Here is a 1,153,433-nt window from a genome sequence, read left to right on the forward strand (position 1 = left end):
CAGAAGAGAAGCAAGCAGGCATAAAATGGGTAGGCAGAGAAACAAGAGGCATTTAGAGTGAAAAAGTAAAGCTTGGGAGGAGCACATAGTTGACTTGTCAAGCAAACAACTATATGGAGACAAAGAGTCTTGTTCCAATTGCCCAAAATCGGATAACCTCATGGTTCAATTACTCCAGTTTTATGCCTGGGGCTGGCTTTGCAAACTGTCTGGAAACCTCCATTGGTCTAAAGCAGATTTTTGTTAGGTGGGTGCTATTTTGTATTATTTATAATTAGATTTTTTTTACTATTTAAACTTTGGGTTGTCTTTGTTTTTTTAATAGGGTATGTAAGTCACCCTGGGAACACAGTCACGAGGGCAGAATACAAACGCAGTATCTCTCTCCATCCATCCAATAATTTGGACTCAAGTGACAATTTCACCCCATTTAACTTAAAGAAAGAATCCAACACACCTAAAAATGCAGTTTTGGACATGCAGATTAAAGCCACCTTTGTCAAAAACAGTGCACAAAGTTACTGAAATATTCAAAAGTGTCAAACCCAAATATATTAATTTCAAGCTTTCGATGCCATCGCTAAAGTTTCACACGCCTGACTTTAGGTATGGCACCAAGTAAAAACTCAAAGTTCTATAAATGGATAGTGTACATAACTGAATGCATTTTGTTTAATGCACTACTGTAGTTTACCCAGTTCTGGCCCGTGTCATTAATCAAACAGATCCTGCAGAGCACATGCATGAATCAAAAGGAAGGAGGAAGGATGCCGGCTGCCAACCTGTTTCTGAAATCAATGAGTCTTTTTCTCCTGTCACAGGTTGTGAGGCTTTTCTAGATCTTGATATATTACTCCTGCCCACACCAAGGACTCAGCTATACAGCTGCAAATAAAATGTTTTAAGTGTGTTTTGAGTGCAATATCCAATGTGACACTCGATGGCGTTGGTGAGCCTTATGGAAAATTCAATGTATTTTTTTTTAAAAAAATTATGCGTGTGTGGATTCCACCCAACATTTCTGCAGCAGTTATTTGACATGGTTATAGGAACAAAGTTACAGTACGATCTTATTTTAGGACCAAGAAATACTTCTGTGGAATTAGAAATTAAGGTTGGTTCCAGATAACCTGCTTTTTGAGCATTCATCCTGATTTGTTTGCACAAAGTTACAAAGTTTGGGAGAGGGTTTGTGGGAAGTAGGAAATTTCTGAAAAAGACAGTTAAGAATGAAAATGGTGGCCTTCTTAGATCACTAGGTAGGGCTTGAACAATGTTCAATATGTTAATTGTCTTCCTGCCTCTACATAGTTCCTTAATTATTATTTTGATTGTTACAGTTGGTCTATGATGACAGAGTGGCATTCCATCATTAGAAGCAGTGGGCAAATCAAATGAATGTATTTCTCCATTTCTGCTCCTCTCGGCTATCAAGCATCTTATTTCTTGGTGCAGAAGGAATTCGTTGCACAGGAAGCATAAACAGACACTCAGAGGAAACTAGGATTAAAGTATTTCCCACACATCAATGAGCTCCACAGAAGAATGATGGCTTGCTTACATTCTTGTGGGAGAAATCTTCCCAGATGGATGGTTAGAGCTATATGACTGTTTCATCACCTTTCCTCCATGAAACATTGCCTGGCAAACATTAGACACCCATAACAGCGAAACTGGACAGGCTGTGAGCAGTTTCTGCTGCAAAGGGTGGGACGGGAGACAACTAGACACAAACATATAGAGCTGTACTATGTTGCACAGAAGTCAACGCACAGCAGAGTTCCTCCCTTTTCAGACCATATTGCAAGCATTTGTTTCTATCTCTTCCTGCAAATATGGAAATGGATCTCCGTGGATCTTCAAAGTTGCTCCAGTAGTTGAGGAGTGTCGTCTTTTGCATCGAGCTCCCATTGTGACCAACTAGTTTGCTGCCTTCTCATTTCCAAGTATGAAGAGGATCAGAGGAGATACAGATCACTGACAGGTACACAAACCTTCTGATGTCAAAAACATTATGTGATTGTGAGGCTGCAGAAAATGCACAAACTCAGCTGAGGTGGAGAAGGAGCCATAAGTAGTATTCCCTCGTGTGAGAGAGTTAAAGAGGGACCTCTTGTTCCAAGTCTGTGCTTGCTACCTGCAGTTACTTTAAATGCTTATTTTTTAAAAAAACAAACTTCTTTTTTAAAAAATAATAATGGGTTGGTTAGTCAGAGTGCACCTTTTTAATCATGTATTATTATTATTTTTTAAAAAAACACCAGCGTCAATGAACTCTGAATACCGAACCCAGGCCTGTAGCCAGAGGGAAGCTGGGGGGGGGGCTGCCCTCCCCATAATCTTTTCTGCTCCCCCCTTTTTTCAAATAATTTTAACATTAGGAAATCCCCTCCCCCTGCCTTTTAAAGGTCCTGGTGGAAAGATAAAAGGAAGGGAAGGGCAGAGAATGGGCAGAACAAGGAAATGAAAGGAGTTAAGGGAAGCTGAGGAAGAGAAAGGGGGGGGGAGGAAGGTAGGAAAGCAACCAGGGGGCAGGTGGGTGGAAGGAGGAGATCAAAGAAGTGAAGAATGGAAGGAAAGGCAGGAGGAGGAGGCTGTACTCTGGCAACCCCAGAAATATTTGCCCTCTTACCTGCAACAAGGCCTGCACAGGTAACAGTAATACAGTCATACCTCGGTTTACAGACGCTTCAGGTTGCGCGTTTTCGGGTTGCGCACCGCCGCAAACCCAGAAGTACCGGAACTAGTTACTTCCAGGTTTCGGCGCTCGCGCATGCACAGAAGCACTAAATTGTGTTTTGCGCATGCGCAGAAGCGCCGGTTCGTGACCTGCACATGCGCAGACGCAGCACTGCAGGTTGCGAATGCTGCAGATTGCAAATGTGCCTCCCGCACGGATCACATTCGCAACCCAAGCGTCCACTGTAATGATAATCATTAACATCATTAATATAGCCTTAATGAATCTTAAGTAATACATTAATGTGTAAACTGCCTCTCTACTGTTTTGGTGTCCACTCTCCCCCATTCCTCAAACTTGGAGGCTGGCTAAAGGCCTGCATAGATCCTATTTATGCAGATGCTCCTATAGTGCACGGGACCCTAAATTTGGAGGTTCATTAAAGATTATGGGTCAACACATACACCCAAACCTCCTTGCTCTTGGGGTTAAGATGTGTGAAGTTCTCTTGAGCAGGGACGGAGGGATCTGCCCGTTTGGGGTTCTTTTTGGTTCTCATTTTTCCAATCTTAAATTCAGTTCTCCATATTTGTGATTAGGGATGGGTGGGGTCCTCATGAAAATTATTTCTCCCAATGTGAATTTCTCCTAATGTTTTTTGTGTGCAGATTTGACAAATATGCACATTCTTACAAGCAGCACAATGGATTTTATACGTTATTTTCACTCTTATATAAACTTACATGCACACTCTAATACAGTGGTGCCTTGGGTTACAAACACCTCAGGTTACAAACACCTCGGGTTACAGACTCCGCTAACCTGGAAGTAGTACCTCGGGTTAAGAACTTTGCCCCAGGATGAAAACAGAAATTGTGCTCAGGTGGCGCAGCAGCAGTGGGAGGTCCCATTAGCTAAAGTGGTACCTCAGGTTAAGAACGGTTTCAGGTTAATAATGGACCTTTGGAATGAATTAAGTTCGTAACCAGAGGTACCATTGTACATGGATTTTACTGCATATTGCTCAGCTGTGTATTGCTTGCATATTGCTTGCACTGCAAAATTCAGAAAGATGCAAATTTCAAAGGTTGGTCATGTTTCAGCTCTTGTATTGTTTTAAAAAAGTGCAAATTTTGCGAGTTCGCTTTTAAGTGAAATATGAATTTAATTTTCCTCCATTACAACTCTTGAGGGAATGGAAGGAAGGAGGAGAATTGAGGAAAAGACAGCCCACCCTCTTCATCCATGTCTGAGCATTTAGGCAGCAGTGGGTGTCCTCTGTCTTTCTCTCTGGATGCATCACATCCTTGGGGAACAAAACCATGAGAACATTTCACAGAGCTCACCACTCTGATTATATTGCACTTAACCGCATCCCCAGAAGTTTTCTTCCTATAGCAAAATAACTTGAGCATGTTGTTTTTCTGAAACTTGTCTAAGCCAAACTGACCCTCTTTTCTCTCTCCCGCCCTCATGAAGTCTCACAATGGTTGCTATGGATGCAACTGCCTTTGAAAATGCAACCAATCAGACCAGTGCGCTGCCAAGCTACGTTGCAGTTGCTGTTGAGAACTGCACTGACAACGTGCACGGACTCAGGAAATCCTACCTGCCCCCCTTGTATGGCATGATCTTCTCAGTGGGATTCCCAGGCAACATCATGGCGATTTGCGTGTACACGTTCAAGATGAGGCCCTGGAAAAGCAGCACCATTATCATGTTCAACTTGGCCTGCACAGACCTCCTGTACTTATCCAGCCTTCCTTTCTTGATTCACTACTACGCCAATGGAGAGGATTGGGTCTTTGGAGACTTTATGTGCAAGTTCATCCGCTTTGGTTTCCACTTCAACTTGTACAGCAGCATCCTCTTCCTGACCTGCTTCAGCATCTTCCGATACATTGCAATTGTCCACCCAATACAGTCTTTTTCCGTTCGGAAAAAGGCATGGGCTGTTGCGGCCTGCGTTGCATCTTGGGTGATTTCACTGCTGGCCATGGGTCCTCTCAACTTTTTGTTTACTTCGACGATAGAGGAGAACAAATCTCTTTGCCTCGACCTTACTAGTTCTGAAAACGTGGATGTTATTCGGTGGTACAACTGGTTTTTAACTGGCCTGGCCTTCTACTTGCCATTAATAACGGTGACTCTTTGCTACACTGTGATCATCTATACCTTGGCTACAGGGCCCCACACTCAAAACCCTTATAAGCAGAAGGCTCGTAGACTTGCATTTTTCCTCCTGGTGGTCTTTTATGTGTGCTTTCTACCTTTCCATATTTTTCGGGTTGTTCGGATTGAACTAAGGCTGTACCGAGTCAGCTGCGATATTGAAAACCATATCCATGCTGCTTACATTCTATCCAGGCCACTGGCTGCCCTGAACACATGTGGAAACTTGTTACTTTACGCCATAATCAGCGATAATTTCCAGCAAGCCGTTCAGTCTCTTTTGAGATGCAAGTTGAGCAACTTAATGCAACAGACAGGGGGCAGCAGTGACTTCAATAGATCTGGAATATTAAAATTGTGAACGGATGCATTTCTCTTCAGAACCTCTGGTACTGGTTGTCTCCTAAAACAAGTTAGAAAAAGGCTGCACACAGCTGCCAAGTCTTAACAGTGGTTTTTATCAGGGGTGTAGAACCTCCAGATGTTGTTGAACTACAACTCCCATCTTCTCCAACCACTGCTCATGCTGGCTGGGGTTGATGAGAATTGGAGTCGAGCAACATCTAGAGGATCACAGGTTCTCCATCTCTGGCTCATGTGAACCCGATGAGTAAAGCAGCCTCATAGGACATAGGTTCTTCCATGTGTCTTTGGAAAGGCCTGGCAAACACAGAGCACTTAATTCAGTTGTATAGAATGGTTGCTTGGGTGGCCCAAGGTTGTCTCTGGGCACATTAAAATTTTGATGTGTGTCTCTTATCACTTGGTAAGCAGCCTAACAGTAGCACATTAAATCAGCAAGAGCTAACTGGGATACTTTTTTCATTTGGGTCTGCTGCTTCTTTTCTTTTTGCAAAAGTACCTTGGGCATCCAGTGGAGATCAGAAACTCTGGATCATATCCCTACTAAGCTGCCCCTGTGTGCTTCCTTCAGCATTGCAGGCAGCATTACTTTTTTTTTTTTTTGCAAGGCATTTATATAGCTAAGACACGTGGTCCAAGAATGTGTGCAGCCCAGGTAGTTCCATAGTTTGCACATACGGATCGGGCAGGCACTGCTCAGACCTTAGAACAAAAAGTGCAGTGACCAAAAGCAATGTAAAAATGCAAAATCAATTAGTGCTGCCAATAGATTGTAATGTACAAGCCCGGGCAGCATGTAGTGACCTGAAGGCACACACTTAAGCAGAGTTGTCTGGGTATCACAGGGTTGCCATATTTCAAAAAGTGAAAATCCGGACCAAAAAAAATGAAGTCCTTTACCTACTTTTTTAGGGAAATTGCCAAAAAAAACCAACACTTCCAATATGGGCTGCCATATGCCTGGGTTTCCCCATACATTTTAGCCACTTTCTGAAATTTCCACCCAGATGCCATTTTGAACGGGCGAATCCTGGCTATGCCCGGGAAATTCCGGACGTATGGCAGCCCTAGGATATCACTCACCAAAGAGCTTGAGGGAGAAAAATTAATAAATGTGTGAAGACAGACCCAGACAGCATGCAGGCATGATATCTCTAGCGTCTCTTAGAAAAGATTTATGGAATTAGTGTACAAAGAATGCAGTTGGGAATATTAGTGTGGGAAAGAAGCGCCTGGTCATGCCATGAAAAACGATGGAGATGACTTGGGATACAGGTAGGCATCATTTTCCATTCCTGCCCTGTTTTTGTCCCATTGTTTCTGTTCTGCTCTTGTTTGTCTTGCGGCCCCCATGATGCCAAAATTACATAACTTGCATAATTGATTGCATAATTTACCAAAGTTGTGTTGTCTTTGCCTCAAAATGAATGAGGTGGAAACATGATGCAAATGGTGTGGAAATATAATCAATTACATATTGATTGTGGCCTGAAAGCAGCAACAGCAGCAAATATTATTTTCTGGACTGATTTCCATTTCTGATGCAAAATAAGCAGGCTTCTGCAATTTTCACTCCTGTTTCTGTTTTCACCAGAATTCTCTGACATAACTAGCAGATAAGTGTGGGTTGTTACCATGCTATCTCAGGACACACATCTCCATACTTGTCTGCAAACTCATTCTCCAAATCCAGGCAAAACTCCCTTCTGGACCATGAGCGACCGGGGATGCAATTTAGTTCAACTATCATGACCATGGCTCTGTTCTGACAGGGGACAGGCTGCTGTTGGATTGGTAGAGCTGGGCAGCAAAAGGTGAGTGAGCCAAAAAGGCAAGGCAAGACTACTTCACACAAAAGGTGGTTGCCTGAACATTGCTAGGAATGCGAAAGTTACATTAAACCCGAAATCTCTCCACTGAGCTGAAAACATTGCCTTTTAATTCAGTGAACAGGAAGTTTACAGTGATTATCACATACAGTGGTGCCTCGACTTATGAAATTAATCCATTCTGAAGGCACCTTCGTAAGTTGAAAAATTTGTAAGTTGAAAAACGCCATTGGAAACGTGATTTCCCATAGGAATGCATTGAAAATGGAAAAATTCGTAAGTAGAAGCAACCCTATCTAAAAATTCGCAAGTCGAAAAATCCCTATCTAAAACCGCTGGTTTTTTTTCGGATGTTGAGACATTTGTAAGCCATTACCCCCATTCGTAAGTCGGAAAATTCGGTTGTCGAGTTGTTCGTAAGTCGAGGTACCACTGTACTGTAAATTCTAGTGTGCACCACTTACTAGGAGGTTAGAATTGGCGCTGTGGTCTAAACCACTGAGCCCCTTGGGCTTGCCGATCAGAAGCTGGCAGTTCGAATACCTGTGATGGGGTGAGCTCCCATTGCTCTGCCTCAGCTCCTGCCAACCTAGCAGTTCCAAAGCACACCAGTGCAGGTAGATAAATAGGTACTGCTGCAGCAGAAAGGTAAACGGTGTTTCCGTGCTCTCTTGTTTCTGTCACGGGGTCCCGTTGCGCCAGAAGCGGTTTAGTCATGCTGGCCACATGACCCGGAAAGCTGTCTGTGGACAAACGCCAGCTCTCTTGGCCTGAAAGTGAGATGAGCACCGCAGCCCCATAGTCACCTTTGACTGGACTTAACCGTCCAGGGGTCCTTTACCTTTACAGTACCTTGTTTTTTACCACTTACTGTACTAAATGTTCCCCACATGCTAGACAAATCAGAGGCACTCCACAAAAAATATGTCATTTCCTTGAGGGTATCTTCCCTCACATTATTTCACCTTCACTCCTTACCTGGCTGCACTAGACACGGCCTGGTCATGGTTACACTGTTCAGAGCTTGCTCACACTTTGCAGTGGAATTTGCTGCCAATGTCTCACCTTATATACAGGTACAGTCCTAATGCAGTGTTCAAATCCCTCATGCATGTGAGAGAGAGTTGCTGTAAGCTGTCAAGAGTGGCTGGAGAAACCTAGCCAGATGGGCGGGATATAAATAACATTATTATTATTATTATTATTATTATTATTATTATTATTATTAGCACATTGGCTCACCAGCCCCATTGCCCTCTGCAAGGTGGAAGACCGAACTTTTGCAGAAGGGTGGCTGCAGCAGGTTTGCCATTTTAGAGGGTTAAACTTATTTTTTGCAAATTTATTTGGGTGTGAGGAATTCAAATTCAGTTAGTTTAGCTTGGTAAGTCTACGTTTGATGAAGAAGCATATAAACATATAAACTGCTTTGTAAAACCAAATAATTTTAATTTTACCTTCTGAAAATTTCAGGTAATGCTAATAATGCTAATAATAATGCTAATAATGCTAATAATGCTAATAATGCTAATAATGCTAATAATAATAATAATAATAATAATAATAATAATAATAAACAAGTGCTTGGCAATCATTTTTAATGATTTCTATGCAATTCTACACACATTCTACTTTCTAAGCATAACTAAATGTTATTAATTTGACCAAAATATATCATGAATTCCCAATACATCTTACGACTTTCTAGTACCCCTCAATTTTGGAACTTGAAAGCTGGAAAATTCAAAGCCCCCCTACTGCTGCATGAGCATGGGTTCCCTGTGTCAGTGGCAGACTTTGGGCTCTCAAATTTCAGTGGCGTCCTGTGTGACACTAAATTTCCGTTCTCCCCCCTGCCCATAACGCCATTCTACAGCATTGTTTTGGCGCCCCCTAAAGGACGGAGGCCAGGGAGCTAAACCAGCTGTGTTACCCTCAAACTGCCTCTGCCTGTATCATTTAGGACCTTAGAAGTTCAGGGCTCTGAACTGCATGGAGAGACACTGTAGCTAGAGAAGTCTCTCCACTCCAGACTTCTGCCTTCCCACTCCATGGAAGGCACTGCGGCTGCCTACAAGGATGGGACATTCCTTGCCTCACCCAATGCAATCATGTGGGAGAGAATCCTTCAACAGGGCCTACACTGTTTAGTCATTCATTTACCCAACTTATATGGCTGCCTCATAAAGCATATACAACTACTAAAATACTATGCAAAGCAATATCAACTATTTTTAAAAAAAAAAAAAAGCAATTAAAACACAGGTATTAGGGTGAAAGACTAGACCGTAAGACAACCAAACATAGCCTCCAAGCCTCTCTAGGTGGCCCTCAGGACTGCTACTGCCTGGCAGGGAAGTCCTTGAAACTGCCTTTTGCTTGCTTAAATGGAAGGCCCGGGGGGGGGGGGGAGAGACTGCAAGTGTGTGTACAAACTAGTCTACTGTACAAAGGTAGCATTTACATCAACTAATGTACACATTTTTTCAAGCAATTTCTCGCACTGCAATGTGCTTCTGTATGTTGTTTTATCCCCTCCTGTCCTTAATGCAGACATTTTTTTAAAAAAAATAATTTTTATTAGTTTTCAATTACAATCCAATAATAGCCTCATTATAACAATACCAATTTATAACACAATTATTAATACCAATTTTTCAAATACCGAATCATATAATTAGATAAAGTGGCCCCTGTGTGCTAGATTTGATGATATTCTTTATTTCTGCGTTCCAAAATCTTATTAATTTCAATTACATCCCGGTCATAATAATGCAGACCTTTTTTTGTAAATGTTCTTGTTGGAGAACTGCATCACAAAGTTCAGATATGCGATCATTTGGGGGGGGGGTTCTCATATGGCTATGGAAAGTAGAAACTTGATACATTTGGCTTTATAGTGGGGTAGGGGGAGCTGAAAATAATGCCAATATATTTCACATCTGGCAACCAATGCATCTCTTTGGTATCAGAGAGTACATGGGTAAAGGTAAAGGGACCCCTGACCATTAGGTCCAGCCGTGACCAACTCTGGGGTTGCGGCGCTCACCTCGCGTTATTGGCTGAGGGAGCTGGTGTACAGCTTCCAGGTCATGTGGTCAGCATGACTAAGCCACTTCTGGCGAACCAGAGCAGTGCACGAAAATGCCGTTTACCTTCCCGTTGTAGCGGTACCTATTTATATACTTGCACTTTGACATGCTTTTGAACTGCTAGGTTGGCAGGAGCTGGGACCAAGCAACGGGAGCTCACCCCATGGCGGGGATTCGAACCACCAACCTTCTGATTGGCAAGCCCTATGTTCTGTGGTTTAACCCACAGCACCACCCGTGTCCCTTAGTACATGGGTAGATGAGTCTAAAAAGCTTGGGACACAAATTTTCACAGCTCTCTAGTGGCGATGGTGGCTCATTTACCATAAATTCTCTTCCGCCCTAGCAGGAGGAGATGTTGTGGGCCCACGAGGCAACCATTCCCCCCCCCCCAGCCCATTGGTCGGCTCCCTGTCGCGGCACGCCCTTGGCTCATCCAATTAGGAGGTTCCAAGGTGGCGTGGCTCGCTGATTTAAGTGAGCGCACGGCAGGGAATTGGCCTCGCTTCTTTCGGACCCCCAGCTGCTTCGTTTTCCCACCCCACCCCTTTAGGCAGGGTTCTACTTTGACATTGCTGCGGACCTCGGTTGGCCGCTGTTGAGGGGCCTGGTAGGAATTTTCCCACTGGGTAAATTGGCTCTGGCCTGGTGGTTTTCGCCTACCTCGTAGCAACTCGCCACAACTTTGGTTTGGCGGTAGGCATTGGATTATCTTTGAAAGGTACAGGTGTGCGGGGGAGGTTGCTGCCCTCACCTCCCCCAAATGCGGAAGGGTACTCCCTTAAGGAGTCCGGGGGTGTTGCCAAGTCCGAAGCTGTGGTAGGTGATGGCCAGAGGGCACACCCCCTAGTGGTGGCCCCAGGATGAGCTCCTAGTTGATGTGCATCGCAGGACTCATCCAACGGTGGTTAACCCTTCACAGACTGCCAGCAGAGCGGGCTGGAGTCGGATATAGTCGGTTAGATCCAATGCCTATGCTAATACCTCTCTACATCCGTAATCAATAATGTTGTGGCCTTCTACGCCCATTAACCTTATGCAATGTGTCCTGTGTCTTATTTCTCCCGGGAGGCACAAGTAGTGTATTTGGTGTTAACTCTGGAAGTGTATACTTGATTCTGACCAAACAAAGCCTCCTAGAGCAAAAGTCTCATGTACTTTCTGAAACGAAAGGAGCTCATTGGTTGCCAGATGTGAACTAAATTGGCATTGTTTTCAGCTCTCCTACCCCACTATGGGGGCAGTTGAAGAAAGGTCTCCAATGATGTTTTTTTTTTTTACCCCACTATTAAATTCCAGATGAATTGAATTTGTCCCACCACCCTTAGCTATTCATGCTTCAGACATGACAGATAGATATGCAAAAGATCTCTATTTGATCTCTCATCCACTATATTTTTCTGAGGTTTTACAATTTGCAGGCGAAATATTCCTGCATTGCAGGAGGTTGAACTAGATGGCGTTCTTTGTTCCATCCAACTCTACAATTCTATTAGTATTCTGTTTCCAGGTAATTAGCATACAAGTAGGAAGGATATCTTCCACAAGAAGTGGGAACCAGCCTGCGAAAGCAGGTTTTAAAAAACACTACAGATGTAAGCCTTTGGATGAGAAATTTGATGAGTTGGAGAGAGAATTGCTTTTCCTTTTCCTCCCCCCCCCCTTAAGAGCATGGCTCCGTGTGACTCATTCCTTTTGTATATTGCAAAGAAAGAAGTTGTCTCTGTGTTCTTTTTTTAGCAACTGTAATTTCCCTTTGAAAACAAAGAGAGAAAGGGTATCAGCTGCAGGAGGGGGGAGGACATATGAAAGGTTATGCTAGACTAGAGGCATATTCTTTTCCCCTGGCCAAAATCATGAGATAATTTTCTCTGGAGTTGACCAATAGATGTCCATCTGTTAAATACATTTTTGTATGTCGAGATGTATACAACTAAATTCAATGCAGTGCATTGTTATTGTTACTTTTAATTATAATCCCTATTATTTTTATTTATTTGGATGGTTTCTAACTTGCCCTTAATCTAAAGCAGTGGTTCCCAACAGGTGGTCCGGGGACCCCCAGGGGTCCGCGAGCTATGCCAGAGGGGTCCGCAAGATACTATTAGAATAAAAAATATATTAAATATATTTCGTATGATAACAGATTTTTTGTTTTGGCCGCTTCCTGCATGAGCAGAGTCTAGCGCAAAACTAGAATTAGATAGAGGCAGTAGTTCTGCTGTATGCCGTTAGGTGGCGCTTTACAAACACTACTGTTTTGCAAAGAGGCAGCGCACGCATTCTACTAACGCTCACCTCCCCAAGATGCTTTGCGCGCGTCGGCTTCATTTGTGCGCTACTGCGCAGGTACCCTGTCTTCTCCATTCCCCTCCCTCCTCCCTGGCGTGCGCTGCCTCTTTGCAAAACAGTAGTGTTTGTAAACACAGCGTTGTTTTTCACGGAAGCTACAGTTCGCGTAGTTAAAAATGGACCGTTGGTTAAAAAGTGGTTCGTTAAAACGACAAAGGCCTACAGATGAAGAGGAAGATAATGCATTTGATGTTCAAGCAAGTAAGTCAGTGACTCTCAAACCTTGCATCAGCACGCAAGGACTACAAGAAACTTGGAGATAAGGCAATGAAAAAGATCCTTCCATTTGCAACCACATATCGGTGTGAGCAAGCATTTTCTTCCATGTGTTTCATGAAAAACAAAAATAGGAATCGGCTCGACATGCAGTCGGATTTCAGAGTGAAAGTTTCAAGTTTGGAACCTAATATTTCAGAAATAATAGACTCAAAGGACAGATTTAACTCATCTCATTAAGAACTGAAAATTAAAACTAACTGTATACTGATGGAGTACTCTGTTGTAACTGTAAAAAACGTATAAATATAAAATATAAAAAGACTCTTAATTTGGCTCTCACTTTTTAATTTTAGGATTAGGAATTAATGGGGGTCCTTGTCACAATAGCGGCTCGATGAGGGGTCCTCGAGAAAATTTTGTTGGGAACCCCTGATCTAAAGAACTCAATGAGTAATAAACTTCCATAAAATCAAAGTATCAGTAAACCACAAAATTATCTAAAAAGAGCTGTGCAAAGCACACTGAATCACAAACTCTCAGCTGCGTATCAATGAAAATTTCTGAAAGTCAATGTAAAAAATTATGTTTTAAGCTAGTATCTAAATACCAATGGCATAAACTCTAGTTGAATTTCAAGGGACACGCCAAAGCTGGGAGCCACCCCAGAGAAGACATGCCCAGACATTCACTGCCTGATGTATAGTTCCCAGACATTAAATTACATGGAGGGCTCAAGGTTGTGCACTGCATAACAAATCAATAAAAACAGCAATAAAGCAACAGTATTAAACAAGAAATACAAACAATTCCAAAGCAATAACTGAAGAGTAAAAAAAAAAAAGCATAAAAATGAAAGCCGACCCAAGGCTACAAAGAAAATGGTATGCAGCAGATCACTTTAAAAAATACAACAAAAAGTCTATTCATCATCCTACCACACACATCTGCAAACTGGCATAATACTATGAATTTTCCTGCGTGAACCAAAATTGCATTCATCCAGATCTGCAGAGCTTTCATTAGCCTGACTAGGAACCAAACTGGGACAACTTTAGTAATAAAAAAATTCAAAACTCCAACCAAACAAAATAAATGTTAATGGTTTCGGCTCCCTGAGAAAGATGATGTGAGAATGCCAAGTACAAGCACATCATGTACTAGTTTGTAGCCCACACTCCTCCTGGAACCTCTAAAGGTGAGATGAAAGACACTTATCTTTTCTGATCTCATTTTGAGACTCTGTGTTTTCACAACAACTACTAATCTCTAATACCAAAAACAGACCCCAAGGAATAGAATCTCTGCAACATGGATCATATCAGCATTCTTAGTTGTTACGCAGTGGGGGTGGGGAGGAATCCTAGTGTCAGGTTTTGGAGAGCAAGAATAAAAAGAATGGCCTATTTTGGAACTTTAGAAAATGCAGCATGCCTGGGTTCAAAGTTGCTCCTTCTGCAATCGAGAAAGGCAGGAAGCAAAGGAGAGCAGAGGTTTCCAGGATTCTGATAAACAGTCCTCTAGTAGCACAAAAAATGTCTTAGGGAGTGTGTTGGGTCCATTGGCCAAAGGCTGATTTTAGCCCACAGTTCTCAAAATGTGAGACCGGGGGGGGGGGGGGGCTTTGTAAGGAAGTTCAGGCAATTGCTGGGGGAAATATGAGCTACTTCCTGAGCCTTCAGGGTACAGTTAGTGAAGCACAAAGCTATGGACGTAGCCAGGGGAGCAGCCTAAACCCAGTGGCTGAGGAAGGGGGGCAGGGGCGGTCCACCCCGGATGTCATCTCTAAGGGGGGTGACAAGAAGGCACCCCACGGGGGGCTTGCCCCACTGCCCCCCGGGCATGGCGGCACAAGCCGCCGCCATCGCACCACTGCAGCCGTGTGTGGAGGATCCTCCGCTCGCGGCTGCAGCGGCGGCAGAGGGATCCCACTGCTGTCTGCATGGTGCTCGGGCGGCTCGTATGGCACTTGTATGGAACCTCCCCCCCCCCCCCGCTGCAACTGCAGCTGTGAGCAGAGGATCCCGCTGCCATCCGTACGGCGCTCGACTGACTTCATCGGCAAACTGCCCCGTAGTGCATGTGCGCCACCGCTACATACTGCGCACGTGCATGAGCACACGCAGTACGTAGTGGTGGCGCTCATGCACCATGCGTACGGCGCACACATATGCACTGCCAGGAAGTTTGCCCCACACCCCGCACCCTGCACCGGTTAGCCTTCCTTCACCCCTGCCTAAGTCAAGTAAATAAATAAAAACACTTAACTAAAAGTAGAAATAATCAGAACATTTGAAATTGAAATGCTCGCTGAGGTCACTTGTCATTCAGGACCTTGCGGAGGGTGAAGACCTGGCTAAGGTCGACAATGACAGGGGAACGTCTCAATGGGCTAAGCTTACTGAGTGTACACCAAAAAACTGTATTGGAAAAAAGGGGGAATTTGAGAAGGAAGTACTGAAAAGGTTTTCAGCAAATCACATACGGAAATAGTTTTCCGTCTTCTCTTGGTATCTCATCCCCAACCACTGTTCTCTTCTGTCTCCTCAACACCTAAGTGTAAATGTAAGTTAAACCCAACAATTTCTGTGGGGAGCAATCCTAAAAAAAGCTTAACAACTTCAATCCTAAAAAAAGCTCAACATTTTTGGCCGGCCCTCACGCACGTTCACTTCAAACCTGGTTTGGACACCACTGAAGTAAGACATATGGTCACCCTAATAATTGGCCAGACCCCAATCAAAAGTAACCCACAGACTGAGTTTTCGCAAGGGAACCTTCACTGAGGCACATAGCTGTCACCCCTCCCTTTTTTTTTTGCAGAAAACTCCCTTACTCCAAGCCACAGCTGTCAACCTTCCCCTTTTTTGCTGGAAATTCCCTTATTCCAGCACCGTTTCCCGCTGCTATCCTGGATTGTTAGATATACTGTAGACTGTCCCCGGAACAGGTGAGACTGCTGATCCCTTATTTTCAAATCTGAAAGTTGACAGCTATGCTGAGGCATAACTTTGCTTCATCACACAGGGTGACTATTTTACTCTCTTCTGTCACACAGGCAGCTCCGCCGCTGTGGAAAAGGATCCCGGAACTGCTTCTGCCATTCTATTTTCTCTTTAACTCCTCACCATCTTCCCTGCCATCTCCTGCAGCAAGACTTTGCTTCCCCCAAAAATGCCTTCCTGCCTTAAACAGTGCATTCTGTCCATTTTCTTGCCCTCTGCCTCTGTTGCCGCCTCTCACTGCAACTATTCCAGATTCCCCGAATCTCCTGCCATCTTTTAATTTAATTTTAATTTTACAGGTCACACATATATATGCATTTTTGTTTTGTTTTAACAAAGGCCACACCACAATGATACCTACTGGGTTGTGTAACTTTTTTTTTTTAAGGAATGTTTTCCAAGGAAAGGAAGTAACATGGACAGGAAGTAACATGAACAGCATTGACTGCCAAGAATCTGATCACTACTCCTGGCTACCTAAAAGCCACTTCTGTCAGCTGCCTCCACTACCTCAATGACAGCATCCGACCTGGAAGTTAGTTCTGCATCTCAAAAATGCATAATAATGTATCCTTGCTTTCTTGTCCTGGACTGGTACAGCTTATCCCTTGGATAAGCATTTTAGAGCACACATCATATCTCTGCTCACCATGGGGTGGCAGCAAAGTAACATAACTGGAAGAACAAAAGAGACCATCAACACATACTTATTTAAATATGGCTATGTATACACTGTAGGGACCCAGGTGGCGCTGTGGTTAAACCACTAAGCCTAGGGCTTGCTGATCAGAAGGTCGGCGGTTCGAATCCCTGTGACGGGGTGAGCTCCTGTTGCTTGGTCCCAGCTCCTGCCAACCTAGCAGTTCGAAAGCACATCAAAAATGCAAGTAGATAAATAGGAACCGCTATAGCAGGAAGGTAAAGGGTGTTTCCATGTGCTGCTCTGGTTTGCCAGAAGTGGCTTTGTCATGCTGGCCACATGACCTGGAAGCTATACGCCGGCTCCTTCAGCCATAATGCGAGATGAGCGTGCAACCCCAGAATCGGTCACAACTGGACCTAATGGTCAGGGGTCCCTTTACCTTTACCTTTACCTTTATGTATACACTGTACCTTTAAAGCACATTCAAAACACATTCTGTCCTCAAAGAATTCTGGGCCCTGTAGTTTATGGTTGCTGGAAAATGCAACTCGGTGAAGGGTAAGCTGCGTTGCCCATAATTCTTTGAGAAAAAGAATATACTTCAGATGTGCTTTAAAGGTACACTGTGCAGGTACACTATTTAAGAGAGGCAGCAGACCCTTGGATGACAAGGAAGTTAAGGGTGTGCTAAAAGAAGGGCTCACCCAGACTTGTGCTGCATTTATAGGCACAGGTCTGAGCTTTAAAGCTCTGTGTCCAAACATCATCATTATTATTTAAATCCCAGTGCTTTCCCCAGGAAAGCCCACGTTTCACTACTGAATTGGAGCAAACAGCAACCAGGTTTTCAGCAGATGACTGGTTGTTCTGATTCGCCAGCAAAATGTGGGTTTTCCCTGGGAAAGCACAAGGACCAAAAACCCACTCCCTACTCGGATACGGAGTTTAAAGCTCTGAACTGGGCCTGGAAGTGCAAAAGGAAATCTGGATGAGCCTGTAAATAAAGAGTACAGAGGAGGTGAAGGAAGCCTTTTGCATCTTTCTTCACAAAAGAAGATAGAAGATCTCTGTGCTTAAACTAATTTTCTCAGGAAAGGAACCAAGGCATAGACTGAAATTCTAGAGCTTACTAACAAGTTTCTTTTTTTAAAAAAGAAAAGAAAATCAAGCCCAGAATGGCATCTAGCTGAGAGTTCTTAAATAAGGCAAATGTGAAATTGTTGATCTTCTAACAAAAAAGAAAAGAAAAAAGGGTAACTTCTCTAAAGTCAGTCTCCATAAATCAGCACTGGAAAGTGGCCCATCTAACACAAATATTTAGAAGAGGTTTGTTGTTCCAGGTTATTAGAGGCTGGTTAATTAACATCTGTTCCAGTGGAGCTGGTAGAAAGCATAATTAAAGACAGAATTCTAAAGCATATAGAAGAACAAATCTTCATTAAAAACAACAACAACATGGCTTCTGCAAGGGTACGTCCTCATTCCCTAACCTTTTACAGTTCTTTAAGTGTGTTAATAAGCATATGGAGAAGAGAGAGCCAGTAGACATTATATACTGAGACTTTCAAAGACTGCTGGGCACTTGCACTGGGCAGCACGATCCCGGTAGGGTGCCATCGCAGCTCCCCCCCCCGCACTGGGTGTGCCCCGCCCCCAGGACGCGCACCAGCCCCACCTCCGCCCGCTCTCCTCTCCCCGGTGCTGGAGCATGAAGCTCCGGCACTGCTGCTGGGTAAGCTTAGCAGTCATGGGATAACAGGACAGGTCTCTTATATATCAGTAAGTGCAGTTAAAAATGATGGCACCAAATTCTTCAGGTTTGTAAGAATAAAACAGGATTAGAAGGAGCTCAAGGAAAATTCTCCAAACTCAGTAAACGGGCATTAAAATGGCAAATGTAATTCAATGTAAGCTAGTACAAAAGTGATGTGTATTGGGTTCAAAACTCCTAAATTCGCTTTCTTAAATTTCCAGATATACTGACTGGCCCCCAAAGGTGGCAATTCCTGGTGTAGACAGCCGTCAGCCAATTGGATCGATGCTCTGACTCTGTCTAAGGAAATCTCTAGAAAAGGGTTCCAGGCCTGAGTAACCTCACTGCTAAATAAACCCCAGTGCAGGGGTCCTTGTAATGCTGGAATGATTTTATGAACCGTTCCTGTGAAAAGGCATTCACTACCATGCTCCCTGTTAAGGGCTCACTCAATATTTGCAGTAGTTCAGAAGAAGACGCCGTTCTCTCATCTGTGCAGTGAAGCATGTACCTTTGCTGTAGGAAAATGCAATGTACTAATTGGTTGGCCAGCTTGCAAGGCATTTCTACACAAGAGAATACCTCAGGGCAAGAGCAAGGCTTGGCACATGAAGAGAACATGTCATTTAAGGTGCCAGAAATGGCCTGAGCCTATGGAGTAAGAGTCAGCACCAACACTTTATGCAGCATTTAATCCTTAAAATACACCCACCAACGCTTATATGGAGGCTTACGCCACTTTTTCTGGAAATGCTTCTCCCTATAAGCATGATGCTTAGGCTGCATACACAAAGCACATCCTGCCACAAGAGCTGTAGTTTACCCCTCACCCTTAACAAAACTACAGTTCCCAGGACTTTGTGGGGGGCACTTTAAATGTGCTTTAAATGTATGGTGAGGTACAACACATTGAATCAATCGCTTGCAATAGGTGTTTTCTGCATGAGACAAACTATCTCCCATCATTTTCAGTAAAACTTGAACTTACCTGCTAAACCCAGTGGCTTCCAGTGCTCTGGAAAATGTTCACACCTAGCCCTTTCCTTTGGGTTATGCTTTCATTCCCTGCCAGACAGAGCTGAGCATGGGAATTGCAGGTGCATTCAATCTACTTGATTGGCCTCCATCTGGGTACCCAAATCTTTGCAGCAAATTACAGGTGTGAGCAATAGAACAGGCAACCAAAACATGCTGGGAAAGATTTTGTGATGTCATCCTGCTCTCATGCCTAAGAGAGCCTTTAGGTCAAGGTTAGACTACAGTGAGAAATTGGACAGGAAAATGGGGCTTTTGTATCCCTAATATCTGTGTGGAAGAAGGGCATTTGATCGGTGCATGACAAGGTTCACATGCCAAAGTTTCCTCTTCCACACAGCCCATCACCAAATACTAATTTGCATGCCTAGGGGTATCGTGATTTGTCTGTCTGGTGATGTTGATTTTCTCCCCCTTCCCTGGACTAATGCAACTGCAAAGATTTCATAAATAGATAAGTCACTCTAAAGCTTTATTTTTCTAGCCCTTTTCATTGCAAAATCATGAATTTTTTTCTTACATGAGGAATCTGCTTCTAAGTAAGCACACCTAGGAATGGGTGATATGCTTTGTTCATCAGCCACTGCCATACAACAACTTATCAAGATGCATGGCATATGAATAAGAAACGGCCCATAACTGAAAGCTATGCATAGCCATAGAGTCACTAATTGCAACACAGAGATTACTGCTCGCTTGCCTCCTGCTCCTGGATTTGAGAGTGAACCCGCGAGAATCATTGCGGTTCAGACCAAGGATCCCGGACCCTTCACACGTCCCTATTTTTCAGGGACACCCCTGGTTTAGTGAAGCCATCCCAGTTTCTGATTTGATCCTGGAATGTCCCACTTTTCCTTAGGATGTCCGTATTTTCATCAGAGAAATGTTGGAGGCTATGGTGTTATCCAGGCACCCCCAAACTTTGGCCCTCCAGATGTTTTGGACTATAATTCCCATCATCCCTGACCACTGGTCCTCTTAGCTAGGGATCATGGGAGTTGTAGGCCAAAGCATCTGGAGGGCTGCAGTTTGGGGATGCCTGGTGTTATCCGACCCCCAAGCCAAGGAGATAAGTAACTATACAACCTTTAAAGGACTCCTGAAGGCAGCCCTGTATATGGAAGATTTTTTAATGCTTAATGTTTTTATTTTTATGTTGGAAGCCACCCAGAGTGGCTGGAGCAATACTAGTCAGATGGGTGGCGTAACAAACAAACAAACAAACAAACAAACAAACAAGACGTCCCTATCTTCATTGGAGAAATGTTGGAGGGTATGGGATCCATTCCAACCAGATGCCTCTTGCATACCCTCCAACATTTCTCCAATGAAAACAGGGACGTCCTATTCCATGATGATGATGATGATGATGATGATATTATTTATACCACACCCATCTGACTGGGTTTCTCCAGCCACACTGAACAGCTTCCAACATAATAAAACATTAAACATTAAAAAACTTCCATAAACAGGGCTGCCTTCATATGACTTCTAAAGGTTGTATAGTTACTTATCTCCTTGGCTTGGGAGTTGCATAACTCCATACCCGCCAACATTTCTCCAATGAAAATAGGGACATTCCAAGGAAAAACAGGACATTCCAGATCAAATCAGAAACCATTTCCCCTGGAAAATAGGGACACTTGGAGGGTCTGCTCTTGAAGCCCACCAGCAGGGTGTGATGGCCACAGCCAGGGCCGTCTTAAGCATATCCGGCACCATGGTGCAAAGCTTCCTCTGGCGCCCCCCCTTCTTTCCCAGAATTTTTTAGGGAGGACAGTGCTGCCGGCGGGGAAGAGATGGAGGCTGGACATGGCACCTCCCGGCTCAGCTGGCCGCTTCGTGCTGCAGTGGCCACGGCAGATGGAGGCTCTGGGCGAGGCGCTGCTTCGGGGCGCCATGGCAGAGGTGGGTGAGGGCAGCGAGCTGATGCCAAGAGGCGCTGTGTCCGGCCTCCGCCTCTTCCCTGACGCCCTGGTGCCCCACGCCACTAGCCTCTATGGGTAAGACGCCCCTGGCCACAGCCCTTTCCCACTGCTGCTCCTTAGCTCCTTAGTCCTCAGTCACACCCCTCCTGCAAACAGTGAGAAAGGTATCAGAGCAGAATGCCAAAGAGGGCAGGTCTACAAACAGAGCACTTTCATGAGCTATCACCTTACATGAATCTGGATTGGTATATTATAATTGTAGCTGGCAGCGAAAGCAGCAGAGGCACCTGGCTTTTGCGTTGCCACCCAGTGATATTATTAGGCTGTATGGATTGCTCACCCTCCAAGGCTTGTCACATTCTGCTCAAAACAATGGAAGGGGAAAGGAAGCTTGTAATGAGTCCCCAGGTAACTGGTATTCCTCTGCTTTCTAACTTTAGATATTTATTGTGTGTAAATAGGATCTGTTTATAGTATTGGAGAGGTGGGATAATTCTGCAACTGGAGGAGGACAACTCTCTTTTTAAAGGTTTCATTTACAGTGTGCTATTTATACTATAGGAGACGAGAAGATGGAAAGACCATTATAGTTTGGTTTTTCACACAAATCTTACTTTGGCTCAAAATAGCCCAGGAATGTTACCTTTTGATAAAGTAATTGTTAAATTATGGAAACCGGGGGAAACTGATGTAAAATACTTTTTTTAAAAAAAAAAAGCATGGGAATCAGCACAAATTGCCTTGATTCTACCTGGTTGATGTCACATTGCAGATTTGACAACCAGATTTTAGGAACATAAAGGTCTATTATCCTTCTAATTGGCCCTTCAAACAATTCCCCTATGCCTCTAGGTAAGTGATAAATCCTTGGAAGCAGTTGGACTGTTATGTTATGGAACATCTATAGCAGATTTGTGGCAAATTATCATCTCTACTCCCTAAATATAACCTAAAAAAGACATTGGGTGGGTGGCAGGAGCAAATTAACCACAAATGTTTCTATATTTGCTCTGAAGGTGAGTAGAATTTCAGTATTCACTGTTGGATATTTCAAGCTGAGGAATGACATGAAAGTTGATTTCAGAATAAACTACCGGTAATTTTGCAGCAAGCTCTTAAGCATTTGCTCTGAAGTCCCATTTCATTTTAGAGGGACTTGTGTGCGTTCCCACCCAGCCCCCCGTGACCCTTGGACAAAGTATGATATAGATATTTAAACAAACAAACAAACAAACTTGCTTGGTTGCTGAGGATTGTAGTCAAAAATACTTCAAAAGAGCTGATCAATGTGAGGCTCGATTTTGCTGTAATCTTTTTATCATCACAAAGTACTTGTAGGATCCTGTTCTTGGCATAGCAGATAGGAAACTGAGACAGAGGGGGGGGGGTGATTTCCTCATATCCTCCAGCTGCCCAGATTTACCAGGCACCAACCAGATTTTCTGCTGCCCATCCTTGGTAAATGACTGTCCCATGGTTTTTGGGTTTGGGTTGGGGGGGAGGGTGCCTTTTGAGGCAAATGTATGGTTTGCACGCGGCCATTAAAAACCTACTGTACTTTCAGTTATCGATACTCCAGTTGAAATTATTGTAATATTTTATATGGGGGGCTGCCCATGCAGCTGTTTTCAGAAAACCCAGACATTTAGCAAAATTTTAAAATCTGCCCAGATGGTGATTTTACCTCTGAAAAAGAGGACATGTCTGGGAATGTCCGGACATTTGGCAACACTAACATTTACCTCAACTAAACATAGGATTGCTGTCTACCAGTCAAGCTGAGTTGGTATTTCTATGGTCCTACTAAGAGGATTTGAGCATAATTTATATTCGTTCTATCATCTAAACCACTTCTTTTTCTTTCCCCCCTCAAAGAATTGAATATGACAACTGTGGGCACCGAACCTGGAGGCATGGCTAATTTCTCCTCTTTGCAGAGTCCATGGACTACCTTCGGAAACTGCACTGATGAAGGCGCTACATTTCAGGACATCTATATCCCTCTAATTTATAGCGTTCTCTTTCTGGTGTGCTTTCCTGGGAACATTATTGTCATTTCTGTGTATGTCTTCAAAATGAGGCCCTGGAAAAGCAGCACTATCATTATGTTAAACTTGGCCATTACAGACCTGCTATACGTGTCTTGCCTTCCATTCCTGATACAATACTACGCCAGTGGAGAAAACTGGATGTTTGGAGAATTCATGTGCAAGCTTATCCGGTTCAACTTTTACTTCAACACGTACAGCAGCATCCTCTTCCTCACCTGCTACAGCCTCTTCCGTTTTATTGTCGTCGTCTATCCAATGAACTGCTTTTCCATTCAGAAACGGAGGTGGGCCATTGCTGCCTGTGCTGTACTTTGGGTTGTTTCCCTGTTGCTGGCCAGCCCAATATTCCGCGTGATTACGGTGCAACAAAGCGCCCACCGATGGATTTGCCAGGATCTTACTAACTCTGCAGATTTGTTCACGGTGAGGTGGTATAACTGGCTCCTAACGACATTTGCTTTCTTCTTGCCTTTGGTAACTGTCACTCTTTGCTATGCTGTGATTATCTACACCTTGGCAAGAGGGCCTCACACTGGCACTGCTTACAAGCAAAAGGCTCGCCTGCTGGCCATGGTCCTCCTGGTTGTCTTCTATGTCTGTTTCTTGCCATTTCACATCTTCAGAGGAGTTCGCATTGAGCTAATGATCCACCCTGCGAACTGCAACACAATGCAGAGAGTCCGGGATATTTTTACTGTGACTCAGTCCTTAGCATCACTGAATACCTTTGGCAACTTAATACTTTATGTTGCATTGGGTGATAACTTCCAGCAGGCCATTCTTTCTATCTGCAAACTGATCATGAAGACAAATAAGAAATAGATAAGGAGGAAAAGCGATGTGACTTGCCCAAGACATGAAAGAATAGGTTGCGTTTGCTGCCCTAAACCTGTGTAATTTCAGCAGAGGCATAAGACTTCTTCATGTGCAAAAACTTCCATGTATTCCTGGAAATAAAATGTATGGATCCACTTTCCTTTGTTTCCCAGAACGTACGGTGTGTATCAGTTGCTTTGGATTCATGGCATTCCTTTTGATCCTCTTCATATTGAAGGAGTTGGGTTAAACAGAGTTGTTTAGGAAGCGATCCTTATAGCAAGTTATGCCAACCTTAAACAGGCTAGGATCCAGTGGATTTGGCTGAGCCAGGCTTAACTCCCGCATCCTCAGCTTAGTCAGAGCTAAGTCAGTGTAAATCGGAGGGGACTTAGGCTAGATCCTAAGCCCATCCAGCTTCATTACATTATGTAGGAACCAAGCCAGCAAAACTAGTGGCGTAACTCAAACACTATTTTAAAAGCTTGTTTCCTCCCTGACAGGCTTAGGCCAGCTCAAGCCAGCAGTAGACTCACTGCTGAGTGGAGTTTGTCTCTGGTGTAACTTTGCACCAGAGGAACTTACACCAGTTTGGTTCACACCAGCTTCTTGTGCATAGAATTGCTCTCTTTGCCACTGAGTCCTGCTGGAATAAAATCAGTTCAGTTTTTGACACCACACATAACTTTACAGTGGATTCTTATGGCCACGTGCCACAAAGTAGTTTTATGGGTCTGTCCTTCCCCCACCACATAAACTCACCTGTGTTTTCTGGGTGCATGCTAAACAAGAACCTGGGGCCCTTCTGGTCAGTAGCCTGGGCCCCTTGAGATCCCAGGGTGGAAGAAGCAGGAGCAATATTGTTTTCTCAGTTCCCAGAATGGCTTCCTGCAGCCTATTAACTCTCTCAGCTGGGCTGTAACACACAAAGCTAAATTTTGAAATAAAGCTCAAGCACATGAGCCTCTTATTGTAGTTGAAGCAGCAGATAACCTTTTAGAGAACATACCTATGTATGCGTTTATATATGTATAAGGCAGAAAAGTGTGATGCACACAAACATTTGAGTGTGATAGAATCAGAATTCTTGTGTTTGTGATGCAGTTCATCAGAAGCACATGTTATTAGATAGTTCACTTCTCAAGATTCATTCAACAAGGACATGCTGATAATTTCTATTTTGGGTTGATAACTGACCAATATCCCGGCACCCATCAAAATTTGCATCAACCAATGGATATTCACAAAACTTCAGAGCAAAAAGTTGCAGTTTCTTCTTGAGGAGACCTCTTGAGGAGACATTGGGTCTGACAATGTCAACACTGCCTTATGCTCAACACTAGAACCCTATTCCCTGCCAGGTGCTTAGAACATTATAGCAAGGTTTTCTTTCTAAGTGTGCTTAAGCTCTAACCCGGGGGCCAGGAAAGTTTTTGTCGCTTTGGTTGCTTCATGGTCCCACAGACACCACGGTGGGCTGGTGTGCGTTTCTGCGCACGCACGCACATGCAAACACTATTTCTGGCATGGAGGAGGCATGCACAGCTTCCCACTAGCTGCAGAAGCTTCCTGCAGCAAATGGGAAGCCGGCCAGCATCGCGGAAGGAGGTCCCCACTCTGCTCCGCGCCGGTTTAGCGCAGTGCACGGGAGCTGACTGAGCGGGTGGTGGGGGTCCCCGAGCGGGAGGCAGGGGTCCATGGGCCAGTTAAATGACCCCCATGGGCCTCGTGTGGCCCATGGGCCTTAGGTTGCCGACCCCTGCTCTAACCTTTAGAGGGCCAGACTTGGAGTGGGAAAACCTGGGTTAAGATCTCCACTCACCCATGAAGGTCACTGGGTGACTGTGAATCAGTTACCGTCTCTCTGCCTAATTTCACTGGGTTGTTGTAAGGGGGGAAATAGGAGCAGGGAGTCATGGATACTACCCTGAGCTCCTTAAAGGAAAGATGGAGCTTAAATGTAATAAATCAGTTTTCTCCAAACATGGGTCTCCAGCTGTTTTTCGACTACAACTCCCACCATCCCTAGCTAGCAGGACCAGTGGTCGAGGTGATGGGAATTGTAGTCCAAAAACAGTTGGAGATCCGAGTTTGGGAAACTCTGTAGTAAATAAATGAATGGAAAGTTCCCCTTTACTTACCCTGACACAACTCCTTAAATCTTAATCTCATGGGCAGCGTCAGAATCTGGAGTGCCACGAAGCCAGGGCTTTCTAAGCATCTAGCTTGTGATAAGAGGACTTCTTCCCATGTACCACCAATATTCTTCCTGCACACTGATTTTACTTTGTCTATGTTGTATTTCATATTCATGGTTTTGTTTGATTAAAAAAGAAGATCTGCAGACCTCCTGGAAGACTTGTTGTTAACGGCCGCTATAAAAACATTGTAAATAAAATAAATAAAATCTGCCCAGACTGTGACTTGTACCAACCCTTCTGCCGCCAAGCAACAGGTCTGAAGTCGTAGGAACATACAGAGATCCCTGCTGAATCACACAGACCACTCTAGTTATAGGGTTGGTTCCAGTTGGGAAGAGCAATCCGAATTATAGGAAGCCAGTCTACTTTACACCGGGGTAAATTATCCCGGTGCAACCCGTCCCATTTCCAAACTCTGTTTGGGAGCAGGTCTACTTGCAGGTTGAGATAGCCCAAGCTTGGAAGAAGGAAAACAAGCTTAAAAGTTTGAATTGCACGACCCATTTTGCCAGGGTAACTTCCGCTGAGTTGCTAGCTCACGTGACTTAGCTGAACAAAGTTTGGAATAGGGGTAAGTCTCTCTCCCCCCCCCTCACTCTCCTGCCCTGTCACCCCCCCCCCACCAGCCCAGAATGCCCTATTTTCATGGCTTGCTGCAGCTTCAGCTCAAACAATGAGCTTCGGCTGAGCCAGGATGGGAGACTTACGTCTGTTCCAGTCTCTACTCATGTCGGCAGATCTTGGGTTTGGATTGCCCCCTTGGGCACAATGATCACAATGTGAGGAATGGACATGAGGGCTTAACTAGATGTGCAACACCAAGAAAGGGAGCAGTGATCTGGATCAGGGACACAAAACAGAAGTGCCCCCTTTCCCACAGCCCTAGTTTAAATCAGGAGACCCACACTACGGCTTTTTAAAAAACAAAAGCATTCCTCTCCCATGTAATGCCTAGTTATCTCCCGAAGTGCAAACGTTTGGCACTAAGAAAGTGGGTTGGTTTCCAGGGAGTGCATGGATCCACAAAGCCTTCTTTGCTTGTTATATTTCATTCGGAACCCAACCACATGGACAGCGCAGATTCTTTTATTGGGCTGACAAAAACTTCCAAAGGCCTGCCAACCATCTCTGTACTATCTAAATCAACCAGGACCACAAATAAATGTAGCAGTGTTTCTGATACACAATATTTGCAAAGGGTTAGTGTCAATCAGCACACAAAAGGGGGAAAAATCCATGCAAATATCTGGATGGTGCATAGCACACCAATTCACTGGCACTGCAAAGCATTACAAACAGAGATCACTGCAGAACTGAGCCCCCTGCCCTGGTTGGTGACAGATTTGCATAAACAAAACCTAAGGAATAGCAGTCAGCATGACTTCATATACAAGAAGGATGGGGCGGGGAGTGAGGGAAAACCCAAGGGCACAGAGAGTCTGGCCACATAGCTTTGTGTCAACTGTAATTTTCCATGAGTATGAGGTGGCGGCCTGCCTCTAGAGTTATTGTAAGGCTACAGGCAATTTCCAGTTAGCAGCAGCTGTCTTGGGGCAACCAGGATTTCTCAGTTGGTGGAGCATGAGGCTCTTAATCTCATGGTCATGAGTTTGAGATTCACGTTGGGCAAAAGATTCCTCCATTGCAGAGGGTTGGATGATGACCCTCGTTTTAGAGGCAAGAAATCAGCTTCCTGTTTGAAGGCTCATACTGTAAATAGTTTGTGGAAGTCTTGTCAGCTTTAAGAAGAACCTATTCCTCACACTGGCCAGCCAGATGCCTATGGAAGTGCACCACTGCAGCAATCCACACTTACTCTTTGCCCTCTAGAAGAAGGCATTCAGTTATGCCTCTGACAACTGGAAGCAGTATGTTGCCATTATGGCTAGTAGTGGTTGATAAAACCCTTTCAAAGCCATCATCACTACCTCTCATGGCAGCAAATTCCATAGTTTAACCATGCACAGTGTGAAAAAGTCTCTCCTCTTTACAGAGGGGAGGGGTTGTGAGTGGAAGGCGCTCCCGCGTAGGCAAGGGGGCATTTCTGCCCCTTGCCTTACATATCCTCGCTGCCACGCCACGCCTCCGGTAGCCAGCCTATAGGGCTGGCTCGGGGGCGGGGTTTAGCTGCACTTATTGCAGCCGTGGCAGATCTAAGCCTCCACTTTGTCGAGACGCGGTATGCGGTGGGAGGAGGTGATGCCTTTTGTAAAGGCAAGAGCCGCTTCATTTGGACCTCCAGACCTTTTGATAATTCAGCTTGGTGAAAATGATCTGACTGTCAGAAAAAGTTTGGACTTGCTGCTACACATAAAAATGGACTTGGATGAACTTGCGCTTCTATTTCCTGACACAACACTGTGTTGGTCCTCCCTGCTGAAGAGAAGGGTCTGGTGGGGCAGTCATTCCCTGGTTGCTGTCGACAAAACCAGGAAACTTCTGAATCGTGTGGTGGCTCGCAAGCTACGTGCCCCAAATGGCCTTGTGATTGAGCACACTGACATCACGATCAGTGTCATTGCTCTGTTTCATAAAGATGGCATCCACTTCTCCGATACTGGCAATGACATTTGGTTAACAGATATTATCAAAAGCCTTAGGGATTGGTTGCAGCTGTGAGGGTATTTGGCGGCAAGCTCTTTGGCTTGGCTGGCGGTTAGGCATTGGTATATCCATGATGTGTCAGAGGGGCCAAGGTTCGGGCCATCGCCTACCCCTCCATCTTTAGGGTATTCCGTTAAAGGAATCCGGAGGTTGTGATTCCCGTCCGATGCCCTGCTGGTGGCTAGGGCCATGGCACGACCCCCGCTGGCATCAGGGGGAGCTTTCAGTTGTATTTGCATCAACAGGCTCCACCTCCTGGTTGCTAACGTTTGATGACTCCACGCCGAGCGGGGGGGAGTCATCTAGTCTGTCCAATCCAATGCCTAAGCCAATACCACTCACATGCTATAACCAATAAAGTTGTGGCCTTTTCCACCCATTAACTATAATACATTGTGTCCTTGTGTCTTTATTTCCCCAAGCGGGTGATGGGTTCTCGACTCACAAAGTGTTTTCTCTGCCTTGAACCTTCTAAAATTCAACTTCACTAGATAGCACCAGCAGGGCTGGCCCAAGACAGTCAGATAACCGGGGTACAGATAATAAAATTTTTATTATCAGTAAAGAGATTCTGGAACTCACCATGAATGCCTCCCTTGTTCGCTTATAATGGCAATGGTGCCCACCCGAGAGGTGAGTTCCAGCTGGGGAAAAGCCATTATTATTATTATTATTATTATTATTATTATTATTATTATTATTATTATTATTGCTGCACCTGAGGCAAACCACAAAATGCCCTCCTTGCCAATAAATAAGGGGCGGGAATGAAGATCTACATCAGGAGCAAGTGAGAAAATAAAATGAACCAATTCCTCACTGTTGAACTGGGATTCATAGGCTGTCATGTGGTGGTGGTGGGGAGGTATCACTCAGAACCATGAAGGGTGGGTGCAGAGCCTTGGAGACCCCAGAAGGCAGAGATCACCATTTCCTCAGAAATAGCGAGCACGAATATGGCAATTTCATTTTTTAGAGTTTGGTGCTGTAGGCCTAGGTTTGGGTTGCAAATCTCACATGATTCGCTAGCTATTCTCTCCACCGATTTTACATTCTTAAATTGGCAGTGCTCTTACAAGTGATAGCTTTGGCTGCCCTACTTTGCTTAGGTATATCAAAACATTGGTTGACCACACCTGTTTAGCAGGGTCATGGTGTCCCATGGAAATGTATTTCATTTGACTATGTGCGTGAATGTTAAAACTGTAGACGAAAAATGGATAAGGCGTGCGTACACAAATGCTTTAATTTATATAAAAATTTGGTTGTGTGATTTTCGTTGAAAATAAATGCCAAGTCAGCATGACTGCTTTGGGCAACTAGCTGATAACTATTGCATTTGATGGCGAAAAAGATTTCGGGCACAAATGTAAGAGAGACGGGACCAAACCTGTAGTTCTCCTGGAGGCCTCAGATTTGCACTACCTCCAAATGAAGTTCTGTGAAATGGGGAAGGTAAACACCTGCCTTCATATTCAATGAAAGATTTATTCATTTAAAGTATTTTTTTACCTTTCTCTTCAGTCAGAAAAGGCTCATATGGTTACTTACAGCAGTCAATAATAGGTAAGTACCTGACCTCAGGTTCAGACCCTCCAAGTGTCCCTATTTTCCTGGGACAGTCCCGGATTTACAGAAGCCATCCCGGTTTCTGATTTGATCTCGGAATGTTCTGCTTTTCCTTAGTTCACCCATAGTTTCACTAGAGAAATGTTACAGCGTATGGAGTTATGTGACCCCCAAGCCAAGGAGATAAGTAACTATACAGCCTTTAGAAGACACCTGAAGGCAGCCCTGGAAAGTTTTAAGAAATGTTTAGCAGTCTTCAAACTTCTCAGATCTGGGACACACCTTCAGTCCAAGCATGGAGATGCATATAGTTGTTACACACACACACACACACACACACACACACACACACACACACCGGCATATATATATATTGGAGGTAGTTTTGCTGCTGCAACCCACCAAAGCTCAGAGAGCCCTACCCACCAGCTGAAGACCAGTCATATGGGCAGATTACATGTTCTGGGACTGGAACAAACAACAACAACAACAACAACAACAACAACAACAACAACAACAACAACAACGGAGGCTGGCATAAATACCTCTCTTCACACTATCTGCTATGTCTTTTAGAGAATACACAAACACACACACAGTGTGACATTTTTATTCAGGTGGCAAAAACAGAACAGTCCACAAGCAGATGTCCTCATAGATCATTGCTCACTCAGTATGTAAAAACTCATTTCAAGAAGGAAGGAGCAAACAGTAAATGCATTGCAGAATAACTGAGCAAAGGGGTTGTTTCATCTCATAGGCAACTGGGCCCAAATATTGTCTCTTGTCAGGTTTTCTTTCCCCACCTCATCTATCAACAGCCGAGCCAGAGATTACTCAATTCTGGGTGGAGGTGAGCTTTGCTAAGCCAAGATGCAGGTGTCACCAAGTTATTCACCTGTGCACAGATCACAAACCAGAGGTTGTCATTCGAACAAACATCTCTGTTTAAATAAAAAAGGGAGACTAACCTCCAGCCAAACCACAGTGGAGGGAAACACAATCTAAACATCAGCCAAGGATTCTACTCGATCCACTGTTTAAAGCCAGTGTTTGCTCATCGTTGCTCATTTACTACTTCATATATTCCAAGGTGACTAGAAGAAGCACAAATTCCTATTCTCACCTCAACACCTTGCATTTGAAAGATTGTGGATCTTGATGGCAGTGGGAGAATTATAATTAGGAGTGGTTGGGGGAAGTCGACTCAGTTTGCATTTCAAGGTACTTCCTGAAACAATATGCGAACTGAAACACACCAATCTTTCGGAGTTCATACACTTCTGAATTTTGCAATGCAGTTCTCCAGTCAAGTAATGTGTGCAAATATGATGATATTGGGGTAAAGTAGGTATAATAATGCAGTTAAAATTACTTGCAAAATATGTTGTATTTTGGGAAACGCCTTTACCAAAAATGATTTTTTTTCCATCAAAACTGCATAAACTATGTGTGCATTAGGAGAAAATTGCAGTAAAATGCTGGTGAATTTTCATGACAACTAAAAATAATAATACACAGTGCTGTGAAAATGTGCCAAACTGAATTTAAGAGAGCAATCTTATAGCAAGATCTTCTGGATGAGCAGATTAGAATCCAATAGATCTTCAGCTGATTTGGGATGTTCCCAGAACAGCCAGGCTACACCAGCCTAAGTCCTTCATCTTTAGCTCAGCAATAGATATTTTAGCTCAGCCAGAGATAAATATGTACCTCTCTCATCCTGGCTCAACCAGGAACCAGCCAAACTTACGGTAGCATATTTTAAGATGGGGTAAATCCTGAACTCAGTACTGCTGAATTGAGTTTGGCTCTGGTGCAGGGCCGGCCCATTCATGAAGCAGCCGTCTCAGGTGGTGGAATCCAGAAGTGCCTTTGTGGATGCCCCATCACCACTACCAGAGAAGCAGCTGTGGTAGATTTCAGATTTTGGTGAGATCTCAACCAAACCCCAGAGCCATAGCTGTGCGACCTTAGAAAACAAGGTTTAGGGAGCACAGTGTATGTCCAGAGCAGCACCTTCCTGTTTTTGTCTCAGGAAGCGAAACAGAGCAAGCCATCCCATTTCTGATGTAACTTTATGCCATCATAACTTACATCAGTTCCTTGTGTACAGAATTGCTCCCCTAGACTGGAAAAAAAAATATAGAAATTGAGAGAAACTGAAACTGACAGATTTGCCCATCCCCAATTAGAAATTATGTTTGGGACAAACAGGTATCATCACTTGAATGGGCAAAATAGGGAGGGAAAATCAAATACTTGGAAAAGGAAGTTGATGGGTTCCATTACAATATTTCCAATTCTGGATTCCAGCTTCCTATACATCTAAGGCTAGCCTTGGATATTAAAAATTGTGCATATAAAAGTAAGATGTTAGAAAAGGCTGCAACACCAATTTTCTGTATACAGAGAGTCTTTTGTACAGGGGAGGAACATTACTGTGTTTTTACTGTATATTCCTTTTGTATTCATGTGCTGTTTGCCGCTTTGGGGGCTTTTGGGCTAAAAAGAGAGAGAAAGATAAATAAACCATAGCACAACATAACATTTAATTATGCAGTAGGAAGTGATATAGTCTAGGAGCTGCTTGACCATACCAGCTGCTGTTTCTTACGGTTTTCAGGAACAACTTTATGTGCAATGCTTGGGTGGGGGGAGTATGTAGGGCCTTAAATGAAACCCACAAGCCCCATTCTCAAATGCCCAGGGTCAGCTTCCGTGCACTGGAATCTTGGGGAGCTGCCTGAGCCTCAGCAGAGCCCATAACTGATTTCTCCTCAGGCGTTCCTTCATCCCGAGCCCATCACTCTGAGCATCCTGAGCACAGCACCGCTAGAACATTACTCTTGTGCATTGTGTAGAATTAAAAGTGCATCTAGATCCAAGCATTCTTCACTAACTGGAACTCTGGTACGGCTGTTGTGGGCTGCTGCTGCTGCCACCATCAGGTAAGCCCACCAGGGCACAGAGACGGAGGAGCCCCCCGCCCTGGGAACCTTGCCCAAGGGAGGCGCAAATCTGGAACTGCCCCTGCTAATTCTGCTTAGTTTTAGCCAAATCACGCCCTCCTAGAGCCTTTTAAAAGGGTAGCCAAGGGATCTGTATCAAAGTGAAGGTCCCCTTTGCCCTTCACCCCGTAATTCAAGCACTGGCGATGTGATCATATTGATGGGAAAGGAAGATGCAATTACCAGAGGCATGCTGAATGTTTATCTTACTGCACTGATGTGTTTTCTTAGGTATGTCTAGTGATAGTCATTCTATTGTAACAGCCTCTGGCTAGATCAAACAATAAGTATTGTGCTGTAATATAATTTTACTTTGAAATGACTCCTCTGCAGGAAAAATGATCTAGACGCAATGCCTTGTTTTTGTATTTTTGGGTTTTTTTGTACATTGGTTAACCACATGAGGGAGCAGGAAAGCTTTGTATTACTTGAGAAGCCTGCAGAAGCATTCCTTCAGGAAGTGGTTTCTACTACAGAAGTCTTAGCTTCTTTTGCTATGTACTGTATTTTTTAAAAATCATGGTCATACCCAAAGGGTTTGAGGCAGCTTCAACTGCCTAAATTTACATCTGGGTCACAACAAAGGGGCAGGCAGCAGTTCAGAACTAAAACTGGGCCTGACTCTGACCAAGAGAGATAAATCTGTGTGTGGTTCCACATAACAATGGTATTGTATAGCAAGACTCCATACCGCTCAACGGTCCTGTTTTGCGCCAGAGCACTGGACCAAAAGGTGCTCAGTTTTTGCTCTCATGCTCTGGCGCAAATCATCTGGCTCACAACAAAGTGATGGACCAAAAGACCAAAAAAAAAGAGCGTCTCGGTTTTGATCTGTGGGATGTTGAAGGGTATGAGACTCCAGATGACTGTGCCGTTTATCTTTATCAAGTAGGACGATGGAATAGATTTCTTTGGGGTGCCCATGAAAATATGCCTCATTTTAGTCAAAGAAAGTTGTGTGTGTGTGTGTGTGTGTGTGTGTGTGTGTGTGTGTTTTAGATTATAGAAATATCTAATAAGTAGGCCTGTTTAAATCAGGGGTGGTAGACCTCCAGATTATAGAAATCTCTAATAAGTAAAAGGTAAAGGGACCCCTGACCATTAGGTCCAGTCGTGACCGACTCTGGGGTTGCGCGCTCATCTCGCATTATTGGCCGAGGGAGCCGGCGTATAGCTTCCAGGTCATGTGGCCAGCATGACAAAGCCACTTCTGGCGAGCCAGAGCAGCACATGGAAACACCGTTTACCTTCCCGCTGTAGTGGTTCCTATTTATCTACTTGCATTTTGACGTGCTTTCGAACTGCTAGGTTGGCAGGAGCTGGGACCAAGCAACGGGAGCTCACCCCGTCACAGGGATTCGAACCGCTGACCTTCTGATCAGCAAGCCCTAGGCTCAGTGGTTTAACCCACAGCGCCACCTGGGTCCCTTCTCTAATAAGTAGGCCCGTTTAAATCAGGGGTGGTAGACCTCCAGATTATAGAAATCTCTAATAAGTAGGCCTGTTTAAATCAGGGGTGGTAGACCTCCTCCAGTTGTGGTAACTCCAGCTCCCATCGGTCCAAGCTAGTGCAGCCAACAGTCAGGGATGGTGGGAGTTCACACTGACTGAGAGAGACCATGTGCATTGCTGTCCAGGTGTCTGAACAACTGAAGGGGCATAGGCAGTAAGGTCTTGCCTGATATTCTTGGCTGATAAACTAAGCTAGGCACAGTGTGCTATTTCATGCCTTAATGCTGTATAGAAGCCAGGTCTAGTAACTGGGCTTCCAACAAGCTAGCATTGTGTAGCATCCCATGAGTTGGGAATGGGCATACAGGTGGGACCAGGGCACTCCATTGGGAGTGCTTAGCTTTACCATTTCTGTTTCTTGCTGCGCTAATCTGTCTGCTTCTCTGCAAATGTTATCCAGACTCAGCTAATCAGCTTTTATGTGCAATTTAGGCTTTCCAAGGCAGGCTAGTCCTGGTTTTTATGACCAGAAGCAGGCTAGCTGTGGGTGTTGCATGCCAATTCTTGCTGTACATAAATTAAGTGCATAGCCTTTCTCCAAAAGTGTGCTTGTTGCCTCAGAATAAGAAAGAACAGGGAGCTTCTGGAAAAACAAAACATAGCCTGCTGGAACAAAATAAAGTGTTCTTTGATGTTTGCCTGCCTGATTCTTCCTCTTTATTTAATCTTGGTTTGATGTAAATTTTACTGTTATTTTTAATGGGTTTTTTTGGGGGGGGAGTATCTTAAAAAACACATATTATGAACCCATCTCCCTTTTCCTCTCATCCAGCCGCTTCACCTAGTGCTGCATTTCACTCTGCGTTCTCAAGCAATACGTCCTTTTCCCAGCAGCAGTCAAATCTTCCCAAAGGACAAATAGATTTTTATTCCTTCCCCCCTTTAAACTAGCTTATTGCCTAGAATAGATATCTGAGAAACACATGCACACGGTTCTCTAATCCTTATAATCTATAATCTATAATCCTTTACCACCCACATGCTCCTGTTTTCAAAAGGCAAGCTGCTAATTAGAATGCAGATTACTATAGTTGGAATTTATAGTAGCAGAATGTCAGTGTAACAGCAACTCTTAGCACAAATGTGAAACCAACCTCTCCTTGAGAACTTCTCTACATGAGATAATTTGCTAATCCTTCCTTAAAGCCTTCCTTTCAATAGCTGGGCCACAATCCAAGAAACACTCAGCTAGGCATGCTTAAAGTCTGCAGAATCAGTTAAGCATGCCTAACTCGGTGTTGGATTGGGGCCCTAGCGTACTTCTCGAATATCCAGGGATTCAAGAGGCTTTCTTATTTTAATGAAAAACACCATCCTTTTGTGTTAGCATTTATTACACAGCACCTTTATGCCGAATTGGGCTTAAACGTGCTTTATGAACCTTTGTGCAGCAAAACGCACAGAAACACTGCTGCACTTGAAGCAGGGCTGCAGTCATTTTTAACGGGAAGAAAAGCATTTTTTTCTTTCTTTCTGCATGGTGGAGAAAGAGAAAACCTTCCAACTGAGAAATAGAGGCAACAAGGCCCAGGATACCCCAAGGCCTCTCAGCTAGAAACGGTTTAACCATTTGTAATTTGTTGTGGGCTGTAGAGTTCTGTTTTAAATTAGCAGAATTTGGGGTGATGGAGTTTATCTATATTTTCGACTTCAGCTGGAGTCCTAAAATAAACTAACTTAAGGAAGTTCATCATGCAGCAGTTTCCTGCCCGTTCAAGAAAGAAAGTGGTATGGAATATAGGTATCGTGGAATAGTCCCGTTTTGTGTTGTTACTTACTTTGCAGCTTCAGTTCAGTTTTTGTACAATGCATTTCTGACATTTTAAATGTGTAAACTGCCCTGTGACCATCTGGCAAACAGCAGCACTGAAACATCTAAATAAACATAAAACATTTGCACAGGGGGAAATCCTATTGCAAGATCAGCCAGGATGAGTAGCTTAGCATGCAACTGATTCTCAGCTCAGCTGGGCTCAGCCAGCATTAAGGCACCAGCCCTGACTCAGCTGAAGATAACTCCAGCATAACTTGCTCATCCTGGCTGAGTTTAGGCCACTATAAATCTCCCAAAAGGGGCATTCTGAGGATGGGTGTGGCAGGCCGGGGGGGGGGGTTTAGGCCCGATCCAAAGCCCATTCACTCAGTCACTTAGCCTGACAACCCAGCAGAAAGCTATTTTTTAAGGCTTGTTTTCCCTCTGCCAGGCTTAGGAAGAGCAGCAGCAGCCCCACTGCTGATTGGCACTTGGATCTGGTCTAACTTTACACCTGTTTAACTTAAACCCACTTCCTTTATGCCAGTATCATGTGCATAGGCTTTCTCCCACAATGAGTGCAACGGTGCTTATTTTTTGGTTGCTGTTTTGTTAATGTTGTTACTGTTGCTTTATAGATTACGAATGCTGCAGTACTTTGTGAATCCTTTCATATGACTTTAGTTGTAACGGTGCTGCTTGGCTTATTTCTTTCGTTGTTTTGTTAATATTGTTTTTATAGATTCCAGTTGTTTTACTGATGATTTGCACATTATTCCTGATGATTTGTGTGTTATATTTGTGATGTTCTATTATCTTATTGTTATTTATTGTTTGTAAGCCGCTTTGCGAGCCGTGTGAATGAAAAGCAGCCTAGAAATATGCAACATATGGGGCAGAGACCAGTGGGGTCAACTTTGTAGGCTGCCGTAAGCATCCCCCAGTTCTTTTAATATTGCATAGAAAACAAGAAATCCTGAACTTTACTGCTGTTTAATGAGTGGCACTTTCTGCATGTGTTTTGACTATGTTCATAGATAGTGTTGGGTCCTCATAATGTGACAGTTAACAATATTCTAATTTGTTGGTTTAATGTGATTTGCTTGCTGTTTCCCCCTTCACTGTTTCATTTCCAAAACATGGTAATGCATTACATGAAAAAGCTTATCCATTAGTAACACTAATACTGCGTATGAATATTTAATACAAAATGCCACCGAATAAAATTGCCATTAAATATTTAAATTAGACTCGCATTTTCATATGTATGCAGATGACTCATTTCCCGTAAAAACACCTCCATACACTAATATATCACTCAGACCTTGTCAGTATAAATCAGATGTTTAGTGCAACTTGCTCTGTCAGTAAATGAATATGAAATGCTTCTTCAAATATTAACACTCTATTTGATGCACATCCCAGCCTAGGCTGAGAACAAAGGAAGGAACATAGTAAGATAAAAAAATGAACAAGCCCAAGGATGGTATCTAAGCTGGCCAGATGTCCTCTTTTTAAGCCTCTTTTGATCTACCTGTCCAGTATCCTTACCTGCCCTCAGTTCTGGTATTTCAAATGCATAGTCAGTGGGGTAAGAGATATTTTGTTACGACTAGGTAACATGTGATCTAGAAATACTGCAAGAACTGTTAGTTACAAACTTGATTGGGGAAGAACTGAAAGCTAAGAGGCATTGATTATGATCTGTCTGTGTGAGATGAAAAGGTATGGTGGCATTCATTTGACACAGGTTTCCTATTGGTAACATCCTCGTGGCAATAATGCTAGGCTCCTTGTTTCTTATGTCCATACCTTTCCAGAACCATTTCTCACTGTGGCTTCAAATATCAGTCCCCAGTCAATTGGACCATGAGCAGAAGGAGCCAGCTTGTTCCACAAAGGCTTGCGCAAGAGTAACTGCAATGCCTTAGAGAAGGCAGCTTCCATAGCAGTTCTCGTCCTTCACTTTACCTGGAACCAGAACCTGGCTACAACACGCTTTCTGACCACGTTTACAGGACACTCAAGCATGGGAACTCCGATTCCTACACTGCTCTAGCACGTGCTTTCTTCACCATCCTTTCAACATACTTTGCTTACGTAGCTGGCTTGCTTTCTGGTCTGGTCTCAGTCATTTCCTACCAGCAGGAGCTTTCAAATAAACTCCCTCCGGAGGGACGGACTTCCTACCGGAGTCAGACCCCTTTAGCTAGGGTGCCTCTCGGCTTCCTATTTCATTATTATTTATTGAATCTATATACTGCCCTATACCTAGGGTTGTGCTACGTAGTAGCATATGTGCACACCCTTGCCCATCCTTAAACTCCCTGAGAAGCCAAGTCTAGCCAAATCACTCAGGGCTTTTCCTCTCATGTGACTAGTCTTACTGAGCACATCTGCTTCTATTGGGATTTTTAATATTCTTCAACTGAGAAAATGAATGCTCAGCTGAGCAATTTGTGACCATTAATGTTAAAAATCTGGCAATGGTAAATTTCTGTGGTGCCCGTCTTCCCCGATGCTGATTTTGCTTAATGATTAATCCAGCCCAGTCTGGCTTCTTCATTCTGGGGCATGGCATTTATTGTGTACAGTATTTACCAAACTTTGCAAACATAGTGGTGTATCATTCTATATTTAGAATCTAATTTTTGCATGAATCAGATCCATCTCTCTCTTTCTCCTTAAGTATCAAATCACCCACAGGACTTTGAAGGCCCATTGCAATATGTTCTCATAAAAGACCTATTCTGAACCTAGGGAATGAATAATCCCAAAGGATACTTTTAGCGCAGCACGTCAGAGAAGCTCATAACGCAGTTCTGTCCAAGGCACAGTCAAGATCTGATCCTGGAGATAGATCAATGACCAACTGCCTGCATATACCACTGTGAAATGAAAGCATTAATAGCCTGTTTCTATGCCTTGGGCACTCTAAAATACCTGCTAGAGAAAAATGCTTTCATCAGACAAAAAGGTACATCAAATGTTAAGCCAGGAAATTTGCTTTTCTCATAACTGGGGGCATTCCTGGAGAGGGCGAACAATCTGTTTTTCATTTTCTGGAAAGTCATCAGTAGAAAATGATATGGCACGAGCACACTATCAATTACTCCACCGGTTTACTTAGCGAGCTTAGTGACCAGGCTAACCATTATGATGCTAAGCGCTGTAGTGTGCAGAAGACACACACTTGTGTACCCTAGGCAGCAAATGTTCACCTCTGTCACGTGCAAACTGAGTGCCGGACCACTTTGAAATTAGCTGCTAGGCATCATGTTAGTTTGTTATTTTGATAATGGTGACAGAAGAAAACAGATTTAGAATCAAAGTGTTTCTGCTTTTCGTTCTGAGAGATTTTAAAACCAATTACCCCCTCTGAAAATAGGGGTGGGCCAAAGGTTGCTTGGGATCCAGTGGTAGATCTCTGAGCAATGTGCAGGAATAGATATTTGTGTGGCAGGGCTAAGAGCTCAGTTCTGGCCCTGAAAACCAATTTTGCACTTGGCTCCAGCCAGGGGATATCAAGATTCTAGTACAAAAACAAGGCAGATCCTGCAAGCCTGATTTTATTTATTTCACGTCATTACATTTCTGGTTTCGAAAAGTGGAGAGAGTAGTTAAACAAAACAAAACCAAAGTAGCCCCCAAGCTACAGCTATCTGGACAGCTGGTCCAGATGTTCCCTATCAAAACTATTTGGTGTCCAACTTACTGTATCCCAACCTTAATTAAAATCCTACTAAAAATCTGTACTGGAGGCACTAAATAGCCTGAAAACTTGTTGAACTGATAAAAACTATTAGCTTTGGTCTGGCCGGCCATGCAGTTACTTTGTAGTAAGAGGCATCATTCTTCAGTCTCCAAGATGGCAAAATTGTGTGATTGTCATCTGTGACAAATACTTTTTATTGTGGGATTTTGTCTTCTGGCAAATGAATCTCAACCTGGAGGGATGGCACTTTGATAGAGATGTACAAAACTCCTAGGAGCTGACTTACCATTTGTCCAAGATACGAAAGGCAAGCCTTCGGATTCTTAATAATCAGTTATGGTTTCCCTCAGGTGACCACATTTATCCAAAGGGTTTGTACATCTTAAACCTCAAAGCTCTAGGAATTAGTCCTACTAGTCCATGGGATCATTGCACATTAATAACAGCAGCTGAGGCTTTCGTTCTTTAATAATTTCCCACAATATTTTATAGCTACAAGGTGCAGGCCTGGTAGATTACAAAAGTTCTGAAGCAGATTTACTGTATAGAGTATAGCTGGAATCAAGTTTGATTTACCTTGCTGGGTAATGGAGGTGGGATCTACTTTCCAGTTTTATGTAAATGTGAAATTCTACTCTGCTACATTTTAGCAGCTATTGGGGTGATGTGACATTTTACACAATATAATGTTGTTTTTAAGTGGGAACAGACACGTTTTTGCAGTTTTATTTCCCTATTAAAACAAAAGCAGCAAGTGCTCCAGACTGGGTTTGGAATTTTAAAACAATGTTTTATACATTCAGACAAAACATGCTCCTTTCTGAGGGCCTTTCATATGGGAACATAGGAATAATATTTTAAATGGGATTTGTTGGTTCTATGGTTTTTTTGTTTGGATACAATCATATCTAAGGCCAACGAATGTACCCACTAAACCTGCTTTGAAAACCAAATTGTGGATATGTTGAACTGTGATTAATAATACTGCTGAGGAAGATTTGTATTGAAATATGTCCAGCATGGTGGGGTGGTTTTTTTTTTTTAATTATTTGAAGCTGTATTGAATGAATTCATCAATATCATCTACAGCAGTTACGGTAATTTAATTATTGGAGGCTTAATAAATTATGTGCTATAATTAGACGTGGATCTAAGCATCGTAAATTGTTCTCAACGCTCTCCAGCACTATATAAATAATAAACAGTAGTTTACTAAGTGGCAAGTTGCCCTGGTTTACATTAAGCATGTGGCAAGCCAGCAATCTATATTGTTCTGCAAAGTGGAGAGGAGTACTATCACACTTCTGGGCCTACCCAGGGAATCAACTGAGTGGCAAGAGCAATAGGAAAAGTCCTTCTGGATCAGACCATAGGTCTATATAGGCCAGCATTGTATTCCCACATTGGCCAAGCAGATAACCTTGGGAACAGGAAACCTACAAGCAAGGTATAGACTCTTCCATTTGTGGCTCCCAACAACTGGTACTCAGAGGAATGCTGCCTTTCATCCTGGAAACATCCCCTGATAGCCTTATGAATTTATTTAATCCTCTATTCAAGCTGCCCAGGTTGGAGGCCATCCCAGCTGGTTACAACATGGTGCTGATAATGGCAAGGTTGCAGGTTCGATCCTCGTATGGGACAGCTGCATATTCCTGTATTGCAGGGGGTTGGACTAGATGATTAACGGGGTACCTTCCAACTTTCCGATTCTATCATGACGTCGTGGTAATCAATTACATAGTTTCACATTCTGTGCAAAGAAGTCTATCCTCGGTCTTCAAACACGCAGCTTCATTTTATGGGCTCCTATTCTAGTATTCTGGGGACCCAGGTGGCGCTGTGGGTTAAACCACAGTCTAGGGCTTGCTGATCAGAAGGTCGGCGGTTCGAATCCCCGCAACGAGGTGAGCTCCCGTTGCTCGGTCCCAGCTCCTGCCCACCTAGCAGTTCGAAAGCACATCAAAGTGCAAGTAGATAAATAGGGACCGCTCCGGCGGGAAGGTAAACGGCGTTTCCGTGCACTGCTCTGGTTTGCCAGAAGCAGCTTTGTCATGCTGGCCACATGATCCGGAAGCTGTCTGCGGACAAACGCCGGCTCCCTTGGCCTATAGAGCGAGATGAGCGCCGCAACCCCAGAGTCGGACATGACTGGACCTGATGGTCATGGGCCCCTTTACCTTTATTCTAGTATTATGCAAAATGGCAGCGGGGGGATATTCACTTTCTCAACACCACATCTAAATTTATAGACCTGTATCATGTTTCTTCCCCATCCTTGCTTACCTTTTTTTTCCAAATGAAGAAAACCCAGATGTTCCTCCTAGGGGAGCTGCTGCCTTCCTTGTTGTGCTCTTGTCACCTGCGGGCCAGACAAGAAACACAACCAGCTCACTACCAGTAAGTTGCTGAATGTATGTCATGGTAAGCCACCACTTGGAAAAATGGCCATCTAGATTACTAAGTGACCACATACACATCCTGAGAACAAATAATGTACACAGCCTTGCAAATAAATTCATTTAAAAGGAAACCCGGATCACCCTTTCATCTACCTGGCTGCCCACCTGTCTTTCTTTACCTTCATAAACCCAGCTTACTCCCACAGCCTTTCTACCTCTTTTTCTGTAGACCCCACCACTATCAGCCCCATTCATTTGCATATTACCTTGGAATGTTCAAAAGATTTCCCCATATGTTACAACATCCCTGCAGGGTAAGTCAGCATTCTTATCGGCACTATTGATGTGGAATGGCAGGACACAGTCACCACTGGCTGCAAAAGCACTGCCTTCCAAGACAAATCAGGTGCTTTCCCCCTCAAATGGAGAATCAGCATTCAGTTCCACGACAATGGATTGTTTGTGTTGCATTCCTATGAATGTCCACGCAGAAATAAATCCTTTCAAGTTGACTGGTTTACTCCCAGGAAAGTGGGGGGTAGGAGTACAGCCTTCAAGGACTATTTCACAAATGACTAGGAAATGCAGTAGGATTATGACTAGAGCCCTCCAAGCTTGAAGCATGGGAAGTCCCGAAAAAATTATAATTTGGCAGAATATTTGGATTATTTGATATGTGTATGTATAATTTGGAATATTTGATGTGATTTGATTGGACTGTTAAAGTGGAAAATTTAATAAAAATGATTTACGAAAAAAAGAACTATTCCTCAGGATCTGAAATATTCAAGGTATATTCAGTTCAATGCAGACTGTCTACCCCTAGTGTGCCCGTTAATTCTCCCATGTCCAGGAGACTTTCACCATATACAGCTGCTGTCCTGAATGTTTTTCTCAGTAAATTTGGAGTTACCTGGAGCTGGGAATATTGAAAAAGAAATTTGATAACACTAGTAAAACTGCTTTTCGTTATCATGGGTTCTCCCCTGCCAGGTAAATCTTGTAGTAAGGTTAAAGCTTAATGGGAAATGATATATAATGAATTGAAAAAGATGTTTAAAATAACGTTTGTAACAAACCCCAGAAGCTTTCCTTTTGGGAATTATAGGGACAGAACTACCCAAACTGTATAGGAACTAATTCATGTATGCGACTACAGCGGCAAGAATGTTACTTGCCCCAAAATGGAAAGAAGAAGTCCCAGCAAAAGAAGAATGGATACAAAAACTTATGGAATATGCAGAAATGGCGAAGCTTATTGGAAAAAATAAGAAATCAAGATAACAAACTTTTTAAATAAAAGAATGAAAATGGTTTATTGAATATTTACAAACAAACTGTAAACAGATAAGAACATTGGCAGAATTATTGTAATAACCTGCAGTTTTATAAGAGTATATATTTGAAGAAGATGATTAATGAGCAAATTAATTTGAATGTGCAGAAAATATTGAAAATAAATTTAAGGAACCGCAGAAAGAGGGGGAAGGAAGTCAAGTTTTGAAATGTTAAAATGATTGTAAAATTATTGAAATGTATAAAATTAAAAATCATAAATAAAAATAAAATAAACTGCTTTTCAATCTATGGTTTTTCAGATATGGGCAGTTCCCATCATTCCCTACCCTTTCTTTCCATGCCTCCAGCTAGCTCCTACTTTTTCATTTCAGTTACCGGTTGCAGTCCCTGCCACTTCTGATTTCCCCTTCTTTTATTGTTAATAACCTTATGTGTTTGATGCCGCAGCACAAACACAGCATAGCAAGTGCACCAAGGAGGTAAATTTAAATTGCATCCTGGAGGATGGCTTATACGTGATTATTTGTGGTAGAACAGAGTGCTTCGTATGGAACCTCAATTGAAGCCTCGGTAAACAGGAAACTGAATCCCTATAGAGGCATAGGAATGTGGAGTCTATGATCCAGAGTGACCGCAATGGCGTGTGTCGCAGTAAATGTATGCTTCCTAGATGTAGAAAAATCAGAATGAATCACAGAATTATCAAGTTGGAAGGGACCCTGGGGATCATCTAGTCCAACCCCATGCAGTGCAGAAATATAGAGCTCTCCCATATGGGAATTGAACCTGAAATATTGGCATTATCAGCATCATCCTCTGACCAACTGAGCTATCCAGGGTGAGGCTGTGTTCTCCCTAATATCCCACTTTTATATCTGTAAGATGCTTTTTCATATGGAAGAACATCCATAAATGATACCTCACTTGTAGTCTGAAATGGTCCATCCCATTTTACTACTTTACCATTTTACTACCTCATTTTGGCCACTTTTATGCTCATTTTTTTGGTGGGGTGGAGTGAGTTAGGTTTTCACTTATATGTATATATTACAGATGAGCTTTTTAGGTCCATCTTTTTCCGGTATTTATACTTTGTTCTAATGTTTGCTTCTCCTAAGATGCTTTGGGTTACTTTTAGTGAAAATGAATGACTAATATATGCAATAAATAATGATATAAATGTTTTTCACTGCGTATGTAGGTGTGGCCTTGGAAATCTAAGCAAAAAAAAAAGTATGCTACTTCAAATGCAAAACAACTCAAACATAATTAACTCCAGCTATCAAAATGCAGTCAAAACCAGAATATTAACACTTCTCCTTGGAAAAGCTCAGCCTTATGATAAATCTCTGGACCCCATCTCTCCTTTTCTTTCATGCTGTACACGGACTACTCTAAACCCACCCATCAGAAATATGGATAAGATTAAGAAATAGTTTTTTTTAAAAAAAGAAGTGTCCCTATTCTGTGGCCTACAAAGCAGCTGCATTGTTATGAAATAAACAACTCAGAATTATTTCATGGGAGGGCTGTGGTTGTCTGGAAAAAGGTGGCAGCCTTAACAACAAGGGACACATAGCACATGAAGAAACTGGCTCTATGAGTCAGAGGCAGCCATTTGTCAAAGTGCAATTTCTTGATATTCTTAAATGGTAAACCCATTGACAGCAAAATGATGCTATCCACAGGAAAGGATAGATCTGTTAAATTATTCTTGGGCAAGAAAGATACCCTTAATAAATATAAGGAAATAACAATCTGATATCCCTATTCTTTCACGATGGCAGACTTCATTTTTAGATGAAAAGATTTAAGAGCATATTCTGACTAAATCAATACACACTTGCAGCTGCTTTTTAATATACATGATGAAACCTTGTTCACCCTTGATTGGGTTTACCTTTGCAGATCCATTAGTCATGGGAGGAAAATTATTGTTTTATAGCATGCAGCCTAAAGTAATTCAGATTATCTTTCTAAAGGTGACTTGGCAAAACAATGTTCTCTGAAACACCTACTTCCATCACACCAAGGAATCCAGGTGGCCTAGGTCTTACTCCAGTAGTCCATTTGGGAATGCAGTTGTTCCAATCCCATGTTCCAAAATATATATATATAACTATTTTTTAGGGGAGGAAAGAGATTTATAGGTGAACAGACTGCGTAAAGAGCATGCAGGAACAGTGGGGGCAGATAATAGTCCCTCTTATACTCACAAACTATGTATAGGGTGTTATATGATCACAATGATTCAGATCATTACTGGTAAGTTGTATATTGACTTGGGGGAACTCATCTTGCCTCTGTTTCTCTACCTATTAACTGTTGTACTAACTCAGGTTCCTGGAGTACACATAGCAAGAGAGTAAAAATTAATTAGTTTTCATAAGGTATTGGGATTTTTTTTACGGAGACTCAAAGGCTATTCTCAACAGACCTTCAAAATGTTATTAAACGGGCTCATACAATTGACTGTAGAAAGGCTGCAAAGACTTAAAAGATTAATAACTCCATGCCTTCTCACAGCTCTTACTGAGAGAGCCTTGTATTGTCACCGGAGAGCCCAAAGTTTCCCTCTGTTTATTGAAATTAAATTACACCTTTCCCTAATGATAAATTTAAGCTGCTCAAACCTCCAAGCCAGACTAATTTATTTGTTCAGTCAGTGTGCCATTCATCTCACTATTGAAGCTCTGGAATTAAAACTTGTCAGCTGCCATCAACACCTGACCTCCTCTCCCTGGAAAATACTGGATCTGGTCCACTGGGCCTCTGAAGCAAAACTGCCAAAAGCAACCACTCTCCTCAGAGAGCCAAAACAGAGTTTTCAGCAGGTAAATAATCACTTGGAGGGCACCAAGAAAAAAATACCATAGAGGTTGAGCAAGAAGATGGAATGTCATGTACAGAGGAAATTAAAATGGAACTGTTGGGTTAGTGACACTCCTTTAGGAAAACAAAAGATGGCAGATACCTGCCAGCTTCAATAAAGAAGTCTGAAGTAATTGTGACATGGACTGTTCTTACCGGTACATACCTTGCCAGTGTGCAGCTTCTTGCGTTTAAGAGACAGGTTTCCATGGGGTCACTAAGAGTTGGACACGACTAAATGACTAAACAACAACGTGATCTCTTATAAAGCCCTTGACTTTGGGCCAATACTGGGGATGAATTTCTTTCCCCAGCCTTGGGTTAAGCTGCTCTGATGTAATGGAATGCTCATAAACTTTCTGACTGCCCAACGTGAATTTATATACAGTCGTACCTTGGATCTCGAACGCCTTGGCTCCCGAACAAATTGGCTCCTGAATGATCAAAACCCGGAAGTGAGTGTTCCAGTTTTCGAATGATTTTCGGAACCCAAACATCCGTCATAGCTTCCGCGGCTTCCAATTGGCTGCAGGAGCTTCCTGCAGCCAATCAGAAGCCGTGTTTGGGTTTCCAAATGTTTTGGAGATGTTGAGAGAGCTTGTTACATACCTTGTTTGGAGGAGATGGAAGTTCAATGTGGATATGCAAGAAACATCATAGGATCTGTGAGCTATTGACACAAGAAAAGAATGAGGCAAGGGGGCTGATGGCAGGAAGCTGAGTGAGGAAACAGTCCAACAAAAATGGAAGTTAAGATAGGGAGCATGCAGGCAGAAGAAATACCTGAGAAATTAGATTGTATAATATTGGAGGGAATTAGGACAAAGAGACAGTAGGGCTACATAACAGGGTTCTGCTGTGATCATCGCTTGAAATGAGAGACACGTCCTTACAAGTTAATGAACTAGGGAGATAGTACTCACAACCATAACTGAAAGAAGCTGAACTGACTGCAATGTGAACTCTCTCATGTCCCATAATTATCTAAGTGCAATCCTATACATGCCAATTCAGACATCTCACTGAGTTCAATGGGACTTACACCCAAGTACTGAGTTTTCAATCTAAGTTATCTATTGCTCATTCCTAACTTGTGGTATTTAATGAAGTCAACAATTGCAAAAGGATTGGGAGCTGATAAAGTTCTGAGACCAAAGAGACAGGTGTGTGTGTGTGTGTGTGTGTGTGTGAAATTCACATATTGGTGTGAAACTGCCTGTTAGAACTTTGGCAGTGCATGCCTAGTTATTTCTAAGAAATTATTAGGAGATGCCAGCAAACAATTCATTGAATTTATGTAGTTGCAAAGCAGTGGGCAAAATAGCAAGCTAGTGATCTAAAAAAATGTAAGAATTTATATGCCAGTGACATGTCGAGGAGTACCTGGTTGCCAAGGTAAGCCTGCATTTTTAAGTGGGGCTCATCAACATAAAGTGTTTATTTACAGCCTTGGCATTAAAGTGCATAGCCAGACAACTGTTGGATTATTTATAAGCTAGATAAAACGCCAGCATGTGAAAGCTGGATATAGGAATTTTAGTTCTAAATGTGGGTCATAAATAAGAAACTAGGTCTTATATTTTAAGGAAAGCTGGTACCGTTCTTGTCCTTGAAGAAAGAAACTAAAGAAATTGTACTGTATGATACTATTAAAAGTCTGGATCTAGGTCGTCTCTATCTTTTTATCACTTTCCTACGCTTAGCGGCATAGGATAGCCACCAAACAGTTCAGATTTCCTAGATGATGACATGTCAAAGGGTCAACTTACCTGGCTAGATCTCCGAACTCTTATTTTCTCTCTCTCTAAAACTGTGACCTGTAACGTGCTCCAGAGTGGCTGGGGCAACCCAGTCAGATGGGCTGGGTACAAATAATAAGACAGGGAACAAAAATTTTGTTGCATTGACACCTGCAGTTGTTCTAACCTAATTTAAACGTGCTGATTTCATATCTGAAGTCGGTTTTGTTCTGTAAGCTCTAGGTTTTTTTTGCAATTCATGTTTTTCACTTTTCACCATAATCTTCGTTCTTCGCAATGCAATAATTCAATATTTTATTAAACACATAGCCAAAGTAGTACAATATGAATATAAATGTAAGTGACTTATAAAGCATTGAACATGACATGTATAGCATTGAAAATGACATGCATATCTATGTACAGTTGAAGGTATGCAAAAAAAAAAAAATGTATTCCCTTGGGATACAGTACAAACACCCTATTGAAAAAGAATTCACTCATTTTTCTCAGCCAAATAAATCATATAGTAGAATAGATGGAATATGGATATGTAAAGATTTGATAATTACCGGTAATATGGAAAACCCCGAAATATTAAGCAAAACATTAACAGATCATAATCCAGTTATGCTGGTTCTTAAGGGAAAAGAATAGAAGGGTAATAAAAGATGGAGAACGAATGTTTTTCTATTCAAAAATAAAAATGTACTACAAGGGGCTAGAAATCTAATGAAGGAATACTTTGAAAATAATTGGGGGGAAAGGATGGATGAGAAAACAGTGTGGGATGCAGGAAAGGTGGTGGTAAGAGGGTATTTCATACAGCAAAACTCTATAGCATATAAGAATAAAGGAAAAAAAGAAAAGAGAACTCATGGGAGAAATTAAAGTGGAAGAAACAAAGGGAAATTACCAAAAAAGCTTTCTGGATATAGTAATTTTTTTTGACCTTGTGGATGTGTGGAGGTATCAGAAAGTTTTTACCTTTGCTATTATATTATGTTTTTATATGTGTTGGAAGCCATCCAGCGTGGCTGGGGCAACCTACCAAATGTGTGGGGTATAAACAATACAATTATTGTTGTTATTGTTAATAATGATGATGATGATGATGATGATGATGATGCAGGGCCATGGGCCACTATGCTGAGGTGTCAACAGAGACAGAGGATATGGAAGTTTGCCAGGGTAACTGGATGTGAGGTGACAGGCAAAGAGTGCCTTTAGCAAGGTGTGCTGGGAAGAAGGGAGACCAAAGAGATCCATCTTGGGCAGGCTGGCTTGAAGGCAGGCTGGGACAGATGCCTTGGACTCGAGTGCTGCACGGCTGTGGGAGACAAGACCCTCTTGAAATGACCATGCATGCTGTAAGATCTGGACTCCCTCCAACTAAATTCAAATGTAAATATGTGAATGAATAATATTTCTTAAATCTATGACAACCTCTACTGCGTCTAAGCAGCACATGCGCTGGCTGAGGATTAAGTCCCCTGGAATCCTGTGCACAGCTCAGCAGGAATCAGGGTGGCCTGTAACAATATGTTCCTAGAACACAGAGTATAAATGCAGACCGGGTGATGTTTATAGTTTTCTGGTTCTTGTAGGTCCAGACGCACATCATTCACCATATGTATGCTCTATATGCATGCCCATTTGGGAGAGAAGGTGTCACCAGTCATCACTTAAAGATGACACACAAACAAACTATGGCCTCTACATTAAGCCAAAATATGCTTGATGGCCTTTAACAGCCCTTCAGTTCTTTCAGTAGCATTATTATGGGATAACTGGAGAACTGTGTTAACCAGACTTGATTATCACACTCAATATACCTCATTTTAATTGGCCTCTGACAATTTATCCCGGATCCCGTAATCCCCATGCAACCGCGGATTGCTAATTACCACATATAGTCACATGCTGCATTACTCATTTATTTGAACACCTGTAGCTCTGACATTCCCATTAACGTTGATCATAAATGTCACGACTGTCAGATTTACAGTCTCCAGGCCCAGCAGGCAGCCCAATTCTTCACTCGTTCCTTCAACACTCGTGGCTGTTGTGTCAAGGAGCAGGATGAGTAACCTGCCTATCAGAAATACATAGGCAATTTCTTAGCACTGGAAAACAGCAACAATGCATGTTGAAACCTTTTAAGCTTTCTCATGAGATTACGCTTGACTTGTTTAAAATATTAATACACCAAGAAGGGTTGCATTCTGTAAAAGGATGCAAATCTATCTCTACATAGGACAAAAATACCCAAATGCACCTGTCTCCAATATCTTGCCCAATTCATCCTCGAAAAGCTGCCTTCGACTGCTCTACGCTGCACCCCCTACTCATCAACTCTGAGGGATTGTTCCTTGAATTTCTCTGCTACGTCCATAATGAAGCTTTACTCTGCCCTCAGGAGACCAATTATTTATTTTATTTATGAAATGTCTACATACACTTGCTTTTCCTCAGACAGTGCCCGAGGCAGTTTACGTCAATAAATTAATTATGCAAAATATGATCAAGCGCACATTAAAAACACACATTAATAATATGGTTTTTTCCAAAATGAAAAAACAAAACAAAACCCACAACAAACAGCAGTGTACATGCAAAACCTATTTGAACACCAAGGAGTTTCAAAAGCAAAAGGCCTAATTTAGTTCAGACTGTTTCATACTCAGATCCCACTCATGGTATTTAGCCTGCTGGGATCATAAATTATGCTCCTCAAGTGCAGAGCTGGTAACACCACCCACAAATCTGTTGATTTGCAGTAGATCACTAAGGACAGGGATGAAGACCAAATATGGCCCACACACAAATATGTGTGTTTTATCTGATCTGCAGGGCTCTGCTCAGGCCACCTCACCCCCTCACTGGCTTAGCTCTGCACCTTGCTCAAGAGCTTTCAGAATATGTCCTTGAACTGTGACAATGCCTTTTGCTTGGATGGATGGTGGATGAAGTGTGTATTATTGGAATGTAGAAACTTATGGATCAGTTTCATCTAGATACCAGTAACTGCAGTAGCAGGTGCCAGCACAAGCCCTGTTAGTGCAATGAGACTTTCCAACCTTCTCTTTCCCCTGTGTACCACCCCACACCCCACACCCCACTGGGAGATCAGGATAGCCTCCCGGAACAGGGTGTAAAATAGGAGAGGGGTTATTGTTCTGTCTGGAAAGCAGAAATGTCTGTGCTGGCAGAACTAGTATAATAGTGCAAGGTTCCTCTCTGACTAGAATGTATGCCTATTTTACTAAGTTATGGACTAGGGCTATGCAACCATCCAAATCATGCATATGAAGGCAAGGCAGGTGCATTTATGTCAAAGCAAGGCCCTTGCAAGGCAACCTCCCCCCAGTCACAGAATCACAGAGTGGGAAGGGACCCAAAGGGTCATTTAGTCCAGCCCCAGTTGATCTAGAGACAGGGCTGGCCTAAGACATTTTGACACCTGATGTCGAATCCAAAATGGCACCCATCTCCCAGCCAGGGAAGAAGGCATGAGGGCAGAAGTACACCAGGAGCAAGGAGGGAATAAAGATACACATAGTTCTTCATACCCTGTGGATCCTGCCGCATGAGGCAATCGCCTCAACCTTGTGAAGGGATACTTTGACCAAACAAGGTCCTTCTATATTTGCCTTCAATGTCTACTTCAGGTGAAATTTAGTGACAATCTTAAAGTATCACAAAAGCCTCAGGGGAAATTCTGCAACATATGACAAAATTGTTTTCTGTTTCTGTTGGAATCCCGACAGATGGTTTGTCAAGCGGAACCCTCCTAATTAACCCTGATTCAATTTAATGTAAATCCAGTGACAATGCTCCTTGAGACTCAGTCGTAGTGGGAAGTGAAGCAAAGCCATTTCTTCCCTTGAAAGAGTTGGGCAGACTCTCCTTTTTTATATAGCTCGCTTTCTCTCATGCCACATTCCTGCTGTCCTCCCAGGTCTTTTTCCTTTGTATGTAATATAGATGAATTGACGGGCGCACAACTCAATTTCTGAAACTGAAATTGCATCTCTGGCATCGTGGAAATTCTTCCACTGTTTAAAATTTTTCTTCCTTGACCCTTTAGGCAACATGGCCCAAATGTGTTCAACTGCTGGATTGGAAATAATAAGCTGGACAGACTTCTGCCAGAGCTGAGGATACCTCACTCACCCTTTGCATGTTGACCAGTGGTGTAGCATGGTTTGCTGGTGCTGGGGCGCACATGCACATACACTGGGGTATGGAGCGTGAACAGAGTCTGCTGTGCCAGTCCAGCCCTTGCTGCCTACACTGCCAGAGCAACACCACCACCACCAGAGCCAAGCAGGGCTGCACTGTGCCCGCCTGCCTGTGTGTGGGGAGGGAGCACAGCCAGCTGACGCAGCCCTTGGCGAGTGAATCCCCCAATGCCCACAGGCCACGTGTGGAGGACGCAACAGCCATGCACCCTTTGATCCCACTTATCCCACTGGGATTGAAAGGTGCATTGTTGTTGCATTCTTCTCAAGCCCAGCAAATCATTCAGATCAGATCCCAGCCTCGCAAAGCGGCACAGGACTGGCAGGGTGGCATAAGGAGCCAAATGCACAGTGACCCCTTAAAAAAATGTGTTTTGAGAATATACCGCTTCCAGTTTTTGAAGCTGTTCTTGGTCATTTTCTTTGAGCCAGCCTTTTTGGGTCTGGAGATTTGGCTCATGAACAGATTGGAACAGATGCAGTTATTTCCACCCCAAACCCTCTCTATTTTTTCTGTTTATTCCTTTGTGAGGATCAGACTTCACTATTCTAATTTCCCCTCAATTTTCACCAGAACTTTCTTCCAGTCACCATTCTGGATCCTATCCAAAGGATCCTGTATTCATCTCTCAGCTCTTTTCTTGAACCTGCAGAAAATGGTTCGTTTGAATACTTCCTTGAAAAGGTAGTTATATTTTTAATTTTTAATTTTTCATAATATGTAGAATAAGAGACTTTACAGCTGTAGCACAGCAAAGCTTTTAACTAGTTTGGACTGGTGGAAATTTTGGGAGAATGCAATTTGGGGCTTGGTAATATATATTGTTATGAGTTCGGTGTGTGTGTGTGTGTGTGTGTGTGTGTGTGTGTGTGGAGTAGGTTGTCTGCTGAGACCCTTCTAATGCCACCCCCCCCTTTTCTGATTCTTGGAATAGCCAGGCTAGCTTCCTGGTAAGGTAATGGGTTGTTAAGGGAACAAAGGATGGAGCTCTGCACAAGAAGGCAAGTTGGGGCCCCTCTCTCAACTCGAGGTACTTCAAAGGACAAAGGCAGAGTTTGGAGCAGAGAGTTGTTGGAGTGATGAGAGCAAAAAGAAAAGCAGCAAGCTGGAGAGAGAGACAAAACAAGGTTTGATTTCTGTTTGAATCCAAGGATGCAGCTATGGGGGAAGCAAGGCCCTCTTGGGGTGTTAATGCTGTGAACCCCTCCATCGTAGGCTCAGGTTGTATATATGTGTAAATAAACCATAAAGACACCGCAGTCCCTGCTGTATCTCATTCCAAAGGAAACATAAATCCTGGGTAAGTGCTTGGAACCCCTGGAATCTTGCAGTGCTCAGAGATTGGGGTGGCATGCAACAATATGTTTTACTGGTAACTGTTCAGTTAATTATTTTTATTTGCCAATCAAATATTGCTTTCCATTTATATTGCTTTCATTCTCTTATATTGCATTCATGCATTCTTTTCATTCAGGTATTTCATTCAGGTATTATTGCTGAGTTTGCATATTTGCATCATTTCTGTGCTTTGATTTAAGTAAGTATTTCCAATTGATTTCATTTTTTGTCTGACTCTGATTACTACCACTAGCTTACTGCAGCAAATTTTAAGAACCTATTTTCATCCCCTCTCCTTGATGTATGGCACTGATAAGACAAAGGAAAGATCCATTTGCAGGCAAATCTCATTCTTTTTACAGGTGCCAGCAATCTGGTTGGAGAAATATAGTCATTTCTTCAGAGAGCTGAAAAACGTATGATATAGAAGCATAATTGCCCAGGCTGTGCATGCTCTCCACATCTCTCTTCAGAAATTTTTACTGATTTTTAGAGTGCCACGCTTGTTTGACTTCAGATTGCAGTAAAACGAGGAAGATGCACATCAGAATTGACAACTCTGCTATTCTTGAACCTTAAACTATCTTTAAACCTATTGTCTATCTCCAGTCAGCATGTGTTTTTAATGTGAAAATTGTTGGCAAGTGATCTATTACTTGTATTCTCTGTCTGAACATCTTAAAGCAGGGGTCAGGAAGGTTTATTTTACCTGGGCCGGATCGGTTCCGCAGAGATCAATCAATGGGCTGGATCACACGCGTGCATGAGCGCGCATGTGCATATTTTTCGGCATCTGTGCATGCACAGACACGATTTCGAGTGTCTGCATCTGTGCAGATGTGATTTCCGGCACCGCGGAAGCAAGTCCCCACGCTGCGCCGGTTTAGTGCAGTGCAAAAGTTTAGCGTAGCTCAGTTCGTGGGCGGCTCATGGGCCGGTCAAACGACCTCTGTGGGCCACTTCCGGCCCCATGGACCTTAGGTTGGTGACCCCTGTTTTAAAGCAAGGAAGCATCCACATTCATTGACTGGAGGGGAGACAGAGATACATACAGGTGAAACTTGAAAAATTAGAATATCGTCGAAAAGTGCATTTATTTCAGTAATGCAACTTAAAAGGTGAAACCAATATATGAGACGGATGCATGACATGCAAAGCAAGATATGTCAAGCCTTTATTTGTTGTAATTGTAATTATTTGTCGTTAGGCGGGTCAATTATAAATGGAATGTAATTAATGAAATGTAATGCCGATGTTTATTTTTGTATTATTGTAACTATTCATTTTATTACTGTGGAATTTCCAAAAGAAAGCATTTGTAAAAATAAAAAATAAAAAATAATAAGTTGCATTACTGAAATAAATGCACTTTTCAACTATATTCAAATTTTCCAAGATTCACCTGTATTCTGCCCTGTAGCAAGTCGCAAGGACAACACAAGGGAGTAATCATCTACACAAGAAGCAAGACGTTAAACAAGTTGGTGAAAATTAAGCTGGCATCAGAAGTGGATTTAGGGGTATGTGACCTGTTCAGTTGCATTGGGTGTGGAGCCTTGCGCGGGGTGTGTGTGTGTAGCAACTATTATGTAGAATAGAAAGTGACAGGTGGGGTAGGGGTGTACAATTTTGGCATCACACAGGGCACTGCTGAAATTTGAGACCCCAAGGTCTGCCAATGCTGGCATAAAATTACACATCCAATCTTCATTCAGGTGTGGAGCTGCTGCTGAAATGGTCTAAGCCTGGCTGCTGAAATGGTCTAAGAGTTTGAGTTATGCCACTCTTTTGGCCATCTTACAGGTGAAACTCGGAAAATTAGAATATCATTGAAAAGTGCATTTCTTTCAGTAATGCAACCTATTATTTTTTATTTTTAAAAATGCTTTCTTTTGGAAATTCCACAGTAATAAAATGAATAGTTACAATAATACAAAAATAAACACCGCTATTACATTTCATTAATTGCATTCCATTTATAACTGTCCCGCCTAACGACAAAGAATTACAATTACAACAAATAAAGGCTTGACATATCTTGCTTTGCAGGTCATGTATCTATCTCATATATTGGTTTCACCTTTTAAGTTGTATTACTGAAATAAATGCACTTTTCGATGATATTCTATTTTTTCGAGTTTCACCTGTAGATTATATCATGTTGCCGGGTAACATGAAACTGAATTGGCTTAGGATCTAGCCTAAGTCTCCCTTCTTTGATCCTACCCTCAGCATGCTCGCAGCATGCCCCCTTTTCAAGCCTTACACCAGCTTAAAATCCAAAAGGCTTGACTCAGCCAGCTGGGTCCCGACACAGCTGGAATGGGGGAGATATGCCAGCATATCTGCTGCTAAAATGAGGATGAGGGAGCTAAACTAGTATAGACTGGCAGTACCAGGAGCCTTCCAGCTTAGCTAGAGATCTGCTGGATCCTAACCTGCTCATACCGGTGGATCATGCTATAGGATTGCTCTCCAACATAGGAGAATAAACTATCCACACACATTAACTTGATCCCTCTGAGATTTCATTACAAAACAAAAATTTCCTGCTTTACAAATGCAGTCAATATTTATTTGCTGTTTATATTTAAGTCACACTTCAGTTATATTCAATAAAATGTGTTTCTCCATCCATAATCATTTTTACAGCTTCTTTAGAAGTTTTACTAAACATCGTCTCAATTTTTACTGAAAATCATTGACAATGATGGGGAAAACAATTTATTTTAGACATCACTATAATTTAACATGGAAAATATTCATCATATTGTGCTTTACATCCATGAAAAGTCAGTCCTGCAAACTATCTTCTACACTATTAAAAACAATAGGACATCCACAATACAATCATGTAGTAGTAGTAGAATCCATACATACTATTGCACATAAACAAGGGAAGAGTCCCAAAGGAAGAAGGACCAGTAATTTATTCATTAGCTTAGCCTTTTGCCAACATCATGGCAAGCAACAGAGAATCCCAATTTTTCTTCCCAGTACTTGAATGAGAGAAGAAGATTGGAAATGGAGGGAGAATTAAGAAACCAGGCTGTGAAGGGAAGAAAAAAGTGCAAGCTTATGGGAAGCATTTTCTTAACAGACAGTTGCAGTCTGCTTCTTTCTTGGGAGTATTAAATTTATTAGGAACCCTGAGCACGGTCTAACATATCAGGACCTACTGGTGACCATACTCCTTTCTCCCTGCAGATTCCGATGGGCTCTCTTTTGCTCCCTCAAGCAACCTCTTTACCATGCCCTATCTCTCATTCCTTTAAACCAGTGATGGCCAAACTTGCCCCTCCAGCGGTTTTTGGACTACAACTCCCATCACCCCTAGCTAACAGGACCAGTGGTCAGGGATGATGGGAACTGTAGTCCAAAAACCGCTGGAGGGGCAAGTTTGGCCAACACTGCTTTAAATACACACACACACACATACACACACTGCATGCAGGAACCCATTTTATTGTCTAGCCATTGAATTCTATTATCTTCCAAGTGAGGTCAGCAAACCACCAGTGATTTTCTGACTCCACATATTGGAGAATGTTGCTGGTGTCACTAACAAGCCTACAGGGAAAGACCAATGCATACAGTATATATGCCCGTCTCCTGGTTGCATAGCTTTCACCCATGGAAAACAGTACTTGTGTAACATTGATGTCAGAGAGAGTTATGGCAGTCCCCACAGCCATCTTGTGATTTGTTGACAGGTAGGGAGTTTCCCTGGCAGGAAGTGGAATAGGACAGTTCTGCTCTCATTTGCCAGGGCCAGTGTGTGGCTTTAGCTGTGATAGCCCAAGTCATGTCCCACTGTTACAGCTAGAATGAACAATACGATTAGCCTGTATGCTCACATACTCCATAGCATACTCCAGATGCTTTGGCCTACAACTCCCATGATCCCTAGCTAATAGGACCAGTGGTCGGGGGAGATGGGAATTGTAGTCCAAAACATCTGGAGGGCCAAAGTTTGGGGATGCCTGGCCCATAGTCTCCTGAAGGGTTCAAATTTTAATCGACTCTCTAGAAACACAAAAGGAATTCTGGGAACTTGCTTGGGGGATAGCCCTATTTTCTCCTCCCCTACATGCAAAGGTTCTGCCTGTTGGGCCTGGAAGTTGTAGCACCATACATTACATCTTGTGTTTCATGGGAATGTAGGGACGTTCCACAAGGGTCCATTCTCATAAATCAACAGAAATCAGAGGTAAATTTAGGAATTACTTCACGACACTGGAAAGCCAATGAAGTGGGGAAATAACAAACAGAAGCATCACTTAGTGACAGAGTAATCTGCATTCACAGCTGCGTTCCAACACTAATCAAAATCAAGCCCTGTCTGAGTCAAGGAGTCACTGTTGAGCGAGGGCCAGAACAGGTGCATATAGCAAAACCAATTACCTGAAAGTGCCACTGAAACACAAGCAATTTAAATGCATTTTAGCTGATTACATTGTCACTTTCAACTCTGGACCCCAATCCTTAACCCTAAATCCAACAGATATGCAGTCTGGCAGATGGCATGGCTGTCTATCAAAACAAGTTAGTTTCCCTGGTCAGATTTAGTGGCCGAGCCAAGCTACATCTTACGCCTAAGGCATAGGGTGCCATTACATTTTCATTTTTTATTTAATTAATTGCAAATGCAGAGCCCCCAATAGTTATTGGAACCCAGCATGTGAGGAGGTGTATGCCTCCCTTTCCCAGTCATGATACAGACAAAAATCCCCCTTGCGTGGTGACAAGTCAGCTCCAGCTGCCGCCAAGAATGTGAAATAATGGTGTGAAAACTCTTAATGTAATGGAATTGATTTACTTGGCAAGCAACACTCGAATTGTGTGGAGCTGAAGGACCTCCAGTGTCTTCTACACAACAGCTGAAATATATGAATTGATCCTCAGACATATGTTCATTTATCACGGTATTTTTTGAAAAGTTTAGTGAGAGAAGAATAAAAATATGCTGTGTGCAGATCTGCTTTTAGTAGTCACACAATTATCTTCACATAAAACACACTCCTTATATATCAGTCATATTTTGTTTAGAGAATGAAGTCAGAAACTGTTGGGGTGGGGGTGGGGGAACAGTTCAAGCCAATGTGAAATGCATATGATGAAGATTCCTATAAGGAGAGATTATTATTATTATTATTATTATTATTATTATTATTATTATTATTATTATTGATTTATACCGCGCCCTTCCCGGTTCAGAAACCCGGGCTCAGGGCAGCTATCAACAAATTTAAAACACTTAATTGTAATACAACATAAAAACAGCATGAAATACAGTATAAAAGCATGAATAACAATAAAATTCAAAGTTCAAAAATCAATTTGGGGGAAATCCATCCAATAAACATTAGTCACCAGGGCTAGCTGGCTAAATTAGTCCTACTCGGGCTAGGAGGCCAGGGGAGAATTAGCTGTGGGGTCCCAGAGCAGGTACTCTTCATAAGGGGGGGGGGGAGAAAAGGGAAATAAAAGATCAAGTTGAGTTTGAATTAAAGGCCAGGCAGAATAGCTCTGTCTTACAGGCCCGGCAGAAGGAGGTTAAGTTCTGTAGGGCCCTAGACTGATGGGACAGAGCATTCCACCAGCTCAGAGCAATCACTGAAAAGGCGTTGGCCCTGAAGGAGGATAGTCTGACTTCCTTAGAGCCCGGGACCTCTAAACTATGGTTATTCATGGACCTTAAGGTCCTCTGCGGGGCATACCAGGAGAGGTGGTCCCGTAAATATGAGGGCCCTAAGCCACAAAGGGCTTTAAAGGTCAAAACCAGCACCTTGAACCTGACCCTATACTCCACCAGGAGCCAGTGCAACTGGTAAAGCACTGGGTGAATATGCTCCCATGGCAGGGACCCCGTGAGGAGCCTCACTGCAGCATTCTGCATCCGCTGGAGTTTCTGGGACAGTTTCTAGGGCAGCCCCGCATAGAGCGAATTACAGTAGTCAAGCCTGGAGGTGACCGTCGCATGGATCACTGTGGCCAGATTGGGGCGGGAGAGGTATGGGACCAACTGCTTAATGCGGCGAAGATGGAAAAATGTCACCTCAGCTGTTGCTGTAACCTGCACCTCCATGGAAAGGGAAGCGTCAAGAATTACACCTAAACTCTTAACGGAAGGCACTGGCACTAATTGGGCCCCCGCAAGAGAAGGGAGTTGGTCCCTCATCCCCATGCCATCCGGACCCAGCCAGAGGACCTCTGTCTTCGAAGGATTTAGTTTCAATTGGCTCCCATGAAACCATCTAGCCACAGCCTCCAAGCATCTGGTCAGTGTGTCTGGGGCTGTCGGTGTGGCCATCCATTAGCAGATAGAGCTGGGAGTCATCAGCATATTGGTGACAACCCAGCCCAAAGCTCTGGACAATCTGGGCAAGGGGGCGCATAAAGATGTTAAAAAGCATTAGGGAGAGGATTGCACCCTGTGGCACTCCATACAGCAAGGAAAGGCGCGGCGACATCTCCCTCCCTAGCGCCATCCTCTGTCCCTGACCAGAGATAATAGAGCACAGCCATTGTTGAGCTGTGCTCCGTATCCCCACATCGGCGAGGCAGTGGTCCAGAAGATCATGACCGACCATATCAAAGGCTGCTGACAAATCTAAGAGAATCAGCAGTCCCGACCTGCCTTGATCCAGTTGTCTACGGAGATCATCCATTAGGGTGACCAGAGCTGTCTTGGTCCGGAAACCAGGGTGGAAACTGGACTGAAATGGATCTAAAGCCAATGTTTCCTCCAGAAATGCCATGGAGAACAGGTCAACAAAGAGTCTTGTGTGACACAAGACTCTTTGTTGACTTTGCTGAAAGACTAACATGGGTCTTCCTCTAGGAAGGGAGAACAGAGTAACATCCCAAACACAGAAGTTGGCCAGCCAATAAAATTGTGTTTGTTTTGTTGTTTCCTTGTGTTGCTGCTCCTCCTGTTTTAAATTGCAAACCTCCAGAACAGAAACATACCATTTATATTTCTCTGCTCCAAGACATCCCAAGTCAGTTTAGCCAATGGCCAGAATGATGGGAGTTGCAGTCCAACATCTCAAGACTCAAGGCTGAAGAATACTGCCTACTGTAACCCAATGGGCTGACATGAGTATAAATAAAACAATGACATTGTATTTAGCTCCATAATTTTTGCAGCTGAATAATTTTGCTTCTACCAGCCTTTTCTTTGAAGCATCAGATTGGGCTATCTCAAACAGCCACAAAAAAACAAGACTGTTTTTTAAAGCAGTGGTCTTGTTTCCATAAGATAAATTGTACAATAATATTTGAGACCAATTTTTTACATTCTTATTGCTGCTCAAAGTCCCACGAGGGACGGCAGGCTGCACAACTCTTGGGGCAGAAAAATGTGGGTTTGGTGCAAATACATACATTAGAATAAACTGACAAGTTTAGAGAAAGCCCGGTCTATGAAAGATATTGATTAATTTGTTGCCAAAAATAACTTGGTAAAAATGCTAGGGTAGAGAGCTTTTTGCTCAGTGGGGACCTCCAGCCAATTACTACTGAAAACATTCAGGTGTATTGGGCACACTTAGTAAAAGAACAAGCAGCAGACTCTCTCTACAGAGAAGAGAAAGTTCTTTTGCAGCATCCAAGTAGAAGTATTATGGTCTTGTTTTGACATGAAATAATTTCCTAAGAACCAGAACTTTAATATTATAAAGTGGTAGCTGCAACCATTTGGGTTTCCCCCTTTTCTGTGTGGGGAGAATCCTTGTGAATGGGTGCTGCTGCTTTGGCTACAAAAGGATCTGCGCTTGGAGAATGAACTTGCCAACTTTGCTGCCACATACACCCAGACAACACCATTACTGGCCCCAACAACATCCAACATACCATCTCAGGACTATTTAATTGCTCATCTTCTAACATTGTGTATGCCATCAAATGCCAACAGTGCCCTTCAGCTCTCTATATTGGACAAACAGGCCAAACCCTACGCCAAAGGATAAATGGACATAAATCTGACATCAGGAACCAGAAGACAGAAAAACCAGTAGGAGAACACTTCAATCTCCCAGGACATTCTATACAAGATCTCAAAGTAGCTGTCTTACTACAAAAAAAATTCAGAAATAGACTGGAAAGAGAAGTTGCTGAATTGCAACTTATCACCAAGCTCAAAACCATGGAGGGACCTGGTTTGAACAGAGATATCGGATTCTTATCTCATTATACATGATAAGCGATCTTCAGCCATCTCAACCCTTGCTTTTTCATGCAAAACCATTTGCAGTCGTTTGCGGTCATCAACAGCTATCAGTCAGTCAATCACCCATTTCCACCACCCTTCTGAGTGATCCCCCCTCCCCATCCCTTCTCTACATAAGTGCCTGGAAACTTCCATTTCACTGTATCTGAAGAAGTGTGCATGCACACGAAAGCTCATACCAAAATAAAAACTTATTTGGTCTTTAAGGTGCTACTGAAGGAATTTTTTTTATTTTGCCACATCAGTGTATAGGATGAAAACGTGCAGTGTGAATTGACAATAGCTATTTTCTGACCTCATTTGAAGCTGCATGATAATATCAGCACTGAAACTGGAATGGAAATCTAGAGGAAGCAAGCTGTGAATGTGGCCTTCTGTTTATAGTTAAGCATCTTTTTTGCTGATGCGACAGAGTCTATCAACAAATTATCACAGAGAACATGAAAGGGCTTAGAAACTCTTTTGTAGCTTTTAAAAAGGGGGCTGGTGGATAATAATTAGATTACAAATAGGCTTTTAAAGAGTTCTTGCCAAAGGCTTGTTATGCTAAATTGGTGGAACTGTTTTGTTAATGCAATAAGCAAAATGTTGTTTTATGTTACAAATTAGGCACTGCCTTTTGATAATTTTCAAATTAAACAAATCTTCTGCCTAATTCATGAAACTGGAAACATTACTACTTCAGTCACATAACCTCTGCCTAATTCCTAAGATTAGTGACACCTTTGCCTAATTTGAGATCTAAACAAAGCTTCCGTCAGTTTTGTAAAATTGAACGGAGCAAAACTTCTGCTTGACTTATAAATCTGCCACCTCACTGCATGATTAATTAAATAAACAAAGTTTTAAAGGAAATGGCAATTTCATCAAAACAAAAGTGAAATGATGTGAAAGATCCATGACTATAATTTTCCACTTTTTTTAAAAAGGCACCCACACAGGAAAATGAATTGGATTGGGACTAAAGCATGGGGAGAGATGTTGTTAGCTCTTTCCCACTACAGTGTTTTTCCCAGTTAAAATGCCCTTCCTTGAGCAGTTTCGTTTCCTATGGGGAAAATGCAATTTCAGAGGAGGGTTGTTTTAACTGGGAAAACACAGGGGAAAGGATTAGAATGTCCCTCCCCAGATCCACTGATTCACAATTTTAATTTAAACAACAGAGGATCCTAATTATGGATCTTCAGAATTGTGTCTAGTTTCAGTCAAAACTAGACATTAATTTGACACCAGACTGCAAATTTTATCAGACAGTAATGTATCAATTTCTGAGCGTTTCATAGGCAAGACCTAGGCATTGCTCAATTTATGAATTAGATAAAGATGGCACCTAATTTACAAATTAGGCAGAAGCATGGAAGCATTCTGATTTGATTCTAATTCTGCAAGTCCTCTGCAAGTCCTGGAGTTAAAGCCCCTGAACAAAGGGTTCATGGCAAAACAACCATCAGTAACAGATGAGTGCATAGGAAAGCCTGAGGGAGCAACCAGAAAAGCAGTCTGATAAAAAAATAACAAGCTCCATGATGAACCAGGGCAAAGATCAGAAGTGGCAGAGCAAAACCAGGAAGCAGATACTAAAGAATGGACTATATAGCTCAAGATGGAAAGTACAGGCCAACTCTTGAAAGCCAAAGTCCTCTGCTTCAGGTCACACTGGTTCTGTCTACTTAGTGGCAGGCTGCAGAAGAAAAGGAGGCAGATAGAGGCATTTTTCACAAGCTTTTCTCAATTCATGAAACAACCACATACCTCTAAGCTGCCCCGAGAGCCAGATCATCAGGGCTGTTACCAGCTATCATGCTAAAAATCAGCTTACTTAGAAGAGAAAGGAACCTAAGAATCTCCATGAGTAGAATCTCTTGTCCTGGTGTCTCCTTATTTCTTATACTGATTTCGCTGCCAACTACGTGTTCAATACCCTTCCAGTTTCCTGACCTTCTGCTGCTCTCTTAGTGCACCTGTTTCCTGTTCTAAATTGCACCAAGCCCCAATGAGACAAACAAGAGCAGAGTGGGATCTGGTTTCCCAAATATGTCAGATAACCAGCAATAACACTGTTAGCTGGGAAAGCAGCATGCTCTACATACAACTACCGGTAATAAAGAGTAGGTAGGATTTCATGCAAAGGTATCTAATATTAGCTTGAAAGTGCACCAACACTTCAAAAAGAACAGTTCATCTCAAAACCAACTTCTTTGTGCCATTAAGAGGATCTGCTTATCCTGGTTGCTGTGTTTTCCATCTGAATTTCAGACATATGGAAAACTCAGATATGACAGCTTGAATTCTGAAATACAATGCATGGATCGTTTTTTGAATGCCTTGAAAAGAAGATAGCTTTAAGAACTGTAGTATTAAGACAGAATACATTATTAAAGTAAATGAAAACAAGGGGTGATATCCAAGGGCACAATCTAAATTACTCAACACCATGGGTATGGCTTTGGGGAGCAGCAGAATAATTGCTGCATCTGCAGACCTGATCTTCATGGTGGCTGCAGCTGAAAAGTGGGGAAGCACAATTGGGCTTGGATCATGCCCAGTGCTGTCACACAATGGCAGCAAGGCTGGCCTGGGATTCAGCCTCCTTCCCCTTGAATGCCTTGTTTTGGGGCTTTCTGTTGTATGATGATGCCTTATATACCTGTAGACCTTGTATTCGAGCAAGTCCTGCAGCCAAGCAGGTGCCAAATTTCTCTGCTTTCCTTTGGACCATATCAGCGAAGTCAAGAGGGGGGTCTTGTCTGGGCAACGCATATGCCCATATAACAGGTGGAAGGGGGAGATCAGCACTGATGGAAATGATGATGGCATCAATCTGGTGGCAGCAGCTGGCAGGAGGCTGTCTGAGCCAGGAAAGCAGGGAAGAGGGACAACTCTGCCTAGCCAAGTTGCCTCAGCCAGGCATAAGGGTAGTGGTGGATTGCTTTGTCTATCATACTTAGAGTAAACTCACTGAAATCAATAGGTTTTTGCAATGAGCAGGAATCTTAAAGCAAAGTGATGCAGGTAAGATTTATCAAATATCCGAAATCACTAGATTCAAAAGTGAAACATTCTAAATCCTCTCATATCTAAGCATTAAAGCTGCAGAAACTTTACCCAACTTTTGGTGAAATAATTTGATCCTTGAAATAAATGTTTGTGGAATTTTATCACCCATATTTCTAATTTTGTCATATGAATGAGTAGAACCAAAACTATAGCTTGACTCCTTTGGCAAACATGAAATGCATCTATAAGCCAACCCCGTATTTTCTAACATAAAAAATCGACAAAAGGTTGTAATAAAACGATAAACAGCAAGTATGTTCCTAACTTTGGATAAGACACTGTAACAGAATATTCACAATTAATTTCAAGAGGTCTAAATTTGTTGCTGACTCTGGAACTGGGAGATTTGGTAGTGTCTGGCTCTTCAAGCTTTTGATTTCTGATGAAATTTCTGCAGCATTTAACCCATTCTCATATTTTAAAGCAAAATCCAATAATATCACCTCACATTATCTATCTATATAAATAAATATAAATGCTATTTTTGTAAAATAATATGTATAACATAAATAAGTATTTTGGGGGCCCCTCAATTAAGGCACCTGGGGCAATCCCCTAACCAACTCACCATTCCTTATTCCAGCCCAGCATATGAAAGTCTTGTTAGAATGCAATAAAAATCTTTAGACGTGTAGTTTTTAGTTTCAAATTTTGCTCTGTGCACTAAAGACGTCCCTAAAGATTATGAAAGTTCCAGAACCGGGGATACTGGGGACACATGAATCTGTGCACAAACATAAGTGGCATGGGAGGTGGAGGAGGTGGAGGTGGAGGTGGAGGAGGAGGAGGAGGAAGAGGAAGAGGAAGAGGAAGAAGAAGAAGAAGAAGAGTAGTTTGGATTTGATATCCCGTTTTATCACTACCCGGAGTCTCAAAGTGGCTAACAATCTCCTTTTCCTTCCTCCCCCACAACAAACACTCTGTGAGGTGAGTGGGGCTGTGACTAGCGAAAGGTCACCCAGCAGCTGCATGTGGAGAAGCGGAGACTCGAACCTGGTTCACCAGATTACGAGTCTACCGCTCTTAACCACTACACCACATTGGCCATGGGTCACACTATAAAAGTTATATCCGTGAAAAACCCTAATACATAAATTTGAGGAATATATTCAGGTCAGTACTTTACTACATTATACTCTGACTGGATCCTTTATAACCCCGCCCTGCCCCCAGCCCCGCTCTGGAAAAATACTATCAAGACAACCAAGTCTGTTGCCCTGAATTTTGTGCTCTCAAAATTCTGAAGTAGCCAATACAGTCAAACCTTGGTTTGTGACTGCCTCCGTTTGCAACCGCTTCGGTTTCCGACCACCGCGGACCCAGAAGTGTTTACATCCGGGTTCCGCGGTGCTCGGATGCGCAGAAGCGATCTGCGCAGCGCGTGCCTGCGCAAATGTGCTCTATCGGCGAGCGAGCAATTTGAGCGACCGCCTCCACGTAACGGATTGCGGTTGCAAACCGAGGTACCACTGTACTGCTTCTTTAAAAGTATGCTAGTTACTGTGTCGGCCTGTGTACTTTGGCTACTTAAAAAGCATAAATTGGATTTAGGCTGCCTTCAAGCATTTCTTAACACAATCCAAGGTTTAGGACAAATCATGAAATTAGACATCAGACTTCTTCCCTGAAATAAAAGATTGCCTGTAAATAGTTGAAGGGCAGCAGGTTTTTCTCTGTTATAGTCACCACAAACATACACAGTACAATTTACAATGGACTAGAAGACCAACCATGACAAATCTTTGTATATAAGTGAAACTGATACTGTGGCATGAGCTTTCATTTCCACCCTCCTTTCAAGCTTCCATTGTAAATACTGTCATAAGGAAAAACCTTAAGATCAAGGTAAGGGCAACGCACTGGAAGACACTGGTTGCTATGTGGAAAGGATTCTTCCAGGAGAGGGAGGCAGGCAGGTAGGTAAAGATAACACCGGGAGCCTGTTCCCGTTCCAGCTGAAGCATCTCTTCTCCTTCCACAGGGTCATCGGCCACCAACCACCCCGTGACAAGGAGCCTGATAACTTGTTATATTTTTGATATTGTTTATTCTGATTTTATTAATGTATTTTGATGTTCACTGTAAGCCTACTTGGAAATATATGTGTCAGGAAAGTCAGGATAAACAGTAAGTATAATAAACAAACAATAAATAGTAAGCTATTCAACAGCCAATCAAATAACACTGATTAAGGCGGACTGAAAAGCACAACATACTGTTTTCTTAAATGACAAAATCTAAAAAGCCAAAACATAAAATGCGGAAGGATGGCTGAGAGACTCTTTCTCATTTATCAGAACAATAGGAGTCCCACATATCTATTCACAGTTGAATGATTAAGTTCAATGAAATATCAGTGTCTCTTAGTGTGAGTGTGTATGTATACACACAAGGGAAATTCACCACCGTTCCACCTGACTGTTGTAATCCTCAGTAACAGCTAGTGTTTCTGCTTCCTCTTCTTTTTGCCATTCGTGGACCTTCTGTTCACGCAAAAATTTTCGCTCCTCTCGTCGTTTTTGGCGATTTAGTTCATGTTCTTCTTGCTTAGCATACTGAAAGCGCTGCAGAAATAGGTCTTTAGCGTATTCATACAGCTGCATATCCAGGAAGTTCAGCTCTTCGATACGCTTCCGCACTGACTCACTGATATCCACATTAGAGGCTCGAGTGATATTGTACTGAGTGAACGGAGAGATGAACTCCAGGTTAAATGTCCTCTCAAAGAGATATTGAGTTTTTCTCTGAAATTCTGTAAGCCCAAAGAAGGCCATGTTTTTCAAGTTGTTCTTGGCGCTTTGCAGAAGGATCATGTTTCTTTCACTTTCATTCATAAAGGTCAAATTGTAACATCCAACCAGGCTGAGGTCTGCCAGCATGCGCACCTGCCGACTGTTAGCCAAATTATGGCCACAATTCATGAATTCCTGCAAGCTGACCCCAGACCAGTCATCCCCTCGGTAACACATAGGCAGTTCCTCTGGTGTCGGGCTCCTCCCGTCACACATGTGGAGGGAAGTCTTCCATGTTGCACCCCTTTGAACATGTTTCCATTCACTCAAGTACCGTGACACAGGGTCTCTCAGCATTGTGATGTAATAGAAGTTCCTGAAAGAATTAAGAAAAGAAATTAAGGTTTCAGGGGTGTGTTGCTTCCTTTAATTAGTCAATTATTAATTGAAGAACATCAAAGAAATGTCTGGAATTGGATATGTTTGACACTGGAATATGATATCACTCAGATAATCTCATCTGTATTACTATTTTCTTTCTTTATAAGATTTCTTATCTACCCCACACCTTAAGATTCCAGAGTAGGTAACAACATAGAATTAAAAACAAGTGAAACAGTTTATACAGTCTGTAGAAAAGTAATAGGGCTTTCTGGTGAGAGCTGGATTTCCTCCAGCTTTCTGACACATGTTCTTCCTCTGTAAAAGTCAAATTAAATCCAACAGTGTGAGATCCAGGATTAGATTTCTTACTTTTTTATTTAAAAAACCCGTAGCAGTACCCCACCCCCACCCCTCTGGGTTTAATCAGGACTGCAGTGTTGGAGAAGGGGGCATTAGCCCTTTCTCCCCGTACCGTTTTCCCAATGAAAATTGGTCCCAAAGCAGTAGGGCAAAACACAGAAGTGTTAAACTGGTACTGAAAACTTTTTCTCCATAGGGCAAATAGCAATGAGGGATTTTCATCAAGAAAAGTGTATAGGGGGCAAAGTAAATCCTTTCTCTCCCAGTCACACAATCCTAATCAGATTCCCACCCCGGTGGTTGTTGTTAAACATATGAAAAAACAGTGAAATATGCAATAATTGATTTCCTGTAGTCATGTAAAGTTCAACTCTGAGAAGCAATACAGAAATGAATTTTTATGTGACAAACATTGTAGGGTCTCTCATCTAGCATTTAATCTCCAAGCTACAGCAATGTAATAGTTAAGAATCCTATTTTTTTATATTTATATTTTCACAAGTGCCTGATTTAAGGTTTGGTCTTAAATAAACCTTAGCTTAGAAAATTCTACTTTTTGGCTTGGTTTAATCAATATATCTTGCATCAGGACCGGCCCTGCCTACTAGAAGGAGCATTTCCACCCCCAGCGTTCAGCCCGAACACTGAGGTCTAGCTCCGAAGGCCTTTTGACAGTTCCCTCTTGGTGAGAAGTGAAGTTACAGGGAACCAGGCAGAGGTACTTCTTGGTAGTGGCATCTGCCCTGTGGAATGTCCTCCCATCATATATCAAACAAATAAATAAATAACTAAATGACTTTTAGAAGACACTTGAAGGGAAGTTTTTAATGGTTGGTGTTTTATTGTGTTTTTAGTATTTTGTTGGGAGCCGCCCAGAGTAGCTTGGAAAACCCAGTGAGATGGGCAGCACAACAGCAGCAGCAGCAACAACAACAACAACAACGGGGGAGGAGACCAGCAGTGCCTCCTATTCACCAAGAGGCCACTGTAGAGATGACATGGGGGGGGGAGGCAGCCTCCAATAAGCGTGCTATTTCTGTTGCTGCCACTGTGGCGGCAGCAGGTGATGCATTTCTTGGAGGCTAGATCTGCTGCCACTATGGATCCTGCTGTCTGAAGTAATTGCCTCACCTTGCCTCATAGGTGAGCCGGTCTTGTCTCGCATCATATCATACAAGAGCTTCTGAATAAGCTCGGACAACAAACTGCATCCACTAAAACACATAAGCACACACACTCTCCAGCCATGTGAAAATTTAATATGTTTTATATAAGGCAAAAGAAAAGGAATGTGTACCGTTTGGAAAGTTGTAAGGGCTAAATAAGAAATGCATATTATGCGGTGGATCTCTAAGGAGATTCAGTCATCTGTGGCCTCTGGCCATGCAATAAAGGAAGATGTCACTTTGTCCTTTAGCTTTTCTCCAGCTTTCTGAATAATTATGAAATTATGGAAAATCTGGCATTGTCAGATGCCCAGAGGCTACAGGTAATCACTTCTCCATGCAGCAACATGTGAAGTTGTAAGCAGCCACTGCTAACTTCCCAGTCACCATTTTTGTTCTACACATAGATCTGATCAGAGAGATGTACTGCTCTGAAAGAAAAGGACAAGCTTAAATTGCCTCAAATCCAAATGTTTGGTATAATAGGGCTTTTCACAATTGCATCATCTGTGCCTGAATGCTGCCTAGAAACAGAAACAGCAGCTTGTGAATTATTTCTATCCTTCCTAATCAATCCTAGCTATAATCCCCCCCTTCATCATCTTCACATGATGTAATACTTTCTCAATACACATGCATCCTTCCCACCAGTCTCCTCCAACACATTTAAAATTCCAAATACAAGACAAGCAGGTTGATAGCATTGAGGTAGATTCAATTAAGTAAATATGCTTACATCACGGAATCAGGGACAGCCCAAGATATGTCTGTGGTGAACAATGATATGGCACCCCCTCTATTCCTTGTAGAGAAGCCAATTGGATTGAAAATGGAACCTTAGTTCAACCCTGGCAATAGGAGAGCAGCCTCTACTGGACCAGGCTAGCTTAGAGGGCTCTGTGCTGCCTACATGCCATGTATAATTGCATCCGCCAACCCCCTGCCACCTCCCCACTGTCATCTGCTGCATTATTCTGTTTTATGGTAGGGCTGGTTCTGCAGGAGCCTGGTACAGTATTGTCAACAATATTTCTCCCCAAGCATAGTTCCGCAATGACCTTAGCCATCCAGGATATGACTAGACTCACCATCTTCAATAAAAAACCTCCTCAGTCTCACTCTGCCTTTTGTATGTTAACAACAGAAATGCAATCATTTCTTGACTTCCCTTTCAAAGTCTTATCTAAGCCTACGTTGTTTTATGGTACTATTGTTAATGATTTTACCTCTACAAGCTGCTTTGAACCAAATTGTGAGATACAAATCTAATTAACAAGCATTGCAAATTCTAACTATGAAATAAGTTATATGACAAAGTAATTTCTAAGGGCCATTTTGCACATCTCTCTTATGGGGGCGAAGAAGTCAGCACACACAGCTTGTTAGCAAGTAATAAATACATTTACCATTTTAAGCCAACATGGTGAATCATAAATCTTTTATAAAGTAATCTCTCCTATAAAAGTAATGTACAAAAAGGCCTTAGCAACAGTAAACATAGCAACAATACTTTGGAAGCCTTGAAGCATTTTAAAATATTAGGAGGACAATATAAGACAGAATGACTACTCAGGGGGAAAGGATCATAGAAAGCAGACAGCAAAGGAAAGAAGGCACTTTTTAATTAAGAATAAAATTTCTTATACTAACTATACAATGCTCTGTTAAATCCTCTCCAAGCAGCACTCCTTTAGGAATAATTACTTAAAATAAAAATAAAAAAGACAATACTTGATGTAACCGTTAACATGCTTGCACTACTATCGCCAAAGTAGAAAGGAAGGGGGGGAAACAAATTCTGTCACCATTTTGTAATATGTGCTATTGACAATTCTACTAATTGCCAAAAACCCAGAAATGAAATTTATTTGGGAGAAATGAAATTTATTTGGGAGAATATTTGGGAACACTCTAACCAAAAGCCTTATCCGTGCATAATGCTAAGCCGTGGTTAACATTAATTGGAGTTAATAAAGCAGTTAAAATCTAGGCATCTTCCAGACGATCACTTGTACCTTGGCTTTTTATACCACAGCATAGTTTCTCTCCTCTCCCTGCTGCCCTCCCCACAGCTTCAGACTGCTATCCAAACACCCTTATGCTGCCTATAGACTGGCAATACCTCGCTTTGTCATTAGTGTCACCAGCCTGCTTGCTATTAGGCAACAGGATGGATGGATGGATGGATGGATGGATGGGGCATGGGAAACCTGACATCTGCTATACCAGTTCTGATCCTCATCCCCTACAACAAAAAGGAGAAATAATTAATTCACCCTTTCCATGTCCCATGCTAGGTTGGAAGTTTAACAACAGACGCTGTGAAGAGAGGCATTTGTCCTCTTCCTTCCCTCTTCTTTTCAGTCTTACCCACTTTTCTCAAGCTGTGATCCTTCTATTCCTCCCAGGGTTCAAGTTGCATTTCCTACAAAGTTGCTCAAGATCCTTTTAAATGGATGAAAGGGAGTCTTGATGGCCTGGGAACCTGCAATCATGTCATATCTCCCACCCCACTCCAAAAAAAAAAAAAAAAAGTGCTTGAAGAAAAGGTGGCAATGACTCTTAAGTTGCTCATTTGAATGCACACCCTTTCCGACACATCCCAATGCATCCTTGTGGTGCCTTTAATTTTTTCTCGCCTCACAGCGCAGCAGCAGTGAAAGCTAGAAAGTGCTTTCAGAACATGACGTGGGGAGTGGGACAAGCAGCTGTTGACAGGCACAGTTAAATGCATGAGTGACAGCAACCGAACCTTGGGAATGGTCTGAATTTCTGCAGCTCTTCACTCATGGCTTTGGAGCCTTTGGGTGGTGACAACTTCTTAATCATAGTTAAGAAGGAGCCGGTTTGGGCTCCATACTAAGGTATGGTTAATGTTACTCAAGTTTATAAACCAACAACAACCCTTAATGAACAAGGAAGTTGTAACCATGGCGACAGTTATTTGCAATAGTCAGTTATAGCACCAGGGGGGAAATTAGGGGAAGGGGCAAGAAAGAGTTCAGGGAGGCAAGTGGGGTGAGCTCCTTGTTTGAGCCTAAAGCCATGGTTAACCATCAGGGCTGGGTTTAGATGATCAGCTTTAACTATGGTTAATTTAACCATGATATATAAACCATGACTTAGTAGTACCACAAAAACGGTGTCATCCAAAACTGCATGATCCATATCAAAAGGTCATGGCCAAAAAGGAATCTTTTTGTGATAGGAAAGTGCTATTATAACAAACTTTTTGAAACTCTAAATATTCATCATCTCTATCTGTGTGCTTGCTGACACACTCAAAGAACTCTGAAAGGTGAGTGATACAAGTCTTACGCTTCCAGAAACCATGCTGGTTCTGCTTCAGCAGGATTTGTACATCTTTATATTTGGTAATTCTATCATCCATAATGCTTCCCACCAGTTTTACTGGGACAGATGTTAAAGTCTGTAATTTCCAGGATACTCTCTAGAACCCTTTTTGAAAAATTGGTGTGGATGATAATCTTAGGGATAAGTTGTGTATTTTTGTTAGAGGTTCAACAACTCCACATTCAAGTTGTTTAACAACTATTGGGTGAATGCCATCCAGGACCAGTGTTTTTATCATTTGTAATTTTTTATTAAGGCCAAAAGCTTTGTCTCTTGTCACCACCCTTCCTGAAAAAATTAGCACAGACGTAGGGAGCTGCCCTATATCTTCAAAGTGAAAAAAGATGCAAAGAATCCATTCAGCTTCTATGCAATCTCCTTCTCCCTCCTTTAGTACACCTCTGACACCCTTCTTGCCTCTCTAGCCTTCCTGCTTAGGGATGCTGAAAGAATCCATTGGAAATGGACCATTGGCCCATTCACCTGCCACTGCACCATGGATTCTTGCTCCAGACGGCAGATCTAGAACTAATGGGTGGAAATTGCTAGGTAGCAGAGTTCTGAACTTTTGAACAGTCTAAGCTGTTCAACAAAGGAACAAACTCCTTCAGGAGGTGGTGAGCTCTCCCTTGCTGGAGATATTTAAGCAGAGGCTGGGCTGCCATGTGTCAGGAATGCTGTAGTTACTTCCTGCATTGCAGATCCTGCCTTGAGTAGACAGTTAGACTGGATGACCTCCAAGGCTCTTCTATCGCCAGCCCCTGCAGCTAATTCTCAAGAGTTTTTTTTAATACGCATTGTTGTTAATTGGGCATGAAGCAAAACCGAATGTCCTCAAAACATTCTCTCCTGAGTGCCTCATTACCAAAGAGATTATTCAGCAGGAACTTGCCCTAAATTATAGGGCTAAAACAAAAAACAAAAAAACCCACACACCAAGTTAAGAAAGAACAGCAAAGGAAAAGTTCACGGTTGAAGTTAACACAGAGGAGCCAGTGCAAAAATAGATCTCCACCTGAGTCATCTTTCAGCAGACAATACATTAATAAAGTATGAGACCCTTACATCTGATCCATTGATAATATTCCTTGGATTTCTTCAGACAGCCTTGGCATCCTTCAGCAAGGTTTGCCTGACAGTGGGGAAGCAAAGGCAGTGCTAGGGGGAGGGGAGGGGGGGAGGAGGAATGCTGTGGTGAGAACGGCTAGAAAGAGATCATAAGACACTGTCAAGTGGTGGAACTGTTCTGGGCTAAATTTAGAGCTAATTAGTGTGCCGACACAATCTGATGCCTACTGAGCTGAATGTTGCTCACCAGCCATGTACTTGACAACCCCCATGTTTTTGCAGTCCTGGGCAGTCAGAAAAACCAGGAGCTTCACCAAGCTTCCAGCAGGCATCTACACACAATTGGTGGGCTGCGTTCAGCCAGTCTGTAATTAAAATTGTGCCAATAACCACCACACACCTGTGAATAAGTAGCCATCTCTCTGATCTTATTCTTCCTTAGCCATGATTCATTTGAAGCTATTACTTCAAATATCTAGTAGGTTTCCCCCCACTGTAAATAAATCTCGAGAATAGTTCAGCACATATCTTTCTAAGCACCAAGACACATTTTAATTGGCATCTCTCTTCCTCTCACTGAACATGTATCAGCACTGACATGTTCACCTAACTGTACTCAAGCAGTTACACATTTCAGAATCACCCACACAGCACACAAATCACTAATCGCTCTGCATAATTGTTGCCATCTTTAGTTTGTAATGCATCATTTCTTATTGGTGTTGCTTCAGTCCATTAAGACCAACATAAGGACAGCAGGGCTGGATCAGACCAAAGGCCCATCTAATCCTGCATTCTGTTCTCACAGTGGCCAACCAAATACTAATGGGAAGGCCACAAGCAAGACAGTACTTTATAATGTACTAGCTGACCCGGCCACGCGTTGCTGTGGTTCTTTCCTGTGACCCCCCCACCCTGTCACAATCCATGACGTATCCTGCCCCTCCTCCCTCCACCCCGGCTCATCCCTGTATTTCCGTAGGATACCCTTCCCTCTGTTGTCCCTGGGGAGTGTTGGCCCCTCCCCCCTGTATCTCCATACCTTGGCCCCCAACCTCGAAAAGGAACTGTTAGGTTCTGGGTTCTATTTCCCAGCATGCACTTTTGTCTGAACCCTCTGTTGTTCCTGGAGTGTTGGCCCCTACCCCTGGTATCTTCCCACATTGGCCCCCATCCTTGGAGAAGGAGCTGTCAGTTTCTGGGTTCCATTTCCCAGTATTTACTTTTGTCTGAGCCCTCTGTTGTCCCCTCCCCCTGTATCTCCATACATTGGCCCTTGCACACGCATCGTGAACATTTCTATATGTTTAGATTAAGGATCGGGGATGATGATGTGCCCTGGGACCCAGAGAACTACTTAAAGAATCCCAACCCGGGGAGGGGGGGGTCAAATAGTGAAGCCCCACAGCCCTGTAGCAACAGACAGGCCCAGACAGAAGGAGGGGGATCATATGGGCCACTTGGCTGGGGCCTCCGAATCCAAAGCGGGCCTCGGTCAGCATATTCACAATCAGTAAAATGAAATAAGTAACTAAGGGGTTAAAAACAGGGACACATTATCTTATCTACCTGGGCCGTGCCTCTGTCTGGGCCTGGCAATAGAAGGCCGTTCAGAAGTAACCGAGTTGTTCAGTTCCATAAAAAAACCCAGGAAGTGGCATGGGGAAGGTAGGGAATTGTAAATGGGGTGGGGGTGTGTGCACTGCAAATATCTGAGGACTTAAACTGGGGAGAGAAAGTGAATGGTTGTGGGTTTTTTAAAAGAGACAGAGGCTTACAATCAGTTGTTTCTCCTAAAATAAGACATAACCATAAAATAAATCATATTTATTTTTGTCTTGTGGATTTTTTGGGGGTAGTGGTGCTAAATTGTAAAGTAAAAACCCCTTGCAGTGTAGGGGCCTACATAAATCAAAGGCCGTGCTGCGGCCTGTGGCAAACCCCTCCTCCGGCAGGCCCCGACCTCCACTTGGCAATGTTGGTTCTTTGGTGGGGGTTTTTTTTGGGTGGGGGTAGTGTTGCTAAATGGTAAAGTAAAACCCCTTGCTGTGCAGGGGCCTACATAAATCAAAGGCCGTGCTGCGGTCTGTGGCAACCCCCCCCCCCGCCCAGGCAGGCCCCGACCTCCACTTGGCAATGTTGGTTCTTAGGTGGGGTTTTTTTGGGGGGGGTAGTGGTGCTAAATGGTAAAGTAAAACCCCTTGCCGTGTCCCCAAGTGTGTTGCTGTGGGTTATCCCCCTCCCCGGGCCTAGTGGAGGCCTGTCAGCCTGTCAGGGGCCTAAAACAAAGTCCTAGATAAAATGGCTGCCTTGGTGTGTTTAAGTTGCTTGGTTGATGATGATGTCATTCGGTTTGTGGGTGTGGCTTAGATTTCTCAGGAAGGGAGGGGGTGGAGGAGGGTACTACGCCACTTGAGGGCGCTGTTTGAGTTGGTGGGAAATCATTTCTGTACCTGCGCAGGTGTGTGATTTGAGGGATTTTTGCCCCCAACAACGCTCTAGGAGTGGCCTGGATCGTTGTGTCCAAATTTCAGGACGATCGGTCAAGCGGTTACGGAGAAAAGTGGAACCCCGGATTTCACGATTTTTACATTTTTATATATATATATATAGATAGTATATCAAAACTTTCTTTAGCTTGTTTTTAACTTTTTATGATTTTATCTTTTGGTTTTATCTTTTTATACTGTTGCGAACTGCTGTGGTGATATACGGTATTTTTTATGATACAGTGGTATGTATATAAATATTTTTATAAATAAATAAATGAAAATGAGACATAAAAATCTGGCCTAACGTTCTAACCATGGCCTGCCATTCATTAACAGATAATTCTATACATGACAACTCAGAAGTAAGTCACACTGAGTTCAACAGGGTATATACTCTTGGGTAAAATTGATATAGGGCTGCAAGCCAAGTGCTCTTTTCTGCCCTTCTTAGACTGGTGAGCAAAAAGAATCAAGTCAGTGGAATTGCTACCAGAACAGACTCTGGACTATTGAATTTCTTTGCTCCAATGAAGTTTCAGTAGAAATGGTCCCACCACACAATTTATATGGAGTCACAAGCAGAGCATCAGAAGAGAATGGCACAGCCTAGAGGGAACCTCCAAGATGAATTACGGTTAATGAGTCACACATTCACCTGGAGATATCAAGCACTGCAGTATGAATCTATAATGACACGTTGTCCCTTCATACTGAGCTGATTCTTGCCTCAGGTGCATTATAAATGAAAACAGGAATTCTTGTGCCACAGTACACCCATCCAAAATGCTAGTTGTGATACTTGAGTTACTGACCAAAATAAATGAAAAATCAAAGGTTCTTGTGCCCAAGTAGATTTTCATTGTTTTTATTAGCATTTGGAATGGGAAAATTTTAATTAGCAGAAGTTCACCATCTGGCTTCAACAGAAACTAATCCTTTTATTCCATATATATTCAACTTTACTGCTCTTTGGACAATTCCACGACTCACTCTCTCTCTCTCTCTCTCTCTCTCTCTCTATATATATATTTCAGAAGTAAAATAAAAAAATTCCTTCAGTAGCACCTTAAAGACCAACTAAGTTTTTATTTTGGTATGAGCTTTCGTGTGCATGCACACTTCTTCAGAGACATCCAAACTCTTCTTTCTCCACCTATGTAAAAGCATGGCAGAATATCCGTTTTATTGCTCTTTATTTCTGTTTTACTGGGAGAAACAGTATAGGGAGGGCTAGAACACCATAAAATGTTTGCAGTCCAGAGGTCAGTTGGGAGCTTATTTGCTGAGATGGATGGTCCTTTTGAAGTAAAAGGACAGCAAGACCACAGCAGATGAAACAATGATAAAGACATATGAGGGAGAATGAAAGGACATCCAGGAATGTTTGCAAGAAGTTGCCAACAGGGCAAAGGACTAACTATTGAAATATCTCATGGTTAGTCCCTCCAGCTGGAATAGGAACTGCATAAGAGATAATGAGCTCTATTTCACATGCTGCCACTTAATTTTGGGAGCCAAATTGAAAAAGCACTTTTGCCAATGGAAAAAAAGCACTTGAAAATTAAACCACTGAAGCTTTAATTCATCATGACAGTTATGCAGTGAAATAAACAAATAAACTTAGGGAAATAAACAAAAATTATTACAATTTATGACCCATTTTTCTATATGTAAGTATGTTCATAGCAAAGTACAATGATGCAAGTAAACAATAAGACCATTTAAAATTTGACACAATATATATAAATGATCAACCAATTTAAAGTATACAACAAGAGTGGGTATATTTCTCCCCTTCAGAAACAATAGGAGGAAAGGCGCTGTCCCTTGTACCCATCTTTTGTGACTAGTAATTACAGGACAGACAGCAGGAGCTATATTACTAAGCCCTAATATAGCTCCTGCTGTCTGTCCTATTCACTTGGAAATTGGCTCTCAAAGGTATCCTGATTCGTCATTTGGGCTTTTAAAAATTAAGACTACAACTTTCCATGGCAAAGGAACTATTTGAGGGCTTCCCCACTCATAGTCCACACTCTTTCTAAATAGTACAGATCACCAAACCATGCCCTACTAAATGTGTTGGCAAAATAAAAGGTGAGATAGGCACACAACTGCCATAGAGGTCATGAAATCCTGAGCTGCACCAGACAAGGAGGTCTCAGTGTGCATGCTTAAGTTCTCAAAAACTTAAGAACCAATTCTGAGACCACTTCCATCAGTCCACACAGGTAGGTTGTTAGGTAGTGAGATGGGCATTACACTAACAGAATCCTTATATAGTCTGGAACCCAAGTCAAGGTGCAGGCTCTTGAAATTAAGTGTCTGCTCCCAATAAGGAATCTGGAAAGGCAAATGGAGTCATGGTGGACCACACAGCAACTCCATCTCCCCACCCACTGAGTTGAAGATGATATTGTATTGAGAAATCAGATGGTCATAAATTTGGCCTTGAATGGTAGACACTATTTGACCTTAAAACCTGACTCTATGATCCAGCATATGTGGGGGATGGATGTAATTACTCAGTGTGAATGAAAGGTTCTTTCAATATCTACACAGTATCATTATTCTCCTGAAAAAGGGCATAAGCTTTGCAAAGTTCAGGAGTCAAGCCATGGTTCTAATTAAGTCTGCAGCTTGAGGCCTGTAACCAAACTGCTACTTAGGCTCACACAAAGAGCTCGTGTTAGTTATTAGGCCATATTGCTACTCTGGCTGATTTTAGAATGGCTTTCTGCTGTTGTTTAGAGAGTTTCACGCTTATGGGTAAAAATGTTGCTCATTGTTGAATGTACCTAAGAATATTAGAAAGAAGTAAGATTATGAGTCCAAAGATCTGCACGAAAGGGCAGGACTAATGGAAAAATATCCTAAAGACTATAAAAGCATTAACAGCTGAGAGTATAAGAATATGCTTTATAATTATGTACATGTGCCAAGAAAAATAGGAAGAGACCACAGATGCTCAAGCAAGAACTGAGGAAGTGAAATTGCTATTCTAAGAGGAAGATTGGAATATGTGGGATGTGAGTAAAAGTTTGTAGTCAGCTACACACCTATTTTTTACACACCTATTTTAATGGAAAATCAAGGTAAGTCAGAAAATGAGTTAATATGTCAGGTGGACAAGAAATGAGGAACAACCAGTTTTGACCATCTCAGTAAAAATCAAAGTATTACACCGCTGCCGCCCCCACCCGCAGTGGAGAGGTGATTTAGAGGTCCTAATCACTCAGATAGGGACGCAGGTGGCGCTGTGGGTTAAACCACAGAGCCTAGGGCTTGCCAATCAGAAGGTTGGCGGTTTGAAACCCTGCGACGGGGTGAGCTCCCAGTGCTCGGTCCCAGCTCCTGCCAACCTAGCAGTTCAAAAGCACGTCAAAGTGCAAGTAAATAGGTACCACTACAGCGGAAAGGTAAACGGTGTTTTCTTGTGCTGCTCTGGTTTGCCAGAAGCGGCTTTGTCATACTGGCCACATGACCTGGAAGCTGTATGCCAGCTCCCTCGACCAATGCGAGATGAACGCCGCAACCCCAGAGTCTGTCACGACTGGACCTAATAGTCAGGGGTCCCTTTACCTTTACCTTTAATCAATCAGATACTGATTGTTAACATCCTGATTTGCATAGGCCAAGAAGGAGTTGACAATAATCTTGGAAATAAGGTAGTTAGAAGTGGAACCCTTACCTTGTCTTCAAACCCTTGCTGTGAGTTTTAATTCCCACCTGTCGCTAGAGACATATTGCTGACTAATCGCTTATTCCTTTAACGGTCATAAGTATGTATTGATCTATTGCTGCTTTAACCTTTAGCATCCCTTCTGTATTAGATATAAATCTTTCTCACAGATAAAAATCTATTCTGTTAATCTATTCCTGGCATCATCTTGTCTTTTCTGAATGTTGGCCTGCCCCTATATACTTAGATTGAGGTAGAGGGGGATCACTGGGAGTGAGATCATTAGAATAGGACCATATCTTAAGAGAACTTGGACATCTCTATAGTTATTTTATTTCAAGGGAATAGCCAGTATAGTGACCCTTTGGACTTATGAAAATAGTTTCATTTTTCTTCAGATCCTGTCTGTAGTATAAGAACATTTGACCAACTGTAAATGCCAAATAGGAGTTGTGGATTGTGAAAACAGAAGTTGCACATTTTCAAAAAACTTAAACCAAGTTTTGTGACTGAAACAGAAGATGAGAAAACAGTTTTTCCCTTAGCACACGGATGGGGAGCCTATAGCATTCCAGATATTGCTGGTCTACAACTTTCGTCATACTTTACCATTGGCTATGCTGGCTCAGACTCTTGAAAGTTGTAGACTAACACATCAGAGGGCTGAAAGAGTTGTTTGGAACGCTCTATTAAGACATAGGGAACATAAGAGGATCAAATTTGGTCACAAATTCTTTTTTGTCACAGCTTACAACTCCTGTAATTTCATTTGAGATTTCTAGACAAGCTATATTTTCAAATAACAGAAAAGCTAATGTTATTAACTGCCCTTTCTGTGAAGTCTTCCCAGTCACCTATGGCAATGAAGTGCCTATCTTGTCTGATTATTAAGGAAAGGGACTGCCTTTATTGTAACTGACCTTTCCATCTTCTCGATTGGATCTGCTCTGCTACTTTTCTTAACTAGACAGGACTTCATGCCCTTACTAGGTAAGAGTTTTTTTAAATGGCCTTTCCAACTGGACCAGTCTGCTCTAAGCCTTTTGCTACTTAATTAGCTTTAATTCACAACCTTCAATCATGAGTCTGATTTCTGAAATTTTACACCACTTGTGGCTACCCCAGTTCTGCTAGACAAGCTGCGGAACAAGTAATATAGAATTATGATGGCACAGGAAAAAATGAATAGGGAATTTTCTTCTTGTTGTTATTGTTCAAGCAATACATAGTGTATCTAACCACCATTGAAATTAAAAGTTTAAAACAGAGGGATTATAGATTAATTTAAAAAATAGCAGGGTTAACCTATACAAGTTGTACCAGTACAACTGAGTTTGAAAATATGTCATTACTGCAAACAAATAGAGCCTTCTTTAAAATCTGGATATGAGAAAAGCAGTACTTGGAGTTTCTTTTGTATTTGTTTAAAATTTCACTTAGAACATTTATTTTTTTCCCCTGTTTCCATTTTCTTTTCTTCTTCTTTTTGGCAGCTGTCTTCGGTGTAGTCAGGTAAGTAGGATAAATGACTTATCTGTGAAACAAATGCCAGAACTGCTTGGTAAATAGGACTTCGAAACCAAGTAGCAAGTACACAACGTCCTTCCCTGATCGAATTTTCTTTAATCTCTGATAATTCAGTCACACAAACTTTCTCTTGCTTCTCCAATAATAGTTCAACGGGATTTTGTTCTTGTTGCTGCATGGCAAAGCATTCCAGAAAAACACAATATTGGTTGATTTTCCCACTTCCTCCTATGGCTTTTAACATGCCTCACCTTGCCTTGAGATGCCCCAGCTGGCTTCTCCTGCCTTCTCTGATGAAACCACCACTTCCAGGGCACTCATTGATCATTTCCAGCCCCTGGATATCATTGGAAGCAGAACGTCATGTCTGATGATAACTGAGCAGGTTCAATGGGGCACTTTGAAACAGTGGTTCTGAAAAAAGCACTCCCCTATTGCTGCTGCTCAGCTGTTTCACAATCAGATAGTGATGACAATAGAGTTGTACTTGGCATCCTACACAAACAATTATTTTCCCCGAAACCAGTACAAAAAAACAAGCCGTTATTGTCATGCCTTATGTGTTGGGCTAGATCTAATTTGAAACAGTCCCAAGGTTGCCATGGCAGCCCAGATGTCCTAAACCACTCTGGACAAAGCTGCCTTGAGATAAATGCTGAAGTATCTCAAAGCCTAGATGTTTGCAATGCCACACTCCAAGACTGCCTCCACCAGCTTAAGCAAGGAAATTGGTACACCAACAAAATCCCAATCCTCCCAAACCAAGTACACACACCAAAAAGTGGAAGGGTATCTGACAGGAGAGTGGGATTCCTGTGGACTACAGCTGCTATTACTAACACTCCCCACCCCTCAACCTGGAATTTGTGGGCAGAATAGAGAAAGGCTCATGCCTCCCTTTTCAGCCAGACAGGTCTTGCTTACGCATAATACCGTAAGTCAGCTTGTTCCTCCTACACCAGATCATAAATAACAACCTGAGATTTAATAGCAGCATCTCAAGGCCTTGGGGACTGCAGTAAGCCTATAAAGGCTATCCAGGCTGAGAGAAGGATTTTGAGAATATGTGAAGATGTTAAGATTGCCTTTCCTTCACTGCTGTGCTCACCTCATCAGCCATAACACCCTCTGCCCATTACTACATCTATGATGCCCTCCCATGGCCCACTCTAAACACTACCAGTTTTGCAACCCAAATACTGATTTCTAAGAGGATCTCAACTCTATTAAACACTCATTCAGTCACAAATGAAAGTCTACTATGCACCACTCAAGTCAAGATTCTATATCCACCAGGGACCAATCAATTAATACCTCCTGCCTCTCTGCAAATCAATTCATAATGGACCACATTCCATTAATCCTCTCTTAATTAATATACCATAGTTAGCTAAAGGTTTCCTCTTTGTTGACCTGCACAAAAATAAGCTAAACAGCCAGTAGGCCATCTCTTTGTGTTCCTATCAGCACATCATACTGTATAAGTTTAGAAAAATGTTGCTTCAATGTCCCAAAAAGTATATATATTTTCCGTTGACAAAGCTATCAATAAAAATGCAGCAGAAATTCTATTTCATAAATCAAAAACATGGCACATAATACAAATTAGGGTCAACCTCTGCAAACTTGGGCAAATGCACAGTACTCTATATGTGAATAATGTTCAATACAGAAAACATTTTACAATAAAGTTACTTGTCACACACTTCAGTGCTTTTCTGAAGAACAAAGGAAATCTGAAGAGGGTCTCAGGGAGTTGTTTGTTCATGCATTTAATGTGCATGGAAATTAGGATCAAACTGAGAGCAAGTGTTCAAGCCACCAAGGTAAAGACAAAACACAAACTGCAATATGGTCTAGCTTAGAGTGGCATTCTAAACCACAATTGTATAGGACACAAATCTAATTGACCTCATCATTTACAAACCTGGAGCTTTCAGTGCTATATGATAATGAGCTTACAATATCATTTGTTCTGTATATAGAAGTACAAAATGTGTGTCATGATAAAGTGCACTAAACTGAGTGTGACATTCCCAGAATCCCCTAAAAGGACCCTGGAGATCACAGGGTCAGTCACTCACCTACTCTACTACGTCATTATGTCCCTTAATTCAAACTGTTTTTAAGTGCTTTATATTAATTTGTATTTGTCTGTTTTGGTTTTACAAGGCAGATTAATATTATACAGCCTTTTAAATGTGTTTGTGGGAGGTGGGCATTGTTTTGTTGTTTTTGCTTTAATTATTTACTTCTGTTTTTAGCTTGTATTTTTGTGAACTGCCCTGAGATCTTATGATGAAGGGTGGTATATAATTCCACTAAATCAATAAAAACACTAATGCTCCTCACAATAGCTGTTAGCACCATTTCCTGGGTTAGAGAAAGGAGAATGACTCTCTCTCTCTCTGTATGCCTAAATGAATATATCCACACATGGAACATGGTTTGTGTGAATGAGTAATCCACCTAGAACAGAACACAGGTAGGCAAAACAGTAAACATATTTATTTATAAACAATAATAATACCTTGAACAAGTCATTTTATATGGAATACTGGGGGTGGAGGAAGGGTTGTATTGGGTGGAGATGTCCCTCTTTCCAGCCCTGCCAACCACCTGCGGAGTGACAGTAACATCACTCTGCTAGCACAGAGCTGCCCCATCAACCTGTCGAATATGCAGGAGGAAGTAACTCTTGCAGGCTCTCCAGAAATAGGTCTTGCAAAGGTGGTGATGGTGGGGGGCTGTGCTTGCCCAGCTTATACTGTATCTTGAGCTGGCCTTGCTGTCACCATGCGATGGCACTGGGCCCAATCCAGGCTCAACTGATGTACCAGCTGCAGGTTGGAGCAGCAATCTGCCTTTCTCCCCCCGTCTTTCTGCCCTAGCTCTCACATGTGACAGGAATACAGGTGCTACAAATGGCCCCGTTTCTCCACAGAGCCACAGCCCCTCTGGGCTTTTAACTGGGGAGTTCAGATTGCTCTTTCAGAGTACTAATATCTTAACATGACTGACTCTCCTCCTTAACAAAGATCCACAAATGACGCTGACGCCGAACCCCTACACATATCAAGAAAAACAGAAACATCGACAATCCACCACACCCAATTCCCCATCCCACCCACCTCTTTCCCCCTTCCTCATAATGTCTCAATAAGTAAAATTGATGTGTAAAAATGTTACATGGAAGAAGGAAAAAAATGAGACATTGCACTACCTTTGTAACCCAAGAAAATCCTTAATAATAATAATAATAATAATAATAATAATAATAATAATAATAATATATTTTTTTTAAAAAAACAAAGATCCACAGCTATGCTATTTCCCCTCCGTTTTTTATCTTATTCTTTGGGCACACCAACACCATTCATTTAAAGCACTGTTATACCACTTTAACAGTCATAGAGAATCCTGGTAACTGTAGCTTGTTGGGGGCTGTAGCTCTCTGATCTACCATCAGTTGTTCTGTAGGAAGGATCCCTATAGCATTTTCTATGCTGATGCTGGTGTGGTTTTTAGAAAATGTAGTCTAATGTTTCTTGAAGCTGCATTGGATAGATTTCTATCCTGAAAGGCAGGATATAAATATTTGTAATTAATAATATATAAATATGTTGAACTTCAAGTGCACTAATGACAGTTGTAGAAAATGATAACAGCTCCCACACACTTAATTTAATAAATCAGAAACAGGAAGGCAATGTCCTTTTCAAATTGATGAACTGCGAATAAAACACAGTAAACATTGCAGCCCCCATTGCACTAACTTTGCATCTCAAACAGTGGTCTCTGTGTGTGTGGGGGGACTATATTTTTCATAAATGGCCACTATTTATCTTCTGCATTCCCTTTATCAATACAGTTCACAATCATTTTCAGCAATTTAATATCTCAGCTAATTCAACACTGGACTAATGTTTGCTTGTGGATCTACTGTTTGGTCCCTGTAGTAAAACAGTGAATCCCCAAGAACTAAAAAAAACCCAACAACCCACAACCCGTTATTAATGAAACGACAGAATAGTAACTAACAAAAATCTTCTAGAAAATTACCACTCTCCCCATTGCCTGCATTAGTTTTAGCCGTTATAAGTAGTGATTAACACCCTGCTGCTTGCAGCTGCATTTCTCAATATAGCCTTGAGTAGGAGGGTGTACAAAAGTCACCACATATCTTTAAAGCTGTAACTCAAGGAGTAACACAGAACTTCAAACAAAAATGTACAGCGGCACAAACATTTACATCTTTCGTGTTTTTTCTGGCCAGAAATACTGCTTATTTACACAGGACTACTGGAGGACTACTGGTAAATGTGAAACCTGGATTGCCTGTGAGATGAGGAACTGCAGAGGATAAAGTGTAAGATACTGTACAGAAAGTGAAGCCCAAGCAGTTATTTTATAAAAGGGTATCACTCTGAATAATCCTCAGCTATAGCTAGTTCACTTACTTGGCAGCCCTGCATGGGATTACCTGCATGGGGCTGCTGCTGCAAATTGGTTTCCACCATGGCAGAGATTATAGGGAAGCCGTGACATAGAACAGGCCTCCACATATGCACTGTAATATGGCTAGAACAAATGTAGCAACTTGAAAAAGGGCTGTTGCAATAATGTTTCCCAGCTGCAAAATATAGCATCATTTGTGGAATGGCAAGAAACAGAAAGGTTACATGTGTTCAAACATCATTGTTACAGATACTCCCTTAATCAGGTAATTCAGCCAATATATTCTAAATTTTAGAGATTCCCATATTAGAACTACTTGTATTAAGCAGCATGTGAAGGTCCAAAAGGTGGTTTTGCTAAAAACTCTTCCACTGGACGAGATTCTTCTACCATTCTTATATCCACTTGACCAAATTTAAAGGACCCACCCTGTATCTGTTTCTTATATAATTGTAACCTAATTTGCCATACAGAATCTTCTGCTGCTGCCGCCTCATCATATCAATACTTTTTTTGTACAGCACCTTTTATTCTGATCAGTTTTATCAGATTCTGTTTTGTAGAATTCAATCTATAATTAAGCTCAGTTACTATGGTGCAAGCATTACCTAATGTAGGTAAGAGAGAAAGTGATTTAAAAGTACTATATCACTGAATTCCCATTCTTTATTCCTTCCAGAATTGCCTCTTAATTTTAAGTTGTGCAAAGTATATTATTTGTTAAAGTTTCCAAGGTTTCCTATAGGTGATGATGATGATGATGATTTTGTGAAGACAGGCTCTGGCAGATTGAGCGGACAAGACCAATAGTGGGCCCAACAGTCCAGAAGGTAGTTACTGCTCATGCTGTACAGGGAAGTGAGTGCCAGATGGGGTTTGTCAACTGGGAAGGTAGCCCATCTAGAAGGAAAACTCTGATCCTAAACCACCATTGCCTTGCAGTTATTCTCATCTGTGAGAATGGCTTCTGAAGTAAACTCAGAGGAAAAACCCATGCCCGCTGCCTTGTGGGACAACTTTGGGAGAAGAAGTAGCTAAGGAGTAAACACTACACAAATTTTGAGTAGAGTCCCTAAGACAGTTGGATGGTGTCTTGATTGCCTCCTTCCGGCAAATCCTGCAGCCAAACTGGTGCCAAATGTATTGCTCTGCTTTCAGATGGATGCCAACAAAATTTACTTATAACCTCCCTACTCCCCAGACCAGGATTCAAGGTGGCTCACAGATAAAAATCACAATTTCCCCTTAATATATCTTGCTCTTCTTGTAATCACTTTGAAACTTACCACCCTATAGTTCTACTTTATTTTATATTGATCTCAATTGTTCAGACACTGGGTTGGATTCAGGCTCAGTTAGTTTCACTTAGGTCTCACTGAAATCAATGAATACCGTAACTTTCTGCACTGATTTCAATGGGACGTAAGTGAAACTAATTAGTATGGATTCAACCCCCGATATTTATCTTATCCCCAAGCCTTTTATCTCTCCCCTCCAATTTCACAGCTCTTTCAGCATTTACTGTAGTTTCTTGTGATTCACTTTATTAAACGGTTGATTCCTTCCTTCAAATAGGGCAAGTTCTCCAGTAACAACATATTTAAAATATATAGCATTACATAAAAAGAAGTGCTTGCTTCCTCTTCTTTCTGATCTGGACACCTCCCCCCTTTCCCCTAACTTTTCACAAAAATTTACGGTAGCTACTGTATCCTGGTTGTATTATTATTACTTTCTTAATACAAATCCTTAGGAACAGAAGAGGATATTATATTTATTTGAAGAGAAAGTTTTCAAGGCCCCCATTATATTACAGGGAACTAATTCATTAAACAATTGTATACATACTTGGTTCTTATTTAGAGTTATAAAAGGTTTAGGAGACCATTGTAAACAAATAAAAATGTTAGCTGGATTTTAAAAATAACTTGTAAAGAAACAAAAGACATGGATAATTTAGAGAGATGAAAACTGTGGAGAACGTAATGATATGTAGTCTTAGAAAAAGTATTTTGAGGACCCATGCAGGGGACGGGAGGAAGTCACGAGATTCACAGACTCTCCTATATGGTTACAGGTAAATCATGGCAGATTTAGAACAACGTTTCCTAAACTCCTACCCACTCAAACCTCTCTTGTACCTGCGATACATTGACGATATTTTTATTATCTGGACACATGGACAACAGACCCTGGAAACCTTCCACCAGACATTCAATGACTTTCACCCCACCATCAACCTAACAATGAACCAATCTATGCAAGAAATACATTTTTTGGACACTACTATAAAAATACAGGATGGACGTATAGACACCACCTTATACAGAAAACCAACTGACCGACAAACATATCTACATGCTTCTAGCTACCATCCCAAACATACCAAACAATCCATCGTATACAGCCAGGCCCTACGTTACAACCGCATCTGTTCCAACTCTACAGACAGAGAATCTCACCTAAGAGATCTACAGCAAACCTTTTTAGAACTAAAATATCCACCTGATGAAGTTAAACAACAGATCAACAGAGCCAGACTGATACCTAGAGAGAACCTGCTGCAAGACAGACCCAAAAAAGAAAATAACAGAACACCACTAGTCATCACATACAGCTCCCAAGTTAAAACAGTACAACGCATCATCAGAGATCTACAGCCTCTCCTGGACAATGACAGCTCCCTTTCTCAAGCTCTGGGAGGAAGACCTTTCATTGCCTACAGACAGCCACCCAATCTTAAACAACTCCTCACCCACAATAATACAACCACCAGACTTAACATGGACACTGGTACCAGAGCCTGCAATAAACCCAGATGCCAACTTTGCTGCCACATACACCCGGACAACATCATTACTGGCCCCAACAACATCCAACATACCATCTCAGGACTATTTAATTGCTCATCTTCTAACATTGTGTATGCCATCAAATGCCAACAGTGCCCTTCAGCTCTCTATATTGGACAAACAGGCCAAACCCTACGCCAAAGGATAAATGGACATAAATCTGACATCAGGAACCAGAAGACAGAAAAACCAGTAGGAGAACACTTCAATCTCCCAGGACATTCTATACAAGATCTCAAAGTAGCTGTCTTACTACAAAAGAATTTCAGAAATAGACTGGAAAGAGAAGTTGCTGAATTACAACTTATCACCAAGCTCAAAACCATGGAGGGACCTGGTTTGAACAGAGATATCGGATTCTTATCTCATTATACATGATAAGCGATCTTCAGCCATCTCAACCCTTGCTTTTTCATGCAAAACCATTTGCAGTCGTTTTCGGTCATCAACAGCTATCAGTCAGTCAATCACCCACTTCCACCACCCTTCTGAGTGATCCCCCCTCCCCTCCCCATCCCCACCCCACCCCTTCTCTACATAAGTGCCTGGGGACTTCTATTTCACTGTATCTGAAGAAGTGTGCATGCACACGAAAGCTCATACCAAAATAAAAACTTAGTTGGTCTTTAAGGTGCTACTGAAGGAATTTTTTTATTTTTCTCCTATATGGGTATGTTTACAGTTTTTTCCTTTTAATTTTTTAAATTTTGTTTAAATCTTGTAAAAAACAATAAAAATATATTTTTTAAAAAAATAGAGTTATAAAAGGGGTATACAAACAGTTCAACTATCACAATAAATCAGTTTAGATGTTGTTTTCTCTTAATTAACATGTCAAAAAGGTTTCAAATGATTTCCCAGTAAGTGTTATAGGCCATCTCATGAAGTCTGTCAGTTTGCACAACTGAGATCTGCCTGCATAACAGGGTTCAGTTTTTTGTTTTTTCTTCTCCAGCTCAGTATGTGTCCCAAAATCTGCTCTGGAGGATTCCCCGATCATTCAGAGAAGATTTTGGGGTCATGTATGGCGGAGAAGAGAAAAGAGAAACCTATTTGTTCAAGCAGACACCCAATTGTCATATGCTGAATCTCACACAGAACTGCTACAGCAGACAAAACAATATTCATAAACCCCCATAAAAATAAACAACCAAATGCATTCTTAATATCATAATACAAAACAGAAGATAAATCAGGTACTTTATTAATAAACTATACATCTCATTTCAACATTGATAAAAATTAAATCACATATTAATTAGTTCACTAATGATAGGGAGTATCCTTTATGATTATTATTATTTTGAAAAAAGCAAATCAAATCAAGTAATTGCTTTCATAAAAGAGTGCCTTTTAATACAATCCCTTGTTTGTAGACAACAACCCAAATGTTATTTCTAATGATTAGCAGTGAATTGAATTAAGATAATTAGATATAATTCTATTCCACCACTGTTATATACTGCTGAGTGTAAGTTCCTTTTAATAAAAACAGTTAATTTCAGTGCAACAGAAAACCCCCCACAACTTGTTAGTAATTCAAATCTCAGTTCATTTCACAACAGTCTATTATTATTTCCTCTTTTTACTAGTTAGTGAATCAAACTCAGATTATATTATGATCATTAGTAGAACCCAAAACAGATGGAAAGTTTATTCCGCAAAGTATTAAAAAGTCCTCATTATCTAATCTTGTATTACCGTGAAACATTGAGGATTCACCAAATCCAGAGAGAAACTTATAACTTCTTCTGGAAATTAATAAGGAGAGCCATTGGCAACCTTGCTTATCCAACAGTGAGCTTGACAAATCCATTTAAGCATAGTATTTTTTATATTTGCTAACTTAGGAGTGTAAATAACCTCCCCACCTTACTCATGTGTTGTGGGGTGGAAAATTTTGCATAGAAATATGAGAGTGTATTTGTGGTTTGGATCTGTGGATCAGCATATACTGAAGTCTGAAGCAAATGTAACATTCCTACACAGATTTTCTTTTTTGTATTCTAGTTAAAGGAAAACTGCTTCATAAAATAGATTTGCTGGGTAATTTAAGAAGTCCAAATCCAAACCTGCAATTACTCATTCTGCAACTCATCACCACACTAGTCCCAAATGGTCTACTAGGAAAACTGATAAAGCTTTGCAACTGTGAAAATGAGATTCTATGGTGATGAGTGCCATATGATCGTTAAGGTTCAGCTACATACATAATCACAAATTATAGCTTTAAATAGACTGTACCACCTCAGACTGAAGGTGGGGTTCAATAATTGAATGGATATACAGTCATACATCAGGTTGCCAATGTGATCTGTGTGGGAGGCACGTTCGCAACCCACAGGGCTGTGTCTGCGCACACGCGTGTCGCGATTTGGCGCTTCTGCGCATGGCGTCATTTTGTGCTTTTGCGCATGCGTGAGCACTGAAACCTGGAAGTAACCCATTACAGTACTTCCGGGTTCAGCACGGAGCACAACCTGAAAACACGCAACGCGCAGCGTTCTCAACCCGAGGTATGACTGTACTGAGCTGTTTTCTTTTTTTTACAAAAGTGCAACTCCCTTTTATATAAACCACTAACACATTGGGGATAAAATTAAGCTACAACATCTCTCCCTTACAAGCTTTTAGACATGTGGCCACCTATTTGCAGCTTGAAGTGGCATAGTCCAGCAAAAGCAGTATCATACCATTTTGCTGACTATGTAGTTTAATAATTTCCAACGACTGGCATATAATTCTATTCCAGCAGAAGTGCTCTGAAAATCTTTTGCTGACGTGGCCTTAGCTTGATGCCTGCCAAAAGCAGTTATCGCAGTTAACAACCCACTGAAATAAATGAAGCAGCTCAGAGCTATTGTTTCAGGCTGACTTCCGACAAAGCTAGGCTTCACTGTTTAGACACATTTTCCACTATCAATATTTACTTGTAAAGAATGAGCACTATAACATTTATTTTATTGAACAACTGGGTGAAAAAGGGAACAGGTGTGGCATCTATGCTGAAGAAACTCCAGGCTTCCAGGTGGCTTGGAGAAGAGACACGATTATTTGGATCCATTCGAGTTTTGATTTTGATACTGGCCTGGTTTTGCACTAGAATGAGCTTTGGTCACTCTGGTGAGTAACCTGTCCAGAGAATGGCTAAGAAGCACAATCTTACTGGTTGTACTGGAGTGCTGAGCAGCTTTCGATACCAATGAAATGACTGTTGAGTGTTGAGTGCCTGGCTAGGTTAGGAGCCATAGCAAAATGGTGATTTTGGTCCTTTACAAAATGCAATAGAGAAAATGGGCAGGTATTTATTCACTTGGTGACCAAATATATAAACGGCATCCATGTCCTTTGGGTTTGGGTAATTTTTTCTTTTCCAAAAATTACTGCCCCAGAAAAGAGGCCATAGAATAATCTGGTCACTGGTGTTTCATTCAATAAGTTTCCATTTCCTGCTCTGTTGGTTCCTAGCTTTCATACACGTTATATGGCCTCTTTTCTCACCAAATTTATTTCAGTCTTTAGTGACCTTTTCAATTTTTCCTGTTTCTTTCTATCTTCTCCCTCACTATCAGAAGTTGTACTCTTCTTCTTCTTGATGCATCTCCACTAGAGTTTTTTGTTTGGTCACAAAATCTTCTGCAGGAACTTCACCGAGCAATTTCTCATCAGTGCAATTTCTCTTCCAGCTTCCCCTGTGCAACTTGATAGATGAATAGCAGCATTTATATACCCATTTGCCTTATTTCCAATTGGAACTCCAAATGCATGTGATTATTTATAAGCACATCTTCCTCATATTTAGAACGAGCAACAACTTTATCTGGACCATTAATAACTGTTCCATTTCTAGAATATTCCACATAACCTTCTGTCTGAGGAAGCAACAACTCAAGTGGGTGGGGCATCCAGATGTTCTTGTCTTCCATACTTTTCCAGGATACTTGCATTGTGCTGCTCCTTAAAGTCTTCTTTCTCACTTTGAAGGAATTATACAAGAGTTCAGGTCTTATAGGATCTGCCTGAAGATGAACTTCCAAGCAGTTTTCATAGGCCTCTCAGGCAAACAGCTGAGTTTACGCCATAGAAATGGTAGCTCCTAGGTAATGAACAAAGTTGTGTAACTGACCTCATCTGGATTATTTCCTGCACTGGCATATCGATTCTCTCTCATTGATCTGATATGGTGATTTTGGTCCTTTCTGGAGAGCTCTGTCTTTGAAGGCGGGACAGTGAAATCTGTTCAATTCCATGGCCTTTGGCTTACAGTTCTGGGTTTCCAGCACCGGGCATATGTGCGGTCACACGTGACTTGAACACGTGTAGAGGGCTACCTGTATAACACTATGATTCTCATTACTTATTAGATCTATGAAAGTCAAGTCAAGTCAATTCTGAAGCAGTTAGAAAGATATCTGGACTCATTTAAATATGACATAAGGATATGTTACTCAGTAGTACTGATATATGAAGACTAACCAAGCTGGGGAAATTATGTACTAGATTGGAATATAGTTTATTAGTCACTTGCAATGAAGACAATTTTGGGGACGGTTAATGTAAAATCAAGAATGAAATATAGCCCATCTTGTTCCTTCTCCCTCTTTAGCTAGGATCTGTAGGTTATATTTCCATCAACCCAACCCACATTCACAACAGAACTAGGACCACATGTTACTACAATGTGGGCACAAAAAACACAACTACTGTATAGCCTGTTCGTAGAACACTTGGCACTTAGGTGCTAGCATAGCATGCCTTAGAATCAGACCATTAGCATGAAATTGTCAATGAGTCTGCGTCAATAAACATAATATTAAGGTCCAGGAGGTAAGCACCATTTAATTATAAAAATGGTGAACTTCACTATGGTTGACTGCTCAAAACTAATATGCTTATATAGCACAACAGGACTTTTAATTTATAATTACAGTATTTACTTCCCCCAAGCAGGCTTCAAAGTCATGAAGTCATTGTAAAGATCACTTTATGAGCTTATGCACATGAGCAGTTAATGCCAATGCTAAATAAACAGTGTGGAAAGATGTTATGTTAAATCTTAGCGAGAAGGCAATAATTAAATTACATCTTTTTAGCCAGATGGTCAGCAAATTAGTGAAAGATTTCCTTAACGCCGGACAGAATAATCTAATGTAATAATCCATGACTTTATTAAGTGGGCATAGATAAAGCAACTAAGACGGCTCTCCCAAATTTGGGGCAACTGTGGGAGGGAAATAATCTTATTGATTTTGGCCAGTTTCAAAGAACTTGACACAATCTAACAAATGGGAGCATTCATCTGCCCAACCAACACCCTGTCAAATTTATGACAACAGGGCAGAAGTAAGAGCAGATGAGCACTCTTTCCCTCCTCTGACCTCTTCCATGTCTTTTTCTTTAAATTCCCATTCGGATCCATGCATTCCTTTGATATACTGTACCCTGGAAACTGCCCTTTTTGTCCCTACCAAGTTTGGAGCTTTAGTTTCAATACAGCAAGGGTTATAGATGTAAAGGAAATCTAGCATCAGATCTCCCCCTCCAAGGCAGGGAATTCTCTCTATCCTCAGATCTGATGCTTCCTAAGGCCCTAGGATACTCTCTCAGAATCCACAGAATAGCTAGGTATATTTTATGGGTTCTTTTGAAAATATCTGAGTATTTCAGATGTTTGGGGCTCTGCTAACTCCTCCATTAATTTTATATAGGCCATTTCTTTCAGGACATTTTGATGCTATTTGTCAAACTCCCTGGAATGCATAAAGTTGCCCTGGAAATAACAAAGTCCATCACAAGAGAGTCACTAGGATGAGACTAGTAGTGGGCTAAATGTGTTTAAGTTGTTGTTGTTGTTGTTTAGTCGTTTAGTCGTGTCCGACTCTTCGTGACCCCATGGACCATAGCACGCCAGGCACTCCTGTCTTGCACTGCCTCCTGCAGTTTGGTCAAACTCATTGTGTTTAAGTAGTGACACTTAAACACATTTAAAACCAGTCCCAAGCCTATGACTATGGTGGCTGTGGAGTTGTAGTTCAAAATATGGCTCAGATGCACAGCTTGTACCTACTAGAGACTGTGCATTCAGTGTAGTAGGCCCAAGCCTAAGGAATTTCAAGCGGGACACCTTTTTCACATATCTGAGTTACTCTTGCTCCTTTTCCTCAAAACTGTGCAGGCAGAGGGTGGGTCCATGAGGATGAGAGCTGAGAGTGAGTTATTGTGGGAGTGTTTTTGCACTGGCAGTGGGTGGATTGGTTTTATGATTTGTTTTGTTTTATCATTCCATTTTTTTGTATGGTGTGTTCTTGTGTACACCACTTAGAAATGGCAATGATTAAACAGCATATAAATGTCTTAAATAAGCATCACTTTGGCAAAGTGTGCTATGCAGTCTGCACGGCTCTTTCAACTACCTGTGTGTCCCTCCAATCTAGCTCCCATGGTGAGGCCTACAACAATTTAAAACCATGTCATAAACTACAATGAAAATACACTTGAAATATATAAATAAATTAAAATGTAGTACTTTAAAATATGTTTAAATATATAAAAGGCAGAAAAAGCAAACAGTCAAATTATCTGAACCTCATCAAATTCAGCAAATGCTAGCAACCATTATACACATAGAATGAAATATGTTAAGAAGAAAATGTGTCACAGACTTCTTTGTTCTACTGCAAAATATGACTAAAACACAAATGGTAAAACTCTGTGCTGCAAAGCTCCATGTCCGGAGGAATATAAATTAAACACACTTGAAAGAGATAGAGAATGAGGCATGTAGATCATGAATATATTCAGAGTTTTAATATTTTCCTTCAGGTTTCTACTTTTGTCTTGAAATTTGACCAAGGGATGAGGATGAGTAGAAGTGTGGAGAAAGTATATAAAAAGGATTTAAGGAACATTTGAAATTAGGAAACATACCACTATTATGTGGGGAACCAAAAGGGAACCAAATTTCATAGCCAATAGCCTGAAAACATCAGCAGTCTTCTAAGCAATCTGTAATTCTGAACAGTAAGTAGGTAGTCCATTATTCATAGGTTGAGACTTAATGAGATATTTTCTTTTTTAAAAAAAACTAATACTCAAAAGGAAGATAAGGGCTGGTATAATGTGTTTCCCTTTGTACTCCTGTGATTTTCAAGGGCAACAAAGAAGGCTCCCTGACAGCAAAAAGCAACAAGAAATATTGCCCTGACCTACAGATTTCCTACTTTCCCATCAAAGTAATCCATGTGTAGAGACATTAAGGAACAATTCATCCCAAGTGACAGTTTCCAAATAACTAGATGCTTTTTAATTGCTAATATCATTAACCTTAATGGTGTAATTGTGTAGCTCCCAAAAATAATAATAATTTCCTCTCTATCCCAATTCACTCAACAGAACAGGAAAAATGATGTATAGTCAACACATGGAGGAGTGAAAACAAATTAAAATGGGCGGAAAACAGATAAGAATTGTAACTTTATCAGCTTTATCTGCTTCTGGTGTCAAACATTTGGGAGTAAATATTCAAGACGACTTTCTGGAGAAATAATACATATTAATAGCATACTACCTGGCAGTTTAAAATGACCTTTGAAAACAACAAGCAAACCAGCTATTTTCACCATAGGACAATTATTTTAAATTCAGGAATGGTTTGAGTGATTCATGTTTGTATTTTCCAGACCCATAGAAATGAATCTCTGCAGATCAATCATTAATATCTTTTAACATCATAGTTATTTATTTATGGAAGTAGACTTCTAACCATACAAGACAAAACTAGATTTTGGGGTCACAGGTAAATGAGAACACATTGTTAAGTGTTACCACTTTTAGGGTTTCATTAGCAAAATGAGATATACTGTAATCATAGAGTGTGCCATAGATTGTAAAAAGATTAGAAATCAAGATTTAGTTCAAGATTGAAACATTTATAAGCTAACATTTGCACCATCTTCTAATCTTCCTATGCTGTTTTTTTGATACACATGGTTACACATTCTCTACCACCGCTGGCCAAATGAATCAATGCTCTTGTTTACTTTCTCTGATCTAAGGATTAATTTGAGCATCCTAAGAAGTTAAGCTTGACTAGTCCATTTCAGTTTCCATACTTATTCCCCTGCAATTATATTTCTATACTCTTTTTTATGTGCCAAAAGAATATTCAAAAGAGGTTATAGATGCTCTTCTCTATATTCAGAAATCTGTCTACACATTTTCTTAAAGGTAGTCAGGTGCTTGGTTACATTGGTGAATGAAGACTGAACGCCAGTCAAATCCACAAATGCTGTTGGCAGCATAACAATTCGGGAAAAAGGACCACATAAGCCTGTTCACACACACAAAAACAATGCGTCTATTGACTGTGTGAGCAGAATCTCACCAGTTAGCTACAAACCCCAGTAGCATTGGGTGATAGCGTGTTCAGGGCATATGCACGTACAGAAGTAATGCACAGAGGGCTCCTCCGTGGAAGCAGGAATTCTGACATTTGCAGTGCTTTTTTTCTGGGGGTATGCAGGGGTACGCATACTCCTAAACATTTTGTGAATCTAAGTTTGGCCTCATTGAGGGGCAGTATTTCAATTTGAGTAGGATAATTAGAGTACCCCTAAACGTATTTTTTTAGAAAAAAGGCACCAGACATTGGTATTCAAAAGCAGTTATAATCCCACAACAGCAAATGTGAATGTGGTTTTATTGAATTTTGTGACTTTATGCTTATGAAAAGCCACTCTGTGCTTTACATCAAGTTCTTAACCCGAGGTACTACGGTATTTCTGGGTTAGCGGAGTCTGTAAACTGAAGCGCCTGTAACCTGAAGTGCTTGTAACCTGAGGTACCATTGTAAAGCAAATATAAAGCAATGTAAAAGAATATCCTCACAGAATTAATACTTATGAATTGGTTGTGGGCTTAAAAAAAACCCAAGTACATTGTGAGCAAATACCAGTCCTAATTGGTGAATTGATAACAATCATATTCACTGGTTTGCTTTCTGTTCTGGATCTGGGATAAAAACCTGAACAGCAGTACCGGTAGTTTCTGTTTAGACTCTGACATCCCCAGCTGCAGATAGATGATCCTTGGTAGTTAAGCCTCCTCTTAAAGTCTTTCCAGGAGATTCTATAACACCCCTAAGTAGCTTGCCAATGGCTGTGCAGTTATATTGTTATAAGACAGCCTGGGTCTCTAGAGCTGCCCATTACATTGAAATAAAACTGTATTGCAAGGAGAAATATTTCCAAAAATATTTGAAAACTTGAAAAATCCCAGAGACAATTAGTAGTAATCAGGTAATTGATCATGTCCAAATTTTCCCAAAACCAACCTCTGAAATCTGTTGTTTAATACAGCTTTGCCAGCCTGTTGTACCACAGGGAAATGCTGCTTGTGGATAGAAGACGTTTGCTACTTATATTTCATGTTACGAAAACAATTGGACTAACAAACAAAACATAGTTATTAAGAATACTCAGTGCATTGGGGAACTGCCAAGTTGGGGATTTTCTTCTTGTTAGCCTATTTTCCCTTGGCTTAGAAAAATTCTAAATGATCCTTTCTTATAATAGCATTGGTTTTGCTCCTGAGTCAGAATGATCAAATTTACTTCTGCTGGGATGCTAATGTTGTTATTTTGTGAGACGATTTGGAAGAAGGTGCAGATTGTTTTGTTATGTAAAAGACACACATTTGTCTTGATCGGCTCTATATAGCCTGAGGCTGATCAGCGAATGATCGCAAACAAAATCCATAGGTTGCCTGTTATAATATGCTGACACTGGCACTTCCCAGTGATTTTCTTGTTTTGGTGTGATTTAGGTTTTTTAAGACATGTAAATGCTACTTTTACATTGAGCAACCCAATATTAATTGTGCTTTATTACAAAAGTTGTAGATTTGTTTGTAGGCACCAGATTAGCTGCCTTGCTTTTGAAGACAGCAGCTTGGATGCTACCGTATCTGACCAAAATAATGAGGGAAAATATTTAAAATATCTCTGGCACAAATATACAAACTCTTAAGGAGTCTGTGATACTGATGACATATTTCAGAGTGGATTTGTACATCCTTTTACTGTGATTTTCTTTTGTTAAATATATTTATTTAATTTTAACCATAAAAACAACATAAACATAGACATTAAATCAACATAAATCAACATAATCAACATAACATAAATACTTCCAAAAATCCAAATTATACAAAATTTTATAAAATTAAATCAACTTATAATAGAAACAATAACAGAAATGATAACTAAAAAAGAACAAAAAAATGGAAAAAGGAAAAAGGAAAAATCATGAAAAAGACAAAAAAACAGAAAAAACAAAGAAACAAAAAGGACATAAGATAAAAAAGATACAATAAACTTACCAGCATTTCCATATCAGTTCCCTATTAACATATAAGCTCTACTATGCTTCTCCCTTACAATCTTAACTATTTATTCCTTGTTCCATTTTCTTCTTATATTTTTATTAAATCCGATAAACTTGTGTGAATTTAATAAAAGCATATTACCCATCTACGGTACTATTTATACCCTCCTTACAAAGATAATCCTCCACATACTTCCATTCTTTTATCCATTTTTCTTTAGGGACTTTCCTACCGGTAACTATCGCGGTCAATCTAGCTAAATTCATAAATTCCACTAATTTAATTTGCCAATCTTGGATGGTCGGTAATGTGTCTCCCTTCCAGTTCTTAGCAAGCAGCAGTCTAGCCTCTGCGCATGCATATAATAAAACATTTCTTCTATCTGTAGGCATACCTTTGGGGATTAGACTTAATAATAATATCTCAGGTTTCTTCTCAAATGTCCATTTCAATATTTTTTTTAAATTTTCATAAACTTCGGTCCAAAATTTATTGACTTTTTTGCAGTCCCACCAACAATGGAAATAATCCCCTTTAATCTCATTGCATTTCCAGCATTTATCTATATCATTTTTATATATTTTGGCTACCTCACTCACCTCACAGAGTGTTTGTTGTGGGGGAGGAAGGGAAAGGAGGTTGTTAGCCGCTTTGAGACTCCTTAGGGTAGTGATAAAACGGGATATCAAATCCAAACTTTTATTCTTCTTTCTGTCAGTTTCCCAACCTTCTATAAATCTCACTCCTGAGACTCCTCTTATACCAAACCAGGGGATCACCACATCTCTCTAACTCAGGGGTTCCCAACAAAATTTTCTCGAGGACCCCTCATCGAGCCGCTATTGTGACAAGGACCCCCATTAATTCCTAATCCTAAAATTAAAAAGTGAGAGCCAAATTAAGAGTCTTTTTATATTTTATATTTATACGTTTTTTACAGTTACAACAGAGTACTCCATCAGTATACAGTTAGTTTTAATTTTCAGTTCTTAATGAGATGAGTTAAATCTGTCCTTTGAGTCCATTATTTCTGAAATATTAGGTTCCAAACTTGAAACCAACGGTCCATTTTTAACTACGCGAACTGTAGCTTCCGCGAAAAACAACACTTTGTTTACAAACACTACTGTTTTGCAAAGAGGCAGCGCGCGCCAGGGAGGAGGGAGGGGAATGGAGAAGACAGGGTACCTGCGCAGTAGCGCACAAATGAAGCCGACGCGCGCAAAGCATCTTGGGGAGGTGAGCGTTAGTAGAATGCGTGCGCTGCCTCTTTGCAAAACAGTAGTGTTTGTAAAGCGCCACCTAATGGCATACAGCAGAACTACTGCCTCTATCTAATTCTAGTTTTGCGCTAGACTCTGCTCATGCAGGAAGCGGCCAAAACAAAAAATCTGTTATCATACGAAATTTATTCTAATAGCATCTTGCGGACCCCTCTGGCATAGCTCGCGGACCCCTGGGGGTCCGCGGACCACCTGTTGGGAACCACTGCTCTAACTGATTTGGGATTCTTCTATTCTTCTTCTCTCTCCAGAAGATCTTCCCTTTTCTTGCTGAATTGAGGCCCTGCTTGTTCTGGCCAAAGGTCCATGTGGTTCAGCACTGCCAACCATATGCCCATGGGAAGCCCATAAAGGGGAGCTGAAATGCAACAGCACTTTTCTCACCTGCAATTCTCAGCAACTGACATCCAAAGGTATACTGCCACTGCAGATAGAACATAGCCATCATCGCTAGTGGCCTTGATAGCCTTATCCTTTATGAATTTGTCTAATCCTTTTTAAAAGCCACCCACATTGGTGGCCCTCACTACAGCATGTGGGAGCAAATTTCATAGTTTAACTGCACAGTATGGTGAAGAAGTACCGTACTGTATTTTATCTGTCCCGAATCTTCCAACATTCAACTTCATTGGATGTTCCTGAGAATTTAGTGAGGTACTTTTTCAAAAGCTTGTTGAAAGTCTAATGCATAATAAGGTTGGCAACTAAAAGGCCAGGCACCACCCCTTCTGGGAACTGGATTCGACCCAGGGAAGTACCATTAGCCAAACCACAATTGGACATATCCAGTTTTGCACTAGAATATCTCTAATCTTTTGTTGGTTATTAGCATCTTCTGTTCTTCACATTTGTTGCTATTATTGTATCTAATGTTCTTTCCACAATGGGTCAACACACCACAGAAAATCAATGTAATCTTTCAACTAATGATGAACTGTCACAAGTTCAAGGGTGATGTCTTTTAAACATGCTCAAAATGCATCCCAGTGAGGATCAACTTATAATTAAACTGCCAAAAAGCAGACATTACCAAACCATTAGCTTCTGAATTTTTATAGACTACCGGTATTAGCATTATTTGGGAAATCATAAGGGCTGAATTTAGAGAAAATTATGGCACAGGTCCACTACTCTCAACTTCTCGTTTCTAATCTCATTTTTACTTGTGGACATCTCTAACAACCCCAAAAGGGCACCTCCTTCCTAGCCAGCCTGTACCATGGCTACATATATAAGGCATAAGCAGGCATTCAAATGGATATACTGTTGTCAATCTCCTAATATGACCCAAACTAAATTACTGTATAATGTGCAGCCTAATACAGCATTTACCCAGTTTTTATTATTATGATAAAGATTGAACTGGGGTAAGTGCTCACTGGAAGGACAGATCCTGAAGCTGAGGCTCTAATACTTTGGCCACCTCATGAGAAGAGAAGACTCCCTGGAAAAGACCCTGATGTTGGGAAAGATTGAGGGCACAAGGAGAAGGGGACGACAATGTTCTCAAAGCTACCAATATGAGTCTGACCAAACTGCAGGAGGCAGTGGAAGACAGGAGTGTCTGGCGTGCTATGGTCCGTGGGGTCACAAAGAGTCGGACATGGCTAAACGACTAAACAACAAAGTACTTTAATACGTACACTACTCATGCTTAAAGGGGCTGGTAAGAATAAGTATAGCTACAATCCAAATGTCATTGCTGCCCATGCTTTACAATTTCTGGTTTTGTTCATCCTCACAGCAAAATGGTAGGCCAGTGTTATAGCCATTGCTGGTATATCACAAAAATGTAAGTATTACAGGTTTAGGTGACTTGTTTCACACATAACACTAAGTCATATTTTGTTTAACAAACCACAAATCTGTCCCACAGATGATCAAGCAAACCACAGCTTGCTTCTCCAAAGTTTGATTTATTTTCCAGCTGCTTTTGCTTCACGCCTTTGTGCCATAGTGAGCATCTGGGTAGGGGTGGTCAAACAAACCATGTAACAAGCCTTAGTAACCAACAAACCATGTAACAAGCCTTAGTAACCAACAAACCATGGCTTCAGTTAGATAGCTAATCTGCTGGGCATGGCTCACACATAATGCTAAGCCATGGTTTAATGCAAACCAGGCCATTAGCTCTTATGTTGGAGGCAGATAATATTTTTTAAAAGAGCTGAAAGTAGAATAAGAGAAGTATCAGTTATCACAATACATTATTTGCTCCCACTCTTGCCTCTGGCAAAACAAGTTTTTGAAACAGCAAAACAAAAACTGTCAAAGTTCTATAGCAGAGACAAAAGTAAGAGTTACAAAGTGCAGTCCTCTTTCAACTCTGTAGAGAGAGAGAAATCTTTGTCCACACTTGAGAAAAAAATCAAAAAGCTACATTAGATCACACACATACACCCCCGGGTGCTGACAGTCAAATTAAGCAAGATTATTTGTGGTACTTTGCGTGAAGGAGTTCTAAATGATAAAATGTATCGGGCAGCCATCTTCTGCACACTTAAACAGAAACTTAAAGGTTGTGATGATACATTCATGCACCCTTAGGTCTTAGAAGGCAATACATTGACAAACAAAGAGCTTGTAAGAAAGAAATCCCCAGAAGGAACATCTGCACTGTTTGGAAAATGAAGTAAAAATAAGAAAACCTTTGAAACCTCAGAGCAGCTTTGCTGAATCAGAACAAATACATGTTTTTCACAGTGACCAGCCAGATGCCTATGGGAAGCCCACAAGCAGGACATGAATGTAATACACCTCTCTTGCACTTCTTCCCCAGTGACTGGTATTCAGAGGCATGCTGCCTCTGAACATGGAGGGACATAGCAGCCATTAGGACTAATAGTCACTTATAGCCTTATGTTCCATGAATTTGTCATGGGCAGTTTTCATGTCCTTGGATTGGGAAAGAGGGCAACTGGCAGATAATCATGACATTTAACTGTCACAATCCACACAAGCCAATAATTAATGTACTCTTGGAAAGTCTACTACTAGATATGGTAATGATGGGAGACATGCAAGTATTCACACAACACTTTCATTCATGTTAAAGTCAACATGAGCTGACTTTTTTAGTGGCAGTGAACACTGAGCTGGCATTGTATGTGTTGGAGTCTTTCAACATGGTGGTTCAATGCCCCTTTCATATATTTTCAAGATGTGCTGGACATGCTGCTGAAACATCCAAAAGGATCATTCAACATCAAAATCCATATTAAGGTTAAGCCTTCATTTAGTACTGTCCTAATTTGAATTTTAGATTATTTTTAATGGATCAACACAGTTACTTCTACTGTTTCAACAAAAATATCCATTTGTGATTATTTCAGCATGCATCAATACACAAAATGATTGCTTGTCTTGGATCCAAGATTGATTCAAGTGCAAAAGAAAGCCAGGGAATAAACTCTCAATAAGTCCTAATAAGTACGGAAGCAGCAGCATTCATGAGATACTAGAAAGAACCATCAGCAGGAGTCTGAGAAAGCAGGTAAGCTAGATAATAATGAAATAATCAGGGAACAGAGGCAGCCTCAGTAGACATGAAAACTAAAGAAACAGCATTTATTTAGATTTCCTTCCATGACAACCAGTAATATATTACTGTTTAGATTTCCTTTTATGACAACCAGTAATATATTATCTACTGTTTATAACAAAACTGTGAAGTGGGTTAAGTGGCTCAAGGACTGGCAAAGAACTTCATGCTGGGCTGGAGATTGAACCAGAGTTCTCTACATCAAAACCCAATACTTTCTGTTGTACATTACTGGCCCTCAGAAAGCAATGTTTAAGATAAAGATTGATCCCACATTCTCAGTATTGTTTCACCAATATTGTTACTGCTTTAGAAATCTACTTAATTTGCAATCCCTACCAAATGTTCATCTCAAATAAATTTGGTCATTTGGGGGGCGGATACTTAAAAAAAAAATCCAGAACAAAGGAACCTCCTTGCTTGGATAGATTTATATTGTTTCAAGAGAAACATTTGTAACCTTACAATGTTATTATCGTGTTTGCTCAAAAGCCTCCTAAGGGTTTAGATGTACCCTTTTATAGTAGCCCTTTGGCAGTTGTCTAGCAGTTGTTTGATCAAATACCATTTATGCTGTGGCCTTTCTGCCATCTAACCTACTTAGTGCACAGCTATCCATCTGCTGGCCTCAATCTGCCCTTCCATCCTATCCTCAAAGGATCGGATGAAACCTTGTTATACCTCACTAAGTCATAAACCCTTCATTTATTTCAAGAGCCCTTTGAGACCTGGAGTTACTTCCTATTGTACACTCTTGAAGTGTGAAAAGCTTCAATTGGGAAACAACAGACACCTGAAAATGAAAAGGTATTCTTCTCAACATCACCCAAGGCAAGGTTTCATGCTCCAATGCAACACAATGATGAAATAGCTCTTTGTATTCTCTTTCTCAAACGTTTAAGAACTTCTGACAAACACTAGTGCTCTATTGTTATGGCTGCCTGCATTTCAGTATGAGGATATGCTGGGTGACAATCTAGTTTGGGCAGCTGGGAATACTTCAATACAGTTTCTACATAGAGCAGTAACAGGATTAAGTAGGAAAGCCACAAAAGCAAACCTCAGTGTAAACCACACATGTAAACTACATCCAAGTATCAACATTTTAAAATACTAGATGCTTTAATAATAACAAAGAAGAGCAGGAGGAGATGCTCATGCATGAAGATCAAGACAGAATGGCTGTTATTAACCTAAAGCTTTTTGAGACAGATTACTTGGATCAAACAAAGACTGAGAGCTACAACTAGTTATTTTTTTTGGGGGGGGGGGAATACAACGGATAGTGATAATTTAATTCAGGGCCCCTGTAAATGGCAATGAAGATTACAAGAAGAGTAAGTATTCAAGCACCCCAAACACTACCCATATGATTTCCCCCCCAAAAAAACCCAACCCTTTCTTGTTTTCTTTCTAGATTATTATTGACATTGTTGTCCATTTGCAGATGGTGCAAATTTGTATGGTGTGACCTTGCACACAAACTCTTGACATCAGGACTGCTAAAAAGGCTCTGGGAGCCCTTTGGAATACTGTTGCTGTTTTGTGAGTGTGGAGGAGACCGCTCCCTGCTGAAAGGCCCTTCTCCTGAGAGGCAGCAGCAAGAAGGATGTTTTTAATGTTTTAAATATTTGGCGTTTCAAATGCTGGTGTGTTTTTTAATGTTGAGGGTGGGACAAATGTTTAGTTGGGGTGGGAATTAGTTTAATTTTAGGGTTTTTGTTTTGTTTTTGTTTCTTGTTTAGCTTCTATTTTATTGGTGTATTGTTTAGTTTGTATTTTGGTTTTAAGGGGAAAGGGTCAGGGGTGCCTGGGAGTGGGCCCTAGCCAACAGAATGGCTGGGGCAGGTTCCACGGGGGGGGGGGGGGCGGCGGTGCACACAGGTAGGAGGATGAGTTATGTTAAGGCCAGACCATGTCATTACATGGGAGGCAGGTTTAGTAGTTGTTTGACGACTATCCCTGCCTCCAGTCTGGTCTTGACTGGAAGGATATTGGAATCAGCAAGGGAGACCCACATGACATGAAGGTGCTGCTGTGCAATACCAGGTCAATGATGAATAAGACCACTGCCATCCATGACTTATCATGGATGGCGGACTTGACCTGGCATGTGTGGCAGAGACTTGTTTGGACGAAACAGATGGGCCTGTGCTTGTTGCTGCTTGTCCACTAGGTTTCTCTTACGCACAGGAAACCAGATCATATGGGGAGGGGGGGGTTGCAGTGATTTTTAGGAAGTCATTGGCTTCCACCAGGCATCTATTGGGAAGACCCAGATTTCTAATTGCATGTTCTGGAAGCTGGGCAATAGGGGCAGTACTGGATTCCTTTTGGTGTACCGACCTCCCCGCTGCACCAAGGATTCCCTAGCCGAGCTGCTTCAAGTCGTCGCGGATATGCTCCTGGAGACACCTAGTTTGGTTGTCCTAGGGGATTTTAACATCCATGTTGACACAACCTTACAACGGGCCACTCAGGACTTTGTGGAAAGCATGGCCTCCATGGGGCTGTCCCTGAATAAGTTTGGCCCAACTCATAGTTGTGGACATGCCTTAGTAGGGGATGTTTCATCCCACATTGACAGCCTTTCAACTGATTCCCTGGTGGCCCACTGGAATGCAGAGTTAACCAGGGCTATTGACTGTCTGGCTCCAAAGCACCCTCTCTGATTGCATGGAACCCAAACAGCCCCGTGGTTTCCCCCAGAGCTGAGGGCAATGAAACAATCCTTGAGATGGCTAGAGTGCTAGTGGTGGAAAACTCATGGTGAAATGGACCGGACACAGGTTAGAGCTCAACGTCAAGCCTACCAAGTGGCGATAGCAATGGCGAAGAGGACCTTTTTCACTGCCTCTATTGCATCTACAGAAAACAGCAGCAGGAGACTCTTTCAGGTGGTTCATATTTTAATGGAACCACCTGCGCCATAGGGGCCTGATAAGGCCTCCAAGATCTTCTGCAATGATTTTGCAAAGTTTTTTGCAGATCAAGTTGCTCAGATTTGAAAAGAGGTAGACTCCACTGTGGGAGCAGGGCCAGGGGAGGAGAGTACTAGAGTCCTGTCTTGTCAAGTTGCATGGGAACAATTCCAATCTGTTACCTCTGAGGATGTGGACAGGCTGCTTGGATGAGTGAAACTGACCACCTGTCTCCTTGATCTTTGCCCATCCTGGCTAATAAAAGCGAGCCAGGAAGGGCTGGGTGATGGGCTCTGCAGGGTGGTGAATGCTCTGTGAGGGGGTCTTCCCAGCCCCGCTGAAAGAGGCAGTCATTAAACCGCTTCTTTTTAAAAAAAAAATCTTTGGACCCGGCCGATATGATATATCGCCCAGTCTCAAATCTTCCATTCTTGGGCAATGTGATTGAGCGGGTAGTTGCTGAACAACTCCAGGCACGCCTGGAGGATGCAGATCATTTGGATCCCTTCCAATTGGGATTCAGGCCTCACCATGGGACTGAAATTGCCTTGGTCGTGCTGGTCAATGATCTCCGGCGGGCTAGGGACAAAGGTGAAAGCTGTTTCCTAGTTCTGCTGGATCTCTCAGCAGCCTTTGATACCAACAATCATAAAACCCTTCTGGACCTTCTAGAAGAGCAGGGAGCTGGGGGCACTGTTATACAGTGGTTCCGCTCCTTCCTCCTGGGCCGTGTCCAGAAAGTGGTGTTGGAGGATGAGTGTTCAGACCCTTGGGTTTTCACTTGTGGGGTGCCTCAGGGTTCCGTCCTCTCCCCCATGCTTTTTAATATCTATATGAAGCCGCTGGGAGAGATAATCAGGGGTTTGGGCTGGGTGCTCATCAATATGCAGATGATACCCAGCTCTACCTCTTTCAAATCAGAACCAGTGAGGGTGGTGAAGTGTGAGTGCCTGGAGGTGGTTGGAGGATGGATTGTAGCTAACAGATTGAGGTAGAATCCTGACAAGACAGAAGTACTGTTTTTTGGGGGAGAGGGTGTGGGTGTGGGGGACTCCTTGGTCCTGAATGGGGAAAATGTGGCCCTGAAGGAGCAGGTATGCAGCCTGGGAGTCATTTTGGACTCACAGCTGTCCATGGAGCTGCAGGTCAATTCTGTGTCCAGGGCAGTTGTCTACCAGCTCCATCTGGTATGCAGACTGAGACCCTACCTGCCCGTGGACTATCTCACTGGAGTGATGCATGCCCTGGTTATCTCCTGCTTGGACTACTGCAATGCATTCTACATGGGGCTACCTTTGAAGGTGACCCGGAAACTGCAACTAATCCAGAATGCAGCAGCTAGACTGGTGTCTGGGAGTGGCCGCCAAGACCATATAACACCGGTCCTAAAAGATCATTGGCTCCCAGTACGTTTCTGTGCACAAATCAAAGTGTTAGTGCTGACCTTCAAAGCCCTAAACAGCCTCGGCCCAATATACCTGGGGTTACAGGGAACCAGGAAGAGGGCCTTCTCAGTAGTGGTGCCCACTATGTGGAACGCCCTCCCATTAGCTGTCAAGGAAATAAACAATTATCCGACTTTTAGAAGACATCTGAAGGCAGCCCTGTTTAGGGAAGTTTTTACTGTTTGAAGTTTTATTCTGTTTTTAATGTTCTGTTCAAAGCCACCCAGAGTGGCTGGGGAAACCCAGTCAGATGGTTGGGGTAGAAATAATAAATTATTATTATAAAATTATTTTTGTTATTGAATTAGGTGCCATTATCATCCCATTTGCTATATAGCAATTAAAGCTCAAAGAAATCGCATTAGGACTTGTCATATATTGGGGGTTTTCTCTGTGGGAACCCCCCCCCCTCACCCCGCTCACAAAATGCTTGCTGTAGAACCAAACATCAATTTTCTGGGGGAAAATAGCTACTGATTAGATGATTTTTTTTTTACTCCTATGAAAGAACAGTTCTCTAAATCTGATTTCACCCTAGCAAATACTGTACCTGTTTGTGTGGACAAAAACATGACTTTCAGAAGCAGAGAGGGAGGAAGATCAATAAGTGTCTAAAACCAGACCCAAACTCCATCTGTTTTATTTCACAAGTCAGCCACACTTTTCTACCTTAGTCTTCAATTCTGCAAGCATATAGAACAGCACAGCACAGCGCATAATGCATTAAGTCCACAGGAGGTTTTCACCCTGAGGAAAAGAGGAAGCAGTGAAAAAGCTGCACATAGCAGATGTGGGCTTAATGTATACCTGGAAGGCATTCTGATGGCTTTATGACAATAAGTACACGCAGCATTTCAAAGTTAAAAGGAGGAAATTCTTTGTGTATGTACATTCCCTTTGCCCTTATCCTGACAATTATGCAAATATTTGATTTTAACCAAGGATAGATCAGTTTTATTAACTCCTCAAATTTCTGTCATAAATTTTTCATTCTTCTTTTGCTTTCCATTACCTCCTTTTCATATCAGTTTGCAGATTCCCCCTTCCCACCAGTAATTTCTTTTGTTATTTGCCCCAAAAGATTTCTCGTTCCACAACTTTGTCACTCAGTTGCTTGCCACTAGACTAGACCTTAGGCTTCATTCTGTTGTGGATGGAAAATATAGATTTTTGTCTTAGGCCAGCCCCTCACCATCTGTGAAAATGACTATGTGCTCCATTTGGTAACTACATAAAGAAAAATATTTCCATGTAATGTATTTTGATTTGGTGCCCTATCTGCTTCCAAAACCCCTGGAAGTACTGGAGTTAAGTAATGCTCTTGGAAACTTATCTCTGCCAAATTTTATATGTGTTATATATTCACCAGACTGATTCATTAAGCACCACCTATCCATTATCTTAAAACACTGCTATCTTATGTTATTACAAATAGGTGTTGCATAAAGAGATGCCCATGTTCTGATCCAACTCTCTTCTTTTGTTTCCTTTCCCAGGTCTGACTCTCAAGTGGCCATAGTCTCTTCTTCCACATTGTGTGTCCAGTAGCAGAGTGATTCATAATAAAGCTTTAACTGTAATTCCCTAGCAAAACCTGCATTGCTCAAAACCTCTTGGATAACTTATTGTCTTGGGTGGATAGTTATACTTTTCATAAATGCTGTAAATGAAATCATTGCTTCCATTCCAGCTTACATCCTAAAATACAATGGCATTACTTTGCACTAACTTTATATTCGTCTTTTTTTAGAACTGCTTTATAGCTGCACTATAGGTATACAGAGATGACCCAAGACATCTTGCTGTCTGAGATGGAGCAGCAAATTTATTTTTTATTTATTTCAACAATTTATGTATCACTTAACACTGTAGGTCATATTCACACCCTGCATTTAATGCACTCCTATACTATTTTAATAGTTGTGGCTTCTCTCAATGAATCAGTGGCCAGTGCAGCTGGCTATTTACCAGAAAGCTGGTTCAAGTCTACTCAGGGACGACTGTGGGCAGGATTTCTGCATTGCAGGGGGGTGGACTAGAGTACCCTCAGGGTCCCTTCCAACTCTACAATTTTGTGATTCTAATCCTGGCAAGTGCAATTTGTTATGGGTGTTGCAACATGTGAGGGGTTTCCTAATAACTCTTGCCACCCTTCACAAACAATTAACAGGACATTTATTTTTGGGGGGGGGCTGGCGTCATGGGTGTTTAAGTGGTACAAGAGTGTTTTAAATGGATGGTGTGGGTGTGGCAGTAGTCTCTTGTTTTTTTTAATTTTTTGTCAATATTTATATATTGTGCCTTGCACCATAAATGATTTCAAAGCAGTTTACAAAGCAATCTACATTCCCCACCCCACCCAGGAGTCAATACATCCCCGAATCAAGGTGCATAGTCAAGTCCCAAGGACAATCACATTATTTGGCACCTGAAGCAGAAAATACCAACAACACTTCTACTACTCCTGAGCAGTAAAATACATTAACAATAAATTAAATATCAAACCATTTCCTGCACTTTCACGACACTCAAAATGCCTGCCCGAGGCAGCTGTTTCCCAATGGGACTAAATGTGTGTGGGTATGTTGGCATTAAAAGCTTGCAACCAGAAACACTACATGACCATTAACTGAAGTTCTCTGCAGTTATATCCATTCCATGTCAACAATCAATGTCTTTTTAGTAGTAAACAGAGTGTGTATGCAGAGGTCAGGGTGGGTGCAGTGGAAGTAACCCACTTCTTCCACCAACATATTCATTAAGTTCAAATATGATATCTAAACAGGGTTGTTTTTCTTCTTCAAATAATAATAAACTTCTGGTCTACTAATGCCTCACATACAAATCTCATCCTCTAGTGATCAAGGACTAACCCCCCCCCCCCAAAAAAAACGCTCCAGAATCTGGCATTTAAAATTATTTGTACCAACTGAGTATTCTATGCAGCTGTAACTAGTAGATGCAAAATTCTCATTTCTTGAACACTTGAAGATTGGGTTTGTGATTGGAAATCTGACCTCCTCGAGACAAAATACCTGGGAGAACTAATCTTGCTCATATAGGCAAAATGTGCTTTATTTTCATTTGCTAAATAATGCACACATGAAATAATCTCATGCTGTGTGACCAAAATGGATTTTCCAGATGTAAACATCAGGTACAGAGCATATATTTCATCTTGTTTTCAAGTTCTATTCTTGTTTGCAAGTAATGCTATGTTGTTCCTGCAGTGTAAATAAAATGATTGTACATTCTTATTCCCCTTGTATCCCTTGCAAAAGTTAGAAACTGTAAGGAAACATTGAGAGGAAATGTTTTTTTCCCTCTAAGAAATGTTAGAGAAATTTTCTCTAAGAAACGTTCTTTTTCTCTAAAAGCAGGTATATATTTGTGGAATTAAATAATATGACTTTAGAATGGGGGAGGGTGGGAGCTTCTAAACTTCAATTACAAAATTAGCATTGCATGACCGCACTGGGTGCAATGCAATATAGTCAAACTTCAGTAAAACAGTTGGCAGCCTACTTCCCTTGATCTTCAAAAATTACTTCACCTCAGGATTCGCTAGGATGCCAGTGCTTTGGATTGCAATATGCCTGGCGAGAGGCACTAGCTAAGAAATCTGGCAGCTGATAATGATGGAAGAGGAGAGGAGAAATATCTACTTTGGACTGTTGCACTTTTCACTGATAGAAAGAAACTGATAGAAGATATACTTTGAGAAGCAAACGTAGGTTGGATGCTGGATACTCCAGTGGGTTGAAGAAGCTAGAAAATTGAATGATGCAAATGGAAAACCTAGCTATCTATGAATGTATCTCATCGTGTATTTAGTGGAGAACAAGACTAGCAAAACCTGATCCTGCACATTTATGCTGTGAGGCCTATGTACTGGCTGTTATGGTGCCTTCCAACACCTCCATGACAGGAGATTGAAGAGAGTCAAGTCCCACCAGATTACTGTGCTTCAAAATATGTGTGCACCTTAACAGTTTCCTTTCATAGGCTTAGAAAGGTCCAAAAAGACCATCCAATCCAGGCTCCTGCTGCAACACAGAGCCATCCAGCCCATACAACTCATAATACAGTATGCTGTTAGTGCATCTGTGAAATGTGTCTTCTGCAGGGAAAGTAAGCTATACAATATGCTAAAGGAGAAGAAAAGAAAGCAAACACCAGGAGGAGGGGGGATCCAGTCCAAGATAGCTAGTGCTCTCCACCCCAAGCTGCCCTCCCTTGTTTAAAAGCTAACAATTGCAGCAGGAGAAGGGTGTTATACCAGGTGCATCCTATTCAGCTACATGTTCATCAACTGTACCATGGCAAAAAGTACAGTAAAAGATGTTTATAGTAGACCGACATGATGCATGGATGCTCAATTAAAATACTATATATATATATATATATATATATATATATATATATATATATATGAATATATATATATATATATATATATATATATATATATATATATGTATATATATGAAAAAGGAAGGAAAGAAAGGCTAACTGTGTGAATAGTGTAATCTAACCCCTTCTGAAATGTTTTTTGGGGGGAGGGTTATTGGGTTGTTGTTATTACTTTGATTATGCATTATATGGTTTTGTATTTTGATTTTATTCTGTGAACCACTGAGGTCTCTGGGTATAAAACTGTATATATATTCAATTCATCATTATCATCATCATCATCATCATTGGAACCAGACCCCTGAATTCACAAAGATCACCTAACTTCCCCATACAGTAACACATAGAAATACACACTTATGTTATTTTAATATGAGAACACTAGAAGGAGCCCAGGATATTGCTGTGGCCAGGAAGAGATGGTCTTTTGTGGTTTTTAAAGTGGCCAGCAACTGGACAGTAATCATCACTGAGGTCCTTAGACTACCAAATTATAACAGCAGCAGCTATAATAAAGCTTAGTTTACTTTGCTAACATTCATTTTTAGATTCTTATTATTGGTATCTTTTCCTTCTGCCATTTCTATTTACCTCCAGCAAATTAAATCCAATACTGTTTATAAAATGGAGCAAAATCCCATTAGCAGCGGTGGCTGTACATATGTTTTATATTAATAGAATCAATTGCCCCCAAGGAATTATGCATTTATATTCATGAACTCGGTGAAGAAGAATCCAAAAGAGCTGCCAATGGCAGAAGAGCTGAAGGAGCAAGGTGAGTTAATGTGCTGGCAAAGAAACTATATCATTGTGGCTGGAACACATCTTCTGAAACAGACAGGAAAAGGATGAGGGGAAAGGTGCTAATATTTCAGCCCCCTTTTCTTTGCAACAGATACTTTAACTACTAGCAGAAGGCCAGGAATGGGTTTCACTGATTCACAGGAAAATCTGAAGGGGATTTAGCTTGAAATATCATCTGACGTGCTATGGTCCATGGGGTCACGAAGAGTCGGACACGACTAAACGACTAAACAACAACAACAACAACTCATCTGACACCGAGGGGGGGGGGAATCAAAGTTACTTTGACACTGATTCTTTGTACATGAAACTCACCTGAAGCCGCAGGTTGGTCATTCTCCAGGGGAGAATCAATTTTTTTTCTAAGAGACAGCCTGAGCTGTAATTCAAACTTCCCTTCCTGTGTGTGTGTGTGTGTTTCCCTTTAGAACTCAGTGGGAACTAGCTGGAACCTTAAGTCTTGCCTTGCCTGTGTAGCAAGCCCTAGCTGCTATGCTGAGCTGTTGACATATTGCTTACGCATAAATAAAACAGTTGAAGTTACCAGTATCTTGACTCCTGCTGTTTTTTGGTCTTAGGGCTGGCTGACCCATTGCAAGGTTTCCTCACACAATGAGTATCTTTCAAAAACCCATGGGATACTGTTTGTGCTAACCAAGAGGGCAAAACTGTTGAGTCTGGCTGTAGGTGCAACAATAAATATGTATGTAAAGTGAAAAGCAATCATCATAAATATAAAAAGGATTGCCCAGTTTACTTAAAAGGCCCAACCTCTATTTCCCAGGGGCTGCAAAATCTGTCCATCCTCCTATCCAGTATATCAGTAGCTATTCTGAACATTAGTCTAAGCTGAAATCCCATATTATCAAATAACTTCAGTGGCAATGCCTCATTTTAAAACCTAAGCAAGTGATATTCAGTCAACCATTTATCACAAAGAACACTTTTTGTGTGTGTAGTTACAATAAAATAGCACTTTAAGGCTTGCAATCAATCACTGTACAGGTCTGAAATTAGAACTTTGATGACATTATTTCCACATGGTAAAATCCTTAGAAAAACAATTCTCTTTAGATGCACTCATAAAGTTAAAAAAGCAGCGTTTGGTTTCCATTGCCATGATCATCCACCATAGAACCATTTTGCACCAACAATTTCTGCATAGTTCAATGCCATCAATCTTGTTAGGACTGTTATGAATATAATATGGAAAGTGTGTTTATTCAGGGTTTTCTTAAGAAGAAAATTATACTTGACAGTAGCAGCCAATGCAATCTCTTCAATTATTTTGTTCTTTTGAAACTATAGCTTCTCTATTTCAAGTAGTTTCCATCTTTCTATACCAAAAACAGATAAGAACAAAAGCTGGTTATAATCTACCATAGATTACTATTGTGTGATCCTATGAGCTACTAATCTTAAATTGCAGCATATGTGATCTGAGCAAGGCACCTAGCAATGGTTTAAGGGGACAATATTAAAACACAATCCCAGACCCACCACTGCAACAGCCTTGGACATTAAGGTAATATCTGTTTTTTTAGAAAAACTTCCAAACTTCCATACCTACATACCTTCTGTTTCAGTGTATCTGAAGAAGTGTGCATGCACACGAAAGCTCATACCAATGACAAACTTAGTTGGTCTCTAAGGTGCTACTGGAAGGATTTTTTTTATTTTGTTCCATACCTACAGTATTTAGTTACATTGGGTGGTATTCAATTAAGTTTTACTAGGAAAAGACCCACTGAAATTAGTCATGTTCATTAATTTCAGTGGCTCTACTCTGAGTGAAACTATGTATGTAGGCCGGGGGGGGGGGGGTAGGGTAACAACCATTTTCTTAAAGGAGGTTTGCTATGAGGAAAGGGGTAGGAATGCTTATTTTAAGATGGTTCTTGCCATCGGCAGTTTTTAAAAGCATTTGTGTTACAGTACTCTGGAAAAAAATCAGCCCAATTAACTGGGGTATCATTTTAATCTATTACATGTTTTAAACTGAGTACCTCATTAAGCAATTAATCATTCCAACTCAACTAATAAGTTCATTAAAAATACCCCTTGCAAGCCACGAACAAAAGATCTAAAGAAAGAAAATAATTTATCTAGGGCTGTTAAAATCCTTATTTAGTACCAATACTAAAAAAAGGAAAATGTTATATTGGCTTGTTTCTTCCCTTCAAATTAACATTCCCATCTCTGATTTCCCACTCAGCCTTTGTAAATTGGAAAGAACTTTCATGGATAAATTGCATGTACACTCTCTACTTAGTTCCACCCATGCATAGCTTAAAGTTCCCAAAAACTAGTTATCCAATTGCTATTTCTGTGTTTGCAACTCCTACTTGCCCTATCCCATGAAAAGGTAAGAAGCCACCACTTACCTTTAAAACTTACATATTATTCATGTAAATGTTATCCTGACAAAAAAGTCAATCCCACTCCACATCATAAAACCACAGAATTGGGAGATAAGCTTCCTACATGTTGGTAGCAATTATTCTTCAACATCAACTTCGCTGGACTGGTCATGTTGTGCGGATGCCTGATGATCATCTTCCAAAGCAACTACTCTATTCCGAACTTAAAAATGGAAAGCGTAATGCTGGTGGTCGACAAAAGAGGTTTAAAGACTGTCTCAAGGCAAATCTAAAAAAATGTAGTATGAACACTGACAACTGGGAAACTCTGGCCTGCGAGTGCTCCAGTTGGAGAATAGCCTTTACCAAAGGTTTCATGGGCTTTGAAGACACTCGAACTCAGGACGCAAGGGAGAAACGTGCTAAGAGGAAGGCACACTTGGCAAATCCACACCATGATCAACTCCCGCCTGAAAACCAATGTCCCCACTGTGGAAGGATGTGTGGATCCAGAATTGGCCTCCACAGTCACTTATGGACCCATTGTTAAAACCGTGTTTATGGAAGACAATCTTACTCGGCTACGAGTGATCGCCAAAGAAAGAGCCAATCTCTAACCTACTAAGATGCAGGATGGCAGATGATGTTCTAAGCTAAACCAGTAAGCAGCAGCCTCCATACACTACACCTCTCTAATATTGTTCATCATAAGGAAGGGTTGTTTGGGAAGTCTAGCTGGCTGTGACTCACTAAGCATTCGCTTCTATGCAACAAAGTCATTGCATGAACAGTTTCCACTCACGTAATGGAACTTCCCCTCTCTCCACGTCTCCCTCTTCCACAACTGCTCGGGGGGGGGGGTCTCCCCAACCATTGGGAGCAGATTCGACAGGGTGTGGGGAACACATGGCAGGGAGGAAAGGGGAAGTTCCACTGCATATGCAGAAGTCATTCTGCTTGCACAGTGACTTCATTTAGATTGAACCTATTATTGGTTTCTCTTGGCTATTTTTATGAACTATGAAAAACATCAAGTCTTTATTATACCCACAAGTATTATATCTACACACACCCCTGTCTTTATCAATCACACATATCTCAAAAAGTTACTCTTCCGCATTTCACTTGAAACGGCCTGAAAATGGGAGGGGAAATATTGCTAAAATGCCAAGTTAGCAAAAAATAGGAATTCTCCAGTATTGTGGGTAATGATACTGCCCGTGCTATGCATAAACTGATGACACCAGTCACTGCTGATGAACACACAGGTATGTAGTTCACAGACTCACTCAATTTTAGTAGTGATTTGCCATGTGTTAACTGACCTACATAAAATAATGTTTGTAGAACATTGTAAAAAGTATAAACTTGTAGAACCAAAGTACTATACACCATAATGAAAGCAATCCTTGGTGCTCCTACAGTACAGATTTTAGGACTACGGAATTATTTTAGAATTATTAAAAAGACCCTGAAATGTGATAACTCTCTTTCTGGGTGCTTTCTTTACATATTCAATGCAAAGACACCAGAAAATTATTAACCAAGGAACAGTCTCCTTAGACACATTAATGATTAAGCAATATATAAATGCCTTAAATAAATAAATAAAATACACCTGTCTGTTCTTCACAGTGGTATTCTTCAGCAGCCTAGAGCAGGCATCCCCAAACTGCGGCCCTCCAGAGGTTTTGGCCTACAACTCCCATGATCCCTAGCTAACAGGACCAGTGGTCGGGGAAGATGGGAATTGTAGTCCAAAACATCTGGAGGGCCGAAGTTTGGGGATGCCTGGCCTAGAGCAAGGGGAAGAACAGAGTAGAAGAGGACAAGAGAGAGAGAAATCAGCTGTAAAATCTCTGTACAGGGTAGAAACCTGGAACTCTGCATGCTTTGTAAAGTTTCAGTGAAGAGTAAATTACAAATCTCAATCAAATTGATTTACCTTACATTGTGTGTGTGTGTGTGTGTGTGTTGATTCAACATACAACACACACCTACATTCTGGCTGGTAGTCCCACCTATTCAAATAAGAAGGAAGCTGTTGCTGGAGAAAAGCCTGAATCAAGAAATATTCCATCCAATCTAGAGCATTTTCCCCAAATAGTAGCATTTAAGATTGGGAGACGGAGTCTGCTCAAATGCCTCACCAATCTCTAACAAATGGCTGTAAACAGGAATAATGGTTGTTGTTTTGAAGTGAGTATCCTACACTATTTGCTACAGAAATGGTTTATAAAGGGAGCCCAACAGTACAGCATTGCTTCATCCCCCCATCTCCTCTCCTGAACAGGCTGCGAGAAAAACTACCATAGTTTGGGATGTAAGAAGGCATTCTTTTCTGTCCCAAGCTCTATTTGCTATAAGCAGCACTGTTTCTCTTCTGCTGCAGTTTGTATTCTGCCAAAAACTAAGTCATCTCACTTTATGCACATTATGTTGTCATTACGTTATTCCACCACATTCATTTTTTTCTACAAACTTTATTCAAAATTTAAAAAACAATTACCAAACACAAAGTGTTGTCTTCCAGTACAAATACATGTACAGATAGGGACTTCCAGTCTACCACCATTGCTGACCGGTGGGAGAATCTCAAGCTCCGAGATTCTCTAGCGCTGTGAGGGGGGGGAAGCCGCAAGAGCGCCACGGACCCCCGAAAGAGCTCCAGATCGAGCGTTCTGGAGACGTGGGGACTCAGCAGCAACTTTTTCTGTCTCCTCCGCTCCCTGGTAAGCCCTATTAAGGGAGCTGAGAGCGAGTGGAGTGGAGAGATGGTACCTTGAGCTAATCTGCTACCCTCACAACGTGAAGCTCCAAGCCGGCAGCCTGTGGAGCGGTGGATTTTTCCAGATTCAAAGGATTTGAAAACATTGGACACCATGAGTAAAGGAAAAGGCTTTTAAACTTTTTTAATTGAAAAGATTTGGACACGGGGGGAGATTAAAAAAGGAAGTCAATTCCCCCCATTGGGCGAATTGAGACTCAGTTAACTTGCCCGAAGCCGGGAAGCTGATAGGAAGTTTTTAATTACCAAAAATCGGACTTAAAACTTTCCCCCTAAGGCAGGGTAAAGGGGAGAAAGGTTGAACTTCGTAAAATCCCTGCAGAGGTTCTTTAATTTGGTCTGGGGAAAGTCCCCCTGGAAGCTGGAGTCGGGTTCCTGGAGGGATCAGCGAGCTGCCATTATGACATCACAATAGGATGGAATTAGTTTATTTCTTTGAGGCTGAAAACTGTCAACATTGAACAGAGCGTAAAATATAAGGTTGTGAATAAGAAGTTTGACAGCTGCTCTTTTCATAAATGGACATGTGAGTTTTAAGATATGAAGAAGAATTAAAAATGAGAGTTTGTAACCAGATCGGGCATAATTTCTGTTTCTGAAGTTTGGAAATATGAACTGCGCCATTTCCTGCTGTAATCTGTGCTGTTCCCACAAAATTGGAGACGACCAGGATGTCAGTAGACACAACATCATCTGACTTTATTGACTTTCAAAAGGAACTTTTGGAATTGCTTTTGGATTTTAAAAGTGAACTGCATCAGAATGCTATACAGATTGACAAAATAAAACAGAACTGTGCGGAAAGTGAAAAAGGACTAATCCCAACAAAGTATGAAAAGAAGCAAGATGAACAATCATCAGCCATGGACAATGTAATTGGATTTAAAGATGATGAAGAAGCTGCATGGAACATTGTTCCCTCAGTTGGGGGGGGGGACAGGACTCATGCTTGATTCAAAGAGCCTTCAAAGAAGAACCAGCATGGAATAATGCCCTCCCAGTGAGAGAGGGAGGACAGGACCCATGCTGGGGCCAGACCTTAAGGGGAACCAAAATTGAGACAGAGCTGAAAAGTGGAAATGTAGTTGGATGGTATTGTGCATCAGCTAGGAAATTGGGGAGGCAGCAGGGGACGAAGAAGGGAGAGTGGTGGATAGGTGGTGAAAGAGCGGGAGTGGGGTGAGGAGTAATGTAAAATGTTAGAATTGATAAGTTTTCCCTTTTTATGTTTTTATTCTTGTTTTTTTCTGAATTTTTGTAATTTGTAATGTTTGAAAATCAATAATTATTTGGAAAACAAACCAACAAACAAATACATGTACAGATAATGTATTACTGTACCGTAAGTCTGGTATGCAGCCATCCACATTAATTTCATTGTGAATGAACACAATGCTTTTGTGTGTGTGCACAATCAGTTATGGATCGTTCGTGGACTGAAAGCAACAATCATATACCGATCATATTCACTGGATTGATTTGCATTCTGGACAGGGAACAAAAGGTGAATGCTGGCAATTTATGTTCCTGTTTTTATCCATTAGTGAAATTCTCCAACATCTCTACCTGTAGCCCCTCATGCTATATTGCTGCTGGTGCTTCCTACTGGTAGACGGGCAATGCATGGACAAGACTTCACTCATTCCTTCACTCATGCTAACCCCCACTGGGAATCATGATCTCAGGGACCTCAGCTTTGTAAGAGGTATATATTTATTCCTTTGGCTATTTTGTGCCTACTTATTGGGGTGGGGGAGTAATGTATTCTTTGTATTGTCAAAACGGCCATGCCTTATTTTGTACTTGATTAATGGGAAACAGCCATATACAGCCTAAGAGGATCATTCACATTTGCAGTGTGTCCCTGCATCTAATGCTGCATTGTCATTGAGTGAGAGCCTTTGACCTTTCAGCTCAGAATACTGACGCACAGATAGGCAAACAGTTTCTCAATTGCAGCTTCCTTTAGCTCTACCACCTGGAAAATGATTTTTTGCTCCACAGAGTTGTTGAGGAGGATGAACAAAACTATTTTTGGTTGTCGCTTTTTACACAAATCAGCAGAGAACAAGAACAGTGCAGTGATTAAATAGATTGTTTAATGATCACTTTCACTGCTGTGTTTGTATCTGTTCCAATGACAGCACTGTTTAGTTCCTTCAAAACACAAAAATTCAACACTTCCATTTAATGATGCTAGATTTTTTCAAAGAAACCATTTTTAAGGGAGTTGCTATGCTGAAGACAATGAAGGCACTTAAAAAAACCACCCAAATAGTATGAACTATATTTGTCATCTCTCGTAAGTGTGTAACCCAGCTTCTCAAAAGGGCACTCACAGTATGGCTATCCTTTAGGCTTTATCTGGCCTTTTCAGCTCACTGTTGGTCTGTTTAAAAAAAAACACACACACACACAGCAGACAAGCTGTATCATTTGCTTTAAATCAGAACATAACTTGGTCTATGTGATAACAATTTTATCTTCCACAATGTACAGAAAGATGTAAAGTTGAACACATTAGCTACATTATTTTATGTTTCAATGGGGGAAAAGGGCACATGAAATTAAATACTGGCAATTTGCTAACTTTGTATTTTAAGTTTTGAGACAATGCAAGAAAATGACGTTGTCGCAGAATGCACGCAATAAGAAATTAAACAACAACAAAAATGAACATCTGTTCCAGGATGAGAAATGCATATTCACAGAGGTATTTAAATAGTTCCATATGGAACCTTAATATTGTTTAATTGCATTTTTGGACAATGCGGGTAGCATATTAACAATTACTGCTACCAACAGAAAATTATAAATAAGCCTCTAGCTACAAGGAACAGGAGGAATGGAAAATGAGCCTCTGCTTGTCTTTGTTGTACAAAAACAAACAAACCTAAGAGCATTCCACTTACACTAAAGGCTTTCATGCTAACCAAACTTGTTAATTATTACACGGTTGTGAAAATGGGAGGAAAATGTTTCTTAGACTGCTGATTAAAGATTGATTATCAATAACCCCCAGTTTTAAGATGAACATGAATATGTGTTACAGCCTTGAAATCTGCTTGTGTAGGAACCATCACTCATGTTGCTCAGAATTGAGGGTCTCCACACAACTGCATTGTTTAGAGATGTAAAACATGTTCACTTTCAAATTGACCATAGAATTAAGAGTTGTTGATTCTCCCATTTACTGCACACCCTAGAAGATTTTTTTCTATTTATATGCAGATTTCTATCCTGCCCACCTAGAGTCTCATATTGTTATTCATATCACATGCAGATCATGGAAAAATCTGTACTTTTGCCACAGGTGGAGAGTGAAAAGCTTAAAAGCTTCTTACTGTGTATATAGCCTGACATGTTTGAGACTTACAACAACAGATGTCAGGAACATGCAGTACCCACAGGGGGTGGAATGCACCTAGGAGCTCTTAAATGTTAACCTCCTACTGTGCAGTGTCAACATAAGTAAGATATTCTGGCAGCTTGCACATGAAGTAACATTTAAACTGGTCCTTGTAAATAAGATTACTGCAGTGAGTTGGATTTGAATTTACCAAATCAAAGCATTCAAAAAGTTCCGAGTTCAATGCCTGGCATCTACAGGTAGTGCTGGGAATGTCCTCTGCCTGAAACCCTGGAGGGCCGCTACTGTCAGTCAACATGGAGAATACTGAGTGAGATGGACCAATGGTCTAACCTGGAATAAGGCAACTGTCTAGGTCCCTGACTTCACATTATAATCAGTATTTGTGGTCTTTATGGTTCTTAGGCCCTGAAAATTGTCAGTGAAAGTACAATTACTTCTTTTTAAAAGTATGTAATGAAAACAATTTATTGTGGAGAATGGTGGTGAACAAGATTTGATGGAGGATTGAGTTTGACAGTGTGGCAGAGTTTTACCCCTCACCTGGTTAGTTGCATTGCTGGTACTTACCATGAGGTACAGGGGGAGAGGTGTTGCAGAGATTGGCATGGTGCAAATACACTGGCAGGAGCACAGGACTGGCAGTTGCACTGTGCCAACATCACCGTATCCCCCTCTACCTACCTCCCAGTAAGCAGCAACAATGTTACTGACAAGCCACACCACCTCCTACTGCTTGATTGTATAGGCTTGCTGCCTATAAATGCCGATAGGCATTTGTTTTTAACTTTGTGAGCTGAAGCTTGATTTTATTTACTGTTATTTTGGTACACAGTTATGTATGATATTGGAGGAGTGTTTTGCCCCTTTTATGACTATGACCTAATGTTTTGTGCTTCACATATTGCATTTTTATCAAATAGCAAGAAATTGCTATCATGAATCCATACTGAGAAATAATATTGCCCCAAAGTCTGAAGTAATGGATGATAAGCTATGCGACAGAAAAATAATGCCCAATAAAATGTTTATAAAAAAAGGAAAACATCCTATAGGCTAGAAGTGAAATATGCCATTGACCTCTAATCTTAAATGCTGCCAGATGACTTTAGCTGTGCTAGAGCAAGATTCTGCCTGAACTCCCCTCACTCAACTACTGTAGTTTTCTTTAACTTGGCTGTTTGTCAACACTCACATATGAATCTTGACATTTCAACAAGTTTATGTCTATTACACACACACACACACACACACACACACACACACACACACAGCCATTCCTTTTGGTGCTTGCAGGAAAATGCGAACAGGATTGGGTGCTTTTGCCTCATAAGCACCCAGTGCACCACTTGGGAAAGGTATGTAGAGGTGACCTCAGGAGGCACACAGGGCCAGACAGGATTGGGGACATTGTTATATTCGGGTTTGTTTGTTTTTCAATCAGAACTCACAGGAAGTTCCAGCACCTTTCAGCTGGGTTCCAGCACCCCTCAAGTGGGCACCATTGCCATTCTAAGAGAACAAGGGAGGTGTTCGTGGTGAGTTCTGGCACCTCTTTTTCTAGAAAAATATATTTAACAGCTGATCTTGAATGTCACTAAAACCACTGCTAAAATTACATGTATATCATTTACGTCTGTAAGCTGAACAAGTACTGTAATACCAAACAATTTATTTCTTTAAAAAATAGAAATTATGGATGCAGTCCTTGAGAAAACATCATAGGAATAGATTCAAATCGTTACCCATTCATTATGAAAATAGTTAATTTCTACATACAACACTAAATATTTTCACATATTGCATGGTAAAACATAGTTGTATAGTTACAGGCAACAACTGATTTATGTGCATCCAACTAACGTGCGACTGTGCACATGTGCATCATGCAACCCGGAAGTGGCCAGCAAATGGGGTGGAACAGGATGGGCTTATGCAGGTTCTGCTGTCTCGCACAATGACCCAGAATGCAACCCCCACACAAATCGGGGGTTGCTTGTACTTCACTGGAGATGTTTATGTCATGGTTACTTCACTGGAGACGTTTGGGAACTGGAAGAGCTAGTGCTGTACTGTTTTTATTCTAATTATTTTAAAACTTCAAACAGATTTTATATATGTATATAGTTTACTTCTATCAATGTTTAATTGTTTTTAAATGATTGTATCTTCTATTATTTTTAGGGATTCTTGTTTTTATATGAAAGCTGCCTTGAGTCAGCACCAACCGAGCAACTGAAACCACCAAGGCGGCCATTACCAGACAACCCACAGAGTCAGGAATGGAGATACAGGGTGGAGGCCTCGGCTCGCATTTAAATACTAGCCCAAGTCAAGGCCGACAGACTACACCTCGCCTCTACTTTAAAGCCTACAAACTAGGCCTCGGCTCTACTTTACAGCCCACAGACTAGGCCTCAGCTCTAATTTACAGCCTACACACTAGGCCTCGGCTCTACTTTACAGCCCACAGACTAGGCCTTGGCTCTAATTTACAGCCTACAGACTAGGCCTTGACTCTACTTCACAGACTGGGCCTCACCTCTACTTTACAACCGACAGACTAGGCCTCGGTTCCACTTTACAGGCTAGGCCTCAGTTCTACAGCCCTTTAAATACTATCCCGAGTGAAGCCCTGGGTGGGAGGAGGAGGGGCCCAAATAGGTCATGGGCTGACGTAGGGTGGGGGGAGCCACAGGGTGGGGGAGGGGGGACGGGATACCTCATGGGTCACTACAGGATGGGAGTAATCACAGGGATGAGACACAACCACCGGGGGGGGGGGAGGAAACAACACATAGTCCAGGGGGAAACGGACACATCCTCCCCCTTTCCTGGGAAACAAGGACCCTGAGTCAGGCACAGCAATGCGTCATGGATCGTCACAGGGTGGGGGCAGCCACAGGGATAATCCACAGCAACGTGTGGGAGGGTCAATTAGTAAATAATAAATTATTATTATTATTATTATTATTATTATTATTATTATTACAATGTAATCCCATGATATCTGTGGCCCTCCATATGTTGCTGGATTACAACTTCCATCATTCTGACCATCGGCTGGAATTCAACAAGATATGGAGGGCCACAGGTGCTCCATACTTGATTTAGTCAGTCAAAATTGGGGTAGTAAATGAGATACATTTTTAAAAAATTATAATAACATTAATGCAATGTATAGAACTAGTGTGTGTCAACTGCTCCCCTTAAACATAAGTGAGAGTGACCAAAAAGAAGTGCTTTTCCTTTTCCAGGGTCACTAGCAGAGTCATTGGCCACCACTTCTGCAGAGTTATGGGCCCAGGGTTTTGATAACTAGTGTATTGTACCATATCCCAAGATAACAACAATTAGAGTAACGTGTTGAGATGTAAACTTATTACATCTTAGTATTTACACCTTAAGTCTCACTATTTTTCCTGCTCCAAGGTATAAAAGAATCTAAAAACTATTTTCATCCTGAAACTTCACACCTTATATGTTAGCAAGTTTCCATGCCAAGGCTTTACTTTCATTTATGTATAATTTAGCTTTATTTCAGGACCTTTTCTGTGAAATGTAACTGATTTACCAATTACCCACATGGCTCTCAGTGATTTCTACTGCTGGAAATGTGAAATTAATCATTTCTACATTTCTGGAACTTCCGCTGGGATAAATATGTTGTTAAATTGCATTAAAAACAACTAATTTCCTTCATCAAATGGAAGCAAACATAGTAATAAGAAAAGGGGGAGAACAGCATTTCTACTCATATATTTTCCCTCAGGAAGTGCCACAAAAACAAACATTTCATAGGATTTGTGAGGGCATGCAGACGCAGAAACAGAGACATAATTTGTGTAATTCTTTTTGCACTCACAGCAAGACAAATTGCCTTGTTTTGAACACCAAGGCTGATGAAAATTGCACAATAGGGTACAAAATTGCCATTGCGACAGGCTGAGTTTGTATATAGTAAATACGATCTTGATGATCTAAGAGTGATTTTACTGCATTTTGAACAATTACAGGATGTATTTATGTTCTGTCTTCAAAATTACACACATTCATGAACTTTTCATGTACTTTGACTATTTACACTGATCATCTTTACATTTCTTATATTTGAGATGGATGAGAACATGCAAACTTTCTATCTAGAGCATTAGCAAGAATCCAGATTTATAACCCATTGCCATTTTAGCATGAGAAACTGTGGTATCTAGCATGAATGGCACTGGGAAGATGTGGCCTTTACAAAGAATGAACTAATATTTAAATAACTAAGGAAGAAAGTTCTGAAAAACAAATCTAGAAATGATCAAAGGTTGACTTATATACATGATACTGAGGAGGAGGTAAGGTCTGAGCATAAACCACTTTATCTTCTCAAGTAAGGCTGCAGTTATGGCAGAGGCGGAAGATTCTGAGCCGAACTCAACAGTAAGAAAGCACGAGGGTTTGAATGATAAGAGAGGAAGGGGGTAGTTAATGACAACACATAACATTTCTAGAGTAGCTATGGGTTTGCCTATAACTCCATCTGTAGCTAACATTTTTATGGGTGCCTTTGAAAAAAACACATATTTTGAATAATAATCCTTTTGCTAAGTCGTTGTTGTTTTATTGTAGATTCATTGATGACTTGTTTTTCTTGTTTGAGAATTAGAATGAATTTATTCACTTTACTGACTGGTTAAATTCTTCCTTTTCTTTTTTTCTGGACATCATAGCACCGTATCATGTGTGTTTTTGGATGTAGAGGTCTTCAAACATAAAGGGTACTTAGTTGTTAGGCCCCATAAAAAACCTACAGACTTCTCCATTATTCCTCGTTTCACCGCAGACGTCTTAAAGACAACTTACCTTACGGTTTATTTTTACGTCTGAAGAGGAATTCCTCATTCCATGGGGACTTTTGCAAAAATGCTGAGTCATTAGCTGCCTCACTACATGCGAGAGGTTATCCACCTGACATGATTGAGAAAGCCAGAACCAAGTCTGTTGTGAGGGATCGTTCCACTCTTTTACATTGGTCCGACTCACCCAATATACTCGGCAGAATCACAGGCTCGCTGGAGTACTCATCTTACACTGACAGAATTATTAGATTGATACGGAAGCACTGGCACATGCTTTGGAACGTGCAAGGATGCTCGTAATTTCCTTTGCTGGGACTCAAACATACTAATTGCTTTAAGGACCTATTGGTACATACTGATGTTAACATCCAACCGTATTTTTTCTGGTCCTGTGGGACATTTTAGATGTGGCAGGTGTCTCTCTTGCCCACTGGCCTTACAAGCTAAGGTGATTTACAATGAAAATACAAAATTTAAGTTTGTTATCAACCACTTTAGTACATGTCAAACGAAAGAGGTGGTGTATTTAATTAGGTGCCCGTGCAATTTATTTTATATAGGGTCGACCACTCGGTCGGTGGGCACACGTGTAGGTGAACACTGGTCCCGCATTATAAATGCGGTTCTGGGAGCACCCCTTGTTGAACATTTTCTATTTAACAATCACTCAGACTCAGATTTGCTCTTTACAGTTCTGTGGATTAATAGGAGAAATGCAAACACTAGATGTGACTACATAAAACGGTTAAGACAAAAAGAATCACAATTTATTTTCACATTCAAGACGCTCCATCCTGGAGGGTTGAACTCTGAGTTAGATCTGAATTGTTTCATTTAATTGTATAATTCAATTGTACTGTTATGCTTCTTTAATTTTGTCATGTATCAGAGTGGGTCTGCAGCTTTAAATATCTCATGCTTCCGTGATTAACAAGGGAGTCACCTGTCCTGTGGTTGAGTTGTTGTATATTAGATTTTATATTCCCTGCTTGAGGTAGCAGTGGTTACATAAGTATATGACCACAGCTCCGTAGAAGGTGTATGTACATTGAGGTATGCTATCATTATCATTTCTTTCAATGTTAATTTGAATGTTTTGGACTATTTAGACTCTTGTTCATGGTGGTCATTGGCCTTGATATAATTATATTCTTTGTCATTCTATATATCCTTTGTAGTTGTATACTGAAGAAGACTACGTCGAAACAGTGCGATTATCCGGATGACTGTCTCACCGGATGAATTTAGTTACATAGATTGTACAGCTGACTATTGCTCCGCTGCAGTTTATAAAGACATATATTTTGCCCTTTACTCATCAGTCTACGTGTTGCCTCTTTTGGATCAGGTTTGAAGTCTGCAACACAGGGGTTCATTTATCAGAAAAGATCTGGCAGGGGTACAACAGACTGCTGTTTCCAAAATGGGACTATTTGTTTTTAATACAGTGTAATATACAATCATAATTGATATTTGTTCTCTTCCTTAAATGTTAATAGTATACAAATTCATCCTGGGGAGAGATGGTGCTGAAAAGCCAGGTCTTTTATATTATAGCCACATATCAGTGTACAAATCCCCCAATATCCATTAAGTGACAGCCAGCAATTCATAGAGCAAACCCACTGAAATCGGTGAACTTCCTTATTTATGAGATGCTTTTTTCATGAACAGTGACCCAAAGCAACTTAAAAGGCATACAAACATTAAAAATGAGATTTTCACTTATTTCAATGGGTGTACTCTGAATATTACTTAGTTGGCTGTCATCCATGGTCCTTATCAACAATTTAAAAAATAAAAATATAACTACACCCCATTTATTGGTGTAGCAATTAAAAGGAAGAAGAACCTAACAGGTAAGGCACAGTGCTGATGATGTATGGCATAGACTCCTATTAAAAGTTTTAAACTGCATATCATTTTTATTTTTAATGTTTCGCTAAATGAGACTCTTTTTCTGAAAAGTAAATTAAGCTGGGACTCCAGCTTGGTGGGAGCTGAATAGGACGGTAAATTGATTTCTAAGCCTACTGTAAGAAAAGCCACATTGGCAGGAAGAACTAATCACTGAATGTTTAAAATTAAATACAGAATGCTAGCATTCTACAATCAAATTACCAGCTATAATTATAACCCTCCATACACAATAGTGAATATATCACTGAGTATTCCCTGGTTATCAGCAATTCCAACTCCACAATTTATGCTGAGCTCATAAGTTGGTTCTAAACAATAGTGCACTCACTCCATCCCCTAAACCAAAGTCCAATCTAAGACCATCACAAAAAGTTAACTTTTGATATGAACTTTTATTTATTACAATCTTGCAGAGAAGCAAAAATATCATGGTATGTACACTAGCATGATAGTATATAGTGCTCAATACTCACAGGGGAAAGGTTCAGGAGCAATTAAACACAGAGACATTCTTATGAGATTAAGGCCACAATTTTATTATCTCCTGGTTACTGCTATAAATTAGGTCGGCATGGCATAAGGCAAGGATTACATGATTAGACAGCCTCCCACTTGGCTTATACACCCCAACCTGGGGAACCATTAGGGAGCTGAATGCCATCAGGGGCCAACCCCAGTGCAGGGCATTCAAGTGAGATCCACACTTGCCAACCTGAGAGGAAGCAAAGGCCTTAAACCAGGGGTCCCCAAACTAAGGCCCGGGGGCCAGATGCGGCCCAATCGCCTTTTCAATCCGGCCCGCGGATGGTCCATGAATCGGCATGTTTTTACATGAGTAGAATGTGTGCTTTTATTTAAGATGCATCTCTGGGTTATTTGTGGGGCACAGGAATTCGTTCATATTTTTTTTCAAAATATAGTCCGGCCCCCCACAAGGTCTGAGGGACAGTGGACCGGCCCCCTGCTGAAAAAGTTTGGTGACCCCTGCCTTAAACCTTAAACCACCCAAAACCTCTTATAGAGGTCTTCCTTGGCAACCAATAATCCCACTCATAGCCCTTAACCCGCCAACCAAAGTTGTAACAAAGCATAACATAATGTGATACTGGATAAAAGCCGGGGGGGGGATTACTGCTATGAGAAAGATGAAAAACCTCACTACAAAGAAGTCAATTAAGCAGAGAAGAAAATTCTTTCTTAACCCTCTTAACTAGGGTGGGTGGGTGATGAAGATGCTGCAACCACTGCTGCATGTGGGGCATGGTGGTTTGGATCTAAGGCACCAGCTTGGCCCAAAGAAGTAAAGTTTCCTCTCTAGTCCACACTAGACACCTTGACAGTGAGCCAATAGGGAGAGCTTCTCCTTGGACTGGTAGTCCAGATCTGCTCCTACCATACCAGTACAAGATGCACAAGTATGCCGAGAGGCAGCAAGCATGGGTCTATAGAACAGAAATGGATAACTTGTGGCCTTCAGATGTTGTTGGACTAAAGCTCCCACCATCCCTAACCACTGGCCATGCTGGATGGGAATTATGAGACTTGGGATTCAACAACCTGTGCCTCTGGAGGGCAAAAAAGTTACCCACCCTTGCTATAAAGCTAGAAGTGACCTACAGCTGAGCTGATGTGGAGGTGCATTCGCAACTGAAGGCATTCTCCATTTGAAGAGCTCTCCATTTCAAATCCAGTGTAAAACTAAAGAACCAGAAGAAAGCAGAAGAGGAACCTTCAAGTGGCCCATCAACAGTCAGCATCTGAACAAAGGACTGAGCAGGCACACAGGGCACCGGGTCACTGCCTTCCCGATTAGGGTGAGTTGTACTGTATTTATTAGCAAAAATATAGTATTTCCTTCTAATTTATCCATCTATGGCTATACATTATATAAAATTTGCACAAACTAAACTCTACAAAAGCAATACTGAGGGGTTGCTGCCTAACACAAAAACTCCCATCCTCCTATGGTTGCCCTCTGAAATTATTGAAGCATCCAAGGAAGGAACCACAGTGCAGTGTCCTCATGCTGCCAAGGTTATATGCAGGCAAGAATTAATTTGCCTGTACAATCAAGACCTATAAGGTTTGCCACCGTTTGGGTCTTTTTAATGTTAAGATGTTCATGACCAGAGGAATCCAACAGTGATTTTGGTGAGATATTTTTAATGCTGTCTGTGTTAACATTTTTTTAAAGGTGTATTTCTATAAGATTGTCTTAGCCTTTGTTCACAGTGCAGGTGGGGGGGGAGAGAAATCATGTATTTATAAAAAGAATTTTAAGCTCCTTTTTAGAGCAACACCCTCGCAAATCAACCTACAAAAGCAGTGAGAGAGAAAGCACAATGGAAAAATACACAGCAGGGCAGTAGAAAGAAAGAGCTGACAGGCAGTTATAGAGCAACTTGCTTCTGACTGCAGTGTTGCTCCCAAAAGAGGCACATCTTGCAATTACCGAGAATGGCATTCATTTTTTTATATTCAGCAATATTCAACTAATGATTAAATAAAGCCAAATCTAATGTCCAATAATACTATATATGAGTGCAATTTTCAATTGCTGCTCAAAATGATGTGGATTTGAGCTTTGATGCTTTAGGAAAATGAGTAATAAAAGACATTTCACCATTAAGAATGAAGTCCTATTCCATCCCACTGAGGGGGAGGGTTAGGAAGGTGTGGAGTTACCACTCAACCAGCCTCCATCAACAGAAAGAATTTCTGCCATATGGGGGAGTCTACCACAGCAGAAACCTCACCTATGCCCGGTCAGTAGGCAAAAAATAGCACATATTCATATGGGGCACCACAGGAATTGCAATTGTGAATCCCTTAAGGGTCCCAATTTCAATAGTTCTTTTAGTAGCTGTGGGGCTTTACAATTCTTCTAACAATGCTACGAGCAGTTAATAATAATCAATATAATTAATAAATGATAAATATTAATACATTGAAAAGGGTTCCAATCTTTGGGCTCCTAGGTCAAACCAATGTACAGTCATGGTGGCTCTATTGATCTGTTCTGCTGCTTTCCATCCAGGATTACAATTACTGGTACTCTGCCTAATGCAGATCTAAACCTAAAAACAGCACAGCAATTCCCTAGACAAGTTGGTTGCTAGCACTGCTTTGAGAGGTTTTTCAACATCATCCTGTCAAGCTAGGCTTCTTGAAGCATTCAGATTTCTTTTGCACTATTCATTATACTTACAAATATACACACTTCAATTTAACAAATTCAAACTAAACTTTAATTGATGACAATTAATTGTTATTCAGGGCCAACATCTGTATGTTTACCAAGCTATTTGGAAATACTTGATAAAGAATGCCAGCACTGCCATAAGCATTTGTATCAATCTGAGCAAATCCTGTTTGGAGAAATGAAAGACTGATGTGCAGAACCATTATGTAAAATGATAAATTGTTTTCTGAGAACAAAATCATCAGTTAGATTGGAAATGAGAGACTATAGAACTCACCCAAATATGGATTATTATTCACCATGTTGCTTGTGAAGGATAATGCAGGCTGGAATTCTAAACACATGAACCTGAAAGTAAGAATCACTGAATCCTTTGTTCTAAATAGACTGCTAAAGGTAGTCCTGGTTGAAGATTACTGAGGCCTGGTAAGGACCAACTTGCTAGTGGTAGATGACAAGACCATATCACACTCTGACCAGGTAAAGAACCTAGAGCTATCTTGCACCCATGTTTCTGTTTGTAAAGCAGATAACAGCAGTGGACAAGGATACGTTTCATCAATTGCACCTATCATGTAGTGTCCACTTCTTCCTTGGTAAAATAATGCTATACTGATCTACACTTTATGAAAACAAGTAGGACATGAACGTAACACTCCAGTTAAGGTTCCCCCTGCTCTACCCAGTCAGAACGATTAGGTACAAATAATAAAATTATTATTATCATCATTATTACCCACAACTAAGAATAAAACTATTTTCATCATACTCGTGCTCTAGATAGATGACAAGTCTGTGCATAAACAAGCTATACTGTTATAAAGCAGATATTTAAAATTTCAGCCAGAAGACTAATAAATATTTGGTATCCCAACCAAACACTGCTTGGTTACACTAGCACTACTCTCTGTGTTTCATATCTGAGACGAAGATGAAAATATGTTCAAAGATTAAAACAGGTAATACATTTCCAAGATGTGGAGGGCAAGAATCCTATGGGTGTGGGGGTTGATCCAGTCATGCCCATCCATTTACAGAAGAGTTTTGGCTCCAGTGGGTGTCTACACCATTCCACCTTCCCTCTGCGCATACTCACACCCCGATAAACTCCCCAAAACAGCATGAAAAGCAGTTTGTAGGCAATCTGGCCTTACCTCTTTTTCAAATGGAAATCTGGAGCCAGGTCATCCCACTACACGGTAATTTATCCCAGCGTTTCTCAACCACTGTTCCGCGGCACACTAGTGTGCCGCGAGACGCTGGCTGGTGTGCGGCGACGTGCGGCGACGAGAAGGGCGATTTGCATTGTCACGTGACTGGTGGCCGCCAATAGGCAGCGCTGACCCGCCGGAAAGCAATATTTCTCCTCCTCTTTCCCAAAGCTCAGTGCAAACGAGCCTGGCGGCCGCCAATACATAATGCTACCTCGCCGGAAAGCAATATTTGGCAAGTGTTTCTTACAGTCATAATTATAATATAGGGCGGCACAGAGTTAAATTTTTTAACTTTTTTAATGGTGGTGTGCCTTGTGATTTTTTTCACGGAACAAGTGTGCCGTGGCCCAAAAAAGGTTGAGAAACACTGATTTATCCCATTGTAAGATTAGCTTCACAATCAAGAAATTTCTCCTAGTGTTAAATTGAAACCTACTCTCATATAACTTAAGCCTATTTAAATTTTGTCTTGCCCTCAGAGAACAAATATTTTCCCTCTTCTTTGTAATAGCTTTTCAGGTACTGGGAAACCACTGTCTTCTCTCTCTGTCCCCAATCCCTGCCCAGTCTTCTCTTGTTTGATCTAAACATATCCAGTTCCTACAAATGTTTGTTATAGGACTTGTTCTCCATACCTTTGACCATTTCTGTTGCCCTCCTCTGAATCCTTTCCAATTTGCCCTTCATATAAAGTGAAGTGTTCCATGTGAGGGTGGACCAGTGCCAAATAAAGTGGAACTATTATTTATTGAGACTTGAAAACTATAGTTCTATTAATGAAGCCTAAAATCACATCCTGTTCAGTTTGTGGCAGTATGAAACCTTGAGAATGTTTTCACATGTATGCACTGTGCCTGGACAAATAATCCTCATCTAGGTAACCTGTACATCACATCTATTATTTAGAGTGGCAGCCTATATGCAGAACTTTGAATCTGTCTCTGCTGAATTTCATTTTTAGTTTCACCCCTGGTTTCTATTCTGCCAAGGTCATACTGAATTTTTTTTCTGAAGTGTGATCTTTTCCTCCTGATTTTATGACATCTGCATTTGCTAAGAAGTCCCTCCACCTCTTCATCTAAGTCTAGACAATGACAAACATGTCAAAGAGCACCAAACCCTGGACACGGCTCTGCTGCACAGAGGAGCCAATGGAAAAAGTGGTTCAAAGACAGTTACCATCCATACTCATTGATACCTAACTATAGCAGCATCATTCTAAGCTGAACAACATCTAAATGTAAAATATTGTTTTCTGACAGTTATGCTATCTTTAAATACAAAATGCCAGCTTTCAAAAGCAGGCTTTCTCAACTAATCTTCTGACTTCATATTAGGGAAAAGGGGTTTCTGGGTGCATTTATTTAGTATAAAAGCTGGTTACACTCCTGTTTGAGCCTGCAGACCATCTTTGCTATAAAGGGCCTGATCACGTGGCCACAAATATCACATGTTGCTTTCCAAATAACCAAATGATCATGAAAAAATGGCTGGACCTGCCATGAATGACATTTTGGAAGACACTACAGGATTCATTAGACACTGCAATTGTATCATTGTATTTTAAAATTACTCAAAATACACACCTCATGGGGGCAGGGATTGTCTGTTTCTGGTACTAGAAAAATATATCTGAGAATACTTTGTTATATATGTACCACAATATCCCATTTATCTTTCATGATCTCCAGAAGAAGTGTGGGTTGGAAGGCTGGGGAGACCTGGAAGGGATTTGTTAATACAATTAAACTATTCTGATTTCTGTAACAACTCAAATAATTCAAAGAAAAAAAAGAAAAAAACAGGCATTTTAATATAAGTTGACCTCTGCTATCTTTCTTTTTCAATGAGTCATTGTCATTTTCATGGAAGATTAAATTATTTGCTATTTGTCACTGGAGGAGTTGATTATAGACAAAATTTAAAAAACTGACAAGTTATATGATAGAAATGAATGGAATTTATGTTCTTATGAACCTAATGGCAAGCAATTATCTGTGCAGTACAAATGTGCTTTTTCATCATGAACACCAGAAAGACATGTTGGAGAAGTTTCTAGAATACATTATTTATACAGCAAAGGAAAAGAGAAGGAAACAATAAAATACTGTATATGGCCACTTTGTTCAGTGCCTAATACAATTAGACACTAACTTTCTGTAAGGTTTTGCCACAAAGTTGCAAGCTATACACTAAAGTTCATGAAACATTTATCCCAACTTAATTTCCTGAATGTTTCATTATAAAATATATTTACTCGTGTCACAGTCATGGATTTTGTTACATTGTTGTTATTATGTTAATGTGTTTTGTTATACACACACACACACACACACACATTCCAAATTCAGAGCACAGACTCCAACTTTAGTGGAATGTAAATTACTATGTAATATGTGTACTCTATTCTATAAGTATTGTGCAGAAAATCTGTCCACATTTCCAATTTATGTTGATTACAAGTTAAGGTCTGGATAATTGTTTCATGACAAAAAAATCCATCTGTTTTGAACAGTTAAATCTGAAAACATTAAACAATGTTTAGAAGTTGAGTCAACTAAGATTTTCTGTCTTTTTCTGTCTCATCCGTTGAATTGTTCAACAAAGGAAGTTAAGGAAGTGGCCTTCTTAAGCAATGGCTAGATCTCATGAAGAGTCATTGAGTATATCTCCACATTGGACCTTATTCTGTATATGCCAAGAGAACTTTACATACCGAGTCAAATGCTTGTAATCATTTGCAGGTCGCCTCTGACTGGACTTAAGCATCCAGGGGTCATTTACCACTTACCTTTTTTTACTTAATCATTTGCAATATATGGCAAAGTATGGTTCTTTCTAAACCATAAAGCATTTATTTTTAAAACAGTCAGGGAAAAAACATGGTTCAGTCTTCATGAGACTGTGCCTCATCACAATGCAGATGGAGCATCATATATTTGAAAGCTCGTCTGTGTTAAAAATATCTCTGCACTGGAGCACATTATAGAATGTTAACCTAAAACATTTCTTTCTGATAAGCTAGATCTCTATGTGCTGAACAAATTTAATGTTGGGAAACCAGTTTCAAGTACTACAGATAGTCACATGAAAACTGCCATGTGCTTTTTTAAAAACACATTGTATGTAGAATCCATTCTACAGTAACATTCCAAAGGGAATGGGTTGAATCCTGGCTAAATAAGTTCAATTTATTTCTCACTGCAATCAATGAGACTTAAATTAATTTCTTTCTGCCACTGATTCCAATAGGAACTCAGTTCAACTAATTTAATTGTGATCTAATCCAATTAATTCCATTATGACACAGATACATGTCTTACTCATGCAGACCTTCATATTGTTTTGCTTTGAAAAGCATGGTTCATTGTTACAAGTGCAAGACTCTGTATGGGTCTTGGGTTCACATGCTCTCCCTCTATTCTTTTCCTTTACACATTAAAGGAGTTGATTGTAAGCTTCTACTTTGATTAAGCTGAAGTTTCCCATTGCATCTGAACTCAGGAAAGTGTAATTAATTCTACGTAGTTAGCTAACAAATCAAGGCACCAAAACATTATTTTGTTTTGTTTTGTTTTAGCTAACCACAGTTAGACTATACCACAGTTTCTCAGGTCTGTACATTACAGGAAACCGATTTATTCCAAAATGAAAGTAGCAAGTTTTAATCTCCCTTTGCCCATGCAGAGGGGTGTAACGTGTGAGCTTGTGGGTCAAAGTAGCCGAGACATCATTGATGCAATTAGCAGTTAAGTGAGCAGTTTTTAAGAAGTACCTTTTGCTACTAGCAGTAATGGTATTAGCAATAGCAGTAGCAGTAGCAACAACAACAATAATAAAAGCAGCAGCAATAGCCAAATGTGGGGGCTTGAGCGAGTTCAGAACCCTCGTAGGGAGATGGGAAAGTTTAAAACTGTCCCCTGCAGTGATCCTAACCCAGTTCAGTCCCTCTGCACTCAATACAAGCAGCAGAAATGCATAGGATGGATCTGGATTTATCTGGGTGATCTAAATTGAGACCACAGTGGGGACAAAGCTTCCCTGCCTGCCCCCCCCTCGTGTCCTATTCTGGATCTGCCCACCCCCACCTTGTGCCTGCTATTCACTTTGAAAAACTATTCACAAATATCTTAGTTGTGTGAATGGTGTCTTGTCTAATCTGACCAGTGGTCCAGAAGCAACTCCTCCCCATTCGTCTGCTATCCCACATCTGGGTTTTTTGAGGCACATTTTTCCTGTGAGCACAACCTGTCCTCTTCCCCTCACCTTGGCAACTCCTGTCTGCCCAGGCCCAAGGATTCCTCTTTGATGTGGGTCATCAACACCCTTTGTCATATTAACTTGACAAAATTTCTATTCTCTACTTGACTAAGGAAAGGAAGCTTAGCCTGTATTTTTACACTGGTCTGGAATCTTTCCTTCATTACTCCAAATATTAGCTAGATCCTGACATTCATTAATTTCTTGGGTTTTAAGGGGGTCTTTCCCCCCCCCCCAATCTTATACCAGTACCTTAGTTAATAAATCAAGGAAATTTTTGCTATAATTTTATTTCACTAAGTCATAGTTCCACAATATGTTCATATGCAATATTTGTTATTCGTTTTCTTTCATAATTTATTTGTAGCTGTCTGTGAGTGAGCCAAGCCCTTTGACTTTTTTTCTCAATTTTGTTTCATTAAATCACAAACACTCATTTCCCAAAGAATCAATGACCTTATTTAGACGACGCTTTCCTCTCAGCTGACCTTGAGGCAAAAATTACAGCAATCGGCAACTTCACCCACATTCAGCACAGTATGAAAAGGGTAAATGCTCTTCATTTCCCAACTCTAACATTCATCAAAGAGAGGAACATAGAAAAAGGGCAGATTTCAATGACATGCATCCAATAAATTGGAGACTCTTTATTACATCAAACATCAATTCAGCAATTCTTAATCACAGTGCGTATCATTCTATAAGTTGTTCATTTTAATAACACTTGGAAAACCGAACAACAGACACCAATAATTTCCAATGTAATAAAATAAATGCCATTGGAAATCCATTGTACGTTGTCAAATATAGCCTAATTAATGCTTTTTTAAAAAAATTCCAGGGCCAGGTTTTTTTAGCCAGTAGGTACTCTTGGCATGGGGCAAACAATCCTACTCAAGGGTAAGCAAATGCTTATAGAGGACACAGAGCCGTCTTTCCCATAGGGCTTAGTGGTGCATTGTGCCAGAGTGCTGGCCTCTCAGGGGAGCCTCCCAAGCCTCTGCAGCGATCCCTGCAGAGGCTTAACATGGAAGCTGCGCCCCGCCAACTATATGGCTGGCTGACGCGCAGCTTCCTTCCCAAGCCTCCGCAGGAGGAAAGCAATCCCTGCCGAGGCTTAGGATGGAAGCTGCGCCCCGCCAACTATATGGCTGGCAGTGCGCAGCTTCGCACACACACCCCCACTATCTGTGGCAATTTGGGGGCGCTGGGCAGATATTTGCACCCCGGTGCCACATCTGCTAAATACGGCCCTGAAAGGACAATTTACATGCAGTGTAAAAAATGCTGACATGCAGTCTCCCTGGTTATTTTGGAACCCTGCCCTTCCAGATTTCCCAGTTGTGTGGGAAAAGCTACATACACAAAAGATGTCATGCTGGCATTCAAAGAAAATCTTTACTGTTACAATCACTGACCAGCATTCCACACAGACATTCAGCACAGAACCTGCCACCGAAATTATGCTCCTCCCTTCTATATGATGGTGGTCCCCACAGTGCTATGTACATTCACTCAACCTGGATATGCCATAGGAACAGGGCTTAAATAATCTTTTTGGAAGATAATTTTTCTGACATTATATTTTATGTACAGATTAGGTTGATCTTATGTATTGAATGTTTCTTTATTTCACAAATTTCCAAAAAAGAGACATTGCACTGCCTTTGTAACCTAAGAAAATCATTAAAATAAATAATTATTTAAAAAAGAACAGGTAGACAGATATAGGTATATTCTCTCTAGAATGCAATGGATAATATCTTAATAATAAAGTATAGTCAGATTCCCACCACCACTGGATGGAATGAGCTTTACAAGTGCTCTCATTTGCTTTACAAAACAGAGTTCTCTTCTGCCCAATTCATGTCAACTATCCCCACAGGCTGCTGGACACTTGCCATGTGATTATTTTGTTTCAGTGGTTTGCTCTTCTTGCTTATTAGCCTTTCCAGTTTTTAAATCTTTAGAAACAACAGAGGATTACTTAGGGTCTTAATTTCAATTAGCCACTATAGAACGGCATTTCTAAATACAAATAATTCCACAACTGCCATCACAGTGGACAATGGACACCACAAGTTTAGCACTAAGGAAGATGCAAGTGCACTGGGGTAGAAATGAAATTCAGCCCAGAAGCATAATGAAAGTGGTCCTGAAATGGCCATAGAGTTCATTCAGAAAAACTAATGATCTTCAAAATTGGTTAATAAAAGACCAGAGATCCGATGGGCTTATATTTCTGCTAACATGGTTTTCATTAATTAATTCAATCTACTGAGATCACAACCAGTAATATTAATACTATAATGGACAGCTTTCTAATCAGTTCCATTTGCAGTGAAGCATTTTATTCTGCCTGCTTTCCGTTATTATTCATGTCAGGCTTTCCTATTAAGCCACTGGATCTGACATCTGTCACTAAGATAAGTTAGAAGGCTCATCCCCAAAGACAGGCTAGCCTGTAAGGAATTAATTTACACCACACTTCTACAACTTGAACACTTTTCCTAAACAAATTCTAGTCATGGCTCAATCTATTACGAATATTAAGATGCATGTGCAATTTGAATGCATTCCAACTTTGTAACAAATGAAGCAAAATTGTTGGGAGTTTAGGTAATGGAGCACTTGCTTCCAAACTTGTGTAAAGAGTTTAACTAGGTACTTCTAGGATTAACAACAGCAGCAGCAGCAACAAGGCAGACAGATTAAAAAATTAAGTCAAAAAGTCACAATACTACTTTGAAACCGAAATAAATTCAGCTAAATACTCTGGCAAATGTGGAAGTGTGAAGATTCCTGGAGAGGGGATTGTAGCTGCAGTACTTCTCTGTCAATCCTCTGCTGCTGCACTGCTGTAAAATAAGCCATACTTTGGGCTTAATGTGTCATCCAAACCTGGGTTCCTGGTTTGTTTGAAGCAAAACAAAGCATGAGCCCAGGTTCAGATGACATGCAAGCCAAAGCATGGCCTTGTTCATGGCACCACAGCAGCAGAAGAACTATAACAGGAGTAAAGCAGTCACCATTTCCTCTTTGGGAGTTGGGACATCAACTGAATAGTAAATAAACCCCAGAAGAGGATCCTGAAACCCAATACAATATAAGATGTCTAGAAAAGGAAATCAAATTAGAAATTCAGGAAACATATGGTGGTTTAGAACCAGCCCACACTAAAATATGACAGACTTGCCTAGCTAACACCATATGCTCACCATTCTCAGTGCCCCCAGCCGGAGAAAGTTTGATTCTGCAGGTGACCATCAAAATGGCAGGCAACAGTAAACAGCAGTGTAGTAAGAGAAGATACAGAGCAAGGAAACAATGAGCTAGAAGCTGTTTTATACTCCTTTTCCCCCAGAGGCTCCCCAGAGATAGCATCTGACCAATCCCAGGGTGCAGGAGGCTGGAATCATCTAGAACATGATAATGTGATGTTCCTGCGACATTGCGACAAGCCCCAGCTGCAGATTGTAACACTAAAGGGCAGGCATCCCCAAACTTTGGCCCTCCAGATGTTTTGGACTACAATTCCCATCTTCCCTGACCACTGGTCCTGCTAGCTAGGGATCATTGGAGTTGTAGGCCAAAACATCTGGAGGGCCGCAGTTTGGGGATGCCTGCTAAAGGGGTTCAAATGTAGGAGAGGTATCCTTGGGCATCAGGCTCAACAGATAAGAGTTGTAAATTTGCAGGCAGCTAACAATTTACTTATACGAGGACATCACATTGGCTCACTACCTTCTCTCAATAATCCAAATACCCAAACCCCAAATGCATATAACCATCAATTTGCATAGCACAGGGATTCGCAAATTAATTGCAATACACATAATCACTTCTGGGTTCATTAGCATGACATAGGATTTTCCCAGATCCGGACAACACAGCCTAGAATCTATGCCTTAAGTTGAAAACAGTTACAGTTATATGCACCAAACAGGGAAGCTTAAAACTGATTACAGTATATACATTCACTATAAGTTAATAGTTATATGCATCAGAGATTGGAAGATGCTAAGACTGCAATGCTAACTTCTAAAAGCACATTATTTAACACTTCTCTGCAGTTTTCTATTGTAATAAGATCAGTTCACATAGTCATCATGTGTGAACATCCCTCATCTGCACAGCTGAGGGGGGCAATTAAAAGCCTAATTTATTTCATGCTTACAGCTTCAAATCTAATTATCATATGTAATATGACTGAGTAATCTGGCTTGCAGAAAACTGAAATGACAAAAATTGTAAAACCCAGAAAAGCAAAAAGAGGTAAACATTAGCCATTATATACCTGAATGCAGATTCAATGCTACTTACCCCATCCCATCTTGTATACTACACAATTTGTTCACAGATTGCTTGCTTTTTTACTTATTGACAAGTAAAAAGGACCATTACACCTACCTATAGTATATTTTGGATGCAGGTATGGTATATCTGAAAGAATTCAGTTTTTTACCATATAAACAGGGGAAATTGTGTATATGTTTGTATGTCAATCTGGATGTGTGAAAGCAGAAACTGGAAATGAAAGTTTTACAGAATCTGTCTCAACATTTCTCCTTATATACCATGCATTGGTTCTATGATTCTTCAGGTCTATTTGTGGACTAGCAGAAATAAGAATGTCTGCAATATATCTGTTTTGGTTTCTCTCAGGTCACATCCACACCGTACAGTTTAAACACTATACATTTCTTTCCCCCATCCCTAAGCAGGAGTTAAAGTGTGTATTAGCATGGCTGTAGTGGGTGTGCATAAGCAAACACCCCTGCTTGAATCCTTTGCACTGCCTTGATCTTGAACACTACTGTCACTCTTCCTCTTCCAAGTCCTAGAAAATTATACTGAGCAAGTTGCTTAGCCTCCAGCAGAGTAGCACATCCCACTGTAGAATGGGGCTAAAGGTCTTAGAATCCCTGGCAGGAAGCTTACACTGTGTGTCATATCCACAGACAAGAAGTTTATCTAGGGTTCTCAGTGGCTTTAGTGAGAGTGACTCATCTACCCATGTACTATCTGAAACCAAAGGAGTACATTGGTTGCCAGATGTGAAATAAATTGGCATTCTTTTCAGCTCTCCTACCCCACTATGGGGGCAGTTGAAGAAAGGTCTCCGGTGATGATCTTCACAAGTGAGCCGATTTAATCACAAACTATTTTGGTTTAGCATGATTGAGCAAACAGGGAATGAGTGTTAGGCCCACATGCTCCTGCCTCTCTCTTAATGTCCTCCCATTTCCCTTTTTGTCATGCTAATCTTGGTTAGTTTATACTACAGTCCCCCATCACTTCTAAAATGGAGAGCTGTGGTTTAAATGTCAGTTTACTAACTGGGATGAAAACCATGGCTTGAATGTGGTTTCAGATGCTGGTTAGAAAACTCACATAGGCTGCTCTTCCCTTTTTGGACATAACCATGTTTAGAAAGCCAGGAATTTACATCCACATCAGGCCACTGAAAGTCCCCATCACAAGGTATTCAGCATATGCATATCCCCACGCTTAAGCGTCAAAGGCACTTGAGAGAGAACCATGTGGAAATATATAATTTCATTTCCCAGGTGACCCAGGTTTCATTTCCTAGGTAAAAGGCAGTTTCAAAATGTTAAATGGTCTTGCATTTTACTATTTACAATTCCTTTTCTATGAACACGTTCTTCTAATGTCTAATATCACACCCTTACTCATTCTATCCCCCCAAAAGGAGATGTAAGGATTCATGTGCCATTTCTGCAGCAGATGAGACATTAAAATAAAACATATTCCAGCTCTTTGATTTCAACTGATTTTGTGGGTAATACAATAAACAGAATAAGATAGCTGAAACCAATAAAATCTGATTTATAGCATTAAAGGCAATCTTTATAGCACTTATTTATGGTACATTACATCCAAAATCCAATTTCACAGGCTGCCGTTTGAAACTTTCTGCTCAATCATAAATACAGTACATACTGCATACCTCAATGGCATAAAGTTAGATTGCATAAATGGCTGCATTCCCAGAAGGTATGGCAATTCGGATACCATGGTGGTGAATATGTTTAACAGTAATTTCCCTAACCAGCTTTCCAACCAAGAAGTTCCAGTCAGTGCTCTATAAGCACAGAAAATATACTCACTACTTTCGCAATGAGATAACGTATTTATTAATATGCATAAGATACCCTGTGCCTAAATAGGAAATTGGTATCCCACTGAATACTTGCAAAACATCAAGCTCCAGAAATGTATGAGATGCCTAATTCCTTAAAGCAAATAGAGACTTTTTGGTAATAAAAACAAGCTATCTCCCAAGCCTCATGCTAAATACATCAAACAACCCAAGCCCTCTTCAGGCAATCATAACAGGGTTTCAAATAATACATGAGAAGGGGAGAATAAGACCAAGTATGCTAGCTCTACACCTTGCCCCAGTTGCCCTCTGCAAATTCAAGGACAACAGTCTGCAGCAGGGAAACCTCCTCTGCTCTTGGGAGACATTTCTGAGCCTTGATTTGCCAAGATTCTGATACCTGTAGAAGCAGCAGTTGCCCTTGATCATGTGGAAGGTGAAGTGGAGAGGATCTAGCATGCTCATCCACACTCCCCCGCCTCATGACCTCATTATGAATGCCTCAATAGGGCTCTAATAGGATGTACAGCTAAATCTGGCCCAACTTCAAATGTTATTTCATCACTTCGTATTGAGAATTTATCCCAGCCTTCTAAGCGATAGGGAAAATATATGCAGACAGAGATCCCATTCACTGTAAAGGATGCTATGATGCTTACACAGACTCTGCTCATTCTGTTTTGCTTCTGGTCCTGCGGCGCATGCTGCCACTGTGATGGAAAGTGTATTACTTACCACGTAGTAAACAAGGCATCTGTCATCCGTGTGTGTTTAGAAATTAAAGTTCAAAAACCAGAAAGAATAATATTCAATAGCCTGTATGTCATGTGAATATTTTAAAAATATTCTTCATCTGTTTCAATCAAATGTACAAAGCTGCCTTGGTTTTATATTCTAATATACAGCAATTTAGAATTTTCCTTCCAATTTACAGCAAAAAGAAGAAAATCATTTCTTGAATCTTGCCCTTTAAGATAAATTTCCTAGAGTGTCTTTACTCATTTACTTCAAAGGCACAGGACACATTCAGCTTTAGTTTCTACAATCATTGTCATGAAAAGGGCAAGGAATAGTATCTGACTTTTAGAGGAGCATTGTCATTTGAATCAGGGACAAGTTTATCTTCATTTGAAAAGGCTTATTTTAAAAGCGGGGGGGGGAAGGCTTTGCAAACTACATTTGGCAAGTTTTGCACACATTTTAAGTTCAACAAGGTCTTCTGGCAGTAGTGGAAAGGCGGCTTCTATGTTCAATAGGCCGCTTCTCAGTAATGACAATTGAATTCTTGTCTCGTATTGACCTTCTTATCCATTGCAGGGTTATGACTACTTAGAGAACTGCTGTATGTATGGCTTTCTATCACATCAGTTTCAATCATGACTTTTAACCCATTTCTCAAAATAAAATAAAAATAAAATAAAAATTTACCCCTGAGGATATGTTCTTACATAAAACTGTGTTATCATTAAAATACTCTCCTTCTCTGCTGTAAAGCCACATTTCAAGCTGCTTTAAAAAAGAAATTCCCACAGCTGATAGTTTAAATTGATCAGTTGTCTTTCTTGTCATAAGGTACTCACATCAGTAGCTCACAACCAGAAACCAATGAAAGATCAATAGCACAATGAATGTTATAAACACATATCATACAGACTACGGAAAACCAAAAGACAACCACCCCACCCCCCACTTACACAGCAGGGAGTGGGAAAATCCTCAGTACCCAAACACTGTTTTTAACAACAACAACAACAAACAACGAACCTGTCATATGTAACTGCTAGAGTTGGGCACAGACATTGGGCCTCTTTGGGGAGAGGATTCTAGAGCTGGGGTATCACAAGCAAAGTGACCTTACTCCAAACCACAGCCAGGAGCTGGATCTGCCATTAGGCAAACTGAGGCAGATGCCTCATGTGACATAAGCCTCCAAAAATAGATGGCAGTCCTGCGGGTGTACCACCAGCATTGGCTGAAATCACAGCCGACACTGTGGATGTGGCAGAGCAGGTGGAAAAGTGGCAACAGCAAAAGTGGCAGGAGCGGCAGGTGGAAAGGCAGCACTTCCTGTTTTGCCTCAAGCAGTAAAACAGGATGAGCCACCCCTGACCACAGATGAGCTATCTCTTAAAGCTATGGCTCTCCAGGTATTGCTGTGTTACATCTCAGTTACTGCTTACCATTGGTCATGCTAGCTGGGGCTGATGGGAGCTGGAGTCCAGTGATACCCGGAGGGCTGCAGGTTCATCACCTTTGTCTTAAAGCGAGGGGACCTGAGCAAGTTTTTCCCTGGATAACTTGGACAGCAGCAGAATGCTTCACACTCTGAACTTCTTAGCATTGTGAGGAAACACTGCTGTTTATAGAAGAAAAAGACTTGGGGTGCAAGGGCAAGCATGCTTCAATATCAGAGGAGTTTCAGTTACACAGTGGGCATCTTTGAGAAGTTGCTCCCTTTCATTCATTCAGATGAAAAGGAAAGCATGATTTGTAAAAAGGAAATTACAATATAAAATACATATACCCCACATTGGGCAAACGATTTCTGCATTGCAGGAAGTTGGACTAAATGACCCTCGTGGTCCCTTCCAACTCTACAATTCTATGATTATACATTTGCATGTGTGTGTGTAGCCTTTGCTTTACCTTTTACTCCCAATTGAGAATAGGAATTGTGTTTCCCTTCATTCAGATTACAATGCATTCCAAACCTGCAGGATCACTTTAGCCACCACCTGTGAGGAACAGAAAAATGAATGCCTGCACAGTGATAGCGCTAAAAAAACCTGCCCCACCATTTCTCAGTGAGGATGAAGGAAAAATTTGGTTCAGCTCACACTTTAATGCAAATTTACCTAATTTGTAATTCCCCAAACAATATGTGAATCAAAATGCAGCTATGTTTTGAAATTTGCAGTTCCCTGAATTTTGTGATGCGATTTGCCAACCAAACCAAGCATACAAAAAGGCATATATTAGGGGCAAGTGTGCATAAAAATGAATATATTCATGAATGTAACATACAAAAATGAATTATATTAGGAAAAAATATGTACAAAAAGGTGTATATAAAGAGAAATGTGCACTAAAATGCTGGTTTCTATGAGGTCTTTAAAAATAATAATAATCATAAACTCATGAAGAAATGTGGCAAAATGAACTTAAAATTGGAAAAATGACAAATGGAGAGAAATCCAAATTCACAGATTTGTCCACCCCTAGTCTTAAAATGTCCTAATTTCTATTTGTCCAAAGTCTTAGGCTGAAGACTTTTGAAGCAAATGTCACAGAGCCTTTTGCCTCAGTTAGTTCATCTTTGTTTCAGTCTGGAACTGAAGCGCAGAAAACAGATAAGGCATTGTTAGTGAGCAAGCATCACACCTGTACTATTTTGAAGACTGATGCACGCAAGGTAAAATCTTCACACATCAACTGCAATTCATAACCTATATGATGTGTGCAGTCCCATTAAAGCCTATGAAACATGCTAAGTCAGGCATCCCCAAACTTCGACCCTCCAGATGTTTTGGACTACAATTCCCAACTTCCCAGACCACTGGTCCTGTTAGCTAGGGATCATGGGAGTTGTAGGCCAAAACATCTGGAGGGCCGCAGTTTGGGGATGCCTGATGTAAGTGGTTGGAGGAATTATACAATAAAACTAAACATAGCTTTGAACTATGTTTATTTTCAATTATTATTTTTTGAAAATAATCTATTTTTAGCAAACTCCTTTTTGTGTCATAAAGGAACACACACACCTTACTTAAGAGTTCTCCTAAGCAGAATATTGCACATGATCATAGGTCAATATCTAAACCAATTATTATAAGATTAGGATTGCTTTTTAGGGTTGTCCCACTGTATAGTGTGGCACATATGAAGGCAAAATGATTAGATATACCATTCTAATGCACCATATGGGATTTTACACTTTCCTGTGTATGCCTTGGATTGGCTTTGCCTTTAGTCTGTTGAGCAAGGGGCAGTGGCACAAGGAAGAGGAAGGCAGCAGTGTAGACCTGACTTTATGCCATGGTCAGCTCTTCCGGCTCCTATTGAATGTGCCAGGTATCTACTCTGCATGTGCTACCTCTGTTAATCTAAACAGAGAAAATTAAAGGAAGGACTGAGCACATTACTGTCCTGTTACAAGTAAGGATAGATAAATATACTTCTTCCTGTAAGTGTCCATTTCATACATATTCACAGTCTATGCTGTCCTATTTTTGCATTTAACCATAATTTTAAAAGATGTGCTTTAAATTTATATTTTAATATGCATTTTAAAATGTATTTTCACTCAAAATATGGGGTTAAAATAGCACTTGCCTGCTCATTTGTTTAAAGCCAAACTTTTCATTTCATGTATTATGTACACTTTCTCATTGTTCTTTCATTTTTCATTTCCTTAGTACAAATAAGAGGATCATTCCCAAGCTTTAGGCCCATCATGCTGTATGCAAGCTGTAGTGATAGTCAGCAAGCAAGCTAGCAGGATTTGTGTGGCACTGCTCCTTTCCCTAACCTTGTCTTGGGTGGGTGGGTGTTGGTTTCACCAAGTGCCAAAGTTGCAAGCAAAATTATAAATAGCATTCAGATGAAGATGGCAGATTTGTTACTGACTTGTGACCTTGTTCTTGTCTCTTACTCTTCAGCAGGAGAACACTGTAATCTTTCTTGGAAAGTGCTTTTGACATCCCAGAGATGAAGCTCTGTTTCCTTCACTGATAAGCTGTTACTTCCATTTAAGTTCTTATTAGAGTCCCTTTTTACATGACACTTGCAGATCCACACTCACATAACCCCCTCATAATATTGTTTCTGGTGCATTTGAATGTCAGCCAAACAACTGTGATTTAATCTTGCCAATAGAAAGTTCACTATTTGCAGTGGTCAAGAGTAGCTGCATTTTCCAACTTTGGGGTCACCAGGACTCAGGGTAAATGATCTGGATTTACCCATTACATCAGCATCTGAAGCTAAAAAGATGTGTATCTGATCAGGCCCTTGGATGGGAGACCACTGGAAGCTCCATATTAGCAATGAGACATCAATATAATAAACACATTTTTTAGAATGTTGGAGTCACCAAAATGCTTCACTAAAAGGGTATTGTGTTTGCATAATGGGAAATTAATTAGTTTCTTTTAACACAGTTATTTCTGAAACCATAATGAAAGTCAAGGATTCCTAATTTTATTATGTAGTCCATATTGAACTAGTAAGTCCCCTAGATCTAGCAATGCATATTTTTCATTTGCAGCATCATGCATCTGCAACTCCCATGCAGGTATATGTAATGCCCCCTTCATCTTCCCACTAATCCCACCTCCAACCCACCTTTTCTGTGAAGCCTCATCTCATACTTAGGCTTAAAATATCTGAACTGAATGCATTTTTAAAATGTGTTTTCACTTTTTACCTTGTGTCAAATTTTAGATCAGGTGGTGCCTTGGTGTTAATGCTGGATAACAACTTCCACTGTTCCATCAGCTGAGGCTGATGTAAATTATAGTCCACAACATATGCCTAACCCTGTTGGCTACCTCCTTGTTGTCTGTCTCCAGGTACACACTTGGAACACTACCACCAATAAGTGAAGTCTTTCTTGTTCCAACAGGCCTTTGGGAACTGACTGCTTTTAATGAAGGGGCTGGTGCCATGATGCCTTTAGGATTGCCATATTTTGAAGAGCAAAAAGAGGACACATTTGCCGACTTCTACTTTTAACTATGGATCACTAAGACGACTCTACCCATTAAAAAGAGAATGTGTCCTGAAAAGGAGGACATATGGCAACCTTAATAGGTCATAGATAGCTAGATAGATGATAGATAGATGATAGATAAGATACATAGATGAGAGACAGACAGACAGACAGACAGACAGACAGACAGACAGACAGACAGACAGACAGACAGACGGTAGGTAGGTAGGTAGATAAGATATAGTTTTAAATCTATTAATTCTTAACAACAATTTATAAAATCAGGATAGGTCTATCCTTGTCCCCATTCCCGTTGGAAAGGACATACAGTGAGGGGGGAAAGTATTTGATCCCCTGCTAAATTTGCCCATTTGCCCTCTGACGAAGAAATAACCAGTCCATAATTTTAATGGTAGGTTTATTGTAGCTGTGAGAGGGCAAATTTAGCAGGGGATCAAATACTTTCCCCCCTCACTCTAGCTCTGTAGCATTGAAATGATTTCTATGCCAAAGATCCTGGGTTCATTCACTGATATATCCAGTTAAAAAGACTCTCATGTAGCACCTCTATAAAAGACCTGTGCCCGGGTCTTTGAGGATCTCTGCCAGTCTTCAGATTCACATTCTCCCTCAACAACCTTCAGAAAGCCTTGTTTCACACACACGTCAATAGAACACCAGAGGGTTGGGCACACACCTACATTAATGGAGCTTTCTGTAGGCATATTGGGTACCTCCTCCAACACAAGCAGTATTCTGCAGGTGGGACTTCCTCTTTGCTGGTAGAGTGGCATTCACACCATTTCCTCCAGTCCCTGAGTCAGCCAAATGCAAACTGTGGGATTACTGCCTTTGTTATCTACAAAAATGTAGTTTTTCATCATTGCGAATGAATTCCATCTTTATAGCAAACCATCATTAAGTTTAGGCACCACTGTAACATCTCAGAGCCAGCAGCGTTAAAGACGGCTGCAGGAATGCAATGATGCTTAAAAATAATGATATTTGTGCTTAATCAAGTGGAACATTTGCAAAACGCTAGAAAGATAATGACACATATATATACAATAAGGAGCACTGCAATGGGCCTGAATTTCCAAACTAATAGGCCACGATCCAGCAAATACTTAAGTGTTCTTAATTCCACTTAGGCATTCTTAAGTACAATGGAGTGTATAGGTTGTATGGGAAGGGAAAGTAAATAAATAAATAAATAATTTATTTATACCCCGCCCATCTGGCTGGGTTTCCCCAGCCACTCTGGGCGGCTTCCAACAGAAGTATTAAAATACAATAATTTATGGTGGGGGACACATCATGCTCCTTCTTGAAATTCGTCCACCACTGGTTCCCCCCCCCCATGCACTCAGCTCTCATCCATGGCTCCTAGAAGCTGCCAACATGCGACAGTGGCCACACCCCAGGTAGAAAGCTTCAACGGGTCAGCTAAACCAGGTGGGGGTAGCCAATGTGGCTTAAACCTGTTGGGAGGAGTGCAGAAAGATGCTATGCTATGGTGCATCTGCAGCAACACAACTGGACACGTTCATTTGCCCTAGCTGCAAAAAAATGAGGTCATATATGAACATATATGTGGGGCACCATCTAGATTTGGACTTCAAGGGCCAAGGAAAACTGTAGATACATGGAGGCTAAGTTGTAAGCATGCACAGTTTGTGACATTGCAATTGTAGTATGATTAAGCACATCTTTATTCTTGTGTGCATGTTTATGGACCTATTATTTATAAAATGTTTTTTTTAAAAAACCTCATTTAAAAAATAATAATGATATGGAACAATTTAAAACAGCCTCCACATGGTGGGAATTAATGGATGCATTAGACTAGGAGTCATTGGGTATGTGTGATATTCAATAAACTTCTTTATGAACAATTATGAGACCTGCGAGCATAGGGCAGTATATTAAATAAATAAATAAATATGCCAAATAATCATAGAACCATAGAATTGTAGAGCTGGAAGGACCCAAGGGTCATCTAGTCCAGCCCCTGCAATACAGGAATCCTGCCCACAGTTGTCCCTGAGTGGTCTTGAACCACCAACCTTCTGGTTAACAGTCAAGACACACTGACCCATTGTGCCACTGGGGGCTCCTTAATTAGAGTGATTTGCACTGATGCTACAATGAACAAATGTTAGTTTTATGATTAGAGTTTTGGATTTTGACTCGGAAGATCTTAGACAATAATTATTATAGAAAGCAATATAAGTGGTTTTATATATCCACATGTCATGATGTGTTAAAATTCAGTGTTTCTTTCTGTGGTCATTTGTAAAGTACACTAAATCAGGTGCCAAACAGAAGAAGTCTGAACATAACTGATGGAAACCACTGAAATAAAAACTATTCTCTTCTTAGCAGCTCTGGGGATTCTCAGACAAACCAAGTTCACATCAACAAGACCACCCAATGCAGTCCAAGTCTTTTAAATTATGGGTTTTCACATTTTTATTATCTGTTTTTCTTGAGTTCATTCAGATGTCAAGATTAGACAACAAAAATAATATCCATTGACAGGCCTGTCCTCTGTAAATTTGTCTGTCATTTTCAAACATCTAGGCATGCATACTTAATCACATCTTGTGATAGGTGGAATTCATAAACTACATCTTATGAAGAACTACTTTCTTTTTCTGAAACTATCGCCTGTCAACTGAATTGTGCAATGTTTTGTATTAGAAGAAAAAACCATCATTGCCATCCACTCTCTCTGTATCATGCATAGTTTTATAGCTCAGATGGTTAGAGCATGATGCTGATAACACCAAGGTTGCAGGTTCAATCCCCGTATGGGACAGCTGCATATTCCTGCATTGCAGGGGGCTGGACTAGATGATCCTCAGGGTCCCTTCCAGTTCTATGATTCTATTAACTCTGTTATTCCCCTACTTAGTAATATTTCATTCTAAACTAAAAAACCCCAAATGCGTCAGCCTTGAAGGTATGCTGCTCTACCACGCTGATAATTTTTATTGTATTCTATTTTTTTCTCACCTTGTCTAGTTCCACAAAATTGTTTTGAGGTAGACAAGGATTGATTCAATCTCTTTAGGGATTTTTTAATGCATATGTGAATAGTATGGTAGCCTACCTCAAAGGATATAATTTCCCCCCAGGCTGGATACAGTCAATATTCCATTCTACTAAATGTAGATCACAATACTGTACACACATATATGTCTATGCATGTTATTAATGTGATTTAGTCAATATTGTCAAAATGAGTGTTGTGTATAAATTGTGATAAACTGGTAGAGCAAAGTAATTCCACACATGGTCCCTGATAGAACAAGTCCTGAATTACGTGGGTACAACCTATGACAGAAAAGGGTTTCAGGGCAACTGCAAATATTAAGAATGGTTCAAACTGCAAAGAGGGTTCTACAAATGGCTTCTTATGATTTCATTGTACATAAGTGGTTTTATAATGTTTGGGCTATGTCAAAAATGCATTGGTGCAACAGCTGATTGGTTTGCAGAGGAAAAAATTATTAGCACAATTATTTTTAAGTAAAATATCAAACTTTAAAAAAACGCTCAGTATTGCCATTATTCCTGCTCAGGTCCTTTAATTCTGTGAGTATTTGACACAGAGAAAATTGATAGTTGCCTTTAAACAAGCTTGATTAAATCTACTTTCTATGATGCATGTTGTTGTTTTTTTTTGTTGTTTTTGTTGTTGTTACGTTTATGAGTTGCCTATGCATAAAAAGCCTCTAGGTGACATTGTTTAAAACAAACATGTAATATAAGAGAGTAAATCCATAAAGCACCATAATTAAGATACAAGAACCAACACCAAGAGAATCGTTCTATGGGCATACCACACATCTATGCACAGAGCCCCCAGTCATATCAGGCAGCCACCAAAACTAGTATCAAAACACTGGCTGAAAAAAAACTTTAAGAGTTCAAAAACTGCTCAGAATTTAAAAGGTATGGGAGAAATGGAAGTACTTTGCCAGTCACCATACAGGCCATATAAGCAACAGTTGACTTAATGAGTTTATTGTTGTGTTGGGCTCCCCCCCCTTCATTTTATAGCATTTTTGTATGTAGGGTTTTATGCCAGCCTAAGATGAGCGCCGCAACTCCAGAGTCGTTCACGACTGGACTTAACTGTCAGGGGTCCTTTACCTTTACCTTTTAAGGTATGGAATATTTTGAATGGTCTGTATATATTGAAATTATATGATGTCTGATTGCTAAAAATGCAGTAAAATGAGTCTGGATCTTAAGATCATAGAATCATAGAGCTGGAAGGGACCCTAAGGGTCGGCTTGTCTAACCCCCTGCAATGAAGGAATCTCTAGTAAATCATACATAACAGATGGCTATCCAACCTCTGCTTAAAAATCTCCAAGGAAGGAGAGTCCGCCACCTCCTGTAGGAGTCAGTTCCACCGTTGTCAGATAGAGTGGCCAAAATGGAACACAGTTTCAAATATTGCTACACTAGAAGTTTTGACTCTTATATGAAGTGTAGGGCTTATTAAATATGTGCTGATCAGTAGAGGAAGTTGAGCAGGACTGCTGCAAAATAGTTCAGTACCAATTTTTCAGTCTACTTGGAAAACTGGTGTGATGAGGACATTCTCCTCGGGACTATGAGGTTCACTTACTTTTCTAATGCTCTCTGAAGTATTGTCTGTTGAACCAAAATGCAAATCCTCAGTCTGGACTGTACCATTTTGGAGAAGTGCAGTAGAATGAAGTCACACATTTCAACAGATAGCAATGGAAATCCTCAATTGTGTTTTTCCAGTTAGTAAAAGAACACTTTGCTGCTAAATTGCCTTATCATTTTCTTCAAAGTGTCTTCATTGAAGAACATGAATTCTTACCGTACAATTTGGGATCAAGCTGATTACTCTATCAATTTTCTTTATTGGTCTCAAAAGAGTTGTCATTTATACATACGTTTGGCATAAATAAAGCCACAGATGTTGTCTGATCTGATCAGTGTCTAGTGTTCTATTCCCACAAACTCTGAATCAGCAAACATCTGTTTTCCAAACACATATTTTGTAGCCTTGCAAGATGATTTCATATTTCATGTTGAGATGGGTTGTAGCTGGGATATAAAGTCAATTGTTATCCATTCCAATAGGTTCAGAACTGAAGTTCCAGGCAAAATATAGACTAGGAGTAAATATTAGGAAACATTACTAAAATATGCTCTGTGTGCGTTTCCTTCTACTGCCTTTTAAACCACCTAATTAGGTGCATTATACATGCAGTCCAGGCCTACAAGGTTTCATTTCTCATGAAGGTTGTCAATTGTATCTCGGTTGTACTACTGAAGGTGCTTCCTCAGGAAGTGTCTCAGCAAAGTAAACTCAAATCTTTCCCACTGATACCTAGTCTTCTATGTGAAAGTAATTGTTTTAGCACGGAGGAGCTTTGAGGCAAATAAGCTCTTATCTTGGTCTGAAGTGAACAGCACAGGCACAGGTTTATTATTTGAATGAGAACTAGTCCCAAGTCTTCACCTACCAGTGTGTTGAGTCATCCTGGACATATGAGATTGGATTCCAAATAGAGAAGATGGCTTCTACTTAAGAAAGGACAGTTTTACATTCCACACTAGACCGTTGCATGAAAAAGGTGCAACTAAATGGCAAAACCATTTTTTAACTTATGGTCCTACAGTAGAAATCTGAAAGCAGCCAGACACAATATACTACACCTGGGACGTCCATCTCCTTTGGTGGTTTGCCAGTGCCTGGCATTTGCTTTGCTTTGTTTATTTTTTATTTTTCAATTTATATATTTTTAGTCTAGAAGGCCACTACTACTACTACTACTACTGGGGACCCAGGTGGTGCTGTGGGTTAAACCAGAGTCTAGGGCTTGCTGATCAGAAGGTTGGCGGTTCGAATCCCTGCAACAGGGTGAGCTCCCGTTGCTCGGTCCCAGCTCCTGCCCACCTAGCAGTTCGAAAGCACATCAAAGTGCAAGTAGATAAATAGGGACCGCTCCGGCGGGAAGGTAAACGCCGTTTCCGTGCGCTGCTCTGGTTTGCCAGAAGCAGCTTTGTCATGCTGGCCACATGATCCGGAAGCTGTCTGCGGACAAAAGCCGGCTCCCTCGGCCTATAGAGTGAGATGAACGCCACAACCCCAGAGTCGGACACAACTGGACCTGATGGTCAGGGGCACCTTTACCTTTACTACTACTACTACTAATAATAATAATAATATACTATCCTATACCCAGGGTCTCAGGGTGGTTTCACACTGTCCTTGCTTTTAATGTATGAAGAGTTTTGTTGTTACACACACACACACACACACATTTGTAAACTCCTTCAAGTTTATTTTAAAATGAAAATCAGGGGATAAAATACTAGTACTGTAACTGACCCTTGTTTACATCATTTGACATATATTTGCTTTTGAAATATACCGTATTCCTTCATCTTTTAATCTTATTGTAAGGCAGTTCTTCCCCATATCTTTTCACAGTCATCTTTTAGACTTGCATGTTTCAATGCGGTTACAGTCACAACTAATTTTACAGGTATTTCCATTCATGCAGCCAAGTGGATTGCTTAGAATGGTTTGCTGATGCAGCCAACGGAAATGATATTATTCTTTCTCTCTCCCATTCTAATACCATCCTGTTTTTGTCAAGGCAGTGCCTGCCCTCTAAAGGCGCCCCTTGGCACATTTGCTTTGCTAAGCAGAGATGAGATGACCAACCAAAGGGCAGAATAAAACATAATATTTTTGCACAGTATCAGGTATCCTATACCTTTCTGATAACATCTGCAAAATCTTTGTCATTAACTACTTTTTAAAAAAGAAGATGCCTGCAACCCTGTACATAATATCTAGCTGCTTAGCAATTCAGGCAAGCAGCTCTTGGTAAATTTTAATGCTCTCTATTCTTCCCTACCCTGATTTCCCAAATTGTAAATACATTTAAATAGAACAAGACTGATCTTTATAATTAACATCAGAAGACCTAGAACAGGAAGTATTTTTATTTTCCACAAATGCCATTAGGATTAGAGTATAAATTATTCAAAAGATAGACGCTAGTATAATAATAAAATATGGTTTCTCCTTAGGAAAGTTAATGATTAATTTTTGGCAAGAGGTCCTACAGATAATGGCATAAAATGGACCAAGCTGAAGTACAGTGATTAATTCTTAGCCTTTCCTTATTTAAAATATATTATCATTGCATTTTTATTCAGCAGCAGCTCGGGCAGGCAAAATTAGTTTTGTTATTCTCATTACATATTCTATTCAGTTCATGTCTTATGCAATCTCCTTTGGAAACAGTTAGACCATCCGGTTTCCGCCTGCAGGAATGGCGGACCTGTTTTCCATCTCTCTGACCTTCGTAAGGAATTTGGCGGTTGCTAGGGGAGTAAATGGCAACCCCCTACCCTCTCCGGGGGTTACGGAGAGGGGCCGCTGGCCCGCGATGCCCCCAGACCCACTCCGACTGTTTTTGGAGTGGGGGGAGCTTGGGCTGAGCACTTACGAGGGCCAGGACTCCCGGACGCTAATCTGCATGGCGGGGATTTCCATGGTTAAAGAAGATAATTAGGCTTAAATCTATGGACATACTTCAGAAGGAGGGGAAGAAGCGCTGTTTACTGCTGAGAAATTTATGCTGCTGAAAGGAGAGGAGTCAAAGATTGTACTGCATCTGGAAGAAGGATTGATGGGGACGGAGTGATAAGGGAAGCGAGTTTTTATTTTTATTTTCCTTCATATTGTTGCCTCATACCTTCCCGGACGCGATGTCCTGGCTTGTTTGGAGTGAAAGAGAAGCAAAAGACTGTGTGAGTTGAACTTTATAACTGTTGTTACTGAGCATATTTTTTTAAAGATGTGGAGTTGCCGATGAGAAAAGCCTCCCCCTAGTTGGGCGGAAGGAGTTCTGGACGCGCTCGGAGGATTTATGAGTTGTGACACACTTTAAATTGGAGCAGCGACCTGAAGCTAAGTTCAGCTATAGGGCAAGGAGATCCATTAATTTACCAAGAGTTTATGGTTTGATGTTTGGGTCTCCTGCCTGAAAAAGCTGTAAATTCTATAATGATCGTGAATCTTCATGGCTATGAGAGAAAGCGAAAGTGATTTGAGCTTTTTGAGATGGCGCTGCTTCGGGCTGCTTCGACGCAACAAGGAGCTCCATTAAGAAGATTTATGGGGAGGCTGGACTGATTAACTCACACAGGAGAAAGAACATCTGTGAAACGTTGTTTGATATTTATCTCAGCGGCTGGGAAACAATCGGATGAAAGTGGAAAACATCTATGTGACTGTAAGGGGAAGATCTGGATTATTATGAACTTGGAGGACGATTTGAACTTTAGAAAAAAGACGGCAGTGGACAGTTGCGAGGAATTCCCAATTTCTTGAAGCATGGGAACCCAAATAAAAAATTCTTTAGATGATTTGGCATAACATTCGGTTTGATTGATATATATATGTGTATAATTTGAAATATTGAATGTGATATAATTGGTTTTAATTGGAAAATTAATAAAAATATTTAAAAAAAAAAAGGAAACAGTTAGACCAGGGCAGATTATTTCAACATTTTTTTTGATCCAAGAAGTTTGTATAGTGGGTTCCCTTAGTAAATTAGGTAGCCCACTAGAAATTTCAGTCCCGCCCCCACCAGCATGGGGACATGGTCAGAGAACATACAGAAATCACTGTAAAGGGGTTTATCATTGTATTTTCTTTTGAGAATTCAAGTGATCCGACTCGAATGGAACAAAACCAATATCTTCCCAAAATATAAGTATATGACAGGAGCCCTGCTGATCAGGCCAAAGGCCTGTCCAGTTCAACATTCTGTTCTCATAGTGACCAACCAGAAACCCACAAACAAGACTTAAATACAACAGTGTTTTCCCCACTTGTGATTCCCAGAAACTCCTGAGCTATATAGAGGCATACTTCCTACAATACTGAAGGATAGTGCATAGACCATGGGTCCCCAAACTAAGGCCCGGGGGCCAGATGCGGCCCAATCGCCTTCTAAATTCGGCCCGTGGAAGGTCCGGGAATCAGCATATTTTTACATGAGTAGAATGTGTCCTTTTATTTAAAATGCATCTCTGGGTTATTTGTGGGGCCTGCCTGGTGTTTTTACATGAGTAGAATGTGGCCTTTTATTTAAAATTCATCTCTGGGTTATTTGTGGGGCATAGGAATTCGTTCATTATTTTTTTTCAAAATATAGTCCGGCCCGCCACAAGGTCTGAGGGACAGTGGACCGGCCCCCTGCTGAAAAAGTTTGCTGACCCCTGGCATAGACATTGTGGCTAGTAGCCACTGATAGACAAATTACGGTAATGGAGTATAAGGCTAAGCCATACAAGTTAGCGGCCACCACTTACTTTGGTGGAAAGGTGAGGGAAAACGTATGTATGCTTTCTCTATACCATAGAGAATATGTATTGCCAGTAGGTAAGTGCATAATTGGATCTGCATAGCCTGCATAGGCTCTGGTGTTTGTTTCAGTGTGCCCAGTGGCAGGGCTTATGTAGACCAGCTACAATCACTAGCTAACCTAAGCTATGGTTGTTGTTTGCTTGCTAGGAAGCAACAATCACCAATTTGAATAAAATGCAAAGCCAAGGCTTCCAGGTTTGTTTATCCAACTTGTACCAGGGGATGAGAAAAGCAGAAACCATCTGGCAGTGAGCACAATGCTGATTCCTGATAAAGGCAGAAAATCTGTCTTATTGTTACATGTGAATATGGCCTTTGTAATTCAACCTGAAGTGAGTCCACAAGGAACAGATTTTTCCAAACAAATATTCCCAATTGATCTATGTCACAGGTAGAAAAGAAAATGAGCAAGAGTCATCAGTGAATATGCAGAAAGGGATCAGCAAATGATGAAGTTCAGCGCTGCCTCTAAGCACAATCAGAAACAACAGCAACATTGCATACAGTATGTTAAAAACATGTTAACTGTAATTGCTTTTATAACATTCTAACTGTTTTATAATGGCTTTTTTTAAAAATTGTGTATCTGCTTGCCATCATGAGCTCCTTCAGAAGGAAGAGTGGTATATAAATTCATTACAGACGAAAATCATGCATGTTAATCTTCCATGTATACACTGAATGTTGTCAAGGTACCTACAAAGCAGATAGCCCCCAATTACTCAAGCAAATTCACAAAACAGTAAGCAGCTATAGCAGTGAGTCAATGCCAACTGATAAAATTAACCAACTGGCCTCAAATAAAACATGGTTGAGATAGCAGCATTGTGGTGTTACCCTACAACAGGGGTAGGCAACCTAAGGCCCGTGGGCCAGATGCAGCCTAATCGCCTTCTCAATCCAGCCCACGGACGGTCCGGGAATCTGCGTGTTTTTACACGAGTAGAATGTGTCCTTTTATTTAAAATGCATCTCTGGGTTATTTGTGGGGCCTGCCTGGTGTTCTTACATGAGTAGAATGTGTGCTTTTATTTAAAATGCATCTCTGGGTTATTTGTGGGGCATAGGAATTCGTTCATTTCCCCCCCCCCAAAAAAAATATAGTCCGGCCCACCACATGGTATGAGGGACGGTGGACCAGCCCATGGCTGAAAAAGGTTGCTGACCCCTGCCCTACAAAGGAGGATGGAATAAAAATGCTGACTCTTTAGCCAAAAGAAGGCAAACTCGGTGCATGGATTCAGGTGGATAGCCGTGTTGATCTGTCATAGTCATAATAAATAACAAGATGAAAGATTAAAAAATCTTTTTAATAATTCCAGTGGCACCTTTAAGATCAACTAAATATAAGCTTTCAAGGTATGAGCTTTCATGTGTAATACACACGTTGTCAGATACTCTGAAGTCAGATACACTGATACTCGGTGCATGGAAAGAGTTCCTATTCACTGCAGTCTACAGTAAGAATAAATGATCCAGAGGAATTCTCCAAATTCTGTGCCCCAAATACAAAATTAAAGACACTTTTATAACATTCTCTTTGATTAGCTTGTGAACTACCCATTTCAGCAATGATTGGATAACAGAACGCACGGACAGCTTGTGGATCCCTTGTATTCACTTCTAATTGGTTTACAATAAGAGAATGTGAAAAGGTTGATTGAAAGCAGCTTTAAAACATGTAGTGTTACCCTTTTATAAATAAAATAAAATAAAATAAATAAGGTATTTATGATAGACCAAGTAAAAATCCCAACAGCACATACAAAAGAGACACCCCGGGGAGGGCCCTTCAAATTCCCCTTGTAGCAGCTGTCTCTATAGAGACAGCCATCCATGTGCAGTGGCTCGCTCTGCAGCTTGAAGGATTTTCTGAATACTACCTCAAATCTGATAGAAATTGGTTTGCAGTAATATGAAAATCAATAAAATGGTTACAAAAAAATTGGTTAGCAGTGGTGTGAAGAAAAACCCCTAAGCTATGTTGTGAGCTTCTTACATGGAAACAGATTTCATGGGAAGGAATTTAAAGTGACTCCACATGGCAGACTCCATTTAAGAAGCAGGACAGAGGATGTCACCTTGCATCCAATTCTAAAGTCCCAGAGGATCATCATAACAGAGAATTAGTCATCATTTTAGATCAGCTACATCACATCATTTATCAAAAATCTATAGTTAAATTTAATTTGTGCGTGAGTGGGAAACAGGAGTGGCAGCAGCACTCCATGCTGCTGATTTGTACCTGTGGGTGCCTTGAAGTGGAAATGATGGATGCCAGAAGCTCCGGCTGTGATTAAATTTGCTTTGACAAAGCAGCATGAGAATCTGATTTCTAATAAACCCTTGCATTTCCCCTAGTGCTGAGTAAACAAATACACAGCATAATGTTACATGGCTGTCATTAGTTAATTAATTATGCAGCTCTCATCATCCTAACCATTCAACTATTACATGCCAATAATAAGACGTTAGAATCAACTTTGGAAGTCACAATAAAATGCAGAAAAGTCAATCAAAGGAGACTATGTTAGCAGCTTGTTCTGAAGTTGGCCAAAAAGTCATTTTAAAAAAGCCCAATAAATTGTTCTAGTTTGCCTGATCATCTGGTTACAGGCAGCGAGCTTTCCTGGTTCCAATTCTTCCCTTACTCCTTGCAGGATGGCTTGAGATAGTGGGAAGGAAGGGGACAGCTCTGGCAACTCCTTGCAGTTTCTAACATACACACTTTGGCACAAAGTTCCTAAATACTTCTGATTTCAACATCCATCATGTTTCCAAACTAGCAAATAATCAGCAAGCATTATTCACCGAATGCACTCGGGGGCGTGTCTCAGGATTCAGGAAGCAGCCTAATCACAGCATAATAAGCCATTGGAAAGTGTGATAGTACCAACATTAAGTGGCATTACACCCTCTGGCCTTTTGACAGACCCCCACAGAGCAGCAATCAGTTATTTTAAGCATAATTAAATGATGAACAGAAAACTCATTAATAGCCATTAGCAAGGCTGTGAAGTATGTACATATTGCACATCCCTTCCTCAGCCACCCGCACAACCTTCTATGTACAGTTCTGCTTGCAGCATTTCAGCAAGGGTATTGTAGAGCTGCAAAGCATTCAGATACCAAAATGGCCAAGGGACTGGAGCAACTCTCCAATGAGGTAAAGGTACAACATTTGAGGCTTTTCAGTTTAGATAAAAGTTGAGTCAGACGGGACATGATAGAGATGTATGAAATTAACCATAGTGTGGAGAAAGCAGACAGAGGTGTTATTCTTTCAACATCATGATACTAGAACCCAAGACTATCCAATAAAACAGAATGCTGGAAGATTCAGGACAGACAGATAAACAATTTTTTTCTCACAACACATAAAGTTCAACTGTGGTATTCACTCCCACAAGAGGCAGTGATGGGCACCATCTTGGATGGCTTTAGAAGAGGATGAGACTAATTCATGAAGGATAAAGATAAGACTATCAGTGGCTACTTACCCTGATGGCTATGTACTCCCTCCATCACTGTAGACCAGGCATCCCCAAACCTCAGCCCTCCAGATGTTTTGGACTACAATTCCCATCATCCCTGACCACTGGTCCTGTTAGCTAGGGATCATGGGAGTTGTAGGCCAAAACATCTGGAGGGCCGCAGTTTGGGGGTGCCTGCTGTAGGCAATATGCCACTGAATACCAGCTGCTGAGATTTACAAGTGGAGAAGAGTGCAGTTTTATGCATCTGGGGCCTTTCCACTATTACTATTTATAGCAGAATGGTTGTTGGGGTCAGGGGCATGTCACCATATGACATCACCATCATTCAGCTAGTAGTCTGGAATAATGTAATCAAAACCCTACTTTTTCTTATACCACAAAAAAGATATGGAATTGATCCTCAATATTTTCATTTGTAGGGCATATGTTTTTTGTGTGGAAGGGGTGGGGGTTGGTGTGGGTGGATTGGGAGATGTTTGTTTTGTGCTGCTTCCCTCTGAATGGTTCAAGCTGTTGGTTTGCAAGATCAGTTCAACAGAGAGGCATAACTCGTTAACTCCAACATTTAGTGGCTGGAGTTTCAGCGCTTTGTTTACTCTGGAGCTTTTTGCAATTTGGGCACGATTTGGGACAACATAATGGATTGGGAACTTGTGACCCTCCAGATGTTATTGGACCCACCTAGCCTGACTACTGGTCACAGTAGATAGGGCAGATGTGAGTCAGAATCCAGTAACAACTAGAGAAGCACTGACATAAAAAGCTGGAAATTATTGAAGAAATTCATGACGCAGTCCAAATATACCCACATTAACTCTGCTTATAGTCTTTGGAGTTGTTACTGATTCACTTACTAGAGTAATCATAATGATTATTTCACACCACTTATTTCAAGCCCCATGTTGAGCAAAAGATCCCTGCATGGCAGGGAGGTGGACTAGATGATGCTTGTTGTCCAACTCTACAGTTCTATAATTCTATGATTCTGAGAAATGAACTCCTCCCCCACCCCACAGCTATGTTTGCTACTTTTTGGAGGGTGTCAGGGGGCTCCCAAAGTGTCTGCGGGAGGAGGAGGATGCCAGATTGGGTTACAGGGATCCCCAGCCCCTCCACCTTCACCAGGAGGGTTTAGAAAGCGAGACGTTACTTCCGGCGCCCTATTTGTGCAGAGGGGCCAAGCGCAAAGAGAGTAGGCGGGGATTGGGGGTGTCCAAGTTCTTCTGTTGGGCTCGTAACAGGAAGGGGCCACTCCCGGATTCTGCGAGGGACTGAGATGGACGTGTTTTCGTAGCTCTGCACTGTATATAGTCTGCACAATAAAACTGTTTAAAATACAGTTTTGGAGGCTGGCGCCATTACTCGCGAGCAACCACCACACGATCCTGACAGAGGGGAAAACATCAAGTTTCAAAAGGAACATGCAATTAACTCTTTGGGTGATGTGATAGGTGATCTTTAAAATGATACAAAAAGTTTAGCTGGACACACAGATATTGTTGGGGTACTTCTCTGGATAGATACAATTACCTCTCCCATATTAGGGGGGAAACAGTTATATGGCTTAGAACTTTAAATTCTCTTTTACAATTCTGAGTGTTGTTACATAGCAGAATAATAAAAAAGCTTTCTAATTAAATCTTTCAGGAAATTCCAGTGCATCTACCTTTAAACTTCGCAAAAAAAGAAACTGAAGAGATGATCACTATTTATAACCCAAAGAGCTCACTAACAGAATTTTTTTTTTTATGAAAAGGTAAAATTGCTGAGAGATCAAAACACAACTCTATCAGTTCTCCAAATCACATAAGTAGAAAGTCAGATCAAAGAACAACAGCATCTTCTTCCGAAACTCCCCTTTAGTTACCTTTAAATCTGAATTGTTTCCATTCTCATATGTAGACATTTAAAAGGAATTCTAGTTCATAAAACTGGAACCAATGTGGAAAACTATCTAGATAATAATTTTCTACACCGTTGCTTCAGCATCCTGTTTAAACTAGTGTTGACTAGCATAACGTTTTGATTTGTTTTTATATAAATTTTATAATGCTTTTTGAATAAAATTTCACAGCAGTGAACAAAATACAGACCTAGAATATACATTTGCTTAGTTTCTATTCAATTTTTAGTCTAGAAAGCTTTTGCAAAAAACAATAAAATATAATGATTGTAATGTCTATTCAAAATAGCTTACATAAAACAATCAAATACAGTTAAATGAATTCATTTAAAATAACCTTATTAAGACACAATTAAAATCACCAATAAACCACAAAGTTGTTTTAGAAGCACATAGCTATCTGATATCAGCAATTAAATTGGGGGCACCTCCAACTCCCAGTCAGATGGATGGGGTATAAGCAATAAAAATATTATTATTATTATTATTATTATTATTATTATTATTATTAAATTGACTCAAAGAAAGCCCTTTTAGGGCATTCACCAAGGTGATCAGAATCATGCGAGAGGGAGAGTAGGGCTGAGGTCAGTGGCCTCACTCATACACATATATGCTCACTGGTCGCATGCATGTATTGGGAGTGGTCTGATGCATTAAGTCTGCTTAGATATGCAAGATCCTCCCATGACTTATAGCCCTGCACAATCCCTGCCACATTCCTCTCCTCTAGAACACCAACATCAATGGCTAGGAAAATAGTCACGAATCCTCTTAGATGCGATCTGGGAAGAAACATCTCTACCATTTAGTATTATATATTTTGGAAAGTGGTTTGTCTGATCTCCGTTGGTTTAGAAACTTGAGATATCATTACCCAATTTGGCATGGGGGTTTCCGAGGTGGAGGAATTATATTCATCTACGTTTGGGCACTGGGGACCATTTTGAATCAAGATGGCAGACTGAAACGTGACTTTGGTGTGATAGAATCAAACTTCATTGATGTGGACACTTCTGAAGATCTCATCACCCAAGGGAGTGTGGCAGTTCCTGAGATTGTACCTCCCATCAAGTCACTGATATGCATTACATTATGTTTCTTTAAAGTTACATACCAAACAACGAACAGTTGTAGCTTTCAGATATATTGATTTGTCTACCCTGGAAGTCTTTTTCTCACATGTCTATGGACACAGTGGGAGTTGGAGGGTTCACATAAACCGAAAACTGACCCTGGATAAAGTACGTGCTATAAAACTAAAATTGTAATCAAAACATCCTTAAGATATTGGAAGAGTTCAAGATTCAATTCATAGTCCACTAAACCTTTCATGTAAGGCCATTCCTCCCCCTTTCAGCCTTAAAATGTAAAATATATCTGGGAACAATGTTCATTTTAAATACTGCTGTAGTATTATAATATGCTGTCCTATTTTCTTTCTCTGCAACAAATTTCAAAATGGCTAAGAAATAGATCCAAGGGGGATATTGAGGGAAACGGCTGAGCAAGCAAACCATCATAGCAGCACTTAAAACTGAATTGGTTTCCATAGCAACAATGCAAAGCGCTTCTGGCCTTTTGCAAAGTCATCACCTCATGTGTCAGGTGTTAACCGTGTCTTTCCATCATGAGCCAAACATTCAGTGTGTCTTGTAGCTGGGACTTCACTGCCCATGGGTGCATACTTACATGGAGTTAAGTTTCAATCAAAAATAGTATGTTTTGTAAGCCAAAGGGAAAGAATGCATTTCCTAATATATAGCCACAAGGCACATCAGAGTATATATTTGGCAAGACCCTCTGATGGTCTGCACCCATGAAGCACTGACTAGGAGAGAGCAGGGACAATTTTGCTAACCAAAGTCCTCTGTTGCTGCTCCTGTCACCCTCCAGAAATAGATTCCTGGAGAGTGACAGGGACTGAGATTATTTTGTACTACTTCATTTATACTGTACTATAAAGTTCAATTTAGAGTAGAAATAAACAATATGGGATAAGCAAAGCAAGTCCACCAACTGCAGCTTATCATGCACCATCTTATTCACAAAAATAACAAACAAGGCTAGCTCCATAAACTGCATGTAACTTCATTTTGCATTTTATCATATCTTCATAGTAGAACCTAAAGATGATACAGTATAAACTATAAATCATGGAAACACCCTGACAAACCATATTTTTTCACAATTAAAAATCAAAACAGAATTTGTCACCAGCATAAACAACACAAAGACACAATAATTTATCATACCTGTTTATTTGAGGTGATTCCAAGAAACAAACAGGATTTTCAGTATGATTAGCAGAGGAAGCCGGTTTAGGCAGCATCAGTAAAAAAAAAAAGAAATATAAATTACTACAACTGTCCTCATGATACAAAACACCCATGCCCACACAGAAAGTTTGCTGTTGTTTTGAATATATTTATTATGTTGTTAAAAATTAAAGTTAGAAGTTAGAACAGCCATATGTGTATCACCCACAATTTAAATATATCTGCAGAATGTTTCATTTGACTTTCATCTCATATACCATATGTCTTTTCAGAAGTAAGTCTTATCAAGTTCAGCAGGGTTTACTCCAAGTAATGAAATATAGGTTTGTAGTTTTACATTTGATCTGGTACTACTTTTCACTATTCACCTTCCAGCTCTCAATATTACTTCAAAGCTCATACACACACACACACACACACACACACACACACACACACACACACACAATGTATATTCCTCTTCCTCTGCTCTTCACTGAACTTTTATAAATTAAATGGGAGATCTATGACTGGAACTCCTCACATCACTTCCTTCTTCTAAAAGCAGCAGGTGGGGATACTCTGTAACCAGAGACGGAAGAAGCCCATCAGCATATGGTCTCTCCTACCAGCTATATATGGTTAAATAGTAAGTTGATGCTTTTCATCACCAATGCACTTATTTTCTAGTCTCTATTTTACGTTCCTCGATAACATAGGAGCAGTAGTCACTTCTAGAGGGGCTACACAGGCATGCCATATTTTTTGCATCTTTCGTAAGAAGTGAACTCTCCTAAGTCATCATCCTGAGCCTTCTGGTGTCTGGAGCTAACCAAGACTGCTTCTTCAAACTATAACCTCACATGAATAGCCATGCTAAGTGTTACTAAGGAGGTTTAAGGAGGTTATTTAAAGTGAGACAGTATTTTTTTATTTTATTTGTATTTTCTGGAGACTTATTAAGGTAATTTTGAAGAGATGATCTGCTATAAATATTAATTCATGATTATATGCACTCCAGAATGACCTTGCAAACGCACCTGTGTGCCTAATTTGCACAAATGCATGTTCACTAAGAGATACTGTTAGGTTATCATGTAAGACTCCTCTTTTACTAACTGAACATGTCAATGCTCATAAGGAGTTCAGGTTTGCAACAGGGAAATGAATAGCAGTTAGTAATGCCTTTCAAAAATTAATTAGCTGTAGCCTAGGAACAAGGTCTCAGTTTGTCACTTTTACTGCTTTTAGTGAACAGCATTGTTAGCATCATTTATTGTTCCCCCTAATCTCTAACTACAGCTTTCTGTGTTAATTTCTACATATGAGTGAAGCTAATCCCCAAACACTTTCTCTGTGGTTAAAATGCAAGGCAAAACCTCTAAAAGGCATTCAATAGCCAAATAAAAGAATGAACAGGTACAACAAAATAAATTAAGGAGTTGCCATCTTGAAACCAAATTATGGTCTTCTGTCTTAAAGCTGAGGCCCCAGGGATGGAAAATGTTGAAGTATACTGTTCTGCTTTAAGCAATGGTCTTAACACTACAGTATTCAGGAAAAAATTAAATGGTACCATGGACAGCTCCATGATTGGTTTGATCTGAATTGTACAGCATAAGAACAGAGTCTAGACCAGACACCCCCAAACTGCAGCCCTCCAGATGTTTTGGCCTCCATCTTCCATGATCCCTAGCTAACAGGTCCAGTGGTCAGGGATGATGGAAATTGTAGTCCAAAATATCTGGAGGGCTGAAGTTTGGGGATGCCTGGTCTAGACATTGCATCAGCAGCAGTAAATGTCAGACTGAGTCTTAAATTGGAGTGGAATTTCTACAATTGCTAGCTCCACTTTCATAGAGAAAGAGGCCCAGCCTACTGCAGCAACTAATGACTCCAATGGAACAGGTGGGGCTGTGGTTCCACTAGGGCTTGAGAGAGGGGTGAGAATTCTTAGAGGTTAGAATTCTAGAGTTGGAAGTGATCTTGAGGATCTAGTCTAACCACTTCAATGCAGGAATATGCAGCTATCCCATATGGGGATCAAACTTGCAACTTTGGTGTTATCACAACAGAAATAATAAAAATAAAAATATGGGTTGTACAAAAATACATTGTAACTAACTTGCCTAACAAATAATTTAGTCTTAGGCTAATGTGTTTAGACCTGGGTCTGTATTTAATACAAACTTGAGAAGCAAGGAAGAGACTACACTGCATGCTATGTGCATTTACTATAGATAGCTGCTTAAGTCTTCCAAATTTAGAACGTCTGCACATGGACAACAATCCACAGCCTGATTCTAAACATTTTTATTGATGTATGTGCTAGCATTCTCTAAATATTTATGAAATGTCATCTTAAAATTGTTCTGTGATGTTCCACTGACAAAGCAGTTGTCACACCGTTCTTAGAGACTAGTACACAGGCATAGCAAAATGCCAGTAATCAATCTGAAAAAAACATATGGATGCTGTTTCATAAGGCAAAATAAAAGAGATGGACTGTACCTCTACAGAGCATATAGCCTATAACCTGTTCTCATTTCTTATTTTTAGAACCTTGGAAATCATAATAAAGAAGAGAATGTCTATGCAGACTACTGTATCTCCCTCAACTAGTTCCCTCAAATTTGGGGTTAAGGGTACAGGGTTCCAGAACAGCACCTCACATTTTGAAAAATACACCCTGCCTGAATTATTGCCAAACTATCAGGAATAAATCAAGAATAAAGCATGATTTGAGCTACAGTTCTCTACACTAATGTTGAAAATGCCCATTAATGACAACTTTGGTTTAAATAAAAAAACTTTTTATAAAAGCCTCCTCAATATATTATGTCGAATTGTCCCTAAGTGTACATGTTTTAGAATGTTTCTGAGCAGTTTATGTTGGCTCAAATAGTTTATGCTACATTTACACTAACAGATTTTAGAGTATACTCATTATATGAGTGTTAATGCATATTAAAAGCTTATCACAACATTTGAGATGCACACAGACTACCCACTAGATAACTATTACTCTGTAGGACCATATGTTTTTGAAATCAAGTGGATAAATCAAACAGTTGGCTGGCCTCTTCAGCACATCCAGTTAATGACTACTGTGCCAGACAGCAACTACCCAGGGAAATTAATCTGGGCTATTCACACTTTTTATGAGTTGAAAACCTCAAAGGACAGCAGGAGACTAGGGTTTTTCCCATTTCCAGGTCAAATGTGCTTCCAGCACACATCAGAAAGCAGAGACAATTTCAAACACAGAATGAGCTGGAGATGTAGCTCCAAAAAGCAACATGCTATAAGGCCTAGTTGGATCTTTGTCCTAAACATTTAAAATAGAAGTTTTCAACAGAATTTGAATTGACATCTTCAGAACATACATTTTCCTTTATTTTGTTTATGCTCTGTTGCAGAAGGATTTTTTTTTTACTATTCTAGTTGTTCTCACCATTTCTCAGCTAAAGAGGTTGGATGGAAAACATGCAGATTGTGATCCTTACAGCCACTGTTAGAACAACTTTAGCTTATAAAATGAGGAATGCTCTCAGGTGTTTCTATCCCCACCATAATATTCTTTTTTAATATAACTTTTAGTGGCCTAATCCACCCAATACAAAATCTGAAAAAGAAAATAGCATTCAAAACATAAACAAATGAAACATTTTATTTAACCCACAAAATATAAAACACCATATCAAAGATCGATTCACAAATGTAGCCATCATATCCAACTTAGCATGGTCTTTCAGCAGCTCCATGAGATGCTCAGGCTTTGATGCAGGTGTAATTAGCTCACTGATGAACAACTACCATACACACAGAATAAGTCAAACCCACAACATCCATTTCACCTATTTTTCTAAGAAAGAACACAAAGACCTCCTTTGAGCTACCAGAATAGGAGAGAGGATCTTCAGCTAACAGGAGCTCGAATACAGTACACTTAAGAGAGAGAAAATCCCTAGACTCATTAGTGTTTCTATTTGAACAAATGAAAAATGTACCACATAACTTATTTTGAGACAAAACCACTTCTGAACATCAATGAATAAAATAAACCTTTTGTGGTCAAATGACAACTACCTTCCTAACAGGGTCTGAACCTTTCTGCTATGGTGTGTAAGAAGAACCCTGGTGTATAAGAAGAAAAAAACAGGGAATTAATGAGAAGTGAATGACAGGTGAAAAAGGATTGCTTGGTGGGTGAGCACTGGCTGCCTGAAGGAGACAGAAAAGATCAGACAAATCATCCTATTAACAAGAGGGGCCTTTGGGGCTGAAAGCTGATATACAAAGACAGACCTAAAAGTTCCATATTTCCTCAGTGAAGTCAATGAGCAATCTTTCTAGCAGGATGCACTCAACCCAGAAAAGATTGAAATACTGACCTCAAACAGTATAGGGACCTGAACTTCAGTAGAGCTTGTAGCACAGGTATAGGCTGGCCAGCATGAGCATTCTAAAAATGTCAATGAGCTTTCTTTAAACTGCACACTCATGCATCACAGTTCATTTTTATGTGCTGGAAGAAGCCCAAGATAAAAATGCTTTCAGAAGGCTCCATCAAAATGGAAATAATCTGTTTTGCATATTATATTTAAATGCCTGGTCACACCATATGTACATTTGCACATGTTTTGGAGGGATTCTTTCAACCGGAGGGAAATGCAGGTGCTTAACCTTAGAGCCTTACAATATTACATTGTAAATATTGTCAAAGTTACTAACAAATTTAATTATCCATAACCCCTACGCATTCAAACACTTTGGATGGGCAACATACAACTCATGGGCTCTCATGGTTGAAGAATTAGTTTGGAAGACTTAATGGCAAAACAGTAAAAAGATCAAAAGTCAATTATGCTTGTCAACTTCATAGTTGTGAAGAGCATAAAGACCTAAGACATATTTTTCTATACTGGGCAATAACAGTATCAGGGCCAAACTATATTATATGTTAGCTCTGTATCAGTGTCCTTAAGTGCAGGATGTTTGTTTTTAAGTCCAATTACAGTGCAGGAGTACCAATCAGCATTGGGACCATAGCATGGGGAGATGGAGATCCTTAATGCTCTGACCCCTGCTATGTTGTTATTCATACTCCCCCAAACCATCAGCTTAAATGTGGGGAGACTCCCAGTGAACTGAATGGGAGGGCTGGGGGAATCCAAATTAGGTCATGGCAGGAGTAAAGGATTAAAGCCCCATACCCTCACACCAGGGTCTTGATCTGGATCAAGCCCCTGGCACTGGTAATTTGTATCCAAAGATTTGAACTTAAGAACAGTTAGAAAGCTAACATTTATTCTAGTTTGGCTCTCAGGATAAAAATACTGCAAAATAAACAAAACATTTTCCAGTTGTAGTTGGGCACTTAGCAAGCTACATTATTTAGCTCTATTTCAAATAGAGAGATAAAACCTAATTTGATTAATTTGATCCAAATCAGCATTCTCTTTTGCCCTCTTCCTTGGCAATGCATAGGTAGCCTTCTTACCTTCTCATTTAAAGGATGTATATAAAACATTTTTCTCTGCATTATTCCTGATTAATCTACTTTTATTGAGCTGTTAAGATTGTATCTAGCTGAGTGATTCTGTAGATCCAGTGAAATAAAAAGGCTTCAGTTAGTTTACTCTGAATGCAACATTATGAGGTAATTCCTCATTTGTCCTGTTCTTTTTTCCTTGAAGGTTCTGTTGTTTTTTCCTTTGTGACCACAAGACTTTTAGCAAGACAGCAAGACTTTTGAGAACAAGACTTTTTTTTTTGTTTTTCCAACAATCATTTTTCTAAAGTTATTTTAATTATAACATCACTTGCCATTTTTATCCACAATTATTTCCGAGTGCCCTTTTTCGGAGAAAAGAAAAGAAAAAGAAAAACTTATTTTAAAGGCCAGGAGCTTCAAAATGTGTTATTCCTGATCTGGATCACAGACTGTTTGTGTATATATCTATATGCTTCTTTTTAACACAGACATTTAAAAGTTTGCCTCCCACCTTCTAACACATATCGCATAAAGAAAGAAAAAATGCAAGGTGCTGAGGAAGCTCTGAGGGCTAGACTTCAAATCTGACTTGGCAATTATAAGAAGGGCAGTCATGTCATATCGGGAGCCTTGTATTGCTTTGCACTTTTTGAGATTGAAAATTCCCTTTCTAGCCTTCTTCTAGTTAATAAATATGTAAATATGTTCTGATTGCAGAACTGAAGAATTAAGACCTACACTGAGAAGTGGACAGCCTTGCTACACAGTGGCTGGACTACACTAATAACCTCCCCACTCTCCATGGGCAAGGTCTGCTGCAGAGGTATTTTGACAGAAACCTACAAAAATTGGTGCTGCCACAGCTTTATTTTATTTTTTTAATATCCCAGCATAGATCAAGAAGAAGGATTCAGTTAAGCCAGTGACTGAGAAAACTAATTTCATGGTAAAATAATTCTATAATATATTTAAAGTGTACAGGCAAGACTACTCTTAAAAGGAATCTGCATTACAAAACATATGTGAGAGTGGGAATTATATAGAGATGCTCTCCAAATGCTTAATAAACGGTTATTCTTCATCACCACACTATTTAATATAAATCATTTTCTAAGGGCAAGACTATTCTTCTCTTATTCAGTAGGAATTGTACTGCTTTTAAAATGACATAATAAAGGATTTATTGCTTCCTTGACTAGTACAATTTTATTTTGTACAGGGCAAAAATAAAAGCAGAAAATCTGAAACTTGGGTTTGCAACAAAAGCCACATTATTCAAATGCTTCAGGAAACTTTAACTGTTTTTACATAGCTTCGATCTGCATGAAAACTTGCTTACAGATCCACTGTAGCTGATCTAACGAGAAGAGGGCACAGGCTAAGCATGTAAAAAAAAGCTCATTTCAGAAACATCCAATCCACTTTATATTTTCCTGGCACTTGTTTTTAGAATTGATCCAGAAGTATACTCTCTGCTGTTTCACCCAATTAATTTGCAATTAAGAAGCAAATTTTCACTTTTTACACAACTATCAGCTGCTTCAAACACCTTTATCATGACCAACAGTGCAGTCCTGATGGAAGATGAAAATTAGGTGTATCAAATAGGCACACGGGACATTAACTGCTTAACTGTTAATCATTAAGGAGCAAAATGTGTATTACTTTAATTATATAGTAAGGCTCTACCTGCTTTTTTATGTAACTAGCAGATTTACAATATCCAGCCTTGATGAGAAGGGAGAAAGTTTTTATATTTTACCCGCATGCCTGACGCCTGCCTAAGTGGGGGGTTTTCCTTGGGGCTGTGGAACAGGAAGAAAAGGAGTCTCAGAGCCTTTATCCTTCCCCCATTTATTTGAAGGCAACTCTTAGTATAGTATATGCTGTTCATACCCCCAAATTCTTGTTCAGGGCTGCTGTCATGCCACTGCCACGGGGCAACCCAACAGTGGCACTGAGTGGAATTCCCAGCTCATAGTCTTGTATTCACCAAGTGGGCCCAACATGATTAGGAAGGCAGTTTGAGGCAACTGTAAGCTTGTCAGTCACAGAACTCCACTGAACACCCACAAGTTTCAGCAAGTAATAAATTGTAAGAGCTGGTGCTGGCTGCCCAGTCTTCCCAAAACCAGTGTGGCTGTCCACACAAAGCCACAAATTATTAATATCCTTTTAGTCTAAAATCTATGGATTTAAAAATCTCAACTGACACCCAATCAATAAAGGCATATTTTTTGTCCCTCATCCTGTTCACTGTTCATTCTCCATGAATTCCTGATGAGAAAAGGTAACAAAGTCTGAGTTTACATTTCATGCAAAGAGGCTCCAAGAATGAATTGTTCCTCTCAATACTGCCAGATATTATGAATTCCACCCAAATTAACTTTCAATGAGTTTCTGACAGTGATCAGGGTACCAGATACATTAGCATTTAAAATTCATATGGCAGAAATCAAAGTTTATGGGGAAAGAAATTCAATAACCTCTGGTCTCATTATTCCTCATCTAGCAAATAGGAAATACTTTTGAAGCATTTCTGTAGATATAGGAAAAATTAATATGAGCAGGCATTATTAGCTCCCTGCTGCTCCCATTTTCATGGATTTCCCTCATGGTAATGCACCTCTACATTCAATTCTACTTTAAGCTGAGTGTGTGCTCTCATTTCCTATTATCTTTGTCTAAGAAACCTGTTCATTTCATCAGGGCATCCTGCAGTCCCTGATCAAATTAATAATGCACTTACTCCCACAAGGATACATGAGGGAACAGTAACACAATTGGGAAATTTCAGGTCTTTGTTACTCAACATTTCATCCCTTTTCTAACGGTAACAAATGAAAACTTACCAGCTGGGCAAATACTTAAATATATGGTAGATAGAAAATAAAAGTCAAAGCTCATCAAAGTAACCACTGGCTACAAATATATATCAATGGGTCTTTTCTCTTGTCCTTGCAGAACACTCCAAAGGAAAGAAATATAGCACGTACAGTATACATGTAGATTGCAATAGTTTTGTATGCTGGAGAGCAAGGTGGTGAGACCCTGAAAGAACTAGAGATAACAAAGGAAGTGTTGTCCTGGCTAAGCAGGTCTCATTAGGGATATCACAAGCATTCAAACTGAGTCGCTTGCGAAAGAAAGACACAGAAACTAATTTTGAAGCTCAAGGAAGTAGAGGCTGTGGTGCTTCCTAAGGCAGTAATGGAAAGGGTAGGGGGGTGGGGCAGCTCACCTAACCTCCAAACAACTGAGCTACTAATACTTACTGGGAGGAGACAGGGAGAAGTGTGGTGGTAGGAATGCACCAGCAGAAACACCAGATTTGACTCTGCCAGTGTGTTTGCACTGCACTGAACTTGACACCACCATCTTGCCCCTCCCCTCCCTGGTAAGCAGCAGCAACTGAGTTGTCAGGAAGTCAGCTGAGTGCCACTGCATCACCATACCATCTGCTACTACTTCAAGCCCTGGAACAACATATTTTCCCACCAGTGACTGTTACGACTGCTACTACTGCTGCATGCTATCTCTGCTAAGAATCCTGGGATTGGTAATCCTAGTCTAAACTTCTGAAAAGATCCTCCACTATGGCCTGAGGAGTGAGCACCATCTGTCAAATCATATGCATAAACATATGCAACATATTAAGGAATTAAACATTTAAAAGACATTCTATAAAAGATGTTGTCTTTGTCCATGGAGTACACCCAATATGCCAGCAAGTTTGGAAAACTCAGCAATGGCCAGAGGATTGGAGAAGATCAGTCTACATCCCAATTCCAAAGAAGGGGAGTGCCAAAGAATGCTCCAACTACCGCACAATTGCGCTCATTTCACACGCTAGCAAGCTTATGCTTAAAATTCTACAAGGCAGGCTTAGGCAGTATGTGGACCGAGAACTCCCAGAAGTGCAAGCTGGATTTCGAAAGGGCAGAGGAACCAGAGACCAAATAGCAAACATGCGCTGGATTATGGAGAAAGCTAGAGAGTTCCAGAAAAACATCTACTTCTGCTTCATTGACTATGCAAAAGCCTTTGACTGTGTCGACCACAGCAAACTATGGCAAGTTCTTAAAGAAATGGGAGTGCCTGATCACCTCATCTGTCTCCTGAGAAATCTCTATGTGGGACAAGAAGCTACAGTTAGAACTGGATATGGAACAACTGATTGGTTCAAAATTGGGAAAGGAGTACGACAAGGTTGTATATTGTCTCCCTGCTTATTTAACTTATATGCAGAATTCATCATGCGAAAGGCTGGACTAGATGAATCCCTAGCCGGAATTAAGATTGCCGGAAGAAATATCAACAACCTCAGATATGCAGATGACACAACCTTGATGGCAGAAAGCGAGGAGGAATTAAAGAACCTTTTAATGAGGGTGAAAGAGGAGAGCGCAAAATATGGTCTGAAGCTCAACATCAAAAAAACCAAGATCATGGCCACTGGTCCCATCACCTCCTGGCAAATAGAAGGGGAAGAAATGGAGGCAGTGAGAGATTTTACTTTCTTGGGCTCCTTGATCACTGCAGATGGTGACAGCAGTCACGAAATTAAAAGACGCCTGCTTCTTGGGAGAAAAGCAATGACAAACCTAGACAGCATCTTAAAAAGCAGAGACATCACCTTGCCGACAAAGGTCCGTATAGTTAAAGCTATGGTTTTCCCAGTAGTGATGTATGGAAGTGAGAGCTGGACCATAAAGAAGGCTGATCGCCGAAGAATTGGTGCTTTTGAATTATGGTGCTGGAGGAGACTCTTGAGAGTCCCATGGACTGCAAGAAGATCAAACCTATCCATTCTTAAGGAAATCAGCCCTGAGTGCTCCCTGGAAGGACAGATTGTGAAGCTGAGGCTCCAATACTTTGGCCACCTCATGAGAAGAGAAGAATCCTTGGAAAAGACCCTGATGTTGGGAAAGATGGAGGGCACTAGGAGAAGGGGACGACAGAGGACAAGATGGTTGGACAGTGTTCTCGAAGCTACGAACATGAGTTTGACCAAACTGCGGGAGGCAGTGCAAGACAGGAGTGCCTGGCGTGCTATGGTCCATGGGGTCACGAAGAGTCGGACACGACTAAACGACTAAACAACAACAAACAACAACAATAAAAGATGTACCCATTCTAAAAAATGCAGAGAGTTCCTAATCCCAAGGCAATCAATGACTCTACAGCACTCAATACAGATGGGATAATGAACCAGTTTCTCCAGACCAACTGCCAGCCAGCAAGTTTCCACTGGCTAAAAAGTATGCATGCATATGATGGCTACATGCCTGAGGGTGCCATGGTGCTCATGCTGAGGACCCTAAACTTAGATTTTACTAGGCTAATCACTATGCATGTCCATGCATTGGTGGGCATGCATACAGGCCTCCAGGAAGAAACTGATGTGTTGCCACTGCTGTGCCACAGTAAACATTGCTACAGGGGCTTAATGTAGACTGCAGTCATTACTATACCATGCAACAATTCTGCACATACTCTGGAATCTATTCCAATGTGTGTGTTGGAAGTAATAAAATCCATTTACTAGAATATTTTTTTACACACACTTATTCTTAAATATACAAACATTTTGCTGTTATGTTCACTGTTATATATATATACTTTGCTCATGCTTCAGTGATAAGGATAGTTTTGGTTCAGATCTCAGTTATGAATTCTAGAAAGTACAAGTATAAATTTTGTCCTTGAAAAAGTGTATTAAAAATGGGAGTTTATAAAAATGTCCCTCCCCCCACCCAATAAAATAATTTGCTATTTGAAAAGGTTAACTAGGGGTAATTCAAAATGTGCCAACATCTTTTGCATTTATTTAACCAAAAACACACTTAGCATCCTACATCCGCAGCATCTCATCATGATATTTCCAGGGCTAAATTAACACAGCCAATATTCCCTTATGCAAATAGATTCCCATCGATCAAACCAAGCACAGAGGGAGCTAAAGTTATTTTATCTGCCTATCAGTGAATGTTTTGTTATCTCAGGATGTCCCCAAAGAGGAATAGAAGTGCTTGGAATCAATACTGTCCAATCTAATTTTTCTCATAGCTCTCAAGGACAGTTCTGCAATTAATAAGAAATTCTATTAAACTGCCCAAAGTACTGCACAGCAGTCAACTGGGGTTCAGCTAGGTTTCTTGCACAAAAAGAATGTTTGAGCTTCACTGTTATCCTACCACTTACTTCTGCAACAATGACTCTACAAAGATACTTGTATGTAACAAATAAGGCTTTTGTGATGAGAGCTAAACACCAAGGAGTAGGGATGCTTAAGGTATTTGATCCTTATTCAAACATACATTTAAATACATATTTAAAATGCATATGTTTATGTAGGTTTTAAAAATAAATCACAGATAAATGTAAAAGAGGATGAAAAATACTTAAAATATGTGAAAATGACACAGACCAGAAGTAGACTGATCTGTCTCTCTAATTCAGTAGCAGAGAGCGGCAAATCGCGTGTGTCACAAATCCTATAATGAAATGTTGTTAAAAATTGAACCCAAAAGTTTGGCAAGGGAGATCTGTGGGTACACATTACAGTGCTTATCTAGTTCTCAATGAACTGGAACTGAATATATGCTATTGATGGGAATCTGCAGCTCTAACTGGAGACACTTATAGTATACAACAAAGCCTGACTGAAACTGGATCAGCTTCGTTAAACGGAATGAATATAAGAAACTCAGATCAGCCTGTCTTGTTGATGCCTCTATTTCCAGAGATGGCTTACATAATAGTGTTTGTGAATATTTATTTCCAGAAACCATGTTGAAAAGCGAAGTATAATAGGAGTATATTTAGTAATAATGTGCATCATGATCTCATCAAAATTTTGTCATTAGGCCAACATGAGATTAAATTCACGTTTTGAAATATGTCAGTTACTTTTCATATGAGAAAGCCCCAGTACTGAGAGAGAGAGAGAATTCTTTCCATGAACTAAAAGAATTGAGTGGATGGTAAAGCAAAGGCATCCCAGAATTAATGATTAAGTGTAATAGACTAGGAGGCAGAGCACAGCAATTTGCTCCTGTCGCTAATTAAGACCTTTTCACCCTGGAGACCTGCCTTACTCACAAGTGTGAACTCTGAATAATTTGCTGTTCTAGGAGTAATTTGACTGTGAAGGGGCAAGACAGCAATTTCAAATCAAAGTGGCAGAGCAAACTAGCAAAAATTTTAAAGGAAGATTGCTGATGCAATTTAAAATCTAATGGGCAACAGCGTGTTAGAGATACACAAAGCAACACATATTCAGGATGCTATGGACCTCTATCAATAAATGCAAAAATAATAAAAACAGCACAAACTCTAGAACAGTAGTTTAATGTATCATTAAAAAAAAACCATGAATCAATTATTTAAAGGATCAGGGAAATAAATTGGTCTTCACCCAGCACCTAAAAGCAGGGCACCGCCACTAGAACCAAGCCTCTTTCATTCAAAGAACAGGCCTTTCCAAATCTGGAAAGACTGCTTCCTTTCCATTCACAGAAGGGCACCTTTGGATTCAGTTCTCTTTGTCTCAGATTTACTGAATAAGTGTTTTTTTTTTAAAAAAAATACAAATTATTTTCAGGTTCTTTGCTGAGACACAGCAGTTTCATGGTCCAGAAATTGTTAATGAACACATTTGAATAGCCAACCTGTTAGCATGCAGTGCCAAAATGCAACCTTTCTTTTATTATTCAGCAAACTTGTAAGGGTTTCCCCCCCTCCGGCATCATTGAACTGAAGCTGAATTTCATCAGCATCACCTGCACTGATCTAACTGCACTGTCAGTTAATACATGTTGTTGTTGTTGTTTAGTCGTTTAGTCGTGTCCGACTCTTCGTGACCCCATAGACCATAGCACGCCAGGCACTCTTGCACTGCCTCCCACAGATTGGTCAAACTCATGTTCGTAGCTTCGAGAACACTGTCCAACCATCTCGTCCTCTGTCGTCCCCTTCTCCTAATACATAGGCTCCTCAAAAATGCTCACAGTAATCAAGGACACTTTGTGAAACTTCTTATTAAGTGGACTAAGTCACAGGTGTTTGCTTCTTCTTGCTTTGGTGAGTGAATTATTGAGACTTAAAAGTAGCATTATCTTTTGTTTGGCGATGACCTTTAAGTGAGATGCTTCACAACTTATAAAACATATTCTGATCAAGTAGAGAAGATTTGTTACTTAGTACAATGGTATTTTGTATGGTGGTTTTATTTCTGAACAAATAAACACAGATCTGTGTTTATTTTTATTACACAGATCTGTTGCTTAAGTAAACTCAACAATAAAATCATTAGCTAGAACAAACTCAGAAGTATTCTATTTGGCTGAGTATGATGCAGTGCAGTAGACTCTGGGAGTTTTAGTTTGAGCCCTTAAATGAACTTACTTAACCAGGATCTCCTGTGCCCAACATCTTTTACACTCCTTTTTGCCTCTCATTATAGCTGCCCACCACCATGCTGCTACTCTTATGCAGCAGGTATGGAAGAAAAAGGAAGGTAGTGGGGGGTAGCAGAGATCGCTTGGGGTGGTGGGCTTCCTGTTCTGCCCCATTTGGACTCAGGTTCTCCACACGTCCTGGATCCAATCCCAACCCTGGTTCACCATCCATAGCTCTATGTAGAAATTTAGATACGTGAAGCATCCCTCTATACTAAATTAAGGAGGCCATGAAAAGTGGAGGTGGAAATTTGTTAAGCCAAGCTAAAGACACTCCACAGCTTTGATAGAGGCCACAGGAAGGAAGGATATCAGCAGTGGGCGGAGTCCCAAGTCCTGCTGCTACACCTGCAATACCACTGGCACAGCTTTTAAAACATAAAATTTGGAGAGGGTTAAAAGAAAACAAACATCTCACCACTGGCATCAAAAGTTCTTTCACCTGAAATTCTGTACCCCCCAATGGCACTCCCCAATGTGTCACTTGCAAATGAATGAAAAATGCTTTAATTTGGGGTTAGTCATTTCGATGTACCCCTCCACCCTCAAGATCCCCAATTCAACTGCCCTCAAGATCCCAAAGGTCCTAGAAGCCACAGAACACAGGCCCTTGTCTTTACAGAATAATACACCTTTTATTTCTGGGAAGCTTGATTTTAGCCCAAACTGATAGGCATGAGGCCACCCAAGTTCATTATTAGAATGATGATTATAAAATATTAAGATACTAGTTTCTCAAGCAAGATGGATTAACAAATAGATTAAAAAGTCACATTGCCTGATGTATTTCTTATGCAGAATAACTTGACATTCAGAGCATTAGTTATTCTCTGAAGTCCTCCTAACTGCAAATGTACTGTCATTATTCCAAGGTGCATCACTTTATCTCAGGTGATATGAGATAAGGTTTGAACGTGAAATGACCAGAATGTTTTTCTAGCTGTGGTTTCGTTACATTTAGTCAGTCTTTTTCTCAACTTTTCAGGTTGGCGGTAAATGTGGCATGCTTTTTCTCCTTCTAAACATGAGATTGCAATCTTGTCACCATAGTACTTTATATAGCGTGGAAAGGTTAATCTTTCAAACTGACTTCTTCAAAGCCTTGTAGACCTCTAGTAATAAACTTTTGGCTATCTGCTTCCACAGAGGTGGTGAAACTGAACTGTATGCCCACGTTTTAAGCCAAGGTCATTATTTGAAGCTAAAGGCTGTTTTACCCAGTTTAAATCACAATCCTGAAAAGTTACTTGGAAGAAATAGCAGTTTTGTTAGTATATTTTGGCACATTTTTGTGCAGTATCTGCTTAAGGGGGAAATTCTATAGCAAGATCTGCAAAGTTGAGCAAATTAGGATGTAGTAGATCTCTGACTGACCTGGGAGGATTCCTGGCTCAGCTGGGTTACATGGTTAGTTCCTTCATCCTCAACTCAGTCAGAGATACACCACACCAACCTCAGCCAGGATGCAGCTGGATCCCAAGCCTGCTCAGCTTGATTATATGACCCAGTTTAAGTTAAGCTGGCAGAAAGGATGGTGTAATGTAAACACTATTTTAAAGGTTTGTTTTTCCTCTGGCACTGGTCTGTCAGGCTTAGCCCAGCTCAGTCAGCAGTAGCCTCGCTACTGAACAAAGTTAGGTGCAACATTATGCTGGTTTAATTTACACCAGCTTTATGCCAGCTTCTTTTTATATAATTGCTTCCTTCATTTTATTAATTTCAGCCAGTGTACTGTGTGACATATAGGACTGTTTTAAATGTGACATATAGGAGTGATCCAAAATTTCTGAGAAATGAATTTTCTTAAAACTATTGATGTTCCCTGTTTCAAGCTCCTCAGCTATTCCAAGTAATCCTTCCCTCACACTGCTTTGCAGCTAAACAGACCACTGGGTTTTTATCAGTTATGAATAATGTTTAGGTCAGTGGTTAGGAGCCTTTGGTCTGTGAGCATAAATAGACCCAATAGGGGTCTTACTATCACAGCTGAGGCTGTATTCCCCAAGCCACATCCACATCCACATCCACCTACCCCATATGACATCAAGTATCAGAGTGCAAAGGAACAATCAGGACCCTTAAATGTGTTCTCAATTGTTCTTTGGTAACAGAGGTTTATATTTTGCACCTTTTAAATTTAGCACCAAATGCAAGCCCCACTGCAACTGGTTCTACTTTGCATATTATGACTGGAGCTCCTGACTAGAGTTTGCAGGTGCTGATCATTGGCGGCTGCAAGCTCTGCTTCCTTTACCTGTGCAGTTTAAAATAAATCTACACATGTAAATGAAGTATAAAGGGAAACCATGATTTCAAATCACATGGGCAAATGAACATTTTTTCCTTTGCAGATCATGTTGAATTCAAGCCAGTCTACAAAAGAAAACACTTCACCTGCTGTCATAATAATAACAGATGACTAGCAGTTGGGTTGGCCCTGCCAACCTGTCAAAATGGCCCACTGGGGTTGGAGGACTTCAGGATATGGCCCACTGGCCAGATCCAGTTCCCTAGCCCTGGTTTAGTTAGACCCTTAGAACTCAAATCTAAAACAAGTGATCTGGCTTTTATGAAACATATATGATTTGCTCTGTATACAAACAGCATATCTTTTTAAAAAGCATTTATTCCATGATGCCATCAGCAAAACTTTTTGGAAGATTACCAGAAAATTGTCTCCATTTATTTTAAACAAATGCAATAGTCGCTTACTACACTCAAACATAAATGCAGTTTAATCTACTTCATGGCTCAAGTGTCAGCTGCATTATTACTAATTCTATCATAAATTCCATGAAAGAAGCACTGAGGAAGTACCTTGTCAATCTGTGTGCTTCATGATGTGGCTAAATTGCTCCCTATGTATTTTATATTGCCTGAGATAAAGGCAGAAATAGTAAGACATATTGGCATGTGAATGACACATGACCTTAAAACTTTTGCACAGGTCTTTTTGCCTGCCGCACTACAAAAGACAGTTCACATTCCAAAGGTACTGATGCATATCTGGCTGCCACTGCAAGCTGAGGATTAAAGCACATACAGGGGAAGCCTAATGCATATTCATTGCAGTGCTTATAGAAATGATTGCTCTCTAGCCTTTTGTTCAAGAAAGGAGGCCCTATTGACTGTTCCCACACTGTCTGTAGTAAGGGGCGTGGAAACTCAGAACAGGGCCTTTTCAGCTGCAAGTCCAGCTTGTGAAATGCCCCCTGAAAAGAAGTCTGTATGTCTACCTCAAGACTCACCTATCCAGCTGCTGGCTAGTTGGCTGCTTGGGATTTGTGGATCAACAGCCATATCTGCAGCCAAAATCTTGTCAGATCCCATTGCCTGATGGCTGCAAGACTGGTTTGAGATCCAGTAGATCTTGGGCAAGCTCAGCCCTGCCTGCTCTTTGCCCTTAAAATGCTCAGCTGACAGGTCTCTGTTCAGTCCAAACCCTCAAAGCCTGGCTTCGAGGGGGGGAGTTGATTGCTCTTTAAAACTTCATTTTCCACTGCAAATACACACACACACACACGTAATTTATGGCTGGTAGGGAATTGAGCTCAGTTGGTTAGAGTGTAGTGCTGATAGTGCCAAGGTTGCAGGTTCAATCCTCATATGGAACAGCTGCATATTCCTGCATTGCAGGGGGTTGGACTAGATGATCCTTAGGATCCCTTTCAACTCTACAATTCTATGAACTGATGGTCAACAGGAAATGGTTGAATGGCTTTTATTTCTAACAGATGTTAGAAAGCTGAAAGAATTAGATTGTATTTACCGGGGATGGGCACTTAATTCTTGGAGAGTTCACAAATCTGTTCTTGTAAATCCACTACAATTCCAGAGAGTTCTCTTCAGAAACCATATTCAGCATCCCGCTGATTACCCAGACCTCTGCAAAGTGGCAAAATACTGTCTCTTCTCCTTGCTTTGAGCTGTGAGCTGTTGCGCTCTCATGCATAGCATGTTTTATTTGAAATAAATACTATCAAGGGCAGCTTGCTTTGTTTCAATTAAAATTAATTAGCAGACATTTCATGCAAATGCAAAGGCGTTACCGCTTTATATATCAAATCAATGATTAGGATAGGGATTGGGGAAGCCTGTGTCCATCTGGATGCTTCTAGACTCCAATCCCATGAGCCCGAGCCAATATGGCTAATGGTCAGGAGTGGTGGGCATTATAGTCCAATAACAAAGTCTTATGACACATAACAAATTTCTTACCATATCACTAAACATTTTATTTCCTCATGCCTATTGGACTTAATTTTAGCCCTGCTGATTGTTTTGATCTGGTTCTGGAGACCTTGCTTTTTTTTTAGTTGGTTTTAATTGTATTTGCATTGTATTTGCCTTTTTCTTTTATGTAAACCACCCTGGCAACTTCTAATGAGGGATGGTATAGACATTTCTAATAAATAAGTAATAACCCACAGGTAATTGCTGTTTCTGGTGAAAACAAATCAACTAGCTTCCCCATTGTTCTGCTTCCCCTGCCCAATTTAAAACAGCACAGTCAAGAATTTGCTGCAAGGTGTGCCAACTAATGGATTGCCCAACATTTCTATGCTATCTATGTTGCAGACCACAAAATACTTAGAATTTGTAAAATATTTATAGAACTGCTTCTAATTTTAATAGAAATGCTGTGCTACTGGACTGCTTCTTCATACTCCACTGAATATTTATCCAATGGGAGCTCAAAGATTAAAAACAAAACTACAAATACAAAAGACTTGCCACTCCTCAGGCGCTACTGGAAAACACTCACTTTCCGGGTACTGGTTTTTAAAGCTAATACAATATTTTCTTGTCTTCGAACGGAAGCATGGTTGGCTTCCTCTACCCACAATGCATTCTTATTTAAGTGTAATGAGGCACTATGAAATCAAACTGTGAAGACTCTAGAAAAACTGTGGTTTTTTTACTCTTCAATGGTTACATTGTGCAGCTACTGTAGAAATGATGGGTACAGCAAGGAGATAAGAAATGGAGAAAATACAGTGTGTTTATGTGTTTTAAGAAGCACAGACTTTTTCTTTTGTCATCTTCTTACAAATACTTTCATGCCAATAATTTTCAGAAGTCTATCAAGCAGCAGCTAGCAATATCCAAGGTGGCCCAAATATTTGAGAGAGTCAGCTTTCTGTTCATCCCTGCAGGAAATAGGTAGGAAGGAAGGGAAGCTAACATTTTGATTAAGTTGCCACCTTTGTAACCCACTCAGCAAATATAAAATGAGAAAATACGTGCACCCCCTTGATAGAGAGTGTACTTGAAGAGCTATCATTCTTGCATCCCATTTTGTGGAACTGCTCTGGTTTTCACATAAGAGGCATGTTTGATTGCACACCATAAGCACAGCAGGAAATGCTAATACTCTGCAATTATCTTTTATAAAAAATTGTTTAATTTGCTGAAGGGAAGTTTCTGTTTGAACTGCACCTGAGATCAAAAAGTATCATCTAGTTACATTGGAGATGTATGAATACATAACTGTTTCAAATTTGCATTTCCACCTTGGTGAGGAATTTGGATTTTTATTTTTATTTTTTAAAAAGATGTTCCTATGGTCCAGACTTGTTAGTAAGTAATAAATATTAAGCAGCTCACCTGTACACATATTCTCCTTAAGTAGCTTGAACTGTAAATGTGGCAAGTTCAAAGGTGTACCTAGGGGTTGGCAAAACCAGCCCCTGCAGGGGATACAGGACTGTACATGTGTGCATGCACACACAAACATATATATGGCGTTGGAGTCCTCCTGCGACAGCTGGAGTGCCCCCACCCCCACTGGCTCAGCACTCCATCATCTGCTTTGCCCGCAAAAGGAATCCTTGGCATGGCTTCCAGGCGGAGAGCAGCGCATGCAACCCCCAAGAGGCAACCTCATCTGGGTCTCAGATTTTTCAGGTGGGGGGACACCAACACAGCTCCTTGTCAAGGGTGCAAGAGACCCTAGATACACCTCTGGGCAAGTTACAAGGCTCAGCCTGGTCATATAGGTAAGACGTAAGAGGCTGCTACAACTTGAAAACTTCAGACCACATTCACACCATACATTTAAAGCACTATGATACCCTTTCAAACACTAATGGCTTCCCCCAAATAACTGTGGGAGCTAAGGTGCTGAAACTTGTTAAGAAACCTCTATTCCTCTCACAGAGCTACAAACCCCAGTTCCCTGTGAAGAGGCATTGATTGTGAGGGGAATATGGTTTTCCTAACAACTCTAAGCACCCTTAACGCATTACAGCTCCCAGGATTCTTTATGGGAGTGCCGCAACCCCAGAGTCGTCTGCGACTGGACCTAATGGTCAGGGGTCCCTTTACCTTTATGCCTGTTTAAAATTGTATCACAGTTCTTTAAATGTATGGTGTGTGGCTAGAGAAAGATGAGCCATTGGCCAGTTTTTTGTTGTTTTCACAAAAGGTGTAACTTTTTTTTTAAGAACAAAGCTACTTAACAGGGGTGTGCACACGCCACAAGATTCAGTTTGTAACTGTCAATTTGTCAATCAGCTCTATCTGCTCTGCGTTACCTCTAGAACGAATTAAGTTCTTTACCCAAGGTACCACTGTACATAACTTAAGGGTTTTTTTCGTTTGTAGGCAATGAAAAAGATTGGGAGTGCAAAACCAAACAGGAAGTTTGGTGGCAACTTACTTTTGGTTGCACAACAGTAGTGGCTCCTATTTAAATTTTAGTTTGATGCTTTGGCTACAGCCTTTTTTGCAACTTCACTCCTTCTGATCATTGCTGTTTCTTTCTTCCAGAAATGCTGGACACTGCTTGACATAGCACCATCTGGGAGCATGTGGTGTTTGTGTGTGGAAAATTACTGTTTCTGTCTAAAATAGAGAACTACTGCTATTTCACTATAATGGGAAGAAAGGGGGGGGGAATTAAACATTTCCCTCCTCCCCATGGTGTTCCATAAAAGCTGATTAAATAAAGAAAAATTAATCACTAATGCCCAGCTGCTCTGAGCAGAAAAAAAAGCAAGCAGGAAAGGTATCAATAGGAAGCTTTCAATTAACATTAGATAGAAGCTTTTCTGAATAGAACTATCCACGCATACCTGCCTTTCCCCCCAAAAGAATCCCAGGAACTGTAGTTTGTTAAGGGTGCTGGGAAACTGTAGCTCTGTGAGTGGTAAACTACAGTTCCCAGGATTCTTGTACAGAGTGAATGTGACCTAACTTGTGAGTAGATATTACTGAAGGATATTTATTTAATTTCTTTTACGACACCTGATCATTTTATAAGTAAAACAACCTATGGATTGTACTAATGGCATTTGGAAGTGTTTTTTTCCTTCATCTTTACCCTCCAAAGATCATAAACATTATAATTATGCTTAAGTACTTCAGCTATATCCTTCAATATCAATACGATCACACATCACTCTCATTTTTTACTTTATGTACAACTGGTTTGTCTTTTGCCAGCAGTTTGATTAAAGTAATGCAAATCCAAACAAATTATGGGAAAAAATCAGGTTGAAACTATTTTACCATTTCCCTATCAGCTTCTGAGTATAATTAATCAAATCATAGCCCCCATGAGTAGAGCAGTAATTGCAAAAGAGCAAATTACAGCATCTCACTGTACTTGAAACATATTTAATATGAAGCAAAATATTTTATTAAGGCTTATGCCTAGCTCATTTTAATACAGTTAATTATGTCAGTTCAACTCACTTAACAGGTATGATTTGATTTCATAGAATCTGTATCATAAGTATTTCAAGGACTTAATCATTTAAGGAGCTTTACTTCACAACCCAAGCCAGATACATGTTCTTTTGGACTGTCTATTGCTGCAACACAATTTCCAATGCCAAGACTTTACACCACTAATATATTCTGGGCTTTAAACACTCTCCAATTGTTCAGCCACCTGTTTCTTGACCGTCCCATTATGCAAGTACTCTGTTTTTTCTTAGCATTTTACTTTTGTACACCTTGAAACACAATGAAACCTTAATTTAATTTATTTATTTTGAACATTTATATTTACTCTTTACAAAAGACTACTGTTCAAGGCAGTCAAGAATAAAAAAAGAAAACTCATCAAAATGCAAACTAAAATGCATTCAAAATAAAGCTATAAACCAACACACCAAAGATATAAACAGCCCATTTTTTAAAAAAAATACAGTAGTAACTGTATCTACAAGCAGCAGAAATTAAAAACATCAGATCAAAATCCACTGGTCAATGGGCCAATAAACAGCTAAAAAAGAAAGGTTTTGTTCACTGGCAGTTGGGAGGATGAATGGTTCAAGGCCTTGTTATTTACCCCATGTCTTAAGTGCCACACCACTGTAAAGGTAAAGGCAAAGGGACCCCTGACCATTAGGTCCAGTCGTGACCGACTCTGGGGTTGCGGCACTCATCTCGCGTTATTGGCCGAGGGAGCCGGAGTACAGCTTCCGGGTCATGTAGCCAGCATGACAAAGCCGCTTCTAGCGAACCAGAGCAGCGCACAGAAACACCGTTTACCTTCCCGCTGTATCGGTACCTATTTATCTACTTGCACTTTGACGTGCTTTCAAACTGCGAGGTTGGCAGGAGCTGGGACCGAGCAACGGGAGCTCACCCCGTTGCAGGGATTCGAATCGCCGACCTTCTGATCGGCAAGCCCTAGGGCTCTATGGTTTAACCCACAGCGCCACCCGCATCCCATTAAACAAGCATAGCTTCCCATAAAGAATCCTGGGAGCTGTAATGTGTTAAAGGTGCTTAGAGTTGTTAGGAAAACCATATTCCCCTCACAATCAATGCCTCTTCACAGGGTACAAGGTACAAGGAGAGCTAATCAACTTCAAAGCAAATAGAGGGACACAGTTTCTTTCTCAAATGATTTAGCAGCCCTAAACCCATACAGTTTGAGAACCTTTTTAAAAAATTGGTGTTTGCAGTCTATTTAAAAAATAATTATGTTGTTTTCAATGTTCCATATTTGAAATAATTATGAACATATGGTAAAACTGTTTGAAAGCAAATCTGTTCATCTGTCGCTAACCTACATTCCCCCACAAGAGTTTAATCTCTCCTGCATAACGTGGGGTCAGAACACACAAGCTTTAGCACTCGGCATTGGATGGCAGAAACGTATGTGGAATCAGCACCTTTGAATGGGAATGATTCAGCTCCCATGCACAACTGCCCACCTGTCACTCCTCACCTTCCTGCCCAGGCCCCTGACATTCTCTGCTATGCTCATTATTGCACATGGGAGCTGAACCACTTCCATTGCACCAATGCCATACATTGCAAAAATATAGAAACTGCATCTTTATCTGTGTGCATGACTGAACTGCTCATACAAAAAGCAGCTGCAGGTCACATGCCTTCCCATGCCTTCTCCTGGAAACCTGAATCAGTTGCTTGCTGGCACTAATCTCACAGCAGTTCTTCCCTTCATTCCAGCCCTGCTCACCAAGATGCCTTCTGATTGGCAGAGGGGAGCCTCACAAAACCCCTTTACACAGTAAACTCAGTCCTTATGGAAATCTTTCCTCATTGCTGCACCAGCCTGAGGAGCCAAACAGCAGAGTGTGGATTAATAATTTACTCATTTGCAATGTAAACAGGGCAGACCTTGAATACTTTTTTCCTTGAAAATCTTGCCATTTTTTATGCTGCTACATCAGATTTGTGTGAGTGAGATATAATTAGCGAGTAAGTATTGTTGGCTTCTTTTGAAACCAAGTCTGAAGTATGCATCACCATCAAAAACTAAACTAGAAATTAAACACATTTGCTTCAAAGTGTTTTCCCAAAGTGATATCTTCGAAATCAGAAGGAACTGGCAGAGGCATAGGAAGCGGTGGGTGCGGTTCACATGATGGCCATCATAGACTATGCTATGATCCTATGCCCGGTTATGTAAAACTAAGGGGCAAACTATACATTACATTAGCTGCATGTTTAAATAGGCCTGACCATACATTTTTTCAGAACAAAAAGCACCTGGAAAAGGTCCCTATAAGGATGAAGACTGCTGCATAAGGAAGGATTTTTAATTTATTTTTTTCCCTGTGCAATTTTCTGCTCTAAAAATCCAGTCTCCAGAAGGTTGTAATAAAACAGCAAGGGTAGGAAAAGGGTTAAATATGGGGGTAGTCAGGGGCGTAGCCAGGATGAAAATCAGGGGGGCAAGGGGCGGGGAGCAAGGGGCGGGGCCAAGGGGCGGGGGTGGGGCCACATCGGAGCAGCCCTCCGCGATAGGAACGGACGAGGGGGAGCCAGGATCAGCCCGAAATCGGGCTGCTCCGACTCCCTCCTCCCCCTCCGCGATAGGAAGGGACGAGGGGGAGCCAGGATCAGCCTGAAATCGGGCTGCTCCGACTCCCTCCTCCCCCTCCACGATCGGAAGGGACGAGGGGGAGCCAGGATCAGCCCGAAATCGGGCTGCTCCGATCCCCTCCTCCCCCTCTGCAATCGCTGGGGCAGGTGGAGGGAAAGCCCCAGAGCCGCGCAAAGCGGTTGCCTGGCTTCCCCTCTGCCCGCCCCACAGCCAGCCGGCTAGAAGGGACGTCTCCCTTCTCCCTTGCTGGCTGTGGGGCGGAGGGAGGGAAAGCCAGCCAAACGCTTTGCGCGGCTCTGGTGCTTTCCCGCCGCCCGCCCCACAGCCAGCCAGGGAGAAGGGAGATGGCACCGGGCGGGCAGTGGGGCAGGCTGGCCAGTGGCCCTGCTTCTAGGGGGGGCAATTGCCCCCTCCTGCCCCCCCTGCCTACGCCCATGGGGGTAGTGAATCACACTACCTGTGCATGCATTTACTCATAAGTCAATTATGTTCCATTTTAATTAATCTGCAATTTTTGATTCATGATTATAGTCAATAAGCTGAACACCCACCAACAGCACAATTCTATAAACGTCCACACAGATTTAAGTCCATTAAATCCAATAAGGCTTATTCACCCATAGGTAGGCGAGTACAGCTGGCCCATCCATGAGGCAGATTCAACCTCTGAGGGGCTTGCCACTTGCTGCATCCACCTCTTCTGCCACTGCTTTGAATGCAAAACATCCTGAGATGGCCCTGAGTACAGCAGCCAAGCCTAAGGCACTATCAGAGAGTACCTTTCCCCTTATGGAAACTTCCCCTGTATGTTATAAAAACATATTATAGAGCATCAACTAGATAAGCTAGAGAATTCACTATTTACAATGTGAAAGTGAGCTTTCAGAAAATCAATATACCTTAATACACGAAAGACACTTACTATAGTAGCCCATATGTAGGATTTTTGGAACCAATGTAGATATTCCAAAATAAGCTAAATGGATATAATCTTAGTTACATCTAAACTGTAAATACTAGGAATCACAAAATTTCAAGTTCTTCTGCAAAGGACTGATATGAAAAAAATAATTTAAATAAATGAATTAGGATACAAAAATAAATAAATAAATAAATATGATTTGGACTGACTGAACCTGGCTGAAAAGTTTGGTGAATTCACTGTGGCTTTGGGCTGAATCCATTATGCATTTTCATCAGTTTCATTTCTATATCATACTTCTCACTTTCATTTCATATTATCTCATTACAAAAAGAGCATATACAGCAGCTAACTCACTCTGATTGCTTGCAAGCAATTTTCTCTTTCCTTAGTATTTCTGGTTATCAGTGATACTTCCCTCCCTTAATAACCTATGGAACTTTGTTCTCTGTCAGAAAAAAAAAGTTTTTTATGTTTCTGGCTTGCACAGTATGCCTCTTTACCACAATGTGAATAATTTTGCACATCAGAAAGCTTGGCCACAAAGACCAAACTACAGAACCCAAGTCATCATCACAGTTTTCATTTTTCATGTTCATGCAAGGCAATAGGTGTAACTTCCCTTCTCTTCTCTGTCCTAGGTCCAAAAACAAACTTATATTCTTGGGAATACTTCATGTAAAGCAACAAGATCAGGGTAGGAAGATCACAATGTGGCTATGCATAAATTAGGGATGCTGCTATTGGATCATTTGGGGGGGGGGGGCTAAGTTAAAAGAACTGTGAGCAGGCAGCCCGTTGTCAAAAGCAAAAAAGCCATCAGACTTACCTCAAAAGTATAACTAGTCAATCTTGCATCTTAATCCACACAGGCAGATCCAATATTTCAGAACTAGCTCTAATATACCATTTATCCTCCACAGGAGGGTTGGTTGAAGCCTCATTAGCAGACCAGGCTGTCAGGTCCGCTTAAGGGGCATTAAGAATAATAGTTACCCTAGCCACTCTGGTTGGCTTCCAGTAAAATATAAAACACCATGAAACATCAAACATTAAAAACTTCACTATACAGGGCTGCCTTCTGATGCCTTCTGAAGTCAGATAGTTATTTATTTCTTTGACATCTGGTGCAAGGACGTTCCACAGGGCAGGCGCCACTACCGAGAAGGCCTTCTGCCTGGTTCCTTGTAACTGCACTTCTCGCATTGAGGTTAACAACCAAATGGCCCTTGGAGCTAGACCTCTGGGCAGAACAATGGGGGTGGAGATGATCCTTCATGTATTTAGGGCCAAGGCCATGTAGGGCGGGGGTCAGCAAACTTTTTCAGCAGGGGGCCGGTCCACTGTCCCTCAGACCTTGTGGGGGGCCAGACTATATTTTTGGGGGGTGGGAATGAACAAATTCCTATGCCCCACAAATAACCCAGAGATGCATTTTAAATAAAAGGACACATTCTACTCATGTAAAAACACCAGGCAGGCCCCACTAACAACCCAGAGATGCATTTTTAATAAAAGGTCACATTCTACTCATGTAAGGACCATCCACGGGCCGGATTTAGAAGGTGATTTGGCCACATCCGGGCCCCGGGCCTTAGTTTGGGGACCCTGGTGTTGGGCTTTAAAGGTCAGCACCAACACTTTGAATTGTGTGTGCAAACATACTGGGAACCAATTTAGGTATTTTAGGACTGATGTTTTATGGTCAAGGCGGCTGGTCCCAATCACTAATTTAGCAGCCACATTCTGGATTAGTTGTAGTTTCTGAGTCACCTTCAAAGCAGAGCGCATTGTAGTAATCAAAGTGGGACATAACCAGAGCATGCACCACTCTGGCAAGACACTGCGCAGGAAGGTAGGGTTTCAGCCGGCATACCAGATAGAGCTGGCAGAAAGCTGCCCTGGTGGAAAAAGGAATTGGCCCAAAAGGTGGATAAAATTCAGAGTTTTCTGGTAAATGGGTCCAAGGTTAGGGTTCTGTCTGAAAGCCCAGACAGGGACTGATAGGCCATAGAGTATCTGTGAATAGCATCCTGGTGAGATTTTAATGGATTGTATCCATCCACCATGATTGACCCTGATGGAGATTACAGCCAGAAGTCAAGTTGGCTGATTCAAGATACATACACCATGTCTATGCCAAAATCTGACTTACATTTGCAACAAGTAAAGTTGTGGCCATTTTGATCCCAAGCTGATATCACATAGTTCTTATTGCATGTACCAGTGTTTCTCCTACTTGGGTCTCCAGCTGTAGTTGGACTACAACTCCCATCATCCCTAACTAGTAGAACCAGCGGTCAGGGATGATGGGAGTTATAGTCCAAGAACAACTGGGAACTGAACTTGAGAAACACTGGCATATACACTATCAATTCCCTCTCTCTGTAACCACTGGCCAGCGGCGCTGTGACTAGCAATGAAATAAATGCATGTTCAAAACAATCCTTTTTAACCCATCATCCATCATTTGAAAACATAGGCTTTGCTGAAGTACACAGGCACACATTCTGAAAATTTATACCATGGTAATCAATAAGTTTACATTTTTAATATAAAAAATTAATGGTTTCTTTTTCATTTATTTTTTTAGAATAAAAGGAAGAAAATAATAAAGACCAAACAGTATCATTGGAGCCCAAGTGTTTTGGAAACCCACTGAAATTAGGAAGGCAATGAAAATTCATTATCCTTAGAATGTTACAGAAAGAATCAGCCCAAATTATAATATTTGATAAACACAGTATTTAACTAAAACAGCTGCCCAAAGACTAAAGATTTTGTTAACTGCATGTATGTATGGCTTCATAAGTTTAAAGATGTGACAGTTTTTACCCAGTTTTCCCCCTCCTCCCTCTCTCCCCAAATTGCACAAGACCTTTGCTAGGAGCAAAATCCAGTGTGGATGTATACAGTTATATTCCAAACATTTACTGTTTGCTGCTGTTGGGCCCAAATTCCCCAAATAATTATCACAGAAGACCATTGCCATCCTGGTGTATAAACACAACAAGTCCAAGATAACACCCCAAGCTTCAAGAGTAATGACAAAGGTGGAAAAGATAGTCTAGTCAGGCATGAAATTGATTTTAACACAACAAATATATGTTGACTCCAATGGGCTAAGCAAATAATTCTAAAGTAGAGTGGAGATAATAAACACAAAATCATTAACTGCACCTACTAAATCAAATGTGGAGGAAAGAAACCTGTTGTCACATTGACCCTGAAACCTGTTTAATAACTGATTAAAGTAATTACTCCAAACCTGACATAACATTTAATCATGGGTTTAGAGCTGCAGAAGGGACTGCTATTTATTTTTCTTACAGCATTAATCTTCAATATTGAGGACATGATCCACTTGCATTGTAGACATGACATTCATGTGCAGAGGATCTACATGGGTATCAAGCATGTAGTGGGCAGAGGAGAAAAGCAGGGCTTTGTGAAATACTGCCAGGAGCCTTCCTATATGAGTGTTGTGTTTGTGATTCAAAGGATCTTGGCCCAATTTATATTAAATTAACTAAAACCCTTTTGGTTTGATGTATTGCATTGAGGGCTTTTCATGTTTACTCAAGCCATGGAATTTTTTAATTCCAAAATGTCAGGGAGTTACAACTGTTATTTTCATACCCCTTTAGACAATCCTGAATTGCTCAGTTGACTATGGTAATATGAAATTTCTCATGAAGACAGCATGCTTGTCTTTTCTGTTGTGGGTAATTATGACAAAATAAAACTGGGAATCATATTAAAACAAGCTTTCGCTGGAATGAAGATGCAAATGTTTTGTTATAAAATGCATCAAAAAGTGTGTTCAGGCATTTGTCTCAACATTTGAACTTTATTGGGGGGGGGGGTGTCCACACATCTCCTTATGCATTACTCCCCCTTCTCATTGCCAGCCAGCCAGCCAAGATAAAGCAGGGTCCCCAATCACTCAAGGTGTTCTATTGGCACTCAAGTCCCCTATGACCTTAATTGCTAAGCACAGGGAAGGTTATAAACTGGAGCAGGGTAGGCTGTGAGTCATAAACATAATTGAGTCATAAACAGCTCAAATGAGTCCTATACCCGTCACATAGGCAACCTAAGGCCCGGGGGCCGGATGCGGCCCAATCACCCTCTCAATCCGGCCCACGGACGGTCCAGGAATCAGTGTGTTTTTACATCAGTAGAATGTGTGCTTTTATTTAAAATGCATCTCTGGGTTATTTGTGGGGCATAGGAATTTGTTCATTCCCGCCCCGCCCCCAAAAATATAGTCTGGTCCCCCCACATGGCCTGAGGGACAGTGGACCAGCCCATGGCTGAAAAAGGTTGCTGACCCCTGGACTAGAGGCTGCAATCAGATGCTGTCACATGCATTTTGCGGCTCTTTGTGGCTAAGGCTCTTGCAACAGCCTTGCTTGGCTCCCTTCCTTATCTTTATGAAGTCTTTGGTGGGGTAGGTTAACTCTGGGCAGGAGATTCCTCCAGTTGTTGTTCTTTACTTCTGCCCATCTCAGGGATCCCCTGAGAATTAGAGACCTTTTGACTGTATGACCAATGGCTGTACAATCAATGACACTCATGACTGAAGACGGGAAATTTGCTATATCTGTATTACCCAATATATGGCAGTACTATAGGGGTCTCCCAATAGTTTCCCACCAGGGCATTGACTGTGCAAAGATGTTTAACCATTCTGCAGAATCAGGCACCTCCAGAGCACTCACTGGACCTTGCACTTTTAGAAGTCTAGCAGAAGAGGACAGTTAATGTTGATAATACAATAGCTACCAAAGTAGAATCAGCAGATTAAACTGGATATTGAAATGTCAAGCAATCACTTCCAGCCTTTTAAAAATGTGTTAAATGCATTTCGTATTAGTTAATTACTAGTGGCCTATGCCTAAACACTTTCACATTTTTGTGGGAAGAGAAAAGGACATTTCAATCTCCAAAGTCCAGACTCCATTATCTTTGACATTTTATGCAATGTGTCAGCTGCATAGATGAAAGTACTGTAACTTCAACATTTGATAATAATGGCATTTTTAAAGCACACAAAATAAGCAGATTTGGTGAGTGTGTGCATAAAAGCTTCTATGGTTAAACTTAAAAACAGACATTCTTCTTTTAAAGTACAACTGCTAAGCAATACTAGGCCATATACCTGCCAAAGGGAAGTCCTAAATAAGGAAATATGAGCTTCTTAAGTCACTCAAGATGTATTAGGCACACTCCATTTTTAAGAAGTTCTTTGGTCACACATGAATAGTGCCAATTGCAAAAAAACCTCAAAAGTGTGTTAAGATGTTAATAGGAAAAGGGAAGCTCTTTTACAAGAAACTAATAAAACAGGCATGATAGGGTATGCCAGAGGTTTCTGGAACAATTATTGGCAGATTCTGTTATCCAGACACTGTGATTGTGCACAAATCATACATTTAAAGTACATTCCATCACTAAAGAATTCAGGGAATTACAGTTTACCCTACACGTAACTGCATTTCCCAGCACCCTTAAACTACAGCTCCCAGGATTCTTTGCATTTTACGTAAAGCCAACATATAGTGTTAACAATCTAACTATCTCCTCTTATGAAAAGTGAAAGGTCTAACTACACACGACACTAACTGTGTCTAATCCTCCCTTCTTCTCTGGTTGCAATTATGCTTAAAATCAACACACACTCCTCATGCTGCAGTGGCGGGGGGGGGGGGACCAAACTTCTGTGTAGCTTGGAAGAGATTTTTGCTAAAATCATAGTGGTGGGTGGAATGGTTAATAAACTTTCTCTCCCTGCACACTGTGGGCCTGATATCAATCACCCCCACACCTATAATTAAATAAGGGGAAATGGCAATGTGATTGCAAACAACACAATTACCATCACCTGTAGTTTGGCTCTAAGAATTGTAGTAAGGTATGGTAAAGGACCCTAGTAGCCAGTGTGGTGTAGTGGTTAAGAGCGGTAGACTTGTAATCTGGGGAACCGGGTTCGTGTCTCTGCTCCTCCACATGCAGCTGCTGGGTGACCTTGGGCTAGTCACACTTCTTTGAAGTCTCAGCCCCACTCACCTCACAGGGTGTCTGTTGTGTGGAAGGAAGGGAAAGGAGAATGTTAGCCGCTTTGAGACTCCTTTGGGTAGTGATAAAGCGGGATATCAAATCCAAACTCTTCTTCTTCTTTTGTTCACTGGTATATTGCCTAGTTAAAACACTTTTCACGGTGTGATATGGCGATATACTGTGTCATAATTATTGTAAGACTTGCTTAGATAAATATAAATAATTATGAAATGAAGCATTTCCCAGTATAAAATAAGGGAAAAGTTTACACAGGCATTTGATGGAGAAAGGGAATGTCTAGCTAATGATGGCATACGAAGTAAATTTAAAGCTAATGATGGCATAAGAAGCAAATTTAAATGATGGCATATGAAGTAAATTTAAAGTTTAAAACATGGTTTTGTTTAAATAATTATGCTGTTTAAATTCAGGTACACATTAAATTTAATGTAGATGCCTTTTGTGTGTTCTGCAACTGATGCAATAACATTGCAACTGTAAGTACAGCTACTGTACTGGCATCTGTGGTTGAACTGCAAATATTCATTGTAGCAAAAGAACAATGAGAGAAAAAGGCTCAGACTTAAGAGAAGCAGTTAATTAAAATACAGCCAGCTATCCACGCTGATCCTACATGGGCCAGCAAAAATGCCAAGGGAAATTTTATATACCAAATCCCATATAAGGGGTCAGAGTGGGTTTAAGCCGAAGGCCAAGCAGAACAGCTCCATCTTGCAGGCCCTACGGAAAGATGTCAAATCCCGCAGGGCCCTAGTCTCTTGTGACAGAACGTTCCACCACATTGGGGCCAGTGCTGAAAAGGCCCTGGCCCTAGTTGAAACCAATCTAACCTCCTTGTGTTGCTATTTATGGACCTTAAGGTCCTCCGCGGGGCATACCAGGAGAGGCAGTCCCGTAGGTAAGAGGGTCCTAGGCCACATAGGGCTTTAAAGGTCAAAACCAGCACCTTAAACCTGACCCTGTCCACCGGGAGACAGTGCAGCTGGTAAAGCATTGGATGAATGTGATCCCATGGCAAGGACCCTGTAAGGAGCCTCACTGCAGCATTCTGCAACTGCTGGAGTTTCTGGGTCAGCTTCAAGGGCAGCCCTGCATAGAGCAAGTTACAATAATCAAGCCTGCAGGTGACCGTTGCATGGATCACTGTGGCCAGATCAGGGCGAGAAAGGTAAGGGACCAATTGCTTAATATGGCGGAGATGGAAAACTGCCACTTTTGCTGTGGCTGCAACCTGTGCCTCCATAGAAAGGGAGGCGTCAAAGGTTACACCCAAACTCTTGACAGAAGGCGCTGGCACTAATTGAGCCCCCGCAAGAGATGGGAGTTGGCCCCCAACCCCATGTTGTCCTGACCCAGCCAGAGGACCTCTGTTTTCGAAGGATTTAACTTTAACCGGCTCCCACACAGCCATCCAGCCACAGCTTCCAAGCATCTGGTCAGTGTGTTCGGGGCCAAGTCAGGGCAGCCGTCCATCAACAGATAAAAGCAGGGTGTCATCAGCATATTGATGGCAACCCGGTCCAAAGCTCTGCACAATCTGGGCAAGGGGGCGCATAAAGATATTGAAAAGCATTGGGGAAAGGATTGCGTCCTGCCCACTCCACACATCAAGGAGTGCTGCGACAACAACTCCTTCCCTAGCCCCACCCTCTGTCACCAACCTGAGATAAAGGAGCGCAGCCATTGTCAGACTGTGCCCTGAATCTCCACGTTGGCAAGGCGGTGGTCCAAGGCTGTCGAGGGCTGCTGACAAATCTAAAAGAATCAGCCATCCCGACCCGCCTTGATCCCACTGTCTACGGAGATCATCTGTTAGGGCGACCAGAGCTGTCTTGGTCCCATAACCAGGGCGAAAGCCGGACTGAAATGGATCCAGAGCCGATGTTTCATCCAGAAACCTACCAAGCTGTTCAGCAACTGCTCTCTCAATTACCCTACCCAGGTATGGTTTATTCACAGATATACTCCTTCAGTCTGCATGAAGGACAGATCTTACAGCATGGTCATCTCAAGAAGACTTGTTCCCAACAGCAGTGCTGCACTTGAGTCCAAGGCATGTCTCCCAACCTGCCTTCAGCCAGCCTGCCCCAAATGGATCTCCTTTTTTCAGCTATTCCAAGTCTTATGCCAAAGGCCCCAAACTCTTCCTATGATATCATAGGACATAGGAAATGCATCCATGTCATTCACTTTTGTTAGACAACAAATACAAACATCAACTTGGTGGAGTTGTTGGTTTTTTTAAAAGGTTTTAATGTTAATTGTTTATGCCTGTTTTAAACTTATGTATATTTTAAGTATGCTTTAAGACAGCCAAAATAATATCATCCAGCTCATCAGCAACTGGTATGTGAATGCCTCAGTACTATTTTTTCTCTTGTATATCAACAATTCTATTTAATTCCAAGTTTTTTCCGCCTGTACATTGATTCATAGAATTATGGAGCTGGAAGGGACCACTGTGGCCATCTAGTCCAACCCCCTTTCAATGCTGGAATCTTTTGCTCAAATCCACAACCCTGGGATTCAGAGTCTTAGTCTCATGCTCTACCAACTGAGCTATCCAGCCCGGCATGATAAAGTTTATTACCAAATATTAATAATTTTTGAAAACATTAAAAGGTATTGCTTTATTTCCGCATCCTAGGAAGGACTGGAGATTTATTTATTTTTATACTTGTAGGTATTTAATGTATTGCACTAATCTTAACAGACCAAACGAAAACTCCCTGAAACAATCTTCCTCTTTTCCAAAGAGAAATAGTAATTGAGTCTGTGCTTTTCTAGGATGCACCAGAGTGTAAAACTACACTGTTCTACCTGATCCTCCTGAGGGTAATGATGACTCTAGCAAGAATTAAATCAGTTGAGAAAGCTTCAGGCAATGGACTAAAGTGAAGCAGCTCACTAACGTGGTGCATCCAAAAGCAAAGGAATGAAAAATGGCAGAGATTTCATAAACTGCACATCTTAAAGTTGTCCTCCTAGGGTAATGGCAAAGTTAGAATTACTTAAATTCATCCATAACCCTACCTATTACAACATATCTAAACATTAAAGAAAACTGAATATAAGTGCATCCTTGATGGTACATAATCACAAGGGCTTACATACTATAAACAAATGCTTCTTTAAAAAACAATCAGTAAGATACAAATGGCCTTCAAATGTGGGAAGGGAAGAGGCTTGTTTTCTGTACTGTATTTGCCTTCAGCTTCAGCAAAGTGTAGAAATGCCCCAAGGAGATTGATCCTGCAGCACTGCTGCCACCCTCTGGCCTCTTAATGGACCAAACAGATTAAGGGAAAAGAGTATGCCCTCTTTGGTAATTTCTTAACTTCTCTTTCTGATGCAAATCAAAAAGCTATTTCTATTATAGAATTGTTGCGATTGTTTGTACACACTCACAAAACTCTTCATATATTTTTAGTAAGATGCTACTTTTAATCAAAATAGGAAATAACATAACAAGGACTAGCTAAGGTCCCCATCCTTCTCCAAACCCAGTGTACTTCAAGGTTTTTTGTTTTTTTGGGGGGGGGGGAGAGACCCAATACAATAAAGTGAGATAGTTTTTGTTGTAACAACTGTTCAATGTACATGAGACTCTCTGATTATCATACCACAAAACAATAACCAAACCAAATAAAATAAGTCGCATGAAAAACAACAAAGTTTCTCCTTCATTTTCAACTTTAAGTTGTTTAGCAATTTGTTATCAAAAAGGGAATAAATATAAGGTAAAGGTAAAGGTAAAGAGACCCCTGACCATTCGGTCCAGTCGTGACCGACTCTGGGGTTGCGCGCTCATCTCGCATTATTGGCCGAGGGAGCCGGCGTATAGCTTCCAGGTCAGGTGGCCAGCATGACAAAGCCGCTTCTGGCAAACCAGAGCAGCACATGGAAACGCCGTTTACCTTCCCGCTGTAGCGGTTCCTATTTATCTACTTGCATTTTGATGTGCTTTCGAACTGCTAGGTTGGCAGGAGCTGGGACCAAGCAACGGGAGCTCACCCCGTCACAGGGATTCGAACCGCCGACCTTCTGATCAGCAAGCCCTAGGCTCAGTGGTTTAACCCACAGCGCCACCTGGGTCCTTAAAAATAAATAGCTAACCTTAAAAATAAACTAAAATAAATATTAAATATATTGTTTTGTGCTCAATTGTGGCTTAGCTGACAGTGCTTACGGTAGTTTCCTGTTGTTTAGTTGCCCAGCTCAGCATCCTCCAATAGGTAAAACCCATTTGAGGTACTAAAGTTCAACCAACTGAGATATTACTGATACAACAAGTACCTCATAGAAATATTGCTGTGCTTTACACACTAAAAATAAAATATGTGCCCAGACAATCCAAATTATGCTAAGAAAAACATAATTCTGTAAACTTTATGAATTATTTGAACAAGTGTTCCCAATTTATCTTATTTTAGCATCCTGAAAATTCTAACATATTTTATTCTAATTTGGTAGTGAATGCCATTCCAGCAAATGAAAAGCATATTTTTGGATAAAGCTTTTTATTATTATTTCATTTTATAATCTATATAAAACAGAGAGAACAATTCTGACCGATGAAATTGGCATGTAGAAGTTATACATGAGCTAAAATAACAAAGTAAAGTATATCAATGTTATTGAATCATCAAGTATAGTTTCAGATTTGCCAGACTTGTGACAAAAGTTGTCTTGAATCGTAGAATTGTAGATTTGGCAGGGACCATGAGAGTCATCTAGTTCAACCGTCTGCAATGCAGCAATTCTTCACCCAACATGGGGCTCAAACCCATGACCCTGAGAGCAACAGTCTCCTGCTTTACCAATTGAGCTAGAAAATGATGGTTCCACTATATATGTCATAAAGGAATGCCAAATCATATAAATAGGATCTGGATGTTGTAGTCCTTGCCAAAATCTCCATTACAGTCATACCTTGGGTTAAGTACGCTTCAGGTTGAGTACTTTCAGGTTAAGTACTCTGCAGACCAGGAAGTGTTTACTTCCAGGTTCCGCTGCGCACACATGCGCAGAAATGATCTGCGCGCTTCGCGCATGCGCAGAAGCGCTTTATCAGCACTTTGTGCATGCGTGCTATCGCCACTCTGGTTAAGTACTTTTCGGGGTGCGAATGGCACCCCTGAAGCAATTCAGTACTTAACCTGAGGTACCTCTGTAAATGTTAATTTCTTTCATCTACAATACTGTCTTATTTTATAGTACAGTACATTGATTATTGCCTTCATTTTATGGATCAATGGTCTCATTAGACAGTAAAATTTGTGTCAAATTGCTGTTTTAGGGGGTGTTCTTCATCATCTGGAACGGATTAATCCACTTTCCATTACTTTCAATGGGAAAGTTCACATCAGGTTAAGCACACTTCAGGTTAAGTACGGACTTCCGGAACCAATTAAATACTTAACCTGAGGTACTACTGTATAGCTATATTCCAGAGTGAGAGGTACCAAGCGTCCAGTGTAGGATTTGGCCTTGGGGTTTGTTTTTCACAATCAGTTTCATAGTTTCTTCTGGTTAATTTATCTAGTTGATCTTTGATAATGTCAAAATCATTTTGCTATTCTGGAATTAAGGAGGCATGCAGATATTGTACTTTGACATTAATTGCCTCCATCAGTGCTGCTTCAGAAGCAGTATCTCCAGGTTTCCTTCCCTTGGTAGCTATTTTGTGTACTTTGTTGTCACTCTGTTTTTCTTTATAAGATTATAGCAAGCCACAGTTCTGGAGGATGCTGTTTGCCATTTGCAAGATCAAATATATCTTTAGAAAAAATTAAAGTTCTGTTAAATCCATTGAAATCAGTTGTAAAGACTTGGTAGGGTCTGAGTTGTTTCTTCAAGCTGCTGTTTAGGCTCTGTGCACACATGCTCTACCTCCCCATGAAAATCATATTGAGCCAATTATCTGGCTGAGATTTTAGTAGCCTACACATTTTGAATTTGTCCATTTCTGCACTCTAAACGCTTTCTGTGTGTGTTGTGTGGGCATCCGTCTGTCTCAAGAGAGAGCCTTTGGGGGTGAAGTCAAACTGCTGGAGAATCACAGCGCATTCTGTGGCTGCAAAGACTCGTAACTGCTACCTCCCTCGCACGTTGTTTTTTCTGAGTTAGCAGCACAAGCCGGCACAAGCTTGGGCATTGTGAAAGGCAGTCCTGGGATGCTGAGACAAGACCCTCATCTCGGCCTCGCTAATGTGGTCCAAAGGGAAGCAGAATACTACATTTGGTACTATATTTGGCTGCAGGAGTTTATCAAACTTGGGTATCCAGCTGTTGTGTTGTTGGACTACAATTCCCATAATCCCTAGCTAACCTTTTCTTCTAAAGATGTCCTGCAAGCCAATGGGTACAGATTTTTCCTTGGGGTTTACTCCCAAAGCCTCTCATGAATGAGTATAGCCACAAAGTGGTAGAGGCTTAGAATCAGAGTTTTCCTTCCCCTAGATGGACTACCTTCCCAGGTTGATGAGCCCCATCTGTCCCAAAACTTTTTCTGTGCTCATGGTACTGCATCATGCATAAACGAAGCTGCACAAACTAGAATATGTGGCGAAAATGAGCTATTTTCATATCCTTTTATACAAATTCTGTGGAATTAACATCAAGAACCATGAAATAGCTGTAGCTGTTGTTTTCTTTCAGTGTTGTGCTTCAGGTCGGCACAAATTCTTAACAGTCATGTTGAGATGACCTTAACCTCCCAACTATTTGAGTATTTTTTTAAAAAAAAACCTGAGAAAGAAGCAATATTTGACTGCAGATTTAGCAGCTCAATGTAAAAATATTCTTTTGTTAAATTTACTCTCCACAGTGTAAAATACACATCTACAGCAAGTATATTATATTTTCTTGATGGACAGATTCATTTGATGATGTTTGGAGGAAGTGGGGAATTCAATTCTTTTCTCAGCATGAAGGGCATGTTTTGAATACTGAAATGTAAAAAAAAAGTAAAGCTTTATTTTATACCCTGTTTCTCCGAAAATAAGACATAGCCATAAAATAAACTGCAGCAGGATTTTTAAGCATTCAGAGAATATAAGCCATACCCCACATAGTGATAGACGCAGCAGCAATGCCAGTTGCAGCAGGAGGGGGGGAGACATCCCCTGAAAATAAGCCATAGTGTGTGTGTGTGTGTTATTTTTGGAGAAACACGGGATATACTCACAGCAATGCACCACCTGCATTGAAAAATCACAACATGAGTTAGACTTTACTTTCTGCAAAACAACCCAGTCTTTTCCCATACATACACAATGCAACTTCTGTAACCGCTGCACATTGAATGTCTCTATGAGGTTGTATTCCCTGAAGTGTCTTTCATACATTATTAGACCAAAAGCTTTCAGAAGACAATGGGAACTGATGCTGCAATGTATTTATAAATGTATCACTATAGTCCCTTAACATCCAACACCAAGCAGGTTTCTAAACTGCTCATAATCCATTGGTTATAACTAGTTTGGCCAGTGGCCCATCTTATCACTGAGGGGAGGCACAGGGCACACAAAACATGCACAAATACATGAGTGCTACCACCACTGTAGCTAGCATGGAAATCCAACAAACTGCAGAAGGGGGTGGGACCCTGTCTCAGGCCCCTGACATGGGGGTACGGTTACTTTGACCCTGTGGTCCCAGTCAATATGGGGGGGGCGCATATCTGAAATCTGAATTTTTAAAAACCTCTCATTGAGTCTGTTGGGACACTTTTCCCAATGCAAATTGCAGGCATAAGGGATCTGATTTGGGACTGCAATGTAGCTTACTTTTTAAATTACATCCCACCTTTCCTCCAATGAGCTCAAGGTGTAGTACCTAATTCCCTCCCCTTCATTTAATCCCCACAACAACCCTAAGAGGTAGGTAAGGCTGAAAGGCAGTGACAGTAGGGAGTAACAAGTTAAATAACCCTACCCCCCCACACACACGCTGCCATCCTGATCCACTAAAAATGATGCTGAAGATGGGGATGATCGTAACAAATTACTGCAGCAATAAGATCTCCTTCAATATTCAGCCTTTTGCCTCTAGGTGTTAACCAGAGGCAGATCTTCAAGCAGGGTATACTCTAGAAAATCTTCTCTGACTTTGCTTTTACTCCAAGACAGACAAGAAATCAGAGACGTTTGAAGTTCTGCTGTTTGCCTTGGAGGTAAGCATTACCAAGCTCTTGGGGCATGTTTCCAGGCTTAAGCCTTCTGACCTTTGCTGGTATCTCTAAACTTGAGATGCTGCATTAGCAACTACACAGCTTGCCAACTGGCTTCAATAAATCAAACTCCTAACCTTAAAGCTGGTTCAGTCAAAAACATTTCTAAGAACATGGTGCTTAGATTAAAAAGAAAACTGCTGGGCAATCACACAAGCTTTTCCTATTGCTTCTGCCCTGTAATATGAACCAATAGAAGATGCCTGCAGGTTTGCTAAGCACATCTGCCAACATTTCCTTCTCCTCTTCCTTCCTAATTTAAGGCTTGCTAGACTCAGGCAGCTGTAAAGTTAAAATAGCAGCATTTGAGGCCTGGGGAGACACAACTGATAAGAGATCAGCTAGCAACATTCCTGAGGTCAGAGTTAGGGGCAGGCTGCCAGTTGCCAACTACTAGCATATATTTCCATTGCAAACCCAAGGACTAGAAATGTACCAACTATGTGAAATGAAAAATGGGAGATTTAGACAATTTGTACACAGAATTGGAGTTCACAGATCATTCTGATCAATGTTAAGTCTAGGTAGTATATGAATGTTCCAGTGGGACACATTGCAGTGGGACTTCTTCATTAATAATATATTATCAGGTCTTAAGAGAGCCAGGGGGGGTGTAGTGGTTAAGAGTGGTAGACTTGTAATCTGGTGAACTGGGTTCCCGTCTCGCTCCTCCACATGCAACTGCTGGGTGACCTTGGGCTAGTCACACTTCTCTGAAGTCTCTCCGCCCCACTCACCTCACAGAGCGTTTGTTATGTGAGAGGAAGGGAAAGGAGAATGTTAGCCACTTTGAGACACCTTCGGGTAGTGATAAAGCGGGATATCAAATCCAAACTCCTCCTCCTCCTCTTCTTCTTCTTCAAAATTCAAGTGAGTGCATGTAATAGTTGACTATTTGCTAAAGTTTCCCTCAACCCCTATAACTGATAAAAGTGAAACAGATCATCCCAAGAAAAACAAACACAGAAAGAGAATAATAGTTAACTAAGGAAAAAGACAGAAAAACATGAAAGGGGAAAATTCAAATGTATCCATCCACAAGAAGAATGGACACCATTGGTAGAAAAGATTGCCCTCCAGACTATAGCCCCTTTCTCTGATGCACCTTGAGAATCTGCTCTGGAGGGCTGATGGGTAGCAGGAGAAAACGCTAAGTCCAACAAAATAACTGCTTCTGAAGGATCTTTGGTTTGCTTCTAGAGCATATATATTCAGCCACAAATGGCAAAAACTGTATGCACACACTTCTATAGCAACAAAACTTGTTCTTTTTTCAAATGTATATACCACCCACTTTTTTTTCAAAACTCTTGGCAAAGCTGTAGGAATGAACTTAAGGGAAGAAAAACAAAATAAAAAAAGAGTCTCAAAAGTAAGTGAAATGCCAAGTTCCACAGCTATAGAATAATCTTATATATTGTTATGGTTCAGTAGGCAAACACAGAAGAACAGATTTATAAATATTCCTTTAAGACCATTAAGTTTTAAAATACAATTTACAAAGATCTTGCAAATCCCAACAGTAAAGGCTTACACTACTTAGGGCATATTTAATAAACCAAGAAGTATTATTTATAAGTAGTCTGACTTTATGCAACAGTTGGACAGCTGTGCTGTTGGTCTCCAAATCTGTCAGTATTTGCAGATTTAGAATTGTTGCTCAAAAGAATTCCCCATGGGACAAGAAGCTAAACACATTCGTTTGTGAAAGATAGTGTTCAAAGGGATGTATTAGTAATCGAAAAAAAGTATTTTTGTTACTCAAGTGATTTAAAAGTATATAATAAGTTTTGTACAATGTTTATTGTTGTCAATAGCCTTTTATATTAAATGGTTTCATAATCCATTTATTGCAATGCAATAAATGCAATAAATTATAGCTTTGTATGCCTGAAAACATTATAGGAGCAGTCATCACTGAAAAGCACCATACTGATATGACAAACTAAATAACCTCAGGGGGCTCACGGACTAGGGACCTCATTTTATAACTCATTTGTTTAGCAAATGAAACACAAAACACTGCTTTCTTTTCCCCTCTGGAAGCAATACAGTTCTACAAGCCTCACACACATAATGGAAGGAAGTAATGGAGTGAGATAATCCTCACGTTATTTCTGATGGCTGAAATCACTGGAGTTTGCCATGCATTTCAGACAGTAAAAATGAAGACCATTAAATCTATGAAAGCAAACAAACAGCTAAGCTGTTAATGAAGTGTTACAAGAGAGACATACATTATTTCTTGGGAATTATTTTTAAAGTCAGAACCGCCTAGTCAAGCCATTGAAGATATTAGCAAATTAGTGCAACTAAGAATTCACCCTTTTAAGAATTTTAAGAATTCACTTTGCTTTTAAGGAAAGTAAGTAACTCGGTCTGGAAACCAGCCCTTATGAGGAAAGGCTGAAGGAGCTGGATAAGTGTATCCTGGAAAAGAAGAGACTGAAAGGAATCTTCAAATATCTCAAGGACTCTTACATGGAAGATGAAGCAAGTTTGTTTTCTCCTGCTCCAAAGGGTAGGCCCCAAACCAATGGATTCAAATTACAAGGAAGGAGATTCTGATTAAACATCAGGAAGAACTTTCTGACAATGGAATGGTCTCCCTCAGAAGACTGGACTCTCCTTCCTTGGAGGTTTTTAAGCATCTGTCATGGATGCTTTAGCTGAGATTCCTGAATTTTATATCACTTTTACTTACTCAAGGTATATTCAGAGCAGACCAATTGACTTAATTCCATTGATTTCAACTGATGTACTCTAAGTATGACTAACAGACTTCTTTGAGCAACTGGTTGCTATTGAACTATTCAACAAACAATGTCAAATTTTGAACAAATGTTTTAAGTTCTGTTTTTCACTCTTTTATAACTCATTAATTTAGCAATTAATATGTAGTACCGCAAGTTCTCAAACTATTCATTAACCACTAGAGCAATCTTAATTTCAATACATTGCTAAAACTGAATTAACGTAGTTCATTTTAGTGTGGAATGCAATGGTCGAACAGTTTTAAAATTCAAAATGCTAATGCGTCATTGTCCCCAATTGTAAATAATAAAGAAACAAATACCGGTAAGGAAGCATGGAAGCCCTAGTAAATATTGTAACCTATAAATGAAGTTCACAGCATTGGGAACACAGGGTGGAAATATAAGGCTCTGTAAAGATTGAAAAATTATGGGCCTATAAAATGTGGAAAAAATACTACACAAATATTATGAAGCATCCACTTGAATTTGACATCTATTTCCCTTCAAATACTAAAAAGTGCGAAGAAAACATTGGAAGAACTTAACAATAATATTAAAAGGATTATGTGGTTGTGGTTGTTTTTAGAGAAAGATACTTAGAATCTGTTTGGCTGGCACTGGTATTTGTCAAGAGAAAAATTGAATGTGCATAATGCCTTGTGGAATAATATCATCAGAAAATCAATTTACAGAATATGGATAAAATATAGGGGGATATTGGAGCCGAAGACACCACGGTGGATATCACCTAAAGAAATAATATCAGTTAAAAAAACAAATATGGAAAGCAATTGGCCGATATATAATGAATTATTAGAGGAGGTAGACGGATATCTAAAATTAAAGGATTATAATGAAATTAGAAGACATTGTAATGTGTGGCTACAGTATTTTGAAATTAATGAAAGACTTAAAAGAGATAAGACAATTGGTTTCGAAAAAGAAATGTCTAAATTTGGGAAAATAATATTGGAAGGGGGAAATAAATTTATAAAAAATTTGTATGAATTGATCCTGGAATGGGAAACCAAGGACGAATTGACAAAAGATGTAATGGTCAAATGGGCACAGGATGTGAGTAAACCAATAATGTACGAAAGTTGGGAAAAATTATGGTCAAGGGACATTAAAATGATTACAAGTTATGATTTGAAGGAAAACATCTATAAAATGCAATTTAGGTGGTATCTAACCCCGGTGCGTCTGGCAAAGATATACAAGGGAAACAACAATACCTGTTGGAGGTGCAAGGAAGAGATCGGGACTTTTATACACGTCTGGTGGTGGTGTAAAAAAATAAGAAATTTTTGGGATGAGGTATATAAGGAGTTTAAAAAGATAGTTAAAACATCATTCAAGAAAGAACCGGAGATATTTCTTTTGAGCATGTTAAGCGAAGAAATCAAGGCCAAAGACAGATGTATGGTAATGTATAGTACTATAGCCGCCAGAGTTCTAATCGCACAAAACTGGAAAAGTGATAAAATTCCAAATATAAAAGATTGGCTAATGAAATTAGTGGGATATAAAAATTTGGCTATTCAAAATGGGATTTCAAAAGGATTGGGCAGGGAAAAAGCGGGTAAAAATTGGGAATCCTTTGAATTATATATGAAAAATAAGGTAGGATAAGCGAATCTTGTGGCAGAGGTATGAAGGGCAACGAAATTAGAGGGAAGGAGAAAAATTGAATTAAGTATGCATCAGAAGAAAGAAAGATAATCAACATATAGGAATGACTGGAAGTCACCAGGGGCGGAGGGCAAGGGGGAGGGTAATCAAGCTTTTTTTAAACAGAACTAATGGTTAAGATGAACTGGACTAGAACCCGGAAAGAACAGGGGGTTAAGCATGGATGACTATTTGAAGGAAGATATGATTTGTTTATTCTTATTTGTCTTTATTATAAGTTTTTTTATCTTCTGTCTGATGATCAAGATTTTTATGTCAGTTTTGTTACAATTATGATTTGGATATATTACAAATATTGTTTTGTTTACGTTATTGTCTTTGATTATAAGTTTTCTTTTTTCCTTTTTTCTTAGTTCCTTTTCCTTTTATTTTAACGTTATATGTGTATGTGTATGTTTGTGAGTATATTGTCTAAACAATTCTAAATAAAGTTTGTTTTTTTAAAAAAAAAAGAGAAAGATACTTAGAATCTGTTGCATTATTTTTAAAAACATTTCAGCAACATTTCAGAAAACTTCATAATGTCAGGCAGAAGAGTAAGAATAAAAAACAAATAAAACTATGTTCATTGTTTATGAAGTATTAATAATGGGCACAATACAGCCAACATTAAGCATGTTAAAGTTAAACTGGTTTCTGTGGGAGAGAAATGTATGCACATGGTTAATCTGCCCACTGAAATTAATGGGACCTAAAGGTGCTTAGCTCTGCTTATGCCTAATAATGTTTTGGCTGGGATCCAGTAAGCTAGTTTAGGTTTCAATGGCACCCATGTCTTTCATGCAATTTCTTTCCTATGCATGAAAATTTATAATACCTAACAGAAGACAAGCAAGCACCATACCACACACACACAATAAAAAAAAATCATTCCAGTAGCACCTTAGAAACCAACTAAGTTTGTCATTGGTATGAGCTTTCGTGTGCATGCACACTTCTTCAGATACACACACACACACACACACACACACACACACACACACACACAATTCATTTATACCCCACCCAACCTTTTCTCTGATGGGACGCAATTAAGCTTATAGATTTTTAAAAAATGGAAACCTAGAGCTAAACTCAGTCCACAATTCCTCTCAGTTTGGAACATCAGACTCCACTGTTTTGATAATTTCCTGTGGTCATCCTCTGTGTGTCATGTACCGTATATTAAAGAAGCTGCAAATCTGAACTTTCCTTTAATGAGGGTGATATTGAAATGCCACTGTCATTTCACTTGAATGTATTATTAGTGTTATCTGTAGAATTAATTTTTCACTAGAAGGCTTAAAAATTGTTTATTTTTTACTTTTGTCCGAATGGGGCCAATGGTATGATTTTGAGTAGAAAAGCAGCCAGTTGCCCACCACCCAAACTCTGCTTCAACAGACAGACTCTCAAAGGTGATTTTCTTTTGTCTTAATATTCATACATAGCACAGTGCAGCATCTGGTTTTAGACTTATAAGGCTTAAAGGAAAATAGACCTAGCAATGACACCCAGAAGTACGCTCCAGATTTTACAGCAAAAGGATTGTTTGGAGGACAGTATAAATTTGAGCACAGCGTGTATTTTGGCCATTTGTTGTATTGATAGAAGCTAAAAACAAAATTAATTTAAATCATAAAAGAACTATGAACTGGAATTGTTGCCATGTTCATGGTGGCTTTCACAAGATGCTCCATAGCTCATATTATGAGAGATCCAGAGAGCCACAAAACACACACTAGTATCCTGATTCAACAATTAAAGCATCATACATCTAAGCCACTCCTTTCTGACTTAAAATGCATTGCTCCTGCTGATAAGGGCTGTTTGCAGTTATTTTGCAGTTATAGTATCTGATATTCCATCTAGATGTGAATTCAATTATTCTATACCAGGCATGTCCAACAGGTAGATCGTGATCTACCGGCAGATCACTGGATGTCTGTGGTAGATCACTGCTAGATCACTGGCACCCAAAAAAGCTCACCCAAAATTTTCCTCCTCCCTAAAAAAAGCTGAACAACTATGACCTGAATCCCTAAACAAAAATGGGTCTCCCTCCCTCCTAAAAGAAGCTCAACAAGTTTGACCTAAACCCCCCAAAACAGGGCTTCCCTTCCTTAAAAAAAACTCAACAGTTTTGACCTGAACCCCCCAAAAGGGGGTAGATGACTCTGTGAGTAGATCACAGTCTCTTGGGAGTTGGCCACCCCTGTTCTATACTATATACTATCGCGTTGGTGGTATAGTAGTGAGCATAGCTGCCTACCAATACTATATACTATCCAGTTTCTTTTCCCTCTGTTCCCATGCCATTATCACTAACCTCTACAGATCAGAAGTCCTGGATTTATTCTGCATTGTATCCTTTCATCCTGCAAAGCCAGAGTTCAACCTTGATAAGGGAGTCCAAATAAAGACATAGCAAATGGGTACCACCATTTGAAGAGCTGTCCCTGTGGCAGGCACTTGCATTCTTTCTTAGGAAGACAGGAAGCATCCTTACATCTAATCAAACCTAGCTCAGTTTTATCTGCTGTAGGGATCATGGGCATAGCCAGGATTTATGTTGGAAGGGGGGGAGGACACCCACTTGTCATCATCCTCTGTCTGACTAAGTCTAGCTGATTCGGAATGAAATGTTTCAACAACAGTTGTTTTTAATTAAACAGTTTAATTAAACAGTTGTTTTTCACCCCCAAGTGCTAAAAAAAAATCTGTCAAAATCTTGCCATTTGAAAACTAGGAAGTTAAATTAAAAATAAACATCAGGGAGTACCTTTCATGATAATGAGTATATTTTGCAAAAAATGATGCCTTTTTCCATCTTATTTTTAAAAAAATCTAACTAAAACAAGTTTTCTTGTATTTGCTAAAAACCTTTTCAGCACTTCCTTCTCAAATTCCTCCTTTTTTTCCAATACAGTTTTTCGGTGCACACTCAGTAAGCATAGCCCATTGAGATGCTTCCCTGTCATCATCAACCTTAGGCTCCTTAGCCAGATCTTGACTCTCCGCAAGATACTGAATGACCGGTCTACAGTACAAGTGGTGCATGGCTGAGCAAGAGAAATACCCAGTTAGACCCACTGCTGTAGTATCTTAAATTCTGATGTTCCGCAGAGAATAGCTCATACATTTCAATGAAGGATGAAATGATATGCTACCCTGTTTCCCCTATTTTAAGACGTAGTCATAAAATAAGCCATAGCAGGATTTTTAAGCATTCAAGGAATATAAGCCATACACCAAAAATAAGATAGTGATAGGCGCAGCAGCAATGCCGGCCACAGCAGGAGAAGGAGGGGAAAAAATAAGACGGTGTCTTATTTTCGGAGAAACACGGCACTTGCATAAGTGTAACAAAAATCTTAGGAGAATTACATATTGCTACACTATCTCTCTATCCCCAAAATCAATTTACAACTTTACAAGTTCAACTGATGTTCATATTAATAAACTCTCCAATGGTTTTTTTAACTTTGCCAACTTCTTTAAAAGTCTCCAGCTCCCCACCCCACAACACTGCCACCAAGCGGCTAAAACAGACTACAAACACACCAGCAGAACTTGCCTCAGTTTTTTAAAAAATAAATAAAACAGAGGGAAAAACTACTTTTACCTAAAAGGCCACAGGTTCCCCATCCCTATTGAAGGAGTCGTTTGTTTCAATACTAATAATTTTATTATTTATACCCTGCCCATCTAGCTGGGTAGCACCAGCTACTTTTAAATTAAGCCATGATGCCAACAAGTGGTGAGAAAAATGGAACCCAAGCCAATGCATGCTATTTCAGAAAAAAAGTTTACATACAGTTATAACCCTAGTATTCAAAACAATGTTATTTGAAATAACATTGTCAGTATACATGTTAAAAAGATTTTAAGCCAAAATATTCGAGAACCTTTCATCCCAATCTGACACAACAAAGTCAGTCAATTCAGTTTATGAAGCAATACAACTCTGCAGACTTGATCAGCAGAAACACTAACTTTTTAACAAAATAGTCACGTGTGAAGCACCTTTTGTTTTGTAATTTCGCTATGTGCATTGCACATCACTTTTCGGCTCTACAGGAGCATGGTAGTCATGGGCTGAGATGCAAAGTCAAGCGTGGGGAAAACTGCCCCTCCCCTACCAAGCACCTGACTTTTATTCACAACTCAACACACATAACAATGTTCAGGAGTTCATCCCATGTATCAGGCCAAATGCTCACAGCATCACTCCCCTAGCGCTGCATATTCCAGTCAGCTTCTCGCCTGGCATGAAACATGCCGTTCGAAGCCATAAGCAGCGGCAGCGCTGGTTTTCAAATCGCATGGAGTCACGCCTGGGGAAATGCTTGTACCGGGGCGCCAAGAAACCGATGCCAAAAATGAGATCACCAACAGCCGCTAGCCTCCTCGCACCTACGGCAAGATGCAAGACGATTTGACTGGTACACCTGGCTGAGCAAAACCTGAAGCTGGATAGAAAAGCAGCAATGCGTCGCAGAAGACTCCCAAACTACCTGGAGCAAAAGGCTAGTTCTTTCGGATGGGTGCAACTTAAAGCGGATCTTAAGCTCCCGGATCTCTGCAATTCCGTATTATCACTCCCACCCCCCCACACAGCGAAGGGGACTAACCTGCGGGTGCGGTTGGCGGGGCAGCCCCCCCTGCGGTCCATGGCGGCGGGCACGCAGCTGGTGAGCTCGGTCCAGTCGGCGTGCAGCCCGCAACTCCAGCCGGTGGAGAAGCGCGAGAATAGCCACGTGTCGCCCTTGTCCCCCTTGTCGCCTTCCGGCGGCGTGGCAGCAGCGGCGGCCCCCGGCCGGTGGCAAGTGCACTTCTTCTGCCCCGCGCGGCAGTAGCAGGGCTGCTCGAGGCGGATGTTGCGCACCAGGTGCCTCCCGAAGGTGGTGCCGCCGGTCTTCTGGATGTGCAGGAACACCATCACGTCGCGGCCGCGCATGTCGAAGCGCGCGCGGCGGCACAGCTCCGACAGGCCAAAGGCGGACCTGCGCCCGGGGGAGCCCGGCGGGCGGGACGAGAGCCCCGCGGGGTCCCCGGGGAAGCGCTGCCTCCGCCGGGCCGGGTGGCCCCCGGCGCCGCAAGGGGAAACGGCCGGAGGATCGGGCGCAGCGGCGGCGGGCCCGCTAAGACAGCCTCCGCCGGGAGAGGCGTACTGGTAGAGGACGAAGAGGAAGAGCAGCGCCAGGAGCGGCGGCAGCAGCAGCCAGCGGCTCGGTAGCCGCTCTTCCATGGCGCCCGGTGTCGGCGCTCCCTTCACTCTCCGTGTCTTGCTCCCCGGAGCTCCGGGACGCTCCGCTGGGGAGAGCGGGAGACCCGCGGCGGCGGCAGGCGCGGGTTCGGCTGCCTCCGGTGCCCCCGCAGCCTCATAGCGGCGAGAGGGAGCCCCGCGCCCCGTCAGAGATCACAGGCTGCGCTTCATCCCCTCACGGCGGCTTCTTTGTGACGGCAACCACGAAGAGCTTTGTTCCGCGGCAGTTATGACGACGACATTTATTTTAAAATATATAATTTTTTTTAACTCCCTCATATAACCGTCGTCTCAGCCACTGAGGCAAAGCGCGAGGCGTCCGCACCAGGTGCGACCCCGGCGCTTCTTATCACTCGCCGGCGCGCGTCCGTTACTGCCTAGCGCACAACCGTTATCACTCTCTCTTCACAGGAGGAAGGGGGGAGCTTCGCGCGCTTGCGAGCCAATCAACGGAGGGTCTCCTATGTGGCCAATAGCGGAGCTCAGCTCGCCGGCAGCAGTAGCCAATAAGAAACCACGGGGAAAGGAGGCGCGGTGATGGTTCTTGGCTCTCTCCGCCCAGGCCCCGCCCACCACCTATCGACTTGGGCAGCCGACGGGTTTTTGCGTTGCGGAAGCGCAGTAGATAGAGGGTGGGGGAGCGGGAAAGTTAGTGGTGCTAGATGCTGGGTTTTTGCACGTGGCGAGGATGCTTCTTCTTCGCGTCACTTGCTATGGCTGGAGGAGAAGAATAACCAGCGCTTTGGTTGATTTGATTGACATCCTATGCCCTTTTAAAATGTGGCTCTTTTGGGGGGGGGTGTTATTGGGTTGTTGTTATTATTTTGATCATATATATTGTGGTTTTATATGTTGATCTTGTTTTGTGAAACGCCCTGAGACCTCGGGGTATATAGGGTAGTATATAAATTCAATCAATCAATCAATCAATGTGTTTGTAGTGAATTATGACCCTTGTGTGGTCCCTTCCAGCTCTGCAATTTTCTCCAGGCACTGCTAACACAAGCTGTTTGCACTTGAAGTGGTCCCTTTTAAACAATTGGGCACAAAATATACAGGGCAGAAACTGCAGTTGGAAAGCTGATAATGTGTAGTCGGAATTAAGGAAGTGACAAACTAGATACGTTGTGTGTATTTGTTTATTAATCATTTAGTCTGCTCATACAGAGAAGAGGGTTTGTTCACTAGCTGAGTTCAAGGGGACCTGCTCCCAAATAAATGTTTACTGGATTGCAGCCGCTGAGTCTCCTTTTATGGTATGTTCAGCATGGCTAAACCCATTGTTTGCAACAACTAACTGCGTAGAATAAAGCTGTTGGTGTCAATGCATCTCTCAGTCTCATGCTTGGGAGTCCTCACATTAAAACAAAACAAAAACAAAACTGGGGAGTGATCTGGTGGGGAGTGATCTGTATTGGGACCATGGCATGGGGAGTGGAAGATTTAAACCCTTACTGCCAGGCTATATACTTGCTGAAAATTCTGCCCTCTGTTGCTAATAGCAGGTTTGTCAGTGATTTTCAGAGAAGAATGGAAGTGGGGAAGGGCTAAATATCCTATCCTGTTTGACAGCCATAATCTGGATCAGAGTCCACCACTTCCCCCAGCAGCTACATTTAGGCTGAAAAGGCACATTTAAACCAACCTTGTTGGTTGAATGTGGTTTTAGCTGAAGCATGGGTTGCTTGGAAAATAAACCTCTCTTCCATTTTCACTCAGGGCCGAGCTAGAAATGATCTTATTTATGTGATTGCTATTAACATGTCTAGTTTTAATATGTTTAAACAGCAGCTAATGGCAGGTGGCAGGTCTAGGTTTGTGGCATGCAGGGAGGGAGGGGTTAAGCAGTGTCATTGGAATTAGGATTGCCATATTTCACAAACTGAAAATCCGGACACAAAAGTTGTTGAGCTTTGGATATTGAAGCAATTTCCGCCCAGACGTTTTCTCCAACAGTCAAATCCCAGCTACGTCTGGGAAATTCTGGACATATGGCAACCCTAACTGGAATGTTCTTCTCCTGAAGCTGCAATTTGTCCCTGCAGAATGCAATCCTGATCCTGATGTGACCCTCTGTGGCTGCTACTTTAATTTTTCAAACTAGATGCATTCATTGCCATCACACAATGGCCCTCAGCATGCTCAATGCAGGCTTCTGTAGCACAAGAATGGCTATGGTAGAATTAATGGGTGCATATTGAAGAGGATTAAGCAGTTGCTGCTGACATTTTGGTTAAGTTCAGGGGTGCAGAATTCAAATCACTGAAAGGAAAAAGTTTACATTTCTAGTAAATCAAGGAGGGCGGACTTCAGTCTTTTCAGACTGGGGACTAACCTTTAGTTTAAACATGCCACTGGGGGACTTATGTCTTAATTGGTTTGGGTTTGTTTGTTTGTTTGTTTGTTTGCAGTAGTCCTGGTACTGCAATTGGCCTTAGGTTGGCCTGTGATCCAGTAGCAGTGGGTCCCTGCTTACCAGTTGAAAAATCAATGTCCTGTATTATACACACCCATTGTACATACACTCTGTGCTACACAAGCACATATCTTTCCATGCGTGAATTTAACTTAGGAGACCTTTAATGATTTAATAATAAAGGGAAATATGAGGCTGAAGCAATAAATCTATTTCCATTACATATGCAATAGCTTACAGCAGCACTTTCAGACTCTCTCCTTCATGTGTAGCAACTTTGAACATTGATTTTTAAAGCTGTCTTCTCAGTAGATGATAATCAGTGCTGCATGTAAATCATAAAAATGGGAATTTGTACTTATCCAGATTAATTGAAATGGACATAAAATATCAGTCTGCACGATTGTAAAGTAGTATGAATGTCCATCCTAATTATATTTTGTATAAATAATTACAAGGAATATGGATGAATTTACACAGTGCATTTGATATTCTGGAAAATGGCTTGAAATTGCTTCAACAATTTCTAAAAGGAGTATTACAGATTTAAAATAACTGAGAGGCAGCTGTGCTTGTCTGCAGAATAGAACCAAACCTTGTGGCACCTTAAAGATTAATAGTCAGGGGTCGCCAACATTTTCGAAACCATTAGCACATCTGCAAACTAGATAAATATGTCAGCACAACACACATGGCACAACCAAGCAGAAGGCCTCAGGGCAAGTTTAGCAGCAGAGTGAGCTTGACAATAGGGTGAGGAGGCCATGGAAAACTACTCTGCCCCTTCTTTCCTTGACGTAAACAAATTTCAAGCCCCAAAGTAACTTGAAAGATGGAGGGGGGGAGAGAGAATAGTTGTGCAAGTAGAAAGCCAACAGGGCTGTGTAGCTAGGACCAGCCCAAGTTGTTTTGGCTCCTGAGGATGGAAGTGTCCAAGGTGCAATATGCTCCTGGTTCTCAGGGAACAGATTTGTTCCCTTGTTTAGACCAAAGTTGCCGACCTGGAGAAGCTGAGAGAGGCAGAGAGGCTGGTGGGATATCTTCCCCTTCTGTCATCGAGAATGAAGACCTTGGCTTGGGAAAGGAAGGCACCACTCTGGGGAAGAGGGGAACGATTCCTTAGAAGGGACCCATTCCTTGAGGACAAGCAATTATCCTGCCCTGCTGAGAACATTTGTTGGGGTGGGGGAATACTTTTTTTGCAATGGATAATTCAGTCATTAGGAGCATGAATAGGTTTGTGTGATGGGCATACAGACTGCATGGTGAATTGCCTGCCTGGCATGGAGTTTGTGTGTATCTCCCATCGTCTAGTTAGCGAACTGAATGTAAGTGGCTGTAGGGTTTGTTGGCACCAACGACAGGGAAATGTAATCCAGAGGTCCTGGAAGTGAAATGTAGATTGCTAGGTAGGATATTGAAAGCCAGGACCATTGTATTTTTTTCCTGAAATGTTACCAGTTCTGTGTGCAGGGTGGGCCAGACAGGCACAGCTGTGTATTCTCAGTGTGAAAATGAGATGGATAGATTGAAAGGGGGGGGGTTCAATTTTGTTAGGGAACATTTTGGAACAAGCCAAGCCTGTACAAAATGGATCAGGATGCAACCAGACTGTTGGCACTTGAAATAGATATTTAAAAAGTGGCAGAGCAGCTTTCAAACTGATTTGGGGGGGGGGGCGCAAGGCCGCAAGGGTAAGCTGGTAGGAGCTGAGGAACGTCTGGTTCAGAACAAATCTTCCTCATGGGATAAGGAGGAAGGTGGGCCAAACAATAATTTAAATAATGGAGGAGTGGAACTAGGCATTGAGAACGCAGGGACACATGATAGCAATTAAGAGAGGCCGAGAACCAATCAAGGCTAAAACATACATGCCGGAGACACTTGGAATAAGAATCCTTTGGGCACATGTTTACCCTCACAACTTAATCCTGAAATGCACCCCAGTCCAGTGAGTGAGATCTATGTATGGAAGCAGGTTTTAATGCTCACAGCTGATGCTGATTCAAATGTGTATCTAGCTGCACTAAGCTGGATATGCCCATAGCTGCCAAGTTTTCCCTTTTCTCGCGAGGAAGCCTATTCAGCATAAGGGAAAATCCCTTAAAATAAGGGATAACTTGGCAGCTATGGATATGCCTTTCAAGGGAATAGGGATGCATGTCTCCATCTAAAGCCACTGATAGTTGCATGTAACTGCTTGTACACAGAGTTTGGTCACAGTTAATTGATTTTTAATTAGCTGTGTAAAAAGTTTGCAGCTCTGCCCTCTGCATGCAGCAGACCAACAAATAAGCCATTTAAGCTGAGGGTTTTGGATTAACATCCAAATTGCAAGCATATTTCTCTAAAAGTAAGTCCCATTTATATCAATAGACTATTCTTTTAAGCTCCTTGTTTGAAGGCAAATTGCACTGAAATTAATGCTTTTCCTTTGTAAATGTTTATGGATGAGGTGTATATATCTGCTGGCCGTGGTTTTTGTTTTGATAACTGCATAGTGAATAGTGCATTAAAAATCAACTAAGAGCACAACCTTGACCTCTAATGTTGATGGCATGTGGGAAAGAATGATTAAGATAACATGCAGGATCCTCCCTGTAGGTGGAACAGAGCACAGACCTCCAAGTGTCCTTATTTTCCAGGGACAGCCCCGGATTTACAGAAGCAGTCCTGGTTTCTGATTTGATCCCGGAATGTCCCGCTTTTCCTGAGGACGTCACTATTTTCATTGAAGAAATGTTGGAGGGTATGAGACATAGCTGCCAAGTTATCCCTTTTTTTAAGGGAAATTCCCTTATGCTGAATAGGCTTCCTCATGAGAAAAGGGAAAACTTGGCAGCTATGGTATGAGAGCACCATTAGTGATGTGGGACATAATGGGCATAGCCAGGATTTTTGCTGGGGGGGGGGGCAGGCCTTTTGTTAGGGGGGCAGAACCTCAGTTATCTATGTATTTATATTGATTTCTATTGATTGAGGGCAGCTGCCCCTCCGGCTATGCCCATATGGGGTGTACCTCTCATTTAACTCATTAGCACTTAGACTAGCATAGGATTGTGTGCATGCTGCAGTTTATTCCTGTACCTGTCTAATGTGCTTGTATTTGGCTGAAGATCAGGGTTATATTGGTGTCCTCCTCCCCCATATGTTAAAATATGTTTCCACAAATAAAGTTTTCTTTTTACCACACATGCTGATAAAGCTTCAGCTTTATTTCTCTTTAATGCAACCCTTACCATTAAGTATACTGCAGTCACTATGATTTATACTAAGTGGTTGGACCTTATTAAGACTCCTTCATTAATCATGTCTTCTGAACACAGAAATAGCTTTAGCAATAATTTTTTATCCCCATGATTGTCTGTTGTGCAACTGGTTTTAAAACGTTTCTTTAATTGTATTATTCTGCCAAAATATTTTTCAGCTGCAATCCATCAACCAGTTAAGCTAGAGCATTTGGCTATTAGCTTAAATCCACAGTTTCTAGTTTGGGTGAAACAGGAAGCCAAAAAATGGGTCAGATCAGATGACAGAGCACCATTTACTCCCATTTATTATGTGAGTAAGAAAAAGGGCAAGTATTGCACCTGTTTTCCTTTCCCATCCACTATATCTGCCTGCAATGCCACCAACCACATACATGACCCATAGACAAAAACTACAGCATGCATACACTCAGATCACACAGTTGGTTTTTCAGATAAGACTCAGAATCAACCATACAATCTGAGCCTATGTACTTCTGATTTTAAATGTGTAGGTACTGTTCAAATGGTATGTCTCTCTGCAAGTGGGTAGTGGCATCAGAGGTGGAACAGACATCCTAGGTAAGTGGGAAGGCAATGCGAACTCTTGTTCATGCTCCTTCTGTGCCATGTGACTGGCCCTATACCATCCTGTACAGTGGAAACTGTCTTTTAGTTGTACCTTCATTGTTTGCTTGTTTACAAAACTTACTACATACAATTCGTACAACATGCACTCTATGTCTCAAACAGATCAAAAATGCCCAATTTGAACATGTCATTATTTATTAGTAGTAGTAGGACCTTCATCATCATTAAAATTACTTTAACGTATTAGGAAGCAGAAGAAAAATAATAGCTTCCATGAGTTGAGAATATGACACAGTTTACTACCTGAATGATGATACTGACTGGGCGGCAACTATTCAAGGACTATTAGATTCAATTCATATACTGTATAAAGGTAAAGGGACCCCTGACCATTAGGTCCAGTCGTCACCGACTCTGAGGTTGCGCGCTCATCTCGCGTTATTGGCCGAGGGAGCCGGCGTATAGCTTCCAGGTCATGTGGCCAGCATGACAAAGCCGCTTCTGGCAAACCAGAGCAGCACATAGAAACGCCGTTTACCTTCCCGCTGTAGCGGTTCCTATTTATCTACTTGCATTTTTTGACGTGCTTTCGAACTGCTAGGTTGGCAGGAGCTGGGACCGAGCAACAGGAGCTCATCCCGTCACAGGGATTCGAACCGCTGACCTTTTGATCAGCAAGCCCTAGGCTCAGTGGTTTAACCCACAGCGCCACCTGGGTCATATACACTTAATTTTGTTTCTTGGTTTCCTTGCCACTGTTGTACATTATTTGTCTAAATATTACTGATATGCTATACAAAACCTCATAGCTTCACCAGAGCCACTTTCCTACACTCAGAATGTAGACATTTGCTTCAAGCTGCAGTCCTAAACACAGTGACTATGGACACAAAGGGGGAGAATTCTGAGTCAATATACATAGAAATAGGATTGTGCAAACTAGGTGTAAAAGGAATCTAAAATCAGTCACTTTCACTTGGCATATTAGCCTTAATCCATTCCAGAGGTCTGTTCGTAACAGGAAACCGCTCATAACATGAGGCGCGCTTTCAGTAATGGCGCCTCCTGCTGCTGCTGCGCTGCCAGAGCATGACTTCCGCTCGCATCCCGGGACAAAGGTCACAACAAGGGGCATCTACTTATGGGTTAGCAGAACGCGTAACCCACAGCATTCGTAAGGGGGGCGGTAGGTAACACGAGGTACCACTGTACACACACACACACAAATATCTCACACACATGACAAATAAATATAGACACTCAGAATTCACACACATTTTTGCTATTTTACAGCTCCTTCCCAAATGCTCACATACTAATAATTTCATAATTCAGCATCCATTGCTAAAATAAAGCTGAATGCATTTTGTCAAGCACCCAGGCAAAAAGGGAATGCATGCTTCACGTCTAGATTCAAATTCTATAGTATGGTGCCTGGACATTTCCTCCCCACAGCAAACATCAGCTTGGATAGGGAAACATATTCGGAAGCTGGTGCAGAGGAAAGTGTGAATCTTCCCTCTCCCGGTCCATTTTTTTGATCAGGGAAGTGGGAGATCCAGTCAGAGCTCTCCCTCAGGATCCCTTCCAAACCTATGATTCTAGTGATTTGGGGGCCACATACAAAATGGACCACTTATAAACGTCATCTCTAACTCCTTGAAAGATTCCATCAATGGTGTCTCTGAAATTTTTTACACCTCACTTGGGAAGACGCCGGGCCAACTATTTCCAGTGTACAGTAGTACTGGAAAAAGCAAAGATCGCCAGTGTCAAAGCAATGATTCTTCAACATCAACTTCGTTGAACTGGTCATGTTGTGCAGATTTGATTGTTGTCTTCCAAAGCAACTACTCTATCCCGAACTTGAAAATGGAAAGCGTAATGCTGGTAGTCAACAAAAGAGGTTTAAAGACTCTCTCAAGGCAAATCTAAAAAAAAAAGTAGCATAAACACCGACAACTGGGAAACACTGGCCTGCAAGCGCTCCAGTTGGAGAATAGCCTTTCCCAAAGGTGCCATGGACTTCGAAGATGCTCAAACGCAGGATGAAAGGGAGAAACGCGCTAAGAGGAAGGCATGTTTGGCAAACCCTCACCGAGATCAACTCCCGGCCAGAAACTTATGTCCCCACTGTGGAAGGACGTCTGGCCTCCACAGCCACTTACGGACTCACTGTTAAGACCGTGTTAATGGAAAACACTCGGCTACGAGGGATCGCCAAAGATGAAGAATCTCATCACCTCCAGTTGCACTTTACGGGCGCAGCTGAGAGGGGCTTGAAGTACTAAACACGCTTTGCTTTCCGCATTAGGTCCCCGACCTATCACCAATATACTACGGATCCATCGACAAAAATACGTCCCCACTACCAATAACGCGGATTCGCGCCGCGAGGGTTGCGCGGCTTCGCGTTGGGAAAGCTCAGCATCTTATAACGGGTCTCGTTCGGCCAGCCCCGCCCCCTCTATCCAGGCCCGGCCTGCAACTTCGGCGGCTGTTGCGTTCGTCTCCGATTGGAGCCTTCCCGGGGACCAATGGGAAGAGCGGGTCCGCGATCCTACGGGAAAGAAGCGGGCGGGGCCTGGACTTGAGGCGAGCGCAGCGATTGGACGGGGGGCACGGCCGGGGGGCGGAGCCCGCTGTCGGGCCGCCGCCTGTGCGTGGCAGCCGCTCTGAGGGGGATTTTGGCGAGGCGGGCGAAGCGAGCCATGGCGGTGGCCGGGGTGACGGTGTTGGTGGCCGGGGTGCTGGTGTTCGGCTTGTTGTGGCCGCGCGGCGCCGAGAGCTCCCCGCGGAAGGCGGTGGCCGCCCGGCTGGCGGCGAAGTGGCCGGCGACGCCGTTGCTGCTGGAGGCCAGGTGAGGGGACGAGAGAGAGAGAAAGACATAGAGGAGCACCGGGAGGGTTGCTTGAGGGCTCAGCTGAGGGAAAACGAGGGCAGCTGAGGCGGACCTCCAAAAGGAGGTGAGGGATGATCCGCGTTAGGAACAAGGAGACTTAGGGGAAAGGTTGACCTCGGGATCTGCTGCCCTTGTGGACCCTTCACCTTGCCTCATGGGTGGGGAGATCAAGTTGGAATCCTCAGCTCCCATCATCCCTTATTCTAGGAGACCACGAGGGTCATCTAGTCCAACCCCCTCTGCCCTGCAGGAATCTTTTGCCTAACATGGGACTCGAACCCGCAGCCCTCATGCCCTACCTGTTGAGCCAGTGCTCCACAAACTCGGCTTCCCAGGTGTCCGGTACAACTCTTATCATCATCCCTGGCCTTGCGAGCTAAGGATGCTGGGAGTTGTAGTCCGGTGATAGCTGGGGTACCCAAGGTTGAGAAGCGCTGCGCAACCTCCAACCAGATCTCCTGGTGGGAATCCAGAGGGGATTGGGAATCACAGCTCCCACGGCTGGGGCTGGTGGACGCCGAGGGAAAAGGACGTCAGGGCATTCCGATTGGGAGAAGCGGAGACTTCTGGTGCCAGGGAGTGTAGTGTAGTGGTTAGAGCAGCCTTTGTCACCTTGTGCCCTGCCGGTGTTGTTGGGCTGCAGACACCATCAGCTCCAGATAGCGCACCTGGCAGGAGTTGTTGTAGTACCAGCAACATCTTGAGGGTGCCAGGCTGCTGAAGTCTGGAGAGACTCCTTCTGAAATACGGTACTCAGCCTTGATGGTCACACTCTTTCACCTACCTCACAAGGTTGTTGTGAGGAGAAGGGAGGGACAATGAATGCTGCTTTGGAACTAACTTGTAGGAAAGTTGTGATATACATAAACTGAATGCTGTGATGTATGTAACATTAATTGTCCATGGAAGTCCATAATTTCAATTGATTTAGGGCAGTTTCCTTGAAAATCCATTGGAGTTTATGGAATGATTTAAGGGCCTTTCCCAAAGATTTTAATGGCATGTTAGGGAGATTGTTCCAGAGAACAAGACACTTTCTCTGGAACAATCTCCCTAACATGCCATTAAAATCTTTGGGACAGGTCACAAACCAAATAAGTGCCCTTGCATTCCAGCCCTTTTATAGTACTCGTATGAGTTCATTTGCCTTATTGTTATCTCCATTAAGAACATGTAGCCATGTGGTAAGTATCAAAAATAACAAGAAACAAGTATGGGTCTTCTGCATCTGGCATGCCCATGAATCTTGTTCCAATGCCATAACATGCCAAATTGATGAACTGTAAGAATCTTATTTCAAATAATTCTATATGTCACCAGTAACGACTTAATACCTCAAGATGGTTGATCTTTATATTCCAGCAATTTGACCAATGTTGCCACACTGTGTGCACGCTGTATATGACTATGTAAAAAATTTCCCACCTCCTTTTTTATGCTGTCATAAAATAGAAGAAAATGAATTTGTGTGTTTAAATAGCATTATTTTCTGCTATGTTAATCCAGAAATGTTGCTTGCTATTTAAACTTATGACTGGTCCTCAGTTCGGCATCCTACTCCTTTTCTTGCCACGCCCAAAATTGATGCATTTGAATTTGTGTTGTGTCTTAGTAATAAATAATCCAGTGGTTACCCCATGTCTTCTGGGACTGTGCCTTTTTATCACAATTTGAGACAAAATCCTATCCCAAACATGAGTTCAGGTGATTCTAACTAAAATCCTATCCCAAACAAACTTTTCATTGCAGAATTTGCACAGAAGTAGAGGTAGGCATTGCCCTTCTAGGACTTTGTTACCTGCACAGCAGTAAACAATGTCCTCCACTATACCATTTTGTTTCTATAAAAAAAGAAACGTGTCTGGAGTATAAAATATCACAAAGAACAAAGAACAAACCTTGTTTACAACTCATGGTATGTCTGAAGTAAGGCAAACTATAGACCTGGGTTTGGATGACACCTTAAGCCAAATTATAACTCAGCCCTGAGGAGTGTAACAGCGATATCTCCTCTTTGGGAACCTGTGCATTTGCACTAAGTCATGGTTTGCTGTGGCATTACGTGCAAATGAGTCACTCCGTGCAAAAATACACAACTTCTGAGCAATTAGGAAACAGCAGGAATGGTTAGTTCATGTAACACAGTTATTGTCCATAGTGGTATGGATATCACATAATTTAAAAAATAAATAAATAAAATTTATATAGTTAAAACCTACTAGTTTAATCCATGCAACATCAGAACTTAATTCCAATTGTATATGATTCAGAGTTTTCCTCAGCAATGAACATTCAATATACCTCTTGTACAATGCCATAAAATTTTGCACTGTATGTGCTACATGTATGGAGGAATGAGGCAACATAACTTGCATGTCTCATCATACTCAGTTTTCATCCACTCATTTTACAGTACTGTACAGGCCTGCCTGCTGAGCTCATGGGTGACTGAATGTCTTTAAAGTCATTCAGAGTTAATTGTATAAATCCAATTTCACTGGTGTACTTGCTGAGTGTGCTAGGGTGTCATATGTACATAGCAATTCTAAGAGTACGTTTAGTTAGAAATGAGTCCTACTAAATTTAACAGGATTTATTCTGCAATAAGTATGTTTAGGATTGCAGCTTTTACCTCAGTTTCCTGTCTGTAAAGTGAGAATTACATCCTGCAAGCCTAATTTGAGCAAGTGTTATATAACTGAATGAAAACATCTCTGCCTTAGTTGTTCAGTCTACATTGTTTTTAAATCTATCTTTAATTGTTTTTGGACTTAAGAAAAACCTGTCTTTGCTGTTTTTATTATACGGTATCTTTGTAAATTTCCTTAAGGGGCATGTAGAAGGGGATTCATTAATCAATTAATTAATAGGTTGACAGCTTAATACAAAATATACTTCTAGGGATCCAGTGCTCTGGCTATGTAGATTATGTTTTGTTGGTTGGTGACACGGGTTAGTATTCTGCAGAACGTTTGCTATGTAGTGTTGTTCTACTGATCTCAAAGGACTTCTACAATTTTGGAGTGAGAAGTAAATTATGTCTTTAAATCATTTAGGCTTTTTCAATCACTTAGGGAGAATTGGCATAGCAACATCTTCTGGGATGTGTGAGGTTAGGATCCAGCACATCCCTAGCTGTGCTGGGAGGTTCCCCGTGGATCTGGGCTACACCTGCTCAGCTTCTTCATCCTTAGCTCTTCTGGAGATACACTGACATATCACCCCATCTGTCTTAGCTGGATCCCATCTTACTGAGTTGAGCTCAGTGGATCTTAAACTGGTGTAAGCCTTGAAAAATGAGTTTTCTAGAGGCATGGTGGGGTCAGTACTGGAGAGGGAGACTAAAGCTTGATCCTAAGCCCATTCAGCTCAGTTACGTGACCTGGCTGGGATAACTTAAACCAGCAAAAAGAGTGGTGTAATTCAAACACAATTTTAAAGACTTGTTCCCCCTCCCAGGTTTAGGCGGGCTTTGCTAGCAGAAACCCCGTTCCTGAATGGAGTTTGGTTCCGGTGTAATTTTTGCACCAGCTTAACTGGTGCCGGGCCTGCTATATGCCAGCTACTTGTGTATAGGATCGCCCACTTAGGCTTCTTCTCAAAATGTTTGTTTGTGTCTTATGAGCTATACTAATAGATGAATTATTACACACATTTTTAACAGTGAATTCATTGCAGAAGAAGGCAATGAGCAATTCTGGCAGTTTTTGGAAACGGTGAAAGAATTAAAATTATACAGGAAAGGAGGTAAGTTGAGTTTGTTGTGTGTATCTAGACTGGCACACCTTTCTGGAACTTGTACTGTGTAATTATGTTAATAGTGTGCATGCTTTCAACCAAGAGTGGTTAACCTGGGACTCTCCAGTTGTTGTTGGTTTACAACTCTCCCACCATCCTTGACTATTACTGGTGCTGGCTGGAGCTGATGGGAAGTTTTGGGTTTTTAAAAAATGTTGTCTGTATGTTGTGTTTTAGAAATTTTTAATTCTTTTTTATGCAAACCACTAAGAGATTTGATTATATTAAGCAATAAAATATGTTATACATAAATAGTCCAACAACATCTGGAGGGTCGCTTTAAATGCACAGTGTATTCTGCAACCTGTCCTTAGTAGTGCTTCACTTTCTGGTTTCTTCACATTAAAAGAAGAACCTTGAGACAGTCCAAGACATGTTGATGCCTGAAGCAGAAAATCAGAATGATATTCTCCCTTCCCAAAATCCACTCCATAAAGTAGGCCGTCTTGCCCTGGCTGGTGGATAGCATGGACAGGTCCTTTTCAGTGGTGGGTCTGTACATCTGAAACTTATTTCCTCAGCAAATATGTGGGGCGTCCTGTTCTAAGAAGAATAAAAATTCAAAATATTTTTATTTCAGTCTCTCTTATTCATCATGATATTAGAATTGCTGTTGCTCAATTTTTAGGGGTGTTAATGTGGTTTAATCTGTTTATTTTGGCTATTACGTTTTCATGGATTCTGTAGGTGATTATGCCTTACAAAGTGGAATGTAAATGTAGTAAATAAATAAATAAATAAATAAATAAGCAAGCAATGGCTTCTTAAAATATTTGCCCAAACCTTTTTCATGGCCCCCTCATCCTTTTTTATATTCTGCATTATCTTCTTAGTTATCAAAGATCTTTTAAAAAGATTTCTACCCGCCCTGTGGAACGCCTTCCCATCAGAGGTCAGAGAGATAAACAACTACCTGACATTTAGAAAATACATAAAGGCAGCCCTGTTTAGGGAAGTTTTTAATCTGTGATATTTTAATGTATTTTAATGTGTGTTGGAAGCCGCCCAGAGTGGCGGGGGGGGGGACCCGGCCAGATGGGCGGGGTATAAATATATTATTATTATTATTATTATTATTATTATTATTATTATTTCTGATCTAAGCATCCCAACATTTGTTGGTGGGGAGGGGAAGCAGCATGAAGGAGGGTCTTGATTTTGGCTTTATGATGAGCCTTGCAACTTGGCAATTCCATAACGTCATATCCAGGTTCATCCTCTTTTCTGTTCACCACATGAAGTTACTGATAAATGTGTAGGTACAGCATTTTTGTATCTATAATAACCCAGAGCTCTTTTCTGCAGCACATCAAAGGAGGCGACTGGAAGGTTTTGTTTCTGTTTGTAACAAACCATAGTTCCCCATTACCTTCAAACTTGGAGAAAACTGATTTGCTTAAACTTGCTAGTGAGAACAAACAAGAATCAAACAATAGTTTCAGATTCTTATTTACTAATTAGCTAAAACAATGTTCTCCAAGTTTAGATGTAGCAGTGAATCAAACATTGCATGCTAATTTTAATTGTGTCCAGTCCTTTGGGCACATCACATTTTGTTTGTTTTGGGAATTTATATCCCTCCTTTAAATGCTCATGGTGGCTTCCATGAAATATATATTAAAAAATACATTTCCACAGAAGGGGGCGTCTACACCTTCTGATGCTTTGCTTTGGACAGGTTTGTGCATAACTCTAAACTATGGTTAGTGCACATCAAGGTTTATAAACCAGCAGCACACCATGGCTTACAGGTGAGGTTTGTTCATGTTTAATAAACCATGGTTAAGCTGCTCCTATGGCTTCAAATGATCTAATAAGCTACGGTTCATGATATGGTCCTAGAGTTGCATACTGTTCTCATTAGGTCATTGTTCCTCCTTAGTCACTCCCCACCTCCTGGGACTGGAGAGTTTTTCATTGTTCCAAGCTCTAAGAGGAAGGAACAAGGTGCCACAGCTGGTCCTCTTGTCCCCATACTTACGCGTTATGGTGAACTAAAATATTTCCACCCAACCCCAATCAAACTGCCACACAACCAGAATGCTCAGTGCAGGAAAGAGTTGAAGCTGGCAACCATTAAATACAGCATGGTTGTTACAGAATTGTTGTCTTTATAATCTTTAGTCCTTGAGGACTTGCCCAGGTGTTCGGTTAGGATGGCAGCCCTAATTGCTGTTTGTTAAAAGAAAATTATATATGCATAACCACTCAGTGGAATAGCAACCTGTTTTCTGTCTTTTGTTTATCTGTACTAGTACTACTTTATTTTTTCCTTTTCCACAGCACTGTCTGTCTTGTCTTCCTCCATTTTCCTCTTCGCTTATTCAACAACACAGCACCTTTTGCTTGTTAGTTCATTAGGGTTGCCAGACTCAATAGAGGACAGGACTTCTGTGCCTTTAATTGCCCTGCTCTCTTTTGATTCTGGAAACCTTAAAGAGAAACCAGCAGACCCTTTGCTTGGAAATTAAACAAAGGGTCTACTGGTTTCTCTTTAAGGTTTCCAGACTCAAAAGAGAGCAGGGCAATTAAAGGCACAGAAGTCCTGTCCTCTATTGAGCCTGTTCATAGGATTTCAGGCATTTACCTTAACTTGGGCCATTTTATTTGGTAAAATGATTAGTGATTAATACACAGTAATGCTCTCTGATGTACGATTCAACTTCTGTACCACTCTTTTCAGATCGGCAAGAGAAACCAGTTCACAAGTCGATATACCTGCCCTTTGATAGACACTTAATAGCATGTTTTATGTTTAATTTGTAAGCTTCCAACTAGAGAAATTGTACTTTGTATTAATAAACATTTTAGAATTGGACAGGAGTGCCTGGCGTGCTATGGTCCATGGGGTCACGAAGAGTCGGACACGACTAAACGACTAAACAACAAAGAATTGGCCAATCATCTGAAATCTTCCAACTTTCTATATTCCAGATATTTTTATTTGCCAACACATAATTGTAATTTGGTGATATTTGGAACTAGATGTTAACATCTCACTTGTATTTCTTTTCCTTTTTTAATACAGTCTCGGAGCATTCCTATTACAACTTAATCCTGAAGAAAGCCGGACAGTTCCTTTCAAATGTGCAGATTAATCTTTTGAAATTTTCTCTTTCCTTACGAGCACATTCCCCAACCATTCAGATGTTTCAGCAGGTGTGTAAAATTGGCTGGTACAAGCTAGGAATCTGGATATGGCTTTGGTTCACATGCTAAAGAGGGGCTTTCAAAAATGGCTCCTTATTGTGACTGTTGTCATACTGCAAGCCGTTCTCTTGCAGAAGCTTGCAGCAATGGCTAAGAGCGCTTTCTTCATGCTGCTGCAACCCTCCCAAAATGTTTTGTGGTAGTGTGATGGTCTGCTTGCTAACCTGCTGTAGAACTATAGTGCTGCGTGGAAGGGAAAAAAGACCAGAGGGATGGATTTACAGGAGCAGTGGTGGTGGTGGTCTTCAAAGCAGCTCTTAGTCTCTAGTTGTGCTGTTGATATTGGTAGGACTGGTCTGGAGAAAATCACTATTTGCTTTACATCCATATGACCACTTCAGGTGATATCCATCTGCAATATATTGTTCAGTGTGAACTCAGAAGCAAGCCTCAAATCGGTCCCACGCCATAGAGATACTGGCCTGGCTTGCATGTAGTGCTGAGCGAAACCATGGCTCCCAAAGAGGAAATAATGACTGCTTTGCTCCTCCTTGTCTTTATGATGTTGTGCTGTGCTGTGCTGACCTAAGTCTCTTGCAAGACAAACTGCAAGCTGCAAACAAGGACCTAGGAGTTTGTGGTGTGGGTGTGAAAGCTAAACCACAAGCATGGATTTGGATGTCATGCTAAGCCAAAGCACAGCTTAGTACATTGGCAAAACAACTTTGGAGAAGAAAAGCTGCCATGATCTCCTCTCTGGGAGCCTGCCCATTTGCACTAAGCCATGGTTTGGCTTACTGTTATGTGTGTAAGACAACAATGAGTGATCCAGGAAGACTCTATATTATAATAAACACATGATCTCCCAGTTCATTTCTTCATTTCTGCCCACTAATGGGGTGTGTGCAGAGTTCAGCCCCCTAGATTACAGGTTGTCCACATGTGAACTAACAAATTCCCTGTAATGTCTAAATGTGGGGAAACACTCTCCCCACCCCAACTATAGTTAGTTAAAACAAAATATGGTCAAACAACTCACCTGGCTCAACAGAAAATGCTGCAAACTTGCTCTTACTGATGTGAAAAAGAAAGCTGTACATCCTATTGATGTTGACACGAAAGCTGAGTCTGATCTTAAAGTGGGTATTTCTGAGGGCATTTTTAGAACTAGGAGAATAGACATGGTAACTATGAATTCACCTATCAGCTATTTTATAAAATCAGCTTAGACTTTATAAACTAATTTAATAAAGGGTATCCCTGTCATGTGAAGTAGGCACATGTTTCTGCAAAAGTTTGTATAAAAACTGTCCAAAGATTATGTATTTTGACCTCAACTGGAGTTTGGGAATGTGAGAAAAGATGATAGCTTCCCTGTTTACTTCTGTTATTTCAAAAAAAGTGTGTTCTGTTATCTTAATAAAAAAAGAAAATTGATTTCTAAGACATCCAAATAACTGTTAATGGTGGGCATTCTGAGATAGGATATATTGGTGTTACTTGTAGGGCTCAGATCTTTCCATTATTTTCTCCTCACATGCTTGGTACTTAGACGCACAATGTGATAGCAGCTGATGAGCTGTTTTAATCAAAGGAAGGTGCATTTTAGGATGAAATGCAATTACACCAGCTGTGTTGAGTGTAATTGTTGAAATATTAGATTGCAGCTGATGAGCCGCCACCGAAAGGTTGCAGTGCATTTGTGGTTATCCATGGGAAGAGCACCTGTAAGACTAATGAAATTTGGAAGCTTCTGAAGAAAGCTGCTACAAGGTAAATATAATGAGCTATTTTGAACGAACAGTTCTTAAAGCTTTTGTTCCATGGTATCACATTTTTATTTGTTTTGGCAGCACACGTTTACCTTTGTTCTTAGCATATAAACCTGGATATTGGGACTCAATGATACATGTTGGTCAAAGATGCCACTTTGAGTTGCAGCTCTTGCTTCATCTCAGATGCCTGGGAAGAGTGACTGCCTGCAATCCTTTCAATTTCAGGCAGTGCTTGTCAGTTCAGCTCCATCTCTTGGTCTGCTGTCACCTCCATCCTATCAGGTGGCCTCCCCTGACACTCCAAGAGTTCTGATTCTGCAAGAGAGTGTTGAGTTTTGCCCATGGAACTGTGTGGGATTGCCACATAACAGCTATTATTTTCTTTTTTAAAGATTGGTGGAGCTTTTAAAACCATGAGAGAAGTAATATGTTTGTGTGGGATACTACACATTGCACCTTCTGATTTAGAAATATTAGCCAGGCTCTCTAGTGCCTGCTCTCTGCCACTAATGAAATTTGGCAAATTTCAAACTAGCTGACTAACTTTTCTCTGATCCAAGTGGTCACGTGTGTGGTTCTGACACAGATTATATGGATACAGGATTATACCTGTGGGATTACCACACACATTACCACACACATTGAGACAGAATGTGGCTGAAATGACATTAACAAATGTGTTATGTATGGGAAAACCAGGCTAGTTTGAAACCAGCCTCATATAACCAACATGCATAAGTCAAATTAATGCACTTCACCTTATCTTGGGAGGAGATCTTTCTGAGAAGCTCAGTGTTTAAAGAGGTTTGAGCTGGCTGCTCCAGCTCAGCCGCATGGTTCTCACCAGCCACTGCTGAGTTCCTATACAGTAATTTAGGAACTTTCACCACTTTGTAAGCTAACTTTTACTGCCTGTGCAACTTCTGACTCATGTCTGGGAAAGCACATGAACCTAACCTTTGAAGAGTTTGTAAGTAAACCAATTTTTAACTTATAAACGTGTGGTCCATTCCTATGCTGGAATGGAAATTTTGGAACTCACTTTTAAAGGTCTAACAGCCTATATTTCCATGCTTTGCTTTGCTGCATATTTTGTGACATTAAATCTCTGCTGGGGTTCTCTCACCAAAGAGTACTTGACCCAAATTTGGATCTTGGCATCCAGAAATTACCCTTTCTATATATTTTTCCACCAATAATATCCAGCTAAGTCCTACACAGAGTAGACCATTTCAGTCAATGCACCTAACTTAGCCATGTCCATTAATTTCTGTGACTATCCTCTGAATAAAACTAACATTGAATGCAATCCATAGATATACATGATCATTTGCGCATGCGCGCGCACACACAAAATGCCCTTGATATGCACTGGCTTCTGGCTCTACTTGCTTGCAACATTTGAAGGCTACTTTGGCTGCAGGGATTGGGTGCATTATTTCAGCCCTTCTGATCCTTCCCCAGATCTGAAGACAATGGTGTTTGATCCCATTGTCTGCCAGCCTACATATAGCTGATGAGAACTGATACAGACTTCAAAGCATATGCATGCCTAGATTTCTTTGGCTGAGCTTCAGCACGTTCTAAGGAACATTGCCTCTAGTGTCCCTTAAACTTTAGTTTGGTAGGATAGAAGCACTGTGCATGCTATGAAAATGAACCTTGTGGCTTCTTCCCCCCACCTTGCTCTGCTCCCTGTGGATATCCTGCTAGCAGAATTAGCCCATAAATTGTGAGATTAACAAACTGCACATAGTTTAAATTGGCACAGGATTGCAAAGTCATTAAATTCTCATAGTCAACAAATTCTTGTTGTTTACAAGGCACATACATTATGGATAGGCTTGTAGCTTACATAGGAGTAAGTTCCACCAGAATGGCATGAAGCTACATGTATGTTTTGACTTCTGGTCATGGTGAGAGTATTGCTACTTTTTCATGAAACAAAGCATAAATTCAACTAGAGCTTGAACAACCCATGTCATCTTTAGTGATTGCATTGCCTTTGGTCTAATAGCTACCATGAACGGTACTAAATAAAAAGTCTGCATGTACTGGATAATTAAAATAGCATTCAGTGCTTTGTGCTTGCAGTTGTGTAGCTTTTTTTATCTGTGTCTTGATAAAATGGCTGATGCTGAGTTGCATCTTCAGCTGGAAACTAACTTACCTTGCTCTGCAACCAGTTTTAGCCACTGTGATGTCCTTATCTTAGTCTGAAATCCCATATCAGGCACCCCCAAACTCTTACCTCCAGCTGTTTTGGGACTACAGTTCCCATCATCCCTGACCACTGGTCCTGTTAGCTAGGGATGATGGGAGTTGTAGTCCCAAAATAGCTGGAGGGCTGGGTTTGGGGATTCCTGTCGTATATGGTACTTCCTTATCTGAGAGGAAGCACTGTTGGACAAAGTGGGTTTTACTTCTGAGTAAAGATGTGTATGTGTTAGATACTTTTGTCAATTGTTCAGTAACCAGGCAGTGAGGTCTCTCCCGTTCTGATACACTCAAATTAAGTTATTCCTTTTGAGCTGACAAGTTATTTGTTCTTAATCCAAGGCCCAAGCCATATCTGTTCAAAGGAGATCATAAATTCCCTACGCTTAATGAGACCGGCCCAGTAGTGATCCTTTATGCTGAAATGGGTACAAAAGACTTTGCTACATTTCACAAAGTTTTGTCTGAACAAGCACAAAAAGAGGAAATTGTTTACGTTCTTCGACATTTTGTCCAGGTAAGTGTGTGCAGAAGGGATATAGTTAACTGCAATTGAATTAAAGTTTGTTTAAACCTTTCCAAATGTCCATGAAGCCCCACTTTGTTGTCAGTTTCAAAGCCTTTCAGCCACAGTTTGCCACAAAAGGGGAACACTGGGGCTTTTGGTCTTGTGGGTTTCCTATAGGCTTCAAATACTGTATAACACAGTACTTCAAAATTAACAGGAGAATGACTGGCTTCAGATGAGCCTACAGTCAGCCACTGGAGAACTGATATATCTTGTAAGGAAAGTAACAGGTGGCATTTTATTGAAAGTGATTATTTTTCCTTCACCCCTACTTTGTTTTTAGGTTCCCATTGTGGGTTGCCAGATGCAAATGAGGACAGGGTTCCTATGCCTTTCATATTACAAATATTACATCTGCTACAACTCCCACTTCTGCACAGCTATTAACTGTCTTCTTTTGCATCTGTTCGCCCTGTTAGTGAAGCACTTCCGCCCTACTTTCCTCTAGAATGTTCTTTATGTCAGAATTCTTCCCCTGTACAAGCACAGTCTGTAAACCACATGCATATACCGCATCAAGCATCCTCCAAGTTAATATTGCATTAATTGGATCTTGACATTCAGACAGAAGGTTAGGAGGCCTAACTTTGGTGTGAAGTCATTGTGGTGTTTTTTAATTGAAGTCAACTAGGCTGGTGATGAAAATGCTGTGGAGCAGTCCCAAAGAAAGTGTAAATGGATTAGTGTAGTGTCCAAAGTTAAAAAGAAATCTGACCTTAACTAATAATAATAATAATATAATTTTTTATTAATAAATAATTTCCCCCAGCCACTCTGGGTGGCTCCCAACAGAATACTAAAAACATGATAAAACATCAAACATTAGAAACTTCCCTAAACAGGGTTGCCTTCAGATATCTTCTAGAAGTCAGATAGTTGTTTGTTTCTTTGACATCTGATGGTAGGGCATTCCACAGGATGGGCGTCACTACTGAGAAGGCTCTCTGCCAATAGAAGGGATTCTTTCATAATGTAGGCCTCTCTTAGTTTTAGAAACAGAATGATTAGAATCCATAGTTCTTGTCTAATGCCTGCTACAACTCAAAGTACAATGCTATACAGTCATACCTCGGTTTGAGTATGCTTCGGATTGAGTACTTTCAGTTTAAGTACTCCGTGGACCTGGAAGTGTTTACTTCCGATTTCCACAGCACGCGCATGCACAGAAGCGACCTGCATGGTTTGCGCATGCACAGAAGCGATCCGTGCAGTTTGTGAATGCGCAGAAGTGTGCTATCAGCGCTTCACGCATGCACGCTATTGCCGCTCAGATTAAGTACTTTTTGGGGTGTGAAGTACTTAACCCGAGGTACCACTGTACTTTGAAGTAAGTCCCTCTGAATTGTATGGGGATTGCTCTCAGGGAAGAGGGTGTAGGATTGCAGCCTTAACAGGCAATTACAGGCAAGTAAAATCCTGATCTTGTATATGTTTACCCAGGAGTTCAACAGATTTAAATGTGATTTACTCTGAAATAAATCTAAGTTTAGAACTCATTTAGAAATGGCAGTACTTAACATTCCTCCCTTCTGTTCTTTTCAAAATGATGTACTCAAGCAGAAACCTAGCTCCGAGAAGATGTATTTGTCTGGATATGGTGTGGAACTTGCAGTAAAGAGTACAGAATACAAAGCGGTGGATGACTCTCAGACCAAAGGTACATTTTTCTCCAGTGTGTGGTATTAACTAGAGACATTATCATCACAAAATATTTGGCAGTGTCTAGAATTTTGAAGGCAGTAATCTTCTTCATTGCCCCATTGAAGTTAATGGAAAATGTCTTATTGGGTCAGTAATTCATCCAGTATTTGTTTTCCTGACACACACTGTTGGTTGTGATTGCATTTTGTGGGATATGGCAAAAGTTGCCACAGGCGTTGAGAATCAATACAGAAATGTACATCTGTAATTTTTTTGTAGATGGAATGGAAAACTCCTATTTTCTAACTGTATGCCAAACCTGATCTTCCTCCCTTTGTCATCTATTTGAGGACCTGTCTAATTTCTTTCTTCTTCTCATTTTAGGCAGTGAGTCAGTTTCTTTGATAGAAAAACTAGTAATTGTAATCAGTTCTAGAAAGCAAATATATTGTAATATTTTTGTTCATGTGTCTTGTTTAGCTACAAATAATGTAACAGCAGAAGGAGGCAATGAGGAAAGTGAAGTCCAGGGCTTTCTCTTTGACACGTTAAAGTGAGTTTATGTTAATTATAATTCCATACTGGCATGCTTGCTTTTATAAACTTGTGCTTTTAGTGCTTGAATAAGATCCGTTGCAAAAATCATCTTTTGAAATTTTACCTGTTTTATGAAGTTAATTTAAACTGGTAGTTACAAATGTCTTGAAATGTTGAAATGTTACTTTTGACCATATTGCAATTGTTTTAAGATCAGGTTTCTGTTGAAGAATGGATGCACATAGACATTTTCCTGCTGTGCAAATAAATATATTTTATCTTTTTAAAAAGGCATGCTTGGTTACTTATATAAGCACATCTCTTTTATTTTCAGTTAGGATGAAACACCTTTTGTGCTGGTTAATGCTTTATATATCATAAAATATCCCATAGAGAGGAAAGTAACAAACATAAGGAAGAACAAAATTGCACCTTTGCTCAACATGTCCCCATTTCATACAATAGCATATTTTTGAGTGAAACCAAAAGGTTCCACACTTCATCACATCATGTAGACCATTACATCCTAAAAATACTTTGGACCTTGAACCAGGCATTCCGGAAGCAGGACCTGCACACATAACAGCAACAACAATGCTATTTCCATTCCGTTCCATTTCATTTTTATTAGCAATTGTATCATTTATATGCCACCCATCTGACTAGGTTGCCCCAGCTACTCTGGGTGGCTTACGTTTTGCATTAACATAAGGAATCAGCTCCTTATATGATAACAGCTTCCATTTTTGCTAAATGTTGGACATGATACCTAATATGGGGAAATGGATAGTTAAGATGCAGGGTCCAGTGGCCATGGCTCTATCAACATCCTTTATTAAGAACTAAGGAAAATCAACAAAAATAGATATGTTTATAGAAAATTAAAGGTAAAGGGACCCCTGACTGTTAGGTCCAGTTGCGGACGACTCTGGGGTTGTGGCGCTCATCTCACTTTACTGGCCGAGGGAGCCAGCGTACAGCTTTCGGGTCATGTGGCCAGCATGACTAAGCCGCTTCTGGCGAACCAGAGCAGCGTATGGAAACGCCGGGCACCTTCCCGCCGGAGCGGTACCTATTTATCTACTTGCACTTTGACGTGCTTTCAAACTGCTGGGTTGGCAGGAGCAGGGACCGAACAACGGGAGCTCACCCTGTCACAGGGATTTGAACCGCCGACCTTCTGATCGGCAAGCCCTAGGCTCAGTGGTTTAGACCACAGCACCAGCCTATTAATTCCAAGCTCATATTTATCCTTTATGAAGATAAACTGTAATGAAAATAAACCACTAACTAAAAATTTCTTCATATTTTATTACGCAACTATCACTGACGTTTGTTAACTGCCCTAGGAGATTTTTTGGATGTAGAGTGGATTAAAAATACTTTAAATAAATACAAAAATAGAACACATCAAATATAGATGTTGAAATAAATTTCCTCAATGAGTAATAAACGGCTGAGTCACATATTAGAGAAAGCCTGCTTAAACAAAAAAAAGGATTTCAGCAAATGTCTAAAGACCATTCCTGCTGGTGTTTGCCTAATATCTTACTTACTTTGCCAAACCTTTATTAGCTGTTACAAATATAGGCCACCATAAAACATCTATGTATAAAATTTTAAAATATATACAAATAAATAGCCATGTAAAAATATGTAATAATGAGGATTTTCATTGCAGTTTCTTCCCGCTAAATAGTGCCATTTACACTCTGAGATATACTATTGATAAAAACTCAGCAACCCTTGCAGTTACTTGCGGGTTAATATTAAACAGATAGAATCTGATATTTCCATTGTGCCATGATGTTAGACTACCTCCCAAAAAGGGGATAGCATGCATTTGCGTAGCTGGTTGTACAATGGGCAGTAGAAAAGAATATGTTCTACTGTGTCCGGCATGTTCCAAAAACGTCCACAAGGTCTATTGTTTCTGGGGATGTTTGAATATCTGCCCTTGACAAAAGCAGAGAGAAAAACCTTGGACTGCGTTGGACTGGAATTATTAGTTTTGAAATATATGTGACCCTGTTATCTGTTGTATTTTAACCATAAAACCTAGGGGAGCAAATTTGATTTACAGCTGACTCAATGTTTTGTATTTCAGTGTTCCTTAATCTGATTTGAATATTACGATAAATAATTGTATAACTATATAATTATAATTATATAACTTGAATTATGTAAGAGTTCTGCCTAATATCTATAGAAAGGGAGATCTATAGACATGGGAGATCATTCCAAAATTTCCTTTGTACCAGGCTTCGGAGGGTGAGCTAAATTGGGTGAAGGGATCAGCCAAGCTCTCCCAGCTAAATCAGCCTCCTGCCATTGGTGCAGCACTCTTGCACCCACCAGACAGGCAGGTGTTAGTGCCTCTGGAATGCCTGCCACCAGTAGCCAGCACAACACTCTGAAACAGGGTGTTCCAGGAGTGGGGAGGGGCTGAGCTGGCCCATATCTGTCAGATCCTGAGCTGGTTTCACTGTCATTGTGTGACACCATTAAGCCTATGAATACTATGCCAGCTCCAGCCTGGCACAGCAACCTTTCTGCCCTCCACCTTCCACCTTGGCAACCATGTGTGGCAGGGCTGCAAGTGTGCTGGTGGCTTTGCTGCCATACATCTGGAATTTCCAGGGTGGTATTTTCGAGAATTGGTTAAAATGTCCTGGAAAACCTAGGCACATGGCAGCTCATATCGGACTTTCCCCCAAAATAGCTAAAGACGGCATTTACGGTATTTGGAGTTTTTGTCAAAAAAAAGCTCAACAACTTTGGCCTATATGGACGGCATTTATTTGAAGTTGGCTCTTATGGGTGCTATCCATGATTAATGGTAATCAGGGATTGAAACTTTGCTTTGAACCCCCTCTCTTCAAGCTTTGGTTGTGCGGGACAGTAGCATTAACAAGGTCCTCCCTACTGGGTTAGGAGAAACATTAAAACTACAATTTTCAAGCGTTTCTCATTGGTCTTTACACCAACTGAATTCTAAGCTCCTGCAAGTGTTGTGTAGTGTTGACTTGGTTTATGTTTCATAAAATCCAGGCAGAACTATCCTGACCTTAGAGACAATCTTCAAGAGCTGAGGAAATACCTGATTGAAAGTAGTGATGATACAGAGCCTTTGAAGGTTTGGGAATTGTCAGGTAATAACCTTTATACTAGGGGTGTGTGTGTGTGTGTGTGTGTGAGAGAGAGAGAGAGAGAGAGAGAGAGGAACAATGAATGGCAGTGTATTTGCACCAGCTTTCCTGACATCTATGTAATGTTTGCAAACCTTATACAGTACCGGTATGTGCAAAGGTTTTTTGGGGTTTTTTGGGGGGGCTCTTCTGAGAGAGAAATCCTAGAGGCGTACATTGGGAAATAACTGCTATGCACACATAACCTTTATCATCTGGGCTAAAAAAAATAAAATAAAATGTGAATCCCTTGCTCACACAGCCTCCAGATTAGCCATTGTATTCAGAATCGGGATATCCATTATGCTTCTTTTGCTATGTTGCTTAAGGAGTATCTACAAGAACTACATTTTCATGGAATACATTTTCAGAGAGCTGCGTTGATCTCTCAATGATGATGGTAATTTGCTAGTGTTATGAAAGTATCATGCTGAAAACCATTCTAGATGTTATGCCTAGTTCTAAGTGGTGCAGTAGAACAGGAAATGTGGGGGAATTAATCTCTAAGGTATTTTTTTAAAAAACAATGACGTCCTCTGCTGGAGCACCAGATACAACCCCCACCCCCACCCCTGCCTGTGTTCTCATGGCTCTGGCAAGCGAATGAGATGATAACGAGGCTTTCAATTTTCACTGTTGTTTGTAACATATCACCATAGAGGAAATTGGACAATGTGGGCAATAGACAGAAGCTGGCTGCTTTTGTTTCCTTTCTTTGCGGTTCTTGCTTTGTGCCAGCAGTTTAAATGGTAACACCTTTTTTGTCAAATGGTGAGCATGGCTGATCAAAAGCTAAAGGTAGCATTTTATTGGCCTTTTAACAAAAGCTCAGTGTGTTTTAACAAGCTGAACCTATGCCTTTAGAAACAAACTCGGCTGAATTTAGTAGCACTTACTCCCATAAGATTGTAGTCCTGCCAGCCTCATGGCTGATCAGGCAAGTGATTCCAGGTTAAGCGGCCCACCACCTTCTGCCAGCCCAGTATTCTAGGACCGGCATCAGATCCCAATAAGTTGGGTATTATGCTATGTCTACTAATCTTTGAGGTGTACATGTGTCATAGTAGATCAAGACAGCTGCCTGAATTTTTTAACTCAGTGGAGTGTGGCTATGGAATGCTGTCAATATGAGCTTCTGTACTTCAGAATTTATGTTCCAGCATCAATGTGCAATGGGTTTTTCAGGCTCCCTTCATATAACCGACTTTGGTGGGGCTGGAGAACAAGACGCGCAGCGGCTACTTTCAGCAGCCACTGCACATTTTGGTCCTCTGATTGGATCTTTGTAGCTTTTCTTAAGTTTTCAGAAATAAATCAATATATTAATATATGGTCAGGCTCAAAACATTTGTCCTGGCCTTATTGACAGGGTGAAACACCAAGAACCATCTATTGTTCTCTTCTGTGAATCTATTTTTAATTAAACAGTTTTAGATTTTATTGGTAAACTGCTGCATCAGATGAACAAAGTGCACATAAACCTCTTCAGAGAGGAGGAGGGAAGGGAAAGATGTTAAATCTTTCTATCCTGATCACCTACAGGAGGATCTTGTGTGGATGAAATCTTTGCGGTACAATTTATCTTTACTGTTTCTATTAATGCAGCACAGGAGTAGGCCATGAAGTGTTATCATTGCAAAATAAAAGCCATAATACTACTTTAAAAGCTATTTCATCATATCTATGATATGTTGAGGGTGAGGGAAATTGACCATGAAGCTTGTGGAAGATTAGGCTTTTTTTCATAATACTGTAAAAGTAGCACAATAAGATGCTTCCCCCCCCTTTCAGTGTTATTGGTAACAGTTTCTTGTATGCTTTTATGTTACATATAGGATATCCTTTTTGGAAATAAATAAACAAGTTAATGAGAATTAGTTGTAACTAAATTAAGTTCCCCTGCTTTCCCTGGGTCTTATAGCATTATGCATGTCTATTCAGAAGTACGTCCTATTTAGTGCAGATTACACCCAAGTAAGTGGGTATAGGATTGTAGCTCTATTAAAGGCCAACATTGGCTGCATTGCAGAGGATAATAATAATAATAATAATAATAATAATAATAATAATATAATGAATCATGAGTAGCACTGGTTTCCCAGTGCTACTCATGATTCATTAGTTGAATTAGATTTGTTTGTTATAAGCCACTAGGAGTTCAAATAGAATAGATGGAATATAAATTTAATGAAACCTTTTGAAACTGGGCAATATAGCTATTACTGTGTTTCCTCTATAGTTCCTGTTTTCCAGTGTTCCAAATTCTGTGCTAAAATAAGCTGAATTCTGTAACCTGTATAAATAATGCAAGTTGAGCACTTTTTTTTTGCTGCTTTTGAATAATCAATACTATTTTGCCTAATTTATTCTGATTTTTAGTAATCATGGAGAGTGGCAAGAAATTATATTGGAGTCTGAAACTTCTCCCCCAACTGTTGGAAATTTGGTCTAGTGCCTATGTTGCGTTTCAGCAACAGCTGGCCGAACAGTTTCAAGGCTATCATGAAACTTGTTCTGGAAAGTTTAAATTTTCAGAAAGCTTGAATTCTAGGGGTTTTCTGCACTCTGATCAAATCAAATCAAAACATACAAGCAGTCCTTACAGATGCATGCATGCAGATGAGGTTTGAACAATCAGAAATGCGAGTAGAAGTAAAAGCAGTTCAGTGGTAAAATCTATGTATTCTGTATTCTGTATGCAACTGCAACATCAAGAATGTTATTGGCCCCAAAATGGAACAAAGAAGAAGTCCCGATGAAATTGTTTATTGGATATGTTTATTGGAAATTGACAGGATTATGGTAATAACTTGCAGTTTCATAAGAGTAATTAATTAAAGTAGTTGAGTAAAAACAAAGTTAATTCAGTATACACAGGAAATGATAAATATAAATTTAAGGAACCACAGAAAGAGGAAGAAGGAAGTCGAATTTTGAAATGTTAAAATGACTGTAAAACTATTGGAATGTATATAACTGAAAATTACAAATAATTCAGACATTCCTACAAACCATTTGGAGAACTGGAAACAAGACATGTGCCACGTCTGAGTTAGGGCAATGCAGGCAATTGCCCCACACAGGGTGCTGAGCCATGGATGCACAAAATCGATAATATCCATAATTGAGAAGATCCATTTTGGGGCGCCACGTTTTGGGCTCGCTCAGAACGCCATGTTACCAAAGATTGCCGAAGTAAGCACCTGACGTGTGCGTATAGCACACTCTGTAGTTTGCCAGTTCAAATATCGTGGCAAACTGTGGTTAGGTTGGAAAACCAAGTGCTAACCATTGCTGCTCTGAATTGGGGGTCAGCACTAAACAGGAGTCGGAAAGGGAAGCAGCCTATGAAAGTGAGAAGGAATGTGCAAACCTGTAGCTCATTCATAAGCTGGATAATTTTCTGACTAGAGCCTTTGAAACATCAGCAGACAAAACAAGCTTAACCTGCTGCCACATCTTACACCCAAGCAAATTATTTGATTACAGCTGCATCTGTAGTATACTTTAGGCTGTTTACTATCTCTGGTCATGGTGACAATTATAACATGTATTATGGCTGTGTACTATCATAGTAGCCTCTGAGTGCATTTGTGGAAAGTGTGTATGGAAATAGGACTGCTGGTTGTTAAATTGGCTTTAGGGCAGTGGAAGTAACTTACCATTTCAGATGATAAGATGTGCCAAAGAGTACAGTGGTGCCTCGACTTACGAATTTAATCCGTTCCGAAGGCACCTTCGTAGGTCGGAAAATTTGTAAGTTGAAAAACGCCATTGGAAACACAGTTTCCCATAGGAATGCATTGGAAACAGAAAAATTCATAAGTCGAAGCAACCCTATCTAAAAATTCGTAAGTCAAAAAATCCCTATCTAAAACCGCCGTGGTTTCCTTTTGGATGTCGAGACATTCGTAAGCACGCGGCCATTAGCCCCATCGTAAGTCGAAAAATTCGGTTGTCGAGTCGCCCGTAAGTCGAGATACACTGTAGTTGAAATGGTACAGTTTTTAATCATATGTTACGATGGATTAATGTATTTTTTATATATTTACCTTGTTGCTTACCTTGTTGCTTTTATTAACTGTGTGTGCAAATGACCTGATTGGCTAATGATGAATATAATTCTATTTATAGTTGTTACTTATATGCCTATGTCTAGTCAACATATATATGCTCCAGGCATGTGACCATAGTCAAGGAATTGGGAGTTGACCCTAGGATTTCCTCTTCCCTTCTCTTCCTAAATTCTACCTGCCAACATAACTGTAGCTGAGAGTTAGATAAGCATTGACCTTCAAGTTAATTAAAGCGAGACAGGTTTTGCTATTAACAAAAGTTTAAAATCCATACCTAAGGTTCTTCAGTAAATGCTTTGCTTTCTTGTAGACATTAGTTTGCAAGCAGCCTCTCGAATTCTCTCTGTCCCCGCTTATAATGCATTAAAAGTCATGAAGGACATTGCACAGAACTTCCCAGTCAAGGCCAGGTAAGGATAATGCTATTTCCAAAGACAGTGGTACCTCGGTTTACGAACAGTCCGGTTTAAGAATGATTTGGTTTACATACTCTGCAAAACCGGAAATAGTGTCTTGGTTTGAAAACTTCACCCGGTCTAAGAATGGAATCCGAATGGTGGAAGGGCACCGGCAGAAGGAGGCCTCATTAGGGAAAGCGTGCTTCAGTTTAAGAACGGTTTTGGTTTAAGAACGGACTTCTGGAACAGATTATGTATTTTCCTGCATATGACTACTTTTTAACCCAGGAAAATTTCTCAAAAGTTGGGGGTAGTCTTATACGCCGGGTCGTCTTATACACAGCCGCAGAAGCGATTTCTGGTGCTGCGGACATTTTGGAAATGGGCAGCGCAGCGTCGAAATCGCTTCTGCGCATGTCCAGACGCAATTTTCGGCTTCCGGACATGCGCAGAAGCGATTTTTGGCACTGCAGACATTTTGAATATGGGCAGCGCGGGCATGTCTGGCCCACGGACGATCGTAGGAAGAGGGGTAGTCTTATACGGCGAGTATATCCCAAACTCTATATTTTAACTGGAAAAGTTGGGGGTCGTCTTATACGCCCAGTCGTCTTATACGCCGGAAAATACGGTAAGTTCATAAACCGAGGTACCACTATATATTAATGAATGTCTGGATTTTGAGAGTTTCTTTTGAAACTTTATTTACATTTTTATCCCACCCTTCCTCCAAAGTCATTAGGGCAGCGTATGTGACTTTCCCTTATTTTATTCATTCGCCAACCCTAGGAGGTAGAAAGTGACTGGTCTGAGTTGAGCTTTTTGATGAAGTGGAATTTGAGCCTGGTTTCTCCAGTCCAAGTTCTGCACTGTTGTCCACTACAATATGCTAGAGTAGCCTTCCAATAAACTCCACAAAAGTCACTAGCCTGACTGCTCTCATATATCTATGTAAGTTGTCTGTGTCGATAAAGAAAATCAGGAGCTACCCCACATCTTGCCTTGAAGCTGATTCTTATCATGTGGCCGGGAAAGTGGTTTTTAACAAGCCTAAACAACAGTTGATAGAATTCAACAGATGGAAATCCAAATGCTAAGTCTTAAATGGCCCATTGAGTGCAAGTTGTCAAATTAAGAAACATAGCCACGATCATTCATGCCACAATAATAAGCAGCTCTTTGTCATCTTTCTATACCAAGAGATTACTCATAAGAGCAGTGAAGCTAGCTTTCCAGTGTTTATACAACTGGTATCATGTCGAGATTTCCTTCATTAGCAGACATTGTCATGATTGTAAGTGAACTTTTTATAGCGTTTTTCGTGGATAAAAAGCTTTACAGTTCTTATCTCATTTACCCTTACAACAACCCTGTGGGTCTCCCTCTGCAACAAAAAGCCAAATTTCTTTCCCTACTGTTCTATCAAACAATACACTATTGTTACAGTCTGCGATGCCTTTAATCCCCAATACAATCCTGTACTTATTTGACATTGCAAGGCACAGCTGGCTGTAGTTTTTGAACTATTGTGACAACCCTTAGACAGAATAAGGCAGAGATGAGAGTGCATGGTTGATGTTAGACATGAGCAGTAATTTCTGTCATCTGGCAGAAACTTGAATAACTTTTCTTTGTTCCTGTTTGAATACATCTTGCATAAAATTTGTATTTGAGCATATAACAACCATTGAAAATGATGCTTAAGTCAAGTACCACGGTCTATCAAAAGTCTTTTCTAAAAATCCTTAATAGTTATTTTACTTGAGAAGAAAAGTTTACAGGTCTTGCTAGATAGCAAGAAGTTGAGAGTGGACATCTGGTTTGAACATGCCCTCACCTGCCACAGGGGGGAAAGCCTAGTTTAAGAAACTATAGCTCAAGCTAATTGTAGTTTCCAGTTCAGAAGTTACTACCAGGGCAGTCTCGAGCAGGTCGAGCGCCCTTGCGCTGAGGCGCGGAGATCGCTCTGGCGCGCCCCCCCTGCAGCGCGCAGCATGGCTTCCGCGTGGCTTTGCAGTGCCCCGCCTGCCGGCCCCGCGCCCTGGCGCCCCGCGCCACCGGAACTATACCTAGAGCTGGCCCTGGTTACTACAAATTGGTTAGTTTAAACCAGTTGTTTCATTGTGCTTGGGTGTTAGAGGGGATATCATTGCATGCAAAACTTTGCCTATGGAGTACTTTATTCCCTCAGAATAGTTGGTGGAAATGCCGAAACACAGAACAGTTCATGATCTCTGACTTTTTCAGATCCCTGACCAAAGTGTTAGTGAACCTGCAAATGCGGAAAGAAATAAAGGAAAATCAACAGGTTTGTTACTGTTCTTTTTATTATACAAAATGATGCAGTTGATTATACTGCGTCGAGAGATGCAAATATTATACAGTGCTGGGAGATAAACGTATTATGATGTAACTTAAAAATGTAAGCAGCAGAATTTCAAAATGTAGACTTGCTCATCAGCTGCAGTCCTTAGCTGCTCATGACACCTTCTGCTCAAATATTGCATGGCATGGCCTGATTTACTGAGCAGCCCTTCCAGCTACAGTGAACAATGAAACTTAGACCATTAATGTTACCTTCAGGGCTTGAGCTTTAACTCTGAACTAAGGTGCTTTAATTGACCACTGGAGTTGAACATAAATCAGTTCAGTACCCAAATGTCTGCACGCAGGATAATTTGCTCTGTCGATAATGTATTTTAATATATTGCAGAATTATATTTGAGCTTTCGCCCTTAATGCATGGGTCATTTGAGATCTGTGTTCTTCAGTGTATGTTTTAAAATATAAGCCTCCTTCCTCAGCTTCACCCCTATCTTAATAGATCAAGTCAGTAATCTTCAGCTACTGTTGCATTCCAAACAGCTCCATGTTTGTGAAAATTGCTTTGTTCAGGATTCATTTTCTTCTATGTATAGTGGATCAGACACTCATTGACACCTCGTTCTGCTCTTCCCTGATTTATATAAAATATGCTTCATTTGCTACTCACAGAGTTGTAAAGAATTTTATTTATTTATTAAATTCCTTGACCACCCTTTATTTAAGGAACTTAAATAAAGTGCAGTACCAGTGATGCAGGCAGAGTTAGGTTATGGACCAACCCAAGGTCTCGCACACACCTTTTCTCTGTGCATAACATGTAGACAACTTCAGGCTCTCAAAATTATCTACGTGTTTTTGGAGGGTCCCTTATCCATTTTGATAAACTTGTCAGAAAGACCCACCTTTTTTATCCAACACCACCTATCTGCTGCTAGGTCTGCATTTTCTTCCTTCCTACCTCCTCGTGGAAACCATTCCATATCTTGCAAAAAAAACAATCTATGTGTTCTTAAAACAGTAAACATCCCTCCTCATGTTGGATTCCATCAGCCACAGCCAATATGGCCAATGGTCAGGGTTGATGGGAACGGCAGTCGTCCAACAACAGCTGGGAGGGCCCCAGGTTCCCCACCCATTTGCTAAATTATGGTTTCGTGCTGCAAGATTGTGCAGGTATGAGCCTTTGGCTTGCATGCTGTATCCTGATAATAATGTAAAAGCCCAGCTGGGTGTTAGGGACTGGACTGAGGGGGGCAAGACTGAGGAAGAATGGTAGAGGACACCCCTCCCTCCTGAACTCCCCAGAGAAAAGGAAGGTTGTACTGAATGACAGCAGTGGTTGGCGGAAGGTCACAGGTCAGAGACAGGGGAACAGAAGAGTTGGGAGGTGTTGGGAAAAGAGAAAGGGGGAGACAGAGACCGAGCAGCCAGCTGACACGTTATCACTGGAGAGCATTTTTTACTCCCCCTTCTCCCAGAACCTGGCGTGCGCTGAAAGTGGAAGAGCAAAGGACTCAAGTGACAATTAGCCCCTGGCACCCACTGTCAGGGGACTACCAAGGAATGCCCTTGGGTCGGGGGGGGGGGAGGAGAAGAGTCAGGACGGGAACAGTCTGAAAGGTGACAGGCAGGAAATGACAGGAGAGGGGGAGAGAGCCAGGAGGAGTTAGGGCTCTCTGGCGTTGCAGCAGACCCCCAGCACTGCACCAGGAGCTCAGGGACAGATGGGGAGCCTTCAGCCCAGGAAAGGAGAGGGTTAAAAAGGAGGGATCAGAGACGTCCCACGAGGCTTCCTCGGTTCTTATGTTGTAGGAGGAGCCGGAAGAAGCTACTCCCCGAATCTGACTTGGAGGATTCAGACGCATGATTGTAACTGCGCTGCTTGTACATATGTAAAATAAAGAACTGTAAATATTTCTCTGAGTGAGCAGAGGTGATCATTGTGAAGGGGAGCTACCATTCTGACACCCACCGTCAGGGGAAGTACTGTTGCTAGGAAGGGAGGGAGGAGGAGCTCAGTTGGAGCAACTCTGAAGCCTGACACTGAGTAAGGCGAAAGGCCCAGAGCTCCAGAATTCTGTTCTCACGGTGGCCAAGCAGATGCATATGGGAAATGCAGCAATGGGACCTGAGTTCAGCAGCACTCTTCCCACTTTGTGGTATACAGAGATATTCTGCATCTGATCGAGGAGGCAGGGCATAGCATAGCTATCACGTTTGGTAACCTTAACATCCATGAATTTGTCTAATCTTCTTTTAAAGCTGCCCAGGCTTAGCAGCTCTCCCTGTATCTTGGGCGAGTAAAGATGTACCGAACATTAGAAAATTTCAGCCTGGGGTTACTGGGAACCCATAGATTTCCAGATTTGAATGAATTTTGCTAAACTCTGACTGAAAGTTTGCCATCTGCAAAGGGAAGAAGGGACAATACAAGCCCAAGATACCTGCTTACTTCTTTTCTGCATTTAGCTTTTACGTTTGAATGCTCTCAAGGAGGCTTTGACACCTTATAGGCGAACAGATTTATCATGGTGAAAAAATTCATGAGCTAGAACCCACTTCATCGATTCATTATGCCCCAATAAATCTGCTAACCTAGAAACTCTTTGTGTTTGCTGGAAGAAACTAACATGACTACTGCTCGATATTCTGCTGGCAACAATTTTTCTTTTTTGGATTTGGGATTTCTGATCACTCCATTGAGACTGCTTCAGAATGGGTTGTGCTAAGATGTTTCTCTTCTACACTGCTGGCATTACTGGTTTTCAGAATAGTCTTTCAAAAATACCAAAACTAGGCAAAATCCCCTTATAGAAGGGGAATATTTGATCCAGACTTCAGTTCTAAGCTTGGTTATAAGAAGTAAGTCCCATTGAATTCAGTGGGGCTTATTATTTTCTGAGTAAAGATGCTTAGTACCAGGCTATAAATTTCATTTTGTAGATGCTTCAAAGCAGTACTGAACTTCATGCCCATGAAAATCACTATTAAATAGCACAGTGTTTTTCATGCTTTCCTGACACTTTTACGTGGTTGATCTAAAACAAATACTTCTCTTAAAGCCCTGGAGCTATTTTTTTTTTTATTCGAGCCATTTGGTCTTTTTAATAGTGAATTCCTATTTAAGTTTTCCTCTTTCCTCTTCTTTTTCTCTCTCTCTCTTTTTGCCTTACTGCAGATTACTCATTTTTATTAGACTGCAGCAGCTGCACAAACGCAGTGTAAAATGGTATCAAGTACTGGTAGTTAAATAGCTCTTAAAATAGACCTGAATACATTTTGATGCCAGTTGCTCTCTTTTGGAAAATCCTGTTACCTAACAGAAGAACCTTTGAGTCTTTCTATCTCAAGTGTCACATCCAAAGCAATGTTTGAATAGACAGGAGTCTAATATACTTGCAGAAACTGCACTACACAATTGCTAATGGGCTATTGGTGTGTGTGTGTGTGTGTAAGTTGGTTCTCTGTATTTTAAACTTACTACCTCAGGGAATTCAAACATAATTTTGAAGAGAAGTAATACAGTAAAAGAAAATTTCATGAATCAGACAACGTTTTGGCGAAACCATGACCCCTGCAGGTCAGGGCGCCGAGAACTCATTTTTTTGGCCCTGCGAGTCAGGCTGCAAGGGCTTTTTGTGGAGCGCCGTGAAACGTGGGGTTTTCACTGCCAAATGTTGCAGGGGGCCTTTTGCTCGTGTTTGACGGCACTTCTGAGTGTATCGGATGACATCAGGTTTTTGGCGAAACCGTGATCTCGTGGGTTAGTTCTTTGAATATAGATAATGAAATTTGGGATTAATCTGTGTAAATTCAACCTGGCTGCACACATAAGGTTATTATCTCTAAGGACTGCATGAAAAAATGCTTTGGGTGTGCATGAATGCATTGGTGAGAAAGCAATCTCTTTGTCTTTTTTGTCTGTCTATAAATCTGGCAGCTATTCAGACATCAGTAGTAGAGCAGAATAAATTGTCATGCACATTTTTGAGCTACGGGATATTCGTCTAGCAGCAGGAGAGGCATGATTTCAAGCTGTGCAGAACTGAAAGATTCTCCTCTAAGATAATGTAAGTTGAATAGAAAATGCAATATGGGAAAGAGGCTAAAGCCTATTAAGGACTGAAAAGTATATGGTGATTAGATGCAGTCAGAATAGCTTTCAAGGGTAAGTAGCTGTGTTACGGAAGGATGTAGTTGTTGAAGCCTAAATAACACTTCAAGTTACAGACTCACCTACAGACTTGCCTTCCTTTTGTTTTTGCTCAGGATAGCTGTCTAAAAACAAACTTTGTACGGTCCATGTTATAAGTGTACAGCCATTATACCAGGTCCAGTGAAAAAATGTTTCCATTAGACCAGCCCTGTTTGTATGTATATAGAGACAGAGAGTGAGATTGTCCCTGATCTTATTCGCCTTTGGCGCACATTGTAGGGTAGGCTATTTGGTAACTCCCATTTTAGAGATTGCGAAAGGACCAAGAGAGGGGAGTGTTTGCACAGCCATCATTGTGCATACAAAACAGAGCAGGAATGAAGAATTTTTAAATCGGATTCAACACTGGCAATATATTATCTAAACACATTTATATGGAACCAATTAAAACAGTAATATATTAAGTCAATATTATTCAATAAAATTTCAAAAGGAAAACAGAAAAAAACAATCAAAGACATCAAGATTAACACTCAAATAAGCCCATCTAGACTTAGACAAACTAGATCAGCTCAGGGCAATTGCTGAGGCCCTTGCAGTCTAAGAGCCAAGTCAATTAAAGTTAGAACTGTGCAGTATATTTGTGAGGTGCACCCCAGTCTGAGGTGCCCCCCCCCGGATGTTGGACTCCAACTCCCATCAGTCCCAGCCAGCATGGGCAATGGTCAGGGATGATAGGAGCTAAATTCTGACAACATCTGGAGGGCACAATGGCTACCCCTGCTGTAGAAGACAATCTTTTTCATAATCAAATGGTGCATAGTATCCTATTTCTTCTATTTAAAAGCTGCATTAACTGAGACTGCTTACATTTACACATGCAAATGTTCTTTATTGCGGGAAAATAGGGAAATGGCATCTAGCTCTGGTGTGGGCACGGCCTGGCAGTACGTTGAATCCACTGCTGGGTGGCGCTGTGGTCTAAGCCATTGAGTCTCTTGGGTTTGCTGATCAGAAGGTTGGCAGTTTGAATCCATGTGACGGGGTGAGCTCCCGTTGCTCTGTCCCAGCTCCTGCCAACCTAACAGTTTGAAAGTACACCAGTGCTAGTAGACAAATAGGTAGGAAGGTAAACGGCGTTTCCATGCGCTCTGGTTTCTGTCACAGTGTTCTGTTGCGCCAGAAGCAGTTTAGTCATGCTGGCCACATAACCCAGAAAGCTGTCTGTGGACAAACGCCAGCTCCCTCGGCCGGAAAGCCAGATGCGTGCCCCACCCCATAGTCGCCTTTGACTAGACTTAACCGTCCAGCAGTCCTTTACCTTTTTTTTTTACTGCTGGTGTTGGGGATAATCAAACAGAGCCATTCAAACACCAGGGCTATGCCAGCTTGGAACTGCTATCTTGGCTGGTTACTGGGAGATCACAATCTCATCCCAGCACCCTCCGAGTGCTCAGCATGACCAGATATTTGTGTTGTACTATGACAGAAATTGGAGACTGAATGCATTGCAGGGGATTGGAATAGATGATCCCTAAGGTCCCACCGGGATGCAGGTGGCGCTGTGGGTTAAACCACAGAGCCTAGGGCTTGCTGATCAGAAGGTCGGCGGTTCGAATCCCCGCGACGGGGTGAGCTCCCGTTGCTCGGTCCCAGCTCCTGCCAACCTAGCAGTTCGAAAGCACGTCAAAGTGCAAGTAGATAAGTGGGTACCACTCCAAGCGGGAAGGTAAACGGCATTTCCGTGCGCTGCTCTGGTTCACCAGAAGCGGCTTTGTCATGCTGGCCACATGACCTGGAAGCTGTACGCCGGCTCCCTTGGCCAATAACGCGAGATGAGCGTCGCAGCCCCAGAGTCAGTCACGACTGGACCTAATGGTCAGGGGTCCCTTTACTTTTAAGGTCCCTTCCAACTCTATGATTTTATGAATGGTGTAGGAAAACTTTTTGAGTATGTGACCTACAAGGGGATAGGAAACAATTTGCATTTCACCATATATAGAGAGCCAGAGCTGGTTTGCTTCAAAAAACTCTGGTGTGTTCAACAACAAATGTTGAGCCTAATTTCCTGAAATATAGCTTGTCAAACTAAGTTAAATCTTTGTCTTTCAGGTTATTTGGTTTTTCCTTTCCGTGAGCAGTGAATATGTAAGAAAGGATGAATGATGTTCCTGAATAGTTAGCATCAAGCCCACTCTGTAGAAGAGGAGAAATCCCTTATCTACAAGAATAGTGAGAAGATTAAATTTTATCCAGCCAAAATTAATGCCATCTTATTCACATAGATTTGAGATTTGAAACATGAGGATATTCTGAAGATGGTTTTTTAAACTGTCTTGACTAAATTATACTAAGCTTGACTTCTTCTTTTTACTATCTTTCTAGCATCTGAATGAAGCTCTTGAACTTCAGCCTGGTGAAGCACGTTTATTTCTAAATGGTCTTCGTATGGATTTGAATCTTCATGATCCATTTAGGTAAAGTATTAGTTATGCAACTTTTCTATAGTAACTATACTGAAAGGGCCCAGTAACTTGATCCATAGACCAGCTAAGCTGTGGTTAGCTCTATATTGACAGTCCTAAAAAGAATATTAAGTATAGCAATCTGATTGCTTTGTTTAATTTTAATTGAGAGGTAGAACAAAATAGTTGCTTAACTACTAAATCATATATTTGTGTGTTTTTTTAAATAGTCTTTTAGAAACTTTGAAGGTAGAAGAGAAAGCAATGCGTGGACTTCACTCCCTTGGAATTAAAGGAGATGTTCTTAGTAAAATCATGAGATTAGATGCCCATTCTGATGATGACGCTTATGCATTAGACATTCGTCACTCTTCAATAGTAGTAAGTAATCATTTGAATTTATTTATCTAGCTAACAACTTTTAAAGTCCCATGAGACCCTTGGGGTGATACTCATCTAAGTTTTATTCAAGAGTGGACGTATTGAAATGAATAAACCTAGCTTTCTCATGTTCATTTATTTTAGCAGGTCTGCTCTAAGTAAATCTCAGTTGAATTCCACCCTTTGTTGTTTTTTTGCTGCATGGCTGCCTCTCTTGAAAACTGCATTTAAGGCTTTAACACTAAAAAGTCCAGCAGGTATGCTGATCATGAAGTGAACAAAGTATAGTTAAGACTTTTACTGTTTTTCTAACTTAGCTTAAATGCCAGATACGGGATAGGCTGCATTCATTTTCTTAAGTGCTGCTACATTATGCTTTCTGGCTACGTTTGCATGAAACCCTTGAGTCTTCCCTTGAGTTGCTTGTCGAAACCACTCTCAGCAAGCAGTGAAATATGTCTGAGTTTATTGTCTGTCTTTGTATGATGGGTGTGTGTGCCCATTTTATACTGCATAAGTTGTATAAAACTTTTACAGGGCACTACAGGCAGCAGCAGCAGCAGCAGCAGCAGCACTAATGAGCACTTCCAATTGCAGAAGGGCCACTCTTGTTTTAAGGCAGGGGTTCCCAAACTGTAGTCCATGGACCACCAATGATCCGCATTCAAGTGGTACTTTGCATCTCCGCATACTCATGAGGATTTTTAATTGTGTTTTTATTGCTTCTTTTGTATATTGTATTTCCTTGCTTTGCAATTTGAATTCAATGGAATGCAAATTCTAATACAATAAAATACAACATAAGAATTAAAAGAAGCAATAAAAACAGGTTAAAATCATACAGCATATTGTGCAGTGCATTACAAATACTACAAGAGGCAGGAAAATCACTAATTGCTCCGCCAAGATCATCAGAAATTTTCATATACTCCATGGAAATAAAGTTTGGGATCCACTGGTCTAGGCAAATATTGCAAATGATATTCAATAAAAAATGAGTCCAATACCAAGCAATCTTTATTATTATTATTGTTGTTATTAAAATTTGTATACTACCCTATACTGAAATATATACAGTGGTGCCTCGCTAGACGAATTTAATTCGTTCCACGGGTCTTTTCTTATAACGAAAAATTCGTCTAGCGAATCCCATAGGAATGCATTGAATTTTATTTTATTTTGCCCATAGGAACGCATTAATTGAATTTCAATGCATTCCTATGGGAAACCGCAATTTGCTAGACGAATTTTTCATAAAACGAATTTGTCTAGCGAGGCAAACTCTGCTAGAAAAAAGCTTTCGTTAAGCGGAAATTTCCTTAAGCAGGGCATTCGTTAAGCGAGGCACCACTGTACTGTAAATAGATTGCACACACACATCCCTAAGTAAGAAAATTAACTTTGTATATTTTATGAATTTGAAGGAAAGAGATTTATTAATTGCTAAGATTCAGGTTTCTCACAAAGTTCTACGGTGAACTTGATAACCATTGGGTAAGATTCAGGTGCAACTGTAAAAACAAAAAAAACCCTTATTCCTATGTGTAGCTGCCATATTAAATTCTGCATTTATTAACCGTGAGTGTACATCAGTGAAAGAGTCTTCAGTATCAAATGATAAATTTCCTTGTAAGTGAGGAAGAAATTAGAAGGAAGAACCTCAAAGGATGCTAAATTACCCTTTATTGACAAGTATATGAACACAGGTAGTAGCTGAGAAATTTTTAATTACTTGCTTACTGCATTATATATCGTTGAGTTCCCAAGAGGACGAAACCCACTTCTCTTTTATCTGTTTAATGTGTGTTTCCACAAACTAGTTTTTTAAAACTTGCATGCAATTAAATCTATTCAGAGTACAGTAGACCAGTGTTAACTTTCTTGTGAGTGCTCCCTCTCTCTCTCTCCCCCCTAAATGATTGTGATAAGATTTCCAGTGTATACATTTTCTTACTAATAGTTCAACACAGACTGTAGATACCAATTCTCAGTGCTATTTTTCTAGAAAAAGAGGTGCCAGAACTTACCATGAATCCCTCCCTTGTTCTCTTATAACGGCAATGACACCCAACTGAGAGGTGCCGGAACTAAGTTCCGGCAAGTTCCGGCTAGAAAAAAGCCCTGCCAGTTCTTCGTGTGGTTTTCTCTGGCTGGGCATACCTTTAAGTGGATTTCAGTAATGGTTGACAAGCTTCTCTGAAAGGCAGTTTGCTCACCTCTGCTGGTCTCACCCTGCAACAGAGCTGCTTAGATATATTCCAGCCTGGGATAACCAAAGTGGTGCCTTCCAGATATTGCTGGATTGCAACTTTGCAATGAATGGCTGGTTAAAGATATTTTAAATGAATAAAACAAATTCCCATTATCCCTATGCTTTGGCTTTGCTGGCTAGGAATGGTGGGCATTGGAAGTCCAACAGCACCCTTGTACTATAGCCAAAACCCAATAGATGTGGCTGTCATTTAAAACGATGGTCTGTTTAGGTGTTTGACCCCAGACCTTAAACTATTTGAGCAGTGACAGCATTGCTCCACTTCAGGAGGTTGCTGCATCGCAGAGACAAGAGCGATCCTAATGAACTTATAAAGTTGAATCCTGGGCAATGAAGAAGCAAAAGCAGACAAGTATGGAAAAAAAAGTTTGGTCTGGTTGTTATAAGATTGAAAACTTAAATGTGGGTTCTCCCCCCCCCCTTTACAATAATTTTTATTAATTTTCAATTATAATCCAATAATAGCCTCATTATAACAATACCAATTTACAATACACTTATTAATACCAATTGTTCAAATACCAAATTATATAATTTAGATAAAGTAGCCCCATACGTTCTAGAATTGATGGCTTGTTAATTTGCTTAATTTCTACGTTCCAAAATCTTATAATTTCCATTCCATTCCAGTCATAATAATAATCCCTTATACAACAACTGCAATATTAAATGATTTATAAAACTACAAGCAAGGAACTCAAACTATATCCTTGTTCTTTCTGTGTGTGGCAATTATTCTGTCCGTGGTGTTTCTTTCTGTCCTTGTAAGATGTTATGACTCCCCCCCCCCAGTTGTTGCTGTTATCCATCATGTATTTGGCAGTGCTGAGTGGGGTGGTGGTGTTAACCATGGTTAGCACATACCATGGTATGAACCCAGTCTATGCTTTCAGTTCAACAACCCTGGAAAAGTCTGTTGTGAAATGAATGCATACTCTAGAGCAGCCGTCAGAATCTTTTGCAATGTGTTGTGCAGGGCAGGGTTCCAAGGGAAATTTATCAAGTATTCTCTGGCAGACAAGTCAATGAAAGTGTTCCCTGAAGGGAGAAAGACTATAAAGTGCTTCTTAAGCTTTGAAAATCCTTTTTTAGCACCATATTAAGTTAGACAAGAGAAAACTTTAAGCAGTAACACTGTTTGGCATATCAGATAATATACTCTATTGTTTTACTTTTGTCTTACAAAGAAATTACAACCCCTCTTTATACCTTGCCTTTTTGTTGAAATATCTGATACCTAAGCCGAACACATTTATTTTTGAGTGTTAACAGAGTCACACTGAAGTTGTTTTTCAGAAGTAAGTCCCATTGTAGTAAATGATACTTACTTCTCAGGCAAGTGTGTAAAATAGAGGCCAGGAACTTCAGTCTTTCCCACATAGCAGAGGTAACAAAGAAGCACTTAATGTGCTTAAGACGTCAGCCTTACAGCCATGTGAGTATGTTGTCATCATGTAACTGGTTATAATGTTTGGTTTTAATGGTAACTCTGGTAATCACTTCTGTGTTTCAGTGGATCAATGACTTAGAAACAGATCACATCTATGACAAGTGGCCTACAAGTTTCCAGGAACTTCTTAAACCAGCATATGCAGGAATGATGCGGCAGATTCGGCGCAATCTATATAACATGGTATGTATTAGGGGTACTGGCCAAACTTACTTGTTTTTTCGTTCATTTTGAGATTAAGGTCTTCTGCGTGGAGGTCACGGAAAAGCCCTTTGCCCTCCCCACCCTCTGGGCAGCAATCCACATGTCTGTGTATGTCATTTAAGATTGTTTCACTTGGTTGTGTGTAAAATATGCATAGCTGTGCTGGTGTATCTGTGAAGATTCTGAAAAGGCGTAGTTTGCATCTGACTAGAAAATGGATATGATAAGACATCTTTAAATGTTACTCTCCTGGCAGCGCATTCCCAAGTAGCAAAAGCTTGGAACTGCAGGCAGATAAGATCAGGCTGGACTTGGAGGACCTTGGATAGTTCAAAGTACCATACTTTTACATGTACAGTGGTACCTCAGGTTACAGACGCTTCAGGTTACAGACTCCGCTAACCCAGAAATAGTACCTCGGGTTAAGAACTTTGCTTCAGGATGAGAACAGAAATTGCGTGGCAGCAGCGGTGCAACGGCAGTGGGAGGCCCCATTAGCTAAAGTGGTACTTCAGGTTAAGAACAGTTTCAGGTTAAGAACAGACCTCCAGAACGAATTAAGTACTTAACCCGAGGTACTACTGTATAAGACTAGGTTCCCCCCCCCCAAAAAAATGGCGCTTAAAATTGGGGGGGTGTCTTATACACCGGTAGTGCATTGGGGGGGGAGTGTGATTGGCTGCTGCCCAGAAATAAGGGATGTCTTACACATGGGGGCATGTTATACATGGAAAAATATGGTATATACTTTTTTCTGTTATCAGAATGACAGCTTTTACTTCTCTTTTGCCAAACTGCACTTCCTGGGCTCCACCTCCTTTCTCAAAAGTGGAATCTTCTGGCTTGGGAACCTAGCACTCAGTTGCCTCTTGGTCAGCGGCCAGCTTGTGTATTGGCCCGACCTTATGATCAGGCACTAGTCTGAAAGTGGGCAGCAGGAGAATCTATTTAAGGAAATATTGTTTATTGGCGTCTTCATTCAGGAGGCTCTGACCCAAGGGGCTCCTGACTTGACAGGCTCGGGTTGTGCTTTGCTGGTCGTGTTGATCCACCTGGTTTCTCCTCCACTGTGTCAGAAGTTTGGCCTCTGCTGGGGTTTGGGACATGACATAAGTGCTTTGTATAAGCTGCCCTAAACTGAAGTTGCAGTCTGTATGTGTTTTATTCATTCATACCAAGATAAGCAGCCAGAAAATTGGAACCATTGAACTGTAAAATGCACGTACCTCATCAGTTTCATGTTTGTGGGCTGATCTGTCCCGTGCAATTGCAGCATGCGGCCCTCTGATTATTACAGCATCTTCTGTACAGCTCAAGGAATTCCTGATTAAAGAGTTTACCATTGTGGTATGGGATTTGGCTACATGGAAGAGGCATCTCTTGTGCCACAACAGGAACTTAGGAATCAGCCCACTGTGGTCCTGAGTATCTATGGATATTATTGTTCTAATACATAACTGAATTTATACACACACATTTTATCTGAGATTTTGGCAGTGTGTTCAGCATTTGAGAACCTCTTTAGCTTCTTATTTACTACCTGCTGAAATCATAACCATCAGAGTTGATTTCCAAAAATTCTAAGCTTATCCCAGCAACATGTTCAGAAAGTATGATAAAAGTTAGGCTTCTTTTGACTGTGAAAGCTTCCATTGCACTTTTAGAAGCGAAATGTGAATATGAATTTCTGGGATCAGCAAAAGCCCTCAAAATACCTAATTAATACACTATCTCATGATTCAAGTCTAGATGCCATCTTCTGGGATAAACAACCTACATCATTGCCTAACTGCTGCTAACTTAAATAAAGTAGTTGTGTGGAGACACACACACTGAGAGCAACTCTTGCTTGAGCTACAACTGCCATGCTCCATATCCTTTCTGTTAGTGTGTCACAGAAGAAAGCGAAATTAAAATGTGCACCTCTATGGCTGATTGGCTTTTAGACACTAAAACTCAATTTATCCTTCCGTTCTTCCTTGTGATTAGGCTTTTAATATAAGTACACTTTACTGTGAGAGAGCCTACTGTTGTCTGTCTGGAATACTGCATTAAATCCTGATGCAGCTAACACGACACAACTTATTTCTTTTTAGCATGGTAAGTTCATCCTTGGCCAAGCTGATTGATGACTGCCTGCACATATTTGAAAAGGTTGTTGCTGAGAGAACCAAAGCAGTCACTTTGCTAGCCAGATTGTTGTGTGTTGATGTCTGTGGCCAAATGAGTAATATGCCATTGTAAGAATTCACCTCCAAAGGTTGAAACTCTTGGCTCCTTAATTTAGGCTCAGCTTCTTGGCTTTGTAATGCGTAAGATGAAAAGTTGCCATCTAAGATATTCAGGAGGAACAACAAAATGAAAATAAAAAATACAGCAACCTAGAGTAATAACTTTTCCAGGGTGTAAAATATTTGTAGACAAAATGTAGATATACATATTTTAAGTATTCTCACCACCCCCTGCAAAAGTGGCATTCATCAAAGGTTTGCCGCAGGAAGCGGTAAGCATATACATTTTGGGAGGTTGTGAACAAAATTCAAAATGACAAATCTGCTACTGTTTATCACCCAGATTTTGCTACAAATGCATAAATTCTAAAGTTGCATTCAAGTATATAAATAGACTTTTATCTTTCCATTTCCCCTAGCCATTACTAGGGATGTGCTTACTTTTTCCTGATATCTTTGAACTAGTAGCTCTCACTGAAGTGATAAGTCTGTGTACCTTTTCACGGTGCGGATGACAGTACAGTGTAACCTCTGGTTACGTGCCGTCCTCCTTACGCATGCTTCGGGTAACAAGCTCCGCTAACCCAGAAGTAGTTGCTCCTGGTAGCGAACTTTGCCCCGGGATGCGAGCGGATGTTTTATGTTATCAGTGCGCGTGCAGCGGGAGGCCCCATTAGCGAAAACTCACCTCAGGATAAGAACAGTTTAGAGTTAAGAACGGACCTCCGGAACGAATTAAGTTCATAACTGGAGGTACCACTGTACACATTTTGGGAATGTCCCTCATACAAGAAAATTCTCCACATAGCCTACAAGTACGTCAGGTGATTTTGCTGGGCTAAATGTCATCTGTCGGATATCAATATTTTTTGTGGGAGATAATTCAGTTGTGTGAGCCCAAACTTGCGGTCTGGCATCCTACAGTCTAGAACAGATATGCTGCCTCAATGTGTTGCTTTGGGCCTCTTAAGTCTGCAAAGGAAAACTGCAGAGAAAGTACAGGGAATGATATTGGGCCTAAGGATTCTCTTCTCCCGTCAGGTCATCTTTATTGATCCAATGCAAGAAGAAGCAGCTCACTTCATGAAACTTGTCGAAGTATTCTACTTTCAAAAGGTGCCTCTTAGGTAAGTTGAAATATGGGCAGATATGTTTCTTATACATGATGGTGTACACTGGCGTACAGTCTGTGTAAATGTCATGTGTGGTGACCCTTGGGGCCTTGTGTGTTCATGATTATTTGTGCTCATGATAGGGTAAGGGCAGTTAAAATCCTTTGAATCCTTTGTTTAGTATGGCAGCACCTGCACTTTGGATCTCCCCGCCTATTGAGACCAGGCCTTCACTGAACTCTTTTTGGCACCTGTTAAAAACATTATTTCCAAACTGTGTCGCGGCACATTAGTGTGTCGGCCGCAGTGTGTAGGTTTGTCCCCATACATTTCATTATTACAATTTATATACCGTGTTTCCCCCTTTTTAAGACGGAGTCATAATATAAGCCATGGCAGGATTTTAAAGCCTTTGTAAAATATAAGACATACCCCGAAAATAAGCCATGCCTGCAGGGTCGGCTCCCAGCAGCGCTGGGCATGGGAGAGAGGAGACTGAGCAGCCACTGTGGCATTGCGCTGCCAGAGACTCGCAGCCACTGAGGAGCTTGCGGCGCCGGGGCTTGCAGGCGGCTCTCGCCTTGCCGCCCTTTCTCCTGCTCCCGGGGGAGACGTGGCTTCTATTCCCCATTGCCAAGGAAACAGCCCGGGGGAGAGACGCCAGAGCTGAGGCGCCCCCCGCCCGCGGATCCCACGTGCCGCCGAAAACGGCAATGCTTAGGGCCCCCCACTCCTCGCCCGAAGTGGAGTAAGGCCCCCCGAGCGGTCCAGGGCTTGCTTCCGAATGCGCAGGGACAGGACTGCGCTGTTAAACTCTTTGCAAACTCCTTGCCCAAAAGAAAGCTGTCCTGCAGAGTGCCGGATCGAGGAGCCGGTCTGCAGAGTCAGCGCCCAGCAGCGCGGCGCTGGATTGAGGAGGCGGTGCTTCGTGCGGAGCTGCTGGGCGCCGACCCGGCAGGCCGCTTCCTCGATCCGGCGGCCTCCCGGGTGGGCGCCCAGCAGCGCCGCGCGGAGCACCGGATCGAGGAAGCGGCCTGCCGGGTCGGCGCCCAGCAGCTCCGCACGAAGCACCGCCTCCTCAATCCAGCGCCGACCCGGCAGGCCGCTTCCTCGATCCGGTGCTCCGCGCGGCGCTGCTGGGCGCCAACCCGGGAGGCCGCCGGATCGAGGAAGCGGCCTGCCGGGTCGGCGCCCAGCAGCTCCGCACGAAGCACCGCCTCCTCAATCCAGCGCCGCGCTGCTGGGCGCTGACTCTGCAGACCGGCTCCTCGATCCGGCACTCTGCAGGACAGCTTTCTTTTGGGCAAGGAGTTTGCAAAGAGTTTAACAGCGCAGTCCTGTCCCTGCGCATTCGGAAGCAAGCCCTGGACCGCTCGGGGGGCCTTACTCCACTTCGGGCGAGGAGTGGGGGGCCCTAAGCATTGCCGTTTTCGGCGGCACGTGGGATCCGCGGGCGGGGGGCGCCTCAGCTCTGGCGTCTCTCCCCCGGGCTGTTTCCTTGGCAATGGGGAATAGAAGCCACGTCTCCCCCGGGAGCAGGAGAAAGGGCGGAAAGGCGAGAGCCGCCCGCAAGCCCCGGCGCCGCAAGCTCCTCAGTGGCTGCGAGTCTCTGGCAGCGCGATGCCGCAGTGGCTGCTCAGTCTCCTGCTCTCTCCAGTGTCCAGCACCGGCGCAGCTGGGCACCGACCCTGCAGGCTGCCTCCGGAACCCAGCAGCAGCAACGCTGGCTGCCGTAATTACAGTTAAAAAAAAATTAAAAAGACACCCCCCGAAAATAAGCCATAGGCTTATTTTCTTGGGTAAAATAAATATAAGACGGTGTCTTAAAATGTGGGAAACACGGTATGTGTCCGTATCTCTTATAAGGGGTTAGTTTAACCTCCGGTTTGCCAGTAAAGCTGAATTACTTTGTCACAAAATGATGCATGTCTGAGAAGTGTGTCACCAACATGAAAAGTTTGGAAAGCTCTGGTTTGGACAAACCTAACCAGATGCTTTAAAAGTTGAGATAATTTTAATCCATTTTAGTATTTTAACTATGTATGTTTTAAAGAGGGGTTATGGATTTATCTTAATTGTTTTATCATTGATTTATTCATTCATTCATTCATTTTAATATACCGTATATACCATCCTATACCCGCAGGTCTCAGGGTGGTTCACAGGATAAAATGACAATATAAAAACACAGAATATATAATCAAAATAAAACAAGAAACTACCAAATCAATCCCCACCCACCCCAGCACATTTTAAAAGGGCATTGGCTATATAAACCAGTTAAAAACAATTTTAAACATTGTTTTTTAAAGAAATAAACAATTAAAAAGCAGTTTAGAAGAATGTAAACAGCTTTGATGGGTTCCAGGGTTTCTATATAATTTTCTAATTCTGTCCAGATAGCATTTGTAGTAGTTTTTTTTGGGGGGGGCAAGGTGCTATGGAAATGTTAGTCAGCATTAAACAACATTAAAACTTTCCATACTTTAACCAGGACAGCAGTTGCAAACAGATTACATGGGGTTTAGGTGTTGTAGTTGCGTTTAATACTGTAGAGATGAAACAAGCTAGACCCCCCACTGGGCCTTCCACCTTTGAGGTTTTCCACAATCAACCAGTGCATAGATTGTATTAGGGTTAGTGCATATGTATTATTTATGCGAAAAGGAGATGTGCAACCCTTGTCATATAATCTGCTAGAGATCTGATTGCATTGCCAGAAAATTAAATAATGGCCTTGACAATGGAAGGTGCCATTGAGAACTCCATAGATTTGATGGAAGCTTCCAGAAGCACATGTGACCAGAAAGCTAGATTAGATGAAGCCTTGATCTCTTCTCACAGTACTTTGTTTTATCAGTGGGGAATTGTTGATATTACTTTGGATTTGTTCTCAATGGAATCACCATATAAGACTAGTTCCGGGTCCAAGGACCCCTATTCAGTCTGGAAAGCTGTGCTTGATATTCTGATTTAAAATGCTTATTGCTGCTGGCGGATGGCACAAGCAGAATTTCACAGTAAAGATGCTTAGGAACTACCAAGTACAGACTTGCAGAGAAGACTTAGCTAAAGTTAGGAGGGAAAGGATACCAGGAACTTTAGAGTCTAGTTAAAAGGGCAGGAATCTTGGCTACTGGAGAATTACTGTGCTGATATAAAACTGTTGGCATCAAGTGAGATCAATCATAGATGTTCAGGGGGAATAAGGAACGCAGAGTGCCAAGTTAGTTAAAGGCTGAAAATGTGCGGGCATTTTTTTTTTAGCCTTAGAAAAGGTTATTTATGTATGCAACAACTGCGGCCCATGTTTTGTTAGCCTCAAAATGGAAAATGAGGGAGGTCCCAACCAAAGAAGATTGGCAGCTTAAGTTGACAGAATATGCACAACCTGCCGACTTAACGTATAGAATAAGAGAACAAGAAGAAAATACATTTAAAGAAGATTGGAAAATGTTTATTGAATATGTGGAAAATAATTGTGTACAGCTGAAAACGGTGGCAGCATTAAGATAAATTCAACAGTGTAAATAAGTTTTGATGGATGTAATAATGGAAAACTGATTGGTATAGTTTCTGTAAAATATGCAGGGATATAAGATATGCAAAATGAACCATGGAAAGAGAAGAAGGGAAGTCACTGATATATTAAGTATGTAAAATGTTTATCTGAATTTGTAAAACAGAAAATATAATAAAAATCATATTAAAAAAGAAAATGTGCAGACGTGATTTTGATAGTGTGGTTTTGAATAGGACATGGACATCTGTTTTGAGAGGTCAAGGTAGGAGATAAGGTTTCTCAGCAGAAGTAAAGATCACGTTAAGACCTGAACCATCAGCAAAATCAGGGATAAAGGATGACCTCAGGGGGAGGGTCCAGTTATTCCGGTATCTGTGTTTGATGAATTGGAAAGCTAGGAAGTTTACTTCACGAATGACATGGTGAAGGCAATTTGTTGGGACAAATTTTCTCTACTTCAGAACTATCTTCTTCTAGAGTGAAGTCCCATTAATCTGGAAAATGCTCTTTAGCGTGTATGAATATCTATTTATCTCTATCACTTAGAATATTTTCTGTAGTAGGAAACTATGTTTCTTATCCAAAAGATTCTTTTGTATTTTTGATATCTTCTGGTCAGCAGTCTAACTAACAGGCAAAATCCCCCATGAACCTATAGCTACAAGAGAGCTATCTGCAGTCAGATGTCATAATTGGATTGAGCTCACACTCTCAGAGGTAACCCTAAATTAAAACCTTTCTCTAAGCAGGTCTAGGCAATCTAGTCCTCCAGTTTACCTCTTTCACTGCCTGCACAGTCAATGTCACTAATGGTAGATGATTTCATAACAATTAAATTGCTTTTATATGCTGTAAGCCACTGTCACTCACTTTAATATTTTGAATATTGCCAGTTTATTCTTGCTATTTAGATTCACATGCAACGTTTCTAATCTGCTTTTAATGTGCTTTTGTAGAATGCTGCAACTCTTACAGAATTTTCATTTTTTTTCTGAACAGAATTGGGTTTGTTTTTGTCCTAAATACTGATGAAGTCGTTGACGGAAACAAGGATGCGGGTGTAGCTTTATGGAGAGCTTTTAACTTCGTTGCAGATGAAATGGATATCCCTGCAGCTTTTACTGCCATGACGAGAGTTAGTGCTTGTAAACTATTTTTAAAACAATACTTTTTTTTCAAGGTTACCTGTATTTTTCTGCAGATACAAAGTAGCCACGGGGCATACTATTTAAATGCATTTTTTTAAAAAAAAATACTTTTTCATAAAACATTTTGTTCTCATCGTTGCCAAGCTTTCCTGGTGGGGCGGGGGTGGATGCAGATCTGTGAGCCTTTGGGCACAGATCTTAGCCTGAATGGGCCAAAAACATAAAATTCAGCTCCCTGCTTCAAGATAGAGATGCATGCCCCCAACTCAGTGGATGCAGTTGAGACATATAAGCAGGAAGTCTCAGCTAGCTTCAGATGACTCATGCAAACAGAGAAATGCGGCACAGTTGAAAGCAAAGGAAACCTACGGAATCGCTAGGCAAACCAGGGGTGTGTGTGTGTGGAGGCAGATTAGAATTTCCTTACTCTTAACCCAACTATGGTTAAACTGGAAAACATGGTACCGAATTCAGGTGGATAGTAGTAAAAAAAGAAAAGAAAGAGAGATGGTGAATTCAATGTTAGGCATTATTATGAAACATATTTAGCATCCATCCTTGAATGCTTTTGCCAGGCCAGTAGGAGGCTGTGTTTGTTTTTGTCTCCTTGTCTGGCCCTGCCCACTTTTGGGGTGTGGACCACCCATTGCTGAAATGCAACCCACTCACCCCGTCCCGCCAAGAGCTTTCCACACTAGTCATCTGGTCCTCGGACCGAAAGACTTCCTGACCCCCTGGTGTATATGGCTTCTGCCCACCAGTTTGGGATTGTTAAGGATAGAAACGCTAAACAAATGGATTTGAGAGAGTTGGTGCACTCCTGCTTAACAGGAACCCTGGAGGAGGAAGGTAAATTCCAGGTGCTTAAGCGTGGGTTAAAGCTGAAGCTCGCAGAATAAAATCATGAAAAGGTAGCTCTTTAATTTTATCTAACACTCTCATGAAGCCGTCAGGATTCCTTGCTCCCAAAGCTGTTCTAGGGAGGCTGTCCTAGAATTATGTGCCAGTAATAGAAATCTCCCCATTTCTAACCTAACTTTATTAGTGGCTAATTTATAGCTATGAGGTTTTATGCCTCCCTACTTGTCTTCCCTTAAATAGCTCTGATGGCTAAGCTGTGATTTTTCTAACATGACTGCATATTTAGCAGTTTACTCATATTTCTGGGCTTCTGGAAGAGAGTAGGCAACAAGACAGCTTTATTATGTAAATATTTGCTTTGCTTGCTTGACGCATTTCATGGCTGGGTACTGGAAGGATGTGAGATGGATGCATGTAATTGTGCAGAAAATAAAGGGTGGTTTTATTCTCTCTCCTGAATTTCTCCTTTTCCCCTAAGTGCCCAGAAATGCATATGATGGATGAGTTTAAGAGTGAAAGTTCATTGAAGTTTAATTGGTGGAGGCATTAAAGTGTGCCGTCTCTTGGTTACTGCTGAAAAACCCGGTAATAAAATGAGCTAGATGGGCCTGTGATTGGGCAGCAGGAGCCTTTAAAATCCACTTGCAGCTTGGCAATAAAAATTTAATATAATATGAATACATCAGTAGAATGGGTGATCACATTTCTTTATCTATTCCTCTCTCTCTTTTAATTAGATGTACCATGAAGTAGAAGAGGGAGGTGTACTTTCTGTGGGGCACGTGAAGCGTTTTCTTGTCACAGGATTTCCTCATGCTGACTTGCAAGATATCTTGGGTGTCGATTCTGATTATGATGAGAACAGACAGGTAGGAACAGAACAGAGTTGCAAGAGGATGTACAAAAAAAAATCATTTTAAAAAGTATTGGGTGGAAAGCACAAACCTACGGGCATTGAATACTGAGGTTTTGGAATATTAGATGTTTGAGGAGGTACAATATTTCACTTCCCACAATACCTATGCCACAGAGTCTGGAATATCGGCAAAGCGACATTGATGCTGTAATGCAGGAAACGGCCAGGATCAGATCTGTGGATGTATCTTCTAAAATGAGTCATAGGCTCTGTTGTTTGAGGGTCAATAGGGAAACAGAAAACAACACTATCCTAATACATTTTACAGGCAGCAGTTCTGTTCTCGGTCACCTGGGAGGCGTGTCCCATTGAGCTCAGTGGGACTTGCTTTTGAGCCACTATGCGTAGGATTGTAGTGTTAGTCATCCTGAATCCACTTCTGTAAATTCAATTTGATGCTTGGCTTTGTAAGCAAGCAGGGAAGGCAGATAAGGCAGCTATCATTCAAAACAGTGGCGTTACCTTGTTTGACTTGCCTGTCATGAAATCCTTTTTCACCTATGACAGTGCATGTTCAACCAGTTTTCCATATTTTCATCAATGCATTGATTTGAAAGAATAAATAAATGAAGAATTCTAATGTTGTCAACTAATCTGCAGGTCTAAATGAAATCCCCAGAGGGTTGGATTGAGAAGAAGTTAGTTAAACCTAGTTATCATTGAAATTTGTGTTTGTGTTAGTCTTGACTTGTCCCATTGATTCCAGTGGGAAATGAGTTCAACTAACTTAACCTGAATTCAACCCAAAAACTGTTAATGCATTGTTTCAGAAAATCATGTTCTCAGCCGGCGATTGCCAGCCTTTAAAATAACTGTTTGAAAAGTTGTAAAGGAATAATAAATCACTTTGCTCCTCACCTGCCCCAGCAAGCGATGCATAGATGTTTGTGTTCATTTTCTCTTTATATCGAATCACTACTTTTCCACAGTCAGCTCTATATAATTGGGACACCTTTGCTCCATCTAGGCAGGAGCAATGTTTTATAAGAAGACTGGCCTGGGTCCATTGCCTCAAGCTCTCTTTAATGGCGTGCCCTTTAACAGAAAAGAGATGAATCTTGCAGAGCTACAAACCTCTCTGGTGAAGATCATGGATGCCACAGAGTCCTTCCAGCGGGCAGTGTTCTTGGTATGTTTAGCATTTTATTTTATTTTTAAGCAAATGCTCAATGAAATAATGGCTAGTAGATTGCTTAAGTTGTGCTTATGTTCTACATTTTTTATAACGAGGCGGTTTGGAATTAATCTTGTGAAAACCTAAATGGCATCATTATTTTAATTTGCAGTCATGATTTTGAAACCTAATGTATAACTATTATCCATGCTTTTGAATTTAACTTAAGCCCTTGTTAATCCTTGAGATGCTTGGAACCACAGTATGAAGACAAATATTGCTGCAAAAATGTGGACTGGATAAGAAGACACCCCCCCCCATCCTTTTCTTTAAATGATTGAATAATTTGTGTGGGTGTGATGTTGTAACCACCTTCCTGACTTCACCTTTTCCTTCCTCAGCTTTTTCTTCACAGTAACCTCTGTCTTTTGCCCATTCTAGTCATAATAATAATAACAACAACAGTAAAAGCCCCATTTGCCTTATCTGCTTGGCTTTTTCTTGCCTTCCCTTCATTCCTATTCTCCCTGTGGTCGTTTTAGCAGAAGGCAGACGTGGAGTACAATGGATTTTTTTTTTGCCCTTTGCAAAGCTCCTCACAACCCGCTCTGGATCCACAGCACTTGGTTGGAGGTGTGTGTTGTACTGGCACCCCAACACCTGCTTGTTGCATCTCTGGAAAGGGAGAATGACGTCAAATTTGTCCACAATTTCTGCCTCTGACAGCTGCATTGTAGCTTGCAAGGCACTTGAAAAGGGCAAGCACCTGGAGCTAGCGGAGCAGCAGCAGGCCATTGCATTCTTGTGCAAGCCATTAAACCTTCAGAGCAGGAAGCCAGGTGATCCCAATACATTGGGGGGGGGGGGAATGAATCATTAAGAGCCAGGCTTTCTTAGGAGTATCTGCTTGAAGCTTGTTTAAATGCTTGTTTCTTTCTTCATCTGATAAGCAGAGAAGATACCTGGAGAGGCTACACAGAACAGTGTGAGCTCTTAAAAGTGCTTTTTCTGGGAGAAGTTTCCTCTGAACATGGGGACAAACTTTGACTCCTTCCCACCCTCCGTCTCCTTCTGAACGTGATGGTCAACCTAAGGCTGTTTTGCTGTTAACTTCCAAACATAAAACCCTTTGCAAAATTATATAAGCAGGTGTTTTCTAAGACTCTGCTTCATAGATGGCATTCTTCCCTGGAGAGAGAAGAAATTGTTCCACAATCTTCTGATCATTGTGTGCTGATTTCAGACAACCTTATTACCGACACCAGGGGCTGACCCACGTGACTCAATTGTTTGTCCAGAATATGATGATGGAGACTGGGTTAACGGGTCTCAAGTTAAAGATTGAGGGGGTCTCAAGTTTTGCATCACCTCTTTTTATAACTCCCTCTATATGCCACTGCTATTCACAACTCTGGCAGCTCTTCCTCAATAGCCCTTCTGCAGAGCCCACCCCAACGCCACTTAAGGGAGCAGGAGTGCTGGCTGAACCCAAATCCATTCTAGCCTCTGTTCCATTTTTTTAAAAAAATAAAAGGATTCACCTTCACTATAAAAAGGCTGTCTTTGGCTAACGAGTATTATAGTCTCTAGAGCCTGAATTTATGGACTCTTGGAAGCTCCCAGCAGCTGACACCCCAGTCTCTAGTCTCCAAGTTTCTCCCCCACAAAGCTGGGGATGCTCAACTGAAAAACGCCACTGAGGGGGAGGCAGGATTTCACCTTACACAGCATCCCATAGAAGGTCATCAGGACTTCATCAGGATGAAGAGTTTGGACTTGATATCCCGCCTTTCACTCCCCTTAAGGAGTCTCAAAGCAGCTAACAAGCTCCTTTCCCTTCCTCCCCCATAACAAACACTCTATGAGGTGAGTGAGTCTGAAAGACTTCAGAGAAGTGTGACTAGCCCAAAGTCACCCAGCAGCTGCATGTGGAGGAGCGGGGACGCGAACCCAGTTCACCAGATTACGAGTCTACCGTTCTTAACCACTACACCACCCTGGCTAGGTGTCCTACATTTTTCATGCACTGGTAGCTCTTTTATTTAGCTCATTTTTAAAAATCAAGATAGTATGCATTTCCCCCCGCCTTTTTAGTGCTGGTATAAAATTCCAAAGCAGCCTTTTCAATTTTGGTGAATATGCAATCTGGATTATGGGAGCTGCCTACTTCCAGCAAGTTCTCTTCCTGCTTTTGACCACAAGTGGGAGCGGTTTCCCACCCCATTGACCTTTTACAGGCACTGGTACTTTTCAAATACAGTCATACCTCGGTTTAAGTACTTTCAGTTTAAGTACTCCGCGGACCCATCTGGAACGGATTAATCCACTTTCCATTACTTTCAATGGGAAAGTTCGCTTCAGGTTAAGTACGCTTCAGGTTAAGTACAGACTTCCGGAACCAATTGTGTACTTAAACCGAGGTACCACTGTAGGTACCAATAGAAAGATCTAAAGTTATTGAGTGGTGCGGAAACTGAACAAACCTGCTGTTGTTTTCCTTTCAGGGCGTGCTGAATGACCATACAAACGCAGTAGACTTCATCATGGAGCAACAGAATGTAGTTTCACATATACATGACAAGATTCTTGATCCTCAAAGAAGATATTTGAACTTCGCATCCCCATCAGGTAAACCCAAGTACTGCTTCTTTTCTTTTTGTGAGTCCTAAGTTTGATTTCATATTTGATATTAACAAGTCACGTTTTAATTTTTGCAGTGCCTATAGATACAAACGATTTCTCAACTTTTTCCTTCTTGGACTCTCAAGATAAGACTTTTGTTATTTCAGAAAACATGAAGTATGTTACAAGGAAAGGTACATTTTGTTTTTGTTTAACTGTTATGTAGCATTAGCCCTGAATTCATAGAGCAATATCTGATGCAAGCTGAATGGTTTACCAAGATTAGTTATAACATTGTATTGTTGCTTTAAGCTAGGTAAAAAACCCTCAAATATACATTCAATAATCGAAAATCACGCTTTGCACATGCGCAAAATGGCGCTTCGGGTCGCGTTCGGTTTATGAACTTTTCGGGTTACGAACTGCGATCCGGAACTGATCGCGTTCGTAACCCGAGGTATTACTGTATGTAAAATGAACCATGGAAAGAGAAGAAGGGAAGTCACTGATATCTTAAGTATTTAAAGTGTTTATCTGAACTTGTAAAACAGAAAATTTAATAAAAATCATATTAAAAAAGAAAAGAGCAACATGCTTCAGAAAAGTTTTACAGGCAGTAAAACTTAGCTTAGTTACAAAATGGTGAAAGTTCCTAAATTATCGGTATAAGAACTCAAGAGTGGCTTGTGAGAGCCATGTGGTTGGGCTGGAGCAACCACCTCAAACCTCTTCAAGTGCTGAGCTTCTCAAGTAGACTGGGAAGAACAAAGGCTTGATTACCTAGTTCCTAGGTGAGGGGAAGTGAACCTAGGTAAGCCTGGCAGGACAGCTTACTCTATGGTATTAACCCCTTCATGCATTGATTAGACTTAAGCATGTTAGTTCTATGAGACTGGGGCATCTGTTAACGTCGTATCGGCCACATTCTGTTCCAATGTGTGCAATTGATTTTGAACACGAATTTACAACTGGTTCTTAAATTGGCCTGGTCAAGATATAACATTCCCAGTCAGTGACAATTGCTACTTCAGTTGGCGTGCTGTGCACTTAGTGAGGAGATGTCAGCTGCACAATACTTCTGCCTCCTCTTACATGGCATTCCTCCCTTTGTAGAGCTAATCAGTTTGGCATTATATTTGTGCCAGCAATAGCACTTAAGAACATAAGCCTTCTGCAGTCATTTCTCCCTACTGTCGTGCAATGGGGAGAGTGGAGCCATGCTCAATGGCCGTTCTGGTGCATCCACCCCTTGCCAGCTGCACCTTGGGGCTGAAGTTCAGAGCGTGCACCAGCTCCGAAGATGATTTAGAATTGTTGAATCACGCGAGGGGCCTATGCATGTAGACTAGGCTATCTGATTCAGACATTCAGTCCAGTTGGGGCAGCGTCCTGCCATCTCCTTGCTGTTTCAGTCATATGTCACATTCTTGTAAGAACATGGGGTGAGCGGTGCTGCCCCAAATACTTACTAACATATTTTAAAATAGCTCTGTATACAACAATCCATAGTTCTGTTCTGTCAGTGCACTCTTGTTAATGCACTTCCCTTTTTATTTTATTTTTTATTTTTAATGTTGAAAAGTGAAAATGTTCGATCTGGGTTCTTTTCTTTTTTTAGATGAAGATGTAGTATACCCAGGCACCATATGGATCGTTGCTGATTTTGATAACCCAGATGGGAGGCAACTGCTTTCAAATGCGCTGAAATACCTGGTCAGTACCATAAAATTCCTGTGTCCACATAGTATGCATGTAGCGGGGTAATCTCTCTCAGCAAGACTCTGAAGAAGGAGGGTGATGGAAAATATAAATAACGGCAGTAGTATTTCATCACTATGGAATGGGTCACACTAACCTAATGTTTTATCTCCTTTCCATAAAATAAAATAAAAAAGTTTTAAGGAAATGGGCAAGCTTGTGGAAATATTAGCTACTGAATAGTTCTCAAAGCTGGCAAGGACTTGGACTAAAAAAGCCAAAGAGAGTTGGAAGAAATAGGCCAGAAGAAAGATGCTGACTTCTTTTGACATCTCTGTATTACATGTAATGGTACAAGCTCATTATACGCATGCAATTTACTATGTCAGCCCGCAAACCCTTCATTTAGCAAGAGTCTTTCTAATAAGGAAATGTATGAGAATCTCCCTACCGAGGAGTGAATACCCATTTCTGCATTTGGGATGGACCGAATGGTTGCCTAAATAAATAAATTTTAAAGTAACTGACACTTCCAGAGTAAATAGCTGTCCTTTAAATCTGGTTTTACTGTGCCAAACTGATATTTTCCCCCCAGACTTTCATAATGTTCAGGAAAACAGCCATTGCAGCCTCCTGCTCTAAAAGATAAGCTGGCATATTTTAAGTTCGATACAAACTAAGGTAGTCGTGCTTTAGTCACATTTGTCTTTGTTGGCTTGATTGTTCAGAATATACCACCTTTTATATGCTATATAAGAATTGAGGTCAGTGATTAAATTCCATGGGGCTAGTTAATTGTGACCATCATAAGTCCCATTGATTTCAATTGGGCTAATATATAGCTAACTTTGTCTGGACCCAACGCTATATCTTGGCTGCTCCCACTGGAACAGTTCTGAATTCTGCTTTAAATGCATGAACTGTCCATAAGGTTAAGCCTTTTTGATACTTGATACAGGGAGTAACATAAATTCTACTCATTATTGATGCAGAGCAGAACTCCGGCATATAGTTACCGGTAGCAGAGTAAAAACTTAAACACGTTGCAGGATTCCCAAAGAAATAGACCAGAGGCTATTGATATTTCATCCAGCAGAGCTTTACTGCTACTTAAGGCAAATAAGCATAATGACCACAAATCCAATACATTCAGGATTGGCACTGTCCATAAGAAATCCAGTTGCAGCAGACTTATCTTAAACTTACTATAACTTATAATATGACTAAAACCTTAACACTAAGCATACTATATACAGAACACCACACCAGAAGGAAAGAGAGATAGAAAGTGAAACTCAGGCTCCTTCTGGTTTTTCTTTTATAGTCCTTGGCAGAAAGAGAGAACAGAACCAGTTTAAGCCCGCTGTACTCAGTTTCTCTGAAGGAATAACCCAAACATCATGAACCTTCTGCTTGTTTCTAGAAACTTGGGTGTCAGGTAGAAACTTCCAGCTTACACCAGTTTCTTTCACACACAGCAGCTTCCAGAACCCTCTTGAATTAATTAGAATAGGAAAGATCTTTACACATCAGATCAATACTTTCTGTACCAAGAAATGCAAACTGAGAGGGAGGCAGACTATAACAGTTCTGCCCTGCTTGTAAACTTCCTAGAAACTTGTGGCTGGTTGAGATCAGATTGCTAGACTACATGGACCCTTGGTTCAATTCCATAGCCTTATAATGCCATTCTCAGAGTCAATTCACACTTCAGCAGCAAGCCTGTTTATTGTGTGTACACCAATATTTGCAGTGGCAAACACAACAAAGTGTAAAAGGGAGCTTATAAACCCACACTCAGCATATACTGGGGAGCCACAGCCAATTGCTCTCGTGTTTTCAAAGCATCTCCCCATCAACCTTAGCTGCTTTGAAAACATGAGAGTTGATAACAAGGAAAGGAGAGGCAAGGGTACCGAAGGATGAATGTGTTTAGGCTTCACTCCAGTTGCAGATGCAGACTGACAGGCTTATCAAAAGGCTTCATAGGAAAAGTGGGTTATGAGAAGGGATTTGAAGGGAGAGAGAGTGTGAGTTGGTGGTCTGGGAGGGACTTGCAGGCATTAACTGTAATAATAAGTAAACATGTAACGTCTATCTGTGTCTTACAGAAAACTAGCAGTCATGTACAGCTTGGGGTTGTGCATAATCCTGCGTCGAAAATAACTGAAGATAACACTGTCATTGCAAGGGCAATCTTGGCAGCTTTTCTAACTCAGAAAAACGCTAGTCTGAAAAACTTTCTCGGTCGGATCCTAAAAGAGGACACGGCAAGATCTCTTGCTACGGGAACTAAAATCAAGACACTTCTTGTTCCGGTTAGTCGTTTTACTCCCTTTACCCTCTTCACATTTGCAAGACAGCGGAGTAATGTTAAAGGAGGGTCCTCCTCATTTGGTGCCATTGCACCGTGAATTCAAGGAGAAACTGATTTAAGTATTTGGAAGTGCTGTTGCCAGGCTGGATTTGACATCCAGTCTCTCTTTGAGGGAGATGTTTTAGCTTTTCTGACCTGGGAGACATCTTTTACTTTTCTGTTCTAGGGCATGAATAACGATGCGTTTGAGAAGAAGTACAACACGATAGGTGTCGATGTGATTCAGGCTCACCAGATATTTTGTCGGGAGGTTCTTAAGTTGCTTCCTGGGCAAATGGCTGTTGTTAGTAATGGCAGGGTAAGTAAACAAGTAAATTCATTTGTAGGACTAACTTCACTCAGCTTATTGAAAAAGCCCAGCTCTTGCTATTTTTTTTCATCTCACTGGCATCTTCTTATCCACCATTCCAAACCAGCAGTAGTGAACCTCTGGTTGTGGGCCTCATTTGGCACAGAAGGGTCCTAATTTTACCTGCACAGTCCTAAGCTTCCCCAAACCATACCCACATGCCCCACACCTGATGTCACATATAAGGCTTTGAAGGAAGGTATAGATCTGGCTCCTTTCCGTAAACAGACACTGCTAAATGGCATCTGCAAACTTCTGAGCCTTTATTCACAGAGTTTCATTTCACATCACCCAAAGGACAGCATTTCTCTTGATGTCCCAGTTGCATTGTTGAAACGTCCTGCGGGGGTTGAGGGAGGTCAGGATTCAGGCTGCTGGCTGGATCCACTTCCCCACCCAAACACATTATACTTGGGCTTGGGGTCCTATTTTTATTTATTTATTTCTTGAATTTATATACCGCCCTATACCCAGAGGTCTCAGGGTGGTTCACAGAACAAGGTCAATGTAAAAACCACAATATATGTAATCAAAATAGAAACAACAACCCAATAACACCCCCCACCTAAAAAAAGAGTTACAATTTAAAAGGGCATAGGATGTCAATTAGATTAACCAAAGACCTGGTTAAAAAGGAATGTTTTTGCCTGGCACCTAAAGATGAATAATGAAGGCGCCAGGCAAACTTCGCTGGAGAGAGCATTGCACAGACGGGGAGCCACTGCAGAGAAGGCCTGTTCTCATGTTTCCACTCTCTGGACCTCTCAAGGAGGAGGCACACAAAGAAGGGCCTGAATGGGTCTTCGCCACTCCAGCTAAGCCCTTAATCTGAATGAGTCCAGCCGGTCTCAGCACCCAATCTATATGTTTGTTAGTCTCACTTTTCACCGAAACCACTTGACCAATTGCGTTCAAATTAGGACACAACATCACATGCGAATATGCGAGGGTTTGCATACCGTTTGCGTAGATAGATGTCACACCTATGGCAGGTAAAGCAGGTAAAACCCACTGTTCCTGAACACAAAACTCAGACAGCCGGGGATGCTGGGAGCACAGGAGAGGTTGCAGAACAGCGCCCTCTAGCGATGGCTACACTGGTACTGCAACTAGGAAAGCTTCCCTCTCCACAGCATCTTGGCTCGGCTTTGGAGACTGGGCCGAGGGAGCGGGATGAGCCGGGGGTGGGGGGAGGAGGGGGCGGGATAGGTCATGGATCGGGACACAGTTGGGGGAGTCACAGGGATGAGCCGGGGGTGGGGGGGAGGAGGCAGAATAGGTCATGGGTTGGAACAGGGTGGGGGCAGTCACAGCGATGAGCCACAGGAACGCGTGGCCGGGCCAGCTAGTGGTATATAAAAAAGGAAAGCTGCTGACACAGCACCATTTACTTCTGACTTCCTTGCCTCTTCACAGGGAAGTGATACAATTATATACTCACCTAGGATTCAGCAGGTCTAAGAAGGTGGTGACCTTGACAGGTCAGCGGTCTTGTAATAAATGCAGCCACTGTCTACAGTGAGACTGAACCAGTTTGGTTGTCCAGAATGGAAATATTCCCATGCCTGAGTGTGGAGTGGGCTTACACAGAGCATTAGTGAACCGCCTAGCTGCCAAGGCAGCACTGTGTCCTCTTGCCTCTGGATCAGGGGATCCTACCCCATGGCTGATGATGCTCCAGCACATTACACTAAAGGCTCTACAAGGGGGCAAGGGGAAAGAAGCACCAGTGCCATCGTCACACTCGCTTTGTCATCCAGACACAATATGAAAGAGTGCATGCAAAATGCGCAGAATATAACATGCAAGTACTTTGAGCTTCACTGGCAGCTAGGCTCATTCTAGGTACAGATGCTGATTTGAAGCCTTGAAAAGCAAAATGTAGCATTCCTCCCCCATCCCCACCAATGTCTTGATTTGTTTGTAACAGGTAATAGGCCCTCTCCGTGAAAATGAACTGACCGCAGAAGACTTTGACTTGTTGGAGCAAGTAACGCTAAGTAAGGCAACAGCGAAGGTCAAAGCCCTGGTCAAGGAAATGGGTGTTGGCGGTAAACGGTAATATTTCATTTGATTGTTCTTTATATTAAAATATTTTTGTGGGGTTCTCTTGGATTATAGCTAGACCTTTCCTCACTAGCCAAGGCAATGCGACTTTGGACATTCACTCCTTTAGATCCAAATCAATTTGACATTTTGCATTTGAGTCTTAGCATCTTTTGAAAGCCTTCAGAGTGTTATGGTGACACTTCCTTGTATATATTTTAGGGGGTAAATGTAGCTGATAAGATTGTTCGCCTTGAAGAAAAAAACATTTTTTTCCTTTTCTTTAGCGGCAGTAATTTAGCAATGAAAGTGAGTGCGCTTCTTTCTTCCTTGCCTAAAAGTGATGTCCGCCGAGATATTGACTTTCTCAAAGAGAAGCACAGGTAAAAAGCCTCTAAATTGTTCCGTGTTAGTTTTTGCCACAGTGCATTTGTCGTTGTGAAATCTGAGTGATACGTAAGATGTTTCAACACTTCTTGAAACATTTTCTAGCGCTTGATGTGTACAGACAATGAACAATCCACACATATACCCAAGAACAGAACTTGATCTAAAAACTAGCTATCTAAGACCATAGTTGATTTAATTGTTGAGAACTAAAAATAAATGTTCTTGATGCTGCTTTTAGCATTCATCCATCTGTGCTGATTATGGGATGCGGGTGGCGCTGTAGGTTAAACCACAGAGTCTAAGGCTTGCCGATCAGAAGGTCGGCGGTTTGAATCCCCGCGACGGGGTGAGCTCCCGTTACTTGGTCCCAGCTCCTGCCCACCTAGCAGTTCGAAAGCATGTCAAAGTGCAAGTAGATAAATAGGTACCGCTCCGGCGGGAAGGTAAACAGCGTTTCCGTGTGCTGCTCTGGTTCGCCAGAAGCGGCTTAGTCGTGTTGGCCACATGACCACATGTACGCCGGCTCCCTTGGCCTATAGAGCGAGATGAGCGCCGCAACCCCAGAGTCGTCTGCGACTGGACCTAATGGTCAGGGATCCCTTTACCTTTACTATCTGTGTATCTGTGCTGATTAGCCATGTGTGGATAGGCTCAGATAGTCAAAACCACATAGACAGTGCACAGGAATGGGAGGTATCAACAGAGCCCTGAGGTTTGCAGAAGTACATTAAAAACTGGTGGGAAAATAGACCTCAAGCGGGAGACACACACACCCCGCAAAAAAATCATCAGCCTGATGAAAACTGAGCATGTTCAGAATCCATGACTAACTATTGGCGGGGGAATTGGATGGGAGGGGGAATGAAGGACAGGATCACGGACTGTGCAGAACATTAAAACAGGAACACTTCAAGCTGCAACATTTTGTTGTGGATTGTACTTGATGTATTTAAAAAGGTTCTGATAACACATCAGTCAGAACTCCTATGAAGCCTGGCTTTTAGAAATAGATAAACTGCTATATTCTGACATGCCTTAATGACTGGAGTTTGGAGGATTTCTCTGTTGTTGTAATTATTAAGTGTGTGTGTGGCAACCGAGATTAAGTCCCTTTCTTTAGTTTGTCCCAAATTCAGTTCAGAAACCAATTGATCTTGTGGTTCTGTTTCTAAGTCATATCCCATCACTTCAAGAAATGCTTTAAAAGTTTTTTCCCCTGTGCTTTGTAATAGCTGAATGTAAACCTCCACTTGACACAATATTTTTCTCTGGAGGTGGTTCACGCCATCGGCTGTGTATTATGAAGCGATAGGACATCTGTTGAACTAGAGCATGCTTTCTAAAAATGCAAAGGGTTTATATTATAAAATTCCAGTGGATGCCATCCCTACAAATCATACTTGCCCTTTTATATATTTTGCTCAAAATTGAGTATGTTTTCCTCCCCATAGTGTACTAAAGGTAGATCCAGAGCAGAAAAGCGAACCCTTCTTTGACGTTGTTGGCATTGTAGACCCATTGTCGAGAGAAGCACAGAAGCTGTCACATTTACTGATTGTAAGATCATATTGATTTCTTGCACACAATTCCGCCTTTGTTATTTAGTTAAGACCTGTGTAGTGCAGAATGCTGTTGGGGGGATGGAGGGAGGGAACAAACCAGATTCCAATCCTAATTTGACCATGAAATTTACTGGGTGACTTTGGGCCACTTCTCTCTTTTAAGCTAACCTCCTTCATAAGATGGTTACGTATATATGTACGTTTCCAAGCACAATTCAGAGTGTTGGTGCTGACCTTTAAAGTTCTAAACGACCTCGCCCCAGGATACCAGAAGGAGCGTCTCCACTTCATCGTTCAGCCTGGACACTGAGGCCCAGCTCTGAGGGCCTTCTGGTAGTTCCCTCACTGCGAGAAGTGAGGTTACAGGGAACCAGGCAGAGGGCCTTCTCAGTGGTGGCGCCCATCCTGTGGAACGCCCTCCCATCAGATGTCAAGGAAATAAACAGCTTTCTGACTTTTAGAAGACATCTGAAGGCAGCCCTGTTTAGGGAAGTTTTTAATGTTTTATCATGTTTTTAATATTCTGTTGGGATCCGCCCAGAGTGGCTGGGGAAACCCAGCCAGATGGGTGGGGTATAAATGTTATTATTTATTTATTTAGCACAGGGGAATATTCAGTTTGAGGTGGATTTAGGGCAATGCAACCACTTCTGTTGCACTTGGGTATATTGTAAGAAGTTGCAAACAAATAAATTTATATGTACGATGAAAGTGTTGGGAATTACGTTGTTGCCCCATGCAAATTGTTGTGCTTAATTCTGGATAGGGAAAAATCCCACACAAAACAATTTCATTAATACGAGAATTGTTTCTCTTAGTTCCTTGGTCAGGTTGTCAACATGAAACTAAGGCTATTTATGAACTGTAGATTCAAGCTATCAGAGGCACCTTTGAAAAGGTAAGTAGCTCGTGAAAGTTTATTAATGAAATGTGCCCCATAATATGGTTGCCACTTAGAAGTAGTTGCCTTTCCTAATGACTTTACTCAGCTATTCCACAATCTTCTGCTAGTCTCATTTACGTTTTCCCACTCTGCTGCTTCCCGATTGCAACTTTCCTTCTCTCCAAATCTTCCTTTCCTTCTATTTGGAATTACTGTGAGTAATTTTGCAAGTATTGCCACAAATACGTGATCTTCCAGTCCTTTCATGTACCCAGGCATTAGCACCCACTTCCTGCTTCTCTGAATTCTTAAATAAATGTGCACTTTGGTTGACTGCACTCTGTTAGAAACATGCTTAGCATAAATGCAGCAACTCATCGCTTGGTGCTGGTGCTTATAAAACATTAGTGGGTATTAATGCAGAAAAATGGTCCTTTAAGCAAAGTATATCCTCATAGAAAGAGAGCTTATAATTGTAATCACTTTATAATTGGAATCGCTTATCGGAGCTCATCATATTACTATTTATTTATCATTTTTGCTGTATTTGCTTTCTGCCGTGTAACCAACAGCCAGGAAGCCCTTTCCTTTTGCCAAAATAATTAGATCATTTGTTACAATATTATGAGTTTTCTGTGACTTGTATTTGCTTTCTCCCAGGCATAAAATGGGTTCTGGGCAGGAAAATTAATCATTGTGTGCCTCATGTTTTTGAAGGGCTTGTTCACTTGCCCTATATAATAGGGCTGTCGCATTCAGCTGGCTAAGGCTGGCGTCCTGAGTTGCGTGTTCTGTTTTTCAAAGGGCTGGTAACACCGGCCGTGTTCTTGGCATGTGTTGACAGTGAAGTGAATGTGTTTGTTGAGGGCTCGGCTGGTAATTGTGGCACAGGAATCCGACCTGAGCTAGAAGAACTATAAAGCCTGTGGAAATTAAAAATAAAGAAAGGGTGCAAAAGATCTCCTACACAGTCTTGTCGCGTGTGGATTAGCTGCTTCAAAAATAGCAGCATTTGCGCGCTCGGCAATGATGAATGTATAAAATAGGATCAGAGGATTCAAAGGTGTTTAAAAAAAGTTTTAATGCAAACTTTTCAGTTGTGTCTTTGCCCTTCCTTTCCTGCTCTTTTCCCTTTAACACTGACATTTGTATCCTTGCCATAGTTTTTATCGTTTTGTTCTGGAGCCCGAACTTGTTTCAGGGGCCAGTGGTTCCTTTCCTCTTGCGCCGGGAGCAAACTTCTTCGAAATGCCAGAATCCCTTCTCCTGACCCTCAACATGATAACTCCAGAAAGCTGGCTGGTTGAAGCGGTGAACAGTTCTTATGACCTTGATAACATTTATTTGAAAGATGTAAGTACTGTTTTCTAAACATATGCGTAGGAATTGCACAAATGCGTAGTTGACAAATTAATAATTCTTCCTTCCCTTTACAAAAATGTTCAGGATTTGTGTTTTCTTTAGGACTTGCAGGCCAAAAATGCCTCAAGAAAAATAACAAGACTTGATAAATGTTTGCCCTGTTTCAGATACATTTAGTGACAAACAGATAGATAAATCAGGTAGATTTAGTGACAAAAGAAGTTTTTTGAACATGTACTAAGCATGTAACCAAGAAGGCGGAAGCCATAACTTGATGTGTAAGTAGTGAATTGTTCAATTTTCAAACTTCTTTACAGCATACCTAAGGGTTTGCAGTTGCACTGTATGCCTTTACAGTGTAAATTCTGGGCCTGTTTTTCTACAGCTCATCATAGACTGTTTTTGAAACACTTGCCTGACAGTATAACAAGTTTTGTATTGGTGGTAGAATGAGTTGATGGCAATAAACCAGGAGTCCTGCTGAGCTACACACACTTCTGTATTTTGCCTCTCCTTATATTACAAAGAACATTGCTTTGTTTCCATTATTTTGGCGTGGGTTTATTTTTGCCTAAGGATGAGTATTTTTGTATTCAATAAATTTGTAAGAGTACTGTTGCTTCCTGATCCTAACTGTCTAGCCAGCTGCCTGACACTAATGGCTAACAAGGTTAGGTATTTGCAAATACTTGGAGTAGCTTAGGGCCCCACCAAAATGAAATTGTGACAGGGGATTTTGGATTAATCACTTTTTAGGCAGGGTCCATCTAGGTTAAAAACAATAAAGCTAACATTTTCTATCTGGGAACTCTGAAGAACATGGAGTCAGCCCTATTGTGCAATACATTTTTAATATATTTGGACGAAGAGTAGTAAATAAGGAAAGCTACCACTGAAATTTGCTGCGTTGGCATACAGTGCCAAAAAGCAGTAGATGAATGGCCCTTAGCTCAGTAATAGAAGTTCCCCAGCATCTCCAGGTAGCATCTCCTGGTAGAGAACCCTGTCTAGAAGTCCTGGAGAGCTTCTACCAGTCAGTGTACAGAATTCTGAGCTAAATGAACCAATGGTCTGACTCAGTACAGTTGTACCTTGGTTCTCAAACTTAATCCATTTTGGAAGTCCATTCCAAAACCAAAGTGTTCCAAAACCAAAGGCACGCTTTCCCATAGAAAGTAATGCAAAACAGATTAATCCGTTCCAGACTTTTAAAAACAACCCCTAAAATAGCAATTTAACATGAATTTTACTATCTAACAAGACCATTGATCCATAAAATGAGAGCAATAATCAATGTACTGTAATATAAATATAATGTACTGTAATATAAAATAAATAAGGCAGTATTGTATATTACATTTTTTTCTTACCTGCACTGATGATAGTCATTGTTTGGATTGGGGGGGGGGGGCTTTTTATCCATTTCTGCAGTCACACAATCAACCAATCAGTAGCTGAACTGGGTTCCACAGTCACAAAAACAAATTAACCAAAAAAAGGCTCAAAAACAAAACCACAAAATAAATAGCAAAAACAAAAGCACCAAACTTAATCCGTTCCAGAAGTCCGTTTGACTTCCAAAATGTTCAAAAATCAAGGCACAGCTTCTGATTGGTGGAGGCACCTCGGAAACAATAGCCGACAGCCACATTGAATGTTTGGCTTCTGAAAAACATTTGAAAACCATAACACAGTGTTTCTCAACCTTTTTTGGGCCAAGGCACACTTGTTCCATGGAAAAAATCATGCGGCACACCACCATTAAAAGACGGGGCAAATCCTGGGGGTTGGGAATGGGTGGGGGACTGAGGAATAGGGAAGGTGGGGAGACAGGGGGGAAAGGAAGTAGGTCGACCCACTGGCACACACACACACACCCCAAAAAATGAGACTGAGAGAGGTCATTCCCACAACATTTACCTGCTTTGCCAGCCCTGGATGAGGTTGGTGTACTTGCTGAGAGAGCCCTCGAGCACCGCCTCCGTCGTCCTGCCTGCCGCCAGCCCCCCGCTCCCTCCTGGGCTGGCCGCGGCTGAGCTGGGGCTGCTGCTGCTGCCGCCACCGCCGCCTCCCTCCGGCCTCCCCGCTGGTGTAGCCGCCGCCGCTCCTTGGCGGCCCGAGAGCCCTCCCCGGCTGGCGGAGGAGGACGGCGAGGAGCCCGCCGAGGTGGGGCGGCTGCTGCTGCGGCTGCTGCTGTTACTGCCGCCGTTACTGCCGCCGCTGGACGGGGCTGCTGCTGCTCCAGAGTCCCCGCCGCCCTGCGCCGCTGCCTTCTCCATGGAGCGCGCGGGGAGAGCGCGAGGAGGCGGCCTCGGCTGCCGACGGCGGGCTGGGAAATACCTAACTCATACGCAAGGAGGGAGAGAGGAAGGGCCGGAGAGAGAGACCCGAGGGGCAGCCTCCGCCGCCGCCTCCTCCTCCTCCTTCTCCCGGGATTGCGGAAAGCAGCGGCGTCGGCGGCGCTTTGTGTCCGGCGGCAGAGAGATCTGCCCCGTCCCTCGATGTTCCCGCTTCCAAGCCTGGCCCCTCAGCCCAGGCGCGTGGCCATGAAGCACTGCCTCGCTCAGGGAGCGAGCGCGAGGAGATGACGGAGAAACACCCTTCGTGCCCCTGCGCCCTCCAGACTGACCCGGCCGGCTTCCTTTCCGGCGGGTCAGCGCTGCCTATTGGCGGCCGCAAATCACCCTTTTCGTCGCCTCACGTCGCGGCACACCAGCCAGCGTCTCATGGCACAGTAGTGTGCCGCGGAACAGCGGTTGAGAAACGCTGCCATAACACTTCCGGGTTTTCGGCGTTTGGGAACCAAGGCATTTGAGAACCAAGGTGTCACTATATACGGCAGCACCCCATGTTCCTAGCTTCTTCAGAGAAGCAAACTTCCTAAAAGAAGCATGATGAATTTCTGGTTAAAAAACTGAATGTCTCTTGAAATCGTAGCTTCTGCAAAATTAATTAATTCTTAGACAGCTGGAGGAAAGGACCCTTTCCCCATCCTTTTGCCTTATTAGAAAGGACATAGCTTAAATACAGTGGAAGCAAGGTTGAATCAGATCTAATGCCTTCAGTAACACAAAGACTTCTGTGCAGGTCCATAGCCAAAATGTTTGACTATCCGTATATGCTTCCCACCCCCCTAATTTCTGGAATTCTAAACCAATGAAATTGTGCCTTTTCACAGGTTGAGAGTGTTGTTTCAGCAGAGTATGAGCTGGAGTATTTGTTGCTTGAAGGACATTGTTTTGATGTAGCCACTAGACAGCCAACTCACGGACTGCAGTTCACTTTGGGAACTAGGAAAAATCCTGTTAAAGTTGATACCATTGTAATGGCTAATCTGGTAGGTTCTGGCTAAGCCTGGTGATGAAATACTTTATTTGACCAAATGCTTATTATTGCCTACCTAAACCTAAAATTCATTTATTCTTTTGGGCCCAGAAATGATGGTTAATTATAACGGTACATATGGCTGTTTCAGACAAGCTGAAGATTTTGCTTCTGCTTTTGACTTACTACAGCTTTGTGTTGCATCTGAACACGAACAGACTGCTGTTAATCTTAACTATGGTTTATTAAAACAAGGCAACTTCCTAACATGGTTATGTCATGTTTTTGTGAGCTATAGTTACAGTGTGACCACGGATTAGGATATAGATCCTGCATTGCAGTGGATGACCCTTGGAGTCCCATCGAACTCTACAATTCTGTGATCCTATGACCCAACGCTAAACTGTTTAATAAAAAATAGAATGGAAGCTTCTAATCTTCTATTTGTGGTTGCACCAAAAGATTTTATTTTTTAAAGGGGTCAAGAATTTCATGAACTTGAGGTTCCTACAGACTCATTCTACATGCAAATACAGGGGCAATAGCAGAAAAATCTCTGTTTTCAGGTCACTGTCCCATGATATTATGTAGGATGTGGTGCCATGAGTAGAATTTTCCCAGAGGTTCCAAGTCAGGCATGGCCAAACTCGGCCCTCCAGATGTTTTGGAACTACAATTCCCATCATCCCTGACCACTTGTCCTGTTAGCTAGGGATGATGGGAATTGTAGTCCCAAAACATCTGGAGGGCCAAGTTTGGCCATGCCTGTTCTAAGTGATCTTTGCAGTTCTATAAAGGGGTCATGATTAATGTTAACACTGGTTTATTTAAAACAAACCAGCTTGATCAACCATAGTTTGAAGTTGGCTTGTTCCAAAAACTATAACCGCTGGTTGTCAGATTTAGACAAAGTTGGCTGCAGGCCAACTAAAATAGAAGTGAGCTTCCAAACTCTGCTTCCTGGACTACACTCGGGGAGGAAGAACAGGCAAATCTGGGAGCAGGCTAGGCTTTGTAGAACACAGCCACTGTTTACAAAGAAAGTGTTCTCCCCTCCTGCTTTCAAAGCAATATTTTCATTTTGTTTTTTTTTCCTTTGTAGGGTTATTTTCAGTTGAAAGCAAATCCAGGTGCTTGGATTTTGAGACTACGTGAAGGAAGATCTGAAGAAATCTACCAAATATATAGGTAAGTCATAACATGACATTTGCCAATGGTGTGGTGGTCGCTGGAATTGCTGCAGAGAAACATTCAGGCATCAACACAACTCTGTTCATTCTACTGTTTGCAACAGCACAGTCTGACTAGGTGTTTTGACTAACCTTGCTTGCTCCTTGCATCTTCTGAAGAAATTATGTTCACCAAACCATCCTGCTTCAAAGAGAAGCCTTTGGAAGAATTCACATTCTTCTCATTTCACCTGAATTGGGAATTTGGTAGTCTTAACAGTACAGTCCCAGGCTGCAAGACTTAGGAATGTTACATGATTACAGTGTCTTACTGCAAAAGGTTTAAAATCACAGGGGGAAAAATTCCATAATGCGTATAAACATGGAGTTTAACATCCTTAGCATCCTCACTTTTTTAAATAAGGAAAGATAATTTCAGAAATGGGTTAAATTAAAAGAAACAAACATATGCAGATTTGCTTACTCATTTATTTTATGTTGCAGAGTTCAGCTTTTCTTGGTACAGAATTTGGGCTTATTACGGTATTTAAAGCACACGCATAACCTCCATGCAATTTACAAAGAAGTGCACTAAATCCGATAGAATTTGTTGGAATTAAGCATAAAGTAGGCTGGTTTCTGGATGCACTAAACGATCTGATTTTTTTTTAAAAAAATATATTAGTATTCAGGTTACTAACCTCCTCCTTGAAATTATTCTTTTTTTTTTTTTTTTAAAGCTCCTTTGCTATTTAGACATTTACGGTGACACTATTCATCGTTTTGGCGATCATCATTTTGAAGCAGCTGCACCTGTAAACCAGAATTTCTTATGCAGTGTATCTATGGATGATGCCAGATCTAAATTTGGCATCTCTCAAGTGACAAGGTTTTAGTCTAATTATTATGATTCATTTGCAGTTCAATCCAGTCCTTCTCTATTTATAGTGCTGTCAGGCACTGCAGGGCTTGGATCAGGAACCCAGCAGGTCAGAGACAGGTTTGCTACTGCCTGCGCCATTTGGGCTGCTGAACTCTACAAATGCTGGTGGTCTGGGGAAGATTTGACAAATGAAACAGAACTCTTTCAAACAACGGCTTCAGCTGAGAGGGTAGATGGTTATCCCAGAATTCTGTGTTTGAGGACGGATTACAATAACATTTAGAGATTAAATTGCTCCCTCTTTAAACTGATATCCCTACATATGTAAATTTGTTCCTTATTATTGTCCTGGATCTTAGGCAAGTCAATTGGCACTTTTGTAAAAATAAAAATAAAAATCAACAACTTTTGGGGTTTCCTGGTTGATACTTTTTGAAATATGGCAACCCTATGATTGTTGTTTAAATCTTGACCCTGTATTGATAGCTTTTTATTGTTTTGTACATTTGTAGTAGAAGAGTAGGATAAAAATGCTCTAATAATGGAAGAAGGTAAAATATGTGTCTAATCAGAAGTAAGTTCCACTGTGTTCAATGGGTCTTACTTTCAGGTAGTTGTATGAAGAATTGCTGCCTAGGAAAATAAAATAAAGCAATAAACGGGGGTTTCTGGAATCCAGATTCTGAGCAATTTATCTTAAAGCTGGGTAGGTTTCCTGAAATATGTGTTGATGCTACATTTATCAAGAGACGTGGGTGGTGTTGTGTTTCATCTCTCACTTCAGCCCCTAGCTTTTTAATGGATTTTTAAAATAAGTGAACCTGCCATTGTCTAAAAGATGTTTAAAAATAAGTGAAGCCTTTGACAGTGATGCTCTGTAATCAAGCAACGCTCCTCCCCAAAAGTAATGCAGCTCTCTTAAGCTCAGTGTTATAAATGATTGAACGTTTAAAAAGTGGTAAGATTTTAGAAGGAAATGCCATATTGTTGTTCTCAAATAGAAGGCTGTACAAGTAATATGAATTCATGAATTCATGAATTGAATTAATTAGGGGGGGGGGGTATTATTGTCTCCTTTTGTGACCACACCCAGCTGAAACTGGTGCCTTGGGTGTTTACCTTCAGTGCTGTTTGTCAAACTGAGCATTTTGCACTGACATTTGACTACCTAAGGAACAAAATAAAAATGGCTACTTGAACTGAAGGGACACCAGGATCTTAAGTCGTTTGGGCATTTGAGTCCTTTCTATTCTCTCCCATTGCTGTCTGTGAGGCAAGGAGTCATTATGTCTAAAGGTTGTGGGGACTTCCATCTATTAGAGACCCAAGAATACGTCAAATATGTATTACAGGAATACAGTAAACAGATACAATAGAAAGAGCCACCACTTTGGCTTGTGCATTTCCTCCTATCCTTGTCGCAGCCGCAAGGAGGAGTTTCCATTTTTACTTAACCACAACTTGTTGCATTGTCTCAACAAATAAATTATATTATTGATTGGTTGAATTTAAATACCGCCCTATACCTAGAGGTCTCAGGGCAGTTCACAGGATAAAATAAAAAATATAAAACCACAATATATATAATCAAAATAAAAACAACTCAATAACACACCCCAAAGAAATAAAAAACCACGTTCTAAAAGGGCATAGGATGTCAATCGGCTCAACCAAAGGCCTGATTAAAAAGGAACTCTTTTGCCTGGTGCCTAAAGATGTATAATGAAGGCGCCAGGCAAACGTGCCTGGGGAGAGCATTCCACAGACGGGGAGCCACTGCAGAGATGGCCCTTTCTCATGTTGCTACCATCCAGACCTCTGGAAGAGGAGGCACATGAAGAAGGGCTTCAGAAGATGATCTCAGAGTCCAGGTCAGTTCATATGGAAAGAGGCGGTCTTTGAGGTATGGCGGTCCTGAGCCATTTAAGGCTTTATATGTCAAAACCAGCACATTGCATTGGGCCAGGAAACTAATTGGTAGCCAGTGCAGTCGGAATGGGATCTGTGTAATACGGTATGCTCAAACCGGTGAGCAACCTGGCCGCTGAATTCTGCACTAGCTGAAGTTTCCGAACCATTTTCAGAGGCAGCCCTATGTATAAGGTATTGCAGTAATCTAACCTTGAGGTTACCAAAGCATAGACAACAGTAGTTTGGCTATCCCTGTCCAGATAGGGACATAGCTGGGCAAACTGTGGTTAAGATTAACTATGTCTTGTGTGAAACAAGCCAACTACAAACCATTAACACTGACCATAGTTCAGGGTTCAGAGAACACACTAAAATATGGTTAATGAAAATGCCAAGTGAACAGTTATGAATTCTTCATCATAGCTGCACTGAACAAGTATGTGAGCCCAATGGTTTGCTGCAGCAGCTTGTTCCTTCCATGCTGTCGCTAAATGTTTGGTGAACAACTTGTGACGCCCTGCCTAATTTCCTATGGTTGTGCAAATCCTGGAGCCAGAAAAAGGAGTGGGGGAAATGGCAGGGAACAACAAAAAGATGGAGCCATGCAAGGAGTTGGGGGGACCCTCAGCAAGTGATCAGTTCAGACCTCTGACAAGGGCAATTTGTTCCCCGGCCCCCAGCAGCCTGCTGATCAGGGAGGAAAGGGGCCCTGCCCACCAGTAGTGGAACTGCTGCTGGCAGATGACTCCGTTGGGAACACAACCCTCACCAGGAAAAAAAAAAGTTTCCCACTCTTGTTCCAAGCAATGGTTTAGCATTATGTCTTAACACAATCAATGCCTAAGGCGAAACTCCTTTGTTATTTTTGCTATTGGATGCTGCATATGGTTTATGTAATTTTGTTATATTTATAGTATTGAAATGTGGATTTTTTTGACATGTTATTGTATTTTTGTTTTCTGTTGTTGTTGTTGTTGTTTGATTTATATACTGCCCTATACCTGGAGGTCTCAGGGTGGTTCACAGAACAAAATCAAAATATAAAAGCACAAAATATATAATCAAAATTATAGTTTGTTACTATGCTATTGTTTTTGCTATGAAATTGTTTTTGTAGTGTTTGCTTGAAATGCATCCTCTTACTATGTTTTAAGCTACTTTGAACATGTGTGTGTGTGTGTGTGTGTGTGTGTGTGTGTGTGTGTGTGTGGAAAAGCCACATACAAATAAAATGAATGAATTCCAGGAGCAGCGGTTAGGAATGCTTGTCTGTTCCTTTCCCTGCAGAACTATAAATCTTGGTTTGGCAACTAAGCAAACTAGCCATACAGAACTATAAATCTTGGTTTGGCAACTAAGCAAACTAGCCATATTGGAATATCTACAGGTGAAACTCAGAAAATTAAAATATCATCAAAAAGTGCATTTATTTCAGTAATGCAACTTAAAAGGTGAAACCAATATATGAGATAGATGCATGACATGCAAAGCAAGATATGTCAAGCCTTTATTTGTTGTAATTGTAATTATTTGTCATTAGGCGGGTCAATGTAATGTAATTAATGAAATGTAATAACAATGTTTATTTTTGTTTATTTTTGTATTGTAACTATTTGTTTTATTACTATGGAATTTCCAAAAGAAAGCATTTGTAAAAATTAAAATAAAAAACAGTTGCATTACTGAAATAAATGCACTTTTCGACGATATTCTAATTTTCCGAGTTTCACCTGTACATACTGGGGAGCATATAAACAAAATGCTGTCTATTTATGTTTGTCTGGTCTGCAGTTTGTCTTGCTTCCTAAAACAGAGTGATGTTGGATACAATTGCCAATAGATTACAACAACAGGAGAAGTTGCCTTTATTGTAAGAAGTGTTTCTGGCTGTTAGTCAATGTCTTAAAGCTGGTTTTGACATCTTCTTTTGCAGTGTGTCTGTTGGTGATATTCTAGACATGCTTGCCTTAGGAAGAATCATTCTGAAGGCTTGCTGAGAAGGGCCCAGATATTTGCAAGAGATTACCAGATAGTTTTTGGCTTCTTTTCTAAGAATGCCTTAAGCGGGGTGGGGGCTCTAATGAGGCTGAATCAGTAAGTTGTTTTTTTGTGCAAGAAGCCAGTCTTTTGCATGCAGAGATACTTGAGGGGAGAGATTGGTATTGGCAACTAAGCTTCAGAGACTTGGCAACAGGAGTTTTCCAAATAGCTACTTTTTGCTTTTCAGTGTGATTAGGATTATTCATTCAATGAAGGTACAACTGCATATTTTCCATTTAGAATTAGCTTTTAAAGACGCTGAGCCTGTAGCTTGTGGATAACTGATAGCTCAAGTGTGGGTTTTTGTGCCAGGTGGCCTCCAGTAGATAGACTTTAGCTCTGGAACTCAGCTGTTGAGCATAATAGCACCGTATTGATTTATGCTTTGTTGAACCGACTTGCTTGCTAAATTGATATGACCTTCCCCCAAAATTTATCCTTCCGCCAGCAGCCTCTGCTGGAAGCATATAAATGTGGAAAACTTCCTAAATTAGTAAGCTGGTACAAACCATGCTGTGAACAGGCAGTTTTCATTCTCATCTGAGCAAAACATTCTACTTCTTTATGTTGTGATTAAAAATAAGTGGGCTTTTTTCTAATCAGAAGTTAAAATAACTTTCCCCTCTTCCTAGGCATGAAGGAACTGATTCTTCTGAAGTTTCAGAAGAGGTTGTTGTGGTACTAAATAGTTTCAGCGGCAAAATCATCAGGGTCCAGGTATGTGTGCTAATAAAACCTTATGGGAACAATTTTATATTTCATTTCTTTCTTTTCTGTGAGGTTAGTTTGGCATGGAACTTAGTACAGTAATACCTTGGAAGTTGAACGAAATCGGTTCTGGAAGTCCGTTCGACTTCCAAAACTTTGGGAAAGCGTGGCTTCTGATTGGCTGATTAGAAGCTCTTGCAGCCAATCGGAAGCCGCAGAAGCCCCGTCGGACATTCGGGTACCAAATATGTTCGCAAACCGTTTGGGAGCCAAAACATTTGAGAACTAAGCTGTTTGAAAGCAAAAGTACAACCTGGTGGGTGCTGTCTGCTGTCAACTCAATTTGTTCTCATGTGATAGGTGCAGAAAAAACCTGATGAAATTCATGAAAGCCTCTTGAGTGATGGGGCAGCGGAAGAAGAGGAAGATTTCATGATTAGGTAAACTGGCTTGTTTGCATTGGGGCAAACCAGCACATTTGATTTTCTTTTTGGAGAATTGAAGGCTGATTACTTAGAAGAAACTGGGCCTTCCTCAATGAAGATGTTATTTTATGTACAGCAGTGAAATTTACCACGGTGGTCCCTGTAGCCATGTCCACCCCCACCCCACCCCCCAGGAAAAGTCCAGAAATACGGGCAGTTTTGTTGATCATGCGTATCTTCAAAAGCAGCAATGCATAGTACAATACCAATTTTATTATGAACAACTGATGCAGAAAGTTTTTTCACTGTGGACATTATTAAGGGCATTTATAACTCAGGCTCCCAGAACAAGTAGAAAAGATTTTTGAATGGGCAGAATGATAACACAGGGACATTAAAAATGTGAAAATTTAAAAAGAGAGCCAAGGTGCTAGAGGTGGTTAGGGTTGGGGCAGGAGAACCAGGTCCAAATCGCCATTTGGCCATGAACTTCACTGAGTGGCCTTGGGCAGTCACAGCCTCTCAGCCTAACCTACCTCACATGGTTTTTTGTGAGGGTACCTTGGAGGAAAGAAGGGATAAAAACGTATTCAATAAAATTAAAAAAGGCCTGGACAAATAATATATTTCTTCACATGGTACTGAAAATACATTAAATTCAGCAGCCGCCGAGTCCTCCCCTGGTGATATTTATTGCACGGTTTGGGCAACACAACAAAAAAGGGCCATGTTTTGGGGCAATAAAACAGTGTTCTGCAGGCTTCTCTGGGCTCTTGTGCCTTCCTCCTTTTTCTTCTTCTTTTGTCTTGATGTTCGCTTTTAAATACCAGCTGAATAATGCTCTTTTTGAAGTTCTACAGGAGGGACTCAAAAAGCAGAAAACGAAAAGAAAATGGATATGTTAAATATATTCTCTGTTGCTTCCGGCCATTTGTATGAACGGTTTTTAAGGTAACTGATTCGTTTTGTTGTTGTATTTTAGCATAGGGTTGTGTTTTTCTTCTGTATGTTAACTTTGAAAGTGGAGTGAAGTATTTAACATGGAGCTTTTGAGTGCTGGGGGCAGGTTGCATGAGCAGTATAAGCAAGACATGTGTAGTTTAAGAGGCTTGTTACGGGATTTTTTATTTCCAGTTGTAAAGATCTCAGATATAAAGTTACCTTCCGGCATCTCTGTGGCAATGTTTTGCTGTGCATATTCACCGATGAGATTTTTCCCCCCTCTCCAGAATAATGATGCTCTCAGTTCTGCGCCACACCAAGACACCGGTTAAATTTTGGTTTTTGAAAAATTATCTGTCACCAACATTTAAAGTAAGTACACTTATCTCCCTGTTAAGTTAAAAACTTTTGTGAGCCATGAAAATAATAGCAGACTTGTTAGCAGAAAGATGTCAGTATTCCGACATCACAAATCAACACTTATATAGAGTAACATCAACATGCATTTTTCAACTTTTAAATGTTACCTTTGTGTAGATGGGCTTTGAAAGAGACATTCGTCATCATTGTCTGTGCTTTAAATTCTGTCAGGGCAATTTGTAACTTTTAAAACTCTTTCTTGAGTAAAATCCAGTTCTGAGCAGTTTTATTTCACAAAAGGTTTGGTAACTTGAATGCGTCTCATTGCAGCTAATAAGATCTGGTTCTTCTATGCTTTTTAACTATAGAGCAGGAAAGGATGGATTAGGGACACTTATTACATAACAGGCCGATGCCCAAACTGCAGTTGAAGATTGAGCCGTGGGATCACAAATGTTCCCTTCGGTCACAGTTAAGGGGTACATCAGCATCGTAGTTAAGTGCAGTTAACACTAGGCTTTTTTTAAAAAAAGGTTTTATGTATTTTTATTTTGTACTTTTCAAGTTTATACATTTCACTAATTTTATACATTTCAGTAATTTTACAATTATTTTGACATTTCAGAACTTGACTTTCTTCCCCCTCTTTCTGCAGTTCCGTAAATTTGTGTTTAATATCTTCTGCATATCCAAATTAACTTAATTTGCTCATTTATTCATCTCTTTTAAATATATACTCATATGAAACTGCAGGTTATTACAATAATCCTGCCAGTGTTTTTATCTGTTTATAATTTATCTGTAAATATTTAATATACCATTTCCATTATTTTATAAAAAGTTTGTTATCTTGATTTCTTCTTCTTCTGGTAAGTTTTGCTATTTCTGCATATTCTGCATTTTTGTATCCATTCTTACTTTGCTGGGACTTCTGCTTCTTTCCAATTTGGGGCAAGTAACATTCTTTCCGCTGTATTAGCATACATACCAATAAATAATTTTTTATACATTTTCTGTCCCTATAATTCCCAAAAGAAAAGCTTCTGGTGTTTTTTTTACAAAGGTTATTTTAAACATCCTTTTCATTTCATTATATATCATTTCCCAAACACATTTTCCCTCCCCCCACACCCACCCCACCAGACTCCATATGCAGAAGTCAACCAGATAGGCACCTGAATTTTATTTCAACACTGGTGACAGGACCGTGTCTACTGCCACACCTGAGAGCAGCGGGATGCTGGGCAGCCACGCAGCACATCCTCTAACACCTTGGTCCCACCCATCAGCACCTGGACTGTACTAATATTAGGTCGAGCCCTTCGATGATTTAGAAAGAGGAGCAATTCCAGTTGAGAAAAACAGTCTTGAAATCGGAGATTGACAACTGGCTGCCCACAGGCTAATTCTGCCCCACGCCCAATATAGCTTTATCTGACATGCCCAAATTATCATCAAGGTCTGGTTAGAAAAAAAGATGCTTTTCCACTTCTAAATAAAAGAAGTGGTAAGACTTGGTGTGAGCCTTATTATATTGCTTCAGACTGGTTCTTGAAAGGATATTTCAGGAAGCACATGTCTGCTCCGTTAATTTTTTAAAAAATAATTCAAACATTTTTTTACAATAATCTTCATGTCAAACAGTTGCATTGTTTCATAAATTGACTTTCTACCTGCAATTCCACAGTGTTTTTACTCAAATTTCACATCCAGGCAAATCCAAGGACATGTGTGCCATACTTGGGAAGCATGGGACCTTGACAAGTTTCCTTGGCAACAGTGTGTGTGCAACTTTCTGTCTTTTTATCTTGTAGAAAGTTATCCCTCACATGGCAAACAAATACGGATTCCAGTATGAACTTGTGCAGTACAAATGGCCCCACTGGCTTCATCAACAGGCAGAAAAGCAAAGAATCATCTGGGGTTACAAAATTCTTTTTCTGGATGTTCTCTTCCCGTTGGCTGTGGACAAAATAATATTTGTTGATGCTGATCAGGTAAAAAAGTCCAGTTTTTAAGGAAGTACAGTACGCATCTAAGACTGTTCTTGTATGCATTGGTTCAGCATGTCCCTGATATGCCTGAATCTTGTGCTTCAGGCCAGAACTGCAGTTTCGCTTGATTAAAGTTTAACCCTAGATTGTACCATTTTAGTCCATTGAGCGGGCACACTTGAATGCTCCCTTTGATGCACATACAGAACTAGCACATCCCGGAGAGGATTCAGAAACATAATCCTCCTGGATGAGGTTTTGTGGAAGAGCTTTTGAAAGTGAAACCCCCACTTGAGTATTGGAGTTCAAGTAAAATCTTTCCCATGTTACATTGTTGATTGTGGGTTCCCAGTTCTGTACACTTGGCCGGGAAGTCATTGCCATCAAGGATGTAACATTCGTGGCACCATTTCTGATGAAAAGGTCTGCTTGTAACACTTTCACCCCCAGTGGGCCTTGGCATTGCTAGGCTCATGCTAGGCATCCTCTTTCAACTGGGAGCTGGGATGGAACTGCATTCCATAATGGCTTTGATTCCTGTTACCTGTGCCAGAGATGTGTGTTCAACGTATTCTCAGTGATGTTCTGATGAGATGGGTGAAGAAAGCTTTGAAACACTTAAAAAGCCAACTTCTCCTCCTCCCCCCCTTCCCCCTTAGGTCTCTGTTCAGCTTTTCCTCTTTCTCCCCCAGTTATCACCAGCTGGCCTCCTTCCTCGCTTTGCTCGTTCCCAGCATTCTGCTTCCAGCTTTTAATTGGCCATGCATTCCATGATGTCATATAGAGTGTAGGTGTTACACCATCCTCTCTCTTTCTCCTACTGTTTAGATCGTAAGAAGCGACTTGAAAGAACTCCGAGATATAGATTTGAAAGGAGCACCCTATGGCTATACTCCCTTCTGTGATAGCCGTCCAGAAATGGATGGCTACCGTTTCTGGAAGTCAGGCTATTGGGCTTCACATCTTGGAAAAAGGAAGTACCACATTAGGTAGGATAACTAAACAACCCAATCTCTCTTCTCTGCACCCTCTTTTTTATAATATGTAGAAACTAGTTAAAACATTTTTTATGCCAGAGTCCTCTATTGAATATTTCACTAAGCAGGGTATCCTGAAGTACATATAGACAAAGCATGGAACCTCTATGGGCTCTGTTTATGTGTTGAGACCTTATTTTGACGTCATGTTTACCCTTCTTTTGGATACAAAGAAATGTTACCTTAATACATTGCTCTCAAACTTGTCGTTTTTATAGTGCTTTGTATGTTGTGGATCTGAAGAGGTTCCGGAAGATTGCGGCAGGAGACAGGCTTAGAGGTCAATACCAAGCCCTTAGTAAGGATCCAGGCAGTTTATCCAACCTAGATCAGGTATGCTGCAACCAGTGGTGTATGTATGTCACAAAACTATTGTCTTGCTTGCTCTTGCTACAGTGACAGTAGCACAAGTCAAGGAAAGAAAACACACCCCTTTGCTTTCAGCATGGCCTAGTGCTGTTTAGCTATTGTGTGTAACATTTTACTATTCACAATATTCAGCTTGTATCTTGGAACCGCAGCAGCAATGTTAACTGGTGACGTTGTGGTTTTTTCCAGGATCTTCCTAATAACATGATTCATCAGGTGTCCATTAAATCTCTTCCTCAAGAGTGGCTGTGGTGTGAAACTTGGTGCAGCGATGAATCCAAGAAAAAGGCTAAAACCATTGATCTGGTGAGCTACTTTATAATTCCCCTCTCCCCCAATACACATCCACAGTGAACATATTATCCATCCTAAAGGAGAATACTGTTGCATGGTGTCTTGAAAGCAGTCCTGGTGTAAACTGTTGGATAATGAGGCATTTCTTCAATCCACACTGCAATCCACTCTATAGTGACATCAGGCTGAGCACAGGTACTCATTCCATGCCCTTCCTCCATTGGTGCTGTGAGCCTCTTGGGCTTGCCCATCAGAAGGTCGGTGGTTTAAATCCCCGCGATGGAGTGAGCTCCCATTGCTCCGTCCCAGCTCCTGCCAACCTAGCAGTTCAAAAGCAAGCCAGTGCAAGTAGATAAATAGGTACCACTGCAGTGTGAAGGTAAACGGCCTTTCCGTGCACTCTGGCTTCCGTCATGGTGTCCCGTTACACCAGAAGCGGTTTAGTCTTGCTGGCCACATGACCCAGAAAGCTGTCTGTGGACAAACGCCGACTCCCTCAGCCTGAAGCAAGATGAGCACTGCAACCCCATAGCCACCTTTGACTGGACTTAACCATTCAGGGTACCTTTACCTTTTAAAATTGAGCAGCTGAACTTTACATATGTTTAATCTGAAGAATACAACCCATGCTTTCTTTCTTGGGCTTAGAGAGTCAGTCTTCAAATAAATGTGGTGTATCATGGTTCAGTGATTTCTTTCTGTCCCATGGTGCAAGGGGTGCTTGTGTCCTTCTCACCTTAGGTAGGATCCCAGTGCCTGGTTGGTGAACACATCCCATGGAACTGTGGTTCACTGTAACCCTGACCACAAAGACTCTGTCCTATTTGTGCCTGCAAGCAAATGTCTTAAATCACTAAGAAGTAACTTGACTCAGAGTTGGGCCATTGAAATTAATCAACATGAGGTCCATTAATTTCAGTAGATCTAGTATAACTTGGTTGACAACCAAAGTGTCTCAGGAAGGGAAAATTGCATAGCAATTCTTTCTTGGCTCTTCCAGTCGATCACCTTGATACAGGTGTGAATGTCTTTCAAGAAGAGCATTGCTATCCAATTTTATATCTGTTCATCAGATCTCCATCTTTAAGAATCAGATTGTCTTCTGTGGACAGATTCACATCCTTGTGCTTTTGGTGAAGTTGACAGAAGAGCTTGTTTGGAATGAAGCAGTGTTTTGTTTTTTAGAAAGATGAATGGTGGGACTGAGGGCTCCTGGGGGGCTGGTGACAGATGGTTCTGTTTATTAAAAAGAATGCTATCCAGATGTGCAGGCTGCCTAAAGAGCAGTGATTGAAAAGCATGGCATGCTGTTCTCCAGAAATGTATTAATACCTGGATTTTTTTTTGCCAACATAATTTGTATAATGGCTGCTGATATGTCAGCACAGCTACAATTTCTAATTCTGCTATGGAACCAGAATGGTGTGTGTTTTAGGGCTTAATGCGAGTCTCATATGGAAAACAGATACGGGAAGCGGGACAACATTGAAACCTGGGAAACATAGATATGTTTCCCTGCTATGTCGTCTCTGCCCTCATTTGTGACTTATCCCCAGGGTTTCCTCCATTCTAAAGTGTTAGTTGCAGGAGGACTGTGCCATGTGACACTTCTGGATCACAATAACAGACCCATAATCTGTTTGTAATATTTGTATTTCAGTGTAACAATCCAAAAACCAAAGAACCCAAACTAGAGGCTGCTATCAGGATAGTTCCTGAATGGACAGAGTATGATTCTGAAATACAGCAGCTTATAAATCAAATAAAAAAGGAGAAGAAAATGAGTCAGTCTCAGCAAAAAGGTGAGGTATAGAAACATTTGCTCATTAAAGACCTTTGGTGGGGGGACAGGGGGGATAAGCAATAAGTTCCGACATTTAATTGCCTATCAGGACTGGTGAATTTGCAACTCTGGGGTCCTCAGAACCACTGGCGGAGGAAGGGGGTGCGGACCACCCTGGGTGTCATCCCTGATGAGGGATGACATAGCCCCCACCCCCCTGAGACGCTTGCTGTGGGCGGTGCTCCCCGGATGCTAGCCCCGCCCCCAGGTGCACCGCTTCAGGTGCCAGAGCAGCTAGCTCCGCCTCTGTTCAGAACCATGCAAGGATGCCTTTCTTAATACATGTAGGGAGCCCTCATGAGTTCAGAAAGATCATTGTTTCAGAAAATTACCCTCCAACTCATGGATGGCAATCAAAATGGCAACAAGGGTGTGCTGCACCCAGGCCCTATGTGATTGCATATGCAAATAGAGAATGGCAAAGGAGTGTTCTCGCTTTCCTATACAGTAATGTTCCAATACAGTCCAAGGTAGCTGATATTAAAATTTGAGCTGTTTTCTTTTTTCTTTTCTGGAACGAATATTACTGCCTAATAAAATCCAGAGATTGTCCAAGCCCCTGTATAATGATGTGGCCCTTATTGTGAGTTAGTCCCAGAAGTAGAACAGCAAGCTCTGGAGTAACTTCTGGTTGTCTTGTTTCCTATGTGAAGGAACCAGCTTGCAATAGAACCACCAACTTGGACAGAAGATTATGGCTAAGTAAATTAATTGTGATTCTAACGGTGATGAGATAATGGCACGAGGAAAGTCTTGGCTTTATTCAGTTCTTGTGTGATCTTGCAATTATTCTGTGTACTCAAATAATTTTTTGTTTTGTTTTTCATTTATAGATCCCAGCCATGATGAACTTTAGCACTATTTGATGACACAGCTACTGGCCATAGACTGGGGGTTAGTGGTAGTTTTTGTGGATGTATATAAATACTACAGAGATGCTCTATATTTTTAAATAGTCATACCTCATGTTACATTCACTTCATGTTACTTCCGGGTTTCGCCACTTGCGCATGCACAGTAGCGCTAAATCACGCTTAGTGCATGCGCACAAGCGCCAGATCGCACCTGCGCAGATACGGTGCTTCAGGTTGCGGGCTTTTCATGTTGTGAACAGGCCTCCGGAACAGATCCCATTCACAACCAGAGGTACCACTGTAAAAACTTCTGGCATTTTATTTGGACTTTGAACGGAATAACAGAGTGGAAAGGAAACCTAGTAAAGTGTGGGATGTGCAGTTTGTCATTCAGTCCAATTGCATTGCCACTTCTGTCATTTCCAAAGGCATTACAAATTCTGGTGCTACATTCACTAAGTGCACACTGCTTTTGTTTCACATTACACAAATATTTTGTTGGAGATCTCATGTAATAATTTTAAAGTGTCTGTCTGTAGTAAACAAACACCCCCATCTCATGCTTTTCTTTTTAAAGCTCTAGTCCATCTTTCTGCAGAAGCTTCCAAGGAGGCTGATCTGAGACAATACTTGAAATTGCATTGCTTTTTCTGTATGACGTGTCTGCATGCCTCTTTCTCATGTATGATGTCACTTTTACTGAACTTTAGTCTCCTGGTGCAAGAAATCAGTTGGGTTCTATTCCGTGGAAAAAGTGCTGAATTTTGGAGGGTTCAGCTCGCCAGCTCAGCAAGGACTGAACAGTCTTGGCACTTGCTAAACCTCAATATTTCTGTTGGGCTTTGAAAGAGATGCTGCGCCAGGGAAAACAAAACAAAGCAGGAGCCCCGAGTCTCACCAAGAGCAGCCACTTAAGTGGTGTGGGGCAAGCAAACTGCAACTACCTCCGAAGTTACTAAATGAAGAACTTCCTTTGCAGACACAAATCCTCCGACATCCAGTTCCAGCCTGCAAACTTAAAAGTTGATACTCACTCTTTGCAACTTGGCTTAGACCCCAGAGGAACTACTGGAACTACTAGATGCTCGCTCCTGCACCCCCATATACTTTTAACCTTCTTTTCAATCTACCTGCCTAAGTTTCCTTTTTGGTTCTCCCAGATAGTCTAGCTGCCCAGAGTGGCTGGGGAGACCCAGCCAGATGGGTGGGGAATAAATAATAAATTATTATTATGATGTTCTTAACTGCTGCTGGGCCCAAAAATATTAGTCTACCTGTTCTGCCAACCTGGGGCAAACATGGCCACTGTTCTGTTTGCTGCCCTGGGTTCCTTTAGGTCAGGAGGAAGGGTAAGATATAAATTTAATAACAATTTCTCCTGTCTCAGTTTCATCTATAAATCTATTTAAAAGCCAAAATCTTTGTGAGACCCTCATTCAGCTGCACCGGATTCCAGTTGATAAACCTTTTCCTGCTTCCACAAAACCTTTTGTGACTGTTTGAGAGTCTTTGCTGATATGCTCAGATTTCTCCCCCCCTTCCCTAAAATGCCTCTCTTTGTATAGATTAGCAAGGTGTCTCTTTTGCAATCACTCTTTCTTCCTGAGTCTTATGTTGCTTTGTCTTTTACAATATCAGCCTTGTTACCACTGACATCTGAAGGCAGCCCTACTTAGGGAAGTTTAATATTCTGTTGAGAGCTGCCCAGAGTGGCTGGGGTATAAATAAATAAATTATTATTATTAATTGATGGGCATATGGTTTCCCAGATCCTTCTGATCTTCCAATTTTATGAGTTTCTGTGACACAAAGCCAAATTAATCCATGTCCTTTACTTCCTATCTCTCTGGTATAAAACGATGTATCAGGCTGGAACTAGATGTTACATCAAACAATGGACTGCCATCTCCAAATGGTACAGTAAGAATTTAACATAAAATAAAAATCAAGTTATTCCCGCTTTGTGCAGTAAAATTTACTTCTCTCCTGCTGTGCATCATTTTGGTTTCACACCAGTGGCTGCCAATGGCAACACCAGCAGATTTTACTAGATGTTGTGTAGAGGAGAAACTGAGACAGAGCAGGAGCTGTAAGCCCTCCATGAAACAAATGTGAGGGAGATGGAGCTGTTGCTGTAGAGATTTCTTTCACAGGGACCGGGGGTGCTTCTATTATCAGTATTATCCCATACTGTGAGACTGTGGTTAAAAAGCAACATTCTACAGTGTCGTCTGTCGTTATTGTAAAAACTATGGCACAATTATTTACCTTGGTATGGATCTCACTTCATAAAAAGGACGGCAGCTTGAAACAGATATAACTTAGACACAGCTTTAATCAAAATCTTGTCTTGAATAGTTTGCATCTTTATCTTCAAAATACCTTCTTGGCTTTCATAATGTTTTTTTAAAAAATAGAGCTTTATTCCAAGACATTTCCAAAGTGCACCCACACTGCAATGGTATATATATTAACTGATACTGGCTGGTCTTTTTTCACTATAAATCCTGCACTGGGGTACTCTTGTTCAATCTAATTTGCAGGCCCTAATTGCACTTCACCCAAGAGCAATGCTAGTAGCTCTCAAAAAACCCAAGGATAGCCCAAAACAACTGAAATACACACAAATAGAAGCAAGGGCCTCTCAGGAACTCTCCCCCATTTCAAACAATAGGCCTAAAAAGGAATTATTTAAATTACTCTTCAGCATGAATGCATAAGAGCTGCCTTTGGCCACACTTTTGACATACTTCCATTGGATGCAGGAAAAGCATTAGGTTGGCACTGGTTACATTACTTAGGAAGATTACCGAGAGCAAGGTCTGATGTGCAGTTCAGATATATGTGCTCACAGAAACAATTCCAAAAATCCATCCTATGCCAGAAGACGTTATAAATTAAGAAGCCATAGGAGCACTTCAAACATTCAATACTTCTCTGCTGTTTTGGGATGTGCGAGGGAGAATGCGGTAGACCCGAACTGGACATAATTGTACTCCACAATTGACATGGCTTGGTAACAGCAAATCTAGCAAAAGAAAATATATGCAGAACTTACTCCACGCATAGCTCTCCCTTACAAGAACTGTTTAGGAGGTTTGTGGATTATTGAATGACAGTAGTACTGTAGGCTACATTAGCAGAGTTACTCTTGAACTTTTGACTCGAGAGCTGGAGTGAGAAGGTGGTGAAATATTTAACTAGCTGCTCTGAGCCCAAAATGCACTAAAGTCATTTCTTAATGCTCAAAAATTACCTTCTGGAGAGCGGCTAGATTTTTCTGAAAGCTACTTTTGCAGGTCCATCATCTCATTATGAAAGGACTCTAAATTCTGTTTTGAATGCATTTCACAAGTACCAGAGTAATGCTAAATTTAAGGCTATCAGAAGTGTCCCAGTTCCTGCAGCAAAGCTAAAATGGACGTCAGCTTTGGTTTCCTATGACATCAAGTAGCTCAGTGGTTTAACAGAGTGAAACAGTGCTTTCTTCCTATATAACCTTTGTACCCCAAATGCTTCTTGGTTATATGCATTCGGTAAGGCAATGAAGCACTAAAAACTGCCATTTGGAGGGGTCACATTTTCATCAAATTGTAAAACATTGTTGATATCCTCATCCCAACACTCTCATCTTGACAGTTTCCTTACACTACACATCTCTTTCCCTTTTAAGAAAGAAAATCTTCAAGATCAGAACTAGTTCTGCACATTTGGGGCAATGTCTCAGTCGTTCTGCTCAAATGTCAAGCATATGTTGAGTGAAAAGCTCAAAATGGATCTATTTAATTAACACCAACTAAGAATATCATTCTATTTAAGTATCTTTCTGAAGCAACCATAAAAAGAAAAGAGGTTTTAATCCAAACGAGAAAATTGCCCTTGTAAAAATAAGTTAGAAAAAGCCCACAAGCCAGCTGCAGTCCTATATTGGATAAGTAAAGAGTCCTAGTGATGCTTCTGTGGGGAATTATCTTAAGCACTAGAGTGGCTTTTTAGAGGACTTGCATGTTGCATAAAACCCTCCTAAAAAGTAGTATGGGGACAGTTATACCATCTACACTCAGGCCAATCCATATCCTGCTTTGAAGCAGCAGGCTTTGTCATAACCTGAGCCGTGTTTACAGAGTGCCTCAGAGGTGCCACCAGCATGCAGAAGTGATGGAGAAGCTCCTCCAATGTCTCCCAAGAAAACAAACTTTTCCTCTTAACAGAAATGAAAACTAGATTGCTTTTCTCACTGTAGCGATGAGTAAGCATAAAGTATCCCATTGCGTTCCAAAGGTCATGAAGAGTTTAGTAAAAAGAAGAAAAATTAAAGTGCTTTGGGGAAACAATTGCTTCTCTAACACTTGAGTGGAAGGTCTCTACCCACTTCAGAATAAGGGGTCCAAAGACTTCTGCAGCCTTCCACCTCTTTAGAGATCAGAGATCTAACACCAAAAAGTACAAAAATAAGCAGTACTAACATAACTGTTGTTTCCCTCTCCATTGTGGACTTGCTTACTCTTTAGCCTATCACTGAAAAGCTGGCATTTATTTAAAGACCGAAACTCCTAATTGAAATTGTCTAGAAATAAAAATAGAGTCCTAGAAACAAAAAAGGAAGGTGGTGAGGTTGTTTCTAATTGAAGTGGAATTTAAATTTAAAAGGTCCTCCGGAACTGAATGGGTCAAACCCTTGCCACGTATTCCAGCCTCTGTGGAAGTGGTTTCCTCCGCCTTGCTGGCTTTCTGCGTCCAGCGGGTCTTCCCCTGCATCAAACTTGCTCCGCATCTCTGAAAAGACACACACGTGGCAATGAGGTCTGTAGAATTGGACACATCATCCAACCGGGCTCTAGGATATTTCATAAACATGGTAGACCACTAGAATTTCAAGTGGTTGGATAGCCATGGCATGCCTTCCACCCCAATTGGCCCTAAATGTCAGGTAATCAGCGTTTTTCACAAGTGGAGCATGATTAAGAAACCCGAGGTAGCCAGCCTCTTGTCATCCGCATGCCAGCTGCCAGCATCCGTCACCATTGTGCTAGCTGGAGGCCTGGACACGGGTGGCATTGCCTGCGCATCTGCAAAGAAGAGAACTGCTGCTTTTCAAATAGAGATGAAAAGCAAAACAAACTTGTTGGCTGCGTGGGTCTATCGTTTTGAGAACGAACAAGCTACAAGCCCACATACCTGGATCAGTGAGGACTTCTTTGGCAGCTGCAATATCAATAAACTTCTTCTCTGCTTTCTTCTTCTCTTCCTCGTCCTGGAAATTATCTGGGTGCCACTGCATTGCTAGCTTTCGGTATGCTTTGACGATTTCTTGTTTTCTCGCATTCCTGCAGAGAGCGCGGGAAGAATCAGTTCTCCAACTGCCTTCATGTCAAGGTAAGTCTTGAAACACAAGCACACACAGAAACGGAACACCTTTGCCAGCACCTAAAGCCCTCTCCATTCAAAGGGATCACGGGAAAAGCAGTAGGTTCCACCCCCAACATCCCCACAGGAGACATTTCCATGTTGAGTGGGAAGGTTTGAAGGGGCTAAGTGCATTCAGCTAAGCAAAGGATTGGATGCCTCTGTAGGATCAAGCACCTTCTGTTATTATCAGGGTAGCTGATCGTTCAGAGGTATCTTAAATGCATCCATCTGAATGCACTTAGAAGCCCCCTTCAGACCTAGGCAGTGAATGTGCCTCTCATGCCTCTACAATTTCCCACCCCTTTGCATGTTGCTTGAATACTTCAATAGGACTCAAGAATGCCAGTAACCCTAGCCTGAATTCTTTTGGGGTTTTTTTTTTAAAGAGACAGTTTCTCTGGTTATGCACAGTAGAGAAAAAACAAACATGAGACCTGCACTAGACAAAAAGGGATACAAGGGGAGTGGGAAATAAGGGTAACATCCAATTGTGCTAAATCTATATACATAGTCTATTTCAAACAAACCCAAAGTATTTCTTCAGGGCATTTTCATCAGTCAGCATCTGCAGAAAGGGCATCGCAGCCCAAAACTTTCTGATAACTCCTACCAAGTCATTACCTTTCGAATGCTACCAGTGTTCTTTGGATTTGGGGCCACGTGGAACACTTACTTTGAAATTTGAGCAACGTTAATCTAAGTCTGCTTGTTATTTACATAGGTTGCCATAAATGTTAACCAGGCATCCAAGAATGTGTCTGTCCCTTCATGAGGAGGCTGAAATGCAGGAGCAAAAAAGCCAAGGAGCTTCTGTAGTCACTGTAGACACAGAGGGGCAGCCTGACCACATCCTTCACCCTAGATCTGCAGGTGGGGAACCTTTAGCCTACAGACCAAACTTGGCCTGTATGGCTTCCCCCCCCCATCCATGTCCACCTGCCCCACACCTGGAGATGGGCAGGTAGAGATGCAGAGATGTACCATCAGGAGGCTTAAATGGTGCTTCCAACTGTGCAAGGGCAAGCAGACTTTGGCTTTACACCCATCATCGATGATGATGATGATGATTTATTTGTATACTGACCTATACCCACGGGTCTCAGGGTGGTTCAGAACATAAAAATTGCTATATTGAAAGATTTTTGGCAAAAAGTAACTGAAACACTCAACAGAACTGTATGGAACAACCTTACATTTACAGAACAAGATAGCCTTTCGAATTACCGTATATACCCCGCACATGGAACCTTACAAAAGGACAATACAAGTAGACTCTCCGTGCCCTTACCACAGCAAAAAGACTGATACTGATGAATTGGATAAATAAAAATGTGGCTCCCTTCTACGATTGGACTGAAGACTTATACAAACTTACACAACTTGCATATAAACACTGACTTGCCATGGACAAATTCAATGATTTTTGGAATCCATTCTTACAAATACTGTAATAGGTTAAGATCTGGTGAATTACAATAGCAACTTTGTACAGTATACAGTTTGAGGTTTCCCCCCTCCCCCCCCTATTTTCCCTTCTACACGGGTGCTGTTTCTTTTATTTACGTCTCATCATGTTTAGTGCACGTATCATGTACTTTTTGAACTTTCAACAAAGATGTCTGGAAAAACAAAACATAAAATTGCTGATGGGGACTAGAGCTGAAGCCTGTTTGATTGGCTGCACGATCAGATGCCTGGCTGTGCTTTGAAGCCCCAACAACCACCTGTCTTTATGATGTCATGCGACTGACAGTGGGCAGCCCATGAGGCTAGTTCCTGACAAAAATCTGGCCTGCAGAGCCAAAAAGCTTCCCACCTCTGCAGTAGAGCAACAACAATGTAAGAAGCACCTACAGATCCACAGCAACATTTTTTTATTTTTGTTAATGCAACCTTGTTCCCATTCTAAAGGCCAAGCTCCTCCTCTCGTTAAACCTGCTTTCGTAAAAGTGTGCCATAAGCTGGTTACTTTTCATCTGAAGGAAAAGCAGTTGTGCAGAGTGACAACTGCTTCTTGTCAAAAGTCTCTCCATGCTTCCAGCTGCAATTTGCTTCCTCAAGGGGTGCTGTTTGCAGCAAATTGCACAGGGGGGCAAGCATAATTCTGACTGGGGACCCCACACAGCAGCTTTTGCTAAAAGTGAAAAGTGGTCAACTGAGGACAGGCAGAGAGTGAAGAGCAAGACTCTGCACCAAAGCACATCAGGTGAGGTGGGAGAAAGCCTTCCTGCCCAACTCTTGTTGCTATGCTCTTAAATCTGTACCCTTTTAAAGACGTGAGTTTGCACACGGGAGACTGGTATTTCTAGAAGACACTTCTGAGCAATCGCCTTCCTCACTTTCCAGGTTGTTTCAGCCCATGGTCTTTTATGTCATTCTTTTTTCCCCTTCCATGGCTATTTGCTTTTCTGTAACACTGGCTTTGTTCTTTGCTTAATACTTCATCCAGCCTTTAGCTAATGAGGCTTTTTGGTGCTGCCTGTTCAAATGAATTTGCTCTCCGCTCAAAATTAACATTGCTTTAGGACGCAGTGTACCCCTTTGGAGGCCAGAGCTTATCTAATCACGGTTCTCTCCAGTACGTGCGCGTTGTTGGTTCTTTTGGATTATATTTTGTGTTGATATTTTAGTTTTGTTATGGCTTCTGGCCAAACAAATAAAAAATTATGTACTTTCCTTCGGAGGTTGAAGAAGTCTCTAAAGTATTGTTGGGGGAGGGGGGAGAAAAAAAGTTTTATGTGGAATAAAGAAATAACCATTCATTTTAGTCTCCATAAAAGATGGTCTAGCAACAGGGAAAAGTACACAGTTTTAGGATTAAACATTCAGGAGGACTTCCTCATGGGCCGTGACAGTGGAACAGACTCACACAGAATATGGATGAACTGGATGAACACAGGAATAATAAAAAGAAGTTTCTTGTACCCCACTGATCTTACTGGGTTGCCCCAGCCACTCGGGAGGCTTCCAACATATTATACAGAAACACAACACAAAAGAACATCACACATTAAAAGCATCCTGATAAAGGGCTGCCTTCAGATGTCTACAAAAGATCATACAGGGCGAGCATCACACCTGAGAAGGCCCTCTGCCTGGTTCCCTGTAACTTCACATCTCACAGTGAGGGAACCGCCAGAAGGCCCTCGGAGCTGGACCTCGGTGTCCAGGCTGAATGATGGGGGTGGAGATGCTCCTTCAGATATACAGGGCCAAAGCTGTTTAGGGCTTTAAAGCTCAGCACCAGCACTTTGAATTGTGCTTGGAAATGTACTGGGAGCCAGTGTAGATCTCTCAGGACCAGTGTTATGTGGTCCCGGCGGCTACTCCCAGTCACCAGTCTAGCTGCTGCATTCTGGAGTAATTGCAGTGAAGATCCTTTAGGGCCAGTGTTCTATGGTCCCAGGAAGCTGCTTTATACTGAATCAGACTACAGGTCCATCTAGTTTATTGCTGTCAACGCTGACTAGCAGCTGCTCTCCAGGGTTTCAGAGAGAGAGTCTCCCCCAGTCCTATCTGGAGATAAGGACCGTCTTAAGCACCTCTGGCGCCCTGGTGCGACGGATCCCTCCGGCGCCCCCCGCCGCCATGTTTTCCAGCGCGACGGGCGGGCAGCCCGGGCTCAGTGCGCAATGCGGCTGCCGAGGGCGCTGCTGCGCGACGGGCAGGCGGGCTTAGCACGCAGTGCTGCTGTTGAGGACGCTGCTGTGAGGCGGAGCGGCGGGCGGGCGCAGCTGCGAGGCGCCCCCCCAGGTGGGCCGGCGCCGTGGCGCCCTGCGCCACGGAGCCTGGCCATTGGGCTGGCCCTGCTGGAGATGCTGGAGAATGGATCTGGGATGCTCTGCCACGGAGCTACAGCCCTTTACCACCCATCAGGGATGCTGTAGTAGTGGATTTCTTGTACAGTGGTACCTCTACTTACGAATGTTTCTACTTACGAACGGAGCTCCGTCTGCCATCTTGGATGTGGTTTAGATAGGATATTTTCTACTTACGAATTTTTAGATAGGGTTGCTTCGACTTGCAAATTTTTTCTCCCAATGCATTCCTATGGGATTCGACTTACAATTTTTTTCCACTTACGAATGTGCGCTCGGAACGCATTAAATTCGTAAGTAGGGGTACCACTGTTTTTGCAGCGGGCTGGATTACAGGAGCATTGAGGCACCGCCCAAATCTACAGAACAAGAACTAAGTGACAAGAGATGGCAAGTAAATGAAGCCAGCTTTGGGCACCTGAAAGACTTGTAAAAGGGGGGTGTGATGTTGTGAGGACCTGGAGAAAAGGCAAAATACAATTGGCAAGAAGTAATATGTATAGACTATCAAGTACTCACCTTTTTACTCCTAAAATTTTGTAGTAATCTCTCTTCTGAGATTGCTTGAGTAGCCGCTGGGCTTTCTCTAAGCCTTCCAAAATTTGCTGGTCACTGTCACTGTGCTCCTTAGCAGTTTCATAGTCTTGAATAGCTACACATAATAAACAAGACACGCATACACAATGATCTTGCAACGATTAATCTTCAGCAGAGAGGGCTCCATTTCACGTTTTAACTTATTCACCATCTTTGTTTGGAAAATCAAGTCTCAGCTAAGTAAGCCAAAATTACACTCTTCCCTTGCACAAGCAGCAAAAAAGCTAGATAAATCTGTTTGCCCTCAAGCGGGCAGCTTTGTGGGCAGGCCCTGGGCATCCTCTGTGAACCAGCCTATTGCAGGCTGGATTGTCATCTGACTGCCAAATTGGCCAATTGGGGCAGGAATTTAGGGGGTGTTCTCTTGTGCGCGATGCCAGCTGACCAGTAGCGGTGCTTGGCACTGTGCTCAGGGCAAGGATAAATGCCCAGCCTACAGGGCCTTTCACCCTCTCTCTTTCTAACTCACTGCACCAGTTCTCCCATCCATCCTCCCTCAGGTTAGGATTTTTTGCAGATGGCACGACCTTGCTATGGACAATGTCAGTTGTGGGATTTAGGGGCCGGGCAATAATTTTTCCCATCTGGCAAACTGGCTCCGCCATGTGGGTTTTTGCCAACCTCATAGCAATTGTCGCAACTCTGTAAGGCGTATAGTCATTGGGTAAACCTCATCTTGGTTGGAGTGGAGGTTGTAGCCTCCGCCTGCCTTCCATGGGTAAGGGTATCCTGTTAAAAGGATCCAGGAGTGGATCCTGTCCAATGCTCAGACAGGGCCTAGGGCCATACCACTCCTCCACTAGGGGGACACCCCAATTTGATGTAGGTCATAGGGCGCGCCCCCCCATACCCCGCTGGCTTCACTCCCAGATGAGTGGGTGTGACATACGCAGTTGCTTATCTCAATGCCTATGGCCAAACCTTCACATCTGTAACCAATAAAGTTGTAGCCTTATCTGATCCCCAAACCAATATGCCATGTGTTGTCTAGTTATTTGCACCTTAGGGAAAGGAGTGGTCATGGCTCCTCATTATATTTGTGCTAGGAAACCAGCTTTAAACCACAACTTCATATTTTTGTTGTTTGGAAGCCATTAGTCATCGTTTCTCAGTTTGGATGCAATGGGTAGCTATGGATGATGGCAGGTTCCTAGCTTGTTCATCTGTGTGAAAGGCGTGGCAAAGCGGCTGTATCCAGGTGCCTAAACCTCATGCCTATCTCAGATTATTAAACTGAGATTTGATCATCTGGTTGGTACTGTTCTATAGAAGCTGAAAATGCAGTATTAGCAATGCCAATTGAACAGAAATATGATCTTCTCTGCTCCACCTGCTCTGCATTAATTACTTTGTCCTTCTCTTCCAATCCATTCATTCTCTTATAAAAAACCCCAGTCCTTCCTATCAATGGTTCTTCAGAAATCCAAGCGTTGGAACAAGATGGGGAAGTTAAAACCATACTGAATACAGGTATTAGAAACCACCACCACTTTGAGTCAATCACTGGAGCAATTCACACACAAAACCATTGAGCGGACACTACAGAAGGCGTGTTTTTGTAAAAATATGAATGTCATTCCCTACTAAATGGAACGCTTCAGCTTCCATTTTAGTGTCCTTCACAGTTTTGCATTTCCTACATAATGAGCCTTTTCCTTTTCGGTTTCTCCATTTTTAATCTCAGAAAGTCTCATTGTGGATCTCAAGACTTCTAGTTTTTCTAAGTAAGACAAAGCATTTGCATCAGATTATCTTCCAGGAGCTGTTCTCTCTCAGTAGGCATTACATTTATCTTTCTGCCGTTTCTGGGCAAGGCAGCAGGAGACGGTGACCAATTTATATCACTTAAGACACTCAGGGGCTGCACGCAATTCCCTTTCGAAGAAGAACAAAAGCAAAAAAAGTAGTTCTGATGCCCCAGCGATTTAAAACATCCATCCACCAACAAAGCGCAAATCTGATTACTCTTTTTCATTCTCACTAAGCCAGCCTACTGTGATTTGCCACTAGAGTTCTCTGCCTGCCACTGTCATTTCTTAACACTTTGGCCGTTCACTTAGAAAAACAGCAGGAAACTGCTATTCAGGCCTATCGTAAACACTCTACGGCTACGTCAGAGTTGGAAAGTGAAACTCCTGAGATTCCAACCCCCCCCCCAAAAAAAATCTTGCAGCTTATTGCTCGGTAATGTTAAATGGCGGACAACCTCATCCATCCCTTTAAAAAGCACTTATTATAAAATCTCACAATGAATGAAAGAATGCCTGCTGAAAGTTTGCCTTTTCCGTTCATTGCCGCAGGCAACTACAACACACCATGGCTAATGGAGTGAAGATACTTGAATGCAGGCTCCATATTGGCAAAGGGAAAGCCAGTGTCATGTAACAGATAAAAGTGATGGGACTGGGTTCAAATCTTCGTTCTGTAATGAAATTCATCAAGTTATCTTGGGACAGTTACTATCTCTTACCCTGAATCCACCTCAGAGAAACATTGTCAGGATAAAATAGGGGAGAGCACGAAGTGCTGCCAAACCCCACATAAGCAAAATAAAGTGTCCGATTTAGGGTTTATATCGTACCAATCGGGCAGAGCGTGGCTCTCTTAGTAGCTGCGTGTAAGGAAAGATACCACCCAGGGTTAGATTAAGAAACCTTACAGCCCCTATCATGATCTTGATGAGAAAATTCTCAAGTCTCCATGGGTGAAGCATACTTGATGAATACATACTGCTCCCATATACAGTGTGTAGATTTAGCACTTCACCAATGTTCTCAAGTATTCTTAAACAGATAGGACGGCAAGGGCACCCAAACATACTTTAAAACAAGGTTTCCTGGAGTTTTATTTTCTCCTGCAAAAGGGAGCTAACTTCCCCTTCCCCCTCAGTGCTGCATTGGACATACATACCAATCAGCAACTAGAAAAATGGTGGAGTTGATTGCCTTACCTGCCTCTCATCCCCTGCCTCAAATGGGCTACCTTTTTGTTTTTTTAAAACAATTTTTATATATACAGTATTGACACTGTGTGTGCTTTTTTTAAGCAGGAAAAACTAGTTGCCAAGCCACTCGGGGGGCAGAAAGGGGGAGGCAGGATTGGCAACAAGTCTTGCTACCTTGCATACTTTATCAGACAAAGGTAACAGCATCACAAACCCCAGCAAATCCACACCATTCAGAGTTGGCTTCTGCTGCAAAGTTTAGAGAGGAATAATTACACCTGCAAATAATGCACTGAGCACACTAGCACAGTGACTTGACTGTTCAAAATTGAGAATGTGAATAAATGCACACCAGTCATTCTTAATCCGTTTTCCAACGGGGCTGATTTTGCATGGTGGCAAAGGGAACAGCTAGACTGCCCCATGCTGCCGATTTCTGTATAAAACCACCCGCTGTCCTTGAATTTTTACCTTCCTCGTATTGCTCTTCCAGCAAATACGCTTCAGCCCTGTCTTTGAGAGCATTTACATTATCTGGTTCCAGCTGCAAAACTTCTGTGCAGAGCTTGATGGCGTCGACCGACTGTTGGCTCTGAAAAGGGAAGAGGGACCAACCAGGTCAGGGGTTGCATTAATTTCCGACAACAGCAACAACAAAAAGATGAAACTCAACATTTACCTTTGAGAAGCAGTGGCAGATTCTCTCTTTGGCTCGAGTGGTGTAAACAGGAACTTCGGACTCGGTTTTCATCACAGTCTGATATTTATCAATGGCATCTTGGTACCTGTTTACAGCAGACGACAAGCGGTGGTTAGTTTAAACTGGGGACTGGGTGCTTTCAGCCATGGTGGAGTAAAGGGGAGGAAGGAGTGCCCAGGCTCATTTGCGTGGCACTAAACTGGCACTGCAAGCGAACCAGGCCTTGCCTCCCCCAAGGTTTGGCATTCACTTACCTTTGCTACGAGTGGGTTACAGAGCGCTGTGGCATTTGGAGCACATTCTGTGCATAGCACATTTCCTGTCTTCCAAAGCTCTGGTTTGATCTTGTTTTCCCCAAGAGCTAACAATCTGACGAAGATTTATTTATGGGCAGCTGCAGCATTTTAATTGCAAATATGCTGTGATCTCCACATTTAAACGCTGAGACATTAAAATGCCGTTTTAAATAAGAGATGGCATTTAGCGCTAAAACTAACAGCCCTGACACTTTAATTTACTGGGGAGATGAATAACTACGTAAAGCTTTCCACAGAGGCCATGCGGTAAACCTCTCTAATTACTCACAAAGCCAATCGATTCCCCATTTTTTTGTATTTATCAGCAACTGGAGTGATAATGAAGCTTTTGCTTTTTTCCCCCTTTGTCATTTCTGCAGCACTGTGAGTTGCAGGCTTACCCACTTCTTGGCACCAGAAACCGTGTGTGTGTGTGTGTGTTTATGTGGCCACAGAAAACCCACCACACATTCTCTAATCAATATCTGTGAAAATTTTAGTGCTGGCCCTCTAATGAACCCCCTGAAGGGCTGCATGACGACAATCAAACATGCAGAGAGCAATGCTTCAGCCATTGTTCGGGGCTGCGGTGGGGATCCCAGCAATGAGCCTAATCACAACCGGATCAGTGTGATGGGGGGAGCCAACAGCTACAACAGAAACAAAGACCCCTCTGAAATTCAGACAAAGATAACATGGCAGGGAAGGTGGAAACTGGAGCAACAAACCAATGGAAGGTGGGCCTGCTGAATGTTTTGGGGAACCCCAGACGCTGTAGTCTCCCTGAACATACCACAAAGCAGAGCAAGGCAGGCACCTCAGGCAGCAAATTTGGGGTGCCTTTAAGGGTAGCGCTTAATTATTTAATGTATCCTCACTGCATGTTTTTTTCTGCCAGGGAAGGGAAAAGGGGCTTGAGAGATTTTCCACCTCAGGTGCCAATCTGGGCCAGTGTAGGTGAGGTTAGTAATCTGGATGGGAGACTGTTGCGAGTCCAATATACATATAAGAAAATGGAAAAAAAAGAAACCAGAAATTAGAAGGCAGCCCAGAAAAAATCCCCAATAAATACAGCTCATGCCGTTCACATTTGTTGTCTAACAAAAGTGAATGGCCTGGATGCATTGTATTTGGGATTTGGCCTAGTAAGTTTTCCACCCAGATAGAAAAGCAAATATCTCCTAGTACTGACCAACCATTATAAGAATCACAGGCCTGAGTTTCTGTCTTCACTCTGAAAGAGTTGCCCAGAGTAAGCCCATTGCTTTTTCAGCTGGCTACGTGTGGTCCCAGAAGTGGCGCCCGGCCTCACAGAGCACCTAACAATTAGTACCTTACCTGCCGTCTTGGATGAGTTCTTCTGTCGATAAAATCTGCTTATTGAGTTTCTTTACTTTCTTGTAATGAGAAAAGCACTCCTTATGGTCTTGGTCAAGTTTCAGGCATTCACGCACTTCACTTTTTATAGGGGGGGAAAGAGAAAGGAGGCAGTGAGTCAGTTTGAGTCTGTGGACAGCATGCTAGATTTTAAAGACCTGGATTCAAATCTTGATCCTAAACTCATTTTGTGTGTGTCCCTTCACAGGTCACACTTTCTCAGATTCATTTCCTCTCCTGAAAAATTGGGATATTAAGGGTTTTCTCAAAGGCCTATGGTATATGTAAAAAGAGGAGTGGGACACAATCTGTTTCCTCCCACTGGGGATACTAGAGTGTTCTTTTCAAGATAAAAGCTACTCTGGAGCTAATTTAGTCAGTCAGGCAACCCTGGAATTTACATTCTGGGAAGAACTCATTTTAATCATTTTTTTTCTATGCTTTATTTGCACTGGATTCCCATTGCACTGTTCTAAAAGTGGGCTGGGATACAAGGGACCATTTCTGAGGTTCCAAAAAGCCCTTGTGGGTAAAGTGTTTAATTTAGCTTTCTGGCGTGGGACGTGATGCCGGGACATGATGCCTCTGAGAGATCTCCAAAGAGGGTGATATTTTGGTTTTAGAAGGCAACATTTTGATTGCCTAAAAGCATAGGCTCAGGCACCAGCTGAGGACTAGGAATTGCCGAGGGGCATCATAAGGAACAGGTGGGGTTATAAACCCTGTCCTTTCCTCCAAGTTAAATGTGGTGGATTGAGGAAGCACTTTTGGAGGGAAATTGGCAGAAGAGTGGACAAAGGTGCTTTGTTCTTCCTCTTCCGACCTTCTCCCTCGAGATGTGAAGGCCAAAGGGGAAAAGATGCGAGAAAACTCTTCCTGCTGCACCCACACCCAATTTTTCCCAGGCCCCACGTAAGCATTTTGAACCTTTCTTTCTCTACCACCCCAATCCCAAAACCCAAAATAAGATCTGAGGGAGGGTGTTGCTGGGGGATTTTCAATGAGGAAGCCATAGGCTTGGGAGGAATAAATGTTTCTCTGAGCTATTTCTCCCCAACATATGTCTCCCAAGCTCCTACGATACCTTGGCAAGCAGAGATTTTGTTTCTGCCAAGGCAAAGCATATTTCCAACCTATGCAGATTTTTTTTGGGGGGGGGGAGAACCTAACTACAGTGGTACCTTGATTTAAGTACACAATTGGTTCTGGAAGTCTGTACTTAACCTGAAGCATACTTAACTTGAAGCGAACTTTCCCATTGAAAGTAAAGGAAAGTGGATTAATCCGTTCCAGACTGTTCCGCAGAGTAGTTAAACTGAAAGTACTCAAACCGAAGCGTACTTAAACCGAGGTATGACTGTACTTCTGAGGAAGCTTTTTTTTTTATTTTTGCCCTTACAGGTAATAATAGTAACCTTACCTCAAAGACATTTCGTGGTCTCCCAGCTGATAGTATATAGTGCTGATCTTATAAAATGCTTCAGTGTTATCGCTCTTCAATTTGGCAGCAGCTTTTAAATCACTAAGGGCCTTCCCAGGCTCTCCTTCCTTGATGTAACATTCAGCTCGAAGCTCCCGCATCTCTGCAGCCCAAACACAAACCTTGAGAAACCAAAAATGAAAGCGAGACTTTGGTCCAAAACGTTTGTTGTTGCATTTTTTTTACAAAAAGGACAATAAATGTACTTTGATGCCATCTCTATGGTGAGGCAAAGATCCATCTCTACACACGTTATGAGATTATTGGGTTGCCTTTCTTTGTGTTTTTATTATGTATTTTCAGTTTTTTATATTGTGATTTTATGTTGTGAGCTGCCCTGAGATCTACAGGTATAGGGTTCATTTATTTAATAATGAACAACAACAACAGTAGACAGCACACAGAGCAAGACCCATTAAAAACCATGTTTTTTAGGGAAAGGGACCCCTGACGATTAAAGTTCAGTTGCGAACGACTCTGGGGTTGCTGCGCTCATCTCGCTTTACTGGCCAAGGGAGCTGCTGTTTGTCTGCAGACAGCTTCTGGGTCAGAAGCTCAGGACCACAATACCTCAAGGACCTGCTGCCTAGGACCCTCTTACCTACGGGACTGCCTCTCCTGGTATGCGCCGTGGAGGACCTTAAGGTCCATAAATAGCAACACTTTGGAGGTCCCAAGCCTCAAGGAGGTTAGATTGGTTTCAAATGGGGCCCAGGGCCTTTTCAGCACTGGCCCCAATGTGGTGGAACGCTCTGTCACAAAAGACTAGGGCCCTGCGGGATTTGACATCTTTCCGCAGGGCCTGCAAGACGAAGCTATTCTGCTGGCCTTCGGCTTAGACTCACTATGGGATTTGGTATATAAATTTTCCCTTGGCTTTTTGGCTGGCCCATGTTGGACCAGCATGGATATCTGACTCAGGTGAATACCTGATGTTTCCTCCCTTTATGGTCTTGATTTATGGGCTACTGCTAAAATGAGGCTGCATTCTAAGCTGCATTTAAATTAACTGTTTGTTTGTTTGTTGTTTCCTATTACATTTTATTGTAATTCATATTTGGTGTTAGCCGCCCTGAGCCCGGCCCTGGCCGGGGAGGGTGGGATATAAATTAAAATTTATTTATTTGCATTTCCATATGAACCTTCCCAGACCCTGAGATCATCTTCTGAGGCCCTCATTCGTGTTCCTCCTCCCTGAGAGGTCCGGAGGGTGGCAACACGAGAACGGGCCTTCTCTGCAGTGGCTCCCCATCTGTTGAATGTTCTCCCCAGGGAAGTTTGCCTGGTGCCTTCATTATACAACTTCAGGCGTCAGGCAAAAATGTTCCTCTTTAACCAGCCTTTGGTTGAACTGATTGACATTCTATAATCTATGCCTTTTTAAAACGTGGCTCTTTTTTGCGGGGGGTGTTATTGGGTTGTTTGTTTTTATTTTGATTATATATATTGTGGTTTTATGTTGATCTTTTCTGAGACCTATGGGTAAAGGACACTATATAAATTCTAAATAATCATCATCATCATCATCATCATCATCAACCTCATTTATTTGTTGAGGCAGTAATCAGTGGTGAAATTCCAGCCATTCAGGCACTTAGCCGGATGTTCACTATGACCTCAAGCTGAACTGATCTGAAGACCTTTGAGTTATATCAAAGTAGAGTTTGTTAAGAGGAGCTGCTCATCTGCCACGTGCAGAGCCCACAATTATTTCTTGGCAGCCGTTTCCCCTCTGAGACTTACATTCAGAATTTCATCCAAGAGACCGATAACGGTGTAATAATCCCCTGTGAGATATGCTGACTGCGCTTCGGAATGTAGGCGCTGCATCTCATCAGACTTCATCAGCTGGGTGCGAGCTTCTGTGTCTTCCTTATCACTAGGATTGGACTGAAGCTGCAAAAATTAACAAATAAAGACAAAGGACAGTTACACCTGAAACAGAGGAATTCTACAACCCACCACCTGCCATGCACAAAGCAAAATGGTGCCACTGAATTCCTTTGGGGAAATTCTTCGGCCTTGTTAGTCATGACTAGCTGAAAACTTACTGTTTTCAATGGGTCTTTAGTAAACATAACTAAGTCTGGATATTACCCCATACACAAAAAGATGAAGAACCTGCAGCTGTTCAGATGTAGTTGAACTCCAAATTCTATCATTGCTAGCCTTTATTTCTGGAGTTCAATAATCTCCAGAGGCCATCAGTTGTAGGATTTAGATTTTATTGTTTTTTTGTAATATGGGGCCAAGACTTGCTTTGAACGTATAACAACACCCCAATATTTAATGTCCTTGATCCCAAGATTTTACTCACCATCTGAACCAAATTGGTTCGGCCAAAACAACTGATGTGCAAAGTTCAACAAAAGCTTTGTTTAGAAAATACACACTGCCTCGCACAATTATATAAAGAATGTGAAATAAAAGAACACAAGCGTGCAGGGGAAATACAGAATAAAAAGGCTCCTTTCACCTCCAAAGACATGGAAATTTGCTAGTGATAGAGACAACCTAATCCAACCAAATAACCCAACATAGCAAAGCACACATCCCTCCCACAGACTATTTCACTATAATGGCTAAATAAGCTGTTGGGAGAATACTGTCGTGTTAGAAATAAATAATGTGCATAAAACAAGGCAAAAGGCATGTTTTATACAGAAGGTCAGACTACTGAATTTGGGGTTGAGGGAGGGAGAGAGAATAACTCCAGGATATTAGAGTAGAAAATGTTAATTTATTTTAAAAGAAAATGTGTGTAACATATTGAAATTTCAATATGCATTGTCTCATGTTATGAATACAAATATAATTTCTAAACAAACCAAATGTTCCTTAAAGCCGCCGCCTATCGTTGAGGAGGTCTGATCTTTTGATGAAACATCATGAAGCATTCCCTTTGGACAGCAGATTCCAGAGGGGAAACAATTTTCATTTCTCCAGCCTCCTTCTCTGTGCATCATTTAACAAAAGAAAGGAAAAGGCAGAAAGGAAAGACAGAGAGATTGAGAGAAAGAGAGGGATGATGGGGTGGGAGAAGGTGCCCTTATTTATACTCCAGGTGCAAAAAAGCCCAGGGCTGTCCCTGTCATCCAGAGTTAGCTGATGAACGGAAACAAGCAATCACAAAGCAATTAAAAGGAGGGCTTTAAGCCTTCAGCTACCGTCATTGCTATTTCCTGACATGCAGTTTCAGTTCTTCAGTCATTTAGACTGTGAGCCATTGCACACAAGGCAGGGCCTGTTTACTTTTGTCTCCGAACCGTTCCTGGTGTACCTGACACTTGAACAAATGACAAAATGATGATTAAGTTCCCCCACGTTTGGAACGTGCACTCTTAAAAGGCGCCTTTAGCCTTTTGATTTATGAAAATATATTTATCATGATTACGAAAACACTTGAGCGCTAACAAGAAAGCAAACAAGGCCATACATCCTCCTTACTTCCCATGCGAGTGAAATCAGCAAGTCCGAGAGGAACAAAAAGAGAGAGGTACAACAAAAGTGGCATTGAGGCTGGGAAATAAGAGGAGAAAAGGTCAAATGGTAGCAGGCAAATGTGTCACGTTCCTGAGTTTCATTCCAACAACAGCTGTAACGTCTTCATAGGAAACCTGGTACCCTTCAGATGTGATTGGACTCCAACTCCCATCCGCCACAGTCCACATGCCAAATGGTTAGGGGTTTGGGGAGTTGCCTTTCAACAAGATAAGCTGTGTATTAACCTGTAGATATTGCAGGGGGGAAACGCTGGCTCGTGCTGATGGAACTGGAATCCAACAACATCTGGAAAGACAGAAGTTTCCTACCCCTCTCTGGAAGAGCAGTGTTTCTCAAACTTGGGTTGGACTACAATTCCCATCACCCCTAGCTAGCAGGACCAGCGGTTAGGGTTGATGGGAGTCGTAGTCGAAAAACAGCTGGGGAGCCAAGTTTGAGAAGCATTGCTTATTAGAGGACAAATCACATGCCTAGCTGTTCGAAAAGCAAGGGGAAGTGGGGTAACAAGAATCCAGAAAAACCCTGACATACTGATGGATTAACAAGCCATTATATGGGACAAGAGAACTGGGGGACATCAGCTTTTCAGACCATACCCATTGAAGTTACAGTCCTATGCACATTTACCTGGAAGTAAGCCCCACCGAAGGGATTTACTTCTAATTAGACATAGGATTGTGCTACAAGAGAGTTTGCTCCTACATCCCAGCACATCAGTGACATCCAGTTTGCATCATCCACCACTTGTCTGCATAGTCACTATGCAATATAAATGGTCTAATATTTACATCGCTTATGGGTCTGTAGGCTTTTTAGTGGCTTCCTGTCTCTCTCAGGAAATTTACCCTTTTACAGAAAATGTCATACTAAGAAATCACCACCAGGATAGGGAATATCCATCAAAAGTTTGTCAACTTAAGCTTTCTAGCCATAAAAATAATGATGCCAGCAGAACTTGTGGCTATAAAAAATATACTGCAGTGACCTCCCTATAGCTAGCTAATGTAGGTAATAAAAAAAATCATTTAGTACAGCATAATTAGCAGTTTAACAACAGTATAAAATAGACGAGATGGAAGTGGTCAAACTGCTTTTAAAAATTATTTGCGTGTGCATCTCATTTCTGCTTTATGAATCTATTTGCTTTGTTAAGCCAAAAACACAGCGACATGTGTTGGGTTTAACAATTTGTCATACTGAGCTTCATCAGCTTGCATTTCTAGCCTGCATATTCCTAAGGTCGGTGTCATGTAATTTATCAGTTTTTCATAGCTAACCAATCTTATAACCCACAGTGCAACATTTTTTTTAAAAAAAATCCATAAAACACCAGCAGGCACATTAGAAGTCATTTCATCAATTTCTGAAAGCTGATTTTTAAAAACCTCACACACACAAAGCAAATAATTCAAAAGAAACAACAACAACAAATTCAAAACCTAGGAATCTGTTATGTACTGAGCTGAATCCTAGAACAATAGGATTCAGAATCAGCGGGAGCTACCCAATCCAACTCCAGGTGGAAGTGAATCCGCAACCTGATTGGCCTGCTGGAGCAGCCAATCAGGCGGCTGGCAGAAGTGAATCTGCTACCTGATTGGCCTGTAGGAGCAGCCAATCAGGCTGCAGGCAGAAGTCAATCCACAATATAATTGGCCCACAGGTGTAGCCCTGAAGTAGCCAATCACGCAAGGCCCATTGTGTAAATAATGTATATAAGCAGATGGTTTTGGGAAAAGAGCCATTCGTCTTCTCTTCTTCTCCTTGATGAATATGAGCTGAATAAAGAGCATGAAATTCACTCTCGACTCCGAGTATATTTCAGAATCTCTTTTCTTAAACTGCTTCATATCTACCTAAACCCAAATCCCAAACCCACACCTTAACAAACAATGCCATTCTATGTACATTTACTTCTCTCTCTTTGGCGATCACTCGTAGCCAAGTAAGATTGTCTTCCATAACAATGGGTTTTAACAATGGGTCCGTGAGTGACTGAGGAGGCCAATTCTGGATCCACATGTCCTTCCACAGTGGGGACATTGGTTTCCAGGCAGGAGTTGATCACAGTGTGGATTTGCCAAGTGTACCTTCCTCTTAGCATGTTTCTCCCTTGCGTCTTGAGATCGAGTTTCTTCAAAGCCCACGACACCTTCGGTAAAGGCTGTTCTCCAACTGGAGCACTCACAGGCCAGTGTTTCCCAGTTGTCAGTGTTTATACTACACTTTTTAATATTTGCCTTGAGACAGTCTTTCAACCTCTTTTGTTGACCACCAGCATTACGCTTTCCATTTTAAAGTTCGGAATAGAGTAGTTGCTTTGGAAGACGCTTGGTAACTGACAGCTATTAGCCCTGTTTATGGGTTGCTCGTGTGTTTGGCACTCCAATGTTGTGGTGAAGTGGTTGGAGGGCCAGGCTAGGACCGGGAGACCAGGGTTCAAATCCCTACCCCACCCTCACTGGGTGCCCTTGGGCCAGTCACTGCCTCTCCGTCTAACCTACCTCACATAGTTGTTACGGGGATTAAATGTACACCAAGAAAAAGCTGGGATATAAATGCAATCAAACGAGCAACCCATCAGGAATGGAGCTGCAAAGCTGCCCAACCCCATCATCACATGCCATGGCTGGCACCCAAGCAGTTGTTAAGCAGAGGAGGAGCGAGTGGGCAACTGAGGAGCAGTTCTGCTTGGTTCCCCTCTTGCCTCTCTCCTTCCTAGCACTAATCTGTACTGGATCTACATACAAGGAAAAAAACCGCTATAAATAAGTCAGAAATTGAATCGTTATAACAAAATTTTAAAAATGCTATGTAAAAATCGCATATTTTTTTGCTCTCTGGCGCCATCTGGTGGCACCATCCGGTTTTGAATTAGCAAAACTTTACCGGTAAGTTTGCGCAACTAAAGCAAAGTAAAGGGCTCTTTCACCCTAGTGCAACATACCATAGAATGATAGAGTTGGAAGGGACCCTGAGGATTATTTAGTCCAACCCCTTGCAATGCAGAAATATGCAGCTGTCCCATAGGGGGATCGAGCCTGCAACCTTGGCAGTATCAGCATCACACTCTAACAAACTGAGCTATCCTGCACTATTTTTTCTTTTTTCATGAATTTTTTTTGTGGTTTGGACAGTGACAGGGAAAGGCATCGAGATGTGTAAACACTCCGCAAACACATCAGGATGAATGTTCATTGTTGCATAACTGTCCCGCAAACAAATCAGAACTATTACTAAAATAAATAATAACTGTAAAATAATGATAACTGTAAATATATTATAACTAGGAATCACATTGTCTTGAGAGAAACACTACGGCCTGTTTAAAGCAGAAAGGCTTGTATTCTTGGCTAGGCAGCATTTTACCAAATAGGCAGGATACAAAACTTAACAGGACATTCTGCATTAGAAAAACACACAACTGACCAAAGAAGTTGACAAAAGAAGTGGGTCTTCAATAATAGTCTTTGCTGGCCTCTAGTGGAACAATACAAAATGAGCAGTAAATTTTCCACTTGTGGCTCCAGGAGTGGTTCCCAAGAGAGATGATGCTTGTAGTCTAGTGTCTCCCTTAATTTGCCATACTAGGAATTGTCTGAGCCACCTTCCAGTCACTGTGCTATCAATTTCAATTTTGTATTGCAAAGAGCAGCACACTGCACTGCTATGTCGCCAAGAATTCCCTTGTAATTAAAATTCTTGTTTGTTACACACCCTCTGCCAGGCCTCCTCTTCATTATACGTATTAATGCCATTTTTAAAAGACAGAGAGGGGGCAAACTCACCAGGGCCCAATTCACACACAATCCCCCACTTGGGACTAATCACACATTCACCCAAATTACCACGATGCTAAAATCTTTGTAGTTGCATATATTCCACACAGCATAAGAGACACGTAAAAGATTTCTATTGTGTGACACAAAATATAATCCCTGTGAAATCTACATTTCCTCTGGAAGCCAGTTGACAAGGGGTGGGATTTCCCATGAGCTCATCCATTCCAGAAGCCATCTAGAAAAGCTCTCCTTTACAAATGTAGTCTGCAAAACCATCTCACACCACATAAAAGACAAATTTGTCTTCCACAGAGCCAAACTTTATTGCTTTAGCAGCACAACTGGCTGATGAAGCCACCTGCCCGCTTTTAATTCCTCACATCTGGAGGGCTAAATTTATTCCTCCAAGCAACACACTAATTCTACTTGAAAGACGCCACACCGTAGCTTTACACAACATGCCACTTTAACTTTCTCAAGGAAAGCCTATAATTTATTCTGTTTATAGCCTCCCCTTTCTAAAAAGGTTTGATTTGCAAAAAGGCAAATGGTAGAAAGTGTGATGCTATATTTAATAGGCGTTTACGCAGGCACAGAAAGACCAGAAGCTACCAAAAGTGTTATTCACAATGTGAGAGGAAAAAGGTTTCTGAAACTGGATTATCATAGGAGCGCCGCACCCACCCCACCCTATGATGATAAAGGTTAAGTAAAAGAGATGGACATCTTGCAAAGGAGCTGCTATATAACTCCAACTTAAATATTGCCAATGGTTTGCGTGCAAGGTGCCTTAAAATGGGCCAGCACCCAGGACTATTCAGGGCCAGTGGCACCATATCAGGCAGATGCTGTACCAGCCCCTGGTCTGACAAATGGCTTCCACCTGCACAATGGGGCTTCCTCTCCTGGAGGATTTGGGGAAACAACCCACCCACCCCCAACAAATTGTGGGGCACACGGAGAAGGGAGCCACCGTCCTATTGATTGTGCACACAGAAGTCCTTGCGCGAACAGGACAATTCCGATGGATACAACCCACAGTTTCCCCTTAGAAACAAAGGGTGTGTGCCATTGGAACCTTTAAAAAGGGTTTCAAGAACACAAAACACATTAAGAATGCTACATGCACATGATGGGGGAAATTCCAGAATGGTTTCACCAGCAAACAAAACTATGGTAGAAATAATTTTACATAGTTGCTTGTTTCTTGAGTGATCATGCATATTTGCTCAAGGAAAAAGCAAGCACGTGAAATAAACCCCTAGAACATGGGAAAGAGGTGTGTGCTTGTTTTTCCTATTTTTAATACTTTGGCCTCAAGTCAGTCATGCTAAAATCATGGCTCTCTTGTCTCCAAGGATTTTTAACAGTCTCTGGATAGAGTTCTCAATCTCCAAACCGTATTAGATTTCAAAATCCCATTTTCTTGTTAATATCTTTGATTTACAGTCGTAAGCATCCCAGAAATTTCATAAGAACTTAAATCATTTCGGCTGCTTCCCCTTCATATACATTTGGCTACATAGCAAACAAACATATGGAAATTGTACGTTGTGAAGAAAGGGAGATTTATGAGAGGGAATAGAACTCAGACCTGGAGAGACCACTTGCTCTAGCACTTCTTCACACAATATTTAAGTCATACAATTTACAGCCACAAGATGTCATGATGGCTACTAGCTTAGATGACTTTAAAAAATGACATGCATGGGATATGTGCATTGCACCACCTTTTCAGCACGGGGCGCTGTTCCATATTTCAATAACCCCATTATTAAGGTTTCTTACTTACCACTCTCTTAAAGTCCTCTTCTGCCTCATCAAACTTTCCCTGCTTCAGTAGCAGGTGTCCTCTTTGCAGCCTTGCCTAAAATAAAGGAAACAGTTCCGTAACATAGGAAGACACAGTGTGACATACCTAGTGCAAAACTAAGGGAAGTATGTGCTCCAATCCCCACTCAGTCATGAGAATCCCTGGGTGACCTTTGAGTGGGCCCTATTTCTCATCCCAAGCTACCCTGTGCAGGAGGAGAGAGAACCAATTATGCCACCTTGGAAAGGTGGGATAAAAATTAAAAGAATGAATGTATGTGGTTCTTAAGTGTAGGCACACATACATTCAACACATATTTATTTTCTATTTCAAAGCATGGAGTATTTTGTTGCTGTTCCATGAAGTACCTTTGCCCCTCCCACCAGCAAAGGTAATTATTTGGGAAGCTGCCTAGCTAGAACCAAGTCAAAGGGCATAAGCTAAATGTGCAGATCGCCAAGGAAGAGAGAATCTGTATTATGAGGCACAGGTCAGTTACGAGGAAGGGGAGGGTGCATTTTCCATTGAGAACGCCATAGCTGCCAAGTACCCCGTTTTCACCGGGAAACCCCCGTTTTTACTTACCTTTTCCCGGTGGTCCCCCGTATCACTTCATCTCCCGTTTTTCTCCGTTATTTTCTCCTGCCAGCAGCCATTTTTTTTCTTTCCAATTTGCCCTTCTATGGGCACCAAAAATGGCCGCCACCGGCTTCAAAAGTCGCATCTACGCATCTCTGGAAGTGCATAGACGCGACTTCCGGTGTCGACGGCGGCCATTTTTGGTGCCCATAGAAGGGCAAAGCGACATCGGAAATTACGTTGACGCAACTTCCGGTGTCACACGGCTGCCGGTCCCGGATTCTGCAGTCCGGGACTTGGAAGGTAAGGAGAACGCCCAGTCTTACAAAGCCTTTGGGGAGGCTGTCTATTGCCACTCCTGTTCAATAATTTTCCCACTTTAAATAGCCCCACTGAATTCAACCGAAATTGCCTCTGAAGAGATGCGGGTTGCATCTGCACTACACATTTCAAGCCCTATGATACCACTTTGAACAGTCATGGCTTCTCCCAAAGGATCCTGGGAACTGTAGTTTCTTAAGGATGCTGAGAGCCGTTAGGAGGAGACTCCAGTTCCTCTCAAAGAGCTACAAGACCCAGGGTTCCATGGGAAGATGGTTGTTAAACCTTTGGGAACTGCAGCACGAACGTGCACAATGTTCTACAGAGCAACATAAGCGAAATAGTATGTATCCCTGCCCACAAGGAGTTTGTGATCTAGTGATTTAGAAAAGGGGACAGGAGACCACTGAAGAATCCATCTCGAAAAACTGACTGAGGGCATGTAAGAATCTATGTAGGCTTGATTTCACTATTTTGTACTTCCACAATACAAAGTCATTCCTACTTTGCATCAAAACATCAGCACAATATTGGGTACCTTACAGAAGCTGAATTAACACTTTGAAAAGGTGGCCCTCTCTCCTAAAGCACGTTTTGTATCATGCAGTTGCTGGAATTTCAGTCTACATTTAACCTCACCAAGTTACAGGATAATAAAAAGTTTTCTTCTGTTGGATTATGCCACTTACTGGAGAGGGGGAAAAAGATTCCCATTTAAAAGGCAACATAAAAAACAAAGACAAAAGCCGTTTTCATCCACCCTGGAGGAGTCTTTGGAAAGTATTGCTTACCGATGTGAAATCCTGCTTTAATTCAACCACCTTGCTTAAGTCACGAATGGCAGCTTTAGATTTGCCCATGGCTAAATATACTGTGGCTCTTCTGTAATAGGCAAGGTAGTTATCACGGTCCCCTTCTGCAAGTGAAGAAGCAGCAATCAGAACATAGCCTCAAGCCAGCCAAATCTTTGGATACAACTAAGCATGCAATAAGGGGAAATAACAGTGCCATTACCAGAATTTTTAAACAGCCTGATACCACCATTTAATTAGCGGTGGGAATGTTTCCATAGGACAGCCGTTCGGCACACATTTGCACTATTAACGCTAATGGGGGGGGGGGGAATGAAAATCTCACGCACATAGGAGGATTCAGCTTCCTGGTTCTTTTTTAGGGCTTCAGGAGGTGAGCATCCAAGTGGATTCCAGCTGTGGAATGAAGTCAAGCCCCCTACATGCTAAAGCTTTTTATCTCAAACTGCAGGCTTGCCTTTCGAAGGCCATTTCACATTTTGGTGCAGGCTCCCACGTCTCTCATTTGCGGAAGGCCAAATAACCATCTCACCAGAGATCAGAGGTGGCGCGATCTTCTAAGAATCCCCATTAATTCTGCCGATACAGCAATCAGCAGGGAGAGAACACATGCCAGCCCTAACTTCTTATTCCCATCCCAGACAATGAGGATGCTAGGGGACTGAATGGAAGTATAAAACTTTCCTCCCGCACCAAGAATGTTGCATTCTATAGGCTTTGCTAGGGACGCGGGTGGCGCTGTGGGTCAAACCACAGAGCCTAGGGCTTGCCGATCAGAAGGTCGGTGGTTCGAATCCACGCGACGGGGTGAGCTCCCGTTGCTTGGTCCCTGCTTCTGCCAGCCTAGCAGTTCGAAAGCACGCCAACAAGTAGATAAATAGGAATCGCTACAGCGAGAAGGTAAACGGCGTTTCCGTGTGCTGCTCTGGTTTGCCAGAAGTGGCTTTGTCATGCTGGCCACATGACCTGGAAGCTGTATGGCGGCTCCCTTGGCCAATAATGCAAGATGAGCGCTGCAACCCCAGAGTCAATCATGACTGGACCTAATGGTCAGGGGTCCCTTTATCCTTTACCTTATAGGCTTTGCTAAGGAGGATGAAATATACTCGGAGTCGAGAGTGAATTTCATGCTCTTTATTCAGCTCATAGTCATCAAGGAGAAGAAGAGAAGAAGAATGCCCTTTTCCCAAAACCATCTGCTTATATACATTATTTACACAATGGGCTTTACGTGATTGGCTACTTCAGGGCTACACCTGTGGACCAATCAGTTTGTGGATTGACTTCTGCCAGCAGCCTGATTGGCTGCTCCTGCAGGCCAATCAGGTTGCGGATTCACTTCCACCTGGAGTTGGATTGGGTGGCTCCTGCGGACCAATCAGACTGCTGATTCTGGATCCTATTGTTCTATGATTCAGCTCAGTACATAACAGAGGAGTTTCTCAGTGCTTCAAACCAGATACTTTTCCCCAGAGCTTGAATTGTGGGGAGGAGGCAGGAGGGATAAGGGGAAGCTTCATGAAATCCACAAGTCCCCACTCTGCCCAACTTGAGCCAAATCATGGCCATGCACACCTTTCCAAAAAAGAGAGAGCTAGCCCCCCCCCCTGCAATTAAACTATTATTTCCTTTGTCGACAGAACTGGATGCAGTAGATGGAGAGATCCTTATCTTGCCCCCATGGGCTAAGTTTGATAGGTAGGCTCATTTAGGTAGGACTCATTTTTGGCCCTGTGGTTTGAAATCAAAGGCACAGCCTGCAAAGCACCAATGATCAGCTGATTGCCAGACCTTGCAAAGGTCAGAGGGCAGGTGGGTGTGTCTTGGCAGAAATGGCCTGGGAGGGACCCAGCAGCTCTAGTTACGTTCAAAGGCCAGGGGTTCCCTACTCCTGCTACTGAAGTACTTCTCCTGTCTATCACAATTTGTATTCCCTTAATTTGTGCCATTGGCAACATTTTTAAGCCAATGACCCCATTTCAGCAGCATGGAGATGCAGATAGCCAGAGGAGGGGACACGGATGGAAGCACACAAACACTTATTTTTAAGACTTTCCCATCACAAGATAAACCATAAACCACAAAACACAAATGAAACAACTACCATAAATATATTTTAAAAGCAATCATAAGTATATACCGGTAAAGCTAGGTAGCTAAACACCCTTTGAAGCTCCCTTTTGTCCTGGCACAACAAACCAAGCCAGAAAACCTGTAAAAGTGGTGGCGAAAGGCAGGATTTTCTGGGAAATGCTTCCTGCTGTTCCATTCCCCATGCTCCCAATCCTCCTGATACTAAACTTGCAACAATATGAGCTGTCAGGAATTGGTATTGATGAATGCTGTGCCTTTGGTTGATAACCTTTAAGGTAGATGTCTGTCATCAACAGGTGGTGGAGAAAATTTAAGAACATGTCCTGAGGCCACAATATGTGGAAACCTCATGTTATGCAGCCACATGGCAGCTTTTGTAACAGATCGGGGGAAACCCAAACTGCCTCCTCAGTTCCCCAAATTAATCATTAAGTGCCACCTCCCTTTTAGCAGGAAAAGAAATTAAGGTTCAATGTGCTACAAAAAAATGCCACTTCTAGGCAGAGAACACCTAAAATGGAAGACACCTACAAAGACTCATCTGTTACTCTCTGCCAAAGATCCAGGTTTTGCAATTAGAGGTGCAGGATCATGGCTACCACATACCATCCATCAGCCCCAGCATCTGTATACATCTAAAAAGAACCTGAACATCTTATCGCTTGCATAAAAGCAAGCTCAGCGTTCTGAGCCAGAAGATTTTCCCCGGTGCACGAAATGGGTGGTTGTTGGTGCCTCGACTCAGTAAATTGGGAGCTCAAGTTTAACCACGTTAGTAGCTAAGAACAATTCAGAAAAAAAATCGCTGCAAAGTGCAGCCCAAGCTTCATGGGTTGGAAATGCTTATCAGCAGCATTTCAGGAGCATCCTTGTCAAAGGGGCAAAGCAGGTTAGAGAGAGAGAGAGAGAAGCCCTGAAAGTAGAAAAAGTCAAGAAGAGCCTAAAACATTTGTCAGGGACAGACAGGCAAAGTTTCTCTTTCCTTGCATCAATCTCGTTCACATAGATATACAGTTAAAAGTTATAGGACCAGAGTCTTGAATGGAGACCAAGTGCTGGAGCAACCAAAGGCAGGGAGAAAAGTTGGGGGACAGTTCAGCCTTCCTCTCCCACTTACACCTAATACTCACTCCTCCTGCTTTATATGTGGATGAAGGTCCCATATCGGGTTTGGGCCCATGCCAGCCTATGGGTCAGTGTGTTAACTCCCTGGATTTCCCTAAGCAGGCCTGAATCACACTCTGAACACCCAGCGCCCTCAGACATCCGGGAGATTTGGATAAGTCCTGTACAATTCACAATATAGACTGTCATTATACACTGCATTTTTCTATCTACCATGACTAACTAAGCCCAAAGAATGCACCAAGGACAACTTTACCACCAAGCATGCCCATTTAATTTACAGAAAATTCAAAAGTCACCACTACTAAGGCAAAGGCCTGGTTCAGACCTCATGACCGCAGTCCAATGAACCATTGTTTACCAGCCTAGAAACAAGCCATGTGCCGACATGCACATTCCTCCCCTCACATCCCTAGTTTAACCATGGTTTCCCTGATTTCTGAACCGGTAAGCTTTGGCTTAAGGGCTCCCTCAAACCAGGATACAAAACCAGGTCCTTGAATTAAGGAGGACGAATGCAGGTTCACGGCTCATTCCTGGACTGATAAACCACGGTAGGTCAAACTGGGATTGTTATATCAAATTGGAGCTGCATTTGCAAATTATGACACGTGTACCCTGATCCCAACTACAATCACATGTTGCGAGCAAGTCTTGTTGATTTCAGTGAGGCTTATTGTTACTTGAAACTACCATCAATGCACATGTCCCCCCCCCCAAAAAAAACCCTAGGTCTCTGCCTCATGGAGCTCACAATCACAGTTTTGACAGGGAGAGAGACAAAAGCAGGAGAAGAAAGAAACGGTAAGACTAGGACAGCAAGAGCAACAAGGGAAGGGAATGTGCAAATAAAGATGTGGGTATTGCAGGGCTGCCCAAACCTTTTTCAAAGAGGGCCAGATTTGATGAAGTGAACATGCGTGAAGGCAGACCAAAGTTGTTGACTTTTTTAAGGATTGAAGTTGTTGAGCTTTATTAAGGATTTTACCCCAGGAGATAGACTGCCAAAAGGGCTGGATTAAACCGACCAGCAGGCCGGATTAGGCCCCTGAAACGGAATTTGGACATGCCTGGTATATAGTCTTTGTTTCTGCTGTGGATTGGGGGGGGGGAGACTCCTTACTGCAGACTTAGCTGAATATGCAGCTCACCAGGAATTAAAAGAAGAGCAGGCATAACATACTGGAGAACATCGACCAGTGATCCTGAACAAAGGAACAACACAGGAGGCAGTGTGCTGCTTACTTTTCAAAGTACAGTGCTACCTCTGCTTAAGAACTTAATTTGTTACGGAAGTCCCTTCTTAACCTGAAACTGTTCTTAACCCGAAGCACCACTTTAGCTAATGGGGCCGCCTGCTGACGCCGCTACTGGAACACGATTTCTGTTCTCATCCTGAAGCAAAGTTCTTATCCTGAGGTACTACTTCTGGGTTAGTGGAGTTTGTAACCTGAAGCGTTTGTAACCCGAGGTACCACTAGGTATCAGCAGGAGGGATGATGGTACACCGAGGAAAAGGTTTCTGTAGCTGAACAGTGAACTTGTGGGTAAAAGAGAGGGGAACAAAAATTTGGCAAAAGTTAAACGCTATCCAACAAAATGCAAATGCTTTTTGATACACACCTATGGCAGCATGGAAGTGAGACAAAGCATCTGCCAGCTGCCCAGCTGCCAACAACTTCTTTCCCATTTCAAGTTGTTTCTCGACTTCTGCGTTTATCCCACATTCAGCTCCTGAATGAAGAAAAAAATATGTTTAATATCGTTAAAAAAGAAATTAAATTGTTTTACTATTTTATTTGCTTCCCTCCTCCCTCCAAGCTGACACCACGATGTTATCATACATGAATATGAATAAAACAGGAAAAAAATCTGCATACTCTATCAAGCCATGATGCAATTTCTGTTTCCTTTTCTCAAAGTTAAAACGAGTTCATTCCCTCAGATCATTAAATACGTACCGGTAATAGTCATAAGATTTATAAAGTTAATTCAGTTTGCTGCCCTCAAGCACATTTTGTGCTTTCAATGGGGTCACCAACACAAACAAATACACTTCTGTGTACTTTCTAGCCAGTTGCATTTAGAAAGAAAAGGAAGGAGCTAAGGAATACGGTTGTTGTTTTTTATTCCCCCCCCCCTTTTTTGGTCTTGCACCGATTTCCAAATCAAAGTTGCCATTTTCAAGTACAAATAACTTTTCCCTCTAAATGTTCAACAGACTCACTGAGCTCTGACAGCCAATATGATGATTTTCTTCCCCATTTCACGCATCATCACGGACAATAAAAACTCTGGAGGCCAAATTACATTATATCTGCGCAATCTCTTCTTACCTCATGCATGCCCTCAAAAAATATGAAGCGCAGTTATCTGGGTGTTATTAAGAGAAAAACTGAAAGCAAAGTTACGCGAGTGTCTATGGAGGCAGTACAAGACTCTTATTACTTGAGATGAGCGAGCTATAAAGAGTTCAACTTTATCTTACGAAACCAGAGCCAGTATTTATATAGCTAGAAATCATATATAAATGCATGCAAGTGTGTGCCTCAAAGACAAAGTACAAAACTCCAAGATTGCAGTTTTCCACATACAACCACTAAATGTAAAGTCAATTTATTCATTCAGAATAACCATGTACTGCTGAGACTGTCCCACTTTAGATGCTAAGGGAGCTACAGGCTTACCTGCTACCTAGCCTATAGGTCTCAGAGAAGCTCCCTGTAATTACAAAGCTAAGACAGTTGGGGGGGGGGGTTAACACAATTCTCTCCACGATGTGCAAGTTGTCTAATGCAAGGAGTTGTCTACGCCAAAAAACATTAAAGCAGGAAACTCCTCCCACCTACAGTCTGAAGTGGTACACTCCATCAGGGCTATGCCATGTGATTATTCTAAATGCACAGGGATGGGGCATTATACCTTGAAGCAGATGCACACAATACTTTTAAAGCACATTCAAAGTGCAGGGCGTCCTTCAAAGAAAACTGGGAACTGTAGTTTCCCACAGCCACACAATTCCCACCACCCTGAACAAACTACATTTCCCAGGATTCTCTGAGGGAAGCTATGTGGCTTTAAATATGTGCTGAGTGTGTTTTAAACTTAATTTTTTAAAAAATATATAGTGTTGATCTACCCTTGCTTCTCAACATATCAATTAGGAAGTGTCACACGGAGTTCATCAGAGCTTAATTACAGTTAAATGTGCTTATGGTTGCCGAAAAGCACAGCAATAGCACTAGACACAATTCTATTCCTATCACAAGACAAGTGATCTTCATATGATCTTCCCTGCAAACTCAAAATATTAGGGTTATTTCTTTCCTGACATGGAACCTTTCTGACATGGAACCCAAGGTGGCATGTATGTTGCTCTCAGGAACTAGGCACTGACCAGAACTGGTTCTCAGGTGGCATGGACAAGACCTGTTTAGCTTCAGCAAGGTGGTGACCTCATGTGTCTTCAGGCTATGCCCCACAACCAATTAATAGATTGCATTATAATAGTATCATACATATAATGATACTGTGTTGACCTATGTATGCTGACCACCAAGTGCACAGATCTATAATGCATACTGCCTTGATAGCCATAGACCACAAGTCACAGCCACCCATGTGAGGATGAAGGAAACACAGGAAAGGATGGGCTTAGAAACACTATTGTGGTTGTTGTGATTGTGGAAATTTTTGTTTACACAGTATTTGCAATTGCCCGGTTCACAAATTAAATGCATATGAACCTACCCTGAGCCCGAGATCAACTTCTGAGGCCCTTCTTTATGTGCCTCCTCCATGAGTGGTCCGGAGGGTGGTAACATGAGAATGGGCCTTTTCTGTGGTGGCTCCCCATCTGTGGAATGCTCTCCGCAGGGAGACTTGCCTGGTGCCTTCATTATACACCTTTAGGCACTAGGCGAAAACATTCCTCTTCAACCATCTCTAACTGAATAACATTCTACAACCTTGTACATATGTTTGTGGGAAGAGAGTTACTGGTTTTGCTGTGCTTTTGCTGCTCTCATTTTGTATTTTTATGTTGTGAATCGCCCTGTGACCTTGGATGAAGGGCAGTATACAGATTTAATAAATAATAATAATATCCAAGGAGCTCAGGACAACACACCAACAACAGCTTTTTACTAACAGGAAATGCTGTGTTGCTACAATATTGTCATCAGAATTTATATAAATATTTATATCTTCCTACATGCTCAAAGTGCCTCACACACATTATTACATCATTAGAACAGTTCTATAACTTATGGCAGGATGACAATATTCTCTCCACTTTACAGTTGGAACAGCTGAACCTGAAGGAGGTGTAGCTTGCCCAATGTCACTCACAGTGAGATTTGAGCAATGCCGGAAAATAAGCAAGATTTTAGCTGGACACATCCCAAACCATATTCTTAAACTGAAATCCTAAACAGTTACTAGGGGACAAGGCTCACTGAATATAACTGAAATAAGAAGTTCATCTTTGAATAGACACAGACAGGACTCCCATTGCATCTCTCTTCTCTCCAACAACTGGCAAAGAGTCATGAGTACTACTGGCAAAACTTGAGTCCCTCCCCTTACAGACAACACACAATAGGATCCCTCGCACATATCTGCTATGCTACACCACCCAAGACCCTTCCTGAGCCCTGCTAGGGCCACCATTGGGCACCGGCCAGCAGAAGAGCAGGTCCATATCCCACACATTAACCCACGCTAGACTCTGTAATGGCCCAAAAACCCAGCTCACATTTTGCTGTTGAAGGACAGTTTTGCAGTCATTTTAGGGGGTGAAACTTGATTTTTGCCAATTTCTTCAGTGAGAGGTCTTCAAAACATGTTTTTTTGGGTGTGAGGACTTCAAATCTGCTATTATTTTTGTGACTGGGCAACATTTAGCTTGGTAAGTCTATGTTAAAGCACGTAAACTGCTTTTGGAAAACCAATTAGTTTTAATAATAATAATAATAACAACAGCATACAATACAACTGCAAGTACTTGGTAGTCATGTCTGAGCATACCTGGATAGCTCGACTAGTTGAGCATGGTGCTGATAACCCCAAGTTTGCGAGTTCGATCTTGATATGGGACAGCTACATTTTGCAACAAGTTGGACTAGATGATCATTTGGGTACCTTTCAGCTGTACAATTCTATAGTTTCAGGGCTATTTTACACACTTTCTACTTACCAAGCACAACTGAATCATATTAATTTAACCCGAAAACTTTTTGGATTCCCAAGCGCTGTGACAACCTTTTTAGCACCCGATTTAGAAGTGGAAAAACTGAAGCACCTCATATATTGCCACTGTTTCCCCACCTCTGAAAAATAAAACAACCCACTTAACTTTCCTCCTGGTAATTAATCGCCCTACTTCCCGGTTAAGCAAACGCCCGGGCTTGCCCGCACCCCAGTCCCGCCTGCCCCGCAGCAGCGAGCGCTTCCCCCTCACCCTGGTAGTGCAGGTCCCACAGGACCAGAAGCAAGGGCAGCGCCGAGCCCAGCCTGCTCGAGTAAGCCCGGGGGGACACCATGCCTGCAGAGCCGCTCCGTCCCCACGTGCGCCGCCCGACCCGCCGAGAAGTTCACTTCGGAACTCGGGAACTCTCAACATTCCGAGCCAGGTTCCACGGGGTGGGTCGTGGGAGCCACTGATTGGCCGCGCTGGCGCCTGCCCCGCCCCCTCGCAAAGGGGAACGTGGAGGGCAGGAGAGGCGAACTGTCAAAAGTCCCCGCCCCCGGCTGTCTTGAGCATGCGCGTTAAGGGGAACCGAAGCCCGCTGCCGCCCTCACTTCGTGCCCTCACTTTCAGCGACGAGTTTACCTGTTGCCAGCTTCGCGATCGGTCTTTTTTTAAAAGGCAGAATTGGTTTCCGAAGTTTTGCTGAAGAGGCAAATGTGAGCTTTCGAGTTACAGGGATCTCCCCCCGCCAAGGACACAGAATCCTAGAATTGTAGAATTGGAAGGGACCCCAAGGGTCATCTAGTCCAACCCCCTGCAATACAGGAATCTCCGCTGGACATGGCAGGGGGTCAGCCAACCTTTGCTTAAACGCCTCCAATGAAGGAGAGTCCGTCAGAGACTGCTTTAGGGTAGCATGACCGGTTTGGCTGCACCGGACGCCGGTGTTACAGGGGGAGCCGCAACAATTATTTAGAACCGAGTGCAAGAGGGGGGGGGTGTCACTGAATTTTAGCATCACACAGGGTGCTGCTGAAATTTGAGAGCCCAAATTTCACCTCTGAGTCCCATGACCTCTCATAGGTTCCACTGTCAGAAAGTTCTTCCTGATGTTCATAGGAGCCAACTCCCCCAATAAAATATTTCCCCCCCCCAACCCTGCAAGTTGATGGGCACTGCCATTCAAATAGTGTGTGTGTGCGCCATGTCTTGTGATCGATTATGCGGGGTGGGGTTTTCCTGACCTCCCCTCCCCTTATGTTGATTTGTAATCTCCTTTCTTGCACCTGACAGCCATTGGTTTGGGTCGTAAGATATGACAATGGCTATCATATCTCCTCTCGGTGGCCTCTTTGCCAGATCCCTGGAGGTAAGCACTTAAAAAAGAGAAGTAACTTGGTAGGCTGATAGTGACCTGGCAACATGAGTTTAGGTGCTTTAAATGTAAAAAATATAAAATGCCACAAACACCCACTAGAGGCCACTAAAATTATTCTAATAAATATAGGTATGTGTATTACAGGCATTGGTGTACTTATGAATGGCTGCTTTTGGCTGAACACAGCCTCGTCATTTTATGTGACGTTGCATTTATGTGATGTTGCAATACTACTGTATAGCCAATATTCTCTACTTACCTAAAGAAACAAAATATTTGTATTATTTAGATTAGTTTTGTTTTTAAAAAACAGTAGTACCAAAATAATGTATACAGTAACATGCCATGATGCCACTTAAAAATAATAATAATTCCTGTAGTGTAAGTAGGTAAACTAGCAAAACAAAACAAAACAAAAACAAAACACTACCTGTAGGCTGTCTGTGAGCTTATACAGATAACAAATAAACCTAATTCTTGCCACTACGCATTTTAACTTATCACTAATGTAATGGAGGGACAATCCTGTCCCTTCTCTCTGAGCTTTGAAAAATAATCAGTATAGCAGTCACTGGCATTTAATGGAATGGGCCATTCTATCTGCCCGCAAAGGGTCCCAAATTCAGTCCCAGCATCTTCAGGTACAGTATTGATTCTAAAGATCCCTGTGTGAAACTCTAGAAAGCTGCTCTCAGTAGACTGGGGTGAGCCAGATGGCAGCCTCCTATGACCGTAGATGGTTTTATTCCATGCACACCTGCAACCACAAGCAACTTGGGAACCATCCAAAATTCAGAGTTGTGTTGGGGGATGTTTTTAAACTTCCACAGTTGGCAAACATACCCACCACCCAAGTTTCTCCTTTTGACTGCAATTTTCAGGATAGAGAACCAGCTGCCCTTCTGGACATTTTTGGACTCCAACCTCCATCAGCCCCTGCCAGTGAGGCAAATGCCCAGGGATGATGGGAGCTGTAGTTCAACACTGCCTAGGGAGACCTGTGTTAGGCACACACATATCCCACTGAAGTTAATGGGAAGGAAAGCACTCAGAACTGTGCATAGAATTGCAGCCTTTGGGTCCAGCATTGCTCCAGCTGATACACGTGAAACTCTAGATCAGGGGTTCCCAAACTAAGGCCCGGGGGCCGGATGCGGCCTAATCGCCTTCTAAATTCGGCCCGCGGACGGTCCAGGAATCAGCATGTTTTTACATGAGTAGAATGTGTCCTTTTATTTAAAATGCATCTGGGGCATAGGAATTCATTCATATATTTTTTTCAAAAAATAGTCCGGCCCCCCACAAGGTCTGAGGGACAGTGGACCGGCCCCCTGCTGAAAAAGTTTGCTGACCCCTGCTCTAGATCCTTTTGCCAGCACTCCATGTGAAAAGGATCGCGGAGTCTTAGCAGACCACAAGCTTAATATGAGTCAACAGTGTGATCCAGTAGCAAAAAAAGCTAATGCTATGCTAGGCTGCATCAACAGAACTATAGTGTCCAGATCAAGGGAAGCAATAGACCTGCTCTATTCTGCCTTGGTCCAAGACCACACCTGGAATACTGTGTCCAGCTCTGGGAATCACAATTTAAGAAGGATGTTGACAAGCTGGAATGTGTGCAGAGGAGGGTGACCAAGATGATCTAGGCCTAGGGCGGGCACCCCCAACCTGCGGCCCTCCAGATGTTTCGGCCTACAACTCCCATGATCCTTAGCTAACAGGACTAGTGGTCAGGGATGATGGGAACTGTAGTCCAAAACATCTGCAGGGCCGAAGGTTGGGGATGCCTGATCTAGGGTCTGGAAACCAAGCCTTAAGAGGAACAGTCGAGGGAGTTGGGTATGTATACCCTGGAAAAGAGGAGTCAGCGGAGATGTATATGAAACCTACTTCAAATACATATACAGTATAAAGGGCTTCAAATACATACAGTATACAGTATAAAGGGCTGAGGATGGATCAACCTTGTTTTTTCCTGCTCTGGTGACAATTCTGAGCAACTGTCTCATCTCCATGTTTCTTCTCTCTTGCAGATATTTGGATTGGCCTTGGTGAAGAAAAGAGGCGGAGAAGAGAAATGAGTCCAGAGAAGCAGCCGGTTGGGTTGGGTCGCATACAAAGAAGAGAGGGGGAATCCAAGGGGGGGAAGCAGGGCAAAGGGGGGAAGCAGGGGCTGGAGGCTGTGCAAGCGAGGCTGCAATGCGACCCACCCACCATCTTTTACTGAAGGAGGTGTGATTCAGCAAGCAGAGATTGAAGGACGCTGCCTGGGCACAAGCTAAGAGAATCCCCAGGACAGAGGAGGGGTGTTGTTGTAGCTGGTTAGCAATAGTGCATGCATGTCTCTGGGCTCTTGCTGTGGAGCTGAGTGACTGCTGGGATAGCACCAGTTACTGCTGCCGGAAAAGAGCAGCAGCAGATTTTCAATTTCATTTAAAAAATGTTATTTATGCATGCTACTACTGTGGCCCATGTTTTATTAGCCACAAAATGGAAAAGGAGTGAGGTCCAAACTAAAGAAGATTGACAACTTAAGTTGACAGAATATGCACAACTTGCAGACTTAGCATATAGAATAAGAGAACAAGAAGAACATACGTTTAAAGAAGATTAGAAAACGTTTATTGAATATGTGGCAAATAATTGTGTACATCTGAAAACGCTGGCAGCATTAAGATAAATTCAACAGTGTAAATAAGTTTTGACGGATGCAATAATGGAATACTGTCCTGAATGGTATACGGTAGTTTTTGTCTGGGATTTATGATATGTAAAATGAACCATGGAAAGAGAAGAAAGGAAGTCATTGATAGCTTAAGGATGTAAAATGAGTATTTTAGATTGTATGACAGAAAACTTAATAAAAATATATATATTTCCAATTTCCCCCCACCAACACTGTTATTCTGGGATAGCGCAGTCTGTAGAGCATGAGACTCTTAATCTCCAGGTTGTGGGTCCAAGCCGAACATTGGGCAAAAGATTCCTGCATTGGCAGTGGGTTGGACTAGATGACCCTTGCGGTCCATTCCAACTCTACAATTCTATGGTTCCATGATTCCTCGAGCAACTACACTTCCCAAAGCCTCGTTGCAAAGCTTCTTTCTTTGCAGCAGGGGCAGGCCGAGCAGGTAAAAGGGAGATGGGTCTTCTTCACTTAAGCCCTGGAGGCCTGGCTCTCCCTTCCTCTGCCCTGCTGCTGTCTTCTTTTGAAGGTGGCCAGAAGTTTGTTGCAAAAATTAAAATGCATTTAACACACCCAATTCCAGGAGTGCATTTCTTTTTCGGCCTAGCTAAACATCCCACCTCCCGGTTGCCAGGAACAAAGTTTGCACAGGTGTGCAGTATTTGAATTTTAGCCCACACTAGAAGCAAATCCCAATGTGTCTGATACGAATTCCCAAGCAATTTGTTTAGTTTTGTAACTTTATTTCCAGCACTGGGACCTTAGTAAGCTGTGTAATCGATCTGTGCATCTTAAAAGTTGCATCTGTATTGATTAAGACTGTCAGCTTTAATCGGTATAACTGCTGGCTTACTGTAATTAATTTGCATACAAATCTGCAGATTAAAATCCCTTCTCCATTAATTAGTGAAATTGTAATTGAAGGCAAGTGTAGTGCTGTGCAGGAAACTCACACCTGACTCCTCAGGGTGATAAAATTCATATGGGGGGGGGACTTAACAGTGCAATCCTCTCTATGTCTATTTAGAAGTATAGTGGTACCTCTAGATACGTATCTGATCCGTTCCGGGGTGTGATTCGCACCCCGAAAAGTACGTATCTAGAGCGGCGCTTACGCGCATGTGCGAAGGATGCTTCTGCGCATGCACGTGCATGTTTACGTCCGGGTCCGCTACGTACTTAACTCAAAAGTACGCAACTGAAGCATACATAATAGAGGTATGACTGTAAATCTAATTAAACTCAATAGATTATTATTATTATTATTATTAACTGAATTTATATACCACCCTATATCTGGAGGTCTGGGGGCGGTCCACAGAAAGATCAACATAAAAACCACAATATATAGTGTAATCAAAATAAATAAAAAACAACCCAATAACACCCCACCCCTGCAAAAAGAGCCCCATTTTAAAAGGGCACAGCCATTATGCAGGCTGTGTAGAGCCAGGAGGGAGATAATAATCAATATTAGGTTTGCGAAAATTGGAAAACGTTTATTTAATATATAGGTAATTATTGTGTACAGCTGAAAACGCTGGCAGCATTAAGATAAATTCAAGAGTGTAAATAAGTGGAAAACATTGGTATAGCTTTTGTCATTCTTTTTTCCTGGGGGGAGCAGGGGTACACATGCCCCTAAACATTTTGTGAATCCTTGTACTTTTGTCCATTTACTGTATTTATTTCCCCCGATTTGAACTATAAAATGGTGATTTTCTTGAGTCAAAATGAGAGTACCCCTAAACCTTTATTTAGGCTATTTTTAATAATTATTTATATTAAAAAATAATTTTTATTTTTTGTTATTAAAAAGCACTGTTTTTTGTAAAATATGCAGGGATATAAGATATGTAAAATGAACCATGGAAAGAGAAGGGGAGTCATCTATATTTTAAGGATGTAAAAATGAGTACTTTAAATTGTAAAACAGAAAATTCAATAAAAATTAAATATATACTCACTGTATATAAAAGGAGGGAGAATCCGGCCGGCTAGTTACCTCCTAGCTTGCAGCACGTTTGCAGGGTCCGGTTTCGAATTGGACAAGGGGAGAGAGAACTTGCCTCTGTGTGTGGGGGGGGGGTTGTTTGGGTGTGTGGTGTATAATAATAATATAATAATAATTTATTATTTATACCCCGCCCACCTGGCCGGGTTTCCCCAGCCACTCTGGGCGGCTGTATGGTGTATGGTGTGTGCGGGGACGGGGGTGGACTAGAGGACCCTGGGCACCCCTTCCCCCTCCATCCTCATACGAGGGCTCGCGGACGCCCCCCCCCGCCTCGAAGGAGCCTAGGCGGCCGTGGTCGACCAGGCCCCGTTCCCATAGCAACGCGCGCGACGCGACGCCAGAAGCGCCAGGCGGCCGCTGGGCCTAGATCCGCCGGGACGCGCAGGAGGCTCCTTCCCGCCTTCCCCTCACGCGGGGCCGGCAGGGGGATGCGAGGCGACCCCGGGGGAGGGCGGCCGGGCCCCACTGCCGACTAACGGGCCTCCTCCTTCCCCTTCAGCTATAGCGCGCTGCTGTTCTCGAGGCATGGCTTCCCCGGCCCCTCCGGCCGTGTCCGTACCCGCCTTCCAGTTCCGCCCGCGGCTGGATCCTCCGGACTGGCGCCGCCTGAGCGCCGTGGACGTGGACCAGGTGGCGGCCGAGGTGGACGTGGCGGCGCTCCAGGAGCACCTGGCGCACGTGGCCTTCTGCGACGCCGGCCGGGAGCGCTGCCCGCGATGCCAGGCGCCTGCCAACGCGCTGCTGTTGCGGCTCCTCCGCCTGGCGCAGCTGAGCCTAGAGTACCTGCTGCACTGCCAGGACTACCTGGGCGCCGAACTCCGCGCCACCCAGGAGCTGCTCAGGGCCGCCGACGCCCACCGGGACCTGCTGGCCAAGGACGTGGCCCGGGGAGCCCAGGAGGCCAGGCTGCTCCGGGAGGAGTGCAAGAGGCGGAAGAAGATCATCGGCACCCAGCAGATGATGCTCCAGGCGGGCGCCGCCTGCCACCAGGTGGGTGCAGAGGTGGGTGCGTTGGGTGGGTGTGGGGGACAATGGGGGGTAGGAGAGGAGGGTGCACCAGTTTATCTGCACTTGGCTAATGGCAAGGTGCCCCAGGGCCGGTGTCCAACCCGCCGTGCGCCCTTTTGTTGTTTAGTCAGGTCCGACTCTTCATGACCCCATGGACCAGGACCAGAGCACGCCAGGCACTCCTGTCTTCCACTGCCTCCCGCAGTTTGGTCAAACTCATGTTCATAGCTTCAAGAACACTGTCCAACCATCTTGTTCTCTGTCGTCCCCTTCTCCTTGTGCCCTCCATCTTTCCCAACATCAGGGTCTTTTCCAGGGAGTCTTCTCTTCTCAGGAAGTGGCCAAAGTATTGGAGCCTCAGCTTCAGGATCTGTCCTTCCAGTGAGCACTCGGGGCTGATTTCCTTAGGAATGGACAGGTTTGATCTTCTTGCAGTCCTTGGGACTCTCAAGGATCTCTTCCAGCACCATAATTCAAAAATCTTTTAATTTCATGACTGCTGTCACCATCTGCAGAGAGCCAGTGTGGTGTAGTGGTTAAGAGTGGTAGATTCGTAATCTGGGGAACCGGGTTTGCGTCTCCGCTCCTCCACATGCAGCTGCTGGGTGACCTTGGGCTAGTCACACTTCTTTGAAGTCTCTCAGCCCCACTCACCTCACAGGGTGTTTGTTGTTGGGAAGGAGGGGAAAGGAGATTGTTAGCCGCTTTGAGACTCCTTCGGGTAGTAATAAAGCGGGATATCAAATCCAAACTCTTCATGGAGCCCAACAAAGTAAAATCTCTCACTGCCTCCATTTCTTCCCCTTCTATTTTCCAGGAGGTGATGGGAGGTGAGGGGACCAGTGGCCATGATCTTAGTTTTTTTTTATGTTGAGCTTCAGACCAAATTTTGCGCTCTCCTCTTTCACCCTCATTAAAAGGTTCCTTAATTCCTCCTTACTTTCCGCCATCAAAGTTGTGTCATCTGCATATCTGTGGTTGATGATATTTCTTCCAGCAGTCTTAATTCCAGCAGCTTGGGATTCATCCAGTCCAGCTTTTCGAATGATGAATTCTGCATATAAGTTAAATAAACAGGGAGACAATATACAGCCTTGTCTTATTTGTTTCCCAATTTTGAACCAATCATTTGTTCCATATCCAGTTCTAACTGTAGCTTCTTGTCCCACATAGAGATTTCTCAGGAGACAGATGAGGTGATCAGGCACTCCCATTTCTTTAAGAACTTGCCATAGTTTGCTGTGGTTGACACAGTCAAAGGCTTTTGTGTAGTCAATGAAGCAGAAGTACCAGTAGATGTTTTTTCTGGAACTCTCTAGCTTTCTCCATAATCCAGTGCATGTTTGCAATTTGGTCTCTGGTCCCTCTGCCCCTTAGAAATCCAGCTTGCACTTCTGGGAGTTCTTGGTCCCTAAACTAAACTGCTTACGCACACCCCACCCCAAAATTGCAAACTTAAGTTTTTCCAAAAAAAAAAAAACCAGCTAGGAAAAAATAAAAGGGCAAAACTGCTAGATTTAAAATCAAAATTGCAAACTTAAGTTTTTCAAAGATCAGGTAGGGAAACAAAAAAGTGCAAAACAGCTAGATTCATCTCAGATCGCAAGATCTAGGCTTATCGCAGATCTCAGCAACAAAGCCGTCTTTGATTATCTTCAATTGCAAAATCTAAATTTATCTTAGATCTTGGTAATGTATCCATAATAATAATTATAGTAATTATATTTATACCCCGCCCACCTGTTGGGTTTCCGGTCTTACTCGGCTATGAGTGATCGCTAAAGAAGAAACATTTGCAGCACTGAAGTAACTTCTCAGGGGTACAAGCCTGGGCATTGTATATGAGGGTCCTGGGCTTCCCAGGCAACATGTGGCATCCATATGTCTCAGGAGACAATGGAAGAATGATACAGGAGAGACATGTTTTATTGCAGGTGGGGCACATGAAAGTGTCTGATTTTGTTGCTACAAGTGTCACATTGTGTATCAATCTCTCCATTGTGTATCAGGAGCTCCAACAGTTTAACTTAACCCCCGAAGCCGAAGGTGCACTCTTCCATTGTCTCCTGAGCCAGATGGATGCCAACAATGTTACTCTGAACCCCAACAATTGATTATCGTTACCTTAGATGGGGTACATAGACTCCTGTGTTAAACTAAATACAGAGGGCTAATAGAGTTCTGCTCCCTAGACAATCCTTAGTGAATTAGTGAACAATAATGACTAGTCTAAAAGTGGCATTACTGCTATGTCTTTTTTAGATTTTTAGAACTCAGGATAATCATATTTTAGGACGCTCTAATAGCATAGGTTTGGTATGTTGTGGTACATCTCAGAGCTCAGTTTATAAAGTATCCATAGAAATTGTGAGCATAGAATCAAGAGTTGGAAGAGGTGCCCTGCCTCTTCTTTAAGGCTCCCAAGCAGTCCAGTATTTTTTCAGTTTCACATCATTTTAAGCCATAAACATTAAATGTCACTTTATGGGACGTGTGTTGGTAGTTTTCACCGTATCCATTGAGAACAGGACAAGAAGAGAATGGGACTAATGTTGAAAAGCAGTTGCTTTAAGGAGCCCAACTCCAAACAATATCCCTTGTCACTGTGTCGATGTTTTTTTTTTTTATGAATAAGGTACTTTCAGTAGCTCCATGCAAGACCTATCCCCAATAAGCATAAAACACTAATGTACCATGAGCTAAAGTAATTGAATGAAAGTTAAAGCATGCAACCGCTACATGGAATTGGCAACATTTCAACATGAGCGTTTGTTTGGATAAAGATATTTCACAGCTGATTTAATACATTAAATCCTGATACGTTTCAGCATAAGATATCTGTGGCTTGCTGGCATTTCCCTGGCACTCAGTCCTTGACTATCCAAGCTTTGCATGTTCTTTCATTTATCCAACAAAAATGTAACTTAATTATTTATACCCTTAGTAGCTCTTTCAAGGAATTTATATTTAATCACATAGCAGCTATCAGTTGCAGGATTTTAAATAGTTGATGGGGATTGGGAATTCAGCAACAAGAATCTGATTCTGAATCCGCTGAGCCATTACACACATTTCACATCATACGAGCTGATCCTCCTAAATGTATAGTAGCATGTTGTTGAAGATGTGCAAGTTTGAAGCACATTAAAAGGGCAGCAGGTTTTGAGAGCATGTGTCTACAAATCAGAAGCAAAATAATCTCCCTTTTGCACCAGCAAAATCTGCTCTGGTGTTATGTCCACCTGCCCTAAGTAGCACAAGGAGTTGGCAAATATAGCATTAGCTCCACTAGTGCTTTGAGTAGCTTGTGTTTTTTGGGACCATGTACTTTGTCACCTTTAAAACTATGTATTGAGAAATGAGTAAAATTACAGAGGTATTGGATGATTGATTTATGTGTTTTGTCTGTTACTGCTAAGTCCATTTAAGTGCTTTACATCTTTTCTCAAGAATACAAACCTACGTTGAGAGTGGGCCCCAGACTAGCACTGAAATATACAGACCTAATTTCTTACCATAGTTGTATAGGTGGATTTTTGTTGTTTAAACAAAATTTCATTTATTTTACAGTGTCAATTTTGTGACAAAGCTTTTATGAACTATTCCTTCCTGCACAGTCATTTGCAACGTCGCCACGCAAAGGAACCACGCTCTGGTGAGTTATGAAGCAGGAGAGGAAATCTCAGAATGGGCAGTATAATTCATTTTTCCCCCTGGGTGAAAAAGCAAACAAGGAACAGCAGTGCCACTCAAAGAACAAGAGTGATTTTGAGATATACAGTAGCTCCAATCCAGCTAAATGCAAATCTAGGTGGAAATGTAACAGGTTCATATCTGGATATTTGTACGTTTGACATGCTTTTAAAAAATCCATGTCAAGGAATCCTGACCCAAAACCCAGGTCAGCACTTCCTTATTGGGTCTGGATCTTGCTCAGAACACAGGGTCTCTATCCACTCCACCCGGCCAATGTTTCGGGAATGTTTTGAACAAAACATTTCAGTAGAACTTCAACTCTCAAAGTAGCTCACACAGCTCCTTCTTGTAGCCTTTGGCTGATACTGCTCTGAGGAAGAATACACCTGGCATCACTGTTTGCAGAGTGGAATTTGACAATGCATTCCTGAAGTATCTCTGTAGGAAGATCTGTGTTGCCCAAAATAATAAGAAAAAAAACCCCCATGTTATCACCAAATATGTATTTCTTTTAATAGATCAGAAGCAAAAAGTGCAGACAGATCAATTACAGGAGGAGATCAACAAGCTGAAGGAGCAGTTACAGCTCACCAGGTCTCAGTTAGAAGCTGAGCAACACACTCACATGGTCAAGTTGTCTAAGGTAGGGCATACTCTGCATTAATACTCTAAATGCAGTTGAGTGGTATCCCAAGTAACGCATTATGGATGTGATCCTGAAGAGATATACACATGGTTTAATCCCATTGAGTAACATAGGGATTAAAATAGGACTGTAAATTTCCAAATGGACATATTCCTCTACCACACAACATTCATTGCCAATTCAGTGCATCAGACATGGATAATCTTTACAGGTAGTCTTGAGTCGCTTTGGGAACAGAGAAATGCATGGAGGTCTAGATCAGTGCAAGGGCGTACCCACCACGGGGCAAGTTAGGGCAGCTGCCCTACTCTAGAAGCAGGGCTGGTGGGCAGAGGCGGAGCACAGCCCGGCGTAGCGCGAGTTCGCCATTCCCGCCGCGCCGCACCCTCCCTCCAGCTCCCCGGCGCGCCCTCTGGCAAGGCCAAGCGCGGCGGGGAACCAGAGAGCGCGGCGCGGCGGGCGGGAACGCTGAACTCGCGCTCCGCTGGGCTGGGCTCCGCCTCCGCCCACCAGCCCTGCTTCTAGGGAGGGGCGGAGGCGCGGAGGAGGCAGCCACAAGCTCGCGCTCCCCACGCGCCTCTGGAGCTTCGTGCTGGGCGGGGGAGCCTGGGGCCGCCTCCTTGAAAGAGCTGCGAGGCACGGAGGAGGCAGGCACAAGCTTGCGTTCCCTGTGCACCTCTGGAGCTTCGTGCCGGGCGCGGGAGCCTGGGGCCGCCTCCTTGAAAGAGCTGCGAGGCGTGGAGGCAGGCAGAAGCTCGCGCTCCCCGTGCGCCTCTGGAGCTTCGTGCCGGGCGCGGGAGCCTGGGGCCGCCTCCTTGAAAGCGCTGGGAGGCGCAGAGGAGGCAGGCACAAGCTCACGCTCCCTGCGCCTCTGGAGCTTCGTGCTGGGCGCGGGATCCTGGGGCCGCCTCCTTGAAACAGCTTGGAGGCGCGGAGGAGGCAGCCACAAGCTTGCGCTTCCCGCACGCCTCTGGAGCTTCGTGCCGGGAGCGGGAGCCTGGGGCCGCCTCCTCGGAAGAACTGGGAGGCGCAGGCCACGTAGCCCCGCCCACATTCCCACTGTGGCCCCTCCCCTCCCGCCCCTTGCCCCCCCTAATTTTGATCCTGGGTACGCCCCTGGATCAGTGTTTCCCAAACTTGGTTTTCAAGCTGGTTTTGGACTACAGCTCCCATCATCCGTAGCTAGCAGGACCAGTGGTTGGGGATAATGGTAACTGTAGTCCAAAAACAGCTGGAGATCCAAGTTTGGGAAGCACTGGTCTAGACAAAAGCAGGCAGGCATCTGGGTAAGTAGGGACAGGAAGTCTGAAAGCAGCTCAGTTTGTGTTTGAGCAGCATGTTTTCTCAGACTGAGAATCTAGGTGAAAATCAATTTCATAGGGCTAGGAGGAACCCTGCAGACCTCTTGTGCCACTTGATTTCTATTGAACTGGGAACTGTAGTACCAGAATCAGGTCAGGACACAGTCCTGGCCAGGATGGGCTTCCCTGTTATACCTTCTGGGCTTGATGAGGCATGAGACCCTCACCTGAGCCTACAGCTTGAGGAATCACCAACCTCCTCCCCAAGCTAGCGAGCCCCACCTGGGCTGTGAGTCCTTGCCTGCCTTCCCTCAAAACTAACAGCTGTAAATTCTGGGATCCTGAGGTCAGGGGTGTTACATCCCATTTCGCCACTTGAGGCAAAACACAATCTGGTCGCCTGCATAATTGGGTGGCGCTACAGCCTATCATAGAGCTAATAGAGCTAGCCAACTGCTCCCTGCTGTGTCAAATCTTCACAGTTGGCCAGAAAGTGAGACACTCTGCTAGAATATCTGGTTTGACATCCCTGCCCCTTGCAGGAAGAGCAAGAGCCAAAGTGTGGCAAGTGATAAGCCAGAGGGACGAAGCAGCAAAAGCAGTCAGAGGCCAAGAAATCTCAAAGCTGAGTACAAGCTGAGGCAATACGAATTAATTAGGACTGGGATGAAGGTAAAAGCAAGAGGGTTTGTTAAAACTGGAAGCAGCAGGGCAGAAGACAAATAAATGTCTGGGTCATCCATGATCGGACATGGAGGATGCTTAGGAAGTTTAAATACGTAGAAGCAACAATAACCAATGCCTTGTACTAGCAAGCTGGCCATGTTTTCTAAAAATATCCATTCAGTATTAAGTGAAACTCTTGTGAGTCAGAGATATTTTAGAAGAGAGAGACTGTCAGGAGTCGGTAACCTTTTTAAAGCTGCTGATTCTCACTTGGATTCTCAGACTGAGCAAACAGGGCATATGATTCTGCCACCTTGTTGAAGCTAAGAAGGAACCCCTGTGTACGCTGCCTTGAGTTCCCTGATGGAAGAAAAGCAGGATACAAATGTATAAAGTAAAGCCAACTATAAAAAGTAAAAGAATGAAACTCAAAATTTCTCAGCCTAGGACCTTTGTGTTGCTTGGAACTGTTCAGTTTGTTGTATCCGTGAGAGAATTCTCAGAATAACATTTTAAAGCAATTTCAGGAGTACGACGAACACAGATCCAAGGAGGAAGAGATTCGGCAGTTATTTCACAAATGGAAAGAAGAAGAAAAAGACAAGCTGGCCAGTGAACTAGAGAAGATGAAAGATATGTTTATGAAGGAATTTAAAGAGCTAACTGCGAAGAATACAGAATTAGAAAATGTAAGTAATGGAGAAGGGGTTTCAGTTGGCCTGCGCACACCTTCAAGGGGTCTTGACTTGATCATTTGCTTAAAGTTCAAGACGTGAGCTTCTGGGGAAAGACACTTAGGATTTTCTAAGAGCAGAGCTTTATAAAAACCTTAGAATATTCATAAATCTAATTTCAGTCCTGTAAGGGGGTGGGCTTACAGGGAACAGCCACCCCCCATCAAATCCAGCTCTTCTAATGGCTCAGACAACAGCAGAAGGACAGGAGGCAGGAAGGAGGAAGTGAGCGGAGCGGGCCGGGGCTCAGGCAGCATACAAGAGCCCTACCTGCAGCCTGTGATATCAGCAAGGAAGGAGGGGCCAGCAGAGAGTTCCAACAGGGAAACAGCAGAGGGGCGTCCTTTCAAATTCACCCCGGAACTGAGGCCATCAGCGGCTCGCAAACATTTGGGGTCCCCAAACTACTCTGCTGGGGGAGGAGCTGAAAAGCGCCATTGGGAGAATCTGATAGTACTGAGAAGACATGTTTTCATGAAGCTCTTGCCTTGTAAATAGTTTTCACAGTAAAAGCACTAAAGACAAGATGGTTTGGAGTGTTGTTGTTCGAGGGTAGCCAGCAACCTCCCTGACAAGTCCCAAGGACCAAAATATTGCTACATCATTTAAACACTTGCTGTGATCCAACCAAAGACCATACTTGCATGGAACCAGGTTTTCCATACATATCCTTACCTGCATGAGGCTCTTTCATGCAAACGTGCATGTTTCCTTTGACTCGTGCAGCTTTGCCAGACTGTGAACATAAAACCACCTTAACAGAGCAATGCCACCCATCACAGTTAGGGAGGGAGAGCAAGGGGCTACCTCTATTCTCTACCCTGCCACTACCAAACAGCTCTTTAACATTATTACTGCTTTTCTAAGAGGCCATTGAATTTACAGGGTTGGATTGGGATCAATGTTCAAAAAATGGTAGTAGATGGATTCCTAAATATTCAAGGAAGGAATCATACAAGTTATGTCTTCAGGGGAAAGAAGGCAGAACATGTACACCCAACCTGTGAAATTGCTGATTGGTGTGCCTGTTGTTGTTTGCAAATTTCCATCCTCTAGTACAGCACATATTCGGACTTTAGTCTTTTATCATTTTCTCTCCCCCTCCCTTTGCTCTTAGCATCTATTAGAAGTGCAGAAGTCCAACAATCACCTGAAATCTAATTTAGGCACATTAAAAGATAGCTATGAATTTCCAGAAGAGAAACATCAGAGCGCTATAGATCAGCAGGAAGCAGTGCAGGCTTTTGAAAAACAGGTAATGTAACACAAATTCCATTCCAGTTGCCTTGATTCTAGTTTGTGGGAAAGAGTCTATTACCCTGTACATATTAGATCAGAGCTTTCCAAACTGTGTTGCAACAAGTTAGTGTGTCAGCTGCAGTGTGTGTGTTGCGTGAACACTCCCCATGCTTTTCATAGGGCTGGAAAGGGGTTAGTTTGCTGTTTTTCTGGTGGAGACACACACACACAAGCACACACACATCATATAAACTGAAATACAAGTAAGTTAATACAATTAACTTTATTCTGCCTTACATAGGACGCTGAGTGGAAGGCTAAACTACAAGCTCTTAAAGAAGAACATGGCAGTGAAAAACGCATGGTAAACAAGATTGTTTGTGATTAAAGGGGTGAAGTAATAGACATTGGCTTGGATCCTAAAATAAGTCATCCTAAAGAAGTTAGTAGGGATGCGGGTGGCACTGTGGTCTAAACCACAGAACCTAGGCTTGCTGATCGGAAGTTCGGCAGTTCAAATCCCTGCGACGGGGTGAGCTCCCATTGTTTGGTCCCAGCTCCTGCCCACCTAGCAGTTCAAAAGCACATCAAGTGCAAGTAGATAAATAGGTACCGCTCTGGCAGGAAGGTAAACGGCGTTTCCGTGCCCTGCTCTGGTTCGCCAGGAGCAGCTTGGTCATGCTGGCCACATGACCCGGAAGCTGTCTGCGGACAAACACCAGCTCCCTCGGCTTATAGAGCGAGATGAGCGCCACAACCCCAGAGTCATCCGCGACTGGACCTAACGGTCAGGGGTACCTTTACATTTACCTTTTAAAGAAGTTAGTGGAAAGAATGTTTCTCTATTTCCTTCCCAGTTCTGCCATCTGTGACCTTCAAGAGTCAGGAGGATGAGAGGTCACTCCTGAACAATGTGAGAAAGGGGGCTGCAGGGGGAGAAGGGGGCAAGAAACTTGCCTTAGGAACCAGGCCATTCTGCTCTCACGACATTATGTAAGGACCTGGCAAGCTGTTCAGAATGGGTGTTAAAATCCACTCTTGTTGTGTTGTAAAATTCATGTGAACATTCTCGTTGAAGGCATTTCACATTCAGTCCTTGCATCGAAAACTTCAGTACAGGGGTTGACTCTTTGCAATACAACCAACTAGTTAGGGGGTGGAACCTGGTCTTGTCCTAGCCCTTGAGAAGAGCATAGTTAGAAATAACTTAGGATTCTGTGGTTTGGTATTGGAGGTGTCGGCAGAAGTTATGATATATTCACCCAGGAAGGGAGGTAATCATGTAACCTCTCCCCCCACCCCAAGTCTGTTGCTGGTCTTTTCCCAGCTTTTCCCCTGGACACAGCAAGTTCTTTCTTCTCCTTGTTACCTATGCTTTGCCTCAGGCCTAACCTCTTCCTGATTCTTGAAGCATCTTCTTTCACTCTTCTAAATCCCTGAGTTCCACACATGGCTCAGGCTATATTCTGTCAGACTGTCCCTCCTAGCTTTTGCCCAGCCTTCACCAGATGCTGTAGGAGAAAAGTGACCAGAAGTCCGCTAGCAACAAAACGCTCCTTCTCTTCCTACAACAAGACACCAATCCAGGCCTCAAACCAACTTCTTTGCAGACAGGTGTCAAACCTGTCGTCAGTTCTGCCAAGATCTGGCAACTTGGCTCTAAGGACATAATAATATTCTGACCAGACCTTTATTACATCCATATTATGTCATCTACAGGTTTCAGGAGCTTCTTCTACCCTCTTTGTCCTCCAGCCCATCCCTCTGAGCAGACCTGGTACACACTGAATGTTCACAGCTACTTAAGGCATGTATTAAAGGCACCACTGCCTTCTGACGAAATGAAAATCTGTTGATGTCTTTTCGTTCTGCATCTGTAAGGAGAATTTTTCCCCCAGTGCCATTTCTAGAAATTGAATCAAGACAGTCTGCAAGTGCCCCTGCGCCAGATAGATGCTGGGCTGCCACATAGCCTGCAGCTAACATGTTTTCCAGTCACTACAACATAGACTGCTTTGCCTTAGCAGAAGCTGTCTTTGGGAGGGCAAATGTTCCAGCATGTAGTCCTTACCTCATTCGGAATGCACATCCCATTGTTGGATGCTTCCAGTGTCAGACACAGAATGGAACATCAGTTGCTGCCCATGGAAGTTCCTTTTGTTTTGGCACATACAGACCTCGTGCCTAAGCTGGGCACTCCTTGTAACACTTTCACAAAGCCAGCAATTCCTTCGCCCTTGTTGCTTGGCCTGCTCAGGCTCCTACACTCCTACTCCCCTTCTCTATTTATACTCTTCCAGATACATTTTGTCTCACGTTTGGCTACAGGACAGAATTGAGGGATGACTCCCCTCCAGGACTGGACTTTGTGAAGAAAACAAGGTAACACCAGTCCCTGCATTCCTGAGCAAGTGCAGACATACTAATGCATTGTTGAATAACTCCATACACCAAACCGAACAAACCTTCGTGGTGATTAATCAGCGTCCGATTTCCCATCAGCCATGCCATCGGACTTTCTTCCAATTTCATCCATTCTTAACGGGTATTTTTTGTCCCACGGATCAGCATAATCTTCCTAGCCAAACATTGCATGGAGTCACATGTATAACGCTAAAATCCCACCAGTCAGTTGCTTGAGGAATAGAATGGAAGACTGGATTTGTTCCCTCCCCATGTTCCCCCTTCCCCATCAAACCAATTAGGCAGGGTTTTAACTTTTGAAAAAAGGGCTCTGCCTGTGATGTATTGGATCAGAATCAGTGTTATTTTTACCCACAGGACCGCTCTCTGTCTTCTCTTTATGCCAACTATATGCAAGTGAAATTTGTTCTTTTAAAGACTTCTTCTGCATGGTTTCCCCCCTCTTTATCCAGCCATTATGTCTTCATTTCTGTGTGTGGCTGTTTGCTTATTTACTTACTTAATTTATACCCTATATTGAAATGCACGAGGGCAGCTAACAAAATTTAAATGACAAAAAGCAATTACGTGAGAGCTTTACACGGCTGCGAAGAGCGTAGCCTGCTAGGTCAATGAACTTACCTGTCTGGTCTGTGATGTGCTTTGTCCCCATGTTGATCCCCAAGGAGGATACTGGTATGTCAGAAACAAATCCACATTGGATGTTTCGCCCCATCTCTGGAACCTCCAGCCAACAAAGCCAGGCATGTCTGGAGAGATACTCCCTTTACGCCCCACCCCCCTCCCTCACAGGCATTTTGGATGTCACAATGACTTTCAGATGCAGTCTGCTGGAAAGTTCAGGAGACAGCTGACAAACATGCTAGGTATCAAGGTGGGTTTTCAGTGGATTTATTTCTAGCTCCTCGTATCATTTTCTTTTTGAAATAGCATCATCAAGAGCTGCACACGACTTTTTCTGTCTGTTATAAGAGTCTGTGCACCCTTAGGATATGCCCACCCTTAGGATATCCCTTAGGAAGAGATAAACTTCCCAAACAAGGGCTAAAATAATAAAAACAGCAAGAATTGATAGATAACCTAAGCATCTATTTAAAAACAAAAAAGCCCCTCAGCCATTCAGCCTCATGTGAAGGTTGAGGTTGTCTGTTGTTTTATAAAAAGAGAATGAGCTCCATAGGATTATGGATTTCCATTTGCTATTAGTCCTTTGAGCTGGAACTTTTAAATGAAAGAAAATAGGAACTAATCCAATAAACATTTTTTAAAAAAGTAGTGAAATATTCGAATATTTTAGGTCTCATTTAAGATCAATTATTCCATATTTGACACCTTCAGCTTACGTCCCAAATTGAGAAGTACAAATCACACAGTGAGAACTGCAGTGCAAGCAACATCTTCTATAAGAAGAGGATAGAAGAACTAGGCCAGAAACTGCAGGAGCAGAATGAACTAATCATTACGCAGAAGGAGCAGGTCTGTTCATATAATATTGTTACGTATCGAAAACCCCAAAGCAGAGTGGAAGATTCCTCTTTGAAACAAAACAAAACAAACCCTTGAAAAATACAGATCGATTTTCAGCTACTGTACCATATTTTACCAACCCATACATTTCAAATTGTGTTCTTACAAACCATGACCCTGATTTCTGCAGGGCTTAGGGCTGTTAGAGAATGACTTCCCCCAATTTGCAGCCCCATTCACAGGGGGAAATGGGGGTGGGGAGTGAGGGTTATTTTTCCAATTTGGGAAGGGGGGGGGTTGAAAAATTTCTGAAGGGAAACCCGTGCTGTGTTTTTGTTTTGCAGCAAGCCTCCTTCCTATTGCCCCTCTCTCCCTCCCTTGTCCGGGGAAGTGATATCCTGGTGAGTTTATTCACCACCTTGCTCTAAGGTGACAGAACTGTCATCAGACCAAGCAGCCACCACTCCTGCCTGGCCAGCCAACTAGCTAGTGTGTCACTTCCTGCCCCCAGGACAAGGAGGGGGGAATAGGAAGGAGCTACTTTGTCAAGGTTAAAAAAGAGGATTGGGAGGTGGAATCCCCTCTCTACCATTCAGTAGATCAACTCAGTTGGTCAAACTGGGAAACAGACTGATTCTATAGCATTGGCTGTGACAGACCTTAAACTGGCACAGAAATAGCATCCAGTGGCATTGTATGGATGGGATGATCAGAGCACTTAAAGCAACCTCTCTCCTACGATCAAGCCAGGTTTGATCATGTTAGGGTTCACATTAGGCAGGAACAAAGGTCCCTCTCCCTCTTTCCAGCCCCCGAGCCACTCCAGCAGTCATTACCGGAGCTCTGGCTGGGTCTGGCTTCAGATGTTTGAATCAAGGTGCTGCCTCTTTGTGGGTGGGGAGGGTGCAGCTGGGCTAGTTGCCCAGCCATCAGGGGCTCTTAGGTCAGGGAACAAAACAATCCCACCCTGCCCTATAAGGCCTGCACATGCCCACCTCACCTTGTCAAAACAGCAGGGATTTAGCTGGCACCACCCCACAAATGATAAGAGTCGTCTCCTTTCTAAATCTGCACCTACACTTGACTTTCTCTGCATTTCAGATAGAGAAACTGGCTACAAAAAAATCAGTGGAAAGCGTCAAGTCATCTGATGGTAAGTGGCAACAAGAAGGACTTTAAAATTCCTTTGTTTTTATCTGCTTGTTAATCATTGTTCTCTTAACAAATTGTTCCAAAGTATATAATTCAACAAGACATCTTTTTTTCTAATTGCTTTGAGAAAGTCTGTTGAGAAGTACAAGACTCTCAAGCCTATATTTCTTTTCTTTCCCAGTGAAAACTTCAACACAGAATGTTGTTCAGCCTAAATCAAGTGTATCGTCCATGCGTGGTAAGTTTTTGTAATAGATACACACATTTTTACTGCTCTTCCAGGATGACAGCAAGTAACAGCTAAATTTAATTAACACAGCAAGAATTTTTTTTTAATTGAGAGGTCTTGAAAAGATCACTGTCATGGTTCACAGTGGTAAATATAACACGTAGGCATTTTCTTCCAGTGCAATACTTCTTTCTATTTCTAGACAAAACTGAAGCCTTTTACTTGGAGTGTGAAGTTCCATTGTAGTGGAATTGACTTATTAGTTAACTGTTTTTGTTACCAAATGACCTCTGCATCTAAATTTAAGGCACCTAAGAATAGCTGCCCGAGGCATCAATTTACCTAATAGTTGAGCTGACCTTGAATAAGTCATAATAATTGGATTGTAAAATAGCAAACAACCTCATTACATTTTGTTTTATTTCAAGTGGTCTCTTAATTTTAAAAAAGCAGCAATGTGAGGCTTTCAGTTAAAAAAAAAGGTTGACTGGAAAGCCCGTTCACAATAATTATTTTATGATGACTTTGCACCATGAAAGCTACTCTAGTGTTTTATTCTTTGATGTTTTAATCTATGTTTTAAATTTTGTACATAGCTTTATTTGTTTGTAAGCCACTTTATTTGTTTGTAAGCCACTTTGAGACCCAGATGTAGTGATATGCAGGGTGTAATAATAGTAAAAATATTCATCGTAAAGCAACTGCACTTTTCATTTCACATTTGGGTTGTTTTGAATGGTCACTATTTCTCCAATCTCGCAAGGGCTGTGTTTTATGATCACAAGGGCTGTGTTTGGACATCATACTGGCCAAAAACCCTAGTTAAGCAAAGTAGTCTGTGCACAAGCTGTGTTTCAGCCTGCCCATCTGTCTGGGTTTCCCCAGCCACTCTGGGTGGCTTACAGCATATATAAAAACATAGTAAAACATCAAACATTAAAAACTTTCCAATACAGTGCTACCTTCAGATGTCTTCTAAAAGTTATGTAGTTCTTTATTTCTTTGACATCTGAAGGGAGGGCACTCCAGAGGTTAGGAGGCCACTACAGTACTGGGAAGGCCCTTGGTCTGGTTCCCTGTAACTTCACTTCTCGCAGTGAGGGACCCTTGGAGGAGGACCTCAGTGTCCAGGCTGAATGATGGGGGTGGAGACGCTCCACCAGATATAGCTCATGCACTCCCCACTCTCCTCCTTTCATGAGGTGAGGAAACAAACCAGCATGCCATAGAGTGGCTGGCTTAGCATAGCACCCAAACCAGTGCTCATGAGTACCACAGTTGGGAAGCCAAGAGCAAACTCTGGATTCTAGATCATGGATCTCCAAAACAAACCACAACCACAGTTGTAATACTAAGCTAGACATTCCATGATGGGTTACCCTGGAAGGGAGGGGTTAACTGTGGTTTATGGTCAGCATTATGCCTGAAGACAGGTATAGATTTAATATCTTCCAGTGGCAGCGATCTTAGCACATTATAGCTCCTAGTTCAACTAATTGGGCATGGAAAGGTAAAAAAAATGGAAGGAACATTCTTCACAGTTTTATCAGTCATTGTTTTATCAGGTCCATTTCCTCCACTTTGGACAGGCACCAGGGTGATTGTCTACATTAAATTTAAATCCATACCTGTAATTTCAGATGCTGTCCCGACTATACTAAGAATAATAAGCCTTTTTCGGTTTTTGAAACAACTTGGGTATTCATTTTGGATGATTTTGCTGGTGATTGTCTATTTTATTTATCTCTGCAGGTCTTTTCTGTCTCTCTTTTTATCTCTTCCTACCTTGTTCCACCCCCCTGCCTTTTAAAAATTAATTTCAAAATTATGCCTTAAAGGGGAAACACTACTTTTCCTACTTTCTAGCAAACAAGACCATGATTAGTAGAGCTGCATTGTGTTTTCATTCAAATGAAACAGCTGAAATAGGCAATGTCATCTTCATGAGTGAGTAATTTTAATATAGTATCCCAGTTTTTCTGTCTTTTGCAAAATAGAAGTTTTCATCTGATATTCATTTCTGCTTTTTGGAGAAACAAGCTTAGATTAAAGCATTCATCACTCATCTTTTTTTGTCTTCCGTGGAATCAAATGAAACATCTATTTCAGTACTTAATTTATTTAGATTTCTAGCTTATCTGTCTAGGGCTTAGGGAAGTAGCTGCACTAAAAAGAACTGTGACAAAAGCTGACGAATAAAAATGGTATTTATAAAATGCTACTTCAAATAAAAAATGCCTTAAATCAGCCTAAAGTGAAACAAACACATAATCTTGGATGCATTAAATTAGTCAAAAACTGGATTTTGTCGCTTGCGAGGAGAAGGTTAGTCGTGTCAAAAGTTTAGTTTAAATCAACAGGACTTGAGTTGCAATTCTATATCCACTTACCTGATAAGCACCACTAAATTCAGTGGAACCACTAAATTCAGTAGACATTATTATTAGATTTTACTGTTAGAGCAAATCTCGACATGGCACGAGAACTCTTTGAAGGGACTCCCTATCGCCTCTTCCCCACTCCTGCACAAACAATCTTCAGGGTATGTGACTGCATGTGGGGGAAGGTTGCTCAGTTAACCTTTTCTTTCCAAGCCATTTCCTTAATAGATATTATGTCCTGATGCGTCCGCCAGGAAAATGGCACAGGGTGAAAGAGTTACGCCCACTGCCTGATCCTCTCCCTGCCTGGGTTGAGAATCCTCAAGCTTCTTGGGGATCATTCACAGGTGACTCATGACAACCATGGGGCTACCTACCCCCCATCCTGTGATGGGTCACATGCTTGTCATGGTCAGATCACTTCCTGGTGAATGTGTGCCTCTGCATGTTTCCCCCTCCTTCTCTCCGAAACCTCTGGTTCAGGAGTTGCCTTCCATGCATGGTGAGCAGGGAAGAAGCCCAGGAGCCTAAGGCCTAGCATCTATCTCACTACACATGGAGCTAAGAGAGGAAAGTCCCAGGTACGGTCAGAGGCTTACTTTTGTTCTAATGCTAAAGACCTACAACCACTCCGCTTGCTGAGAAACAACTGCAGCCTAATGTGATGGAAAATATTTCACTTCCTCCATGCAAATTGCTACAGAGAACAGCATTCGCTACCTTAAACACATCCCTACAATTTGAATAAACTTCTATCACGAGTAATAACACTTTTACCGGGCTCTGAAGTTAGTGGATCAGAAGAACAAATAAACATATGTGGCACCTCCATATAATCTTCTGCATAATTTTCACCCTTTGGACCTTTATCTTGACCTGCTTCTGTCTGTCTATCTGTCTGTCTGTCTTTTTGCTATTCCTCTGTTTCCTGATTATTAGAACAGGCCCATTTGGTGCATATCCTGGAGCCCATAGAGGAGCTTCCAGAGGATGGAGAAGGTAATGAAAGGGCCGATCAAAGCATCTGTGGCCTAACGTGGGAAATGTTTACTAGGGATACAATTGTACATGTTTGTATGGTTTCCAGAGTATCATCATGTGGGCATGTTTTTGTACTGCATGGTAAATTGCATTTTCAAGCCCTATGCAGAGCTAGGCATCACAATATTTCTGCCGTCACCTCCCTGAAAGTGGATTTTTTCCTCCCTTCTTTCCACTAATTCCCACCACCCACTTCCCTGAAAAGCCAGTTCCAGTCCTTCCTACGCTTCTGGGCAACTCTGACTGTACCGCTGTTGAAAGAACAAAATGTGAGCCTGCTTGTTACAGCTGTTTCTAAGTGATGGGAGTTTCATTTTAGGCTCTTCCTCTAGTAGAAAATTCATACCCAAACGCAATCGTCATCTTCCTGCACCTCTTCACTTTCTTGCTGGGGTGGCCAATGTGGACCCCAGCTCCCATCATTCCTGACCATTGACCATGATGGCAGGGACTGATGGGAGATTAGCAACATTTGGAGGGCACCATATTGACTGCACCCATTCCTACAGTACTTCCTTGCCTATGTTGGTAATAGTTTAAGGAGGAGTAGGTTTGGCAGGCAGGACTTGTGAGCACAGATCCCTGGAACATAATAAATCACTATTCTTCTCTTGTTGCTGTTACTACAGTAGCTCTTTTCAGCAGATAAAGCGTTTTCTTCTTATCCTTTATCCTTGCACAAACCAGTGAGATGAGAGTGCCCAGTGTTTTTTATGGCCAAGTGAAAATTTGAACTTTGATTTTCAACAGTCAAGCTATAGTAGTAGTAATTATTATTTTTATTATTACCCCACCCCACTCTATCCAATTCTATCCAAATTAAAAAGCTAGGTTAATCGGGCAGCATTAAAAATGGTCTTATGATATGCCTATGCTTATGCATATAATGTATTTCAAGAAGGGTTTTAAGTTTTGTTCTGTGGTGTTGTGTTTTATATGTTTATGTGGTAAACGACTCTGGAATGCTATGGGATAAAGGGTGGTTTAAAAATGAAATAATATGTTTCTAACTTTTTAATGCAGTTTTTTGAAGGTAGTTCTCTTTTGCCTCTTTAATTGTTTTCTGCTTACCATATATTGATACTACAATATTGTTGTAAAGAAAACTATCTGTTCTGTTTCAGAAACAGAAAAACATGAGCCCAAAGTAGTGAGGAATAAACACCATACAGCCCATTCTTTGAAGAGCACTCCTTCAGTACCAAGAGAGCTGAGATCTGTTTTGGAGCAGACCCTAGCAGAGAAATTGGAATCCTTGGGAATTAAATCAGTAAGGCCACTTTATAGTATTTACAGTGAGGGGGGAAAGTATTTGATCCCCTGCTAAATTTGCCCGTTTGCCTTCTGACGAAATAATGCACATCAATCTGACTTTTGTCTTCTGGGTTTCTGGGTGTTTTCCTGTTGTTATTCTGTCTTTCACAGCTACAGTAAACCTACCATTAAAATTATGGACTGGTCATTTCTTCGTCAGAGGGCAAACAGGCAAATTTAGCAGGGGATCAAATACTTTCCCCCCTCACTGTAGGTGATCAGAAGATACTTCTCTCTTTTTTAGTTCCTTAACTTCCTCTTTCAGCTAACCTGGGACAATCAGCAATTCAGAATAACTGAGGGCACGTGTTCCTCTAGTGCTTTTTTTTAGACTTTAGTGTAAGATTGCAACACCTGCAGTAATGTGTTTGTCTCACGTGTGTGCAATCTCACACTACTGTTGGTTATACTTACCCTCAAAGCAAAATTTATGCCTGATCGTGCTGATCAACACACTCCCATATTTTTCATGTTCGTCCACCAAGAGACAGGGAAGGGAGAAAACACGAGCGCAAACGTTTTAAGTTCTACAAGTTTCAACTGAATTGTCACCTGTCACGATAAGCCACAAACCAATAGAGAAAACATATCACGATCCCCAGATTTGCATGCTTTCTGAACCAGGAATCATGGTTTGTTTTTCTCAAGCATGCTGACTTATTGTGGTTTGTTTGGAGTAGACACAATGCATATCCCTGCTTTGGAAGTAATGCTAAGCTGGGGATCATGGTTCGTTTCCCTCCCTGCATGACTTGGGAGGATTGAAGCCAGCACAGTTCCCTCATGCATGGCTAGTCATAGTTTATGGCTTACCACAATGTGTGAACATAGCCAGCAACTCATTAAAGTGATTAACTTGGGTTGAATTATGCATATTAAGTAACATTCAGTTTAAATCTTCAGTAATGAAGTAGTAATTGGAAGGATAAAACCTGTTTAGTTTGTAAAGAGAATTTCACATACTGAGAGGGATAGTTTACTGGGGGAAATCCTCATCATTCCAAAGAAATAAAAAGAGGGAAGTAAGATGACCATTATCATCATCATCATCATTATTATTATTTTAAAAATACTATTTCTTTGTGGTGGAGAAAACATACCAAGTTTAAAATTTTCCAGATAGACTCTGAAGACAAAATTTCCCATAAATCTCATTTGTTTACTGGATTCAAAACAGGGATTTTTATTTCTAGGGAGAAGTGTGATTATAATCTATAGAACCACCATCTCATTTAAACCAAGCTTGTATTTCTTAAAACACAAATACGGAGTCAGAGTTTGAATAATACAGACATTAGGAAGATGACATCATACATTTGGGGAAATAAATGCTTTTTAAATAGTGCCACCAAAAATCACATAGGGTGAAGATGTCAGTGCCATTGAATTAAAAAAAGTTAAAAGCCTACACCAGAAGTAGAGAACCTTCTTTCTGTCAAGGACCACATTACCTTGGGGTTAATCTGTCAGGGGCTGGGATGGGTTGGTCTCTTTGTTAGAAAGGGAGGGATATAAAGTAAATAGTAGACAGGGTCACCCATTCTCTTTTTCTGTCTGTCTCTCTTTGTTACACATTTGCTATAACATCATCTTGTAGGGTCCACACAAAAGCAACATCCTTCCCAAGGATAATTTGTGTGATTTTCAAAACCGCATTTCTGAAAAAGGGAAGCAGTATTGTTTTTTTTTAAAAAAAGCAGAAAGTAATTTGCATTTTGTTTCTTGCATATCAGAATAAAACTTTCCATCTTTCACAGGGAGTTCATGGTATCCCAAGTGATCATTTGAACAGGGTCTTAATGTCTGTGGAATCTGCTAGAGAAGAAAGAAAGAAACAAATCCCCGACATTCAGCTTATCCGGGAGCAGCTCCAGCAGCAAGTCAACTTCAGGGTTATGTCTTGCAGCAGACTTTATTCCAGTTCCTACCTTTCTCCAGAAGGTGTGCTAACTTCCCACTTCTCTCCCTGCCCCAACCACCCCCACTGCTTTCAGATGTCTGGAGGTCAAACCACCATGTTACTTATAACTCAAGACAAATGTGGGCCTGCTTTCATGTGCAGTGTGCTAAAGGTTTTGTTAACAAGTTAATGTTCAAAAGCAGAACAGCTGTTTGTCTTTGGACCCATTAATTAATCGGTGAGCCATTTACATTTTGGTACCAGCGTTGTTTGAGGGCAGTGGATGAGGGCAACATTTGGACGAGAAAACTGGTCCCTAGCTCATGTGGAATCTGATCAAAGAGGAGCAGGTATGCGCTTCCTCAGAATCAGCCTGAGCCCCCTTATTCTCTGATACAAGATGTCTGTGTGAACTGCAATCAATAATCCTTTCATGGATTTATTTAAACTATTGTTAAAAACTCCCAACTTACTTGTTCAAGGACTACATGTTATTTAATTAGCAGTCTACATTCTTGACCAAAGCTACTTTACAATGTATAACTACTTATTCATAAAAAAGTGGAAATCCCACTGCCTGAGGTATTGACCAATTGGATATTACGTTCCCTTAGCACATTTTGCAACATGCTGCTAGGCTTAGGGGCCAGAGGGCACTTTTCTGGCTCAAGCTAGTGCCTCTTTTGTGAAACCTGTGCCCAATATAGAGAAACATTACTTACATTTCTTGTGAGCACAGCTTTCCCCTGCATTCTCTGTTGTCCATTGGAGCATTTTTACCCCATCTTTCCATTGTTGTTGTTGTTGTTGTTGTTGTTGTTGTTGTTGTTGTTGTTGTGTTTAAAAACTGTGCACGCAAGGAGGCTTGCAGTGTAAAAATCGAAAAATCAGGAGCAAAAAACCAAACCTGAAATGCAAAGATTGAAAATAAACAGGGACAGCCAGGTGACTTTCTAAAAATTCAAAGGCACTCAGAGCACAGAAACTGCCAAATGCCTTCTGAAATGAAAATGTATTCCTGAGATGATGAAGAATAATCCAGGAGGAAGCCAGGCAAGCTTTCTTTCTTGGGCAGGTCTATTAGACACAATTCAGCCGGCAAAGTAGAAACTGAAGATGTGTCTGTCTTTCTTGTTTCTGCTGACATTGTTCCGTGGGATATATCTCTGCTATTGTTGTTGTTTATTGAATTTATATACCGCCCCATACCCAGAGGTCTCAGGGCGGTTCACAGAATAAAATCAAAATATAAAACAACAAAATACATAATCAAAATAAAAACAACAACCCAATAACCCCACCCCCCACCCCCCAAAAACACATTTTTTTAAAGGGCATAGGATTCTCACAACATTTAAAGCAAGATAATTAAACCTGGAAAGGAGCCACTCATTGGAAAGACCATGATCTCAGAAATGTCCACCAGAACGTTGCTTTGAGTATTTATAATCTGTGTTTCATTGCAGCTAAGAACAGGGTAGCTCACTTGGGAGGTTCGCTGTCAACTGTGTTACCCAAAGCAGCAAAACGTCCATCTGTTGCCAAACGCCCAACCGTACAAAGACCAGTTGCTGCTGAAAACACCACCCCACCAAAGTAAGAGGAACCATTCAGTAAAGTTTTGTTTCAGTGTATTCGGTTGTTGGTATTATCGGAAGCAGCCTTCTGGGCCTATACAATGGAACACCTGAACATGTCTATTATAACTCTGCTGAGGGAGATGCCCTGACTGCTGATTGGCTGCAGCTCAGTATTGAAAGCCTTGTTACTAACACAGAAAGCCCCAAACAACTTGGGATCAGGTTACCTGAAAGGCCCCTGACCCTGGATAGACATTTAAAATTTCTTAGATCAGGGTTTGCCAAACTTGGGTCTCTAGCTGTTTTTGGACTACATCAGGCATCCCCAAACTGCGGCCCTCCAGATGTTTTGGCCTACAACTCCCATGATCCCTAGCTAACAGGACCAGTGGTCGGGGAAGATGGGAATTGTAGTCCAAAACATCTGGAGGGCCAAAGTTTGGGGATGCCTGGACTACATCATCCCTGACCACTGGTTCTGCTAGCTAGGGATGATAGGAGTTGTAGTCCAAAAACAGCTGGAGACCCCAGTTTGGCAAACCCTGGCTTAGATCACCTGGGGAAATTCTATTCACGGCTCCACGTCCTATAGAATATTACAGAGCATGTCCATTTTTTGCCATTGCCCCTGTTCTGTGGAATGCCCTTCCCTCTGCCATACATGACACATTGTGTATTTGCATCTTTAGAAGATGTATCGTTTTTCCTGGGCTTTCCCAGGCCCCTAAGATTGGATCCTGTTATTTCTGAGTTCTTGTTTTTATAATACTGTTTCTAATATGATGTTGTGTTCTTTTGGATCACATGTTAGGGTTTCCCCAAACTTTTTCAATGTTAAAAGTTTGTAAATGCTTTTAAATAAAAGAGAAAGAAAAAAGACAAGAAACGAAAGAAAGGAAATAGGTGTATTGATTTATTTCCTCTGACCCCTCAAAAGTATCTTTTAACAAGATAGCGAGACCGTCATCCTTCTGCAGGGAGGGGAACGATTAAAAAGTGTTTACTACATAATTCCTGCATTGCAGGGGGTTGGACTAGATGACTCTTGGGGCTCCTTCCAACTTGATGATTCTATGATTTAAATATATCTGTCACATTCACAAACCTCTTCCAAAAGTTGTTGTTGTTTAGTCGTTTAGTCGTGTCCGACTCATCGAGAACACTGTCCAACCATCTCGTCCTCTGTCGTCCCCTTCTCCTAGTGCCCTCAATCTTTCCCAACATCAGGGTCTTTTCCAAGGATTCTTCTCTTCTCATGAGGTGGCCAAAGTATTGGAGCCTCAGCTTCACGATCTGTCCTTCCAGTGAGCACTCAGGGCTGATTTCCTTAAGAATGGATAGGTTTGATCTTCTTGCAGTCCATGGGACTCTCAAGAGTCTCCTCCAGCACTCTTCCAAAAGGCAATTGCCCAAAGCAGCGTACAGAATCTGAGTACAGAGTACAGAATCTGCAATGTATTAGATAACAAAAGTTGTAATTTCTGTTATTGTTCCTTCCAGAACCAAGAAGAGTACTTTGGGAGATGAAATCCCCAAAAAGCTGCATAGTGTTGCGTAAGTCTTCAGTTTGGTTTCTGTGCGCAATATTCTGAACTCGATTTAAACAATGCAAAGAAGAAATGTCAAATTGTATACATGCCATTTTACCTAAGGTTCAGGTTTGCCAGTTGCTTGAAATGGTGAGGTAAAGAATTGGGGGTGGGCAAGTAAGCAAAAGAGGCAGAACAAAAGAACAGGAAGGGGAGAAACAAAGGGGTGTGCATGATACCACCCCTAAATGGAAGTGCTGCTACTACTCCTCTAATCCCTTGGCCTTCATGAGAAACTATTCATAGATTTCTACAACCATGGTGGCTGGAAGTCTTATTTTTTTAAAGACATGGTGAATCAGATTGTGTAGTAAAACCCAAGACAGATGTATATGTTTACTTTGCGCGTGCTTACTATAGGTAAGGTCAGGGGTTCAAATCCGCACAACGGGGCGATCTCCCATTGCTCTGTCCCAACTCCTGCAGTTTGAAAACAACCCAGCGCAAGTAGATAAATAGGTACCACTTCGGCAGGAAGGTAAACAACATTTCCATGAGCTCTGGTTTCCATCACGGTGTTCCGTTGCGCCAGAAGTGGTTTAGTCATGCTGGTCACACGACCCGGAAAGCTGTCTCTGGTCAAACGCCAGCTCCCTCGGCCTGAAAGGGAGATGAGCGCTGCAACCCCAGAGGCGCCTTTGACTGGACTTAATCGTCCAGGAGTCCTTTACCTTTACATTTACTGTAGGCAGATGCTCAGAGAGAGCCTTGGACCACAGGTGTGCTATATCTGCTTTTCAAACTGGATAAAATGGTTTGGTTGCGTAGAATCCACCTTTATCCAAAGGACCTAAAATGGCGTTCCACACGTTCCTTACTGTGTATGGGATGTTTCTAAGCAAGGTCTCCTTTCTTACCATCTTCAAAACATGGGGAAAGTTTAGATTGATGGAAATCAACATTCTGTAACCAGTTTTCTCGATAATGGTGGCATTTTGGATTAACTTATGCTGAAAATGGTGGCCCGCCATTTACCTTGTGGTGTGGACAAGGATCCTAAGATTATCTTAACCAGAGGTTTGTGAATTCCCTACCTTTTTACTGTTGGATGAAAGGATTTGGAGAACCTGGGTAAAGTGTGGCTAAGGCAGTACCATGTTTGGCAACAGTTTGGTTAAATCAAGGTCTTGCCACAGCGATGATGATGATAATGGAAGGTGACTAACTCCACCAATTTCCCTCTCCCTTAGAACCCCACCATTTAGCTCAGAGGAAGAAGTAGAAGAGAATGACATCATGCAGTCCTATATCTCGCCAGAATTGTCTCAGCCTAAGGCATCCAAGAGCAGCGTCAAAGGCAGCTTGTCAAGATTTGCAAGCCAGAGTGATGTGAACTCCATGGAAGACGAGGAAGAGGAGGAGGAGGAGGAAGAAGAATTCAAAACAAGCCTTAAACCTTCGAAAAGTAGGGAAGCTAATTTTGTAGACCACCTTAGGGAGGAGCACTCCTATGAGGAGATGCTCCTCTCATGTTCACACCAGGATCTATGTTCACCCCATGGCCTCCTTTGCTGTGGCTTTCTATCCTGTGCTCAGGATTGTGCTGAACAGCTGATAATCATACTTAATTAAAAAGAAGCACACAGAGCGAACGGTGAAAAGGAAGTCATATTTTGACACACCACTAAATGTTAAAGTCTAAAGGTTGTAGCAGGAGGACTGGGTTCTTGGGCAATTCCCGCTGCACAGCTGCTGCCTAGACTAGTATCATTGATTTAATGATATTAAATCATTCCAAGTGATATTAAAACTTCCAAGATGTAATCAGCACAGTAGCTGAAGACTCACGGGGCAGTCTACCAATCTCATGTGTGTTTCATTGGGAGGTGGGGGTGAGGGATGATGGCATAGCAGCCATCATTAATCTGGGTTTATTTTATTTTTTAAATAAAACTAAAATGTGTTGGAAGATTTGTGCTTCCCTGGACCATTTTGTTGGGAAAAATAGGGGGACGTTTTTATCCCACTATATTAAAATTGGCTAGAACAACAACAGCAGAACACCTCAGTGGCAGAAATCAATCAATTTATTGGGATATTTTTGTCTTGGATTCTTGATTGTTTTCAAAACGAAAACCTACATCGCTGGGTTACTTTTTGCTAGAAGAAATATTTATCCTAACATGTTACACTGGCACCCCAAATGATATAAATAAGCACCCCAAATGTAAAATTCAGTTGGTTTTCTTTGGCTTATTTTTGTACTGTAAATAGCGAGTGACTGAATTTTTTTTATTACTATGTAAGCGAAGGTGTCCTATAATTATTGCATTATAGGTCTACCTCTGTGTTGATTCTGCTAGGAAAAGTGTATACTGGGGGCGTAAGTTTACACCCAAAAGTCTGGGGTACAATTAAGCATTTCAGTTTTAAGTTGCCCATATCCTGTTTTCTTGATTGTGTAGACGCATTTAACCAAAGCGGGACTGTCCAAATCGAAAAGCTTCCTCCGAGCCAAGGGAAGGAAAATGAATCTGCTGGAGTAATTAACGTTGGCCCCGTACCTATTCAAAAGTGTGTCCAAGGTGTAAAGGTATTAGATTTTATTTGAAAATGACCTATATACATCGAGATATCATTATTTCCATTTTCTTACAATTGAGGGGATAATTCACTGTTGTAAGAATTTCCTATGCAAATCACTATCTTGTTTTCAACCACTTTGTAGTTGCTGATAAAGATATTTGTTGTTGGTATTAATTCAGTATGATGATCTTCTGGCTTTTATGTAAATGCAATTCAGGGATTTATTTCTTTTCAGTGTAAGTAAAACTTACGCTGCGAGTACAAGTCATTCCCCGTGGATTTTTAAAACCTGTATCCATGCAAAAAGAAAAAAAAAAGGTTCAGGGAGCTACTGCAGAAGCAGCACTTGGAGCACGACAAGTAAAACAGAGTATTGCAGCTTTGTCCACCTGCCAGGTAAAAGCTATTTGACCCCCTAACTGTACCACTTTCTTCTTTGCTTCCAAGAGGGTTGCAACCTTTGAAAGCCTTCAGTAGTCTAAGCCCAGCATATAATCTGTGAAAGCATTCCTTCCTAAATGGACCTGCTCAGAATTTTGTAAGAAAACCTAGCTCAAGGTGCTATCTATGAATGTAGCTCTATAGGAACTAGAGAGTCGAGGTGCAGGATTTCTTTAAAAGAAGGTTTGAGGCAATCACTCTCTTTCCTCTTGTCACCCACGGCGAGGAAATCTGGAATCTTAAACCTTTGCCATAAAATGCTCTCTCACAGATGGAGGAGAAGAGGCATTTTAGCTAATAGTAATAGTAATAATAATATTTAATAATGATAATAATAATTTTATTATTTATACCCCACCCATGTGGCTGGGTTTCCCCAGCCACTCTGGGCAGCTTATAGCACATTTAAAAAATCGTATATAATATACATTAAAAAATTCCCGATACGGGGTTGCCTTCAGATGTCTTCTAAAAGTCAGAGAGTTGTTTATTTCCTTGACATCTGATGGGAAATCGGCAACAGACGCTTTGTAGGCAGCAGATTCTAGGATCAGTCCCAGAGCTCTCTGGTTCAAAAGGTTAAGTAGCAAGTAATGAGGAAGAGCCCTCTCTGCCTGAGACTTTGGAGAGCTATTAGTAAGAAAGTAGATCACTCTGGGCAAAATAGACAAATAGTTTGTCTTGGCATAAGGCAGCTTCCCGTAGTGTATAAAAAAGTAACAGTAGCTTAAATTAACTTTCAATATTGTTACTAGAGGCAGGTCCGCACTTGCATGTGATCTAGCTGCACACAACTGCACACATGGGCGACACTGGGAGCTCAGATGTGGCAGGTAGCTCATGAAGAGACCCTCCCCAGAGCCTTCAGTCTCCAGGTGAGGTGGCTTTTCTCCTCAGTGGGGCTTTGTTGAGGCTGCTCAGCTGACATGTGGGAAATCGATGGCTGGTGCTGCACTATCCCGCATGCCAGCTGTTAGGTGGGGCATCTGAGCAGCTTCAACAAAGCTCCGCTGCGCCTCCGGTTTGCGAGGAGACCCACTCTGGAGCCCAAACAGATATTGTAAGCGACTCTGAAAATGGCAAATCTTAAAATACTGAGCTGGAATGTTAACAGTTTGAATGACAAAGCTAAACGCAACAGAATTGGGCATGTAATCTCCAAACAAAAATTGGACATACCGTAATTTGTCTTCAAGAAACACATATTGCAAAAAAGCATAAAAGAGTTTTAATTAATAAAAGATTAGGAACGGATTTCACCTCATCAAATAATGCAAAAAAGAGAGGAGTAGTTTTCTATATTAATCCTGCACTGGAACCCAGATTGATTCAAAAAGATGAAAAGGGCAGAATTTTAATAATACAAATTAAAATTCAAGGGGGAAAGGTAATTTTGGTGGGAATATATGCCCCAAATGAGAAAAAAGCAGTTGTTGTTTTTTAAAAAAAACCACCTGGAAACAATTATTGGAATATGCAGACCAAAAAATTATTTTAATGGGAGATTTCAATGGAGTACCATCATTAGAAAAAGATAGACCTGCTAGGAAAAAAGACACAAAAGAAGGCAGATTACCAAAGACTTTTTAAATTTGGTTCAAACTTTAAACTTGATAGATATTTGGAGAGTAAAACATTTGTTTGATAAACAGTTCATTTTTTATTCCCATGTTCATGATAGCAGTTCAAGGATAGATGCTTTATGGATTTCTAAAGAGGTGGAACCCAAAGTAAAAAAAATAAATAAATGAACCCCAGGACACTGTCAGATCACAATTTCATGATAATGGAAATTCAAAAGGAAAGCCAAACAACATTTAGATGGAGATTGAACGAAGATTTATTAGAAGATCAAAATTTCATGGTAAACACAAAGAAGCCCCTGGGGGATTACTGTATTTTGAAATAAACCTCCAGAGTCAGACCAAATTACAAACGGTCTGGGATGCAAGTAAGGCGTTGATGAGGGGACTGTTTATACAACAAAATTCAATTGAAAGGAAATTGAAAGAAAAAAGGGGGAAAGAAATTTTAGATGAAATTATGGGAAAGGAGAAGGATTTGTCAAAAAGAAAGAAAGAACAATGGCAAGAAAAGTTGATGAGTTATGCGGAGATGGCAAAGTTAACATACAGAATACGTGAGAAAGACAACCGTGACTTGAAGGAAGAATGGGATGTTTTCACAAATTGCTTCAAAAGACAACAAAAGGACTTGGACTCCTTGGCAGGTTTTGAATAAACATTCACAAAATTTATTGGTAGAACACATGACAGATAAAGTAATGATATGTACAAATTTATAACATGCAGAAAATAATATGTATTAACAAATCAGAGGGGAGCTGAGGGAAGTCTCGAGGTGGGAGAGGGAGGGAATAAAAAAGGGGGAAATGTAATTGATTATATTAATTGATAACTTGTTTTGCTAAATTTGTATGTGTGTATACACTTGGGTGTTACGGTGCCCTTTTTGTTTTATATGTAGGTCATGTGTGTGTGTGTGTGTGTGTGTGTGTGTGTGTGTTTGTGTGCAGTCTGTACATAATTTGAATGAATTTTGGTATTTTGGCTTCATGATAGTCTCCTATCAGCAGAGGGCACTGCAGTCTTTCTTCAAGCAGTATAATAGCTATTCCTTAAGAGCTCTTTTCGCCTTGCCACAGGGTTTGGCACTAATTCAAATAATGTGAGTATTTTGGTCTGCTCTCTTCTCAACCTATTTAAAAAGCAAAACCCACAAGCACAGAGAGAACAAATCACATCAATTGTTTTTTCTTGTGTTGTGTGTTTCCAGAAATCGTCACTCTTTAGTAGCTGAATGTATTGACGTCCTTTGTCTTAAGCAAGCAGTTCCTCTTACAGGATCTGTGTACAAAAAGACTAGCAGATAACTGTTCCTGGATCAAGTTTTAAGAAATTCCATTTGTTTCTTAATAGTTTACAGGAGTTGAGGAGGACGACGAAGACGACGAAGACTGGGATTTATCATCTCTAGTAGAAGATGAGAAACCATCGCCAGCAAAAGATGAACAACCTTTGTTAGCAAAAGATGGAGAACATTTGCTAGCAAAAGATGAGAAGCGTTTGCCAGCAAGAGATGAAAAAGTTAAGAATGCACCTGCTGTTGAAAAGAAAGATTTGAAAGCGGCACCCACGGTCCATGCATGGGGAACTCCATGCGTAGGAAAACCAACAAAGGAAGAAGGTACATTCATGGATGTAGCTCTGATGTTCTCAGCCATAGCTGTGCCAAGGTCCCTTGGTGCTGACCTTTAAAGCCCTAAATGACCCCAGCCCAGTATACCTGATGTCTCCACCCCCATCGTTCAGCCCTCACACACTGAGGTCCAGCTCCAAGGGCCTTCTGGTGGTTCCCTCACTGCGAAAAGTGAGGTTACAGGTAACCAGGCAGAGGGCCTTCTTGGTAGTGGCGCCCGCCCTGTGGAACACACTCCCATCAGATGTCGAGATAAACAACTATCTGACTTTTAGAAGACATCTGAAGGCAGCCCTATATAGGGAAGTTTTTAGTGTTTGGTGTTTTGTCACATTATTATTATTATTACAGTGGTACCTCGACTTATCCATTCCGCGGCGCTCTTCGGAAGTTGAAAACTTCGGAAGTTGAAGCGTCCATTTTGTGCATGTGCGCGATTTTGCACTTTTGCGCAGACAGCGCGTGCGGCGAAAATACTTCCAGGTTAGCGGACTTCGGAAGTCGAAACCTTCGGAAATCAAGGCATTTGTAAGTCGAGGTACCACTGTATTATTAATCTGTTGGGAGCCACTCAGAGTTTTTTAAAATTAAAATTATAATTATTATTATTCATATTTATACCCTGCCCTTCCCGGTTTAGAAACTGGGCTCAGGGCGGCTAACAACAAATATAAAACATTGATTAAAAACAACTTTAAAAACAGCTTAAAAACAGCATAAAGTACAACATAAATATAGCATCACCAGGGCTAATTGGCCAAGTTAGTCCTGCTAAGGCCAGCAAGGAGACTAGGGAAGAATTTAAATGTGGGGACCCAGTAGGGTTTCTTCATATAAAAGGGAATGGAGGATCAGGCTAAATTGAAGGCCAGGCGGAATAACTGGCAGGGTATAAATAATAAATTTTTATTTTTATTAATTATTATTCTCTGCAAACCCTGCCTGGAGGGAATGGAGATTTGCTACCAAGGTCAGAATCACCGGGGCTATAGGCAAGGTTGATTCAGACCTTTGCAGCTGCAGTACAGAAAAGACTATTTACCTGTGTTGTGTCTATCCTGCTTCTTAATTTTAAGGAAATTTACCACTTATGAAAACAATAAGATAGAATAATAAAAGTGCTAAAATGCAACAAAACACGATTAAAATCCCAATCTTCCCTAAACATGTATCATCTGATGTCTACATCCAATGTTTAAAGCCATTGTTTTTTTCTTTATTTTTATGGGGTCTGTTTTTACTAGGTACAGTGATAAAGTGATTGGGGCCTTTCACTGTTCCCAACAGTGGTGGTTTTTATTACATAGAACAGTCTTTTCTACAGACCACAGTAAAACAGTGCACTGAAAACAACAGGACTGGGCACATTTAACCCTGTGGTTGGATTGTGGTCACCCTGTTCGGAATAACTGAAAGCAGCCAGACTAGGTGTTGGGCATCTTATATTGTGGTGCATTTGACCACAGAAATGAATGCACCTTAACTGCTCTGCTGGAGGGCCTGTATTATTCAAGATGATCTTTGGTTTAGGTGAGATGGGCTGCTCTGCTCCATAGGCTGCTAAGGAGAGTATGGATCTGGTGCAACTTAATGCCCATTTCACCTGCTTGCCTTACACTAACTTCTTCCCTGTTTAGGGAAGTTTTTTAATGACTTTAATGTTTTAATGTATTTTTAATCTCCTGTTGGAAGCTGCCCAGAGTGGCTGGGGAAACCCAGCCAGATGGACAGGGTATAAGTATTATTATTATTTATTATTATTATTTATTATTATTATTATTTATTATTATTATTATTATTTATTATATTCTGCATAGGCTTGCTCCTTAAGGAACTCTGCTGGACGTGTGCAAAGTTTCTGTGTCAGACTTTGTTTAAAGGAGATCAAAATTGTTCTAAATTGTTTTCAGGAAGACCTTCCTACATCTAAGAATGGTAGAGCACCAGAACTTGTTGCAGAGGAATGGTAGCATCTCTATCCTTGCGTATCTTTGAAAGCTAATTTTGCTGTTTCCTTTTTAAACAGGCCTTCAAGATGAAGATATGAGCACAAAAAGCAGCTCACCCACTATCACAGACTGGAGCGACGCTTCGGTTATTTGATTCTTGCAGATAAAACCTCATTCCAAAGACAACAGTCTGATTCCTGTTCGTTTTTTTCTTGTGGGTTAACGTTTTTTTCTTGTGGGGTAACCTTTTGTTTACAAAGCTCTGGTGTCTTTAGTTGATTTAATGCAGGGCCGATTAATACTTCACTAAATCTCCACTTTCAGGTAAGAATTGTTCATCAATAAACAGCATTAACTGATCCAGTATTTTAAGTAATCTTTTTAAAAAAAACGTTTATACATAACTTGATATAAAATGTGAACATTTTAAATAAACTATTTATTTTAACTCAAAGGTTACTTTCTTCCTTCACAAACATGCAGAAAATTACAATGAAATTGGCATCCCACTGGCGGCCAGAGGATCCTGTTGATCTCTAGTGGTTCCCTGAGCAGAAGAGGGGTTGGCTTTGTAGGAGAGTGCCCCTGCGCACCTCACCAACTCACTATATTTGGCCCACCCTGTCCATGTTATTAGGACCTTTTCAAGGCCTTGCAAGCAATACTTAACTGCTGGGACAATGCATAACAGCTGCACCAGTCCAGCCAAGCTTAAACCACAAAAAGTCTTGTAGCACCTTGAGGACTAACAAATTCATTGTGGTGTTAAGCGTTTGTTCCCAGGTAGGCATGGCAGCCTAGATCCTTGCCTAGCGGCAGTGCTTAGACATTTAAATGCTTTGAGACACTGAGACCAAATCCAGCCTCTGCACTTCCTTGCCCTCTTCCACTGCTTAATACTGTATGTACAAGCAGAACTTGTACATTCTGTCTTACAGCAAGAAGAAGAAATTGACCGAGAGGGCTGGTGGACAAATAGTGCCAAGACTCAGCCCCTGCCACCTCAGTGACTTGGAGCATTTGAAAATATAATCAGCTTCTGTAGATGAAAAGATGTCATTATTGACATATTTGCTTGAATCAAAATCTGGAATGAATGCTGTAGGGAGAGGGTAAAACTTGTAAAAATGAGGACATTTATCCAAGGTCAATAGTGTTCCTCCTTAAATAAAAATAGCTTATTGTCTTATAATAATAATAATTTTATTTATACCCCGCCCTTCCCAGTCAAGACCGGGCTCAGGGCGGCTAACAACAAAAATATCAAAACAAGCATAAAAGAAACAATTCAATTAAAATACAGATTAAATACAATGTTAAAATTCAATTTTAAAATGGGAATCTACAAGTGGAACCTCATTTAAATATCTGTAGGATAAAACCTTAGGGGAGGGTAATACTGGGGTCAGACTGAGTCAGTCCAAAGGCCAAGCGGAACATCTCTGTCTTGCAGGCCCTACGAAAAGATGACAACTCCCGCTGGGCCCTAGTCTCCTGAGAGAGAGCGTTCCACCAGGTCGGGGCTAGTACTGAGAAGGCCCTGGTCCTGGTCGAGGCCAGTCTAATCACCTTGTGACTCGGGATCTCCAGTGTGTTATTATTTGTGGACCTTAATACCGGGAGAGGCGGTCCTGCAGGTATGAGGGTCCTAAGCCGCATAAGGCTTTAAAGGTCAAAACCATCACCTTAAACTTGACCCTGTACTCCACTGGGAGCCAGTGCAGCTGGTAAAGCACTGGATGAATGTGATCCCGCGGCGAGGACCCCGTAAGGAGTCTCGCTGCGGCATTCTGCACCCACTGGAGTTTCTGGGTCAGTTTCAAGGGCAGCCCCGCGTAGAGCGAGTTACAATAATCAAGCCTAGAGGTGACCATCGCATGGATCACTGTGGCCAGGTCAGGCTGAGAAAGGTATGATATCCCCAAGAGAGTTTGGCTGGTTTCAGAGATTCTGGAAGGAGAGGGACTGGCCTTGTGTGACAGAATCTCAACACTATCCAGGAAGGATAGGTTTCAGCCCATAAGGTTGAAGTTTTAGGAACCAATGTCTAAAATTAGGATTGTTTTTGCACAGCATAAAGGACTTGGATTGTGTTTCTGTTTACTTGGCTCACACTGCAATCCTGTTGAAACACGTGAGTGTAAGCACCGCTAAACCCATTGGGCCTTCCTTCAGAGTAGGCATAAAATAGATAACACAATCCTATGTAACGTCTTTCAAATTGAGCCCAAGTTCAATGACACATCTAGAAAAACTGGTGCCCATCTAGAAATTAACCTGCGGTGCCTTGATCTACACCAATTAGCCATAACCAATAGGACGTGACCTTATTTGTAAATATGTTCTTTTTTTTTACAGAAAGCAAAAAATGGCAAATGATTTACATATATAATTTATGCATAACATCAGTACAAATCTTAAAATTAGGGAAGAGGAAAATTTACATCAAGTAGGTAAAAGTTCATTTATAAAATATTCTTATTTCTGGTGCTATCAACACCAGAAATCTTCCTTAAAAATCATTCTGTGACTGAACAGCACAAATGTGATTTAAAAAAAAAACACAGGCTGACTCTTGGAGACATCTGGCTACACGTAGGCATTTTTGTCGAAGTGCTTTGGAGGGGCTCTAGGCATTTTTAAGTCTGCTGAGGCATTGCAGCCCTTCGTTCGAATAGACATCGCGGAAGCTGCTCTGTTGTATGTATATCCCATCCTGAAAAATGAGAAAGTTACAGTTTATAGCTCGTTCTGCAAATACTAGCAGATATTTTAAGAGAAAACCCCATTCTTTCGTTAGAAGAAAAAAATGTCTGACATGAGCCTACTCACTGTCTGTGCAAAGTGCGTAGGGACTATTCTGAGAAACTACAGTGTTGAATAAAAATACAGTGGTACCTCGGGTTACAAACACCTCAGGTTACGAACACTTCATGTTACAGACTCCGCTAACCCTGAAGTAGTACCTTGGGTTAAGAACTTAACCTCAGAATGAGAACAGAAATTGTGCACCGGCGGTGCAGCAGCAGCAGGAGGCCCCATTAGCTAATGTGGTACCTCAGGTTAAGAACGGTTTCAGGTTAATAATGGACCTTCGGAATGAATTAAGTTCGTAACCAGAGGTACCACTGTTGGGGAAATTCAGCACAAATTCTTAGTCAGAATCTATATTGCACTTCTCAAGGTTCAAAGCAGTTCACTTACATACTAGTTCTCATGTGATGCTAAGAAAATCTATGGCTGAGTGACTCTATTTAAAAAATAATTATTATTATTAAACAAACATTACAAACATAACTACCGTGTTTCTCCAAAAATAAGCCATACTCCGAAAATAAGCCATACCCTGAAAATAAGACATCCCCTGAAAATAAGCCACCGTGTCTTTTTTTGAGGGAAAATAAATTATAAGACGGTGTCTTATTTTTGGAGAAACACGGCAGACTGCCTCTAGTGCAGGCTTCCTCAAACTTCGCCCTCCATATGTTTTTGGCCTACAGCTCCCATGATCCCTAGCTAGCAGGACCAGTGGTCAGGGATGAGGGGAATTGTAGTCTCAATTGGAGGGCAGAGTTTGAGGAAGCCTGTTCTAGTGCCTTGGTTTAGTGTTCTCATGGTTTGTCTCCCTCTAGACAAAGAGCTATCAAGCCGATCTGAAGTACTGCCTTCTCTAGACAGGCAATCCACAATTTACGCCGGGGTTACGTCTCAAGGTGCCACATGTTTAAGTGAAATCGAGTATATTTGAAACACCATTGAAAAGACTTGGCCCTGGCCCCACCCCTTTTTGTGACGTTTTCAGGTCACTTTCGGGTTTGGTACGATGCACAAGTGCGCTGTCACAAACATCACTGTCTGTATTGGCAAATTGAGGGCTAAGCAACTTGCCTCCAGCCACTTAGTAATTTTTTATAACAGGACGTTTTCCAGTTCATTATCTAACAGTGCACTCCTATACATGTCTACTTTTGAATAAACATGTCAGTTGGGCTACAATCCTCCACCTGCTTACCCGAGAGTAACTTAAAAGTTAAAGGACCCCTGACAGTTAAGTCCAGTCGTGAACAACTCTGGGGTTGTGGCACTCATCTCGCTTTACTGGCCAAGGGAGCCAACGTTTGTCCGCAGACAGTTTTCCCCGGTCATGTGGCCAGCATGACTAAGCCGCTTCTGGTGAAACCAGAGCAGCGCATGGAAATGCCGTTTACTTTCCCGCCGGAGCGGTACCTATTTATCTACTTGCACTTTGACGTGCTTTTGAACTGCTAGGTTGGCAGGAGCTGGGACCGAACAACTGGAGCTCACCCCATTGCGGGGATTCAAACTGCCGACCTTCTGATTGGCAAGCCCTAGGCTCAATGGTTTACACCACAGCACCACCCTTGAGAGTAACTTACTAGGGGTCCCTTGAGAGTAACTTATTAGGGTCCAATTAAAGGAACATATGCACTGGACTGTGTGTGGATGTGAATTTGATGCATGAGATTCAGATGTAACCCCCAGCTTGGGCCACTAGTTAAATACAAACCTTGTGACTCCAGCTGGCTGGGATCACATGTTCAATATATCCTTAAGTTGGCTGACTGGACATTATTACACAACCACAAAGGAAATATATGAAAAGGTCAACTCTGGCAAATTATTTACTCTTATGTGGAGTGCACATTGAAGTGAGGTCTCCTGACACCCATCGCAAATCTTTTTAATTATGAAACGAAGCAGGTTAGGCAAATAGGCTAGTGGGGTTGGTTTGACTCCCTATAGTTTCAAAATTCCACTGGAAAAACGTTTATGTCCCTGTGAAGATGGCAGTATTGAGTCAGTGGCTCATGTGTGATTCAGTGTGAGTCAGTGGCTCAGCATTGCACTCTTTATAAAGATTTGAGGAGTGAGGGTCTTACCCCTCTATTATTGTCCATGCCACTCAACCATTGCTACTGTGTCCTTTTAGCACAGGGGTAGGCAACCTAAGGCCCGTGGGCCGGATGCGGTCCAATTGCCTTCTCAGTCCGGCCCGCGGACGGTCCCGGAATCAGCATGTTTTTACATGAGTAGAATGTGTCCTTTTATTTAAAATGCATCTCTGGGCTATTTGTGGGGCCTGCCTGGTGTTTTTACATGAGTAGAATGCTTTTATTTTAAATGCATCTCTGGATTATTTGTGGGGCATAGGAATTCGTTCACTCCCCCCCCCCAAAAAAAATAGGCTGGCCCACCACATGGTGTGAGGGACAGTGGACTAGCCCACAGCTGAAAAAGGTTGCTGACCCCGGTTTTAGCAGATCAAGAGGATCAGATGACAGCAAAAACTGCAAGGTGTTTAGCGGGGGCAAATAGAGTATGATCTATTATTTGTTTATTGATGTAAACCTCCAAAATGTATCTTGTAGAGTTTAATTTTTACCTCTTATCTTCAGTACATTTTATTTTATCGCTATGGCTAGTGGCTGGTGCAAATAAAGATTCCTCTGTTTCCCTATAGTTTCTTGATGGGATGGTATTGTGGTAGGGTTAAGCTGAAAGATAAGGAGCTGACAGAGTTGGTTAGTATGCCTCTAGCGCTGGAAACTAAAACCAACCAGCCGTTTGGGGCAGCTTCATGTGCAGACCTAAACACCTAGATTCCTCCACCTAGGTTGAATAGCAATGAAGGGAATCCATATGACCAGCAGGGCAGATCTGGATTTGGGTCCTGCTGCAATGTAGCTGTTTAAAACCAGGAATATAGTTATTATTTTGCCAGCCCCGGGGAGAAGTCTCTCTGTGACCAAAAAAGATGGAATCAAAGTCAAAACAAGTTTTTAGGGCAATCTTCCCAGGTTGCAGTGGAATGCTCTCCTGTTGCTAAAAAAGTGAAGCGCCGGAAGAATGCGAGGATGTATCTGCCCGCAAGGCAGTTACAAATATCCCACATTGACTTCTGGATTCTAGACACACGCATATCCATCTTTGTGTCTAGACACCCGGAACCACGATGAGTGTCGTGCAAAGCATTCCCATAGCTTCGCTTCATCGACCGGGAGAGCTCAGGTTGCCCCTTAAGGCCTAAGGTTACCAAAACATGTAGGTCAAACGTTTAGCCCAGCAGGGTCAAAAGCATGGAAAGCCTGGAGTTAATGGCCAAACCAAGGAAAAGAAAGCTGCCTTCTAATGATTACGAGATCTTCATTTCTCAAAGAAGAGCTGAAGCTGTGGAATCCTTCCTAACAAAGGCCAACACTAAGAAATTGAGGCAAGTGACAATATTGCCTGCATTTCGTGCCAGAAATGGGTTCACCTGCTTGGACAAATGGCTGGGGGGGCGGGGCATGAATGTGTGCCTATCAGGGCAAAGGAACGAGTTTGGAAAAGTATGGTACTTTTATCTCAAAGAATTGCAATGCTCCAGTTGTCTTCAGCGGTCACTTCTTTTCACTAGAAGTGTTGGCACTAATCCTATCCTGCTCATATAGCAGAGCAAGACAATAGGGTTATTCTGTTAATCTCAAAATGACAATCATAAACCAACTTCCAATAAGACTTAAAAATTCTTGTTGCCTCCCTACCAAATGACCTAGCCCATCTATCATTCCCATCACCCAGGGATGCAAATGTTCTTTGTCACATTTGTTTGCCATCACTGGCAATGCACAACTTTTGTGTGTGTTGGGGGGGGGGTTCAGGGGAGATTGTGCAATGGAAATCGTCCCCACTTTGCAGCTGGATTGCATGGATCCAGGCCCCTGCCAATTGGGAAATAGAACGTCCTCCTAAAGAGTCACCTAAAGAGTCAATCCTCCACATTGAACCACAATATGGCTTCATTGCTCCTGCTTTCTTGAAGTGAGGAAGAACCACATTCATTTTCCTTTTTTACTTTCAGCAAAGATTTCCAGGTCTCCTTCTCTCCTTCACTCCTTATGCCACCACAGAACTGTGTGAGAAGCATTCTGATTAGACCCAGGGAACATACGGCCATCCAGCTGTAGGATGCTTTGCATCCCGCACCCAGAGAAATGAAAAGATATATGCAGAGTTGTTTTCTTTACTGTAAAAGAATTAAAGCATCTCCTAGATTCAGAGTTATTAGCCCTTGTACCTGAATCATGGAACCTCATTGTCATGAGCCCCATGGAGGTGTCATGGAGGGGAGGGGAGGATCCTCAGAAGAAATGGGAGGAGCTCATGGGGCTGGATAACCATGGGGAGGGTCATAGCATGAAGAGGGAAGTGAAATCAAGAAGTACTTGTGGTTAGCCAGTTGTCTATACAGGCGCCCCCCCCCCCGCACAAGGGGTGAAATCACATAAAATGGGAAGCACCCCCTGAAAAGTCTCTAAATGCTTATTTCCCCCTGCTCTCCTGCTCTCTCTTCAATCCAGACCAAAATATCTGCAGTTGAAGCTCTGGGGCCGTCTGGAGACTGTCAGACGTGTGGGAAAACAGCTGCTGCTGCGCTGCCCCACGTGCCAGCTGTTAGGCGAGGCGACTGAGCAGCCTAAGCAAAGCCCTGTTGCACCTCTGGTCTCTTTGGGGCTTCCTCTGCCCTGTATATACAGGGGAGTGTCTGTATAAGTAGCTTGCGACTTGCACACTTTTATTTGGTGCACATTCAACTTTGCACACTCGGCAAAATAAATTAAAAAGGGGGGCGGACAGGGGTGAGAGTCTGGAGGGGAAAGACTTTGGCAATCTCACCTGCCATTGAACACAGTGTGTTTTGATCGGGCACGATTTTGCCTTTATGCACTATCCCCAGAACGTAACCCCTGTACAATTTAGATACCTCTTGAACCGTGCAATCTGTGCTGATCTGATTCACTCATCAAAGACTTTGGCAGAGACAGGAGTTCAGGTTCTTTGTATGGCAGCAAAGGACAGGACACTATGCTTCTTAAGAGCGATGAAAACACACGAGATACCCCTTTAGAGAGGAAAGATTAAACGCATCTCCATGATGCAAATGAAGCCTTTGGTATCAGCTTCTGCCACACGGCATCTCACGCTGCACTAAAGCCTTATACAGACAAATAATATCAAAGAAGAGTTTTCTTAAAGGTGTTTTATCCCCCCACACACACACTTTCAACCAGTTGTTCCCAAACCCAAAAGTAAGTTTGTTTTTGAAAGATATGCAAACTGAATCTGCATAGCTTCCTTTCTTACACGTTTAATAATTAGAAATATGCTAATGCATTAATTTCAATAAAACTGGTGTGATCTGTACCTTGGAGTTTTATTGTTTTCGGCAATCGAGAAGCAGAATATGCTGCCGCCAATTATGCAAAGTGCCGATCCGGCCCATCCAATGAACAAAGCCGCTCCTAATTCATACCTGCAGGTAAGCGATACATTCTTGCTTCATAAATGGTTTAATCAGAAAATAGGTTTCATTCATTTCGTATTTTTGGTGTGACACAGATAAACAAAGCCATGCAACATATTAACATATATTTTCACTGAACAACTTTGCGGGAGCAGTACACAGTATACTGCAGAACAGAACAAAAAGTCACCAGAACTTCTGCTGTTCTGGATATTTGCCTCTTCCGTTCGCCATGTGTTATAGTTCTAGACTCCAAACACCCTTGGCAAGCAACTGCCATAGGCATGGAAGCATGTCCAATAGATTCACATGGAATTTACTTCCAGTCACAGCCTTAAATGCAGCAAAATAGGTAATCCCTGTCAAGGCTGATAATAGATAAATTAATGTCAGAATTTTGACTAGGTTCCCCCCACCACCAACAACTTCACTTTCCTGGGAGTAAGACCTTTTTTTAAAAAAAAATTAAAATTAATTAATTTTTATTTTTTAAAAAAATATTTTTAATTTTCCAAAAACCAAAAAAATACAGAAGAAACTAAAAGTAAAAAAGAAATAAAAATAAAAATACAGAAATATCAAAAAGAATTCACAGACCAAACTAAACATTCCCCCCTTTCCCACCCACCACCTTGACTTATAACACATTTTAAACTAAAATGTGACTTCCTTCCATCGATGCTTGACCTTATTTTACACTCTTATATTGTTGTGTTGTTGTGTTTTGTTTTGTAAATTTATTATTATTATTATTATTATTATTATTATTATTATTATTATTATTATTATTTTCCTTTTCCCCTTACAAACTTTGTCATTTACATATCATGATTTCTGTACTGGAACAATGTTTCATTGTATATTCCTTCAAACATTCCCAGTTCTTTATCAAACTTACCTGGGAGTAAGACCTATGGAACTCAATAGGACTTACTTCTGAGTAGACGTGGTTAGCAAAGCACTGAGCTTTCAAGATAGATTTACAGAACTCCCTAACAAGCAAATGTTTGTTTCTATCCCATCCTTCCTCCCTAAGGAGCTCAGGGTAGCAAACAACAAGCCTCAAACCAATGGGAGAAAATCCCTCTTTATAACATTTAAAGACCAATTCCGATAAGGATGAAAACTGGGTGAGATCTCAAACAATATCTTGAGGGCTACAGGTTTTTATATTGCATTTTAATTACGTGAACCGCCCTGCAGGTGTAGGGAGGTATACAAATTTAATCAATATTATTAAGGATAAATAATAATCCCTGCTGTAGCAAATTAAAATAATCACTGCTTCCTCCTCATCCCTGTACTTTAGCCTCTGGTAACCATGTTTTGAGCAAGCTGGTTTTCACTCCTTCGAGCCAGATGCATAGAAAAAATATTTTCTGGAAAATGCACCACCTGCTAAATTTATGTGTGAATTGATGCTTTTGAATTATGGTGCCGGAGGAGACTCTTGAGAGTCCCATGGAGATCAAACCCAGCCATTCTGAAGGAAATCAGCCCTGAGTGCTCACTGGAAGGACAGATCGTGAAGCTGAGGCTCCAATACTTTGGCCACCTCATGAGAAGAGAAGAATCCTTGGAAAAGACCCTGATGTTGGGAAAGATTGAGGGCACTAGGAGAAGGGGACGACAGAGGGCGAGATGGTTGGACAGTGTTCTCGAAGCTACGAACATGAGTTTGACCAAACTGCGGGAGGCAGTGCAAGACAGGAGTGCCTGGCGTGCTCTGGTCCATGGGGGTCACAAAGAGTCGGACACGACTAAATGACTAAACAACAACAAGCTGTCTGTTAAAGGTGCAAGGTGCAAGAGTAAGGCCAATAAAAGAACATGTCGTAGAAATGCAAGAAACAATTGCAACCCACCTACATATCTTCGAAAAGTCTCAATGCACACCCCTCCCCCCGACTTACTTTTGGGCAATATATGTGGGATCAAAGAATTCCGCCGTAATTCTATTTGCATACAGGGAGCAACCAGCCATAGCACAGAGCCCTAAAAAAAAGCAGCAGATGGAGAACCAGATGTTTGGTTAGTACCAGATGTTCAGTAACTGGATGATGGTGATGAAAACAGTGGTGTAAAACACAGAGCATTTATAATTTCATATTTACCGCACAGTATGAAAATAAAGCCAGCTAAACAGGCAATTTTAGCTTTCGTCTGGTCCGAGCCTCCAATTTTCGTACACTTCATCCCAACCAGTGCAAAGATGGAGCCAAAGAATCCAAGGCAGACAGCAGCAATCATGAGTCCTCGACAGGCTTGGATGTAACCTGAAAAACACAATGGTAAAAACTGGTATTAGGCAGCAGTTTCAACTTCCATAATTCCAGTGCAAATGAAACACTCCCAATCGTCTGGGGTTCCCGGGCTAGCGGGAAAACAGGGCAGAAACGGGTTTTTAATTGGGACAGTGTGATTTTTGCAGCTGCTGTTAAAGCTGCAAAATAAAGACGCATGGGGCGGAGCAATGGAGAATTTCTGAAACAACAATGGGATACCAGTATTAGCTCTGCCCAAGGCATGGTGGAGAACAGCAACAACCGGGAAAAGATAGACATAACATTTTACAAGGACAGGAAGAAACATCATGGACAAAATAATTGCCACACACAGGAAGAATAAGGATATAGTTTGACTGCCTCACTTGTAGTTTTATAAATCATTTAATTTGTCAGTACAAATGGAAGTTGATAATATTGCAGCTGTTGTATAAAGGATTGTTCTCCTGACTGGAGTGTAATTGAAATTAAGATTTTGGAAAGCAGAAATAAAATCATCAAACCATCAAATCTAGCACGTGGGGGGCCACCTAAATTATATAATTTGGTATCTTAATGATTGCTATTAGTAATTGTATTATAATTTGGTATTGTTATAATGAGCCTATTACTGGACTGTAATTGAAAACTAATAAAAATTATTATCATATATGCTCCATCCCTCCTAATCCCTCACATGCAAATCCCTTCCCCTTCCCTTGTCAGCCTTAACCATGGTTTTCTTTTACAGCTGCACTATATTAACTATGGTCAGCACCTTGATAAGGTTGCCATATGTCCTCTTTTTCCCAGACATGTCCTCTTTTTTCAGGATTAAAATTTCTGTCTGGACAGATTTTTAAAATTTGGCAAAATGTCTGGGGTTCTTGGTTTACAGTAACCCAAGACATTTTTAAAATAAGAACAATTTTAAAAGCCCCACGTGTTGTGCTCCCACCCCTTTCTACTAGCAATATATCACAGCTTCTATAGCCTATGTATAGTAGGAGTATTTAAAAGTATAAGTTGGTCAATGTGTCCTCTTTTTTGCTCTTCCAAATATGGCAGCCTGAGAAGCAAACCACACAGGAGGACTTTGCACAGGGCAGGAGGGGAGGAAGAAGAGGAAGACAGTTTAGAAATACAACAGGGGTTTGAGGGAGGTCACAGCTCAGAGGCAGATGAGGGGGGGAGTTGGGAAATGGGAGAGGAGGAGAAGGAAGCACCGGGGGGGGGGGGCGACAGCTGACGGACACAGTGTCTTTAGAAAGCATTCCAGAACCCACCCCTCTCCCAGAACCTGGCGAGCCTTGAAAGTAGGAGAGCAAAGGGCTCAAAGACAGAGGGCATTTCTCAGCACCTGTAGGAGAGACTATGAGATTGACGAATGATGAAGAGGGAGAGATGGGGGGGTGCAGATTCACTTGGGGAAACACCATTATCCAAGAGGCTGGGTTCTATAGCCCCTCTTTATAAATATTGAATAAAAAGCATACAGTAAGAAACATTTCCTTGTCTTTGTACGTTCCTGGGCAACCGGCCGGAAGTCGCTGGCAGCTCACACCAAATACCTCATGCCAGAAGTAGTAGGGCTGTGGCAACGACTAGTTTCAACAATTCCTACATTTGCTTAGCAGCATGTTGCATGGCTGGATGCCTGCATAAAACCATTTCCCCTTGACTGTTGCCATAACATTTAAAGCAGTGCACAAACCTAATTTTGTATAAATAGTCTTAAATAGCCAAGAGTCTCTCAACGCACTTTCTCCCTATTTTCCTCTGTTTGCTAGCTCTGCCTGTCTTCAGCAGACGTCATAATTGCTGACATCCACAGAAATGACGTGGAGAAACCTTGTCATAACAAAGGGATCATCCACTGTTATGGCGTCCAATCAGCAATTTGCCTTGTATTTTTCAACAAGGAACTTTAACCCTGCATATCATGATGGTAGGGACAATTGGGGGAGGGGATTGCTTCTATAGTACAAGGTCCAGGGGAAACACTTGCTAAATTTAAAAGCAACTGTGACATTGCCTACTATGACAAGGGCTTTCAAACGACGCCTTCTTAGTGCGGAATGGGTGGGTGGTCATAAAGACTTTTTCTAGAAGGAAAAGGAAGACTTTCTTAAATGGTCATAAGATAATCTCTGTAGAGGAGAGAAAGGTGATTTGGGTTTGGAGCAGGAAGCATATGAAACAATAATAAATTGTGATTGCCTTTAAATGTAGGGAGAGTTTTGACCAGACACCCAAAAAGTTTGCTAGGGAAACTTTCCCCAAAGTTTCTAGAACTCTAGAACAGGAAAAGATTCACCTGTTTAATATTTGTACCCTGGATTCAGCCAAAGGCACAGGAGCAGGCTCAATTTAACACAAAAAAATGTAGAGAGAATTAAAGGAGACGGACGACAGATTCCCAATTATATTACCATTGTGGAAAATGGACATTTGAGCAAATCCTTCGTCGCGCTTTAAACATAACGCTATGTGTAATCATTAAGGGTTTCAGAACGACAGCCCAATCCGAGCTTGAAATTGCCTTTAAGCAGACCTCTGACCTCCCATCAACCATAAATACATAGGCATGATTTCCAATTCCAATGCAGGCACGCAGTGCAGCTTGGCAACAGCATACCCTGTGAGAAATCTCACTCTCCCTATTTTTTTCTGCCTATATGAAACTGAAAAGAAAGGAGGGCATTAAACCTGGAGGACCACCAAGTGCTCCTCCTGAGCTGGATTCAGATTCAGCTTGGTGAAAGCCTCACATGGGTGTGAAGAATTACTAAATGTGGGTTTTTATTCCAAAGCTCTTCCTTTTGTACCCTTGCCCAGTTCTCTTCTTCTGTAGACACTTCGTGGGTTACATTCTTCAGCTACACCTGTAGATTCAAACTAGCCAAGGAAGCCATTATTTCCTGACAGGTCCAATTTATTGGCACCGTTAGTAGCTAATTAACACATTAAGGGGTGATGAAGCATGAAGGTATTTACCCAGAGGTCCTCTCCCGTCTAATTTATGGCTAAATCTCCTAGGCAAAGCAATAAACATTCACCCCAACCCAAATAATTAGCGTCTGCTAAAAACAACATGGCTGCCATTTGCTGGTCAAAGGCCAGCGCATGTTTTGTTAGGGAGACGGGTAACGGGGGGAGGGGGGATCAGCTCATTGAACCAACACAAATTCACAGAGTGGCAGGATAATAATGAGCAAAATGGTCACCCAGTCCCAACTCCCCAAGGCAGGATCTGGCAAATGCAATTGTTCCTAAAGGGATTAGTTTCCGGGCATGTCAAAAGGCAAGTGGAAAGTAGAAAGCATATAGGAACATCGCGGCAGAGCAGAGGTACCCTCCAAGGCAGTTTCACAAGAGTATATATTTACAGTACATAATTAAATGAGCAAGTGAAATGAATTTGGACATGCAGAAGATATTAAAAAATAAATAAATTTAAGGAACCGCAGAAAGAGAGGGAAGGATGTCAAATTTTGAAATGTTAAATTGATTGTAAAACTAATGAACTGTATAAACTTGAAAATTATCAATAAAAACTTGTTTAAAAAAGATTTAGATTAATCACAGAAACTTCCTAAAAATGCCTGCTGAAATAGAAAGGTCTTTGTAAAGCATCTGAAGTTCAATTGGGGCAGGGGGGCTGTCCCATCCCAGATAGTGGGGTGGAGTCCACAGAGCTGGGCATCGGAGCAATGGGGATCTCACTGAGGATCCCAATGATCAAACAGGGCTATAAAGGATCACGCAGGACTCAAGGCATCCTGGACCCAAGCTGTTAAGGGACTGGCAAATTAAGAGATGATTCCCGCACTTGGCCTGGTAACATATCGACAGCTGGTGAGAAAATAATAATTTAATACTAATAATTTATTATTTATACCTCGCCTCTTTGGCTGGGTTTCCCCAGCCACTCTGGGCGGCTTCCAACAATATTAAAAACACAATAAAACATCAACCATTAAAAACTTCCCTAAACAGGGCTGCCTTCAGATGCCTTCCAATAGTCTATCTCGGGAGACAACGGAAGACTGTGCCTTCAGAGGTGAAGTCAAACTATTGGAGAGTTAGCAATGGGCTCCTAGTGTTTGAAGAAAAATGATACAACAGTCACTTCTTGTGGGCATGATGCTAAGCCATAGTTTGTCTGTTTCCCAACCTCCCCTAAACCCCCTGGCATGGCTGAGGGCAATAGACTGGAAGTTTCTGGTTCCTTTTAAAACTAATTGTAGTTTGTCAGTTTGTCTGAAGCAGGAACTACAGTAAGCTTTAGCAATGGTTTATCCAAACAAGCCCGGATCATAAACCATGGTTTTTAAGTTCACTTGTTCAAACAAACCACAGTTAAAGCCAAGCACAGCTTGTCCCAGTTCATATATAAGAATAAACTGAAAATGGAAGTCACTGCTTCTGATCAGCTCCTTGTCACAGCAGTGGGGAGGCTAGATTGAAAGCATACCAGGACTCCTGCACCATCAATACTTGTGTAAAAGAGGGAATTTCAGCAAGTGTAGCAGGTGAGAGGAGAGAAACAGGTCCAAGGGTAATTTGTGTAACCCTAAACCATAGTTAACAGGGATGCGGGTGGCGCTGTGGTCTAAACCACAGAGCCTAGGGCTTGCCAATCAGAAGGTCGGCGGTTCAAATCCCCACAACGGGGTGAGCTTCCGTTGTTCGGTCCCTGCTCCTGCCCACCTAGCATTTCGAAAGCACATCAAGTGCAAGTAGATAAACAGGTACCGCTCCGACGGGAAAGTAAAGGGCATTTCCATGTGCTGCTCTGGTTCACCAGAAGTGGCTTAGTCATGCTGGCCACATGACCCGGAATCTGTCTGTGGACAAACACCGGCTCCCTCGGCCTATAGAGAGAGACGAGCACCACAACCCCAGAGTCGTCAGCGACTGGACCTAACAGTCAGGAGTACCTTTACCTTTACCTTTAAACCATAGTTAAGTGTTACATCAGAACCATCCATTGCATATTATTTAATATTAGGGTTGCCATATTTCAAAAAGTAAAATTCCTGACACCCGCAGGAAAGTTGTTGAGCTTTTTTGGACGATGTTAAGCTTTTGCCATACACCTGGGTTGCCATACATTTGGTTTGACATTTTGTCGATTTGGCAAAATTATGCCCCCCCCCATGCCATTTTTACACCCAAAAACCAGGACATGTCAAGAATTTTCCTGATGTATGGCAAGCCGACTTAATATCCTCACTCTGTCACTTTCCCTAACACTCTGAAGCAATCTTGATTCCAAATTCTTAATACAGAATTGGGAAATAAACAGGCTACTTCCATGCTTTCCTACCATAAATGCACAAAAAGTGGTGTGCAATAACAGCAGCTTAAAAAAAAAGCATCACAATATAAAATAAGCAGCAAGAAAGAACCGAAAGCCAGAATATTGTCAGAAAACCACCCGCAGTTGTACAAAATAGCAACATACATATTTGCAAAAGGGAAAAAAATGCAGATGAAGCTAGGACTAGGAGCCAAGAATCAACTTTGACAAGCCACTTGAAAATTTGTGATAGTTATTTTAAAAACGCTATTCACTCATTTGCTATTGGAGTACCACGTGGTTGCAATTGGTTATCACATGCAGTAGATAGTCATTCTGTGAAAATAAAGAGTTGCAGAACTTTTAAAAGACGTTTTCTTCCTATGCCCCTACGTGAAAGGATGACAAACGGATATACGCTTTCTAGAAAGATGTCTAAAGCAGAACTGAGTTCATGGCTGCCGGCAGCCAACCTTGAGACCTCTTTTGTTTAAGAGCCAAAGGGCAAAAAAGCATTCCTCAACAGCCACCCAAAATAATAGCCTGTCTCTGGGTCAAGAGGTGGCAACCCAATTCTGAGCTATGACAGCCACCGAAACAAAAAACCACTGCAGTTCAAAAGGGCAAACAGATTAGAAAGGGAGCTGGGTAGCTTTTCTTTCTATAAAGCAGGTCAACATGGCCTGAGGACCCCAGTATATCCACATTCAATACTGATTTTTAATTGTATTTTTGTTGTGATGCCATCAAACACAACATACAAGATGGAAAAGAAGTAATAAAAGCACAATTGAAAATCCTACAGTTTTTAGAACATCACACCACAATTTCTACAACAGGCAGAAAAATTACTAAGCCATCCCCAAAGACCATCAGGAATTTCAAAATGGTCCATGGGAAAAGAAATTTAAGGAACAGCTGCTCTGAGGATGATCATCAATCGTCACATTGGATAAAACAACTCTTCCTGTAACTTCCAGCATACAAGCATCAATACCGTTACTGATTTTGAGAAAGCCGTTGCATAACAACAAAATACTCAGAGGCACGTGTTTTTACGAAGCACAGGAACAAAACGGTGATTTTATTACATCAGCCCACAACAGTTAAGGAGAGAAACCTATTTTCATTTTTTTAAAAGTGCATTATTCAAACCAACTCGGTAGGTTAAAGACCAATGTGGATTCACTACTCTCTTAATTGACAGGGAATTAATAAACACATCTGAGAGGGAGGCGGCTGCAAGACTAGCTTCCTCAGCCCCACACCTGGTGCCCTTTTTGATGTCATGTATGAAGAAGGAGGACATATGGCTGCCAAGGGCCTTGAAGTGGCTGCTTTCCAAGGGAGGCTTGCTGTCAGTGCCGACCAGCTGATAGGCGGAGACAGGAAGCCTGCAGTGATCAACGGCACTGTAGTTTCTCTTAGGGAACTTCATAGCACAGTTAATTCCAGTGGGCTTCCTGCAGCTACCAGATAGCTCAACTCTGTACTTCACTCTGTCGCAGTTACCGTTATGGGCTTTTTTATCCTGTTTTTATTGATCAGGACAGCTTGTTGACTTTTCACAGCTGTCGAAAAGATAAGCAAACACATGGTTTTTAAATGACACAGCTGACGCATGCATTGCATATATCAATCTTTGCAGTAGCAGATGTGACCAATATCTGCACTGCTAAAGACTTTTTATCATTCTGCACCTAGATATCATTTTTGAAAATAAATGGAAATATACAAAACTACAACACACTGCTGATCGGCATTTACAGGAAGTCCGCTGGGATCATCCAATGCTGCAACGTTCCTGTAATGCAGTCAATGCCTGCCCAAAACTCAGCTGTTCATTACTGGGAAATGATATATAATGAAACGAAAAGGATGTTTAAAATAACATTTGTTTAAAAAAAAACCCAGAATCTTTTCTTTTGGGAATTACAGTATAGGGACAGAACTACCTAAAATGTATAGAAACTAATTCATGTATGTGACCAGTGCTTTATTTTTTTTAAAAAAAAATGTTTAGGAGTACTCTCATTTTCCTACTCATATTGAAATACTGCCCCTCAATGAGGCCAAACTCAGATTCACAAAATGTTTAGGGGTATGCGTACCCCTGCGCCCCCCAGAAAAAGCACTGTATGCGACTACAGCGGCAAGAATGTTACTTGCCCCAAAATGGAAAGAAGCAGAAGTCCCAGCAAAGGAAGAATGGATACAAAAACTCATGGAATATGCGGAAATGGTGAAACTTACCGGAAGAATAAGAAATCAAGATAACAATTTTTTTTAATAAAAGAACAGAAATGGTTTATTGAATATTTACAGATAAATTGTAAACAGATAAGAATATTGGCAGGATTATTGTAATAATCTGCAGTTTCATAAGAGTATATTTTTAAAGAAGATGAATAAATGAGCAAATTAAATTAATTTGGATATGAGGAAGATAATAAAAATAAACTTGCAGAACCACAGAAAGAGGGGGAAGGAAGTCAAGTTTGGAAATGTCAAAATGATTGTAAAATTAGTGAAATGTGTAAAATTAGTGGAATGTATAAACTTGAAAAGTTTAAATAAAATTTTTAAGAAAGAAAATAGAAAGAAAGAAAAAAGAAAAACTCAGCTCTTTGGCGCTTGGAGCAACCACCTGCAAACCACACCCATGGCAGGCCTTGCTGTTTGGACCACCAGATTGAGCTGAAAATGGCAAAGCAAAGACCTTCATCTCTAGGCATGCTTGAGCCACACAAACAAAGGATTTGTGGGCGGCGGCGGGGTGTCATTTAGAGCAAAATATAGATTAGAAGGCTCAGTTTTGGTCAGTATCGATTATACACTTCCAGGTAAAGGTAAGGGTAAAGGTAAAGGGACCCCTGACCATTAGGTCCAGTCGTGACCAACTCTGGGGTTGCGCGCTCATCTCGCATTATTGGCCGAGGGAGCCAGCGTATAGCTTCCAGGTCATGTGGCCAGCATGACAAAGCCGCTTCTGGCAAACCAGAGCAGCACATGGAAACGCCGTTTACCTTCCCGCTGTAGCGGTTCCTATTTATCTACTTGCACTTTGACATGCTTTCAAACTGCTAGGTTGGCAGGAGCTGGGACCGAGCAACGGGAGCTCACCCCGTCACAGGGATTCGAACCGCAGACCTTTTGATCAGCAAGCCCTAGGCTCAGTGGTTTAACCACAGCGCCACCTGGGTCCCCATACACTTCCAGAGTTAACACTAAATACATTACGTCTGTTAATGAGCCACCGTAGCTGCTAGAGAGCTGTGAGAATTTGTGCCCTGGGAGTTTTAGACTCATCTACCCATGTACTACAGTATTTGAAACCCAAGGGGCACACTGGTTGCCAAATGTGAGATGTATTGGCATTATTTTCAGCTCTCCTACCCCACTACTGGGGGCAAGGATAGACTTGCCCTGATTCCAAACTCCATTCAACTCGGTCCTGTGACCTAGCAATCCAGTGGAAGTTACACTGGCAAAAGGGGTGGCGTAAGTCAAACTCTTTTTTTATTGTTTTATTTTCTTTGTCAGGTTTGGGCTGGCTCAGCTGGCAGCAGCCCTGTTCCTGAAGTTTGGAATGGAAATGCTGTAGGTAAGTTACACCGGCATAATCTACCCTGGCGCAATTTACACCAGCTTCTTACAGCTTGAATTGTTCTGCACAGGAGCAGAAGTCAGGAGGGGAAATGGCAACCCTCTCCTCTGCTACACCTGCAGTCATGAACACTTATTCACCAAATGATAAACCCCAAGTTTTCATGCAAGACTGGGGTGGGGGTGGGGGGAACAACCCAACACCTGTCAAAATTCTTCTTTGCAAAACTCTTCAAAGAAGAGGATCTCTCATTTTCTTCACATCTGATCAGCCTAAACCCTAAGATGAAAGAAATTGAGCTTCTTTCAGGCGCTCCTTCCTCACCCTTAAGGCTCAAGTTTAAGGAAAGTTTCTGCTTCACAGGGTATGGCTTCCCTCTGAGTGCATCCTTTTACCCGGAGGGACAAGGTGAAGACATCAATATTTTGCCTTTCAAGCTGAGAAAAGGAGTTGACGAAAGGGACCCCTGGGTCAATCGGTATAAAAATCTGCAATGTAGCATGACTCCTTAGCCTTAATGCATCTCCAGTGCAATAACAGAAGCTTTAAAATATGCCGACACCAGGAAGATTGAGGTCTTTGTTTGCCTCAGGAGCAATATAACTTCATGTGTTGTGACTAGAACAGCCATTATATGGAAAAAGAAGGATAACAATGATGCATGATGTTTCCGACTCTGAGAGCTATACAAGTGACACTGGAATAAGATTATTATATGGATGGCCACATTGTTTGCAAGTAGCAGTTTAAATCACTGACATCTGTAATTTGGAGGGCAGGAGGAGAGGGTCAGGGAGGAGGTGATGGAAAATGACATGCCCTGATACATAATGACAAGCATCTATACGAGATCCAAAATCAGGAGAGAGAGAGAAGAAACAGGAAGATCCCCAAAAGCACATTGGAGAAGATATTGCTCATCACATTTGCTCATCCATGCAATAAACAACAGGATGTGATAACATATTTATTCCCCTTGGCCATGGCAAAGGTAGCATGATACGGACCCCACCTCTCCTCTAACACTCTAACCGCTAGATTATATTGGCTCTATTAATGCAGCGGACTTTTTGAAGAAGAAAATGTTAGCAACAGTCGAGGCCTTAAATCAAAGATGGATATGTATACACCAGTGGATCAAAAATGGATGAAGCATGGGGAACACTCTTAAAACAAACAAAACACAGAGGGCAGGGGCGTAGCAAGGGAGGGGCATAGGGGGCGCTCCGCCCCAGGCAGCGCACGATCCGGAGGGCGCCATGGTGGCTGTCTCCCCACCTGCGCTGGGTGCCCTGCCCCCCCAGAATGCACGCCTCGCCACTATGGGTGGCATGCCATGCCCCCAGAATGCGCGCCGTGCCCCTGCAGGCTGCGCGCCACGCCCCCAGAATGCGTGTTAGCCACGCCCCCGCCTGCTCTCCACCCCCGATGCCAGAGAATGAAGCTATGCCAGTGACAGAGGGTGGCAAGCCAGGTGCTTCTGGGAGCTCAAGCAGAGAATGAAGGCAATAGTTATCTTTAGTTTGTTGGCCCCTGGTACTTACATGTATACTGCCTTTAATGCAGGGACGGGACCCTGTGGCCTTCCGTATGTTGTTGGGCTGCAATTCCCATAAAGCCCAGCTAGCATGGCAAAGGTCAGGGATGATGGCTGCTGTTGTTGGCATCTGTCTGTCTCGAGAGACAATGGAGTGCACCTCCAGGGGTGAAATCATACCGCTGCGTTAGCAGTGTCAAAGTGACCACCCCGGGATGCAGACACAGGCAACATGTCTGAAGGTCCTGGGTTGCCCAGGCAGCAAGACCCCCCTCTTGACCTCACTGATGTGGTCCAAAAGAAAGAAAAAACAATATGGCTACAGGAGTTGCTGGAAGGAGGCATACAAGACCCCCATCCAACCGTCTTAGGGACTCCACTGCAGATTTGTGCAGGGTTTACTCCTTAGCATTTTCTTCTTCTGAAGTTACCCTGCAAGGCAGTGGAGATTGGGCTACCTTCCCAGGTGGACGAGGCCCATCTGCCCCTCCCTTCCCTCTCTAGCACATGCAGAAATCACCTTTTTGACAGTTGGACCCACTATCTAATGGGTCACGCAGGTTCCCCATGCTTACTCTAGTCTAACGGCTCTGTTTAGGTATCATAGTCAATCGCCATTGATATATCTGCCTTCCCCGAATATTTGTGATAGCTGTTTAAAGTCATCTCATGCAATGATCATCACCATGTCTCACGGCAGTGAATTCCATTTTGAAATGGTACTGTGTCAGGAGAACAAGATCACTGAGCAGGCAAATCAGCTCTCAGATTATGAGGGAAAGGACTGCCTTTAATGTTTGCATGCAGCAAGTCCCAGGTTTAATCTCCAGGTAGGGGTTGGAGCGAACCCTATCAGAAATCATAAAGAGCTACTGCCACTCGGCATAGACTTACTACTGAGTTAGATAGACCAATGGTCTGACTCAGTAAAATGAAGTTTCATATGTTACTGATGTTATATATATGGGAGGACCAGAGCTCAGTGATAGAGCACCAGCTTTGTCTGCTGAAAAATCACAAGTTCAGTCTCCGGCATGCCCAATCAAAGAATCTTAGGTTGCAGGGCTAGAAGATGCTTGCAGCCAGAATGTGCAATACTGGGCTGTCATCCAGTGTATACAGGGCAGTCTCGAGCAGGTTGCGCGCCCTGGTGCTGAGGGGCGGAGATCGCTCCAGCGCCCCCGCCCTCGCAGGGCGGAGCATGGTTTCCGCACGGCTTCGACGCGCGGTGCCCTGCCTACCGGCCCGGCGCCCTGACACACCGGGGGTCTACCTAGAGCCGGCCCTGAGTGTATAGATCCTGCCTTATCCTTGCAAGGCTAAGTCATCACACTGGTGTACCCTACTGATACTAGCCCTGATTACAGAAACCAGCTAGGAATCCAGGAAGATTTCATGCTTATGTCAGCATAGGAACTGTAGGGGAAAGATGGCTTCATTTGCAAATATTCTGGGTCAACCAACAGGAATTCAACCAGAACTGAGCCTAAAGAGTTTGGTATATCAACTTTAGGATGGAAGTGTAAGTGTGCATGTGCCATAATTTTATAGGCATTTATATATATTTTTTAAAAAATAGAATAAAACATTAGACATCTCTGGAGTCTTTTGCTAAAGGTAAGGTGGGAAAAAACCAAGAGGGGCAATCAGATTGAGGTTGAATCCTGACAAGACAGAAGTACTGTTTCTGGGGGACAGGAGGGAGGTGGGTGTGGAGGACTCCCTGCCCTTGAAGGACCAGGTGCGCAGCCTGGGAGTCATTTGGTCCATGGAGGCACAGGTCAATTCTGTGTCCAGGGCAGCTGTCTACGAGCTCCATCTGGTATGCAGGCTGAGACCCTTCCTGCCCACAGACTGTCTCGCCAGAGTGGTGCATGCTCTAGCTATCTCCCGCTTGGACTACTGCAATGCGCACTACGTGGGGCTACCTTTGAAGGTGAACCAGAAACTGCAACTAATCCAGAATGTGGCAGCTAGACTGGTGACTGGGAGTGGCCGCCGAGACCATATAACACTGGTCTTGGTACATTGGCTCCCAGTACATTTCTGAGCACAATTTAAAAGTGTTGGAGCTGACCTTTAAAGCCCTAAACGGCCTCATCCCAGTTTACCTAAAGGAGCGTTCCACCTGGGGTCCAGCGCTGAGGGCCTTCTGGTGGTTCCCTCCCTGCGAGAAGTGAGGTTACAAGAAACCAGGCAGAGGGCCTTCTCAGTAGTGGTGCCCACCCTGTGGAATGCCCTCTCATCATATGTCAAGGAAATAAACAACTACTTGACTTTTAGAAGACATCTGAAGGCAGCGCTGTTTAGGGAAGTTTTTAATGTTTGATGCTTTATTGCAGGCACGTCCAACAGGTAGATCGTGATCTACCAGTAGATCACTGGACGTCTGTGGTAGATCACTGGTAAACCACTGGCTCCCCCCAAAGAAGCTCAACAAGTTTAGCTCCCCTAAAAAAATGCTCAAATTTTTTTGCCCTGCACCTCCCCAAAATGGGGCTTTACACTTCCCTAAAATAAGCTCAACAACTTTGACCTGAACCCCTAAAAAACGGGAGTAGATCACTGCCAGTTTTTCCCTCTGTGAGTAGATCGCAGTCTCTTGGGAGTTGGCCACCCCTGCTTTATTGTGTTTTTAATATTCTGTTGGGAGCTGCCCAGAGTAGCTGGGGAACCCTCCTCCTCCTCCTCCTCCTCCTCCTCCTCCTCCTCCTCCTCTTCTTCTTCTTCTTCTTCTTCTTCTTCTTCTTCTTCTTCTTCTTCTTCTTCTTCTTCTTCTTCCCAAAACCAAGCACTTTCAAGTCCCATTGATTTCAACTGCAGAGTTGAAGTCCTTGCTTCAATTTCTCTCACGGTTGTCAAATGAGCAAGAGAGCTGGCTTTGAGTGGACTGTGCCTTAAATGCAATAGCATTCAATTATTTTCCCTTGTCTCTTTCAGCCAACCACTGCCACCCCCGACCCCCGTCAAGATAAACAGAACAGGTACTTGAATATAAAATAATTTTTATATCTAGGGATTTCTAGGAGAGCTTTCTGATTCCAACAGCACTTGTGCTTCAGTATTTAAGTAACCTTTCACTATTTCCCGTGAAGCCACTACAAAAGCTTAGCAACCATTCAATATAATAATAGCCATCCTAGCACTGAGACAATTAACATACCAGCCAGTTTTCTACTCTTGAAGCATTTGTAATGGAAAGAAGAAAAACAACACAACCAAAAAAAAACTAACCCAAAACCCTTACATCAGGACGTAGCAGCAAGTTTTTCTTTTGGTTTAAACAAAGTGTTTAAACAGCTAAATTTTTTACCTTTCAACTAATACCAGCACTGGGTGTGGGGTTTGGGAGAGGACATTGTTAAGCATTCTATACGATTTATGTTGTATATGTGATGTTCCATCATGTTATTTTTATCTTTTGTTTGTAAATCACTTTGGGATTTATTTTAATAAAAAGCAACATAGAAATAGAATCAATCAATCAATCTCTCAGATAGGACACCCTCCATGGCCTCCATGGATTATAGACTCACCCTACCCAGAGTGTTTTTTTGGGGGGGGGAGGTGTCCCTCAGACAGGGCATTGGAAAGGGCCCTTTTCACTTCTCAGGGGTGGAACTTTACCTGCCCCCCTTGCAGTGATGGTAACTGCTTAAGCTCCTCCTACTCATAGGCTGAGCAGTCGAGGAAGGACCAACTGATGCCTCCCCTTGGCCAACCGTCTCCATGATGCCACTGCTACCTCTCATCCCTCACCTGTCCAGCGGCTGTTTCACCAGCCCACTTGCTGTTCCTCCTGCTCATTGGTGAGGGCAGGCAAGCAAGCAAGTGGTTTGGGAGGCAAGGAGCAGCGGCAAAACCAAGGAGAACTGGCTGGCAAGCCACAGACAAGTACGTGGTGCTATCAGGAATGAGTTAATAGCTACATGGCTTGTCAGATTGCACTTCATTCCGTCCACTGCACAACTAGCAAAGCAGCTTAAAAACAGTTTAGAAAGAGGAGCAGGAATACGGAAGTTCTGGATTGCACTATTCTTTCCCACTATCAACTCCAGGCACACCTTTAGAGCAGCAGCAGTTTTAGGGTGCCGAGGGTGCCGAGCCGAGCAGGTGCAACATTGAGAAGACCCAGAACTGAGAAGATCTATTTGGGGGTGCTAAATTTTGGCCTCACGCATGAGGCCACGTTATGAAAGATTACTAAAGTCCATCCCTGATGGAGTGTCCAGATAGGTCTGAGAAATGCAGGACTCAAATCTACCTAGCCCTTGTTCTTGATGAGTCGATGCTTGCAGGACACCATTCAAAGCACTTATAGGGGCAAGTGGCCCAAAGTGGTCCAACATAGAGAGCAGATGGGGGATGGGGAGATGAGGTGCCCGAATGCATGCTGGGCATATCTTTGGCACCTGGAGACGGGTAATGAACAGGGAGCTATTACATGCCCTGGTATAAATAAGTCACTCTTCAACAAATTGAGGTGTTTTTTTGGGGGAGGGGGAGTTGCAGAAGAAGAGAAAGGCACCTGCAAAGGAGGTCTGTTTCAGCTATTGATATCCAACCCCTTGCTGATTCCTCCCAGCCTACCTGCATATTCAGTAAAGAGGAAGAGGTAAGCACAAAGCTACCTGGCAAGGATCATATCCGGGACTGTCTTAGAGCTACCGGCACATATTAGCTTCTGAGGAACTAGTTTATACGCTTGTCTATTGCAAAAGCTGAGAAAGCAATATTTCGAAAAAGCACTACATTCCAGATGTTGCTCGGGAAAGTGGGGATTTCTATTTGTTCTTCCCTTTCATCAGGATAGGATCCAGGGGATCCTTGAAATTTATTATGGGTGAGTTCCTGTTCGGACTACAGGGAAGACTTAAAGGGAAGAAGCTTAAATACAGTAGCGTCAAAAGCTCTCAAAGACCAAAAAGCAGTGAAAACATTTGGTGGTCGCAGACAGTCTCCTATAGAGCAATCAGCAAACCCTTCAGCATTTAGAACAAAACACACAGCAATTCTCCTGGGTAGCAAGTAAAGTCCAAAAACAAAGTATTAGCAGAGAGAGAGAGAGAGAGAGAGAGAGAGAAGAGAGAGAGAGAGAGAGAGAGAGAGAGAGAGAGAGAGAGAGAGAGAGAGAGAGAGAGAGAGAGAGAGAGATGGGGAAAATGATTCACAACTGTTGAGATGTTTCCATCTGTACTTGGGGAAAATATGTTCACACCTGTACATCAAACCCCCTTTTCTTATCATCAGCTGAAATACAGACTTTATATAATTTTAAGATGGAGACAAAAACACACACAAAAATAAAAAAAACAGTGGGAGGAATTCAGAATTCTGAAAAACAGTTTCAGAATTCCTTTTTAAAAAAATTATGTGAAAATGTTTATATTCCCATTCCCACGGATCTTAGAAAATGGATCAGGAGGCAAGCAGGTCTCTAGCCTCCTCGTACATTTCTTTGCAGCCGAATCTTTCTCGAGGCATGTTTACTCGGAAGTAAGTCTCGCTGGATCCAACGGGGCTTACTCCCAAGTAAGAGGCGCAGAGAAGGTCCAGGGGCGCGCAAAGAGCCTCCACCGTGGCCATCGGGAAGCGCGAGGAGCTGTTCCTACAAAAAAAGAACCCTCTCCTTCCCCTCCCTCTCGCCCTCCCCACCATCCCGGATCTCCGAGGAGACCAATCTGCTTCCAAGGAAGGCGGCAGATAGAAAAGAAGAAGAGGGACTTGCGCACCGTCCAGCGCCAGCATGGAAGGGAAATCCTTGCAGTTGGAGACGCCGGTGGAGTCGGTCACGCACGTCTTCCACAGGTTGGCCCAGAAGGTGGCCGTGGTGATGACAGTGCCGTCGATGGTGGACACTTTCCAGTAGTCCGTGGGCAGCGTGGACGACACCAGCACCCAGCCCGAGAGGACCAGCAGGAAAGCGAGGATCTCAGCCGACGAGTTGGCCATGGCGGGGAAGGAGGAGAAGGTGGAGCGCTGGAGCTGCGCTCTCGGAGCGGGTTGCGAGAGCGCACGGCCCTTCCTCGCAGCCTCGACAGAGCGCACGGAGCGACTGAGCGCCCCGGCTGAGCTCCCCACCCGGGCGGCAGCATCCTCCCGCCGGCGAGGGAGGAGTCGGCCGCTCCACGCTCCACCCCGGGCGGCGAGCCCTCGCGGCCGGCCTGGCCAGGCGACGGGGTCCCGGGAGGAAGGCTGAGGCGGGAGGGGGGGGCACGCCTCGCCTCAGCGCCGCTGCCCTCGCTGGGGAGAGGTCTGTAATTCCAGGTAGGGTTGGCCGTCTGTCTATTATGATGATGGTCATAACATGCCCTCGAACATTTCTCTGATGAAAATAGGGAAGTCTTATTCCATAATAATAATTTTACTCTTTATACCTCACCCATCTGACTGGGTTGCTCCAGTCCCTCTCTGGGTGCCGTCCAACATATATAGAACATAATAAACATTAAAAACAAAAACTTCCCTATACAGGGGTGCCGTCAGGTGTCTTCTACAGGTTATGTTTTTACTTATCTCCTTGGCTTGGGGGTTGGATAACTCCAGACTCGCCAACATTTCTCTGATTAAAATAGGGACCTCCTAAGGAAAAGCGGAACATTCCGGGATCAAATTAGAAACCGGGATGGATTCTGTAAATCCAGGACTGATCCCTGACACCAGGATCTATTATTATTATTATTATTATTATTATTATTATTATTATTATCATTAATAATAATAGTAATTCAAATTATAGGTCACCCTTTATCCAAAGATCCTAGGGGCATTGTAAAACATTAGGAACGTAATTACGCAGCATAATAATAGAAACATTTAAGAGGCCATAGATTATTTAATGACCGAAGGCCTGGGTAAAAAGGAATATTTTCCCCTGGTGCCTACAGATATGTAAGGAGGGCACCAGGTGAGCCTAATGGAAGCAAACAAGATTATCCCCCCCCCCCGCCTTAAAAAACACACCACCAGCCTGCCTGAAACCATTGCTGACTCAGCAGAGGGAAAGCAAACCTTTGAAATAGTGTTTGAAGAATGCCACCCATTTTTTGCTGACTTGAATTATACCAGGCTGCAAGGTCATGTGACCAAGCTGAACGGGTTTAGGATCCAAGGTGTATTTAAGCATAAGATCTACTGGGTTTGGCATCTGGGAATATACATCGGTAGATCTCTGGATGAGCCAAGGATGAGGGAGCTGAGCCAGGATCCATCCCAGAGGATCCTGCTCTGTAGGATTGCTCCTTTAGTGACAAAGCATCAAAAACAAAAGTCCAAACTGTCTCCAGATGCTTCCACTTCTTGGCCACAGATCTGGAAATTGGGCCCTAAAAGTCCCAGAGAACATGTGACGCTTTCTAAATTCAGCTAAAAAGAGTAACTTGTTCCACCGTGAAACTGCTTGAACCATACTGAGTTGTGCATTGGGCTGTGGAACCAAGGGTTCTGCAGAAAATGTTTTGTTTGTGAAGACTGTCAGACAATTGATCACTGCAGCCCTTTTTTCCCCTTTCCAAAATAAAACCACAAGCACCCATTTCTAGTTTCATACATTAAATACGGATGACAGCCTTATTTGTTCCTCTGCCAGTATAAACAGATTAGGGTCGTCATGCCTGTTGTTCCAGATTGGTTTTTCTTTTTCACTTACACCAGCTTTCTGTTGGGCCACTTCAAACCCTTCCCTGCCCCTTGAAGTGACATGGTTTCAGGGTGCGTGGGTGCAGCCGGCCAAGGAAAAGACAGCTTGTGAATCTGGGCTCTGTATAACCTCTATGCATATGGCTGAGTTTGTCCGCAGGCCTGAATTGTTAGAGAACCTACCTTTCCTGAATTCTTGCCAAGATATTAAAGACAGGTGAAGCATTGTCCCTGGGCACAGTGGAGGGGACATAGGCAAGTGGGTGATGAATTTGGACAGTGGGATAGATTGGCATCCTCTCAAACTACCCTCCTCTCTGAAACCTCCCTCCCCTGCTGGTGAGTATGGGTACTACATTAAATACTTGGGTTCAAGCTAGTTGTTGGGGCTTTAAACAAATCTTTCCTACCATTACAGTGGTACCTCGGTTTTCGAACATAATCCGTTCCAGAAGTCCGTTCGAGTTCCAAAACATTAAAAAAACTGAGGCGCAAACGGCCGTCTGCAAATTTAATAGAGAAAACTGAGAAAAATACAGTGGAAGCCGTTCGACTTCCGAGGTGTGTTCAAAAACAGAACCATTTACGTACTTCCAGGCTTACGGTGTTCGAAAACCGAAACGTTCGTCAACGGAGGTGTTTGAAAACCGAGGTACCACTGTACCTTAAAAATGTGTCCCCCCTCCCCTTTTGTCTGGGAAGAAGCTATAACACAGAGGGTAGGATTGTGAGGACCATGAATGGGAGGAAACTTTTGCAACATGTTTTTGCCCAATTTTGCCTCCTTCCCCTCTGCCCCCCCCCCAGTTTCCCATGACACCCCATTCTAGTGGGTTTTGGGAGAACACAGGGAGTGGGAAAGAGAAGGCCTTCAACAGACTTCCTTCCATTTGAGGTACTCAGGAGCCAAATCAAGCATTTTGGAAAGCATTTAAATATGTTGAGAACTTGTGATACACACACACACACGGGCATAGCAAACAACATACACAAACTTCACGTGCCTATTGTTGCTAATTTGGCTATGCTTATACAGCTTGTATTTTAAGATGCAATAGGTCAGAACAATTAGCTGAATAAACGGAATGGACCAGGACCAAAAACATTTTCTGCAGAAACTTACATTTTTTTCTGCATTTAAATACAAAGTTATGCATAAAGTAATACCATGAAACACAGAACAGATGGCTTGACTGTGAATATATTAAAATACATTTTCAAGCTGCTTAAGTATATTTAAGGATTTAACAGGCAATTTAAACAGGCAGCAAACGTTTTCAGTGCGCCAGCCATGCTATGCTTTGCTTACAGATATCCCTTGCAGTCAATCAATTACGTTACCGTGAAACTGTTAGTATGCTTTGTATACGGAAGAAACAGAAAGAGACAAGGAGAGAACATTATACTCTTTAATCCTGCAAATTATAGGGTTAGGGAGAAATGGAATATACAAATAGGCCTGGACTGGCCAAACCTGGCATAAATTTAGTTTTCACAGAAGATGAGATTGATGGAGAGCGAGTTACTTGTCTTTTCAACATGAAGTCATCGTGCACCCCAGCTCAACAAACTGGACCACACAAGCTCCCTTCTCTGAACAAAGCTGTTTTGTGATTTTGTTTCAGTCTAGCAACATTAATCGAAAACATGGAATTCTTCCAAGAGTTTTGTGTTGTTTAACTGGATGGTGTGTGCAAAATACACGAATGTGCCAAGACAGGACCCTCCAAAGCCTTTCTTTGACTTTTGAGCTCAATTTCCACTTCCCAGTCAGTCTCAAGCCCCAGTGCCAATGCAAGGAATACATAGACAGCAGTCCTAAACACACCTACAGTGGATTAAGGGCCCATCCACACTTCTGCTAGTCCCATGCCCAGAAACCATGGGGCCAAGTGGTTTTCTGTTTGCTCCTGTAGCTTACCCTGGGAAAACCCACTCTCTAGCAATGATGACATTTGCTGTGATTCAGAAGTAAAGATCAGGTTTCCCCAGGCAAAAGCAGCAGGACAAGCGGAAATCTGAATGAGACCTAAGCTTTGTTGGGCACAATGGTTTTTTTAAAAATCACTAATAAATATGTATAGGACCAAACTGTGACTTAGATTTGGCAGCTCCCTCTCCAGAGACATGCTGGTTAGAGTGCTTCCCCATTTATATAACCCATTTTGTACAGTACAGAGGTACCCGAGCTTTCCCTCCCACGAACCACTTGAAAATAGCTGGGAGTCTTAGTAATTTTTCTGCCCGTTTGCTAGATGCTGCGTGATTTTTAATTGCCATTTTACAGACATGCCATGGACCACCTGAATGAAGTTCACAGGCCATTGGTGGTCCTCAGACCACAGTCTGGGAATTCCTGATCGAGTGGACAACTATAGTTCCATATATCCACCAGACAGGAACAAAAAAGGGCAGCATTGTGTCCAGTGTGTTTTTCCAGAGTAGAAATGGCCAACTTATATGCAGCAGGTAAGGCATGGGAAACAAACATGACTGGACATGCTAGGACACTCTAGGACACTCTAGCCTTTTTTTTGCCACAAAGGATTCCTGGTGGATTATGGTCCAGTAGGAGACAGGGGGAAGGTCAACCCAACCAAAGAGCAGGAGGTACATCTAAGACAGTGCTGGAGAAAATGGTATATTTACTCATAAAAATAGTCCAATATACCCAGTATTATTTCACCTTATAAAACCATCTCCCATACTTCTCTTCTTCCTTTTGAGAGAGCAACCTAGCCCCAGACACCAACCAGAAAAGAAGCAGCTGCCGCCATAATGTTACTTCTTCCTCCCAGAAAGAAATTTCCTTTGGCAGGCTTTTGCTACCTTGTGACTTCCAGATGCTTTGGACTCAAACTCCAATTATCCTTGACCATTGGCCATGCCGGCTGGGGATGATGGGAGTTGGGTGTACAAAATTACCTGTAAGGCTTCAGGTTGGGGAAGGCTGGCCTGGGGCCTATAGAAGTGAGCAGGAAGGTTGTTCTGTCCATTGCCACCGGCCAAATGATTAAGACGGGGTCCCCAAACTAAGGCCCAGGGGCCAGGTGTGGCCCAATTGCCTTCTAAATCCAGCCTGCGGATGGTCCAGGAATCAGCAGGTTTTTATATGAGTAGAATCTGTCCTTTTATTTAAAATGCATCTCTGGGTTATTTGTGGGGCATAGGAATTCGTTCATATTTTTTTCCAAAATATAGTCCGGCCCCCCACAAGGTCTGAGGGACAGTGGACCGGCCCCCTGCTGAAAAAGTTTGCTGACCCCTAGATTAAGAGGTCTGGTATTTTTTCCCCCTTCCTGTATTGTAAGCTGTTTTGTAGATCACTTGATGGAAAGGCATATTGCAAATAATTACAATTTCTAGACTTTCAGGTTAAAAATATGACAGTGGCAACAATGAGAGATTTAAGTTTTTAATAGATCCCCCAAACAAACCCCAAAGGAAAATACAGTGTTATCGCTGAGCTAGAAATCTTGTAATTTCACCAAATCCCTATCCATTAAATCCAGTTCTTTAAAACACATCTTCCCAAACTGTGGAGAGGAGCAGAGTAATCATAGTGGGGAATCAGCAGGAAGAAAAAGGCAGTGCTCAAAACCTCTGCAAAGCCATTATTATTATTATTATTATTATTATTATTATTATTATTACCCGCCTTTCCCCCTCAAGGTGGCTGGCTGGCATAAAAATGTCACAGAGCCAGCCGGTCAGTATATCTTTTTTTTTTTTTATTAAGTTTATTGAAGGTAAATTACAGATATAATGCAAAAGAATACTTCATACAATTAAAACAAAACTACAAAGCAATATCAATAAAAAAATAATCAATTTTACGGTTTCTTGTCTCTTTTTCCTACTACCTTAACTGTGATTCCTAATTTCTAACATAAGGTAAACAAATAGTACATCCTTTTTTTTTTTACTCCCCCCACCAAACCATAATTTCTACAATATAACATATTCAACTTTAAGTCATTAAATCATATTAATACCCCTGACTTCCGGTCGCTTATTGCCGTGCGACTCATTTAGTTGTTCTATGTACCGTCTTTTCTCTTCAGAATTCTGTTAATTCTTTTGTACACACTTATACTGATCATACCCAATTAACTGAATCATTTTTCTATACCAATCAATTCAAGGCAGCCATAAAGATTTCGTCATTGTTATAATATTCTTGTAAATATTTCCTAAATTTTCCCCATTTTTCCAGAAATTTTTGTTTCAAATTTCCCCTTAACTTATCTGTTAATTGAGCCATATCAAGAAATTCTAGTAGCTTCGATCTCCATTCTCCAATGGATGGAATTTTGTCCCCTTTCCAGTTGGCTGCTATCAGCAGTCGCCCTGCCGCAGTGGCATATAGGAAGATCTCTCTACACTTCAGTGGGATGTCTTTCGCTAATATTCCAAGAAGGAATGCTTCGGGTTTTTTAACAAAATTGATTCTCAAATTTTTTTTCATTTCCTCATAAACTTTGTTCCAAAATTCTTTAATCTTAGAGCAACCCCACCACATATGTATCAAGTCTCCTCTTGCATCCCCACATTTCCAACAATTGTCTGATGCCTTTTGATACATTTTAGATAGTTTAGCTGGTGTGAGGTACCACCGGTCAGTATATCACACAGTTCAAAACTGGAGATAACTCTTTATTAGCGGAACAGACTGGACAGAGTTTCAGGCCTAATAAGCACAGCAGCTCAATTCCCTTTAGATCTACTCCATGAAATCAGTTGCCTAGACTAAAAGTCCCCTCCTCCCCACAGCCATCTATGTCTCCTCCTCTCTCAGGATGCGGGTGGTCTAAACCACTGAGCCTCTTGGGCTTGCCAATCAGAAGGTCGGCGGTTCGAATCCCCGCGATGGGGTGAGCTCCCGTTGCTCTGTCCCAGCTCCTGCAAATCTAGCAGTTCTAAAGCACACCAGTGCAAGTAGATAAATATGTACCACTGTGACGGGAAGGTAAACGGCATTTCTGTACGCTCTGGTTTCTGTCACGGTGTCCCATTGCGCCAGAAGTGGCTTAGTCATGCTGGCCACATGACGTGGACAAACGCCGGCTCCCTTGGCCTGAAAGTGAGATCAGCACCACAACCCCATAGTCATCTTTGACTGGATTTAACCATCCAGGGGTCCTTTATCTTTACCTTTTAACCTTACCTCCTCTCTAAGGCTTCTTGCAGGCAATCAGATACTACACCTGTGTGCAGCCTATCTTTGCTCCTCCTGTTTCATGCCTCTCATGGTTTTGGGAGCACCTTAGAGACCAACTAAGTTTTTCATTGGTATGAGCTTTTGTGTGCTTCACACTTCTTCAGATGGTTCTGGGAGTCGAGGGGGAGCTCACTGCAGCAGTGGGTTGGGGGTGCGGAGACACCTGTGACTCTTCACTAGCCTGGCTCATCTTTGCCTCTTGACTTCCCACCTCTCACTCGCCTGATTCAGCCTCTGCCTCTGCTTCCTGACTTCTCTCTTTCACAGACTCTCCCAGCTCACTAAGACACCATCCTCTTCCCAGTCTTCTCCCTCTCTGACCACTCATCATTGTCCCACCGGCACTCCCCAGGCTCTGAGCCGTCTTCCCTTGGGGGTTCCCCAGCGGGTTACTCCTCTGTACCCAACCAGTCTATGACAAAAAATAAGAACAGCTAAAGATACTAAAGAATTGTTAAAAGCAAACAAGGCTCCCCTCCAACACACACACACACACACACACACACACACACACACACACACACACACCATTGGTTTACTTGCATTCTCAGATGGTGAAAGGAAAGATTAGACCTGACCAAAGTTGATGAACATTTTCAGTAAAGAACTAGTGGGACATAGAAGAGCTAAGAAAACTCATATATAACACTATTTTTCTAGAAAGAAGAGTGCTGGAACTCACCTTGAACACCTTCCTCATTTTCTTAGCAATGGCAAGATGGTGCCCACCTGAGAGGTGCCAGAACTGAGTTCCCACAAGTTCTGGCTGAAAAAAAAATCCCTGCTCATATATATGTCTACTCACAAGTAAGTTCCATTGAATTCAATGGGGTGTACTTTCAGATAAGCACATTAGTCAGGGAGTAAGTCCCAACAGATCCAGGGAGACTTCCTTCTGCGAAAACTTGCGCAAGGTCGCCCTGCTTAGATTTTACCTTAAAATAGGTTTTCAGGTACAGTATCAGATGACCAAACCCATAATACTAAGAACATTAACGATTTAAGTACAGTTTGCCCATCGGCTTTGGTTTCAAGTCATTGTGCTATTCAGTGCAAGATATATTAATCATGTGTTACTAAAATCAGCAAATTATCTGGCTCATTGTTTGTTTTCAATGGGCCATTGATGAGGAACTATTTCCTCCTGTCTGACTGAATGAAGCCATTCCCCCCCCTCTCTCTTTCTGTCTATTGACTGCACCCCCCCTGACTCTTTGGTGAAACACACTGTATAGAATGAAAATAAATAGAGTTTCTGCGATCGTAAACATTGCAAGAGAAACCAGAACATGAAACGCTATCCTTAATCATAATCAATATGGATGAGTTCCAAAATGATGTGTAGCCTATGTCACTTCCCGAATCAATGGCGGGAGCACATGGGATACAGGAGGGCAAACAGGAGTGTTTACCCAGCCTTTATCAACATGCTGTTTGTGCTGTTAATCAACACCCATCATTGCTGCCAACAACACGTCTGCATATATGAACCCGTGGACTTGGGCTCTCCGATTAATTTTCTAAGCACTAGTGAGGCAGCATGAATCACAGAATTGTAGCATTGGAAGAGACCACTAGGATCAACTAGTCTAACGCCCTGCAATACAGGAATCTGCATGAGAAAAGACAAAAGTTTATCATTAGGGTTTCGTGTGTTTTAACTGCAAGGATCAGATGCAAAAAGGTGAGGTGTTGGCCAAACGGAAAACAATCAGGAACGCGGTAATTGAGATGGAACATGGTGAATTAATTGGCGTGTCTGGTGAGGGACTGACAGACTCCATTGACAAGGGAGTGGTTGGAATGAGGAAAAAACCGTCTAGGTGCTTTCAGGCAGCCCAACAGTAATTCACTTTATAGAACCAGACCCGGGTCATTCATAATGAAAACCTGGACTTCAGAAATAACAGAATTGCAGCAGTAAAGGTGATTAGGAAGCACAATAACTGCATTTACATCCGCGCGGTGTCCAGCCTTCTCCAGCAGGGCCTACTCATCCATGAAGCCAGGTGAGATGGTCATTTCAGGTGGCAGATCCAGCCGCTGAACACCACGTCACTCACTACCACCTGACCCCCCCTTCATCCTGCTATTATGCCCCTGCAGCCTTCAGCATGTGAGGAGGCTGCGGAAGAGGAGGTGGCAGTGGCAGCATTATCCGTTTGCCCTCAGGTGGCAAAACATCCTGGGCGGGCCCTGCTCTCTCGGGTCCTGTTCTCAAAAACACCATTCTGCAACTTTGCAGCAAAAATAGTCTGCGCCAAGCACTGATTGCCTTGTGCCTGTGATGTCACCACTAAGCCTGCCCTTCTCTAAAACAGTTGTAGCCTGGATAAGAGTAGACCGAGAGGAAAAATGACAGCCGTCTCCCAATATCTAAAGGGGTGCCACATGGAAGATAGAGCGAGCATGTTTTCTCCTGCCCCGGAGGGTAGAACTCGAACCAATAGATTCAAGTTACAAGAAAGGAGATTTCCATTAAACAGGAAGAATTTTCTGAGGGCAAGAGCTGCTGGACAGGGGGGTGGATTCCCTTGGGAGGTTGTGGACTCTCCGTCCTTGAAGGTTTTTAAGCAGAGGTTGGATGGCCAACTGTCATGTATGACCTAGTTGAGATTCCTTCATTGCGGGGGGAGGGGGGAGGTTGGACTAGAGGACTCTCAGGGTCCAGCAACCATTCTATCATTCTGTGTTCTGCTGGAGGAACATTCAGAACACAAACTGAAATTATGTAGTGCTTCTAAGAACCTGTGATGGCTGGCAATAGAGGCAGGAAATGCAGATCAATGAGGGGCTTTCCTCCTTTCCTCCTTTCCCTTTCTCTTGCTTTCACCTATGATTTATCCCTTGAGTGTAGAAACAATTACGACGTGGCGCTGTGGTTAAACCACTGAGCCTAGGGCTTGCTGATCAGAAGGTCGGCGGTTCGAATCCCTGTGACGGGGTGAGCTCCCGTTGCTTGGTCCCAGCTCCTGCCAACCTAGCAGTTCGAAAGCACGTCAAAATGCAAGTAGATAAACGGCGTTTCCATGTGCTGCTCTGGTTTGCCAGAAGCGGCTTTGTCATGCTGGCCACATGACCTGGAAGCTATACGCCGGCTCCCCTCGGCCAATAATGCGAGATGAGCGCGCAACCCCAGAGTCGGTCACGACTGGACCTAATGGTCAGGGGTCCTTTTACCTTTACCTTTTTTACTTCCAAGTAACAGATTGCATAAACCCAGGGCTGGCACCAGAGAGAAGAATGGGATCCCCTTTTGTGTGTCTTCTTCCGTTCTTGCTTTGCTTAGGGCTCAGTTCTCTTGACCCCGTTAAGAAAGGAGTGTGATAGATCATTGCTTGAAGCCTTGCTGTGTATTTCTTGGCTTCTGCCCTACCTGCCACTGATCATGTGAAACCAAGCATATTAAAGGAAAAGACGAACCAGATCCATTTCTTTAGGCTAATTTAACTCAAGTGAAAGCAGGCTGGCCAAGATCAAAAAAAGGTCAGAGTGACAAAGGAAAGATTATTCTGGATTGGGAACAGTGTGAATAAGCAGCCAGGAAGTAAAAGGTAATGAGGACAAGTAGAAAAATGATTTCAACTATGAGCCTTCAGCATGTTCCTTCCAAAAACAGCAGATTAACTGGCACTCCAATCCTAATTGCAAAACGTGGCTTGTGCCATCATAAACCAGAATGGCACTGGATGCAAGATAACCGGAAAAGGTTATTCTACAATCACATCACAACAGTTTTCTATAATCAGAGTTGGGTATACGAAACGTCCTTGAAGAAAAAAAAGGACCTGTTTATGCTGCACTTATATTCGCATAGTTGTGCCTGTTATTCTGCTAGGGAATAACAAACTATCCAGAACACTGAACCTGCACACCCAGCTACTGTTGAAAAAAAAACCCTGCTCAGTGCTCTTTCTAGCTTCTGAAATTTTACTATGCACTTTCAAGCTGGCTCTATTGCACAAAGGACTAAAAACTTACTCATCTTTAAAAAAAAAAGACAGAAAGCTAAGATACTCAGGATGCCAAATTCTCTGTCAAACTGAAGCACTTTGATGTGCTTTCGAACTGCTAGGTTGGCAGGAGCTGGGACCGAGCAACGGGAGCTCACCCTGTCGCAGGGATTCGAACCACCAACCTTCTGATCGGCAAGCTCTAGACTGTGGTTTAACCCACAGCGCCACCTGCGTCCCTCAACTGTTGGTTAATACCTAACACAGATGCCTGCCTCACATTTTGTCCTTCGTCTCACTGAAAGTAACAGAAAGTCAGCTCTGAGTATCTTGAGTGCCACTGCTTTCATTAAGATACCGAGAGCTTCTGCGGAATTAGGTGCCACTGATTTCCCAGGCACTAGGCATTCCGAATTCCCAGTAGAACTGTAAGCAGTTTTTGCATTGCCCTTTTGCAGTGCGTCACAGGAGTGTGCCGGTCAGTAGTTGCACAGTTCAAAGTTGGAGTTAACCCTTTATGAGCGGAAACACAATCTCCGCAGACTTGGCTGAGCTACAGATTCATTCATTGGAATCTGTGCCCCATGATGCCCTTACAAATGTACAGCCACTTCCTTGCATGCAGAATTGGTGGCTGTTACAGGTACAGCAGCGTCAGGGTGGGGTTGATTGGTTCAGGTTCCTAGTGCTATGCCAGAAAGCGACACCTCTAGCAAATCGTTCTGTACACCTGATTACCTAGGGACTCATTCGCCACCACCGAGGCAGCAAGACTATATAAATAAATGTGATTCTTTAATCACGATCCCTTCTTAGTTCTTGCACTAACTGCCTAACTTGCAACAGGAGCGGAATTTACAATAGATACTCAACAGCGATAAAATCTCAAGGGTTGTAATCCGAGAATGAAAAATAAAGGGCCGATAAGATCGGCCAAAGCTTGCTTTCAAAAGAAAAAAAGACTTGGGGACCTGTCGTTTGATTACAAACAGAAGCAGGAAGCCGTGTTTCAGGAGTGCTGTCCGATAGCCGTATGAAGAACGACCCAAAACACAGACGTTATTTAGAAAGTTGCTCATGTTGAGGGATAAAGCTACCTTGCAACCTTCCTTGTTGTCGTGAGATTTTAAACAGTTTTCTTAGGTGTTCAAAACTAGGTGAAGATAATTCCTTTAAGAGCAGACTGCAATTATTTTCTTCTTTGCCAATTAAAAAAAGGAACATGCTCTGATTCTGGGCAGAGTAAAACTGAGAGGTGGTATAACGTAGTGGCTTTAAAATGTGTCAATCAGAAGTCCCTTGTTCAAATCTTTCCACAAGTGTGAGCACATTAGGCAATTGTTCCAATCATTTATACATAGAAATAATAATAATAATAATAATAATAATAATAATAATTTATACCCCACCCATCTGGCTGAGTTTCCCCAGCCACTCTGGGCAGCTCCCAATCGAGTGTTAAAAACAATACAGCATTAAATATTAAAAACTTCCCTAAACAGGGCTGGCTTCAGATGTCTTTTAAAAATAGGATAGCTGCTTATTTCCTCCCATCAGATATCAAGGAAATAAGCAGCTATCCTATTTTTAAAAGACATCTGAAGCCAGCCCTGTTTAGGGAAGTTTTAAATATTTAATGCTGTATTGTTTTTAACACTCGATTGGCCCTCTGCCTGCTTCCCTGTAACCTCACTTCTCGCAATGAGGGAACCCCCAGAAGGCCCCCGACGCTGGACCTCAGTGTTCGGGCTGAACAATGGGGGTGGAGACGCTCCTTCAGGTATACTGGGTCAAGGCCGTTTAGGGCTTTAAAGGTCAGCACCAACACTTTGAATTGTGCTCGGAAACGTACTGGGATCTCTCAGGACTGTTCTTATGTGGTCTTGGTGGCCACTCCCAGTCACCAGTTTAGCTGCCGCATTCTGGATTAATTGCAGTTTCTGGGTCACCTTCAGTCACGTAGAAAGAGGGAACTTCTGACCTTAACAGCAAAATGACTCAGGTGTTGTGCAGAATCTCTATCTTGCCTGAGACACACCATCCCGCAGTCTTTTTCTCCTAGCTAAGGTAACTTCCGCTGTTGGAGTTTTTGGGCACTTCCAGACTGTCACTGTTTGCAGGTAGGACCCGATCACATACCAGCAAATTCAGGTTGCGCAATTTTAGATGATAGGGAGGTCTTATACAACAAGACCTCTTCCTCGGAAAGGCTGGACTTTCCGCAGTGACTGGAAAAGTACAGGATAACACTTGCCTTGATCCAATGTCACCAACCTCTTCACTAATAATTAAAGAGTAAATTCCCATTAAATAGCCAATGCTATTTAATCTCCATGCAAATAAGTTTGGGATGAATGCTCAAATAAACAGATTGTCTGGACACACCCTTGGTTGAAGAGATAGCTTTTAAGACACAAGTCACAGGTGGGGGAAGGTGCTGCGCTCCTCTGTGGGGCTATTTTGGTCTTAAACACCAGCCCCCTCCCCTTCTTCCTATAAGAATGGGGCAGGTACTAAACATGACTTCCATATAGTTGCAGAGAAGGAAAATACAGAGCCCTGCCTCCCCCCCCCCCCCCCGTGCTGCTAACAGAAGATCCAGAGGACATTTAGAATGATACAGCACAGGTTGAAGCGTTAATTGATTGTGATTTGAACTACTGCAATGCGCTCTGCGTGGGGCTACCTTTGAATGTGACCTGGAAACTACAACTAATCCAGAATGCGGCAGCTAGGCTGGTGACTGGGAGTGGTTGCTGAGAGCATATAACACCGGTCTTGGTACATTGGCTCCCAGTACGTTTCTGAGCACAATTCAAAGTGTTGGTGCTGACCTTTAAAGCCCTAAACGGCCTCGACCCAGTATATCTGAAGGAGCATCTCCCATAACAAGGGGGAAAAACTGCCCGTGGTAAGTGGGTTGAGATGCAGAAGAAAAATGGCAGGCAGGCAGGGAAAGTGAAAAATACTCGGTCCTGTAGTGATTCCATGCTCTTTATTGCAGTTTGTAAAACAGTGAATGAAACTTCCTCCAAAATGTCTGCTATATATACATTATTTACACAATGGGACCACGTGATTGGCTGATTCCGGGCTGCTGCTGTAGGCCAATCAGGTTGCGGATTCACTTCTGCCAGAAGCCTGATTGGTTGCTCCTGCAGCCCAATCAGGTTGCTGATTCACTTCATCCAGGAGCTTGATTGGCCGCTTCTGCAGGCCAATCAGGTCGCTGATTCACTTCCACCTGGAGCTGAATTGGGTGGCTCCTGCAGACCAATCAGACTGCTGCATTCTGGATCCTATTGTTCTAGGATTCAGCTCAGTACATAACAGAAAGGTTAGGCAACCCCATATCCTGATGTTGCTTCTTGCGAAAAGAAAGAAAAAGACCCCCAAAGAGGTTTTATTTCCAGCCAACATGACAGCTTCTGAGTTGCGCATGAACTTGTGAACCTTATGCTCTCTTAGGTGAGCAAACTGGGTGGAGTTCTCCTCTAAGGAGTTAGAAAAACCTTTATTACTGTGTTTATTGGGATGGTGATTCATACCAAATTCCAGGAGCTCATACCTTTACCCTTTCATGTGGCATTTGTATAATTGAAAATATTGAACGATGCTTTGTTGTATTGCTGTAAGCCAATTCCATATATCATTGCGGCAAAGATTAGATAGGTGAGCTATCAAACCTATCAAGTGATGTGAAAAAAACAAAAGCACCACTCCTTTCCCTTTGAACTGGAATAGACAATTTTTCACTGGCCTGTCCCCTGAATATCCATGTGTATGAAATATGGTGGGGTGACCCCCATTTTGTAAGGGTCAACCTCCCCCCAAAATTGCATACCTTGGGCCCAAAAATGGTTGATTTCTGGCCTTGATATAAATGTGAAAGCAACAACAGCAACTATGCAAAGGCTGCAATCCTGTCCGCACTTCTCTGAGGAGTCTGAATGAAACTCAATGGGACTTACACCTGAGTAGACCTGCATAGGATTGCATTGTAAAAACCCGGATGTTAGGGGTACACAGGGGTATCCATACCCCTAAATATTTTGTGAATCTAACGGGAGAATAAACTAATTTTTTTAAAGTTTCTTCTATATCACGGTGACATGTCAGTTCCGTTGCTACTCTCGATGGCGGCCTCATTTCCTGTCACGGTGTTTCCTGAGTCTCAGATGGAAGCGAGAGTTTAATGTGCGAAACTGTTTAATGTGGATGTGTGGTGTTTTACTGATGAAAGTCTGGCCTCACTGTGGGGCAGTATTTCAATATTAGTAGAAAAATTACTGTACTATTTTTCATGAGAGAAATCGGGAAGCTGTTATTGCACACAACCTCGTGCCAATGTAGAAGTTACTGTGAGCTGTCAGCTGTGTAAAATGAGTTAATGCATGGGTAGGCAAACTAAGGCCTGGGGGCTGGATCTGGCCCAATCGCCTTCTAAATCTGGCCCGCCGACGGGCCGGGAATCAGCGTGTTCTTACATGAGTAGAATGTATGCTTTTATTTAAAATGCATCTCTGGGTTATTTGTGGGGCATAGGAATTCGTTCAACCCCCCCCCCCCACAAAAATAGTGCGGCTCCCCACAAGGTCTGAGGGACAGTGGACCGGCCCCCTGCTGAAAACATTTGCTGAACCCTGAGTTAATGCATATTCTTTGTACTCTTGTCCATTTACTGTATTTATTTCCCCTGATTTGAACTATGAAATGGTGATCTTCCTGAGTCAAAATGAGAGTACCCCTAAACATTTTTAAAGAAAAAAAAGCACTGATGGCAAAAAAGTTCAACAACTTTGTGGGTTGCAACAACCCTAATTGCAGGGGGTTAGACCAGGGTCCTTTCCCTATGATTCTATCATTGCAAACTTCAGCCCATTTTAGAACAACTGACTTTGGGGGGAAATGGCCTGGTCTGCTCTTCTGCCTTTTACAGCATCCTTGATCTGCAGGAATCAGCAGTTGAAACTTTTACATCATGGAGACCCACGTTTTCACCATCTAATATCTGAAGATGAAAGTGGTCTGAAAGGCAAAGTAAAGGGAAAGGGAAAACAGGCAAGATCCAAGGATCCCCTGGCATGCACCTCTGGAGCAATTTATTTGATATTAATTGTGATTACAGATGTGTCATTAAGTCTTTAACAAGGGCTACTCCCTAATAATGGGACGCGGGTGGCGCTGTGGGTTAAACCACTGAGCGTAGGGCTTGCCGATCAGAAGGTCGGCGGTTCGAATCCCCGCGATGGGATGAGCTCCTGTTGCACGGTCCCAGCTCCTGCCAACCTAGCAGTTTGAAAGCGCTTCAAAGTGCAAGTAGATACTGTAAATAGATACCGCTACAGCAGGAAGGTAAACGGTGTTTCCGTGTGCTGCTCTAGTTCGCCAGAAGCTGCTTAGTCATGCAGGCTACATGACCCGGAAGCTGTCTGCGGACAAACGCGGCTCCCTCGGCCAATAACGCGAGATGAGCGCCGCAACCCCAGAGTCGGTCACGACTGGACCTAATGGTCAGGGGTCCCTTTACCTTACTCCCTAATAATAATAATATCTAATTATTCCAGATATTAAAGTGGATGTTGCTACTTTACTTTCCCCTATTTTCTTATGTTGTGTTTTGGTTTTTAAACTACCCCTTTTCTGTTTTTATTTCAAATTTATTTTAACTTACTTGCAACATTTGTAATGAAAATATTTGAGAAGGAAAGTGTATGTGCACTTGTTTGTGTATATTTGTGCTGTGAGTCAGAAAGAGAGAGAGAGAGAGAGAGAGAGAGAGAGAGAGAGAGAGAGAGAGAGAGAGAGAGAGAGAGAGAAAGTTCCTATACATCCGCTAGAGGGCAGCGAATCCAAAGGATTCAGTGTTTAGAAGCTTAAAAGATTGAATTCCTGGCCATTTGTTCCTTTCAGGAGGCATATTTCTCATTGCTGTACAATGAGAAAAATCTGCAAAGCAAATTAAGCAATGTCATTGTCATTAGTCTTCTTACTGCTCATGTGGAGTGAAAGCATGTTATTTCATCATTTGCCATGATTTCCTTTCCGGAGTTGCCACCTTTGTTCCGGCAAAATACAGGGCAGGGCAGGTTAGTTGGGGGGCTTCAACCAACCGACTTCGACCAAAACATTGCAAGATATTGCAGCCTAACAGGATGGTCCCTCTGAAGCACACACATACGCATGAATTTGTAAATCTGTCTGTTCTTGGCTACCCTGAGCTTAAATACATGACCTTTCAAACACCCTTTCAATCACATGCATTTGAAGAAGGTCCTTAACTTGACAGAGAGAGAGCGAGAGAGTCAGAAGACCTGAAATACAGGCATAGCTGCCAAGTCTCCCGTATTCCCCGGGAAACCCCCATTTTTCCTGCTGTTCCCAGCCGAAAAAACGGATTTTTTTGTTTTTCCCCGGTTTATTCTGGCGCGGCGGCCATTTTGGAACTGGGCGGAGCATGCTCAGAAGCGACTTTTGATGCTGCTCTGCCCAGTTCCAAAATGGCTGCAGCGCGACTTCTGGTGCGGTGGCCATTTTGGAACTGGGCACAGCAGCATCAAAAGTCACTTCTGAGCATGCTCCGCCCAGTTCCAAAATGGCGGCAGGGCTACTTCCGGTCTGCTACTTCCGGTCCGGTCCCTTATTTCTCGGGCTGGAACTTGGCAGGTATGAATACAGGACAAAACCGTATCAATACAGAACATAGCGTTTTACATTGAAATATGGGACAATCTTGTATTATACGAGACGGGTGGCAACTCTACCCTTTACCCTTGTAAATATTGCAAACGTTGGTTGTATTTGTTCAAAACCAAACCAAGTAAAAATTCACATTTTAGGAGGACTAGATAATGTTTATTGAATATTTTAAGAACCAGTATGAACAAATACATAGCCTAGCAGGTCTTGAGTAAATCCAGCAGAGTTAAAATAGATAGAAGAGTTTTTAATAGATAACAAATTGGATGATTGAAAAGATGTGGATTACCTGTAGTAGAAAAGCAAAAGGGTAGAAGTCGTATGGTATATGCAGTGCTTTTTTTTTTTTGCTAAAAATGTTTAGGGGTACTCTCATTTTGATTCAAGAAAATCACCATTTTAGAGTTCAAATCGGGAAATATAAATACAGTGGTGCCTCGCTAGACGAATTTAATTCATTCCACGGGTCTTTTCTTATAACGAAAAATTCGTCTAGCGAATCCCATAGGAATGCATTGAAATTTTTTTGAATTTTTTTTTGCCCATAGGAACGCATTAATTGAATTTCAATGCATTCCTATGGAAAACCGTGATTCGCTAGACGAATTTTTTGTAAAATGAATTCGTCTAGCGAGGCAACCTCCACTAGAAAAAACCTTTTGTTAAGCGAAAATTTCGTTAAGCAGGGCATTCATTAAGCGAGGCACCACTGTACAGTAAATGGACAAAAGTGCAAAGATTCACAAAATGTTTAGGGGTATGCGTACCCCTGCGTACCCCCAGACAAAAAGCACTGGGTACAGTATATGTATACATGCTGTATTTGGTATGAAGTTGTAAGTTGTAAGTTGAATACTCTCCCCAGGGAAGTTCGTCTGGTGTCTTCATTATACACCTTTAGGCACCAAACAAAAACATTCCTTTTTGACCAGGCCTTTGGTTGATCTGATTGACATCCAATACCCTTTTAAAATATGGCTCTTGTGTGTGTGTGTGTGTGTGTGTGTGTGTGTGTGTGTGTTTGGGTTGTTGTCTTCATTTTGATTATATATATTGTGGTTTTTATGTTGATCTTTTCTGTGAACTGCCCTGAGACCTCTGGTTATAGGGCAGTGTATAAATTCTAATAATAATAATAATATGGGGGAGGAGGAGGGGAGGGAGGGGGTTAAGTATGCTCTCTGTTCCTGTTTTTGAAAAAGCAAAAAATTCACATTTTGACAAATGATGATGATGATGATAAATAAAAGCAGCAATTTCTGCAGCTTGTAAGCCACTTATATAATGAATAATGTGGCGGATAATTCTATGGCAAGATACTTTGGGGTGAGCTGCTTAAGATGCAGTGGCTCTCTTGCTCGGCTGGGGTCAGTTGACATTAATTCCCCTGGGCTCATCCCATCTCAGCCAGCAGACCTAAAGATGGCTGGGCCAAAACCAGTGTCAGTCCTCCCAAAGGGGCATTCCATGGGTGTGGCAGGGGTGGGGCCGCAGGTGGGGGGGGGACTCTGCCTGCATCCTGAGCCCATTCAGTTCAGATCAGTCCGATCATGACCTGGAAACCCAGTGCAATACTTCCACCTCCCACCAAATAATTTTTAATTCTAGCAGGCATTTTAATTGAAGTTTGATTTAATAGTTCAGACTATTTTTTTAATTACTTTTTTGCATTGTTTCCTTGTATACTGCTTAGAGATAATAATAAAAATTGTAATTAATTATTTATACCCTGCCCATCTGGCTGAGTTTCCCCAGCCACTCTGGGCGGCTCCCAATCGAGTGTTAAAAACAATACAGCATTAAATATTAAAAACTTCCCAAAACAGGGCTGCCTTCAGATGTCTTTTAAAAATAGGATAGCTGCTTTTTTCCTTGACATCTGATGGGAGGGCGTTCCACAGGGCGGGCGCCACTACCGAGAAGGCCCTCTGTGCTGGACCTCAGTGTCCAGACTGAATGATGGGGGTGGAGATGCTCCTTCAGGTATACTAGGCTGAGGCCGTTTAGGGCTTTAAAGGTCAGCACCAACACTTTGAATTGTGCTCGGAAATTAACTGGGAGCCAATGTAGGTCTTTTACTTAATATGCAATCCAGTTCTTTCCATTTTCTGTGAAATCCTAACATGTCAAGAGGCATAGCTGCCAAGTTCTCCCTTTTTTTAAGGGAAATTCCCTTATGCTGAATAGGCTTCCTCACAAGAAAAGGGAAAACTTGGCAGCTATGTCAAGAGGTACCATCTGAAGAAGTGTGCATGCACAAGAAAGCTCATACCAAAATAAAAACTTAGTTGGTCTTTAAGGTGCTGCTGGAAGCAATTTTTTTATTTTGTTTCTAATAACTGTAGTTATTAATTACTTGAAAAACACAAAAGCAGCAGAGAGCTGCAGCCAACATAAAGTTACTTCCTTTTGGTAAACGTCTTTGTGTGTTTCCTTTTAAGTGGCAAGCAGCTACATTTGTCAGGAAGTGACTCAGCAGTTGAAATTAGTGCTCCATAGCTGGCCCCCAGCATCAGACACAATGCCTGAAAAATGATATAAAATAATACTTATTTAATGGTAGCCAGTAAAGGATCAGTAATGGCAGGACGTGATCATGCCCAGATCAAGGCAAATGATAGTCCCACTCTATTCAGACCACACCTGGAATAATGTGTCCAGTTCTGGGCACCACAATTAATAAAGGATATTGATAAGATGGGATGTGTGCAAAAGAGGACGACCAAGATGGTAAAGGATCTGGAAACCAAGCCTTATGAAGGATGGTTGCAGGAGTTGGGTACGTTTAGCCTGGATAAGAGGAGACTGAGAGCAGATACGATACCAATCTTCAACTTTCTCAAGGGCTGCCACATGGAAGATGAAGCAAGCTGGTTTTCTCCTGCTCTGGAGGTTGGACTCAAACCAACAGATTCAAGTTACAAGAAAGGAGATTTTCATTAAACATCAGGAAGAACTTTCTGAGGGTGAGAGCTGTTTGAATGGATTCCCCCGGGAGGTTGTGGACTCTCCTTCCTTGGAGATTTTTAAGCAGAGGTTGGATGGCTATCTGTGATGTATAACCTAGTTGAGATTCTTCCATTGCAGGGGGTTGGACTTGATGACCCTGGGGGTCCCTTCCAGCTCCACAATTCTATGATTCTAGGCAGGCTGAACAGTATCAATGTAGGATGTCAAACTCCTGTTAAGAAACAGTATGTGGGTTGTGGGTTTTGTTCCTCCTGGTAGGCCACAAGTCGTGCGGGTCTGATAAGCAGGCATATGTCTTTGTTTTTGTTTCAGTTTAAACATGGTTATTTTTCTAAACGGTAACTAAGAAGAAACAAGAGACTCTTGGCACACAAAAGTGTATGAAGAACATTTGCTAGGATTGTTTATATCAGCTTCTTCCTGGAGAATATGTTGGAGCCCAGATTCTAGCTTGGGAAGGAGAGGAGGATAGCAAAGACAAAAGCACCCAGTGTGGATTTTGAGGCAGAAGTAACATCGGGGAAAGCAAGCCCTTTTAAATATCCTTAAAAGGAATGGGGAGTGTGTGTGTTTGTGTGTGTGTGTGTGTGTGAGAGAGAGAGAGAGAGAAGAAAAAAGAAAGAAGAAAGAAAGAAAGAATTATTCACCAAAAAGAAATTACAAGGATGTAGTCCACAGGGATATTTAATGTACAGTATCCTCCCAATTCACCCAGCCAGTATACAGTGGTACCTCTACTTACAAATAACTCTACTTACTAATTTTTCTACTTACAAATGGAGCTCCGTCCGCCATCTTGGATGCGGTTTAGATAGGATTTTTTCTACCCTATTTTTAGATAGGGTTGCTTCGACTTACGATTTTTTTCTCCCAATGCATTCCTATGGGATTCAACTTACAATTTTTTTCGACTTACAAATGTGTGTTCGGAACGCATTAAATTCGTAAGTAGAGGTACCACTGTACTTAAGTCACACAACTCAGCCCATTGGAGTTGGTTCCTATGCTTCCTTGCTATGGTTAGGTCAGGTATATTGCATTTCTGTTTAAATGAATGCAATTATTTCTAAATTTGCGTCTGCACATGTACATCAGCATGTGCAATTTTTAGGCTAATATGTGCTGTATTTTGCCATTTTGGGTGTGTGTGTTGCAATTCTTTTTCCGGTGATGTGTCAGCATAGAGGGCTTCTGTCCCAGCCTGACTTCCTGCTATATTAATTACATTTATTTCAGGGCATTTCTTGCTGGCTAGGGCTGATGGGATTTGTAGTCCAAAACATCAGGAGGGTACCGGGTTGGGGAAGAATGATCTAGAGTACCACATCAGCTGGGTCTGACTCATTACCAAATGTATTATTATTATTATTATTATCATTATTATCAGGGAGTACCCATTGTTGAAGACTTGATGATGCATCGGTCATCACAATTAATATCAAATAAATTGCTCGTGTCAGTAGCAGTAGGTCGCACTTTGTTAGATAATTTAAGCAGCTCCAGCTATTTAAAATATCCAAGTTTGTTTAACATATGCCTAATTAAATTTATAATCTTACTTTAAATGCTTAATTCCAATGCAGGAAGCATTTTGAAAGGAAAATAAAGATCAGTGTGATTAAATATAATTCTCCATGTTGCTAGTTCCAAGTACCCCTTGGCAAGAAGCTGATGAACTTTGATTTATGTGGGTTTTTGTGCCAATGTACCAATGCGGATTCCATCGGAGTTAAATTAGCTTACAGGAGACCACACAATGCATTTATTATCTCCTTTGAAACAATGTTGCCAACAGTTTTTGAAAAGCAGGTTTGGAATGTGTTTTTGCAGGCATTAATTATTTTAATGAGTGATCTAATCATACTGTTTAGCTTGGGTCAGGCTATGTACGACAACAAGTCCCAGCTCGATTACTCGAGGAGCTGGAAGGTTGTGCAGTACAGAGGTTAGAGGGGAGTAGTTTGGGATTAAAAGATATGACGTGGGTCACCCAACATCCTAAGGATGCAATACTCCATCCACGCCAAGAATTCTGTCCTTTCGCTGGCTTTGAACAGAGCAGCTTTCAGAAATATCACAAGAGAGAAGCTGCAGCTGCAGAGGTTCTCCTGTGCGCAACTTGGAATTGGCATCTGAACCCTATTGAATAGCTGAAAAGCCTCTAGGGCAGGCATCCCCAAACTTTGGCCCTCCAGATGTTTTGGACTACAATTCCCATCATCCCTAACCACTGGTCCTGTTAGCTAGGGATCATGGGAGTTGTAGGCCAAAACATCTGGAGGGCCGCAGTTTGGGGGTGCCTGCTCTAGGGTCAGGCACAAACAGGTTCTCTTCTATAACTCAGGGACCACCGCCAAATTTGGCTGGACTCTACACCTTGCCTTTAAATCACTGCTATACTACTTTAACACCCATGGTTCACCCCCCCCCCCAAGAAACTGTAGTTTATTAAAGGTGCTGGAAAATGTAGATCTGTGGCAGGTCTCCTAACAACTTTCGGCACCTTTAAACTACCATTCCCATAATTGTATGGCAGACGGGCTGAGCTCCAGCTTTGAGGGCCTTCTGGCGATTCCCTCACTGCAGGAAGTGAAGTTACAGGGAACCAAGCAGCGGGCTTTCTCGGTAGTGGCGCCCGCCCTGTGGAATACCCTTCCATCAGATGACAAGGAGATAAAGAAATACACAACTTTTTGAAGACATCTGAAGGCAGCCCTGTATTGGGATTTTTTCAATGTTTGATGTTTTATTATGTTTTATATGCATTGGAAGCTGCCCAGAGTGCCTGGGGCAACTCAGCCAGATGGGCGGGGTATAACAACAGCAGCAGCAGCAGCAGCAACAACAACAGTAACAACAACAACAACAGTAACAACAACAACCAAACTATACATTAAATGTATAGTTGCTCCATTGTGTTATTCTTTCAGCATGTGTCTGTAAAGAGGTTTAAAGACTTTCTCAAGGCAAATCTAAAAAAATGTACTGTAGTATAAACACAGACAATTGAGAAACACTGGCCTGCGAGCGCTCCAATTGGAGAACAGCCTTTACCGAAGGTGTCATGGGCTTTGAAGAGGCTCAAACTCAGGACGAAAGGGAGAAGTGTGCTAAGAAATGCAATTTTTTAAAAAATGTCGTAACAATTTAGATAACTATTTTGTTGCATTTAAGATTTGTTAGCTATTTTGCCTTTCTTCTGAAGATGGGAGCAGTTTTTGAAGTTCAAATATATCGTTTTGCTGCGTGCAACATGTGAAGAGCTTTGCTGTGTCATTCTAATTGTTTATATACGCTTTTATGAGCTCTGGAAGACAACATTCAAGGGGTTGTGACTTTTTGGAATTTTTCCATCTAGGAAAGGAAATATAAAACTCCTGAGTCCTCATTTCCTTTGGAAATCTGAATCAGGGCTTGTTTGTAATTTTGAATGAATGGGTGGTTTCAAAATGATATATTCCGGGAACAGTGTGCATCTCATTGCCATCTGAGAAATAATAGACAAAGTCCACCTACCCACCCAGTTTTGTCTATAAAGATAACCTATTAGTTAATATGATTTAACATCTCAAGATTAAGGGGTGCACAAATTAAATGCCCATTTTGTGCTCATGTCCAAAAAAACACTTGGTTGAAAGACTTTGGTGCAGGGTGGCTTTGATTTAAATTGAATCGATTTTAATCACGATTTTAATTTATTATTTTTAAATCATTTATTTTTATCCACCCCGAGGCAAATTAATACTTTTTTAAGAGTGTGGAAGGTTGTATGTAAGAAGCATCATTGCCTGTGACATTGATATGCAAAACTATTCCACTTTGCATTTGGAAAAGGGATTGGGGGCTGTTTTGTGGTGTGCCCACAAGTAGCAAAAGCTGCTCAGGTGTGTTCTTTGTGGATAACAACGCCCCTATCATACCATTTTAAACCCTCTTTAAAACTGTATCCCCTGACATAAATAGCTCTGTAGCCTTTAATGGTGCCATTTGTGCACTTTCTTCTTCTTCTTCTTCTTCTTCTTCTTCTTCTTCTTCTTCTTCTTCTTCTTCTTCTTCTTCTTCTTCTTCTTCTTCTTCTTCTTCATTTTTTATGAGAAATTTCTACAAAAATTGTTTATCTCCACGGTTATCAGTACGCTTAAAAACGAAGTCTTAGGACAAACCTAGATCTGCACCGTGTATCTCTCAATAACCATTGCTTTTTTAGTGGCACAAAAACAGGAAAAAGAGTTAATGGATTAACAATAGATGAAGGGGGGGGGGAATGGTGCAAACGCATTTGATATTGTGCGCCCTCATTTGAAATAGACTGCTGGCTGGGTGTTCTTGAGGAATTCAATCGCTAACTTTAATGAGAATATTAAGTAACAGCACTATGCAAGATGGGTGAACTGAGGTAAAATTAAATTTGACATCGCCAATGGATGTCGTTCAGAGCTGTGCCCGCCTGGACGGGTAGCCTGGTACAATCGAGGTTGGATTGCTGCAATGCGTTCTTTGTGGGGCTGCCTTTGAAGATGGTTCAGAAACTGGTGCAGAATACAGTGGCCAGATTGTTGACCGGGGCAGGAACATATTGAACTTATCTGAACATATTGCCCCAATTCTGGTACAACTCAATGCAAAGTGCTGGTTTTGAGTTGTAAAGGCTTATGCAGCTCAGGACTGACCCCAATAGCTTAAGGGCCATCTCTCCCCATATGAACCAACCCAGAACCTGTAGTCTTCACCTCAAGCTTTTCTCCATGTGCTTCCTTCACAGCAGGTCCAGTGGGTGGGAACACAAGAATGAGTCTTTTCAATAGCAGCTCCCGGCTTGTGGAATGTTTCTCCCGTGGAAATTTGCCTGGTGCTCTTTTAATTTACAGTGGTACCTCTAGTTATGAACTTATTTCATTCCAGAGGTCCATTCTTAACCTGAAACTGGTCTTAACTAGAGGCGTGCTTTCGCTAATGGGGCCTCTTGCTGCCGCTGAGCCGCTGGCACACAATTTCCATTCTCATTCTGGGGCAAAGTTCTCAACTCGACGCAACTCTTCCAGGTTAGCGGAGTTTGTAACCTGAAACATTTGTAACCTGAGGCGTTTGTAACTCAAGGTACCATTATATTTTTCTAATCACTGGGCAAAAAAATATATTCCTTTTTACCTACGTTTCTGGCCTTTAATTTCGAATGGTTTTAAGTCCCCATGGCCTCTTTTGGTGGGACAGGATCTGTAAGACCTGTCTCAACATTTTTATAGATGTGTTTTTGAGGGTTTTTTAAAATTAGTTTTGAGGTTGCACTTGATTTTAGTATTTTGTTAGAAAAGCAACTAATAAGATTGAAGTTTCAGCATGGCAGATTGGATTTAAAGTGCTTCCAAACTGTTGGTTCCTAGCACTACTCAGCCATAGATCTTCTCTTGTAAGCTACATTTAAAACTACAGTTACATGTCTAGACTTTGGGGTGGGTTATAACACTTTTTGTGAGTATGCATCCTTTTTTTGTGAGTATACACCCTAGGCTGATATTTATTGAGATTACCAGCCTTTTTTGCCTAAAATTATTATTGCGCCTTGCCTGGAGTACTACTGATCAAGAGATGAGTAGGGGGGAGGGGGCAGGGTATGTTCAGGCAATGGAGGAGGAGAGCAAGGTGCAGGGAGAAGCCCTTTCGGTGCTTACGGACAGAGGGAGCTACAACTTTGGGGTCCAGATGGTTTTGGTTAGGAGGAGGGTTGCTGGATGCATTAAGGCTATCACTTTTCCTGGACCGCTCTCCAGACATCAGAATTTAGGAGACTGCAGCAATGAATGGTGACCCCGTTGGTTGTTAATCCTTTGTGTTAAATTGCAATTTATTTACTTTGTGCAAAGGAACTCAATGGGCACCAGGGGAAATTAAACCTCATCCTGTCTTCATCGGCCTGCCACCTTCTGCTAGAACGTTACAGAATGGAACGTGCAGTATGTTCCCTCCTAGATTTTCCATCCATCCATCTATCCACCTGCCCTGTAACCCATCCATTTATACACCAAACATAACGTCTTGACTGTTTCTCAACAAACGTTTCCAAAGCAGAGTACAGTAAAGATGACAGAAAACAGAATCCTAGTACCGATATCTATCTATTGCACACATGGCAATTTAAAAACAAGCAGTCAAAAGACCAAATTACACAAATGTGGTAGGCATTATAAAACGGCTACGGGCATGTACACACTGTGGGATAATGTGCATTTGAAACTGGATGCAGGCACCTTTTTGGGGTGGGGTACACATGTCATCCCCATGCCCTCCCTGTCCCACACTGTTTGTCCATATAAAATGTATTCTTGTCAGGAGCATGGGCAGGAGTCAGGCTCTGGGGCCTGTAGTGCTTTGCAGGACTGGGGCCTTCCCCAGCTTGTGCTGTAGAAGCAAGGAGTGGCCACTCAGGTGAGGCCACTTGATAACTCACTGCACCTGGTGGCAAGAGCTGGGAGGGATAAAAGTTCAGCATTTCCCTTCAGCTCTTTGCCACAGCAACGTGATCCCTGCCTTGTTGCATCTGGCCTCCTGTTCCTTGATCCTTTGCCTTGCTCCTCGACCTTTGCCTTGCCAACGCCTTGCTCCTTGACCCTTGGACCTTCGCCTTGCCGACGCCTTGCTCCTCGACCCTTGGACCTTCGCCTTCGTGACTCCTTGCTCCTCGACCTTCAGACCTTCGCCTTTGTTACGACCTGCTTCCCGACCTTCGGATCCTTGACCCTGCGACTGCCTGCTGCTGGACCCTCAGCCCTGCATCTGTTCCTGCTTCTACACCACCATCTTGCCTCTGGTCCTGACGTCCTCAGCCAGGGCTTCAACCGCCCGCCGACCGGACCGTGACAATTCTGCTGGAAGGGTTGCAATGTGTTTTGTGCTGAGATTCCTGCCATTCTCCAGAGGAGGAAGAGACTGTCCTAGACACTGTGCTTCCAAAGCAAGCCTGGGGTGTTCTTAGGTCTGCAACTGCTGTTCCTGAGCTTTCTCCTCTTGTCTTTGGAGCTTATCTGGATATTGTTGGGACAGGTTACAAAGGCAAGAACCTTATGGTTTGAGTACTTCCTAACCCCTTTCTCTCAGCTTCCCTTTTCCCAATATCGTCTCCATGGAAGGTAGCCAGCGGGTTAACAGCATACCGATCCTTGGATCTGAAGGGGTTAGATCAGGAATGGAAAAAGACTTCTCCAAGTCCATCTCCTCCTGTCTCTTTCTCCTCTGGGGTGTGTGTGTGTGGCAGGAATCATTCTGTGCGCTGTGCCTTTCACAGCCACCTTGGTGTCTTCTGAGGTCGGAATTATGCATGCGATATGGGAAGCAGTACAGTAACTTAGCTACTTCTGTATACTGACATGCACCGTTTAGCAGCGTAATAATGCACCGGTTTCCAGCCCTGCTGTGGCACTCTGTTGCAGAAGTGCTAAACAAAAGGGATTCAAATCCCCATGTCTGCACAGTGATTTTGTATTATGAGATTATACAAACCGATAGTTGAAAATGCTTGCTTACTGGTCAGAGCCTTATTTCACTTAGTGTAACACTAGACATTGGAAGGGCTTGCGCAGCGTGTTTAAAATTAGCATCGCTGCTGCTGCCAACTCATTTCAGCAAGCGCTGTTATCAACGAGCTTCTTTCTCTCTGAATAGAAGCTATAAGCTCCTAGAAAGAAGTGGTTCAAGGGCTGGGTAGCTTTTTGTCCCGGGGATTTGTAAATGCTTGGAGCACCGTGATTATTATCATCACTTGGCGTGTTAAAATTAAACTAATCTTAAAAGGCTCACAGTAACAAACAGCAGTATAGGCTTGCTATGGCCACCTGTGTTATCCATACTTACTGAAGGATTCGAAAAGGAATTATCGAGTGGGGTACTCCCTGTTCAGAATCCCAGCCTCTCAATTCCCTTTCTCCCTCCTTCTGTTTTCCATCCACCTTAGCCCAAAACAATGAGTCAGCATTTCATGACCACTGAAGATGCTCATTCCTGACTGGGCTGCTTTAGGGTGTCCCTTTGATACCTCCCACTTGTGTATTGGCTGTGCCATTTTGGCTACAAAAGCAATGGCATTCTTCCCTTGAAGATTAGAAAGAGCATTTACAAGCCTGAAGGGAGCACTGGTCGGAAGCCATAAATTCTGCATTCCAGGTGATAAGCAAGAAGTCTGTGGGACAGGAGGAGAGTGGAGCCTACCAGCTACCGAAAACAGAAATGCAAAAAAAGAGAGAGCTGCATTTCAACTTCAACAGCCTAGCCTAATTTCTCCTTAGCTTAAAAGTGGGTGGCTGCAGTTCATGGTTAAAAAGAGACTTGAACCACGGTCCTAGGTTCAGACAATATGCTAAGCCTAACCTCGCTGAGCTGCCACACTAACCTAAAAAGCTTGGGAGGGAGCAAAACAGATGTGATCTCTTCCTCAGAAGGTAGCATGTATATGCTAAGACCCAGTTTTGTTTTGTGTGGGTGTGGGCAATGACAGCTATTAACCAAGTTGCCCTAGTGCAGGCACCCCCAAACTGCGGCCCTCCAGATGTTTTGGCCTACAACTCCCATGATCCCTAACTAACAGGACCAGTGGTCAGGGATGATGGGAATTGTAGTCCAAAACATCTGGAGGGCCGCGGTTTGGGGATGCCTGCCCTAGTGCATGTGCAACTACTTGGTAAACCGGGGAAATCCATTCCTGACAGAGTGGTTTTTTTTCTTTAAAAATGTTTAGGGGTACTCTCTCATTTTGACTCAAGAAAATCACCATTTTATAGTTCAATCGGGGAAAATAAATACGGCAAATGGACAAAAGTACAAAGATTCACAAAATGTTTAGGGGTATGCGTACCTTTGTGTCCCCCTAGAAAACAAGCACAGATAATGAAGAGAATTTTAATACTCGCTTGCTGTCAAACATATGACTAAAACTCTCCTTATCATTTACCCCTTGTGTGGTAAAGCTCCTCAAAATTAGCATGCTGCTGCTGTCAGAGATAGAAATCTCCTACTTTTCCCCCAGAATGTGAGAGGCCTGCAGTATTACTTGTCTCAAATTTTCCAGGTACAAGAAAATTTAATCTCAAGGAAGCCAGCTCTGTAACAACCCCTTGTTTTGACAAATGAAGAACAAGGGTGGTTCTCCTTAGTTTAAGCCTTTTTATTATACTTTTTCTGTATGAGTAGAATAGATAGAAAGGTAAAAATGGATTAATAGGCACAAGAGAAGGATAATGATTTTTCTTGGCCTCTATTCCACCCTGTACAAGAACCCAACTATTTCGCTTGAGCTCTTTAACCCCAAGGTAGCTTTTGCCGACACTGATGCATCACCTCTCCAAGTGGTAAGGTTCACATCCAGTAAATTTCTAGATTCATGATCTAGATCCGTTACCTGGATCAGCCCTGTCATGGACATAAAGTTCGTCCTCGGTGCGGAAGCATCTAATTGTAGAGATCCCGGATCCATAATTGTTATTTCAAAGGGTTACAAGCAAGTAGCTTTATAACATTTTTATTTATTTAAAAGTATTGCAATTTATCAAAGAGGAAAATTATTATTAGTACAGTAGTATTAGTATTATTCATGTCATTTGTATACCGCTTTATATTTTTTAGGGGGGGGGAATCCCAAAGCAGTTTACAACCTACATGAAAACAGCAGATAAAACAATTCAGAATAAAACATTACTGAAGAAAGTTGAATATAAAGTATACATTTAAATGCAATTAACATTCATTCAAATATAATTAACAGGAAACTAAAATATTATCCTAAATGTTTTTTTTTTTTAAAAAAACACTACAGAGGAGGTCAACTGCAGAATTCACGTTTAGGAGAGCAAAGTTAACAAAAAATCATCTTAAACATTTCAAAAGAAAGCTTTACTAAGTGAAGTCAAATATAAAAGGCACATTTGAAACAGCATAACTAACAAAAGAATAAAATGCACTTGTGAAACACAACCACACACACTCAAAATATTGAAATGGGCTGTGTAAGGTCTTGGATAGGAACTTCTGAAACTTCTTCCCACACAGGATTTGATCCATGGTTGATGTATACCAGGGGTGGCCAACTCCCCCTTTTAGGGGTTCAGGTCAAAGTTGTTGAGCTTTTATTAGGAAGGAGGAAAGCTGGATTCTATTTTACCAACGATAAGGAAAAGGACCCAGACCAAAACCTCCCAGGAATCTACCAGTACATAGCGATCGGTCTGTTGGACATCCCTGATGTATGCTAAGAAGCCATGAAATGTCCTTGTTTATGTTTATTTTAATATTATTTTTTATTAGTTTTCCAAACTATTACAGATCAGACCAAATTACTTCAATACAATACAGGTTCCCTGCTCCTGTTGCAAACATAGATCCATCACTTCCTCCTGAACTGAACTGAACAAAGGAAGATAGGAATTAACTCTCCCAACACACCAGGTCTGAAAACAACGTTGAAATGGATTTTATGTTTGCGATAGATAACAGAGGTGCTGTATCTAAGGAAAGACTAAAGGTCAGCTGTATGGACTACAGTCAAACCTCGGTGGTTGAACGTAATCCGTTCCAGAAGACCGTTTGACTTCCGAAACGTTCGACAATCGAGGCACGGCTTCTGATTGGTTGCAAGTGCTTCTTGCACTCAAGCGGAAGCTGCGTCGGACGTTTGGGTTCCGAAAAATGTTTGAAAACCGGAGCCGTTCAAGAACCTAGGTTCGACCATAACATCAAGAGCAGGATTAAGTGGATATTAACGGAGAGATGAAGTGGAACTGTTTACGTTTGAGTTTGTGAGCATTGAAGACCACAAGCAGTAGAAATGGCAGCGGCAGCAGCAATGAAGGGAGAAAAAAAGCGGCGGCCAAGAAAACAGGGCTCTTGCTAGCCTCCAATCGGTCCCCCATTCCAAATCTCGAATGTCAATGACTCAAACAAGTTTACTAATCTAAGCATGTACCCCCATCTACAAGTATCATGAAGGCCGTATTTGTTCCCCATCTAACAAGATCCACGCATTCGTATAGATATCCACCCTCTGGTTCCCTTTCACTTACTCTCTATTTTGAAGATGGTCAGGTGAGGTCTGCAGTGAAAAGCACCCAGAGCGTTTCCTGCACAGTTCATCCAGAGACCCTGGAAGACCCACGTCGCTGTGATCACAGACGAAGCCCTGCTCGTCACTTTCCATTCGTTTGAGGCCGTGGCTGCAATAATCGCTCCTATTCCACAAAAACAAAGGGCGAATGCTATAATCTGTACTCCGGACATGTTCCCAGGGTGAAATCTCCAGAGGCTTGTTGTGCCACAACGGGAAGAGGAGCACACTTTTCGCTGTCTAGTACAACATTACACAAGGGAACAAGTGTCAATGCAGATGCAAATTTAGTTTTTCTTCATGTCTGGCTAGCATCTGAAATCAGGAGCCTCATGCTTTTGTGTGAAGAAAGGGTGCACCGTATTGGCTTGGCAATATTTAGCAACGGCAACAGATAGCAGTATTGACGTTATTAATTTGCAATTCCAGGAACACTAATTTTTGAATATATATATATATTTCTCTTCTGGCATTCTGTCATATAAGTTAATGCTTAATTTTTAGTTAATCTCAAACGCAAAACAGCTCATTGCTACAGTAAAAAAGTAAAAAGTGCAGAGTCCAAGTTGCACAGTAGCACTTGACAATTATTTTAGCAAAAGGTCATGAAAGAAACTCAGGCGTGCTTCAAGGCTGGCTCCCTTCACCAGAGGCGCCCCCCACCCCGTCTTTAAATAAATTGCAGAATTAAAATGAGTCCCATCTTTAGCATATACACATCACAGTATCTGAAGGTACTCGCCTTGCCTATTGATTTATTTTACAGATGTATTGTGGCATCATCCAGACGTGAGTTACGCCAGAAACTCGTTGAATGACCAGGGCAAAGTAGTAGTTCTCTGCCGGCTTTCCATCTGTAAAATATGAGTATTATGGACCCATCTGACAGACTGCTAGAATTATAAAGCTGAGGTATAAAGCTTCCTCCTCCTTAATCTCAGTGTAAATAGAGATTTGCCCCATGTGATAAGCTTCCCCATTAGCTCCAGTGATGAATAATTTTGCCTAAGTACTGTAGTCCTATAAAGGGACCCAGGTGGCGCTGTGGTTAAACCACTGAGCTTAGGGCTTCCTGATCAGAAGGTCGGCGGTTCGAATCCCTGTGACGGGGTGAGCTCCCGTTGCTTGGTCCCAGCTCCTGCCAACCTAGCAGTTCGAAAGCACGTCAAAATGCAAGTAGATAAATAGGAACCGCTACAGCGGGAAGGTAAACGGCGTTTCCGTGTGCTGCTCTGGTTTGCCAGAAGCGGCTTTGTCATGCTGGCCACATGACCTGGAAGCTATACGCCGTCTCCCTCGGCCAATAATGCGAGATGAGCGCGCAACCCCAGAGTCTGTCACGACTGGACCTAATGGTCAGGGGTCCCTTTACCTTTACTGTAGTCCTATACCAGACTTCAATTCTCTGATACTATAAAGAATGTCTGGGCACATACATACCCTGATAGATGTATATCACTTTTCTTTTGTATCAAGTTCTTTAAAATGGCACAGCACTTGAAAAAGCTCCTCCTTTCTCAGACATCTGCAAAACATATTCTAATATATATATTGGGCAGTTAATTTTTCTGCTTTGGGCCTAGTACGCACTGAGTTCTTTCAAAATCATCCTCAAAGAGACTTGGAAATCTGGGGAGATCTCCTTTGACTATTGCACTAGGAAGTGTCTCATACCAAATCCTTCCTCGTTTTCTCCAGTCTCAGAAAGACGAGTATTTCTATTTTCAATTTCCTCTATCCAGAGTGAGGGCCTTGCGTTGCCAGGGTTGGTGTTATGTGTTCTGACCGTCTTGTCCTTGTGAGCAACCTGGCTGGCCAAATTGTGCACAAGCTGCACTTTCAGAACCATCTTCAAAGGTAGCCTCATGCAAAACATGTTGCAGTAATCTTTACAAGTTACCAGAGCATAGGCAGCAGAAGTTAGGCTCTCCCTTGTCCAGATAGGGGTACAGCTGGGCCACCAGGCGAAGCTGATGAAAGACATTCCATGCCATTGAGGCCACCTGAACCGCAAGCAACAGTGATGGATCCAGAAATACCCCCAAGCTGCATATCTGCTCCTTCAGAGAGAATGTAACCCCATCAAGAGCAGGCAACCTCCCATCCATCTGGTCCAGGAAACCACCCACTAACAGTGCCTTATCTGAATTGAACAGTTTATTGGCTCTCATCCGGTCCACTACCTAGTCAAGTCATCCTTCCAGCACATCCATTGCCACACCTGCAAAGGAGAAGTAGAGCTGGGTGTTACTAGCATATTGCTGACAACATCCTCAGTGTTTTCTTGTAGATGTTATGTGGTCTAAACCACTGAGCATCGTGGGTTCACTGATCAGAAGGTTGGTGGCTCAAATCCCCGAGATGGAGTGAGCTCCCATTGCTCTGTTCCAGCTCCTGCCAACCTAGCAGTTCGAAAGCACACCAGTGCAAGTAGATAAATAGGTACCACTGCTGCTGGAAGGTAAACAGCGTTTCCGTGTGCTCTGGTTTCCGTCATGGTGTTCCGTTGCACCAGAAGCAGTTTAGTCATGCTGGCCACATGACCCGGGAAGCTGTCTGTGGACAAACGCCGGCTCCCTCAGCCTGAAAGCGAGATGAGCGCTGGAACCCCATAGTCACCTTTGACTGGACTTAACTGTCCAGAGGTCCTTGACCTTTTTAAAATATCACATGGACCCTGTAGAACCCCACATTGAAGACTCCATTTCAGAAAGATGCTCTTATGCACATAATGGTCAATTTTCAAAATTCTTTCATTCAGCCTTCATTGGCATAATAAAATTCTAATTGACAGTAGGTATCATTTTTCAGGAAGTTATGGAAGTTTTGTTTGAAATGTCACGATCAATATATGTACCGGTATGTTCTGAACTGCTTAGTATAAATCAAAAGAACATTAAAAAAAACTTTTAAATTGTGGTTACAATGCCACATTGAGCCCTCTTGTTAAGAAAAGCTCTGCGGGACATCATGGGATGTCACTTAGAAAACAGTTGCAGACAATTTTGCAGCGGTACACAAAGTTCTGTTCTCTAGATGCTTCATTTCCAGTAACATGGTGAAATTTCCCATGCCTGCTTCTAACTTTTGGACCATTTCAGTAATTTTAGATTGCACTGGGAGTAAAGCTGTAGATCTATCGGCCATTAGTTTGTACTGCAACTGTTTAATTTGGCCCTGAAAAACTCTCGACATCAGGAAGTCTTCGGCCATTTTGCTGCCCCCCCCACTAGCTCTTTCAGGTGCCCAGGGTCTGGGAGAGCACCCTTCTCCCTCTGGAGACCTCTGGAGTACTAAAAGGCTCCTGTGAAGTAAAACAGGACCTTTGGTTTTATTATTGGTACCAGACTATTCCTTGCTGGACTTCCCTCACTCTGAGCTGTCCATATTTTGACAACTGTCAAAAATAGGCTGCTTTCTTTGGTACCGATTTCCCTGTTGATCAGAGAACTTCACAGATATGCTGCCATTTTTATTTTGGTGACAAGCCTCACCGCCAACCCTAAAGAGTAACTTTAACCGTAAGAGATCTGCTAAGGTGTTGGATCTGCTTGGTTCAATGTAGGCACTCCCTCAGTCTAGCATTTGCTTCAGTCTACACTGTAGCTATTGTGACTTCCATGGTGGCAATAAGGTACTGTACACTTTTCCTTAGCACCTGTCATCATCATCATCATCATCATCATCATCATCATCATCATCATCATCGTATTTCATTGTTAAGTCACCTAAATATGCTAGACTTTGTACAGCAGTACTTTAAAGGCAACCCAAGGCATGTCTGGCTGGCTTAAACCCTGAAAACTATATCCACACAAAGCTTGAGGGCAAAGCTTGAGAATGTTAAAGTTAAGAAGATAGATCCTGATTGAATTGTCTGAATTCTCGACTAAATTGAGGTGGGCCTGATCTATATTCTTAAATTCCTCTTGTTTCCTGCCGTTTAAACTACATGTCATGCTAACATTTCCCCCGGAATTATGGAAGTTTTTGTTGTCGCTGCTTTAAAAAACCCCAAACAGACAGAGAGACTGCAGTATTAACCAAAAGACTAGTGAAGAGAAGGGCTTCCTAATCATTTTTCCTCCTGGGATGTTTTTCCCCACTCATGAAGGCAAAAGATGCAAGTACACATCTCTTTTCCCCTCTTGGGGTAGGGCCTTGGTTGGGTGGGGGAGATGTGATTTGCAGCAAAAGAGATCGAACAGCTGCATAAAGCCGTTTCCACTGCTGTACACATGCTGGGGGGGGGGGGCAGGGTGCATGCAAATCTAGGCCCTGTGAGTTTAGTCCTCATTGATCACAACCCTTACAAGTTTTGAAGTGGGAGGGGGAGGAAGTTAATTAATAATTTTAAGTAATTTATTTCAAAGTTAAAAGCTCATGTGTTAATCTATTTGAACCTTCCTTTTGTAATCATGCAGTACTGTAATGCGTGAATAACAACTTTATCCTTGTAGAGTACAAATGGGCCTTTGGATTGCCAGGAGACTGGCAGGTACAGAGCTTTTGGTAATGATCTCTTTCCTATTACTGCCCAACCCTGTTTAGTTTGCATAAGCTCCATAGAAGAAGCAATAAGATGGACATGTGACGTGGACTTGGGCAGGCCAAGTGAAAGGCATGTGAACACTGCAAGAAATGAAACATAATATTCTTATTGTTCATAATGAGAAAAGAGTATTGGGAAATAATTCATAATGAATTGAAAAATTTGTTTACAAGTAGTTTCCCAAACAAACAAACCAGGGTCCTTTGTGTTGAGGATAATTCAGACGGAAATTCCCAGGTGTCAAAAAAGGTTATTTATGTATGCCACTACTGCGGCCTGTGTTTTGTTAGCCCAAAAATGGAAAATGAGTGAAGTCCCAACTAAAGCAGAATGGCAACTTAAGCTGATGGAATATGCGCAGTTTGCGGACCTAACGTAAAGAATTAGAGAACAAGAAGAACATACATTTAAAGAAGATTGGAAAATGTTTATTGATTATATGGAGGGAAATTGTGTACACTTGAAAACGTCGGCAGCATTAAGATAAATTCAACAGTGTAAATAAGTTTTGATGGCCATAATAATGGAAGACTGAATGGTTTAGTTTATGTAAAATATGCAGGGATTTAGGTTATGCAAAATGAACCATGGAATGAGAAGAAGGGAAGTCACTGATACATTAAGGCTGTTTAAATTTATATTCTAAGAAAATTGCTGCCCACTTTCATACTCTGCTCAGCTTTCATACACTCTGCTACCGGTATTATAGGTGTATGAAAGGTGTGGGAAGAAGCCCACCCCTTTGCCCTCTGGCACCCTGCAACTTCCTATGTATTGTAAGACCCGTAAGAGCCAGTGTGGCGTAATGGTTAGAGTGTTGGACTAGGACCTGGGAGAACAGGGTTCGAATCCCCACTCAGTCATGAAACAACCTAGGTGATCTTAGGCCAGTCGCTATCTCTTAGCCTGACCTACCTCACAGGGTTGTTGTAAGGATAAAATGAGGAAGATAAGAATCATGTGCACCACCTTCAGATCTTTAGAAGATAAAGGTGGTTTTTATAAATGAAATAGATAAATGAAATAGAAAAGGTAGATCAGTGGCAACTAAGGCCACTATCTCACAAAGAAACTTGCCTGACCTTCTCAGTAGTGAAACAGATTTTAATCCTCGCTGGATCCAGGATCCCAGGAATTAAAAGGGACTCAGGCGTTGTACACACTACTAACCCCCTCCTCGCAACTCACAATGATATTGTTTGTCTTTATGCTTGTGTTCAATCTGCTCCGATCTCATCACTTTAGGATCCAACTCCTAGAGGCCAACGTCTCTTTGGCTCATCCCCCCCTTAAATATTTGAGGGGGCTGCTCCCCCAGTTGATGGGCATTGCCATTCAAATGGTGGTGTGCATCTGCCACGTCTTGTGATCTATTATCTATTACTTGCCCCACTTTCCAACATTTTTTTCAGGTTGCCCCCCCTGCTCATTATGATGCAGAAGCAGTTGTGGAAAAGGCCTTGGTCCAGTTTTACAGCATCTGTTTCACATGCAGGTCTCAGGTTTGGGCTGGGAATGTCTGTAGGAAATTCTGGAGAGCTGCTGCCAGTGCAGATAAATGCTCTGCTAAGTTGGATCACCGATATGTTTCACTATAAGTTAAGAGTCTTATGTGCCAAAACCTTATGAGGTTTCAGAGCTGAATTAGTTTTCTCCTCTGTGCCAGGTAGATTTTGGTTCCTTCCCCCATTGTTTTAATGCTTCAATAGTTCTTTATCTTTTAAGTAACAAAAGGTGATTGTACTGGGAACTCCTTTGTCAAAACTCCTTTCTCTCCCTAGGTCAGCAGGGAGCCACTGCCACTTGGCCAGTTTTACAAATTAAAACATTCCTGCATTGGTAACGATGGAAGCATCTGTGAATCTTTGGATCCAATTTTCCAACTGCTCCTTGTGCACGGAGAACCATCTCCCCGTTTTCTTCATGCGCCAGTTGAATTGGAGCTTTCACCTCCTCTGGGAACAAGACCTGTTACGTTTTGGACTCCAGAAGGCCCTCTTGCCTTTTATGTCACACAGTCTAGAAAACCTGAAAGAAATTCACTTTCTTTCATAGCATGCCAAAGTACTCCATCTACCTTAGTGGAAGGAAAAAGCGTGTGAGTAAAAATAGTAATGTATCAGTTGAAGAAATATTGCGGTTCTATCTATTCCTGTGTTCGTGAAACCCAGAGGCGGCCTGTGTGGCACCCTCTCTAGATCAGTGTCTCCCAAACTTGGGTCTCCAGCTGTTTTTGGATTAAAACTCCCATTACCCTAGCTAGCAGGGCCAGTGGTCAGGGATGATGGGAAATGTAGTCCAAAAACAGCTGGAGACCTGTTTGGGAAATACTGCTCTAGATGCTGTTTAATTCTCACCTTCCATCATCCCTATTAGCAATGCTGGCCGGGCTAATAGGATCTGGATAATACCATGTTGGCTTTCCCTGGTCTAACCATTATACTGCCTGTCTTTCTCTAAATATATGGTACCTTAGCTAGGGGCAGCTACCCTGGAATTACATGACAGCAAGAAAGCAGTTTAGTTTATATTCACCCCTGTTAAAAGTCATACTAGAGACTCAGCTACATTAGTTAACCCCCCCCAGCATATCGAATGTGTTATAAGCATGCAACACCAGGAGGCGCTGTGGGCGCTGGTGTTGACCTTTAAAGCCCTAAACGGCCTCGGTCCAGTATACCTGAAGGAGCGTCTCCACCCCCATCGTTCTGCCCGGACACTGAGGTCCAGTGCCGAGGGCCTTCTGGCGGTTCCCTTGCTACGAGAAGCCAAGTTACAGGGAACAAGGCAGAGGGCCTTCTCGGTAGTGGTACCCACCCTGTGGAATGCCCTCCCACTAGAGGTCAAAGAGAACAACAATTACCAGACCTTTAGAAGGCATCTCAAGGCAGCCCTGTTTAGGGAAGCTTTTAATGTTTGATGGATTTCTGTATTTTAGTGTTTTGTTGGAAGCCGCCCAGAGTGGCTGGGGGAACCCGGCCAGATGGGCGGGGTATAAATAATAAATTATTATTATTATTATTACAGCAGAAAACTTTTCTATGAGGTTTTACATAGCATTGTTTTTCCCTTTTTTGTTATAGCGATGTAATATCTAGCTTATTTATAGTGGTTTTTCCCCTATGTGGACTGCCGCTGAATTAGAGTTGTGTTGACCTAGCTAGACCACCCCTTGGCCCATGAGAAGGTTGAGCAATCCTCCTTTTAAAAAAAAGAATCTGATGTTTTAACCTAATGCTCCTAGTAAGGATGTCTGGTGACACATTTGGACATTTTTGTGGTGCAATTGCGTCCTCCCCACGAGGATGAGCTGTAGCACAGACTTTGAGCAGAGCAGTGAAGAACGGAGACAGCCTTGTAAGCACGGACTCTAGCATGCCCAATAATTTTGCATTTTTACAAGTTTTGTGTGTTTGAGAGAGAGCGCAAGTATTAGAACGATTCCTGGATTAGCCAACCTGTAACATACCCTTTCATAGTTAACAACATCTTTCATTTTAATACTGTACTCAAAATAATTAAGAGGTGGCATACGAGAAGATTTAGAGGGTTCTAAGAGATTAAGATCAACAATCTCAAAGAGGTGATTTTAAAAAGATGGCTGAAGTGTAGGCACATTGTGAAGGTATTGTTTTCTGCAGAATAATAATCTCAACGGTCCAGTGACAACTTAATTGCTTTCCTTTGGGTTTTCCTTCCTGAATAATCGCACTTGAACTGTTATTAAACCATCCACTGCATATCAAAAAGATGTATGCTTCTAGGGATTAATATTGGTTACCTTTGGTTCTGCTCAGACCAACCTTTCATTTTGGATTCCTCAGAACTGCGGCAGGCCACACAGTAACAGGAGGTTACACAATTTGATAACTTCACATGAACCATTTACCTGAATGATACAGGGGCACTTCCAGGCTGTCGCTATTTTCGGTTGAGATTCAATCACATCCTGCCAAATTCAGGCTGTGAAATCATAGTAGATTGGGTGGTCTTGCACAGCAAAAATGCTTCCTCAAAAGAGTAGACTCGAGAAACAATGGAGTGCATCTCTGGAGGTGAAGTCAAACAGCTGTGTTAGCAGTGACCTCCCTTGGGCACAAGTCTGGGCATTGTGTACGGAGGTCCTGGGCCGCCCAGACGAGAAGACCACCTTTTGGCCTCATTGATGTGGTCCAAAGGAAAGCAGAGCAACATGTTTGGCACCAGTGCGGAGGGAGTTGCTGGTAGGAGATCTACAAGATGCCACCCAACTGCCTTAGGGACTCCTCTCTGGATTTGTGTAGGGTTTACTCCAGGGGTCCCCAGACTTACCGGGCTTCGGGCCGGTGCCCGCCGCGCCGACCGTGCGGCAGGCCGGAGAGCAGGGGAGTGCGCGCGCAGCGGGCCGGAGGGCGGGGGAGTGCGCGCCCGTGCGCATGCGCACACGCACACGGTCGGGAAAAAATTGCCGAAAATCGCTTGTGCGCATGCGTATGGGCCTCCCCCGACCCGGAAGTGCATTGGAAATGACCTCTTCCGGATCGGGAGAGGCCCATACGCATGCGCACAAAGGATTTACGGCGATTTTTCGCCGATTTTGAAGATCGCCGCTGCGCTGCGCGCCGTAAGAGCGGGCGGCGGCAGCGGGCGGTGGGGGTCGTCGCGGGCCGGATTGGGCGGCTAATTGGGCCGCATCCGGCCCGGGGGCCGTAGTCTGGGGACCCCTGGTTTACTCTTTAGCCTTTTCTTCTCCCAAAGATGTCCCACGAGGCAGCAGAGTTATGGGTCAGAGCTATATGGAACAACTGATTGGTTCAAAATTGGGAAAGGAGTACGACAAGGATGTATATTGTCTCCCTGCTTATTTAACTTATATGCAGAATTCATCATGCGAAAGGCTGGACTGGATGAATCCCAAGCTGGAATTAAGATTCCTGGAAGAAAGATCAACAACCTGAAATAGCAAATGACACAACTTTGATGGCAGAAAGTGAGGAGGAATTAAAGAAGCTCTTAATGAGGGTGAAAGAGGAGAGCGCAAAATATGGGCGGAAGCTCAACATCCAAAAAACTAAGATCATGGCCACTGGTCCCATCACCTCCTGGCAAATAGAAGGGGAAGAAATGGAGCAGTGGGAGATTTTACGTTCTTGGGCTCCACGATCACTGCAGATGGTGACAGCAGTCATGAAATTAAAAGATTCCTGCTTCTTGGGAGAAAAGCAATGACATCACCTTGCCGACAAATGTCCGTATAGTTAAAGCTATGGTTTTCCCAGTAGTGATGTATGGAAGTGAGAGCTGGACCATGAAGAAGGCTGATCGCCGAAGAATTGATGCTTTTGAATTATGGTGCTGGAGGAATCTCTTGAGAGTCCCATGGACTGCAAGAAGATCAAACCTATCCATTCTGAAGGAAATCAGCCCTGAGTGCTCACTGGAAGGACAGATCGTGAAGCTGGCTCCAATACTTTGGCCACTTCATGAGAAGAAAAGACTCCCTGGAAAAGACCCTGATGTTGGGAAAGACTGAAGGCACAAGGAGAAGGGGACAACAGAGGACGAGACGGTTGGACAGTGTTCTCAAAGCTACCAACATGAATCTGACCAAACTGCGGGAGGCAGTGGAAGACAGGAGTGCCTGGCGTGCTTTGGTCCATGGGGTCACGAAGAGTCGGACACGACTAAATGACTAAACAACAACAACAACAAGATGGGATACCTTCCCAGGTTGATGAACCCTCACTTCCCTCTACGGCACGTGCAGAAGCTGCCTTCTTAACCGTTAGCCCCACTATTGGTCTCGCCTGCTCAATCCACCAGAGTCTGTCTTTGCATGCAGGGGAAGTCTCTAACTCACCGAGGGTTTCAGACCCATCAGCTACCCACACCTGGTTTAGTTGGCTAGTCAAAGCCGTTTCCCAGGGTGCGGCCAGTGTCACATGCTGACAGCTTCTAGGACAGGTGAGATCTGAGTGCAGGGTGGGGACCAAAGGTGGACAAACTACCCCAGAAGATGCATGACGTGTTCTCCCACCAGAGATGCTACCATTTCCCTACCATCCCATACACTGTAGGACCAATGATATGTCTGTAGTCAGCAACAGGTCAGCCCCCCCCCCCCAATGATTAAAGCCATGGAAATGTTCATGACACCATGCCCTTCATTGCAAAAAGCAAAGATTTCCATTCCAATTACACCAGCCAAAAATTCGGCACTTTATATCCTAGCAACTAACCGGAAGCCCCAATGGAACTGGAAGCCTCCATAATGTTCTTCAACCTGCTTCTCTTGAGCCTTTAATAGAAGAAGAAGAAGAAGAAGAAGAAGAAGAAGAAGAAGAAGAAGAAGAAGAAGAAGAAGAAGAAGAAGAAGAAGAAGACCACTAGCCATAGCAATAAAATAAGCCACTAGCCATAGCAATAAAATAAAATAAAATATATTGAAGATAGCGGTAAAAACTTAACTACATTTTGGGGGTTTACATCAATAATCAAATAATAGATCATATTTTAATTACCATCCGTAGGCAGTACAGTATATTCAATCTTGTGAAAGTGGGAGCGTGTCTGTATTTTGGAATGGTCAAATTTTGCAAATAGGGTGCCAAAGTGTCAAAATGACTAGCTGGAAAATAATCACACCATGGACAAAAATTCCTTATTGTGGCCAGATTATTCTATCGCTCGATATCACATGGGCGCTGTCTAAGTAAATTATTTGCTTTACTGAAGCCCAGTGTTAGTAACTGTTGTGGTGATAAACCAGAAAAGTAAAGCTTTTGGTTGGCAATTTTAGTCCAAGTGCTCTCATGACAATCTTGGGATACTAGGGGTAGTAGGCCAGTGGGGTTTAAATTTAGGCGAAGCCAATAAATGTCCTACGCCAAATCTGTAATTTGACAGAGGGGAGGTTAGTCTCTAAGCGCAATGAAGTCTTTAATTGGCTGTGACCACCTGTCAACACTTCTTTTATCATTGCTAAATCTGAGCATGGGAGAGAGATTTCCCACGCAATTCGGACACGAAAACAGTCATGCTTGTAGGCACAAGGTGAGAAATGCAGGCAAAAATGTAATCTCTCTTAAGGAACGAGGGTAGCAGTCAAAAGTTCACTTCTGATATTGCTCGGCACACAGTAGGAGAGCATACAGCGTGGGACTCATCAAAATGAACCGAAGCCATCAGACGTCATCTGTGTTGACCCGCCATGACACAGGCAGGCAGCACATGGGCGTAGCCAGGATTTATGTGGGGGGGGGGGCAGGACACCCACCTGTCCTGTTCCAGAACCGAGCCACCTTCCATGCGATAGGTCAGTTTGCAGAAGCCACGCCTATCACTCAGTTGGGTCGCCAGTTGCATCGCCAGAATGCGCCACAACACCATCCAAGTGACCTCAGCAAGCATTTCAATTTCAAATATTCTGATTCTTTCTACTTTTCGTTCAGTATTTTTATTTATTTACTTGTTCCGGGGTGGGGTGGTACACCTGCCCCCTGCCCCTCCTACACCCACAAAGCAGCATAAATGGAAAATCTATCATATTTGGTTTGTAGGCTGTGTTTGATTTGACTGGTCACACCGGCAGTGAAAACTGCATTCACTCACAAGCAAACAGCCCATTCATTGCACAGACGTCTTCGTTTCATGACTGACAGCAACCTGAAATTGCCAAGTGTTAATTATCAATGTTGCTGAGTAAAGAGTTTCACTCAGCCATGGGGACGGCGGAGGATGCATATTTCGCTCTGTTTAGCCTTGCCCTGCCAAGAGTATTCAGACAAAAAGCTATTAAGGACACCGCCTGCATGTTTTGGGTGCGCCTTCCGACAAAGACTGGCCCTTCCTATAAGGAAATATTAAACCCTTAGGATTAACAATGGCCACAAAAGCAGCCTCTTGAAATACTTAAAAGGCTGGATTCCAGAGCCCAATGTTATACACAGCAGAAACTCTGCCAACAGCAAAGGGTATATTGGAGTTTCATAAAAAAAATGTAAGAAACTTTACTTACCAAGGAAACAATTCTGTGCATGAGAAGCTGGCATAGAGGAAGCCACTGTAAGTTACGCCAGTGTAAAGTACACCATGTGCTGCTCTGCCTGGCAGAGGGAAAACAAAATAGTGTTTTACGCTGGGTTGCCAGGTCACATGACCAATCTGAGCAGGCTTATGGAATATGCAGAAATGGCGAAACTTACCTGAAGAATAAGAAATCAAGTAAAGAAGCTTTATTAAAGAATGGAAAAGGTTTATTGAATATTTACAGATAAATTGCAAACAGATAAAAACATTAGCAGGGTTATTGTAATAACCTGGTTTCACAAGAGTATATATTTAAAGTAGATAATTAAATGAGCAAATTAAATGAATTTGGATATGCAGAAGATATTAAAAATAAATTTAAGGAACCGCAGAAAGAGGGGGAAGGAAGTCAAACTTTGAAATGCAAGATTGATTGTAAAACTAATGAAATGTATAAACTTGAAAAGTATAAATAAAAACTTAAAAAATAAATAAATCTGAGCAGGCTTAGGATCCAGTCTAGCCCCCCCCCCCAATCCTCAGCTGGCTAAGCAAGTTACGCTGGCATGTCTTTGGCTGAGCCAGGGTTGGGGACTTAATGCTGACCGAGCCTAAGGTCTCCATCTCCGAGGATCTTGCCATTGGACTGCCCTCTAAGTGGCAAATGATTGTCAGAGGTTGTGTGCGTTTCTTGTTCATAGCCTTCACACTGGCTGCCTGGGGTGGTGGTGGTGGTTTGCAGGTTATTGTGCCCCTGTAATGCCCTTGTGAATGGACTATGATTACCATACATCTCCTGTTTCCTTTACAGATTATGGCAAGCAATAGACTGCATTCTGGAGGAAGAAGGAAAATAGACAGTTGAGGTTGCCAACTGCTGGGTGTCTCCCATGGCTGTTCTTTATTGAGGGCAGCAACTTCCAGTTTTTCCTCTGCCTGAGAAGAGACAGAGGTAAACTAGGATGCACTGTGTGGTCTTCAGTTTGCAGGGGAACAGCTTTGTCCTGCTACATCTAGTATGGCAAAAAAACAAAAACAAAAAAGTCTGACCCAAATGCTGTTTGTATCTGCAGAGGCTTTCAATTACCGCAGAGGTTGTGTACTGTGCAAGTTGCACAAAGAGCTTCCTGCAAGGAAACCAGTGATACAAGACCAACTATACTTCATGGTAGGTCTCTTTCAATTTTGGGCACTGGGTGGTGCTGTTGTGTAAGCTGTTTTTGTAAGCAGCACTACAGCGACACCTACTGATGGAGAACATGCATTACAAAGCAGCTGCCACATACCGATCAGAAGCAGCTCATACCCAATACAGAAAGGATTTGTTTGAAAAAAGTATGTACTCTTTTTTTTGTGTAATATAATCTTTATTGGTTTTCCAAACTTCATACTTCCCATATATATTATATTATATTGTACATTTGTAGCTTGCTCATACGAGCTGACTTCCCTTCTTCCTTCTTCTGACTTTTTTATGTCGCTTTTAAATTATTTACATTGTCTTTGTTCGTTTTGTACACTACTGTTTGTTTACAGACTTATCTATAAATTGTTTGTAAGTAGATAAACACTTCTATATAGAGAGATCTTGTTGTCTATCTTACTATTTGTAGATACATTTAATTATTTTAATTACCTTGTCTGATTTTACTCGACCATCTTATGATTCTGCTGACTCATGTGCCTTATGGTTCTTGTTTTGTTTTTAAAAAATGTTTAATTGTTTGCACCACCCACGTCCCTATGTTTACACACACACACACCCTCTGAAAGTCAAATAAAACCCTCCAATAGTTTCTCGGTAGCAGCCATTCCATCACACACGCAACAAAACAGTGATCAGGCTTTCTTAACATACATCACTGCATTTTCAGCACTGCTTGAAGTCTGTTTGTGCACATCGTTTGCACACTGCCTAATTTTTGTCACAGTGGCTGGATGGAACTGCTGATTTCCCCCCAAAACGGCCTTGAGTTCTCATTTGGAATCTACACACATATTAAAAAAACAGCTCTGAAAATGCTTTTTAAAAAAGTGTTTTTAAAAATACACTGAATTTTCCATAAGGCTCACTATCGCCATCTAGTGTCACATTGCATATTGCACTTAAAACACTCTTGAAATGTTTTCATCCAGCCCTACAAACACTGCCTAAGGAGGCTTAACATTGCAAGTAGGTCGTTTGGATATTGCAAACGGGACCTCGCTAATTACTGTTGCATCCAGGTAACTGAGCACGACTCCCCATTTGCTTGCACTAAGTTTGCAAGGAGCTTAGATGATGCGCGCTACTTAAGCAGCAATCCTTTTCTTTTCTTGATGAGTTGCTTCAAGCATTGCCAAACACTTCCAAGGGCATTTCTCCATTCCAAGTCCCAAATCGTACCGAGTCGCAATTTTGTGTGTGTGTAAAAAGCAGGTTCATTGAACCAGAGCGCCAAATAATCCTGTAAGGGCCTTCTCGGTGGTGGCGCCTGCCCTGTGGAATGCCCTCCCATCAGATGTCAAAAAGGAAAACAGCTACCAGATTTTTAGAAGACATCTGAAGGCAGCCCAATTTAGGGAGGCTTTTAATGTTTAAGAAATTAGTGTATTTTAATGTTTCTGTTGTAAGCCGCCCAGAGTGGCTGGGGAAACCCAGCCAGATGGGCGGGGTATAAATAATAAATTATTATTATTATTATTATTATTATTATTATTATTATTATTATTATTATTATGTAACAAGCACCTTGGGCTGCTTTTTCTGCACCAGAAAGCCCGACTTTGCAACAATCCCTGGCCTGGGGACCGTCGCACCCCAGTTCGATCCATGCTTTCTCGGGAGCAAGCTGCCCTCCATCGCTGTGAATCACGATGTCAACCCAGAGGATATATAGATCTATATTGATTAAAGTCAATAACCTGTTGAGAAGGTAGGAAGAAAACAGAACACATAAAACACGATAGAACACATTGGAAGGGGCAAGAAGAATATAAAATGGAAGAATGGTATAAAGAGGCGTAGGATATAGCTATTAATGATAAATTAACATGTGCCATTAAGGAAATGGGGAATATGCAGGAGAAATGATTTCGAGGAGATTTGGAAGGTGTTTGTAGAATTTGTACTGTTAAAACGTAAAGGGGTCAAACCATCGCAAGAGGTGTTGAAATTTTGGGAGGTTGAATAGTTTACAGTGGAATGGTCTCAGGGGTGGGGCGCACATTTTTATTCTTATTTTTACTTTGTCAAAATAAAATAATAATAAAAAGAAAACAAATACAAAAAAATAAGACATTAAGTATACCATTAAAGGTAGAATTAAAAATAATGTGAAACGCGAAAATTATAAAATGATTATTTTAAAATGGTAAAAACAACAAAGTAAGGTGTTAATAATTTTAAAATTAAGGAAGGATCCTGTGATGACAAGCTATTGCTGCCACACAGAAACCCAGAGAGATTTACCACCACCCTTTTCTTCCCAACCCTATACTGCATATAACACCAAATGTAACTGAAGAACTTGAAGAAAGAGACAAGGCATGTGCTTTTGAAAATGAGGGGAAATTATTTTTTAAAAGAAGAAAAGGCGTGTGTGGCAGCCCCCAGTATTTAAAGAGCCCCCACCCCTATTACATCCTTAGAACCAGAACATAAACCTATGAAACCAGAAAAGAGCAAAAAATATCAATGTTTGGTCCAGATCCTAGGTACTGCACCCTACAGGAGGCTGTATGGACGATTCACTAAATGATTGTTGGACGACGTGTGTACCTGAGCTTAAGGCCTCAAATTCTCTTTATCTTATATTCTCCTTTATTACAAAAATGACGACTAGACTACTGATCCTAAAGTGAATAGTTAGTTGCCCAACCACCCCCTCCAGAACCCACTGCTCTCAACTGACTCTCAACTGCCTCGTATTCAAACTCCCTTTCAAATCCTCATCCAATCATCGCCCACCACCAGAATCCCACAGTCTCTCATTCCCCCCCCCCTTAACATTCCCATACTAATTCTGATACAATTGCCTTAATAACCCTATTGCATTCAATATTTTATACACGCTGCTCCCTGGAACCATACTGTTAGAAGCACTTGAGCTTCCCATTCCTGGTCCCTAGGAAATGGAGGTGAGCAAACTGCAGGTTCTCCATCTCTGTTCTTAAAACCAGATGTCGTCTTCCCCGAAAAATGATCCTGAGAATTGTAGTTTGTTAGGGGTTCTGGGGATTGTAGATCTGTGAGAGGGAAGCCACAATGGCACGAATCATTTCGGGGGGAAGTCATGTACTTTAAAGGCGCATTGGATGCTCTTTAAAACATAGCACCATAGAATTGTGGAGTTGGGACTCCAAGGGTCATCTAGTCCAACCCCCTGCAATGCAGGGATCTCAACTAGATGATCCATGGCTGATGGCCATCCAAGCGCTGCTTAAAAACCTCCAAGGAAGGAGAGTCACTGCTTCAGGCCCTAAGGGCCTCTGGAGCAGGAGAAAACTAGCTTGCTCCATCCTCCATGTGACAGCCCTTTAGACTTTAGTTATTGAAAGGGCTGCATGGTGTGGATCTCATATCAGTGTTAGGAGAGTGAAAGCAACACATTTCTCTCTCCCCTTTCTCCACACCGTGCAGAATTGTGATGGTAACCAGAAGGCTGGAGTTTCGAGCCCAGCCAGGGCTGGCGGTGGGCAGGATCCTTGCATGACTAGATGACCCTTGGGATCCCTTCCAACTCTGCCATGCTACGATTATATCAAGCAGCTAAAGGAACGAAAAGATGCTTCTGAAACGTTTGGGAATCACAGGAACACTCTTCCCACCAGTGGCTTCCAGCAAGAGCTTGCATCTTCCTTAAGAGAGAGGCAGTCCAGAACAAGGAGGGAAAGGCTCAGAGTTCAGGTAGGTGGATATGCCAGTTGAGTGCCCTATATTATAGGAATGCTTCCTTCCTGTGCCCCCCCCCACCCTCATGCGCCAGACTGGTGCTAGCATGGCTGGGAGCCAGGCGCCTGCTGATTACTCCATTTTCATTGCACAGAGGGAGCCTTTCCCTGGAAAGATGTGACGACCCTCAGGTACTGGGAAGGAAGGGGTCCTTGTGAAACACGTTGCGGGAGTCTGTGGCTTCTAGCATGTGCTTTCCAGAAGCATTTCTCCCTCTAACACGGGAGGCTGAGCATAGCCATCACGGCTAGTTGCCTTTGATAGGCCTCTCCTCCATGCAATTGTCTAGCCCTCTTTGAAAGCCATCCCATCCAAGATGTTCTTGTGGTGCATCTGATTCTCCTGTGCTCCCTTGCTCCTGCAAGGAGATGTCTATTGTGAGATCCTTTGGTTAACATCTATCTGGGCTGGAAAATATTAAAGAATCAGAGGACTGGTGAGCTTCCCTTGAAGCACAACTGATCAAAGGCAGGCAGATCTGTTAGCATCTTGACAAAGGATGCTATCATACCCCACAAGGGTCTCATAAAAAGCTCCCAAGCTAATGGAGAAGAGAGCAGTTAAGTGGTCAGTGGGGCTCCAGGTAGCTATTTCTGGATCCCACCACAGTCCTTCCAAGTTCCCCCCAAAATCAATGTCACAACAGCATTTTCCTCGCACCTTCTCCCCATGATCCCTCGCGGGACCTTCTCAGACATATGCTGTGTCTGAAGCAGTAGATCCCACCAAACCAAGTAATCGAGGACCCAGTCAGAAAAGGAGTGTGCACAGTCATACCAGGAATAAGCAAAATAACTAAACAGGTACGAGAAGTCACCCCAGAACTGGCCCTACTGAACACCTTCCAAGATAACAATGCCCACTCACACTAGAAAGAGCTCATAACCCACCGATTCAATATGGCCAGCCAAAGACAATCAACCACACCCTACGCCACCCCAACCTTTCTCACCACCAAGGAAACATAACAAGCGAATAGAAAAAGAATTTTCCCAAGTGTCGCTGACACGAAACCCCCAAGCATACTAAATAAAAGAACTTAAGCTTTGCGACCCCAGTCCCTCTCTCCCGTCTCCCCCGTGCTTTTTTAGTTGAGAGATCCCTGCGATTGCAGGGGTTTTTGGACTTGATGACCCTGGGGGTTCCCTTCCAAAAGATCCATGCAACATGCCCCCACTGATTGCGCCGGACTCCAGAAGCAGGAAACCTCTGATACATCTAAAGATTTAGGAGGAGTGAAGTTATTACCCCTCTATTACTGTCCATGCTGGGTCGTTCAACTATTGCTACCGTGTCCTTTCTTTAAGCAGATCAAGATGATCAGGTGACAGCAAAAACTGCAAGGCTTTTAGCTGGGGTCACTTAAAATAAGATCTATTATTAGGCAACTTACATTGACACAATACAGTATGTACAGCTTGCAGACTTACAGAGTAAGAGAACAAGAAGAACATATGTTTAGAGAAGGTTGGAAAACGTTTATTGACTATATGGAGAATAACTGTGTACAGCTGAAAACGCTGGCACATTAAGATCAATTCAACAGTGTAAATAAGTTTTGATGGATGTAATAATGGAATACTGAATGGTAGTTTTTGTACCCTGATTAAAGTAAAAACATGAATTCAATTTTATTTGAGAAGTGTAGATTTTAAACATCTCAGGTAACCCTTATCCTAGAATACTTCTCACTTGAATAAAAAAATCCAGCTGCTGTTCCTTCAATTTCTGCCAGGGTTAGCTGACGTTTGAGACATGCACAGTGGAGGATCAATAACTTATACTGTATTTTCCCGTAAATATGCTCTATTCTTCTGGATCCTGTTTTTGTTGCTAGGCTCCACTCCATCCTTGTAGAGACATAGAGAATTGGGGTCCTTGGTTCAAATGTTGCCCCTGCTAATAACTCACTAGGTGACCTTAGACAAGCTGCCTTTTCTTTCTCAGCTTCAGTCCACCCCCACCCCACCCCACCCCTCTACAGTATCATGGGGGCAATAACCCTGACCTACCTTACGGTGGGATGCAGGTGGCGCCATGGTCTAAACCACAGAGCCTAGGGCTTGCCGATCAGAAGGTCGGCGGTTCGAATCCCCACGACAGGGAGAGCTCCCGTTGTTCGGTCCCAGCTCCTGCCCACCTAGCAGTTTGAAAGCACGTGTGTAAGTAGATAAAGAGGTACCGCTCCAGCGGAAAGGTAAACGGTGTTTCCGTCCGCTGCTCTGCTTCGCCAGAAGCGGCTTAGTCATGCTGGCCACATGACCTGGAAACTGTCTGTGGACAAATGCCGGCTCCCTCGGCCTATAGAGCGAGATGAGCGCTGTAATTCCAGAGTCGTCTGCAACTGAACCTAACGGTCAGGGGTACCTTTACCTTTACCTTACCTTACGGAGCAAGATTTCAGCCAGGCCAAACTGACTGTGATTAGGATCCCCCGTTGCTAATTCCGGTTTCCGCCTGCAGGAATGGCGGACCTGTTTTCCATCTCTCTGACCTTCGTAAGGAATTTGGCGGTTGCTAGGGGAGTAAATGGCAACCCCCTACCCTCTCCGGGGGTTACGGAGAGGGGCCGCTGGCCCGCGATGCCCCCAGACCCACTCCGACTGTTTTTGGAGTGGGGGGAGCTTGGGCTGAGCACTTACGACGGCCAGGACTCCCGGACGCTAATCTGCATGGCGGGGATTTCCATGGTTAAAGAAGATAATTAGGCTTAAATCTATGGACATACTTCAGAAGGAGGGGAAGAAGCGCTGTTTACTGCTGAGAATTTTATGCTGCTGAGCGAGAGGAGTCAAAGAATGTACGGCATCTGGAAGAAGGATTGATGGGGACGGAGCGATAAGGGAAGCAAGTTTTTATTTTTTCTTCATATTGTTGCCTCGTATCTTCCCGGACGCGATGTCCTGGCTTGTTTGGAGTGAAAGAGAAGCAAAAGACTGTGTGAGTTGAACTTTATAGCTGTTGTTACTGAGCATATTTCTTAAAGATGTGAAGTTGCCGATGAGAAAAGCCCCCCCCTAGTCAGACGGAAGGAGTTCTGGACGCGTTCGGAGGATTTATGAGCTGTGACGCACTTTAAATTGGAGCAGCGACCTGAAGCTAAGTTCAGCTATAGGGCAAGGAGATCCATTAATTTACCAAGAGTTCATGGTTGGATGTTTGGGTCTCCTGCCTGAAAAAGCTGTAAATTCTATAAAGATAAATAAATCGTAAATCTTCATGGCTATGAGAGAAAATGAAAGTGATTTGAGCCTTTTAAGATGGCGCTGCTACTCCGTCGCAACAGGGAGCTCCACTAAGAAGATTTATGGGGAGGCTGGACTGATTAACTCACACAGGAGAAAGAACATCTGTGAAACTTCGTTTGACATTTATCTCAGCAGCTGGAACAATCGGATGAAAGTGGAAAACATCTAGGTGACTGTAAGGGGAAGATTTGGAATATTATGAGCTTGGAGGACGATTTGAACTTTAGAAATAAGACGGCAGTGGACAGTTGCGAGGAATTCCCAATTTCTTGAAGCATGGGAACCCAAAAATAAATTATTTAGATGATTTGGCATAACATTCGGTTTGATTGATATATATATGTGTATAATTTGAAATATTGAATGTGATATAATTGGTTTTAATTGGAAAATTAATAAAAATATTTTTAAAAAAAAAAAAAAAGGAAAGAGAAGAAGGGGAGTCATTGATATCTTAAGGATGTATAAAGGAGTACTTTATATTGCAAAACAGAAAATTTAATAAATATATATTAAATCTATTATTTGATTATTGATGTAAACCCCAAAAGGTATTGTCTACGCCGGTATATACAGTAGTTGAGTTTTTACCTCTACATTCCGTTCCATTCCATTGCTATGGCTAGCGGCTGGTGCAAAGGAAGACTCTTCTCTGATTCCAGAAGCGGGATCCCATGCGAGCGATGAGCGGACCGGAAAGGAAACCGATTAGATCTTGGAGCGCGCGGGCGGGCACGCGCCTGCCTGTCTCCTCCCTTCCCCTCCTTTCGGATCGCTGCGCGGGCGGCTGCAGCTCCCTCTAGGGCCCTCCGGGCGGCTTGCAGGTCGAGGGTGTCGGGTTTCCCGGAAGCGGCGGCTGCCCTGCCCCGCCCGGGGAGGCTCTTTCCCGGCAAAGCCGCGGCTGCCTGGCCACTGGGCTGCCGGGTCCCAGCCGATCGGCGTCGCCTGCAGCTACTGGGGCGCCTTGCGCTCCTTCCCCGGCGCGCGATGGAGGCGCTGCCTTCCCGGGACGAGAAGCGCAACCCTTTGCGCAGTGCCAACTTCTGCTCGCGGCTTTTCTTCTGGTAGGTCGGCGGCAGGATCCCTTTCGCGTTTTGTTTTCTTGTTTCCCCCGCTTTGCTTTCCCTTCTCATTCCAGCAAATTAATCGGTGGGGTTTCTTGCATCCTCCCTCACTTCAGTTGCGGAAGATGAGAACCAACGCCAGTGGTACCCCTGGACATGTGCAGAGTGCCGTAATAAAACCCACGCGCTGTTAAGATGAGGGGTGTTTAGAGCGCCATTCTGCCTGCATACTGTCCTGGGATCTTCGGGCTGAGGGCGGGATATAAGTTAGATACATAGACAAATGGATCTGCCATCGGGCCGCAAATTTTGGGAAAGTTTTTTTCTTGCTTCCCCTTCTCATTCCAGCAAATGATCGAGTTGTTCCTCTCCCTTAATTGTCGATTTTATGTTTTGCATCCAAACCCCCCCCCCCGCGCTTCAGTTGCGGAAGATGAGAACCAGCGCCAAAGGTACCCCAGGGCATGTGCAGAGTGCCGTAATAAAAACCCACGCGCCGTTAAGATGTGGGGTGTTTAGAACGCCATTCCGCCTGTATACCGTCTCGGGATCCTCTGGCGGGATATGAATTAGATAAATAGACAAATGGATCTGCCACGAGGCCGCAAATCTTGGGAATGATTTGAGTTCTAGTGTCTCTTCATCGACATAAAGCAGTGCTTGGGGTCACGAGGTGACACGAGGGGGTTGTGTTCTCGCCATTGACTTAATCTCCACTCCCCCCTCCAAATATGTGTTTATTCTAGAGTACAGTAGTTACAGGTAGGTAGCCGTGATGGTCTGCCTTTGTCGAAACAAAATTAAAAAAATTTCCTTCCAGTAGCACCTTGGAGACCAACGAAGTTTGTCATTGGTATGAGCTTTTGTGTGCATGCACACTTCTTCAGTAGCTTGCATTTCAGTATCATAATTCTGGAGAAAAAGGTACTGTGTGTTTAGTAGTAGTATTTGTTTTTCTACAGTGTTTGAAAACCAGTAAGTAGATTGTAGGATTTGTCAAGCTTCTTGTAGACTGAAAAATGATGTGGACGTTAGAGTTGTTCTCTAAGGCTGCATTCTTAACACCACCTATCTGGAAGTAAAACCCCACTGGCTTAAATTGGACTTACTTCTGAGTAGACATGGTTAGGATTGTGCTGTAATTTATTTGCCCAAGTGAACCAGGGTTTGGAACCGGTAAATAGTGCTTAAATGGAAGAGCTCTTTCTCTCTGTGTAGAAGTCTGTGATATTACACAATTCAGCCAAAGTGAAACAAAATATAAAAGATAGGAAAATGAAATACATCAAATCTAACTGAAAATAATATCCCACAATTATGGCATGTGGGGGATCCCATTCATTTCCATCATACCCTGTATCAAGAAATTTCCTAATCATACAGTTCATTCTTATACATGCCTACTCAGAAAGTAAGTCCCACGTACCCTGTTTCTCATATTTTAAGGCATCCCCATAAAATAAGCCATAGCAGGATTTTTAAGCATTCGAGGAATATAAGCCATACCCCGAAAATAAGACATAGTGATAGGAGCAGCAGCAATGCTGGCCACGGCAGGAGGAGGAGGAAAAAAATAAGACATCCCTTGAAAATAAGCCATAGTGTGTTTTTTTGAGGAAAAAATAAATATAAGACGTGTCTTATAATATGAGAAACACGGTATCTAGGAGCAAACCTTACTGGACTCAACAGGACTTAGTTCTGGGTAGACCTGACTAGGATTGGGCTGTAAGTTTGACTTTCTGCCTAAAAGAAAATGGCTAGGTTTATATTGCCGCACCAGAGTGGATTTATTTAGAATAAGGATGATTTAGGCAAGAATATCACTTTACATGAAGAAAAAGGGCCACAATCCTACATGAAGTTAGGTGCACTGGAATGTGGGCTAAGTGCCCAGAAATTGCCATAAACACAGCTGGTAATTACTGGGCAACAGCAGATGTTTTGTGAGATGGAAAGTAAACCTTTTCTCCTGTTGCAGGAGTCACAAATATCCATCAATTGCAGTTATTTTTGTAAGATGATGTGTCATGTTAAATTAATCATCCTTGTTAAATTTGATCATCCTTGACTTCAGGTCACGTATTTTTTCCTCGCTGTTCCTTACCCATTTATAATATAAATTGAATTCATGCACCTCTTTTAAGTACCCTGATTAAAGTAAAAACATGAATTCAATTTTATTTGAGAAGTGTAGATTTTAAACATCTCAGGTAACCCTTATCCTAGAATACTTCTCACTTGAACAAAAAAATCCAGCTGCTGTTCCTTCAATTTCTGCCAGGGTTAGCTGACGTTTGAGACATGCACAGTGGAGGATCAATAACTTATACTGTATTTTCCCGTAAATATGCTCTATTCTTCTGGATCCTGTTTTTGTTGCTAGGCTCCACTCCATCCTTGTAGAGACATAGAGAATTGGGGTCCTTGGTTCAAATGTTGCCCCTGCTAATAACTCACTAGGTGACCTTAGACAAGCTGCCTTTTCTTTCTCAGCTTCAGTCCACCCCCACCCCACCCCACCCCACCCCTCTACAGTATCATGGGGGCAATAACCCTGACCTACCTTACGGTGGGGTGCAGGTGGCGCCATGGTCTAAACCACAGAGCCTAGGGCTTGCCGATCAGAAGGTCGGCGGTTCGAATCCCCACGACAGGGAGAGCTCCCGTTGTTCGGTCCCAGCTCCTGCCCACCTAGCAGTTTGAAAGCACGTGTGTAAGTAGATAAAGAGGTACCGCTCCAGCGGGAAGGTAAACGGTGTTTCCGTCCGCTGCTCTGCTTCGCCAGAAGCGGCTTAGTCATGCTGGCCACATGACCTGGAAACTGTCTGCGGACAAATGCCGGCTCCCTCGGCCTATAGAGCGAGATGAGCGCTGTAATTCCAGAGGCGTCTGCAACTGAACCTAACGGTCAGGGGTACCTTTACCTTTACCTTACCTTACGGAGCAAGATTTCAGCCAGGCCAAACTGAATGTGATTAGGATCCCCCGTTGCTAATTTTGTACTTAAAATTTCATCTGGCCAGCCACAGTGAGAAGAAGGTTGCAGGCCTACATGGGCCTATGGGATGGTTTGAATGGAAGATTTGGGAAACGGTGCTTTGTGTGAGGGTGTTTAACTGAGGCAAATAATTTTCACCCCCTCCCCGCAAACCCCACGCTATATTCTGCAGGGTGGAAAGACAGGTACATTTATTGTTCCTGTCTTCCTCTCTGCCCAGCACGTAGTAATTAGTTTTTCTGTGTGTGTATGTGTGTGTGTGTGAGAGAGAAATACAGTGTTAGAAACTCGGAGATATAAGCTAGGTGCCAAATGACTCCTTAAACCAGGGTTACAGTCGCAGAAACAGAATGCCTAGTTGCCATTTGGGGGCCAGACGGCTCAAAAGTCATATTTTTCAAGACAACATTTGGGTTCTGATTCATTCTGATTGTGCAGATAAAATATCACAGGCAGAATTCTATAGAGTTCTATAGTTGTTGGTGCGTGAAAACGGTCAAGATCCAAGGTTCCCCAGTCATGCACCTCCAGATAGTGGAGATGTCAGGTACCATCCTGGCACCGAGGCATCATCAATCATCAGTTGATCGCAAGTGGCCGATAGCCAGGTGCAAAATGAGCCTGGTGCCTGGCAAATTTTGAATGCTGGGCGGGGGAGGGGGGAGCCGTTGGAGAGAGCAGCCTTCTGGGGCTGCTAATAACCAAATTGCAGATCTAATTGCAGATCTCCCACCTTGACACTCATACCCATCCCGGGTGGGTATTGCTGTACAACCATATGATAGTCACCCAGGCGCTGGCCAGAGGTGTTTTATGGTCTTTAGGTTCAGAATATGAAGATTGCAAAAGTTTTGACTAAGAATGGAAACATTTACTGTTTCCTGTAAGCTAAGGAGAAGTGTGATTGTTGCTCACTCCCAACCATCCTGGTCCATGTAAATATGCACATAACTATTTCTCTAAACGCTTGCTGATGTCTGTTCCGGCAGGCATGTTATCTGGGGAAAGATTATGCAGGAATAGTTTGTGCGCAAGGTACCGTTGATGTACTAACAGCTTGGGGGAGGTCACAAGTTAACAGCTGAAGGCTGAAACAAATAGTTCCTGTAAATGCATTCATATGAATTTCTTTCTATTGCCTTTTTGTATGTATTGATCCAATCTTGTGTCTGGAAATGGGTATCTTATACACATGTGGTGGTTCTGATGTCTTAGAATCATAGAATTATATAGTTAGCAGGGACCACAAGGGTCATTTAGTTGGACATTGTAGGAATCTTTTGTCCAATGTGGGATTCAAACCCATGACTCTGAGATCTGAGTCTCATGCTCTACCAATTGAGCTTTCCCAGTGTCCTCCTTTTTCAGTTTATTGCACAGTTTGGGACGTTGTCACAGGGATCAGCTTCCCGAAATGTGCACTGGCACATAAAAATACAGTCTTGTGTCTGTTTGCATGTATGAGTAAAGGGACACTGCAGCGAAATTGTTCTGGAAAGTAAGTGGTACCTAAACTTTTTTGCCATGGACCATTTGGAAATTGCTGATGATATTGGTGGACTCCCTTATGATTTGCCTGTTTGATGTAACAATTGTAATGTGTGGTACTAGGTGCTGTATGGTTTTTAACTGTATTTCTATTGCTTCTTTTATTTCTTATATTGTATTTTATAGTGTTAGAATTTGCATTCCATAGAATTATTAGGATATTTGATCCACAAACAAGCCATAAGGAGTTGATATGGAATGTAAGAGTAGCTGCTTGCATGTTGGTTGCACAAAAATGGAAATAAATAAATAACATGACATAAATGTACAGTAGATGAATATAATGATTTTTCTATGTGGTAGAATATTAATACAGTAAGCCCAGAACTTATATACTTGGCAAAAAATTAAAAAACGGAAAGTAGCGGGTGTCTGGGGGGGGGGAAGACTTTGGCAATCCCACCCGCCATTGAACCCAATGTGTTTTGACTATACGTAATTTTGGCTTATATACTATTACTAATAATACAGTTTAAAATTGGTATGAATATCGAATGCAGACATGCCGCGAACCACCTGAATGATTCTTGTGGACCGCTATTGGTCCATGGACCACAATTTGGGACTCCCTGTTCTGCAGGAACTTTTAAGTTCTTGTTTAATGAGAACTTTTAAGTTCTTGTAGCCAGCAGCACAAAACACCAAGGATGCACTGTTAAACCAACCTATAGACAGCAAGCATCATGGAGCATGGCGGGGCTTCTTAGTAAACAGTAAGGGACTGTACTCTAGATATGCTGCATTTTGACTTTTATTTCTCATTAGTGAGAGAGGAAAGCCAAGACCTATGAAAATCCTTTGTAGTTCATGGATAAATGTGATGGATCAGCCAAGTCACCCTGCTTCTGAAATGATGCAATCTGGTTGCAATCTTTGTATTTTTTAAAGTTATTTTACCAGCATAAGTAGCTTAAATACTTTCCAATGGCTTTTCTAGCGCAAGGCCCAGGGCTGATGTATGTTCCGACTGTACCATGAACTCTGAGTGACTAACTGCCTGTAAACATTTTGCATCGTACCGCGTATATTAAACAGGCTCTCTGAGGAATCTGCCAAGGGGGAAGATTCAGGGTTCAGAGTTGTGTATACTTTGAATGGAAGCTACTTCAGAATCCCAGATTCTGCACTTCAAATGAATGTGTGTTTGCTTTCAGAATTTATTCTTCTTTTAAGATTTGCTTCTGCAGAGAGCTTAGAAATGTTTGGCCTGGATTGGAATTCATGCTTAAGATTTAAGATGGTCGTGACCTCGAAGATGAGATGGCAAAAGTTGCTGTATGAGTCATGTACTTCGCACCTGTGTAGCATTTTTGAATGTTCAAACGAGTTTGACACATCTTCTTCAGTTTTTAATTATATTTTGTCTATATAAACATACATTTATAAAATGCAAGAACAGTAAACAATACGTGTAACATTCAGCATATGCTTCTTGCACTCCAGCATTCTGTTTCTAAGCTTAGGTAGACAAGTGTCCCGAAAGCTCACAAGAAGGACCTGGCGATTAATGGTCAATACCTAGGACAGTGGTACCTTGGTTTTTGAACAGCTTAGTTCATGAACAACCTGGAACCCGAATGCTGCAAAACCAAAAGTAGGTGTTCCGGTTTTTTACCTGTTTTTCGGAAGCTGAATGTGCTCCATTTTGCATCCTCCTGTGTTTCCTGTTGCGCTGCTAATTTGTGCCCCCCCCCAAGAAAACCCAGAAGTAACCCGTTCGGCAGGGTGCACAACCCTAAAACGCACAACCCGAAGTGTCTGTAACCTGAGGTATGACTGTATTATATTTTAGGGGTGGAGAACTTAAAGCATGCCACATCTTGTGGAAATGCAAGAAGAGAACAATAGATCTTAGACAACCAGGGGTCCCAGACTGCGGTCCATGGACTGCCAGGGATCCAAAAGATTCATTCAGGTGGTTCCAAGAGGAAGTATACAGAAGTACAAGGAGAAACACTTACTAGAACAACAATGGATAGGGGTATGCCTTGGCTCAAGCTCATGACGTAAATTTATTTACATTCATGCCGATTTAGGCTGGCTTTCAGTGAGAGATAAACTAAACTCTAGCTTTGGTCGTCAAGGCATTTATCTGAGCTACAGGATTTCCTGGGTCCAGTACACTTTTACGTACACTCTGTTCCCCACGTATAATCCATTGGCAAGAACTGTTGCTTATGACAACTGAAAACATATGTTGTCCAATATATCTAACATGACTTCTCTCTTTCGCAAACACATACATGGGTTTCCTTCCCTACCTGATCTATCTGTTGCATGTGCTTTCAAGCCCTCTGTCACCAGTCAGTGCTAATTACAAGATATCCAGAAACCACAGGTCTGCACAATCTGAGCCCCAAGTGGAAAGGTGAAAAATTTCCCATGTGCAGAGCAGCAGATAAGTTAGTCGAGCCCCACAGGATGTGCACTATATTGTCAAGGAATTAAGCAGGAGGAAGACTTTCCAGAAAACACCCTCCCAGTTTAGAAATAAGAATTTTTCATATGTGGCGGACTTGTAAAAGGGTAAAAGAGTATTGGGAAATGATCCGTAATGAATTGAAAAAATGTTCAGAAGTACTTTCCCCCCAAACCCCAAAGTCCTTTCTGTTGGGGATAATTCAGACTGAAATTCCCAGGTGTCAAAAAAGGTTGTATGCTATTACTGTGGCCCGTGTTTAGTTAGCCCCAAAATGGAAAACGAGCGAGGTCCCAACTAAAGAAGAGTGGCAACTTAAGTTTACAGAATATGCGCAGATTGCAGACTTAACATATAGAATAAGAGAACAAGAAGAACATACGTTTAGAGAAGATTGGAAAACATTTATTGAATATATGGGAAATAACTGTGTTCAGCTGAAAAAGCTGGCAACGTTAAGATAAATTCATCAGTGTAAATAAGTTATTGATGGTTGTAATAATGGAATACTAAATGATATCGTTTCTGTAAAATATGCAGGGATTTATGATATGCAAAAGGAACAATGGAAAGAGAAGAAGGGAAGTCATTGATAGCTTAAGGATGTATAAATGAGAAAAATTAATAAAAATTATGTAAAATACCGTAAATAAATAAAATGACCCTTGAGAACAGAGAAACTGGCCACCCACGATGAAGTGAAGTACAAATCGAATGGTACCTAAGTGGGGCAGAAGCAAGAAGACTGCATGTTAGCTAGTCTTTCCTCATTTTGTTTAATAAACCAGACATTTGTATAGAAGTTTGGAAGTGGATGTTACTGTAAAGTCACCATGTTTACAGGCAGAAGTTTGGATAGCAAAACATTGAAACAGCCCTATGTTTCCACAATCTTTCCCTTCACCCTGACCCTGTTGAATTGTTTGTTCTAACTCAAGGGAGTTACAGTGTCTGAAAAACAGTTCTCAAGGCTGAATGAGCCTCTAGGCGCCCAGGCAATCTTAATACCCTTTCCTGACTGTGCAGCTTATTTTGTATTTCCATCATCCAAGAGTCAAATCCCAAATGATGTCTTAAATTCTTTATATGGAGTATTTCTTTACTGCCCTGCTTTGAAAGATTCCTAGGGCAGTGTTCAAAAGCTTGAATGAAATATTGCGCAGAAATTAAAATAAATACAGGCCCCATTTGCACTATACATTTAAAGCAGTATTATTCTGCTTTAAACAGTCATGGCTTCCACCACAGAATCATGGGAACTTCTAGCAACTCTCAGCACCCCTAACTAAAGTTCCCATGCTTCTTTGGGTGGAAAGCTGTGACTGTTTTAAAGCTGTATAACGCTGCTTTAAATGTAATAGGGTAGTGCAGACGGGTCCACAGTTTTAAATCGGCAAGCATTTAAAAAAGGCAACACAGAGACAAAATGCCAGTAAACCAGAGAATAAATAAAAAACCTCAAGAATTATCTACTATCGAAAATCTGTAGGTGAAGGTCTTCACTTGCCGCAGAAAATCTTGCAAAGTTGTTGCCAGATTCACCTTGTTGGGGAGGTGATTCTAGAGTCATGGGGCCACTTTAGAAAGGCCCTGCCCTTTGTGGAAGCGTTCTTGGAGCTGGTCTTCTCCAGAGGAGTTTAAGGCACAGACAAGCTAGTGTGGGAAGAGGTGCTCCTTTAGCCATTTGATTCCTAAGCTGTTTAGGACTTTAAAGGTAAGCCCCAGCACCTTCAATGGGTTAGCTTTGGAGCAAATAGGGAGCTAATGTACTGTAGAGCTTTCAAGATACTTGTGACATGAACTATTTTGTAAGCTGATTTTTATAGAAAAAAATTAACCCCCAAGGATTGATTTGGAAAGTTGGTTGTGATCTGGTGGTGTTTGGGGCAACAGGCGCAAGTTTGTTTTGTTAGCCCTTTATTCGGAGCTAAGGAATGGAGTTGGTTGTTGTTGTTGCTGCTGCTGTAGTTATGTGTTCTGTTGCTTTGTCTATCTGAGGCTGGCACAACTTCTGACCCACCAAGATGAATATGGTCTGCCTGCCAGATGTTTGACAGCACTTGCCTCTTTCCACCCAGCCCTTCAGGACTTGGCATGCGGTAAAAACCAGAGGTTTATTAAACACTCAGTAAATGCTTTTGCATCACTGGTGGACTGTGTTTGGCTCGGTAGATCACACGCTTTGCAGGTCTGGTCTAGAAACTCCTTGCCATTTTTTGAAATCTTGCTGGGCTTACATACTGATCCTAAACATGCTTCCTTCGAAGGAAGTCCCAACGAATGAAGCAGAGCTTTGCTTCTTGATAATATGCTTAGGATTACAGCCACCTTACACCTGTCCTTAAAATTAGTGGCGTTAGCATCCCTTGGTTACACTGAGACAGGCATGGAGTTAGATCTGAAAAGCATTCCTGTGCACCTTGACCAATGTTTTCCTATTGTGCTGAGCCACTTTGATGACTTGCCAAAATCTGGCTCCTTGAAAGAGGCACTGGGCAGACTTTTCTTATTTGAGGGTTGCTCTCAAAGAGTTTTGTTCCCACTTGTGACACAACAGCGCTTAAACATGATTTCCGTCGGTGTTTGGACTTATTCTGGCAGTGTGCAGGTGTCATCCACCTAGATCTTTACCCGGTCTTTGTCAAGGTATTCTGTGAATTTGTCAACTGGGGCAATACATGGAGATAGTGATCTCCTTATCTCCCTGGCCTTCCTGATGTAGCACTCAAAATGACTCGTAAGGTGAGGGGAGGGAAGAAATGAAGGTGGAGCTGTCTTTCTAGACAACCCATTGTGTACGTACAACATCAGTTGATGCCCAGGTGTATTTCCCATCATTTCTGGCCTCTGGCTGTGGCTAAAAGCAGACCACCGGGTCCCCACCACTGGTGTTACTGGCCACCCTGCTGCTTTTGGAAGAGACTTGCGAGGGAAAAGCACAAGTTCTTGGAAATCTCTAGGAGTGACCTGTAGGTTGTGCTGCTAGAGAATTCATTTGAACAAAAAGCAGCATAGAAACACAGTGGTACCTCGGTTTTCGAACGTCTCCATTGATGAGCATTTCAGTTTTCGAACGCCGTAAACCCGGAAGTAAATGCTTAGGTTTTCAAACGCGCCTCGAAAGTCGAACATGCCACACGGCTTTAGCTGAGTACGAGATTCTGGGGCCTAGCTGTCGGCTATGGAGTTTTCAGATTTTGAATGTTTCAGAACTCAAAACAGTCTTCCGGAATGGGTTACGTTCAAACACCGAGGTACCCCTGTATAACGTAATAAATCAATCCAAACCAAACTGTTTGGCCAGCAAGGTTGTTTCAGCCAAGGCACGCACACCTAACATATCCGTGGGGGGCAAGCATGATGTCACGTGTGGAACAGGTAAAGGTGGGGCTTGGACAAATGAAGCTTGGCAGGATTGCCGGTGCTAGTTGGGAACTGCTTCAGGGAAAGTTTCAGTAAGTGCTTGGGAAGCATTGCATACTCTCTTGACCAGGCGGTTTGATTTCAAACCTCATGGGCAAGCCGGGGCACCTGATGTCTTTGTGGCATCGGGTGATTGCCAGGTGGGTGACCCTGACCACCTGTCAAACTTTGAACTGCAAGGGTGCTTGGAGATAAGGATCTGACCTCTCCACCAGATCCAGATTCCCCACCTCTGATTTTTAACGTCACATATAAAATTCTGCTCTTTGGCGTAGTTTCAAGCTGCACAGAGCAATCCTTTGCATGGTTCCTCTGAAATAGTACTTCGTTCTCCAATGCTGTAGATTGGCTACCTAAAAACCTTCATAGCTAAGGTTTAACTAAGCAATAACCTTGTCTTAAACATCTCTCTTTTTGAAAAACGAAATAAAATATTTTTTCCATTCCCCCCCCTCCCATTTGGGGCCCTCACATCTCTTTCTCCGGGTGAATGAGGCTGTAGGAAACCTTCCTTTAGTGTAAATATCAACCTGCTTTGTTTCCTTTAGAGTTTTGTGATAAGCACACAGAGCTCTGTACAAAGAGCTCCACGTGCCCAGTCAGCAGATGTCTGGCTTGGCGAAGTCCCACAAGTTTATGTTTAGCAGGAGGAGCCAAGCTGAAAAAAGCCTGGGGGATCATTTCTGTTTAAGAGCGGACTCGCTGCCCTGCCTATTTCCTTTTTTTTAAAAAATGGTACATGCATATAATGTGGCCAGTCTTGAGGACGGGGAAATCATTGCTGCCCTTGGAAAAAATGACATCCTACTTGAAGGGCTTGGCTACATTGGGGAGCAAGGACTTAAAAATCTCATTTTTCTCAGCCTTGAATAGGAGAAAGCATTAAAGCACCGCTGATTAATGAACGACAAAGGACTTCCGTGGTGGTTAAGTCCTTTGCAAAGCAATTGAAAGTCCAAAGGGCGCTGGGGCAGAGGGGCTTTAGACGACAAAGAGTTTCACAGAACTGGGGGAAAAAACGCTTCCCCTTCACCCTCAGCTTGCCTTGCCCTCAGGGTCAATGCAGGTTGGGAGAACAAGAGCAAAGTTGCCAAGAAATACTATCCTTAAGAAACCTGCTTGTGACATCAAAGCTCTCCCCTTTTTTGCCTTTTGTTTGCTTAATGTGTTAGGCAGTGTAGATACCATACCATTAAAGTGTTGCCCCCACCCCCAATCCTGGGAAATGTAACTTACCCTGCACCCTTAACAAACTACAGTTCCCACAATTGTGGTTTTTTTTGGTGGGGATGTGTTTTAAAGGTATGGAGCTGTGTTCGAAATTAGCCAGGCACCAGGTGCATTTGGCAGCTGGCTTTTGACTACTTTTACAACCAAGTGAAGATGGCTGAGGCTCATGTTAGAAACACAGGAATAATAATAATAATAATAATAATAATAATAATAATAATAATAATAATTTATTATTTATACCCCACCCATCTGGCTGGGTTTTCCCAGCTACTCTGGGTATATAAGCTGGATGTCAAATGGCTCCTTAAAATCAAAGTTACAGTCGCCAAAACAGAATGCCGTTTTGGAACAAGATGGCTCTAAAGCAGGCTTCCCCAAACTACGGCCCGCGGGCCGGATGCAGGCCGCGAGTTTGATTTATGCGGCCTGCAACACTGCCCGCTGCTGCTGCCCGCTCTTACTGGTGCAGCGCAGCTGCCCACTTCCGGGTCGGAAAAGCGCTGGAAATAGCTTGCGTGCATGCGCAAGCATCATTTCCAGCGCACTTCTGGGTCAGAGAAGGCCCGTGTGCATGCGCACAAGCTATTTCCTGCACTTTTCCGACCTGGAAGTGCGCCGGAAATAGCGTGTGCGCATGAGCACGGCGCGTGCCCGCGCACTCCCCCGCCCTCTGGCCCACTGCGTGATCGGCGCTGCGGGCACCGGCCCAAAGCCAGGTAAGTTGGGGGACCCCTGCTCTAAAGTCATGCAGTCAAACCTCGGTGCCCGGATGCCTCTGTTTTGAAACGTTTTGGCTCTTGAACATCGAAAACCCGGAATTAAATGCTCCAGTTTTCGAATGTTTTTTGGAAGCTGAACGTCCGATACGGAATGCAGGAAGCTCCTGCAACCAATCGGAAGCCGTGCCTTGGTTGTCGAAACATTTTCGGAAGCCGAATGGGCTTCCGGAATGGATTGTGTTCAACAACCGAGGTTTGACTGTATTTTTCAAATGATGGGCCGACTGTGATTGATTCTGTGTTAAACATCTGGGTAGTTCAGATGAGCACCTTGAACAAGTTGAAGAACTTTGAGAGCTTAAAGAAGAAAAGTCACTTGATCCAGAATATTTGGAGCAATAATTGCCATGATACTTTGAAAAGCTGGTGTCGCTGGATCAAGTTTGTCAGTTTTGTTGAATTAATTAAGGTAAATGGTTTTAATTGGATTTTGAATAAATCTGCAGTTAATTGTCAAAAGGTTTGGGAGCCACTGATCCATCCATATCATGCTCTGTATACTGAATTCCTGCTTTTATAATCATGTAAGCCTTAGTCCTTTAACAGGTGTGTGTGTCAGAGAGTGAGGGAAATTGACATATAAAGCAATTTTTTAATCATTTAAACAGGTGGCTGAATCCTTTATTTGTTACCGGTCATAAAAGGAAACTAGACGAGGATGATATGTTTCAGGTACTCACCGAAGATTCCTCTAAGGTGCTTGGGGAGGGGTTGCAGTGGTAAGTAGATGACAGAATATCAGTGATTGTATTTGGATTTTTTAAAATTCTTACACAGCATGCATCAATCTGCCTCTTCCCCAGGTCAAGGATTTTTGAAATGTATGAGAGGAGAAACCCTATAGTACCAGCTTTCTGCTCTATCTCTGCTTGGTGTGCTTGTGCAGTGGTACCTCTACTTACGAATAACTCTACTTACGAATGTTTCTACTTACGAACGGAGCTCCGTCCGCCATCTTGGATGCGGTTTAGATAGGATTTTTTCTACTTACGAATTTTTAGATAGGGTTGCTTCGACTTACGAATTTTTTCTCCCAATGCATTCCTATGGGATTCGACTTACAAATGTGCGTTCGGAATGCATTAAATTCGTAAGCAGAGGTACCACTGTATATTGGAGTTCTTATGAGGCAAGACTTGATATCCCAGTTTTTGAGAGGAAGACAGGTTTTTCGATGGCTCAAGTATCAGAATTGCCTTGGATTGCATTTAAACTGATTTCTGGCTTTCTCTGTGTTGCGGAAAGTACTGTAACCATTTTGATAGCTCTCTCAATCAATAAGTTTGTAAGTGCGGGCTTAATCTGACCTGTGCCTGTTTATAGGGTCAACTTGTCCTTGCAGGAAAAGCAAACAACTGGCAAGAGAAGGCCTCTCTTTCCCAGCAACTTATCACAGTTCATCTTGTGTTTCTGTACAGTAGATGCATGAAAGTGATCATTCTGTGGACTGATACTTGTCCCTTCCTTCCTTCCTTCCTTCCTTCCTTCCTTCCTTCCTTCCTTCCTTCCTTCCTTCCTTCCTTCCTTCCTTCCTTCCTTCCTTCCTCTCTCTCTCTCTCTCCGCCCCCCTCCCCTTCAGCATCCTTCACTCATGTTTTATTTTATAGGTACTGGGACAGAGAAGTGCAAAAGGCAAAAAAGGAAGCGAGGGTGCCACATTTAACAAAGGCAATTATACTTTGCTACTGGAAATCTTATCTGCTTCTGGGATTTTTCACGCTGATTGAGGTAATGCAATGAAAGAGATGCGCTATAAGATCATAGGAATCATAGAGTTGGAAGGGACTATGAGGGTCATTTACCGGTAGTGCACCCCCCCCCCTGCAATGCAGGAATAACAGGGATCGAACCTGCGACCTGGGCAGGATCAGCACCACGCTCTGACCAGCTGAGCTGATTTGCAAGGCAGAATTCGGTGTGGTGGTCCTGTTCTCTTCCTCTCCCCTTCCCTCAAGCCTCCACGTGCTGAAATCCCACCTCCCCTTTCCGAACATCGATACCCTTGCAGCTTTCTCTTTAAATGCGGAAGACAACAAATGGGCTAGAGATACTAGCCGCAAGCAGTACTCCTCTGTGTATTTTGGGTTTAGCGGCACAAATTTAAGCTGTTTTCTGCCTTCAGGCAAAGCTGTAGGCTCAACTGACTTCAGTTTGGCTCCTCAGTTTGATTCCTCTCTAGGAAGTGCCACATTCACACAATACCTTTAAAGTGCTACGATCCCAATTTAAACCACGGCTTCTGGTGGCTGCAGTTTGTCAAGGATGCTGAGAGTTGTTAGGAGACACCCCCCCCCATTCCAGAGCAGAGTGGTTTTAGCAACCAGACCCCCTTCATAGGGAACTCTGGGAACTGTAGCTGTGTGAGGGGAATAGGTGTCTCCTAACAATTCTCAGCGCCTGTAATAAACCACAACTCCCAGAATTCTTTTGGGGAGGGGAGCCATAGCTGTTTAAAGTGCTATCATAGTGCTTTAAACCTATAGTGCAGCAGTCATAGTGCTGAGAGTATGCCGATGTTGTCCCACATTTCGCCACAGCACCCAGGTAGGAGTAGTGGGAGATTCATTTCCGATGTGTAATATATTCCCTTTATAGCCTGTACTCTCCAAGAGACAACTGATCATGTCATTTTTGGTAGGCTGTGGACAGATGAGGGCTCCTAGACAGATTGCTTTCAGAAAGCTAGTGTAGCACCACAGCAAACAGATTGCGCTATGAACCTGAAAATTCCAGGTTCAAATCCTGGCATTGCTATGAATTTTCCAGGTAAGCATCTTTTTCCCACAGTCTGACTCGCGCTCTTCAACTACACCATTGTGTCTAAGCACGTAGCAAAGCTTAGATGCAATTGACGGGCGTAGGAAGGTAAAAAATAGTTCCCATAATGTGAAGGAACATGTTCTTCTATCTATGAAACAGTGGACTAAGATGGTTTGATGTTTGCTGGTTAAGGTGATTCTACTTTTGAAGCAAGTTCAATCTTCTAGAGGAAGATTTCGCTACAGTGGTACCTCTGGTTGCGGACACGATCTGTTCCAGGGTGCCATTCACACCCCAAAAAGTCTGCAACCAGAGCGGTGCTTCTGCGCATGGGCAAAGTGTGATAGAGCGCTTCTGCGCATGCGCACGCGCCGAAACCCAGAAGTAAACACTTCCGAGTTTGCCACGTTCGCAAGCTGAAAAGACGTAACCTGAAGTGGACGCAACATGAGGTATGACTGTATTATGATTCTGCTGTGTTTCTTAAAAGCCTCTCCCCCACCCCCGCTTTTCTCCCCACTCTCTAGGAAACACTCAAATTAATCCAGCCAATATTTCTGGGAATGATTATTGCTTATTTTGAAAACAGTGGCTCGGATGTTGCCTTGAAATACGCCTATGGCTCCGCAGCTGCCTTGTCTGTGTGTACGCTGGTTTTGGCCATCTCTCACCACTTGTATTTTTATCACGTACAACGTGCGGGCATGAAGCTTAGAGTGGCCATGTGCCACATGATTTATCGCAAGGTGGGTAATATAATTTCCTTTATCTCAATAAACAGGAAGCTTAAATATGTGGGGTCTTGCCTGACTTTGCATATGCTGAAGCAACTCCCTTTTAAAACATATGCTTGAAGTTGATAGCATTAGGAACAGGGAGGGGAAAAAAATCCATGGATAATATTTGGATTGTGATTAGGTTTTGTTTTGACTTATTCTGCACTGGATCTTTGTTCAGAGATGAGGCTGTGAGGGCTGACTTTTCAAAGCAAAACACTGCAAGCAGGAGAGGCCTTGGCAGCCATTATACGCACTCCTAGACCTTTACAGGAACATACCAAAAGAGGCTAAGAAGAAATATTTAACTGTCGAGGTCCAGGAATGTGGGCTGATGGGAGAATGAAATACAAACCCAGGGTAGTAGTAAATCAGTTTCCAGAGGCTTGTTTGTAACATGGCAGGCCTAAATTTTGTTTTCATTCTTGCCCTTGAACTCAGGAACTGGAGCTTTCACTTCCCACCTCAAATGTCTCTGACAAAAAATATCCTCCTGTCTTTGCAATAGAAGACATGGGTAGGGCTGGGTGATATATCGATATATCGTCCAAAACTGGTTTGAAGTCCATATTGTGATATCGGTTTCATAATTTTTGACCTGGCAATATATCATGAATCATGGTGTGGGTGTGTGTGTGCTATGCAAAAATCAGAATGTGGGAAAATCGGCAAAGCCAGCCAATGCCTCTACATAATTCCATCCTTATTTCAGACATTATGCTATATCAATGTATTGCAGTGTTTAGGTGGTGGTATATTGGTGTTGAAAACCAAATATTGCCCAGCCCACATGCGTGGAATACATTTTCTTTTCCCTGTTAATGGCTGCATTCTCTTGGGGTTTCTCTGTCAGTTAAAACAGCAATGGCCAGGACCAGAAGTGGCTAGGGCAATTCTTTTTCTCTTTCATGCCCCAGGTTGCTGACTGACGGACCGATCGCTCTTGTCTGAACTGATCGCTTGTAGATCTTATAAGGTTGTACCTTATAAGGGACAGAGATATTGCTAAAGATCTAGGACTGAATTAAAATAGCATGCTTTTTTTTTTTGGCAAAGAGATGGAACACACTTGGCAAAGAGATGGAACACACTTATGAATGAAAACATGGGAAATTGGCATGGATTGGAACTGGACCCACCCATTTTCTAGTAGTTTCGCTAACTGGTCTTGAAGGGGGCCAGGACTTTGGTCCTTTTTATGAGCCCTGAAGCAGGGTAAAATTCAGCTGTTTACCTAGGCATTGCTGTGATCTATGGAGGGAGATGCTCTCCCCATGGAACCAGTTTATAATGATTCATCTAAGGTGCAGCTAGCTAGCAACTTAGGCCTCTCTCTCTTCTCTCTCTTCTCTCTCTCTCTCTCTCTCTCTGTGTGTGTGTGTGTGTGTGTGTGTGTGTGTGCACGTGTCTGTCTGTGCTTGCTTGTAACCATAGTGTATGCATATATGTGTGTGAGAGAGCTGTGTCTCTAGTCGTCTTGGTAAAGCTGCATTTGTTTTTAGTGCATTTGCTGATACCTGGGAAATTATCCCTTAGGAGTTATGTTGTAATGGAGTAAGCACATGGCTTTCTTGTACATAAACATATCTCTGAGGTATTAATTTGCCATTCTAGATGAGATAACTCAAGTCTGTTATGGGATTTAATAAAATAGCCTTTACATCGAACACTGCTTGTGGAGAGTAAAAACCAGTTTGGTGAGGAAAAGACAAATTGGCTTGTGTTGTGATCTTATCTCTTTATTTTTAGTAATGCAATTATTTTTTTCTGCTTGATCTCCCAACATTGCAGAAGTCCTGGAACACACTAAGCATTGGTCTTTGTCAAAGTGTGTGTGTGAGTGTGTTTGTGAGGAGTAAAGTGGTTGCAAATTTCTCCACTTCCACCGGCACACTGTGTGCTCACCACTAAACCGTGGTTAATCTTCTTGACCAGGGGGTCAGCAAACTTTTCCAGCAGGGGGCCGGTCCACTGTCCCTCAGACCTTGTGGGGGGCTGGACTATATTTTGAAAAAAAATATATGAATGATTTCCTATGCCCCACAATTAACCCAGAGATGCATTTTAAATAAAAGGACACATTCTACTCATGTAAAAACATGCTGATTCCCAGACCGTCCGCGGGCCAGATTTAGGCGGCGATTGGGCCGCATCCGGCCCCCGGGCATTAGTTTGGGGACCCCTGTTCTTGACCATGGTTTAAAGTAACTTGTGAGAGGCATTGTTATGTGTCGTTTGAGGTTGGAATTGGTTTTAGTTTTGAATTGTGTCATTTGAAATATATAGGTTTGTCCTTGTGAGTCACGTTGTCTCACTTTCAAAATGTTTGTACAAAGTAGTGTTGACAGGATGAGTTGGAGGAATGATGCTGATTTATAAAGCACATCACTGTTTGGTGGTGTTTTGCTTAGAAACCTCTAAAGACCAGGATATGGACACAGTGAATTGTGTACTGTACATAGATTGGCTTCCATGGTTGGCCTGGAAGTCAAGGACTGTTGAGTACAAGGTGTTCCTCAGTAGAAGGTCCTGACAATGCGCTACGGCATAGATATGCACAATAAGAAGCTCTGTACTTAAAATGTTGCCAGTATTGTCATGTGAGAGGTACAGGAAGAGAAGCTGGCTTCATTCCCAGTCCTTTACTTCCTCCTCCTCCTCCTCCTCCTCCTCCTCCTCCTCCTCCTCCTCCTCCTCCCCTCCTCCCCTCCTCCTCCTCCTCCTCCTCCTCCTCCTCCTCCTCCTCCTCCTCCTCCTCCTCCTCCTCCTCCTCCTCCTCCTCCTTCTTCTTCTTCTTCTTCTTCTTCTTCTTCTTCTTCTTCTTCTTCTTCTTCTTCCACAGAAATCCTTTATAAGGACAAAAGAGCTTGCTTGATAAGCCAGAGCCTTATCTAGTTCAGTATTCTCGGGGTTACCCACCAGATATCAGAGGTATATTGCCTCTGACAGTGGGCTATCATGGCTAGTAGCAATTGATAGTGTCAGCTTCCAGGAATTTGGCAAAATGCCCTTGTAAGCCATCCCAAGTTGGTGGTCATCACTATCTCTTGTGGGAGTGAGTTCCGTAGTTCAACTGTGTGAAGAAGTAGTTTCTTTTGACAGTACTGAATCTTCCATCTTTACTGGAGTTCTAGTACTATGGGCTATGTGAGACATTTCTCTGTCCGCTTTCTCCCCACCAGATAGAATTTTTGACACCTCTGCCATATCCCTTCTCCTTCCTCACCTTTTCTCTAAACCAGGGTGGATAAAAATCATTGCTTTTAAAATAAATCAGGTTTTTTTATATATAAAAAAATTAAATCTGGTTTTTAAAATAAAATGCTTTTGGAGTAAAAATCTTTCTAATGATTTAAGATCTAAAGATCTATTTCTAAAGATCTATTTAAGTTACATTATAGTCCAAACGCTATTCATCAGGAAATAAGGCTTTGTTTTAAGTTTTTAATGTGTGCTGAAACTCAGTCTAAGTTTTGTTTTTTAATTGTTTAGCCACATCAGTTAACAAACATGGATACATTTGATTTAATTTGATTTAAATCAAATCCACCCTGCTCTAAACTAAGAAGTCTCAAATGTTGCAACCTTTCCTCACAGGGGACTTGCTTCATCCCCTTGATCATCTTGGTTGCTATTTCTGGACCCTTTCCAACACTACAATTTCCTTTTTTTTGATGAAGTGACCAGAGCTGTACATAGTCTTCCAAGTGTGGTTTACACCATAGATTTGTATAACAGTACCACAATATTAGGGACGTGGGTGGCACTGTGGTCTAAACCATAGAGCCTAGGGCTTGCCGATTGGAAGGTCGGCGGTTCAAATCCCTGCGACGGGGTGAGCTCCCATTGTTCGGTCCCAGCTCCAGCCAACCTAGCAGTTCGAAAGCACGTCAAGTGCAAGTAGATAAATAGGTACCGCTCTGGCAAGAAGGTAAATGGCGTTCCCGTGCGCTGCTCTGGTTTCACCAGAAGCGGCTTAGTCATGCTGGCCACATGACCTGGAAAAACTGTCTGCGGACAAACACTGGCTCCCTCAGCCTGTAAAGCGAGATGAGCGCCGCAACCCCAGAGTCATTCACAACTGGACTTAACTGTCAGGGGTCCTTTACCTTTACCACAATATTGGCAGCTCCCCCCCCCCCGTACTTTTCCTAAGATGGAGCTATGGAAAAGATGGATTCTAAAACATTTGCTTCAAGCTATCTATCCACTATGACCCCCCCGATGATTTTGTTCCTGGTCAGAGCCTATGATGAATTAGTATGACTACGTTACTTAATTAACCATATAGTCGTACCTTGGTTTTCAAATGCCTTGTGACTCGAACGTTTTGGCTCCCGAACGCTGCAAACCCGGAAGTGAGTGTTCCGGTTTGTGAACTTTTTTGGGAAGCCAAACACCTGACGTGGCTTCCGCGGCTTCCAGTTGAGAGCAGGAAGCTCCTGCAGCCAATTGGAAGCAGCACCTTGGTTTTCGAACGTTTTCGGAAGCCGAACGGAATGGATTCCGTTTGAGAACCAAGGTATGACTGTACTAATATACTGCAGTTGCTTAGAATGGGGGGAATAACTGCAGTGGTGATGTTGCGATTTCACATATTATGTCATTACAGTGTTGGGAAGAACTTATGCCAAGAGCTTAAGCAGAACTGAGCCAAAGTTGAAGGCTGAGGCCCAGCCAAATCATTCCCCCCCAACCTGCAGATCGAGAGCCATTGAGATTCAGCTGGTTCGGATCACCCATGTGGCAGATGGAGAAAGCATCGTCTTTCTTCTCCAGCTGTCTTTGTCCTCAGTTATCACGTACCCAAATCCGAATCATGTTTTTGGTCCAAAAACATGATTTGGTGGGATGGGGGATATGAGCCTTTGGTGTAGCCCTGACTTCTTACACGGCCACAGAAGAAGATACTTGATTCATACAGCTCTAAAATTTGCATCAAACATCTTCTTGAATAGTAACCTTACATAGTTAACAAACTGAGTCTGGAAAATATTGTGAACAAAATACCCTACAATGCAACTAGAGAAATTAGACTTCTCTCTCTCTCTCTCTCTCTCTCTCTCTCTCTCTTTCTTTCTTTCTTTAGGCACTTCGTCTGAGCAATACAGCAATGTCAAAGACTACAACGGGCCAGATTGTAAATCTTCTATCAAATGATGTGAATAAATTTGATCAGGTAAGGCCCAGTATAATTCAGATACTGGTTTGCTTCGGGGAAAACAAGCCACAATCAGGTTTACTGATCCAGGGATTGTGGTTTATTCCATACTCTAGGAGGAATGAGTAAATCGGGAGTCATCGACATGTTCATAGTAAGCCACCCATCACGATTTAACCTGAAGCACCCCAGTGTTGAGGTCTAAACAACAGAGCCTAGGGCTTGCTGATCGGAAGGGGGGCAGTTCGAATCCCCGCGATGGGATGAGCTCCCGTTGTTCGGTCCCAGCTCCTGCCCACCTAGCTGTTCAAAAGCACGTCAAGTGCAAGTAGATAAATAGGTACCGCTCCGGCGGCAAGGTAAACAGCGTTTCCATGTGCAGCTCTGGTTTGCCAGAAGCGGCTTAGTCATGCTGGCCACATGACCCGGAAGCTGTCTGCGGACAAATGCCGGCTCCCTCGGCCTATAGAGCCTGATGAGCGCCGCAACCCTAGAGTCGTCCGCAACTGGACCTAATGGTCAGGGGTACCTTTACCTTTACCCAGTACATAGTTGTCAAGTTTTCCCTTTTCTCGCGAGGAAGCCTATTCAGCATAAGGGAATTTCCCTTAAAAAAGGGGAGAACTTGACCCAGTGTCATGACAGCATTGAGCACCCAACTCTAGTGGTGCTGTTAGCACCTTGTTCTTTTATGTGGTGAACTCTCTTCTGAAGAATGGCTCACTGTGAGGGCTTGTCCACACTTCTGTTTGCGCCATGCCTAGAAATCATGGGTCCATATTTAAATATGCTCTCTGTTCCTTTTTTGAAAATGCTTTCTTTTATTTTTATTATTTTTATTTGCATGGGTCCAAAGGCTTTCTCCTTGTCCTGCTTATTACCCATGGTGCTAAATCGGAGCAAACATCAATCTGGAGGAAGCACTTCTCCTTTCTCCTTTCAGTTGTTATTATTATTATTATTTATTATTTATTGAATTTATATACCGCCCTATACCTGGGGGTCTCAGGGCAGTTCACAGAATAAAATCAAGATATAAAACCACAAAATACATAATGAATTTGAATTTATAATGAATTTGAAAGACACAGATATGTTCCTGTCACATCGACATTCTTTTTGAATTGTTTGGGGAAGGTAATGGTTTTTCTCTTCTGATTTAAAATTCTATATACAGAATTCAAAGATGGAAAGATTCTTTGTGGTGTTTTGTAACATTCTGTAATGGAAATTTTATCTGTAAATTGTCAAGGGTAGTACAATAAAGCTGTTGTTGAAGATGATTGAAATACTGTAATTGTTTGCCTGCAGGCTAGTTTGCATACAGACACACACAAACTGCTGCCTCCAGAATTTCTGCTTTGGTTCAGGTGGACCTGCAAATATCCGCATGCGAACTAGAAGTGGCTTTGTTTTCTTTCAGCCCCATCTACATCTTTATTTCTCATTCATGTAGAATTTTCTCCATGAGTCACACAGGCAGTGCTCCCCCCCCCTAAAAAAATGTTTAGGGGTACTCTCCTTTTGACTCAGGAACATCACCATTTTATAGTTCAAATCAGGAAAAATAAATGCAGTAAATGGACAAAATTACAAAGATTCACAAAATGTTTAGGGGTATGCGTACCTCTGCTCGTGCCCCCCCCCAAAAAAACACTGGTCACAGACATCTCTGAACCCATGTATGATTGTGTAAGGGAATTTGCCATTGCTGCTAAAATATGTGAAGTACACCTGCGACTGTCACACTCGGTTCTAATGGCTGCTTTCAGTAAATTTGTGTGTTTCTATTTCTGCAGGTGACTATTTTTTTGCATTTCTTATGGGCCGGACCCCTTCAAGCGATAGCCGTAACGGCTCTTCTTTGGCTTGAGATTGGCCCCTCGTGTCTTGCGGGAATGGCTGTTCTCCTTATTCTGCTTCCTCTGCAAAGCTGCATTGGGAGGCTGTTCTCATCGCTGAGGTAAAAGCATTTGGCGTCTTGTGATGTTTGTTTCAGAATGTTTAAGAGATCCCTAGAAAGAAACCTGCAAACTTCATTTTTGTTTTGGTTTGTATTTTGTTATGTGCACATTTTAACATAAATTATTGAAAAAAAGGAGTGTGTTCATTCAGTGGAAAGAACAGAAAGCACCAGAAGTCCTTGGTTGTATGATAGTTGGTTTTTTAAAAATCTTCATGACATTTTGTTTTTGAACTATTTGCTTGGGCAATCAAGAGTAAGGAATCTTTTGCATTTGGGAAGGTTGAAATTTTCAACTTTCAAATTCCAAAAATGAGGGGTGCTAAAAAGGTTATAACATGACTTGGGAATTCAAAAGATACTTTGGTTAAATTAACATAATTTAGTTTTGATTGGCAAGTAAACTGTTTGTAAAATTGCACAGAAATCAGTGATTGCCCAAGTACTTGCAGTTATATTCTACATTATTTATTTGTTTGCTTGTTTGTTTATTTATCATGACCCAGCATTTTCAGAAGGTAAACTAAGCATTATTTGGTTTGTCCAAGAGCAGTGTATGTGCTTTTTAAATCAAACCTAGATTTACCAAACTAAATACTGTCTGATCACAAAAATAATAGCAGGTTTGAATTCCCTCACACCCTAAACCACGTTTTTAAGACCGCTCACGGAAGAAATTTGCAAACTTGAGCTTTCACCGCCTAAAATGACATGCTCTGCCATTGCATTCTCTTTCGGTTGATGTGTGTGCTTTAAAAGGCAGTAAAGAAAAAATGTAAATTCTCAGTTACTGCATTTGTTGAGGTTTTGAAAAGACAAATTGCTTACTGGTTAGGCCCATAATAGTAATAACAACAACAATAATTTATTATTTATACCCCGTTCATCTGGCTGGGTTTCCCCCATCTGGCTCCCAATAGAATATTATCATTTTATTATTAATTTATTAATTATTATTATTATTAATAATAATAATAATAATTTCTTAATAATTTCTCCTGATATGCAACTTTTTATATTCAGCTTTGAATAATGCACACTCATACCGTGGGTTGCGAGCGTGATCCGCGTGGGAGGCACGTTCGCAACCCGCAGCGTTCACAGCCTGAAGCGCCGTGTCTGCGCACCTGTGTGACACAATTCGTCGCTTCTGCGCATGCGTGTGACATCATTTTGCACTTATGCGCATGTGCGAGTGCAGAAACCCAAAAGTAACCTGGGTACTTCCGGGTTCGGTGCAGTCCGCAACCGGAAAACGCACAACCCGCAGCATTTGTAACCCGTGGTATGACTATATACATTTTTTGTGAGCAATTTCCTCTAATCAAATGGATTTTTAATGTTATTTCACTAATATATTCATCTTTATGCACACTTCCTCCTAATATATGCATTTTTGTAAATGTCTTTGGGTTGGAGGACTGCGTCACACAATTCAGATTTTTTTAAAATTCCAAGGGTATGGTATTATTTGTGCACTTTGCTGTCAATCGTTAAGCTGCTTCAGAAAGGTCGGTGATGGTGCCCACCTGAGAGGTGCCAGAACTGAGTTCTGGCTGAAAAAAAAGCCCTGGATAGCCTAATAAACGTTCCCTTATTCATTCATTCATTCATTCATTCATTCATTCATTCATTCAATTTATATGATTCATATCCCACCTTTCCCTCCATGGAGCTCACAGTGGCCTTTGTGGTTCCCTATGGTGCTATTCTTCTAGAAAAAAAGGTGCCAGAACTTACCATGAACGCCTTCTCTTATCACGGCAGTGGCGCCCACTTGAGACGTGCCAGAACAGAGTTCCTGCAAGTTCAGGCTAAAAAAAAGCCCAGGTTCTTTTCCATCCTAATTTAATTCCCACAACAACCTTGTGATATAGGTTGGTCTGAGTGACTGGCTCAAGGTCACCCATAGGTATATCGAACAGCGTCGAAAGCTTAAATGATTATCTAATCTTAGGTAAACAGTTCACTAAACAGTTATTCATTAGCATTCATACATTCTTTCCGCTTGGAAATAACCTATGGATGTCTTTGGAATAACCTTTAACCATTTTGGGGGCCAAATATATATATCCTAGAGGATTTTTTTAAAGACGAAAACACAAAGCTACAAATGGTTTGATTGCAACTTTAATAGTTTCCTCTTGAAATTGCAGGAGCAGAACAGCAGCCTTCACAGATATAAGGATCAGGACCATGAATGAAGTCATCAGTGGAATGCGGATAATTAAGATGTATGCTTGGGAAAAATCATTCGCTGATCTTGTGAACAATATGAGAAGGTAATGTTGAATGCTCATCCAAAGTTATGGACAGGCAACCTTGCCACCTTCTGGTTTGCTTAGGGTTTTTGTTTGTTTGTTTGATATTTTGTTTAATGATATGTCTTCCATGTCTCAAGAAAAGAGTCCAAGAATTTTTTTTTGAGGGTGTAAAACAATTATCTTGACATGCCTGAATAGCCTGTTTCTTCCTTCCTTATGCAATGGTGACATATATTTCCGTAAGTAGTGGTGATGTAATAATAATTACAGTTGCCGTATGCGGTAACTTAAACATATTGCCGTCTTTAAAACCTGAGAAAAGTATAAAGCGGGACACAGCATATTTTCGATTTGTTATACCCTGAGACCTCAAAAATGTGCTCCAAAAGAGCAATCCTATATATTGTATAAGCTATCAGGTATTTTCATAGAATTGTAGAGATCCTGAGACTCCATTCCCTCTTTTTTAACCTTTGTTGTTTTGTTTTTAAAGTAGATATATATATATATATATATATATATATATATATATATATATATATATATATATCCAACCACAGGAAATGAAATCTTGCTCCTGCTATGATCTTTCTCCTCTGTTTATTACTAAATGCAATTAGAAGAACAAAAAGACTTCTAGGAGTGCACCTCTCTGTAGACTGATTTATCGTGGTGTGTGTTTAAAATACGTACGTTTCAGAAGATCTCCTTGTGCATTGAATGTATTGTTATGTGCCGTGAAAATAAATACTTTTTAATCGACTCTATGTTATTGTTACTACAACTACTACTACTATTATTATTTTCAGGAAGGAGATCTCCAAGATTCTCAAGAGTTCTTACCTTCGGGGAATGAACCTGGCATCTTTCTTCGTTGCCAGCAAAATCACCGTGTTTATGACGTTCATGACTTACGTGTTGCTGGGCAATGAGATCTCTGCAAGTCGGGTGTTTGTTGCGGTGTCTCTCTATAGTGCCGTGAGACTGACAGTTGCTTTCTTCTTCCCAGCGGCTGTTGAGAGAGTATCGGAAGCAATGGTCAGCATCCGACGAATCAAGGTATTGTGTAACAAACAAAAGCGGGTGTTCTCTGGATATGCTTAATTGCAGCATTGCAAATCCACGAAACGGCCAGTTTTTTGTTTGTTTGTTTGGAAGTCTCCCTCCTGTATCCATGTTAGTCCTTTGTGGCCTCTTAGAGAAAGGAACTACTCTATTCCGAACTTTAAAATGGAAAGCGTAATGCCTGGTGTTCAACAAAAGAGGTTCAAAGACTCATTCAAGGCAAATCTAAAAAAAGTAGTATAAACACAGACAACTGGGAAACATTGGTCTGCGATGCTCCAATTGGAGAACAGCCATTACCAAAGGGGTCATGGGCTTTGAAGACGCTCGGCTTTGAAGACGCTTGAACTTAAGACGAAAGGGAGAAATGTGCTAAGAGGAAGGCACGCTTGGCAAACCCTCACCATGATCAACTCCCGTCCAGAAACCTATATCCCCACTGTGGAAGAATGTGTGGATCCAGAACTGGCCTCTACAGTCACATATGGACTCACTGTTAAAACTCTGTTCATGGCAGACAATCTTACTCAGCTACGAGTGATCGCCAGAAAATAAGATGTTAGTCCTTTGTGGCCTCTTAGAGAGAGGAAGCACACAAACATTTTGTCAGCATTTCTTGCCAATTTATTTGTCAGGATCAGTCTACCAAATTTGACAGGGCCACACACCTGCCAAACTCACAACATCACTGTGGCAGCAAACGATTGCTGGGTGCGTTGTGCTGCTTGCCGGTCAAGTACCAGCCGACCTGATGGCTGCCGGGCACTTGGGAGGAAAAACGTGGAGGAAAAGGGAGCTTGCTTTGGCTGTGAGTGTCTGTTTGTTGGTATGTGGCAGCCAAACCAAGCAAGATTTGTTGTTGTTTAGTCGTGTCCGACTCTTCGTGACCCCATGGATCATAGCACGCCAGGCACTCCTGTCTTCCACTGCCTCCTGCAGTTTGGTCAAACTCATGTTGGTAGCTTCAAGAACACTGTCCAACCATCTCGTCCTCTGTCGACCCCTTCTTGTGCCCTCCATCTTTCCCAACATCAGGGTCTTTTCCAAGGATTCTTCTCTTCTCATGAGGTGGCCAAAGTATTGGAGCCTCAGCTTCACGATCTGTCCTTCCAGTGGGCACTCGGGGCTGATTTCCTTCAGAATGGAGAGGTTTGATCTTCTTGCAGTCCATGGGACTCTCAAGAGTCTCCTCCAGCACCATAATTCAAAAGCATCAATTCTTCGGCGATCAGCCTTCTTTATGGCCCAGCTCTCACTTCCATACATGACTACTGGGAAAACCATAGCTTTAACTATACGGAGCTTTGTTGGCAAGGTGATGTCTCTGCTTTTTAAGATGTTGTCTAGGTTTGTCATTGTTTTTTCCCCAAGAAAGCAGGGGTCTTTTAATTTTGTGACTGCTGTCACCATCTGCAGTGATCAAGGAGCCCAAGAAAGTAAAATCTCTCACTGCCTCCATTTCTTCCCCTTCTATTTGCCAGGAGGTGATGGGACCAGTAGCCATGATCTTGGTTTTTTTTTGATGTTGAGCTTCAGACCATATTTTGAGCTTCAGACCATATTTTGCAAGATTTAACCTCTGTTAAATCAGCCATTTAAATCTGACCAAACTGCAGGAGGCAGTGGAAGACAGGAGTGCCTGGCGTGCTCTGGTCCATGGACACGACTAAACAACCACAAAATCAGCCATTGAGCAAGGGTTAAATTCTGTCTTCTGGCTGGGGGTACCTGTTCCTTGCTGGGAGCAGGCATTCACAACCAATGTAGAATTGAACCTGACCTGAAGTTGTTTACCTGTTAGCGCCATTGATAGTTTCTGAATGTGGCTTTGTAACCTTGTGATTCACAAAGAAATTCTGGGTTATTTTCCCTATGCTGTTCTGCTTCGTGCTCAAAGAAGTCTTTGTGCTTTCACCCCTGTTGATACAGAACTTTTTGATCCTTGATGAGATTTCCGAGGTCAGCCCACAACTCAAAACTGGCAGTGAAAATGCACTCCTTCATGTGCAGGATTTGACCTGTTACTGGGACAAGGTAATGTCATTTGAAACAGCAAAATAGGAAGGAGTTCGATTTAATCCCAGAAGTACACTTCTTCCACAGCTGGATGTTGCTGAATTCTCTTTTTATCATTGGTTTAAGCAGTGAGTGGCAATGGGGAGCCAATCTGGCGAGGTTTTTTTGGGGGTGGGGGTGGGGGGAGAGGCAAGAACTTAGGAACCAATCTTCTACATCAGAAGCTGGTGTAAATTAAGATGGCATAAAGTTACAACAAACCCAAACACTGTTCAACAGCAAGGCTACTGCCCGCTGAGACATCTAAAGCCTGGCAGAGGGAAAACAAGCCTTTAAAATAGTGTTTTTTAAAAATTTCACTGCCTTTATTGCTGGCTTAAATGGTTTCCAGATTGCATGATCGAGTTGAACAGACTTAGGTACCAGCCTGTTCCATCCAGCCCATTCCCAAGGCAAAACATTGGTCCAGCAAATCCCCTGTTTGATTGTAACAAAATCTCTAATCTGTTTCAAAGAAATATTAAAGTTATTGGTAAGAACAGTTTAAAGGCACTTAGTTAACACATTGAGTTCTCTCTGAGTTCTTTCTATTCAATAGCTACGTTCTGAAACACAGCGTTATATTTGAATCAGATTTTCTGTTGAATGAAAGTGCAGTACAATGAAGGTGATATCATGGTCACAAAGGTTGTGGCGGGATGGTTTGTGTGTTGTGAATGAGTGTGTGTTAATAGGCTGATGCTGCCACCTTGTGGAGCTTTATAAATAATATTTCAAAAGGCATCTTCCTCCAAAATTCAAACCTCCTGAAGTTCAAAATGAATCATTATTAAAGGTTTTAGAACACAGCCATGTGAGCTGAGGTATGGGTTTTTAGTGGAGACTTGGTTTCCATTTTTTATTGATTATTGATTGCTTATTTTATTTCTATACCGCTTATTTCTTTCCGCCTGTATGACAGAATTGTTCCACCCTTTGGCTTGGAATCAGCCTGATCCCCTCCCCCTCTATCCTTTTCCTTCTGTGATGGAACCTCTATTTGGGGACTTTCCTGGCTTTTTTCTGGCCCACGTAGGACCAGTCTGGATGGTTGGCCTTGGTGAAGATTTGACATTTTCTCCCCCCAAACAGTTTTTGTTCTGGGCTTCCACTGAAATGAGGCTGCATTTTAAGTTGTACTTTAATCCTGTTTTTAAGTTGTATTTATATCAATTGTTTTTATACCTGATGTTAGCCGCCCTGATGTTGGCCAGGGAGGGCAGGGTATAAATAAAGTTTATTATTATTATTTTATTTATGTTATTAAAAATATCTCTAAGAAATTGAAGCTACAACAGCATAAACAAAATATTACAAAAAGACACAGTTACATATAAAGATGTTACATTAATACAAAGTTACTAATATATAATATCAATCAATATATAAAATAATCAAATCTTGAAAACTTATCAAATGATCTCACTGGATAGTATTTATGTATTTCAAGAAACAGATAGAAGGAAAGATGCCGCTGAGCTTTGGTCTAGAAAATATGTGGACAGGTTTCACTCTGAAACAATGCTGAGAGAATATAGATGCAATTCTAAATCTCTTGAAGTTTCCACCTTGATTCTTAATATATTTACTTTGAAACAAATACTACTACTTTCATTGAACACTGTTTCCAGGTATATTTTCTTGGGACTGCAGACTTTTCTGATTCTAATACCTGCCAGAATTTTTTATTAATTGTTCTTTTGTTAATGTATAGGCTCTGGAATTGCCGACACTTCAAAACATTTCAATTACTGTCAGACCAGGAGAATTACTAATTGTGATTGGCCCCGTGGGAGCAGGAAAAGTAAGTCATAACTCAGTTTTTTACAGTGCTAAGAATTACAGTATAGTTAAGTTGTTCACAAACCATCCAGTCTTCTAATTTTGAGGCAGGTGGAAGGTGGTCAAAATAGGTTTTGAAGATTTTGCAAATTGCAAGAGCTATGAATTCCTAAGGCTTCAATCCATGCACACAGGTATTATTTTTGTCTGTTATTATGGTATGTACTTTTGTGTTTTCATATTGTAAACCACCCTTTGAATGAAGGGCGTTATGGAAATTTAATAAAAAATAAAACATGCAGATATCTGTCATAAGTGCTAAAAATGCTTCCAATTTGCTTCTAAACAAAGAATGTGTGCCCAGATTTGGGCATTCATGTCTAGGTTAACTAAGTGGAGATAGGCATCACCTGGGAAGACAGGCAAACTAATGCCAGTGTACTGGAAGAAGCAAAGATCACTAGTGTTGAAGCAATGATTCTTCAATGTCAACTTCATTTGACTGGTCATGTTGTGCGGATGCCCGATTATCGTCTTCCAAAGCAACTACTCTATTCCAAACTTATGCAAAGCATAATGCTGGTGGTCAACAAAAGACGCTTAAAGACTCTCTCAAGGCAAATCTTTAAAAATGTAGTATAAACACCAACAACTGGGAAACACTGGCCTGTGAGTGCTCCAATTGGAGAACATCCTTTACCAAAGGTGTCATGGGCTTTGAAGACGCTTGAACTCGTGATGAAAGGAAGAAACGTACTAAGATGAAGGCATGCTTGGCAAACCCTCACCGTGATCAACTCCTGCCCAGAAACCTATGTCCCCACTGCGGGAGGACATGTGGATCCAGAATTTGCCTCCACAGTCATTTACGGACTCACTGTTAAAACCGTGTTGATGGAATACAATCTTACTTGGCTATGAGTGATCTCCAAAGAAGAACTAAGTTGAGATAAACATGAGCGTTTTGCCCATATGCCTGGCCCCCTCCTTCCTGGTAACTGTGGTTAGTAGGATCTGAAACAATAGTTTGGAAGATTTTTATTTTTGGGGGGGTGTTATTATGGTTTATTCTGACCCTAGTAACCACAGTTTCCCAGTTTAGACTTAACAACAGGCTATGGTTACTTAACCTAGGAAGTCTTCAATCGAAGCATAGAGCACATGGCTATTTCGGCTTACCGGTAATAAGTGTGTGGCTGCGGATCACACCAATGAACTGAAGGATGTGGACCCAAATAAATGAATGAAATACATTAGGTATTCCAAACTCTTGCATTGCGTGACAGCCCAATCTGTGCTGCTGCTGCAGTGTAATGAGAAGTCTGCACCTCTGCAACTAAAGCAGATTATTTTGCAGTCGTAGAATCCCCCCAAAAAGCTTTGGTACAGCAAAACTGTGCCAAGATTTAAGGTTGCTTTGTGTATCTAGCGCTAACTGTGCCTCTTATACTTTGCAAGGTCCCGTTCCACTAATTGCCATGACTCATTACTGGCTTTTTCTTTATTCTTGTTCATTGCTTGTATTCTTAAGGGGAAAATGGAAACCAATAAAAGCGTACATAAGAAAGGTTGATAGAACACTTTGTGGGGGTTTTTAAATAAAAAAATTGTGTGGAAGGATTTTGGGGCAGTTGGTTAGCATAGCCCAGGGGTTGGCAAGGCTTACTGGACATGGGCTGGATCACTCCCACGGAGATACTCCGTGGGCTAGACCGGTGCAGCGTGATGCCGGAAATCGCTTCTGTGCATGTCCAGAAGCGATTTCCGGCATCTGGGCATGCCCAGGAGCGATTTCCGGTGCCATGGACATGCTCAGTCGCTATTTCCAGCATCTGGGCATGTGCAGAAGCAATTTCCGGAGCTGCAGAAGAGAGTCCCCGCGCCACCACGCCGGTTTAGTGCAGCTTGTGGGGACTTGCTGAGTGGGCGACTCAGTTCAGGGGTGGCTCATGGGCCGGTTAAGCGACCCTCATGGGCTGTTTCCGGCCCATGGGCCTTAGGTTGCCGACCTCTGGCATAGCCTGATGTGGGGGGCACAGTGGTTAGGGTTTTTTCATCCGGAACTCACCGGAACCCAGTTCCGGGACCTCTCAGGTGGGCGCCATTGCCATTATAAGAGGCATTCATGGTGAGTTCATGCAGCTCTTTTTCTAGAAAAATAGCACTGGTGTTAGCCATAGTTATGTCTGGTGCTGTTTATTAAGTCTGGTAAAATTAAGTGCAGGAAGATTAGGTGAGGGAGCAATTGAGCTCCTCTCCCAGTTGCTTGACAATAGCTAAAAGCATTATGTCGGCCCATGTAATAAGGGTTGCAGGAGGAGGTTGCAGGAGTGGATTTGCACGTACACATTTTTTTCCTGCACCCATCGAAAACCTTAACTTTAATTATTTTTTCTCCCCAACGCTTTCAGTCTTCACTCTTGAGCGCCATCCTTGGCGAACTGTCTGCAGCCAAAGGTTCCACAGATGTTCAAGGGAGAATAGCGTATGTTTCTCAGCAGCCGTGGGTGTTTTCTGGCACCGTAAGAAGTAACATACTCTTTGGAAAAGAATACCACAAAGAAAAATACGAAAAGGTTCTCCGAGTATGTGCTCTCAAGAAAGTAAGTCCTTGTCATTGAAATTCTACTCAATATTGATCCAGAGCAGAACTCAGACGTGTAGTTAGCAGAGTAAAAATTTAAACACCTTGCAGCATTCCCAAAAAATAGACCGGCGGCAATTAAATATTTCATCCAGCAGAGCTTTACTGCTGCTGAAGGCAAATGAGCATTATGGTCACAAATCCAATACATTCAGGATTGGCACTGTCCATAAGAAATCCAGTTGCAGCAGACTTAATTTTAACTTACAATAACTTCTAATAAGTCTAAACCATAACACTGTAGAGAAAGAGAAAAAGTGAAACCAACAACAACTACAGCATAGGGTTTCCCCAGCCACTCGGGACGGCTTCCAACAGAAGAATAAAATAATCGATTAAAGATTAAAAGCCTCTCTAAACAGGGCTGCCTTCAGATGTCTTCTAAAAATCTAGTTACAGGTAGGTAGCCGTGTGGGTCTGAGTCAAAGCAAAATAAAAAAATTCCTTCAGTAGCACCTTAAAGACCTGATAGCTGTTTTTCTCTTTGACATCTGGTGGGAGGGCGTTCTTCTCCTTCTGGCCCTACTTTTCTAGTAAGCATGACCTTGATAGAAAAGAGATAAGAGAATCAGTTTAAACCAGCTAAACCAGCTATACTCAAGCTTCTCTGAAGGAATAACCCAAACATCATGAACCTTCTGCTTGTTTCTTTCACACAGAGAATCTTCCAGAACCCTCCTGAACTAATCAGAATAGGAAAGTTCTCTACACATCAGATCAATACTTTCTTCACTAAGAAATGCAAACTGACAGTCCTCTCCATGGAAGATTTTTTGAAAAACTTCACTGTGTGCTAGTGACCATTTGAAATGCATTTAGTGAATATTTAGTGAGGGTTGTATCCGGCGAAGTTTTGTTTGTGCCAGAACTTCTGCTCCTGCAGTGGGATTTCCTCTTCCTGTGCTTGCCCTGATCTAAATCTGCTTCAGAGGGTTAAGGGAAGTCCCAGAACATATTGGGGGAGGGGGGGCGCATGGAGGGAAGAGAGCGAGGAGAAACCCAATGGTGCAGTTGCAAACCTTTTGCAGCTCATAGACCTCTTGAAATAGCTAATGTTTTTAAAAACAGCATAAAGGTTAGTTAACATAGCTGAAAAAATACCTACCGATTGAAACTGCCTGCTAGTGAAATAGCATTCCAGATATTATAATAGGAGTTTAGTATGTGGTTTTATCACTTGTTAGATTTTTAAAAACTTTTGGAGGCACATCATACACACTCACCAGTGTTAACAGCCTCGAGATCTTCAAATGGGTTACACGTCTAAGACAAATACATAGCACTGGATTATTACATTAAGAAACTGCAACACTTTAATATCAATAGGTAAAGGTAAAGGGACCCCTGACCATTAGGTCCAGTCGTGACCGACTCTGGGGTTGCGCGCTCATCTCGCATTATTGGCCGAGGGAGCCGGTGTATAGTTTCCAGGTCATGTGCCCAGCATGACAAAGCCGCTCCTGGCAAACCAGAGCAGCACATGGAAACACCGTTTACCTTTCCGCTGTAGCGGTTCCTATTTATCTACTTGCATTTTGACGTGCTTTTGAACTGCTAGGTTGGCAGGAGCTGGGACCAAGCAACGGGAGCTCACCCCGTTACAGGGATTCGAACCGCCGACCTTCTGATCAGCAAGCCCTAGGCTCAGTGGTTTAACCACAGCGCCACCTGGGTCCCTTTAATATCAATACTGTAGTAGTAATAAGAAATACACCGCCTTTCCTCCCAAGGGAACATTTACAAGAAAAATTATCAGTAGCAATTTGCTTGACATTACTGAACCTACTGCGGCAGGAAAAAATAATTTTGGTGGACCACACGTATTGGCACATAAATACCTCGGTGTTTTCAGTAAGTTCTCAATAATGGATGGCTGATAGTACTTTAAGGGACACGGGTGGTGTTGTGGTCAAACCATTGAGCCTCTTGGGCTTGCCGATCAGAAGGTTGGCAGTTTGAATCCCTGTGACGGAGTGAGCTCCCGTTGCTCGGTCCCAGCTCCTGCCAACCTAGCAGTTCGAAAGCAAGCCAGTGCAAGTACATAAATAGGTACCGCTGCAGCGGGAAGGTAAATGGCGTTTCCGTGTGCTCTGGTTTCCGTCACGGTGTCCTGTTGCGCTAGAAGTGGTTTAGTCATGCTGGCCACATAACCCAGAAAGCTGTCTGTGGCTAAACACCAGCTCCCTCGGCCTGAAAAGCGAGACGAACACTGCAACCCCATAGTCGCCTTTGACTGGACGTAACCATCCAGGGGTCCTTTTTTTACCTTTACTTTAATTGATGGCTGATCATACTTTGGCTGATCAAGTTTGGTTACAGTATATATGCTTTTAAAATCATCTCTGTTTGCTATTTAAACAAGAAAACCCCAAAAGAAAATAATGTACGTGAGGAGATCTTTCACATTGTCCTGATTATAGGAGTGAAATTTGGAACTGCAACAGTTATTATTATTATTATTACAGCCGCAAAATAGTGCTGTTGGCTCCTTAGGGTGGCATCTAAAGCGAGAGAATGCTTCAGAGCATTTCAACTCTGACTGAGAAGATCCTTTTCTTTGATTTGGCAGGTGTGATGTAGAAGGGGACACTAAACCAGATTAGCTAAGAGACATGTATTTTGCTTGGCAGCTTGAGAAGTATCATGCAGTGGATCCAATATATGGTGTGTTATGATGCTACTATCAGTGGAAAGATAGGGGGAAAGCAGACAGTTTAAAAGCTTTTGCAAATCACGCTTGTTTTTCTTTTAAACACAGTTGATACCTTTTTCTAATCTTGCATGGCAGTATTAAAACATTCATCACCTTCTAAAATTCAGATTCAAGTTCTGTGGTGTTTATAAAGGATATAAAACACATTTCTTGAAAGGGGAGAAAAATCTCTCACAACATTTGAAGCTTAGTAAACTGTTCCCTTTAGTGTGATGTACAATGGCTTTTATCCAAAGCTCTTTCATGAATGAGCATAGCAATTTTTTAAAATTTTGATGCAAGGCATCGGATGTATTATTTAACCCCACAGCAGTATTTTTTGAGCTGTTTTAATTTGAGTAATAGGATCCTTAATCTACCCATTATGTGGACTGCTATGCTACAATAATTTTGTTTTAATATGTGTTGAAGCATCAAGTAGACTTGCAGTAGAAATTGGAGTTCTTGGTAAAGTCCAGAAATAAACAGTAAATTGCAAGAACTCAGGCCAGAAGATAAATGGATTTCAAATAAATCTTTACAATATTTTATCTGTGTGATGAGGAGTTCAAATAGCAATCAATCCCACTATTGAAGGCAAATAAAGATAAATTCCAGTAAAAATCAGGACAAGGCCCTGTTTCGACAATTCTTCGTCAGCAAAGATTCACAGGTCAGAGTGTACCAAGTCTGTTTGCCAAGGCAAACAGACAGACAAACAGACTTGGTACACACTGACCTGTGAATCTTTGCTGACGAAGAATTGTCGAAACAGGGCCTGGTCCTGATTTTTACTGAAATTTATCTTTATTTAGCATCAAGTAGACTAGCAAGTTTTATTAGACAGCTTTATTTTAAAAAGGTAGCACATAGTTCCATGCCATCTGGTTTTTTTTTTTGGGGGGGGGGTAATAATGTGATTTAAATTTAATAATGGAACAAATAATGAATCCACATAGCATGCCGAGTGTTCAAAGTGTGTTGCGTTAGCTCTGTAATCTTTATGACAACCCGCTGAGTTAGTTTAGTATTACTGCTCCCATATTACAGCTGAGAAGACTGAGGTAGGAGAAAGTAGTGTGGCCTAATGAGTTCCTTCTGGTGAATTTGTGTTGCTCTAAATTTATTGAATTCCCTCTGCCCAGTTCTCAGTTCATTAGCTAGATTCTGCTGCTTTGAGCAATAGCTTGACCATCAATGGTTCTGTTGCTCTTGGCGTTTTCAAGTGACTACACAGTTTGCATAAATTACTGCAGTTCAAGCAGTAACATCTCTTCTATTTTTAACAGGATATGGAGCTGCTGGAAGATGGAGACCTAACAATGATAGGAGATCGAGGAGCTACACTGAGTGGGGGACAAAAAGCCAGAGTTAATCTTGCCAGGTAAAGTGGGACTTTCATTTACTAAATAAAAAAATTCCTTCAGTAGCACCTTAAAGACCAACTAAGTTTTTATTTTGGTATGAGCTTTCGTGATATCTGAAGAAGTGTGCATGCACACGAAAGCTCATACCAAAATAAAAACTTAGTTGGTCTTTAAGGTGCTACTGAAGGAATTTTTTTTTATTTTGCTTCTACTCAGACCAACACTTACTTACCTTTCATTTACTAAGATAGCCTTTGGCCTGCAGGTGCCCTTTTCTGCTTAGAAGTGAGGGATGGTGATAGCAACTACCTAAACAATTATTTGTTATAATTAAAAACTGATACACTGCTAATTCATATATACTTAAGGTGATGTACACAAATTTCAAATGGTACCAGGCAGCATTTGAGAGCAATATAAAACATCAATTTCACAACAGCCCTAGGACAAAGTAGCAGAGCAGAGTATGACAGGCCACAGATTAAAAAACCTTCTCAAAGAGGGAGATTTTAACTATCCTTAAAAGGACACAAGGAAGAAGCTTACATTCCTTTCCTGGAAGAGAGTTCCAAAGTGCCTTCAAAGGAAACCACCTTAGCATTTTTCCTGTATCCGAAATACACATGTTCTTAATGTTTTCAAACATGGCTCAAGGCAGGGATAGGGACCCTGCTGCCATCCAGATGTTGTTAGATTACAAGTCCAGTTATCCCCAACTATTGGCCGTGTGCACTTTCCTTCCTCTCTGGAGTAAATTATGTGTCTTCCCCTTCTCAGAGCTACACTTGCACCGATGCTTACGCTTGCTCCTATGTAAACTAGGATTTGAAAGCATGGTTTGAAATGGGTGCCTGAGGCTGGCATCTTGATCTGAAGCCATGGTTTGAGGAGAGACAGTGTCATGTGTGCTCTGGACTGTGTTTATGAAATAATGGAAGGTGTGTATATACACCTTTATATGAGCAGTTTTTGGTTCAAGGTGAACCAAGTGGGTTGAAGGAGAGGATTTAGATTCGGGTCACTGAGTGTCCATCTCCTGTTCCTTTCTTTAATATTGGAGTGTGGAATTTGTGGCCTTACAAATGTTGGTTAGACTCCTGTCATCCCAAGCCAGCATAGCCAATGGATGATGGGAATTGTCAGGGCCGGCTCTAGGCCCGGGCTGGGTGGCGCAATGCGCCAGGGCGCCTGGCCACCAGGGGCGCCGAACAGCTGGTGTCCAGCTGAACGCGGCAGCCAGGAGCTCCATGCGAGGCGGCAAAAGCTTCCTCTCCTCCTCTTCTTGCAGAACCAGCGAGACTCCTGCCTAGAGTGGCACCACGCGCCTGCTGCCACTCTAGGCAGTAGTCTCGCTGGTTCTGCAAGAAGAGGAGGAGAGGAAGCTTTTGCCGCCTCACATGGCCGCGCGTAGTTAGGCAGCCGCAACAGCGCCCTCCGCCACAGGCTAAATTTTGGGAAAGGGAGGGGGCGCCGGAGGGACCTTTGCGCCACGGCGCTGGATGTGCTTAAGACGGCCCTGGGAATTGTAACTGTTTTGGTAGTGACCCGTCTGTTATTTCCTTACATGTTTTTAGAGCTGTTTATCAAGATGCAGAAATCTACCTCTTGGATGATCCCTTGAGTGCTGTGGATGCAGAAGTTAGCAGGCATTTGTTTGAAAAGTATGTAACTTCCAAGTGTCTTTACATTTCATTTCTGTTAACAGAGTCGTATAGTACGACTTACGCCTAAAGGTTCACTTTCGTGCTGCTCATTTTAAATAAACACAAGGCAGTTGTTTAATGTGGGAGCTTTTGAAAATGCTCAAATTTAGAGTGCCCGCCCCTAAGGCAGCCATTTTGTGACCAGCGCCCATGGCAATCTCTCAAATTTCCAAATGTGTCCACTGGCTCAAAAAGGTTTGCGGCCCCTGTCTTTAGAGTCTTTCTGTCGTGTGTGTATGTGTGTGAGTTCACCTTTGCTTACACACATGCATGGACTGGTGGTGTGTCTTACAAAAGAATGTATCATGTGTGAATCAGGTGGACCCTGTTTTCTGTACAGGGTGCATTTAAAAATAATGTTATCATTTCAGGTCTACCGAAGTCAAACTCTGCTGACTTACTGTTGGATATAAAGCTCGCCCTCTGCTATAGACTAAACTGGTGGTGCTGCTGCTTCACAAACCACAGAATGGCACTAGAGCATAGCGGCAACATTGAGGAAGGACGAGTAAGTGGCTTTTTTATACTGCAGTGGTCTCCCTTTGCAAGCTTTTCAGTTTTGCCTTTGCAATTAGATAATGTAGGGGGTATGTGAAGTGTGTCCAGAATTTGCTTTTAAAAGTTGCACGTAGGGCATCACACTTTTGCACAGGCCATGCCGAAAGAGCAGTGCTGAATATTATCGCCACATTATTTAGTATGAAAAGGCAATTGAAAGGCTTAAGGGCCACCCATGTATATTGCGCATTTTTGCAGCCTGTTAATAGTTGCAAACTGCACTTACGAAAAAGCCACTTACACGCTCCGTTCAAGTTTAGCCATAAACTCTAGTTTTGTCTCCTTTTCTAATCACCAAACTTTATGCTACGGGCCAACCAGGGCTCCTTGCTCCTGTTTGGATCATAATACTCTTTCACAGGGGAGAAGGCGATACTCAGCCTTTCCCCTGTCCGTTAATTCTCTCCTGCCAGAACTCTTCCCCCTTTCCTGTTTCTAATCCAGTTTCTCAGGGCTCTGACACCAGAAATAATCTTGTCTGGGAATGATTTTGAAAAGGTTTCTTTCTTCCCCCACTCTTCCATTTGCATTACTTCAGCAAAGGAGAATTTGAGTACAGTATTGTAGCCTTATCAGCTACTAAGGGTCCTTTAAGTTGCACCCAGGCAGGACAGAGATAGTCAATAATGACACCGGGGGTTGAATTCAGAGAAAGAATTTAATTTCTTATTAATAAGAGACTCAAGGTGATCAGCTCACGACAAGAGTCAAGAAACACAAATTGCAAAGCTTCTTATACACTTCTTCTTGGGCTCTTTCCCCCCTCCTCTGTAAATGTGCACACGCAAGGGGGTCACAAGTACATATAAGGATCTTCCTGTGTCCGGTCCTGTGCATAAACACATGCTGACTCAGCAATGCTACCCCGGTAGCATCTTCCAGCAGCCTTGAGTGCCTGTTCTTTGTGCGTCAGACTGATAGCGTGATAGCGTCAGACAAGACAGTCATCCGGCCTTGATAGCTTAGTAGGGCATTCTGTCTGGCATACCCTTTGGCACACAGAGAGGCAAAGAGAGCAATGGGGGTGGGGGTGGCTAAGCCATGCACTTAGAATTATACTATAGGATCAGATTTAGCTCAATAACACAATTGGCAAACCTCTCCCTTCAGTATATGCGTTTGCTGAGGTAACGTGTAGTTCTGCCCTTTGCACATGCTTGAGAAATGATAAGTTTGTTAACGGATGTTTTTCTACTGTAGCTTTGTTGCACTGGGCTGTAAATTACCATTGTTTGTTGTGGAGGTGCAACAGTCTATGTTGTGAGCTCAAAGCTTGCAGTCATAGGAAGGGCTGTAGCTCTGTGATAGAACCTCTGCTTTGCACATAGCTGCCAAGTTATCCCTTATTTTAAGGGATTTTCCCTTATGCTGAATAAGCTTCCTCGCGAGAAAAGGGAAAACTTGGCAGCTATGGCTTTGCATGTAATAATAATAATAATAATAATAATAATAATAATAATAATAATAATAATAATTGTATATTGCCCTTCACCCTAAGATCCCAGGGTAGTTTACAACAGAAAAATACAAAATGAGAATGCAAAATACACCCTAAAACAAATACAAACCAATAACCCTAGTCACTACCACAAACACCATTTAAAAAGCCGTAATCAGCCCAATGCCGTTTTCACCTGGAACCGAAACATATGTAGCAAAGGCATCTGTTGAGCCACCTGGGGAGAGCATTCCACAAATGGGGAGCCACTGCAGAGAAGGCTCTTTCTCGTGTTGCCACTCTGGACCTCTCGAGATGGAGGCACATGAAGAAGACCTCAGTTGATGATTGCAGGGTTGGGGCCGGTTCATATGGGGAGAGGCAGTCTTTGAGAAACTGTGATCCTTAGTTGTTTAAGGCTTTATAGGTCAAATCCAGTACTGCTTCATTCCCCAATATACCCGTGTTCAGCTGGAAATGTCTCTTGCCCAAGAACCCTGGAGAGATGTTGCAAACTAATGCAGACGGAGGTAGATAAACCCAATGGTCTGACTCCACATAGGGTAGGTACTTATGGTCCCAATAGGTGCAGAGGTGGCATGGAGTTTGTGGTAAGGTACATTGGTTTTCAATTAAGTTTCCCATTTTGTAAATTGTGCACTTTCTGAGCACCAGTGCATACAAATTGTTTGCCGCAGCCAGAGCTAAAATAATGGGTTGCCAGGACACATAGGGTATATAACCTAGAAGCACAACCCAAAACCTCTGGTTGAAAGCCACACTGTGTAATCCAGCCAAAAGCCTTTCTATTATTAAGCATATTTTGAGTTTATAGGAACGTGGGCGCAATTTCACACACATTAGGAGTAGGTGTAGCCCTTTATACTAGAAATATGTTTTATGTTTATTCATTTCATATGTAAGTTAGTGTGTCTGCCATTCCTCCGATCTGCGGAAGATAGGCAATTCCCAAGTTATAGCCATAATTTGGAAGGAGTACTGAACTCCACTCTGATTCTAAAACCATCACAATTTCAACTAATACCAAATAATGCATAGTAACACCCATTCCTTAGATTGTATTTGGAAACGATTCTCTGAGTGTTTGTTGTTGTTTCATTTTTCATTTTTATTTTCTGTAATTGCGTAATAATTGCGTGTTATATGTTATAATAATAATAATAATAATAATAATAATAATAATAATAATAAGGACCCCCCCACCTTTCCCGTTTCCTCCTCTTCCACACACCAATATGACTCCTATGAAATTTAGTAGGGTCAGCACTTCTTGAATCCAGAGACTATTTGAATTGAAGTTTTATATTCAGGTTTTTATTTTGAACATTATGGGATCCTTGCTACTAAAACACAACAATATTTAAACTGCTCCCCTTTCATCCCAAAGGACAGAACCTTTTGCTTCTCAGTTTAAGATTTAAACAACAAACCCGCACAAATGTTTTTAGAAAATCAGAGTTTAGTTCGCATCTCGTTTCTTTTGCAGGTGTATCTGTCAGGCTTTACATAAAAAGGTGACTATTTTAGTGACCCACCAGTTGCAATATCTTCGGTCTGCAAACCAGATCCTAATTTTAAAGGAGGTAGGTAGAGATAAGATTGTTTCTAGCAAACTGACGGTGTGTTTGTTTGTTGGTTTATTTAGTTTGAACAATGTTACAACAATTTATAACACAGCTAAATCTGTTCCTGTTGGAATAGAATAATATAACAGTGTTGGGTGGTTGTTTTTATTTTAAAGATGAAAAGTTTTAAAGGGCAGAAGGAAAATAGTTTGTTCAGCCCTGGAGTGGCTTTGTAAATACAGAGGAAGCTGAAGTATCACAGCTAATTAGCATGTTGGTTTTCATTGCACTTTTAAAAGAAAAATTGAGTGGGGGTTTTCAGTAAACTCAACGAGATATACAAAATAGCGAGAGCACCAGTAAGAAAATTGTTATAAAACAGTGAAAATAATCTGAAGCCTAAAGTACAAATTATGGTTTGGGGTGGGTTTTTTAAAACTATTGTTCTATGACTTGCACCGAATTAAAAGAAATGTGAAAAGCATCAATTGAAGGTGTTTAGCTGCAGTTCTTAAAGCCATTAGTTTCATGTTCTTGGGGTAGTCCCATCGACTTTGTTTTTACCAATTCAGCTGGTTTAAAATTAGAAAGAAGAGGGGAGTAGAACTTGCTGCATTCTTCTGTTCTAAGCAAAATCTGCTCTTATTCCCTTATGGGGTACACAAGAGCCTTATTGGGTTCTCCATCGGTCGGAGAATATATAACAGAGGCCAACCAGAGAAGTTCGAGAAGCAAAGCTTTTATTTGCTGTTGCAACAGGGTCCTTCCCCTCACGCAGGAGAACAAGGAAGGAACCCAGAACAAAAGAGAACCTCCACTTTTATCAATTTCCCCATCACCAAGAAACGCCCCCAATACATCATTCCTACATCACAGCTATGTAATCAATACCTCACAAAAAGGAGGGTTCAAGGTAGAAATCTGAGCACTTTTGACACCTCTCCTAGTCCTCCTATCACCCCTCCCAGGTGTGAATTCCTAAACACAAAGAGAAATTAACATTTTTATAAGAGTTGATCACTGTCTTTTGTTCAGAGGAGTCTTCCATTGTGAATGAGATACCACTGACAGCGAATTATGGCTCCCAAGTTGCTAGTCATGTGGAAATGTGCGCATATGCTGATCCTTAAGCCTTCCTTAAGGCAGGGTTGAGTCCAAGCGGGAGGGGTGCGGGTCTCTGGAGTGGAGCAGAGGCGAAGAAGGTGGTGTTGCGAGGGATTCTGGGTAACTGCAGCTGTCAGGTTCGGTCACCCCTCTCTGCTCATTAGTAATGGTGTCCTGCAACCCCCCCCCCAATATTATTTTATAACAGTTGATTTTATAACACTAAGCACATCTCTAAAAAATCCCACTTGAAATTTAAGAGAATTACAGTAGAAGTTTTGTTAAGGGGTAGAGATTTTCAATCTGATAATCAGTCTGCATGATGAGTACAGAAAATAAGGTGATAACTAATTTAGGTGGCAATCTTACATAGAGTTTTCCAGCTGTAAATTTTTGGATTTGCTTCTCAGTTAAACATGCACAAGATTGTGCTGTTGCTAGACACACTTTCTTAGGAGTAATCTCTGACACGAAGAAAAAAGGAGGGCATTAATCCCAAACTACTGTCTGTAAAAACGATTTCCCTATTCTCCCCCCCCCCCATAAAAATACACCACCTATTTATTATTCCTGGATAGCTGGTTCTCATGCCATGCAAAGCCCTTGTTTGTTTTAAACCACGGTTTTAATTGTGTAAGTGCCCCCCTGTGGCTTTTAATGGGGGGATAAAGTATGGCTTTTAATGGGGAATAAAGTATGGCTTTTCATGGGATATGAACCTGGAACATGGTTTGTTAAACAAACCATAAATGGTAAGCCACAAACCTTGACAAGTCATAGGGAAGGTGTGCGGGAGACATGTTCATGATTAAGCCATAGTTTAAAATAAATGTGACATCTGAGTAGGGCTATTATTTCTCTCCAATTGTTTTTTAAAGGGATGGTGGTAAAGAGATTATCTGGACCAAGGCTTGACAAGAAGGGTAGTGATTTTCTATTATCTTCTGCTGGCTTCAGTGTAGCATTTGAATTTGCCAGTTGGCTTGTATTGCATGTCATCTAAGATTAGAGAGAGACCAGGAAATTATCTGCAGAGTGATAGGGTATCTGTTCTTCCTGCCTTGTTACTATTACCATAGAGAACCAGTGCAGACATCACGATAAGCCATTGTTGTTTATCAGGGTGGGAAGTGGTTTACAGTGAACCCCAGTTGTTTGCATTCCTCGCTCCCAGCTCTCCTCTCTCCAGCGGCCTCGGGGAGAAGAAGGGAAGCATTTTTCTTCAGCTTTTGATTAAGTACAGTTTAGCGTCACATCCAAACAATAGTTAATCTTAACAATGGTTAGTTTAAAAGGAGTCTGTTTTCAGATCCGTGGTTTGAAATTGACTTGGATGTTCCAAACAAAGCATAGTTAAGATTAACCATGCATTTGTTGGCTTAGCTGGCACGACAAGTTGTAGCTAATAATAAAAAAGGAACTCCTTACATTAGCTGGGGAGAGTACATGAGCTCAAGGCTCGCTGTGGCTCGTGCCCATCGTGATAAACCATGGCTTATTTTGTTGTCCTGATTATTTCAAAACTTCAAAAACGGGCAAAGAAATGATGCAATTTTCGTCCTCTTTGAAAATAACTACGGTATATGAAAAGAACTCCTAATACCTTACTTGGGGGGGTGCATGGGGTGTTAGGAGAAGGGTGGCACCTCTGGTGGGGGACGCATTGTGTTCCTTCTGGGGTAGTTTGTCCACCTTTGGTGCCCACCCTGGGTTCAGTTTCACCTGTGGCTCCTAGAAACTATCATCATGTGATAGCAGCCACACCCCAGGAACGGTTTTGACTGGCCAACCCAACCAGCTGAGGGTAGTTGTTGAGTCCCAAGCCCTCGGTGAATAAGGGCTTCCCTTGCATTTGAAGATAGGGTCTGGTGGATTGAATGGACGACACCAATAGTGGGTCCAACAGTCAAGAAGGTGGTTTCTGCATGTGCTGTAGAGGGAAGTGAGGGGCAGGTGAGGCTTGTCAGCCTGGGAAGGTCTCCCATCTAGAAGGAAAACTCTGGTCCAAACCTCCACTGCCTTGTGAGATATCTTCACGAGAAGAAAAGGCTGAGGAGTAAACCCCATACGAATCTGGAGTAGAGTGCCTAAGGCGGTTAGATGGGGTAGGGGCATCTCCTTCCAGCAATTCCTGCAGCCAAGCTCGTGCCAAACGTATTGTTCTGCAAGGCTGAGGGCACCCCAGGACCTCTGTACACACTGCTCAGGCTTCTGCCCCAAGCAGGTCACTTCAGTGCTGCTAATGCAGCAGTTTAACATTATTATTAGTATTAGTATTAGTATTATTAGTATTATTTAGATATATATGCCACCCTTTATCAAAAGACCTCAGGGCAGTTCACAGGATAAAATATAAGGTAAAAAGACAAGTACAGTGGAACCTCGACTTACATCCGTCTCTTCTCGCGGCCGTTCCAAGTTGCGACTGCGGCAAACCCGGAAACACAAGGTTTGCCGCGATTCGCACATGCGCAAAAGCGGCTTCTGCCACCTGCACATGCGCACAAGGGGCAGCGGCCACTTGCGCATGCGCAGAAACGCTCCATCGCCGAATGCGCCCGTGTACAACGACACCTCTACTGGCGTCCGGTTTCGCCCAGCCGACGGGCCTCCAGAACAGATTATGATTGCAAGTAGAGGTTCCACTGTAAATAGTTAGAAGGAAAGCAACAAAACAATAACCCCTCCCTTCCCTCCATCCCTGGAGGACCACTCCATTGTCTCTCAAGACAGACGGGTGCCAACAACCTAACTTAGAGAAAAGAAATGATGATACATGGTTGTTGATTTACAATTTGTTAACTATGCCTTTCATTTTAATGTTTGCAGTAAATACTCGAAGGCGGTTTTCATTAAAAAAATTAAAAATCATGTTCCTGTTACCATAATGCTTTTGGGAGTCAACAATGTATCACGTTAGACTGTAGAATTATCTAAGTTATTTGAGACATAAATTTGTTCACTTTCTGAATATTATTCGCATTATGCGACTCTGTTTTTTTTACTTCTAGGGTAAGGAGGTTGGGAAGGGCACTTACTCAGACTTCCTGAGTTCTGGAATAGATTTTGCTTCTGTTTTGAAAAAATCTGAAGCCGATGACCAGCTACCAGTTCCAGGAACTCCTGGCCACCGGTTATCTAGAATCCGAACATTTTCTCAGTCTTCTGTGTGGTCAATGGAATCTTCAGTGCAGTCACAGAAAGATGGGTCTGCAGAACCTCCCTCTGTGAGTACATTAGATATACTTAAATAGTTATATATATAAAAATGATATCCCATTGTGCTGGGGATGGAAAAGTGACATTTTCAGTTTCTCATTTTCCCAGGCTAATGTTCAGTTCACCCCATTTCTGTCTCGGTTTGATATTTTTAAATAAACCTAGAATAAAAATGGTATTCATTTTCACGCACATTTCTCCTTATCTTGTTCATTTCGATACCTTAAGGACTGCCTCTCCCTATACAACCTGGACCTTGAGCTTGTTATCTGAGGCCCTTCTCTATGTCCCTCTGAGAGTTTGGAGGGTGGCAACATGAGAACGGGCCTTTTCTATGTTGGTTCCTCCTCTGTGGAATGCTCCGCCCCCCATTTTTGCAAGCATTTTTGGGTCGAAGAACAGCAGTACATTTCAGTTCACATATTGGTTTGGGAAGCGCAGGTTCATTTTGCATTGAAACGTGAACCTAACTTCTCTCCATTCCTGTATCATGCGAGCTGTGAAACCAGCCAAGATGCCACAATTAAATGTTGGTTCCCATTACGTGCAGCTGAGAAAACATGGATAATAACTTCTAAATATGCTAGGGTATGAAGCCGTGGCTTTACAAGTTCCATTATCAACTCTTGCTTGTTTGAAAACTCAAGTTTCTGTGGCTGACTATGGGTTCCTGGCTTGTTTAAAAAGGTAAAGGGGCCCCTGACCATCAGGTCCAGTCGTGTCCGACTCTGGGGTTGCGGCGCTCATCTCGCTCTAGAGGCCGAGGGAGCCAGCGTTTGTCCGCAGACAGCTTCTGGGTCATGTGGCCAGCATGACAAAGCTGCTTCTGGCGAACCAGAGCAGCACACGGAAATGCCGTTTACCTTCCCGCTGGAGCGGTCCCTATTTATCTACTTGCACTTTGATGTGCTTTCGAACCGCTAGGTGGGCAGGAGCTGGGACCGAGCAACGGGAGCTCACCCCGTCGCAGGGATTCGAACCGCCGACCTTCTGATCAGCAAGCTCTAGACTCTGTGGTTTAACCCACAGCGCCACCTGGCTTGTTTACCTGCTCACAATAAGGCAGGACTGAAATGACGGAATGCTTGTGCATAGAGTATTTCACTGTGTGAACGTGGTCAATATGTGTCATGCTATGGATTGTGAATGCCATGGAGTTTGTGCATATTTCAGATCAAAATCTTTAATGCCAAATCTGTAATAGCTGCCCTGGACTCCTCTGGGAGGAAGACCAGGACAGAAATTTAATTGGAACATGAAGCAGAACATTTTCATGGCTGCTGTAATGCATGTTCCACTTATACAGTCCTTCTTGTTATTAAGCTGTCCTTATTGAAGTGTATTTTTTAATATGCAGATGTGTCAAATGGTTAAAAGTATTAATCAGCTATTTTTTTTTCAATCTCTTGACAAACACAATATTGCCACGTCAGAAACTGGTTTTCTAAATTTACCTGGATGCTTTGTGCCTCACTCCCTTGAAAGAAGTGGTCTAATTTGTTTATTTCTGATTTTAATCAAAAATAAGGCTTTAAATATTCAACCCTGGCGATCAATGGGGTGACCCATGTCGTAGCCAGATCGCCCTCACATCCAATATTCAGTTTTACTGCATAATATTATAGCAGTTAGGAATTTAATGACTTCTGCCTCTTTGGGTTTTTTTTTTTTTTTAGATTGCATCATTGCTCTTAGACTTATGCCCAGTTCTTTAACAAGCGCAGTTGTAGCTCTGGCATTTTCTTAGGCTTCTCTTCGAATAGCCATTATAACAATATTTCCTTACGCATTCTCTGCCCTGCAGATGGAACCTGCTCTAACAGCCTTGCCAGAGGAAAGCCGCTCGGAAGGGAAAATCAGCTTTAGCATTTATAAGAAGTATTTTGCTGCTGGGACAAATTATTTTGTAATTTTTATTCTTTTGCTCCTCAACATTTTGGCACAGGTACGGTATTTGGCATCGGTGAAAGCATTATGGATGATGTGTGCTTATAGCATTTCGGCATATGTGACTTCCTACTGTGTGTGAAAAATATTTATATTGTTGGCAAGAAATAGCTGAACTCTTTTCAAACATATCAGAGGTTTCCCCTTTGAATTAAACGGGATTGGAAACCAGCTAGAGGCCTATTTAGTTCCATTAACTTCAATGGGATTTAATTCAACCGAAGTTTATAGACTTATTCACTTGCGTCATGTCAGAAGCAGTTCATTCAGTAGTAGCGCTCTTACTCACCCCACCTCAGATTTGTGTGTGTGTGTGTGTATCCTACACAATACTACCAGTCTGTACTGAGCAGGGTTATACCATGCAAACTTCCTTACATCCTACTGCAAGCAACATGTTTGACTTCCAAATATTTTTGGCTATGGCGGCAAGAATATCAATAGGCCGTCCTTTTCCTTCTTAGAGTGCACATTGCTAAGCATAGGTGCTGTCTGGGGGCCCCAAGGGCCCCCCAAATTTTCAAGAAGGGGGCTGTCCCCCAATCCGCAGCAGCCAGCATGCTCACCTTAAGCGCATAGCCCACATGGCATACAAACATCACAAGTGCATGCCCCGTGGCACGTGTGTGATAGGTCAGCACATTGCATGACATGCGCACATGACGTCCGCACATCAAGAGGTGTGCCGATGTCACTCGTGCCCGTCGCGTGGTGCCGGCCCCCTCAGTCGCAGGGGCAAGGTGGCGCACTTGTTGCTAACTAAGGTTTGTGCAGCAAGATCATGTAACAATCTATGGGCCATTTTAGACAAAGCTCTAAGATGTAGCTTCTCCTATAATATGCTGGTAGAGAGGAATCGTGCTTATTCACCACACTGTGGGTTATGAGTATGTTAGCTTGTTGAATTTTCAGAATCTGCTGTACGATTTGGACCTACCTGCGTGCACACACACACACACACACACATTCTGGCCAACGTTCAAATGTTTGGTGGTCCAGGAATGAGACAGTCATCCTTGATAAGTGGCTGTGATCCAGATGTCCAGCTGTACATTTACAGTCTGAGAAGCTCTCTTGCAGCCAGGCCACTAATAGAACTCTGTTCTACAATTACCCAATTCCCTGAATAATACTTGAGGAGATCTAGTTTTCTTGTACTTTTTTGGGGGGGCACATTTTCTAGGATAATACATACTTGGTACTAAAAAGACCCCCCCCCCCAAAATATGGCTTGCAGCAGTTGAAATATCATTGCTATTAAAACTGGAAAGACTTTTTAAAAAACACACCCCCAAATAAAGCAGAAAACACATTGTTTAATTCTGTTTATTTTTTAAATATAATTTTTATTAAATTTTCTGTTTTACAATTTCAGATAAACATTTTACATCCTTAAAATATCAATGGCTTCCCTTCTTCTCTTTCCATGGTTCATTTTGCATACCTTATATCCCTGCATATTTTGCAAAAACTATACCAATCAGTTTTCCATTATTACATCCATCAAAACTTATTTCCACTGTTGAATTTACCTTAATGCTGCCAGCGTTTTCAGCTGTACACAGTTATTTCCCATGTATTCAATAAAGGTTTTCCAGTCTTCTTTAAACGTGTGTTCTTCTGGTTCTCTGATTCTATATGTTAAGTCTGCAAGTTGTGCAAATTCTATCCAATGAAGTTGCCAATCTTCTTTAGTTGGGACCCCGCTCATTTTCCATTTTGGGGCTAATTCTGTTTGTTTCATTCTGTTTGTTCAAGGTTGCCTATGTGCTGCAGGACTGGTGGCTTTCTTATTGGTGAGTTGCTATTCTAAAATCTTTTAGAGCTCAATCCTAAGTAGGGAAGGTTGGAGAGTCGCTCCATTTCCATGGTTGCACTGGCCAGGGTGGGAGTTGGGGGAGCACACCTGCCTTCCTCCCTCTCGCAGTTATCTCCCCCCTTCAATTCTCTCCCACTCCAGGTTCCAATATGGGGGTGGGGTGGGGAATTGTCCCACCAGTTTCAGGCTTGAGGGGGTAGGGGGCTGACCCTGGTGCCTTTCCATCAAAATGAAGGGGCGTTGGATTCCCTTGAATGCCATATTTCAAAGACTACCACCAGCTATCCTGGTGGGAATACAGCAATCGGTAGATCTACCTGATTTTATGGATCCATTTCAATTGGGGTTTAGGCCTGGTTTTGGCACAAAAACTGCTTTGGTTGCCCTGTATGTAGACCGATCCTGGTCCAACTGCACTGGCTACCAATTAGTTTCTGGGCCCAATTCATAGTGCTGGTTTTGACCTATAAAGCCTTAAATGGCGCAGGACCACAATACCTCAAGGACCACCTCTTTCCATATGAACCTACCTGGACCCTGAGATCATCTTCTGAGGCCCTCCTTCGTGTGCCTTCTCCTCGAGAGGTCCCAAGGGTGGCAACACGAGAACAGGCCTTCTCTGTAGTGGCTCCCCGTCTGTGGAATGCTCTCCCCAGGGAAGTTTACCTGATGCCTTCATTACACACCTTTAGGTGCCAGGCAAAAATGTTCCTTTTTAACCAGGCCTTTGGTTGATCTGATTGACATCCTATGCCCTTTATAAATTTTTTTTTGGGGGGGGACTATTGGGCTGTTGGGGCATGTGCAGAGTGCTCATTCAACACACCAGCAGAATGTGCCAATGGAACACAAAAACACCAGACAGTTCTAGGTAGGGTCAGTCCCTTGACTGACAGCATAATACAGTCCCACAGTTTGAAGGTTACCTACAGTTGTGGCGCTGTGGGTTAAACCACAGAGCCTAGGGCTTGCCGATCAGAAGGTCGGCGGTTCGAATCCTGGCAATGGGGTGAGCTCCCGTTGCTCGGTCCCAGCTCCTGCCAACCTAGCAGTTTGAAAGCACATCAAAGTGCAAGTAGATAAATAGGTACCGCTACAGCGGGAAGGTAAACGGCATTTCCGTGTGCTGCTCTGGTTTGCCAGAAGCGGCTTAGTCATGCTGGCCACATGACCTGGAAGCTGTACGCTGGCTCCCTTGCCCAATAAAGCGAGAAGAGCGCTGCAACCCCAGAGTCGGTCACGACTGGACCTGATGGTCAGGGGTCCCTTTACCTTTACTTTTTACAGTTGTAATATACTGTGTGTTCTGCTCAGTCTCGCTTTGCTGGAACGTGTCATTTTGCTCAAATCCTCCCCAAGGACAAGGACAGGCTGCCATTTCCAAGTTTCATCTAGGCAGGCATAGGAAACCTTGTCTCTCCAGATGTTTTGGAACTACAACTCCCATGATCCCTAGCTAACAGGGTCAGTGGTTAGGGGTCACTGCAAGAGCCTATGAGTCTATGGCTCAGTGCTACAGGTTGCGCTGCTTTGAGACCAGAGTCCTAGGTTCATTTTTGCATTGATAAGGATCTTGGGTAAAAGACCTCTGCTTGAGACTTTGGAGAAGCATTGAAAGTTGGAGCATCTGTTATTGGGCTCGATGAATGAATGGCTTGTTGGAGAAAAGTGGTTTTATGCCTTTGTATGCCTCTTCCCTTCCAATCCTTGACTGCACGTACTATTGCATGGCAAAGATCCTTGTTAGATATGCTTAACAAACTTATTTATTTATTTATTTATAAATTAGCGTATACTACTGTATCATTAAAAGTATTGAAGCTGTTTACAGCAATACCTATAATGAAAATGTGTAAAATTTCATAGAACTATAGAATCAAGTACTTACCGCACAATTCTGCAGATCTTAAGGTTTTATTTACATATGAAAAGAGAAGCTTTTGAAGACTTCCTTTAAAACAACCTAAAGATGTGTGGATTTAGTGTATTTCTGAATACCTGATGCTAGGGATTAAGGTTTAACCTAACCTGGGGAGAAAACAGCAAAGATGCGATGAAGAGAGCACAGCAGAGGTTATACTTTCTCTCAAAGGATCTGTTGACAGCATTTTACCATTGTACTGTTAGAGTGTATCAACTTAGGTCTGTGCGTGTGGTTCGGGAGCTGCACAGCCAGGGAAAATACAATGCCGTCCAGGGTTGTAAAGACTGCGGAGGGAATAATTGGGTGCACTCTTCCCACCTTGGATCAAATCTATGCTTCCAGGTGGCATAAGAAATTTGCAGAGAGCGCAGGATATTGCGCACCCCGGAAATGATCTCTTTTAGCTTCTGCCTTCTGGAAGAAGGTACAGGGTTATGAAGACTAGGACTAGCTGTCTGAGGAACAGTTTCTATCCAAATGCGATTATGGTTTTAAATGCAGTGTAAAGTAGTATTTATGGGGGTATGTTGTATTTAATTATGGGGTATCAGAGTCTGGGGGGGAGCTAATCAGGATGGGATAGCAGGCTTGTTGGTTTTGAATGTCTGATGTAGAGTTTTTTCAATTTCGTTGTTTTGTATGGGACAATGACAATAAAGATAATCTATATCTATCTATCTATCTATCTATCTATCTATCTATCTATCTATCTATCTATCTATCTATGTGTCTATCTATGTGTCTATCTAATCTGTTTCCTTCAGGTCTTCAGTAGGCTTTCCAGAAGCTAGATTCAATCCTTCTGTTATGTACTTAAGCACATTTAAATTATTTTCTTTCCACTCCTTTTGATGATTATATAGGGCTAATGAACAAGTAAAGCTGAATGTTACTATGGAGGGGAGCACTGAAAACAATGTGACGAAAACTCTTGACCTTGGCTGGTATTTAGGAATGTACGGAGGTAAAAAAACACACCATTTAAAACCATTATTGTTATGTTTTGCAGCATGATGTCTTAAGTAGCAACAGGCCCCAAACGTCCGTCCCCCCACAGTATTTTAGTTTTGTCATTACAGATTAGCAAGATGGTACATTGTTTTCTGATTAAAATAATTGACTCTAAGTTTTTTTTTAAAAAAAAACATTAGTAGAAAGGAGAGGTTTAATTTGTTTTCTGGATTTTGGAAGGGAAATCAGAAACGGAGTATTCAAAAAGTCATTCACCATAAGCATGTGGCTATTGTCTCCCCAAATGGATTGTCCTAGCTAAATCTTCAGCTCTAATAAGGACGGGCAGAAGGATTAGAGATTGATCCTCATTTTACTGCGCTCAGTTTCAATTTTGTTTTTTATTATAAAAAGATCAGCCTTTAAAAGCAACAACAGCAGCAACATGGATGTATTTTGATCTCAAGTGCTATAGCAAATTAACAAACTGCGAGGCGAAAAGCAGAAAGTGGCCTGCACAGAATATCAAGCTTTAGCATGCAGCTCAAGAGCTGGTGCAATGGATTAGGAGAGCAAACGTGGAAAAATAGGTTGTACTCAAAGCCGGCTGTAGCAGACAGGAGGCATCTGAGCTCTGAAACCATGGTTAAGAGATGAGGAGTGGACCTCAAGGCCTTGCGTTTCCATACCCCAGCCTCCCTTCTTGGATTCAAATTCTCCCTTTCTTCTGCCAGCCTTATCTGTGATAATCAGCACAAATTTTAAAGCAAATCACAGTACAGTTGTACCTTGCAAGTCGAACGGAATCCGTTCTGGTAGTCTGTTCCACTTCCAAAAAGTTTGGAAACCCAAGCGTGGCTTCTGATTGGCTGCAGGAAGCTTCTTTGGAAACCCCATCAGACGTTCGGATTCCAAAGAATGTTTACACACCGGAACACTCACTTCCAGGTTTGTGGCATTTGGGAGCCAAAATGTCCGAGTTCGCTATCCAAGGTACGACTGTAGTAAAATTCTCTTATTTAGTATTCATGTGGATTTGAATGCGAATTGAAGGCCAAGTCAAATGTGATGAAGGTGCACAAAGGCACCCCTCTTTTTATTACTTTTTTGGTAAGGGGGAATGATACACCTCCTCTAGGATCCTGAGTAGACTACAATTCATGATGCTTCATTTATTTACAGGTTTAACTGTGGCTGCAATACTCTTCACCATATTGAGGAGTCTCCTTATGTTCCAAGTTTTGGTTAATGCTGCTCAGACCTTGCACAACAAAATGTTTCAGTCCATTTTGAGAGCTCCAGTACTATTTTTTGATGTGAACCCTATTGGTAAGTTGCAATCCATCATTAAATGATTAAAAAAACCATAGCTTTCTATTCGTATGGCTTTTTAGTTGTTAATAAGTGTTCAGGCAGAATATTTTGGTGCCTGTTCCACGAGGCTAGTTTGTGATTCCTGAAAAATTGTGCACTGTTACTTCACTGGTGGTGTTGATCTCACATCTAGAAGAAACCTGGTAAGTTTCTGTTGCACCTGTTGTGCTAACAATTATCTAGTTGCTTTTACAGGAATCTGAATATTTGTAGACATGACTAGCATGCTAGTTCTTGTCACAAGCTGTGGAATGATAGTGCTTGGTTCAACCTAACTTGAAAAACAATATCCTGAGTATATTGTTACCTGGACATTATATTTTTTGCAGAGCACACTGAAATTGTTTTTCTGAAGGTGCGACTTGTGCTTATATATATATATATATATATATATATATATATATATATATAATTTGCCACCATACATTATTTCTTGGGGTGTGGTCTTGGGGTTCACTATCTATGCACTATAGGTAAAGGTAAAGGACTCCTGGATGGTTAAGTCCAATCAAAGGCGACTATGGAGTTGCTGCGCTCATCTCGCTTTCAGGCCGAGGGAGCCGGCGTTTGTCCGCAGACAGCTTTCCGGATCATATGGCCAGCATGACTAAGCTGCTTCTGGTGCAACGGGACACCGTAACGAAAACCAGAGCGCACAGAAACGGCGCTTACCTTCCTGCCGCAGCTGTACCTATTTATGTACTTGCACTGGCATGCTTTCAAACTACTAGGTTGGAATAAGCTGGGACAGAGCAACGGGAGCTCACCCTGTCGCGGGGATTCAAACCACCTACCTGATCGGCAAGCCGAAGAGGCTCAGTGGTTTAGACCACAGCGCCACCCACATCCCTTCCATACACTATAGGGTAGCAAGCCATGGTTGCATTTCAAACTATCAACGCATGTTATTGACATCTCTGCAGACCATTGGTAACATTCCCATGCTGTTGCTAGTTGGTCCCATTCAGGAATTTGCCACGTTGGTGCAGGTATGGTCATTGGGACAGATGTTTTGTGTGACCTTCCTGTCATCTGCACAGTTGAGTAAATAATGTCTCTGATTTCTTTAGCTTTCTATTTGCCTAGCACAAGAGGGCAGCATGGTCTATTTTATCCTGCTCTAGCTTTGCAATTAATTCCTTGGGGAGAAAAAGGCAAAGGTTTTTTATATGTTGAGGTAGTGAGAATATGTTTTTGTGACATTTATCATGAGCGAGTAAAGTGTTCTTTCGGCATATTCGTTGCCTGAGCTTCCCGCCCACTGAGACGGTTGTGCTAGGCCGTACTGCGTTTTCTGGTTATTACCCAGAGGAGGTAGAAAAGGGGGGGGGGGAATGACTCCCAAGCGCTTTGGGAGTAAATCCCAGTGAACACGGTAGGACTTCTTTTCAAGAGAAAATGCATAAAATCGGGCTGTTGAACACATAGTTGTATTTCTCTTTGAATTGGCTTGAGAATAGAAACTGTGGCTCTGGGGTTGTCCTGTCTACAGAGTCTGGATTTGTGCTATTTTTCCTATATAGTTTATAGACCAGATCCTGGCCAGGGCATGGTTCCGCTGACATCTAATAGCCTACTTAGCGTACTGTGCATTGCTATCTCTGAAGCCAGAAAAGAGAAGCGCAGAAATCTCTGTGCAGTTGTAGCTGTGAATGTGTGTGTGGACATGCAGGAAAGTTGTATCTAGTTACCATCCTGGCTGTCAGAGGACTTGGGATAAGTAGTGAATAAACATGCAAGTGTGCATAGCTCAGGTAGGATGTCTGAGGTTTGACCCACATGGCTTTGAACAGAATGTTCTCTGGTCACAGAACTGTTAGATAATTGGTCTAAGGTAGCGAAGGGGAACCTGGGACCCTCCAAATGTTAGACTACAACTCCCATTGTTCCTGACCATTGGCCATGTGGCTGGGGCAGATGGGATATGGAGTCCAGCAACAAGTTCCCGCCTCGGTCAGGGGGGGCTCGGGGGGGAGGGAGGGGTGGAAGGAAACCTAACTACAAAAATAGACCTCCCTTGGATGGTGGCACCCCATAGGTTCCTCTTGTGGCAGGAGGGGGCCTGTGGGGAGGCGTCACGAAGAAGGAGGGAAATAATGTTGATTTTTAAGAATAAGAATTGGAATCAAGAATAAGAAACCCGCTATAATTATATTAAGAAAGTATGAAAATCAGGAAGAAGGGATCTGAGGAAGTCACAAATACAATGTTTAACAAAGTAAGAAATTGAAATTTAATAGTTTGTTTGTTTGTTTTTGTATTATGTTGAAGAATTATATATAAATGGTTGGGGGTACCCTACCCCAATCTCTCCTTTTGTCTCGGGGCCTCCTGGTGGCAGCGGGAGGTCCAGGGGCTAGGGAGAGGGGGGTGAGGACGAACCCAGCTTTAAAATGGACTACCTTCGACTCTCAACACCCGCAGGATCCACTTGTGGCAGAAGGGGACTTGTGGGGGCAGGGAGGGAAGGTGGACAGAAAGGTTCTTTATGTTTTGTCCTCTATGTGTTATTATATAAAATCAATAAAAAAAAATTTTTTTAAAAAAAAGTTCCCGCCTCGGGGATAAGGCAACTTCATAGGTTTACCCAACACTCACAGGAGAGACAAGAGTATGCACTGAGCTTTGACATATTGAATTAATTGCTGCTAAAATGGTGGTTGAACTAATTTGACAAAACGCGGCTGCTGGATGTATTTATTTGTCTAATTCATCGGGGAATATTCCTGGCAAGCCTCAGCGCAGTGAAATCAGTGTCGGAGAACTTCCCAACGAATAGTGCCAGCAATGTCTCAAAAGTGATGGTATGTAAAAAGAGGGAAAACCTCCGAGGGTGGTTCTCTCAGCACCGTCGCCTGTGCACTGAACGACTGCGGCATTTCAGCATGTTGAAAATTAGTACGGTGATAGTGGGGTTGTATTAAATTACAGTTCTATCAGCTGAATGGCGAGGCTGCTTTTGGTAGCGTTCATAAATCTATGCTTGTTCACACAAGTGATTCTGCTCATCTTGTAGCGTGTTTAAACAAGAAATACCGGTCTGAAGGCTTTGATTTTTATGGCAGGCAGTATTTTTGACAGATCGTACAGGCCATTTACAAGGCAGAGCTTCATGTTAAAATATTTCATTGCTGTTGTCACTCGTCGTCGGTATAAGTACTCCGGCACAATGCCAGAAGATCGCTGTGTTATGTCTGTTCAGGATGGTTTATCAAGTTTGCTTTTTAATTTTTTAAAAAGGAAAAAACCTAGATTAATTTTAGTATTGTAAAACATGCACATGTGCACATTTTCTCGTAAACGAGATGGCTGTAAAGAAGAATGAGTGAACTTGCATGAGAGCGCTCGCTGCGCTCTTTTTCAATTAGTTTTAAGTACTCTCAGCTTGGATTTTGGTTTTCCCGTGTTAACCTGCATTGCTTACTTTTAGGAAGCATATCAATTGCATATTTAATTTACTTGCCCTAAAATAATAGAAACCTGATGCATTTTCTTCTCTGTGCATTTAAACAAAAAGGAACAGCCCGACAAAACAGCGATTGCTTGTGAAGATAGACAACACAATAGGGTTGCAGCAATCATAACGATCCTGAACAACTGTATAACACTCTAAATATTATTTTTGGATGTTTGCATGGAGCAGTTAGTAGGCTGAAATAAGAGGTGTGGTAATTAAACCTGTTTGGCTGCCACATGTTTAAAGGGAAAAGAACACCTTAATTTTTCTTCTTTCATACAACAATGGTTCTGTGTACTTTAAGCCTTATCAGGGTGTGATATTGAATGATTTTTATGGGAGTTGCTCTTTTATGGCTATTAGTATCATAATAGCTTTTGTTACAAGTTTAAATAGCCTTACTTACACATGCACCTATTTGATTATAACTCTTGAGATTCTGTTAGCAACCTTTATAAAGCTGATTGCTGTAGGAGTAGGCTCTGATCAGCAAATATTACTCTAAGGCTTTTTGTGTGCATTTACTATCTATTAGCATAGCCAAATTCATCTTTACTCCAAAGAGCCAAAAAAATACTGCTTATTAAGGGTGGAACTGCATGGTGTGTATACAGCACAGGGTTGCCGCTGAGAATAGCAATCCCATGTCAGGTTAGGGCCTTAGCAGAGGGAGAAAAAATTGACATGAGGTTGCTGGTCCTTTAGCATTAGCCCTGAGTTCTGTGTAATGTGTTGTTTTTCCCTGAAATTCCCCGGAAGAGGCAAGCCTCAAATACCCTTGTTCTTCTGTTAAGCAAACAAGAAACCTTGTCAAACATTCAGGAAGTAGGCTTAGCGTGCATTAATGCTTTTGCTACAGCACACCAGCATTTCCACACATGTTTAAAGCTATCAGAACAGGGAGAAGGCATGGGAATGCTATTCTGCGCAGGCTTTGTTCCTCGCAGGGAGCTTTCGACAGAAATGGGTGTGCTTAGAGGCACAGTTCTCTGCATGCAGAGCCATGTGGCACATAGACTGCACCATGCGTCTTCCTCAATTTGTGAACAGGCTAGATGTTAAAATAGATACGGTTTAAAGGGCTTTAGAAGAAGCCTGTGCAATAGAAGCGACACTTTTTTCTAAGCTAATTTTTCTATGTTCAAGGTGTAGCTGTTTCCTTGTGGTGACATAAGAAAGCTGTCTTCTGTCATGCCAACACTGTCCATTCTAGCAGAGGAAAATTGCATGGTTGCCAGCCAATGCACTTTAAAAATGTGTTGGGGCAGGGGGTTATTGGGTTGTTTATGTTTTTTATTTTGATTGTGTATTCTGTGGTTTTATATTGTGATTTTATCCTGTGAACTGCCCTGAGACCTGCGGGCGTATGACAACTTTAATAAATAATAATAATGTTGATGATGTGTATTGCTTTTGGCCATAAGGCTCCCCTTTTCTAGATACTTCAGTAAGGTAAAGGTAAAGGACCGCTGGACAGTTAAGTCCAGTCAAAGGCGACTATGGGGTTGCGATGCTCATCTCGCTTCAGGCCAAAGGAGCTGGCATTTGTCCACAGACATGTGGTCATGTGGTCATGTGGCCAGCATGACTAAACCCTTCTGGCACAATGGGACACTGTAACAGAAGTCTGAGCACACGGAAACGCCATTTACCTTCCCGCCGCAGCAGTCCCTATTTATCTACTTGCACTGGTGTGTTCTCGAACTGCTAGGTTGGCAGGAGCCGGGACAGAGCAACGGGAGCTCAGCCCGTCACAGGGATTCGAACCTCCAACCTTCTGATCGGCAAGCCCAAGAGGCTCAGTGGTTTAGGCCACATCCCTTTACTTCAGTAAGACAACTTGGAATAAGGCTACTAATCCGATTTCAGACAGCAGGGGTGACAAGAAAGAAGATGCTTCAGCAGACACAGGTGCTTGCATCTAGCCCTTCCATGAATTCTACTGAAAAGCAAAGAATATGCTGTGACAAGTGTTGTGATGTGATTGTAGGCAGATTGAAATCAGAGGGCGCTTCTTTCAGGCTTCAGGCTGAGGAAGGGGCAATGGTATTGCCCATGGCATGCCATTTGTGGCAAAGCTTCAGCGGTTTGTAGGTGTCATTGCTTTAGGAACGTATACAAAGGCTTGTGACTTGTGGATAGCGTGTGTCTGTCCCCCATGCTGCCACGTATGTTTTGGAGTTTTAAAGGTGACCTTCTTTGCAGCCGTGGTTGGGCCACATCTATTCCGTGGAGAAAAGGATAAAAAACACACTGCGAGTTTGGAACCCAGCATGTGCTTCTGTAGTTTGTATTCAGCCATATCTGATGTTCAGATAAGGAAAACAGGGCTTCCTATGGTACTGAAATCATTTTGGTAATCTCACATATGTATCTTGTTCGTGGCCCTTACAATTGATCCAAGAAACCAGGGTTCTGCCATGGAATTTGACTTTTCAGACTCAAGACAACACTTTGCCCCACAGTTCAGTGAGTTCCTATGTTGAAGGGCTGTGGCCATGGAAGCTAGGTATGCATTTCTAAGTTATCTTCCAGCGTTTTGCAACTGGAAATAATTCAAATTCTGAATCAGGGTGTGAGGTTTTCCTTGGATTTGGCGCTTATTTGTAGAATGTGTCATCGCCAAGTCACCAGCAATGTGCAAAACCGTTGAAAAGTATGCCTGGCTCTGTGTTTCTCTGCTCGTCAGAACCTGAGAAGAGTAGAGGGCTGCATTAGAAAAACAACAACATTGTCTTGGATTCTCAAACTTGGGCAGCTGTGAGCTGGAATGCACCAAAGACTCTTACAATTAAAAGTTATTTCATTAATATAGTCGGTGGTAGTTTTTGCAATGCACAGAATACTGTCTCCCAGATGATCCTGAGTAATCTGCACAGCAGCATCTGGATGAATTAATTAGGCTTCTGCCAGATTGCAACCACCTGGCAGATTATGTAACAGTTGTGGAGAGTTTGTGTGCTCAGGAGATTCTGGGATTGATTCCTCTCCCCCCCCCCTTTCTTCCTCAGGCACTTCTCTGCCTTAGAACCCAAGCACATATGGAATAGATGAGGGGAGTGAAGTTGGGAGGGTTGCAGATGTTTTATCAACAGTAAAACTGGAGCGAGAGTAAGACATCGAATCCCATCCAATATTTGCGGCTAGAAAACTGAAAAATGCCGGATAACGTTATGATTTGCCTCTGCTCAACTTGATTGCTGTTTTTACTCAGCTTGGACTGCAGGGGTAGGCAACCTAAGACCCGGGGGCCGGATGCAGCCCAATTGCCTTCTCAATCCAGCCCGCGGGCGGTCCGGGAATCAGCGTGTTTTTACATGAGTAGAATATGTGCTTTTATTTAAAATGCATCTCTGGGTTATTTGTGGGGTATAGGAATTCGTTCACCCCCCCCCCCCCAAATATAGTCTGGCCCCCCACATGGTCTGAGGGATGGTGGACCGGCCCACGGCTGAAAAAGGTTGCTGACCCCTGGCTTGGAGCATATTCTGTGTCTGTGTTAACTGCAAAATGCAAGAACACAATCTCTTTTCTTCATTGCGCCATAAATGAGTGTTCTGAAAGTTTTGGACATTCTTTTTCAAAATTATTCTTCTGTCACTCTTCGGTTTTCCATGGCCATATTTTTCACATAGAGTTGGATCCTAAAGTGTCTTGCGTGATCATACTGCCACTTTGCACATGACAGCCTCTCTGAATTCTTCTCACTTCCCTGACCTTCTGATGTTTCACATGTGTTCATGGTTCTTGCAACTCACAATTACAACAAATAAAGCCTTGACATATCTCACTTTGCCTGTCATGAGTCTATCTCCTATATTGCTTTCACTTTTTAAGTTGCATTACTGAAGTAAATGAACTTTTCGACGATATTCTAATTTTTCGAGTTTCACCTGTAGAATTTCCCCCTGACAATTCAGCAATAAGGAAACCTATTTTATCCCCTCTCAATCGCTGAGTGTTGTTGAGGGTGAAGTTCTGGCGAAGGAGTGTGTCAACAGAATAACTCTTGGTTTCTTGAAAGCCTGTGATCCTCAATTGGTTTCTAAATAATATTGCCATTCACAGAATCTAGATAGATTCTATATGTTATGCTGAAGCAAAGTTTGGGACCACCAAAGGAATTACTGCAGTTGTTTGTTTTCTGTCCTGGAGCGAGATTGGGTGGGAGGCAGAGACTGAAGCAAAAGGCTTAGTCTCAGATCCTTTTAAAGTTGAAGCATCTACCACTAGGAGCAAAACCTTAATTTTCCTCACGCTTTTTTGTAGCGCTACTTCTTGTAGCAGATAATCTTATTTAAACCTCTGAGATGACTCATACTCCCTCAATAGGATTTAAATCCAGTTTAAACTCTCTGATGTCAGATGTCCTTTTGAGTTATTCCTGTATCAGTTTTTGAACATAAAAAGTGGTCTCTTGGTTGTCTCAATTTATGCTGAGCATGGGAGATGAACCGGGAACACATAGCTATTGAATAACCGTATCCGCAACATGTTTTGAAGCAATAAAAACCTATCTTGAATTTGTGCCTGATGTTTATTGGATTTTCAGCATTGGGGGGTCTTCCCCCTTTTTCCCTTTAGCTGCTGCTTAATGGTTGATCGTAATAGCATTCATCTGGGATTAGAATAGCGGTGTGATGTGGGATTCTGGTGACATGTTGATAACTTTAGCAGCGCTGTAGGAAAGGAAACTCGACTTGCAAAGCCCTGCTTTCCCTCTCCCCTGCTTAAGGGCTGCATCCCTTGCCACTTGTTGCAGTGGGAATTCGCAGTTAGGGGACTCAAAGGTAAAGGGACCCCTGACCATTAGGTCCAGTCGTGACCGACTCTGGGGTTGCGCGCTCCTCTCGCATTATTGGCCGAGGGAGCCGGCGTACAGCTTCCAGGTCATGTGGCCAGCATGACAAAGCCACTTCTGGCAAACCAGAGCAGCACACGGAAACGCCGTTTACCTTCCCGCTGTAGCGGTTCCTATTTATCTACTTGCATTTTTGACGTGCTTTCGAACTGCTAGGTTGGCAGGAGCTGGGACCGAGCAATGGGAGCTCACCCCATCACAGGGATTCGAACTGCCAATCTTCTGATCAGCAAGCCCTAGGCTCTGTGGTTTAACCCACAGCGCCACCTGGGTCCCAAGGGGACTCTAGAACACACTAATTTATCAGGTGTTTGGGGTGTTCATCTGGGAGATGTCGGAGGGTTTTGTGACAGAACGATAGTTTGTCCTTGCGAGGAGGAAGATCTGCCTCACCAGTCATGGCTTGAAGTGGCACTGTGAAGGCTTGCAACCCAAGGAGAATGGAGGTGTATGGGTAGGCAGCCATTGTGCTCCTCAGCTGTTGAGCTAGAAATGTGCTTTTGTAATAGTTTTGGTGGGCGCAAATCCTTTTTCTCTCTCACTTCAACTTGCCACATCTTGTGTTAGAACTTGTGTTAAAATTCATCATACTGCTTAAAGGGCTTGCCTTCCTCTCCTGATTTTTCCCAATTTTGATTTAGGCACACATTGAAGACTTCAGCTTTTTCTTAAATTCAGGCTTGTGCACTTCTGCAGGCTTAAAGGAGGACTATATCAGTTTGGCATCACTTTCCACTAATCCTGGCTTGTAGTGTCCTTCGGACCAGGAATATTTTGTTTCCACGTCCATCCATAGAATCATAGCATTGGAAAGGGACCCTGAGGATCATCTAGCCCAACCCCTTGCAATGCAGGAATATCCAGGTGTTCGTTACGGGGATCAAACCTGCAACCTTGGCATTATCAGCATCACTCCCTAACCAACTGAGCTATCAACAGAGAGGGATTGTGCTTTAACCCAAATGGGCCTGTTTTCAAAATGAGCCCGTTCAAAGCATAATTGACAAAACTTTCAATTAACTAACTTGGGTTTGAAACCATATTCTCTGGTTGCTCAGATACAATTGGCTAGGGTTAGTAGAAAAGTGAAACAATGTTGGTGAGGTCCTTCTCCCGATGGTGCAGGAGGAGGGAAAACATGCGCATCTGAGGCCTTGCTAAGGCTCCTTGCTTCTTGTGCATGTAACACTAAACCGTGGTTTTAGCATTGTGTGTGAACCAGGATATTAATTACCGAGCATGATTTGAATGCAGATGGGCATGTGAATTAAGCTTGTTTTGTTGAAGGATTGAAATGTTTGGTTAACTTGCAGTGAGCCATTGCATCTTGCATTGATTTTAGATATTTTGTCTTTGATAAATTTTTACTTCAGGAAAGCAAATTAGCAGACTAGCACTCGATGCATGGACTGGTTCTGTGAATTGTTGGGTAAACAAGCACTGTGGAGGAAAATGAAGTCAATATTGTGATAGTTTGATAGCGAATACAATGTGAGGTTTGAAGACACCGTTGAGAATACAAGAGGGACAAAGTTTAAAATCATTAAAAAGCAAATGGAGAGATGATTAAGCTGCTTTCTTGAAATACAGATAGTTCTCTTTATATGGCTGAAAGTCTTTGTGCTCAGATTAGCAACTAAAGCTTGCTTTTTGAGCCAGAGGCCAATTGGTATTAATTATTCTGATTGTTTGTTGACTGGGGAAGAAAACCAAAATGATTTAGGAAATGATTGGAATATAAATCAAAAGGCAGCAAAATACTTTTATAAAAAGATAGCAGCAACAAAAAAAATCTTGCAGGTAGGTCACTGAAGAATATTAAATCTCTTAATGACAAAACTACAGCAGATTGATGATGAAGCAAAACAGTGTTTCGATGCCCGAGGCTGATTGCTTTGTAAGAGAGAAGTTCTGTTGTACCAGACAGACAGTCTCTCTCTCTCTCTCTCTCTCTCTCTCTCTCTCTCTCTCTCTCTCTCTCTCTCTCTGAAATATGCGTTCTGTATATCCATGAGCTCACAATTTTTCATTCTTGGTGTCTTCTACTTCAGAAAAATTGTTATTTATATATATTCTTTCATAAACGTACACTCTTTTATGTGTATATTTCAACAAATATTCCTTTAATGAAATTGTAACATTTTGGCGAATAGTTGAAGACTAGATAAGCAATGACATTGCACTGTTATAGCATATGTATGTGAAACAGGTTTAAATATGTTTTCTATTGTTTGTTTGCCATCCTGAGGTGGAAGGATTGAAGTGGCTCTTATCACTTCCCCGGGAGCCAGCAGATTCACACTAAGCCATAGTTTGGCCTAGTGTTATGTGTGAACACGGTCACAATCTTGCTTACTTAAACGTTCAGGTGGGCATATTGTAGCAATAATCCTCACCTCTGGATGCTAATATTTTGTGCATACCAGTGGAACAGATTTCCAAAAAAGCCATTATAGTAACATGTTAAAACAGAGAGCCTGGTCAAATGCCACTTTAAGAACTCCACATGACAGAGAATAAGTCTGATAATGTGTGTATGTATGTGTGTGTGTGTGTGTGTGTGTGTGTGTGTGTGTGTGTATGTGTGTGTGTGTGTGTGTGTGTCTGTCTGTCTGTCTGTCTGTCTGTCTGTCTGTCTGTGTGTCTGTGTGTCTGTGTGTCCTCAAGCAATCTCTTCTCCCTGAGGAGCAAGACTTTTCAAGGAAAGTGTTTACTTGTCTATACACAAAGCTTCCCCCCACCTTCCATCCAGAAATTGGTTATTTGGTTAGCAATGTCTCTTCTCAGTTGTTCCCAACTGGAGAGTGTCAAGACTATTTCTTTTCTTAAGGTTTACCCACAGATAGGTGACCTAAAACATGGTACTATTAAATGGCTTTCCATCTCTATTATTCCAATTAATGAGTTAATCCAATATTTCTGCATAATGTTTGATCCCTAGGTCTCCTAGACTGGTGTAATCCGCAAATATCACCGACTAACCTTTACTTTGTTTAGGAGATTACCAATGAAATAATGCCTAAAATAAAGCAAAGGAGAAATTTCCTCTGCTGTTAGTTCACTTTTTCTCTCCCCCCTCCCCTCCCCTTTTAACCAGTGGACTCCCCCCACCCTTTAAACTTTTTGACACGTGTTTATCGTGTGAAATATCAGGGGTATTTCACTCTCCTGTTTGCCTCTAATCTGCTATTTCTCTTTTTGTCTGCAAAATCAGTTACCTTCCCAGAAAAAGGATTCCAGAATAATACTGTGCTTTGATCTGTAGGAATCCATGCTGCCCAACATTCCTTAAATGCAACTAAAATATGAAAAGGGAATGGAAAGATTACTTTAACATAAGGAAGACTGAGTACTGTGGAACCTTGCTTGAATACAAGTAAAACATCTTGCTTGAATACAAGTAAAACATCTTTTTTTGTCAATCAGGTAGTTTCCTTCAAACCCATTCCCCTCATGTTATTTCACTAATTTAAAAAATAGTGTCCAGGTGTTGTTGTTTTTTTACATCATGTGCCAGTTGTTTAAACTTCCAGGGTACAGGCTACCCTACTTTCATGAAGAATGTCATACTCAGCCCAAGACTGAATTATACCTGGCTTTGAAAGATTCCTAATCTCTTAGCTTTTCCTACCTCACTTGCAAGGTTTCTGTGAAGCTACAGGAGGGTTGCCGTATTTAAAATGGTGAAAATCCAGACAGAAAAGTTGTTGGACTTCTTTGTTTCTTTGTTGACGTTTGGCCGATTTTGTTGACATTTGGCCGATTTCCTCCTAGATACTGCTGTGTTATTCCGGATGTATGGCAACCCTAAGCTACGGTCTACTCTGAACTTGTATCTGCTGTTTTGAGATGAACCACCCTTGTCACATATCCTTGAAGTTCATCATTGCTGTATGGGAAAGGAAGGATAGCATTGCAAACTAGTGGTTCAGAAACTGCATCCCCCTCCCCCCCAATTTTATTTGGAAGGGCAGGATACAGGCTATAACAAATACAGCTAATTTGATATTTCTCCTTTCATCCTTCAGAATTTTGAAATATTTTGCTGTCCTCTCCTCCAATGAGGATTTTGACTCAGCGCTGCTGTTATGCCAACAACATTTCCCAAACATGGCTGGGAGACAATATTATCTCTCCCCTTGGCCGACTGATTTCTCTTCTGTGGTTAGTGTTATCTTTCGTGCAGGATTACATCTGCAAAGATGCCAACTGTTGTTGGCTTTTAAACAAAGAAACCAAACTGTTAGACGCTGGTTTTATGAATCCTAGTTAAAGCTATCCCTGCATCAGTGCAGATGTAAAAGTTTTACCACAGATCATGATAGCTAGTGAAGGAGAAATGAATGTGTGTTAGATCTGGTCCTAACCAATAGTGATGACTTGGTTAGTGGGGTAGAAGTGGCAGGATCATTAGGTGGGAGTGACCATGCTCTTCTGGAGTTTATTATCCAGCGGAAAGGAGCAACCAAGCATACTAAGGTCCAAATTCTAGACTTTAAGAAAGCCGACTTCAGAAAACTTAGGGAAACGCTGGGTGAAATCCCATGGACAGTAATACTAAAAGGGAAGGGAGTTCATGATGGTTGGGAGTTTGTTAAAAGGGAGATATTAAAAGCACAACTTCAGGCAATACCAATGAGACGGAAACATGGAAGGTGCCTAAAGAAGCCAGGCTGGCTATCTAAAGAACTTTTGACTGAGTTAAGATTTAAAAGGGATATGTACAAAAAATGGAAAAGGGGGGAAATCTCCAGAGAGGAATTCAAACATATAGCCAGCACGTGTAGAGACAAAGTCAGAAAAGCTAAAGCACAGAATGAACTCAGGCTCGCCAGAGAGGTTAAAAGCAACAAAAGGGGCTTTTATGGGTATGTCCGTAGCAAAAGGAAAAACAAGGAAACAGTGGGGTCACTCAGAGGAGAAGATGGTGAAATGCAAACAGGGGACAGAGAAAGGGCAGAACTCAATGCCTTCTTTGCCTCAGTCTTCTCCAAGAAAGAAAAAAACGCCCGACCTGAAGAATATGGAGCAGATGATTCAGCAGGGGAAACACAGCCCAGAATAAGTAAGGAGGTAGTACAAGAATACTTGGCTAGTTTAGATGTATTCAAGTCTCCAGGGCCAGATGAACTACATCCAAGAGTATTAAAAGAACTGGCAGAGGTGATTTCAGAACCACTGGCAATAATCTTTGAAAATTCCTGGAGAACAGGCGAAGTTCCAGCAGACTGGAGGAGGGCAAATGTTGTCCCTATTTTCAAAAAGGGGAAAAGAGAGGACCCAAACAATTACCGCCCAGTCAGCCTGACATCAATACCAGGAAAGATTCTAGAGCAGATCATTAAGCAAACAGTCTGTGAGCACCTAGAAAGAAACTCTGTGATCACTAAAAGTCAGCATGGGTTCCTGAAAAATAAGTCATGTCAGACTAATCTGATCTCATTTTTTGACAGAATTACAAGCCTGGTAGATGAAGGGAACGCTGTGGATGTAGCCTATCTTGATTTCAGCAAGGCCTTTGACAAAGTGCCCCATGGTATTCTTGTAAAGAAGCTGGTAAAATGTGGGCTAGACAATGCTACCATTCAGTGGATTTGTAGCTGGCTTACTGACCGAACCCAAAGGGTGCTCATCAATGGCTCCTCCTCATCCTGGAGAGTAGTGACTAGTGGGGTGCCACAGGGTTCTGTCTTGGGCCCAGTCTTGTTCAACATCTTTATCAATGACTTGGATGATGGGCTTGAGGGAATCCTGAGCAAGTTTGCAGATGACACCAAATTGGGAGGGGTGGCTAACACCCCAGAGGACAGGATCACACTTCAGAATGACCTTAACAGATTAGACAACTGGGCCAAAGCAAACAAGATGAATTTTAACAAGGAGAAATGTAAAGTACTACACTTGGGCAAAAAAAATGAAAGGCACAAATACAGGATGGGAGACACCTGGCTTGAGAGCAGTACATGTGAAAAGGATCTAGGAGTTTTGGTTGACCACAAACTTGACATGAGTCAGCAGTGTGATGCAGCAGCTAAAAAAGCCAATGCAATTCTGGGCTGCATCAATAGGAGTATAGCATCTAGATCAAGGGAAGTAATAGTACCACTGTATTCTGCTCTGGTCAGACCTCACCTGGAGTATTGTGTCCAGTTCTGGGCACCACAGTTCAAGAAGGATACTGATAAGCTGGAACGTGTCCAGAAGAGGGCAACCAAAATGGTCAAAGGCCTGGAAACGATGCCTTATGAGGAACGGCTTAGGGAGCTGGGTATGTTTAGCCTGGAGAAGAGAAGGTTAAGGGGTGATATGATAACCATGTTCAAATATATAAAAGGATGTCATATAGAGGAGGGAGAACGGTTGTTTTCTGCTGCTCCAGAGAAGCGGACACGGAGCAACGGATTCAAACTACAAGAAAGAAAATTCCACCTAAACATTAGGAAGAACTTCCTGACAGTAAGAGCTGTTCGGCAGTGGAATTTGCTGCCAAGGAGTGTGGTGGAGTCTCCTTCTTTGGAGGTCTTTAAGCAGAGGCTTGACAGCCATCTGTCAGGAATGCTTTGATGGTGTTTCCTGCTTGGCAGGGGGTTGGACTGGATGGCCCTTGTGGTCTCTTCCAACTCTATGATTCTATGATTCTATGATTCTATGATTCTATGTGTCTTTGGAAAGACCCGCTGATGTGAAAAGTTACTCCAGTTTTCTTGGGCTAAATAAATCGCCCCCAGCAAAATGTAAAACCCAAACACTTCCTTCCTCTTCCCCGACTCATTCTCTGGCTGATTGCGAGTCTGAGAGTCTTGTTCAAATAGCAAATTAATTTAGGTTATACAAAACGCCATGCCTTGGTTTCTTGCATGCTGAAACTTTAGAAAAATGCATGTTATCTGAGCACACTTCTGCTCAGCACCATGGTGCCCGTTTGCAGAAGTCGGGGAAAGCGATTATGTTCTTGTCAGTTTCAGTCCTCTGGGGGATATTGACAGGGGAGAGAGAAACTGGGCATATTTTCCCCATTTGTACTTAGAGGACCCCTGTAGCGAAGCCAGTAATAACTTCATAGTAGTATACATGGACAGGCAGCGTTAATGACATATTTTTTAAAAAGATAAGAGGCGTATATAAATATTTCTTTCTAAGAACATGGAAAAGAAGCAAGAAGAGATCAGTAATTGTCAACAATTCAAGATATATACATATATAAATATTTCCCGTTTTCTCTAGAATTTCTTTCTTTCTGAAACATAGTTCCTTTCAGAGCTTGTAACCCAATTTTAATGGTTTTGATGATTTGACGATTGTAGTGCGTTGAACTTCACTGGTATTGCTGCAGGGTGTGTTTTCTGTCAGCATTTGATATGGGCAAATTCACTTATTTGCCACTGCTTTGATAAACTGGAAAATGCTTAAAGTTGCAATAAAAATGTTTTGTTGCAGAGAGATTCCATCCCCCACCCTCCAATCAGTTTCTGACATCCCTTTACATGGGGGGGGGCATTTATCCTCTTAAAGCATTATAAGTCAGGAGGGGACCATCTCTCACACCTGCTTAAGGTGCAATCTGATTCATCTCTACTCAAAGTAAACCCAATGGAGCTTGGAGGGTTAATCATTTAAATGGTGGACTAACACCCAGCAATTTAAGTGTGTTGTTTGCTCCTGCTTTCTGTCTGTCCCACAAAAAGTAACAAGCACGCAGCCCAACTAACCAGCCGCCTAGCCTGCTAACCTCAGAAGGGCACAGTTTTCGAAACTCCCATTGTTCTAGGTGCATTTTGCGAGTCAGAATTTCAATAAGTGCGATCAGTTTCTGAGCTCTGGGCGCAGACGTGCGCCTAAGATTTCGGATTGAAACTGCAGAGTGAAAGGAAAGGAGGACCTTTTTCTGCCTCCCCACTTCCAGCTACTGGAGAAGAGACCCTTTTAAGAATACAGTCGTGCCTTGACTTACGAATTTAATCCGTTCCGAAGGCACCTTCCTAGGTCGACAAATTTGCAAGTCGAAAAGCGCCATTGGAAACGTACTTTCCCATAGGAATGCATTGGGAATGGAAAAATTCGTAAGTCGAAGCAACCCCATCTAAAAATTCGTAAGTCGAAAAAACCCTATCTAAAATCGCCGCGGTTTCCGTTCGGATGTCGAGAAATCCGTAAGCGTGCGGCCATTTGCCCCACTCATAAGTCGAAAAATTTGGCTTTCGAGTCGTTCGTAAGTATTAGGGGCGTGGGCAGGGGAAGGACTAGACTATGTGGAAAATGAACATAATATTTTAGCTGCAGATCATTCATTTTTAGCTTTGTATTCTTGCTATTAAAAAGTGTGCCTAGACACAGGGCCGGCTCTAGGTAGACCCCCGGTGGCGCGGTGCGCCAGGGCGCTGGGCCGGTAGGCAGGGCGCCGTGCGGAAACCATGCTGCGCCCTGCGAGAGCGGGGGCGCCGGAGCAATCTCCGCCCCTCAGCACCAGGGCGCGCGACCTGCTCGAGACTGCCCTGCCTAGACATTCTGTTGTTGCGCCCATAACCTAGGATTAAGGCGCCATTTAGCTCCTAGCTTTCATATCTCAGCTTCTAACACAATGGAGTTACCATTATTACCAAAAAAGGGGTTTCTAACACTGTACTGACATGGTTCCTTGAACCAGGGCTGTGACTGCTGAACTGCACCAGTTTTGAACTTGATCTTACATTGAATAACCCCATTCTTTCAGTTCTTTGGCCTTCAAGATTTAAATGTCGGTGTTTGCTGGATTCTTTCATGCGGAGGTATGAATGAACTTCTCGATACAGGTGAATAGATTGTCAGGTGTTCTCATTATTTGGAAGGGAAGAGTTGAACATCCACTCTGGAGTGTCAGCAAACACCTGCCTGAGCAGAAGTATATATTGAGCCACCTGAGCACATTCTGATTCATGCAATTAAAGCAGTTTACAGAGTTGGTAAGAAAGGAATATCACATATTGAGGTTTGATGTCTCTTTCATGAAGAACAAAGGAGTTTCAATGCTTTCGCTTCAAGTTTGGCCTAACCATTGTGTAATGAGGGAGGTTTAATGAATCATTGTTTAACTTAGATACTGCCAAGTATTTGACTATAACAGAGTCCCAAATAGGTACATAGTACTTTTCTGACAGACCCTTATTTAACTGTGATTAATTGGCATTGGATAGTTATTTAATTACTTTAGAAGAAATCTTAAGTACAGTGTGTGTTCTGATTAAGTTATTTAATGTAATAACATGTATAGAATTGTGGAATGTGTGTGTTTCCCCCAAGGAAGGTAATGCACGTTACATGGGGGAAAGTGAGAGTTTGAAAATACCCTGAAATTTTCTAGGGCATGTGCTATTTTTAGGGTCACCTCTAATGAAATATATCTTGCTACAAATCTAGCCTTTTTATTATTTGGCAGTGAGGGATAGGAGGGATATTCCTCTGTGGTGCAGGAAAGAAACGAGTTGTTGTTGTTGATCCTGTGCATTTGGTTTTCAGGGATCTATAATGTAATGTTCCTAGCAACCACAGCTTCAAGACAAACACCTCTGTCTGTCTTCTCATCACCCATCCTTGTCCCCCTCCTGCCCGGCTAAACACGTTTTAGTAAAAAGAAAAGACATTAGAGGGGTTAGTGCAGGGGTCAGCAAACTTTTTCAGCAGAGGGCCGGTCCACTGTCCCTCAGACCATAGCTGCCAAGTCTCCCATTTTTCGGGGGAAAACCCCTGTATTTAAACCCATTTCCCACTGTTATCCCGAATAGAGAAAAATCCCGTAAATCCCCCGGATTTCCTACCTGCCAGGAGGCTCCTTCTGCGCATGTCTGGACATGCGCAGAACCGATTTCGGGTGCCGCTCTGCCCGATTTCCGGTGCCCAGACATGGGCAGAGCAGCACCGGAAGTTGCTTCTATGCATGCGTAGAAGCAACTTCCGGTGCCGCACCGCTGCTGATCCCAGAATTTTCTTACCGGGAGTTGGAGGGTATGCCTCAGACCTTTGGGGGGGGGGGGTACTGCACTATATTTGTTTGGGGGGGGATGAACAAATTCCTATGCCCCACAAATAACCCAGAGATGCATTTTAAATAAAAGCACACATTCTACTCATGTAAAAACACGCTGATTCCCAGACTGTCCGCGAGCCGGATTTAGAAGGCAATTGGCTGGATCTGTCCCCCGGGCCTTAGTTTGCCTACCCATGGGTTAGTGCTTTGTTACAATAGGATGAGAACGTAAGAAAAGCCTGCAGGATTAGACCAGAATCATCAAAGTCCAGCAGCCTTCTCACAGTGGCCAACCAGATGCCTAAGGGAAGCCCACAAGCATATTTTCTCCTAATGAAAATGAAGGCAGCACCTGAGATACAGTTTTCTCCCCATCCACTTTTGAATCCTTGGGAAGTGCATGTGTCCCTTGTTTATGCCACAGGCTGTGAAATAGGGCTGAGCGATCGGTCGATCTATCGATCTATCGTCCAAAACCGGTTTGAAGTCCATATTGTGATATCGGCTTCATACGTTTTGACCTGGCAATATATCGCAGATCATGATGTGTTTGTGTGTGTGTGCTATGCAAAAATCACAATGTGGGAAAAACTTTGAAGCTAGCCAATGCCCTTACATAGCTCCGTCCTTATTTCAGACATAGCGATATATCTTGGGCACATTTTCCCTAAAGGTCTAGGAAAGTTCTGGTGTTCTTAGCTGTGTTCATGTACCTGCCCTTTCTAATCCATATGATTCTACTTCATTGTTATCCAGAATAAACATGTGAATTCGCTTCTTTCACTTTTAGTTTCTGTTTTGCAAAATTGTATTTAAATTGATTTTTAAAAGCTGATTTTCCTCATCCCAACTTCCTTGTTTTAAAGCAAAACATTTTCCCCCCCCCTCCTTACTAGAAACTCTGGCAAAACAGATTTTTACTAGAAACTCTGGCAAAACAGATTTTTTTAAAAAAAAATTGCGTTACTCAACAGAACCTCACAAGGCAGGTACCAAAGCTACAGTTTGTTGGAGTTGATTAGCAACTTGATTACCCATGAGAACTAGGTAGTTATTTTAAAATGTGAATATTGCATATAAATAATCTTCCTTGTGGAATTATTAGTGTAGCTATTGGCTAGGTTGCTACTAGCTTGGCTCTAAAATGGAATTATATTATTTTGGCACTCGTTAGCAGTTGTCATAGCTGTAGACATTACTTTATGCAACACTTGTGTATGTTTGTTTTGGGTTAGAAAGCCAAGACGGTGCTTTTACTGTGCTTATCTCATAAAAGCTTATTTATTCCAAGCTTTGAATTTTATTTTTTTAAAAAAAAATTAAGAGAAGGGGGAAGATACATGCCTCTCAAGTGTGTTTGAGAAAAATCCCTCTTCAAAAACTCCTCAAGCAGTCTTTTGGAGAATGAGACAGGAATTTGTGAGAAAAACTAGAGACAAAGCCTAAGATGCTCTCCGGATTGAGACTTCAAAGGGCAGAAGTGCTTTGTGACATAGTTTTATTAACATTTCATTACGGAGTTGTGTCTGCCCTCCAGCCCCCTAGGCCCTGAATCTAAATTATAAAGTGAAACCAAATTCCCAAGTAGTTGTGAGTAACCTTGTTGGCTTCTACCATTTAGGTGAGCAAATATGACTCATGGGCAGAATGCGAAGGTTTTCCAGAGTTCATGACATTTCAGCAATTCCTTCTGACATGTATTGTGCTGGACCCTACATTCCCTTAGAGCTGCTGGCCTGGTTCCAGGGAGTGCACTATGAGGCAGTTTGAACTTGTGATTCTCAAACAGCAGCACCATGAAATAAGAGGCAATGTGGGGTTTTTTTTTGGCACAATGGAAAGTTTGAAAAGCAGTTTGTGAGGTGGTTACTTACACCCTGGTTAGATTTACTGCATAGCATTGCATGGGGGTTGTAACCTTGAAGATTACTTGGAAACTTCAGTTGGTGATTGGATGCTGACCAAGCACTTCCTTGTTGGAACACATATTGCAATAACAATAAGAATACAATAGCAACAATAGCAATTTATTATTTATACTCCACCCATCTGGCTGGGTTTCCCCAGCCACTCTGGGCGGCTCCCAACAGAATATTAATAATAACAATGACAAAGCAATAAACTATCCCTAAACAGGACTGCCTTAAGATGTCTTCTAAAAGTCAGATAGTTGTTTATTTCCTTAACATCTGATGGGAGGACGTTCCACAGGGCGGGCGCCACTACCGAAAAGGCCCTCTCCCTGGTTCCCTGTAACCTCACTTCTTGCAGTGAGGGAACCGCCATAAGGTCCTCGGAGCTGGACCTCAGCGTCCAGCCTGAACAATGGTGGTGGAGACACTCCTTCAGGTACATTGGGCCGAGGCCGTTTAGGGGTTTAAAGGTCAGCACCAACACTTTGAATTGTGCTTGGAAACATACTGGGAGCTAATTTAGGTCTTCCAGGACTGGTGTTATATGTTTAAAGAGTATCACTGTCATCCAGTTTGTTCCTGTGCACAATTCAAAGATTTGGATCTGACTTAGGAAACCCTCTTAAGGCTTTGGGACCAGGGTATTCGATGGACCACTGGCTCCATGGAGAACCTGCCCATGACTTGAGATCATATTCACAACAATCCCTGTTTGAGATAACCTCACCTTTAGACTTTAGGCATGTCATAATCAGAAAGACATAATCAGAAAGAATACCCTCCCCAGCGGCGGCGGCTTGGAGCTCATTTGTGTCATTTAGGTGTCCACTCAAGACAACTGTTTCCTCCCATGCTTTTAATGGTTGCTTTTCCTTTCCTGCTTCTGATGATGCTATTGGAAGTATTTTGTCATTACACATTTTATTTAACTGGGTTGGTTTCTCTATCTTGAACACTTTATTAAACCAAAGTGTAAATACTTAACATAAATACAGTGGTACCTCTGGTTACGAACTTAATTCGTTCCGGAGGTCCGTTCTTAACCTGAAACCATTCTTAACCTGAGGTACCACGTTAGCTAATGGGGCCTCCTGCTGCCCCCGCGCCAACAGCGTCCATTTCTGTTCTCCTCCTGAGGTAAAGTTCTTAACTCAAGATACTACTTCTGCATTAGCAAGTGTTTATAAACCGAGGTACCACTGTATGTTGAAATGAGCAAACGGTGGCTTGTTCGCTGTGAGTTAAGCAAAACTACCGTACTTTCTGTGCACTAAGCTGTGATCTAACTGGTATCCCACTGCAGATAGTGAAAGTGGTCTTAAAAAGCTTGAGAGTATTTCAGATTTTATGGCAGAAGTTTGGTGGTGTTGGGGTTGCTTTCAGTTGTAGTTTTGTCACTTTTCATGTTATCTGCTTTTGCCCTTCAGAAATTGGAGGGTAAACTAAGGTAGGTATATTTCACTTTACAGGTGACACATATTTATTTGCTCTATAAGTTAAACTAAACAATATTTTTGGTGTTCAGGGCTGGTTTCTGTGAGTTGCACCACTGCTGTTAGTGGCTTGGTTCGCACAATACAGGAAACCAAACTATGGCTTACTGTTCTCTTCAGCAACTGCAGTGGGTTTCATTTATTTCCTGATGAAGAAAATGCTTGCTTTATTTTACCACTCGGCCATCCCCAGTACTGGAAATGAAGCTGTTAACTAAAGATGGACCAATGCTTCTTTACCCCTTCCCAACTTATCCACCTGAACCTCAAACTAGCAAGGTTTTTACATTATGAAGGTACGTGCTGAATACGGCTGTGCCAAATGGGAAATGGGAAAAAGTAGCCCATAATACTGCAAGAAATTGCATTCGTCTTAATATAGAATCATAGAGCTTTGAAAATTATTCGCTCTCTGGAGATGTCCCTAAAATGAGATTTATATGGACACCAAAAGGCAAAACCTGAATTGTGTTTTGAAAGGAATGGTTCTAAGTCCTCAAGAGGTTTCTCATTTCAGAACTTGTTCTGCCTGCTTTTTGCTTTTTGACACACAGTGACAATCTCACAATAAGTATGTACCTCCCTCTGACTACATATTTGTCTCCAGATATACAAGAGCAGGCACCCCCAAATTTTGGCCCTCCAGATGTTTTGGACTACAATTCCCATCTTCCCCGACCACTGGTCCTGTTAGCTAGGGATCATGGGAGTTGTAGGCCAAAACGTTTGGAGGGGCGCAGTTTGGGGATGCTTGTACAAGAGTATCTGATTGTTGCAGTACACTACTGTAAGTGGGCTTCCATTCCCCCCCCCTTTGAAGTCAGATCACCTGATGTCATGGCGATGTCAGGTGACTGGCTGCTCACCTGTAAAAGTGGCCTGCGAGCAGGTGGGGGGACCTCGGGATCCAGCTGACCAGATGGATTGTGTTCCCTACCCCTACTTGGTACGAGTGGTCCTGTTTATATCTCCTATGGCACCTGCAAAAAGGCTCAGTAAATGCCCTTCCTGTTGAATTCCTGCTTGCACTGGTTCACCCTTTCCTACATTGAACACCATCACCCTTATTTCATTGGATGCCAGAGTGGAATATCCTCCTTCCTCCTGTTTTAGTCAGAGGAGAGGTGGAAAGAACTGTTCTCCCTGAGCATCCTTGAAGGTGCCTGATGTAGTTACCTTTCTCCCCACTGATGCAGGTAGCAGAAAGAGGGGAAAGCTTATGATAATATTTTATTCTCTTGTTAATTATGCTGTTTTAAATGTGCATTTTATATCTGACTTCCTTTAGTGAAGTTTACTTTTGAAATTTTTGATATACTTTTTTTGTATATTGTATACAATAAACAGTGGTACCTCGGTTTTCGAACTTGATCCATTCCAGAAGATCATTCAAGTTCCAAAACTGAAAACTCAATACGGAAGCCTCAAAACTGAAAACTCAATACAGAAAACTTGTGTTCGAAAACAGAAGCATTTACTTCCGTGTTTATGGAGTCCGAGTTCCGAAATGTTTGTCAACGGAGATGTTAAAAAACAGAGGTACCACTGTACTTGAAATGTTTAATACTTGAATACAATATACTTGAAATGTTTAATATACTTTTTTTGTATATTGTATACAGTCGACCTCCTTTGTAATGTTTTGTTTTGTAATCTTTAAGGTAATATTTTAGTTTCCTGTTAATTATGTTGCTTTGAATGTATGCTTTATATTTCACTTTCTGAAGTAATGTTTTCTTCTGTGTTGTTTTATTTGATGTTTTAATGTGTTGTAAACTGTTTAGAGATTTTCCCCCTTTAAAATATAAAGTGGCATTGAGATATGATGATGCTGATGCTTGCAGCAATGTTGTGGTCCTATCTATCTTCCTGTGCTAGTATTTCTGTGTTATACTGCGCACCCCACATCAGCCATTTTGTGACTGGCATCACAATTGTGACCACGGCACTTTTTCTAAATCCCAAATGTGCTCACAGATGTAGTGTCTAGGTTCCTTCATGAAAGATAGCATGGCTAAGCTTGTCCCACAGAGATAGCCAACATAGCCCTATAGAGATAGCCCTATAGACCAGGTTTTCCCAAACTTGGGTCTCCACTTGTTTTTGGACTATAATTCCCATCATCCCTAACTAGCAGGACCAGTGGTCATGGATGATGGCAACTGTAGTCCAAAAATAGGTTGAGACCCAAGTTTGGGAAACCCTGGTCTAGATGTTGCTGGACTGCAGCTCCCTTAATTCCTGACCATTAGCCATGCCTGGCTGGTGCCGGTGGTAGTTCAATGCCATCTACCTGGCGTCATGGCTACCCTTATCTACCCTCTTTATCTAAAAGTGGTTTTGTGTGACCTCACATTCTTCTTTATGTGGACCTTAGTTATAGAAGAATGTTTCCTTGAAGTTATCCTGCCCATAATGAGTTTTAATTAACATGCAGAAGGACACAGGGTTACGAAATTTAATTGGGACCATTGGTCCCAATCACTATTTGAATAGCTGTAGCAATGGAAGGGACGACGGAATCCAAGGAAAGTCATCAAACGGATATTAGGTTGCTTTAAATATACATCTCGACTGGTTTATCATAGCTCCATAGCCTTTTTTAATCTAACCACCTAAGCTCATGCACATTGCATAAGGGCCTCGCTGATACATGATGCTCCTTTTTCTTGCATTAAAGATAAAGGGACCCCTGACCATTAGGTCCAGTCGTGACCGACTCTGGGGTTGCGCACTCATCTCGCATTATTGGCTGAGGGAGCCGGCGTACAGCTTCCAGGTCATGTGGCCAGCATGACAAAGCCGCTTCTGGCGAACCAGAGCAGCACACGGGAACACTGTTTACCTTCCTGCTGTAGTGGTCCCAATTTATCTACTTGCACTTTGATGTGCTTTCGAACTGCTAGGTTGGCAGGAGCTGGGACCGAGCAACGGGAGCTCACCCCGTCGCAGGGATTCAAACCGCCGACCTTCTGATCAGCAAGCCCTAGGCTCTGTGGTTTAACCCACAGCGCCACCTACGTCCCTGCTTTTCTTGCATTACAGACATACATTTGACTCGGGTCCCATAGCTCCATGTATGTTTCAAAAGCACCTTCTGGAAGATATTACAGGAAGCAGCTTGAAACAAAGTAAGATTAGACATAAAGACAACAAGGTTGCCAAATGTGGGAGCAGATAATTACATGGATAAAAGTGGCAGATAACAGTGAGAAGCGGGAGTACACATGAAGTCTTTTATTTCAGTTTATATCTTGCATATCTGTAAAACTTACAACAGGGGTGGCTAACCTGTGGCACTGCAAATGCTGTTGGATTTGGAACGCCCTCCCATCTGATGTCAAGGAAATAAGCAACTATCTGACTTTTAGAAGACTTCTGCCCTGTTTAGGGAAGTTTTTAATGTTTGATCTTTTATCATGTTTTTAATATTCTGTTGGGAGCCGCCCAGAGTGGCTGAGGAAACCCAGCCAGATGGGCGGGGTATTAATAATAATAATAATAATAATAATAATAATAATAATAAAATATATTGCTGTTATTTCTGCTCTCATCAGCCCCAGCAAGCATGGCCATTGGCCAAGAACCAGGGATGGTGTCCAGCAACACCTACCAAACCACAGGTTTAGCTCTTCTGGCTTACTCCAAGGTGGCTCAAAAGAGATGTAAAGATTAGGCTTACTTACTTCGCCAAACCTCTATTAGGCTTTACAAGTACAGGCCATCATAAAACATCCATATATAAAATCCTAAAATGTATACAAATAAACCACCATGTAAAATATATAACGAGGATTTTCATTGGGATTTCTTCCCACTAAATAGTGCCATTCACCAGAGATACTATTGACTCAGCCACCCTTGCAGTTACTTCTGGGTTAATGTCAGACAGATAGAATCTGATATTTTCATTGCGCCATGATGTCAGACTACCCAAAAAGAGGGATAGCATGCATTTGCATGGCTGGTTGTACAATGGACAGTATAAAAGGATATGCTCTACAGATTTAGGTAGGATGGCAAACGTTTAAAAAGTCTCAGATTTTAGAAGTGAAACCTGCATGTTCTCAGGTTTTTTTTCTTTTTGTAATCAAAATATTAGATACTTCTGAGTAAACCTACCGTGTTTCTCATATTATAAGACACGTCTTATATTTATTTTTTCCTTAAAAAAACACACTATGGCTTATTTTCAAGGGATGTCTTATTTTTTTCCTCCTCCTCCTGCCGCGGCCGGCATTGCTGCTGCGCCTATCACTATGCCTTATTTTCGGGGTATGGCTTATATTCCTTGAATGCTTAAAAATCCTGCTATGGCTTATTTTATGGGTATGTCTTAAAATATGAGAAACAGGGTAAGACTGTTTATTAGTTTGTAACCTGCATTGGTGTGTAAGTCTTCTTCTTTGGCGATCACTCATAGCCGAGTAAGATTGTCTTCCCTGAATGCAGTTTTAAGAGTGAGTCCGTAAGTGACTAGAGGCCAATTCTGGATCCACACGTCCTTCCACAGTGGGGGGCATAGGTTTCTGGGCGGGAGTTGATCATGGTGAGGACTTGCCAAGCATGCCTTCCTTTTAGCACATTTCTCCCTTTCGTCCTGAGTTCGAGCGTCTTCAAAGCCCATGACACCTTAGGTAAAGGTTGTTCTCCAATTGGAGCACTCACAGGCCAGTGTTTCCCAGTTGTCGGTGTTTATACTACATTTTTAAAGATTTGCATTTGAGAGAGTCTTTAAACGTCTTGTTGACCACCAGCATTATGCTTTGCATAAGTTTGGAATAGAGTAGTTGCTTTGGAAGACGATAATCAGGCATCCAAACAACATGACCAGTCCAACGAAGTTGATGTTGAAGAATCATTGCTTCAACACTGGTGGTCTTTGCAAACTGGTGATCTTTGCAAATATCCAGCAAGTGAGGGTGTGTAAGTAAGCACATGCTAAGCTGGGAAGCATTTGCATCCTACTGAGGGATGGACGTTTTGTGAGATACCTACACCCAATCATAAATCTCACATAGACAAAGAATGGTGAAATTCTCTTTATCTTGTGGCAGGATATTCCAGTTGACCAGTTTATCTTTCGGTTGCATGAGCACTGTCGTAAGCCACCACCACTTTCCTTGTAAATGAGAGCTGAAGGTGGTTTTAAAGAGCGGCCGTCATATCTTTGCTGTTGATCTGAACATGACTTATGGCATGAAATGCATGCAATTTCGGTTGTTTGATCTGCTCATTCATTTGGAGAAGATGCTTCTCTGTGAGGCATGGAATTAATGAGACCAGCATCTTCCCTGATTTGTGTGTGGGGGAAACCCTGAGCTTTGCAGCATCGCTGGACTTCTGTGATATCTCTGTGGTTGTACTAAAGCTTTCAATAGTTACTTAAATAACAGACAGTGAGACAGATGCAGTGGAACCTCGGTTTACGAACACCTCAGTTTACGAATTTTCGGTTTACGGATGCCGCGGACCCATCTGGAACGGATTAATTCACTTTCCATTACTTTCAATGGGAAAGTTCGCTTCAGTTTATGAACGCTTCAGCTTATGAACAGACTTCCGGAACCAATTACACCCATGCTTCGGGTTAAGTACGCTTCAGGTTGAGTACTCCGCGGACCCATCTGGAACAGATTAATCCACTTTCCATTACTTTTCAATGGGAAAGTTCGCTTCAGTTTATGAACGCTTCAGTTCAGACTTCTGGAACCAATTGTGTTCATAAACCGAGGTACCACTGTAATGGGGTATTGGGCAGAAACTGAACTGCAGGGGAATGGAAACAGCAGTCGCTGCCTTCTTACAAGCCTAGTCTTAATGGTGCAGACTCGTTTCGTAATAATTGTATTGCCATAAGAAAATTTCCCACTTCCCTAAATAAGTGATTAGATTTAATACGCTTATTTAACCTTTAAAATTTCATTTACTAAATATATGTCATACTTTATCAGATAGCCAAAAGTGGTTGAACTAAAAGACTGGATTTCCCCCCTTCAATAAAGTACACAGTGTAGTTCAAATTATTTATTCTGTATTTAGCACTATGAGTCTGCATAGCACTTCAGAACATAGGAGTCAACTCTTAGGGGCCAAGGTCCCTTCACTCCCTCCAATAAAATATTGCAGAGGGCTGCCCCCCCCCAAGTTGATGGGCATTGCCATTCCAGTAGTGTGTGTGTGCCATTTCATGTGATCGATTATACAAGGTTGGGCTTACCTGCCCCCCCAAATATTTTATTCAGGTTGGCACCCCTGCTTCAGAATGTGACAGGTCTCTGTCCTGCAGATTATTCATGGGGAAACAGAGACAATGGAGTCAGGTGTAAGCAATAGAGGCATATACAATTGTTTCAGTTTATATACTTTTAGTTGCAGGCTGAGGCTAGAATACTATACGCAGTTGCTTGGGAATACTGTAAGTCCCATTGAACTCAACTTACTGCTGATTATGGGCGTGTATAAGATTATGAGATCCCACAGTATGGTATGGTAACCACAGGAGTGAGCCAAAAACATCAGGGAAAAGTAGGTTTTGAGAAGAGATTAGAACAGGCATCCCTGAACTTCGGCCCTCCAGATGTTTTGGACTACAATTCCCATCTTCCCCGACCACAGGTCCTGTTAGCTAGGGATCATGGGAGTTGTAGGCCAAAACATCTGGAGGGCCGCACTTTGGGGATGCCTGGATTAGAAGGAAGAGAGGTGATATCACAACAGGTGCTTTAGAAAGCAGTTCCAAGGATAAGGGTCAGCAAGGGAGAAAGGGCAGAGTTTTCTAACAGAGCAGGAGAACTTTCCACAAATTTACTTGGGAATTGTTTTTAATGGGATACTGGTGAACTTTTCAAGGCATGACATCTCAATAGTATACACTTCTTTTACCGTACATAGTTTAGATTTTGGGGTGGGATGGGGGATAAAATTAGAAATTAACATACTGATTTTTAGCATGTCTGAAAAGATGTGTCCAAGAATATATTTGCTTCCCAAAAAGTTGGGAGTGGGGAGTTAATTGCAACTTTAACTTTAGATTTGGCTACTAGTAGATTTAGCCATTCATGTTGTCTGATATGACCTGCGTTGTGTTTGTTCATCAGGCTACTAATTTTAAATGTACTTAATTTAAAAAGATGCTGGGGGTGTGAACTTATGTGAAAAAAATTCCCACCCCTCATCGGTGTAAGAAACCAGCCTTCACTTCAGCCTTAATAGCTAGAAGTGACCTTTCTTTCATTTCTTTTTCTTTTTTGATAATACAGCAATTTGTATTAGTTTTCAATTACCAATCCAATAGAAGTGACATTTCAGGATGGTACTTAATTTTGAAGTTGATGGGTTTTGGTTTTACCTTCCAATCTCATAAAGACATGTTAAAAGTGGGTGTGGCTCATTTTACAGTCAGATGAGTGGGGTACAAATATAATAATAATAATAATAATAATAATAATAATAATAATAATAATAATAATATTTTTGCTCTTCGCTTCATCTTGACGGTAAAGGTATAAATGAAATTCAGGTGCCGAGATCAACAAATCCATCTTTAGCTCGGAGGATCAGTGTTTTATTACAGCAACTGCTTTGAGAGGCAGCTGAGAGAAAATCTAGCTTGCTTTGTCTGGCTTCCCAAAGAATAAAATTCCAAAGCTAAGTGGTGATGCTACCAAAAGCAACTTGTACTATTGTTCCCTAGCAAACACTTACTTCAAATATGATCGGTGTTTAATGGACATAATGTAGAATAATAAATGTTTGGTGTGTGTAAGTAAATCATTTGATACAGTTCAGTGATGAATCCAGACTTTATCCCAAGAGAAGATCCATTGAAATCAATGACACTAAAGATATATTTCAGTGGGTGTGCTCTAAGCTTAACTAAGTTTGGATCCAACTCTCTCTCTCTCTGGTATAATCTATCCTTTAAATTGTATTCTAAAAGCACTATATTACTAAGCAATATAAGAACAGGGGATTTTTATTTTTTATAAATAAAGCAGGAGGAACTTATCAGAAATTTCATTCAAGTGAAAAAAGTGTGAATGCTTAATTGATAACAGATTAACAATGGTTTATTGTACTAAATAAGCAGGAGGTTATTGTTTTTGTTTGTTATTATGGTTTGTGTTTTTGTGTTTTTTATATTGTAAGCCACTCTATGATCTTAGGATGAAGGGCCATATAGAAACCAACTAATTGAATAAGATACAGTGGCACCTCGGAAGTCGAACAGGATCCGTCTGGAAGTCCTTTCGACTTCCAAAACATTCAGAAACCAAGCCTTGTAAGCTGTATGGGATGTTCAGGTTCCAAAGAACATTCGCAAACCGGAACACTCACTTTTGCAGCGTTTGGGAGCCAAAACGTTCAACTTGTAAGGCGTTTGGGATCCAAGGTATGACTGCACTAGAGCTCAGCAGTCTTACATTGCTTTGTTCTAGAGCAGGCATCCCCAAACTGCGGCCCTCCGGATGTTTTGGCCTACAACTCCCATGATCCCTAGCTAACAGGCCCAGTGGTCAGGGATGATGGGAACTGTAGTCCAAAACATCTGGATGGCCAAAGTTTGGGGATGCCTGTTCTAGAGATCCACAAAACTTGAACAAAGTTAGTTAGTTAGTTAGTTAGTTATTGTTACGGTCCTCAACCACACATAAAACAATCCAAAATACAATCTAAAATATAATCAATAAATATAAACTTTAACCATTGTAAAAATTATTAGAGAAAAGAAGGTATCACTACTTGGGAGGGTACAGCAAATGGTAGCAATGGACCATCTTTGGCTCTGTCCTGAAATTTTGGGGCATTACTAACTAGGTCAGCTCGAATTTTTATAGCTCTAGCACAGAACTTGGCTCCCTTTGCTGTCACATTAGAATTAGCATCTGAAAGAAGCCACTCTATATAGAAGTTGTCCGAGCGTCCAGACTCCAGGAAGCTCAGCCAGCGTCATGTGGATGAGTTCGCCTCGCACCTCCTCGTAGTAGCTGCATCGCAGGAGTATGTGGCCAATTGTTTCCACTTCCCCAGATCTACATGGGCAACTTTTCTCACACATTGGGATCCGTTTGTACTTCCCTTGAAGAACTGCTGAGGGCATTATGCGATTTCGGGCTAAAGTGAAAGCTCTTCAATGAGAAGGTATTTCCAGATGGGATAGGTATGTAGCTGGGCGGGATAAGTATCTCCTTTCCTCCTGAATAAGAAAATGAGGTACTTTACTCAGCTTGAACAAATAATTGATTTTGGAAACATTTGTTACTTCTTTGGGATATGCCCAAAATATTTACTTCCTCTCCCAGGTTGAAATATAAAAGTCTCCATAGCTACCAAAGATTATATCCGAACACATGGGCCAAATCTTGATTCCATTTATCGCTGGTGGTGAAGCAGATGTGCCACTTTTGCTCAATGTTTTTATGATCTTGGGCACAGGGAGACTTGTAAGAACCATCATGAAATCTAGCAGAAATAACTTGATATATTCAGTGCTGCTCTTAAACATGCACCTTATTTATCCCATGGAGCAAAGCTATTAAATGTAGGACCAAACAGTTTGCTTGATTTGGAAATGTCCATTTTCTGTTTCTGTATTGGGTTGTCAAATGTCAATAAAACAATGTCTGAGGCTGCAATACTGTGCACAGTTCTTAAGGAGAAAACAACAACAGCAACTGAATATCGTGGGACTTTACTTCCAAGTAAAAATGTTTAGGGTTGTTCCGGCTGCTTCTTCTCCTTTTCAATTAGGAGCGAAACAGCGCTACTTGATAACATGCTTCAATATTTCTCCAATCATATTTTTTTATAGGAAGAATTCTAAATCGTTTCTCCAAAGATATCGGTCACCTGGATGACTTACTTCCATTAACGTTTCTGGACTTCGTGCAGGTAAATTGGTAGAGATCCTTGTAGAATTTGACAAGAACACTCAGGTTTTGGGAATCTAAAGTTCTGATGATTTGCATGTCAATATTTTGTCGGTATTTGAGGTAGGTTAATGAAAGGACTTGTTTAAGAAGGGTGTAGTCAAAAATTGGCGGTGGGGGGTGGTGGAATGAGTAATAAGTAGCAGGCAGGAGTGGCTGCCCGCACCTTGCCATTATGTCAAGGTTTCAGTATGTAGTAGCTACATGCTTGCTAAGTTGCACCTAGTTTGCCTTGCAGCCATTTGGCAAGCCTGCCGCAGTGTTATGAAATATGTCCACAGTAAAGAAACAATCAGCTCACATGAAAAGATATCACTGATTAACCTAATTATGCATGTACTTCCTGAAAGAAGCCAGTGTTTACCGTACTGTTTTGGGATTAAGACAGGTGTGGCTATTTACAAAGAAGAGATTAGCAATAATAGGGCTGGAAACAATAGCTTGTAATGAGAACAAAAGGAAGAAGTGGTTATAAATACCAAAAAGAACAAAAAAGTTGTCTAAGCACAAAAGAGGTTCATGTCAGGGAACTGGTGACGGATTAATTTGTGGCAGTTCGCTGGCTTTTCAATGGCTTGTCGAACAGTACCTTTTTCTGGGAGCTATGAAGGAAGCATGACATGTGAGTCAACCTTCATACACTGTTTGATTGGCTCATTCACCATGCTCCTATTTCTGGAGAAGGCATTCCCTCCCTCCCCCTTCCACACATAGGTGCTGGCATGTATGCAACGGGACGCTGGTTGTATATATGGATATATATATACACATAGACAAAATGTTTTATTAAATTTTCTGTTTTACAATTTAAAATGCACAATTTAACATCCTTAAAATATCAATGACTTCCCTTCTCTTTCTGTGGTTCATTTTGCATATCATAAATCCCTGCATATTTTACAAAAACTAAGCCATTCAGTATTCCATTATTGCATCCACCAAAACTTATTTACACTGTAGAATTTATCTTAAGGCTGCCAACATTTTTAGGTGTACACAATTTTCCTCCCATATGTTCAATAAATGTTTTCCAGTCTTTCTCTAAACGTATGTTCTTCTTGTTCTCTTATTCTATATGCTAAATCTACAATCTGCGCATATTCTGTCAGGTTAAGTTGCCATTCTTCTTTGGTTGGAACCTCACTCATTTTTGGACTAACAAAACATGGGCTGCAGTAGTAGCATACACAAATAACCTTTTTTGACACCTGGGAATTTCAGTCTGGGGCATGGGAGGAATCAAGGGGCACTTGCCATTACCAGATCTCTTCCCCCCTAGTGGAGGCCCCTGCAGCCTGCCGGGCATAATAATAATAATAATAATAATAATAATAATAATAATAATAATAATAATAATACATTTTTATTTATACCCTGCCCTCCCCGGCCAGGGCCGGGCTCAGGGTGGCTAACACCAAATATAAATTACAATAAAATGTAATAGAAAAAAACAACAGTTAATTAAAATACGGCTTTAAAATGCAGCCTCATTTTAGTAGTAGCCCATAAATCGAGACCATAAAGGGAGGAAACATCAGATATTCACCCAAGCCAGCTATTCACACTGGTCCTACATGGGCCAGCAAAAAAGCCAAGGGAAATTTTATATACCAAATCCCATATAAGGGGTCAGAGTGGGTTTAAGCCGAAGGCCAAGCAGAACAGCTCCATCTTGCAGGCCCTGTGGAAAGATGTCAAATCCCGCAGGGCCCTAGTCTCTTGTGACAGAACGTTCCACCACATTGGGGCCAGTGCTGAAAAGGCCCTGGCCCTAGTTGAAACCAATCTAACCTCCTTGTGTTGCTATTTATGGACCTTAAGGTCCTCCGCGGGGCATACCAGGAGAGGCAGTCCCGTAGGTATGAGGGTCCTAGGCCGCATAGGGCTTTAAAGGTCAAAACCAGCACCTTAAACCTGACCCTTTACTCCACCGGGAGCCAGTGCAGATGGTAAAGCACTGGATGAATGTGATCCCGCAGCAAGGACCCCGTAAGGAGCCACGCCGCGGCATTCTGCAACAGCTGGAGTTTCTGGGTCAGCTTCAAGGGCAGCCCCGCATAGAGCGAGTTAACAATAATCAAGCCCGGAGGTGACAGTTGCATGGATCACTGTGGCCAGATCAGGGCGAGAAAGGTAAGGGACCAATTGCTTAATATGGCGGAGATGGAAAAATGCCACCTTTGCTGTGGCTGCAACCTGCGCTTCCATAGAAAGGGGGGCATCAAAGGTTACATCCAAACTCTTGACAGAAGGTGCTGGCACTAATTGAGCCCCCGCAAGAGATGGGAGTTGGCCCCCCAACCCCATGCCATCCCGACCCAGCCAGAGGACCTCTGTTTTTGAAGGATTTAACTTTAAGCGGCTCCCACGCAGCCATCCAGCCACAGCTTCCAAGCATCTGGTCAGTGTGTTTGGGGCCGAGTCTGGGTGGCCGTCAATCAATAGATAAAGCTGGGTGTCATCAGCATATTGATGACAATCCAGCCCAAAACATGTGGAATGCTCTCCCTAGGAAGGCTCGCTTGGCATCCACTATTGTTTTATCATGGGCTGGGTTGTATCCTATGGCGGTTTTAACTTGCAGAAAGAGCTTCTACTTGGGGCAAGTCAGGGCACCTGATTTTTGCCGCCCCTCCCTATATCCTGCAGCCCTCCAGAACGTATCACATTCTGTTCTGGGTGGAGACAACTATAACCTATGGTATCAGAGCAGCTTAGGTGCCTATGGCAGATTGGCAGAAATATGGGTGCACCAAATGCTTTCTGCTAAGGAAAAACCACCCCTTGGGTGCAGTCCTGGGTATTTTACTAGTAGTAGTAGTAGTTGTGTTGTTAACTCTCCCAGCACACAGCTCACCAGCGGCAGCTGCAGCTTCCTCTCATCTCCTCACCCATAACTAGCCTCACCTTCCGCTACACAACTATGAATTTAACAATTTGATGGCATGAGGGGAAAAACTGTTCCTGTGCCTAGCTGTTTTTGTGTATAGAGTCCTGTAGCGACATCCAGATGGAAGTAAATCAAACAGATGATGACCGGGATGCAAGGGATCTGCGACAATTCGCTCTGTTCTCTTCCTAGCTCGGATAGTATAAAGCAGGCATCCCCAAACTGCGGCCCTCCAGATGTTTTGGCCTACAACTCCCATGATCCCTAGCTAACAGGACCAGTGGTCGGGGAAGATGGGGATTGTAGTCCAAAACATCTGGAGGGCCGAAGTTTGGGGATGCCTGGTATAAAGTGTCTCTGTTGAAGGCAAACTAGCACCAATTACCCTTTCTGCAATTCTTACTGCTCGTTGGAGCCCTTTCTTGTCCATCTTGGAGGCTGTGCCATACCAGGCAGTAATAGAATTACAGAGAACAGTTTCAATGATACTTCTATAAAATTGGATCAACATTACCTGGGGCAAATTAAATTTTCTTAGTTGACGCAAGAAATACAACCTCTGGTGGGGCTTTTTAATAATACTATTGATGTTGCTTGACCAATTTAAGTTTTGAGAAATTATAGAGCCCAGGAACTTAAGGACTCTACTACTACAACCATGTTACCATGGATGGAAAGTGGTGGCAAGATGGAAGAGTGCTTTCTGAAATCAATTACAGTAATACCTCGGGTTACGAACGCGATCCGTTCCGGGTCGCAGTTCGTAACCCGAATAGTTCGTAAACCGAACGCGACCCGAAGCGCCATTTTGCGCATGTGCAGACCGCGCGCGCCGCTTCTGCGCACGCGCGCGGGGCGAAAACACTTCCGGGGTTGCGCAGTTCGTAACCCGAACTGTTCGCAAACCGAGGTGTTTGTAACCCGAGGTACGACTGTACCATTTCCAATGTCTTTGGGGCATTTAGCACCAAATTATTCCTGCACCACGAAACAAGATGATCTGTTTCCCGCCTATATGCAGATTCATTGTTCTCCCAGGTAAGCCCAGTAACTGTTGTATCATCTGCATATTTCAAGATCTTAACCGATGGATCAGTTGAGGTGCAGTCATTTGTGTATAGAGAGAAAAGATGGATCAGTTGAGGTGCAGTCATTTGTGTATAGAGAGAAAAGCAGTGGGGAAAGCACACACCCCTGGGGAGCACCTGTACTGATGGTATTGTTGCTCAATATAATTTCCCCCAACTTCATCTGCTGCCTCCTGTCCGTTAAAAAGCTGTATGTCCATTGGCAAACAGGAGCAGGTACATTAAGATGAAGTAATTTAGAAAACAATTTAGATGGAACAATAGTATTAAAAGCAGAGCTAAAGTCTATAAATAAAACTCGCACATAGGCCCGCAGGGAATCCAGATGTTGCAGGATGTAGTGCAATGCCATGTTGACCGTATCATCTACTGACCTATTAGCTTGATAAGCAAATTGCAAAGGATCCAGCAAAGGGTCAATAGCGTCTTTCAAATAGGCCAACACTAGTCTCTCAAAGACTTTCATTACCACAGATGTTAAAGCAACTGGTCTATAATCGTTCATCACACTGATGGAAGATTTCTTAGGTACTTAAATCAATATAACCGGTTTGAAATCCATATGGTGACATTGGTTTCTTAATTTCGGACCTAGCACTATATCATGAATCACGGTATGTGTGTGTGTGTGCTCTGCAAAAACCACAATGTGGGGGAAACTGAAGCCAGGCAATGCCTCTCATAGCCCCAACCTTATTTCAGACATCGCGATATATCAATACTGTATAGCGTGATATATAGCTGGTGGTATATTGTGATGCTGTAGCAAGCAGGCACACTGGGCAGCAGGAAGGACATGGGTTATCCGCAGCTGCCCAACAATGCCAGCCAACGTCTCCAGCCCTGCTGGTGACCCTGGTAACTCTAGCATTAGAAAAGTTGGATCAACCTTGTGTATTCTTCTGTTTCCCCTTAAATATGGAAGGGGAGTTCTTTCAGGCGTTGGCACCTCCTTACAGAGTGTTGCCTGTGTTTCTCGCTCCTTAACTGAGAGCGGCATCTCCAAGAATTGCCCTTCCCCTTGCAGAGCGTACAACCCCACTTTTCCCTCTGAAGGCACAGAAAACCACCTCACTTTCAGGCGCCTCCTCCCCAGAAGGGGCTGGCGTGGGTGGTGTGGTTCTTGCTGTCGCTAAACTGAGCATCCAACCCGGGGCGGCCCAAGTGGAAGAAAGGAGACAGTGACTGTGTTGCACACGCTCTGCCTTGGACCTTGTATCCCAAGGAGCTGCTTTCTCGAGGAGCTGTTTGTTTTGGCTTGCTTTCTGTGGTGCTGCCACCTGACAAGTCACTTTCCGAGGAAAGGAAAGGAAAGGCAGTTGAACTCCGTATTGTTATTGAACCTGCTTCCCCAATTCAAACACAAACGGATAAGAAAGATTAACATTGCCGTCCTAGGAATGCTTGCCCTTAAATAAGTCCTGCGGAGTTCAGCGTGGCATATTCCCAAGAAATAGCGCATAGGATTTCAGCTTCTCTGCAAGCATTTCCAGCTGAACTGACCTCTGAGTACATCCAGTTGCCTAGAGCAGGCATGGCCAACAGGTAGATCGCGATCTACCGGTAGATCCCCAGGACGTTTCTGGTAGATCCCGGGTAGATTGTGGGTTCCTTAGTGATCGCCAGCCTAAAAGAAAAGAAAGAGCTCTCCCCCTAAAAAAACCCTCAAGAACTCTTGTCTCTCCCCCACAAAAAAGCTCAATAACCATGGGCAATTGCAGGGAGAGCTCCTTCCCTCTTTCCGATACAGAGCTTACCAGTATATGTGTGACTGTGTTAGTGCGTTGCACAGAATGGCTGGATTGCTCCCTGTCCCTTTTGCCTGCCTAGAGCTCTCCGGCTCCTCCTCCTGGCTCCTCCTTGCTTTTATGCAACTCTCTCCCAAGAAATCTCTGAAAGTTTCTGTTGTCCCCCGTAAAAAAGTATTTGGGCAGTGCTCCCCCCCAAAAGGTTACCAAATTTGGTCACCCCCTTTCTTTCTCCCTAAAAAAGCTCAACAACTTAGAGCCGAACCCCCCAAAATGGGGGTAGATCACCGCCAGATTTTAATTCTGAAAGTAGATCACATTCTCTTGGAAGTTGGCCACCCCTGGCCTAGAGCAATAATAAACAGCTACCCCTGTAAATGTAAATAAGTCTAGTATGGTTCTCCTCTTTAAAAAGTTGTGAATCTGAATACCAAAGTGTCACAGAGGGGGCATGTGGAGTGATGGAAATTTGACTCACCTCACTCTAGCTTGAAGCTGGGTTTGGAACAGAACTGGCTTGATTACCCTGATGGACGACCTGTATTTTCCATTTCCCCTAAAGTCAAAAAAAGGCATAGGAGTCTGTTGGGACACATCTTTTTATTTTCTTCTAAGCTAATCTTGTCTCTAATAGAGAAGAAGAATAAAAAGCTCCGCAAGTTTCCTGGTGGTTTTTGTCCTGCTTGTCAAGGGGCTCTGCAGCCCAAGAGATTTTAGAAAAGTAGTCATCTTTTTTTTAATCTGCTTTATAAGCTCACTTTCTTTTTGAATGTTCCCTGTATACATTAAGCCTTTAAACATACAGGCATATTGAGGCATACGAGAAAATCTGTGCTGAGCAGAAAACTTTATTCCAGTTTCACAGTGCTGCATGGCAAGATGCCCTTTGTCTGTAGTGCAAATAGGTATCTTTGGACATGTGAATGCTTGTTGGGCATGGTTGGCTGTTTCATTTTTGTATCTGACAAAACATCTCGTGCAAGATTTACAGCCTGGTAAGTTGTTACAACAGCTCTGAAAACAGGTGTGTGAAGCACACAATGCAAACTGCTTGGTTGTTTTTTTGGCTAAGACCAATGGCTCTCTACCATGGGCATATATAATACCTTCCTCTTGACACAACAACAGCTTTTCACAATGCCTTTTAACATCCAAGACAACGTTCAACCCAGACACTGAGGTCTAGCTCTGATGGCCTTATGGCGGTTCCCTCACTGTGAGGAGTGAGGTTACAGGGAGCCAGGCAGAGAGAGGGCCTTCTTGGTAGTGGCACTCTCTCTGTGGAATGCCCACCAATTAGGAGATAAAAAAACTTTTAGAAGGCATCTGACGGCAGCCCTGTATCATTTGACGTTTTATTGTGTTTGTATATGTGCTGGAAGCTGCCCAGAGTGGCTGGGGCAATCCAGCCATATGGGGCATAAATAATAAAATTACCATATTTTCCGGCGAATAAAACAACTGGGTGTATAAGATGACCCCCAACTTTTCCAGTTAAAATGTAGAGTTTGGGATATACTCGCTGTATAAATAAGACGACCCGGCATTTGAGACGACCCCCGACTTTTGAGAAGCTTTTCCTGGGTTAAAAAGTAGCCTTATACGCAGGAAAATACAGTATTATTATCATAACACGCAAAATGCTATAATTTTGTCTTCAGGCCAATGGACTTTTCCTACAACAAGCAGGTTGCTTTGTACTTGACTTATTATTATTATTATTAGAATTTATATACTGCCCTATACCCGTGGGTCTTAGGGCGGTTCACAGAATATAATCAAGATCTAAAACTACAAAATACATATTAAAAATAAAAACAACAATCCAATAGCTCCCCCCCCCCCATTTTTTAAAAATATATAAAAAGGGCATAGGATGTAAATCAGATCAACCAAAGTCCTGGTTAAAAAGGAACATTTTTGCCTGGTGCCTAAAGGTGTATAATGAGGGCGCCAGGCAAACTTCCCTGGGTAGAGCATTCCACAGATGGGGAGCCACTGCAGAGAAGGCCCATTCTCGTTTTGCCACCCTCCAGACCTCTTGAGGAAGAGGCACACGAAGAAGGGCCTCAGATGATGATCTCAGGGTCCGGGTAGGTCCATATGGAAAGAGGCCGTCCTTGAGGTATTGCAGTCCTGCGCCATTTAAGGCTTTATAGGTTAAAACCAGCACTTTGAATTGAGCCTGGAAACTAACTTTTAACCAATATTGCTACCAATTTTGTCCAGGGCACAGACTTCAGACAGCCTGCCAATCACTGTCACCTTTGTTTCAGGCTCCTGTTCCCTTCTGTGCCTCAAGAGGGCTCCAAATGGACACAGCATGCATGGTTTGCTAATCTGAGGTCAAGAAGTTCTCAGTTCGAGGTCCCTGAGCCCTTGGCAGCAAGGGGAAAGTTGCATACTGCCATGCAAACGGCTCATTCAGGCTTGTTTTAATCTTGCCCTTCATATCCACTCCTTCTCAAATATTTTCAAATGCACGAGAGCTGACGCAGCCAGTCTTCCATTTGTTTATCACTCCTCCCCATATTTCCCCCTATTGCTGGCAGCTGATTTTTAGTTGATGTATTTTCAGTCAAATTGTGAAGGGTTTCTGGTTTATTTATGTCTAGAGAAGCCCAGCTTTGTCCGAAGGATAACTCTTATTGAATATGATAAAGATCTTTTGTCACTTGTTTTGTTTGCAGGTGTCTTTTTATAAGACATCCTCTAATCCCTTCAGGAAGAAATATTTTCTCCTTCTTAAAAAAAGAGAGAGAGAAGAGAAGAGAAAGAAATCAGTATTAACTAAGTATAAAAGCTCTGAGCCTCTACCATTGTTGTTGATTCTTTGAGGGACATTTCCCAACAGTCATTGTTCAAATGGTTGTCAGGAGGAATCAAGTGAAACTCAATAAACAATGCCGTAACTGGTTCCTCTCACTTTGTGTGCAGAAGCTTTTCTTGAGAGGATTTGCATTGAAGAAGTGGTCCATTTTCGAGTTATCATAGGGTCATTTAGAAGCATTCCAGCCTCTTCTTTTTTTGCTTTACTAGCAGTTGCATATTTCAGTTCTGCACAAATAAGCTTGACCTATCTAGGCCTTGGAAGACTTTGAGGCGAGCACTGGAGGAAGAAAAACAAACCTGCAAATACCTCAGGGATGCTGTTGCTCTTTCCAGAGTTAGGGTATAGATTTTAAGAGAAAATTTTAAAGCTTCCTGCTTGCATTGTTGTGCTGCATGCATCCATAATAATTGATTTAATAGACTGGATAGCTTTCCTGGAATGCAACCCCCCAAAATTCCCCCATTGAGTTCACTGAGGCTTACTTTTGGTTAGTTGGTACTACATTGCACAAATTATTGTATTCAGTGGGACTTCTAATTGGGCTTCTCTGGAGATTTTTCATAAAGCACTTGCTGCCAAAATGCTAATGTATAGGATTTGTGTCTGTTTCTAAGTATTGTGTGTTTTATATTTGCAAAGACCCTTACTTCAGAACGCCTAGATGTGACCTGCAATTTCGTGTATGTTTTCTTGGAAGGAAATCCCACTATTTTCAGTAAGCATATTTAGGCTTGCAGCCTTAAACTTGAAGAGAACTGTGTAGATGGTCCCTTGACAGCTTTTGACCCTAGCTAGCCACTTTGAAAAATATTGGCTGTTGAATTATGCCAAATATTTTAACTCAAGTTCTTCACAGTTCCTTTAGTTTAGCCTCTCTCTCTCTCTCTCTCTCTCTCTCTCTCTCTCTCTCTCTCTCTCTCTCTCTCTCGGTATTATATATTGATTTTTAAAGAATAATTTTATAGGTTTTTTTATTGTAACAAATTATCCAATCAATAAGATTGCAGGGTATCTTGTCATCCAGCTTCTAGACCAGAGGAATGTAGAAAGTTGAAAATATTTTGTCCATCAACTTTAATTTCTTTTTCCTTTTTCTTCTCCTCAATGTCGAGTTTGGGTTTTTATTTTATTTTAAAGCCCACCTCAAGACTTTGCTTTGTTTCTGGAGAAACATTGTGTGCTCTCTGCAGCTGCCCTTGGAGAGGGGGGGTGGGGGTGGGGAAAGGCCAGTGATTTATTGAAGCAAGCTGAATTGAAAACCCTCTCTTTTTTTCCCTCCCCAAAATCAACAGCTTGACTGAGTTTAAATAACTGACTTTTCATATCCTTTCATCACACACAAAGACCTAATCCTGAGACTACTTGAGCCACCAATGTCGGCTGTGGACAAGACCACCACTGGAAATGTCACTCCCTTCTCACCACACACAAAAACACATTGACTGCAGCTTTATGAAGTGAAAATGCCAAAGAAAAGGAAAATGCGAACGAGGTGGCCACAGTCATTTTTTTCCCCGAAGGGGGGGGGGGAGAGGGAGAAAAACTGCTGCATCTGGATATTAAGGACAAAAAGTGCCTAAGACGACAATAATAGCTTGGGTCACTAGCTTTCATAAGTGCAAATGAGTGGAACTGCCTCTGTTTGTTTCAATACCACTGACCCTTATATTTTATTGTGTGGAAATGTCAGGGAAAGTGTGTTGGAAGGCATTCCGGCCTCTTTTAGCTTAACAATCCCGGTCGTCATTTTGAGATTCCCAAGTGCTTCTCCACCCCAACCGCCTGCCCTCTTTCATGGGCAAAGTAGATTTAGACAATTTTTGCGTCCTTGATTATGATTACATTCACATTCCTCTCTTTTTTTATATAGTTTATAAGCTAAATGCATTACTTGATGCTTGTGTGTGGATTTGCTTAATCCGTAAGGACAGAAGGCCCCTATTGATTTATTGCCTCTCATTGGCCTCCGCCATTATTATTATTTTTTACTGTGAAATGAGCAGGCAGGGAGAAGGAAAAATGCCATTCTTGTTATTTAAACAACTCCTTTTTGGAGTTCAGGGCATTTGGGGACAGACCATGGACACCTCTCATAGCAGTTCTGTGAGATGAGCCGGAGTAGAAATGATCTTCAAATCTGACATTGGGTGGGCTCATATGAAGAAACTTATATAACATAGCACAATACTGACGGAAGGTCCCTTCCATCTTGTCTTGTCTCCTTTGGATTGTGTGTGTAGATCTAACCCAGAGGTCACCAACACAGCGCCCGTGGGTACCAGTGTGCCTGCTGGTATCTCCTGTGGCACCATGAAAGGTCTCACCTTGGAAATCCACAATGCACAAGGGCCTCTTTGCTCTTCCTTCTCAGTTCCTGTTCTGCATCAGACACACACTTCTTAAAACATGCCCCCACATTTCATTGGATGCCAGGATTGAACACTAGCCCCATCCTTGTCAAAATAATGTGTGTGTGTGTTTGTGTACAAAATCTCTACCATCTTTGCACAGTCTCCTGACAGGAAGATTCTGGGGGGAGGAAGAAAAGACCAAGCAAGGTCATTAACATTTCTAACACCTTCTCAGCTACTACAAATCTTTTAATTCTCCTGTCAGTCAGGGAGTGTAACAATCCTGTTCTAAATGGTGATAAGTACAAATCTTCCAGATTGCCTTAAACTATTGATATACTATAGATATGACTTATGTGCTTACAAACAAAGTACTTTTTTCTGTTTGGCAAAAAGAGACGGCAGATTTCACTTCTCGATTCAAAGGAGGGAGGGCGATCTTTAAGCATAATTTGAATTGCTGAGATGTGTTTACCGGTGTGGCGTCTTAACAGCATAAATATGCATAAATAAGCTAAACCAATCTGGGAACAAGACTTTATCTATGGCAAACATTCCCCCCCCCCAAAGTCTTCTAAAATGTGCTCCAAGGTTTATGTGCACATCTTTTATCGGATTTTAGAACTCTTTTTACTTACTTTTCATGAGATTTAAAAGTGATACACTGACTGATAGGCAAACCTTCCAGTAGATTTAAAGGAGTAGCATTGATAACAGCAAATATTTGCCCCCCCTTTTGTCGACCATGAAAATTATGGGTTGGATAGCAGAAGATGAAGAGCACAAGTAAGAGGCTGCTGTTGAAGTCCTGTTATGTTTATCCTCCTGTCTGTTTGGCCGTTGTGAGAATAGGATGGTAGACTAGTAGACCTTTTGGTCTGGTCCAAAAAAGCTTTTCTTAAGTTCTTAAGCACCTTCTTGAGAAGAGCAGAGGGATGCAGATAGTTTTTGTCTGACCTGACCTGCGTGTAAGAGTTGGAAGGGACCCCAAGGGACTCTGCTAAAGCATCCGGGACAGATGGTCACCCAACCTCTGCTTAAAAGGAGTGTCTTCACTCCCATCGTTCAGCCCAGACACTGAGGTCCAGCTCAGAGGGCCTTCTGGCAGTTACCTCGCTGCGAGAAGTGAGGTCACAGGGAACCAGGCAGAGGGCCTTCTTGGTAGTGGCACCTGCCCTGTGGAATGCCCTCCCTTCAGATGTCAAGGAAATAAACAACTATCTGACTTTTAGAAGACATCTGAAGGCAGCCCTGTTTAGGGAAGTTTTTAATGTTTGATGTTTTATTGTGTTTCTGGGAAACCCAGCCAGATGGGCAGGGTATAAATATTATTATTATTATTATTATTATTATTATTATTATTATTATTATTATTTATTACAAACCTCCAAGGAAGCAGAGTCCACCACCTCTTGTGGGAGTCTGTTCCACTGTCGAACAGCTCTTACTGTCAGAAAGTTCTTCCTGATGTTTAGTCAGAATCTCCTTTCTTGTAACTTGAAGTCATTGGTTTGAGTCCTACTCTGCAGAGAAGGAGAAAACAAACTTGCTCCATCTTCTTTTTACACAGAGTTGTTTTGGATTTTCCATTGAAATTTCCAAATTTGTTGTTCCTGAGCAGGACCTTCTAAATTAACCTTGAATTGCACTTCTAGTGCCTACTGGGGCAAGTTAGAGAAAGTAAAGGGGGCCCATTCCTCCTTTTATTTATTTTAATCCTTCTGGACCTTTCACTGCCATGATGCAAGGTGTGCTTCCGAGGATGTTGTTGAATTTGCATAGGTTAAAGAGTTGTTGGGAAATCGGGCAATTAGGTGCCTTGACTACACAAGGCTTGGTCGCCACCTATGCATAGCTATGTCTGCCCTTTTGAGACTACTTCATTAAGAGTTCATTTGTATGCAATTTCGACTTTCCAAAATGCATGCACTACATTACGGCGATACGCCCTGTCATAAATGTGATGATAATAATAAGGTGTCATGGGCTGATCTAAAACACCTTTCAAAGATGGAGTCAGACATCTGTTAGTCATCTTAACAGTTTTCTCCTCCTGTTTTGCTTTGATCCCAGTGAGACTTTAGTTGCATGCACCTCATACTGCATACAGTAGTATTGCTTCCCCTTTGACAGCTCTTTGTTTCTAAATATTGCAGCCTATGATCGCTAGGAGCCCAGCGACTTTGATGGGGAATTGGAAATTTGGTCTGGCTCAATTTTGTTGCCCAATGGGAGCACGTATGTTTGTGGAAGGCACAGTATTGCTCATAATAATAATAATAATAATAATAATAATAATAATAATAATTTATTATTTATACCCCGCCTATCTGGCTGGGTTTCCCCAGCTACTCTGGGCGGCTTACAACAGAAAAATGAAATAAAATAATCTATTAAACATTAAAAGCCTCCCTAAATAGGGCTGCCTTCAGATGTCTTCTAAAAATCTGGTAGCTGTTTTTCTCTTTGACATCTGATGGGAGGGCGTTCCACAGGGCGGGTGCCACCACCGAGAAGGCCCTCTGCCTGGTTCCCCGCAACTTGGCTTCTCGCAATGAGGGAACCGCCAGAAGGCCCTCGGTACTGGACCTCAGTGTCCGGGCAGAACGATGGGGGTGGACACGCTCCTTCAGGTATACCGGACCGAGGCCATTTAGAGCTTTAAAGGTCAGCACCAACACTTTGAACTGTGCTCGGAAACGTACTGGGAGCCAATGTAGATCTTTCAAGACCGGTGTTATGTGGTCTCGGCGGCCGCTCCCAGTCACCAGTCTAGCTGCCGTATTCTGGATTAGTTGTAGTTTCTGGGTCACCTTCAAAGGTAGCCCCACGTAGAGCGCATTGCAGTAGTCCAAGCGAGAGATAACTAGAGCATGCACCACTCTGGCGAGACAGTCTGCAGGCAGGTAGGGTCTCAGCCTGAGTACCAGATAGAGCTGCTAAACAGCTGCCCTGGACACAGAACTGACCTGCACCTCTATGGACAGCTGTGAGTCCAGAATGACTCCCAGGCTGCGCACCTGGTCCTTCAGGGGCACAGTTACCCCATTCAGGACCAGGGAGTCCTCCACACCTGCCCGCCTCCTGTCCCCCACAAATCATAAGTTTCTCAGGATTTATTTTGTTTGTTTGTTTTTTAAAAAACAGAAGTACAGTGTTTTTTATATTATAATGAAAACTTTGGGGTTGAGAAAATAACTGGACTCCTTTTGTGATTTGGTTGTTACAGACTTTGCTTCAGATTTGTGGCGTGGTGGCAGTGGCAATTGGAGTGATTCCCTGGATTCTCGTCCCTTTAATTCCACTCTTCATTCTTTTTATCTTTCTTCGGCGGTATTTCTTGGATACATCGAGAGATATTAAACGTTTGGAATCTACAAGTATGTATTATTGATACGGCTTGTTTTTTAAAAGATTTAGGCATCATTTAAGAGTGCAAGAGGCTTAAAAGTTTTGCCTATAACTCAAGGACAGTATTGGTTTCTCTCCCCCTCCTTTTTTGGGAAAACTGAGGAGTGCCTTGATGATGATTTTCAAATGCTTCTTGTTCACTTGTTTTTGTGTTGTTGCGACAGCTATTAATTAGGTCATGTAACATTCTGCTTCTAGGCCCAGAACAAACACCACCACCACTACTGGGTCTTCTAAGTATGGCTGCATTCACATGACCTCTTATTCCATTTTGATGATGTTTCCCTAACTGTTATATTCAAGCTTTCACGCAAGGTAAAAGCCACTTCTGGAACTGTAGTGGCATAGGTTTGGCACTCATTTTAATATTATTTTCAAGCAGATTTTTTTCCTTCTGGGAACAAAAAACATGGAAATGAGCGCTAAGCTTGCACCATATTTCACTGAAATTTCAGAAGTGGCTTTTATGTTGTGCGAAAGCTCAGATACAATGAGACACTTAACAGTACCTGTGTAAGGTAAAAAGCTGAAGGACCCCTGGACAGTTAAGACCAGTCAAAGTCAACTATGGGGTTGTGATGCTCATCTCGCTTTCAGCCAAGGAAGCCAGCGTTTGTCCACAGACAGCTTTCCGGGTCATGTGGCCAACGTGACTAAACCTCTGGCGCAACGGACCACCATGACGTAAGCCAGAGCTCATGGAAACGCCGTTGATCTTGCCACTGCAACGGTATCTATTTATCTACTTGCACTGGTGTGCTTTCGAACTGTTAGGTTGGCAGAAGCTAGGACAGAGCAACAGGAGCTCACCCCATCGTGCAGATTTGAACCACCAACCTTCTGATCGGCAAGCCCAAGAGGCTCAGTGGTTTAGACCACAGCGCCATTGAAGCACATGTAAAGTTGGGGTGCCATGATGGATGCACTTGGCACAAGCCCTGAAGTTGCCTTGAGCTTGGGTTCAGTTTTCCTCACTGGTCCATTGACATGGTGTCTTCACACTTCATTCTCATCTTTACTGCTAAAGATGCTCTTGGGATGTCCTCCTGATGCTACTTCTGCCTCTATCTTGTAAACTAAGTGGGTACATGCAACTAGTCAGCAGCCCACCCAGGTTTCTCTGACTGGAGGCTGCGTTACCCATGTACCAAAGAGTATAACATTCTCACAGGTAAGATGTAACCCAATAAGTTTCACAATTATGTGACGTGGTATAAATTTAAGTAGTCTGTTCTTGATAATTCTGAATCACAGAATACTTTATCAGTGATAAGCATGGTTAACATAACCTTGGAGGAAAACCCTCTTTCTCTCTCTTTTAGATAACTGAGTAAGAAATAGCACACATTTATTCAGGTAGTACTCTTAGTTGAGAATGATATTTAACCCGTCATCTTGCAGCTCGAAGCCCCGTGTTCTCTCATTTGTCGTCATCGCTCCAGGGACTTTGGACTATTCGTGCTTTTAAAGCAGAGCAAAGATTCCAAGAATTATTTGATGCTCATCAAGATCTCCACACAGGTTTGAAAAAAATAAAATAAAACAAATGTTTTGCAGTTTGGTGGAATTGAGTCGCAAACCTTCTGCTGAGATGTACTACTCAAGATGCAGGTGAAGAGGAAGAACTTTATAGCTACCTAGCTATAAAATTATTACTTTGAGACTGACAACCCTCTAGCACAAGTATGGGGGAACCTGTTTCTCTACAGCTTTTGTTGGACTACAACTCCCATCATCCTTGACCAATCACATGCTGGCTAAGGCTGATGGGAGTTGGAGTCTAACAACTGCCTTTTATCCCTTTCCCGCTCCTAGAATCTCACCCAGCCTCTGATGCTTGAAAATCATTGCAAGGATCCTGTTCCAGATTGGCTGAGGCCCTCAACAGGAGCACTTCTCTTAGGGGTTTGGGATATACTGCAACATTGTGTTGCAGGTAGGGAGGGATTTCTGGATTCCTGGCCCCTGACTCTTCCGAATGTGTTCCTTCGTAAATCTGTTCCATCCCATTTCTCTGTTAGTCTACAAGTAACATCTGCACAAAAACGTACATTTTAATATGTATTAAAATACATCATTTTTAAAAGTATTTATCTAAAAATATGCACTTTAGAATGCATTTTGATAAGTTTTTTTTTTAACCAAGAACTGCACTGTAGAAATTGGAGACGTGTGGAATACAGTGAATCAGGTCAGCTTGTGTCAAAATTCTCGCACTTGCTGATCATCCTTTATTAAGGAAAGTTGCTATTCAGAATTTTATGATTTGCCTGGACAACCAAATTGGAATATTCTGTCTGGTAACAAACAGAGAAATGTATTGTACTGTATACTTGTAGACTCATAACACAAAAGACTTCCTAGCTAAAGATGACCCACCGGTCTCAGTGTGGTCCTGAAGTTTCCCAGGCTTAACTGTTCTTCAGAGTATGACTTGGCCTTTGACATAAACATTCCCCCTTTTTTATTTTCTTCTTTCTTTTTTAGAGGCTTGGTTCTTATTTTTGACAACCTCTCGATGGTTTGCCGTACGCCTGGACGCCATCTGTGCCATCTTTGTGGTTGTGGTTGCCTTTGCTTCTTTGCTCCTTGCTCATAGTGAGTATATTTGCCGAAGTAGCAGCTACTCTTCCAGGACTTGATTTGCGTTATCATTTTCTTCTAATCGTGCTAAAGCCAATAGCTGAGTGAATTATTCTCTGCCTGAAAGTCAGACATCTGTAATGGGGCATCTGTGTTCAAAAATGTTATGGCTTTGTGGTATTACAAGTGAGGACCCCACCAACATGTCCCATGGGATGATAGATTTTTAGTTTCTTTCTTTTTTAATATGATTTTTATAAAATTTTCTGCTTTACAATCTCAGATAAACATTTTACATACAGTACTTAGAATATCAATGACTTTGCTTCTTTTTCCCCCATGATTCATTTTGCATATCTTATATCCCTGCATATTTTACAAAAACTATACCAATCGGTTTTCCATTATTACATCCATCAAAATTTATTTACACTGTTGAATTTACCTGAATGCTGCCAGCGTTTTCAGCTGTACATAATTATTTTCCATAAACGTTTTCCAGTCTTCTTTAAACGCATGTTCTTCTTGTTCTCTTATTCTATATGTTAAGTTTGCAAGTTGTGCATATTAAATTTAAAAGTTTGTATAAAGGTTTTGAAACTTTCCTTCTTTTTTACTCTGTATAGCTCTAGATGCGGGGCAGGTTGGTTTAGCTTTGTCCTACTCGATCACGCTCATGGGAACATTTCAGTGGGGAGTTCGGCAAAGCGCTGAAGTCGAGAACCTGGTAATATCCATTAGTTCCATTTGGAAGCTTTTAAAATACTTTTTGTGTTGCTTGGGCGTTGCAGTTAAATGCCACTGCTTTCCAAAGCACGATGTTATATACACTATAATACATGCTTTTTGAGTTTTGCATAGTAACACAACAATTGCTTGTTTAGTAACAATAATTGCTTGAAGGTATGCAAGCTGGAAAAAATTATGTTAAAATTACTCCTGCAGTTGCTGATGCTGTTAAAGCAGGCTTATAGTTTGAATTCCTAGTTTATAGATTTCAGTAATATAATGCAAAATGGTTAGGCTGCTAAAGAGAGTGACTTATGGCTGTCTAGCCATTGTGATGTGGAGTGGGAATCAGAAAACTGAGCCCTTGGCCCCTTTGGGGAGGAAAGATGGGATATATATTTAATAAACAAACAAACAAACAGAAGACAAATTCAGATCAAGGAGAAATAGGTTAAGGTTCTGATACATCAGAATGTGTCAGGTCTTTGGAATTTACCTGCCCTGCTTCGATATCTGTAAAATGGAACTGAAGGACAGTCCACTGCTCTGAGGCCTGAGGATTTGATAGATGTTAAAAGATAGTGGGTTAATGAAAAGATAATTTCATCATTGTTTCATCCATTTAAGGAATTTGGAAACAGTTGTCAAGAGAAGTGGCAAAAGTCTTTTGGAAACCATATAAACCATCATTTCCTGCCCTTTCTTAGTGGTAGAAACAATGGCACCGGCTGGTACAATCATGGAGGAAGGAGGGGGTGGTGGAAACCAAAGCATTCAGGTTGCAAGAGAAGTTGTGGATTTGTGAATCCAATCCTGGTGACTAGAAAATTAATTGTCGTTGAATCAGCTTCTGTAATTGCAGACAGTGTTGTTGATGTGCATTTGGATTTGTTGCTTTGTTCCAGATGATATCAGTAGAAAGAGTCCTGGAATATACAGAACTTGATAAGGAAGCACCTTGGGAGACAAACAAGCGCCCGCCACCGGATTGGCCAAGCGAAGGTGTTGTTGTGTTTGAAAATGTGAACTTTGCTTACACCATAGATGGTCCTTTGGTACTGAGACATTTGTCTGCTGTAGTGAAGTCAAAAGAAAAGGTACATTTTTTGGTTTTTGGTCACCCAGGTAAAATGGATCTTGAGAGTCATGTAATCTGGGCATTGTGAACCTGTGACCCTACAAATGTTGGGATCCAGCTTCTGTCCTTACACACTGTGGGTGGAACCTATGGGGAAAGCCTCCTAGATAGACATTCATCCCCCCAAGAAATGGGTCCCTTCTAAGTGAAAGTTTCCCTCAATGCGATGCTTTTCTTCCCCAAGACCCTAATTCTCTCCTTATGAGAATGGCTAATTTTACTAGTTGACAACCGACTCTGTGCATCACTGCTGCTCTGGAAGGCCCCTTCCAGAGTCCCCAGGGGACTTTGGGGTCTGCACCCATCCATGGGACTACTCATGGAAAGGAAATCCTGAAAAGACTCTGTGCATCAGTAGAAAAAGCCTCATTTTTTACTGGATACAAATTAAGAGTATTGTAAGCCAAAACAGATCTACCAATTTTCTCTTGTGTGATTATATAAGTTTTTTTGGGTGTGTGTGTGTGTGTGTGGTGGAATGCCAGAACAGAGGACTATCACTTATGCGTCTCTTTTTGCTGGGGACAGACAAGGAGCAGTGGGTTTTAAGTTCAGGAAAGTAGAGCAGTAGAGACTTAAGAGCAGTTCAGTAATTGAATAGGGAGCTTATGAATTCCCATTCATTGGAAATAATTCAAAAACAGTTTGGATAAACATCTCATAGTGGGGATTTTTAGGGGTAAGATAACCTTTTTTTGGATTGTGGATTATATTAGATGCCCCATTGGGCACCTCTGGTGACCACATATTCCTGTATATCTAAAATGCTTTCTCATCACCGTAACTCCCAATTGATTTCCGAAAAAGAATGATTTTCCTTACGAAAAATTTTCCAGCTTGTCTTTTATTTGCAGAGAGATGACTTCATGGGAACAAGCTGGGTGGGAGTTGAAGCTCTTGAGGTTTTTATGCAGTGCGTCTGTTTATCTCTTTCATACTCCTACTTGCCTTTGGGCCCAGCTCACTTGCCGGGGTAATAAGCCATTCTAATAGCGGATAAGAAGATTTGCATTTCACGGGAAGAAACAAACAAAATAAAGGATGAGAAATAAGAGAGAGAATATGTTGCTTAGGCAGTGGCTCAGTGCTGCCTGCATTTCTTGGTCTGCTTGGTTTTCTTTTACGTTTTCATTGCTAAAAGAGGAGGGTTATTGTTTCTTTGCCATCATAAAGTAGAGATGCAGTCTATCATTATCATTATCCTTGCTATTATTATTTTATTATTAACAGAGTATAGCAGGCATGTCAAACCTGCGGCCCTCCAGATGTTTTGGACTACAATTCCCATCTTCCCTAACCACTGGTCCTGCTAGCTAGGGATCATGGGAGTTGTAGGCCAAAACATCTGGAGGGCCGCAGGTTTGACGTGCCTTGAGTATAGCATTAATATTATCAGGAGCTGTCAACCTTTTTTTAAGGCCCAGGGGTGCATTCAGATTTTTGAACAAGTGTTTTTTCTGCACCATCTCTCTCCAACATTCAGCTCCCGTAGAATCAATCTCAGATTAGGAAAATGCATAATGCTAGAAGAGCAAGTGAGACAAAGTTAGCCACCTTCACCAACTCATGGCCCAGGAGGCAGTGGGGCAGGGACTACAGAGGCATTGCTGGCACCAAGAGACAGATCTCAAGGGCACCATTGCAATAGTGGCACCTCTTGCAAACTGTATAGATTGTTTTCCTTTCTCACTTGTACCTTCTCCAAAGCCTTTCCTACGGACTGCCTTATCACGATGGGGAACTGGGAGAGATTCTTGTTGTCAAGCTCATCTCCTATTATTTTCCCTCCCTAATCTAACTTTGGGAGTGATTCAGTGCACAAGACGCTAGTGTAAAGCAAGCCGATGTAAGAGACCTAAATCCCCTGTTGCCATTAGCAGCTCACTTTACCCCAAACGACAAAGCATTTCCCCCCCGACATGGCTCAGTGCGTTCTTTTTCATTGGGTGCTAGCCTGAAAGAGGAATTGTTGACAATGAGCATAGCAGCTGCATTTTTATTTTAAGTACCAATGTTTATAAAATGCTTTCATGCTGCTAATGCACTTCTGCACGTCAGTGACATCAGAGGAAACACTTGAACTCTTTTGTTCTAATACCAAACTCTGCACAGTTTTGTTTCCTTGCTCTTCCTTTTAAAAAATTATTGTCATTCAGCTTTCTTATTTTCATATTTGCTTCTGAAGGAAGTCACGCTCTTTCGGAAGTCATAGCACCTCTGTCTTTCTGCTCCTTGTAAAAATGCACATTTTTAAGTATCTGCTTCGCTTTCCAGCAGCAAAATTGAAAGAGCAGCGAAATAATTATTTTAAAAAGCGCTTTGTCTCACACGGTTGAGAGTACACAGCCAAATACATGCAGTGTCTCCTCCTTTGGGGTGTGTGTGTGAAAGGTGCAGTCGAGAGTGGTTCAGGGTCCGAGATGTGTTTGCATTCTTCCAAGGTTCAATTCCAGGAGGGGAACAAATGACTGGCTTATTGTAGCACACTTTGGCATATACTGTATGTATTTCTGAATACTTCCAACTGGAAGGAAATAAACCCAGAGCAGCCACCCTTCATGCAAACTTTTGATACAGAGAGGAAGGCAGAATTAGTTGCCCCAAGTCAAGGCTGGTCTATGCCATTGGTGCCTTAAGGTAATTTTAGACTCTAGAAGTGGGCTTAATAAAAAAACCCAAACTCTCACACTGGGGGAGAATGGATGGTTGCCTCTTCACCCAGTCTAGAACAGCTCTGCTAGTCTCTGCCCATACACTGATGCCAGCATCACTCCAGTGCTGCTAATCTTCGCATTCTGCCTGCTAAAATGTTTTTGTTGTTATAGATTCTGTCATATCAAAGAGTTAATAAAAATATATACACAGTGTCTTTTCTGATGGCACAATATTAGGCTGCGGTGAACATGTCCTCTCAGATCAGCTGATGTTATAAACAAACCACTCACAGTTCCCTGCTCTTTTCGGTGAATTATTTTCTGTGTCATGGATTTATATATTGTATACAGTGGTACCTCGACTTACGAATTTAATCCGTTCCGAACGGACCTTCGTAAGTCGAAAAAATTGTAAGTAGAAGCCTATGGAGGACGGAATTCGTAAGGCGAAACAACCCCTATTAAAAATTCGTAAGCCGAAAAAATCCTATTCGCGCCGCATCCAAAATGGTGGACGGAGCTCCGTTCGTAACTCGAAACATTCGTACGTCGAGTCATTCAGAAGTCGAAGTACCGCTTTATACAGGTGAAACTCGAAAAATTAGAATATCATTGAAAAGTGCATTTATTTCAGTAATGCAACTTAAAAGGTGAAACCAATATACAGTATGAGATAGATGCATGACATGCAAAGCAAGATATGTCAAGCCTTTATTTGTTGTAATTGTAATTATTTGTCGTTAGGCGGGTCAATTATAAATGGAATGTAATTGTTGTCGTTTAGTCGTTTAGTCGTGTCCGATTCTTCGTGACCCCATGGACCATAGCACACCAGGCACTCCTGTCTTCCACTGCCTCCCACAGTTTGGTCAAACTCACGTTCGTAGCTTCGAGAACATTGTCCAACCATCTCATCCTCTGTCGTCCCCTTCTCCTTGTGCCCTCCATCTTTCCCAACATCAGGGTCTTTTCCAGGGAGTCTTCTCTTCTCATGAGGTGGCCAAAGTATTGGAGCCTCAGCTTCAGGATCTGTCCTTCCAGTGAGCACTCATGTAATTTTCATGCACTTCATGTAATTAATGAAATGTAATAGTGATGTTTATTTTTGTATTAATGTAACTATTTGTTTTATTACTGTGGAATTTCCCAAAGAAAGCATTTGTAAAAATTAAAAGAAAAATAAAATATTATAAGTTGCATTACTGAAATAAATGCACTTTTCGACGATATTCTAATTTTCCGAGTTTCACCTGTATATAATGGTGAGAAGCCTTAAAAGCTGGAAGTGTCCCAGGCTTCTCTGGACCTCTGAGAGAGTCTAGCTGGTGCCGTGGACTTCGTACTTCCAATAGCTGACCTCATATTCTGATCCAGAAGTCTTGGGTTAATATTTTTGTTGTCTCCACCCCCCCCCCCTTTTTAATGGAAAAGCCAGTGACCTACCCATGAGACTTGCTCTGAGGATAGATTAGAGAAAGGATATGTTATTCCTTTATCCCAAAGAAAATGTTAATAATGTTTTATAAGCCACCCCATCCCTGAAGGGTTAGGGCAGGCAACAATAAATTTAGAAACAAATATAAAATTGCATTAAAATTTAAGATCAATTTTAACAGCTGAGACAAGACAGTTATGCCTTAAGGGAAAGGGCGGGAATCTTAATAAATGAAGTAGATGGTAGATATTATTAATGGAAACGCTTTTGTTTTATCCATATTACTTTGGCCCTGCATGACAGTAGCTTTATACCACTCAAGTATGTTCAGGTATTACTGGCACTGTTTAAAAATAATGTTTATTTATAGTGATCTTCTTTTGCTGCCTTGTCTTCTGTTATCTGGCTTGTCGATCTTGCCCACCAAGTACTAAAAATATGCAAGGTAATTGTGAGCAGCACTTTAGAAAAATGCTCTGTTCATGGCTTAGCTCTTTTGCGTGTTTGTTTCTTTTCTTTCAGGTTGGAATTGTGGGAAGAACAGGAGCTGGAAAGAGCTCTTTAATAGCTGCTCTTTTCCGGCTGGCTGAGCCCCAAGGAAGAATATGGATTGATAAGTATTTGACATCAGAACTAGGACTCCATGACTTGAGGAAGAAAATTTCAATCATACCTCAGGTATGGTCTACTTTGTGTATCAGTACATTATAGAGGTCCAGCACTCTCTGGAAAGTCTAGGTTTTTGTAGTATTTTCTTTATCGTTATTCTGCACCCTGTTGGTAGCATTGCAGGAATCTTTTGTAGTGTTCTGGTCCTTTCTCTCTCACCCCCCCCCCACAACACCCCCAGTCATTTTTAATATTATTTTTGCACATGTTAATCCTCTTTTCTCTGAATGTTGACTTGAAAATGAAGTGAAATTATTATGACTATTTCAACTGTTTCATTATCTGTGTTTCTGCCATGCCCAAGTAGCTTGCTTGCAGTCATTAGTTATCATTGCAGATTGAATTTAGTTTGTAGGCAAAGGTGCTGTATTCTGCAGGCGGGGAGACAACACACAAGATACGTTGGAGCAGAAATTATAGCAACATGCAGATATATGAAAAGGCTAAAAATCTGCAGGCCAAGTTGCTGTGATGCATCTTGACCATCCCTACCCACAAACTGAATAAAAGTCTTTCAGTAGCACCTTAAAGACCAACTAAGTTTTTATTTTGGTATGAGCTTTCCTGTGTATCTGAAGAAGTGTGCATGCACACGAAAGCTCATACCAAAATAAAAACTTAGTTGGTCTTTAAGGTGCTACTGAAGGAATTTTTTTCTTTTATTTTTTTCTTTTGTTTCGACTCAGACCAAGCCATGATGTCATTCATCATTCCACAGCTCTTTCAAAATAAGGCAGCCACTTCTTCTTCAGTTGCCAAAAGAGAAAAGAAAAGTGAAGGATCGTAACTCCAGATTGGGGTCATAACATTTCCATGATGAGAAAAACGCTTTTGCCTAGTTTTCTGCATTCTGTGTGGCATTTGACGTGTGAGGTTTGAGTGACTTCCATTTTGTACCTCCCCTCCCCGATCAACTATTTTTTTTTGCAAATTCATTCGCAGAAAAATAGTCTAGCGAATATTAAAGTTTAACACAATATTCTTTCGAATCCTAGGACTTCCCTCCTCCCCTCCGTACATCCCATTTACAGCCCTCTGTTATATCCAAAGTCTGTGTCTCATTGCAAGAGTTATTTAAAGCCTGCCAAAGAGTTCAAGTGTTTACAAAAGGTCTTTCAGATACAATCTATATTTGTCCCATTCTCTGTTGAAGTTTTGATCTTCCTGATTTCTGATTTTCCCAGTTAGTCTTGCCATCTCTGCATAGTCCAATAGTTTCATCTGCCAGTCTGCCCTCGTGGGTATCTTATTGTCTTTCCAACTCTGGATGAGCAACATTCTTGCAGCTGTTGTAGCGTGCATAAATAGCCTTTTCAGTTCTTTGGGAATCTCTGCAGCTACAATTCCTAACAAAAAGGCTTCTGGTTTCTTAAGAAAGGTTATTTTAAACATTTTTTTTTCAACTCATTATATATCACAATATTCCTTTAGCACTTTATAGTTCCACCACATATGGTAAAAGGTGCCTTCCTTCTCTTTGCATTTCCAACAAATATTTGAACTAGTTCTGTACATTTTCGGTATCCCTGATCAACCTTTTTTGACGGGAGGTTACCCGGACCTAAACAGTGAACTCAGAAAGTTCCTGCTGTCTAAACAGAATTCTGAAACCAGGTGTTAAATACCAAAATGAAAATGCTGAATTATGTGCACACATTTCAAGTGCTGCTTTTCTCGGGAAGATACATGAAAACGGGCTTAGCCATACATATCCCAATTACGGCTTCAGAAAGTTTGGAGTAAAAGATGCATGTGTCATTGGAACTGGTGCTTGGATTTCATACTTGGGCATCTGCACCTGAATACAACAAGAAGCATCATTGAGGTCTGGGATTTTAATATCCATGTCCAAGTAGGGTTTTTTTGTTTTGTTTTTGGTCCCAACCACTTTCCTTGGGAAAATCTGCTACTACTGAATCGGTACAAATAGCAATAGGGGTTTCTGTGAATTGCTGTTTGTTCTGATTCAGCGATAAATGGCAGATTTTCCTGAGGAAAGTGGTGGGGACACACTCACACACCGAAACCCACTTGGACATGGACCTAGAAATCCCAGAAAGTGTGGGATAAAAACAAGTGTGGATGAGCCCTCAGTATTGCATCAGATTGTGCAAACTGCCTCTGTTGAAAAGCATTTGCGTTTGAACATGACCCAGGCAGCGTTTTCATACTGGCTCATTTCAGTTTGTGGTGGCAGTTTAGCAACGTGGTTGTGGTCATCAGGGGCAGTATCTATGAACTTGCTCTCAAATCATAGATTTTGGACTGTAGGCGAGAGCTGTGGTGAGGACCAAATGTTTATTTGGTTGGGAGAAAAATCGCACAGGTTCTAGGCAAGACTTCATGTTCCCAGAACCCAGTTTCAGTGTCTTGTAGCTTAAGCCAAGAACTTCTGATACATCTAAAGATTTGAGGAGTGAAGTTATTACCCCTCTATTACTGTCCACGCTGCATCGCTCAACCATTGCTACTGTGCCTTTCTTTTAGCAGACCAAGATGATCAGGTGACGGCAAAAACTGCAAGGTTTTCAGCAGGGCCATTAGAATAAGATCTGTTATTTGATTATTGATGTAAAGCTCTGAAATGTATTAAGTTTTTACCTCATACCTTTGCTACATTTTAATTTATTTTATTATTTTATTGCTTTGACTAGTGGCTGATGCAAATAAAGATTCTTCTGATTCTGATTCTTCTGATATAGCATGAAGGAAGATTGGTCATTTTCCTTCAACACGGAATGACCAAATAAACCTCCAAACATCAAACATCTGGGATGGGTGAAGGCGGGGACTCCCTCCTCAAAGCGTGACTTCATTTTAGAAATCCATTTCCGGACAAGGGAGAGGGACTTGGGAGAGGTGAAGAAATTGGGAGAGATGGGAAGTAGTGACCGGTGAGGTAGCGGGGAAGAAGACCCTCTCTCATAACACACTAGCTGTGTGCTAAGAGCTGTAGGTAAAAGAAGGGCTGGGAAGAGCAGGATTCTGGGGTCAGAACATGCTTTCCCACAAGTAAGGCTCATGACATTTATGATGATTTGGCGTGAGGCATGTATCTGTTTACGAAGCACGGCTACAACAAGCCCAAAGAAAATGACCTAATTTGGGGTGGATTCATAGCTACATTCTCCCTAGTAAAATGGAAAGCTGGGTTGCTCCTTTCCTGCCTCAACACTTTGTTGCTCATGTGTGTTTTTTAAATTCATGACTGTGTCACAAACTCAGTGCTGGGAGCCATGCGCAGTAATTACCTTTTATATAAAGAGGTTTTTTTGTTTTGTTTTTTTAATGCACTATGGTAAAAAATTTAGTGAGCAGAATGGCCCTCTAAAAGCCCCCTTTGGCTTATTCTTCTTTCCCCCTCTGTTCAGAGAATGGAAAGCACAGAAAGAGGCAGGTATGCTATTACTAGCAAATACGTACAATTGGATTGCAGCCTAATGCAGCCTCCCTTTTTTGTTTCTGAACACTGAAGGCTTCATTAATGCACAGTAGCGCTTCTGAGTGAAGTTGGTGACCTTTTTGTATCTAAAAAGGACTTTACATGGACTTAAATTCTTCTGCCTTTGTGCTTGCACAATGTTCTTTTCTCCTGAAAATGGACGGTGATCAGTTCATTCAAAGGCTGCAGGGTTTTGAAAGACCTTTTCCAGGCTATTTCAGGTGGGAGTTGCATTGTAAAATACGGGGGGGGGGGGAAATACATTTAAGAGCTCAGAGATATTCTCCGAAGCTAAGTCTGCTTTCTATCCTTTGAGATACTTGCTGTTATATACATTGTTGACACACGGGCTTCTTGTTATGAGTGTACAATTAGTTTGACAAAATAAGAAGTGTTTTGACTTCTATCTTTCCAGTTGTAAGTAAAGGTTTAGTCTAAAATCCCTGGGGAGATTCAAGTGTCTAAAGGCTGGTGGGTACAATTACTTTGCAGGTGAAAAGAGACTTTTCTCTCCCCCCCCCCTTTTAGGAGTTTATAAAAGGAAGTAACCTTTGCGTGTTGGGATTTGAAAACTGCTGACGAGGCTAAATTGTGCAATCTTTTATTAATTAATACAATATCAGGTGTGTTGGAAGCAACTGCACGAAGTGATTCTTCATCCTCAAACACTCTGTCCATGTTCTCTCTTGATCAAATTCTCCTTGCCTCTTTGCTGTAGAGTTTCTGGTGCAAACTATTCTTTGGTGTGAAACCAGTGGTTGGGGCTGGTTCACAAAACCCTAAGTATTGCTGGAAAGGCAGGGAGGGAGATGTTGCAGAAAGGCCAGGGAAGCAGAGTGTAAGTCAGCATGCGCTCCTGGTCTCTTAATCTTTATTTACATTTTTATATTTAAAGCTTACATCTTGCTCGTTTTATTTTTTAAGAACTCAAGGGAGCTAGCAAGTCAAGACAAGTATTAAAACTATATTTCATATGTAAACGAATTCTTCGGTTAAGTTGAATAATAAAACCCACTAAAACACACAGTAATGATTTCAGCACAGCCAAAGAGCAGACATAAAAATAATCGGCCCTTTTCGAGCAAGCACACATTTGCCCAGCTGCCTAAAACTGTACCAGACAACACTTGGCTTGGCAAGGCATTCCATGGTATGAGTGGCACCGTGAAGAATGCCTTAGCTCTGGCTGCCATCAGCTGGGCCCTGAACTATGGCTGAGCAATGGCGAAACATATCAGCACAGGGGTGTTGTGTCTCTATATTATTATTATTATTATTATTATTATTATTATTATTATTATTCTGCCCTATACCCAGAGGTCTCAGGGTGGTTCACGGAAAAGATTGACATAAAAACAACAATATATATAATCAAAATAAGAACAGCAACCCAATAACACCCCCCCCCAAAGAGCCACATTTTAAAAGGGCATAGAATGTCATCAGATCAACCAAAGGCCTGGTTAAAAAGGAAGGTGCATAATGAAGGCACCAGGCAAACTTCCCAGGGGAGAGCATTCCAGAGACGGGGAGCTACTGCAGAGAAGGCCCTTCTCCTGTGTTGCCACCCTCTGGACTTCTTGAGGAGGAAGCACACAAAGGAGGATTTTTCAAAGTCTCCAGTGAAAATTTGGACTGCCGGTGTTTGCCAAGGGTGCACAGCACCCATGTCTCTTAATCTGGGTGGTGCAGAGCAGGTGTCCAGAGTCAGTAATGGCTTAATGAGGGTGATGAGTAGTTCAGTTGCCCTGTTGAATTCAGTTCTTTCTCTGGATGCCTAAATGACTTCTGTGGTATGCAGTGCCTTTTACCAGCTTAGGCTGGCATGCCAGCTGAGGCCCCTCCTACATAGAAATAGCCCTTTCTTCTGTTAAAATGTGTGTTAGATTACTGTGGTTTACTGTACACGGGGCTGCCTTTGAATATTGTTCCTAAACACTATTGCTTCGAAATGCTAAAGTCAGGATTTAACTGGTGCTTGTGACACATCTTCTGAATAATAATAATAATAATATATTATTTATACCCCGCCCATCTGGCTGGGTTTCCCCAGCCACTCTGGGCGGCTTACAACAGAAAAATGCAATAAAACAATTAAACATTAAAAGCCTCCCTAAACAGGGCTGCCTTCAGATGTCTTCTAAAAATCTGGTAGCTGTTTTTCTCTTTGACATCTGATGGGAGGGCATTCCACAGGACAGGCGCCACCACCGAGAAGGCCTTCTGCCTGATTCCCTGTAACTTGGCTTCTCGCAGCGAGGGAACTGCCAGAAGGCCCTCGGAGCTGGACCTCAGTGTCCGGGCTGAGCGATGGGGGTGGAGACACTCCTTCAGGTATACTGGTCCGAGGCTGTTTAGGGCTTTAAAGGTTGGCACTGGCTCCCAGTTTGTTTCCTGCACTGGTTCCCAGTTTCTTTCCAGGCACAATTCAAATGCTGGCTTTGATCTTTTGTGGTTTGGCTATGTGCCTCCATTTCAGCATGCCCATTTTCAGCCATCGCCATACAAGACAGCTTCTGAAATTAAGCAGGTGGCAACCAGAAAACTGCCCTGCCCCACAAAACTCTCCCATGGCTGCAAAGAGGGATAATGGTAGGCAAGTTTTCTTTCAGGGAAGCATCATTTCAAGGGATCTATCATTTACTTACCATCTTATCAAGAACTTAGTACGTTCCATTGAATATAAGTTTGAAAGCTTGCACGTTCTTGAGTGCAGGTGGCTCAGTTCCAGCATAAACTCCAAATCACGGTTTGGTACATCACCCATATTGGCGAGCTGTGATTAATGCCTTGCCTGAAGATAATGGTTTGCGATTCCACTTCAAACTCTGGTTTCAAATTAGGGCTCGGAGGCAAGGCGCTGATCGCAGCTTGCCAGTTTGGGTATCGCAGCAAACTGTGGTTGGTGAAAACCAGGAATTGGATAAAAGAACCAGCTCATAAGCAGCAAATGGGAGAACTTATGGGGTGCTGCTAATCACCAAACCATGGTTGGTTGTTTTAACTACAGAAATGAATCTCGGACCTGTTGATTTTAACCAAATTCTGTTTACAGGTCGTTTCTGAGATTACCATCTGCCAGAAAAATAATAATGCTGCTTAAGCTTCTAATTGGTTCTTTGGATATGATTTTATGAAACTTGTATTACTCGCCACCAGCCTTTTGATGCAGTATTCTTTCTTTCCCCGACTGTAATTTACAGTTATTTACAGGTTTGGCTTATTAACTTCCTCTCATGAAACAGGCAATTTTAATATAACAATCTGTGTCAGAAATAGTAATTAAAATTATCCTTATCTACTGTTGCAGTACATGTGCGCTGTTATAATTTTATAACAGTTGTGAAGATTTTATGAATTCAGATTTCCCATTTTGCCAACCTATAAAAATAGATTGAAATGGAGAATCATCTGAACAATAATTTCAACTTGCACCCAATAGCATAATATAATAAGTATTGTTTTAATAAAATAGGGGCTTTTTGTAAGAAGACTGTAATATTTCAGTCTTTTTAATGCTTTTGCTGGACGCTTTTGATCAACAGGTTCCGTAATAAAAATGACACTACTGAAAAACCTATTTCATAGTTTTGTATTTGAAAAGAAAACACAGATCTACATTATAATGTACATTTATTCTGTCTGTGTTGATTTTAAGTGTGTTTATAACGTGACAGAAGTAGTTTAGAAATATTGTATGCAAAAAGCTTTGGATGTGCCATGTAACTTGGCTTGGTATACCAGCCGATTAAAATAGGGCTGCCATATATGTGGGATTTCAAAGGCGAAATTGATTTCTGGGGGGTGGGTGGGGTGGGGTTCTGAAAAGTGACACTTTGTTCCGGCGTGTTTTTTTTATGTTGTTTTAAAAACTTTGTGGTGTCCAGGTTCTTACTTTTTGAAATATGGCAACCCTACATTAAAATCAAAATACTGGTAGCTACCTGAATCTTGTTGGCATTTAATCATCAGTTCAGATTCCTGCATTGCAGGGGGCTATACTAGATGACCAGTTCTATGCTTCTATTATTATTTTTCTCTAGGTTATTAAACTTCCAGGGCAAATCATTTTAAAGAGAAAGACTAGGAAATACATATGGATGATTGAACCATACATAGGCTGTATTGAACCATTATGCTAAGGCTGCAGTGGGTGCCTTTGAATGAGTTGCTCATCAGATGCACCCACTGATGGGCCAGATCACATTATATAGGTAAAGGGACCCCTGACCGTTAGGTCCAATCGCGGACAACTCTGGGGTTGCAGCGCTCATTTCGCTTTACTGGCCGAGGGAGCCTGCGTACAGCTTCCGGGTCATGCGGCCAAAATGACTAAGCTGCTTCTGGCGAACCAGAGCAGCACACGGAAACGCCGTTTACCTTCCCACCAGAGCAGTACCTATTTATCTACTTGCACTTTGACGTGCTTTCAAACTGCTAGTTTGGCAGGAGCAGGGACCAAGCAACGGGAGCTCACCCCATCGCGGGGATTCGAACCGCCGACCTTCTGATTGGGAAGCCCTAATCTCTGTGGTTTCGACCACAGCGCCACAAGTGTCCCATATGAAACACATAGCTTGGCCTAATTTTCCTGCCTCAAGTAGCTGGAGTGGGTGGAAGGTGGTGCAGGGAAAAATAGGACTACAGTGAGGGGTTTTCAACCCTCTGTCAATGTACTGTGATCCTGACAATTCTCACCCCACCCCCACCCCCACAAGCTGCTATTTGCAGTGGGAGGTAAGCTCCCATTGGCATGCCATAGTGTGCTTTCACTGTGGTTGGCGCATGACCTTGGCATTTCATTTTGAGAGGGAATTATTATTGTTATTACTATTTAAATTTGTGTGCCACCCTTTACCCACGGGTCTCAGAGTGGTTACAACATAAAATCACAATTAAAAAACACACACAAAATACATAATAAAAACAAAAAGCAACCCAATAATCCCACTCCCTCCCCAACACATTTTAAAAGGGCATTGGATGTCAATCAGCCCAAGGCCTGGTTAAAGAGGAATGTTTTTGCCTGGCGTCTAAATGTGTATATAATGAAGGTGCCTGGGGAGAGCATTCCACAAACGGGGAGCCACTGCAGAAAAGGCCCTTTCTCGTGTTGCCAACTTCTGGATGTCTCATGGAGGAGGCCCATGAAGAAGGGCCTCAGATGATGACCACGGTCTGGTGTGGTTCATATGGGGAGAGGCAGACCTTGAGGGAAGCTGCCACCCAATGCATATAACTGTGGGAAGGGGTGTGTGTGTGTGTGTGTGTGGTTTGTCGTGTTTGATGACGAAGGATAAAAATGCATCCTACCACCATGGTCCAGATCCTGACCTCCCTCCCCCAGGCTGCCATGCAGGATTTAAAAAATAACAATTAAGCATATAAAGCCAGATGTGTCACTGGGCTGCCGTTGCTGTCTAGAGACAGATAGCGATGGCTCGCATTCTGCTAAATTAGATAACACTTGTAGTTTAATGGTGAATTTTGGATATAATGGAGATGGAAAAGATTTGGATAATTATAAAAGATGCAGGATGAAATGATTAATAATAGGACCCACAAAGGGGGAGGTGGGGAGTCCAGGAGAATATTTGGAATCTTGTTTTTATGTTGTATGTTGGATATGTGATTATAAAATTCTAATTTGAAAAACCAAATAAATAAATTTATTAAAATCATCATCATCATCATCCTGCCAAATTAGTTATGACCAAGGCTGTAAGCCTAAGCATGAGACGAGGCCTCATTCTACACAGTGGCAGGGGCGTAGGCACGGGGGGCAGTTGCCCCCCCTAGAACAACAACTAGAGTGTGGGCTGAAGTTAGCCCAGGTCCAGGTCCAGGTTTCTCTCGACGGAGGCAGCTTCCCTGCTGCTGCTTCGTTTTAGTCACTGCTCCCGGTAAAGGAATGGGCGAGGCAGAAGCACAAGCGCGCCACCTCGGCAATGGCTGGAAAACGGCCCCTTTCCCTCTGGGGGGGCGTGGACATTGACCACGCCTCCTGGGGGGATGCTGGCCATGTCATTGCCAGCCAATCGAGGGGTGGGGGCGTGGCTGGCATGCCCCCCCCTAGTTTTGATCCTGGGTACGCCCATGCACAGTGGGACTTTTCCATGTAAACATGACAGCATTGTGCTGGAAATAAAATTGAACCAAGTTAAGTGTATTTTAGAAGCACACAGTTTTAAGCAGGACATAGTCTTGGCTAAAATTATTTATCTGGAGTGGGGCCAGTGATTTCCTTATTTGCCCAATCCTGCCTCAGGCTCCAGTCATTCCACATTTTATCCTGGTTTCACCATGCAGTGAAACCAGACGAGCAATTATCTTCGTCCTTAATGAAGAGTTCGCTAGCACGAGCAGGCAAGGGTTTTTCCCCCCTTCACAAGGAATGATCTAGGTTGATCCAGTTGCTCGGGAAAAGGGACAATGGATTCCTTCCCTTTAAATATAATCATTTAGGCAATTTTTCTTGAGTGCCTCCATAATAAAACAGTAAAAGGCATCAGCATGTGCAAGTGTGCAGCCGCATATCGGCACATTTTCTTAAAATTGTACATATGTAATTCACATATCCTAAACCTGCATTCTTCAGGGCAGAATGAATTTATTAATTTTTTTTATAAATCCCAGTGGCTGCTGTTTCTAGGCAAAGCACAACTTTGAGAGCGGTTTAGCTCTTCCATGCTCACAGTTTTTCCTCCTATGGGATGCCATATGTCCAGGGTGTGGTCTGAAGACACACAACAGCAACACCTTGCTACAGCTAAGCAGACCTTGGGTCACAGGGAGGGAGATTTCTAGAGAAAACGTGATGGTCAGGGAAGGGATGAAGCCCTACTTGCAGACCTCTGTTGCCTGGAAGAAGAAGCGTTTGTTGAACATGTAGTTCTGCCCTCAATGGTTTTTTCATGCATCTGGAAGCATCTTTATCAAAGCTAAGTGTGTACAATGTTTGTATCTTGATGATCAAAGCAGAAACGTTTTGAATGATAACCCACTGTGTTGTAGGAGCCAGTTTTGTTCACTGGGACCATGAGAAAAAACTTGGATCCTTTTGATGAATATAGCGATGAAGAGCTGTGGAATTCTTTGGAAGAGGTAATGTTTTCATAAATGAAATGCCTTTTACCTGCAACATGAATTTAGAATCGAAGGCTTCCTGGGCAGCTAAGTTTTGCTTAGACCTAACTTTGTCAGGCTCAGTAATTTCAATAGGTGTATTCTGAGTAAAACTTATCTGAATGATACCAACATTGTTTCTGGTGCTTGTACATATTAAGTTGGGTAAACAGTTGGCATGCCCCTTCCTAGTCACTTGTGACTATCATTTTCTTTTATAGATAGAAAAGACAAAAGATTATGAGTTTCATTTGAAGTGAAATATGAAGCACAAAATTGATATTACGTTATTTTAGGGACAATCTACTTACAGCATACTTATATATATTTGCAGGTCCAGCTCAAGGAGGCTATAGAAGAGCTACCTGGCAAACTGGAAACACAACTGGCAGAATCTGGATCTAATTTTAGTGTTGGCCAGAGGCAACTGGTGTGCCTTGCCAGGGCTATTCTGAAGAAGAATAAAATATTGATTATTGATGAAGCAACAGCAAATGTGGACCCAAGGTAAGCACAAAATTCTGATAATCCACCTGCAGTGCTGTTACATATCTTCCATCAACTTAGTTACAGAAGACTATTCTTGAATGAAATTAAGTAGATGGCTGGAGTTTGATGTAACACTAAACCAGGGGTAGGCAACCTAAGGCCCGTGGGCTGGATGCGGCCCAATCACCTTCTCAATGCGGCCCGCGGACTGGGAACCGGCGTGTTTTTACATGAGTAGAATGTGTCCTTTTATTTAAAATGCATCTCTGGGTTATTTGTGGGGCCTGCTTGGTGTTTTTACATGAGTAGAATGTGTGCTTTTATTTAAAATGCATCTCTGGGTTATTTGTGGGGCATAGGAATTCGTTCATTCCCCCCTCCTCCCAATATAGTCCGGCCCACCTCATGGTCTGAGGGATGGTGGACTGGTTCACGGCTGAATAAGGTTGCTGACCCCTGCACTAAACCATAGTTTCACCTTGAATTCATAAGTTCCACCCTCCCCTATAACCAGAACTGTGATTAGTCTTCACCATGGTCTAAGGATTATAAACCATGAACTATGATCTGAAGCTGATGTGTCCCAAACTATAGTGAAGTTGAACCATAGCTTGCCCATATTGACAAATCGCAGCAAGATGGAAATGGAAACAGAATCTTCCACTCTTGAGGCTGTGCCAGGGGAATGGGGGAGCACTCAAGTCTGAGGCTCATTCACATACATCTAAATGATGGTTTAGCTGTACAGTCAAACCTCAGTTGTTGAACGCAATCCGTTCCAGAAGCCCGTTCGGCTTCTGAAACGTTTGGCAACTGAGGCGTGGCTCCTGATTGGTTGCAAGAGCTTCTTGCACTCAAGCAGAAGCTGTGTTGGACATTCAGGTTCCGAAAAATGTTTGAAAACTGGAGCATTTACTTCCTGCTTTTTTGGCATTCGGGAGCCAAAACATATGATAATGGGGGCGTCCGGGAACCGAGGTTTGACTGTACGTCTGAATGTAGCCAGTGAGTGAGTTTGAAATTTTCCACACTCTCTGGTGGTAATGTGATATTCATAGGATAGTCAAAAGAACTAGACCTGTGGATTCGAAGTCCAAATCCTTGAACCAGAAAGTAGGCACACTGAGATCACTCCCCAGAACACTGCATTTATCAAACTGCAGCAGCAGCAGCAGCAGCAATAGCAATAATAATGATGATGATGATGGTGTGATGTAGCCTAGGCCACTGTGTATGGATTTTTTCCTGTCATGGTGCATTTTAATAACATCCTTGCAAGAGCATCTGTGTTCCTTGTGAAGGTTCTGACAAAGGACTTTACTGTTTGTGTGGTTTTTCTTTTTAAACTGTCGCAGGAAAATGGCATCCCTTTCATTGGCTAATATTTTGCTTAAAGCAAGAAGGTTTGGTAGCTATAGCTTTTATCAGGCTAATGGAATTATGATGTCTTCTCCAGTTTAACATGTTGGGAGTTTGTTGTTTTGAAATAAACATATTATGCATTCAAGTAATTTTGCCTAACCTAAGTGCTGTAATACATGTTTCAGCAACAGAACTGTTTCCCTGTGTGGAGTACAGGGCATGGTAGTGCGAATCGTAAAAGATGCTGTAGTGGCAACTTGAATTTCTTGTTTTGTTTGCTTCACCTCAGCATCTTTCTATTTGGTCCTCCTTAGCATCATCTTTGCAACCATAATGGCATCTTTTATGAAGGTGCAATTTGAGTAGCTTGAGTGGATCTTGCCTTGCCTCTCCTCCCTGCTGCAGGCTCCCTCCGTGCCCCAAATAATCTGCCCAGCCCCCCCCCCCCCATGTAGGAAGGGGGCTTCAAAAAGACGAAAAGAAGGTTAAGTCCCAGCACACAACCAGAAGTCAATTCCACTTGCACATGGACAACGTAGAATACAACCCTGTATGCTATGGCAAGTTAGTGCAAAATGCCACAGTTGTACACTAGCCACAGAGAGAGCACATTATAATATGTTTGAGAACCCTTAACCATGGTTAAGGTAGTTAACTCCGGTTACAAGATGACGCACAGATATTGTTAGGAGTTAGCCACACTTTTGCCCTGGGCTTTCTAGGTCCACACTTTAAAGCTCCATATCCGACTGCTCTTTTTCCCCTCCGTGGTTCTTTTCTCGTGAGAACTCCACTCTTTAAAGCTGAAGTGCAACAAATGGCAATTGCGGATTGCCGCTTGCTCTGATGCAGCGGCAAAGAGCCGGTTTTCACAGGGAAAGCTCCGGAATGAGAAGCCGAGCACTCGGGAAAGGTAAGTGTGGATAAACCTGTATCTTCCCTGAGATACAGACTTCACTTGGCAAGATTATCCATTATTTCACAGCTCGGTTTGCATCTAATCCTTGATTACCATTTAGGTATTCATACGGAACACTTAGAAGTTTGTAGAATTTGTACTGTTAAAACAGAAAGGGTTCAAACCACTGCAAGAGGTGTTGAAATTTTGGGAGGTTGGATAGTTACAATGGAATGGTCTCAGTGGTGGGGTGGACATTTTTATTCTTATTTATATATGATTATTACTTTGTCAAAATAAAATAATGGAAAAAACAGAAAGAAGAGGAAAATAAAAATAAATAAATAAGGTTTACTTGTGGAACAACAACTCTGTGCATGCAAACATGATGCCCAGCATACAGATGCCATTGAACTGACACACAAACCTAATTTTCCTGCTCTACCACAAACTGAGAAGCCTGTCTGCATAGGGCCAAAGGTTATAAAGCTTTCGTCCATGGTGCCATTGTACTGTAACGTGATATTTCCTCCTCCTACGGTACAAAAATTCTTGGCTTATTTCCGTGGCAGTGAATGCAGAGAGGAGAACTTTTGAGAAGTTAAAATCTGCTTCCTTGCTGCAGCCTCTCTTTTCACACCTGCGCGTGCTGTTTTATTTCAGGACGGACGAGCTGATTCAAAAGACAATCCGTGAAAAGTTTGCCCAGTGCACCGTGTTGACCATTGCCCACAGACTGAACACAATCATCGACAGTGACAGGATTATGGTGAGCAACATCTTAAAAACCCTAAGGCATAAGGAGGAGGGACTGTCTCTGCTTTGGCACACTTTACCTTGGGAAAGGGAAGGATGCAGTTTTGCTGAATACCATTTTTCAGAAACTATGGCTGCGTACAAATGTAAAATTAACACCCGACTGTCAGAGGATAGGGTTAGTCTGCTTTCTTCTAGGGCTACAATATAAATGGCAGGCAGGCAGGCAGATGAAAGCAGAATGCCGTTTTCAGTCTTGCACTATATCAGGCATCCCCAAACTTTGGCCCTCCAGATGTTTTGGACTACAATTCCCATCATTCCCGACCACTGGTCCTGTTAGCTAGGGATCGTGGGAGTTGTAGGCCAAAACATCTGGAGGGCCGCAGTTTGGGGATGCCTGCACTATATGCTTCAAGGCTGGGTGAGCTCCTTTTTTATTGTTTTAATCCTATGTGTATATATTCATTTAAGTATTGATTTTTTTTACCGCCCCCTCCCCCAATCAATCAATTTTTTGAGGGTAATTCCCCCCCCCAAATATAAATTTATAACGAAACCAAATACATTTCCATATACAGAGATTTCTCTGAATCTAATGACTTCCCCCCATCCCCTCAATGGGTCCTAATGTCAACGTTTTCAACTGCATATTGTGTCATAATCTATATTTTATATCTATCCATATTATCCATCGTATTTGCTAGACTACAAGTGTTATAATAATCCTGATAATGTTTTCATCTGCTTACAGTGGTCTCCTAAATTAATTATACATTTTCCCAATTCTTTCTTGAAGTTTTTGTCTTCTTGGTTCCTGAGCTTTCTGGTCAGCTTCGCCATTTTGCCATGCCATCATCCATCAGCTTAGTTTGCCATTCCTCTTTGGTAGGGGCTCTTTCTTCTTTCCATTTCTGGGCTAGCCCAGAGACGGAAAGCGCAATCAATTTAAACAGTTGTAAAAGTGGGTTTGTAATATCAGGTGTCATCCAAATAGCACCATGAAGGGTTGGCCTTCTGCTGCAAAACTCTGTCTCCCCCACCCCTCTGAGTTTGACCCTGCAGAATAAGATAGTTTGAACAGAGTGCGGATCAACCATGGCTGGCCCCACTGCTCAAATTGGCAATAGTAGCTTCTAATTTCGGGGCTCTTTCAGCTGCTCTGAAATCCCCAGTAAGTTGGACCTCAGGTAGCAGGACTCTAAGGCATACCTGCCAAGTCCCGGACTGCAGAATCCGGGACCGGCAGCCACGTGGCCACCGCCGACACCGGAAGTCGCGCCTACGCACTTCCGGACATGCGTAGACGCGACTTTTGAAGCCAGCGCCGGCCATTTTCGGTGCCCATAGATGGGCAAATCAGAAAAAACAGGCCGCCGGCAGGAGAACATAAGGGAGAATAACGGGAGACGAAGTGATACGGGGGACTGCCGGGAAAAGGTAAGAAAAAAACGAGGGTTTCCCGGGGGAAACAGGGTACTTGGCAGCTATGCTCTGAGGATGTTTTTTGCAGAGCGGTCCTTTCCTTTCACTGCATGAGTAGCTTTTGAGGTCTCTGTTGAATATTGTATACTACTTTTAAAAAACTTTTCCCGACTGCAGTAATGTTTTGTTTTCCTCAAAAAGGCTTGAAGAGACTGGTTAGGAAATGGCAGTGACCTACCTAATTTAATTTTAAAAATAAATAAATGTCCAGGTTTTGGCTCATAAAGTGCTATTAACCAGTAAGGTTGAGATTGCTGTTTGAGAAATGGTGTTGTGTCCCCCCCCTCTCTGTTTCATTAAATATGGCATAGTCTTAATAACAGCTAATTGTTGGTTTTTGATTGACTCAGTTGCCGCAAAATAAAAAGGAAGACAAATTAGACATCTCCTTTCTTCTCCAGCTGTTTGTTCTCTGATTACTAAAGACAGTTTCCCTTTGTGCTTGAGGAATTAGCTTGCCATTTGTGAGTCTTCAACCACGGTTAACAGCCCAAAGCTTAAAAGCAGTGCTCCACCACCAGCCCTGTTATTTAGATGGTGCCTGTGCTGGTGGAAGAACATTTTGAGGATTGTAGCCTAGTTTCTGTACAAAGTCATTATGCCCTTGTTATCCCATCAACCTTGTATTACTTTGTGTTTCCCAGCCCCTATTAGCAATTTTTTATTATCCTATGGTTGTTGTTTATCTCGAGATCCTTATTTCTTTACATACATCAGCTGCTTGGAAGTTCTTACTGTAGATTTGAGTGGCAGAGGAGAAGAGCCAAAATACATTAGATAAAGGTTCACAAAACCATTTTCAATAGGCAAAAATCAGTCACTGCACATTGACTGTCGTTCTTCCAAGGTGAAGCTCTCATGTAAATGCACTCCTGTTAAATTATGCTATAGATGGGGACAATGTTAGCATTTCATGACTCCTCAGGATATCGTTGCGTGTGAATTATAAAGGTACATTCTCACAAAGCTCTCCGTAAAACGATTTTTCCTTTTACTCTAAATGTTAGTGTAATCTGATCTTGCATGATACAAATAACATCTATGACGACCTGTTAACATAGCTCTTTGCTTCTGAGGGCTGTGTGTGTGCATGCTTATACCTTCTGATACACACACACACACACACACACACACACACACACACACACATATGTAAAATTGATGCTTTATGCTGTCACATAGTCCATCCACACCTTGACATCTGTGGCTGTCAGGTGTGGGACAAGGGGGTTGGCAAAGGGGTTGGGGTTGGCAAGCACATCAGGCAGGGGGGCCATCTGTTGTCAAACATACCTTTTTCTAGCAGAACTCTGGTTTCACACCTAGCAACGTTCCACTGTCGTCATAATTCATTTTATACATAAATATACGGACACAGTCAATATTATAATATTAGAAAAGGTCCCTATATAAAGTCTTATTTTTAAAAGGAAAGAAATTGTACAGGTGAAACTCGGAAAATTAGAATATTGTCGACAAGTGCATTTATTTCAGTAATGCAACTTATTATTTTTTCTTTTTCTTTTAATTTTTACAAATGCTTTCTTTTGGAAATTCCACAGTAATAAAACATATAGTTACAATAATACAAAAATAAATGCTACTACATTTCATTAATCACATTCAGGGCCGTCTTAAGCATATCTGGTGCCGTGGTGCGAAGATCCCTCCGGCGCGCCCCCCCGGTCCTGTTTCCCAGTGCGCCCCCCCTGGCGGCCCGGCACCCTGGCGCATTGCACCACCCAGCCTTGCCTTAGGGCCGGCCCTGATTACATTCCACTTATAATTGACCCGCCTAATGACAAATAATTACGATTACAACAAATAAAGGCTTGACATATCTTGCTTTGCATGTCATGCATCTATCTCATAGATTGGTTTCACCTTTTAAGTTGCATTACTGAAATAAATGCACTTTTCAACAATATTCTAATTTTCCGAGTTTCACCTGTATATGATCTACATTAAAAAAAAAACCAAACGAACGGGAGGAAATAAAGCCTGGGAAGTCTACAGATATAATAAAATGTTCTTCAAGAAAAGCAGGGTCGCATTAAATTGATGAGAAGGAACAGAAGTCCTTTACGTGCACCTTTTAGTTACGGTAAATAGGTACAGCTGTTAATTTTTTTGCCCTTAGTCTGAGAGGGGCGAAAGAGAAACTGAAAGGTTTGCCCCCCCCCCCTTGAAAAGGCCATCAGCAAATGGCATGAAGTTGATTATAGTATGTTAGTGTGGTGATTAAAGCTTGAATCAGGGTGACAACTCACCTTCATTTTTCATCAGGTTTTATTTTACCTAATGAGAGGAGCCTCCTTAGAGAACAAAAGGAAGAAAAGAATGTGCTTTACACAACTGCAGACAGAATTGGCCTTAGGAGCTGTTTAATTCTAGCTTATTCTCTTCTCCAAAGTCATACTTCTGGTTTCGCAATCCCAGCGACGCCCTGAGGAGAGTATCTCCACAATATCTTTCTTTTAATTATAAATATGCTTATCAAACTTCAAACAGCTCAGAATCATTGAGAGAATCTCTATTGTGTAAGGTGATACTGTCCCAAGATGATCACACCAATGAGTAATAGCTTTTTTTTTTTGCTCTTATATAGTACCTTTCATCTGGGAATCGTAGAGCTTGTTGTAAATCTTAATTAAGCTGCACGACACCCCTGTCAGGTAGGGAAATAATTGTAGACCTAGCACAGGGGTCAGCAAACTTTTTCAGCAGGGGCCCAGTCCAATGTCCTTCACACCTTGTGGGGGGCCAGACTATATTTTGCAAAAAAAATATGAACGAATTCCTATGCCCCAGAAATAACCCAGAGATGCATTTTAAATAAAAGGGCACATTCTACTCATGTAAAAAACACGCTGATTCCTGGACCATCTGCGGGCCGGATTGAGAAGGCGATTGGGCCGCATCTGGCCCCTGGGCCTTAGGTTGCCTACCCATAACCTAGCAAATCCACAGTTAGAAGAGACCTGGTAGGTCTGACCGTCAAGGTATCCCACTGAAACAATGAAAATTGTTCTAATATTCTCTAATATGCTAGTTTAATGCCATAGTTTAGAGTAAAGGTAAAGGGACCCCTGACCGTTCAGTCCAGTCGCAGACGACTCTGGGGTTGCGGCGCTCATCTCGCTTTACTGGCCGAGGGAGCCGGTGTACAGCTTCCGGGTCATGTGGCCAGCATGACTAAGCCGCTTCTGGCGAACCAGAGCAGCGCACAGAAACGCCGTTTACCTTCCCGCTAGAGAGGTACCTATTTATCTACTTGCACTTTGATGTACTTTTGAACTGCTAGGTTGGCAGGAGCAGGGACTGAGCAATGGGAGCTCACCCCGTTACGGGGATTCGAACTGCTGACCTTCCGATCAGCAAGCCCTAGGCTCTGTGGTTTAACCCACAGCGCCACTTTAACAAAAGTTAAAGATAATTAGATGCATATATGGCATATTACTAGTTAGGGGGAAACATAAAACAGCCTGTGTAGGCTTTGAGCTTGACCTAGAACTACAGTGGCAATTTCCGAAGGAGGCACTATCAAGATTTCAGCTGAGCTGGGAAATGTATTAGGATTGATCGTTTGCCTTGCCAAGTCAAAACCACACCTCACAGACAAATTGGCACCACTAAAAGATCTCCTGAAAGAGTCAGGCTCAGAGTTTCAGTGGGATGCCCAGAATGAGTGTCTTCACCAGAACAAGGCACCTAATTGGTAATGCTCACGCCTTCTCCTCATTGTTGGAAATTTAATGTGTGAGATTGCCAGCCAAGTTTTTAATTGATTTAGTCAAAAGAAGCAAAGGAGGACCATTGATCTACACCTGTGCATGCCCCCAGTACCTTTAAAACACATTTGAAACACATTTTCCCTCCCCTCAAAGAATTCTGGGCACTGTAGTTTGTTTGTTAGTTTGTTTTGTTGTTGTTAATACCCCACTGGGTTGCTGGGAATCATAACTGGGAGGAGTAAACTACAGTACCCAGAATTCTTTGAGAGGACAATGTGTTTCAAATGTGCTTTAAAGTGCATGCGTATACCTGAGAGGAGTGAGCCATCAATAGACCACACCGAGCTTTATTAGCAAATCCAGGATCTGCACAGAGGGTCAGGCCTAACAAGCACAGCAAACCACCTCTGGGAGGACTTGCCCCCATGAAGCAGCTGCAGGGACTGAAGGTCCCCGCTTCTCCACAGTTGCCTAAGTCTCCTCCTCTCCAAGGTTTTCCCCAAGCAATCTGAGACGGCACCTGCATGAAACTAACATCCTCTGCTCTCTTCATGCCCCTCCTGTTTCTGGGAGACCAGTGAGGAGGGGAGCTTATAGCGGCAGTATAGGGAGACACCCATGCCTCTTCATCAGCCGGATTCATTTCTGCCTCTTGATTTCTCTCCTCTCCTGCTTCAGCTTCTGCCACTGAGTCTGGACTTCTCTCCCCCCACTCACTAAAGCTCTGTTACCTCTTCTGCTTCTGATACCTTCTCCTCCCAGTCTGCACCCTCTTCTCCCCATCATCGTCCCACCACCAACCCCCAGGCTCTGAGCCTTCTTCCCTTGGGCATTCCCCAGCTGGTGCCTTTCCACCATTCTTCTGCATCTAACCAGTCCATGACAATACCTCAGGTGGGTCATTGCTCCCCCAACTGGAGCCACAATAGCTGTAGACCAGTTTTGTTGGAGATATTTGTGGTATGTGACTTTTTTTAAAAAAGAGGAAAAATAGAGAAAAGGCAAAAGACAGGGGGAGGATACCCTGCACATAGAAACCTGTGAAAACAAATTGTTGTGTAATGGAGAAGGCTTGGTACTTTTATTAAAGGTAAACCAGTAAATGACATATAAGTTAGCTGATAAATATAAGTTAGCTGATAAAAGTTAATTGAGTAGGAAAAATATTAGCTTGATTGAGCCAATGTCCTTATAAATCTTATTCTTTATTACCATAGCAAAAACTCTTGAAGTCTCTTGCTGAAAAAACAACAAACAGTGTTGCAGCATCTTAAAGGTTAGATTTATTATGCGTTTTGGGGACTATAGTCCACTTCATCAGGGAGCCTAAGTTGTCAAGTATATATACTTGGTTGGTTGTTTTTTTTGTGGGGTGCTGGTGATTGTAAGTCAGGTGCAGAGCTAAACGAAATGTAGAAAAGTAAAGCCAGGCATAATTATGTATGTAATAGAGGTAATTCACAAGAACAGTTGTAGGCAGCACATACATTGTGGCATTGGTAAGCCAATTAACACATGTAACGTGCTACAAATCCTGTCATGGTTAAGTCTAGAAGTGCTCTAGCATTCTGTTATTTCACATCACAGTTACTTATGTATTTCACATTGCCAGTCGAGCCTCTGCAACATGGGGAACAACTTCTCTCTCCTTTCAGTTAAAAACATCCTACAAAATATTACACATGTCTCACTAAATCTTCTGTTATATTGACTTCATACTGAGTAGACTACCCTGCCCATCTGCAATTTGAGCTGTTTGCAACATCTCTGTCTTGTCTGGGTTAAGCTTCAGTTTGTGTCTTTTCTCATTTGCTCAAGATTTTTGCCTCTACTCGGGAGTTTAATGAAAACATTTTAAAAGTAGTGTTAAATATTGTCATGACTCCCCACCCCAGAATTTTACACCGCCTCTCTCCCTTGCCATCAAATGGATGCAACATCGAATCATGCAGTATCTCAAAGTTCAAAGCCTATCAGATAGAATTCACTGTCTGGCACTGATGTAGGCAGGAATCAGAAGAATCTTTATTTGCATCAGACACTAGCCATAGCAATAAAATAAAATGTACTGAAGACAGAGGTAAAAACTTAGCTACAGTATGCAGTTTTTGCTGTCACCTGATTATCTTGATCTGCTAGATGGAAGGACACAGTAGCAATGGTTGATTGACCTGATATTAGAGGACCTCACTCCTCAAATCTTTATAAAGAGTGCAAGCTTAGAAGCACATGAGCTACTGATTCAATAATGCCATCTCCACATGGACATAACCATTTTTCCAGCGGGATTTTTTGAAATTGACTCTCAAGTACAGCTGAAGGCAGTATATTTAATCTTGAGTAAGTGAAAGTGCTTCTGTATTTTGGAATTATAAATTTTGCAACGTGTTGAAATGACTAGGTGGAAAATAATCATGGACAAAATTTCCTTATTGTGGCCAAATCAGATTAGATGTAGACAGGAGTGGAACTGTTATGGAACTACTCCCCAGCCTCAACTTTCTCTTATGATCTAGAAAAACCTGATAGTCAATTTTCTTCCCTACCCGTTAAAATGTCTAGAAGTAAAAGTGAGCTTGTATTCCTCTTGTCTAACTGTGGTCCGGTGATGTGGGTTTTCTAGAAAATTTTGAGCTGGGAAGTTTGCATAAGACAATTTGCTTTGGAAAACTTTCAGTTTGCATTAGGAGACTTTCTGATGTTTATTTTGCTTGTATTTAGTGAAGAAAACAAAAAGAAAAACAAAAAACCCTTAGAAACTGCCAGGCTCGTTTAATATTTAACTTGTGGTCAACATTCATTCATTGTCACTAATGTGCTTACTTACAAAACAGAAATATTTCCACCCAAAAATAAAACACTGGAATGTAGGGTGCACATCATAGATCTTTTTCCAGGGCTGCTAAAACGGTCTCTGCCAAAATGTCACCCGAGTCCTAACTGGCGTGGGTTTAGATAATCACCATCTTCTAAGAAGAGTTCCTGGAACTAATTACAGAGATGATCTATATTCTGTCTCACCTCATTAGACAGCGGGTTGTTCACTTCTGAAACTAGTTTACAAAACCAGTAGAGAGGGCAGGTTTTCAGATTAGAATTAGAATGTTAACATTCCACATTGTTTGTGCAAAAGCATGTGAAAAAGCCGCACTCATGTCCGTCTCCACACACACACACACCCGTTTGCTCAAAAAAATAAGAGTTTTGAAAATTTGGTTTTACAGTTGCACCAGTTGTAATCCAGAGATTCAAGTATCGGTTATCTGCAAAAAGGGAACTCTATATCAAATCTCACTATTGGAGTCATCCACTCAAGTTTTCCCAGTCTCTCTCCCCCCCCCCATAATTTTTATTAATTTTTCTGTTTTACATTTTAGAATATTCATTTAAACAACCTTAAAATCTCAATGACTTCTCTTCTTCTTTTTCCATGGTTCATTTTGCATAACATAAATCCCTGCATATTTTATATATACTAAGCCATTCAGTATTCCATTATTACATCCATCAAAACTTATTTAGACTGTTTAATTTATATTAATGCTGCCCACATTTTCAAATGTACACAATTTCCCCCATATATTCAATAAACTTTTTCCAATCTTCTTTAAACATATGTTATTCTTGTTCTCTTTTTCTATATGTTAAGTTCCCAAGCTGCGCATATTCCCTAAGTTGCCATTCTTCTTTAGTTGGGACCTCGCTCGTTTTCCATTTTGGGGCTAACAAAACACAGGTCACAGTAGTGGCATACATAAATAACTTCTTTTGACACCTGGGAATTTCTGTCTGAATTGTCCCCAACAAAATGGACTATATATTTTTTAAAGTACTTTCAAACTCCCCCCCCATTCATTATGAATTATTTCCCGATACAGTGGTACCTCGACTTACGAACGACTCAACAACCGAATTTTTCGACTTACGAACGGGCAAATGGCCGCACGCTTACGAATTTTTCGACATCTGAACAATAACTGCGGCGGTTTTAGATAGGGTTTTTTCAACTTATGAATTTTTAGATGGGGTTGCTTCGACTTACAAGTTTTTCCGTTTCCAATGCATTCCTATGGGAAATCGCATTTCCAATGGCGCTTTTCGACTTACGAATTTTTCAACCTACGAAGGTGCCTTCGGAACGGATTAAATTCATAAGTCGAGGCACCACTCTACTCTTTTGCCCTTTTACAGATCCAAGTTTTCCCAGTCTTATTGCCGCTCCACTGATTGATGCAATTGTACCAGGAACACACAATTCCTTTCCAGGAGATGTGGGTGGAAATCAGCTTGTAAACTGGGATGGTCCCAAGACTTTTCCCGCTGGAGAACAGCCATAGCTCAGTCATGGCACATCTGATTTGCATGCAGAAAGTCCCTCATTCAATCCATGGCGTCTTCAGATAAGGCCGGGAGGTTCCCCTGCCAGAAACCCTGGAGAACTTCTGCCAGTCAGTGCAGACAGTAGTGAGCTTGATGGACCAGTGGTCATGGCAGGTTCCTACATTCCACTGTTGCTGATACATTCCACTACATTCCACTGTTGCTGCTTGGTTCATTTTAATTTGGGGAAGGCGGGATTGCTTGTCCCACTATTCCACTGTCCCTCTATCTAAGTGTATATGATCAGGAGTGGATACTTATTGTTCTTTTTCTGCTACCACTTTTTTTTATTTATACTTTTCAAGTTTATTCATTTCACCAATTTTATACATTTCACTAATTTTACAATCGTTTTGACATTTCAAAACGACTTCCTTCCCCCTCTTTCTGCAGGTCCTTAAATTTGCTTCTAATATCTTTTGCATATCCAAATTAACTTATAGGTAGGTAGCCATATTGGTCTGCCGTAGTCGAAACAAAATAAAAAAATTCCTTCCAGTAGCACCTTAGAGACCAACCAAGTTTGTCATTGGCATGAGCTTTTGTGTGCATGCACACTTCTTCAGATAATTTGTTCATTTTTTCATCTCCTTAAAAATATATTCTTATAAAACTGCAGGTTGTTAAAATAAACCTGCCGATGTTTTTATCTGTTTATAATTTATCCGTAAATATTTAATAAACCATTTCCATTCTTTTATTAGAGATTTGTTATCTTGATTCCTCATTCTTCTGGCAAGTTTCGCCATTTCTGCATGATCCATAAGTTTTTTGTATCCATTCTTCCTTTGCTGGGACTTCTGCTTCTTTCCAATTTGGGGCACGTAACATTCTTGCCGCTGTAGTCGCATATATGAATAAGTTTCTATACAGTTTATGTAGTTCTGTCCCTATAATTCCCAAAAGAAAAGCTTCTGGTTTTTTTATTTTTAACAAAGGTTATTTTAAACATTCTACTGTTGCTGATAAGTTGGCTGCTTGGTTAATTTTAATTTGGGAATTGTATATGATCAGGAGTGGATACGTATTGTTCTAATATGCCAGCTGCACATCTTCCTGGAGACCACGGACCTCGTTGCAGAATGATGCCATTATTGCATTCGAGGCCGGGATTCCCATTGAATAAACAGTTTGGAAGTTAAAGATATTGCAGTTGAATTACTACTGAGAGAAGACCGGAGGGCTGGTTTTACTTTGATTTTGGACCAGTTGCATTGGCCATCTGTCTGATTTCCAGACTCTGTTTTAGGTGCTACCGTAGATTAGTCACTCTCTATAAAGTGATAAAACAGCCTGGGCAATGGCTTTTCTGATCATCAGCTGCTCCATCAGGTGCCCAAGTAAGCCTCTGATTCAATCAAAGGTGTCTTTGTGGAAGTGCCACAGTTTGGGATTACATCTCCCAAAGACACCCACTAGGTAGCATTTCTTTCCAGTTTTAGAAGCCAAGTAAAACCCTATCTTTTCTACCAGGCTTTTGGAATACACTAGTGGAATAATTTAACCCCTGCTGTATGTCTTAGTTTTGTGACCCTATTTAACAATAGGTGCAGTCCCATTGCTGCTGAAATAAAAGTTTCTACTTTTATTGTGATTTTATTGTGGACATTGGAGTTTCACTACATTGTTAAGTCTTGTACATGATAATTAATAATTAGTGTGAGATGCACACCTTAGATGTGCTTTACGTTCCTTAAATACAGTGGTACCTCAGTTTGCGACCACAATCCGTTCCGCAGAGGTGTTCGCTCGCCGAAGGCACGCGTGTGCGTGAAGCGCCGATTGAGCGCTTCTGCACACACACACGCTGCGCAGATCGCTTCTGCGCATTGAACGCCGTGGAACCCGGATGTAAACACTTCCGGGTCCACGGCATACGCTTGCCAAAGCGTTCGTAAACCGAGGTAGTCGTAAACCGAGGTTCCACTGTACTGTTAACTTCTAAATTTTCAGCTTGGGATATTTGCTCTGATACCATCTAGTGGCTAGAAGGAAATAATGTGTGCGGTGAATCTATGTTTGGCTTTGTAGGTCATCTTGCAAGTGCTTTCCCCCCTTCAAACTACATTAATCTTTCCCCAACACTTTACCAGGTAAACAAAATATCCAGGTGTGTAACAGCTTTAGGCATGATTGTGGCTTATTATGATTTGTGTTCTCCTTGGCAATTCCTACTGCTAAACAGCATGTGAGGAGGTTAGTTATGCAAATTTAGTTGAGCGGTGGAATTTTGGAATAGCATAGAGTTATTTCAAGGCAGTGGTTTTTAAACGTTCTACCTTCAGGGAACCCTTTACATACCGACTTTCCTATTGAGCATTGTAAAAAAGAAAAAGAAGGTTAGTATGTACTTTAGTAAGAGTGTTAGCATTAGATCAGCATTGTGTCCTGCACATTATTTGGATTACAACTCTGATCAGCTCCTGTGTGTGTGTGTAATTTTTATTTAATTTTCTGTTTAACAATTTTGAATACTCATTTAAACATCCTTAAAATATAGGTGCATACCATAAATCCCTGCATATTTCACATAAAATAAACCATCCAGTATTCCATTATTACATCCATCAAAACCATCCATCCAACTGTTTTAAGGACTCCACTCCAGATTTGTGTAGGGTTTCCTCCTTAGCTTTCTCTTCTCTCAGAGATGTCCTGCAAGGTAGCAGGTATGGAGTTTACTCGTGAAGACTTTCTGACAAATTAATACAGCTGCAAGGCACTAGAGGTTTAGGATCAGAGTTTCCCTTCTCCTTGATGGGCTCCCCAGGTGGATGAGTCCCATCTGCCTTCCATTTCCCTCTACAACACTTGCAGTGACCACCTTCTTGACCATTTGACCCACCATTGGTCTTGCCTGCTCAATCCACCAGAGTCTGTCTTTGCATGCAGGGGAAGTCCTTAACTCACCAAGGGTTTGAGACCCATCAGCTACCCTCACCTGGTTTAGCCAGCCAGTCAAAGCCGTTTCCCAGGGTGTGGCAACTGTCACATGCTGACAGCTTCTAGGAGCCACGGGTGAGAGCTCATAAAAACAAAGGTGGACAGACTACCCCAGAAGGATCACAACATGTTCTCCACCAGAGGTACCGACTACCCCTCCCCAACACCCATGCACCCCTCAGAGAGGTCACTTTTGTGCTGCTAATGCAGCAAAAACAACACAGGAGAGGGCAGTTACATATGAGTTCTCGATCTCTGCAGCCACAGTGATTCTCTAGCGGTTTGGCTTCACCCCCTGAGGTGCACTCCATTGTCTCTCGAGACGGACAGATGCCAACAACAAGCTCTGAGTAAAACCCAATATCATGACTTTCAAAATGAAGAAAACCCAATTGAGATAGCTCAGTTGGTTAGAGCGTGGTGCTGAAATGCCAAGGTAGCAGGTTCAATCCCCATATGGGACAGCTGTATATTCCTGCATTGCAGGGCGTTGGACTAGATCGGGGGTTGTCAACCTGGTCCCTACCACCCACCAGTGGGCGTTTCAGGATTCTAGGTGGGTGGTAGGGGGTTCTGCGGCACAAGCTGAATCCTCCTCCCATCGAGCACTGGTGGGCGATAGGGAAATTTTACCATCAAGAAAGATGCATTAGTGGGCGGTAGGTATAAAAAGATTGACTACCCCTGGACTAGATAATTGCTAGGGTCCCTTCCAACTCTACAATTCTATGATATCACCAATGTTAATAAAACATTATATTATTATTGGAGAATTTGGTTTTTTTTTGTATGGGGTTTTTGTTTGTTTTGTTTCTGCTTACCGTAATTAAAGAAATGGTTGCATTCTGGAATTCTTTGGATTTTTAAATGGCTAGGAGGAATTGTGCAACCAGGAAAATATAAAAGGGGGCAGTAGCAGGGGGCTAGGACAGCATCCCGAGAGCTGGTTAAACATTCAGAACTCATCTTTTCAGGTTTGGAGCATACCTGAAGCCATGTGAAGAGTGCAATCGATACCTCTGTAGGAATAGCGGGAGCAAAGAAAAGGTCACACCAATTAATTCCCATGAAATCTGGTACTCAAATCATGTTCTCCTGAGCTCAGGTTCTATGCTGGAATATTACTGCCTCCCTCTCCTTTCGGATTATTCCTGTCTTGTCTTGCAATGACGCTGAGTCTGTCTGGGATATGAAGACGAATGTAGCAGTTGCATTCTGTGGCACTGTCTGGAGTAAAAAATTAAGTTGTCATGTTCCGTAGGAAGAGCTCTCTCCTCAATCTGGGTGTAATTTTGATGACAACACTAAAGTACACATAGTTAAGGGTTGGATTCTGCTGCTCTTTTCACTAGCCTTAGAGGTAACCCCCCCCACACACACACACCTTTGTTCCTCTGGGTTCATCTCCTAGAGTTCTCAGCCTGAGCAGGAATGTCAGAAACTTGGCCAAAGTATTAGGTTTTGATTATAATTTATATATGCGTTCGTTGGAATAGAAGCGCCTATCCCTTGCCCTAGGCCCTACTTTGACATCTGCGACTTGACATCAGGTGCTATTCTGAAATATAACATAATCGCACAAGAGGCTGCTCTTTTTGGCTTCCTCACACCCCACACCCCCTTCCCTTTAACCATTTCGTTCCACAAAACTTTGGCAGCCCAGCGGCTGGAACATTTGCAGTCTTCGTGAAATCACACCTGATCTTTTCACCACAGCTTTCCCCTGCTGCTGCAGATGATCAATTGAAACATGGTTGGGAAATTAATTAAATTCCAAGTAGCTGGGGACTCTGAAAAGGGGTGGGGATCGAGCAGGTCGCAGGCCCCTTAGATAAAACAACAACAACCCTGGCAGCTGCCCGGTCCCTTGTCTCGTTTCGGTGCATCTGTGTGCGCGCCTATTGCCAGATTTTGTATCCTGCGTGTTTTTTTGGGTTGGCTGCATAAACATGGGAGCTGCCACAGAATTAAGCACCTTATGTGTCTGATCTTCTGGTTATATTTGAAAGCAAATTTCTAACCCAAGTAGCCAGGGAGAAAACCGAAGGACGTATGGGTGGTGCCATGGGAAATTCAAGAGGGGGCTGATCAGAATTATTCATCTTTGCAGCTCCATCCCAACCCTCCAGTGCTGCTCATTCTGAACCTGCATAACTTGTGATCTGTCAAGCCAAATCAAGCCCACCAGGGAACAAGCCTGCTTGAGTGGGGCTGTGAAATTGGGGGAGGGGGTTGCCAAACATTTGGAGTGGAGAATGAGAAATTGGCAGATCACATTTTCTGAAAAACTAACAGTAGGCGAGTCAGAACACCAGCTATGGTGGATTATTTATTATTATTTATTGAATTTATATATTGCCCTATACCCGGGGGTGTCTTAGGGCAGTTCAACTTGTGGAATCATGGTATTTCAGCCACCAGTCCCCCAGGCTTTGTTTTGGAGTTAGGAGTAGCAGTGATTGTAGTCTTTTGTTTTGGTGACGTGCTGGCACTGTACTTCTGGTGTAATGACGATAGTGAGGCATGTGTGAAACAAATCTTAGAAGCCACTTGATGTCTTTATATATAAATTCTTAAAATATTCAGTATATATTTACACATGAGATGTGTCTGCTGGGCTGCATTTGACTGGGTGGATTACGTGTTATGCAAACCTGTTCTCTTCCCTAGGCTCTGCTTCAACAGGTTTAAATCCTAAATCCTCCTATTCTCCTGGTCTTTGCCAACCCCAACAGGATACCGGTTCTTTTTTGAATCTCCAAATTTGGAAGGCAAAACTAATGAAGCGATATCAGCAAACGTGCTTAATATTCATAACTCTCATTGCGGAGTTTTGTAGCACACGGTTGACTATTTAACATCCTTGTAACTAAGGTGCTATAATAGAGCAATAATAAAAATGGAGGGCAACAAGAAACTGCATTTGTTTTCTGTTCATTTCAAACAAACGACCCATTTTGTCATGGCTTCTGGTTGTGCCTCGTGCCATTTAAATATTCTAATTTGATATATGATTGAGGAATGTTACATATTTCAGAGTGAAAAATGTGTGTTGCTGCACATGTGAACACCAGTCTCCCATCCCTACATGACAACAGATTCGTTTTTTCCTTTTCCGTTTGCAAAATGTTTGGAAACAAGAGGGGATATTCACTTTTTAGCACCATCTGTTCTTACTATGCTCTGGTTCATATGTGTTCATTTTAACAAGGCAACAAAGTGAGGTTAGCGAGAAGAGTCTCCCCAGATCAGTAGCGGTTGTCAGTACCAAAGCAACCTACAGCCATTTTCCTGTGCCATGTTGTAGGTAAAAAAGACCCGCAGCAGCTCAAATTCTTTTTTTTTTGTGGGGGTCATGGGTGGCACTGCATGACCATGAGACAAAAAAGATGGTTAGAAGTTGTTTTTGTCTGGGACGGTGTTCTGTTCTAGGAGCACAGCTTAGAAGGGGCAAGATCAGAAACTGACAGCCGATACAGCCACCTAAAATCTTTTTTCAAACCGTCTTTTTAAAGAAGCAAATATATGGACTGAGGGTGGGACTTTTTATGCTCTGTTTGGGGCCAAGCAAATGTAACTCTTCACAGAAGAGAGTGAAGCCTATATTTATGGACTAGATTTTCCCCTCTTACATTTCAAAGGGAGTGGTTACACAATAAAGAGCTATCCTTCTTTAAAATTACACATTGAAATGCCGAATTATAGGACATCTTAATTGTTGTGCCAATACTGTGTGTACATGAAAGATTCAATTATCCTTAAACTCTGAAGAAAGATTCTCTTAATTATGATTAACTCTAGTAAATAAAAGATTGCAATGAATATGTAACTTTGATAATGTATCATTGTATATCTTAAACAGGAGATAACAGTGGTGAGAAGTTAAAATACAGGTTGAGAATATTTGCAGTGTTGTGTGATATTTATTGAGCTAAATGACACAGATACAGGCTACAGACCAAAGAATATGTAGTGGAGTAAAACCCACCAGTAGCAGGACAGAGTGTTGAAGTGGCATTCACCTGACCTCCCGGCAGCTGAGTCACTGCATACCAGGAGAAAGAACTGACAAGGGAGGTCAGTGCAGTGCAAACCAACCAACAGGAACATCGGTTTGGCTCTGCTGGTGTGTTTGCACCACTGAGCTGAGTCTGGTGGATTTTAAGCTGTCATAAGTGGGGGCAGGACGAGAAAAGCGGAGTTAGGCTGGATCCTAAACTCATTCTGCTCAGCCACATGACCTGACAAACCTGCATAAGCTAAGCTGGCAAGAAGTGTGGTGTAACTCAAACACTGTTTTATAGGCTTGATTTTCCCTTGCCAAGCTTAGGCCTGCTCCCAAACGGAGTTTGGACCTAATGAAACTTTATACTGGCTTAACTTACTGCCGGGCTGCTTTATGCCAGCTTCTTGTGTATAGGATTGCTCCCCAAGCCCACTTAGGAGTAGGCCAGTGATCTACTGCAATGGATTGAGAAAGTCAAAAGATTTCAGGTGCTGGCATTTCTGTTGTGTCAGCCATTGGGTGGCTCTGTGGTTTAGGTGTTTCCATACACTCTGGCTTCCATCACAGTGTCCCGTTGCACCAGAAGTGGTTTAGTCATGCTGGCCACATGACCCAAAAAGCTGTCTGTGGACAAACACCGACTCCTTCAGCCTGAAAGCGAGATGAGTGCCGCAACCCCATAGTCGCCTTTGACTGGACTTAACTGTCCAGGGATCCTTTACCCTTTACTTTTTTTCCCACTAGATGAGTGCCTTAATGACATATTTCTAGTAGTTCTGGCTCATGCAGTATATACTCTATTAAAAAAAATACATGTATGGGGGGAAATGAGTAGCAGCAGGTCATTGCAATTGCATCGTGCTTGTAGCCCCAGTTTCCCACCTCTGGCTATTGTGAGAGCAGGATTCTGGGCTAGAATAGTCCTTCCAAAAAGCCTCCCACTGAAGAATCTTCACATATAATAACTACCGCATTTTTCACTCCATAAGACGCATCTGACCAAAAGATGCACCTAATTTTTAGAGGAGGAAAGGGGGGAAGCCCTGGTTTTTTTGGGATCAGCTCAAAGTTGTGCAGCTTCTTGCAGCTTCTTTTGCAAATGGGAAAAGCCCCGTTTTTGGGTGGATCAGCTCAGTTGTGCAGCTTTTTTGCAAAGGGGAAAAGCTCCATTTTTTTTAGCATAAGCTCAAAGTTGTGCAGCTTCTTTTGCAAATGGGAAAAGCCCTGTTTTGGGGGGGGATCAGCTCACAGTTCTGCAGCTTTTTGCAAAGGGGGAAAGCTCCATTTTTGAGGATCAGCTCAAAGTTGCTGAGCTTACCTTGCAAAGGGAAAAAAATCCTGCTTTTATGGGGTTCAACTCACAGTTCTGCATTTTCTTTAGGAAAGGAAAGGGAGCCATTTCTACAGTTTCCAGACAGATAATCTAATAAACCAGTCACATGTCGCTGCAGCCTCCCTCTGCAGAACATTCAACAATGGAGGCCTGGGCAAGGGGACGGGGCCTGGAAGGGAGCTAGCGTCCCTTATCTCCCTCCCGAATCTCTTGCAATCAGCTGCTGAGCGGGTTCCTTTCAACTCCCTCTTGTTAGCCTTTAGCTCTTCCTTAAAATAAAAAAGCACTATCTGCTTTTCGCCCCTGGGCAATCCAGCTACAGGGACCATGCATTCACTCCATAAGACGCACAGACATTTCCTCTTACTTTTTAGGAGGAAAAAGGTGTGTCTTATGGAGCGAAAAATACAGTAAATGGTGTTAAGTTACAGCATGTTGCTAAACAGTAGTTCACAGCACTAATTTACTTTTCCTGTTGAAAGTGAATCTGGAGCATTCAGCTCTCGGGCCATAAAATTCATCATGCACATGTGAAATCATTGGGCTGTTGTGCCGAGCAAAGTACTTGTTTTTGTTGTTGCCCAACTTCACCTGTTGTTAACTGGCTTGCTTTCTGCTGACTCATCAGGTTTTGGATTCAGGACGTCTGAAAGAATATGATGAGCCGTACATTTTGCTACAAGAAAAGGAGAGCCTGTTTTACAAGATGGTTCAACAAGTGGGAAAGGCTGAAGCTGCATCCATAATGGAAACAGCAAAACAGGTAATGCTGTTCTCCGCCTCTCCCTACCCCTGCTAACATGTTGTAATTAAGTTTGTCTCAACCATTTACTTTTCACAAGTTAGCATATTCAGTATTTCAGAAAACCCCATCCTCCCCACTATAGTTAAAGGTCTCATGGCTTTTCAGTTATAAACTCTTGTTTTTCAGTGCTTTATTACTGGGATTTAGAATAATATATACCCAGAGCTGAAAATGACATGCTGCCATTGCAGACAACAACTATGCTTGGGATTGTTTGTTTTTATATCTGCGGGGAAGATAATATATACTCTGGTCCTAGACACGCTCTGCTTTTCCCTGACCACCGTGTTGCAAATTGAAGCCAGGGTTGCAATGAAGATTCATTATTCTCCTAGAGCCCATGCTTTTTTTGTCCAGCAAATCTGCAGTTTATGCATGTGCTATGCAAGCTACAAGAAAACTCCATATCCAATGTGAATATATAGTATTCTTTAAGGCACTAGCTTTTCCTCTGGTTCTTTGGGCAAAAACAACAGCAACACCACACTGAATCCATTTTCCAATCTCTAATGATATTTTGTTCTTGCTACGTAGCTCATACGCCCAATAAAATCCTTCCTGGCCTGCTTGTGTACTCATACCTTTGTTAGACATTCATATACAATATTTGACCTGGAAACGGCAGCGGGTGGGGGAGGGGAGCTAATAAACTCTTCCAAATATGACAAATGTTTCCCAACCTTGGCACCAGTAAATCACTTTTTTTCACCCAGATAACCAGGTAAATGGCTATTTACAGTAGTCAGGGCTGACCCCACGCAAGAGGGAATGGGGCAATTGTTTTCATGCAACAGGAACAGGAGAGAAGAAAATTTGTGCCCTACCCAGCTCTCCATTTGCCACATTATTGGGTTCAGTGGATGGGTTGCAGGCCAGCTGCTCGCCCACCCATCTCCTCGTCCTGCATGAGCTTTGAGAAAGGGCCAAGGGGGTCCTTTCTCAGAGTGAAGTAGGTTGGAGAGGGGCTGTGCCACTTCTGTGTTTGTCATTTAAGCTGAGAAAGGCTGTTTAAATATAGACGGGGAAGCCTAGGTTTATCTTAGCAGGCCTAATCTTCTTTCAACTGCCGCCGCAAGATACCGTAGCGGCACAGACACCAACCAGGCCACCTCACCAAGAATGCTTCATTATGAGAAAGGACCTCCATGGGTCTTTTTCAGAGCAAGGCTCAGAGTGGGAGGAGGAAGGGGTGGTGGCAGAGAAGCTGCCTGTCCTGCCACCACTCAAACAACAACAAGGCCTGAGGTGGAACGGGGCTACAGCAGCAAAGCATCGGGCACTGCTACTGCTGCTGCAAAGAAGAGAAGTAAGGTAGCAGTGGCAGGAAGAAGATAAGGAGCCCCACGTTTGGCAGCCCTCACTCTTGCACTGATCCCGCATTCTTAGGCAGCGAAAGAATTTAATATGTCAACTTACTGACATTTTAAGGGCCTAAGGCCCTAAGCCCTTAGCTGTAGTTAGCAGGCCCCAGGATTGTGTTCTCCACAAACACACACATATATTTAGATCTGTGCAGTTAATCCTAACCAGGGCTTTCAATGAACCATTTTAAAATGGCTTCAAACTCTTGGTTTAGGCTGGTCGTCCTTGATCCCCATTCTTTAACTATGGCCATCTTTTAAATAAGAGGAAAGAAGAAGGAGGTTTTGATGAACGGAGAGTAGATAGAGTGTCATTAAGCAAACAAACAGCTCTTCTGGAGAAGATCTAAAATTGCTGCAACCAGAGGCTTATTGAAAACGTATAGAAAGGGATTGGGGTTGAATTTTTGGTTCAGTGCTGGAAAGCTGAACCAGGGAAGCCCTGTGGTTCCTCCCAAAGCTTTGATTCTGTGTAGGTATGTTGAGCAAAGATTAAAATTTCAGCTACTGCAAGTAACACCTTTTTAAATTGTTTTTAATGTAGTCATTGTGATCTTTATTTCATAGTATCCTCGTTTCTTTGAGGTGCCAGGGACTTCTCGCTCATATATCTTGCAGTATTAAGACTCGTAACTCAACTAAATGCTTTTTCTTCTCATTCCCCCCCCCCTGAGATGCTTTCAGCAAGGGCTGAAAAGCTGCTTCTGCTGCTTTCATTCGGTCCTAGGGTAATGTGGTAGAGTCTCACTATTAACATTCTTAAAGGAAGCTCACTTTTTCTCCTTGGGTTAAAATACTATCTTAAAATGCATCCTTTCCAGGGGTTATCTCTATGCAGATGCGACAAGAGGCAAATGGGTACCACCTGACCATACCTCTATGCCCTTTCTGCTGTTGCCACGCTATTGCAGCCAGCAGCCAATGATAAAAGAGGGGGAGGAGTTATGTACAGTGTGGTTACAAAGTGGGGAGGGGGCAAAGAGTAAAGGAGTGGTGGGAGCACCATGTTTCTCGTTCGGTCCCAGGTCTTCAGAGCCGACTAAGCAAAAGGTGTGGGAGAGTAACAAGTCAGTTGTTTCCTTCCCCTAAAAACCAACTTCTAGGGTAGGGGGAAATAGCAGCCCTTTAAGGCTCTAGGGCAGGCATCCCCAAACTTCGGCCCTCCAGATGTTTTGGACTACAATTCCCATCTTCCCCAACCACTGGTCCTGTTAGCTAGGGATCATGGGAGTTGTAGGCCAAAACATCTGGAGGGCCACAGTTTGGGGGTGCCTGCTCTAGGGTTTCCTATAGCCTGGTGGCACAAAAAGGTGTTGCAGTAGTCACAGCTCTGGTGTCACATGCCTAAAAAGGTGGGAGCAGCTATGCAGGCTTATCTCTCAGAAATCACTTAGGTTATCTGTAGATTTCACCTCAGAATATTCTTCCTTTATGGGCTAGTGACTTGCTTTAAAATAAAATAAAATGAAAGGTCGGAGTCTGGGCTCTGGGCCTGGTAACTCGTACACCAGTGCTCTCTGATACACCAGTGCTCTTTGTAGACCCTGGCTACTACATGTATCATTTGAGCCTGAAATTATAAAAGCTCTGTGCTAGGCACTGGATTTCATCCCACAGAACCCCAAGGTTGTTTTTTTAAAAAAAAAAACTGAAGTTGCCAACTCTTTTTGTGGAATGGTGTCTCTGCCTAAAAAAGAGACATATGGTATGCAATAATTCAGCAGGAAACAACATCACATTGGGGGAACCTGTGATAAGAAAAGTGTCTTCCGCTGAATTTCTGCACAGTTCTTAAGAACAGGAGCCCTGTCTGATAATAAGTTGGCAGCCAGGGGTGTTCAAAAGCCATTTCTGTTGTAGGTGTGTTGCATCAGGTATGTTGCATCTTAGAACATGAAATTCCCATAGCATGCAAGAGGAGTTCATTGCATATTTGTGCATATATATATATATATATATATATATATATATATATATATATATCCTTCACCAACATGTTGTCGGTTTTTGGGCCGACAGCTCTACTTTGGAGGGTCCAGTTTGGCAAATATTGGCTTACATGTAAGAGCGTTCACTGGATGGTGGCCTTTCTATGTAAATTAAAAGAACGATTTATTAACAGCTTTACTGGAACATACCCAAACAACTCAAATTACTAAAGATTACGGTTTCATGCTCTCATTTCATGGCAGCATGAATATTAGGCCTAACTCATGACACATGTCAGCCGCAGGGAAGATAGTATATTTTGTGTGTGTTTTAAAGGCTCAAACAAAACTTTTCACATTCTTCTTTGGGGGGAAAATACATTTTGAAGTCCTTTTTCACCCAAACACATTTTCCGATAAGAGCACACAAGTCTTGACATTATTTCATTTTGTTACACGCATCTGTCAGGGAGCAGAGATATGATACAGCTACTAAAAACTGATGATTGTGGAACAGTGAAACTTGACAGCATTTCATTTCCTTTATGTTCTGATTATACATTTATCAGGAAACCTGTATCTCTGGCAGTTCAGCTAGAAATTGGTAGAATTCAAGAACTCAAAGGCTCGGCAAAGAACTGTCCTATTATTTGGTATCATCTTACATTTTAGAGAAGTTGCTTGGTGGAGCCTTTGTTAAGGCTCTCCCTTTCCCTTTCATTATTGTGGCACCCTATCCCCAGATCACATTTCTATAAGGCTCTATGACTCCTCCACGGTGCAAATTAAACGCTGGGATCTTTCATACGTACATCCTGAAGTTTCAATGGTTGTCAATCATAGTTTGTAAAATGCAGGGATTACAACCTTGATATTAACATCCAAATCCATTGTGCTTATTTTTATGTGTGAAAATGAAAAGCCCTTGTGCGGACACTAGATTTTGCAGCTGCTTTGTCACCCTGTTTTTAATTTATCTCCATTTCTGAGCCGGTAAAGGGATTTTATTTATCTGTTTAATGTCAAATGATAAAGTTATCAGTTGATCTGAATTATTAGCACTTTGAGTGGGAATAGCAGGCATGTATGTTGGCTGCAAGTTGTTGGAACAGCAGAAGACAGTTTTGCTAATTTTAAAGGAAAATACCGTATATGTATTACAACTGTGTACTTCTCCCATTGATACGCATCCTTGAGTTGCAGTATTTAGAACAAGCTGCTTTATGAAACTAACATAGAACTTTCCCCTCCTCCCTAGGTTTATTTTAAGAAGAATTTCCCTGAAGTTATTCCAAATGGCCAAGCAGCCACCAACTCATCAGCCGATGATTCACAAGGATTAATTATTTTTGAGACTGCACTATGATCCCAAGCAATTAAGGGTGGTGGATTTTGTTTTTTTACCAGAATGTAAATGCTAATACGATGTAAACCAAATATTGCTCTTAATTGAAAAGACTGTTTTTGCACTGAATAGCTACTTGTTATATTTGCGCGGGGGGGGGGGGAGTTTTGCATTACTCCTGCACCTTGCATTTGAATGTAATGCAGTTCAATATTTTTTAAAAGACAGTACATTTTGAATCTCTCTTTGTAACTGCTTGATCCTGTGGAATTAGCAGCAGAAGATTGCCCCAAAATATGTATAGCCATATTCCATGCTGGGCAACCGAGGCCCGGGAAATCCTGATTTTTCTCAACTCCCATAAAAGTGCCTTGACGCCAGGAGTACTGCATGGAAAGATTTCACTCCTGATCATATCTCCTGGATTCATAGGTTGCTACATAAAGATGCTCTTAATACAGTGGTGCTGTGCTGGAAAGAATGGCGCTGTTGTGGCAATGCTTAAGTTTTCTCCTGCTTGAGCATTGCATTCAAGCAGGGTTAGAGCTCTGACCAAAGGCCGCCTGTGGCAGCACTGCACTGGCAGAAGTCCCTTTAAACATGAACCTGTCGTTTCAGAGTGTAGTCAAATGCTGCAAAGAAGGCCTTGCACAATTTGTTGCACATTGAAACAGAACACAGTGGGCCAGCTGTTCATGCCCTCCTTGAGCACCTGGCAGGCCCTCCTAAGAATCTGGTGGGCTGCACTTGGCTCGATGGGTCACAAATCTTACAGGCCTTCTATACGGAAATGAAACACGCGAATACATACACTGTTTGCTTGTTTACTACTGTAGATACGTTTGAACCACCGGTGCAGGACACCTCCTGCTTTGAAATTTCTCAGGTTGGAAATAAAGAATGTATTATTATTTTTTAGCTTTGCATATTGAAGGAAGGCAAATGAAAATGTTCTACTTTGCCTAACAAATGCGTATTTGCAAATCCTTAGCAGCAGCACCCACTTTATACCAGACCAAAGTTATTTCTTTGGAGGCGAGTTCTCCGCTTCCTTGTCTTTTAAACTCATTTTAAGTGTGCAATGATATCCCAAACAGAAATGCAACACAAACAGTTGGCAGTTTTCATTTTCAAGAAGCTTAGGCATACAAGAAACTCCACCAATACCTAGTTTGCCTTTACAGTGGTGCCTCGACTTCCAAAGGTTTCGACTTATGAAGTCGGCAAACCCGGAAGTATTTTCGCCGCGCACGCGTTCTGCGCATGCGCGAAGCGCAAAATCGTGCTTCGCGCATGCGCAAAATGGACGCTTCGACATCCGAAGGTTTCGACTAAGGCTGGGTTAAGGTAAACGGCTGTTTAACAAACCTTACAGTGCTTTTCGTGTGGCTTCCCAGGTTGCACATGTCGTCGTCCTGACCAATTCACAGTTACTGGTCAGGAGTGGGCTTTCTGTACCTTCCTTCCAAACTATCCTTGGTATGGAAGAATATTGTGGGAAGAACCACCCAAGAGTTGGAGTCTGGGCTGAAATGGTGGTTGTTATGTTAGTATGCTTCTTCTGCAAGAATCCTACCTATTGCAGGGGTGGTGTGTTCTGTTTCACCTCATGAGGCGAAATGGAAAGTGCTGCTTTGCTCTGCCACTCCTGCCGCCACCTGCCCTGCCGCCTCCACTGCTGATGCAGATGTGGCGCGGCCATCGGTGCCAATTTGGGGCAAGATCGTGCCGATTTGGGGTGAGATCTCACCCCAAATGGACTCAGTCTTGCCCAAAATCAGTGCAGCTGTGGCACCGACAGGCGTGCTGCCTGGGGGGGCTTCTGACACCGAAGTAGTGGCATTACCCTGTCTAATGATTGGGGTGGCTCTGCACCTATGTGGCTGTGTTGTGGCTACATTCCTAGGTTGGCACGGGGGAAAGACACGGGAAAGGATATCCCGTGCTAAGGAAGAATGGTGGGAATTCAGCCACTGTGATAGCCCGTCAACTACTAGGGATGCTAGCACCTAATTAGAAATATAGGGAAGCACCAGGGGTGTTAAATTCTTACCAGTTGACAGTGGGTTACAGGCTGCTGTCTTACAAAGCAGTTAATGTGTTTTCTGGTGCTGTATTCAACCACGGACTGGAGGCACAGTCCCTTGGTAAGGTTAAGTACCACTGGGGTTGTGATATTTGTGCTAATTGGCAGTGGGTCTTGGTGTGGGTGTGGGTGTTGCAAATATTCTTCATCAGCCACACCTCATGGGAAATACAGTTATTGGCCAAACCTTCCTAGCTCGATGGCGATGCTATTCAAGCATCTGTTGAATGATGAAAGTCTATGCAAAATAATGTTGTAATATTTTGTGTGGCTGTCAGCGCACACATGTTAAAATAACTTCCCTTTCCTCTTTAGTAGGCATTTAATCGAAATGTTTTGCCAACATTGATACATAGAAAATTCTCTCTGGTCAAGTTTATCATTGCATTGTTTGCATTTATTGTGCCTTAATGGATTTCAAGCCAAACCTATTTGAAAATACATTAATTTTAAATCCACATTGTGTTCTTGTTTCTCTTAAAGGTCTTTTACACATAATTGCAATTGTTATTTGTGTCTTAACCGTACCACTATTCTTCCATATTGGGGGGTGGGGTGGGGGAGAACTGAACATAGAAAATTTGATCATATTGAGGAGATGGCTAGGCTAGAAACTGATATCTGCTATTTTATGTGGAGCTATTTTTGGGAAGACAGGCAAACTAATATCAGTGTACTGGAAGAAGCAGAGATCACCAGTGTTGAAGCAATGATTCTTCAACATCAACTTCGTTAGACTGGTGATGTTGTGAGGATGCCTGATGATCGTCTTCCAAAGCAACTACTCTATTCCGAACTTAAAAATGGAAAGCGTAATGCTGGTGGTCAACAAAAGAGGTTTAAAGACTGTCTCAAGGCAAATCTAAAAAGATGTAGTATAAACACTGGCAACTGGGAAACACTGATCTGCAAGTGCTCCAATTGGAAAACAGCCTTTACCAAAGGTGTCATGGGCTTTGAAGATGCTCGAACTCAGGAAGAGATGGAGAAACATGCTAAGAGGCAGGCATGATTGGCAAATCCACACCGTGATTAACTTCCACCTGGAAACCAATGTTTCCACTGTAGAAGGACGTGCGGATCCAGAATTGGCCTCCATAGTCACTTACGGACCCATTGTTAAAACCGTGTTTATGGAAGACAATCTTACTCGGCTACAAGTGATCGCCAAAGAAGAAGACCTGTAGCATGAAGTGGTAATATGTGCCCAATTGTAAACACATGGACCAAAATTGCCATTGTAAACACATGGACACACACCTAAGTGAAAACTAAGGGTGTTTTTATAAATTGTACCTGGCATAGAAACTTCCCCAACTTCCTCTTCTTTGAGCAAGCGAGAAATATCTTCATATCAAGTGTACTGGGAGAGGCATTTATCATAGGTAGGTAGAAGACCCTCCTAAAATAGGAGTGTTGGCCATTCCTTCGCCTTTTGGTTTCATTGCTACTCATTTATGCTCTTCTGGGTTGACATCCTCTGGAACAGTGGGGGAGGCAAGTTTTGATCTGGAACCACCAGAATTATTCATATTATGCACCTCAACACTATTATAGTACTTAAAGGGTCATGGACATCCTGTTGAAACCTAACGTGCTTGCAAGTACTTCGGAGGATTAACATTTTTCCATTTTTGTTTTATCTGTTCCCGACGAGCCCTTTGAGGATCAACTAGGAGAGAAATTAGATTCAGTTGGAATTTAAAGGTGAAACTACCTAATTTGCACTATCTGAAACAATATGCAAATTGCAACACAGCCAGCCTTTGAAAATTGCATTTATCTGAATTTTGAAATGCAGTTCATCAGCTAAGTGATATGTGCAAAAATGCTTAGTGCATAAAAAAAAACCATTGTAAGTGAAAATTGTTGATCGAAAATGTGTATAGATTAGGAAAAATTCACACTAAAATGATGAATTTTCATGAGATTTTTTCTTTCTTTCAAAAAAGTTAGCAAACTGATGTGGAAATGTGGATTAGAAAAATGAGCAAGTGCAAAAAAAATGAAAATTGACAGATTCTACCATCCCTGGAATCAATACCTTAGATTTCGAAAAGGCCCAATGTACTTTGAATTACTCATTGTAAAGGTTTTCAAAGGGCTAAAAAAAATTCCTTGTTAAAAAAAAAAGACAATTTTTTTATTTTTTTTAAAAATAGTTTTACTGCGTCAGACCAACACAGCTACCTACCTGAAAAAAAAGACAAGTTTCTGAATGTAAGTAAAAGTAACTGAAGATTGTAATAATCACCAAAATGTTTGAAATTCATATGCCTTGCTTGGTCTTGTGGAAGATGTATAAATTACAACAAACCTGTGTGAGAAGCCCGGGTTCAAACCGCAACTCATATTACCGCAGTTGATAAAAGGGCTACTCAAGGCTCCCAGATCATGAGACGAAACCAATAAACTTTAATTTTTGTGTCGGTTGCTGGTGGTTTGAAGGCAAGCAAGGGATTGAGCAATCCAGGAGCACCTCAGTTTGCCTGAACAATCAGTTGCATATGAAGGTCCAGAGGCAGGAGCTTTGGACAACGTGATGGAACCTCATTGGGCCCTTGTGCCACTTGCTCCCTGCTAAACTCAAGGTCTGCAGTACCACCCTTTGGCCATCTGCAGTGGTGGCACTGCAGCACAAAGCAAGAGCAGGCATTCCTCTAAAATACTGCCATGGCACTGCAGAATACAAGATCTTGGGCTACAAGCTGTTGATACCTGTTTTGATAGTCTTAGTACCTGGATTTTTGTTTGATGTGTAGAGCGCAGCTGGGGTGGATTTCAAATCTTATTATAATATAGTCATACCTCATGATACGTCCACTTCATGTTGTGTGTTTTCAGGTTACGGACGCGTCGAACCCGGAAGTCCCAGAACGGGTTACTTCCGGGTTCGGCGCGTCCGCAACCTATGCGCAGAAGTGCTAAATCACGCTATGCACAGACGCGCCACATTGGATCATGTTGCGGCAATGTTGCACTTCATTTTGCGGCCTTTTCATGTTGCGAATGGGCCACCGGAACAAATCCCGTTCACAACATGAGGTACCACTGTAATGAGAGCCAGAAAGCCAAATTTGGGTTAGGAATACAGAACATGGTCACCCTGGTGTAAGAAAATTATGCCTTTAAGTAATTGAGTCTCAGAAATGTATAACTGCATTCTCTTACACGTTTTGCTCAGTTTAGTCTCCAGTGCTTTCTGGACTCTGGTATGATGAAACTAAACTATTCTCTTTAAAATGCTCCCACCTATAAAAGGTAAAGGTAAAGGACCCCTGGACAGTTAAGTCCAGTCAAAGGTGACTATGGGTTTGCGGTGCTTATCTCACTTTCAGGCCGAGGGAGCCAGCGTTTGTCCACAGACAGCTTTCTGGGTCATGTGACCAGCATGACTTCTGGCGCAACAGAACACCATGACGGAAACCAGAGCGCACGGAAATGCCGTTTAGCTTCCCACCACAGAGATACCTATTTACCTACTTGCACTGGCGTGCTTTTGACCTGCTCAGTTGGCAGGAGCTGGGACAGAGCAACCTGAGCTCACACCACCACACGGATTCGAACAGCCAACCTTCATATCAGCAAGCCCAAGAGGCTCAGTGGTTTAGACCACAGCACCACCCACGTCCACTTATGAAACACACTAGATAGAAGTTGCATCCATTTACATGTACTAAACCAGGGGTCCCCAGACTTACCGAGCGGCGGGCCGGTGCCCGCCGCGCCGGCCGCGCGGTGGGCCGGACGGCAGGGGAGTGCGCGCGCAGCGGGCCGGAGGGCGGGGGAGGGCGCGCCCGTGCGCATGCGCACACGCACACGGGCGGGAAAAAAATCGCCGAAAATCGCTTGTGCGCATGCGTATGGGCCTCCCCCGACCCGGAAGTGCACCAGAAATGACCTCTTCCGGGTCGGGAGAGGCCCGTACGCATGCGCACAAAGGATTTTCGGCGATTTTTTGCCGATTTTTTAGATCGCCGCTGCGCCGCGCGCCGTGAGAGCGGGCGGCGGGGGTCGTCGCGGGCCGGATTGGAAGGCCGATTGGGCCGCATCCGGCCCGGGGGCCGTAGTTTGGGGTCCCCTGTACTAAACCATGTCACCACAGTGCAAAAACAGAGCTGCAGATTTAAGAAACAGTGAAATTAGGAAGATGTGGATCTCTATAACGGTATCTGTTGCAAAGCCTAGATTTTTAAATACGGTTGGTTGGTTGTTTTTTTTACAAAGAACAAAATGGAAATTCTGTCAGGATAATGTTACTAAGTCTGCTTGTAAGAAAGCAGAAACCTGCAATCCTGCTTATCTAGTTGCAGTCTCTGTGTGCATTTGTTTGCTCCTTTTGTTCTGTGCTTGACAACAAGTCCCATCTCCCAGCAATCTTGGGATGCTTCCTGAGGGACAAGGTGGGCAGGTCTGAGTTTAAAGGTGGGTGGGAAGAGTAACAGGTAAGTAACAGTGGGTAAGTAACAGAGCTATAACCGGGGGAGGGGGGATAAGCCACCACTGTTGTTGGAGGGAGGTAATGGTTGTATCCACTGTGGGCTGGTGACTATGGAGGCTGAAGGGGCGGAATGTTGGGAAGGCAAGGCAACAGTAGGTGAAGTCAAAGACTGCCAACTAGTTCTGGTTTTGTCCCCATCTTCCATGTTGTGTTCTACAAGGGCAGCACAGAGATCAAGAAGGAGGAAGCTAACAGCCACGGCACCCCCTGGGCCTCCTGGTAAGTTGGAAGGCAACCAGGTGAGTGCTAGCTGAGAGCAGGTTGAAGTTGATGGTCCACAGCCCCAATGGACCAGCCTCCACTGGTTGCATCTCACAATGATGGATTGGGCCTTTTCCTCCTACTGTATGACAGAGCCCTTGGTTAGTTACAGTAAACCTAGCGAATAGCTTCTAACGGACTCGTTTTGGCCCAAAATGAGAGGGCCTTCTCGGTAGAGATACCCGCACTGTGAAATGCCCTCCCACCAGTTGTCAAGAAAATAAACAACTATCTGACTTTTAGAAGACATCTGAAGGCACCCCTGTATTGGGAAATTTCAGGTGTCTAATGTTTTACAATTTTTATGTCCAGAGTGGCTGGGGAAACCTAGCCAGATGGGCAGAGTATATTATTATTATTATTATTATTATTATTATTATTATTATTATTATTATTATTCATTTTGAGTGAGGGTTTGTGCAACACAATCATGTCCATATATATGGAGTATGGTGATGAACTTTCATTTTCAATGTTAGCATGGAGTTCAAAGGTCAAAGCTGAACTGCCTTGAGGGGCAAATCACTACAGTCACATTTTGATAATGTAATCCACTGATACATTTCTTGTGATTTAATTTAACATCAGATGTATAGCTGCTTTTACAAATATGTCATTTGCATATTTTAATGCAAAAATGCATCTACTAATAAATAATAATGAACAATCTTTAGACTGGCCCAAAATATTCTTCAGTACTAAGGAGATTTGCATGCATTGGTTCAACAGCGTTAAATATGAAATCATTTCATCATAAATTGATTCCAAGGTGATGTGGCTACTCATGAGAGCAGAAAGCAAGAGACATTTCAGACTTCTTCCTGTAAGGAAAACTCAGACACATCTTGCTATATCAGGTCATAAAAACAACATATTTTGCTTACCTGAATCAATTTGATATTGTCGCTTTTAGAATGCTAACAAAAATGTTAGGTATCTGTGAGGCTGCTGAATGTGCTGTTTTAACGTGTTTTGACAGGATAATCCTGGCTTTATGCAGCTGATTTCAGTGTAATAGATACCAAAATGAAAAACCCTGAGAATTGAATGGAGACTACCAAGAAATGATATATGCGTTGGGAGCATTTCTCAGTGCCGTTAGATGTTAGGTTTCTGTTGCTTAATATTAGCTCCCCCTGACTCTTCTAAGGAATGGGAAAGCTATGGCCTGGATCCAAACTCCTGCTTGAGAATTTGGGCCAGTCAGCAGCGTCTGTCTTCATACCACATTTACCCTGGAGGGCCCTCTAGAGCTTTTGAGACAAGGGCATGAGGTTGCTGCAGCAGGAAGATGATTGGAGATCCGAGGCACAAATGGATGTTTATCCAAGCCAATAAGTTTAATACAATTGCTGTGCTTCAAAAACATTGACAATTGCAATTGTTGCTTACTGTGAGTGATAACTGCTAAAAAAAATTACCGTAACCACTTTTTAATTTTTTTTCCAGATCATTGAAAAGTAGTAGCACTAGCAATTGAATTTTGCACAATTTACAAGGTTGCTACAGACCATCTGGCAGCTGATACAGACATCACTCTTGAATACAGTGGTACCTCTACTTACAAATTTAATGCGTTCCAAATGCACGTTTGTAAGTAGAAAAATTTTGTAAGTCGAATCCCATAGGAATGCATTGGGGGGAGGGGAATCCGTAAGTCGAAGCAACCCTATCTAAAAATTCGTAAGTAGAAAAAATCCTATCTAAACCGCATCCAAGATGGCGGACGGAGCTCCGTTCGTAACTAGAAACATTCGTAAGTAGAGTTATTCGTAAGTAGAGGTACCACTGTATTAGAAAACATGGTCAGGAGCAAGTTACAGGTTTTCTTAAAAAGTGACCTCCGTTGATGAAAGATGGAAAATCCAAGGTCAGTTATTACCAGTCAATTACCAGTCAATGAAAGAACCCTCAGCTTTAATTCTGAGACTGATATACTGTGAAACCATCAAGGAGAGGGAAAAGAGTAATTCAGCCCGACAGAAACATTCTGCAAAATATTATTATTATTATTACACACACACCCTGCCCATTAAACATCAAACATTAAAAACTTCCCTAAACAGGGCTGCCTTCGGACATGTTCTAAAAGTCAGGTAGTTGTTTATTTCCTTGACACCTGATGGGAGGACGTTCCACAGGGTGGGTGACACTACCGAGAAGGCCCTCTGCCTGGTTCCCTGTAGCCTCACTTCTCACAGTGAGGGAACTGCCAGAAGGCCCTTGGAGCTGGACCTCAGTGTCCGGGCTGAACAAAGGGAGTGGAGACGTTCCTTCAGGTATACTTGGCCGAGGCCATTTAGGGCTTTCAAGGTCAGCACCAACACTTTGAATTGTGCTTGGAAACGTACTGGGAGCCAATGTAGGTCTTTCAGGACTGGAGCTATATTGTCTCTGCGGCCACTACTGGTCACTGGATTAGTTGTAGTTTCCAGGTCATCTTCAAAGGTAGCCTCATATAGAGTGTGTTGCAGTAGTCCAAGCAGGAGATAACCAGAGCACGCACCACTCTGGCGAGACAGTCTGTGGGCAGGCAGGGTCTTGGCCTCTAGACCAGATGGAGCTGATAGACAGCTGCTCTGGACACATACAACTCCCATATTTGGACATGACCTGTACTGCCTGTACTCCCTATCACTGATAGAAATTAATGATGATTTCAGAATTGGAGAAAGTTAACACTCTCATACCTGCTGACAACTAAATGGATTGCCCAAGTGTTGTGAAGCATGTCAAGGATTCTTCTCGGTTAGTCATCAATGGGCATCCTTTTGGGTAAGCTGACACAAGCAAACGCCGGTGGGGATTTTGCCAATGCTTTGTTCAACAACTGAAATGCACAAGTGAATATTCAAATGAGTTGCCATTGAGAAAGCAAATCAAGACTTGTAGGCATGAGAAACATATGTAGCTCTCTGCACGGGTGTCAAAAACAGGAATAACTTTCTGGCATTGCCTGAGAATACGAAAGATCTTGCTCCCTTCCTTCTCACCTCTCACATTCATATGAACACCTCTCTTGTCGTTACTGCAGGATTTGAGGATGAAAGGAAGGTGTTTAACAACATCTCTTGATGTAGCACAACTGCAGTTTGGAGGAACCAGTGGTAAGTGATATGGACTTCCACAGCTTGTAGTTAGCAGCTGTGCTGATGTAGTTACAGCTTGACGCAGACATATTCTTCTGCTGCACAATTCCAAAAAGATGAAGTGGACCATGGTGTGGTTGTTGGCTGGCATTGCAGAAGATGGCATGTTCTGGTCCACACGGCCTGCAGCCAGCTGTTAGTAGTTGAAAAGGCCAGTATCACTAGTACTGTATGTTATTGAAAGGCCGGGTGTCCCCTCCTGCAATGTGACTCTAACAAAGCATGCAGTGTAGAAAACATTGAAAGTGCTCAAGAAGGATTTTGTGGAATCAAAACATTTTACAGAACAAGACCATTTTAAAGCATCCATATCTTTTTGAGGGTGTTATGATGGGCAGCAACACTGAGTTTGTGAATTGATATTCACAAATTTTTGGTACATACTCCTGTGGATTTTGGAAAAACCTGAAAGGGCCAATTCACTGATCAATTGTTTCCCTCAAGCTCCTATGCAGGCACAGAAAAGAGAAGCATCAGCTCAAGACTTCTTGGACACAAACTTGGATTTATGGGATTTCAGTTGAGAAATCGGTTTGGGAACAGTGGTTTACATATTCAACTTTTTAGAATTAATCTAGGAAAATGGGTTTCCAAAAATTTTTTCCTCTTGCATTTGGGGAAAAATTAGTCCAGACTACATGGAGACTGTTTCAATATCTACCTGTTGTATGGTAGATAGAAATAACTATAGGTTTGGGGATTTTAAAATATTTTTGTTTTTGCACACAATGTTTTGTAAGGCAGTATTGTCTATGTGAATGTGCTATAATTTGAGTGTCTTTGTTTTTAGAACAGAAGGTGCAATTTTAATAGTTGATTTCAACCAAAAGTCTTGTTACACAACATACTGTACTCTGTGTTATAATAAAGTGATGTGACAAAAGGTTTGTGAGTGTATTGCATAGTTAATTATTCCACCAGCATCTGGGGATTTTGCAAGGAGCAGTCTTGATGTCTCTGCACATGTATGAAATGGTCAGCTCTTTCATCATTCAGAGGATCACGCTGATAATCAGCTTTAACTCCATTGTGTGCATCTTTTCATATTTTCCTCACTTTGCTTATCTGATTCTAGTGGGAGGTATCAAAGGTTTGTGTTTTTGTTTTGTTTTTAAACTAATCATTAGCACCATATCATTAAGTATGGCCCTCTAGCACTTTAGCAAGCCCATTAGTTAGGGTTTTCTTTTCGGGGAGAGAGTGTTTTTGTGCATAATGGAAGCAACTGGGCGTCGTGACTTAATTTGTGTTGAGAAGTGAGAGAGATCGATAATGGTGAAGTTCAGTGTGTAAGTCTCCTTAGCAGAAAGTGGAAATCATTCAAATGGATCATTTGCTTCTTGACCATCACTCTAGAAGCACCTCGAGTATTATTTCAAAAAGCTGAAAGCATTTGACCAAAACTATCTCGGGTTTTCTTTGCAGCAATGTTTTTACCTCCATACTGCAGATGGCGAACACCGATTAACATGTTGGCATCTGTCTGTCTCGGGAGACAACAGAAGAATGCACCTTTGGGAGTGAAGTCAAACTGTTGGAGAGTTACAGCGCCTGCTGTGGCTGTAGAGACCGATATGGGAGAGACATGTTTTGTTGCAGCCAGACCAGATGAAGGCATCCAATTGTGTCGCTGCAGATGCACGATTGTGTTTCTTCTCTCTGCACTTCTCCCAGAGTTCATTCCTCCTCTGGTCCTTGCAGTCCTTTATACACTTGCCTGGGAATAAGCCCCATTGATTCAATGAGACTTGGTTCTGAGCAGATGTCTATGGGATTGCACTATAAGACACTCAGCACTATAAGAGGCTTACGTGGGGTTATGTAATCAGCTATTTGCTGAAATATTTGAAGAAGGAACTGTCTTACAGGTGTGGTTTGTTCATGGTGAATAAACCATAGTTAAGCTGCTGTGAAACTTTTTTCAGAATGCAAGATGGCTTTGCTCGGAGGGAACGCTGGTTGTCTAAAAATCAACTGGGTGCTACACTGATGACATTGGGTGATATACAACTTGAACCAGACAGAGGCCCTCCCGGTAGTGGCGCCCGCCCTGTGGAACGTCCTCCCATCAGATGTCCAGGAAATAAACAACTGTCTGACTTTTAGAAGACATCTGTTTAGGGAAGTTTTTAATGTTTGATGGTTTATCGTGTTTTATAATATTCTGTTGAGAGCCGCTCAGAGTAGCTGAGGAAACCCAGCCAGATGGGCTGGGTATAAATAAATTACTACTACTACTACTACTACTACTACACCTATAGAAATCATTGGGACCTGAGATTTAAGTAGGCCTATTCTGAGAATGACTAAAGTTGGATGATATCTCATGTTTTCACTATTTTCCTGCCTTCCTGCCTTGAAACAGACATTCTAGCAAAAGGGTGAGGAAGTAAAAAAAGACACAGTTTATTCCCACCACTGTATTCCGTAATACCATTTTTCATCTTGTCTACAATACAATATACCTCATGCTTCGCTTTAAATTGGAAAAAGCTCTGAGTTGTATTTATGACCTCTCTTAGGAAATAGGATTTCAAATGTGCTGACTTGTTTGAAGACATGTCTTGTTTGCATGAAGACTGTACGGCAGTTGAAGAATCTGTTTACTTGCAATGCTGCCTTTACATTGGGAAAATATTAATACATTTTATTTTGTGTGTTGCTTTTGACTTGACATTTTGCCTTTTTGATAGGCTTTCCCATGTCCTTACTGCTGTGCAGACCACTATAACTATCCCCTAAAACATCATCAGGATTTCATACAGGCACTTCCCAAACAAAAACCAGGTTGTCACCTTGCATTTTAACTTCTCCAGGGGAAGGCAGATAAGGTTTCCAGCAAGTCCAGTTGTCTGGCAAATTTCCATAGTGCAAGCATATCTTGTAGTAGCACAAATGACTCAAGAAAATGGGGGTGGGGCAGGGGAGAGAAAGGGTAAGAATTATTCTCCTCAAACCATCACACAAAGCAACATGCTTGGTTATTATTTTGAACTTCATTTTAAAACTAGACACAGTGCCCCAGTCCGGGACCAGCCTTCCCTTTCTAGGTAGTGGCAAGGTCAGAGGAGAAACATACAGCAAAGATTTTCAAGCCTTCTTTCTGGCAAATAAATAGAGGGGCCCTTTCAAACAAACAACTCTCCGTGTGAAACCTGGACTGGTACAGCCCAAATGTGAGGCACTGAACTGGCCCTTTAAAACTGGTCTGCAGCCGAATTTTAAGTGGGTTCACCCTACAAGTCTCCATTCCCTCTTCTGGAAGCTACTGTCCTGGGGTGGGTGGGAGGCGGGAATGGCCATTATTCATCTCATGTTGTGCAAGAAACTAGAAAATAGTTGGTTAAAAACCGTTTTTAAAAGTTATTATTTCCATTGGAATAGGAATAGGAATGATTTTTTATTGGCCAAGCACCAACATACTTGGAATTTTGCTTCGGCTACATTGCAATCTAAACGTGCCTTATACAAATACTGTTCCACTCACAATACAATAGCACAGTAAAGGAACCCCACCCATAACGGCCTCCCCTTCCGCTACACAACTACGAATTTAACAATTTGATGGCACAAGGGGGAAAACTGTTCCTGTGACTTGCCGTTTTTGTGTATAGAGTCCTGTAGTGACGTCTAGATGGAAGTAAGTCAAACAGATGATGACCGAGATGTAAGGGATCTGCGACAATTCACTCTGCTCTCTTCCTAGCTTGAATAGCATAAAGTGACTCTATTGAAGGCAAACTAGCCTTCATATTTAAATTTAATTTTGTATGTTCAATGATTGAAAGAACCCACGGAGTCAAGCGAATACAAATACTTATTGGTTGGATCTTCCTGCTGCTTATTGTCGAGTTTCCTTCGCCTCCTTGGGAGGTTGTCCCCCCCCCCTTTTGCCAACAGTGCATCTTTTAAGCAACTGGTTACTTGATGCTGTTGCCATGGATTATCCTGCTTCTTGTTACAGCAATGGAAAGTATCTGTCATCTTCCCCCTAGAGCTATGGCTGAGATAAACGTTTTTTCAGGGTGCATTAATGTCTCGCGTACTTAAAAAATAAATAAATTTGGATTGGATGTTTCACTCTCAAGTAGAGCTGTTTGTTCTTAAATCTGGTTTGCATGACTTTAGGCGACTTGTACAGTTTGTACATGTTTTGTGAAATGGTTCGTCTTACACATGGGGCTTTAAGAAAGGGCATGTCCTAGGCTACTATAAAGGGACAGGGGACTCCAAGATAGTTTGTCCCATATGGGATTTCCATTTTGGAATAGTTATGGGATATTCTGGGGAAAGCTTTCTCCCTTGATCCTTGGTCTTTCTTCTTTACCTTCAGGAAATCAGAACATTGCTGAATTCTTCAGAGGTGCCTCATCAGGGCTCAGTCTACAGACTGTGCCTTCATATAGAAAACCAGTTCAACGGTAGAAGCATGCCATTATTTTGTTGGAGGAAATTGGTAAAGTTATTTTGATCTAGAGGGGCCTTAGGTTACAAGATTCTCACAACTTCTGAAAGGGTTGAGGCGTAAACCAGCTAGTATATCATGCTTTATGACAGAGAAATATTTCTCTAACTTGAACCCAGCTGCGTGGAACATAGTTGTGATTACTCAAGTTGTGGAGTAGTTTTTTAAATGAATAAATATGAGCAAAAGTGGTTTCTTACGATCCATGCTGAAAGAAAAGGAGGGATATAGTTTAGTTTAGTTTATTGTTACGGTTCTCGGCCAGCATAAGGGAGGGATATAAATGGATATAGGTTTCACAAAAAACATAAATGCAAACATTGCATAATAAGTAATACAACAGATGAAAGAACTTCGGTCATTAAATCTTAGTGGTTTAGATAACCTCTTATTGTCAAGTGTTTCATTAATATGTGTGTGGGAAGACGCGGGTAATAGGCTCCTCAAACAAGAGGTGTATGAGGAACAAATATCACAACTGGAGAGAGACCTGTTGGAATGTAATGTAAAAGTGCTGTCTAAAATGTATAAGATATTATTGGAATGGGAGACTAAGGATGAGCAAGTCAAATCCTCAATGACATTGGGCAATAGATATGGAAGCATGGGAATGATTGTGGAATATGGATACAAAATTTACAGCATGTTATGGTTTAAGAGGAAATTATATGAAAATGATATATTGATGGTATCCAACACTGAGTAAATTGGCAAAAATGTATAAATCTAAATCAAATGAGTGTTGGAAATGTAAAGAGAAAGAAGGTTCTTTTTATCATATGTGGTGGTCTTGTAGTAAGGTTAAAGCTTACTGGGAAATGATATATAATGAGTTGAAAAAGAGTATATATTTAAAGTAGATGAATAAATGAAAAAATTAAGTTAATTTGTATATGCAGAAAATATCAAAAATAAATTTAAGGAACCGCAGAAAGAGGGGGAAGGAAGTTAAGTTTTGAAATGTTAAAATGACTGTAAAATTATTGAAATGTATACACCTGAAAATCATAAATAAAATATTAAATAAATAAATAAAGATGTATATGAACTTCTCTGTATTCTCGTTGGCACATGCTTAAAACTTTTGTGTTTAGACTCACAGAAGTTACAAGTGTTTTATCCCTTTTGCTACTGTTGATTTTAGTCATCTTTTCAATGTTTTTAAATACCCGTTCTTAACTATTTTTTAATCAAGGGTTTAAATCTTTTAAGTTTTTGTGAACTGCTTATAGGTTTTCTTCCACTCGTGCGCGATATACATCTTGTTCAACGGATATATAGTGGGCTGACCTTGTTCGGATTTGGTTGGTACCATATAAAGGAGGAGGAGGAGTTGTGAGATAGTAATTTGAAACCACCTCTCCCAAGACTATTTTCTTCTAGGTGAGTTCCAAGGCTGGAAGTAACCCCTACTGGGTGAAAATGCCGGGTGTGTGTGTGTTAGTTTTGGAAAGCAAAGTATGTGTAGAAGGCAAGAGACCCGCTCCCTGCCTCTTACCGGCCTTTACATTCTCCCTGCCATCTCTGTTTCATAGGAATGTGCCGTGACCTCTGTTGGGTTGTACTGCTGCCCCCATTATTCCTGACAGGAATCCAGGGAGCTTCTGTATGAAACGCAGGGACCCTCGCAGGCTTGTGGGACAAAGCAGGCTGTTTGACTGCACAATAGCCACCATTGGAAGGTCAGTAAGGGCCTGCCTGCCTGTCACGCTCCTTCTTTGTAGCAAGTCAATATGGAATTTGTCTCTGCACAGATGCTGATCTCTGCTGCAGCAATAATTTCTGGATATGGTTGTCGTGCAGGTAAAGGTAAAATGTAAAGGACCCCTGGATGGTTAAGTCAAGTCAAAGGTGACTATGGGATTGTGGCGCTCATCTCGCTTTCAGGCTGAGGGAGCCAGCGTTTGTCCACAGACAGCTTTCTGGGTCATGTGGCCAGTAGACTAAACCGCTTCTGGCGCAATGGTTGCTAGGGACAGAGCAGCGGGAGCTCACTCTGTCGCGGGGATTCGAACCACCAACCTTCTGATCGACAAGCACAAGAGGCTCGGTGGTTTAGACCATAGTGCGACTTGTTCCCCTTAGTTGTCGTGCAAACCTCCCCAGTGCAATGGAGAGCTTCCAGGCCAATGGGAAACCAATGATCAGCACCTCTGGGTGTTACAAATGTCCCACATACAATATTCAGATGGTTCTAAGAGATGGTCTAAAAGTGGCATTGGAAGGTGGTGGTAGAGTTCTCAAAGGAATTATCTGCCATTTTAGACTTGGCATGAAAATGGCATAACATGAGGTCTTTCTGCTTAGCTGATGCTCATGTATACATGATTAGTGTATGTAGAAAGGAGGGATTGACTTAAACACAAAGCCTGCTGTGTGGAACACTATACAGGTAAGCCATTTTTGCCTGCCCTGAATCCTGTTTAGATCAGGCCTCAATCAGACATCTATGTTTAATTTCTTTTGCTGTGACCTGGTCAGGAACATGCAGATAGAAGAGAACTGGTGGCACACAAGGGCTTTGCAGGAATGTGTCAAAAACGGGATAATGAGTGCCAACTTTTAGTTCACCAAATGCATTCCATTCAAGAGGCTGTCTGAAGCCCTGATGCAACTTAAAAACACTAACCTCAATTAAGGTCATAAAAGGAGCAGTTCTTGTTGTAAATGAAATTTTCAAATAACCTGCCTGTGCCGCCCTGCCTTCAGGCAGAATGCTGAGAGAAGGGTTTGGCGTCCTGCCAAGGTTGCTGCAGAACAGCAGAATAAGCATCCTTCATGTGGGTCACGGAAACGGCTGCTTGTCTGGATTCGGTTGGTGCAAAAGCGTTTGCGGTGCTCAAGGTATGAATCTTCTTTCTCCCCCTGCTCATCACATCCCTTTGGGAAGTTGACTGGTCAAGTCTCTGCTGCTGAACGAAAATCAAGTCATCTTGACTTTTTCAAAACACAGCAAAAGCAAGAAAGAAGCTATGCTTTTATATACGGTATGTTGGAAGCTGCTCACAGTGGCTGGGGAAACCCAATCAGATGAGTGGGGTATAAATACGGTAATAAAAACTGTTGTTGTTGTTGTTGTTGTTGTTGTTGTTGTTGTTGAATAGGGCACCCCTATTTCCATAGTAGAAATGTTGGAGGGTATGTAAATTAATATATTCCTAAAGCACAAAGATGTTGATTAAGAAACAATAGACCAGACTACCAGAGGGCCCTCTAAGCAAACAGATATACATGGCAATAGGTAAAAAGGTAAAGGAACCCTGGATGGTTAAGTGCAGTCAAAGGCGACTATGGGGTGTGGCGCTCATTTTGCTTTCGGGCCAAGGCAACCGGTGTTTGACAACAGTGAGCCAAAAACAAAACCCCAGGTGTTGCAATAAGAACTAATCACAACAATACAAACACAACACGTAGGCTCATAGTAGAAAACATAGAACAATGATATCATTCAAATTATAGGAGTAACCCAATCAAAATTCATATATACAATATAACAGAGTGGTAGCGAGAACTGTCAAGCCGTGTGTTCAAAACAGAAGTCTAAGGACAGTCTCACAATAGTCTTTCAAAAGTATCAACAGAAGACGTCTCAAAAGTTTCAAAAGTAAAGTCTCTCAATAGTTTTTCAAAAGTTTCAATGGAAGATGTCTCAAAAGCCTCAAAAGGACAGTGTCTCCGGAATGATACTACTGTTTCGTAATAGTCTTCACCAGCTGGAAATAAGATACAAGGCATACAACAACAGCTTTCTGGATCATGTGGCCAACAGGAATAAACTGCTTCTGGCACAACAGGAAACCGTGATGGAAATCAGAGTGCATGGAAATGCTGTTTCCTTCCTGCCACAGCAGTACTACCAGTACTTATCTACTTGCACTGTTGTGCCTTCGAACTGCTAGGTTGGCAGGAGCTGGGACAGAGCAATGGGAGCTCACCCCATCACGGGGATTTGAACCGCCGACCTTCTGATCGGCAAGCTCAAGAGGCTCAGTGGTTTAGACCACAGCGCCACACACTAATATGGTAACAGGACACCAAGAGCCACCATAAAACTCCTTCAAGAAGCCTGACCTTTCACCAAAGACTGAAACAGAGGCCAACTACAAATCTCTGTTGCAAGTTCTCCGAGTGTTTGCAAACAGATGGGTCTTCCCTTCATCCTTTACATCTGCCAAACCATAGCAGATCCTTGAATACATGTGACCGATATGATATCAGCATGAAGTGGGAATCGACACTTGGTAGGGAAAGGGGTCTGGCCAAGGATTAACTCCTCTAACTTACCGCATGGTTGTTAGGAGGCTAAGGCAGGGAATGGTGGGAAACAAAATAACAAATAAGTGCGCTTTTTCATCTTGTTTTAATTATCCGAGGAGAATGGATTTAATCACCATTAAATACACACTTAAATTCTTGAATTTAGCCACTTAGTCTTGCTTACATTTCGCTGGAATATAAATAAAGACTCTCTCTCTCTCTCTCTCTCTCTCTCTCTCTCTCTCTCTGTGTGTGTGTGTGTGTGTGTGTGTGTGTGTGTGTGTGTGTGTGTGTAAAGAGAGAGAGAAAGAATTATAATCCATTGTTATAGCTGTGGGCTCTGGAGGGATAATACCGGTAGTAAGCCCCAAGGGTTTATAAACCAATTAAATTATCCAAAATACACGGGTACACAAATGAGGGTAAAAATAAAGATAAAATGTGTTTTACTTTAAAGAGCATAATTTACAAAGAGACATGTGGCACCTTAAAGACTTAGCACATTTATTCCAGTTTGAACTTTATAGACAAGAACCTTCGTCATCTGATGTTGCTGTTGAGTAAAAGGACTTGAAGGAGGATGTGGAGGGGGGGCATTTCAAATTTGCCAATTACGTGAAGCTGGGAGAGAAAGACATCTCCACACAGCCAGAGATGGACACCAACTCCCATCCGCCTCAGTCATTATAGCCAGGAGTCAGGGGTGATGGGATTGTAGTCAACAACTTCATAGCAGTTATATGGCTGATAATTTACTCTGGGAGAGATTAAGACTTCTATTATATTCTGATTTAATTCCATTCATATGTTGATTAGCACTTGTCCCTCCCTCCCACAAAGAAATACATTTATATTCAAAAGAAATTTGGGAATGATCACCTAGTCTGATGCTACATAGTTAGACATGGGGCCCCATATAATTTTATTTTCATAAAAGTCACTTTTGGTGGTGGTTGTGGGGATTTGCAGTGGTCCCTACATTGCAATTCCGATCCACATTCTTGCCCCAGAGATGCACTTAACTTGGAGAAAAGTTGCTGGTTGAAACATTGAAATCTGCTTGTTTCCCATTTGTGTGGGGATCTGGATTGGGGCCACAGTGTGTGGAAAGGGTTAGACTCCACTTCCCCTGTGCTGAAGCCCTAATCCAAATTTCTCTCCCAGTAGCTACTTTTGCGAGAAGAAAATTACACCCAAACTCCAAATATGGTGGGGCTGGCATGGCTAGCCAGAAAACTAAACAGTGGCATAATTCTGTGTCTCCAGCTGCCCTGGGACAAAATTTAAACAAGGTGGATCCTAGTCACATCTAACAAAAAAAGTTTTATACAGCCTCGGCGAGGTGGTGATCCAAGGATTACAGGGATCAAAAAGCAAATCTGCAAGGTTAGATTTTCAGGAAGAAATAGACGGGGCTCTGTCTGAGACTTCAGAGGAGGTCTTGGGACACCAATATGACAAAAGGGCAAGATGAAGGCCCCCAAAGGCGGGAAAGTAGCTGTCATAATGGAGGAGGACAGAGACTTAGATGAATACATTCATAATATAAAGCAGACACTGGCCTTGGACTGAAGAACACCTCTAGCAAAATTTTTATACACTTTTGAAACAACTACAGTATCAGATATTTCCAAAACAAAACTCCAAATGCAGAGTTCGACCATAAGGTGGTAATGTATCATCTGACCCTAAGTTCACTTATTTCTGTGGGCTTTCATGTGCCATCACGCTGGTTAATAAAACTATCTTGGACCTATTGTTTCTAGCTTTTGCTCGGTCTGCTGTGTGACACACAAATTGCCTCTTTCATGTGGCACACAAAGAGCTGACCGGAAACCTCAATTCAATGGTTTTCCTCTGCCTGTTCACATCGAACAATCTCTAATCCAACTCTATGATCTTCTTATTACCATCATCCTGGTTACGCCAAGCAACTGCCCTGTATGAGCACATATATGGGGTTGGTTGGTTGGTTGCTTGTGTGCGTTTGTGCGCATGAGTCTGATCCGTGCATGCAGCGGCCTGTTTATTCCCCAGAAGTAGGCTGTTGCCTTTGAAGAGTCAAACTACAATCAATCAGTTATTCTCCAAGGCACTGCAGCACTTGCTGCCTTCCTATTAAATGAATGCTCTGGCAAACTAAACAAGTAAAAGCCATGCCAATTAACAGCTGCCCTTTTATGGCCTAACAAATAACATTTCAGCCTCTCTCTGGCCCTCGTTTATGTGCAGAATATATTTACTTTCAGCTCACCCTAGAAAGGAACCATTGACAACATGTGTGAACCTTTTATCAATCCATACTTTTGTCCTAGAGAATTCGAATGACAGAGCCATCTGTGGAGTCTATGGGAACAAAAATCTCACTTCAGAAATGAAGGAGACTTTACTAGGCTGGGCTTCCTTTGAGTTTTTTTCCCTCAGGAGCACATTTCCAGAATCATTCACGAGCCAGCTAAGTTTCCATGTACAATTTGCACCTTAAAAAGGTCTGTGAATCTGTAATTACACACTGTTTACACATGATTTTCCATTTTTGTCCACAAAATTTTCTGTGCAAAGTCCACATTTAGAAACATTTAGAGCTATGATGGGAACACTCTCTCTCTCTCTCTCTCTCTCTCTCTCTCTCTCTCTCTGTGTGTGTGTGTGTGTGTTTCCCCTAAGTTGTTTTTTAAAAAAATCCTTAATTGGAAATTTGGATGGGGTGTGAAATCTCCTTTTAACAAACCTTGAGCAAGCCAGCGCCCTCTGGTAGCTTTAGATACGCTTAGTACTATTTATGGCTGTTGTGCAAGTGCCAGATATAAATATATAAAATCGCACCACGCTTTGACTGCAACAAAGCAAGCGCAGTTTCACAGAAAGGCTTTTCTCTGAGGATCTCGGCTGCTGCTTTCTTCAGATGAGCTTTGAGTCAGAGGGTGAATAGGCAAATACATGCAAAGAGCACAAATCAGATATTATTTTTGGAACGCCAGGAAATGAAGCAGCAGTTTCAGGAGGGCAGGTAAGAATGGAAGGTGATGAAGGAGGCATGAAATCAAAGTGACAAAGAAACAAACACCGCTGGAGGGAAGATCCAATTTTCTTAAGCAGCATTTGCTACACACTCCAAATTCAGGGAGACAATTAGCTTGCAAGAACTGGTCAGCAACATGTTCCCTCCCGCTAGTAAAACGGGTCTCCTTGTGGGCTAGCAAAAGGTGATTAAAGAGCTAACCTTCTCCAAATAAGGCTCCTTTCAATATTATTACGCAGTGCTAAATACACCAAAAGGAAGCATTTCATTTGCCATCCACACAATTTACTTCCTCTGATGCCTCCGTTTGAAAGGTATGCAGTTTATAAATATAGTTTTTATGAATGGGTTACCTATGAAAATTGGTATAGAGGAAACTGCATAATTATTAATGTACATAGCATTTAATCACAAATATAATCACAGATATACACACACACATACATATATAGATGAAATGTTTTGAGCATGTGTCTTTCTTATTATATCTAACACTGAAACTGTATGCAGCCTGGTAAAAAGAGATATGGATATATATTCTAGAAATCTTTCATTCTCTCCTCTGAACCCAGAATTTTATTGATTTCATTGATTACAATTCCAGTGACTTTTCAACATATTGTTTTCTAGCACCAATAATGCAGGTTTCCTTACAAGGTTGCTGATAAAGCAACCTCAAACTTTATCTAGATCCCAAATGCATTGACTTTGGATCCTGTTAAAATTTGCCTCTGAAATCCAGCCTATTCTTAATGTTGAAATACCGAAATGAACTCTTTGTGGCAGTGCAAAAGATAAGAAGTTAACTCTCCGTGAGAAACATCATTTGAGCTATAAGGATCATTGTTGATATGTGCACCTTTATGTGCACAGGATACCTGTATACTTTGAAAGGGTTATTAATAATTATTTGAGCTATACATGGCTTTGGCAGAAGAATGCAAGATACAGAAAATGTTAGAAATCAACCAACCAACTTCTATTTTGCCTTCTCATACCTCTGACATTGCTCCTCCTAAATGAGGCACAGGGGATTTCTTTCTTCACACCCCACACTAATATACTCTCTTTCTAGGGAAAAGGTAGAGAGAGTATTCAAAAAGCAAATGGCTTCCCATAAAGTCGGTGGCTTTAGGGCTCAGTAAACACTTACACACTTGAGCAACTTTTATCTCTTGCATTGTCCTGTTGACTTTAGTCATGTGGTATCTGGAGGGAGGAGAGGCATCTAGATTATTACTATGAAAACTCAGCAGTATAGTCAAAATTAGGTTTTCAGAATGGCATGACTGGTTTTATATTTATAGGGGGGGAGGTATTCTTTTTGGCTTTCAAAATAACAGAAATATATTGGATGATTGGGCTTCAGTGATGTTACTCTCTTGCTTTCAAAACAATATAGCTCTCAACTAGGTTTAGATCGGGTGAGTTCTTTTTCCTTGACCATAGAACCATGAAGGTCTACAAAGAGAAGTCTCGGCTCAGTCGGATTCCCTTGTCTACTCTTTGTGATACTTCCACAATCACATATCTCATGTTTGGATCGTGTCCAGCATTAGTCATACTCAGATAAGACACATTGAAATTTATGGATGTGACTCACCGAGCTCTATTTCTTGCTGTGCATTTGTAAGAAAATCAACGGGAATGAGAAACAATGGATTTGTAGTAAGGATCAACAACCGGTTGTGCTATGGCCAATCGTATCCCCTTAGTTCCTATGCAATCCTTGAGGATGCAGGTGGCGCTGTGGCCTAACCCACTGATCCTCTTGGGCTTGCCGATCGGAAGGTCAGCGGTTCGAATCCCTGCGATGGGGTGAGCTCCCGTTGCTCTGTCTCAGTTCCTGCCAACCTAGCAGTTTGAAAGCATGCCAGTGCAAGTAGATAAATAGGTACAGCTGTGCCAGGAAGGTAAATGGCGTTTCCATGTGCTCTGGTTTCCCTCACGGTGTTCCGTTGCGCCAGAAGCTGTTTAGTCATGCTGGCCACATGACCCAGAAAGCTGTCTGTGGACAAACGCCGGCTCCCTTGGCCTGAAAGCGAGATGAGCGCCGCTACTCCATAGTCACGTTTGATTAGATTAACCGTCCAGGGATCCTTTACCTTTTATCTTTTTATGCAACTCTGAGTTAAGCATATATGTTGGTAAAAAGCAGTGCTTGTGGCTAGCAATCTGCTTTTGAGGGAAGAGAATGTAGAGGCCAGCATCAAGGGGTCCTCTTAGGGAATCGCCTGGGAGGGGGCAAGGGGGACTTTGATAATATGGCTCCCTGAGCAAGGACAAAATCCCCACCACCACAGAACAAATCTTATTTTGGTACAGTTGCCTTTTTGGTACAGTTGCTTTTTTATGGATCTTCTCAGTAGGTACCTGTATAATTATTATTATTATTATTATTATTATTTATTTATACCCCGCCCATCTGGCTGGGTTTCCCCCACCACTCTGGGCGGCTTCCAACAAATAGCAAAATACATTAAAATATCACAGATTAATAACTTCCCTAAACAGGGCTGCCTTTAGGTGTTTTCTAAATGTCAGGTAGTTGTTTATCTCCTTGACCTCCGATGGGAGGGCATTCCACAGGGCGGGTGCTACTACCAAAAAGGCCCTCTGCCTAGTTCCCTGCAACTTGGCATCTCGCAACGAGGGAACCGCCAGAAGGCCCTCGGTGCTGGATCTCAGTGTCAGGGCTAAACGATGGGGGTGGAGACGCTCCTTCAGGTATACAGGACTGAGGCCGTTTAGGGCTTTAAAGGTCAGCACCCACACTTTGAATTGTGCTCGGAAACGTACTGGGAAACAAATATATTGATGATGATGAAGATGATGATGATGCACCTCCTCAGTTCTGCAACCTTTGCAGGGGAATCGTCTACACCAGGCATGTCCAAAGTCCGGCCTGGGGGCCAAATATGGCCTGACGGTGAGTTTAATCCAGCTCCTGCAACAGTTTATTTACTGGGGTAAAATCCTTTAAAAAGTTCAACAAGTTCAATCCTTTAAAAAGCTTAACAACTTTGGGGTGAAATCGTAAAAAGGAGCTCAACAACTTGTCCTCATGCCTGTTCACTTCATCAAATCTGGCCCTCTGAAAAAAGTTTGGACACCCCTGTCCTACACCGTCCTAAATCTGATGCTGGCTGGGATGAGCCCTGAGTCTTTGTGCTGGATCCCAGGTCTTCTGGATCCCAGTTCTTCCCAGCTCACGTTTCGGTTTATGTTCACTTTGCTTACAGATTACATCTGTGCTTACAGCTCTTCAGTAACACTGGGACACCAGCCAACCGCCATCTTAATTTATCCAAAGGCCATTCTGTACATTCCTGCAAATTTGCACTGTTGCCCTCCTGCGTTCTGAGGCCTTTTAAAAAAATAATTCCACCAGCAGCGCTGGTGCTCCAGCAGAATTTGCTGCTGGCTCAGGTCCCCGTAGGTTTGCAATGGATTTGGCCTATCAAAGGGTTCACAGCTTAAAGCTGGACATGTGGCAAGCTGCATACTCAACAGAGCACTGACCACCTGTGCAATAATCTGTGTTGCGATGCTGGGCTGGCATCACTGAACACCCTCTAGATGTTCAAAAGGTCCTTGCGCTCATTGGCTGCCTTGGCTAAGTATTGTTTTGAGGAATAGGGAGGAAGGAGAAGCTCTGTGTGCCCTATTTCCAATTTCACAGTAATTCGCCACTTGGAAGTGCCCCCACCCAGCCATGACATGGCAGTGTGTGTTGCCACGCCGCCTGCTTCTGCTACAGACGTGGAAGTAAAAGCTGCTTGACTGTGGAACAAACTCTCCCGAAAGGTGGTGGACTCTCCTTCCTTGGAGGTTTTTAAGCAGAGGTTGGATGGCCATCTGTCATGGATGCTTTAGCTGAGATTCCCCTGCATTGCAGGGGGTTGGACTAGATGACCCTTGGGTCCCTTCCAACTCCATGATTCTAACTATGCCCCCCCCATCTGCACTATACATTTAAAGCAGTTTCATACCACTTCAAACAGTCAGGGCTTCTGCCAAAAAATCCTGATAACTGCAGTTTGTTAAGAGTGTTGTAGCTCTCACAGCGTTACAATCCCCAGAGTCCCCTGGGTGGAGGGATTGATGGTTAAATCTGCTGGGAATGTACTTTCTGGAGCAGCTTACGGATTTGCTTTTCAAGCATCAGACGTGGCCCAGCCCAACAAATGCCCCATTTGCAACTACAGTGGTACCTCGGGTTACAGACTCTTCAGGTTACAGACACTTCAGGTTACAGACACTTCAGGTTACAGACGCTTCAGGTTACAGACTCCACTAACCCAGAAATAGTACCTCAGGTTAAGAACTTTGCTTTAGGATGAGAACAGAAATCACGCAGTGGCGGTGTGGTGGCAGCAGAAGGCCCCATTAGCTAAAGTGGTACCTCAGGTTAAGAACAGTTTCAGGTTAAGAACGGACCTCCAGAACGTATTAAGTTCATAACACGAGGTACCACTGTACACGCTTAAAGACATAGATGCATGAAGGAGTAAGCACATATTGGTATTAAATTTATGACTCACCCTTCATCAACAGGGGGAGGTTATAACGATATAAAATTCAGAATTAAAAACAGTTGAAACAGAATTACATTCATAAGAATACATACATCAAAGACCACGGGAAAGAGATGCACCTTCAAAATTCACCCAAAGCTGTATAGTGAAAAAGCCACATGCTCCTCTGTGGGAGGCAATGCCACAACTTTGGGGCCACCACAGAGAAGGCCATCTCCAGCCCCTCCTCCAAACTTTTGAGGGAGGTGGAAATACCAAGAGAGTCCCCTCTGCTGGTGTTGACACTCGGGAGGGTTAGGAAGCAGTCTTAGGGATGTAAGCTATTTAGGATTTGAGCACTTAACATGAGCACTTCTGGAAATAAACTGGCAACCAACATAACGCGCTAAGATGAAAAGAAACAAACAAGGGAGGAACTTTCAGGTCCATTGCTCAGAGCATATGCTTTGAATGTAGCAGGCCATGGTTTAATATATGACACACTGCTCAAATTACAGGCAAACAAAGCTAGCCTCTTAACTACTGTTTTCTCAGAAAGCTATGGCCATGGGGCAATATGTTTTGTCTAAAACTGGTGGGGAGTCCTAGTTCTTCCACCCGGCTATGAGCTAGGGGGCCACATGCCCTACTCGACAGAGTACTGAGCTCTGACTGAAGGGCTGGCAGTCCAAGTCCAGTTTAAAGTTAAGAAAGTGTAAGAAAAATGAGAAGCGGGTTTGAGATTGCCCATTAGCAGTTGTTTTGTGCTTGTTGGTGCAGCACTTTGGTTTTTCTGTGGACTGGTAATGTTGTTTGGATACCTGATGATCGTCTTCCAAAGCAACTACTCTATTCTGAACTTTAAAATGGAAAGCGTAGTGCTGGTGGTCAACAAAAGAGGTTCAAAGACTCTCTCAAGGCAAATCTTTAAAAATGTACGGTAGTATAAACACCAACAACTGGAAAACACTGGCCTGCAAGTGCTCCAATTGGAGAACAGCCTTTACCAAAGGTGTCATGGGCTTTGAAGACGCTTGAACTCAGGATGCAAGGGAGAAATGTACTAAGAGGAAGGCATGCTTGGCAAATCCACACCATGATCAACTCCCGCCCGGAAACCTATGTCCCCACTGTGGAAGGACGGGTGGACCCAAAATTGGCCTCCACAGTCACTTACAGACTCACTGTTAAGACCGTGTTTATGGAAGACAATCTTACTTGGCTGTGAGTGATCACCGAAGAAGAAGAAGAAGAAGAAGAAGAAGAAGAAGAAGAAGAAGAAGAAGAAGAAGAAGATTAGCAGTTGACACCTAGACTGAGTATCACAGTCTTCTCTACTCTGAAGAGATATATTGTATTTCTCTTTAAATTTCAGTTATATGTAAAGCACTGTCATTCAAGGATGTCCCAGTCGAATCGGGGTTGTTGGGTGGTATGGTAAAGATGGAAATAATTGCTGTAATTGAAAGAGATGCACAGAACATCTCTCCACCTGTGACCAGGTAGCATGTGTGTTTGGTCTGTCGGCTGTCTAGTTGCAGACTATTGGCATATATAAATTTTATGCAAATCTCTGGCTTCTCTTATGGTGATTGTGTAAGTGGTCATCCTAACTGGAGCACAGTGTTCTGCCAGAGGTTGAGAAAGGGGCCTATATTTGAAAGATGCTGTGATTCAGACTGCACAGTGCTGGCTTCGATGAGCCAATGGTCTTGAGAATTATAGGGACAGAACTACCCAAACTGTACATAAATTTATTCATGTATGCGACTACAGCAGCAAGAATGTTACTTGCCCCAAAATGGAAAGAAGAAGAAGTCCCAGCAAAAGAAGAATGGAACACAAAAACTTATGGAATATGCAGAAATGGCGAATCTTACCGGAAAAATAAGAAGTCTAGATAACAAACTTTTAATAAAAGAATGGAAATGGTTTATTGAATATTTCCAAGCAAATTGTAAACAGATAAGAACATTGGCAGGATTATTGTAATAACCTGCAGTTTCATAAGAATATATATTTAAAGTAGATGAATAACTGAACAAATTACCATATTTTTCCGTGTATAATACTAGGGGTTTTTTTATTTAAAAGTTATGCTAAAATTTGGGCTCGTCTTATAAACGAGGCAATCTCCCCCCATTTTCTCAACTTTTAGTCCCCCCCCCAAAAGGGGGCGTCTTATACACGAAAAAATATGGTTAGTTAATTAGGATATGCAGAAAATATTAAAAATAAATTTAAGGAACTGCAGAAAGAGGGGAAGGAAGATGTGTTTTGAAATGTTAAAATGAAGGTAAAATTATTGAAATGTATAAACCTGAAAATCATAAATAAAAAAATTGATGGGCCAATTGTCTGGCTCAGAATTAGACAGATTCTTATATTTCTGCAGGCTTGAAATGCAATTTCTTATGTACTTGGCGCAATTCTGTCCAACATAATGTTACTGTACAAGGACAGCTCTGCAGTGTGTGAAGAGGAAAGTGGAGGACAGGCTTTGCCCTGGCTATTACAAAGGGGATGCAACTTGCTAGAGAAAGTTTCACCCCATCCCTCCGCCACTAATAAGCACTTTGCCTGCCTCTGCAGGCCAGCGCTGAGCAAGCACCACCGACAGAGGAAACTTGGGTCTTCAGCAAATCTCCCACCTCCTCCGTAGGACGGCGGGGAGAACCTGGCAGTGCCAGCCTTGGTTGGTGGTGTGTTTTCTCCAGGTGCCTATTACAGGATAATTAGAGAGGTCTTGGACTGGTTTAATAACAGGCTTCCACTTCGTTCAGGTTCGCTCATAATAAAAGTTAATGCCTTTGCCAGCCTGATGCAAAAAAATGACTGCGTGTTGAGCAAACGAAGAGGGGGAAAAGGAAGCTTTCTGCGAGGGAAAAAAACAACAAATCAGAAATAGATCTACACGTGAGTAAACAGGCCTCAGGCATGGTTGCTTGCGCTATATAATGAGCTCATGACAGGAAACATCATATAACAACTTAATTGTAAACAACCACCTGAGCATTCCTAAGGCCTGAATCATCTTTGGGTGTTCCAGGTCTCCTGTGAGGTGCAGGAGAATCTCCTCAACTTGGGTTCTTCCCGAATTCTCACTTTTTAAAAACAACAACCAAAACAAAAACAACAACCCATTATTTTGTTAAAGGATGCACACATAGCTTGGAATAATCATTAGTTGGGGGGGAAATGTTGCCAGTCGAAATGGGAAGGTAATTCTAGCTTGACAGTGATGCCACAAATCTTTTAAAATGCTTATTAAAAACAAGACATATATGAAAAGCGGCAGCGTTTGGTCAGCCAGGCTGCTACTTGCATGTGCCAGTAACTTCCTACTCTTTATTTTTAATGTGGGATTTCAAATGCAAAGGGATTCCTCCATGGTAAGTAGGGGCTACTTTATTGCTGTTCACAAATCCACATGCATTTATTCTGCTTAAGATATGATATAGGGCTTTTTTTTGTATTCCCATTTATCGCTTGCCAAGAAATAATTAAGAATAGGAGCTAGAAGATTAATTTTAAATAAAAAAATCTCCTCAAATGAAAATGTCAGGTCATAAAAATTCCTTTTAAATCATAACAGCATATAAATCTTTGAAATTAACCATGTAATTACAATGTCTATCAACTTCTACCTTGAGCTTTGAGCCTCTCTTTTTAATCTTCCATTCTTTTTTTAATGAATAGCTATTTTGAAATTAAAAAGTACTGTTCATTACACATGCCCCACTATAATAGGGTTTTTATCATATTTGCTCTATTTAAAAAATACTTGCTACTTTGTAATTATTCACACGCCGATCCCTTCCTATATCGAGCAGAAAATAAAAAATGAAATAGAAGTCAAAGGTGCTTCAGAGCTGAATGATTTACACAATTCATTAAGGACGGTGATTTTTCAGTTAGCATCAGATTAAATGGTTACTTACTCTCAAATAGCCCTTGGGGAGTTGAATTGCTGGGTAGCAAACAGATTAAAGTTTGCATTGAAAGAAAAATTGAATTCAGAGGTAATCAATAGCATAATAGGGGCAGTGAGTGGTGCCTGCTGCCTGAAATGAAATTACCATATTTTTAATCTTAATTTTCCACTCTGTTTATCTGACAGTGTGGATGTGCAATCCAAACAGATAATGAGAGAGTGGGATATTGACACTGCTGTCCTCTGGAGTGCTTGTTTTCAGTGATTAAATGCTGTGATCTGTGATTACTTTGTGCAGGGATGTCAGAGCTGCTGGCCAGAGCTATGGGAGGGACACTAACTCAGCAGCTGCAGCTTCCCTGTCTCTCAGGCCCTAATGTTTGAAAATTCATTTTCTGCCGGCTATGCGTGGCAGAAAGGGAGTGGGGTGGCAGCAGCTCTGGAAGAGGGAGGGGAATGGGATCGGGGAAGGATGGGGGTGATCTATTTACATATATACCTTTACTCCTACAGAAAATGACAGGAATTAATCCCTGTTTATCCTTTGAAAGAAGCGTTTAATTAGATCAATATGCAGAGCGCCTTTTCTTCAAGCGTGGTATGTTTATGCCTCTTCAAATCCTGAAGGCAAGTGGTACAGGGTGAGAGACAGAGACAAGCGGGATATGTCTAGCAAAACTTAGGAGGTGACGTGAATTATCTTTGCAAACGAAAGTGGATGAATGTTGCGAAGCCAACGTGAGATTCTAAGAGGTCTATCCAAACAAATTGCTGGTGATATACTGTATGTCAAAGCAGAAACTTAAATCCACTCACCGCTCTGGCATAATTCTTTTAAAATGCAGACAAAGCAAAGAGGAAGATTGTCAAGATATCTTTTTTTTTTTTTTGGTAAGTGCAGCAGTTGAACCTGTGGTTCTAGATGCCAGTGCCGTAAAATGCAGGCGAAACTGCAGTGGGTGTGCTCCCACTCTGGTTTTATAGCCTGATATGATATCGGTGCGACTTAAAAGTTTTTTGTAGAATAAATTGCCCTCCTATATAATAAATTGCCCTGCTATAAGAAAGTATTCGGAGCATGGCTCTGAAAAGGGGTGGGGTAAAAAAAAAAGGCCACAGGGGGCACTGTGTCCTGCAGATGCAGTGAAATAGTGGCGACTATTTTTCTTACAAATTGACAACACAGAAGACATGCCTTTTATTCTCTTGCTTCCCAAACAGGGGTGATATGTGACTAAGGAGAAAAATCATGTGTGAAGCAACCTGCTAAAGACAACAAATTATGGGAAAGGAAGCCAACCAAATATGTAGAAATATCAACATGTTGATATATTTTTTCTGGTCTTGAGAGATGTAGTCCTTCCTTCCTTCCTTCCTTCCTTCCTTCCTTCCTTCCTTCCTTCCTTCCTTCCTTCCTTCCTTCCGCATGAGCGGTTTGTTGCATTAACTGAAGCCCCTGGAAGCATGCACTTTTTAAAATGCCACGGAAAGCTGCAGAATCTGGGTCGATTGCAACAACTCTCAAGCATTTTCTTATTTTGCCTCCTTAATATAGAATGAGGCACTGCAACAGTCATATAACAACTATGCAAAAACTTCCAGTGAGTCAGCATGTGAAGAAGAATCTGTGGGTGTAAAGCCGGGGAGGGACAAAATAGAAGTTTCTCTCTGTTTCTCATTTTTCATCACATTCCCACATCAGTTTGGCAGCGTTTTGATCTGCATTGCTACTAAAACAGTATGCACATTTTTGTACGTGATGTTGCTCAATATAAATATTTTTGCAAGCATTTTTTTGCTATCATAATGCATTTTTGTACGTTATTTTCTGTGCTGCAATAATTTTATGCGCACTTTCCCCTAATATACATATTTACATACAAACCATTTGGTCGGAGAACTGCATCAGAAAATTGGAAGAAATGCAAATTGTGAAGCTTAGTTCAGTTTTGGTTTGGGAACGGCAGATTAGATTGGTTCACATCAAAACGTAAACCAAACTGAATTTCTCTCTTACCCTTACAGAGAGCTACTAGGAATTGGTATGGCGGAATGCAGGTTGTGGAAAAACACTGTTCATACATCTTATAAGACAGAATCAGATAAGTGCTAGAGATGCAGTGAGACTGAGCCTATGCTCTATCATATGTGGTGGACCTGTAATAGGGTAAAAGAATATTGGGAAATAATTCATAAACAAATGAAAAAATGTTTTTAAAAATGTTTCCCCCCCCCCAAAAAAACAACAACAACCCAGAGTCCTTTTTGTTGTGGATAATTCAGACGGAAATTCCCTGGTTTCAAAAAAGGTTATTTATGTATGCCACTACTGCGGCCCATGTTTTGTTAGTCCAAAAATGAGCGAGGTCCCAACCAAAGAAGAATGGCAACTTAAGCTGATGGAATATGCACAGCTTGCGGACCTAACATATAGAATAAGAGAACAAGAAGAACATACGTTTAGAGAAGGTTGGAAAATGTTTATTGAATATGTAGGGGGAAATTGTGTACATTTGAAAACGTTGGCAGCATTAATATAAATTCAACAGGGTATATAAGTTTTGATGGATGTAATGATGGAATATTGAATGGTCTAGTTTATATAAAACATGCAGGGCTTTATGTTATGCAAAATGAACTATGATGGCAAGAGAAGAAGGGAAGTCGTTGAGATTTGAAGGTTGTTTAAATGAATATTCTAAAATGTAAAACAGAAAATTTAATAAAAATTGTAGGGGGTGGGGAGAAAAACACTGTTCATGTGGTGGCAACTTCACATGAGAGAGCTTACACCCTTTTCAGGAACAGAGGTTGATGCATGTAACATTCACACGTCACACTAAACCATGGTTTGGCATGATATTCATGAGCAGGAAGGAGGTGTTGCAAGAGAGGAGAGCATTCCAGCTTGTGCACAAACCACAGTTTAGCATGATGAGCACCCACAGTGACGTGTGTGATTGTCAGCTGGGTATGAAGAGATTTTTCTTTAGTGGCTCCAAACACTCTCAGTTCTAAACCAGTAGGTTTTGACACACCCTTATCTTTATAAAAGCAGTTATGCTACCACTGGGGTGGGGAGAGATTTTCTTGAAAGCACATAGAAAAGAGAATGCTTTCCTGACACTTTTCAAAAAGCATGAAGACAGTGGAATTATTGTAGGTAGCTAAAAATTGAGATTTTTAAATATCAGATCCCTTTTTAAAATGCCCAGTAAGGTCACCAAGACTGAGCCCCTAAATAGGACTGAAAAGTTATCGCCCTTTAAAATGAGTTTCAGGCAGTTAATGCAGTGGCTCTTTAACAATGCATGATAAAATTGGGAAGGGTTTTAAGCCCCACAACATTATTCTTTAGCAGCAGCAGCTGCAGCTCTGTCCAGTAAGAGAAAGAATTGAGCCTGTGGAAGACAGAACAGCATCGGGGGCATAATTTGCAGTGTTTTTAAATGGCTTTGGAAAATCTTATCTATGCACCAACTGTGGGAATGTTAAAGGCTTCCCTCTGACAAACCAGTAACTGCTTTTATCTTTGCTACAACTTTTTCTTTTGTATCTTTCTTTCTTTTCTTTTAAAAAAAATGAAAAACAGAAGAATGACAGGGTTAGGATCATGGCCTTTCTTCCACCTCTTTTTATTTTATTTTTTACTGCACAATTTGGGCATGTCGTAGTCACACTGTGTATTGATGGCCTTTTGGTCTTTGTAGATTTATTTGTGCCAGAAGTAGCATTGGAACTAAAAAAACAGGCCTTGGCAAAGCCATGATAATATCTGCATTATTGGTGAAACTTGTCAGGAAGGATAAAATAAGGAGGTAACCCTAAAATGGCAGGCAAATGTTTTCAGCAGTCAGGAAATTATGGATTCAAACTGCCCCCCCCCCCAGTTACATCTATATTTCTAAAGCCTCTCTGATTGTGCTATTGCTAAAAGTTTCCCAGGAATTTTGGTCAAAACTTAATATGCTGATCTTTAAAACCTCAGAAGATTGCTGATAATATTCTGTAATTGAGTAGTCATTGAAATGGAAAGCAGTTTGAAGAATGCTCAGCCTTTTTCCCAGTCTTGTTTTGACTCTCGGGTGCAATGCAAAGTCTGAGTTTAAACAACAAAGGGTCTTGTAGCACCTTAGAAATATTTACCTGCCCTTGTATTTGTGGCCACCGTTTTTAAAGCGTATTAAGCTTTAGAAATGGCACAATGAAAGAGGAGAAAATCCAGACCCAATCTCTTCCCTTTCACTCTGTAGACCCTGATATGCTCCATCACCTTTTCAAAATAGTGCCCTGCCCTCTACTCCCCCAAATGGCAACACTGAAACAAAATCAATAGAGAAACAATGGTGAAAGGGATTATCTGATCTTTAAATGAGGGGCCGTTGATTGGAAGGAACTGAGAGTGTGCGAATTTTCTTGGTGATCTCAGCTACTCCTGGAAACAGAAATTCCTCCAGGAATAGCAGTGTAACCCATAAGCACGGCAGATTTGTTGTTTGAGGAGCTACTGTCTAGAATTTGTTGTTTGAGGAGCATCTGTCTAGAAAGCTTTGCAAACAGAGTAGTCATGTAAAGCAAAGTAAATGACTTCCCCATAAATAACTCTCCCCTTGCAGCAGAGCTAGTGCTGGATGCTCTGAAATAAGGCACTTGCTTCTTCTTCGTGCATTAAGGATTGGAGCTTAAATTCAGTCAGGATTTATCAGAACTCAATCTCAACTTCTTCCCCATGTTAGAGATCAGATCTGGAACGTATGCAAAATGACATTTAGAAGGCAGCCCCCCCCCCCGGACCCCACAACACACACAGCTGCAGCAAAGAGTAAAGTGTAACTTTAGACAGTAAAAGATTTATCACAGCTGCTATGTATCTGTTAGTCTTTGAGGTGCCACAAATGTCTCTGAAGACTTTGCTGCAACAGGTCAACATGGTTGCCCTCTGGAAGAGAGTATGTGCTGCATTATAGCCTAACTGCCACGGTGCTATAAACTACAGTATACAGTGGTGCCTCGCTAGACGAATTTAATTCGTTCCACGGGTCTATTCTTATAACGAAAAATTTGTCTAGTGAATCCCATAGGAATGCATTGAATTTTTTTAAAAAAACATTTTGCCCATAGGAACGCATTAATTGAATTTCAATGCATTCCTATGGGAAACCGCGATTCACTAGACGGATTTTTCATAAAACGAATTCGTCTAGTGAGGCAACCTCCGCTAGAAAAATCCTTTCTTTAAGCGAAAATTTCATCTTACAGGGCGTTTGTTAAGCAAGGCACCACTGTACCTCTCTCAGGAAAGTTAAGTAAAGCATGTTCTTCTTTGGCGATCACTTGTAGCTGAGTAAGATTGTCTTCCATGAACATGGTTTTAACAGTGAGTCTGTAAGTGACTGTGGAGGCCAATTCTGGATCCACACGTCCTTCCACAGTGGGGACATGGGTTTCTGAGTGGGAGTTGATCACAGTGAGGGTTTGCCAAGCATGCCTTCCTCTTAGCGTGTTTCTCCCTTTCGTCCTGAGTTTGAGCGTCTTCAAAGCCCATGTCACCTTTGGTAAAGGCTATTTTCCAATTGGAGCACTCGCAGATCAGTGTTTCCCAGTTGTCGAGGTTTATACTACTTTTTTTTTTTTTAGATTTTCCTTGAGAGAGTCTTAAAAACTCTTTTGTCGACCACCAGCATTACGCTTTCCATTTTTAAGTTCGGAATAGAGAATTTGCTTTGGAGGACGATCATCAGGCATCCGCACAACATGACCAGTCTTCAAGCAGTTGATGTTGAAGAATCATTGCTTCGACACTGGTGATCTTTGCTTCTTCCAGTACACTGGCATTCGTTCGCCTGTCTTCCCAAGTGATGTGTAAAAAATTTCGGAGACACCATTGATGGAATATTTCCAGGAGTTGGAGATGGCGTTTATAAGTATGCACGTTTCACAAGCCTACAGTAAGGTCGGCAGTACAATAGCTTTGTAAGCAAGCATTTTGGTTTCCTTGCGAATGTCCCGGTTCTCAAACACTCTGCACTTCAACAGGAGAAAGCTGCACTTGCAGAGCTCAGGTGATGCTGGATTTCGGCATCCATGTCTGCCCTTGAGGAAAGATAACAGTCCAAGTATGAGAAGTGACCATCGTTTTCCAATGTTACACCATTGAGTTGGATTTGTGGCGCTGCAGAGGGGTTGTTTTGTGCTTGTTGGTGCGGCACTTTGGTTTTTGGGATGTTGAGCAATAAGCCAAGCTTTCTGTAAGCTTCGAAGATTTTTAGGATGGTTTGGAGGTCATCCTCTGAGTGTGCACTCACTACTGTATGTCTGTGCAATATACGTCCATGCGGTGTGCATATTTATTACACAGAGTGGCTTTGTGTGCATTGCCCAAACATTCACAATTAGTATACCAGAGCTCCTAGGTCAATGGGCATGGTTCCTGGTCAACTGTCTCTTTTCATAGGTTGGCATCTCTCTGTTGTATATATAAGCCAAACATTGTGACGACCAGTGCAGTAGGCATCATTCAGAAAAGCACTTGCCAACTTCCTAAGCCAAAATAAGAGAAGGGCAGACTTTTCCTTGGCTGAGATGCTAAATAACTTAGATCCACCTTTACCATAAAGAAGTGTGAGATGGCAGGTGCTGGGGGGCGAGGGGTGGTAGTGTCAATGGTGACAGCCATCCCAATGCCCTTCTGATGCTCTATTGAGGATGGAGATGTTTGTGTCCTGTGGCCCCTAAGCTGGTGGAGGATGCTGCCAGGATGATTCAGCTGCTAAGTCAAATGGCCGTCTGCATGTGGAACGTGGGCACCATCTTGCCCTTCACCTCAGGAAGAAGAACATCTTGAGAACATCTCAAACCATGTGGCCATTATCCAGCATCAAATGAGGCTCTGTTTTCCTTTCCTTAGAGATGTGACTGACTGAGCACTAAGAGCAGGACCTTCTTAGTCCTGGCACCATCACCATGGAATCCCTTTCCCAGAACCCCCTCCTTTTATTCTTCAGAGAGCTGACCCAAACGTTTCTGTTTTATTGAGTTTTGGGGAAAGATGGGCGAGTTCTTTGAACTCTTGCAATTGATTTTGCTGAGAATCATGTTCTTTAATTTGCTTGTTTGAACAGAATTTGGACTTTTAATTTTGGTTTTATGTGTTTTTATAGCATTGTTTAATGGGTTTTGGCTTGTTTTTTATGATATTGTACACCGTCTACGGATCTAAAAATAAAAAAGGTGGTTTGTAAAGCTTTTTTAAATAAAGAAAACATCATTATATTATACAATTTGCTCTATACCTTTCTGTCTGTTCCTTAGCCTGCAATAACTATGTCCACAGAGCTGAGAGTAAACCATTCCCACATCTGCCTTTGTTACCCCTGACTACCAGCAGCTATCCAGATTTTAGACATGAATTTTCTTCTCCCTCCTTCTGTTTCTCCAGGATTGATAAATTTTGATATCCAAAGAGGAATAGTTCTTCTCAGTCTTCCAAATACTTAATGAGAACATCTTCTGACGAGGACAAGCAAAAAAGTTTGGATGCGAGTACAAAGCATAATCTACTAAATAAACCTCTTAAATTTTGGTTGACATTTGTCATTGCAAAGGGCTGTTTGTATCAATTAGGAAAGAATATCCACCAGGCAATTGCAGAATCCTTGCCAATGAAACAAGTAACAGGTTTCCTGTCTCAACATACAAGTCAAGGCAAGGAAGCTTGTTACTCTGAGCAATTTCATTGAAGGGACTGATATCAAACATCCCGAGGAAATGGACTTCTAGCCAATGCATCTAATTTGCAAGTTGGGTAAACTGAAGGAGGGGTTTGCATGATTATATAAAAAGATGCAATCCGAAGAGAAACGAATATTTTACTAATGTTTTTCCATTCAGTTCTGCCAGACCTCATAACAGCTGCTAGCCCTTGAGTTTAATCAACTTGTGGCCAGAATGTGCATATCTTTTTGATTATGCATATGAGATACCATTTTGTATCGCTGCCTTAAAAAAACCCACCACATTAAAATATACATGTATTTCTGAGTTCCTCGTGTTGTGGGGAGACAGGAGGCAATGAAACTTGGGAAGCTATAGAGATGAGTCCAACATCTAGAAGGGCACAAATAACCTTGGTAAAAAAAAGAAAAAAAAAGAAGCTATTCTTTTGGGAATTATAGGGACAGAACTACCTAAAATGTATAGAAACTTATTCATGTATGCTACACAAGCGGCAAGATTACTTGTCCAAAAATGGAAAGAAGAAGAAGTCCCAGTAAAGGAAGAATGGATACAAAAACTTACGGAATATGCAGAAATGGCAAAACTTTACGGAAGAATAAGGAATCAAGATAACAAATCTTTTATAAAAGGATGGCAATATTTTATAAAAGGATGTATATTTATAGATACAAAACATACAAACATACAAAAACATTGGCAGGATTATTGTAACAACCTGAAGTTTTATAAGCGTATATATTTAAAGAAGATGAATAAATGAGTAAATTAAGTTAATTTGGATATGCAGAAGATATTAAAAACAAATTTAAGGAACTGCAGAAAGAGGGGGTGGAAGTCAAGTTTTGAAATGTCAAAAAGAATGTAAAATCAGTGAAATGTATAAAACTAGCGAAATGTATAAACTGGAAAAGTATTGAAAAATGGAAAAATAAATAAATAGACAGGCACCAAGAGTTGGGAAAGGTAACAATGGCAGAACAGAGGTGAATCCTACAGAGTGATTCAAAATAGCCCTCCTGAATAGAGGGGCTCTGTTGCCTGTGATGAACAACAAGATCCCAACACATCACATATGCAACGGGAAATGATCAAAATTAGTACATCCTCCTCTGAAGGCGAAGGAAGCAGGATGCCTTAGCTAGCACAGAGCAAGGGCACACAGCTCAGGCCTTCAACCCTTTGCCACTGCTGCTTCATGCCTCAGCCCCTGCCCTCTGAGGTGACTATCTCAACCTAACCACACATTTATTGCAAAACGCTGGAGGCATAGCTGCCAAGTTTTCCCTTTTCTCGCGAGGAAGCCTATTCAGCATAAGGGAAAATCCCTTTAAAAAAGGGATAACTTGGCAGCTATGGCTGGAGGCGCTGCGGCCTAAACCACTGAGCCTCTTGGGCTTGCCAATCAGAAGGTTGGCTGTTCAAATCACCGCAACAGGGTGAGCTCCCATTGCTCTGTCCCATCTCCTGCCAACCTAGCAGTTTGAAAGCACGCCAGTGCAAGTAGATAAATAGGTACCACTGTGGCGGGAAGGTAAACGGTGCTTCTGTGCGCTCTGGTTTCCGTCAGGGTGTTCCGTTGCTCCCGAAGTGGTTTAGTCATGCTGGCCACATGACCTGGAAAGCTGTCTGTGGACAAACGCCGGCTCCCTTGGTTTGAAAGCGAGATGAGTTCCACAACCCCATATTCGCCTTTGACTGGACTTTACCTTTTACCTTTTCCCCACGAAACTAGCTAAATCGTGGCCTTCAAATCTCTAGGCTCACAGATTTGTTTCTTTGCAGAAAGCGACACCTGGATATACAGTATACGAGAGCCTTCAAAATAAAACGGTCTGGAAAATGTTATTTGTATGGTGGTCTCCCAAAACGATGCTACTTTTTTGCATTTTCTTTTTTCTTTAGAGGCCTTAAACGGGATCCCTGCCATTTCTGAGTTAGGATTCCATGAATGTGGTTAGTTGTGTGAGATGTTAGTTTTCCTGCCTCTGTACTACTGGTGTTGAGACAGGGGCATCGCAATAGGGGCGGGGGGGGCGGGGCGCCCCGGGCTCCACTCTGTGGGGGGCAGCGCAGCGCCCCCTCGCCACCACCACTGACGGCCGCTGCATGCGCCCGACTCTTGCCTCGCCGGAGCAGACAGGGCGGCTTGCTTGGCTCGTGCTCTGATTCTTTTGGCTCGGGCGAGGCGAGGGGCAGGCCGCTGACGCCCTCTCTGGCCCGCCCCTCACCTTACCTGAGCAGAGAGAATCAAAGCGTGAGCCAAGCAAGCTGCGACGGGGCGCGAGTTTTACAGAGCGGCCCTGTAAAACTCACACCGTGCTGCGGCTTGCTTGCAGTTTGGCGGCAGTGGAGCTCCAGCACCACTGCAGCCAAACCTGCTCCGCAGCGCACGAGCGTGCAGCGTCCCTCCATAGTGACGTTGGGATGTGCCCCTGGTACCAGGGGGGCTTGCGATGCTGCTGTGCTGAGATAAAGTTTGTCAGCCGGAATATTGGGTGGAGGGATGTGGGTTGCAGGGAGAGAAAGACAGCTAACACTTTTGAGCATGTGAATTAAAAAAAAACCCTTGGGGTGTTCCCTATTGTTGACTGTCCTTTGCCTCTGTTATTTCCATAATATGCATACAAAGGGATAATCACACACACACACACACACACACACACACACACACACACACACAAGCTACTCATTACGTTATAAAGATCTCCAAGCACAACTTTCCATTTCCCTTTGTTTAATCAAGATCTCTATCAGAACAATGACTTTGTCTACTGGAAGCTGACAATATGGACGGATAATTTGGGAGAAGGGGGAGGGGATGTTTTCCAAGAAAGTGGAATTCAAAGCTCTTCAGGCCATTTCCCACACAATTTCCACCTGGAGTGCTGATTTACCCATGCTGCCCTTGGTGTCCTTTTATTCAGTGACTCGCAGCTGAAAGCAGTGCATTTGATATGAGATCTCTCTATCTGTCAGGTTTGATTCCAAACAGCTGCTTTACAAACCTTAGTTATCGCTAGATGTTGTGATGGGTGCAAGCTGAAGATGCACATGAGAACTCACCTTAAAGCTCTTAATGCTTTTCAGCTCCCAATTTTTCCATTTTAAGATCCTCTTCATGAGCTCCAACAGAAGTGGGAACCAGGTCTCGGGAATCACAAGACAGAGAAACCAGTAGGAGAACACTTCAATCTCCCAGGACATTCTATACAACACGGGTGTCAAACTCAAGGCCCGGGGGCCAAATCCGGCCCGCCAGACCTCGTCATGTGGCCCGCCGAGCACCCCAGCCAGCGGGACCCAGCAGCGGGACCTTGCTGCTGAAGCGCCGCGCCGACAAAGCGCCGACAAACAGCTGGGGCCTGGGGGGGGGTAGAAAGGCGGCCGGAGCAGCGCTGCGTGGAGCGCCCCGAGCCACAGCAGGAGAAGGAGGAGGCAGCTTGCCGGGGCAGCGCCCAGCAGCGCCGCACGGAGAGTCCTGAGCCTCTGCGACGCAGCAGTGCTCTGTAGCACTTTGAATCCTCCTCCTCCTGCCACGGCTCGGCGCCTGGAAATGGCTGCTGCTGCTACTGAAGCACAGACAAAGCACCCAGCAGCGCCGCGTGGAGGAGGAGGAGGATTCAAAGTGCTACAGAGCACTGCTGCGTCCCAGAGGCTCAGGACTCTCTGTACGGTGCTGCCGGACACCGACCCGACAAGCCGCCTCCTCCTCCTCTTGCCTCACCTCCTCCTCCTCCTGCCGCGGCTCAGCCTCATGAACGTGAGCTCAGCAGTGGCTCAGCCTTATGAACGTGCAACTCTGAGGCTTTACGCACGTCTGCTAAAACGGACACCCGCTGCCTCACGCTGCACGGGAAATGCTTTTTGCCCCTGGGTCCCTTTGCGCTCTTTTCTGGCGCTGAATCAAGGCGGCGACCCCCCCCTCTCTTTCTTTCTTCCTCTCTCTCGTTCTTATTCTTTCTTTCCCTCTCCTTCCTTCCTTCTTTATCTCTGTCTTCTCTCCGTCTTTCTTTTTCTTTCCTTCTTTATTCCCTTCCTTCTTTCCTACTCTTCTTTCTCTCCCCTCTTTCCTTCCTCTCTCCCTCCTGCTCCCTCTTTTCTTTCTTTCTTTCTTTCTTTCTTCCGTCCTTCCCATATTTCTTCCTCTCCCTCATTCTTATTCTTTCTTTCCCTCTCTACTTCCTTCCTTCTTTCTCCCTTTCTGTCTTCTCTCCCTCTTTCTTTTTCTTTCCTTCTTTATTCCCTTCCTTATTTCCTACTCTTCTTTCTCTCCCCTCTTTCCTTCCTTCCTCTCTCCCTCCCACTCCCTCTTTTCTTCCTTCCTTCCTCCCTCCCTTCCCCTCCCTCTCCTCAGAAACATAGGATGCTGCTTTATACTTCTGGCCCTTAAACCCTGGAACCAGGACAGCAGCTCCAGTGAGTCAACCTCAGCCAGTCCCTTTGGTGAAGGGTGGTGGCTCACTGGCAGAACATCTGTCCTGCATGCAGAAGGACCCCAGCATCTCCAGGTACTAGTAGCTCTGCAAAGGTCCTGCATTAAACCCTAGCGAGCCTCCACCACCCAGTGCAGTTACCAAAAATCATTTTTCAATAAATTGTACAATAATTGTACATTTGAATATCTACTTGCCATTATTCTGACTATGTTTCTGCTTTCAGAGCTAGTTATTACTTACATTATTACAAAAAAACCAGTAATAATTGAATGCAGTGACAATAATTTATGATAATAAAGAGTGGACACATAGTCCTACAGATACAACCGGCCCTTTGAGGGTGACCAGACTGCTGATGCGGCCCCCGATGAATTTGAGTTTGACACCCCTGCTATACAAGATCTCAAAGTAGCTGTCTTATTACAAAAGAATTTCAGAAATAGACTGGAAAGAGAAGTTTCTGAATTGCAACTTATCACCGAACTTAAAACCATGGAGAGACCTGGTCTGAATAAAGACATTGGAATCTTATCTCATTATACATGATAAAGCTATCTTTAGCCATCTCACCCCTTGCTTTTTCCTGTAAGACCAATTGCAGTTGTTAACAGTCATCAACGGGTTTTCACACCTATCAGTCAATCACCCATTCCCACCACCCTTCTGAGTAATACTTCTTCCCACCCTCTCACTATATATAAGGGTCTGATGACTTCTCTTTCAGTGTATCTGAAGAAGTGTGATTGCACACGAAAGCTCATACCAATGACAAACTTCTCTAAGGTCTCTAAGGTGCTACTGGAAGGAATTTTTTAATTTTGTTTCGACTACGCCAGACCAACACAGCTACCTACCTGTAACTGTAATGTGTGTGTTTATGTTTAGTTTATCTTTTTTTGAAATAGTTTTTATTTGATTTTACAGGTGTCAAGTTATAACAAAAGCAAATACATATCCGTATTTTGAGATTTCTCTGAATAATAATAATAATACCTTTATTGTCAATGTACAACCTGTGTACAATGAAATTAACTGAGCCTCCCTCCCCCACCCCACAAACACTCCAGACTTCCCACCTTTCCCTTTGTCAACATTTTCAACTGCATATTATTTCAAAATCCATATTTTATACCACTCCATTGTCTCCATACTACATTACAAGTGTTATTGCAACCCTGTTAATGTTTTCATCTGCTTACAATGGTCATGAATTATAATTTTTTCCCACTCTTTATTAAAGTTTTGGTCCTCTTGGTTCCTGAGCTTTCCGGTCCGTTTTGCCATTTTGGCATACCGTAATCCAACAGTTTAATTTGCCATTCTTCTCTGGTAGGGACTTTGTCTTCTTTCCATCTCTAGGCTAGTAGCATCCGTGCTGCTGTTGTCACATACATAAAAAGGATTTTCTGCTCCTTTGGTATGTCTGTACCTACAATTCCTATTTAAAAAGCTTCTGGTTTTTTTAAATGTTATTTTAAACTTTTTTTCAGTTCATTATATATCATTTCCCAGAATGCTTTTATTACCTTACACAACCACCACATATGGTAGAAGGTACCTTCTTTTTCTTTACCTTTCCAGAAGGTATTGTGTGTTTGCGGTATATTTCTTATCAGGGAGATGCTTTCCAGCATGTTACTAGAGCGCCCATACAATTAAAACAGTTCAGATCTGATGTTTCAAAGCAGATGGCTGGTGGCCCCTCCACTGAACTGATTGGGCTGGCTGTTCAGTCCCCCTAGGCAGAGCTTTCCTTTTATACATTACTGTAGCCAAATCTGCCGTAAGTTAACACATTACATCAGAGGAATTGACGGAAGACGAGAGTCAGAACCAATTTACTGGCAACTTTTCTATTGAGCAATTCGGCGTACCCAAAGATGTAGGTCTTGCTTTTCATTCATTTAAATTTGTCAATCGTAGTTTCCAGAGAGAAATATCAAGCTATTCTTCAGGCTAGAAAAACAATCCCACCTTTTGCATATAATTTGCATGCAAATCTTAGAATATTTGGCTTTATTTTGAATATACCATGAATAAAAGGTAATGTAAATTTAAAATACGCTATATAAGTGGGAGAGGGATTGAGCATGCCCTAGGATATCTTAAATGTTAAGGTAATGTTAAGGCAATGGAAGGTATTGCCACTTCTCAAGGCATTTACCATTGCATCTGACGGATACCAATCCCCCTACCCCAGAATTTGCACATAAACAACACGACTGCCATGGAAAGTAGAGTGGCATATAATTTAGGCCAGTGTAAAAACCAAATCTCATTAAATTGGACATCTTCGGCCTGCAGTGTTGGTAATAGCAGGTGAGAGCTGGCACATTCCTGGGTCAAAATAACAATGCAATAAATCTGTGTTACCATTTTACCATTTCTTGCACTGCTGAATCTGTCTGCTATTCTCCCCGAGTCTTTGAGTCTTGTCCTTTGTGTTTCCTAACCATATCTTTTTTGGTTGTGGGGTTTTCACTGCCAAATATTTCAGGGGGACTTTTGCTAGTGTTTAGCTCCACTTTAGAGTGAATCAGACAACGTCAGATTTTCATCGTTATGTTGACACCTTGCACTCAGCCTTCTGTAACTTACCCAGCTTGGCTATGCAGTTCTTTTTGAGAGGTTTCCACTTTCTCCTTCCAGCAGACTTCCCTTACCTGCTTCTTTGAGAGAACATCAACTTCTGTACTTCTTTCTGTCACATGCATTCACACAGAACCATTAGCACGCCTCTCCTCTATTGCGTTAAGTGAGAGAGAGTTGTCTAACCCTTTCGCTTCTTCTGTGTTCATGGAGATGCGGCCATTACAGTCAAGTCACTCACACGCAAAGCATAACAGAGAATGTAATAAGATACCTCCCATGTGACCAGAGTTAACCAAACACATGAGAGTTACTGGGGAACATTCCAGGATTAAACACACTGCAATGTACAGTGGTACCTTGGTTCTCAAACGTCTTGGTTCCCAAACACCGAAAACCTGGAAGTAAGTGTTCCGGTTTTCGAACGTTTTTTGGAAGCCGTACGTCTTATGTGTCTGTCGGCTATTATTTCCAGGGTGCCTGCACCAATCAGAAAGCTGTGTCTTGATTTTTGAACATTTCGGAAGTCAAACGGATTAAGTTTGGCGGTTTTTCTGCTATTTATTTTGCGTTTTTGTTTTTGAGGCTTTTCCGGTTAATTTGTTTTCGTTACTGTGTAGACCCCAGTTCAGCTACTGATTGATTGATTGTGTGACTGCGGAAATGGATAAAAGCCCCCCCCCCAATCCAAACAATGTCTATCATCAGTGCAGGTAAGAAAAAAAAATTAATTTTGATTTTTATCAACTACAATACTGTCTTATTTACAAAACATTGATTATTGCTTTCATTTTATGGATCAATGTTCTCGTTAGATAGTAAAATTCATGATAAATTGCTGTTTTAGGGGTTATTTTTAAAAGTCTGGAACGGGTTAATCCGTTTTGCATTACTTTCTATGGGAAAGCGCACCTTGGTTTTGGAACGCTTTGGTTTTGGAATGGACTTCCGGAACGGATTAAGTTTGAGAACCAAGGTACCACAGTATTTAATCATTCCCAATTTCAGTAAATTAAATGAGTGTACTTAACATCTTTCCTGATGAAGAGTTTTTCACAAAGCCCAAGACCAACAAGGAAAGGGAGAGAAAATGATCACATAAACCATTGTAGACCTGTGCCCATTCTACCTGAACACGAGTCGATAATATACATGGTCTCATTGCACACCTGTCTCTTAACAGACATACAAAAAACCTTTTCCAGACTTGGTCAGGAAAGCAGAAGAAATTCAGAAACTCCCCAAAGCAAGCAGAAGGTATAAATTATATACAGGCAATTTAATCTGTTTGATTATTCATCCAATCTATTCACTGTAAGGAAACTGCATGTTACACCTAAGCATCTTGCAAAAGTTAGGTTAGGATATTAGTCTTAAGGGTATTAATAGGGACAGAACTGTAATTGGATTTTAGGAAGCTGAAATCATTTAGGAGGTGGGAACAGGATGCAGTGTTCTTGTTTCATCCATGGAATAATGAATTAAACATTCATTCATGGAAGACATGTGACATTTGTATATTGTTGAAATCTTTTGGGATGGTTTTTAATATTGCTCTTACCCACCGTAGGCTTAATCAAGAACAGGGGTCAGCAACCTTTTTCAACTGTGGGCTGGTCCACCGTCCCTCAGACCATGTGGTGGGCTGGACTATATTTTGGAGGGGGGGGGGATGAATGAATTCCTATGCCCAACAAATAACCCAGAGATGCATTTTAAATAAAAGCACACATTCTACTCATGTAAAAACACCAGGCAGGCCCCACAAATAACCCAGAGATGCATTTTAAATAAAAGGACACATTCTACTCATGTAAAAATACGCTGATTCCCGGACCATCCGTGGACCGGATTGAGAAAGCGATTAGGCCGCATCCAGCCCACGGGCCTTAGGTTGCCTACCCCTGATCAAGAGGAAGAGTGGGGTGTAATCAGTGCTTTTTTTCCTAAAAAAATGTTTAGGGGTACTCTCATTTTCCTACTCGTATTGAAATACTGCCCCTCAATGAGGCCAAACTTAGATTCACCAAATGTTTAGGGGTATGCATACCCCTGTGTACCCTCCGGAAAAAAACACTGGGTGGAACAATAATTAATAAATAAAACAATACTCTCTTTTTCCAAATGCAAAGTCCAAATTTCTCTTGATGCCCAAGAGGTTGACATCAATTCAAGAAAGAACCCTCATTCTGAACCTCATACTGGTTTCATTATTTCTCTTTTGTCCCATGACTAATCCTGTCCTGGTTTTTATCCCTTGTCATTCTCCTCTCTCTTCATATGTGACTTAGAAATCCTGTTTGCATTCCAACTCATCATCAACTTTTGTTGTTTTCAGCCTCTTAACTTTCCTGTGCCCACTCTCTTACCCATAGTCTACAAAACCCTATTGAACTTGGGATACTCTTTGTATCTTGCCATAGAAGTTCCTTTGTACTTCCCTTCCACTTTTTGATTGGAGAATCTTATCGCTTGTCCCCCCCTCCCCCTTCTTAATTCTAATATCTTTAGTTCAGATGAAAAAGGAAGATATCCCTGATCATTAAATTACCTTGCACCAGATATGTTTCTCAGCAACTTCTCATCCATAGAAGTAGGTAACGCGTTGAACACTCAGCTAGAGAGAATTCACAAGTGTGGACATAGTGTAAATGCCCTCTGTTTTATACCAGCAAATGATTTAAGTCTCATGATAATGGAAAATGAGAGACTTTCTTATTGGACTCTGCTCCCATTAATCAAATTGTCTGTTTCTCCTTCCCATCAGTTTGATGGTGATATGATGAGAAATAAGGCACATGGGACAAAGAGCATACAGCAGTAATAATAAAAAAAGAGTGCACTGCGACATCCCAGGATCTCTCATTCTCCAGCTGCAAACCTTTGAAAGAATTGTACATCTCAAAGCAATCTGAAGGCAGTAGTCTGATGCTTTGGTGTAAGATTATATTCACATGCTTTGATTTTGACATTCTAAAACTGAAATATGAATTTTAAACGGTCAGCTTTAAGAATGAGAAGAATTTGAAGGACAGTAGCCAGGCTGAAATAGGTCTCCTTTTTAAAAAATACGCTGTGGGTTAAACCACAGAGCCTAGGGCTTGCCGATCAGAAGGTCGGTGGTTTGAATCCCCACGATGGGGTGAGCTCCCATTGCTCGGTCCTAGCTCCTGCCAAGCTAGCAGTTTGAAAGCACTTCAAAGTGCAAGTAGATAAATAGGTACCGCTACAGCGGGAAGGTAAACGGCATTTCTGTGTGCTGCTCATAGCTGCCAAGTTATCCCTTTTTTAAAGGGATTTTCCCTTATGCTGAATAGGCTTCCTCGCGAGAAAAGGGAAAACTTGGCAGCTATGGTGCTGCTCTGGTTCGCCAGAAGCGGCTTTGTCATGCTGGCCACATGACCCAGAAGCTGTATGCCGGCTCCCTCGGCCAATAACACGAGATGAGCACCGCAACCCCAAAGTCGGTCATGACTGGACCTAATGGTCAGGGGTCCCTTTACCTTTACCTAAAATAATAATAATAATAATAGAAAGAGTTGGTTATTCTGGTATGATCTTAGCAACTACCTTGATAAAAGTATATAATAAAATAAGATTGCTTAAGCCAATGTCTGGAGACCACTGAGGATTTGTGTGGATGAATAAACTGAAAGTGAATCTAAGTAAAACAGAAGGGGTGATGGCTGATAATCATTTTTATCTGAATATGGGCTGCCTGCCCTGGATAGGCTCAAACCATCCTTGGAATAGCAACTTCACAGTGTGGGATCACCCAGGAGGGGATGTGGGTGGCGCTGTGGTCTAAACCACTGAGCCTCTTGGGCTTGCTGATCAGAAGGTCGGCAGTTTGAATTCTCGCGACGGGGTGAGCTCCCATTGCTCTGTCCCAGCTCCTGCTAACCCAGCAGTTTGAAAGCACACCAGTGCAAGTAGATAAGTAGGTACTGCTGCGGCCAGAAGGTAAACGGCATTTTTGTGCACTCTGGTTTCCATCACGGTGTTCCATTGCACCAGAAGTGGTTTGGTCATGCTGGCCACATGACCTGGAAAGCTGTCTGTGGACCATAGCTGTCAAGTTTTCCCTTTTCTCGCGAGGAAGCCTATTCAGCATAAGGGAATTTCCCTTTTAAAAAGGGAGAACTTGACAGCTATGCTGTGGACAAACGCTGGCTTCCTTGGCCTGAAGTGAGATGAGTGCCACAACCCCATAGTTGCCTTTGACTGGACTTACAGTAACTTTCCAGGGGTCCTTTACCTTTTCCTCATCACCCTGGGAACCTGCATTGCAAGAAGTGCTTTTAACTGCTGCATCTGATAAGCCACCTGTGGTCTCTTCCCCCATGATGCCATGGCCCTCCGTACCATGGCAAGAATGGGTCACTGCAGACCCACACACAAGGCTACTTTTGATGACAGAAGCTGAATTTTGATGTCTTCTGCCAGGGACTCGTGGTAGCAAAAGTATGAATCATAGTTTTGCAGAATGGCAGTGGCTCCCTGCTGGCTTCCGAGCCTGGGATACATACATTTGGAAGAACCTTGGTCTATATGAATATCCTAGATATCTGGCATATAGGGAAAAAGCTTTGCTCTCTGCAAACTCTCTGTTCTTGACACCGAAATCTGTCATTTTGCATATTCTGCTGCAGATCTATTCCCATGGGATAGCCTTGCTCAGAAAACTAGAGTTTTCTTTACCAACCTTTGCTTAAATTATTCCTGTTTCATCATAATCTTGTAATTATTATTTTTACTCTCCTTCCAGTCGGGATGCCATAGTTCAAGAAGTTATTGAGTTGCAGGTTTTTTCAAAAGCTCAAAAAAGAAGTTGTTTTTGAGCATTTTTAAAGCTTTTTTAAAGGGTTGCCATATGTCCGGATTTTCCCAGACATTTCAGCGATTTTCCACCTGGACACTGTTTCCGATAACCGAATCCCATGTCTGGGAAATTCCAAACGTATGGCAACCCTACTTCCAGTGATTTTTAGAAGAGTTTTGTTTTGAAAATGGGCCGCTGTTGATACGATTTATGTCTTACCGTGTTGTATGTTGCTTTGATCTTTCAGAGAAAGGGGTGTAACAAAATCTTGGAAATAAAAGGTCCCTCTCCACTATTACCGGTGGTTCTCTCTTTAATTTTGCTTGCGATGAAATGACACCCTCTCCTCCTCCTCCTCCTCCTCCTCCTACTCCTCGTCCTCGTCCTCATCCTCCTCCATTCTTCCTCCACCCCCACCCCCATTTAGCATGCCCAAGGTTTTGGGCTTGTCACTGAGAAAAGGCCGAAAAGGATATGAGTGCTACACCAGATTTTCAAAAGGATTTTAATTAATAACTCTGTCTTGCCAAGCTTCTTTACAATGGAGCTTAGTTAGCTTATGGACTATAATTCTAAAAAGGAACTATTGATATGTTAATTGCATATGATTATGAATGGCTATTTGTGGCATTGGATCTCACTGCTATACCAATTAGGCTCTTTATGTGTGATCTCCATTGTAGTGCAGCTATGGTGCTTTTCAACATTCTTTTCTTTCTCTAGTTTCTCCTCCCTCTCAAGATTGTACTAAGCGCTCCATCCATATGGCAGCAAGCACTGGTCCTTTGGGGGCATTATGGATATCGTAGGGGCTACTAAGCACCTTCTCCCTTCCTTTAAATCCGAGAGCTAGAGCAATTATTACCTAATTGGTTCAGGTTATTCAGTGTTGCATCTGGGCCAAAAAGAGGGGAAGGTGTTGGCATCCAAACCCACAGCCAGAGGCTAGTGGATCCATAGATTTATCAATTGCACATCTGAATCAGAATCAGAAGAATCTTTATTTGCATTAGCCACTAGCCATCGCAATGAAATGAAATGAAATGAAGATGTACTCAACTTAACTACAGAAAATACATTTGGGGGGTTTACATCAATAATCAAATAATAGATCTTATTCTAATTGCCCCACTAAAAAACTAAAAACCTTGCAGTTTTTGCTGTCACCTGATCACCTTGATCTGCTAAAATAAATAAGAGTTGCACATCTTTGTGCCACCAAGTTGTGCCATCTGTGCTGTGCCCTGCCCTTCTGTAAAGAGACCTCTGAACGGCTACCAAAACAGCAGCCAGGCAGTTTAATAGAAAAACTACTTTTCCCATTAAGCCTTTGGGCTGAACTACGTTCCCTCAGCTGAAATGAAGCCTTAACATGCCCTCCAAGCAACTGTCCCTATTTTCCAGGGACAGTCCCGAATTTACAGCAGCTGTCCCGGTTTCTGGTTTGATCCTAGAATGTCCTGCTTTTCCTTAGGATGTCCCTATTTTCATCAGAGAAAGGTTGGAGGGTATGGAGTTATGTGAACCCCCCCAGCCAAGGAGATAAGTAACCTTTAGAAAACATCTGAAGACAGGCCTGTAGAAGAAATTTTCGAAATGTTTTATTATGTTTTTATATATGTTGAAAGCTGCTCAGGGTGGCTGGGGAAACCCAGTCAGATGGGTGGGGTATTACTAAAGGTAGAAAAAAAGTAAAAGTAAAGGACCCCTGGACGGTTAAGTCCAGTCAAAGGCGACTATGGGGTGTGGCGCTCATCTTACTTCAGGCTGAGCTTTCCGGGTCATGTGGCCAGTGCAACAGAACACTGTGATGGAAGCCAGAGCACACGGAAACACCGTTTACCTTCCCACCACAGCAGTACCTATGAGCTCCCGTTGCTCTGTCCCAGCTCCTGCCAACCTAGCCATTTGAAAGCACACTAGTGCAAGTAGATAAATTGGTACTGCTGTGGTGGGAAGGTAAATGGCATTTCCATGTGCTCTGGCTTCCGTCACGGTATTCTGTTGCACCAGAAGCGGTTTCGTCATGCTGGCCACATGACCTGGAAAGCTGTCTGTGGATAAACACTGGCTCCCTCAGCCTGAAAGTGAGATGAACGCCACAACCCCATAGTCGCCTTTGACTGGACTTAACCGTCCAGAGGTCATTTACCTTTTCACAGCATTTAGCACTCCAAGAGGGTCCTGCTCCTCCCATAGTCCCTTACCTGCCCCCCCATATTTTATTAAAGTTGGCACCCCCAATGACTGACATAGCATTCACCAAGGCACAATTTTTAATTCCACGCCTTTTGCGTGTGTGCGCGTGTACACACGCATGTACACATACAATTGGTTAACAGTTATTTTCTGGATCTTTTTGGTAGGGCAATATGATTTTAAGTTCTTTACAGTATCACTTCAATGTAAGGTCAGCCTTTTGACTAAAAGGCATCTGAGGCAAGAATTGACTTCCCTCCCCCCCCCATCTGTTCAACTTTTGAAAAATTTTTATCGCACTTGTACCCCAGTTACACTTGTAGCACAATTTGTATGCATGATTTGACAAATTTGCATGCATGGCTCTGATCACAATGACTTCCCATTTGCTGAACGGGCACTGATGATGTAAGTTTTCTTGCAAATACATTTTTTCAAGCACACACATGCACATAAATACACACAGAGATGCACAGATGTGACACTCATCAGCCTTACCAACCACTTGCCCCTGGCCTAAATCAACCCCAGCTTAAAAAATGAGCTTGCAATGAGTAAGTCACTCTTTTCATTAATTACATGCTTGGAAGTATTCTTCTTTTAAAAATGGCTTTCTTACATCACAAACCATGTGCTATCTGGTTAACAGTCTGAGGATTCATTATGTGGCAAGTCCCAACCAAATTGTAATAGACATTCTCAGTTAGCCCTCCTCCCTTCTTCAATTTTTTAACATTTATTTAAGAAAGGACATCCACTTCCATAACATACAAGGATAAAGAAATAAAGAAAGACAATACAACTGAAAATGAAACATTCAGCACACAAAACAAAACTGGGTCATTACATTCACAAACCCTGAAAAAAATATTGGGCATGCAGGTGGCAACATTTTCCCCAATGTTTTTTTTTTAAAAAACGAGGTCTTCTCATTGCAGTAACTACTTTTATTTGCTAGGATCTAAGTGGCTAGTTCCCAAGGCCAATTCTAAATAATTTGGAATATTTGTTGAAGAAAAATACCTAATGGCATGTTTTTCTGGCGTTATGTCTCGCTGATCTCAGTGGCATTTACTTCTGAGTAGATGCAAGGGAAGCGTGCTAAGCATTTGCTTAATTATCATTGAAATAAAGGGGTATTAAAAGTGCTTAATTCTGGTTGGGCTATACCCCCGTGATCTCTGTCTACAATACATCCACAGAGAGGCACTGTGGTCCAGGACATAGCAAACTGAAGTTTGATTTAGGTTCACATCCCACTATGGCCAAGAGCAAGTCAGTCAGATATAACATGAAACCATTGTTTAGTGTCACAGGAACCAGCCTAAGCAAGCCTCTCCTCCTCCTCTTCCTTCCCACAAATGAGGAGCAGCAAAAAGCTTGTTCTTCCACTTTGGGAACTAAATTTCCCATTGCCACCCAAACTCCGAGAACTGTGGTTTGTTCTAGCTATGTTTAATTAAAACAAACTGGAATTGGAATCAAACCATGGTTTTGTATCTTGCTTTGTTAACTGGCCATAATCAGGACAAATAACAGTTCCGTAAGGGTGGAAGGAAATACAGGATATACAATGTAACACTCAATATATAAAGAGCAGTACTTTCCTAAAAGACTGAAGTTGTTACCAGTTGATGACAGGTTTTTTTAATAAAAAAAGAAGAAGTAAAATTGAGGAATAAAGTGGCTGACGTAGCAGATGCCAGGCCACACTCCTTTGTTTATTGCAGTTTATTCTGGTCCCTGACTGCTGAAAAAATGGGTCCTTCCTTGATGGAGAGAAGCATCTGTAGATGAATTTAGGGTTTGCCTTAAGATCCTTGCTTTATCTAAGCCATCCCTAGAGCCTTTAATCCATCCTTTCTCATACTTGTCACCCTGAGCTCAAGGGATGGTGAGAAGAGGCAGGATTTTAAAATACCAATACGAAACAAAAAAATTATTCTACCTCTCTCTCTTTTTTAAAGTACAAAACCTGACCATAGGGGGAAATTAGATGAATAACTGCTGTAGGGAGTTCGTGCTGAAATCATTTTCTGCATTTTTGTGCTTTAATTGGAAATTCTAAAAATAAAAGTGTTTTTTTTTAAAATATATATATATTGGCTCTCTCTTCTGTTCGCACAAGTACACTCATTTCAATACTGGCAGGCGAAATGGGGGAAGGCTTCGAGGCAGCCCAGCCTGAGATATCTAGAAAAGAAAGGAGGGTTTTAGAAAACAAAAATAAGGGCTGGGGTTTGCCAAGATCAGAATCCCGCATTGTCCATAAAGTGGCCATTATGAGGAACACAACCTTCCCCCCCCCAAAAAAAACCCACCACCACCCCTCTCTCCCCCTCCCTCAAATGTTCCCTTTTCATAATTATCTAAAGCACGGACGAATCTTGAAAAGACAATTGTAAACTTCCTTGTGTTGCTTCATGGGCTTTAAGTACCCACAAAAAAAGGATTCCTTATGCTTTAATTTCTCTTTATTTTTCTGACTGTAAAGACCCATGGGGTAAATGCCAGTCCCACAATCCTGCAGTTATACGGTTACTGTCAGCTTGTTCAAATGATGCTTCCTGTTCATTAGGCGTCCTTTCATCTAACAACAATGTACTAGCTTTGCTGGGATTCTTAGTCAACGCCCATCTCTTCAATAGCCCATGAATAGTATTAAATAGTGTTTATGCTAGCTATTGTTGCCTTTTGTGTGGTTTGTCTAATTCACAGAGAAAAGTCTGCTTTTGTGGCCTAAGACAGGGCTACGTCATGGCACACCATGTGCCTTTCTGATGGGATCCATTCCTGCTGAGTGATAACATTAGAGGCCCGAGCTCTTTTGCAACACAATCCGCCATTCTTAATACAGTCAATGCACTCACAGGCAGACTAGTTTACTCTTTATATTAAGAGGTTTAGGGAGATAAAGGCGGATGTAAATACCTGCTCATGCAACAAATAAGAAAAGGGGAGGGTTTGACTGATTTGCAAAGTGTTTAGGAAAAACTCCCACGCTCTGTATATGAATGGAAGGAGGAAGGGAATCGAGATCCGACATGGAAGAAGAGAGAGGGGAAAATATCCCCACCTCATTGAAAATATATTAGAGAAACCAGTTCAGGTAAATGATAGCAAACACCATTCCACCCCCCCCTTCCCGCTTCCTTTTGTACAAATAAGGTTGCATTATTGTGGCCAGGTATTGTTCAAGATGACACTTAATACCAGAGTCACTGCTACTTCCTTTCTTCGTTGAAAATGCTCACAAAAGAGAGAGGATATTGTGTGGACACTTACATTATCCTCTCGTTCGGGAGCCTTTGGAGGACAGGTAGAATGCCAGTGTTTTTAAAGGCCTTTTGATGTAAGTAGATCATTAAGGGCTCAGTGTGTAACCTGATCTGGAGCTGCCCCTGGCTTTTGTTGTTGGGGATGTTCTTTTACCAACCATGCAGCCTCTGTTCTGCTCTATCCTTGCCTTTCTCACCTTGAAACTCCACCACAAACACAGAGAGAGATCTTTCAGGTCATTTACGGTTTGGATAACGCAGAGGGTTATTCCCAGATACGTATTAAGCATATGTCGCATTAACAAATTGCATGCAACAGTCCAGAATAGCATCGGCAAAGAGAGGGGGGGGGGAGAAAAAAACAATTGTCAATAAAAACACCTTAGCGTTCTCAGCTTCTGAAACCTGTGGCATGGGATTCTAGATAAGGTAGTTTTGCATAACCTTTCGGGCAGGGGGCTGCGTTTGGTGGTCGTACCAACATTTCAATCCAACCAACATGTGAGGCAGCGGTTTGGATCGGAGTTCTTTTATAAATGGAACAATGCAACATACAATGAGCATCTTAACCCTGCCAGTCTTCTACATTCAGCTTTAGGTCATTATTTATTGGTACCTGATCTCTATTGTGTTTCCATTTCAAAACCAATGGATGCAACCACTTTGCTCTCCAAAGCGCATGCACATGTATAAACTACAATCTGCCAGATATCAGATGTTCAGGGCTTTTCCCCCAGCCAAAACTCAGTTCTGGCACCTCCCAGGTGGGTGCCATAATAAGAGAACAAGGAGAGGCATTCATGGTGAGTTCCGGCACCTCTTTTTCAAGAAACATTGCACTGCAGATGCTATTTATTGGAATAAATAGGACAATTTAATCATGAATATATACTGGTGGGCAAGCTATGGGCTATCTAAGAACTCCTGCACTCAAACAAAAGTTTGCAAAAATATACATTGCAGTCAATTCAGGAGTCCAATTGAATTCATCAGGTGTGAATTCACACTTACTTCCAGGTAAGTGTGTTTCGATTGCATCCAGAATGTCCCCAAACTTTCCCCAGCCAAACTTGTTCCCATATAATAGCATCTCCTTGCCTATTTTGCAATTCTTCATGACTAAGATTAGTCTATAATTTTTGAAACGAAACAGAAGCCGTGGTAAACTTGGATGAAGCTGAAAGAAGATAATTTTCAGCTTAACATTTAAAGACTTGCTTAGGAAGGAAAGTGGATGTCCAAACCTTTCAATATGAACCTTTGCTGTTACTTTGCCGGAGATGCTGGAATTGTACTCATTGTCCACAAGCTACTGTACTCTAGCACTGTTCTTCTGACAAAACTGAGGAGTCCAAGACCAGTATGAGCTTTGCAAATAGTTGCCTGCCTGCCTGCCCTGTATCACCTACTGGTATAGGCAGCCAAGCCAAAAATGGGAGAGAAGGTTATTGTTTTATATATATTTTAAGGCCATTGTTATCCCATAAATGACTAATGTGGGTGTGTATGGATTGTAAAATTGATTTTGGGCTAGTAACTTTGAAGCCTGTTTTAAGGGCCAAAACAAGTTGTTATGCTAAACATGCAGCTTAAAAAAACAAAACAGCTCATCTTCTGCAATGTGCAATAGAATTTGGCTATGTTCAGTGATGAGAAAACATAGGACACTGTGATGTCAGGAGGACACGTGGAAGTTCCACTAGACATATTTGTAAAGTGCGCATGTTTCGTGTAATGTCTAACTTAGCCCTAAGGAGGATGGAGAATGAACTAGACTTGTCGAAAGAGTTCATTGATTTATAGGAGCTCGCCAAGCTGTACATTATAGTTTGGAGAAATAGCACTCCCCTTAGAAACTAATTTTTCAAAGTATTGTTCATGTTTTAAGCTTTCCCCACAGGCAATGATTGTTTCAGAAACATTTCCTGTGCTCAGCATTTAGTCTAAAGTGTGATCATTTGATAAGATTTTGCAGATACTTACACTTTTTCCTCCTCCCATTAATACATTTTCCCTTTATGTTTATACTCTTGAATTGATTTCCAATCTCCAACATTTAAACAATAAAGACAACTTCAGTTTCCAGCACTGCAAATAAGGGAGACAATGTATGCAACCTTCTCATTGATTGACTCTTCTGTTTTTATAGATTCATCCTCCTGAAAAAAAATATCATTAAATACGAGACAAACAGATTTGTTGCCATTGATTACATGACATGCTGCTCTGACATACTCAGTTTTTAATATCTGAGTTATTAATTATGTCGTTAATGTAATTTGCAGACTGAAAGATAAATCATTCAGGAGCTGACTAAGGAGTATTAGATACGTTGCATATATAAACATTTCTTTAAGTAGGAAAGGAACCGCTACCAAAGATAATACATGAAAAGGCCACTAAATCAGCTTGTTAAAGAAGCCAAACAGGAAGACATCCTCTGCATGTTTATCACATAATCTTAGGTCTTAATATCTGGATACTTCATACTTATAAGCTTATAATGTTGTCTTATATCAAGTAGACCATTGGTCCATCTTTCCCAGTTGTCCAACTGGCAGCAATTTTCCAGGTCATTCAATTCTGTTTGTTGAGATCCATGTATTTACAGTGGAACCTCGGTTTATGAACACCTCGGTTTACGAATTTTCGGTTTACGAACACCGCGGACCCATCTGGAACGGATTAATTCACTTTCCATTACTTTCAATGGGAAAGTTCACTTCAGTTTATGAACGCTTCAGTTTATGAACAGACTTCCGGAACCAATTGTGTTCATAAACCGAGGTACCACTGTATAGATACCAGGAACCAAGCCTTGACTCTTGTACTCTATGACTGATCTGCAAGTCCTCTTCAAGAGAAGAAAAACCCTGCAAGTCTTAACTTCCATCTTAACTTTCAGGGATTGGGGGCTGAAGAAAAGTAATCTTGCAACAGCCATTCCATCAGGTTGCAGCACGACCATTCCATTGGCGCTGCTGGTAAGTTAGTTCCATCAGGCTCCTCCACTTTCCACTTGTTGCCTGGCAGCAGTACAGTGGTACCCTGCAAGACGAATGCCTCGTGCAACGAAAAACTCGCAAGACGAAAGCGTTTTGCGTTGCGTGAGGCGTCTCGCAAGACGAAGTTTCCTATGGCCGCGCTTCACAAGACGAATAGGAACGCATTAATTAAATGGGTAGACCGGGTAAACTGGGTAAATGGTAAACCATGCTTTGCAAGACGAAATTTGCAAAAGAGAGCACAGTGAAGCAGGCTGCTCTCTATTACCTCTGCTGAAAGACAACAAAAAAATTATAGCAGGCGAGAAAAAGAGGGTGTTTATTGATGCTGCATAAAATGTTCCCATAAATCTGTGAGTAGTTATATGCTTGGCCCTAGCAGAACCAATATTATTGTTCTCTTGGAAGGACACTTGTCAATTATGCATTCTTGCCTGACATTTGACAGGTGACCTTAAAAGGTAAAGTCCCTCCTTTTCAAAGAGGCAAGGCAGTAGAAAGGGTGGAGAGCTGGGCTGCATTTGTGAAGGGAGCGACATACGTTTAAATGTCAAGGTGGTCCTACAAAATAAATAGGCATGGTTCTTGTACAGTGTAGGAGACTAGATGGGAAATGCACATTTGAACTGTTAACTGAGAATTCCTTTAAAGTGGACCTAAGGCTGTAGCATATAGATGATATGCAGAAACTTAATTAAATAGCAAACCTCCTTAGGAAGCTGTTCCCTACAGGAACACACAATAATCCTCTCCTTTTTTCAAGGCTGCATCAAGCATTTCATCACTGAAACGGCCAATTCTGTCCTTTTACTTGTAGGATCATTGCATACTATAGCTAAGATAATGTTTCAACCATGCAACGGGGAAATGTGTTGCACAAGATCTGTGCTGAGAGCCAGTTAAATGGACAGCGGCCCCATGGGCTATATTTGCTGATGAACCCTAACACTTGAGACCGAAGGTAGAAAACTGGATCTTTGAATGATTCTCAGGGTAACATACATTACCGTAGTTTGGGGGGGGGGAGTGACTCTAGCTCAGCCTTCTCATTGACATGCTTGGCTGTGTACGTAGCATACATTTAAAGCACATCCTCAAGGCATATGCTCAAGCAGGTGTACTAACTTGAATAAAATACTGGGGGTCCCAGGTAAGCTCTGTCCCACATAATCGATCACATGACGCAGTACACGGACACCATTTGAATGGGAATGCCCATCAACCCGGGGGGGGGGGGGAAGCCCACTCAAATATTTTATTGGGAGGGTCAAGACCCCCTTCCAGCCCCTAGGAGTTGGCTCCTATGTGCTCAAGACATTTCGTTACATAAGGCAAAGGAGGCAATGGTGTGTGCTCCAGGCCCACTAACAAAACCAACTGGGCCAGCAGCTGAATCTTCATCCCCGGCAGTGGGATAACATTTTCCACCACATCAGAGGGAAGCAGGATAGTTTGGAAGGTACAGACCTTGTAGTTCTTCCCTCCACTAGTGAGAGGTGGCCAAGCATCTGCTGCCTGAGGTGGTCTCACTCTGGTTTTTGGTAGGACCATAAGTCTCTGAGCATTGTTTCAAAGGTAGGGTATTTTAAAATTAGGGATATCTGGTGGTAGTAGTAGTAGTAGTAATTTATTATTTATACCCTGCCCATCTGGAGTAATTCAGCGCGAAAGAAACATTCTGCAACTTATTATTAGTATTATTATTAATATTATTACACACACACACACACACCCTGCCCATCTGGGTGGGTTTCCCCAACCATTCTGGAGAATGCAAGCGAACAACAGAATATTAAAAACATGATAAAACATCAAACATTAAAAACCTCCCTAAACAGGGCTGCCTTCAGATCAGGGCCGTCTTGAGCAGATCGTGCGCCCTTGAGCAGATCGTGCGCCTCCTTGCCAGGCTTACCATCCCAGCTTACCAGCCCCGCACCATGGTGCACTGCTTCAGATGTCCTCTAAAAGTCAGGTAGTTGTTTATTTCCTTGACATCTGATGGGAGGGTGTTCCACAGGGCAGGCACCACTACCAAGAAGGCCCTCTGCCTGGTTCCCTGTGGCCTCATTTCTTGCAGTGAGTGAACCGCCAGAAGGGCCTTAGAGCTGGACCTCAGTGTCCGGGCTGAACGATGGGGGTGGAGACGCTCCTTCAGGTACACTGGGCTGAGGCCATTTAGGGCTTTAAAGATCAGCACCAACTTTGAATTGTGCTTGGAAATGTACTGGGAGCCAATGTAGGTCTTTCAGGACCGGTGTTATATAGTCCCGGCGGCCACTCCCAGTCACCAGCCTAGCTGCGGCATTCTGGATTAGTTGTAGTTTCCAGGTCACCTTCAAAGGTAGCCCCACGTAGAGTGCATTGCAGTAGTCCAAGCGGGAGATAACCAGAGCATGCACCACTCTGGCGTGCTAAGAGAGGATGAAGCCAAAATCCCCACACCTTGCTTTCTCCTTCCACGGTGGTCATCCCCGATTGGAGCCGAGTCAGAGGCCAGAGCAAATGATCACAAATTACAGTGGTACCTCAGGTTACTGACGCTTCAGGTTACAGACTCCGCTAACCCAGAAATAGTACCTCGGGTTAAGATATTTGCTTCAGGATAAGAACAGAAATCGAGTGCCGGTGGTGCAGCGGGAGGCCCCATTAGCTAAAGTGGTACCTCAGGTTAAGAACAGTTCAGGTTAAGAACGGACCTCCAGAACGAATTAAGTTCTTAACCAGAGGTACCACTGTACATTAGTAATAACATCGTTAGCAGCATCATACAAACTGCACAAGTTATCACCCTTTATCCATCGAGTCAATGAATTTTAAACCACCAGGAAGAAAGAAGCCAATTTAAAGCACTGATTTAAATCCAGTTTCCTATTTCTACTCCAGCTATTTCTCATGCAAACGTGCCAGCTAATTGGATGATGTAACAGCATCTGCATGTACAGTCACAGAATTTGATATTACCGATAAGCCAGTCCTACACCATCTTTCCACTGCTTCCAGTATCAATTTAATGAAGAATCAACTCCAAAATTACCACTGGAGCACCAGCTTACTGACATAAAATGTTTTTTTATTGTCTCATACAAGTTTCCCGCCAACAGTCTCTGGAACGCAAACTTCATAGCTCTGTGCTATTCCCTGGACAATGCAAACGAACAACAGAGTAAATTATACTGTCAATAATTATTTTAGACAGATCCTGGTGAAGATGGTCACATCTCTTTCCACCTGCCTCCTGCTGACATTTTGATTCACTTGGGCATGGAAGTATCTACTGTAACTGTGGATCAATGATAGATTTAATTACTGCCACCTCTTAATATAGTAGAAATGTTTCTCAGGAGAGTTGAGTTCAAAGCCAGTTTGCAAGTGAAAAGGGGATGGACCTCTGACTCAGGAACATTTGTCAGTCTGCAAATGATCATCTCCCTTGAAGATCAGGACTAAAATAGCTTCAGAGAACGTCAGGAAGAAAATATCTATTTCCTGAACAGACCAGAAGTCAGGGCTTGATTTTGGACTACTGAATTAGACAGAATTTGCACGAGAAATCTAGTTGGCCAATCATTTAAGATGTCTGGAGGGCACCAGGTTGGGGAAGGCTGCGGTGGTAGGTGGTAGATCCTGGCCCAATTTGAGCCATTTGGTAAATGCAGCTGCTTTTTTCCTTCTAGGTTTCCAGATTACATTTTCATTGCGAATATCATTGTGAAAATAATAATAATAATAATAATAATAATAATAATAATAATAAGCATGAGAGTGGGGAGGGAGAAACTACAATTCTCAGGAGGAGCCACACGGTGGTTTTCGAGAACCAGAGTCCTGGGTGAGGCTTGCTTTTCTTCCCCTTCCTCCTTTGGAAGGGCATATCACTACTCCCAAAAGGCACTTCACCTTCCTGCCCGCTGGGTCACACCAGCGTGGCACCCAAAGACATGCATCCTGATTTTCATCTGAGGAATGTTGGAGCACCAGACTCTCTCCCGAGTGATGTACGTGTTAACATCTCGCAAAATCCCATTGGGGAGATTCAGGACTAACCATCCTTTGGGAAGGAGGATATTTGCTCCTCTTTTTGATGCCACCTTGGGTTTCTAACACCAAACAGCATGTTTGATACTTGAAGAAATGGTTTTCCTTTGGCTTACATGAGATTTCCTAGTTCTCGATTTTGGAAAAAAAGAATTTAACCAACCATCTCAACTGCCAAGTCAACCATCTTGACTTGGCAACCTCAGTATATAAAAATGCAGTGCTTTTTTTCTGGGGGGACGCAGGGGTAGGCACACCCCTAAACATTTTGTGAATCTAAGTTTGGCCTCATTTCAATATGAGTAGGAAAATGAGAGTCCCCCTAAACATTTTTTTAAAAGAAAAAAAAGAGCACTGTATAAATGCAGCTTTTAATTAGAAGGTGTCAGTCTGCATTTATTCAGATTCTCCACCTGTGTTTCAGGGGACACACCATCCTTCCAGAAATTTTAATGTGAGATGGTGTACACATTTGATGAATTGTTTAGACTTTCATTTTTTTGAGATCTGTATTCCAGGATGTATTAAAAGCACAGTAACCCCAATCATACCTTACCAGAAAATAAAGGAAAGTAGCTCCCTGAAACAAGGGGGAAATTGCAGTTGAAAGGATCATTTTAACACCAGTCTTTTACTACTTGTCATTGCACGCTGACTGACTACCATGACTACCTGTTGATTTATTTTTTAAATCCCTGTTTATTCAGTAAGAGCCTCTTTTCTCCTGTTTCATAGTCCTTCTTTTTTTTAAAAAAAAATCACAGAGTGGTTAGCAATAAAGAACTGTTGACGTTGCTAATGTTTATTACGGATAAGAAAAATGTGTCAGTTTCATGCAAATTACATTTAATTACTGTTGTAGGGTAATAATTATTTTTCAATAATAGAGCCCCTAAATCTTTAAAAGGCCTAAATGCTATATATCTCATTATGTTCTAGCGTACGAAAAAAGAGAGAAAGAGAGAGCCTTTCATTAATTCATTAATGATTAGTTGGAAAAGCAATGTGACAGTTTATTATACATGCTACAGAGTACTATTAGCCTACTGATATACACAGTTTAATTTAGAACTTTAATATTAGAGTTTTAGTTCTTCAAGCATGGAAATTGAATAGAAAACAAGTAGGGAGATAATGCTCACTGCATATTCCGCCCCCTTCCACTGCTGCATTTCCACCTAGCAGAGCATCTTCCTGTTGCGTGTCGAGGTTCCCAAGCCACCCTCAAATAAAACACAATTCACACAGAATTTTTGTTTAAGGGTTTTGGCATAATTTTTTGGCCACAACTTTATTGATTACAGAATGTGAGTGGTTGCTTAGGCATTGGTTCGTGACTATCTGTTCCCACCTAGAGGTAGGAACAGAACTGACATCTGCAAGCCTGCGAAAGTCAATAAGGGAAAGCATTTTTGGGGAGAGAATAGAGCTGGGTGCCAGGCCTTCACCTCTCCCCAAATGCTCCCAGGGGCTCTTGTGTGGCCCTAGCCCCTTGACAGGGGTTCAGACAAGAGCATGGTGAGCCCCTGGATTCCTTTAATGGAATACCCTTGGAGGGGCAGTCACAGCCAGCCATACCCACTCCACCAACCAAATTTAACCAATGCCTAACCGTCAATCGAGCACCTGAAGCTTGCCGCCAAACCACTCACATCTGCAAACAATCCCTCAACCTCAGTGACACATCATTCAACCAGGTATCATTACCCACCGAAGAAAGGTGCACCCTGTCATCCCTTAAAAGGGGCAGCAGCAAAATCCAAGTGCCAAAATCAAGGCATCCCCCTCAAGGCTAAAACCTTCTTAGCTACAGCACTATTAGTGTGCTTCCTGGCCTGCATGATATATAACCACACCTCCCAAGGCAAGGACCTTCTTGGCCACTGCGCTATCCACACGCTTTCTGGCCTTCTTGGTGGCAGCTGGGCAGTGGCTACCGCGCCACGCATGTCGCTGAAGCAAATGCGACCAAAATATTTTGAGTCCAGGGAGAGCTCCCATCAACTCATCCAAGTCCTCTTCTTTGCGGGATGTAAACTTATGCCGGGGAAGATGACAAATCATTTTTTGCCCAGCTGCACCACCAGCGCTGCGGGAGGACCTTCACAGGTCACACTCGACCGCACCAAAGGAAGGAACTCCTCCCAAAGCATTCCCCGCCTGGACATCCAGAATACGCTCACATGGGCAGGAAGGCCAAGATGGCGCCCCAGTCCAGACTCGTCAGCGCACTTGCCAGCCCAGTGCACAATGCTGTGGCCGACAATCCAAATGCAGCTGCTCCTATGAAAAAGAAAATAATCCAAATGCAGCTGCTCCTATGAAAAAGAAAATAACAGACAGGCATCAGCACAGGCATCACTGGCGACGCTTCCTGACGTAACCCTTGTCAGCATCAGACTTCCAGTGACCCATATTCATAATCCTATCCACTGACAGACTCCAGTGTGCAGCCTTTGTAGTAGCACCTATTTGGAAGGAATGAGACGTGTTCAGCGGTAGGCAAGCCGCAAGCTGCAATAACTGGTGCATGACACGAGCAAATTGATGCCTGGCTAACGGGAACCCATTTTCGTGCACTAGGAGCAGGCCAGCCCCCAGGGGGACAAAGAGCCAAATATTTCTGGTATCCATAACCGGGTAAGGGCCCGCCTCACCTGTGACCGGAAGCCTGATGATGGCACCCCACCTACCCACTAGGTCTCTCTTAGAGCTCCTGACTCTAATGACAAGCTCCAATCCGATGCATGCAGCGAAAAGAGGCAGCTCGAAGCTGCACGCAGGGAATAAATAGCCCCTTGGCCGTCAATCATAAATTGCAACATCAAATTCTCCCCAATGACCAAGAGGTGCCCAATAAGATTTGTGGCCATCCAAACTAACCTGCCCAGCAACAGAGGGATGTCTTGTTTGCCCCCACCACAACACGTGCTCTCCATGAAGGAGAACACACTTTCCTCCATCCCTGGTCCCCAGTCCAAAGTACATATTTTCTGCACTAAAATTGTAAGCCAGATTTGAAATACCATTGATTTCAAGGCTAGAAACTGAAGCATGTGCATAAGTCTCCTTTGAAATCAGTGGAATTTAAAAGCGCCTTGCTCTGTGGTGGTGTTTTTACTTGAAGGTAGGCCTTTTAAGAAATCTAGGCAACGAATATCATATATTTATGGTCCACCAGCCACAGATGATCTTGGTAATGTTTTAAAACTGTATATATGCAAGCTACTGTTCCAGCAAACTTGGTGGACTGTGACCAATCCTGCCAACTGTGATCAGTTATCTTCCATGCCAAACGTTGCAGAGGAAACATTGATTACCATAGGATGGGGCAGTTTTGGAGAAATCACAGCTGTGTTTGCAATACGACTTACCATTGAAATTCAGATCGGGGAAACCCTTGGGGCATCTGTAAAGCATCTGCATTGTTTATATAAGCAATAATTTAACAACTCAGCCTGTTGACTTTTGTAAAATTATCTACCTCTATGAAACCATGTGATAATGTTAGCTGTTGTAAATTATTGGTCTTACTTGACAATAAAGAGTGCAGATAATGTAACAGTTTAAGTGTGATGGAAGTGGTTTGAACAGGTGTTTTTCCACAGCAGTGAGCATATGCAGAGTCAATTATTTTCTAGAACACATAAAATGTTACATTGGTCTTCATCCTAAAACACAACAAACAACATCAAGCAATACTAAGACACCAGTATTATTAGCTAAGATTAGTTTACCAAATGCTTTAACAGTTATTAAGTGTGGTCATGACTAGCATGGTAATCTGAGGTTCATAGTAATCACCAAATATTATAAGTGGTAAGGAAATTCCATTGATGGTAAAGATTTCAGTAATTTGGAGAGTCTAACTGCTACTGGTGGGGTGCCATTAGTAATGCTTCTTCAACATAAACATCGTTGGACTGGTCATGTTGTTCGGATGCCTGATTATCGTCTTCCAAAGCAACTACTCTATTCCAAATTTAACAAAAGAGGTCTAAAGACTGTCTCAAGGCAAATCTTTAAAAATGTAGTATAAACACCGACAACTGGGAAACACTGGCCTGCGAGTGGTCCAATTGGAGAACAGCATTTACCAACGGTGTCATGGACTTTGAAGACACTCAAACTCAGGACGAAAAAGAGAAACGTGCTAAGAGGAAGGCATGCTTGGCAAACCGTCACCGTGATCAACTCCCACCCCAAAACCTATATCCCCACTGTGGAAGGACGTGTGGATCCAGAATTGGCCTCCACAGTCACTTACGGGCTCACTGTTAAGACCATGTTCATGGAAGACAATCTTACTATGCTACTAAAAGGTAAAGGGACCCCTGACCATTAGGTCCAGTAGTGACTGACTCTGGGGTTGCGGCGCTCATGTCGCGTTATTGGCCGAGGGAGCCGGCATACAGCTTCCAGGTCATGTGGCCAGCATGACAAAGCCGCTTCTGGAGAACCAGAGCAGTGCACGGAAACTCTGTTTACCTTCCCGCTGCAGCGGTCTCTATTTATCTACTTGCACTTTGAGGTGCTTTCGAACTGCTAGGTTGGCAGGAGCTGTGACTGAGCAATGGGAGCTCACCCCGTCACGGGGATTCGAACCATCAACCTTCTGATCGGCAAGCCCTAGGCTCTGCTACTAGTGATCACCAAAGAAGAAAAAAGAAGAAGAAGCTATTAGTGAAACTCCTATTGTAGAAGAGTATTTATTACCGACCTTGTAGAAAAGAATAATTGTTATGAAAATATTTTCTTGGCCAGCAGGAAAAAAAAAGTTTCCTGACAACAACAACAACAACAACAACAACAACATAGTACGGATCAAAGACCAGCTCGCTGACTATTATAGTATTTTCTTGACTCAGATTGAATGTTCTCCCCAATATTTCTGAGTCCCACACCCTGGTGACATGTATATCCCATGTCCACAATCTTGTGGGAGATTGGGCTTGGATACAAAAATGCATGTTTCAATGAAATCCCTTCTATCTCTTACTGTAAGATGGCATCCCACATCCAAGCATGCTTATTATGTTCGCCTTATGACAACCTTTTTCTTTAGTCTGCCTTTGCTCTCAGTTTTCAGCATTGGGGGTGACGTAGTCCCTTTGTAAATATTGCCACTCTAGGGATCCGAGGAATAGCAAAGTGGTCAGAATAAGTGGCCGAAAATTCAGGAGAAAGTTTGGTGCCATTTGAAGTTCCAGAAATGACCCTTAATGCCATCCATAGCATTAAAGAAATAGCTGCAAAAGCCCTCCAACAAACAAACCAATTTCTGTGATCTCTGTTGATTTTTCACTTAGTAGACTAGACTCCTTTATGGGGGTTTTTAAAATAAAAAAATAAAACCTCTGTGCCCCCCCCTTCATTGTGTAAAGCGGCGTTCATTGAAGCTTGGCCAATAGATGATATCATGCTACCCAAAGTCTATGCTATGGGAGGCCTATGGAAGCATATCTGCTCAAGGCATTCATGCAAATTATTACTTACTGCCCTATATGCTCATAAATTAATAGCTTCTCTGTGGATGAAAAACAGAAATTAGACAACCATTAAGGTTGAACAATGTATAAAGAATATTAAATATTAAATATGAACTGCAAACGATATTGCGAGAGATGGGGAGAGATATGCAGGTAGAATCACAAGCCAGAATTGCAACAAATAAATAAATAAAAATAAATAATATAATATAATAACCAAACATGCTTTCCGCTAGATGTTTTGCCTTGGCATTCAGATGAACGCTTGTTTCCACTGCAATGAAAAGAAAGTAGGAATATTTACTACTGTAACTACATTTGCATGGGAGTATATTTATACCAAGAGCAAAAATCTAATTTGATGGAGACTCTCATCTGGTCTGCCTGCCTCTGCATGGAGGTCGGCAGGATTTTGTTGGGTGGTCTAGAAGTTGCATAATTGACTAGTGTTCCGAAGTCTGGGTCCAGGGAGTCTCCGTGACTAACAGACATATTGCTTCCTATTGAGTCTTGCAACTAAGAGGTCTGCAGGTCTCTGCTTTGCTTTTCCTGGGCTTTATGAAGCCACTGCAAAAGTGCAGTGAAACCATTTGAATTCCGCACTGCTGGGCATGGCACATTCTTCAATAAAGTCACAACCGGTGAGGAGGGCACCAAAGCACAATGCTACTGTTCTGTTACTTAGGGTCGTTAAAAACATTGCGGTTGAACTTGGTGTGTGTATTTCATTCATTTAAAAATTATGTTGCACTTCCCTAGTCTTTCGGGTTTCTTTAAGTGTGTTCAAAAATGTACAGTGTGAATGCACTGAACCAGTGTCTGAAAGCTTGTGCATCATACAAATCCAGTTGTCAGATATTTACAGTAGGATGGGTTGAAGCTCTCTTGAGTTTAAGGTAAGGTAAAGGTAAAGGACCCCTGGACAGGAAAGTCCAGTCAAAGACGACTATGGGGTTGCGGCGCTTATCTCGCTTTCAGGATGAGGGACCCAGCGTTTGTCCACAGACAGATTTCTGGATCATGTGACCAGCATGACTAAACCGCTTCTGGCGCAATGGAACACTGTGATGGAAACCAGAGCACACAGAAACGCTGTTTACCTTCCCAGTGCAGCAGTACCTATTTATCTATTTGCACTGGCGTGCTTTCGAACTGCTAAGTTGGCAGAAGCTAGGACAGAGCAACGGCAGCTCACCCAGTCATGTGGATTTGAACTGCTGACCAGTAGCGTAGCAAGGTGGAGGTGGTGCGCCCCGGGCTCCACTCGGGGCACCCCTCCCCGCCCGTGCCGTATGTGGTCCGTGCCGGCTGCCGCACAAGCGGCAGCCCGTTATGGGCCGCCGTGCGCCAGCCTGCCCCCAGTGGGCGCCTCCTGCCGATGCCGCCGACCTTCTCATCAGCAAGCCCAACAGGTTCAGTGATTTAGACCACAGAGTCACCTGTGTCCCATACTCTTGAGTGTAGATCTTTGGAACAGCTCACACCAAACATCTAAAGCACATCCATTGCATATCTAAAGCACATGACTTTCCCCAAAGAATCTTGGGAACTGTAGTTTTCCCCTCACAGAACAAGCATCCACAACAAACTACAGTTCCCAGGATTCTTTAGGGGAAGTTTTGTGTTTTAATTGTGCATCAGTTGTGCTTTAAATGTTTGGTGTGGACTTGCAACTCCAGCTTAGTTGCTTTGTAAGATGGTACATGGGGTCACGAAGAGTCGGACACGACTAAACGACTAAACAACAACAACAACAACAATATGGTGTTAGGTTTTGAGCCCCACAGAAGTATACTACTGACTGAGTCTATGGTTTGTCTCCAGCTCACGCTAAAGAAAAGCTTTACCTGCCACCTTGATCCTGTCTGAGTAAACAGTTTGGTTTTTATATGACAAGTGAAAACACAGTTACAAATTAATGGAAGAAAAGCCCCAATTGTCCATTTGAGTTGCATTGCAAACTGCTGAGTAAAAGCCGCCCAGCGCGGCTTAATCATCCTGTTTCCCTTTCCTTTTTCAGTCATTACATTCATTATTGGTCACAAAAGACTGCTCACAAAACAGCGAGTGGTTTTAATTTAATGCATCCCTTCCAAAACCTGCAGGGAAATTAGAGGCGGGAGCAACCTGGAGAGGGATGGCAGAGTGGTGGGGGAAATAAACAGGCCTTGGCACATCTGAGGCTTTACATGCTAATCAACAAATATTTCCCAAATAGATCAGCACTGACCCCTAAACATGCTGGGAGGGCTTAACTCATTAGTTTGCAAATTGAGTCAAATTGACACAGGGAGTTTCCTTGCAGTTGCCTTGAAATCTCTGATCAAGGCTGGTAAGTGACCTCTCAAGCTGACAGGACAGCAATTGCCAAGTCATCTAACGACTACAGAAGCCAATAAAATAAGGACATTCGGGGTGATCCCTGGAGACAGAAAGAGAGAGTGAGTGGCTGGCTGGCTGGGGTCCTAGATTTGTAAATAAAATAAAATAAATTCCCAGTCTCAACTTAAACCTAGGCACTAGTGGTTTATGCCGGGTAATTAACAAAGAGAAAAGTAATCAAAAATCTAATCAGGACACGCTGTAATATCTGAGGGAGGGGTTGCAGAAATTAGATATGTTCAGGAAGTGTCTAGGCGAGAGTGGGGAAGCATTGTGATAGGCTGTAACTTTGATTAAATGTCACCGACTACCCCGCCTGCCTCCCCAGCACAACAAACCCTGCATTACAGTCAGAACCACATGTGGGCATAGCCTGGTAAAAGGATCTTGCTGATCAGCTGTTTGGCGGGGGAAGAAGGCGGAGCCCTGAATCCAGCTCTCCCCCCCCCCCAAATTACTGATGGGTGGGATTCCAGGTTTGTTTACTCAGTTGTGTGTCTCTACAGCCCCTACTCCTAGATATAGCTGGGATTCAGTTGTGCAGCGCATGCTTGCACATCTAGAATTAGGCACACAGAAGTCATGTGTTTAACCCCAGCTGAATTAGGATGGTTTGGGGTGGACTATGGTGATTTTTCATGCACATCCTCTGTTGTTCGAATGGGTGTTTGGGAACAGCCAGTTCCTAGTCTACAACTTCTAGCATATAACACCAGTCCTGAAAGACCTAGATTGGCTCCCAAGTACATTTCCGAGCACAATTCAAAGTGTTGGTGCTGACCTTTAAAAGCCCTAAACGGCCTCAGACCATCGTTCTGCCCAGACACTGAGGTCCAGCTCCAAGGGCCTTCTGCCGGTTCCCTCACTGCAAGAAGTGAGGTTACAGGGAACCAGGCAGAGGGCCTTCTCGGTAGAAATGTGGAGAACGAGACTTAAGACTGAAAGAAAGAGAAGCTGAGAGAGACCAAAATCGACTGATTCAACCACCTCTAGCTATTTGCAGAGTTAAGGCTGTACTCTTTATTTACAGCAAGCTTTCCCCATGCTTTTTTTAAAACAAATAATAAATTATTACTATTATTATATTGCCCTATTACGACATTTTAAGCTGAATAGTAGATTTCCAGGCTTTGACATTCTTTTTCTAAGCACTGGTCTTCTTGGGCTTGCTGACTTCTTGCAAAGCTTTCCTTTGTTGTACCCTGAAACTTTGGTTTGGTCCAAAAGTTTGGTTCCTGTCCAAGAACCATTTCCCCACCCCGCTGAAACTTCAGTGAAGAAATAAACCCTCTGAATCATTCGCCAAGGAAGCAGAGTGGCATGGAGAATATGCCAGCCCTGATACTAGGATGAAATATATTCGGGGTCCTGTAGTGATTTCATGCTCTTTATCGCAGCTTGTAAAACAGTGAATGAAACTTTCCCCAAAACGTCTGCTATATATACATTATTTACACAATGGGCCTTGCATGATTGGCTAATTCCGGGCTGCTCCTGTAGGCCAATCAGGTTGCAGATTCACTTCCCCCAGAAGCCTGATTGGCTGCTCCTGCAGGCCAATCAGGTTGCTGATTCACTTCTACCTGGAGCTGGATTGGGTGGCTCCTGCAGACCAATCAGACTGCTGCATTCTGGATCCTATTGTTCTAGGATTCAGCTCAGTACAGTCATACCGCAGTTTAAGTATGCCTCAGTTTGAGTATTTTCAGTTTAAGTACTCCGCAGACCTGTCTGGAACGGATTAATCCACTTTCCATTACTTTCAATGGCAAAGTTCACTTCAGGTTAAGTACGCTTCAGGTTAAGTACTCCACGGACCATCTGGAACGGATTAATCCACTTTCCATTAATTTCAATGGGAAAGTTCGCTTCAGGTTAAGTATGCTTCAGGTTAAGTACAGACTTCCGGAACCAATTGTGTTTGTAAACCGAGGTACCACTGTACATAACATAGGAGCTTTCCACTCAAAGGGTCGGAGTTCACACTATGGATAGAATAATTTTAAGCAATTGGAAGGTTGGAGATTCAAGGATCCTGAGAGCGATGAGGCAGCAGCAGCCGCCATGTTGAGGCAAAGAAACGAACTGGTTATCAGGAGAAGACACCTCTGCTGAATGAATACGGACCATACCTTTGCCACTATAAACCACGCCTAGGAGTGCTTTGGTTGCTTATCATTCTGCACACACATTTCCAGGATGTTTTTCTTCTCCAAAGAACTCCCGAGGGCTCCAGATGTACTCACGCAAAATGAAGTGGGGGAAAGAAAGGGAAGCTCAGGGTGGAATAGCAGGATTGCTGCAGAACTACCTTCAGAAAAGCGCTGCAGCACAGCGTCAAGAACGCACATTTGTGTGGCAAGGTCCTGGGCCCGAAAGTTCCCTTAGATAATGAACACACGGACACGAATGCTTAGGTTAATGGGATAAAAATAGGCCACAACTTTATTGCTTACAGATGTGAGCGGTTTGGCTTAGGCATTGGGTGAAACCGGACTATATCCTGCCTGCTAGTTTTCTATGTGCAAGGGTTTGGGGTTTTTTTAATTTAAAAAATCTGGCCTGAAGGAGCATCTCCACCCCCCATCATTCTGCCCAGACACTGAGGTCCAGTGCCGAGGGCTTTCTGGCGGTTCCCTTGCTGCAAGAAGCCAAGTTACAGGGAATCAGGCAGAGGGCCTTCTCGGTAGTGGCACCCGCCCTGTGAAACACCCTTCCACCAGATGTCAAAGAGAAGAACTACCAGACTTTTAGAAGACATGTGAAGGCAGCCCCGTTTAGGGAAGCTTTTAATGTTTAATAGATTGTTGTATTTTAATACTCTGTTGGAAGCTGCCTAGAGTGGCTGGGGAAACCAAGCCAGATGGGCAGGGTAATAATAATAATAATAATAATAATAATAATAATAATAATAATAATAATAATAAGTGAGAGAACATTTGAGAAAGCGACCCTCTCACTGTAGCTAGAAATGGTACCACCCTGATGATTCTGGTGAATATATAAACTGGCCCATGGCCATGCCTCTTGTATGGGGAAAGTGGGGTTAGATCACGGGTTGTTGTTTTTTTGTTGCCTAGCTATTTTTGTAACTTCACCAGTGTGTGAAAACGTCCATCAGGTTCAGCTAAAATATTTTATGCTTCGGGATTGTGTGGTTGGGCCACACAGATATCCCTTATCAGTTTCAAAGACTGTGTCTCATGCAAAGACAAAAGAGAATAAATCGCTGATATGCAATGTGTAGGGAGGCATTTTTCAGTGTTTTTATGTATGGCAACTATTTAAAATTCCACAGAACTTTAAAGAACACCAAATTGTGCCCCCTTTAACATCTTTATCTTTTTTCTAATCCTTTAAATCCCTTAATTAAGTTCAAAATGGTTAAAAAATGTTATCAGCTTCTTTGGGGTCCACATATTTTAATCATAACTCAATGACAAAAATTAGATGATACCATATGTATTCAGCACACAATCAAGAATAATAATAATAATAGATTACCCAAACAGAAGTTTTGTTTTGATTTATGAGGCTAGAGGATTAGAAAAGAGATCCAAATGAGGCCATGGGGCGAAAAACTGAGACTTCAAACATTTCCTTTAATAATAATTTTTAAAAATCAAAGACAAAAAGTCCCCTAGTTTTCACAAATAAGGTTTAAGAAAACAAATTTGTCGACAATTTCTCCTCAAGAGAAATTCCATCATTCCATCAGGCTTATTGATTTCCTTGAGAAGTCTTTGAAGTTTTTGTAACAGAAGCAACAAATCGGCACTGTATATATTAGGGATACAAAGCTTCCCCAACCAGGTGCCCCCCCCCCCCCGTTTTGGATTGCAATTTGGTCGGGGGACACTGATTTTATGGAACAAAATAAACAACATTAAAATCAAATACTGTACAATACACACCTCAAAGGGAACTTTCCTTCCAATCAATTTATTCACTTTCCTGTCTTTTTCTTGGATTTAGGATTGAATATGAGCCCCTAAAAACAGAATAATTCCTGTGATGCAAATTGCTGTAGAATTTGACATCTTTATAATTATTGAATGATTAAATGGCTTCGGACCCTGGTTATCGGATCAGCTTTAGAACTGAGCTACACAATCTGCAGGTTCAAGCTGCATTGCCGATGGTCGGTGGAAGGTCTGAAAGATCACCAAATATAATAAACATCAATGCATCCAGCATAATTTCCACATACAGATCCTGTAGGTATATGCCATTCAAATATCCAAATAGGTATGGGGTTTCTAGAAAGTGCGTCAGTTGCAGCAAGGACATTAAGGTCTGCAAACTGTTATATAATAGATGGCGAGCATATTTTCAGGCTCAAATAATAAGTTTCTTAGTGAACGTAAGGGTGCATAAAACTGCCATCAATGATATTGCTCTTCTGGTGGATTGCACAGATCATGGGAACCGATAAATTTCTGATAAATTTTGGCTCAGATCAAAAATTCACGCTTTTGGAGGGAACACCTGCCGAGCGGAACCTGTCAGCAATTTAACAAATAGCTCCAAATAGCTTCAGAAGTCCCTTCCAGCATACCCTCCAACATTTCTCCAATGAAATTAGGGACGTCCTATTCTATTATTTTATTTATACCCCGCCCACCTGGCTGGGTTGCCCCAGCCACTGTGGGCGGCTTCCAACATATATAAAAACATAATAAAACATTTTTTTAAAACTTCATTTTACAGGGCTGCCTTCAGTTGTCTTCTAAAGGTTGTATAGTTACATATCTCCTTGGTTTGGGGGGGTCGCAAAACTCCATACCCTTCAACAATTCTCTGATGAAAATAGGGACATCCTAAGGAAAAGCGGGACATTCTGGGGTCAAATAAGAAACTGGGACAGTTTCTGTAAATCCAGGACTGTCCCTGGAACATAGGGACACTTGGAGGCTCTGTGGCAGTAGCCAGACTGGCGGAAATCAAGATTTTGGGGCAACATTCAGCAAATACACTTTTCTCTATTTTTGAAGTGCTGTCGGGGGAGGAGCGTTACCTGTGGAACATTTGCTTCTGAATGAGTTACCTGTGGAACATTTGCTTCTGAATGAGTGCATAATGAGACAAAAGCCTTGACTTGTAGGAAGCTTGTACTAAACCCACGGCGCATGGCGATTACATAGACCTTGCAACACAATCCTATGCATGGCTAGTCAGAAGGAAACCCCACAGTTGAACTTGCTCCCAGGTAGATGTGCATCGCTTGCAATCGCTTGGGAGTAAGTTCTATGCCTGGGTATGCACTGTTCAGTCCTGTTGGTTTCGGCATTGTTCTTTAGGGTTGATGAGCGAGCTTGATGAAGAAAAGCCAAACTGTTTCTGCAGACCCTTCTGAGGACGAACCTCTCTCCCCTCCCGCCCATGCCACCGTTTAAGCATTTCTGGTGGCCGTTCATCGAAAGGGAAATGAGCCTTGTGGCACTCACTTCTCAAGTATTAAGGGAGGCAAAAAGTATAAGACCAGCATTTGTGATATGGTGTCAATAGGTTCCCGTTCCCCCCCGCCTCAAACAGCAGCGGGAGGAAGGAGAGGATGCAAATCACATTAAAATGTAATGTTTATCAATGGCCGTGATAAAAAGAGCAAACTTTCCCTGCCCGTTCCCAGGTACCACGCACCGACAATCTGAATACATTGGTAATGTGAGGGTCTGATTAGTCCTGCAAGGCTGCCTACAGGTTAGCAGGCCTCATTTCAAATCTCTGACAGCAATATGTGCCATTCCATGCTTCGCCCAGATTCTCTGTGTTCAACACAAACTAGGGTCATTCTATATATGGAAATGACTGTCTCCAGGGCAAAAAAATTAAAAAAGGTGAGATTGCCGCTTTAACCTCACTGGCCTCGGAAAATATGTTTTAGTCTGATACATTATACTAGTAGGAATTATTTATCAAGAAGATACAAGCTTGATATTTCAGAAATAATGAGATGTTCTGGCTTTGCAGCTGAAATTTTATGGTCGAGAGAGCATGGGCTATGAATCCAGAGGAAGGAAGTAAACTTGCAGCAAAATGATATATATACAGTGGCCAGCCAAAGCAAAATGGCTGTGCCAAAGGCAAGGTGGAAGTTGTAACACATGAGAAAGCTTGGCCAGTGGATCGTGGTGGTTCTGAAGGTCCAGCCAAGCAATAAAGAAGAAGAAGTTTTGCTTTGGAATCTGCTCTAACATCACAGCCATAATGAGAGGGAACCTGGAGGAGGAGGACTTTTGAAATGGCTTTCCCCTGGAATTATGAGAGGGAAAATTCTAAATCCACCAAATTCTTCAACTGGGAGATCTAGGATTTTACGATTGGACTATATCAAGCATTTGCAAATCTTCTGCCACAGATATTGGAATTTTTTTTGGTGTTAAAGCACAAAGGGTTTCAACAACCATTCTCCTACAGTGCTTTAATACCAAAGCAAACTTCATAGCAAGCTGCTATGCTATAAAAAAAGATAAAGGTAAAGGACCTCTGGACGGTTAAGTACAGTCAAAGACGACTACAGTATGGGGTTGCGGCGCTCATCTCGCTTTCAGGCTGAGGGAGCCAGGCTGAGGGAGCTGATGTTTGTCCACAGACTAAACCGCTTCTGGTGCAGTGGGACACTGTGATGGAAACCAGAGTGCACAGAAACACCGTTTACCTTCCCGCTGCAGTGGTACCTATTTATCTACTTGCACTGGCGTGCTTTCAAACTGCTAGGTTGGCAGGAGCTGGGACAGAGCAATGGGAACTCACTCCGTCTCGGGGATTTGAACCGGCAACCTTCCAATCGGCAAGCCCAAGAGGCTCAGTGGTTTAGACCACACTATACTGGACACAGGTCACTTGAGAGTGGAGAGCTGATTAGGGGAGAGGTTTCTGAGGAAACACCATCTCAAAAATGCTTGTGAGCTCCACATAGCTCAACTCTAGTGCCTGTAGGCTGGATCACACAACCGTTTTGCCTGTGCAAGGCTTATTTCTATGTTCATGTAAGCCTTTCCACCATAGGCTCAGATCATGAATTGAGAATTCTTGGAGAACAGGTGAGGTCCCTGCGGACTGGAGGCAGGCAAATGTTGTCCCCATCTTCAAAAAGGGTGGAAAAGACGTCCCAGGTAACTTCCAACTGGTTAGCTTGACTTTGATACCAAGAAAGGTCCTAGAACAGATAATTGAATAGTCAGTTTGTGAGCACTTTAGAAAAGGATGCTGTGATTACTAAGACCCATCATGGGTTTCTCGAAAACAAGTCATTCCAGACAAATCTCATTTCGTTTTTTGACAGTTACAAGCTTGGTGGATCAGGGGAATGCTGCGGGCATAGTTTATCTTGAAGACTTTTTGACAAAGTCCCCCACAATATTCATGCAAGAAAATGGATGACAGAATTGAGGGGATGCTCATCAAATTTGCAGATGACACCACACTGGGAAGGGTAGCTAATGCCACAGAAGACAGAATCGGGATTCAGGGTGACTTTAACAGATGGGAGAACTGGGCCCAAACCAACAAAATGGATGTGTAACAGGGATAAATATCAGTTCCGCAAATAGGCAGGAAGAACCAGCTGCACAAGTATAAGATGGGGAACATCTGGCTTGCCAGCAGTCCATGTGAAAAGGATCTAGGGTCTTAGTAGACCACAAGCTTAACACGAGTCAGCAGCAGCAGCAGCAGCAGCAAATAAATGAATGGTATTTGAAGCTTCATGAACAGAAGTATAGTGTGCCGATTAAGGGAAGGCTGTATTCTGCCTTGATCAGACCACACCTGGAGTATTGTGTCAAATTCTGGGTACCACAGTTCAAGGAGGATATTGACAAGCTGGAACATGTGCAGAGGAGGGAGTTGGGTGTGTTTAGCCTGGAAAAGAAGAGAATGAGAGAAGATAGGATAGTCATCTTCCAATAGCTAAAGAGCCGTCACATGGAGGACGGAGCAAGCTTGTTTCCTCCAGTTCTGGTGGGCAGCATCCGAACCAGTGGCTTCAATTGATGAGAAATAAGATTCTGACTAAGCATTAGGAAGAAGTTTCTCATGGTAAGAGCTGTTCAACAGTGGAATGGACTCCCTCGGGAGATGGTGAACTCTCCTTCTTCAGAGGTTGGATGGCCATCTGTCATGGATGGTTTCATTGAGATTCCTGCATTGCAGAGAGCTGAACTAGATGGCCCTCGTGGTCCCTTCCAGCTGCACAATTCTATGGTGCTATGATTCTATGGCATGGGGAAAGGAGGAGCCATTTGGTTTACCACTTCATACAGAAAAATGTATTGGGCTGGCTCTGAAAGCAGTCCTTGCCAATATTCCTTTACATTTCTCATTCCCGACTTGGTGTTCAGATGAGGCCTCCAAAGGAAATGATATTCACGTTTGACGGGGGGCTGGGTGTCCCTTCATAGCTGTGCCATTACTTACCCTCGATCTGTGTCATGGCAGTATGCAATTTCCACCCCACTGATGCCGCCCTAAACATCCCAGCCATCTTCCTTTCCTTATTAATGTTTTTTGAAGATTAGAGCCTTTGCAATACTTCCTGGGGGGGGGGGAGTGCATTTGCGAGATGCTGATTTGTGTGCAACCAAGTTTCTGGTTTCTGAAATGTGTCCTTCACTCCACAGGCTTTTGAGTTTCCATCAAGCGCTCGTTTTAAGAGAAGATGCTATGAAGGGGTGCGGGGAGGAGGCATGAATGATAATAATATAAAAAACCCTCCCCGCCAAACAAAAACAATATTTTCAGAATCCCACTCTGCTGCTTTCAGACTGTTACCATCAACCCTCTTATTCATTTTGATTTATTTCCATCCAGACTAACGCTTTTCTATGCTTTTATTGTTCTTGGAGAATAGGCCTTCTATTGGCGAAACATAATGTCTCTGCGACCACTACTATGTTCAATGCAGATCTTCATTAATCTGCAACCACAGTACAGGGCTTTTAGCAACAAGCACTTTTGATGGGAATTGAATTTGATACTGCATTATGGTCGTAGGGGCCCCTCACAATAGGCTGTGTTCTTTTCTGTGTCTGTGCACAATCAGAGAGACCCAATTAAATAATTTGGTGCAATAATGGAGAACAAAAGCGGACGAGGGCTTAAAGTGAGGGCTGCAGCATTTGTCGTCTCCTCGTTTTGTATCATGTTAATTAATTTGCCTTCGAAATCACACACACACCAGAAGAAAGAACAAAATGTGAAACTGCCTAGCTCATCTGCAACATGGAGGCACTTTAAATGCAGATACCATACCAAATCAAGCACCGAACAAAAGGACATTCTCAGCATTTCCATTGAATGAAAATAAATTGGGGGTGGGGAGAGAGAAAAGGGCAGGAAAAAAGAGAAAGAAATATAGTTGCCGGTGATGCTAATGTGGTCATTGGGAAACACGGTTGAATGCAAGGGAGTGTGTGATTTGTTGACTGCAGCAGCATCTCAAAAATTAAAGTATATTCCTGCATATAAGACTACTTTTTAACCCAGGAAAATCTTCTCAAAAGTCGGGGGTCATCTTATACGCCGGGTCGTATTTCTTATACAGCAAATATATCCCAAACTCTATATTTTAACTGGAAAAGTTAGGGGTCGTCTTATACGCCGAGTCGTCTTATACGCCAGAATATACGGTAATGTGATGTCGCACCTTAATTGGGGGTACGTTTCAAATCCATACTACACATTCCCCTGCACTCCTCTTCCTCCGCCAGTGCCTACAGACAAAAGAGAATCCTGCAGCATCTTAAAGTTGAACAAATGCATTATGGGATAGCTTTATTGCACTATGATCTGCTTCATTAGATGCATTCACTTCATGCATCCAATGAGCTGGACTGTAGTTTATGTCCTAATACACATAGCTGTCAAGTCTCCCATTTTATCGCAGGAAGCGATTTCTAGTGCCCAGACATGCGGACATGGGCGGCACCGGAAGTCGCTTCTGCGCAGAACCAATTTCCAGTGCCGCTCTGCCCATGTCTGGGCACCGGAAATCGGGCAGAGCTGGCACCGGAAGTCGCTTCTGCGCATGTCTGGACATGCGCAGAAGTGACTTCCAGTGCCGTGCCGCCGCTGATCCCTTATTTCCCCATATTTTCCTATCCGGAAGTTGATGCTTATGCCTAATACAGTTGTTCCTCTTTAAGATGTTTGTGCCTCTCTAGAAGCTGTTTACCCCACAAATGGTGAAGAACGTACCATTCTTCCATATGAGTTTCTGAAGAACAAATTTGGAAACTATCAAATCTGTTTTACTTGCAAAAATAATTCATGGGGTAAAAAACCACCAGGGTTTACCAGGGGCGTACCCAGGATCAAAGCTGGGGGGGCAAGAGAGGAGAAGAGAGAGGGAAGGAAGGAGGGAGGGAAGAGAAAGAAAGAAGGAAAGAAGGAAGGAAGGAAGGAAGGAAGGGGTAGGTGAGAGAGAGAGAGGAAGGAAAAAAAGGAAAGAAGGAAGGGAGGAAGGGAGGAAGGAAGGAAGGAAAGAAGGAAGGAAGGAAGGAAGGAGGGAGGGAGAGAGAGAGAAAAAGGAAGAAAGAAAGAGGGGGGAAGGATGGAAGGAAGGAAGGATGGAGCTCCCGCCCGGCCCCCCAGCTCAGGCTGCTCCTCCCCCCTCCCATGTTCCTATCGCTGGCTGCAGCCCCGGAGGGGGCTGAAACAGCCCGATTTCCATAACCCACAGCGACTTTTCCCCTTCAGTTTTTGGAGGGGAAAAGTGCGGGTTATGATCCGTAAAATACGGTAATATTTTTTGATTCGGGGGGGGGGCAGCTGCCCCCCTTGCCCCTCGCTGGGTACGCCCATGGGGTTTAGTTTGTCCAGGAGGCCCTCAATGAATCTTATCCCCCCAGAACCAATTTTTAATACAATTCCATGCCCAGAATGTGTGGAATAATATTGCATCCGATGAACTGGCCTGTAGCTCACAATTGCTTATACTGTATATATTATTATATAACAATTATATAACAACCTTGCTATATTTCCTATGGAAGTGTAGTTTATCAATAGCCAAATAAATAAAAGCAATACATTCAAATAATGAAGGCTGTTAGGTTTTAAGGTGCAACAAGACCCCATCTTTTGGTTGAGTTTCAACTTCATCAAGCCAGTACAGTAATTAAGTTAAAAAAAACAAAAGCTTACAGACAAAACACTATTTCCATTTTAACTTGAGGGGTGGGGAGGAGGGACCTCTCTTTGGCAATATATCCTATTTAAGAACATGTAATTGTCTGGCATTCCTTGCTATTCATAATCAGCCATTTGTGATGATCTTTTTTCCATTCTGTCATGGTGCTTTATTAATAAGCTGTGAAATAAGATTCATAACCTTTAGGTAAATTGTTCCTCCATAATGCAGCTAAAATAGTACTTTGTGGGTAACAATAACCAGAAACTTACTTATTATCTCTGGTCATTAACACCCATGACCCTATATAGGCAAAAGAATATACCTGGGTTTCATGTTTTTAAAACATGGAAAATGGCAACAGTTTGTATGTGATTCTCTGCAGCAGTGAGACACTTCTCTTAGGTTTTTAGAGTTCTTCCAAGTTTATCTCAAGGACTTGGGGAAGATTCCTTGTGTGGTTCCTTATATCCTTGCCTGCTCACTGAGGTCCCCTATGGCATGGATAGGGACGCGGGTGGGTCTGTGGTCTAAACCACAGAGCCTAGGGCTTGCCGATCAGAAGGTCGGCGGTTCGAATCCCCGCGACGGGGTGAGCTCCCGTTGCTTGGTCCCTGCTCCTGCCAACCTAGCAGTTCAAAAGCATGTCAAAGTGCAAGTAGATAAATAGGTACCGCTCCAGCGAGAAGGTAAACAGTGTTTCCATACACTGCTCTGGTTCACCAGAAGCAGCTTAGTCATGCTGGCCACATGACCCAGAAGCTGTATGCCTGCTTCCTCGGCCAGTAAAGCGAGATGAGCGCCGCAACCCCAGAGTCGTCCGCGACTGGACCTAACGGTCAGGGGGGCCCTTTACCCTTTACCCTATGCTTGGATAAATGGCTCATATCCATCAGAAGCTTTGTGTTCCTCATGTTCATGAATGCTAAAGTCCCCCAGTACCAACAGCCTACACAACTTCAACGCTACCTTCAAGACCACTTCTGTTAGCTCAGAGACACTGCTAGGTAGCAAAGTGGTTGGTAAACCAGCAGAATCCCCAGCCTGCTTCACTTGTCCAACACAAGGCACAAACACTCAAGCAGACAAGAAACCTGGAGAGAGAGACTGACTTCCTAGAGACTACATCTACCCTTCCTCCCTGGCCCACATCAGTTCTGATGCTGTACCGAGTACCCAGGAGGCCATAAACGAGTGAGATGATGCGGATGGCACTGTGATCTAAATCACTGAGCCTCTTGGGCTTGCTGATCAGAAGGTCGGAGGTTCGAATCCCCGCAATGGAGTGAGCTCCCGTTGCTCTGTCCCAGCTCCTGCCAACCAAGCAGTTCAAAAGCACGCCAGTGCAAGTAGATAAATAGGTACCACTGCAGCGGGAAGGTAAATGGCATTTCTGTGCACTCTGGTTTCTGTCATGGTGTCCAGTTGCACCAGAAGCGGTTTAGTCATGCTGGCCACATGACACAGAAAGCTGTCTGTGGACAAACGCTGGCTCCCTTGGCCTGAAAGCGAGATGAGCGCTGCAACCCCATAGTTGCCTTTGACTGGACTTAACCGTCCAGGGGTCCTTTACCTTTACCCTAAATGAGCGAGACCTTGCTCCCACACCCAGATCTCAGTAATACAAGCCAGGTCAGCTTCCTCATCCACAATCAAGTCATGAATGAGTGAGATCTTCCTCAAAACCAACCTGGCATTTTGATGATAAAATGGGCAAAAGATTTTGGGTATAATATTGAATATGATGCGTGGTTGAAATTATGGAATCAAACATTGAAATTTACTGCATGTACTGCCCTGAAAGAGAATGTTTTGAAGATGATGTATAGATGGTATTTAACACCAGTACAATTGGCTAAGATGTATAGGATGAGTAGTAAAACATGCTGGAAATGTAAAGAGAAGGATGGTGAATTTTATCATATGTGGTGGACATGCGGAAAAATTAAAAGATTTTGGGAAATGATATATAACGAACTGAAAAAGATTTTTTAAATACACCTTTCCCAAAAAAATGGAGGCTTTTTTATTAGGACTTATAGGACAGGAGATAGTAAAAGGAGACCAAGTATTATTTATGTATGCGACAACCGCAGCTACGACTTTGTTAGCCCCAAAATGGAAAACTCAGGAGTTACCGACGATTGAAGAGTGGCAGACGAAAATGATGGACTATGCGGAACAAGCAAGACTGACTAGCAGGATCCGAAACCAGGGAGAATCAAGGTTCCAAAAGGACTGGAGTAAATTTGTGGACTATATGGAGAAGAACTGTAGAAGTCTAAAGACACTTGCAGGACTGAAATAAATCCTACGAACTGACTTTAAGTAGAAGGAATACAGGAACTGCGAGATGGGAGTGCACAAGAAAACCGAATGGGGGGAAGGAGGGAAGTCAAAGCTCGGCAGAGCAAAGTAAATTGTAATAATTGATTAGATGTTAAAAAGAGGAAATTTTGTGTTTATTATGTGTTGTGGTGTGTGTGGTTGAATGTTTTGTTTTTGTTTAATGTGTTCAATTGGAAAATTTAATAAATTGTCTTTAAAACAAAAACAAAACCAACCTGGCATTTAATAACAGCATCTAAAGACCTGAGGGTTGGCTAACAGAACAAACACAACACCCTTTTCTTTAATTATGAAAAGATGTGATTCTCCCCCCCCCCCAACAGAAACTTAAAAAAAAACCTTATAGCTGCAACATGGGGTCCTGTTTGGGGAGGGAAGAAACAAACGCCTCACAAGCTGCAATATATTTCAGCATGCTATATATAAAGTGCTTTGTATAGTTTTGGCCTCCATGGCATCTTGCATGGTTCAGAATTTTCCACGTTACCTCAAATGCGCCAGATGCAGAGCTGTCAGGCAAGTGCCATAGGTGATTGACTCATTCAGTTAACTGCCACAACATTAAGAAGGTAAGAATGATTTGGTAGCCAAGTACAACGGACCCTCTGGTATGGCATTCTGAGCCCAACAGCAACCAAAGCCACATCCAGAACGTATGTTTAAAGTACTACGATACCACTTTAAACCACCATGGCTTTCCTCCAAATAATTCTGGGAGCTATAGTTTGGTAAGGCGTCTGTGAGTTCTCAGTAGACTCTCTATTCCCCTCCAGGGGAACTGCTCTCAAAGCGGTTTAGCAATGAACCCTCTTCACAGGCAGCTCTGTGAAAAGGGTTCATCATTGCTAAGCAAGTAACAACTCTCTGCAGCCTTAACAAACTACAGCTCCCAGAATTCTTGGGGGGACGACCCATGGCTGCTTAAAGTGGTATCGTAGTGCCTCAAATGTATGTGGTCCAAACAGATGCCTCTGGATGCTCCAAAGTGGAGCACAAAGGAGATGCCCATCATTTGATGTTTATCAAGTATTCACAGATAGACTACCTCTTTACAAGGACGCTCAATTGAGCTACTGTGGTTGATAGCCTAATCTTCTATGAATTTGCCTATAATCCTCCCTTTTTCCTTTCCCCCTTAAAATAAGCTAGGAGACATCCTCACGTCTTGCCAAATTCCATAAGTAATGATGTGTTAATTATTCCCTCTCATTTATCCTTTGTAGAAAGTGGGGATCTGCTCCCTGCCCCAGGCCTCCATCCTGCCCTCCCTCACCCCCTCTTCCTCCCTCTTAAGGTTTCAACAATGCATTACTGCACTAGTTGTGTTTGGTTAACTTCAATGTGCTCTTTGGCAGCTGCTGCCTTGTCAATTGCCAATAGCAACTCGGATAGCCCACGAAACGGAATGCCATACAGAAATGGCCATGCTCCTGAGCCCAGTTGGCAGCAGGCATGATAAGAGCTGTCAGGATGGTTTGTTGGGTTTTTTCTTTACCGGTTCTCTGCCACCCTCTGGAAATAAACAAGGTGTGGAGTGTTGTCTGTCTTTCCTACTGTGATCGCACAAAGGAACCCCCTCGGACACCCCAACCTTTTCAGCTTGCTGGTATACAATGCTTGTCTGTATTTAAGAATGTGTGTGTGTGTGTGTGTGTGTGTGTGTGTGAGAGAGAGAGAGAGAGAGAGAGGCAGTCTTTGCTTCGCAGCCAGTTAATTCAGCCTCGCACATATTCAGCAGCAGTTAAACTCGGCTGAGATGATGAGAGCATGGCAATTTCCACCTAAACTAGAGGATAATTAGAAATGCCCCGTAGCAGGCAAGTCAGTGCTTCAATTTATTTGCTGTTTATTACCGAGTCCCTGCCCCTTGGGTGTAATGACGATAAACCAGCACCTGCAGCTTTTGCAGCGTTTGATTTAGTGCCGTAAATGGTGCTCAGAGAGTAGATTAAGCTGGAATGTGATCAAACCTTATTTGCAATCCGATTATACAAACTGCTCCTTGCACTGACCAGATTGAAGTAATTTCCCTATAGAAACGTTACACTCACTTTGGTGTAAAAATGATTAACATTTGCTGACTGAGGGTCAGCCTTTCACTTCCAGTGTAATTCTTTATCAGGCAACAAGCCCGCATCCCTCTCCCCCCCCCCAGCTGCTTCTCTCCATCCTGCTCCACTTTCCTCTCTGTCTCTCCTACCCCCCCCCCTGCTCCACTTTTGGGTACACATTTGTGTACAAGGTGGTATTTAAGCAGTGGGTATCATTCTCAGACTCACTTTCCCCCGCTAGGCCTTGCTGGTGATGAATGATTATAAGAAATAAGTACTCCAGCTTAAGAAGATTAAACCACCCTCCCCCTTTCCCCTCTCCTTCCCACCCTGCTTGATTGTTCAGCAGTATTGACATGCTTAATGATCTAAAGGAGACGGACTCGAGAATGATGCAATTTCCATATTTTGCTGAAAAGGGCTATTGACGTCTTCATAAACAAGCAGTCTGTATGCACATGGCGCATTAACTTCAACATTTGTTATGATTTATGGACAAGCGCATCAATCACGAAGCTAACTGCGCAAGGGGTGTGTGGCGCTCCCCCCCCCTTTAAAAGACCTAAACGGCCGGCCACTGCCTCTACAAACTGCTCTTTGCTGTTCAATAATCAGCAGCGCATCGTTGCTTAGGGCCTCGGTCACGGTCTTACATTTTGTACCTCAGCAAATGCAGGTTGAAGAGCACAGTTTCTCAGACAATGAGCCTCCGCTGCAGCCACATATTGTCACACCAGTGAAAGAAAATGCTCCACTCTTTGCCTACTTGTACGTCAATCAAAGAAAACCCTCTCTCTTTTTGCTCGAAGGGCATTTATGAAGCCTGACACAAATTCCAGCAATGACATGTTTTGCTGCATAAGAGTTTGAAGCTGTTCCCACCCACCCACCCACCCTTACAGACATTGGGGCATAAACTTTTGAGAGCAGATAATCTCCAGGTGTGCGGCTGATACAGCAATGCAATGCAAACATGGATGCATGTATTTGCATGAGAGGAGAGATACATGGCTGCAGTTGAAAGCCAGTGCACCAAGGCAGATCCCAAGGCTGACTTCTTGAGGCTGAAACTCAGGATTGTGTTTCTCCGCAATGAATTCTCACTTGGAGGTCGGGGTGGAAGAGCAGTCTTGGCCCATTAAAAAAATAGCATTTGGTTCCAACACTGGTATTTTGACTTCACAATCATTTTTTTGCACCTTGGTGAGGAAACCTCCTGTCAATTTCCAACATGTACATTGCAGTGAATGCCTAAAATGTTGAGGCAATTGAAAGTGTACGGTATGTGGACACCCATTTTGCTTGAGTCAAGTAAAATGTAATAATTTCTAACGTGGCTATTGCGGTAAAGTGGGGTTTTTTTCTTGGTGGGTGAGGAGCAAAGGGTTAAATACCCCTGTTCCTCCACACACAGCAATTTCTAAGAAAAAACCAAAAACCTTCCCATTCACTCAAATAAAAAGCTTAAAAGTGCAAATTGCAGGGAGTGGGGTTTGTGAGAGAGAATACGCATGGATAGACGGATGTGCATGTGAATGATTTTGTATGTATTAGTGAGAAAAATGGAACCCCCCTCCCCCGAGCAAATACGATAAATGCTGTTGTTGTTTTCAGTCCAAAACAATATGCAATTGATTATGTCACACACACACACACACACACACACACACACACACACACACACACTGTATTTCCTCTGCTTTTAAATGAATAAGGTGGAATAATATGGCAACTTAATGTATGTAATTTACTACATAAATTACATTAGTAATGTAATTTTGCCACAGTGGACAGCGAAACATATAGCATAGGTTTTGGTGGAAGAGGAACTGCAGCAGAATGGAAACGGTGCTGCCTGCGACAACTGCAAGGTGGAAGGGAAAACGATGCCTTTTTACATCCCTAGTGGGTACAAAACGTGGCGTTGTTGCGTGATAGGCAAAAAAGAAAAAACCCTTTCAACTATACAGCTCTCAATGCTCTGAATATTCTTGTGTTTTTATATGTACACACCCTGTGTCTCTTACCCTCCTCGGTGCACAAAGATCGCATGCGTTTGCAAACATACCTTCGGCGCTGAAAGAATTGTGGACCAGAGTTTTCCCCCCTGTTCATGAAACACTCAGAGATCATGATTGAGCCTGTTTTTCTCTCTTATCTTAATTTCCCCCTGCTCCTGCCAAAGAAAAATTCATTGCATAACAAGGATAATAATTTTCACCCTTTAAATTATAAAGTAATTAAACTTTTTGAAAAGTGCTACCTTTGTGAGAGGGGGCAATTAGGCTTCTTCTGTTTTACGAGCTACTTCTCTGTACAGTAGGAACTGGAAGTGCTTACATTTGGAGAGTCATGGGATAACTTTTTTTAAAAAAAAATACACAACTTGGCATTTTATCAAGCGGGTAAATAAATAGTCACTTGCTTTGCCACCTGTGGTGAGTAAAATTTGTTTCTAGGCGACCAGGCAGGAAAGGTTTTTGTCAACTGGAAGAAAGTGTTTTCTTTCTTCCTTTTATATCAAAGATTCACCATAAATGACTAGCAGGCAGTTACATATGGGTCTGTAATGTTTCTGGACTTAGTCTTACTTTCTCTGGGCAGCAAAATGTAGGGATAAAATGCTGAGGTGGTAGAATGGACTGCACCACTTCAGAAAATCCTATTTTCTGAATGCTCCCATGAGTTTAAAAATAATTCTCAACAGAAAGCCAGCAGAGCAGGTAAAGCATTAGGCTAGAATCTTTCTCTCTGATATGTTAGCTTTCTGTTTTCAGGGTACTTTCCTACATGGGGCAGCATTCAAAGCTAATATTTCTTTCTTCTAATCTAAAATGGCGTAGTAGTTCATTCCTCACCTCGTTCTGCTGTTCTCATAGACCCAGCAAGACTGATTTCTATAGTAGACTGAAGCTCCACTGAACTGAATGGGACTTATTTCTGAGAAGGTTTGTGTAGAGAGGTAAGAAAGACTTCAGATGGCATTGTCTCAGAAATTTTTATAACAGCCCTATAAGGGAGGCCATTCTTATTATGCCCATTTCACAGATGTAGGGTTGTGGTCTAGTAGCTAGTGATTTTATCTCCATAGGTTGAATTCTGGCATAGGTAGATCATATAAAACACAAACCAAGGCGCTATGAAGAAATAATATGTAAACATAGTTTGTTCTCCATGCTGAATACCAAAACCACAATTAAGGATTAGCCACAATCCAATATGTAAATCATAATTTCTGACGTGTGTTTGTGTTAACCATAGTTAAGTGCCACAGCAAGCCATGGTTGAGAAGATTTTCCCCAACTCTTTAGCTTCTTGACTTGCAAGATGTTAAGCAGATCTGGCTGAGGTCTCCCTGGCCGCATGTCTTCTGTGGGCTGGACTTAGCTTGGGTAGTTAAAACATCACCGCACAGTTTTGATCTTAACCAGGACAAGCAGCCAGTGTCTGAGACAGGCCGGCCCTGCCATTGGGCAAGACGAGGCAGTGCGTTCTGGATGAAGAAGAGCAGCATGAATTATATGTGCTGTGTGGCCTCTCCTGGACCTCCTAAACTAGCCTGCTCCATTGAGCAAACTGGAGAACGCTATCCTGTTCGCAAGATTCATCTGCCAGTCTAGTTGGCTTCTGTATGCGGAAAGGGAGAGAGAATCTGGTCCTCTGCCTCAGGCGGCAAAATGTCTTGGGCTGGCCCACTGTTAGCGCTAAATCTTGCTTCAGCTTAATGCCTGTGCTAGGCCATACAGTTGTGTTTCTATTTAGGATACTGAGTGTGTATGGACAGTAGCCATTTATAGATGATAAGCCTTTTATTCTTCCTTGGGAAACCTTCATTTACAGAGACACAATATCCTCTGTAACCTTCATACACACTGTGCTTACTGAACTAAAGCCTCCTTTTTCCTCTCTGAATAGAACCCATTCCTGCCCATGCCTTGTGCAGCTAGGGATTTGAGTGCACCAGCCAATTTCAAAGGCCGTCCTTTCTCTTTAACAATCGGTGCATTAGGCTAAAATATTCACACAAATGCGCTGGCAATTGAAAGGGGCTTGCAGTGTAGTGACAAGGCCCTTCTTTTTCTACCTGGGTCTGCAGAATGATGAATGAGCATTAGTGGAATATTCTTCTGGCCTTTAGGTTTACCTTGATCTCCTCACAGAATGCAAATTGACATTATACCCACATTTCTATGGGGTTTTATTACCACGGTCATGATGTGAGGGCTTCTTCCCTCCCCCCCTCTTTCTCTCCCCCTCCTCCACCCCCACCAACCCCAATATGAATAGTGTAAAAGGGGAAACATATTATTGCAAAGAAGCATTATTGTGCTGAGAATGTATAAACAGCTGAGAAGAATAGAACGACATGCTCATAATGGAGAGTGAAAGCTCTTCATTTTGTCCTGATTGTCTACTCTTCCTTTTTAAACAACCTTCCTTTTTTTCCAGCTATCAATACAAAGTTCCTCCCCCCCCCCGCTTCTTCTTCTCCTCCTCTCTCCTTTTTTTTTTTGTAAAATGAAGGGCATTCACACCGCCTGAAAGGAGCTTTTAAAGTTGATCCGTGCCCACACAAAAGCTAGGCAGCGCAAGAGCGCACATCAAGTTGGAGAAGCAAAGTTGGTCAATGTTCATTACTCATTGGCTTGACACGGTGAACCCTGCTCTATCATTTTGTGTGTGTGTGCAGATAAACTTTCCCCCCTCCGCGATAAACAACTGAAATATTTTTTCTTAGCTGTCAGCTCCCTTTTCTCCCTTTCCCCAGCTTGTTCTCACACTCTTTCCCAGCTCGTAAAAAAAGGCAACTGAGCGCAGCTCTTTGGCCTGATAAATGGGTTCTTTTCAATTGGTAGCAGGCTGCAGGAAAAAGAGATAATCCTGGATAATGTGGACACAGTTTTCATTTCATGTCACCCAATTAAACTGCAATTATCCATAGTGCAACAGCAGAAAAACCAGGAAGAATGGCCAGAGTACGAGGAGTTCTCTCTCCCTCTCCCTAGGACTCTTTAGATGGCACACATTATATATATATATATAGATAAATAACCTCTTAGTAAAAGGCAGACCTATTGCAACCTGTAGTTCGGAGCAAAGTGCCATCATACGAAGGATGAGGAACAGTGGTTTGTTTCTTGTTAGAGCTGCAGATTTGCAAGACGTTCGGCTTTGACAAATTTTCTGATTTCACTTGGCTGATTTTTGCAGGTGCAGGGGGGTAGCAGTTGAGAAATTTCGCACCCAAATTCAAATACCACTTTCGACCATGAAAGCTTCCACTTAAAATTCAAATGTGTTGGATGGAGGATCTTGTTTTGAGGTGGGTGAGCTTCAAAGAGGGAATCCCATGAACTTCAAACAGGGCGTCTTGTGAACTGTGAAAATCAGTCCATAGAGCACGAGACTCTTAAACTCAGGGTCGTGGTTTGAGCCTCACGTTGAGTGAAAAATGCCTGCATTGCAAGGGGTTGTAGTAGATGGCCCTCAAGGTCCCTTCCAACTGTTCAATTCTACGATTGCTGAGGTTGGATGTTTAAAGGTGGGAAGAGGCTTCCTTCTAACTAGTGGATGGAGTATGCCTGCAAAGGTTATGTCAGGGAGGAATGGTGAAAACTGCCCCCCTCCTCCTGAACCTTCCCAAGAAGAGGAGGACAGTATAGATTTACAACAGTGGTTTGCAGAACGTCATCGTTTAGAGGCTGTAGAGGGGAGAACCTGGGAAATATTGGGATAGCAGAAGGAGGATGAAGCACCAGGGGAGAGACGGCTGACAGACTCAGTATCTTTAGATAGCATTCCTGTCCCCCCCCCCAGGACCCGGTGGGCATTGAGAGTAGGAGAACAGAAAGCTCAGAGGCAGAAAGCACAGATTACCTGACATAGGAATGGTGTATATAATAGGAGAGCTGGAGGGGATGGGACTTGACTCGGAGCAATGCCATTTCTGAAACAGAGGCACCTTTTCTACGTCTGTCACTATGAATATTGAATAAAAGACTTGGTAAGAGCTCTTCTTGCTTCTCTGCTTCTTGGCTGCCACCGTGGGAGGGATCGGATTCCCTGAAGGCTGGCAGGTTTTTGTTTTTCGTTTTTAAGAAAACAAAAACTTTGGATATAAAAATGCTAGAGGCACGCTTTTTCATGGAGATAGCACATCCAAGATAGCACATCTGAAATGTTCCAGAGACTTTTATTTGCCTTATTCCCCACCCAGTGATATTTATATACCACTTAATACTCGGAATTTCTAAGCAGCATCTTGACTGCTGCAATCCACCCCTGATCCAAGAGAGCATGTGAAGTGGGGCATGCCTCTTTCTCCATTGTCTCTAGTTATGGTGCACTGTCAATCATGTGCACAGAGACAGTGGTTGAGCTTGGGTGGCTGGAGGAAGACTCCATGGAGAGAACTATGGCAATCCTGTATAGCTCTGAGCCATCTGACTTGGGGCCATTTGGGGCTGGTTCAACCTGACTCCGCCCAGCCCAGATGCCCTCAGATTTGGTTCAGGCTTTGACCGCATCCAGTGCACAGCTCTAGTAATAGTAGCTCTTTAATCAAGCATCTTGCTGGAGGCCTGGCTGCTTTCAGAACCACTTTCCCATTTCAGAGAGTACATCATTAAGCAGACCTTGTTTCTGATTTAGCCCTTTGGTGGGTTCAAATAAAAAGACTGGATGAGGAGGTTGTGACTGGTCTGTGGCAAAAATGTGAAGAGCTTCATCCAAGCCTATGAAATGCAATCTGTTGCAGAAGGTGGGCACCTGGCCCTTTAAGGGGGGGGGTATATTCTCCTCCCAGCGGTCTCTTCCCCGGAGTGTTTGAGAAGAGAAGTGAAGCAGACTGGCATGTGAGCTCTCCCGGTGGCAGTGGAAAAAAGGGCACTTCCAGGCCATTTTGGGGAAGGGTACAGTCATACAGCAGCAAATTTAGGTTGCCCAGTTAAATTCAGATTGTAAAACAAATCAGAATTCTTGCAACAAGGAATGTGACAGGGAGATGCACTGGAAAATGTGCAAGGAAATCGTAATGAAAACTTAGTAAATAAAGGTAAAGGACCCCTGGACGGTTACGTCCAGTCAAAGGCGACTATGGCGTGTGGTGCTCATTTCACTTTCAGGCCAAGGGAGCAGGCGTTTGTCCACAGACAGCTTTCTGGGTCATGTGGCTAGCATGACTAAACAGCTTCTGGCACAATGGAACACTTTGAAGGAAACAAGAGCGCACAGAAACACTGTTTACCTTCCCGCCACAGGTATCTACTACTTGCACTGGCGTGCTTTCGGACTGCTTAGTTGGCAGGAGCTGGGACAGAGCAACGGGAGCTCACTCCTTCATGAGGATTCAAACTGCTGACCTTCTGATCGGCAAGCCCAAGAGGCTCAGTGGTTTAGACCACAGCACCACCCGCACCCACTCAGTACCACTCAGTAAACAGACAGGGTTATCAGACCGGACACAATCTGCAGGTGTAGTAGCAAAAGAAAAAGCTGATATAAGAAAAGGAATAATATTTTTAATGTGGAATAATAATAATAATTTATTATTTATACCCCGCCCATCTGGCTGGGTTTCCCCAGCCCCTCTGGGGGGCTTCCAACAGAAAAATAAAACAATCTATTAAACATTAAAAGCCTCTGTAAACAGGGCTGCCTTCAGATGTTTTCTAAAAATCTGGTAACTGTTTTCCTCTTTGACATCTGGTGGGAGGGCGTTCCAGAGGGTGGGCACCACCACCGAGAAGGCTCTCTGCCTGGTTCCCTGCAACTTGGCTTCTCACAACGAGGGAACCGCCAGAAGGCCCTCGGTACTGGATCTCAGTGTCCGCGCAGAACGATGGGGGTGGAGACGCTCCTTCAGGTATACTGGACCGAGGCCATTTAGGGCTTTAAAGGTCAGCACCAACACTTTGAATTGTGCTCGGAAACGTACTGGGAGTCAATGTAGATCTTTCAAGACCGGTGTTATGTGGTCTCAGCGGCCGCTCCCAGTCACCAGTCTAGCTGCCGCATTCTGGATTAGTTGTAGTTTCCGGGTCACCTTCAAAGGTAGCCCCACGTAGAGCGCATTGCAGTAGTCCAAGTGGGAGATAACTGGATAGAGTAAGCAGGTGTGTTCTGAAATAAGTCCTTCAGGGGAGTAAATCAGATCCTCCTTCAGTGCTGTGACTTCAGAGGGGATACCTGAATTATTGTGAAAATAAGAAATTTTCTGGGGGTCAGAGGGTTCCACATTTTGTCCTCGCTCAGGCAACCATCTTACCAAAATCCACCGCTGGCAGAAGATGGGAGTGGTATTTGGCACTGAGCCATTTGGGGAAGCTGGGAATGGATGGGGCACTGGCCCACCACCCTCCAATCCCTTTAGAAAGTGGATCCTCGCTGAAAATAGTTGCTAGCTGGGGTATCCATGAAGCTGCCTGTCTAAGAGTGGCAGCTTGGCCTTTCGACCATGGGTGCCCAGGGCTGTGGGTGCCATGCAGCATGCATGGCCTTGGTGCCGAAATTTGTGAGTGCCCAGCCCCTTCGTGGAGAATTTTTGGGGTGCTCGGGCACCCAGGGCCCCAGGGAGCCGGCACATAAGCTTTCTGGGATTGCTTGGCACACAGCGCATGAGCATTAGAACCAGCCCTCAGGTCCAAACTGTGATCAAGCATCAATACAATTGTCGCACTGGCAGATCGCAGAAGCCTTTGTTGCCAGAGTCCAAAGTGATATAAGCAATGTTGCATCCAGTTTGCATTCCCGCCTGGAACTGCTGGTGCCAACTCCATACGCTTTCTGATTTTGTATGCCTTCCTTTTCCTAAACAGAGCCATTGGTTGCTCAGAACCAGCAAGGTGAGTGATAAAATTACTGAATACCAGACTCACATTTGATATTGAAAATAGTATTGTGTGGTATGCAGGCAACACCCTCCTCTTCATAAAGCTGCCTCCAGATATGTTGTCCAACCAGTTACCTCCTAGGTTATCAGCCAAATAAAAGTGTGTGTGTGGGGAGAATACTAAGCTTTTGTCCAAGAAGCAAAAGGTGGTTCTGAAAGGTTTCCAGGTGCTTTTCCCTGCAAGGAAGCAGGCGGCAGAGTCAGTGGGGCAACCTTATTCTGAAGCCCAGACATTTGTGCTCATGTCACCCTGTAGAGCTCAAACCCATGACCCTGAGATGAGGTCTCCTGTTCTATCTAGTCTGGTAACGGTCATGTAATACCATGCTCTTGTTGTTGTTTTTGTGTTGTATATTTTGTGTTTTTAGACCGTAAACCACCTTGTGATTTTTAGAGAAAGGATGGTATATTTATTAATATTAATATTAATATTCAAGCACAGCGTCCATCCATGATGATTTCAGTAGGAACAATTCTGTCGCAACCTTCACACCCTATTGGAACTGGAAAATGGTTAAAGCTACAATCCTATGTGTACTTACCTGGGAGTAAAGGTAAAGGACCCCCGGACGGTTAAGTCCAGTCAAAGGCAACTATGGGATTGTGGCTCTCATCTCACTTTCAGGCCGAGGGAGCTGGCGTTTGTCCACAGACAGCTTTCCGGGTCATGTGGCCAGCATGACTAAACCGCTTCTGGCGCAATGGAACACCATGATGGAAACCAGAGCGCATGGAAATGCTGTTTACCTTCCTGCCACAGCCGTACCAATTTATCTCACTGGCGTGCTTTCGAACTGCTAGGTTGGCAGGAGCTGGGACAGAGCAACGGGAGCTCACCCCGTCACGGGGATTCGAACTGCCGACCTTCTGATCGGCAAACCCAGGAGCCTCAGTGGTTTAGACCACAGCGCCACCTGGGAGTAAATCCAATTGAGCTCAATGGAACTTATTTCTGAATAGACATGTATAAGATTTTGCAGTACATTTGGCCAGCTCAAGACTATTATTGGCAGCAGTAATGGATACTAGCCAATCCTTTCAGTGCCCTAGCCTCTGGTACCAGTTCTTACAGAGTCTTCTGAAACCTAACCTACGGTAACTAGGTTCACTTTCACCTGTTTTGGGAACCCATCCCATCCCTCATGCTTGTGAAACCCTGCCTGTAATTCATTTTCATTCAGATCTTTAGATGCCAATTTCACCTTACTGGCTCCATTCATAAAGTGCAGTATTAGTGTACACTCTGATACCTCAGACAATGTCTCTTCTTTGATTCCTCCTCCCCATTTCCCTGCAAATGAATTTAATTATGCTGTACGTATTTTATCACTTAAGTGCCACCTTGGATCTTGCTCGAAGCCGCCATTATCGAAATGAGAGTGACGCCACTTGCTTTCACATTGGCCTGCCTCTGTCCTTTTCCTGATGCAACACCCCTAAATATCAAAGGAGCCTTGCAATAGTTTGCTCTGCCCTCAATGTGTGTGGGTTGTGCTCTGCAGATGGAGTTTCCCTAGGAGATTGATCGTCTGTTGTTGAACAATGCGTTGTAGTTGATACCTTCCTGAACTCTGACATCTGATACGAGACACCTTTTAAACTGTAAAATCACTTGTTAAGCAAGCAAGCAAGTAAATTCTTTATAGGCACTGAATCCTCTGGAATATCTGAAAACAATGCGGGTCGGTAATAACCCGGTGGGAGATTGCTCTAATTGCCGCTGCATATGCAGGCAGGTAAAATAGCCACAAAACTGGTGGGAAATTTTTCCTGACTTCTCGTAACAGCAGAAGGAAATACGGTAAGAGGGAGAGACACAGCTGGCTGGGAGAGAGAGAGAGAGAGAGAGAGGTGTACAGTGGTACCTCGGTTTAAGAACAGCCCTGTTTACGATCTATTCGGTATGAGAACTCCGCAAAACCGGAAGTAGTGTTCCGGTTAGCGAACTTTACCTTGGTCTACGAACAGAAGCCGAACAGTGGAAGGGCACTGGTGGCGCAAGGCCTCATTAGGAAAAGGGCGCCTTGGTTTAAGAACAGCTTCGGTTAAAGAACGGACCTCCAGATTACGTTTATACAGGGCAGTCTCGAGCAGGTCGCGCGCCCTGGCGCTGAGGGGCGGAGATCGCTCCTCGCAGGGTGCAGCATGGCTTCCCAAGCCACCAGGACTCTACCTAGAGCCGGCCCTGCGTTTGTAAACCGAGATACCACTGTGCTGGCTAACATCATCCCCCTACCTGCCTTGTAAAACCAGCTGCCTCTAAGACACTGTTGTTTCTGGGATCATTTTCACCAGGACTAGGCCCTGCTGAGCCTTAGACCATCGGATCGAGCGGTTTCATCCAGTCCCATAGCTTGGGGGGGGGGCTAGCAGGGTTTTTTTGCCCTGGGTGAAGCCTCCAGAGGGGTGCCATTGAGGCTTCTAGTGTGTGTGCGTGTGTGTACGCAAATGTGTATTGGGTGTGTGTGTGCCAAACTGGGTCTTTGACCCAGGTGAAATAAAGCCTAGTTTCATCCCTGGCAGCCTTCTTTCTCAACAGCTTTGGCCAACCTTCCCCCCCAAAAGCTCAACAACTTTGGTCTACCCTCCCCCCAAAAAAGCTCAACAACTCCTGGCAATGACAATGGGTAGATCACAGCCAGACTTTCTATACTGTGAGTAGATTGCAGTCTCTTGGGAGTTGGACGTTTCTGTATCACATCATCATCATCATCATCAACATCATCGTCATCATCATCATTTATACCCCGACCACTCTGGGCAGCTTCAATGTATATAAAAACATAATAAACATTCAACCTCGATAAACTTCCCTATACAGGGCTGCTTTCAGATGTCTTCTAAAGGTTGCATCTCCTTGGGTCAGGGGTTGCATAACACCATGCCCTCCAACATTTCTCTGATGAAAATAGGGACGTCCTGTGGAAAAGCAGAACATTCCAGGATCAAATCAGAAACCAGGATGGCTTCTCTAAATCCAGGACTGCCCCTGGAGAATATGGACACCTGGAGGGTGCGCCCTGGTGACATCTGTTCAGAGCACTCCCTGAACCAATTTCCGCAGATAGTGCTGCTGCTGGCAACCCAGAAGGTGTGGGAACAAAGGTACCTTTTTGCATGTATGGTGGGAATGTTAACGAGTTTCTAAATTTTGGACTGACCCTTATACTGTACATCACTTGATATGAAGAGATGGAACTTATGGTGAAAGGGGGTGGAACTACTAATGAAAAGAGGGCTGGCACCTGTCGCTTTCAGTTGACAAAGGTATGTGTTCTCTTCTTCTCCTGTGAAAAGTTTCCTTGCCTCTGTTCCGGAGCTTTTATGAGTTCTCCCAAGGCAGAAAGGCCTGAGATGTTCACCCAGATGAAGTGGCATCATGTGCTTTCACTCCCCCCACCCCTGCCCCCCTTGTCAGTCTGTTGCCCTTTCCTGACACTAACCCCATGGCTGAGAAACCAGTAGGCATTGTTAGGGCTACCCCATACAGTAGATTGGCAGCAAGGAGAACAGGAGAGTGACAGGCTAAATAATACCCCCCTCATCTTGGAGACTGAGAGCGTCACCTCTGCCACATCCCCAGCTTTTCATTAGCTCAAATGCAATTGTGCAATGTTTAATTTTTTTGGAGTGTTTGCCATTTTTTCTCCAGCAGCAAGTGGCTGTTTGGACACAGGGTCCCCATTATATCGCTCTAGTCAAAGAGCAGAAAGATAAAGCCAATTGTGCAAAGTTTCGGCAGCTTGGCCAACAAGGATTATACATACTGGAGAACTCTCGCCTCCATTGTCAATTTAATTTTCAATGCAACTGAAACTACCAAAGGCAACAACTTTTATTACAGCTTTGCCAAGTTATTGGTGTGTTTGTGTGCCTGAATGTGTGGTGGACGCATGTAAAACTATTTCATACCAAAAAAAAAAAAAACCCCACCCCTCCTCTCCCTGCTTTTTTTAAAAATGCAAATCCTATAGTTATGGTGAGAGGGGTGGATCAAGCAACCTAATTCTGTCTCATTTCTGTTTTGCTACTGCTCAATTATAGGCCTGTTCCATCATGTTGTGTGCGATTGTGTTTTTTTAAAAAAAGAATATGGAATACGTTCATATTTAAATGTATTTATTCATACCCTCCAGCATTTGCCCGATGAAAATAGGGATACACCATTCCACAATGATAATTTTACTGTTTATACCCCATATGTCTTACTGGGTTGCCCCAGCCACTCTGGGCAGCTTCCAACATATATAAAAACATAATAAAATATTAAACATTAAAAAAACCCTTCCCTATACAGGATTGCCTTCAGAGAATTTGCGGGTTGGATAACTCCCTACCCTCCAACATTTCTCTAATGAAAATAGGGACGCCATAAGGAAAAGCGGGACATTCCAGAATCAAATCAAAAACTGGGACGGCTTCTCTAAATCAGGGATGTCCCTGGAAAATAGGGACACTTGTAGGGTCTGATTTATTTACCTGAGCTAATTTTAGCCCACTCTTCATTAAAATCGAATCCAGAGCCTGTTACAAGAAGTCACCTAAAAACCACCAGGGTCCAGTGTCATTGAAATATCTGAAAGATGAACATTAGAGGGTTCCCCTACCGGGAATGCCCTCATGTGTCACTGAATTATCTACTTTTGGTGAATGCACAGCTGTTAAGAGTGTGTTAATTTTATGTATTTTGTATGCACATGTTTGTGTAAAATGCAGACTTTTGTGCAAAATGCTTTTCGATGTATTTCAGCATAAAATATGTATTTCGCTGTGCACTTTTTTGCAGCAAAACTGCCTCACAATGTCTGGATGAGTTGCATTCAAATGTAGAAGCAAGTTCAGGGGCATTTGATCTCGGCGGTTTGCTGCAAAAAGCAGACTGAACAAATTCGTCCTTCCTTCCCTGTAGGTTGATCAGAGGGATAGAACATTTTAGGCATTCCTAGCAGACTGGGATCTCTTCAAAAGTCACCCACCAACTGTAATGGCATAGCTGGGCTATCTTCTATTTAATACCAGAAAAGATAAGGCTAATCACAGCCAGTGGTGTCATCCAGACTCAACAGACTGAGCAGCCTCTCACCCCTAAATGCAGCAAGGGCTAGCTTTCTGTATTTTGAAGTTATATCTAAGTGGTCTTTGGACCACTTTGACGGGTTGCCAAGGCAACCCACCTGTTGATAATCTGGCATCACCATGATAGGAGATGCTGGGTGGAAATTACCTCGAATGGGACATGTTCTCCTTTCTTTATTTCTTTGACACCTCGCTTTTTCTCTTAAAAGCATACAAGTCCAGTGGATGTTGCAATTAATGATATGCAGAGAATATCCTCTGTCCGGAACACAAGTTCACACATTCTTCTTTCCCATTTTGCTTTGTTTTTGCAAAGGCATTTGATTCCGAGAGTTAAGATGTAGAGAATATTTTTCAAGCGTGGGGTGGGTAGAGATGCAGCTGGGTTGGCTACACAACTAAGTTCCCCATGGGGAACTCAACCGTGCAGATGATTCCTGTAGAAAGCACTTCCCAAGTGCCAAGGATAGGACTGGCAGAACCCCCAGGCCCCTGGCAACCAGCTTTGGAAGCACTGCACAAGGCACCTTGACAGGTGGGCAGGACAACTGACCTGCCAATCAATTGACATGTCTCGACAAATGAAACTGATTTGTAAAAATGCTAAGAGAGACATTGCACATATCTTTGTAATCCAAGAAAACCCTTAATTAAAAAATAAATAAAAATAATAATGATGTTGAATAACAGTAGGTGGGTTATCTCACCCAGCTGTCACATAGTTGCCAAGTACCCCGTTTTCCCCGGGAGACCCCCCGTATTTTCTTAACGTTTCCCGCAGGTGTCCTGAATGGCAAAATACCCCATATTTTACCCAGATTACGGAGCTCATGCCGACGGTCATGTTCTTCTGGTGCTGCGCCGGCACAGGAAGCTGCTTCTACGCACTTCCGGACATAGGTAGAAGCAACTTCCAATGCCACTGTGCCCATTTCCAAAATGTCCGCAGCACCAGAAGTCGCTTCTACGCATGTCTGGAAGTGCATAGAAGCGACTTCCGATGCCGCTGTGCCCATTTCCAAAATGTCCACAGCGCCAGAAGTCGATTAGAAGCGACTTCTGGCGCTGCGGACATTTTGGAAATGGGCAGAGCGGTGCCAGAAGTCGCTTCTATGCACTTCCAGACATGCGTAGAAGCGACTTCTGGTGCTGCGGACATTTTGGAAATGGGCACAGTGGCATTGGAAGTTGCTTCTACCTATGTCCGGAAGTGCGTAGAAGCGACTTACGGTGCCACGGCGCTGCTGATCCTGGATTTTTCAGTCCGGAACTTGGCACCTATGACCTGTCAAAGTTGGCCTGCAGGGGTGGGGACAGATAATAATCTGGCCCACTGGGCTAAAAATGCTCCCCACATCTGCTTTATGTGTCTGGCTATTCCATCCTGCTCTCTGTGTTTCACTGGGTTTCTCTTTCCCCTCCATTTATCTCTGTGGAGCCTTTGGGGTTTTTTTTAATTCCCCATGACTTCCTACCTGCTTGAGGCATGGCAGCTTAGCTCCTTCCCTGCAATCAGGCAGATGACTATGAGGGCCCCATCCTGCTCCTTCTCTGCCCACAGGTGAGACTTCCTGCAGACTCTGTTCCTCTCTTTGGAAGATGGTTGGCATCTGATTGTATGGAATGGGACATGGTTAAAGAGCCAGGTGCCAGAACCAGTGAGTCCCAGCAGCCTATCGAAATAGGTCTAGCAATTGGCTTCTCTCTCTCTCTCTGTCTCTGTCTCTCTTGCTTGATAAAAGTTCTGTGTGAACTGAAAGTTCACATGCTGCAGAACTGCTTTATCTTTTGGAAAAATCAGCCTGTTGTGAACCCACATCAAGATTGGATAGCTCAAACATTCCTTATCAGTATGATATTCAACACCTGTCTGGTGCCAAACACTTCCAAGAATGAGCTTTCTGTGCTGGAAAGGAAGTGCTGCCTGAGCCAGGATTCCTCCCGGAGTTCCCATGGAGTTTTTGCTGAAGCAATATCTTTGACACATTTGAAGAGAAGCCAGGATACTCTCCTCCTTCCCCTCCTCGGCCCCTCTGTCCTGCCTTCATCCCAGCTGATCTGAACTCTTGTTACATCATGAGAATGTTTGTGGTTGCTGTCATTTTCCTATTGAGTTGTGTGTGTTAGCGACTTCATCAATAAACAGGCTTCTTGTTCTGGGTCTATGAAATTGATGCCTTTGCACTACATTAAATAATAAGTTAACAGGAACTCTGAACTTGAATATGTTTGAGAGAAATGGTACCTTCTTCATGATAGCCAAAGCCAATAAACAGCTCTCTCTCTCTCTCTCTCTCTCTCTCTCTCTCTCTCTCTCTCTCTCTCTCATATGTGCACACACACTTCAAGGTAGTACACTGTTGGCAGGCGCCAACCTGGCAGTGTGTGTGGTTGGCATTCCAAGCATTTGGAAGAGCTGGTGGTTAGCTCAATAAGTCATTTGTGGTGATTGTGGGTATCAGGCCATACCAAACTTCCTGAAAGTGCTCCTTTGCACAAGACTTTGTCTCTCACAATGCTGTGTACCACACAAAATCAGATACTAGCAGAACCATTAGGCAGTCTCCCTCAAAGTAATAGAAGGCATCCCCAGTTATATATAATAATGATAATAATAATAATAATAATAATAATAATAATATTTATTCCCCACCCTCCCCAGCCAAGGCTAACACCAAATATAAAACAACTAGTTAAACTACAATTCAACGACAAAACTAAATACATTAAATTAAAAATTAAAAATGCAGCCTCATAAAAAAGGGAAAAAGAAAGGGAAAATGGAAGGGAAAATGGGGGAGGGGATCAGGTTGGCTCCAGGCCAAATGCCAGGTGGAACAACTCTGTCTTACAGAGGTATCATAGGGATACCTCTTAACACATTCTGACTTCCGCGTGAAAGCTTCCCTGTGGTGCTATCTCATAGTGCAGTGATGGTGAACCTATGACACGTGTGTCAGACGTGACACGCAGAGCCCTCACTGCTGGCACGCGCCCCATCGGCCCATTCACGCTGCTGTTGTCCCCCCCCCATTTGTTCTCCCACTCCTCCTACAGCTTGTCTCCGCTAGAGCTTGTCTCCGCTGTTAAAACCCGGATCCTTTTGTTGTTGTTGTTGTTGCTGGTAGCCAGAGATTGGTTTTTTAACCCTTTCTCTGCTGTTTTTTCTGGCGCTTTGGCAGACTATGATTGGGTGTAACAGCGTTTGTTTTTTAATCCGTTCTGTGCTGGGTTTTTCGGCGCTTTGGCAGACTATGTCGGTGCTGCGTGTTAGTTCCAGCGAAGGTATTATTCATTTATTTATGTTCTCTTTCCCCCCAAAAAAGCACAGCAGCTTTGGGGCACCCCCCCAAAAAGCAAAGCAACTTTTGCACCCCCCAAAAAAAACCTCCAAAACTTTGGTCAGCAGCTCCCCCAAAAAAGCTCAACATCTCTGGGCACTTTCTGATAAATAAGGGTTTTTTTGGTTTGGTTTGTTTAAATAATTAGTTTTTGGTTTGTTAAATACAGTTATATATTACAATTATACATTTTTGGTACCGTATTTAAACTATAAATATCGCAAAATTATGGTTTTTGTCTCGAAGTGACACACCACCCGAGTTATGCTCGGTTTTTTGGCGAATTTTTACACACCAAGCTCAAAAGGTTGCCCATCACTGTCATAGTGTCTGCAGGTTGTCTTCCAGCTCTACAACCACAGTGGCAGGTTTGATCTCATGATAACAATTAGATGGGAAATGGGATGGGCCCATCAACCCTTCCCATGTGCTCTGGCCAGCGTCAACAGTCATGCCACACCAGCAGAGGACTGCCATACAGAAAGGTGCGAGAGAAAGAAAGAAGCTACTATAGCGGCAAGAATGTTACTTGCCCCAGAATAGTAGAAAGAAGCAGAAGTCCCAGTAAAGGAAGAATGGATACAAAAACTCGTGCAATATCCAGAACTGGCGAAACTTAACGGAAGAATAAGAAATCAAGATAACAAATTTTTTAAATAAAAGAATGGAAATGGTTTATGGAATATTTACAGATAAATTATAAGCAGATAAAAACATTGACAGTTTTATAAGAGTATATATTTAAAGAAGATGAATAAATGAGTAAATTAAGTTAATTTGGATCTGCAGAAGATATTAAAAGCAAATTTAAGGAACCGCAGAAAGAGGGGGAAGTTAGGTTTTGAAATGTCAAAATGATTGTAACATTAGTGAAATGTATAAAACTAGTGAAATGCATAAACTTGAAAAGTATAAATAACTAAATAAAATGGAAAAAGAAAGAACGAAGCCTTTAAGAAGAAGAGTCTTTCAGACATCAACTGTAATCGCTCCAGTTTCCCTTAGCAAGCGTTCCCTATGAATTGACTAGAGATAGAGATGTTCTTGAGTGGTATGAAGCACAGGACACATCCATATTATACTTTTAATACTTTTAACATATTATACTTTTAAAATCACTGTTAAAACCGTGTTCATGGAAGGCAATCTTACTCGGCTATGAGTGATCACCAAAGAAGAAGACTTTTAATGCACATTTGATGCACATTTATTATTTTATTTTTATTATTTATTTAATTTATACACCACCCTATACCCGGAGGTCTCAGGGTGGTTCACAAACAAAATCATAATATATAAAATCAAATTAAAAATAATAACCCAATACCCCCCACAAAAAAGAGCCACATTCTAAAAGGGTATTGAATGTCAATAAAATCAACCAAAGGCCTGGTTATTGCCTGGTGCCTAAAGGTGTATAATGAAGGCACCAGGCGAACTTCCCTGGGGAGAGCATTCCACAGATGGGGAGCCACTGCAGAGAAGGCCCCGTTCTCGTGTTGCCACCCTCCGGACCTCTCGAGGAGGAGGCACATGAAGAAGGGCGCATTTAATGTGACTTCCCTCCCAAAGAATCATGAGAACTTTAGTTTGTTAAGGTGGCTGGGCATTGAAGCTCAGTGAGGGCTAAACCCCAGGATATTATGGAGAAGCCATGTGTTTTCAGTGTTTGATAAAAGTGCTTTTAAATGAATGAGATGGAGAGTCCTACCTCGTCTTTGTTGTATTATGATGGGAGAAAGGTGATAAGGAACGCTACAATCTCTTGTTTTGAAAGAGAAAGAGATATTTTACCCTGTGTAGAAGTGCCTCATTTCAGTAGAAAGTAGCATATTTATTTATTTATTTATTTATTTATTTTTGTATCTGAATAGTTCTAGGACCACTCGAAGCATTTTTGCCAATATAAACCCTTCAGTCACGCAACTGTCTTCCATTTTGAGCCAATAGTTCGTGACAATGCCAGCTAATTATCTGGCATATATGTTTTTCTAAGTGCGTGGGAACTCTTGAGAAAATCTCCCTGCTGCTCCCGAATTCGTGAAGTTTCCATGCTGCCTGAATATTTCACAGGGGTGTGGTACAATGGTAAATGTATCGTGTTTGGAAGCTTGACTATAAGCCCCAATAAGGTCTTCATGTTCGTTTCTCTGAGTCAAGCTGCTTTGCATAATTTTCAAAGAACATATCGGCTCAGAAGTGCCAGAACCTAATTGAAATGACCGCCATAATTGCAATAACTAAGGCGTGCCATTGTACGACCCTTAATGCATGGATCTTTAATGTAGGATTCCTAAAGCACTGTACAAAGGAGCAGGAAGTATTATTAATCATATGTGCAAATGGGAAAATTAAGATACAGAGAAGTTAACAAAAGTGCTTAAAGAATTCAAACACACCTTTAAGGTAACTAAAAAGCAGTCAGATTGTTAAAAAAATAAAATAAAACAAAATACCGAATGCCTGCAGCTTCCATTAACTTCATGGGGATTAGCATGTATTGAAGAACGAAACTCAAGCTAATTTTATCCTGGCTTTTAAATGCTGAATAAGGTTTTGATATTCATTCAGTCTAGGATAGCAGCCATCATGCCACTAAGCAGGAATTAGGTTTCTAATATGATATCCAGTAACTAGTAAACAATCCTGAAAATATTTATATATTCCTACCTCTTTTCTTTCTTTAAAAGCAAGTTTTTAACCATGGTTCCAGACGTTGGGGCAGGAGGCACTACGGAAGGAAGGGCATGTCCTCGCAAACGAGTGTGCAGAGCTTACTAGCCACCAAGGCTGAATGTACATATATAAAAAATGCTGTGAAAATGCTTTTTTTAAAAAAATGAACATTTAAAAAATATGGAATTTGCCATTAGCTCACCACCGCCATCTAGTGTCCCATTTGTATAATGCACCTGAAACACCCTTAACGCGTTATATTTGCAGCTGTAGAGCTGAGTCCCAAGACTGCTGCTGTCAACACTTTTTCAATTGGATGGTCTGCCCACATATACCCATGTTAGCTCTTCCTGGCAGTTGAGAGAGAGAGAATATCGAGTGTCAGAGGGCACTTCTAGACTGTTGCTATTTTTGAGTGGGGTTCTGTCACATCCTGGCACAATTAGAGCTGATGTGGAGCTCTTGCGCAACAAACCTGTTTCCCCCAAAATCTGGTCTTTTTTGCGATAAGGAGAGTGAGGGGGGAGCATAGTGAAAGTGTGGGGTGACTCTTGCTATGATGTAAAGTTCCCCAGCCTCCCTGCCAATGATTCCGAGGGAAGACTCAATAAATAGCCAACTTTGTCTCATCGCCTGCAACCAAATCCAGGTGATTGACCAATGGAAAGGTTGTTTGGAAAGGCTCAGGCACAGAGGGAAGTCCCACCGAGCTCTGTGGGGCTTACCATCACATTAAGTGTTCATACCACTATGCACTGCTTTTTTCTGGGGGGACGCAGGGGTATGCATACCCCTAAACATTTTGTGAATCTTTTGTCCATATAATGTATTTATTTCCCCTGATTTGAACAATAAAATGATGGTTTTCTTAAGTCAAAATTAGAGTACCTCTAAATATTTTTTTAAGGGAAAAAAAGCACAGCCATTATGGATGCAGTGTTCTGTGTTCACCTGGCTAGGATCCTGAGCCTGGACTAGGATCCTGAGCCCTGTGTTTTGGTTCGATGCATAATATCCATCACGTAATATTGTCAGGGTTTGGCCTATTGGCATTGGCTCTGTGTTGCAATTCATAGCCAATCACATTGAGAGTAAGAGTGGCCCAGGCCTTCAGAAATACATATAAGCAGTTGCTTCGCCCCCGTTTGATGGTTCTGTTCTGTTCGCCATCGGCTCAATAAAGTCGCTTGCTGCAATCACTGCGTCTCATAGAATCCAGGGCGGGAATCGCCTAGGGTGTGTGTTTTTGTGTGGATTATGTCCAATACTGTTACATTTGACAGAATATGAACAGAATCCATTATATTGGATTATTTTACAGTTCTTACTCCTTTTGCAATGAGGAACTATTTACAGAGTAAGGTAAAGGACCCCTGGACAGTTACCGTATGTCCAGACAAAGGCGACTATGGGGTTGCGGTGCTCATCTTGCTATCAGGCCGAGGGAGCAGGCATTTGTCCACAGACAACTTTCCGGGTCATGCGGCCAGGATGACTAAACAGCTTCTGGTGCAACGGGACACCGTGACAGAAACCAGGGCCCACAGAAACGGTGTTTACCTTCCCGCTGCAGCAGTACCTATTTATCTACTTGCACTGGCGTGCTTTCAAGTTGCTAGGTTGGCAGAACTATTTACAACATATCCTCCAAAGTATTGATAGGTGTGACTTTACACTGGTAGGTCTATCAAGTTCCTTCAGTTCTGTATTTGGGTTCAGGTGATTATGTTGTTAGAAGATTATTTCCTTTGGTTTAGAACCACTGGCAATGGATCAGTGAAGGATATCATTCTACTCCCATTTTCACTGCCTTTGGGGAAACCATAATGTGACCAAGTTAATATATTATTTCGCTTTGGCCAAGCTGAATTTGTACGAGCCCTAACACTCATTGCCTATGAAACATGTTGTGTGTTGGGTTTGACAAAGTTGCAGGGAGAGAGGAGAGATGTATACATAAAAAATGTATTTTTCACCTGCCCTTTTAGTTGTACGAAAGGTATGTGCAGGGGTGGGAAGGAAGGAATTATATCCATTAAGAATCTCTCTTTCACCTTGTCCTTGACTTTAATCAAAAATTTGCCTTCATAGAAAAATAAATGACATTTAGGATCTTCTGAGGCACAACTCGACGAGATATAATTAGAAATACTTCGGCTGACCTTTCCTAAACTACGATTCCACCAACAAAATGGTATGGAAACCACATTTCCCCCTTTCTTAAAAAAAAATAAAACAAGGGTCTTGCATCTTTTGTGGGTACAGACAAGATTACAGGGTACTTTTATTTTAGAATAATTACACGGTGACCTTCAGAGATATTTGTAAAGGTCATATTCTCATCACATAGCCGTGATTTCTTTTCTGCTTTTCCTTTTGTCCCACCAGATATAAATTTAGCAAAGGGAAAAGAAAGAGCAAGTACATGGGTTTGTGTTCTCTCTCTCTCTCTTTTTCTTCCTGTGGTTGAAAACTGAAGATAGTTCAAAGTCCCCATAGGCTCCCAGAGGGCTGTGGGCTATGATAGGCTATTTTCTACCATTTAGCTCTCTCCATTATCACTGCTCCTTTTTCTTCATTATTCTCAACTTATCACATGCAGCATCACCACAGAGCCCAAATAGAGAGTTGTAATTACTCAGCTGCCACCTGATAGACCCCCTTCTATCATCTTTATCTCGCTAGGCCTTGCTGTTTCATCACTGGATAAAAAACTCGCCCGTGGCAATGCCTGTGATAGCACATCTCAGAGATACATTTAAAGTTTACTCATTTATCGCGGGGAAAACGCTGAACCCATGCAATTATTAGATACACTTGCCAATTTATTTATACAGGGAGGCTACTTTAACTCTCTTTTCTATCAGCTATTTATTCAGCTCTTCTCGAAGACACCCAGGTCACTTTTGGGCACCAAGATGAAATGTTGACGCAGGGGGTGGGGAGAGAAGAATCTGAAATGACCAGAATGAAAACTGCCAAGAGTCATACTGATAAAACTACAAATGTTAAGTCCCCTAAAAAGCACAACACGAGGGGTGGGTGGTTATTGTTGTTTGCACGTTCCTTTTATAGTGTACTAGGAAACAGACCCTCCAAGTGTACCTATTTTCCAGGGACGTCTGTGATTTAGAGAAACCGTCCCGGTTTCTGATTTGATCCCGGAGTGTTCCGCTTTTCCATTTGAAGAAATGTTGCGGGGTATGGAGTCATTTGACTCCTGAGCTATCTGACGGCAATCCTATATAGGGAAGGGTTTTTTATGTTTAATGTTAAACATAAACCCAGTAAGATGTGTGGGGTATAAATAGTAAGATTATCATTCATCGGAGGAATGTCAGAGGGCATGCAACTTATCAGCTGTAATGTGCCATGCAAGGCAAGATGATGAAGTACCAAAGTGCATGATGCCAAAAGTGCAGAGAAGGAGAAAAAGTATCATCGCCAGCTTTTCCCACCCAGGTGGCATTTCTTCTGAATTCCAAATGTGTTGGTTTTGCCCCTAAGTGTCCCAGCATGGTCCTACCCCTCAAAAATAGATACATTCGTGTTTGTGTGGCTTATGAAGAACCTCTTCTGTCAGGCTGTAATCCTATAAGGTCTGTGCAAGCAGACAAGAGAAACCTAAGATCAAGCAGAAGGTGCTTAAAAGTGTTCGCCATAGCTGTTTACTTGACTTTTCAGACAGCAATGTAGCTCGTCCTCTCAGCCATGTGAGCAGATGCATTAGAGCACACACTGTTATCCCTCGTAAGCATGCATAGCTTTATGGGACTGTACTCTGAGAGAACTGCAGCACTTTAATAATAATCTGCTTATTAAATGTGACATGAATTTGTGTCGGCAAGTTCACCAGGTGCCTTCATCAAATCATCTCTCTCCTAAATCATCCACCTTCTGCCTAACTCTAGCTAACACCCATGAAGTCTTGTTGGTGTTGTTCCCAACGTTGAACCACTAATCCACAGCATTGGTTTACATTTTTATCTTCGTTAACATTTATTTTTGCAGCTCCAGTTTTGCTTTCGTAAAGAACTTCAGTGCTGACAGCAAGAGACTTGTCTGTCCATCTCGAGTCATTTTTATGACTTCTAATCCACACAAACTGGGAATCGTAAAAGTTTCTTACAGACAGCATTCACCAAACCCGCTATCGGGCTTATGTATCTGTAACCGCATATCACTCATAAGGATTTAGCCGATGGAGTTGTTGTAGCTTAACTAAAATAGCTTCAGCAGAGTTGGAGGGTTTTGTCGGCTTTCAAGCAAGATATGAGCTATCTCTTAGATATATGAAGAGTAGCTCTCCTTTTCAAGTCTTGTCCTATCACTGTACGGTGTATTATAACCAGTAACTTTCACTTTGTGCCCATTTTAATTTATCCTATGATTGCTGTGAACAAACATAAATATTGTCTTTGCCTCAAGTTAGTGCAAGGTTACCTAAAAGTAGTGGGGAGAGGGGAGAGAGAGAGAGTGAGAGAGAGAGAGAGATCACTAGAAATAAACATTTTGTTTTTGTGCCTTCATTTACGTGTTAAGGAATATAAGCAGAAAAAGACTAGACTGGTCTCTGCCCCAGGGAGCTTATGATCTTGATTTTGACAAAGGTAGCAGAGGGGAAGGAAAGGCAATGGTAACAGAGATCAGGGAGGAACAGGGGTAACAAAGGAATGGTTGTGGGAAGGTCTCCTTGGAACCTGCATGTATTTTAACAAATAGACAGGAGATAGCACCCACCAACCAATTTACTGCAGAATAAATGCTATAAAAATACAATGTGTACAAGTCCTTAAATAATAAACTACTGTCAAGCATCCTAAAACTGACACTGTGGCATATATCCATAGAACTGTGTGTCATTTCTGTCCAAAATTTCTTAATTTTGATTATCTTAGGTGGAGAACTGCCCAGGAACATACAAAGACAAGGAAATGTTTCTTACCGTCTGTTTTTTATTCAGTATTTACAGAGAGAGGCTATAGAACCCAACCTATTGGATAATGGCGTTTCCCCAAGTGAATCTCCACCCCCCATGTCTCCCACTTTTTGATTCGACATAATCATAATCTCCTCTATAGGTGCTGCTATGTTAATTAATTAATTTGTCCCCGGATTGATTGAAAAAAATCTGGTAACCTTACCATACAGGTAACTCCCACATGAGGGGGTAAAGCTAAAGGGACGTGGGTGGCACTGTGGTCTAAACCACTGAGCCTCTTGGGCTTGCTGATCAGAAGGTCAGCGGTTCAAATCCCTGCGACGGAGTGAGCTCCTGTTGCTCTGTCCCAACTCCTGCCAACCTAGCAGTTTGAAAGCATGCCAGTGCAAGTAGATAAATAGATACCGCTGCGGCAGGAAAGTAAATGGTGTTTCTGTGCGCTCTGGTTTCCATCACAGCGTTCTGTTGTGCCAGAAGCGGTTTAGTCATGCTGGCCACATGACCCGGAAAGCTGTCTGTGGACGAACGCCTGCTCCCTTGGCCTGAAAGTGAGATGAGCGTCGCAACCCCATAGTCACCTTTGACTGGACTTAACCGTCTAGGGGTCCTTTCCTTTTTTTTACCTTTACATGAGGGGGTAGGGGGGGTCACACTTGAAAGTCACACAATTCCTAGGGCTGTGCACTTGGCATCAACGTGCGTGGGAACCCATATGCATGGAAAAACTGCCTCAAAACCTACAAGTCTGCATGTATGGAACCTGTTTCAAACTAATGCTGAATGTGTGGCCATCAGGCATTTACAGCAATGTGAAGGAGTGTGTGGCTTGTGGGTACCACTCTGCTAACCCCCACAGAGGTTCATTGAATATTAGTGGGGGGATGACTTCTGTACAATGTAATGAAATAATGTGCATGCATGTCTGAAGCAACCCTAGTTTGGAAACCAAGCAAATCTTTGGGCTCCTTTTGAGTTATGAGTTGCACGCTCCTGGGGTCTAAAGTGCGGTAAAAGTTCCAATGTGAGAGGTGATTGCAGAATGAAAGAAAAATACCATACACAGCCTCAGTGATCTTTATCTGAAAGAACCCAAAGTTAAGGTGGTAGTGAAAGATGTTGTGTTTATTGTGATGTCTGGCAGAAAAACCAGTAGGATAAAAAAGACTCGTGCAAATGAGACACAAACTAGAAATATTGTTAAATATCCCATGCCTCTAAGTACAGTTTAGACAATGCACTAGGGAGTAGGCATTAGTTAGTTGCAACATACACAAGTTGGTTTGCATTGTTTCCTTCTTGATCTAATAATTGTAAATCAGCATGAATGACACTAAATTATGAGCTGGAATGTGCTGAGACTGGTTTAAAATAGATCAAAGTGTTTACATTTTCAGCCTTCTAAATTATCAGTCTTGTGAAAGTGGGAGTGCATTTCTCAAGGTATGCACATGCAAAATATTCTACCCTTTCTCCAAGTCATGTTTCCTTCATCGAGAGGTGCTGCTGTGAATGCCACAACCTAGTCTGTCTGCACGTTACCAGGCCTGCAAGTCGTCCTGGTCTCATAGCCAAGATGGTCCAGATTCACGTGTCTCCTTTTGCAACAAGGGCTTAGATAAGGGCGCGGGGGTGGGTGGGGATTAATTGGCAAAAAAACCCAACAGGACACAGACAGACTAGATATCAATTGTGGTTCACATCACGCGTATGCCATTTCCCAGACCAGCACTGGATGTGAAGTAAACAAAAGTGTGCACACTTATCTAAGCCCTTGTTGCAAAAGGAGACACGTGAACCTGGACCATCTTGGCTATGAGACCAGGACGACTTGCTCCCTGCCTTACAGGCCTTTTGGGAGGGCAGGGCCCGGACTGACTCCAACTACAAAAGCTGAGGTGGCCAAACAGACTTTGTTTTCGTTTTATTATGTATTTTGGGTTCTTATTTTGTATTTTTATGTTGTGACCACCCTGTGATCTTTAGATGAATGGCAGTATACAAACCAAATCAAATCAATCAGTAATTTGAAGACATTTTTTTTTTAAAGATGGTGATGTGGTCTAAGGACTCCTCCCCCCCCCCTCTTAAAAATGAAGATAGTAAACTAGGGTTGTCATACATCTGGATTTTCCTGGACCGCCCTCTTTTTCAGGGGTAAAATTTCACTCCGGGCGGATTTTTTGAAGTTGCCTAAATGTCCGGGTTTGTGCATGCAAGGATCACCCTTAACCTTTTCTTGGAGTGTTTGGTCGTGGAAGAACATAAATATAGTGGCTGTAACAGAAACCTGGAGAGAACCAGTGAGACATGGTCACCTCAGGATATAAACTCTATAGGAAGAACAAGGAAGAGCTTACTGGAGGCAGTGTTCCTCAAAGAGGACATAAAATCCCGAAAGTAAGCCATATGCAAATTGGTCGCTGCTTGTACATACATATTCCAACCATAATTCCTAGAACAGTTGGTTATGGAACTGACCAGAGTGGTGGCAACTCTTGACTTATATCTTTAGTGGCACCTGAGACCTAGTGGAAGATGTCAGCATTGTTGAAGTGACTGGAAATAGTGACCCTTGTGCTATCAAATCCAGTCTATTTTTTCTGCCTCCGCTGTCAGAAACAGTATGCCTTTAAAGGCCATTTGCTGGGAATCGCAAGTGCTGTTGCACTCATGTCTTGCTCATAGCTGTGAGAACAAGATTCTGGATGAGATGTGTCTTTGGTCGGATCCAGCAAGGTTCTTCTTATCTCCTTGTAGTATGTAGGTTACAGAATAACTGTGGGAGGTTTCAGAACTGTGTTCCAAATATGCAAGGACAAAAAAAGGAGAGCTCAACAAGCTTTAATATCGATATTTGTTCTTAGGATTCTGGTCTTGCTTTCCCCTGTTGTTGATGAGTTTGTTAAACAATTCCTCTTGTCTTTTATATAATTTTTTTATTAATTTTCCTGTTTTACACTTTAGAATACTCATTTAAAGATCCTTAAAATATCAATGACTTCCCTTCTTCTCTTTCCATGGTTCATTTTGCATATCATAAATCCCTGCATATTTTACACAAACTATTCAGTATTCCATTATTACTTCCCCTGAAACTTATTTACGCTGTTGAAATTATCTCAATGCTGCCAACATTTTCAAGTGTATGCAATTCCCCCCCATATATTCAATAAACATTTCCCAAACTTCTCTAAACATATGTTCTTCTTGTTCTCTTATTCTATATGTTAAGTCTGCAAGCTGTGCATATTCCATCAGCCATTCTTCTTTAGTTGGGACCTTGCTTGTTTTCCATTTGGGGGCTAACAAAACACGGGGCCTCAGTATTGGCATATATAAATAACCTTTTTTGACACCTGGGAATTTCCATCTGAATTATCCCCCAACAAAAAGGACTCTGTTTTTTGGGGGTTTTTAAAAGTACTTTTAAACATTTTTTTTCAATTTATTATGGATTATTTCCCACTTTAACCCTTTCACATGTCCACCACACAGGAAAGATTATCTTTCATAACCTTGTCTTTTAAACCATGGTCTTCCAAAGAGAGAGTGGATGTGAGGACATGGCCTACAAAGGCGAAGGCTTCCTCTTCCTGGGACTTTCCTCTCCCAACATCCATTCCTCTTCACATCTGGCAAACACAGCCCTGTAGATCAAAGAACAAAAGGCAAAGAACAATGTCTTGCCACTCTTGTTGAGGCTGCCTTGGGAATAATGCTGTCCATTATAGCTCTTTGGTGCATGCATTGCCATATCAATGTCTTTTAATTATAACGTTGTCTGATAGTGTCTACAGGTTACGCAAAAGTGGAGTTAATGTGCCACACCTAGTTTGGCATAATGAAGTTCCTTGATCCAAATATTTTCTTCTCTCAGGTATCTTTCAGGTAAACAAGTTCAAGCAATTGCTTCAGAAGTCTTTACATTGTCCTTGGTTGCCTTTGAAATGTAAATGATAGGCTTGCCTTGTCTCCACAAATGAAGAAGAACGAATTTGCTCCCCAGTGAGCAGTCTAGAACTGGAGGTCTGAGGACCCAATCCCTGTAGGGTTGCCATATTTTGAAGAGCAAAAAAGTGGACACACTTGCAGACTCCAACTTTCAACTATGGATCTCTATGACGACTTTCACCATGAAATAATAATATTATTATTATTATGGCGGCTACCCCAGGCCTCACCTCCTCCAACAGACCAAGCCACCCTTTAATATTGTTACCTGGCTAGAATGTATCCGTGAACCGTGATGTTGCTTCTTGCTTGCTTGGTGGGATGTATAGTATTTCTATTTAAACTGTCGTCATTACAACTTGCTGCTGGAAATATAAATCAACATATGCAAATCTGTGTCCTTTTTCTTTTTGTGGTGATATGCTTGTGGATTGGTCTGGCATAGGCGTTCCTGACCCCTAGAGACCCTGAGTACAGGCCTTATTATTGGACACTTACAATAGTGCAGCAACAGTTTTGGTCCAATAATAATAATAATAATAATTATTATTATTATTATTATTATTATTATTATTATTATTATTATTATTTGTACCCCGCCCATCCAGCTGAGTTTCCCCAGCCACTTTCCACATAAAGCCTCCTCTCCCTGTAAGATAGCTTCTTCGCCCTCAAACTATCCCTTCAGGCACTGCAAGTGAGGCATGGTGGGATCTCATTCCCTGAGATCCTCCATGTTTTCTAGCAAACTGGACCTGGATGGAAAGAGCCACAGGTTGGCACTTCTCCCATTACTCTGAATAGTTTTAGAGTGCTTACGCCTGTCAAATGTTTAAGCCCCACTCCTTTGTTTCTCATGTGTGTGTGTTTCTCACATGTGTAAATAAAAATGGCCATGTCCCAGTTGATAAGAAAGATAAGAAAACCCAGTTGGTTTTTCTACATTAGCAAATTTAAACGGTGCCTCAGTTTTTATATTGTTGCAACCGGGTGGGTGGGGATTATATCTCAACAAGCCCCACTCCTCATGCTCCTGGTAGATCCAGTGGTCTAGGGACACGGGTGGTGCTGTGGTCTAAACCGCTGAGGCTCTTGGCCTTGCCGATTAGAAGGTCAACGGTTCAAATCCCCACAACGGAGTGAGCTCCAGTTGCTCTGTCCCAGCTCCTGCCAACCTAGCAGTTCGAAAGCACGCCAGTGAGATAAATAGGTACTGCGGCGGCGGGAAGGTAAACGGTGTTCCGTGCGCTCTGGTTTCCGTCACAGTGTTCCGTTGCGCCAGAAGAGGTTTAGTCATGCTGGCCATGCATGACCTGGAAAGCTGTCTGTGGATAAATGCCGGCTCCCTCGGCCTGAAAAGCGAGATGAGCGCCGCAACCCCATAGTCACCTTTGACTGGACTTAACGGTCCAGGGGTCCTTTACCTTTTAAGCAGATAATAAAAGCCAAGCTAGTGTTCTGTGGAGAAACAGCTGTACAGTAAGTCTGCAGCTTACACACATTTAATTTGTCCTCATTCAGCTTTACACACTTGGCAAAAAAAAAGGGGGCAGGTGTCCAAGAAAAAAGACCTTGGCAATCCCATGCGGCACTGAACCTAATGTGTTTTGATGCCATGCTATTTTGGTATTAGGTGCAATCCCCAGAACGTAACCCCTATCCAGGGATTTCTAGATAGAATCATGTAAAAGCCAATACCACCCATTCTTGTATGCAGGTTCGCAAATCTCAGATACAGGAACCCAGCTGTGGAACTTACTGGGCCAACCTATTCATTTTACTAGGTGGTACTTTCTCCTACCCTTGGTTTTTGTATTGAACTGTATTGTATTTTTTATTGAATTGAAAAGGGTGTTTAAAATAACATTTGTAAAAACCCCAGAAGCTCTTCTTTGGGGAATTAGAGGGATAGAACTACCTAAACTGTATAGAAACGTATTTACTGTATATTCCTGTGTATAAGACTACTTTTTAACCCAGGAAAATCTTCTCAAAAGTCGGGGGTCGTCTTATACGCCGGGTCGTATTTCTTATACGGCGAGTATATCCCAAACTCTATAATTTAACTGGAAATGTTGGGGGTCGTCTTATACGCCCAGTCGTCTTATACACTGGAATATACGGTATGTATGCGACAACAGCGGCAAGAATGTTACTTGCCCCAAAATGGAAAGAAGAAGAAGTCCCAGCAAAGGAAGAATGGATACAAAAACTTATGGAATATCCAGAAATGGTGAATCTTACCAGAAGAGTAAGAAATCAAGATAACAAGTCCTGAGAGGCAATCCTATATATATTTGCTCAGAATTAAATGCCTTTGAATTCAATGTGCCTTACTCCCAGAAAAGTGGGTTTGGGATTGCAACCTAAATAAGCACAATGGGAAGCAGAAGTACGACTTTTATATAGGTTAGGCTGAATCTGAATGATCTCATATATCTAAATGTTGAAACGATTATAATTTAATGTTTGTGAGGATAAGGCACTTCTTTATATGCATGACAAGTTGGCTTTGAAATGGATTTGCCCTTTGTATATAATCCAAGTATGCTCTGTTTTCTTGTTCTTTAAGTACCATTCAGAAAAGCCTGAATAGAACGTACCACTTTGTCTATAAAGTCAGGAACTTTAATGACACTCTCATTCAGGCATTTCTTCCACTGGTGAATGAAAAAGTAACTCTTTTCAGTCTTGAGTTTGATCCACCTTTGCTCTCAGTTTTAGTCTGAAAGAGAAGCATGACGGGGAAACAGAGAAGCTGTATAAGAATGAAAATGGAGCAACTGGAACATTCTGAAAAAAGCAATGTCTGAAAACAATCCCTATATACAGTACACACACACACACACACACACACACACACACACACACTTGTCCAGTAGCACCTTAGAGACCAACTAAGTTTCTTCTTTGTATGAGATTTCGTGTGCATGCACACTTCTTCAGATACCGTGTGTGTTTGTGTGTGTGTGTGTGTGTGTGTGTGTGTGTGTGTGTGTTGTCCAGTAGCACCTTAGAGACCAATGAAGTTTGTTCTTGGTATGTGCTTTTGTGTGCATGCACATGAAAGTTCATACCAAGAACAAACTTCATTGGTCTCTAAGGTGCTACTGGATAACACACACACACACACACACACACACACACACACACACACACACACTGTGTCAGACCTACCTGAATCTAGAACAGGCATCCCCAAACTTCGGCCCTCCAGATGTTTTGGACTACAATTCCCATCTTCCCCAACCACTGGTCCTGTTAGCTAGGGATCATGGGAGTTGTAGGCCAAAACATCTGGAGGGCTGCAGTTTGGGGATGCCTGATCTAGAACAATTCAAATGTTATTCTACTCCTGGGGAAAGCGATACACTGATATGGATACACCTGGAGATATTTAAAGGATCATAGAATTGTGGCGTTGGAAGAGGCCCCGAGGGTCATCTAGTCCAACCCCCTGCAATGCAGGAATCTCTACTAAAGCTTCCACGACAGGTGGTCATCTAACCCCCTCCAAAGAAGGAGAGTCTTCGATAGAAACAGGCAAATTGCAAGAAACAGTGGATTGTTTTATAATCCATACACACAAGAGCCAAGGAAGAAGACAAAACCACAAAACCACGAGTGCTAATATTTTATGGATGCAAATATTTTAAAGAGAAGAAGAAAATGCTTCATTTATATTTAAGGAAGCGGCAGCAAAATAAGAACGGAACAATATGACCTTGTTTACCATGAGAAAAGGACCAATATCAAAGATGTGGACAAAAAAAAGGAGAACAGCCTTTGACTAGCTAGCACTCTTGCTCAACGAAAGCAACAAACTGGTAATACGTCTGGGCATGATATGGATCGGTATTTCTCTTGTTCTTATTGTTTAAGCATTTTGGCAGTTCATTTTGCAACCATGAGCAGTGCTAATAAGATGGGGTGATGGCAGGTTGCAGTCTCAGGCATCTCTGTTCTGATGCAAGATGGGGCAGATGGAGAGGCAGCAATATTCCTTCGGCATTTGACACTGCTTTCTGCTCTTTCTTTTGAATAACTGAATTGCTATGCATTTGAAATGTGGACACTGTGCTTACATTAGGGTGTTGTTGTTCCATGTCTTGTTCTCGTCGTTAGGTGCCATCTTGGGGCCTGCTGGGTAGAAAGGTACAACAAATGGGTAAGTGTAAAAAGCAATAATACCCTATTGCTCTGGAAAGATTCTCAGATCAGTGCAAGCATTTTAGAATGGAAATAGTTAATAGTGTATGTCAGGGGTAGGCAACCTCAGGCCCATGGGCCAGATGCGGCCCAATCGCCTTCTCAATCCGGCCCGCGGACAGTCTGGGAATCAGCGTGTTTTTACATGAGCAGAATGTGTCTTTTTATTTAAAATGCATCTCTGGGTTATTTGTGGGGCCTACCTGGTGTTTTTACATGAGCAGAATGTGTGCTTTTATTTAAGATGCATCTCTGGGTTATTCGTGGGGCATAGGAATTCAGTCATTTTTTCCCTTCAAAATATACTCTGGCCCACCGCATGGTCTGAGGGACGGTGGACCAGCCCATGGCTGAAAAAGGTTGCTGACCCCTGGTGTATGCTGTCTCCTGACCCACAAACCTTTTAGCCCTCTTACTTGTTTCAGTTTCTTTCTTTGGTCTCCTCTTAAGACAGTATTACAAACCACCCCGATCTCTAAGCGGTGCAAGATTCCAGGGGTAAGTGTGCTTGTCGGGGTCTGTGCTTCCTTTTGGACCGTGAGACACAGCAGAGACTGTGGTGTCTTTATGATATGTGGTTTATTCACTCATCCACACAACCTGAGTCTAGATGGAGAGAGTGCAGAGCCTTTACATCTCAAGAGGGTTCTGTTCCTGGCGCTGTGGCAGTCTCGGATTCCAAGACACCCCAAACATTGTGTCTGACAGCCTGCCCCCAGATTTAAAAATACAGTGGTACCTCGGGTTAAGAACTTAATTCGTTCTGGAGGTGCGTTCTTAACCTGAAACTGTTCTTAACCCCAGGTACTATTTCTGGGTTAGCGGAGTCTGTAACCTGAAGCGTCTGTAACCTGAGGTACCACTGTAAGTGCAATTTCACTTTGTGTCTCTTTCATTCTACAGGGGAGGACAAGAAAAAAGACCATTTGAAAACCATATGGAAGCACAAAGCACCTTGTCCTCCGCCTTCCTTTCCTGGCTGTTGTAAGGATTCTCAAGCTTCAGGAAAAAACAACAACACATTCAGATACCTTCAAAGAGCCAAGCCCAGTCCTTTCGGCAGCTGATTTGATTGCAGCCCATTATCATATGTCAGTCCAGGAGCGCCTCTTGATTAAATGCCAATATTCCAGATTAAGGAGGAACCAATCACAAATCATGCCGGAGACGGAGAATCGTCCATGGCAGGGACACACTCCCAGGTTGCACCCTTTCTGCCTTTCAGGTTGGCAGACACAGGCTTGTGCGGCACAGCAGGATGCCGTGAGCTCTCCACACTCCACTGGGGAACATTGGCAGTATTTTTGCCTCATAAATCCTGGCTTTCCCCTGCCTGAACCTCCCCGCTGCTTGCAGAGAGCAGTGGGGAGCTACCACTGTTGACTTGTGACGTAGCCAGAAACCACATTTTCACTCTCTGTGTGTGTTTGTGTCTGTGTGTCTGTGTGTGTCTATAACATACTTTCCAATCGACTCCATGGTCTATCTATTTTATATGTACATTAAAAAAACTTTAATATATGAATCACTTCAGAAATTATACATTTATTGGATCGCCGTAGAGTATGGCTGAAAATACCATCTCTCCGGTTCTCACGGGGTAATTTATGAGGCTGTAAATGGGAGTATGCAGCCTCCCGAAGTCTTCTCGAGGGGGTATGGGAAGATGCAGTCTCATCCGCAGATGCCCACCACCAGCTTCGACTTCGGAAAGAAGGAGGGGCTGGGGGCACTGGATGGAAAGCCCCCATGGGAGCCTGGATCTCCAGGGATGCTGATTCTACGAGCGAAAACAGGCTCCATGACAAGAGAAAGATTGGATATAAGTCATGGACATGCTTCAGATAAGGAAAGAAGATTTATTCTGCTAAGCTCAGCCACTGAGAAAACAAAAGATAACAGAGGAATGCACCCAAGAGCAAGAAATGGTATGTGACGGAGCTGAAGGGGGGAGCGAGAACTTTATAACTCTGCTTTACTGTGCCTTACAATTTACTTAACAAAACTCCCTCTTGAAGAACCGTAAACAACATTTATAAAGCAAGCGAGATTGGAAAGTGGGAAATTTATTGAATTTATATGGTTTCTTAAATATATAAACTGTATGAATTGAAAATATAAATAATCAAAGTATGTATTCTTGGATTCGCTTGGAATGTGGTTAAAGATTCCTTAAAACATGGACATCAAAGAGAAGCAATCTCATTAGCGGCTGGAAACTTGTCAAGAAACTTCTGAGTTATGACGCAGTTATAATTTAGATTCCGCCATATAGGAGATAAAGCCGGCTACTATATTAGTCAAAGGGGGAGAGAGCCATAAATAAGACATTAGATGTGTGTTTATAGTTCTGACCTGGCAAAAGCTCCCCTGAAAAGGCTACTGTATATTGAGTAGCGATCTGGAGAAATCATCACAGAGGCTTAAAGATTTGATTTATGGGGACTGCTCGAAGATGGCGGTGGCTGGCTGTGAGAATGATCTTTGGATTTCTGGACGGACTTGGCAAGATACCAGCGTGTGAAGGGACAGTGCTAATTTACAGAGGAATCATAGGCATAAATTCACACAGAAACATATATGGTTTGGTCAAACTTGCTTGCTCGAATAGCTCAGGGGCTTGAAAGAAGATAGAAGGATTTTAATAGATTATTGGATAAGATCTGGACTATATTTATTAGAAATGCAGTGACTATAAGAGGACTAGGCTTTCTGAGTCTGAAGCATGCGAGGTCGTATTTAAATTTGTATAATTTGGCAGAAGATTTGGATTAATTGTTTAATTGATATTTGTATAATTTGAAAATGGATTAGATATTTTATTGGAAAATCTAATAAAAATGTTTATTTTAAAATGATACATTTATTCAAAATAGAAAATGAAAGTAAAATGTTATCAAAAATTTTCAAGATAAAAAAAAAATCTGTAGAAAACTCTGCCCCTCAAAGGTCAGTACTGTACCCCTCTGAGGTCTGTGCCCGAAGCAGTTGCCTAGTTGGCCTGATGAAAGCACCAGCCCTGGTTACATATTGCTGAAGGCACTCCCCTGACGGCTATTTTCATTTACTTTTCATTATCCTGTTCTATATACAGTAGCTCTAAGGTGGATCAGAGTTAGTGGTTTATTGCTCTTGGTTGAAGATTCACTGGGCATAATTCCTGCACAGGGTGTTATCAACAGTTCCAAACAAACCTCACGGGTTGCAGGGTACAAAAAGGATGACTACAAGCTAGATGCTCTTTTTGTTTTCATGCACATGCATTTATAGGCATTTGCATCACCAAAAGGATCTAGAATAGTCCAAGCACCTGCTCAGTGCAGGAAATTCCACTGAAAGCATCCCCAACAGCAGCCCAGCCTCCACTTGAGGTCTTCCACTAAGGGAGATGCCACCACCTTCTTCTTCTTCTTCTTTGCCGATCACTTGTAGCCGAGTAATAAACACAGTTTTAACAGTGAGTCTGTAAGTGACTGTGGAGGCCAATTCTGGATCCACATTTCTTTCCACAGTGGGGACATAGGTTTCCGGGTGGGAGTTGATCAAGGTGAGGGTTTGCCAAGCGTGCCTTCCTCTTAGCACGTTTCTCCCTGTGTTATTGTTATAATTCTGCCTAAATGTAAGGAACAATCACTGTAGGTAATTGGTTCCATTGTGAAACTACTCTGTATCATCAACGGTTTTCTCAAAATGTTCAAGCAAAATCTCAGTCTTCTCTTTTGCTGCCTAAATATACCCAGTGGGTCCGTCCCCCCATACTTCATCACTGGACTTGTTTATTGGCAAGAGAAGTTTAAAAGGTTAAAAACATAGGACCATAACACCATATGGTTATAACCATATAACTCTTTCCCATTAATCTAATTTGAATTTTGTTCTCCACTCATTACTTATAAAGCTTTTATTTATTTAGTTTTTTAGTTGCTTATTTGTTTTCTTTTCCTTCTCTCTTTGGATTTTTGCATCTGAGAGGGGAAGAAGGTGCAAATGGGAAATATGAATAGCAATGCAGAAGTGTCTCTGTGAGTATATACTGCATAGATATAGATACACAAAAAGCAATGGTGAAATACTTTGCCTTTGAAATGTACATGTATGCAGAAAGTGGCAGCTCTAAAAATGGGGGGGGGGCAGTCATGGCTTCCCACAAAGCATCCTGGGAACTGGAGTTTGTTAAGGGTGCTGAGAGTTGTTAGGAAACCCATATTCTTCTCACGGAACAGGGTTGGGTTTTTTTTGCATCCACATCACACTGCTGATTCATGTTCACCTTATAATTAATTACAATCTTGAGCAGGCATCCCCAAACTGCGGCCCTCCAGATGTTTTGGCCTACAACTCCCATGATCCCTAGCTAAGAGGACCAGTGGTCAGGGATGGTGGGAATTGTAGTCCAAAACATCTGGAGGGCCGAAGTTTGGAGATGCCTGATCTTGAGACTCTTTTCACAGGTACGGTATCTGCCTCTCTTCATAGATTTATCTGCTGACAAAGCCAGAGGGAAATTGTTTTAAGAATGGCAACTGTATTTTTACTCTAAATTTTTACCAAGTATCCTAAAAGGCAAGGGAGGGGCGGTGAGTTATCAGGGATGGGTACCACAAAAACAGAATTGCCCCTGTTAAAAAGAGCCCATTGGAGAGTATGTGTTTAAATGTGCAAGTTTAGGTTGGGTGTACAGTATATATTTTATTTAAACCTCTGCAAGAGAGAGTGTGATGAAAGTGTAATCTCAAGTACAAAAAATCTAGGCCAGCTGTGTGCAGTGTGTGGTCTATGGTCTGAGAGTGAATACCGCTGATCTAGGCTGAGTATTAGAGAAAACTTTTTAACTGTAAGAAGATTATGACAATAGAAGAGAAGGCAAAGAAAGGAGTTACCCTAAGCTAGTTACTCATCTTTTAGGGAGGGTTAAGGCTCTTGCAAAAAGTTAATCCTGGGTATTACTTTAGCTGCATTGCACAAGTTATCAAAATCCCTTTTTAAATTATGTACAACAAATGATTATTAAGATGATGCATGTTGTTTATTAAAGGATTGCCAGCCAGCATGTATAGTACTGTGTGATGCAAAAGCCTTAAGTGAGGTCACATATTAATTGCCAAATGAAATTATTTTAAATTACAGGGTCTTTTGCTGTAGAAATAACTACAGAGGTATGTAATCCTTTCATTGTGCTGACATTACTTAAAATGATCCTCCTCAATACAGGAGTGGAATAATGTAAAGTCCAGCACTTTATGTACTGGTGATTTCCATAGAAGTCATCCCATCAAAGAACGACATGCAACATGAAACTGCAATTTGTGTGTGTGTGTGTGTGTGAAATACAATATAATATTATGTGCGCCTGCTCAGATGTAAGTCCTACAGTTCAGCAAGGCTTACTCCCAGGAAAGTATTACTGTATAGGATTGTAGCCCTAAGGTTTCCCCCCTCAAAAGATTAAGTATTCGGTGCAGATGGTCCTCTTATAAGTGTTTTCACATTTAGAACACTGGTGTATAGAAAATCATAACATACCCAGAGCTCTTTTACAGCTGGGACTCACCAGAAGTCAGTTCTGGTACCTCTCCGATGGGCGTCATTGTCATTATAAGAGAACAAGGGAGGAGTTCATGGTGAGTTCCAGCACCTCTTTTTCTAGAAAAAGAGTTCTGCATATAGCATCCCATGTGGCAATGACAGAGGCAAGGAGAGGACTCAGCTACATTAGTCAAAAAAACAGCATTTAAAATGCATTATAAACATGCAACACCAGATGGCGCTGTAGAGCAGAGAACTTTTCTGTGTGGTTTTACATAGAGGTGTTTTTTCTTTTGTTAAAACAATTAAATTTAATATTTATTTATTGCGGGTTTCTTCCCCTGTGTGTAGATCAGGGGTCAGCAAACTTTTTCAGCAGGGGGCCGGTCCACTGTCCCTCAGACCTTGTGGGGGGCCAGACTATGTTTTTTTTAAAAAAAATATGAACAAATTCCTATGTCCCACAAATAACCCAGAGATGCATTTAAAATAAAAGGACACATTCTACTCATGTAAAAACACCAGGCAGGCCCCACAAATAACCCAGAGATGCATTTTAAATAAAAGGACACATTCTACTCATGTAAAAACATGCTGATTCCTGGACCGTCCGTGTGCCGGATTGAGAAGGTGATTGGGCCACATCCAGCCCCCAGGCCTTAGTTTGGGGACCCCTGGTGTAGATCCACCCTATTTCTCGGCCATCACTGCATCCTCAGAGTGCCACCCAGTTGGGAGCCCCAGAGCCCTTTGAAAAATCCACCATGTAAAATCTACAGCATAGTTTGAGGACTAAGTTGCTTGGACCTTGATGCAGTGGTTAAGTCAAAGTCATGACTATGTCCTAGAGCACCATTCTGGTCTGGCTGTGTGGGACCCATTTCGGTTATAGTGACCTGAAGACATGGACAATATACTTCAAGGGGTCTGGCTGACCACATGTCTCTTGACCCCATTGTGGTGACTAAGTTCTTATTGAAGTGGATTAGCTGAGCAGGTCCAGGGGTGGTTAATGCCTAGTTGTGGGAGAGGGTGATACTGCCTGCCTTGAAATAAGCAGTGGTCTGCCTTTTCCTTCAGAGACCCTCCCTGGACCTTGAAGTATTTGACAAATAATGCCCAGTGACTAGCATACAGTCATAGGTACCTCTGGTTACGTTTGCTGCGGGTTGCGTATTTTCAGCTTAAGAACGCGGCAGACCCGGAAGTGTTTACTTCCAGGTTCCACCGTGCGCACATGGATACTGTTAGGCAGTTGAATGCACATGCGTACTCCGCCCATTTCCCTCCCTCCCTCCCTCCCACCCCGTCTGCGTAGCCCCGGGCTCTGGCAACCCAAGCTACGCCACTGCTCCGAGGTCTCTCATCACTTGGAGTGTTGGGAACAGCACATTGCAGGGAGGAAGAGTCGCCCAATTCATAAGTCCCCATTTCAAATCTTGTCTCATCCACTAATTCACCACGGGGATTGAGCTGCAAGTCATGGAGTCTCAGGTTTGAAATTCACTTCCACCATTAACTTGTTATATTTGTGGTAGGGGCTGCTGCAGCTGCTGACCGGACTCTCCCTCTTCCCTGGCTGCTGCTTAGCGGGTGGCATCCCACCCCATAAATCTCTGGTCCGTTTACCTCCCCCCCCCCCGCCAGTCCCACATTAGATTCAATGCCTAGTTTAAAGGATCCAGTTAAAAGTAGTAAGTGATATGACAGACCTTCTTCCTGACACTATGCAGATCTACTCTTACAGTATTGGGCTAAACAAACAAATAGTATAAACTGGTATAAGAGTTTTCTAAGCATGAAGTCATGCCACAGTGGCTCCCATATTGCAAATCTAATGTATGATAGGCTCCATAGTGACTGTAGACAGGTCCCCCCCCTCTCATCTGCAATAATACTGACTCACCTTACAGTCATAAAGTATGTCCGACATGCGTTGAACACTTTAAAGCACTATATAAAAATGCTAATTATGATTGTTCTTATTATCTCGTGTGGTGTAGCAAATTGTGGCCTAGATGAATGTGGTTTAACTTGTGGAAGCTGTTGCTGGTAGCTCTTTTCCATACTTCTCATTGTGCATGACAATTGGGGAGCCATGCCGATTCCCGGACATTGCAACCGTTGCAGGCCAGAAGCATTTCACTCATTCGACTTCACACATGCCTTAGATGAATCGGTGTTTTGAAGGTGCAGTATCAAATAATTTGCCTTGAAGTGTTAAGCAACATAATAAAATAACTCACAATTTGAATGGTTAATAAAACCTGTGAGGTTTTTGATCTATTAACAGGTGTTTGATTAAGGGTGTGTGAAAGAAAATCCAGAAGAATTGTGTAAGAAGTGGGATTCCTTCAAAGGTTTGGAAATCGGTTCAGCAGGAAAGAAGAAAGAGTCCATACCAGAGAGGAATGGCAAGCTAAGATGATGGATTACGCTGAAATGGCAAAGCTGACTGGAAAGCTCAGGAACCAAGAGGACAAAAACTTTGAAAAAAGAATGGGGAAAGTTTATACTTTGTTTAAGAGACCAATGCAAGCAGATGAAAACACTAGCAGGATTTTAATCTCACTTGTAATGTAACAAATACTATGGAAAATATGGATCGATATAAAACATAGATTATGGAATAATATGCAGTTGTAAATGTTGACATTAGGACCCATGGAGGGGATGGGGGAGTCTCGAGATTCAGAGTAATCTCTGTATATGGATATGCATTTGGATTGTTATAAATTTACATTTGTGAAATCAAATAAAAACGATTTCAAAAGAAAAGGAAATCAGTTCAGCCAGTGCTAAAATACATCTCTGTTCTAGAAGGGAGGTGGCAGTTGAGTAATGAATATTATGCCATTGAATAGCGAACACGTGTGGTGGCTGCTGACAGAAATGGACCCCAAATGGGATCGCCCAAAAACAAGAGGGAGAGACCAGCAGGAGGTAAGCCCAAGGTTTGCAGAAGTACATTTAAGAGAGCCGCTCCAGAGGAAGAACCGTGAGGAGAGAGAGACTTTGTGCTGGCCATCAGGCAATGGCTTTTTCCACCTGCCTTGCCTACTCCCTCCAGCCCTAGGAGCCTTTCAAAGACCATGACTTTGAGAAACAGCAGGAGCAGCTGCGAAGGAAGAAGAGGAGCTCAGAGATATTTTCTTTTAAAAGTTTATACGTTGTGTGTCCTTGTTTCTCAATTTGATCCTTTTACGTGGTTTAGTATGTTTCATGGTATTTTATGCGTTGTGACCTGCCATTATTTTTATTGATTGTTGTTTAGTCGTGTCCGACTCTTCGTGACCCCATGGACCATAGCACGCCAGGCACTCCTGTCTTGCACTGCCTCCCGCAGTTTGGTCAAACTCATGTTTGTAGCTTCGAGAACACTGTCCAACCATCTCGCCCTCTGTCGTCCCCTTCTCCCAGTGCTCTCAATCTTTCCCAACATCAGGGTCTTTTCCAGGGAGTCTTCTCTTCTCATGAGGTGGCCAAAGTATTGGAGCCTCAGCTTCACGATCTGTCCTTCCAGTGAGCACTCAGGGATGATTTCTTCAGGGCCCATTTGACTTCACTCTCCAAGATGTCTGGCTCAAGGTCAGCAACCACACTACCTGGGGTGTACGAGACCTCCATATCTTTCTGGTATATTTCTGGTATAATTCCTCTGTGTATTCTTGCCACCTCTTCTTGATGTCTTCTGCTTCTGTTAGGTCCTTACCACTTTTGTCCTTGATTATGGTAATCTTTGTACGAAATGCTCCTTTCATATCTCCAATTTTCTTGAACAGATCTCTGGTTTTCCCCATTCTATTGTTTTCCTCTATTTCTTTGCATTGCTCATTTAAGAAGACCCTCTTATCTCTCCTTGCTGTTTTTTGGAAATCTGCATTCAGTTTCCTGTATCTTTCCCTTTCTCCCTTGCATTTTGCTTGCCTCCTCTCCTCCGCTATTTGTAAGGCCTCATTGGATAGCCATTTTGCTTTCTTGCATTTCCTTTTCCTTGGGATGGTTTTCGTTGCTGCCTCCTGTATAATGTTACGAGCCTCCATCCATAGTTCTTCAGGCACTCTGTCCACCAAATCTAAATCCTTAAGCCTGTTCCTCACTTCCACTGTGTATTCATGAGGGATTTGATTTAGATTGTATCTTACTGGCCCAGTGGTTTTTCCTACTTTCTTCAGTTTAAGCTGGAATTTTGCTATAAGAAGCTGATGATCTGAGTTACAGTCAGCTCCAGGTCTTGTTTTTGCTGACTGTATAGAGCTTCTCCATCTTTGGCTGCAGAGGATATAATCAATCTGATTTCGATGCTGCCCATTTGGTGATATCCATGTGTAGAGTCGTCTCTTGTGTTGTTGGAAAAGAGTGTTTGTGATGACCAGCTTGTTCTCTTGACAGAACTCTTATTAGCCTTTGCCCTGCTTCATTTTGAACTCCAAGGCCAAACTTGCCAGTTGTTCCTTTTATCTCTTGATTCCCTACTTTAGCATTCCAATCCCCTGTAATGAGAAGAACATCCTTCTTTGGTGTCATTTCTAGAAGGTGTTGTAAGTCTTCATAGAATTGGTCGATTTCACTTTCTTCAGCACTGGTAGTTGGTGCATAAACTTGGATTACTGTGATGTTAAAAGGTCTGCCTTGGATTCGTATCGAGAGCATTCTGTCATTTTTGAGATTGCATCCCATTACAGCTTTTGCCACTCTTTTGTTGACTATGAGGGCCACTCCATTTCTTCTACGGGATTCTTGCCCACAGTAGTAGATATGATAGTCATCCGAACTGTTCGGATTTTTATTGATTACAGTTTAGTAATTCCTTACTGTAATTGCTAAGTGTAAACTTTTTAATTATTATTTGCCGATATTTAATTTCACTGTTTACTATTATAGTCTAATGAATTGTTGAATGTTGCTTTCTTTGATATAAGTTGTTTATTTTAAAGTCATGCTTCTATTTCAACTTTTTTTATAGGATCAGATTGTTACTAGGTGTGTGATCTTTGCTGTCTATTTTGTCATTTATTCAGCTTGCAAACCGCCTTGTGTGTAGTAATATAGAGAGGCGGTATACAAATTAGAAATGAAATGAAATGAAAAAGAAATTAGGAAGGTGGGGGCAACCATAAGGGATGCGGGTGGCATCGTGGTCTAAACCACTGAGCCTCTTGGACTTGGCGATCATTTGGCAGTTCAAATCCTTGTAACGGGGTGAGCTCCCATTGCTCCGTCCCAGCTCCTGCCACTCTAGCAGTTTGAAAGCACGCCAGTGCAAGTAGATAAATAGGTACTGCTGTGGTGAGAAGGTAAACAGTGTTTCTGTGTGCTCTAGCTTCTGGCACAGTGTTCCATTGCGCCAGAAGCGGTTTAGTCATGCTGGTCACATGACCAGGAAAGCTGTCTGTGGACAAACGCCGGCTTCCTCAACCTGAAAGCGAGATGAGCGCCGCAACCCAATAGTCACCTTTGACTGGACTTAACCATCCAGGGGTCCTTTACGTTTTTACCTTTTACCTACCACCACCACCAAAAACCAGCCCAACAGCAACAGAACTTTTGCTGTCTTTTGCTGAATCAGAGTGACTTTCTAGGATTTCAGATGGGGATCTTCCCTCGGCCCTAACCTGGAAATGCCAGGGATTGAAATTGGGACCTTGTGGGTGCTAAACAGATTCTTTACCTCTGAACACTGGCCATTCACCTGAGTGCTAGCTGGAAAAGAAAAGCAGAAAGCAAGTGGTTATGGTTGCAATGCACTACTTGGAGGGGACGTCTGGCTGGAGTCTGCAAAAGGAGCCCTTGTATTAGGAGGTGAGAAGGCATTGCAACATTTTATGGTGGGTCCCACTTGCATATGGAGGAAAAGAGGAGCTGTCCGGAGACACAAAGCCATAACCCATCTCTTTGTGAAAAGTGCAGTAAATCTTTTTTAATATCCATGCAGAACAGACAGGTGTTCTTGCTATTAGCGTCTCATCCAAAGAGAAAGAGAAAGAGACGAAGCCCACACATCATTAACATCTTTAACATCTACAAGCTATAATTATCTCTAATAGCAGTACACAGGACTCTGCAGTTTCAAAGTGCTTTACAGACATCAAATAATGAAGTGCTTATGACATCCAGATAAAAAAGATGAGGAAACTGCGAGGGCGAAATAAGCAATTTTCCCGTAACTGCATATGGGAAAGCAGTGTCTGCAGGGATGAGTTGGGGTATTAATCACACGGGTTTGTACAGTCATGTCGTCAGGAAAGAGGCACTAATTCTGGCAGAGAATTCTCAACACCTCACCAACATCACTACCCAAGATCCTTTGAGGGAAGCCATGACAGGTAAAGGAATATGTCGGGCACTTGCACCAATACCTCACACTTAGATCATAGCTTCCAAGTTCTCCCTTTTTTAAAGGGATTTTCCCTTATGCTGAATAGGCTTCCTCGCGAGAAAAGGGAAAACTTGGCAGCTATGACTTAGATCCTTCTCATCGGCCCTCTTTCTGAGAATGATTGATATTCTTTGGTCCACTTTGAAGCTGCATTTTTGTGGCAAGTTGGGTTGGTGGGTGGGTGCAGGATGGTAAGAATGACCTTGCGGGAGTAATAATATTAATAATAATAATAATATCGGCGAGCCCCAACAGAATATTAAAACACAATAAAAGATCAAACATTAAAAACTTTCCTAAACAGGGTTGCCTTCAGATGTCTTCTAAAAGTCAGATGGTTATTTATTTCCTTGACATCTGGTGGGAGGGTGTTCCACAGGGCGGGCGCCACTACCAAGAAGGCCCTCTGCTTGGTTCCCTGTAGCCTCATTTCTTGCAGTGAGGGAACCACCAGAAGGCCCTCGGAGCTGGACCTCAGTGGCCGGGCTGAACGATGGGGGTGGAGACGCTCCTGTTCCTTCAGGTATACTGAGCCAAGGTTGTTGAGGACTTTGAAGGTCAGCACCAGCTGTCTGTCTAGACCCGAGTTCTGCTTGTAACAGTGGTCAGTCAGATGCCTCTGGAGATACACAACCCATCTGTATGATGATGACAACCATTCCCGCTTTATCTCCAGAACATGCTATTCCAAAATGAGGGGATGCTATGCAGGGCAGCCCCAAAGCATTTTGCTGCCTGAAGTGGAACAGCAAATCGAAATAAACACAGGAACAAAATCATGGAGCATCAGGCTAAGATTGGGTTTCTTCAGTTATGTTCGAACCAGGAGGCAACACACAAGCAAGGAGTAGGTCCTTGGTATGAGGAAAGATGGAGAGATGCTATTGGGAGACAGAGAGAAGGCAGAACTACTCAACAGCTACTTTGCCTCGGTCTTCACCTAAAATGAAAGCACTGCCCACCCTGGTGATAACAAAATGAACTAAACAACAACAACAACAACCACAAGAACAACAACAACAATTTATTGTACCACGCCCATCTGACTGGATTGTCCCAGCCACTCTGGATGGCTTCTGAAATATACTCGGAGTCAAGAGTGAATTTCATGCTCTTTATTCAGCTCATAGTCATCAAGGAGGAGAAGAGAAGACGAATGGCTCTTTTCCCAAAACCATCTGCTTATATACATTATTTACACAATGGGCCTTGCGTGATTGGCTACTTCAGGGCTACACCTGTGGGCCAATTATATTGTGGATTGACTTTTGCCTGCAGCCTGATTGGCTGCTCCTACAGGCCAATCAGGTAGCAGATTCACTTCTGCCAGCCGCCTGATTGGCTGCTCCAGCAGGCCAATCAGGTTGCGGATTCACTTCCACCTGGAGTTGGATTGGGTAGCTCCCGCTGAATCTGAATCCTATTGTTCTAGGATTCAGCTCAGTACATAACAGCTTCCAACAAAATATAAAGGGACAAAACAAAACATCTAACATTAAAAGCTTCCCAAAACAGGGCTGCCTTCATAAGGTCATGTGATTGTTTCATGACACCACAAATCAGCCGTCTGAATGCCTGCTTCTGTGTAACTATGTGGACTAATAGTCATTAATTTGTCTAGTCCCTCCAGCCCCAGAATACATTTTTTAAAAAAGCTACCTATATATAAGAAAAAGGGACCCAGGTGGCGCTGTGGGTTAAACCACTGAGCCTAGGGCTTGCTGATCAGAAGGTTGGTGGTTCGAATCCCTGTGACGGGGTGAGCTCCTGTTGCTCTGTCCCAGCTCCTGCCAACCTAGCAGTTCGAAAGCATGTCAAAATGCAAGTAGATAAATAGGAACCGCTACAGCGGGAAGGTAAACGGCGTTTCCAGGTGCTGCTCTGGTTTGCCAGAAGCGGCTTTGTCATGCTGGCCACATGACCTGGAAGCTGTACACCGACTCCCTCGGCCAATAATGCGAGATGAGCGTGCAACCCCAGAGTCGGTCACGACTGGACCCAATGGTCAGGGGTCCCTTTACCTTTTATATATAAGAAAAAGGAGTGAGGGGAGAGAAACTGCTGTAACTTTACCCAAGAGGCTTCTCATCATTATCTTGACAAATCCAAATGTCAAAACATTGAGGGTGGCAATAATATATACTGATGAAAGCAGTGTATTAGTGTATCAATAGAGGACAACTTCAAAATGTCTTTTGAGGTGGGTGGTTTCATCTCCCCCTTCCCCTTTCACGAAAGCAAACCATAAGACAATGTTCTTCCAGGATCGCTGAGCCTGGAGTGGCCTGGAGTAAAATTTCATGGCACGCTGCTATGATAACCTGCTGTAGTTGCCACTTTGTTACTGATATGGGCTGGTGAAACATCACCCCGGACTTGATTTGCTATTTATGTAACTGATCCGTCAAGTGGAAACCTGCAAGTCCTCTATTCAGTTTGGTAAACATGGGCTTGTCTGTCACCTCGCATTGTTCCTCTTCAAAGTACAGTTGCCACCTTATCTGGCAACAGCTTTCTTTAAGAGTGCTGTGCCTGTGAAGTCATCTTTCACCACCGAACCTGGCATCTTGTTGTTGTTTCTCCTTCTCCTTCTTTTCTTCGCAGAAGCAGAGACATTCATCTCTACCTTAATGGTTAATTAATTTTGAAAATGTGTATTTCACAACACAGTCATAATAAAGAATGAATGGAGACTGGGAGATGGACAATGGAGCCCAATGCCCCTTCTTCACATTGCCTCCCTATTTAGTTCTTCCAATGTCATCCAAAACACAGATAACTTTTCTTTCATGAATTGTCCTCTTGAATGATTTATACATGTTGTGTTATCTGAAGCCCTCTCCAGATCCCCTTGTGGGTTCAGCCAGCCATCAGCTGAATAATTGTTAATTTTAACACTATAAAAGGTTCTGATGCCAGAGAGATAAAGTGTTGAAGGGGAGAATTAATTGAAATGTATCTTCTAATCACACTGACTCTCCACTTTTCAGTCGTACAAAAAAATTATACATCGGTTTTGAGGCGGAGATAAATTTACATCTGCGTGGCCCATAAAGCTTCAGGACTAGCAGGAAATAGATAAGTTAATTGTCTCTTGGACCCATAAAGGGTTTGCCCAGAAAATAGACCAGGGCAGGCCTACTGTTCACAGCACACTGAGCGCTCATACATCGGATCCTTCCTAAGCAACAGCAGACAAAATTGGTCGGGAGATCTCTGACAGGCATCTTTGACAAGACAGGAGACGAGGAAAGAGAGAGGGAGGAGCGGGAGGGTGGGGGAACGGTTCAACTCTACCAAAATTTAATCTGGGTATTAAACACTCTATGCTTCTGATATACTTTTGAAAACACGCTCGTGCACACGCACATATATATTTTGAATTAATATGAGGCACCATTTCAGATGTTAGCAGGACAGTGCAGAGAGATTCCAAGGTTCCCCAAGGGCCGAGGGCCTGTTCTTGGATGCATTCAAGGTCAAAGTGCAACAAAAAGCAATGCAATTTCCCTCTACAGTACAATAGAGAATGGGGGGGGGCGTTATCAACCCAGGACCAACTAGCACCTGCTGTCGCTGGGCTTCTTTTAAAACAACAAAGGAGCCTGCGCCTTTGGCATGCTAACCTGCTACATAGATATTGTTTATTGGAATCGTCACTGAGTGTGTGGCACCTGTCAGCTATCCTGAGATCATAGATGCTCCTGAGCATTAGTGGGGTCTGAAATGTGGAGGGCTGGGGACCCCTTTATGGCCTCGCCTGAAGTTAAGCAAACAAATGCCACCCATTTTGGTATTTCTTTATTTTTTTTTTAAAAAAAAATCCAACCAATAATTTATACAACATGGTCCCAGGGGTTATGATCGGAGCGCACTTGTGGTTGTTCAAACAGAGGGGGAAACAAGAGCCTAATCTGGAGGATAGGATGGGAAGGGAGAGCAACAAGACAATACCGAGTTCATGGCAGGAGCGCCATGCCAGACCACTGGTGCCACTGAAACTGACTCTAGAAAATAAATCGGAAGTTTTGTGAGAGTACAATATCAGGTGTGTACTGAACAAAAGCAAAAGGTATTAAAGTACATTAACGTGGCCTTTTCTTTAGAAACTTGAGTTTCCCCTCACAATTACTTTAAGTGAAATGAACTTTGAGCCACCTCTGCTGTCCTTTGCAAATGCTCCCCTCTGCAGGGGGGAAAAAAAACAACAAAAACCTTTTGGACAGTGCTGGAACAACAGGACATTACAAGATTTAGGCTGCAGTCCCATACAGTGTATAAGATTACACACACACACACACACACACACACACACACACACACACACACACAAACTTACCTGAGTAGGCAAGCACAGGATTGCACTGTCAGGTAGTCATAGCTGCCAAGTACCCCGTTTTCTCTGGGAAAACCCCGATTTTACTTACCTTTTCCCGGTGGTCCCCCATATCACTTCGTCTCCCGTTTTTCTCCATTATTTTCTCCTGCCATTTTTTTCTTTCCGATTTGCCCTTCTATGGGCACCAATAATGGCCGCTGCCAGCTTCAAAAGTCGCATCTACCCATGTCCAGAAGTGCATAGACGCGACTTCTGGTGTTGGCGGCAGCCATTTTTGGTGCCCATAGATGGGCGGAGCGACACCGGAAGTTGCATCGACGCACTTCCTGACATGCGTACAAGTGACTTTCGAAGCCGGCGGCGGCCATTTTCGGAGCCCATAGAAGGGCAAAGCGACACCGGAAGCTACGTCGACGCAACTTCCGGTGTCACACGCCTGCCGGTCCCGGATTCTGCAGTCCGGGACTTGGAAGGTAAGCAGGTAGTACCTTAAACACAGTTACAAAGGAGTAAGATCCATAGACCCCAAGGTCCTGAGCAAGCCTGCAATCCTACGTACATGATGTCGTAAGCCCTAATGAGCGCACTGGAGCTTACTTCTAAGCCCTGGGCTTCATAGCAACAAGGTAACACTTGGGATAGGTACTCTGATTGTTACCAAGGAGGGGCCGGTCCATATTTTGGTCAGATTTTGACTGCCTTATGGGCATGTTTTACTTTCATAAATCTAAGCGCTCTTTTGCACGTTACATATTAGGGTACATCCAGGGTTGGTTGGTTTTGTTTTTGTTTTTAGCAGGAACTAAGGGGAACTTAGTTGGTGCTGTGGTCTAAACCACTGAGCCTAAGGCTTGCCGATCAGAAGGTCGGTGGTTCGAATCCCCACAATGGGGTGAGCTCCCGTTGCTCGGTCCCTGCTCCTGCCAACCTAGCAGTTCGAAATCACGTCAAAGGACAAGTAGATAAATAGGTACCACTCTGGTGGGAAGGTAAACGGCGTTTCCGTGCACTGCTCTGGTTCACCAGAAGCGGCTCTTAGTCATGCTGGCCACATGACGTGGAAGCTGTCTGCTGACAAACGCCAGCACCCTCGGCCTATAGAGCGAGATGAGCGCTGCAACCCCAGAGTCGTCCGCAACTGGACCTAACGGTCAGGGGTACCTTTACCTTTACCTAAGGGGAACTGAGTTCCCTTACCTTTCTTAAATAATAAATAATAAATAAAATTAAAATCAATTAAAAATTAAAAATTAATAAAAATTAATTTTAAAAAATTTGTCCAGAGGGCTGGAATGGATATACACCCAATGCCCAAGCCAAAAATCCACCTATATCTGTAATCAATAAAGTTGTGGCCATTTCTAACCCTGATCATTGTCTGTTTGAGTTTATTAATCACATCTTACATTTAGACACTGTCAGGGTGGGGGTGGAGGGGGCAGCGGCACTGCAACTGGGCCCGCAACAAACAAACAAAAAAATAAACAAAACAAAAAAATTTGTGGTATGTTCCCCCACCTTTCCTCCCAGAAAAAAAGCACTGGGTACATCTAAATATGCAAAATGGAATAAACATGTCTGGTACCGGTGACCATGCCCGCCCACCCCCCTTGTAATATGGTGAGATGGACCTAAAAATACAGGGGAAGATCAGTGCATGGCCAAGTGAAATGTGATGGGTTGCTATGGCTGAAACTACCGTACCTCCTTTAGTGGTGGCCCCCTGGTTGTGGAACACCTTCTCCTGACACAGGCTTGAATGTTTTTTTTTCTGGTGCCCCCATCCTTTTAAAACTTGTAAAATAGCTTTTAAATAAGTGCTAGTTGTTATGTTTTGCTCACTGCTCTTCACAGGGCTTGTTTTTTAATCTAACTTTGGAAATAGTTTTCCAATATTGAGGCTGGGAGTGCCATTGATTAAATGTAACCAAAATGGCACCACCTGCATATAAAACGTAGGCATCAGCAGCCTTGGGTAAGTGCCAAAGTTTGCAGGAAAGTATATATATATATATATATATATATATATATATATATATATATATATATATATATATGGGGGTGAGGACTTTAGGGAGATGAACACAGCCCAATGAACACAGAGGAGGCTCAGTAGGAATAGAATGCATTTGACGGGGTAGGAAATGAAATGGACTATCTGAGACAGGAGCTCTGCAGGTTGAAACATTCTTATGCAGACCCTGATTGTTTTATTGTCTTATTCTTCATAATTGCTCTTATTCTATTAGATGCCCTGAAACTTGTTACAGGGCAGCCTATACGTATAGAAAATAATAATAAATGTACTGTATTAACTGTGTGAATAGCTCAGTTGGTTAGAGCGTGGCACTGATAATGCCAAGGTTGTGGGTTCCAGTCCCATGTGGAGCAGCTGCGTGTTCCTGCATTGCAGGGGGTTGGACTAAATGATCATCGGGTCCCTTCCAACTCTACAATTCTATGATTCTATTATCTGCCCTGGGGGGGGGGGCATTGGCATCTTGAAGCTGTGAACTAGATCTGGAGTATAAATAAACTGAATAACTTTTCTTACATAGGAAGGTGCTAAATTCCTGATTTCTGCCTTAGCATTTGGACTTTGAGATACAGGGTGAGGACTTTAGGGAGATGAACACAGCCCAATGAACACAGAGGAGGCTCAGTAGGAATAGAATGCATTTGACAGGGTAGGAAATGAAATGGACTATCTGAGACAGGAGCTCTGCAGGTTGAAACATTCTTATGCAGACCCTGATTGTTTTATTGTCTTATTCTTCATAATTGCTCTTATTCTTTTAGATGCCCTGAAACTTGTTACAGGGCAGCCTATGCGTATAGAAAATAATAATAAATGTACTGTATTAACTGTGTGAATAGCTCAGTTGGTTAGAGCGTGGTGCTGATAATGCCAAGGTTGTGGGTTCCAGTCCCATGTGGAGCAGCTGCGTGTTCCTGCATTGCAGGGGGTTGGACTAAATGATCATCAGGTCCCTTCCAACTCTACAATTCTATGATTCTGTTATCTGCCCTGGGGGGGGGGCAGTGGCATCTTGAAGCTGTGAACTAGATCTGGAGTATAAATAAACTGAATAACTTTTCTTACATAGGAAGGTGCTAAATTCCTGATTTCTGCCTTAGCGTTTGGACTTTGAGATAAGTGCGGAGAGAGAGAGAGAGAGAGAGAGAGAGAGAGAGAGAGAGAGAGAGAGAGAGAGAGAGAGAGAGAAGCTTGCTACTATGTTTCAAGGCACATAGCAAAATGAAGATTAAGCATACTGTATAACTTCAGAACAAAATGCAAAAGCAACCAAGATATTGAATGAACCAGGGACATACTTGGATAAACTGCATTGTATTAAAGTACACAAAAATGCCATCCAAATCTTTCCTCGGCAAAGCTCAAAAATGGTCTACGGGCTCAGAAACGGCTAAATAGCAAAAGTTTACTCATTACTTAGATGAAAAGTAATTCCCATTTCTCAGCAATCCATGTCTTTAATTGCATTTTCTTTATAAGCTGGATGTAGGTAGGCAGAATTGTAGGCAGAATTACAATGGAGCAATTGAGAACCAATGATTTTCTAAGCCGCCGATAGTAGGTATTTAATTTTGCTTTCAAATCCATACTGTGGTGGGCACTTAGGCACACAATAGCCGAGGAGATATGCCCCAGTTTATAAGATAGTATGAAGAAAATGCATAATGGAGCAACCAGATATATAAATAGAATAATACAAAGAAACCTAATCTACTACCAAAGCTATAATTCAATCCTTTTGCAACACAAGTGCAGAGCTAAACTGGCTTATGAATAAGCACTACAATCCATAGATGGGGCTGTATAACCTTGGCTGGGTCTAAAACCTTGAATTATTGTTGAGCATTTTAGAGGGAAGAAATAAAGAAAGCTAATGACTGTGTCAGGAACAGGAAATATTAGTAAATACTAATTTTGGATTAAACGTATGACAAAAGAGCAGGTCCCACACCCCCTTCCGCTCTCCTGTCAATCCCACCATCTTTTCTTACACATGCACACCCAGCTCTCTCTCTCTCTCTCTCTCTCTCTCTCTCTCTCTCTCTCTCTCTCTCTCTCTCTCTCTCTCTCTCTCTCTCCCTCTTTTTGAATGTAGCCCATACAACGGGTGGGGGAGGGAGTCAGACCGCAATTATGCAACTGCAGTTCAGGGAAAGGCTGCCCCTACCTTTATTCTGCACAGCTCTCTTGATATCAGATCAACAGACTATAAGGTAGGGTAAAATTTAATCAGCAGTTATGTGATGAATGTCGTCGATGCCCGGATGCACCAGTCATTATGCATGTGTGTGTATATGTATATAAACATGCAAACATATGAAATACATCTCAGATAGTTTATTTGGTGGATTCATGCTTTCTACCTAGGGAAAGGTCATCGTCGCTCAGGGGTAGAGCTTTGCATGCAGAAGACTCCAAGTTGAATCTCCAACATCCCCCGGTAGACCTGGGTATGTCCTGTCTCTGAAAAAAGTTGCTGCCAGCGAGTACCAACAATACTGAGCTCGGTGCTGTGACTCGGTGTGAGGCAGCTTCCCATGTTCTTCAATCACTCTCCTGTCAGGAAGAAGAAGAAGAAGAAGAAGAAGAAGAAGAAGAAGAAGAAGAAGAAGAAGAAGAAGAAGAAGAAGAAGAAGAAGAAGAAGAAGAAGAAGAAGAAGAAGAAGAATTTATTATGTATATCCCATCCATCTGGCTGGGTTTCCCCAGCCACTCTGGGCAGCTCCCAACAGAATATTATAAACACGATCAAACACTGTGCACTCCACAATAAGCTTCCAAGGAAGCCCAGCCCTATGCAACAACCTGTTGATTGAGCTCGTCCAACAAAACCTACTATGTTCTTTGGTCGTAAATGAATTTTATGAAAACGAATTGTCATGATCCTAGCCATGCCACTGTTGTCCCTCTTGTTGGAGAGGACAAATAGGAAATTGCAGTAGGGTTTGCAGACCAAAATATGCCCAAGAGGAGAACTAGCTGGTCCACCAAATATGTGTAAAACTTCACGCAATTGTACTATCCCTTTTGCATCACATCACAATCATGCACTAATCTGGCCATTTTCCCAAGGTCCCATTTAGAAGGTCCATTTGCAGGGACCTCACCAAAGATGCACAACATTTAAAAGGTCAGGTTATTCCGCCACTGTTGGAATAAAATTGAGGCTACATTTATTATGCTGAGGAAGGATTCATTTTGCACAGTTGCTCACATCTATGTTACATCATGCCAAGATGATAGAAGGTGGTCGTAGTTCAGGGGTGGCGAGGGTTGGGGAATGTGAGGCAGAGATTTGCTGCACTTTTAGTTTTTTAGAGCTCTATTCCAGATTCTCCATCATGTTCAGTCCTGCGTACATGCTTGCCATAATGATTGTTTTTCTCATTTGGCTAGATTACCTCCTATGATTTTTAAGAGCAACATTTGTGTTCAGGTGTAGACAACTCTAAACACTTACATAAGGAATTGAATACAAGCACATTAAAGCCGCCGCTTCCACTCCCCCCCCTCCGCCTCCTCCTTTTTCGGGGGCAATTTAATATTCTGCAAATGTTACAACTTTTCTCCCTCCCCCAAATTAAAAATAAATCAGCTTAAATGCCTAGAGGAAATCTGGCTGTTTTTAATTTATTGTTTTGTCGTAAAACTCTGTGTGCTAAGAGCCAAAATAAAGCAACTCTTGGAACTCAAAAATATAATGTGAATGTTCTGTCTCTCTTCTTTTAAAAAAAGAAGCCCAAGCAAGCAAAAGCTGTTAAAGGGTGAAAGCATTGTGCTTATTATTTATTACAATTCTATACTACCTTTCTTCCAAGAAGATGAAGGTGACATCTCCTCTTCCCTGAGTTTATCCTCACAACAACCCTGTGAAGTAGGTGAGACAGAGTGGTGCCCGAAAGAAAATAAACATTTCAAGTCAGTCCAGAGCAGTCTCGAGCAGGTTGGCTGCCCTGGCACTGAGGGACGGAGATCGCTCCGGCGCCCACGCCCTCACAGGGCGCAGCATGGTTTCTGCGCGGCTTTACCACGCGGCACCCTGCCTACCGGCCCATCGCCCTGGCGCACCGCGCCGCCGGGGGTCTACCTAGAGCCGGCCCTGAGTCAGTCTATCCTAATACAGTTGCTTACAGACATGCCTCTGGTCTCCTTGTGAGTAATGCAGCAACTTGGATGTTCAGGGTTTGATGATGAAGGACAAACAGGGAGGGAAGACCACTGGCAATATTCCACTCTTAAGGGATTTTGACCCAGGTGGGTCAAAGCACAATCCTATACATATCTGCTCAGAATTAATTCTCATCAAGGTTTAGGATTGCAACATAAATTTATAACTAAAATGCATGCATGCCCATGGCTATACAAAAAAATTCCTTCAGTAGCACCTTAAAGACCAACTAAGTTTTTATTTTGGTATGAGCTTTCATGTGCATGCACACGAAAGCTCATACCAAAATAAAAACTTAGTTGGTCTTTAAGGTGCTACTGAAGGAATTTTTTTTATTTTGCTTCGACTCAGACCAACACGGCTACCTACCTGTAACATGGCTATACAGTTTGGCTCCAACAACACTTGCAGTATACCCCCACCCCGAATATTCAGTCCACCTGGTCATTATAGCATCTCAGCAGTGGGGTGGGGGGTGGGGGGGAGATATTGGCATCACTTTGTTTTTCTTCTTTCCACTCTATGCTCTTTTGCTTTTTTGAGAAAAGCATGTCCATTAGATGCTTAGCCTATGGTCTATGTGTTGTCATTGTAGACTTATTTGTGCAGCTCCTGGAAAAATGGTGTGGGCGCGCCTTGTCATGTTATCTCACGCAGGAGCTTCCTGCAGCCAATCAGGAACCGTGTTTTTGTTTCTGAACGTTTTGGAAGTCAAATGGACTTCTGGAATGGATTCCGTTCTCAACTTCCAAGGTATGACTGTGCGGCTTAGGACAGAGGGGTGGGTAGCTGGGAAGACAACGGAGTACTGATCTAGCCCCCAGCACCACAGTTGGGTGAGTGTGCATATCCTAAGGAAAAGCGGGACATTCTGGTATCAAATCAGAAACCGGGACTGCTTCTGTAAAGCCAGGAAAATAGGGACACTTGGAGGGTCTGTGAGGAACACACAGAGAAGCAGACTTTGGTGTAGCCTTTCAGATGTTGTTGGGCTGCATAAGAAGCCCCTGCTGAATCAGGCCCAAGCCGCATCCTGTCTGGCCTCCACTTCTGACAGTGTCCTATGGGAAGCCCACAAGCAAGACTACAACACCCATCATTCCTGACCAGTGACCATACTGGCAGACCCTCCAAGTGTCCCTATTTTCCAGGGACAGTCACAAATTTACAGAAGCCATCCCGGTTTCTGATTTGATTCCAGAATGTCCTGCTTTTCCTTAGGGCATCCCTAAGGAATGTTAGAGGGTATGGTAGGATGTCCCCATTTTCATCGGACAAATGTTGGAGGGTATGGAGTTATGCAAACACCAAGCCAAGGAGATAAGTAACTATACACCCTTTAGAAGACATCTGAAGGCAGCCCTGTATAGGAAAGCTTGAAAATGTTTAATGTTTTGTTATGTTGGGAGCCACCTAGAGTAGCTGGACTAAGCCAGTCACATGGGTGGGGAATGACAAACAAACAAATAAATAAATAAATAAATAAATAAATAAATAAATAAATAGGATGTCCCTATTTTCATTGGAGAAATGTTGGGGGATATGTACTGGCTGATATGAGTTGGAGTCCAACAACATCTTGAGAAGGAAGGCTGTCATGGCTGTTACTTGAGTTCTCCACTGAATAAGTTCCCTTCCAGTTCTGGGATTCTGCTAAATCAGCTCTAAGGCAACTGAAGCACTTATAAACCTTGGCACTCTCTCTCTCTCTCTCTCTCTCTCTCTCTGTGTGTGTGTGTGTGTGTGTGTGATGGCGGGGGCTAAAGAAAGAAAACTATACAAATGAGGAATGTAGTCTTGCAAGTGTGTTTAAGGGCCTGGCAACTTTTGACAACTGAAAGTGATGTGGAATTGGTGGCGGAGACCTGCACAAAGAAAAATGTCAACTTTGAAGGGAGGGTATGGAAAGGCTTTCGTGCACAAACAAAGCAGCAAATACACAAAGTGCCTCTTCAAATAGCGCAGTGATAAGTCTATTGAGCGTGTGAGTCATCTTTTCAGTTAGTGAGAATGATTAGGTGCAGATCGCTATCAGGAAAACCACTATTCTCTTCTAATCCTTTTTTTTTAATCTCTCATGCTTGCCAACTTATTATTACATTCAAATTGCCAAAATTAGATGGGATTGCGGCTTTTTGCTTGCTCAGGAGTGTTGTTGACGGTAATAAAAAAATAATGCAACCAGTCTTTTTAAACTAGGCCCAAGTATGTCAGAGATACACACACACACACACACACACACAGAGAGAGAGAGAGAGAGAGAGAGAGAGAGAGAGAGAGAGAGAGAGAGAGATTGTTGTTGTTTAGTCGTTTAGTCGTGTCCGACTCTTCGTGACCCCATGGACCATAGCACGCCAGGCAATACCACCCTTTCTCAAAGCTCAGAAGTGGAGTAGCCATGTTGTTTGTGGGGGAATGTTTTGAGTCCCTGAGCCAACTGAAACTGCTTCTCATTGCTGTTTCAAAAACTCTCCCTTCTGCTCCTCAGTTTTGTGAAATGATTTATTCAAACAAGGCAACCATTGCCAATATTGTGCTAGCTTCCCTGATATCGTGGACTAAAATTCCCCTCGGCCTTAGCCGGCATGGGAGTTGTAGTCCAAATTCCCCTGAGGGCACCAGGTTGGATGAAGCTGAAATAAACTGTTGCAATTTCCAGAGAGAGTTTATTAAAAAGAAAAGAAAATCAATCTTTGACATGGTAATGGATCTTATTCATTAAGAGACGATAAAAAAAAAAACCCCAAGCAAAATGAAGGGCCTGGGTTTAGGTTGCATCATGTGCTTCAGATGCAAATTGACTCCCTTGCACAAGATGACTTTCTCATTATTCCCCGTAATTATATCGATACCATTGCATCACCGCCAAGAATTAACACATAATAAAGGCCATGTTAACCAAGCATCAAAGCAACTGAATGCATTTCAACCATCCACTCCTAATTAATAATTTTCAAGGGTCTAAAGTAAGAGTGTGATGGATGACAACAGGATTCCGCTTCTGCTGAAGTCAGTGGGAAATATCACAAAGGCTAGAGAAACAAGATTAGTATAATTGTGGTGTCTTGGTGGTAGGAAGTATGAAAGGGGGCAGATGTCTCGGGAGCATTTTCCTTGATAGCAAAACTGTCAGCCCTTTGATAGCAGCGACAGCTTTGTCACTGCATTCAAGGAAAAGGGAAACCAGTGAGGAAGGGATACCATTACTGATATCGGTAGGGGAGATGAAAGGGGCAGAGATTCCATTATGAGGATAAGATTTTCAGCCTACTTTGGGAAATGATGGGGGCTGAATTGCAAAATAAACATAAAGTCCAAAACCACCCAATACATTTTAAGAGTTAATTGTTGTGCGGTGCATAGAGCATAGCTGCCAAGTTCTCCCTTTTTTAAAGGGAAATTCCCTCATGCAGAATAGGCTTCCTCGCAAGAAAAGGGAAAACTTGACAGCTATGGCATGGAGACAGTCGGGTTGTGCATCCACAGCAGTGACCAGAGGAGGGGTGACCGCTGGAAGGAGCATAAAGATAAGAAACGCCATGGTGTATCTGCAGCAGCACAACCAGACACCTTCATCTGCTCCAGCTGCAACAAAACATGTCTCTCCCATATCAGTCTTTACAGCCACAGCAGGCACTGCAACTCTCCAATGATTTGACTTCACCCCTGAAGGTGCACTCCTCCCAAGACATATGCCAATAGATGCCAACAAGTTGCCAATACAACTGTGTTTCTTAAACTTTTTGGACTCACTTCCTTTTTGAAGCTTGTATTGGGGAGAGAAGCTTGTGACCTCCTAAATTGCTAGACTGCAATTCCCATCACCAGTGACTATTGGCCTGTTGTCTGAGATTGATGGGCATCGGAGACCAAAACACCAGGAGAGTCACATGCTCCCTATCCCTGATTTAAACTTTTAAAATAGCTTATTGTGTACACTAGGGATTTACTATATTGGTTTTGCTTCAGTTTAATGGTAATGATTTTCTCCAACAAATTCCTCCATGGGGGTCTGCCCCACAATTTGAGAACCGTGGCAATATATTACATCACAGAGCCATTACTGGGAGCAGGGGTTTGTGCCTTTGACGTTCTGCATTTAATTGTTTCAAATAAGAGTTAGGCCAGATGTAGTTACCGGTAATACAATAGCTAGCCAGAGGTAGAGGTGCTCCTTCTGAGGACTAGCCTCATGACATAGATGGGGGTCAGGAAGAAGGGCACAGCTTTCCCCTGCCCTCTCCAAATGGTGTCCCTGAACATAGTCTTTTCTCTACTGGAGGTCAAGTTTGTTTGCGGTAAAAAGAGCAGAGAGTCTTAAGACACTAACATATTTCTGGCGACATAAACTTCATGGATTAGAGTCCCACCTTCATCAAATGCAGGAAGTGTTCTGTTTGGGGTGGGGCATGTCTGATTTGCGTCTCTCCCCCCAGCTGATTAACTTGGTGGTCAGTCAATGAGAGAATGTTCCTGGTGTGTTTCTCTGAGTATCCTCTTAGTTCTGGGCAACAGAGATGCCCCTTGCTTTCAACCTGGTGTGGGGTGGAAAAAGGAAAGAGGAAGCTGAATTTAAGCAATTATAATGTTTAGGCAAAATGTATGTATATTGCACATTATAGATTCGTTGTATACAGGCAAACTCTCAACTTACGTTCTAGGTATCACGCTTAAAGCCAAAATTGCATATAGTCAAAACGCATTGGGTAAAATGGCGAGGGGGTTGGCAAAGTCTTTTTTCCTGGATGCCTGTCCCCTTTCCACCCCCTTTTCAAGTTAAAGAAATTGCCAAGTGTGTAAAGCACACAACTTAAATGCGGGAAAGTTGCAAGCTACCTGTATTTCACATTATGAGCACATTTTATGTCAAGTACACATTGCAGAGTAAATCTCTATAATCTCTGCAATATGTAGAGCAGGGCTTCCCAGATTGAAGTCTGTGGACCACCAGAAGTCCATCACATGTCTGCATTAAATAGCCATATAGATTTTTAATTGTATTTTATTGCTTCTTTTATTTCTTATACTTTACTCTATTGCATTGCAATTTGAAATCTAAGGAATGCAAATTGTAATACAATAAAATGCAATATAAGAAATAAAAAGCAATAATAATACAGTTTAAAATCACACAGAATTTAGAAAAGCATATTACAATTACTACAACAGGCAGGGGAATCATTAAGTGTGTTGCCAAGACCCTCAACCATTTTCAAGTGGTCTGTGGGATAAAATGTTTGGGAGCCAATATGAATTTCAATATGAATTTCAAGTTTGGAGAAGCCAGAAAAAGGAAAGGAAGAAGTGAAGAAAGAAGTCAGTGTCATAAGGGGTAAGTGAATGTACCATCAAGTCTTTCATGTTAATTGGAACCATGTACAGTATAGGTTTAAAAAACAACCAACTTTTTTACAGGGAGTGGATAAATTCATTGGCTTAGTCCTCTGCATTCTCAATCATTTGGTCATTTAATATGCAGTCCTATATTTACTTGACTGGAAAACAATGGGACTTACTTCTAAGTAAACATATAGAGAAATATAGAGAAGTGTGCTATAAGATCCCCCATCTCAGTGCCTTCCTGAAATATCAAAAAGTTTGGAGGGAATGATTCAGTAGCAGCCTGAAAGGATTAAATTGTTTTGAGCTGTAGAAGATCTCAGTGATCACTGACTTCCATGGTTAATGACTCAGGAACTTGCATTGGTAATATTGAAAATGTGAAATAATAATAATAATAATAAAGGCTGCCTCTGAGTACTGTATATGCAGAGGACTTCCCCCCCCCCACCTACTGAATTACATAGCCATTCTTTATGAAAGGATTAGGATAAAGTATTCCACATCTGAAGCAGTTTTTCATAGCTTTAAGTTGAATATAGAAGAGTAATTAGAAAGCTTTACTCTATATCTAGTAAAGAATATAGAATAGTAATTAGAAGACAGGAGTGCCTGGCGTGCTATGGTCCATGGGGTCACGAAGAGTCGGACATGACTAAACGACTAAACAACCACAATTAGAATAGCATTTCACTTACAAAAACAATCAACCATCTTCTGTCTCTCTCTGCAAAGCATATTTCAAGAAATAATAATGGTGATGATAATAATAATAATATCTCTTATATTATTGGCTTATTCAATGCATAAAAAGAGGAAACATATACATTGCTTAACTGGACTAGTCAGATTCCAAGCAGGTGATGGAAAGCAGCATAGGATTAGGCCTGGAATAAAGTCCTCACTTTCCCATTAAACTCACCAGTTGATATTGGGCCAATCACCAACTCTCGGTCTACTTCACAGGGTTGTCTGAGGTTCAATAGCAGAGAAAAATGTGTGTGGTTTTGAGGTCCTTGGAAGAAAAGCAGGGTATGATGTAATAATTGGCATAAAAGGCATGGTCAATGACTGAGGGTAAATCTGGGCATGTCAGTCCGTGTTTGTGATTCTTCCCCAGAATTTGTGGGGTGCTTAATATTGATTATTCAAAGCATGGTAAGTGTTGTAGCAGTTGTAACGGTGTTGTGTTCAATTATGCCAAAAGGAATTTTTTGTGTTAAAACCACACAACAACAACAACTTCAGCTGCCGTCCTAAACGCACCATGATAAGCCCCACTGAAAGCAGGAGGACTCAAATATGCATTAAACATGTTTTAAGCATTTGTTTAAGGCATTTGACCTTAAAACAACAGCAGCAAACACATTTGCCTCTCCGAAATTCTAATCTGTGTGATAAAATGTAATCTTTCTAAAATCCCCCCTCCCCTTTTCTTAAATCCATGCCCACAGTTTGAAGGTCCAAAGTACAAATGGAGGAAGCTATTTCAGAACTGTGGGGTTTTAGAAAAAGTGGCAAGTCGCACCCCTTCCCTTCCCTTCCCTTCCCGCCCTCCACCCCAGCCTCCACATATCCTCTTTTTTTGCTTCCCGGTTTAACTCTTCTAAACCCAACTGAAGGGAATGACACACAAGCGGAGTCGCTCCTTTGGTGTCCGCATTAATCAATCTGACACGTCCATTCATGCCGTGGCCACGGGAAGGGAGTGTTAATCGTTGGTCTCTTTGACTCTTGAAGGGTATAGCATTCTGCCATATGCTGGTATTTTCCAGATCTGGCTCTCTTGGGGCGAGGGAATTAGTCGACCCTTAGTCTTCTGGGTGTATATGGCTGGCCTGTCTACCCGTTTCGGGAAGGGAGACAGATAGACAAATTAGATGCATGGGAGGAGGGGGAAAGAGGCTGTTAAAGGGGTGTGTGTGTGCTCCCATTCTCTTTATTGTATTAACGAGTTATAAGAAGTTACCAGAAAAGATAGGGGGGGGGATCCCATGCCAGCCGCTTTCCTGCCTGGTAAGTAAATTTCTCAAGAGAATTTCCTAGCCATCCTGAATGGTTCACATGCCACAATATGACGCTATTGGCAAAGAGGTGGATTTTTCTTTACAGTATTTTTTGTGGAGGCCTTGTAAGACCTTGATGCATGTCTACTCAGTTCGAATGGGTTAGTTCGAAGTTAGTTCGAATGGGTTTTACTCCCCCAACCTTACTGATATGCTTCCTCGAAATTCAGCCCCCGCTGAGTACAAGGGGACTTTTTGCTGCTTCTTGCAAAAAAACAACAACAACAAAAACCGAAGCAGATTGTAGAAATGAGGCACGAGTCAGTGAAGCACTTTTAAGTCCCTTTGATTTCGGTTTCCATGCTCAGAACTAAGCCCGCTGTGTTCAGTGGGACATGTTCCCTGGTCAGTGTGTGAGTGGATAGGACTTCAAATAATTACTGTATATTATTATTATTATTATTATTATTATTATTATTATTATTGTTTACATTTGTACACTGCCCTTCATCGGAAACGCCTGAGGCGGTTCACAACAGAAAAATACAAAATGAGAATGCAGAATACATAGTGACACAGAAACAAACCAATAACCCCCACCTCCCACAAACACAGTTTAAAGAGGAACGTTTTTGCCTGGTGCCTAAAGATGTATAATGAAGGCGCCAAAAGACCCTCGCTGGGGATAACATTCCACAAATGGGGAGCCACCGCAGAAAAGTCTCCTCTACTGGAAGAGGAACATGAAGAAGGGAAGAAGGTCCACCAGAAAAGTGCTGATTGCTTTTTTCGAATCTCAGAAATAAGGTCCCGTATATCAGCCCTTGACTCCTCCAAATGAACCCAAGAACCTGAAGAAGCCAGAGTGGAGAATAACTGGAGTTAGATGAAGACATCGTCTGGGAAGATACCGTCTGCCTGCGTTTTTCTCCCTCCCTTGCCCTCTTCCTCCTTTTCCAGATTCCCCTCTCTGATCCCAGTTTTGATTATATCGGTGGGAACATGCAAGAGCGCCTCCTTCCACTCTGGCCTGGCTGGTGTTGTTGGCGTAGCTTCAGTTTTAGCCAGGCACCTGTTACTTTTCTCTCTCCTTCGGTCTAAAGTTGGCGCCCGGCATGCATTTAAACAGGCTGGCAGAAGCAGAGTGAATGAAGTTCGGGGGCTCACGATTGATCTCTGGAAGAAAAGGACTTGAAGAAGGGAATAATACCGCGATGCCCAACCGAAGTCCCAGTTGAGTCGCAGCGCTTGAATTTAAGCCGACTTTGGTGTCGTTGAAAGACACCAGCTGGACAAAACGATCTGAATTTCAGTCCGGAGTGAAACCGATTTAAGTCGTGCTCGCACCAAGGAGACTCTAATCGGTTTAAATCCAGACACTGCGCCCACACAGTGCATTCAAAGCGCATTGTCCCTCTCTGGGAACTCTTGCTTAACTCTCACAGAGCTATAGTTCTCTCAGCACCCATAAAAACCACATTTCCCAAGATTCTTGGGCTGGAGGGAAGAGGAGAAAGAGGAGAGAGGTGTGTGTTTTAGATGTACTTTAAATGTGGATCGGGCTGACAGGTGGCTGCAGCAATTCTTCACCTGCATATTTGGGGGCGGGGAGGGTCACTTAAAGGAAAGGTGGATGAGTTCAGAAGCACAAAAAAGAAAAGAAAAAGGTTTGAGGGTTAGTTGCCAGCATAGCTGCCAAGTTTTCCCTTTTCTCATGAGGAAGCCTATTCAGCATAAGGGAAAATCCCTGTAAAAAAGGGATAACTTGGCAGCTATGGTTGCCAGACGGAATGCAGGGTCGAAGCAGGTAGCGGGACAAAGGAGGAGTAAGTCGCCGGTCTGGTGGGAAGGCGCCCGGCAAAAGCGATCTGATTTCAGAGCTATCCGAAGTGGGATGGGGGAAGCCTTACTCCCCACCCACTTCCTCACTCTTTGATCCGAAGCATCCTTTCATGGAAGTAAAAAAGAAAGTCCCGTTGATTGAAAATGAATTACGCTTCCCCACCCCACCCACCCCAAAAAATCAAAGTAACGCTGCTTAGGGTTCTATCCTCTGCAGAGCATCATTTCACACGCAGTGATAACGTTTCCAAAGACATCAGAGGGGAGATTGGAGGAGGGAGGAACTCCCTACCGAAGTTGATGCTCTGAAGTGACCGAATTTCGGAATGAATCGTTTAAGAGAGGGAAAGGGAAAGTGCGAGGCGTGGTGAGGGGGGTTTCTTGCCTCCCCCTTGCAAACTGCAACGGAAGAAATGCGCTTGTTGAACGTTCCCCCCCTCCATGGGCGTAGCCAAGAGTGGGAAGGGAGGGGCAGCTGACCCCCATCAATAAAAATAAATAAAAATACATAGCAAACTGAAGTTCTGCCCCCCCTTAACAAAAGGCCTGTCCCTCCCTAACAAAAACCCTGGCTATGCCCATGTCCCCCCTCCCAGCCGCTCGTCCTGCCTGAGGGAGCCCGCAGGGGAGGGGGCGACGTGGGCTCGGTGCTTCCCCCGGCTCCTTACCGCCGGCCCTCTCCCCCTCCTCCCACCCCCGCCACTATCCTCCCGCACCATCACCCGCCTTGTGGTATTGATCAGAGCTCTCGGATCAGAGCTCCCGTCCCGTCGATCAGCCTCGCCTTCGCCGGGGAAAGAGTTAATGGTCCCTGCAGCTGCCGAGCCGGGCCGCTTGCTTCCACACACCACGAAGGTAAGTCACAACCAAGCCCGCGCACCGCCTACGTTCAAACCAGGCGAGCGGGTTTTCCCTTGACAAACAGACGGGCAAGTCAATGCGACTGCAGCAGGTGATCTGGTAGCAGGGAAGCAAGGGGCCGGTGAATAGGTTCCCTCCCCACCTTCCGCCGTCCAGGAGACAAATATTGGGGGGGGGGGAACCGGGGTCTCCTCCTTCGCCACCGTTAGCTCCCTAAGGATTTCGAGCCCTCCTTCTTAATTCAGGACACACACCCCGCTCCCAGACAGATAAGTTTGAATTGCCAAAAGATCTGTCCCGGGTCATTTCCCCCCCCCCCCCGGTGTGCACCTCGGAACGAAGCGCCGCCTTCAAGTGGAAGAGCGTTTCCGAGAAAACTTCGTCAGGAAACTGTCGAGAGAGCACTTTTTTCCGGGAGAGACAGAGAGAGATCCGCGCGGACCAACTCTCTCTCTCTCTCTCTCTCCCTCGACGGGCAAGTCGCTCCTTGGAGAGGAAGAGGAGCGAGAGCCAACGAAGCGCGCGTTCGGTTTGGGGGTCCTCGTGAGAGATCGCGGCCGGAGTGCGATTGAAACGGAGGGGACCCCCCTGTCGAGAAAGGGGGAGCCGTGGCGGCCCCGTCCCCCCCCCTCTCCTCTGCTTAGACGACAGGCGAAGCCGGATGGCCGGCTTTTTCGGAAGAGGAGGGCGCAGAGTTTCCAAACGGAAAAGTCGCGGAGAGATGGTTCTGAGTGCGCACGCGCCCCGTTTTTTGCTTGCCCTAGCTGGGGTGGGGGGGGGCGGAGAAGGAAAGGAGAGAGGGAAACACCCCACTCGCCCAGTCCCCGCCCCTCGAAGGCCTGCGGCGGCGTGAATGAGAGACGGAAACGCGCTCTCTTTAATCAATGGAACCCGGGGGAGGGAGGAGGGGGAGGAGCCGAGGGGGGCCGCCCATTCACTCGCCTGACACCCCGCCTCCTCCTCCTCCTCCCCCGCCTCATGCCCTCAGATACACACTCTGCCCATGCACCATATAGGCGAGTCTAATGCCTTCGCCAGCACACAGGGAGCAGAGCCTGCGTCTTGGAGGCAGCAAGAGGGGGCAGCTGGCACCCAGCGCTAGGGCTAGATACGGATATAAATACAGATACGGAGAAGACGCTTCTAATCTAAGGGCTTTGCGCCTGGATCGTCCATCGTCAACACCGGCCGCGTTTTAAGCTTTTGTTTTGTTTTGTTTTCCCTCTCCTCCCTCCTCCCTCAGCCGCCTTCCGGCCCCCACAGGCTCGCTCTAAACTTCAGCGGAGCGGGGCGGGCGGGAGGAGCGAGCGGGCAGAGGTGGAGCCGACGGGAACTTGCGGCAAGTTTGCTGCGAAAGCGGCGCGGCGGGAGAAAGGAGCCGCTCCGGAGAGCGCTTGGCCGCCGCAAGAAGCGCGATCCCTGGCCGGCCGCGTTGACGGCGCCCGTCGTCTTCCTACTGCGCCCTTGACGGCTGCGAGGAGCTGGTCGTGGCGAGCAGAGGAGGGGTGCTAGCAGCTGAGCAGCCCGGAGGGGAAAATCCAGCCCGGGATCCCGAGGGGAGGGTCGTCAACCTGTTCCAGGAAGAGACCGGCGAGCGAGGATGACGGCCGGAGAGGAAGCGCCTCACTCCCCGTCAACATAGAAGGAAAGTTGACGGAGAGAGACCGGCAGGCACAGGACAGCCTGGCTGAGGGTCTCTGCGGGAAGCGGACAGCTCCCGTTCCCCTCTCTCTCTCTGGCAAAGCAAATCGACTTTAGATTGGTGCATTGGACTTCAAAGAATAACACTCGTAACTAAGTTTTTTGGCCTGCTCGCACCGTCGGGTTTAAACTTTTCTCGGCGGCTAGTCATGCCGCCGGTGGCGACAGTCCGGGGCTCCTTTGCTGTCCTCCAGTTGGCTGTCAAATGCCCCCATTCCCGCCAAGAGTAAACGCCAGTCGGACTTGGGTGTTGCAGGGAGCGCTTTGCACCTACTCGAGCTAAGGAGTGGGCCATTGGAGGGCGGGGGGCGTCGGGGAACAGGACCCGAGGAGCAGGAGGAGAACCGACGGCGCACCTATCCACCGCCAGTTATAGGCCGTGGCAGGGAGACTGCGGCGGGATTTTGCCGGAGCACGTTTCGGGGTTCGGAGAGAGGGGGCAGACTCCCCCGAATTTGGGCGTCCGGAGCGCAGAAGCCACCATTGATTTCCTGCGGGTGGCTCGCAGCGACGGGCTGGGCGCTACCGCCGCCGCTGCCGCCGCTGCCGCCGCGGGCATGGCCAAACCGGTGGACCACGTCAAGCGGCCCATGAACGCCTTCATGGTGTGGTCGCGGGCGCAGCGACGCAAGATGGCTCAGGAGAACCCCAAGATGCACAACTCGGAGATCTCCAAGCGCCTGGGCGCCGAATGGAAGCTGCTGAGCGAGGCGGAGAAGCGGCCCTTCATCGACGAGGCCAAGCGCCTGCGGGCCATGCACATGAAGGAGCACCCCGATTACAAATACCGGCCGCGGCGAAAGCCCAAGACGCTGCTCAAGAAGGACAAGTTCGCTTTCCCCGTCGTGCCCTATGGCTTGTCCGACGCCGCCGAGCATCACGCGCACCATCTCGGCCACCACCACCCGGCCCTCAAGGCGGGCACTCTCCACGGCCACGAAGCCCTGCTGGCCAACCCGGAGAAGGCCGCCGCGGCCGCCGCAGCTGCGGCCGCACGCGTCTTCTTCCCCCCGACGGCGGCCGCGGCTGCGGCGGCTGCTGCAGCGGCCGCTGCCGGCAGCCCTTACTCTCTGCTCGACCTGGGCTCGAAGATGGCAGCGGAAATCTCCTCGTCGGCGTCTGGAGGCTCGGGCGGAGGAGGTGCGGCGTCGGGGCTGTCCTACGCCTCATCGCTGGCTTACCCGACGGCTGGCGGCGCTTTCCACGCGGCGGCGGCTGCTGCTGCTGCGGCGGCGGCCAGCGGCGGCCACACTCACTCGCACCCGTCCCCGGGTAACCCGGGCTACATGATCCCCTGCAACTGCAGCGCCTGGCCCAGCCCGGGGCTCCAGCCCCCTCTGGCCTACATCCTCCTGCCGGGCATGGGCAAGCCCCAGCTGGACCCCTACCCCGCGGCCTATGCGGCGGCACTATGACATCCTGCCCCCCACGTTGGACCCCTGTATAGAGGAAGCCCGTGGGGCACCTGGGGGCTGGACTCCGACCCCGGACTCTAGCCGACGGAACCCTCTTCTTCCCAGCCTGCTGCTGCTGTTGCTACCGCCGCCGCGGTACCCTCCGGCCATCTGCTCTACGGGGCCACCGACTGGGGTGTCTGGACGAGAACATTTCGCCTCTCCATCCGTCTTGTCGCCTCCCTCGCCGCCGTCCATTTCTTCAACCAGTTGCCTTCCCTTCCTTCCCCACTCCAGAATCTGCTCGCCCTGCTAATCTCCTCGGGTTTCCTCGACGGATTTGTTGGAGGGTGATGGGTGGAGAGAGAGGAGAGAGGTCGGGCGCCTCCTTGCCGGGCATCCCGGTGGAGACGCTTCGGGTAGTCCGTTGCCTTTTCTCCTCGACGTCTCATGGGATTGCCCTTTTCTTTTCTCTCTCCTTAACCTTTCCTCCCCACAAATCCTACATTCTTTCTTTCTTTCTTTCTTTCTCTCTTTCTTTCTCTCTCTCTCTCTCTTTCTCCACACCCCCGCTAAATCCAGCCCTGTCCATAGTAGGTCCAGAAAAACGGGCCCAAAGCCATCAGCCTTGACTCCATGCTGAACCAAGTGGACGAGGCATGCACAGCTAACCACCCCGCGAAATAATCAGAGTTTGATACCTCGCTTTATGAGGAGGAGATCGGGTCACTAAAAGGAGAATCAGTATGCACTATCGCTGTTGATTCCCTCCTAGCTCCCCTCCCTTCGCCCTTTCCCCTTTTAATGTATACAGCAAAGTTCCCCATGACAACTTTTGTAATTCTGGAGAAGGGACCTGTAAATGTCTACATGAGCGTGGGAACTTTAGGTTAGGTGTAAGACTGCTTCGCTGTATTATCTGAGTCACTTTTTTTAAAAAATGAGATATATATATATATGTTGGCTGTGATCCTAAGCACACAGTACCGTGGTAATGGGTCTCGTTGCAATCAATGGGGCTTGTTTCCAAGCAAAACTGTGCAGGAGCTCGAGTGCCATAAATAGACAGCGCCAACCACAGCAAAACAACACCGAGGCGAATTGCAAGAGACTGCGAAATCCCTTTTCGGGGGGGGTGGGTTCGGAGTTCAAACTAAAAATAAAAATCAGACTTCTTGTCTGAGAGATAATTCTATACTTTCTGTGATGTTGGCGTATCCCAAACTGCTGTGTGTCGAGCGAAGACGTTTGAAATCCCCTCCCTTTCGGACACCTTCTCACGGCAATACCTGGAGTGCTTCCGTGCGATTTGGCCCTCCTGGGGAGGTGGGGGAAGGGAGAAAATATTCTTATTATTCTTTTAAATAAAAGCATACAGGATTCAGTTGCAGGAAATGATTTTGGAGGGCGGGGGAAGTCATTCTGAGCAATCTCTTCCATCATGACCATTTTCGTTTACTTTTGTAATGTGTATATTTGGATTAATGTTTGTGAATCAAGTTGGCTAACCTGTATTTAGTTTCCTTTCCTTTTGTTTTTCGCTTTCTGTAATATAAGGTTTTTGGAGGGGGGGTAAGTTTTTAAGTATTGGTTTTAACATTTGACGTGTATAAATGAGTTTGCTGGTGTGTTCTAATTTAAAATTAGACGTCTAAGCTATATCTGTACATTTAGAATCCGACTTATCACTCTGTTCATTTTGGAACAATGAGTTTAAATAAAAGCCTGAAGCAGGGGAAAGAGAAAATACTCTATTTCTTGTTGAGTTACTTACAAGATTTTAATCTCAATTGCCCTTACCTGCCTAGGCCAGGTGAAGTGTAAGGTATCCTCCAAAGACTTTCTTTGTTTCGCTTTTGAATAGATTGACTAGGAAATCTAAATCAGACCATTGTAAGGTAGAACTAAACCCTGATTTATCACATTTGAAATCGTGAATAGGAAAGTAGGGTTCCCCCCCTTTTTTTAAAAAATCCAAGTAGCTCTATTATGTGGGGGATGGGTGGGTGAAGAAAAAGAAACAGCATTCATTTGTTGGTTGGATAAGATACACAGGGAACCCTGAACCGGTTTCCGTGTAGTGTTTTCAGTGTAGAAAGTTGTTTGCCTGCTCTGTCTTCCCACTACAAAGCGTTTCTCTGCTTCAAATCTCTGCAATTTGCTAAAACTATCCTTGGGATATTTCTTATATTGCACACCTTGAGGTCATCACCTGGCGCTAAGGACATGCCGTCCGGGCCTGTTTGTTTTCAGTCTGAAGCAAATAATTAAAAGCAGAGCAAATGGGGAGCCACCCCGGTTAAATAAGCTCTTTTAAGGACCATTGATTTCAGTGGCCAACGTTTGCATGCAGCCCTGCTAAAAATCAGCGGGCACTTTAACGCTGCACCCCTAAAAACAAAAAACAAAAAAAACCTTTAAAATTTTATCCAGGTAAGCACATATCAGATCGGTGTGCCCAAGCTGCAGTTCTTGGCAACCTGGACTTGGAAGTGTTTCTCGCTCCGGTTACTTTCGAGAATCCATCCTCAGGGCTGGCGTGGCAACTTGGTTTTCATTGAGCTGGTTTCTTAATTTGTCGAGGAGAGAAAGGAGGATGGAGAAAAGCTCATTGTGCAAGCCTAAAAGGGAGGGGGGGCTACTACTTCACCCGACGGAAGGGGAATCGACTAGAAATAAAGCCCCCTTCAATCAATTTCAGCTTCCAAATGTGTTTTATTAGCCTGGAGGAGTTAGCTCCCTGTTCCAAGGCTGGGCCCAACATTTGCTTAGAAAGGGATTTCTCCTTACAACTCCCCTCCTCGCTGGATGAAATTTAGTTTTCTTGTGCAACATCCCCTCCTCGCTGGACGAAATTTCCAGCGCCATTCTTGGCACGGTTGCTTGGAGGCAAGTCCCGTGGAAAAAGCAAGCGGTCTCTTGCTCCCAAGCAAATGTGCACCGGCGTGCACACGTGCGTGCGATTGCTTCCTAAGCGCGTCTTTTACTTGGAAAGAGCTTCAGTGGGACAATCTCAACCGAGTATGCAGAGGACTGGAGCCTTAATTTTCGAAATAAAATGTGTGTTCATTTTGCGGGGTGTTGTTGGTCGGTGGGATTCTGCCTGGAAGATGGGAAACACGTCGGAGCAAGGATGTCTTTCCTGGCCTGGCACTGCTCATTAAAGCGATCTTCCTTTGTCGCCACTCCAGCTGTCCCCCCCCCCAAATATCCTAAGTGAATTCATATGGTTAGGAGCGATTATGCAAAACTAACTCGGACTGTCCAGGGGTAATTAGCCCTGACACGGTTAATTAAATCCCTTTCAGGGCTCGCCATCCTCCACCCCCTCCTTTTGTGGCAGCCCATCATTGCTTCACATGGAACTTCCTGCTGCTCTCTAGAAATCCCAGCCCTAAATCTTCCCTGACCCCCCTCTCTGTTCTGTGGACTCTCCTTGGTCTCGAGCACCCGGGAGGCACCGCTGGCTTCTTCTTAGGCGCCACAGGGCCTTATTTGTTAATTCCTAAGGCCCGTCGAGGGGGTGTTCACCAACCGAGAACTTTAAAGGGTGGCTCCCCCTCCTCTCCAACCCAGAAACCCCTTTGCAATGCACGTCCGCCTTGGACAAGAACGCAGAACAAGGGGGCAGAAATTGCTCCAGATTAATCAACCTGCTCCAAGATTAATCAATCTTGTCCACTTTTACTGAGATGTAAATCGATTGGCAGGACTGACCGAAGCCCTAAAGGATCCACCATCCTCTAGTAATAGTAATAATGCACGTTGTGATCTTGTGATATGCCACCGTGCTAAACTTTCGACCAACTTTGCCACCTGAAGCGTCTTAGAAAGGAATAAACAGAAGGGTGAATCGTTTGTTTTCCCCGATAAACGGGATTGTACGTGGAAATAATAAGTCCCACCAACAAGCTCATTAGTAAGGCAGCCTTACTACTAAGTAAATGGTTTTAGTTTTAAATTCCGACGATTTCTTCGCATTCCGCTGGGACAGGGACCTGGCAGTCAACCGTTTTTGCCCAAGGATCGGTGGCTTTTGCAAGATCAGAATTTCCCCTTGCAAAGTTCAAACGTGCAAAAGAGGAAGCGAACTGGCCCAGGGCTGGCGCAGACAGAGATCAAGCTCTGGTCCTGTTCTTCACCCAAGGGCGGGGGTGATCCCAACCACCACCGCCTAGCAATTAATTTGCAACGACGTTGTCCACGGTCTACAAGTATTTGAATAAATACTTGAAGCAACCATCTCTTAATTGCAGTCTAGGTTAAACAGAGACCGATGAACGTATGGAATGGGTGTGCGTGTGTTTTTATAAAATGGGCAACTTGTTTCCTAATGGCCCCGTCCCTTTCCTTACTCCCATACCTCCCGCCCCACGCCGTGGAAGGGAACCCAGATTTCTCCCTTGCAGGTCACTTCCGAAGGAGGCCGAAGATTCCTGGAAAGAATGTAGAGGAGGCGAAGATTCCACCAGAGAACGGCAAGAGCGCCAACATTCCACCAGAGAACACCGGAGAGCTCAAGATTCCACCAGCGTACCTTCGACGACAGGAGAGACGGAGCGGCGGCGCGACCGTCGGGGAGGACAACACTTCAGACCTGGAGATCTGGAGCCCCCCAGATGGGACGGAGGAGGCAACGGCCTCTTGGAGGGGGACCCGGGACGGCGCGCAGCACTTTTGCCCGGAATTAAGACGACACCGCCAGTCCCTCGAGCACCAATTGCTCCCCCCCCCGGGCCACTCACTGCTTTAGAAAGTTTCCTAATCTTCCCCTCGCCCCTATCCGCCCCCCACCCTCCCCTTCCCTTTCTCTCCTCCCTCCCGGTATCCCTCAAAGGTCACCACTTCCCTTTTCAAAGACTGATATTATTAATTCGCGGACAATTTCCCTCTCCTCCGCAAGATCCTTTTCCTCTTTCCTCCCTCTTATTTCCCCCACCCACCCTCCTCTCTCACACACACAAGGGAAATGGGGGCAGGGAGAGAAAGGACCAAATCGAGAAACGCTCTCTCTCTCCCCCCCTTTCTCCTCTTTTTTTTGTTCTGCAGTGGGAGCGTTTAGACTGTCGAGGGGTTTTTTTGTGCCAGAACAAAACCAGGGGTTGGGAGGTTCTGTGAGGGTGTTGTTTGTTGAAGTGGAGCTAAGAGAAAGCGGCGGCTTTCTCCTCTTTGTGAAGAAACCAATCAGTGGTATTTGGAAAACTGTTAGCATTGTGCATTTCTTCTGTGCCCATTGTGAAGCAGTTCTTTTCACAAGGCTTCTTCTTCTTCTTTTCTTTTCTTTCTTTTTCTTCTTCTCGGGCTTTTCTTCTTCTTCTCTCTCTCTCTTTTTTTAGCCGATCCAGCTGGCCAGACTGAATAGCGGTGCAATTGTGTACACGCTTTGTCCCTCCGGCCCTTCAAGTAGCCCCCTTTGAATAGACTAAGTTGACACTGCATGACAGAGAAACAACATAATAAAAAATACATGAGCCCCTGAATGGGAACAGGCGCATAAATAAATAAAATGGGTGACCAAAACTGGATAAACTGAATGACAAAACGGTGAAAGGGGAACAAAAAGATATTTAACACGCTAGATTAGCATTAGAATGCCATCGACAAGACTGAACAATTGATGAATAGGGTTACCGGCGAAGAAAGAAAGAAACTAAATGCCCTTTGAATAGATTTTTTTTTTTTGCGTGTGTGTGTTTGTGTGTGTCGAGGGCACTGAATAGAATATGCTTCTTGCAAGACTGAATGAGAAAAGGTAAAAATGAAGCTATGCAAATTGGGGGAGAAGATGGGCGTGCGTGTGTATACGCGGTTATACATTTGGTATGCACACGCATATAAGTACATATGCATGTGCGCGCGTATATGTTTGAGAGATGCGCATCTACGCATGCATACGCATATCCATGCACGCGCACACACTGCACTGGCAGATGCTTACAGCAAGCCGAATTGCTGAATATAGATAGCCATATGCGGGGCATAATGCAAACATACATGCTAGCTGGGGATATGTACATATTTATGTGCATATTTATATATCACACGCACTTTATTTTTAATTGAATGGGTTTTTCCAATTTTGTGTGTGTGTGTGTGAGAGAGAGAGAGGACCTTGTAATTTAGGACTTATAAGGTATCGCAGCAATATCCGCGCTTCTTTGCATAGTCTCGGGACGGGAATCAAATAACTGGATTGATCGTATCCATTTCCCGAGGCCTAACTCCTTGACGAAGGAGCGGATCTCCACGTACCCATCACTAATCTTTCCCAGACAGGTTAAGTTCCCGCGAACTGACCTCAAATCCCGCCAGGTCCTGAAATTCAGCGAGCGAACCCTGGAGGTTGCTGCTGCTGCCTGCGCGCAAATCACATCTTAGCTCTCTTGTTATTTATTTCGTTTCTCCGAAGTGTCGCGTTTGTGGGAAGGATGGTCTTCCGGGCATGCCGCCGCTTGGGAATGTGAAGTGGTGAGGGGAAAGTTACAGGAACTTTTTTCGGGAGATGTAGCTACGGAGAATTAGGGCACAACCCCCAAAAGTTTGCAAAGAGTTTTTGCAGTCTTTTTGTGGGGTGCTGAGGAACAAATCAGCCTATGATCCCGGCTAGCTCCCGGCTAGAAACTGCAGACACACATATTGGAGCGGGAAAGCCTTTCCGTCGCCTTCTTTGGTCCATAGAAATGACCAGAAAACGTCCTTCGGGCATCGTTCCTTGCTTGGCTCTCTTTGTGGTCTGAGCAATATACGGCTGACCCGCGTCAGGATGATGCATGTGGAGGGCGTGCTTTCTCGTGTTTGCTGGAAGGGGGTCGGGAACTGGATCTTAGGGCCTTTTCGCTCCCTCCCATGCTGTGATACCTCCCAGTTCTGCTCCCTCCTGAGGAACCAGATACTGTTTGTTTCTTGTTTTGTTTTTAAAAGCAGTTTCCTTCTTTATAGGGCCGGTAAAGCTGAAGTTTACCTAAATGTTTCTCGACATGTCTCTTTGAGAGCCTGCTGTTCACACCCGCTTTCTGACGTTTTGAAAACTCGCCTGGTTTCCAGCATATAAGAGCGCACCTTTTCTAATGCGAACAGGTGCCTGATGCGCGGCTAGCGTGCAGCGAGCGGGAATGACCCGTTTTAAACGGGCGTGAGTCTGTTTCGATTTTGCACCGCTGTTGCAGGCGGGAGCCGCTCCTGCCTTGAACCTGGACGTAAGGAAGCCTCCTCCAAGTATATGCCGCGTTTCTCTGGGGGAGGAGACCCCTCTCTTTGTGGCCTCTAAAAAGGGGGGCGGGGGAGGAAAGTGAAGTATAAACCTAGTCCGATTAAGTCGCACTGAATCACAAATAAACCGAAGTGGAATCGGATTGCAACAGGCATCCATTCCCCAGCCCACCCCCAATAAGTTAATTCGGTGAAAGACGATCTCAAGTCGGAGTACGTTTTCTGCACTTAAATCCACCCCCTGGCTGTATGCTTTAAAACCTTCGTTAAGTATAATGTCATATCATAGACGCACACACGTGGAATTCCATAGGGATTCCTTTTTATTTTTCTTCTCATATGCACATTTCGTCCTTTGAAAGAACACCCCCCCCCATTCATTGAAACTTTCGCATCTACAGACCCAGGGAATTTGCCGGTTCCCTCTGAATACTATTCCCTTCCTCTATCACGCGCGCGCGCACCGAAAGTGACACTTGTTTGAGAAAATTGACGTCGAGGGTGGCACGTACAAACACAGTCGCCCCGCTTTCCCCTCTTGGAGTTTCCTCCTTGCGCCTGGCTCTTTCTTTCTTTCTTTCCATTTGGAAGAGAGGAGAGCCCTGGGTTGTCAGGGAGCCTTTGAAGAATCCTTAACAACAGCCTGAGTTAGCTGTGGGCAGAGCAATGTACATAATTTCTTTCCTCCGCCCCCCCTCCCCGGAAGCCCGGAGGATGCAAGTTGACTTTCGCTGGTTTCAGAAAGAAAAACTGTGCTTCCTGATCTCGATTTGCTTTCCTTCCAACCGCACCCCCTCTCCAGCTCACCTCGCCAGTCCTGAGACTTCTTAGGTGAGTGAAAGGAATGAAGCAGTCATTGTAAACACCTCGTTGCTTTTTCTGAATGTGCTTATTATCATATTAGCAGAGGAGTAAGAGACACATGGCGCATTACTCATCCAGCGCCTCTAGGCAAAGAATTCTCCTATTGAGATCAACCAGTATAACCAGATTTCTTATGGGAAATTACAGAAGGCAGCTTTAAACGCTTCTCCCGGAAAGAGATTGCCAGTCCCCTTTCTCTCTCTCTCTCTCCCCACCATCAGCTACAAGCAAAAAAAAGTAATTAGCTATTTACAGCTCAAGACTTGGAATTCAGCAAAGAGAAGAAGTGGGAGAGAGATGGAAATCACTTGGAGCACTCCAGAGGAGAGGGGCGAGGAGTGGCGGGCAGTGATTGGGATCCTGGCCACACTGAATTGAGAACAAGTTCTGTAGAACTCAGTGGAACTTGCTCTGGTGTAAAGGATCATGCTGTGCATATTGCTATGGATGGCATAACATACAGGATTTTTTTTAAAAAAAATATTGCCATGTCAGGAAAGTGATAGGAATAATGCTGGCCTTTTGAAAAGGTATGATCAAAGGAGCAGGAGGAGATCTCTGTCCTCTTAGCACCTCCCAAATTCCTAAATTCCTTCATGGATCCCCCCCCCCCCCGGTGTGGGCACCAGAGATTCTTACATGTGTAGATCATAGATTACGTCCTGGTTCACACATGCATGCATATTACCTGATTACTCTACAGTTGATTACTGTATAATTTGGGCTGGGTCACACCCACGTTATTTGTCATTTGATGAATGTGAAATTTACAATCTGTCAGTGTGTAATTGGGCCACCACAGATATAATGGTACAGATAGCACCTCACACAACCTCAAATGCAAAAGCCGACTTTCCAAAGGAGTCAGGTCACATGTTTAGCTGCCGGTCATGCATGAGGCAGTCCTTGATGCTGACTGCATCAAAAACACTGGTGTTCCTGCCTTGTTTTATAGGCAATGGGAGACTACATCAAAGTTTTCCATCTCTGTATCTGTAATGGCCCATTCACACATGCAAGTTATCATGATGCTAAGTGACTGGCAGGTATCGTACTGTATATCAAGGAGCCCTGTAAACTGTGTGCATATTGTTTCCCATAAAAATGAATGCCAATTGGTTCTGCAAATGTTGGGAAGCTGCAATGGGTTCTGGCCGCTCAGTTGCACAGAGGTTTCTTACATGCTATACAGCCTCCATGCCATAATCATAAACTTATTGCAATATCTCCATGTAGGAGTTCGGTACCATCAGCTTTCCACATACTGCATTGCCATCTCTTTCTCTCCTTTTAATACTTATCATGAAGGGAGAAGCGTCTCAAAACAATTATAGTACAGTACATCATTATGGTGTCTATATAGTAGAAAAATCATTACAGTAATCCTCCAGAGGAGACCAAACTTAAGATGCACACACACACACACTATACAATTAAAGCACATTCAAAGCACATTTCCCCCTCAAAAATTATGGGAGCTACAATTCCCAGCAACCCTTGACAAACTGTAGCGCACAGAGTTTTTGAAGGGGTGGGGTGGGGTAATGTGTTTCAGATGTTCTTTAAATATATAATGTGTGTGGTGCCTTGGGAATAAAGACGATAATAATCAAATAATGATAATGCAAGAGTGTGTTTTTCAGTGTGTGACCAGAAAGCCATGGTTTACTTTTTCCCAACACTGTGCCCCATTTTCCAGTCCATTTATGCTGTTCCATGGAATTTAATGGGCGCCTGTTTGCAAAAATCAAGCCTGTTCCCAGCTCTGCGTAGTTCCATCCCAAGTTCTGCTTCTTGGTCTTGCTGGACTGTGGTGGAATCTTTATATCCAGGTCTTGTATGTTGAGGTTATCTTAAGACCCATCAGGTTTAGGGGGGGGGAATAAAGCATGCCATCCCTTTTATCTATCCACATTTACCACCCCTAATCAAGACTGTCCCATCCCAAGCCTGAAACACACAGAATTAGAAGCAAACTATCACAGTGCATCTGACTCTGCAGGAGTGATGGCTTAGTGGTGGAACAAAATGTAGGTTAGAATCTGCTGACAGAAGGAATTATGAAAAGAAGATCTCTGGTAGACCTCTGGGTAATTTGCAGCACATCAGCAAGTGCTTCTGTTCCGATTCTCAACTATTTTACAATGCCAATCACATCCGACTTTTTGTATCTACATTCCACTACTGAAAGGTAATGAAAAAAGGTAATGAGGAGTGGATGTGTTTGAAAGGACTGTGAGCTCCATTCAGTTCTGGTACTGAAAAGAATGTCCTAGGCTTAGCATCTGCTCAGAGGCACACTATTTTATAACTCTAATTTTAGATGTGACTCTGTTTGGTAGAAGATCTTGGGGTTCTAGTAATACACCAAGTAGATCTGGCAAGTCTGCCCACCTCTGTGGTACACTGCATGGCTTGGCGGCAGGAGGTCCAGATGGGGATCCATTCATGATATCGCCAGTTTAAAAGGATCTTGGGTAGCATCACTGGGTAAAGACCTCTGCCTGGAGATCCTGGTGAGCAGGTGCTACCCAGAGTGCAAGACAGCTTTGTGTGTTAGAAAGGTTGGAGGACACTTCTATGTTAATAGGATTCTCTATACTAACCAACAATTGCATCCCCCTCTCCAAATGCAGTAAACAACTGAAAGGAGATTATAGCCTCAACACAGCACAGAGTTGGGTGCCCTTAAGCCTATTGAAATCAAAGGATTCTAAGTGGATGTAATTCTGTATTGGATTGTGGCCTGCATATTCTGCACCTCCTTCCAAGAAGTCTCTTGTTATGGTAGCTGGCTGCATGATAAATGTTGCTGAAATGTTTTGTCCCTTCCTGTAAGTTCCTGCCCAATATGTACATTCACCCCAGGAAGCAATCCCCTGTGAGCCAGAGAAGACAATTGAGAAGGAGTAAGAAGAAAAGGAAATGAAGTGGAAGCTTCCAGTGGGAAAAATTGCCCACCTTTCCCTGGTTCCCGCATGCTTTTGGTTGGTACCAAGACTGTGAAGAGTCCCTGGAAGCAAGCCCCCTCATTGCTATTTTCTCTCACGTTTATCAAATGCATAATAGGTAAAGCAAGCTTTATACTGGGCGTGACTCTTTCCCACCCTCTTCAGTGGAGGTTTCCACCTGCTGGGGAGAGCTCTGGGCTCCAGGGAGAACAAGATGAAAGGGACAGAGCTGGCATCTGGCTGCTGATTGGACGACAGGGCACCCTGTTTGTTCTGTATGACCAGACAGCTTTTGGAAAAAGCGAAACAACAGCAGAAGCAGCATTTGAACCCTCTTATCAGTTTTGCACATTTGCAACATCAGAAACAACCGGGAAAGCCCAGCTCTCTGTATCTTTAAGCAACAACAACAACAACAACAACAACAACACAGGGTCAGTAGAAGATTGTAGCGAAGAGGAGGCCACAGACAGAAGTGCTAGCTCCTAAAGGAATTTTCAGGAGTGCCAGTGATTTTTGATCAAGCTATTCCCTTGGAAATGTTCCTACATGCTCTCTTGAATTGAAATTTCCTTCGGCTGCCAGTAATGAAATGTGAGAAATTACTATCAATTACTAGGCAAGGGGAATGTAAGGGAAACTTTGGGAGGGGAGGGAAAAAAAGAAAGGAGAGAGCCAAATAATTGTCAGGTTACATAATCCAGTATTCCTCCATGCTTCTAACAAAGTAAACCCATGAAAATTGTGGCAGTTTTCTCACTGAACCAGGTATATGCAAGATCAGATTTTTAGATTCTATGTTAATTTGTCTAGAACAAATGTTAAACTCCATTCTCTGGTTTGGTCTTGACAACTAATACAATCAATAAGAAATATAGAGAACATTAAACAAACCACCCTGCAATGTGGACTGTGTTGTTGTTTTTTGCACATCACTCACTACAGATTATCTACAGCTTAAAACAGCTTTAATTACCATTTTGTTCAGAGTAGCTAAAGAATTGCAAAAGGCTGGGTATTCCCTGAACTTTCCCAGTGCGTATTTGTGGGACTCTTCTCTTAATCCCCTGTTGAGCTTATTTATTCCAGGAATACTCCTCATAGTCACCATAACTGATTAGAATGACTGGTCTATACGTTAAGACTTAAAATTTAAGTGCTCCTTGGAGGACTGAAAAAGTCATCTTTATTTTATCATTTCTAATTCTCAGGGGGGGAAAAAGAATGTTCAGGGAAAACTACTTCATACAATCACATGAATGTCTACCTGGGAGCATTGTACGCACTACTAGGACTTACTTCTGAGTAACATGCAGAGAACTGGGGCACATGTCCAAGGTGCATAACTAGTGTCTTCTTCTATACAGTGGTACCGGTACCTCTACTTACAAATTTAATGTGTTCCGAACACACATTTGTAAGTCGAAAAAAAATTGTAAGTCGAATCCCATAGGAATGCATTGGGAGAAAAAATTCGTAAGTAGAAGCAGCCCTATCTAAAAATTCGTAAGTAGAAAAAATCCTATCTGAACAGCATCCAAGATGGCGGACGGAGCTCCATTCGTAAGTAGAAACATTCGTAAGTAGAGTTATTCGTAAGTAGAGGTACCACTGTACTTTCCCCAAGTCTAGTGGATGAGAGTTGAACTACGACCAGTCATCACGTCCCTTTCAAGGGCAGAAAGGCAACAAGTAAATTCAAAGATTAGGAACTCCGGTTAGGCATTTGGATGTATACAAACTTTGTCAGATGCCTTTGTCAAGTTTTTTATAGTGGTGTTGGTGTACTAGGTTGTTGTTGTTTTTTTAAAAATAGTGATGGTGGTAATGAAACCACCACAATATGACATTTTTAAAATATATAACGTGGCGACTGGTCTTATGAATGCTACAATACGTACATTTACATACATTGAGGCAGTGATAAATCGCTTGGTTGGAACTTACTCCTAGAACATGATCCCCAGGAAGGTCTACCTGTTATCATTTAGGCATCAGGAAAAGACCATTTTATCTTCTCAAGCTTTTAAATTACTTTTGTCTTTATCTGTGCTGGGTTATTCCTTACGCTGTCTTTAATTGTCCCTTTTTAAATATATGATGTTTTAATTGCTATTTTATTAGGATCAAAATATCTTAAATAATAAATTATGCCAAGGATATAGATTTGGGTGTTCAAAGTTTGTAGGGATTTCCCACAGCCTCAAGCCAATAAGACCCTTGTCTGAGTCCCACCAACTGCAATGTCTGTGGCAACTTGGTTGTCCAACTCCCTTGAAATGAGGCTTCCTTTTATTATCTTTTAGGCACCAGGGTACAGCATTTTTATTCTTCCAGGCATTTGTACTTCAAAACAATGGGATTGGGTTTTTTGTTTTTCTGCTTTAATTTGTGTATTGTGCTGTTAATGTTATTTTAAACAAATATTTCTCAATGGTTGCTTGCACATTCCATTGCTTTGTTTTAAATCACATTGTGAACTGCGCAGGGATAAATATTATGACGGGCAGTATCTAAATACATGGGCTGAGCAATCATGTGGTTGGGAATTCACAAGCCCAAATGTATGCCTTTGTAGCAAAACAATCCCAAACCACCCCCAGCTTGGGAGGGGAGGGGTGAAAACAAGAGAAAGGAAGAGGTGGACTTCCCGTAGCCTGACTAGGAATTGGATCTGCACTTACAGGTGTATACCTGGAGAATGTTATGTATATCTGTATGCACACACACACACACACAATATTCTGTAAGGGTTTTTAATCGGGTCATTTTTATTTTTTACACATGCATGATTGCTCTGTGGAACACCCTAGGAATCTGCATGTATTCCAGGAAGCAATCATGCATATGCTATATATATACAGTATATATATATATATATATATATATATATATATATATATATATACATACACAGTATATATATATATATATATATATATATATACACACACACACACACACACACACACACACACACGTGTGTATATATATATACATATATATATATATATATATAAAGGGAAAAGGTGGGGAGAAGAATGTTGCTTGGGAATTTAGGGGGTGAGACAGTAATTTCTACAGTTATGGCAGAGAGACACTGATAAACTCAACTTTCCACTCTCAAAACAAAAACATCCGGTAGCAAGGTTTTAACTCTGAAGTGGGGTTGGGGTGGGGCAGTGATAACAAAATAAATAAATAAATAAAAAACTTCAAGAAACAGTTTTTGAGAATTGACTCAAATATGTTCCGTAGAAAACAACAGGATGCTTGGTCAGGCTGTGTGTTTCACAACAATCAGCAAGAATAAGGGTTTAGTGTTAATTAACTTCTGTACATGTACTTACAAGGCACCTAGTTTTGAGCAGCAAATCTGCCGAAACATGACTAAGCATGGTCAGAATCTTCTTTAACTGTTCCAAGCCAGATAAGAACTTCTCAAGGAAATCACACTTGATTCAGAGTGGGACCAGTTTGTATTTTGAACCAAGCAATTACAAACTTTGGAACCTCAATCTGCAGAAAACCTTTGCAAAATATTTAAGCCCTCACATTTAGCTTCGTCAACATAAATTGATGTATTCAAGAAAAACATACTGCAGGTTGTACCTAAATATGGATTTCTAGACCAAGATTCCCATAAAATAGATAGCAGGAAACAAGCAAATATTGAGGGCACCTTGTAAAGCTATGTGCACACCCACTCTCTTCCAGTGATGGAGTGTCAGCGAGTACAATCTCCAAGATGCCTCATATACAGTGATATCTCCTATATTTCTGCTTTTCAAGGCAACATGTAGTTATTTAAAAACAGTACTTGGGTTAATTTATTTTACCGACTTCTTTCCATATTTATTTTGTCCTGTAGAATTCATGCAAACTTGAGAGTTTTGAAATAAACTTATCCCTATATTTTAGTATTTTTAAAAGGGAAAGGGGGAATTTTAAAAATCCCCACAGGAGTGGAGTCAATTTTTCTTCCTTTGCTCTCTATTCCTTTTCAAAAATTCCCCTTTCTTAAAGCTCCCTTTAAAATGCAAAGATAAAATATCATATTCACATTTCCTGGATTACTTTGAAGCAATGTGTGTCTTTCTGTGTTTGTTCACACCAAAATTGCACCATCTCTTGAGCTCATCATGAAATATATTGTAATAGTATCCATAATATTAACCAGAAGTAACAATAAGATATCAGCATCCAATACAATTTGGACAATACAAGTCTCTTACCAACACTAGATATCTCAAGAGGTCTATATCACCTCACCCCTCATCAAGTAACATATTCAGTTTCGCAATGATTCTACATACTGTAAATGTATTTAGGTTCTGGTAGCAGGGTTTTGTTCCAAGCAATTTTTTGGTATGAACTATATTATGGATTGCAGCTAGATTTCAGTATGGAACCATGCACCGAAGGCAAGCAAGATGGGATTCAAACACAGGGTCTGAAGATTGCAAACAGATCACTTCATTAGCAGACTGGAGAGAGGAATTTCAATTGGCAATTCCACTCTAAAGTGGGGAATTCTAGTTCCTGAATCCATATCTGGTTGTGTTCAGGTTACAAGGCTCATGGAAACCTCTCAACTGGTTTCTTTGACCACCACATACAAGCAGTAGATGCCACACTTGAGCACTGACTCTTCAGACAATTGTTGACTGGACAGTTGTTGCTTGACCACATTATGTACCTACTTTGCTGTGACTTCTCTAGGACAACATATATATATAATTTCAGAACTGAGGTGGAGGTAGCAGAGGAAGCAGAAAAGAGTTTAAAGCCTTTGTAATTGCAGAGGCAAAAGTTTGTTATGAAAATAAGTGTTCTGTGAATCATCTTAATATAAAGGTAAAGGGACCCCTGACCATTAGGTCCAGTCATGACCGACTCTTTGGTTGCGGCGCTCATCTCGCATTATTGGCCGAGGGAGCTGGCGTACAGCTTCCCGGCCGAGGGAGCCGGCATACATGTGGTCAGCATGACAAAGCCGCTTCTGGTGAACCAGAGCAGCACACGGAAACGCCCTTTACCTTCCCGCTGTAGCGGTACCTATTTATCTACTTGCACTTTGACGTGCTTTCGAACTGCTAGGTTGGCAGGAGCTGGGACCGAGCAACGGGAGCTCACCCCGTCGCAGGGATTCGAACCGCCGACCTTCTGATCGGCAAGCTCTAGGCTCTGTGGTTTAACCCACAGCGCCACCTGCGTCCCCGCTCCTCTTAATATAAGTGGGGCCAAATAGAGACCATGTTCTCAGTGCTTCAGTAAATAATGACTATAGTTACTGTAAAAGTTTGGTTTTCTGGTAATAAAAGCAGAGGCTTTTATCCCTACGGAAAAGGGATGAATTTATTTTAAATAAAGTAGGATTGTCAACACGCCTTTGAAAATTCAGGAGCCAAGACTATTCCTGGCATGCAAGTGATGGGGAATCGCTTTACCTGCGTAATTGCAGTTTTGCCAGGTTGTCGTTAGAGGCATGGTAGCAAGGCCCCAAAAGCAAACATACAAATTGACATCTAATAGAAGACCTGCATGTAAAAGAACCTGATAGAAGGATAACATTTGTTTCACTGCTATGACAAGTTTATTCACAGAATATCAAGGACTGTAGCCATGAGCTGAAATTTAACAGATGTGGTGTTGAGAATCAAGGATGCACCCTATGGGCCAACTAGGTTAACTGCCTTTTCTTAAACATGTAATCCAATGCCCAAAGCTTCTACAGCAGATGTCTGGCAAACATTTTCTTGAAATCTTGTATCAGTCTTCCAAGGTGGTTTATTTCATTGCTAAATTGCTCTTAACCTCTAGGATGTTTTTGTTTGTGGTAATGATGATGATCCATTATTATCCTCATAAATTCTCCTCTTAATCCTTTTCAAGCTGCCATAATATTGAGGACGCTTAGCCAGTACTGGCTATAATAGCTTCTATTTCTTTTTTAACAGTGCAATCCGACACATCTTTACTTAAACGTAAAGACCTAATGTGTCCAGTGGCACTTGGCTTAATCCCATAAAACCATGGTTGGGATTGCAATCTAACAGCACAACACTGTATTTACCTGCAATTAAGTTCTACCATAATCAATGCAGCTAACCTCCAGATAATGTGAACAGGATTGCAACTGGAGTCTCTGAAACGTTTAAAGTAATTGTAAACAGCAGCCTCACAGTATCATATTGTTGACTCTAGTTCCGTTTGTTGAATCTCTGCATTTTACTTGGAAGTGTTGCTTAGTTATCATCTGGTTTATATTGTAAACTGGCATCTTATTTTGTATGATAGGTAAAGGTAAAGGGACCCCTGACCATTAGGTCCAGTCGTGACCAACTCTGGGGTTGCACCGCTCATCTCACATTATTGGCCGAGGGAGCCGGTGTATAGCTTCCAGGTCATGTGGCCAGCATGACAAAGCCGCTTCTGGCAAACCAGAGCAGCACATGGAAACACCGTTTACCTTCCCGCTGTAGCGGTTCCTATTTATCTACTTGCATTTTGACGTGCTTTCGAACTGCTAGGTGGGCAGGAGCTGGGACCAAGCAACGAGAGCTCACCCCATCACAGGGATTCGAACCGCCGACCTTCTGATCAGCAAGCCCTAGTAGGCTCAGTGGTTTAACCACAGCGCCACCTGGGTCCCTATTTGTATCTTATTTACATTTTGTTACATTCTGTTCAATTTTTTCACCCAGGAGGGCAATTTAAACATTTTTATCCTCTAAAGTGATAGGCAGTGACCAACGGGCAGCTTGCAGACTATATCAGACACCTCAACCAGTTTAGTCCTGCGGCACCTGCCAGCAAACAGAGGGCGTTTCTCACACAGCTGCTGTTTTTGTACCACATCCCTGTTAGGTAGGTTCATATTATCTACATATTTCAAGATGAGGGTGCAAGTGGCTTGTTTATTACATAATACTGAGTTTATGGCTGAGGTGAAATTTGAATCTGGGACTTCGTAGCTGGCACTCTTAGGTACCACACAACACAGTTATCATTTCACAATTAAGCAGTTATATTTATAATAAAGAAAGAAGATAGACAATGCTTTTCAAGAGGGATGGGGCGTATTCACCATTTGCTGAAAGGAAAAAGTTAGGCTGAAAGATAAAGGAATAAATCTATTTTCCAAAAAATAAACAGTGTTGTTCACAATTATGGAACATGGTGCCATTTTGTATTATTTATTTATTTATTTATTTATTCCCCACCCATCTGGCTGGGTTTTCCCCGCCACTCTGGACGGCTTCCAACAAATACCAAAATACATTAAAATATCCCAGATTAAAAACTTCCCTAAAAAGGGCTGCCTTTAGGTGTTTTCTAAATGTCAGGTAGTTGTTTATCTCCTTGACCTCCGATGGAAGGGCGTTCCACAGGGCGGGCGCCACTACCGAGAAGGCCCTCTGCCTGGTTCCCTGTAGCTTTGCTTCTTGCAGTGAGGGAACTGCCAGAAGGCCCTCGGCGCTGGATCTCAGTGTCCGGGCTGAACATTGGGGGGTGGAGACGCTCCTTCAGGTATATAGGACCGAGGCCATTTAGGGCTTTAAAGGTCAGCACCAACACTTTGAACTGTGCTTGGAAACGTACTGGGAGCCAATGTAGATCTTTCAAGACCGATGATATGTGGTCTCGGCGGCCGCTCCCAGTCACCAGTCTAGTTGCCGCATTCTGGATTAATTGCAGTTTCCGGGTCACCTTCAAAGGTAGCCCCACGTAGAGCGCATTGCAGTAGTCCAAGCAGGATATAACTAGAGCATGCACCACTCTGGTGAGACAGTCCGCGGGCAGGTAGGGTCTCAGCCTGCGTACCAGATGGAGCTGGTAGACAGCCGCCCTCGACACAGAATTAACCTGCGCCTCCATGGATAGCTGTGAGTCCAAAATAACTCCCAGGCTGTGCACCTGGTCCTTCAAGGGCACAGGTATCCTATTCAGGACCAGGGAGTCCCCCACACCCGCCTGCCCCCTGTCCCCCCAAAACACTACTTCTGTCTTGTCAGGATTCCACCTCAATCTGTTAGCCGCCAACCATCCTCCAACCGCCGCTGAGTGTCTGTGCTAAATCAGCTGATATTCGATTTCAAACTTAATTTAAAATAGTATGTACAAATTGTGAGCTATGCAGTGTACTCCTATGTATGTTTGCTCAGAAATACGTTACAATGTGTTCAATAGGGCTTATATCCTAATTGGTGTATTTAGTATTGCAGCCTGTTGTCTTTGGGCTGCAATACTATATACACCAATTAGGAAATAAGCCCTATTGAACACATTGTAACTTATTTCTGAGCAAACATACAAACTGCGGGAGGCAGTGGAAGACAGGAGTGCCTGGCGTGCTATGGTCCATGGGGTCACAAAGAGTCGGACACGACTAAACGTCTAAACAAGCAGAGGCAAACATACATTATTGCTCTGTTTTAATTCATCAGCATATTAAGTAATGCCCAACCCAAACCTTGTGACAGTAATACAAGCACTAATACAAGCACACTGGGAGCCAGTGTGGCGTAGTGGTTAAGAGCGGTAGACTCGTAATCTGGGGAACCGAGTTTGCGTCTCCGCTCCTTCACATGCAGCTGCTGGGTGACCTTGGGCTCGTCACACTTTCAAATCCAAACTCTTCTCTTCTTCTTCTTCTTCTTCTTCTTCTTCTTCTTCTTCTTCTTCTTCTTCTTCTTCTTCTTCTTCTTCTTCTTCTTCTTCTTCTTCTTCTTCTTCTTCTTCTTCTTCTTTTGGTGTGAATAGGCCATGAGTAAACAGTTCAATGGTGTTAACCCTGAAATTAAGATGAATCCACAGGTTATTGTTTTTTTATTTCAGTGCAAATATTACTAAGAAATACATACTTTCCATTAAGATTGCCATGAAGTATCATCCCTCCCGCCATCAAATAATTCACAATTCAAATAACAGTATAAATGGGAGAGCTATTCACAAAAGGCCAGAATGATGAGGGTCAACTTGGGGGATACACACAAGCAGAGAAATAATCACACACTCACCCCAAAATGTTCTGCACAAAAAAGGGTCAGATGATTGAGGTTTTGTGGTGGAAATCTCCTGTAAATACTTCACAAAAAAGAAATGTGGGGATGAAGTGGATACATTAAGTAGCTATGAACTACAATTTGAAAGGCTTCAGATAATAGAGTTATATAGTTCACCCACATCCCTGCCAATGGTAATTTCACTTTGAGGAGCTTTTCCTCTAACAATCACCCAGTCAGAGGAACACAATGAAGCTGGCTATTTTTAATTGTAAGATCTGGGCAGGAGCCAGCCTTAAGTATTAAACACGAGACACCATCTAATATGGTTTTTAGGTCACTTTTACTACTTCATTCGGTGCCTGATACCACATTTTCCCATGTTGTTATCTCTCCTGGGCCTGACATCATTTCATCGGGGCTGTGCATCTTTAACAGGGAATTCAAACTGGCAGTGTGGAGAATTAAGAGATTATCAGCCATCAGGTGATAGGCAAGTTGGATTTATGTTTAAATATTACAGTATCGCTGGTTTAAGAAATATATCAAAAGGTACATTTCAATGTGGTTTGAAATGTGATTTGAAAAGATGACCCTAATCTTCTGAGAGTCTGCCTGGACACATGTGCATTTCACTAGATTGTACCTTTTCTCTCCCTCTTTCCCCCACCCTGAGGAATTTAAAGAGATATGCTAAACTGTTACCTAATGCAGCTTTTCTGTACGGGAAGTGTTAAACTATAGCTACTGATAAAAGCGGCTGATAAAGCCCATGAAATATATGCCACTGCTTTGCTAGGAAGCTCCATTTTTTACATGTCTAAAACTGAAGTAAAGAGCAGGTTGCCTGGAACCAAAACTTCCTATGCTGAAATTGTAAGGGGAAGAGAGATTTGGGATGTAATGAGTATCCTTATCCGCTCTGGTATCTTTTACAACTGCTTTAGATGACTTCCTAATGGTTGCTTTAATACATTTTAATTAGGATGACACTTCCTCGTTTTCGAGGATGATGTATTAATATTACAGATCATTAACATTGCTAAATGGCTGTAATGGCACAGAAGTCTTTAATTGTCCTAGTTAGACAGAGACCCACTTTTTCATTTCTTTCTTTTTTGCTATTGGTCTTACAGAGAATTCAGGAATGACTCCCAAGTCTTTAAAGCATGTAGCAAGAAGCAGCTACACCCTCCTTATTAAATTATGGATAGAAGAAAGACTCTTGTGTAATGCTATTTCTTCTTGAGACTGCATGACAGCTAATATTGTCTTTCTAATATCCACTTCATCAATATCATAAGTTAGGAAACTTTGGCTTTTGAGCAAAGCTTTTTTTAAAAAACAATTAGAGCAGACTGTATTTAACATCTGCAAAATACTCATGCTTATAAGGAATGAGCTGTTCCATTCTGTTTGCAATGGTTTTAATCTCTTAACTTTAATATATGTCCTCTAGCAGGCTATACTACTTGGATTTCATTTTTAGATCCTTAAGGCTGCATATATCTGTCAAACAGACATAATGAATTTAAAGTGCTAATGCTTAGAAGGCAAGAAAAAAAAAACAACAACATTGAAATATATCCTCGGTTGATTAAATTGCCACCTCCAGCTACTTTACCTCCTTATGTCCAAACTGATTTCCTTTTCTGCTTCCCAGGTACTGGATCTAGAAGATGTGGAAGATGTAATTTAATGGTAAAACATGCACAAGTATTTAGACAAGAACATTTTCTTTAAGCATCTTTTTGACTCTGTTTCTATAAGATAGGGCTTCTAACTGACTAGGGGTACTTTCAATTATCCTTAACCTCCAGGCTGACCTTAGGTTGAAGGAAGACTTTTGTATACTGGCACCGAAAGATGATTAGGGTTAAAAATATCTGGCATCACACTTCAAATTTAAAACAGCCTATCTCCCTCTTTCTCAGTTTAACTGCTCTGCTTATTTTTTTTTTAAAACAAGCAATTGCCTTGCTTTGCATCTTTGGCTGTGCCAGCACCATCATCACGCAGTGGCTTTTCAAATATAATCTATATAATGTCTTGCTCCTGGTGTCATTGTGTAGTGGAGTGCCCCTTTTCACATGGTTCTTCCTTATGGCATGGGAAGTGTCCGTGCTAATCTGGCCCATTCACCCCAAAGTCAAACACAAATGTGAACAAAACACACTCAGTTTGCACCAAACATGAATGCTCTCGGTTCGTGGCCTGGGCTCCTTTGGTAGGAGCAAATGACATAGTAAATGGCAATTTCCCCTATTCAAATGCTCTCATCTTCTTTCATTTTTCTCAGAACCACATCCCCACAAGCATCCTCCCTTGGTATCCACCCTCACAAAATACCCCCATGACCGCAGCTCCCTTGAGATGCACATTTCTAGACTTTCCCCGCATTCGGATTGGAGCGCACTTTATCATCCCAGAACAACCACCATCAGCACCCACCTCACACTTATTTATCATGTTATTTTTATTTTTTACACTCCTTCCCCACCTTTCCTCTAAGGAGCTCAAGGAGCTGAAGGACAGACCCAACATCACCCAGCGAGCTGTACCGCTGAGTGGGGATTCGAACCCTTCTCAGGGAGATGTGCCTAGAAATACCTGCTCGCTCTGTACACAGATGCAAATGCATCCCCACGAGGCCCAATATGTGGCCCACCCAAATATCTTCCACTTCTTCTGTTTCCTCAAGGATGCGCCCCACATTACACTGAAGCACCCTTGCACCCCGTCACACCTCACGCCAATGCCCCCATGCTTTCCCATCTCTCCCTGCACCCACACAACTCCTGAATAGCAGAGCGCGAGACACTTTTAATCTCAGGGACGTGGATTTGAGCCCCATCTCGGGCAAAAGATTCCTGCATTGCAAGGCACTGGACTACAGTGGTACCTCGGTTTATGAACACAATTGGTTCCGGAAGTCTGTTCATAAACTGAAGCGTTCATAAACTGAAGCAAACTTTCCCATTGAAAGTAATGAAAAGTGGATTAATCTGTTCCAGACAGTCCGTGGAGTACTTAAACTGAAGCGTTCATAAACTGAAGCGAACTTTCCCATTGAAAGTAATGGAAAGTGGATTAATCCATTCCAGACGGGCCCGCGGAGTACTTAAACTGAAGCATTCATAAACTGAAACATGGGTGTAATTGGTTCCGGAAGTCTGTTCATAAACTGAAGCGTTCATAAACTGAAGCGAACTTTCCCATTGAAAGTAATGGAAAATGAATTAATCCGTTCCAGATGGGTCCGCGGCGTTCATAAACCGAAAATTCATAAACCGAGGTGTTCATAAACCGAGGTTCCACTGTACATGGACTATGCCCTTTTAAAATGTGGTTCTATTTTTTGGGGGGGTGTTATTGGGTTGCTGTTTTTATTTTGATTATATATATCTTGCGGTTTTATATTTTGATTTTGTTCTGTGAACCACCCTGAGACCTCCAGGTATAGGGCGGTATATAAATAAAATAAAATAAAATAATAAAATAAAATAAAATAAAATACGTCAGGGTTTCCCAATCTCGGGTCTCCAGCTGTTGCCGGACTATGACTCCCATCATCCCTAGCTAGCAGGATCAGTGGACGGGGATGGTGGGAACTGTAGTCCAGAAACCGCTGGAGACCCAAGTTTGGGAAACCCTCGGGGTCCCCTCCAACTCTACAGTTTTGTGAGGCATCCCCTTGGCCCTTCCTCTCAAATGCAAACAGGCTTAAACAACATGTAGTAAATGGCCACTTCTTCAAGTTTCTCTCTCACACACTCACAAGACACACTTTCCCCACACAGCAGTACACACACACACACATGTCGATCGAGCGATTGATCGAAACAGGGTTCTCTTTTTATCCCTCTGGAGTCAATATGGTGGCGCTCCCTTGTGAGGCGAGGGGCCATCTTCCCATGAAAAGCCACCTCGCCTACTCTGGAGAAAAGAGTTTTCCTGCCAAAACTCCACTGCCATGAAGTCCCCTCTCTTTTTTTCCCTTTGGAAAATTTATTTATTTGGTTTTTCAGTTTAAGGTTTTACAATCACATGTCCAACATGTAACATGAAAACAAGATTCCAAAGAATCTCCTGGACTTCCCTCCTCCCCTTTGTGGGTCTTATTATTAATCATTTCCTCCTGCATCTTTTATAATAACCCACATCTATTATTCTTATTCTTCTTATTCTTATTCTTTATATACCGCCCTATACCCGGGGTCTCAGGGCGCTTTTACATCTCCATTATGTCCAAAATTCACCATTAAACTACAAGGGTTGTTCCAGTCCTACTAACGATTTTAGCTGTTGGCAATGGTTTTTTCAGATAAATTTTCCCCATTCCTTATTAAAATTTTGGTCTTCCTGATCAAGAAAATCAGGACGTTTCCTCTCTTTTGCCAGGGGAGGTGTTTACCCCGCCTTTCCCTGCTTGCCCTCAGCCAGGGCTGTAAGGGCCAAGAGGGCTCAGCTTTCCCAAAGGGCTGAGGGGGCTCTCTCTTTCTTTCCCGCCATTTTGTTCCATGCATGCGCCTTCCTCTCCCTCCTCAGCAGCTGAGGGAAAAAGGGGGGGGACACAAATGGGGCCTTTCTTCTTCCTCCAACTGCTGGAGGGTTGGCGGGCCCTCTGAGGCGCCCACAACACGACCAAGGGAAGGGGATGCGCTAGACAGACGTAGATAGGCATTGTTGGATAAGGAGCTTTCCCTCAGTTTTTCATTTATTTTATTATTTTTTTGAAAAGAAAAGCAGGTGCCCCCAACAGATGAGCAAAGTCCCCACAATTTGAAGTGAGTGGGTGGGGGTTAGGGGGCGATGGGTGCGGGGCAGCATGAGGTAAAAAATGAACAGGGGACGGTGAAGTTGGGGGGTGGGTAGGGAGAAGCAAATGGAAATGAGTGAGACAAAAAAAAGGGGGAAAAAGGCAGAGAGAAAAAGAAAAGAGAACAAGAGGGGGGAAAAGAAGTAATATTTTCCTTGATAAAAATGCACAAAAGGGAAGATGAACTTTGTTCTTTTTCTCTTTCTACTCTCCTCTCTCTTTCTGCTTTTCGCCTCGCAGCACGCCAGCCTAAGCTGAGAGCTGTAATGTCATTAAATTGCAAATGCTTTTTCATTTCCGACACACACTGTTTACTTATCTGGCAAAAACATATGTTGGAAGGAATCCGTTAAATTCTGCCCATTGCCTTGGGTAAAAGTGCAATGGAAACGGACCCAGTGAGCGTCTTCTTTCTTCTTCTTTTAGCACTTCCCTTATCTACAAGACTGCTTCGCAGCAAACTGGCTAGTTCAATGAAAAATGAAGATACAGCAGGAGATTAGAGAAGAACAGTGAGCAAAAAATTCCTGGAGAGAGGGTCACTTCATTGCAAATGATTTCACTTCTCTAGATCTGCATAAATTACTATTTTTAAGGCATCTCCAAAGTCTGTATATTTTTCTCACTCTGTCAAACATTTAATTTCACGCCCCGTGTTCTGAATATGCTAAAATGCATATCTCTGATGCACCTTTAAGCCAGAAAAACGAATGCAAAATTGAAGATAAAATGATGTGATTTGCACTACAAGCCTATTACTTGAGGTATTTACATATAGTTTACCTCTGCAGTTCTGAGAATGATTTATTAAAAAAAAATCGGGATTAAGCTCATATAAATATGTATAAATCTTTGTTTAGAAAATAGATTTTGCAGCTGTTGTGTCAAGAAGTTCTTTAAGATTCTGTGAAGAATTTTCCTTTTAGCGTGCCTTTCTATTTTAAAAAACAACAACAAAAAGAAAGAAAAGAATTTGACAACCTTCTTTGGCAGGCAAACATATTTTTCCCTAATGCCTTGGGGTTCCCCCCCAAAGATTCACTTGAAGTTTCTTCCCCCCCTTTTTGCCTCTCCCCACCTATTTTACTAATGCCACTTGGGTCCTTTCTGTCTTATTTGTTTGGACCCTGAAAATAACCGCTATGGTATCTCTCGAATTCAAAGGGAATATTCCGGATTTATAAAAGTAGATCAAACCACTGTGGATTTCTCTTATTCCCACTAAACTATTGTTGTTGCATAGGCCCCAGCTATGGGAAAGAGAGCTCTTCAGATTTAAAAGATTCTTGAAACAGAAGCATCGCTTTTAAAAAGAGACGGGGGGAGGGTTGCCCACATGCTCCCTTTTATTTCGAAACTGATGCTCCTTTAATCGCCTCTGTTTAGGTGAACAATGCCTTCCAGATCTGGCATCCTTTCACCTGGTGAAATAGAAAATAATGACATTACGACGTATTCACCCTCCTTGTAATAAATCCCATCCCCACCTTCTAACAGTAAGAGTCTAACGCTTCTCTCCGGCCTTTGCTTACAGATATCAAAGCGATGGGAGATGCAAAAGCATGGCTGAGCCAACGTTCTGCCAGTCTCCAAACTAAAACCAGGAAGATGCTTCTGGTTTGCTCTGCTCTGGTGCTTGCTAGCTCAGCTAGCTCTGGGGAACAGGTACTGGAGGAAAAGCAGGTACTTCAAAGGTTACGTTAATACAATTAAAAAAGACGAAAGGACTTTGGCCAGAGACAGATTGTATTGGAGAGAGAGCGAGAGTGAGAGAGAGAGTTTGCTGTTTGCTTACAAAAGCTGCGATTGAGAGCTCTTAAGATGCGCTTGCTTGGAGTTGGCTAATGACCGCTGGGAAGAGGGGAGGGGGGGAAACACCCACAAACTTAACAGTTACTTCCAGAAATTCAATTTAATTTTCTCCCACACACAAAATGGTTTAGCAATCCCCCTAGCGGTATTTCTAGTGCTACTGTAAGTACACCAAAAAATGCACATAAACAAATTCCTACTTGCAAGTGATAGCACGGTTAAAAGATGGAGATCGTATAGGAAGGGTGTGTGTGTGTGAGAGAGAGAGAGAGAGAGAGAGATCATGTTGTGAAATAAGCACAGCTTATGTTGTATATAAACTGCATATGCATATGCCTGTGAAGATATATAAAAATGTATTTTAACAAATCTTTTTACCCTGCACATCTCAGATCAAACTCATTGGTTCAAACTAATTTCTCAGCATACTTTATCAAATAGGGCAATAAATTAAGAGTAAGTATCCTTTGGATAATTAAATCGTGTCAATCTCTCAGCTGTTAACCATTTCCTGAAACAGGACTGACTATGACCGCTGCCTGCTCTCCATCTAACCAATCCTGTAACTAATATTCAGAGTATATGAGTATAGTAGGATTGCAGCCTAAATACTATATATCTGTAAAATGAAGATAAAAGCTTTATTGGCTAAAATCCACATTTGATTTTCAAGTTAGCTTTCTTATACTGCATTCAAATATCAGGTTATGTATTTCAGCACTAAGTGTGTGAAACATGTGTGGTCATCATTTGTGAAAATGCAGTAGAAGAACCATTTTACATATTATCAGAAAGAGTTGGTAAGCTGTGGTGGTAGATTACTGGAGCCTACCATTTCAGACTCCAGGTGGAGTTCATATTATTAAATGCGTTCCTTACTTAAACAGCAAGTAATAATATTAGGTACTGCTACCTCCATCTAATGTGCAGAAAGACACTAACATGTTAGCTCACAAAAGCAAGGAAGTATGTAAACAATAACTTTTGATTGTTGCTGTCTATAGCTGTTGTCTGACATACGTAGCTGAAATATTGTAAATGTATTCATATAAAGTTTGTACAACGTAAGTGCCAAAATGCATCCCTGTACTAGCAGTTTATCTGAAACAATTAAAGTTTGTGTGGCCTTCCCATTCCAATGCTATCTTAACCTTACATTTTCCACTCACCAGCAATTTCAAAGGTTAAAGGTGGGTTGCTCCTTTTGCTATAAGATTGCGCCCTGCACCCTGTCACCTGTTTGCAGCTATTATATAAAATTGCATGCTTTATTTTATCTGTTGTTCATTTCCTCTGCTTTAACATACTTAAAAAAAGCAACTTTGTGAGCTATCTTCATCTTAGCCTCAAATGCTTCACAATCATGTTTGGAAAATGTGGCTCTTTCCGATTTACAAAAATACAAAGGTAGTTTTAAATGGTGTTTGTGGTGGTTTAAGCAAGAGCAGAAGGCAGGCACAACTTGCAGAATTACCTGGTTTTCAGACCCCAAAGAAAGAAATTACTCTAGGGTAATGCACATACAGTAGGTGCTGCAATACACTCTTTGTATATTAGGACTGATGCAGGAGTTACACTGGGACAACTTTTGCACTTGTGGAACATCTCCCAACAACCACATTCATGTGACTAATGTAACATATGAAACAGAAGCCTACGACCTTTGCTCTCTAATGCACGTTAGGGATATTGCTGTGGATGAGGTTCACACGGTTTGCTGCTAGGAAGAATGCCATGAGAGCTTGGTGAATGCAAAAATCACCTCCGTGCAATGTTAAAATTGGTCCTTAGATATGCAGGTGAAAATGCCTTTTGCCTGACACAAGCAAAAGATATTCATGATAGCCTTTTGCTCCAGTGGCAAATAATGATGGGCATTTTTTGCTCCTTCTTTTCAGGAGGTCCATTCCACAATATAAGAATCAGGCATTTAGTATCATGGCACCAACCCTTTGGAATTCCCTCTCTTAAAATATTAGACAGGCACCATTACCGTTGTCTTTTGGGTGCCTACTGAAGTCCTTCTTCTTCATAGCTGTCAAGTTTTCCCTTTTCTCGCGAGGAAGCCTATTCAGCATAAGGGAACTTCCCTTTCAAAAAGGGAGAACTTGACAGCTATGTTCTTCTTCAAATAGGCCTTTTAAGTGGAGCTCTTTCCCAGTCCACATCTGTACTGAGATTGTTTTTAGATGTTTTAATTGTTTTCGTAGGATGTCTAGGATATAAATTTGAATAATGATAATGGTAATAATTTTCTTGTCTTACATTTATATCACCCCTTTCTTTCATTGTGAAAGTAGGTCCAAAATAAGTGCACTTCATGGTATAAAAAGTAAACATGCATTTTGTGTATGTTAATGAGACATCATGTGACTCACATAGTAAAAACGCTGTGAAAATGCTTTTTAAAATGTTTTGAAAAATACATTGAATTTGGTATAGCTCACTGTTACCATCTAGTGTTACAAGACATTTAAACTGTTTTATATGCAGCTGTATAGCTGAGTCGCAGGTTGCCATTACTAGCATTTTCACATACACACATCTCTAGTTTTTGGCTATCAGAGCAGCAGCTTTCTTGTTCCAGTGAATGACATATTCAGATGTGATTGATATAAGAACTTTCAAGATTGTTGTTACTTCCATTCATTGTTTTCCTAAATACATAGTCTAAGGTCCACTTTTTTAAGCAAATGTTTCCCATTTCTATCTTGATTCCCATTGCCACACACTATATGGATGTTGTCAAGCACTGTTTTCCTTTCCAGGAAGGAAAACTGTAGTTCTGTAGAGATGATAGAGTTCCGCTCAATTCTACCCACTTTGCTGTTCACTTCTGACAATATTGCATATGGCAACCAGACCAGGAACTGAGCCAGAGGCTTGGACCTGCAGGGGAGCTGTCCAGCAGAATCTAAAGCTGAGTTAGCTAGGCTATGTGGGAACCTTCTTCATTGCTTTGTACTGACAACTAGCAGGCCGATATTTTATAGCAGACTTGGCAGCACCATCTCTTCCTGAAGCTAAGTAGGCCCAAATCCAAAACATGTACTAGTGCTTGCTTCCTCCTCCTAAGTAGGGATGAAGGAAGGGAAGGTTTGGGTTGTGACTGGGCACTATATCTTCAGTGCATCTTATTGTACAGGGCGTTCCTTGCCTTTGTTCCCGTGGTCACTGGAGTGACGGTATTGTTATAAAATAATATTGTTTGGGAACATTGGGTCCTTAGTGCCCACAACCTCTTGGGGCAGTTGCAATCTGAAATCAGGGCATTAACTCCCTATGAGGTGCAGCTCACGGATTATGCCACCGTCGGTGCCCTGCCTGCCCCCGCTAGCAATGGAGAGGCAAGAAGCAGCAGCAGAAGCTTCTTGCAAAACTTCATGGAGCTCTTGTGAGATCTTGCTGGAAGCCACAGTTGCTTCTCCTTGCTTCTCTGCTGCCGCTGTGGACATCCTGCCCGCCTTCTGCTGCCACAACTGGGGAAAATCAAGGCAGCTTGGCAAGATCTGGCAGGACTCTTGCAAGATCTTGCCAGAACGTGGAAGTTGCTTCCACAGCTGCACGGCCCCAACAAGTGAGATTTTGGTGGGGGGCAGGTGGCACCTTCCCATTTTGCCTCAGGCGGCGAAGCAAGATGCACCAGCTCTGGTGAACACACACAGACCAAATGCAAATAAAGTTTATTTGCATCTGGATGTACCTAGAATTCCATTGGAAACTCGTTAGCCCCAAAGTTGCAGCATTTCCTGTTTTCTACCCTGTGGGTAGAAATAACCCACGCAAGACTTTTCGTAGCTGCTCTCAATTCCCTTGCATTTTAGATTAAATCCAGCCTCTCTCATACGCTTATCTTACTGCCATTTTATCTGAATATGTTTATTTAAAAGTCACCCACTGACCTCCACTACTCTTGTGCAGCAAATGCTGCCTATCACTCAAATGCATATTTGAGCTTTGAGTAGCACCTTCAGTGTATGTTCGGCAGAAAGCCCCCTGCGTCTCTGAAAAAGTGCTTGCACTGTGTGTACAGCAGGCACTTTTCAAAGTGAAATATATCTTTTCAATTCCTTTTTTTAAGTTTCAAAATACCCAAAGCAGTAAAATCATGTAATTGACTAATCACTTGCCAATTTTCCTTTTTTTAATCTAATCTGTTTTAATTTTTAACAGTGCCAAAATGCAAATGAAACTGGTATGCTTCCAAGCTACTTTATTTCTTTTACAGCACAATTTAAGGTATTCACAATTTAGAGAAAACATTTTTTTTTGAAATAATAACATTCCCTCTAGTATGCATGAGTGTTGTTTTGCAAGTTTCAGCCTGAAGCAAAGGTTCGTGTTGAGGGAACTGAATAGAGGCCTTTTGTAAATATTGAAACACCTTTGACTGCAATGTATGTTTTCAGCGTATGGATTGAAATTCATAACTCAATTGTCTTAAAGTGAATCACATGCCCAAGAAATGTTTGTTAAATGACTTACTGTCCTGATTGCCCTTTCAGCTCTACCTACCACATCAAACAAGCCAATAGATGGCCTCCTGAGACTGCCTGTTTGCAGAGTTTTCCCTGGTGAGTTTTCTTAGTGTACCGTGAAATACTCATTAACCAGCCTAAACACACTCTTCAGCACTTTATCCTGAAGTGGGAAAACACAATTTAAGTAGGCTGCTTAAGTGAACCTTGCCACCATTTTGTTAGTATTACTTAGTACTCTGTACAATTCAGGCTGGTTAACCTAGTGCTTTAAATCAGCCTAGTTCATGGACTGAATAAAACTATCAATGTATGGATTATGTATCTGTCCGCCCAACAATTCATGCATCTAGAAACACCCACACACCCACACACCACACACACTTACAGAAATCACATATGACAGTGTATTGCAATATTTTAAAATGATGTATGGCAGGGATGTCCAATCTGGATGATCCTGGTAGATTGCAGGATCCTTATCATGTACAAAAAGTTATGAGGAAAAGGCTAAAAAACTCTGTGCAATCCTCCCCCGAAAAGCTCAGCAACTCTGGGCACTTGCCTCCTTAAAAAAGCTCAACAACTCTGGGCAATCCACCCACCCTATGCACATTCCTCCTCCCTCCAATGACAAGATTACTGCCAGGTGGTTTTTTTAAATACTGGGAGTAGATCACAGTCTCTTGGGAGTTGGACATGCCTGATGTATGGCTTCTCTTGCCTTTCTTGCTCCAGAGAATTTTTTAAAAGGGTTTTCACAAGGAGAAAGCAACAGTGACATTCTGGTGTGTAGAGGTGACAACCATCTTGAGAACCAAGACTAGGATAGGGAATATCTTGGAGCTTCTTATTTGCCCAGGTGTTTCTTGATTGCTCATTATGTGTAATTGTTAGACGCAAATTAATTCCAGACTGAGGATGACTCCATTTCCCCACTCTCTTAAGCCTGGGCCTACTGAAGGCTTTGCCAGTGGGCAGAACAGTATGCCGAGTGTTATGCAGTTCAGGCCCGACATGCCAAAGTGATTCGATGATTAAATCAACTCACGTTGGTTGATCTTGTTTCTGTGCAAGCCTTAATGGAGAAAGATAAGCAAGAAGTGGGGGTAGGCATGAACCAACTGAACATTTTCCAAATGAGTAGCTTCCTAGAAGTCACAGAGGATGCATGGGCTAAGCAGGATCTCCCCCCTGTCTCTGGATAAGCACTCTTAAAATGCCCAGATACCATAGCCACCAAACAGTATGTCCAAAATGGGCAGTGTGTCACCATGAAAGCATTGGGGGTTGCCTGATATTATTCACAGCTTTTTCCTGTAAAAAATAGCTACGGTAGTATGGAACTTGACCACAGAATTCACCATTGAAATAAGGGTACTCGTGCAACGCATCAACAACTGCATCCAGGAGCTTAATATCTATCATGTGAGGGCAAAATATAGGCTTTGGCATTGAATGCAACATCATGCACGAGAACAGTGATGCAGACTGTAGACAAGTGGTGTTGCCTTGATAATAGAACTCTGGTGGAGCCCAAGTGCCTCTGAAGAAGGCTGGGGTTCTCCAGTATTTTGTAAAGATTATACCATTTGATAAAAGAGTCATAATAAAATACTGCAAAATGCCACTTGGAGGCCTCCACTTGACTCTGCTTTCAAGTGGACAGTTGGGCTGACAGGGACAACTGCTGCAGAGTCGGTTGGGTAATATATTTAAACTTGTTTAAATGCTATTAACTTACATAGCATTTATTTTAATTTCGAACAACTAGACACTTTTTAAGGCGGGAGATTTTGCTAGGAGGCTTAGCAAATGCAGCTGGCCAGATAAAATGGCCAATTTGCAGCCTTTCAATTTTGTGCCTAGAGTCCTAACACTGTAAATTGGATAGTGCAGGATACGGGAAGAGAGAATTTGAAACAGATTCCGGACAAGTACTAGACCATTTGGAAAGGAGCATCCAGCAGTGAGTAGCAGGAACAGTGAGCAGTGGGAACCAGACATTTTAGCAAGAGTTATCAATTACATTATAAACTAGATTATGTGTACTAATTTACCCTATGCAGATGAGGGTGGTAGGGGCACTTGCTGCAGGAGCAATGCACCTGGAGGTGGTCATTGATGCCAAAATCCAGCATTGCCTGAGCTCTGCGAGTGCGGCTTTCTCCCGATTGAAGTGCAGAGTGTTTGAGGAGCGGGACATTCGCAGGGAAACCAAAATGCTCATTTACAAAGCTATTGTACTACTAACTTTACTATATGCTTGTGAAACATGGACCACTTATAAACACCATCTCCAATTCCTGAAAGATTCCATCAATGGTGTCTCCGAAAATTTTTACACATCACTTGGGAAGACAGGCAAACTAATATCAGTGTACTGGAAGAAGCAAAGATCACCAGTGTTGAAGCAACGATTCTTCAACATCAACTTCGTTGGACTGGTCATGTTGTGCGGATGCCTGATTATCGCCTTCCAAAGCAATTACTCTATTCCGAACTTAAAAATGGAAAGTGTAATGCTGGTGGTCAACAAAAGAGGTTTAAAGACTCTCTCAAGGCAAATCTTAAAAAATGTAGTATAAACACTGACAACTGGGAAACACTGACCTGCGAGTGCTCCAGTTGGAGAACAGCCTTTACCAAAGGTGTCATAGGCTTTGAAGACACTCAAACTCAGGATGCAAGGGAGAAACATGCTAAGAGGAAGGCACACTTGGCAAATACACACCGTGATCAACTCCCGTCCGGAAACCAATGTCCCCACTATGGAAGGACGTGTGGATCCAGAATTGGCCTCCACAATCACTTACGGACTCATTGTTAAAACCGTGTTTATGGAAGACAATCTTACTCAGCTACGAGTGATCGCCAAGGAAGAAGACCCGGAGAAGTCATATAATATATTAAAGAGAAACAAAAACCTTCTTCTACAGTTACAAACACTTCGGGTTACAAACCCCAGTAACCTGGAAGTAGTACCTTGGGTTAAGAACTTTACCTCAGGATGAGAACAGAAATCGCGTGGCGGCGGCGTGGCAGCAGCAGGAGGCCCCATTAGCTAAAGTGGTATCTCAGGTTAAGAATGGTTTCAGGTTAAGAATGGACCTCCACAACTAGTAATTAAGTTCGTAACCCAAGGAACCACTGTATGTGTACTTCATGTCCTCTTCATGTAGCTAATGAACTAAATTTGCTGTCATGAAAGCTGGAGCCACCCAATTGCTTTCTCATATTTTTCTGTCACATTATGTTGTGGGTGTCCAGCCTCCAATCTGTGCTGAGTGCATTGCATTTTGAGAACAAATCCCAAAATATTTGGATTCCCATCACTCCTGGCGCACACTTCTTCTCTGAGCTGGCATGCCTCTGTCTTCCTGAAGAATGTGTTTGATAACTTGTGATCCACAAAACTTCGCCTTTAACAATATTGTTCTTATTTACATTTTAGCTTTTGCTGAGCCAACCGAGAGCTTTACTGAGCACCCACTCTCAAAGTTCTCCTTTTCAACCTCAGCCTTTCCAAAGGGAGCCAGTGTGGTGTAGTGGTTAAGAGCGGTAGACTTGTAATCTGGTGAACTGGGTTCACATCCCCACTCCTCCACATGCAGCTGCTGGGTGACCTTGGGCTAGGCACACTTCTTTGAAGTCTCTCAGCCCCACCCACCTCACAGAGTGTTTGTTGTGGGGGAGGAAGGGAAAAGGAGACTGTTAGCCGCTTTGAGACTCCTTCGGGTAGTGATAAAGTGGGATATCAAATCCAAACTCTTCTTCTTCTTCTGGCAGGTCAGAAACAAATTGTGGCTCAGTTGCAGTTCTGGTACTTGTGATCTGGGTTTAATAGTTCTGTTACACTGTGTTATATTATCCTGGGCAATTGCTGGGTTTGGTATAGTTTTGATAAGAGTTGAAAAGGACATTGGAAAGATTTTTAGTTTTGAAAGGTGATATATAGTGGTACCTCGGTTTAAGCACTCAATTGGTTCCGGATGCGTGTACTTAACCTGAAGCATACTTAACCTGAAGCGAAGTTTCCCATTGAAAGTAATGGAAAGTGGATTAATCTGTTCCAGACGGTCCACGGAGTACTCAAATTGAGGCGTACTTAACCTGAAGCGAACTTTCCCATTGAAAGTAATGGAAGGTGGATTAATCCGTTCTAGACGGGTCCGCAGAATACTCAACCTGAAGCATACTTAACCCAAAGTATGAGTGTAATTGGTTCTGGAAGTCCGTACTTAACCTGAAGCAAACTTTCCCATTGAAAGTAATGGAAAGTGGATTAATCTGTTCCAGACGGGTCCGCAGAGTACTTAAACTGAAAGTACTCAAACCGAGGTGTACTTAAACCGAGGTATGACTGCATGTTTATTAAATGAAATGAAATAAAATCAGTCTGTGCTTTATTTGTTGTACAAATGAAATCAAATTAAGTAAAACAAGCAAACTGGCATGCATTTATTGCCATACACTGTTATTCTTCTCTTTCCCATCACTGGGAGAGCAAACAGCTGTGCAGACTCCATAAGCATGCACACCGCTGCCCCACCTAATTCTGAATATTGCTTCAAATTAGAATATTGCTTCAAATTATCCAGCATCACCCACACATTTACTGCCTTAAGCACTAGAAACTTCTTCCATTTTTTTTAAAGCTAGAATTCTTGCCCCTTCTGGACCTGTGATTCCATGAATAGGGAAAGCATTAAAATCAAGGCAAATGGTAGGGTGTAGTATGCGTGGCTGAGAGTGAATCAGAGCATGGAGAAGGTCAGTCAGGGCATCAGTGATTCAAAATGGGTACTGATAATGGCCATCATCTTTCAAGACCATACCTTTTGGAGAACTGAAAAGAGAACTAAATGGTGCCCTGGTGCCTTAGCCGCTAAATGGTGTCTTACACTCTCAGTTTAAGGGGCGGTGCAACCTAATAATAGAATCTAACAAAATATGAGACAAGGGTCAGAGAAGCTGCCTGCAGTTCTGAGATTACTTTTATTGCCATTAGGGCTGTTCACTTAGAAAATCAGTGTTTCTGTTACATTAGCATCATTTGAAATATTGTGCATATTAGCAGAACAATAGATTGGGAATAGGAAAAAATTAAGCATTCTATTTATAAGACCTTTAAAAAGCCACACACCCAAAGCACACCCTCTCCACTAATGTAAGATATAGCAAGATTTTATTTTTTTACTCTTAAACCAAAAAATGTGATGAACTAGAATCCAACAATGTGATCGGCTAGCTTCTGAGAGAGCATCCTCTCTGTATCCTGAACCTTTTTCTGATTATTAACTATGTTGGCTACGTTTGCACAGGCTTCCACAGTGCCAAATAGCGTCCAATGGGTGCTGCTCAAAGGGCCACAAAGCAGGATTGTGCTGGTTCTCTAGGCTGCCCTCTTGTACCGTTGCTGGAATTCTGATGATGGATGGGCTGCTGAATCAAACTTCAGAGCACGCCCGTTTTAAGGATCAAAGGCCATAGCACTCGCAGGGACTTACTGTTTTTAAGGGCCATACTGCCAAGCAGCAAATTTCTACAGGGTAAAACTAGATAGCTAGTGGAGGAAGAGTGCCACAGCCAAAGATTAGAGTTAATGACTGGCCAGTGTGGAAACAAAACTTCCTTAACTGGCAGTACAGCTGTAGGATCCAGTCTGGAGAAGTTCAAGCAGAATATTTCACAGATGAATACCCCTTTCTGTACAAATCTCTGGTCTTTTATTCCTCTTCCCATAACCCCTCTCCTCATCTCAGTCATGAAGGGCAGTGCTATCTGCCCACACTGAGAAGGAAGCTATCAACATTCTTTTGTTTAACTCAGCAAACCTTCTTTTGTTTAACTCAGCAAACTGAAAAAACAATGGGGAGGAAAAAACAATGCAGCTCACGGCAACCGTTTATCAATTAGTCAATAGAAAAGGTGTATGTGGACAATTAACAATGGTGCTGTATGCTGCTGTATGGCATGTATGGGGTGTTAGGGGAGGGGTAGTACCTCTGGTGGGGGACATGTGGTGCTCCTTCTGGAGTAGTGTGCCCATATTTGGTCCCCACCTTGCACCCAGCTCTTACCTGCGGCTTCTAGAAGCTGTCAGAATTCAACAGTGGCCACAACCTGGCAAACAGCTTCGACTGGCCGGCTAAACCAGGCGAGGGTAGTCAATAAGTCTCAAACCCTTGGTGGATTATCCTTGTGGATATACTCATTTGTGAGAAAGAGGGAAGAAAAGACTAAGGAGTAAGCCCTACACATATCTGGAGTGGAGTCCCTAAGGTAGTTGGATGGCATCTTGTACGCCTCTTTCCGGCAACTCCTGCAGCCAGGCTGGTGCCAAACATATCGCTCTGCTTTCCTTTTGAGCGCATCAGCGAGCCTGAGAGCGGGGTCTTGCTGTCTGCCCTGGCAGTGGCTTTGGTGCTACCAATGCAGCAAAAACAACGTGGGATGCAGCAGTTATGAGTCTTCGCAGCCACAGCAGGCACTGCGATTCTCCAGTGGTTTGACTTCGTACCCAGAGGCGCAGTCCACTGACTTTTGAGACAGATGGATGCTGATAACATGCTAATGGTAGACCATTAATCAGAAGCCCAATCATTACATTCTCCCCTAACTTCAACTTCTGGACTCCACTTTAAGAGTGGTGACCCCCTGCTGAGCAACTCCCTGCTGTTAAAATAATCCAATCTCTAATTTGCCAGCACTTGGGACTACTGAAAGTAGAAATCACATTGCACAATTAATAGGGGAATTGAAGTATCAGCGTTTCATGCATTTTTTTCTAACCAAATGCAACTTTTATCACACAAGATGACAACTGGCACCATTCCTCACTCTTGGTACACGCCCTTGTGTGCATTTTGCATGAGAGGAAACCCAGATGTATGTTCTCTTTTATTATTAAAAGTTTGTGCCAAAACCCACCTTTTCTATTCTGAATATGAGCACAGAGATAAGCAGACAACATTTTGATGTGGCTACCAGAGAAATAAAAATAATAATGTTGCAGTCGTTCTGCTGATGGCATGAAAGTCTACGATTTCAGTCCTTCCAGCCTCAACCTGCCGTTCTTGTCCTGAATTACAAAGAGTGACTAGCGAATCTATTTAATGAACAACTTTGTCATGTTGCCATTTGCCTTAGTCAGAGGCAAATATGTGGCACCTATAAACTTAAATGAAATCCCGAGACTGATTCTCAAAGCAGTTTGTAACTGGAAGCTCTATTACCTTTAGTAAGGCTTGTGCTAAAGCAGTGCTTTTGAAGACTAGACTGTCTGATTTTAAAGACTGCATTCCTAAAATTATGTTCAAGCTTGCACTGTATCAGGATTGCCGCCTCAGGCTCCCCTGACGCTTTCCCCGTACACTCCTGACCACGTTCTTTGAGGATAAGTCTGCCATAGTTGTATTCCCCACTGCTGCTAATCCTGGTGTGAAGGGGGGAAGAGAGTGGGGAAGAGGATAAGTGGGAAGCATTAGTTTTGTACAGCCTTCTCCTCCTTTCTTCTGGCAGTTGGCTCAACACAGTGCGAGTATTGCCTTGGAGCAAGTAGGAAGAGTAAATAAGCATGAATCGATCAGCTTTCATGGCTGGCTTCTGATGATGGTACAAACACAGCCTTGTGTCTGGAACTCAGAAAAAACTGAAGCGTATTATAAAACTAGCTTCACATTTCCTCCGAGACACCAGTTTACAAGCATGAGTTAATAGCACACAACAGCACAGAAATGACTTAACAGGAATGTTTATTTTATATAGCAAAACTCGTTCAAATTACTTCAATCTTGAGCAATAAATAGGCACTTCAATAAGAGTATATCTTTACAATGGCAGTCTGAATGCTAGGAATGATTTAAAAGTGTGCTTCTACTACAATGGGTGGGAGATGGCAACTACTTAGAACCCACTGCCAACATGGATTATAACAAATCCAGTGAGTATTTTGTTTTTCAATTATTCATAGAAAATTTAATCCTGATTAAGTATCCTTGGGCAGGAATTCATGGGTAGTTGATGACTGAAACTAACATTTATTTGAAATGCTTCTGTTAATTTAATCTGTGAATATGGCTTAATTATGATTGAATCCTCAATGTAAGAGTAATGAATTATATCAGGATTAAAATTCTAGTGCTGCATCACATATCCCACCCCCACCCCCATGTTTAGGAGATTCTAGCCTGCTGTTTTTATAACCTTAACGATGCCAGGTTTTTGTTTTTTAAAAAAACAGAACTCAAGTTAGTCCATCACCCTTATGCTCTTGTAACATTTGTCACAAATATGGTGTGTAAAAAGCAATTGGTAATCAAGCTGAAATCTGAACTGCATCCAAATCTCAAGGCAAGGAAGTGTTTTTTCTTTTCATTTTCAAAAACACAAATAATGAGTGCCACAGTTTGCTGTAAACATTTTACACTGGTTTCCTGGACCTATTACAATTTTCAAGTCCTTTTAAACTTCTGCACAATTTGCACTGTTTCAAAGCAACTTTAAACCAATATATTATTTTAATTCCAAAAGTGGTCTATGTGATCCATTTATGGTAGTCATTAAACTTTGGATCTAGTTCCAACCTAAGATGAGGCAGTTTTTGAGTAAAAACACGGAGATTTTCTTTGACTTAATCCAAGATGCTTTGTCACAATTTTTGAGAAAATCTGCCTCATACCTGCACTTGTTCAGCTTCTGCAGCAGTGCAATTCTGTATTTTGATTGTTTCGTTTCTCCCAAAGATCCTCTGTGGTGGATTCACTGCTGAAAATAGCTGCACGTTTTCAAGTCTTTATTGCACATTTATCAACGGAAGTCCCAGATGCATCTCAGAAGTGATGCCGACTTTTATGTCCAGATGCTACAGTAAGTGGCAGTGTTACCGAAGAGAGGGAGGACACCTCCCAATATAGACTATGAGAAACAAAGAGTCGGTACAGGAGGACCATGGAGAACAACTGGCAGAGGATGACACCTACGGTAATGACCTAAAATAGGAAAGGAAAAGAGAACAAAGAAGAGAGCTTTATAGGAAGAATGGAATATTCACCTGAAATTTACTGGACCTACCCAGGAATTCAAGTTTAGAAGTTCACCTTGGGATTGCCAGATCTCTTAAAACACAATTTCATGTAGTCTTTCATGGGATCTCTTAATGTCACGATTCTAAAGCTGCCTGCATACATTACGCACATGAAGGGGCAACACGGGTAGGAAGGGACTTTGCAGTTCCCTCTGGCCCCACCATTCACGTTTTGCAGGCTTTCCTGGAACTTGCACAATTAAGAGTTCCAGGATATGAGGAAGTCTACCTGCACAGATTTCCCTGCCTCAAGCATCCACACTAATACATGACTGGTGGGGCAAGGGGAACTTGATGTGCTGGGGGAAGGGAAGGGGGTCCCACAACTCCCCTCTATACATGTTGCTCCATGTAGAATGAGTGAAAAAATAGATTCAGAAATCCCCATTACTTATCAAAGTTTATAAAACCAAAATCTTGCATACAATTAAGCCTTCGTTCTGTAACTGACTCAAGTTTTATTATGCTGCATCCACCTACCTTCTCTCGCTGATAATCTCTTAACATTAGAGATATGGAAACAAGACTTGGGTGACACAAAAACCACAGAAGACAGCCCTGAAAGAATGAGAAGAAAGACCACTATCAGCTAAGGAGCATCTCCACTCCCATCGTTCAGCTCGGACACTGAGGTCCAGCTCCGAGGGCCTTCTGGCAGTTCCCTCACTGCGAGAAGTGAGGTCACAGGGAACCAGGCAGAGGGAACCTTATTGGTAGTGGCACCCTCCCTGTGGAACACCCTCCCATCAGATGTCAAGGAAATAAACAACTATCAGACTTTTAGAAGACACCTGAAGGCAGCCCTGTTTAGAGAAGTTATCATTATCATAATCATCTGTCAGTACTAAAGGTCACTCTGTCCATTAACGGATCTCTAGTTACATATTTTCATTTTCATTTCACATGTCAAAATACGTTCTGTAACTTACCAAGTTCTCTTCTGCATCAGGCCATAGAACATTATAGTCTTGATGTATAATATCACACCTTGCTCAACCAAACCCTATGTGTGTATGCACTCAGAAGTGAAGTCTCACTGTGTTCCATGGGGTTTACTTCCATGTAAGTCTGCAAAGGATTGTAGCCTCAGACTACAATCCTGTACACAATAACTTGGAAATAAGCTCCATTAAACACAATGAAACATTTGTAAGTACATATGAGATTGCACTGTTTTATTTTTCTCCAAACTAGTCACTGCATTCAATAGCGCTCTCGAAGAATACATGGAGTTTCTATATGATGTACATACTTTTGTGAAAGTGATATAGAATTCTCTTTTCAGTGTACTTCTCTCAATTCGGATGATCTGGTAAAGTCCGCAGCCAAGTGACAGAGCTAGGCAAATTCTCAAGCCAATGAGAAGCCCGCCTGCTAAACTTTGGTGAGAGTGGTAGCTGTGGTGATTTGTATCCTCAAACTGCTCCCAAATTAGCAAAATGCTCTGCAAAAGAACAAGGAACACATTTAGCAGAAAGACACATGTCCAGGTAGATCTTTCTTCATATAACTTTGTACAGTATAAAAACAAATTATGATGGCCCCACATTGTTAGCCTGAGCAGTGGGGAGAGGAGGAAGGAGGAGCAAAAAGAGTACAATTCGCTGAAACCCTCTTCACTAAAATTGAGATTCTAGTTAGCAATTTTTTTAAAAAGACAATCTTTAAAGGAAGTGAGGTGGGCAGGGGTGGACAAAAGTTACTTTCCTCTTCAAGCACTCAGTTGGAGACTGATGTGGATAATTTTGCCTCAATTATAGGGTCCCGATTCAGTGGCAGATTCCATCTGTTGATCCTATGCAGGCTTCTATCAGGTGTGACAGGCACTTGCCAAGAGAACTAAGTGAATGGGCTTTTTAGCCTTGGGAGAGGGAATAAACAAGCAGTGGTTTAGAAATAATTAGAAGTATGGCGGAGAAGAAAACCTTTTACATGTGCCCATTCAGCTTGTTTGTTTAAAAAGTAATATAATCTTTCAATATATGTGTGTGTGTGTGTGTGTGGGGAGAGATATATCACAATAAAAATTAAATTGCCGACAACACTTAACATGGGTGGTGCACATATAATACAGGTACCAGCTCAGGGCCACATGTTGTAAAGGGGTTCTCAAAGGCATATGGCTGAGAGGTGAGAACTGTTTTTCCCTCCCAGCTGAATGCCCATCAGTATATGAAACACAGAGAGCCAATGAATGAATGGATGAATGCTTGGAAACCTGTCTCTCCATTCTCTAGACCAGGGGTGGATAAATCAAGGCCTAATCCTATTGCATCCTGAGTTCATACAGGTAACAAGGGAAAACCAGGGAGTTAAAGGGAGAGAAAGGAGTGGAATCCCATCTATAGGCTCTCATGGAATCTTTGGGAAACTGATCAGTTGGAACATTGCATACCTTCCCCTCACCCCACCCCAAAAGGCATGTAACATTCCCATGTGAAATTTTCCTCATAGCTTTTGAGAACATCAGCCTTTTCCTTACTAGTGATGTGCTGGACAAAATAGTTACCAAATCTTTATCTGAATTTGGTAGAGTTGCTGGGGGGTGGGGGACGGCGGCAGATCAGTTACTTTGACAACCAGTAAGCCATTGCTGGTATGAAGAGAAAAACAGTTTGCCTGTGGCAGTGGCGGCAAACATGGTGCCCTCTAGACACTGGGCTACAAATTCCACCATCTCTGACCATTTGCCATGCGGTCAGGGGCTGATGAGGATTTTAGTCCAACAACATTTCGGTGGGTAAGGGGGCAGGCTGGCTTCCCCTGGCTTAAGACAACAAAGGAAGTTCATGATTAAGAGCAGACTTGAACGAGGGACTTCCCATTTCACACTTTGGGCTGATGCAGTGTATCAGTGTAGCTAAAGGAGAGACTCTGAGTGACCCTGAAAATACTTAGCCATCAGTAAGGATTTAGAAAATGTACAACCAGGTACTCAGGGCTGCTACTTTTTCAGGAGCTAGGTATTACATTAAATCTTCTGCCAGCCTGCAAAGAGCTCTTCTGAAGAGTTTTTTCAATCATCTGTATCACTACCATCGACAGCAGCATTTGCAGTCTTTCGAGTTGGATAGCCTTTCACAACATTCCCAAAGGAACATCAGTATAGACAGCCTCTTCTCTTCTTGCAGGACCATTACCACATCATGTGCTTATTAATGTTTCTTAATTACCCCCAAAAGCACTTCCACAGTAAATAAAACACCCAGCACGAAAACAGACCTGTGTTACCACGACAGCTATTGCAATGGCTGTGGATGTTGGAGTGGAATCCCACTGGAGAGGTTTACTCTGAGATTTCTTCATTCTCCCGATTGTCCATCCCATGCACAAACTGAGCAGTAGATAGAGCATCTGCACCTGAGAGATTATGTCACACACTAAGGGGAAGAACATGAATATAACTGAATTCTCTTAATTACGCCACCAAGAAAAACCACTGTATAAAATGGCCTCTTCTGCAAAACATACATAACAGGCCAATTAACATTGTTGTAAACACTTCAGTAAAACTAGCAGGATGATCTAGCCTAAATAAATAGCATGCATACTGACCAGCACTCTTGCAGTGTACAAATTCATTTAAATTTTGTCCACTGGTGTTCCAATATGAAGCTTCCTGTATATATTGGCTTTCCCCTCAATATTTAGAGCCTCTGCCTCCTCTTGTGGAGGAATGCAATTTTCATAATGTGGACCAGACTTCCCCAACCTCAGGCTCCCGGATCTTCATCACCCCCAGCAACTGGCCATGATGCTAGGGAAGGCTGGTCCAGAGCTTTACTGTGGTTGTCACTGCAACCACATCAGGGTGCAGGGACAGCCTTGCACGGCTTTTAAACATATTTTTGGAGCCCTTAAACTAGAATCAGATATATGGAACGCACAAGGAAGAAGGAAAATCCCATAAAAATATTTCTGAAATGAGAGGGGACAAAATGAAGCAGGGCCATGATTTCATGCTTATGTTCCCCCCTCCCTCTTGAGAGTCTGTACACGTCATCTATCCAGAGCTGTTCTGCACGTGTCCAGAAAAGCATCTTTTTTTAAAAAAAAAGTCTATGAGACATGCAAGCCTATTCCCCTAATGTCACCGGATACAACCAGTATTTGCCACACAACAGCAACAGTCACCTTTTCTACACTGAAGGTCAACAGTTGCAATAGCTAGGGACAGAAATGTGTGCTTTTTCCTGGCACTGGCAGGAGATACGCTGGTTTGCAATTACGGTAAGTAAGTTTTGCCGCAACAAAGGCATTGGCTGCTCCAGTTAACACGGCACAGTCCTCCTGGAAGTACAAGAGCCCCAGGAAACAGCACAGTATTGTAAAAATTCTCCCAACAGATTTTACGCAATATGCTACAAGAAAAATTAAATTAAATTAAATTAAATTAAAATCAGCACAGGTAAGGGTGGAGTCGTGTTGGCATATCTTGAAATAGTAAAGCTGTCAGGTTTCGCTTTTGCTGCAAGAAATTCAGCGAAGGCGTGCATGACTGTATGGGGACTTGAGCCTACAACATCTGGGGAAAATGCACACCTCTTTTGTGAGGAAGCAAGATTTACAGAGAAAGAAACTGGAAGTGAGGAAAGGAGCAGTGGCAGATTACAGAGTGGGGTCTAACCTGTGCCATGTCTTTACAGGAATATTTGCACAAGAAACTGTCTGCCTGGAACACCCTAAGGGGGGAAATGAAATTTGTTTAGCTGAAGCGATTTAACTTGTAGTTAAGCTGCAATCCTATATTGACTTATATGAATGAAGTTTTACTGATTTCATGGGGCTTAGTTTTGAGTGGAATGCTTGAATGGACTCTAACGCTGTTCTAAAAAGCGTAACTATTTTTAATAAATAAGGGTAAAGTTCCCCATTTATTTGCTGCAGGGGCTCCTTCAGTCACAGCCGGGAATTGCAACTCTGTGCAAGGACAGGTTTCTAGGTGTGGCTAAAATTATTTATCTAATATTTTAAACCACTCTGACTTTCCATCAGACTTGGCATTTCATGCTATACAAGATATATTAACATCCAGATAATGTGCTTCCCTAAAACAAATGTCCTCATTTGAGATCAGCTCAAAGAAAGCAAGATGTACTTACACTCTGCAAGGCTTCCCATAAAAGGTGCTCCTACTCCATTTTTAGAGTAACTAAAAAGGAAAACCAGCTTGATAAATAAGCCTATACTAAAGAAATATGCATCATAAAAGCATAAACTGATTGCAAAACATAACCACCACTAATACTATTTTTGGATATAAAAAAATGGAAATAACTTTGTAAAAGCTTTAAAAATACATAACATGAAAATCAGCTGGGTTTGCCTCCAGCATGTAAATGATAAAGGAAATAGGGCAAATCTACTAGCATATAACTATTTTGCATTCTGCACAGAAGCTCCAGAATTCTGCTTTTCTCATATGAATTTCTGTGAAGCAGATTTGACTTCTCAACAGAAGAGGCTACGCTAGCGGTGTGCAGTGACACGCAAATTGGGTTGATCTGGAGGTTTCCTGACACCCAAAATGCACTGCCAATACTTCCCATCATCCTGAGTTGGATTAGCTGCTGCGCACAATGGCCTTTCTCTGCACTGTATTTTCTATATTTCTTTAGGTCCACAAGTTTCGCAACAAGTGGGGCTGTCCAAAATGTTGCCTGCAGAAGACTGAAAAGCTGGTGATTGTTTTTTTCTGGAAGTGCAGCAGAAGAGGGCTTTCAAAAACTTAAAAGCTTTTATTTACATACCTTTTTAAAGTGTTTTTTAATTGGAGGGCAAAAGAGCAATACACACACACACACACACACACACACACACACACACACACATATATAGAGAGAGAGAAAATGCACTTGATTGAATTTTTGTAACACTTTTTACATAAAGGGGAAATACTAAAACAAAAGGTCAATACTATTCTATTCCAGAGTGGTAGGCCTCAATTAAGAAGTTAAAATGCAGAAAATCTAGAGGAACCAACAAGAATGACAACTGATCAGTACATCTGAGTTCAAAGGAAGCTGAAGCATGAATGAACTACAAGAAAATAAAATTAAGGTAGAACAACACCTTAAGAACAGCATATTTAGGTTTTATAGTGGAAAGTGACAACAACTTGTTTCTTCACCTATTTTCAGCACTGAATTGTATTCCCTACTACAAAACCTAAATCAGCTCTGCTAAATGGTTATTTCCTATCTTACTCTTTGGTACAGAGAACAGAGGATGATCATCTATTGGGGATGGTGTAAATATTAGGAGATAGATGTGTTTCCTACACACCCACACACCAGTGTTTCCTGCAGCAAATATGTATTATGTAAAGTGTGGAAAACATTTATGCCTGTGAATGCATATGGAGACTCTGGCGATTCAGGGTTCTAACATACATTTACATGTTTGCATGTCTTCTACGCTGTTCTAGGAAACAGCAGTGTAATACTGTATTGCAGTATATGTAGCAAAAACATTTATTGTGCAAAACAGGGAACTGTCCTAAGATACAAATAGTCTACTTTTGCACAGTTGTCCAGTTGTTGTAATTCTATCAGTGTGCCTGCAAGTTCAAAACCTGCTGTTCCCCTGTGCTGGGGCAGACCAGCACCCTGTATTTTGCTCTACCACCCTTGTGTGGTGATTTGCAGAAAGAACATTTCAGATTCAATCTGAAGGGAACAAAGGAACATGGGTAGGAATGACTTCTGGGTCGACTGCGGGCAACGGAGGATGATGGAGTCCACTCACTCTGAGCAGCCTGATTGCTGTGAGGAAATGGGAAGGGAGCATGGGTAATTTACCCATTGGATAAAGCACCTTCTCAAAAAAAGGGAAAGTTTGAATTCCGAAGAATCCAGTAGAGCTCTCTAGGAGCTCCCAAATCTTCAGAGGGAGCTGTGGGAGCCCCGAGATTGAGCGCAATTGAGACCCACAGCAAACTGCCTTAAGAGCTTCCATTGAAGCAGCGACTTCTCCAAATAAAAGAAATTCGGACCAGTTTGACAATGTAAATTCCTTCTTGAAACCTGGGAAGGTCACTACCAAAGCAAGACCAGGGATGGTGGACCTGTAGCCCTCCAGATGTTGGACTCCACCCCGCATTTGCTCCAGGCAGAATCACCAATGATCAGGGACGATCACAGTCAAACAACATCTGGAGAGCCATAAGTTCCCCATCCCTGGCACTAGACATGGAAGGCCAATGACGTTACTCGGTATGGCAGCTTCATATGCCCAAAGGCGGAAGGTTTAAATTTACCTTGAAAAATGTAGGTAGTTAGCAAAAGCGGAAGCGGCTTGCAAGAGCAGAACAGTCGACAGAACTTTCAACACAGTGTGCATAGGCCCTGCTTTTTTAATCGTCTGCCACAATGTCTGAGCATATATGCAAGCAGCGATGAAGTATGCCAGAACAAGCAGGAAGAAGAACTCATGGAGGCCTGCAAAGAGAAGAAGTACCTTACATAATATTTCTTTACTTAGATATTTAATGTCCAATCCTTAAAAAAATAAAAATTTCCAGAGCTAAAAGTAATAATGACAAAACACAGCAGCAACCCGGTCAGACAAAATTTAAATTAAGAATAGAAATATAAAAGAGAAACTCAAAAGGGTCTCACCCAGTGCTCAAAGGGCAACAAATCAGATGTCAAGTAAACCTCTCTGGGAAGAAGGTTCTGAAGCCAAGCCTGGTGGGGTTAAGGGTACTACAGAAAACGACTCATCTCTGGTGTGCAGAGATGAGCCTATTGAACAAGGGAAAGAAGTGGTACCTAAGGTACATTGTTCTAAAGCAGGGTTATTATTAATATATGCCTATATACTGAGTAATTTCAAGAGAGACAATTGCTAGCTTGGTTTTTTTTTTAAAAAAAAGGCTGGATATTTTTTCTATTAATAAAAAGAAGCAAGAAACTCCAACTACTGCCCCAGCAGACTGTAAATACTGTGCTCATATATATACTCACAATACCAGCATAACAACACTGGAAATGCTGGAATCTTATCATTAATTATATGTGTAACCTGTCTTTCAGGTCCCAGGACAGGCTGCATCTAAAAAGATAATACAATACAATTATGCTGATATGCCCTAACCTATGTTGTTGTGTGCTACCTTTCAAGAGCATTGCAACCAATTTATTTCAAAGAACCAATTAAGATGAGACCAAAGAATATTTTGTTCCTTCACCAAAATAACTTAATAGATTTTAAAATAACTGTTTACTGTACTATAACACCAGTATTTCCAGTGTGATGCTGGTACTATGAATATTGCTTACAAACCGTGGTGACAGATGTTGGATTTTCGTATTTCTGTCTAATAACAGAAATAATTTTCAGCCTATTTTATATTTACTAAGCCGGCAACGGTCTCTGTTGAAATTACTAAGTATATATGCAAACACACGTGCCTTGTCAGAAGTGTCTGAAACTTACTGCGTTTAGTGACAAGAATCTAGCCTTTGGGTAAATGTAGCTCCTCTTTGCAGTCATGGAATAGAGCTGACTTTGCAATACAAACATTATACGTTTGCCTTGAGGATATGGCATTTGTCAACTCAACAAATCTGTTTATACGAAGACTTCTTTGTTACTGTTGTAATGTCTTTTGCTAAAGCAGTTGACAAACACTGAGTGACTGAAATGTTTCAAGCACAGAAGTATAGTAAACGGCAGGATAGTATATGCATGTCAGTCCCAGCTAATGCCACAACCATTGTGAATGAGCATCAAAGCCATGCTTCACACACAAAACATTATTGCTTCCCAAGGGTGTGATTCTGTGAACCCTAGCTTGATAGCATCACTGAATTAATGGGATTTACTTCTGCGTAAACATGTAGAGCTTTGCACCATGAAAAGTGCTCCCCATGTACTCATATCTCTATTTTTCCTCACAATACCAAAACTAGGTGTTTGCTGCAAATATTCATAGTGATCACAGAGATTGAAGAGGACGTTCCCAGGTATCTGTGGGCAGGCATACATTTCTGTTCAAATATAATGCTGGACATGCTGCAAACGCCACTTTTTCATACGGAACAAAGAAGCTTCCACTTTTGCTTTAGACTTGCGGGCACAATTGACTCACTGAGATTTACTATGCCAACATTTGAGAGAACGTGGAACAGATGTGAGAAACATTCATCTTACCACTAGATGTCATTGCTGCAACATTTAAAAGGCATAGCCAGTCCACAATGCACTTAAACACAGGATACAATTTTCAGTTTTGAATAAATGATGTTCATGTGTGTAACATGAAGACGAATTAAAGAAACCTGGTTCCTGAATTTCTCAATCAATATATTTTATTTTCCTTTTATACTTGTCTGGATTTTTTTTATAATTTTTTTTTTTGCTGTGTAAGAAGTTTATCTCTGTTACATTGTAAATTCTTAGCGCATTTTAATGGGTTTTTTTTTTGCCCGTCACTTCCCCAACCAATTTCCTCCAAAGTCAAGAAGAAACATCTTACCTGATTCCCCTGCGCTAAAGTGATCTAAAGGATTCCCTTCCGCATCTGGATTTAGTAAGACCATTTCAAATTGAACTTCCTCGGATTCAGAGTCCTCATAATTCACCGCACAGGTAAACTTGTCGACATAAAACACATACCATGTGTCAGGGTACGGAATCTGGGACACAGTCAAATTTTGTTCTGTGAGGTTCAGATGCACTGCAAAAGGAACCAGACTTGAATAAACTCAGAAAGCTTTGGCTTAAAACAATGCTAGAAAACAAGAAACTATTCAGCTTAGCTATGGCTAAGGAATGCACAAGCATTTTTTTGCCAGATGCACATATCAAGGTGCTTTTTAAAAAACAGATCCATATGATGCATTTTGTGTTACATGTTTAAATGTGCATGTACCCCTTAAAAAACATATGGTGCAATGCATTCACATGTTAAGCAGTTTCAGTTCTCTTTTAATTTCAGTAGGAGGCAGTTAAGCATGTGCATAACTAACTCATTGCAATCAATGGGATATAAAAGTACTAAGCTGTGCTTAGATTGTGATCTTAATGTTTGGCCTAGTTCAAATATTAATTCAGCAGCATGCTTTCAGCACCAAGGAAAAGGGGGGGGATCTGATTATAACAAGACTTGTTCATATAAATGCTCATGTAAATACACTTACATGATACTGCACTACAATAATGTTTTTAGTATCTATTCAATTCAGTTATATAATTATACTGTCCTTCTGATAAATAATTTGCATGTCTTTAATTTGATCAATAAACAAATAAAGAATGATCTTGATTAGCACTTCTTTGATAATAACTGTAAGAGGATCTTCAGTATTTTGTATATTAAGTATTTGTGCTCCACAAGTGTTATATTAGGCTTTAGATTCTGAATTCCTGACTTCATTTTCAATGAGTCTGTAATTGGACCATGGTAGGGTATGGGGAGATAGGATGATACAAATGACTTAATTTCTCCAGAAACTAAATAACATTACAGGCTTTTTCTATGCTAGCGTACTTATGAACTCAAATACCGACATTCAAGATATTCAAAGACAAATCACAATTAAGTGATGAAATTTGTTTTAAACCAAATGTAAAGAGAGCAGAGCAGTTTACAAGCATTTTGAAGAGATAAAATCTCTAAGAGAGATGAGAAGCAAGCAAGCAAACACTTTGTGCAATGCATCTCTATGCGTATCTACTCTGAAGTAATTGCCACTGAGTTTATAGGAACTTGCTCCCAGGTATGTGTATATAGGATTGCAGACTTATCCATGTACCTTAAAAAACTCAGACATTATGCCAGCAATGAGGTACTTGGGGTCCTCCAGATGTTCTTGGACTACAGCTCTCACCATCGCTGACATTTGGTCATGCTAGCTGTGGCTGATGGGAAATAGAGGCCAAAACATCTGGAACACATAGCTGTCAAGTTTTCCCTTTTCTTGCGAGGAAGCCTATTCAGCATAAGGGAATTTCCCTTAAAAAAAGGGAGAACTTGACAGCTATGGGAGCAGGCACCCCAAACTCGGCACTCCAGATGCTTTGGGACTATAACTCCCATCACTCCTAGCTAACAGGACCAGTGGTCAGGGATGATGGGAACTGTAGTCCCAAAACATCTGGAAGGCTGAGTTTGGGGATGCCTGATCTGGAGGAATGCACCTTCCCCATTGCTGCCCTAAAGCTCTTGGCATGAAAGCAGGGATGGGAAACCTGTAGCCCCCCAGATGCTATTGGACCAGCTCCCATCCGCCCCACCCAGCCAGAATGGTCAAAGGTCAGGGATGAAAGAAGTTACATCTGGAGGGCCATAGAGTTCCTGCTCCTGAATGTGATCATTTGCCATTAGTCCATACCTGTATGAGTTTGAAGATCTCTGAGAGGGGAATTAATATCGGCTTGGGTTCTAACTTAAGTTCATGGTAGAAAAAGTTTCTTCCTCCTAGCTGCCCACTAAATCCCAACCAAAATTGTTTAGGAAGGCTCCTGATTTCCTAGAGAGGGTTTTTGGTGGAATAGCAGGGCTGGGAACTTATATTAGGATGCAAGCCATTTTTTTCAATAATTACAAACCTTCCCCTCAATGAATTATCATGCCAATTTTGATACTTCCCAGAATAAAAATGGTGGTCACAGAGTGAGCAGGCTGCTTTCTGGATGGGGAAAGGGCAGCTGACATGCATTTTGCATGTGCTGAGCTGCTTCTTGCGCATTATGTGTTGCCGTGCATATTTTTATGTGATGGGCTATTGCACGTGCCTGCTCATGGCACAGTTCAGCCTGCTGCTGCATGTGTTCGCATGAGACACACTGTTGTACACATTGCTGTGTGGACGTGCAGTGGCATGATACTGCATGTGTGCTCCCCCAATATGAAAACTGGGGCTGTAAAACCATGGGAAAGTGCATGTATGAAGGCTAAGTTGCAATCAGGAACAATATACACTGCTTGCATAGCATGGAAGTTAAGTCTAGGTACCTTAGCTTATAATTCCATGCCTTTTGTTTACATGAGCAAATTTATAAACACCTTAACTCTTCTCTTAAGTTGTTTCTTCATCCTAAACCTATTGTTCAACTGATGCATATAATAAGCTATGAACTGACTCAGTATATTTATGACACCCACTGCGCATTCGAACTCACTTATCAGCTGAGCTTTGGACAATCTCTCTTTACAGCTGTAATCCTGGTAGCTTTCTTGCAGCTTTAGCCATTCTTGAGCTTGAAAGAGGTGAAGCTTGGCTTCTTTTCCAACTGCTGTTGCTACATTGTTGATTCTGACATACAGAAGAGCACAATCACCTTGATATTTAAAAAGAAGTCAAAGTCTATTATACAGATAAGGATGGAAACAAAGGAGAAATATTACCTAGAAATGTTTTAATGCTGGCAGAATTGCCTCTTAATATAAACTGCTGCCAAGTGTCCATTTTCCTACCAATATTTAGTTCAACCAATAGTTGTATAAGATGCCTGCAATTATTTTTCCAGCTTACACCAAGGCACAAAAAAACCTCCAAACTGTGAAAATGCTCTACATTGGGCAGCTATATATTTATTTTAAAAGAGGATTGTAGAACCTAGATTTATTTGGGGAAGGGCACTTTGGACATTCTGACGTGGGTATAAAAAATGTTTTAGATTGTCCCTGCTGCAGAATGTAATTTTTACAGCAAAGTGATTTCAGCTGGCTCAAATCAGACAGCTAAGACCTAGGCTGAGCGACTCAATTACACCCACGTACACACTGGATCTCTATGGAACCAACCCTATACACAAGACACTGGCATAAAGCAAGCTGGTATAACTTAAACTAGGGTAAAATTACAGCAGATCCAGACTCTGTTCAGCAGTGGGGCTGCAGCTGGCTGAGCCTGCCTAAGTCTGGCAGAGAGAAAACAATAATGTTTGAGTTGTTTCACTCTTTTTGCCTTTAACTTTTTCAGGCCTAGGGTCCAGCCTAAGTCTCTGCCCTCTGCCCCTATAGCGCCCTTTATTCAGGGCTTACCTTGGGCCTACGATTACTGGGGCAATCTCATAGCTCCAAACCAGCAGATAGGAGAAGCTATTAGCAAGGCAATGCTTGTCATCTGACAGATGCCTGCGGGATAGATAGCTCAGTCAGTAGAAGAGCATGAGGCACTTTATCTCAGGGTTGTGAGTTCGAGCCCCATGTTGAGCAAATAGATTCCTGCATTGGAGGGGGTTGGGCTAGGAGACCCTCGCAATCCCTTCCAACCTTGCGATTCTATGACCCTCCAAAGGGGAAACAGGAAGCCACTCCACCAGCGCCGTCCTTGCTCGTTGACAGTGAATGCTGTTTGTTAAAATCAATGTATGCAAAATTTAATTGCTTAATTAAGATATATAAAAAGGTAAAGGTAAAGGACTCCTGGATGGTTAAGCCCAGTCAAAGGTGACTATGGGGTGCAGCACTCATCTTGCTATCAGGCCGAGGGAGCCGGCGTTGTCCACTGACCGCTTTCCGGGTCATGTGGCCAGCATGACTAAAACGCTTCTGGCACAATGGTACACCGTGACGGAAACCAAAGCGCATGGAAACAGCATTTACCTTCCCGCTGCAGTGGTACCTATCTACTTGCACTGGCGTGCTTTTGAACTGCTAGGTTGGCAGGAGCTGGTACAGAGCAACGAGAGCTCACTCTGTTGTGTGGATTCGCACTGCCAACCTTCCAATTGGCAAGCCCAAGAAGCTCAGTGGTTTTTAGACCACAGAGCCCCCGTGTCCTGCATATATAGGTGAGCGTAAAGAAAAACACCAGCTCCCTTGGCCCGAAAGCAATATTAACGCCACAACTCCATAGTCCCCTTTTACTGGACTCAACCGTCCAGGGGTCATTTATGTTTACCTTACCTATATAGATGACCGTATATATGGCTGCAAGATCAGCTGAGGTCAAGATAGAGCTACAGGGGGAGCTAAAGGGCGGTGGACCTCAGGGTGAGGCCAGTCTCAGAGCCCCCTGGAGTCCGGGCAAACCCTTGTCAAATCCAGGAAGGGCGCAGAACGCGTGGAAACGGGCGCAAACATGCAGAAAAGGCCCTGGCACAGGATCCCTCGCATCCCTCCTTCTTCTCCCAACCGAAGGCCCTGCTACGCTGCAACAAGGCGCTGGGCGGGATCCTCCTCCAGGCCGGGCAGCCGTCGAGGAGGAGGCGGAGGCACCCCGCTTACCGTGGAACTGGAACTGCGCCGCCGCCTGGCCAGCTCCGGCGGCCGCGCTGGAGAAGCCGCCCCGGACCGTCTTGGCCTGCGCCGCCGAGAGCCACGCGCCGCAGCTCAGGGCGGCCCAGGTGAGCCACGGAAGCCCCATGGTCGTCCCCTCGGCGACGGCAGCGGCCGCCTCGGTCACCGCTTCCTCATCTCCGTACCACGTCTACAACCTCACGGATGGGAGGGCGGAAGCGATACTGACCTCGCAGCGAACCAATAGGGTTCTTCGGAACGACGGGGGGAGGGGCCAGCCGATAGAGACTACTTTACTTCCGGTCCGCCGCCCGTTTGATCTCCCCCTTCGGCGCGCGGCGGCGGTTGCTAGGGAACGAGTTCTCCAACCGCGTGACCCAGCCGTGTTTGACGAGCCTGCTGATTGGTTGCTGGGTGGGTAGGTGGGCTTCCCAAGGACGGTAGAGGGTGAGGGAACGCGGCGTCTGAAGGGGGTCGTGACGTCATAGCCACGGGACACGTCTTATACAGGATTTATGATTTAAAAAATTCCTTCCAGTAGCACCTTAGAGGCCAACTAAGTTTGTCATTGGTATGAGCTTTCTTGTGCATGCACACTTCTTCAGATACTTCATATTTATGATGATTATGTATTGTGATTATGATTATTATTATTTATTGAGACAGAATAAATAGTACTGAAGAGAGAAGTAAAAACTATACAAAATACATTTTGCAGGTTTACATCAATATTCAAATAATAGATCTTATTCTAATTGCCCCCGCTGAAAGCCTTTCAGTTTTTCCTGTCACCTGATCACCTTGATCAGCTAAAAGAAAGTGCTAAAAGCAAGAACACTGTAGCAATGGTTGAGCTACAATAATAGAGGGGTGATAACTTCACTCCTCAAATCTTTATAAAGAGTGCAAGCCGGAAGCACTGTATACCGATGATTAAATGGGAGATCCAAAGACGGTTAACAGAATAAAATACAGGGTAAAACGCAGGTAAATAATTAAAGCAAAACAACAAAACTAAAACTCTCTCCCCCCCTTTCCCACTGATAACATTTAAAAAGGCTGTAGGATATTCAAAAGTCTGGTTGAAGAGGAACGCATGCCGCCTTTGCACAGTGCCAGCTGCGCTCAAGGCGGTGGACGACATGAGAAAAAAACCCATCGCTATCGCTGCCACATTTTTTTAAAAATGAATACTTTGTGGGGGTGGGAAACAACTTAATTTTATCACTTCCAGTTTTGGAAAGAGAGGAGCGCCCGAGTGCGCATGCCCGCGAACCCCCCCTCCTGCGTTACGTTTGCAGAACGCCGAGAGAAGCGCACGTGCAAAGGTCGCTCTGGGTGGCAGTGGCAGGCGGAAGTGACGTATACAGCCGTGGTGGAAGTGACGCGTCGACGGGGAGGAGGAGAGAGAGAGGGTGGAAGAAAAGGCTCTCCAGCTGTTGGGAGAATGTCTGGGGGGTTGTCCGCGTCCGAGGCTTCCCCGGTCCCCCCGGGCTTCGCCAAGAGGATTTTGGTGACCGGCGGCGCGGGCTTCATGTAAATTCCCGCCTGGGTTGGGTTGGGATTTGGGGGGGGGGAGGCTTTCAGGCTTCCTAAAAGCCCTCGCGCAAGGAGCAAAAAGCGCATTGAATATGATGGGGTGGGCTTACTCCTGAGTAAAGATTACTAGGGTTGTGTGTGTGTGTTTAAAAAAACAAAAACTTTTGGCCTGCTTTCTCTGCCAGCGTGCTTTTCAAGAAGAAGCCTTGCGAAATTTAGATTGCATAAATTACCGGAGTACAACTTCCTTTTTTTAAACAAAAAGCTTGCAAAAAAGGAAAGCAATAGGTTTTAGTAGAACTCCTCTACCTGGTGAGCTGCAGGGTAGTTCTTTACCTACTAAGCTTTCCATCTTAGAAAATATGGGCTTGGAAAGAGAGAAAGGAGTCTTATGCTTCTTCTCCATTTAAGTTCTTTACAAAATGAAACGAAACAAACCTTGCTTGCGTTTGCTACTTAAAAAAGAGAGAGAAGAAAGCAATAGATTTTAGTATAATTCCTCTACCTGGTGAGCTGCACAGTCGTTCTTTACCTACCATACGTGATTGTGCTTGTGTCTGCTTACAAGTTTGGGATGGGGTGAATTTGGGGCAAGGGATTAAAGGCCTTAAGCTTTCCTTCTCAGAAAATACGGGTTTGAAAAGAGAGAAAGGTGTCTTATGCTTCTTCTCCATTTACATTCATTCATGAGGCCAACGTCATGTTTTCCCTGGTTGTAAAAATATAGAAATCCTAATATGTGTGACTGGAAAGGGTGTCACTTATTTCTTGAAGCCCCTAATAAAGGGGCAGAAAGTTCAAACTATTTGGAGGTGGGTAGGTAAGCTGCTTATTTGCTAGAAGCTTTTTATGTTTTTGTTTCTTTAAAAAACCACAGTTGCTTCTTAAAGAAAACAATATTTTGGATACGATTTTCCTTACTCTATCTAGAAAAAAGTTTACAAACAAATATCCTAAGAGCTCCGCAATTGAATATATTTTCCACTGAGATTTGCATCTCTGTTCAGGCTGATTACTTGAGAGACAGTTCATGAGACATTACCACAAGGCTCTTTTGTGGTGTGCCAGTCTTAAGTGACAGAAAAAGCAATCTGACCATAGCAGCAGAAACAAGGGAGCAGCATGGGACTGGCGTACGTGTTTTGGAAATGCATCTGAAATCAATGCAGTTTAAATTTGAAATATGTTGATCTTTTGTTTTTTCTTGAAAACCTGCAGTGCATCTCATGTAGTGGTTTCCCTCGTAGAGAAGCATCCAAACTATATGATTATTAATCTTGATAAGGTAAGACTCTTTTGCTTAAATAAACATAAATTAGCAAACCAACATATACTTAACTTGACAGGCAATCGGTGACTGCATGCAAGATTTCAGGTCTTGATTTTAAAGTAAGCCATTACCATGGAACTCATAAGCATGTGCTGCCATGGTGAATTTTGATCCGGAAGGCCAGTGTCTTACAAAATACTCTATTTACTTAGCTCTGGAGATAAACAACAGTAAATGAGATTTGAATGTTTGCAGCTATGCCATTTTAATCCAGATATTCATGCTTTAAGGGAGAAATGCCATGCAGAAGAAGCTGTTGTAAAGTGAGCTAGTGTAAATTAAGGTGGCCTTAGGTTACACCAGATCCAAACCCTGTTCAGCAGTTGCTTTGTTGCTATAATATAATAAAAATATTCATTCAAACCTCCTCAATACACCTCCTTGTTCTTATATAAGTTTAAGGATCACTCAGAGTATAGATTAGAGATACCACTTAAGGTTTCTTCATATGGTACATATTATACCCGGTAACAGATTCTAAAAGATGAAGTTCAGTTCATTGTCATTAATGAAGAAAAAAAACCTTAACCTTCACAGCTTGCTGTTGCTGACTTGCACACTGTTTCTTTTTGTAATCCTGGCTTTTGGTCTTCTCGTTGACCAGTTCTGTGTGTCTTGCACATTTATCCATGTAAATAAAAATTTAAACTCTTCCTTGGAAGTGTTTATAATGAAAATACAGTCTCTATATCTCCTTCAGGTATTAACTCTGCAGACCAAGGAGTTGTCATTAAACACGTATTTGCTTTCATTATACTTTTTCTCTCTCTTAAGAATTCATTTTCTTGACATTATTTTGCTAATTGAAATGTGGATGTGATGATTTTCATTTAGTTCATACTAAGACACACCCGAGTTTAATTAAAAGGGTTGATTTGTATGAGTTCCAAGATACAGAGAAGGTGGGTTGGAAGAGAATGCGATGAGACAAAATGGAGGAGCAGAGGCTTGACTCTAGAAATAAAAATTCTCTGTTGTTTTCTTTTTTTTGCTGTTAAGCTGGACTATTGTGCAAGCTTAAAAAATCTTGAGAGAGTTTCTGAGAGCCAGAACTACAGGTTTATCCAGGTAAACTAGACCTTTTTTTTTTTGGTAATTCATTTTTATTTTAAAAACCACCTACAATATAAAGGCTGCATACCTGTGCAGACTTATATGAGCGTAAGTCTTGTTAACTGACTTGGAACTGGTAGCTTTTTCTTTTCTTTGTTACTGAGTATTTCACTGTGTTCACTGAAGTTAGAACTGACTGAAGCATCCCTCCGCAGAGCTTTGTGAAGCGGAAGTATTAAACTTTCTGCAACAGGTGTAAAATTTGGTGTAGTTGAAGAGTTTTGGGTATACATAACCAAAGCTGATGTTGACTACTAATTTTATACTTTTCATCTTTTATAGGGGGATATCTGTGAACCCAATTTTGTAAAAGAATTATTTGAGGCTGAGAAATTTGATATAGTGCTACATTTTGCAGCTCAAACACATGTAGGTGAGCATTGCATGTCACTACAATAATCTAGTAGTAGTAGTAGCTTCCAGTTTTTGTGTGAGGGGTAGAGGATACTTCTTATGTTGGCACTGCTAAAATAGCTGGACATCTATCCTGCTGTACCTCCTGGTGACAATGCATAAATTGCGACGTTTTACTGTTTTGCCATTGTGCCCCTTGATTCACCATTGATTAAACTTTTGACGTCAGGTGTTAACTATGCTGCTGCTGTAAATAACTGGCACAGAACATATGGCCCATGGACCTGATTAATGTTTTTAATAGGAGCTGCTCAGAGTGGCTGGGGAAACCCAGCCAGATGGGCGGGGTATAAATAAGAAAATTATTATTGTTATTATTATTAGGCCCAGTGGGGATCAGCCTGCAGTAGCTCCAATGCAGAGTGGAGTTTGGGTCTGCTGGAACTTTATCATAACTTAATTTACACTGGCTTGCTTTATACCAGCTTTTTGTGTGTAGGATTGCTCTCTTAAGAGTATTTTGTTGTACTGCATAAGGACACATTTTTTTCTTTTACTTGAGTTTATGTTGTAGGTCTGAAGGTCCCTGAGAGATCATGACCTTCAGGCTTTTTTTTGGTACCAAGCTGGACGTACATTTCTCTTTATTCTTTTGTCTCAAAACTCAGATCTTTCTTTTTGGCGTAAGTTTGAATTCAACTATGTCAACGTTTATGGAACTTGCATTCTGGTTGGTGCTGCTTATGAGGCTAACGTGGAGAAGTTCATATATGTCAGTACTGATGAAGTTTATGGGGGAAGCTGCAACACGGTGAGCTTGAATTAAATGAGTTTCTTACATCTCTTACCTTCATTTTTGTCTCTTGGGTGAGTTAAGCAGGGCATGATCTTGTAACGACCAGTAAGTGGAGACTGTTAGCTTTGTTTAACTAGTACCACTTTACTTCCCATGACCAACCAATAAAAATAGACAAACATTAGGAACTGAGCCTCTCTTGTTTCCAGCTTAGTAAGCATATTGTTTTACATTTACACCAGTATTCGACCACTTGAAAATAACCAAAAGATAAAGATAATCTTACACAGAAGGAATGTGCTGGTACAAATTTGACCTAAAGCATTTTTGATTCTGCTGTCTTTAAAGGAGGCAAGAGTTTTTGTTAGTACTTTGGTATTTTAGGATTGCTGTGCAAGTAAATACTTTTTTTTTAAAGTAATTGTCACAGAGCAAGAGTAAAATGTTAATTCCTGGTAAAGGTAGTCAGAGTTGAATTTAGGAGAACAGTGGGCAGGATGGTTTCCTTATACTATATAGGTAGACAGGATCACTCTCTCTTTTTCCATGATTTCAGCTGCATCTGCTAGGAAAAGGATCCAGGCCCTCTGGGGTATCTTACAACACAATCCTAACCAACATCTACTCGGAAGTAAGTCCTATTGAATTCAGCAGGGCTTACTTCTAGGTAAGTGGGTTAGGATTTTATCCTTATCTGGGGGTATATTTTTCTTGGTACTACTGCTAATTAGAGAGCAGAAGTATTATTTGGGTATAATGTTAGATAACTAGCAATGAGAAAGATTCAGGTAGGTAGCCTTGTTGGTCTGACAGTCAAAATAAATAAAATTAAATAAATTAAAAAATTAATTTATTTTTTTTAAAAATAGTCTAGTAGCACCTTAGAGACCAACTAAGTTTGTTCCAGGTATGAGCTTTCATGTGCATGCACACTTCTTCAGATACTCTTCATGCACATGAAAGCTCATACCTAGAACAAACTTGGTTGGTCTCTAAGGTGCTACTAGACTATTTTTAAAATTTTAAATTTATTAGCAATGAGAAAAACAGCATTTTGTGTTTATTCCAAAGTGGTGTTGGTGTTTTTTTAAATTTATTGCATGTTTTTGGCAAGCTTGCACTGCTTATTTGTGTTAAAACAAAAACAGGAAAGGTGTCTAAAGTAACAATTGGCTTGCAATTCCACAACTATCTTAAACATTACTGTTGGTATATAAACATAGCTGCCAAGTTATCCCTTTTTTAAAGGGATTTTCCCTCATGCTGAATAGGCTTCCTCGCGAGAAAAGGGAAAACTTGGCAGCTATGATATAAATGTACAATTTACTATTGTGCAACCGTTAGCCAAACTGAACAATGTTTCTATGAATTATTGCTACATTAGTAACTTAATGTTTCTAGTTTCAATCTTATCAGTAGTATAGTTTGTAGACTATTTAAGAATATTATAGAATTATTGTTTCCTGACAACACTGGCAAATGACATAACACTGGTTTATTTATTATCAAGAAACCAGAATATAAAGTTGTGATTTGTTGTTGGCTTACGAACCCTGCTTTGTTTTAACCTATGACTTGCTCTTAATGTGTAGATGTTCACTAAGCTACAAAGACACAAGGCAATCAAAAAAATCCCAAACTGTGGAGGAACAAGCTGTTCTTTCCTGCTATATCAGACAGCTCATGCTTAATTTGAGGTTCGTTAAATAAGCCATAGTTTAGCGTTATGTGAGAATCGGGCCATTAACTAGAGTCATTTTAAGCTGGCTTGTAAATCAATATAAATTCTTTTTAAGACTTTGAATGTCTGGCATGTAAAAAAATTGTTCTAGGAATTTGATGAATCCTCATCTAAAAAACCGTCAAATCCTTATGCAGCTTCTAAGGCGGCGGCTGAATGCATTGTCCAGTCCTATTGGGAAAGATACCAGGTAAGCAGAAATGAAACTTGATATTTTAGGTACTGTTATTAATTATTTGGATTTCTGAACTTGGTCAATATGCCCAAAGGTGTTTTGGACACAGAAGAAATGCACAAGAACCTACAGTGAGGTTAAAGAAGTTACCACCACAAATTATATACATTTAGTCATATTAATAATAATAATTTATTATTTATACCCCGCCCATCTGGCTGGGTGTCCCCAGCCACTCTGGGCGGCTTCCAACAGAAAAATAGAACACAGTAATCTATTAAACATTAAAAGCCTCCCTGAACAGAGCTGCCTTCAGATGTCTTCTAAAAGTCTGGTAGTTGTCTACCTTTTTGACATCTGTTGGGAGGGCGTTCCACAGGGCGGGTGCCACCACCGAGAAGGCCCTCTGCCTAGTTCCCTGCAACTAAGTCAGTGGGCTAGCCAGTGTTGTGTCCTCCAGATATGATGGGGCTACAGCTCACATCATTCCTCACCATTGGCCATGCTGGCTAGGGCTGATGGGAGCTATAGGACTGGAGGACACAATATTGGCTTCCCCTGCTATGCTGGTACTAGTGAGTTTTAAAATACGTAGTAGATTTCCAGTATAAAATATGGTAGTAAAATCTTTGCTGTGGGCTTGCTTACAATGAAAAATAAACATTTAAAAACTTGATATGTAACCTGCTAAACTTGCTATGCTAGTTTACGGTTTTCTGTGAAATGCTGCACCACAGGTATCAATTTCCTGATAACGGCTGGCTTTTCCCTCTTTGGAGAACATCTGTTTAGCCTCTGACTCCAAAGCCCAGCCTTTAAGAGAAGTGAAGCACGTCCCAGAGTCCCCTTTTTGCTGCTCCATATTGGAAGCAAGGAATATTTTAAAATAAAACACCACTGATTACTCTTGCTGGGCTTGGTGGCCACGTGGCATGATATATAGGTGATAAGCCCAGGCTTGCCATTGTATAACATGCTTCTTCTGTTTGTGGAAGAATGCATTGGTTTGTATCTTTACAGAAGGCCTTGCTTCATTTGCAGAGGGAGCTGTGAGGCTAGAACATGATTTTTTTCATTTCACTTCACTTCACTTTTAATTTGTATACCGTATTTCTATTTTACAATACCCAAGGTGGTTTACAAGCTGAAGAAACAAAGAATGTACACCTTATAACGATCTACCATAATCCAATTCAAAAATGTGATAATAAAACATAACTTTAAAATAAGCAACTTATATCAAATAAAGAAATATTCAACAATCTATTAGAATAGTATAGAATAATTTTAAATATCAGCATATTAAAAAATAAAACAGAAATCCACTCTTAACAATTATAATAATTTCTAAACTATAATCAATAAAACAATGGCAAATCACAGTGCATAAAATAATACAATACAAATTGAGAAGCAGAGACTGGAGGGTGGGGCAAGGCAAATGGAAGAAGGCCTTGCCTGATGAAGTCTCTCCCCTCACATGATGTTTCTCATGCTGCTTGGAAGGATATACCAATAGCCTAGAGCAGATTTCACAGGGGAAAATCAGCTGGGTGGTGGGAAGAAGGGGAGATGCCCCCCACCAGTGGAACCTTAGTTAGGATCTAAACCAGACATCCCCAAACTTCGGCCCTCCAGATGTTTTGGACTACAATTCCCATCTTCCCCAACCACTGGTCTTGTTAGCTAGGGGTCATGGGAGTTGTAGGCCAAAACATCGGGAGGTCCGCAGTTTGGGGATGCCTGATCTAAGCCACTGCAAGTTTTTTTATGGCTGTTCTCCTTGAATTTGCGCTGGCACACTCATAGTGTATCCTTTAAAGTTTCCAGTGGTTATCACGCGGAGCAGCAATGTTTATGGACCCCATCAGTTTCCAGAAAAAGTAAGTGAGATGAAGGCACTTCTTTTATCAAACAAACCCTTTATGAGCTCTCAATTAACAAGTCACAGTACTTTGCCAAGCATTTATTACGTGGTTGCTGTTCTGTAGAATTACTGCTTATTAACGTGCATGCTGTCAAATATTAAAGAGTTGTCCATTCATCTAGCTAGGGATTCTAGCATGTGAAAATAGGCTTCCATGCAAATAGTAAATCTCAGCTGGGTGAGGAACCATGCACACAGCTGTGTGCTACCCTTTCAGTTAACCTCTCTGATCCAGGAGCCAAAATTGTGTGTGCAGAACCCATAATTGAAATCTTTTTTGGCTTTTAATTGGCTGTTTAGGAGATGGAGCAAGGTGTGGTTTCAGCCCCTTCCCTTTAAAAAAAGAAAAAAGAAGGCACTGCTACAAGTGATTGGTGGTTTTTATTACTGTCCGTTGCTAGAATTAAATATGTTCTCACATAAATATTTCAAAAAAGCTGAAAGGTTTATCATTCTCTTTAAGTAGCCTGGATTAATAATTGCCTATGTTTAAATGTTTCTTAGGTTATTCCAAAGTTCATTTCTCGCTTGCAGCAGAACAGAAAATGGTATGTATCACGTTCATATTCTGTCTCTCTCCCCCACCCCCCTTCTGCTAAAAGTGTATGGGAAGCTAAGTCAGTGACATACCCTTGAAATTGAACACCCCGTGCTAAAAACCAGTCCGGACAGTAAAATGGGTCACATTTTGAGACCGCACTGCCCTGGAACAAAACCTGCATGCACAACTGCTTTCAATCAACAATAGGTATATGGTTTCTTAATACTCTGTCCCACCACAAGAGGTCATAGATGTAGAGCTGGACATATCAGAGTCACTGTTTCATGCTTTTCGCTAATTTAAAAGCTTGGCTGAAGAGAATGTATAATGCTGGGGTAAAGAAGATTTGTTTTCTTGGTCTCTTACTTAGCCTTTCTTATTGACATGGATTTGCACCTAATTATATGTTTTAACAGGGACCCAGGTGGCGCTGTGGGTTAAACCACTGAGCCTAGGGCTTGCTGATGAGAAGGTCGGCGGTTCAAATCCCTGTGACGGGGTGAGCTCCCGTTGCTTGGTCCCAGCTCCTGCCAACCTAGCAGTTCGAAAGCATGTCAAAATCCAAGTAGATAAATAGGAACCGCTACAGCGGGAAGGTAAACGGCGTTCCCGTGTGCTGCTCTGCTTTTCCAGAAGTGGCTTTGTCATGCTGGCCACATGACCTAGAAGCGATATTCGCCGGCTCCCTTGGCCAATAATGCGAGATGAGCGCACAACCCCAGAGTCGGTCACGACTGGACCTAATGGTCAGGGGTCCCTTTACCTTTATATGTTTTAACACTACTAGGACACACTCTGTAGTGCAAAGTCTGACACAGGGTGCAGTGCAACAGCCACTTTACCATAATTCTTTGTAACTTGCTGTGTGTGCCATCAGGTTTATTGCCACTGTGAAGAATTAGCATGAATGGAGGTTGTGTTTTGTTATCACATACTTTGCCCTTTGTAAGCAGTTTTTAATTTTGCACACCTGGCTGGAATATTAGAATAGCGTTTGAAAAGTAATGCTAAATGTATGCACTGTCTTCCTTGCTTGTAGCTGTATTCATGGCTCAGGACTTCAGAGAAGAAATTTTCTTTATGCCAGTGACGTAGCCGAAGCATTTCTTACCGTTATGAAGAAGGGACAACCAGGGGAAATCTACAACATTGGGACCAGCTTTGAGATGTCGATTGCACAACTTGCAAAGGAATTAATCCATCTAGTGAGTAATAAACAGTGTTGGAAATTGGTGGCTAAGTAGCAATAAATGCTGAATAGGACAAATGAACTCAATTGATGCATTTCAGTAAATGATTCTGTAAGAGATGTGTGTGCAGATACATTTGGAAATGGGAGCATGTGCAGAGTTTTATTTTACTAACCAGTGAGGTCTGTTTGCTCTGCCTTTGATCCTGTGTTGACAAATTCATTTCCATCATATTTCAGGCAGGCTCTCTGCCTTTGGTTTTGTTATTTCCTAGCACTCGCATGGCTATACGTTTAAACATTTGACTTAACCTCTGTTTGCCTATAACTGTTGTTGCTGCTGCTGCTGCTGCTGCTGTTATTAAATTTGTATGCTGTCCTTCATCCAAAGATCCCATAGTGTTTCATGACATAAAATACAAAATGAGAACACAAAATACGTAATAAAAACAAAAACAAACCAATAATCCCCTCCCACAACACTTGGAAAACTTCAATGACAAGAAAAGTGGCTTCATTATTGATGCTAGAGAAATCAGTTAGGCTTTCATAGAGGAAGGTCGATAGGGTAGAATTGTAGAATTGTAGAGTTGGGAGGGTTCCTGAGAGTCATCTAAAGCAGCTTCCTGCAATGCAGGAATCTCAACTAAATAATCTGTGGCAGATGGTCATCCAACCTCTGCTTTAAAACCTCCCAGGAAGAAGGATCAACCCCTTTCCATGAGAAGAGCTCTTAACGTCAGTGGAACCCCGTTCCGCTGTCGAAGAGCTCTTAACGTCAGAAAGTTCTTCCTGATGTTTTGCCAGAATCTCCTCGTAACTTGAAGCCATTGGTTCAGGTGTTGCCCTCTAGAGTAGGAGAGAACAAGCTTGCTCCACCTTTCATGTGATAGCCCTCAATCCATTTTCTGCTCAAACCAGTTTCCCCCCCAAGTTCAGTACAGGGAATAATGTGGCTTGCCCAGTTACAGCAGACTTCCTATGGTGGGCTCATCACTGAAATGTTGTGTTTATGGATGTACCCATTAATTCCATTACAGTCTCCCTTCCTGACACTTTCGGGTATCACCAATTATATAAGAACGCGCCAGTTCTTCTCTTTCTTTTCTTTAAGTGATGCAAGGTTGTTCCATACAAACTACTAGGGCAAACCTTCATCACTTATCTGCATGGCTTCACGCTCTTATATTATGGTCAATATTGCATGGCTCAGAATATATTTAGTAACCATGTTGGTCACATACACCAAACGATAAACACCTTTGATTTGGGCCAACTAGCTAGCCCTTAGCATCTTAAATGTAAGATTTATTTACGGCCACCTGAGTGTTTTTCACAACTTACGTCTCTAGTTTTAATGATACAACTAGCAGCACTTGGGAATCATCTACATTTTAAACAAAACAGAGGGTGGATTTTTTTTGGAAATTGTTCATTAGAAGTAGTTGTGCTTACAGTGCAATAGAAATAAAAACATTTGTTAAATGTTAAATCTCTCACTGCTAACATAGGTCTCCCCCCACCCACCCTCCTGGTTTACAGATTAAAAATACCAGTTCAGAAGCAGAGACAGAATATTGGATGGATTTTGTTAAAGACAGGTATGGTATTTATTATTTCGTTTCAAATATTTTGTCCTGTCATGTAAAATAACCCACAGTATTTCATCTTAATTTGTGTAATATTATGTGTCCTCTTATTTAGTGGTACAGAATGTTTTGCTTACGTTATAGCAAAGCCAAATTTTGAGCTCCTCTGCCCCCCGCCCCCACCCTTTGTAGGTTGGGCTGTGGCATGGAGAGGCAAACATGGAGCTTTGCTGTACAATCCTTTCCTGCTCCAGGATAGGAAGATGAGTTCCTGGGTTCCCAAGGTAAAAAAAGTAAAGGTAAAGGACCCCTGGATGGTTAAGTCAGTCAAAGGCGACTATGGGGTTGTGGTTCTCATCTCGTTTTCAGGCCGAGGGAGCCGGTGTTTGTCCACAGACAGCTTTCTAGGTCATGTGGCCAGCATGACTAAACCGCTTCTGGCGCAACGGGACACCGTGATGGAAACCAAAGCACACTGAAACGCTGTTTACCTTCCTGCCACAGCGATACCTATTTATCTACTAGTACTGGTGTGCTTTCGAACTGCTAGGTTGGCAGGAGCTGGGACAGAGCAACGGGAGCTCATCCTGTCGTGGGGATTTGAACCACCGACCTTCTGATCGGCAAGCCCAAGAGGCTCAGTGGTTTAGACCAAGACACACTCCGAAGCCTCAGAGCTTGAAAGGGGGCAGTGATTGTCTTAGCATTATGTCTGAACTCAGGTTCACAGTTTGTCTTGCTTCAGACAAACCATGAGCAGTAAACCCAGAACAGACCTTTGGTGTAGTCCCTTGAAGCAATTCAGTTAAAGATTTCATATAATGAAGCTTCTTGGAAAAACCAGAAACATCACAAGAGATATTCAAATGGGTCTGTGGTCACACGGCAATTTTTTGGTCTTCCTGGCATTTCCTGTTATTTTCTGCATTGTATTTGATCTTTCACATGATGGAAATCTGGTTGAATTTAGCATTAATTGCTTTACAGATAAAATCTGTATCCCAACTCTTAGCTTGGAAAACCACAGGAATCTGGCATTGTAATTTCATGTGACAAATTTTGGGGTGGTATCCCAGCATGCAGTCCTTTCCTGCCATTTAAAATTTAGTGTAACATGGTAGTATATCAATCAATTTAGTGTAACACGGTGGTATATGTTATATGGTATATGTCCCCCATCGTTCTGCCCGGACACTGAGGTCCAGCGCCAAGGGCCTTCTGGCGGTTCCCTTGCTACAAGAAGCCAAGTTACAGGGAACCAGGCAGAGGGCCTTCTGGGTAGTGGCACCCACCCGGTGGAATGTCCTCCCACAACAATTACCAGACCTTTAGAAGGCATCTCAAGGCAGCCCTGTTTAGGGAAGCTTTTAATGTTTGATGGATTTCTGTATTTTAATATTTTGTTGGAAGCCGCCCAGAGTGGCTGGGGGAACCCGGCCAGATGGGCAGGGTATGAATAATAAATTATTATTATTATTATTATTATTATTATATTGATCAAAAAGCCGCCACTCCAGAACGAAACAGGTACTTCAGTGTGAAAGGAACTTTTGAAATCAGGACAGAAATGTTATATATAATAAGAAAAACTAACACAGTAATCCCTATATCCGAATTCGTGCAGAATAATTGCATCAATGGACCTAAGTTAACTGATTTCAGTAGGTCTGCTCTGAGTATGATGAATGTTGTTTATTGCCAGATGCAGCTACTGAAATTGTCCTAAATGTGACTTGTTCTTATCTATCTCATTTTCTTTGCGTGTACCAACAAAATGTTTCATCTGCATCTATGTGATTCGTGGTCTCGCTTAAAGGATTTAGGGTTGTAGAAAGAGTGGTTTTCTTTTATGAGAGATTAGAAGTCGCCAGTATGGTGTAATGGGTAAAATATTAGTCTTGAATCAAGAATACTTGAGGTTGAATCATTTATCAAAAACGAAGCTAACGACTCTGTCAGCCTAAGCCATGGGTAGGCAAACTAAGGGCCGGATCCAACCCAATCGCCTTCTAAATCTGGCCCATGGACGGTCTGGGAATCAACGTGTTTTTACATGAGTAGAATGTGTGCTTTTATTTAAAATGCATCTCTGGGTTATTTGTGGGGCATAGGAATTCGTTCATTATTATTTTTTCAAAATATAGTCTGGCCCCCCACAAGGTCTGAGGGACAGTTGACTGGCCCCCTGCTGAATAAGTTTGCTGACCCCTGGTCTAAGCAACCTCCTAGAGTTGTTAGGATACAATGAGAGCTCCTTGGACAAAGAGTGGGACAGAAATGTAGTGAACTTTGAAATGTAGTTTTGAATATGCAAGGGCTTTCAAAACTCCATTTCAACGTTTTGATTACGTTTCCTGAAAAATGCTGTTGGTGTTAAGGCTTAAGGCTTATCGTAATACTCATTTCTAATTTGTTTTTTTTTTAAATATATATGTATATATATAATTTTATTGGGATCTGATTTGGCATGTTTGTGTTATGTGTTCCACATGGTTTTAATTTTCACATGCCCCATTTAGTGACTGGAATTGTGATGGGTTATATAAATTAAAACTAAACTAAAGGTGTTCATAATCAGAATGTATATGCATATATCTATGCACCTGCTAAGGACAGTCATCTGAAAATGCAATTACAACTGCTCAAATTCATTGGTATTCATCCATAATATTCCAAATAAATTTCCCATGTTTGAGGTTAGTGGTAGTATATTTTTCTGCCCCACGTGACTGATCTTTGCTATGATTACTCACACTCAGTTCTGTGATTGCAGTAATCAAGTCAGAGATAGGAAATTATTTGGGTGCCTTGCATGTGCATAATATTTGTGAATATAGACTATTCTGTGTAAATCATGCGTGTTTAACAGGAGAAGGAAGGGCAGCCTAAAGATTAATCCAAAGGAATAAAGTGCTGAACTTCTAAATGTCCTTTGAAGGTAATTAATACACATGCTATATGAAACTTTGAGCTTTCCATTGGCATAACACTCTTCTCATTTATTTAAAGGCCTACGAATGACTTGGGATATCCAATGAACTCTGGAAAAATGCACAGCTTGGGCTGGAGACCTAAAGTGCCTTGGAATGAAGGAATAAAGAAAACCAGTATGTTGCATTGATACTAAATCTGGAATGAGGGTGAAAGGAAAACAGGGCAGCATTGTTTTCAAAAAGCTGTTTTTTATAGGTTACTTTGGAGAGTAAGCTGTTTACTGAATTAGCTAAAGGTAGAATTTTTAAAGTAAAGGCTTTGAACCTCCCATTGTATTTTTGTTTGTGTATACACTCGTACCTTGGATCCCAAACACCTTGGCACCCGAACAAATTGCCTCTTGAGCGATCGAAACCCAGAAGTGAGTGTTTTTGTTTTTTGAACGCTCTTTTTGGAAGCCAAACGTCAGACGGGGCTTCTGTGGCTTCCGATTGGCTGCAGCAGCTTCCTGCAGCCAATCAAAAGCCGCACTTTGGTTTCAGAACATTTTGGAAGTTGAACGGACTTCCGGAACAGATTCCGTTTGACTTCTGAGGTATGACTGTAATGGTAAGAGAGGAAATAAATTTTGCTTCTGTGAGCTTGAAAGTAAGCACTGTATTGGGTGGGAAGCAGTAAGATATATAAGAATATAAATTATCTACGCCCAGGCATCTGTATTATTTGGTGAATTGTTTCACCAGGTCTCCATTGCACGTTGCATATAGCTTAAGCCAGGGGTCAGCAAACTTTTTCAGCAGGGGGCCGGTCCACTGTCCCTCAGACCTTGTGGGGGGCCGGACTATATTTTGAAAAAATAATAATGAACAAATTCCTTTGCCCCACAAATAACCCAGAGATGCATTTTAAATAAAAGGACACATTCTACTCATGTAAAAACATGCTGATTCCCGGACCGTCTGCGGGCCGAATTTAGAAGGCGATTGGGCCGCATCCGGGCCCCGGGCCTTAGTTTGGGGACCCCTGGACTAGACCACATAAGCACTTTTCACATACATCATTTTCATTTGGACGTGGTATGTGCTTGGTAGAATTTCACTTCTGTAGTTTCCACTAGTGCTTTTTTCCCCTTAAAAAATGTTTAGGGGTACTCTCATTTTCCTACCCGAGAAGGTGCCCAGCTTTCTCGGCGAAGGCAAGCAGGGGACACCAACCTTCCCCGAGAAGGCTTCCCCTTTCGCTAGATGAATGCCCTGATTTTCTGATCGGAGGTTTTTATGGCCACGCTCGCAAGACGAAGCAGTGGACATAGAAAACCTCGTCGTATAGCGAGGCAACCTTCGATCAGAAAATCCTTTCGTTAAGCAAAATTTTCGTCTAGCAGGGCATTCGTCTAGCGAGGCACCACTGTACCTCTCTCTGGTTTCAACCAGAGAAACAAGTCTACATAAGCTGTGAGATGAAATTGACTTCCTTTTGGGGCTATCAAATGCCCTGCTTAATCCTAAATGTCTGGCATTGTTACTCTGCTGTTAAGAACATTTAAATCATCATGAACCAAAACTTTTTATTTGTGCCTTTCGGTTCCTGAATCCTTGAAATGTGCTGCCAAAAAAACCATGGGATAGAAACCTTCTTCAAACTGAAAAATACACTGTCGTGGTTGTAACTAGTAACTAGTACCCTGTAATCTGTCACCCTCTGGCCTTAATGATTTTGTGTGTGTTTGAGCCTGCATGGAATAGCCCTGTAAGATTACTTATTACATATTCATGCTTTGAAATCTTCCTTTTCTCGTGCTAGTTGAATGGTATCGGGAGAACTTCCACAACTGGAAGAATGCGGAGAAAGCTTTGGAGCCTTTTCCTGTTGCTGAAGAATCTGTATGATTTGGTCTGTGGCAAAGTTGTAAAGAAGAAAAATGAAGGAAAATGTTCTACCTCAAGATGAATGGAAAATTGTACTCGAGCAGCAAAATGGGATTGTATTCATGGAATGTCAACTATTAATAATATCATGAAAGACAATGGAGTACAATTTTACAGTATGGGCTGTAAAAGCTAACGCCTTTCAGTCAACATTCCAGTGCAATATTGAAGCTTTAATATTTTCTAAAAATATAATAATTGAATTGGAGTAATTTTTATAAAATAATGCATTTTAATACGTACAGCTGTTTTGCATTTTAATTATTTATTAATGTATTGTATTGACAGGGTTATAGGTTTTTACAACTTAGGCAGCAGATTTTGGTTCAGGAGTATTTTCTGCTTTTTGTAGTTGCATCTTCTTGTCCCAGAAGTCTATGCTTGATCACGTGCTTGTTTTAAAATACTGTCATATCATCTCATCCTCAGTAAGGAGGATGGTAAGGATCTGCTAAGGAAATCTGTCTCCCATTGCTCTACAGAAATAGTGCTTTGTAGACAACCAAAGACTTCCCTGAACTCAAGAATACAGTATAGGAACCTGAGAGTGCCCTCATGCCAAATATTTGCCATTTCTAATAGCTTATTTCAGATTTCTTTTGAAGAATAACAGTGCTCTCAAATTTATTTACTTTGTCTTTCTTGTTGCATAAAAGTATTTTAACTCTTATGAACATGTGAAATTATGTGAACAATATTAAAATGTAAGACTGCGTTAAATGTAGGACACATACCCAGTGGGGCTTTTTCTGAGCTAGACTTGGAGCTGTGTATTCAAAAGTTAGAAAAGTGCAACAGCTGACATCGGTTTTGTCACTTAGCAATCTGGCAGGAAACTCCCATGCTTTACTACTATTCTTCATAATGACGATAATAACAACGATAATTTATTTTTTATATGCCACCCATCTGACTGGGTTGCCCCAACCACTCTGGGCAGCTTTCAGCAAATTAGAACATCAAACACAATAAAACGCCAAACATTAAAAACTCTCCTCTATACAGGGCTGCCTTCAAATAGTTGTTTATTTCCTTGACATCTGACGGGAGGGTGTTCCATGGGGAGGGCGCCACTGCCAAGATGACCCTCTGCCTGGTGCCCTATAACCATGCAGTGAGGGAACCGCCAGAAGGTCCTTGGAGCTGGACCTCAGTGGGCTAAATGATGGGGATGGAGACGCTTCTTTAGGTATACAGGGCCAAAACCATTTAGGGCAGTGATGGCGAACCTTTTAAAGACTGAGTGCCCAAACTGCAACCCCAAACCCACTTATTTATCGCAAAGTGCCACCATGGCAATTTAACCCGAATACTGGGTATCTGAAGAAGTGTGCATGCACACGAAAGCTCATACCTATGACAAATTTAGTTGGTCTCTAAGGTGCTACTGGAAGGAATTTTTTTGTTTTGACTACTGAGGTTTTAGTTTAGAAGGTTGGTGCTTTGTCAAACCCCTTGAACATCGAATCCAAGTCTAAAACATCGTAACCACATTCTGTTGTGCCAAAAGGGTCATGTGAATTTACCATTACTCTCTTCCCAAAGCTTTCAGTATGAGGAAACTATGATCATGGTATTCTGAGGCCAAATTTCATGTCATGCTGGCTGTTGGTGAAGCATTTGCCTATACGACAGAGGGAGCTTGCGTTAGGCCAGCTTGGTCCATTGATTCATCTAGTATTGTTGACCCTGACTTCAATTTCAGGCCGAAGTCTTTCCCAGCCCTGCCAGGGATGGAAGTGGAGACCTTTTTCATGCAAGGCATGCGCTGTACCACCGAACCATGGCTGTCATGTCATTTAAATGGTCTTAACGCTTGTGCTGGCCCATATGCCTGTGGGGTTGGCAGGCCAGCAGCATCCCCGTAGGGCTCGGAATTCACTAGCATGCAAATACCGCATGTGATAAGAGAATTTAAACAAGATGCCAGCTGTGTGGAATGTTTACCTGAGTAAATGGCTTGCCCAAGGTTGCCATAGCCTTGAAAATCTAGTGAAATCGCAATGGAAAATGTTTACCAAAGAGGAATGTATGCATGTCCATATTGTGTAAAAAAAAGAAAAATGCAAAAGAGAACAGACTAATTGAAATGGCATAGGCTACACATTCAATACTATTATAACACAAGAATCGAGCTAAAGGCTTATAAACCCCTAACTCTGTTTAGCTCCTGAAAGGAAAGATGCAAAATAGAGTAGTATTCCTTTGTCCCACTTTTTTTTTTAATGCTAAACCACTGAGGAGTAAATCAGCTGAATCCCTCAAAGGCATGTTTCCTCACTATGTTAGCTTGTATAGATGAATCATTCATTAATTATGGCCCTTAAAAAAAACACAATGCAGAGAACTTTGATGACTACTACTTGAAAGCACTACTTTCCTACTTGAAATGATCTCCACCCTCAGCCAATGTGTTTTGATGATTGCAATGTGCCACCGTTTGAAAGCAACCCAGGACCTTCAGCTGGTTCAGAGGAGGACTTTGCAAATAGGATCACGTCAGCACATTTTTGTTGTCTGCAATGACTTCCAGTCCATTTCTGTGTCCAATTCAAAGTGCTGGCATTAACCTTCAAAGTCCTAAATAATTTTGGGCCAGGTTATCTCAAAGGACTGCCTTCTCCCATAAATACCGCTCAAGCTTGGCCCTTAAGAGCTTGTGATGTTCTGCAGGTTCCCCCACCCAATGAAGTGAGGTGGGTGAGTTACTACAGAGGGTACCTTTTGGGTAACAGCAACCCACTGCAATGCCCTCCTCAAAGATACTTGCATTGTAACCTAAAGGTAAAGGTACCCCTGAACGTTAGGTCCAGTCGTGGACGACTCTGGGGTTGCGGCGCTCATCTTGCTCTAGAGGCCATGGGAGCCGGTGTTTGTCCGCAGACAGCTTCCGGGTGATGTGGCCAGCATGACTAAGCCGCTTCTGGCAAAACCAGAGCAGTGCACGGAAACGCCATTTACCTTCCCGCCGGGGCGGTACCTATTTATCTAGTTGCACTTCGATGTGCTTTTGAACTGCTAGGTGGACAGGAGCTGGGACTGAACAACGGGAGCTCACCCCGTTGCAGGGATTCAAACTGCTGAACTGATTGGCAAGAAGAAGAAGAAGAAGAAGAAGAAGAAGAAGAAGAAGAAGAAGAAGAAGAAGAAGAAGAAGAAGAAGAAGAAGAAGAAGAAGAAGAAGAAGAAGAAGAAGAAGAAGAAGAAGAAGAAGAAGAAGAAGAAGAAGAAGAAGAAGAAGAAGAAGAAGAAGAAGAAGAAGAAGAAGAAGAAGAAGAAGAAGAAGAAGAAGAAGAAGAAGAAGAAGAAGAAGAAGAAGAAGAAGAATGCAAAACCTTGCAGCTGCCTTAGCTGCCATAACTTGGAAGTACAGTAACTCCCGTTGAAGTCAATGGACCTTAACTTGTAAAGCAAACATTGGCAGCGTTGCCACGTGGGCATATTTGATAGCACTAACAAAATAAAAAAAATCCTTCCAGCAGCACCTTAGAGACCAACTAAGTTTGTCATTGGTGTGAGCTTTCGTATGCATGCACACTCCTTCAGATAGTGCTGTTATCGCTGGAGGAAAGGTGACAGATGCTGCCCATCTAGCCTCCAGCAAAAGAGGGAAAAAAATTCCTTCAGTAGCACCTTAAAGACCAAGTAAGTTTTTATTTTGGTATGAGCTTTCGTGTGCATGCACACTTGAGATACACTTAAGTGTATCTGAAGAAGTGTGCAAGCACACGAAAGCTCATACCAAAATAAAAACTTAGTTGGTCTTTAAGGTGCTACTGAAGGAATTTTTTTCTCTTTTGCTCCGACTCAGACCAACACGGCTACCTACCTGCATCTAGCCTCCAGTTTGCAACGTCGGATTGCAAACGTGCCAGCCTGCGATTTCCTCCTTTTCATATATATAAAAATTAAATTTTTATTTTTATATTTAAGTTTATACTGTATCTATAAACATGCATGGGCTTTGCAGAGAGCACCATGTGAGTAAAAGATTTCCTGGGAGTATATAAAATATATAAAAATATAAAAAATAAAACTCACAGGAAAACTTTTAGCTCACGTGGTGCTCTCTGCAAAGCCCATGCCGATACTAAAATTATATATATAAATTTTTATACAGTATATGAAAAGGAGGAAATCACAGGCTGGCACGTTTTTCAGAACGCGTGTAAAAACAAGTCCTAAATCGCCAGCCTTGGGGGGGGGGGAACGGGACCTATCCAGGTGGTAGTGGTGGTTATTATTATTTAAATAGTTTTTTTCTTCCCTTTAAGCAGAGGCGCTGCTCACAGCCACTGCTATGAAATGGAATCTGCAACTAATTCGACAATCAATGGGAAGCTGCCCAAGACAAGACCAGCGCCGAGCGATTGAGAAACAATATACTGTATTTGTATTTTCAAATAAAAAGCACGGAATTAATCAAGAGGGAGAGTCCTTTTTGACAGTCCTTCTTCGAAAGCGGCAGAGCAGCTGCCGAAATAGCTCAGTTGGGAGAGCGTTAGACTGAAGATCTAAAGGTCCCTGGTTCGATCCCGGGTTTCGGCAGGTGGTGTTTCCTTCGCAAGGAAGGATTTTTTTTTCTCCCTCCCCTCCTTGAACTATTTCCTGCACGTTGAAATCTGCTTTTCGGAAGAGGTTAATCGCTGAAGCTTTATAGCTGCTTTGCAGGATCGCACACAGACGGGAGCTGGGGTTTTTTTTTTTTTGCTTTGAAAAAGCAAAGACGGGGAGAGCTCTGTTTGCTGTCTGAAAAACCAGAGTTAAGAGGGTTTAACTCCAGACAGAGGCTTAATGCTGCAAACAGGTCGTTCAGATATCACAAATGGGTTGACAACATGAAAACAAGCACCTCCCCCCCCAACCCCCCCCCCCCCAAAACTTGCTGGGTTTTCTGTAGAAAATGTCAAACTGGATTCAGTGGGGGGGGGGGCTGGCAATTTTTATACAGTTGATATAGAAAAATAGGGGTGGTTGGCTTTTGCTGCCCAACTCCCCAAGGGACTGAGTCCCCTAAGTTCATGATCGGCCAGAGATGAATGGATGGAGGCAGGATGCACTGAAAACAAGGCAGAACTTTATTTTTCTGTTGCAATGGAGTTCCCTCCCCTCCTAGCAAGGGGGCAAGAGACCCAGAACCAAGAAGAAACACTAACACTAACAACAACAACAACAACAACAACAACAACAACAACAACAACAACAACAACAACAACAACAACAACAACATTTATACCCCACCCATCTGGCTGGGTTTCCAACAGAATATTAAAAACACGATAAAACATCAAACATTGAAAACTTTCCTAAACAGGGCCGCCTTCATCTCTTTTAAGGGTTTTCATTTTGGCGTGGAGAAGAAGGACATCCCCTCTACAAACAGTCAGAAATTACATCACACCTAAGGTGGGATTACTGTGGCTCAGGCAGGCCAAGGTATGATATTCCTGAGGATTTAGCAAATTTTACATAGTCCCAGATACAGTTTACGCCAAGCGTCAGCAACATTTTCCGGCTGTGGGCCGGAGCATTCCCATGGACTATCGTCCGTGGGCTGGACATGCACAGAAACGATTTCCGGCGCCGCGCTGCCCATGTTCGGGGCGCCGGAAATCGCTTCTGCACATGTCCGCAGCACCGAAAATTGTTTATACGGCTGCGCAGACGCCGGGAATTGCACCTGCACAGAAGTGATTTCCAGTGTCTGTGCAGCCGCCGGTGCCATTTCTGGCACCGCTCTGCGAGTCCCCGCACTGTGCTGCGCCGGTTTAGCGCAGCGTGCGGGGGACTTGCTGAGCGGACAGCTCGGTGACCGGGCGGCTCATGGGCTGGATAAAGGTCATGGGGCCAGCATGACTAAACCGTTTCTGGCGAAATCACAGCAGCGCACAGAAACGCCGTTTACCTTCCCACCGGAGCGGGATACTATTTATCTACTTGCACTTTGACGTGCTTTCTAACTGCTAGGTTGGCAGGAGTTGGGACAGAGCAACGGGAGCTCACCCTGTCACGGTGATTCGAACCACCGACCTTCTGATCAGCAAACCCTAGGCTCAGTGGTTTTAGACCACAGCGCCACCCGTGTCCTCTTCCCATGCTTTAGACACTGGGAAAAGCTTGGCTGCCTGAGGAGCAGTGATGCCGAAATAAACACTTGTCTAGAAGCCCCCGCCCCTCCTGATCTGCATGGCTTGCGATAGGGTCAGCCTAGCCCACAGATCATTTAGGTGCATTTGCCCTAATTAACATCATGTTGCTTCTAGGTCAAAATCTACGATAAAATAAATTTACGGCTATATTGTTCAGGAAAGCCTTGAGGCTTAAAGAAAGAAGCTTGCTTTGTTTAGCTACTACTGTACTACCGTACTACTACTATTTATTTCAGGCAATCAATGCTTCCATTGTTCCACAAACAGAAATATGTCAATGAATTTGAATGACTTCTGCACAGCAGTGTTGTGTTTCCTTCTGCCAACATCAAGACCTGGGTTTCTGCACTTATAAAAAGCAAAGCAAACAAGCCACTCTCAGGGAGCATGTGATTCACTTCAATGCTTGCTCACATACAGACACATACCCGGGGCAAACAATTGTAGTTGTGTGATTTGGTAATACGGCTTTCCATTTCCGGTGAAGAAACAGTCCTGCCGATGGCTAACATTCCTGTTTCCCAGAAGGACAAGCCAGTCATTAAAGTACCATCACATTGACACAAACCAAAACACAAGCTGTTCCACACACAGAAGACTCATTCATTGAACGTTTGATGAATGTTTGTGTCTGTTGGCTTGTCTGGTACATATACCCTTTGGTGTTGAACTGTTTCCTCAGATCTTGCTTTGAAAAGAACTTTTTGAAGATGAAAAACCAAGTAGGAGAGCCGGTGCCGGGCTTCGCTGGAACTTCAACATGGTGTTGACAGCAAGATGGGCCCCTGCTTAAAACTCAATGCCTGACCCAATGTCGGTCAAGTTTTGAGTTTTGGGGCAATGTGGCCACTGCAGAGCCGAGCCAAGCATGTGTTTGGCTCCTGTTTAAAAGTGAGGTTTGTGTGAAGTGATGGCAGCAAGCGGCAACAGTGCCACAAACACAGCTTTGGTGGTGGTGAACATGGCCAGGGCCACAAAGCACCAGAAGATGGTCCTGATGACAGCCTGGCAGATGTGGGTAGGCGATGGCCCCTTCTGAGTCCCGGGAGGTGCCCATCCATGCTGATCCCTGGTGTTGGGCATGCCAGGAAGCCCTACATTTGACGAGAAACGTCATTTCTGCACCATCCCTTGGAATCCAGCCACCACATACCGGTATGTGATGCCAGAGGAGCAGGAAATGAGGATTCCAGGTAGGAATCGGAGTGATTCTTGAGAGCTCTTGGGAAGTTTGGCTAGAATGCTTGACTATTCTGTCCATGTCCTGGTCATTCTGTGGGATGTGGAGATTACTCAGAAAGGTTGACGTGATTGTTCCTAAGCATCCTGTCCTCCAATGCAGAGCCCATCCAGTACTTTGATTTTCTGGGGATATATGGGCAATGAAACAGGGCAGGGAGATAGCTAGAACTTTGGTGTTGGTGTACATCTAGACTAACACAAGGGTGAACCCGTTATCTAGGCTACAAAGTGGTGGCAAAGAAGCGATACTTTGCTGCCATGGTGTCAATGGGGTGCCACCCAGTGATGCTTTTGTTACTGGTCTGTCTCATGGTGTAATACGAAGGAGCCCTGTTAACAGGTTTGCTATGCACTTTGAGGAGAGGAATTGCGATGTCTCAGGCATCACAGTTTCTGCAGATTAGCCAAGGGGTGTGTCCAGAGCACCATCTAGTCATTTTCTATGGGATGCATAGCTTCAGTGCCTGACGGAGCCCCAGCTTTAAGAAGCACTGGTTCTCAGTGCTTAAGCCTATGGCTGGAGACATAATTCAGATTCAGATTCAAGGTGGAGTGTTTGTCCAAATATCTAAGCCTACTTACATTCAAATATAGATACCTGGTAAAATCAGAATGTGTATTAGTTAAATAATTGTCACACACTAGCTAATGGGGTGCAATAACGTTAAATTTGACAGTGATAGGGGTAGGTTGGAAGATCTTGAGTCATTTAACTTCCAACATAATTTCCGACAGTTCTCAGATGAAAATAGGAGCTTGCTTGTTAATTCTCCAATTCTCGTCCCAAGGATTTCTGCCAGAGCCCCAGCCACCTCCTCCGTGACACATTGCCGAAATCTGCAGCTAGTGTTTCTTTCATGGGCTACACTCATGCTCTCTCTTCCGATGATTAAAAAGCCAAGAAAATTCGGGCAAAAAGGTACTAAGTGCAATAATCCCATGAGGTTGCTCAGGCTGTGATAACCTCACAGCCCAAACGACCTCACGGGATTATTGCAAGCATAGAATGAGATAGAAAGCTTTGAACCTTCAGGGGAAGGGGGAGATGTCACCTGAATGAGTATGTACATGTTTGAGATCATCTTAAAAGTCTGGCCTGGGTAAGTTGGCAGACAACTTGCCTACCGTTTCTTGAGATGGGGTTGCTCAAGGCAAATTTCTGGTGGCTTAATTGCATTTGTAACCTTGTTTCATTACTTTAGGAAATGAATCCTCAGTTTAGGGAGATTGGCAGATGCAAGATGGTACAAGAAAACCAAACCAAACAAGCCTTGTGGGCAGGAATTGGGGCAGGCAATCTTATGGGGTGGGTGTGCTTGGAGGGAGAACATCAACATTTGAGGGTGTACCCCTGTGGAAGTAGGGGGGAAGAAAACCCACAGCAAGGAAGGACTCATTCACGCTTCTGCTTGCCCTGTGCCCAGAAAGTTCCTGCCTCAGGTGGCAAAAGCACTTGTTCCAATCCTGGAACTGGACCTGAGATCTTATGCATGTGCTGAGTTTTGGACCAGCCTCCCCAGAAACAGTTGCACATGTAAAGCTGTCTTGTACCAAGTCAGTCCTGCTTCCAATCGGTTTACTGTATCTGAACTTTATGCACACAAAGCATGTGACTCACTTCCCAGCAGTCTGGCATCCCCTTCTGTTGCTGAGCAAGGACTATGGCAATTGCTGGCTCCTATTTCCTTTCCTTTCCTTTCTCCCTCCTTACTTTCTTGACATTCTTCAGGCCAGAAATATACTTAAAAGAGGGAGAGGGAGAGGGAGAGGGAGAGGGAGAGGGAGAGGGAGAGGGAGGGAGGGAGGGAGGGAGGGAGAGAGGGAGGGAGGGAGGGAGGGAGAGAGAGAGAGAGAGAGAGAGAGAGAGAGAGAAGAAAATGGTTTGGAAGAGGAATGTCACTATTAGTGGCTTGCAAACTCCTATTGGTTTTTCCTCCAGTAAGAATATTCAGCAGATTTCCGATACTGTTTAAAAGACCTGCAAATCCCGTCTTCTCAGAGCTAACGATGGTACAAAAGATGTGTGCATATGCTCCACGATGAGAAGCGAAAACTTCCCTCCAACTGCTCTTGGTTTTCTCATAAACGATTACCTGCTTCCAATTGATTTATACTTAGTTTATTTCTCTCTAGGGAAGTTCTACACCTCAGCCTCCTGGTGCCTGCATGCTACTTTTTGCAGCTATGAACAATTAAAACAAATCTGAAAATACAAGGCAAGTCCGAAAGAACAAAGACAAGACAAAGAAACTCACAATATTATCAAACCAGAGATAGGTGCAGCAGAGCTGATGATTCATTTTAGGCTTTTATAGTAGGTTACTGTTTTAAATTCTCTCTCTCTCTGCATAACATTATATTTATTCTACCTATCTATGCCACAAAGAAACCGGTGTCTCCATACACAGGGCATGAACTGTGATGCTAGCGGTGTGGCAGAATACAAAAGAGAACAAGTGAGAGAGAAGACAAGGAGAAGCAATGAAAGGCATTTTTTCTCCCTGACCCAGAGCCAAAGTCTTTCACATATCCCCCACCTCTCAAAAGGCCTCTTTTTGCCCTTGATGTCATGTGCTAAGCACGAGGGTTGGTAGAAAGCTAATCCTTCTAATTAGGGTTTGCTGCCCCTACACAGAAACCCCCCAGCCATGGCCTCTTGGCAAGCAACAAAGGACCAAACTGTCTTCGTTTCTACCACATTCAATAAAATTAGGCTCCAGGATTAAGCAAACGCCCCAAAGTCTAACCCGGTAGGCTGTGGCGGGTTGGGGGTTGGAGACCTCATTTGGTCACATAAAACCTGGCTTGCTTGTTCAGCCCAGAGGCTGCGAATAAGACCGCCTGCCCTGAATCCCGTGCTGACTTTGCAGGTTGAACAAAGCGAGTCAAGAAGTCCTGGAGTCCGATACTGATGGCCTTCCTGCTGCTTTGCTGTGCTCTCTTGGGATCTCTGAGCCCCTTTTGGCCTCCGGAGGCCACGGCGCAATTCCCACGAGCGTGCATGACTGCGGAGATGCTGCAGTCCAAGCAATGCTGCCCTCCTTTGGGGCCTAATCCTAACAACGTGTGCGGCTCGCAGCAAGGCAGGGGCATCTGTAAGGAGGTGCAAGTGGACACCAGACCTTGGAGCGGCCCCTACACTCTCCGCAATGTGGACGACCGAGAACGATGGCCACTAAAATTCTTCAACAGAAGTTGTCAATGTACAGGTGAGAAAATAATAAATAAATAAATAAATAAATAAATAAAAACCCTGTTTAGGGAAGCTTTTAATGTTTAATAGATTATTGTATTTAATATTCTGTTGGAAGCTGCCCAGAGTGGCTGGGGATAGATAGATATTTATTACAGCTTTAAGCCCATATTAACAAACAAAACAAAACAAAACAAGACCATAACAGAACCAGACAAAACCATTACAAAATCACAAGAGAGTGGCTGGGGAAATCCAGCCAGATGGGTGAGGTATAAACAATTAATTATTATTATTATTATTATTATTATTATTATTATTATTATTATTATTATTTATACCCCACCCAGTCTGGGCAGCTCCAAACAGAATATTAAACACCACGATAAAACATTAAGAACTTCCCTAAATAGGGAACATGTGGGTTGGTTTCAGATGTCTTCTAAAAGTCAGATAGTTGTTTATTTCCTTGACATCTGATGGGAGGGCGTTACACAGGGCGGGTGCCACTACCGAGAAGGCCCTCTGCCTGGTTCCCTGTAACCTCACTTTTTGCAGTGAGGGAACTGCTAGAAGGCCCTCAGAGGTAGACCTCAGTGTATGAGGGCTGAATGATGGGTGTGGAGATGGGTGTGGAGGGAGGTTCCTTACTCTCTGGAGAAAGCCAGGAAGATTCAGAAATATACTAGAAAGTCCTCATGATTCTGCCGGGTTCCATCTACTTTACATGTGCAAAATAGACGCAAAGCTACGTTTTATATTTCTTATTTTCATCCCCAGTACTTGTGATACGTATCGACAGTTTCCAAAGTTACTTTTCCCTATTAACGTTCCAAAAACAACTACTATACAGAAGCAGGAAGAAAATGGCTACAGTTGCACAGCTTTGTAATGTGTTCAGACCCAAATCAGATGTACATCATGATGAAAGGCAGGAGAGCAGAGTTTTGCCACTTTTACCACTTTTAGGCATTTCCCCACATTAAAAAGAGGCCTTTTGATTCATGGAACTTACTAATTGCCTGACAAGAAAGACACTAAAGGCAATGTACTGTTATACGGTCCTCATTTTCCTGAATGGCGAAAATTTACAAGGGAAGAGCCACAAATTTAACTTCCTTTGGTGGAGAGACCACTAGAGATTTATGGTGCCTTTGCAATATATGTTGAAATTGTAAGTATATGATCAGAGTACTGGTATATTGGAAGCAAACAGAAAATCCTACAATAGAAAGCAAATCCCATACAGAGTTTCTGAAAGATCAGCTTTTATACCTCCAGACAATTTTATAGCTCCCAAACTCTCTCTAATGCTCTCTAAATTCAGACTGACATCTGGATCCAACTTTATTTACTCTGCTTCTCACCCAGAGAGCCGTCATCTTCTACAAGCTCTGGATATCACATTGTAGAAGCTGGGGAAGAGATTTCTATTCCAGCTATCTCCTATCATTTGGGAATGTTTTAGTAGTCAACAGACTGATAAATAGATGTTCAGCCAGCATCTGCCACAGTCACTAAACAATAACAAAACAATATTAAAATGAATACGACATTTTCTTCACTTCCTGGTCTTGGGTTTTTGAAATGCGTTAATTTGGAGGCAGATCTGGAGCTAATTACCAGCTTAGTAGCACCAATTAGACAAATAAGAGATCTTTTTGGAAATCTCCAAGATCTCCCAAAGTGTGTTCTCTGGTATATATTTGTTTTTCCAGTGCATTAGTTTAATCTTCTGGTGGCTGCTTTGCTGATAACATCGCTCTGTTATGGTAAAGGCAGCACTGTTCCGTCTTTGCCAAATGTTTTAGCCACCAGAACACAAAGCGCACTTATGAGACCTCATGTAAGAACAGCGCATGAGGCAGCTTGAAGGAAAGTGTTGAGCTGACAGATAAGGTTTCAGATGCATTAGGGGTAGCCAATTTGCCCAGAGGCGAGAAAAGGAAAAAGAAAGAAAAGAGCCAGTAACAGTTGCTGCGGTTGTACCTCTCAAGTCCCTCAATGTCAATTTGATTGCCAGGCTAAAACACAGAGATAATGCTATGTTAATTTATTCATCATATTTACATCCCATTTTTTACTTCAAGGATCTTAAGGCAGGGGAAATGATCCTAGATGGACTAGATGCATCTTTGGTTTGAAGCGGGAGCTCTCTTAAGGTACTCAAATTTGTAGGCGGTCTAGAGAGGGTATTTTGCTCATGAGCTCCCAAAATCTGGAGCTGGCATGGTCTGCAGGTAAGTTCCAAGGCTGGAGCCAGGTGGCAACTAGATACTTCAGACCACAAAGGTTTCGGTTCTGAAAACAAGGCATTTGCACCTCGTCAAACAACACATCTTCTCTCCATCTTCATTTTCTCCCTTGCGGGTGTAATCTTGACTGTATCCTTCCCAGATGCAGTTAAAGAGTTAGGGATGATATTCCCTCGCCTGAACCATCTGAAACAATTGCAGCTTGTCATTGCAGTTATCAGAATAGTTCTTTAGAAGTGTGGCTTAAATGTCCCCGCAGAGCTTAGGCACTTTAAAAATATCATCAGGCATGACACTACTGAATGCAATTGTTTTCAAGCCAGAGCAGGGGAAATAATTCCTGCTTGTCGGAACTGGTTTGTCCCCACGCACTCACGCCCAAATTTAGAATCGGGCCTGCACAACTTGTGCCCCAGCAGTCATGTGGTGGCCCACTAGGACCTTGTTAAATCTTTGCTTGCTTGCTCCGGTCTGGGACCGTAGAGGCTGGGAGATTACGAAGCAAGGTCAGTACACGACTGATGGTCTCTCTTGAGTTAGATGGGTCAATCAACACAGATTGTCAACCTAGCTGGATTTTCCGAGAGACCGAGGCCATGCATGCTATATATGCAAACCCTCCAAGTGTCCCTATTTTCCAGGACAGTCCTGGATTTACAGAAGCTGTCCTGGTTTCTGATTTGATCCCAGAATGTCCCGCTTTTCCTTAGGACGTCCCTAGTTTCATCAGAGAAATGTTGGAGAGTATGGAATAGGATGTTCCTATTTTCATTGGACAGGAGTGCCTGGCGTGCTCTGGTCCATGGGGTCACGAAGAGTCGGACACGACTAAACGACTAAACAACAACAACATTTTCATTGGAGAAATGTTGGAGGGTAAAAGGTAAAGGACCTCTGGACAGTTAAGTCCAGTCAAAGACGACTATGGAGTGTGGCACTCATCTCGCTTTCTGGCCGAGGGAGCCGGTGTTTGTCCACAGACAGATTTCCGGTTCATGCGGCCAGCATGACTAAACTGCTTCTGGCGCTATGGGACACCATGACGGAAGCCAGAGCACATGGATATGCCGTTTACCTTCCCGCCGGAGTGGTACCTATTTATCTACTTGCACTTTGACATGCTTTCGACCTACTAGGTTGGCAGGAGGTGGGACAGAGCAACGGGAGCTTACCCTGTCGTGGGGCTTCGAACTGCCGACCTTCTGATTGGCAAGCCCAAGAGGCTCAGTGGTTGCAGTTAATGACAGTGGCAAACTTTGGGCTTGCAATTTTCAGTGGCGCCTTGCCCGATGCTAAAATTGAGCAACCCCCCACCTATCACACTCTGTTTTGCAGCATCATTTGGCGCCCCATGCAATGCAACCACAGAGTTTGCACTTCTCTAAAACTGCCTCTATTAATGACCTACCAACAGGGCAGTGGATCAGTAGTCTACTGTTATTAGTCTACTGTTATTAGAGCAATACTTTGTTCTGCGGACACTGCTCTTCCTTGTAGCTAGGGTATTATAAATCAGAAATAATTGAATATGAAAGCCTGACCTATTCCAGTTTTCTTCTGCTAATACTCCTTGTAAGGGATTATTGTTTGAATGCGTCGGCTGATTTAGGCCAGAGGTCATGAATGTAATTGCAAGCAATTACCAGCCATTATGGCTCTTAGATGGCTTCTTCCATACTTCATCTTTTATGAATGTGATAGATTTTCCTCGTATGTTGAGACAAGTCGGCAAATCCTTGCTGTCAGTGCTGTCCACACATTCCCCTTTTCTCTGCATCCCATGTGTTCCCCGTACCATTTTAGGAAGTGGTGTTCACAGGGTGTTAGTCCCAATCAGTATCTATACTGTTATTTCTTATCAAGTACAGTGGTACCTTAGTTTATGAACACAATTGGTTCCGGAAGTCTGTTCATAAGTGTTCATAAACTGAAGCGAACTTTCCCATTGAAAGTAATGGAAAGTGGATTAATCTGTTTCAGACGGTCCGCGGAGTAATTAAACTGAAGCGTTCATAAACTGAAGCGAACTTTCCCATTGAAAGTAATGGAAAGTGGATTAATCTGTTCCAGACGGTCCGCGGAGTAATTAAACTGAAGCGTTCATAAACTGAAGCAAACTTTCCCATTGAAAGTAATGGAAAGTGGATTAATCCGTTCCAGACGGGTCCGCGGAGTACTCAACCTGAAGCCTACTTAACCCGAAGCATGGGTGTAATTGGTTCCGGAAGTCTGTTCATAAACTGAAGCGTTCATAAACTGAAGCGAACTTTCCCATTGAAAGTAATGGAAAGTGAATTAATCCATTCCAGATGGGTCTGCGGCGTTCGTAAACTGAAAATTCGTAAACCGAGGTGTTCATAAACTGAGGTTCCACTGTACCGCATTTTGGTGTCTCCCCCCCCCCAAACCAGCTTTAATCTGAATTGAGGCAAAGAATGATCCTGGCCATGTCTACCCAGCCTGTACCCTGTTTCTGGGTTTCCCCCCTCTTCCTACTGAAGCTAAATCCCAGGGGGCAGGGATCTCTCCAAATCTCAGAACTAGGGAAGGGGAATAATACTGTTTAAAAATAAATATATTTTTTTAATCTGTTCTCATAGCTGGCTCCATGTTACCTACTGCATGGTGAGCCTGTCCATGTTTAGTTTAGGCTGCTTTCCCCCCAAATGTCACACCAACTCTGCAGACTTCAGGGAGGATGGCTGGCAAATCTGACCAAGGTAGCAGTCATCATGGTCTCCTTTGTTCACAATGCCTTTAGCGTACACATGGAGGTGGCTTTATGGAAGCAGCCCTCCTGAGATGTTGGAGAGCATGGAGTAGTCAGTTTGGCTGCATACACAACATACATTTAAAGAATCACAAAGAATCATGGGAAATGGAGTTTACCCCTCTCCGAGTTACAATTCCCAGTGTCCTTAACAAATTGTAGTTCTCAGGATTCTTGATGTGCATGTGTGTGTTTGTGTGCACTTTTGTCAGGCTTCAGGGAATCGGCTTCCTCCCTGGTGGCAGTAGATATGCAGAACAAAGGAAAAGGAGTCTTCTTACCAGTTAGAAACTTTAATAATCACAACGAGAGACCAAAGAACACCTCTCCTAGAATGGTGGTCCTCCCAGTTAAGGAATCCACCCCTTTCCGTCCCTATTAATCTATGTCACTCCTACGTCTTGTAATCTGAGCTTGTACCCTCTGTGCTTTCTGTTCTGCCACTTTCTGAGCTCTTCATGACTTTGGAGAAGGGGGGTGAATGCTGTCCAGAGAATGTGAATCTGTTAACCCTCTCTCTTCCAGTGTTTCTTCTCCTAGCTGTTCCCCATCCAGTATTTTCCAGCTTCTGCCTTCTGAACTATGTCCCTCTGCAAACCACTGTTCCAAATCTATACTGTCCTCCTGCTCAGGGAAGATTCAGGATCCAGAGCAGGAGAGGGGTGAGGATCCCAGCATTCCTCCTCAGTGCAGCCCTCCTCAGCACGGTCCCTGACAGCTTTGAAGGTTTAGCGTTTATTCAGCCTTCAACTCCTCCTCATCACAGAGGTTTGGGCAACATCTTCTGCTTCTGTATGCTGAGGTATGACTGATGCTGTGTTTTTTTTTTAATACAGGGAACTTTGCTGGCTACAATTGTGGGGACTGCAAATTTGGTTGGTCAGGGTCCAACTGTGATGAAAAGAAGCCTCTGGTTGTCCGGAAGAATATCCACGCTTTGACGGAGGAAGAGCGAGAGCAATTCCTGGATGCCCTCAACCGTGCAAAGACCACCGTTCACCCCGACTATGTGATTGCTACCCAGCATTGGCTGAGTCTGCTTGGTCCCAGTGGAAATGACCCGCAAGTTGCAAATTGCAGCATTTACAATTACTATGTGTGGCTTCATTATTACTCAGTCAGAGACACTCTTTTAGGTTGGTGATTTCCATTAGCAAGGGATAAGATAGAAAAAGCTGAAACACACACTAAAAGGAATGTCAACAGAGAGTTGTTGTTGTTGTTTTTAAAAACACTTTGAAAAAACACACTGTAGTTAACAGAGGAAATGGAACATTTCCAACACAGTGGATGTGATTTGTCTGAGAAATTCCCCTTTTCTGGGGAAGAGGATTCCCCCCCCCCATATTCTCCCTACTTAGGAGCTTGAAGCTTCTTAGGAGTCTTGTAATTTTTGGAATAGTCTAGTTCAGGGGTCCCCAGACTTACCCGGCTTTGGGCTGGTGCCCGTCGTGCTGATCGTGTGGCGGGCCAGAGGGCAGGGGAGTGCGCGCGCAGCGGGCTGGAGGGCGGGGGAGTGCGCACCCGTGCGCTTGCGCACACACACTTACTGGCGCAGTGGCGCGCCAGTAAGGTCGGAAAAATCGCTGAAAATCGTTTGTGCGCATGCGTATAGGCCTCTCCCCGACCTGGAAGTGCACCGGAAATGACCTCTTCTGGGTCGGGAGAGGCCCATACACATGCACACAAATGATTTTCGGCACTTTTTTCCGATCTGGAAGTGCGCCGCTGCGCTGCGCGCCGTAAGAGCAGGCGGCAGCAGCGGGCGGCTGGGGTTGTCGCGGGCCGGAATGGGAGGCCAATTGGGCCGCATCTGGCCTGCGGGCCGTAGTTTGGGGACCCCTGGTCTATTTAGTAGAAAGGCAGTAGGGTCTGTACAGTACTGAGGTTTGAATTTGCATTACATTTAATTTACACTGGGTTTTTGGGGGTGCGCGCACGCATGTTTCTTTAAAAACACACAAGAAAGCCATTAAAAAAACCAAATAAATCTGAAATAGATGTGGAAAAGTTCTAGCATTACATTCCTTTGTCTGAAACATAAAGTTTAGAGACACGTACGATCACTGTTCTGATAGACAAAAGATAACATTTCATCTGGATTCCTATCTAATGTGATAGAGAAAACGTCCACTTTCTAAGTTTGATTCCATTTTAACCCACAGGACCAGGCCGCCCCTTCACAGCAATAGACTTCTCCCACCAAGGACCTGCCTTTGTAACTTGGCACAGGTATCACTTGCTGTTGCTGGAAAGAGATCTGCAGGTGAGTGGAAACACTAACTGGTGCATGTTTGAAAGATGCAAATAGAGCAGCTCACCCCGTCATGGGGATTCAAACTGCCGACCTTCTGATTGGAAAGCCCAAGAGGCTCAGTTGTTTAGACCACAGTGCCACTTGACTGCATATCGAAGGCCATCCTACTCTAATTAGGCATGTAAGAATGATTGTTTTGCATGCCCAGGCCGTGACCCCCCAACTCCCGAGAGACCACTGCATGCTTTGCTGTCGGCTCCGCCCCCTAATAAACAGCACAAGTGGACCAGAGTGAAGCCTGCTCACTCATGGTCCACTCAGCTGGCCCCACCTCCACCAATGCCACCGACTGGAATATTTGAACCTAGGTTTGGCAGGAAACCCCAACGGCTGCGGCATTAGGAAAGCGGGCCAGCATGGCAAGCTGGTAAGTCCCACGAGGCTTGGGGGTTCTGCATGTGGTCCTGCAAAGGGCGCCCACAGTCCTAGGACTGAGCGTTCCTTCTCTTCCCCCCTGTCTTTTCGCATGCAACACTGTTTCCATTCCACTGCTGTTCATCTTCTGCTAAAACTATGTTTGTCTCGCTGTCTGTTGTCGGCTATCATTACATTGTTCCTCTCTTTTCATTTCGATGCAAAGGCAATCCATTGGATAGCTCAGTTGGTTAGAGCATGGTGCTGATAACACCAAGGTCCCAGGTTCAATCCTCATATGGGACAGCTGCGTATTCCTGCATTGCGAAGGCTTGGTGTCATAGATTTGTTTTGTATGCAACACAAGGCACATGTGTGTTTCTCTCTGTGTGGAGAAGCTTTGTGCTCTGTCAGGCAAATATAGCACACCTACCTGAAGAGATATCCATGTTTTTGTAGGGATTGGGTTGGCCTGGATTTGAAAAAGGAAAGAGATGGTTTGGGCAAATGTTGCAAAGAGGTTATATGGGGTTTGTTGAGATGCGGAAATTATTTTAACAAATGTTTTATGCAAAGAACTGATCTAAAGTGGTTTCATCCCCACCCACCCCTCCATCTCCCCACTCTCGTGTTTAGCGGATGATTGGGAACGAATCCTTTGCACTGCCTTATTGGAATTTTGCTATAGGCAGAAATGAATGTGACGTGTGTACTGATCAGCTTTTGGGAGCACCGAGTCCAGACAACCCAAACCTAATAAGTCGGAATTCAAGGTTTTCACAGTGGCAGATAGTTTGCAACAGGTAACACAATTTTGTTTAGAACTAAGATATTGCAGATACCTATGCATCCAGGTTTTTAACTCCTTCTTTGATGTTGTTGTTGTTTTGAGCTGTCAATAAATTCAAGAATTACCTGCCTTTTCATTGATGACTAAATTCATTCATAGCATTTAAAGGAATGCTGCATCAAAACCTCAATAAAGGTGACATTTTAAAATTTCTGGAGGAAGTGTAAGATAATTTTCGGTTTAATCAGTAATAGCTGCCAGCAAGACTTGGTTCAGATGTAATGCTAAACTATGGTTTGGTGTTACATACAGAGCCTCAGGCTCATGTTCTCCCTCTTCCTTCTGCAGCACAGCTGCAGTTAACTCTGGTTTGCTCTTATGCCTGAAGCCACAACTGTGGTTAGTCTTCACTATGCTTTAGCGAAACAAACCAGGACCACAAGCCACAGTTTGAAGTTGACTTGTTTTCCTGAAGTGTAGATAAGACTACCCACAGTTTGTTTGGGTTCAGACATAACAACAAACCTTAGTTAGTCAAAAATATGTAAGCAAAAGCTTCTGATTTCCTCTCAGTAAACTTGGAGAGGAAGGGGGGAGGGGCTTATGCACAGGTGTCTGAATACAGCCAACTATTTGAATAAAAGTCTATTTTTAATTTGTTGAACTTGATTTATTTCACCTTCCTTGCACATGGCTCCAAGAGGGATTCCTCAATTGAGACCTCTAACTCCCCCAGCCCTGAATCTGCCTGACCATTATCTCCACTGGGGGTGGGGGTATGCTTGTACTTCCAACACAAAGATCCAACACTTTGTACCTCCTATGCTCCCTGGTGTGCAATCACTTCATGTATGGGTGATCAACATTTTCCCCAACTGGAAGATTAACTAAGCACCGGCTAATTAATCTTCCAGTTAAAACCAATTAAAGCTTTCGGCCCGTCTTCCTCCCTACATAAAATCAATAATAATAATAATAATAATAATAATAATAATAATAATAATAATAATAAATTTATACCCCACCCATCTGGCTGGGTTTCTCCAGCCACTCTGGGCAACTTCCAACAGACTATTAAAATACAATAATCTATTAAACATTAAAAGCTTCCCTAAACAGGGCTGCCTTCAGATGTCTTCTAAAAGTCTGGTAGTTGTTTTTCTCTTTGACATCTGGTGGGAGGGCGTTCCACAGGGCGGGTGCCACTACCCAGAAGGCCCTCTGCCTGGTCCCCTGTAACTTGGCTTCTCGCAGCGAGGGAACCACCAGAAGGCCCTCGGCACTGGACCTCAGTGTCTGGGCAGAACGATGGGTGTGGAGACGCTCCTTCTGGTATAATAACAAGAAAGAGCTCAGGACAAAATCAGGTCTGACTGCTTTATGTCTCTCCATTTGTAAACCTAAGTTTGGATGATTATAACCGCCTGGTTACACTTTGTAATGGGACCAATGAAGGACCTCTGCAGAGGAACCCATTCAGCAAAGCAGGGGACCGGCTGCCAACCATGGAAGATGTCCAGAATTGCCTCTCTCTGCAAGACTTTGACAAGCCGCCTTTCTTTCGGAATTCAAGTTTTAGCTTCAGGTTAGTTCTTTGGTTTGCATCATTTGCTTTGCTGAACAATGGAGCTTGTGAGATGGTAATGTGCTGCCTTGCTTGACACAGGAATACTTTGGAAGGCTTCGATGAACCCGACGGAACCCTAGGCCCATCAGCCGTGAGCCTCCATAACTTGGTCCACTCGGTCTTGAACGGAACAAGTGCTTTACCCCATTCTGCAGTGAATGATCCTGTATTTGTGGTATGTCCTTATTTCATTTTGGGTCCCTTGAAGTCCTTGTAATCAAATATTCCTATTGGGGCGTGGGTGGTGCTGTGGTCTAAACCACTGAGCCTCTTGGGCTTGCTGATCGGCAGTTCGAATCCCCACGAGGGAGTCCCATTGCTCTGTCCCAGCTCCTGCCAACCTAGCAGTTTGAAAGCATGCCAGTGCAAGTAGAGAAATAGGTACGGCTGCTATGGGAAGGTAACCAGCGTTTCTGTGCGCTCTGGTTTCCGTCATGGTGTTCCGTTGCGCAAGAAGCGGTTTAGTCATCCTAGCCACATGACCCGGAAAGCTGTCTGTGGTCAAATGCCAGGTCCCTCGGCCTGAAGCGAGACTAGCGCCACAACCCCATAGTTGCATCTGATTGGACTTAACTGTTCAGGGGTCCTTTACCTTTACCTTTACCTATTGGTGAACATTTCCCAGGAGGACCACTTCTACGAATGAGAAGAGAAGCCATGTCTTCTCTTGATTATTTGATGTACCTGCTAATGCTATCCGCCCAATATTGACGTTTTCAATATTCACTAGTCAGACATGTGCAGTTTTTGGAGCTGCGATCTTGAGCAAGACACGTGTCCAGCCACGATAGCACACATTTTTAGCTGCTGTGCTCTTGCATGAGCCCAAAACAAAACATACCCCAAAACAGTATGTCCCAGACCCGTAATGGGGAATGTACCATAAAACCCCTGGGTGGGTTACACAGATTCCCTGGAGTCTGTGAACCACCAGTTGAGAACCACTGGGTTAAAGTGTTGCCACTTCAGATTTAACCAACATATGTCAAAAGTACTCAGGCTGGTGAATTGGTGATCTGACGCCGTATAAACAGACTTTAGTCCACTTTCGAAATCTGGCCTGCATTTCAAATTAATTGTCAGGGGACTACTAGGGGTCAGCAGAGAGTCCAGGAAGTTGCTTCCGGATTCTGAATCGGACTAGGACAGTCATGGATTTTGATGCTCTGTCTTGTACATTTTGTTGTTGTTTAGTCGTTTAGTCGTGTCTGACTCTTTGTGACCCCATGGACCATAGCGCGCCAGGCACTCCTGTCTTGCACTGCCTCCCGCAGTTTGGTCAAACTCATGTTCGTAGCTTCGAGAACACTGTCCAACCATCTTGTCCTCTGTTGTCCCCTTCTCCTAGTGCCCTCAATCTTTCCCAACATCAGGGTCTTTTCCAAGGATTCTTCTCTTCTCATGAGGTGGCCAAAGTATTGGAGCCTCAGCTTCACGATCTGTCCTTCCAGGGAGCACTCAGGGCTGATTTCCTTAAGAATGGATAGGTTTGATCTTCTAGCAGTCCATGGGACTCTCAAGAGTCTTCTCCAGCACCATAATTCAAAAGCATCAATTCTTCGGCGATCAGCCTTCTTGATGGTCCAGCTCTCACTTCCATACATCACTACTGGGAAAACCATAGCTTTAACTATACGGACCTTTGTCGGCAAGGTGATGTCTCTGCTTTTTAAGATGCTGTCTAGGTTTGTCATTGCTTTTCTCCCAAGAAGCAGGCGTCTTTTAATTTCGTGACTGCTGTCACCATCTGCAGTGATCAAGGAGCCCAAGAAAGTAAAATCTCTCACTGTCTTGTACATATGTATATAATAAAACTCTGTAAAAACCAGGCACAGAGTTTGGAGCGTCTTACTCGTGAGAAAGCAACCAGCATCATTACATCAATGGAATGAATTGTGGAGGTCAGATCATTTAGACACAGAAGGGAGGAGGCTGTGGAACACCCTCCCATCAGATGTCAACGAAATAAACAACTATCTGACTTTTAGAAGACATCTGAAATCAACCCTATTTAGGGAAGTTCTTAATGTTTGATGTTTTATCGTGTTTTTAATATTCTGTTGGGGAATATTCTCCAGCCTAGAGTGGCTGGGGAAACCCAGCCAGATGGGTGGGGTATAAATTATTTATTTATTTATTTATTTATTTATTTATTATTATTATTTTATTAAAGAGACAAATCAAAATCTGGTTCATTACTAGTTTTGTTTTGATCAAGTGTTTACAACACTTTTGTGAGGACAAGAGTGTCCTATTTGTGCACCTTACAGAACCCCTATGTGGACAGACAGGGGGGGGGGAAAGCAGGGAAGAAGGAATATTTCATATGCATGAAAGTGCCTCTATTAATTCACAAGGTCTTCCATTGGTGTTCTGGGGGCATAACGGAGTATGTGAGCCCCATCTGGTGGCTAAATTAAAGCTCGAACCCTGCAGCTTTAGTAATGCAAATAGAAGAAGTACATGGGAAAAAACTTGTAGGAAATGTAAGAACTCTTATTGACTGTAGTAGAATTCTGTAACGATGCCAAAGGAAAGAAGCCACAGCTGCATTCCTTCATGGCAGGTTTTTAAAGAATGGTTGATACTCAGAAAAGGAGGTGGATTTTCATTCTCTGTGACCCAGAAAAGGACCTGAAGGCACAAGATTCTGGTCTCAGTAGAGCTGATGCCTTTATAGATCTCACAGAACCCCATGTAAAGTGTCCTGAACTCCATAGGGATCTAAATGTAATAAATAAAATTGATAAAAACGGAGAGGAAATGAAAACCCGCATCCCAGGATCAGCCTATTAGAGAATCTAGATATATTATTAAAATCAACCTTGAAATTCTTATTGTTGGCTTCCATCTGTTTCGAGGGAATATGGAGTGCACCTCCAAATCATTGTGCTAGCAGCACTGAAGTAACCTTTCTTTCTTTCTTTCTTTCTTTCTTTCTTTCTTTCTTTCTTTCTTTCTTTCTTTCTTTCTTTCTTTCTTTCTTTCTTTCTTTCTTTCTTTACTGATCACTCGTATAGCAGAGTCCGTAAGTGACCGTGGAGGCCAATTCTGTATCCACATGTTCTTCCACAGTGGGGACATTGACAATCCAGTCAGGGGGAAAGGGAGGCAGACTATGTTTAGGGCACCTTTCCTAGCTCCTCCCCCTTTTTGGGGTGAGCAGAGTGGATCCCATATAGAGCTGCTCAGTCATGGATACAGCTGCCGAGCTGCTCAACTGCCTCGTTCCTTGAGTCAGAACGACTAAATCTGTATCCACCGCCCATGTGCCAGTTTGTGACTAGGGGCTTCCAGATTTCACGATCCTGCCCCCGTTACCATTTGCCGATCGCCATGGGACTTTTGGGGTTTGGGTTTGGGATGGGTTTTTGGAAGACGCCTGTGGTGCTGGAGGAGACTCTTGAGAGTCCCATGAACTGCAAGAAGATCAAACTTATCAATTCTGAAGGAAATCAGCCCTGAGCGCTCACTGGAAGGACAGATCATGAAGCTGAGGCTCCAATACTTTGGCCACCTCATGAGAAGAGAAGACCCCCTGGAAAAGACCCTGATGTTGGGAAAGATGGAGGGCACTAGGAGAAGGGGACGACAGAGGACGAGATGGTTGGACAGTGTTCTCGAAGCTACGAACATGAGTTTGACCAAACTGCGGGAGGCAGTGGAAGACAGGAGTGCCTGGCGTGCTATGGCCCATGGGGTCACGAAGAGTCGGACACGACTAAACAACAACATGTGTGTAGATCAGTGCACGCTGACCAACGCACAGTCTTCGCAGTAAGGCTCTGTTCCGATGGCATGAGTAATCACGATGACCAGTAGATTCTTTTCTGCTGCAGCCTTCATCCACCTTCACAGCCGTTGTAACATACCGCTTGTTATCATCTCCCTGATGTGGTCCAAAGGAAAGCAGAGCAATATGTTTGACACCAGCTTGGCTGCAGGGAGTTGCTGGAAAGAGGTGTACAAGGTGCCATCCAGCCGTCTTAGGGACTCCACTCCAGATTTGTGTAGGGTTTATTCCTTAGAAATACAACAGCGTAACTGGCCGATATTCTCAGTCACCAGTTTATAGACATATAACACCAAATGACAAAATCATACACACAAGAATATGTAACATTCAAACATGATAGAAAAACGTATGACAAGATTCAGTCCAAATATCAGTCCAACCAACTGTTGACTCCAAGTGTTAATGCAAATATACCTCTTGTTAACCATTACATGGAGGCATCTCACACGGATCGAGATCTTACTTTTTTTGTCATCTGGACCTACTTGGGACCCATAGAGTTAGCCAGGCAGAGGTTAATGCAGAAGGAATCTAGGTTTATTTTTTATTCAACACCCTATGGAATGGTTTAAACACTGATGTTGATTATAATTGTTTCCTGTAATTCTTCTGTATGTATTAAGTTGTTGCTGCATGATTTATTTTCCAGTCTTGATTTTTGTTTATATGGTTATTTTCATATGTTTTTAAGCGTCAATTCAGGAAGTCTCTTTAAGAATTGCCTGTATTAGCTTGATTGGTCACACCTGTAGTTTGTTTGCTTCCAGACCTTTATATATTGAAGTTTAACCTAGTGTTTGCATTAACACTTGGAGTCAACCCTTGGAGTTCCAGTTAGTATCTTATCTATGAATGTGATGTAAGTATGTTTTTGTAAGTGCATTGCTGTCCTTTTTTAATGGTATAAGAACTGATTACATATTCCCTTATAATAGACAGCATTCTGCTCACTGAAGAAGCCAGTTCCGGCGAAACAAGGTATATAACCTGGGTAACCTTGTCTCATCTTTTTTGTCACCATCCATTGTTGCTTCTCATTTTCATTTGGATACTCCATTGCCACCGTCATTTGTTACCACGTTTGGATGCTCTGTTGTTACCTAGATCCTCATTCATCTTCTTGAAAACATCTTGGAAACTTTTCACATGCCGTATAGATGCCCTATATGAGCTGTATTTAAGACTTGATACTTTTTGGACTGATATTTGGACTGAATCTTGTCATACGTTTTTCTATGAATATGTTACATATTCTTGTGTGTATGATTTTGTCATTTGGTGTTATATGTCTATAAATTGGTGACTGAGAATATCGGCTGGTTACGCTGTTGTATTTCTGAATCTGCCATTCGTAACCTGGGTTCTTGTTGTAGGGTTTATTCCTTAGCCTTTTCTTTCCCCAAAGGTATCCTGTGAGATAACAAGTTGGGCTACTTTTAGGGGTTGAAGAGCCCCATCTGCCCCTTACTTCCTTCTACATCACATGCAGAAACCATATTTTTGACCATTGGACCCACTCTTAGTCTCATCTGCTCAATCCACTACAGCCTGTCTTCACATGCAGCAGAAGTCCCTAATTCACCGAGGGTTTGAGGCTCATTTGCTCCCCTTACCTACAGATCGTGGTTTCACTTATCTTAAATTTGGATTATTTAAAATATTGAGTCTTGGTGTCACTTCAAAGCACGCCAGGAAGTAATAGCCAGCACTGCTGATTGCATTATGACAGGACTGGGAAATGTGTGGGCCTTCAAATGTTGATAGACTCCGACTGCCATCAAGAGCAGGCAACCTCCCATCCATCTGGTCTAGGGAACCACCCAGTAACAGTGCATAAGTCTTATCTGCATGGAGCTTCAGTTTATTGGCTCTCAGCCAGTCTATTACAGAGGCATGACATCGGTCCAACACATCCACTGCCTCACCTGCAGATGTAAAGAAGAAATAGAGTTCTGTATCATCAGTGTATTGCTGTCAATGTACAGTGGTACCTCAGTTTACAAACTTAATCCATTCCGGAAGTCTGTTCTTAAACCAAAACCGTTCTTAAACTGAGGTGTGCTTTCCCCAATGAGGCCTCCTGCCACCGGTGCCCTTCCACTGTTTGGCTTCCGTTCTTAGACCAAGGCAAAGTTTGCAAACCGGGACACAGCTTCCAGTTTTGCAGACTTTGGAAACTGAATAGTTCGTAAACAGGGCTGTTCTTAAACTGTGCTCCAAGACTCCTGATGACCCCACTCAGTAGTTTCATATAGATGATAAACAGCACAGGGAATAAAATGAACACGGGCAAATTATTTGTTTTCATCAGGATATCCCTGTGAGCTTAAGATCATGTGTGAATTGACTTTCCAGGTCCTCCATTCCTTTACGGATGCTATTTTTGATGAATGGATGAAACGATTTCGTCCGTCTGGCAGTGCGTGGCCCGAAGAACTGGCTCCTATCGGCCACAACCGGAAGTTCAACATGGTGCCATTCTTCCCTCCTGTGGCCAACGAAGAACTGTTTCTACCTGCAGAACAACTTGGCTACAGCTATGCCATTGACTTGCCTGGTAACATAGATAGTTTTGTGAGTTATATCGTGCAGGTTTAGCTTGCAAGAGCTCAGCACTGCAGCATGTACCAGTTGTCGCAGTGTGGTACCACTCTGGGCTAAGGGCGCAGTGTGGTAGCCTTTGCAAAACTGGTGCCCCTGGTTGTTTTGGCTTACAATCTCCACCGGTTTAATAGCATGGCTATTAAAAACAATGGAAGCATTGTCAATTATGACAGTTGTCCAGGGATTTAGTGTAATGGTTAGAGTGTGGATGTGGCCCCCTAGAAAGGAATGTGGCCCTCTGGTTAATTTAGGCTCCCCATCCCTGCTTTACCACAGTGTTGTAACTGGCTTTGTTCTTTTTACAAAATTTATTCATTTGATTTTTCAAATTAAAAATGTATAGAGTTATATCAGACATAAATCATAAAAGCAAGATTCCAAGGAATCTCCTGGACTTCCATCCCCTATTTTGGTCCTATTATTGCTGTAATCCTTTCTTCCCTCATCTTTTATGATACTCCCAAATCCTTTACCCCTTCCATTATATCTGGAATTTAACCTTAAACTACAAGTGATATTCCAATCCTACTAACAATTTTAACTGTTTACAATGGTCTTTAAGGTAGCTTATAAATTTTCCCCATTCCTTATTAAAATTTTGGTCTTCCTGATTTCTGACTCTTCCAGTCATTTTAGCCATTTCAGCATAGTCCATTAACTTCATCTGCCATTCTTCTCTGGTAGGGTCTTAATCTTCTTTCCATCTCTGGGCCAGTAACATCTATGCAGCCATGGTCACATACATAAATAGTATTTTCTGCTCCTTTGGGATTTTGGCACCTAGAATTCCTAAAAGGAAGGCTTCAGGCTTTTAAACAAAGGTTATTTTAAACATTTTTTCCAACTCATTATATATCATTTTACTACCTTACAATTCCACCACATATGATAAAAGGTGCCTTCTTTTCCCTTACATTTCCAGCATACATTTGAGCACGTTTTATACATTTTTGCTAATTTACTAGGAGTTAAATACCATTGGTACATCGTTTTCATATACAGTGGTACCTCGGGTTACAGACGCTTCAGGTTATCCGTTTTCAGGTTATGGTCTGCGGGAGACCCGGAAGTACCAGAAAGGGTTACTTCCGGGTTTTGCTGCTCGCGCATGCGCAGAAGCACCAAATCGTGTCATGCGCATGCGCAGACACAGCGCTGCAGATTACGAACACTGCGGGTTGTGGACCTGCCTCTGCCACGGATTACGTCCGCAACCCGAAGTTCCACTGTAATTTTCTTTCAGTGTATAACATGCTGTGAACTTTAAGTCCCCAAAAATCACATAGCTATTTATCTGTTTGACATCTGTGGGGGAGGGCGTTCCACAGGGCGGACGCAACTACCCAAAAGGTCCACTGCCTGATTCCGTGTAACCTCACCTCTCACAATGAGGGAACCGCTAGAAGACCCTTGGAGCAACAGCTTCAGACACTCAGCACCACCCAACTCTTGGCAGCAGACCTTCCAACTTTGAGGGCTGACGTATCTCTGGTCCTTTCAGACTTTGTTGGAAAGGGACCGGGACCCCTCAGTATTAGGGGCCCCAGTGTGCGTCGCACAGGCATGACATATAACATGCCGTGAACTTTAAATCCCAATTCCATAGCTTCCCCCAAGCTGTGAGCTGTATATTATACCCAAAGTCTCCCGCCCAGTGTATCATAACGGATTTGACCTGTTCATCTTTTGTAGACCATAATTGGCTTTGCTCTTCTGCCTTCACAGAATCGGCTGAAGAGGCCCGCGCTTGGGCTCTCATGGTTGGATCTACAATTGGAGGAGCTCTGATTGCTTTACTTGTTCTGGTCCTTCTGCTTGTCCTCTTCCAGCACCGGAGACACCGGAAAGGGTTTGAGCCGCTAATGAACGCGAGATTTAATGTGAAGAAATACAGCGATGAAGCCTAAGGGCGGGCTGGGTGGGAAGTGTTTTGCAGTGGACTGCCCTTGAGAAGTCAGTTGGTCAACACATACCATTTATTGCTTTAGCATCTTGACAGAGAACAAAGCCTGGGCAACTTATACTTTTACAACCAGCTCAGCTAAGCCTCCATTCCTTTCTGATTTGAGGTTGTCATCTCGCATGTCAACACCCTTCGAAAGGACAGATGCAGATCTTGATTCCTGTTCCACGGACTGCACCTCATCAGCTCTCACAGGATTTAAAGTCAAAACAAAATAAAAAAATTCCTTCCAGTAGCACCTTAGAGACCAACTAAGTTTGTCATTGGTATGAGCTTTCGTGTGCATGCGCACTTCTTCAGATATCGTATCTGAAGAAGTGTGCATGCGCACGAAAGCTCATACCAATGACAAACTTAGTTGGTCTCTAAGGTGCTACTGGAAGGAATTTTAATTTTTAATTTTTTTTAAAAAATTGTTTTGACTACGGCAGACCAACATGGCTACCACCTGTAACTAGGATTTAAAGTGGGGTGCTCACATGTGCAGGAAGGAATACTCCCCAGGTTGCTGAATCTCTGTGAAAATGATTTGTCTGCCCTTAGCTCAGAGTTATCTTGAGAGATTTCTCTTAGGTGTGTTATAGGTGGCTAGGTTGCACAAATATAGATGAGAAGAACTGATGTGTTGCACACATTCAAAATATAGTGGTACCTTGGTTCTCAAACGCCTTGGTACTCAAACAACTTGGAACCCAAATACTGCAAACCCAGAAGTAAGTGTTTCGGTTTGCAAACTTTTTTTGGAAGCTGAACATGCTCCGTTTTGAGTGTTACGCTTCTGTTTTGAGTGCCACACTTCTGTTTTGAGTGTTACACTGTTTTTGTTATTAATTTTGCGTTTTTGTTTTTGTGGCTTTATTGTTTTGTTTTTGTGAGTGTGTGGAACCCAGTTCTGCTACTGATTGATTGATTGTCTGCAAACAATGCAGTACATTGTTTATTGCTTTCATTTTATGGATCAATGGTCTTGTTAGATAGTAAAATTCATGTTAAATTGCTGTTTTAGGGGTTGTTTTTTAAAAATCTGGAACGGATTAATCCATTTTGCATTACTTTCTATGGGAAAGCACACCTTGGTTTTGGAACACTTTGGTTTTGGAACAGACTTCCGGAACGGATTAAGTTTGAGAACCAAGGTACCACTGTATGCCTTGTTATAGACAGGCAATGCTGATATCCACATATCCACCATAGGGGTAACACCACTTTGGTCTCATAACTACTGGTACTTAACTGTGAATGCTGTTCTAACATTTATTTAGCACAGTGTGCTAAGTGCTGTACAGAGCATGCCCATGGTGCTTAAAGAACACTTGCCAGGGGAGAACTGTTGTCGTTTGCTACCTTCCTATATTTTTAGTTGGCTCTGAGTGCTTATTACATTGTGCTTCGCATGTTTCACTGAAGTGTTCTGTATACACTAAATTCCGCATCTCTTCGTGTGCAGTAACATACTTTGATTCCTACTTGTATGTCTACTCACTGGTGAAAAGGGGTTCACCAGTATCTGCTAGTGCCAATTGCCTGTTGGAGAGCATGAGAGAAAAGTGGATTCAGTGGGCCTCCTCCCTCTATCCTGCTTCCAAAAGTGATTATTATTTGTTTTTATCTCAGTTTTCCTCAAAGGACCTCCAGAATAACACATGGCATTCCCTCTCCACCCATTTTATCTGCACAACAACCCTTGGAGGTAGGTGAGGCTGAGAACCGATGACTGGCCCAAGGTCCCCCAGTAAGCTAAATGGCTGAATAGGGATTTGAACCCAAGTCTCCCTGGTCCTAGCCAGATACTTTAACTGTTGTTGTTTAGTCATTTAGTCGTGTCCGACTCTTCGTGACCCCATGGACCAGAGCACGCCAGGCACTCCTGCCTTCCACTGCCTCCCGCAGTTTGGTCAGACTCATGTTGGTAGCTTCGAGAACACTGTCCAACCATCTCGTCCTCTGTCGTCCCCTTCTCCTTGTGCCCTCCATCTTTCCCAGCATCAGGGTCTTTTCCAGGGAGCCTTCTCTTCTCATGAGGTGGCCAAAGTATTGGAGCCTCAGCTTCAGGATCTGTCCTTCTAGTGAGCACTCTAACTACTGCACCATAAATAGTGGGTGCCCAATAGCTGTTTGGAAACAAATGTATAGACCTGGTTGAGGGCAGCTCCAGGAAATGCAGGACCCAGAAGAACCTAGCTTCCAAGTGCGGATAGTGATAATTCATTTTTTTAAAAATGTTCTGAGGTTTCTGTAGTAAATCCTTGGCTAATACACATTGCAGTAGCACTTTGCATCCCAATGAAATGTGGCTATTTGACTTACATATCATGGAGCCATAAGTCTTACTTTGCCTCCTGTGTTTTGCTTGCTTCATTAAATGAAATGTAACCTTCAAAAAATGCAAGAAGGAGAAAACTTTGTTTTAGAAGCGACGGAAACCTGTTCTGCATGTGGGTTGCCCTCTTGTGGCTTGCTTGAAAACTACAGGGAGACCCTCTTCTACTTGATCAGAATCAAGACAGGACCAAAGCTTCAGGAAAAAGCATGGTTAAACTGGTCACTTTTGTTTTGAAGAAAAAGCAGCTGTGGCATCCTGATCTGAAACACGATCTCAATCCAGATCAAGGGCTCCGTGTTGGAGGGCCTCTTCCAACAGAGGTGCACTCTAAGCTCTGTCCCAGCTCCTGCCAACCTAGCAGTTCGAAAGCACACCAGTGCAAGTAGATAAATAGGTACCACTGTGGTGGAAAGGTAAACGGTGTTTCCATGCACTCTGGTTTCTGTCACTGTGTTCTGTTGCACCAGAAGCGGTTTAGTCATGCTGGTCACATGACTCGGAAAACTGTCTGTGGACAAACACTGGCTCCCTCAGCCTGAAAGTGAGATGAGTGCCGCAACCCCATAGTCCTCTTCGAGGGGACTTAACCGTTCAGAGGTCGGTTTTTTACTCTAAGCTACAAGGGAGTGGTATTGAAAACAACCCTGCCACACAAGCCAGTCCCACGACAAACCTCTGGACGCACCGTGTCATGGCATCATCCCAGAGCCTCCCTTGCATTTAGACTGTCAGGTCACCATGCACATGGAAAAGGAAATTCAAATATCCCTGGGTGAAGTAGAGTGCGAACAGGTGCCCTGCATAGATGGGACTATGACAACGCAAACTCTGCTGGACCCTGGTATGGTGTACTTTGTATGCAAGTGGGATTCCTATAAAGTTCATGCTCAATACTGCTGCTGATCTCAAAGGGAGAGACGCCTGTATTCTCTGCATATGGCATGTGTGAATTTGTTCTGCCCAGCTGTCAGGCTTCGGGGAATCAGATCCCTCCCACGGTGGCAGCCAAGAATCAGAGAAACGATAAAAGTTCTCACCAAGCAATTTATTCAATTCACAGAGAGCGACGAAGGAATGCAGCCTTCCCTAATAATGACGTTGCTCCAAGTAAAGTCCTATGCCCCTATGCCTCCCCATCAGACGTCACTCCTCTGTCGGCTAATCTGAGTTTTCTGCTTCTGAGCTCTCTGTTCTAATACCCTCAATGCCCGCCTGGTTCTGGGAGAGGGGGCAGTCAGGAATGCTTTCCAAGGACACTGAGTCTGTCAGCTGTCTCTCCCCTGGTGGTGCTTCTTCTTCCTGCAGTTCCTCTTCCAATATTTCCCAGCTTCTCCCCTCTGCAGCCTCTGAACTATGCCCTTATGCAAACCACTGTTCTAAATCAATACTGTCCTTCTGTTCTTGGGAAGGTTCAGGAAAAGGGGGTGGGGTGGTCTGTACCATTCCTCCTCAGTCCAGCCCCTGACACCAGCCCTATAGCTGGTAAAATGAGGTTAAGAGTGAGCTGAGGTGCATTCCAAAGTAATGCATGCCCACCAAGACTACAGCTACAACTACAGGCATTTAAAAGGGGAGATGAGCTGTGTAGCAGACACAAGACTGTTTTATTTTTTAAAATAGCATCAGTATAAGCATTTATCGCTTCTAGAAATACTTACGCAAAAACTTCTGTTCCCAGAAGCTTGTATTCGGCAGTTCTGGAGGACGTACACTGCCATTGTGAATGGCAGCCATTGATAGTCCCACCCTCTGTGAATCTGCCTAAATAAGGCTTTAAAGTTATCCATGTTCCATTGTTTAGCTATGTGCTGCCACCGTGTGAATAATCACTTCTTTTTGTTTGTCCAGAGTCTTCCAGCATTCAGCTTCATTCGGAAGTCTCAGGTTCTAGTATTATGAGAGAGGGAGGAAAAAAATTCCTCTCTCTTCTTTATCCACATCACAAGTAATCTTATACACCTCTATTGTATATCCCCTTACTCTCCTTTTCTCTAAACGAAAAAATCCCCAAATGTTGTAACTTCTCCTGACTGGGGAATTGCTCTACCCCCCTGGAACATTTTGGTTGTCATTTTCGGAACCTTTTCCAGCTTTAAGGTGAAATGCCCTTAACACCATGAAGCAAACTGCCCTCATTTCTGTCTAATACTGTACTGTACTGGCACTTGTCAACACCACCCCTGACTCGTGTCTTTTTAGGTTTATTATAGTGTTTGCATTGCAAAATTTTAATAAAATGCACATTACAGTTTGAAAAGGGAGAGGCAAACATGTTATCCCTTTCCCTCCGTGTCAGTTTGTTTTCTCTTTAAAATGAAAGTGTGGAGGTCAGGGAATGAAGAGAGAAGCAATGTCTGGCCTCACTTACAGACATTTCCTGCAGAGTGTTTGGCCCAGCATTTGGAGACACCAGTGAGGAAGGCAGATGAATGCAATACTCCCGCAATACTCTTGTTTTTCTGGTGATGTGGGTGGCGCTGTGGTCTAAGCCACTGAGCCTCTTGAGCTTGCCAATCAGAAGGTCGGTGGTTCGAATCCCCATGATGGGGTAAGCTCCTGTTGCTCTGTCCCAGCTTCTGCCAACTTAGCAGTTTGAAAGCACACCAGTGCAAGTAGATAAATAGGTACTGCTGTGATGGGAAGGTAAACAGCATTTCCGTGTGCTCTGGTTTCTGTCACGGTGTCCCGTTGCACCAGAAGTGGTTTAGTCATGCTGGCCACATGACCCGGAAAGCTATCTGTGGACAAACGCCGGCTCCCTCGGCTGAAGCAAGATGAACGCCACAACCCCATAGTCACCTTTGATTGTACTTAACCGTCCAGGGGTCCTTTACATTTACCTTTTACCTTGTATGCCTCAAGCAGAGATGCTTGCCCATGCTTCCTAATTCAGGGCTAAGCATTGTGTAGTGGTTATAGCGTTGGACTAGGATTGGGAGACCCAGGTTCAAATCTCCACCTACCCATGAATTTCAGGTAGGTAGCCGTGTTGGTCTGATGTAGTAAAAAAAATAATCATTCCAGTAGCACCTTAGAGACCATCTAAGTTTGTCATAGGTATGAGCTTTCGTGTGCATGCACACTTCTTCAGATACTTCAGTGAGGGACTTTAGGCCAGTCAACAAAACTCAGCCCGACCTAACTCACAGAATGGGAACTTGGTTTTGTTCATTTTTGCTCCTGGGGGTGGTGTCTTTCTTGCATGTGCCTGCCAGTTTGGGCCCTGGCAACTCTGCATACGTTGGCCTTTCAAGCAACGCAGGAACCAAATATGCCATTATCTCAGTAAGGACCCCAGAATGCCGCCCAGAAAGTGTGAGTGTGGCCTTTGGCGAGGGGATGGTCTGTATATGGTGTAGGCTCTTTAGAACCCTTTTTGCGTTTGAATGTGGCAGCACACTCTGTACCCTTCAGTAGTTTGGATTTAATTTAATATATTCAGTGATTTGCTACACTTGGTTTAACCTCCCTGTACTCCCCACCAAGAGAGATGCTGCTGCTGCAGGCTGATTAACAAATTAGATTATGAATTCTAAGAGAGCTTGTTGTTAATTTAATTGAAACCTAATTGTGACTTCATTAGCATCTTCTATTCCCCCCCCCCGATACTTAAGGTTATCTGAGGTATTGTGCCTCTCCAAAAACATGTCGTTGAAAGGAAGCCCCATTGATCCCTACATGACTTGCCACTGCCTTAAGTGCTTAGTTGCCCTTCTGGCCTGATATGTGTTAGGGTGCCAGCAAGTAGGTACACTGAAGAGCAGCAGACAGGGTCGGATAAGCCAAGGTCAACAGTCTGGTCAGAGCCAGTTGAAGTCAGACAGTTACGTGGGAGTCAAGAGTAGCCAAGGTCAGTTAAAGCCAGAAGTCCAAAAGCCGGGGTCAGGGAAGCCATAAGTCTTACGTGGAGTCAAGAGTAGCCAAAGTCAGTTCAAGCCATAAGTCCAAAAGCCGGGGTCAGGAAAGCCAGATCAAGATTACAGGAACCAAGGACAAGATGAGTGAGGCAACTAGGCACTTCAGTACAACGTTGCAGATGCTGAGGAGTGGCCAGCCGACCTCTCTCTTAAGTAGCAGGTTCCCCCCCCCTTTTTACGAGCTGCAGCTGTTTCTAATTGCAGCCGGCGTTTTTCAGCTCTGCGTTCCTTTGCAGAGAAGGGAGGGGGGGAAGGGGCTATCTGATAACCTGCCTGCCTGGGGCCTGGTTCTGGATCGACTTGTTGCCGCAGTTCTGATCTTCCCTCCTCCCTGTCAGATTGCTCTTCTTCCGAAGAGTGCCTCCACCAGTCTTCCCCAGGTGTGAATTCCTCAGATTCCTCTGTGGGAGCCTGCCTCTGTGGGGGCTTGTCAGGGGGAGCTAGCCACCACTCCTCCTCGTCTGTCTCAACCCTGACAATATGGAAGGATACAGGATGCAAACAGGCATCGTTTAGGGAAGACGTCATGTGGAAAGCCCTGCTTGTTTGGATCAATGGCCCATCTAGTCCAGCATCCTACTTTCACAGGGGCCAATCAGATGCCTGTGGTAAACCCCAAATGCAGATCCTGAACACAACAGCATCCTCTTCATTTCTGATACCCACCACGATGGAGGCAGCACATAGCCATCATGGCTGGAAGCCACTGATAGTTTTATCCTCCTTGAAATATCCTGTAAAGCCCCTTTAAAGCCACCTTCACTGGTGGCCATTACAATGCCTTGTAGCAGAAAATTCCATAGCTGAACCATGCGCTGCAAGACAAGTGCTTAAGGCAAAGATCTCTTGCTTATTAGATAGATCCTTAAAAAAAACCTTTCTTCCTGAACAACTTCACACTCCCTGCTGGACATTTGGCATGAAGCTCTTGAGCCCAGAACCCTGGCAGCTGCTAAGACAGTTTTGCAAACAAACAAACAAACAAACAAACAAACAAACAAACAAACAAACAAACAAAGCTGCATGAATTATTATAGCTAGGAAGTGTAAGAGGCAAGCAGAATATAAAACGGAAGAATGACATAAAGAGGTGTGGGATATAGCTATTAATGATAAATTAACATGTGCCATTAAGGTGAGATGGGGAATATGCAGGAGAAATGATTTTGAGGAGATATGGAGGGTGTTTGTAGAATTTGTACTGTTAAAACAGAAAGGGGTCAACCCATCGCAAGAGGTCTTGAAATTTTGGGTGACTGGATAGGTAGAATGGAATGGTCTCGGTGGAGGGGTGCACATTTTTATTCTTATTAAAATAGAACAATTTTTTAAAAAAGAGCATTATAATATATCAGAGATATTTTAAAATTATCTGGCTCAAGGCCGATATAAACAACAAAAATGAAACAAACAAACAACACACATTACAAGACTGTCTGCATATATCTGTGTTAGTGAAACAGCAAGGTGGTCTGCAGGGTGGTAGTTGAGGCCAATTCTCTTCCAATGCCTAGTCGCCTGTAGATGATTTTTTTACTTGTGGCAAGCAACCAGGCAAACTGCTCCTCACAAGCCTGTGGCAGGTTGAGAAGATGAGGCAGCCAAGTCTGTCCACTGCCTTGCTTGTGATCAGAAGTCACCATGAAACGTCTACTACCTTCTCAGGCAACAACTGCAACAAGAGGCTATTTTGTGCGGCTAGGAAGACTGCTACTTTGAGTAGCATCCCGTGGAAGTCTTTCTGAGATTTCTTGCTGCTGTACTAAATGCAACAAACTGACTCATGACTTTTGCTTTTCCTCTTGTAAAATATGTCGTCCCCATGGTTATTTTAGCTCTTTGTCTATGCTATTGCTCTTCTAACAAAAGGACCATAATTGCAAATGGTAATGAGATCGCTATAATGAACAAGCGTATCTAAGCAGAATGGAAAAGCTGTTCTATTTGGAGCCTTGCTTTGCTGACTGGCCCTTGTTTGTTATCTGAATGCAGGCACTGAGCGTTGAATGCATGGACAAAATATACTCACATTTAATCCTCACCATCTAAAGAAGTAAAACTGAAGCGCTTCCAGATGCTCTAGACACCAAACTCTGGTCGGATCTGTGTTATCTTACCCTTCAACCACAGAGAACCTGGATTTGCAAATGTCAGAGGCATGGATTACTTTCAAAATATATGGGGTGCTTGCCAGAATTTCTTTTACATGTGCTCTGAAAAAAATGCATTTCCACCCTTTTTCAAGCAGGAAGCTTTCCAAACTTTATTTTCTTCAATGGTGCAATGCTCACGAAGAGAGCAGAGTATGGAATGTGAAAACATTGTTTAAAAAGAGAAAACGGTTGTTATTCGCTCAAACCCTGTGAATTTTCACCATCAGCCACTATTTGTTCCAGGGCCAAATGCAGGTAGCCTTTATGCTGTCAGTTAAATTTGTGTACAGTACAGGTGATTCTGTGGTGTAACAAAAGCATCTTTCCCCTCTCTGCTATTGGGACACTATTCTTGATTTCTCCTTTCTAGCTTTAAAGGTAAAGGTAAAGGGACCCCTGACCATTAGGTCCAGTCGTGACTGACTCTGGGGTTGCGCGCTCATCTCGCATTATTGGCCAAGGGAGCCAGCAGCGTATAGCTTCCAGGTCATGTGGCCAGCATGACAAAGCTGCTTCTGGCAAACCAGAGCAGCACCTGGAAACGCCGTTTACCTTCCCGCTGTAGCGGTTCCTATTTATCTACTTGCATTTTGACGTGCTTTCGAACTGCTAGGTTGGCAGGAGCTGGGACCAAGCAACGGGAGCTCACCCCGTCACAGGGATTCGCTCCACCGACCTTCTGATCAGCAAGCCCTAGGCTCAGTGGTTTAACCACAGCGCCACCTGGGTCCCTTACAACAATACAAATGGAATATGGAGGTTCATTATTCGCTTCTCTTTTCCAATTGTACCAGCTTCCCCTTCCCATATAAGTGAAAGGAATTCTGGAATTGTTTAAGGTAGTTCACAGGCAGTTTCTGGCCTAGTCAATTTCACTCCTAAGGCAAATTAACTTTAAAAACAAACAAAACGAAGTGAATTTATGTCCATTACACCAGTGTTGCTCTTGCTTCTGGTAGCTTGTTTCAGAGACCTTGAAGTGCTACAAAAACCTGGAAAACCTGAATTCATCAGGTATCACAGTGGCACATGAAAAGCAAGAGCTTGTACTACTACAGGCAATGGCTGATCATGAAGATGGATAAGAGGCACTTAAGAGATTGTCTCTTCAGGTCCGATGCAGAAAGGGATTTAACCACCATCGCCTCTACCAAAATTTCACCATGGTTCCTTACCTTCCAAGTTCCGGACTGCAGAATCCGGGACTGGCAGCCATTTGACACCGGAAGTTGCGTCGATGTAACTTCTGGTGTCACTTTGCCCTTCTATGGGCACCAAAAATGGCCGCCGCCGGCTTCGAAAGTCGCTTGTACGCATGTCAGGAAGTGTGCCGACGCAACTTCCGGTGTCGCTCCGCCCATCTATGGGCACCAAAAATGGCCGCCACCAACACCGGAAGTCACGTCTATGCACTTCCGGACATGCGTAGATGCGACTTTTGAAGCTGGCGGTGGCCATTTTTGGTGCCCATAGAAGGGTAAATCGGAAAGAAAAAAAATGGCCGCCGACAGGAGAAAATAACGGAGAAAAACGGGAGACGAAGTGATACGGGGGACCACCGGGAAAAGGTAAGTAAAAAAGGGGTTTTCCCGGGTAAAACGGGAGACTTGGCAGCTATGTGGTTCCCACTTATCAAAATGGAGCACATCCGAGTTAGTTATCTGACAAAGCTTCCACTTACCGTACTAAGAATCGCTTTTACAGAATTACGATTCCAATCGATGCCCTTGGCGGTGGTGGATGGTCGGTATGGCAAAGTACAGTACAACGAGAGACTCTGTGTGGGCAACCTTGTGTAGAGGACCTGTACCACTATTTATTGCAATGCCCGCTATATATAGAACCAAGAGACCGATTTATAAAATCCCTGCTCACAAATGGAACACACTCAAACAGGGTGGAAAGGGTGAAATGGCTGCTGAGTGATACTGATGACTTCGTAACTTATAAAGTAGCACTATATGCGTTGAGCAGCTAAGAAGATCAGGAGAAAAGAACGGTCAATTGCAAAGGTGATTCGGACATTTAAGCTGGCACATTCTACCTGAGAACGCCCTGCTATTCTATCGTATGCAACAAATAATTTCTAGGAGACGTGACTGTGGTTTATTGTATTTGCAGTGCCTGATGTTTTTATGGTTACAGTATTGTTGTTTTTCTTTTTGTTTCCTTTGTGAATGATGCCATGGCCTTTGGCGAGTGCAACAAAGTCTCTGATGATGATACAGGCAATGGCAGCTCCATAATACCGTTTCCAAGTCACAGGAACATTTTCAGTCAAAAGTAGTGACATTTCTCGCTGCTCCTGAGATCAGTGTTCTCGTCACACTCCCATCCTGCCGATCACTGGAAAAAGTAAACCACTGCCTGGAGAAACAGGTCTTCCTGCAATTGCGTAGATCTTCCTGTAGCTGGAGCTTGTGGAATCTAGAAAGGGTCAGGAGCAGGCTGAAAATATGCAGCTGGTTCTGTGGGGGCTGCCGCAGTATTCAGAAGCTGACCACTGTCATTTAAAATCAGCTGAAAAAATATATTCTGAGAACAACACACACCACACTTTGGCTGCCTGGCTTTCCTGATACACAAATCAGGTAGATTTGGCTGCCGTTGGGATGAATGGGACTTACACCCAGTGCTTTTTTTTCTGAGGGTACGCAGGGGTACACATACCCCTAAACATTTTGTGAATCTTTGTACTTTTGTCCATTTCCTGTATTTATTTTCCCCGCTTCAATCTCTAAAATGGTGATTTTCTTGAGTCAAAATGAGAGTACCCTAAACAGTTTTTAAAAGAAAAAAAAAGCACTGCTTACACCATACAGTGGTGCCTCGCTAGACAAATTTAATTCGTTCCATGGGTCTTTTCTTATAACGAAAAATTCGTCTAGCGAATCCTATAGGAATGCATTGAATTTGTTTTGAATTATTTTTGCCCATAGGAACGCATTAATTGAATTTCAATGCATTCCTATGGGAAACCGCGATTCGCTAGACGAATTTTTCATAAAACGAGTTCGTCTAGTGAGGCAACCTCCGCTCGAAAAATCATTTCGTTAAGCGGAAATTTCGTTAAGCAGGGCATTCGTTAAGCGAGGCACCACTGTACATCTAAAGCATATTGCTTCCCCCAAAGAAGGCTGGGAACTGTAGCTTACCCCTAGCAGATTCATAATTCTTCTTCTTGTTGTTATTTTGTCATGTCCGACTCTTCGTGACCCCATGGACCAGAGCATGCCAGACAATTCCCAGGATTCTTTGGGAGAAACCATGTGCACTGAATGCCTGGCATCTACGCTGTCACAGTAATAAACTCTCATTTGGAAACGGCATGAAAAATATTCCCCCTAGGGGGTTGGTTTTTTACAACACCTCTCCCCCCATTTTAAGCACTTTATTGTTCATTTATGATTATTGTTATCATCATTATGTTCTGCCGACCTTTTTGTGTGTGCAAAAGTCAGAGCAACCAGGGCTCTCTCTTCCAGCCATTGATCAGGTCCCATTTATTTACCTTCACCGTTGTATAGGCAGCTCCAGGCCAACCATGGGAGCTTCCCATCGGCACCTGATTAGCCACAGTCATAAAGAGGATGCTGGGCTTGATGGGCTTTTGGTTTGATCCAGTAGGGATCTTATTCTCTTAAAACCTCTAAGTGCTCTGTCAAAGTGAGAACATTAAAAACTAGCATCCTGAGGAGGTTATGGAAAAAGCACCGAGTTGGACCTTACATTGTTAAATGAGACCTGGGGAGGCGGGGAGGGCTCAGAACAGGGCCTGCTGCTCCCTCCCTACACAATTTCACATTACATATGTGCAGTTCCTCATTAAAAGTTATGTTGGTATTTACCAAGGTGGCGGCGGCACCAAAGCCTCGTAGATGGGCCACCTAGTTTGTGGAACTGGAGCAGAAACATCACCTAAGGGGGGAAAGGAGGGGGAAATGATATCTGCATTGCAAGTGGAACTAATGAATAGGGCCACTTCCCTCTTTCATCCCGATGGCGTTCATTTGTCCCCGGTTGGGAATGACACCTGGTTGAGGGATGTTTCGGAGGGTTTAAAAAGATGGTTAGGATTATGAGTGTTGGCGGCAAGCCGAGGCAGCTTGTTTGGCCGTTAGGCTTTGGTTAAAAATTGGTATAGGAGGGGCATGGCATAAAATGCCAACCCCCCTTACTTGCTCCTTATAGAAGTATTCCGTTAAAGGAATCCTGGGGCTCAGGGACTCTAGTCCATTCATCCTGCCATAGGCAAGGATGGTGCGGCCATTACAGAGCCGAGCCTTGGGGAACACTCCTTGGGGGAAGAGAGTGCCTGAGAACAGTACCTCCAATCCCTTGGGGTGTTTACTTGACTTACCTACCATTAGGTAAGTCGGAGCTGGTCCTGACCCAATGGGGTCAGATGGAATTGGTCCTGCCCAACCAGGGCAGATGGAATGGTCCTGACCCAACGGGGGTCAGATGGAAAAGGTCCTGTCCCTTAGAGTGGACAGATGGATTAACCAAAGCCTAAGCCAACACTCAGAATTAAAATGTATTTTGAATAAAGTTGTGGCCAAAATAATGCCTAAAACCCAAACCTAAAATATTGTGTCAGTGTGAGTTATTTGGGATTTCTGGGAGCTTTGTCACGCAACTGCATTGCAAGTGGAACTAATGAATGGGGTTTTTCTCCCAAACAAAATTTAGCAAAATCCTTGGGAAGCGTTCTGTTTCTACTTGGTATGGATGGTTAGGACAACCATAACCATGTAATTTCCACATCCAATTTAATTATGACGCTGCATTAATAAAAAACACTATGATATTCTAAAGGATTTCAAATACGTTGCCCCAGCCTTTGAATGATTATTAATGCGGCCTTGTTGTGAAAACAACTTAAGCTTTGTTTGCTGTATCTCGCCATAAACAGAAGAGAAGCATTTGAATTATGGCACTGAAATAATTCCGCATTTCCTGTAGACAAATAGTTATTATAAGCAAAGAAAGTGTAAAGAGAGGCACTTCAAATGATATAGAAACTTGCATTTAGAAGCACCAGGTTTTTAAATTTTTATTTCCTAACTCCAAAATCCAACACGCTCCGTAGATTTAATAGCTCCTTCACATTCCAAGACAATCTGAGGTGTGGAAAAAAGAGACAATTCAAGCTTTAGGGAATATTGGAGAATTATGTGCACATCTCGCACAAAGCGATCACCATATCTACTGTGGAGAAATAAACAGAGAACTACGACCGGACAAACTCATCCCTGATTTAACTCACATGCTAATCAATGAACTATGAGCAAAATATGATGGATGGAGGCATGTTAACTTATTTCCATGTTACCTGGCATCCTCAGCCAATGCCAGTCTCAGGGTGGGGAAGTAGAACCATTACTATTGCATAGCACCTAGCATCTTCGTGAATGGATGCCATCCTGAATCCAGATAAAAATTGCCCTCTCTTGAGAAACTCACTAGGGCTGCATGCTCCTCGTTTCATCACCATTTGTTCTCTTGCGACGCTGAATATGCAGCTAGGTTACTACCATCTCTATGAATACTCAGACCAAGTCGTATGTTAATGCAGTGCGGTTGTGAGCACCCTTTCAATGCGACTGGATCTCACATGGCTCTGTTAATGTTCGTAGAAAGGAAGCATCTGTGACAGGCCAGTGAAGCGGCACCTTCGTGTATCAGCTGGTAGGGGAAAAGTAACCGCACCAGTCATCTTTGGCCCATGTGGTTCCTTCCTACAAACATCAGTGGAACGATATCGTTCCACACAGCAGAAGTTGCCTTACAGTTCTAGTATCAAGGCAAGACTGTCCGATTGCCCAGAAGTGGGTAGAGTCTGCAGTAAGGGGCAACGGAGTGGAGAGCAGCCCCACAATGCCTTCCCTTAGAAATGTCTGTGAAGAGGAAAGCATTTTAGAAGAAGGCAAATGACAGAGTGGACTATGTGTTTTGTTTTGTTTTTTTTAAAAAACAGGGCTCTACGATTTCTCTTGCCACTTGTCTCAATTGTGTTAAGGAGTTGTAATGTGGAGTAGCAGACGAGGATACATGGGGTTATATTATATTTACCTATAGCATAATTAGATGAAAGTGAAACTGGACTCTGTTTTATCAATATTTCATTACATTGGAAAAGGCCCAAGAAGAATCCTGGCATGCTGGAACATGCTGGATAAGTGTACTGAAGTGTCCAAGGATTTTAAAAAAAGGTAAAGGTAAAGGACCCTTGGATGGTTAAGTCCAGCCAAAGGCAACTATGGGGTTGCTGCGCTCATCTCGCTTTCAGGCCAAGGGAGCTGGTGTTTGTCCACAGACAGCATTCCGGGTCATGTGGCCAGCAGGACTAAACGCTTCTGGCGCAACGGAACTCAGAGCACACAGAAATGCTGTTTGCCTTCCCACCACAGTGGTACCTATTTATCTATGTGCACTGGCGTACTTTTGAACTGCTAAGTTGGCAGGAGCTGGGACAGAGCAACGGGAGCTCACTTCGTCGCAGGGATTTGAACCATCGACCTTCTGATTGGCAAGCCCAAGAGGCTCAGTGGTTTAGACCACAGCGTCACTGGCATCCCCAAGGATAATAAGGCTGAGCTACAAGATAAGATGTTAAACATAAATCAAGATGATAAACATAAATCAAGAAACTTAAAAATAAATGGGATACAATTAGTTGTAGGGTGATTAACTGCTGGCTCTCTCTGTGACAAGGAAGATGGTTTAGCATTAATAGGTAGACGAAGTTACTTGTGGGGAATCAGCCTATGGTGTTTACTGCATCCTTTTTCTTAACACCTTAGGCAGGTGAAGGGAAGGGCCATTCCTCAGTGGGACAGGATAGGTGCATATAAGGCCCTAAGTTCAACCACTCACATGCTCAGTTAAAAACCCCTTAAGAAACGGTCTGCAAGTAGTCTCTACCTGAGACAGAGCTGCAGCCAGCCAGCCAGAGCAGATAGTAAACGGACCATTGGCCGAATCGCATACAACAAGGCAGTCCATTATATCCATATTCTCAACTAGAGATTCTGAATTTGTGTGTAACCTATAAAAATGTTCAATTCAAGAAAGATTCAACAGCTGATGTACAGTCAAAAGGTGCCTTTACTTAAGCAACCACCACTACCACCATGTAACTGCGAATAGGGGTGACAGGGTTGGGGGGGTTATAAAATTTTAAATAATAAAAATAATAATAAACCCAGAATAAACCTCTTTTTGAGAATCAAAACCTCTGCCTTTTGTTTACTTACGGGACATAGCATTTAATTGTTAGCTGCATATATGCTCATTTTAGGGGGAAAGGGGAGTGTTAAAAGTGCTTAAGTATACTTTATACATTTGTGCTGTGTGCCTACTACTTTTATTACTAAATCGATAGCTAATTATAATGAGATGAGGAGACAATTATTTTGAAACATGTACAATTTATACGGTCAAAGCCTTAACAGCAATGTGAGCCGCTTCCTTGAAAGTGTTCCACCAACTTCTCTCTCTCTCTCTCTCTCTCTCTCTCTCTCTCTCTCTCTCTCTCTCTCTCTCTCTCTCTCTCTGCTTGAAGAGCAATCCAAACTGGGCCACCTATTTGTAACAAATCCCTTTTCAATGAGGCTGTAATCCTATACCTATTGACACAGGAGTAAGCCCTTTTGAACTCACTTGGATTTCTGTATAGCCATGTAAGGTAGCAAGGATCCGGTTTGGGCCTGCTCACTCATGTTTATCATTAGGTTGTGATCCAGGGCCCTCTGAACATGGCTAGGACATCTGCATAAATCTCCCCCCTCCCTTGCCATGCTACCTTTACACTATGCCTAGCATGGCAAGGGGGGGGGGTAGAATTTATGCTGATATCCTAGCCCCTGCTGCTTCTATTTGCACCCAGTGCCTCTGAGATCTCACCTTGCAACATGCTAATGCTCCGTCTTAGCCTCGCCATTCCTGGTACACAGGTGTGATACAACACACAGAGGCTTTTCAGACATTATCAATAGGATCACCAATAGCAGTGCAGCAAAGGAGCGTAATATTTATGCGTATGGGAACAGGATCACAGCCCAGGGCTCGAACACTTTCTTTTACGTCAGATCCTGCTACCCAGACACATCCTGGGGCTACTATCATCAAGTAGGCAGTCAAATTGGCTTTTGAAGGAAGCACACAAGAGTACAAATTATCACCACAAAGTCGCACTGCATTTCCACGTCCGCGTTGCACGTGCTCGCGCAAATGCACAGACACAGAAGAGGGAGAGAGACACCCCCTTGCAACTCCGTAAAGAAATGAATCAATGAAAATGCAGGAAAGTTGCCTTTCTGATTCTTGCACTTGCCAGTCATGAAAAGACGACTCTTCCTAAGCAGAACAACAAAAATAAAAGCCGGTTGACAAAACATTTTTTCCCCATACAAAGATGTGTCAACCCTGAGCTTGTAATTAAGAAGTTAAAACCTGTGATTTATATATATATATATAATATTCATATATATAAAAATAGATGATCATACTAAGACTAAAAAAGTGAAAGAAATTTTCCATGTCACTACTATATATATATATATTATACTTGTGTTGACGTTTTAGCAACAGAGTTCCCTTCTGATACAGAAACTAATAGATACGAAGGATGCCGTTTCTATGCAAAACTAACATATTGATCCAATTACTGTTATGAGTTCCTTGGGAAACTGCCATTTGGTTAAGGTAATGAACACAGTTGCAGGAATTTCTGCTTGATGCCAAACCTGCAGCTAAAGAAAAAGGAGAGATTCTATCGCAAGAAATTAGTTTTTTATGTCAAAACCCTCGAGTTAAAACTTTTCAAGCATTGTTAAGACTTTGCTACAAACCAGATGGTGATGGGCCTTTGTCAATTACATACCATGGCTAAGGGGTAAAACCAACTAGGACAAAGCGTGTTAGAATTCAAATAAGAAGTGTGCTAAACAACGTGAATATTCTGAGACAAATGATGTTCCTTGATTCCTGCTTTTGTTTTGGACCTCTTGGCAAGTCTTCTATTTATGGCCAATGGAGTGCAAATAATAAAAAAATTCAAAAGACACTCCCGCAATAGTAAAGATCATTTCGGTGATCTGAAGTGCGATACAGAAGCACTCCTTGTTTTTTTTTTATGTATATGTTTGAAGTCACATTTTGCTATTTTGGGGGACCTTGGACTTAGCTTGATTTTGGTGTGTGTGTGTGTGTGTGACGTTCTTTATTTCATTTCTCTTCTCTTTTTTCATTGTAATGGAAAACCCACACTTTGTACCCTTCACCCTTTCCCGCCTCCCCCCCCCCTTTTTCTTCCTGCAGCATAAAAGCAAATGAAGCTCTGAAAAGTCTCCTGTAATAAAAACGTGAGAAAAACGTGAGATCTCGCCGAGGAGCGGACAGCGTCTTCATCACAGCTATCTGAAGGAAACAGGGAAAGGTCACTCTGGCACCTGGTGCTCTTTGGAAACGCACAAAGGGGAGCAGGTTTGCAGTGCCGCTCTCTTCTAGTAGAAAACTGTAAGTATTTGTGGCATGGTCCGTTGCCCAAGAGCATAAGAAAAAGAGAAAGTTGGCTGTTTTTGTTTTTATTTCCCGAAAGCTAAAAGGCAGTCATCGCTGGCCAGAGCCAGGATTATCTGCACTGTTTTTGCAGTAGGAGGACCAGGCAGATGACAAACCACGTGAGTGCTGACCAACTGGGCTGGCTGGCTGAAGACGAGTCCTCTTCCCTTCTGTCTGAATCGACGAGGGGTGCGTCCGTGGGGATGAATTCAAACTCTGTGGGACAAATGTCATCCGTGCAACCGCTTCCGCTTCCCGAGCCACTGGTCTCTTCACCTGTGGGAGTGGAGGGGAGAGGGAGAATGTCACCATCACCATCACCATCTATTTCTTATACCCCGTGCATCTGACTAGGGCAGGGGTCCCCAGACTTACCGGGCTTTGGGCAGGGGAGTGCACGCGCAGCGGGCCGGAGGGCGGGGAAGTGCGCGACCGTGCGCATGCGCACACGCACACGGTCGGAAAAAAATCGCCGTAAATCGCTTGTGTGCATGCGTATGGGCCTCCCCGACCTGGAAGTGCATCGGAAATGACCTCTTCTGGGTCGGGAGAGGCCCATACGCATGCGCACAAAGGATTTTTGGCGATTTTTTGCCGATTTTGAAGATCGCCGCCGCGCCGCGTGCCGTAAGAGCGGGCGGCGGCAGCGGGCGGCAGGGGTCGTCGCGGGCCGGATTGGGAGGCCAATTGGGCCGCATCCGGCCCGGGGGCCGTAGTTTGGGGACCCCTGGACTAGGGTATCCCAGCCACTCTGGGCAGCTTCCAACAAAATATAAAGGAATACACCAAAACATCAAACCTTAAAAGCTTCCTGAAGCAGGGCTGACCTCAATCATATAATTGTTTATCTCTTTAACATCTTTGACATCCTTCCAGGCACAATTCAAAGTGTTGGTGTTGAGCTTGAAAGCCCTAAATGGCCTCAGCCTTGTACACCCGAAGGAATGTCTCCACCCACATCGTTCAGCCCAGACACTGAGGTCCAACTTCAAGGGACTTCTGGTGGTTCCCTCACTGTGAGAAGCGAGGTTACAGGGAACCAGGCAGAGGGCCTTTTCTGTAGTGGCGCCCGCCCTGTTGAATGCCCTCCCATCATATGTCAAGAAGATGAATGCCAAGGCCCCATGACAAAGGTCCCCTAGTGGATAAATAAAACACATGAACAAGCAGATTTTGGTTTATGGGTTTAAATAGGGGCACAAATAGGAAAATTATTATTATTATTATTATTTATTATTATTAAGGTCAACTGTCAGGGATGATGGAAGTTATGGGCCCACAATATCTTGGAAAGTCACAGGTAGATCTCTGGCTGCCAGGATGAACAGACCTCTCCCCATGAGACCTCAGAGAGCTAGCATGTAAACAGCACTGAGATGGGTCAAGGCAGTTTCCTGGTCCCAAGGAAGTTTTCATCTGAAAATAATGAATAAATGGATCCCAATGGACATTGCAGCATCTCAGCCAGTGGTTTTGACTAAGAACACCCTTGAAGAATCATTTACTATCCCATTAAGCACTGCTGTTGTAAGGGACCCGATAAGAGAAGCTGAATGACGCGGGATCTTACTTGTGTCCTGAAAATTCACATCGTTTCCATTGTACGCGTTCTTGAGTTTGTTCGTCATGACTCTCAGGGCCATGATCTGCTGCCTTATGTAGGTGTCGGGCCTGGTGATGTCGACGTCAACCTCAGGATTGTTGATCTGGTTGGTGAGCCCATCATTCATGATCTCTGGGAGGTATCTGTGCATCAGAATGAAGAACTGCATCAAAATGATATGCCATGGCCAAGAAATTTCACTAGCCGCCGACACAAAAAGCCTGAAAGTTCAATTTGTCAATTCAATGTACATGCAGCATTTGCTGCAAATATGCCTCTCACTCAATCCAGTAAGTCTTTTAAAAGTTTTTCGTTATTAAAGAACAAAGGAACAGGCAACCTATTTTTCAGAATGGTCATTTCAGCTCACCAGTAAACCCACCGTTTGACACTGAATAAGCAGTGAGTCCCAGATGATGATGATGTTGTGTTGGTTTACACATTTAGGAAAGCACTTTGCTTAGTAGCAATTAAGAAACGCAGGGGCTTTTTTTAGGTAGGGAAATGGGAAAGTAAAGGATTTTCAAAAAATATATACAGGTATCTGCATTAAAGAGGGAACTATATTATTTTGACAGGGCTTAATGTGAACTCTGTTAATATGACAGAAATGAATGCCTGCAACTCTAGAAAATGTTATGTGCCTCAGAGGAAATGCTTTTACATAAAGAATAATCTCATTCCCCAACTTCACTGTCAATATTTTGAACTAAAAGCTATGGATTGGATTTAAACTAAGGCTACAATCCTAAATACTGCACACATTATACATTTAAAGCAATTCCCCAAAAGAATTGTAGCCTACCCCTCACAGAACTACAATTCCCTGAACACCCTGAACAAACTACAGTTCCTAGTATTCCTTGAGCAGGGAATGCTAAATGCACACAGCCACAGTCTAGGAAGTAAACTCCACTGAACACAGCAGGACTTAAAATCAGTTAGCCATGACTCAACTCTTGATGACTTCACTGGGAATTAAATGAAACAACAGTGGTACCTCAGTTTACAAACACAATTGGTTCCGGAAGTCTGTACTTAACCTGAAGCGAACTTTCCCATTGAAAGTAATGGAAAGTGGATTAATCTGTTCCAGACAGGTCTGCGGAGTACTTAAACGGAAAATACTCAAACCGAGGTGTACTTAAACCGAGGAATGACAGTAATGGGCAGAGAAATCAAAACTGGCAGTGGCACCAAGTTCCGTGTAACATGGGGTGCTGGTTGTGTGTGCAAGTCCCTCTGCCATCTTGGGGAGGTCTGGTGGGGCCCTCCACCACTGTGAGGAGGCCTCGTGGGGCCCAGTCCCTCAAGACTGGGGGGGGGCTCAGTCCCGTCCCCTTTGTGGGACTCAGTCTCATAGAGTTGGCACGTATACAAAGTGGGGTCTGGCAAGAGTGGAGCAGCCCCTGTTTCAAGGACTTCTGCCTCCTGCCACAGCACAGGCTGCCTGTTGGCTTCGCACAGTGGTGGCCGATGCACTTGTGGGGCTCCTCACTGCCAGCGGAGGCATATAGGATTGCGAACGACTGGTCATGTTGGACTGGTCATGTTGTGCGGATGCCTGATGATCATCTTCCAAAGCAACTACTCTATTCCAAACTTCAAAATGGAAAGCGTAATGCTGGTGGTCAACAAAAGAGGTTCAAAGACTCTCTCAAGGCAAATCTTAAAAAAGTAGTATAAACACTGACAACTGGGAAACACTGGCCTGCGAGCGCTCTAATTGGAGAACAGCCTTTATCAAAGGTGTCATGGGCTTTGAAGACGCTCGAACTCGGTACGAAAGGGAGAAACGTGCTAAGAGGAAGGCACACTTGGCAAACCCTCACTGTGATCAACTCCCGCGCAGAAACCTATGTCCCCACTGTGGAAGGACATGTGGATCCAGGACTCACTGTTAAGACTGTGATTATGGAAGAGAATCTTACTTGGCTATAAGTGATTGCCAAAGAAAGAAGATAGGATTGCGACCTGTATACTGAAAATCTGCATTAAATCTCATCTCCACTGAACTGATGGATAGGTTGGATACCTTCTGTCTACGTATTGATCATGTTAAAGATGGCGCAAGTCTGCATCCTACCTCCAAGGCTGGATGGGTTTCTTACCGCACTCCAACACCCACATTTTAAACATGGGTGTTTCTGGGGGAAGCCTATGTGTGTAGACCTCTATGAGAGCTGGAGCCCTGAGTGATCAAGTTCATGCTCTTATAGAAGTCTACATGCTTAGGCTTTGGCCAGGAAGATGTGCATGTTCAACACATGGTGCTGGAGGAGCAAGGATGTCACCCCACTTCAGACGCATAAATAATAATAAAAAAGGGACTGGGCCCTGCTATCTCTTTATTTATTTTTTTGCTTTTTATTTTTTTGGTATTTTTTTCTTTTATTATCCTTTTATTTTGACAAAGTATAAACATAAATAAATAAAAATAAAAATGTGCACCGCACCACCAAGACCATTCCATTGTAACTATCCAACCTCCCAATATTTCAACACCTCTTGCGATGTTTTGACCCCATTTGTGTTTTAACAGTACAAATTCTACAAACACCTTCCATAGCTCCTCGAAATCATTTCTCCTGCATATTCCCCACCTTGCCTTAATGGCACATGTTAATTTAAAGCTGACCGAAAGTCCAGAGGTAGCATTATTATCAATTTACGATGGGGTGGAAGTTTCGCAGGCTATGAAGGACTTGCTCACAAATTTATTGACAGCTGCACAAATTATGATAGCTAGGAATTGGAAGGGGCAAGCAGGATATAAAATGGAAGAATGGTATATAAGAGGTTTGGGATATAGCTATTAATGATAAATCAACATGTACCTGCTCTCTCTTTCATTGGATAGGTTTCACAAAATCAACACATAATTGACCCAATTATACAGAAATAGGGTCTCACATTTTTTTGTTCATTTCAAAGACTTATAATTTAATTTTCATGAAACATGTTTTGCAAAGTAGCATCAATCTGTGAGAACATGTTTGTGTTCAAAACATCTCTCTCCCTTTTACTTTTTTTACATAGATGTCTTTTGAGGAATGTTGTTTCTGCTCATTTATTTTTCTGAGTACCAATAGTGACAGAAGCCATCCTGTTCTGTATTTCCAAAAAGACCAAAAAGCTCAGAAAAAGCTATGATTGCATTTTCACTTGTTCATTAGTGTTCCATTCACATTATAAGAGCTGTTTCACACTCCTAGCTCCCTGGTCGTATATGGCCTGATAAAATTACATCTCTGATAATGAGGCATTCCTGGCTGCCTTTCAAATAAAGGGCTAGAAAGATCAATCCTTCGCTGTGTTATTTGCTAATTGATGGCCTAGAATTAACTCGGCCTGGCCTCTTCTTAATTAATAGTGGCAGTTGTAGAGAAAGGAGTGATTTTAATAATCACAAGTAATCTTGACATGATGACTTCTTCGCAGTCACATACATAGCTTCCTTTGCCTTAAAACTGAAGTTAGGAAAGGGGTGGAGGTTCCCCCTGCGCAATGATATAAGAGGCCCATTTTAAGGCATGTCTACTATAAATGGAAATTAGTTTGATACCAGTTTGTCATGCCTGTTTAAGAATGAATCCTGGGATTTGTAGCTTGGTAAGTGTACTGAGCGTGCCTAGCCTCTGGTTTCTAGATACAGTGGTACCTCTACTTACGAATTTAATGCGTTCCGAACGCACATTCGTAAGTCAAAAAAAATTGTAAGTCGAATCCCATAGGAATGCATTGGGAGAAAAAAATTGTAAGTCGAAGCAACCCTATCTAAAAATTCGTAAGTAGAAAAAATCATATCTAAACTGCATCCAAGATGGCGGACGGAGCTCCATTCGTAAGTAGAGGTACCACTGTATAGTTCTGAAAACTTCTTTATTCCTTTGCTGCAAATTGAGCCTTACACTGTCTACTCATAAGTATGTCCTACTGTATTCAATGGAGCTTACTCCCAGGTAACTGGGTAAAAACTGCAGCCTTACATGGCAATCCTAAGCATTTTTACTCAGAACTAAGTTCCACTGAGTTCAATTGGATTTACTCTCTGGTATGTGAGTATGCTAATTCTCACAGTTGTTGTTGTTGTTGTTGTTGTTGTTGTTGTTGTTGTTGTTGTTGTTGTTGTTGTTGTTTGTTATATCTTGCCTTTTCCCCTGACAGGGACTCAAGGCAGCTTACAGCTACAATTGTATTCCATTCCATTTATCTGTTGAAGGCGTTGTACATGATCCCTTCCCTCACACATTTCTTCTTTACAACAACCCTGTGAGGTAGGTTCGGCTGAGAGGTTGTAATTGGCTGAAGATGACAGGTGTAGATGTGTGTTTGACATCTATGTGTGCAGGGGATCACACACAGGAGAAGCTCCCTGATGTGGAATAAAGGTAAAGGTAAAGGGGCCCCTGACCATCAGGTCCAGTCGTGTCCGACTCTGGGGTTGCGGCGCTCATCTTGCTCTATAGGCCGAGGGAGCCGGCGTTTGTCCGCAAACAGGTCATGTGGCCAGCATGACAAAGCTGCTTCTGGCAAACCAGAGCAGCGCATGGAAACGCCGTTTAGCTTCCAGCCGGAGCGGTCCCTATTTATCTACTTGCACTTTGATGTGCTTTCGAACTGCTAGGTGGGCAGGAGCTGGGACTGAGCAACGGGAGCTCACCCCGTTGCAGGGATTCGAACCACCAACCTTCTGATCAGCAAGCCCTAGACTCTGTGGTTTAACCCACAGCACCATAGGATGTCCCTATTTCCACTTGAGAAATGTTGGAGGGTATGTTTCTGTGTGTGTGTACCTTCAGCACAGTATTTCAAAACAATGCTTCACAAAGTGAACAATGCATGGTTCCATGGAAGTTTTAGATGCAAATATTAATATATAGTTTTGGTCTCCCCCCCTTACTTAGCTTTGGTGTGCCCATTCCAGCAGTCCTCCTCATTGGACAGGCCTGCTGTCACTCTTTCTTCTTTGCAGATACTGTATGGTAAAGTTGACCAGAACTTTTTGGAAAGCTTCAGTTTTTCTTTAATGTCAATTACCTGATCAAAAGACAAAAGAAGGACATTTGGTTAAAAAGAGATAAGAAAAGATGAATAGTCTCAGATGGTGTGTGCACATGTGCATATTTTTTTCTTTTCAAGAATTACGAAATGGCAAATATTATTCTTGATAGTGGAGAGGAACTCAAGATAGTTTCCAGATAGACTGAAACAAGGTGCAAACCACATGGAACTGCAATCCTATGCCCACTTACCTGGGAGCAGGCTTCACTAAACTCAACAAGATTTATTTATGAGTAGGCATGTAAAGGATTCTGCTCTCAATTTACCTTAAGGCCATTTCTGCATAACATTTAAATTGCCCTCGTGTCTTCCCTAGGCATGCAACTTTGTGATTATTCATCCAAAAGAGAGTGTGGGAGAAAAGCGCTTGTAATTCAAATGGTCAAAGCAGGCTTATATTTGCAGGATAAACTGAAGTAAGAAGAAGACCTAATAAGAAGACGTAGAACAGGCATCCCCAAACTTCGGCCCTCCAGATGTTTTGGACTACAATTCCCATATTCCCCAACCACTAGTCCTGTTAGCTAGGGATCATGGGAGTTGTAGGCCAAAACATCTGGAGGGCCGCAGTTTGGGGATGCCTGACCTAGAAGCTTATCAGGAGTAGCTCAGTTAGATGATCAGCAACAACGGGCAATTTCCTTTGAGGCTCACCCTCTGCTACTGAAATATGCACCTTCAAGTTTGTGTGGTTTTCAAGGGCTTGCTCAGTTCACATGGAGCAACGGTGAGGCCCACCAATTAGAATATGTTCCAGAATCCTAGGAATTCCTGCTCAGTATTTCATGCAGAAAGCACACCTTTCTGGTAGATAGCCAGGCAACTGGGATGGAAGAAATGACTTGCCACATGTCAGAAAAACGGCATTTGAGCTTCAGTAAGAAGACCTAGGCTATTTAATTGATATTTTTTTTATAATACGTAAGCAAACCTGCCAGTCTTCCATTTCATTGTGCTGAGTCTTTGCCGCTGTCTTTAAAGAACAGTCGGCTCACCTCCTTGCTTCATAGACCCAGAACCATAAAGTACACTAGATGGCAGCATTGGCCAATATTCTGCAGAATTAAGCGTTTCCCTGGCTGCACACAAAACATTACACCCCAAATAAAATTGTAGATTGTTCTACCGAATAGAAAACTGACAGGCCTGATATTTTAAAACTTGAAACTGACAGGCTGCTATTTTAATGAGGTCTGCCAGAGCCAAGGTTAACCAAAGCCTTAGTTCCTTACAAAGCATTACTGCCTTGCTTCTCAGCAGGAGGCTGCACAATGCGATGCCTATTGATATCTTTATAGAGTTCTCAAAATTGCATCATGGGTGTGTTTGGTATAACAAAGGGCTTTAATTTTTTTTTAATATGCAATTTTGGACAAATTTTATTTCTTTAAACAGAAATGGCCTTACCTTGTATTTGTAAAGCATAGCAGTATGCCACCTAGAGATCAACGGGCCCTTTTGTAATTTGAAAATAAAGTCGGAGACCTTTCTTGCAAAGAGATACCTCCTTCCTCTCTGATGTTTCAGAAACACAGAAGGAAATTTAAAGGGAGGAAATGTGCGTTTGATATTTGCAAATGGCTTCATGAATTTAGACAAGGAGATAAATGCCAGAGGTGGTCCGACAGCTCACACACATTTCATCTCTCTTCCGCATTGTGTCTTATGCCTGCACCACTTGCATAAATAGCATGCATCAAACTCGAACATGATTTTCCAGCTTCACATGTGACAATGGTCTCTAAAGACAAATTAAAGGTTTGGTTCAGACACTCTCCCCCTCACATCCCTGGACCTTGAGCTGAGGGAGTTTGTGGTGCCACAAGAGTGCTTGTAACCTGGCCAGGATAACATGAAGGTACTGGCAGGGGCGTAGGAAGGGAGGGGCAAAAGGGGCGCTCCGCCGCGGGCAGAGCGACCCCGGGGGCGCCATCGCGGCTGCCACCGCTCGCGCTGGGTGCCCCGCCTCTGCAGACGGCGGTTCCTGCCCCTGGAACGCACGCCGCGCCCCTATGGGCGGCATGCCATGCCCCCAGAACGTGCGCCAGTCCCGCCCCCCCTGCTCCGCAACTGGGTACTGGCAGAAGGAACCAGCCTCTCCAAATTGATTCGATTTAATATTTGTATTCTGCTTTTCCAACGAAGAACAACAGCAAGGTAAATCTTGTGGTCTTCCACACCCCTAGTATATAAATACCCTCCAACATTTCTCCGATGAAAATAGGGACGTCCCTTTCTATAATGATAAATTTACTATTTACACCCCAGACATCTTACTGGGTTGCCGCAGCCACCCTGAGCCGCTTCCAACATATATAAAAACATTAGGATTGCCTTCAGACGGCTTGGGGGGGGGTTGGATAACTCCATACCCTCCAACATTTCTGCACTGAAAATAGGGACATCCTAAGGAAAAGTGGGACATTCCGGGATCAAATCAGAAACTGGGACGCCTTCTCCAAATCAGGGACATCTCTGGAAAACAGGGACACTGCAAAACACCTAGGGTGAGGGATCATGTGTCTCTTCTGAAAGTATTTTATTATCTTGCTTCATGTTCAACACAAATACAGCTACTGAGTCCTCATTCATGTTTGTTTTAGGGGGGGAAACAGCTTTCAGGTTTTCAGTTGGGGAGGAGAGAAGCCACAGGGATCCCCTTAGGCATTTCCTGATTCCATCACCACCCTTGCTGCTTTTTCTCATATGGGACTTTACATGTGTGCTTGCTCTCACATCCTCTCACCTTTAGGAGGTGGAACTAAGAGCTGATGGCTTTAAATATTCAACTAAGAGCCATATGAGCTACAAAATTGCTGCGTTCTTGGATATGGCCCACAATGGAGAGGCAAACACCAAGATTGTTTTCTTTGTTTGTCTGTCTCATTTATATCCCACCGAGGCACTCATGGAAGCATACATGTTTCTCTCCTTCCCCATTTTATCCTCACAACAAGCCCTTGAGGTAGGTTAGGCAGTGAGACTGTGACTGGTCCAAGGTCACCCAGTGAGTTTCATGGCTAGGCAGGGATTTGAACTCTGGTCTCCCAGGTCCTAGTCCAACACTGGAAGCACTAAACCACATTGGATCTCTGGTTCGGTGCGATTTCTAACAGTCAATCTCATGTTAAGATGAGCTCTTGTTAAAGCAGGTTTGTTTATACACTTTCAAATGTCATCATATTTGCATCATCTCTCCCTCTCTGTTTAATCACCTTCTCCAGATCACTGTTTGCCAGTCACCTCCTGGCAAATAGAAGGGGAAGAAATGGAGGCAGTGAGAGATTTTACTTTCTTGGGCTCCATGATCACTACAGATGGTGACAGCAGTCACGAAATTAAAAGACGCCTGCTTCTTGGGAGAAAAGCAATGACAAACCTAGACAGCATCTTAAAAAGCAGAGACAGCACCTTGCCGACAAAGGTCCGTATAGTTAAAGCTATGGTTTCCCCAGTAGTGATGTATGGAAGTGAGAGCTGGACCATAAAGAAGGCTGATCGCCGAAGAATTGATGCTTTTGAATGATGGTGCTGGAGGAGACTCTTGAGAGTCCCATGGACTGCAAGAAGATCAAATCTATCCATTCTGAAGGAAATCAGCCCTGAGTGCTAACTGGAAGGACAGATCGTGAAGCTGAGGCTCCAATACTTTGGCCACCTCATGAAAAGAGAAGAATCCTTGGAAAAGACCCTGATGTTGGGAAAGATTGAGGGCACTAGGAGAAGGGGATGAGGCAGTGGAAGACAGGAGTGCCTGGCGTGCTCTGGTCCATGGGGTCACGAAGAGTCGGACACGACTAAACAACTAAACAACAACAACCAGATGACTGTGAAATAAAACAACCAAGGCAGCCGAAAGTACGGAATCATAATTTAGCATTCAAAATGATTATATGAAAAAAGCACGAACAGGTTTTATATGTCACAGCAGAACCGTACCCACTTTAATATCTCTATCACACCCTACTGTACAATGTAAGCTTCAGAGGTAACTCAAAGTGGTGGGGAGTTAACTTCCTGAAGTGGAAATCTGAATAAGTCTGTTAAAGATTTTCCTTTTCCTAGACAACTTGGAAACAGTGTTAAAAAGCTAAGTCATAAATCTGAGTCAAGAAAATCCAAAGTGTTCTGACGGAGATGCGTTTTATCGCAGATGAGTGTAGCAACAGAATTGCAAGCACACTAGTATCTGAAAGTGCTGGGAGGGGTGTGTGTGTTTTTCTGTGACACATCCATAGCTAAGCGCTGAAATTTCAGGAAGAAACTTTCATCTCTCTGAGAAAGCACAAGCAAAACCGGATTTCAGGCAAGCAGATAATAGTGACAGAATGTCAGGTCCCTGCATCTTTCCCACTGTTTAAGAAAACTTATTTGCTTCCAGAAAAGAAATGGCCCACCCTTTCGACATTTTCAAAGGTTGTGAGAGTGGTTACTTAAATGGTGAAACATGCATCAGTAAATCAGTAAACTGGAGAAGGAATTTGATTGATGTGGATATTCACATTTGAATGGTGACGAAGCCAAGCAGGGGTGAACGGAGCCGCTTGGCCACCCAGGGTAGCAAACCCGAAGGCACCCCCGGGGCGCGGGTGTGTGTGTCCATAGCATGCATGCGTCCTGCGTCGTGACGCAAGATGCATGCGTCATGACACGTGCATCACAACGCACAACAATGCACACTATGGAGCACTACGACGCGGCAAACCCCACAAGCAAGCCGTGGAGTGAGGCTCCGCAGCTTGCTTGCAAACCGCCGAGCAGGTTTGCGGGCAAGCTGCAGAGTGAGGCTGCCTAGCTCTGTGGCTTGCTCTCGGGGATTGTCGCGGCGCTACTTCATAGTGCTCTGTAGCGAGGGGTGTCCATAGCGTGCATGCGTCATGATGCATGCGCGCTACGGAGCAACGCTGACGCCCCTCCCTGGCCCACCCCTTGCCTCCGCTCCAGCCGGAAAAAGGAAAGCGCACGCTGAGCACATTTGTGAGCAAGCCGTCGGCGTGCACTTTTTACCGGGTGGTGGGGCTCAGCTTGGGGGTGGTGCCGAGTGTCACCCCCCAAGTGGAACCTGGGGGACAGCGTTCCCTATGGCCCCTGTTGCTACCCCCCTGAAGCCAAGGCCACTTTTGTGCAAATCCAAAAACTTGAGACATACAATGGAATACCACTTTCTTTCAATGCTGTGCTCTCACGGCCCAGCGGGGTCAGAGGTCAACCTGAATGGTGTTCCAGTCAGGCTGCTGGTCCAGTCTGGAGGAGACACAGATGACTCCAATGGACCAGAGGCTGATGTGGGCACAAACCCACAGCACCATCTCTGAGAATTTTAGACAGGCTCGGTATCAGCACAGGGCATGGTGGGACAAAACGAAGGGAGACTAGGAAGGCCCACCATGGCTGGTGACGGCACCCCCCTTTCTGAACATCACTTTTCTTTTTTAAAGAGCTGGGAGGTAAAAGGAGAAGCTCCAGACCAAGCAGCTGTGGTCACCATCTTCATTATACCCAGTGCCTCTGGGCTCTGCCCCCAAAGCTTTAGCTACGTGGAATCCAGAGCTCAGTGGAAGGAATGAAGATATGATGTAGTAATAAATGTAAAAACAACAACAATAATAAAACACATTTCCAAACGATTTCAAGTCCAATACAGATACAGACTTTGATAAGAAAATCTTTTTAAAAAGGGCTTTCTGGAAAAGGAAGGCCTTCAACTGGTGCCAAAAAGGCATTTGAGAAGGTTTCTGTCTGATGTGCAATAGGAGGTGTCAGAGGGTCGTCGTAGCTACTCTAGAGTAACTAACTCCAGTTTGTCTTTAAAGACGTTTATTGTGCTATTTATTTACAGTGCAGAGACAGCTCAAAACATGACCTCTCATCCCGAATCAGAATCCGGCAATGGGGTACGTCTGTTCCTACGCCAGCAAAGTAGTTTGGGCACCCCAAAACGCTGCCCCCTTGACTTGCGTTGCGGCGCTCTCCTTACTTCTGGCGCTGGAAGGAGTGATGCCCTCTCAGCTTCCTCCCTCAGCAGTCGGTGCCCTGGCTCTGCAGCATCCATAAGCGTCTGCCTGCATCCCTCCGCCTCCGAGCTTTCCCATTGTTCCTCCCTCTGATTTCTCTCCTCTTCTGAGTTTCCCCCTCCCCCTCTGGCTGCTTCAGAACCACTGGTGCTCTCTGTACTTGACGAGGTGGACGTCAGGATGATGGGGGCTGGCTCCCTGTAGGGAGTCACCCTTACATCGGGAATTGTAAAAACTAGGTGCTGCCACCCCAAAGGCCCTATTCCACAGGAGGCCCTTTCCTGCAAAAAGCAGGATTATAAGGGGTGAGACGGCTTTTTCCATTGAAGTTACAATCACCACAGAAAAGAAAATGGCAGGGGTGGCCTTGCTGCAGAAGGATATGCTAGATAGGAAGGGAAAGTACCTTAAAAGAAGTATTTCATGTTCGAACACTGGAGAGCAATAGCACACAAAGGGGGAAGAGAGAGGGCAAACTCATATCACCAGTGGACTCTGAAAATGGTGTGGGCAGGCACTGAGCAACATGAACACCAACAAAGAGGTTCCCATCAACCCACTCAAATTACCCCCTTTCCCATGGTAAGGGCCACAAACAGACACAGTTACTCTTTCGTAGAAACTGGAAGCAGCAGTTTGAGTGCCAATGAGCAACCATTCTACGACATGAGCATTTCCTGGCTGGCTCAGTCACAGCGGCTCATTCCCAGGGGTGAACACACAACATCTGGAAAAGCCCTAAGTAAACACAGGATGCGGTGATAGTCCCTTAGTAGACATATGCCTAGGTGTTTATTTTCAGGGCAGACATCCTGTGTGAAAATGTCCGTTTGTCTTCAGCCTTCATTCTCGTTATCTTCTGTGAACTTAGCTCCCCTGATCACTCATTCATTCTTTTTCTTTCCTTCCCCCACTACCACCCCATTTTACATAGTGCAACTCTGACCCCAAAGTTTCCGTGCTTCACCTAGGGAACATTTAATGATGGGATAGAGTTCTCTGTGTGTGCAAATTTGAGCTATAGAGGTTAAAGCAACAGGCTGGTTCTACTCCACCAGCTGTTGGTAGTGAAATAAATTTTTTCCCAGAAGGATTTTTCAGAGGACTTGAAGCTGACCTGGGGGTAAGTCCCATTGAACTCAGTTGGGCTTAATTCTGATTACCGTATATTCCAGCGTATAAGATGACTGGGTGTATAAGACGACCCCCCAATTTTACCAGTTAAAATATAGAGCAGGGCTCACCAAACTTTTTCAGCAGTCCACTGTCCCTCAGACCTTATGGGGGGCCGGACTATATTTTGAAAAAAATATGACTGAATTCCTATGGCCCACAAATAACCCAGAGATGCATTTTAAATACCATATATTCCGGCGTATAAGACGACTGGGCGTATAAGACCCCCAACTTTTCCAGTTAAAATATAGAGTTTGGGATATACTCGCCATATAAGAAATACGACCCAGCGTATAGGACGACCCCCAACTTTTGAGAAGATTTTCCTGGGTTAAAAAGTAGTCTTATACACAGGAATATACATTCTACTCATGTAAAAACATGCTGATACCTGGACCGTCCGCGGGCCGGATTGAAAAGGCGATTGGGCCGCATCCAGCCGCCGGGCCTTAGTTTGGGGACCCCTGATATAGAGTTGGTATATATTCGCCGTGTAAGACCACCCCTCTTCCACCGCACCGCACACCAAATAAAAATTAAAGAAACATGCACTATGAATGTAGTAAATTCCAGTCAGGCAATCTCACCAAAATGCGAACAGGGGCTGGTTTCTAATATTTAAAGAAACAGCTAGAGAACCTTTTGGTAGCTGAAATTCAGTTTCTTCCTACTTAAAAATTAAAATAATAATAGTCAGGGCTTTTTTCCCAGCTGGAACTTGCTAGAACTGAGTTCAACATGTAAATAATTGTGTTATTTTCCGCAACGTTGGACCCTGTGTGAGAACCCAGAGGCTGAGAGGTAATTTGTTTCAGAAGGAAACTGATTTGATATTGATTTTTATACTAGTAACTTAACAACAACAACAGTACTGAGCCCGACTTGGTGGAACCCGACCAGGGCCCTGCAGGATTTGACATCTTTCCGCCTGGCCTTTGGTTTGGACTCAGTCTGACCCTTATGTTTCCCTCCCCTTATGGTTTTGATTTATGGGCTACTACTAAAATGAGGCTGCATTTTAAATTGTATTTTAACTAACAGTTTTTCCTTTTTCTTTTATGTTTTATTGTAATTTTATTGGTGTTAACCATCCTGAGCCCGGTTCTGGCCGGGGAGGGCGGGGTATACGTAAAATTATTATTATTATTAACAACAACAACAACAAAAATAACAAAAACAACAACAATTTGTTTATACCCCGTCCATCTGGCTGGGTTTCCCCAGCCACTCTGGGTGGCTCCCAACAGAATAATAATAATAACAATAAGTGATAAAACATCAAACATTAAACACTTCCTAAAACAGGGCTGCCTTCAGATGTCTTCTAAAAGTCAGATAGTTGTTTCTTTCCTTGACATCTGATGGGAAGGCATTCCACAGGGTGGGCGCCACTACCGAGAAGGCCCTCTGCCTGTATTAATGTAACATTTCTATATGTAACTGCACTTTTTGCAATACTTTGTTTAAGTTGTCTGTTGTTGCTTCAGTTTTTGGTATACTGCTTAGAGATATTTTTTAATATATCAAGTGGAATAGAAATACAATAATAAAATAATAACATCAAATAGCTGAAACACTTTTCAGTGTATGCTGAAGACACACCTCTTTATGCTGATCAACGGCTGAGCTTCATGCTCCGCCACTGGGGGCGGAGAGCAGGCGACCTGCCCCCAGTGATGTGGCGCGGGTTTTGGGGCGGGGCATGCCGTGCACAGTGACGTGGCATGCATTTTGGGGCGGGGTGCACTGCATTTTAGAGTGGGGCACGCCTTTTGGGGGCAGGCAGCAGCGATTGCACCCCTGGGATCACGTTGCTTGGGGCGATCCGCCCCCCCACTCCTATCTTCCTACGCCCCTGATGCTGATACCCTATTATTGTGATTGTTAATTGTTTTAACTGATTTTTAACATTGCATTTTTACTTTGTCAGTAGCCTACCCATGGACCTTATGATGAAGGGGAAGGAAAGGAATAAGCAGCAGCAGCAACAACTTTGGTCACATTTCTCCTTAGAAATATACTCCAGTGCCAGTTTACACTGTTTTATTCAACAGCTTTTAATCTCTCTTTCCTAAAGGCAGGAAGGATTTAAATACACACAGAGGAGCCTTGAAGGATTGCACTGACGGTTCTTGAGCCATAAGGCATTAGGACCAAACTTTTCTCAAAGAATCCTGCCCTCAGGAGCATTTCTGAGGAGAAGGGAGAATTCAATGAACACCATACACGCCCTTCCTTCAAATATCAGATTTCACACACACAGCGGTCAAATTAAAACAAGGACCAGGTTTTCCAAGGTAACCAATGCAAAGGAAGTTATGCTTGGCTTTTAAGGATGAGTCATGCACAAAATACGTTCCAAATATAATGGGTAGAACAGGAAAAGGCTTTGCTGAAGGAACAACAAGGCCCTGATGGATATATGGTTACATGACCTGCTAGTGAACTCTCCTCGCTGCCCCGCAGCAATGCAAGAACGGGAGCAAGTCCTCCAATTAAACAAATGAATCTCTGAGATTGTCTGTATATAAGATAATAAACAGTAAGCTCATTCCGCCATGGTGAAGCTTTATGTAGCCAAAATGGCACCAATCACGCAAAAGGATGAGCTATCTGAACCGCAAAGTTTTCTCATATATATATGAGAACCTTAGGGGGGATATCAGCTTAATGAGAACTGAGCAAGCTGAGTGCAACGAGCACGGGGTGCTGATGAAGTATTGTGTGTGTGTTTTGGGGGGTTAGATGGAAAACTGATGGGGAAAAATGGAATGGATTATGGAGAAGTATGTTGGAGGCTTGCTGAATTCCTGAATACTCTGCGCTGTAACCTCTTGTTGCACTCCCTGCTGAGTTTGGTTATTATGTTCCAACTCAAGGTGACTTGCAGCAAGCACCTAAAAATGTACATTTTCCTTTGGCTGATTTCCACCAAAGAAATACAAACAAGCGATTCCAATTTGTGCATATTCTTGGATGGGAATTAATAAAAGGAGACTGGCATTTCGTATTTCCCAGTAATGGAAATTTAAGCAGGCAGCAGAAAGAGGAATATAGTCAATGGGAGAAGAGGGCAACATTCTGCGAGTGAATCCAATGCACACTTACCTGGGAGTAAACCCCATTGAACTTAATGGGGATTAGTTCTGGAGAGATGCATAGAATTAGACTGCAAAGGAGTCAAAGGTAAAGACTTTTAATTTCTGCCTTGTTGTGTTTAAACAGTCTAAAATGTGAAGAACATGGGCAGAGAACTGGGAGTTCATCAAGAGAAAAGGTGGATTCAGTTACCTGATGTAGACATCAAAGTGATCAACATCTTTGATTTGCTATATTTCTTATCTTGGATTTTTCTAAGTGAAGCTTAGTTCTCATGTAGCTGTAATTTATCCAGGCTTAAGACATGTCCTGTCAAATCTGTCACAGCCTCTCATATTTCATTTGTCCATCAAAGTCAACGGCATTATAGACGGGAAAATTGAAAATAAAGGGGGAAAACCTGCTTGGCTAAGACAGGTCTTTCAAGCAAATGAGGGAATCTGGGGAAGAGTCTTTAGGGCAATTGATTTACTGTAGGTCTTCATGAATATAGAACTGTAATTTTTAGTCTTTAGGCACCCCACAGGACAGACACAGCAAGGCTCTTAACTGGATCTGATGTGTAAGGAGGAAGCAAAGCAAAATATAGACAGAATGTAAAAGCTCAACCAGAATTTTTGTATGAAATGTGTGTTTGTGTGTGTGTGTGTGTGTGTGTGTGTGATTTGCAATACAAAGCAGAACTAGAACATGATCAGTCATCAAGAAGACATACAGGGCTGCGGACCCATCTGGAATGGATTAATCCACTTTCCATTACTTTCAATGGGAAAGTTCACTTCAGGTTAAGTACGCTTCATGTTAAGTACGGACTTTCAGAACCAAATAAGTACTTAACCTGAGTTACCACTGTAATAATAATAATAATAATAATAATAATAATAATAATAATAATAATTGTCACAGATGGGTGTTGGCTACTCCCGAGTAAGCACTCCACACATCCTCTGGATTTTCAGAGTTTTATTGTGCATGCTATATACAGTGGTGAGATGTCTCAAATCATGTCTGCTCTGCATGGGGCAGAAGCCCACAATGGCGTCTCGTGGGCTCTGACCCCCCTTTTAAGACTGGGCATCCAAACGCCCCTCCTCCTTGCTCTATGGGTCCTCCGTGGTCCCAAAACAGGCTCCTGAGGTGCCCTTCTACTTACTCCCTCCTTTCCAGCCCCTGCTGAAGCTAGCTCCTCCCCTGCTTCCCTGCTACCAACCTGGAGCTGAGCCACCAGGACTCTGCAGAGCCCTGGACCCGTCTTAACCCTTCCTGTTCCTGATTTAAACTCCCAGACTTGCTGCTGCTCTCCCATCTGATGGAAGTAAGCAGAGTGGGCTGCTCTCTGCAAGCCCTCTCTCTAATAATAATAATAATAATAATAATAATAATAATAATAATAATATGGGATGGAAAGCTGATGAGAAGCAGCTGTAATTGCAATGGCATTCAGTCCAGCCCAAGTTTTACACTTGCAAAAAGTCACACGTGAAAAACACAACGTAAGAATGTAAAAGCTATCCACAGCCTGTAAGCAGTTTTTAAAGATATTTCAGATCTACTGTTCTCAGCGTCAGAGCTACTACTTCAAAATCCTTGCCCAACATAACAGGTCCCCCTCCCTCCATTCTGGGCAAACTGGGCAAAGGACAAAACTTCGAGTTTCAAAGAAGAAAACCACTTTGTCTCACAGGCTGCATCTGAATCAGTGACACTGACTGAGTGAGAGAAAGAAAGAAGAGAGGCAGGTTATCAGCGAGGCTGAAAGGTCTGCTATCGAACCTGTAGGATTAAATTGCCCAAAAGCAGCGCACTTCAAGGGCATTTCTTGTAATTGCTTTCCTCATAATTATTATAGGGTTGTTATCAACACATATCAAATAACCACCATCACTTTAAAGGTAAGGGACTAGCACTTACACAGACCCTTTTAAGTGTTGCTAATCATGGTCACTGAGGATCAAATGCTATAGATGATGTATTATTTGCCCTCGGAAATCACTCTCTTTTTGTTATCGTTCTTGAATTTCTTAACATTGAGAATAAATACATATTAAGCAACAACAACAACATGGGAGCTCCATGGCTTTTTTGTTGCTCAGTGACTCTTCAGTGTTATGTATAGCACAAAAAGACAGGTTTACAGACTTCGTTTCTCCACTTGTTTCTGTTGGTGATTCCCACAATTTTGCTATGGGATCCTTAGTGTTCCCTATGATAGCTAGGGCTGAATAAATCTGTCAACTTCAGTTTCCTGTTTTGCAAATCTTAATATCAGTTTGCCTCTTTTGCACAACAAATTGTGACTGCATATTTTACCTAGTATGCAATTCTTGAAGCAATTTTCCTGAACGTAATGTATTTATCTATGCTCTTTCCATTAATATATTGATTTTTTTTGTGTGTGCAGGTATCCTCCTAAATTACACTTTGTTTAGTATGCATTCTCCCCCCCCTTTTTTCGGTTGGAGAACAGTGTCGCAAAGTTCAGAGAAGTGCAAATTTCAAAGGATTATCTGTTTCAGGTCACTTATTTGTTTGGGAAATGTGAATTAGATGACATGAAAATAAGAATGAAACAAATCCATCCCGCCCCCACTAACAATAGCAGATGAACTCAAAGACTCATAAGATTTTTGTTCAAAAGCAGATTCGGGAACTGATGCTGTCACCCCTTATTTTCTTTTTAGAGTGGAGATCTATGGTGACCTTCCTTCTTCTGGATAATTGCTGCATAGCTGCCAAGTTTTCCCTTTTCTCGCGAGGAAGCCTATTCAGCATAATGGAATTTCCCTGAAAAAAAGGGATAACTTGGCAGCTATGAATTGCTGCATAAACATGGAGTCTTCATTCACATTTTTTTGTTTAAAAAAATTGCTGACCTAGCATCGTACAATAAATCAAAAACTTGCAACGATGGATAGATTGCAGTCCAAACCAGCAGACCTCTGCAATGTTTATACCGAGTGGTAATATATTGCCTCTAGGAGAACCAGGGAAGAGTTTGTGAGGAAGGCTGTGTTTGCTTTTATACTACTACTACTACTAATAAATAATAATAATTTATTATTTATACCGCGCCCATCTGGCTGGGTTTCCCCAGGCACTCTGGGCGGCTTCCAACAGAAAAATGAAATAAAATAATCTATTAAACATTAAAAGCCTCCCTAAACAGGGCTGCCTTCAGATGTCTTCTAAAAATCTGGTAGCTGTTTTTCTCTTTGGCATCTGATGGGAGGGCGTTCCACAGGGCAGGTGCCACCACCGAGAAGGCCCTCTGCCTTTTAAAATTATTGCGTGAAATATGGGCAATCTTTAGGACCAATGCTATATAACAGGAGATAAGGAAGACCTGGGTGTTGCCATATTTTCTATATCTTTCATACTGCTTTAAGTTGGCCTTTTATTGCATATAAGAGAAGTTGCTTCACCCCCTGCAAAGACTTTTCCTCTCTCTTTTGCCTATTGGATGTTCGTTGGAAAAATGCTCTCACCTTTTGGGAAATGGTCAAATCTCTTGCAGGTTCACTGGACTTGAATATCACTCCTCCCTATTTCATGATCCTTATTTCATGAAATGCTAACATATCTGTAATATTGTATTTACTTTTGACTACCCCACCACAGCGGCTTCTGCTGCTGAGCTTGTCTTAGTACGAGGGGAAAACCCTCTGCCCTCCGCAACCTCATGCCAATACATGTCTATACTCAGTGAATCAGGCCATAAAACAATATGGGAAGTATTATTGGAGAGCCAGTGTCGTGTAGTGGTTAAGAGCGGTAGACTTGTAATCTGGGGAACCGGGTTCGCGTCTCCGCTCCTCCACATGCAGCTGCTGGGTGACCTTGGGCTAGTCACACTTCTTTGAAGTCTCTCAGCCCCACCCACCTCACAGGGTGTTTGTTGTGGGGGAGTTGGGGAAAGGAGATTGTTAGCCGCTTTGAGACTCCTTCAGGTAGTGATAAAGCGGGATATCAAATCCAAACTCTTCTTCTTCTTATACAAACATCGTTGGACCCTCTATAGAAATGGATGAAATGGCTTGTCAGAGATTTTCATTTTCATATTTTATGAAGCTAGTAACATGGTCACTGCATCAACTGGAGTACAGAATTCAAATTACCATAAAAAGAGGGGAGGGGGAGAAGTTAAATTGCAGATAAAAATAAAGGCTCCAACCTAGATAAACAACTGGCCTGCAGCTGGTGTAATTCTTTATAAAGGTCTTCATAAAAAAATACTCAGTTCCTATCAGAGGATTAATAAAAAACACCTTCCGTGAGTCCAAATGTGCCACAAAGAATTTATATTCTCATGTCTCAATTCCTTATTTTCCCCACAAACCTTGATAACAGCTTGAACGTTTTTTACATAATAACTAACCATTCCTCACTAAGTTCTCTAAAACAGTTGCGTGAGGGAAGGGGCTGTGAACATGGCTGTGATTTGTCAACAAAAAATTGCCGCTGTTTTTTTGTGTTGAATATATGCTATATGGTGATTTATGGACCTAATAAGTATCTAAAGCCATTTGCTGTATGTAGGTTTGATTTTATTTGTTTTTTATGTTATATTTTGGAAATGTACATCCAGTTTTTCTTCCTTTAATTTTTTTGGGGCCCCCAAGAGAGTGGGGCCTTAAGCTTTAGCTTGTTTAGCTTATACATAAATCCAGCACTGGGTGTGGTGTGACACAATAAACACCTTGAACAATGCCGCTGCTCCCCACCCTTTTCGCACATGTGTGCTTCTTCTGTCCTCCATAATTCCTTCATGAAAAGAGCAGTATGCCCCAAATTTTGTTGCTTTACTCCCACAATTTCCCCTGTTAAGGAGGCTGGAAATGACCCTTCCCTCCTGGAATCAAATAACATGGAAATGAATGCTAAACATGCACTACATTTCATTATTTTTCTGGAAGCGGCTTTTCAGTCATGTGGAATCTCAAATGTAATGTGGAAATTAACAGTTAGGGAAACATTGGGGGGGAATGGAATAAACTGCAGTGGTAATGCACCCATACCGGCAAATCCACAGACCCTCCAAGTGTCCCTATTTTCAAGGGACAGTCACGGATTTAGAGAAGACGTCCCGGTTTCTGATTTGATCCCGGAATGTCCCATTTTCCCTTAAGATGCTCTTTTCATCAGAGAAATGTTGGAGGGTATGGAGTTATGCAACCCCCGAGCCAAGGAGATAAGCAACTATACAACCTTCAGAAGACACCTGAAGGCAGCCCTGGAAAGGAAAGTTCTTAAAAAAGTTTAATGTTTTAATATGTTTTTATATACGTTGGAAGCTGCCCTGAGTAGCTGGGGCAACCAAGTCAGTTGGGTGGGGTATAAATAATAACATTATTGTTGTTGTTGTTGTTGTTGTTGTTGTTGTTGTTGAATAAGACATCCCTATTTTCATAGGAGAAATGTTGGAGGGTAGGCTTTAGCTTTGGTATAGGCAGGCTGAAAACCTGGCTGGTTTCGGTGCGTTTTTGGTTACTGTATTTTGTTTTCTTACTTTGCTCGTCAGCCATATACTGATTATTTCATTTCTGCAGCGGCTATGGTGGCTTGGTAAATTTTTAAGTGAGAGTCTAGTCTCAGATGTCTGAGCTGCATAGATGCCAGCCTGTGGCGTTATCAAGACAGCTGAGGTCTCAGAGCCCCTGCTTTTTTTGTCTGTGAGGCTAGTTCAGAGCAGGCTTATGAAGAGAAAGGAGTTTGGTTCAATGAAAAGGTAGATTGATTTCTTACACTGCATGAGATAGCGATTTACCTGAGGTTACAAATTGACTGCAACTGCTAAAAATAACGAACCAGCCTCATTTCTTACTTTTGGGGAATACTGATCTGAGGGATAGGAAACCAACAGTAAAAAAATTAATATTTAGCAGTAATCCTGTTGCTGTGCTTCATTATTTTTGACTAAATTTGTGAGAAAAGGTGGATGTTCCCATTGCATATTTTGCAGATCCTATACTCTCCAGCCCCCCACACAGGTAATTATTATGGAACAACTATCCTCTTTGGTGAAAACTTCATGCTGGGAAGAAGCCAAAGACTTATCTAAAGGGCAGCATTGTGGTTCTAAAGCCAAGTTTAAATGATGTCTAATGTGGGTGGTGCTGTGGGTTAAACCACAAAGCCTAGGGCTTGCCGATCAGAAGGTCGGCGGTTTGAATCCCCGCGATGTCTAGGCCTTTGGGGTTTGGGGTTGTCAGATTTGAAGGCAGGTTGGGGAGCAGGCTGGCGATAGGGGTGCTATGCTACAGAAGTGTTTCGGTGTCACAGCTGCCCAGCCATGTTGCTCTGGCACGCCATGCTCCGCCCCCTCTTGCTCAGAACAGGCCTGCTTTACTGCTCCAAGCCCAATATGGGGATTTACTTCCTTACGGAATGTGAATTCTATGAAACAAAGTTGTCGTTCTGCAGGCACAAGCCTTTTACCTTGCCTATTCCCTACCCACCCAGCCAACGAGGGGTGGGAGAATTAGCCCAAACTCCTTTCTCCTTCACAAACCACAACCCTGCAATAAACTGAATATTGTAGCTGAAAACAAGTGCTGGTTCCTGAACGGGAATCGTTGGTGATTCCAAATGATGATGTATGAAAGAGAGGCAGAGAGATTTGATTTTCTCATACCAGGCTGACCCTATAAAACTGAGTGGAGCAGAAAAATTGGTTTTACTAAGCAAACATGACATGGAAGTCATAAAAGGAGCAACGCTTACAATATGAAGCATCAGAATGCCTCATTGCTATAAATATATTGTCTAAAGCAGAATGACATTTAAATGACAGCAATAAATGCATTTTCTCCATTATCCTTTATATGCTTGCCTTCCTGCCAATTTTATATATGCCAATGGAATCCCAGGGCCTAGAAATTTCGGTGCCACAACTGCCCTAGGTGAAATGCAATTTACTAGCATAAAATGTGCTGACTCTTTCGGAAAATGTTAAATATCTGAGTTTTTTTTAATCAAAAAAAACTTTCAAAAGCGACGTTTCTGTCCACCATGGCTACAGACAATCTAGCCAAAGCCGAAATCAGTGGGTGAGATGCACATCCTGAACTCTCCCATTTTAATCAAGGGAATTTGAAAGGGGGGAGCGTAGCTTTGGCTGTTTTCTATCCCCTTAACGTACAGATAGTGTCTGCTACAGACTCAAACAGAAAACAGAGGTGGGTTTAACGGGATGGATGTCAGTTCCAGATCGCCGTCATACAAATCTGCTCTGAAAATAGCACAAGGCAAGGACCACTCTTTTGCCTTGTCACTTGACTCCAATTAAAACACCACATCCTTATTCCTTGTTGTTGTTGTTTAGTCGTTTAGTCGTGTCCGACTCTTCGTGACCCCATGGACCACAGCACGCCAGGCACTCCTGTCTTGCACTGCCTCCCGCAGTTTGGTCAAACTCATGTTCGTAGCTTTGAGAACACTGTCCAACCATCTTGTCCTCTGACGTCCCCTTCTCCTAGTGCCCTCAATCTTTCCCAACATCAGGGTCTTTTCCAAGGATTCTTCTCTTCTCATGAGGTGGCCAAAGTATTGGAGCCTCAGCTTCACGATCTGTCCTTCCAGGGAGCACTCAGGGCTGATTTCCTTCAGAATGGATAGGTTTGATCTTCTTGCAGTCCATGGGACTCTCAAGAGTCTCCTCCAGCACCATAATTCAAAAGCATAAATTCTTCGGCGATCAGCCTTCTTTATGGTCCAGCTCTCACTTCCATACATCACTACTGGGAAAACCATAGCTTTAACTATACGGACCTTTGTCGGCAAGGTGATGTCTCTGCTTTTTAAGATCCTTATTCCTTAAGCAAGCATATATTGTTGCGCAGGATATACTAACCAGATTTTAATATTATGGATATTTAAGGCTTAAGTCAGACATCATCTATCTTAAATGGGTGGGTTGCCAAATACACTGACATAAAACGGCAATCTGCATACAGGAAATATTACCTATCCATCTTTAATGTTTTATTTATAGAGAGCCGCCAGCTTTCACTCAAGCGAGAGCCTTTGCAGTTGGCGTTTTGCAGTTTTCAAACAAAGGCTGCTAGCTCTTACTCAAGTGAGAAACTTTGCATTTGACTTTCTGCAGTTTTCGACCAAAGGCACTTAGGAATGCAGTCTTGTCATCAGTTTTGCACAGTAAAATTCCACTGTTTCAAATAGGGCTTGTGCAGGAGTAACTGTGCACCAGATTCAGCCCAGGAGCATTCATGTGTGGTGTGCAAAAATCACAGTTCCCAGTACTTCAGTTAACGCCAGAGTTAGTTGAACATCTGGCTGACCCCAAGGCTCCTCTTTTTGCAATCAGTGCCACAAGCTCCAAGCTGGGACATAACCGCATGCATATACATTTCTGTACAATTAAATATAATGCTTCTTCATTCTCAGAATCACATGAAAGACATCACAAGAGGAGAAGATGACCCTGAACCAGGTTGGCTTTATCTCAGTATACATCAAAATGGGTCTAGTTCTTAGTGATGGCTGCAAACGGAGAATCAGTCTACAGATATCTGAGCATGTATAAAATGTCTCTCCCAGTACTGAGATCCTGCTATCACCTCCTGTAAAACATACATGTGGGTTTAAGAAGAAGGGCAATGGAAGAAGCCACACCTTTCCACTACTTTCTGCCAGCAATATGGAAGCAGATGCCACAATGGAAAATACAGTTATTTCTTTAGGCAGCTGGAAGCAGCAGACATTCACTGCCCACATCACTAGGGCTGGGCCATTTCAGAATCAACTGGCTCACCAAATCAATTGCCCTGTAAGCAACCATGGCAGGACCATCTGATCTGCAGGTAGTAGTCTCCCATGATGTCACTGCCACAATTGGAGTGACAAGAAACTGGTATATTCCAGTTAAGCCCCAGAAGGCCAAGGTCTCATCCTCTCAAGTAAACATCTCCTGGCCACATCTGCTTCTGAGAGGTTTGGTCCAGGCTATAGTTCTCAGGGACCACGAGGCCCGCTTTTTCTGAGCTGTGAATAGCACATTTCCACCCAAGCTGATCATTGTAAGAACTTTGTGCCATCCACAATCCCTGAGTTTGCTTATTGCCCCTTCCCTTCCTGCTTTTTCCTTTTGTGAGTCGTCTTGTTAAACTGTAAGCTTGAGGGTAAGGTCTGTGCTATTTTCATTAATTCAGCCACTCTGTAAGCTTTTCTGGCCGAGCGATGGGGTGCAATGTCCTTGAAAGACTGAATGAATGATTGACAGAACAGAGAACACTGCTTTGCTAAGCCCAGGTGAGGACTAAACTTAGATAGGACAGACAGGTGGCTGAGTGGCTGTACCAGCTCCTCCTCCTCCTCCTCCTCCTCCTCCTCCTCCTCCTCCTCCTCCTCCTCCTCCTCCCACTTGTTCACCCCTTTCTGCCACTAACAGTGCTCTTCTTCCTTGTGTTAGATGGCGGTTTTGGCTCTGGGGAGGGGAAAGGAGTAAGTTTCATTCCACCCAGGTGCAATGGGTGCAAGCCACTGTGATGTGAGGACGTGAGGGGAAATACCCAGAGCCAGCTTTGCAAGTGGGGAGAGAAAGGTGTGGTGCGAACAAGGCAACAGCATCTCTATTCAATGTTAGACATCTTCAAATGGTTGGGGAAGGAGAAAACCTCTCTCTCTTTCTGTCTCATTCTCTGGACTCAGCTATACAGCTGCAAATAAAATGTTTTTGTAACGTGTTGTAAAGTGCATTATACAAATGTGACAGTAGAGGGTGATGGCGAGCTATGGCAAATACAATACATTTTTCAAAACATTTTTTTTTAAAAGCATTTCCACAACATTTTAATTTTGTGTGTGTGCATATTCCACTTCACGCTCTCTGGCCATCTTCATGAGTTCAGTACCATTGTTTACCATTTGGGCCTTGCCTGAAAGTTCACGGAGAGAACAAGTCTTGCGGCAAAAGTAAATAAATCCCTTTAGTTTCAGTATCTGACTTTTTTTCTCTAAGCACTAGTAACATCCCTAGAAGTCCATAAAGTGTCAAATGTCCATTACGAGCCAAAGAGAAATGTATTAGGGGCTATATGTTTGGCTTGGGAAATCACTTTTCATTTGCTGTAAACCAACTTCCTGTTATGACTGTGTCTGTCAAAGGCAAAATCTTCCGCAGCGCATTTCTGTTATGACTACTCAAGCAGTGCATCTGTTAAAACCAAAAAGCTGAAAACGGCTTGGGAGAACTAGTATCAAGAGGATAGATAAATCGGGGTTTTCCATTTGCAGCTCTGGCCTTCTTTGTCTGCGATAAATTCAGACTGCAGCAAAGCGATTTAATTTCACTTATCATATTCACCCCGGTTCTCAAGTGACTTCTTCCTGGAATGATTTCGACACAAACGACACCAGCGTTGTCAAATGAGATTTACATTCCCAACCGGGTGTGAGTCACCCGTGTCATTCCCTGCCTTCCCTCCGTCAGAGGGAAGTCACTGCCTCTAGTTTTGCCAATCTAGAATGAGGTTAAATAAAAGCAGAATCCTGAAACATTTGCTATGCTCATACTAAACCAACAATAAGAATTGTGAAGCCAATTCAGACATTAGGAAAAAGAGGTGCTATAGCCCTCCCCGGGGAGGACTTCAGAATGCAGAATGGGGTACTGTATAATCGAAAACTTACTGCACCTCAGGGGAGAGCCCGTTCCCTTGTTACTGTGTTATAGAAAAGGTCAATTGTCACCATAGCTTTTGTTTTCAAAGGCTCAAGTTTCCTCGCTGTTGGGCAGTCTATTCAGTTGTTTCATGTATCCATTCTTCATAATTACTATTACTGAACTGAAAACCTCCCAGAACTGAAGAGAACTAAACCAGGAGTAACAGGTTCCTCTATGGAAGAGATTTAGATAGAAGTTATTTTACGATCAGCAATTTTTTCTTTAGCCAAAGAAGAAGGCTGCGAGGAAACCTAGCTCCAGAGATTCATGGTTGTTATTACAGTAGAATATTGCTAAAAATCGCCAGCTGAACGACCGGTTTCTTTTGGACAGCGATTCTTATGAAACATCAGAATTTAAGTAGCGTCGTGGTGAAGTAGTTCAGCGCCTTCATATGCTAAACAGCAGCAAAGCATCAGAATTAGCATAATGCAAACGTAGTTGGCTGCTTTTTGGAATAATATTGCAGTTTAAAAAGGTGTGCTTGCATGCATGTCTCTGCAGGATTTCGAAAGTCATTGTTATCTAACTCCTTGTCAACTGAATCTAGTAATAAGTTATGAGTGGGAGAAAAAAAACACCCCAGCATCTAATCTAATATTGCTGGGACAACCTTCTCAATTGATATCCAACAGCTAAACTTTCTCTTGTAGGATTCAGCTTGACTTTTAACATTGCTATCTGCAGTTGTCAGAATCTTGGGAAATAAGGCTAATGTTCAGCCTTCATCTGTGAGACGTTCTCTTATGGAGGAACTGAGCATCACATGAACTTCTGTGATTGTTGTTTGTTTCAGAAACTGGACCTGGTGCCACCAAATCTACAATTTGAGATAGATATCAGGCACAAAGGGAAATGGGTTTCTGAACCCCATGCCCTCGTGCTTCAAACCAGGTGTTGTTGTTTTTAACCTGCTGAGGCCATTTGTAGACCACAGTGGTCCAGGTATTGGTGATTTCAAGACTGGATTACTGTAATGAACTCTCCATGGGGCTTCCTTGTCAGTTTGCATGTCTTAGTACAGAAAGTATTGATCTGATGTGTAGAGATCTTTCCTATTCTAATTAATTCAAGAGGGTTCTGGAAGCTTCTGGAAGCTTCTCTGAGAAACAAGCAGATGTTTCATGGTGTTTGGGTTATTCCTTAAGAGAAGCTGAGTACAGCTGGTTTAAATGGTTCTCTTATCTCTTTCTGTCAAGGTCATGCTGACAATAATAATAGGCTAGAAGGAGCCTGGGTTTCACTCATTTTCTCTTTCTATCTCTTTTCCTCCTGGTGTGGCGTTCTGTATGCTTAGTGCTAAGTTTTAGACTTCTTATAAGTTATTGCAAGTTTAAGTTAAGTCTGCTGCAACTGGATTCCTTATGGACAGTGCCAATCCTGAATGTATTGGATTTGTGATCATTATGCTCATTTTGCCTTCAGTAGCACTAAAGCTCTGCTGGATGAAATATTAATTACATCTGGTCTACTTTTTGGGAATCCTGCAACGTGTTTAAGTTTTTACTCTGCTAACGATACATTGGAATCTGCTCTGGATCAATATTGAGTAGAATTCCAATGACATTCCATTGGCCTTGGTCCAGAAACTGCAATCCTCTATAATAATATCCAAGTGTCTCTGCATCCAGTCCCTGTGTCCGTGGGATTGCGCTACTGCGCATGTGCCCCACAGACAGCTGTTGGGACTTGGAGGCTCACGTGCACTGCCGGGACTGTTGGCTCTTGCCGCTTGCTGTGATGGGAGGGATTAACTACGTGAGGTGAAGCAGGGTGGCTCTGGAGGAAGACGCGGAGTCCTTCTGGGAGGAGCTGCCGACACAGCCGCAGTTGCCACCCCCGCCCGCCGGCACCGGCCGGAGCCCTGGCAGTGCCACCCCCGCCAGTTCGCCCTCCTTTGTCTCCTACATCAGTCCGGAGGTAGGTCGGGCACTGAGGGGACCAGGAGAGACGGTTGGTCTGAGAGGAAGGGAATGCGCGCGCGGGGGTGGGGCTGGCTGGCGGCGCGCGGGACAAGGAGGGAATTAGGACTCGGGGGAGAAGGGTTTATTTACACATTCCTGGTAAAATTAAATCGGGAGTCCCTCCAGGGAAATTATGTGTTTCTGTTAATGACCATGATGGTACCAGGGAAGTTCTCAAACAAGACATGATGACAATACACATATTCCATCACCAATTATAGCTCACTGTTCTAGCACCCGTTAATTTAACGGGCTTCATGATACTAGTTAGTGCATAATGCTGCAGTGTGATTTCTGACAAGAGAGTGGCAGCTGTGGCGGAGAGTGTGGGGTGAGGAAAACTGCAGTGTTGGCTCACCACTTCTGACAAAAGTAGACGGTTGATGGAATTCTAGTAGGCCAATCTTGTTCTTCTGTTTGGGAGGCCAGGATTGAAACCCCACATTTGCCCATGGCTCATTTGAATGGGCAAACTGTGTTCTATCAACATCAGTTTTCTCTGGAATAGCACAGTGAGAGACCATGTTGCAGGGAAGAACATGATTAAGATTAGGGATCACTCTTCACATTCAAGATGTGCTACACCCATGATTAAGGATGATTTCTAAAGGCGTCCAACTCCATCATTGTCTCTCACAGAGAGAACAGACAGACAGGCGGAGGTTGCTAAATGGAAACTGTATGCTTTGACTGAGATAAGATCCTCTGTTGTGATCTCATCCATGATATGTTCCATTTTATGCATGAGGATATGGCACCTGTAGCAGCTTAGCAACCCAGCAGTGTGAAAACATTGGCATGTTTACATCATTGGTTTCCTTTCAACCTGTTATTTTCTGACTTGGAGGTGTGACTGAGACCATACGAGGTCTTGCCCCTTTAACATATTCTGTTGTCACATCTAAGTATTCTGTATTCCGTATTCCGTATCCACATCTACATAAACCCATGAAGAAGAATTGCGGAAAAGGCTGTATCCGTCCCGTGATGTTAAAGATACTAGACGTCATTTGCATTCATTAAATATGAATTTATTCTACTTTATATTCTGTGAATGCTTGAGAGACAAATTGTATATTTAGAGTATTAATAGACTTCCTGACTCAGACATACTGTACGTCTGCAGGTTTAAGCAACGATGCTAGAGAAAAACCCTCTCTCTTTTTTTGCTACATTGCAATACACCAGCTAACTGTAAATGAAATCTGGCTACAGGATTATGGTGACTGCAGACTGATTAAATGTATTCTATTGAGACAAGTGTGCTGATGTGCCCCAGGCAGCTGACTCAGATTCATCCCCCCTTCAAACACAATTCACTTCCTCCTGGCTTAGTGATGCAACAGATGGAGAAATGGCCAGCTTAAGTGGATGACATTAAGGAATTCCTCTGTCATAGCTCTTCCTTGACCCACTAAGCAACTGAAAGAAGTTCTGGAGTCTGACATCAACTAAAGCAGTTGTTGAAATTAAGCACTGCCATATTTCCCCCTTGGATGTTCCTGTTATGAAAGTTGACTTCATAAGCCTAACCAGAGGATATACTATGTTTTCCTGGGTGGCGCCCAAACTATGAGATGGATAGATTCTATTCCACAACCCTTGATAAAACAGGAAAAGGTGGCACAGGAGCTGTGAAATCACTTTGCATAAGTACGTGACACATAAATAAATGTGTGAGAATATCTTGCTCTGGCATGCGCTGATTGAGTCTTTATGGAAAGTGATAAATTGCCTGTATTTCAGACTTCATTCTTACCATGACCTATATTTTTTCCTGTCCAGCTCAGAAATAAACACTGGTTATACGAACAGAGAAACGTTTGCTACAAACAATAAATCAAATGAGCTTGTGCACTAGCTATGCAAGTCAAAGGTACAAATTCCATTGTGAAATAAGTACCGTGTTGATTCTATTCCTTTTTACAATAAATTAAATGTAGCTTGGGGGGGGGCATGTACCTTTGAAGTGTACTGAATTTTATATCTCTTCAATTGCACTATCTACCCACTATCCTAAAATATGAAATTTTACTCTGGGGCCTTGCTGAAAGTAAGTTTTACTTCATGCAGTCCTTTCCAGATCATTTAAAGAGTAGAGTCTGCAACAATTAGAATGGATTGAAGCAAAGGCAGATTCATGCAGAGGATGGAGACACCTGAGGGCCAAACGAGATGAGCAATTACACAAATGGCTTTGGAAAAAGGAAATTCCACACAGGGAGATTTGCAACCACTGCAGTGGCCAAAGGGTTAAAGCCCCCCTATTCCCCACACCAGAGTCCCGATCAGATTCTAAGGCTCCTTGTGCACTCCTTTTTTTTTAAAGCCATTAACACAATTGTTTGAATGGCACTGCATTTAGTTTGGTGCTGGAGAGGAGTAATAACACAGTCTAAAGGAAATCTGTACTGCTGTATGACGGCTGTATGTCATTTGAATTTTAAGGCAGAAGTAAAAACAACAACAACACATTATTTCAGTCATTAGAAGTTTGGGAAACACTGCCTTAGATGAAAACGACTCTGGGAAATGAGGGGTGATGAAAAGAACCTGAATCACCTGTTCCAAACACTGAGATTTCTGAAAACTTGAAATGAACTCATTTTGCAGGAAAGCCAAGGGAACGTGACACAGATGATACTAGATGGAGTTTGCACAGCAAAATCAGAAACAGGTGAATGGATATGAAAGTCAAGAATAAGAATACCAGAGCTTACAGCATGTTGCATTGTCCTCCAGATAGTCCTCTGGGAAGCAAAAGAGAGAGAAAAGAAAAGAAAAGAATTCAAGACAAAGTGTTAGGTTATAGAGAGAAGACAGCTGCAAAGAAGATAGTGAATCAGTATTGGCAAACCACTGTGAATGGGACTTATTTAATTATGGCTGACAATATACACATATCCAATTAGCCCCAAACCACCTCTGTATCACATTTAGCTTTTATTTTGTTTTATTTTTAATTTAGTGCATGTTTTAACTTTTCTATAGGGCTAATGCTAAAAACTTCAGAGTACAAACTCTCAGGAATGTAATAACAGAATTCATAATTTTTCTCTCCTGACATTAATCTCTGTGTCCTGCCACTCACCCATCCCCGGTTCCTGCCAAAGTTATCAAAGCCTTTTCTGCTGAACAGAAAGGGGCACATTTCCACAATAATAATACTAGACACTTCCTGCTTAAGACCTTAATGGAAGTAAAATTGGGGCAGCGAATTAATAAATGTATAAGATGATGATAATTATTGTATAAGGAGACTTTTAGAACTCTGACTGCAGTGAAGATACATCAGGGTTTCTGAACTTTTGTGCACCATAAACACAGGTGACCATTTTGCACTCTCTCTTCTCTTTAAAAGGTGACATTCTGACAAAGACTGATGCTTTGATGACGGCAGGGGTGTCTCTCACTTCATTTTAACCACTCCATGCTGCCTGGTACAGTATTGGAGTGTGTTATGATAAATCAATATAAAACAATTTGGCCGTATATTATCAGGGAGGCCTCAAAGGCAGTTTTCTTCCAAAGCCCTTGTGTTTATTTTGGTCCTATTCTGGCTTAGTTGCAATCAATTGTTTTGTTGTTTTGTTCTGCTTCAGGTAACGCTCTGCCTGTCTCTTTCTTTCTCACCAGTTGGAACCAGTTCAGATTGTCCTATGCTGCTACTCAAAGATGAAATCACAATCATTAGTGTGAAATTTATATCCCATCTTTCTTTCACAATGAAGGGCAAAGTGGCAGACTTCTCAAGTGGTCTCCCATTCATTTACGGACCAGTTCGGGACTTGCTTAGGTTCAGCTTTTTGGATTATACTGCGCCCTGGGACCAACTGCATCAAATGTCTAAATATTGGATTTCTGTATTTTACTATTTTGTTGGAAGCCGCCCAGAGTGGCTGGGGGAACCTGGCCAGATGGGCGGGGTATAAATAATAAATTATTATTATTATTATTATTATTATTATTATTATTATTATTATTAATCTGGGAGATTCAGGGTTTGGTCCATTCACTGTGATTTGTGAAAGTTTTGGAAGTGGGTACTACTGGGACTTTGACATTTGAGCTTCTTGATTCTTGAAGTCTTGAAAGCACAGATGACATTGTTTGTGGATTCTAGAAGATTGCTCATTTGATCATGATGGCTAAATAAAACCTGAAATGAAGTTGTTGAGTGAGGTGCCTTAGAAATTTGGAGGGAGGTGTCCTTCGTATCTAGATGACACCCAACCCCATTTCACTTTGTCAGCAAAGTCAGGTGAGGCTATGGAGGTACAGGACTGAATTACTATCTGGACTTGATGAGGACCAATAATTTGAAGCTGAATCTTGAGGAGACAAGCACTGTGGGTCGATAGTTTCCTGGTCTGGAAAGCTGCTGTCTTAACTTTTCTGGATGGGGTTGCCCTCCTGCAAAGGAGCAGATAAATAGCTTGATCCAACATTGTCACTGGAACCCCAAGTGGCTCAGAGCACCTTTGACCAGCTTTGCTTCATTGGTCAGTGGTGACTTTTCCTGGATAAGGATAGCCTGGCTGCAGTAAACAATTCTCTGGTAATCTCCAGGTAGAATTATTATAACGTGCAATATGTGGGGCTGCCATAGAAAAAACAGTTCGAAATCTTCAACTTGTACAGAATTCCAGATGGTTTTTCTTGATGGAGCCAAATCACATCAGTTCTGAGGGAACTATACTTACTTCCTGTTCAATGTCAAGGTGCTGGTTTTGGCCTTAAAGAGCTTGGGCCCCAAATATCTGAAGGAGCACCTCCTCCCATATCAAGCTGGACATACATTAAGATAACCAGAGGAGGCACTTTCCCCTGTTCCAGCTATTGGAGAAGTGTGTTATACATAAGCAGAAAAGAGGGCTTTCTCCATGGTAGCATCCAAGCTTTGGAATGTGTTCCTTTTGGCACCTTTTTATTTGCCTAATTTTAAATGATTATATTTTCAGCTGGTTGACTGGTTTTATTCCTCTCACTTTTATTATATTGATGTTTAATGTTGGCTTTGTATTATTATTATTGTAGATTTTAAATGTCTACTGCTCCGAAATCCACTTTGGGATGAAGGCTCAGTTTACAAGTTCTATAAATAGATAACTAAAATAAATAAAAAAATAAAGATGAATAGCGACACATGGCTTTCCCATTCATATGCTACCCAGGGAGGGTGGGGGGAAGAAATAACCATTAGCTGTAGCATATGGCTAAGCGGGAAGCTTGGTTATTTGCCTGCTGTTTCTGCAGAAATGCAGAAAAGAATCTGGCAGAGTCACACAATGCTAAATTTGTCACTGCAAGTTAATGGGAATGCATAGAGCAGATTGCCTTATTTATGCTGAGATTTGCTTGCCTTTCAGACACCTAGGACCAGCCGCCCAATATAGCTCCTGCAAATCCTTAGGAAAGACAGACATGAGTTGTTCTAAAATGATCCTGGAGTCAAGCTGCTGGTAAGTAGCACAGCTTCAAGCCGTCACTTATCCCCCATTTTGTCAGCCTGTCTTATGAATTTACAGTGGTTAAGCTGACTCCTACCTGGTAAAATACACAAAGAAGATACTGTACAGTATTGCACTTGGTCTATGCAATAGTGTTTTTCACATTTAAAAATACCTATTCCTATTGTAGAATGAAGAATAAACCCATCTTTAAAGGTTTTTCTTTTTCTTTTTTAAAGAAAATGTTCCTGGTGGGGACATGGCAAATCATTTTACAGCTTATTTATGGTTGTAAATGAAAGGGGGCAGGGGATGAATAGAAGAAATTAGCTGTGTAAAATAAAGACTACTGTGCTAGTTGCATTTTCTGCCCTTGATTAAGACTCCAGGAAGTTTTATTTAAAAAACAAAGGGTTGGATCCATGTTTAGTCTGGCTATGAGTAGAACCATTAAACTCAATGGGACTAATTTACACTAAAATCAGTGAGTCTCCTCTAAGTCTATGAGTTGGGGAATTGGTGGCGCTCCAGATGTTTTTGGACGCCGATTCCTACCAGCCCAGCCCCATCCATTGGGGTGATTGAAGTCCCATTAGGGTTGATAGGAGTTGTAGTACAACATCATTTTGCCATGGGTTCCTTATTCTTAATGTATTGAGTACTGATGTAGGCACCTGAAGTCAGCTCCATGGGGTGAAATTAGCACAACGGTATGATTGCAACTGCACATTCAGATGCTCAATTTTTCTAGATTTATCCAATTGAAAAGTCAGACCCTGCGGACCTGGCAGCTTATTCTTCTACCCATTTTCTGCCAAGTTGATTAGAAAGATTAGGCTTCTGTATTAGAGCTGCCAGATGTTCATTATTTCACTGTAGTACCAGTAAAGACACATTCCGGAAGGTTATATATATTTGGGTTTGAAAGCCCAGGATTTCAGATGTATTCAACAGTATTATAACCACATCATCATTATTTTGCCATGGCCCCCCACTCTAAGAATCTTCCTAATCCACACTAAGAATCAAAATTTTGTAACTCTAATTTAATTTATCCACCTCAAATTGAAAATGCAATGTCCTCAATTAGAGGGAGGGAGAAGGGTTCTCAGTGGCCACCTATGTGTTTCTGAGCTTAGAAGTCTGGAAGATTTGTTAATCATGGGCATTATTGCATCGGTTATCGTTGCAAGTCTTGGAAAAGACCAAGAGGTTTCTTGTTTTCACAAATTCAAATTTGAATATGTGTGAGCATGTGTAGACAGATAGGTAATAGATAGATAGATGGGCCTTTTTCACTGATAGCACCAGTGCTGTGGAATCCCTTCCCTGATGAAAAACCGGAAGCCCCAGCAGCATTGGCATTCCGTCGGCTCTTGGAAACATTTCTTGAAAGCATTTCCCCGATTGGCTTGTTTATCCAACATATGTTAATTGTGGATGCTTTAATGTAGCCGTTTTACTATGTATTTTAATTACAGCAGCTGTATTTCTAATTAGTTTTATTATTGTCATTTTACTATTGGTTTTATTTGTTTGTGAATATCACCCTGGTATTTCTTTTTGAAATGAAAGGTGGTATCATAATAATAGCAGTAGTTGTAGTAGTAGTAGCAGCAGCAGCAGCAAAAAATTATCTAGAGATCTTCAACCAGAGGCTGGACAGCCATCTCTTGGGGATTCATTTATTAATTCATTCATTTTATTAAATTCATAACCCACTTTTCCTCTCTCAGAAGAGGCTAGATGCTCTAGCACTGAATTTTCTGCATTACGCAGGGGTTTGGACTTGATGGCCTCAAGACTTCTCCACCTCTGTGATTCTATATTTTTAGTTCTCAAAACCTCTTACGATTGTGTGTGACAACAGATAACCCCAGCAACACGCTTCTTCTGATTTTTTAAAAAAGTGTAAGTTTATACCGATAGCCAAGACATGTAAGTGTTATGAATCCCTTTCATAATTGTACATTTGTAATAAAATGTTATTGCAGGCTTTATCTGTTGAAACTCTTTGAATAGGCTGCAGAGTTAGAAAACAGTAAAAAAAGAGAGGGGGTAAAATATGCAGACTTTCACAATGAAAGTCAAGAGCTGCTTTTATGTACCACACATAACAGCATCACTTTTATATTTTGCATGCAAAGTCATTTTTGAGAAGAAGGGAGTGTCTTTCAGGGTCTGTCAAAAGACTTTCTTTTTTTGTCTGAGGGGACAAAAGAAGAGTTCCCAATGGTTGAAGGCATTGATAACAAGAACACAGTTTCATATGTTTAATGTAGTTGTGAAATAAGTTTTGTTTGAAACGTGAATTCCTAAATTAAAGTTTAGCGAGCGAAGATGCATTATGCATATGGACACTTAACAACAATAAGTGCTTATTTAATTATGAGAGGAGCTGTAAAAGAGTGTATTGTAAAGTTAATTGGGAGCTGAAGTGATTGCACTTTAATTTGACAGGCTCAGGATTACTTGTTTCAGTTTTGGGCGCATTCAATTTTCTCATAGACAGAAACGGATCTCTCCGTTGAAAAGCTGTTCTCGCCATTTCATCTTAGGAGTAATATATCATGACTAGTGAAATGCATGGCAAATTTGTGGGAATGTTTTAAATCTGCAGCATAGATTTGCCATTTGGAGTTCATATCATGGAGACTGGTTTGCTAATAGCAGCAGCCAGTAAATCTAGGGAGGAGGAAACTGTTGTTCTCCAGAGGTTGTTGGCCTGCCTCTCCCATAATCCCTGGCTATTGGTCATGATGGCTGAGGCTGACAGGAGCTGGAGTGCAACACCATCAGGAGGGTCACAGTTTGAGCACCCCTGATCTGCTGGCTTCTGCTAGTGCTATTATAGTCTTTTTTTCCCTGCTGCTTTTCTGTGCGGGGCTGGAATGAACTATCGGGGGGTATTTCTTCCAAGTAAATAAGCATAGATCTCCTAGACCAGGGGTTCCCAAACTAAGGCCCGGGGGCCGGATGCGGCCCAATCGCCTTCTAAATCCGCCCCGCGGACAGTCCAGGAATCGGCATGTTTTTACATGAGTAGAATGTGTTCTTTTATTTAAAACTAGTGTCATTCAGCCCGTTAAGTAAACGGGCGCTAGAAAAGTGTGGGCATTCTGCTCAGAGGCGTTGCTGCCCGACAACCGAGACACTTGCACTTTATTATATAGGATGCATCTCTGGGTTATTTGAGGGGCCTGCCTGGTGTTTTTACATGAGTAGAAGTGTCCTTTTATTTAAAATGCATCTCTGGGTTATTTGTGGGGCATGGGAATTCATTCACATTTTTTTTCTTTCAAAATATAGTCCGCCCCCCCCCCCCCAGGTCTGAGGGACAGTGGACCGGCCCCCTGCTGAAAAAGTTTGCTGACCCCTGCCCTAGACAGAGTCTCTTGGATTCCCATCTCTCAGCTTTCTGACAGAAGAAAAAAGTAAAGATAAAGGACCCCTGGACGGTTAAGTCTAGTCAAAGGTGACTATGGAGTTGCGGAGCTCATCTCGCTTTCAGGCCAAGGGAGCCAGCGTTTGTCCACAGTCAGCTTTCTGGGTCATGTGGCCAGCAGGACTAAACTGCTTCTGGCACAACAGAACACCGTGACAGAAATCAGAGCACACAGAAACGCCGTTAACCTTCCCACCGCAGCGGTACCTATTTATCTACTTGCACTTTGATGTGCTTTCGAACTGCTAGGTTGGCAGGAGAAGGGACCGAGCAATGGGACCTTGCTGCCATCTTGGCCCATCCATCACCATCCAGGTAAGCAACAATGGCACTTGTGTCGGAAGGATGGTTCTCCTCACCCTACATGCGGCTATTGTCTCACTGGAAGCAAGGCTGAGCACCCATACTCCCATGTGCTTCTCCTGTCCACCCCCATAGTCAGAAGTGCAAAGGACAATGTGGGGAAGGATGGAAAATGGCTATAGTGCACTTGTGTTCCTCAAAAGGCCATTCTCTCATTCTGTTAGGCTAGAGCTCAGTAGATTCATCCGGTTATAGGAACAGTGTTGAGTAAGCAAGCAGGCAAGTCTTCAGCATAATTTTGCAACATCCCTAGTTTTTAAGAAAACATTTGTTTTGCAGGGTGATAATTGTTCACATCATACAAACAAGGTTTTGTTGTTACTAGCCAGCTGCTTTGGCCATGTATGGTGAAGCCACATACATAACCAAGATTAAGGGGGGGATGAGAAAAGATTAATGATCTGTTAAATTCTAGCTGACCAAAATTCTTTCCTCCCTATATTTTTTAATGATTTGCAATTTGTAAAAATTAGAAAACGGCTATAGTGCATGAAGACACACAGTTCAGAATTATTTTCTAGGTCCATACTTAGCTTTTTATGTCCTTCATTTAAGATTTAAATGAAGATCTGAGGTAGGTTGTTTTTCTAACATTTTAGGTAGATTCACTGAACCGCAAGAGTAAGCAATATTCAAGTCTCTGGCCTACAAAACTTCCCCAACTAACACAAACTTTTCCTACCATTGAATAAGTCATTCTGAAGGAAAAGGAGAGAAAAGCTTTCCCAAGGGAAATGCTTTGTAGGGTCACACATGACACATAGTTTTGTTGTTCTAGTGGTCTGCAGGAAAGATAATTGTTACTTCCAGTATTGTTAGTTTTTCACTGGCCAAATAATTCAACTATTTTACTATTCTTTCTTTTCAGAGTAAAATAGCTGTTCATTGTACTGTTGCACATTTTTATCTGATGGTGTCATGTAACAGGTATGAGCATCTAAGGGTGTGGAGAAGGTCAACTTTCAAAATAAAATTCCTTCCTTTTCATAACAATTGAGATCACTTTACCATAGTTATTACTTACCAGCCTGTCCAAACTTGTACCAGCAGCTGTTGTTGGTCTTTCCTCAGGATTATAGGGTCGAAAGCGGGTATTAAAGGTATCCGGAACAGAGCGGGAGGATCTTAAAGCTGGAGCTGGTTTAGGCTGTCCACATCCTTGAAAGACCTGGAAGAACCATATTAAGTTACTCCAAAGGTTCGCTCAGAACTGAATCTAGCAGCATCTTATTCCCGAGTCTCAATTTCGCATGGATAAATTTGATGACCTGGTAAAAGTGACTGATCAACAGCATCATCAACAATTGAATAAGCAGATTTTTTTTTGTTACTGACTCGATGTGTTGTACGTCTAAGCACCAAGTTACATGAACTGGATTTCAAGTTGTGTCATCTGTATCAAAACAGATGCCTCACACATGCAATATGAAGGTCTGAGTTCAAAATACTTGAGTGGCTCTATTTTGGTTTTCAGTGAGACTAATCAATACCTTTGTTTTTTGACTATTTTTTTTCCCAACCTGCTACTCAAAAGCATGAACAAAAATTACCAGAGCATGGACCATCTCAAGGATCATACAGTTCTCCCTTTCAAGACCTTCTCTGGGCTCTTTCTTTCTTTCTTTCTTTCTTTCTTTCTTTCTTTCTTTCTTTCGTGGAACTGCACAAATCCTCACAAAGAGTGGGTAGTTTCTTCAAGTGTGTACATTTAAGTCTTAAATTGAAAGTCTTAGAGAGTTCATGACTCTAAGTACATTCCATCGTTATTATCAAACAGCCTTGAAAACATTGCTTTTACTCATTGGCTACCTATTTTTTTGGTGAGCAAAAAACCCAACTTCAACGAAAGCGCAGCATTTGCGGTAAAAATCAAAACCCATGAAATTATGGCTCAAATTGCTCAGGACATTCACTGACTTCCTTAGGCCATTCACTTGATTTTTCTAATACTGTTGCTGTGCTACCTGGCAGTCAAATGTGTGAATGGGCTGCACTGGCAAGTGTTCTGTTTCAGGTGTTATGTTCTTAAAGGAGTGTAACTTGTTTTTGGAATTAAAAGGAATTCTGTTTAAATTCTGTTTATTGGCTGCTCACTCTCCACCTTAGAACAAATCTACACCACCAGGTGCCATAGAAAAGCACTAGACATATCAAGAGATCCAACACACCCTGGTCACCATTTCTTTGAGCTCCTGCCGTTGGGACGGAGATATAGAACAATGCAGGCAAGAACGAGCCGTCTCAGGAACAGTTTCTTCTCTAGAGCGATTTTGGCCTTAAATGGAAAGCCTGGACTTTGAAGTCATCTTATTTTACTTGTTATTTTGTAGTATATTTACTGTTTTTAATTAGGTTTTGTAATTTTGGATTGTGCGGAATGCTTTATCTGAGTGGATGTAGCAACCGAGTAATTTCGTTGTTCCCGCAAGGGGACAATGACAATAAAGATATCTTAAATCTTAAAACTTAGCCACTACCACTCCAGCTCCCATCTGGAGTGGGAGCTGTTTAAGCCTTATTTGTGTTTGATGAAGAGGCATTTGCATCCAGCCTTCCTGGTGTGTTTCCTGAGACCCACCAAACTGAGAAAAGCTATACAGTTGTGCAGTAAGCCACTGCTAGATCAATGGGAGAAGGCTTGTATTTGGATAAGAAGCTCTTGAAATCTCTTGAATTCAACTGTGCACCAAAGAATTATGAGCAACACAATCTACATAAATTGAAGGTGAAAACAATGCAGAAGGAGTGGACATATTGCAAAGGGGATTGTGTGACAGCAGCCTCAATATGGGGGGAGTGGGGGAGACAATCGGGTTAAAAATGAAAAGGAGGAAATTGATCTCATTGATTCTACTTAGTGATGTGTCAGAATAAAGACAGAGCTCTGCCAGAATAAAAGAGCATATTTGGAGGCTGAAGAATATAATGTCATGCTCCTGAAAGGTTTTAAAAATGAGTGCAGCGGATGCTTCGTTTAATCACTTTCCACATGTTATATTTTGAAAGGTAGTCAACATATAAGAAATCTAGATTGGACCTGGAAAAGCCCCATTCAGGTCAGGCTGGAGGCATGCAGATCTAGATAAATAACCATTTGTCATATTCATATGTCATATTAGATGTTAAGGGCCTTTGATTCAGGCTGACGTGAATGACCCCCGTCTGAGTTCTAGCTAGCAACGAGCTTGTCAGAAAAGGTTTTGCCAATGTGGAAAGCTGTAACATGGGAATTTCTGCATTGATAAAACAAAGCTGCATTGTCTGCAGCCGTAGGGCTTTTCTAAGTAGATAGGAGAGCGGAATGGACACATCCTGAGATATGGTGTTGGGGTTTGGGGGAGATCTGTGCACCTTCAGGTGAATGCTGCTGAAGAAAAGCCCAGGAGGGGAACACATGCTATCAGCTCTTAAGGAAACCACAGGCAGGATCCCTGCTTGAGATCCCTGAGATTGCCTGCTCAAGACCTACTGAGAGTTGAAGCCTCTTCATGCCTTCATTCCAGCCCTTGCACAGGACTTCAGAAGCCTGGAAAGCAGATTTCAGGCCAGACCTTTCAGGAAAAATAGCGAAAAATGCTCCAGATGCTTAAAATAACACTTACTCCAAGCCTAACACATTTCAGAACAAATCCTTCCTCGGGGAGGAGGAACACACTATAAATATACCAATAACATACATAAGAAATGGATAGCAAAGCAACTAATGTAATAGATTCTCATAGCCGTGTTTTAATCTATACTTTACCACCCCATTTCATAGAATAAATCATATGGCAAGCATCTGGAGTTTCTCCCCCTTTTTTCCTGCCAGTTATGGTGGTCATCTGGATATTTAAGGAAAGAAAAACCAAATTTCTAAAGAAGCAATGGTAGAGTTGCTATCTAGCTGAGGTATTTAGTAGCAACAATGTGTCTGATACCTTTGCTGTCACGTGTACACTGTTTTCTTGCATGTTCATGATGGCTTCAGAAATCTTGACATCAATAGGATCCATAACAGATTCAATGTTGAATGGTCCCTCTAATCTGTCTGCTACCAAAAGCATAGCATCTGTTGAAAGACAAAGCAGCCAGCCGTCAGATATTAAGTAACTATGGAGCCTCACATGATGTAACACAAAGGGTCTGACAGATGATTCAACTTCAGAAACTTGCCATTGTCTCACAGAGAGACAATGGAAACCAGGTGTGTCTTTCCTATATAAGCACATAAAATATGTCAGTACTCAGCTGGAGAAAAAGTCGAGAGCACCTGAATTGGACACCAGCAGGAGAAAGAAAGAGGAGGAGAGGGAGGGAGGGACACACACACACAGAGAGAAGGAGTACTGCAAATTCAGGCAACAGGTGTACCAAAAAGTGGAGTTGTCTGCCAGTGATGTCACAGACTCACTCACTCACTCACTCACTCACTCACTCACTCACATATATTTTAAAAGGTGTACCTAGAAAGCTTTGTTATGCATTACACAAGTGTGTTTTCAACTTCATGTACCAATTCAACAAAAGCGGCTTGGGTAGCAGTCCTTTATTTTACATTTACATCTGTCAGGGCTGGTTCAGCTGCAGGTCAGCATGGAGACTCAGTGATGAGCAATAAAGTTAATTCTTTTTTCAAGAAAACAGAATATAAACAGAGAAACTTGCAGGTAAGACTGGCCCCGGTAAAGCAGTTGGTAGAACGGACAATCTGTGCCTCCTACTCCCCCCCAAGTCTCCTCCCCATCCAGCTGTTTCCCCAGCCATCTGAAACTCCATCGGGGAGGGGCCCTCTGAGCTCTTTGCTCTGCTACAAGCAAAGCCTTTCATGCCCTTGGAGACAAGGGAGGAGAGGAGCTGAATAGAGTAGGACCGGCAGACTCCTGAGAGTCTGCTGCAGCTTCAGCTCCCACATCTTCAGTGCTTGCCCTGCATTTTCAGTCCTTTCTGCCCTTTCTTCTTCTTCTCTCTCTCTCTCGGCTGTTGCTTGTTCAGCATCCAACCATTCTGCCCCCTTTCATTCTCTGACCTTGCTTAGCGTCCCACCACCACCTCCTTGGCTCTGAGCCTTCCTCTTCTGGGGCTTCCCTAGTGGGTTCTCCAGCTGAATCCTCCCACCACTCCTGATCAGCCAGCCAGTCCCTGACATTTTCCCACTCTCCAAGGAGCTCAGTGTGGAACATGTATCATTGCATTTTATCTTCATGACATCCCTGGGAAGTTGGCTAAGACAGAGGGACTGGTTCAAAGCCACCCAGTGATCTTCATGGCTGATCAGGGTTTTGCTCTTTGGCCTCTCAAGTCCATGTCCAACGCTAGCCTGGCACAGTGACCCCAGCTGTTAGGGAAGAGCCACAGCTCCATGACAGAACAGATGTTTGGCATGAAGAAGGTCCCAGTTTCAACCCCTGTCAGCTTCAGGTAGGGGTGAGAAAGCGAAGAGACCTGCCGTTTCTTCATTGGTGCCATGCAGATTTTGCTTATTTGCCAGCCACAGAAAAGAATGCAGCCACCCCACCTTCCTCTGTCACCCATCTTGGAAATTATTGAGAAGGTAGCACTAGAAGCAAACAATTGAAAGCCCAGATGAAATGCATGATAATAATAATAATAATAATAATAATAATAATAATAATAATAATAATTTATTTATACCCTGCCCATCTGGCTGGGTTTCCCCAGCTACTCTGGGCGGCTTCCAACAGAAAAATGAAATGAAACAATCTATTAAACATTAAAAGCCTCCCTAAACAGGGCTGCCTTCAGGTGTCTTCTAAAAATCTGGTAGCTGTTTTTCTCTTTGACATCTGATGGGAGGGCGTTCCACAGGGCAGGCACCACCACCGAGAAGGCCCTCTGCCTGGTTTCCTGCAACTTGGCTTCTCGCAACGAGGGAACCACCAGAAGGCCCTCGGTACTGGACCTCAGTGTCCGGGCAGAACGATGGGGGGTGGACGTGCTCCTTCAGGTATACTGGACCGAGGCCATTTAGGGCTTTAAAGGTCTGCACCAACACTTTGAACTGTGCTCGGAAACGTACTGGGAGCCAATGTAGATATTTCAAGACCGGTGTTATGTGGTCTCGACGGCCGCTCCCAGTCACCAGTCTAGCTGCCGCATTCTGGATTAGTTGTAGTTTCTGAGTCACCTTCAAGGGTAGCCCCACGTAGAGCGCATTGCAGTAGTCCAAGCGGGAGATAACTAGAGCATGTACCACACTGGTGAGACAGTTTGCAGGCAGGTAGGGTCTCAGCCTGCGTACCAGATGGAACTGATAGACAGTTGCCCTGGACACAGAATTGACCTGCGCCTCCATGGAAAGCTGTGAGTCCAAAATGACTCCCAGGCTGCACACCTGGTCCTTCAGGGGCACAGTTACCCCATTCAGGACCAGGGAGTCCTCCACACCTACCCGCCTCCTGTCCCCCACAAACAGTACTTCTGTCTTGTCAGGATTCAACCCCAATCTGATGATGATGATGATGATGATAATAATAATAATAATAATAATAATAATAATAATAATAATAATAATATATTTATCCCCCACACATCTTGCTGGGTTTCCCCAGCCACTTTGAACTGTGCTCGGAAACGTACTGGGAGCCAATGTAGATATTTCAAGACCGGTGTTATGTGGTCTCGACGGCCGCTCCCAGTCACCAGTCTGGCTGCCGCATTCTGGATTAGTTGTAGTTTCTGAGTCACCTTCAAGGGTAGCCCCACGTAGAGCGCATTGCAGTAGTCCAAGCGGGAGATAACTAGAGCATGCACCACACTGGTGAGACAGTTTGCAGGCAGGTAGGGTCTCAGCCTGCGTACCAGATGGAACTGATAGACAGTTGCCCTGGACACAGAATTGACCTGCGCCTCCATGGAAAGCTGTTAGTCCAAAATGACTCCCAGGCTGCACACCTGGTCCTTCAGGGGCACAGTTACCCCATTCAGGACCAGGGAGTCCTCCACACCTACCCGCCTCCTGTCCCCCACAAACAGTACTTCTGTCTTGTCAGGATTCAACCCCAATCTGATGATGATGATGATGATGATGATGATGATGATGATGATAATAATAATAATAATAATAATAATAATAATAATAATAATATATTTATCCCCCACACATCTTGCTGGGTTTCCCCAGCCACTCTGGGCAGCTTCCAACAGAAAAATAAAATAACCGATTAAACATTAAAAGCCTCCCTCATTATAGTTGGGTGTCTGCAAATATTTAAGCCAGATTTGTATAAATGCTTTGAAGATGGTGTGGCCCACAATACAGAGAGGTGTTCTGAAAAACTAAATATTGCTTCTTAACGGAACTCTAAGCATCACTGTTAGGTGGTGACATAGTCTACTCCATAAATGCATATCCACATGGGTCCATGTGTGTCAGCCTGTTGTTTGTGGTTTCTTGGCATGTATTTGTGAGAGGCAACTAGCACATCCCTCTGGAAGTGGGGGATGATGACTTAAAGGATTCTAAAGGATCTATTCTGGCTCCCAGTACATTTCCGAGCACAATTTAAAGGGTTGGTGCTGACCTTTAAAGCTCTAAATGGCCTTGGAGGACTTTAAGGTCCTCAAACAACAATATTCTGGAGATCCCGAGCCATAAGGTGGCTAGATTGGCCTGTACTAGGGCCAGGACCTTTTCAGTATTGGCCCCAACTTGGTGGAACGCTCTTTCACAGGAGACCAGGGCCCTGCGGGATTTGTCATCTTTCCGCAGGGCCTGCAAGACAGAGTTGTTCCGCCTGGCCTTTGGGTTGGACTTAGCCTGACCCCTGTGTTTTCCTCCCTCATGGCTTGGATTTATGGACTACTTAAAATGAGGCTGCATTTTAAATTTTAATACTGTATTTTAATCTGTATTTTAATTAATTTCTTTTTATGTTTTATTGTAATTTTATTGGTGTGAGCTGCCCTGAGCCCGGTTTATTATTATTATTATTATTATTATTATTATTATTATTATTATTATTATTAGCCCAAGATACCTGGAGTGTCTCCACCCCCATCGTTCAGCCCAGACACTGAGGTCCAGCTCTGAGGGTCTTCTGGCAGTTCCCTCACTGCGAGAAGTGAAGCTACAGGGAACCAGGCAGAGGGCCTTCTCGGTAGTGGCACCCTCCTTGTGAATGCCCTCCCTTCAGATGTCAAGGAAATAAACAACTATCTGACTTTTAGAAGACATCAGGAAGTTATAAATGTTTTTTTTGTTATGTTTTTTATATGTGTTGGAAGCCACCCAGAGTGGCAGGGGCAATCCGTCCAGATGAGCAGGGTATAAATAATAAAATTATTATTATTATGTGTGCAAATATGTTTGACCCATTTTGTGTTTCTCTCCAACATACAGCATACAGCCTGTTTGGCACAAGGTGGTAGCGGTTTGACACGTAACAGGGTGCACCAAGAAAGCACAGAAGGGATTGTTGGGCAAAACTGGACCCCATGGCAATAAGGAAAGCCTATTGATATATATATATATATATATATCAAAGCTTCAGCTTGAAGTAACAAGAAGCAGGTTGAAAACTTTCTTCACAAAAGCCGTCTCTTGTCATACTTTTCAAAGAAGAAAAAAAAGGCAGCAGAGAGTTTAAAAACTGCATTAATAATAGATGCCACATACTATTGCCTCATGCAGCAGAGTTGAAAACGGGCCTTTTATCTTGACACCTGAAACAGATAATTTGCTAGATGATTCGTACATAGACATATCAATCATAAGAATGGAAGCTGATCGAAATGAACCCTTGGGGTATATTCTGGAGCTTTGCACAAGACGAAGAAAACTTTTATGTGATATACTGGGATCTTATAATTAAAGCAGCTGTTCATTCTGACCCCAAGGACCCCATTTCCTTGCAATACAAACAGGGGATAAATATTGGATTCCTGCCATGACGTACAGGTACAAGTCATGTTTTATGCTCTGTGCTTTGTACAAAATGCAGCTGTCTGCTGTCTGCTGCAAGATATATTTTATGGTTCTGCTGGGGTTACACAAACTCATTTGTCTAATTACATGGCGCCGTGCTCAGAGAATTACATAATGTACAATCATAAGAGCATAGTGATGCATATTCTACTGTGTTTACAGTGCACCTTTGACCAAGTTAGACGCTACCAGCTAATCCATCCCCGAGAAGTATGTGCTCCCATGCCTTCTAACCTCAGCCCATGATCAGACAGTGTTTCCTTTCTCAATTGTTTAAAAAGAATACCCTCCCCTCTCCTCCCCAGTGTAGAATTCCCTTTCAGCTCGGCACTAGATAGACTGCAGTATCTGCTCTGCAAGCAGACAAGCATTTACAGAAATGCTGCAAAAGACCTCATGGTTTGACTCAAAATATTGCCATTTCCATCACAGCATGGAGGTGAACTTGCCACACACCCTTCACAGAGCAGCTTTGAGTGGTTTCTTTCAGAGGTGGGGGCAGAGAAAGGCATGCGAGGCTTGATAGCCCAAGATGAAAGGATGGGTGACAGCAGCCACACCTCAGGAACAGCTTCAGTTGGTCAGCTAAACCAGGTTGAGAGTAGCCAGTGGGTCTCAAACTCATGATGAGTTAGGGGCTTTCCCTGCAGGTGTAGACAGGCTCCAGCGGATTGAGCAGACAAGACCAAGAGCGGGTCCAACAGTCAAAAAGGCAGTTTCTGCATGTGAAGGGCAGATGTGGCTCATCACACCTGAGAAGGTAGCTCATCTCGGAAAAGGAAAACTTTGATTCTAAACCTCCGCTGCCTTGCCGGACATTTTCAGGAGAAGGAAAGGCTAAGGAGAAAACCCTACACAAATCCAGAGTGGAGTTCCTAAGATGGTTGGATGGTGCCTTGTACGCCTCTTTCTGGCAACTCCTGCAGCCTAGCTGGTGCTAAACATATTGCTCTGCTTTCTTTTGGACCACACCACCAAGGCCGAGAGTGGTGCCTTGTTGTATGGGCAGCCCAGGACCTCCATACACACTGCCCTGGCTTTCACCCGGGGAATTCACTTTGGTGCTGCCAATGCAGCAGCTTGACATCACCCCCAAAGCCCACTCCATTGTCTCTTGAGACAGATGGATGCCAGCAACACTGCTGGTTCATTCAACTTGGCTGACTGGAGAGGCGGGTATGCTATTAGGTTTGAAGCTGCTTGAACGCAGGACGAAAGGGGGAAATGTGCTAAGAGGAAGGCATGTTAGGCAAACCCTCACCATGATCAACTCCCACCCGGAAACCTATGTCCCCACTGTGGAAGGACATGTGGATCCAGAATTGGCCTCCACAGTCACTTACGGACTCACTGTTAAGAACGTGTTCATGGAAGACAATCTTACTTGGCTATGAGTGATCAGCAAAGAATAAGAATTAGGTTTGCTTAGTTTGTGGTCCAGGCCAGAGGTCACAATGAACTTGAGGTCTTCCACCCCCTTTTATTATTTTATTGGGTATGGGGTTTTTTGTGGGAGTCGTTTGTCGATGAGGAGAGAGGGTGCCCCAAACATAAAGCAGTACAGCTGTACACATCCTACCTAGCCAATGTGTAGATAGACACAGTGCATTTATATCACTTTAATACAAAATATATATATCACAAACCCATTTTTCTATTCTCCCTCAGTTCTTCTGCCCAGTGCCAACTGGTAAATCATGCAATGCACTCCTCCTCTTGAAAGAAAATGGATGAAGTTTCACAACATTGACTTATTATACATGCAAAGGATTAGAGAAGTTTTAATGGGAAAGTATAAAACTAATGCTGAATTATTGGGCATCTATGAGTATGCTGGGACTTAAGCCAACTTCTAGTCTATTGGATTTGGGAAAGAAAAGACTGTGGAAATGAGAGCTTTTGCATCTAGCACATCATTTCTTATCCCCCAAGTGATTTATGTCACTCGGGATTTATACAGTTTTGAACTAGCATGAAGCGGAAGAGAGGAAGCCTTTCTTATTTGTGGACTGGAAACAGGAATATTCAGGGCCAATTTATTTGTATTTTATTTTATTCAATAAATTCCCCGCCCTTCCTCCATGGAGCTATTTTATCCTTACGGCAACCCTCAAGATAGGACATGCTCAAAGGGTATGACTGCCCCAAGATGAAATGGTGAGCTTCATGACTCAGCAGAGATTTGAACCTGGACTTTACTCAACCATTACACCACACCGCTTCTCACATAATGTCAAAGTACTTATGTGGGGTTCCTCATGACCCAGTGTCAGGGATTGGGTAGATGAGGAAGAATGGTGGAGACCACCAACCCAGGTGTCGCTCAATGTCAGGGACTGGTCAGAGGAGGAATGGTGGAGACCGCCTCCCCATCCTGACCCTTCCAGGGAAGAGGAAGAGGAAGACAGTATAGATTTACAACAGCGGTTTGAGGGAGGTAGTGGCTCAGAGGCAGATGAAGAGAAAAGCTTGGAAATCATGGGAGAGCTGGGACAAGACCCAGCTGACATGTCATTAGAAAGCATTCTATACCCTCCATCTCCCATAACCTGGTGAGCTTTGAAAGCAGGAGAGCAAAGAGCTCAAAGGCAGAGGGCACTTTTCAGCACCTGTAGTGATGACTCATGAGGAAGTGGGAGAGACGGAGGGGGTGGAGATTCACTCGGAGCAACGCCATTACTCCGAGAGGCCACATTCCCTGTGAATATCCACATTCTCTGTGAATATTGAATAAAAGCAGATGGTAAGGACTTTTCCTTGTCTCGCCGCCTGACAGGATAGGATCAAATTGCATAGTCAAAGCCCTATGTTTGTTTTTTTCTGGATGGATGGATGGATAGATAGATAGATATAGATAGATAGATAGATAGATGTGTTCAGTTTTAAGAGATGTGGGAAGAGAGAGGAAACACTTTCTCAAGCATACTTTCTGTGCTTGATAATATTTGATCTGCCAGTCCATTTTCTGTGCTTTCAGCACACTGAGACCTTGGCGGAGTGGGCTGAATTAAATTGTGTAGAATTGCTAATGCTGTAATGTATTAAGCATTGAGTGGGTTTTGTTTGGCTTTTTAAAAAAACATATTTATTCCTACAAGCAGAATGTCATTTTCTCAGACATGTAAAGAAATGTGCTGTGCCAATGTCCAATCCACTGCAGAAAGCCCACTGCTCACCCACAGAAACTCATTTCCTTGCTATCAGCTAGTACAAGATGACAAAAGCCTGCCAATATTTTTCACTCTTTATGTCCTATGTGGTAGGAGAATGATTTCTTGAACTGTTCTACGCAGAGGGCGAGAGACAAGCATAAGGGGATTGATGGAAAATCTTTCTTCATTGTAGTTTGAGAGAGCAAGCAAATAAACTCTTTTGTATTGTTCGGCTTTTCCTTTTATTGTTTTTCTCCCCCACGCTTCCCAGCGGTTTATCTGAAAGCATACTTGACAGTTCACCTGCCTATCAACACTTACCTTGAGGTGTGGGAGCGGATTATAGCCTTGGTCCAGCCATTCCAGTGTGGTATGAACGCAAATATTTAAATGGCCATATTAAACGTTCGTGTAAGCAGCAGGTTTTCCATTCACTTAAACAAGTGGAACTTGAAATGAATGGGACTTGCAGGGCTGAGTGCATCGGTTCCTGGTTCCAGCCAACTAAGCTCTCTGTCAGGAAAGTCTATTCCGTTTCTCCTCCCCTTGGACAGCTTTCCATATTTTACTCCCTTAACAATTAGTCAGCATTCAGTGGACACAGAGAATGGAATTGGACTGCTTTCTCCCCCCTCCTTAGAGCTTCTATTCTAGAAAGAGAGAGAAAGAGAGTGGGGGGGGGGGAGAGACTGGGACTGCTCTTTTGTTTTTGTAAGTATCCATGGTTTAGAAAATTGTGTTCTCTGTCTATATTTGTTGTTGTTGTTGTTTAGTCGTTTAGTCGTGTCCGACTCTACGTGACCCCATGGACCATAGCATGCCAGGCACTCCTGTCTTCCACTGCCTCCCACAGTTTGGTCAAACTCAGGTTCGTAGCTTCAAGAACACTGTCCAACCATCTTGTCCTCTGTCGTCTCCTTCTCCTAGTGCCCTCCATCTTTCCCAACATCTGGGTCTTTTCCAGGGAGTCTTCTCTTCTCATGAGGTGGCCAAAGTATTGGAGCCTCTACTTTAGGATCTGTCTTTCCAGTGAGCACTCGGGGCTGATTTCCTTCAGAATGGATAGGTTTGATCACTTGCTCAATGCAAATGTTTAATTCTGGAATGTTAACTGATCACATGGGAGGTATCTTATTACATTCTCTGTTATGTTTTGTGTGTGAGTGACTTGACTGTAATGGCCGCATCTCCATGAACACTGAAGAAGAGAAAGGGTTAGACAACTCTCTCTCACTAAACACAATAGAGGAGAGGTGTGCTAATGGTTCTGTGCGAATGTATGTGACAGAAAGAAGTACAGAAGTTGACGTTCTCTCAAAGAAGCAGGTAAGGGAAGTCTGCTGGAAGGAGAAAGTGGAAACCTCTCAGAAGGAACTGCATAGCCAAGCTGGGTAACTTACAGAAGGCTGAGTGCAAGTACTGGAAAGAGAGAAAGACACAGTTTGTTTGGATGTTTAAGGAAGAAGCTGTAATCTTCAAGTAAGAAAAAACAAGCCCTTGCTTGGATAAGCATGTGGATGTAAATACTTTGCATATATTCTTGGTTAGGTATACGTTCTGAAAGTAAATTATTTTTTGAATATTTCAACAAGTGTTTGATTTCAAGAAACGAGTCAGTATTGCATATGATTTGGCTTCCTAGATGCCATTTGGCTACTCTGCCAGTATGCAGACTCTGCCCATTTTTGTGACTTTTGGGGTCACTTCCGGGTTCCGCACAACGTGTGTATACACAGTCATGCACATATTGAAAGGGCGTAAATGGGGGATTTAGCTACTCCGCCAGCACTTTTGAAATTTGCTTTTGTTCTTGTTTTCTAGTCCGTGAAGCACGTGTTGGGAACCTTTGGCTTTCCAGATGTGGCTGAACTACATCACCCATCAGTCCCAGCAAACATGGCCAATAACCAGAGTTGACAGGAGTGGCAGTTGACAACAGAAGGGCCAAAGACGCCCCATGGATGCCTTAGGCTATATGCAACGTGCGATGGAGACCTGGTGAAACAATTCACCAAATAATACTTTGGAGTGAATCTTGAAACCTGGAGTACTGTGTCCAGTTCTGGGCACCACAGTTCAAGAAGGATACTGACAAGCTGGAACGTGTCCAGAAGAGGGCAACCAAAATGGTCAAAGGCCTGGAAACGATGCCTTATGAGGAACGGCTTAGGGAGCTGGGTATGTTTAGCCTGGAGAAGAGAAGGTTAAGGGGTGATATGATAGCCATGTTCAAATATATAAAAGGATGTCATATAGAGGAGGGTGAAAGGTTGTATTCTGCTGCTCCAGAGAAGCGGACACGGAGCAATGGATTCAAACTACAAGAAAGAAGATTCCACCTAAACATTAGGAAGAACTTCCTGACAGTAAGAGCTGTTCGGCAGTGGAATTTGCTACCAAGGAGTGTGGTGGAGTCTCCTTCTTTGGAGGTCTTTAAGCAGAGGCTAGACAGGCATATGTCAAGAATGCTTTGATGGTGTTTCCTGACCTTGTGGTCTCTTCCAACTCTATGATTCTATGATTGAAACTTCCCCCTTCAGACATAAGATCAGGGACTGCTCATCTCTCTCCCTGCACTTTCAGCCCTCATTTCCCAACTTTATCTTAGTTGTGAGCAGTTTGGTTCAACTTCCCTACACAGAGTCATTCACAATTAAGTCTGCCAAGAGCAGAGGTTTGTAACACAAAATAAAGTGCTGCTCCGAATGGCTTAGGTCTTTTCTAAATGAATTGCAAGGATCTGTGTTGCAACGTGCGCTGCCTTTGCACTTTGCCAAAAACAATTTACAAAGCCTTTTAGTTTCATCTAGCAGGCTCTTCTGAAAACCTAGCTGTGCTTTCGATTAATCTACCTATGAGTCAGGTACATAGGCTCTGCGTATTCTCATAATATTTGCATTCTTGCAGCATTTCATGTTTAATGTCAAACTATCTGTTAGGGATGGGCAAATCTGTCAATCTCCATTTCTCCCAGTTTCTTCCTTTTCCAATTATAACTCTAGTTTTTGTCATCAGTTTGCATTTTTGAAAGGTTCTCATAGCGTTCAAAAGCATCTTAGGGCAAATTTCTCATTAATTTATTTACTTAATTCATCACTTTCTTTTTCCACACACAAAAGTCATTGGCAGTGCAAAATACATGAAATGCTCATCCTCCAACTTATTAATAAGGATCAAGACCTAACCACCCACTAAAGGTATGTAGAAGCAACAACATAATATGCACATATTTATATGCAATTTTGTAAAAACAAAAACAAAACCCAAATCATTTTCTCTTATATCCCGCTGTTTTGATTTACGGTATTTTGTTGTGTTGTGTTTTATGATGGGCGTAAAGCCGAATAAACATCCTGATTTCTCTTATATGGTTCATTTTCTGTACATTATTTTTCACCAATATATGCATTTTATACATATAATATAGTGCATTTTTGTAGACATTTTGTAGCTGGAGAACCGCATTGCAAAATTTGGAGAAGTGCAAATTTTGAAGGGTGGTTGTGTTTAGGTTCATGCAATGTTTGGGAAAGCACAAATTAATTTGGTTCATGCCTATATATGTGAACTGAATTAATTTCCCCCATTCCTGCTATCAGTGGTTTTAATTCCTTTCTTCCCAGCTGCAGTCATTTATAGAAGTGAAAATGAGATGCATGTGTAATGATATCAATGATTTATGTAGCCTTATGACTACAAGATCCATGATGCATTGTGACGGAGACGTAAATATATTTACATAGAAACATCTGGGGCCTTTAACTGAAACACGCAACTGGTAACAATATTGAAGAAACGCCTGTGCAGATTAAACCAGCCAAAATTTAAACAGGTATAGAGATTTCTATACCTGTTGAAGTTTATCTTCAGGGCTGGGAAAATGAAATTGAAGATAGAATTGCACCTTCAGTTTCACACACACACTGATGGAAGATGCAGAAGGAAATGGAGTATCTTTTTGTGAGTGGTCTGTGCAAAATACACAAAAAGGAATTATGCTCACACACTCAAAATTATAGTAATGAGTTGTAATTACTCATTGGGAGTATCCAGTTGTGATAGCATAAAGTATTGATGGCATGGTAATTGAGCCTCCATCCCAATTGGTTTGCACAAAATGTGTAGGAAGATCATGATGTTGGCTGTACACTGAGCGTTCATTCTAACGGTAGCAGCAGCAGCAGCAATAACAGCATCTGTCAAATGATTATTAATTTTTTAATCCTTTTATTAATCTGTAATCCCATTGTCTCTGGGAGGGTGTTCCAGAGGCTGCAGAAAGCACTCGATCTCCATTCCTCTACAAGGGCTGAATAGGACCTCAGTAGGACCCTAATGTTGGGAAAGATGGAGGGCACTAGGAGAAGGGGGCGACAGAGGTCGAGATGGTTGGATAGTGTTCTCGAAGCTACCAACATGAGTTTGACCAAACTGCGGGAGGCAGTGGAAGACAGGAGTGCCTGGCGTGCACTGATCCATGGGGTCACAAAGAGTCGGACACGACTAAGCGACTAAACAACAACAACAAGGGCTGATGGGATCCAAAATATTAATAGTCTTTTCAGTCTTCCCTCCCCACCCCAAAATGAGGGCAAAAACTATACCAGCCCTGGATTTGACATAGCGAGTTTCCCTTCAATTGCTTCCAATGGAAAAAGATGGAAGAGCCCGTGTGGCATACTGGTGTTGGACCTGGGTCTAGGCCTTTAGGGGTTAGGCTTAGGAGAGGAGTTTTGCCACCCAGCTTTGCTACTGGGCGCAAGTATGAGATCAGCCTCCTGGCAGAGTAATGGGGCTCTGTGCCGGCTTCTCCCGAAGAGAGGAGTCAATACAAAGCCTCTCTGGTGAGTGGGCGGATCCGGAAAGGGTCTTCCCCCTGTCTGTTGGGGGAGACTCCTTATGGAGATTGCACCCCCTGCGCTGGGATGGCAGCAGGGTGTTTCATTGCATAATCCTGTCTGGTCTTTGCTATGTCAGGCACCAGAGGATCCAGCCCCCATGGTAGGTTGTCAGGAACGGAAAAGACAAGGAAAGTTCTTACCACCCACTTTTTATTCAGTATTCACAGAGAGAGGCTTAGAAATGCAGCCACTTGGAGTAATGGTGCTGCTCCGAGTGAGTCTCCACCCCCTCCCTCTCTCCCATTTTGCATCATCACTATGGTTGCTGAGATGTGCCCTTTGCCTCTGAGCTCTCCGCTCTCCTACTTTCAAGGCCCACCGGGTTCCGGTAGGGGAGGTCCGGAATGCTTTCTAAAGACATGGTGTCCATCGGCTGTCACCCCTCTGGTGCTTCTTCTTCCTCCTCTCCCACTTTCCTAGCTTTCCCCCTCATCTTCCTCTGAGCTGTGACTCAAACCCCTGTTGCAATTCTGAGCTGTCTCCTTCTTCTCTGGAAAGGTCAGGCTGGGGAGGTGGTCTCCACCATTCCTCTGCCCAGTCCCTGACATGCTATAACCCTGTGTTTAACATTTAATTGCACACCCTCCAACATTCCTCAGATGAAGATAGGGACATTTCTCACTCCCCCCATGACAGACCTCCTTAACACCCCCCCCCCAATTTTTGTCATCCAATACCACTACACCAATGGAACAAAGTACACATGCCCTCCAGCATTCTGAGGAAACCCCTTTGTGGACACACAAAGTGTTTTTTTAAATAACAAAAATCAAGACTCCTTGCACTCCACTCAGCTCCCCTTTTTCTTTCCCTCTAGGGGAGCCCTTCCCTCTGCCTGCCCCCCGAGAGCTGGCGCATTATGCTGGGCTGGGCCTTGGTGGCAGAAGCTTCCTTGCCCACTCTCCAGCGGCCACTACGAGCTGCCCGAGGGGGAAGGCTGGCAGCAGCTGCCATGGAGAGGTAACAGGATGTTCCCTCTGGCAGGAGAAATAGGGACATCCCCGGATCAAATCAGAAGCCAGGATGGCTTTTGTAATTCTGGGGCTGCCCCTGGAAATCCAGGACACTTGGAGGGTATGTTATTGCTGCTTATTTATATGAATATTTATTTTCTGTGTCATCTGCAGCTGGGAGAGTTAGCATAATTCATAGAAACGTACTGGGTCTGGCCCCTTCTTTGATGAGATATGGCTCAAACAGCAAATCACCACATGAAATTTCAAGTCTAATTTACCCTTCCCTTGGAAAGAAAAATCCTCTGAATTTACTGTTCATTTCATCTTCTTCCAATCACAGAAATCAGAGCTGAAAAAAAGGGACGTTTTCAGCCGGCTAGTTCATTCCCTCGCCACTGGAAAATTATTACCTGCTGTATATATTCTGCAGGGCTGCTTCCAGTCCAATTTTAAAATGGCTCAGGTGCTAAGGCTGTCATCATTCCACTTCAGTATCCAATGCACCACAGAGTCAGAATTTTAAGTTCTATTCTTTAGCTTGCAATTTCTTTGCTCCTTTTTGACCAGATAACCTCATTTATACAGATCATATACAATTTTTAAAAAATATATGTTTAGGTTCTTTTTTGATACTTGCCATACGCCTACTAAGTCAATATTTCCCAAAAGTATACATATTTATCTTTTCAAATCCTTTTTCATAAATCGAAGTCTACTTTTCATTTTCACTGCTTCTCAAGTCTTTTCACTGAGCTTCAGCTGAACTCAGAAAGAGTTTTCAGCTTGTCTGGAACAAAAACAAGGTTGTTGTGTTGTGCCTTTTTAAAAACTGGAACATGCCCCCTTCTTGTATGCTTCGCACATAGCTTGCTGTAGGATATTGAATAACGATAACAATACATTCCATTCATTAACTAAAATAGCTATGTGGTATACTGTACATATGTAGTACTGAAACCAGCAAATCCCTCTCTCCTTAGGTGGGTGGCAAGAATGCTAAGACTAGCTCTGTTTTCTCTAGTAGTTCTCATGTGATTGACTGAAGTTATTTAATGAAAGAGAGACTCCATTTTATGTGAAGCAAGATGGCTGTGTTTTAGAATCCACTGTGAACACTGCTAAGTTGAATAGAGCGTTGGACCGCTTGTTCTCTGCTTGAAAGAAAGAGAGCAATGCTGCAGGAGAGGGTAAAAGCGGAAACCTCTTGTAAAAGCTGAAGGGCATGGCCTAATTGAGATACAGAAGGCTGAGTGCTGAGCTCTGGAATGAGAGGAAAATACAGTTTGAAGAAGAGAATGTAGACCCATGCTTTGGAGAAGCATGTGACTGTAAATACGATGTTTTAATTTGTCTGTAAGTTTCTGAAAGTAAAGTTTTTGAATGTTCACGTTTGGACATTGGTTTAACTTCCAAAGAAGAGTGTCAGTCAAATATACAATTTGGGCTTCTTAGCTGCGATTTTGCTACACTGACTTCAAAAACCTATGGTATCGTTGCCAGAGCAACTGCCCTACAGTGGAATTTCCCTGCCTTGATCTATGTTTTGAACCGTGTAAGTGTAACCATACCTAATCCCCATAATTTTGTCCACAACTAATACAAGTAGTATCAGTTCATGCTCATATCCATATATTAATCAGCATCAGAAAATAATAATAATCTTAATTGGATTATGTCTGAATTTGCATCTCCTGAATAACATAAAGGGATATTCCAAGAGGAATGCCATAACTCAAATGGCTGTTAGTTTGGATTTGCCAGACCTCTCTGCCCAGTTGTCTACTGACAGCTCACCAGCTGTATCCGTTGCCATTTAATGTCTCTTCCACCTACTCCTATCCTTAAGGACAGGGATGGAGAAGCTTTTTAGTAACGATAGAGGGGGGAATTAAGCAGCTTTTAATGAGGGTGAAAGAGGAGAGCACAAAATATGGTCTGAAGCTCAACATCAAAAAAACCAAGATCATGGCCACTGGTCCCATCACCTCCTGGCAAATAGAAGGGGAAGAAATGGAGGCAGTGAGAGATTTTACTTTCTTGGGCTCCTTGATCACTGCAGATTGTGGCAGCAGTCACGAAATTAAAAGACACCTGCTTCTTGGGAGAAAAGCAATGACAAACCTAGACAGCATCTTAAAAAGCAGAGACGTCACCTTGCTGACAAAGGTCCATATAGTTAAAGCTATGGTTTTCCCAGTAGTGATGTATGGAAGTGAGAGCTGGACCATAAAGAAGGCTGATCGCCAAAGAATTGATGCTTTTGAATTATGGTGCTGGAGGAGACTCTTGAGAGTCCAATGGACTGCAAGAAGATCAAACCTCTCCATTCTGAAGGAAATCAGCCCTGAGTGCTCACTGGAAGGACAGATCGTGAAGCTGAGGCTCCAGTACTTTGGCTACCTCATGAGAAGAGAAGACTCCCTGGGAAAGACCCTGATGTTGGGAAAGATGGAGGGCACTAGGAGAAGGGGATGACAGAGGATGAGATGGTTGGACAGTGTTCTCGAAGCTACGAACATGAGTTTGACCAAACTGCAGGAGGCAGTGCAAGACAGGAGTGCCTGGCGTGCTATGGTCCATGGGGTCACGAAGAGTCGGACATGACTAAACGACTAAACAACAACAACAGCAACAACAACAGAGGGGGGAATTAAATCCTGCAGCTTTGGCTTGCCTGTGTTGCTTGTGTATGTGTGCAGGGGGGGAGGTTTCAAGAGAGGGGTGGTCTCAAGCTCTACTCCCTACAAATCTCCTCCTGCTCCTCCAGTGGTCCGTATTAAATAGCCGAGAAGCGAGCAAAAGAGGGCTGAGGCTGAAGAAGCAATGAGAGAAGAGATTGCTCACTTTAAAGATGTTGCAGGCAGGATTGCTGGCCAGTTGAAGCAGCAAGCCTGCTGCATGGCCATGTGCCACTTTAATCAGCCTATCAAGGTCGTGTCTGGACATGATTAAACTTTAGACCTTACTCAGCATAACAGAATTGTCTGTTTAGACTTTAGACACACACACACACACACACACACACACACACACACACACACACACACACTTTTTCCTTTCTTTCTGAGCATGCTTAATAGCTAGGTACCAAAGAGAGGCATACGTTATGGGAGTTACCAAATGGCCTAGGGCAAGCAGGCACCATTGTGTACATTCTGAAGAACCATTCATAAGGATGGATTGCCTATTTGTGTGCTCAAATGGCCCCCTTTCACGTACGGAATAGTTACAGCGCGATAAACACCTCTTTATGATAATGCAACTTTGTGGAGTTTGTCTCTATAATTAGAATCAGAAATGGTCTAGTCCCCGAGAGGACAACCTGTTCCATTTGAAATGCGTGCTAAAAGCGCTGGTTCTAAATGAGTGCTAAAAGCATTCTAACTTGTGCAACGCATTCCTCAGGGGGCTTCGCCATTAAGAAGACAGTGCGCACAGTCCTGCAGGAGCAGCAAATTTACTGGGCAATCCAAACCGAAGGAAGCCAGTGTATGTTATAACCGGGTGAGTTATGCCGGTGTACCTTACCCTTATTTCAAACTCCTTTCAGAAACAGAGCTGCTGTCGGCCGAACCAGCCCAAACCCAACAGAGGGGAAACAAGCCATTAAAAAAGAGTTGCTGGGCCACGTACCTGAGTCGAATGAAGTTTGGAATAGGCATAAGTCTCTCCTGGCTCCATCCCATGTCCACAACTCCCCCAGAATGCTTTTCCAAGACTTGCAGCCAAGACTGGAAAGGGCGAAGCATACACGCAATGCCACATCATCGGGAAGAAGCCGAGTGGGAAGCCCGGTGCAGCGCAGCTTCCTCTCCTGAGCTGAGGAGTAGGCAGCCATTGAACTGTGCCACGCTCGGCCTCCTCTACCCCCTTGACATCAAGGGGGCCCAGCCCCCTGCCAGCTAATATTGAGGGGGGCAAAGACCCCTCTGCCCCTAGGAGTTGGTGTAGGGTGCAAAGGGAAAGCAATACTGCAGAAATGTGATTAATATCAATGTATCACACACCTTGCATTAGTGTTTACTGCAATTCACTTTCAGTGGAGGAAAGAGGGACAAAATAATAAAATATACAGGATGGAAAAGCAAAAGGGAAGGGGCATTTTCATGATAACCCCCCCCCCCAATCACCATGTTTCCCTGCTGCATCGATGAGTAAAATAGGACATGGGGGTGGGGATGCTTTCAGAACACCGTTCAGCTCCCACCTCCCTTTTTATGCCAAAAAATGTTCCCTGGAGAGCATTCAGCTGAGCCCTAAAGTCAACACCTCTGGAGAAATGTCAATGTGTTTGGAGAAAATCGGAAAATGAGATCTGAGCTAGTGGAGGGGCTGCAGAGCCTAGCCCATATTGTTCATGCCTTAATACCAGCTTAGCTAGATCCTCCTAATCCATGGAGTATGTAGCAAAATTCCTTTTTGTAACGGTGACATCTGGTATCGAACAGCAGAAATAATAATACGTTCCCTGAGTTCTCTGCCTGAGAGCTTTACTCTACACATCCTCGTCACTGCATATCTCTGCACTGCTGAGCCAATGCCAACTAGCTCTTGCAAAAAGCCACATTTTATGTATTACCGGGACCTGTGTTATTCAGGGCCTGGGGGGCAGGTCTATGCTAACCTTTGGGACAGGGCATTTATTATTATTTTTTAAAAAATGCTAGCAAAAATTATACAGACTATTTAGTAGTCACCATGCCAGCAACTACTTTGCTGTCCTGAACAGCTAATGCTTCTGCCAGCTTTACCAGTATGTAATAAATTCCAATGGCACTGCTGCTAAGCAGGTATCAAACTCAGGGGCACAGGTAATATTGATTCCCCCCCCTGCCTCTAGCTTTTTGATTAATATGGAAACCTACTGCACATTGCTCACAGCAGTCCAGAATCTGCTAGCTGCATTTATTCTCCACAGAGCTCAATACTACAAATAAACATGAGGTTTAGAAAAAAATGAAAAACAAAGTAAAAAGTTTTCCCCCCTTTTCTTTTGGTTAACATCCAGCTAAGTGCTCAACTACTTAAACTGTAACTCCGAAAAGCACATTTGTATTCCCAAATGGCATTGCAAACCAGGACAGCCACAGATCGATACAGCCGATACGATTTATCTGTTATTTTGACATCCCTTCTCGGGGAAGTTAGAAGGGGTGGGGAAACCCTTCAAACGGTAATTTCTTCATACTTGTCTTACTGGGCTAATGACATTATTGGGATGAAAACAGAACTTGATCAGTAACAGAAGTGTAGCATGCTACAAACTTGTGGATGGTTTCAGCAACACCTAAAGAGCACAGAAAGCTTTAGAAAACTATAACGAGAACCACAGGGGGTAAGCAGGAGACTTGTCCCTTTCTCATTCCTTCTGGCAAATACTAAGAATTGCATTATCCATTTCTGATGCTGAGGTTGTGAGTGCCATTGCATATGTTGTCAAAACAGCACCACGCACGAGGGAGGTTTCAGAGGGACAAACACCAAGATATGTGGATGTCTAAAACTTTTTTAGAAAAAGAAAGACTTGAAGGAGGAGTCAAATAGCCCAATTAGGGCTCATAAGTGGAATGCTGATGGACTACTACATGAAACACTGTATGAAACATGCCTAAGGTGTTTCCTTTCCTTTTTAAAATTAGCCAGGATGATCAGATGAATTCTATGTCCTTCTGCTCCTCTCAGATAAAAATAAATAAATCTATGTGCTATGTGCCAGCAAGCAAAAACCGCCAGCAACAGACACCAGACATTTTGAAATCTTCTTCTTTGGATTTCAAGGCATCGTTACATATTTTAGAATGCCAATGCTCATTTCATTTCACTCTACGCTATTTTTATTTATTTTAGTTTAACATTTTTTTTTACCCTGTTATACACATTTGGATAATACGTTTCTTGTTTCCTTAATGCATTGACCCAAACAATAAAGATATGATTTGATATATTCACAGTTGCTGTATTGGCCTGAATATAAGCCTCACTTTCCCCCCAAATTCTAACCGTGAAAAGTTAAAGTGCAGCTTATATTTGCGACCTTACGGTATGCAGCCAGGAGCGCGGAGAAGCGGTTCCCGCTCTGTCCTCTCCCCCAAGTCCAGGAAGGGAGATAGCGAGGAAGGGGAAAGGCCGCTGGCAACCCAGTAGCCAGGAGCAGTGGGGAATGGAGCAGCTTATGTAGGTATTAGGTATTTTTTTCTCTTTTTTCCCCACCTCCAATTTTAAAGATGCAGCTTATATTCGGGCCAATACGGTAGATCCAAACTGAGCTATGTTTATTGTAATCTAGTTGCAAATCTGTGCAACACATGGGAAGGTTAGCAAAGGATGATGAAGTAGGTGTAATGTTTATCTACTAAATACAGAAATATGGCAGCATCAGCAACTTGCCATCAAATCTTTGTATAATATATTCTTTTTTTTAATATGCAATAGGCACAAATTCACTAACGCATGAAAAACCCAGTGGGTCAGATAAAGGTTAAGTTAGCTTAACTTAGTTCTCATCAAAATCAATGAAACTTAATTCATGACAACAACCACTGATTTCAGTGGGAAATAATTTCAAGTAACCTGGAGAGAAGATGCTCCAAGAATGCCTCTTTTGGGGGACTTGCACTGGCCTTTGCTGGCTGAGCAAATTACATCTTTGGATGAGCTGACCCTGGGGACTTGATAGCACTGAGACTGAAATTAGCTGGCTGAGCCAGAGTTTTGCTGCATCCTAAACTACTTATCCTGGCAGATCTTGCCATAGAAATGCCCCCTCCATCTGGATCCAATCCAATGCCTCCCCCCAAAAAATCATAAATAAAACAGCTATGGGAATTTGGAACAGAGAATAAGGGCCTGTGTGCCCTACCCTTTCCCCACCTTAACGTCAATACCTTAAAATTCATTTCAAATCATATAAAAGAACTGCTGGGGAAGAAAGAAGCCCCAAGTTGGGGAAAGGGTTATCTATCCTCATTGATGCTTGCCCACTCCCAGTTCTATTCTGCCAAAGCTGCCTTTCTTGTTGGTCTTTAATAGCACCAGAACTGTTTTTAAATGTGTTAAGTCAGCCCAGAGAAAAAATAGCCAGGTGTGCTACAGAAGGACCCTACAGAGCAAAGAGATTTATGTAACTCAGGAAAATGAGCAAACTCTCTCACTCCCAAGGAAAGTGAGCAACAACAACAACAAAAAAACCTTTCCCCCAAACGACTAGCTAATATGATCTGGGAGAACAATGAAAGTGGGAAAGAGAGCTCATTAAAGAGCATTAGTGCATTTTATCCCTCCAAACCTTTTGTTTATGTTTGCAAACTTTGCGTGTCCTCAAATGATAAATGACAGAGCTTCCATCACAACGGTGCGACGTGGCATCAATATTTCAAGCTTCTGCATGCTACACACAGTGAATGACTTCATATGAAATTAATTACCTTTAAAATGGAAGACGTGCATAAATCAATCTAGCCGAAAAAATAAATGATTTATTTTTCCTCCATCAAACAGGAAGAGATAATGATGCATACTGATCAATGCCTTGCAAAAAGAGAGGGAGGGGGTGCGGAAAGTTATATGGCCTCGCGGGATTGCTCCAGTTCCACAAGTAATTTTATTTGCCTATGTATCTCTTGGAGAGAAGCTTGCACTGATAAAATGACAAACATGATGTAACAAGAGCTTCTTGGTGAATAGTTGGAAACTTCATACAATATGAGGAGGAAACGACAACCTTATCCACAACTGACACAAGAAACGAATCCCCAGGACCGATTAGTCTCAGACAAAGACCCCCTGAAATATCAGCTCATGTGAGATAATTTAGCGAAAGTATTTTGAAATGTGGCACAGCATTTTTGCATTTTTTTAAAAAGCTGTCTTCTTTGAAAGAGATGACTATGATCATCATAACCACATGATGGTGTGCCCTGTTTCTGCTGAGAAATGATCTTTGCCTAGATTTAAAAGACTGCAGGAGAATGTATTAGGTTGTAAGTAGAGGACCCGCCACCCGCTTGAAGAAAGAAAGATGAAAGGACACAATGTATTTAGGTTAATGAGTGGAAAAAGGCCACAACTTTTATTGGTTACAGCATGTGAGTGGTATTGGCTTAGGCATTGGATCTAATAATAATAATAATAATAATAATAATAATAATAATAATAATAATAATAATGGCTATACATGACTCCACCCCGCTCAGTGGAGAGTCATTCAAGGTTTAACAACAAGGAGGTGGAGCTTGTTGATGCAAATACAACTGGAAGCTCCCCCTAATGTCACCGGGGGTCGTGCCATCCCCCTAGCCACCAGCAGGGCGTCGGACAGGATCCACGACCGCCGGATTCCTTTAACGGAATACCCAAAAGTGGAGGGGTAGGCGATGGCCAGAACCTTGCCCTCCAATACACCACACATATTCCAATGCCTAACCGCCACCTGAGCCAAAGGGCTCGCCGCCAAATACCCTCACAACTGCAACCAATCCCTAAGTCTTTTGATGATATCAGCCAACCAAATACCATTTCCAAGATCCGAAAAGTGGACGCCATCCTCTCTCACAACCCCTCCCCTCTGGAAGGAGGAGAGGCTTTGTCAGCAATATTTGCTCAAAGCCATATAATCAGAAAAATAACCCCAAGGTTATTAGTGGTATAAAACGGCAACTATCCCTGGCCACTATGATGACCTGTCCATAATAAGTGAGCATACTGTAGCTCTAAAGCACTACAGCATAGCCAGCTACATATATATACTATTGTTGAGGACCAAGTACTGTGTTGGATTTTCTCTTAGTCTGAATTTTTGTGGGGGGGGGGAAGAAAGCATATTCACGGTGGAGGGTGAGAGTTTCCAGCAAGCTGTCCCAAATTCTCTGCTGCTCCAGAGAAGCGGACACGGAGCAATGGATTCAAACTTCAAGAAAGAAGATTCCACCTAAACATTAGGAAGAACTTCCTGACAGTAAGAGCTGTTCGGCAGTGGAATTTGTTACCAAGGAGTGTGGTGGAGTCTCCTTCTTTGGAGGTCTTTAAGCAGAGGCTTGGCTTTGGTGTTCACCATCATTGTCATCATATCCCGCCCATCTAGCTGGGTTTCTGCAGCCCTGATCATTTGTTGCTTTGAGGCTACAGTCATATCTCGGTTTAAGTACACCTCGGTTTGAGTACTTTCAGTTAAAGTACTCCGCAGACCCGCCTGGAACAGATTAATCCACTTTCCATTACTTTCAATGGGAAAGTTCGCTTCAGGTTAAGTACGGACTTCCAGAACCAATTACACTCATACCTCGGGTTAAGTACACTTCAGGTTGAGTACTCCGTGGACCCGCCTGGAACGGATTAATCCACTTTCCATTACTTTCAATGGGAAAGTTCACTTCAGGTTAAGTACGCTTCAGGTTAAGTACAGACTTCCGGAACCAATTGTGTACTTAAACCGAGGTACCACTGTATTCTGATCAGATTTGGCTCGCTGATGACACCAGCAGGGCAAGCAAAGCTGTTTAATATGATTTTTTCTGCTTTCAATAACATTGTGATGCATTCAAATCTGATGGGCTGTGATACCAATTTCTTGTTTCTAGAGTTATGCAGCAGGTGACCAAGGTTGCAACATTTCTTAACAGGTAGCAGGGAGAAGAGCTGTGTGGCTGTGGCAGAAGGCACTCATTTTGGAGGGGCTGTTTTAGAATAAACATTTTCAGTTCCTTTTGTATGTACACACCCACCCACAAAGTAAAGCAGAGGCATAATTTGCAGGTTTTGCAAAGAAGCCCTTTGCAAAATACACCCCTTCTGTTGGGAGCAAGCCAAAGGTCATATGCTATTTTATCACACACAGAACAATTGTCTAGAATTGGCACTTCTGAAAGTACATCCAAACACAAACATGCCCCCTGTTCTATGCAACTTTTCTCACTTTTTATTGCTGCTTCTTTAGGTGGATTTTCCATTGGTGAAGTGTAAAAATGTCCACATTTCTTCCTATATACATAAGGATGTAAAATGTCACCATGTTCTGATGCTGTGTGGCTGTCAATAGGAGGCCAGCCAGACAATATGAGGAATGCCAAAGTGAGACAAACTGCTTAACCAGGGGTAGGGGGTTGGGCGGGGCACCAAGCGCCTGTTCTGGTTTGTTAAGTGTTTCTGCAGTGAAGTTTAGCAGAGGAATGGAGAGGCGCTTTGCCCAGTAGCTGAGCAGTGGGGTGGAAGGAGCTGTGGGGGTTTGGGGTAAAGTGGAGGGTTGGCAAGTGGGGGTGGGGTTTTGCCAAGGGGATAGATGGGGTTCGAGAACTGAGTGAACAGGGGCAGAGCCCCCAGTATATCACAGAAGTACGAGCTTATGCTTGCTTATACAGTCGTACCTTGCAAGTCAAACGGGATCTGTTCCAGAAGTCCTTTCGACTTCCAAAATGTTCGAAAACCAAAACGCGGCTTCTGATTGGCAGCAGGAAGCACCCGCGGCCAATCAGAAGCTGCGGAAGCCCCGTTGGATATTCAGCTTCCAAAAATCATTTGAAAACTAGAACACTCACTTCCAGGTTTTGATTGTTCAGGAGCCGATTTATTCAGGAGCCAAGGTGTTTGAGATCCAAGGTACAACTGCATCCACTGTGCGTAGTGGCAACATTCTGGAGGTGCAGTGTCAACTATGCCTCGAAAAGCATTATATAAATAAACTTGACAATGATGCTGATGACTTACTAATAAGCATTTTAGTTCATTAATAACTAATTTAAATAATTTCTTTGTTCAGGATGCAGGCAATTAAGAATATTTTCCAGAATTCCCAGGCTTAATTCCATCCATTACATCAATTTCACTTGTGTTGTATTTCTTTAAATCTCAATGAACAAAATGTGTTATGCAGCATCTGGTAAACAAAGCAATTTCTTGATCAGATTGGAAGAATCTGGGCAGGTGGATGAATCAGAAGCAAGGAAAATTATTTCGCTTAGTCCAGATATTTAAAAAGACATGTCAGAATGGGCTTCCAGGTTTATGCTTCTGTTTTGTATCATGTCGAAATGAAGGACAGATGTCCTTCACGCTGGCAGCTTAAAATATAAAGACCTCCATACTAAGGATTCTCCGGCAGCCAGATGGATGACAAATCCTACACCAGGAGAGATAAGTCCATGGAAAATGGTGTCCAAACCATTGAGAGCTACTTAACATGCACCCCAGCAGACAATTCTCTACAAAAGACAACTATTCTACAGTTGTTAAGAGAATGCTGGCACCACAATCAGGCAGAGAAACTAAAAAGAGACAGAATGCTTTAAACTGGGGATCAAAACAGGAACCAGGAATGAAGGAATGTGAACTGAGACTAATATATTGCAGCTGCTGTCTATTTGCAGCAGCTGTTGCAGGATTTTGGAGGTTACCCTAAGTCAGTGACAACCATATGCAATGAAGAAAATCAGCACCATAGCAATGTTGCTAGAGGGTGGTCAAACATGCAATGGCAGTGGTGGTGACCTGGAGAATCAGATGGGGGCTTTCAGATTGACTGTAGCTCCTGTCAGATCCAATAGCTATTACAGGCGTGTGGAAGCTTTTTATCATATGAAAGCTCCTGTGTGAGCCAGGTCTCAGTGTTCCCAGCAGGATGCCAAAAGAATCTTCTCTTTGCTTACAAGTAAAGCAACCCAGGCAGTCTCAGTAGTTTGTATTTCTTCTCTCAGGAGTTACCAGGGTTGACTTCAATGCCATGGCTCACTCAGCTCTGCAAAATGCAAAGCCTTTCCTTAATGCAAATGTGTTGGTGTCTGCCAGTGTGGTGTAGTGGTTAAGAGCGGTAGACTCGTAATCTGGGGAACTGGGTTTGCGTCTCCGCTCCTCCACATGCAGCTGCTGGGTGACCTTGGGCTAGTCACACTTCTCTGAAGTCTCTCAGCTCCACTCACCTCACAGAGTGTTTGTTGTGGGGGAGGAAGGGAAAGGAGAATGTTAGCCGCTTTGAGGTAGTGATAAAGCGGAATATCAAGTCCAAACTCCTCCTCCTCCCTCCTCCTCCTCCTCCTCCTCCTCCTCCTCCTCCTCCTCCTTCTTCTTCTTCTTCTTCTTCTTCTTCTTCTTCTTCTTCTTCTTCTTCTTCTTCTTCCACTGATGGTCTTACAGAAACTGTGAACACCATTCTAAGGCTAAGGTCTTCTATCAGAATACATAATTGTCTCTGAAGAAAAAGTGCATGCCCATTTTCAAGGTGTTAGTGAAGATATTGTCAGGCTTGCTAAGGGGATCTTTCTGCACCAAGGCACAACTATATATGACCAGTGAAGCCATGAAGTGGGGTGGGAATTTCCAGTGCTGAAATGGCAAGCGAGAGGAGGGTACCAGTACTTTTCCTATTTCACCCCTGCAGCCAGGCTCATCTCCACTCCGAGAGCCTGACAAGGAAAAGAAAGTGGCTGGGGTATGTTAAGTATAATTGATTTAATTCACACAAAAATGGAAAATGCATGGGTATTAATGAAGGTTTAAAATGGAAAATGGCTCAATGTGTATTGCTGAAAGGTTACTAACTGCCTATATAAATCCATACACTAGGCAAAATTGTTTACAAAATGTGCATATTGGGATTTATGGGCATGGCATGAAAATGCACACAAATTTTATAGGGACTTTCAAAAAACTACAAATGAATGCAGAATTGGGGTAAACTGAATTTAAGACTGGGAAAATGAGATATGGAGAGGAACTGAGACAGAGTCACTTATCCCTACTCCTGGCTTCAGGACTTGTTAGAATCTAGTCACCTGTAGTGCAACAAATTAAGACCTGCTTGCCCTGCTGTTCAGAGAAACACACACACAACGAGAGAGAGAGAGAGAGAGAGGGAGAGAGAGAGAGAGGGGGGGGGAGAGAGGGAGAGAGAGAGAGAGAAGGAATGTGCATTTCATTTCCTCTCTAGTCATGAGCAGAAGTCCCTAACCTGAAAGTAAAAAAATTCTTCCTGGACACCTGAGTGGATAAGATAGTTAGCAAGAGGCCTGTAATGTGGGCTCTGCTTTGGGGAGTCCAAATAATTTAGAAATCCATTTCATCCAGCACCGAAAAGCTCACAGGCATTTGAGCCAAGGTATGGAAATCATTTTTTGATGAGGACTCTACGTGTGTGCGCTTGCCTGTCTGAAGGTCACTTTGAGCAATGTTTGCAAAGGCATGCATGCTGCACGTATTTTTGGTACTCAGTCCCTTAGACAATTTAGAAACTGAATACTGAAAGCACCTTCTTAGGAATGATAAGAAATGTAGAAACCTCAGGAGTAAACCTGCTGGAATGGGGAAATATTAAGAAGCAGTCTATTAACATTTTCCATTTTATTATGTCAGATATGTCAGGTTATATCGGCTATTAAAAAAGAAACACCAGCGTGCAAATTGCTCTCAGTCCAGAAAACTCCAGCTCCAACCCTTTCCTTCTTAGCTTTACAGACTGTTGCCTTGGTCCTCAGAACTTTCACAGATCTTGCTATTGCAGAGCCGTCAGCCCCTCCCACTTCCTCAGACATATCTGTCTTGAAACTCTCTCAACCTATCTCTTGGGGCACTGGGATTACTCCAGGTCATTTGCATCACTTAACTTTCAAAGATAAAGACAACTTCTGCTTTAAAGGTCCCTATAACCTTCTCTGACCCAGGTGGTGCTGTGGTTAAACCACTGAGCCTAGGGCTTGCTGATCAGAAGGTCGGCGGTTCGAATCCCTGTGATGGGGTGAGCTCCCGTTGCTTGGTCCCAGCTCCTGCCAACCTAGCAGTTCAAAAGCACGTCAAAATGCAAGTAGATAAATAGGAACCGCTACAGCGGGAAGGTAAACGGCGTTTCCGTGTGCTGCTCTGGTTTGCCAGAAGCGGCTTTGTCATGCTGGCCACATGACCTGGAAGCTATACGCCGGCTCCCTCGGCCAATAATGCGAGATGAGCGTGCAACCCCAGAGTCGGTCACGACTGCACCTAATGGTCAGGGGTCCCTTTACCTTATAACCTTCTCTAGCTAATATTGGAAAGGACATTCTTCCGCTTGCCTGCTTTTGCCCAGAAAGTCGTGCTGGTTCACAGTGGCCAGGCAAAAGGATCAAGTCTGTGCTTCAACCAGAGTTACATCCTGTGCTATTTTTCTAGAAAAATAGGTGCCAGAACTCACCATGAACACCTCCCTTGTTCTCTTAGAATGGCAATGGCACTCACCTGAGAGGTGCTGGAACGGAGTTCCGGCAAATTCCGACTGAAAAAAGAGCTCTGGTTACATCTGTTTTAGATGGGCAACAAAAGCATACCTCCAACACCTGTATTGAAAAATCCGGGAGCAGCGGCGGCGCGGCACCAGAAGTTGCTTCTACGCATGTGCGTAGAAGCAACTTCTGGTGCCCAGACATGGGTAAAGCGGCACCGGAAGTCACTTCTATGCATGTCCAGACATGCATAAAAGTGACTTCCGGTGCCGGGCTGCCCGTGCCTGCATGTCTGGGCACCAGAAATCGCTTCTGCGAATGTCCAGACATGTGCAGACAGTCGGGAGCCGGGACATGGCTGCCGGCAGGAGCTTTACGGGATATTTACGGGATATAATCAATTTAGGACAACAGTGGGAAACAGTAACAAAATATGGGGGTTACCCGCGAAAAACGGGAGACTTGGCAGCTTTGAACAAAAGCCCCCACGGAAGACTAAAATGGCCATTTCTGATTAAAATTGGGATCTGCTCAATGTAAAACAAAAAGAATGCCACTTACACATGTCAAAAATAATAACGGAAGGCATGAGAAGTTCAAAGATGCTGCCGATTCCATGTCTGAAAAGACTCTGTGTTTGAGAGTCATGCAGTTTTCAGCCTGGTAAGGTCACTTTCACAGACATGTTTGCCCCCTCCTAAATTCTTTTAATGAAAATAGCTCTGTGTTTTTCACAAGATTGCTTTACTTTTATCTAACAATCCGCAGCAAGCATGTTTCCAACACAACTCGGCTCCTGTCATTTGGAGGTACTGTTCCAAAGGGGTTTGGCTGCTCCTAGGTGAAAGACGAGCAAGACCTTCCTAAGACCCTCATATAAACATTTCAGTGTCTCACATTCCAGACAGCTGAGATGTAGAGTCTTGCAAATAGACCCAGATTCAATATACTTACCCTTCAGCTTCCAAGCAAGGCACTATAAAGCAACTAACTTTTTTGTTTTTAGCACATTCTTTGAAACATGACCAGAATGAATTCATCTGCTATATATTCCGGAAAGTTGTTAGTTCACTCTGCATTTTCACATCTCTCAAGAGATCCTAACCAAATTTCACAGGATGGTTCCTGAGATCAAGGAGATTTCCATCTGTGTTTGGATACCATTTTGAATCAAGGTGAACCTTTCAAAAGTGCAAAGGCATTTTTGTTTCATAGAATTTCTGACACTCCTAGTTGATTATATTTCCCTCACTTTTCTTATCTTTACTTATAACTTATGAGTGGCGTGAAGACTTAAGGAAACAGGAGAAGAGATAAAATTCTCCCTGGAAAGTGTGGTAGCACTAACAACTTTGGAAACCCCTGTCTATTGAAATCAAGAGGACCTCTTCACTGTGCTCTTTTTAGTGTCTGATAAAAACATTCTAAGCTTACCCAGATGCTTAGAAATCCGAGGCAATTTTCATCTGTTTTAGGATTTTAACTTTTGTATGTTTTAATGTATGGTTGTGATTTTTTAAAATTTTATCTTTTTGTAAATCACTTTGAGGTTTTGTTTTGTTTTTACCATCAAGCAGCATATCAATGTTAGGAAGTAAATAAATAACAAAAGCGCTAGTAGCCACAAATCACTGTTCAGGCAGGGCATAGTTCACTGTGATGGGTAGGGTTGCCAGACTCAATAGAGGACAGGACTTCTGTACCTTTAATTGCCCCACTCTCTTTTGAGCCTGGAAACCTTAAAGAGAAACCAGCAGACCCTTTGCTTGGAAATTAAACAAAGGGTCTGCTGGTTTCTCTTTAAGGTTTCCAGACTCAAAAGAGAGCAGGGCAATTAAAGGCACAGAAGTCCTGTCCTCTATTGAGTCTGGCAACCCTAGTGATGGATGGAGTTTGTAGTAAGCAGATCTTCATCTGCTTGAAGTCCCTCATTCTGGCTTCACCAAAGATATGTTGATATGTAAGTCCATCAGTTGGTGGGGAGTGAGAAATGCCCCCATTTTAATTTGAGGATTGTTGGATGGTATGCTACCTTTTTATGACACTTGCAACCAACCTGAATGTTTGAAGGCGGAGGCAGAGGCAAATTTAGGGAAGCATGACTGGTTCAGTCACACTAGGTGCAGAGCCATGCAAGCACCATGGGGAATGCCTCAGCTATGCTTTAGAACGGAGTGCGAGAGATGGGGGACGCTGCTGAAATTTGAGACCCCAAGGTCCACCACTGCAAGGAGTTAGATCACCCCTGCCCTGCCCCGCCCTTCCTCTGCCACACCCCTTTTTGGGATGTATGTTGCTCTCAGCTCATTCCCCTTTGGCTCAGTTGACTAAGCTGTAATTGAGCCAGGATGGAGGACTCATGTGGCTGGACCAGGATGAGGAACTCGGCTCAGCCAGAGAAAAGTCTTTTCCAATCTATGCTCAGGCTATTGGTTCTTGGGCTTGGATTGCTTCCTGAAGCTTGTTTTCAATTGGGAATGGAAATTAAGAGGCCAGGTACCGTAGGTTTTGAGGTGGATCTTTATGGACAAAAGGGAGAACTTTCCCCATCCAGGTGTTTGGGAAGAGAGCTCCATAACTCTGATTCATAGGCAGAAGTGTTTGATTCATAATGGGCTGTGCGGAAATTGGCTCTCCCTTACAAATTCCAGCTTCACAAACAAAGCTATTTGATTGTGCATATAATTCGGTGCTACATTGCCTTGTGTGTGCATTGTCATGGAATGGTGGAATAAAAATGCCAAAAGGGAAAAAACCCCAAAACTTTGCAACTGGGCCAGAAGGTAAGAGAAACCTAACTAGGCCAGGAAAAAAAAACCATTCTTTGGCAATCATACACATTCTGCTCTATAGCATATTGCCAGGGCAAAAGCAATTCCTTGAGGCCACTATATGCAAGTCTTGCAGGAATTGCCTCTAAATATTCAGGTGATACAAATGCACAAGGCAATTACTAATTGCTAATTGTCTTTTTGGTCCTCTGGGAGCACTTTGCTTATCCCATATCACAGATAAAAATGTGAGAAAATTGAGTTTGGTCAAAGCCAAATAATGAACTTATCTGATTAAAGGAGGGTGAGCTAAGTCACCATTGTCCCAAAAGAACAGAACATCTTATACTAAATTGTGGAGTAAAATGCAATGTTTCATTTATCTGCTGAGATTTATTATTATTATTAAACTTTTCATCTAAGAGGAAATATATGGAAGGCTGGACATAAGATGATATACATGTGATATAACTGCATTTTAAGTATATTCATAGCTAATCACAACCATTTTAGGGCATTTTCTTGTGGGAGGATGACATTAAAGACAAAATAAAATAAAATAAAATAAACAGAAGTTTAATTGGAGTTCATAGCAGACTCTAGAAATTAACTCCAGAAAAGTTTGTATAGCTTCTGTACAATTTTGATAATGAAATTAGGAACTTTCTATAGACCTAGGGTCTACCCTAAGATAGAACCCAATAAACTGTCTGAAACAACATTATTTAATGGATATTTTCACACACACACACACACACACACACACACACACACACACACACACATGTTTTAAACCCAGCTTTTTGTAAGCTAGATGATTCATATCATTTTAGACGTCTGGACCTCTCATTTTCCTTCCTAGTTATTGTCATGCAATTGCCAGACAATTTGTGGGCTCTGAACTCTTGCATCTCAATTATCTAAATGTTTATCGCCTTCTTGAAATGCCGTGATGTACATGATGAACATGTACAGGTTGCTCAGGCTACAATCCTATACCCATGTTTCTGGGAGTCAGCTCCATTGAACTCAATCAGATTTATTTCTGAGTAGACATGTACTGTACTGGATTCCACTGTCAGTTACTCATTTCAAAAGCACAGCTGGTTCAAGCGATCTGAGAATGCAAACCAACATCCAGTTCTGAATCTGGTTGAGGCTTTTCTTTTAGGTTCTAAAGTGCAGAATGCCTTCTGGTGGGGGACCATCCTTTTTGGGTGCATCTTTTCCTCAATGGGGAGTCCTGGCAGGCTTACCAGGAAGAAGCTGTAGTGGGCAACAGTAGTGGTCTAATCAGCTTGGGATGGCAACCTGACCATTTTAATTTCCTACAATGCCCAGATCAATGCTTCATCTCAAAGGACAAATAGCATGACAATTCTCAGATGCAGCCACTCAGTGAAATTATAACACACCCTTGTAAATTAGTAATATTTGCCACCCAGTGAAATTTTAACACACCCTTGTAAATTAGTAATATTTGCAGCAGAAGTTCTCTTCTCTAATTTGGCCTCTTGCACATAAAAATAAATTTTCATCACAAGAATTAAGTTTTAAAGCTTTACAGTCATACCTCATGTAATGCGTCCGCTTCAGGTTACGTCTTTTCAAGTTGCGTCCCGGGTCAACCCGGAAGTACCAGAATGGTTACTTCTGGGTTTCGCCGCTCGCACATGCGCAGATGCACTAAATTGCGCCGCATGCGTACGCAGACGCAGCACTTCTGGATGCGAACGCTACGAGTTGAGGACGTGCCTCCGGGACGGATTACGTCCGCAACTCAAGGTTCCATTGTACTTGCAGAAACTTGATTTTAATGTTGCAGAAGCGATAAATGATACATTGTCTCCATTGATACATTGTCTCAGTCATACATTTCTTTTCTTCCATATATTGGCCTCAGTATGGAACATATATTTGCCTGAAACCAGCTTCTTCAGCAAAAAATAATAATCAAAAATCAAAATGAACTCTGTCCCCAGCTTGCTTGTATCTTGGGCAAGACCTAGGGAGAGCTGTGTCTACTTGCAAAGCAACTCTTGTCTCTGAATGGTGATCTCATTTACATAAGTAAACATTCTGAACTTCTAACCAAAGACCCATGACTCAGACATAAAAGCAGCCCACCTTTGCAATGGAGAAATACAAGCCTTTATCATACATTTTTCACAGGAACTTAAAATATGTCAGGACTGGTTCAGCACAGGAACTCAGAGATGAGTAGTAAGATTGATTCTTTATTCAGAGAGACAAAACCCAACAGAGAACTCCACAGGCAGGACTAGCCTGAGGAAGCAATTCCTCCTACGGCTCTTCCCTAGCCAGCTCCCTACCTAACAGGCTCAAGCTCCTCCAAAGAGGGGCTCTCTGTGCCTTCTGCTCTTCTGCTACATGGAACAACTCATTCTTGTGGACAGAGAAGAAGACAGTGGAACTGGCAGGTGGCTGGGGATCTGTCACAGCCTCCGCCTTCTTCTCAGCTGCTTCACTCTCACTTAAACCAATTGCTTGCTCAGCCTCTAACCCATCTGCCCCATTCTTCCTCTGACCTGTCTCCTACAGGTAAAAAAAAGAAAGGTAAAGGACCCCTGGATGGTTAAGTCCAGTCAAAGGCGACTATGAGGTTGTGGCGCTCATTTCGCTTTCAGGCCGAGGGAGCCAGTGTTTGTCCACAGACAGCTTTCCGGGTCATGTGGCCAGCAAGACTAAACCGCTTCTGGTGCAATGGAATACCATTACGGAAATCAGAGCGCATGGAAACATCATTTACCTTCCCACCGCAGCAGTACCTATTTATCTATTTGCACTGGCGTGCTTTCGAACTGCTAGGTTGGCAGGAGCTGGGACAGAGCAATGGGAGCTCACCCCATCACGGGGATTCGAACCGCTGACCTTCCAATCGGCAGGCTCAAGAGGCTCAGTGGTTTAAACCACAGTGCCACCCGCATCCCATCCTGCACCCCACCAGCATTCTCCTGGCTCAGAGCCTTCCCCCTCTGATGCTTCCCTGGCAGGATTTGTGTGTGTGTGTGTGTGTGTGTGTGTGTGTGTGTGTGTGTGTGTGTGTGGTTTCCCCGGCTGTAGCCTCCCACCATTCCTTCTCGTCTAGCCAGTCGCTGACAAAATACAATTACAATTATACACCATGTCATGTAGCGTTAAATAACTTCAACATGCCTCCATTCTGGTAGGCAACAGCATTCTAACCTGAGCAAAGCTAAGTTGTTACCTTTCCACCTGGCCACCAAGCTATTAAAGATGCCAAACTGGGTCAAAACAAGAAGGATCTCAAGGAGCTTATCACAACCAAAGTATAACCATAGCCATCTGATCACATGACTTGATTTTTTAATATGAAATAGAAATGGGGCCACTCATACCTGCTGGCATATTGGCCAAAAGTATGCCGTCACCTTTATGCAAATTGTTTCTGGAGTATTGGGAGTCCCCCTTGGCTCAATGATACCTTAGCCAAGGGACCAATCAGGATCAGTGTTGTTTGCATATATCGCCACCAGACCCCTTTCAGTGGTTGGTTTATTGAGGGCATAGGCAAACTCGGCCCTCCAGATGTTTAGGGACTACAACTTGCATCATCAGGGATGATGGGAATTGTAGTCTCAAAACATCTAGAGGGCCGAGTTTGCCTATGCCTGGTTTACTGTCATTGTTTCTATAGATGCAAACTTATCCTTTTGACTTCTACTAATTCAGCAAACATTGGTTGGGAAAACACAAGAGTGTGCATTATCATAATGCGGGTGTTGCAGTTTAATTACCATGAGCTTTTTAAAATAAAGAAACCTTTTGACTGCAAATATTTAGCAAGGTGTAACAGTAAGCAGTTTCTAATACCGAGAAGATAAGCAAAGCACTAAGATAAATAATGTGTTGGGGTGTTACATTTTAATTGCGTCAAAGTAGTTTAAGCTGGGGTTGCTTGCTCACTTATTGTGGAAGAGTTCATGATAAACCCAAGTAAATCAAATAAACATTTTTTTTAAAAAAGAAAGAAATTGTGATACTGTACCTAATTATAAATAACAGCCTGTGCTAATTTCCAATTGTATGGACAAAAAGATAAGGAAATATTGAAGACAATTGTAATGTACCTTAGCACGGCAAATGAAACACTAGAGTGTAAAATTGCTAAGTATTGCGTGTATTTGTAGGATAATTGGTACTTTTTGTTGTTGTTGTTAAGATAGTACTCAAAATGTGCAACAAAGGGTGCTTTGCAAAAAAAAAAGAGAGAGAGAGTTCATTTTTTAAAAGTGAAAGAAACATAGAATGTGAATCTAATGCTTTGCTTCGGATTTCATTTTGCTTTTCTTTGGATTTAACTTTAACAAAGTTTGTATACTGCTTTATTGTAAATTAAACCTCTGAGTGTTTTAGAAAGAATATGAGATATACATTAAAATTCTAAATAAAAGTCAAGTTTAAACAGTCCAAAATATGAATAAAACCAACTGTGTGTATGTGTATAAAAAAGATTAATAGTTAATGTTCCAAATACAGACACTTCCATTCCAGACAGGAAAGACTCCAGTCTGAAACCCTATAGAGCTCCTGCCACTTCCATGCTGGAAAAACACATCCCAGGAACATAAAATACTTGAACAGTACTGCAGAGAAGAACATTTTTCCAAGAAGGGACATATGAAGTTGAACCAGGCATTCATCTCTTGTTACGTGGGAGAACATTCAAGCATGTGACTCCCTTCCTGCATTCTGAAAATGTACAATCCAAATGAGCACTTTGTTCTGCAGCAAATCCTATTGCTGAACAAGTTGATCAGCTCTGAGTTACTGGCCATCACCTTGCCTGTGGCAATGACCTGTGTAAATTAATTATGGGCTGCATAAAGAAGGGCACGAAGACAGGGAAGGGCCGTGGTTCAATGTCAGAGAATATGCTTTGCATGCTTTGCATGCAAAAGGGCCCTGGTTCAGTCCCTGGCACCTCCATGAAAGTCCTGCCCGAGACCTTGGAGACCTGCTGCCACTTGATGTCAACAAGCTAGATCAACCAAACACCACGCTGCACTCCTAAACAGTTCCCTTTGTTCACCACAAACACACTGGCAACAACATATCCTTGGACCGCTTTGGCTCTCTACATTTTGAGATGGAGGAAGTTTATTTGCTCTTTGCTCCAGTAGCAGATGGGCACTTAGTGGCATCTGAGGTGCTGCTGCTGTTTACCAGGATGGAGAAGGAAAAGAGTGAGGTGGTTGACACAGTGCAGAGAGAGAGAGAGAGAGAGAGAGAGAGAGAGAGAGAGAGAGAGAGAGAGAGCGTGCCACATTTCCATTATTTGTATAATAATATCCACTTCTGCTCTGGCAGTTTTTTTTCTGAAATAATGACACACCTAGTCCTTTGTATCCTCTCTGTCCTCCAAGTAGTTTGGAGTCAGAGCTGTTTTTTTTGCTATCACAATAACCTTGCTAAGGAGGTTAGGCTAAGGTGCATTGACACACCCAAGTCAAATCAGTAAGATTCGTGGCTGAAAGGGGATTTGAACCAGAACTTCCCCACATTACTCTAGTCACTGTACTACAAAGATGCCCTCTTACTTAGTCAGGGACAGTTACAGTAAAAAGGGTGTTCACAAGACCTTCCTTCCACACGGATAACCAGTATGTTATCCCAACACTTGTGTGACCAGTGCTCCCTCTCCCAATTCAGCAGAATGCCAGAAAAAGAGCCTACAACCCACACCCCAACATTTCTCCGATGAAAATAGGGACATCCTTTACCTTTAAGGAAAAGCAGGACATTTTGGGATCAAATCAGAAACCGGGATGGATTCTGTAAATCAGGGACTGTCCTTAGAAAATAGGGACGCTTGGGGGGGGGGGGGGTCTGCTACATGCATAAAGCTGTATGTCACCTTTATGGTGTTTAACACCAGTAAGATTAAATCAAATAAACAAAGAATATTCAGTGTTATGTTGGAAGGGATGCTAGGAAACCGGGACTTATGTTCACGTGTGGTGGGGGTGTTAATATGTACATTGGGGGGGGGGAAGGCAATGGGTGTTTAAGGAGATAACAGAAATCACTGGGATAAAGTCCAGAAGTAGCATTGTTATCAATTTACGATGGGGTGGAAGGTTCGTAGGCTATTTATTGACACCTGCACGAGTTATTATAGCCAGGAAGTGGAAGGGACAAGGTGGATATAAAATGGAAGAATGGTATAAAGAGGTGTGGGATATAGCTATAAATGATAAATTAACATGTGCTATTAAGGCAAGATGGGGAAATATGCAGGAGAAATGATTTTGAGGAGATATGGAAAGTATTTGTAGAATTTGAACAGTCAAAACAGAAAGGGGTCAAACTGTTGCAAGAGGTGTTGAAATTTTGGGAGGTTGCACAGTTACAATAGAATGGTCTTGGTGGTGGGGGTGCACCTTTTTGTTTTCATCTGTTCATTTTTATTACTTTGTCAAAATAAAATTAAAAATAAAAGAAGAAGAAAGGAAGAAGCAGCAGCTCTGCTGAACATGAGGGCAGTGGAGGGTGAGGCCAATGGATACATGGGGACATTGGTGGAGAAGTCTGACTCTGACATGGGGGGAGATCTTGCTCCCTACTCTGTACATATTATATTATATATATGTAGAATCCTGGTGGGTGAAATGACTAGCCCCTGGGTATGTGCCAAAAGTGGCAAAGCAAACGCTGAAGAAAATAATTAATCACAATCCATCTAATACAAGAGAGACAACTGCGAAACTAATAAACAAGTAGCTTGTTAGCGGCTTTTAGGTACGATGGTATCTTTCATAGTTCTCAACTCAGAATTCTGGTTAATATTTTTTGCTTTCACTCTCTGGTTTCCACTTGATTTAAAATACATCTAGTTCATTGACCTTTCTTTTCTCCTTTAGGCCAAGTAGCGGTGGATGAAAAAAAGAAAGATTTAAGGGAAGCTAACAATATGAATAATAAAAAATATATAATGATGAATAAAATATGGTAAGATCTCTGCATTATACCGTGTAGCCTTTCATTGAAACAGTGTTCTGACGGCAGTCATATATCTTCACAATCTTTTTCCTTCCCACCCACTACTGAAACACATTTCCCCGGTGGCATTATAAAAAAAATAAAAATATTGCTCTGTTCCCAAAGGAGCTTTTACAGTTTCTTTTATTACCGTGTGTATATTTTACATGCCTGTAATAAAATAAGCAAACAACTTATGAAGCCCCACTTATTTTCAGCAACAAATTACTAGAATGTATGTGAAGCTCCTTGAGTTTGCAGTCTGTTTGCCCACTTGAATAGTATATGAAGCAGAATAGTAGAATATGCAGGAAACCTTTAAACTGTCTGCTACACACATTTTACTACCACACCCCATAATATCTGAATTAATTTTTTTGGGGGGGGGGCAGAGGGTCCAAAATTGTTCAATATCTGACTAAAAATATTCATCTTTTTTCATGAGACAGCCTTCCATAAACAAAGTCTGTATTTAAAAACACCTTTTAGGACGGTATCGAAGCTCTTTCTCCTTCCACATAAATTACATTGATATCACAGTTCTATGTATGTTCACACAGAAGCAAGACCCACTGAGTTCAACAGAAGTGGAACTCAATCCCAAGGATGTTCAGAGAAAGACAAGTTCATTGGCCTAGTTTGCAGGAAGTCCGCAGGAAGTCCCTCCCACACACAGGTCCTGCTATCCGAATGCTCATTATTCGTTAATTCGCTTATCCAAACCATGAGGAATTGGTACCCAAACCTTGCTTTACAAATTGCAGATTCAGATCTCCAAAGAGCCAGATGTGAATTTACTGTAATGAAATAAGTAACCTTAAGCAAGCTTTACTTTTCATGTTTTGCTGGTCCTTGGCAGCAATTTTGCTAGAAACCAAGGTGGGTTGGAAGGTGGAGCTCAGAAGTGGAGTATCTGAAGAAGTGTGCATGCACACAAAAGCTCATACCAATGACCAACTTAGTTGGTCTCTAAGGTGCTACTGGAAGGAATTTTTTTTGTTTTGTTTCGACTACGGCAGACCAACACGGCTGCCTACCTGTAACTTTCTTTCCTTGTTTGTGTTTTACAAGGTTTCGGAGGGTTTCCTTGGGTTTCTCCAGGTTTCCCCATCGTTATGGGGTTGCGATTCCGCCGCTGGGAACACATTTCACATGCTATACCCAGTATTTTAATGCCAGAGTTCTGTGCATTAAAAACCCTAAGATTTTGAGTTTCCACCTGGAGCCTAGGTATGCCTTGGGGGCACATCTTTCAGAAAGCAGACACCAAGCATTTAAGTCTGAAGAGGAACAGCTTAATATTGTTCTTTGAGAACAAGACTGTAAACATTTCTAAAACTTCTGTGGAAGATATCTGGTGCTTTAGGGGTCTTTGCAAATGTTTGTTACACAACAGACAAAGTTTGAACCCATGCCTTTAGGAGTACCATGCAACCCCACCCCTGCCCTAAAGCCTTCCTTTAGCACTCACTTTCCTCCATAATTTAAGATAGCATCTCCTCTTCTGCAAAATAAATCATTCATGTGCAATATTGAAGGGGGGGGGGGAAGAGAATCTGAGTAAGCTAAATCAATCTGTAGTTAATATTTGATAGCTTCTCTTCATGGCTTGATGATAACATTGTATATTGTTCCATGCAGGACTAAACTGGAGTCTCTCTTCTTTTTCTTTTCATTGTGTGCACAAGATGATTTATACAAATGCATCCTATTCCTATTAAGGGAGGCAACACAGATACCAGCATACAGTTCACACAGAAAGAGAAACAGAAATGATTACATTATGGCATCGCTATGAAACTAGCTTGCATAAGAACCTGAGCATCTGATACAGAAGAATATACAGTGGTACCTCTACTTACGAATAACTCTACTTACGAATGTTTCTATTTACGAATGGAGCTCCGTCTGCCATCTTGGATGCGGTTTAGATAGGATTTTTTCTACTTACGAATTTTTAGATAGGGTTGCTTCTACTTACGATTTTTTTCTCCCAATGCATCTCTATGGGATTCAACTTACAATTTTTTTCTACTTACGAATGTGCGTTCGGAACGCATTAAATTCGTAAGTCGAGGTACCACTGTATATATTTTCCTATAAAATACTGTAAAGACACTGTATCTGATATATCTGATAATACATCTACATTGCTTTACTTCATGCAGTGGTATAAAAGTTCTTCAGGTGGTCACTTATGCATCACCCAAAAAGAGGACAAAAGATAACACAAATTTGCATAGGCTAATTTATGTGTAGATATGCAAATTTAGAAATAATTGCCACTTTTTACAGGAGGAAATTTCCCATCGAAATCACCCCAAATAACTCCTCCTCTTATTTTTCACCCCATTCCAGAGCAACCAAATGTCTCTCTCTGATTAATTTACCCTAGTTAATTCTCCAACTGGATCCTGTTTCAAATCAATTCACCTTCATCATTTAATCACGCAAATCCCTCATCACTTAACCCCTGGTAAATAAAATTCAAAACAAATGGGGTACAGAAATGTTTGGGTGAATCGCTTGAATTGGAGCTGGACTTTGGAAGAAGAGAGATAAGGTGGGAGTTAGGTCCTTCCCACTCAGCCAGTAGCAGTGAAGCTGCCCTCCCGATGTCTGTATGGGGCCAGGGGAGGGTAGTGTACACCCAACAGCTCTGACATTTCTGCCGTCCTCCCTCATCCTCTTCCAGGTAAGCAGCAATGATACCTGTGTCAGGAGAGTGGCTCTACGGATCTGCTAGACTGCACCAGCCTCTACTAGTAGGTGTCAGGTTGTTGTTGTTGTTGTTACCAGATAAGTGCTTTAATAATCACAGCGAGAGACAAAGGAAGGCACAGCAAGCTAAAAAAATGGCATAGTATTATATAGACATTCAACCCATCTTATATAAGTTTCCTGGACGTTCAGAACAACAAAACATCTCCCTATTACTACAGGACGAGAGCCCAGAAGTCACCAGATTTTGCACTGCCATGATAGATATTCGATGAAGAATGGTCTTTGCTACAATTCAATCCTAAACTGAAGGCCCATATTGTTAGATCTGCACTTCTGAAGCCCACCCCCATATAGCTGTGGTAACCAATCTTTTAATTTTTCTTATAATTTTTTTACTCACCCATTATCTATGCTTAATTAGGTATTCTATGTATATGTGTAAATCTACATTTGGTTCTTCCTCCTATTTATTTAATAATTATTCACATAGATACATACAGTTATGCTATTTATTTAGATGTTTTGCTTATGCTGGTCTATGACCGCAATAAAGTACTTGACTTGAAAAATGGTGTTGCTCCCAGTAAAGGTTTACCCCTTCAATTCCCATTAATCTACGTCACTCCTATGCTGGGTAATCTGAGCTTGTTGCCGTTGCACTTTCTGTTCCATCACTTTCCAAGCCCATCTAGTCTTAGGGGAAGGGGGGGGGTGGTGGCTTCAAGTATGCTGTCCAAGGACACTGAATCAGTCAGCTGTCTCTCTCCTAGTGTTTCCTCTTCTAGCTGCTCCTCACCCAGTATTTCCCAGCTTTCCCCCTCTGGACTATGCCCTTCTGCAAACCACTGTTCTAAATCAATACTGTCCTCCGGCCCTTTGGGAGGTTCAGAAAGTGGGGGGGGGCTCCCACCATTCCTCCTCAGTCCAGTCCCTGACAGTACAGCCCACTTACATAATCCATCCATGGCATAAAGGGTGGTGTGAAAGAACTACCAGTCTTGTTGTCTTAAGTGGGATCTATTGCCTGGTATAAACTAGTTTTCAGATTGCAGCCTTAGTCTTGGGGGCGGGGGGGGGGGAGAAAGTGGTATGTGGTAACTCTAACCAATCCTCTTTCCCCCCAGCTACTCCTTTCACTTGCCTAGCTGGGTACATGAAGGACAGTGAACAGAAAGAAGTTTATTTTTGCATATTTAAAACACATGATTACCCATGCTAGCCATTGGGATTCTCAGGAATTAGGGTCTCTCTTTTATTAGGTCCCCTCCGGTTTTTATTGCAGGTGTATTGATTGCTTGCATCCCAAGCTGTTAACGTAGTGGTTTGACTTCACCCCTTACACTCCATTGTCACTTTAATAATAGTGTTTTAAAGGTAAAGGTAAAGGGACCCTTTATTATGCCTTAGTAATGCTTCCACATTGTTGCTGTCTGGAGGGGCTGTTTAGTGCAACAAAAGTGCAACAAAAATAAACCAGAACATTTGTGGCATAAAAAGTTTTGGGATTTCAACAGCAAGTAATGGGATATTCACTGTCTGGAAATGAAGCAGTGCGGATATCCCCCAATCCTTTGTGGGCACAAACAGTAATTGAAAGTGGGAACATGTGTGAGCACAAGTAATCTTGGACACACAATAAAAAGGATGTCGGGGGTGTGTGTCTCTTAATAAAGCTGACTGTGTGTTGTGTGTATGTGTTTGCATCCTTTAAAACTGCAATGTTTTAATTGCAATCTTATTTTGCAATGTTATTTTGTGGGATAGCACAGAAACAACATGGTATTGAAGCATTTCAGTTTGCCTATTGGGATCTCAAAAATATTGTCTTCACATCCTGTATTCGATATTCCTGCATGATGAGCCGACAGTATAACTAATGGGGCTGCAGGATACCTTATAACCCTCCTGTCAGAGCAGCTTTTTGGATTGATGAAGTGCTGGCACACCTACACGGAGAAAGATGTATGGATCCATGCTGGGTTGCAACTAGCACATAAATCCTCATTTGTTATTGTCTCCTTTGTCACTCTTCTTTATTTTTCTTCTTCTTAAAAATCAAGTATTGGGAGACTTTAGAAAAGTTGGAAAATGCCTTGTGTTCTTATTATCTGTATTGGATAATCCAGGCTGGATTATAAAGAATGAAAAACCCAGATATTGTGGCCATGAAATAGGATAGCCTGGGATCTCAAGACCATCCTTCAGCCACAGTTTAAGTATTCTCTAGGCTTCTACAAAGAAATTGCTGCTGCCTTCTGGAAGGGAATAATTTGCAGTTGGCCCAATATTTGGATGGCCCTCCATACATTACAACAATTATTAACTAGGTGCTGTACAGCGAATTAAAAGTGAACCAATCTTGGCTTTATGCTTAGAATCTAGAAAGGCAAGGTTGTAAGAGATGGGGAAAGGATCAGGGCCGGCTCTAGGTGTAGGCTGGGTGGCGCAGGGCGCCAGGGCGCCGACCCAGCAGGGGGGTGCCATGCTGTGCCCTGCGCCTGCCCACCAGCTGCACCAAGAAACGGGGCGCAGTGGGGGCGCCGGAGCAATCTCCGCACCACGGCGCTAGGGCGCCAGACACGCTTGAGACGGCCCTGGAAAGGATATCAGAACATCAACGGTATCTGGATGTTACCCCTTAAACAAAGATAAAAGGTCCTAGCAGAGAGCAAGCTAATTTCAACTTAAATTAGTTTTTGCTTGCTTTAGATGAGGGCATGTAACAGTTACGAAGTACATGCAATACATGGGTGTTTGTGAAGTAGGGGACTTACAAGTCAGTCAACTGCAGAGAGGCAACTGAATCAAATTAATGCACAGAACATAAGAGTTGCTTTGCCAATTTATTCCCAGAATAAGTTAAACCTGACAAAAGGGAAAAAAGAAATGGGGAAATGCAAGCTGCAGTCTTAATCCTTTGTAGCTATTGGCTCTGGGAACACAGCCATTGGGCCAGTTTGGCAGTACACGAAACATAGGGCTTAATGTGATGGGTTTGTATACTATCAATAAAAAGTGGTTCAGGGGAGAGAGAAGCAGGGCCATTGAAGTATTAGTCAATATATGTTAGGCCGTGTTAGCAACTATTGTGCTTGTATAACAATATACAGACCATGTGGATGGTATGTTTATTATTATTTATTTATTTATTATTTATACCTCGCCCATCTGGCTGGGTTTTCCCCGCCACTCTGGACGGCTTTCAACAAATACCAATACACATTAAAATATCACAGATTAAAAACTTCCCTAAACAGGGCTGCCTTTAGGTGTTTTCTAAATGTCAGGTAGTTGTTTATCTCTCTGACCTCTGATGGAAGGGTGTTCCACAGGGCAGGCGCCACGACCGAGAAGGCCCTCTGCCTGGTTCCCTGTAGCTTTGCTCCTCGCAGTGAGGGAACCACCAGAAGGCCCTTGGTGTTGGATCTCAGTGTCCGGGCTGAACAATGGGGGTGGAGACGCTCCTTCAGGTATACAGGACCGAGGGCATTTAGGTAGTATCTGTATACTGGTATTTCATGCGGGCAGTGTGAATAAGCATATATGCCTATATGTGAATGTTGGAGAAATTCAAGGAGCGATGGATTGGTACAGATAAAAAAACTGGGCACGTGAAACACACCAACACGGAGCTCCTTTAGAGGCTTTCCTAGGCAGGCCTTCCTTCTCTATCCCATTCATATCTGAAATGCTTCCATGGTTTGGAAGGCAGAAGAGTATGTTAAACGCAATCATTTTGTCTCATCATCCACTTTCCATAAGCGGCGCCTTATAGACCAAATAATATATCATTGCCCAAGTGTTTCAAGGAGTTTAATTAAATGTATCACTTCCAATAAATTCCTTGGGCAAACACACCACCATAGGGACACATAAAGAATGTGAACATTAATTGCGTTTGAGATTAGCCTTGCTGAATTGAATTCTCACACACTGATACCCTTTGTTCTTAAGCCATAAATATCAGGCCTTTATACATCCAACTATTGGCAGCTTCACTGTAACTTAGAATTCCCATCAGGGTAGTCTGGGACAGGGGGAAAGGGGCTCAGGAAAGGACCAAATTCGATGGGGGACAAAGCCTCACTGTTAATTCTATTTTAAAAATGATTTTTGTTGTTGTTGAAAAAACCTGAAATGTATGATGTCCTTTTAGTTTTCTAACTGGTGTGATATTAGCTGCATTCATTTGGTCTGCATCTTGATACAGCATTCTCCTGGCTTGGGTTTAAATAAAAGCCTTGTTTTGTGGTGACTTGTAAAGAAATAAATTAAACTGACCTGGAAAAAGCAACCCTCATTCAAACAAACAAAACAACACATTTTAATACAACTCGCACAGAGTAGGAAAAAAAAATCTATTTAAAAAAAGCGGGGGGGGGGAAGGGAGGGGGAAGCAAGGACACCTAATGAAATTCCAATTTGCTGAAAGATTAATTAAATTCCCTACCCACCCAACCCTGACTGAATCTGTCCCACATGTGAGAGCCTGAAACATGCATTTACTAATTAATGTTAATGCAGAGAATAGAACAATTAGTGGAGCAGACACACAACAAAATGAACATTCTCTTTAACACAGTTAATGCAAGCAGCATGAGTTAGTAAATTGTGGTGCTTGCAAGATCTATTGAGAACCAATTGGCCAAAACTAACTATAGCACCTTGGGCAACAAAGCTGTAACTCCTATAGCACAAAACAGGTAACTTGCTTCATATTTGGAGGTATTCTTTATTGGAAAGGATACTTCAGAAACCTACAAGTTTTGTAGGTGTGCTATCTATGTCCTGCTTCCAATAAAGGGAGGAGTTCGGTCTTCTTGCTGCCATGTTCTAGTGAATAGCATGTTCCTGTCTACCTCCTCACGAGAGTGCTTAAAAAAACACAAAACCTTTATAACATTTATTGCAAATAGAAGAACAAAGAACACAAAACTCTCTCACTCTCTCAATGCACATTTCTAAGTTAATTAACGCTGTCACCACCAGAGTCATTAGATAGGAGGAGCCAATGAAAGAGAATATGAATATTATGAAGAGCCAGTGTGGTGTAGTGGTTAAGAGCGGTAGACTCGTAATCTGGGGGACCGGGTTCGCGTCTCTGCTCCTCCACATGCAGCTGCTGGGTGACCTTGGGCTAGTCACACTTCTCTGAAGTCTCTCAGCCCCACTCACCTCACAGAGTGTTTGTTGAGGTGGAGGAAGGGAAAGGAGAACGTTAGCCGCTTTGAGACTCCTTCAGGTAGTGATGAAGCGGGATATCAAATCCAAACTCTTCTTCTTCTTATGAAGCAAAAAGTATTGTACCAAAATGATACTACAAATCACCAACTGAACACACACAACCTGTTGTGAAAGGCCACATCTAGGTAGTTTCTAGAAGTGGCTAATGAATATCATTTTCTTAAACTTGGCTTTTGGTGGATGCAGATAGGAAGGAAATGAGCTCTAACCCTTGCAAGTGGGCATTTTGTGTTAAACAAGCAGTTCCCATTCCCGAATCCTTTTGAAAGGTCAGGGTATAAACTCAACTCTAACTGTTGAAATAAATAGCAATGGATTGCACTGAATTTGGTCCAACCGGGAGAAGAAAGGGCAGACAATGTCCCTCCCAGTCCTTTAAAAATGACTTAAAATAAGACAAGGAACACAAAAGGTACAAAAAGGGCCTCGCTTTCCTGACCTTGGCGGACAAAAAAAAAATAACCACAATGATGTAAGGATTAACAGCATTTCCTTGGTCACGACCTGTCTTCACCTTGTCTCAATAAGTCTGCTTTTAAAGATCCATTCTTGGCTACATTGTATTTTCAGCTTGGAGTACAATATCTTTTATTGCCAATTAAAGGAAATTAATCAGAGGAGTCATTTCTAAATGAAAGCAAACACACAGAGAAAGACAGCTTTATTAGCTTGAGAGGTTTCCTCAAAGCACTTGTATAAACCACATGGAAAGTTCATTGCATACAATTGTTTATGATACATTTCATTATTAGCATCCTAATGCCTTTCAATTGCTGATCAATGTTACATTAAATATAGATTTGCTTACAGGGTAGACTTTAAGGAGCCTGCATGGGCCACTGAGTAAACGTCTGTTTTAACAAGTCCATAATTATGTATTTACAATATGAGATTCTCTGTAATAGCTCCTTTGGAGCCATTGCAAACTATTAACTCAATAATGCACATTTCTAAGTTAATTATGTCTGAATGCTGTCACTATCAGAGTCATCAGGAGGAGACAATGAAACAGGGGAGGAACTAGTTTCAGAATCTGAAGCAAAATAGCATTATAGCAAAACAATACTACAAATCACCAATTACACTGAGTGACATCTGACACAGCTCTGTGTGGCTACTCTTGGACCCATTATCATTGCTATGTGCATTATGAAATGTAGCTAAACTAATCCCTTGCCCATTTTTGTTTCAGGCAAGTCAGAGGTTGCTGAGCATAGCTGTCAAGTTCTCCCTTTTTTAAAGGAGAATTCCCTTATGCTGATTAGGCTTCCTCGCGAGAAAAGAGAAAACTTGACAGCTATGTTGCTGAGAGCACTCCAAAACAATGGCTTCAGTCAGATATTGTCGCACCCCTCTGGGGGAGGAAAAATCTTAAACATGATGCAGAGTTCCGAAAAAATAGAGCAGAGGCGATTATATTTCATCCAGCAGAGCTTTACTGCTACTGAAGGCAAATGAGCATAATGGTCACAAATCCAATACATTCAGGACTGGCACAGTCCATTTAAAAATCCAGTTGCAACTAGGGTTGCCAGACTCAATAGAGGAGTGGACTTCTGTGCCTTTAATTGCCCTGCTCTCTTTTGAGTCTGGAAACGTTAAAAGAGAAACCAGCAGACCCTTTGCTTGGAAATTAAACAAAGGGTCTGCTGGTTTCTCTTTAAGGTTTCCAGACTCAAAAGAGAGCAGGGCAATTAAAGGCACAGAAGTCCACTCCTCTATTGAGTCTGGCAACCCTAGTTGCAACACTTACAAAAACTTATAAACTTATAACAATACTAAACCTTAACACTAAGCATACTATGTACAGAACACCACACCAGAACAAAGAGATAGAAACAGGGCTGGCCCTACGGCCAGGCTGGGTGGCACAGGGCACCATGGCCGCACTAAGCCCACCCACCCGCCATGCAGCAGTGCCCTCAGCAGCCGCGCTGTGCGCTGAGCCCGCCCACCGCGCTGAAAAACGGGGCGGCGGGGGGCACCGGAGGGATCCGTCGCACCACGGCGCCAGGGCACCAGAGGTGCTTAAGACGGCCCTGGATAGAAAGAGAAAGTGAGTGAAACCCAGGCTCCTTCTGGCCTATTATAGTCAGCATGACCTTGATAGAAAGATAATAGAACCAGTTTAAACCAGCTGTACTCAGCTTCCAAGAAGAAATAAACCAAACAAGAATCTTCTGCCTGTTTTTTTCACATAGGAAGAAAACTTTCCAGAACAATCTATAAATGGAAAGTGAATGAAATTAGGAACGGTGACCTCTATCTACAAGGCAACAATATCCTCAAATGATTATGTTGCAGGTCTACGTCTGTGTAGATATTGCAGTTAAAGGTGCCCCCCTTGGATTTTACCCCAAGTCTTTAGAAGAAGGTGCTAGCACAATGGGCCTTCATCAAAACATGCTTTGTATCACTGAACTATAATAATCTCTCAATGACTTGAAGATGGTTGGAAGGAACTTCCGCTTCTTTGCAGACCTGACTTCTGTGGCAGTTTCTTCCCTCCCCTCCCTGCAGTAACACACTGCTTCAGGGCAGCATCCTGAAGTCGTTTGCCACAAGGAGAGAAGGCATGATTATATTTATTTTGCTGTGGATCTTTTTTTCTTCTTTTTTTTACAGGAGTTCTTCACAGTGCTAAAGCTGTCACACCTGGATGCTTTCAAGTTTAAGCAATGTATTTGCCTCCCTGTTGCGCTGAATAAATAGGCCAGTATGAAATGCCAGATATATTACTTCTTAGTGGCTCTGCTGATTCTCGGGAGGTTTAGGCAAACCAAGCATTTGTTTCTGATTTAAATTCAGCAGCCTTTCCCATTTCCTTCCCCAGCCTCAGCCCTTTTTTTGAATTTCTAAAATCTGGATTTCTTTACTTGTTTCTGCTTACCTGTATGCATTAAGTTTGCTGGAGTTATTAGGCTGCTTTAAGGGAAATGGAAGTTGACTGGCATGTACTGATTCCTTCAGGTGTAGCCTTGACAGTTTATGGGGCTGGTGCACCAGATATATGGCCTGCCATTAGGACAAAAAAAAAAATGCTCGAATGGAACTAGGAAAAGTGGAACAAGGCATCACAGATAGCAGCTCCAAGGCCAGTAGGGAATTAAACCTAGACTTCCACATATCCACAAATATACATTGAGATCCAAAACTTCCTATGTCAAGAGTGCAAGCTTAGAAAGTTGAATATTGCAGATTGTACAGTCGTACCCCCAAACCCAAGAAAGTAAGGAAGCTGGCTGTTCAAATAAGTGAACGTATCATATAGCAAGGATTGGGCATAATTCTTCAAGTGAGGATAAGTGAATTTTGGGATAAAAATCACGTAGATACTAGAAACTTGCATGTATATTCTTTCATTTTTTTCCAGTTTCCAATAGTTTCCATTGGAAAACAGAAATGCTACATTTTTCACCTTTGACTTTAACAAAATGGCTACCAGTTCCTTGCTGTCAAGGAGTAACACTTGTGAGAAAACCATGGGTGCCTGCCATGAAATCACCATATTTTCGTTATTTCTTTAAATCGAGATGAACATATTTACATCCACAATGGCTACAACTCCTCTAAGGCCACAAATATATCCCCCATCATAAAATCAGTTTTCTGTTCAAGCTCATTTTTATTGTTGATTTAAAGATGCTCTTAACTGCTGGCATGGATGTGCTTCAACATCCAATGGGGTTACATTTTTGCTCTTATCCAGATATGCACATTTTGTGGAGAGAGAGTTGCTAATTGTATTATTGAGCTGGATCTGATCTGATCTGATCCTATAGTTTGCATTGCTTGCATTGTATGAAGTCTGATTGTATGGCTTAGCCCCCCCCCCCCCATCCCTGGGGTGTCTTGCTTAAAATGCTTTTTTCTTTGCCTCTCTCTGTGTGCTAAAGGGTAATGTAAGCCAGACAGAATGCCCTGCTAAGCTATCAAGGCCGGATGACTGTCCTGTCTGACGCTATCAGTCTGACGCACAGAACAGGCACTCAAGGCTGCTGGAGGATGCTACCGGGGTAGCATTGCTGAGTCAACATGTGTTTATGACGTGTTTATGACAGGATACGGATCTTCCTTATATGTACTTGTGACCCCCTTGCGTGTGCACATTTACAGAGGAGGGGGAAAGGAGCCCAAGAAGTGTATAAGAAGCTTTGCAAATTTGTGTTTACTCTTGTCGTGAATCTTGATCACCTAGAGTCTCTTAAATTTAAGAATTAAATTCTTTCTGTGGATTCAACCCCCGGTGTCATTATTGGCTGTCTTTGTCCCTGCCTGGGCGCAACTTAAAGGACCCTTGGAAACTAATAAGGCTACAACTTGAGTACCACTATTCCTAGCAGTGGCCATAGGAGTGGAAGAAAAGACTTTCAGAAACACACCGTGCACGAAGCTGACTCTGCATTTCCATTTTTACAAGCTCCAAAGTTTGCCACTTCTTTGCCACTCAACTATTTATGGAACCTTCTCCAAAGATAAACTAACTCCCTCATCCCCACACACTTTGTGGTCAAGCCTGCCAGCTATTTTGCGTAGCTGAAAGTAGAGCTGTTTTTGAGAGCCAGTACTGACATCATTACTTATGCTGAAATTCTATACGTACTTCTATGAGAGTATGTCTCATTGAACTTAGTGGGGCTTACTTCTGAGAAGGCTTCTTGTTCTTCTTTGGCGATCACTCATAGCCGAGAAAGATTGTCTTCCAAAAACACGGTCTTAACAGTGAGTCCGTAAGTGACTGTGGAGGCCAATTCTGGATCCACACGTCCTTCCACAGTGGGGACATTGGTTTCCGGGCGGGAGTTGAGCACGGTGAGGGTTTGCCTAACATGCCTTCCTCTTAGCACATTTCTCTCTTTTGCCCTGAGTTTGAGCATCTTCAAAGCTCTTTTGTTGACCACCAGCATTGCACTTTCCTTTTTTTTTAATGTTCTGAGAAGGCATGCATAGACTTGCCCTGTTAATCTTCTTGAAAGAACATTAATGAATAACATTATGCTGGAATGCAGAAACTAGAGACAATGCTGTTTTAATATATGGAGCCTTCAAATATTGATTGGCTGAGTTTACCTAAAGCTTCTGCACAGAAGGCATGATGAGCTCATGTTTTGTCAACCCAAGGGTGATCATCTGAAGTCACCTATATGTTGCAGATATTAATATTGCGCAGTTTGAAGTGACTGGAAGCATAATAACTAAGTACAAATGAATAATTGTCCAGGCCCATAAAAATATTATTCAAACTTTTACTGGCAGAACTCTTCAAAACAAAACATAAGCATCAACGATAGAACCAAAATATTCATACAATATAGAATCGTAGAATGATTTGTTGTTGTTTAGTCGTGTCCGACTCTTCATGACCCCATGGACAAGAGCACGCCAGGCACTCCTGTCTTCCACTGCCTCCCGCAGTTTGGTCAAACTCATGTTGGCGGCTTCAAGAACACTGTCCAACCATCTCATCCTCTGTCGTCCCCTTCTCCTAGTGCCCTCAATCTTTCCCAACATCAGGGTCTTTTCCAGGGAGTCTTCTCTTCTCATGAGGTGGCCAAAGTATTGGAGCCTCAGCTTCAGGACCTGTCCTTCCGGTGAGCACTCAGGGCTGATTTCCTTCAGAATGGATAGGTTTGATCTTCTTGCAGTCCATGGGACTCTCCAGAGTCTCCTCCAGCACCATAATTCAAAAGCATCAATTCTTCGGCGATCAGCCTTCTTTATGGTCCAGCTCTCACTTCCATACATCACTACTGGGCAAACATAGAATGATAGAATCATAGAATAATAGAGTTGGAAGAGACCACAAGGGCCATCCAGTCCAACCCCCTACCAAGCAGGAAACACCATCAAAGTATTCCTGACAGATGGCTGTCAAGCCTATGCTTAAAGACCTCCAAAGAAGGAGACTCCACCACACTCCTTGGCAGCAAATCCCACTGTCAAACAGCTCTTACTGTCAGGAAGTTCTTCCTAATGTTTAGGTGGAATCTTCTTTCTTGTAGTTTGAATCCATTGCTCCGTGTCCGCTTCTCTGGAGCAGCAGAAAACAACCTTTCTCCCTCCTCTATATGGCATCCTTTAATATATTTGAACACAAGGCAACTCCCTTGAAAATTTGTCTAATCCTCTTTTAAAACTATAGAAGTTGGTGGCTATCACTATATCTTGTGGGAATGAATTCCATAGTTATAGGGTTATCATATATCATATATTATTATATATTATATATGGTATTATATTATATGATGATTAGGTGTTGGCTCAGAATTTTATAGCACTAAGTGTATAAAGTTATAAAAATAAAATTAACTATTAAAATGGTGTTACAAGGATTTTACAATGCCTGAATTATGCATTACTTATTTTAGACTAGGTACTGTAAAATCTTTGCAATACCATTTTTAATAGAGACTTTCATTCTTTATATTATTTTATATGATTTTTTTAAAAATTATAATTAAATATAATATAATTTTTTAAATGGTGTGATGAATCTAAAACACCACCTTGAAAGCAGAGCTATTTGGTTTAGTGCATCTCTTTCGCAATAATTTTCTCTAACCACCAGAGTACCCTTCATTTTCTAAGCAAAGCCACTTTCTTGGGCTAACATATTAAATATGTTGGGGAAAAAATACACTGTCCTGGTATGTGGGACATGGCATAACACAAAATTAGAGAGACAGTCCCCCCGGAAACCTTATCCACGAGAAGTCAGCTAAGTCCTGATTGTGGAGATTACACAATATTGACCCCCTTGCACATACAATGATGCTCTTGGTCTCTCATAGCAACAGAGAGCACTCTTCAATACCGTGAAAACTATACAAAATAGCCACACCATTCTCTCTCATTCCGCATTGCACATTTTGCCCCATGACATTCTTTGGAGAAGGGGGTAGAGACTTACTTTTTGGTTTTAATGCAAACTCATGCATGTTCTGGCGCCCACAGGTGCTGGGTTGGTGACCCCATTTTAAATTAATAAGACCCATTTTTGCCAAATCTCAAGCTAAATGGAAAGATTTTTTGTTTTTTCAGCATTCGGTAAGGGCTTCATGCAGAATGAGTGAATGAGACTTGCTGAATGCCCAAAGGGTGGCAGGGCGGAGAGAAGGAAATATTTTGTATTACATTATTTGAACACCTGCTCCTTTCTAGAGGGAATTGACTCCGTATAATAGCTGTGATTCTCAAGGAAGGCTCCCCACTTCCTCCAGTCAAATGGGAGCGGCTCCCACATGCCTTTCCACTTTCATTCTGCTCCATTCCAAACTTCATTTGCTGACTGTAGGCTCTGAACTCACTTTCCCAATGGATTCCTTTTTGTGTGTGTGTGGCACAAATCATTAGCAAAAGAGACAGAGAAAAGGCAAGGACACAAGCGGTCAAATCATAACTGGAAACACAGACGCCACCCTCCATTGTTCATCACAATATGTTGCAAACATTTAAGCAACGTGTAACCTTCTTCGGAGTGGTAGTGAAGGAGGACAGGCAGAAAGCCTAAGTCACCTCCCGTCTTTCTCCCTTTGATTTGTTTCAACTATTTTAATTTAGTTCCTAACTGTTTCTAACCAAAGATAAATAAGAATTGCTGATGAGCCACATTATATTCTCACTGAATGAGCTGGAGCAAAGCACAAGAAGTGTAATTAATGCATAGCAGTAGCTGTGCGGTTTATAGGGTTTAAATGAATAGGCATGTTTAAATATGCCTGCATGAACTCTTGCACTCCAATTTTAACAGGGTGAAATTCCATTAACTTCTTTTGATATTAAGCAAGTCAGGAAGATTAGGCTCTAAGCGTCCCTTATGTTCCGTAGGAGCAGTTTTTGGCAACGAGAAATCCTTAAATGCACTGACCTTCCATGGGAGCCTACTTATCAATAATAGTAGTCCTGGATGCATATGGAGACAAGCTGTTTACTGTTTCTGTTGTTCTAAAGAAAAGCACAAGAACTCAGCAGGTAAGAGTGAAGAATTCAGTCAGGTAACAATGTCAGCTATATATGTAATGGACTCCAGAGCATTCGTGAAGAATGCTAATCTTCTAAGGTTGCGTTTCACCCAGCAGGGAAGACATCATAGGTATGCATATTTGCATGCCAGTGAAGCAAGGCTCACTTACAGAATTTGTCTGCTGCATGGAAAGGAATGGATGGAGGGTATAGGGGGCCCCACTTGAGACCTTGTGCACAAATGCATGTACTTGGCCTCAGTTCATATTCAATGCACGGAAGAGACCAAACTATACAGGCTTTTAAAGTAGGCACCACAAGTTTGTTAAGAATAGTAATTTGATTCACTGACATTGTAAATGCTTGTATGCATTACTATGTGTTTAAATTTGATTGGTTGGTAACTGAATTCTAGAGAGTTCTCTAGTAGTTCTCGTGTGATTGGCCAATGTTGGTCACAAGGAAGGTATCTAGTGAAGATGAGACTCCATTTTATGTGAAGCAAGATGGCCGTGTTTTAGAATCCACTGTGAACACTGCTAAGTGCTTCTTCTTTGCTTGAAAGAAGGAGAGCAAAGCTGCAGGAAGAGGTAGTAGTGGAAATCTCTCAGAGGAGCTGCAAGGCATGGTCTAGCTGAGAGACAGAAGGCTGAATGCTGAGCTCTTGAAAGGGAGGAAAATACAGTTGTTTGGAAGTTAGAAGAAGAGACTGTAGGCCCATGTTTGGATAAGCATGTGATTGTAAATATGATGTTTTAATTTGTCTATCACTATAAGTTTCTGCAAGTAACTGTCCAACCATCTCGTCCTCTGTTGGAAGGCAGCAGGGGGGTGGGGAAGGAACGATCCCCCAGGCATAACCAGGAATGTTTCCAGCCTGGCTCCCCGACATCTTCATGACCCGTGCATTGCAGACACCGGGCACATATTCAGATATCTCACAGAGTTTAACACAGACAGACTGAGGCAGAGGTCCGTGTGCCTGCCTGCAGCAATTCGTGCCTCCCCCCTTTTCTTTACTGGGGTTGGCCAGTCCAAAAGCCTACCTTCCAGCCACAGAGTACAAATATTTTAAACCTCATTGGAAGGCTGAATAAACACATTGACACCTGCACACCTGCAGTCCACCAAACAGCCCTATCTCCCTGGGCTAGAGCTCAGCATCAGACTGTGGAGGCTCCCATAGCTCCCATGCCTGAGAAAACCCTTAGGCTACAACACCACATGCCTTCACACTTCAACCCCAATGCAATGCGCTCTAAATGGGGATCTAGGCGTATGATAGCACATTGCGTTGCCCTGGTTTTTCTTCCAGTTAAACCTCCAGACTACAGCTAAGTGCTTTAACGTGTGACATTTTTAAAAGGCTTTTATTTATTTATTTACTTTAGGTCTGGCCTCTTTGTCATTGCGAGTTCCTCGTCAAACAGACAGCCTGTCAACAGTCCCTTTGTGTGAACTGGCTCTTCCCTTTATCTCCTGCTCACATCGCTCATTCTTCTCTCTTACGCTTCCTTGTCCTACTGTGTCTCTTACTTGAGATCCTGCTGCTCTCGCTCTGCTCCCTTCCCATTCCCCTCCCCCCCCGCTCCAAATGCCTTTTCTTCAAGGCAGTGTGCACAGCATAGTAAGATCATGGATGCTACTGTGCTTAATCAATAGGGACAAAAAGGAATACGCCCTGTTCCCACTCCCTGCATTGCCTGCATCTGCCAACTCAAACAGATGCTTTATCACTACCCAAAGGAATCTCAAAGCGGCTAATATTCTCCTTTCCCTTCCTCCCCCACAACAAACACTCTGTGAGGTGAGTAGGGCTGAGAGACTTCAAAGAAGTGTGACTAGCCCAAGGTCACCCAGCAGCTGCATGTGGAGGAGCGGAGACGTGAACCCGGTCCCCCAGATTACGAGTCTACCGCTCTTAACCACTACACCACACTGGCTCTCTTAGGGCTGCTACTAGAGAAGGAGGACAAGACGGTGATCCCCATTCCCCGTAACAAAGCAGAGTCAAATGAAAGTCTTATTTGGCCACAGCTGAAGGGGCAGCATTTTCCACCAAGCAAAGCTTAGGGGTTGTAGGTCCAGCCAGAAAGCACATATACATATATTCATATACAGTCCTTCATCTGAGGATCACAAGGTGATTTACAGCATAAAAACACAAAAATACATAACATATAGCAAACAAAACAATAACACCCCTGCCCCAGTTTAAAAGGCCATAGATTGTTTAGTTAGCCAAAGGTTGGAAGGGAAGAGGATGTTTTCACCTGGTGCCTGAAGGTATGTAATGACACCATCCCTGGGGATAGCATTCCACAAAAAGGGAGCATATATCCCCCAACTGTACCAATTTGACTGCGACATCCCGGAATTGCATGAGCCATCCCGGCTTCTGATTGGATCCTGTCTTTTGGTCTCGTGCAAGAGCGCAGGACCCAAAGACAATTGTTTTTGGGTGCCATGCAAGTCAACTGGGGTGCTCTAAAAATGTGACAGAAATGTGCATGGCCCCATCTTAGTGGGAGGCTGGAGCTGCTCTCTGTGTGCCTTCTGCCCCCTGTGTCCTGCCCAAGCATGGCTGAATGAGTCCACTTCTTCCTTGCCTTCTCCAAGGCAGCAGCAAGGACCCTGATGATGGTGGTGACTGCAGACTCTGCACACAGACTGGTGCTGCTGCTCTTGGGGCCACCCCAAGGGGACCTCGGTGAGGCCCACTCACCACCGACTGTCTCGCTGGATGCTGAGTTCACCTTCCCACAATGGCTCCATGAGGCTCGATGTAAGGGGAAGAGAGTATAGAGAACCTCCCCCTCTCATCAGGAGCAGCTGCTCCCCAAGCAGCGATGGCAGCGAGGACGCTGAGGAGACCAGTCAGGAAGTGGGGAGAGAGGGCCAGGGCTCTGGCAGCACAGGAGAGCCCCGGCTACACAGGAGGGAGGAGGAGAGAGGGGGGAAACGGGGGAGAAGGAAAACATGGAGCGTAGACCCTTTCCTCCGGTTCCGGAATTAAGCAGGAGAAGGAGGGGAAGGAGGTTTGCTGTCCCAAGACTCTTATGTTGGAGGAAGTCAAGGGGCGGTTCAGTGCCGGATTCTGCATCGGAATGAGCAGACATGCTTTTACACACCTGTCTCACTGTAAATAGACTGCACTAATAAAAACTGTTTAAAAACCGGCATGCGGAACGTCGTTACTCTAGAGTAGTTGCAAGAACCATTGACACTCGAGTACCAGGTTAGGGTGGGCCAGTGGGGTTCCAGAATCCAGATCCCAATTGTGTGCATTGGGATTGAGGTGTGTGGGCAACCAACGCTCTTATTTGTGCTCAGTTCTTGGTTGTGGTGGTGGGTAGGCTGCCCCAATGGTGGAGTTTCCACTTGATTGCCATGACCGAGGCTGTGTGTATATGCATGGCAGGGGGGAAAGGACACCCCAAGTTTCATCACCGGGATGTTGGAGGGCATGGGAGCCACCACAGAAAAGGCCCGTTCTCGTGTTGCCACCCTGCAGACCTCCCACATGAAGAGAGGTCTCCTGACATCTGCTCACTGCCAACTCAAACAGATGCTGCAATGCAACCTTGCGATCATCACGTGAGCAGAGCAACATCATCCCAAATATCTGCTGGAGTGTGTGGCCTGTGGTGGCTCTCTCTCTGCTGGCTTACCTTTCCTAGTGATGGGGAGGAGGTAACTAGGGAAGACAGTCAGCCTGCCCAGACCAATAACTATCAAACATTACCTCTGCTAGGGCACCAGCTCAGGAGGAAGAGCTGGAGAGGCCCGCCACCTGCTCACCCTGGCACCCACCACCTGAGGAAACCATCTAACCCTACCACATACCAGGGGCCATCCACATAGGCCACAAGTAACCATCAGATTTCTCCTTTTAGATTTTAGACAGCACCAAATCCAAACAGAAGAGGATATAACAAGGCTGAGCAAAGACTCAGCCTTTAATACTCATTTAACCCCAGCCTTTCAGACCTTTTCATCCAACAAATCATGCTAATTCCCATGGGGGTAAATACACTTTACCCAAATAAATCTGCTTCATTATAACACCAAAGGGTTTTGCGCAAGGAAAATAAGACCTGCTTTATATGCCATTTCTGAACTTTCAAAGTGCCAATTTAAGCTGAAAGGTTAGGGAAGGGAAAAAAAGACAGTACAGTTCAACAGGGAGCCTGCAACACCCCCCACCCTCATTTCTAACCCCCCACGCCAGCATCAGCTGCAACCCTGTTAAATTCAATAATATGACGTTCACCAGAGACTTCTTACAATTTACCCACAAAAATCCAATTTCCTAGAAACTATCAGGAGTTTAAACCCCCACCTGTCTAGAGTTTTTAGAAGCAAAGGTAACATAGATGCCACAAGTTTTATGATCTCTCTGTAAATATGTAGGGGCAGCAGTGGGGGAGAGAGCCCAAGTGGATAGAATTAATAAGCATTAAAGGTACATTTCCCCAGATGCCACCAGCAACAGTCTTCCGTTCTGCTGTCCTCTCAGTACTTCCTGTTGATATTCCAAAAGAGATCTTTAAAGGCTTTTCTTGCACACCCTCCAGTGTCAATGTCATTTAGAAGCTTGTTTCGGGGACTTGCATTTGGCACTAGCCACGGGGAGCCTTGGCATATTGGGAAGGTATCTCTAGCAACTCAGCGGGCTCCTTTCACCTTGCTCAAGTCATCATCCTGAGCCGCTCTGTAAACCTGTCGCAAGTAAATGCCTTTGGAAAGAGACCTGGTGGTTCGCTTGCATATGTAATCTCTCGCGGGCAGTTAAAAGACTAGATCAAAAAAAGCCACGAGAATCCTTCCCTTCATGCACATTGGTAGCAAACGAGAGGTACAGAGTTGCTAGGATAAGGAAAGTTGAGATACGAGCAGCTCTATGGAATGCAAAGGAATCCTTTCTCTGCAATGCTTTCCACGAGTATTTCTCTCAGTGGAAGCTGCCAGAGTTCAGTCCTACTTTGACCTAGAACCTGAGGTCTCCTGAGAAGAGAAGTGGGAGGTGGCAAGCAAGACCTCCCTTGTTACTGATTTCTCTACATTACCATTGACCTGAAAAGCCATTTGAGCCAAAGATCTCTGCTCCAAGACTGGAGTTCACGTCACATAGATCATTGCGGGTGGCACTCAATTAAGGCTTATTCAGTGTAGACCCATGGAAATTAATAGCCCTAATTCAGCTACGTCCATGAATTTAAATGGGCCTGTTATTAGAGAGTGTGTTTTCCTTTCCATGCTAATAGCAGGTTCGGTCCAAATGGAGAAAAATCCCGTGGCTGTAGTCATGTTGCTTATGTCCCCTTGTGTTTCTCCAGCTAGTAAATGTTGGGATTAAGAGCACATGGGGATAGCCCTTTCACAGGTTCTCCCCCCCCTCCAAGGTATTTAATGTCTACTATGCCAAAATGGGGTCACGGAGAGTTGCATGACTAAACAACAAATGCCAAAATTATAATCTTATGGGAGTTTAGAAGAGGAACTGTGTGTCTGCCTGAGCTATGCCAGACCTGGTTGTTGCGACGAAATTTTGTCTGCAGCTAATGATTGCTGTCACAGGCAGTACTTTGACTCAGTGCCATTGTCTCTATCTGCTAGATCCCTCTGCAGAACCAAGCTTGCGAGCTGACAGCTCAAACCAGTCAGAGGGAAATGGCATACAACAGACCTTTCCCAAATCACCTCCACCAACCTCTGCTCTCTCTATACGAAAAGCAGGACGATGCTTTTCCTACATGAAAGAGAGAGGACCTATTCCACAAAAGTTGGATTTTTAGTGGTAGAAGGAAAACTGGTTTAGCTTTCGTTTTGGACTTCCTTCCAGAACACCTGATGAATAATTACAATGACGTGTGGCAGCATGCCATTTTTTCCCCTTTCAGAAACAGGAACTATACTACTAGTATAGTAGCGTGTATAGAGAGTATAGAGAGCCAGTGTGGTGTAGTGGTTAAGAGCAGTAGACTCGTAATCTGGGGAACCGGATTCACGTCTCCGCTCCTCCACATGCAGCTGCTGACCTTGGGCTAGTCACACTTCTCTGAAGTCTCTCAGCCCCACTCACCTCACAGAGTGTTTGTTGTGGGGGAGGAAGGGAAAGGAGAGTGTTAGCCGCTTTGAGACTCCTTTGGGTAGTGATAAAGCGGGATATCAAATCCAAACTCTACTTTTAGTACAGTTATACCTCGGTTTAAGTACGCTTCGGTTTGAGTACTTTCAGTTTAAGTACTCCGCGGACCCGTCTGGAATGGATTAATCCACTTTCCATTACTTTCAATGGGAAAGTTCGCTTCAGGTTAAGAACGCTTTAGGTTAAGTACGGACTTCCAGAACCAATTACACTCATACTTCGGGTTAAGTACGTTTCAGGTTGAGTACTCCACGGACTCGTCTGGAACGCATTAATCCACTTTCCATTACTTTCAATGGGAAAGTTCGCTTCAGGTTAAATACGCTTCAGTTTAAGTACAGACTTCTGGAACCAATTGTGTACTTAAACTGAGGTACCACTGCAATGGTAAATGCAGAAATCCTTGTAGCTGAACACCAGCCTGAGTTCTTAGTTGGCTCTCGTACTTCCCCTGCCCTTTTCCAAGGCAGAGGAGCACAGAAGATAGTGAACCAGGCAGGAATTTCAGACTAGCAGCCTGTGAGGCTACTTGAAAGGATGGGGAAGCCATGACTTGGTCATAGCCTGGCAGAGAGGTAGAAAAGGATGGAGTTTCCAATTCCCATAAAAGCTCCCCATCTGCTCTGCTTCGTTGTTGAAACAACAGCCACTAGCTTCCATCTTTCTGAATCTTGAGCAACATGCAGGTCGCTTGCCTTAAGATTATTGTAGAGTTGATTCATGCTTTGTCACAAACATTTTCAGCAGTGTCAAACCCCCCTTTTAGTGATGTTTCCGTGCTCCTTCACCTTGCTTTTACTCACACTTGCAACATGTGTTGCCATAAAGATGCTAATTCTAGTTGGCTGTATAGCACTGTCATTAGAGATGGGGGAGGAATTTGGTTCAGTTTGCATTTAAAGGCAAACACACGTTATTTTCACTTTCAGAAACAATACATGAAACGAAACACAGCCAACGTTGAAAATTTGCATAGCTTTGAATTTTGCAATGCAGTTCTCCATACAAGTAATATGTAGAAAAATGCACGTACCAGGTTAAGTTGTGCATAAAAGTGCATATAATCACGAAAACTACATGCAAAAATGCATTATATTACAGGAGAGTGCTTTACAAAATGTGTACACCAGGCAAAATTGATTATTAGAAGAAATTCACTTAGAAATGCTGGTGAATTTTTATGATGACTTAAAACTCTTTGGGGACAGGGGGAAACTGATGTGGAAATTTAGAGAACTGAATTTATGTTTGGTGAAAGGAGAAATTGAGAGAAATTGAAATCAACAAATTCACCTACCCCTAGATGTTATCAATTGCATGATCCTAGATTGGGTGGCCTCACCCAACTGTCTGCCATATAAACGGAGATAAAAGAATGTGCCAAATTGAATCAAAAGAAGGACAATGATGAACGGGAACATTTGTGGTATAAAAAAGCTACAGGCTTTCAGAAGGAAGTTATGGGACAGGTAGTGGCTGGAAACAAAGTAGTATAACTTCCCTGAAATTTCTGCAGATATAAAGAATATTGAAAGCAGGATCACAAATATCCACCCCAATAGCACCAGGGGCACAAGTAATCATGAATGCACCATGAAAAGAAAGTCTGGAGGGAAGCAAAGCCTTGAGCAAGCCCGTTGCTTTGCTCATAATCCTGTCAGGCAGGTGATTGGGAATCTTCCCATCTTTGAATTTTGAGAAGAGGAGGAGGCTCCCACCCGCTAATACTGTATAGCTACTGGAGAGGATTTTGAAAATGGTGAAACGCTGGCAACGGCTCTTTCCTCCTTCTGTTTCTCCTCCTTGCCTCCCTGCTTCATCCCTCACAGACAAAGAGCACAAAGGACAGGGAATGGTTGCTGCTGCCCAGCTCATCCTCCACAGCAGTGACAACTATCTTTCAAAGTTTAGACATGTACAGTGGCCAAGTTACTGCGTAACTCTCCCTTTCAATAAATAGCTTTATTTGTGTGTGGGAAGGGTGGGCTTCTGTGAGGCAGTACCTGCCATGATAGCCCTATCTCCTCTCCAAGAGCAGGAGATGAAGGAAGAGAGTTTCCAAAGCTTCCCCTGCAACTGAATGAGGACCATGAATGATGGCGGAAGGGACTTCCTTTCCCTCTTCAGAATGCTGTCAAGCAGGTATGCTGTGGAAGGGAATGAATGACCCAATTCATAGCCTCACAATGACATTTCCCCTGATAGTAAAGCTGAGAAGAAGAGAGATGATGATGATGACTTATTGAATTTATATACCGCCCTATACCCGGAGGTCTCAGGTCTGTTCACATAAAAAGATCACAGTATATAAAATAAAAACAAAAGCAATAACCCAATCATAAAGGTAAAGGTAAAGGGACCCCTGACCATTAGGTCCAGTCGTGACCGACTCTGGGGTTGCGTGCTCATCTCGCATTATTGGCTGAGGGAGCCGGCGTATAGCTTCCAGGTCATGTGGCCAGCATGACAAAGCCGCTTCTGGCAAACCAGAGCAGCACATGGAAACGCCGTTTACCTTCCCGCTGTAGCGGTTCCTATTTATCTACTTGCATTTTGACGTGCTTTCGAACTGCTAGGTTGGCAGGAGCTGGGACCAAGCAACAGGAGCTCACCCCGTCACAGGGATTCGAACCGCCGACCTTCTGATCAGCAAGCCCTAGGCTCATCATACGCCCTCCCAAAAGAGCCACATTTTAAAAGGGTACGGGCTGTTGATCAGGTCAACCAAAGGCCTGGTTAAAAAGGAACGTTCTTGCCTGGCGCCTAAAGGTGTATAATGAAGGCGCCAGACGAACTTCCCTGAGGAGAGTATTCCACAGATGGGGAGCCACCACAGAGAAGGTCCGTTCTCGTGTTGCCACCCTCCTGACCTCTCGAGCAGGAGGCACATGAAGGAGGGCCTCAGAAGATTATCTCAGGGTCCGGGTAGGTCCATATGGAAAGTAGCAGTCCTTGAGGTATTGTGGTCCTGAGTCATTTAAGGCTTTATAGGTCAAAACCAGCACTTTGAATTGGGTGTAATATGGCCGCTGAATTCTGCACTAGCTGAAGTTTCCGAACGGTCTTCAGAGGCAGTCCTACGCGTATAACACATTGCAGTAATCTAACCCTGAAGTTACCAGAGCATAGGGATAGATTTGCTTCACACAAGTGTGTAGTGTGAGTAAACTCATAGTGAAGACAATAAATCACCCTGCAAGATTAAAAAGTGGTATGAACAATATTTGAATAAGGTTTGCCCAGCACATGGAGCTTAGATTCTATATATATAAACACCATTGTGGCTTTTCAGTTATGGCTAGAATATTTTCCGGAACGGCAAATTATGCCTCAGGACTAGGATCCTAGTAAGACGTTCAAGCTGCTACACAGCTGGTCTTCTAACACCTATAACGTGCATTTAGGCAGTATGTCATGCCTCCGTTGTTAAATGTATTCTCTTATTACTATGTTTAATAAAGCCATATATCAAAATACTGGCATTGAAATAAGGTGCCAGGAGCTACAGCCGTCTCCTTCGTTACATGTCCCTCCCACTGCTGCAAAATAAAGGAGAAACAACTGGTTTGATTGACACCTTTTCTTCCTTCTTAAGTCTCTCCCCTGCTTTTCATTTAGTAACCTGTCAAATAAAGTCCTTGGCAGCAAAACACTAGCGATACTTTTAGAGGGGGAAGAAAAAGCCTCTGATTCAAAATGCTGGTGAGAACTGAAATAACACTCACATTCCAAATTCAAAACATCGCAAAAAAAGGGTAACCTCCGTTGAGAGTCACATTCAAATGTCTTACCTAAAGTAAAGGATAAAACTTTGCTTAAACTTATAACTGATCGCCAGGCACTGAGGCTTAATCCTCAGCCTTCTTCCCCCTCAGGGTAGGTCTTGCTACACTTCAAATCCAAGTTGCAGTCATGGCTTGGAGGTCTTCAGTGAGCCACATGCTTTCTGTTTGAGATTCTCTCTATAAAATGGGGATCAAAACACCTCCGTGATTTTCAAACAGTGCTGATACCAAGCTGCCAATGCTGAGGTTTCTGGGAAGCTTAACAAAGGCTAGGTGTGTATGGGGTATTAGGGGAGGGGTAGTACCTCTGGTGGGGGACACACTGTGCTCCTTCTGGGGTAGTTTGTCCACCTTTGGTCTCCACCCTGCACTCAACTCTCACCTGTGGCATGCGACCATAGCCAAACCCCAGAAAATGGCTTTGATTGGTTGGCTAAACCAGGTGAGGGTGGCCACTGGGCCTCAAATCCTCAGTGAGTTAGGCACTTGCCCTGTATGTGAAGACAGTCTCTGGCAGATTGAGTGGATGTGACCAATAGTAGATCCAATGGTCAAGAAGTCAGTTTCCGCACATGCTGCAGAGTGAAGTGAGGGACAGATGGGGCTCGTCCACCTGGGAAGGTAGCCCGTCTAGGAGAAGGATGCTAAACCTCCACTGCCTTGTGAGATATCTTCGGGAGAAGAAAAAGGGGGTTTGATTATGCAATTTGATCCTATCCTACTGTTAGGCGGCAGAGGAACCAACTCCCATGGCAGGTTGCCGGGAACGGACAAGACAAGGAAAAGTCCTTACCATCTGCTTTTATTCAATATTCACAGAGAGAGGCTTGGGAATATGGCCTCTCGGAGTAATGGCGTTGCTCTGAGTGACTCTCCACCCTCTCCATCTCTCCCACTTTCTCATGAGACATCACTAAAGGTGCTGCTATGTGCCCTCTGCCTTTGAGCTCTTTGCTCTCCTACTTTCAAGGCTTGCCAGGTTCTGGGAGAGGGGGGGGTCTGGAAGGCTTTCTAAAGACACTGAGTCTGTCAGCTGTTGCCCCCTGATGCTTCCTCTTCTTCTTCCTCCTCTCCCATTATTTCCCAGCATTTCCCCTCATCTGCCTCTGAGCTGTGATCTCCCTCAAACCCCTGTTGTAATTCTGAACTTTCTTCTTCTTCTCTGGAAGGGTCAGGCTGGGGAGGCAGTCTCTACCATTCCTCCTATGCCCAGTCCCTGACAACCTGAGGGCCTTCATTCTCTTCTAGCAACCTTCAGGTGTGTGCATCACCTGCCAGTGGTGTGGGACCAGGGACAGAAGAGCAATGAATGTGATTTTTTTTTTGTAGGTTAGTGTACACCTACACCCCTTTTTGTCCTCTATTCAGGCAAGCAAAAGCCATTATCAGAGTTCAAAGACATATTCCAGCCAAGCCAAAAATATCCTAATGGTGGTACAAAATGGGGCCAGTGAGGCTTGTGGCTTGTGGAGAGAGGAGAGTGCTACAGAGAGAGGCCTGGAAGTTCGCATTTGACCCCTACACCGGAGGTTTCTTACCCCTGCGCTAAGGCAAGCCATAACACTTTCAAGGCAAGGCCAGGTCTAAGTAAAGGCATGCTGACAAGCGCTTGGGACACATGGGGTAGGAATGTGGCAGTGTGCACTGACAAATATGTTGTATATTTACAGATACATACTGAAATATGCATCTAGAATCTAATGCAGGGGTCAGCAACCCTTTTCAGCCATGCGGTCCACTGTCCCTCAGACAATGGGGGGGGGAGAGACTATATTTTTTTGGGGGGGGGAATGAACAAATTCCTATGCCCCACAAATAACCCAGAGATGCATTTTAAAGAAAAGCACACATTCTACTCCTGTAAAAACACACTGATTCCTGGACCGTCCACAGGCCGGATTGAGAAGGCAAATGGGCAGCATCCGGCCCCCGGGCCTTAGGTTGCCTACCCCTGATCTAATGTGCCAACTGCCCCTTCCGTTTTGCTGACATCTCCTGGTGATCCAGTTTTAGTTTTGCAGAATGAGCACCATGAAACATTGTTCAATATCTGTACAATTGATGCTTTGTCTTCTGGGATTTCCTTCCCACCAAGTGGGATAAAATACTATGGAGAATGTTGTAAAATGCTGGCCTTAAAAGACCATTATTTTGTTCTTTTTTTTCTCTTGCCGCCTAAGATTACTTAAATTGCATTGCTCAAAAGATTTCCTCCCCCCCCCTTTCTGCTATCTTTAGGGCCTTAATGCATTTTAGAGCAATACAGCCTCATTATCAAGTGTAAAATCACAAAAGATCAGTGCGGAAATGTATATAACTATGTGCGATTCCATTAATCAGTGCCACAATTCGCAGGGAAACCAAAGCAGCAGGCGGCCTGTCACGCCTGCATAAATTGCTTGTATCTGTTCCAAATACCCGAGAGCCAACCAGAAGATGAAATTTGTACACTGCCGCCTCCAAGACCCACAACTCAGGTGGTAGATGAACTCTATAAAATATGTATTTGCGTAATCACCGGGGGGTGAGGTCTGATTACCTCAATACATTATATTGCTTGGGGGTAATAGTGCGAATAAAATGATGACCGTATCAACCAGAGAGGTTATCATTAGCTTTCTTCATACTGTTCCATTGGTATTATTCAACTCTCATCCATATTTTACTCGAGGCAGCGGCGATAAAAATGATAAAGTCAGTGATGCGTGGCTGCTTTTAATTTAGATCCATTTCCAGCACAAAGTGCAACACAGAGTTATATGGATGGGTGGTTAAAGGTGAACAGCTGTATTGTTTTTTAAAAAGTATTCTAATCCTGCAATACATTGCCGTTCTATTTCATCTAAGGTTCTAGAAATGCTTTACTTGTAACAGCTTGGGAAGCTGGTGATAATGTGTCCTTAGCATTTATTTCCTTGTTTCACAAATATCTCATTTACACGGAGAACAATTTAGGACATAGGCCCTGAAACCAGATTTCAACAGGCTAGCTATTCTCAGAGGCAGACTGGCAGTCAAGCATGGCTGAATCCCAATCCTGGCCAAATTATCCTCAAACTCAAGATCCAGGGTGTTTCCAGATTGTGGCTATTTTTTAGGTGCGACTCAGTCACATACAAAATAGACCAGGCTTCCTCAACCTCGGTCCTCCAGATGTTTTTGGCCTACAACTCCCATGATCCCTAGCTAGCAGGACCAGTGGTCAGGGATGAGTGCAATTGTAGCCTCAAAACTTGTGGAGGCAGGGCCGGCCCTATGGCCAGGCTGGGTGGCGCAGGCTGCTGGGCCGCCAGGGGGGTGCCGTGCTGCGGCGGCTGCCAGACAGCCGCACTGAGAAACGGGGCCGGGGGGCGCCAAAGGGATCGTCGCACCACGGCGCCAGGGCGCCAGATGTGCTTAAGACGGCCCTGTGTGGATGGCCGAGTTTGAGGAAGCCTGAAATAGACACTTATGGCAAAGACCTATTTATGCAGCTGGGAAAGCCTGTCTATTAATAAACCCGAAATGAAAAAGAGTTAAAATTCTCTCCTGAAAGTAATTAATGCACCTACTATCTTAGACCCTCCAACATGCCACAGAGGGAAATCAGGAGATGTGTCTTTTGGGGCTATTCTCTTACGGGAACCAGAACAGGACATTCCAGGAGCCAATCAGAAGCTGGGATGGCTTCTGTAATTCTGGGATAGTTGACTGGTATACAATCTTACTTCCCATAGACCGCAGTTTTATGCACACTTAGTACTGGTTTGAGACTCAACAGAGAGAACAAGTCTATGATAGCAGAGGTGGGAGATTCAGTAATGCTGTTACAGTATTGTCACTTCCTCTGAAAGTCTAGTTTTTAATTCTAAGTATTTTGTTAATGTTCTGTTATGTTCGGAAATGTATGCAGCAATCTGCCTCCTTTGTGTGTGCTTTTCAAGTTTATGAAATTATCCTGGCATATATCTCTGCATAGATTTCTCATTCCCTTGTCTTTCAAAATATGTAAGGTTACGCTCATGTTTTTCCTCAGCCTGCGTTAACAGTTCTAAGGCATTTCTAGCATCAGAGAAACCAATAGCGACTGATTTCATTTCAAATATATTTTGCTATGTTGGACTTAAAGGAACCATGCAAATGGCAATTTCACGTGTGGTAGCCTGGGTACTGAATGTGATTTGGGAAGCCAGCGCACCCTCAATTTGAATTGGAAGAGGGAGGGGAGGTGGCAGGTGATCCAGAAAACAGGTGGCTGGGTGGAGGGAAAGAGATTGTTCAGCCCGGACACTGAGGTCCAGCTCCGAGGGCCTTCTGGCGGTTCCCTCACTGTGGAAAGTGAGGTTACAGGGAACCAGGGAGAGGGTCTTCTCGGTAGTGGCACCCGCCCTGTGGAACACCCTCCCATCAGATGTCAAATAAATAAACAACTGACTTTTAGAAGACATCTGAAGGCAGCCCTGTTTAGTGACGTTTTTAATGTTTGATGTTTTATTGTGTTTTAATATTCTGTTGGGAGCCACCCAGAGTGGCTGGGGAAACCTAGTCAGATGGGCTGTTGTTGTTGTTGTTGTTGTTGTTGTTGTTGTTGTTGTTGTTGTGCATGGGACCTGCCAGTGTTAAAGTTATCCCGAAACACACAGCCTGAGTGTCTTGTCTCAGTGTGCCTCCTTAATGAACTAGCCACGGAAGGAGAATCACAGCCATGTTGCCTTCTGCTGCTCTCAAGCATCCCTTCATAGACAAAGGTTTATGGAGGCTACATGTTTGAGAGCCTTTTGGTGCAGGAAGTTCAGACACATTCCTCATCGAGACAGGGATAACATTCAAAAGCTTATTACCTTGTGATGGGCGACCAAGAAAAATTAGAAATAAATTAGGATTATATTGAGCAAGCTACACCGACTTTGTATGTTCATTTCACAGTCAGTTAAGTTTTACATTTGTTTTTTTGAAATGTTTTTTTAAAGAAAATAATTTGCCATCATTTGTTTTATTACTTCATGGTTTGTTTTACCTAAAGCCCTTTATTGCACTTTGATACATAACAGCTTAATAATATGGATTGATTGCACTATAAGTCTTGGCGCAGCCTGGCCTACAGCTCTTTTTTTTTACTCTGCCAGTGCTTGATGGTGATGAATCACAAAACTCTAATTCAGAGATCATCAGCGCATGGATGTGAACATCAGGAACGGAAATAGTTCTAAAAGGTTTTTAATTTTGTTTTAATTGTTCCTCTTAGTTCTGAATTAGTTGAATTGGGGGAGGGTGGTGAACTGAACTAAAACATAGTGTGTTGTCAGAGACCTGCTTTTTTTGGGGGGGGGGAGAGATGAACTGTGGTAAGAAAATATTAATGACTAGAAAGAAATTATTAGTTATAATATAATCTTCCCCATTTCCATCAAACCATTCAAACTTGATACTTAGACTGTAAGTCTTTTGAAGACAGAGGCTGACATTGACAAATTTGCTGAATGTCTCCCAGAGTCCACAGGCAAAGTAGGATCAATCAATCAATCAATCAATATGACTACCATGGCTCACAAAGTGACCTTTTCAACCACACTGAAAATACACAGAGTGTACCTTGGGCCCCACTTGCATTTTAGGATCAGTATTCCACATTGGTTCTGTGTACACAAAGTGCTGCAATTTCCATGCTAGTTGCAGTGCTTTCTGAAATGACCATGTTCCACATGTGGAAAGTGTTTTCTGCTCATGGGAGTGCTGTTTTAAAACATCTTATCGACAGCATTACATGAGAAAAACAAAAGTAAAAACAAGTGTTAATCTGCTTGCATGGGAACTTGCACAACTTGTTCCAGAAGCAGAAGCTGAAAACTGCTTTAGGACCTAACTCTTATGCCACTGTCACAAACTCTCCTATATGAAATTGTGCAAATGTTGGTGGAATAATGCTAGTGGCCAATTTTCCTTCCACTTGTGGGTCATTGTTTGAATCTAGCTCATTGGCATATTATAATACTGTGTTGACACTTGTAACCAAAGATCAGAAAGCTTCATGACTGGGCAAGATTTCACTGTGTATTTAGATGGATTTAACACTTGGGAATCACTCAACTGCAACCTGGTCTAGGTAAAGGTAAAGGTAAAGGTCAAGGGACCCCTGACCATTAGGTTCAGTCATGACTGACTCTGGGGTTGCGCGCTCATCTCGCATTATTGGTCGAGGGAGCCGGCGTATAGCTTCCAGGTCATGTGGCCAGCATGACAAAGCCGCTTCTGGCAAACCAGAGCAGCACATGGGAACTCCGTTTACCTTCCCGCTGTAGCGGTTCCTATTTATCTACTTGCATTTTGACGTGCTTTCAAACTGCTAGGTTGGCAGGAGCTGGGACCAAGCAACGGGAGCTCACCCTGTCACAGGGATTCAAACTGCCGACCTTCTGATCAGCAAGCCCTAGGCTCAGTGGTTTAACCCACAGTGCCACCTGGGTCCCTGCAACCTGGTCCAACGTCCAAAATTAATGTGACAATAAATTGATGGGTCGCTGAAGCAAGCAAGCTGGACTTCTGGATTGCCATGCCAAAAAGTTTGAGAATCACTGATCTAAGACTACCATTTTGCCATTGTTTGATTTGTGTAATTACCACCAGAACATCACCCATGATTATGGCGGTTATGCTTCTAAAGAAATAACTATTTCTTGGTAAATATCAGTCAGCGCTTCATTGTCACGAATGATTTCCATAAAATATATTTCTTGCTATGGAGAGAAGACCACTCCTCTGAAGAAAATGTGGAAGCACGAAAGCACAAGGTGTCTGGATTTGTAGGCATAACGACTGAAAGAAATCTCAGTTTTATCATTTTTACTGTGCAGTTCACTCTAAGGTTGTTTCAGGAAGGTGCGAAAGTCAAGAGAACATTTTAACATTAAATGTGCAAAGTTTTTCACACATAGGCATCGACATAAGGAAAACATTATTATCCTTCATTGATTTTGACTGTGTCCTTTGTAAGTGAAAAGGCAAAACAATTTAATTTAGGTCATTCATAATTTCAGATTTCAAAATTTTAATCCATAATGCGAAGACTAGCCATTTTAAGCAATTTCACAGTTGCGGTCCACTCATACTAAGGGACGAGTGGGAAACCTGTGGTGGTCCAAATGCTCTTAGACTACAGTTCCCATCATTCCTGACCATTGGCCATGCTGGGTGAGACTGATGGGACGTTGAGTTCAACAACATCTGGAGGGCCACAGATCCCTCACCCTTGTACTAGGTACTGCTTTATACATAAAGTCTCCCCACAAAGACAAGTATACTCACATAATGAGAAAGGCACATATCTGTACTATGGGACCACCACAAGAGGCTTGGGCTACACAGTGTATTTATGTATGACTGCCCTGTCAGATGTTGGGTGTATAAAGAAGCAGCAAGAAACAGTATTGATGGACAATAAGGGAATTGGAAGTACAAAGAGGCTGTAGAAGCAATTAGATATACCAAGGAGGAGTTAAGATTAAATGTAAATTAATTATTATGATCTCTTGATCCAATGATAGGTTGAAATAGTGGAAATTTGTGGTTAAAAAGGGCCAAAAATAATATTTATAATGAGAGTTTTAGAAGAAGAAATGATTTAAGAAGTAGAGAGTGCTATATTAGTTATAAATGGAAACGTGGAGGGGGGAAGGAGGAAGTCGATAGAGTAAGAAAATTTATTGGAATATTATACTGTATTGTTAAAGAAATGTTTTCTCTTTTGTATTTTTTATGTTTTTTCTTCGTTTTTCTTTTTTTCTTTCATCTATTTTTGTCTGTATTTGTTATAAAATCAATAACAATATTTTTTTTTTACAAAAAGAAACAGTATTGAAAGTGGCTCTAATTTACTGAAATGAACTCATAATTTTAGATATTTGAAATACACCACACAAACAAATGCCACCTAGGTCCTAGGGCTACACCCTTCAAAGACACTCTCCCCTTTTCTCTGAGCAGACATTGATCAGGATGACACATTGGCATGGATCACAACATCTACATGCTAGCCTACATGCGTGACCACTATGGATGTAGTGTGCATTGGGGTGTACAGTATAGCTGCTATGGAGACATTCAAGCCAATATGAGCAAGTTGGCTTTATGGGTGACGTCAGATAGACAAGGTTCCGATATCACCTTGATGTGTACACCTCACCTTGACCAAGCATTAGGGCTCATGTCTCATTTTGTGGCTTTTAAAACTATTTAAAAGTCTGTAAACATCTGTGTTCTGAGACACCTTGGCCAATTACAGCTCTGGGTAGTCAGTTTACTTCAGGTTTTCAAACATTACAGATGCTCTTTGAACACTACAAAAAGTTATCCAGGATTGAAATTCAGGACTCTTTCTTCTTCTTGGCTGTAAAATATGAAGCTTCACTTGAGCTTTGATAGTAAACTGAAACCTTTTACATCATTACAAGAAACTCGTATCCATTTTTGGTCCCAACTGAAAAGAACTAATTTTTAAATACCACACAATGGTCACATAGGGTCCTGCTTTGAAGTGGCCTGTAAATGCATGCAATCAGATCTCTAATGATCGTGTTCTTCCAGTACCTAAAACATAAATTTGTAGCTTTCATTCCAGAAGAGAGTCACTGTATGGTGACCTGGCTCCGATCGCAATGTTTCAGAATTGTGAAATTATGCACCAAGAGATGAATTTTGAACTTCAGAAGTTTGAGAAAGATTTAGAAATCAGAAGGGAAGGAGAATCTGTGGGTTGGTTTTTTGTTTTTTGTTTTGTTTTTTTAGTTTGCTAATGCAAATGGATCTACAACATGCTGAGAAACACGGATCTTACTGGAAGATAGAATCATAGAAATGTAGAGTTGGAAAAGGGACCACAAGGCCCATCGAGTCCAGCCCCCTCCAATGCAGGAATCTTTTGTACAATGTGGAGCTCGAATCTTCAGTTGCAACTGAGAGCAGAAGGTCTCCAGGCAGGCTGGGTCAGCTGTTGGTCAAATCTGTTATTGCATGGTTTTGGAGTTCCATAAAAAGCAATAGTAACTATCCAGAAACAACCTGTGTGATATTTTAGGGATGTAACAAGTGTGTGCAGGAACATAGGAAGCTGCCTTTACCAACTCAGAGCATTGGTCCATCTCACTCAGAACTGCCTACTGCAATGAAGGGGATATTCCCAGCCTTACCTAGAGAAACCAGATATGACCCTGAGACATTTGGCAGGGAAAGCATATATTCTATCACTAAACTACTGCCTGTCAAAAGTATAATTACACAGAATAGGGTAGTTACTATTATTTATACACCCAGCTGTTATTTGGCTTTAGGAGCTGCCGTATTTCACTCACTATACTGCGGACATTCTCCCAGTCAGTTCAGACTTTGGAGTATTATCATTGCCATAAATATATATCTTGGACAGGGCTTTGCTTCAGCCAGAACTCACCGGAACTGTTCCAGCACCTCTCAGGTGGGTGCCATTGCCATTACAGTGGAACCTCGGTTTATGAACACCTCGGTTTATGAATTTTCGGTTTACGAACGCCGCGGACCCATCTGGAATGGATTAATTCACTTTCCATTACTTTCAATGGGAAAGTTCGCTTCAGTTTATGAACGCCTCAGTTTATGAACAGACTTCCGGAACCAATTACACCCATGCTTCGGGTTAAGTATGCTTCAGGTTGAGTACTCCGTGGACCCGTGTGGAACGGATTAATCCACTTTCCATTACTTTCAATGGGAAAGTTCGCTTCAGTTTATGAACGCTTCAGTTTATAAACAGACTTCCGGAACCAATTGTGTTCATAAACTGAGGTACCACTGTATAAGAGAACAAGGGAGGTGTTCATGGTGAGTTCTGGCACCTCTTTTTCTAGAAAAAGAGCAGTGATTTTCTATTTCACTTTAAAACATTGTAGCACCTGTTTCGAGCCTCCTCTAGTTCCTATTCATGCTCAGTGGGGTGTATGGGGTGCTAGGGGAGGGGTAGTACCCTGCTGGGGAACAGTTGCTCCTTCTGGGATAATTTGTTGACCTCACCTGTGGCTCTGAGAAGCTGTCAACATACAACAGTGGCCACACCCCATGAAATGGCTTTGACTAGCCAGCTAAACCAGGTGAGGTACACTCCATTGTCTCTCAAGACAGACAGATGCCCACAACTCTCAGGGTACCATTTCCACTTCTACCTTCAAGAACCCCTTGAAATTTTGCCACTAGACCTCTGAACAGAGCAGAGGATTCTGGGTAGTTTCCTGTGATATATGCTAAATTCATGTGGGATGCTTGACAAGTCTTGGACTTTACTCTTAGACCTCATTGTTGAGCCACATGGACTGAGAGTGTCCTTACCCCAAACTCATATGACTTCCCATTGGAGAGGAAAACAATGTGGGCAAGTTGTCTCTCAAAGAAGCATGTCCAATGATTATTTTTTAAAGAACTCAATCAGTTTTCAAGGAACCCGAGTGTTCTCTGGGACACAGTTTGAAAACTATTGACAGAATCCATAGAAAATGACTTTGGACTGTGTAGACAGTACATACATTTACTGAGAAATATAGAAATGTGCACTAGATTAAATGTAACTTCTTACCATTCCTGAGCCACACTTCAGTTGAGCTCTGGATATAGACAACACATTTTTACTAAACAATTTTCAGAGCTACAGTATTTGCATTATGCAATAAAGTCTAAATTTGCAGCAATATTTAGTGCAGATTGTAGTCATCCCCCTATTTGTACCATACCATTTTACAGTTTATTGGCTTTATGAACTGAATTGGTGTTTTCTGTTTTGTTCTGTAATTTAAGTGAAACATGTTTCTCCTGCTTCCTCTCATCTGTAAGCCACCTTTCTAAATGAGGTGTTTCTTATATTTTTTTCTGTTTCTAGTGAAGATAATTTAATATACAAATAGCCCCAATTCATGATAATATATGTTGACAGCCTGATAGCCAGTTGTGAATTATAAATCCCACACAGCCAAAATGGAGCCTGCTTTCTTATCAGGTCAATAAACACCATTGCCATGGGAAAGTCTGATTCCATGCATATATAATTTGGAAATCCAGCAACAATTTTTGGGGCACCGGTTCTCAGATTAAACTGGATATATGTCTAGTTCATGCTGCAATACATAAATTATGCTCACTGAGTCACCAACATAGTACAACACAGAGGTACACCATGGTTGCAGTTCAGATCATTTCTAGAAAAATACATGTTGGGGAGCTGATGGGACATGGTCACTTACAATATGCTTTTTTTAAAAAAATTCCTTCAGTAGCACCTTAAAGACCAACTAAGTTTTGATTTTGGTATGAGCTTTCGTGTGCATGCACACTTCTTCAGATACACTGGAAACAGAAGTGTCAGACCCTTATATATATATATATACAGAGGGTGGTGGGGGTGGGTGGGAATGGGTGATGGGCTGATGGGAGTGGTAAACCTGTGGATGGCTGTTAACGGCTGCTGATGACTGCAATTAGTCCGGGGGGGGGGGAAGCAAGGGCTGAGGCGCTAAAGAAAGCTTGATCATGCATAATGAGATAAGAATCCGATGTCTCTATTCATCCCAGGTGGCTCCATGGTTTTAAGCTTGGTAATGAGTTCCAATTCAGCAACTTCTCTTTCCAGTCTGTTCCTGAAATTTCTCTGTAATAAAACAGCTGCTTTGAGATCTTGTATAGAATGTCCTGGGAGATTGAAGTGTTCTCCTACTGGTTTCTCTGTCTTATGGTTCCTGATGTCAGATTTTTGTCCATTTATCCTGAAGAAGTATCTTGTATCTGAAGAAGTGTGCATGCACACGAAAGCTCATACCAAAATAAAAACTTAGTTGGTCTTTAAGGTGCTACTGAAGGATTTTTTTTATTTTGCTTCGACTCAGACCAACACGGCTACCTACCTGTAACTAAAACATGCTTTTTGTGTACCTGAGTATAAACAGGTGGCAGTTAAGAATGGAATAAATGTTGCTTTTTCATTGCAGAAATATTAAAAAATGGTGCTTATGAAAGAATCGGGTTGCCACAAGCTTCTGTGTGTTTTGACAGTAAAGTGGCAATTTAAATGTGTGTGTATGCCAGTTGCAGCTGCCACAAAGGGAGTGGAACAATAGGAAGATGAAACATCTAAGTGTTGTGATCCGTGCTGACGTCTCGTCCTGATCAATGCCTGTGTGGAAAAGATTGTATTGGCAGAAATTTATATATAGGCCAAAGAAAGCCACACACTTTGGTAAACATAATGGCACATAATACTTGTGGTGTTATGAAATGTTGCCTTCAGGGCTTCTCATACTGACTAGCCCTTTCCTGCCGACAGCTGATAGGAGCCAGAATAGTGGCTTCTTCCTTTTAGCAAAGATGATTGCCTAAGTCTCTTCTCGCTGCATTCGTAAAGCAGGTTGACAGCTCCATTAAACAAAGGATGCAGCATTCCTCCCATCCCTATACATTTTTAATGCTAATGCATACAGATTTTCCTTCAGGAAATGTTTCTTTTTTATGATCAGTGCCCAGATTAAAATTTTAACAACTTTCTTTTAAACTTTAGAAGAGAGGTGTTCTTAACACATTTGCAGCCAGGGTTAAGAGGAGAAATTTGTCATTCACTGGTATCGCTTCAAAGAAAGTCATCCTCTAGACTGAATCCTCCTACTTTGTCTTCACTCCCCGGGACTGAAGCAAAGTATCGGAATGTCCCTAAGGGCACATTGTACATCCTGTTTCACAAATGAAAACAGGGACTCTCTTGTGTGCTTGTTAACACCCCTGTTCTCATATCCAAGATCACAGTCTGAATCCCAGTTCTCACAAGTAATTACATATTACTGAAGGTTCATCTCTTCCTGATTTAAGCTACATTCATTTCTCCTGAAATATTATTCACCTTAAGGTCCCAGGATGGGAGATAACCTGTCCTGCACTCATGTCTGAAGCATGTGCATTAAAATTGATTAAAAATACCAACAGTTTTCTTAAAAACAACCCTCCAGATGCTTTTTTACTGCAGCTCTCCCACTAGCCTTAGCCAGTATGACCAATGGTCAGGTGTGGGGCACCTGTAGTTCATCAACATCTGAAGTGCTCCATGTTCCATCTCCACCCCAGTTTTAAAGATATATATTGCAACAAAGTCTGCTGCATCTGAATCATTTTCAGCGGCATTTGCTATCTGGATAGGCAGATAATGGAATACTTGAACCACTGCAATGCACTCTACATGGGGCTACCTTGAAGGTGACTCGGAAACTACAACTAATCCAGAATGCGGCAGCTAGACTGATGACTGGGAATGGACACCGGGACTATATAACACCAGTCCTAAAGGATATTCACTGGCTCCCAGTATGTTTCTGAGCACAATTCAAAGTGTCGGTGCTGACCTTTAAAGCCCTAAACAGCCTTGGTCCAGTATACCTGAAGGAGTGTCTCCACCCTCCATCATTCAGCCCAGACAATGAGGTCCTCCTCTGAGGGTCTTCTGCTAGTTCCCTCACTGCGAGAAGCGAAGTTACAGACAACCGGGCAAAGGGCCTTCTCGATAGTGGTGCCCACCCTGTGGAACGTCCTCCCTTCAGATGTCAAGGAGAGAAAGAACTACACAACTTTTAGAAGACATCTGTATTGGGAAGTTTTTAATGTTTGATGTTTGATTATGTTTCTGTATATGCTGGAAGCCACCCGGTGTGGCTGGGGCAACCCAGTTGGATGGGCGGGGTACAAATAATGAAATTATTATTATTGGGTGACCATGGACTTGTCACCTTCTCTCAGCCTAGTCTACCTCATATGGTTGTTTTGAGGATCAAATAGGTAGAGGGAGAACTATGTAAACCACCTTGAGCTCCTTGGAGAAAAGATGGGTTAGAAACGCAATCAAAAATAAATAACAAGATGCACGTGCACACAGGCATAGTGAAGTCACTTCGTCTCTCCAACCTTACCGTAGCTATACTGCGCACATGTTTTTTTCCCTGGGGTGGGGAGAGGGGGTGCAGGATCTAGCAGAACCAAGTAGTCTCAGCTATGGCTAGGCAAATAACCCCCTTCCAAACCTGCAGGTGGCAACATTTGGGGGCAACTTTTCTTATAGGAGGAGGTTGTAGAATGTTTTTAGGAGCAGAGAGTTTACCAGTGAAAGCACAATGAGCAACATCTTCCCTCACCCCTTCCAACTTTTTTTTTCATGCTAAAGAATGACATCACTCTAGTTGTGAATTGAATATACTGGGAACAGTTTAAGGAGTTCAGAGAATCAAGATTCATGTGTGTGTGTGTGTTTTTAACCAAAAATTTCCTCTATTCATGCAAAACTTACTAAAAGAGATACAAGGCAAGTAAATTGAAGAATGAAGAGTGGAAAGTACTAAGCATCAGAAAAGCCCAAGGACAAATTATAAGGATATGATGCCCCAGGGCAATAGAGGGCTTCTAACATCACTGTATAATATCTGATGTTTGATGGAGCACTATTAAATATAATGGGAGACTAGGGCTCTCATCAACACATCTGTTAACATGGCCCTTGAGGTATTGAGGGTGCAATGCAGGTAACTCCTTGAGAGTTTTTAACCTCATTGTGAACAGTTATATAGTGCCAAAACTAGGTGTCCGGGTTTTCTGAGGATGCCCAATATCACACAATAAAGTTAAAATAGAGACTCAGGAGAGACATTTTCTGCTTGATGCCGAAAAGAATTTCAACAGTGTTAGCAAAAACGATAAGAGCAATTACTCCTTCTATGGGCTGAGGTTGGCTTTTTATTTCATTCACTAGCAAAGATGGAGCAATTAACTTGTGGGTTACAAAGGTCTCTGCAGGAAAAAGTAAGCTCCATATAAGGGTGACAGGAAAATCTGTCTATAAAAGGAATGGCCTGTCTCTTTTTTCTCCCCCCTAGAGCTGTAGGAATATATACTGCAGCTATATTGAAACTGCACCCACATTTGACAAAACTTCGAACTTCCCATTTTGACTTTGATCAAGACGTTCTAAATATACCGACATCTAGTCTTAAGAAATAATGACTACTCTTTGCTTTTTTTAATGAGATGATACATCAAACTTGCATAAGTATTGGTGGTCAAATCCATGCATAACACAATTGTGTTTCAAATACAGATTTTGTATGTCCAGCTACTCAGTAACATAGTGGTAGAGTACATTGCACGTAGATATAAGGTCCCTGGTTCATTCCCTGGTATCTCTAGAGAGGTCTGGAATAATGCCTCACCCACCTTGAAACTCTGGAGAGCCACTTCTAGTCAGTGTAGACAATACTGAGATAAATGGCGATTTTACTCCGCTAAGCCAGCTTCCTATATTTCTAACAATAATAAGCCTTACATGTGTATATATTTTTCAATATATGGTTCAATGTGGTCCAATTCTAAATGTTTAAACCTCTAAACTGGAATTTGCCATGTTGGTTTCTTATCCAGGTGGATGGAGATACCATTGTTTTGGAGACCATACTCTTTTGATATGATAAAAAAAGGGAAGTAGAATATGGACTATGCTTATAAAATGAAATCACCATTTAATTGGGGGTTACTTTCAAAGAATGACTATGTTTTGGGCAGCTCAAATTGGGTGGATTCACCTTTAAATTTGAACTCAGTTGAATTTCTCCTGCATCCCAGGTATACAAAATATGGAACATTGTGCTATATCTATATATTGTTGCAGCACATTCCTCTTAACCCACTGGGCCAGTTTGGGGCTCTCTTAGCATGGGTGGCGCATGGAAGAGCTGGTTGACCACCACATTACAAGTGTGGAAGAAGGCAGCTTGTCTGACCTGTCCAACATCCATGCGTTGGAGATAGTGGTACTTGTTTAGATGCCCCCTGCCCCTCCCGAACCGAAACCCTGCCAACTTTTTGTTTTGCCACTCCTGCTCCATGTGACACTGATGCATATCAGCACATGTCAGCGAGAAATGAAATGAGAAAAGAAAAGAGGGGTGGGGGTGGGGAGAAGGATCACGTTGTTTGACTTGAAGATGTAAATGCAAAACCACATCTGATGCCTGGATTCAATTTTCAGAGCGACTTTCTCATTATAAAAATGCTAAGAAAGAACCCGCCGTTATCATATCAGTCTATTGACTGGGGAGAATAGGCCCCCAACTGTCAAGAAAAGATAGCCAGTGCTGAAAGATTCACATAGTAAGATAGGCTAGCCTTGCATCAAGGGAACTATTTTCTATGTGCTAGACAAAGGGTTGTGTTTGGGATTTATTCCCACATAACCTCACTGTAACTTCTGCTGCACTTTATATATGCTGTTCACAGAAACTTATCTTGTTAAAAAAGTCTTCTTGCTTGATAAACTTGGTTTGTGCCTTGGATTTAACTTCAGGTCAATGGGAGCTCAGTGGATTGAGCTTGCTGCATTTACAAAAGAGGTATCGGGCTGCAGCACATGGAATATGCAGTATGTTTGGGATCGCAACAATTCTCTGGGGCTGCCAGCCGCTCCAAAGGAAACTGGTCTCACTGTGTGACATAGTCTAAGGAGGATTATGCTCCATATCCTTTCTTTGGAAAAAGGCAAGAAAATTATAACCTTATATTGAACATTTCTATAAAGGGTTCTGTTTTGGTATTCTTCTTCCACTCAAGAAATAATGGTCTTGAGATATGGTTCCATTCATTTACAGCTGCCTTTTGACTTACATGCAGCTGGCATTATTATAAACACCAAACAGTAGGTTACAAAAACCTGCAGCAACTGTGTTTTTTTATAAAATTTATATACAGAAATACATACCCATTTCAAAGTATCTTTTTATAATATACTGTGATAAAACAGCTACTTGATCTAAAAAAAAGAGCAAAGTCAGAAGGAAGAAAATAGAAGTAAAGGAGAAATCTAAAGAAGGAGAAAGCAAAAGAAAAGGAAAAGAAAGAAAAAAGCTACAGAAAGAATAAAATCAAAGAAATTCCGCCTCTCTGCAACTACATATGATATTCATTCTTTAACATGCAACCATTCTATCTTCTACAAACCAGTATGCTTTCAATCTTCAGATACAGTGGACCCCCTGGATATGAACTTAATTCGTTCCGGGGGTCCGTCCGTACCCCAAAAAGTCTTCAAGTCAAGGCACCGCTTCTGCGCATGTGCGTGGCGTGATAGAGCACTTCTGCGCATGCACATGCGGTGAAACCCGGAAGTATACACTTCCGGGTTTGCCGTGTTCACAACCCGAAAGTTATGTTACCCGAAGGTAACGTAACCCGAGGTACCACTGTACAGATATAACGAATTCATTTTCTTTTTCATGCAAAAGGTCCATAAGAAATTTCCAATCCTTATGTTAGTCATGATTTTTCTCTAATTAAACATGGGGACCTGCAACAAATGTTGATGCGTATTCCAGACCCGTAATAGAAGTGTTACTGTTCGTGGCTACAGCCAGCCTGGAACAGGAACCTTGTAGCACTTTTATCCTTTCCTTGTCACCATCTAGCAACCTTCCCTGACTGTGCTCCATAGCGCTAAAGGTAATATTCTCCTGGTGGGTCCTATCTTGAATGAAGTGCATAGAACAGGGGCTCATGGTAGAACCTTTTCAGTGCTGGGAAAGACGGTGGAAAGATCTCATTGAGGTGCATCTTGCTCCTGCTTTATAGTCATTTTGACGCCAAGTAAAAGCTCACCTTTTCTGGTCATGTTTTTAGAAGCAGAAGGGTGAAGTCATTTAGGAGGTTTGGCGCCCTATATTCTCTTCCCAGAGCTACAGTTCCCAGACTGGTTTCGCAAGCAATCCCTCTTCACAGAAAACACTGGGAATTGTAGCTTTGAGAAGGGAATAGGGTCTCCTGGTGACTGAGCACCCTTCACAAACTTCAGGTAACAAAATTCTTTGGAAGAAGCCAAACATGCTTTAAACATGTGTCTATGATGAATTATGCCAGGGAACAGAGGGCAACAAGTGCAGCTGCTGCCACCTTCTAAATCACTGGAAGTTTCCAAAAAAAATTCTAAAGGAGTTGCAGGTATAGAACATTTCAGTAACCCAACTTGGATATAACCAAGGCATGTACAAACCTGGCTAGGTCTAAAATTCTCAGGAATGGGTCTCGCTTGAGTACCAGCCTAAGCTGGGCAAAGTCACCCCAACTGCTATTTCCTATTTAGTGGAAAAAAACTTATCAATAAGCATAAGTATTCTTGCAGGGAGCAATGTTATACAGTGGAACCTCAGTTTTTGAATGTATTCCGTTCCGGAAGACGGTTCAACTTCTGAAATATTAAAAAACCAGAGATCAAAGTATGGTTGGCAAAATCCATTGAAAAAATGGACAGACGCGACTCAGAAGTCGTTTGACTTCTGAGGCACGTTCGAAAATGGAAGCATTCACTTCCAGGTTGTCAGTATTTGGGTTCCAAATTGTTCATCAACAGAGACGTTCGAGAACTGAGGTTTGACTGTATCGTATTTTTTAATACATTCATACCTCTGGTTACGTTCGCTGCGGGTTGCGTACATCACAGGTGACGAACATGCCGAACCAGGAAGTGCTGGAACGGGTTACTTCCGGGTTCGGCGATTCGTGCATGCGCAGATGCACCAAATGATGTCACACGCATGTGCAGATTCGGCGCTTCAGGTTGCGAACGGGGCTCAGGAACGGATCCCGTTCGCATCCAGAGGTACCACTGTAATTGACTAAAGTGTGTGGGCAAAGACTGGCTAACCTGGTATAGTTACAGGTAACCTGGTATAGTGAAGAAACACATTGACTTAGCAACATTGACCTCTTCCACACACCCTGTGGAATAGTCCTGTATAACTTGAAAACTTTAAATGCTAATTGGTTCACATAAAAATGATATCAAAAAGGAGTCTCAGCACTCTCTACTACTTTGTACACAGCATTTCATTAATGCAGTTAAGCGTTTATTAAATTTGTTGTTGCTAGTTACCAGCCCTCTGGTTTTTAAGGATATGAAGATTACAGCTTACTGCTACTTGAATTAAACCTTCTAGTTTTTATTTGGATTTTTAAAGCCTTCCTATAAATTGCTAGAACCAAAATACATACCAACGCCATGAGAATAAAACAGAAAATCTTTAAAGAGCTGCAATCCAGAAAATGTGTATGTCTATCACGGATCATAAATATAGCCACAGATAATTGTAAACATATGGTAAGTTACTCCTAAATAGTTATATTCTGGGAACATAATTGTGCTATATAGTTTGTCGAAATCACTGAATACTCGTAACTTGGAAATCTGTGAAAATATCCTCAATGCCTCTCCAGCAAGCACATATACACAAACAAACAAACAAAGGAGAGAATATGGGTGGTGGTGTATGGGTCTCTGAGAGGGAAGCTTCAATATAAATCCAAATGGCTGATTGCATTCTCCCCACAAATTCGAATTTAAATGTACCTTGCACAACCCCCCCCCCTGAAATTATTTGTCTAAGCTTTGCTAGGTTTTTTACCTGCAGGCACCTCTCTTATGACTGCTGTTTTCATAACCCTCAAAACACTTTTGGAGATTAAGGGAAGAACCCCATGCACAAGATGAAGCTGGCATAAAGCTACCCGCTGTAATTTAAGCAAGCATAACATTACATCAGATCCAAAATCTGCACAGCAGTAGAGCTGTTGCTTCTTCTCTGCCTAAGCCTGGCAGAGGGAAAAGAAGGCTGCCAGTCCATGTGAACAGGCTGAACAGGCTTAGGATTTGGCCTAAGTCCCACCGGCTCTGGTTCTGCTCCACCCCCACCTCCGAATGCTCCTTTTTGGGGACAGGCACCAGCCTTGGCTCAGATGTATGAATGTTACAGCAGCATAACTTCATGTGAGTTGGATACTTAATACTGGCTGAGCCAGGAATCAGCTGGCTGTGCCACAGATCTATTGCATCTGCTCATCCCAGTGGATCTTGACATAGCATAGCCCTCTTAGTGAATCCTTCCATAAGCACCCTTAAAACAGGAAAGGCTGCCCTTTCAGGACAACCACTGCATCTATACCCTTGATATTTGCCAGGATTCATCACCTCAGAAAGCACTACCATGCCTACAAATTCCATTCCATTCTGCCAAGTTATAGATGGTTCAGAAATGGCACAGAATCCAGCATAAAAATACCCTGGATTTGTATGCCTATAATATGGCTCACTTTATCCACCCTAGAGGGGCTCTAATGCCTGAAAATATCATTAACTTCTGCCAAAAAGGAAAACATTGGTTTCCCCATAATAATGAATCAGAATTTTGTTTTTTCTTCTTTTCTGAATCATGATTGGATTCATATCAATGCACCAAATTAGATATCTGTTGAAGCACTTAGGGCTAAAGTAAGTAGTTTTATGAAGTGTAAAATCAGCCCCCAAAAGCAATATTATGGTCTCAGTGGATATCCAATATTCCTTTCATACCAATATTCCTCAAGTATCTCTTGATACTGTCAAACAACAACAACAGCAGTGGTTTGGTATTGAAATAATTATGAAATGTATTATGTCTCAAAAGATGGGATGGATCTACACTCATGGTTTATAACGTTAAGGAAGGATTAATGAATAATTTACATAATGTAATAGGCACATTACGTTTTGCTTGTAACGTTAATAATGCATTATTAAAATGTGACAAGAGAGGGCGCTGTAGAGCAACCCAGAACCAGCAGTAAGGAAAACTGCACTGTTATGGAGGAAACAAGGTAAGGGACATTTCAAATTCATCAGTATACCCTGGGAGATTTTAGAACAATTGATCTAATATCGTTCTAATAACGTTTAAAAAGGTCAGTGTAGATCCAGCCACGGTCTGAAGGAACACATTGCAGCAATCTTGTGCCTGGATGGAGACCATCCCGAGTTGCATGTTGGAAAAGAGAAAATTTAAATAGGAAAATAGGATATTATTAAAATCAAAGTGTATGCAGTTGTTTGTGTGAGAGTGATGTCGTGTAGCAAGAAACAAACAGAACTATACCAAAGTGTGCTTGATACTACAGGAGTAAGTCCAGCTGAATACTTAAACAGGAATTAGAATAACCCACCTGAATGATCATTCTTGCACTTGTCAGAAGCGCTCTAAAATGACTGTCGTCTTATGGGTAATTCAATGAGGACGGCATCTCCCTTCCGTTCAATGCCTGACAGTAGCTAAATCCTAGCTTAAAGGGGAGTGTATGATATATTACATTTTGCTGCTATTGTTTCCTGCAGCAGCCAGACTCTCTCTCCCTCACCTCACTCTCCTGCTTCCGCCTTGGTACTGATTATACCCAAACCTGCTCATTTTAAAAGATCAGATGAAATCACAGTCTGAAGTGGTATGGCTGCAGGGTAGCTTGAAGGGACTAGACCAGAACACGTTAGGCAAACGGCTTACTTTTCACAGTGGCTCGAGGAGCTGGGAGGGGGAAACAAGGCGTCACCATGGAGAAAAACCTTTAGATATTCAAAACCAATCTTATACTATAAAAGAGAGGGGGTGAAAATCCTCCGAAAGCTATGGCAGCATCTGCTCGGGATATTGTGCTTAGAAAGGCAAATGAAATGGGTGGAACAATTTAAATATTTTCAAGGAAAGATTATTCTGCCCTTAAGGTATCACACACACAGCAGTTCGATTTCCAAATATTCAGAAATAAGAAATGTTGCAGTTTCTCTTGGGCAACAGGTGTGTGGTTTACAGAGCACAGGTGAAAGAACTCCTGCATCAGCTTCTAGCTAGGATGTTAGCAGTAACTGGGGTGGCCCAAATGAGAAGCATTTGGAATCAGGTCCAGGAGCACATAAACATATATGCATAAGGCAGACAGGGAGACAAGGTAGGGAACAGGAGTTCAGAACAGATGGTAGGCTAAAGGGACAGATTTATAAAAACTGCAAGGCATATGGAAACGAAGGTCGAAAATGAGTAGGCTTGGACAGCTGAAGAAATCCCAAACAAATCCCACAGGCAAAAACTGGTCCTGCACCCGCTGCTCCGTTTGGTCCTGTTTTAATGAACTCAAGAGATGGCAAACACAGGTGTTTGATGGCTATAGGGATCAATTCCTGCGGTGTATGCTTATTCCTTTGTGTCCAGCTCTTGCCTCTGGTCACGTGAGTTTTGCCAGTTCACAAGGCCACCTGAATCCAGCATGCTGCACTGGGGACCCTGTGTCCCTCTGGAAATTGTGGGACTACAACTTCCATCACCATGGGAGCTGGAGTCCAACAACATCTAGAGATATTCCCAGCCTGGCAGTAGGCGGTAAAGGCTTCTGCCTGGGGCAAGCTGAGCTCCAGGGAGTCATAATGGTCAACCAGGGTCCTGATATCAGCAGGGTGGGCCCTTTGCCTGTAGGTGTGGGGCAACAAACAACACTTTCTGTAGTGGCTCATTGGCTGTGGAATTCCCTCTTCCCAGAGAAGCAGATGACCACCACATTACTGGGCTTCAAGTATCAGGTTAAGGCACTTGTTCATCCAGACCCCTTTGGTTGAAATTTTATTAGATTGTCCAATTGTCCTAGAGTCATTGAAAATTACTGCTGTACTCACTGTCTGTAACGCCTTTTGCACAATTGATTGTTTTGTTGTAGGTTTGCCATTAAAATTGTGTTTCATTAGCTTCTCTCTTCCCGAGTTTAGCCTTGCCTTTTGGAAGGAGCTTGTTTATAATGATTACATGCAGTTGTGCTGGTGTACATATAATCTGCTTTTGTATAGAATATAACCTGGCAAGGTGAGGATGCTCTCTGAAGTGGCAGTTTATAGATTTGCTCTTGATCGAGGGGAAAATAATCATCACAGTGTCTATGTTGCCTCTATGAATAGCAGCATTTGCATATTTGTTATTATGCAGGCCCGATTTCAAAGCATTTTAAACTATTTTTCATACAGTTTAAAATATGGGTTCTAGTCTAAGGTGCAATGGTATGGCAAGACCCTCTGGTATGAGCAACTTAGGATACAGTGGATCTCCAGTTTAGACAGCCTATCCCTGCCTTAGCCAGGCTCAGTCCCCAATTTCAGCTCAGCTGAAGACAGAGGCACCAATTTCTAATAACAATAACAATTATTTATTACTTATACCCCACCCATCTGGCTGGGTTTCCCCAGCCACTCTAGGCGGCTCCCAACAGAATATTAAAAACACGATAAAGCATCAAACAGTAAGAACTTCTCTAAACAGGGCTGGCTTCAGATGTTTCCTAAAAGTCAGGTTGTTGTTTATTTCCTTGACAACTGGTGGGAGGGCGTTCCACAGGGCAGGTGCCACTACCGAGAAGGCCCTGTCTGGTTCCCTGTAACCTCACTTCTCGCAGTGAGGGAACTGTCAGGTCCTCAGAGCTGGACCTCAGTGTCCGGGTTGAACGATGGGGGTGGAGACGCTCCTTCAGGTATACTGATTGCGGGGGCCTGACGTGATGTCCTGAGATCGCAAGGAGAACATAGTGGCAGCACAGTCCCAGCAGCCAGCATCCCCCGTCCTCTCTCTGCCACAGAAGAGAAGGACATGGGAAGCCACCCCTGACCAGTAGCGGCAGCAACAGCAACAAGAGCTACTGGCCACCAAAGCCATGCTGCCTTGAGACCTGTGGATGTAGGGTGGTATACAAATTTGATGAATACTGCAACTACTACTAGGGACCCAGGTGTCGCTGTGGTTAAACCACTGAGCCTAGGGCTTGCTGATCAGAAGGTCGGCGGTTCGAATCCCTGTGGCAGGGTGAGCTCCCGTTGCTTGGTCCCAGCTCCTGCCAACCTAGCAGTTCGAAAGCACGTCAAAATGCAAGTGGATAAATAGGAACCGCTACAGCGGGAAGGTAAACAGTGTTTCCATGTGCTACTCTGGTTTGCCAGAAGCGGCTTTGTCATGCTGGCCACATGACCTGGAAGCTATATGCCGGCTCCCTCAGCCAATAATGCGAGATGAGCGCGCAACCCCAGAGTCAGTCACGACTGGACCTAATGGTCAGGGGTCCCTTTACCCCTTTACCTTACCACTACTACTACTACTACTACTACTACTACTAAAAGAATCATGAGAATTAAAATGCTAAAGTCAGAATCTGGAAACCATTGCTAAATAGGCAAACTTTACAGTCCTGGCTTGAAGCGTTCCAGGCCCCACTGGCACAGAGGGAGGGAGCTGTGTGTGTGTTTTTCTAATCAAGGAAGGTCTGAAGGGGCCAGCTCAATGCAGAATCCATTACTAACCTGGTTTCGAAATGATAGACTACGATTGAGGAGTTCCCAAAGCAACGTCTTTAGGAGTCCCCAATGATCCCAGTCATTTCACAACAAAGCAATATAGCTTTTTATTTCTCAGAGAGGACAGAACGGAACTACAGCAGTGAGCCAGAAATATTTCGGAAGTGAACAGTTAAAAGAAGGCTGAACTGTAACTCTGTGCAAGAACGCACATTACAAGACAGGCTGGGTCCAATTGTGCAGCCATTTCACAAACAAAGAGTTCCGTGGGCATCTATGAAAGGGCAATCTGCCCAGATAAGGACCTCTAATGAGGCCCTTTAGGATCCTAATCTAACAGCAAACGAAGGTATGTGACAATTATTTTGCAAGTATTTCCCCAAGTCTAGTATTAAGATTCGGGATAAAGCCTAATTACTAATCTTAACCATTCTCAAGACTATTTTAGAGTCCTTTGGAGAGGATTTCAGAATCAATTTGAAAGATAAACACTGGTAGAACTGCAGGAATTGTCCATCGAGGATTACTGTTTAGTCTTGTTCTGTCTCGCATCTCTGGGAAAAAAGCATTCTGTTTAACTTGTAAAATGATAGAGTTGCACGGGACCTCATAAGAAAGTAAGAATTTTGCTGAATCAGACCGAAACCCGACCAGATGTCCCTGGGAAGCTCAGAAAAAGGGCATGGTGGAGGTAGATATTCCTTTCCTTTGCAATAGGCGATCATAGGCATGAAGACCGCCAACCCAGAGGTTCTGTGTTGAACTGTTATACTTAATAGCCATTGAGTTTTGGTCCCAACACTGGATGCTTAAACACAGCTGCAGGACCCCAGTAGTGATTCCTGAACCCCTTCAGGCATGTTTCTGTAACATGTGCAGTGTCCCATAGTCAGTAATTCAATGAAGCAAATCTGATTTTTAAACAGAGTTTTCTTCATAACAGTATGGAGAACCATTACTGAGTCCATATTATTAAATGCACTGCAAGGGATACACACTGACTTCTAGTAACTGAAAAGTGCCCTTTTGGATACCCTACACCCCTACACCCCCAAACCCCAAATTTTCAGATACCCTACACCCCAAACCCCATACCCTACATGTCCAAATCCATTATAAATAATTTTAGAAACTGGTACAGTCGTACCTCGGAAGTCAAATGGAATCCGTTCCGGAAGTCCATTCGACTTCCAAAACGTTCAGTAAACAAGGGACAGCTTCTGATTGGTTGCAGGAAGCTCCTTCAGCCAATTAGAAGCCATGGAATGCTGCACATTCGGGTTCCAAAGAATGTTCACAAACCAGAACACTCACTTCCAGGTTTGTGGCGTTTGGGAGCCAAAACGTACAAGTGCCAAGGCGTTCGGCTTCCAAAGTACGACTGTATTACCGTTTCAAAACAAAACAAAGCTTAATGTTGTGAATGTCTGTAATACCCAGTGCTTTTTTTCAGCTGGAACTCGTCAGAGCTCAGTTCCGGCACCTCTGAGGTAGGCACCATTGCCATTCTAAGAGAGAGGTGTTCATGGTGAGTTCCGACACCTCTTTTTCTAGAAAAATAGCACTGGTAATACCTGCTGTACCAGTATCAATGTATATTGTCCAAAGGTGGGTGATATATTCAGCAGCCTTTGCCATTTTCTCCTTTGTGGACATTGCCGGCATCAGTCCAATGTAGAAGCCATTTACCATAAGCGTTTACAGTGTGATTGGAATGTGCTGTGCTTGTGATAATTTTAGCAAGGACATACTACTAGTTACTTGTATTGCAGCAAGGCATGTTGCTTTTAGTGAGGTAGAGCTACTTTGGGGTAATAATCAATATAGATGGCTGGAGACAGCCCTGCAATGGCTTATAATTCATACAGATTCAATTATTTCAGCAAATGCAAGCACACGAGGAATAAATATGCTAAACAATTCCAAGCTCCTTGATCCTAAAGTTAATTTCTCTACAACAATGTGCAGTCTTTTATAAAATTATGTGTTATGAAAATCAGACAACGGTTGGTTGGAAGTATCCGGTGTCTGAAATATTTGTTAAACATTACCTCAAGAGGCTGCCTGGATTGTTGCGGTGATGAATGTGAATTATAGAGTGCATTAACAATGTTGACACTTATATGACAATTTATCAATTTTTTTAAAAAAGCACAACAAAATCTTGTCCGTACCCCCACCTCGCCTCTTTTATCCAGGAAGCATCAGCAGCAAATGGGTGAAATCAACTTAAAGAGTCAGCAGAGAGTTCTTCTGCTCTCCCCTGAGGCAGAAATGAAAAACCAGTGGGTTTTCTCTCCCCCCCACTCCGTCAGCAAAACCAAGAAAAACTTTGGTCTCCCTTCAAGGGAAACTTCAATCACAAGGAGTGGCCTGTTTGCCCCCTTTCAAAGCAGGAACACTACGTTAGACACACAAATGAATAAATCAGGTCCTCCCTAACAAGGCAGTGGGACCTGGCAACCAGACCCTGTGCTGTGGATGGGAACTTTTGGATGGCCACAACATCGATCGAGGGATCTCTACTTAAGCCCATGCACATGTCCCTGAGCTTCCTCTTTTGGGCTCAGTGCATTGAAATACCCGCCCACCTCTCCCTATATTTATGCCGTTGTGTGTCGCCTGTCATTGGGACAGGGGCACGGCAGGAATTTTCCCCACTTGGCTGATTGGCTGGTGCCATTGGGGTTTCTCCTGCTGTGTAGCAAATCGTCACAACTTGTAAGGTTGCGGATAGGTGGCAGGACACCCTAGCCATCCCTATGCGTTGGGTATTCCGCTAAAGGAATCCACGGACTCATGGTTGGTCTTCCCTGTGAGGGGTTGTGCCCGGAGCCTGAGTCCAGGGGACATCTGGGTGGAGGACTAGCAGGGCTCCTGCCTGCCTCTGTCCCAGGTGTTCACCCGAGGCTGACTTATGGTTGGTGCCCAGGGTCAGCGTTACCTGCAAAGCTGCAGGTAGCTTGTCGAACCAGAGCCTATGCAACCACTCACTTGATCTGCAGTCAATCAAGTTGTGGCCTAAATTCTGCCAAAAACCAAAACAAAAATTTGAGTCTTGTCTGAGTTTATTTTTTTGGGGGGGTGGGGGTGGTGGTGGTTAAAAAGTCTACACACGCAAATGCTGTTGTGATTTTCACACATTTAATGCTCACATGAGAAGATTGCTCACTTAAGAAAAAGACCATAGGCTCAGTGGTAGAGCATCTGTTTGCATGCAGGTTCAAGCAAGGGTATCTCACAGGGCTGGGAAAGACCACAGTTTGAAACTGTTGAGAGCTGCCAGTCAGTGCTGAAAATACAGGCAACCCCCCATTTACATGGGGGCTATGTTCCAAGGCACTGTGTGTACCAGTGAAACTGCATATATTTGAAACACCATTGAAAAAGCCTGCAAACACCCCAGTCTGCCTCTGCCCTGTTAAGTATAGTGATTTAATTTACTGAAACTGGGAATGCTTAAATGCATTACTGTGTGTTTAACTCTGGAATGCTTCCCCGGTAACTCTCGTGTGATTTGTTAACTCTGGTCACATGGGAGGTATCTTATTACAGTCTCTATTTTTGATGTTCTCCCAAATAAGCAGGAAGGAGAAGTGTGCTGGAAGGAGAAAGTGGAAACGTTTCAGAAGGAACTGTATGGCGAAGCTGGGGAAGGTACAGAAGGTTGAGTGCAAGAGCTGGAAAGAGAGAAAGACACAGTTTGTTTGAATATTTAAGGAAGAAGCTGTAATCTCTACCTAAGAAGAACTAAGCCCTAGCTCGGATAAGCATGTGAATGTAAATACTTTGCATATATTTTTGTTTACCTATAGCTTTTTGTATATTTTAACAAGTGTTTAATTTCAAGAGAAGAGTCGGTATTGCACATGATTTGGCTTCCTAGCTGCAGTTCAGCTACTCTGCCAACATGCCCTGCCCCGTTTTGCACTTTTTTAGGTCACTTTCAGGCTCGGCACAATGTGTAAATGGGAGGTTGCCTCTACTGAGGTAGGTGGGCCAATGGTTTTATTCAATATCATGCCATTTTCTATGTTCCTACGTTTTCCATGAGCTTTGAAATATGTGCATGAGTCAGAACACATTTGTGAAACGCAACCGGAATTTGTACATTCAGTAGGTGGAGTAGGTGGAGAGATAAATGCTCTTTCCTCAGTCCAAATTACTTTAAAGTCTTTAAAAGGTTGTGTTTTTTCCATTAAAAAAATGCCAGCAAAAGTAAAAATGCCGTCACTCTGGAAGAGAAATCATATGAACCCTGAATATCATCTGTACATAAGACAAATCAGAACTCATAAATCGTGGTGGCAATATACTAATAGTGTATTTCATGGATCATAATGACTTTATCTTGATCTAAATCATCCAAAAGTACACCTATGAATTATTGATGCCTTTAGCACTCTGGAATAATCAATCCTCTTCTCAACTGTGATATAAATTTCACTAGAGTCTTCATGCACGCACAGACTAGGCTTACACACTCAAAGTGTCAGGTTAAATTGGTACTTGTCCCTCTGCTTGCATTGAGCAGGGAAGCAGCAATGACCCATAAGATTGGGTTTCTGGTGACACCACCTGATGGTACCAAGATGAATGTGCTCCTTGGACCCTATGGCCTCTGTGATATCATGCACAACTGTGTATGCAGTTGATTTAATGGAAGAGGAATCGAAGGGGAAGGGAGTGGTAGACATGAAGTGCTTTATTCAGCCTGCAGTCCTGTCAAGGGACCGGGCCATCGCTCACTCCAGCAAGCAGAGACAGGGCAATTCTGCTATGGTCAGAGGAAGCAATCTGATGTAGTTGGCTGCTTGCTTGTCTGCTGCCATGGTATTCATGCCCGTACCTCCTAGTAGCCATAGAAAGGTAAAGGTAAAGGACCGCTGGACGGTTAAGTCTAGTCAAAGGCTACTATGGGATTGCAGCGCTCATCTGGCTTTCAGGCCAAGGGAGCCGGCATTTGTTTGCAGACAGCTTTCCGGGTCATGTGGCGAGCATGACTAAACCGCATCTGGTGCAATGGGACACCATGATGGAAACCAGAGTGCACGGAAACGCCGTTTACCTTCCCACCAGAGTGGTACCTATATCAGCGGTGGAGCTTCATGCGCCGCCACCGGGGGTGGAGAGCAGGCACGCTGCCCCCCCAGGGACATGGCACGCGTTCTGGGGGCAGGGCGACACACACGTTTTGGGGGCGGGGCACGCCATGCGCAGTGATGTGGCGTGTGTTTTGGGGCAGGGTGCGCTGTGTGCAGCGATGTGGCATGCGTTTTGGGGTGGGGTACGCCGTGCACAGTGACATGATGCGTGTTTTAGGGCGGGGTGTGCATTTTGGGGGCAGGGCGGGCAGCGGCGATGGCGCCCCTGGGATTGTGTCGCTCGGAGCGCACCGCCCCCACCGCCCCTATCTTCCTAAGCCCCTGACCTACTTACACCGGCATGCTTTTGAGCTGCTAGGTTGGCAGGAGCTGGGACAGAGCAACGGGAGCTCACATCCGTTGCGGGGATTTGAACCGCCCGACCTTCTGATCAGCAAGCCTGAGAGGTTCAGTGGTTTAGACCACAGTGCCGCCCATGTCACTAGAGTGGGTGCACAAGAGGGTTACTGCTCTGATACAAAACCAGTTTTAGAGCATCCATATTCAGGCTTTGCTAAGTGATTGCTCCAACTCCTTTTGGGTGCAGCTGCTCATTTTAGCTGTGAGTAGTCCTCACTGCGTTATCATCCTTAATCTTTTATGGCTCACTGTCGGTGCTCCCCGCTGTCAAACACTTGCCAACCAAGCTAAGGTTGTTAACAAACAACCTTATTTTCAGAGAAAATACTCTGGGAAACCAGAGCTGGCTGGCAGTCCAACTCCTAATGGGTGCCTTGCTTCATTGTTAATCTAGGAAGTAAGAGCTGTCCCAGATCTGTGAAGGTGGCATCTAGATGATTCCCTTCTGCTGGACTGCAACCATTTCTCTGTGAAGGTGACATGTAAGGCAGACCACACTGATGGAAATGTCAGCCCAGTTTTATGGAGACACCATGCAACACATTAAAAACAACTGCATATGTTTTCTACTATTAAATTACACTGATACTTTGTTCTGCCCCAAGCGCTTAGGAAGAACTTGATATTTAGCAGATACTAATTCTAGCTGACATTAAGGGAGAAAAGGCAATCAAAAAGAAGTGTTCACAGCAGTGATTATGTCTTCATATTTGTGGAAAGTTTTAACTGCAGAAAGGTTCATTAAGGGATATATGGTTGTGGATTTGGAAGACCTGGCTTCAGATTTCAGGCAAATTATAAATTTGAGTAGACTACATTCTCATGCTGGGCGCTTCTATCACGTAAATTAAGAAAATAGGGTGTATTCAGATGTGGGGAATATTGTGTTAGCTTTCCAACTTCCATGCTAGCACTTCTGTCCTTTTCCCCCCACACTGTAATACTTGTAGTGTTAAGCGATTGTGATTTTTTGATCAATATAGTGGCATGCAGCCCTGAACTTTCATTCACACCAATTGGTGTGCTGCAACACAACAGCAAACATTACTACTCCCCCACCCTTTCTGCACATCCATGCTTCTGTTCCCCCATGAAAATGGCAGGAAAGAGCTGTATGCAGCGAAGCCTTTGCTCCCTCCCCAGTCTACCTGAGAAGCTCAGTGTGTGAAGATGTTCTGAGCTGGTTGTTCCAGCTCAGACAGCATGGCTCTCACAAGCCATTCTTGAGTGCCTGTACCAATAATCTAGGTTACCACTTTGCACCTAAGCAAAGCTTTACTGCATGTGCAACTTTTCTGACTGATGTATGGAAAGACACATGAATCTGACCTTTAAAGAGTTTGTAAGTAAACCAATTTTTAACTTACAAAATATGTGGTCTTTTCCGATGTAAGGGAAAGAGGGGAACATTGGAAGGAACTTGTAAGGGCATATTTTAAAAGTCTTACAGCCTATATTTGTATGTTTTACTTTGCTGCATATTTTGTGCTTTAAAATCTCAGCTGGGATTCTTTCACCAAACAGTATTTGCTCCAAACTTGGATCTTCACATAAAGGAATTCATTCATATATTCCTGAACCAGTAATAGGAACAACTGTTTAGAAACTGGCGCATGAATTTTGATTTCCCTGCCCGCTCCTCTCTGTTCCCCTACCAATCCAGAAACATGGGTGGATTGGCTGTGCGTCACTCCAAGAGAGAAGAAAAAGTATGTGTTTAGTATATGCTTTAAATGCTGCTTAAACATTTCTGCGCACATCAGCAGTGTCATTGAAATATGGATTCACAACGAAGTCTAGGCTGTAATTATGTCTTGTTTATGCCTACTAATTTCATGCTTACACCTGGTTTGCCTGGTTTGCCTGTTCATTTCCTGCAAATAATTCATCCTCCTGTAACTTATCTCCGGAGGAAGGGTGAGCATAGACAGGTCTCTAGCTCTTTTCCTATCTTAAAGCAGATGAAATGGTCCTTGTAGCTCATGGTTGCTGTGCCATCTCAGTTAGGCTACTGATGCCTAGCTCTTTTGTTGTAGAATAGGGGGTCAAGAAACTTTTTTTGCCTGAGGGCCAAATTTTCTTCCAGCAACTCTCCAGAGGCCAAATGCCAGTGGTGGGTGTGGTTATTGGCAGAAGTGGGTGGAGCAATGAATTTTAATCATGCTTTCCTAGGCTGACCTTGTGTCATCTGTTGACATCCTTCCCCTTTCTCTGTTCCTTTTTCTGCCTTAAGCTTTTTTCTGCCCTTTTCTGTTCTTTCCTCATTTTGGGAGCTTCCTCACTGTTTCTGCCCCTCTCCAGGAAAACACCAGACATTCTCATCATCCTTGTTGTCCGCTGTTAACTCCCCCTGGCATTTTTACTAGTGAGGAGTAGGAGCACGGTGCAGAAGGAATTCAGTTCAATTCAGCTCACATTTAAGGCAGGAAAGTTTGCACTTTCTGAAACAATCTGCAAACTGAGAAACAGCTGCCCTTCGGAAATTACACTTTTCTGAATTTTGCAATGCAATGCAAAGATGCATATACTGAGCTAAAGTGTGCACAAAAATGTGTATCTTCATGAAAACCAACGTACAAAAATTCATTATATAACAGAAAACGTTTTTTGTAAAAATGTGTCTATTAGGTAAAATTAGATGCAAAAATAAGTGTATCAGTATAAATGTGCACTACAACACTGATGGCTTTTCAATTGAACTTTACATGTCAAAATATGGATAATGAAATTTAAGATGGGAGAAAATGAGAAATGGGGGGGAGATTGAAATTGAAAGAACCAACAGCCCATCCCTGTATATTGCCCCCAAAGTGGAAATACATCACAAATACCCAAAACGTATATGATGTGTAGAGGCACATCAGAAATAATTACCGTATATTCCGGCGTACAAGACGACTGGGCGTATAAGACGACCCCCAATTTTTCCAGTTAAAATATAGAATTTGGGATATACTCGTCGTATAAGAAATACGACCCAGCGTATAGGACGACCCCCGACTTTTGAGAAGATTTTCCTGGGTTAAAGTAGTCTTATACGAAGGAATATACAGTACTACAATTCCAGTATATCTCACCACAGTGGAAAACACTGTGACCTGATGACCTGTGTGCCTGCTCAGTCTGGTGTCTCGGTGCTAACTGTTGGTGTGCAATTTCAATGCCACACTCTCCTTTTCCAAGGTCCTTGATCTTTACACCAGGGGTGTCTGTTTGGAGCAGCAATTCATTGGAAGGTTGGGAAGCCAAATATTCGCTCTTCAGTTAAGGGAAGAGAGGGCTGAGTGGCACTATAATCAGGTTAGCCTAAATGGCTTTTTTGCTGCCCAAAAGGTGTACAAAGTTTTAAAGGAGCAGGCAGTTGCCTCAGCCACTGAGATCTTGCATTCAGTTTTGTGTGTTATTAGCATCCCTGCATCCCCATTGTTCGGCCCGGACACTGAGGTCCAGCGCCAAGGGCTTTCTGGCAGTTCTCTCGATGCGAGAAGCCAAGATACAGGGAACCAGGCAAAGGGCCTTCTCGGTAGTGGCACCCGGCCTGTGGAACGCCCTCCCACCAGATGTCAAAGAGAAAAAACAACTACCAGACTTTCAGAAGACATCTGAAGGCAGCCCTGTTTAGGGAAGCTTTTAATGTTTAGCAGACTATTGTATTTTAATATTTTGTTGGAAGCCGCCCAGAGTGGCTGGGGAAACCCAGCCAGATGGGTGGGGCATAAATAATAAATTATTATTATTATATATCAACAAAGACAAAATCTGGTTGAAGCCATTGCATCTCGGTGGGGTCATGAGGGCCGAGCACCGCAATTTTCAATATTCTGCTGCCCAAGTGGAGGGAGAAGGCCCGCTGGGGCACGTTGTGCCCTCTGAAAGACCCGGCAGGGCCTGCCACAAATGCAACAGTCTCCATTGGGCTCTTCTGCTGCAGCAGCGGGCTTCATGAGGCTTCTTCCCACCATGTGACATAACACACATGCGCCGTGCACCCACAATGTTGTCCGGAACTCGGCGCGTCTGTGCAGCAGCATGTCATGGGATAGCGTTTAAGCCAGTGAGTGCAGGAATTGCTGAGTTTTGAATTTCTCTGCTATGGAGATTTCAAATAGCCCTAGTCTTAAGCCATTCATTTTATGGGTTTCTTTTCTGGTGTTGAATATATTTGAACAGACAGCACAGGATTTTAGCCCACAGTTTAGACCCGTCTCTCTGCCAAGTGCATATATACAGTGTGTGTGTGTGTGCTTCCCCCTTTCATTTATACATTCAATTTTTAATCCAGACATAAATGGTTAGAAAGAAGATTAGAAAGGGACATGGCCCTTTAGTATTTTGGCTGCCCTCCAGCCATCCGCAAGGGAGAACACAAAGCAATGCTTTTCTTCTGATTCTAATCTGGGCTTTGTGTAGTTTAATTGCTCACGACAGCTTCAAAATATAAGGATGAAATTTAAATGATAGCCTAATGAAAACGAGGTCATGGATCAGCAACTCCATGGTCACAGGCAAAATCATTAACTACCTGACTTTTCTAATCTTTGCCTGTGGTTAAATAAGGGAAAGCAAATATGCCTAAGAATGGGTTTATTGAAAAGCAACACACACTCTCTTTTGACAGGCTCAGACATACTGTCTTTCTTGCCTAGGAGTTTTAAAGTTGTGCAAATGAGGCTCTACATTAGTACAGGCGGCCATTGTGAAAACTGACAGTCTCTCTAAAATCCCACTATTCTTTTGGCCAACAAAGGTTTGGCTACCAAGCATTTTTGCTATCCCTTCTATGAATTCATTTATTCCATTATTTAGATTCTTACTTCATCTAATCCTGATGTTCTGGAAGAGTAATTTTTTCACTATTAGTACCTAATATTTCTAAACATCATTTGGACAATTTATTTATTACACAAACACCTAAATATGTACCTAAAAGTGCACAGTCAATATTCTTCAGGTTTCACTTGTTGTTGTTTAGTCGTTTAGTCGTGTCCGACTCTTCGTGACCCCATGGACCATAGCACGCCAGGCACTCCTGTCTTGCACTGCCTCCCGCAGTTTGGTCAAACTCATGTTCGTAGCTTCGAGAACACTGTCCAACCATCTCCTCCTCTGTCGTCCCCTTCTCCTAGTGCCCTCAATCTTTCCCAACATCAGGGTCTTTTCCAGGGAGTCTTCTCTTCTCATGAGGTGGCCAAAGTATTGGAGCCTCAGCTTCACGATCTCTCCTTCCAGTGAGCAGCCAGGGCTGATTTCCTGAAGAATGGATAGGTTTGATCTTCTTGCAGTCCATGGGACTCTCAAGGTTTCACTTATAATCCTTTAATTCAATTTAACCGCTCTGACTAAAGGCAGAAAAATGTGTCTTTTCTCTGTCAATCTGCTGCATGCTATTGTACAAAGTGTGTGGGGTAGGGTAGGGTCCAGATCAAGTTAGTCATGTTTTTGCCTAGGTGGGGGGAGTGGACCAATGGTCAGAGGTGAGGAAGCTGCAATCCAGCAACATCTAGAGCAGCATTTCCCAAACTTGGGTCTCCAGCTGTTTTTGGACTACAACTCCCATCATCCCTAGCTAGCAGGAGCAGTGGTCAGGGATGATGGGAGCTGTACTCCAAAAACAGCTAGAGACTGAAGTTTGGAAAACCCTAATCCAAAGGGTGCACAGCTCCCCCGATTTAATCTTACTAAAATCAATGGGACTTAAGTGAGTCATAACTAGCTTGTCGCACTAATTTCAGTGGGACTGACCCCATGACTGTTACGGGAATGTAGAAACCATTACATGGCAAATGTGTCTCTCTGTGTGTACATGCACACAAACACTAAAGCCACCCCAAGCATGGCCTCTGATGCTACTGAGTTTTGTCCCACACAATTCTGCCATTCCCACATCACTGGAGTATCCTGGATGAAACCACAAGGACGTGGTAACCATTTTGCTTTCATGTCATGAGAATCAGCTCGCAATAACAGTGACAGCAGAACCAGGGAGGGAACAGTTCTTCCAGGATTAGTTAACAAAAAACGAGACGTGGTGATCTTACGCAAGGAACAAATAAATTTAGTGGATGGGGAAACATCACTTGAAAAGGACAGTGAGCAACTTCACAAGGGGGTGTTTCTAGGACTAAGGTGAGACCATGAAGCTCCCTTGTTATTTTTGCCATTGGATACTGCATGTTGTTTAAGCAATACTGTATATTGTTAAATATCTTGTTTATAGCATTGAAATGTGCTTTTTTGTACTTTATTATATATTTGTTTTGCTGGGTTATCATGCCATTGTTTGGGTGGTGTTTGTTTGAAATGCATCCTCATTTCTTTGTTGTAAGTGACTTTGAGCATGATCTTTTTCTATGTGGAAGAGTGGTATACAAATAAAATAAATAAATGAATGAATGAAAACCACAGCAATGAAACAAAGGGTTCTGGATGCATTGCAAGCCTAATTCAAACGGAAATTCAAAAGTAGGGTAGATTTCGGAATGTTTGCCAGAATTGTCAGATCACAAACTCTCGGGATCTGGAAGCAATAGAACCATAGTTTGTAACTCAATTTTTCTTTGAAGTGAATGTAGGTTGTTACATGATATAACTTGTAAAAATTGTGTTTCGTTATGAAAAATAATAATGGTCGACTGAATCCACTCTTTGAATCATGGTGTTTGCTAGGAAACTGTAAATCTAATAGACCTCCCAGACATGGGACACTAAAATTATAAATGCTAAACAAAGAAATGCGTAAAACCTGTGTGCTTTGCTGCTGTTGAGTTGCCATTATTTTGTTTAATTCCAATCATCCAATTTTATTCACGCTTGGGCTGTAAAATCTGGCAGTTTCATGTTGTCTTTATCAATATGGACAGCATCTGCTTCTCTCGATTACAGATTTGTTCCTTCTAGGTGAAAGTGAATAATAAAACAAAATGCTCTTTCTTTCGTGGAGTATTTACTTTGTCTTAGTGGGTGTATGCGTTGAGGGAGCAAAGCACAAGGAATCGTGTGCAAAAACAGTTAACAATGCTCTCCTGCCCTGGCTTTGAAAATGAATGTGTTAATCCATGCTAATCTAGTAGAATACTTTGAAAACAATTACGTTTAGTTAACAACCCACCTGCCAGCCTGAGTAGCATTATAAATATGCTTCAATGCATACATATTTTCACTCTATTGCACCTGTAGGCAGAATTAAAGAAAAGGATAATAACTCTGAAACTGATTATGGTGGCTCAGTGGTGTATATGTACAATTCAGTTTAGCGTTTCACATTCTTTGATCATTGACATGAGGAGTGGACGGTGCAGGTGAAGAGACATTCGGTATAGTGTTATCTACAATAACTGGAAACAGTGCTCTGGTAAAGTTGTTAAGAGTAAAGATGGTAAAAAGTAAAGGCAAGGGATCCCTGGCCAGTCAAAGGCGACTATGGGGGTGTGGCACTCATTTTGCTTTCAGGCCACGGGAGCTGGCGTTTGTCCACAGACAGCTTTCCGGGTCTTGTTGAAGGGAGTGGTAGACATGAAGTGCTTTATTCAGCCTGCAGTCCTGTCAAGGGACCGGGCCATCGCTCACTCCAGCAAGCAGAGACAGGGCAGTTCTGCTATGGTCATTACATCACAGAGAAAGCAATCTGAAAGGTGTGGGGAAACCCTGATGTAGTTGGCTGCTGGCTTGTCTGCTGCCACGGTATTCAGGCCCGTACCTCCCAGTAGCCATAGAAAGGTTAAGGTAAAGGTAAAGGACCCCTGAACAGTTAAGTCTAGTCAAAGGCTACTATGGGATTGTGGCGCTCATCTGGCTTTCAGGCCAAGGGAGCCGGCATTTGTTTGCAGACAGCTTTCTGGATCATGTGGCCAGCATGACTAAACTGCTTCTGGCGTAACGGGACACCGTGATGGAAACCAGAGAACACAGAAATGCTGTTTACCTTCCCACCACATCTTCCCATACCTGTTCATCTACTTGCACTAGTATGCTTTTGAACTGCTAGGTTGGCAGGAGCTGGGGCAGAGCAACAGGGGCTCACCCCATTGCATGAATTTGTATCACTGACCTTCCGACGGGCAAGCCCAAGAAACTCGGTGGTTTAGACCACAGCGCCACCTGCATCCAAATGGACGTCAGCAGCATAGTTCACAACAATAGCCTAGCACATTGTATAGCGCAAACAAGTTTTGCTGTGTTACCAGACCCAAGGGATTCTGCACCGGCACTCTCCTCCCTATTTCATTCCTACTCTTCCTTTCGTTGTGTCCTTTTGAGATATTATGACAAATCTCAAAAAAACTCTACTCCCTCCACAGCAAAAACCGATTCAGAGATTGCAACAGTTCACAGCTCTCTAACAGTGCTGGGATGGACCATTCGTTGGATGGATGGGGTAGATGGGACACTCAAGAGGGCTCACAGCAAGTTCCGCCTCTAAGTAGCCAGCCAAGGGGACTGTGGATCTAAGTGAAGGGACTCCAAGAAAGCACTCTATGGTTGCGCAGCAGCTGCAATGTTTTTTCTCATTCACCATGAATAGAAATGGCAGACACCCCAGTCACTTGAAACAATTGTCTCAATCTGCCTAATGATAGCCTGTGCTCAGCCCAATTTAAGGTATGGAAGTAAGCTCCCAGAGTTCAGTTGGGTGACATTTGATGAAGTTAATGGACATGTTTAATTTAGATTCATCAGTTTCGGTGGGACTACTCTGAGTCCTCTTCTTTGGCGATCACTTGTAGCTGAGTAAGATTCCATAAACACGGTTTTAACAGTGAGTCTGTAAGTGACTGTAGAGGCCAATTCTGGATCCACACGTCCTTCCACAGCGGGGACATAGGTTTCCGGGCGGGAGTTGATCATGGTGAGGGTTTGCCAAGTGTGCCTTCCTCTTAGTGCGTTCTCCCTTTCGTCCTGAGTTTGAGCTTCTTCAAAACCCATGACACCTTTGGTAAAGGCTGTTCTCCAATTGGAGCACTCGCAGGCCAGTGTTTCACTAGTCTGAGTAGGACCTAGTTGACTACAACCCTTAGGATTGCAGTGTTGGTATATAAGTTTTCGTGTGAATTCAAAGCATCCCTTCACGTACATTCTTTTGGTAATCCCTCACAACAACCTTATCAAGTAGTTCTACATTATTATTTCCATGTTACAGATGAATTGGATGCTGAAGCTAATAAGTAGCAGCTTGCATAATGTCACCTTGGAAGTTTATGGCTTAGCTGAGTTTTGAAACGGGAGGCTACCAGCTCTTAGCTTTTGCACTAAAGAGATATTCTCTTTCAGCTCTGTTCTGTAAATATTGTCGTGATAAAAATGGGCATGCATATGGCAGAGACGCCCTTATGGAAATACCAAGATAGGTCTAATGCAGCTGTGAGTCTTGCAAGTTCTCAAAAACAGTGTCCTATAGTTACACCTGACCTTAGCCTGAAATTGAAAATGGAAACAGGTCCCCATCATCTCAGGAGGAGGAAGAAAAGGAATATTAAGGCACGATAACAAGTCCCTTGCAGACCCATAATGAAAAGGAAATTTGAAAGAATTCATTGTGCAGTTCTCTTGAAATATCATGACTTTTCAAGCCAACCTTATGTTTCTTGGGGATCTTCATCACAATTCTTGAAAGCCTGCTGTTGGCATCTGTAGCTGCAGTAAATGGCACTTCGGCTAAATGCTATTGCATAACAAAGGTACTCCTGGCAAGGTCACTGGAAAGGTCTGGACGTTATTGCTTTAAGGAATAGTAACTGCTTTGAAGCACATTGCATCTATGGTCCCATGCCACCTACATTAGGGACACTGACCTTCAAAATAATTTATAACATAAAGCATTCAGCCAGTATCCTTTAGCTGTATTCTCCAACCCACTCTTCTTTCTGCTAGGCAGCCACAAATTTCAGTATCAAAAGATGAGTCTGAGCCCAAATTTAAGTTAAATTCCATTCTGCCACCCATAAATGCTTGGTCAGGAGGAAATCGGCGTTTGGCTGATCAGAGGTCCTTGGGAACTGCTTTTAGTTCCTGTAAGTGGTATTTATATAATACAGAAATTAAATGTCGTGTGTTTTTTGAACTCTGTATATGACACTACACACAGCTGTTGTGCTTACACAAGTGTATAATTATTACCCACTCACTTTCCTTTCTGTCCTTTAGGGAGCTGTAGTCACAAATTGTGCTGAAACAAGGAGGGTGGGGGAATAAACAAAGAAGGCTTTTGGGAATACAAAATTGATTACACAGCATCTCCTGATATCTATATCTCTGATCTGGAGCTACGTACAATTTCTTTCACATAAAGATTTTCTATCTAGCTCACTGGGGTGTGAACGTTTGGACATATGTATGGAGCAAGCCCCTGTTCATTAAGGGAACTTCTTGCCTACCCATCAAAACCTTTACATTCACAAGAAGCATTCGGAATGGAACACATGCCTTATTTCAGGGATGAAGAAGTCAGAAATGTTTGCCAGTTCTGGGACACAGAGTTTTACTAAAATGGTCATCCTGCAAAGTCAGGACTGCCTGTTTCTGTAGTCTTGGGGAACACTTCTGTTCTCAAGATCCTAACTTCTTTATGGAATGTTAGGTTCTATAATAAAATTGACATTTATTATTAGCAATGAGGGCTGTGTGCGTATTGCAGTACATGTGTTCGGAGGGTTTCATTCCATCAACTGGGCGGGTGGGTGTGGAAGGAAACTTTCTGAAAGGTTCTTTCAAAAGGTAGATTGGCAGTAAAATACAGTGCAGACTCTTCTTTTCCTTAAAAGTGAGGTTGCAGGTGACATTTTTTTACCTGGATTAAAAATTAGTAAAACTAGTGAAAGGGGTAGTAAAGTTTCTTCAGGGGAGGGGGGGTTATCTAGCTTGGGAGCTGCCATTTGTTTATTCCTCTTCTGAGATATTTTTTTCTTTTTACAGTGGTACCTCAGGTTAAGAACTGAATTTGTTCTGGAGGTCCGTTCTTAACCTGAAACTGTTCTTAACCTGAGGTACCACTTTAGCCTCCTGCTGCCGCTGCCGACACACTTTCTGTTCTCATCCTGAAGCAAAGTTCTTAACCCAAGGTACTACTTCAGTGTTAGCGGAGTCTGTAACCTGAAGCGTCTGTAACCCGTCTGTATTAGAAAGACAAATTTATGAAATCAGAAATCCTTATTTTTATTTCACTGGGCAATTATCTGGGTATATTTGCTGCCTGCAATATGAAATAGAAATGGCACTTTGTGGGGTGGAAAGGTTGATAGGAAATGTGGAGCCAATCAAATACTTTCATCAGCTATCAATCCCCTCTGCACCTGTTTGCCATGAGATTTATTATGGCCTGATTCAGACTGCTACATCACAGATTCCAAATTGTGTTCTGGAAACTTTCTTTTATGTTCCCATTGTTAAGGTAAATGGATGGTCATCTCAAAAAAGAAAAAAAGAAATGTTGGCATGCCGGGGCACACTTTGGTTCTTTATAGCACAAGTCAGTATAGCTATCCAGTAATACTGTATACTATGTAATAGTTTGTATTGATATAAAGGTTTTATTGACGCTTTGCTACCTGTGAGTTATGCAGGTCATCTCAAAGAAGTAGCAAAATGACTTTTATAGTGCACTGTGCCACCGTATATTCCACACACGCCATGCAAAATACATCGCTAAACTGATAGCGAGGAAAAGAAACACAGCAAAGCGTTTTAAAGCTGTTGTTATTGATGCTTCTTTTATATGATGGTTCCCCAGTAACGTGTGCAGACTTGGAGACCCATAAATTCTTGGGGTTTAGTTGGTTCCTTGGGCTCAGCGCAACTATTGTGCCGCTTCAGCCTTGCAGAGCGCAAGAGCTTAACTAGGGCTGGATATAGATGACAGGGCAGGTGTGGTGCCGTATCCAAAACAACAGCCCTGTCTCATTCCAGTGAACCAAAACTGGCAACATAATGGCATGCTACATGTCCCTCTAGCAGAACCAGCCAATAAAGTTCAGTGTAGGCGAGGAAATACTTGGTCCCTGATACCAGCGCACACTGTTTTGTGTCAGTAGATATGTCCAGGGAGAAAGAAGGAGATGTAGGTTTGCTGCATTTAACAGCAGCTCCATGTTGCCTGAAATCATAGAATCATAGAGTTGGAAGAGACCACAAGGGCCATCCAGTCCAACCCCCTGCCAAGCAGGATACACCATCAAAGCATTCTTGACATATGCCTGTCAAGCCTCTGCTTAAAGACCTCCAAAGAAGGAAACTCCACCACACTCCTTGGTAGCAAATTCCACTGCTGAACAGCTCTTACTGTCAGGAAGTTCTTCCTAATGTTTAGGTGGAATCTTCTTTCTTGAAGTTTGAATCCATTGCTCCGTGTCCACTTCTCTGGAGCAGCAGAAAACAATCTTTCTCCCTCCTCCATATGACATCCTTTCATATATTTGAACATGGCTATCATATCACCCCTTAACTTCTCTTCTCCAGGCTAAACATACCCAGCTCCCTAAGCCGTTCCTCATAAGGCATCGTTTCCAGGCCTTTGACCATTTTGGTTGCCCTCTTCTGGACATGTTCCAGAGCCTGTCAGTTCCAGCCTGAAATGCTGGTGTAGTAGAATGGCCAAGAGACTGAGCTGTGAATCAGGAAGTCCCTGGTTTGAATCTTGCCTCAGCCATGAACTGGAACACCCTCCAGCCTCAGCCCTCTCCTCCCTCTGCAAAATGGAGGCTACGGATACTGACCTAGCTTACAGCAGCCTCTCCCAACCTGGTGCCCTCCAAGATGTTGCTAGACTATAACTTGTATCATTCCCGACGACTGGCAGTGGTGGCTGGGGTCGAGGAAAGTGGTAACCCAAAATATTTGGGGAAGGCTGAGGTTACAACTAGATAGCACATGCGAAGCGCTTTCAACACTCGAAAGCACCAGTTTTTTCACTAGCTGCAGCTTTTTAATAATGAAAGCGTAATGCTGGTGGTCACCCACCAAAAGAGGTTTAAAGACTCTCTCAAGGCAAATCTAAGAAAAGGTAGTATAAACACCAACAACTGGGAAACACTGGCCTGTGAGTGCTCCAGTTGGAGAACAGCCTTTACCAAAGGTGTCGTGGGCTTTGAAGACACTTGAACTCAGGGCGAAAGGAAGAAACATGCTAAGTGGAAGGCATGCTTGGCAAACCCTCACCGTTTCCTACCCAGAAACCTATGTCCCCACTGTGGAAGGACATGTGGATCCAGAATTGGCCTCCACAGTCACTTACAGACCCACTGTTAAGACCGTGTTCATTGTAGACAATCTTACTCGGCTGTGAATAATCACCAAAGAATAATAATAATGCAATGAAGCACTCTTTCACTCACAATGTCCTTTCCTACCACATCCAACCCCCTTCATGGATCAATGCCTTGTCGTGGCGAAGGGGCTTGAATAACTCAGAGAAGCTATGAGCTATGCCATGCAGGGCCACCCAAGATGGACAGGTCATAGTGGAGAGTTTTGACTAAACGTGATCCACCTGGAGAAGGAACTGGCAAGCCACTCCAGTATCCCTGCCAAGAAAACTCCATGGACAAAGACAACAGGCATATAAAAGTTATGACGCTGGAAGATGAGCCCCTCAGGTCGGAAGGCATCCAACATGCTACTGAGGAAGAGTGGAGGACAAGTACAAGTAGATTCAGAGCTGATGAAGCGGCTGGGCCAAAGCCGAAAGGACGCTCAGTTGCGGATATGCCTGGAAGCGAAAGGAAAGTCCGATGCTGTAAAGAAAAATATTGCATAGGAACCTGGAATGTAAGAACCATGAATGGAGGTAAGCTGGATGTGGTCAAAAATGAGATGGCAAGAATAAATATCGACATCCTGGGCATCAGTGAACTAAAATGGAAGGGAATGGGCGAATTCAGTTCGGGTGACTATCATATCTACTACTGTGGGCAAGAATCCTGTAGTAGAAATGGAGTGGCCCTCATAGTCAACAAAAGAGTGGCAAAAGCTGTAAAGGGATGCAATCTCAAAAATGACAGAATGATCTCGATACGAATCCAAGGCAGACCTTTTAACATCACAGTAATCCAAGTTTATGCACCAACTACCGGAGCTGAAGAAAGTGAAATTGACCAATTCTATGAAGACCTACAACACCTTCTAGAAATGACACCAAAGAAGGATGTTCTTCTCATTACAGGGGATTGGAATGCTAAAGTAGGGAATCAAGAGATAAAAGAAACAACTGGCAAGTTTGGCCTTGGAGTTCAAAATGAAGCAGGGCAAAGGCTAATAGAGTTCTGTCAAGAGAACAAGCTGGTCATCACAAACACTCTCTTCCAACAACACAAGAGACGACTCTACACATGGATATCACCAAATGGGCAGCATCGAAATCAGATTGATTATATTCTCTGCAGCCAAAGATGGAGAAGCTCTATACAATCAGCAAAAACAAGACCTGGAGCTGACTGTAACTCAGATCATCAGCTTCTTATAGCAAAATTCCAGCTTAAACTGAAGAAAGTAGGAAAAACCACTGGGCCAGTAAGATACAATCTGAATCAAATCCCTTATGAATACACAGTGGAAGTGAGGAACAGGTTTAAGGATTTAGATTTGGTGGACAGAGTGCCTGAAGAACTATGGATGGAGGCTCGTAACATTATACAGGAGGCAGCAACGAAAACCATCCCAAGGAAAAGGAAATGCAAGAAAGCAAAATGGCTGTCCAACGAGGCCTTACAAATAGCGGAGGAGAGGAGGCAAGCAAAATGCAAGGGAGATAGGGAAAGATACAGGAAACTGAATGCAGATTTCCAAAAAACAGCAAGGAGAGACAAGAGGGTCTTTTTAAATGAGCAATGCAAAGAAATAGAGGAAAACAATAGAATGGGGAAAACCAGAGATCTGTTCAAGAAAATTGGAGATATGAAAGGAACATTTCATACAAAGATTACCATAATCAAGGACAAAAGTGGTAAGGACCTAACAGAAGCAGAAGACATCAAGAAGAGGTGGCAAGAATACACAGAGGAATTATACCAGAAAGACATGGAGGTTTCGTACACCCCAGGTAGTGTGGTTGCTGACCTTGAGCCAGACATCTTGGAGAGTGAAGTCAAATGGGCCTTAGAAAGCACTGCTAATAACAAGGCCAGTGGAAGTGATGATATTCCAGCTGAACTATTTAAAATTTTAAAAGATGATGCTGTTAAGGTGCTACACCCAATATGCCAGCAAGTTTGGAAAACTCAGCAATGGCCAGAGGATTGGAGAAGATCAGTCTACATCCCAATTCCAAAGAAGGGCAGTGCCAAAGAATGCTCCAACTACCGCACAATTGCGCTCATTTCACACGCTAGCAAGGTTATGCTTAAAATTCTACAAGGCAGGCTTAGGCAGTATGTGGACCGAGAACTCCCAGAAGTGCAAGCTGGATTTCGAAAGGGCAGAGGAACCAGAGACCAAATAGCAAACATGCGCTGGATTATGGAGAAAGCTAGAGAGTTCCAGAAAAACGTCTACTTCTGCTTCATTGACTATGCAAAAGCCTTTGACTGTGTCGACCACAGCAAACTATGGCAAGTTCTTAAAGAAATGGGAGTGCCTGATCACCTCATCTGTCTCCTGAGAAATCTCTATGTGGGACAAGAAGCTACAGTTAGAACTGGATATGGAACAACTGAGTGGTTCAAAATTGGGAAAGGAGTACGACAAGGTTGTATATTGTCTCCCTGCTTATTTAACTTATATGCAGAATTCATCATGCGAAAGGCTGGACTAGATGAATCCCAAACCGGAATTAAGATTGCCGGAAGAAATATCAACAACCTCAGATATGCAGATGACACAACCTTGATGGCAGAAAGCGAAGAGGAATTAAAGAACCTTTTAATGAGGGTGAAAGAGGAGAGCGCAAAATATGGTCTGAAGCTCAACATCAAAAAAACCAAGATCATGGCCACTGGTCCCATCACCTCCTGGCAAATAGAAGGGGAAGAAATGGAGGCAGTGAGAGATTTTACCTTCTTGGGCTCCTTGATCACTGCAGATGGTGACAGCAGTCACGAAATTAAAAGACGCCTGCTTCTTGGGAGGAAAGCAATGACAAACCTAGACAGCATCTTAAAAAGCAGAGACATCACCTTGCCGACAAAGGTCCGTATAGTTAAAGCTATGGTTTTCCCAGTAGTGATGTATGGAAGTGAGAGCTGGACCATAAAGAAGGCTGATCGCCGAAGAATTGATGCTTTTGAATTATGGTGCTGGAGGAGACTCTTGAGAGTCCCATGGACTGCAAGAAGATCAAACCTATCCATTCTTAAGGAAATCAGCCCTGAGTGCTCCCTGGAAGGACAGATCGTGAAGCTGAGGCTCCAATACTTTGGCCACCTCATGAGAAGAGAAGAATCCTTGGAAAAGACCCTGATGTTGGGAAAGATTGAGGGCACTAGGAGAAGGGGACGTCAGAGGACAAGATGGTTGGACAGTGTTCTCGAAGCTACGAACATGAGTTTGACCAAACTGCGGGAGGCAGTGCAAGACAGGAGTGCCTGGCGTGCTATGGTCCATGGGGTCACGAAGAGTCGGACACGACTAAACGACTAAACAACAACAACAACCACATCCAGCTGGGCTGGCAAATGAGCAATGCTACATAGGAAGATGATGAACAATGCTGTCTTCTTAACCACTTTATGAACTTAGTTACTGGGCCTACCACAAACTGTTCTCCACATTTGAGCTACATTCCTACTATGCTTTGTAGTACAGGGATGGGCAAACTTCATGCTTGTGGAATCTCCTTCCCTGCTCCCCTACTAGCACCCCAAGATCTACCAACTTGAGCCAGGTGTAAAATACAGGTGTAAAATATAGAACAGTTTGGACTCTAAGCACATTCTGGGCCTAAGAATTTGTTTTCAATACTAGAGCAGAATTGAGTTCACAAGCTTTCTTCGTCTCAGCAGCCCAATTTAGAAGGAACAAAAAGTCATTTTGTTGTTGCTATTATCGGTATGCACCGTCCGTGAGATTCAGTTTGGGCTTCAATTTGGCAATTTGGAAAACAGTTCACCTGGGTCCAAAGTGCTTTTTAGTCTGTCTGATTTGGCTCAAGGCCCATCTGAACCTAGTGGAACAATTGGGAAGCAGACACCCTTACCAATCTCCTGAAAATCACCCCGACTTCTACCAGTAGATCCGAATTTACTTTCTATCAATCCCTAATGGATAAAACTGCAAGGGAAAGCAAAACAGCACACACATCTGATTTATATTTGAGTTTCCAACTAGTCTGCTGTTTTGGCAGTTTAAAACGGACTGGTCTGCCCTATCATGTGAGAAGCTACTGTCGGAATGGTGAAAACACCTCCCACTGTGTGCGTTTTTCTCCCTTGACTGTGCATAGAGGGTCTTGGCGGGAGCCATGCACCCTGACCCTAAGAATGTTTAGCCAAAAGTAAGCCCCACTGAATTTAAAGGAACTTGAATATATAGAGTATTAACATCCTAACCCCAACCTGACCCTAAGAATGTTTAGCTGAAAGTAAGCCCCACTGAGTTCAAAGGAACTTGAATATATAGAGTATTAAGATCCATACAACAATATCTGCCCACACAGCAGATTCAAATCTAAAAGATCATCGTAAATTAATTTCCTACAATAAGCCTTTCCTATAAGGGGGCTTCAAGGTTTTCAAAGCTCAGGGCAGCTTCTGAAGTTGCATAACTCTACTCTCAACTTGAAAAGGTATGCAAACACATTTTTTATTACTGTAAGCAAAGGTAGCTTTAAGTATTTATTTATGGTTATTTATTCATATTACCCATCATTCAAATTGCTCAGATGCCATCTTACACGCAAACCCAGGTATTTGAGGTCTGATGATAGGGTTTTTGGTTTCTGTTTGGAAAAATTATTTTGAAAGTGTAGAAAGGCTCTACCCTTACTCTGGTTACAAGTTCTTTACCCTTTCTGCTGTTGAAGTGGCTTTCCTTCCCGTGGGCATCAGGGGGTGAATACGTGTTTTAACTTTTGTACAGTGACTAGAAATCTATCCAGTGCTACACATGACAACTCAGAAGTAAGGCATGTTGAGCTCAATGGGACCTACTCCTAGATATGTGTGTATAGGGCTAGAGCCCTTGACATGGTTATAAAAAAATAAACACTTACTCAGGCAAATTTACCAGTTGGCAGCAATTATTATACAACACTGGAGAATGCTCTCCAAGACAGTTCTGGGAATAAAACTATGCACAGAGGGGCCACCGAAGTGATGTATAAGTATTCGCTTGAAGAACCTGCAGGGCGTTTTCAAAACACTGTCAACGTGCTAGGCTCACTGTAAATTGTCAGCACAGTAATGAATATATTATTTGTTCCTAATAGTTTTAAGAATTTAGAAGGTTCTGATGCAGCTAATGTATTTAGATTGCCATCAGGATATTAAATAAATCTTTCCACTGAAGGCAAGCTGGAATCAAGTCTTCCCAAACCATTCATAAGCATGACGAGGTTTGCTCAATGCCTTGTTCTCTGATTTATCTTCAAATGGGAGCAACGCAACAGCAAATATATGGGTTGTTGGCAGAATGATTTCTGCAAAGCCGCGTCAATTAGAATTCACAGAACATTTGATCCAGAGTGCCTTTGACCTTCATAAAGCTGCATTAGAAAACCCTTTCCTTCCCCCTCCTGACTGAAACTAACAGTAGAGAGGCAGAAGGGTAAGTATGATCTGGAATATAGTTTCTGGATTGTAAATGAAAGCTGGGCTAATTGGTGTGAATTGGCTTCTTGTATTTAATCATACAAAGGTCAAAATCAAAATCCTTTTCATCTTTTAAAGATGACTAGTTTTTTTCACGTCCGACTACAAATATAATCCAGTTAAAACAAAACGCCAGTCATGGCAAATCCTTCATTAATAGAGGGAAAATAGTAATTTGCAGGTAGATTTTCCATCACGCTATTTCCGCAAGGCCAATTTATCCATTTATTTTTGTCTGTATGTATTCATACATAACAAAGATAGCCAATCTAAGTGGTGCCTAAGCACTAGAAGGATGGGATAGCTAACAACAATTAAAATAAAGAATGAAATGCAAAAAGGCTTTCCTAGAGCTGAGCCAAAATATCTCAGAATACTTTTTCTTAAGAACAATTCTGATTCCACCCTCTCAAAATAGACTTCTCCCCCCCCCAAGAATTCTCCATCACTGTTACCTCCAGAAGTGACTCAACAGGTGGGGCAGAGCTGCTATGTTAGCTTTCCAGAAGACAGATTGCTGTTGATTACTGAGAGGGAGAGAGGTGAGATGGTGGCAAAGTCAGCACGGTGCAAATGCCCTGGTGGCGGCAACCTGGCACTCATGCCAGTGTATCTGCACCACCCTGACCAACCTGCTGTCTCTCCCTCATGATGAGCAACACCACCCCTTCTACTGGGAAGCTAGTGTGGTAGCTACAAGCACAGCAACAGTAACCAATGAGGTGCTGGGAGAGCAGTGTTGAAGTAAGAGTAGCCAAAGCGCAGCAAAGAAGCTCAAATCATATTTATGACGGGCACTCTTCTTTGGAAATTAAACCAATGTCCAGACATGAACATTCAAAAACTTTCTTTGCAGAAACTTATAGTTATAGATGAATTAAAATATTTACAATCACATGCTTAGCATGGCCCTACAGTCTCTTCTTATAACTTCCAAACAACTGTATTTTCCTCTCTTTCCAGAGCTCAGCATTCAGCCTTCTGTATCTCAATCAGGCCATGCCTTGCAGCTCCTATGAGAGATTTCCACTACTACCTCCTCCTGCAGCTTTGCTCTTCTTCTTTCAAGCAAAGAAGAAGCACTCCAGCACTCTATTCAACTTAGCAGTGTTCACAGTGGATTCTAAAATACAGTCATCTTGCTTCACATAAAATGGAGTCTCTTCTGAAGGAAATCAGCCCCGAGTGCTCACTGGAAGGACAGATCGTGAAGCTGAGGCTCCAATACTTTGCCCACCTCATGAGAAGAGAAGAATCCTTGGAAAAGACCCTGATGTTGGGAAAGATGGAGGGCACTAGGAGAAGGGGACGACAGAGGACGAGATGGTTGGACAGTGTTTTCAAAGCTATGAACATGAGTCTGACCAAACTGTGGGAGGCAGTGCAAGACAGGAGTGCCTGGCGTGCTCTGGTCCATGGGGTCACGAAGAGTTGGACACGACTAAATGACTAAACAACAACAACTTCTTCACTAGATACCTCCCATGTGACCGTGAGTCAATCACATGGGAACTACTAGAGAACTCTCTAGAATTCAGTTACCCACTACTCAGATTTAAATGCATAGTAATGCATACAATTTCAGTGGATTAAATGACTATACTTAACAAGCGGGATAGAGCAGGAAGCAGCGGTGAGGTTGGTGCAGTACAAACACACAGGCAGAGCCAATCTGGTCTCCCCCTGGTGTGTTTACACCACACAAACCTCCCCTCTATCTCCCAGTAAGCAGGAGCAATGCAACCAACCAGAGGTCAGGTGAGTGCCGCCACCCCATCACACCAAACAGAAGGATAATGATTCTGCTTGCTAACTGCGAGTTGCACTCAAAACTAAAATTGCACTCAGACACTGTCCACTCCTTCTCCTTCTCTGTGTTCAAGAGACTCACAGTGACAAATGCAAGTGGAAGAAACTGCCCCACACGGCACCGGCCCACACAGCACCTGCAAATGAGTTTCTCTTTCCCTCTTTTTTGGCAATGCTTTATAGGAATAGCCATCTCAGTTTCCTTGATCACAAATAGGGTGGGGGACATTTACAGAAGACATTTCTGCATAGCTATATGGTGAAACACCAGGAAGGAGTCAGCCAACAGAGGCTCATGGGTACAAAGAAATTCATAATTTAGTTTTCCCCAAGTCACAGTAATACTATGTATACAACACACTAAGATTATTTAAGGCTACCTGCTCTGATAAAACCAATGGGAATTCTGCCATTGGTGATAGGATTGCATCCACAGATGGCTCCACAGGTAATTCAGATACCTCTGAATGTGGTTTTTAAAAGCCAACCTTGTGATTTTTAAAAAAGTAATCATCAAGCAGGAAAACATAATATTTGGGATGTGGATTACACGCAGTAAGCTGTGATTGTCAAACCACCTCCGATACCGTGGAAATTCGGTATAATGCAAAACGTAGTATAATTTCAATAAACTGCTCTTCCTTAAAAAGACTCTTGCAAGCTTCAGCATTCAAACTGAAACATCACTAGGAAAATGAATGGACTACTTGGCAATATCCCTTGGAAAATAGCTGGGTGGAAAAAGTGGTAATGGTACTTCATCAAAAGACTCTATGTTACGAATAAAGGTATTTGCAAACTGTTTAGAAACTAGTGAAAATTTCAGGTCACCCTGAAAGGCATCAGAATTGCAGTCAGCCAATTTTTGGTGCATTTGTTTACATAGCAAAATCACACACATGGCGTTTTCACCTCCAAGTAAAATATTACACTACCTGAATTAAATGCTAACGGGCTGGAAAGCTATCTACTCCCAATGGAGTTTTTTAAAAATAGTTCTAAAAGCTCCTTACATATATAGTTTCCATTGGGCAAAAACGGTTGTTTTGCTCCAACTATTATAACTGGACCCGAAAGAGTTGTTTTACATATGCATGGTGAAGTAAATCATATGCATGGTGAAGTAGTAGTATAAACGATACATTCATCTTCTATAGCATCTGCTTCTGAAGCAAGAATCCAACTGCCTCCAAAATGTCAAAGAATATCTACCTCCCTTTCTTCCTACCTTTCCAGCACAAACCTAGGCAGGTCTACTCAGAAATAAGTACTGTTGAGTTCAATTGGGCTCACTCCCAGATGAATTGGCATAAGACAGGACTGCAGCCATAATGTTCTTATTAGATTGAAGGAATGTATGATGTGACTAGGAGTGCCTGGCGTGCTATGGTCCATGGGGTCACGAAGAGTCGGACACGACTAAACAACAACATGATGTGACTTATGTTACTAGTCATTTTAGAGGACACAGCAGGACATTTGCTCCGAGGGGCCTGTTTCCTCAGTTCTGGTTGGTATTGGGCTGGTATATTGCTTTCAGCATTCTCTAATGATGGGTTATGGTTGTGACATATAGCTGCACATTTAAACAGAAAATTGTTTTACAGACTGCAACCCTGGGCAATTCTCTTGGCTCTGAATGGCACAATATCCCATGTCTCCAAAGAAGCAAGAATGTTATACAAAATCCAGCCTTTCATTACCAGGGTGGAAAAATATCTCCCCTTCCATATTACTGAAGAGTAGGTTAAAATTTGGCCAACTGACATTTCCAAGTAAATGGCTTGGGCCAAACATGCCCCAATATGACTATTTGTCTGCACACAGATCAAGCCAGTCAATTTTTTCCAGAATGTTGAAGGACTATTTGAAATCACAGTAAGCGAAGCTCGGGGAGAATCTATGCCACAGATCTGCTTGATCTGAATTTGGAGATGCAGCTAAGGTGCTAGACAGATGTTTGAATGCATTGATGGGCCAACAAACAAAGTGAATCCTGAAAAGGCAGAGATGTTTAGTGTTCCAAGGCAGACTGTTCTGGGCAGGATTGCAATTCCCTAGAAGGAGCAAGCTTGTAGCCTGGGGGGTACACCTAGATTCAACATTGACACTTGAGGCCTAAGTAGCCTCAGGATCTAGGAGTGCCCATTTTCAGCTCCAGTTGCTTCACCAGCTGCAGCCCCTGTTGGGCAGAGATGACTAGGGCACAGTGCTCCAAGCTCAGGTTGGATTACGGCAATGTATTCTACATGGGGCTGCCCTTGAAGACACCTTGGAAACTTGAACTGGCCCAAACTCTGACATTTCAGTGCTTCAGGCTGCAGTTTTTACTGGGAGTAGGGATAGAAGAGACGTTTGATTCAGTTACCTAATTGACATTTTCTGAAACAATACAAGAACCAAAACTCAGCTGCCCTTTGAAATTAGCACTTCTCTGAATTTTGCAATGCAGTTCTCCAGCCAAGTAATGTGCACAAATGTGCACTTACCAGGATAAAGCGTGCATAAAAATGCATATATAAGTGAACATATATTAGTGCAGGAAATCCACAACAGTAGCCTCCCCAATAGGTGAACAACATCCATTTTACCCTCAAAGGGCCTGCAAATATTTATGTATTGTGTATATCACATATCCAATCTTCTCATTATCACTGAAACTTCCTACTTGTCAGAGGCAAGGCCAGGATGCCGATACCCATTTTCAGCCATTAATACTCAGCAAAGTAGCAGACTAAAAAAAACAAAGAGAAAGTAAACGCTAAGCCACTTTAGTTTGTAGATGTTGCTTCAAGCACTATCCTTGAAATGCAAGGCAATTTAGGGATAATTCATAATTGCAAAATGTCAGCATTTTGATTTGTAAGCAAATGAAAAAAAGAAGTGTTTCCAAAACATAATCATCCATTTTAAAATAAATTACTTGAAACTCTTGGGAATGAGACTGATGAGCTAGAGCATTCTCATCTTTTCCCACTGAGCTGTTGATACCCCTCCCCCTTTCCTACAGACTGCTTCAAGGAAGGATAAAACAAATGAGAAAAATAATTGTAACAGAAAATAATTAACCAATGAATCAAAATGTAGCTACAGCCTCCTGCTACATATGAACACTTATGCTATTGAAAGCAAATTTTCTATTGACAGTTACACAATGGACTCATTATCGGAACCAAATACTGGCACCTCTGTGAATTGTATACACAAAGTATCAAATGTGGTAACAATAATAATAATTCAACAAAACAAAACAACAACACCACAAACTGGCTAGTCAATATGAAACCAAATTTACTGGAATAATAGCTAGAGTAGAGATAGGCTAGTAACCATTCAAACAACAAACATACTAAGGTGCCATGTGGCAAGTCAAGACCTGGAAATACTGAGAACATGGAATGGATCAAAGCAAAACTATATCTAAACAAATTACATGCACAGTAAATGTTATAGAGACTGGATTAATGAACCGTTCAACAAGTAGCGTGAGTCCAAACACGGAACGGCAACCCCATGCCACCACAACGGAGAGGGTAGCACAAAGGAGAAAATGAAAAATGTTCAAAGCCGCTTATCAAAGATGAACTGGATGGAATGTTCTTCAAAGGGTCTTGAGTTGGAAACCCAAAGCTGTGTGCATGGATCAATCAGGAGAAGACGAATCAAAGCCACCACCCTGATGGGAATAACACAGGTGGGTGAAAGAAGACCTGTCTTCCGGATATATTACAGGTTTCGCTACACGCTTCATCAGTCCAAAGAGCCAATCATACAAAACAGTTTACTCAGGATAAAGAAGATATAGATGTAGGTGACATTTTGCAGTGGGGTGAGATCTCAGAGGCTTCCTGACATGGCAATGAGAAAACAAAATATAGTTCAGCTATTACCTGACATTACTGGCATAGCCTGCCTCTCTTTGTGGTGGTGCAGATTCTGCCCACTACTCCTGGGTGATATAATGTTGCTGCCACCCACAAAAATCTGATGGTTGGAAAAGAAGAAATGTTTCTCCTCTCCCTTCTGAAGTTGCCTCCAGATTGTAGAGATGGAGTAGAATGTTTAACAGCCCCCCCAGGGGCTGATGGGAGTTGTAGTCCAACTGGAGGGGAGGAAGGGTGGGAGGAGCTGGAAGAGTCTAATGATTCTGGGGAGGTTTCCAGTGGGTTCCGATGGGCCTCATCTGCTCTCTGCAGGGGACACAGAGTTGACCAAAGAGAAGGCTGTAAATGCAGAGTCAGATTCTGGACAGAGACCAAGCAGGGTGATCTCATACAAAAGTTGCAGGGACCAGAAATTGACCAATTAGCCTGCTCCTGAAGTCTGACATGGAACTACGAAGAACCCACCAGTTCAGAATAACTGTAAAATGGATTGTTTTGGGCTCTTCATTTCAGGCAATTTCTTGTAGCAACTAGGAGATTTGGGGGGGGGGACTGGATCATGTACAAAACCCGAGTAACAAGTGCACATTTCTTGTTCGATAAAAATCATCTGAAAAGGCCCCAGATTTACCTCACTGTGACTGACAATGCAACACGGCAAATGTGACATATGAAATCATCTTGGGAGAGCCCTTCAGAGCCAAAATGACTGACATGCTTTGAAAGACATCTCTCATGCTTTGAAATTCTTTTCGGGGAAATGATTTCATAATTGTTTCTTGGAGGCCATGTCTGTGTTTATCGTTGCTCTTTCTTTCTCAAACACTCAGCACACTGCAGAGTTAGGCTGCTAATTTATGAACACTGACCTGGAAGTGAGCTCCATTGAACTCAATGAGGCTTACTTCTCAGTAGCCATACACAGAATTGTGCTGTTAAACTGGTTTAATAGCTATTATCTCTCACCAGAGAACCGTGGCAACTGTAGAGGAACAGGTGAGATGGCTGGAAGTTTCTAACAAGGAATGTCAGTACCTTTCCCTGCGGGGGACACAAGGTCTCTAGTATGCTAAAGGTGCTGGGAATTGTAGCTCTGTGAGGATTAAGGTACAGTTCCCAAGATTCACTGGGGGTGCATATGCTTTGAATGCATTTTAATTACATGGTGTGTACTCAGCCTTTGTGTTTCCTATAAAACCAAAATATCCATACCTGCCAAGTTGCTGTCGGAGAAATAAGGGACCGGGCCGGAAGTAGCAGACCAGAAGTAGCGCTGCCGCCATTTTGGAACTGGGCGGAGCATGCTCAGAAGTGACTTTTGATGCTGCTTTGCCCAGTTCCAAAATGGTCGCCGCGCCAGAAGTCGCACTGCAGCCATTTTGGAACTGGGCAGAGCAGCATCAAAAGTCACTTCTGAGCATGCTCCGCCCAGTTCCAAAATGGCCGCCGCGCCAGAATAAACCGGGGAAAAACAAAAAAATCCATTTTTTCAGTTAAGAACAGCTGGAAAAACGGGGATTTCCCGGAGAATGCGGGAGACTTGGCAGCTATGAAATATCTGCCTCTTAGCAGAATGTAGCATAGCAGAGCATCTAAGAAAGCTCGAATTCAGAGGCAATTTAATGTAATAGATACACTGCTATTAATAGGAAATTAAACCACATGGAGTTGGACCCAGACATTTACAGAAGGGAATCTAACAAGTGTTCTTGTCAGAAGAAATGGGAAGGATGATTTTCACTGATTTCCCCATTCCCCAGGGCCAGTCTCCCATTCTCTTCCAGAGGTCCCCTAACCATCGGAAGTAGCTTTTCAATGAGGCATAGGAAGCTACAGAGAGAAGGAAGAACAAGGAAAAAATGGTTTCCTCCAATGAATAGGGTTCCTCTCACTTCAGTTCCAGAATTCAAGTATAAATGAAAACACATTGTTGCTGAAACACTCTTTATCCCATACATACTTGCTTGAGTGGCAGGTTTTAAAGTCTACCACTAAAGGGCAAAGAAGGAGAGATAAACTCCTCCTGTCCTTCAAGAGATATAGAAGCAGGAACCTCCCATTCCATCAGATTCTTCAGAAGCAGCTCAGAGTGATTCTGAATTTCTTGGGAAACATGTTGGGAGTGAAAGACCTTCAGGATTGCGAATGGCTGGCCACCCACTTCTTGTGATGTGGACCAATCAACATATTGGAGATAAGAGAGGGAGAACTTGTGAAAAGCATATTAGCAAGGCTTATTCTGAGATGAGGCATCCATTCTCAAGCTAAGAAAGGTCATTCTGAATCAAGCACTCTAAGCATTGAGACTGGAAGGATAGGATATCTTGCTTTTAAGTCCCTGGGGTTGTTTTGGTGACAAAGTTATACGCTAAATTTGAAGGAAGGAAGGCTAGTATTGCTGGAGCTGAAAATGCATTCTGAGCAGGATTAAATTGCAGCAGTAATGTCAAACATTCTCAAAGTACGATTTTCGGGATTCTTTGTAGCCTGCAAACAATGGCTGGCAGTCATGGCAGTTAAGAGTGGCCTAAGGCAGATACAAATTATCCAGAAGGTTTATATACACTTCTGCTTGTATCCAGTTAAGTCATACTTAGAGTAAACCCACTGAAATCAATAGGATTTCGATAACATGTCAGTTTTGAAATCCTGGGCGCACGGATCACCTCCATGGGCCCAGCGTGCACGGCTCTTGCTGCTGCTGCTGCTTTCTCCTCCATCCAGCCATGCTCCACCTTGCCAAGCTTATCTCCTCCCCAACCCCGCCGCGGCTCCACACGCCCGAGGCATTCAGGAACAGAAACCGCCACACACACACGCTCTCCCCCGGGGCGGTGCCCACGATGAAACTTCTTCCCGGAGTCAGTTTCACCTGGGCTCCATAGCCCCGCCCACGTTCCCACTTTGTGTCCCCTCCCCTCCCGTGCCTTGGCCCCGCCCCTGAATGACCATGGCTCCCCCCCCCCCAGTTTTGATCCTGGGTATGCTCCTGTATGAGGACAAAAAAATCTATAAGAAAGGAGAACTGGGAAGCTTGCCAGTCTGTATAGCAGAAGCTTTCCCAATAATTGGAAGTAAAACCATCCGAAAAAATGCTGGATAGCTCCCTCCCCCACTTATTTGCAACTTAGGTTTTGGTACTTACAAAGAAAAAGTAGAATGAAAGGGGGGGGGATAAAACATTCAGTCACATTTACCCAAGCAAAGACTACTAATGCACAACATTATATATTATTTTCTTCACGCATGGTTCTCGACACAAGCTCCAGAGGTAAAATTGCTCATGCAGCCTATCCAATCTTTCATAGCTCAGCGGTGCTGCATACTTCTGCTTCTTCATTTTAATTTGGCTAGTAAAAGTTATGTAGTGTTTTGTATGAAGGGAATTGCATATGGTGTTTGTTATTAGAAGAGGCTTGACAGCTGTCTGACAGAAGTAGCCTGCCTGCAGTTCAATCCTCAAGGTGAGCTATGATTCACCCCCCTCTTTTGAAAACCTGCCGAATGTATGATTAAACAGAATTCCTTTTCCCAATAGGAAAAACACACACACCACTTTGCTTTACTACAAAGTTATCTTTGTAATTCTCAATGAAATATTTTGTATCGGACAAAATATTGTTTTTATTACACCACCAGTTTACACAAGGGGTAGTCAACCTTTTTATACCTACCGCCCACTAATGCATCTTTCTTGATGGTAAAAATTTCCTTACTGCCCACCAGTGCTCAATGGAAGGAGGATTCCGCCCATCTAGAATCCTGAAACGTCCACTAGTGGGTGGTAGGGACTGGGTTGACAACCCCTGACTTACACAGTACCTTAAGGAATAATTGAGAATGCCCATAAGGGAGTGGAGTTCATTTGGTTCCTTGGTACCCCAGCATTAAAATTCAGATACCGTTTCTTCAACCAGGAAATCTGTTTCATCCATTCCATTTGCTCTACAGAATCAGGCACCGTTGTGCAAAAACCCCTCCCAAATATACTGCCAATTAATTAAATAAATTTATATCTGTGATCTATTTTGTTGGGTGTGTACCTGGGAACTCACTGCTCATCATGGCTCATCCCAAAACCTGGCAGACAAGACTCTTGCATAAACCTCACGCCTGACAGTTCCAGCATCAGTAAAATGGTTGTGTAGAAAAAGTAGCACACTCTTCAAGAGTTTTAAATGGAATGGTTGAGGGAAAGAAGGCGAAAAAAGGAACAGTTTGGGAAAAAAACAAACCCTTACACAACATTTGCAACATAGGAAACAGAGGTTTATCATCAAACTATTTGGAACTGCTAAAATGAAATGATAAGGAAGGCATTATTTTAGGAGGCTGTATGTGGAGAAGGATGTTTAACGATAGCAGTAAATAACGAAGTTATGCATTATACATTGTTATAGTATTTTACAGTATCTAGCGATATTATATTGTGCATTATATATTAGTACTAGAAAGTATTCTTACATGAATTTTTTAAAAGAAAGAATATACAGTAGAAGCACCACCACCCTACCTATAGTGATACAAACTTGTTTATTCATCCAGCCATCAACTCCAGTCATTTGTGGTTTTTTAATTTATTTATTTTTTTACAAAACCACATGTAATAATGGCATGAATGCATGTGTACATACTCATTTACTGACTTTAGTACTAGATTAGATTAGATTCCACATTATGGGGGAGGGTGGAGCCTATACATATACAACACCTTTTCATTCTATAGTTCTATAGTTGTGCCCCCAAAGATGTGGTTGGTGATGGGGCCATGACAACAATGTGTCTATGGTCACAACCCTGTTCTTCCCCTCCATGTGATTGTAACTGAGTGGGCTGAACACTTTTATATTCTTTTGTCTAGTGTGGTGAAAACTTCATATTGACCCTGCTTATTATCAATGCAGTAATTTGTCATTGGATGAAAGAGAAGTGTGCCGATTTTCCTCTGGTTATTGAATCTCATGCAATTCACTTTACATAATGATGTGTGTCCAGGAAGGGTGTGTCTTGGGATAACTAAGAACATCAACACATCTCGACTCATCACGTTCATTTCTCCCTCAACTACCTTTGAAAAGTATATTTTATATATGTTCCTCAATGTGCCTGCCCTCTGTTCCATTTTTCATCCAGCCCCCTGTATTTTCCACACAGTCTGTAAACCCAACATAACAATACTCGTCCACCAGGGTGTGTTTTCTGCCAGAATTAAGATGTGAAGAGCTCTTCTACATTTTTGCTTGTCCTTCACAGCAGAGTTCTGCCTCGTTGCTCATTGTGCGTTTGTTTTCTTCCAAGGTATTCAGTGAAAGGGAATTATTTCAAAAGGAGGCAGAAAGATGAAACAGGCACTTCAAGAAAATTAATTGCTTTTTTGTGACAAGGGGAAGAAAACCACTCGACACCCAATGGGCTTTTTTTTCGAATGGGAAGACATCAGATATTTGCTTTGTTTCACTAATAAAGTGCTTTTTATATTTTATTTTAAGAAACCCAAAACCTATCACCCTATGGTGGCACTCAGTCAGGTGAATACGACTTTCAGATCAACTTCTTTTATGTTTCCTTTTTCCTCATTATCTTTATTATGGTTACATTTTGTTGCATCTCCTCTTCCCACCAATGATTTCTGGATGGTAGGCAAAACAAAAAAAATCTTTTGGGAGGGCACAGAGCTACCTAAATTGACTTACAGCAGAATGGCCATCTAACTGAAATGAAGTTTCCCGTTTTCTTCTTTATGTATCAGCATGATGCCTTATTATTATTCTGGGCATGGAAGGAGATAATTTGGCATATTTTTAACTCGATGCCTTATTATTATTCTGGGCATGGAAGGAGATAATTTGGCATATTTTTAACTCGAGTTATGGGGCTGATAGTTTTGCCTGTCACATCGATGGTTCCCAGAGCGTTTCATTCCCCCAATCATACTTGACTCAGGGAAAAAACGAACCAAGGATTGTGCTGCCTTCATATTTGCAGATCAGCTTGAAGCAGGATAGCTTTAATACAAAGTGTACTCTCTCACACAATTTCTCTCTCTCCTGCTAGGCTTGTTGCCACAAACCCAACCCTAACATTTGCAACATACTTCTCTCTCCCTCTCCCTCTCCCCCCCCCTCTCTCTCCCTCTCCCTCTCCCTCCCTCTCCCTCTCCCTCTCTCTCTCTCTCTCACACACACACCTATGAATTTAGGAATTTCAACATCACATGACAATGTGACACTGAGAGAGATTTAATGAAAACAGCTCCAAGGCAGAACAATGATTGTCCCCTATAAACCGCAGAAACTTTGATCGGAGAATGTGAGTGACAACCAAACGAAGGCATTCAATCGCTATGTCCCGTTTTCAATTTAGCAAATGCTGAACTTTTCTGAACTTCTCGTGGAGTTATATAGATTAATGGCTTCCTCCCGCCTCCTCCCCTCCCTGCCCCTCCAACTGTTCTTACCTACGAAGAGATTCCATTCTGTATCCAAATCAGCTTGGTTTGCAAGGCAGCCCTTCATTACGTTGAGGCAATAGTTGTTGCAAGGTTTCACAGTGGGAAGTCCCCGGCAGTAAGGGCAGTAAAGCATCTTCATTAGGGCTCGGATGCATCCCGGGGTAGGGCTGACCTGCAGAGTTTAAGGGCAGGAAAAAGAAAACAAAGGAAGTCAATTTCCTGTGTCTATCCGGAAATCTGATAGGTGAAAAACGCAGCCATCGGGCAACAAAACTGCAACTGGCAATGCATGACAATTGCTTAGCACTTAATGATAACTTTTGGTGGAAGCGCCACTTATCTTCAAGTTTTTAAAGCTAGTATAGATATCAATGATTCCAAAGAACAGCACACACACACACACACACCCCGCACCAGTTGGCACCTGTGATATTTAGACAGGGAGTATTTCAAAAGATGTGCTTGAATAAAGAAGCAGCAGGCTTGCACAGTTAGTGATGGATAGACCAGCCTCTTTTTATGTATTTACTCCACACCATTTCATATTAAGTAATGATTTTTTTTAAAAAAAATACCTCACCCAAAAGTTAGCATTTAATTTTTTTTAAAATGATCTTCTCTGAAAACACACACAATATACACACATGCATTTTTATTTTCTTCTTTTAGTTGAGAACTATGTCAGATCATTCAAGAGGCATAACAATATATGATGATAATGATGATGATGATGATGATGAATTTCAATTTATATACTGTCCTTTATTAAAAGATCCCAGGGCAGTGTACAATATTAAAACCACATTATAGAACATCAATAATAAAAACATAATAAAAAAGCATACTGACAGACAGCCTAATAAAATATAATAACAGTCCTCTTCCACAGACTTTTACAGGCCAAATATTATTTTATAGCCATAGGCATTTTTGCCTGGCACTAAAGACATGTAGTGATGGTCCCAGGTGAGCCTCTGCAGATGGATAACAACATTCTGATCCTCACATTCATCTGGGAGTAGCGGATCACGTCAGTTTATACAAGGAATGAATTCCTGGGGAATTCCTGGGGACAATTTCCCCATCTTTGGTGATCAACCTTAGCTGGTTTTGCCACCCTGTAACAAGGTTTCCTCCTCAGTGAGAAGTGGCTTTGTGACTTTTTTTAAAAGGGAAACTCAAAAATTATCACCTAAAACTCATAACCCCACATAGAAGGCAAATATCAACAGATGTACTTTAGTCCATCATTGCATCTCCATGCCAGGAAAAGCTGTTCTAGCTGAGTTTCTGCTTGCTATAGCCTTTAGCAATAAAAGTGGTAGCACCCTGACAATACCCTATTTGTTGTTGTTATTGTTATTCCAACTTGCGCTTTGCTTTTTCATATAAATATGCCCAAAGTGGCGCACAATAAAGTGTAAATCAATCAATAATTACAACACACACACCCCCGGTGGGAGACTGCTTTGACCCTCCTCCTCCATGGCAGGAGAAGGAGCTGGCCACTGAAGCTATGCCACGCTCGACTCTGTGCTTTGCCTCTCTGTGTTGGAGATTTCCCCCCCCCAACCCCAACCCCTAAAATATAGGGGGGGGTGTGCAACAGTGCTCGGTCCCCAGGAGCTGGTGCCCCTGTTGGTCAAGAAATGAAGGGTTTGTGTCACCTCACTACAATGAGAAAGGTCTTCCTTCTGAATTTCAGGCAGCAACTGTGGCTACAAGTCCCTGCTTCAACTGCTTGGTTATAAAGCTCCGAATGGAAGCGGCAGTCTCCATTTCCAAGGTCTTATTAAATTATTCAGGGCTAAACACAGTGACAGAAGCGACTATGTGCTGAGTTAAGCATGTGCTGTTAGCTTTCAAGTGAGCAGCTCAGCTCTTTCAGCTAAATTAAATGTCCCCTGTCCCCCTATCTGGCCCTTAGATATAACATGGCTAAAGGAGTGCTACTGTATGAACCAGCCCTATGTTGGCTTTTAAGGGGGGGGGGGAACATGAGAATGTAAAACAAACCTGTTGGATCAGGCCAATGACCCATCTAGTCTAGCATCCTCTGTGGCCAACCAGATAACCTGTGGGGTCCTGCAAGGTGAATTGAGTGCGAGAGCACTTTGCCCACCTGCAATTCCTTTCAGCTGGTATTCAGGGGCATACTGCCTCTGACTTTGGAGGTGCCAACCATTGTGGCTAGTAGCTGCTGATAGCCTTGTCCTCCCTGAATTTGTCTAGTTCTGTGGAAAAGGCATCCAAGTTGGTGGCCATCAGGAGCAAGCTCCAAAGTATAACCACACACTGCATGAAGGATTACTTTCTTTTATCTGTCCTAAATATTCCAACGTTCCATTTTATTGGATGTCCACGGGATGTTCTTGTATTATGAGAGATGGAGAATTTCCACCCCTCTACCCACTGTCTCCATGCCATGCATAATGTCATAAATGTCTATCATGTCTCTCTCTCACACACAGAGAGAGAAAATTAGCACATTAAATGTTATCATCCACATTTCTGTTTTGGGGAACCATAAAGAAAGCTCAGCCACAGTCCCTTTCCGACAATATTGAACCTATTTTGGTTTGTGTTTACTGGGTTACCCAATCATCTCTTCCGCTCCATATGCTCCCTGTGTTTCTTTGACTCATTATCTTAGCAGAATGCAGTCGCTTCCCGCTGACTGTTCTGCAAATATTAGGGAAAGCACATGCCATTTAACAAATAATGATGTTCTGAAAAAAAAGAAGTCCCTATCTTCTTTTTCTTTTAAAACCGAATTTGCTCTCTGCTTGACACAACGTTTTCACTTTCACATTGATGATCGCTTATCTCTCCCAAGTTCAGTTTGTTATTGCTGCTTTTGTTTAACAAGCCGCACAACGACTTATCAGACTTGCCATTTTCTATGCTGTGGAACAGCTAGGGTCTGATCTAGAGAAATGTTCCTCTTTCATCTTGCAAGGCTAATCCCCGACTTTCAAAGGGGAGATGCCGTTCTCGCCTCCCAACATGTAACTGAGAGTTTCAATTTTGCAGTATACAAGAAAGCTTCTCCCTTCACAATTTCCAGCTTGCTTGCTTTATTAGTCCTGGTCTCCTCTAGTTGCACTGGTGTAATTGAACAATGACCTTGCTTGTGTCCTGCTCCACCCAAATGAGCCCATTGTGGTGTAGATGACATTTGGTGTATCAGTCAGCGACTTAACTAACTCCTTTCACTGTATACATTCACTCAATGTTACAACTCTGGGTTTGCCAGCTAGTGCTCAGTCAAAATGAGCACATGTACATGCTTCCAAATACCACCTAAGTTGCATTCATATTTTGAGGTTGATTCCTGACAAGACAGAAGTACTGTTTTGGGGGGGACAGGAGGCGGGCAGGTGTGGAGGACTCCCTGGTCCTGAATGGGGCAACTGTGCCCTTGAAGGACCAGGTGCACAGCCTGGGAGTCATTTGGACTCACAGCTGTCCATGGAGGCGCAGGTCAATTCTGTGTCCAGGGCAGCTGTTTACCAGCTCCATCTGGTACGCAGGCTGAGACCTACCTGCCCACTGACCGTCTCACCAGAGTGGTGCATGCTCTACAGTGGTACCTCAGTTTATGAGCACAATTGGTTCCGGAAGTCTGTTCATAAACTGAAGCGTTCATAAACTGAAGCGAACTTTCCCATTGAAAGTAATGGAAAGTGGATTAATCCGTTCCAGACGGGTCCGCAGAGTACTCAACCTGAAGTGTTCATAAACTGAAGCGAACTTTCCCATTGAAAGTAATGGAAAGGGATTAATCCGTTCCAGACGGGTCCGCAGAGTACTCAACCTGAAGCGTACTTAACCCGAAGCATGGGTGTAATTGGTTCCAGAAGTCTGTTCATAAACTGAAGCATTCATAAACTGAAGTGAACTTTCCCATTGAAAGTAATGGAAAGTGAATTAATCCGTTCCAGATGGGTCCGCGGCGTTCGTAAACCCAAAATTCCTAAACCGAGGTGTTCGTAAACCGAGGTTCCACTGTAATTATCTCTCTCTTGGACTACTGCAACTAATCCAGAATGCGTCAGCTGGTCCCTGAGGACTGGTTATTTTTAACTTGCCATATTAGTGATTTAATTTCATCAGTCATCACAGGTTGTCATTTGTCAACAGATACTAGCAAGGGGGAGCATGAGTCAAACAATTCATTATCATTAAAGTGGACATGGTACAGCATAGTTCACTTGCCACTTTCTCCTGGTGAATGGAAGGTGAAAGTGCAATATGCTGAAGTCTCTCGCTGGGTTGAAAGCTCTCCCTTAAAAGCAGTAAGTGAGCAGGCCTTAACTACTCGTGATACTCACAAACACTCAGGCTTCAAATAGTCCATTGCTACTGCAGGTGAGTAATCCCCATATGGCAGTTTTGAAACACTAAAGGCTTGAATGGGGAAGTGAAAGACATGTATTTGCTGCCTTTTATGAGAAACCAAGAGCAGGAATAGTTTAACAAATAGGATTTGCGTATGTGTCTCTGTGTTTGTGCACATGCTCATGCATCATTATTTAATCAACCCTCCAGAGTCTCTCTGCTCACTTATGAGAGTGGAGAAGAAACTGCAGACATCAAAGCTGAGAGCAGTCTATTCTGGGAGCCAGAATAGTATACATAAAAGGCTATTTAAATAATTACTTCATTTAAGCAGGATCCCATGATAAGAATCAATAGCTGGGCCACTGATCTTGCATTAATTTGTCCTCACATTGTCACTAAATCTTGTCACAGTCACACTTTCTTGACACCTCAACCTAACCTTGATCATAACCTTAGCTTCAAAATAGAAGCTTGGAATAGACTTTACTTCCTAAAACTTGTGTTTGTCTCCTGCAAACGTCTCAGTCTCATAGAATAACAGAATTGTGAAATTGGAAGGGACCCCAAGGGTCATCCAGTCAAACCACCTGGACTACAGGAATCTTAGCTAGACCATACATGACAAATGGCCACCCACCCAACCTCTGCTTAAAAACTTCCAAGGAAGGAGAGTCCACCACCTCTCCTGGGAGTCTGTTCCTCTAAAAAAAACCAGCTCTTACTCTCAGAAAGGTCTTCTTGATGTTTAGTCAGAAACTCCTTTCTTGAAACTTGAATCCATTTGATCTGGTCCTATCCCCCAGAGCAGGAGAAAACAAGCTTGCTGCATCCGCCATGTGACAGCCCTTTAGATATTTAAAGATGGCTATCCTATCTCCTCTCAGCCTTCTCTTTGCCAGGCTAAATATACCCAACTCCCTCACCAGATCCTCATAAGGCTTGGTTTCCAGACCCTTGATCATCTTGGATGCCCTCCTCTGCACACGTTCCAGCTTGTCAATATCCTCCTTAAATTGTGGTGCCCAGAACTGATCACAGTACCCCAGGTACGGTCTGACCAAGACAGAATAGAGTGGGGCTATTACTTCCCTTGATCAGGACACTGTACTTCTGTTGATGCAGCCTGGCCTGTGGAATTGTATATGCTGACAACGAACGCAAGTGTGGATCATTTTGTAGCTAAAATGGTAGCATCCATCAAACAGAAGGAGGTATCAGCGGGTTTAGGAGAGCCTCACAATATGCAGAAGTACAAAGCAACTTCTTTTTTTGCCGGGAAAACCTTATTTGAGAAGAACTGAGAAACCCAGGGAGGAATGAGTGTGTTCAGTGGTTACAGAATGCTCTGCAGCAAGAGTGACTAGCTAGCAGCCTGCAAATCAGATCCACCTCAGCGAGCTTCAGGAATTGACTTGCCAGCTCCTATAGATCACATTGCAAGATGAAGCTCTGCCCGATCTTTAGAGAGGGACTCTAAAGAACATAGTGCTTTATTTCTCAATCCAAGGGCTAAAATGGGGAGATAAAATTCCCGTCCCTGCTTTTTAGAGATTGTCCAAATCCATAGACTCTATAAACCAGAGGTTCAAATAGCTGTCTGTGGCTGAAAGCCCTTTGTAAACATGCTGCACTTTGACGTTCTGAATATCAGGGCTTCAAAGTGCAGCATCGCCAGATGTGGACTGCACCCGCCACCTGCCAGATTTGGCCACCAGGGTAGGGGAGATTAAAATATGGCCCGCCAGTCACAAAATGTCCTCACCCCAGCTATGGAGTCAACAGATTACAAACCCCATTCAACCAACCATGAGATAACTGCTGGCTGCCATGGGCAGAGTTGTAATCTACATTGCAGTGTTCCTTCATACACATTATACTGAGAAATTGAGCATTGTGGAGTGGTCCTAAGAGCATCTTAAATCTACCAGCCCTTTCTGTATGCTGTATAATTAATTTCACTGCATCTATTAAAACCCACTCATTTTGTTCTATAATACTATGTGGGATATGAGCCAATATCTTATTCCGTTAAAGAAATAACTGTTTTCAAAAAAGATTGCACATGTACACAGATAATCTTTTAGTACATTTTATGCCTTTTTTATGACAACCGTTTGTCAAGGAACTAAAAATATAACTCATTAATTGCACTCTCTTCTACAAAGGAAAGTCCTTTAAGTGCATAACTCAATGTGATGATCTCATTAAGACAAGAATGGCTATTTATCAAACTCAGTATAATTTAGTTATTATTTTATCATACTTAATAGAATTCATAGAGCTAGGACAATGTATTATATGGATGTAACTAAAGCCTGGGAAAGTATATATATATATACTTTGATACTTTAATAATTATTTTCAAATATTTCGGTGATTGGAGAGGAGATCCTCATTTTTCAGCTGCATTTTATTTTTTAAGAAACCTTGAGTGACACATAAAAACACTAGCATTTTAAAAGTACTAGTTTATGGGTTGTAGCCAACAAAGTCATTCTGTTAGTGCAATGACTTTCACTTGTGCAACAGGACTTCATTTCCCTCTTCCCCCCCTTCCCCCCATGAGGAGAGAAGAGGAAGTTCCAATGCGCAGAAAGGAGTTCTTGAGCTAACAGGATGGCTTTTTTTCAATATAACCTTATGTTTTGGAAAGTATCCCCACTCACCCAACCACTCCTGGATCTCCCCCTCTCTCTTTCCTATGATTATCTCAGAATAAATGAAATAACATTTTTAAAAAAATACCCAGAAAAATAAAATAAAAGGGTATGATGATCAACATTTTAATAAGATCAGAATTATAGTTTCTATTTACAAACTACATTGCAGAATGATAATTCACCTAAGCCCCAATAGGAATTATTCAGAGAAGAGGAAGAAGTGCTCCAACATTTTTGTCCCTGTCAGCATTGAAATATACTCGGAGTCAAGAGTGAATTTCATGCTCTTTATTCAGCTCATAGTCATCAAGGAGGAGAAGAGAAGACGAATGGCTCTTTTCCCCAAACCATCTGCTTATATACATTATTTACACAATGGGCCTTGCGTGATTGGCTACTTTAGGGCTACACCTGTGGGCCAATTATATTGTGGATTGACTTCTGCCTGCAGCCTGATTGGCTGCTCCTACAGGCCAATCAGGTAGCAGATTCACTTCTGCCAGCCGCCTGATTGGCTGCTCCAGCAGGCCAATCAGGTTGCGGATTCACTTCCACCTGGAGTTGGATTGGGTAGCTCCCGCTGATTCTGAATCCTATTGTTCTAGGATTCAGCTCAGTACATAACACCCCTCCCCTCTAAGTTACAGTCCTGCCCGGGAAGTTGCATTCGTAGTCCCCAAGGTCTGCTGGCCGCCTCCGTGTGCGTTGTGGCCTGGGGTGTTCCTTGGTCAGGGGTTCTGGTTCTGGCTCGTGTTCCGAGGCTGCTGGCTGTGCCAGGGCTGTCTGGTCTGGCGCCACTGAACCACTAGGTTGTAGCTCTGGTTCCGGTGTCCTTCCAGCCTCGGGGCGCCCCTCTGTGCCTACTGCTTCTGCTTCCCCTGCCCACCCCTCTCGCTCTACAGGCCTCACTGCCCTGCTGTCCCCTTGGGACCCCTCTGTCCCGCTCTCCTCCCGGGTTCCTCCTGGGAATCGTCGCCGTAGCTGGTCGCAGTGGCGGCGCCAACATTGCCCCCCTTCCGTTAGTACCTCGTACGACACGGGACCGGTCACCTTGGTGACTGTGGCGGGTACCCATGCTGGGCCTGCCCCAAAATTCTTTGCATACACTGGGTCCTGGGCCACAAATGTCCGGGGGTTCCTGCCTTTCCCCACCACTACCTCATCCTGAGCTCTGTCGGGGTGAAGTCGGTCCAGTCTAGTTGCAAGGCGCCGGCCCATTAGTAATTCAGCTGGGCTCCGGCCCGTCGTTGTGCTTGGGGTGCTGTGCTGTGCTAGAAGAAATGCGGCAAGGCGGTATTCCCAGTCCCCTTGTGTCATGCGGCGGAGGCTGTCCTTGGTGGTCCGCACCATGCGCTCCGCTTGGCCATTGGTGGCAGGGTGGAATGGTGCTGAGCGGATGTGGCGGATGGCGTTCTGCGCTGTGAAGGTCTGGAACTCCTCTGACGTGAATGCGGTTCCATTGTCCGAGACGAGGGTGTCAGGGAGCCCGTGGGTCGCAAACAGCTTACGTAGTACCCGGATGGCTGCCGCCGTAGAAGTGGATGGTACCAGTGCGACCTCCAGCCATTTGGTGTAGGAATCCACCACTATGAAGAATGTTTTTCCCTGGAAGGGGCCAGCGAAGTCCACGTGCAAGCGTGACCATGGATGTCGGGCGGACTCCCAGGGCTGGACTGGGGCCCTTGGGGGATCCGGGCGGGATTCTTGGCAGGTCTGGCAGTGTTGGACCCAGGCCTCTATCTCTCTGTCAATCCCCGGCCACCACACATAACTCCTGGCAAGGGCCTTCATCCTCACTACCCCTGGGTGTGTCTCGTGTAGGGCTGTGAGGACCCTTTTGCGGAGGGGCTGGGGAACAACAACCCTGCTTCCCCATAACAGGCACCCCTTGTGGGCCGACAGTTCATGTTTGCGGTTTGTGTAGCCAGCGAATTCTGGCCCGGGGCTGCTGCTGGGCCATCCTCGCCACACCCAGTCCAGGACCCGGGAGATGACCCTATCTTTTGTGGAATGGTGCGCAACTTCTTGTGCCTGAATGGGTCGGTCGGGAAGCAGCTCCAGGGTCATAACCTCTTGCGCAGGCGCTGGGTCGGGGCCTGTTTCTGGTAGTGGTAGCCTGCTGAGGGCGTCTGCATGGCCCATCGCCTTCCCAGGGCGGTGGATTAGTGCATACTGGTAGCCGGCAAGGAAAATTGACCACCTGAGGACACGTGGAGACAACACTTGGGGGGTCTGCTTCTCAGGGGCAAACAGGCCAAGCAACGGCTTGTGGTCAGTCACTATGGTAAAGGGCCGCCCGTACAAGAAATCATGGAATTTTTTTACGCCCTTCACGATTGCCAGACCCTCCTTGTCAATCTGTGAGTAGTTTCGTTCGGCTGCAGCAAGCGTCTGGGAGAAGTATGCCACCGGCACCTCTCTTCCATCCGGGAGTTGGTGTCCCAGGACAGCGCCGATGCCATAGGGAGAGGCGTCGCATGCCAGCACCACTGGCAGCCTCTCGTCGAAGTGTGCTAAGACCGAGTTCGAGACGAGCAAGTCCTTGACTGCCTGGAATGCGGCCCTTTGTCGCTGGCCCCACACCCAAGGGGCCCTTTTATCTAGGAGTCTGTGTAGGGGCTCCGCTACCGCTGCCTTATGGGGAAGGAAGGCATGGTAAAAGTTCAATAGTCCCAAGAATGACTGAAGTTCGGGCTTGCTCTTGGGCGCTGGGGCCTCACAAATGGCCCGTACCTTGTCACCGGTTGGATGGACCCCTTCTGCATCCACCTTAAATCCCAGAAAGTCCACCTGCGGCACTCCCAGTAAACACTTTTCCCGCTTCACCTTGAGGCCCGCCGTCTGGAAACGGTGCAGGACGGAGCGGAGGCGGTCCTCAAATTCCTCTGGTGTGGGCCCGGCGATCAGTACATCATCGAAGAAGGGGGTGACGCCAGGAATCCCTTTAAGGAGAGAGTCCATTAGATTCTGGAATATGCCTGGTGCCACGCTAACGCCAAATTGCAGCCGCTTAACTCTGAATGCCCCTCTGTGTGTCACAATCGTCTGAGCCTCTGCTGTGGCTTCGTCCACAGGCAACTGTTGATACGCTTGGGCCAAGTCCAGTTTGCCAAAGATTTTTGACCCAGCCAGGGTGGCGAGGACATGGCTGACCACTGGCACTGGGTATGCATGGGCCGTGAGAGCCTTGTTTATGGTGCATTTGTAGTCTGCACAGATGCGGACCGAACCGTTAGGCTTGACGGGTGTGACAATTGGAGTTTCCCAGGGGGCGTTGGGCACCGGCTCCAGCACTCCTTGCTCCACGAGCCGGTCCAATTCCTCGTCTATGCGGGGTTTCAGGGCGAACGGGACCCGGCGGGCCTTGTGCCTGATGGGTCGTACAGCGGGGTCTAGCTGTAGGGCAATGGGGGGTCCTGTATATCGTCCCAATGCCCCATCGAAAACCCCTGGAAACTCTTTGCATATGGCGTCCACGTCCACTTGTAAGCTAGTGCGGTTCACCCCGGTAACGGCTAGCCCCAGAGGTCCAAACCATGCCAGTCCCAGTAAGCTAACGTAGGGGCCCTTAACTACCAGCAAGTCCAATTGTTGCTTTCGCCCTCGATATTGCACCCTGAAAGTCCCCACCCCCATAGTAGGGACCTTACGTTTCTGGAAGTCCCGGAGGGTGAATGGGGCCGGCCTTAGTTTGGGACCCCCATTAGGGCACAGTTCCCTTAATGTTCGGGCCGAGATTATGGATAGAGTTGAACCCGTGTCCAGCTCCATGCGGCATGGGGCTCCCTCTATCTGTACCTCTATATAAATTTTCTCTGTGCTGGGATGGGGCAACTGGAATACCTGGTAGTCCGTGATCTCCGTCGAGTTGCCTTGGTGCATGGTGCCGTGTGACCTGGGGCTCCTGGGTCGGTCATCTGATGCTTGTCGACGGGTGAGTCGAGCCCGACACACCCGGGCGATGTGTCCCAATTTTCTGCACTGCCTGCACTCTGCGTTGCGGAAACGACAGGTCCTCCTCTCGTGGTTCTCCCCGCAGCTTGCACAGTTCCCTCCTTCTCGTCGAGGCTGCTGTGGTGTGTGTGCTGCTTGAGTGCGCCGCTGTACTCGGTGTACTTCCTCCCTGTCAGATTCGGATTCGTCGGTGAGGTCTTCGTGGTAGACCCTCGGTTGGGATGGCGGGGCCGGTCATGCCTCTTGCGTTGACCTCTCGGCGGCTTCGGTTGCCAGGGCTTCCTCCAGAGCAATCTGGAACGTGAGGTCTTTTTTGGCGTAGAGGCGTCGTTGCAACATCTCGTCCCTCAGGCCACCGACGAGGCGGTCACGAAGCATGTTCTCCAATTCTGAGAAGTTGCATAACCGGGCGGCTTGGCGGAGGGAGGTCACAAACCCAGTTATGGTTTCCCCCGGGGCTTGCCGCTTTGCGTAGAAGGCATTTCGGCAAGCTACCACCGAGGGCTGTGGTGAGAAGTGCTCCTTCAGCCGTTCCATTATTGTTTTGTAAGAGACGGTAGCGACATCTCTAGGTGCAAGGAGAGCCCGGGCGATTTCAAACGTCTCCTCTCCACAGACGCTGAAGAATGTTGCCCTCTTCATGGCATCGTTGGTGACTTCTTTCGCTTGCAGGAGGAAGTTGAAACGGGCGGCGTACCCTTCCCAGTCTCCTGATGCTGGTTTGAATGGCGAGAAGCTGCTGTCGGTTGCCATTCTGGGTTCCTTGGGTCCTGGAGCTGAAGCCTGGATGCACGGTGCGATGCAGCGGTGCAGCAGGTGGCGGTGCTGCGGTGCAGTGCGTGGTGGCGGTCAGCTCAGCAGGATCCCATCCTCATCGCCAGTGAAATATACTCTGAGTCAAGAGTGAATTTCATGCTCTTTATTCAGCTCATAGTCATCAAGGAGGAGAAGAGAAGACGAATGGCTCTTTTCCCCAAACCATCTGCTTATATACATTATTTACACAATGGGCCTTGCGTGATTGGCTACTTTAGGGCTACACCTGTGGGCCAATTATATTGTGGATTGACTTCTGCCTGCAGCCTGATTGGCTGCTCCTACAGGCCAATCAGGTAGCAGATTCACTTCTGCCAGCCGCCTGATTGGCTGCTCCAGCAGGCCAATCAGGTTGCGGATTCACTTCCACCTGGAGTTGGATTGGGTAGCTCCCGCTGATTCTGAATCCTATTGTTCTAGGATTCAGCTCAGTACATAACAAGCATCATCCCAACTTTTCTGACTGGGGAGGAAGGTTTGAAGGGGGAACCAACATATATTCAGCTGAACATGTACAGGATGCTCCACATGGATCAAGAACCATGAACAATCAAGGCTTCCAATTGCCTGTGCACATTCAGTAGGACAAGTGTAGGTTCTCACTACAGTGGTACCTTGGTTGTCGAACTTAGGCTGTTCTGGGAGTGCGTTCAACTTCCAGAACAGTTCGAAAACCAAGGTGTGGCTTCCAATGTGGTTTCCTGCAGTCAACTGGAAGCTGTGTTGGATGTTCGGCTTCAGAAAAACGTTAGGAAACCGGAACACTCACTTCCGGGTTTGCGGCATTCGGGAGCCAAAATGTACGAGTACCAAGGCGTTCGACAACCAAGGTACAACTGTATAGAATTTCCAACCTACTAACTGAGCCGTATGTTCTTTACCATCATGTGCATCAGCTTCTGAAGTAGGCAAGAGCTGGATCAGATTCTCTTGTGTCAATATATATAATTGAAAACCAGTCTCCATATGCCATGAAAATTCTAACACATTACACCGAAAGCAGTTTTAAGCATGTTACAAAGCACAATTTAGTTTGAATGGTTTGTGATACCCTATAGTAAGAACCTGCTTCCCAGTTTCTCCTTGGAATTACAATATGGTGCTATCTCCATCTCTCTTTCAAGGGCTTGTCATTCAAACCCCAAGTGCTCCAAAGTGGCAATCTAAATTTTGAGACAAAAGGCCTCAAAGACACAGCAAATATACCTTTCTCATCCGCATTGCAAACAGCTCATCACACCCTATCACAGCTGATCACAAAACCCAAATTCTTGCTTACATATTAAAATACTAACTATCACACCAAGGATTTATTGTCAAATTATATCATGCAGCATCTTTGCGTCTGCCTGTCTGTGGAGAGGCCAAGACCTTTTGTTCACTCAAGCAATGGTTTTTCAGCTTGATGTATTTTCACCACCCCACCTGAATACCTTGCTGATGCAAATAGGACCCCGTGCGCTAAAGGTCACTTCTGAAAGCTGCCGAAAAGTTAAGCAATCTTTCAGGATGAAAGATGTGCAAGCGCAAGGCAGCCCGAGTCAGATGCAAACAGCCAGACATAACATGTATTTCATTGTTAAAACTTAGCTAATGTTATGAACTTTAATGTATGAATTTGGTATGGTGTATGTCCTGAAGGGCGAGGGAGCTCATTATATTTCAGCATCTAGGAAAGGGGAATGGAAGAATGATGGGAGCAGGGGGAGAAAGAAGCGTGTGCACGATGAAGATAAGGCACCACTAGATTTATTCACGAACTCTAACTGCAAGCTGAAAGAAAACAACGTAATTATTTTGATGAGCCACACCCACTGCCAGCCATCTTACCTTTGAAAGGGATGCTTGGGTGAAGATGCTTTGCCCGGAGCGTCCCTTGCAGAGATCGCCAGCGCACCTTCCGGAAAGGTGTTCTGACAGTCCTCAAAGCATCTTCATCCTGGCGCATCCTTTTGAGAGTCACTGCATGAATATCAGATACAGTGGAACCTCGGTTGTTGAACGCTTTGGAAGTCAAACGCTTTGGAAGTCAAACGCCGACAATCCAGAAGTGTGAATGCTTCTGTTTTCGAGTGCGCCTCAGAAGTCGAACGGCTTCCGAGCCGCGTTTCTCCATTTTTTAAAATGGATTTTGCCGACCGGCAACTGCGCCTCGGTTGTCAATCGTTTTGGAAGTTGAATAGTCTTCCGGAATGGACTACGTTCGACAACCGAGGTTCCACTGCACTTTTTGCCCTCTTCTAATTTGCATAGTGGGCAGTGGCAGAGTGGGAAAGTTCACCCCCAGCGTGGATTGTTCCTTGAAATAAAAGAAAACACTTGTGCTCGGGCCCAATTTCAGCCACGTGAAACTACCTTTTCTTTCTTTCTTTCTTTCTTTCTTTATACACCAAAAAAAGGGGGGGGGAACAAAGCAAAAATACAAGCAAAACAGTGATAAAGGCAATATTAATTATAACTCAATAAAGCAAAAAGCGGTCCTTAGACTATAGACCTGACCTCCCATCCATTCTTTATTTCAATTATCTATTAAAGGTAAAGGTAAAGGGACCCTTGACCATTAGGTCCAGCCGTGACCGACTCTGGGGTCGCAGCGCTCATCTCACTCTATTGGCTGAGGGAGCCAGCGTACAGCTTCCTCGTCATGTGGCCAGCATGACTTAGCCGCTTCTGGTGAACCAGAGCAGCATACGGAAACGGCGTTTACCTTCCCGTCGGAGCGGTACCTATTTCTCTACTTGCACTTTGACGTGCTTTCGAACCACTAGGTGGGCAGGAGCTGGGACCGGGCAACGGGAGCTCACCCCATCGTGGGGATTCAAACTGCCGACCTTCTGATCGGCAAGCCCTAGGCTCTGTGGTTTATTTGTTGCCAATACACATTTTTATCTTAAATTAACTAATTATTGATTTATCTTTAGTTTCATATCTTTCTTAAATCTACTACTAAAGTTATTCAAATGCTGCGACAGAGTTTAAACTAATTTGTAATTGTTTTTCAAATAAACTTTGAAGACTTCCCATTTTGAGATAAATTCCTGTTTAGGATTGTTCTTTATTTTTTCTGATAAACTATCTAACTCTGCATAATCTGTTAGCTTTTGGGTCCATTCATGGATAGAGGGGATTTCATCACTCTTCCACTTTGTAGCGATAAGAACTCTTGCTGCCACTGTGGCATATAAAAATATACTCTTCATTTTTTGTAGGCTATCCAAATCTGTGATCCCCAGAAGATAAGGTTCTGGTTTTCTTTTAAAGGAAATCTTCATCATTTTTTGTATTTCTAAGTAGATACTCTCCCAAAATGCCTGGATTTTTTTTTTGCATAGCCACCACATGTGATAGAAAGTTCCTGATTTATCCCCACACCTCCAGCAGTTACTTGGAATACTTTTATACATCTTTGACAGTTTCCAAGGTGTTAGATACCATCAGTGTTGCATTTTTAGGAAGTTTTCTCTTAAGACATAACAGTTTTTGAATTTCCAATTATTCTTCCACAAATTTTCCCACTGTGGCATGGTTATTGAATACCCAAAGTCTTGTGACCACTTAACCATGGCCGCTGTGACCTCCTCCTCCTTGACTTCCCAGTCAAACAAACAAACAAACAAAATGTTATTGCATTAGCCGGTTGGCCATAGCACATAAAGGATCCAGGCAGTAACCTACCGCTATCATGCAGAGAATGTATCAAATACACTTGCAAAACAGCGAATATAAAACCATGCTATATAAGACAGAGTTTAGTAAAAACTATGACAAATCATGTGGGGTTTGTCCGTTGCAAAATGTTTAGAGAGATCCGAGGCTAGAGAAAGTTAGCCTGTCAAAAGGTTAGCCTGTCTGCAAGATATAGATGGCCACTCCGCGGATAACCCTGGGGTTAGCGTCCACCAATAGAAATTTCATGCAGTCATCTTCCAAGGCAATAAGCGGTGGAATTAGTAGAAGGAGCCTTGGTCTTATTGCGTCGTATAGGGGGCAGTGAAATAAAAAGTGGATAAAGTCCTTTATCTTTCACTTGCTACATGGGCAGAGTCGAAGGTCGAGGGGAGTGTTGGAGAATATACCCTGTAGGTATGCTGTGGGAATGGAGTGGAAGCGACTTCCCAGTCAAAAACCTACTCTTTCGTTTAAATGTGGTGGGAAAACTACTTGTGTGAACCTCTGAGGCTATTTTCAGGATACTTATATCGTTGCCCACTAGAGCGCAAGCCATTTTTGAGCATGTTGTAGACAAATCAGCAGATTTATATGCGGCCATGCTTATGAACAAATGGACTCACTTGGTGTGCTAGACACGAGCTGCTTCCAACACCTGCAGTTCCAGTTTGTTGCCCTTCACCTTTGTTTCGCATTTCAGCCTTTAATAGCTTCCATTTACAAACTTGTCTCCTTTTATTTAGGACTATGCATTTTCTTCTACACTAATAGAAACTTCAAGCAGTATTAAACTGTATCCTCCTCAGGGCAGATGTCTTGATCTGCGTATCTAAAAACAAGGGACATTTGTAATGTTGTTTCTCTCTCTTCATCAGGTAATGTGTTCAATGCTAGCAATACATAACGTAATGTGCAGCTTGCTTTGTTCTTTGGCTCAAAATCAGACTGCTGCAGTGACAAAAGTAGATTTCAAATCCAACCCATGCAATAAAAATGAATCTTTTTATTATTATTATTACATGAGGAGCTAAAAGTGCAAACTATAAATATACAAGGTTGACTTACACACATGTACTGTAAATAGTTTTCCTTGTTAGGCATGGCAGTCACATTTGTAGCTGGGCATTACATGGTGGGAGGTGTCTAGCGCCAGCAAATTTGGAGAAGATGTACAGTCCAGGTAAGGGGAAGGAAAAAGAACTGACCTTCTATCCTGCTCGTCCTCCATGCAGAAAGTGTGCTAACTTACATAATGGGCTGTGTAAAGGTCAGGTTAAAAAGAAAATTTAGCAGGAACAGCAGGAACTCAGTGATTGGCATTTTTTTTGTTTCATAAGGGGGGGATATCAAGGATACAGTTAACCATATGATACCAAAAGGTGTAAAGCAAAGAAAATAGTTTCTGCTATAACTAAGAAGTTAAAAAACTAATGTGAAGCTCCCACCCCCCCCAAAAAAATCATTGTATAATTACATGCCAGACTAATTTGCTTGTCGCAGCTAGGACTCAGCTGGAGGAGGTGAGGCAGGTGTAAGGACCCCCCAACGGGGGCAGTTTGGGACCATAGTGGGACCAGGACCAGGGAGGGGGGACTTAGGAGCCTAAGCTTGTTTAGATCAGTCAGATGACGTGGCAACCCAGGATAAAATACTATTTTAAAGGCTTGTTTTTATTCTGTCAGGCTTAGGCAGAGAGTAGCCGCCGCCTCGTTGCTGAATGGGGTTTGAATTTACACCAGCTTGCTTTACACTTCTTGTGCATAGGATTAAAACAAGCTGCCATTCTTTAAATAGATGCTGTTATTGTCTTTTCCCAGACCCAGGGCTCATCCAGACTCCTTTTGTGTTGCAGTTTCTAGGCATAGGTACACACTTTAAACTTCTGTGTCAGAGTGCGGGTTTTGTATGTGTGTTTCCCTGGGAAAATCCGTGTTTTACTGCTGAATCGTAGCAAGCAGCAATATGCAGAAAACCCGATTGCTGCTTGCTCCGATTCAGTGGTAAAACATGAGTTTTCCCAGGGAAAGTGCCAGGACAAACAGTAACAATGAAAAAAAAAAACATTCAGTCATGGAGATTTAAATCCCAGACTTGTGCCTAGAAATGCGGCACAATAGGAAGCCTGAATGAGCCCCTGGTATCATTTCTGGCTATACTAGAGGGATATGGCATCCACCACAAAATAATGATGGAAAATATCAGGAGAAAAATAACTCACAGGTGAAAAGAAAGGGACACGTTTCCAAAAGAAAGTTTTGGGGAAAAAAAAAGTCTTGAGAGAAATTTTGGCTCATGTGAATAAATGTCAGGGATTGAACCCGAGACCTTTGGCATGCAAAACCTATGTTCTCCACTGATTCATCATGGCCCATCTTGTACTGGGCAAGCCAAGAAAGGGAATGTGTTTTGAAAGTCAGTGAAATAAAAATGACAATGCAGGGTGTTTTTTTAAAGGAAAATTAATAGGCTGGAGTTAAGAGGACTAGAATTTGAAGATGCTTACCTGCCAAGTGTAATCAGTGCATATAATATGAGTATTTCTGCCTTGCACAGAGAGGATTTGTTGTCAGCAGCAGTTATATGCAGATTGCAAATACTTTCCCTATGAGGACATGTTAAGAACCGTAAGGAACAAGCAATCAGCTGACACAGCAAGAAGTCCTTTTGTACACGATAAAAACATGTTAGTTAGGGGTCTCTTCTGTGGATGGGCGTGCATTCACATGTGATATTTGAAAGCCAGGTTAAGAGCACACCTGCAGGGAACCTGGGGGTTTCCGGACCAATCTTTTAGTCATCACATGAATTTGGCAGTGGAGGGGGCAATTCGCAGCGGACAATTTGCAGGCAGAAAAATGGGCATTTATAGCCACTTCCTTCTGATTGGACAAACGTGTCCCAGGTTTTCAACAATTGTTTTTCCCCAAGCTAGGATATGGAGTTGAATGTAAACACCAATGCAGCGGTGGGGAAAACTCCAATTTCAGAGGAGAATCAGTTATTGGGGGGGGGGGGAGTGGAGGGGTGCAGTACCCCCTCCTGTCCACTAGTTCTTCCTTTCAGGCCGTCTCCCTTGCATTCTCAATTTATCAGCAAATGTAGGCTTGAGGAATGTGCATTGGAAGAGTTACATATTTGTGATATATGATATAAGATGTGATAAGAGACCTAGACACATTTTTCACCCTATTTTTTTCTTTTTCTTTACGGGATTGCTTTACCCCACATATGCCCAATCGACTACTTTAATCTGCAGAAGTGGTACCTAAGACTTGTTCCTCACTTTGAGGTTGAATCCTGAGCCAGTCTGAATCAGATTGAGGTTGAATCCTGACAAGACAAGTTTGAATCCTGATAAGTACTGTTTGTGGGGGGCAGGAGGCGGACAGGTGTGTAGGACTCCCTGGTCCTGAATGGGGTAACTGTGCCCCTGAAGGACCAGGTGCGCAGCCTGGGAGTCATTCTGGACTCACAGCTGTCCATGGAGTAACAGGTCAATTCTGTGTCCAGGGCAACTGTCTATCAGCTCCATCTGGTACGCAGGCTGAGACCCTACCTGCCTGCAGACTGTCTCGCCAGAGTGGTGCATGCTCTAGTTATCTCCCGCTTGGACTACTGCAATGCGCTCTACGTGGGGCTACCTTTGAAGGTGACCTGGAAACTACAACTAATCCAGAATGCGGCAGCTAGACTGGTGACTGGGAGTGGCCGCCAAGACCACATAACACCGGTCTTGAAATATCTACATTGGCTCCCAGTACGTTTCCGAGCACAGTTCAAAGTGTTGGTGCTGACCTTTAAAGCCCTAAATGGTCCAGTATACCTGAAGGAGCGTCTCCACCCCCATCGTTCTGCCCGGACACTGAGGTCCAGTACCGAGGGCCTTCTGGCGGTTCCCTCATTGCGAGAAGCCAAGTTGCAGGGAACCAGGCAGAGGGCCTTTTCGGTGGTGGCGCCCACCCTGTGGAACGGCCTCCCATCAGATGTCAAAGAGAAAAACAGCTACCAGATTTTTAGAAAACATCTGAAGGCAGCCCTGTTTAGGGAGGCTTTTAATGTTTAATAGATTATTTTATTTCATTTTTCTGTTGGAAGCCGCCCAGAGTGGCTGGAGAAACCCAGCCAGATGGGCGGGGTATAAATAAATTATTATTATTATTATTATTATTATTATTATTATTATTATTATTATTATTATAAATCAATCTTTTAGGGAGCAATCATGTAGCAAGATCTGCTGAGCAGGTTAAGATACAACAGATGTCTGGCTGGCTCAGAAGCTTCCCAGAGCAGCCAGGCTATGTCACGTTAACTCCCTCACCCTCAGCTCAGCCGGAGATGCACTGGCATAATTTCCCCTATCTTGGCTTAGCTCGGACCCAGGTTCTTGTGGTCCATTGATAATCCCAACTTTTGTGTTATAGTCGCATATCCGACACATATTGGCACCGGTGTTCGAAACTTCCATTGTTCTAGGCGCATTTTGCAACAGGAAATTTCATTAGTGCAAGCAGTTTGAGCTCTGGGTGCGGTACTGCACTTAAGATTTCGGATTAAAACTGCAGAGTGGAAGGAAAGGAGGACTTTTTCTGCCTCCCCACTTCCAGCTACTCTCTGAAGACTGGAGAAGAGACCCCCTTAAGAATAATAGAGGGGTGGGCAGGGGAAGGACTAGACCATGTGAAAAATGAATATAATATTTTAGCTGCAGTTCATTCCTATTCAGCTTTGTATTCCTGTTATAAAAATTGCACCTAGACATTCCGTTGTTGCGCCCATAACCTAGGTTTAAGGTGCCATTAAGCTCATAGCTTCCATATCTCAGTTTCCAACACTGATTGGAGCTGGAAAGAGAAACTGCTTTGGCTCACATACAAGTAATGCCTTGTCTGAGTGCAAAAGGAGGCCACATGCATATAAAAATTAGAATGGGGGAGAGAACTGGAAGAGCATAGCAACAGGCTGTGGAGACAAGTGGCAGATTTTATTCATAGGCAAAGACAAAAGGGGTGGAATTGAAAGAGGTGAAAGAAGAACATCCATATAATGTGTCACAAGGGAAACTATGTGTTTTTCCATTTTATTCCCCCTTCCCTAGATTGGAAGGGGAACAATTTTCCATTTGGGTTTTAATGGGTTTTTCGTTCGTTCTGATACAGCGGTAAAGAGCGAGTTTTCTACATTTCTGCATTGGGATACACACGAAAAGCTTTTGGACCAGTGCTTTATATAAACGAAAAGCTTTTGGACCAGTGGACTGATCCACTGCAAATTCTAAGGAAGCGTGCGACAAACAAACGTGTGGACAGGCCTGAGTGCAATCTTTAAACTAAATTTAATAGGAATACGTTGCATCGGTGGTGCTTGCTTCCAAGTAAACAACCACAGGACCAAGCTGTATGACTTATTCAATAGCTGCTGTCCTGGCCAGGTGGTTATGAGTCAAAAAGAACATTTGCTTCAAATACCGGGGCTGCAGCAGGTCCCAAGCAGCTGCCGAGTTTCCCCAGTGTGCCATAGCCATGCTGTTATGAGACGGCCATTTTATTTTTTGCTGCAGTTGCCTAGCAACCATGCTCTATTCTGCTTGCAATATGGCTGGGGCTGGGGGGTTGAAGCACAAAAGGCATTGTAGGTAATAAGAGAAAGGAGTGTGTGCATTATGAAAATAAAGAAATGCAAAACCAGCAAAAAGAAAAGGGGAGGTACAAAATCTGTGAAGAGGGCCCGAAGACCCAGGGGCCTACATAGCACTAAAAGGACCAGAAAAAACTTCCATGCATGTTGCACAAATCAAGTAGTCTGGAGACCACTTGAAATTACATACAAGTAATAATATGCCTCCATATTTATTGTCTGTCTAGAAATCAGCCACATGGAGGACCAGGATCATGAATAAGCAGATTCTTGCATACATTGTGTGTGTGTGTGTGTGTGTGTGAAATAAACTGCCCTCCCAATTTTCAGAACAGATTTTGGATGAAATCTTAAGGGTCTGCCAGGAATTTCAAGGGGGATAATCCATGGTTAATAGGAAATCTGAATAATCTTATGGGTGGCAAAGCTGTTTTGGGACCCTGGTTCTATCCAATTGAGTGGGCATCATTTTCCGTAGCTCATGTCATCTATTTTGGGATGTTCAGACCAAGGTTCTCCAACATAGCTGAGACACATATAGTGCACAGCTAATTTTGTAGGACACATCCGTCCTGTTCACTGGTGGGGAAATGGCAATTGAAGTGTAGGCTGTTTTGGTAATCGTTTGGATCATTTCCAAATGCCTTTCGTCATTCTTATTCTGAACACATTCCCTTCTGCAATTGTGCCTGCAATGCTTTTGTTCTTCAGTGCAACCCAAGTCATTTTGATGCTGCTTGTAGAAGAGAGGGGTTGCCAGGCAACAGCAGCAAAATAAAATGGCCACCTTCTTTCCACATTTGCAGGACATAGATGGGGCTTATGTAGCACTAGGGCCCAGAAAAGCCCCTCGGGCTTTTAAGGTTTGTTTGTTTGTTTGTTTGTTTAAAATATATTAACGGAGGTGTAGGTGGGTTCCCAAGAGGCAAGACACAGTGATAACATCAAGAACCTTTACTGAACTAACAGAACTGGACAACATGGGCAAAGCAACTGCTTAAATGCATTTCTGAAGGCCTGGGCCACTCCCACTCCCAACGTGATTGGATGTCTAGACTTCCAAGCTGCAAATCATGACTCAGAGTTTAAGGGCCAATGGCGGAGGCCCAAATCATGAAATGTTCTGTGATTGGATATCATGTATCAAATCAGAACACAGGGCCTCAGAATCCTTAGTCCAGACCAGGCACCCCCAAACTTTGGCCCTCCAGATGTTTTGGACTACAATTCCCATCTTCCCCGACCACTGGTCCTGTTAGCTAGGGATCATGGGAGTTGTAGGCCAAAACATCTGGAGGGCCAAAGTTTGGAGGTGCCTGGTCCAGACTCAAGCTCAGGCAAACACAGACCACTGAATACATAACATTAGCCATCTCTTCTGTTTAGGTTTTTTAGTGTCTTTCTGTGTGGTGTTCTTAATAATTGGAGTGATGTCCAAATACTTCACCCTCAAAGTAAACCCATCAAAATCAATGGATTAGCCAGTCTTCCAATTAAACAGGTTACTCTGAATACAACTAATGTTGAATATCACCCTTGAGTTTTATAACAGGGGTGGGGAGACTCCAGCCCATGGGTTAAGGGATGCCTCTGAGTAATTCCTATCACCAGCTGTACTGCTTTTACCTAGTTTGAATGCTCCCTCAAACTTTGATAATGCTTCTTGCTTAAGTGGGTTTTGGAGAACTGGAATAAATAATAATAATAATAATAATAATAATAATAATAATAATAATAATAATAATAAATTTGTATCCCACCCTATACCCATAGATCTCAGGGCAGTCAACAACATAAAATCACAATAGAAAAAAACACCACACAAAATACATAAGACAGCCCAACAACCACCCTTCCACAACACATTTCAAAAGGACATTAGGTGTCAATCAGCCAAAGGCCTGGTTAAAGAGGAACGTTTTTGCCTGGCAGCTAATGATGTATAATGAAGGTGCCAGCCAAACCTCCCTAGAGAGAACATCCCACAAATGGTGAGCCACTGCAGAAAAGGCCATTCTGATGTTGCCACCCTCTGGATCTCTTGCAGAGGAGACACACAAAGAGGCGCCCCAGATGATGATTTCAGGGTCCAGGTCAGTTCACATACCTTGAGGTATTGCGGTCCTGAGCCAATCACATACCCTCCAACATTTCTCCAATGAAAATAGGGACGTCCCATTCCATAATGCTAATTTTACTATTTATATCCCACAAATCACTTCCAACATGTATAAAAACATAATAAACATTAAACATTTTTAAAGATACTTATACAGGATTGCCTTCAGATGGCTTGGGGGGGTCGGATAACTCCATACCCCCCAACATTTCTCCAATGAAAATAGGTGTTATGTATTAAGTTAACTGCAGTACTCCTTCTGGCCACCGTGGCTGCAGTTCTTACCCTGCCCACTGTGGCTGCAGTTCTCACTCAGGCCCACAACATGCAAATGAAGGATTGAGAGTGCTGTTCACGGAAGTTTGTTACTGTTGCAAGTTACTGAGTACTATATAAGCAAGTTGGCTAAGCTATTGTTCAGTCTGGACTCAGAGCTAGAATAAAGAGCTGGTTGTTTTGAGAGCTGTGTCTTCATCCTTCTTACCCACTATTCTACAATAGGGACATACTAAAAAAAGTGGGACATTCCGGGATCAAATTAGAAACTGGGACAGCTTCTCTAAATCAGGGACATCCCTGGAAAATAGGGACACTTGGAGAGTCTGCGGTTGCACAAAGATAAGAGTCGCCTCCTGCCTCTGACCACCAATAGTTTTATCGATTAAGTGCTACCTGTGACATCACAAAAGCACATGGCAACAGAGCCTTTTCCTCTCCCCTAACATTACAGTTCTGTTGGAGTCTGGCCTGTAATTCTTGTTCATGCATCCCACACAAATACATTTTAGGGCAGAAGAGTGAAGTTTGCCTCCAGTGTTAATTCAGAAAAAAGTATGCCTCAGCTCAGCCATCAGAACTCTAGCAAACAAACACCGACAGCGAATGTTGCAATTACCAGCATGGTTTCCAGTACAAAGAAAGAAAGAAAAATGATCGAGTCAATAAAACAAATTATGATTGCAGTGTTTTAATAGAAACATGATGTGAGTTTTCATAGCTGCTTCTCAAAGCTTCATCCACCACAAATATGTTTGTATCTGTACTGATTTCAGTTTAAAACTTTAGAACAAAAGTTATTCATCGGTACTTAATTACCTTTTCCTTTAGAATTTAGGACTGGGGACTTAATGATGGCTGAGCTGGAGATCCACTGCATCCTAAAGCCATTCATCTTGGCAGATCTTACCATAGGATTACTCCTGTAAATCCAATTTGTTTCAGTGGGTATACTCTAAGTATCTCTAAGTTTGGAACTAATAAAACTACTCCAGGTATGGCCAGTAATTTTTAAAAAACTTTTATTATTATTATTACTTAGAGTGGCACACTTTAATGGTCAAAGGCCTGGAAACGATGCCTTATGAGGAACGGCTTAGGGAGCTGGCTTAGAGAGAAGGTTAAGGGGTGTGATAGCCATGTTCAAATATATAAAAGGATGTCATATACAGGAGGGAGAAAGGTTGTTTTCTGCTGCTCCAGAGAAGTGGACACGGAGCAATGGATTCAAACTACAAGAAAGAACATTCCACCTAAACATTAGGAAGAACTTCCTGACAGTAAGAGCTGTTCGGCAGTGGAATTTGCTACCAAGGAGTGTGGTGGGGTCTCCTTCTTTGGAGGTCTTTAAGCAGAGGCTTGACAGGCATATGTCAAGAATGCTTTGATGGTGTTTCCTGCTCGGCAGGGGGTTGGACTGGATGGCCCTTGTGGTCTCTTCCAACTCTATGATTCTATGATTCTATGACTTGTATGCTACATAATGAACTCATTTCCCTCCCTCAGTTTTAAAGGATTGATGCAGCATAGGGGACTGATGTTGGAGAAACAGAAATCCAGTGGGCACAAATTCAATGAGCTAATCAAATGGTAATTTGGATCCAAGCTTTAGCCGAGACTGAGCTTTCTCAGCACCACACATACAAATTACACACACACACACACACAGTCACACTGAAGTTGCATTTCTGACAACTGAAGAAAAGAAAAGTACCAATGAAAGAGAAGCAGAGTAAATGAGAGGAAGTACTGAGGTTCACCAGTGCCGAATGGGGTGTGTGTGTGAGAGAGAGCAGAGCTCTCCCCAAGAATTCAATGAAGGGGCCACCTCCCAAGTTCCTCAGCAGCCATGTGAGCAGGCCGTGGGGCATGCTTGTGTCACACATGCACACTGTGGGGCATCCATAAAACACATCAGCACACCACAGGACATACATGTAGGGTTGCCAGACTCAATAGAGGACAGGACTTCTGTGCCTTTAACTGCCCTGCTCTCTATTGAGTCTGGAAACCTTAAAGAGAAACCAGCAGACCCTTTGCTTGGAAATTAAACAAAGGGTCTGCTGGTTTCTCTTTAAGGTTTCCAGACTCAAAAGAGAGCAGGGCAATTAAAGGCACAGAAGTCCTGTCCTCTATTGAGTCTGGCAACCCTACATACATGTATGGTGTGATAATGTCGCGCAGCCCCAGACCCCCTCAATCACGGGGGGAAGGTGTCGTAATATGGTTCAGGCCAGTCCTAAGGTCAGAAGTATCTCAGTTCATGTAGTCCAGGCATCCCCAAACTGCAGCCCTCCAGATGTTTTGGCCTACAACTCCCATAATCCCTAGCTAACAGGACCAGTGGTCGGGGAAGATGGGAATTGTAGTCCAAAACATCTGGAGGGCCGAAGTCTGGGGATGCCTGATGTAGTCAGATGTAGCCAAGGGTCCAAGGTCACAAGAAGCAAGAAGCAGCAAGGTCTGACCAGGAACTTCAAATGTAGTTTCTAGCAACTGACGGAGGCTGGAAACCCTGCTTAAGAAAGCTGGAGAAAAGCTGGTTCTCATCAGGCGCAAGAAAGTTGATCTGCAACAGGTGCAGTCACTTTGCCTTCTGCTCCTTCAGGCTGCTGCTCAGCAGGTGAAGCCGACTCCTTGTCCATGACAAAAGGCGGGTCCTGTGTGAACCGGTGAACAGGAAATGTTTCCTCCACCAGATGCAGGTTTTTGTGTGTGCAACACATTAATCTTGGCTTTTGTGATCATCCCACACTATTTAAGAAAATTTGTCACAAGGTCTCCACACACTTAGTAAGAATTGTACTTTGTGCATAAAGCAATTTCCTCCCATTTCAATGTTCTTAAAGACACTCTTGAGTTCACAACTCTATTTATTTCAAAAGCATCAGCGAGGTCAAACTGCATGCTGGCTGAGTAGCTTGACAAGAGTGTTGGTGTACAGAAAATAGTTTTATCCTGCCACTGCTGTAAAATAATGTTAGCTAAACTAGATGCTCCCTCCTCTGCCTCTCTCAAAACACATGGGATGAGGAAAGAAAAACAAAACTTCAGTCAGAATGACCATCGTTTTGATGTCCTTAGAAAATCCGACTGATGTGTGAAAATGAATTTTTTAAAAATGGAAGGGGCTGCAGTCAATAACTGGAAATTGGTACAGATGTTCAGTGAACATCTGAGGGACTTCTTAAACAGGTTTTGTTAAAAAATAAATGAAAAGTGTTTGAAAAGAAACACCGACATGTGAAACCTCAGGGTTTCTTTGTATGTTATAGACCCCATACAGAGGCAACCAAAAGTTGCATCTAAGAGGTAGTTCTCCACATAGAAGCTGTAATAACACTCAGAAGGGCTTTTGTCATGGTTTAGCCTAACCAAGTAGTGAGTCACCATGCTGGCTCTACAGAGCTATGGCTGTTGATTTGCAACAGTCAGCAAAGAAGGCTGTTCTTTGCTGCACCAGGCTGTTCCCTTAAATACCCCAGGGTCGGGTTGGGGGCAGTGTCTAAAACCTTTGCCATGATTGGCATTGCCAGTGATGCCCAACCACACTTGGAAGGCCTGGGATGGCTGAGGTGGGTGGCACCAGGTGACCACCCCCTCCCCCAGCTGTGCAGGAAGATGGCGGCCTCCTCGGACCAGCTGTGGCCACACCATGCGGCAAACGCCGCCCTACCAGGTGAGGTGAGGTGGATATGTTCCATATGGAAGGGATTTTTGTTAGGCTCTCCTCAGAGGCGATGGCAAATTGACCATTTCCTCAGAAACAGGAAAATGTATGAACTTTAGGAGATGGGTCCCTCACTGCGAGAAGTGAGGTTACAGGGAACCAGGCACAGGGCCTTCTCGGTAATGGCGCCTGCCCTGTGGAATGCCCTCCCATCAGATGTCAAGGAAATAAACAACTACAGTGGTACCTCGGGTTGAGTACAGAATCCGTTCCGGGGTGCCGTTAGCACCCCCAAAAGTACTTAACCCGAGCGGCGCTTTAGTGCATGCGCGCAGCGCTGATAGAGCGCTTCTGCGTATTGCACGTGAGGCAAAACACGGAAGTAAACACTTGTGGGTCCGCCACATTCTTAAGCCAAAAATACGCAACCCGCAGCAAACAGGTATGGCTGTATCTGACTTTTAGAAGACACCTGAATGCAACCCTGTATCGGGAAAAATTTTTATGTCGAATGTTTCACAATTTTTTATGTAAGCCTCCCAGAGCGGCTGCAGAAACCCAGCTAGATGGGCAGGGTATAAATAATTAAGTTGTTGTTGTTGTTGTTGTTGTTGTTGTTGTTGTTGTTGTATATCAACTGCTAGGAATGGCCATGTTACTCACAACTGGAACTACATTACATCATGTTTATAACAAAATAATAGTTCTGCTTACTTTCTTAGCAGTGAACTTTGCATCTGAAGGGGTGCTTGTTTCCCCCACAGACAGCAAAGAATCGGGGTGCTGAAAAAGAAATTGTCGATACCATCACAATTTTGAGTAAAGGTACGCTGATAAAGGCATCAATATCTGCTATACAGGATTACGGAAAAAAACAGTTTAGCAAGTTTTATTGAAAGGTAAATTTAAGTATTCTGTCAATGGAAAAACTAGGGGCCCATCATAAATATTCACAAAGACAGATTGCCAACCTCCTCTCTTCAGGGGAGAAATCTGCATTATGTTGCCTTTGCCTGTGAAATTTATTAGCACATATATTATCAACGGGGACTGGGAAACTGCTGATGTTTTCACATAATCCTGCATTTGATGTAGATTTTGGTAACTGGTGCAAAAATCCTGCTGGGTGGATCTCACACTGAGATGCCAGAACTAACGTCAGACCAAGCTGCCACATGTTACTCAGTAACTGGTCCTCCTTAACTTCTCACAAAGCATATCTACCAGTGATACGAATGTGGACTGCAAAGAGAAAGAAAGATCACTCCTGGATTTTTCAGGTTCGCTACGTTTCAGCCTGAGCAGACACAAAGGGGTGGTGTGCTTGTAGTTGTCATGGTTGTGCAGAAGCAGGAATTTTGGTAGCTGATGTCAGGGTCACCCACTGACCTGCCTTCTGTCTATATAGATACTAGAGCTATAAGAGAGCTACCATGAAAAGAATATGGCAATTCTCATTTCTACACTCAGGGCTTCATTATTATTAAGACTTCCTTCAGATGATTTCCTGGGGATAGAAACCTTTCCGTTCCCTCCACATCCTCCCCTCTTCTCTTGACTTAGCTTCATAAAGACCTACATCTGGCGGACCCATTTTGACATTGCTGAACTGATAACATTTTAGCACATCTGGTACATTATCAACTATTATACTAACAAACTTTTTTTGTGGGTGGGAAGTAATGCAGTTTACTCTAGGAGTCCTACTTGTCATGTAAGGTAGGGCTGCTATCACCTGGGTTTCCCCGGATACGTCTGGGAGTCGGGCTGCGAAATGTTGTCCAGGCGTATTTATGCTGAATCGGCAAGATGTCCGGCAAAGCCTGGACGTATGGCAAGTAGGGCGATACCATTTTTTAAAAAAATGCTTTAAAAATTCAAGAAAAGTCCAAAATGTTCCCCCCAAAAAGCTCAACAGTTTGTCCGGGATATGGCAACTCTACGTAAGGGTCTGCTCATTAGGAACACTGCTTATTCTCGTATCTGCTCCATAGGTACAGTGCCAGTTTCCTCTGTAAATTCACTTTGCATCCCCGAAAGGCAAGGCAGATGGTTTCACCGCATGACAGTCTTGCCAGAGTGGCAGAGCCAGATGGCAAACCTGACACAATCCTTGTTTGAACTGTGCGCAGGTGCCATCTGCACAGCACGATCCTGCGCTACTCTCCTCCTCTCCTAATGAGGAACAGAGATACCTCTCTGCCACAGCAAATGGTTGATACCAGAAGTTATGGTAGGGAGTCAATAACCTTCCCACAATTTCCCGTATGGTAGTCTATTAAAAACCTAGAGCCCCTCCATCTACCAATGTCCTACTATTCTTTCATAGAATTGTAGAGTTGGAAGTGACCCCAAGGATCATCTAGTCCAACCCCCTGCAATGCAGGAATCTCAGCTAAAGCATCCATGACAGATGGCCATCCAACCGCTGCTTAAAAAGACCTCCAAGCAAGGAGAGTCCACAACCTCCCGAGGGAGACCGTTTCACTGTTGAACAGCTCTTACTGTCAGAAAGTTCTTCCTGGTGTTTAGCTGGAATCTCCTTTCTTGTGACTTGTTTGAGCCCTACCCTCCAGAGCAGGAAAAACAAGCTAGGGAGATTTCTCGCCCACATTTAGATTGTAAGCTTGGAGGTAAAATCCTTGCTTGCTTTTATCTGGTTAGCACAGTGCTGCACAAATCTTTGAAAAGTGTTTAATGAACAGTAGCCACAGCTAACACACAAGTTAACACCCAACATAAAAGCATATGAGTCTAATAGAGAAACATGCCTGAGATGGTTCCATTTGTGCCTATTGTAGTGGTACTGCAATATGGATGGAGATACACCTTCAGATACACATTCCCAAAGTACATGACATGCCAACAGATATCAGCAACATGCATTCTGGCAAGTTGATCTCCTTTTCAGGACTAAGGTTACAATATGCATAAGTGAAAGAGCTCCAAATCAGATAAAGAGATCTACATGCGGAAACAGATTTCCACATAGGCATCACTTACTAGATGAGGAACCAGTCTTAGAAATTGAGAGATGGAAACTAGCAGCTAAATGGCACAACAGCAGAATGTCCAGGCACACTTTTTTATAACAAGAATACCAATGAATGAACTACAGCTAAAATGTTACGTTCATTTTTCACATGGTCTAGTCCTTCCCCTGCCCCACCCCCCTAATATTCTTAAGGGGGTCTCTTCCCCAGTCTTCAGAGGGTAGCTGGAAGTGGGGAGGCAGAAAAAGGCCCTCCTTTCCTTCCACTCTGCCGTTTTAAACTGAAATCTTAGGTGCAGGACTGCGCCCAGAGCTCAGAAACTGATTGTGCTAATGAAATTCCGTCGCAACATGCGCCTAGGACAATGGGAGTTTCGAACACTGTGAGGAACTATGTTAATTGGATTTTGCCCTAGGTACCACGGATGTAAATCGGATTATGTTCTGATGTTGATATTGTCAATTCATAATGTGTTACTTTCAACTGGATGCGCATTTGGATGAAAATCCTGCTCCTCATTGTAATATGCATATAGCTGGATCAGGATGAGACGACTTACATCCTGTGGTATGCTTCACAGAACGTGAGCTGCTTCTGAGGCCAAAAAGCTCAGAGTGGAATTCGTTTAAAGGGATTATAATAGAAAAGTAACATCTCTGCTAGCTGGCATCAAAGTGTAAACTAATTAGCACTCAAAGAGGCTGTGAAAGTTAAAGTGGACATTCACCATCCGGGCAGACAAAATAATTTTTACCTTCAAGCATTTGAATACTACAGAAACCATATGGTGCAGGTTGTTCACTTAATACCTAATGAAAACATCAGTGCCATAGATCAAGTGTGATAGGTGTCAGAGTGATCTAGTTCAACGGCCTTTCGCACCTGGATGTCTTTTTCCCCCTCTTAGCGGGAGCAAATACAACATAACAGGGTCAACTGTCACTGCCTAAATATATTGCTGTGACAGCATATATGGATGGACTGTTTGATGGCAAACATTAAAAGCAGCCTTTGGTGCAACCTGAATACAAAAGATCTTATACGGTTATTGTTGTTTATTCTATTAACAACCAACGCACACAGTGCACAAGAGAGATTGAAGGGTTAAGGAAATGGCTTGAAAATACCGTATTTTTCTGTGTATTTTTCTGTGTATTTTTCTGTGTTTCGCTTTAAAAAATGGTTTACAAAATGGGAGTCTCCTTGTACACGGAACGTGGGCATCCGGGGGGGATTTTTAAAAACTATTTAAGCATATGTCCAGGATTTGGCTTGGGCGAGCTGAAGCAGGCCCTCCTCCTGCTGTCTCCCCTTTCTCCTCCCCCTCTGGGGTGCATGCTGGGGACTGGCTCACCTCCTGAAGCCCCCGCTGGCTCGATTGCTGGAGGCAAGAGCAGGCTGAGAGCTGCCTCAGCCACCTCTCCTTGCCCTCCTTTCCTTTTTTCCCTCTTCCCCTCTCAAACTCCCACCCTGCCCCCCAGCCTGCTCACCACCTTCCTCAGCTCAGTTTCCTGGACAGCATGGCCCGGCGCAGAGTGGCCGCTGCCTTCCCCCAGTTCCTCCTTGGTATCCTGCTTGGGAGCCTCCTTTCTCTCGCTTCCCTGCAGCAGCAGTAGCTGCCACCAAGGGGGAGCGTGCGGTGCCCCAACCGCTGCCTTTGCTTCTGCACCACGATACACTGCATGATCCTCATGCTGGAAACTTTGAAGGCGATCCCCCCCCCAAAAAAAAGATAAAATTGCCATCGCAGACTATCCAGATTTTCACTTCTATTTTAGGGTTTTGTTTCTTAATTTTGGGTTAAAAAAAATAAGGGTAGTCTTATACATGGAGAAACACGGTATGTTTTAGATAGGAATCGGTGCAACTACAGTCATACCTCGGTTTAAGTATGCCTTGGTTTGAGTATTTTCAGTTTAAGTACTCCACGGACCCGTCTGGAACGGATTAATCCACTTTCCATTACTTTCAATGGGAAAGTTCGCTTCAGGTTAAGTACAGACTTCCGGAACCAATTGTGTTTGTAAACCGAGGTACCACTGTACCTGGTTTCCCTACCATTTTAGTCAATAGCAAATGAAATTCTGCTCTGTCTGCCCAAACTCCACAGTGAACTGCAGAAGCCAGAATGTTTTCTACACTTAAATCTGGGGATGCACAAAGAGACCGAGCACTGACAAGTGTTTGCTTGTATACTCAAGCAATGCTGCAAGAGGAAACTGCATTTACTGTCCTATGGTCCGAAGATGCAGCGAGTTCTCTGCAGGCTCACTCAAAGTGTAAATGAAAACTGCCATTGGGCTACTTCCCTCCAGATGTGAATCTCCATATGCCTTCCTCTTGCTGCACAAAGCGTATTGTTTTGTGGGCATTAATGCGCTAAAGCCCACTTCGTCGGATGCATGATGTGACCTGGAATGCTACTTGCTGTTGATGCAGTCAAAGAATCACACAGTGCTGATGTGTGATGGACTTTTTCAGTCCTTCGTTCACGCCCAGCTGCCACTGTCGAGTCCCATGCACTGTTAAACTGTACACATGGCTGGCAGTGGTTTTTGTACTAATTATGTCACGAAGGCCCAGCAGTAGTTTGAGCCACAATGGAGGTGACACGCTTTCAGGTCTGAGAGCTGGCAAGTACCTGGAGCAGATAAGCAGATGGCAGGCAGGCAGGTGGAAGTCAAAGAGGCCAGGAAGGCCAGCACCGGGCAAGTTGGCAGTCAAGTGCAGTCAAATGCACATTTAATACTCTGAGGTTTCAGAGAGAGAAGTGTCCTTTCCCCCTCATTGCCACTATCTGAAAAATGTCAAGAAAATAAAGGCTGGGGTAGTTAATAGAGAAAGCCTAAAATCCCTTTCAAAAGCTATGAGCTGATTGGGTCGAAGGGTTTCCCTTTGCTTACTCAGGAACTGCCCTGGGATTTGCCCATAATTATCTAGAGCCTTTAAAACCCACCAAAACAAACGAACAAACAAACAAACACGCTCTACCAATTGATATGGTTCCCAATGCATTTTTATGAGTCTCTTTGTACTTTGAATTGAAACCTGCCTGGGATAAATGCCCCCTTTGGGGCATTATTTTAGCACAATCTGAATTACTATTGCTGTTCAGAACTTTAACAAAAGATTTATGTTAAAAAGCAACCTCTGTGAATATAAAAAATATTATTATTATTATTATTATTATTATTAGTAGTAGTAGTAGTAGTAGTAGAAGCAGCAGCAGCAGCAGAAAAACCTTTGAAGAACATAACACTTTATTCCAGTTATATCTAAGTGTTGCAAACATAGCAAATTTGTACAGCACACCAGATAATTAGGAAGGCCTATGAAATCAGTAGTTGGAACGTACCAACAACATAGTCCTATTGTGGGAATCTTTATACCAGGCATCCCCAAACTTCGGCCACCCAGATGTTTTGGACTACAATTCCCATCATCCCTGACCACTGGTCCTGTTAGCTAGGGATCATGGGAGTTGTAGGCCAAAACATCTGGAGGGCTGCAGTTTGGGGGTGCCTGCTTTATACAGTATTTAAATGTGGCTGCTGAAACTGTTTGGGCCAAATCCATTGGGCAGCTTGTATATGGTGCCCAATTGGGCCCCCTGAACTGGTAGAGCCATTTTGTTAGTGTCTTAATAATAATGAACACAAATAAAGCAATACCAAGTGATTGTTTCCTTATTACTATTAGCAATGGCCACACAAAGGGCTGAATATCTGTTGGCAGCTTTATCTGCATGGGAACATTTGTTTTGCAACATGAGAAAGAGAAACACAATAAAACAACCTACTACAGAACATGAGGTCATCAGAGCAGAAGAGGGTGGTATTTGTATCAGGAGGGTATCTGCAGAAGATTTCTCAAATACGGGAAGTCAGTTTTTCATTCCATTGTACCCAATGCTTTCCACTACACAATGCATTAAAATACCTGTACATAGCTGCCAAGTTTTCCCTTTTCTCGCGAGGAAGCCTATTCAGCATAAGGGAAAATCCCTTAAAAAAAGGGATAACTTGGCAGCTATGTATCTGTAACATCTTCCATTTAATCCTCTGTGGTTGTATTGGTACTGGACGACTCTACTTCTCATTCAAATATCCAATTCCCTTTCATAAGATGATAAAAAAATGGCTGCTACATAAATGTATTATTCTATAAACATTACAATCAAAGGATAAGGCATAGTGGAGACTGAAATAAGGAGAACAGAATAAAGATTACACAAAGGTTCCTGACTGGAAAATCACAGCAGGCTGGATGAGCTCTGCTGAGACCCCTTTTTCAGTTTATACTTGGGGGGCAGGCAAGAGAGATGGGTGGTATGATGACATTTCACCAGTCCAAATGTCGTCCTTTGTTTTGAAAGACTTGAAACAGGGTTTGAAACCCCCGGGAGAGTTTTGCAGCATCCTGGTTTACAATATCAGCTTTATAGCTAAAATAAAATCCCATCTGCTGCTTAAAATTATCTTGAAACACAAAAGAATATGTGCCTGCCTCTTTTGTTTTGCATGTGGCTTCCTTTCTTAAATCCGGGCATTATTGGTCGATATTAAGTATTATACATTTCATTGTCAGCTTGGTTAAAGATTCGCCCACTCCTCGACCCTGAGCCACAGTTCACTGAAATATCATTTTGAACAACGGCAAACACTTTGGAGTCGAAGGCTCCATGAACACACAGGTTGGTAGAAGTCAGAATCTCTTTGCTTCAGCACCTTTGGCTCTCAATATATTTACATATAACAGTTGCACAGATTTAGAGGGGAAACCTATGGGTTTTGGCTGGCTGAGCCAAGACTGGTGTAAGTCACAAGCAAGGAGCATTCCAGGGATGTGGGGGAAGCAGGACCAGAGTGGGGAGGGGGGGTTGCATAGGCTGGATCTTGAACCCATTCATTTCAGCCATGTTACTTGGCAATTCAGTGTAGAAGTTTGCTTTCACTCTAAGGCTAAGGCAGAGTAGAAGCCGCCGCCCCGCTGCTAAACAGCATTTGGATATGGTGCAATGTTACGCCGGCTTAACATCAGCTTGCTTTACACCAGCTTCTTTTATTTATTATTTATTATTATTTATACCCCGCCCATCTGGCTGGGTCTCCCCCGCCACTCTGGGCGGCTTCTAACAAATACCAAAATACATTAAAATATCACAGATTAAAAACTTCCCTAAACAGGGCTGCCTTTAGGTGTTTTCTAAATGTCAGGTAGTTGTTTATCTCCTTGACCTCCGATGGGAGGGTGTTCCACAGGGCGGGCACCACTACCGAGAAGGCCCTCTGCCTGGTCCCCTGTAGCTTTGCTTCTCGCAGTGAGGGAACCACCAGAAGGCCCTCGGCGCTGGATCTCAGTGTCCGGGCTGAACAATGGGGGTGGAGACGCTCCTTCAGGTATATAGGACCAAGGCCATTTAGGGCTTTAAAGGTCAGCACCAACACTTTGAATTGTGCTCGGAAACATACTGGGAGCCAATGCAGATCTTTCAAGACCGGTGTTATGTGGTCTCAGCGGCCGCTCCCAGTCACCAGTCTAGCTGCCGCATTCTGGATTAGTTGTAGTTTCCGGGTCACCTTCAAAGGTAGCCCCACGTAGAGTGCATTTTTGCTCCCTAAAATGGTGGACATATGCACTTTTCAGTGTGCATTGCAACACCGATAGAACTGCACCCCACCCCCTCAAAATTGTCGTGCAAGTGGAGGCCAGGTTTGATATCGCTATGGAGAAGCAGGATGGAAAAGTTCCATTCTGTGGGATTCCACATCTTCTTGATTCCAAACAGATTAATTCCGGCCGGAAATCTGTATTTTAGAATATAGGCGGTAGAATTCTGTACACATGCAATTTCTTTAAAAGCAGAATAGATAGATATAGCTATTAATAGATAGATACACAATGTCTCCATTGAAATCAGTTAGAGGATTGATAGAGCTATAGCTCTTATTCTGGTGGGAAGGAAGAAAAATCTACGGTAATTGCGGAAGACCTTACGCCAAGAAGATGCTCAGTGGTTGGTTTTTGTGTGGGTGGCTGCAGCCTATTTCAATACCTTTGTCGATTTCATTTGCACAATTGCACCACTTTATCACGAGGAAGGAGGGAGGCAAACACCAGAACCTGAAGCTACAATAATGAGCAGCAGCAACGCAGTCTGGAAGCCCTGACCTGTGACATCTGGCTGTTTTGGAAGCCATTTCTGGGCCAGGATTATTTCCAATGAGGCCTTGCTGTGGTTGAGAGATTCAGCAGCCCAGCAGAAGTTGGAATATCTGAGAATTGGCAGGAGGCTTGCAACATCTCTCCTCCCTTAGTGCCTTCTGCATCTGCCACCAGACCCAGAGGCTGAGAGAGGCCTCGGCAGTAGCCAAGTGAGGCAGCCCTGGCTTGAAAGGGAGAACCATCTGTCTGCTTCAACAGCCAGCTCTAGGACAGAACATTTCAGTTGAATGGCGGCTGGTACAATGGAGAACCAGGGGGGAAGCTTATATATTCACCCTAATGGGTCATAGAATCATAGAATCATAGAGTTGGAAGAGACCACAAGGGCCATCCAGTCCAACCCCCTACCAAGCAGGAAACACCATCAAAGCATTCTTGACATATGCCTGTCAAGCCTCTGCTTAAAGACCTCCAAAGAAGGAGACTCCACCACACTCCTTGGTAGCAAATTCCACTGCCGAACAGCTCTTACTGTCAGGAAGGTGATGTATCATCAGTTTTATTTTAACTATATTGTAAGCTGCCTCAATATAACCAGGGTATATAACCAGGGTATAACCAGGGCTTTTTTTCAGCTGGAACTTGCGAGAACTCACCTCTGGCACCTCTCAGGTGGGTGTCATTGCCATTTTAAGAGAACGAGGGAGGTGATCGTGGTGAATTACGACACCTCTGTTTCTAGAAAAACAGTGCCTCTCAAAACAAAGAAGCAAACACATTTAAGCTCCTGCTGAACTATCCCATTCCCCTGGGACCATTTTTCAACAAATCCCTGTGGGGAGGAAGAGGCAAAGGAGGCAGGGATAGACCCGATGCCGGCTCCTTTTGGGCTGTCCCCTTCCCTCTGAGCCAATATACACCAATTGCATTGTGGGAAAGATTCTGCTGAGTTGTTATGTGTCGATATTTTATTACTGCGTTTTGATTTTACTTGTAAGTTTTCTTAAATGGATTTGTATCTTCCAAGGTGGGATATAGATCATTATTATGAATAATAAATCCTTTCATCATTGCACATCTGTAACATTTTCTTTGAAACAGAAAAAAGCCATTCTTTCAAAACCTTTAGCAGTTTAGTTTGCTGCAGGGGAATTTTTTTTTTTTAAAAAAAATACTCATCTGGAATTCGCCTTGCCAAGTTCTAATCTGGAAAATATGGAACTGCAAAATCCAAGGCACAATCTGGTTGAGGCAGATTTCATAACCATCCTGTGATCTCTTGCATCTGTGCATTGTAAAGTGGATATTTCCACGCATCAAGGGTCATAAACTACCCTTGAGCCTGTCTTGCACTATTTATGTTAAAGTGTGGTGGTTGTTTATGGGGCAGAGAGAGTGGAGGGGGGTGAATTCTTGCCAAGGCACATTTGGTATTCTGAACTGAATGAAGCCCGAGCAGTGGAATGTAAGCCATTTGCGTGGAAATGCCCTAGGTGAACAGCTACTGGTCCAGCAATGAAAACTGTGCAGAAGCAGCTCTTTTGCTAGACTGGGGCTATTGCCTCTCAAGCTGAATGAAAAACTGCATACCAGTTTAATTCCCATGGATTCAACTACAGTTTTCTGGGAGGTGTTGTATGGTGATAGTTCTAAGAGTTGCCTGTGAGAGATACCTCACCCTGTACAGCTCCCATGCAAGATGGAATAACTGTTGAAGCTAGTCTAAGTCTGGAGTTTATCTATGCAGTTAAGTGTGCAGTGATTGGTAGTGATGAGGTTGCTTACAGCTTGAAAACATGTATATTAGGGTTATAACCGTTTGATCCACACAATGGAAGAACAAGGATATAGTTTGAGTTCCTCACATGTGGTTTTATAATTCATTTAATATGAATTATACCTGAAGGAGCATCTCCACCCCCATCATTCTGCCCGGACACTGAGGTCCAGCGCCGAGGGCCTTCTGGCAGTTCCCTCGTTGCGAGAAGCCAAGTTACAGGGAACCAGGCAGAGGGCCTTCTCGGTAGTGGCACCCGCCCTGTGGAATGCCCTCCCATCAGATTTCAAAGAGAAAAACAATTACCAGGCTTTTAGAAGACATCTGAAGGCAGCCCTGCTTAAGGAAGCTTTTAATGTTTAATAGATTATTGTATTTTAATATTCTGTGGAAGCTGCCCAGAGTGGCTGGGTAGAACCCAGCCAAATTGGGGAGGGGTATAAATAATAAATAAATTATCATCATCATCATAATCAACATGAATTGAAGTTATTAATATTGCAGTTGTTGTATAAGGGATTATTATTATGACCAGAATGTAATGGAAATTAATAGAATTTTGGAATGCAGAAATAAAGCAAATAATCAAGCCATCAATTCTAGCACGCGGGGGCCCACTTTATCAAAATTATATAATTGGTATTTGAACAATTGGTATTAATAGTTGTATTATAAATTGGTATTGTTATAATGAGGCTATTGTTGGATTGCAATGGGAAACTAATAAAAATGATTATTAAAAATAAAATAAAATTCCTGTACCATAAATGAACTATTGCTTAGAAACACTGAAAAAGGGAGTAATTCTTCTTAGTTATGAAAACAGGTCACCACGAAAAGTTGGAATTGCCATATATGTAATGTTACTTTTCATTAAGTATTAGCACTTTAAAAAACTTTATGAAACTGTTTGGAACTTTTACAGCTGTAAAATAACTTTTAAAAGCATTGGAGAATCACTGGAAGCAGGCACCATCTGTACTGCAGATACCAAAAAATAATCAGTGAGCAGAACATGGAATCAAAGTTATGCGGGAACTTTATGGTGCTTGCAGCAGAAAGAAAGACAAACTGCAACCAATCAATTTATTCTAAACAATAGGAAGTGATATACAATATACAAACTATTATACTAGTATTAGAAAATTTGCAAGCTCTATTTTTCATGTATTTATACATATTACATAATATGCAATACAGTTACATATACAGAAATTGATTTAGTGATTTCGGGGTGAACTTTTTTCAAAAGACTTGGAAATGACAGCTCATTCCTTGTTTTTAGGGGGAAAGTTCATCTAACTAAGCTATAGGAACATGTGGTTGTAAAAAAGTTATAACCCCAATGGAGAGTTGCAATTGAAATTATTCAGCCCCCATTGCAAATCAGCTTTATTATCAAAATTTACAGACTTTCAGCTGTTTGCAATGAGCAAATCAAACAAACGCCATTGAAATAGCTCAACCCAATGGATGCTTTAAGTGGTTCCCCCAAATTCAGCTGAACTTCAGCAGCTCTCTTTGGGGTTTACTCCTGAAACCTTTCTCATGAATGAATATAGCCACAAGGCAATGGAGAATTTGGACCAGAATTTTCCTTCTCCTAGATGGGCCACCTTCCCAGGTTGTCGAGCCCCATCTGCCCCTCACTTCCCTCTAAAGCATGTGCAGTAATCGCCTTCTTGAATGTTGGACCCACTATTAGTCTCATCCGCTCCATTCAGTGGAGCCTGTTCTTATATGCAGGAGAAGTCCCTAACTCACCAAGCATTTGAGACCCATCGGCTACCTTCACCTGACTGAGCCGGCTAGTTGATGCCGTTTCCCAGGGTGTGGTCACTGTCACAAGCTGACAGCTTCTAGGAGCCAGAAGTGTGACCAAAGGTGGACAAAATACCCAAGAAGAATCACAACGTGTCCCCCACCAGAGTTGCTACCCCTCCCCTAACACCCCATAGACCCATCCTTGTTTTAGAATATAAGCAAAGCAATATATGCCACATGGCACCGAGTTTATGATTATGTACCATATTTGATTTGATGCTGAAATCAAACTAAGTATGGTTATGTAAGTAACTCATTTTCTAATACAACGGTGCCATAATATGATGAACTGTTATATGTTTCACCCTAGAACCTAATACAGGACCCAGGTGGCGCTGTGGGTTAAACCACAGAGCCTAGGGCTTGCTGATCAGAAGATTGGCGGTTCGAATCCCTGTGACGGGGTGAGCTCCCGTTGCTCGGCCCCAGCTCCTGCCAACCTAGGAGTTTGAAAGCACATCAAAGTGCAAGTAGATAAATAGGAACCGCTACAGCGGGAAGGTAAACGGCATTTCCGTGTGCTGCTCTGGTTCGCCAGAAGTGGCTTTGTCATGCTGGCCACCTGACCTGGAAGCTATATGCCGGCTCCCTCGGCCAATAATGCGAGATGAGCGCGCAACCCCAGAGTCGGTCACGACTGGACCTAATGGTCAGGGGTCCCTTTACCTTTACCTTTAGAACCTTTAGAACCTAATACACAGCACAATTATGAGTTGAATTCAATGCAACTTCAGTCTCAAATAAGTGTTCCTAGAAGTACAGACTTAGCACAATCCTACGTGTGTTTTCTCGGCATTAAATCCCACTTTGTTCAATGGGGTAGTGTGTACACTACTGGATTGCAACCTTAGACAGCCAGCAGAACAGATATAGAACTTGCTCAGCTGGTTGTTTGACCTCTCCCAGAGAGCTTTTCTTTCATCCCTGAACAATGTGGGATCAGTTCCAAGCATTCTTTCTTTGGTTATAATTATTTGAAAAAAGATACGAGGGGGAGTAGCACGGAGGCTGCAAAGCAAGCCATCAGGAAGGGGAAACAAATTGATAATCTGCCATCCGAAATGATCAAGTTGTCAAGGATGACACTGATATAAAATCCCCAGTTATGGCAGATGAAGCACTGCAATACCGAGGGGATGAAAATGAGCCAGATTTAATTTGTCAATGTGTTGATGTTATTTTGACAAGATTTCAGTGAAATTGTCACATCTGTCGAAATTCTGTTGGAAAAATTAGATGTAGCAAAGAACACCAAACAATCTTATTTTCTAGTATTGAGCATCCTGGGACTTTACTCTAGTGAGTCATCAGCCGGCAGCAAAAACAAAGTGTCACAACAACACAGCAAAGATACCATCTGTTTAAGGGAGGGGATGAAACCAGAATACCATGTGGCCGTGAAATCCATCAGTTCAAAACTATTTACATTACATGCTTGTATTATGCTATTGTTGGATCTCTTTCTTGATGTGACATCTACATGAAAATATTAAGTAATGAGCGCAGCGGTTGGCAATTATGCATTTCACTGGAAAATGTTGTTTTACTGAAAGTTCTGGGGACTGTATGTCTTTCAGTAGTGCCTGGGGATTGTGTGTGGGAAGGCATTTTGCTAGGGGCTAGGGCACGTGGGGTCATGTTGCCTTCTGCTGGTGGCCAAAGACACTCCCAATTGATGGGGCATAGGCCTATCAGTGATTCCGACCCGTGTTTCGTGTATATTAACTCCAAGACCAGAGGCAGCATGTGTGGCGGAATAGTGCCTGATGATGATTCCGGTTCATCATGGGTTAACCTACCACTCCCATGATAGGCAGGTGTTCCCTGGGAGGCAGAGGTAGTCGGCGTTCTAAATGCCTAGGGCCTGCCAATCAGAAGGTCAGCGGTTCAAATCCACACGACGGGGTGAGCCCCTGTTGTTCTGTCCCAGCTCCTGCCCACCTAGCAGTTCCAAAGCACATCAAAGTACAAGTAGATAAATAGGGACCGCTCCGGTGGGAAGGTAAACGGCGTTTCCGTGCGCTGCTCTGGTTCGCCAGATGCAGCTTTGTCATGCTGGCCACATGACCCGGAAGCTGTCTGCGGACAAACGCCGGCTCCCTTGGCCTATAGAGCGAGATGAGCGCCGCAACCCCAGAGTCGGACACGACTGGACCTGATGGTCAGGGGCACCTTTACCTTTACCTATCCCACTTCTACTCTTATCTCTTATCTCCCCAGTGCTTGGCTCCAGGCACTTGGCAACAGCCATATTTTTAACCGGCTTATGACTGTGAGATAGTTTTGCCTCCTTTCTGCATTGGGTGTGGTTACCAATAGCTTGGTGGTATCATTTTGGCTTCATTTTTTCCCCTTAAAACTCCTCCTTGCCTTACAGTAGAAGAAACCTAGACATCCCCTTACACTGCTTTATCCCGTTGTTGATTGTTTGGAGCACACCTTAGTTTTAATGACCAAAAACATCATAGACTAAAAAAAATATTAAGTACTTGGATGTGTGTTTCAATATATGTTTTCTCAACATATGTGTGTGTGTGTGTGTGTGTGTGTGTGTGTGTGTGTGTGTGTGTGTGTGTTCTATAGCCATTTCTCTATGATTCTATTTAGCACAGTGAATGCAAGGCCATGCCTTTGGTTGCTGCGTGACTCTGCGTTATACATGAAGAATGGAATGAACTCACTTTTTAGAGGATTGATTTGCAGTGTGTTTTCTATAATCTTGCAAACCGCTGATTGACAAATATAGTAAATAAATAACAACGCCAAGTGCCACTGAAATGCAGCCGTCAAGATTGGCCATAGATAATTCTTTCAGTTACACTATCTGGATTTTGTAAGACAAATTCTAATGAACCGTGAATATCATATGTTGAGTCTTTTCAAATGCTGCCATTGAAAATGATTTCAAATCATAGGCAGTATTAGCTGTCAGAATACACGGATAAACACACACACAACAAAACACGTATTATACATAAATCAGAAGGACCTCATGAATTAACAGTAATGCATATCTAGGCAACTGTTTTGTCTGTGTAACTAATGTTTAGATTGCTTCCCTATGCTTTTGCCCTTTTTTCTAGAGTAAACTGAAATGTAAGTGCTTTCTGCAGGGATAAATGAGTTCATTCATCAGCAGAAAGCAAGAGGGGAATAATAACTGCTTGAAAATAATAATCAATAACTTATTTACTATGGTGTTCCTTCACAATGAAATGGATAATTTTAACCAATGCCCCCCCCCTCCATTTTTCTGTACTGTATGACATGTCAACCAGGCTTCCTCTGTCACTGTAATCATATTTAAACAGCTTTTTTACTTATCTAAGGGAGCATTCTAAAGATCACTTAGCATGAATTAGCTACTGTTGAACCCTTTAACTATCCTGTCATTTCTACAATCATAAAGGCAAACTGGTGGGTGTCATTTTGCCTTTTGATGTTTGTTTATCGCTGAAGGAGGGTTTTTAACCTATATTGCCACACTGGGATCATTCAAGAGGAAGGGCAAGATAGAAGGAGGAGGAGGAGGAGGAGGAGGAGGAGGAGGAGGAGGAGGAGGAGGAGGAGGAGGAGGAGGAGGAGGAGTTTGGATTTGATATCCCACTTTATCACTACCTGAAGGAGTCTCAAAGCGGCTAACATTCTCCTTTCCCTTCCTCCCCCACAACAGACACTCTGTCAGGTGAGTGAGGCTGAGAGACTTCAGAGAAGTGTGACTAGCCCAAGGTCACCCAGCAGGAGTGGGGAAGCAAACCCGGTTCACCAGATTACGAGTCTACCACTCTTAATCACCACACCACACTGGCAAGTTGACATCATTGTAAGAAAAGCAACAACAAACCTGAGGGTGTGGTGATTATTTCAATTAACGAATGCAGATTAGAAGGATGCATCCTTGTGCATGTGACATAAATTTGTCCACATATATTTTGTGTGACTCCTGGCCATTCATATAAATAAGCCCGTATAAGATATACGTGTACTCAAGAGAAACTCTCCTTGACTTGCCATAGACAGAAATTACATGGATGAAATTAAAAGTTGGCCACAGGTGCTCAGATGGTGGGGAATGGCTGTAGTTCATGTGCTGCATGCACAAATTCCAAGTTTCAATTTCTGACAATTTTGCAGGTAGGGCTGGGAAAGATTCAATCCTGATACCAGCCACTGCCAGTTAGCATAATCAATACCGGGACAGATAGACCAGCGATTCGATTCAGTACAAGGTGGTTTTCTGTTCCTATTATACCAGAGCAATGGCACATGTTGTGGCATATTTCTAGCAGAGGGATCTTTATACTTCATTTTGTGGGTGCCACTGTGCCAAGTCATCAGATCAGGCTGGAATAGAATAGGAACAGGCAATGGAAGACCTGCAGACCAAATCTTCCAATTTTTCAATCCAGCATAGCTACCGATCCTCTTCTCACGTACACGATGATGCACCCCAGTCACCTTCTCTCAAGCTCAGTCACATGAACTTTAAGCCTATTTTAAAAGCAACAGAGCCTTCCTCTTTTGCACCTGTTAAGTTGCTCTTGCAGCTATGGATCAAACTATGAAAACTTTAGGCCAGGGGTCGGCAACCTAAGGCCCATGGGCCACAAGTGGCCCACGGGGGTCGTTTAACTGGCCCACGAGCCACCAGCTCAGTGAGTCCCTATGCGTTGCGCTAAACCGGCGCTGCATGGGGACTCGCTTCCGTAGTGCTGGAAATCGTGTCTGCGCATGTGCAGATGCTGGATGGAAATCGCAGGCACGCACACTTATGCTTCCCACAGTGGAATCTCCGCTGAAGTGAACCAGCCCAGGCGAGGTAAACCTTGCCCACCCCTGACTTAGGCAGTCAACTCTGCTGCTTTTCTAGACTTTACTTAGTAATAAAGTTGTTCTGTTAGGCAGTGCTTTTTATCTTAAAAATGTTTAATGGTACTCTCATTTTGACTCAAGAAAGTCACCATTTTATAGTTCAAATTGGGAAAAATAAATACAGTAAATGGACAAAAGTACAAAGATTCACAAAATGTTTAGGGGTGTGCGTACCCCTGCGTACCCCCAGAAAAAAGCACTGCTGTTAGGTATCCATATTGGCCTGGCCCTTCCTCTGAAATGACCGTTTCCCCAACATAAAGGGGAGGCGCATTCTGCGCGGTCGCGTGCAGCCCTCCCTCCTGGGATCCCAGAGGCAGTTCTGGAGTTTGGAGGCTGGCACTGCCCACCTGAGGCTGGAGGCTGGAGTCGCCGCCTACTCAGTCAGCCGACCAATCCGGCTGAAGGGGGGGCGTGCCAGGGGGATTGGCCAGGTAGGATGAGGTAGGCTTACCTGCACACAAAGAAGAGGAGCCATTCTTGGGAAGCAGCCAACGGATTCAGAGCTTTCCCACCCTCCACTCCCTAATTTTATGCTTGCTTTACAGGTTATTTACTTCCGCAGGCTTCTTGCTTTACAGGTTTTACTTCCACAGGTGTACACGCACGCAGGCGCTGCTATGACCAGCCGCTGTTAAAGGGCTGGAAAGGAATTTCCCTACATTGGCAGGTTTCGCCTTTCCCGTAGCAATTCGTCACAACTTTGGCGGATGCAGGCCTTGGGCGGAATCCTTTAGCCATTTACATAAAGGGGAGGGGCGTGGGGCGGTGACCCCCCACCCTATTGCGGTGGCGATAACAGGGTTCCCGTAAACGAGGCACCGGGGGGGGGGCATTTGGCGATGCCATTTGGCTGTTATTGCCCTCCCCTTCCAGCGGCGGCGATCGAGGGGGGGGCGGGCTATCTGCTTGAACATATGTTCTCCAGAGTAGCCCAACCCCCACACATGCTGGACAACCCTGAAGATTACCCCACCCCCGGCTGGGGGCTGGGAGGGATATACGCCCAATGCCTGCGCCAAGGTCTTCCTACATCTGAATTTTAATAAAGTTGTGGCCAATTTTAATCCCATAAAACGTGGTCTTGTGTCATTATTCCGCTCGGGGCTGCCCTGGGGACAGGGGGGGGGGGGACTCCGCCTGACTGCGCAATAACCTGAAAGAAGGCACTGGCAAATGGCAGCGAGCAATGGAAGTGCTCTGCTCACCTCAGATCAGAGAGTGTAAAAGAGGTTTATGTCTGAGACTTGTATGAGAGGACATCAGTGGATAGAACTTGGTTCTTGCTCAGCTCAGACTATGGCCTCCTGTTAGAAATCATCTGCTGACCGGGGAGCTGTAGCGTCATCATTTTGTATGCCTCTTTCTCTGGGAGCAGCAAAAGAATAACTGCTTATACTGAATTGTCTCCTTTTGGGAAAGATGATGAAGATGGAATCAATAGAAAATGACAGCTTGAAATGAAGGAGAAGTGATGGCATACAGATATATCCAAGAGACTGAAGCCGGGCTCTGTATGTTGTCTACTATGGATAGTCGAGAGAAGCTAATTTTGGTTGTTAGTGTCTGCCATGAGATTAAGAACAAACATAAGACAAAGGAATTTGAAGGGAGAGAAAGAAAGATTGAAAACTCTTGTGTGAGTAACTTACACACCATAAAACACATAGATTTTCTTCTGGTATACAGTGGTACCTCGGTTTATGAACACAATTGGTTCCAGAAGTCTGTTCATAAATTGAAGCGTTCATAAACTGAAGCGAAGTTTCCCATTGAAAGTAATGGAAAGTGGATTAATCTGTTCCAGATGGGTCCGCGGCGTTTGTAAACCGAAAATTCGTAAACCGAGGTGTTCATAAACCGAGGTTCCACTGTAATTAAAATGCTATTGCACAGTTGGCATTTATCTGTGGTACAGGAGACAATATATATCGACCCCCCCACAGTGGCTTATTTTCAGGCGGTGTCTTATTTTTTTATTACGCGTCCAGCCTCGCCTCTTCCTTGGGGCCCTCCAGAACTGCGCCTATCACTATGTCTTATTTTCGGGGTATGGCTTATATTGCGCAAATGCTTAGAAATCCTGCTATGGCTTGTTTTATGGGTATGTCTTATTTTAGGAGAAACAGGGTGTGTGTGTTTGTGTGTGTGTGTGTGTGTGTATTCATTCATTTGGCAATTCCTCAGGGCTGGTTCCTATGCTCTAACACAGGCTTGTCCAACTTCCAAGAGACTGCGATCTATTCCCACTATATATATATATATAAAAACTGGCAGTGATCTACCCATTGGATTGACCAGAGTTGTCGAGCTTTTTTTAGACAACCAAAGTAAATTGTTGAGCTTTTTGCTTTTGGGAGGGGGGGGATACCACCATCGGCCACAGACACCCCACGATCAACCAGTAGATCGCGACTGACCTGTTGGATACCCCTGCTCTAACAATTCCCACGGTGGAGAACTCGGGTCAAGGCACCATGTAAAGGAAATATCATATGGGTTGCATGGTTCAATTGCATTGTCAGATCCTTCTGCTGCAATGACCCAGAGACACAGGCATGACACATAAAAGTATTCTTACAGGGAAACTTGTATATTTTGTTCATTATGGTAGATGCTTCCTGACTGCGCTTCATTTGCAGTTGAAATTCAAGTCCCATAAAGTGGCTGTCCTACTACCTTGGCAATAAATCTTACTTTGGGAAAAGGTCTGGGGAAACTGTTATTGTTAAAAAGTAATGCTTTCTCCAAGATCTAGTTAATTTGGGTTTTGGCCATAATCGCGTGACTAATGATTTACTGCATTGCATCTTACTCTAAATTTACCTGAAATATGTCCTTATTATCAGTAAAATACCCCACAAGCATCGACAGAAAGCCCAATCAAACCTGAAATAATGAGGAGGCTCAAATTAAGCAGGCGATTTAAATTGAAACAGAACGAAGGAAATTGAAATGCTACAGATAGCCACATGCGATCTGACCTTCTGCTGCCCAGCACTACGTGTTCTGACTGCATTTCTCAGCAAAACTAAAATCAACACCTCCATTTGGTGCCTATCAAAGTAATTCTGCTAAGGACTGGTAGTTCCCCCACCTTTTTTCTTTTAGACATTATGGGTTTACTAAGCATGTCCTCTACCCAAGGTAAGAACGAAGGGATGATAGATGGTGTGACATTTTCATTATATGACAAGCATGTGAAAAGCTAAGTAACCAACTGAAAGGTTGCAATTTTCTCCATTTTCAGTAAGATTTTGCAAGACCTATCTCACAAGGAAAAGGTTTACTGCTGTGCTTCTTTCTGTCTGGGAAAGATCAGAATCTGTAGACATAATTTTATCTGTATGCCACCTTTCCATGGTTAAAAACCATGCTCAAGGCAACTTACAACATGAAAAGAAACACACATAATTACAAAAGTAGTCATGAACATTAAATTAAGCATAAAAAGTACACAACCAAATTGAAACAACCCCTAGTCATTCAGGCTCAGTGGTGGACCTATATTTTGAGGACCCTGCAGCTGGAACTGATATGGGCCCCCCTTTGCAACCAGCAACAAGGTCGGGGTAACCACTCTTATCATCTTCAATGGGGTTGTTACATGACAGAACTCCACATTTATTTATTTTTAAATAGCTACTACACCTCAGATTTTGATTAAAATTGCTGTTCTGGCGTATCTCACATGTCAAAGTCACTGGTGTGAACAAATAAAATCCTATCCCCAGTTTTTGAGTTATAGGGGGATTTTAATTAGGGAGATGCATGTTACATTATTGAAGCAAAATTTGGAAGCAAGGTGAACTAAAGTCACTTCCGGGACCCTTCTGGGCCCTGAAATGTAAGCTTATTTGGTTTCATAGTACTGTTTGACTTCAAATCCCTAACTGCACCCAGTGGCTTCATATAGACGTTAAAAATAAGTGAAGACAAGATTGTACCCTGTGCTGCACCATATCACACATATCATAGAGCCAAAACACAAATTCCCAATGCACGTGACCAGGGCCGGATTTAGGTTTGATGAAGCCCTAAGCTACTGAAGGTAATGGGGCCATTTACATGTCCAGCTGTCCTTTGTCAACAACAAATTGTCACTGTTTTTGTGTGTGTTGAATATATGGTAATTCATGAACCTAATAGGTATCGAAAGCCATTTGCACATAAGAAAATATGTATTTTATCAAAGTAATTGATATAGAAATGAGCAAACCAGCGATATTTTAGGGAGCAGGCTAGCAGGCGGAGCCCATTACTTACATTATAGGAGCCTACACAACACAAAACACTGTTGCTGTATGTAGGTTTTATTTTATTTGTTTTTAATCTTATATTTTGGAAATGTTTTTTTTTCCTTTAAATTTTGTTGGGGCTCCTAAGAGAGTGGGGCCCTAAGCTATAGCTTGTTTAGTTTATACGTAAATCTGGCACTGCACATGATCCTGTAAGTAGGAGTGGAACCACTGTAAAACAATGCCGCCCGCCCCCCGAACCCATCTCACAGAGCTGCTGAGGAGGATACCATAGTAAATGTTACCCAAAGCTGCTGAGAGATTGAGAAGCAGCGTCACACTCACCCAGTCACTCTCTCAATACCAGTCATCACGGTGATTCAGTCCCCAAACTGCACCCAAACCCAGATTGAAATGGATCCAAATGATTAGTACCCTCCAGGAACACCTGCAATTGTTTGTCTACCACCCTCTCAACCACCTTATGCAACAGGGCACTAGCTCTTATAGTGTCCAGGTTGGGCTTCCTCACGGGTGGGCAGCAGGCACCAATCCATTGTGTAAAGACACATTCACCACACTCTGGACCTGTTTGGCAAAGACCACCTGAGCGGCTTCCACCAGTTGTGACATGATGCATCTAGATGTTCCTGGCTCTGCTGCAATTCAGAATTGTGCCCAAGTGAAGGATTCAGTTCTTGGGTCCAAACCACAGAGAGTCACTGAAAATCACTCCAGGGCATGGCAAGAAGAAATGGTTTCGCATACTGAGCTAACAGAATTAGTAGTTGTGAGGAGACACCAGTGGAAGTGTGTACAGGGAGGCTTGCCGTGTGACTGACATCAACTAACCTTGAAGGCTAAAGATAATAGGATGGTGTAGCATGCCAGACCCAGAACCAACACAGTGAAGAGGGAACTAATTACAAGGCATGTGGGGAATTTACTTAACACCATGTATAGAAAAAGAATTGTGAGGGGTTCTGCAACATCTAACACTGGATAGGGGTGGTTGCCCTTAAGAGTCCTGGACTTTCTCCTGGAGGAATGAATTGACCAGAGCTTCCCAATGAATGATAGAGGGTTTACAGGCTCTGGGCTTACACTGAACCTAAACAAAAACCCATACTAGATGGAAAACAGTGAATAATCACACAGTTGTTACAAGAATCTCATGCCTACCACAAAAAAAACAGTGGCCTCAAATCCGTTCCTTTCCTTCTACCCTGTAAAATCTGGTAAATGAAAATGCAAGTGTGGTTGTGACATCAATGTGCTCTGAGTTTCCATGCATCTGCTCCACTTCATTGGCTACATCTCATTTATTTCAACACATAGAACAACGTAGGCAATAAATTATTTGATAACTAATGTGATACAATAAAACATTTACTAGCAACCACCACCATAAATGATAGCAGATTAAAAAGGGCAAGGCAGACCGAGGGATTATATAAATTAAAATACCTGGTTAAATGAAAGCATCAAACCCTGTCACTGAAAAGACTGTAAAGTTGGTGCCAAAATTACCCTTTAGCAAGCGTTGAGAAATCCCTCTTCTGTGTGATTACATGTTAAGTGGATACGACAACCAGCAACATCCTAGTACCACCACATGTTGTAGCCAAATGTCCTGCCTTGTGTCTATCAGATTTTTTCACCCTATTAAACTCCAACATGTTGTCCATATCAAGTGATTCCCTTTTATGGATGCAATATGTAAGTGTAGTGGAAACAACCCAAAGGCTGAAGAAGCAACCTTAATTCTTGCATAGCCACCATCATTTAACACCTAGGTCAGTGTTTCTCAATCAGTGTGCCTCCAGATGTTTTGGGACTACAACTCCCATCATCCCTAGCTAGCAAGACCAGTGGTCAGGAATGATGGGAGTTGTAGTCCCAAAACATCTGGAGGCACACTGGTTGAGAAACACTGACCTAGGTTTGTGAATATGTGAGTAGGTGTGCTCAAAAGATATCTAGCTCTCTTCTAGGACATTTCCACCATTCTTCACTTTCGCAGTCTTCCAAATCACCAAGCAGTATCATGATGGGATAGTGGCTTTTGGTTTGACAGATATTATTGCTGAGATCCTAATAGCAGTATAATTCATTAAATTCAAATGCAGAAGGACAAAAGTATTTTTTTAAAAAAAAAACCAACTTGCAGCTCCTTCCCCTGTCCTGTGCACAAAGTAGTTGACAAAATGATTCAATTATTTTGAAAGCAAAATTAACTGCATTATGTAATGATTTTTTTTTAAAAAAAAGCAACTCTGAATGAATAATGTAGGGCTATAGGCCAATGCATACAACATCAGGTTATGTGACCAGTGCAGAATTTCTTGCTATAATATTTTTATTTGCCATCTTCCTACAAACTCGCCATTTACGAGGAAATATCTCAGCATCCTTAACGGACGTTTTATGACTTCCTTTGGATATAATTTTGTTAGTTAAAATTTAACAAGGTACCACCTGCTGAAAGTAAGGCTTCATCATTCATTAAGAAAGTTGTGTGCTTTTCAAAACTTTTCTAAATCAACCTCATAAGATTCTTTGTTTCGGTATTTATTCCGCATGCTGCAAATAAAAACCAGCAAACATAGGATCCTTCCTTAGACCACACGAGGCCATTGAGCCAGTCAGCTCTGTACTGTTTTCATGGCTCTCAAGGGTTTCAGACAGGAGTCTCATCCAGCTTTACCTGGAGATTCATGGGAACTGAAACCTAGGCACTGGGTAAGCCTTAGTCTTGGCTGGAGGGGAGAGGCCTCCACCTGCCCCTCCTTGGTTAAGGGTATCCCATTAAAGGGATCTCTGAAGAGTTGCCCCAGGCACTCACAACAAAATAAAAAAAACCCACACACACAATAAAACATCAACCATTAAAAACTTCCCTTCAGATATCTTCTAAAAGTCAAAGAGTTATTTATCTGTTTGACATCTGATGGGAGGGCATTCCACAAGGGGGGGGGCGCCACTACCAAGAAGGCCCTTTGCTTGGTTCCCTGTAACTTCACGTCTCACAGTGAGGGAAGCCTCAGGAGGCCCTCAGAGCTGAACCTCAATTTCCAAAATGGATGATGAAGGTGGAGGTATATGGATGTAATATGCATGCAATATTATATACATTACAATGCCTATATGTGAGAAGTGTTCATAATTTTAACAGAAACAGCTGAGATAAAAAAAAGCAAGATGGAAATGAGAAGGGGGGGAATTGTGCATAAATTCTGTCTCCAGATATGCCTCTCTATACCTGTGCCTAATTTTTATTGTTTCAGTCCCAACGGACCCATTCAGAGACAAGAGATGATGCAGCACTTTGTTCTTTGTCAGTATACAGAAAAGCCCATCCAGCAGTAATAAAGATGTACACTTACCTTTCGCAGAGGAATCCCTATTTCAAAAACAGCGACTTGCAGGTGGGAACTAAGGTTATTTTCGAAGAGCCAGTGTAATCATAAAATGAAATAGTGCAGAAATCTGGTGGCTGGGTTTGTGTGTGTGTGTGTTTTGGAAAGAAGTCACTGTCCTGTGTAATTTACAAGAGGAAATAAATCACTGAGACAGAAAACATATGCGATGGCTAAACATGGGGAACTTGTCACATCAGTTCAGTGTCAATCTGCTTCTATCTAGTTAAAGCAGATTCTAATAGATGCACCCGTCCACATGCTCTTTTGCTTTCTTTTTTGGCTTTTAACCCATTTTTAAAACACTGCCCCTTGAGAGCCACAATGTTTTTAGTACAGAAACAGTTTCTCAAAGGTAGCTTGAGCCAGAAGCAATGACAAGCAGAGCCAATTCAATCCAGTTTTGCTTCTGCTGAGTTCTATTATGGCAACTAAGCAGGAGGGAACTGGCAGGCAGTGACACCTCCTGGACTGAAGGCAGACAGGTGGGGCTTCCGGTTGACCACGCCATCTTGCTCAGACGGGGGTCCGCACAGCGGAGCGGACCTCGGCGCTTCAGAGGTGGAGGGAATCGTTCCAGCGAAGCGAAACCTCCTTAAAAGCCCCAAATCGAGCTTTTTGGGGACAGATTTTGCCTGGCGGCGCCAAAAGCGGGCTCTCTCCTCCCCGGATCGGCTTTGTTTAAGCCCCCGAGAGCGAGGAGGTGAACCGCGGCGGACAGGCTGACATTGCTGCTCTGAGAGTGCGAAGCTGCGAGTCTGGGAAGTGGAGGTGGCCAATTCTTCAAAGAACATTCAGCAAATGAATAGACTGTGAGTAATTTGGATTCTTTGGAATGTAAATTAAGGCAACAATTTGGACCTGGGAGAGAGGGGAAAAGAGGAAGCCACCCCCCCCCCTACGGTAACATAAGAGACAGTAAACAGAAACCCGAAGCCGTAAACAGAAGATTTCAACTTAAAAGGATTCCTCAAAGGCATCAAAGAGAATCTCCCCTAAATGCAGGGTAAAAGGGGAGAGAGACTGTGGTTGTGATTGCCCTGCAGAAAGAAGTTAAGACTAAGAAAGACCTTTCTGTTCCTCGGGAGCCGGCAGCCCAGACAATCCAGTGAGTTGATCAGGATTTATAGTTAAATTCTATTTCTATCTTTATCTCTGGACTTTTTGGAAATTCTTTTTTGGTTTATATACTTTTGAAATGTGAGTTCGAACTTTATTTTTAAGAATGCAGCCAGCTTGTTAAAATGGAGTCGAGAAAATAGACTGCGATTATATTCCACCCCATGTGACAAGTTTTGACCTTGACAGGACTGAACTATGTCAACAAAAAGGTACCCGCCTGAGTTTCAGCGGACTGTTTTGACCTTAATGTGGGAAGCAAGAATAGAACTATGTCAAGAGGAGACACAACGGCAAGTGTTACAGCAACAATTCCAGATGATGATGGCAGAATATGATTTCTTAGAAGATGAAGCTTTTGAAACTGAAGAAGACGAATGTGAGAATGACAATGATGAGGACTGTGATGACTTAACACAAAATGAAGCCCATCACGAAAAAAATGATGATTTTACTCTACAAAAAGTTGGATGGAGTGCCTCCCCTTCGAGGGGGGCACGATTGGACTTACTGGAACTCCAGAATGACCACAGGGAAGAAGGAAAAATTAAGCAGAGAAGAGAAGAAGCTCAGGGGTCTGATATGGAGGCCTGGATGGCAAAAGACTGTAAACAGGGGGTGGGGTGAAGGGAAAGTGAAGTTGTGATTGTAAGGATGGGTTAATAGGACTATAACTGGACTGCTGACTATGGAACTTGCTGGATTGGTGGGGTGGAGCCAGTACTCGGGGGGTGTAAGGTTAGTTTGGGAATAATTATAGGTTTAAAAAGTGAATTGATTCTGGAAAAAGGTGAAAATATGGAGGCCTATAGAGGGGTAAAAATTAGGCACGGGAAGAAAAAATGGGAGTTTGATTTCTCAGTGATTGGACAATAGGCGAAAATGATAATAGTTAGTTTAAAAGTGGTACAAGATATAAAGGTGTATGTTATAAAATATGAACTATGAAACTGTTGAAGATGATAAATAAGGGAGGAAAACCGGGGAAGGGGGGAGGGTGGGGAAGCCCACAAAATATGGTTTAACAATTATGAATTTAACAATTATGATGAATTTTTTTTTGTCTTTTTTCCTTTTTGTCTTTTTTTTTCTTCTCTTTTTTCTCTTTTTCTCTTTTTGTATTTTCTTTTTTTTTGGTATGACAATAGATGGTTGGATGGATGAACTCCTGCGTACTGCCCTGGTTCACTGGAGCTCCCTGGTGGCAGGGGGGGGCTTCGGGGGCAGGGGAGGGGGAGGAGGACAGAAACCCAATCATAAAATGGACCACTTCTGACTGTTCACCTGCGTGGGATACTTCTGTGGCAGGGGAGGACCCATGGAGGGGGGTGGGAAGAAGGTGGAAAAGGTGTATATGTATGTACCATCTTTTGTAATTTGTAAAATCAATAAAAATTATGTTTAAAAAAAAAATGAAGGCAGACAGGTGGTGGTGGTGGGGGTCAGACCAAGGTTGGTGGGGCAGTGCCCCTTCATTAGCCAGCCTCTACTGAGAAACAAGACTTGAGGTTTGAAGGGCAGGGTGGGGGCACCCATTTCCCTCCCAATTTCTCCCACCTCATTTTTTTCAGGACTGCCCCCCACCAAATAAAATAGAAAAAGGTGCCCTGCCAATTTTTCTGACTTTTTCTTTTGTGAGGGGGGTCCGCATCTCTAAGCAGAATCCATCCCATATATATTAAATAATGGCTAAAACAACTAGCTCAGGCATCCCCAAACTTCGGCCCTCCAGATGTTTTGGACTACAATTCCCATCTTCCCTGACCACTGGTCCTGTTAGCTAGGGATCATGGGAGTTGTTGCCCAAAACATCTGGAGGGCCGCAGTTTGGGGATGCCTGAACTAGCTACTACCTAGACTAGATACAGTATGTTCTGAAGTCATCAGGATGCCCCATCTTTAGATTATGGCTGTAATATCTTTAAGCATCATTTGGCAATTAACATCCAGTGTCCTGCTGTTGCCAACGATTCCCAGCCAGTTGTCCAAGAACATACAAAGAGAAGGAAATGTTTCTTACTGGCTGCTTTTTATTCAGTATTTTCAGAGAGAGGCTATAGAACCCAGCCTCTTGGATAATGGTGTTGTCCCTAGGCAATCTCCACCCCATCTCTCCCACTTCCTCATTTATCATTCTCATCGTCTCCTTTATGGGCACTGCTAGGTGCCCTCTGCCTTTGAGCTCTTTGCTCTCCTACTTTCAATGCTCACTAAGCTCTGGGAAAGGGTGTGTGTGTCCGGAATGCTTTCTAAAGACAGTGTCCATCAGCTGTCACCCTCCTGGTGCTTCCTCCTCCTCCTCTCCCATTATTCCCCAACTTTTCCCCTCATCTGCCTCTGAGTTGTGACCTCCCTCAAACCCCTGTTGTAATTCTAAACTGTTTTCTTCTTCCTCCTCCTCCCTAGAAGGATCAAGCTGGGGAGGCGGTCTCCACCATTCCTCCCCTGCCCAGTCCCTGACATCTAGTTTGTTTCTGCTCTCTTAGGAGTGACTACTTCTGGCAAACTCTCAGTTATGACTCCTCCCTGCTTATCCTGCACACATTCAGTCTTCATAAACTCTGCAGTTCTCTTAGCTGCCTTCCGAGCAGGGAAGGTTTGACACATGTTCCAGTGGCCTGGAGTCATCAAAAAAGCCTGTTTGCATCACTAGGTGCCGGTACATGAGCAAGCATTACAGGGCACTTTTCGCCAGAGGCAATATGTATATTTAGATGTGGATCTTAAACTGGTGAATATTAAGTCAAGAAACATTTAATGATGTGCATGCATGTGCAAATCTCTCTCGAGATGCTACCCAATCAATCTGTTGAATATGTTCTCCCAAAACTTGCTCCCGTTTCAGCAGAGAGAACACAGTAACTCTGTCTCTTGAACAGTCTCCAACTCCCAGTTGACTTGCTTATGATTTTAGGACTTCAATACACTGAGATAAATAAATAATCCATTTTCCTTTTGCTTTTTTCCCTTCATTGAAATGCCTCCTGAGCAGCTCACTGTTCCAAACCAATATCTCAGCAGTCAGAAAACTTAATTAAAATTTCATAAAATAACTATAATTATCCTAGCTTAGTAATAGGAAACCTTAGTTATCACACAAATTACTCCTTTGGTTTGTCAAACAAGCACTTTATTTGGGTAACTAAATATACCGAGTTTCCTCTCTTTTTGTCTTGCAGGAGGCTGCTGTGTACTTTTAGCTGACACTCAACGTTAGAGCTTGCGTTCCTTGTCTATACAAGGCTAATATTTCTTTGCTGAATGTGCACTGTATTGACATTAGGCTGATTTATCCCTGAAAGCGTGCATGGGTGAATTTCATTTTAAAGCTGGCTCCCCAAAGCATTTATTTATCTTGCAATGTTGCTCAGTGCACTAGTGGTCCATTTAAAGGGAGTAAATAAGGTGACTATCCTTTCGGCAATAATTTACAAGCTTCTCCTACCATTTTTAAGCTATGTTGAGTCTCTGCTGTCAGTAGCAATGCCCCTGAAACCGACCGAGGACAGGAGGAATAAAAATCCACAAAAGGGCAGGTTGTTACTTCCGCTGAATTTACACATCATCAACATCCTTAAAATGCTGTCCCTGCAGCCCAGGAGTTCTTGAAGCTGAATAATTTAAGCGTGCAGTTCTAGATTCAGAATGGGTTTATAAAATGACAACAAAGAACAATGTTGTTGTTTTTTAAGAAGCATGAAACAGATCCACTATGAGTGCCATTTTCAATCAATCAATCAATCAATCAACCAACCAACCAACCAATTTAAAGACCTGTTAACCTTATGGCTCTTCAATATTGTATACTATGCGTCTCCTCCCTATCACACATGTATGTAAGCACCTAAAAGAAAACAAATCTGCTCATTTCATTAACTGCAAATAATATATTGGACTTGTCTTGCTTCACTAACATTAGAAGGTCATAAAAAGGTTGTGCCTATTGATTGTAACCTTTTAGTCCTCTGAAGCAGGATTTTCTTGAAAGCTTTGGTTTTGCATTATATGCTTTGATAATTATCTGTATTACAGGAACAATGCTTAAAGGTTGAATTGTACATTTAAATTGTATTTGTTCATGGACAGGGATTTGATGGAACTTTATTTACACACCCTTTTTGATATACTGCACCTTTGTATATAATGAAATAAAAAAGTATTGTTTATGAAAGTTCATGGAATAGTAAGAAATTATTTTAAGGTGCCACAGAACTTTTTGGTCCTGATCACACAAATCTAGCATGTCACAACATGAGTATTTGCACATGCCGAATATGCGCGTGCATATGGTTACGGTCGCTGACATTAACATTCGCCATTAGCAAGCAAAAGGGAAATCTGGAGACGTGTGAAACAAGCAAAAAACTGACACCACCAATCATCTGTTTGATAGAGCGCTTTATATCATCCAATATAAAGAGGATTGTGGTAGGGCTGCTAGGAAATTTACTATAGGGTTTGGGGCTGTAGCTTAGGCCACAGGTCATGCTGAGTAATGGGGGCGCGGTTATGCAAATCCCAGTTCTGTGATTGGTGGAGGGGGTCCCATTTTAAGCTTCTGTCCTCCATTTTAAGCTCACTTTTGCCTTCGAATCCCCTCCCACCCGCCACTCTTTCTTTTGCAGGTTAGCCTGACATTGCTATGCCTTTGGGGCCGCCTGTATTCAGGGGCCAGTAGGAATTTTTCCAATTGGCTGATTGCCTTTGCCTATTGGTTTTTGCCTACTGCTTAGCAAATTGTCACAACTTGTTAGGTTGGCGGTTAGGCTTTTGGTTGGTTAATCGGTTGGAAGAGGGGTGTGGCATCCAGATGCCTCCCCCCCCCACCTTTTTGCTCCACATAGAAGTATTCCGTTAAAGGAATCCCGGGGCTTACGCTCTTGTCCTTACCATCCCGCCATTGGCGGAGATGGAGGGGCCAATTATAAGAGTACGAGCCTTGGGGAACATTCTTGGAAAAAGAGAGGAGGGAATGCCTGGGCTCAGCCACCTCCTCTCCCAGGGATGTTCACTTGACTTCCCTTCAGGAAGTCGGAGGGGGTACTGTCCAAGCGGACAGTGGTGAGTCCTGTCCCATGGGGACAGCTGAAGTGAGTCCTGCCCCAAGTGGGCAGATGATGTGAGTCCTGTCCGAAGCGGACAGATGATTGAGTCCTGTCCCAAGTGGACAGATGAGCTGAGTCCTGTCCTCAGTGGACAGATGGAGATAGTCCTTCTTAGGGAAGGACGAGTGGTTAACTAAAAGCCTAAGCCAACACTCGGATTAAAATTTTGTATTTAAATAAAGTTGTGGCCCTAAATTAATTGCCAAAAACCAAACCATAATTCTTGTGTCAGTTGTGAGTTATTTTAAGGTAATTTCTGGTAAGCCTCGACACACAATGCACATGTAGTCTTAACACAGTAAGTTCTGATGGGGTGCAAAGATGCACACAGTAAGCTTTTACATGCATGTTGCCTAATGCAGCAGAGGATCTGTGCCCAAGAGACCAGTCTGCATTGATCCTTGCAGGATTGTATAATAATTTTGGTACCACATTGGAAGATGCATATGGATGCTCTACAACAGATATCCCATTTTTGGATTCTAATAGATCATGGCTTTCCAACACGATGCTCACGGGCACACAGAAGTCTTTCTTGGCACTCACAGGGTTCCACACACACACACACATACACACACACACTCCTTGACTGAAATTAGGCTTGAAAGAGGCCTTCTTTAGTCAACAGGCAACCTTTTAAAAACCAAACTGTGGCAAAATTGTGATTTCAACAAGAGAAGGAAGAGCCGCATCACTCAAGTGGTACTCAAACCAGTTTGCAAATGTACCCGTGCGCCCCCAAAAGGTTGGCAACAGGGGCAGAGGAAGGGGGTGCAGTGGGGGCAGGCCCCATGGGTGTCACCACTGAGGGGGAGTGATGCAGTGGCTTGGGCGCCTGCAGGCTCTGCGCTGCCCCAAATGGTCTGCCCATCTCCTCCCTCTCAGCTGTAGGGCGGCTGAGTGGCATAGCTGCCAAGTCTCCCGTATTCCCCGGGAAATCCCTGTTTTTCCAGCTGTTCCTAGCTGGAAAAAATGGATTTTTTGTTTTCCCCCGGTTTATTCTGGCACGGTGGCCATTTTGGAACTGGGCGGAGCATGCTCAGAAGTGACTTTTGATGCTGCTCTGCCCAGTTCCAAAATGGCTGCAGTGCGACTTCTGGCACGGTGGCCATTTTGGAACTGAGCAAAGCAGCATCAAAAGTCACTTCTGAGCATGCTACGCCCAGTTCCAAAATGGCGGCACTGCTACTTCCGGTCTGCTACTTCCGCCCGATCCCTTATTTCTCCAACAGCAACTTGGCAGGTATGCTGAGTGGGATGAGGCAGGCAGACTCCTCGGAGGCCCTGCGGAGCATCCTGCCCTGGGTCGTCCCACCCCGTGGGTGGCTGGCCCTGCCCCTGGGAGCAGGGCAAACGCGCTGCCCCGGGTGCCCAATTGGCTTGCTCCGCCACTGGTTGGCAACCCTTGAAATAGATGCTCAGATTCAATATAAGAGCAGCTTTGAAGGCTCAGCAGTACCTGGGAACAGGAAGATTAAGCGCCTTGCCTTTCCTGCTTTTACCTGTTCCACACAGCAAATCTCACAACTTTCCCCTTGGATAGTTGAGCTCCCTGAACTGGGAGTTGCTGCATCTCTCTAACAGGGAGAGATGTAAATGTGTTTAACACCTGGCGTGGAAGTCTCTAACAATCTGGGTGTGGGAAAGCGCTTGCTTTGGAATATCTGAAGCTGCTTTTTAACAGGTAGGCTGGTATACAATTCTCGCATATGGTAAACACAAGGAAAAAGGATGTATGTGTTAACCAGGTGAGAAATGCTGAGTGATATCAACATAGGCATTAAGTGTTAAAGATACTGGCTTAAACTGCAATATTATAAAAGGTTTTAAAAAGTGATTTTCATTTTATTTGGCCCTTCACTTCACATAGCAAGCCAGTTACATTCACAAGGTCTGCTCTGCTGGGAATCATTTTTATTTAAAAAGAAAATTATCTCTCTCAAGATCGTAGCAAGCACATAGTTCATTTTCTCTTTCCCCTTTCAACTCTTCTACAGGACATTTTAATCCAGACTTTGAGAACCTATGTTTGACACCCACATTATGTGAATGCATGAATTTTAGGCGGCAGTGATCACAATGACTAAGAAGAAGCTATACTTTAATGGTATTTTGAAAACGGCACACATTCTTCGCATTATATTGAAGGGCTTTCATAGATTCATAACACGGAACAAAATTAAAAGGTATTACTTGCGTTTCATACAATGTCACTCAAGACTTCATACTGCATATTTTATGTTCCTACTTATTAAATAGATAAATAAAGACATAAATTAGATACACTGCTTTAATGTCTCTTCTCAATACATGAATATGGGAAGGTAAGTACGGGGAGTTCAAACACACATATTTGTTTGAAAGAGTTATGCTAACAAAAATTATGTCTCTATAGCAAGTTCTCCATTCCTCCCACAGTAATGTACTGGAGAAATTACTCTGCAGATTGTCACCACATTTTCCCAAGTTTCTATGTTCCCATCATGAACTCTTGCTGGACCAGACATGTAGATTCTTCGTATCATGTAAGCCATTCCATACATTGCAATGGAGCATGGCATATTGATAAACGATGGTGGATAACTTATGGTGGCATCCCATGGTAGTCTTTCAGTGCAATCCTATGTATATCTACTTGGAAATAAGTTCCATTGAGTTCAATGGGACACACTCTCAGGTAAGTGTGTATAGGACTGCAGTATATATTTCTGTTCATCTCAACTAAATACTCTTCTACAGTACTGGTTACAGGTAGGTAGCCGTGTTGGTCTGGGTCGAAGTAAAATAAAAAAATTCCTTCAGTAGCACCTTAAAGACCAACTAAGTTTTTATTTTGGTATGAGCTTTCGTGTGCATGCACACTTCTAGTCAACTAAATAATTATGCAAGCAGTAAGTACTCCTCTCCCCCTCCCAGGTACATCCCACACCACCCCCAAATCTGCTCCAGAGGGTTGGGGGGGCAGATGTAAGGGGCATGATGGGGAAGGAGAGGGAGCAAATGTTCCATTGCACAAGGACCATACCTGCCAAGTCTCCCGCCGAAAAATGCGGGATCAGCAGCGGCGCGGCACTGGAAGTTGCGTAGAAGCAACTTCCAGGGCCGCTCTGACCATGTGTGGGCACCGGAAGTCGCTTCTACGCATGCCCAGCGGCCATCTTGGTGGTGGCCACATGGTGGTGGCCATCTTGGTGACGGCTGCCGCCATGCGGCCACCGCCACGATGGCCGCTGGGCATGTGTAGAAGCGACTTCCGGTGCCACTCTGCCCTATTCCCGGTGCCCACACATGGTCAGAGCAGCACCTAAAATGGAGGCTCCGTGGCAGGTAGGAAATCTGGAGGATTTCCGGGATTTTTCTCCATTCGGGAGAACAGCAGGAAGTGGATTAAAATCTGGGGGTTTCCCACAAAAAACGGGATACTTGGCAGCTAAGACAAGGACCATCTTGGTTGTGAGTCCTAGAGGACCTGCTCCCTGCCTTGCAGGCCTTTTTCCACCTAGCCTGGGAGGACAGGGCCTTGACTGACTCCAGCTGCAAAAGCTGAGACTGCTGAACAGAATATTGGGCTGGGGTGTTTAAGGGTGGTTTTTTAAAGGGGGGATTTGTTGCTGTTATTTAACTTAATTTATTTTGGATCTTCTTATTTATGTGGAAATTGTTTACTTTTGATATTTATTTGTTGTTTATGACTTCTTTCATTACGTTTGCAGTTACGTAATTTTTAAATGTTGTAAGCTGCCTTGAGCATGGTTATAACTTTAGAAAGGCAGCATACGAATAAAATGATTAATTTCTTCTTGTGCTCATAGAATGTTTGCCAAAGTGCTACAATGAATTCCACCTTCACAAATGAATTTTAATTGGTGTTTGCTTGTAAACGAAATACTGACTCTTAAACAGAAATTTAATATCAGCTTCCTATCAATATCTAAATATTTGCAACAACATAAATAATAAAGAAGTCATAAGTGACATCATCACTCAAGAAAACAAAATAATGATAAACAGTGATTTTCTTATAGAAGAGTTACTCCAGGCAGCCATTTCCAGAAAGCTATTGCCCCAGATCCATTCAGATGGCGTAAGCAATTTGTTGAGCATATTTAGGCTTTTTGAGACGTGTATAATCTACACTTTTCCTTTGTGTGGAACTTGCTGATTAGAATTCCTCAGAATGAAGTCAATATTTGTACAATAAAGATGAAGTTGACTTTGAATTTAAAACAGGAACTGGGTCTGTCATGCATTCTACCTTGAAATGACTAATTCTCCCTATAGGAATCTATCAGCATCTTCCGAAGCCTAAGGCTACTCTCTTTCAAAGAACACAGCGATGTAAAAATGCTGATGGAAATTAGAAGGGAGAACATGATATATGGGCTGATTCAACTGAAACACTTTTTCCATGTAAGAATACAGGTGGAAAAAAAGAGAAGATGGAAAATTGCCATTGATTTTGCATAAAAGGCTAGCAAACGGGGACATCTTCTAACTTCCAACATCTGGAAGACATTCTAACAGGATCATCAGTTGTTTTCTCCAGGAACATGCATACCCCTCAAACCATGGGGGCGCTTGCCAATGAAATCTACCTATGTTTGCCTGAGTCTTCAGTTTAAAGGACACAGGTAGAAACTTGCTAAGATGCATGTACATTAGGTGAGTGTTATAGTATGACATTATATAAGGGGAACCAATGGGGGCACAACTTCTTTTATTATTACAAAAGCCCCTTTTTAAATCGTGAGATAACTTAAGAACAAAGAGCCAGCCTAGCATAGTTGGAAGAATACACGATCTAGAAGTAGCAAACTCAGGTTCGAATCCCAGCTCAGCCTGCTCCAATCTGGGTGACTTTAAAAAAGCTGCTCTCTGCTAGTCAAATTATATCACGGAATTGTTGCAAGCTTGAAAAGCCACTCTTTGGTCATCCTTGAACCAGACTGGGATAAGAATGTGATAAAGAAACAAACATGTTACAATAAGAAATGTCTCGGTATAGAGAGAAGTCACTACATTCTGCTCCCACTGAGAACAGAAGTTAATCTAGCCCTTGCAATCGATGGGGCTTTATTAAGCCCTCTAGTCATTCCTATAGTTTCTTCATTATCACTGTTGGTTGGGGACTGTCCATAAGGTATAACATGCATCATGTGTGTGTGTGGGGGGGGGGGTAAAAGAAGTTAATCAATGTTCCAAGAAAGGAAGACTAGAGCAGGCATCCCCAAACTGCGGCCCTCCAGATGTTTTGGCCTACAACTCCCATGATCCCTAGTGGTCAGGGATGATGGGAATTGTAGTCTAAAACACCTGGAGGGCCGAAGTTTGGGGATGCCTGGACTAGAGCATTTGATAAAATGGTGTGAGAACTGGGTGAGGGTGCTGAACCACTTAAACATAATTGGATGGCAGGTTTGGACATGCTCCCCCTAAGTGCTGAACTTCTTCTGAGTGGTGGTTGCCGAGTAAGTGTTCTTTGTGTGTGTATGCACACACTTGCTGGACTGTTTGACAGATGGCGATAGTAGCTGGTGAATTAGAATTATTTCCTGTTCCCCACCCACCTGCCCACCAATCACATGCTTGGTGGCTCCAGCCCAATGTCACACCCATCTTCCTCTTCTACAAGTGGCTTTGACTGTGAGGCTTTTTTGGTGTGTGTGTGGGTATGTGGGTAATATAAGTCACCCATTGCGTATCGAGGCCCCGTCACCGCTCTGTTCCCAAAGGTGAATAACTAGACAACACACAGCATATTGATTTGGGATCAAATAGGGCCGCAACTGGACCATAAAGAAGGCTGATCGCCGAAGAATTGATGCTTTTGAATTATGGTGCTGGAGGAGATTCTTGAGAGTCCCGTGGACTGCAAGAAAATCCAACCTATCCATTCTGAAGGAAATTAGCCCTGAGTGCTCACTGGAAGGACAGATCCTGAAGCTGAGGCTCCAATACTTTGGCCACCTCATGAGAAGAGAAGACTCCCTGGAAAAGACCCTGATGTTGGGAAAGATGGAGGGCACAAGGAGAAGGGGACGATGGAGGACGAGATGGTTGGACAGTGTTCTTGAAGCTACGAACATGAGTTTGACCAAACTGCGGGAGGCAGTGGAAGACAGGAGTGCCTGGCATGCTATGGTCCATGGGGTCACGAAGAGTCAGACACGACTAAACGACTAAACAACAACAAGGGCCACAACTTCATTGGTTACTGATGTGAAGGTTTGGCCATAGGCATTGCGGTATGCAACTGCGTATGTCACAACCGCCCATCCACTGGTAGGGTGACTAAGGGCAAAGCCAGTGGAGAGGATACCCTATGACCTTTGTCAAATTGGGACGTTCCCCAAGTGGTCCCCGTTGGAGGAGTGGTATGGCCCTAGCTCCCGTCTGGGCATCGGATAGGAGCCACTTCTCCCAGTTCCTTTTAACAGGATACCCTTACCTGTGGAAGGGCAGGTGGGGGCTACTACCCCACCTCCAACCAAGACTAGGCTTACCCAATGCCTATAGGCCAATCAAGGCCTTCACTCATTGTCCAACCCACTCTTCTTCTGTTAATTTTACAAAGAGAGCCTGCTGAAAAGTTGGGAAGAGGAGGCTGTTAACTGCTCTTGCTCCATTGCCAAGGCTGCAATCCTAACCTCAACTACTCAGAAGTAAGTGCTATTCTACAGAACATGATCCTCAGTAGTCATGGTTAGGATGGCACTGTAAGCTGGTGAGTTGCCAAATTAAAAACTGTCATGTTCTTTAAAAGCTAAAGCTGTAAAAAAAAATGACGAGGCTGAACTTTTTATGAACTAATCCATTAATTTGGGTGGACTCAAACTAGTTTGTTTTGTAAAAGGACACATCTGAACTGGAATGACATCCTTTGGGGGCATGTTGCGCTTGAAACAGTTTCTTTTAAAAATGAACCTTCCAAGCAGTGTTCTGAGAATAAGATAGATAAGCAGCTTGAACCAACTTGTCACAATACCACCTTTCAGGATGTGCACTGCATACAAAAAATAAATCAACACCCCTCAAAAATCTACCCTCAATGGCATCAATGTTGTGGTAATGATACGATTCACTTTTACCAACCGGAAGGTTTGAACTCTGCTTTTCTTCTGAAGGTCAGACTTTTGGCTTTCTAGAAATTCAAATGTGGACCTCCCATGTACGTTCATGATCTGCCAGTGACTCAGAGACTTTTTGTAGTGATTGCAATCTGTCAGAGCCTGGCTGGCAGTTGAGGCTGCTTTAGCAGAGGCAAATACTTTTTTTTCCCTTTTGCAAAGAGAGAAACATACCCAAATGCTAGGATTTTATCATTTCAATGAATCAGATCATTAAATTTGAGTTATAGCCCATAAGAGTCCCAGGGAACAAAATGATGAAACGTTGGCTCCTTGCCAAAGCATTAAAACTCTTTGGGTTTATTTTTGTCTGTGAAAGTCAATGTACTCTTTATACAGCCGCTTTCCCAGGTGCAATGAAAATGCAAATTGAAAACTTTGAGGCACTATTGTTAAGTGATTCTCACACTCTTTGATGGGGAAACATGCAAAAACACCCTTTTCTTAATAGAATTTATGTTGGAATAATGCACCTACCAAACATCTGGGGGGCTGAAATGGACAAAGTTAGGAGCAGAGAACAGCTGTGTGTTTGAAATGAATCTCTTTCACTCAATGGCTGATTATTGGCAAGGTGGGGGGGGGAGTGCAAGGTGGGTGGGGGGGGAAGAGAAAACAAGTAGCCTACTCTCTCTTCTTAAATTGATAAACTTGTGTGAACCATATGAGGAATGCAAACCTCTTTCATAGAATCCACCAATGTTCTACTATTCTTTCATAGAATTGTAGAATCGTAGAGTTGGAAGGGATCCCAAGGGGCATCTAGTCCAACCACCTGTGATGCAGAAATCTCAGCTAAAGGATCCACGAGAGATGGCTACCCAACCTCTGCTTAACAACCTCCAAGGGAGTCCACAACCGAGGGAGACTGTTCCAATGTCCCAACAGCTCTTACTGTCAGAAGGTTCTTCCTGACGTTTAGTCGGAATCTCCTTTCTTATAACTTGAATGCATTGGTTCGGGTCCTAGTCTCTGAAGCAGGAGAAAACAAGCGACAGCCCTTGAGGTGTTTGAAGATGGCTATCATATCTCCTCTCAGTCTCCTCTTTTCCACGCTAAACATATCCAGCTTCTTCAACCGTTCCTCATAAGGCTTGGCTTCTAGAGCCCTGATCATTTTTATATTATGGTAGTTAAGAGACTGAGCTGTGAACTCAGTCCCTGTCCATGCTACAAACTCCTTAGGCAGCCTGAGGCAAGCCACTTTCTCAGCCTTATCCATTTACTACTACTGCTACTACTACTAATTTATTATTTATACCCCGCCCATCTGGCTGAGTCTCCCCAGCCACTCTGGGCGGCTCCCAATTGAATATTAAAACAATACAGCATTAAATATTAAAAGCTTCCCTAAACAGGGCTGCATTCAGATGTCTTTTAAAATTAGGATAACTGCTCATTTCCTTGACATCTGATGGAAGGGCATTCCACAGGGCGGGTGCTGCTACCGAGAAGGCCCTGTAACCTCACTTCTCACAATGAGGGAACCGCCAGAAGGCCCTCGGCACTGGATCTCAGTGTATAGGCTGAACAGTGGGGGTGGAGACGCTCCTTCAGGTATACAGGACCAAGGCCATTTAGGGCTTTAAAGGTCAACACCAACACTTAGCAGCAGGACTAGGAAACAGCTCTCACCTTTGTCCCTAGCCCGCCGGAGATCATCAACCAGTACTTGTCTTTTCTAAATCTTTTAAAACAGGATTAGGCTGCAATCCTAAATGTGTGTGTGTGTGTGTCATGGGAGGGAAGAAGGTGCTCCATCTTTCTCATTCAATGTCTTGCCAGGCTCCTGCTGGCAAGGCAGAAGTAAGGGTGGTTCTTGCTCTCTCATACATCCTCATCTGAGATTCTGCCATGGTGCCAAGGAGGGGGCACCTGAAATCTTTGATGCCAGTGATCCCTCTATGCTACCCAATGCTTCCAATGTGGCCCGTTGCTGCTTTTAGCTGCTGGTTTCATTGCCTTGATTGTGTCATTTTGAATCTTATTGCTGTGGTTTTTATCATGCTTGTATTCTGTCACTGCAATTCACCATGGAAACATAGCTGAAATCTCTAAAATAAGCAAACATATTAGCATTATTGACTTGCCTGCCGAAAGAATGAAGCAGAACACTCCAAATGCCATTTGGTTCCCCTTTATCACATACACAGCCCAACAAGACAACAACAGGAATCCCCTGACAGCATACGAATCAATCTGGCCAATACACTCACACATAAAAACAATTCTCACTACAGCCAACCAAAGACAACCAACCACACCCTAAGCCACACCCAACCTCTCTCACCACCAAGGAAATACGAAAAGTGAATAGCAAGAGAACCCCTACAAGTAACGCTGACACAGCCCCTCACACTAAGTAGAATAATAGAAGCATAACCACCCCACCCTGCTCGCCACTACCCCTGCCCCTCTCCCATTTTTTCTTTTTTTCTTCCCCCCACTCTTCTTCTTCCTAATTGTTTAAACCAGCAAACTTTTTCAGCAGGGGGCCGGTCCACCGTCCCTCAGACCTTATGAGGGGCCGGACTATTTTTTGAAGGAAAAAAGTGAAGGAATTCCTATGCCCCACAAATAAACCTGAGATGCATTTTAAAGAAAAGCACGCATTCTACTCATGTAAAAACACCAGGCAGGCCCCACAAATAACCCAGAGATGCATTTTAAATAAAATGACACATTCTACTCATGTAAAAGCACGCTGATTCCCAGACCGTCCGCGGGGCAGATTTAGAAGGCGATTGGCCTTAGTTTGCCTACCCATGGTTTAAACCAATTCGTAAACCAAGAACTTATACATTGACCACTAATAATGAAACATACGTTTAGGGCTTTAAAGGTCAGCACCAACACCTTGAATGTGGTTGTGGCTTTCAGTAAGGTTTTTGTTTTTGTTTTAAATTGAATTTATGTTAAGAATATTGAAGGTGAATGAAGAATATTAGATAGTAATGGACTGTCATGCTAAGCATCGAGTTAAATTGCGTTTTAGACATTTTATAATCAGTACAGTTTTGTCATTGAAAAAGATTGGATATATGTTGGATATTTCAGTGGATCATGCTATTTGTTCGTGTTAATCATATTTGAGTGGTAATGCATTTTTGATTGGATTATTGCATGACTGGTAACGGCTTTTGGCTAAGCAGTAGAGATCTGGGTTTGGATTTACATGTGCTGTTACAATGTATGGTTAAAACTGAAATAAATATGCTAGAACTGGTGCACTATGGCACCTATATGGCAGCAAATACCACTGGATAATAAGAGACACAATGGAGAGATTGTGATGCTCACGAGCCAAAGTGGGCTCAGTTTTATTTTATTTTTATATAAGATATAAATAGAAAAGAGACATTTAATGAGAACGGTAATCTCAGCAGGCTCCAACTCCTCGCCAAAGTGGCTTGAAATGTCCATGATAAATTGGTAAGCCTTGACAGAGCAAAAGAAGATGAAATATTTTCTGCAGAAAGGGATGTTCATTTTTTAAATTCATCATCCGCAGATTGTAAGTGCAGCCCCGTTGGCATGCTGATAAATTAATGTTAGTCACTGGAACAAGGTGGTGAAAATCAAAACAAAACAAGAAATCCATGAATCATATATCAACACAGCTCATTTTTAAGTCTCTTGGAAATGATATGTATTTTTTTTTTAATGAAATGGGCAACAAGAGTAAGAGAACAAGCTGAGCGAACCCTTGCTCTACCAAACTACAGGGGGTTGGGGTGCCCCAGAAGTGTCCATTCATGAATGGGCCAATAGTGTGTGTGTGTGTGTGTGTGTGTGTGTGTGTGTGTGTGTGTGTGTGTGTTTGTCACCACAATGTGCCTGCTGAAAGCATGGAATGGGAGAAACTACGGCTTGCAGATTCCCTACTGTTGGTTGCAAGAACAACCCTCCCCACCCCCAAAAAACCCCAGGGCATTTTTGGGGGTGGGCAAGGGGAATAGCTGGGCTGATCCTAAGCCAGTCCATCTACTTACAATAGACCTGATCTGCATCTCTCTGTTGTACCATCTTGGAGCTGGTACAACAACAACAAAAAACACAATTTCTGGCATGAATGGCAACTTCCATAATTCTTGACCATTGGCATCCTGTGAGTAGTTCTAGTTGGCCTGGGCAAAAAAAGGATATTGCAGAGCTGAAGAGAGTTCAGAAAAAAGGCATCCAAAATGATCACAAGCCAGGAAAAGTTACAGAATTTGTGATTTCTCACTTTAGGGAAAAAAAAGAGATTAAGGACGGACATGCTAGCACCATATAAAATTGGGGAATTTACTACCACAAGATGTATTAATAGCCACCATTAATGGAGCCTTCAAATGGGTTTGACCAATTCATGGAAAACCACCTTCTTCTTCTTCTTCTTCTTCTTCTTCTTCTTCTTCTTCTTCTTCTTCTTCTTCTTCTTCTTCTTCTTCTTCTTCCCTGCCCATCTGACTGGGTTGGCCCAGCCACTCTGGACACCTTCCAACATTCTCCGAAAAGAAGCCATACCCCGAAAATAAGCCATACCCCGAAAATAAGCCATACCCCGAAAATAAGCCACAGTGATAGGCAGTTTAACCTTGTAGGTTAAACTGTACCATACTTAATAAAAAAAATAAGACATCCCCTGAAAATAAGCCACCGTGTGTTTTTGTGAGGAAAAATCAATATAAGACGGTGTCTTATTTTTGAAGAAACACGGTATATAAACACATAATAAAACATTACACATTCTAAAGGTTGTATAGTCACTTATCTTCTTGACATCTGATGGGAGTGCACTCCATAGAGTGAGTGCAACTACTGAGAAGGCCCTCTGCCTGGTTCCCTGTAGCTTCACTTCTTGCAGTGAGGGAACTGCCAGAAGGCCCTCGGAGCTGGACCTCAGTGTCTGGGCTGAAGGATGGGAGTGGAGAAGCTCCTTCAGGTATCATAAGGCTATCATTATGGGTGCTGGCAAGATGGTTGTGTACTACCTCTCGTACCAGAGGTGAAATGTCTCTGAAAACCAGTTGCTGGGTTCAGAAGTGTGCATTCATGTCCTGCTTGGAGGCTTGGCATCTGGTTGGGCTCTGTTGGAACATGGTGCTGGGCCAGGTGGGTGTGATGGATCCCCCACCTCACTGCTTTAACCTCAGAGGCTCTCCCTGTGCTTCTCCACAAACAGGAGAAAAAAACCTCCAGAGTCCAAATTGGACTTGTCTCCAGAGTACCTCAGGCTCTGCATTCGAAACCTATGGCCACCAGTGGGGTCTCCCTCCCTGGGATCCCTACTGCTACAGTGTGCCTCTCCCTTAGGCAACTATGTGGCTCCTTCGGCTTCGCTAACCAGCCCTTTGTATGACAGGAGAAACAGCAAACAGTTTCCTCTTCCCCAGGAAAGCTTTGTTCTCCCCTCTTTGTCACACCTCTGAAGGTACCGAGACACTGCCGAGTCAGTGAACGTTTAAGCACATTTAACTTTATTATTTAACTTATAAACATGAGTTTCTTTGGTACTTAAAAGCACATAACTTCTTTTTTTATTTAACACAGTTTTCTTCATACAGCTCCTGCATCCCTCTTTAACACTCTACCCTCTACCAACTCCCTAACTCCCAACCGTCAACCACCTAACTGACCAAACCGCTCCTCTCTCCTTTTAAACTGGGAACAGTCCCGCCCCCATCAGAATGTTATGTCAGTCAGGCTGGAGGTGGATTAACTCTTTTCCAGCCAGGTAGGAATAAATATTTCAAAACTGTGTCAATCCGTTACAGTGGGCCTTTGGTGTGATCCAGAAGGGATCTTCTTTTGTTCCTACCTACTTTTATGAATGAAGTAATTCCTTGTAGTGATGTACACATTCCCATAAAACTCAGCTTTTCTAATAGTTATGACAGATTCTGGCCCTCGTTTAGTGATGGGAGATTTGCATATTGACAGTGATTTCTACGGTCCTCTTCGCACGGTCCTCTTCGCACAACTGACGGACCTTCTTTTTTTGTCCATTGAAGGGGTAGAGATCAGCAAGTGCCAAAACTACAGGTATATCTCTCCATGTCTAGATAAATGGGAGTCAGATTTGGTTGTGTCAACTGAACTCTACTGTAGAGAGGAAGTTAACTTGCATTTTTACATACATTTTAATGTACCCAAACATAAGCCTGAGGCAGACTACAAACAAAGAAAAGCAAATGTACTTAAGTCAGTGTTTTTATAGCTTCATGGATATTGCCAAGCTGTTGGAAATAATTAAATCTGAGGTTTTTCAAAAAAAAACTGACTACATGAAAAAATAATATTTTTTTACATAATGAACCTGGACCGTCGCCCTAAAAGCATCTTTCCAAGTGTGATCCCACTTGGTTTATCAGCTTAGTGATGGATGCTCCGCTTCTGCAGCCAAAGAGGGGAAAATAAAGACTTATAGTACGTTAACTTGGAGTCTGGCAGGACTTTATTCAAGTATGTTTAGGGATGCAGCTAAAGGCTGTTTGCACATAATGCTAAACCATGGTTAGCACAATGTACACAAGCAGAGAAGGACCCATGTGAAGCCTCTTGCTTGTGTACTCACCCTCTCGTTTCTTCCTCTCACATGGCCAAAAGGAGGACATTGCCAGTAGAAGTTTCATTCCCACAATTCCTGGCTTCTTGCTACATGCAAACCAAAGATCATGGTTTAAAACAAGCTCTGTTTCGTTTCAAAACATGCCAAGTGAAACCAGGGGTTATGAATATGGCCTGCTTATTTGCTGAAGCTTTTAATTTTATTGAGACAACTGGGACAATGTTGTAGTTGTGTATTCCCACCCGCTCCAGGATATAATCTGTAAGGGATGAGAACAGAAATCGTGCGGCAGTGGCGCGGCAACAGCAAGAGGCCCCATTAGCTAAAGTGGTACCTCAGGTTAAGAACAGTTTCAGGCTAAGAACGGACCTCCAGAACGAATTAAGTTCTTAACCCGAGGTACCACTGTACATGATTTTCCTGCTGGAGGGGAACAGTTGGATTTGCAACACTATCTTTCAGAACACTTCATGCTATCCCTCCTTTTCCATTCTGTAGCCACTGTCAATACTCACTGGTCTGGGTTTTTTTTTGGGGGGGTTGTACTTTTGAAAACTGGAGTATCCAGATACTTCCCCAGTGTTTCTCATTGGCCCTATTTTGGCTCCAATTTATTGACTGAGTTTGCTGTTAGATGGAGTAACAACAATTACTCACTTTGTTATATTGTTTTAAATGTTGTTTTGTTAGCTGTGGCCAAATGGTTCAAAATATGGGATAGGCAAATTGTAAATGAACACAGCAAAAGCAAACAATGTAATGAAGGACAAAAATCAGTAGATTTATTTACTAACAGACCAGAATTTCACTGAATAGCAACACTCATCTGAATAACTATTTACAGGTAGGTAGCCGTGTTGGTCTGACGTAGTCTGACGTAGTCGAAACAAAAAATAAAAAAATTCCGTCATTGAAAAAGATCGGATATATGTTGGATATTTCAGTGGGTCATGCTATTTGTTTGTGTTAATCATATTTGAGTGGTAATGCATTTTTGATTGGATTATTGCATGACTGGTAACGGCTTTTGGCTAAGCAGTAGAGAGCTGGGTTTGGATTTGTCATAGGTATGAGTTTCTGTGTGCATGCACACTTCTTCAGATACCTGAAGAAGTGTGCATGCACACAAAAGCTCATACCTATGACGAACTTAGTTGGTCTCTAAGGTGCTACTGGAAGGATTTTTTCATTTTTTTGTTTCAACTGAATAACTATTGTATTCATGACTTCACTGTGGCTTCCTCCCAAAGTAACTGTGCATGTAGTTTTATCCTGTGTTATAATAACCTGTAGAAGATGGAGAAGCTGCGTTGAAAAAGTTGTAAAGACAACTTTTATAGAGATGTTAGCAGGCAAGTGCTTGCTCAGAATAGAGGAATCATGTCATTATCAGTAGTTTCTCTAGACGACTCAAGATAAATTTGACCCTAGGATTTTACAATGCATAAAATTTATGTCCTTCGAAACCGCTACACAACTTATAAAAATTATTTGAGATAATACAGATGACAAATCTTTCTGACCTATATATGGATTATTTAGTTTACATTTAATTTACATGTTATGCAGAAAGAATAAAATATTTTTAAACTAAAGAAGTAGGAGAGTTATGACACACTGTCATCTTCCTATTTTTTGCTTCCATCAAAACACTAAAAAGAAGAAGAACATAAATCAGATTAGAGCATAAACGGAACAAGTGATGAGAGGATTACTCAAATAAGATGAAATAATTCATGAGGTTTTAGTTTAAGGAATGATTCATTTGCATTAGATTGACTGAACTCCGTCAAGCCACAGTAGTGTAAAGAATGGCTTGCACTCCCAGAGCTTCTATGTCCCTGGAAAGGAAGGGGAAATTGTTTGATGATGACGGGCCATTTCACAATCTCCCATCCATGTGTTCATTATACATGGTGGAAGAACTAGCTTGATAACATTAAACCAGGGATGGGGAACCTCCAGAATAATGACGGAAACCAGAGTGCATGGAAACACCATTTACCTTCCCACTGCAGTGGTACCCATTTATCTACTTTCACTGGTGTGCTTCCGAACTGCTAGGTTGGCAGGAGCTGGGACAGAGCAACGGGAGCTCACCCCGTAACGGGGATTTGAACCGCCGACCTTCTGATCAGCAGGCCCAAAAGGCACCACCCGTATCATCTGCATCTAACTACATACCTTAACTCTGCATGTAAGCAGTCCATGATATAAGACTATGCTCTACAAATATTAAGAGTTCTTGTAGAACCCCAGGTTACCCTTTCCACTTCTTGCAAGTCATGTAGCATGAGCCAACATGGACCTCAGCCATGGCAAGGTCCTGTGTCCTGTAAGACCTCAAAATGTACTGCATGGAACACGGAAGTCAATGTGATCTGTTTGCTACTGGCTTCTATTTTGTACTGCTCATGTGAGCAGATACTTCCCATTAGTGAAAGACTGCCTGCAACATTAAACACGAACCGCCTCATCAGAATCTTTGTTTATTATTCATCAAGCATCTAAAAACAAAGCTATGCACACCCTGAAGCATTCTGGTTCAAAAAGACCAGTGTTTCTGGTTGCAGGGCTGCAATACCACCAGACATTTGCTCCCACCAAACCCCATTCAAATTAAATGAGGTTGTATAGGGGATCGGTGTTCAGCAGAGGCCACCCTAAATAAACTTCATGTTCTGAATCTCCTGTGCTTTCTATTTAAATGACTAGGCAGTGCAAAAAGATGTTAGCTCTCTTTCTAACTTTTGTTTTGTTTTGTTTGGAAGGTGTGTAATGCATATATTGGCATGATCTCCCAGAAGAGGCTTAAAAAAGGGCGCAAGTGGGAAAAGATCCTTCTAAAGCAAAGATATATGTGGTTCATTTCTCTCTTTATGTAGGAATCTGACTGCGCAAGCTTCAAAGAAATGTGCAGGCAAAAAAAACAAACACGGTTAATGTTACAGTGAGGAATTGGTTTATGAACGTACATTAGCTTTTCCAGCTAAAAAGGAAAAAGTCTGAGAGGCTAACAAAACTTCAGACTCCATTAGCGTGAGTTCACCTTGTCTAAATTAGTCTAATGTACTGCGTACATTCAGCTGTTTCGGTATTTTTAAAAATTACCTTGTACTGGTCATTCTAATTTAATCAGTGTTGTTACCCTGGAGAAAAGACGGATGCACTTTGCAAAATCATACATAAGTTATGAACAAGCCCCCCCCCCTAAAACAAACCACAGGACTGGTTGCTTTTTACATCCAAGCAGTTTGCATCTCAAGAAACAGATTTCTCATCTCTCAGGACTACTGCCTTTATGCTTTCTGTCCCCCACTCCCCCCTCTGCTTAAGTTTAGAATTCAAGAGCATAGTTGCTGGATTCTGTTATTTGAGAATGGTAATTTAAAAGGGCAATTTTCTTGACTGAGAGCTTATTGGAAATGCATAGCAACACCCAAAGTGCCTGTTTTTAAAAATGCAGACTACGAAAAGGAAATAAATGAAAGTGCAGTTTTGCTTCATTCAAGTGTTCCAAAATGATGGATTGGGTGGGACCCTTTGATGGGCTATTAGGCTGTCAATGGTAGCAACCGGTACATTGTAGTACACAGGGTAGTCGATGGGCCAATTCTATGTGATTCTCCAAATGTTGCTGGACTTCACCAATAATCAGAAATGATGGGGTTGTAGCCTAACGACATCTGGAAGGCCACCCATTCCCTATCAATTTTGGAGGAATACAATAAAAAGTTCACCATTCCATTATTATATAGGTATCATTTCATTATTATATAATAGCCTTGCTTTGTGAATCAGGCCCATGTTCCGTTCCCAACATTCACAGTCTTAAGTGGTTTGGGTACTTTAAGAATTGTCTCCTCCCATGTAAGCCACCCAAATTTTGAGAACAAATTCCATGGCCTTTCTATGTTCCACAGTCTGTACATGTTCAGCAAATGGGTACAAGAGAACAAACTAGACTATTCTATATCATGGCCCACATTGCAATTCCTTTGGGTGTTTTAAAATTCTACAGTCATACCTCGGAAGTCGAACAGAGTCCGTTCCGGAAGTCTGTTTGACTTCCAAAATGTTCGGAAACCAAGGCGTGGCTTCTGATTGGCTGCAGGAAGCTCCTGCAGCCAATTAGAAGCCACGGAACCCACATTGGATGTTCAGGTTCCAAAGAACGTTTGCAAACCGGAACACTCACTTCAGGGTTTGCGGTGTTCGGGAGCCAAAACATTTGACTCGCAAAGTGTTTGACTTCCAAGGTATGACTGTATTTAAAATTATATTTCACTTTTTGTTTCGGTTTTTAAAAACATTCCTCCTTGATACTTCTTAGCTGCCACTTTATCCTTGCTCTAGTTACCATGGAGTAACTGACTTAGTGTTTAGAAGTTTCATAGGCCCTTAAGATCTATTTCACTATTTATTTATTTTTTAAAAAAATATGTCTTCTGACAGAACATGCAGACTGTAACAATTTGGCAAGCACAGCAGACATCTGATTATCATGTAGCAACAGCCGTCCACCGGGCATGGAATCACCAGCTGCTCCTCATCTTTGCCTCAGAACCTGCCATGTCTTTCTTGCCTTCATCTCTGTCTGAATCAGACTCTGCATTAGGAATTTAATGTGAGTCCTCAAAAAGATGTCCTACATAGTGACTGACAGCCAGCTCAATTCAGGATGAATGATCTTGAGTAAAAATAATTATTGTCCAATTCCTCCACCCCACAAAATGATAAAAAAATATGTTTTATTTCAGAATAAACTCTGAAGTTGCCATATTCCCCAGGGTTCCTGGAAGGATGTGGGAGGAATTGTATTTGCATTTAGAAGTAAGGTAAAGGGGCCCCTGACCATCAGGTCCAGTCATGTCCGACTCTGGGGTTGCGGCGCTCATCTCGCTCTATAGGCCGAGGGAGCCGGTGTTTGTCCGCAGACAGCTTCCGGGTCATGTGGCCAGCATGACAGAGCTGCTTTTGGCGAACCAGAGCAGCACACATAAACGCCGTTTACCTTCCTGCCGGAGTGGTCCCTATTTATCTACTTGTACTTTGATGTGCTTTGGAACTGCTAGGTTGGCAGGCGCTGGGACCGAGCAACAGGAGCTCACCCCGTTGCAGGGATTCGAACCGCCAACCTTCTGATCAGCAAGCCCTAGACTCTGTGGATTAACCCACAGTGCCACCTGGGTCCCGATTGCATTTAGAAGGCTGTGGGTTAAACCACAGAGCCTAGGGCTTGCCAATCAGGTCAGCGGTTCGAATCCCCACAACAGGGTGAGCTCCCATTGCTCGATCCCTGCTCCTGCCAACCTAGCAGTTCAAAAGCACATCAAAGTGCTAGTAGATAAATAAGTACCGCTCCAGCGGGAAGGTAAACGGCGTTTCCGTGCGCTGTTCTGGTTTGCCAGAAACGGTTTAGTCATGCTGGCCACATGACCCGGAAGCTGTATGCCGGCTCCCTCGGACAATAAAGCGAGATGAGCACCGCAAGCCCAGAGTTGTCTGCGACTGGACCTAATGGTCAGGGGTCCCTTTACCTTTACCTATACCTATATTGGGGGCCCTGCCAGATCTATGTGTGGACCGAAATGCAGATATGAACATTAGTCTGCATAACCCATGAGCTGATGCATGCATGGGTAATAACAATACTATTGAAGAAATATGAGGTGGTACAAGGGCTACTTTCTCCTTCCTTTTTAAACATTTGACAGCTGCTTGGAACAGCTAATAACTCTACTGTAGCTCAAAAGGCACTTTAAAATGCTCCCAGGAAGTGATGGCATGTCATAATATGCTCTACCTTCCTAGAGAAACAGCAGTTGCCATCATAGGCACTTGGACCACATTTTTCTCCATTCAATGCTTTTAAAAGTACTTCCAAGTTTGCATCTAAATTAATAAATGCAAATTTTATTTTTGTCATTTGGTGACACATTTCCTCTTTTTAAGCGATGCGTAAAAGCTACTGCAGATTCTCTTATTTAATTTGCACTCTAATTTCTCCAGACCACAATTGCAAGACTTTCTGAGAAAAGCTATGCATGTTAATCTGGCATCGACGGAAATAGGTTTCTGGTACAGATTTCTATGCTGCATTGCATGTGCGGTGATAAAGCATATCATGCTTCTTGGTTTTAACGGTGCTCAGTTGCTCAGAGGACAAAGCAGTTTCCAGCTGAGATTAACTGATGGGAAGGAAAACTCTTCATCTGGATAGGTTTGCATCCAAAACAGGCCAAGGACTTGGAAGAAAGCCTGGGATACATGACCAACAGGCAGGGAGGGTGAAGGAAGGAAGTGTGCAGAGTAGTTACTGGGCTAAGAAAGGGCCACCTAAAGGAAGTATGGATGTAGATTGAAGCTTAGTTGAGGGGAAAGACAGATTTGATGGGAAGCTGAGGCAAGAGAGCTGAACATGTAAGATCTGGAATGGCTGCATACTATAGGTGATGATGTAAGTAATGAGCCCTGCCTGCTAGCCTGCTCCCTAAAATATCACTGGTTTGCTCATTTCTATATATAGGGTGCCTACATTCTGCATGTGCAAATGACTTTAGATACCTATTAGGTCCATAAATTACCATATAGCATATATTCAACACAAAAAACAGTGACAATTTGTTATTGGCAAAGAACAGCTGGACATATAAAAGGCCCCAGGGCCATTACTTCAAGAGTTTAGGGCCTCATCAAACCTAAATTCAGCCCTGGGTGGGGAAAACATAGAAGAATACTAGGGAGGTTGGCCAAGAGAGGGAGGCGAAATGAACTGATGAAAGGTAGTCAATAGCCTGGAAACCAGAGACTTGATGAAACAACATAGCTGCCAAGTCCCGGTTAGAAAAATACGGGATCAGCAGTGTCGGCACCGGAAGTCACTTCTACTCAAGTCCAGACATGCGTAGAAGCAACTTCTGGTGCCGGCGCTACCTGATTTCCGGTGCCCAGACATGGGCAGAGCGGCACCGGAAGAAATCCAGGGGAATTACGGGATATTTCGCCATTCGGGATGGCAGCGGGAAACGGCTTTAAGAACGGGGGTTTCCCGGGGGAAATGGGAGACTTGGCAGCTATGGGAAACAATAGGTGGTGAAGACATAAATAAAAGTATTGCTGAATGAAATACTCACAACCAGCATGAGTGCAACTGCTGACACATGCAGAGTTTCCAGTGCCAAAAGTGGGTGGGGCATAAAGGAGGAGGGCAGGGGTGGAAGGGACCAGAAGGGACTTACTTGCATCCTGCAGAAGCAGCCAGGAGCAAAATCCCTGTGTAAGCAGGAATTCCCCTGTACCAGGACAAAACCCTACACAATCTAGGAAACAGCTATGCAGTATGTATAGGCAGGCAGGAAGGAAGGGGGCAAGAGGGCTGGAGATATATAGGCAAGGGGATCTACTGCAACTCACTGGCTTTCACAATCTTACAGAGAGCAGAAGGTTGCATTGACATCACTCTTGGTACACAGTTTCATCCCCTGCCACTCCCACCTTGGCTTGGTCTCTGGGTAGCTGTAAGTACTGCAGAAATTACCCAGGAAACATCAGTTGTAGCTCCTAGCAACACACACACACACACACATATTGTGGACAACTATAGACAGTACCCTGGGAAACTAGCACACTCCCCCTGGCCTTTATGTCTGCAGTAATTCTGAATCAGGCTTTTGGCTGCATTTTAAAAAAAATGAATTGCATGGAATAATATTCATGAAAGTTTATTATTATACTTGCATTATGTATACAATATACATATATCTGTACCCACGCCTTTTAAAGCAATGTAGGGTCACCTCTCAGCAATATTGCACCATTAAATAACCTTCCCTTCCTTTCCCTTCCCTGTGGAATGAAGTCAATTTCACCGCTCACTTCTCTTGCATAAGAATTTTGAAAGTGCCTCCAGTTTGGACAAAAGTTACACACTGACAATTACGGGGGTTACCAGTATGGAATTAGTACAATGGCCCTGTCACACACAGAAAGAAGTAGTTCTATTTGCAGTTTAGAAATGCTTGCCTGTACACCAGCTAAAGATGAAGCAATTGTAGAAGTGCTGTCCTACACAATCATACATTCAGCTAGTGTGCTCCTGTGCCTTTCCTTGAGGAGTCAGACTTGCTTTGGTCATTTGCACCTTAGTCAGTTTCAGGTTAGATTCCTGTCAATGCACCTTTTGTGGGGCAGTCCTTGAAAACAATCTGGGGGCATGACTTGTCCAGAATTCAACTCTCAAGATACTAATTGGAGCAGGCAGCTTGCTACATAAAACTCTGACACTTTGCCATCTACGCAAGCTGCCAATTTGTTTCCAGCCTCAATACAAAGTACGAGCTTTGACCTTTAAAGCCATAAACTCGCCAGGGGTATCTTAAAAATCTTAGCAATTACTTCCACCCATATGACTCAACCTGACCTTTGAGAACCCTTTCTGCTGAAGCCTTCCTTCTGCATCCTCTCGCTGTCTGGGCCCGAGAGAGACAGGGCCTTTTCTGCTGTGGTGTTGAGATGGAAACCATGTCAAAAGAAGTTGGCCCAATTCATTATTTTAGCATTATTGTTTTTATGGGCATTGCCTTTAAAAGAGGTTTCTGACCACTGTAGTTTTTGTACTAACTCTCACTACTTATAGGTAGTTTTAATAGGGTGGAACACTTTGCTAAGCCCAGGGCATTCTGAGACCAAGAGGTGGATCTGCCACATTTTTTTGTGTTGTTTGCTGCCTTGAATGTTTTCATAGGCTGGAGGAAATGTGGTTGTTTTTTTTAATGAACAGAATTTCTGAAATCCCAAGTTGCTAATAAACTGTACACCCAGAAAGATATGGCCTCTTATCCCTTGCATAGATAGTTTTACCTCAATCTCTGCTACTGGTTGGTTTTGTTTTCCTTGAATTTTCTCTGTGCCATTGACCTTGTCCTTCAAAAGTAATATGAGAACCAATCCACAGATACTTGGCATTTAATAGATCCCTCGTAGTTTGCGCCATTACAGACGCACATCCCTTTTACCTGTGTGAGGTGATGTTTACCAAAGGCTCGTTTTATTTAAATTATGATTTGAAGTCAGTTACCGTTTTCTCTAAATCATGACTTATGAGATAATGGTTACACACCATTATCTTTGATGCCAAAAGTGAATCCTAAAATCTGATTTAAACGTAACTCTTTAATAAATCAAGGTCCAATTGAGTTAAAAGGGTCAAAGTGAAGTGCAGCTATTAAATATGCATTTCTTTCCCTTAGCCTTTTATAGGGTTTTGAGAGCTAGCAAGCTCATGCTAAGGTCTTGCATGGATAGCTCGAGAAGGTACATCATGAAATGGGTTTGATTTCGAAGTAGGAGCTAAGAGGAGAAAAGTGCAGAAATTAAATGTTACCACTGCAGTAATGGAATCATAGAATCATAGAATGATAGAGTTGGAAGAGACCACAAGGGCCATCCAGTCTAACCCCCTGCCAAGCAGGAAACACCATCAAAGCATTCCTGACAGATGACTGTCAAGCCTCCGCTTAAAGACCTCCAAAGAAGGAGACTCCACCACACTCCTTGGCAGCAAATTCCACTGTCGAACAGCTCTCACTGTCAGCTCTTACTAATGTTATTAGTATAGCTGATTTGTCTTTTGCAGTGTGGTTTGCAGGCAGTGGAGGCTGGTCCATTAGGGAAAATGGGGCACTGCCCCACAACCCTTAGTCCCCCACCTCCTCCTCCCTGCCTTCTTACTTATAGCTTCCTCTTCTTGGTGCCTTTGTATAACTCATGAAGGAAAAGGATGGAGGCAAAACTAGAATTAGTTGGCTCTGTCTATCATTAGCCTCCCAGCCTTCCTGCCCTACCACTCCCAATGGGCATCATCCACCAGGGACTAACAGTCACATTGTAGATTCTTAAAAACTATTACTAATTGCTGAATTGGATAGGGGTATCAATACTACGGGCGAGGGGAGAGACTTATACCTCCCTTCCCTGCACATTCTGTTTCCAGGGCACACATACACATGGCATGAGGTATATATTTATTCAGTTACTAATCATGTGATTAAAGCCACCTTTAGTTAAGCCTTGATTCTCCAGCCTTATCTCTGTAAATGTCTGGTTTACCATAAGAAGTTGAAGCATTGTTGATCCTTCAGGTGAAACATGACGTATGGCAGATATTACTGACATTAGATACCACCTCATTTAAGGACCCCGATAATCATTGATTCCCAATGCTTCTGCAATAATGCAGCTGCCACAATTTCCCAATTTTACATATTCATACTGTCTTTGATCACTGAATTTAGATTCCTAGAGTGCAGAGTATGGAAGAGAAATGACCTTGGGGGCATTTGCAGATGTGGAGGAAATAAATCACTCATTTCCCTGCCAGCTTGTTCTCCTTTTCAGATACACCCATTCTGAAATACATGGGTAAATGCAGCTTTGGGAATACATATTTGCCCAGGCAATATCTATTCCTGACCCGTGTTTCATAACTGAGAGGGCATTTGCTGGGAGTGGGGGATCCAGAGCTTCCACTGGTTGGTACGCATATACAACCCAATTTGTGCCTGAATTTTATAGTTCAAGTCTACACAGAGAGACATGTTCTAATATGCTGAACATATGAACATATGAGATAGTATGAAAGTATGAACGTGCTTTACATTGAGCCAGACCATTGGCCAATCTACTCCAGTGCTTACTGCTCTGACTCATTGTTGCCCTACAGGATCACAATGTCTTTCCTAGCCCTGATATTCTTTTCAATGGAGATGCCTGGAACTGTTTGTTGCATGAAAAGCATATGCTTAGTTATGCTCCATTCTCATATGTAATCTCTGGGTTTATATTTGAAGCAAAAGGTGTGCTTTTGTGATGTTTAATGGTACCTATTGTGCATCAGGTCTAAGTTAATGAAAGCACGTGCATGGAGAATTTCTCCTCTCCTGCAAATTAGTCAGTGCAAAGTAGGAAATCACTATTGAATATTGAATCATGCTTGAATCATGCCATCACATCATAAAGGTAAAGGGGACCCCTGACCGTTAGGTCCAGTCGCGGACGACTCTGGGGTTGCGGCGCTCATCTCGCGTTATTGGCCAAGGGAGCCAGCATACAGCTTCTGGGTCATGTGGCCAGCATGACTAAGCCACTTTTGGTGAACCAGTGCAGCATATGGAAACAGCATTTACCTTCCCGCTGGAGCAGTACCTATTTATCTACTAGCACTTTGATGTGCTTTTGAACTGCTAGGTTGGCAGGAGCTGGGACCGTGCAATGGGAGCTCACCCTGTTGCGGGGATTTGAACTGCTGACCTTCTGATCGGCAAGCCCTAGACTCTGTGGTTTAGACCACAGCGCCATCCGCATCCATAGCATCACCTATAATTCCACTAGAAGCCATTTTTATTAAGTTATTATTTTTACTTACTACTGCTACTACTTATATGGTAATATTCTCTGGGAAATTATCTGTTATCTACAGCCATTCCATTCCATTCTGGTGTGCAACTCCATTTTCCATTTAATAAAAGAAAATAGAGATAATTATGTTGTCTGTAAAACTAATTTCTTCTCAGCAGCAGGGATTTCCAGCCTGTGACAATGCAGTTGGCAGACTGTCTTGTATTTCAGCCCTGTGATTCAGCAGGTGGCCTCATTTTCATCCTAATCATACTGTATCGGTATCTATTCCATTTTTATCCTGTATCCTATCCATTCATGTTCTTGTCCTTATCTGACCTTGATAAACTGATTGCATTTGTGAAGCTTACAATTTGCTCTTTAGATTCCTTTCCAGCTGAATTATTGGCTGAGCAGCCAAACAGAGTTGGTTAATCTTCCCTTGCCTTTGGGCAAGAATTCATATTTTGCTGAAAACAGCTAGGATGAAACATATAAAATGTTCTACTTTCTAAAGGGGACATCTTCCCATGTCAAACCATTCAATTTTATTATTTGGTGACATTTAGAAAAATATTGTTCCCATATGAATTGGAATTTTATCGTGTGTATGTGGAAAGAGACAGGGGATGGAGATAATACTTTTGTAAGACTTCTGTTCCTTTCTCTGCCGTTTGCAGCTTTAATAATATTGGGTCCAGTTTTCTATACAGGTTACCAACTTAAAATTTCCCCCTCCTGCAAATATTTGTGTGAGAAAGTGAGGGGGAGGGGAGGAGAGAGATCACATTTTATGAACTTGGTATTAGCCAAGAAAGAAAGAAAACTTAAAGAATGAAGTACATGATTGTGCCAGCAAGGAGATAACATTCAGTATCTTCTCAATTGCCCTTTCTATCACAAAATGTGGCCTCACCATCACCCTTGGACTCAGCCCCCAACAGCATCTTTATTTCCCCAACCTCACAGAAGCTATAGTCAGCTTCTCTAGGCAGGTGGGGCCAACTACAGTACAGGTTCTGTTTGCCTACATTAGGCTTCAGCTGGTTTGAGCTCCCTGCTGATATAACATCTCTCCATAGCTCAACTACTGAGAACTGTCCATGGTGCTGACTTCTGTCTTTGCCTTCACCTGGTCTGCTTTCACTGTGATGTGAATTGCCTTGGCCAATCCCGCATTTGCTGGTTAAATGCTTTTTCCTGCCCAAAAGAGGCTCTGTCTGACTGCTTCCACATCCCCTGGCAGCCTTACACCTCATGTGGCCACACTCTTGTGCATGAGGCCATAGAAATTAAAATGCCTTGTATAGAGTTGCCTAAGGACTAGGAAAATTGAAGACAATGTAGGGGTTTTCACAAGCAAAATGACTGAGATATCATGATGGACCCTAAAATAGCTGCTAGAGGACTAACAAGAATTCTTAAGTTGCTGTGCTGGTGGTACAAAACAAACTTCAAAGCAAAAATGGGAGGTACTTCATCTGAGGAACTGACTAAAAGTTAAGCAACTTTTAGTTAATACTGGTGACATTACTCTGATAAATCTTGGGTGTATGAATAATATTAATATTAATATTAATATTAATTTATTTATACCCCGCCCATCTGGCTGGGTTTCCCCAGCCACTCTGGGTGGCTTCCAACAGAAAAATGAAATAAAATAATCTATTAAACATTAAAGGGCTCCCTAAACAGGGCTGCCTTCAGATGTCTTCTAAAAATCTGGTAGCTGTTTTTCTCTTTGACATCTGATGGGAGGGCGTTCCACAGGGTGGGCGCCACCACCAAGAAGGCCCTCTGCCTGGTTCCCTGCAACTTGGCTTCTCACAATGAGGGAACCGCCAGAAGGCCCTCGCTACTGGGCCTCAGTGTCCGGGCAGAACGATGGGGGTGGAGACGCTCCTTCAAGTATGCTGGACCGAGGCTCCTTCAGGTATACTGGACCAAGACTACTCACTTTAATGCATTTTGAAATAATGGAAGCATACTCTGATGATCTCAAGACATGACCAAACCAAACCTGTCAGACGCAGGCAACATGAAATGGTGAAGAGGAGTGAAAGCACCCTGTATACAGGTCTCCAAATTTTTCAGAACGATGTCAGGCCTGACTCAGCAGCTTTTATAAATATTGGGGAATTTCGCCTACTGATTCAACGAGGTTTCCTTGGCACAACAATACATCACAGCCATTCAAAATTCAGCATCAAAAACAGCTGAAAGCAAGTTACAATCACAATGATAGTGGGGATCCTATTATACAGCTCAAGTGTCAAAGCGCAGGATAAAGAGTTACAGGTTACAGGAATGAGCAGGTGCATGAATGGTAAAATGGGTGACTTAGGGTAAGCTAGGGTATTGATCCAACAAGCAACATGCCCACTTCATCTTCCTTTTGAGGAGTGGTGCAGGCATGGGTTTGGTATTGCAAGTGAGTAGAGTCTCAAGACACGGCAAGCAAATGGGCATTCCCTTGAGTGGGTTGACATTGAGAGATTTGTTCATGCCAATGCTGATATCTCTGTGTCCTAGGTAACATAGAAGAGGACATTGCTGGTTCAACATCAGTGTTACTGCTAGCCACCTTCCCAGAGGACATAAGCTCCTGGGTGACGGTGTGTGTGTGATGAAGGCAGCTCATTGACAGGAGGCAAAGGACTAGGTATGTTTGGAGGGAGAAGGATGGAAGGCTGTTCTGCTAACACACTTGGTCTGGGTCTCCATCCTCCAAGCTTCTGGGTCCATCCCAGGATCATACATCAATGCACTGCAGTTGACTAGAAAATTAGGTCTTCCAGTGCCCATTCTTTGAGCTCCTCCCACTCCTTCTCTGGGACTGATCACCCCCTGCACAATACTCCCAGGGAATCATGGCAATGTTGTTCACTACTGACAGACAGTTTCTTGCTACAGTTGATTTCTAACAGCCCATCAACAATCTTTTACTTTTCCCATCAGCCAACAGACCAATAGATGAGGAATTTACTTTATTTAGCATTGAAGATCTCAATAACAGTAATGCATTAACAATGGACCGATTCCTGACAACACCATCCTAAGCGTTCTAAGAAGTAAGTGCCTCTGAATTTACTGGGATTTTCTAGTACATGTGTTTAGGATTGCACACAGGGTTGGATTTAGGTTTGATGAGGCCCTAAGCTACTGAAGGTAATGCGACCCTTTATATATCCCACTGTTTTTTTGTGTTGAATATATGCTATATGGTAATTCATGGACCTAATAGGTATCTAAAGCCATTTGCACATAACAAAATATGTACAAAACACTGTTGCTGTATGTAGGTTTTATTTTATTTGTTTTTTATCTTATATTTTGGAAATGTACATCCAGGTTTTTCCCTTTTAATTTTTTTTGGGGGCCCCCAAGAGAGTGGGGTTTAGCTTATTTTAGCTTATATGTAAATCTAGCACTGATTGCATCTGAATGCAGAACCCATTCCATGATTGGGCACAAGGTTTTAAAAGGTTCATTTGAGCAAGTTTCTAACTTCAGTAGAAAAAATATCAAAAAAGGTTGCATAACAGCACTTGAGGTCCGCAAGCTACAAGTGAACCTTCATGTGTTTCAGTTTAAATGAAACAATTGAAGGAGAAATCAAACAACAATTTTTAAGCTAAATAAAAATATACTTACAAGTAGTAGAAATTAGTTTATTTTAGGGTAGAGTTGTATTTTCTATTCTGCACTTGCACTCAGTGATTGCAATGGTAGGAACAGCAGAGAAATGAAACAGAGAGGTGCAGATATCCATGTTTAAATGAATACTAGATGAAAAATGATGCATGAAGCCAGATAAGAAGCAGACCCATGAAATGTTTAGCTTTCTCCAAGCCAAAAACCTGGGAGCCTTAATTATGATTCATGAAGTCATTAATTCTTTTTTGGCATGAGAGTTAATGGAATAATGATTTTTAATCACACCGGGATAACTCCTGAAACATCTCAACAAAATGTTATCATGCATAACTATCGTTTCAGAAACAGGGAGTTTCAGAGACAGAAAAAAAAATATAGAGCACTCCCAAACAATACGCTCATCTGTGCAACTACCTGTAAGGCTACATAAAATAATTCACCTTAAGACACTGGTACCATTTCCAGAAAGTGAACCCAAAATACCCACCACCACTAGATATAGATGAGCATATTGTCCCACCCCCCTTTTATCTTGATTAGTTTTAAAGGCTACTGAAAGACACAGCTTTGCTTTTGCATTCATTTTAATAAAGGCATTTGGTGGGAAAAGAATTTAAAGTTGGATGATAATAACTAGAAAGTTCAGGAAATCATAGGCTAAGTGGCATGACGTATATGCATGGGATATAGGAAAGGACTGGAGAAATACAATAAAGCTAACGCAGACTGAAGATTGGCTAATATTTCTTATTAATTATTGGGCATTTGAGGGGATGACTGCTGATTTCCGACATTGTTCTGCTCAGCTCTTCTTTCTTATGTCATTTAACCTTAAAGGCTTTTGATTGCAGGAGAAATCAAGCATTCCACCTACAAAAATCACTAGGTTAATGAGTTGGTATATACAAGAAGAGTGAGGAATTTGTAACTTGGGGGTAAGGAAAATATGAACATAAATTGCTGGCTAAGAAGATTTGGCTAGTGAGTGAACTCAAGTGAAACTTATTGTAAGAGTTAAAGAATGAAATGGTATTTCGACAAATTCACATTGAGAGATGAAACGTGGCGAAGTTTTGCATGCATAGCTGAAAATGCCAGAAGATGGTGCTAGGTGATCTACTGCTTAGTCCAGTGCTCAGATCCCAATGTGGTGGGATCTGGAAGGATTCAACCCCACTCTCCCAGGTGTTGGTGCAAGACCCCTGAAGTGGCTGAGGGTTATTTTGCGAATGACTTGTCTTTCATTCTGCAAACCATCTCACCAGTGGTCTGAGTTCTGTAGCTTTCCTGGTTGTCCACTCTTTCAAGGCCAATTAACTCCTACTATGTGGCTTTTCCACATCAGGAACAGTGGTCAGCCAGGGAGGCTGGATAGTACAGGAGAAAATGCCTAATGGTAAGAAAAAAACACATACCACATTGACCACCCCACAACATTAACATAAGCAGTCACCAAAATGCTAAAGACATTCTAAACCTGAGAATGAGGCAGTGTCTTCTGCAGGGGAAGAAAATTTTAGAGAAATTTAAACACACCAATAACAGAGAAAGCCTGGCTACAGTTATCCACAATAACCTCCAGATTAGATTGTGACAATGCTGCCTTTGAAACCTCTTCAGAAACTGCCGTCAGTGCAAGCTGCTAGGCTGCTAACTGAGCCTTGCCATTTTGCAAATGTGCTTATAGCCCTCTAGAACAATTCAAAGAGCTGGTGCTTACCTTCAAAGCTCGGCACAGCTCAGATCCTGGATTAATAACCTGATCTGTAAACATGATTTAAACCATGGTATCCTGGTTCCGACATCACAGGAAACTGTGGTTTAACAAGGCAAGATACCAGCATCCAAGCAAAGCACACAAAGAGAGGAGAAGAGGGAACAGAGAATGTGCCAAGCACAGGGCTAGTTCCTAGCTTGATCTACTGTGACTAAGTCCAATAGATTTTATCAGAATGGAATAGTGGTATCTGAATCTCCCCATGGTTACATCTAGAGTTGTGCAAGTGGAATATAATATTTCCTTCCTCTCCAATCTCACTACAGCTCCCTGAACTCTACAGGGGAATCCCCACTTACATGGGGGTTCCATAGCAGGACATGTGTTCTGCCCCACTGTACCCCAGACCACAGCCCCCCACAACCTTCTGGAAATGCTTTTCAGAAGGTATAGGGGGTTTCAGGAGAAACAGAAGTGAAAAATCTGTTGCATGAACTACCTTATACAGTGGTACCTCGGTTTAAGTACACAATTGGTTCCGGAAGTCTGTACTTAACCTGAAGTGTACTTAACCTGAAGCAAACTTTCCCATTGAAAGTAATGGAAAGTGGATTAATCGGTTCCAGACAGTCCGCGGAGTACTTAAACTGAAGTGTACTTAACCTGAAGCAAACTTTCCCATTGAAAGTAATGGAAAGTGGATTAATCCATTCCAGACGGGCCCACAGAGTACTCAACCTGAAGCATACTTAACCCGAAGTATGAGTGTAATTGGTTCTAGAAGTCCGTACTTAACCTGAAGCGTACTTAACTTGAAGCGAACTTTCCCAGTGAGAGTAATGGAAAGTGGATTAATCCATTCCAGACGGGTCCGCGGAGTACTTAAACTGAAAGTACTCAAACCGAAGTGTACTTAAACCGAGGTATGACTGCACTAGTGTAATGGCGAACAGTTATACTGTAGCTCTGCTCTACGTACTATCCAAATGTGATTTGGAAGGCTTTCCCTCAAATTCCTAAACTTCAATAGATTGTTTCCCATCAAATAGTTTGTAGGATAAACCTTGTCTGATCTTGAGCGGGGAGACAGTGAAACACAAACTATAGCTTCCTGCAGTGCCTTCACCTGCTACCGGATCTGAAATGGGCAGTAATAAATCAGTGCTCAGAACAGGAAGGAGTGATATATTCACCTATTCACCACCCTCTGTAACAGATCTCTTTTTCTGTACATGCTATGGCAACATTTGAACATCTTGCCCTGTCAGCGGAGTATTTCTGAACTGAATTCTCCAGATAACTGAATTGAAGACATGCATCTTATTACCTTGCAGTTCATCTAAGCCATTTCTCCTTCACTTTATGTCCTTACGCAGGACAATGCATTTCTGGATTGATGGGATGGTGTGCCACATGCAAAACTACCGAGAGCAGCAGCTGCAGAGAGAATTTGGCTCAGCAGTGAACTGAGACAAGCAATTTATTTAAAGGGCTATGGAATCTTGATTCATTCTGGTTATCGTGTCGCTTTCTTGCTATTCCCGTTCAATTAAAATCATTGCAGTTAATTAAAGAGGCATGATTGGCTTATTTGGAGCCGAAGATGTAGCATTTTGCCGTGTGTGCTGTGATTAAAACATATGAGATATAGTTAGACAGATTTGTACAAGAGGATTTGACAGCTTGAGTGCTTGGACAGTGAAATACAATTCTAGTTTAGAATCGTTTGTCAAAATTACAGTTTATAGAAATACACTTGTCTCTTAATGGGGTTTCTGATGCATGTTTGCATTGATCTAAATTATTCTGCAGGTATTTCCATTTTGTTACCCACCCCACTCTTTAATTTTTATTTATTTAAAAAATAACATGATAAATTGGGGGAGAAACTTTTTAGCTTTGTTAAGATTTTATCATTCCTCTTGGAGCCAACTGCTGCAATCTTCCGCCATGATTTCTCTTAACAAAATCTCTCTCTCTCTCTCTCTCTCTCTCACTCACTCTCACTCTCACTCTCACTCTCACTCTCACTCTCACTCTCTCTCTCTCATGTTGTGTACATATGTCTTTTGTTTCAGAGTTTTGACGGAGGACTGGGAAAGAAAGAAAAATGCTCCTGAGGTGAATTTTTACATCTCTAGATCAGGGGTGGGGAAACTCCACCCCATGGACCAATCTTGGCCTGCCAGCCTCCTCCATTTGGTCCATGAGACTGTTCTGGGCAAGCCACACACACCTACCCTGTACCCAGGGATGGAGGAAGGGGGTGTGGTGGGGGCAGATCACCCTGAGTGTCTTCGATGAGGGAGGTGACATTTGGCAGTCGGGCAGGCAGGCCATGCAAAGCAGGATCACTCCAGCTTCATGTCATCCAAAGGAGAGCAATCTTGCTGAATTTGGGCTCTGTGGCGTGCCCCCAGACTTAACACTAAGCAGGATCACTGTCCTGCCATCAGGAGAGGGGGTGGTCCCACTGAGTGCTGGGCTTGGGAGAGTGATAAGGCATGCCGCTACCCTCCCTGCAGAGAGCTATTGAATGTATCCAAACTTTGTGCTAAAAAAGAAGAGAGGGAAATCTCTTCCCTTCCTTTATAAGCCTGGTTGTGCTGTGAAACAGGAGTGGGGGCGGGGCGGGCTCCCAAATACCTTTCCCTTTATCCCTTCCCTTTTACGCATGCACTAACAAACGTTTGCAAAAGCCTACGGGAGTTTCCACTTTCATCTTTAAGATTGCAGATAGATCGGCCTTAAAAGGGGTGGTGGGAATTCCTCTACTTTCCTTTTAAGTGTGCTCTCACTCTGATGAGAGCAAAATGGATTTTGCCCTGCCCATCTGTCAAATTTGGCCTGTGAGACAGATCCTTATCCCTGCTCTAGATGAACCCACCTATTCAGCCTAGCTAGGGAGAACCAACCAGGATGGGCCTTTTGATGCAGCTGAGGAGAAGCTGGTAGATGCCTTAAGAAGGTGATAGGGGGCTAACAGAGAAATATCAGTTCTACACTTTCTTGAAGTGGTTGAAGTTAGTGGTAATTAAACTGAACTTTAGTAATTAAATTAAAGTTACGAAATATATTAACATGCCTTTCCCCCCTGAAAGTAATAGTGTATGCCCACCCTCCCCTTGTTTGGCTGGTATTTCTAATTGTAAGCTTCTCGGTGTTGTCCCTTTTTGTAAAACACTGTCAGATCCCCTACAAAAGAGGCCTAATAGGGAAGGAATTATGAGAGTCCTAAAAAGAGGCTTAAATTACACATGGGACAACACATTCATGTTACGTAAATTGCACATTATAGTGTTACATTGGCAACAAGACATGTTGCAAGTAAAACACATTTCAGGTGGTAATAATAATAATAATTATAATTATAATAATAATAATATATTTATTTATACCCTGCCCACCTGGCTGGGTTTCCCCAGCCACTCTGGGCGGCTTCTAACAAAATATTAAAATACAATAGTCTATTAAACATTAAAAGCTTCCCTAAACAGGGCTGCCTTCAGATGTCTTCTAAAAGCCTGGTAGTTGTTGGTCTCTTTGACATCTGGTGGGAGGGCATTCCACAGGGTGGGTGCCACTACCAAGAAGGCCCTCTGCCTGGTTCCCCATAACTTGGATTGTCGCAGCAAGGGAACCACCAGAAGGCCCTTGGCACTGGACCACAGTGTCCAGGCAGAATGATGGGGGTTTAGATGCTCCTTCAGGTAATATCTCACCACATTTTCTTAATGCTAAGAACCTCACAGAAGAGAATAGGTAGGGATGCTTAAGGAATTAAATTTCTGTGGATTCTAAAGCAAGCTGACATAATCCATGCCTTCCAGACTAATGCATGGATCAGAACATAATTATCATTTTTATTTTGCAGTTCTCCAATGCATCTTTTAAAAACAGACCAAGATGCATAATTTGAGGATAAAATGCATACACTGAGTTTTTTATACAGATTTTTAAATTTAAAAACAGCAGATTAATGCAGAAAAGGGACAGAACTGGCTCATGAATGGATACATACATAACTGAGATAGATTGGAAACTGAATGATCTATCCATCTTTAATCACAACTCTGTTAGAAAACAGGAATACAGTCTACTTCCAACTGCCTTATCTGAACCGTGAGCACAGAGAGTTCTCTGTTTTATATCTACAGTCTCGTAACTAATGTGATTGCCTTTGCTGACATACTGAAGCATTTTCAGACATAGAGATAAAAGAAATGGATGGAACTTGAATAATTAATAACCTGAAACCAAATGAGATGGAGGTTTTTGCAAACCACATGGCCCTCATTTGGAAGAAAAGAGAATATTAATACTCAACTGGTGAGAACTTTTGGAGACCTTTAGGTGTTCCAAGCCAATGATTCGAACATCTGGCTTGTAGAACGCCTGTTTTTAACATCAAGAGGATTTGCTTAAACATTTTTCTCTCTGAAGAACATGAAGAATTATGAACTGAATCAGCACATTGCGCACCTGAGCCATACTATGATTAGAAAGCTAATTTCTTGAGAAGTTCACTGGCTAAAAGAGATGTAAAAATCTGCAAAGCAAACACCAAAGCATAAACCTCTTAGATAAAAGGCAATGACACATTTGTGTATGATGCAAGTCCACTAGTGAGGAAAAAATGCCATATGGCCCTGGCAATCCTCCAACACATTAAGGGGGAAAAAATCCAAATAATTCAACACTTGAATTATTTGGATTTTTTTTCCTTAACAGCCCAATCCTAGTCCTAAAACCCTTGGGTATCTGTGTAATTTATTTCCAGCTAAGGTAAGTATACTCTGAAAGTCTGAGGCTGCGCTCCTACACTCACTTACCTAGGGAAGGGTACACTGAACTAATGGGATTTATATCTAAGTATATGAAGTTCAACATAAAAAAAACCCAAGATCATGGCCACTGGTCCCATCACCTCCTGGCAAATAGAAGGGGAAGAAATGGAGGCAGTGAGAGATTTTACTTTCTTGGGCTCCTTGATCACTGCAGATGGTGACAGCAGTAATGAAATTAAAAGACGCCTGCTTCTTGGGAGAAAAGCAATGACAAACCTAGACAGCATCTTAAAAAGCAGAGACATCACCTTGCCTACAAAGGTCCGTATGGTTAAAGCTATGGTTTTCCCAGTAGTGATGTATGGAAATGAGAGCTGGACCATAAAGAAGGCTGATCGCCGAAGAATTGATGCTTTTGAATTATGGTGCTGGAGGAGACTTTTGAGAGTCCCATGGACTGCAAGAAGATCAAACCTATCCATTCTTAAGGAAATCAGCCCTGAGTGCTCACTGGAAGGACAGATCGTGAAGCTGAGGCTCCAATACTTTGGCCACCTCATGATTTGGTCACAAATTATTTACATTTCTTTCACAGGAGTAATAATAGCATGAAGAAATCTGGGAGATGGGCTGAGGGAGAGTCCAGCCTCACCCCTGACAATCCTGTTACACTTGAAATTCCACCCCTTTCACCTTAAGACAAGGGTCTGCCGCTATTACATCACTTGTAGGGTAGATCTTACTATCTGCAAAGCCACTTCTCGTGCCCTTAAGGAAGCAGGAAATATCTGCATGAAGTTGCAAATAAGAGGCCTGCCTACTAGTCAATAAATAGAACAGAACAGCCTGAGATTAAAAAAAATCTGAGGTCCAGTGTTTCAACATATCACAACTGCAAACCTAAAAATAAAAAAAGCTAAATGCCTTGGCCAAATACAATCATAGCTGCCAAGTTTTCCCTTTTCTCGCGAGGAAGCCTATTCAGCATAAGGGAAAATCCCTTAAAAAAGGGATAACTTGGCAGCTATGAATACAATAGGGATGGACATTCCAAGCATAGGTGCCAACTCCCAGATTGAAAAATCTGGGATCGGCACCGGAAGTTGCACTGTGGCCATTTTGGAACTGGGCAAAGCAGCACCGGAAGTTGCTTCTACGCATGCTCTGCCCATTTCCAAAATGGCCGCAGCACTGGAAGTCACGCTGCGGCCATTTTGGAACTGGGCAGAGCAGCACTGGAAGTCACTTCTACGCATGCTCTGCCCATTTTCAAAATGGCCACAGCGCCAGAAATCGCTTCTGCACATGTCCAGAGACTCCAGACATGCACAGAAGGAGCCTCCCCGGGCCGGTAAGAATCCGGGGGATTTACGGGGTTTTTTAAAATCCGGGCTGCCAGCGGGAAACGGCTGGAAAAACGGGGGTTTCCCAGGGAATACGGGAGACTTGGCAGCTATGATTCCAAGACAAGTTGATAGCACAGGAAAGGCCCTATCCCACAGTTCTCACTGTCCGATTACAGGCAGAAAGAGCTTACTGGTCCTAAGATATTGAGGGCTTTAAAAGTTAAGGCTTGCACACTGAATTGTGCCCAGAGGCAGTCCAGTTTCTAGAGCAGTTATTTCAAGACTAGCAAAATGTGTTCCATTCTTGTACAGATTCCTTCCCGGCCAATATGGACGTAGCAACAGACCAAGGGTTATACTTTGGGAAGCAGTTTGTAGTCCCACCAGTGGCACTCTTCATTTTCCGAGAACGCAAAGAAACAAGACCCACAAGGCTTCCATACCCACTGCAAAAGAATGCAGCTTGATCCGGCACACAAAAGCCCCTTAGGAAATGGATTCAAATTGTCTGAGATAAACCTAATGCATTCCTCTCTTTTTTTATTACAGATATTGCCGTATGAAAGTGAAATGCGGTGGAGACCGTCATGTTATGAATTAAGAACAGCAGTAGAAGAACATACATAAACATGTCATAGGCTGTCAAAATCATTGTTAACCCTCCACACCAATTAAGTTCTTGAGTGCTCCAGCCGAATTTACTAAAAAAGAAAGTGATAAGCAACGTACGAGCAAACAAATATCCTAATTTATTTAATGTCATTTTAATGGATTCAATTTACTTCTTCTTTTCTTGAACAAGTGTCAACTTCCATTGCAGATGATAAGTCTTGGCTTTTGTTGTTCATGTATCTTCTGTGCTCACAATTACTTGCAAAATGCTATTCGGGCTTATTTCCTCCCCAGTCCTATTAGTTTACCACTTTAAAAGCACGGCTGCTATGATTTAAAGAGTGTTTTTGAATAGCCGTGCCCTCTTCATAGCACTGGGAATTAAATTCCCCCTCCCCACTCCAATCTTCATCAGAGTGTTTATTCTATCAGGGGTAATTTGCTCTAATTAAGATGTGTGTGTGTTATGAAACTAGTCATTTCTTCCGGAAATGATTTGGTGTGGGATCACTGTCTATAACCATATTAGCTTTATAAACAAACTTGAACCTCAAACTACACTTAAAAACAAAACAAAACAAAACAAAACAAAACAAAACAAAACAATGGATTTGCCCTTCTGGGCCAAACAACTGATCTAATAGTTGCAACTAAACACCTAACGTTTCAAAGAAAAATTCACAGTGTGAAGTGTGCCCAGCACAAAGCTAGTACATAGATTTATACCTGAACGAGAGGCTCTATCCCAGGGGTCCCCAGACTATGACCCGGGGGCCACATATGGCCCCCGAGGCTCTTTTATGCAGCCCCTGGGGACCCCCACTGACCGCTGCTGCCACCTGCTCTTACTGGCGCGGTGCGGTGCGGCTGCCAACTTCCGACCTGGAAAAGTGACGGAAATAGCTTGTGCACACGCGCAAGCCTCATTTCCGGTGTACTTCCGGGTCGGAGGAGGCTTCTGTGCATGTGCACAAGCTATTTCCAGCACTTACCAGGTCGGGAGTGTGTCAGAAATAGCATTTGCGCATGCGCATGGGTGCGCACAGCCGCACGCTCCCCCGCGCGCTCCCCCACCCTCCGGCCCACCACGCAATCGGCGCGGCGGGCATCCAGCCCAAAGCCGGGTTAAGTTTGGGGACCCCTGCTCTATCCCTTTTGTTCAGCCCGGAAACTGAGGTCCAGCTCCAAGGGCCTTTGGGCGGTTCCCTCACTGTGAAAAGCAAAGTTACAGGGAACCAGGCAGAGGGCCTTCTCAGTAGTGGTGCCTGCCCTGTGGAACGCCCTCCCACCAGATGTCAAAGAGAAAAACAACTACCAGACTTTTAGAAGACATCTGAAGGAAGCCCTGTATCAGGAGGTTTTTAATGTGTTTTTTTTTTTTACTGTGTTTCTATTTTTTGGAAGCCACCCAGAGTGGCAGGGGAAACCCGGCCAGATGGGCGGGGTAGAAAATAATAATAATAAGACCACTGAAAGTGATCTTCCTGACCACTGAAAGTGATGTATTTGTGACATACGGAAAATTTACCAGCAAAGAAGTGGTCTACATGTGGTCTACATGAAACCGCTGGGTGGGGTTATCTGGAGTTTTGGAGAACGTTATCAAACAGTTCTATTGGCTGCCAAATAGATTCGTGTGTAATTAACAGTATCATTAATTGTTATTATTATTTATGGACATATGCTTTAATATTTTGAGCACTGCTAAATGGTTTAGTGAATCCTTCCTTGATCTATTTCTTCCTTGTTACAATTCCCAACCTAGCTGCCTCTGTCACCTTCACAACTTTATTTCAGAACTTAGTTAATTACCCTTTGATCTGCTAATTGCTTGTTACCGACAGATCCCTTGTTCCTCCTTGTGCATATAAAAATGCTGTTCCGTTCACATGAATTGTTATACTGGGAGGAAACAATGGGACATCTGGTCTGGTATTTTCCCTCCAACTGTGGGCAATGATAGCTCTCCTCTTTAACACACTGTGACTGAAGTGGCTCATCTTTTCACCTACAAAATCCCAGAGAAACAACCGCCACACCTGCTCTCTTTGTTTTAACCTCATTGACAACAGCTGTACAGAGAGCAGATGTCTTTCCTGAACTGCCCACGATGAGACTTGGGACTTTCTTTATTTTAAAAAAGGAGACGGGGAGGAGAAACTACAAATAGTCCAGGGCATGGTATCAAGAATACATAAATAGGCCAAATGTCTACCCTAAAGATTTTATGCACTAACCAAGACAATGCAGTTTTTGATTGGGTGGGAAATCATAAACTTGTCACCTTGTGGGTAGTAATGGCCAATTAATCCACAACTTGAACTCAAGAATCAAGTTCTCTCTGAGTAAGAATGGACCTAAATCTTTAAAGATATTTTGATTTAGCATCCATGAGTGGTTGTTGGTTGTGGTGGTAGATTTTTCCTTCTTCTTCTGACCAATGAATAAAATAAGAAGTCCTTCAACCTTCAAAATTTCTTGCATTTTCCAATTTGGTATTGGACTATTTTATTTTTTGTTGTTGTAATGGCTAAAACTCCCAGCAGGAAGCAGGAATTGAATGCCTTTGCTCTGTTGCATTCCTTTCTGGCTTCAGCAAAGCCTTCTGAAATGTATCTTGGGAAGATAGTTTTAGAGTAAGAATGCTCTATGACTTGCTTTTGACTGGTGGACTGAGTAGTGTTCTACCCCGTGTTGTATTGTGATCTGTTGATCACATCAGGAAGGGTACATCTGAAAAAGCTCTGGCTTGGTTTTCTTTGCCAATGCAATCCTTAAAAGTATGACACACACACACACACACATACACAAACTTTTTAAAAATCTTCTATGAAGAGCACTATTTGGCATCACATTTGAGGACAATGGAATGGGGACATATGCAATGTTCATAGCCTCCAACATTTCTCTGATGAAAATACGGGTGTCTGCTATGATTACAAGCCATGCATCTGGCAAAACCAGTTGCTATCAGCTCTAAACACTTGATGTATAAATGAAATGCACTTTAGAAAGAATCCCGCAATTCTGAACAAAATTAGATGTGTTAAGGTGACAGAGCCATCTCCTTTGAGGATCCTATTACAGTAAGAAGGTTTTAAATCATCAAAGGTAAAGGGTAAAGGGACCCCTGACTGCTAAGTCCAGTCGCGAACAATTCTGGGGTTGCGGCGCTCATCTCGCTTTACTGGCCAAGGGAACCGGTGAACAGCTTCCAGGTCATGTGGCCAGCATGACTAAGCTGCTTCTGGCGAACCACAGCAGCACACGGAAATGCCGTTTACCTTCCCGCCGGAGTGGTATCTATTTATCTACTTGCACTTTGACGTGCTTTCAAACTGCTAGGTTGGCAGGAGCTGGGACCGAGTAATGGGAGCTCACCCTGTCATGGGGATTTGAACCGGTGACCTTCTGATCGGCAAGCTCTAGACGCTGTGGTTTAGACCACAGTGCCACCCGTGTCCCCTTTTAATCATTATATGGTATTAATAATTTTCAAAGTGTTTTGCACTATCTACTTTCACAACAACCTGAGAAATATATTTGACTTGGACAATTTCCAAGTGAGTGCACAGTAAATCTTACCCATATGAATTCAGGAATGGAAGTGGGTCTCTTTTAATTTTGCATTTGTATCTTACAATGACCAGACAAGCCCCCTAGACCATACTGCACTTTTATCTTTCCTTCTCACTTCCATCTTCTTCCAATCAACTTTGCCCTTTCTCTGCACCCCAGAGGCAACTTGAGTAGCCAAAATGTCACCTGAAAAACCCATTACCTAATTTTTGATTATGCCATTACGCTTTGCCTTTTACATAGCAGTGCAATGACATATTTCAGTCTCTCCCATTTGCACCTCTCCGTGGTAGCTGTCTCTCAACCCCATTTCATAGCTGCCAAGTTTTCCCTTTTCTCGCGAGGAAGCCTATTCAGCATAAGGGAAAATCCCTTTAAAAAAGGGATAACTTGGCAGCTATGCCCCATTTCCCTTTCACCTTCGCTCATATGAAACCCTCTGTTTCCCGGAGTTGCCAAGAAACCAGCAAGATGACTATAAAAAAAGTTAGTTGAGTAACCTTTATTGCAGCCGACTGATTTAAATGATTACGGGAATGCTTCTGCCTGGATTCCATGTGTTTTATATCTCTTAGTAGCCTTTTTCTGGGACGTATTTGCTTTCTGACATAACCCTCAATGTCCTTTTAGTCAGTATATTTTCTTTTTTACAAACACCACCACCAACAACAGCCATGAAGAACAATAACCCTGAGGAGAGGCAGAGAGACAGAGCTTCAGTAGGAGCTTCAATAAGATGGGTCCAGCCAAGAGGCATTCCAGCTGGGCTTCCTACTTCCTGCTCTGGCCATAAAGATGCTTAGGAAACCCACAAAATGGGGCATCATAAAGGACAATGAATGATACTCGCTGTTGCTTGTCTCCAGTAGCTGGTACTCAGAGTCTTTGATTCTCTCACAGAGCTGACCTCCAAAATGGAAAGTCCTGCTCCCAAGAGAACTCCCTCTCCTTACTACAGACCTCTCTAGTCAGTGATGTTATGGAATGAGGGGTGAGAACAGGAGCATGTCCCTGCAGCACTTCTGAGGACAAATTTGAAACCTGGGGAATTTGACCTTGCTCATGTTACTCGCAGTAGCATGGTAATTGCTATCTTTGCTACTCCAGTTACAGGTAGGTAGCCGTGGTGGTCTGACGTAGTCGAAACAAAATAAAAAAAATTCCTTCCAGCAGCACCTTAGAGACCAACTAAGTTTGTCTTTGGTATGAGCTTTCGTGTGCATGCACACTTCTTCAGATACACTGAAACAGAAGTCACCAGATGCTTATATATAGTGAGAGGGTAGGGAGGGGGTTATTACTCCCTCCTTGTGGTGGGAGTGGGTGATTGACTGACTGATAACTGTTGACGACTGTTAACGACTGCAATTGGTCTTAAAGGCATTGGATTCTTATCTCATTATACACGATAAAGCTATCTTTAGCCATCTCACCCCTTGCTTTTTCCTGTAAGACCAATTGCAGTCGTTAACATTCGTCAACAGCTATCAGTCAGTCAATCACCCACCACAAGGAGGGAGTAATACCCCTCCCCACCCTCTCACTATATATAAGCACCTGGTGACTTCTGTTTCAGTGTATCTGAAGAAGTGTGCATGCACACGAAAGCTCATACCAAAGACAAACTTAGTTGGTCTCTAAGGTGTTTTTGCTACCCCAGGGAGCTGCTAAATCTCCAACTCCTCACATAGTTGGTACAGATGTAGTGACAGAATCACATGGCTATCACACAAACAACAAACCCACGCCATTAGAAGGGTGTCACTAACATGCTACAGAAGCATCCAGCCCACTTTGGGACGTGGGTGGCACTGTGGTCTAAACCACCGAGCATCTTGGGCTTGCCAACTAGAAGATCGACTGTTTGAATCCATGCAAAGGGGTGAGCTCCAGTTGCTCTGTCCCAACTCCTGCCAACCTAGCAGTTCAAAAGCAAACCAGTGCAAACAGATAAACAGGTACCACTGTGGAGGGAAGGTAAATGGCGTTTCCGTGTGCTCTGGTTTCCGTCACGGTGTTCCGTTGCACCAGAAGTGGGTTAGTCATGCTGGACACATGACCAGGAAAGCTATCTGTGGACAAAGGCCGGCTCGCTTGGCCTGAAAGCAAGATGAGCGCCGCAACCCCATAGTCGCCTTTGACTGTTCTTAACCGTCCAAGGATCCTTTACCTTTACCAGTCCACTTTGGATAAACACAGATATTACCTGGTGCTGAGTAAAAGCAAGCATCCAGACTCCAGTCTCTGGATTAGGTTTACGCTGTTAAAGGTGGGGTGTTTCTGTTGCTTCAGAATAAATTTCTAAAATTGCAGACATCCCAAAATTCTATACAGTAGTACCTCTAATGCATGTTTTAGAAACTTTATTTATAGTGGTAGATGTTTCTCTGTACTTGTTTATAAGCCCAGTGTTTTGAAGTGATAAGAACTCCCCGCAGATTAGTGACTGGCTAATAATCACAGAATTGCAGATGTCCATTCTCTCTTGTATCCCAAACTTATTACCAAATCACCACACTTCAGAGGAATCATTGAATAAACAGTATTGCATTTATTCCCCATTGCTCCCTTCTTTTAACTACTGCGATTGAATAAACCCTTCAAAGATTTTCACATCTACTCCCTCAGATCATGAATGCAAGCTGTTATTTTACACCTACTTTCTGCTGCGATCTCCATAGTAACATAGGCGATAGTACCTCTCACCCCCAAGGAGAGTTATTTACAAATCACTTAACTGCTGGTCTTAGAGGGATAATTTGGTTAAAAAATACCACTATACTAATGGAATGTTCAGATACAGCTGAACCTCAAATCAGTTTCGCATTTCCATGTGCAAACAAAATGCTAGTAAGTATGGGCCTGTTATTTATTATTTTGCTTTCTGTGATATATTGCTTTCTGTGAAGGCTCCTAGCATATGTAATGTAAGTATAAAATTCAACCAAAGGCCTGACAGCACAGCAATTCAAGGTATTAGTACTAGCATATAATAGGGCTGCCATACACCCCAATTTCCCCAGACATTCTTCTTCTTTGGTGATCACTTGTAGCCAAGTAAGATTGTCTTCCATGAACACAGTCTTAACAGTGAGTCCGTAAGTGACTGTGGAGGCCAATTCTGGACCCACATATCCTTCCACAATGGGAGCATAGGTTTCCGGGCGGAAGTTGGTCGTGGTGAGGGTTTGCCAAGCGTGCCTTCCTCTTAGCACGTTTCTCCCTTTCGTCCTGAGTTCGAGCATCTTCAAACCCATGTCACCTTTGGTAAAGGCCGTTCTCCAACTGGAGTACTCACAGGCCAGTGTTTCCCAGTTGTCGGTGTTTATACTACATTTTTAAAGATTTGCCTTGAGAGAGTCTTTGAACCTCTTTTGTTGACCACCAGCATTACACTTTCCATTTTTAAGTTCAGAATGGAGTAGTTGCTTTGGAAGACGATTATCAGCATCCACACAACATGACCAGTCCAACGAAGTTGATGTTGAAGAAACATTTGCTGCAACACTGGTAACCTTTGCTTCCTCTAGTACACTGGCATTAGTTCGCCTGTCTTCCAAAGTGATGTGTAAAAATTTTCAGAGACACCATTGAGGTAATCTTTCGAGGAGTTGGAGATGACATTTATAAGTGGTCCATGTTTCACAAGCATACCTTAAGGTTGGTAGTAAAATTATCGGGATTTGAAAGGCAGAATTTCAGGGTGTCCTGATTTTTACTTTTTGAAATATAGCAACCCAAGTGTATAATGCGGGTGGCGCTGTGAGTTAAACCTAGGGCTTGCTGATCAGAAGGTCGGCGGTTCGAATCCCTGTGACAGAGTGAGCTACCATTGCTCCTGCCAACCTAGCAGTTCGAAAGCACATCAAAGTGCAAGTAGATAAATAGGTACTGCTCGAGCGGGAAGGTAAACGGCCTTTCCATGCGCTGCTCTGGTTCGCCAGAATTGGCTTTGTCATGCTGGCCACATGACCTGAAAGGTGTACTGGCTCCCTCGGCCAGTAAAGCGAGATGAGCGCCACAACCCCAGAGTTGGTCACAACTGGACCTAATGGTCAGGGGTCCCTTTACCTTTACCTTTAGTGTATGATGCCCTAAGTGGCTTGGGGCCCACATGCCCAAATGGACACCTTCAACCAGTATCAACCATCTCAGACCCTAGAATAGGTAGTTGGACAGTCTTAGGTTCTGGACTTAATGGTCTTATGCTCCAAACTCCACTTGAGATGCATTGCTTCACTTACTTCAGAATGTGATAAGCCAGTTTTGATATGTGGAAGTCCCTGTGCTCATTCTGCTATGCAAAACCCTGGAAGTCTGGCCCAAGACCCTCCATTGTTAAAACACTGGAATTAAAAAAACAAAACAAAACCAGGGTGCTTTCCCCCCCTTTCTTTTTGGCTTTGAAACCGTTCCACCACCTGACATTTCTTTCCCTAAGCCGCCTAGGTCCAAAGTTTTCTAAATACGAAGGAGTTGAGAATCACAGAAACCTCAGCTCTGAGTTCATTAGTATGCAGCGTATGTGTGAGAAAGAAGAAGGTGCAGAAAGAAGAAGGTGCTCAGAGTGTAAAAATGTGCTCTGGGAATTAGTGTCATCTTTCGAAACTGACAAATTGCTTGCTCTACGGAAAATTTAGACGCTGGTGGTTTTCTTCACACAGGGCATGGCAAAGTGACAGGAAAAGGAGAGGGACTTTTTTAGGACAAAGTATGAATTCTGATTTGATTGCTGTGTGGCTGTAATAGAACCGCTCTCAGGTGCCATTTTTAGCTGGAGTCTGCCGTCGGGGCAACAACAATATTTCTTGGCTATATACGGTATTCCATTTTGCATTACAGGGCATTTGTTCCATTACATTAATAGTAGCTTATCTTTTCCATTCCCTCCATTTACTAAAATACTCAATTTGATGGTGACATCTGGGACCCGAGAGAGAATGGCAGGCACACCGAGTGCAGTGTTCTTGCCGTGTTGGCAGCAAAGTGTGCCTCAGCAAAGTCACATTCATGCTTCACTGCAGCCTCTGGTTATTGTTTCAATATTTATTGCTAAAATTTCTAGATCGCCTTTCTACTTGATGCAATTGCTTAAGGGCTGTAGTTCCCTTAAGCAACTGCATCACTGCTGCACAACACACTTCACGAGGCAATGCAAATAACAAAATGAGGGAGTCCTGCCCTGAGATCTCACAGTCCAAGGTTTGACAGTGGGTGAGTCAGGATAGGAAGGGGAGGGGATGAATGGGTAATAAGCAGAGCTTCCCCCCCCCCAGCTGGAACTTGCCAGAACTGAGATGGGCACCATTGCCACTGCATGACCAGGTGGTGTCCGCCCCAGCCCCCAAGGACCACCAGAAAGGAATAAAGACTTGTGACGTGTTATGGAATTAAAATTTGGCCACAACTTTATTAAACTTTCAAATGTAGGAAGACCTTGGCTTAGACATTGGGCGTGTATTCCTCCCAGCCCCCCCCAGCTGGGGGAACTGGGGCTTCTCAGGGTAAATGGGATATGAGGGTGCTCTGCAAGTGCTACTAAACAGGAAGAAAAAGGTTAACCTGCAAACAGGAAACATTAAACAAAGGGAGGGTTGGGTGGGTGAAGCTCCTTAGGTGACTGTCTGGCTGCTGCCGGCTCCACCCCCTATTTATGCAACTGGCTCCAACTCCCAGCAGTGTAAATTGACTAACTGAGGCTGGGCATGAACCTCCAAAGAATAACACAGAGAGGAAGGTCAGCCCATGCAACTGGTAAGTTTTCTGGGGTCTGAAGCACCGCACGCGATCCCGCAAAGGGCACCCACAGTGTAAAGTGTGAGTGCTCATTCTAAGAGAATGAGGGATGTGTTCATGGTGAGTTTCAACACCTCTTTTTCTAGAATGATAGGATTGGTAATAAGCAATAAATGTAAGCAAACACAACTCATGTTGTTGTTGTTGTTGTTGTTGTTGTTGTTGTTGTTGTTGTTGTTGTTGTTTAGTCGTTTAGTCGTGTCCAACTCTTCATGACCCCATGGACCATAGCACGCCAGGCACTCCTGTCTTCCACTGCCTCCCGCAGTTTGGTCAAACTCATGTTTGTAGCTTCAAGAACACTGTCCAGCCATCTCGTCCTCTGTCGTCCCCTTCTCATTGTGCCCTCCATCTTTCCCAACATCAGGGTCTTTTCCAGGGAGTCTTCTCTTCTCATGAGGTGGCCAAAGTATTAGAGCCTCAGCTTCACGATCTGTCCTTCCAGTGAGCACTCGGGGCTGACTTCCTTCAGAATGGATAGGTTTGATCTTCTTGCAGTCCATGGGACTCTCAAGAGTCTCCTCCAGCACCAAAATTCAAAAGCATCAATTCTTCGGCGATCAGCCTTCTTTATGGTCCAGCTCTCACTTCCATACATCACTACTGGGAAAACCATAGCTTTAACTATACGGACCTTTGTTGGCAAAGTGATGTCTCTGCTTTTAAAGATGTTGTCTAGGTTTGTTATTGCTTTTCTCCCAAGAAGCAGGCGTCTTTTAATTTCGTGACTGCTGTCACCATCTGCAGTGATCAAGGAGCCCAAGAAAGTAAAATCTCTCACTGCCTCCATTTCTTCCCCTTCTATTTGCCAGGAGGTGATGGGACCAGTGGCCATGATCTTGGTTTCTTTGATGTTGACCTGCAGACCATATTTTGCGCTCTCCTCTTTTACTCTCATTAAAAGGTTCTTTAATTCCTCCTCACTTTCTGCCATCAAGGTTGTGTCTTCTGCATATCTGAGGTTGTTGATATTTCTTCCGGCAATCTTAATTCCGGCTTGGGATTCATCTAGTCCAGCTCATCCTTCAGGCTTATTTCATTAGACATGAGGTAGGAAGTCACTACAGCAATGGCTCTGAGGTGGGTTTGGGAGAGGGACTTGAAGAGAACATCATGGAGGTCAGCTCCAAATGCTGTTGAACCACAACTCTCACCATTCCTCAGCATTGACAGTGCCCAGGCTGGCTAGAACTGATGGAAGCTGGAGTCCAACAACATCTGGAGGTCCACAGGCTCCTCTCTTCTGGCGGCGGGCAAGCTAGGAGTGTGCTCTGGTACAAAAGGTGGCAAAAGAGCATGAGGGAATTCATTTGAGAGAAGTTGATAACTTTAGGTGGCTCAGGGTGGTAGAACTGGAGGATCTACTGGTGGTCCAGGATATAGGAAGAAGAATTTAAAAAAAAAAAACAACAGCCAGGGTGGGTAAGGCATTGGGGAAATTTAATATGCAAGGGAAAGGACTCTGTGCTAGATGAAGAAAGAGAAGAAAAGCCAAAATATGGATTTAAGCAGTGCTTTTATGATCAGCATAAAATAGAAAGCAATCATGCAGTAACTGGCAACATGATGGTAATAGCAACACTGCAACAATTCCAATATCAACAAAAAAGCCAAGTATATCAAAACCCAGAAGTTAAATAATAGTTTCAGCAACCCAAGGCAGTCATGGAGGTGTGGGGTAAACACTAGCGCACAAAACCTGCTTTTAGAGAAAGAGAAACCCTTTGGGCCATTCCCAGTCACAGAACTGGGATCCCCTGTGGGGCGGTTGAGATTAATATGTACTATCTTAAGCACCTTAGAGGACACGTGAGATATACATGTAATAAATAATTTGATTAGTCCTCCAGGAGTAGATCACGTTGCCTGGAGACCCGCTATTTATCCACGAGACAAACTTTTCCAAAAACTATCTGGAGAGGGAAATATAGATAAATGTGGAACACATGCTATTAGTCCTTTCTTGAGGTTGCAGGGTCTCAGGCTAAGGAAACCATGCACAAAATTACCTATGTGAGTACAGTGGTACCTTGGTTCTCAAACGTTTTGGTACTCAAACAACTTGGAGCCCAAACACTGCAAACCCAGAAGTAAGTGTTCCGGTTTGCGAACTTTTTTTGGAAGCCGAACGTGCTCTGTTTTGAGTGTTACACTTCCGATTTGAGTGCCACACTTCTGTTTTGAGTGTTACGCTGAGGTCTGTCTGTTTTTACTATTCATTTTGCCTTTTTGTTTTTGCGGCTCTTTTAATGTTTTGTTTTTGTGATTGTGTGGAACCCAGTTCAGTTACTGGTTGATTGTGTGGCTGCAGTACATTGTTTATTGCTTTCATTTTATAGATCAATGGTCTCACTAAATAGTGAAATTCATGTTAAATTGCTGTTTCAGGGGTAGTTTTTAAAAGTCTGGAACGGATTAATCCATTTTGCGTTACATTCTATGGGAAATCGTGCCTTGGTTTTGGAACGCTTTGGTTTTGTAATGGACTTCCGGAATGTAATAAGTTTGAGAACCAAGGTACGACTGTACTTCATCCTGATGCAGTGCTAGAAGGCAGCTTTCAGAAAAGGCCTGTCTGTCCATATGATGGGCGCACTGTTTCAGATTTTCTTTTAACTACCTCAAAATGTCAATAACCAAATGCGGCATGGTATGCTGCCCCCCCCCCACACACAAAATAAGAAAATAAATAAATATTATGGTAATATGCTGTCTGTTCAGGAAAGGATATGATTACAGGGGTTCTGGGGGATAGTTCGTGTTCTCCATGTATAATCTGAATTACTACCTGAATGGGTCGCTCTATTTGTAGAACATTAAATAATTTATTTAGGAAGCACAGTAATGGAGAATAGCGGTGAATCCCTAGAGGTGGGTGAATAATACATTAAAAATATTTTTATTCTGTTGGTGTGTGCGCACGTGTGTGTCCTTGTTTACTGGATTTCATACTGAGTAGCTAGATAGATAGGAGTCTGCAAAGTACATCTTTCCATTTTATTACATCCAAACAAATAAAAGCCACTGCCACATATAAGTGGTGGGATTATGCCACCTCAGTTTCTGCATTACAAAAAAGAAGACCTTAATGAAAAGGTTGCCTCTAGTATACCTTCTGCTTGGAAAGTATCTAAAGAAAAAAACAACCAAGCTCAAGCATAGAGAAACTTTGCAGAGCATCTGCTATAAACCATTGAAGGAAACGCTCTGGTAGGATTAAATAACTACCCGAACGGCAACCATGTTGAATGCTATGTGCCCTCAGGTCAAAAGAGGTTCAAGAAGTCATCAGATTTCAATGCTTCAGGGCATAAATTGATTGCTTTCTAGAATACCAAAGTACCGTATATATTTTTTCACAGCAGCGCAGAGCTGAACAGATATATCAGATGGGCTTTGAAACACTGCCCATAGGCTAAAGAAGGGAAATGTTTGGCAGATTTCAGCTGCAGTCCTATACACACTTACCTAGAAGTAAGACCCACTGAACTCAAAGGGGCTTACCTTTAAGTAGACCAGTGGAGGTAATGGGATACT

At 42.6% G+C, this 1,153,433-nt stretch overlaps 13 protein-coding genes, 3 long non-coding RNA genes and 1 other non-coding gene across 30 annotated transcripts in view; 10 read left to right on the forward strand and 7 right to left on the reverse strand.

Moving 5' to 3' along the window:
- The first annotated feature begins 4,163 nt into the window (after positions 1-4,163).
- Positions 4,164-6,068, forward strand: LOC118085759 (2-oxoglutarate receptor 1-like). Its single transcript, XM_035116718.3, has one exon. The coding sequence runs from the start codon at positions 4,167-4,169 to the stop codon at positions 5,211-5,213; it is 1,047 nt and encodes a 348-aa protein (XP_034972609.3). The 5' UTR covers positions 4,164-4,166; the 3' UTR covers positions 5,214-6,068.
- Positions 6,069-21,363: 15,295 nt separating this feature from the next.
- Positions 21,364-24,094, forward strand: LOC118085758 (2-oxoglutarate receptor 1-like). The gene is made up of 2 exons (XM_035116717.3): positions 21,364-21,479; positions 22,947-24,094. Exon 2 carries the CDS (start codon positions 22,955-22,957, stop codon positions 23,942-23,944), a length of 990 nt encoding a protein of 329 aa, XP_034972608.2. The 5' UTR covers positions 21,364-21,479; positions 22,947-22,954; the 3' UTR covers positions 23,945-24,094.
- Positions 24,095-56,750: 32,656 nt separating this feature from the next.
- LOC148685841 (uncharacterized) lies at positions 56,751-66,623 on the reverse strand. The gene is made up of 2 exons (XR_015949451.1): positions 62,671-66,623; positions 56,751-61,995 (listed from the first exon to the last, which is right to left on the reverse strand). It is a non-coding gene; the product is annotated as an uncharacterized LOC148685841 (long non-coding RNA).
- An 894-nt stretch (positions 66,624-67,517) lies between these two features.
- HS6ST3 (heparan sulfate 6-O-sulfotransferase 3) lies at positions 67,518-217,803 on the reverse strand. Its single transcript, XM_088667515.1, has 2 exons — positions 215,828-217,803; positions 67,518-68,595 (listed from the first exon to the last, which is right to left on the reverse strand). Exons 1-2 carry the CDS (start codon positions 216,442-216,444, stop codon positions 67,887-67,889), a joined length of 1,326 nt encoding a protein of 441 aa, XP_088523641.1. The 5' UTR covers positions 216,445-217,803; the 3' UTR covers positions 67,518-67,886.
- Positions 217,804-225,292: 7,489 nt separating this feature from the next.
- UGGT2 (UDP-glucose glycoprotein glucosyltransferase 2) lies at positions 225,293-304,527 on the forward strand. 2 transcript variants are annotated; one of them, XM_035114477.3, is made up of 39 exons: positions 225,293-225,577; positions 229,284-229,366; positions 232,446-232,576; positions 234,228-234,340; positions 236,902-237,076; positions 238,688-238,784; positions 239,249-239,321; positions 242,357-242,457; positions 246,880-246,979; positions 249,215-249,275; positions 255,834-255,925; positions 256,144-256,294; positions 260,080-260,199; positions 263,493-263,578; positions 268,086-268,221; positions 269,833-269,964; positions 270,979-271,140; positions 273,630-273,753; positions 273,843-273,941; positions 275,366-275,460; positions 277,557-277,763; positions 277,989-278,120; positions 280,102-280,229; positions 280,505-280,600; positions 282,059-282,164; positions 282,988-283,067; positions 284,216-284,405; positions 287,593-287,751; positions 288,841-288,926; positions 294,374-294,458; positions 294,810-294,889; positions 295,727-295,825; positions 296,104-296,188; positions 297,991-298,173; positions 298,999-299,159; positions 299,426-299,540; positions 299,766-299,882; positions 301,531-301,672; positions 302,547-304,527. In XM_035114477.3, the coding sequence occupies exons 1-39, from the start codon at positions 225,429-225,431 to the stop codon at positions 302,567-302,569; spliced, it is 4,554 nt and encodes a 1,517-aa protein (XP_034970368.2). In that variant the 5' UTR covers positions 225,293-225,428; the 3' UTR covers positions 302,570-304,527. The 2 variants fall into 2 exon arrangements, with proteins under 2 accessions (XP_034970368.2, XP_034970367.2); XM_035114476.3 differs by having other exon boundaries at positions 225,304-225,577; positions 238,685-238,784.
- Positions 304,528-304,884: 357 nt separating this feature from the next.
- Positions 304,885-345,283, reverse strand: DNAJC3 (DnaJ heat shock protein family (Hsp40) member C3). Of its 3 annotated transcripts, XM_088667520.1 has the most exons (13): positions 345,050-345,283; positions 341,752-341,834; positions 334,842-334,952; positions 329,979-330,103; positions 328,267-328,341; positions 320,932-321,084; positions 319,129-319,310; positions 317,670-317,789; positions 316,015-316,120; positions 315,807-315,927; positions 312,314-312,446; positions 307,746-307,894; positions 304,885-307,343 (listed from the first exon to the last, which is right to left on the reverse strand). In XM_088667520.1, exons 3-13 carry the CDS (start codon positions 334,906-334,908, stop codon positions 307,189-307,191), a joined length of 1,386 nt encoding a protein of 461 aa, XP_088523646.1. In that variant the 5' UTR covers positions 334,909-334,952; positions 341,752-341,834; positions 345,050-345,283; the 3' UTR covers positions 304,885-307,188. The 3 variants fall into 3 exon arrangements, with proteins under 3 accessions (XP_088523646.1, XP_088523645.1, XP_034970370.1); XM_088667519.1 differs by lacking the exons at positions 341,752-341,834; positions 345,050-345,283 and adding an exon at positions 344,441-344,569; XM_035114479.3 differs by lacking the exons at positions 341,752-341,834; positions 345,050-345,283 and adding an exon at positions 338,680-338,967.
- Positions 345,016-377,446, forward strand: DZIP1 (DAZ interacting zinc finger protein 1). Of its 3 annotated transcripts, XM_088667518.1 has the most exons (18): positions 345,016-345,480; positions 349,069-349,153; positions 349,713-349,837; positions 352,335-352,496; positions 353,659-353,796; positions 354,082-354,144; positions 357,543-357,680; positions 358,773-358,824; positions 359,005-359,061; positions 362,373-362,432; positions 363,599-363,744; positions 365,546-365,729; positions 367,155-367,284; positions 368,769-368,822; positions 370,048-370,262; positions 371,263-371,390; positions 374,764-375,031; positions 377,070-377,351. In XM_088667518.1, exons 1-18 carry the CDS (start codon positions 345,016-345,018, stop codon positions 377,144-377,146), a joined length of 2,547 nt encoding a protein of 848 aa, XP_088523644.1. In that variant the 3' UTR covers positions 377,147-377,351. The 3 variants fall into 3 exon arrangements, with proteins under 3 accessions (XP_088523644.1, XP_088523642.1, XP_088523643.1); XM_088667516.1 differs by lacking the exon at positions 362,373-362,432 and having other exon boundaries at positions 377,070-377,446; XM_088667517.1 differs by lacking the exons at positions 357,543-357,680; positions 362,373-362,432 and having other exon boundaries at positions 377,070-377,446.
- A 727-nt stretch (positions 377,447-378,173) lies between these two features.
- Positions 378,174-457,088, reverse strand: CLDN10 (claudin 10). 3 transcript variants are annotated; one of them, XM_035114288.3, is made up of 8 exons: positions 456,906-457,088; positions 450,865-451,037; positions 448,123-448,210; positions 435,534-435,698; positions 387,412-387,573; positions 387,211-387,292; positions 385,199-385,306; positions 378,174-379,708 (listed from the first exon to the last, which is right to left on the reverse strand). In XM_035114288.3, the coding sequence occupies exons 3-8, from the start codon at positions 448,154-448,156 to the stop codon at positions 379,582-379,584; spliced, it is 678 nt and encodes a 225-aa protein (XP_034970179.1). In that variant the 5' UTR covers positions 448,157-448,210; positions 450,865-451,037; positions 456,906-457,088; the 3' UTR covers positions 378,174-379,581. The 3 variants fall into 3 exon arrangements, with proteins under 3 accessions (XP_034970179.1, XP_088523647.1, XP_034970178.1); XM_088667521.1 differs by lacking the exon at positions 450,865-451,037 and having other exon boundaries at positions 456,906-457,052; XM_035114287.3 differs by lacking the exons at positions 435,534-435,698; positions 448,123-448,210; positions 450,865-451,037; positions 456,906-457,088 and adding an exon at positions 403,743-404,255.
- Positions 457,089-457,187: 99 nt separating this feature from the next.
- Positions 457,188-607,054, forward strand: ABCC4 (ATP binding cassette subfamily C member 4 (PEL blood group)). 2 transcript variants are annotated; one of them, XM_035114283.3, is made up of 31 exons: positions 457,188-457,378; positions 470,390-470,500; positions 471,389-471,509; positions 473,069-473,287; positions 478,407-478,496; positions 480,278-480,441; positions 482,598-482,723; positions 483,515-483,764; positions 485,700-485,804; positions 487,540-487,629; positions 490,019-490,210; positions 494,233-494,327; positions 495,885-495,971; positions 499,517-499,613; positions 503,711-503,926; positions 505,723-505,863; positions 507,624-507,661; positions 510,472-510,572; positions 511,742-511,888; positions 543,472-543,551; positions 557,729-557,879; positions 559,312-559,431; positions 560,398-560,508; positions 561,120-561,220; positions 562,128-562,319; positions 566,972-567,127; positions 577,575-577,664; positions 578,020-578,192; positions 581,098-581,203; positions 599,700-599,834; positions 604,424-607,054. In XM_035114283.3, exons 1-31 carry the CDS (start codon positions 457,302-457,304, stop codon positions 604,529-604,531), a joined length of 3,990 nt encoding a protein of 1,329 aa, XP_034970174.1. In that variant the 5' UTR covers positions 457,188-457,301; the 3' UTR covers positions 604,532-607,054. The 2 variants fall into 2 exon arrangements, with proteins under 2 accessions (XP_034970174.1, XP_034970175.1); XM_035114284.3 differs by lacking the exon at positions 470,390-470,500 and having other exon boundaries at positions 457,198-457,378.
- Positions 607,055-610,512: 3,458 nt separating this feature from the next.
- On the forward strand, positions 610,513-620,008 carry LOC148685842 (uncharacterized). Its single transcript, XR_015949452.1, has 2 exons — positions 610,513-614,465; positions 616,433-620,008. It is a non-coding gene; the product is annotated as an uncharacterized LOC148685842 (long non-coding RNA).
- Positions 620,009-743,878: 123,870 nt separating this feature from the next.
- On the reverse strand, positions 743,879-756,497 carry LOC118085498 (uncharacterized). 2 transcript variants are annotated; one of them, XR_015949453.1, is made up of 4 exons: positions 756,123-756,497; positions 752,006-753,940; positions 750,114-750,278; positions 743,879-744,131 (listed from the first exon to the last, which is right to left on the reverse strand). It is a non-coding gene; the product is annotated as an uncharacterized LOC118085498 (long non-coding RNA). The 2 variants fall into 2 exon arrangements; XR_004692645.3 differs by having other exon boundaries at positions 743,881-744,131; positions 752,006-752,098.
- Positions 756,498-756,786: 289 nt separating this feature from the next.
- Positions 756,787-761,859, forward strand: SOX21 (SRY-box transcription factor 21). Its single transcript, XM_035116213.3, has one exon. The coding sequence runs from the start codon at positions 758,051-758,053 to the stop codon at positions 758,906-758,908; it is 858 nt and encodes a 285-aa protein (XP_034972104.1). The 5' UTR covers positions 756,787-758,050; the 3' UTR covers positions 758,909-761,859.
- A 35,911-nt stretch (positions 761,860-797,770) lies between these two features.
- Positions 797,771-813,510, reverse strand: GPR180 (G protein-coupled receptor 180). Of its 2 annotated transcripts, XM_035115868.3 has the most exons (9): positions 813,299-813,510; positions 811,246-811,404; positions 808,598-808,798; positions 806,375-806,555; positions 804,219-804,268; positions 802,339-802,496; positions 800,369-800,560; positions 799,597-799,674; positions 797,771-799,021 (listed from the first exon to the last, which is right to left on the reverse strand). In XM_035115868.3, exons 1-9 carry the CDS (start codon positions 813,435-813,437, stop codon positions 798,863-798,865), a joined length of 1,317 nt encoding a protein of 438 aa, XP_034971759.2. In that variant the 5' UTR covers positions 813,438-813,510; the 3' UTR covers positions 797,771-798,862. The 2 variants fall into 2 exon arrangements, with proteins under 2 accessions (XP_034971759.2, XP_034971760.2); XM_035115869.3 differs by lacking the exons at positions 804,219-804,268; positions 806,375-806,555.
- Positions 813,511-814,693: 1,183 nt separating this feature from the next.
- Positions 814,694-831,190, forward strand: TGDS (TDP-glucose 4,6-dehydratase). Of its 4 annotated transcripts, XM_035116084.3 has the most exons (12): positions 814,694-814,846; positions 816,068-816,134; positions 817,179-817,247; positions 817,575-817,665; positions 818,315-818,457; positions 820,275-820,373; positions 822,182-822,241; positions 822,790-822,833; positions 823,866-824,031; positions 825,558-825,616; positions 828,614-828,711; positions 830,342-831,190. In XM_035116084.3, the coding sequence occupies exons 1-12, from the start codon at positions 814,758-814,760 to the stop codon at positions 830,425-830,427; spliced, it is 1,071 nt and encodes a 356-aa protein (XP_034971975.1). In that variant the 5' UTR covers positions 814,694-814,757; the 3' UTR covers positions 830,428-831,190. The 4 variants fall into 4 exon arrangements, with proteins under 4 accessions (XP_034971975.1, XP_034971976.1, XP_034971978.1 ...); XM_035116085.3 differs by lacking the exon at positions 822,182-822,241; XM_035116087.3 differs by lacking the exon at positions 817,179-817,247.
- Positions 831,191-834,941: 3,751 nt separating this feature from the next.
- On the forward strand, positions 834,942-835,014 carry TRNAF-GAA (transfer RNA phenylalanine (anticodon GAA)). Its single transcript has one exon. It is a non-coding gene; the product is annotated as a tRNA-Phe (tRNA).
- A 5,175-nt stretch (positions 835,015-840,189) lies between these two features.
- DCT (dopachrome tautomerase) lies at positions 840,190-859,830 on the forward strand. The gene is made up of 8 exons (XM_035116715.2): positions 840,190-841,066; positions 846,912-847,211; positions 848,241-848,341; positions 849,383-849,549; positions 850,942-851,121; positions 851,203-851,338; positions 857,315-857,516; positions 859,289-859,830. The coding sequence occupies exons 1-8, from the start codon at positions 840,769-840,771 to the stop codon at positions 859,468-859,470; spliced, it is 1,566 nt and encodes a 521-aa protein (XP_034972606.1). The 5' UTR covers positions 840,190-840,768; the 3' UTR covers positions 859,471-859,830.
- A 13,129-nt stretch (positions 859,831-872,959) lies between these two features.
- GPC6 (glypican 6) overlaps positions 872,960-1,153,433 on the reverse strand; it is a 709,291-nt gene continuing 428,817 nt past the window's right edge. Inside the window, exons 4-9 of the mRNA XM_035116478.3 lie at positions 1,044,675-1,044,840; positions 920,266-920,396; positions 917,370-917,513; positions 883,993-884,129; positions 879,057-879,232; positions 872,960-877,762 (exon numbers count right to left, since the gene is read on the reverse strand). Of these exons, the coding sequence (XP_034972369.1) occupies positions 877,557-877,762; positions 879,057-879,232; positions 883,993-884,129; positions 917,370-917,513; positions 920,266-920,396; positions 1,044,675-1,044,840 (960 nt within the window). The 3' untranslated portion in view covers positions 872,960-877,556. The remainder of the gene's footprint in view (positions 877,763-879,056; positions 879,233-883,992; positions 884,130-917,369; positions 917,514-920,265; positions 920,397-1,044,674; positions 1,044,841-1,153,433) is intronic.

Source organism: Zootoca vivipara, chromosome 4, assembly GCF_965207765.1.
Source record: "Zootoca vivipara chromosome 4, rZooViv2.hap1.1, whole genome shotgun sequence".
Lineage (NCBI taxonomy): Eukaryota > Metazoa > Chordata > Lepidosauria > Squamata > Lacertidae > Zootoca > Zootoca vivipara.

What these genes read in the sequence shown, in the direction of transcription:
- LOC118085759 (XM_035116718.3), top strand. Translation starts at nt 4,167, where the DNA reads ATGGTTGCTATGGATGCAACTGCCTTTGAAAATGCAACCAATCAGACC.
- LOC118085758 (XM_035116717.3), top strand. Translation starts at nt 22,955, where the DNA reads ATGACAACTGTGGGCACCGAACCTGGAGGCATGGCTAATTTCTCCTCT.
- HS6ST3 (XM_088667515.1), bottom strand. Translation starts at nt 216,444, where the DNA reads ATGGAAGAGCGGCTACCGAGCCGCTGGCTGCTGCTGCCGCCGCTCCTG. An exon ending in CCCGCCAACCGCACCCGCAG is followed by an intron (nt 68,596 to 215,827) that starts GTTAGTCCCCTT and finishes TAATTCTTTCAG; the next exon opens with GAACTTCTATTACATCACAA.
- UGGT2 (XM_035114476.3), top strand. Translation starts at nt 225,429, where the DNA reads ATGGCGGTGGCCGGGGTGACGGTGTTGGTGGCCGGGGTGCTGGTGTTC. An exon ending in AGCTGTCACATTTACTGATT is followed by an intron (nt 282,165 to 282,987) that starts GTAAGATCATAT and finishes TGTTTCTCTTAG; the next exon opens with TTCCTTGGTCAGGTTGTCAA. An exon ending in AGGCTAAAACCATTGATCTG is followed by an intron (nt 299,883 to 301,530) that starts GTGAGCTACTTT and finishes TTTGTATTTCAG; the next exon opens with TGTAACAATCCAAAAACCAA.
- DNAJC3 (XM_035114479.3), bottom strand. Translation starts at nt 338,761, where the DNA reads ATGGTGTCCCCCCGGGCTTACTCGAGCAGGCTGGGCTCGGCGCTGCCC. An exon ending in TCACTTCCATGCTGCCATAG is followed by an intron (nt 330,104 to 334,841) that starts GTGTGTATCAAA and finishes CTTCACTTGCAG; the next exon opens with AAGGGGACCGTGATAACTAC. An exon ending in AAAATTTTAGGAGTAAAAAG is followed by an intron (nt 307,895 to 312,313) that starts GTGAGTACTTGA and finishes CGCTCTCTGCAG; the next exon opens with GAATGCGAGAAAACAAGAAA.
- DZIP1 (XM_088667518.1), top strand. Translation starts at nt 345,016, where the DNA reads ATGGCTTCCCCGGCCCCTCCGGCCGTGTCCGTACCCGCCTTCCAGTTC. An exon ending in TGCAGGCTTTTGAAAAACAG is followed by an intron (nt 353,797 to 354,081) that starts GTAATGTAACAC and finishes TGCCTTACATAG; the next exon opens with GACGCTGAGTGGAAGGCTAA. An exon ending in AAAACCAACAAAGGAAGAAG is followed by an intron (nt 375,032 to 377,069) that starts GTACATTCATGG and finishes CTTTTTAAACAG; the next exon opens with GCCTTCAAGATGAAGATATG.
- CLDN10 (XM_035114287.3), bottom strand. Translation starts at nt 403,962, where the DNA reads ATGGCCAACTCGTCGGCTGAGATCCTCGCTTTCCTGCTGGTCCTCTCG. An exon ending in CTTTATTTTCATACTGTGCG is followed by an intron (nt 387,293 to 387,411) that starts GTAAATATGAAA and finishes GCTTTTTTTTAG; the next exon opens with GGCTCTGTGCTATGGCTGGT. An exon ending in CCCACATATATTGCCCAAAA is followed by an intron (nt 385,307 to 387,210) that starts GTAAGTCGGGGG and finishes GCTTACCTGCAG; the next exon opens with GTATGAATTAGGAGCGGCTT.
- ABCC4 (XM_035114283.3), top strand. Translation starts at nt 457,302, where the DNA reads ATGGAGGCGCTGCCTTCCCGGGACGAGAAGCGCAACCCTTTGCGCAGT. An exon ending in GTATTTAGGAATGTACGGAG is followed by an intron (nt 510,573 to 511,741) that starts GTAAAAAAACAC and finishes ATTTATTTACAG; the next exon opens with GTTTAACTGTGGCTGCAATA. An exon ending in TAATGGAAACAGCAAAACAG is followed by an intron (nt 599,835 to 604,423) that starts GTAATGCTGTTC and finishes CCTCCTCCCTAG; the next exon opens with GTTTATTTTAAGAAGAATTT.
- SOX21 (XM_035116213.3), top strand. Translation starts at nt 758,051, where the DNA reads ATGGCCAAACCGGTGGACCACGTCAAGCGGCCCATGAACGCCTTCATG.
- GPR180 (XM_035115868.3), bottom strand. Translation starts at nt 813,437, where the DNA reads ATGGGGCTTCCGTGGCTCACCTGGGCCGCCCTGAGCTGCGGCGCGTGG. An exon ending in CTTTAGCGCAGGGGAATCAG is followed by an intron (nt 806,556 to 808,597) that starts GTAAGATGTTTC and finishes TTCTCTTTGCAG; the next exon opens with GCCTCCATGAGTTCTTCTTC. An exon ending in TATGGGAAGCCTTGCAGAGT is followed by an intron (nt 802,497 to 804,218) that starts GTAAGTACATCT and finishes TCTTCCCCTTAG; the next exon opens with TGTGTGACATAATCTCTCAG.
- TGDS (XM_035116084.3), top strand. Translation starts at nt 814,758, where the DNA reads ATGTCTGGGGGGTTGTCCGCGTCCGAGGCTTCCCCGGTCCCCCCGGGC. An exon ending in TGATTATTAATCTTGATAAG is followed by an intron (nt 816,135 to 817,178) that starts GTAAGACTCTTT and finishes TTTGCTGTTAAG; the next exon opens with CTGGACTATTGTGCAAGCTT. An exon ending in ATGGATTTTGTTAAAGACAG is followed by an intron (nt 825,617 to 828,613) that starts GTATGGTATTTA and finishes ATTTATTTAAAG; the next exon opens with GCCTACGAATGACTTGGGAT.
- DCT (XM_035116715.2), top strand. Translation starts at nt 840,769, where the DNA reads ATGGCCTTCCTGCTGCTTTGCTGTGCTCTCTTGGGATCTCTGAGCCCC. An exon ending in AGTCAGAGACACTCTTTTAG is followed by an intron (nt 847,212 to 848,240) that starts GTTGGTGATTTC and finishes TTTAACCCACAG; the next exon opens with GACCAGGCCGCCCCTTCACA. An exon ending in CTATGCCATTGACTTGCCTG is followed by an intron (nt 857,517 to 859,288) that starts GTAACATAGATA and finishes CTGCCTTCACAG; the next exon opens with AATCGGCTGAAGAGGCCCGC.